We start from the raw sequence: 967639 nt of genomic DNA, 5'->3' as shown, positions 1-967639 counted from the left end.
ACAATTAATCTCAAAAATATACAAGCAACTTCTGCAGCTGAATTCCAGAAAAATAAACGACCCAATCAAAAAATGGGCCAAAGAACTAAACAGACATTTCTCCAAAGAAGACATACAGATGGCTAACAAACACATGAAAAGATCTCAACATCACTCATTATTAGAGAAATGCAAATCAAAACCACAATGAGGTATCATTTCACACCAGTCAGAATGGCTGCTATCCAAAAGTCTACAAGCAATAAATGCTGGAGAGGGTGTGGAGAAAAGGGAACCCTCTTACACTGTTGGTGGGAATGCAAACTAGTACAGCCACTATGGAGAACAGTGTGGAGATTCCTCAAAAAACTGGGAATAGAACTGCCATATGACCCAGCAATCCCACTGCTGGGCATACACATCGAGGAAACCAGAATTGAAAGAGACACGTGTACCCCAATGTTCATCGCAGCACTGTTTACAATAGCCAGGACATGGAAGCAACCTAGATGTCCATCAGCAGACGAATGGATAAGGAAGCTGTGGTACATATATTTTTTTAATAAATTTTGCCTCCATGACTGTCCTTTCCTTTCCTAATTTAAACAAGTCTAAAAATAAAAACCTCCTAACTCTATAAATAATGCATCACTAATGTATCCCAAAATACCACATAAGAGGCAAGAGCTTGGTTTTAGTAGGTGAACCACTGGGCACAAAAGAAAACAATAACATTGTATTAACCTGTCGAGTAACTTTAAAGTATTCCACACCATGTTCGATGCTTTTATGCAAAATAGATGAAAACCCGCTTCTATACACCAAAACAAATTGCTTGAACATCACTTAATGGCTTATAAGCCACCTGAGAGGTCAAGAAACAAAATAGAATAGAAACTCTAATTAGCTGTGACTTGTTCTGAAGAAAGGGACAAGTCCCTGCAAATATTTTAAGATATTTTCTATCCACAAATAAGCTATAAAAATTCCCTGTGCACTCTGGGAAACAGCACATTTGTCTGGGCTACCAAGAACATCCTGTTAATTGCATATATAGCTGGACTGTTTTATTGGGAAGTTTCCAGCTTGGACAAACCCCAGCTTTGTAACAGTGATCTACTTTAAAACCTCTTTAACAAATGCTTAATTTTTATCATATATTGGCTGGAGACTTATTAACTGGTTCAAGGAATTCATTTTTTATTAAACCCGTCCATATTAATATGTTACATGAGTATAGCTATTCACATGTGCCTGTCTTTGGTTGCATGGCTGCTCCCCCAACTCAGCTCATCTTTTGCCAGCATCACCCCCCAACACACACATACCTCTCTCCAAACTGCTCCTGGAGCTGTGGCTGCTGACATAGTAGAGGTCATAAGATTCCTCACTACAGTGTCCCTCCACTCCAAGCACACACTTCAACCAAGTTCAGTTCAGTTCAGTCTCTCAGTCGTGTCCGACTCTTTGCGACCCCATGAATCGCAGCATGCCAGGCCTCCCTGTCCATCACCAACTTCCTGAGTCCACCCAAACCCATGTCCATCGAGTCAGTGATGCCATCCAACCATCTCATCCTCTGTCGTCCCCTTCTCCTCCTGCCCCCAATCCTTCCCAGCATTAGAGTCTTTTCCAATGAGTCAACTCTTCGCATGAGGTGGCCAAAGTATTGGAGGACTGATCTCCTTTAGGATGGACTGGTTGGATCTTCTCGCAGTCCAAGGGACTCTCAAGAGCCTTCTCCAACACCACAGTTCAAAAGCATCAATTCTTCGGCGCTCAGCTTTCTTCACCGTCCAACTCTCACATCCATACATGACCACTGGAAAAACCATAGCCTTGACTAGACAGACTTTTGTTGGCAAAGTAATGTCTCTGCTTTTAAATATGCTATCTAGGTTGGTCATAACCTTACTTCCAAAGAGTAAGTATCTTTTAATTTCATGGCTGCAATCACCATCAACAGTGATTTTGGAGCCCAAAAAAATAAAGTCTGACACTGTTTCCCCATCTATTTCCCATGAAGTGATGGGACCAGATGCCATGATCTTAGTTTTCTGAACGTTGAGCTTTAAACGACCTTTTTCACTCTCCTCTTTCACTTTCATCAAGAGGCTCTTTAGTTCTTCTTCGCTTTCTGCCATAAGGCTTCATAAGGCTTCAACCAAAGCCCCTGGCTAATGAAACCAGTCCACGGTCATGGTCTGATTTTACGTGCTAGTAGCCTGGACTAAGCAACGTGTCCTCCCAACATCTGCCTCTTCCTCTAGAGTATAGCATCTTTCCTCTGCAGAGACCACATGACCTTCTGTCTCATTACCTAGTCCAAGCTTGGACTGCTCACCACACAACAGACCACTAAATGGAGAGACAAGTCACTGGGGCAAGCAATAGCAACTTCATTTGGAAAGCCAGCAGACAGATAAGATAATGGACTAGTGTCCCAAAGAAACATCTTGCTCAAATTTGGATGGTAGTTTCTTTTACAGAACAAAGAGGGGAAGGTGATGAGGTAAAGTAAAAAAAAAACGATGGTAAGTTGGTGCAAATACTTCCTGGTTCTGACATACTCTAGAGGGGGTGTGTTAATTTCTTCTTTCTTGCTTTCATTTATAGGGCGTCTTGTCAGGATGTTTCCTTTAAGTTTGCATGCATGCTTAGTCACTTCAGTCATGTCCAACTCTTTGCAACTCTATGGACTATAGTCTGCCAGGCTCCTCTATCCATGAGACCCAGGCAAGAATACTGAAGTGGGTTGCCATGCCCTCCTCCAAGGGATCTTCCTGACCCAGGGATTGAACATGAGCCTCTTATGTTTCCTGCACTGGCAAGCAGGCTCTTTACCACTAGTGCCACCTGGGAAGCCCTGTGAGTTTAACAAAGATATTTTAGCTTAATACTAAGTTATGGGAGGCAGGATTCTCAGAAATGGGCCATGATGTATACTTTAAGCTACAGGCAATACGTGTGCGTGTATGCTCAGTTGCATCTGACTCTTTGTGACTCCATGAACTGTAGGCCACCAGGCTCCTCTGTCCTTGGGATTTTCCAGGCAAGAATACTGGAGTGGGTTGCCATTTCCTCCTCCAAGGGATCTTTCTAACTCAGGGATTGAGCCTGTGTCTCTTACGTTTCCTGCATTGGCAGGTGGGTTCTTTACCACTAGCGCCACCTGGGAAGACTAGAGTAGCATCCAAGGAATCAAACAAGTTGGGTAGTGATGATGGTAGTAGTCCCTATTAGTACTGCATTCCATGTTACTGCTGTAGGTCAGCGTTATTGGGCTTAGATAGGCTTCTATAAAGCTAGTCTAGGACAGAACCTGTCATGCATGGAATTGTGTCCCTGTGATATTGTGATTTATGATAAGAAATATTATGTTTGGTATTTGTCTCTGTTCTTGCAGTGTTCACCAACCCTTGAAATTTCTCAAGTAATTAGAACATCGAACGTATTTTTTAGCTATTCTTAAGAAAGCTTCTTTCACTCACACCTGAGTGTATGTTAGTAAGGTGACTTTTGGAATAGTCCTAAGAATGGGGACCTGTTGCCAGGAGAATCAACCTGGTGATCATTTCACCCCCTACCCCCCTACCTCTCCCACCCTCAGACTCTGGAGAGAGGAGAATCAGACTGGAGATTGAGTTCAATCACAGATGGCCCATGATTAACTCTACCATGCCTATGTAATGAAGCCCCCACAAAAACCAAAAGAATGAGATTCAGAGAGCTTCCAGCTTGGCAAACACATTGTGGGACAGAGAGAGTGGGGCCTGGAGGGGGCTCAGAAGCTCCACACCCTTGCCCACGTATCTCGTTCTATGCATCTCTTACATCTGGCAATTCCCGAGTTATACCCTTATAATAAACCAGGAATCTAGTAGGTGAAATGTTTCTCTGAGTTTTGTGAGCAGCTCTAGCAAATTAATTAAATCCCAGGAGGGGCATCATGGGGACCTTCAATTTACAGCCAGTTGGTAGGAAGCACGGGTAACAACCTGGACTTGCCATGGGCATCTGAAGTGGAGGGTGGGACTGAGCCCTTAAACTATGGGATCTGGTGCTGACGCTGGGTGGACAGTGTCAGGACCAAGATGACTTGTAGGACACCTAGCTGGGGCTGCAGAAGTACTTGGCACGTTGAACCCCTTGGCCCCAGCATTTGGTGGCCAGAAGTATTGAGACAGAAAAGAAACACACTAAAGGAGTTTTTTCGTTACAGTCCTCACAAGAGATAATTAAAATCTTAGCCCCTGGTACCTGTTAATTTAACCTTATTTGGAAATGAGTTTCATTCCAAGAGTGTGTTCATAAGTCCAGTTTGTTTGCAAGTCCAACAAAAGTTAGCTTAGGTGCCCAGCTATCACAACTGGCTGTATAGTACTGTACTGTAATAGGTTGATAATACTTTTCACACAAATAATATATACAGAAAAAAAAACAAAAAATAAAGGAAACAACTTTAATCTTAAAGTACAGTACCTTGAAAAGTACAGTAGTACAGTATAACAGTTGGCACACAGGGGTTAGTACCCACGTTCATCTTTGAAAGTTCACAACTGGAAGGTTCATATGTAGGGGACTTACTGTAATTAAGATGCAAATTAAGATGAGGTCACACTGGAGAGGGTGGGCCCTTAATTCAATAGGACTGCAGTCTTTAATTTTAAAAAATGAAGAGACCAGAAATCAGACCTACACTGAGGAGAATGCCAGGTGAAGACAAGACGCAGAGGGAAGAGGGCCATGTGATGATGGAGAAAGGGGTGGGCCTTACACAGCGACATTCCAAGAAGCACCAAGGTTTGCCAGAAACTCCAGAAGCTCGGAGACTGAGCATGGCCCCACTGACACCTGGATTGCAGGCTTCCAGCCTCCAGAACTGAGATTATCATTTCTGGTGTTTTTAGCTACCCAGTTCCTGTTACTTTGTTATAGCAGATCTAGGAAACTCATACAGAATCCAACCTCCTTCTTCAAAACAGCATGCATCTCCAAAAAAATATTCCCCAATCCAAATCTCTGACAAAGAGATTTCCAAAAACAAGATTTTCATTAGATGAAACAGCTCATGCTCATTTGTCGCTTTCTTCTGAAACAATATATTTTTGTAAGTGCATGATTTGTCCTTATTTTCCTTCTTAATTTAGTGAAAAGCAGTAGCTTTTGTGGAGAAGGCAATGGCACCCCACTCCAGTACTCTTGCCTGGAAAATCCCATGGATGGAGGAGCCGGGTAGGCTGCAGTTCATGGGGTCGCTAAGAGTGGGACACGACTGGGCAACTTCACTTTCACTTTTCACTTTCATGCATTGGAGAAGGAAATGGCAACCCACTCCAGTGTTCTTGCCTGGAGAATCCCAGGGACGGCAGAGCCTGGTGGGCTGCCATCTATAGGGTCGCACAGAGTTGGACATGACTGAAGCAACTTAGCAGTAGCTTTTGAGTGAACCTGTTACAGGTTGGGTTCTAAGGAAGCAGGGGGGACTTTGGGGTGCAAATTAGAGATCACTGCATCTGTGAAAGGCCCAGAGAGTGAGCAGAATTAGCTGAGGAGGAAGTTGGACACCCAGGCAAGCCTGGGGCTCTGTAGCGAGCACTGTCCCTAGACTGTCCCCATACTGCTCACAGGGCCTGGGCCATTACACCAGTCACTGGAGGCCAGTGGCCCTAGGAGGGGTGTGAACTGGGGCCAGGCAGCTCTCTGCCAGGGTAGCCCACTTGGTAGGCCCTACTTGGGCAGCAGACCCTTCCTGGAGGGAGATCTGGACAGTAGTCCCAGGCCATCCCCTACTCTGTGGTTCAGGTGAAGAGCATCTTGAACATGGTAGACACGTGTGCTTTGGTCCCTTCCAGACATCATCTGCTGTTTCTCCACCCTTCCATCATTTCCTGCCTCCCATCTACACAGAGATATTTCTGAAGCGGATCATCCTCCATAAGGCCCTTTTACATTTAAACATGGACCTTTGGACCATAACTGATGAAGTTAGCGGTCATCTGTGTTGTCAGGGCTCTCTGCTCTACAGCTACTTTTTTTTCATCTGTAATAAACAAGAAAGTTGAAGGTAGACATTCTGAGACTATGTAAATGCCTCATTTTGGGGATCAAAATCTCCCTCCCTCAATTTGGTGTGCATAATGGTTTTTGGCTACATTCATTTTTACTAAGATGCCTTTTTGGTTTTGGGGTTTTTTGTTTGTTTTTTGATGTGGACCATTTTTAAAGTCTTTATTGAATTTGCTACAATACTGCTTCTGCTTTATGCTTTTTTTTTTCTTTTTCCCCTCAAGGCATGTGGGATCTTCGTTCCCTAATCAGGGATGGAACCCACTCCCCCTACATTGAAAGGCAAAGTCTTAAGAACAGGACCACCAGGGAAGTCCCTCTAAGATGGATTTTAAATGGCAATTTTCTACTTCTAACAGTGCTACTGTATTTGTCAGTTGGTATTCCACTGTATGAAAGAGCTTTCCATTTCTTCCCATATCGTTACAGATTTATTATCTATTGTCAATATGGACTCATGATTCTTTTGTTATTCATTCTTATTGATGCCCAAATTATTCCAGAGTTGGCCTGTAAAACCCCCTTCATTTTTTTTTAACTTGGCCTCATCATTTTGGCTTCCCAAGTGGTGCTAGTGAGAAAGAACCTACCTGCCAATGCAGAAGACATAAGAGACTTGGGTTACAAAAAGTTGGACATGACTGAGCCTGCATGCATTCTTTTTTATATTATTTTCCATTATGGTTTATTATAAAACGTTGAATATATTTCCCTGTGCTATCCAGAAGGACTTTGTTGTTTATCCATTCTGTATGTAATAGTTTGCATCCGCTAATTCCAAACTCCCGATTCTTCCCTCCCCCACTCCCTAGAGTACTCACTTTTTTTTTTTAATGTGGCCCATTTTAAAGTTTTGGATTTGTTACAATATTGCTGCTGTTTTATGTTTGGGTTTTTTGGCCCAGAGGCATGTTGGATCTTAGCTCCCTGACCAGGGATCAAACCCGTACCACTTGCATTGGAAGGCGGAGTCTAAACCACTGGACCACCAAGGAAGCCCCTGGAGTGCTGCTCTTGATGGAGAGGGATGTGCCACTTCTGACATTTCAGAAGTTTTAGGAAAATTTGTGGATTTAAGGGTTTCAGGGTTTTCAACCCAGGTGTTCTCATCCCATATGTTAGTGTCTGTTGTTTCCCAAACAAGAATCTAATCTTGGTATTGAACACCTACCATGGCTGAGAGTTTAACCTCTGGAACCCTGCTACTCTGGTGATTGAGTCCTAGGACTCGTGGTTAGATTTCCCTGCAGCCCCACTGCAGATACTTTTTTTTTCCCCCAGCTGCACAACAGCATGCCAGATCTTAGTTTCTTGACCAGGGATCGAATCCACTCCTCCTGCAGTGAAAGCTCAGAGTCTTAACAAATGGATTGCCAAGGATTCCTGCAGATACTTTTCGGAGCCTCTTTGTAGTCTCCAGAAGTGAAAGTGAAAGTGTAAGTGAAACTGTCAGTCACTCAGTTGTGCCCAACTCTTTGTGTTCCCATGGACTGTAGCCCTCAGTTTCCTCTGTCCAAGGAATTCTCCAGGCAAGAATACTGGAGTGGGTAGCCGTTCCCTTCTCCAGGGGATCCTCCCAATCCAGAGATTGAACCTAGGTCACCCGCATTGCATTACTTTCTGAATCACCAGGGAAGCCCGCTTCCCTGGTAGCTCAGCTGGGAAAGAATCCGCCTGCAATGCAGGAGACCCCAGTTTGATTCCTGGGTCAGGAAGATTCCCTGGAGAAGAGATAGGCTACCCACTCCAGTATTCTTGGGCTTCCCTGGTGGCTCAGACGGTAAACATCCGCCTGCAATTTGGGAGACCTGGGTTTGATTACTGGTTTGGGAAGATCCCCTGGAGGAGTGCATGGCAACCCACTCCAGTATTCCTGCCTAGAGAATACCCATGGACAGTGGAACCTGGTGGGCTACAGTCCATGGGGTCACAAAGAGTCGGACACAGCTGAGCTACTAAGCACAGCACAGCACCAGGGAAGCAGTCTCCAGCGAGGTACTCATGCTGGCCTTTCAACTGCCAGTTAGTTGCTTTTAGTCTTTTGTTATCTTTTTCTAGATTGTCAATGAATTCTGCACTAGGCATCTAACTCCATAATATTTTTGGTTACTGATTCCTGCATATTTTTCTTTTTTAAAGTTTCAGATATATGTATATTTATAGCTGATTCATTCTGCTGTACAGTAGAAACACACAACATTGTAAAGCACCTATACACCAATGAAATCTGATATTTTTTTAAATTTCAGTTTATTGTAATAAGAATACTTCATATGAGATCTACCTGTTGAACAAATTTTTCAGTGTGCAATACAGTACTGTGGACTGAATCACATCGAACAGCAGATCTCTAGGACTTACTCATCTCGCTTAACTAAAATTTTTCACCAGCTGATTAGTAATATCTCGTTTCCCCTTCCCTCTGGCTCCTGGCACCCCACTCCAGTACTCTTGCCTGGAAAATCCCATGGATGGAGGAGCCTGGTAGGCTACAGTCCATGGGGTCACTAAGAATCGGACATGACTGAAGCGACTTAGCAGCAGCAGCAGTAGCAGCTGGCTCCTGGTAACCACCATTTCACTCCTTGATTCTATGACTTTGACTGTTTGAGATACTTGATATAAGCAGAATCATGCAGATTTGTGTTTCTGTGTCTTACTTGTTTCCCTTAGCATAATATTCTCAAGGTTTCACTATGTCATGCATATTGCCAAATTTCCTTATTTAAAAAAAAAAAATCTGCCTGGTATTCCATTGTATGTATGTACCCCATTTAATTTATTGATTTCTATGTTAATGGACATTTAGGGTGTTCCCACATCCTGGCTATTGTGAATAGGGCTGCAGGAAACATAGGAGTGCTTATATGTATTTGAGATCCTGATTTCAATTACTTTGGATAAATATCCGGAAGTGAGATTCCTGGATCATATGGTAGCTCTATTTTTAATTTTTTGAGTGACCACCATACCACCTTCCAGAATGGCTGTACCATTTTGCATCTCCACCAACAGTGTATAGTTGTTTATTTTTTTCCCATGATAACTGTCATGATATGTGAAGTGATATTATGATTTTGGCTTGCATTTCCCAGTGATTAATGATGTTAAACATTCTTTTTCATATGTGTATTAATCCATTTGAGTTGATTTTTGTGTAAGATATAAGTGCCCAGTTTTTTTTCTTTTGCATATGGCTATCCAATTTTCTCAATATCATTTGTTGAAAGAAATATTATTTCCACACTGTGTACTCTTTGGCACCCTAAGATCAGTTGAGTGTAGATGCATGGATTTATTTCTGGACTCTCTATTCTATTCTATAGATTCCTTGGTCTATACTGTTTTGATGACTGTAGCTTTGTAAAAAGTTTCAAAATCAGGATGTGTGATGCCTCTGATTTTGTTCTTTTTGCTCAGGATTGTTTTAGCTCTTGGGGTGTTTTTGTGGTTCCATACAAGGTATAGAATAATTCTTTCTCTTTCTGTTAAAAATGCCTTTGGGATTTTGATAGGGATTACTGAATCTATAGATCATTTAAGGGTAGTATGGACATTTTAATAACATTATGCGTTTTAATCCATGAACATAGGGTGTCTTTTCATTTGTGATTTCTTTAATCAGTTAATCAATGTCATAGTTTTTAGTGCCCAAGTTTTTCTTCCTTGGTTAAATTTACTCCTAAGTGTTTTATTCATTTCAGTGCTATTATTAATGGGATTATTACACTTATTTCCTTTTCAGATAGTTCATTGTTAGTACATAGAAATGCAACTGATTTTTATATGTTGAGCTTATGTCATACAATTTTAATGAATTCATTTATTAGTTCTAACAGTATTTTGCCAGTATCATACTATTTTTCATGGAGTCTTTTGGATTTTCTATACATAAGATCATATTTGCAAACATAGACAATTTTACTTCCTTTTAGATTTTGATGTCTTTTATTTCTTTTTCTTGTCTAATCATTTTGCCTAGGATTTCGAGTACTATGTTGTATAGAAGTGGTAAGAGTTGGCTTTTCCTGATTTTAGAGGAAAAGCTTTCAGTTTTTCACCATTGAGAATGATACCAGCTATAGGACCTTCATATTTGGTCTTTAATGAGTTGAAGTACTTTCCTCCCTCATACTTTCTTCTTAAAATTTTTTTAATGTGGACCATTTTTAAAGTCTTTATTGAATTTGTTACAATATTGCTTCCGATTTTTGGGGTTTGCTTTATTTTATGTTTTGATTTTTTGGGTCATGAGGCATGTGGGATCTTAGCTCAATCAGTGATTGAACCTACACCCCCTGCATTGGAAGGTGAAGACTTAACCACTGGACCTCCAGGGAAGTCTCTCCTCCCCCATACTTTTAAAATATTGGCTGATACATTTCACCAGCTAGTACATTCTCTTTACATGCAAGTGCATTCATCACTGCTGAAATTTTTAACAACTGTCTGTGCTCCATTTATCACCAGTAATGAGGTCTTCAGTGGCAGCTGGTCAGAGAGTAATATAGCTCCAAAATTCCCACTTTAATGCTCATGTTTTGGGCCATTCCTGGCAGTAACTGTCTACAGATGGAGTTCTCTAGTCAGTAATTTCTGAGACAAAGTCTGAAGCACAATATGTTTTTTAGGAATCAATATCTATAGGAGACACAGGAAAGAAGCAAATAGGTAAGTCAAGCTGTAATGTGAACACAGTAGTCTCAGGCAAACTCCGAAGAGTCCTGGGATAAAATGGCCAGTCCCAGCTTTCCTGTGTTAAGCCAAAATGCTTCAATCAGTCATTAGGTATAGGCCACATCCAGTGGCTCAGATGGTAAAGCATCTGCCTACAGTATGGGAGACCCGGGTTTGATCCCTGGGTCAGGAAGATTCCCCTGGAAAAGGTAATAGCAACCCACTCCAGTACTCTTGCCTGGAAAATCTCATGGACAGAGGAGCCTGGTAGGCTCCAGTCCATGGCATCGCAAAGAATCGGACATGACTGAGCGACTTCACTTCACTTCATAGGCTACACCCAAAAGGGTGTGACTTGGGGTGGGTTGGCTTTCTGTAGTTGGGGCAATCTTTGAAGAGTTTAACAAGGAAAGGTTGTCTTTTGGCATATTCCCAATAGCTGAGCCAACAAGTTTTTTCTTGACGTTTTTTGAGTGGCACATCCATGTTACCTGAGAGGATAATTATGCCCACATGTAAAATAGACTGCCATTCATTCCTCACTTGGAAAGGGCTTGCCTTGTTCTATAATATAGGTCATTTAGACTTTATGGTTTCAACAGGTCTTCGATGTCATTTTAATATCATTTTAAAATTAAGACTTTTTTTTAGTTTAACTGATACATTGTTGTTTGGGCAGGAACAATGATGTTTTATAATGTCAGCAGCTTGATCAGCAGTCAAACTTCTCCAACCCTGAATTCTTAATTTCAGTTTTCTTTCACTTCTGGGATTCCTATTTGATTCTTCTCTATAACACCCAGTGTATGGTGAAATTCACATTTTGTCATTAAATTCCTTGAGCTTCTGAGTCACAACTATGTTCTTATCTGATAACTCTAATATTTGAAGTTTTCATCTAAATGTTTTTTGCCTTTTTCTTTTCCGTCAAATAATTTTCTTCTCCCTCTCTCTTGCCTTCTTTCTATTTTGCATACCAAGTCATTTTTGATTGAATATAAGACATTTATGTTATATATTATCAAGATAAATTGAGGCTCTTAGTGATATCTTCCCCCAAGTGAAATATATTTTTGCTTTTGGTGAGCAATTAGAGGAATGAAGATCATCTTGACCCCAATAGAGATTAAATTCATTCAGACCTTTTTTTGTGTGTGAAGGTTGGGCAATTTGTGATTCATTTAATTTTGAGTATCTATCCTTTTATGGTCCCAACTGATTGCTTAGGGTGTTTACCACATCTCTTGCTCCTTTGTGGGCTTGTATTCTGATTTTTAATATCTAACTCCCCAGAGACTTCCAGAAATTCTACTCATCCTCTCTGTAAGCCTTGGTTTTCTCCTCAACCTCTTGGCCTTGAAACTACTTTTTAACCAGCAGAAGCCCCCAGCTGACAGCTGGGAATGAAAAACAGTGCCAAATGTTTCAACTACCTCACTTCCCTAATTAATATACGCTTACCTTCCTCGAGTCCTCGCTGGCTGCGTAGTTCTCTAATGCCTTCAAATAGTGTGTGTGAGTGTACATGTGTAATTCTATTCAGCTTTTCTGTGCACTCTCAGCAGGTTAGTCTACTAAAAAACAGTTCATCATGGTCAACAGCACAACTCCAACCTCTGGTTTTATTGAGTTTATATTTTTAGTAATTTGTTTTACAATAAAAAAACACATGTAGGGAGTTCCCTGGTAGTCCAGTGGTTAGGACTTTGTACTTTCACTGCAATAGGCCGGGGTTTCATCCCTGATCAGGGAACTAAGATCTGCAAGCCATGTGGCCTGACCAGAAAAAAAAATAAAGCAGCATGTAATATTTGTCTTTATGTGTATAGTTAATTTCATCCGGCATAATATTCTTAGAGTTCATCCATGTTGTCACAAATGGCAGAATTTCCTTCTTTTTTGTGGTCAAATAATGTTTCAGTGCATGTGTGTGTCATGTTTTATCTATGTATTCATCAATGAACATTTAGGTTATTTCCCTACCGTGGTTATTGTGAATGATGCTGCAATAAACGTGGGAGTGGAGATAGTACTTTAAGATCCTGATTTTGTTTCCTTTGGATTATAACCCCAAAGTGGGATTGCTGTTATAGTCTGATCGTTCTGTTTTAAACTTTTTTGAGGAATCTTGTATCACTTTCCATTGTGGCGATACCAATTTGCCACCAACAGTGCACAAAGGTTCCCTTTTCTTCACATCTTTGCCAACACTTGCTATCTCTTGATTTTTTTTTATAATATCCCTAATAGATATGAAATAATATCTCTTGGTTTTGATTTGCATTTCCCTGATGATTAGTGATGCTGAGTACCTTTTTGTATACCTGTTCATCATTTGTATGTCTTATTTGGACAGAAGTTTATTCAGGTCCCTAGTCCATTTTTATTTAGGTTATTTGTTTTCTGTTCATGAATTATGTTTCTAATTTCATTGAATTATCTGTGTTCTCTTGTAGCTCTCTGAACTTCTTTAAAACAATTTCCTTTAATTTTTTATCAAGGATCTAATGGATTTCCGTTTGTTTTGTGTCAGTTGCTGGAAATGTGTTGTCTTCCGTTCATGGCATCATGTTTACCTGATTTTATGTTTTCCCTGAAGTCTTGCACTGGTATCCTCACATTGGAAGTATTATTAACAGTCAGTTCTTCCAAACTTTATTGACTGGCTCCTGCAGGGAAAGATTTTCACTTGTGAGTGGCTGTCATAGCATTAATGTTACCAAACCAAGTCCGTTTACCCAGCACACAGCAAGCCAAATGCTGATATGCTGAGGTTTACAGCCAAGAAAACATTTATTCACAAAGCAACAAAGTGAAGAGACAAGAGAACAAGTCTCAGATTCATCCCCTGAAGGCAAGGGGGTTGGAGCAAGTAGAATGGTCTTAGGCTGGGGGAAAGGTGATTGGTGGTAGGGGAAAAGGTGAGGCAATTGGTGTTCTGCGCAAGTGCGTCCAGGTTATATTCATTTATCTGCATACTCAAAATGGAGGCGCTTAGCCTGATCTGAGAGTGGAGTTTTCTGGCTCTCTGACATCAAAAGTCATCCACTGAACATACCCAAATCCAGTTTGAAGGTCAGTGGTCCTAACCAGCTCCAGCCAGTTCACACGATGTAGGAGCTGACTCCACATTCCTATAAATCAGCTGGACTGTGTGAAACTGAAAAGGTATGTAATTAAAGATATTTTTTTCCTATCTCTAAGGAAAAAGAGAGACTTCCGTGGTGGTCCAGTGGTTAAGACTACGCTCCCAATGCAGAGCACACAGGCTTGATCCCTGGTTAGGGAACTAGATCTCTCATGTCTCAACTAAAGATCCTGCCTGTGGCAACTGAGACCCGGCACAGCGCAAAAAGAGAAAAAAAAAATTTTTAAAGCAAACTTAATCAGTGAAGGCAGTCTACAAGCAAAAGGGATTTTAACATGTTGTTCCTTTATCTGTTGTTTTATAAGACAAGTTCAAGTGTTTCTACTAGTTATCAGCTTCTAGTGACGGTTTCACTGGTTCAGTGGGGTGCACTGTTGTGGCAATTTTGGGTCCAAGGTCATGCGGGGATACTGGCTTTAGGTACACCAAAGATAGGGTGGGCATCCGCAGTAGCACTCATACAGGAACTGGAGGGGTGAGGTTATTTCATGATAATATTGGCTCCAGAGATGCTGAGTGGTGTGGGCTCTCAGAAGCTCCATAGCTGTGGACCACACTGGTGAAGACTTGGGAGAGTCTCAGTGGCAGAGGCTGTAGGAGTCCACAGGAGCAGTGAGGCCTTTGCAGGGTCCTCATAGTGAAAGATGCTAGGGTTCTCCTGCGCCTCTTTTCTTCCATGGAGTGAACTCAGATCCAAGAGGAGTTGCTGAGCTGAGGGATGGAGTGACGGAGGTAAAATTCTTCCCTCCCTTTCTTATGTGGCCGTTCTTTGTTTTGGGTTTCCACTAGGTTGTTGCAGCTTCTTAATTGTATTTCAGAGCTTTCCCGGAGCTATTTTAGTCTGTGGATAATTGTTAAATCATTGTTTATGTGGGAATGTTAGTGGATGGAAGTTCATATGCCCAATGCACAGACCAAACAATACCAAAACCCGGGATTTGGGAGCAGAGAAAGGTTTATTGCAGGGCCGAGCAAGAAGACGAGTGATTTGTAGCCCCCAAAACTCCAAACTTCCTCAAGCGTTTCACCAAAGCATTTTTAAAGGCTAGGTGAGGGAGGGGCCAGGCTGGTTTTTGCAAACTTCTTAATGCAGCAATCCTTTGGCCACAGAAGTCAGGTCTCAATGTTCCTGTAAACCTCCAACAAAACAAATGTTTTCTCTGTTCTACAACTTTTTGCCTCCATATGAATGGAAACGTGTTATATCCTTAAATGTCAGAGGCTTGAGAATGGGCCATCCTGTATAATTTTCAGGCTACAGGCAACTTTCTTAACTTGAAGCAAAAGTAGTAGAATACAAAGATTAAAACAAAAGAGGCAGATCTAATAGGGAGACAGACTACTTCTTTCCTATTATAGAAAGACATATTCTGGGACTTTCTATCTTCCCCACCTTGAAGATGTTGTTTCTAATATGGGCCCTTGGACTCTTTAATCAATATAAATTGATAAGAGACCAGGTGAGAAATTCAGGCAAGGCTTTAATGGGACTCAAGCTGCAGCAGGAGGGAGTGAAAACAAGTAACAGGTGCTCTTGCTTGCTCCCTGCACGTGGGGTGGGGGAAGGAGAGGGTGGGTCAGGCCAGAAGGGTGGTTTAGGTGATCTGCCTTGATGGTGCTGTATGCAGGGATCATGCTAAGTATCCTGATTTTGCTCCTGGCACCCTAGAAGTGGCAGTTGGTTTGTGGCCATTTTGTATCTTATTGTTCATAATTGACCGCACCTACAGGGCTTCCCAGGTGGCACTAGTAGTAAAGAACCTGCCTGCCAATGCAGGAGACATAAGAGACATGGGGTTTGATCCCTGGGTTGGGAAGATCCCCTGGAGAAGGGCATGGCAACCCACTCCAGTATTCTCGCCTAGAGAATCTTATGGACAGAGGAGCCTGGTGGGGCTACATACAGTCCATAGGTTGCAAAGAGTCGGACATGACTGAAGCAACTTTGAACACACATACACATATGTGCAGTTATTCTAGTCCCTTATAGTTTCTTGGTATTCTTCTGCTTGAGATGTTTGTCCATGTGCAAGGGTCCTAGGTCCCAGCCTGTCTCCGCATCAGTCCCCACATATCTTAATTTTGACTGACAGTTACCACTGCTGTACACACCGCACCAGGCACTCTCCACTATGCTGCAGAGACCCTTCCATACAGGCATGTATACATCTTTCTTCATTCTTTCCTCCTTTGTTTCTTAACTCTCTACCACTCTTTCCTCTTCTTTCTTACTTCCCACTCAGAAAGAGAGGATCTGGTTTCTTTTTTTTTTGATCCTACTTTTACAGAAACTGAAGGGAAGAAGTTAGAAAACCAAACACTTTTATTTAGTCAGAAAATTCCACTATACCTGGGTTTGTTCCTTTAATGTCATTTAATATTATTTCTGAAATAATACCTTCTAATTGCCACAAAATAAATCAATGTGGGAATGTTTCATTAGCAAGGACTTATACACTGCTTACTGTGTGCCAAACTCTGTTCTAGGTACTTTAAGTATTTTAATTTCTTATTAAATTCTCTGAACAAGTCTGTGAGTTAGGTATTATAAACCTGTTTTACCAGTAAGGGAAACTGAGGCACAGGAAATTCCATAAATATCATAGTTAAAAGGCAGTGGAGGTGGACTTCTGATCCAGTCCATGTGGCCCTGAAGTCTGTCTTCTTAGCCGCCGTGTTCTGAGGTCCATCCTCAGAGTCAAAAGACACTACGGTTGTTACTGACTAGGGTCTTTGGAATCTTTTAATCAATAGAAACTGATAAGAGGCCAGATGAATTCAAGCAAGGCTTTATTGGGACTCATGCTGTAGCCCGAGAGAGTAAGAACAAGTTACAGGTGCCCTTACTCTCGCCCTGAGGCAGGGGCAGTGAGCTGGTTCCTTAATTGGGGTGAAAGTAGGGGTGAATAGGTGGGTTGGACCTGGAGAGTGGCTTAGGTGGTCTGCCCACCCCTTTGGTGGTGTGGTGTGCAGGGACTGTGCACAGTACTCTGCTTTTGCTCCTCAGTTCAGTCACTCAGTTGTGTCCAACTGAGCGACCCCATGGACTACAGCACACCAGGCTTCCCTGTCCACCACCAACTTCCAGAGCATGCTCAAACTCATGTCCATCAAGTCGGTGATGCCATCCAACCATCTCATCCTCTGTTGTCCCCTTCTCCTCCCTCCTTCAGTCTTTCCCAGCATCAGGGTCTTTTCAAATGAGTCAGTTCTTCACATCAGGTGGCCAAAATATTGGAGCTTCAGCATCAGTCCTTTCAATGAATATTCAGGACTGATTTCCTTTAGCATTGACTGGTTTGCTGCTGCTGCTGCTAAGTCACTTCAGTCATGTCCGACTCTGTGCGACCCCATAGACAGCAGCTCACCAGGCTCCGCTGTCCCTAGGATTCTCCAGGCAAGAACACTGGAGTGGGTTGCCATTTCCTTCTTCAAGTGAAAGGGAAAAGTGAAAGTGAAGTCGTTCAGTCGTGTCCGACTCTTAGCAACCCCATGGACTGTAGCCTACCCGGCTCCTCCATCCATGGGATTTTCCAGGCAAGAGTACTGGAGTGGGGTGCTATTGCCTTCTCCGTGACTGGTTTGATCTCCTTGCAATCCAAGGAACTCTCAAGAGTCTTCAACACCACAGTTGAAAGGCATATATCTGGACATTTGTCCAGATATAAGGACTACAGTTAAGAATCCCAGATCCCAGCCTGTCTCAGGGTCTCTTAGAAACCTCATATCATGCAGTGTCCACAGTGACTTTCAGTGACCATTCTTTCATGATATTTCTGTGCATATACTTATGAACATATACATATTTCTAAATAAGTAAACCACACAGATATACAGGATACTCATATATAAAACCAAGCGGCTTTTTTGTCCTTAGCTTTCCTAAAACTGGGACTGTATTTTACATATCCCTCTCTCTCTGTCTTCCTCTCTGCCCGCCCCCACCCCCACCACCCTCTCTCCCTCCCTCTGTCTCTCCATCCCTCCCTCTCTCTCTGTCTGCATCTTGCACACCTAGTTTAACAGCTTCAGGAATTCCTCCAAGTCAGCTTGTGTAGCTCTAGGTGATTCTTTTATAACTGCAAGATATGCCTTAGTCAGCTATGCCTCCATCTATATAACCATTCCCTTCTTGATAAGTATTTACTTGTTTCCAGGAGTTTTAGTATACAAAGACTGCTGCAACAGACATCTGAGTACATGTTTCTTTTTATACTTAAAGATTAGATTTCCAGGTGTTTCACAGATTGTTCTTGTTTTTTGACAGATTTTGCGAAATTGTTTTCACAGAACTCTGAACAGTTCACGTGTGGATCAGCAGCACATGAGCACCTTGTTTTCCTGAAGATAAAGTGCCAACAGTAGGTAGGTGAAATTTTCTTTTAATTTTTGCCAATATCATTGATGTACACTAATGCTTCATAGTTACCTTTATTGGTTTTCCTCTGGATACTAGCAAGCTTAAAGGCCTTTTGTTGCTGATAGCAACCCGTTTGAAGTTGTTCTGTGATATGCCTGTTTCTAACCTATGCCCATTTTTCTATTGCATTGTCTTTTTTGGTGTGGTTATAATTTGTTATAGTTGTTCGTATGTTACTGACTGTTTAGCTGTTACATTGCAGATGCTTTTTCTGCTACAAGCGATATAAACATTTTATACAATATCTGTTATATTTCACTTTTTAAAATCTTAACATTTGTAAAATCAAATAGAACTAATTTTTTTTAGAGGACTAGATAGACAAGATGAATTTTTATTTATTTATTTTTGCAATAAGGGTTTTGCTTTTTAAATGTATTTTTTTATTGTGGTAAAAGTCACATAATATAGTGGCATAAGTACATTCACATTGTTGTCCAACTCTCACCATCATCCATCTCCTGGATTTTTTACCATCCTAAACTGAAACTCTGTCTCCATTAAACACTAAGTCCCATTCCCCTTTCCCAAGCCTCCACCCTCCTGGCCCCTAGCATCTACCAACGTACCTTCTGACTCGATGAATTTGACTGTTCTAGGTATCTTGCATAAATGGAACTCAAACAGTACTTGTCTGCACCTAATGTATATTGGGATGCATTAAAAAAAATTTTTTTATTTATATTTTTGGCTGCTTTGGGTCTTCATTGCTGTGCTATGGCTTTTTCTAGTTGTGTGAGAGAGTTTCTCATTGCAGTGGCTTCTCTTGTTGGGGAGCACAGGCTCTAGGTTGTGCGGCTCAGTAGTTATGGTGCTCGGGTTTAGTTGCCTCATGGCACATGGGATTTTCCTGGACCAGGGACTGAACCTGTATCTCCTGCGTTGGCAGGCAGATTCTTAACCACTGGACCATGAGGGAAGCCCCTGGAATGCATTTTTAAGATTAACTTAATATATGTCCTACAAACATATTTTACCTTCCTTTTTCCCTCTATGCTATACAGTAGGTTCTCATTAGTTATCTCTTTTATACGTGGTAGTGTGTATATGTTAATCTCAATCCCTCAGTTTATCCTACCCCCCACCTTTTCTCCCTTAGTGTCCATACTTTTGTATGGACTGTGTACAGACGGACTTTTGTATGTCTGTGTCTCTATTTCTGCTTTGCAAATAGGTTCATCTGTACTGTTTTTCTGTGTTACACATATATGCCTTAATAGACAATATTTGTTTTTCTCTTTCTGACTTACTTCATTCTATATGACAGTCTCGAGGTCCATCCACATCTCTTCAGATAACACAATTTTATTCCTTATTGTGGCTGAGTAGTATTCCGTTGTATATATGTATATGTGTCCATTCCACTGTTGAGGGACATTTAGATTGCTTTGATGTCCTGGATATTATAAATAGTGCTGCAGTGAACATTAGGGTGCATGTGTCTGTTGGAATTATGGTTTTCTCTGGGTAAAGAAAGCTGAGCACTGAAGAATTGATGCTTTTGAACTGTAGTGTTGGAGAAGACTCTTGAGAGTCCCTTGGACTGCAAGGAGATCCAACCAGTCCATCCTAAAGGAGATCAGCCCTGGTTGTTCATTGAAAGGACTGATGTTGAAGCTGAAACTCCAATACTTTGGCCACCTGATGTGAAGAGCTGACTTATTGGAAAAGACCCTGATGCTGGGAAAGATTGGGGGCAGGAAGAGAAGGGGATGACAGAGGATGAGATGGTTGGATGGCATCACCGACTCAATGGACATGAGTTTGGGTGGACTCTGGGAATTGGTGATGGACAGGGAGGCCTGGCGTGCTGCGGTTCAGTTCAGCTCAGTCGCTCAGTTGTGTCGGACTCTTTGAGACCGCGTGAATCGCAGCACGTGATTTTTTTGGAGCCCAAAAAAATAAAGTCTGACACTGTTTCCACTGTTTCCCCATCTATCTGCCATGAAGTGATGGGACCTGATGCCATGATCTTAGTTTTCTGAATGTTGAGCTTTAAGCCAACTTTTTCACTCTCCTCTTTCACTTTCAACAAGAAGCTGTTTAGTTCTTCTTCACTTTCTGCCATAAGGGTGGTGTCATCTGCATATCTGAGGTTATTGATATTTCTCCCGGCAATCTTGATTCCCGCTTGTGTTTCTTCCAGTCCAGCGTTTCTCATGATGTACTCTGCATATAAGTTAAATAAGCAGGGTGACAATATACAGCCTTGACATACTCCTTTTCCTATTTGGAACCAGTCTGTTGTTCCATGTCCAGTTCTAACTGTTGCTTCCTGACCTGCATACAGGTTTCTCAAGAGACAGGTCAGATGGTCTGGTATTCCCATCTCTTTCAGAATTTTCTTTCAGAATTTTGACTGTGGTCCACACAGTCAAAGGCTTTGGCATATTCAATAAAGCAGAAATAGATGTTTTTCTAGAACTCTCTTGCTTTTTCGATGATCCAGCGGATATTGGCAATTTGATCTCTGGTTCCTCTGCCTTTTCTAAAACTAGCTTGAACATCTGGAAGTTCACAGTTCACATATTGCTGAAGCCTGGTTTGCCTATGGGGTTGCAAAGAATTGGACACGACTGAGTGACTGAACTGAACTGAACTGGTATAATGCCCAGGAGTGGGATTGTTGGTCATATTGTAGTTCCATTTTTAGTTTTTTGAGGAACGCCCTTACTGTCTTCCACAGTGGCTGTATCAATTTACATTCTCACCAACAGTGTAAGAAGGTTCCCATTTCTCCACAGCCTTTTCAGCATTTATTGTTTGTAGATTTTTTGGTGATGGCCGTTTTGACTGGTGTGATCCCTCATTGTAGTTTTGATTTGCATTTCTCTAATAATAAATGAGGTGAGCATCTTTTTGTGTACTTCTCGGCCATCTGTATTTGGAGAAATGTCTATGTAGGTCTTCTGCCTATTTTTTGATTGGGTTGTTTGGTTTTTTGGTATTGAGGTGCATGAGCTGTTTCTACATTTTGGAGATTAATCCTTTATCAGTTGCTTCGTTTACAAATATTTTCTCTCAATCTGAAGGTTGTCTTTTCATCCTGTTTATGATTTCTTTTACTGTGCTGGGCAAAGGCATTTAAGTTTAGGTCCCATTTCTTTCTTTTTATTTTCACTACTCTAGGAGATAAGTAAAAAAAGAAAAATCTTGCTGTGATTTACATTAAAGATTTTCTGCCTATGTTTTCCTCTAAGAATTTTATAGTATCCAACCTTACATTTAGGTCTTTGATCCATTTTGAGTTTATTTTTTGTGTATGGTGTTAGGGAGTGTTCTAATTTCATTCTTTTACATGTAACTGTCCAGTTTTCCCAGCACTACTTATTGAAGAGACTCTTTATTTCTCCATTGTATACCCTTGCCTCCTTTGTTATAGTTTAGGTGACCTTAGGTGTGTGGGTTTATCTTTGGGTTTTCTATCCTGTTCTACTGATCTATATTTCTTTTCTTGGGCCAGTATCATACTGTTTTAATGACCATCACTTTGTAGTATATTCTGAAGTTAGGAAGCCTGATTCCTCCTAGCTCCATTTTTCTTTCTCAAGATTGCTTTGGCTATTCAGGGTCTTTTGTGTTTCCATACAAATTTTAATTTTTTTGTTGTAATTCTGTGAAAAATGCTATTGATAATTTGATAAGGATTGCATTGAATCTAGAGATTGCTTTGGGTAGTATAGTAATTTTGAAAATATTGATTCTTCTAATCCAAGAACATTGTATATCTCTCCATCTGTTTGTATCATTGTTGATTTCTTTCATCAGTATCTTACAGCTTTCTGAGTAGATCTTTTGCCTCCTTACCTAGGCTTATTCCTAGGTATTTTATTCTTCTTGTTACAATGGTAAGAGGAATTGTTTCCTCAATTTCTCTTTCTGATCTTTCTTTGCTAGTATACAGGAATGCCAGAGATTTCTGTGCATTAATTTTGTATTCTGCAACTTTACCAAATTCATTGATTAACTCTAGTGGTTTTCAGGTAGCATCTTTAGGATTTTCAGTGTATAGTATCATGTCATCTGCAAACAGTGACCTGTTTTACTTCTTTTCCAATTTGAATTCTTTTTCCTTTTTTTCCTCGGTTTACAGTGGCTAAGACTTCCAAAATTAGGTTGAATAAAAGTGGTGAGAGTGCTCATCCTTTTCTTATTCCTGATGTTAGAGGAAAGGCTTGAGTTTTTTACCATCAAGAATGATGTTTTGAATGATATTTGCTGTGGGTTTGTCATATATAGCCTTTATGATGATGAGGTTGGGTCCTTCTATGCTCAATCAAATATGACTAACTTTTCATAGCTTATTTTCCTGTCTCCCCAACCACTAGTTTGCATATATGGTCTCTTACACTTTCTTTTAAAATGTATTATTTTATTCTTTACCTTTTAAGATTTTATTCTATGTGAAATTTATTCTTATATGAGAGAAAAATTCAAATTTGTTCTTTCCCAAAGCATAACCAAGTTTGCTAGTATTATGTATTAAATAAAATACTTTTCCCTGCTGAATTATAAAATATTTTCCCATATTAAATTCCTAAAGGCAGTGGAACCTATTTTAGGCGATCCCAGTTTACATAGTTCCACTTATATCTTGGCCTATTCCTATGCTAACATTATACTGCTTTTTTACAGAGGTTTCACCTGATTTAATATAAAGACTTCCTTTTCAAAATATTCTTGACAATTCTTGAATATTTATATTTCCGTATGATTTTAAATTCATTTAATCCAAAAGAAAAAACCCACACACCAGAGTTCTAATTTGGATTGCACTCATTTCTATATTAATGGGACAGTTTACATATTCATGATTTTAAATTTACTCAGTAATGTGGTACAGCTTTCTGTTTATCCATGTTTTATTTTCTTTCTCCATATGGAACTGACCTTTGTATGTTCTCATTTGAAGCCGTAAAGACTTGAGAGAATTCTTCCACCTCAGTTAACCCTGAAATAGGAGGAATACATGTAATTTTTTCATCTGCCACATGATGTCCCTAATGGTGACTTTAGCTGATCTCATCCCACAGTCTCTTGCCTCTTCTAAGACATTTTTATCCTAGTAGATTAGGGATGTCTCCCTTTCTGGCATGTTCTAATCCTTGACTCATTCAGATTTCTCCTCATCATAGTCACCACCCTCCACTCTTCCACAGCACCCTCTAGTGTGTGTTGGAACAGCTGCGGATGGTCAGACATCCAACACTCCCAGGGATTGAATCAACAGCCCTAAAGCTGTCCTAGCGAGCTGCTCCCAATGACTCCTGACCCAGATTCACAGGAAACTTCAAGAGTCGAATGGCTGTAATCTTGCAGACCTCCAGAGAGACCTCCTCACTTGCACATTAGTTCTGCTGTTGTCCCCTAATGTTCTCATGGGAAGTTCTTACCTGGATCTCTAGGATCTTGTTTACTGAGCCACCATAGGACCCTTATATTCACTGATCCCAGGGGCTTGAACATTTGTCCTCCAACTTATTCAGACCCTGAATGCATTATTTTCTGAGTTCAGTCACTCAGTCATGGCTGACTCTTTGCAACCCCATGAACCGCATCACGCCAGGCCTCCCTGTCCATCACCAACTCCCAGAGTTTACCCAAACTCATGTCCATTGAGTCAGTGATGCCATCCAACCATCTCCTTCTCTGTCGTCCCCTTCTCCTGCCCTCAATCTTTCCCAGCATCAGGGTCTTTTCCAATGAGTCAGCCCTTCACATTAGGTGGCCAAAGTATATATGTGCTTTTACTAATGCACAGAACTTTGGCCTCTTGTCAAGCAGCTTCAATTTTGAATCCCTCCATCACTTGCTAAGTGAGTCCAATTAAACTAAGAACATCCTTACTCTGCATACTCTTTCTTCACAAAAAGGAGAATGGCCTGCTATCGTAACATATTTTCTGAGACATGCATAGTTGATGACACACATGGTCCTTGAATCCAAGCAACATGGTCAGGATCTATATGCAAATGCATCGAGGACCTAAGACCACAGTCTTCCATGCTCCCAGATTCCACTCTACCCCAATTTTTGGAAATGAAAAAATTCCCAAAAATTCACTCCCGCAAGTGTCCATTAGTCTCATTATCAAGCCCAGTAAGGATTTGATTTATGTCTTCAACATGTTTAGAAAAATCTGTAGATTGTTAAGACATAGACAGAAGAATATGCTCACCCAACAAGTAAGCAACCTTTAAAGAAGGGTGATTTACAAACAACTGTGGGCCCAGTCAACAACCATCCATTAAGAGTCAATCCTCATTCTGGATCTAGTGGCATGTTTCCTCCCACCAGTATCATTTGTTCATTGCATGGAGTATAGGATGCTCTTTCAGTTCAATTCAGTCACTCAGTCGTGTCCGACTCTTTGTAACCCCATGAATCGCAGCACGCCAGCCAGGCCTCCCTGTCCATCACCAACTCACAGAGTTTACCCAAACCCATGTCCATCAAGTCGGTGATGCCATCCAACCCTCTCATCCTCTATCGTCCCCTTCTCCTCCTGCCCCCAATCCTTCCCAGCATTAGGGTCTTTTCCAATGAGTCAACCCTTCGCATGAGGTGGCCAAAGTATTGGAGTTTCAGCTTTAACATCAGTCCTTCCAGTGAACACCCAGGACTGATTTCCTTTAGGATGGACTGGTTGGATCTCCTTGCAATCCAAGGGACTCTCAAGAGTCTTCTCCAACACCACAGTTCAAAAGCATCAATTCTTCGGCGCTCAGCTTTCTTCACCGTCCAACTCTCACATCCATACATGACTACTGGAAAAACCATAGTCTTGACTAGAAGGACCTTTGTTGGCAAAGTAATGTCTCTGCTTTTAAATATGCTATCTAGGTTGGTCATAACCTTCCTTCCAAGGAGTAAGCGTCTTTTAATTTCATGGCTGCACTCACCATGATTACGCCTAAATGCATTTTCTATTGAAAAAATTTATAACCGTGGCATGACATTAATTATCCTGGGCAAGTTACTCAGCCCATCATGCTCCCATTTCCTCATCTCTAAAATTAGTATAAAAATAGTACCGTTTTCATAATATTATGTTGAGGATTAAAATAATATATAGTAAACCCTTGGAAAAGTGCCAGGATCATAGTCAGTGCCTTGAAAATATTTATTATCCTCATCTGCATTGTCACTGAGTTTCACTCTCTATTCTCTCTACTCAAAATAGAATTTTTTACTTTGGCAGCCTCCTAACCTTGACTTTAATCCCCCTTTGTTACCATTGCCAGGAGGCCTCTTTTGTAGTCTTTCTAGGATCCTCTGAGAATGGATAGAAAAAAAGATCAGTCTGCTTGTAAAAAAAAAAAAACTTCAAATATTCTTGTGTTCCTTATGAAGTCCTCCATATTCAGAAAAGCACACATTACATTTAAAGCCTATCTCAAAGCAAGGGACTTTAACCCAAAGTTTGTATAGACTAAGCCCCTATCTGCATTGTAATGGCTTCTCAAATAGCTCCCTGCCTCCTTGTTACCACAAGAATCCATATCCAATAATATAATTTTGACTCCTAGCAAGAGAGGCTTTTAAGCAAGAATGGAAGGCAATGGAGGCTTTTGATGTTCGTTTTCAGGAACAACTTTCTTAATATTCTTCCTGTGGGCTCCTGGCATCTTATCCTTCAGTGTCTGCAGTGCTATGACAATTCCAGATGTATCAGAGTGTCCATCAGGCCACTGAAATCCATAACTCTCTGGATATTGATCACACAACAAAATAAAAGAAGCACAAAATAAAACAATCCAGACCGCAAAGTAAAACCAGCATCCAAATTACTTAACACTTAAAGAGTGAGAATAAATTATATCACACTACATACGAATCATTCATTTACTTATGATTACATACACATAATCTAAACAAATGTTATTTTTTAATTGAAGTACAGTTGATTTACAGTGTTGTGTTCATTACTGATGTACAGCAAAGTGATTCACTTATATATATATATATGCACACATATATTCTTTTTCATATTCTTTTCCATATGGTTTATCACAGGATATTGAATATAGTCCCCTGTGCTATACATTAAAACCTTGTCGTTTATCCATCTTCTGTGTAATAGTTTGCATCTTCTCATCCCAAACTCTCAGTCCATCCCTCCCAACATCCCTCCCTCTTGGCAACTGCAAGGCTGTTTTCTACGTCTATGTGTCTAAACAAATATTATTGAGTGCCTGCTACAAGAGTGTCCACTCACTGTACTGGACACCAGTGACACTGGGGCAGCAACAAGTGTAGTCCCATAGGGGAGGCTGTTAAGAGTTCAGTGGAAGCCCTAGAGATTGACTGAATAATCACACTAGTTAATAGATGCAAACATTTACACTTAGATAAGTGCTTCAAGGAAAAGGAATGTAACCTAGAAAGCTGACCTACACTTGTGGGACATGGACGAGTTCTCTGAGGAAGAGATATTTGACATATAAAGAATGTCTGGCATTACTTATGGAAAGAGAAAAAGGGAGAGCATTGCAAGCAGCTAGATTGAAATGTGCAAAGGTCCAGTGGTGGGACAGAAGATGGCCAGTAAAAGTTTCATGAGGCATCGATGAGACAGGGCTCACTGGCAGAAGATCAGATGTCTGAGGGAAGAGCCTGGGTTTGGTCTTGGATGTAAGATGCCTTTGAGACAAACCAAAGAATGGTATAAATATGCTGTTGGATATATCCATCTGGACCTCAAGGAAGTGTCTGAGCCTAAGATATAAATGAGTATAAATAGCTTAGATAAAGCAGTTAAAACTAATGGTCTTGGATAGAGTTGCCTAGAAAGATAGCATGTATTTAAAAAAAAAAAAAAAAAGCACCTAGGCCTTGGCAAGCTTTGAATCTAATGGCTGAGTATCAGTAGACTGAGTCCGCAAAGGAGGCTGAGAAGGAACAGAAAGGGAAACGAGTGTGGCAGCAATGCAGGTAAGGGGAAGAAGAGTTGCAAGAAATTGGAAGTGGTTAATAGATGTAGGAAGACTGCTGAATTGTGCTTTAAGATAAGGTCTAAACAGGGAAGTCCTTGTTGACCTTATCAGAGCTGGTTCAGAGAAGTGATTGGGGCAGAGGGTGGGAAGGAGAGTGTGGGACCAGAGCATCCAATCTGGAATAGGTTGAGGAAAGATTGGAAATTAAGAATGCGGAGTCAGAAAACATAGGTGTCTTTTTCAAGAAGTCTGCTTGTGAAAGAAAAGAGCAATTTATGGCATAACAATATGATGATGAGATACAAAAATGATATTGAGAAGGTTTGGTTTGCTTTTCCTTTTGTAATTGTGAAAAATTCATACATACAAAAGAGCCTATATATAAAGAATAGAATAAACAGCCATGGACTCACAACTAACTTCAGGTGAAGGATATTATCAGAATTTTACAAGTCCCTGTGTTTCTTCCCCAGTCACATCCTGCTGAAGGAAAGTTATTTTTCAGAGAAAGGAGACTTAAGCACATTTGAATGGTGTTGATAAGGGTCCAGTTTGTAAGGACTGGTTGAATATGCAGAGGGAAAAGGGATATTTGCTAGTGGGGACTGATGGTGATATCAGAAACAAATAGGGTCCAAGGCACAGGAGAAAGTGTGTGCTCTATACAGGGGGAGGGACTGCTCTGATGATGGGTATAGATGTGGGTAGATTATGTAGATTTCATATCAGGAACTTGAAGAAGGACCTGTCTGGGTTCACAGTTCTCAGTAAAATAGGAAATGGTCTCATCTGCTGAAAATCAAAAGGCTTCAAAGTAGGGTGAGGCATGATTTTAAAGCATATTATTGTCTGGAGACGTGTTACTTGAATGCTACTGACTGGAGACATATTAGTAAGTTTTTAGAGAGCACTACCATTAACATCACCATGCAAAGTTGTCAGAGCTTAAAATTGACAAAGGGTTCATTATACAACTTGTGATTGTCGTTATCATTCACATTGTGTTCCATTAGGTTTTTTTCCAACTTGTGTGTATTATAAATGCAAGTTTATTACCATAAAATTTTCAAAAATGCCACATCATGAAATTTTGAGTGAAGAATTTCATGGTGAATTTTATGCAGATACTTTATCTGATTGTCCAAGCAACATATACACTAGTGTTTCAGAAGATGATGGTTCTTCAGAATATAGTTCTGATTCAGATGATGTTACTATTAGAACAACAAAAAAAAAAAAACACAAAACCTTAGTGATTGATTCTGATACAGAAAGTGAGAATGAAACTCACAGTACCAGAGAAGGCTTTACAGGTGTGTCAGGTGTAACTATTGAATGTAATAACCTGCAAAATGATAATGAAATAACAGAATTCGTTTTGGGCTGACCAAAATAAAAATTGCTGGCCATAGCAGTTAGTTTCTCTACAAATTCCTGGTCAATAGTGAGTTAAACAGGCATGTTGAGAGCAGGAGAATGATTCAATCTGACAAAAGCGTTAGTACTGCTGATCAGTCTTGAGGGCATATGAGTCTTGAGACTGATGACCATGTATTTTGGGCATGTGTGCTCAGTTGTCTCTGATTCTTTGCGGCCCCATGGACTATCACCCTCCAGGCTCCTCTGACAGTGAAATTTTCCAGGCAAGAATACTGCAATGAGTTGCCATTTTAAAATGATATCAAGTGCTGTGCTGCTTTTCTCCATGAGCATTTGCAATTTGAATATAGGTGCAAAACAACCCAGAATCTTACAGCGTTAAACTTTTGCTAGACATATGAAGAAAATACAGAAGGGCAAGGTAGCAGAGAATATTAGTAAGAGCTTAGAAAGAAATCTCCGCTGTAATAGAAGGAAAGTGAACAAGAAAGTCATAACACTGGAAGTTCCAATGAGGGTACACTGTAGCTGGCTAGGGACTAGGAGGCTCCAATTAGTGATTTGGAGGATGAAGCAATTTTGGATGATGATTGGGTCCAAGCTGTAGGTGGGAAGGATACTTACCCTCCACATTTGTCGTTTCCTTTCATATAAAGTAGTCCTCTCTTTGGCTTTCATTCAACTCGGGAGGAGCTGGGAAGTAGAAATTAAACGTAAGTACCCAACTACTTCTCCCTTATCTCCTTTGCACCCAGGAAGTTACATCCTGATCTGCTTCTCTAACTTCCTCATTAAGAACTTGTGCGTACTCAGCTAAGTTCAATTCAGTTCACTCACTCAGTCGTGTCTGACTCTCTGTGACTCCATGGACTGGAGCATGCCAGGCTTCCCTGTCCATCACCAACTCCCAGAGCTTACTCAAACTCATGTCCATTGAGTTGGTGATGCCATCCAACCATCTCATTCTCTTATCATCCCCTACTCCTCCTGTCTTCAATTCTTTCCCAGCATCAGGGTCTTTTCAAATGAGTCAGTTCTTTGCATCAGGTGGCCAAAGTATTGGAGCTTCAGCATCAGTTCTTCCAATGAATATTCAGGACTGATTTCCTTTAGGATGGACTGGTTGGATCTCCTTGCAGTCCAAGGGACTCTCAAGAGTCTTCTCCAACACCACAGTTCAAAAGCATCAATTCTTTGGTGCTCAGCTTTCTTTATAGTCCAACTCTCACATCCATGGATGACTACTGGAAAAACCATAGCTTTGACTAGACGGACCTTTGTCGGCAAAGTAATGTCTCCCCATTTTAATATGCTGTCTAGGTTGGTCATAACTTTTCTTCCAAGGAGAAAATGTCTTTTAATTTCATGGCTGCAGTCACCATCTGCAGTGATTTTGGAGCCCAAACAATAAAATCTGTCACTGTGTCCATTGTTTCCCCATCTATTTGCCGTGAAGTGATGGGCCCAGATGCCATGATCTTAGTTTTCTGAATGTTGACTTTTAAGCCAACTTTTCCATTTTCCTCTTTCACTTTCATCAAGAGGCTCTTTAGTTCCTCTTCACTTTCTACAATAAGAGTGGTGTCATCTGCATATCTGAGGTTATTGATATTTCTCCTGGAAATCTTGATTCCAGCTTGTACTTCATCCATCCCGGCATTTCGCATGATGTACTCTGCATATAAGTTAAATAAGCAGGGTGACAATATACACTCCTTTCCTGACTTGGAACCAGTCTGTTGTTCCATGTCCAGTTCTAACTGTTGCTTCCTGACCTGCATACAGGTTTCTCAAGAGACAGGTCAGGTGGTCTGGTATTTCCATCTCTTTAAGAATTTTCCACAGATTGTTGTGATCCATACAGTCAAAGGCTTTGGCGTAGTCAATAAAGCAGAAGTAGATGTTTTTTCTGGAACTCTCTTGCTTTTTTGATGATCCAACAGATGTTGGAAATTTGCTCTCTGGTCCCTCTGCCTTTTGTAAATTCAGCTTGAACATCTGGAAGTTCATGGTTCACATACTGCTGAAGCCTGGCTTGGAGAATTTTGAGCATTACTTTACTAGCGTGTGAGATGAGTGCAATTGTGCAGTAGTTTGAACATTGTTTGGCATTGCCTTTCTTTGGGATTGGAATGAAAACTGACCTTTTCTAGTCCTGTGGCCACTGCTGAGTGTTCCAAATTTGCTGGCATATCGAGTGCAGCACTTTCACAGCATCATCTTTTAGGATTGAAATAGTTCCACTAGAATTCCATCACCTCCATTGGTTTTGTTCATAGTGATGCTTCCCAAGGCCCACTTGGCTTCACATCCAGGATGTCGGGCTCTAGGTGAGTGATCACAGCGTCGTGATCATCTGGGTCATGAAGATCTTTTTTGTATAGTTCTTCTGTATATTCTTGCCACCTCTTCTTAATATCTTCTGCTTCTGTTAGGTCCATACCATTTCTGTCCTTTATTGTGCCCATCTTTGCATGAAATGTTCCGTTGATATCTCTAATTTTCTTGAAGAGATCTCTAGCCTTTCCCATTCCACTGTTTTCCTCTATTTCTTTGCATTGATCACTGAGAAAGGCTTTCTTATCTCTCCTTGCAACTTTTTTTTAACTCTGTGTTCAAATGGGTGTATCTTTTCTATTCTAGGTCTCAGTGGCCACATAGCTAAGTCAAAATCTCTCTTATTATCTGCAATTAAGATAAATTCATTTCTATCTGTTGTATTCCTCTCTGTATTATAATTGGTATAGAACTTAATTAGAAGAGAGGAGTGGGTCTATTGATTGCCCTCTTCAATCCAGTACCATGACTTTGGAAGATGGTAGCTGGAGAAGAATGGAAGAGATGATCATTGGAGATGAAGCGATCAAAGATCTAAGGAATAGATTTATCAGATAAGTTTTCCCAACAGATTTTGAGGTCATCCAGGATGCAGAACTTTACATGGAGCTAAAGATTATCAATCAGGTTTCAACATCTTTAGTAAATGAGGGGATAGAATATGAGGAGTTTGCCAAGTGCCTGACAGGTTAGGTGTGATAACGCCAATGGTGTGAGTTGCCAGGGAGCCAAGTTTGATTTTATTTTGAGAGATGGTCCTGTCTCTTATTTGAAAATGGCCAAGGGAGCCAAGAGAAAACCATCTCCATAAGCCGTAAATGGATTAACAGTAAAATCACATGGAACCATCGAGAGATGTGCTATAGAGAAAGGTGGACATCCAGGAGAGCTTATATTTTGGCACTGAAGGACAAAAGCAGAGATTTCAGAGTTGATTTGGACTAAGCAGTTCCTCTGATCAGTCATGAGTTTAGCTCCCTCAGCCTAAAACGAGAAGATGGAAAGGATACATTCTCAGCAATTGCACTCCCCACCTCTATGGACCAGGTGGGTGAACAATTCAGAACTTCACAGTCTTTGCACTCTTTCAGAGCTGGCCCCAAAGGTTTTAGGCCCAATATTTGTAATCTAGGAAGGTGGTCCTGAAGCCTAGTAGGGGGAGCCCTGTGGCTGAAAGTTCACCAAGCAGGATGTATTCATCCCCTCGTGACCTGTCTGTCATGAGCCCCTCCCCAGCCCAGCAGCTCTACTCACTTCCGTACACACACACCTCAGCTGAAAGGGAATTTCTCCAGGGGGTTCTATCTTTTATTAAGAAAAAAATTGAAAGAGATCTGAGAAGACTTACCCATCATAAGTCTTGTTTAGTTTTTTAATTTTTTACTGAAGTGTAATTGCTTTACAGTGTTGTGTTAGTTTCTATGTACAGCCAAATGAATTTTTTATACATATATCTCCTTTTTTTTGGGATTTCTTTCCCATTTAGGTCACCACAGAACTTTGAGTAGGGTTCCCTGTGCTAAACAGTAAGTTCTCATTTGTTATCTATTTTGTATATACTTATCAGTAGTGGCATAAGTGTTGTTTTGGATGGCTCTTAGATAAGGCTGTCCTGCCAAATAGGATGGGTTTTCTATCATAAGGATTTCTCCCAAAGTTGTAAAGGAGCTGAGGAAGGCAAGGCCATTGGAACTTTAGTATCTTTTACCTTTAAATGGGGAGTGACAATGGTGCCAGTTACGTGACAAAGGGGATGTGTGCAAAGATGAAATTATTTTCCTAACAGATCTTATTTCCATTTATGAGCTCCCATATGGGCTTTTCAGCAATACATAACTGGTTATTGATCTTGTCTCTTCCAGCTATTTTAGTCACTCTTGTTTTACTTAAAAAAATTTTTATTGAAGTATAGTTGCTTTCAATACTATAAGTTACAGGTGTACACTATAGTGATTCATTATTTTTAAAGGTTATACTCCATTGATGGTTATTATAAAATGTTGGCTCTATTCCTCGTGTTGTACAGTACATCCTTGTAATTTATTTTACACCTAATTGTTCGTACCTCTTCCTTTCCCTCCCTCTATATTCCCCCTTCTCCCTCTCTTCTCCTCACTGGTAACCACCAGTTTGTTCTCCATATCATTGAGTCTGCTGCTTTTTTGTTATATTCACTATTTTCTATCTTTTAGATTCCACATGTGAGTGATATTATACAATATTTTACTTTCTCTGACTTAATTCACTGAACATAATGCCCTCCAAGTCCATCTGTGTTGCCTCAGATGGCAAAATTTCATTCTTTTTATGGCTGAGTAGTAGTATTCCATTGTGTGTGTGTATGTATATAATCTCATGTCTTCTTTATCCATTCATCTGTTGATGGACACTTAGGTTGCTTCCGTATCTTGGCAATTGTAAATAACACTGCTATGTTGGGGTGCATATGTCTTTTCCAATTAGTGTTTTTGTGTTTTTCAGGTATATACTAGATTGGAATTGCTGGGTCATATCTATTTTTAGTTTTTTGAGAAAATTCAATACCACTTCATATGGTGGCTGCACCAATTTACATTCCTATCAACAGTGTGCTACAGCTCGCTTTTTCCCACATCCTCACCAACATTTGTTATTTGTTGTCTTTTTGGTGATAGCCATTTTGACAAGTGTGAGATGATATCTCATCGTGGATTTGATTTACAATTCCCTGATTATTCATGATATTGAGCATCTTTTCATGTGCCTGTTGGTTATCTACATTTCCTCTTTGGGAAAATATTCAGTTCTTCTGCCCATTTTTTAAATTGTTTCTTGATGTTCAGTTGTATGAGCTGTTTATATATGTTAGAAACTAACCCCGTATCAGTCATATCGTTTTCAAATATTTTATCCCATTCAGTAAGTTATCTTTTCATTGTGTCAGTGGTTTCTTTTCCTTTGAAAAGTTTTTAAGTTTAATTAGGTCCCATTTGTTTATTTTCGCTTTTGTTTCCTTCACTTTAGGACATGGATACAAAACAAAAAAATTGTTATGATTTATGTCAGAGTGTTCTGCCTGTGTTTTCCTTTAGGGGTTTTATCCTATCCCGTTCATCTATGGAAGAGAGCCTTGGTGGATGGCATATTCTTGGTTGTAGGTTTTTCCTTTTCATAGCTTTAAATATATCATGCCACTTCCCTCTGGCCTGCAGGGTTTCTCCTGAATAATTTGCTGAGGGCTGTGTGATATTTCCCTTGTATATTGTTTTTCCCTTATTACTTTTAGTATTCTGTCTTCATCTTTAAGTTTTGTCATTTTACTTACAGTGTGTCTCCAATGTGTTTCTCTTTGGATTTATCCTGTATGGGATTCTCTGCTCTTCCTGGACTTGGATGACTGTTTCCTTTCTCATGTTAGGGAAGTCTTCAGCTGTTATCTCTTCAAATAATTTCTCAGGCCCTTTTTTTCTCTCCTTTTGGAACCTCTGTAATATGATTGTTAGTGCTCTCAATCTTGTCCCAGAGGTCTCTCAAATTGTCCTCATTTTTTTCCTTTTTTTTTTTCCTTTGTTCTGTTTAGCAGCAGTGATTTCCACTACTGTCTTCCAGCTCACTGATCCATTTCTTTGTATCATTTACTTTACAGTTGACTACTGTGTTTTTCATTTCATTTATTGTATTGTTCATCTCAGTTTGGTTGTTCTGTATGTTTACTACTTCTTTGTTAAAAACTTCTAACTTCTCACTCTGTGCACCCATTCATCTTCCAGGCTCTTGGCTCATCTTTGCAATCATTCCTCTGAATTCTCTCTTGGGTTAATAGCTTATCGCCACTTCCCTTAGGTCTTCTTCTGGGGTTTTATCTTGTTCCTTTAGCTGGAACATGTTCCTCTGCTGCCTCTTTTTGGCTAAGTTGGTATTTGTCTGCTTATATATGTGGTAGGTTAGTTACATTTCTCAACCTGGGAGAAGCTGCCATCTATAGGAGATGTCCTGTGAGTCTCAGCTGTACATTAGCTTCCTATCACTTAAGTTATATGCTCTAGGGATCCCCCTAAGACGGCTTTGTAGGTCCTTCTGTTGTAGTGGGCTCTATGGGCTGTTTGGTAGGCTTGGTTGCCCACAGCCCTGTTGGTTACCAGGTTCTGCCTTGTGTGCATGCTGTTGGCTACTGTTTAGTGGGGCGTCGACAGGAGGGGGCTAGCTGAAGAATCTTCGGGGGCCCAGATAGATGCTGTCTCACTGGTGATCAGAGTCAGGGTCCAGAAGACTCCAAGGCTATTGTCCACCCACTGGTGGCTGAAGCCAGATCCTGGGGTTAGTGCTAGACTACTGGCAGGCAGAGCCTGGCTCTGGGGTCTGGTTGCAAGGTCAAGGGGCCCGAGAGCTGGTGTCAGATCACTGTGGGGGAACCAGTTTCTGACGCAGCTGGGTATGTCATCTGGAGTGTTTTGAAACTCGTTTTGGCTTGCTAGCTGGCAGGGCCAGGTCCCAGCTGGTCCCTGGGTAAGATCTGGCCTCCTGTGGGCAGGCTGCATCCATGGACTTTGAGATTGTGGTTTTCTTGCATCTGATTTCTGCTCCCTGGTGGATGAGGCTGATTAAGAAGCTAATGTAGGTTTTCTAGAGGGCAGGGCGTGTTATCCTTCCTACTAGTGGGTGGAGCTGGGTCTTGACCCTCTGGTGAGCAGGGCCCTGTCTAGAGGCATGTTTAAAGATGACTTTGGGCTCGGAAGTCTTTAGACAGGGTGTCTGCTGGTGGGTGGGGCTGGGTCTCCAGCCAGTGAGTTGTGTGACCTGAGGCATCCTGGGACAGGTTCCTACAGGCTATGGGGTGGGGCTGGTTCTTGGCACTACTAAGCAAGATATTGGCCACCAGCAGCAGTGTTCGTGCAGTAGAAAGTTCTCAAATGTGGCTGTTGCCAGTCTCTATACAGAGTGAGCCTCAGCTGCCCCTGCCTCTCCAGGAAATGCCCCAAGGCCAGCAGATAGCTTTGGCCCAGGCTCCTATCAAGTTACTGCTTTTGCCCTGGGCCCCAGTGCACATGAAATTTTGTCAGCACCCTTTAAGAGTGAAGTCTTTCTTTTCCCCAGTCCTGTGGGGCCAGCTCCCAAAATTAAGCCCCACTGACCCCAAAGCCTTATGCTCCTGGTGCAGGACCCCTGGGCCTGACATGGAGCTCAGAACTCTCGCTCCTATAGGAGAACCTCTGCAACATAATACAATTATTCTCCAGTTTCTGGGTTGTCCACCCAGGGATATGAGACTTGATTATATCGTGAGTCTACCCTTCCCACCCTTCTCATTGTGGTTCCTTCTTTTATTTATTTAGTTGTTTGCTGTGCCACACAGCATGCAGGATCCTAGTTCCCCTGAGCAGGGATCAAACCCACACCCTCTGCATTGGAAGCATGGAGTCCCGACCACTGGGCTACCAGGGAAGTCCCTGAGGTTCCTTTATGTCTTTAGCTGTAGAATATTTTTTTTCTGGTAGGTTCTGGTTTTTTTCATTGATGGTGGTTCTGCAGATAGTTGTGATTTGGCATGCCCATGAGAAGAGGTGAGCTCAGGGTCTTTCTACTCTTCCATCTTGGCCTGTCTCTGCCAAGGTTAAATACATTTTAAATGTAATCCTCAAACAAGATCTGGGTCATTTGATGGGATAGACCCTTTCCTGCTGCCAAACTTGAGATATTTTAGGTTATGTTTTTCAAAGATATTTACCACAAAGCTGACATCTTTGGACAACCTTCTAGTCACTCCTGTTTTAATCCTTCGTCTCATTCAGGTTAATACTCAGCTGAAGTGAAGTGTTACTTCACAGCTTATATATAGCTCCCTCTCCCAGCTCTTTCCCATCCTAAGTTCTTCCTCTTATCTCCTATTGATTCTCTTTCTCTTTCCATAGCTTTTAGTGTTCTCATCTCTGGGCAGCATCAGGGAGAAGAAAGAAGTGTCTGTTTCCATGGGTAACACACTTGGGCGGGAATGTGAGGGAGCCATGTATGTCTTTATTTTCATCACATTTGCTTGTCCCTGGTGCCCAACTGCAGCTGATGGCTGCTGTCAGCTCCATCATCCTGGACGTAACCAATGTTGGCAATGCTCTTCAGGTACCTAGGTGAGTCCTTCTGCAGCTCTGTCACTGGGTGATCCTATGGAGACCTGACTGCTTCCTCCCACACTCTGGTGCCTGGTCCACCCAGCAGCCTTGAGATCACTTTATCTTAGCAGCAAGGGTTACCTGTAAATTCTGCTTCTCACCAAGCTTCAGCAAGATAACACTAGTCCTCATTGTCAAGTCAAATTCCCCAGAAACTAGACTGATTTTGGTGATCATTTCACAATATATACAAATTATATACCTGCTATACACCTGAAACTAATATAATGTTGTATGTCAATTATACCTCAAAGTAAAACAAAACAAAACAAAAACATTCCGCAGGAAAAGCCTCTGAGATAAGGATTTGGGTGCAAATGATTTGTTAAGGAACTACTTCCAGTAAAAGACCACAAAGGGAGCAGAGGTGTTGGTAGTGGCAGAAGGTAGAGAAGGCAACTGAGGGTGAGCTTTCAGGTGTATTCTCAGGAGAGGGTGGCCGCACCCTGATTCCTCAGAACTCTGGAATATAAATGAGCCTCAGAGCTGCCCATACCTGAGCAGTGGAGGCCAGGCAGTCATCTCCCACCCCCAACACAGACACACACACACACACACACACACACAGCTTGGTCATTGGTTAAGAGCTAGAAGGCTGGGAACACCTGGGGCTCTGTGCTTCTGTAGACAAAGTCGGCTCCAGGAAACTGAGGAAGTTGGGAAGAATCACAGGTGCAGAGGTCTGGAGGCAAAAGCAAAGGGAAGCAGGGGAGAAGGGTGCAGAAGACAATCCTGGGGGACTGTGCAGAGCTCAGATGATAGCTGCTACATCTATACTTAGAATCAATTTCAAACTTCAGGGAAGAATTTCTTTAGTTCCTTCTAGATAATACAGAGGGCAGGTGGCAACACGTGTTCCTCCCTGCCTCACAAATCCTGTCCCCAAACATCCCGTCTTCTTCCAGCTCTTGCAGCCCTGTATCTTTACTCTGCCAGAGCTGGGGGGGCTGTTCTTTGGGTCTGTATACCTCCCCCCGCAACTCTTCCATCTCACAAGTGGCCATTTGGTGACTGCCATTCCTGTCATTTTCTCAATCAGTCCTTGGTTTTATGTGTCTCTGTATTTGCCTACGTGTGTCTGTACACACACATGTGTGTATGAAAGAAAGCATGAGTCACGGGGAAAAGGAAGGAGAACTCACCAGTTTGGTCTCAAATTATCAGTTATTCATATCTTACCTTAAAGTAGGAGGGTTGCCCTTTGGAAGCCTTTCCAGTCACCCCTTCCTTCATCCAGTGTCAGCTCAGTTTAGCCCTGACTGCTGGGCAGAATCTAGGTGGAGCTGGCATCTTCCCCTTAGGCTGTTGGACCTCTTCTTTTGTTGTCCATGCATCCTATTCTCCCTATTACAGATGGCCCCTGCCAGCTCCCTATCCTTCTGGTCACATGCTGGGTCTCCCTCATTCTGTGCTTATTTCTTAGAAAACTGCCTGTAGAAATGTCAGTCACTCCTGCTCACCCCTCTAGTCATTCAATTCTGTGCATGTTGTGAGTTAAATGAGCAGGCGCAGGATTCCTCAAATCTGCCCTACAATCACACCCCCTCCTCCCCCCACATGCTGAAACTGTCCCCACGAGGTACAAGAGCAGGATGACACAAGTGCCGCTGTGCTGATAGACGTGGGGGGGACGTAATATAAAGCATTAGACAAGGTGTTTCCTCCACCTCCCTGTACTCTCATCCCCGATCCTTGTCAGGGCCCCAGATGGGGCCCCCGTTGCTCCAGGAGGAGTTATCACTGCAGAAACAGCAAAGCAAGGCATCAACATTTTTATTGAAATATCTTCAATGTATAATACTGTGTTACAAATGAACCTGTCTATGAAATAGAAACAGAATCTTGGACACAAAGAACAGACTGGTGGTTGCCAAGGGGGAGGTGGCTGGGGGAGGGATAGAGTGGGAGGTTTGGGTTAGCAGATGTAAGCTTTTATATCTAGAATGGATAAACAACAAGGTCCTACTATATAGCACAGAAAACTATATTCAATATCCTATGAAAAACCATAATGGAAAATAATATAAAAAAAGAATGTATATGTATGACTGAATCACTTTGCTATACAGTAGTAATTAACATTGTGTAAATCAGCTATATTTCAGTAAAAACAAAACAGAATAATGTTTCAGGTGTACAGTGAAGTGATTCAGTTATATATATATTTATATTCTTTTCCATTACAGGTTATTATTAATATAAGATATTGAATATCATTCCCTTACTATACAGTAAATCCTTCTTATCTATCTCTATTACATGTGGTGACGTGTATTTGTTAATCTCATGCCTCCCTCTATTCCCTTTCTCCTTGGGTAACCAGAAGACTGACTTCTATGTCTGTGAGTCTGTTTCTGTTTTGTAGATAAATTCCTTTGTATTATTTTTTAGATTCCACATGTAAGTGATATCATATAATGTTTGTCTTTGTCTGACTTACTTCATTCAGTGTGATTATCTCTAGGTCCATCCATGTTGCTGCAAATGGCATTATTCACTCTTTTTAGGGCTGAATAATATTCCTTTGTATATGGAAAACACATCTTTTTCCATTCCTCTGTCAGTAGAAACTTAGATTGCTTCCATGTATTGGCTATTATAAATAGTGCTGCAATGAACACTGGGGTGCATCTGACTTTTTGGATTAGAGTTCTTGTCTTACCTGGATATATGCCCAGAGTGGGATTGCTGGACCATATGATAGTTTTATTTTTCGTTTTTTTTTTTTTTTTTTTTTACTTTACAATATTGCAGTAGTTTTTGCCATACATTGACATGAATCAGCCATGGGTCCTAGGAAGTGCCATACTGTTTTCCATAGTGGCTACCTCAATTTATTTGGTACATTCCTACCAACAGTGTAGGAGGGTTCCCTTTTCTCCACACCCTCTCCAGCATTTATTATTTATAGACTTTTTAAACTGTTGACCATTTTGGCCAGTGTGACTTGGTAGTTTTGATTTGCATTTCTCTGATAATTAGTGATGTTGAGCATCTTTTCATGGACCTTGTGGCCATCTGTATGTCTTCTTTGGAGACATCAGTTTAGGTCTTCTGCATGCGTGTGTGCTCAGTTGCTTCAGTAATGTCTAACTCTTTGGAACCCCATGGGCTATAGCCTGCCAGGCTTTTCTGTCCATGGAATTTTCCATTGAAGAATACTTGCCATTTCCTACTCTACAGGATCTTCCCAACCCGAGGATCAAACCCAAGTCACCTGTATCTCCTGCACTGGTAGGCAGATTCTTTTCAACTGAGCCACCTGGGAAGCCCTAGGTCTTCTGCTCATTTTTTTTTTTTATCTTTCATTTTTGTTTTCAAAATGTTTTAGTGATTCAGCTTCATGGTAGAAATATCTCAGTAGTGGTTAAGAACAGGTGCAACCTAAAACATGCAGATATTTTTGTCAACTCTAGCTACTGAAGTAGCATCACTTCTGGAGGTAGATATAGAATTAAGTTTGGTTGTATCCATGCCAAGGATATATTTCTTTGCAGTGTATGTTAGTACAAGAATCTTTGGAAATGCTAAGAATGTACTTCTCTTTTGAAACATTTCCCCTTCATAATACATATTTTAACACTGCAGCTAGTAGACTTCACACCTGAAACTGTCACTTAAAACTAATAACCTTGAAATGTAGCTTTATTCTAAACATCCGCTTTAAGAATGACATAGGTAAGTGCTCTGAACAAAGGTATTTGATGCAAATACAGATGGCGCAAACAGAGCAAAGGAATGATTCAGATTTGTAATTTAACATGAAAATGTTTCAGCATTAAAACTTGTTTTCAAAGAGAACTATGTGAAGGAAAATAGTTTAATATACTTTCATGTTTTATATGTCATTATCATTATCTTAAAATATGACCTGCTTTAACAAACAGTTAAGTAGCAAAATATGAAGTAGACTTAGGAAAATATAGTTGCTGTTCAGTCGCTCAGTCATGTCTGATTCTTTGCGACCCCATGGACTGCAGCACCACAGGCTTCTCTGTCCTTCACCATCTCCCGGAGCTTGCTCAAACTCATTGAGTTGGTGATGCCACCCAACCATCTCATCCCCTGTCATCCCCTTCTCTTGCCTTCAATCTTTCCCAGCATCAGGGTCTTTTTCAGTGAGTCGGCTCTTCACATAAGGTGGCCAAAGTATTGGAATTTCAGCTTCAGCATCAGTCTGTCCAGTGAATATTCAAGGTTGATTTCCTTTAGGATTGACTGATTTGATCTCCTTGCTGTCCAAGGGACTCTCAAGAGTCTTCTCCAACACCACAGTTCAAAAGCATCAATTCTTTGGCTCTCAGCCTGCTTTATGGTCCAACTCTTACATCCACACATGACTACTGGAAAAACCATAGCTCTGACTATACAGACCTTCATTGGCAAAGTGATGTCTCTGCTTTTGAATATGCTGTCTGAGTTTGTCACAGCTTTCCTTCCAAAGAGCAAGTGTCTTTTAATTTCATCGCTGCAGTCACCATATACAGTGATTTTGGAGCCCAAGAAAATAAAATCTATTATTGTTTCCACTTTTCCCTCTTCTATTTGTCATGAAGAGTTAGGACCAGTTGCCACAATCTGAGTTTGTTTAATGTTGAGTTTCAAGCCAACTTTTTCACTCTCCTCTTTTCACCCTCATCAAAAGGCTCTTTAGTTCCTACCATTAGAGTATGATCATCTGCATTTCTGAGGTTGTTGATATTTCTCCTGGCAATCTTGATTCCATCTTGTGTTTCATCCAGCTCAGCATTTTGTATGATGTACTCTGAATATAAGTTAAATAAGCAGGGTGACAATATACAGCCTTGACATTCTCCTTACCCAATTTGGAACCAGTCCATTGTTCCATGTCTGGTTCTAATTATTGCTTCTTGACTCACACACAGGTTTCTCAGGAGGCAGGTGATATTGTCTGATATTCCCATCTCTTGAAGAATTTTCCACAGTTTGTTGTGATCTATAGAGTCAAAGGCTTTAGTGTATCAATTGAAGCAGAAGTAGATGTTTTTCTGAAATTCCTTTGCTTTCTCCATGATCCAAGGAATGTCGGCAATTTGATCTCTGGTTCTTCTGCCTCTTTGAAACCCAGCTGGTACATCTGGAATTTCTCAGTTCACATACTGCTAAAACCTAACTTGGGATTTTGAACATAACCTTAATAGCATGTGAAATGAATGCAATTGTATAGTAGGTTGAACATTCTTTGGCATTGGAATGAAAACTGACTTTTCCAGTCCTGTGGCCACTGCTGAGTTTTCCAAATTTGCTGGTGTTTTGAGTGCAGCGCTTTCACATCTTTTAGGATTTGAAACAGTTCAGCTGGAGTTCCATCACCTCCACTTGCTTTGTTTGTAGTGATGCTTCATAAGGCCCACTTGACATCACACTCCAGGATGTCTGACTGTAGGTGAGTGACCACACTGTTGGGGTTATCCAGGTCATTATGATCTTTTTTGAATAGCTCTTCAGTGTATTCTTGCCACCACTTCTTAATCTCATCTGCTTCTATTAGGTTTTTACTGTTTCTGTTCTTTATTGTGCCCATCTTGCATGAAATGTTCACTTGATATCTCCAGTTTTCTTGAAGAGATTTCTCGTCTTTCCCATTCTACTGTTTTCCTCCATTTCTTTGCATTGTTCTTTGCACTTAGGAAGGTTTTCTTATCTCTCCTTGCTATTCTCTGGGACTCTGTATTCAGTTAGGCACATCTTTCCCTTTCTCTCTTGCCTTTTGCCTCTCTCCTTTCCTTAGCTATTTGTGAAATCTCTTCATACAACCACTTTGCCTTCTTCCATTTCTTTTTCTTTGGGATGGTTTTGTCACTGACTCCTGTACAATGTTATGAACTTCCATCCATAGTTCTTCTGGCACTCTGTCTACCAGATCTAATTTCTTGAATCTATTCATCACCTTCTCTGTATAATCAACAGTTTGATTTAGATCATACATGAATGGCCTAATGGTTTTCCTTATTTTCTTCAATTTAAGCCCAGATTTTGCAATAAGGAGCTCATGATCTGAGCCACAGGGAGCTCCAGGTCTTGTTTTTCCTGACTGTATAGAGTTTCTCCATCTTTAGTTGCAAAGAACATAGTCAATCTGATTTTGGCATTGACTATGTAGTAATGTTCATATGTAGAGTTATCACTTGGATTGTTGGAAAACGGTGTTTACTATGACCAGAATGTTGGCTGCCTTGCTTCATTTTGTACTCTGAGGCCAAATTTGCCTGTTATCCGGAGTATATCTTGACTTCCTACTTTTGCATTCCAATTCGGTATTAGTTCTAGAAGGTGTTGTAGGTCTTCACAGAACTGTTCAACTTCAGCTTCTTCAGTGTCAGTTATTGAGGCATAGACTTGGATTACTGTGATGTTGAATCGTTTGCCTGGGACACCTGCCTGCCTCTCTCTCTCTCTCTCTCTCTCTCTATATATATATATATATATATATATATATATATTATTGAGTTGTTTGGTTTTGTAATACTGAATTGTATGAGCTGTTTGTATCAAATTTTTAAATTCTAGTTTTAGAGTAACTTGTGTGCCTTCTGTAGCAGTAAAAAGCTTTCTTTCTGATGCTTCTTTTACTATAACATTGGAATAAACCTCTAGAGCCCCTATTCCTTAAACTGTTTTCTACTCTTTTCAAACAAACTGGGCAGAGTTTAAAATCTAACTGGCTTGTACAGTAGTCCTGTTTCCTCTCTAGCACATGTAGGATGAAAACTGTACCATACTGGGGTGCTTTTTATTCCTTTTTCTTTGTCTTTGGGCTTAAACACTTCTTTTCCTAACACAGGCACCTGTAATTTATCTTATGGGGTTCTCTACAATAAGAAATATAGATGTGCCAAGTTCTGAGTCTATTAAACATCTATTTCCCAAACAAATCATGCACAGCCTTGCTCTCCTATCTATCTAAATGAGGCAGTTTTACCCAGGATTCTATGACTCCAACATTTAACCTATCTAAGCCGGGGTTAGATGGACTACATTATTGTGGTTCTGCCTGTCTTGTATTCCCTATTTTTCATCCTGTTTTTCTTTGAGATTCCCATAAGCAAAATATCCAAGTGCACCTAGATTTATTTCTAGTCTTTGATTTTACAGTATTTATATATGACTCAGGATAGGTTAAGTTATGCAACGGTAACAAACAACTCCAAATCTTCAGTTCAGTTCAGTTCAGTCGCTCAGTCGTGTCCGACTCTCTGCGACCCCATGAATTGCAGCACGCCAGGCCTCTCTGTCCATCACCAACTCCCGGAGTCTACCCAAACCCATGTTCATCGAGTCGGTGATGCCATCCAACCATCTCATCCTCTGTCGTCCCCTTCTCCTCCTGCCCCCAATCCTACCCAGCATTAGGGTCTTTTCCAATGAGTCAACCCTTCGCATGAGGTGGCCAAAGTATTGGAGCTTCAGCTTCAACATCAGACCTTCCAATGAACACCCAGGATTGATCTCTTTTAGGATGGATTGATTGGATCTCCCTGCAGTCCAAGGGACTCTCAAGAGTCTTCTCCAACACCACAGTTCAAAAGCATCAATTCTGCGGTGCTCAGCTTTCTTCACCGTCCAACTCTCACATCCATACATGACCACTGGAAAAACCATAGCCTTGAGTAGACGGACTTTTGTTGGCAAAGTAATGTCTCTGCTTTTAAATATGCTATCTAGGTTGGCCATAACCTTCCTTCCAAAGAGTAAGCGTCTTTTAATTTCATGGCTGCAGTCACCATCAGCAGTGATTCTGGAGCCCAAAAAAGTAAAGTCTGACACTGTTTCCACTGTTTCCCCATCTATTTCCCATGGAGTGATGGGACCAGATGCCATGATCTTAGTTTTCTGAATGTTGAGCTTTAAGCCAACTTTTTCACTCTCTTCCTTCACCTTCATCAAGAGGCTCTTTAGTTCTTCTTCACTTTCTGCCATAAGGGTGGTGTCATCCGCATATCTGAGGTTATTGATATTTCTCCCGGCAATCTTGATTCCAGCTTGTGTTTCTTCCAAATCTTAGTGACTCACAATGATAAAGGTTTATTTTTCTTTCATGTTATCTATTTATTGTGACACATTGTTACAGTTTTTGTTCCATGTCATTTTCATTCTGGACCCAGGCTAGCAGAGCAGCCACTATCTGAAATATTGGCAATTGCTGTGGCAGAGAGAATACACATGGAGAACCCACATACTGGCCCTTAAAGCTCCTGCTTAGAAGGTATACACATTACTTCTGTCTTTATTTCATTGGTCAATGTGAGTCACATGGCCACTCCTGTGTAAGAATGTATAACACTCTTGCAGAAGCATCTAAGGAAGAAAACTAGACTATCTGGCCTACAATAATACAATCTATCAGAATCTGCCTTAACTCAGGTAATGCAGTCTTGCATAAGGTCCTCAGGTATCTTTATTTATTTACTGGTAAAATAAATTCTATTACCTGCTGTGATGGAACCACAGTTTGGGTCATGAAATCCTGAAACTGAATCAAAGGTATATAATTAGCAACCCAAAGTGAAGCTGATACGTGGTGAGGGGGAGGTAGGGAATCCAAGGAACTTCACAAGCTGCATGAATCCAAGAAGTTAGTCACGCAATGGTTGCCTTTGTGGCTCTGGATACACAGTCTGGGAATATAGATCCAGAATCACTTGCCTGTGCCTGGAGCTCATGAACCAGAGGCCCCTGAGGGATGTGTGGAACGTGGATGCTTTTTGCAGTTTACAGTCCCTGTTTGCTGTCCTCGCTAAGAAATAGATGAAAGGGGAAAACAGCATTTGCCACACAGCTGCCTAAAAGTGATAGGCAGCTAACACTCCTCCCAGTGCTGGAAGCACCAACTGTTCTGAAGTCAGCCATAAGTGGAACTGAAAAAATCTTATTTCCCAATCCTCGCATACTAGCCTGAGCCAAGCCATTGACATGCACAGAGACACAAGGAGATGTGATCTTTCCAGAAAGAACACTGGTCTCTGAACACTGCTTTGTCAGTGTCCTCATGTGGCTGGGCACCCCTGCATCACAGTTCACGACCCACTGCTTCTCCTTCTTTCTACAGTGACTTCTGTGGAAGGACCGAGGATTAACAACCAGATAGGGAAATACCAAGTTTGTTTATCTATCTTTCAATTTATTTATTTAAGATTTTGCAGTGAAAGTTAGCTCAAGCAATAAGTCCCCGTAAAACGGGATCTCTGAAATTGTTAAGTAAACTCGGCCACGCTCTTTCAAATGAGGTCATTCCCCTTACAGAAAGCGTACAGAGCTCTGTTTCTGTTCGTTTGTTTTTGGCTTTGTGCCTTGTAGGATCTTAGTTCTCCAACCAGGGATCGAACCCCCTACCCTGCCTCCTGATTTGCAAATGTGGAATCTTAACCACTGGACTTCTGGGAAATACCAAATATTAATACCACCTTTATCAACAGCTAAGTATACCATTTATCATCTAAGCTTGAATATTTTCGAGACTGAGAAAGTCTGCTAGGAATGAATCATATAATTTGAAGTAAATATTTATTTGTTGGCCCTCAATAGATTTTATGATGCTGATAGGCTTCTAAAATAGTCCCATAAAAACTATTTAAAAAAAAATTCTTAGGCTTCCTTGATGGGCTCAGTGATAAAGAATCCACCTGCCAATGCAGAAAACATGGGTTTCATGCCCGATGCGGGAGGATCCCACATGTTGTGGAGCATTTAAGCCCCTGTTCCACAGCAACTGAGTCTGGTCTCTAGAGCCTGGGAGCTGCAACTACTGAAGCCCACGCATCTGGAACCTGTGCTCTGCAACCAGAAAAGCTACTTAATGAGAAAAGCCCAGACACCACACTGGAGAGTAGCCCCAGATCACCACAAACCAGAGAAAAGCCCACACAGCAACTAAGACCCCCCCAAAATACATACTTTTTTCTTTAAAAAAAAAAAAAGAGTTTATAAAAATCCCTAAAAAAATAAAACTAAAAGGTAAAATTTTCTCTACAAAATACAGTAACATTTCCATGTCCATTAAAGCAAATTTTACAACAGCTTCTTTATTAAGCATTTGAAATAATGTAAGCAAAATAATTATTTCTAATACCTATTTACTTTAATCTGCTACTCAGGCATATCTTTTTCTCTGTCACTGATAGTTTTATGAAAAGCTTTTTTATTTACTTTTAATTTTTAAAATTGAAATATAGTTCATGTGTAAAGCAAAGTGATTCAGTTATACATACATGTATACATTCATTTCATCCTTTTTTATGGCTGAGTAATTTTCCATTGTATATATGTACCATATCTTCTTTATCCATTCCTCTGTCAGTGGACACTTAGGTTGCTTCCATGTCTTGGCTATTGTAATAGTGCTGCTGTGAACATAGTGGTGCATGTCTCTTTTTGGGTTAGAATTTTCATCTTTTCTTGGTATATGCCCAGGAGTGGGATTGCTGGATATGCTAACTCTATTTTTAGAGAAAAACTTACTTTAAGAAAAACATTTAGTTTATTGAAGTATAGTTAATTTACAATATTGTGTTAATTTCTGCTGTACAGCATAGTGAGTCAGTTATATATACATTCTTTTTCATTTTGGTTTAATCATGGGATATTGTATGTAGTTCCCTGTGCTATAAGTAGGACCTTATTGTTTATCCATTCTATATATGATAATTTGAATCTGCTAATCCCAAACACCCAATTCGTTCCTTCCCCACCCTCCTCTGCCTTGGCAACCACAAGTCTGTTCTCTATGTCTGTGAGTCTGGTTCTGTTTTATGGATAAGTTCATTTGTATCATATTTTAGATTCCACATATAAGTGATATCATATGGTATTTTTCTTTCTCTTTGTGACTTAACTTCACTTAGCATTGTTACTGAAAATTCTGTCCTTGTCCCTGATGCTGATGAGAATAATGAGAACAAGATATTGAGAGTAAAGGAAAAAGAAATCTATTGATTTGCCAATAAATGAAGTGGGTAGCCAACTAGCATCTTGAAATCAACCATTCTGGGAAGAAGCAAGCATAAAGAAAAGTCTTGCAACTGGGGTTAAGATAAGAGGAACAAGCAAAACAGCATGAAGGCCTGCCCACATTCAGTTCAGTTCAGTCGCTCAGTCGTGTCCGACTCTTTGCGACCCCATGAATCGCAGCACGCCAGGCCTGCCTGTCCATCACCAACTCCCGGAGTTTACCCAAACCCATGTCCATCAAGTCGGTGATGCCATCCAACCATCTCATCCTCTGTCATCCCCTTCTCCTCCCGCCCCCAATCCTTCCCAGCATTAGGGTCTTTTCCAATGAGTCAACTCTTCGCATGAAGTGACCAAAGTATTGGAGTTTCAGCTTCAACATTAGTCCTTCCAATGAACACCCAGGGCTGATCTCCTTTAGGATGGACTGGTTGGATCTCCTTGCAGTCAAAGGGACTCTTACTTGGCAACAAAAAATGCTGAGTTTAGTTCCCAGCAACTGAGGGAGAAGAGAAAAACAGTTTCGCTTAGAAATCATTCATCAAACAGTATTAGCCTCGTGGCCCTGGTATGATGGTCTCTAGGTCCATCCATGTTGCTGCAACTGGCATTATTTCATTCTTTTCATGGATGAGTAGTATTCCATTGTATATATGTAGTACATCTTCTATATGTACTATACACACTCATCTGTTGAAGGACGTTTTGGTTGTTTCTATGTGTTGGCTATTGTAATTAGTGCTGCTATGAACATAAGGGTGCATGTTATCTGTTTGAATTATGATTTTCTCTAGTTGTATATCCAAGAGTGGGATTGCTGGGTCATATGACAATTCTCTTTTTAGCTTTTTTGAGGAAACTCCTTACTGTTTTTCATAGTGGCTGTACCAATTTACATTCCTACCAACAGTGTAGGAGGGTTCCCTTTTTTCTACACCATCCCCAGAATTTATTATTTTCAGACTTTTTAATGATGGCCATTCTGAGCAGTGCGAGGTGGTAGTTTTGATTTGAATTTCTCTAAGAATTAATGATGTTGAACATCTTTTTGTGTGCTCATCATCTGTATGACTTCTTTGGAGAAATATCTATTTAGGTCTTCTGCCCATTTTTCAATTGGGTTGTTTATTTTTTGATACTGAGTTGTGTGAACTGTTTGTATATTTTGGAAATTAAGCCCTTGGTTGCATAGTTTGCAAGTATTTTTTTCCATTTTGTTGCTTGCCTTTTCATTTTATTTATGGTGTCTTTTGCTATGGAAAAGCTGGTGAATTTGTTTAGGTCCCATTTTGATTTTTGTTTTCATTTCTGTTGCCTTGGAAGATTGACCTAAGGAAACACTGGTATAATTTATGTCAGAGAATGTTTTGCCTATGTTCTCTTCTAGGAGTTTTATGGTTTCATGTCTTATATTTAAGTGCTTAAACCATTTTGAGTTTATTTTTGTATATAGTGTGAGGGCATGTTCTAACTTCATTGATTTACATGCAGCTGTCTAGCTTTCCCAGCACCACGTGCTGAACAGACTGTGAGAAAAACTTAAACTATTTTAAATGATTTAAATATTTTTTTCAAAAAACTTGCCAGTAATCATCTTCAAATGTACATTTTATGGTTAGTAAATTTAAAATTGCTCACACCTTCACTTTGCTCTTCTCTACATATTGCTGTCTATATTTTAATTTTAAAAAATAATATTTTTACAGGTGTAACATGCAAGTAAATGTAGAGGGAATTCTGCTCAATGGAGAAAATGTTAAATTCTCTTTTCCTTTATATTGATATCTGTAAATATTTCAACTCAAATATTCTCAGAATTTTTATCTCTTGCTTCCATTCAAAGTTTCTTTCAGAGTTTTTTGGACATTTTTAAATTGTGAGTAAACATACATAAAATTTACCATCTTAACCATTTTTTATAGACATTTAAAAAATGTATTTTAACTTTTTCTGAGCACAAGTACGTTCTTTCAAAGAAACTACCTGTAGTTGATTTTTAGGTGATAAACCTAGCACCTAGAGGAATTCAAAAAGTTAATGAATAACCAAACTTTTTTTTCTTTTTTGTACTTTAAAGGATAACACAACCCACAAGTATTTTTATTTTTTAAAATAGAATAGAACACAGACTTTTAGAATACAATATAGACTTATTACATATACTTCCTTTATATTTTGCCTGCTAGAAGAAGCTATATTTGAAATTTGAAATGTTTCCAGATTTACTTTTAGCTAAAACTAAAATATATGTATAATTACTTGTGCTTAATATATATTTAAAGCTATAATAAAAAGAAAAATATTCTTTAATTTTATTCAAGAGTAAAGTTCAGTAGCATTAAGTACATTCACATTGTTGTGTAACCATCAGCACTATCTACCTGCAGAACTCATTTCATCTTGCAAAACGGAAATTATGTACCAATGAAATTATAGCTCCTCATTCTCCCATCCCTCCAGACTTTGGTAACCTCATCCTACTTCTGGCTCTCTAAATTTGACTACTCTAGATAATTTACACAAGTGGGACCATACAATATTTATCCTTTTATGACTGGCTTATTTCACTCAGCATAAGGCCCTCAAGGTTCATCTATGTTGTAGTATGTAGCAGAATTTTCTGCTTTTTAGGGCAGGATAATATTCTGTTTTATATATATTATACATATAATATTCCATTTATATATATGGACTCATTATCCTGCCTTATATAGACCACATTTTGTTTGCCCATTCATCCATCAATGGATACTTGATTTGCTTCCACATTTTAATTATTGTAAATATTACTGCTATGAACATAGGAGTGCAAATATGTCTTGAAGTCCCTACTTTAAATTCTTTTGAGTATTATCCTGAATTGGAATTTCTGATTATATAGTGGTTCCATTTTTAATTTTTTGTGAAACTGCCACTTTGTTTTCCATAGCGGCTGTAGCATTTTGTACTCCCACAAACAGTACATAAGTGTTCCAATCTTCTGGTATCCTCCCCAATACCTGTTGTTTTGTTTTTGATAGTAGCTGTCCTAATAGGTGTGAGGTGGTATCTCACTGTGATTTGTGTTTGCATTTCCCTGTTTATTAGTTATATTGAGCATCTTTTTTTTTTTAGTTTAGTTGCTTTACAGTGTTGTGTTAGTTTCTGCTTGTACAGCAACCTGAATCAGCCACATATATACATATATCCCCTCTTTGTCAGTGCAGAACATTGAGTAGAGTTCCTGGGTTATACAGTTGATTCTCATTAGTTATCTCTTTTATACATAGTAGGATATATGTGTCAATCCCAGTCTCTCATTTCATCCCACCCCCTTTCCCTACTTGCTGTTCATATGTTTGTTCTCTATGTCTGTGTCTCTATTTCTGCTTTGCAAATAGGTTCATTTGTACCTGTTTTCTAGATTCCACATACATGTGTTAATATGCAATATTTGATTTTATTTTTCTGCCTTACTTCACTCTGTATGACAGTCTCTAGGTCATCCATGATCTCTGCAAATGGCACAATTTCATTCTTTTTTATGATTGAGTAATACTCCATTGTTTATGTGTGCCACATCTTGTTTATCCTTTCCTCTATTGATGAACCTTTAGGTTGCTTCCCTGGCCTAACTCTTGTAAATAGTGCTGCAATGAGCTTTGGAGAGCATGTATCATTTGTAATTATGGTTTTCTCTGAGTATATGCCCAGAATTGGAATTGCTGGATCATAGGATAGTTCTATTTTTAGTTTTATAGCAAACCTCCACTATGGGGACTTAGTGGCTATATCACTTTACACTCCCACCAGCAATGTAAGAGGGTTCCCTTTTTTCCAAACCTTCTCTAGCACTTACTGTTTGTGGAGTTTTTGATGATGGCCGTTCTGACTGGTGTGAGGTGATACCTCATTGTAGTTTTGATTTTAATTTCTCTAATAATTAGTGATGTTGAGCATCTTTTCATGTGCCTCTTAGCCATCTGTACGTCTTCTTTGGAGAAATGTCTGCTTAGGTCTATACTGGGCATCTTTTCATGTGCTTTTTGACAATTTGTATATATTCTCTTAAGAGCTGTCTATTTGAGTCTTTTGCCCATTTTAAAATTGGGTTGTTTATTTCTATTGGAGTGCTTTATATAGTCTAGATATTAACCTCTTGTCAGATAGATGATTTACAAATATTTCCTCCCATTCCTTGAGTTGCCTTTTTACTTTGTTGGTTGTGTCCTTTGAGGCATGGAAGTTCTTAATTTTGGTATAGTTCAATTTATCTGTTTTTGCTTTTGCTACCTATCAAAATTGATTTTCATTGGAAAAAAACTCATTTGTATCTATGATTCTTTCCAATGATAATCAAACTTTGATGCTGTGAAATTAATACATTCTATCTACAAAATAAGATATTTCAAAGTATATTTGCAGAACCTCAAAATTAAATCTTATATCCCCTTTGCCCTATCATTGTCAATTTCTTCAGTTCCCCTGTAGCTTTAGTAGGTGTGCATGTCAACAGCTTCCTGTCTGACAGTATTGTTTTCAAACTGCAATTAGAAAAAAAAGTTGAATATTGAGATTTTAAAGACTACAGTTGTTTAACATTTTGAATACAATGCAAACAAGTTATATATTACTCACACAAAACTTAATACCATTTGCAGGACACTGAATTTGATTCACAAAGTAATTTTGCAGTGACTCAAACATCTCTGGGCTTCTCAGGTGGCTCTGTGGTAATGAATCCACCTGCCAATGCAGGAGACACATGTTTGATCCCCTGGTCAGGAAGATCGCCTGAAGAAGGGAATGGCAACTCACTCCAGTATTCTTGCCTGGGCAATCCCAGGGACAGAGGAGCCTAGCAGGCTGTAGTCCGTGGGGTTGCAATGAGTCAGACAAGACTTAGCGACTAAACAGCAGCAGCAAACATCTCTAAACTCAGTTGATGATAAGCAGTAGAGACAAAACTTGTATTGCTCTTCATCAGTGTTCTTAGTTTTGACTTTGCTGCTGCTGCTGCTAAGTCGCTTCAGTCGTGTCCGACTTTGTGCGACCCCATAGACGGCCATGAACGGGGATTAGTTACCCTGTGGATTCCACATGTCAAATCCTTAAAATTTAATTGGAAACTGTGGCTTAGGCCAGGAAAATCAAGCAGGACTTCTTCCAACTATTGTTCTCTCTGGAATCTAAAAGGCTCTTTTCTCTAAACAACCCACTGAGAAATGGGTCTGCTTTAGTCACCTAGGCATGGTGGAACTGAGAGAACAGGCGGACATGCAGCACTGTTCCATGCAGTGACCTAACCCAGGAAGGAAGCATGGTTCAAAGAGTATCAGACTCTGACCAATGACATCAGCCACTCTTCCTTTCATGTGGATGAATGAGTATAGGGATGGAAAGAGACACAAGAAATATGGGACAAAATACTTGCTTCAGGCACCTCTTCACCTCTACTGAGCCAAATTAGAACCCTCCAGTCACTTCTGCCACTTCTTCTCCAGCAAGCAAAGTTTTTACCCTCATATCTAGTTGGGCTTCCCTGATAGCTCAGCTGGTATAGAATCTGCCTGCAATGTGGGAGACCTGGGTTCCATCCCTGGGCTGGGAAGATCCCTTAGAGAAGGGAAAGGCTACCCACTCCAGTCTTCTGGCCTGAAGAATTCCATGGACTGTATAGTCCATGAGGTCACAAAGAGTCAGACCCGACTGAGCAACTTTCACTTTCATATCCAGTCACTCAGCCCTGTGTCCCCTTCCTCCAAAATACACGAAGAATCTACCCCATCTTTTGTCTCTCCACACTGCCCGCTAGAGTTATCTTTCCAGACACGTTTGAGATCAGCATCCTCTAGTGTCTTTTTTACAAGTAGGATGAAGTCCAAACTTCTTAGCTTAAAAGACAGTGCATCCTGAAGCTGATTGTGCATGCAAGGTATCTGAAATAGTTCTTCAAACAGTGAATAGGGAGTTACCTGGTGGCCTAATGGTTAGGATTTGGGGATTTCACTGTCATGGTCCAGGTTCAATCCACAGTTGAGGATTAAAAATCCTGCAAGCCACATGACACCAAAACAAACAAACCAAAACCAACCAAACAAAAAACCATAGCAATTAGTGATCTCCCTCTCAAAGGCTTGCATCCTGGGGTAGGTACAGAAATCTATAGAGAGCTCTCCATCAGTATAATGTGACCTCTACTCCACTCTCCCCCTTCCCACAACCCTTCATAACCTGACACCACAGAGACTTTTCCATTTTCCTACCATAACACACACTTCTATGCAGAGTAAGTTTACTTATCTTTCTAGCATATTCTTTCCTGTTTTTCTTGCCTTAATAGGTCCACATATTTAAACATCTTGTGCCAGGGCCTGTACTGTGAGGTCCTTAGATATCCAATGGAAAGAGAGAGTGTCTTCTTAGTGTCCTACCACACTTACTATACATGAGTCAGTCAGTTCAGTCACTCAGTTGTGTCCGACTCTTTGTGACCCCATGGACTGCAGCACACTAGGCCTCCCTGTCCATCACCAACTCCCAGAGTGTACTCAAACTCATGTCCATTGAGTTGGTGAGCCATCCAACCATCTCACTCTCTGTTCTCCACTTCTCCTTCCACCTTCAATCTTTCCCAGCATGAGGGTCTTTTCAAATGAGTCAGTTCTTTGCATCAGGTGGCCAAAGTATTGGAGTTTCAGCTTTAGCATCAGTCACTCCAATGAATATTCAGGACTGATTTCCTTTAGGATGGACTGGTCAGATCTCCTTGCAGTCCAAGGGACTCTCAAGAGTCTTCTCCAACACCACAGTTCAAAAGCATCAATTCTTTGGTGCTCAGCTTTCTTTATAGTCCAACTCTCACATTCATATATGACTACTGGAAAAACCATAGGTTTAACTAGAGAGACCTTTGTTGGCAAAGTAATGTTTCTACTTTTTAATATGCTGTCTAGATTGGTCATAACTTATCTTCCAAGAAGCAAGCAACTTTTAATTTCATGGCTGGAGTCACCATCTGCAGTGATGTTGGAGCCCCCACAATTAAAGTCTCTCACTGTTTCCACTGTTTCCCCACCTATTTGCCACGAAGTGATGGAACCAGATGCCATGATCTTATTATACTTACTGTATATTTATTCATACTGTGCTTAGTTGCTTAGTTATGTCTGACTCTTTACAACCCACTGAACTGTGGCCCACCAGGCTCCTCTGTCCATGGAATTTTTCAGGCAAGAATCCTGGGTTGCCTGAATGGGAAGGAATAGGTTACCATTTCCTTCTCCAGGGTATCTTCCTGATCTAACTCACGTCCTCCTGCATTGAGGCAGATTCTTGACCTGCTGAGACATCAGAGAAGCCTATATCCGTGTCCAATTTTTTTTTGGAATTTGAAGGGTTAGACTCATCTTAATGCAGAGTTCCAAAGAATAGCAAGGAGAGATAAGAAAGCCTTCCTCAGTGATCAGTGCAAACAAATAGATGAAAACAATAGAATGGGAAAGACTAGAGATCTCTTCAAGAAAATTAGAGATACCAAGGGAACATTTCATGCAAAGATGGGCTCAATAAAGGACAGAAATGGTATGGACCTAACAGAAGCAGGAGATATTAAGAGGTGGCAATAATACACAGAAGAACTGTACAAAAAAGATCTTCATGACCCAGATAATCACGATGGGGTGATCATTCCCCTAGAGCCAGACTTCCTAGAATGCAAAGTCAAGTGGGCATTAGGAAGCATCACTACGAACAAAGCTAGTGGAGGTGATGGAATTCCAGTGGAGCTATTTCAACTCCTAAAAGATGATGCTGTGAAAGTGCTGCACTCAATATGCCAGCAAATTTGAAAACTCAGCAGTGGCCACAAGACTGGAAAAGGTCAGTTTTCATTCCAATCCCAAAGAAAGGCAATGCCAAAGAATGCTCAAACTACCACACAATTGCACTCATCTCACACGCTAGTAAAGTAATGCTCAAAATTCTCCAAGCCAGGCTTCAGCAATATGTGAACCATGAACTTCCAGATGTTCAGGCTGTTTTAGAAAAGGCAGAGGGACCAGAGATCAAATTGACAACATCCACTGTATCATTGAAAAAGCAAGAGAGCTCCAGAAAAACATCTATTTCTGCTTTATTGACTATGCCAAAGCCTTTGACTTTTTGGACCACAATAAACTGTGGAAAATTCTGAAAGAGATAGGAATACCAGACCACCTAACCTGCCTCTTGAGAAATCTGTATGCGGGTCAGGAAGCAACAGTTAGAACTGGGCATGGGACAACAGACCGACTCTGAATTGGGAAAGGAGTATGTCAAGGCGGTATATTGTCACCCTGCTTATTGAACTCATATGCAGAGTACATCATGAGAAACGCTGGGCTGGAGGAAGCACAAGCTGGAATCAAGATCACCCAGAGAAATATCAATAAGCTCAGATATGCAGATGACACCACCCTTATGGCATAAAGTGAAGAGGAACTAAAGAGCCTCTTGATGAAAGTGAGAGAGGAGAGTGAAAATGTTGGCTTAACGTTCAACATTCAGAAAACTAAGATCATGTCATCTGGTCCCATCACTTCATGCAAATAGATGGGGAAACAGTGGCTGACTTTATTTTGGGGGGCTCCAAAATCATCACAGATGGTGACTGCAGCCATGAAATTAAAAGACATTTGTTCCTTGGAAGGAAAGTTATGACCAAACTAGACAGCATATTAAAAAGCAGAGGCATTATTTACCAACAAAGGTCTGTCTCGTCAAGGCTATGGTTTTTCCAGTAGTCATGTATGGATGTGAGAGTTGGACTATAAAGAAAGCTGAGAGCTAAAAAATTGATGCTTTTGAACCGTGGTGTTGGAGAAGACTCTTGAGAGTCCCTTGGACTGCAAGGAGATCCAACCAGTCCATCCTAAAGGAGATCAGTCCTGAGTGTTCATTGGAAGGAGTGATGTTGAAGCTGAAATTCCAATATTTTGGCCACCTGATGTGAAGAGCTGACTTATTTGAAAAGACTCTGATGCTGGGAAAGATTGAAGGCCGTAGGAGAAGGGGATGACAGAGGATGAGATGGTTGGATGGCATCACCGACTCAATGGAGATGAGTTTGAGTAATCTCCAGGTATTGGTGATGGACAGGGAGGCCTGGCGTGCTGCAATCCATGGGGTTGCAAAGAGTCGGACATGACTGAGCAACTGAACTGGACTGAACAGTAACATCTCTCTTCCTTAGTTCTTCATCTCTCTGTGTAGTTCATTTTTTAATATCTCGATGATTTTATTTTTTAATTTTATTTTTTGGCTGCGTCACATGACATGTGTGATCATATTTCCCCAACCAAGGATTGGAACCTCGGTCCTCTGCATTGGAAGTGCAGGGTCTTAACCACTAGACCACTATGGAAGTCCCACTTTTCTAGTTCTGAGACACATAGGACACAAGATGAAGATCAAAATATCAGTTCCATGATGGAAATGTGATGTTACATGACTTGTTACATGATGGTATGCAATAATAAAATTTCATGAAACTGTAAAAAATATATATATATATTTATATATGATATATATGTGTCCATCATGGAGCTGATATTTTGATCTTCATTTCCCATGTGTCTCTCTTAGTACTAGGCAAGGGGACTTCCCTAGAGATTCAGTGGTTAAGACCCTTCTACTTCCAATTTACAAATATATATAATATGTATTATATATAATCTCAGCCCCATTTACTGATGAGAGAGTCCATTCCTAGGCGGGTTGATAAGAAGTCCGGGGTCCCAGAGGAGGAGAAAAGGGTCTGGGGTTCTCGAGGAAGAGATCAGTTCAGTCACTCAGTCGTGTCCGGCTCTTTGTGACCCCATGGACCGCAGCATGCCAGGCCTCCCTGTCCATCACCAACTCCTGTAGTTGACCCAAACTCATCTCTATTGAGTCAGTGATACCATCCAATCATCTCATCCTCTGTTGTCCCCTTCTATTCCCGCCTTCAATCTTTCCCAGCATCAGGGTCTTTTCAAATAAGTCAGCTCTTCGCATCAGGTGGCCAAAGTTTTGGAGTTTCAGCTTCAACATCAGTGCTTCCAATGAACAATCAGGACTGATCTCCTTTTAGGAGGAGATGGGGATCTGGAATTCTCAAGGAGGAGGAAAGGACAAACGCTTTTTTTTTCACCCTCTACATTCTTTAGTCTTAGTCACATAAAAGGTTTTTTTTTTTTCTTTAAACCCAGAAGTGATGATTACACAACAAACAACTCAGGTTAAACTCTGTACTAGGGATTATATAACAACAATGTATCCTGCTTGAGGACAGTTTCTCCTTCCTGAAAACCTTCTGACTAATCCTGATATCTTAAAATGTATATTATGGGAGTGGGTCTGGTAGGATCTTTCTATTGTTAGATTCTAATCCTGTTATCCTAAAATGTAAATTGTGGGCATGGGTCTGGTAAAATTTTCACAAACTTGAGACATTCTTTTGATTTATTGTAATAATTAAAAAGTATATAACCCCCTTGCCAACACTAGCTAGGGGGGCATTCTCCATCCCCTTCTGACGTCTATGTCAGAAGTTTTCTCTGTCCTTTTTCTTACTTTAATAAAACTCTGCTGCACAAAAGCTCTTGAGAGATCAATCCTGGCCCCTGGTCCCTAAGCTAAATCTTCTTCGGAGATCAGGAATCCAACATCTTTCACTATAAACTATCACTGATGGACTGCATCTTGGAAGACAAAGCTAAGTGTGTGATCATATTGGCTTATGACTATACTTTGCTGTCTGAGTAAAACTATTTCATTTGGGGCAGGACCTACCTTTAAGCAGAGTGTCAGAGACCTTAAGAGTAGAAGTAGGGTGACGAGAGGGAGAGAAGCAAAGAAGCAAGTCCATTTTCCTCTTCAAAATTCTCCATCAGATAATTCACCCTTAGCCTGGGTACCAGTGAAGGGGAAAGGAGAGAGTGGAGAAAGGCCTGATGATATGTAATGGAAGTTTCACATGAAAATGTACAACTTTGGGAATAAATGCCCCCTTAACAGTACTGTGGGCTTGCCTGGTGGCTCAATGGTAAAGAATCTGCCTGCCAGTCTAGAAGACCCAGGTTTGATCCCTTGGTTGGGAAGATCCCGTGGAGAAGGAAATGGCAACCCACTCCACTATTCTTTCTTGGGAAATCCCATGGACAGAGAAGCCTGGTGAGCTACATTCCATAGGGTTGCAAAAGAGTCAGCCATGACTTAGCGACTAAACAACACACCCCTAACAGTACTATAATTATTTTATATGATCATTTCTCATTCTGCCTCTGTAGACTCCTAGAATCCAAAAGATAATTTTATTTATTTTTGCATTTCCTGTGCCTGGTACAGTGTTCAATAAATAATTGCTTGATGAATGCTTAATCCTGAAGTTGAAATTAAGACCTTAGATTTTACTGGTACTTGTACCTCAAATTTCTAGATCACAAAGCTTCTAGTACTTTCTAATTCCCAGCAGTCTTTCAACATAATTACGTGCATTTTCATCATATTTAGACATTGTCTACAAGTGTTATTTTTTGCCTAATTTTCTTCCCCAAATAGCTGAGACATATATCTATTTTTAGTTGCTCTCTCCATTTAAATTCAAATAGGACAAAAGCCAGAATCCAGTGTCCTGCTGCAGTGTACACAGCTTGAGAATGATCTCTAAATATTTGCCGGCTTCTGTAAGAAAAGAAAGACCTTGTGAGGCATCACTGATATAGGTTGATTGGGACCAGATGAGAATCATATGATGCTAATTTCCAGAATCCTTCTTTACATAGGAAAAGGTTTGGTAGGCAGCAGCAGAAAGATGTCCTCCTTGTAGGGGGAACCTATCCCCTAGGCAGCCTGTAGCTGTGTCTGCTTAGTTAAGCTGTGGAATAGCGTGGGCATCAGTAAAGGCGGGGAGAGGCTGAAACAGACCTCAGGAATGAAGTGGGAAGTGCAGAGACCCTTGGGTTGGAACTTCGGTGTGTCACTTACATTTCAGAGCTACAATTTCTTCAACTCTAAGGGGAGTTAATAACATCCCTTTCGTTGGGCTAGCCATAAGTTCTGAGTGAGGCCAGAGGGGGTACCATTGGGGGGCAGACACATTCATTGTCATTTGTATGTCAGGTTAGCCTGTATCACGGGAGCATCACCCCACTTTTCTGTCAGCTCTGTGGACACAGAGCTGGAGGCATTTTCTGAGCAAATTTATTTTTCAAAACCTTCTTGTGAGGCATTGTCCGTATGTTCTATGCTTGATTTTCTTCTTCACTTGTGAAAATGTAAACACATGTTCAGGCACTTTGACCATATTACAGTTACCACACTGTTTATCTTTTTTGCTTGAACACAAGCTGTGAGTTTCAATGCTCATCTGGTATCCTTGTCTAAGAGGATGACTTCTATGCCACTAAGGAATGGTTGACATTTAAATCTTAGCAGTGACTGTTGGAACACTTCCAGATTAATTTTGGAAAATTGATTGAAATCCAATTTTTTTCCTCTGTAAAGACTCATAAGAAACTATTAAGAGTGATTACTTTTGGGTGAGAGGGTTGTGAGGGGCAAATGAGCTGTAACGGGCATCCTCTGAGACAAGCTACCTCCTGGGATTCAAACCCTTGTGTTATCCCCTCCTCCCTCTTTTTAAGTCTTTACTGATTTTTTTTTTTTTTAACAATATTGCTTCTGTTTTATATTTTGGTTTTTTGGCCAAGAGGCATGTGGGGTCTTAGCTCCAACCAGGCATCGAACATGCACCTCCTGCATCGGAAAGTGAAGTCTTAGCCACTGGACCACCAGGGAAGTCCCCTGTGATCCCCTCCTCTTGAATGTAGACTGAACATATTGGCTTACCTCTGATAAGTACAGTTCAGCAGAAGTGATGGATATCACTCCCACGATGAGGTTATAGAAAGACAGTGACTTCCATCTTGGCTGTTTTCTGTTGCTTTCTCTCGTTTTCTCACCGGAAGGGAAGCTGGTGGCCAGGTTGTGGGCTGGCCTATGCATAGCCCACGTGGTAAGGAACTGAGGGCAGCCTGCAGCCAACAGCCCATGAGAACTGAGGCTCTCAGTCCATTGCCTGTAAGGGGCTAGATGCCACCAGCAACCATGTGAGTGAGTTGGAAGAGGACCTCCCCCCAGCTGAGTGTTAAGATGAAACTCAAGTCCCATCAACAGCTTGACCACAGCCCAAAAGATCTAGAGCCAGAGAAAACCAGCTAAGCAGCACCTGGATTTCTGACCTGCAGTAACTGAGATAATAAGTGTTTTGTTAAGTTGCTGTTTTGGGGGGTAAATTTGTTACTTGGCAATAGATAACTCATCCAGGAAGAGGGGATGGAAAAGAGCTATAATAAGCAGCATTTACCTTTTTTTATGCCTTCTATACTATGAATTTTCTATTTGTATATATGCATTATTTGTATTTTTGGGGGGTTGTCTGTTTCAGTATGGGCGTTTATTATTTGGCTCTCTGGTGAAATATCAGAGTACAGAAAACTTTAAAAATACTGTCAACGGGTGTTATTTAAGAAGGTAGATTATGGCAAACTGAAAATTGGCTCACTCAACATCAACACTTCTATTGCCTTCCCATATTATAGAAGCTAGAAATTGATAAAAGCAAACCTACATTTTCCAGACTCTCTTGTAGTGGGGGACCAATATGTAACCTAGTTTTCACCAAGCACACATACTACTTGTGTAAAACAGAGAAGGAAGAAATTCACAATGTGAGATGGTGGTAATTTCTGGCAAATTTGTGGGTAGAGCTGCTGATTATTCTACAGTAGCTGTGGCAGAGGTTCTGTTGTCTAGAAGCAGATTAGACAATAATCCAAAAGTACCAGTGAGAGGGTGGGGTTGCCATGGAGCTTTTGAAAGAACAGTTTTATAGAATTTGTTGTTGTTGTTCAGTCACTAATCGTGTCCAAGTCTTTGTGATCCCATGCACTGCAGCACGCCAGACTTCCCTGTCCTTCACTATCTCCCGGAATTTGCTCCAACTCATGTCCATTGAGTTGGCGATGCCATCCAACCATCTCATCCTCTGTCCCCTCCTTCTCCTCCTGCCCTCAATCTTTCCCAGCATCAGAGTCTTTTCCAGTGAGTCGGCTCTTTGCATCAGCTGGCCAAAGTATTGCAGCTTCAGCATCACTAAATGACTATTCAGGACTGATTTCCTTTCAGATTGACTGAATTGACTGGTTTGATCTCCTTTCTGTACAAGGGACCCTGAAGAGCCTTTTCCAGCAACACAATTCGCGAGCATCAATTCGGCACTCAACCTTCGTTATGGTCCAACTCCTATATCCGTACCTGACTACTGGAGAAACCATAGCTTTGACTATACAGACCTTTGTCGGCAAAGTAATGTCTCTGCTTTTTAATACACTGTCTATGTGTGTCATAGATTTCCTTTCAAGGAGAAAGTGTGTTCTAATTTCATGGCTGCAGTCATCATCTGCAGTGACTTTGGAGCCCAGGAAAATAAAGTAAAATCTGTCACTGCTTCTACTTTTCCCCCATCTATTTGCCATGAAGTGATGGGACTGGATGTCATGATCTTAGTTTTTTGAATGTTGAGTTTTAAGCCTACTTTTTAGTCTCGTCTTTTACCCTCATCAAGAGGCTCTTTAGCATCTCTTTGCTTTCTGCCATTAGAGTGGTATCATCTGCATATCTGAGGTTATTGATATTTCCCCCAGCAGTCTTGAGTCCAGTTTGAGCCTCTTCCAGCCCAGCATTTCACATGATATACTCTGCATATAAATTAAATAAACTAGGTGACAATATACAGCCTTGTCATACTCCTTTCCCAATTTGGAACCAGTCAGTTGTTCTATGTCCAGTTCTAAATGTTACTTCCTGAGCTGCATTCAGGTTTCTCAGGAGACAGGTAAGGTGTTCTAGTATTCCTATCCCTTTAGGAATTTTCCACAGTTTGTTGTGATCCACATAGTCAAAAGCTTTCTCATAGACAATGAAGCAGAAGTAGATGTTTTTCTGGAATTCCCTTGCTTTCTCTATGATCCAATGAATATTGGCAATTTTATCTCTGGTTACTGTTCCTTTGAGGACTTCCCTGGTGGCTCAGAGGTTAAAGCGTCTGCCTCCAATGCGGGAGACCTGGGTTCGATCCCTGGGTCGGGAAGATCCCCTGGAGAAGGAAATGGCAAACCACTCCAGTATTCTTGCCTGGAGAATCCCATGGACGGAGGAGCCTGGTAGGCTACAGTCCACGGGGTCGCAAAGAGTCGGACACGACTGAGCGACTTCCCTTTCCTTACTGTTCCTTTTATAAACCCATCTGCAAGTTCTTGGTACACATACTGCTGAAGCCTAGCTTGAAGGATTTTGAGCATACTCTTGCTAGAATGGGAAATGAGCGCAATTTTCTGGTAGTTTGAACATTCTTTGGCATTGCCCTTCTTTGGGATTGGAATTAAAACAGACCTTTTCTAGTCCTGTAGCCACTGCTGAGTTTTCCAAATTTGCTGGCATATTGAGCACATCACTTTCACAGCATCATCTTTTAGGATTTGAAATAGCTCAGCTGAAATTCCATCACAGCCACTAGCTTTGTTCTTAGTAATGCTTCCTAAGGTGTACTTGATTTCACTGTCCAGGATTTCAAGGTGAGTGACCTAGAGAATAGCTGGGCATTATTCATTTGATGCCATTGTTCCATGTGGGGTAACATCCAACATAAGCATTTAACTGACTTTACTACTTCTCTCTCCTCTCCCCTACTCCTTCCAAAATTTTGTAATTAAGTTACGTTTAATTTTTCTTTTAGTATCCTAAAACCTTAAGTAATATAAAGCTTTACTTTCATTGCTTCAATCAAATTTAAACTTCTCATAACAACCCCCTCTCCCATTAATCTCTACTCTTCCCTCCAACTTTATTTTCCTTTCTTTCCAGTAAAACAGTTTTGAGTATTAAAAAAATGCAGCATTAATAATTATACTGAAACAATAAGTGTAATCAAATAAACTTTAGTTCATGTCATTTAAATAGTTTTATTTCTGCCAGATCTCTCCACTTGACTTGGAAAATATACTTAAAATTTTCTATGGAAAATGTAAGGTCAAAATTGAGTTATATAGTTTTTTCTCTCAATAAGTTAAAATACATAGAAAAATATAGAAAGGAAGTGGGCAAAAATGTTAGGATTGGTTATTTCCAGATGGTTAGATAATGGACATTTTTTATTTCCTGTTTCTCTGTTTTCTGTCTTCTAATTTTCTCCAGTGAATAAGACTTAATTGTTTTTAAACAAGGAAATAAAAGCTGCTGAAAATTTAAAAAAATAAAACCTTCCTTATAACCCACATAAATGAACAAAAGTTTTAACTCATTGTTCAGAGAACTTTGTCTATTCAGACACCACATGTTTTCTCTAAATGTCTCAAAATTATGAAAAATAGCTAATAGATAGGATTTTGCTGGTGGTCCAGTGACTAAGTCTCTGCACTCTCATTTCAGGGGTCCTGGGTCTGATACCTGGTCAGGGAAGTAGCTCTCACATGCTGTAACTAAGACTTGGATCAGACAAATTAAAAAAAACAACAACAACATTTTTTAAAAAATAGCTAATAGATCATTTATTTCTGACCATGTTGAAAGTTATTGGGACCTGCTGCTCACTGGTTACAAAATCAAAACTCAGAAATGTTGATAGAAAGGAAAGCTGCCTTTAATCAGAATGCTGGCAATTGGGTGAAATGGTGGACTCAGTGTCCCCCCTAAAACCATCTCTGAAGATTCTGCTTGGCATGAAAGTTTTAAAGGGAATGATGGGAGTAATCTCAGTCATTAAGATAGGGGTCAGAGTTGTCACCATCCCCCAGTGACTGAAGGCTCATTGACTTCTTGTGATCTTCCTCTATAGCATTGTAACTTTGTAAAATTTTCTACCAAGCCACAGGGCATGAGGTCATCTTAGTTCCTGATCAGAGATTGAAACTGCGCCCCCTGTAGCTGGAAGCACAGAGTCCCAACCACTGGACTGCCAGGAAAGTCCTTGTGATCTTGTTCATACAGTTTGATCACACACTTTGTTCATGAGATTATTGAAGGGGAAGCTAGGGAAGAGATTTGGTCATCTATTATTTATTCTTCATTTCTACATCTTTGAATCGACAGAGAGAAACAACAAGTTAGGCAAAGTGTTGTGTGATAAAAAGATTTGAAAAATGTGCTTGGGCTGGAGACGAACAGAGCATAGGGGTGCCTGGTTTAAAAGTTAGATGCAATATAGCTTTGCAGAAGTGACAAGAAAAGGGGCTTCCTGAAAAGGGTGGTTTTCTGCAAAGACCTACTTGTAGGAGAAGTCAAAATACAGTTCTACTCTTTAAGAGCATATGGCAGGCGATAAAGGGAACGGAAGCACAGGAATTCTTGAAGGAAATTTTGAACTCTCAGAACAGTGCTGCTCAGGTGTGGTCTGCAGACTGGCAGCTTCAGCATTCCCTGGGATCTTGTGAGAACATCAAATTCAAGAGCCCTACCAGAGACACTTTGATTTCAGTTTTCTGCAGGTGGGGCCCAGAAATCTGTCCTCCAGGTGATTCATTTTTTTAGTGATTTTAGTGACTGCTTTTTTTCATTTATTATTTTTCATTGGGGTATAATTGCTTTCCAAAGTTGTGTTAGTTTTTATTTTACACATGATAATGCATATGTTTGAATGCCACTCTCTCAATTCATCCCACCCCTCCATCCTCTATTGTGTCTACAAGTCCATTCTCTATGTCTACATCTCTGTCTCTGCCCTACAGATAGATTCATCAGTACCATTTTTCTAGATCCCATACATAAGCATTAATTTGTTTATAATATTGTTTTTCAAACAAACATATGATATTTATTTTTCTCTTTCTGACTTATTTCACTCTGTATGTAGGTTCATCCTCCTCACTAGAACTGACTCAAATGCATTCCTTTTATGGCTGAGGAATATGCCATTGTATAAATGTACTACAATTTCTTTATCCATTCATCTATTGATGGACATCTAGATTACTTCCTTGTCCTGGCTACTATAAATAGTGCTGCAATGAACACTGGTGTGCATGTATTTTTTTGGTTATTATCTTTTTTTTTGAAATTACGGTTTTCTGGGTATATGCCCTGGAGTGATATTGCTGAGTCAGATGGTAGTTCTATTTTTATTTTTTTCATATTGTTCTCCATAGTGGCTGTATCAATTTACATTCCCACCAACAGTGCAAGAGGATTACTTTTCTCCACACCTTCTCCACTATTTATTTGTAGATTTTTTGATGATGGCCATTCTGAGCAATGTAAGGTGATTCTTCATTGTAGTTTTGATTTACATTTCTCTGATAATGAGCGATGTTGAGCATCTTTTCATGTATTTGTTAGCCATCTGTGTGTCTTCTTTGGAGAAATGTCTGCTTAGATCTTCTGCCCATTTTTTGATTGGGTTGTTTGTTTTTCTGGTATTGAGCTGCATGAGCTACTTGTATAATTTTGAAATTAATTCTTTGTCAGCTTCATTTGCAAATATTTTCAACCACTCCAAGGGTTGTCTTTTGATGTGTTTATAGTTTCCTTTGTTGTGCAAAAGCTTTTCAGTTTAATTAGGTCCTACCTGTTTATTTTTGTTTTTATTTCCATTACTCTAGGATATAGGTCACAGAGTATATTGCTGTGATTTATGTCAGCGTTCTGCCTATTTTTTCCTCTAAGAATTTTATAGTTTCTGGCCTTATATTTAGGTCTTTAATCCATTTCAAATTTATTTTTGTGTATGGTATTAGGAAGTGTTCTAAATTATTTCATTCTTTTACACGTAACTGTCCAGTTTTCTAGCACCACTTATTGAAGAGGCTGTGCTTTTTCCATTGTATATTCTTCTCTCTTTGTCAAAGATAAGGTGCCCATAGATGTGTGGGTTTATCTCTGGGCTATCTATCTTGTTCCACCAGTCTATATTTCTGTTTTTGTGCCAGTACCATGCTCTTTATTTTTGTTGCTTTGTAGTACAGTCTGAAGTCAGTAAGGTTGATTCCTCCAGTTCCATTCTTCTTTCTCAAGATTGTTTTAACTATTCAGAGTTTTCTGTGTTTCCATACATATTATGAAAGTTTTTGTTCTAGTTCTGTGAAAACGGCTGTTGGTAATTTCATACGGATTGCACTGAATTGCTTTGGGTACTATAGTCATTTTCACAACATTGATTCTTCCAGTCCAGGAACATAATATATCTCCATCTGTTTGTGTTGTCTTTGATTTCTTTCATCAGTGTCTTATAGTTTTCTGTATACAGGTCTTTTGTCTTCTTATGTAGGTTTATTCCTAGGTATTTTATTCTTTTAGTTGCAATGGTGAATGGAATTGTTTCTTTAATTTCACTTTCTGATTTTTCATTATAAGTGTATAGGAATGCAAGGGATTTCAGTGTATTAGTTTTGTATCCTGCAACTTTACTAAATTCATTGATGAGCTCTAATTTTCTGGTGGAATCTTTATGGTTTTCTATATATAGCCATTGGCCTGGCTTTTTCTCCTTCCCCTACCTCCTCATGCCCATAGGACCCACCCAGACGGAGGGTGCCCAGGAGGGCAGAGAGCTTGGCCGGGAGGGCAGAGGTTCCCCCAAGGATGGAGGACCAGGCCCGGGGCCCCAGGAGGCTCCCCAGGGCCAGTTGTATGGAAAACCTCAGGGGCTTCCTCTAATGGATCCTCCAATGGCTGAGGATTCCCTCCCCCTCCCTGCCAAGCAAATTTGTCTTTCCTGGCACCAGATCTGCCCCCCATCCCCCAGCAGCCCTTCAGTTGCAGTCTCCTGCCTGTAACATCCCCCCACTCCTCCCTACCTGGTACCTAGTCACCCCTGGGGCTCCTCCTGCCAGCCTGGCTATGGGAGGTTCCCCACCAGCATTTGGTGGGTACCTTAGGCAAGGGGAAACATGGATTCCGAGTCTACCCTCGCCACCGTCTTGACTCTTCTCCCCTCTGCCCCCTAGAATTTATTATTTGTAGACTTTTTGGTGATGGTCCTTCTGACCAGTGTGAGGTGATATGTCATTGTAGTTTTTGTCAGTTTTAAAAAATTCACATGTGAGAGTTGCCGGTTAAGCTTTATTTGGGGCAAAATGAAGACCATAGCTTGAGAGACAGCATTTCAGACACCTCTGACAAACTGCTCCAAAGACGTACTGGGGGGAAGGTCAGTATATACGTGATTTTGGTAAAGGGGGAATACATGCAATCAAGCACATATTTTTGCAGAAGATTACTACTAGTCATGAGGAGCAGATGTCACCATGAAGGATTTTAGTGCTTTTCTAGATATGAGGATATACAAGAATTTGGCTCATAAAATGTGCTCCTGAAAATATCTAACTCTCTGAAGACCTGTCCTGCCAGTTTTTTCCAGAGCACAGAGTGCCTCATTTCTGCTTTCTACCCTGCACTCCTTTCAGGGGGTGTTGAAAATCAGCAGCTACAGCAGCATGTGATTTAATCCTTATAGAGGTAGATGGCAAGTGCTAGTTTGTAATTGACATTTTTATTTACATTTCTTTAATAATTAGTGATGTTGAGCATCTTTTCATGTGCCTGTTGGCCATCTGTAGGTCTTTTGTGGAGAAATGTCTACTTCTGCCCATTTTTTGAGTGGATTGCTTGGGATTTTTTTTTTAATATTGAACTGTATGAGTTGTTTGTATATTAACAATTCTTAAGTTTTAAGTTGCTTGCTGTTCTGAGTAGCATGATGAAATTTCAAACCATTTTTCCCAGTCCCACTCAGGACCTGAAACATTTCTTTGTGCAGGATATCCCGCCTGATAGTTGTTAGTAGTTGTCTGGGTTATCAGATCTACTATCACAGTATGGTAGTGCTTGTGTTCATGTGACCCTTATTTTACTTAAAAATGGCACCAAAGAGCAAGAGTAGGGATCCTGACAATTGGTAAATGCCAAAGAGAAGCCCTAAAGTGCTTCCTTTAAGTGAAAAGTTGAAAGTTCTTGACTTAATAAGGAAAGAAAAAAATTGTATGCTGAGGTTGCTAAGATCTATGTTGAGGACGCACCTTCTATTCATGAAATTGTGAAGGAGAAAGAAATCTGTGCTATTTTTGCTATCTCAGCTCAAACTTCAAAAGTTATGGACATAGTGTATGATAAGTGCTTAGTTAAAATGGAAAAGGCATTGGATTTGTACAATAAGATATTCTGAGAGAAAAAAACAGCATTCACATAACTTACCACGCGTGTGTGCTAAGTCGCTTCAGTCGTGTCCCACTCTTTGTGACCCTTTGGACTGTAGCCCTCCAGGCTCCTCTGTCCATGGGAATTGTCCAGGCAAGAATACTGGAGTAGGTTTCTATGCTCTCCTCCAGGGAATCTTCACGACCCAGGGATCAAATCCATGTCTCTTATGTCTCCTGTATTGGCAGGCAGGTTCTTTATCACTAGCGCCACCTGGGAAGCCCAACTTTTATTACAGTATATTATTATAATTGCTTTATTATTCATTATTGTTAGTCTCTTACTATGTGTAATTTGCAAATTAAAATTTATCACACATATATGAAAAAACATAGTATATATATATATATCCACTTGCCAATGCAGGAGACATAAAAGATGCAGGTTCAATCCCTGGGTCGGGAAGATGCCCTGGAGGGGGAAATGGCAACCCACTCCAGTATTCTAGCCTGGAGAATCCCGTGGACAGAGGAGCATGGCAGGCTACACGTATGTGGGGTCACAAGGAGTCGGACATGGCTGAGCCTGCACACACACACTATCCACAACTTCAGACGTCTACTGGAGGTATTAGAATGTACCCCATGTAGATGGGGTCACACAGAGTCGGACACGACTGAAGCAACTTAGCAGTAGCATGTAGATGTGGGAGGACTGCTATATCCCTGAGACTCATGGGAAGCTGGTGCCTGGGATGCTGTCTAAATAGACAGAGAAAGGGAGATCTACCTCTCCCTTCCTTCATCCTTCCAATTTTTTCTCTATCTGCCATTAGCAAAACCTTGCTGAAAACCAGCTGACTCAAGAACCTGGAAAAAATATCTTGCAGGGGATAGTCCCTCTAATAGCTCAGAGCAAGTAGGAGAAGAGTGAGGAAGGAATCTGAGGGTCCGCAGGACTTTGCCCAGGTTGGGTGCAAAGTTTTAATTCAGTCCACCGATTGATAAATCAGAAGAACTAACAAAGGGTGAAGTGGTATGAAAACAGTGGTATGAAAAAAGTGTATGTGGTATGAAGTGGTATGAAAAAAGTGGCATGCCTGTCTTTTAAGACTTTAAGATTTGTATAGACATACCAAGCCTCATGCTTAAAAGAGCCCCGTGTGGTTTATATTCTGCTGTTGCCATCCTAAAATTCTTGATAAGTTTGAACAAAGAACCTCCATTTTTATTTGCATTGCACCCTACAAATTATGTAGCCATCTGACTGACAGGAAACATTTAATTTTTAAAACATAGAATAATTATATTCATAATACAGTATGGAGATGCTACACCTATTTATAAAAACTCCCCATGATGTAAAATTGAAGTATAGTTAATTTACAATGTTGTGTTAATTTCAAGTGTACAGCAAAGTCATTCAGTTATACATGTATCTGTTCTTTTTCAGATTCTTTTCCATTATAGGTTTTTATAAGATACTGATATAGTTTCCTGTGCTATATAGTAGGTCCTTGTTGTTTATTTTATATATAGTAGTTTGTATTGATAATCCCAAACTGCTAATTTATCAACCCCCCTACTATATCTTTTCATAACCATGTTTGTTTTCTATATTTGTAGTAGAATTAATTTCTTCTCATCACTAGCACCAATCCATTTGTTTCCATGTTTCAGTTATTTTCATAAAATTATAAGGACAAAATGCAGTTAATACAAAGTCTTACTTCAGCCCACCAAATGATGACTCAGAACAACTAACAAAGGGTTAAGTGGTGTTGAAAGATAGCAGCAGGCCTGTCTTTGAGGACTTTAAGATTTGTTCAGGCACACCAAGCTTCATACAACAAAATAGTAACAATAGTAAAAGTGGACTATTGATGGACCAACAGGTCCCACCACTGGGGAATAAATAACTCAGAGAGCTTTTGGGTCACCTCATATAGGCAAGTCTGAGTTCAGTACCTCAGAGCTGATAGAGAGGAATCAGTCATTTAAAAATTTATATAAGTTCAACTTGTAGGAAAATCAAATGTAAAAAGTCAAAGATTACCTTTAAGGAAAAAGCTGCTGAAAATGTAAAGAGAATGTGACATAAATATAATCATAGAAACTGAGACTTAAATATTTTCTTGGCATTAACAGCTTATACAGATAAAAATTATCGCTATAATACAATTAATAAATATATATTTGGTCCCTAATTTTGAAAATATATCTCCTTTAAGAAAACTATAGGCATATCTTCTAATTGGATGCAAAGATTCAACATCGTAGAGAGATCACATTTTCTCAAATATATCAATGAATGTAGTTGCAAACAAAAAACTCTATGATTTGATCAAAGAATTTAAAAGGTCATAAAAAAGAATAGTAGTAGAATAGATGGGAGAAATTATAAAAATAAAAAATAATGAGATCAGTTTGGTCTTTGCACATAAAAATGTATGAAATTATAGCAGTTAAAATAGTAAAGGGAAAGGACCAAGAAATGAATGAATCACAGGAAATTGGTATATGATAAGGATCATCAGTAATTGGTATGGATATACAGTCAATGGCTAACTGCTTGGGGAAAGTAAAGCTTAATTCCTAGCTCACTCCTTAAAGCACACAAAAATCCAAAACTGGATCAAAATTTGTTACAAAATATGAAACCATAATATATATAAATATTGACCTACATTGTATTACTTTTAGGGTTTGTGTTTAATGTCTTGTTTACACTTATATCTTTAAACCTTTTGCATCTAGTCTGTTCTAGTGATGTAACTATCTATTTGTGTTATTATAGCTTTATTGTGTATTTTAATATCTGCTAGGGACAGTTCACCTTCATTACTTTCTTTTTCAATTTATCTAAATATTCTCACAGATTTATTCTTCTATTTAAGTTTAGAATTATTTTTTATCAAGATTTATAATCTTTTTTAAAGTTTTCAGCTGGAATTGTTATACGGATTTTTGTGGAAAGAACTGGTATCATTTTATTTTTTTAATTTATTTATTTTAGTTGGGACTGATATCATTTTAAACTTTTTATTTTATATTGGAGTATAGTTGATTTACAGTATTGTATAAATTTCAGGTGAACAGCAAAGTGATTCAGTTATATACACATATATATCAATTCTTTTTCAGGTTCTTTTCCCATGTAGTTTATTATAAAATATTGAGTAAAAAAAAAATACATTTGAATCGGTTCTATTGAGATGGATGAAACTGGAGCCCATTATACAGAGTGAAGTAAGCCAGAAAGAAAAACAACAATACAGTATACTAATGCATATATATGGAATTTGAAAGATGGTAACGATAACCCTATATGCGAGACAGAATAAGAGACAGAGATGCATAGAACAATTTTATGGACTCTGAGGGAGAAGGTGAGGGTGGGACGTTCTGGGAGAATAGCATTGAAACATGTATATTATCATATGTGAAACAGAACACCATTCCATGTTCGATGCATGAGACAAGGGCTCAGGGCCGGGGCAATGGGATGACCCAGAGGGATGGGATGGGGAGGGAGGTGGGTGGGGGGCCCAGGAAGGGGAACACATGTAAACCCATGGCTGATTCATGTCAATGTATGGCAATAACTATTACAATATTGTAAAGTAATTAGCCCCCAACTAAAATAAATAAATTTATAAAAAAAATAAAAATAAAAAGAGGCCAAAGGATGTTAAAAAAAAAAAATATATTGAGTAGAGTTCCCTGTGGTATACAGTTGTTTGTTGTTATTTAGTCATGAAGTCGTGTCTGGCTCTTTTGCTAGCCCCATGGACAATAGCCCATTAGGCTCCTCTGTCCATGGCATTTTCCAGGCAAGAGTACTTTAGTGGGTTGCCATTTCCTTCTCTAGAGGATCTTCCCAACCCAGAGATTGAGCCCACCTCTCTTGCATTGCAGGCATATTCTTTATCACTGAGCCACCAGGGAAACCTGTGCTATAAAGTAGATCCTTGTTGATTATCTGTTTTATATATACTAGTGTGTATATGTTAATCCCAACCCCCTGATTTATCCCTCCCCATCTCCTTTCACTTTTGGTAACCACAAATTTGTGTTCTAAGTCTGTGAGTATGTTTCTGTTCTATAAATACGTTCATTTGTATCATTTTTTTTTAAGATTCCACATATAAGTGATATCATATGGTATTTGTCTTTCTCTGACTTAACTTCACTTAGTATGATAAATCTCTAGGTCCATTTATGTTGCTGCAAATGGCATTTCATTCTTCTTATGGCTGAGTAATATTCTATTGTATGTATGTAGCACATCTATATTCCTTCATCTGTCAATGGACATTTAGCTTGCATCCATGTCTTGGCTATTAATAAATAGTGCTGCAGTAAACATTGAGGTACAAGTATATTCTTGAATTATGATTTTCTCTGGGTATGCCCAGGAGTGGAATTGCCAGATCATCTGGTAATTCTATTTAGTTTTTTAAGGAACCTCCATAGTATTCTGTACAGTTGTTGTACCAATTGACATTCCCACCAACAGTGTAGGAGGGCTCCCTTTTCTCCAACATTGTTTGTAGACTTCTGATGATGATGATTCTTATTGGTGTGAGGTGGTACCTCCTTGTAGTTTTGACTTGCATTTCTCTAATAATTGTTGATGCTGAGCATCTCTTCATGTGCTTTTGGTCATCTGTATGTCTTCTTTGGAGAAAGGTCTATTTAGAACTTTTCATTTTTTGACTTTTTTTTTTTTAGTATAGAGCTGCATGAACTGTTTGTATATTTTGGAGATTAGGCTCTTGTGGGTGACTTTACTTGCAAATATTTTCTCCCATTCCAGGGTTGTCTTTTCACTTTGTTTATGGTTTACTTTGCTGTGCAAAAACTTTTGCATTTAATTAGGTACCATTTGTTTATTTTTGCTTTTATTTTTATCATCCTAGGAGCTGGCTCCAAAAAGATGTTGGTCCAATTTATGTCAAAAAGTGTTCTGCCTATGTTTTCCTCTAGGGGTTTTATAGTATATGATATTACATGTATGTCTTTAATCAATTTTGAATTTGTTTTTTTGTATAGTATTAGAGAATGATTTAATTTAATTCTTTTATATATAGCTGTTCAGTTTTCTCAGTACCACTTATTGAAGAGACTGTCTTTTCCCTTGTATACTCTTGCCCCCTTTGTCATAGATTGACCATAGGTGCATGGGTTTGTTTCTGGAATTTCTATCCAATTCAACTGACCTATAATTCTGTTTTTGTCCAGTACTATACTGTTTTGATGACTGTAACTTTGTAGTATAGTCTGACATCAGGGAGTCTGATTCCTCCAGGTTTGTTCCCCCACTCTCCATGATTGCTTTGGCTATTTAGGGTCTTTTGTGTTTCCATACAAATTAAAAAGTTTTTGTTCAAGTTCTGTGAAAATGCCATTGGTATTTTGATAGGGATTGCATTGAATCTGTAGATTGCCTTGGGTAGTATAGTCATTTTGACAAAATTGATTCTTCCAATCCAAGAACATGGTATATGCTTCTATTTGTATCATCCAGTTTCTTTCATCAATGACTTATAGTTTTCAGAGAACATGTCTTTTGCCTCCTTAGCTGGGCTTATTCCTAGGTATTTTATTATTTTTGATGTGATGGTAAATGAGATTGTCTCCTAATTTCTCTTTATACTAGTCCATTGTTAGTGTATAGGAATGCAAGAGACTTCTATGTATTAATTTTGTATCCTGCAAATTTACTGAATTCATTGCTGAAGCTCTAGTGTTTTGGTGACATCTTTAGGCTTTTCTATGTACAGTGAAAGTGAAGTTGCTCAGTTGTGTCCGACTCTTTGCGACCCCATGAAGCCTACCAAGCTTCTCCGTCCGTGGGATTTTCCAGGCATGAGTACCAGAGAGGGTTGCCATTTCCTTCTCCAGGGGCTCTTCCTGACCCAGGGATTGAACCCAGGTTTCCCGTATTGTAGGCAGACGCTTTACCCTCTGAGCCACCAGGGAAGCCCAACATCTGCAAACATTGACAATTTTACTTCTTCATTTCCAATTTGGATTCTTTTCATTTCTTTTTCTTCTCTGATTGCCATGACTAGGATTTCCAAAGCTATGTTGAATAAAAGTGGCAAGAGTGGACATCCTAGTCACATTTCTGATCTTAAAGGAATACTTCTAGTTTTTCACCATTGAGAATGATATCATCTATGGTTTATTCATATATGGCCTTTATTATGTTAAGGTAGGTTCCCTTTTGCCCACTTCCTAGAGAGATTTTAATCACAAACAGGTGTTGAATTTTGTCAAATGCTTGTTCTGCATCTATTGAGATGATCATATGATTTCTATTCTTCAGTTTGTTAATGTGAACACACTGATCAACTTGTGGGTATTGAAAAATCCTTGCACTGGGATAAATCCTACTTTATCACGAAGTATGATCCTTTTTATGTATTATTGAATTTAGTCTCCTGGTATTTTGTTGAGGATGTCTGTATGTTCATAAGTGATATTAGCCTCTAATTTTCTTTTTTGTGGTCCCTTTATCTGGTTTTGGTATCAGGGTGATGGTGGCCATGTGGAATGAGTTTGGGAGTGTTTCTTTGCAATTTTTTGGGAAATTTTCAGAAGGATAGGTGTTAACTCTTCTCTGAGTGTTTGATAGAATTTGCTTGTGAAGCCATCTGGTCCTGGGCTTTTGTTTGTTGAAAGTTTTAAAATCACGTTTTCAATTTCAGTGCTTGTGATTGGTCTGTTCATGTTTTCTATTTCTATCCTGGTTTAGTCTTCAAAGATTATACCTTTCTAAGAATTTGTCTATTTCTTCTAGGTTGTCCATTGTATTTGCATATGGTTGCTTGCAGTAGTTTCTTATGATCCTTTGTATTTTTGTAGCATCCACTGTAACTTTACCTTTTTAATTTCTAATTTTATTCATTTGAGCCATCTTTTTTTCCTCGAGTCTGGCTAAAGGTTTATCTATTTTATTTATTTTTTCAAAGAACCAGCTTTTAGATTTCTTTGATATTTTCTATTGTTTTCTTTGTCTCTATTTCATTTATTTCTGCTCCGATCTTTGTGATTTCTTTCCTTCTGATAACCCAGGTTTTGTTTGTTCTTGCTTCTCTACTTGCTTTAGGTGCAGGCTCAGATGGTAGAGAATCTGTCTGCAATGCAGGAGGCTTGGGTTTGATCCCTGGGTCAGGAAGATCCCTTGGAGAAGGAAATGGCCACCCACTTCAGTATTCTTGCCTGGAAAATCCCATGGACAGAGGAGCCTGGCAGGTCACAGTATGGGGTCACAACAAATCGTACACAGCTGAGCAACTTCACTTTTTTCTTTCTTTCTCATAGCACTGGCAGTGACCAGTGCTGACTTCTGGAGCTCATGATGATGGATGAAGCTTGCACCCACCCCCAGAGCTCATGTAGGTGGTGTCCTGTTGCCTGAGAGCATGCACAGGGAGGGAAAAGCTCTTAGAGCAGTCCCTCCCCTCTCCTCATGCACCTCGCAACAGTGCTTGTCTGGCAGGCCCAGGCTTCCTCCGAGTGCACCCTCAGTTAACCACAGTCCAGTTTCTTCAAGCTGTCTCATGCAGCCAACCCTGGTCCTCTCCCTGGATCTGACCTCTGAAGTCTGAGCTAACCAGACTGAGACACCCAGTCCTGCTAACACTGGTGGAGGTGAATCTCAGGCTGTGAAGTTCAGGGTGGTTGTACTGACTGTGCATGTCATTCTCCATGTTTCCTTCCAAACACTGGTTGCTGAACTCTTCTTTGAGACTCCAAAGTTCTCCCTCTGTCCAGGCTGATCTCCCTGCCAATGAGGGGACATCTTAGGGTTAGAGAACCTTTCCTCCTTCATAGTCCCCTCCCTGGGGCACAGGTGCCATCCTGATTTTTTTCTTTCTCTCTTTTTTTCAAAATTTTTTCTTTTGCCCTGCCCAGTTACATGGAGGTCTTCTTGCCCTTATGGAAGTCTGAAGTCTTCTGACAATGTTTAGTAGATACTCTGTACTAATTCCACTTGTAGATGTGTTTTGGGTATGTTTGTAGTAGGAGGAGAGCTCCACATTCTACACTTCCACCATCTTGATTCCTCCCTCCACCCAAGAATTGGTATCTTTATCATTTTAAACCTTCCCCTGGACTTCCCTGGTGGCTCAGATGGTAAAGAAATCCACCTGCAATGCAGGAGACCTGGGTTCGATCCCTGGGTTGGGAAGCTCCCCTAGAGGAGAGCATGGCAACCTACTCCAGTATTCTTGCCTGGAGAATCCCCATGGACAGAAGAGCCTGGCAGGCTAAAGTTCATGGGGTTGCAAAGAGTCAGACATCACTGAGCGACTAAGCACAGCACATCCACAAATCAGAGTTATCTCTCCATTTGTTCAATTATTCATATGTCTCCGTACATTGGTTTTCTTCATACTGATCTTTTATATTTCCTTTTTTCCATTTGCTAAATATCTTATAATTTAAGTTCCTATTATAGTTTGTTTCTTCTTTACAGTTGAGTTGCAGAAGTTTGAATTTAATCATGCTCATCAGTCTGCAGAAGGCTTCACGCTCACTTGTATTTTTTTGTTGTTCCTTTAGTTATTCATTAGTTACCAGTTGCTCTACCATTGGGTGTGTGTATATTTAATTAGACTAGACTGTGCTCTCTAGAATGGCTGTGTATCACACTTTGCAGTGTACATCTTTAGGAGTCATCAGATGCCTCAGTGGTGATTTCCATGCAGTTGTGGAAGTCCTTTTTTCTGTAGTTTCCTTTTCTCCAGGATCTTGGCTCCTCAGTTCCTTGCTGCCTTGGTTGACCCAAGCTCCAATTTAGGTCTCCCCATTCGGGTGAGACTGTGTCAATTCCTCGATCTCTGTTGGATCTCTTTGCCCTGTACTGTGAATGAGTAAACACTCTGCAGATTAAAGCTCTGGAAGAGGTCCAGCTCACTGCTGAGTGTTGCCTTTCTCTCTCCAAGGTCCTGACTACCTTAGTTGCTCTCTGATATCTTCACACAGGTTTGTTTTGTTTTGATGGGTTTATTGTTGTTTTCCAGCTTTTATTGTTGAGCAGGCCAGGTATCAGCCACTCTGCCATCGCCAAGCACATGCCTCTCCAATTCTCTGAATCTGGAGGAATTCCTCTCCTTTCTGGCTGAATCTAGCGGAGCTGAATCTCAGAGTCAGAAACTGCTCAAGCCCCCAGGGTGTGAATGGTAGGGAACCTGTTAAAATGAGCTTCTCTAGGGCGTGGGAAGAGAGAGGCCTTGGAGGGACTTCCCTGCTGAGTGTGACAGGTGGCCATGTGTGACCCTGGAGGGATTAGCATGAACAAGTTTGCTGGAGAACTATTATAATCTAATTGTAGGAACTAGGAAAACAAATTGGAGTAGAGAAGTGCATCCACATCTTAGCTCAGCAGACTCTGCATGGCTGGAATAAGCCACCTGTTCTAAGTCAAGGACTGAGCATCTCCCCTATTCCCTATGTATCTAGTTGACTTTAGTTATCATGGGCTTCAGACAGGCCCATCCTGTGTTCTAACCAGGCCATGTCATGGATGCATCTGATTGGCAGACTATAGCATTTTTAAGGGTCAACCTTGGGAAGGCAGGCTTTCCCTTCCCATGGTGGGGAACTATCCAAATGTGGAGAGGATGTCTTGGTGATTTGGAACCCTTGTGAATGACAGATTCCCCTACAGATGGAGGCCTCGGGGACAGAAAGCAGCAAAAACTGACTGCTTCTGATCTTAAAAGGAAAAGGAAGGAAAACAAAATAAATCTTAAAAAATCCAGAAGCACACAGGCCATGGTGCTTATCATCTGTTGAAGGGTTATTCCATGCCAAGCATCTTAAAGCCCTATCACCACCTTTGGAGGGAGGCATTACCATCCTGTGTCATAGAGGAACAAGCTGAGGCATTGAGAGGTGAAGTAGACCATCCCAAGTCCCACTGGTTATGTGTGGCAGAACTAGGATGACATGCAGGTGTCCCCTTCTGAAACCTGGGCTCCTCACCAGCACGACAGACTGTCTCTCCTTTTTGGGGACCTCAGTGGCTGGAGGCTTTCACCAGTCAGTACTGATATATATAATTATGACAAAGTTAAATGATGTCTAGTGAATCTGACTAAAAAGGCCAGTAGATGTACCATGGATAGAAAGATTTTCACTAAATGTGGAAAACTTTTTTTTTTAATTTTTGCACTATCTAGAGAAAATTTAAATTTATTAAAAAAAAATCCATGGGTGTGGATAACTTTGTGACAAATGATAGAATGTTCCACAATTGTTCTATGAATCCTCATGAGTTGTGGCATTTTATATAAATTATATTGCAGCTGAGACTCTCACAAATATGGTGGGGGAGGAGGTGACCATTTACAAATGTCCATGGAAAATAGAAAGACCTTTATATTTGACCTCAGATACTGTTCCCTGAACAAAATTTCATTCTCCATAGAACACAGTTAAGGAACAACCATCATGAGAACCAGCTGGCAAGAAGCCTGGGACCTTAAGATGGCACATGAACTATGTGAACTTTCTCAGGCTGTTCAGAAAATCTGCCTGTTAGAAGCTAAAATGTCCCAGTGGTCCAATTTTAGAACTTTCCCTTTGAATCTTTACAAAGTACTAGAGCATTTAGGGTGGGTGGAGGGAGCTATAGGGAGCTCTGTCTGACCCACACGTAGAGAGGCACAAAATCCAGCCTGTGCCTGGTGCTCATTAGCCCCATGGCTTTTCTGTCCTCAGTTGTGTGGCTATCAGTCTCTTTTCTAGCTTGTTTTCCTCCACTATTAAAGGAAAGTTGGAGCTTCTTGGAGGTCCAGTGATTGAGACAGCCTACCAATGCAAGGGATTCTGGTTTTTTCCCTGGTTGGGGAACTAAGATCCCATGTGTCTCATGATCAAAAAAGCAAAACATAAAGTAGAAGCAATATTATAAAAAATTCAATAAAGACTTTAAAAAATGGCCCACATAAAAAAATCTTTTCTCTCTCTTTTTTAAATGTGACACAGATATCTTTTTTTTTGCTGAGTTGTAGGGACTTTTAAGGGCCTCCGTGGTTGTAAAGAATCTGCCTATAATGCAGGAGACCTGGGTTCAATCCCTGGGTCGGGAAGTTATCCTGGAGAAGGAAATGGGGACTCACTCTAGCATTCTTGCTGGAGAATTCCATGGACAGAGGAGGCTGGCAGGCTACAGTCCATGGCTTCACAAGGAGTCGGACACAACTGAGTGACTAACACTTTCACTTTCATCAACTTTTAATGTACTAATATGATTTTCAAAATACCAGCGAGGTGGGGGAGAGTTTGTAATATTTCTCAATCTTATCTTACCACAAAGGCCCTTGTTCTCTGAGCTTGATGGTCCACGAAACACTTTTGCAAAATGGGGCTGCTGAGAGTTCTCAAGACTTCATCCTAATGTTTTCCATTTGTTCTGATGGTTATAATGATCCTCTCTTTTTTGTATTCAGAAACATCCTGTATTGCAACATGCTAGGTCAACTTAGGTAAGAAAAGTAGAATGGGAAGCAAAGGAAAAAGTTCACTCATTTATTGAATAAGCAGAAGTGTCCACTTAGAGCTACATATTGTGCCTACTCTTGGTATTAGATTATACAGACATGAGACACAGTACATGCTGCTACAGTAGTTGTTCACCATCTGTGATTTCCAAAGAGTCCTAAGTGTCCTGTGTTTGAGGCCTTAGATTCATTATACTAGGTTAAATAGGAGAGAGTGCCATGACAATAGTGTCACAGTAAGACAGGACAGCCAGGGGCTCAAGAGGGAGGGGATATATGTATACATATAGTTGATTCACATTGCTGTACAACAGAAACTAACACAGCATTGTAAAGCAATCATACTCCAATTTAAAAAGAAAAAAGGAGGGCAGCCAGAATCACTGAAAGTGAAAGTCACTCAGTTGTGTCCAACTCTTTGCAACCCCATGGACTATACAGTCCATGGAATTCTCTAAGCCAGAATACTGGAGTGGGTATGGGTAGCCTTTCCCTTCTCCAGGGGATCTTCCCAATCCAGGGATCGAACCCAGGTCTCCTGCACTGCAGGTACCAGAATCACTAAATAAAGCTAATTGGAAAACCAATTACCTATTCAGGGAGAACTAGAAAAATTGACTCCAAGTTGTTAATAATGGTTACCGCTAGGTGGTGTAATTATGGGCAGTTTTTGTGATTTTATTTTTTAAATTCTTTTAAAAAAAGTGAACATGTATACTTTTTGTAGTAAGAGAAGAATGCGTGCGTGCTTAGTTGCTCAGTCATGTCCTACTCTTTGCAACCCTATGGGCTACAGCCCACCAGGCTCCTCTGTCCATGGGATTCTCCAGGGAAGAATACTGCAGTGGGTTGCCCTCCTCCAGGGGATCTTCCCAACCCAGGATTGAATCTGCATCCCCTGCGTCTCCTGCATTGCAGGCATATTGTTTACCCACTGAGCCATCACAAAAACAGCTATATCTAGTATTTTAAAAATTATGGCTAAGTCATTGATCTAAGCAACAAATCCATTTCAGAATAATGAAGTTTCCAGAGAAAATGGTGTTAAGAGATAGATAAATGATTTGACATATCGTTTTTAAGCAGTGAGAAAAGATTGGGGAAATAAACTATTTGGCACTCTCTCCTTAAATTTTGTAGAAATATTTATTAATGGTGACTCCAAAATTAGGCTGCCATGATGGAAATTTAATATAGGCTTCCTCCCCTACACTGAGTGAATCCCATAAAGGGACATATGTGCTTACAAATATGCACAAGACAGTTTTTTACTACTTTTTTTTCAGTTTTTGATCTTTCTGCATGGTTTACTTCAGTTGATAGCTGAAAACATATTAAGTCAGCGAGTTATACTCACAAGCCACACCACTCACTGGTATGGGTTTTGTTTCTTTTTCTGCCTCTTTTACTTGGGTAAACAATGCCTTTTTTTTTTTTTCTCAGCCAAAAGTGTTCTGATTTTTTGAATCTCTATATTCCTAGGAAATATGTTCTTCCAACTGACTTTCACCAATAGAACCATCTCTCTATGACACTCTTGTCATCTTAAGCATGCATACACAAGCACACCAACCTAAATATTTCACAGGGAGGATGGGGGAGCCCTTTAACCTGCTTCCCACAGCCATCAACCTCATAGAAACTCAAACCTGCCTTGTTCTTCTCTCTCCTTAATCCTTCTCTTCTACCCTACTGAATCTTCCTTCTGGGCACTCTTTAACCACCCCAATTCCCTGACAAATACACACCTGTAAGCCTGAGAATCAGCCCTTCCATGCTCCCTCCATATTCCTGTCCATCCTCTCACCGTCCATGTTCCTAGGGTTCTCTCCAATGCAAGCAGCTGCCTCAGCCAGCCCCCCATACCAGGAGGAAGATTCCATGAGTCTGTATCACACCCCTAGTGATGCCTACTACTTTCTTTATAGTCCAACTCTCACATCCATGGATGACTACTGGAAAAACCATAGCTTTGACTAGACAGACCTTTGTTGGCAAAGTAATGTCTCTGCTTTTTAATATGCTATCTAGGGTGGTCATAACTTTTCTTCCAAGGAGCAAGCGTCTTTTAATTTCATGGCTGCAATCACCATCTACAGTGATTTTGGAGCCCCTTAAAAATAAAGTCTGTCACTATTTCCATTGTTTGCCCATCTATTTGCCATGAAGTGATGGGACTGGATGCCATGATCTTAGTTTTCTGAATGTTGAGTTTTAAGCCAATATTTTCACTCTCCTCTTTCACTTTCATCAAGAGGCTTTTTAGTTCTTCTTCACTTTCTGCCGTAAGGGTGGTGTCTTCTGCATATCTGAGGTTACTGACATTTCTCCTGGCAATCTTGATTCCAGCTTGTGCTTCATCCAGCCCAGCATTTCTCATGAGGTACTCTGCATATGAGTTAAATAAGCAGGGTGACAATATACAGCCTTGATGTACTCCTTTTCCTATTTGGAACCAGTCTGTTGTTCCATGTCCAGTTCTAACTGTTACTCTCTGACCTGCATATAGGTTTTTCAAGAGGCAGGTCAGGTGGTTTGGTATTCCCATCTCTTGAAGAATTTTCCACAGTTTGTTGTGATCCACACAGTCAAAGGCTTTGGCATAGTCAATAAAGCAGAAATAGATGTTTTTCTGGAACTCTCTTGCTTTTTCGATGGCAATTTGATCTCTGGTTCCTCTGCCTTTTCTAAAACCAGCTTGACCATCTGGAAGTTCATGGTTCATGTATTGTTGAAGCCTGGCTTGGAGAATTTTGAGCATTACTTTACTAGTGTGTGAGATGAGTGCAGTTGTGATGTAGCTTGAGCATTCTTTGGCATTGCCTTTCTTTGGGATTGGGGCTGATTCTCGGGCATACAGGTGTGTATTTGTCAGGGAATTGGGGTGGTTAAAGAGTGCCCAGAAAACTGACCTTTTCCAGTCCTGTGTCCACTGCTGAGTTTTCCAAATTTGCTGGCATATTGAGTGCAGCACTTTCACAGCATCATCTTTTAGGATTTGGCATAGCTCAACTGGAATTCCATCACCGCCACTAGCTTTGTTCGTAGTGATGCTTTCTAAGGCCCACTTAGCTTAGAAATGTATTCAAACTATTGAGTGTTTTTCTTGTATCAGGCCTAATGTCTGATTACAGGGATGCAAATGTGGATGAAATATAGCCCCAGATTTCTAGAGGCTCACTGCTTTGTGTAGGATGCAGCTGGAAAAGTTTATAGCAATGGGGCATGCTTCAGTGCGTGGCATGGTCAGTTGTGTCCAACTCTTTGCAACCCCATGGACGGTAGCCTGCCAGGCTCCTCTGTCCATAGATTTCTCCAGGCAAGAATACTGGCTTGGGGTGCCATGCCCTCCTCCAGGGGATCTTCCCAACCCAAGGATTGAACCCAGGTCTCCCGCAGGCGGATTCTTTACTGTCTGAGCTATCTGGGATTCATTACCATCTGAGTACACTTTTGGTGGAATGTAAAAAATTACCTTTTACATTTGTTGTGTATTCCTGTTGAGTAAAAAGATTCTTTACCAGCTGACCTACCAGGGAAGCCCATATTGGGGTGAGTTCTAAACAATTTTATGCAGATAGGGATATGTGAGCAAAAATGTTGTAGAAAGCTACTGAGGATTCTAAGCAGGAAACTGATGTGCATATCTCTGGATCTGATAGACCTTTCTTATTATAGCAGGTGCACAGATAAAGTTGGCTCAGTGGTAAAGAATTTGCACGCCAAGCAGGAGACATGGTTCAATCCATGGTTGGGGAAGATCCTCTGGAGAAGGAAATAGCAACCTACTTCAGTATTTTTGCCTGGAAAATTCCATGGACAGAGGAGCCTGACGGACTACCGTACATGGGGTCGCAAAGAGTTGACAGGACTGAGTGACTAAAAAACAACAGCAACAGATAAAATGCAGCAAAAATTAAGGCAAGACTAGTTAAGAGGGGTTGCTGCAGTCCAAGTAGTGTTTCCAAATTCCCAACAGGTTAATGTTTGGCATTTGTGAACAAGAAGGTGGAATTCCTGGAAATTTTCATGAATTCTCCAAATCATAAGTTATTCAGTATTTTTCAAAAAGCCCTATTTTTTTAATTTTCAAATTAATTTTTATTGGTGTATAATTGCTTGGGGCTTCCCTGGTGGCTCACCTGGTAAAGAATCTACCTGCAATGCAGGAGACCTGGGTTCAATCCCTGGGTTGGGAAGGTCCCTTGGAGAAGGGAAAGGCTACCCACTCCAGTGTTCTGGCCTGGAGAATTCCATGGACGATACAGTCTGAAAAGAGTTGGACACAACAGCAACTTTCACTTTCATAGTTGCTTGACAGTGTTCTCTTAGTTTCTACAACAAAGTGAATCAGCTGTACATATACATATATTCCCTCTTTTTTGGGTTTCCTTCCCATTTATGTCACCACAGAACATTGAGCAGAGTTCCCTGTGCTGTACAGTAGGTTCTCATTAGTTACCTATTTTATACATAGTAATGTATGCATGTCAGTCCCAGTCTCCCAATTCATCCCCTCACCCTTCCTTCTCCCCTCAGTATTCATATGTTTGTTTTCTATGTCTGTGTCTCTATTTTGTTTTTCAAATAAGATCATTATATCACTTTTCTAGATTCCACATATATGCATTAATATATAATTGTTTTTCCCTTTCTGACTCACTTCATTCTGTATGACAGTCTCTAAGTCCATCCAAATTCTATTTATGTTTTAAAGTAATAATGAGTGTCCATGATAATAAATGATAACTCATTTTTCTGTCATGTGGTTGTATAAAGTTTTTAAAGTTTCCCTTTTATGCTAAAAAAGATATGGTAGTAAATGAACCATTTTTCCCACTGCCAACTAATCTATTATGACAAGAAGATATTTTTTAATAACATGTAAAAATGATCCCTACCTGATGTAGACACCTGACAATAAAAACATTATAAGATGGAGCTATTAACATAAAATAAATGCCAGCTGAAATCACTTACACAACTTGAAACATCATATTTAATATCTAACAGTTATCCATTCTTAAAATGAAAATTTTAAACTTATCAGTACAAAGTACCATTGCCCTATCCTATGGCTTTTATCTTTCTTTCATGACAGATACCCCAGACATAGAAAAAATTCTTTTTTTTCCCCTTGATACTGGGCTGAATTGCTATAAGTGCACCCAAAAGCATCCTCAGGTTGGGCATTAGGGTAGCTGCTGCTTCACATGAACTTATTCCTCTTTATCAATGAAATAATTTTGTTCACTTGTCTTGATTTCGGCTTTGCTGTCAAAATTTATAATTGGTTGTTTTGCTGATTCAGGTATCTGTGTTTCTAATTTCTCGTTGGGAACATTCTTATCTTCTTCTCTTTGTGCTTCTTCTGTTAAAGTATTTACAGAGAAGTGTAACCTATATGTTCACTGGAAAACAGTGAATATGATTGGGTAGTATTCGAATAAATGTTTGGATCTCCTAGCAAGGTTAACACACTAGACAGAATCATGTGTCAAAACTGCCAATTTAAGAATTTATTTTGCTTGTAAAATTTGCTACTTCTTGGAATCCGACTCATAGGATTTATACGGAGTATACCATGTATATAAATATTTGTTTGCAAGAATGACTCATTAGCAGAAGACAGGACCACAAACACTTGTTTGTAAATATGGCAACAGCTTACAAGTGAGACTGTCTCATCAGATGGTGAATTCTCTCGTCCAGTCTCCAATGCTGGTTCCTGAAAATGCTGACCTTAATCTTTGATTCTCAGATCAGGGCTTTCTGTCTTTGATGCCACTGGAATTCCTTGAAACAATGACATCTTTGTGTTGACTATTAAGCTTTTACCATCACAGAATTATAATAATTTTTCCATTTTCCCAATTTATGCCTTATTTTTCTTAGGATTTGCAAAAACATAAAGAAATTTTGCTGTCAATACTAAGGAGGAATTCCTGCATGGAAACACTAAATCCAACAGCCATAGTAGGTTGGAAAGTAGGCTGGATTCAAGCATTCTTTTGCAAATAGAGACAAAAACATTCAGCATCTGCTGAGCCAATGCAGGAGACACAGATTCAATCCCTGGGTTGGGAAGATCCCCTGGAGAAGGAAAGGGCAACCCACTCCAGCATTCTTGCCTGGCAAATTCCTTGCCCAGAGGAACCTGGCAATCTACAGTCTATGAGGTTGCAAAAGAGTCAGGCACAACTTAGCAACTAAACAAAAACAACAGATACGTGAAGAATAAGTGAGAGACTATTCTAGAATGATTAGAATCATAATTTATTACTATAAGGCAGGGCTATCTATCCTAGGGAGTGCTCAAGAGAAATGTGATTAATTAATATTCTGATTATATATTTCTGTGTAACTAATCATACTAGAAGTTAGCAGCTCTCATTAGGGAAATGCAAATCAAAACCACAATGAGATACCACTTCACACTCATGAGGGTGGCTTTTATGAAAACAAAAATATAAAACAACAACTGTTGTCAAGGGTGTGGAGAAATTGGAACACTTGGGCATTGTTGGTGGAAATGTAAAATGGTGCAGCCACTGAGGATAATATTATGGCACTTCCTCAAAAAACTAAACGTTGACTTCCCCTATGATCCAGAAATTCCACTTCTAGGTATATACCTAAAAGGTTTAAAGTAGGGACTTGACTAGATATTTGTATGCTGGTGTTCATAGCAGCATCACGCATAATAACCAAAGTGTTAGTTGCTCAGTCGTGTGTGACTCTGTGCGATCCCATGAGCTGTAACCTGCCAGACTGTCCATGGAATTCTCCAGGCAAGGAATACTGGAGTGGGTTGCCATGCCCTTTTCCAGGGGATCTTCCTGAGCCAGGGATCAAACTTGGGTCTTCTGCATTGCAGGCAGATTCTTTACCATTTGAACCACCTGGGAAGCCCATAATAGCCAGAAGGCGGAAACAGCACACATGTCCACTGACAGATGAATGGGTAAACAAAATGTGGTCTATCACACAATGGAATATTATTCATCCTTAAAAAGGAGTAAAACTCTGGCAGTTTGGATGAACTTTGAGGACATTAGGCTAAGTGAAACAAGCTAGTCACAGAAGGACAAAAACTATGATTTTACTTATATGAGGTCCCTAGAATAGTCAAATTCATAGAGACAGAAAGTAATATAATGGTTGCCAGGGCCTGGGGGACCAGGGACTAGGGAGTTAGGTTTAATGGATACAGAGTTTCAAATGGGAAGATGAAAAAGTTCTGAGGAGGGGTGGTGGATGATAGTTGTAGAATGATGGGAATACCCTTAATGTCACAGAATACCACACTTTAAAAAGGGTTAAAATGTTCTCTCACCAGCAGTGTTTTATTTTTTAATTAAAAAAGTTTTTCATTATAATTGATTTACAATGCTGTGTTAATTTCTGGTGTACAGTAAAGTGTTGTACATAGGTATACATTATTTTAAAATATTTTCTGTTGTGATTTACCACAGAATATTGAATATCCCTGTGCTGTACAGAAGGACCTTGTTGTTTATCCATTCTATATATAACAGTTTGCATTTGCTAATTCCAAACTCCCACTCTGTCCCTCTCCCACCTCCCCTCCCCCTTAGCAACCACAAGTCTGTTCTCTATCTGTTTCTGTTTCATAGATAAATTCATTTGTGTCATATTTTGGATTCCACATACAAGTGATAGCATACGGTATTTGTCTTTCTCTGTCTGACTTATTTCAGTTAATGATAACCTCTAGGTCCATCCCTGTTGCTGCAGATGGCATTATTTCATTTTTTATGGTTAAGTAGCATTCCATTGTATATATGTACCACATCTTCTTTGTCCACTCATTTGTTGATGGACATTTATGTTGTTCACATGTCTTGGCTATTGTGAAGCCAGTGCCAAGTCAAATCAATTGGTTTGGAAAGGTCAGGGAAGTCTTTTGCAATCTAGAGATGTTATATCTATTTGACCACCCTTACACACAAAAAAGAACTAGAGCAAACTATTTTTATTGACCAGGACCAGGACCCAGCAATGAGCCATAACTTGTGGCTGCATCAGTCCTCAGTGATGAAGAGAGATTTAGAACCGTGGCTTCTGTTCCCAGTGTGCCTTTCCCCTCGGGTTCTAGAGGGAAAAGTACCCTGGGCTGGCCCTGCAGGCTGGACAAGCCATTTCCCACTCTGAAACAAGGGGAAGGGACCAGACAACCTCCCGAGTCCTTGCAGGCTCATCTTGTACCTTTCCAAGGGACAGGCTCTAGACTCACCTAGATTCAAGCCAGCTGGGTGACCTAGGCAGCATTCCTTAACCTGTCTGCCTTACTGGTCTCACCTTTAACAATAGGATGGTTGTGAAATTTAAATGACAAATGTGTGTATAATGCTGAACGGTGTCTGCCACATAATAATTGCTTAAGTATAATTATTACTACTTAAAAGAAACACCCTAATAGCTCAGAACAATAGCAATCATTTTGTTGTTTGCTTGTTTGTTTTTTACAATAAAGTACTTGGGTTTGACAGGGCTCAGCAAGGTCATTCTCGTTTGATATTGCACTCACATGGTAGCTGGGGCTGGAGTCACCTTGAAGCCTTCCTCATTCATGTTTATAGTGCTTGATGCTGGCTCTCTGCTGGGACCATAGGTGGAGCTGCTGTCTGGACCACCACCTTAGGCAGAGGTGTTTTGTTGTGTGTGTGGTCAGGACCTTCTCAGCACCCTGGGTGAGTTTTAAAATAACAACATGTAAGTGCCAGGTGTTTTTATGACTTAATTTGATCACCTCTGCCACACCCTAAAGACCCAGGTGGTCATAGTGTAAAAAAGTATGCAAGATATACTGTGCTAGTCACTTAATAATATTCGCTAATAATTCTTTTCTCTTTCTCTGTTTTCTTTAAGTCCCTTTATCCATGAAGTGCTTGAAGAAGGCAGAGAATTAGGGACTTCCCCAGACCATAAATTGTCCCAAGTATAACATTGGTGGCCCTTCCTGTTTTGCATGTATTTCAGTGTTCCTGTAATTTATTTAAATGGTTGTCAATGAAAGTGATAGGCACCTAAGAGTAAAAGACAGCAAGCAGACAAAGTAGCTTAGAATTTGTTTGGAGCAAACAGAAGACCTTAGATACCCGTATACTGAGATCAAAGGAGACGCCGTGAATATTTTCCCCAAAACCACTGCAAAATGCTTTTTCATCCAACACTCGTATCTGTGATCAACCTATTGGAATGGATATCCTCTCCTCCCCCTTCATCTTAATAGATCTTCTGTAGATTTTTTTTCAGGAAAGACCACATTGTTCATATTGTGATCTTACCTGCGTAACATTTTCTAGGTCATCTTCTTGAAAAGTCTACAGAAACATGATTTTATTTTCTTTCTTAGTTTAGCTTAAAGTTAAACTATTTTTTAAAAGCGTTGATCCTAGTAATTTTCCTAGCTACTGGTCACAAGATACACAGACTGAGAAAATAAAATCACGCCTTTCAAAAGAAGGCAAGCCAAGTTTTACCGCCTTCTTAAAAAAAGTACATCACCCACAAGCCTGATGATACAGCAGATCCACAGCTTGAGTTGGCTCTGAGAAAATGCCTTAGAAGATTCATTCCAAAAGTGTATCTTGACCTTATTAAGCAAGACTACAAAGTCACAGAAGTACCTAAACACATCAAAATGGTAGCTGATAGAAATATTCTCCTTTGGAGTCATTAAGAAACACACTTACTTACCAGTGGCTCTCAACAGAGTCTTTCCAGGTCAGGGTGAACTTGGAATTGAACTATTGTTGGAAGAACTAACAAGAGTGTTTTCTTTCTTAGTCAAGTAAGACACTGAGGGACATACTATGTATTAGAAGATGCAGAATGATAGGAATATTTACTTTCAAGAAGGAGATGGTCAAAGAAATAGAACCTCCGTACTGATAGAAGGAAATTCTTTACTGTAAGAATCATATCCTGCTGCTGATCCTTTTAAAATTTTGTATACATTATTTTTTAGTCACCCGAGTAATGAATTATACATTCTTATGAAAACAATTCAGACAGACAAAAAACAATCCCTTTTCTAGTTCTTTTCCCAGGGCCTCTCCCCACCCCAGAGGTTACTCACTACCATTATTTCTCAGCATTTACCTCCTAACATATGTACCTGAAGAATATGATTGCTTTGTTTTATTGTATATAAGTGGAACCATTTTGTTTGTACTGTTTTGTGACTTTCCCATTTATAGTTTAAAATGTGTCATAGAGGTTGGTCCACTATAACCTTTAGGCTGTGCTCTGGAATTCCATGGCATAAACCATGGCTTATGTAGGCCTTTACTGGTTGACATTTAGAATGAGCATCATTGGTCATGCTTTTGGTTCACAGGTGTGAGAATTTCTCTAGGATGGATATCTACAAGTTGAATGTCTGCATGAGGTTGTATGTATTTTTAATTTTAATTAATATTGCTAAATTACCTTCCAAACAACTGTGATCAATTTACACCTCCAACCTACAGTTTATAAAATGTATCTGTTCCCTGTCCCCTTGCCAACAGCCTTGGCATACTTCATTGCATTTCCTTAGCATTGGTGAGATTGTACTTTTTCTGTCTCACTTTTTGCCATTTATCTTTGCTTTTCAGTGAATTGCTCCTTCGTATTTTTTATCTGTTTCTTATTTGGGTTGTTTGACTCTTTTTTCTTAAACTTGATCTTAGTTGATTATATGCCCTAAAAATTTGGAGGAATGTCTAAGCTTCTGGAAAGTAGGATTCGTGTCCTAATCCTTTTTGTATTCCTTGGACCTACTGCTGTGCTCAACTATTTTTGTGGTGCTTATAAAATTTAAAGACTGTTTTGGGTTAACAACTATGTGTGACATGACAAAGTCACACCAAAAAATAAGCATAATATATTAACTAGACTAAAAGTTGATATCCTAACAACCAGCTCTGTGTAGAAAAATCTGGTCAGGTAATGAAAAAGATTAGAGCACATTTTTATGAGGAAATTGTCACATCTTTTTTATGAAAAATTGAAGCAGGAACAAGGGAAAAAAAGAAAGCTGTGTCCAAGGACAGGCTTGCAGTCTGATATTCACCATCAGGAAGGCTCCTGGATGAATGGATGGGAGCTGCCTGAAATGGCTTTAATTCTCAGTTGTCAGGACAACAGACTGTGTCAGAGGATTTCTTCAACAATCGTCACCTTCCTATGGCTTGCAAAGTTCTCTGTTTGACTGTTAAAAGTCTCCTTCCTCAATAAACCATGTTGTTACATGGCTGCTGGGTTGAGGCAGGTGATGTGACTCCATTCCCAAGGACAGCCTACCCCTCTTCCCCATTCCTCCCTTCCTGCCACTCTGACACCTCTAGATTCAAAAGGCTTCCTAAAACAATCAATTTTCTATTCCAGCTCCACTAATCACTAAAGATTATGTTCATGTTCTCAAACACTGCTGAAGAGAGTCTTTCTGGAGGGCAATGTGACAATATGTTTCAAAATTCTTAAAAATGGGCATATGCTGGGCTTAAAAATGATTTCTCTGTCTTGGCCAAGTCTACTGACCTGCTAACACTGAAAATGATTCCCCTTGGCAGAGCCTTGTGACCTCTGTCTTCATCTCCTTCTCCAACCTCAAAGATCACCCTGACTGGGCAGAGACCATGCCCAAAGGATTTATGCCTTTAAGGTAAAGTCAACATGTCTTGTTCAGGAATCCTAGTAGTAGAGTTGTTCTGGTCATCTTCCCCATTCTCTTGCTTTGTTGATGTTACTGTTAATGAGTATTTGTATTACCATCCAGTTACCACAGCTTTTGAACTGTGGTGTTGGAGAAGATTCTTGAGAGTCCCTTGGATTGCAACGAGATCAAACCAGTCAATCCTAAAGGAAATCAGTCCTGAATATTTATTGGAAGGACTGATGCTGAAGCTGAAGCTCCAATACTTTGGCCACCTGATGCGAAGAACTAACTCGTTTGAAAAAACCCTGATGCTGGGAAAGATTGAAGGCAGGAGGAGAAGGGGACCATAGAGATGGCTGGATGGCATCACTGACTCAATGGACATGAGTTTGAGCAAGCTCTGGGAGTTGGGGATGGACAGGGAAACCTGGCATGCTGGAGTCCACAGGGTCGCAAAGAGTTGGACACTACTGAGCGACTGAACTGATTACCATCCAGAGGAGAATGTCAGCCTTTTAAAGGTGAGCATTAGTTCTTTGAAGGCCAGTGTTGTGGGTATATGCTGTTCCATCATCCATCCTAAATGATCTCAGTGTTATCTCTCAGCCCCACATCTGCCCTTCTGTACCTTGGGTTGTGTGCTTAGTCACGTCCGACTCTTTGTGACCTCATGAACTGTAGTCTGCCAGACTCCTCTGGCATTTTTCAGGCAAGAATACTGGAGTCAGTTGCCATTTTCTTTTCCATGGGGTCTTCCTGACCCAGGGATCGAACCTGCATCCCCTGCTGCTCCTGCATTATCAGGCGGATTCTTTACCACTGAACCACCTGGGAAGCTCATATACTTTGGGTTGGATGTCTATAATCTACATTTCCTAAGCTCTCTTATTGGACAGGTTCTTTTTTTTTTAAGGATCTTTTCTTTAATGTTTTTTATTATGTTGAAAATCACATAATATAAAACATACTATTTTAACTAGACTCAACTGTACAGTTCAGTGGCACTGAGTACATTCACATTGTGCAACTCTCACCATCATCCATCCACCAAATATTTCACCTTCCTAAGCTGAAACTCTGACCCCATTAAACGCTAACTCCATCTTCCTCTTCCTGACGCTCGGGTCCCTGGTATCTACCAATGTTTTTCTGACTCTATGAATTTGATTCTTCCATGTACCTCATATAACTGGAATCAAACAGTATTTGTCAGCACCTAATGTATATCAGACTGCATTTTTAAGGTTAACTTACTATATGTTATATAAATTGTACCTCCCCCCATGTTATACAGTAGGTTCTCATTAGCTATCTCTTTTATACATAGCAGTGTATATATGTCAATCCCAATTTCCCAATTTATCCCACTCCCCTCTTCACCCCTTGGTGTCCATATGTTTGTTTCCTACATCTTTGTTTCTTTTTCTGTTTTGCAAATAAGTTCATTTGTACTATTTTTCTAGATTCAACATATATGCTTTAATATATGATATTGTTTTTCTTTCAGACTTACTTCACTCTGTTTAATAGTCTCTAGCCCATGTCTCTACAAATGGCATGATTTCATTACGTTTAATGGCTGAGTAATATTCCATTATATATATAGATATATATATGTACACCACATTTTCTTTATCCATTTCTTCTGTTGTTGGACATTTAGGTTGCTTCCATGTCCTGGCTATTATAAATAGTGCTGCAATGAACATTGGTGAACATGTATCTTTTGAAATTATGGTTTTCTCCCAGGTATATGCCCAGGAGTGGGATTGCAAGGTCAGGTGGTAGTTCCATTTTTAGTATTTTTCAAGAACCTCCACATGGTTCTCCATAGTGGTTGTATCAATTTTGATTCCCACCAACAGTGTAGAGGGTTCCCTTTTCTACACACCCTCTCCATCATTTCTTGTTTGTAGATTTTTTGATGATGACCATTCTGAGCAGTGTGAGATGATTCCTCACTGTAGTTTTGATTTGTATTTCTCTAATAATTAGTGAGGTCAAGCCTCTTTTTATGTATCTGTTGGCCATCCATATGTCTTCTTTGGAGAAATGTTTATTTAGGTCTTCTGCCCATTTTTTGATTGGGTCATTTTTTTCTTTTTTTGGTATTGAGGTGCATGAGCTATTTGTATATTTTGAGGATTAATCCAAAATTAATACAAATTGTCAGTTGCTTCATTTGCAAGTATTTCCTCCCATTCAGAGGGTTGTCCTTTCATCTTGTTTATGGTTTCCTTTGCTGTGCAAAAGCTTTTACCTTTAATTAGGTGCCAATTGTTTATTTTTGTTTTTATTTTCATTCCTCTGAGAGGTGAGTTAAAAAAGATCTTGCTAAGATTATGTCAAAGAGTGTTCTGCCAATGTTTTCCTCTAAGAGTTTCATAATTTCTGGCTTTGCGTTAAAGTCTTTGATCCATTTTGAGCTTATTTTGGTGTATGGTGTTAGGAAGTGTTCCAATTTAATTCTTTTACGTGTAGTTACCCAATTTTCCCAGCACCACTTATTGAAGAGACTGTCTTTTCTCTCTGGTATATTCTTCCTTTGTCATAGATTAGGTGACCATAGGTATGTGGGTTTATCTCTAGACTTTCTATCCTGTTCCACTGATCTATATTTCGGTTTTGGGGTTGATACCATTACTGTCTTGAGTACTGTAGCTTTGTAGTATAGTCTGAATTCAGGAAGGTTGATTCTTCTTGTTCCATTTTTCTTTCTCAATGTTGATTTGGCTATTTGGGGTCTTTTCTATTTCTATACAAATTGTAAAATATTTTGTTCTAATTCTGTAAAAAATGCCATTGGTGATTTGATAGAGATCGGATTGAATCTAGAGATTGCTTTAGTTAGAATAGTCATTTCCACAATATTGATTCTTCCAATCTAAGAACATGGTATATTTCTCCATCTATTTGTGTCGTCTTTGATTTCCATCATCAGATTCTGTTACAGTTTTCTGAGTACAGGTCTTTTGTCTCCTTAGGCAGGTTTATTCTTAAGTATTTTATTGTTTTTGTTGCTATGGTAAGTGGGATTGTTTCCTTAATTTCTCTTTCTGATATTTCATTGCTAGTGTATAGGAATGTAAAAGATTTCTGTGTATTAATTTTATAGCCTGCAAATTGACCAAATTCATTGTCTAGTAGTTTTCTGATGGCATCTTTAGGATTTTCTATGTATAGTATCATGTCATCTGCAAACAGTGACAGTTTTTCTTCTTCTTTTCCTATTTGGATTCCTCTTAATTCATTTTCTTCTCTTATTTTTGTAGCTAGGAGTTCCAAAACCATGTTGAGTGATAGTAGTAAGAGTAGACATCCTTGTCTTGTTCCTGATCTTTCAGTTTTTCACCATTGAGAGTGATGTTTCCTTTGAGTTTGTCATATATGGCCCTGGTGGCTCAAGTGGTAAAAGTGTCTGCCTACAATGCGGGAGACCTGGGTTCGATCCCTGGGTCAGGAAGATCCCCTGGAGAAGGAAATGGCAACCCAATCTAGTACTCTTGCCTGGAAAATCCTATGGACGAAGGAGCCTGGTAGGCTACAGTCCATGGGGTCGCAGAGAGTCGGACACAACTGAGCAACTTCACTTTCACTTTTCCTCTATGCCTACTTTCTGGAGAGTTTTTTTTTTAATCATAAATGGATGTTGAGTTTTGTCAAAAGCTTTTTCTGCATCTATTGAGGTGATCATAATGTTTTTATTCTTCCATTTGTTGATACGTTGTATTATATTGATTGATTTGTATATATGGAAGAATTCTTGCATACCTGGAATAAATCCCACATGATTGTGGTGTATGATTATTTTAATGTGTTGTTGGATTTTGTTTGCTAGTATTTTATTGAAAAATTTTGCATGTATGTTCATCAGTGATATTGGTCTATAATGTTCATTTTTTGTGATACCTTTAGTTTTGGTGTCAAGGTGGAGTGGCCTTGTAGAATGAGCTTGGGTGTATTCCTTCCTAAGGTTTGTGTTAGCTAAGGATTATGTTAGCTCTTCTCTGAATGTTAGGTAGAATTCCACAGTGAAGCCACATGGTCCTGGGCTTTTATTTGTTGGGAGATTTTTAATCACAGTTTACATTTCAGTACTTGTTATTGATCTCTTCATATTTTCTATTTCTTCCTGGTTCATTTGGAAGGTTTTACCTTTCTAAGAATTCATCCATTTCTTCTAGGTTATCCATTTTATTGGCATATAGTTTCTTGTAAGAGTCTTTTATGATCCTTCTTATTTCTGAGGTGTCAGTTGTAATTTCTCCTTTTTTGTTTCTACTTTTATTAATTTGAGTCTTTTCCCTTTTTCTTTGATGAGTCTGGCTAAATGTTTATCAATTTTGTTTATGTTTTCAAAGAACAAGCTTTTAATTTTATTGATCTTTGCTATTTTCTTCATTTCTATTTCATTTTTTTTCTGCTCTGATTTTTAAGATCTCTTTCCTTCTACTAACTTTGAGTTCTGTTTGTTCTTCTTTCCCTAGGTGCTTTAGGTGTAAGGTAAGGTTGTTTATTTGAGATTTCTCTTGTTTCTCTAGGTAGTATTGGATTGCTATAAACTTCCCTTTTAGAACTGCTTTGCTGCATCCCATAGGTTTTGGGTCATTGTGTTTTTGTTTTCATTTATTTCCACGTATTTTTGATGTCCTCTTTGATATCTTCAGTGGTCTTTTGGTTATTTAGTAGCATATTTTTTAGCCTCCATGTGTTTGTATTTTTTTACAGTTTTTTTTTTCCCCCTGTGATTGATTTCTAATATCATAGCATTATGGTTGAAAGTGATGCTTGATACAGTTTCAATTTGCTGAGATTAACCCAGGCTTGATCTATGACAATCTATCTTGGAGACTACTCCGTGTGCACTTGAGAAGTGTATTCTACTTTCTTCAGATGGAATGTCCCATAAGTCTATCTAGTCTAATGTATCATTTAAAGTTTGTGTTTCCTTATTAATTTTTCTGTCTAGATGATCTGTCCATTGGTGTAAGTGGGGTGTTAAAGCCCCCCACTATTATTGTGTTACTGTTGATTTCCTTTTTATGGCTGTTAGCATTTGCCTTGTGTATTGAGGTGCTCCTATGTTGGGTGCATAAATATAATTGTTCTATCTTCTTCTTGGATTGATTTCTTGATTATTATGAAGTGTCCTTGTCTCTTGTAACAGTCTTTACTTTAAAGTCTATTTTGTCTGATATGAGTATTGCTATTCCGGCTCTCTTTCGGTTTCCATTGGCATGGAATACCTTTATCCACCCCCTTACTTTCAGTCTGTATGTGTCCCTAGGTTTGAAGTGTGACTCTTATAGACAGCATATATACAGATCTTGTTTTTCTATCCATTCAGCCAGTCTGTCTCTTTTGGTTGGAGCATTTACTGCATTAACATGTAAGATAATTATCAATATTATGTTTCTATTGCCATTTTCTTAATTGTTTTGCATTTGTTTTTGTAGGCCTTTTTCTTCTCTTATGTTTCATGCGTACGGAAATTCCTTTAGCATTTGTTGTAAACCTGGCTTGGTGGTGCTGAATTCTTTTAGCCTTTGCTTCTCTGTAAAGCTTTTGATTTCCCTGTAGAATCTGAATAATATCCATGCTGGGTAGAATAATCTTGGTTGTAGGTTTTTCCCTTTCATCACTTTAAATATATCCTGCTACTCCCTTTTAGCCTACAGAGTTTCTGCTGAAAAATCAGCTGGTAACCTTATGGGATTTCCTGTGTATGTTTTTTGTTGCTTTTCTTTTGCTGCTTTTAATATTTTTTCTTTGAATTTAATTTTCGTTAGAGTACTATGTGTCTCAGCATGTTTTTCCTTGGGTTTATCTTGTGTGGAACTCTGGGCTTCTTATACTTGGTGGCTATTTCATTTGCCATGTTACTGAAGTTTTCAACCAAAATCTTTTAAAATAGTTTCTCAGACCCTTTCTCTTTTTCTTCTTCTGGGACACCATAATTTGAATGTTGGTGCATTAATGTTGTCCCATAGGTCTCTCAGTCTGTTCTCATTTCTTTCCATTCTCTTCTCTTTATTCTGCTCCTCAGCAGTTATTTCGATCATTCTATCTTCCAACTTACATATTTGTTCTTATGCCGCAGTTATTCTATTGATTCCTTCTAGTGTATTTCAGTTGTTGTGGTGTTCATCACTGGTTTTTTGTTGTTGCTGTTGATGAGCTAAACAATAGCTCTTCTAGGTCCTTGTTAAACATTTCCTGCATTTCCTTGATCTTTATCTCCATTCTATTTCTGAGATTTTTGAGTCATCTTTACTGTCATTACTCTGAATTCTTTTTCAGGTAGTTTGCCTGTTTCCCCTTCATTTATTTGTCTTTTAGGTTTTTACCTTGCTCCTTCATCTAAAATATATTTCTCTGTAATCTCATTTTTGCTGATGGGTAGGGCTGTGTTCCTGTCTTGCTGGTTGTTCAGCCTGAGGCATCTAGCCCTGGAGTCTGCAGACAGTTGGGCAGAGCCAAGTCTTGGTGCTGAGATGAGGACCTCTGGGGGCATTCATACCAATTAATATTCCTTGCGACCTGAAGATCTCTATTGGTCTAGCATCTTGGACTCAGTGCTCCCACCACAGGGGTTCAGGCTAGACCCCTGGCCTGGGACCCAAGAGCCCACTAACCACACAGCATGGCAAAAAAGAAAAAAAAAAACTAAAAATAAAAACAAGACAAACAGACAACAAGCAGAGAACGGAAGAACAGCAACAGAATAAAAAATAAAATTAGAAAAATAAAAAATACAGGTGTTGCTGGGCAAGTTCCTTTAGCAGAGGTAACAGGGCTGAGAATACAGTGAGGGTGCCAAGGCAGTAAGAGTCAGAGGTGCTGGCAGACTGGGCCCTGCAGAAAGTCTTCATATAATGGTAAGCATCTGCATTCTGGTGGATCAAGGCACAAAGGCAGGTGAGATTTCCAGAGCTGGCTCGGGGCACAGCTCAAGAGAGTCCTGGCAGGTCAGAGCCCCAAGGGGAAGGACTGGTGTCTGCATGTACCTGGCTGGGCCATGGGGACCCAAGTGATGCCACACCCAGCCCGACTGTTGGCCAGATTCTTATATGTCCTGCCAGTAGAAAATATCATGAAGAGATTAGAAGGCAGGAGTAAGAGAAAAAATTTCCAACTTCTGGCTCCAACAGTGTGGGAGTGCTGGCGGCAGCTTGCTTTTGCTTGTGGTTGCAAGTGCTGCTATAGTGATGTAGTGCAGTGTGATGCAGATAGTGATCTGGTTATAGACATACAATGATATGCAGAGCAGTGCTATAGTGATCTAGATATAGATGTATAGATAGGGTGATAGACAGTCCAGTGCTAATAGTGATACAGCGCAGTGCTGGGGTGCTTTCTGACTAGCAGCTGCTATCAGCAGTCCCATTGTGGCCAATGCAGCACTGCTTCAGCACACCCAGACCTGACTGTAATTTTCTCACTGCAAACCAGCTGGTCTCACCTGCCTCGGGGACTGCAGTCCTGTGCCCTTAGCAGCTTCTCATCTGTGGGTCTCTCCCCTGCTTCCTGTTTGCCTCTCCAGTCTTCCTCATTCTTTCTTTTGTTTCAGTCTTTAGATCATCTTTGTCACTACTTCCCTGTGTTCGATTTCCTCTGCTTTAGGTACTGTATGGAGGTTTGTCTTCACCTGATCAGTTCAGACACTGATTAATTATAGTTTCTTAAGGTCAGGGACTATCTTATTCATCTTTTCTTTTAACCCTACTGCCTCAAATGCCACACAGAAGCAGTAGTTTTATAAATGTGAGGATGTAGATTGGGGAAAATTCTTGGAGTTTGTTTTGTTTTGGTAAATGGGGGTTATGCAGTTTATTTAAATGTATTCACTTTAATGCTTCCTCCTGAGCCAGACCCCTCCCCACTCTTAATCAGTGTGGTTTGGATGGGACTGACTCCCATCTGGTGGCTCCATATGAGTGCCTATGAACCACTTCGGGCCAATCAGAGTCAATATAAAGAGTTTTCTGTAACTGTTGGAGGAGGGTCTCTCTTTCCTCTTAGCTGTGCCTCCGATGGACTCTAACAGCCTTTCTGGGAAAACCTTAGCTCAGTTCTTCTGAGGCTGATACGTCTTTTCCATTCAGAAACTTTGCCATTTGCTACTGGAAAAAAATGAAGTTTCCATGATTTTTGAGGCCACAGAGAAAAATTATATTCATAAAATCTGAGCTGTGGCTACTGCCAGTGACCAGCTGCTGAGGTTATTAAAGTCATTTTTCTCTATTAAATGAATTTAAGAAAGTTCAGGTACTTTGGGAAGAAAACTATAATCCAATATGTTTCCAGCAATCTTGAAAAAGTATGCTAATCATGTATTAAGGGTGTAGCCTTAAAAACAGGGTCATCTAAAGGTTATATGGCCTGAAATCAAAGATACTTCAGCCAGGACGGAGGAGCAGAGAAGAAACCAAGCTAGAACCAAGCAGCTTGGTTCCTTTGTGGGTCTTCCATACTGTGCCTCAGTCAAAATAATGCCCCTTGGGAAAGTGCCCATTTCATGAATAATTTTTGGATGACCATGAGGTCAAATCATTCTTCTGTCTGGCTCTGCTTCTTGATCTGTTAGCAAGACGAGAGGACTAGACAGTGACAGCCCTTAACAAAGCTGTATCAGCTCCCTTTGGAAGTATTTGAATTAAAAAAAAAAAAAAAAACCCAAACATATATTGAGGACCACTGTGTTTAAAATCCTTTGTTGGAAGTGAAGCACAGAACATTCTTCATCTTTCATTCTTCATTTTATTCCTGTGACAGGGAGGCATGTGAATAGAAATTGAAAGAAAAAAGTACAGTATGAAAATGGGGAGCTTGCTTCTGATTTCTGACTCTGATGTTGTCTGACTTGGGCAAGTCATTCTGATCCCTTTGGGTCTCAGCCAACAAATGAGGGTAAAAGCACTTATGGGATTATGATGATGATTACATGAGATAGTATATGTGCCTGGAAGAAAGAAGTGAATGTGGCAAAACATCCTAATTGTGCTTTGAGGGGGCAGCCTTGAATAAAGGATCATCTAAAGTCAGAACACACCCAGCTATCTTTGGTACTGTTGTCATCTTCAGAGAGTTGTTGTCCATTCCCAGTGGACAGTCATATGTATATCACATGGTTTTGGCTTCCAGAGTTCCCATTCCACTGGAGCTGATGGACACTTCAGTAACTATGATATGCTACGACAAAGTACAAGATACTATGTGGGTACAGAAAGAAGAGAGGTAAATTCTAACATATTCTGGACCTAGAAAAGCCAGGGGTTCTGGAAAATGGCAATTTTAAGGAAAGTGAATCTTTAATAGAACTGCTCTATCATTAGAGTATCACAGCTCACCAGATACTGATCTCTTCACTACTCTCTATAGAAGATCTGGACTTCCCAGTTGAAAGGCCAATATTATTTTCCTCTGTCTTCCTTCTTCACCTTATCCATCTTCCTCTCCTTTCCTCCTCCTCCTTTTCTGCCTCTTCTACCTCCTGTTGTTGTTCAGTCATCATGTCATGCCCGACTCTTTGTGACCCCATGGATGCACCATACCAGACCTCCCTGTCCTTCACTATCTCCTGGAGATTGTTCAAGTTTATGTCCATTGAATCAGTGATGCTATCCAACCATCTCATCCTCTGCTTCCCTCTTCTTTTGTCTTCAGTCTTTCCCAGGATCAGGGTCTTTTCCAATGAGTCAGTTCTTCACATCAGGTGGGCAAAGTATTGGAGCTTCAGTTTCAGCATCAGTCCAATGAATATTCAGGGTTTGTTTCCTTTAGGATTGACTGGTTTGCTCTCCTTGCAGTACAAGGGACTCTCGAGAGTCTTCTCCAGCACCACAATTCAAAAGCATCACTTCTTCAGCCCTCAGCCCTTCTTTATAGTCCAACTCTCACATCAGTACATGACTACTGGAAAGACCACAGCTTTGACTATATGGACCCTTGCCAGCAAAGTGATGTCTCTGGTTTTTAATATGCTGTCTAGGTTCATCATAGCATTCCTTCCAAGAAGCAAGGGCCTTCTAATTTCGTGGCTGCAGCCACCATGTGCAGTGATTTTGAAGCCAAATAAGAGAAAATCTTTCACTACTTCCACTTTTCCCCCTTATATTTGCCATGAAATGATGGGACCAGATGCCATGATCTTAGTTTTTGAATGTTAAATTTTAAGCCAGCTTTTTCCATTTTTCTCTTTCACCCTCATCAAGAAGCTCTTGAGCTCCCCTTCGCTTTCTACCTTTAGAGTGGTTTCATCTGCATATCTGAGGTTGTTGATATTTCTCCCAAGCAATCTTGATTCTAGCTTGTAACTCATCCAGCCTGGCATTTTGCATGATGTACTCTCTGTAGAAGTTAAACAGGGTGACAATATACAGCCCTGACATACTCCTTTCCCAATTTGGAAACTGTCAGTTGTCCCTTATAACATTCTAAGTATTGCTTCTTGATCCGCATACAGGTTTCTCAGGAGGCAGGTAAGATGGTCTGGTATTCCCAGCTCTTTAAGAATTTTCCACAGTTTGTTGTGATCCACACAGTCAAAGGCTTTCACATAGTCAATGAAACAGAAGTAGACATTTTTCTGGAATTCACTTGCTTTCCCTATGATCCAGCAAATGTTGGCAATTTGATCTCTGATTCTTCTGCCTTTTTGAAACCCAGCTTGTACATCTGGAAGTTCTCCATTCAAGTACTGCTGAAGCTTAGCTTGAAGAATTCTGAGCATAACCTTACTAGTATGGACAGTGAATGTAGTTGTCTGGTAGTTTGAACATTCTTGAGCCCTGCCCTTCTTTGGAATTGAGATGAAAACTGACTTTTCCAGTCCTGTGGCCACTGCTGAGTTTTCCAAATTTGCTGACATGCTGAGTGAAGTACTTTAACACCATCATCTTTAGGATTTTAAATAGTTCAGATGCAATTCCATCACCTCCACTAGCTTTGTTCATAGTAATACTTCCTACAGCCTACTTGACTTTACACTACAGGATGTCTTGCTCTAGGTGAGTGACCACACCATCTACCTCCTGCTCCTCCTCTAACCTCCCTGCAGCTCAGAGAGGTTCATGCCTGATTCTTTGGACTCTCTATCACACTGTGGATGGTGCTATACTTGACCACTTGAACAGAGATAAGGAGAGACTGAATGAAGATTGTGCCAGATCAGGTTCTGCAGGGGCCACCATGTCTACCTTCAGCTGCTAGATCTGGGGTGAACAGACTGTAGCTGATGCAAAGTTAACTCTACTGTTGTCCCACTAGTCGGTGAATTTGAGCGTCTTTCATATAAATCTCAGGCACTCAACTAGGCACTGGGGATAGACACTGAGTTAATGACACTCCTTGCTGTCTAGGAATTAATAGTCTAATGGGAATCAAATGAATAATTAAATAATTTCAGGAGTTCAAAAGTCTTTGGGGAGGTCCAGGTTGCTACAGAGTCACTTATCAGGGAAGCCAGCCTTACCTGGAAAGGCAGAGAAGGCAACTCGGGGGAAGTGATGTTTGAGCTGAAGGATGGGTAGGAAATAGCTAGGAGGCTTCGGGGTGTACCCCACTCCTATCTGCCATCACTTTCTCCCCAATGTCACTCATGGAGGGGAGTGACCCCCACTCTGGCTGACATTATTTACAGCTGAGAAGCAATGTGTGAAAATGTAGCTTAAAGCACCAGCTCAAATACTGGGACTTGCCCATGCTCATGGTAAAGCTGTTCCAGGCACTCAGGGGTTCTCCTAAGCTCCCCAGTATGTTTCTCTGGATTGCACTGGGAAAGTGGACTGTGGATGCCACCAGCTCCAGGAAATCAGCCTTGTCTCCTCAGGTTGTGTGAGGTTTCCTTTTCTGATAGAACACTGGCCTCACCAGAGTCACAGTGGCTCAGGCACACTTCCCCCACTTGCAATCCAGAGACTTGACTAAAGCAGTCATGTTCCTGAATGTTCACATGGATGACAGTTCATATTTTGAACCTAAATCTTTGCCTTTGTTGTTATTCAGTCATCTAGTCATGTCCAACTTTTTGTGACCCCACGGACTACAGCATGCCAAGCCTCCCTGTCCCTTACCATCTCCTGAAGTTTGCCCAAGTTCATGTCCATTGCATCGGTGATGCCATCCAGCCATCTCATTCTTTGACACCTTCTTCTCCTTCTGCCCTCAATCTTTCCCAGCATCAGGGACTTTTCCAATGAGTTGGCCATTTGCATAAGATGACCAAAATACTGGAGCTTCAGCATCAGTCCTTCCGAGTATTCAGGGTTGATTTCCCTTAAGATTGACAGGTTTGTTCTCCTTGCTGTCCAAGGGACTTTCAGGAGTCCTCTCCAGCATCACAGTTCAAAGGCATAATTCTTTGGCGTTCTGCCTTCTTTATGGTCCTGCTCTCACAGCCATACGTGACCACTGGGAAGACCATAGCATTGACTGTGCAGACCTTTGTCGGCAGAGTAATGTCTTTGCTTTTCAACACATTGTCTAGGTTTGTCATAGATTTCCTGTCAAGAAACTATCTTCTAATTTGATGGCTTCTGATCATCTTCTGATTTTATGGCCTCAGTCACCATCCGTGGTGATTTTGGAGCCCAAGAAGAGGAAATCTGTCACTACTTCCACCTTTTCCCCTTCTATTTGCCATGAGGTAATGGGGCTGGATGCCATGATGTTAGTTTTTTTTTAATATTTAGTTTTAAGCCATCTCTTTCACTCTCTTCCTTCATCCTCATCAAGAGGCTCTTTAGTTCCTCTTCAGTTTCAACCATTAGAGTGTTATCATCCACATATCTGAGGTTGTTGATGTTTCTTCAGCTTTTCTTGATTCCAGTTTGTAACTCATCCAGTCCAGCATTTCTCATGATGTGCTCAGCATATAGGTTAAACAAACAAGGTGATGGCAGACAGCCCTGTTGTACTCCTTTCTCAATCTTGAACCAATCAGTTGTTTCATACAGGGTTTTAACTGTTGCTTCTTGACCTGCATACCGGTTTCTCAGGGAACAGGTAAGACGGTCTGGTATTTCCATCTCTTTAAGAGTTTTCCACAGTTTATTATGATCCACACAGTCAAAGGCCTAGCATAGTCAATGAAACAAAGGTGATGTTTTTCTGGAATTCTCTAACTTTCTTTATGATCCAGTGAATGTTGGCAATTTGATCTCTGATTCCTCTTCCTTTTCTAAACAAGCTTGGACATTTGGAAGTTCTTGGGTCACATAATGCTGAAGCCTAGCATGCAAGATTTTAAGCATGCCGTTACTAACATGGGAGATGAATGCAATTGTTCAATGGTTAGCACATTCTTTAGTACTACCTTTTTTGGGAATTGGGATGAGGATTGACCTTTTCCAGTCTTGTGGCCATTGATGGGTCTTCCAGATTTGCTGACATATTGAATGCAACACCTTGATGGCATTATCCTTTAGCGTTTTAAATAGTTCTACTGGAATTCCATCACAGCCACTAGCTTTATTAACAGCAGTGCTTCCTAAGGCCCAGTTGACTTTGCTCTCCAGAATATCTGGCTCTGGGTGACTGACAACACCATCATAGTGATCCAGTTCATTAAGATCTTTTTTGTACAGTTCTTCTGTGTATTCTTTCCATCTCTTCTTGATCTCTTTAGCATCTACTAGGTCTCTACCATTTCTGTCCTTTATTGTGCCCTTCTTCAGGTGAAATGTTCCCTTGATATCTTCTTTTTCCTGAAGAAGTCTCTAGTCTTTCCCCTTCTGTTGCTTTCTTCTAGCTTTATGTACTGTTCATTGAAGAAGGCCTTCTTGTCTCTCCGTGCTGTTCTCTGGAACTCTGCATTTAGTTGGACATACCTTTCCGTTTCTCCCTGGCTTGTCACATTTCTTCTTTATTCAGCTATTTATAAAGCCTCCACAAATAACCACTTTGCCTTCTTGCTTTTCTTTTTCTTTGGGATGGTTTTGTTCATTGAATCCTGTACATTATGATAAGCAAAGAGTATACATTAAACTGTAAAAAAAATAAAAGGAAGCAGCAAAATGGTCAGATGGGAGAGACAAGTGAATCTTGGGAGGGAGGATGGGAGTAAGGACCCTGTTCAGTTCAGTCACTCGGTCGTGTCCGGCTCTTTGCGACCCCATGAATCAAGGACCCTGTAGTGACACCAAATTAATAAGCCAGCCATAGATGTGGGTATTTAGATACACGACAGATGGGCATGGGATCTGAGCATAAAAATAACAGAGCGTGAGAGAAAACTGATTAAATTTGCTGTTTCTAGAGGGATTTAGATATGCTTAGAGTGGAAAGGGGCTTTATAGACAAACTCTTCTAACAGGCAGCCTTGCGGTCAGCCAGCTGTGGCCCTCGTCGGAACCAGCCCCTCTCTACCAGAGCAGGACCCCACTGAGAGGGGCACAGGTATCTGTTCTTACATCACAGGCTCTGGACTGTTCTCTTAGGCTGAGTTTACATTGCTCTGGTGTTAACTTTCACTCACTAACTTCAGCAGCTTGACTTCTGAAGCAACATGAATGCATCTTCTTTGCAAGTGACATCCTTGTGAATCTTGCAAATCAGCACACCCTTCAATTTTCACATCTTTGAAACAATTCCTTCACTTGTTCCTTAAATGATATGACTTCAAATTCTATCATGCTTCCAGCTACTCCTCTCTACTTTGTCAAAATCTGTTAAAAATGTTCTGATTTGAGAGAATAGCATTGAAACATGTATATTACCATATGTGAGATAGATGACCAGTCCAGGTTCGATGCATGAAGCAGGGCCCTCAAAGTCAGTGCACTGGGACAACCCAGAGGGATGGGATGGGGAGGGATGTGGGAGGGGGGTTCGGGATGGTGGGTCACATGTACACCTGTGGCTGATTCATGTTGATGTAGGGCAAAACCCTCCACAGTATTGTAAAGTAATTAGCCTCCAATTATAATAAATAAATAAATTTTTTAAAAATTTCCTAAAAACAGAATACTCTTATATGGAGAACAGAGAATGCTGCTTTCTGTGAGTAGAACAAATAGTCCATGAGAATATCACATTAAGTTACTTTTTAGCAGTCACTGATGGTCCTTATCTGTGGGAAAGCAACAGCAAGCAAACTAGGTGTTGGTTAGGTACTGCTGCATAACAAATTACCCCCAAATTTATCAGTGTACAACAAGAAGCATTTATGATCTCACACAGTTTCTGAGATCAGGAATCCAGAAGTGGGTCAGGTGGATGGTTCTAGCTCAGAGTCTTTTAAGAGTTTGCAATCAAGTTGTTGACTGGAACTGCAGACTCTGAAGATCTGACTGATGCTGAAGAATCACTTCCAGGCTTCCTCACATGCTGCTGGTTGTGGGCTTTGGTTCCTCACCAGGTGTGCCTCTCCATTCAACACCTGGCTTCCCCAGGGCAAGTGGTGTCAAACCAATGTCTTTTATGACCTAACCCTGAGTGAGGTGCCATCAATTCTGCCATATTGTGTTGGACACATGCCAGTCCTAGCAAAGGTGGGAATCACAGGGGCCATCTTGGAGGCTAACATTGCTGAAGCATTTGAAATATACTAGTTGCTTTCCTTATGCTTGTATTAGCTGAAACTTTCCATGCATCACTTCACTTAATATTCTCAATGTCCTCCAAAGTAGATGCAACTGAGGCTTAGAAATGTTAAGTAACTTTCCCAAATTGTTTCTTAGCAACAGATCATGGATTAAAACCTAAGTCTAACTTTAGAGCAAAATATACCTTTTTTTTTTTTTTTAAGAGTTTTTTCATGTGGACCATTTTAAAAGTCTTTTTTTGAATTTGTTATAATAGTGTTTCTGTTTCATGTCTTGGTTGTTTGGCTGCAAGGAATGTGGGATCTTAGCTCCCCTATGAGGGATTGAACCTGTAATACCCCTTGCATTGGAAGGTGAAGTCCCAACCACTGGCATGCCAGGGAAGTACCAAAATGCATCTGTTTTTAACTTGAGGTCTCTTTTCATTTGGATGATTAACCAGGTCTCTCCTGATATATTCTTGTACAAATGACTTTTCTGCACATAACTGAAGAACTTTGCATTTCACTTCCATTAAAATTTGGCATATTTCTTCTTTTATTTTAAATTTTTGCAGTCTACATCATTTTGGCATACTTCTTAAATATTACAAGGCAACTTTCTTCTATCATTTGTGAATTCCTTTCACCATCCTTGCAGCATCTACAAATCCTCTTTCTTGCACACAGAACATGATGGAAAACAATCTTGAAGAAACCAGAATGCACAGATGTGCCTACAAAATATGATACATTGTCAGGATTATAATAAAAGCCTAGTGACAAAATGTACCTAGTTTTTGAAATAAAATTAGCAAAGAGATTATTAAAGTTGTACTCCATAGCCAAATTTTAAAAGAAATTTTCTGAAGTATAGTTGATTTACAATGTTGAGTTAGTTTCAGGTGTACAGCAAAGTGATTCAGTTATACATATATATCATTCTTTTTCAGATTCTTTTCCCTTATAGGTTATTAGAGTATTGAATAGTTATCTACTTAAATATAAATATCTGTTAATCTCAAACTCCTAGTTTACCTGCCCTCCACACCCATGTCTACACTTTGATAGCCATAAATTTGTCTTAGAAATCTGTCAGTCTGCTTCTGTTGTGTAAATAAGTTCATTTGTATCATTTTAAAAAGTTAGATTCCACATATGAGTGATATCATATGGTAATGGTCTTTTTCTGTCTGACTTCCTTCACTGAGTATGATAAGTTCTAGGTCAATCCATCTCACTGCAAATAGCAGTATTTTGTTCTTTTTTATGACTAATATTCCATTGTGTGTGTGTGTGTGTGTGCATGTGTTTGTATGTATCTATAACGTCTTTATGGATTCCTCTGTTGATGGACATATTTAGGTTGCTTCCATGGCTTGGCTATTTAGTGCTGCCATGAACATTGGGATGCATGTATCTTTTCAAATTATGGTTTTCTCTGGATATATGCCCAGGAGTGGGAATGCTGAATCCATTAGTTCTATTTTTAGTTTTTTAAGGAACCTCTATACTGTTCTCCAAAGTGGCTGTACCAATTTACATTCCCATCAACAGTGTAGGAGGGTTCCCTTTTCCCCATAGCCAAATTTTGTCCATATAGATGTGAACATGGACTTCAACACAGCTGTGGTCACTTAGTCTGTCCTGTGACATTTATATAAATTGTCTCAACGCCTTTATCCATGTCCTTTAGGAAGGCCAGTCTTCTGCCATCATTTCAGCACATTTCGGTGTTTTTAAATTCTTGTCACTTGCGGGTCTGAACTCCTGTTCCCAGGTAAGTCAAGCTCTTGCCTCTGGCCACTGTTTACTTCTGTTCTTCATAGTCTTAAGTGCAGAACATAGCTCCTCTCTGTTCCCTAAAAATTGTTCACAGATACATCGTCTATGTACTAGACTTTACTGAACATTTCAGAGAGATGAAAGGATCCAGTATCAATTTTCCTAAACTTGAATATTAAAGTTTCCTTTGCTTAAAAGTCCTTTGAGCATCCAGGTTGCTTCGTCACCTTGTTCCCTAAAACCCATTCACTGCATTCACTTCAGAAAGCAGAACCACTCAGATCCGCATCCTTGACACAGCTCTGGGCTAATTTCATTATCTAACAAGTCAATAATTTGCTCTTCTTTGTGGTGAGGAATTGGAAGAGATCTTGAAGCTTTCTCTCTATCACCCCCCAAGTCTTTGCACATGGAAGTGAGCAGAATATTTATTTTTAAAACTGATATGACTTACACAACTTCCCTAAGGGGGCAGAACCTAGTGTCAGTTTTGTCTTTAAGTTACATTATTTTTGTCCTCTGTTACATGTAGGATTGAACCAGTAGTGCTGTGAGTCATTGAGAAGGTGACATAATTCTTAGGTCACCAGGCACAGTCCTGTTGGCTGGGAGTAGTTTCTACTAGTGCCCATCTCATTTTCAGAATTCTCTGGTTGTGAAGCACAGATTATCTGACTACAGTCTAGTTCAAGAGAAGCTGACAGAATCTTGAAAATGTATCACTGATGTGCCAACACCAAAGCAAAAGGGAAGATGGAGGCTATTGAGAACAATTGGGACAAAAAGCTAGATTCATTTTAGAAAAATATATTTTACTTAAAAAAACGTTTTTCATTTATATTTATTTTCAGCCGGGCTGGGTCTTCATTGCTTTGCACGGGCTTTGTCTAGCTGCAGCGACTGGGGCTACTCTTCGTTGTGCTGTGCAGGCTCCTCATTGTGGTGGCTGCTCTTGTTGCAGAGCACAGGCTTCAGTAGTTGCAGTTCATAGGCCCTAGAGTGCCCAGGTTTCAATAGCTGTGGCACACGGGATCAGTAGTTGTTGCACACGGGCTTAGTTGTCCCACAGTATGTGGCATCTTCCTGGACCAAGGATTGAACCCGTGTTCCTGCATTAGCAGACAGATTCTTATCCACAGTACCACCAGGGAAGTCCCTTTATTTTACTTTTAATTCATTTGAATACAGTAACCTGTGGTGATCTGACCTATTCAGGCATTTTATAGGCTCTGGAGCTAAAGACCTTACCAGTGTGTCTTTTTATAATATTTTATTGAAGTATAGTTGACTTATAGTGTTGTATTAATTTCTGTTCTATAGCAAAGTGATTCAGTTATACATATATATATATTTCATATTCTTTTCCATTATGATTTATCATAGGATACTGAATGTAGTTCCCTGTGCTATACAGTAGGCCTTTGTTGTTTATTCATCCTGTATACACTAGTTTGCAACTGATAATCCCAAACTCCCCTTCCTTCCTTCCCTCACACCCTCTCTATCTTGGTGACAAGTCTGTTCTCTCTGTCTGTGAGTCTGTTTGTTTCAAAATATGTTTATCTGTATCATATTTTAGATTCCACATATAAGTGATATTACCTGGTATTTGTCTTTTTCTGACTTCACTTAGTATGGTAATCACTAGGTCCATTCATGTAGCTGCAAATAGCATTATTTCATTCTTTTTTTATGGCTGAGTTATATTTCACTTCATATATATATGTGTGCGTCTACACCAAATCACACACAACAAATCTTTTTTTTTTTTTAATAAATTTATTTATTTTAGTTGGGGGCTAATTACCTTACAATATTGTAGTAGTTTTTGCCATGCATTGACATGAATCAGCCATGGGTTTACATGTGTTCCCCATCCTGAACCCCCCTCCCACCTCCCTCCCCACCCCATCCCTCTGGATCATCCCATTGCCCCAGCCCTGAGCATTTGTCTCATGCATCGAACCTGGAACAGTGTTCTGTTTCACATATGATAATATACATGTTTCAATGCTATTCTCCCAGAACGTCCCACCCTCACCTTCTCCCTCAGAGTCCATAAGACTGTTCTATGCATCTGTGTCTCTTATTCTGTCTCGCATATAGGGTTATCGTTACCATCTTTCAAATTCCATATATATGCATTAGTATACTGTATTGTTGTTTTTCTTTCTGGCTTACTTCACTCTGTATAATGGGCTCCAGTTTCATCCATCTCAATAGAACCGATTCAAATGTATTTTTTTTAATGGCTGAGTAATATTCCATTGTGTATATGTACCACAGCTTCCTTATCCATTCGTCTGCTGATGGACATCTAGGTTGCTTCCATGTCCTGGCTATTGTAAACAGTGCTGCGATGAACATTGGGGTACACGTGTCTCTTTCAATTCTGGTTTCCTCGGTGTGTATGCCCAGCAGTGGGATTGCTGGGTCACATGGCAGTTCTATTCCCAGTTTTTTAAGGAATCTCCACACTGTTCTCCATAGTGGCTGTACTAGTTTGCATTCCCACCAACAGTGTAAGAGGGTTCCCTTTTCTCCACACCCTCTCCAGCATTTATTGCTTGTAGACTTTTGGATAGCAGCCATTCTGACTGGCACACACAACAAATCTTTATCCATTCATCTATCAATGGACATTGTGGTTGTTTTCATGTCTTGGTTACTGTAGATAATGCTGCTATGAACATAAGGGTGTATGTAGTTTTGTGAACTATAGTTGTATTTGGATATACGCACAGGAGTGGGGTTGCTGGATTATATAACTTATTTTTAACTTTGTGAGGGACCGTAATACTGTTGCAGACTTTTTGATGATGGCCATTCTGACTGGTGTGAGGTGGTACCTCATTATCATTCTGATTTGCATTTCCCTAATAGTGCTGTTGAGCATCTTTTCATGTACATGTTGGCAATATGTATTTTTTCTTTGGAGAAATATCTAATTAGATCTTCTGCTCATTTTTCAATTTGCTTTTTTTGCTATTGAGTTGTATGTGTTGTTTGTTTATCCAGACTATCTGGGTTTTGTCAGTGAATAGGAAGGTTTGTTTTTAGAAAGCCACAGCATGAACAGGGAACTATAGAAAGTGATGCATCCATGGAGCTCTCAGGTTTCAAGAAAGATGAGTCCCAGGAGCTACCCAAGCTACCAGGCTCTCTCTACTCTCACCATGTCATAATATTTCCAATACTGCTTCCTAAGGAAAGAACTCCACAACCAGAGGGAGAATGAGGTCTTGCTTAGTCTATCAAGGGACACTTAGTGTCCCTTCTGTAATATACCTCTGGAGGTTCTAAGATATTAATTTCCTATAAGGAACAATTTATTTGATGAGATAAGACATATATACAGATAATGTATCACATAAATAGCTTTGTTATGTTTGGGCCACAGTATTGGAGGTTGGAGTGAAAACTGCTTTAGGTTGGGGACAGAGTATGTTGGGGAAGAAGACATGGAGATAAGATATTAAGTTGGACTTTGAAGGCTGGGTGGACTCGGAATTGATGAGGAGGTGGAAGAGGGGATGTGAAGACTTGGGGAAAGATGTATCCGAAGAAATTTCAAGCATTGTGAGTAGTAGACTATCTGGGAACATGGTTGGATCAGACTAGAAGGAAGATTAATGTAGTAGCTGGGTACAGAATAAATCAGAGAACTGTGGATATTGGAGGCAGGAAAACTGGGAAGAAATCGCTTATAACCCATCCAGATGCTAGATATTAGGAATCGGGGTTCAAAACTGTGGCAATGAGAATGCAAAAGATAGAGTGACGGCAAGAAAAGACGGCAGACTGGATGGGGACACAGAGGAAGAGGGGTATTCAATTACGAAGCTACAGCTAGGACGAACTTGAGATGGAAGAAAGGAGGCACGGTGGTGGGGAGACTCGCAGGGGAGGAATACAGGGAGGTGAAATGACAGCGTGTCTGTGATGTGAACATCCATCAGGAGAGGTTCACATTTACAAGTATGTCGCTCACGTCACAGAACATTATATATAAAAAGTATGTATCTCTGTGTGTCTGAACAAGAGAGGAAGACTGGGAGTCCTTTCCTTCATCCAATAGACATTTTCAAGTGCCTCATTTGTGACACTCTATCATGGGAAAGACAAACAAGATATGTTCCTTCTTCTTTACTGAATTTGTAGTCCACACTGCAGGACAGACACATAAGTGGAATTGGCAGGATGATATTTTGATGTAGTAACCATGGGTGGGTTGTTTTCCCCTTTGTAATTTCTGCTATTGTTCTCATGTTTATAGAAAGGCAGGGTTGATACAGCAGAGAAGCAGAAGTTCTAAAAGAGATTCTTAAAAATTTATAGAATCAGTAGTTTGCAAAGATGAATACTCCTTGGAAGAAAAGCTATGACAAACCTAGACAGCATATTAAAAAGCAGAGACATCACTTTGCTCACAAAGGTCCGTACAGTCAAAGTTATGGTTTTTCTAGTAGTCATGTATGGATGTGAGAGTCAGAGCATAAAGAAGGCTGAGAGGCAAAGAATTGATGCTTTTGAAATGTGGTGTTGGAGAAGACTCTTGAGAGTCCCTTGGACAGCAAAGAGATCAAACCAGTCAATCCTAAAAAGGAAATCAACCCTGAATATGCATTGGAAGGACTGATGCTGAAGCTTCTATACTTTGGCCACCTGATGTGATGAGCCGATTCATTGGAAAAGACCCTGATGCTGGGAAAGATTGAGGGCAAGAGGAGAAATGGGTGACAGAGGATGAGATGGTTGGATGGCATCACCAACTCAACAGACATGAGTTTGAGTAAACTCCGGGAGATAGTGTAGGACAGGGAAGCCTGGCCTGCTGCAGTCCGTGGGGTTGCAGAGTCTGATATTACTGAGCAACTGAACAAAAACAACAGACTTTTGAGTACCCAAACCCAAGTTTACACTAAAAATAAGATGTGATCATATAAGAGCTAGTTTCACTGCACCAATAATGAAGTGTTCTGCCGCACTGAGGTAAAGCAGGAGGATGAGACAGGCTCTGGGAGAAGAGAGCTGAAAAGGAAGGGGTGCCTTGCTCTGTGCCCCAGGAGTGAGTTCTTGGGTTGGGATGTGGCACAGATGGACACCTGCAGAGAGGCCTAAAACTCAGAACAGAAGGACCTCACTGTCTATTTCCTTTGAGAGATAGTGAGTCTTGCAAACCAAATGCCCACCTTCTCCAACCCTTCTCCTCACCCCCACTAATCACCCTCTTGGATGTGGTGAGGAAGCCACAGAGAATGACCACCTCATTGGGCAAATCTGAATTCTGCAGAGCTACAAGGTGTGCGGGTGCTGGGAGAGGCTTAGTGGTCAGAAGAAGAGTCAGGATGAGGACCAAGGACCAGAGACGAGCTGGCTCTGCAGACAGCAGAGATGTTGGCAGCAGATGCAGGTGATGGAAGGCTGTGGGGATGATGGCATCTCCACCAATGCCATTGTGGACAGAAGACAGTGATGCCTGGATGCCTCCTCATTGCTACTGGACAGAAGGAGACCATTCCCACCACCAGCTCTAAACTCAGAGACAACCAGCAGAGAAGAGCTCCCTGAAAAAAATTCAGAAAAGCGTGATTCATCTGAGTTAACAATGAACTAACACGAAATGTATGCTACCAGGTAGAATATGCACTCAAGAGACTTAAGGGTTCTTATTTTTCAGACTTGAGTTTGTGGACTGAGATGCTGCTTGCTACAGAGACAAGCATAGTGTGACAAAGATGGAGGCCTAGGTGCTCCATGAGGACGAGCGAGAGGTGTCCTCCCCACGATCTGCAGAGGTCAGAGTGAGCGAGGAGTCACATTGAGCAGAGTGTCGTAGGATGAAGGACATAGACAGAAGGTGAGGGGCACCTGAAGTCAATGTCATGATGGCCAGAGAGGCTGCAAAGTGAAATGCAGTGGGTGGCATAGGTCAAGCCAAAAACCAAAAGTCCTTTCACATGCAAGGCAAAGGGTTTCCGGAGAGTTTAAAGAAATGACGTGACGGTGTTTTCATTCCAGAACCACCGTTCTGGGTGAATGTTAGGAAAGGCCTGGGAGTTGGCTCCCTCCGGGATTCCTGCTTCTGGAGGCTTTTTCCTTCTCTCTCCTGTCTTAACTTTACTACTAACATCATACTGCTGCTCATCACCCCCAAACCTGCACTGTGGGAGAAAAGCAGAAGGTATTTCTTTCTAGATTTTATAGTAACAGTTTCACGTCTAGGAATGTTTGGGAATGAAAGTTACAGTTTCTTATCAAAATTGGTGCAGCTTCAACAGCCGACATCTTGACAAGAGAAACTGGGATCAACTGGTGTGATATTTAGCACACAGAAATGTCTCCTTACACAAATATATACATATAGAATATTTATTGCTACTGAGAATGAATTTGAAAGGAAATTGAGAAACATGTATACTTTCATTTATATAAAGTTTACTTGAAAATGGTTCACACTTTGTGCAGCCTGTTCCCTGATGGAGCTGGGGTGGAGGGTCCTGGCAGCCCAGTTCTGGGGGGCTGGGTGAGGCATTCCTGGACGCTCTGCCTTCTGTTTCTTCAGCCTTCTCAGTGATTCTGGAAGCTCTTTGATATTTATGATAAATCACTTTTTGCTACTAGAATGGATTTTGTTTTCAATACACTGACCAAAAACAGGTTCAAAAAGAGCCTTTTTTTGTTTTTTAAAGGATCGAATATGCACTGGTTATGATCACGGGGCTCTGAAGGCTGACTGCTTGTGTTTGAATTCCAGCTGTACTCCCTGCCTGCTCCTTACCTTACATACACTGTTTAAACTTTAAGTGCCCCAGATTTTCCATTTGTAAAATAATGAGGCTGATGATAATAATGCCTGTCTCATATGGTTGATATAATAATACATGCAAAGTGTTTCAACAGTGCCTGACACAGTGAATGATCAGTGTTTGTTTTCATAATACTAAATATGTAGGCATTAACACTGAGATCACAAAAATAATTAAAAGATTTATTGAGGACATCTCAAATTCTCCAAGATGGAGATACTCAAAAAAACAAAAAACAAAAAACCTAGTATAAGATCCTTTTGGCTGAAAACAAACGCAAAATAAAACTGCTATCACAAAATAACTGCCCTTGGTAGTTTCACACTCAAGACAGTGGCTTTCTTTAAGGAGGGGAAGGGAAATATGAAATCTGCAATGGTGTTCCTCTTCTCCAATACAAGTAGTCTTTGCTTTTCAGCTGTTTCATATTGGGCCCACGTGTAAGGTTTGTGTGTATGTGTGTGTATACAAAGGAGGAGTTTCTCGGGTTAGAACAAAAAAGAAAACTTAGCAGCGTAGCAGAAAGATCCCTAGACTTGGAACAGAGAAACAGTGAGAGAGCTGACAGTAACAATAAAGACTTTCTAGTTTTAAGTCTTTAATACTAACATTCTGTTGTCTGCTACTTTAAGTCTTAAATACTAAGAGAAATTCTGTTGTCTGCTACCCAATATTCTTTTTAACTCCAGTGGGAAGAGATGTCCTGTGCATTTGCTCTGAACTTGGACATGTTATTTGTTTTTTACTTTCTTTTTTTAAAAACTGAAGTATAGTTGATTTACAATGTTGATTTCTGCTGTGCAGCCAAGTGATTCACTAATACACACACATATATTGATACATTCTTTTTTATAAACTTTTCCATTATGGTTTATCATAGGATATTGAATATTGATATAGTGCTATATCATAGGATTTTATTTATCCATTCTCTATATAAAAGTTTACATCTGTTAACTCCAACCTCCTACTCTGTTCCTCTGCCAACCCCCTCCCCCTTGGCAGCCACAAGAATGTTCTCTGTGAGTCTGTATCTGTTACATAGATAAGTTCATTTGTGTCATATTTTAGATTTCACATAATAACTTCACTATAAGTGATATCATATGGTATTTGTCTTTCTCTTTCTGACTTAACTTCAGTTAGTATGGTCATCTCTAGTTGCATCCATGTTGTTGCAAATGGTATTATTTTTCTTTATGACTGAGTAGTATTTCATTATATATGTGTATCACATCTTTATGCATTATTATGTTGATGGACACTTAGATCACTTCCATGTCTTGGCTATTCTGTATAGCATGTTACTTTTCAAATTATAGTTTTGCTGGATATATTGTCACCCTGTTATTTAACTTATATGCAGAGTACATCATGTGAAATGCTGGAGTGGATGAAGCACAAGCTGGAATCAAGATTGCCAGGAATAATATCAATAACCTCAGATACACGGATGACACCACCCTTATGGCAGAAAGCGAGAACAGAGGAGCCTCTTGATGAAAGTGAAAGAGGAGAGTGAAAAAGTTGACTTAAAACTCAACATTCAGAAAACTAAGATCACGGCATCAGGGCCCATCACTTCATGGAAAATAGATGGGGAGACAGTGTCAGACTTTATTTTGGGGGGCTCCAAAATCACTGCACATGGTGACTGTAGCCATAAAATTAAAAGACGCTTACTCCTTGGAAGAAAAGCTATGACCAACCTAGACAGCATATTAAAAAGCAGAGACATTACTTTGCCAACAAAGGTCCGTCTAGTCAAAGCTATGGTTTTTCCAGTAGTCATGTATGGATGTGAGAGTTGGACTATAAAGAAAGCTGAGCGCCAAAGAATTGATGCTTTTGAACTGTGGTGTTGGAGAAGAGTCTTGAGAGTCGCTTGGACTGCAAGGAGATCCAACCAGTCAATCCTAAAGGAGATCAGTCCTGAGTGTTCATTGGAAGGACTGATGCTGAAGCTGAAACTCCAATACTTTGGCTACCTGATGCGAAGAACCGACTCATTGGGAAAGACCCTGATGCTGGGAAAGATTGAAGGCACGAGGAGAAGGGGACGACAGAGGGTGAGATGGTTGGATGGCATCACCAACGCAATGGACATGAGTTTGAACAGGCTCCAGGAGTTGGTGATGGACAGGGAAGCCTGGCATGCTGCAGTCCATGGGGTTGTGAAGAGTCAGACACAACTGAGCAACTAAACTGACTGACTGACTAACTGATCCCCAGGAGTGGGATTACTAGATCATATGGTAATTGTATTTTTAGTTTTCTGAAGGACCCACTTACTGTTTTCCATAGTGTCTGTGCCAATTTATATTCTTACCAAAAGTGTAGGAGGGTTTCCTTTTCTCCACACCTTCTCTCAGTTCAGTTCAGTCACTTAGTCGTGTCCGACTCTTTGCGACTCCATGAGCTGCAGCACGACAGGCCTCCCTGTCCAACACCAACTCCCAGAGCCCACCCAAACTCATGTCCATTGAGTCGGTGATGCCATCCAGCCATCTCATCCTCTGTCATCCCCTTCTCCTCCTGCCTTCAATCCTTCCCCAAATCAGGGTCTTTTCAAATGAGTCAGCTCTTCGCATCAGGTGGCCAAAGTGTTGGAGTTTCAGCTTCAAGATCAGACCTTCCAATGAACACCCAGGACTGATCTCCTTTACGATGGACTGGTTGGATCTCCTTGCAGTCCAAGGGACTCTCAAGACTCTTCTCCAACACCACAGTTCAAAAGCCTCAATTCGTGAGTGCTCAGCTTTCTTTATAGTCCAACTCTCACATCCATACAAGACTACTGGAAAAACAATAGCCTTGACAAGATGGACCTTTGTCAGCAAACCAAAGTAATGTCTCTGCTTTTTAATATGCTGTCTAGGTTGGTCATAACTTTCCTTCCAAGGAGTGAGCGTCTTTTAATTTCATGGCTGCAATCACCATCTGCAGTGATTTTGGAGCCCAAAAAAATAAAGTCTGCCACTGTTTCCACTGTGTCCCCATCTATTTTCCATGAAGTGATGGGCCCAGATGCCATGATCTTAGTTTTCTGAATGTTGAGCTTTAAGCCAACTTTTTCACTCTCCACTTTCATTTCCATCAAGAGGCTCTTTAGTTCCTCTTCACTTTCTGCCATAAGGGTGATGTCATCTGTATATCTGAGGTTATTGATAGTTCTCCTGGCAATCTTGATTCCAGCTTGTGCTTCATCCACTCCAGTATTTCACATGATGTACTCTGCATATAAGTTAAATAAGCAAGGTGACAATATACAGCCTTGACGTACTCCTTTTCCTATCTGGAACCAGTTTGTTGCTCCATGTCCAGTTCTAACTGTCGCTTCCTGACCTGCATATAAGTTTTTCAAGAGGCAGGTCAGGTGGTCTGGTATTCCCATCTCTTGAAGAGTTTTCCACAGTTCATTGTGATCTACACAGTCAAAGGCTTTAGCATAGTCAATAAAGCAGAAATAGATGTTTTTCTTGCTTTTTCGATGATCCAGCAGATGTTGGCAATTTGATCCCTGGTTCCTCTGCCTTTTCTAAAACCAGCTTGAACATCTGGAAGTTCACGGTTCACGTATTGCTGAAGCCTGGCTTGGAGAATTTTGAGCATTACTTTACTAGTGTGTGAGATGAGTGCAATTGTGCGGTAGTTTGAGCATTCTTTGGCATTACCTTTAGGATTGGAATGAAAACTGACCTTTTCCAGTCCTGTGGCCACTGATGAGTTTTCCAAATTTGCTGACATATTGAGTGCAGCACTTTCACAGCATCATCTTTTAGGATTTGAAATAGCTCAACTGGAATTCCATCACCTCCACTAGTTTGTTGTAGTGATGCTTCCTAAGGCCCACTTGACTTCACATTCCAGGATGTCTGGCTCTAGGTGAGTGATCACACCATTGTGATCATAATTAACACCCTCTCTAGTATTTGTTATTTGTAGACTTTTTCATGAGGGCAATTCTTACTGGTGTGAGGTAGTAACTCATTATAGTTTTGACTTGCATTTCTTTGTTAATCAGTGATGGTGAGCATCTTTTTATGTGCCTAATGGCCATCTGTCTATCTTCTTTGGCAAAATGTCAATTTAAGTTTTCTGCCTATTTTTCAATTGAGTTTTGTTGTTGTTGTTATTGAGTTGTATGAGCTGTTTTTTAATCAGTGAAGGTTCATTTTTAGAAAGCCATAGTATGAATAGAGAACTATAGAAAGTGGTGCATCCATGGAGCCATCAAGCTTCCAGAAAGATGAATCACAGGAGCTACCCAAGCTAGCAAGGCTCTCTCTACTCTCTCTCTCATATTTCTGGAACTCCACACCCAGAGGGAGAATGATATCTTGCTCAGTCTATCACGGGGCATTTAGTAAGTGTCTCTTCTGCAGTGTGATTTTTGAGATTATAAGAGATTTATTTCCTTGAGGAACAATTTATTTGAGGAGATAAGACATGTATACAGAATAATGCATCACATAAATAACTATTATGTTTGGGCCTCAGTATTGGAGTGAAAATTGATTTAGGTTGGGGACAGAGTATGTTGGGGAAGAAGACATGGAGATGATAAGACATTGAGTAGGACTTTGCAGGCTGGATGGGCTTGAAATTGAGGAGGAGGTAGAAGAAGAGAAGTGAAGACCTGGAAAAGATGTAGCAGGAGAGGTGTCAAGCATTGTGAGTAACAGAATATCCAGATCAGACTGGAAGGAAGATTATGTAGAAGCTGGGTGCAGAATAAAGTAGGTTAAGTGTGTTCATCAGAGGGAGAAAAACTGGGAAGAAATTGCTTATAACCCATCCAGATGCTAGATAGTCAGAATCTGGGATCAAAAGCCTGGCAATGAGAATGCAAAAGATGGTGTGATGGTGAGAAAAGATGGTGGACTGGATGTGGACACAGAGGAGGAGGGATACTCAAAGATGAGGTTTCAGGTGGTATGAACTTGGAGGCAAAGCTTTTTTTTTTTTTTTTGATGCTGGTGGGAAGGCTCTCGAGGGGGGAATATAAGGTGAAATGACAGCATGTCTATGATGAGAACATCTATCAGGAGAGGTTCACATTTACAAACCATGCCACCCATGTCATAGAATGTTTTATATATATATAAAACATATATATAACATATATATATAAAACATATATATAACATATATATATATATAAAACATATATATAACATATATATATATATAAAACATATATATATATAAACAAACCACTGTTCTGGGTGAATGTACAGAATGGCCTGGGGACTGGCTCCCTCTGGGATCCCTGCTTCTGGAGGTTGAGTGTTTCCTTCTCTCTCCTGCATATATATATATATGTGTGTGTGTGTGTGTGTGTGTATATTGAACAGGGGAGGAAAATTAAGCTTATTTTCACTCATTGAACACACATTTTCAAGTGCCTCTTTTGTGTCACTCTGCCACAGGAAAGATGTGGCAATACGTTCCTTCTTTACTGAGTTCAGAGTCCACACTCCAGGGCAGACACATAAGTGAAATTGGTGCATGATATTTTGATATAGGAACCAGTATGGGTTGTTCTTATATTGTTTCCTTGTTCATAGAAAGGCAGAGTTGATACAGCAAAGTAGGAGACATTCCAAAATAAATTCTTAAAAATTTAGAGTCAAGAGTTTGTAGCAGCCTCAGCCTCTTGAGTACCCAAACTCAAAGTGTTACAGCAAAAACCAGACTTGATCTTTTGAGAACCGGTTTCACTGCCCTAGTAAGGAAGTATTCTGCTGGACTGAGGTAAAGCAGAGGAGGAGACAGCCTCAGGGAGAGGAGAGCTGAGAAGGGTGCCTTGCTCTGTGCCTCAGGACTGGGTTCTCAGGTGGGGATGTGACACAGATGGACCATGCAGAGAGGGCAGAAGCTTTGAGAACAGAAGAACTTCCCTTTCTGTTATCTTTGGGAGGGAGTGAGTCTTCAAACTGAACGCCCACCCTTCTCACTCTCCTGCCACCTACTCAACCTCTTGGGTGTGGTGAGGAAGCAACAAAGACTACCTCAGTGGGCAAGTCGAATGAGTTTCCCAGAGCCACAAGGTAGACAGATATGTTGGAGGCTAGGAGAGCTGTGGTGGTCAGGAGAACAGGGTCAAGACAAGGACCAAGGACCAGAGACCAGCTGGCTCTGCAGACATCACAAGAGATGCTGGCAGCAGATGCAGGTGATAGAAGGCTGTGGGAATGATGGCATCTCCACCAATGCCATTGTGGACAGAGGTCAGCTGAGGCCCGGATGAGGTATTGGAATTCTCTATTGGTATTGAGGTATTCTCTATTGGTTTAGAGAAATGACGTGACCATGTTTTTATTTCAGAAGCACTGTTCTGGGTGAATGTACAGAATGGCCTGGGGACTAGCTCCCTCTGGGGTTCCTGCTTCTGGAGGTTGAGTGTTTCCTTCTCTCTCCTGCATTGTCTTCACTACTAACATCACACTGCTTCTCATCACCCCTAAACCTGCACTGCAGGAGATGGGCATTTCTTTCTAGATTTTATAAAAGGACACTCAGCTCCATGTCCAGGAGTGTTGGTGAAGTCAGTTACTGTTTCGTATCAAAATTGGTCTTGATTAAAACTTATCAAGCCCAAGTCCTGATAATCACGATCAAGTGGTGTGATATTTAGCACACAGAAATGTCTCTTTACCCAAATATGTATGTACATAATATTCCTTATTTAGTGCTACTGAGAGTGAACTTGAAAAAACACCAAGAAATGTGTATACTTTTATTTATAGAAAGTTTACTTGAAAAGAACGATTTGCATTGTTCTGTGCGGCTCATCCCCTTATGGAGGTGGAGTGGGTGTGAGGGCCCTGGCAGCCAGTTCTGGGGGGCTGGGTGAGGCATTCCTGGAAGGTCTGTCTCCTGTCTGTTTCTTCAGCTTCTCAGTGGTTCTGGAAGCTATTCCATACTTTATGATAAATCTGTTTCTGCTCCTATAGCAGATTTTGTTTTCTATACACTGACCAAAACAGGTCAAATGCTTTTTTTTTTTTTTTAAAAAAAGGATCAAATGGGTACTGGTTAAGATCATGGGGCTCTGAAGGCTGACTGCATGGGTTTGACTTCCAGCTGTACCCACTGCCTGCTCCCTGACCTTAGACAAATTGTTTAAACTTTATGTGCCCCAGCTTCCCCATTTGTAAAATGATAATGCCTATCTCATATGGTTCATGTGAGTGATAATACATGCAAAGTGCTTGTATCAGTTGCTGACACATGATATGGATGCTCAATGTTTGTTTTCATATATTAAATATATGTATTTTAGCAACAGAACCACCAAGTAAAAAGCTATTGAGACTGTTTCAGAAATTCTCAAAGACAGACATACTTAACTAGTATAAACAGTGATTGCTCAATTTTTTGTTTTCATAATATTAAATACAGATCATTTAGCACTAGAACAACCAGTTACATTTTTATTGAGAACGTCTCAAAAATTTTCAAAGATGGACATACTTAAACTAGTATAAAGTCTTTCTGGCTAAAAACAAAAGCAAAATAGAACTATTATCACAAAATAACTTTAAACTTAGTGGTTTCACACTCAGAGATTAGCTTTTTTTTAAGGAAAGGACATGAAATTTGAAGTCAGCAACTACATTCTTCTCAAATATAAGTGAAGTAGCTTTGCTTTTCAGCTATGTTTCAAATTGGGCTCACTTGTAAGGTTTTTTTTGTGAAGGAAGAGTTTCTCTGGTTAAAAGGAAAACCTAGCAGTGTAGCAGAAATAGCCCTAGTATTGGAATACGGAAATACTGAGAGGGTTGACAGTAACCTCTAACACTTTCTAGTTCTAAATATTTAATACTAACCAGTGAAGTCTGTTGTCTTTTACTTAATATTCTTTTTAACTCCAGTGCAAAAAGATGTACTGTGCATTTCCTCTGAACTTGGCCATGTGCTTTCTTAAAGCAGAGCCCTGCTCTGAAGTGAGACAGTCACCTTTGTAATAACATCTCTGCACTTTGATGTCTCTGTTGGTAAACCTGGGGATATACTATCTTCTTGGGGTCAGGGGGTAGTCCAGGGAGTCCTATGAGAATGAAATGAGATGCTGCTCATGGGAATGACTGCGCCAAATTCAGTGGTTGATATGTGCTTGGTAGTCATTAGCATCCCACCCTTGTCCCAAAAAGGCAGACACAGAAAGCTGCATTTATTCCCTTTTTTGGGACAAAGAGAGCGGGGACAGTGAATATTTATTTTTCACTGGTTAGAGGATGGCAATGTAGCCCAAGGAAATGAAAGCAGTAACTATGAGACATAGGCACAAGTTTGAATTCTCTCCCTTGGTTCTATGCTCTCTGTGTTCTACAGGGCGAAGGAGGCTACAGGAAACATTGTCATGCTCATCCTCGAGCATCAGCCCCCCTTCTCCTGAGCATCTCTCTCAGATTCCACAGCATCACTCCTATCCTCCCTGCCAGCCGACACCCACCCACACTCCCTCACACTCTAGGTGCTGAAACTCTCTTCTGTTCCTTATGAGGGTGCCAGAATGCTTGATTAAAGTTGTACAACCCAGTTAAAGTGAGTCTTTCACAGTGGGAAGAGCTAACATTTATTCGATCAACAAACACTGAGTGCCTGCCAGGGGCAGACACTACTGGTCACTGGGACACAGAGAACATGGCATCAGACTGCTCGTTATTCCCAGACATCACGTGGTCAGTGACAATACGCACAATGTTTCATTCAATGCCAATTAAGAAGGTAAGCACAGTTGATGGCATACTAAAAAAAAAAAAAAAGTCAAACCCAGAATCTGAGAGTGGTTGCTGACAGAGGATATGAAAACAAGGTCCAAGGTGCTGCTAGACATCCTCAGTGGTGAGGTACTTAGCCATCTGGGACAACTCTCAGCAGTCCATGTTATAGCTGGACAGTTTTACTGAAACATCACTTCCAACTCCAAGACTTCAGTTTCTCTTCCTAAATAACGAGTCAAACAAATAAACGATAAAATACTGACAGTGAATGCACATCTTTCAAGGTATGGCTGGGGAAAGCCCTAACTTCTTTATCAACTGCAAAGAGAAATATCTAGTAGACAGGAGAAGATGCAGAAGCTCTTCTTAAGCATAATCTAAACATGTACAAATCTCTTAACAGCACTGGTGTCAACAAAAGCTTCTGTTGCTGCAAAAGCAGTCCTCAAAGAGTGGCGAGGAAGAGGCTGACAAACAGAACCAAGCTATTTTTTCATCTCCAAAATGGCACTTCCTGGTCCCCGGTGCTTCGCACTGCAGATGTTACAGAACTGTGCAGGAGAAGTCTAAAAAACGCAAGTAAAAATGCAGACTTTTAAAAGATCATCTCCTTCAACTATCATATCCAGAAATGGTATGCACTGGTGGAGGATGGGGAGGAGGCCATGAGACGTCACTCCTTTCCCTGGAGGGTACAGCTGGTTCACATGGGATTCTGTCTAGACCAGCTGCTGTTCTGGGACTCAAAGGACACCCTACAGAAAGATAAGCCTAATGTGACCCAGGGGCACCCCGGGAAACCCCGCCTTGACACTGAAAAAACAGTAGTTTCGTGATACAGAAATCAGGGTGAGAAAGTCAGACACAATAAAATATGGTTCTCCCTGTAGTTCACATCTCTGGAGCCCAACAGTCATCAGTTTTATCTGAACAAATTTACGTACATGAGTATGCTTTTATAATGTTTAGTATCAGGTACTAAGCAGTTTTACATTTGAGAAATAGGCTCATCACTTTTCCTGATGTGACAAACTATAACTGTGAGACAGAGATGAAGGTTATAACTTTGAACCAGAGGATGTCATAAGAGGATGGTTATCATTTTAAGCACATCCCTCTGGCTGCACCAATTGCTTTCAAGTTGGTGGTGGCCAAGCCACCCACTCACCATGCTGGGCACGGGCAGGCACTCCTTGTGGAACATATGCCGGCAGTGGAAGACCACCATGCTGAAGGGCTTCGCTGCATCTAGGGGGAGAGGGCAGGGAAGAGAGAGAAGAGCTCAGGGCAACAGCAGTTTCATTTTCCAGCCAGAAGCTGCCCTGGGAGGATTGCTAATTTACAATCGCATCCCAGCCAGGCGGCATGGTTGAATACAGGGCAGGCATGAGTCCTGTTGCTCTGGGGTCCCTAGTTAGCTGCCTGGCTTCCCAATCAGTTACTGCAGCTACACAGTGGGGATGATTTCATGGCAAGGCAACAGCATTTGTTGTTAAAAAAAAAAAAAAAAAAAACCAGCATGTGTATGTGACTGTACAAGGTTCTCCCTCCCCCAGCCCTGTGTACACAATCGTGACGCACCACATACTGAAGTGGATTCTGTAGTTTGTAAGGATGCTTTCTGCCTGAAAGCACCTGAGTTTGCCAAGACCCTTCACTGGCTTCAGGGCAGAGCTGGGCCAACATCCTTGGTGTGGCCTTGCCCTGTTCGGTAAGTCTGCTTGGGCATGGCACCTCATCTGCTCATGCTCAGTGTAGCCAGCTTAGTTCCAGGAAGATTTAACCTTTAACAGATTAAATTAGAAATCTGACTATACTATGCAGGTGCATGTGATTTCCTTCCATTAAAACATTGACTGAAACACTACAAAAGCTCACTGCTTTTCCTACGCTCACTGCAGTTTTTTTTTTTTTTCTATTTTTTATTATAGTGGATTTACAGTGTTGTGTTAATTTCTGCTCTACAGCAAACAAGATCCTACTGTGTAGCACAGGGAACTATAGTCAATATCCTAGGGTAATCCATAATGGAAAAGAACATGAAAAAGAATGGATATGTGTATGCATGCATGCTAAGTTGCTTCAGTAGTGTCTGACTCTGTGCAACCCAATATACTGTAGCCCGCCAGGCTCCTCTGTCCATGGGATTCTCCAGGCAAGAATACTGGAGTGGACTGCTATGCCCTCATCCAGGGCATTTTCCCAACCCAGGGATCGAACCCACGTCTCATTATGTTTCCTTCATCGGCAAGTGGATTCTTTACCACTAGCCCCACCTGGGAAGCCCTGGATATGTGTATAGCCCACTGCAATTTTTAACATAAGCAGTTTAAATCCAAACCTCTACAGAAGACCCCAAGTGGAATGACTTCTTGTGCTCCTGCCCTATTAAATAATCCCTCATAGCTAAGTAAATCTACACAAGCTAGGTCTTGTAGTGCTTCTCCATGTTGAATTTACACATACAAAGCATTTTTCTTAGCTTCTCAAAAACTGCTTTAACTTCTGCTTCAAAATATGGAAATCTCTTTTCCCATCCTGTGTGTTATTTGCTCAGTCGTGTCCAACTCTTTGGAACTCCATATTTTGTAGCCCATCAGGCTCCTCTGTCCATGGAATCCTTTAGGCAAGAATACTGGAGTGGGTTGCTATTTCCTTCTCCATGGGATCTGCCCGACCCAGGTATCAAACTTGGGTTTCTTGTATTCCAGGCGGATTGCGGATTCCTTACTATCTGAGCCACCAGGGAAGCCCAAACCATCCTATATGAGCCGTATGTAAAATGCTTTTTTTAAAAAAAATATTTATTTGGCTGTGCCAGGTCTTAGCTGTGGCATATCAGGGATTGAACCTGGGCCCCCTGCATTGGGAGCACAAAGTCTTAGCCACTGGACCACCAGGGAAGTCCCTAAATTGCTTTGATTGTAGTTGGTGATAGATATATATATATATCTACATATAAATAAACAAACGTGCACATCTTTTAAGGAACCACAGTTTCCAATTAGAAGGCGAGTATCTATTTCCGTTGAAATACATATGAGATAACTTGGGTGCCTAGATCCACACAGCAATGAAAAGTTTAAAGAAAAGTGAAAGCTACCTATAATTTTTTCCCCAAGTATACATATGGTTCTTCTACCTTGGAATCTAAACAAGTAGATGGTAAGTTTTCATTTTGTTTTGTTTTATACTAAGGTAGTGGTTCTTAAAGACTGGCCCCTGAACCAGTAGCATCCACATCATGTGGGAACTTGTTAGAAATACAGATTTTTGGGTCCCACCCTGAACTATTGAATCACCTCCTACAGGGGGTGGGACCAGCAATCTTAGTTTTAACAAGCCTACCCACAGATGCAGACTCACTCTAAAACTTGGGAACCTTATCCCTAAGGAATTGGCAGCACCAGAATGCAATTGAGTAGGGATATGGCTGAAATTCTTCTCTAAGCTGAATTATTCCAAAAGTTTTATAAAGTATAATTTGCTAACTTCAAAATTTTAACTCTGCTCATCATTAACACATATCTGGGAATTTTTCTCCCCCACCCAGCCATCTTACCTGGTGGAAGAATAGGGGCAAGGCAGGACTCACAGATGTTCTCCTCTGCAAGGAAACGCACACAGTAAGTCCCCTATGCACGAACCTTCAAGTTTCGAACTTTCAGAGATGCAAACATGCCCCTGGATGCCAGCTATTATATCACACTACTATACTTTTCAAGGTAATGTACTGTAAGATTTAAAATGTCTACTTTTGGGTTTGGTGGTTATGTATGATTTGTGTGAAAAAGCATTATAAACCTATTACAGTACAGTACTACATAGCTGATTATGTTAGTTGATACCTAAGCTAACTTTGTTGGATTTACGAATGTGCTCTTGGAACATAAGTAGGGGACTTGCTCTATACTTGGGATTACACAATGTTTCGAGGCATGCAGTTCCAATATGATTCTTTCCATTTTACTTACCATCAACCAGAATGCCTTTCATTTGAGTTCGGTGCATCTTCTTTAGTAAGGACAGAGAGTCGGCTACGAGAATCTTCTTACAGCCTTCACGAAGCAGAATCTAATGCACACAGAGTAAAAGAAAAACCACCTTAAAAAGTTTCAAATATGGGGGAGAATCCTCTTACTACTCTCGGGTGGGGTCAGGGAGAGGTGGTCCCTTTCTCTTTTAAACCAGTTCCTCTGGCCACACTGTGAGCTTCCATTCTGGGTTTGGGGAGTAGGTACTGTGTTGGAAATTGGGAGAAGCTGTGTGAGGTGTGCTTAAGCCAGATGTTGTTTTTCACTAGAACTCGCTGCTTTTCAAAGAGGAAAACATTCAAGGCCTTCTGGGAGGCTCTGGTGCAGCATCCACGTCGTCTTCTGGCCCAGTGGGTCTGAGCACACACGGTTCTGTGGGGCTCCCTGGAAATGCACACGATGGAGACATCGCCGCCTCCCTGCTGCCCAGCTCTGGGTCACGACACAGCCGCATCCTGCCCTTCTCCACAGCAAAGTCGCTCTCAACTCTGAAACCTCTGTGGCTGTTCTGCTTTCACACACTTTCAGTTCGTGCCATCAGGGAAGGAAACTGGGAGCGGCCAGCTGTGGTCCTCCATCCTGGATCGGCTGTGATAACACATCTTCCTCTCAATCCCAAGGAGCACCGGTGTTGGCTGCATGCAGCCCGAGGGCTTCTCCCCTCCTCATATGAGGGCAGAGAGCCACGGAAACAGAAGTGATGCCCAAAGTTCTACACCCACCATTTCGAGAGTTGATGAACAGGAAACGACGTGATTTTACTGTTTCTACGTGGAGAAACTGCCTATGAAGCTTTATTCTTCAAAATGCTGCTGGAAATTGAATCTTTCAGATTCATTTGAGAAAACAAACTAACAGATGTCATGAACGCATACAGAAAGAAGAGAAAAATACAGTAGAAAAGATCTAAAAAATACTGATATTGGTAAACTTTAAAAAAAAAAACTTACTACCAAACATATCTAGCTGCTCTAATACTAAAATAAAAGCTTAACACAAATAGTGTCAATCAAAAGCAAAATGTTTCAAAAAGTCAGTTGTTGCTTCTATAATCGTTACAAGCATACTTTGTTCTACTTTAAGATTAAATAAGAATGTATTTATGAGATAGCTGTTGAAAACTAACACAAAACTCTAAATTCTCCCTATTTTTCCTTATTTCTCTGCAGTTCATCATCATTGATAATGATCCCAACCAAAAGCAAAGTACCAGGCTCACCTTTTATACAGTAGTAAAAAGACTGTACATCAGTGAAGTTATTATGGTTCATTAGAAAGAGCTGCCATGGGACAAAAATGTCATACAAGGCTGCCAAGTTTCTGAAATTTCTATTTTAAAAGACTCTTTGAATGTTGAACTTTTTGCTGACACTGTCTTGTTTGTACTGTAGTGCTTATCATCAGCATGGCACATGAGATAGTCACCTGGTTTCATAAACCCCTGATATGATACCAGAGCTAGACTGGGAAACCATTTTACCTACTTTCTAATCCATCATTTAAATCACAATGCAATGGGATTTAAATTCTATTTGAAAAAAAGCTTTGCCTTTTGTCAGGTTTATTATCAAAGATGAATTGCAGAGAAATAAGACAGAAAGACTCTTAAGTTCTCAGGTTGGAGTTGAAAAAATGATACAAAGTATGCATGTAACTAAGTGATTAAAGAAGCTATAGTTGGTTGTCATAAGCGCCTATGTGATGAAGCCAAACTGAAATAATTTTAAAGGAAAAAATAGATTTTATCTTAAATGTTTATATAACTTTTATTTTCAAGAATATTAAAACTATCTCTTAGAAGAAATGACGAGCTTATATACTGTGAGTTGAAACCCACGTGAGATCAAGAAAAGGTAAGAAAGCAGCCTGTTTCCTCTTGATCTGTCTCTGGATTTCAAAGTAGAGACCTATGGGGAAATGACAAAGTCATAGGGGACTGTGTGTACCATGCGTGCTCAAGTTGTGTTTGACTCTGTGACCCCATGGTCTGTAGTCCGCCAGGCTCCTCTGTCCATGGAATTTTCCAGGCAAGAATACTGGAGTGGGTTGCCATTTCCTCCTCCAGGGAGTCTTCCTGACCCAGGGATCAAACCTGTGTTTCCTGTATTGACAGGTGGATTCTTTACCAACTGAGCCACCTGGGAGGCCTCTACAGGAGATGACAGAAAAAGTAAATGTGGGGAAAGAACTTGGATAAACAGATGTCTGGAGTCATTTACTTATTTACCTGTGTGTGTACATGTGTGAAATTTAAATGGAAGTGTTAAAGCTTTTTGCTTCTCCTAGGAATATTCATTCATCTCAAGAGCTGCTCGAGCAAAGGGCTGCATTCTGCTCATCTCCTGCTCCATGAGACAATACGTGAAGGCTCTGTGAGTACCAACCCAGTGCGGGATCTAACACAGTAGGCACTCAAATATTTAAATCAATGTGTCTATAAGCAATCAAACATATAGCATTAAAAAACATATACTGATTGCTTTTTAGCCTTTTGGCTAAGATCAAGTATAAAAAAGTTATACGGAAAAAATCTAAGCTACTTTATTACAGATTCCAAAATAAGTATTATGGATGATTTCCACAGAAATATTACATTACTGCTATGCAGCTGCATCCGCTATAGAAAGACATGTTTATGAAAGGACCCTCTTGAGAATTTGATAGAAATTCTTTAGAAACCATCTAATCTCGAGGCTCTTAAACATCAATGCAGAACCCAGTGCCAGGCTGAGCGTTTAAGAAACACCAGGGTGGTCTAAGGACCTGCTCCCTGTTCCTCTCCCACAGATCTGGGGTGGTACCAGAAACTAAGTAATTTTTTTTAAAAAATTCAGAATATTCTGGTGTACAGCCAGGCTTAACAAGTATTGATTTAACCTAATGGGAAAACTGACATCCAGAAAGTTTATAGGGCCCCTCCCAAACGTCAACACTTAATGGCAAAGCTGGGACTAGAGTCCAGGTCTACAAACATCATGCCCACAGCTCTTTAAAGACAACAGGCTACCTGTTCATCTTCTAGGCCAATCCTATATATTCCTGTTGCAGCCTGCCTGTATAATGACTCCATCTCCAGGGACCATTGGGACAACCAGTGAGAAGTACACAAGGTTGAGTCAGAAGGTCTGGGTTCAAATCCAGTTCATCACCTTCCCAGACTGGTAAGTCAAAACTTTCTGAAATGCAAGTCTTCTTATATATAAAATAGAGATGAGAGTTCCTTAAGGACCATTGTAAAGATAAATGACTGTCAAGTGTTTAAAAGCAAAGGTGCTAGGACTCTTAAGAATTCTAAAAGTTCTAAAAAAGGGGGGGGGGGAAGAGAAGTGGATATAAAAGCTAAATATTGGGTTGGCCAAAAAAGTTGGGATTTTTCCATAACATCTTACAGAAGAACTGAACAAACTTTTTGGCCAACCCACTAAATACAAGAAATAAAATTTTTACAAATATAACACAGCATAAAAATTTGGAAATTGCAGTTTCTTATAAAAATGGAAATATCATTATATATATTTTTTGTAAGTAACTTATATCAAAACAAATGCTATTTGTCCTTGAAATCAGACCTAGAAACATTTTAAGTTTACGAAGTATGATAAGGGCTACTTTATCTTACTTCACGAAGCTTTAAAATTCTGTTGAACTGTCATGCTAACAATATAACAAGGTATACAAACGTGTAAAAAAAGTTAAACATTGATAATGTGGTTAATTATTTCTTTAACATTAATGATGTCATAGACAGTCGAAGCTTAACTGTCAGCTTCTAATTCCATTTAGATGGAATTAGACATGATACTGAGAAAAGTTGTTGCATCTTAGAAAACATGAAATTTTAAACCAGAAGTGATGTTCAGTTTTTTGCCCCTAACTTTCTAACTTTTCTTTTTCCAAACAGCAATTCACTTGAGGAGTCCTCTCCCAAAGCACTTTCGGTACCAAGTAAGTTGTAAAATTCTGTCCACTGAATTATATCTGACCCTTACATTACCAATGCAAATCAGCAAAAAAGGTGCTGAGAAGCCCTGTGGTAACCTTTGTCTAACACTTGACCACAGTTTCCTACATTTTACTGAATGGTTCTTAATGTCTCCCAAAGTCATTCCCCCCAACTCCGGGCTCCTAGGCATAACAGGGCCCAGATTCTTGCTGATTCATGGATCTGCAAAATTTCCCCTAAATTTTTTGGGTGTCATTGTCAGAGTTGAAATTTTTTAGCCTGTTAAAACATGTAAAAGTCAACCATAGTTTTATGAAACAAACAACAACAACAAAAGACTAGACAGAATTTAAAAAGTATGTGAAACCTTTCTGGAAAATTCAGACTGCTCTATAAATAGATTCAAGTTATTTTTATAGTGATCCCCAGTAGGTTGTCAGGGAAAGAAAATAAATAGTCATTAATGAAAAGAAGTAGCCTTTTCCATAGAAAATAATTCTAAACTTTTCATATGTAAGCAGGAAGTACCTCCTGGAACTCTGAACAACAGTAGAGCATTTTCTCTCTGCATCCTCCAAGGAGATGTCTGAGGTCCAGAGAAGACTACAGATGCAGCCATTCCCACAGACCCCGCCCCTTTCTCCAAGAAAATTGGAGGCTTCTGTCCCAGAAGCCCCTCCCCATGGTTGGGGTATTACAGGCTACCTTGGACCCCTGGGCAAAATAACTCCCAGCCTCTTTAACACACCATGGGCTGCACAATTACACATCTTAAGGAAAAGCTCTCATTTAAAAATGTAATTAAAAGGATAAAATATTGACTTAGCAGCTGTTTAGTGGCTAATTTTTTAGATGGAATTCACTTTGCACCTAGTAATTTTATTTTTATTTCTGGCTGACTCAGAACTATGCAAATATATTCATAAAACATTAATGAGCAGTGAGACCTAGCAGTGCCCCTGAACTTGGCTCTCTGGAAAGAGTCTAGGAAGAGGGATCTATTAGGTGTTTCTGGAGGTACTTAGAGGCTGAGAAAAAAGTAAGGCATAATTTTCAACTGAGAGGCTAGGCTTCATGCAGGAGAGCTGGAGGACAGAAGGGGTAATTATTCGGTCACCTTTCTTGGGGTAGAGCTATAGAGACACTTAAATGACTTCTTGACAAGCTGGAATTTGCAACTTCCAGGCAGACCCAGGGTGTTGAGAACCAAGGAGCTACAGATCATTGTCAAGCTCACTCACATCCAGGGCTTTACAGGGTCTGACACTGGAACTGCTCTCCCTAATGCCAAATTCATGTTTCAGGACGAAGTGACTCATTTCTGGCCTCGATGGTTCTTCTGCATCCCTTGAGAGCTGCACAAAGCACAAACCCCTCCTTGTCACCTCTCCTCACCTAGTAACCCCTTCCTGGCCTTTCTCCTTCCTCCAGCAACCTTTCTCTGGGTCACCCACAAGCCTCCAAATTCAACTGGAAACAAATGCTTATTTCTCTGGAAGGTTTCGGTAGAAGAGACTGTTTTCCTACTTGCCTAAACCAAGTACTCGTTTCTCTCCCATGATGCCAACTTCCCACAAGCCTTCTAAGCCAAGGCTTCTAGTTTTGTCACATCCACCCTCAGGAAAACCTCTTCTCCTTAAAGCTGAGTTATCCAGTAAGGCCCGTGAGCTTACTGGATGGTAACTCCTAGTTTGAGGAGAAAGTTGGACCCTGGCTCATAGCTCAGTGCCCACCAGACAACTCCTACCCTCACAGTTCCTTGACTAATTCCACTCCCATGACCTCTCCCATCACTGCACTTTCTGAATGTGGTCACAAAGACTCCTTTGGAAATGTTTAACAGTATCTTCCTCCCTGGCCACAGGCCCCTGGCCCTCCAGCTCTGTCAGTCCTTGACATTTCTTATTTTTCTTTTTGATAACCACTGATCTCCCTCATTTTCTTCTCCTTTTCACCCAGTCTCTTACCTGAACTCCAAGTTCAGCAGGTGCCCCACAAATCCTCATCACGTGCTCCCCCTTTCCTCATTTTCTTCTCCTTTTCACCCAGTCTCTTACCTGAACTCCAAGTTCAGCAGGTGCCCCACAAATCCTCATCACGTGCTCCCCCTTTCCTACCCTGGAGACCACTTCTCTCCCCACAAACCCTGTCTTTTGGCTCCACCTGCAAAATCTCTGCTTCCAGGAAAGCAGTTTCATCCCAATTTAACCAAAAACTCATTTCCAAACGACCTAGAGAAAGAACAGTCTGAATTTTTCAAGAAATGTGCTTTAAATAGTTTCAAGTTCTCTGGACGCTACTAGCATTCCGAAATACAATCACTGCTAGAGGCTATTTAAAGGAAAAGATCAGGATGCTCTGTGATTGGCATGTTAATTATTTATATGAAGATAATGAGTTCTATGGCTCTTATCACAAATTCTGAATTATTGCGGGTACTAAACTTGTAATACTCTAGAAAAACAGACAAAAGGTAAAACAAAATTCTGTATTTTAAAATCTTTCAGGCACTTTCAGGCAATAGGATACTGAGTGGCTTCAAGGAAATGATCAAACTATTTGGGGAAAAAAAAGTGTTTTTTTTTTTTTCATCTCTCCGAATGGACACAATGCTCCTTCTACTTCAAAATGGTTCAGGTGGGCTGATCTAAAAGCCACTGTAACACTCCCTCACACTCGCCAAGGCCATGCTAACTTTACCCTATAAATGTGAGAATGTCTGTTCACAAGGAGAGAAAATCTGGGGATGGATAAAAAATATGTATGCTTCCTTAAAGGGTGCTATTTGTAGCTTCTTTATTTGAGAAATATTCCAAATATCGGGGCCTAAGTACACTGTGACTATCAAACTGAATGGATGTCCACCATAAACCCTAGAAATGTTTATCCAGTAGTCAAGTCAATTTACTCAGCAATGTCCACTTATTCAAGAAAGGATACTTACTTGTAAATTGTAGTCTTGTAGAATTTTAACTAAGGAGTCTCTCAAATTAGGAATCTCCATTCCTTCTTTAATACGGTGAATCAGTAGAATCGGGTCAACATGCGTGCCGATGTTGTTTAACAAGCCAGTGATAAATGCTACAGGATACCACAGAAAACAACATAAAAGCAAGGTAGTGGATGCAATTTTAGGCAAAAAGTTATTTCCTTTTAGTAAGTGTTAAAACCATCTGAACTTCTAAATCCTCCCAAGAACTAATCTTCCTTTACTTTTCTCAAAGAAGCAGCTAAACAAGAAGAGATTTAAAAAGAAAATGAATTGGAGAACAAATGATTACTTCAGAACACAGTTTGTGATGTCAAAGGGAGGTGACTAATATTGATTGAGAATATACTATGGCTCAGTTATCATATACTTTTCTCCAATATTCTGCAAGGTGGGAATGTTTTTTGTTCCCATTTTATGGAAAAGGAAAAAATAGGATGGTTCATGAATTCATCCAGGATCAAACAACTAGCAATTTTTGAACCCAAAATCAAAGCCAGGGTAGGCCCAGTTTCACAGTGTGCTTCATTACCACTTTGCCTCCTGTAATATCCTTGAATCGCTACTCTATTATGCTAAACTAGATTCTCAAAGTACCTTAATCTGTAATGAACCTGAATAATACCGTCCTCTTGTATCTCAGAAAAAACCAATTGTAACAGTGGTTTCTAGAACTTAAAAATCTTGAAATAGATAAGTTCTTCTGATCAAAAAATAAAAAGGGGGAAGGGAGAGATTTTAAACCATGACTGCTAGTTTTTGAATCATATCTATATCTTCAAAAGAGAACTTTCATTAACTTTTGTTTCCTTCCAAAATGGGAGACCCAAGCAGATGGTCAAGGAGAGGCAGCAAACAGACACTCCTGGTGTTGCACTGATAAAACAGGGCAGGGGAGAGAGGCTCGAGGCTACAGTAGCAAACCTCCAAATATAGTCAATGTCCAGTAATGGTAATGGGTTTCCATAAAGAGAATTGATAAGGGCTAGACTATACACTTTCAAAATAAATGCCCCCTGTGTACAAACAAAACCAGAATCTTTTATTCCGTCTGGGTGCAGTAGGTAAAACTATGCTTCATGGGAGCAGAGTTAATATCATGTCAATCATTTGTTCTTTATCAAGTTTAGCTAGCTAACATGAATTGATAAGGCTCTAGACTTCCCTGTATAGGAAGAGTTCGGGAAATTGTTACTATGTACCTGACCTATTTTTATTATAGATACTTCACCATATTTAACTCGGTGCATCTTGAGATGATTCTTACTCTAGACACAACTGGCTAAATGGAGAGAAAAAGTTATGAAGGCTGATGGGTTTTCTACTTACGTGGTTTGTCAATGGAATATAAAATCAGATCTTCCCAGAGTTCTGCATCGTCCTGTTCCTTGGCAAATTCAATCGCTTTATCAACGTCATGCAATTCTTCCATGATCATCTTCAGGGCACTTCGGCTGTTACCCATTCGGCCTAGAACAATGTGAGAAACATGTTTAGGATAATTTAATTAAAGAGAGATGTGATTTCTCTTAAAATGTTTATTTGTTTACATAGTTTGATAGCCATGACAAAAAGAGTATTTCCTTATATGACAACTGTAACTTAGTAAAATAAATCCTAATTAATAGGTATTTACTTTGTACTGAGTATTCACTTAAGTGCTTCACATGAATTGCTTTGTGTAATCACTATAATCTAAGGAAGTATGTTCTATTAATAATTTTATAAAAAAGGACATGTTAGTCACTTGCCAAGATCATATAGCTACTAAATGGCAAATCTGGAATCTGAAACCAGGTTTGTCAGATTCTGACTTCCTTCTGATGAAAAGCAGAAAAAGAAAAAAAAAGAACAAATTTGTCAACCCGTCCACAATTTATTTTGATTTACACTGTAAAGTGTGAACTGATAGTTTTATTACACAATACTAATTATTATCTCAGTAGCATTTATTAAATAATGCTACCTTCTTTATTGAGCTATGAAGTCTCCTTTTCTAAATATTAAATTCTTATATAACACAGGTTTTAACCTCTGTTACTTTGGTCTAAAACCTATGCCCATTTTTGGAAAATTTATATCATGTTGTCACCCTACTCTAGTTTATGGGGACCAAAATGAATCAAAGCTACTTACTCAGAAGATAAACTGTCTCTTCTACAAAGTTTCTCTGTTGACAGATCTCAAGAGCCTTCAAATAAAGCAAGGTAAAAATGTTATGTGTTATCATATAAAAACAAATATCTACAGTCACTTAAACATACAAGTTTGAAAGAATTTCTCCACTGCCTCCCTTTAAAAACAAAGCAGAAGTAAATAAGCCTCTTTAATTTTTGCTTGTAGCTGTCTAGATTTCCTTCTGAGAAGTGCTGGACCCTACACAATTTAACTGATAACATATTTGAGGCAGAACATTCCAGAGCGAAGGCAGAAAGCAAGATGCTGAAACAAAGGTTCTTCCCCACAAAGCTTTCTCTCTTTCTGCTACTTGAGGTTTCTTCATGGCACTGGTCTAAGCCCTGTTTCCTTCCACTGGATTGTAAGCTCCAAGAAAGGACTACTTTTCACAGCTGTATGTTTCCTGTATGGAGCAGTAAACATTTGCTGCATAAAGAATTAAACACTGGGGTGGGAATATTTCTATTGCTGGCTTACAAGGTCTAGAAGAAAACTCTGTTCAAGGATCTGTCAAAAGTGGCAGGAAAACTGAAAAGATATGTGCACCCTAATGTTCACTGCAGCACTATTTATAATAGTGAAGCCATGGAAACAACCTGAATGTCCATTAACAGATGAATGGATAAAGATGTAGTACATATATACAATGGAATGCTACTCAGCCATAAAAGGAACAAAACTGGTTATTTGTAGTGATCTGGATGAACTAAGAGTCTGTTATACACAGTGAAGTCAGAGAAAAACAAATACCATATATTAATGCATTATATATAGAATCTAGAAAAACTGTACACATTAACCTATTTGCAGGGCAGGAATAGAGATGCAGATGTAGAGAACAGACTGGTGGACATGGGGGTGAGGAGGGAAGGAGAGGGTGGGACAAACTGGGAGAGTAGCACTGACATATATACACAATCGTGTAAACTAGCTAGCGGGAGGCTGCTGTAGAGCACAGGGATCTCAGCTTGGTGCTCTGTGATGACTTGGAGTGGGATGGCGATGATGGGGTGGGAAGGAGGCTCAAGAGGGAGGGGGTATACATAGACATACAGCTGACTCATATTGCTGTATGGCAGAAACACTAATTATACTGCATTAAAAAAAATAACACCTTACTTTAGAATTGGAATGAAACTAAGATAATGTTTTAAAGTTGTTTAGTAACTAAGTCATGTCCAACTCTTTCGGGACCCCATGGACTGTAGCCCACCAGGCTCCTCTGTCCATGGGATTTCCCAGGCAAGAATACTGGAGAGGGTTGCCATTTCCTTCTTCAGGGGATCTTGCTGGCATGGATTCTTTACCATTGAGCCACCAGGTACACAATCATTTAAATGAGAAAATGAGAAGACCTGAAGGTCACAATTAGGAAGAAACACCACTAATTTGATCACTCACACAATTCCTTTAAAAATTATGTAGCAGACAAAAACGGAAATATAGATCAGTGGGATAGGATAGAAAGCCCAGAGATAAACCCACGTACCTATGGTCACCTAATCTATCACAAAGAAGGCAAGAATATACAATGAAGAAAAGACAGTCTCTTCAATAAGTGGTGCTGGGGAAACTGGACTGTTATATGTAAAAGAATGCAATTAAAACACTTCTCAATACCACACACAAAAATAAACTCAAAGTGGATCAAAGACCTAAATGTAAGGCTGGACACTATAAAACTCTTAGAAGAAAAGATAGGATACTCTTTGACATAAATTGTAGCAACATCATTTCTGATCTACCTCGAAGAGTAATGAAAATTAAAAACAAATAGGACCTAATTAAACTTAAAAATTTTTGCATAGCAAAGGGAACCATAAACAAAAAGACAACCCTCAGAATGGGAGAAAATATTTGCAAATGAGCCAACCCACAAGGTATTAATCTCCAAAATATGTACAGCAAAATATGTACAGCTACATGAATAGCTCATGTAGCTCAACATCAGAAAACAAGCCATTCAAAAAAATGAGGGGAAGCTAGAAACAGACATTTTGCCAAAAAAGATATACAGATGGCCAACAACCACATGAAAGATGCTCAACATCATTAAATATTAGAGGAATGCAAATCAAACTACAATGAGGTATCATCTCACATTGGCCAAAATGGCCATCATCAAAAAATCTACAAACAATAAATGCCGGAAAGTGTGTGGAGAAAAGGGAACCCTCTTGCACTGCTGGTGGGAATGTAAATTGATACTGTCACTGTGGAGAACAGTATGCAGATTCCTCAAAAACTAAAAATAGAACTACCATATGAACCACCAGTCCCACTCCTGGGCATATACCTGGAGAAAACCATAATTCAAAAAGATACATGCACCCTTATGTTCATTGCAGCTATTTACAACAGCCAGGACATAGAAACAACTTAAATGTCCATCAACAGAGGACTGGATAAAGAGATTACATATATACAATGAAATATTACTCAGTCATAAAAATGAAGGACTCTGTGCCATTTGCAGAGATGTAGACGGACCTAGAGAGTGTCAAAGAGAATGAAGTCAAAAAGAAAAAATGTCATATTAACACTTATACACGGGATCTCAAAAATGATACACATGAAATTATTTGCAAAGCAGAAATAGAGACAAAGATGTAGAGGACAAACGTATGGACACCAACGGGGGAAGGGCGTGGGATGAATTGGGAGACTGAGACTGTCATTTCTATACAACTTACACGATGTATCAAATAGATAACCAATGAGAACCTACTTTATAGCACAGGGACCTTTACTGGGTACTCTGTGGTGACCTAAATGGGAAGGAAATCCAAAAAGAGGGGATATATGTATAACTGATTCACTTTTCTGCATAGCATAAATTGACACAACATTGTAAAGCAACTATTCTCTAACAAAAATTTAAAAAGTGATGTGGCAGAGATGGTGAGATGTTCCCTAGTATCCGTTGCCCATTTCTTTTCTAGTAGTAAGATTACAGGTTGAGTGATTGCCCAGAATTAAAACCTCAAGTCCTCTCCGGTGGTAGGAGAGCTATGTGACCAGTATCGACCATGGAGATGAACCAGGAATGTGGGACAGCAGCTTCTGGGTCTAAGAACACCCCACTCTCTTATTTTTCATCCTTTCATCCAAACTGCTCTTGGAAACATGGATGATACAGGAGACCCAGTAGACCTGGATTGGATTCCTGGGTCAAGATCCTCTGGAGTAGGAAATGGCAACCCACTCCAGTATTCTTGCCTGGAAAATTCCATGGACAGAGGAGCCTGGCAGCCTACAGTCCACGGAGTCACAAAGAGTTGGACACAACTGAGCACATACACAAAGCATAAAAGCATGTTTTCTTATTTTAGATTCTTGAATGTTCCTGAGCAATAGTGCTCCATCTAGAGGAAAAAATAGGTAAACTAAGATTTTTAAAGCCAACAGGACATACATACGTGCACGTGTGCAAAAAAGGAGAATAATAAAAAAGAAGTGACAAGACAGAATAATAGCAAAAATTGAGTAAAAAACAATGTAAAAATAATATTCAAATTTTTCCTTTCCTTATTTAATGTAAAGGTAAGTAACAGAGTTAAAAATTTGGGGGTTAACTAATGGAAACTTTATCAGCCCTATCTACTATATCAGTTTTATAATGATTTCTACATAGCCTTGACCCCTTATCTTTTATACAGTCTTATTTTTCTTTAAGGAAAATTAATAAACTATGCACCTCCTACTTTATTCCTCCAGATTCATATATACTGCCACCTTGTGAATGCAATTAGATATGAGAGTGACCATAAATTCAGGTATTAATGATAAAGCTAATATTTTGCTTTTAACTATTCTAGGCATAAGCAAATCAGATTTGCAAATGTGAAAACTAGGACCTGATGACCACATCTGGAAATGACAGAAGAATGAACAGTTTAAAAACTGATATCTCTTACAATTCTTGCAATATTGAGGAATATCTTGATTACTATTGCTGTTGTTATTATTTTAATTAACTTTTTAAACCTGAAAAAAATGATTCCTTACCACAGTGGAAAGTATATGGGACCCAAAGTTAAGAGACTCAGGTTCTAAGGCTCAGCATGTTGTCTTATAGCTCTAGACTGGGGGGAAATCTACTTAGGTTTTTATGAGTCAGTAGTTTTTCTATGTTATAAGTAAACATAAAAGGAATTTGTTTCTAAGATGAAACAAGGTGTGCACAGAGTTATTATTTCTAGGGAGAAAGTAATGAGATGCTACATGAATTAAAGTCAAGAAAATCTGCTTTAAGATGGCTTGGGGTACCTGAGCAAGGACAGTGGTATATTTTTTTGCAAATATACAGACTTCCCACAATGGAGTCTCAAGCAAAGATAATCTCTAATAAAGATGTCTCAAAGATCTTTAACATGAAGCCTAATGACTTGATTATAGTGACATGTTTCAACCATTACTATCTCAAATCCATTTTGTTCAAAATTCTCTTTCCACTGAAAGTTATCTTAAAAAAAACTACTTCAAACATAATTGTTCTCAGGTTTGTGTTGAATTCTCTTATATGCAATTGATTTTTCCCAGTAGCTCAGAAAGAAAAATTCCAAAGGGCCCACACAACGCTCCAGGTGAGTTCTCTGTATTAGAAGTATCATGTGTGGGAAAGAGAATTTCTGATGCTCCCTTTGTGGGCAGAGCAGTGTGTCTTCCATTGAACACTACCAGACTGGAAAACTGTAAACCAAATGGGTTGAAAGCATGTTCCAGACACAGACATACTGGAATCCAAGTGGAGCCTTTGTACGCTGTTCAGAGAAGGGGAAGAAGGATGCCTGGGTGGGTGCTGATCACCCTCGTGTGCAGGGCTCTGGCTGAGGAGTCAACAGGACAAGACCAGGTCTGCCTGGAAACACACGATGTTTCCTTCAAAGTGAGGTACAAACACGGGCACAGTCCAAAGATTAAGATTCTCCCTCTTATTCTAGATTATAGATTCAGAAGTGAGAAAAGATAGGAACGTTTGCTTTTCTTTTTTAAGATGATGTGTTTCCAAATTTATTCTTGAGAAAAAGCCTAGGGCCCAAACGTAAACTGTTAATGTTTTTCATAAACTAATATGCAGGAAAGATTTTTTTTTTTTTTTAATTAACTGGAGATTCAGAAAATCCATTGAACTGAAGCTGGTTTATAGTAAATTCAACACATTTGAAGTTAATCATCATGGGCTGAAGAAGCGACTAGAAAAGCTGTGATTGCACATAAATTGCGTGTTGTCAGTCAACTTGTTAATACGTGTCTCTTACGGGTCAAGCACTTTGTTTTGTTGCTACATATGGCTGATGGTAGAAAGTACTTGCTCTCTGGCCATCTTAATTTAGGAAGACACGTGTAGATGGTAGAGAGCATTCCAGATGGTGTGAAGAATCAAGGGAAACAAAACTGAGGGTCTTTAATCGCCCAGTTGCTAGTACACACATGGTGAGTGTTGTAGTTTATTTTGAAAGAGCAGACTCATAACACTAGCTCATATTCAGCCCTAACTAGAACCTCATAGGTATTAATTTATTCATTCATTCGACTGGCATGCAATCAACATTTAGTGTCTAATGTGTGGCTGGCTGCTTAGTTTATGAGATGAGAATCAGTGAAACAAACTCCTTTTCCTTGCAGAATTTATAGGATGGTGGGAGAGACTAGAAACTGTAGTTATAACTAGAGTTAACTACATTATAACTATAATGGAATTGAGTGTGACAGAGAAATAGAAAAGTACATCATGTGGGTATTTACAGCACACAGGTTGCAGGACTGAAGTTATGAATCAACTGGAGTCCTGACTGGGGCAGCTGCCTCTGGCTTTGGGTGGTCAGTGTCCCCCTCCCAGGCTGACTTTGCTGGTAAATGCATCAGACTCTGGACAGTGTTTTATGGTTGACTGAGTACTAGACTCTGGATCAGACCTTTATCTCAGTTAAACCTGGCATAGAGATACTTGAGGTCCTCACCAAAATCTGATCAGATAGGACCTCCCATTGTGATAGAATGCCCGGCAAAACCTTGTGCCTGGAGAGCCAGTCTTTCCCTTGAACGAGGATGGATGAGCAGAGATGGAAGACTACAAGAACCCAGAGCTTACCAACAATGACAACTCTCACCTCGCAGTGCTTGAGCCGGGGCGTCTGGGACTTACCTTTTCAAGGGGGCAGTGGATACTGTCTCGGAGAAATGGAAGCAAGTTGGGTCGGTCGAATTCAGCATAGAGGCTGATCTGCTTCTCATGGTAGCGCTGTCCCTTATGATGGTCTCTTTTGAAAAGCTTATGCAGATACTAAAAAGAGCAAAGGAACAAATGAGGGATATTAAAATATGGAAGTGATACCTGTTTAACATTGCTATTTTCAGCCACAGACAGGCTGGCGGAAAAGCAGTTTTTGGGAAAAATCTCTGAAGGGGAAATGGAAAGAAGACACCTTGGCAAGAGCAAGGAGGTGCTGGTACTTCCTAGAATGGCCCTGCATGACCTGTTTCTGCCTCTTACCGACCATGTGGCCCTGGGCAGGTCACTAACCTCTCTGTGACTGAGTTTCTTTATCAGCAAAAATCTTCAGTTGCGAGGACTGAATGAGTTACCATTTGTAAATCACTCAGAACCACACCTGGCACATAATAGGCACTGCAGAAATGTTAATGACAGGAGCTGTTAATATTCTCACCATCATCTGCTTCATCTCAGAAATAAAATGCTTGATCAGTGGTATTTCTAGATTGTAAAAATTTTCATCCTTTATATAAAAGGGAGTAGAGTCATGGAGCAAGAACATGTTCTTAAAAATTACTCCAGTAGCAAGCGCTAAATGAACTCTCATATTTTCTAAATCTCCTGTCCTTAAGTTTTACTGACATCTGTGTTTGCCATGAAATTCTGCCTCCACTGGGGACCTCAAAAAGTGAAAAAAATCAAGAAGAATCAGGTGTTCTGAACCCATTTTCATAGCTGATTCCTTTTTCTGACTGACTGAAAAAGTTAATGAACCTTCAAGGGAGTGAGTGATTCACTTTCTACTTGGAGTAGTAGCAAGGCTATCAATATATTGCACAGAAGTCAGAAATTGATGTTCAATGTTTAGTTCATGTTAAATGGACACAAACGCCCTAGAATCCACCAGAGGCGGGAAGACTTCATCACACCAAGTGCATCAGTGCATCTGCCCCCTTGATTGGATTGGTTCTTCAACACACGGCATCAGCCTGCCCTGAAGCTGTTGATGGGGAATGAAATTGCTGGTGCCTGACACCTGCTGTTGTATATGGTCACTAAATAAGCCTAACCAGGACACAGGCACACTGAGAAACCCCTCCTCGGGTTAACCGCTCCCCTCTCTCTCAGGCAAGACCCAGGGGAGTCCGAGAGAAGTCCCTGCTCCGATGAAGACTCCAGCCACTCCACGGGCATGGTGTCAGCGTAAGAGCTGACACACTGCAGTTTCCCAGAGGTGCAAATGGATTAAGAAGGTTCTGTCACATCTCTGGGGCAAACGTATAGAGACATCCCTTTGCCTGACAGAGACGACAGGCCACTTCAGTGTGAGCGTTGCCACCATCCTACCACTGCCCTAATGACACTGTCACTTGATACCTGCCACCTGTAATCCTGTCTGATGGCTGAAGGAAGCCAGAAATCACTGCTTTGCAAACAAATTCCATGATGAGCCACACAGAGGTATCTTGCTTGGGTAAGCAGATAATCTGGAGATTTTCAATCATGAACAACAGAGCAAAAAGCATTCAGACAATCACTGAGCAAACAAACAAACAAAGGGACAAACCCCCCCAGGTCACTTCACGTTCCTATATTGGAGTCTTCAAAAGCTTCAATGCATGAAACTGACTTATAAATGCTCTATTTCCTAACCTTTCTCCTGGGTGCAAAGAGGTGCGCAAAGATACAACAGTCTTATAGGATGCTCACAGGCCTAGTGGAATAACCCCTATTTTCACTGAAGACTTCTCTGGCATCATTTTGAAAGGACATAGAAAAGTATCTCTTCCTGTTTTACTCCCATGATGACAGCAATGCAGAGAATCAAAGGAGCCCCCCAAAAAAATAAATCTAGAGTAATGGGCCCAGTGGCACCACCACACGACCACGTTAAGAAAATAAGGCACAGGCAGTGTCAGGGTGAGATGTCAAAAAATGAGGCTCTGATCTGTGAGTGTTCTGTGGTCCTGGACATGGAACAGCTGTGTGGTGTTTCCTTAGAAGGAAAACTTGGTATCTTTGGTGCACAGTCAGGACACTGGCTTGGCTGTAATTGATGCCATAATTATATTAAATGGTAACTAGAGAAGTGTGGACAAAGAACACTACCTGCCATTCGTAAATAATGAATGGTGCCCGCCCTCAAAGCTACTGCAGCCAACCCAACAGTGCACCCTGAGGGGAAGTCAGCTTGGAGAAAAATATACACTGGCCCTGGACAGTTAAGATGCATATCTAAGGGATGACTTCAATGAGCCCAGACTCTACCATCTTCCTATACAAAGGAAGGCACTAAAATCATTAACTTGAGATGTCTGTTTTCTGTGTCTGTGGTTAGTAATACTCTTGATGTTTCACTATATTTTTGTTTTTTTCCCAGCAAAAACTGCCTTACATCCTGGCTCCCCCGACCTCTTTGGAACAGTCCCTTAGCGCTATCTAAGAGGCTGCTCTCCCAGGCTATAGTTCTCTGTATGTGCTCAATAAAACATAACTCTCAACTTTTGGGTGGTGTTTTTTTTTTTCCTTCAGTTGACGGAAGGAAGGTGCTTACTCCTAGGCATAGTTTGCTAATACAAAAATGTGATAACTTTTTTTTTTGAAATCACAATTCAATTGCGAGTCAAAGTTCCTGATCTGCTATTAATTCCTACTCTGGATTCTGATCATCGGCTGAATTATAATAATTACAGAATATTGTTTGTGTTCACTCCAGTCTTCTCAAACCAATACTGGAAGGTGACTTGCTGCTCTATTCAATCAAAGGGCAAAAGAAGAGGACTGTCATGCTTACCACGTGCTGCAACTCTGGTCTGTCTTCTAATTCTTCCACTACTTTTTTAATCTATAGGGAAAAAAAATTAAATATAGAGTTATGAGGATACAAATACAGCTGTGAAATTATCTGATAAACATCTCTCTTCTTTATGGTGATAGTGGTCTCAGACACTCATCTGTTTCAATACATATAAAGGCACTCACTGAAATTTTATCTTCATTGTCCAGAAGCATGTCAACAGCTTTCTGCAATATGAAAAAATACCCAGTCACTGAAATTTGCCACAGAAAAAGAGAACACAGAACATAATGTATTATATATGGCATCATCATGAAAGGCTGAGGGCCTGTTTTACATGGATAAGAGGGTTTCTTTTTTTTAGAATGGTTCTTGAGATATTTCTAAATGTATTTTAAAATGTGTTTCAATCTGTGGTCTCTGTGTTTTGTATACAACATAAAATGGTGCTGTGCGACAAGTCAAAATACAAAGCATTTGTATTATTCCCAGTACCACAAAAAAGAGCTTTCTTTCTGGCCACGTGAATATTGACGGAGTCCCTCTACAGATTCCACAGATATAAGGAGCTGGTCTTATGTGGAGAAGAGGATAAGACACAGAAGGAGGGGGGGGGAAGACACCTGAAGCTTCATAACAGTATAAAGCTTATGGATTTATAGAATTGAGTTTAGCCACCTTTATCATTCATGAGACACAAGTTAGACAGTGTTTGTAACAAGAGGTGGTGGGAAGACAGCCCACCAGACCAAGCCTCATACAGAGTCCCTGGGTCTTGTTCTTGACTCTGCTATTACATTGCCTACCTGTCTGCTGCACTTTTTTTCTGAAACATTAGGATGTTGGAAGAGATTACCCTTAAGTTATTTTCTAATTAGAAAGTTATGTGATTCCTTGAGTTCATGCTCTTGAGTAGCAATGAATGTGAACTCATTCATCTTTTGTCTACAGCTTCATATGCAAAATAAGCTCTTCAGACACATGAGGGGTGGGTCAGTCATAAGGGGAAACTGGCTATGGGGAAATTAATTACTATATAAGTTGCTCATCCCCTTAATCATCTTCTGCCAGAGAAGCAGAACCTCTGCACCTGAACTTCCTGGGTACTGAACTATTTTTAGATCTGTTTTCCCTAAGGACTTGACTCATTCAGTATGAAAAATGGGCTAAAAGCATCTTTCAGAAAAAGTAGATTTAGCTTCTATTTAAATTAAGTGTGTGAAGTCTAATACATAGCACGTAATACATACATAATATAGTACATAATACCCCTAGATACAGTAAAATAAAAATTTTTTAAAGTCCAAGTAACCTTTTTGGAGCCTTAAATGTTCTACTCTTTGATTTATCTAAAATTTCAACTTTTTGAGTAACAGCTACTGTGTTTTATGAGTCGCTTTCTTTTCATCACTAGCACTTGGCATTAACTTTCTCTTTTAAAATACAACAATTTGTATCACTTTACAAGACCCACTGTGAGCTGTGGAGGCTGGGTGCCCTCATCAGACAGAAGTGAAAGTGTTAGTTGCTTAGTTGTGTCTGATTCTTTGTGACCCCAAGGACTGCAGCCCTCCAGGGTCCTTTGTCCATGGAATTCTCCAGGTAAGAATACTGGAGTGGGTAGCCATTCTATTTTCCAGGGGATCGTCCCAACCCAGGAATCAAACCCAGGTCTCCCACAATGCAGGCAGATTCTTTACCATCTGACCCACCAGAGAAGCCATCAGACAAATATCCCACTATTCAAATCCACTTTATTATGAAATATTACATTCCACATGTTCTGGGCCTGAGCATCATCTGAGACCAATGGAAACTCCACATGCTAAAGTGTGAATGCCAAAAAATAAAAGTGCAACAAACAGACCAGAATAGTTTACTTACAGCTTGAATTCTGGGACATACAATTAAGAGGACTGAATGAGCTAAAGCATATGGCTAGTTTCTCTGTTCCTATGAATTACAATGAACTGTTTTACTCAAAAAAAACAAAAAATTACTTCACATACACACAACTTTAAAAGTTTCACATCAAATTATGATTGCTTTTACAGAAAAACCACATCAACTAAAGGAGTCCTGAATGCCAACTACTAAAGGAACATCTGGTGAGGGTCAGAGTGTTCTGACCAGTTAGCATACAACAGGTTATGTGATTTATTAACTACTTCAGCATGTGGACAAATGTCTATTAAAAACTTGGGACAGCACAAATAATTTATTAGTAGTAAAATAAGAAACACATTATAACTGATTCACTTTGCTGTACACTTGAAACTAACATACACTATAAATCAACTATACTCCAATAAAATTTTTTTAAAAATAAAGAAATTTTACAAAAAGAAAAAGAAACATTACCTCAGAATCAAAATCCATTAATAAAACAATTTTATCCTTGATAGAACTGAAAAGATTATGTTTGTGGATCAACTGGAAAACATCCTTATGTCTTAACGTTAGGTATATTTCCAAAGCGTTGCCATAGTTTTTGTCATAGGTGTACCTGGTAAGACAAAAAGTTTTTACATTAATTTTCATCGACATTTCTAATAAAACATGAAGATATATTCAACAAATCATGTTTTACTTTAATGAAAACTGAAACACTTGTTTAGAGAGAAAAATTAACTTTATTTAGAAAAGTGTTCCTTGGGATTGAACTATATATGACCATTAAGTATTTCTTTCTCAACCTTGAGAAAGTTTTAGAAAATTGACAATATTCTATTGTCAATATTCTATCAATATTGACAAAAACTAAAGGAATTTCTTACAGAAAACTCTCAAAATGTTTTAGAGAAATCCATATACAAAGAAATTATGATCCCAAATGAAGGAAATTCTTATTCTAGTAATAGAAAAATCAGTTACAATTCTTACAAGCAGTATTCAGCTGACAAATGGGTGATATTCCAAAAGCTTATCTGTAAGGAGGTTATGTATAAAATTCAAATGTGTTTTTGTGTTGAAATAATGTTTTTCACATTGCTTAATTTCTCAAGTCAGCTCCTAAAGGCCAACTGATGCTAAGCCACATTGGGTCCATTATTAGTACTACAGAATTAACAGTACTATTAGTACAGTGTTAATAACTAAAGAATCCAAGGAAAACTAGAACAATGTTTCCAGAAGAAAATGATTAGTATTCCAACTCAGTGCCACAAACAAAATTCCTTTCATGGAAAGTCTTAAACAGCCCTGAATTCTAGGCCATTGCGTTTACTTTTCCTGGTCTCGGGCAAAAGAGGTAAGAGTGATAGAAGGGTTTGTCTGAGACGGTGGGAGTGTGAGGAGTGACTGAAGCAAGATAGTCTTCCTGAGATTAACTGCAGTGTGCTTCTTGTTTCACTAATCAAAGGTCCTAAGGCACGAGCGTACCTTATCTGTCTGCATCTCAGGAATTTAGCACAAAGCCCAAGTCACTGAAAGTGCCTCAAAATACAAAAAGCATTGACCAAGCTTCCATATTCTGAAACCTGACTCAGTGCCAGGCACTGTACTCAGTTCTTCATTAAGAAATTTCATGAAAACCAACCCATATGGAATTGCCCCCCTGTGATCTTATAGACAGAGTCTACAGTTTGAGAAATTTACTAACTTGCAGATCCAAGAATGACAGAAACCAGAGCCTCACTGGGAAAATGATTTGCTGCAGTAGTCTAAGACCTGGCGTCCTTTCCTCCCCAAACCACTGCCTCCACCAAGTGGGTGCTGACCAAAGTTCCTTTCCTCTGGGAAATAAATTACAATTGTACAGTCTCACACATTTCCCTTACCTTACCTTCTAGCTATACACTGGAGGCTTATGAAAAGTTTTTTCTACTAAGAGTGAATATAGGAAAATGGTACATACAAACTTGCATTCTCCCAATTCAGTTTGCCAGATCTAAAATATGAAAACTTTTCATGATGATTGATTTGGGGGGGAAAAAAAAAAGCATTAAAATATACTCACAATTCTGCCAGGGTTTTAAGTAAAGTCCTGTTCTGACTATCCTTCTTCAGGTGATCCCGAACCGCTTGAACTATTACTGAATTATTGTACAGATCTCCTGGCCATTCTCGGATCAATGTGGCAAAACCCTAACCAAGGGGGAAAAAAACAGAACACTCTTTAAAAAGGAAAGAAACCCCAAGAGTTCAAACAATGCTTGAAAGTTTTCATGGGAAACACACAAAACCATTTTATGATGAAAATTGGTCCATAAACATATCATCAATTTTCAGACTATGGGTTTGGTGGTGGCAAGGGAGGCAGAAAATGACCACATATCCATCCCCACTGGCCATTCCTGAGAAGTGGGCGAAACCATCCCTGCTCTTATTATTGGATGAAATGCACAAGGAAGCAAGGACCCGGGGTCCTTGCATTAGGCACCGCTGCACAGAGTTTAGGTCTACTTGCTCTCTCCTCATTGTGGACTAATTGTAACACCTGGAAGGCATCTTTGACATCTTACAGATACTGTCCAAGTCAGCTGCACAGCCAGCACTGTGCACGTGGTGGCTTTGCTCCCATGGTGGAATCACCCAGCATCCCAGGTTCAGCAAGTTATCATCTCTATCTTCCTTCCACTGGGTGCCTCTAATTCTAGTTTTGTTTAGGGATTTGGGACTTTGGTTCAAGTCTTATCCCCTGCTCTTACGCTGACTCTTTCTGGATTTCAAATTTTGTGGTTCTCATGGAAAATTCCAGATCCCCTGATTGAATCCTGTTTCCAGAGCTCTCCAGTGCTGTGAGCCAGTGTCCTGGGCAGCCTCTGCCCTGCTGATCCTTAACTTTAGCCCTTGTAACTCAAAGTACTGGGGAGCAGTTTACTTACTGATCTTTGGCAACTTTTAGGGGAAAAAAAACCACAAAAATGAAAAACCTTTGATGTTTCTATAGATAGCAGAAGAAATAAAAATATTCACATTATTGAAAAAATTATTAATATTAAATAACTCATTGAATGCCTTAATGAGGCTTCTCTGGTGGCTCAGATGTTAAAAATCTGCTTGCAATGCAGGAGATCAGGGTTCAATCCCTGAATCGAGAAGATCCATTGGAGAAGGGAATGGCAACCCACTCCAGTATTCTTGCTGGAGAATTCCATGGACAGAGGAGCCTGGTGGGCTACAGTCAGACATGACAAAGTCAAACACGATTGAGTGACTATCACTTTACTTCAGTGCCTTAATGAACTACTTTTAATTGGTTTAAATGATACTTAGAAATGAAAACAGCGTGGTGGAATTTGCTTCTGTAAAGTACTAGGATTTGGTAAGAAGAAAAATCATGAAAGAATCAGGAATATAGTTTCAAGTCCAGTTTCTACTCAAGTAACCCCTGGGAAGGATGGCAAGACATCAGAACAACAGGCTGTATATTTTCTATTCAAACTGCAACTTTCCTTCATGTGACCATGAGTACAATTTGATCTGTGAGATTTGGGAAGGAGATTCACTCAGTAAAGAGGACATATTTTATAAAACCATTGAATCACAACATTAAAATATTCTCTGAATCAAAATGATACTTTGGATCAAGTACAAAGGATCAAGTTTCTGTTTTCTTAAGACTCTGTAATTTTTAAGATTAAAAGAAAAAAGTCCTGACAAGATTTCCACCCCAATACTAGCAATTCTCAGTGGCCCTGAGACCAGGAATACTACTATTCAGGGAAAGATGAAAGCCTGGCTCCTTTTTTATTTTCCTGATTCAGTTAACAACCTTGCAGCACTGCCAATTTCTAATGAAAATAAGACAAAATGACCGGTCACACTGTGTGATTAAAAATGAGATGACTCCAACATAAACTGAAATAAACACTTATCACATTTCACATAAGGCTATTCTCTGCTTAACTGATTTTATGTACCTCTGATTAAATATGATGAAAAATACTGATGAAATTATCCTGAAGCCTTTATTAATAATTAGAAGACACAGTTATCAGGGAGCTATTAGGATCCAGTGGCAAAGTAAGAGAATCCCTTGGTGCCCATCATAGGAAGTAAAAGGTTAAGGACTATTCATTAAATGAAATGCCACAAAAATCACCCCATTTTTAACATGCTTATATATCTGTTATTAATACTATGAAGCAAGGCTTAACTATTTAAATAATTCTGGTAGGCTGTAAATTAAAAATTAAATAAAAAAATTTCAGTAGAAACTCCATACAAAGAAATCATGAAGCACCAGTACCTTCAAGAAAGTACTTTTAATTTCATATATTTTTGTTATATTTTTTATCAATGTTTAAAAAATAATTTTATTTTTGGCTGTGCTGGGTCTTCGCTGCTATGCAGGCTTTTCTCTAGTTGCAGAGAGTGGGGGATACTCTCTAGTGGTGGTGCACAGGCTTCTCCTTGCGCTGGCTTCTCTTGTTGCAGAGCATGCGCTCTAGGGTGTTCGGGCTTCAGCAGTTGCAGGTCCCAGGCTTGAGAGCACAGGCTCTATAGTTGCGGCTCATGGGCTTAGTTGCTTCGTGGCATGTGGGATCTTCCTGGACCAGGGATTGAACCTGTGTCTGCTACACTGGCAGGCAGATTCTTTACCACTGAGCCACCAGGGAAGCCTTTTATATTTTTATTTTTAATCTGACCTTTAGTACCATTTAGAAGCACAAAATTTTCATCCACATTATATGTGATCAAGTGTTGCTATACAACACTGCTATCTGATCAACTCTATGACAGTTTAATTCAAAACTAAACATGAAACTGAGAATGATGGGAGCTAAAATATGAATTACTTACATGAGCTTATGACAAAACCAAATTACTCATAAACTTCTTAATAGTAGTGACTAGGAAGACACCCTAAAACATTCAGCTAAAAAACATCTATAAGCTTTAAGTTATGCTTATTTCTTCCACTCACAGGCAAAAGTTTTCCAGGTATGAATCAACAAGATACCTTTAATGATACAGGATTTAAAAGTTTCTGGAAAAAAATTAGGGTTGAATCATGAATTGTAAGAGAATCACACAAATAATAAAATTGCTTTTTTTTTAATTGTTAAATTACATTACTTTAAAAAGAGGACAAGTATACTAAGCTTTGGTATTTTGAAATAAAGGTCATATTCTTTCCATCAATTCCACAGAACACTCATAATTCTTTTTTGGGGAAGATGTACAAAGATGGCGTATTTATGACAATTATTCTAGGTACTCAGAACATACTGGAACAGTCCATCACAAGTCTTTTTTCACTGAAGAAACCTTTTCCAATAACTACAGCCAATAATGACCTCTCATTTTTTTATATAACACATTACTCTGCCTGTTTAACATATTTTCTAGTTACTTGAAGCTTATTTATACAATCTCCCCAGTCAGTCTGTAAACCCACTGACGGCTGGGTCTGTGTTTTCCTTTTGGATCCAAATGAGTACTCAGCCCAGTCCTCGACCATGGCAGGTTCTAAAGATGTGTTGACTTGAACTGAATAGGAAATAAATAGGAACCATGCTCCTAGACTGCATGAGTTGGAACCTAGCATAAATGGCATACACTATTACCATAAACTCTTCTCTACAGATCTAGAAAGGAATAGATCCAGGCTGGGAGGGAAGACTGGATTATGACACTAGAACACATGCTAATAGGAAAAGAACATGAATAAATTCTGCACCATTAATATGCACAATTAATAAAGAAATATTTTGTTCAATTTTAATTCATACTAAAGCACTTAATCCCTCCCTATAATAAAAATACAGGCTTATAACAGTAAAAGAATTACATTGGTGATGCAGGCATCGGAATGCTTGAATCGAACATATCCAGGAACACTTGGCTGATAGTAACTGACCAAGTTCTTGTGTTATTAAAGGATTACAATCTTACAAGTCCCTTTAGACTGTAAGCTCTAAAAATAATCTCAGAGTGAGAATGTAGTATTTGCATTACTTCTCTTTAAATGGACTCAGTTATTAGTTAAAAAAGTGCCCGAGGAGGCACTCAAAACAGAGTTCTTTTTCTCATACCCTCTCTGATTGCCTCTTTCTATTTCTATTAATCTTTCTGCAAGCTACCGCACATTCTTGTGAAAAGGAGGAAAGTTGTAAATAAAGTCTTCCTTATTTTCAAAACATAATATCAGAATGTGTGAAGGCAAGGACAACCCGTAACATACTGTGAGGTACCAAAAATGAGAACAGATCACTGGGTTAGGCTCCTGAACATTAGTAGGAGCTGAGGATGGCACCACTTTTATGAAAGACTGTGAAGGTTGGACAGAAGCTGGAGAATAGGAGCCCAGGCTCTGCAATCTACCAGGGTATGGATCATCCTGGCAGCAGAACTTACAGCCTTGTCTAGAACCTGCCCACCAGAAATCTCATCTTTCCCTCTGGTCAGAAGTAGGAGAAGGCTGAGTCTTCTCACAGCGTTTCGTGGGCAGCCTTATGAGGCACCTGGCATATGAAGTAATAATTTATCTGTTTATCTTAGGGGGTTTGTCAACCTCAGTCCCGCTGACATTTAAGGACAGAATTCTTTGTCATAGGGAGCTGTCCTGTGCATTGAAGGATGTTTAGCAGCATCCTACTGGCCTCAACCTACTAAATGCCAGTGTTGCCAATTTCCCAGTCATGACAACTAAAAATGTCTCCATCACCAAATATTTCCAGGTGAGTAGGGGGCGGGGGTGTCCGCCCCTGTTGAGAACTGCTGGTTTATATGCTTAGGTGTGACTAAGACTATGAGCTATTGCTAAATGCACATCATTTCATTCACACCTGCATGCCTAGTGCCTAGCACATTCCTGGAATACAGCAGGCACGAAACAGACTTTCCGAATAAATGTGTGTTAAAGGAACAACTTTAAAAATTATTATCCATTTAAAAATTATAAATCCATCAGGTTTCCCTGATGGTCTAGTGGTTACGACTTCACACTTTTACTCCCGAGGGCCCGGGTCTGATTCCTGGTTGGGGAATTAAGATCTCGCAAGGCATATGGCGTGGCCGGAAAAAAAAAAAAATCCATTTTGGGTGCATGCAAACATCAAATTTAAATTCAAACCTAGGCATGCCTATTATATATGGCCTTGGGCAAGTTATTTCTTTAATCTTTAGTTCTCTGTAAAATTGGATATTACTAGGTATAGTGTTGTTGGGAGTATAACATCACAACAGGCAAGTAAAAGTGCAGAGTATATAGTAGATAAGCAATATAAGTACTAGTTTTCTCCTTAATCAATAAGCAAACAGATCACTTCCAATTCCCTTCCTGCCTCCCAACTTCTCTGATCCTCCTTTGGCAAAGTTCTGAGTTTCAGAAAGTTCTAAATTCTTTAGGGTAGTTAGAAGCATTGTTAGCAGATGCTATTCTATCTCTGAAAACCCCCAAATGGTACTTGACCCTTTTCCTTTAGCTCTATCAAGAAGCTAGCTTTAAGAAAATCTTCAAAATGTCCACAGATTAGATATTTTCTCTAACAAGGTGTACATATTTTCAATTGTCATCAGAGTGTATGTACCCCCAGTTTCACTGACCACACAGAAGCTGCAAAGCTGTTGCCTTTAAACCAGCTGCTCCACTGTGCTATTTTTCTAGATTTCTTAACATTTTCCACTGAGAACAAGATGACCATGTTAGAATGTCATACCTCATAATCACTTTCCAAAAATTCATGTAAGATCATTTCATAGATGAGTGGTTTCAGAACTGGCTCCCCTCTTGGCAAATAAGGACTAATTGCCTAAGAAAAGAAAAATAAAAACTTTAAAAAGTAGCAAAGTAAAACTATACTGTAATAGGCAGCAAATATAAAAGTATACATTTAAATTTTAAGGCAATAGAGTACTTTGGAAAAATATTGCGAAGATAAAAGATTCAAATAAGCTCTTTTTATAATACAATATATTTTAAAAAGTACATATGGGGTGTCTACATGTTTGAATAAATTTGAATCAAAAAAATTCCCTCTGTTAAGTAAACTTTCTTCTTCTTGATTAATTAATGAAAATCTAAGTTATAAGAGAGAACATCAAGAAGAGAAAGTAAAAAAAAAAAAGAAACAAAATAAAAAAGAAAAAGAAAAAGAAAAAAAAAGAGAGAGAGAACATCACAGAAGTTACATGACATCTATTCATCTTTTGAAATTAAGGGGAAATACATCTTGTGTTTTTAGCTTTTTCAGTGCTGTATTAAAAGTTTCCAATTTCCAAACACTTGTAAATAGCTCCACAGTGTACTATCTTACCAAGCACCATGCTCTGTCCTGGGGACCCAGAGCTTGAGGCACTGTCCCCAGGAGCTCACAACCTCAGAGGGAAGATATGCTGATATTTAAACAGCCAACTGCATGCTAAGTGTCTTGAAAGAAGGATGAACAGGAAGCTGTGGAGAGGTGGATCTTGGAGACTGAAGCAGAAGGGACAGATGCCAGGGGTCTGTCAGGAAGAGAGAGAAGGGCAAGGGCACCCTCGCAGAGGGAATGGCATGGGTAAAGGCATGGAACCATGAGCACCCACTATGCATGCAGGGAGGTCAGCATGGCTTGGAGATGAGGCTCAAGAGAAAGCTGAGAGGGAGTCATGAAAGGAATCTGGATTTGATACTTTCAGCAGGAGGGGATGAGAGGAACATGCTTATTTTTTCAAATAGCTAATTCCGGGTTGGGCTTCCCCTGTGGCTCAGTGGTGAAAAATCTGCCTGCAATGCAGGAGACTTGGGTTTGATCCCTGGGTCGGGAAGATCCCCTGGAGAAGAAAATGGCTACCTACCCAGTATTCTTGCCTGGACCGAGGAGTCTTGTAGGCTTGTGAGACCATGGGGTCTCACAATGGATCGGACATGACTGAGCAACTAACATGTTCACTCTGGGTTAGGGTTGTCCACAGATCTACCAGAAGGCCCTTGTAAGAGCTCAGGCGGGAGTTAAGGCAGCGGTACTGGATGGGGAGGAAAGGCCCAATCAATACTGATGACGTGAAACTGACAAGGATTGGCAATTAAACAAAAGGAGGAGGTACGTTACATGTTCTCATCAGGACAGTGGCTTTGAGCTATTAAACATGGAGAAATAGGTATATTGTGATGTCATACACACAGATTGAAAGGAGAAAGACCATGCTTGGGCAGGACTGGATTCACATTAATTTGAGTGACTATTATCAGCAGTATGTACACACAAGGAAAAATGGCCTCCACAAACTTCCAACACAGATATGGAATTCATAGGGAGTTCTGAGTGATGGAGTCATCATGGTAAAAATGGCCACAGGACTGAAGAAGACCCTCTAGGATTGGCCCAATAAACATGACCATAAGTGTCCTTGAGGGTCTCCCAGAGAAGACATATTTATGGGGCAAGGACAGAATGAGGCACAGGGCTGGCCAGCTGAATAACTGCAGTTTTCAAAAGCATATTCATAATTCTAGGAGAGCACCGTAAAGGCTCAGAAATACTGAAAAGTGAAAACGTTTCACACATACCTACAGACACAGGAACACTTTACTGATTAGTTTGGATGTTGCACACTAAATTGAGAGATTAAAGAAATGAAATATCAAAATTATTTGTTGGAGCTACCTGGTCAAAATGTTTCGTCTATCTTCCAGTAAGTAAAATACTAGAAGATGCATTAATTATTCAGTACATGTGAAAAAAGCCTTCTGTTTATAATCTACTATGATGAGACCATACCTGTTTTCCATACTCATTAAAAAGAACATTAAAACTTCATCTGAACACCGAGGGAATTGGAAGGAGATAAGGAAGTGAACATATCGTACATGTAATACATATGTATATATTTTATGCACATAAAATATGAACCAGGCTTTTGTTTTGTAACTAATTTCTAAAAGTTTTTCTTTCTAGTTGAAATGGTACTCGTTTCCCAATAAAGAGCTGATTACTACTGTCTTAATTTTATTTCCATTTCAATGTTAATATTGTTGTCATTGTTGTTTAGTCACTAAGTCATGTCTGACTCTTTTGCGACCTCATGGACGGTAGCCTGCCAAGCTCCTCTGTCCACAGAATTTGCCAGGCAAGAATACTGCAGTGGGTTGCCATTTCCTTCTGCAGGGGATCTTTCCAACCCAGAAATCGAACCCGAGTCTCCTGCACTGGCAGGTGGATTCTTTACCGCTGAGCTGCCTGGGAAGCCCTCAATATTAATATACTACATACAAAAATTAAGAGTTAAAAATAAAGTTTGCTTACCTTAAGCTGTCCAATTTCTTTAAATTTATAAACTTCGTATTCCCAGAGTGCTGCATTTTTCCCAAGAATTTTCTGGCATTTGCTGGTTGTAAAAAACATCCCAGGGAGAAAGAAAGTATAAATAAAGAAAATAAACACAGACAGAATAAGCAGGCATTTTCCCCAGTGGTTTAGATAAATCTCTCATCCCAGAGTTTTGACAAATTTCCATCTCAAGTGCCAATGAACATAAAGGCATTTATTACTGGTACTCACTTGACTGCATGTGAGTTGATGGAAATCAAGAAAATACAAAATACTTATACATAAAGATGAATCCCTTTCAGAAGACTTTGATAAGGGTTTTCCCAATGATTTTCCTGTTCTGCATTTCCTACTTAACCAGATGAACGCTGCTAGTTTGGGGACCCTTTATGCCTTGAAGAAATAGTATCATACCTGTAAGTATCCATTTAAACCAATTCTTCACTGGCTTTAAATAATGCACTACAAAATCAGACTTTAGAACATTAGAATTCTACCTCAGTGCATAATATGGAAAAAATGTTTATGTACGAATAAAACTTTGATTTACACATCAAAGAAACACATTTCCCTAAATCAGGGGACAAAAAACTAGGCCTAAAGACCATCTTTCCAGGCTGCCTTATAAAATGGGTAAAATCTCAGACTGTTCATGTTTTATGATACCTCTTTCATTGAGAAAAACATTTTTCATTTGGTAAAAACGAGACAGTAGGTGGGTAAATAACATATCAATTCATTCTGTGGTTATAACTAGTACTATTCAAAATTACCCATTAGAAAAATGCAAAAAAAAAGAGTCAGTTGTAAAGAATGACTTATTTGTATTGCAAATGTGGCTCAATTCTACTTATATTAACAAATAATTGTGAAAACATCTTGATTACCGTGCTGCTATATCATACTCTCCTTTTGCTACCAGGTGGTTTATATATGCCAAGCCGATGTCCTAGGGAAAATGAAATGAAGGAATTTCATAATTAACTGGAACGCACGGAACGTTGGGTCTCAATTCCTGAGTGAGCCATGACATTGGGTCCTACTAGCACTGCTGACAAGAACCTATTCATACTATACCTCAGTTTGCTTTATGAAATGATGCTCATTCCTTTCTCAACCATATTTAAATACACTTGTATTTTCACAGATTTTAGAATTCATAATATTTTAAAAGTTACTACTTTAATGGCTCCTAACCTGCCCTCTTCTAAAAAATTTCCTACAGAAGAAATCTCTGATGTGAGAGACACAATCTAATCATTTCATGTTACCACTAGATATAAACTTGTTTCTCGAGCTTTCATCTGTAAAATGTGAGTTATCTGTCTCTTCTACATCAAGACTGAGGATACGCTGTGAGAGAAAAGAAATGACAGGACACCACTTGAAAGGGAAATATCCAACTTGGCATCAACGTGAAAATGGAAAACAGGATATTCAAACCCACAAGTTTTCTGATGAGGAAACAGCCTCAAAGCAGGGAACTGACTGGCTTCCCAGGACTCATGCTCATTCACTTACTCTACTTTGGTTCTGAAAGGATTTGGGGTGGCCTGTGTCACAGATACAGGGGACCTCTTGCTGGATCTCCTCATGACTCATGAAAGATTAGTTCCATGCAAAAGCATCTGCATTAGAAGCTTAACTCAATATATGTAAAAAAAAAAAACAAAAAAACTTAGATTTTTAAGTTCTACTTTACGTACAAAAAAATATTTTGTGGAACTTCTTCCCTCCCAGCCTGGATCTATTCCTTTCTAGATCTGTACAGAAATGGTAGGAGCCCACTTCTCTCTGCTTGCCTTGTCCTAGGAAGGAAATATCCAGGCACGATTAATGTAGAGGACATGCCCATTTCAAGAGCGAAGGGAAATACCCAAAGTTCTTAGTTAATTCAATTTTACTTTAAGGATGACTATGTAGGAAATCATATTCCAAATCTGTTGGAACTACAGGATGAAGAAAGGGTGACTAACTTTATTTCTCTGAAAATCACAGATCACACTATCTATAGTGAGTCTACACAGGTTCAGAGAAGAGATGCCTCCTTTGCAGAGTCAACTTCTCCAACCTTTGTTCCCTGTGTTCCTTTAACCTTAACCTGATTTTATCTCTTTCCCCTTATCATAAGCATGTTAAATGTCTCTCTTACACAAAATACCCAGGACTACCAAAAACCTGCCCATGATGTCATAGTCCCCACCTGCAGTCTTGAATCTTTTCCACTTTGCAGCGAGCCTAATAGTCTCTATTCAACTTGACTTCATCATCTCCTATTCACTTTCACTCTGCCAAGTATGTTAAGAATAAATAATACATGTACAGAAAATGTACTTGTCACTTTCATGTTACCAAATCCAATGTACAACTGACTAGCTAAGCTCGTCTTACTTTTGACCTGCTTCCTTCAATTATGCTCTTGTACTGGCAGGACTACTCCATTTCTAGATAATTCTTCCTTATTCTCTACAATTTTCAATGAATAAGTTTCTGAGTTATTTTCTTTGTATACTCTTTGAGAATTAGGCTATTTTGAGGAATTTTAAAGAGAAGTTTAAGGTGGGAAAGTGTAGGCAGAAGGAATTTGCATTGGTACCCAAACAGCCACAAAAGACTAATCTTCTAATTTGCATTTGTCAACCAGGGTCCTCCTGGGCTAGATGATCTCTAGGGATCTTTCACACTCAGAGGATACCATTTCTTTTCTGCCTTTCCATCTGCACATTCATTGTCACAGTTAGCAAAGAAGTGGTGTTTTACTCACAATATTTTTCCAGAGTCCAAAATGTAATAAAAATGTATCTGATGTCCTAGATTAGTCACCATAACAAAATAAATTGGGTCTGTTCTAATGGAGACATGGAAGCAATCTAGCTTTATGAAACTACTCTCTTGATAAATTTCATGATAATGTGATTTTACCTATGACTTAAAGAAACTTCCCTACACATAACTGGAAAGCTTTGTATTTAAAGGGTATTTATAAATCCAGTTTCCAAATTACCTAAGACTGCCTCCTAGAAGATGTTCAAGTTTCTTGTTTATAAGCAGAAACTGATACAATAAAATGAAATATTTTGACCTCACAGGCTAGAGAATTCATGGGAAATAACTTCTCAAAATATAGGAAGAATCTGTTCTTCTCAAATTACTTGCAGTCTCATAACTTACTGAAAGGTAAAGTTATACTTCAAATAGTAAAATTATATACTTACCAGAATCTTATGTCTTTTAATGTTCTTTTGGCTAATTTCAGCTGCCATCAAAGCTTCCTGTGTTTACAAAAGCATGACAAAAGGAGGAGGGGGGAAAAAGGGAGAGAGTAGGAGAGAAAGATATTGAGGTTATAAACACTATATTTATTATGTTTTAAAGTTATGGGCTACATAAATAAGCCCGCTTTCCCATGGCTTTTGCTTCAAGCACAGGAATTTTTAATGTTATGGTTGAGTGAACCTCACTGAATTCAAACTGAAACAAAAGCAGTCAAGCAAAATGAAGACTTCTCTTGTTTCCATGTGAATTCATTTCCACATTAGGATACTGGAATCACATTTCAGACACAAATTAAAATACAACAAAATCTCCTAGGTTCAAAGAACAAAAAAAATCCATCTGTCATTCTAAATCTGTTTGACATGTATTAACCAAGGGGCACTTTTCCTTTATGAAACATAAAAAGTAACCTCTATACATACATGTAGGTATAACTACAATAAGATTTTGAAAATCTCTGATTCTATTTTTATTTTGATAAGTTTACAATGATTACTTTACCACAACTGTTTGAAACTCTGATTTATTTCTTTAAGAAGCTACTGGATTCAAAGCTATCAAGGTAATAAAGGTTGATATTTAAACCTTTAAATATCAATAACAATAAAGTATCAATACTTGGACTTCAAAGAGTTTATATATTATCAACTGGTATCAATACTTGGATTCCAAAGAGCTTATACATTATTCAATAAAAACATTTTTTTTTCAATTCGTGTCAGGTGGTTACAAACTTAAAGCACCAAATAAGTGGACTATTTTTTGTTTTTTAGCTAACCAGCAGATAAGCCTCTCCAGAGAGCTTCCCTAACTAAACCACCACAACGATACTTTTGCGGCTATTATGATAATGTTTTCCTTTTTTCAAAAAAAAGTCATGATGGGACATTATCTACTCAAACTAGTCTGACCCAATACTCAATGAAGTGGACAACATCATTCTATCTAAAAAGGCAGTTCAAACCATCCTAAATGAGTATAATTTGATAGCTTTACTTTTACATACGAACTAAGCACAATATAAATGATTTCACTAAAATATTCAAACAGTTGATCCTGAAATACTAGCTTAATTTTATTTTCCTTGAAAAACCACCAAATAAACACATCAGTAGGCTGGATTTAACCTACCCCCTCCCTCCATCACCAACTCTTCCTCCATTGAACAGTAAAGCCAGTCAACCTCCCTGCCATCTTTATTCCTTCTGATTTCTGAAAACCATAGTGGAAAGTTGTTAGCCTCCCACATGTTATTAGCTTAGAGCATTCTAGCTGACCAACATGAAGGATTTATTACAAAAAACACTTTTTATGTTACTGATCTGTCAATACTTTGAAAAAAGTCAAAGCAAAACTACTTCATATTTCTTCTTTTCAAGAAGCCAGTCGATGTGGTCATCTTGGTCTCGTTCCTTCGCTACAACAACATCCCTTGGACTCACGATGTAAAAGAGTGACTCCCCTTCTGAGTACTCTAGAGATAAGAGAAGAGAGGAACAACTTGGGTGACTCAACAGGAGGAACCTGGGCAGTGGTTTGAGAGGACTTGGTTAGACTACCCAACTTTAAGAGTGAGTAGGAAACTCTCCTACCTTTGAAATAAATGTGTTTGGCTGTGTTTGAAGAGGGTGGGAGACTAGAGGTGAGAATGTCAGAATCTATTCCAGTGCTTTAAAAAATATTTACATGTAAAAAAATTTGAAAGAAAAAAAAAGGAAGAGGAGGAGGAAGGAAAGAAGAGAAGGAAGGAAGGAGGGTGGGAGGAAATACCAAAAAAATCTTTAAAAAAATGAGGGCTTAAAAATTATTTTTCATACATTAACATTCTGACCTCAGTTGACAAGTGTTGAAAATTCTTGGTGTCTATTATATATAATTTATCTACTGTACATAAACTTTATTGATGGGCATTTACGGCACAGTTCTTTTTTTACAGAACAATTACGCCCTACAGTTGGCGATAAATGTTTCCTCCTCATCAAGGTCAAGGCCATCTAAAGCATAAATGACAGATGCCCCAAGGCCTGGGGACATCATCTATCACTGCAGCATGTTGTGCACAATGCCGATGGTAAGGGTTTCCTGCAGAATTCAATTATAAAATCTGTTCGGAAGGGTTTCTAAGTGTGCAGCCAAGTTTGCTTTAAGGAAATATACCTCAACTGGATGCGTTCTCTTGAGTCACATTTGCTTTTATCTAAGTCCAGAACAGACACTCCCATTTCCCAGCTAATCAAGGGCTTCATATAAGAAAACTCAGATATAGGGTATTTCTTCATTTCTCTTGACCAAAATAACTGACAATACTCTCAAAATATGTTAATTGCTTTTAAAAAAGGAAAGGTCATCTCAACAGCCAAAGCTGTTCTATTTTTTCATCAATATATTTTTCAAGAATAGAGTGACACCAACAGACCCTGATGCTGGGAAAGATTGAAGACAGAGGATGAGATGGTAGAATGGCATCACCAACTCAATAGACATGAGTTTGAGTAGGCTCTGGGAGTTGGTGATGGACAGGGAAGCCTGGTGTGCTGCAGTCCATGGGGTCGCAAAGAGTCGGACACTACTGAGCGACTGAACTGAACTGAAAATACAGATGCCTCTGGTATGACTACAGAGTAATGGTTCTCCTTTTATTTCCAAGCAGTGACTGAATGCATTCATCTACTCTACAAATATTAGCGAAAGTCTAGTATGTACCACATACTCTTTCAAGCTCTGAGCATTCAGCCACAGAAGGACAATTTTTCTGCCAACCCAGAGTATGCCAGAGTGATATGTCAACCACAGAACCATGCTGCTTGACATCACTGTAAGTCAGGTGTCACATGAAACAGTTAGGACAGGAGACCAAATGTAAGAGCAAAGACCACAAAGCTTCCTTATCTTGGTCTTGGCCCCATCTCTACCCCTCCCTTCTGCTCTGGAACTCAAGCAAGTTCTCCAGCATCTCTGGGCCTTGGCGTCTTAATTTTCAACATGCCAGATTAGCTCTAAGAGCCTTTCAGCATCTTAATTTAAACTTCTGGTTGTGCTACTCAGGTGAAGGGGAAAAAACAAATATAAGAAATCATGTGAGTCAGATCCTTGATCTCTCTCACCTAAATGATAATCTCTACATTCATTTTCCTGAAAGCCCCTCACGGTCAGAGCATCAGAAGAAATCTCTTCACAAGTCTCAGAAAGTGGCTGGATGATATCCAATCTGGGTCTGGCGCAGTATTCTCTTTCCTGGGGGAGGAAGAAAGGCTCATTGGAATTACATTTCTATAAATGATACAAATTAATTCTAGGTAGCCATAATTAAAGGCCTTGCTTTGATAAATTTGGCAGATATAAGCCCTTCTCATCACCAGCTGTGGATAGCTTCAGCAGTGGTTTATTTTGACCTTTTGTATGTATTGTATGTATGTATTGTATTGTATTAGATATACAGAACAGATAGCACTGTACCATGTCAGCAGTCACGGCTGGCTACTGAACACCTGAAAGGTGACGACTATGACTGAGAAAGTGAGTTTTGAATTTTACTTAATTTTCATTAATGTCAATTTAGATAACCCCATGAGGTTAGTGATTACAGTTCTGGTCATTGAAGTTCTAGACCAAGACAGAAGGGCAAAATATGCTTTAATGAGGGCCTATGACAATTCCACTAGCTTAGTAGGTGACTATCCACAGATTACTCTCCTGAGTCCTTAAATCACCCTCGGGAAGTATTGCTGTTCCTCATTTTGCAGAGGAAGGAACTGAGGATCAAAAAATTTACTGAGGTTAAAGTTATGTAAGTAAATAGTAAGACTGGGATTTGTGGAAAAACTGGGACTATATTTGAAATCAAGTTTGTTTTACTGTAAAGCTCATGCTGAGTATTCAGCACAGGGGCTATTTTCCAAAGCAATAAGAGCTAATGCAGTGTGGCACTGCTGCAGAGAATACAGATGAAAGAAAGAGCATGAAAGAAGTCCAGAACTACTCCTGAATCTCCAAGGTCCCCCAATAAAACAGTAAGCCTCACAGATCCCTTTGATCAATTTTGTTAGGTTAACTGAGAAACCATTAGGTTAGCACTGCATCTCATATATTTAAAACATTTCAAAATTAAAAAACAACTGTAAAAGGTCAACTGGTGGAAGAAAAAACCCCAGTGAATATACAGGATAACTGATCAGATCTGTGGAGAAATGACAACTATCTTAATTTGAAAACAACAAAAAGGAAAAAAACTGAAAGATTTGAATATTTTTAAAAACATTAACAGCTGTTAACAATGACAAAAAAATATCAAAATTAGAATCAAAAACAGAAAAAAAGATTGAACCAAACAATGTTAAAAGAAAACCACCCTGCTAGACCATATAAACAGCTCCTTCATATGTAAGAAATCCGTCAGCAAAGTGATGGATGAGAAATCTATCTTCTCGCTATTTTACAACTTTTGTTCGCTGGTCAAATAGTCCTGCTTATGTGTGAACTTCGTAGGAGCAGGAACTTGGTCTTGCTGACTTTTTTTTTTTTTTTTAAGTCTTTATTGCATTTGTTACAACACTGCTTTTGTTTTATGTTTTGGTTTTGTGGCTGTGGAATCTTACTTCCCTGACCAGGGATCAAAGCCACACCCTCTGCACTGGAAGGTGAAGCCTTAATCTTACTGGCCTGCCAGGCAAGTACCTGGTCTTGTTGATCTTTGATACTCCGTGTGCAGCACCATTCTTAACACATATGTGCTTTATTAATGAATGGAAAAAAAAAAAAACATTAAGGGAGCAGCTTCATAAGTCAGGTTATATCAATGAGATGAAATAGGTCACAAGCACCATAAATAATGATGGGAGACTGCACAGCCATATGCACAGAGAATGGAATGATGCTCCCCAAAATACAGCAACACAGAGGAGCTTGGAACTATCACTACAACTGTGTGGGGACATGCATGAAGGCAAAAGATGTGATGGAAAAAATATGCTGGAGTAACATTAAGCCTGGTGGAAAAAAATTTGTTTACTGTTGCATTTAACCTGTCTGTTTGATATGAAAAGTGGGGAGGGCATAGTTGGCCCCAAGCATGCTTCTTTACTCTCTCTGCCTTAATTTTATCAGTTCATTCTGTGCTGAAGGATTTCAGGTGTCCTTTGGTGGTACAGAAAATGAAGAGCTATGTACACCAACACACACATTTTTAAAGCATCTCTAAGATCCTCACTTCTTCCTGTGAAAAAAATTCCATTTTCTAATTTGCTCTTTGAGGTTGGCCTTTCTTGGGTTTTACTCCTTTCCAATATTCTCTTTTATTAACAAAGGTTTCCTTCCTTTCCTTCTTTTTTTTGGTCAGTGGTTTATTAGGCTTTCCCTTTTTCATTTTACTGCCTCTTTCCTTATGTCTTTCAATCACATTCTCAATCCTCCCCACACTCCTCATCAAAAAGCACTGTATTTACTCCCTCAGGAGCCACTGCTTTTCTTTCTTTAAAAAAAAAAAATAAATAAAATAATAATAAACTGATGTCCTGCACAGGGCTAGAAGCCAGTCCTATTGATTTTAGCAGGTTTGAGTGTTCACTTAAGTCTGCAGCATCCCATTGCCTAGCAACATGGGCACTCAGCGCTCCAGGTTACTATAGCGATGGCTTCCTGATGCAAGAGCTCGCTCAGAGGAATGCTGGAGAGTAGCTACCACTTCAAAACTGGGACTCTCAGGGTTTTTCTCCCCATTTTATTCTCTGCTGTTTGAAAGGGAAAAAAAGGGGAGAGAACACAGACACGGGGAACCCACTCACTGTAGAGGGCTAGATGATCAATTGTGTTTCTTTTATACACAGCATCCAAAAGAAAATCCTTTACAATAAACTCTCCTTGTTTATACCCTGAAGCCACCCCTAGCCCCTTCCTAGCAGGACCCCTGGACTCTGACAATAAAGACAAACTAGGAGTGTAGCCGACCTAGGCTTCAAAGAAAGACTCAGTATGCAGGTCCTCCACTGGACCCTATAACAGGCTTCATTCCAAAGTCATGTATAATGAAATGCTGATTCTCTGCTGCTTCCTATTAGCCATGCATTTCATACCATCATTTGCACTGATAACTGAGACTTAGCAAGAATCTAATTTCCAAGCAAGAGTCAAGCTACTCAGAATCACTAGGCCACTGGGAAGTAAACAAGTATGTCTGGACCACAGGAAATAATGGACTGCCCTCTCGGTAATTCACTCTGACCACAGGGACCCCTGCTGATGCTGCAGATCAACTTCATCGCTGTCATTTCAGTTAATGCACAGTGTCAGCTTAGTTTCTTCGCCTTTCAGCAAGAGGAATCCTTCATTCCTTTCGACTGAAGTACCAAGAGACACGGAAAAAAAGGAAGAAAAATTAAAAAAAAAAAAAAAAAGACTCCCTTTTGCTTGGCAACAAAGGCAACCAAGAGTGGAGCTTCTGAAATGTAAATACATTTAAGTCTGCAGGGTAATCTCTCTGCCCTTGTTTTATAGGTCAGGAAGTTCTGCTAAGGCTGGATCTGAGTTCTTTCATGGCAACATGATCTGGGGGAAAGTGCTACAGATGAACCTGCACTTCCCATTGTATTTTAGGTGAAAAAAATTACCGTTTTTTCAGAAACCTCCTTTACGTAGGAAAGTACAACAAGCTGATCACAGAGAGGTGCCAGTCCACTGATGTAGAATTCAGTTTCAAACTGAGACACTGCAAACAAAAGGGAGAGAAGATTCACCATTAATCGCAGCAAAAAGCAGCACACAAAGAACACATCTGCTATGAATGCAGAATAGACTCATTTTAGAAATTTAACATAAAGGGGGCGGAGATAAACATACTTTCTTGATGACAATCAGTACTAGAAAAAATTATCTGGGAACCTACACTTGAAAAATTCTTTTACAAACAAGAAGCAAACTCGACAATAGTAGTAAGCATGAATGGTCAAAAGTGACATTACCTCGTTAGTTTAAAAATGACAGAGTTAAACCCCATGAAGACACTTTGAAATCCATAAAACCCAATCTAAATGATTCAATAACAATTTTAAATTTAAAAAATTAAATATTTTAAATAAATAAAACATACTATTGATGACAAAAATACTTCTAAAATAATTTAAACACAAATTTAAATCTTTCACAATGAGGGCATTACCATGGTATTATGGTCATGAGAAAAGCTCTTTGTAATTGTGAAACTATTAATACTTTCACATTTAATAATCATTTTATCTAAACTCTAAAATAAAAAAGTATAGATATAGATAACATTATGATGAAACTGATGTTAATTCTTCCGTATTAAATAAAGGTCAAAGAAAATAAGAAATTTCTCTTTTAAAAGACAGTCATTAAAACTTAGAAGTTCTATTTCTTCTATTGCATCACCTAAGTATATACATTTAATAACAATAAACTGCAAAGATCTTACAGACAGCTCAATTGTGGAAGCACAAATACTGCTACAGTATGAGTCTAATGACTAGCTGTTGTAATATTTATAACAAATGACTATTTAAGCAACTAATCTTGGGGATGGTTTGTTACACAGCAAAGCTAACTGATACAGTATTAGTACCAAGAAAAGACTCTTCCATGAATCATACATAGCACTGATATATTTATTTGGGCGTAAACTCTCATTTGAACACACCACATTTTCTAAGAATTTCTTGATTCAGTTCTTCTCCACAGTTCTGTGGTATCTGCTTCAAGTTTAGTAACTTTTACGATAAGATGACCATCTTTTTCAAACAACGAGAACTCAGTGCAGCATCAGTTCAGTTCAGTTCAGTCGCTCAGTCGTGTCTGACTCTTTGCGACCCCATGGACTGCAGCACGCTAGGCCTCCCTGTCCATCACCAACTCCCGGAGTCCACCCAAACCCATGTCCATCGAGTCGATGATGCAATCCAGCCATCACATCCTCTGTCGTCCCCTTCTCCTCCTGCCCTCAATCTTTTCCAGCATCAGGGTCTTTCCCCATCAGTCAGCTCTTCGTATCAGGTGGCCAAAGTACTGGAGTTTCAGCTTCAACATCAGTCCTTCCAATGAACGCCCAGGACTGATCTCCTTTAGGATGGACTGGTTGGATCTCCTTGCAGTCCAAGGGACTCTCAAGAGTCTTCTCCAACACCACAGTTCAAAAGCATCAATTCTTTGGTGCTCAGCTTTCTTCACCATCCAACTCTCACATCCATACATGACCACTGGAAAAACCATATCCTTGACTAGATCTTTGTTGGCAAAGTAATGTCTCTGCTTTTTAATATGCTATCTAGGTTGGTCATAACTTTCCTTCCAAGGAGTAAGCGTCTTTTAATTTAATGGCTGCAGTCACCATCTGCAGTGATTTTGGAGCCCAGAAAAATAAAGTCACTCACTGTTTCCACTGTTTTCCCATCTATCTGCCGTGAAGTGATGGGACTGGATGCCATGATCTTAGTTTTCTGAATGTTGAGCTTTAAGCCAACTTTTTCACTCTCCACTTTGACTTTCATCAAGAGACTCTTTAGTTCTTCTTCACTTTCTGCCATAAGGGTGGTGTCATCTGCATATCTGAGGTTATTGATATTTCTCCTGGCAATCTTGATTCCAGCTTGTGCTTCATCCAGGCCAGTGTTTCTCATGATGTATATAAATTAAATAAGCAGGGTGACAATATACAGCCTTGACATACTCCTTTTCCTATTTGGAACCAGTCTGTTGTTCCAAGTCCAGATCTAACTGTTGCTTCCTGACCTGCATACAGGTTTCTCAAGAGGCAGGTCAGGTGGTCTGGTATTCCCATCTCTTGAAGAATTTCCCACTGTTTATTGTGATCCACATAGTCAAAGGCTTTGGCATACTCAATATAGCAGAAATAGATGTTTTTCTGGATCTCTCTTGCTTCTTTGATGATCCAGCGGATGTTGGCAATTTGATCTCTGGTTCCTCTGCCTTTTCTAAAACCAACTTGAACATCTGGAAGTTCACGGTTCATGTATTGCTGAAGCCTGGCTTGGAGAATTTTGAGCATTACTTTACTACCGTGTGAGATGAGTACAATTGTGCAGTAGTTTGAGCATTCTCTGGCATTGCCTTTCTTTGGGATTGGAATGAAAACTGACCTTTTCCAGTCCTGTGGCCACTGCTGAGTTTTCCAAATTTGCTGGCATATTGAGTGCAGCACTTTCACAGCATCATTTTTCAGGATTTGAAATAGCTCAATGGGAATTCTATCACCTCCACTAGCTTTGTTCATACTGATGCTTTCTAAGGCCCACTTGACTTCACATTCCAGGATGCCTGGCTCTAGGTGAGTGATCACACCATCGTGATTATCTGGGTCATGAAGATCTTTTTTGTACAGTTCTTCTGTGTATTCTTGCCACTTCTTAATATCTTCTGCTTCTGTTAAGTCCATATCATTTCTGTCCTTTATCGAGCCCATCTTCGCATGAAATTTTCCCTTGGTATCTCTCATTTTCTTGAAGAGTTCTCTAGTCTTTCCCATTCTATTGTTTTCCTCTATTTCTTTGCATTGATCGCTGAGGAAGGCTTTCTTATCTCTCCTTGATGTTGTTTGGAACTCTGTATTCAAATGGGAATATCTTTCATTTTCTCCTTTGCTTTTCGCTTCTCTTCTTTTCACAGCTATTTGTAAGGCCTCCTCAGACAGCCATTTTGCTTTTTTGCATTTCTTTTCCATGGGAATGGTCTTGATCCCTGTCTCCTGTACAATGTCACGAACCTCTGTCCAGAGTTCATCAGGCACTCTATCAGATCTAGTCCCTTAAATCTATTTCTCACTTCCACTGTATAATCATAAGGGATTTGATTTAGGTCATACCTGAATGGTCTAGTGGTTTTCCCTACTTTCTTCAATTTAAGTCTGAATTTGGCAATAAGCAGTTCATGATCTGAGCCACAGTCAGCTCCTGGTCTTGTTTTTGCTGATTGTATAGAGCTTCTCCATCTTTGGCTGCAAAGAATATAATCAATCTGATTTCGGTGTTGACCATCTGGTGATGTCCATGTGTAGAGTCTTCTCTTGTGTTGTTGGAAGAGGGTGTTTGCTATGACCAGCGCGTTCTCTTGGCAAAACTCTATTAGCCTTTGCCCTGCTTCATTCTGTACTCCAAGGCCAAATTTGCCTGTTACTCCAGGTGTTTCTTGACTTCCTACTTTTGCATTCCAGTCCCCTATAATGAAAAGGGCATCTTTTGGGGGTGTTAGTTCTAAAAGGTCTTGTAGGTCTTCATAGAACAGTTCAACTTCAGCTTCTTCAGTGTTACTGTTTGGGACATAGGCTTTGATTACCATGATATTGAATGGTTTGCCTTGGAAACGAACAGAGATCACTCTGTCGTTTTTGAGATTGCATCCAAGTACTGCATTTTGGACTCTTTTGTTGACCATGATGGCTACTCCATTTCTTCTAAGGGATTCCTGCCCACAGTAGTAGTTATAATGGTCATCTGACACTAACTGTAATAATCCAGTCACAGAAAGACAAATATTACATGATTCCACTTATATGAGGTACTTAAAATAGTCAAAATCATAGAATCAAAGAGTAAAGTGGTGGTTGCAAGGGCTGAGGAGGGGGAATGGGGAGTTGCCAATCAACAGACATAAAGTTTCAGTTAAGCAAGATGAATTAAGTTTGAGATCTGCTGTACAACATTATACACATCATCAGTGACAATACATCATACCCTTAAAAAATTTGTTAAGACAGTAGATCTCATGTGAGGTGTTCTTACCATAACAAAATAAAAAAATTCAGAGACCTAACCACCTGCATCCCCACAAAAGTTTCCAAAACTACCTTGATGCACCAACTAAACTTATGTCGAACACTAAGAAAGCACACATAAGAGCTTTTCCTCTTTTTCAAAGGGCTGCAAGAATCACATCCCAGTCTGGATGTGATTCTGTTTCCTCAGAAACAACTTGACAGCCATCCCAGGCAACTAGGTTCTAGAGTTCTCTGAGAAAATAATGAAGGGCTGTCAGTCCCAGAATACAATAAGGGGAAATAACATTTCTACTTTTCTAAATGAGACACTTTACTGAACCCAAATAAAACAAAAACAAATGTACTGTGTTTCCTTTTTATCTGGCTATTTGAAGAACAGGTAAGCAGACATCCTCACTGGCATATTTAAAGAGTCTTCACAGAATTTCTACCCCATGGTTTGTATCTGAGTGCCCAGAGAAAACTGCTTTTCATCAGTTACTCTGGCTGCAAATGAGGGCAGGGGTTAGGCGGAAGGCATGCAGGGAAGAACGCATCACACAGTAGTTAGAGGCAACAGCTTTGAAGCTAGGCTTATCTGGGTTCAAATGCTGCCTTCTCTGCTTTTGAAGGCATCATCTTAAGCAGGTTACTTGATCCCTCTGAACCTCAGCCTCTTCACCTGTAAAATGGGATAACAACTCCCTCCACTGGAATCATTGTGAAGATTAAATGAAATTCTGTTTGCAATGCATGTAGCATGTGCCTGGTGGTGGTGATTATAAAATGAACAAAATACACTTCTTACTTCAGGTGCTGCAGATTTCTTACCACTCCTTATTGTAGAGAAAATTTATTTATTCTACTTGCAACAAACATTTGAGCCTCCATCACTGAGTGAGAAAGAAGAGGGGGAATGGACAGAGGAACTGACATGTAATAAAACAAGCACAATAAAACCTTAATTGCAAAATCAAGGAGGTGAGTAAATAGGAACCCACAGTAAAATTCTTTACTTTTTTGTATGTTTAATAATTGACATAATAAATTATTGGGAAAAATTAAGGCAGAAGAGAAGAATTAATAGACTCGAGAGAATAGAACTAAATTCTAAGAGAACAGAAAACCACACAGAGTTAAACCCATAAGCAAACCTTGAACTATCCTGATTCCTGCTGAGACTGTGACATGGAGATAAACTTTGTTACTCTCGTGCACAGAAGAACTGTCCCACTGCTGGAACCTGTGTGTCTGAGTCAGAATGCTAACAGGTGGCTGGAGAGAGAGACAGTTAGATCTAAGAAGGGTATTAATTTCACAGCTTTCGTATGTCATGCAAAAAGCCCTTCAATTTCCAAGTCACCGTTTTCCCAGTCAATCAAGAGGTTGAAAATAGAACAATGTACTCAATAGAGCCACAGCATATAGTCAACTGAAGATATGGACTCTGCTTAATTAAAGTGAAAAAGATGTCCCTTGCTTTTCTCCTCCCTATCTTCCTGGCTCCTCTCATTCTATATAGCTTCCCATATAGATTTTCTCTTATTATTTGTTTGAAACAAATTCCCACATGAGATCAAGACTAGGGAGTTAATCGTTAATTCCTTGCATGTAAATTACCTGCCCCGACAGGAGATGCCCCCCAAATGACACACCAATATTGGATTCATTTCCCAAGAACATATCAGCTCCCAATTACCATGCCATTGGACCAAGGATGACTTTGGTGAAAAGTTTCATCTCCGTGTCTAAATCTCAATGGGAATCAGGACAGTTCAGGGTGTTTTTGCTTAAGGATCTAGCCCTGTATGGTTTTCTGCTCTGTTAGAATTCAGTTTGATTATCTCTAATCTATTAATTCTTCTGTGCTGAATATTTTCCCCCAACATTTTATTATGAAAAGGAGCAGAGGATTAGGGAGTCCCGTGACAAGACACCCATTAAGTTAAAATAAGTAAAGCAATCATGGACCACAACATATTTTATTTTAACACTGTAATATGGAAGAATAAATGACATCTAAAAAGTCTTAAGTAACCTTATGTCTTCATGGTTGAAGACTGGCCAGTAAGCTTAATATTTACTATCAATATTATCTTTCGCTTACAAGAATAAATTAATATCTTATTGAGAGGAATAACTTATACATTGTTTTTGAGATTCTGCCTTGTAAGGAAGAGCTATAAACAACTGCCTTCTAAAAAATGTACAGCCACAGGCATTTCTTTCATCTCAATGCCATTTTCACCTCATTTAGTAAAGAACAGTGGCTTATACTGTCTAGGGCTAAAGCAAATTGTAATCCAGACCCGCTAATATTTCTCTTTTCCTTTATCCTAGTCAAGGACTCTTATCCAAACCACTTTGCCTCCTGCTGTGGAAATGGTTTATATTCTTAAAGGTTTGCTCTCAAGAGGGGAAAAAAATGGTACTTAACCACTAACCATAGTAGTAAAATGTCTGTAATGTGATATTGTTGGTACCCGCACACAGTCTATTTCACGGAAATTGTAGTACAGATGAACTACACTTTAATAATGTGATCCCAGGGCTCTAGCTATTAGCAGTTGAGGAGCTGGGATGAAAGTCTACACAGTGATGATAACCACTGTGGTTCAGTCAGCACCTACTGTATGCCAAGGAGTGTGTTGCAGACTTTCTTTACATCACACCTAATTGTCCCAGCCATCTGGAATGGTAGGTCTCATCATCTCCATTTTATTTCTTTTTATTTTTTACTAAAAAAAAAATTTTTTTTTTTTTTTGGCCACACCATGAGGCACATGGGATCTACTTTCCAGACCCTGGACAGAACCCGTGCCCCCTGCAGTGGAAGTCTGCACCACTAGGGAAGTCCGTAACCTCCATTTTACAAGTGAAGAAAGTCCAGCTCAGGGACATTAAAGTACTTATCAAGATCAGATCGGAATTCGGCAAACTGCCTGGCCTCCTTGCTTGGTCATTCTGTGGGGTTAGATTCTATCCATTTTAATGCCATGGCAATAAGATCTTGGATGAGTTATTTACCACTATGAGCCTCAGTTTTTTTCATCTATAGAATAAGAAGGCTACCACCTGCCCTTCAAAGGGCTACTGTGATGGTAAAGTGGACTAAAGCAGATAGTACACATAGCACAATGCCCCATACCTAGTACTTGAGTAATAATACCAAGTAAGGAGGAAAGATGACACTGCTACATTTTCATGCCTTTCAGGCAATTTTTACATCCTAAAATTCCCAGAGTTATTGCCCTTTTTTATTTACCTGCATTTAAAATATTCTAATACTTATCTCTCGGGACACAGCATTGAGACGTTCAGGTTTTTTACTGGTGGGCACGGGAGAAGCAGGAAAGAAGAGAGACTGAAATAATTATCTTTATCTTCTAGTTCTGCCTTTTTATCAGGTTACTCAGTTTTTCTCATTACCATTATATTCTGCATACACCTATTTTGTCCATACCCCAAGCAATCCAAACTGTGAATTTATATATTCATTTATCCTTCTAAGGCAAACAACTACAATGATCAAAACCCTACCGCCAATTTATGACTTCAAGTATAAAATATTTAAATGTTACAAACATATTAGCCAGGTGGGAATGTCTCTCTGTTTGTAGAAATACAGTCTTGTGCAAATGATTTATCTCAGCTTCTCCCTGCTTATAACAACCCATCAAATGTATATTCCTCATCTCCCATCCAAATGGGTAAACAAACTATTTACCTGACACATAAAATGGCAAACCTTTTTTTTTTTGCCACAAAACTCTGTCTTCTGTTGTTCAGTACTAAATAATACAAAAAGAGTTTTTATTTTATTTGTTTAACTGACAAATGTCAGTCAGTTTTCACCTTTTCTGTATGAATAACTTTGGCACTAGGTCATAAAACTCAAGTTATAAAAGTAGTGGCATAGCCTCCTTGGCATACTTTTCCTGAATACTTGTTTCCCAGAGTCACTGATTCATTCAACCTAATATTACTTTGTACCTACTACGTGTCATGCGTGGTGCCAGGTCCCTGAGAAACAAACACTGAGCAAAAACAAGGAGGTTACAAGGAGGTTACATCGGTTACTTCTCCAGAAGTCCGATGGAAGAGACAGAAATGCACCAAATAATCACATGATCACTGCAACTCAAACAACATCCAGAAAGGGAAATGCTACATGTCCATCATGGGGGGATGTGATCTGCTTAGGGGTGGCCAGTGGGCTTTCCCAGGAAAGCAACATTTCAGCTGAGGTTTAATTAAAGGTGATAAGGGATCCATAAGCAAAAAGAGGCAAGACAAACATTCTAGAGAGACGGGAAGAAGCACAGAAGCAGCATGGGTGGGTAGAAGAAAGCCAGTGTGGCTGGAACACAAGAGACCAAAGAGACACTTGTTATGAGCTGAAGTTAGGAAGGCAGGTGAGTGCCAGTGCAGATCCCCATGGTCAACTTAAGGAGTCTCACCTTTACCTAAGAACACTGGGAAGGGACTGAAGAGTGGTGACGCTGTCTGATTTGTATTTTGACTGCAGTGGGGGGACTAACGCACAGTAATTCATGCTGGAAAGAGATGAACCAGTTAAGTGTCTGCTGCAGTGATCCAGATAAAAGACCACGGGAGCTTGGACCAGACCAGTGATGAGGAAAGTAAATATTTAGAAGGCGTAAAGAATCAGGACCAAGTGTGAGTACTGTGTTATGAGCCGTGAATGGACTCTTGGAATTTTTACAAACAACCTATGGGACGTATATTCTTTTCTGCCATTTTGTAGATCAGAATATTGAGGCATGTGGACATCTGTCCAAAGTGCAGGTAGTAAATAATAGAACCAGAACCCCAAACCCATGGTTATTTAATGTCAAAGCCAATTACAAAATTATTGTTAAAAACTCGAAATAGAGTTAGGACAAAAAGGTCTCTATAGCCAAGTTTCAAAACTCAAAAGCTTCTTGATCTATTTCATCAGGTGCCAGTGGTGAGCCCTGAAGAACATGGCCTTAGGTACCTCCCTCATAACATGGATTCTCTTTTGAAGGTTTACACCACAGAAGGCATACCTATTTCAACGTATCGACTTGGCAAGTCCCTCATCTCACTGGCGTGCCGTTCCTTCACCGAGCATATCTAGAAAGGAAAGTCAAAGGTCATTTTATTCATCTGATAGAAAACTCTTCATCACATCTCATTCAGGATATGGTACTTTTGCTAAATTAGCCACGTAGCACTGAAGACAGGATGCACACATCCTACCCTATGACTTAAGTGATAGAAATCAATTTCAATGCCATAGAGCAACCATCACCCATATTCTCCAACACGGTGTGCTCAGCTGCTCAGGTGTGTCCGACTCTTTGTGACCACGTGGACTGCAGCCCCCAGGCTCCACTGTCTGTGGAATTCTCCAGGCAAGCACACTGGAGCAGGTTACCATTTCCTACTCCAAGGGATCTTCCCAGCCCAGGGATCGAACCCACATTTCTTCTGTCTTCTGGATGGGCAGGCGGATTTTTTACCACTGAGCCACCTGAGGAGCCCTACTCTCACGGTGCCAGGTCCCGGAGATATTATTCTCCAATAAAGTTTTATTCAGGGACAAAGACCCATTTTCTGCAACTCTATTGACAGACTCCTTCAATCATCATCCAAATAAAACTCCAGCAAAAGCACAGAGCCCCAAATGCCCAATGGCTAGTCTGGGCAACACCCACATAGGTCTAGTGTTTCTGATCATATTTTAATAATTTATTTCACTGTTGCTAAATAATACTTTGCAAAAGGTCACATGCTCTTCTTCTTCTCTCAAGCTCATTAAAATAAATGTATTACACAATTTAAATCAGGGATGGTAACTGCAGCCCAGCCTCTGGTCTATTTTTTTTACAGCTTGTAAGCTGAAAATAATTTTTTACATTTTTGAACGTTTGGAAAAGTGAAGAGAGGAGGGAGACTGGGAAGGAGAAACAAATAAAAAGGAAATTGCTTGGCAGAAACAATATGTAGCAGGCAAAGGGCTTCCTTGATTGCTCAGTTGGTAAAGAATCCACCTGCAACACAAGAGACCCCGGTTCGATTCCTGGGTAGGGAAGATCCACTGGAGAAGGGATAGGCTACCCACTCCAGTATTCTTGGGCTTCCCTTGTGGTTCAGCTGGTAAAGAATCCGCCTGCAATGCGAGAGACCTGGGTTCAATCCCTGGATCAGGACGATCCCCTGGAGAAGGGAAAGGCTACCCACTCTAGTATTCTGGCCTGAAGAATTCTGGGGTTGCAAAGAGTCAGACATGACTGAGTGACTTTCACTTACTTCACTTAAAGTTTAAAATCTTTACCACCAGCCTTTTACAGAAAGTTTTCCAACTTGTATTTTAAATTATATGTATACAGTTTGAATAGAAATTTTATAAATTTATTTTATATATGTGTATTTGTGTGTGTGTATATATATCTCTCTCTCATACACACACAGCCCATAACACACATGTGTGTTAACTGTGGATATTTTAGGATAATAAGACTATGGATATTTTATGATTTTTTTTTTTTGCTGTGTTTCTAAAGTAAATGTACCTATTTTGTAATAAGAACTGAGAAAAATTTACATAGTTCAGCCATCCAGTTTAAGACTGAGCCTCAAATGTCCATCAACAGATGAACGGATACAGAAGATGTGGTACATATAAACAACAGAATGTTACTCAGCCCTAAAAAAGAATGAAATAATGCCACTTGCAACAACATGGACGGACCTAGAGATTATCATACTTGTTGCCAAAGGGGAGGGGACAAGTGGAGGGAAGGATAGGAAGTTTGGGGTTAGTAGATGCAAACTATTACATATAGAATGAATAAACAACAAGGACCTATTATATAGCACAGGGAACTATCTTTGTTAACCTACGATAAATGATAATGGAAAAGAATATGAAAAAGAATATGTGTGTATATATATATGTGTGTGTATATATATATATGTGTGTATATATACATATATATACACATATTATATATGTGTGTATATATATATATGACTCACTTTGCTATACAGCAGAAATTAACACAACACTGTAAATCAACTATAGTTCAATCTAAAAAAAAAGACTGAGTCCTAAGTACTGATCCTATACAAACTTCTTTTAGACAGCATTTGTTGCATTATTTTATAGCTGTATCCCTAAGTGTACCTACAACATGAAAATGTCTAAAATACAGAAAATCCAGAGGGAAAAAACAAATCATATGTTGTCCCAGAACAAACTGAACACTGTTAACAATTCACACTTTTGGAGAAGCTACTTTTCTTAACCTAAAATTACTACAAGTAGTTTAATGTGCTATTTAAATATCCTTACATGATTCTTCAATATCTTTACAGTATTTCATTACATGAATGAACTGTAATTTAATCAATCCTATTTTAGACATTAGTTTTTTGCTTCCTATCTCTTTCTGACGCCAGCAATAGTGCAGTCAACATGCTCCTATATAAAACTTCTGGACTTCTGTTTCATTAGGATAAATTCCTAGAGGTAGAATTGATAGATCAATGTACATTTCTGCAGTCAGCAAAAACAAGACCTGGATCTGACTGGTTCAGATCATGAGCTCCTTACTGCAAATTTAGGCTTAAATTGAAGAAAGTAGACCATTCAGGTATGACCTAAATCAAACCCCTTATGATTATATAGTGGATGTGATGAATAGATTCAAGGGATTAGATCTGGTAGACAGAGTGCCTGAACTATAGATGGAGGCTCGTAACACTGTACAGGAGGTGATAACCAAAACCATCCCCAAGAAAAAGAAATGCAAGAAGGCAAAGTGGTTGTCTGAGGAGGCCTTACACATAGCTGAGAAAAGAAGAGAAATGAAAAGAAGGCAAAGATATAGCCAACTGAATACAGAGTTCCAGAGAATAGCAGGGAGAGATAAGAAAGGCTTCTTAAGTGAACAATACAAAGAAATAGAGGAAAATAATAGAATGGGAAAGACTAGAGACCTTTTCAAGAAAGTAAGAGATACCAAGAGAATGTTTCATGCAGTGATGGGCACAATAAAGGACAGAAATGGTATGGCCCTAACAGAAGCAGAAGATTTTAAGAAGAGGTGGCAAGAATATACAGAAGAACTATACAAAAAAGGTCGTAATGACCCAGATAACCACAATGGTGTGGCCACTCAGCTACAGCCATATATCCTGGAGTGTGAAGTCAAGCAGGCCTTAGGAAGCATTACTATAAACAAAGATAGCTCCAGCTGAGCTATTTCAAATCCTAAAAGATGATGCTCACTCAATATGTCAGCAAATTTGGAAAATTCAGCAGTGGCCATAGAACTGGAAAAGGTTAGTTTTCATCCCAATCCCAAAGAAGGGCAATTCCAAAAAATGTTCAAACTACCTCCCAATTGCATTCATTCACATGCTAGGCTTCAACAGTACGTAAACCAAGAACTTCCAGATGTGCAAGCTGGATTTAGAAAAGGCAGAGGAACCAGAGATCAAATTGCCAACATTCACTGAATCACAGAAAAAACAAACGGAACTCCCCTCCCTCCAAAAAGAAACACATCTACTTCTGCTTCATTGACTATGCTAAAGTCTTTTTGTGATCCACTCTGTGGATCACAACAAATTGTGGAAAATTCTTAAAGAGATGGGAATACCAGACCACCTTACCTGTCTCCTGAAAAACCTGAATGCAGGTCAAGAAGCAACAGTTAGAACCAGACATGGAACAACAGACTGGTTCAAAATTGGGAAAGGAATAGGTTAAAGCTGTATATTGTCACCTTGCTTATTTAACTTATATGCACAGTACATCATGCAAAATGCTGGGCTGGATGAAACCCAAGTTGGAATCAAGACTGCCAGGAGATATAACAACAACTTCAGATATGCAGATGAGGTATACCACTCTAATGGCAGAAAGTGAAGAGGAACTAAACAGTCTCTTGATGAAAGTGAAAGAGGAGAGTGAAAAAGCTGGCTTAAAACTCATCATTCATTAAAAAAGATCATGGCATCCAGTCCCATCACTTCATGGCAAACAGATAGGGAGACAATGGAAACAGTGACAGACTTTATTTTCTTGGGCTCCAAAATCACTGCAGATGGTGACTGCAGTCATGAAATTAAAAGATGCTTGCTCCTTGGAAGAAAAGCTATGAACAACCTAGATAGCATATTAAAAAGCAGAAACATTACTTTGCCAACAAAGGTCCGTCTAGTCAAAGCTCTGGCTTTTTCAGTAGTCATGTATGGATGTGAGAGTTGGACCATAAAGAAGGCTGAGCACTGAACAATTGATGCTTTTGAACTGTGGTGTTGGAGAAGACTCTTGAGAGTCCCTTGGACTGCAAGGAGATCAAACCAGTCATTCCTAAAGGAAATCAGTCCTGAATATTCATTGGAAGGACTGATACCAAAGCTGAAGCTCCAATACTTCTGACCACCTGATGCGAAGAGCTGACTCATTGGAAAAATATTTCATGCTGGGAAAGATTGAAGGCAAAAGGAGAAAGGAGTGACAGAGGATGAGATGGTTGGATGGCATCACTGACTCAATGGACATGATTTCAGCAAACTCTGGGAGAGAGTGAAGGACAGAGGAGCTTAGCGTGCTGCAGTTCATGGGGATGCAAAAAGTTGGGCACAACTTGGTGACTGAATAACAACAACAGATAATGCAGGATAATCTCCCCATCTACAGATGCTTAGTTAGTCACATCTTTTTGCTCGGCTCTTTACCGCATAAAGAAACATTTACAGGTGGTGGGAATCAGGATTGCTCTCTTGGGGACCATAATTCAGCCTAATGGACGAAGCATTTCTAGTAGCAATCATCGAACTTCTTTCATGTCCCAATAGGCTAGTTTCCCTTTTCTTTCACCAAAAAAGAAAAGAAAAGAAAATCCCAACTTCAAAACAAAGGAAAAAGCCATTTGGTCTATTTAAGATACTTAAAAACTATCAAGAACATCAGTTGACTGGATCAGTACTGGAATAGGGAGACTGGGAAGCCCTCTTTTGCCCTTGACCTGGAGCTACAACCTCCTTCCTATTACCTTAAATGTGACTGTTATCTTCATTTAACACATGGAAACAATTACCACATGTTCTACTAAGAAACAAAACCTGAATCATAACTAGATCTACCTCAAGTTAAGAATGCTTATTTTGATAATAACAATAGCCACGTTAATAATTTTTATGCTTTTTCACAGAGGAATTTTCAATAGCCATGTCTCTTTCATGACCTTTCTGGAATTTTCTGACGTAACTATGACAGCTTACATTTCCTACACACAGTATGCCAGATCCTATACTAAGTTCTTCATTAAACAGCCCCAAAATGTGTGATGTGAGAACTATCAGTGCCCCCATTTTGCAGATGAGGAGAGTGAGGCTTAGAGAGGGTCACACAGGAAGTTCAGTAGGAAAACTGGAATGGATTCCAGGTCTGTGTGACTCTACAGCCTGAGCCCTTCCATTAGACTACTGCTGGGATATCTTCTTACACCATCTTTATCTCAGCTAAGTTTTACTTTATTTAGACAAAGGTATGTATTTTTAAAGAGAAACAAACAACTTTTGCTCTGAAATACCTAATACGAGACAAGCGCTACTAGGTACGAAATAAAGGTGAATGGACTTTGGGCCTCCTTTTGCAGAACAGCTTCATTTACCCAGGCATATAAAAGGCAGGCGATATGTGACAAAACAGCCCCAAGTCGTATCGTCCATAAGAAGCCTGGGCCTTTACTCCACCAAACTATTAGCGAGCAAGCAGGATGATTTCATTTCAACCTTCTTTTTCCACCATCAGTTCTACTGAAGAAGCTCAGGATCAAAGCTAAGGGAAATGGAAGGAAACATAAAGAAACGGACCCAGGTGAACCAGCAACACAACGCATATTCCATAAACAGCTAAGGCGGACTGGATTACAGGAAATTTAAAAAGATCAGAAAGGCTGCACCATTCTGAACATGGATAAGGTCATGAGAAAGGACAGATCTGAAAACTCACTCTTATCCCATGACCATAATATGCAGGCGAAAATATTTTGGCTCTGAGAAGCCATTCAAGAACTCATATTCTTGGACTTCTCTGGAGGTCCAGTGGTTGGGACTTGGCCTTCCAAAGCAAGGGGTGCGGGTCTGATCCCTGGTCAGGGAACTAAGATCCCACATGCCTCGGGGCCAAGGGACCAAAACACAGAACACAGGCAATGCCACAGCAGATTCAATAAGGACTTCAGAAATGGTGTACACACACACACACACACACACACACACACACACAGGAACTCATTCCTCTGGACCATCGTCAGTAGCTATATAACAATATGGACTCATGAGAAAGACAAGTAACCCCACCTTGATAGACGTCCCCCAGCCAATGATCAGCGTCACATTGTCCTTCCAGCAGAGGCTACAGGGATACATATCTGGGCGAAGACTTATATCATCCCGGGGCACGTTCGTGATTCTCTGCTTTGAGGTGATGTCAAAAATCTTCACGCCCTGGAAAATAAAGTAGCATTAAGCATCCTTGACTCGAGAGGAGGAGAGTGAAAGGAAATTTAATAACAGCCACTGCTATACACCAGTGATAACGAGCACTGCAAAGTATTGACAGTGTTTATTGGGTGCCACCAGAAACCACAGAAACGTTCCGACTCCACACGAATCCGGTGAATACCCAGAACAAAAGGAAACCGCCATCCTTCTTTTCAGGCAAAGGAGATTTTATGAGCAGATGGCACAGGCAACACAGATGGGAAATGTATAGGTATCAGCAACTATGTTTCCAAAATGACAGACAAGAAACATTTATATTTGGATCGTTACACCTCAAGTACGGGGTTTGGTTTTCAGAAAAGCTTTGAATCTGAAAACCCACTAGGTAAAGAAAACTACACCTGACATTTTAAAGTAGTCAAATCAAGAAACACTGAGCAAGCAGCTAAATGAAAATAAACCAAGAGGCCGTACATCTGTTGCCCGTGACTGACCCAGGAGACGTAGGAAAAGTCCTAACTATCACAGCAGCTCCTGGGAGGTTTCCACCATGCAAAATGGAATAGCTGGGGACTTCTAAATGCAAGGGGCATGGGTTTGATACCCGGTTGGGGAATAGATCTCACATGATGTGCAGCATGGCAAAATAAAAAAAAGCAATAGCATGGATTTGCTAAGTTGTACATCAAGATTCCAAAAGCTATAGTTATGCCTGATGTCCTAAAGGTAATTTTTAAAATTTCTATTCACCCTAACTCATATTGACTGAACTTGAGGTAAGTGAAGCATCAAAAATTAGGATCCACTTTTTCAAAGGCAGGCCTATTTTGGGTTTGTGATTATTCTGGGAGTAAAAGAAATCAGCAATATCCTGCCCTCCTTTCATATCGACTGGCACTTGCCCTTGGCTAATAGGCAAATGGTATTTTCAAAACCATGCTCCCATTGCAGCCCTTCCATTATTAAGATGCCTTTTCATTTTCTTGGCTATTCTCCATGCCTCGGGTTTCTTCCTCTAAACTAGAGTCCAGAATATGTTGGAAATGACTCTCTGATGAAAGCCAAAAGCAATCTAATTTTTTTACCCTTCTGGGTATGGTATCAATCGCCACGTGCACCTTTCAGAAATGGCGGCGGGAGGAGTGGCACCCCCACCCTTTGCCCAGGCCCTCTGGGTTCGGCCATCCTTCTGGCTCTGAACAAGCCTTGAGAGATGGAGATGTGCTTTTACCATATTATTGGCCCAGGCAACCAGATGGCCCCGCCACTTCACACTTCGTATGTTCCCTTCCCCTTCATGCAGAACTGAAGACTTCCATCTGCTCATCCAAGATCGTTCGAACAGCAGCAACTAGGGGCAAATATCATAAAAGCAGGATTTTAAAAACCAAGAGCCATAGGTTAAATTCCGTATTATTTTTGCCTGGACATTCAACAAGTAAAAAACAAATTAAAAAATAATTAATTGGAGGATAATTGCTTTACGATGCTGTGCTATTTTCTGCTGTACAACATCATGGAATCAGCCGTATACATATATTCCCTCTCTCCTGAATGCCCCTCCCCTCTCCCACCCCCAGTTCCACCCCTCTAGCTCATCACAGAGCATCAGGCTGAGATTCCTGTGTTACACAGCAAATTCCCACTAGCTATCTATTTTACACATAATAGTGTCTATATATTGATACTCCTTTCTCAATCCGTCCCACCCCCTCCTTCTCCTGCTGTGTCCACAAATCTGAGCAACAAAGAAATTACTCTCAATATTTTAAATACACACTTATAGTGGCACATGATTTGCATTTTGGAAAGTATTCCCAGTCTATCTTATCCTGTCCAGGACACTGTTTAAAATGTTTCAGTATTGAAGTTATTACACAGTCCAGCCACAAGATGGCATCAAAACACCAAAAGTCAGAGAAAAAAGAGTGCATGTACAGCATTGAGCCAAAAGATTTTTATCACAGAAAGTTCTTCAAGTAATTGATCAGGATTAATTAATTTAGTAATTTGAGAAATCAAAACTTTAGAACTTTTCTCTGAAAATAAGATTAGCTACAGATTCAGCTGCAATGATTAGAAAGGGTCTGTCTTTCATTTAACTCAAGAAAAATAACAATGATTTGAGCAGTAATTATTCATGTCACAAGAGAAATCTGCTTTAGAATTTAACTTCTACAGAAATTCCAGAGTAGCTACCTATCAAAAAAAATATGTTGAATAAATTTTATGACCAAAAATAACTGGTCAAACCCTCTACATAGAGATGTAGTTCTAGGAATCCCATATTATTAAAGATGAAAAAAATTTTTTTCTTGCTATATCCAATTTAAATCCTGTAAGAAAAGACCTTTATATAACATATAACAATACATAAAATATATATAATTTATATAATGTAGAACTTAAAATATGTAAGTTAGACATAGAATTCTGAAACACAGTTACCTTTTAAAAACATTCCTTAATGGAATTTTAAAAATTCCTATTATCAGTGTCAATTTCAATGTGCCTTAGTATAATATCCCACCTCCAAAAAAGGAAGAAAAAAAGGTAACAGAAAGTAAACTCACATTATTAATATTTTTATATATCTTTCTCAGTAGCCAGAGGGACACACACACAAAAAAGGTGAGGGGGAGTTATAATTAAATAAGTGGCCATCATCATAAATAAGCTGAGTTTAGTCTCATAAAAATGCCAGACATGTTTGAAGTTCTCTGTCATCCATGCAAGAGCAAGGCAGCCTTACAACATCCTTAGTGGAGATTGGAGGCGGAACTTTCACTAAAGCCATGTGGCCCTGTGTTCCCATCGGATACACCAGGCTGGAGCTCTTCTGCATGCTCCGCGATCTTCTAAGCCATCTGCACTGGCCCAGGTTCTAAGAAATTCTCACCACCACCAAGGCTGCCTGCTTCCAGTTAGCGACCCTTAGGTACGGCCTCCAGCTGTGACTCAGCCTCTCCCTTGGGTCATGACACAGAGAACAGAGTTAAGGCGGTCACTGAGTGTGTGCGGGGTTTTGTGATGGGACAGGTCTGAAACTGGGGATCAGAGGTGAAAGCGTGAGAGTATGGCTCCTAGCACACATCAGGTCACACTCCACCAAAGACAGGTAGCTACTGACAATTGTACTGAACATGAGGAAGTGGTAAGGCCACAAGGTCTGCCGCCCCCACCTTGGTGGCCTGGGTCAGGTGACGGGGACTGTAAAAAAAAAGTGGCCAGGGCCACGGAGAGCTCCACCAGCATCCGTCAGAAGGGCGGCTCTGCTGGAGGGCGGGGGAGAGGCACGGAGATGCAGGGAGGGGCGTCTTCCTCATCAGTACCCACCGAGAGATGGCCAAGAGAGTACTAAAAGGGGAGCTGTCTGCACCTGGGTCAGAAAAACTAAATAAGCCCCCATTTTCAAATTAGAAGTTCTGTAAAACATAGCAGAAGGAAGATCCCGGTGAAGGCTGTGAGTTGACTCATTACGAGAAAGAGCCCGCCACGTCACCTACACAGCAGGAGGCCGCAGTGCAGCAGGGGCCGGGGGTGAGGGGAGCCACAGGGGAGACCTCAGGCAGGGACACAGGCTCCTTGCTCAGCACTGGCAACAGCGCACCTGGACTGCCACGCCGGCCGTTGCTCGGAGAAACAGCCTGGAAGGAAAAAGCAGGCAGGCTGGTACTGGAGGGGGTCTCCTGAGGGCAACTGTGCCTGTTACTGAGGTGGGCAGTACCTGCCTTAGTAAGGACAGAGAACAAGTTTTGTTTTTGTTTTTCTATTTTTTAAAACACAGCACTTCCCTGCTGCGCCAATAATTACTAGGTTGGCCAAAGAAGTTCATTTGGATTTTTCTGTGACATCATACGGGAAACCCAAATGAACTTTTTGGCCAACCCAGTGCGTTCTCTTGTATCCATTTTCCCAACAGACAATTATGTTCCAATTCAGCAAAATGGAAAACATAAAAGCTCTCCCACCACTGTCCAGAGTAAAAGATTTGGACAAGTTCTCACAAAATCTATGGACAACTTCACAGCCACATCTCGTAAATATGAGCTCATAAGAAGAAAACACTGGCAATATGGAAAAATTCAGGATTTGAAAACAATAAAACTTCTCTAGGGAATAAGAAAAAAAATCTCCCACTCCTACCACCACATGAATGAGACATAACGTAAAGCAGAAAAGAACTTCAGGAATAATTCTCTCTATTCTCCGGTGACAAGAAAATAAAGCAAGAAATTAATAACAAAGGATAAGAAGAGCAAAACGAGAGAAAAAAAAAACAGAAATAAAAAAATAAATCCTCTCTATCCTTGGGTAAAAGAGGAAATCAAACTGCAGCCAGAGCACTTGGAAAATGAAAATACAAATAGTACAAAACCTAAACTTTAGGGGATGCAATCAAAGTTGTAAACAAGGGCAAGTCCATAGCTCTCAAAGTTAATAATGAACAAAAACAGAAGTGTGTGTACTAGCTACACGGAAAACAAAAATACTTTATTGAGGGACAGAGGAGGAGAGCAAAATAAATGGAAAGATACAGCGTGTACCTGGATGACAAGACTCAGAATTCTCACTGAAGAGCTTAACTCTTGTGAAGTTAACCTACAGTTTTCATGCAAACCCCAAGAAAATCCCTAAGGAATTATTTCTAGAGTTTCTAAAATGCAATGAACTGATTTGAAAATGTGTGACGATAACCAAAAATTTTTTTAAAAAAATTAAGCAATTTGGGGGTGGGGGGTGATCTGCCCTGCCCTGCTAGATAGCAAAACTTTTTTTTTTTTTAATTAACACCCCCAACAGTAGAGCAGTGGTCTCAGAACTGACAGGTAAAGGAAAAAGGAAAGAAAAATTGACAACGATGAACCAAAATGATAAGGTCAGACACTGGGGGGAGGGACATGTCTGTGTATACATGGGTGTGTGTGTGTGTGTGTGTGTGTGTGTGTGTGTGTGAAATATGGACACTTATTTATAGGAAAAGATGTTCAGAGCATATTAAGCAGATTGCAAAAAAGATTAAATACAATGACTTTTAAATAAAATATGAATGTGTATCCATATATAAAACCTGAAAGACAAAGTGATCATCACTTCAGAAAGAGAGGACAAGTGATTTTGTATTATACCTCTTTAATAATTATTGTACATAGCACATATGAATTATTCTTTATAATGTTAATAGATATGGGGATGAAAGTCAATCCTCTAATTTTAACAGTCAAGATAATTTAGGGGAAATTTTGAAATAAAACAAAATAAAAAATTCACTGGAACTGAGTGAAAAGACTATTTGTGGTCCCCTATCTATGGGTAAGAATTCACATAAATGGTTACCTAATTTTTAAATAAAACACTAACTTCTTTAGAAAACTCTTAATAAAATCTTGTTGCAATTCCCACCCAAGCCAAGGTCACTCCACTCCATCCTTTCTGCTGTGGTCAGTGTGACTTCTGCAATGGGAGGAAGCTAAGCCTGCTGGGCCCCGGCCTCCCTTTGTCTCCTGTCTGGCTCCGAGGAAAACTTCCAGCAGAGGGCAGGAAGGAAAGGAGAGAATGTTGAATTCAGTCTGAATTTCCAGAGTGCTATTACGATAAACCTTGTGTACCCTGCCCTGACACGAATCAAAGGAGGAAAGAGGCTGGTCCCTTAATGTTATTTTTATAATACGGCATCAGTAGTACCTATCTGATGTCACTGATTTACTGATGGGTGCTCAAAAACAGCAAGGGGTGGGGGGCGGCGGGTGGGTAGCTAATGTCCTAGCTTCTGTAAACCAGATAAATTTTAACTCATTTCCATTACACTTTTAGACATGATTCATATTATTTTTCTCATGTCTTTCAAATAGTGGTAGTTTCATCACTTTACCTTTATATTTGAAAATTAAGAGATGATCTCTAAACAAATAGCCTTAAATATATTAGAGAAGATCATTATTTCAGAGAATTCTTTCATTAAGTCAAATACTGGTTCTGAGTCATGAGATTGTGGGTGCCATGTTATGTCTAGTTCACTGAAAACAATGTATTTACTTCTCATCCCCACAAATGTATCAGGGAAAGAAACCAAATCTTATAGATGCTTTGCTAGACACACAAGGAATAACAAATATTAGATACCGAGTAGGCTTTCCTGGGTCTAAAAGTCATTCCTTCTTTCGTTGTCCAAAAATACAATGTATTTGCTATGGGAGGAGCTGTGTAATTTCCAAATCCTCCAGTCACTTGGCCTGTCTTTAGTTAGCAATGTCTGTCCCCTATTTCAGACACAGAGGCATCTGCCCTCATTCACACATCTAAAGGAAAAGGCCCTGGGATTGATTCATCCAAGGAAAGCATCCTCACACTCTGAGAAAGGGCTCATGTACACTGATGCCATGTCCTACTACTAAAATGTTGGTCTCTTTCCTTTTGCTCAGTGTCAGACGATATAACTTGTGCACAACTTGTCATAAATTTGAAAAGTCCTTTGAAGGCGCTGTGCTGTGCTCAGTCGCTTCAGTTGTGTCTGATTCTTTGAGACACTATGGACTGTAAGGCGAGACCTTCTTTATTTGGTTTAGGTTACTGTGGCTCCTTGGTTTCAGGGATGTCCTCTGGTCTCCCCTTTGGTTTGAGCAGTGATGTCCTGGAATGGGTTTGTCCGCTTGCACAAAGCTCTCTGGAACGTCACAGTACCCACTTCTCCTGTCCTCCCCCCACCCGGCCTGCCCTTCTCCTCTATGTCACCGGCCTGATCCTATGAAGTGTTTCTGGCTTCCCTCTGCACTCCACGCAATTCTTTTTAAAATGCTTTTATATTAAAGCACAGTTGATTAACAATGCTACGTTAGTTTCAGCAAAGTGATTCAACTATACATATGCATCTATTATTCTTTTTCAGATTCTTTTCCCATTTAGGTTATTACAGAATATTGAGCAGCATTCCCTGTGCTATACAGTAGGTCCTGGTTGGTTATCTATTTTATTGGTTATCTATTTATCTATCAATAGAGCAGTGTGTGCATGTCAATCCCAAAATTCCCAATTCACTTAACCCTTTACTCATGAGTCCTATCTCATAGTCCAAACATAGTATAAAATCTTAAATGTCAGCTAGAAATTACAAAATTATTGCCATTACTGTCCTTTGAAACTCTCCAAACAAATGATGCTGTACATGCAGCATTTGATGGATAACATTTTGCAGTTTCAGATAGGAGGGGTTAGGATTTTTCCATCCTAATCTATGGGAATTTCAAGCAGAAATGCATCATCTGGCAGAAAGGCCAAGGAAAGTTCTGTTTTGGTGATTTAAGGCATGATAAGTTGCTTTTCTTACACACACTCTATGCTAATTTAACTACCACAAAACTACCTGCTTGTATTTCACCGACATTTAATAAAATCCATTTCTTTCTTCCAGCCATAAAACTGCCTAGAGACCTACTGAGCACGAATCTTCTACAAAGCATTTTAGAGGGGAAGCCATTGAGGGAACTACCCTTAAAAGCAGCTGGTTAATTTATTTGGTTCATCTTCCACATCCTGTAATATTGAATTGTCATTATCACAATACTGAGAGCAATTTAAACTCAATGGGAGCTAAGTACACAGAGAGGAAAAACTGTTTCCAAGAGGTCTATTTTTTTGTTGGAGAAAGTATTTTAGGGCTTTATTTCCCATAAATCCACATTCTGGCAGTCAGCACTCTTGGTACTTATATTTCAATAGGAACCCTCACATCCTCAGCAATATACTTTATTCTCCTATGTTTTGTGCTGATAAATCTATCTAGTACTTTCTTATACCACATCCCAGAATCTCCCACACACGGGCTGGGATTCCTATGGGGCTGTAATAAAGCTGCCGATTCTGGTAGCCTAACACCCATCATTACCCATCACCCATTCTTCCTTGGTGGAGGAAAAGGAGTATGATTTGACCTTTTTTAATCAACTTGTGCTCTTCCAAGTATATAAATCATTTGAGTCATTTGGGCTCCCTAATACCAGCAACACTGTTTGCTGAGGCTGGGGTCTGAGCCCATGGGTGAAGGTGTTTCCTCCAGAAAGGACGGAGAGGCTTGGAGAAGACAGACTCCACAAGATATAAATGCTTAATCAGAGAAGATACTGGAGCTCAAGATAACAGAGAAATAAAGAAGGCAAAATGAAATCCAGCAAATTAGCATACGCCAAATAAGACTGTCCCAGTAAAAACAAAGGGCATAATGATGAGGAGGACTTGTCACAGAAGGATTTTTAAATCCAAGATCGGAAGAGATTAGGGATAAAACTGAAGTCAAGAAGGCAAGTGAGAAAAAAATTGGTGAGCATTGAGAAGACTTGGGGTGGTGGCTGGCAGCAGACAGGAGTCTTGAATCTTGATGCAGACAGAAATGACCAAGAAGCAGCAGCCTGCAGATCAGAGAACACCTTTGTACTGCTTCCTGCTTTGGCTCAGTACCAAAGTTTAAAACACACAGCCTTCCTGACCATCATTGAGAAAAAACTCACATCAAGTAAAAAGAAAATGGGGATTTCCTAAATATATGAGTGCTTTAAATTTGGTGGTTATTTTCTGCACAAGTTCTAGTCCATCCATCTCCTTTCCTGAAAGGTGGGTTAGCCTGATTAAAAGCAGTTAAACACAGGCCAGATGTTGCTACCAGAAAAAGTCTTTGTACACAGGTGGATTTCCAGAGCCCACATGACAGGCCACTTGCTTCCAGGCAATATCTGAATAAACACAACTGAAAAGCAACACAGGTTTTTAACAAATCTTTGAAGTTAATTAATCCTGTGTAAATTATGTACCAGAAATATGCTTTGAAATTTAAAAAAAATCATATCAACATAAAGTAACAGTCACTTTAGTAGCCAAGAAATCCAAGCTATGAATTCAGTGTGAACCAAAGAAGTTAAACACAATAGGTGCCACTTAGGAGCCGTTCCTTTATATTAAAAACAAAACAAAAACCTAGCAATGACAGAGATATAGATCTATATCTACCCACCCACCTATATGGGTTTAGCAATCAATTGTAGCCAGCATGTGAGGAAGATTCCTATTCAAACTAGCAACCTGCAATTTCTGCACATGCAACTCACAACTGCAAATGGGATTCCAGAAATGAATGAGGCATCAAAAAGTAATTTTTCTACTAAAACAAACAAACAAACAAACAGCCTTCCACATGGATCCTGAAGACTTAACAGAGCTAGTTGTTCATATCAAAAACCTTGAGTCTGTTTTTCAGTTTGCAGCTGCCTGAGCATCTGTTTCCTGGGACTGGATTCAAGGTTGGACCCCTTCCCCAGTACAATAAACATCCACTGGGTGATGCAACTTGAATGAACGTTTTGTGTGATGAAAATATATCTCTAATTTTAACTACACATAATCTCAATCATAGATGACTCAGGAGGAGATCTTTGCACAGTGAGGTTATGAAAAAGAAATACAAAACTGCTAAGTCTTGAATAACAGGAAGAGTCACCAGAACACACAGGTTTACAGATGTGAAAAAGTGCTTCACTCAATTCAAAATTACAGCAAAACGGAACCAACAAGGACCTACCATATAGCACAGCAAAGTATACTCAATATTTTGTAATAATCTATAATGGAAAAGAATTTGAAATGGAATATATACACATAGATATTTAATGGAATCACTGTGCTGTACATCTGAAACTAACATGATACTGTAAATCAACTATGTAAGCTGTGTGTGCTCAGCTGCTCAGTCATATCTGACTCTTTGCGACCCCATGGACTGTAGCCTCTCACGCTCCTCTGTCCATGAGATTCTCCAGGCAAGAATACTGGAGTGGGTTGCCATGCCCTCCTCCAGGGGATCTTCCTGACCCAGGGATCAAACCCGAGCTCTTGTGGCTCCTGCTGGGAAGATCCCCTGGAGAAGGACATGGCAACCCACTCCAGTATTCTTGCCTGGAAATCCCATGCACAGAGGAGCCTAGTGGGCTACAGTCCATGGTGTGGCAAAAAAGTTGACACAACTTAGCAACTGAACAACAACAAATCAACTATATACTTCAATGGAAAAAAAAAAATGAAGCAAAAGGGGAAAAAGTAAACATCAGGACACTGCCTGCAGAAGAAACCAAATCAAATGAACCTGCCTTTAACTGGGCATGTGGCTTGTTTTTAAGAGCCTTCAAGGAAGCAGCAGGACAGACGGTCTAGGGGCAGACACATCTGTGGAGTAGAATATATTCATCATCTTTGTACACAATTCAGCATCTACTCGAAAATCTCATTATGACTCCTATACAATGCCTCCCTACAACAAGAATAATTATTCCAGGTTTAGCTAAAATTGGACAAAAGGCTGCAGGCTATTCAGTAAGCAGCAATAATTTGCACTCAAACTGACAATAAATATCAAATGGACAGTCGTCATTGTCCTGGCTTCTATGGTAATATTAAAAGCTGCCCTGAGCAAAGAATACAACCAGAGAAATCACAAAGGAAGGGATATAAGTGACTAGTAAATAAAAATGCTCAAAATCACTAATAATTCAAGGAAGTTACAAAATAGAACAATGGAGTCTTTTTCTACATATATCAAATTGGCAAGCTGATATGGTAAAACGGCTCCTCTAAAACACACAGCTAGTATAAATCAGTATGTTTTCTCAAATGTACCTTTACTTGGCAATATGTATCAAGAGCCTAAAAGATACTCGGAATCTTTGACCCAGTAATTCTAATCCTAAGAATCAGAGCTAGGAAAACATTCAGAAGCTTTTGTTTGTTCATACCCAAAGATTTCTAACTTCAATACAGCATGATTTATGATAACCCCAAACTGGATACAACCTAATGGTCCAATAATATGAGACTGATTAAGAAAATTAAATTGACCTGCAGGATGGAAAATTACATAATCATTAAAGAACATCTGAGCTAAGATTAGACTTCAATAATGTAGGGAATTTCATATGATTTAGAATGCTAAGTTGAAAAGGGAGCCCAAATAGTTGAGATTACTTTATACATTCTTTTATTATTGCTTTTTATTATTATAAAAGGCATGCTTTCTACAAAAAAAAAAAAGCAGAAAACAAATGCCAATGAAGGCCAGAAAAAACACTAATAATCTTGCTCAGATGTTGTTAATAACATGTTAATAATATTAATATTGTTAATAATCTGGTTTACAGCTTTCCATGAAATTGCTACATCATACATTTATATTTCTACCAGAAAGGGGAATCAAATAGTATGTATTACTTTCATAAAGTACCTCAACAAGCCATCTAGCAAATGTTGGGCATCTTATGTCACGATGAAGAAAGAGAAAAAAGCTGGCATGCAGGAGCTGGTCTGCCATTCAGAGCAGGGTCTTGGTGTTCTCCAGGTAAATATAAACAATTTCACAGAAAACCAACATAAGACAAGACCCTGTGACCATAAGATGAGGAGAAAAACAGGACCAATCCATATCACATCTGAACATGGACAAAATATCAACATTTTCCAAGCCACATAAATGACCAAACACCTCCCTATCCTGGCTAAAAGGAAAGACTGCTTCTTTATCAATGTCTTTAGCCTTGATTTTATCTTTCCTCCTTCTGGTTATGATGTATTAAGATACCCAGTGGTGGAAAATCTCTTGCTTCCAGACAGCATCCGACCCAGAGCAAAGTCCTACTTCTTTAAATAGCCTCCCCACACCAACTCTCATCAACAGCCCAAATCCTGTAACACCCTTCTTCTAACACACCCTCTTCCTCACACCCTGCAAGTGTGTTCCTGGAGATCTAGGGTTGCATGGCACTGACACGGCTATTCACTACCACATACGTTACCATTAGACTTTGAGTGGGTTCAAATCTGCACTGTAACAAACATCAAAGAGGAATATTGGCTGAAAATGAATTAGAAAACTAAAAAGAAACAAACTAACTTTTTATGGGGGGGTAATCCCCAAATGCTTGAAGACAAAGGCCTGAAAAATTACTCCAACAGTAATTTTGCACAGGCAATAACTACTCCAAATACTAAAGAACAACCACAGCATTCTCAACAGGCAAAGGAAGATATTTTCAGCAAGGAGCAAAGGATGGTTGGATTACTCTAGGAAGACAGATGGTAAGCTTAACATCAGAATCCAGGGAAGGGCTGCAAACAATACCGAAATATTACACATGGACAAGTTAGCTGAACTCATTAAAGAAAAAAAGGCTTTTGTTCTCACCAGGTTTTTGATGGCTAAGAAAGAAGGAGGACGACTGAAGAAAATGAGATTGCCAGGGATCCATCTCCAGGACGTTGGGAGCTCTACATACTGACATCCAAAAAGCAACTAATGTTTGAGATGGATGAACTTAATTTTGAAAGCAAGGAAAAACATCTGTCACTGATATTGAAAGTGATTTCTATTTTTAAGCCCTGGATTTAAAATTTTAGCCTCAACCAGTTCAGAACATAGAGAAAAACCCACCAAAATACACTTTTAAATATAGCTATTTACAACTTGGGTTTTACATACCTAAGAAATATTTGTAAAGTTTACACTGTATTTTACTTCCTATTAGTTGGTAGTTTTTAATCAATTTTGGTATGCTTACAGCATGAGATGAATTTCTAGGAATGGAACCACAGTTTATAACACCATGCCTAGAAGAGATGAAGGTGTTTATTTACAATGGTTCTATGTGCAACCACGTGGACATAAATTTGGTGGTTGCCTGGGAAGGGATGTGTGAGAAAAGTCTGCATGTAGAAAACTGCCTAAGATCAAGCATCTAAATGCCTGCAGAAGTATCATTATCTAGATCCACTGGTCAGCAGGCTTGGTGGTGTTAACTGATGTCAAAGACTTTTTCAGGGTAAACAAGGTCTTACTGTACAGTACAGGAAACTATACTCAATATCCTGTTGATAAACCATAATGAAAAAGAATACATATAATGGAATCACTTTGTTGTAGAGTAGAAATTAACACAACATTGCAAATCAACTTCAATAATTTTTTAAAAAATTAAAAAAAATCTTTTATGACCCCACGAACCCCAGTTTCCATCTGATCAGGAGACAAGCAAATATATAAGGAAGCACTCTTCTCGTGTTGCTCAGATGGTAAAGAATCCGCCTGCAATGTGGGAGACCTGGGTTCAGTCCCTGGGTCAGGAAGATCCCCTGGAGAAGAGACAGGCTACCCACTTCAGTGTTCTTGGGCTTCCCTTGTGGCTCAGCTGGTAAAGAATCCATTTGCAATGCAGGAGACCTGGGCTCAATCCCAGGGTCAGGAAGATCCCCTAGAGAAGGGCATGGCAACCCACTCCAGTATTCTTACCTGGAGAATTCCATGGCAGAGGAGCCTGGTGGGCTACAGTCCAAGGGGTTGCGAAGAGTCAGACAGGATAAGCGACTAACACCTAACACTACATTTCACATTTAATGGTCATAGGAGTTTACTGGGCTATGGGAATTTTAAAAAGATTCGCATTATTACAAAAAACTGCTCCATTGTATCTTCTTCCAAAAAGAATCCAACATGCAATTTGTTTGCCGATCATTTTGGACACTGAGAAGCTAGCTGATGCTTCTACCTCTGTCCTTCAGGTAAAATCTGCCAGGAGCCTTCAGCCCTGAATAGTGAAGCTCTTTTTCTCATTTCATGCATGCAGGTCCTTGCCTTGTTTGCTGACTGACACTTTCCAGCTTACAAAGCAAGCTGTCCCTGCGGCCAGGTCCCCTCATTCTAGTCCAATGCAATGCCAAACAGCTGACTACCTTGTTTCTAAAAATGAACTCCGCTGCAAAAAGCAGTGCGACAATTTAATAATTTGTCAAAGGGGGAGAATCAGTTATTACAAAGTGTATTTCAGAGTTCAAAGGTAAAGGTCATAAGAAGCTTAAGTTTATCTGCTGACAGAGAAAGTTGAGCAATTAAAAAAACAACAAACAAACCAGACAAGATCTGCCTGGCAGACTTATTTCTAGAAGACATACCTCATTTCTATGCTCATGCATTAGAATTCTTGCTAGACAAGGAGGTTTACACTTAAAAAAAATCCATCGATTCACATGTTTGAAAGTTCTCTCCAATGGCACTCTTACGAGATGTGCTTTTTCTTTTCTTTTTTCAGCATGGAAACAAAACAGAATTTAGAATAAGCTTTTTATGCTCATGTGTCAAGCACTGAAGTCCATAAATCCAGCTATGGCATTCAACTACTAAGAAGTTACCTTGAAAATCTAAAATAAAAGTTTATGCCACACAGAACTATTGCCTCCTCTTTCCAGTCCCAGGTGGATAAGGAGCTATCTCCAAAGACCTAAGAAGCTAGAACCTTAAAAAGGAAATATCAACAACTGTGTCAAACTGCAGTTTCAGGTTTTTTGTTTTTTTTTTCCTTCATGACTAGTTTGTGGAACTATTCTGAAATGCATGTTCTGATTACTTTTTAAAAAATGCTCACTCCTCGCCCAGTAACTAAGTTTTCAACTAAAATCTTAAATTAAAAATCTCCATAAAATTTTCTTATGAAATGACATCAAGATTCTCTCTCTGTAGGACATGCATCTTTCCTATTTTGCTTCTGTGGTCACTGTGTAGCTTTCATCATTGTTTACAGAAGTTGACATATAATTCCTAGACGCATTTAGCTGTCAGTCTAGAGAAGATCAGTATTCTTAAGGGTTAAGAATGCCTTTATTCTACATTACACCTTCATTTGGCTAGTCACTATTCCACTTTTTTTTTAAAGATCAAATTAACCTCTCAGTTACATGATACTTGTCTTTGCTCTTTTTCCACCAGATGATCTGCCATCTACTCTAAACAGGGAGGTCTAGTGCAAGGTTATCACCATTTGCTCAATACTGGACTCTTCAAACTTGTTCTGCTTAGTTTATGGCACTGGTTGCAAATTGCAGTTGGAATGATCAGAGTTGTGATTGGGCCAACGCAGATTTTGATTTTTTTCTCATTTACAAAGGTATAAAATGCCATAACTTAGTTATAAGAAAAAAACTGACTCCCCCTAAAAATTTGCTAACATCTTAAAAAGAAATTTTTTTCACAATATTATCTCTTTCTTAAGGTCACCTTCCAAAAGCCTTTCTCTTAGTTTTTAAAATCAAAGGTGTATTCCTTAATGAAATCAGAAATATTCCCTGAAATAACTTCAACTAAATAAATCTATTTTAAAACAGACAAAACACATTAATTCCAAAACCATGCAGTGCAGGTGATCTTCAAAAGTGCACATCATACACATACAGAAGGAAGAAATCTTTCCAGAGATTTCTGCAAAGCACACCAAGCTTCTGTATGTTTTGCCAATCTCTAGTTATTTAACTCTATACAAAGAAGTCACTATAATGTACTAAATAAACACTAGTTTTTACTATTCAGTAAATACATATTTACACAATAAACTTTAATGAATTCAGAGAAATCAGTCAACAGCTTGTATGTTACAAGTTCCTGAATCGAGGGCACATGCGTGCTAACTTCCTTCAGTCATGTCCGACTCTTTAGGACCCTATGAACTATAGCCCTCCAGGCTCCTCTGTCCATGTGATTCTCCAGGCTAGAATACTAGAATGGGTTGCCATTCCCTTCTCCAGGAGATCTTCTCAACCCAGGGACTGAACCTGGATCTCTTACATCTCCTGCATTGGCAGGGAGGTTCTTTATCACTAGCACCACTTGGGAAGCTTGAAGAGAGGGCATATTTACATACTAATGTTTCTTAAACCTCTAACATAAATAGGAAAAACTGTAATGCCCTTTAATTCTATCTTCATTATTTTTTATTGAAGTAGGTGTACAGCAAAGTGATTCAGCTATACATATATATTTATCTATTCTTTTTCATATTCTTTTTCTTTCTATATCTTTTTCATATTCTTTTCCCTTACAGGTTATTACAAAATGTTGAGTAGAGTTCCCTGTGCTATATGGTAGATCCTTGTTGTTTGTTTATTTTATATATAGCAGTGTGTATCTGTTAATCTGAAACTCCTGATCTATCCCTCCTTTCCCCCTTTGGTAATTATAAGTTTGTTTTCTACGAATGCAGGTATATTTATGTTTTGTCAATAAGTTCATTCATATTATATTCTTAGATTCCACATATAAGCAATATTATATTTGGCTTACTTCACTTAGTATGATAATCTCTGGTCGAGCCTTGCTGCTACAAATGCATTATTTCATTATTTTTATGGCTAAATAATATTGCATTGTGTGTGTGTGTGTGTGTGTATATACACCCCACATCTTCTCTATCCATTCACCTGTTGATGGACATTTAGATTGCTTCCATATCTTGGCTATTGTATAACAAATAGTGCTGCAATGAACACCGGGGTACATATATCTTTTCAAATTATATCTCTCCAGATATATGCCCAGGAGTGGGATCCCTGGATCATATGGTAACTCTATTTTGTTTTTTAAGGAACAGACATGTTATTCTCCATAGTGGCTGCACCAATTTACATTGCCACCATTAGTGTAGGAGGGTTCAACTTTTTCCCACAGCCTCTCCAGCATTTGTTATTTGTAGAATTTTGAATGATGGTATAAAAATGGCTTTTTAAAGGTAAAGAACTCAAAATCAAAACATTTGAAAAGGAGTTAATTTGTTTGTCATCCCGTAAGTAATCAGTGGTTCTAAAAACTAAAAAGGGTACTGGCACAAGGATAGATACACAAATCAACAGTACTGAAAGTCCACAAATAAACTCTAACATTTATGGCTAACTGGTTTTTGACAGAGGGCCCAAGACAATGGCAAAGGAACAGGCTTTGCAATAAACAGGGCTGGGACAACTGGATATCCATATGCAAAAGAATGAATTCAGACCCCTACCTTACACCATACACAAAAATTAATTCAAGGTGGATTCTAGAGCTAAATTTAAAAGTTAATACTATAAAACTTGAAGAAAACACAAGCATAAATCTTAATGACCTTAGATTTGGCAATGATTTCACAGATATAATACCAAAAGCACAAGCATAAAAAAAATAAAAAATAAAAAAAACACACAGAAAACAAAAATTCCACACAAAAACAGATAAATGGCACTTCAGCAAAATTAAAAACTTTTGTACCTCAAATGACACCAGCAATAAAGTGAAAAGACAACTCAAAGACTGGGAGAAAATATTTGCAAATCACATATTGGCAAGAGACGTGAATCCAGAATATATAAAAAAAATTTTACAATTGTGTAAAAAAAAAAAAAAAAGACAAATAACCCAATGGAAAAATGGACAAAGAATCTGAATAGGCATTTCTCCAAAGAAGATAGACAAATGGCCAACAAGCACTCAAAGATGCTCAACATCATTAGTCATTAGGGAAATGTAAATCAAAACAAGGAGATACCACCACTTTCCACACACCAGATGCCTATAATCAAAAAGACAGCTAGAAATGAATGAGGGTGAGAATGTGGAGAAAGTGAAGCCCTTACATATTGCTAGTGAGAATGTAAACGGTGCAATCACTTTGGAAAACGACTGGACAGTTCTTCAAAGCGTTCAACACAGAGTTACTATATGATCCAACAATTCTACACCCAAGAGGCATTAAAATACATGGCCCCATAAAAAAGTTGTACGTGAATGTTCACAGTGACATTACTCCTAACAGTCAAAACGTAGAAACAACCCAAATGTCCATCAACTGATAAACAGCTAAATAAAATATGATATACCCATACGATGAAAGATAATTTGGCCATAAAAAGGAATGAAATACCGATACATGCTACAACATGGATGTACCCAGAAAACTAATGAAAGAAATCAGACACAAGGTCATGTACTCATGATTCCATTTACATGAAATATCCAGAATTTACATGAAATATTTAGAATTTGTGACCCCCATGAACTATAGCCTGCCAGGCTCTTCTGTCTATGGAATTCTCCAGGCAAGAATACTGGAGTGGGTTACCATTTCCTTCTCTAGGAAATCTTCCCAATCCAGGGATCAAACCCAGGTCTCCTGCGTTGTAGGAAGACTCTTTACCACATGAGCCACCAGGGAAGCCATCCAGAATTTACATGAAATATCCAGAATAGACAAATTTATAAAGAATTGAAATAGATTAGTGGTTCCTTGGGGCTAGGAAGCAGGGAAAGGGGGTTAGGGAGCGACTGCTAATGGGAACAAGGTTTCATTACTGGGATGATGAAAATGCTCTAAAATTGGATTATGGTGATGGTTGCACAATTCTGTATACATATTAAAACCAATGAACTGTACTTTTTTTTTTGTTTGGCTGTGCCACACAGCTTGTAGGATCTTAGTTGCCCAACCAGGGATGGAACCTGCAGCCCCTGTAGTGGAAGCACAGAGTCTTACCCACTGGACTGCCAGGAAAGTCCTTGAATTGTACTCTTTAAACTGGTGGACTTTATGATATGTAAATTATATATCAATAAAGCTATTAAAATAAAAAGACATGACAACATCACTTACACTGACATGTGAAATCCTATGATTCTTCACTTCAGAATATCACATATATACTTTTATCAAGCTCAATAACCTAAGTCCTTTATACAATATACTAACCCTTTGGTGTGTGTTTCTTTTAAATTATTTTAAGCCAGAAATTTGAACTCAACAGTATCAAGTTTTTCACTGGATAACTTCAACTGTTTTTATTTTATATGTACATAATTAAGCATCTTTTGTGCTTGGGAAGAAATGTCTACCTATGCATTTTTGGAGACCTGAATAGGAAAATAGGAGAAAAGAGAATGCTCCTTCTTAGAACACTGAACACAGGAAAACCTGTCAAGCAGAGAGTGATAACCAAAGAGATGAACCAAATCTTTGATGTTCTTGCCTGTTCAGCATTCAGTGAATTCTTCTTATTTTAGTACTTATCACAATGTAATCTTGGTATCAATTCCAACTTTTTCCCATATGACCTTGCCTGCACTTGGATCCTGTTCTACTTCGTTATCCATACAATTGCTCAACAAATTTTGGCCCAAAGTGTTACAACTACTCTAGAAGTTTTGGACCAAAGAGTTACATTCACTTGGTCCTTTCTGCTGATGTCTGTAAGCTATGTCAAATCCTACGTAGAAAGATGAAGAACACATTATTGACACAGTTAACTTAGGCATCTTGCAAGTTGACAAGACATTCATGTAGCAAAAACTACTGTGGTAAATTAGATCAGATGATAGGTATCCTTCACAGTATAAAAGCAATTATTAAACCATACCAAGAAGGTGATTATTAAGAACACAAATCTATACAGAAACTCCCACCATCAAAGTTTGAGTCCATGTGGGCATTACTCATATTATCTCAAATATGTTCTTTCGTACCAATACCTTGAAAAAACATGGGCCAACTCTAAAGTCTCTAACTTCTGGAACTGGAAAGCTAGAACTCAAAACTGCATCCTCACTTGGAAAATACTTAAACCAAAATGATTTATCAGTATTTTAAGTTATCAACATTTTATGAGGGATTGCTATTAAGAACGCAGCAGACAGTTTAGAAGCAGAATCTCCAACCCCAGTCAAGCCTTCAGATGAGTGCTGCTGCTGCTGCTAAGTCACTTCAGTTGTGTCCGACTCCGTGCGACCCATAGACGGCAGCCCACCAGGCTCCCCCGTCCCTGGGATTCTCCAGGCAAGAACACTGGAGTGGGTTGCCATTTCCTTCTCCAGTGCATGAAAGGGAAAAGTGAAAGTGAAGTCGCTCAGTCGTGTCCGACTCTTCGCGACCCCATGGATTGCAGCCTACCAGGCTCCTCCGTCCATGGGATTTTCTAGGCGAGAGTACTGGAGTGGATTGCCATTGCCTTCTCCATCAGATGAGTGCAACTCTGGCTAAAATCTGGGCTGAAATCTCATGACAGGCCCTAAAACAGACCGTACAGGAAAGCCACTCTTAAATTTCTTACCTGTGAGATAATGAAAGCGTGTTGGTTTAGGCCACTTAAAAAACAAACAAAAAACCTAGTGACTTAGCATTTTTTATTCCTAAGGAGTTTTAAATAAAAATGTATGGGTTTAAATTATAGCTATGTGAATTTATGCTCTGTCTCACATAAAATTTTCTAACTAGAAAAGTGTTTACTAAAGAAATATCAACACTTTATCTAGAAGAATTTTAAAGCTACTCTTTCCTGAAATCAACAAAGACAAGTAAGGTATCCATTTTTTTCTAACAGTAAGTCAGCTGCAGATCTAAAATAGAAAATGTTAGCCTCAATCTGTAATTCCTACTGATTAATACCATACAGGCTTCCCCGGAGGCACAGTGGTAAAGAATCTACTTGCCAATTCAGGAGACATAAGAGACATGGACTGGATCCTGGGTTGAGAAGATTCCCCAGAGTAGGAAAGCACAACCTCCTCAAGTATTCTTGCCTGGAAAATTCCATGGATAGAGGAGCCTGGTGGACTACAGTGCATGGGGTCACAAAGTGTCAGACATGATTGAGCAACTGAGCACAATCCCATAGACACTTCTGTGTGAGATTAGTGCTGCTAGAGCCTAAGGATAACAGTAAGTCCTGGGGAGGGGATGAAAGGAGCTGGTTCTCAAACAGAAATCAGAGCTGGTGCAATCTTGGCTTTGCACCTTGAGATGCAGTTGGAATCTAAACAACCTGCCACTTAACCATTATGTGGAGCTAAAACCAGCGCTTGAAAAATACCAACAACTAGTATGCAGTCCTATCATTCTATGAAGCAACAGTCCAAGTGAAAAGGACAGACAACTACCACAAAACATTGAAAACCATTTGGGAGCTAAGCCTCGAAGTATCTATTCCATAGCTATACCTTGCTATACAAATAAACACGTACAGCCTGCTCTCCACTGAGCCCTGAACTGGATAGGAAACAATGTTTGGAGTTCTAGGACAGTGGGAACATTTTATTATAAAAAAAATCACTGGTGAATAAAAATAGAAAAAAAATTTAACTTATTCTATAAGCAGAAAGATTCTTTCATTTTAGAATCTGCTACATCCACAAACATGTCAATGTATAAAACGATTCTTTTCCTTTCTCATGTTTTAAATAGCACTAAGATAATAAAATATGCCAGGAACATGTCACTAGAAAAGACCATGGCAAGCTCAGCTCAGTGCTCTGTGTTGACCTAGAGGGGTGGGCTGGGGGTGGGGGAGAGGGAAGCTTGAAATGGAGGGGATATATGTAAATATACAGTCCAAGCAGTTTCAAAAGAGTTGGACATGACTTAGTGACTAAACAACAACAAAACAGCTGATTCACTTTGTTGTACAGCAGAAACTAACACAACATTATAAAGCAATTATATTCCAATAAAAATAAATTAAAATAAAAAATTAAACAAAGAGCCATGATTGTTCTAAAACTTTCTCAAGACTTGCAAGAGATTATCGACAAGTAGAAAAAAACACTAGTTTACTTGCTCTTACTTTTTAAATGCTACCTTTTTGTGTGTGGAAGGGGCTATATTTCAACAGGCTAGGGAACAGTTTGAGTAACATCTGTTTTTGCCCGCACCTATTCCAAAGGGATGTCACTGACAAGCACTGAGGCCACACCTCCCCCAAGAGGTAATGGTCTTGCTATTTCACTACACTGCGCTTTCTCAAATTTTCTCCGAATGAAGAGTCAGACATCAAAAATATTAAAGATAAATTAAAGAGCAAACAGAACCCCTTAAAGACTGCCTGTGACATGGACATGCAGCATTTACCTTCTTCCCGCCGGTCACAAACTGCTTGCAGCTGGATCTTACGAAATGCGGGTGCACAGCAATGATCTGCAAGGAAGAAGGAGCCAATGCTGGTTAGGAGTCACGGTGCCAGAGCAGAATGAAAGCCCCTTGTACATGACAGGCAGCATGATGGAAAAATCAACCTGGTATCTAGGTAGGAAGTAATCTATTCAGGGAATATTTTGCACCAAGGGAGAGCGAGTTTTTCTCTGGTGTGAGAGGGTCTCTTCTATGAAGTCAGGTCAAAGCTAAAAGATGAGAGTGAACAGCTGTAGTTTCTGGCTGAGTGGGACCCTCTGAGTGGGCGCGCCTCTTTAGAGGCAGCCAATGAAGGTAATCAAGGCAGCGAGATGTCACAAACATTTGTAATTGAAGACATTTCATATAAGAAATCTAGATTATCTCCTCATCAGGATGCCTCTCAAGTGGAAAGAGGGCTGCAACGCAGCCTCACAGTCTGGAGTGGGACTCCATCAGTGGCAAAGACAACCGCACTGCAGGACCCAGAAGTTCCGGAGCTCAGAGTCCAGGTCCTTGCCTTTTACCTCCAGCGTCAGTTCCTGGGCCCCTGGTTATCAGCTGCTCTCCACCATCTCCTACAACCCCTCACAAAGGTTTCTCCCAAGGCTGCCCCATCCCTTGTCATCATTTATTTCATTTGTCAGTGGCTTTCTGAGAGTCTGATAGCTGCACTCAGCATAAGCTCATCTTCGGGGCTCCCTTACATAGCTGCCAGCCTGCAAAGACCCTGCCTCCTCATTTTCTTATCCCCAAACCCACGTAATCACCAACTAACACACTGTGTTGTTTTTCCAGCCCAACATACAGAATTATTTCTACACATTAAAAAAACCGACGCAACTATACTTTCACAAACCTTCAACTAAAGACATTTTCTATTCTTATTAATTAACGAATACGTCTCCATCTGCCAACGGGATAGATTCCATTTCCTACCCTGTCATTTTGAGGGCATTTATTAGTATGTGACTCCTCATTTCTCTACCATTCCTCATTTCCAGGTTAGCCCTTCTTTCCTTCCACGCTTGTCCAATCCATCCTGGATACCAATGGAATCATTTACACATTCTGCTGTTACACGTTCTTAAAATCTTTCTTGAGGGTCCTCTTAGCTTTCTTATGATGCATAGTCCTAGATCACAACTGTGAGTGCAGTCATGTCTGTGTCCTCAACCACATAATCTTACCCTTCATTCTTCCTCACTAAGAAGAAACCAAGGTCATCATGTCACTGCCCCTGACTGCAGAGCCCTCACTACCCAACTTAATGACACTTGGCTTGGTCTCACCAGCAGAGGCTGTAGGACTCACATCCAAGGTTTCCCTTCCTCATCCCTACATGGTGGATCCCATCCCCTAGAGCCGCCCCACTAAGTATTCCCTTTTGCTTGTTTTGGATATTTCCCCCTATGATTTTTTTTTTTTTAATACCAACAACCAAAACATGACTGGCAGAAATCCTCCTAGACTTTGGTTCTTTCTCCATCTACCAAATGAACTCCCTTCTACATCACAAAGTTTCTTGAAAGAAGAGTCTACCTTGCTTGTTTCCACTTCTTTATCTCCAATTTACTCCTTCATACATAGTGAGCCTCCTCCTTCTAGACCCTCCTCATTAAGGTCGCCAGGAGCTCATAATTACCGAATAAAGTGCCCTACCTTGTGGTAGCTCCACACTGCCTTTCCATGCTGCTCGCTCCTTCCTTTGGGAAACCCTCTCTCCTTTGGCTTCTCCTCCAATCCTCCTAATTCTTCTAAGATCCCTTATTGGTTTTTTTTCTTCCCACTACCTGAATCTTTATTATTTTTTTTTTTTAGTGTTTTTCAGAGGGAATGATATAGATTCTGTTTTTATTGTTGTTTCTATAGTTAATTTTTTTTTTTTATAAATTTATTTATTTTAGTTGGGGGCTAATCTTTAAATTAGCGCTACAGGGGACTTCCCTGGAGGTCCAGTGGTTAAGTCTCCATGCTTCCAATGCAGGAGGCATGGGTTTAACCCCTGGTTGAGGAACTAAGATCCCCCATGCTGTGGGGCCAAAGAAATAAATAAGATAAACCACCACAGTGATACTAAAAGAAATAATAAAAAAAATTTTAAAAACAAAAGAAGTTAGTGCTCCAGAATTTGACCCTCAGTCTTTTTCTTCTTACTCTTTAACTGGATAACTTTCAAAATGGTTTCATCTTACTCGGCTGTAAGTACAGCTGGCTACCTACCCAGTTTGTGATTTTTAGGGCCAATCTCCTTCTGAGCTCCACATTCATATTTCCAAAACCTCCGTAACATTTCCACTGGATGGTATGTCTCTACAGTTATCTAGACTCCAGACCAAACTAGCAACATCCTACCTCAAACCATCTCTTATTTCAACTGACAGCCTTCCCATACACCATTACCAAAGCAAGGACCTGGATTTACCCTCAGCTCTTCCATCTTTTATTACCCGCGGTCATCACCAAAGCTTATTAAATCCACCTCCTCCAGGCTTTTCCAATTCATTAGTGCTACTCCATCTTGAATACTCACTATCCTTCTTTTCACTGAGCTCCTGTAACACCGTGTCTAGGGTATGGCTCAGCCTTCTAAATTGTCTCCTGCCCCTAATCACTCTCTTGCTTGCATACCCCTGCATTCTGACAGGGCTGGCTTTCTAAAACCTGTATCACATCCCATCTCTCTTTTATCTGTTGATCAATAAATGTTTGAATAAACACGTGAGAAAACTGAACAACCTCTTCCTTTACAACTATAATAGCCACTGTAACTACAGTAACTTACCTAAAACTGGTCTTCTGCCTCATGTCTGTCAGCCTTCTCATCTATGCTGGATCTAGTTGCTGTATTACTTTGCTTTCAGCTTGGCTCAGTTTTATGCCACTTCTTTGCTCTTTGGCATTCCATAATTTCTCCGTATCTACCAGACAAATTCCTTAGCCTAAATATAAATCCACCTCAATCTGCCCATGCAGCTCTCCTGCCAAGTCAGTATTTTATGCACCATCTACACTCAACTATTTGCCACTTCCTGAACAAAATTTGAACTTTCTAGCCTTTTCACTTATATTATACTGTTCTTCTGCATGGGAAGTCAGCTTTCTCCCTCTGTCCTGTCCATTTATTAAAGCCCAAACATCAATCCATCTATGGAAGTCATCACTAACAAAAACAGCTAGAAGTAACTCAACACTGTTTTTATCTCTTTCTGAGCCTTTAATCACAGATTGTGTGATTTGAGTCTTTAATCACACAGTGTGTGTTTATCATCTCACCCACTACACCAAAAGTTGGAGGATACACTGAGGTCACAGTCACATAATATACATTCTGTGTACCTCCAAGGCATCAAATAGTATCCGGTACATTGATTGATGGATGCTTACTGACAAAATTAATGCAAGATTGGTAGTGTTCAAACTATTAGTTTTCTTACTGCCTTTGTTGAGAAAAATCCTCTGAAAAATTAAAAACTTACTGAATACTTACTTTAATGGGACAGTCAAAAGTCTCATGAAATTCTTCTCCAGAATACAGTCCAAACACCTGCACCTAAAAAGTAAGTGGATCCTGTCAGTTCACCATGACAATAACAAAGAAAGCTGCTGAGTCAGTGACAACTTTTTTATCAATAAAAAAGTCAAGTACTTAGTAATCTAAGGTCTTTGTAATCTCTATTAAATAGCCAATGAAAACAATTCCATCAGGGTGAGAATATACTACTGCAATTCAGTTTTTTTTTACCAGCATCTCATGAACAGAGTTCCCTTTGCCCATCACAAATTTGTTTTATTAAATAGATGTCAACTTTAAAAAACGAAAGAGAGATGAATAGGTTATTAATACTTTTTTATGAATTTTCCATAGGCTACTTCTAAAGGAATTATTTGTTCCTTTCCTTGAAAGAAAAAGGAGCTGCTTCTTTGAGTCACGGATATATAAATCAACCGAGCAGATCAAAGTTGCAAGAGATTAGAACTGCACTTCTTTTACCATCTTATCTTGAACCTATTGAAAGCATATACATGTAAGATTTAATTTTCTACTTACCAGTGTCTCCCTTAAAGTTGTTTTATCTTAATCTTTTCTCTGAGCGGTTGACTTTAATATTCAATTGTATAATGTACATAAAGGGTCTTCCCTGGTGGCTCAGGGTGTAAAGAACCTGCCTGTGATCCAGGAGACCCAGGTTCGATCCCTTGGACATGAAGATCCCTTAGAGAAGGAAATGGCAACCCACTCCAGTATCTTTGCCTGGGAAATCCCATGGATAGAGGAGTCTGGCGGGCTATCGTCCATGGGGTCGCAAAGAGTCGAACACAACTGAGCAACTAACACTTTGACATAAAGGGTACAGATCAGAGATTCAGAGCTTGACAAGTGTTTATGATATGAACACACCCCTGCAGCCACCACCCACGTCAAGAAGCAGAACCCAAGAAGCTCCCCTGTGTTCCTTCCCATCATTTACAGCCTCAAAAACTAACTGCTCCTCCAAAATCTATCACCTTTGGTAAACTGTGCTGACATTTGAATTTTATATAAATAGAATCATAAACTACTTCACTGGCTTCTTTCACTGGATGTTTTCCTTCAGATATTTATCTACACTGCTATGTACATATGGCAGGAGCTGGTTCCTTGTCACTGCTGTATAATATTTCAATGTATAAGTACATCGCCATTTGTGTATCCATCTTCCATTGATTACTTCAGTTATTTCCAAATAGAGGCTATTATGAATAATGCCAAAGAACGCTCAAACTACTGCACAATTGCACACATCTCACACGCTAGTAAAGTAATGCTCAAAATTCTCCAAGCCAGGCTTCAACAATACATGAACCATGAACTTCCAGATGTTCAAGCTGGTTTTAGAAAAGGCAGAGGAACCAGAGATCAAATTGCCATCGAAAAAGCAAGAGAGTTCCAGAAAAACATCTATTTCTGCTTTATTGACTATGCCAAAGCCTTTGACTGTGTGGATCACAACGAACTGGAAAATTCTGAAAGAGATGGGAATATCAGACCACCTGACCTGCCTCTTGAGAAATCTGTATGCGGGTCAGGAAGCAATAGTTAGAACTGGACATGGAACAACAGACTGGTTCCAAATAGGAAAAGGAGTAGGTCAAGGCTGTATACTGTCACCCTGCTTATTTAACTTATATGCAGAGTACATCATGAGAAACGCTGGGCTGAAGGAAGCACAAGCTGGAATCAAGATTGTCAGGAGAAATATCAATAACCTCAGATACACAGATGACACCACCCTTATGGCAGAAAGTGTAGAACTAAAGAGTCTCTTGATGAAAGTGAAAGAGGAGAGTGAAAAAGTTGGCTTAAAGCTCAACATTCAGAAAACTAAGATCATGGCATCTGGTCCCATTACTTAAGGGTAAATAGGTGGGGAAACAATTGCAGACGTTATTTTGGGGGGCTCCAAAATCACTGCAGATGGCGACTGCAGCCATGAAACTAAAAGACGCTTATTCCTTGGAAGAAAAGTTATGACCAACCTAGGCAGCATATTAAAAAGCAGAGACATTACTTTGCCAACAAAAGTCCATCTAGTCAAGGCTACGGTTTTTCCAGTAGTCATGTATGGATGTGAGAGCTGGACTATTAAAAAAGTTGAGTGCCGAAGAATTGATACTTTTGAACTGTGGTGTTGGAGAAGACTCTTGAGAGTCCCTTGGACTGCAAGGAGATCCAACCAGTCCGTCGTAAAGGAGATCAGTCCTGAATATTCACTGGAAGGACTGACACTGAAGCTGAAACTCCAATACTTTGGCCACCTGATGCGAAAAACTGACTCACTTGAAAAGACCCTGATGCTGGGAAAGATTGAAGGTGGGAGGAGAAGGGGATGACAGAGGATGAGATGGTTGGATGGCATCACCAACTCAATGGATATGAGTTTGAGTAAACTCCGGGAGTTGGTGATGGACAGGGAGGCCTGGAGTGCTGCAGTCCATGGGATGGGGTCACAAAGAGTCAGACACGACTGAGCAACTGAACTGAACCGAATGAATAATGCTATAATGAACACTCTTTCCAAATCTTTTCGTCCACTTACATATCCATTTATGAAGAATGGGATTGTTGAGGTTCAGGTTATATCTCTGTTCACATCTAATAGACAGCTGAACAACTTCACGAAGTTGTTCTGATCAATTTACACTCTCACCAGCAAAGCATAAGCATTCCAGGGGCTCTAAAACACTCAGAACCAGCTATTGGGGCACTCAGAACTGTTTCTCAACACTTGGGATGTGTTCACTCCTTTTCTAGTCTCTAGAAGAAAGTGGTGTTATTTTTTCTTTTAAATTTTGTAAGAATTCACCAGTGAAGCTATCTGGGTCCAATGGCTCTATATGAGAAAGTATTTCATTACAAATTCTTTTTTTAAATAGACATAAAACCTTTCAGACTTTCAATATCTTCTTGTTTTCATCTTAGTAAGCAGTGAGCGGTTCATCTGTGCAAGTTCCAAGAGGAAAATGTACTCACATTATCATTCTGGGGAGATATATTCTTTCACTAAAATATAAAATCTTTAGAATATCCCACTCACTTTTTGACTCCTGTGTTTATACTCTTAGGCCCAGAATGCTGTTTGGGTTCCAAGAATATCACACCATAGAATCTAATGTCAAGGGGATATGATCTACTCTCAGGTAGTCTGATAAAACGTATTCTTGACATAGCAAATACATGCAGGCCCCACTACCACCATGCTGCTCATTGTTCAGAGGGCATTGGCTCATGCTTTTACATAAATGTCTAAGTACCAGGTGGCTTCCCAGGTGGCTCACTGCTAAAGAATCCACCTAGAAACTCAGGAGATGCAAGAGACATGGGTTCTATTCCTAGCTCAGGAAGATCCGCTGGAGGAGGGCATGGCAACCACTCCAGTATTCTTGCCTGGGAAATCCTATGGCAGAGCACCCTGGTGGGCTACAGTCCATGAAGTTGTGAAGAGTCACATGTGACTCAGCACTTACGCACAGGGTACACTGAACTTCTTATAAAATGGTGGTTGAGAAGCTCAAAAGAACAGCATTATATGCAAAGTTTTACTCTGCCCAAGGAAGCTGAATTTGAATGAGCCCAAAGAATCCAAGAAAACAGGCTCAAAGTAAGACAGGTACTATATCACCTGGATCTTAATTGACTAAATGAACAAGGGGTCAACTTACTAAAATTACATCAGTAGAAATTCATGGTACTCCAGAAGTTTATATTCTTCTAACATAAAGCTACTTCTATTCACTCCAACTATATCATAACAACATGGTCCTGTGTCAAATCTTATACTCCTACTAATAAACTGGACCTCAAACTGCTTCCACACACCTTACCTCAGTGGTTCTGATTGGACTACATGGTTAAGATCCCCGGATACTAATAGCCAGACCCCATCCTTGACAAATTAAACTTTTTGGTGGGATAAAATATATATTTTTTTCAGGTGAACATATTTATTTCACTCATAGTGGTCAATTTCTACCTAGAAATGTCTAAATGTTCCCCTGAGCTCTAAACTTATTAGCTATTTTTTTTTTTTTTTAGCTGTAATTTGATTCAATTTTAACCTATGGGGAAGTCTTGGTTACAACTGTGTGAGACTAAGATTCCAATGGGAAAATGTATTTTGATAACATCTCCTCAAAGAAGTGATGCCATTTCTCAGTTTTCTCAAACTATGCAGGGAAACAATCTTCTGGAAAAGGTCTCTATTGAAATGGTCAGTATCATTCTGGTTCTTTAAGAAATTTTATTCTGAATTAAACTATCCTTATGGACTTCAAAATGAGAAGAAATACCTTTAAAACTGTATTTTTAAAGGTTCATAACTCATGGTATGTAACTAGGACTGAAAGTGTTGTTCTCCCTCATTTGACCCTTATTTTGACCCCAGCAAGACTGCTGGGGATGAAAGCAAACACCTTTGTTGATGTTCAGTCACTGAGTCATGTCCGACTCTTGTGACCTCATGGACAATAGACTGCCAGGCTCCTCTCTCTGTTAATGGGATTTTCCAGGCAAAAATTCTGGAGTGGGTTCCCACTTCCTCCTCCAGGGAATGAAGCCATGTCTCCTGCATTGGCAGGCGGATTGTCTACCACTGAGCCACCAAAGTAAACAACTCGCCCAAAGTCATAAAAATCAGGAAGACTATTCCAAGCTCTATTCTTCTATATACTGTCATTATAGGAGTTAGTCCAAAATTAGTAAATAAAGAAGATACCATCCCATATGAAGTGTAAGAAAAGCAAGACTGGAAAAAAACTCAAATATTTGCCAAAATAAAGTGAAAGGGAATATCAGGCTATGAATTAGACAACTCTACCACAGAAGCTGAAATTAAATGCAGCAAACTATTCAGTTCAAATGGACAAACTTCCTTCCACATATAACAGGATAGATTTTAAGAACAGAAGTTAAGTGATTTTTATTGTGGGGAAAAGAACACGAGCTGTAAACAAACAAATATGGGACTGCTGAAAAAAGACTGAGGTATCAGTAAGTGAGAAAATACTAGAAATATTGTGAATCTTATGGGGAAAACTAAAATACAAATTTTCAGGGGTAAAAATTGTGACCCCAATAACAAAACAATTACGAATTCATATGAAGATATAATAGTTGAGTAAGAAGGAATAGTAGAGTAAGAAGGCAGGAGGAGAAGTGGACGATAGAGGATGAGATGGTTGGATGGCATCACTGACTCAATGGACATGAGTTTGAGTAAACTCCGGGAGTTGGTGATGAACCTGGCGTGCTGTAGTACATGGGGTCGCAAAGAGTTGGACATGACAGCGACTGAACTGACTGACTGAAGAAGGAATAAGCGGAATAAGAGAACAAGTCATGGACGTTCTTAGCAAACAGGCTGACACTCAGAACTGTCCTTGAGAACTAGGCAGAAGCAAAATATCACTATTGTACCCACTACAGAGACTGGAGGGGCGTTTGCTGACGGCGGTGAGCAAGCCTACATCTCTTAGGTTAATCTTTCTCACTGCCTTTTTTTTTTTTTTTTTTTTTAAGATTTTTTATGTGGATCATTTTTAAGTCTTTATTGAATCTGTTACAATACTGCTTCACTTCTACATTTTGTTTTTTTGACCACAAGGCACGCGGGATCCTAGCTGCCTGACCAAGGATCAAATCCACACCCCCTGCAGTGGAAGGCAAAGTCTTAACCACTGGACCACCAAGGAAATCCCTCTTAGGTTAGTCTCTATTTCTACGTTTAACTGAGTAACATTTTCCTCAACTGTCCTTATTTTTTCTTTCAGGATGGAAAACACTGAAATGTCTCAAAACAAATCTCATAAACTTGATATCAGTATAAGCAGGGTGAATTGTAAAACCTTTGCTATTTTGGTTAATTTCACTAATGTGACACTCAAACTAGTAGGTCACAACTTATACTACTAAAGCTAACAAAACCCAAATGATTCTCATTCATTTCCTCTCTTTTTTTTTTAATTTTCTCAATGAATATCACACTGTGAAAAGAAATCCACTGAATGATTGCCTGAGAAAAGAATCATATTTAAAGGTTAAAATTGAAAGGATCCTTTTGATAAGGGTATTTCCTATAGCAGCCCTGACAACTTCTCCCAACTTGTCACAAAAATACCTAATGAGAAAAAGAGAAAATTCAGAACAATCTGTCTTATAGTCAATCTACTGCAAAGTCCTAGAGTATTTCTCATTACATACAAACCCATAGAGCAACATGAGGGCCACAAAAGGTATGTGCTATGTGTTTACCGCCAGAAAAACAGAAACCCTACCCTCATGAAACAATCAGGAAGGTGTCTATGTCTCCACTTCAGCACAGACTTCTCTGTATTTGCCAATCAGAAAACTGGGTAACAGGTCACCTGACACAGAGAAACTGTCAGTAGGGTGGCCGGAGTGTCAGAAAACTCTCTCAGCTGGTACTTCATTATAACAGCCCCCCAAACCCAAGCTTCCCAATAACAACTGGTCAAGCATTAAAACAGGAGTGAACACATAAGCTGTCATTCCGTCTAGGGCAGTGGCTGGAGGGACCCTCACAGGGGAGATGGCAGGCTTTCATATTCTCCACCCACGGACGGTGTTAGAGACCCAGGAGAGAAGATAGGGGAGGATCCTAGTTCACTGGAGGAGCTGCCTTAACTGCATACCTCCAGGCAGAGGAAATGGAGCTCGTTAACTGGACCCTGTGTGGAACTGAAGTGTGATTCTACAACATCCAGCAGAATAATACCAAGAAGGATAACAAGCAGGGCCCAGAGGAAGTGGACACTGAATCTGTTTGCTAACTGAGGTTCAGAAAGAGCTTGTCTCCTTGTTTTGGAATGGATACACGAGTAATAAAAACATACACAAGATCTGTAAAAAGAATGAGGCAGAACACAATTTCAAGGAATCCAAGGGAGAAAAACCATGCTTTAAAAAAAAATGTTTTAATAGAGACTTTCCTGGTGGTCCAGTGGTTAAGACACTGTGCTTCCACTTAGGTGGTGGTTCGATCCCTGGTCAGGGAACTAAGATGCCATATGCCAAGTGGTATGGGGTGGGGAGCGGGCTAGTGTTAACAATTAACAATAACAATAAGAAAAACTACAAAACTGTTGACTTCAAGAAGAAGAGACCTCTATGAATCTGGAGCAGAAGAAAAGGATGGTGATGATGATAACTGCTGACAATTACTACCTGTGCCTTCTATTTCAGATACTATTCCAAACTACTGACACATATTAACTAACTAATATCCCCTAATGATTAACACAGTAATAATCATTACTGCCCCCTTTTACAGAGGAGGAAAACAGGTTGAAGCCCAGAGAGGGCTGAATCACTTAGCTGACAACACAGCTCTAGCGTGGCAGGATAATTCCACTCCCAGCCATTTGAACTCTAATACTCTAAGACCTCTAATACACTAAGAGCTAAGACTTCACATGACACAAGAAGTCATCATTTTGGTTTTGAAAATTAAACATAGATCAGGCTGACATGAAAAGAGCTGGGAGAGATAGAGTTCAGGAAAATTAAAAAGGCCCAACAGAATAAAACTCTATTCCAGAAAGCAACATGGACATGGGAAGCAAAGCACATCAGCCAAGGGACCAAACAAGAAGAGAAACTCTCCCTGACTTCAGAGCAGTGAGACGATAAAAACCATGAGAAAGCAAAGCACATGTGTGTGTGTGCGCGTCTGTGTGTGTGACAAAACATGGCCAAGTTTTCTTACAATATATTTTCGAAAAAGAAGGGTGAACAGGACTTATCCATTCACTCTCGTACCTTGAAAATGTGACGCACGACAAAGCGGGAGGGGAAGAGGCCAGATACAATGGTTAAGCAAAGGGTTATCAAAATAAAGCAGAAAGATCTGAGTATTTCCCACACACCTCAAATCGGCTCTGCCACCTCCCCATACAGGCCTCGCACTGTGCCCACTACCCAGCTGGGTCACTGGAGGGGCTTGGGGGTCAGGAAACATCCCTGACCTAACAGAGCAGAGTGGGAATGGAGCCTGGGCAGGTGCGGTGCAAAGCGAAGCTCTTAGCCTCTGTGCGATACCGCCTCCAGCCTCAGTATTATTGAGTTTCTTTGAAGAAATGAAAACATGTGGAACTGCAGCAATAATCAAAATCAGGACTGAAGTCAACTTTCCTGAAATGAAAACAATACTTCAGTATATAGATCAAAAGGACTAACTCTCTTTCAGACAAAATGAATGAAAATAGACCTGAACAAGACATTAACTTAGCAAACTGAATTACAAGGGCTGTTCGTTGTTGTTGTTGGTATTGTTGTTGTTATTATGATGAGTCTGAGCTCCAAGGCAGGACAAAAAAAATTTAAAAAGGATGTGTGAAAGAACAAAGTAGGCTGTCTCTGACATGTCTATGAAAATAAAGGTTAGACAAAAGAGAGAAGGGTCTCCAAAGCTTTGAGAGAAAATAGCTCAACCCAGAATTCTATATTAAATTAATTCTAGTTTATATATGAAGACAACACAGGCAAGAAATCAGAAAATAAACCTTGCATGTATATATCCTGAAAGTTACCTAAAAATGTACGCCAGTAACACACATATTCTGTGTGACTGTATTTCAATATTTGGAACTCAAAGGTAAAAAAGTCCTGAAGTAAAAGTTTAGAAATGAGCACCAGCTGAATAAACAGAGTAAATTTTAAAGAACTGTTAGAATTAGGGCTTTAAAACTGAATACAAATATGAAGGGTTATCTCTGAAATAGAAGGTAACGATCTTTCTAGAAATCCTAACACACTAAAGAAAGAAAAACCACAACAGCCACTTAAAGATGCACGAGATCTAGATATCTGGAGTTGATCTTTTTAATAATCTTTACATTGCTATCATCACTAACCACTTTACCAGATCATGCTATGTTATTAGCTCCTCAGTTTTCACAATACTGACTAACCCATGGTGAGGGCTAGGCTTCATTAACTATGTGCACTGAAATATTTCTTTTCAAGTCTATCAATCCTGGTAAAATATATGAGAAAACTATTTTTTTCAAATGCATCATGGGGGCTTCCCTGGTGGCTCAATGGTAAAGAATTCGCCTGCCAATGCAGGAGACACGGGTTCAATCCCTGGCCTGGGAAGAGTTCACATGCCACGGAGCAACTAAGCCTATGTATCACAGCTATTGAGTCTGTGCTCCAGAGCCTGAGAAACGCAATTACTGAGCCCTGACACCACAACAAGAGAAGCCACAACAATGGCTGCTTCATGCAAGCAGAGAGTAGCCACTGCTGGCCACAACTAGAGAAGAGCCCATGCAGCAATGAAGACCCAGTACAGCCAAAAAATAAAGTTATTTAAAAAAAATGCACCATGGGTCTACAGCAAAATATGCCAGTTACAAACCTGACTAAAATAGGAAAACAGAAGTGTCTGCCAAGAAGTGCACCAGGAGATATCTGAGGGTCATCTCATTATCCACCAGACACAGTAAAAATATCCCACTTCACCATATCAAATAATAATTCTCCAAAATTTAGAACTCTGAAAATTCTTAGATGAAGTATCTTCCTAAAAGTTCTCTTACAATTCAAAAACAATATTCTCCTTCAACAACTAAATCAGTATTAACCAGGAAGGAATTCCCCCTTACCTTTCAGAAAACCAAAATGGAGATAATCTTTCATTATCAATACAAAATGTTTCAACGGTTTGGATAATTCTCAATTTCTGCACATACCAACTCTTCCCTTATCGCTCTTTTGACAGCCTGGTTCATTTCAGAATTTCAGCAAGTACTGTAAAATTTGATAGTACTTTTTGAAAAGCACGAGTGTTCCAATGACTTTCAAAAGACTCTTTGGGCAACATTAGGCTTAGATACATCAAAATGCATTCGTGCATGTCAAGAACACTTCATTTTTCTTCTGTTAACAGATTAAATGGGTATAAATCTTTTATACTGAGTACATTGTTTTTAATTTACTCATCCTAATGGACCATTGAATTTAAATCACATAAAGAAACATAAAATTAGATTAGGAAATCTGCTGTATGCAGGCAAGAATATGTAAGGTTCTGTAATGATTCTTAACGCATTCTCTTCTTAAACTGTTGTTTTAGAAGAGTAGCTTAAATACACTGTGCATTAGAATTTTATCATTGCAAACCAACATTAGAAAAGCCTTCCATTGACTGAAAAACAAAAAAGACATTCTTGTAAGTGGAAAATCAATCACCACAACCACTAAATGTCACAGCTCAACATCAGCAAGAAGCACTGATAATTGTTAGTTATACACTGCACAAATGATGTATGTCCTTGGTCGAGGAAGTGGGGGCCAGGTTTTTAGAAAACTGTACATATATTGATTTTACATTTATTTAATGCGGCCATTGCAAGACACTTTATTCTTCTGATAAACTATGACTGCTTATCAAAAGATTCTATAATTCAAGAGAAACATTCATAACTGGTGTGTGAAAATGAAAACCACCGGCCCACAGAAATCATGCCCACAAAATCCAATTTTGTGGATTTATGGCAGAAAGGCATTAAACCACTGTCTTGCAGGAACTGCAGACCAGTTGCTGAAGTCTAAGTGGCACAGCAGTAATGATTAAGGTGACACGTCCCCCTGCCACAGTTGTTAATCAGCTTAATACTAGTTACATTATTGACATTCTTGTAATTACTTTTCCTTAAGGCACATTAGCGCAAAGTATATGTTACTTTAATTATGAGCAATCAAAAGTAAGTCTGATACCCAAAAAGAATAATCAAGGTTCTCTGAATGCAGATATCCAGTAAGTGCAGTGCTGTTCCAAGGCCCTGGAAGTGGTTACATCACAGCCCCTGGGGTTGGAGCAGCGCTTTCCATGTGATCAGGCAATCCTCATACCTTGCCATCCTCTGCACACACGCCCATGTGTTCTCCACTTTCATCCAGGCTAACCTGATTTATCTTCACAGGACTCTATTAAAAAAAAAAGAACAAACATGAAAAACATTTTTATGTATCAGAAGTCAAATGTATCAGCTCTTTGTAAATGTAAATGATACAAGTTGTCTATTAGTTTAGATGTATGAGTCCAAGACATAGTTTGCTTTTGCAAATGAAAACGGTAAAATATAGCTTTCTTCCCAGACATATAATAAGGAGAGAAACCTCAGATTTCCCCAAATTACCTATTTCACATTCTGAAGTCCAGCTAAAATGGTATTTTTCTTACTTGCTATATGCCTTTTTATTCATTCTGTTCTATTTACTCCAGAGTCCTATAATTCTTCCCTAGCCAAATTCATTCAAAGAACAAAAACCCCAAATAAAAATTATGATGTAATGAAAACTGTTAGCTTTTTAAAAAATTGAAGTATAGCTTGTTTCTGGTGAATAGCAGTGATTCAGTTTTATGCATTCACATACTTTTTCATATCCTTTTCCATTATGGTTTATTACAGGATATTGAACATAGTTCCTTGTGCTATTCAGTAGTACCTTGTTCTTCACCTATTTTATGTACAATAGTGTGTAGCTTCTAATCCCAAACTCCTAATTTACTATTCCCTCACCTGCTTTCCCGTTTGGTAACCATACGTTTGTTTTCTATGTCCATGAGTCTGTTTCTGTTGTATCATATTTTAGATTCCATACATAAGTGATATCATATGGTATTAGTCTTTCTCTTTCTGACTTTCTTTACTTGTTATGACAATCTCTAGGTCCATCCAAGTTGCTTCATATGGCATTATTTCATTCTTTTTTATGTCTGAGTAACATTCTTTTGTATGTATATACACATCTTCTGTATCCATTCATTGGCTGATAGATGTCATGGTTGCTTCCATATCTTGGCTACCTTAGAGGGTGTTATAATGAGCACTAGGAAGCAGGTGTCTTTTTGAATTAGCCACTCTAAAATCAGTTGTTTTAATCTGGCTTACCAACCAATTCATTTGTTCTTCTAAATTATGAAATCAACTTTTTATTTATACTTTATGCTTATTACTTTCTGGGGGAAATCCACAGGGTCTAACGGATATTAAGTTTGTCATATCCTAACTTTGTCATCCTCCAATCTTTGGAGTAATCTCAAATTTAAAAATCTGTGAAGATAGGTATTAGGCATTCTACTTTAGATGTATTTTCCCAAGAGGAAACACACTGAACATTTAATATTTTTCACAGATTTCCAGTCTCTATGTAGCCAGCTGTTTACTCACTATAATATTCACACAGGTGATTTTCTAAATGGAAGTCAAAATCAGTAAATGATGACAACAGTAAAAAAAAAAAAGGCAAGCACTTCTCCTTTTAAATCTTTTTAAAATTTCTTTCTTTTTGAATGCAACAAGTGGTATGTGTGATCTTGGTTCCCTGATGAGGGATCAACCCTGTGCCCCCTGCATTGGAAGCATACAGTCTTAACCACTGGACCACCAGGAAAATCCTTTTTCTTCTTAAACGGTGACAGTATCCAACCACCTTTCACAAAACATGATAGAACAAATTAACCATGAAAAGAGAAATAAGCCTTCATCATTACAATATAAGCCTGCAAATTAGTTTCCCAAAATACCTAACCTTAAAATAATCTGGTTAGTGCCTACAAATAAAATGGAAATACACCAAATTGACTGTTTCATGCTTACTGGAAAATATCTCTGAGCTAGAAAGTAATGGCCAGGGCAGACCAAGACTCCCAGACCTTGAAAGGCCACTCAGGGACTGATGATGCTGAGAGAAATTCCCATGTTACACAGGTGGAGACAGCTAACTATAGAACCCTTTGTTATCTGATCCCAAAATCACTCCTGAAATGCAGCTCATGAAAGCCAAGCTATCTCCTTAAAAGTTCCTAAAATGTTAGAAGAGGAAAGGACCTAGCAGACAGGTCTTTGATCCATCTACACGAGAATAAACCAATCCCAGATGAGATTCACAACAGAAGAACCAAGCCAGAGTTCTGACCTTGAGAGCAGTGAAGAGAACTTTGTGATGGGCAGCAAAGAAGATGCAAAACAAAAGCTGAACTGAGAAAGCATTGAGGCCAGTACATCTGGACTTCTGGTCAATGAGTCTGAATGACCAGCTTTTATAGTCTCCTTTGGATACGTTGTTTTCTCACTGAGTACCTCCTGTTAACAATTTTCTGATTCTGACCTTTCGTTCATCAAACAATTTAATACCCATTTTTCTCTTGGCAAATATAAACCCCACCTACCTCTGAATGTAATTTAATTGACATTTGATTATAATCTACCTCAGACTGTAATTTAATAGGTGCACAGAGCATGATCACTGCCAAGGTTTCCTGTCCTGACCAATATGGTGCTATCCACATGTAACCACAGAGAAAGTTTAATTAGTTAAAGTCAATCACAGTTAAAAATTTATTTCCCCACTTGTGTCTGCACATGCCAAGCGCTTAATAGCCACATGTGACTAGCAGATAATGTATGAGAAAGCACACAGATCACAGAATGTTTTCATCATTTCAGAGAGTTCTACGGACAGCATTATTCCAGGCCCACAAGACTGAGCCACAGTGCTTCTTCACAAGGCTCTCTGTACAACTTACAGTCAGAAGTATATTTTCTCCCCATATATCTGTCAAATTGCTTTCTGTCATTTCTTCTTGGACTCTGTGCTCATGGCCTGTGCTAAGATTCTCAGAATCGCACTGTATTATTTTCAAAAACCTGGCATACATGTTAGCTGATCCTCACAATTTTGAGGAAAGCAGTCAGCCTAAGATGGTTATCTCCATCTCACGATAAGGAAAATGAGGCCTCAAGAGTTTACTTGTGAGCTGATCTTCACAATTAAAACATATCCCAAATCATGAGTCTGATCTTCTTTCTGAAAGGGCATCCTTTCTGGAAGGGCTCTTCCTGATGTCTTCCCAATCTGTAGTAATGACTGATACATTCTTCTAGTTGCTCAATACAAAAAACTTTGGATCCATTCTCGACTCTTTTCTTCTAGACTTTACCTCGTTATCCGTCAGCAATTCCTACTACCTCTTCAAATAAAATTTCATCACTTTCACCACCCCAACAGCTGCCATCATGGTCCAAGCTACCATCATCCTTGTCTGAATTACTGTAACGGTCTCCTAGCTAGTAGACCCACTTCTGCCCTAATTCTCCTAGAAATCCCCTAGAAATTCAACAAACTAGCTGAGTATATATTGTTAACAGGTGGATCAGACAATGTGATTCCTTTGTTCTAAATTCTCCAATGGCCTCCCATCTCAGGATAAGGTCCAAAGTGTTCACTATGACCTGACAGTCTGAAATGTTATGGCTAGAGCCTGGCCTTATCCTTATCCTCTCTTGGCGTGTTCTCTCTCCTCCAGCCATAATGATCTTCTTGCTGTTTCGCCAGCCCTAGAACCTCTGAATTTGTTTGCCAGTGCTTTTCTGCCAACTCTTCACTGGTAATCATCTTGTCGGTGATACTGTCTGATCACTGGAGCTGAAGTTTCAACACTCTGTCCAAACATTTCATAGCTCTTTCACTGTTATATGTATTTTGTCTCCTTAGCACTTACCACTATTTTACTATGTATTTTACTTATTTATCTTATTTACTGTCAAATTTACTCACTGGAATATTAATTTCATGAAAGATAGTTCAAAGAATACAAACTTTCAATCATACACGAAGTCTTTCAGAGAACAGAATAAAAAGAAAATCCTCCTTGACTCATTTTACCAGGACAGCATAACCTTACAACAAAGCTCAACAAAGGCTGTTAGAAGAAAGAAAAAAATACAAGTAAATCTCACTCACGAAAAGAAATGGAAAAATTCTAAGGAAAATATTAATAAAGGCAGCATATACAGAATAGACAATTTTATTCCAGAAATACCAGGCTGATATAACATATGAAAATTAACATATATTTTTGCATTGATAAAAGAGGAATATCGTAAGATCATCTCAAGAGGAAATTTATAAGATCATCACAATGATGCAAAAACTGTTTGATGAAACTCAACACTCATTCATGGTAAAAATTCTTAGCATGTTAGGATAAAACTTCCTCAATTTCACTTAAGGTGAAATGTTTAGAGCTCTCCTTTTGCTGTCTTTACAATATTGACTCTTCTAATCCATAAACATGGAACAGTTCTCCACTTATTAGGCCTTCTGTAATGTCTCTAAACAAAGTTTCCTATGTTTTCCCTTGGAGGTCTCATCATGCTTTGTTTTATTCTGGGAGTAGCAATGACAGTCAGTAGGATTTTCTCATTCCTGATATGTACTATATGACTCCACTTATATAACCTACAAAAAAAAGGCAAAACTACACCATAGTGTCCAGGGGGTGTACACAGAGGACACAGAACAAAAAAGAAAAGCTAAGCATTTATTACTAAAAAGATCAATACAGCAGCTCCCTCCAAGAGGACTGTGCATGGAAGTGGGTGAAAGGATCACACAATCTATTCTTGACAGGACAGTAGTGATAAGGTTGCTTGCTTTATTACTATTTGTTCTACTGAGCATTTTAAAGTGTACTGTAAAGAGTTATATTTCAAAATAAAAGCAAACATCAAAGATTTCTAAATAAAATTTAAAAGAATTTGCCCATGAAAATGTCTGGGACCTATGCCTTTAATGGGTTATTTCTTGGTTTACATTTTCCCCCCATAACTGTCAAGCTAATCAAATGTACTAATTCTATTCTGGTCATTTATATTTTTCCAGAAAACTGTATATTTCAGATTCTTAATGATGAAATATTTTTATTTTGTATTCTTATAAGATTTTAATAATACCAATGATATTAATACTACTTCTAGTAAGTAGTAACACAACTAGCACTATTATTAGTAAGTAGTTAATACAACTACCACTACTACTAAGTAAATATTTACTATTGCTTCTTATGTATCAGTCTCTAGTCTAACAGTTCTATTAAATATTATATAATTTAATCTTCATAGAAATTAACCCATACCTATGAGATAGGTACTATTCTTTTTACCATTTGGAAATATGACAATATATACATAGTGATATCATGCATATTAATATTTTATTTCCTTTTTTTCTTTGATTTCCCTTATCAGGTATATATCAGTTGTATTGATCTTTTAATATAAGCAATACTACCATTAATTTGCTTTATTTTTTAATGTTTTCTGTTTTATGAATTTCTACTCTTATTCCACATTAATTTTCCCTTTTTGCTTTAGAACAATTTTGTTGACCTTACTCTAATTTCCTGGAGTTAATATATTGCCTGTCAGTTGTAACTGCTCATTAGTTAATCATAAAATAATCAAACGCTTTGCATTTGCCTTTGGGTATACCAATGGCCACAAATCAGAGACCAGAAAATACTGTGTAATTATAATAAGTATAACCCCTTTGAGAAAAGTATTTTGTTTTGTTTCATTTCTAAGGATAGTGATGGTGTTATGTGACTATCAAATTATTTAAAAAACTCTACTGTGACTAAATTATGGTCAGACATGTAGTTTGCATCTGTCTCTTTGTTAAATTAATTGGTTGTTCTTTGAAACCTAAGATATTATCATTTTGAAGTAATTCATATCCTCTGTCTTGAAGCTCAAAATACACATACTTTCAATCATGTTGCATATAATATTTAATTTCTATACATTCTCATTTATGCTTTTCTTCTTGATCTAGAGAAGACTGACAGAAATGTTTCAAAAACTTCCCACTACAATTGTACTTTTGTCCATTCCTCTTTGATTTGCAAATATATCTTCATCCAGATATTAGATGACCTAAAATTTGGCAAAATAAGGGCATTATTGTTATATTTTCCTTTTAACTTGTACATGCCATCAATATAGGATGCCTTCTGCTGGTTAACGATCTTTTGCCTTAAACTCGTTTTTTCTCACATTTTTACTGCCAATGATGCTTAATTTTTGCTTGACTTTTTATATTTTTGATCACATCTTTATGTTTCACTTCCATCCGCTTGTAGGATATTTGTTCTTCAAAGATAAAGCTATTTTTCTTTTATTAACAGAATACCTGGCCCATTTAGTACTATCTTAGCTGCTACATTATTTTATATTTTTAAAAATTATGTTTCTCTATTTTATTATTATTGTTTTGTTATATTACTCAAATTCATTTCTCTTGGTCTATCAAAGAATTTAGATGTGTTTATTCAATTTTCATCTTATTAGTGATTATCTTTAAAATTACTATAATACCTGAATTATGTCTCCTCCTCCTGCCTCAAATAAATGCAACTGTATTAACTGACTCATTTAGAAGATGAGGTATTTAGCAAATGTTTATTTACTCCTTCCTTCCTTTCTTATTTTAAAACAAGAGTACAAATATTTTCTATTTCTTAGGTCATTTCAAATAGAACTAAAAAGAGAAGCTAGTTAACATATCCATAAAAACGGTAGGCTTAAACTATATGCTCTAAGCATGAAGCCAGAGGAAGAAACTGTTTTGTTATCAAGGTGTGCATAATTTTAAAATTGATTCACAACAGGTTATTATAAATTAGGGATATTTATCCCTTAGTGTGAACACTGAAAACAACTCTGCAGCTTACGTACATTTTAAAATACTCTATAATTTTTGAAGAAATCTGGATTCTTTTTCCTCACATAAATCAAACCAAGTAAATAGACAACTCACAAAAAAAACAGAAAAACTCTAAGTAAACAGGAACAATAGGCAACCTCAGTAATAATCAACAGATGCAAAGTAACGCAATGAAACATTTCACCTGTAAAATCAAAAAATATTTTTTCCAAATATTTAGTTTTAGAAAGGAAGTACAAAAAAAGACACTCCTCTTACACTGGAAGTAGTAATTCAAATTTGGAGAAACTCTGGAAGATCATTTAGTAATGTGTATCAAAATTCTTTAAAATATGCATTGCCTATTACAACCAAGGAGAAGAACGAAGATTATTTTGCAAAAATATGCTTTCCATAGCAGGTCTCTCTTTTAAGACACTGAGAAATGGAAATTACCTATAGTCCTAAAAGTGAGACGTCTAAACGATAATTTTTTTTTAATTAAGTTTGTTTTTCAGTCGCTAAGTTGTGTCCGACTCTTTGCGACCCCATGGACTGCAGCACAGGAAGCCAGGCTTCTCTGTCCTTCACCATCTCCTGGAGTTTCCTCAAACTCATGTCCACTGGGGCTTCCCTGGTGACTCAGCTGGTAAAGAATCCACCTGCAATGCAGAAGACCTCAGTTCAGTCCCTGGGTTGGGAAGATCCCCTGGAGAAGGGAAAGGCTACCCACTCCAGTATTCTGGCCTGGAGAATTCCATGGACTGCATACTCCATGGGGCTGCAAAGAGTCGGAGCAACTTTCACTTTCATGTCTATTGAGTTGGTGATGCATCCAACCATCTCATCCTCTGTTGTTCCTTTCTCCTCCTGCCCTCAATCTTTCCCAGCGTCAGGGTCTAAAAAGAAACATTACATAGAAAAAAATTTGGCTTTGATCAAAGAGAGGTCTGTTCTTTGCCTTTGGCTTCTAGGAAGTCATCTATGCCACACCTACATAGCTAACAGGTATGTCTTATAGTGGGGGCTACTCAAAGCCAACCCTGTGATTTAGGGTGAAGCCTTTGGGTCACAGGGTATTAGTCAGTCCAGAAGCTGAGATCAACCATGTTGATCCATGGTCGGATCAACCATGACTCATCAACCAATCATGCCTCCAGAATAGAGCCCTAATAAAATCCCTCAATATGGGAATGGGGGTGCTGAGCATCCTGGTAAGCACACATCTATGTAGGGGTGGGGGTACCAAGCTTCACTTTTCGGAAGCATCCCAGGCACTATCCTTCCTTTGGCTGAATTATTGATCTGCATCCTTTTCCCGTAATAATCTATCACTGTGAGTAAAACAGAGTTCAGTGAGTTTTGTGAGGCCTTTAACTAATTATGAAACATGAGGATGGATTTGGGAACCCCCAGAACTTGCAGTTGGTTTCAGAAGTCTTCAGAAGACTTGGGAGCCTCGAGGACTATGCATCCAAACCTTATAATTTAGCTATATGATCTAATGTTTATAAATGCTCAGTGTGTGCTCAGTTGTAGTCAACTCTGCAACCCGCTGGCTCCTCTCTCCATGGAATTTCCCAGGAAAGAATATTGGAGTGAGTTGCCATTTCCTACTCCAAGGGATCCTAACCCAAGAGCAAATCATTACTATATTTACAGATATTTATATATACATATGTCTAGACGTAGATTTCCCCAAATATTAGCATTACTTCTATCTGAATGCTGACATACTATTACTGTGACGATTGTTGCTTTCTAGGTTTTGCTGATTTGGGGGGTGGGATGGCAGTGGGAAGCCGTGTTATGTAGCATGTGAGATTTCAGTTCCTCAACCAGAGATCAAACCTGTGTCCCCTGCATTGGGAGCACAGAGCCTTAACCACTGGACCACCAGGGAAGTCTCTGCTGATTTTTTACAACAAATATTTATTTTGTTTGTAATTAAAAGATAAATATTTTTAAATTATTATGTAGTAAATCCATGAATCTAAAAACAAAAAGAAATCACAATTAATCTTACTTGTTAAAGCCATCCTTTGGGGCACCTGCAGCATACACTTTTATCTGGAGTGGTAAACTGTGCATGTTAGTTTTTATAACAGTTTCATAACATTTAATAAAGAATAAACAACAAGATTTCAATAGTACAGCTGTCAACGGTACATAATCATTCCACACAGGAACAAATGCCTCATGTGTATCTGTCTTTTCTAAACACTAGAAATAAGCAGCAACAACACAACAGGAATAAGAAAGGATACGGGAGGAAATGAGGAGTGCAAGATTCAGCTTTCCTTCAACGCTGATTTTTTCCATCTGCCTGCTTTATACATAAAATGTTGGGAGTATGCTGCAGAAAGATAGACTACTGGAATAGATGTGGACAAGGTTACGGAACCAGAGGGAAAACAGACCAGAGAAAAATGGCCTCAGCTGTATTTTCCATTAGCTACAATTTTACTCCTAATGGAGACATGTTTGGAATTCTGGACAATATAAGTGAGTTGGTTCAAAAATCAATAACGTCAAGCTGACACCATAGAACATACGAAAATGTTTCCTTAATGGAAGAAAAAAAAGAAGCCTGAGGAAACAGGAGGGGCCCGGGACCAGCACATACCTTCTAAAGCCAAGCCCACGACAGGTGGTCCCAAGGTCTTAAATTTAAAGAAAAGGCAAAATCACCCGCATGTCTACCTCATGTGATAATCAATTACCTAATGTACGAGGCTTGAAATAAATACACTTAGTATGGATTATGTCAGCTCTTCAATTAGGAATAAATTCACGGTCGTTTCAAAAGCTGCTTTTAATGGTGTTCTTTGTGGCCACTTCTTTTCCCCTGATGCTCCTCATCATCCCACCTTAAGCTATTGGTCCCCCAACGTGAACCTCAGAAATCAATCTGCTAATGTATAATTGGTAAGGCTCCTCTGACTAACAAATGGATAATTGATTCCTTCACAAATGCTGCATCCCCATGGACACCGACTGGAAAGAATAAGAAACAGAAGATGGGGTTTCGTTTACCTTCTCCCAGCGACCCACTACTCAGCAATGGCAACATCCACAGGGTTGCCCATGCAGCTCCATGCTCTTCAGTCGCCGTGAGCAAGCAAGCTGCCCTCCATCACACGTGTGAAAAGCACACGTGTCCTCTCAGACTTGGGAAGAGCTCAGTTTACTGCTTATTTTCCTCTCCCCTGAGGACACAACACACCCTGAGATAAGCCAGACCTCCAGTAGGATTTAAGAAGTCTCTGTAAAATACACCGAATTGTGGGTTTTCTACACATCTACACAACAAAAGGAAGCAAAAGAAACATTTGTTTTCTGGTGGACTTATTCTACGGCCAGAATAGCCTAACTTAAAAAAGAAATTTATTGAAGAATTGTTGATTTACAATGCTGTGTTAATTTCTGCTGTACAGCAAAGTGATTCAGTTAGACACACATACTCATATATATATGTGTATATATATATATTTTTTATGTTCTTTTCCATTATGTTTGTATCATAAGATAATGAATATACAGCTCCCTATATTATACAGCAGGATCTTGTTTATCCATTTTATATATAATAGTTTGCATCTGCTAATTCCAAACTCCCCAATACATCCTTCTCCCACTTTCTTCCCTTTAGCAACCACCAGTACATTCTCTATGCTTCTCTCTCATAGGTAAGTTCATTTGTGTCATATTTTAGATTGTGGAATATAAGTCATATCGTGTGGAATTTGTTTTTTCTCTTTCTGACTTATTTCAGTTAGTATGATCTCTCTAGGTTCATCCATGTTGCTGCAAATGCAGAAGGGCCTAACCTTAACTAAAAACTCTCAGACCTTCTTCAGTTCAGTCGCTCAGTCATGTCTGACTCTTTGCAACCCCATGAACAGCAGCATGCCAGGCCTCCCTGACCATCACCAACTGCCGGAGCCTACCCAAACCCATGTCCATTGAGTCGGTGATGCCATCCAGCCATCTCATCCTCTGTCGTCCCCTTCTCCTCCTGCCCTCAATCTTTCCCAGCATCAGGGTCTTTTCAAATGAGTCAGCTCTTCACATCAGGTGCCCAAAGTACTGGAGTTTCAGCTTCAGCATCAGTCCTTCCAATGAACACCCAGGACTGATCTCCTTTAGGATGGACTGGTTGGATCTCCTTGCCGTCCAAGGGACTCTCAAGAGTCTTCAACACCACAGTTCAAAAGCATCAATTCTTTGGTGCTCAGCTTCTTAGCTGCTCTTAGATTTCATCTCTAGGTTCACTTTAAATCCTTCCAATCAAGATGGGGAATAATCAAAGAGAGGCAACAATGAATCTGGAGAACCTGTGTGGAGCTTTCTCGAAAATCTCAGCATACAGCTTCAGTAAAAGCAAAAGAGAAGGCTTAAAGGCTCCAGCCCGTTCTTTGGGAGATCCTCTCAATGTCCCTGTCACTCCTAAACACCATGGCAACTGGCCTTGGCTGACTACCAAGAGGTCTCCAGAGGCCACCAAGAACTTCCTGGGGTTGAAGCACTTGGAAGCCTTTCAGCTTCACCTTGCTTGATCACTCTGTGATAAATGACCCTACTGCCCACTGCTTCCTTCCAACTTTCTCTTCCCTCAGCATGAGGACCACACCCTCTCCATTGTTCAACCTACCACGATGGGCTATAAAAGCACTGATGAATAACACAATAAAGAAACCAAAAGGGTAAGGACTCCATGTTACTTATAGTCTTGGGACAAAAACAAAATACATCATTCTTACCTATCACATTACAAAAATAAAAGGCTAAAAAATCATGAACCCACTGTATGTAGTTTAGGAGATACAAATATAGTATGTTTTCCTTTAAGAAAATGAGAGAGGGAGAGAAACCATCAAAAAACTTTAAATCTTAAGTGTACACGTATGACAAAGACTAGGGCAAGAGACTGAAAAAAATCCTAGAAGAAATGATGAAGTTTGACTTGGAAGCAATAATAAATTCTGGATATGTAACAAACGGGCTTCCCAGGTGATGCTGCTGCTGCTCCTGCTAAGTAACTTCAGTCGTGTACGACTCTATGCGACCCCATAGACGGCAGCCCACCAGGTCCCCCCATCCCTGGGATTCTCCAGGCAAGAATACTGGAGTGGGTTGCCATTTCCTTCTCCAGTGCATGAAAGGGAAAAGTGAAAGTGAAGTCGCTCAGTTGTGTCTGACTCTTCACGACCCCATGGACTGCAGCCTACCAGGCTCCTCCATCCACGGGATTTTCCAGGCAAGAGTACTGGAGTGGGGTGCCATCGCCTTCGCTGCCAGGTGATGTTAGTGGCAAAGAACACGCCTGCCAATGCATGAGACTTAAGAGATGTGGGTTTGATCCCTGGGTGAGGAAGATCCCCTGGAGGAAGGCATGGCAACCCACTCCAGTATTCTTGCCTGGAGAATCCCATGGACAGAGGAGCCTGGTGGGCTACAGTCCAAGGGTTGTTAAGAGGCAGACATGACTGAAGTGACTTAGTATCGGTATAATAAAATTAAGAATAAATAAGTGAAGATCTTAAAAATCTTTAACAACATAAACAAAAGGTAACAATAATGACTAAACATACAATAAAACACTGGTTCAGGACTGAAACAAAATAATGCAAAAATAAACACTAAAATAACAGAGATAAAAATTAGGAGACTAGAAATTTCAGTTATGGAATTTAAATTATCGAATTAATTACCAGAAAGCTAGAATGATGACCTTCATTTAAATGGTAAAGTCATTTAATGTTTTTCACACCAGGGGCAGATAATGAACAGGACAGCACCTACACACTCTCTGGTCCAGTTCACCAGCCTTATACTTCAAAGGTGCACATTAGTTTCTTAGGTGACTTTCCTCTCCTGTCTCTGAATAGCTGAGAGTCACCACTGTGTTGTCAGTGACTTCTCTTCCTGTCCCATTTCCATTTGGAAGCAAGGGAAGATATTTAAAGCTGGATGCATGTAGATTGTTAGATAAGTACGCTTAGAATTGAATTATGATAACCACCTAAGAAGAGTCCAGAAATTGTCTACAAAATACAACGGTAACAGGGTTATTGGGGTTTTTTTTTTTGAGTATTATATATTTAAATTTGATCACAATCATTTACCAATAAGAAAGCTTGGCTCACTGCCTTATTTATGCCTCTTTTCCATTTCTCACAGGCACGTATGTGGGAAATACCACATGCTTTGCTGCCATTTACACCAGCTGATGAGCAAAGGAAGACCCTCAAAAGAAACCAATCACATAACGTATATTAAAAAAGTGGCTGTCTACTCCCTTCAACTCCGTAAGCTGATTCATTCACTGACACAATAAAGGGTTTTTTGCCTGAATGCTGCCACCAAAGCTGCTTATGGAAAGGTCACCAACACAGACCCAGCTTCCAAAGTCAGTGGATGTCCTTCGGTCCTCATGACTTTCTGGCATCTGCAACTCACCTCCATTGGCTTCCATATATACCCACTTCTCGTTTCTGTTTTGCCTTTCTGATCACAACTTTCAGTCATGCTCCCTGGCTATAGTTCTTCTTTAGTGCCTGTCTTCACCTCTCTCCAGTCTCCCTTTAGACTGATAGACTCAAACTCAACAACTATGCTCATCTCCATGTCAACCGGCTGCCTTCTGTATCTCAGTTTCACCAAATGACCCTCAGTCTACTAGTCATCCAAGACCAATCCTTCTCCCTCACACCCCACAGAAGCAACTGAAAATAACTAAGTCCTCTCCTTCTACCTTTCTATCAGAGCATGCCTACTCCACAACAATAACTCACTTTGTTGTCTGCCTCCAGCATTTAACTTGAGCTCCCAGAGAGCAGAAATTTACGTTATCTACTTATTTATTTTTGGCCACAAAACATGGCTTGTGGGATCTTAGTTCCTCAACCAGAACTTGAACCTGGGACCTCATACAGAGTCCTAACCATTGGACTGCCAGGGAATTCCCGCAGAAATCTACTTTAAGCCCAGCAGCTGGCACAGAAGAACTTGATGATGCTGCCAAAAGAATAAGAACCCCAGTCTTTCCACGTGTGAGGCTCTGAACCAGAAAACAGGTTAAATAAACAAACAAATGCTCTGTAGGAAGAAAACTAATTAAGAGCAGAATAGATAAAAAACTCAAAACAATTTTGCTATAATGTTATTGTCCTAAGAATAAGAGAAGTTTTAAAGAACAGTAAAGACTCAAAATAAGTTCAACAGGAAGTAAAGTTCTAACACACTCCTGCTCTTTCGAGATCTGAGGTTTTCAAAATTCAACATCAGACTTAAAAAGCTGAAGAGAAGCTGATGGCTTACATATAGCAGTCACTTCCTCATGGTACCTGCTATATTTCATAGTTGAAATGACTATACAAGAACTGTGTCTTCTTATTAAGTCTTAACAACAGCGCTACCTCTGTAAGTTTTAATATCTACATTAGTTTGAGGTTCTTAAAGTGATATTTCAGTTTTTATAGAAACTGCTCTTTCTGCAGATGGGGGACAATGCTTTATTTATCAGTAGCAATTCATCCCAATTTGAGAAAAAGTCATTTACTTTCTACTCTGAATAAACAGAAGGGACGGTGATGAACTTATATGCATAGCTGCATATAAGTTACATTGAAAATTTTGCATAATAATGTGGCTGGAATATCCCTTTCTCCACAGCTACTGATCATCTTTTATAAATTTATACCTTCAAAAGTACATCCCTTTTCATAGAAATAGAAAAAACATTCTTAAAATTCAAATGGAATCACAAGAGACCCTGAATAGTCAAAACAATCTTGAAAAAGAAATGGAGACTTCACACTTCCTGACTTCAAAGTGAAAGTCGCTCCGTCATGTCCAACTCTTTGTGACCCCACGGACTATACAGTCCATGGATTCTCCAGGCCAGAATACTGGAGTGGGTAACCATTCCATTCTCTGGGGGAATCTTCTCGACCCAGGGATCACACCCAGGTCTCCCACGCTGCAGGTGGATTCTTTACCAGCTGAGCCACCAGGGAAGCCCACTTCAAACTGTATTACAAACCTATAGTAATCAGAACAGTAGAATTACTGGCATAAAGACAGACACATAGACCCATGGAAAAGACGCAATAAATCCACATCCATAAGGTTACCTAATATTTGATAAGGAAGCCAAAAATATTCAATGGGGAAAGGATACCACCCTCAGTAAATGGTAGGAAAACCGGATATTCACATGTAAAAGGATGAAACTAGACTCTTATACCACTCACAAAAATTAACCCCAAAATGGGTTAAGAACTTAAGGATAATATCTGAAACTGTAAAACTCTTAGAAGAAAATAACGCAGAAAAGCTCCTTGACATTGGTCTTTGCAATGATTTTTCGGATAAGACACTAAAGGCACAAGGAACAAAGTCAAAAGTCAACAAGTGGGACTACATCAAACTAAAAAGCTCTTGTGCAGCAAAAGAGAAAATAAACAAAAGGAAAGATGGCCTAAAGAATGGAATAAAATATTGGCAAACTCAATATCTGACAAGGAGTTCACATCTAAAATAATAACGAACTCATACAATAACTCTGAAAAAAAAAAAAGTTGATTCAAAAATGGGCAGAGGCCTTGAATAGACATTTCTCCAAATAAGACATACAAATGACCAACAGTACTTGAAAAGGTGCTCAACAATACTAGTCATCAGGGAAATGCAAATAAAAACCACAATGAGGTATCATTTCACAGCTGTTAAAATGACTATTATCAAAAAGATCACAAATAACAAATGTCAGTGAGATGTGGAGCAAAGAGAACCCTGATGCACAGCTGGTGGGAATGCAAATTTGTACAGCCAGTCAGGAAAACTGTGGAGATTCCTCAAAAAATTAAAAATAGAACTGCCATAGAATTCAGCAATATCACTTCTGGATATATATTCAAAGGAAATGAAATAAGGATCTCAAAGAGAAAAATATTTGCACCTTCACATTCATTTCAGCATTATTCACACAGCCAAGACATGGCAACAACCTAGATGACTGCCAACAAATAAATGAATGAAGAAAATGTGATGTGTATCTATATATACTATGATTTAACCATAAAAAAAAAAAACGCCATTTGCAGCAACATGGAACAATTTTTCTGGTTATTGTGTTTAGTGAAATAAGTCAGAAAGACAAAGATAAAAACTCATACATGGAATCTAAAAACAATGAACTCATAGAAATAGAATAAAACGGTGGTTGCAGGGGCCAGTGGATAGGAAAATGCAGAAATGTTAGTCAAAGGGTATAAACTTTTAGTTACAAGATAAGTTAGTTCCAGGGATCTCATGTACAGCATGGTGACTGCAGTTAACAATGTTGCATTATATACTTGAAAACTGCTGTGAGAATGGTGTTTTAATGTTCTCATCATGACAAGGACCACAAAACAGCAATGAAGTGAGGTGAAGGATGTGTTAACTAATCTTACTGTGGTAACACTTCACAACATATATAGGTATCAAGTCATATATAAAGTATAACATGGTACACTTTAAATTTATGTATTAAGTCAACTATATCTCAATGAAGTAGAGGGAATGAAGTAAAGCTGTATCATATGATATCACATGTAGGATTTAAATATATATGTATTAATATATAAATATACATAGATTATATATATTTATATATTATATTATTATATATTAATAAAACATATATATTGATATATATTGTCACCCTGTTTATTTAACTTACATGCAGAGTACATCATGAGAAACGATGGGCTGGATGAAGCACAAGCTGGAATCAGGATTGCCGGGAGAAATATTGATAACCTCAGATATGCAGATGACACCACCCTTATGGTAGAAAGTGAAGAAGAACTAAAGAGCCTCTTGATGAAAGTGAAAGAGCAGAGTGAAAAATCTGGCTTAAAACTCAACATTCAGAAAACTAAGATCATGGCATCTAGTCCCATCTCTTCATGGCAAATAGATGGGGAAACAATGGAAACAGTGAATGACTTTATTTTGGGGGCTCCAAAATCACTGCAGATGGTGACCGCAGCCATGAAATTAAAAGACACTTGTTCCTTGGAAGAAAAGCTATGACGAATCTAGACAGCATATTAAAAAGCACAGACATTACTTTGTCAACTAAGGTCCATCTATTCAAAGCTATGGTTTTTCTAGTAGTTATGTATGGATGTGAGAGTTGGACTATAAAGACAGCTGAGCGCTGAAGAATTGATGCTTTTGAACTGTGGTGTTTGAAAAGACTCTTGAGAGTCCCTTGGACTGAAAGGAGATCCAATCAGTCCATCCTAAAGGAAATCAGTCCTAAATATTTATTGGAAGGACTGATGCTGAAGCTGAAACTCCAACGCTTTGGCCACCTGATGCGAAGAACTCACTCACTGGAAAAGACGCTAATGCTGGGAAAGACTGAAGGCAGGAGGAGAAGGGGATGACAAGATGAGATGGTTGAATGGCATTGCCAACTCGATGGACCTGAGTTTGACCAAGCTCCGGGAGTTGGTGATGGACAGGGAAGCTTGGCGTGCTGCAGTCCATGGGGTCACAAAGAGTCGGACACAACTGACCGACTGAACTGACTGATGCATACACACACACAAATGAACTTATTCAGAAAACAGAAATAGACTTACAGACATACGAAACAAACTTATGGTCACCAAAGTGGAAAGGAGGGTAGGGTAAACTAGGAGTTTGGGATTAACATACACATACCACCATATATAAAATAGGTTAAAAAAAAAAAAACACAAGATCCTACTGTACAGCACAGGGAATTATACTCAATATTATCTAATAACCTATAAGGGAAAAGAATCTGTTAAAGGATAGATATACATGTAAAACTGAAACACTTTGCTGTATATCTGAAACACAACACTGTAAATCAACTATACCTCAATTTTTTTTTTTTAAATTACAGCCTATTCATACAAGTAAAGCGGATTTCAAAGTGAAAACTACTTGAATAACTTAAATTTTAGTTAATATTGAGAGTACCAATACTGTATTTTAATAATATGAAAAAATTACATGTCTGTTATTTCAAGTGAGGTCTGCTACACTTCTAATACAAGAGCACAAAAATTGTCCCCAAATATCACCATTTATTGAACTACAGACGATTTCCCTCTCACAGTGACTCTGAACTTGCTGTAGTGCTTCAAGTAACTTTAGGGTTCATCACAGCTTTCCCTTGATGCTACAGAATTTATGTAAATAATAGGAAATGATTAACGTATGGAGTCCACTGTCTACACTTATCACTGGATAGCCTTCATATTCTACTGATATAACGTCCACAAGAAGAACACTGTTTGATAGGAAGAAATATATATTATCTCTAGTTCTCCACTTAAATATAACTTCGATTCTAATGATCAAATAACCAAATTATCCTTTTAGATAATGAACTCTTTAATTTTAACTCTGATATCCTGAACATCATCCAAAAGAAATAAAAATCATCTGGGAATGAGAAATAGTTTTGAATAAGAGTTACCTTGCTTGAAAAAAATTTTGTCGCTCCATTGTCATCACTGTTTTATGTGAACACCTAAGCTTAAATTCTCTGCATTTATATGACTGCTGATAAATCAGTCCTGCTGTTCACAGAAACATTTCTAAATATTTTTTCTTTTGACCTTTGAAAAATATTCTCCAACAAGAATTCTTAACCACTTCCCCAATAAGGGCACACTAGGTGTGCCTCGATGTTGGCAACTTACAAGGACCATTTGCAACCTCCTCTGACCCCTCAAGGCCCACTGCTGTCCCCACCTTGTGGCGACAGATGCACGTGGCTGGCTCCTGGCAGGCTCAGGGTTCACCCGCTGGACACACAACCTCAGCACAGCAGGGGCACGAATGGCCTTGCCGCTGCAGAAGACTTACCAGATACATGTTCATTTTCTAAATCCTAACAACATTTAAAAGCACAGGGAGGATTTGGAAGGATTGCCTCCTAAGAAGCGGGCACACTGCTGATTCCTAGAGCTGTTTTCCTTTTGTTAAACTTCATCTTCTGCCCGTGCCAGCCACATTCCCTGCCATAAGACTAGGAGGAGGCTGGCTTGCACATACCATGTAACCAAGACAGAGTCTCGATCTTGGCACCAATTAAAACATAACTTCAATAAAAGGCAAAAACAGCCTTTTGGTCCACATTTCCCTTAATTCACCTGCAAGGGATTGTCCTAGATGTCAGGGGCATGTCGTGAACAGGCTAAATGGGATTCTTGCCCTTAGGAAGCTGGCAAATCACTGGAACACAGTTCATGTTTACTACGGGGACCTTCCGGGGACACAACAAAGCTGCAGTGGTCCCCAACAGTGAGAGGGACGAGTAGCACATTGGAGCCAGAGCCTGTCTTCCCCAGAGCGTGCAATGCCCGTGTGCTTAACACTTGAGAGCAGACACCTTGGAGCAGTCTTCCTGTGATGACTTGCCTGGCTGTCTACAATACTAAATGTCACACGTGAGGGAGGAAAACTTTAGCAGAACCTTCTAGGTAAATCAGTCTGAGCAACAGCAGAAGGAGCCAGCAGTTTCTTTTGCTGCTATTTGTACCCGACACTGCTGGGTTGTGATGCCATCGTAAAAACAATCTGTTTTACTGGAAAGCCACTACCGAAGGAATTAACATCTGTTACGTATATAAATGACCTGAAAAGAAATACAACTGATGGCTTTCAAATGGTGAAATACAATGTGTGAAGTGTGTCTTAACCTGAGTCAATAGTTTTCTTGTTTATATAGAAATGAAGATACAAAGGAAGGAGTGATAGAAAAAGGAAAAGCAGGGACTTCTCTGGTGGTCCAGTGGTTAAGACTCTGCTTCCACTGAAGCAGGCGCAAGTTCTATACTGGTCAGGGAAAGGAAGATCCCACAGGCCGCATAATGTGGCCAAAAAATAAAATAAAATTTAAATTAAAAAAAAGAAAAGAAAAAGGAAAGCAGAGGGAATTCTCTGGTAGCCTAATGGTTAGGATTCCAGGCTTTCACTGCTGTGTCCCAGGTTCAGTCTCTGGTTGGGGAACTGACATCTTACAAGCTGCACTGTGCAGCCGAAAAAAAAAAAAGAAGAAAGGAAAGCAGAGTCGTGAGAGAAATGCGAAGTCATCAGTTTAGTGTAAGGGTAAAATGCAAAACGACAACTCACTAATAAATGCATTTCGCAAAAGAACAACTGGTATCAGCAAAACCTTTGCATAATACCTAGAGAGTTAAACAACAAACAAACAAGGCCTGCCTTCAAGGTGTTTGTGTATGCAGTCTGGGACCACAGCACTTGCACACACCTCTAATTTACAATGTAACACATTAGATTACAGATGGTTGTTTATGTGACTAGTTCCTCAACTGATTCAACCTGAGAACAGGGGCTGTATTTTATTATTCTTTATACCCCTTGCACATCCTTACAGAATGCTGGCTAGGAATAAGAAGCCATCATTGAATGAATATGAAGGATGGGCTCTCCTGAGTGGGGTCATCAGGAAGGTATCACAGAGAAGGAAGGACACTGAGCATTTCCACAAAGACAGGAAAGCACATTCCAGCAAGAGCCAAAAGGCAGTCTGGATACAGTGCAGGCCATGATGTGGGAGAACAACGTAGTTCAGACATCAGAAGGCCTGGTGGCCTCAGGGGGAGCTCTGTTTTATTCCCAGGCATCGAAGAGCCACAGGAGTATTTTCAGGGAGGGGAATGACAAACTCCCAGCTCTCCTCTGAGACCATTTCTTGGGCCACTGTGCAAAGGAGGGATTAGGGGAGACATGGGGGTGTCTAGGGCAGATCAGTGGAATTTCACTGCAAATTACTCGTGAGATTCAGTAAAGACTTAAACAAGGGTGGTGGTGATACAAAGAACCAGCAAGAGTACAAGCTATGAGCAGCATCCAGGGGCTATATGGGGAAAGCTGGCGGCACATGATGGAAGATAAATGTCACAGAGACAGAAGTAAACAGTGAGAAAGAGCAGAGGTGAAGCCTTCCGAAGGGATGCTCTTCATCAGGGGCCAGGAAAAGCCCAGTCTTTGCAGGTAGTTGAAGACTGGCTTTGTGTCAGAAACCGTGTGTGCCTTAGTCACTTCGTTATGTCCAACTCTCTGTAATCCCATGGACTGGGTCCCACCAGGTTCCTCTGTCCATGGAATTCTCCAGGCTAGAATACAGGATTAGGTAGCCATTCCCTTCTCCACGGGATCTTCCCAACCCAGGGATCAAGCCTGGGTCTCCTCCATTGCAAGTGGATTCTTTACTGTCTGAGCCACCAGGGAAACTCAGCAACAGTATTTAGATTCAGAGAGAAACTTAACATTGTCTGGCCCACTAGACGGCTTCCCAGGTGGTGCCAGTGGTAAAGAACCTGCCTGCCAATGCAGGAGACATAAAAGACGTGGGTTCGATCCTTGGCTCGGGAAGATCCCCTCTGGGAAAGCATGGCAATCCACTCCAGTATTCTTGCCTAGAGAATCCCAACGACACCACTGTTAAAGAAACAAGGACTTATGAGGGCTATATGGTCTAATTAAAAGGTAGGACCTTTCTGCGGGAAGTTAAGTGCTACCATCCCAGGGAGCCAGGATTCAGCAGAGAAGGCACAGTGCAGGCCCTTCAATAAGAAACCACACAGAAGACAGCCCAACTTGCTAAATTATTTCAAATAATAACTTAGGTTAGAAATAAACACTGATGTTTGATCACCCAAATACGTTTGACAGACAGGTGATGAATACGGTGTCCTCCACTGCTGGCCGTGTCCCCAAGATTCCCAGCCTACAGGGTTCAACATTATGATTTCAAAATACAAAATTCCACTTTTTCCCAGAGAACACTGCCCCAGAGCATATAATACATTTTTCTATAAGAGTTAAGGCAACAAAAATGGGGCTGTCACCTCTGAGTCCATATACAGTAAGCCCCCTACCTACGAAACTTCAAGTTGCGCACTTTCAAAGATGTGGACGTGCCCCTGTATGCCAGCTGTTGTGTTGTACCACTGTACTTTTCAAGGTACTCTGCTGTAAGAGTTAAAATGTTTTTGTGTTTGTTTTCAATGTATCATTTGTGTGAAAAGTATTATAAACCTATTACAGTACAGCACTATGTGGCCGATTGTGTCAGTTGGGAACCTAAGCTAATTTTGTTGGACTTAAGAATACACTCTTGAAACAGAACTCATTCATGTGTCGAGGACTTACTGTAACTAGAAAAGGAATAATAAGCATATTGCTAGTCTTGAAAATTAAGTCTGAAAGGGTTATCCCTTAGATTGTCCAGGTCCTAAGGGTCTGCTATGTCACTGCTAGTCCACCTATGAGCAGAAACTTAATTAACAAAACCTGCTCAAGAAAGGTGAATACAATGCAAACTCATGATGACTACAGAGCTATCTGAACATCTATCTCACCAGACATCTTCACTTAATTTCTCAATATCAAGTCAACAAAACCATCAATGATAAAGGAAAAGCCTGTCAGGAATACAAATGTTCTCATTCTTCTCACTTTTATTTGTGACTTAATAATAGCAGAGGGATGCTAATGCATTCTCTTTATCTAAAACCAATCTCTGAGAAAGTAAAGCCTTTGTGTTTCCACAGGTTGGGGGGAAAAAAATCACTTATCCCAAAAGGGCAGTACAAATACTTTAAATGACTGAGATCAAGTTATTAACCAAATAGAAAATGCCCAAGTTTCTTTTCAGGCATAAGATGAAGAAAGACCATTTAAAACTTCACAAATTCACCTCTACTTTTACCACAGAAATTACTGTTCTAATGCTCTCTGGTGTACAATCACTCCTTTATCAATTCTCCATTAAGTCATCTTCCAAGTAGACTGTAATCTCTCAACAGTTCTTGAAAGAAGCATCTTGGAGACCACGTTGCAATGTCTCTACACTGAAAAGAAACTCCTGAAGTCAACTCACTAGAGCTGCACTGGGATCCATTTGCAGAACCAAGTTACATAAGTAAAAATGTTCTTAAAACTTCAAAGTAAGCCTACTTGAGCCCAATGATAAAAGATGCCTGCTCCCCAAATAAAAATGGGATCTGACAGAATGAGAAGCAAATTAGTGGATAAGAACAAGAGTGTCTTCCCTTCTTTCTCTTTTTTTTCTTCCGGCCTCCCCCACTCCTTCTCTTCCTCCCTCTCTCCCATGTTTGCCTATTCTACAGAATAGAGTGAAAGCCAACCATACAAATGAATTCAAAAGTAACAGCTCTCCTTCAGAAAGTGTCGTAAATGTCATGCAATCAGTCTCTTGACTTGACCCCATTCCTCTTAAGGGCTGCTGCTGCTGCTGCTAAGTCGCTTCAGTCATGTCCGATTCTCTGCGACCCCATATACGGCAGCCCACCAGGCTCCGCCATCCCTGGGATTCTCCAGGCAAGAATACTGGAGTGGGTTGCCATTTCCTCCTCCAGTGCATGACAGTGAAAAGTGAAAGTGAAGTCGCTCAGTCGTGTCCGACTCTTAGCGACCCCTTGGGCTGCAGCCTACCAGGCTCCTCCATCCATGGGGTTTCCCAGGCAAGAGCACTGGAGTGGGGTGCCATTGCCTTCTCCATCTTAAGGGCTATCAGTGACTAATCCTCACACTACCTATTTTACAATATATTATTTTACAAAGAATCCTTAGAATAGTCACATAAATCAGGGGAGTGACTATACTCTACATTTTATAAAGAAAGTGAAGGAAATGTAAAGTAACCCACTCAAGCTAATGAAAGATTTATTTGCAAGTTATTAAATTTGACTTGTTGGTGACTTCTGATTTTGAGACATAACATGAGTTGCCCAGATCAATGCTGTGATTTCTGCTTGACAACAATGAACTTTTTAATTAAGAATCAATTTAGAAGTTTACATACATACTGACAAAGTATAGGAACTAACAATTCTCAATAGAGTACATGGCCTCATTAGTAACCAAAAAAAAATATACCTGAGATCAATTAATTCCCATTTTCTAGAAATTTAAGTGGCAAAGAATGTTTGAATGATGACAGTCAATGCAACTTGTTGAGATATACCGACATATTCTCACGCAGTGCTGGTGGGAATATAATTTGGTACAATCTAAGTGCAATGAAATACTCAACAACCTTAAAAATGTTCATAGTATAGCACAAGAAACTCTACTCAGTACTCTGTAATGACCTACATGGGAAAAGAATCTAAGGAATGACTATATGTAGATGTAAAACTGATTCATTTTGCTGCACACCAGAAACTAACACAGCACTGCAAATAAACTATTTGTTGTTGTCTGGTTGCTAAATCATGTCCAACTTTTGCAACCCCATGGACTGTAGCCCAACAGGCTCCTCTGTCCATGGGATTTCCCAGACAAGAATACTGGAGTGGGTTGCTATTTCTTTCACCAGAGGATCTTCCCAACCCAGGGATCAAACCCACATCTCCTGCTTGGCAGGCGGATTCTTTACCACTGAGTCACACGGGAAGCCCCAAATTCAACTACAATCCAGTAAAATTACTTTTTAAAAGATGTTCATAGTGTCTGCCCTGGTGATTTCACCTCAAAGGATTTGTTCAAAGGAAAGAATCAGTCACAAGATTCTCCAGCCCACCTAAGAATGTTTATCCCTCTATCTCTCCTAGATTTAGCATCCGTCTTTAGGTGTATAGGGCACTGAAAAGTTGGCTCCAGGCAGTTTTACACCTGCTTTTTTTTTTAAATTGAGAAACTCATTCTATATGATTAGAATACAATTCAGCCGCCCCCTCCCCCCTCCCAATTCCCCCTACTTTCAATTCAGGCCTAGCCTAAACAACCAATACCCACTAATTCAGGTAGAAGAATGCAACCCAACCAGACTTGTCAAAGTCCTTCCTGGTAGGTTTTACCCACAGTCACTGATGGAGTCCTACCTTGTTTATGAGGATTATAGTTCTGAAGAATCATCAGTCTTGGACTATGGGCTGACCATGGTGCCACCAGACAAAAAAAAAACCTATCCCTATCCCAGAAGTGAACATTGCTCTAAGATGCTATGAGGATCCCAAAGACCCACTTCAGCCCCACTTGACTTACAAGAGAGCCAGTAAATCCCGCGGACGGTTAAGCCTGGCTGAGATGGATTCTGTCACTGAGCAACCCAAGTTCCCTGACTAATATATTAAATTTTATACACTACAGTAAAATGCAGTCAAATGTTAAGACTACCTAACGGTATATGATTCCCTCCCTCTGAGATGAAACTCAATTCCTCCAGAAAATCGAATGAAATTCTGGAAGACTTTCAGCTAACAAGGCAGATGTACCCAAATGAGATATTTGGTACAGAATTTGCTCATTTCATTATTTCAAACAAACTCATTTTTCCTGTCTAAAATAGAACACCCATGTTATGGGGGAACCTAAAACAAATCCTAAGTTATTCAGTTATTCTATTCTGAGTTAACTGTATCATTTCCATAAAAGGCACAGCTCCCCCTAAAAGGGATCTACAATATAGAAAATGGATTACTTGTGCAAATACATAACCAAAATAGAAAAAAGATATTGGCAATACTGGGAAAATTCTTTCATTACACATGTGCACTGAACTTCTGGTATTTTCCCCAACCATATTTCATTGGTCAGAAACAAAGAAAATATTGTATAAGCAACCATGCACTAATCAAGGATGCCACTGGACCTCCAAAGAAGACATTCAGATGGCTAACAGGCATGTGAAAAGATGCTCAGCATCACTAATTCAAATAAAATTCAAATAAAAACAACAAAGTATTACTTCATACCTATCAAAATGGCTATCATCAAAAAGTCTAAAATTGCACATGTTGGTAAGCATATGGAGAAAAGGGAACCCTCCTACATTGTTGGTGAGAATGTAATTTGGTGCAACCACTATGGAAAACAAATGAAGGTTACTTAAAAAAGTAAAAACATAACTACCATATGATCTAGCAACTCCACTCCTGGGTATATTTCCAGAAAAACAGAAAATACTAATTTGAAAAGACAGATGCACCTCAAGGCTCATATCAGCACTACTTGCAATAGACATGACATGGAAACAACCCAAGTGCCCATCAACAGCAAATCTGATTAAGAAGAGGTGGCTGGTATATACACACACACACACACACAATGGAATACTGCCCAGCCATAAAAAAGAATGAAACACTGCCATTTGAAGCAACATTGATGGACCAAGAGAATATTATGCTTAGTGAAATAAGTCTGACAGAGAAAGACAAATACTATATGGTATCACTTTCATGTAGAATCTAAAAAAAACAATACAAATGAATGTATGTCCAAAACGGAAACAGACTCACGGATATAGAAAACAAAGTTATGGTTGATAAAAAGGAGAGTGAGCAGTAAAGGGACAAATTAGGGGTTTGAGATTAACAGATAAAAATTACTATAGATGAAACAGATAAGCAATAAGAACTGCCACATAGCTCAGGGGATTGTACTTATTATCTAGTAGTAACCTATAATGGAAGATAATCTGTGAAAATACTACTGAATCACTATGCTATACACCTGAAACTAACACAATATTACAAATCAACTTACTTCAACTTAAAAAGAAGAAACAAGGAAAATGTTAGATAAAATTTTTTTTTCTTAATCTTCCCCTTTGACTCATAACCTAAAGAAAGGCCAAAGAAGCCAAAAATTAGATAATTTAGATCCCATTCTGTATGGTGTCGTTTATATATCAAGCACCTTAAAGAATACCCAACAGTTACATAGATGTACCTAACATTTTGAAATGTAGATAACACCACTGGGAACATGTTATTCTTTCTACAGTTTGCCATTTTTTTTATTTTTAAAAAACAGCTTTACTGAGATGTAAATGACATACAGCAAACTATATGTCGTATACAAACAGCATATTTAAATTTGGCAAAGTTGTGACATAAATATATACTAGTGAAACCTGTGCCACAATCAATATAATGAATGTACAGCCCTGCAAGTTTCTTAAAGCCACTTTTCTTTTGAGATTTTTATACATTTTTTTAAAATTTCATAGTATGGTTGGTTTACAATGTTGCATTTGTTTCTGTTGTACAGCAAAGTATATCAGTTACACAAATATTTACGCTTTTGTAGATTCTTTTCCCATATAGGTCATTATAGATTATTGCGTATAGTTCCCTGTGCTACACAGTAGGTCCTTATTAGTTATCTATTTTATATATAGTAGTGGATTTTTGCAGAAGGCAATGGCACCCCACTCCAGTGTTCCTGCCTGGAGAATCACAGGGATGGGGGAGCCTGGTGGGCTGCCGTCTATGGGGTCGCACAGTCGGACACGACTGAAGCAACTCAGCAGCAGCAGCAGCAGCAGCGGATTTTCAGGCTTTCCTGGTGGTTCAGTGGTAAAGAATCCACATGCCAATGCAACAGACGTGGGTTCAATACCTGAGTCATGAAGATCCCCTGGAGAAGGTAATGGCAACACACTCCAGTCCTCTTGCCCAGGAAATCCCATGGAGAGAGGAGCCTGGCAGGCTCCATGGAATCACAAAGGAGTCAGACACGACTTAGCAGCTAAACAAGTATGTATGTCAATCCCAGTCTCCCAATTTATCTCTCCCTGCCTCCTTCCCCTCCCCTGGTAACTGTAAGTTTGTTTTCTATATTCATGACTTTATTCCTGTTTTGTAAATAAGTTCATTTGTGACACTTATTTTAGATTCCACATATAAGCAATATCACATGATAGTTGTCTTTCTCTGACTTAACTTCACTTAGTATGATAATCTCTAGATCCATCCATATCACTACAAGTGGCATTACGTTGTTCTTTTTATGGCTGAGTAATATTCCATTGTATATATGTACCACATCTTCTTTATCCATTCCTCTTTTGATGGGCATTTAGGTTTCTACACTACTTTTCTAATCCCACCATACCGTTAAGGGAAACATGCCGACTGAAACCACCCATCTTGGCCAGGAACCATAGTAACCACTGCATGAGTTACTTTATGACAGGAAGCCCTGGTAAGGAACATGGAACTAAAAAGCCACCACCAACTGGAAGAATTCGGGAAAGGTCAAAAGGAGACGCCATGTGTCCTACCACCTCCTCATTTGGCATCCATGTTGGCTGAGCAACGAATGTGCGACCAGGAAGGGCCCTGCGTCAGAATGACTGGCCGCGGACAATCTGGAAACTAATCCCATCACCATAGAACCAGAGACTGTGCGCCAGGTGACAGAGTAGTCATTTTGGGTTCCCTTACCCTCCTGCTCTCCGCCCAGGCACCCCTTTCCAATGAAGTCTCTTGCATTCTCAGCACACGTGTCTCCTTGGACAATTCAATTCCAAGTGTTAGACAAGAGCCCCCTTTCAGGCCCTGGAAGGGGTGCTCCCTCCTGCAACAATACCATTTCTCTGCCCATCTCCAGGCAACCACTGATCTGCTTTCTGTCACTATAGATTTGCTTGTATTTTCTAGAATTTTATATAAACACAACCATGTAATATGTGTTTTCAAAGAGTTGGGTATGACATAGCAAATGAACAACAAACAATATGGTATGCAGTCTTTTGAGTAGGGTATCTTTAACTTAACACTATAGATTTGAGATCCATCCATGTTGTAGTGTGTTTCAAATGTTCATTCCTTTCTGTGGATGAACGGAATGCCATCATGTGGATGTATCACATTCTGTTTATCTGTTCACTAGAGATCGACATACAGACCCACTTTAGAGCTATTATAAACAAAAAATTATATGAACGTTCATGCACAAGTCTTCAGTTAGCATATGCTTTCATTTCCTGAAGTAGCTGGATCATATAGTAAGTGCATGTTTAATGTTTTATAAAACCACCATACTGTTTTGCAAAGTGGTTACATCTTTTGACGTTTTCACCAGTAGTGGATGAGTTTCACTTTCTCTATGCTCTTACCAAGATTTGGTATGGTCAGTCCTGAAGTGAAATTTTAGCCACTCTAAGAAGTGGCTAAGCTTTTGAACTGTGGTGTTGGAGAAGATTCTTGAGAGTCCCTGGACAGCAAGGAGATCCAACCAGTCCATCCTAAAGGAGATCAGCCCTGGGTGTTCCTTGGAAGGACTGATGTTGAAGCTGAAACTCCAATACTTTGGCCACCTCATGCGAAGAGTTGACTCACTGGAAAAGACCCTGATGCTGGGAAGGCCTGGGGGCAGGAGGAGAAGGGGACGACAGAGGATGAGATGGCTGGATGGCATCACCGACTCGACGGACATGAGTTTGGGTAGACTCCGGGAGTTGGTGATGGACAGGGAGGCCTGGCATGCTGCGATTCATGGGGTCGCAAAGAGTCGGACACAACTGAGCAACTGAACTGAACTGAAGAAGTGGGAGAAATATCAATAACCTCAGATATGTAGACAACACCACCCTTATGGCAGAAAGTGAAGAAAAACTAAAGAGTCTCTTGATGAAGTGAAAGAGGAGAGTGAAAAAGTTGGCTTAAAGCTCAACATTCAGAAAACTAAGATCATGGCATCCGGTCCCATCATTCATGGCAAATAGATGGGGAAACAGTGGAAACAGTGGCTGACTTTCTTTTTGGAGGGCTCCAAAATCACTGCAGATGGTGACTGTAGCCATGAAATTAAAACACGCTTACTCCTTGGAAGGAAAGTTATGACTAACATAGATGGCATATTAAAAAGCATAGACATTACTTTGCCAACAAAGGTCCATCTAGTCAAGGCTATGGTTTTCCCAGTAGTCATGTATGGATGTGAGAGTTGAACTATTAAGAAAGCCAAGCGCTGAAGAATTGATGTTTTTGAACTGTGGTGTTGGAGAAGACTCTTGAAAAACCCCTGGATTGCAAGGAGGTGCAACCCGTCCATCCTAAAGGAGATCAGTCCTGAGTGTTCATTGGAAGGACTGATGTTGAAGCTGAAACTCCAATACTTTGGCCACCTGATGTGAAGAGCTGACTCATTTGAAAAGACCCTGATGCTTGGAAAGATTGAAGGCGGGAGGAGAAGGGGACGACAGAGGATGAGATGGTTGGATGGCATCACCAACTCAATGGACATGAGTTTGGGTAGACTCCGGGAGTTGGTGATGGACAGGGAGGCTTGGTGTGCTGCAATCCATGGGGTCGCAAAGAGTCAGACATGACTGAGCAACTGAACTGAACTGAACTGAAGAAGTGTATACTGTGGTATGCATCATTTCTATAATTAAACTAAACAAGCTAAAGTGCAAACAGCTAATAGCCACCTGTACAAGTAATGGATTTCTTCTTACTAGAGATACAAACTAAGGACTAAACAACTAAATGATAAGGAAACTATAGAAGAATTTCCTGTCTTAGATGAACAAAATATCCTTTAAGTTTCCACTTATGATACACATCATGATTTTGTCAAATGCAAGAAACTTGGTAATTATAGCCAAAGAAATAATTTTTAGAGAAGGCTCATAAAGCAAAGCAATTCTTAGGATTAACATATACACAGTACTATATATAAAGTAGATAACCAACTATATATAATTCCTATGGTATAGCACAGGGAACTATATTCAATATTCTATGATAAACCATAATGGAAAAGAACATGAAAAAGAATGCACATATATATATATATATGCATGCGCGCGTGTGTGTGTACTGAATCACTTTGCAGTCAGTACATCTGAAACTAACACAACATTGTAAATGAACTATATCTCAATTTAAAAAACAAAACAATTAAGATAGAAAAACAGACCTTGTTTAAGGAAGAAGTAATACACCCTTATTTTGAAACATGCTTTGTCAGGGTTTCCAGAGACCAAAAAGTCTATTATGAACAAAACAAACTCAAGGTATAAGCTGTTACTGTTGTTCTTGTTCAACTGCTAAGTCGTGTCTGACTCTTTGCGACCCCATGGACTGTAGCATGCCAGGCTTCCCTGTCCTTCACCATCTCCTAGAGTTTGCTCAAATTCATGCCCATTGAGTCAGTGATGCTATCTAACCATCTCACCCTGTGCCACCCTCTTCTCCTTTTGCCTTCAAAGGTATAAATTATTTGTTATTAACCTGTATACACAGACAATCGTATCCATATATAAAGTCTTCTGGTTCAGGACACCCAGTTTCCCATCACTGTTGGGGTTTCACTCACTTCCCTCAATACCCCAAACTCAACGCCCATGAATACACTCAGGAAAACACTTCTTTTGTTTTTCCTTCCATCCTTCTGGCAAAGCTCCTGCCTAATTTGCTCTCATTGCATCTCACGATCCATTCTTTCCTCTCCAGTCCTTTATATTCCAGCTACTGGAGGAAGAACAAAATGTATGTGCACATTAGGTCTATGACCAACATTCCCTGCCCTCTATGACGCCCTGTTTCATAGGAAGCAGGCAATACTCTGTCTAGATCCACTCCAACAATCACGAAATGCTCATCCTTCAAGATTCACCTCAAATTTCACTTCCACACATGTACAAACTTGAACACTCCTCCTCTAAGTCTCCACACTGTTCATGATCCTTTTACTGTTCTGACTTTGCCAAATAATGATGCCATATCTGGAATTGTACACTATGGATGGGATGTGCTTCAGGTTGATAAAGAAGTACCCTATGGCCAACAGTAGAGCAAGGTTATCTTTGTTCAAGGATAGATGGTTTATGGTTTTAGATCTGCTCCGAGGGTTCTTTTAATGAATCATCACCCCACACTATCGTGGATACACTATGAATGAGCCTCAAAGAGCTGGGTTCCTCAGGATAATAATGAATGCCTGGGATTTGTATTTACTCTCAAAGAGATGATCATGCCCATATGCTCAAAGAGATGATCATGCCCATATGATTCCCCTTAATGTACACACAGTTATCTTTCTTAATATCTTATTTATTTGCCCACTCCAGGTCTTAGTTGCAACATGCAGGATCTAGTTCACTGAGATCAGGTATCCAATTCACACGCCCTGCAGTGGGAGCACAGAGTCTTACTAGCCTCTGGACCACCAGTGAAGCCCCACAATTATCTTGAACAGGAAGGTGCAAAACCTTGATTATCTGGAATATGGTCCAGATACAAGGGACTTTAGAGACACAGAACTATTGGTGCAGCCAGGTTTCATCAATTTCTCACAATCACCAGCTTTTATGCTGAGCACTAAGGATGCAAAGAGAAATTAGAGAACTGCCTCAGGAAACATATTTTCTGGATGCAATGATCTCAACACAGATACAAATAAACATTGACAAAAGTACTGGATATTCCAGAAGAGAAGGAGATGATTAAACCATGGAAAAAATAAAAGATATGTTTTTGAATACTAAAGATGCAATCTAAGAAGGTAAGGTTAAAGGAACACTCAATTTTCAGGATTATGTTGGCCAAGAAAGCAAGAAGAATGAAGATAATCATTTCTTTTGCTGAAATGTAAAAATAAAGATGAGTGAGCCTACAAACAACATTTATATACCAATACCCAAAAAAGAGAAAACAGGAGCTGATTTATAGTACAGATGAATTCCTCTAAACCAAAGAGAGCAACAAAAGGCCAGAAATGCAATCCAAAGATGACTGAGTCCCAAAGCCCTACGAGAGAAATGAGACCATGGTCACTCACTCCCAGGCAGGCCCCAGTCACAAAAAAAACATCGTTTTAAACCTCAAGGGAGGAAAATGTCTTAGACATGTGAGGAAGGCCTAGAATGAATCAGAAGAGAAGACCGGAGAGTACGTGGGCAGTGGACAGAGAAACAAGGCAGCTCAAGTCCAGTCTTCCCCCAGCGTCTGGTCTTGGCCCGTTTTACATCTAGAATGACCTCCAAAGTCTCCTCGGCTTCTACGCTTTATTGACTGTAGGAATTGCCCAGAGCGACTAGGAAAAGTCTGAGTATGTCTTAAAACCTTGCCAAGTATCACTGAATGACAGGCTTACTTTCCATAGTAGGAGTTAACGCTCTGAGAGCAATATAAAAATTTCTAATTACAAATCCAGTGGGAAGGTGAGGGTTGAGTAATACACAACAGAGTGGAGACCTGACTCAGAGGCCCTTCTGAGAGGCTAAGTCACGACAGACAAAGGACCAGTTTCAGGGGTGTGTTTCAAGACAATATTATCAGCCAGCATGTTTACTGGGTACCCAAAATCCCCAGGGACAAGAGAGAAGGAGAGAGAAAGAGAAGGGAGAGGTATTGCAGGAGACATGGCCCCCACCCTCCAAAAGCTTGAGTGTGAATATGAAGCTGGAATTGACACGATGAGGTATTAACACTTCAAATGGAACAGCAATAATTCAGGAGTTTGAAGGAGAGGACACTTCAGGACACGCACATCACAGAAAGAATAGGACTTAATGGAAGAAGGACTTCCTTGGAATATGTGATTAAAAGGTTAGAACAAGCATACCCAAGTCAATACCCAGAAGACAGTGAGTAGATCACAATGACTAGGGAGGAAAGAAACTAAAACTGACATTAGAAACATAGGTTTCGGCCATATGACAAGGGTCTTGGATGCTTAGACCTCTTAGGGGGTGTTAAGTTACTGCAGTGTGAGCTAGTTTTCACAGAAATCTAGGTTTTTAATTTCATGTGATCAAAAGAAAGTACCAATATTAGCAGTAAGGAATAGAATAATGCCATTTGCAGCAACATACATAGACCTTAGATTATCACATTAAGTGATATAAACCAGAGAAAGACAAATCATATACCACCTGTATGCAGGAATCTAAAAAAAAATGACACAAATGAACTTACTTAAGAAAGAGAAATAGACTCACAGACATAGAAAAGAAACACAGTTACCAAAGGGGCAAGGAGTGATAAATTAGGAGTTTGGGATTTAAATATACACACTACTATATATATGTGTGTGTATATAAATAGATAACAAAAAAGGACCTACTATATAGCTATATAGCTCTGAAAATTATACTAAATATCTTATAACAATCTATAATGGGAAAGAATGTAAAAAAGAAATATATATATACATATATATGTGAGTGTGTGTGTAACTGAATTGCTTTGCTGTACACATGAAAAACAACATTGTAAATCAACTCTATTTCAAAAAAATTTAAAACAACAAGAAAAAACAGGAATAGAAATACCAATAGACTCTGCTACATGGAGTTCAAGGAGAACCCTGAGCCCACTTCTTCAAGAGTTAAACTTTATATTTATAAATTTCCCAGTAAGGCTGTTCAGTTTTACTTTGCTGTCCAATCCCTTTCTTTTTGTAACCATCCATTTTATAGGTACTTAACTAATGTCTCCTACCATGGCACCATGAGAGCCAAACCTCTGCATTTTCTATTTTTAACAAAGAAAACACCTAAAGATAAAGAGCAGAGATTTGCTTGGTCAGTGGAGTTCTTTGCTCTCCATTTGGCACACTTAGAAGAATAAAGATTTAACACACATGAAATAAGGCTCCAAAAATAATTTACTCATTGCCTCAAAGTAAGTATTCCTAATTAAATCTGCTCACTGTTTCATAGTATTCCTAATTGAACTGTGGTGCTGGAGAAGACTCTTGAGAGCAAGACTCTTGGACAGCAAGGAGATCAAACTAGTCAATCATAAATGAAATCAACCCTGAATATTCATTGGAAGGACTGATGCTGAAACTGAAGCTCCAATACTGTGACTACCTGACACAGCGTCGACTCATTAGAAAAGACACTGATGCTGGGAAAGATTGAAGGCAGGAGGAAAAGGGGACGTCAGAAGACGAAATGGTTTGATGGCATCACCGACTCGATGGACATGAGTTTGAGCAAGCTCTGGGAGACAGTGAAGGACAGGAAAGCCCGGCGTGCTGCAGTCCATGGGGTCGCAAAGAGTTGGATATGACTGAGAGACTGAACAACAACAACAAATTAATATAGTTAAGAAGGCTATTAGAGAGAAAGTAACTACTATGATTAATGACATCATATGGGTATGGACACCATGTGGGAACTTAAAAGGAATTTGAGATTCTCTAAGGATTTTGAAGTCATATGTCACACACTGTGTAAGCAATTAATACAACCTTTACTCAGGAGAATATGATCTGATCCATATTCAAGCAGGCAATTTTCTAAGCAACTTGAGCCCTTTACCTGAGAAGCTAGGCCTATTTTAATTTTTATTCTGTGAGTTAAGTAAAATTGAACTTCATCAATTCAATCTGAATTAATATAGAATTATACCTAGGGATAAAATCTTTAAAAAACACATGTGTGGCTAAAGCATTTTAATGAATATCCTTTCAGATGTATTGAAATCTCAACATCAACATGCAAAATAAACCAACACCCTGGTGGTTTTCACTTTTGATCAACAAAGAAGAGTCATAGATGGGTGGGTAGCACAGGCTCCTCTCTATCAACCTTTTCATGTAATGATAGAAGAATATACAGTGTAAGAAAAATCTCAGTGGTGTGATTCATTTATATAAAGATCTCTGAACAAGATACCAACTTAGAAAATGTGCTAGTATTTAGAAACAAGTAGAGGAAAAGGTTGCTTCAACAAGCAAAGGATAATTTGAGCACTGCTCAAGGTTAGAGAGACATACACATGTGGAGGTATTTCTGTAGGTGCGTGTACACGTCACTGAGGTATAACTCACACAGAATAAAGTGCACAAATCTCAGATGTGTGGTTCAATGATTTTTAGACATGTACACACCCAGGAAACCACCAAGATAGAGACAATTATTAATACTTCAGAAGATTCTACCTGTGCTCTCTCCCAGGTCAAATCATAATCTGACTTCTATCACCACAGTGTGATTTTTGCCTTCTGTTGATCATCATAAATGGAATCATGCAACATGTACACATTTGTGTCTGGCTTCTTTGAACAGTAAGACAGTAAAATTCATTCATGTTGCTGCATGTTGCAATAGTTTTTTCTTTTTAATCACTGAGAATACACCATCATTGGTTAATCCATTCTACTATGGATGAACATTTGGGTTGTTTCTAGTTTGGAGTTATTACAAATTAACCTATTAACATTCTTCAACACATATATATTTTGAGGGACATAGGCATTGCATTCAGTTTTGTTGAATGTGTACCTAGGAGTGGAATTGCTAAGTCATTAGTAAGCCATCTGCTTGGCTTTTGTAGAGTTAATCTGCTAATCAGTATTTCTCCTGAAATATTAATGGGAAAGCAAATCACTTTCAACATGCAGAATGATTTGTTTAGTTATTTCTTCTTTTATATCATATACATTTAAAGTAAAGTTATATAGTACCTAATGCAATGACTCTATTCCAATACAAATAGCAGAATCATTTCAGAAACCTTTTAAAAATAAAGGTTCTTTTATGTCCCCATCCTCTGCCAATCAAAACCCTATTAATAAATGAGAATTGTGAATACTGCTTCATTACTTCAATCAAAAACTATAAATACAATGAATGGGTTAAAGAGACAGTTCTTGAGAAAATAAAAAAAGTGTTATGCAAGTGTAAGGTATTATTTTATCTAATTTTAATTTGTTTAAATTAGTTTCACCTAGAAGTAATTCACTAATTTTTTTAATACTTGTTTCACTCTTGCTGCATTTCAAATGAAGAAAACAGTTCATGATTGAATATGGCAATCACTGCAAAGAAAATCTGCAAATTAAAGCCATGATGGTGTTGTTAGAATTGAATGCTTTTTCAAGAGCACTGATACAGAGCCGCTCCCCATCCCCAAGCAACCACATCATCAGAAATGGGAAAATAAAATAACAAAGCAGAAAACTCATATGAGATGAGAAGGTGAAGATTAAGGCTCCTTTCAAAATATGACATTCTGAAATTTGTCACCTCACAGTCATATACCTAATATGGTAATGGTTCATGCAGATGCAGGGCCTCACGAAAAACTTCTCTACAGCAGACTATTAAATTTTGGTGTCAGGTAAACAAACAAAAAGAGCACCAAACCATCTTCCTCTCCTACCAAAAAATAAGTGCAAGTTATAAAGAACTTAAATTTCAAAGATGTCATATGGGCAGGACTGAATACAGAGAACCAGGAATTACCTAGAAAAGGATGTAGAATGCATCTTACAAAAAACTAACATCAGAGAAGATAAAGCTGAAGGCTTATAGGGAGTAGACGTGAGGACTACATGAAGGAAGGAAGAAAGACATGAATAAACTCCTCCAGTGTCTCTCCTGGTTTCTCTTTTGGCCATGAAACCAGCAGTGTCTGTCTTGTGAACCTTAGGAGGCAAGTAGTTTCTATACAATATTAAAAAGACTTACTTAGAAGCAGAGTGTTAACAGAATCATTAAGCTGGAGCTGGAAATTTAAGACAGCATCCAAGCAAGGTTTTCTTCAAAGTGAAGAGAGCTCTGCCCAGCAATAGCTCATGTTTTAATGGATGAGAAACCTGTATGTGGGTCAAGAAGCAACAGTTAGAACCCTGTACGGAACAACTGATTGGTTTAGGATTGAGAAAGAGGAGTACTACAGGGCTGTCTGTTGTCACCCAGTTTGTTTAACCTATATGCTGAGCACATCATGAGAAATGCCAGGCTGGATGAGTTACAAGCTGGGATCAAAATACGCAGGAGAAACATCAACAACCTCAGATATGCAGATGGTACCACTCTAATGGCAGAAAGTGAAGAGAAACTAAAGAGCATCTTGATGAGGATGAAGGAGGAGAATGGAAGAGCTGGCTTAAGACTAAATGTTAAAAAAAACCTAAGATCGTGGCATCTGGCCCCATTACTGCATAGCAAACAGAAGGGGAAATCGTGGCAGTAGAGACAGATTTCCTCTTCTTGGGCTTTAAAATCACTGCAGATGGTGACTGCAGCCATGAAATCAGAAGATGTCTGCTTCTTGGCAGGAAAGCTATGACAAACCTACACAGTGTATTGAAAAGCAGAGATATTATTCTGCTGACAAAGGTCTGTATATTCAAGGCTATGGTCTTCCCAGTGGTCACATACGATTTTGAGAACTGGACCATGAAGAAGGCAAAGCACCAAAGAATTGATGCCTTCTAACTGTGGTGCTAGAGAAGACTCCTGAGAGTCCCTTGGACAGGAAGGACATCAATCTGAAGGGAAATCAATCCTGAATATTCACTGGAAGAACTGATGCTGAAGCTGAAACTCCAGTATTTTGGTCATCTGATGTGAACAGCTGACTCAGTGGAAAAGTTCCTGATGCTGGGAAAGATTGAGGGCAGAAAGAACAGAGGGCGTCAGAGGATGAGATGGCTGGATGGCATCACTGATGCAATGGACATGAAAGTGGGCAAACTTCAGGAGATGGTGACGGACACAGAGGCCTGGCATGCTGCAGTCCATGCAGTCGCAAAGAGGCTAGGTTCTATACCACGTCTGGGCGACTGAACAACAACAATGGAAAGACCAAATGTTTGTTAAATCATCAAAATGGGTATCCAGTGTCAAGTAGGGGGAAGAGAAAAGGTCAACAGTGTATCCCCCTTGGACTTCTCTGGTGGTCCAGTGGTTAAGACCCTGCACTTTCAATGCAGGGAGCACAGGTTTGATTCCTGGATGGGGAACTAAGATCCCAAATGCTGTGTGGTGTGGTCAAACAAAAAATAAAGGTATATTCCTCTTGTCTGAAAGGGATGCTGAAGCAAAACAAGAACTCACCATTTACCTGATGGGATCAGTCATTAGAGTGCATATTTCTCTCCCTGGACTATTCCAAAAATTTCAAGGATTCCTTCATTATTTGTGGTTCCCTTCCCTTAAAGCAAAACAAAGCACCCTGATACCTTTCATAAAAAATGTGTCAGCTTTAGAAACTGTGGTCTCCTTTGTAAACTACACCAATTACTCATGACGAAACTTCCAACAAGTGCTGAGTCTTTCTTCACAAAAGGAAAATCTGCTCCCTAAAATGATCACCTTTTTCATCCCAAAAGTTCACATTCTCACAACCTTGGATGCCCTGATACTTTCAAGGCCCATCTTAAACGCCAAAATGAAGCTTCAAATTCAACACTGCTTTCCTCCTCGGTGATTCCAAATCACAGTTAAAGAAATAAAAAGCCTGGCTCTTCTCTTTCAATCAATATAATTCCCTAAGAGTTCAACCCTCAAAACATTCACATAAAATATTAGCTTTATATATTTAGAAGAGATAAACTGAACCAGCAAGGTGATCAATCAATTTTCAATTACATTTGGCATCTGGAGAAGATGATGGTGCATGTTCTTACAACTGACATTAGTCATCAAATGAGGGGCTTCACACTTCAAGGATTCCACAACGCCCCCTCACCCCTCGACTATGTAAATCAGCACCGAGAATCACCAATAAAAGTAATACTCTTTCTTTTAATAACAATCCACCTAGACATCCCACATTGTTACAATTTAAAATGAACACACATAGGAGTATTTTAAATGCTCCATTTAAAGCCAAATGGATGGCTACAATTACCTAAAGATTTGCAATTAAACAGATTCATAAAAAATACATTTTTAAAAGGATTTTACATAGAAGATACCCAGTGAAAATACATAGTGTGTGTATGTGTATACCTATAAATAGACCTCTCTCTTTGTAAGTTCACCTTTAAAATTTTTAGCATGGGCTATAAAGTTCAGAGTACAACTCTTAGCACTCTGATTTAACTGATAATGACCCTTTCTTTATGCTCTTAAAACAAATGGCTAAAACAAATATTCCAAAGCACAAATTTCAGCATGAAATTCCGTTCACACATTATTTTAAACTGGATACTTACTACGTCAAACTTCTGAGTGATGTTCCCCTGGACATCAAGTAAATAAACCTTGCCATAATGTGTGCCCAGTGCCAAGAACTGTTAAGAAGAACAGAGAGGAAGAGGGGTCAGTTTCTTAACAGACCGTCCATACAATTAGCAATTAAACCATCTGCAAAGTCAAGACACTTAATGTGTAGGTGATCTGCAATGCCGTGGAAAATACACATTCCTTCGAGAAGACTTGTTTCCAGCTTCAAGGAAATCACAGAACAGGGCCTGCTTTATTGTGATCGTGCAAGCTAGCCATCCGAGAGACTCACGAGGATCCCCATCTGCTGACAGCTAATGGTGTTCATTCAGTCTGTACACAATGCCTGGTGGCCTGAGGCAGCAAATTAAAAGGCATTTGTGAAAGCACGATCAACCTATGGTTGAACTCAGCGTCTGAAGAGAATGATTAAGAAACTCCCCTTCATTTATGGCAAATGTGTAGATCTGTGCTATCATTTAAGTTCAACAAACACACACACAGACAGGCACCCACACAACAAAGTATTCTTTTGTAGAAAGGAAAATCCACGCGCCATTGAGAGATGCAAAAACTCGGATGTACTTATACTGTCATCATTAGAACACCTCACTAAAAGTAAATGATATTGTCGATGTTCATTTTCAAATGCAAAAAAGAAAAAAAATCCTTTTCTGTCACACAAATAACTGCTAAGCTACATATTCAGAGTATGACACAAAACACTAGTTCGTAACTCCCACATCTACTTAATTCTTTGAACTAACCCTAAAGAAACGAGAAGAAACTTGAGGAACTACCTGAAATAAGACAGGAGATTTCTCTTGCCTTTTATTTCTCTAAGCAGTCCTCAAAGAGTCCCAAATTCTCTGTATTTCATTGCATGTGAGCCTGCCTCATCGCAACCGAGAACAAAATGCTCCGATTTACAGGCACTATGGAGCATTTCAGTCAGGCAGCACCATCTTGAAAAAATAACCTTACGGAAAGTCAAGATGTAAAAGGATTTCTTGAAATGGAATTGCGGAAAATGAAATTTCAGATCAGGTACTTAAAATATGAAGCCACATTAAAGAGCCACAAAAAGGGAAAGAAGGGGTTCATTAGAGATTCAGCCCCTGCAATGCCTTTCACTTCTGCAAGGTTGCCTTTTTTCAGAAAGAAAAAAAAAAAGTCCCTCGGGTAAAAAAATCAATACTGGTTAATAAAACATCAGGTGTGCAGACATAACTAGGTGTGACGATTCCGCTGCACAGGCCTGCCTGAATGCACCGGTGCCAGGCTGATTACTCATCCAGGGCAGACAGCGGGCCTGGTGAAAACAGGGTGCCGGGCCCTGGAAAGAGAAGGGGAAAGAGGTAACTCTGCGGGGAGAGGAGCCTGAATATTTAAACCAAGCAGGGCTGTTTCCTCCCAAGCAAAAGAACATTCTAATCAGAAACAGAGGACTCAGAGGAGTGTGCTGTTTTTCTCTGTAGCGACACTCCGACAATATCTGAAGAGAAAACCACCAGATAATACTAGCTGTGAACAAACAATACTTCATCCTGAGGCATCTGTGGCCCAAGAATGGGTTTTAAAGCACACTACACCCAAGCGCTCGATGGTATTGACTCTCCTCATAAACACTGTATTTATTGGTAGTTTGCTAAAAACTAAGGGGCTCGGATCCTTAAAATATTTTAATACTGGGTCACTCTCTGATACCTCTTTGAAGGCCATTCGTGAACTCCCAATTATATTTTATCAAAATTTTAAAGGTTCCATGCAGAGTACTTTATCCAAATAGGAATTCCTTCCCCCTTCTTTTTTTTCAAAATCACTAATTTCTTTTGTTTAATGTTTAAGATAGGAAATATAAAATAATTATTTTAATGTTACAGTTTCAACCTAAAACTATAATTACTTTAGCAGATCTCTGGGGGAAAAAATGGACTGGTTTTTATGACAAGCTACTTTTTGCTTAGAAAAACATTTCATCCTTTGGATTAGACAAACTATTGTTGCTTTCTTTTAGAAAGAAATAACTATGTGCTCTTAAAACAATCAAATTTGATATGGCAATTGTATAGTTCTTTAAAAATTTAAACATCAAAAGCTATTAATGAGTCATACTTTCATTTGCTAATGATTCTGACTATTTGAAATACAGGTTAAAAAACGTATAATTGACCACAAATCACAAACAGTATAAATCTTCTAAATATGATCCTCCTTCCAGACATGAAAAGCTTTGCACTTTTGTAACTACTGAGTTTTTTTTTTCCTTTTAACCTAAGAGAACTTAAAATCCAGCATGGGCAAAGAATAAACTTAATTAGCTCCTTTCAGGTTTAAACACAGAAACCTGACTCATAAACTATCATTTGGGCATCCAATCCTTCTGAAGTATCCGCTAACATAACTGCTTTCACTTTGAATAATTAGACTTTTTGTTACATAAACAAGTAGAAGAAGTAATAAGCAGTCTTTTGGACACCACAAAAGAAACAAGAAGCAACACGTTTCAAATGTGGTCAGCTGTATAATAACATCTATGTTTCACCTAGTGCTTTATGGTATTCAAAGCACTAGAGTAGGGAGTCCCTTCAATTACACATGAGGAAATAAGTTCTGGGAGTTGATATGACTTCTCCAGAGACAGTCAATGAACAGCAGAGCTAGAATAGAAATTAAGAGCTCAACTACCCTCAACTGGATCAGAAACCTGGTAAATAGAGCCATGGGCCTCAGATCAAGAGTGCATGTACTCAGGACTTCCCTAGTGGTCCAATAGTTAAGACTGAACATTTCAATGCTAGAGGTGTGGGTTTGATCCCTGGTCAGGGAGTTAAGATCCCGCATGCTTTGGGGTCAAAAAACCGAAACATAAAACAGAAGCAGTACTGTAACAAATTCAATAAACACTTTAAAGAATGGTCCATATTTTTTAAAAAAAGGGTGCATATTCTCAAACTTAGTCTGATTAAAGTTCCCACTGTTAGGCTCCTTGGCAAGTTGGATTAAGTATGGTGTTAATGAAACTTGATCTCTGGAGAGGAACTTTATTCTCCTTTTCATCCATTTTGTGGTTTATTCAGCACACAAACACAAAACACCTACAATATGCTTAGACAATAAGCAAGTATGACTTAAAAGGATGAAGGTACAATAACAGACAGACATAAAAAATTGATTAATTAAAATTAAATTTAAAGAGTATCCTTAAAATGCAAGTACAATTGACTCTTGAACAACACAGGTTTGAACAGGGAGGATCCACTTATACACAGATTTTTTTCAACAGTAGATAGTTGGTCTTTAAACAGTGGTATCGGGGAGCAGGTGTAGGGGCACCAATCCTTCTTGCAGTTGAGAAGCTGCATATAACTTACAGTTGGTCCTGCAGATCCATGGTTCCTTCAGATCAGGGGTTCCACAACCTCAGATTCAACCAACCAGGGACTGCGTAGTACTGCAGTACTTACTATTTGGAAAAAAATTATCTGTGTATAAGTGGACCTGAACCAGTCTAAACCCATGTTGTTCAAGGGTCAACTTTGAAGGAGAAGCTAGACAGCAGACACCAAGGCAGAGAGGGAAGGCCTGTGGTAAAGACCATTTGAGGCAGCAAGGATACAATTTGCACAAAGGCATGCGGTCACAGCAAAAGCAAGACCAAGTCAAAAAATTACAAGTAGTTTTATATGGTAGAAGCATCCAGGGGAGGATGCAGGTAATGAGACTGACAAAGGTGGTTAATAGAAGGCTTCTGAATAATGATGGAAGGATGAAAGGTAGCAAAGTTGGGGGGGGGGGGTAGGCGGGGTGTCCAAATCATGAAGACATGAGGAAGCCAATACAGAATTCCAGGATGGAGGAGTAGACTATCAGGTCTGAATTCCTGGAAGATTATTTCAGTAGAAAATGTTATAAATGGATTCGGATGAAATCAAATCTGAAGGAAAATAGATTGGTTCATGGCACTTTCGTTAGTTCAGGGGAGAAATGACGAACGCTTGAACTAAAAGCTCCCTGGCTCAGGACGGGTACGGATTCAAGCAGGTGACTTCGGACTAAAATTCAGGCAGAAGAGATGCTGTAAGAAAAGCCAGTGGTTGCTGCCAGGGCACTACACTTGTGGCAGAAAAGTGTTCAGACGTCGGGCCAATTACACAAGGAGGCAAGATCTCAGAGGGCCAGAAACACCAAACGAAGGAGCTCAGACTTCAGCAGAGGAGGAAAATCAGACCTGAGTTGTAGAATTGATATTTTCCACAGAGCATTCCGGAAACTAGGTGGCAAAAGAGTTAAAAGCAAAAAATAAATAAATAAATGAGAGGTACATGAGTATAGGGAAGAGAAGATGAAGACCTCAGCTAGGGCAGGGGTGGTGAGAAAACCACCAAGACTTAGGGAATGACTGAGTGGAAAGGGACAGTCAGTTTTGCCTTAGGTGCTGCCACCAAATGAGGCAGAGAAACCAAAAGAACAAATGCAAGGGAAAGAAGAGGAAAAAAAAATGAGTTCACTATGGACATGGTGAGTTACACGTAAATATAGAACCGAAGGTACAGCTGTGTAAGAGGCGCTTAAATAAACAAGCACACTAATCTAGGGAGGGTCAGGGTGGAAGTGGCCACAGAAATCATGAAACTAAATCAAGAAAAGTACATATTTAGAAGATAAGTGACCAATGGACCAAATCATGGGAGTGGAAACAGTGACCGACTTTATTTTTGGGGGGCTCCAAAATCACTGCAGAGGGTGACTACAGCCATGAAATTAAAAGACACTTGCTCCTTGGAAGGAAAGTTATGACCAACCTAGACAGCATATTAAAAAGCAGAGACATTATTTGCCAACAAAGGTCCGTCTAGTCAAAGCTATGGTTTTTCCAGTCCAGCCATGGGAGAGCTGGACTATAAAGAAAGCTGAGCGCCGAAGAATTGATGCTTTTGAACTGTGGTGTTGGAGAAGACTCTTGAGAGTCCCTTGGACTGCAAGGAGATCCAACCAGTCCATCCTAAAGGAAATCAGTCCTTAATGTTCATTGGAAGGACTGATGTTGAAGCTGAAACTCCAATACTTTGGCCACCCACTGCGAAGAGCTGACTCACTGGAAAAGACTCTAATGCTGGGAAAGACTGAAGGCGGGAGAAGAAGGTGATGACAGAGGATGAGATGGTTGGAAGGCATCACTGACTCAATGGGCACGAGTTTAAGTAAACTCAGGGAATTGGTGATGCACAGGGAGGACTGGCGTGCTGCAGTCCATGGAGTTGCAAAGAGTCAGACACGACTGAGTGAAATGAATTGAACTAAGAAACAACAGTTAGAATCCAGACTTGGAGCAACGGCCTGGTTCCAAATTGGGAAAGGAGTATGTCAAGGCTGTATACTGTCACCCTGTTTATTTAACTTATATGCAGAGTACCTCATGTGAAACGCTCGGCTGGATGAAGCACAAGCTGAAATCAAGACTGCAAGAAGAGATATCAATAACCTAAGATATGCCGATGATACCACCCTAATGGCAGAAAGTGAAGAGGAACTAAAGAGCTTCTTGATGAAGGTGAAAGAGGAGAGTGAAAAAGCCAGCTTGAAACTCAGCATTCAAAATACGAAGATCATGGCATATTGTCTCATCAGTCCATGGCAAATAGATGGGGAAACAATGGAAACAGTAACAGACTTTATTTTCTTAGGCTCCAAAATCATTGCAGATGGTAACTGTAGCCAATAAATTAAAAGGCACTGGCTTCTTGGAAGAAAAGCTATGACAAACCTCAACAGTGTATTAAAAAGCAGAGACATTACTTTGCTGACAAAGGTCCATCTAGTCAAAGCCTATGGCTTTTTCAGTAGTCATGTATGGATGTGAGAGTTCAACCATAAAGAAAGCTGAGCGCCAAAGAATTGATGCTTTTGAACTCTGGTGTTGGAGAAGAATCTTGTGGGTCCCTTGGACTGAAAGGATATCCAACCAGTCAATCCTAAAGGAAATCAATCCTGAATATTCACTGGAAAGACTGATGTTGAAGCTGAAGCTCTAATACTTTAGCCACCAGATGCAAAGAGTTGACTCATTGGAAAAGACCCTGATGCTGGGCAAGATTGAAAGCAGAAGGAGAAGGGGATGACAGAGGATGAGATGGTTGGATGGCATCACTGACTCGATGAGGGTGAGTTTGGGTAAACTCCGGGAGTTGGTGATATACAGGGAAGCCTGGCGTGCTGCAGTCCATGAGGTCACAAATAATCAGACACAACAGAGCAGCTGAACTCTACTGAACTGATCCCCACTTCATGGATCACAGCCTTATCAGGGTGAAGGGACTTGTGTAACTTAATGAAGCTATGAGCCACACTGTGCAGGGCCACAGAAGATGGATGGGTTATAGGGAAGTGTTCTGACAAAGCGTGGTCCACTGGAGGAGGAAATCACAACCCATCCCAGTATTCTTGCCACAAGAACCCCATGAACAGCATGAAAAAGCAAAAAGATATGACAATGAAAGCTGAGCCCCCCAGCCTTTGTGTGGATCACAACAAACTGTGGAAAATTCAAGAGATGGGAATACCAGAACATCGTACCTGCCTGAGAAACCTGTATGTGGGTCAAGAAGCAACAGTTAGAATCAGACATGGAACAATGGACTGGTTCAAAACTCGGGAAGGAGTACATCAAGGTTCTATATTGTCACCCTGCTTATTTAACTCATATGCAGGTTACACCTTGCAAAATACCGGGCTGAATGAATCACAAGCTGCAATCAATCAAGATTGCTGGGAGAAGTATCAGTAACCTCAGATATACAGATGACACCACTCTAATGGTGAAGAGGAACTAAGGAGCCTCTTGATGAGGATGAAAGTATCTGATTGAAAAGCAGGCTTAAAACTCAACATTCAAAAATCTAAGATCACAGCATCCAGTCCCATCACTTCATGGCAAACAGAAGGGGAAAAAATGGAAGTGGTGACATAGTTTACTTTCCTAGGCTCGAAAATAACTACAGACAGTGACTGCAGCCGTGAAATTAAAAGACACTTGCTCTTTTGAAGGAAAGTTATGACAAACCTAGACAGCATATTAAAAAGCAAAGACATCACTTTGATGAAAAAGATCTACATAATCAAAATTATGGTTTTGCCAGTAGTCATGTATGGATGTGAGAGTTGCACCATAAAGAAGGATGTGGCTTAATCACTAATTTGCGTCTAACTCTTGCAAATCCATGGACTGTAGCCCACCAGGCTCCTCTGTCCATGGAATTCTCCAGGCAAGAATACTGGAGTGGGTTGCCATTTCCTTCTCCACAGGATCTTCTCGAGCAGGGATCAAACTCAGATCTTCTGCAGTGCAGGTGGATTCTTTATTAACTGAGCTACCAGCTCTCAAGAATTGATGCTTTTGAACTGTGGTGCTGAAGAAGACTCTTGAGAGTCCTTTGGACAACAAGGAGATCAAACCAATCAATACTAAAGGAATCAACCCTGAATATTCTTCACTGTATAGTGAATACTCTTCACTGAAAGTCCTTCACTGGAAGGACTGGGATGCTGAACCTGAAGCTGCAATACTTTGGCCATCTGATGTGAAGAGCAGACTCATCGGAAAAAGATCCTGATGCTGCAAAAGACTGAAGACAAAAGGAGAAGGGGGTGGCAGAGGATGAGGTGGTTAGAGAGCATCACTGACTCAATGGACGTGAATTTCAGCAAACTCTGGGAGACATTGAAGGACAGAGGAGCGTGGCGTGCTCAGTCCATGGGGTCTCAAAAAGTCATACATGACTCAGTGACTGTATAACAACAAAAGCATGAAATATCAAAAATGGGCTCATCTACAGAATCAGAAAGTAGATCAGTGGTTACGTCGCGCTAGAATTATGTCTGTTCCATGATACAGCATGGATCACTAGGAAAGAAAGGATGAAATGAAGTGAATGACAGATGTGGCCAAAAAGGACCATAAGCAGGAGGGGAAGGATGAGCTGGGCAAACAGTCCGAAACTGAGGCTGATCATGCTTGATAGTTTTCATTTTCTTAATGAAATAGAAATGACATCATCGTCTGAGAGTGAAGGGATGGTGGCTGAAAAGGTGGATTGGGGATGAAGGAGCTGATGAAGGACAAATAAATATCAGCCCTTTAAGTGACATGTACCCCTCGCATACAAGGTGTACCAGCACATGGCGGGTGACCTTGTTGTTAAAGCACTGACTTTAAGCTGAGAGTTTAGCTGGGGCAGTGGGGTTGAGGTGGGTGACGGGGGCGGGGTGTCCTTGAGAGCAGGGCCATTAGAGAATTGAATCTGCTGGTAAACTTAAGTTAGAATGGCTGACCACTTGACAGAAGACAGAAAAGAACAAGAATGGATTAGAGATCAGGGCTCCATCAAGTCACAAAACAGGGTTAGTGGGAAGATGAACACAAAAGCTTGAAGGATAAAAAGATTAAGAGTGTTGCCCAAAATATCTTCAAGTTCCAGGGACAGACATAAAGCCTCCAGAATGTGGCCTGAAGGGTAGAGAGATGAAACAGGGCTGAAGGAGAGGGTTCTGGAAAAACAAGACAGAAAACACAGGTCCTGTTGGCATGCTGAAAGCAGGAATCTATTTACAACAGAATGAAATCTGTAATAAAGGGGAACTGGGTAGAGGCAAGGAGATAGATGAGGCAATATTGCTAGTAATAAGGGGATAAAGCCAGGAGATGGATCAGAGCCAGGTGCCTGCCTTCAGTGGAGGTACCAAGGCTCACTCATAGGGCTCATGGGGAAAAGGGAGCAATGATCAGAATGTCTTGCTTCTAATATTCCAATTATGTCCTGGATTGTTTTGGTCTATAATGGGATAAGGGTCCTGTATAGTACTTAGTCTGGACTCAAAAAGTTGGTGGGGGGCTTTTCTATAATGAAGACTGAGATGTGGAATACATTTATTCATTCATATAATACATAAAAAATAATTTGGGGCCTTTCTATTGATTCCTAAGGCCTCCAATGTAATCTCATCTACTCTTACAAAAGCAATGAGCTCCAGAATATTTCTCATCTTAACATTTTCCTACTCTACTACTTAAGATCTGAGGAATTAAGTGCTAGAGTTTCTAAGAATCACTTGCTACAGATCTTTCACAACCATCATCCTCTCCTATTTGATACACTGTGGCCATGGGTGGTGTGTATGTGTACAAATACATTGATATAATACCTCTGGTTGTTGTTTCAGTTTTTCACTGGTGAGAAAGAAGAGAGAGAGAGTGGCAGGGAGACACAATTACTGTAAAAAACCACCACCCAAAGCACCAGACCTCAAAGTATCAGCAAACATACAACAGAAACGAGTTACAGACGCATCCTCTACAGGCCATCTTACCTTGTCATGGACCATCATGCAGCTAGCAGCATCCTTCTGAAGGATTTCAGTTACCCCATTGGAGAGCCTTTCATATTTCAGTTTGGGCTCCTCTTCACTCTCTTCTTCCTGCATGGAAAACAGAGATGACAGCCCTCAAGGACATATTTGAAAGAGTCAAAGACTCAAAACACACGCTGTAAGGTGGAACCAGAGATGGTTCCCTCAATGACTGTCAACAACCACAACTACAACTAAGGGTTAAGATTCTCATGTTTCATTTTTCCAACTGGCCTATCAACTGCTACAACTTCAATGGCAGAATAAATCTGAAAGCTGGAAAGAGGACTACATAACCTTCTGTTGACAGTAATCAACTTCAGCATATCGAGAAAATACAAAACTTGTCTGTCCCCCTATTCGGACAAAAGCTAATAAAAGGTACATAGGCAAAATACTTGTTAATGTGCCCTCATGGACATAAAACACAGCAATGAGACAGGAATACAATAAACTTCTAAAAGACACGAATTCTGTATTTCAAGATTGCAAGCATTTTTGTCAGATTTGAGAATATCCTCTTTTACTTAGAAAAATTATAAAAATTAAAACAAAAGAAAATCAGAAATTTTATATAAAGCAAAGTATATACTTACTCTTCAGATAAAAATACTTTAATATTAATTTTAAATAACTGAGAAACCATGAATGGATATTATTACTTAGTTTATGTTAGAATATGCAGTTGACTCTCATCTGGATAAACCTACTTATGCATTAAAATGTTCTTAATTTTTTATACGTGTTATTACTAACTTTAGATGTCCAATTTCACTGTTGATATAGCATCATAAAACATCTTTAATCTTCAGAGTTACAAAGTTTGGCATCTAGATTGTCTATAAAGGCCAGGAATTAATAAATCAAGATTAGTTATAAAAATTATGACAATGATTCAGAAAAATATTTATTTTACTGCATCAATATACAATGAGAAGGAAATATGCATATAGTGACAACTGTGGTAGAATAAAACTGGCCAAAAGAGTAGTTCACAAAAACAGTTTACTCATCATTTCCTTCAAAAAAATTGTGTGGTCCTCACCTTCCAGCTAACATTTGGATAGTTTGAGGCACATCAATGGTCCCACCCAGAATACCTAGGAATGTTCAATGAACATTGAGCAGTATCAGTCTAAGGCATCATTTAAAAGGCTGCTGAGGCAGTCTGAATTAGAAGTGTGATTCCAAGGTGGTGGAGAAACCACGGAGAGGCCAGCTGGCATTCTACAGTCATTTTCTTCCTGGAGGCATCTATCAACAGGAGGCTGAGACTCTGCCTGGAAAGATGGCCACGCTTGGAAGCGTGGAAAACAGCAAACTTTCTGGGCTTTCTTGGTGGCTCAGATAGTAAAGAATCTGCCTGTAATGCAGGAGACCTAGGTCCAAGCCCTGGGTCAGAAAGATCCCACTCCAGTATTCTTGCCTTCAGAATTTCATGGATAGAGGAGCCCGGCAGGCTGCAGTCCATGGGTTGTAAAGAGTCTGATAAGACTGAGTGACTAACACTTTCATTTTCTGGTACTTGTGGGGACTGGAGGCTTGATGGGGTAATACCTGGCGGAAGAGAGAGGCAAAGAAGGGAGTTTGTTACACAGCCACTTTTCCCCAAAAGACAACTGCTAATTTCCAAAACCACATAAGGTAGGAGACAAAAAAGGCTAAACAGAAAGCCTCAAAAATGCAAACTTGCTGCCTTGACATGTTAGGAAGAAAATTAGATGAGGTCCTGGTGAATACCAAAGCCTCTCATTTGGGACTCCTGGTCCCCAGGACACAAACACAAATAGCTTCCCAAAACTTCTGTCTATCTTTGCCTCAATTCATTCCCTGACTGGAATAAGGTATACAACCCCCAACCTGTCTGTCCAGTAAGGGAAAGGGTGGCTCCTTAGTTAAAGAATACTATTGGGCTTCTACAATTCTTCACTTACAGTACTAAGAATTCAATTTAAAAAAAACTACCAGGTGTGCCACAAGACCAAATGACTAAACATCAAAGAGAAAAACAGTGTGTTAAACAAAACAAAAACACAGACCCATGGATGACCTAGATACTGGAGTTAGCAGAAAAGGACCTTAATATAATTATGTTAATTATTATAAAGTATGTTTTTTTAAAAAGATGAATGAAATAGATAAAAAGATTTCAACACAAAACTGCAATCTGTAAAAAAAAAAAAAAATGATAATTTTAGAACTGAAAAATATAACTGAAATTAAGAACTCAATATTATAGTTCAATAGAAGATTAGCAAAGCAGAAGACAGGATTAGTAAAATGGAAAACAGGTCAAAAGATATCCAAAGAGAAGCTCAGGGAAGGCAAATGGATGGAAAATACAGAAAAATTATGTGTGATATGTGGGACACAGTGAAAAGGGTCTAACATTTTTCAATACAGTCCCACAAGGATAAGGAAAATAGAAAAATGGGAGGGAGGAGGGGCAGGAAGAATATTTACAGAGGTAGAAACTGAGAATTTTCCAAAACTCATAAGACATCAACCCACAAGATCAAGAAGCTTTGCAAACTGAAGCAACATAATTATGAAGAAAATCACACCTAGGCACATCACAGTAAAAAGAAAATTACATAAATGAAAAATGACTTGTAGACTGTTAAGTACTGGACTTCTTAAAGATTATAATACTGGTCAACAATCACACAGAGACCAGGAACTCAGATGCCTACAGAAATCTTTATCCCTGGGGCAAAGACCTACTTCAAATGGAAAGGAGCTCATTTCTGGATAAACTGAAAGGATGAGATATATCAACCATTATGCTATAGACTTAACACTAGATATCTCACTTCATCCTGGCTTAAAAAAAAAAAAAAAGATTATGGTGAGTTAAATATCATTATCCCATTTTACAAATTTTTCAGTAAAAACTGAAAATCAGAAATTTTAGGTAATTTCATTAAGATACACAGTGGATAGAAACCAAAGCTAAAATTCAAATTCAGTTATGAATGCTCTAACATCAATGCCTCATTTAATATACTACCCCAAACTCCTATGAAAATGACACTACAGATCACAATAGACACCTCCAAGATTTTTATATAAACTGTGATCAACAGGAAACATGTAAAATGTATTTACTTAGCAGGTACATTAGTTATAGATATATGGATATTATTCCAACATTTACTGACTTAATACAACAATACTGGTGTTGTTTAGCCACTAAGGCATGGTCTGACTCTTTTGTGACCCCACAGACTGTACGTCTGCCAGGTTCTTCTGTCCGTGGGCTTTCCTAGGCAAGAACACTAGAGTGGGTTTACCATTTCCTTCTCCAGGGGATCTTCCTGACCCAAGGATCAAACCTCTGTCTCCTGCACTGGCGGGTGGATTCTTTACCACTGAACCACTTAAAGTGAAAGTGAAGTTGCTCAGTCGTGTCCAACTCTTTGCGACCCCATGGACTGTAGCCTCTCAGGCTTCTCCGTCCATGGGATTTTCCAGGCAAGAATACTGGAGTGGGTTGCTATTTCCTTACCACTTGGGAAGCCCTAAAAAACAGTAAATATGTGCTATTTGATGGAGTTCTGGTGGGTAAACAATACACAAGTGGCTTCATTGGGTGCCTGAGATTCAAGATCTCTTCTGGGGTTGCAGGCAAGGTGTGAGTTGGACATCTGAAGACTTGACTGGGGTTAGAGTAATGATTTCCCAGATGGCTCGCTCAAATGGGTGGCAAGTTGGCGCTGGGTGTTGACAGGAGGCTTCAGTCGCTGGTCTCCTGGACTTCTCCAAAGGGCTGCATCAATGTCCTTAGGATATGGCAAAGGAGACTTCCCCCAGAGTGAGTGGTGCAAGAGAATGCACAGTGGAAACCCTAATGTTATATAAGACCCAGCTTCAGAGGTCACATGCTGTCGCTTCTCCAGTATTCCTGTATGTTGATCATACAGATCAGCCATGATTCAATGGGAGGGGAGGACATGAAGGCAGGAATAATAAGAGCTGAGAATCACTGGGGGGCATCATGCAGACTAGCTACAAGAGGAGTAATAAAATTTTAAGAGCAATAAACCTAGCTTAATAAAAAAATCAATATTCCATGTATACTGATGAACTGTCTTAAATTTTCTTCTCCAAGTATACACAAGCTATTCGTTGTTTCTTTAGTAAAAGGGTGGTAAAACCAGAGATGGTCTACCTACTACTAACTTTTAAAGAATAACTCCAAGAACGAATAGCCACAGAAGGAAGTAGCATGTGCATGGTTCCTTAAAAGCCCTACACTTCTTTAAAAACGTACTTACAATAATCGCCTCAACCCCATGAGGTGTTGCATGTCCAAAAAGGATCTGTTGTTAAAATATCAAATAGCTAATTAACCCAGTCTTACAAAAATATAGAAATAGGAAAATTACAAAAAGCAACAAATAAACACTTCTACTTATGTATCTAATACAAGCAAGAAAGAAAAATCATTACAAAGTTAACACTAAATGTAGCCAAGGCATGATGTGTGCATTCTGAAGTAAATGTGTTAAATACAAATTGAATCCTGAATGTTAGTCTTTATAATAAGATGCCACATGTTGTTCAAGTCTGGACATCAAATGTGCATCCAATGTGAAAAGTTAATTCTAGCCTCTGGACTATTTTGCATAAAAGCACTCAACCACGGACCATTAGATAAAGTTACTGTAAATAAGGTTTTCCTGTCTTATTCATAAGTGGAAACTAAATAATTTCTCTCACATAAGTATACAAAAATAAATACTTTCACAGCACAGCTCACTGAAGCATTCGTGTTAGGCTTCAAAAACCATAAATAAAATGAAAACTCCAATATTAGGCACTTGATGTAGCATTTCACGCTTTTCTGACAGGTATCTTTTATGTTAAGTTAAAAGCGGGCTAAAGGTGAATTTTTTAAGATGTTTTCTGCTTGCTGTAAACAAAGAAAATGGAAAGTGATTCAAAAATACAATTTGCAGAGGTTATTCTACTGCTGCAGACTGTATATCACATTTTAAATAAAAAACATTTTAAAAATCAGGTAGATTTAATATAGAGTTTCACTGTAAAAAAAAAATTAAACAGAAAAAAAAAGACTTTCATGCAATTTGAACTTCCAAAGAAAACAACCCAGTGTTAATAAAAAGCAAATCAATAATTTTTGTTAAATTTTAATAATCTTGCAAGCCTACAAATAAAACCATCAACAGTCTGAGTTGAGATGACAGTTAACCGCGTTTCTATGACAACCTAGAGGAACAGTACAAGTCCTGACTTGCAGTTAAGCGAAGATATGAACAGAGTGACATTTACTCATACAAGAAAAATCCGAAGCTTTTCTTTCAAAAGAATCAATTCCTCAAATAACATGGACTTTCACTAAGTGGATAACACTTTTAATTAAAGACAAGTCCTTTAGATCATCCTGTAGGATTCTAAAACATCTGAAAATAAATTTCTTCTCACAGTCATTTTTACTGAGTTTTAAACCGAAAGTGAAAAAGTCGCTTTGGGGACAACAGACTAAGGTAATTACAGATTCTGCCTCAAAAACTATTTAACAATTTGTTACTAACACCACAGGGTAAATGTACATCAAGAAAATCCCATCACCTAACTTAGAATTATATAACCAACAAGAATATCATACTTTTCATCTGATAATTTAAATTTTCTGTACAAGAAAAAACTGTTTGGCATTTATAACCAATTTTTCATCCTGTTTTAACTCTAACCACAACTTTCACACATCAGTACATTTGATGTACAATGTGACAGTCTAAATGAAGACCTGAATTTTACTTAAAAAAAAAAAAATTGTCATATGAATTCAGCAGGTTAACAGTATGATTGTTATATTTTCTACAGTTTTTATGAATCTAGAACTCAAAATTTTATTTCTGGTTATCAGTTCTTTGTTAAAATACAGTTTTGTTTTGTTTTGGTATTTTTTTTTTCCTTTTTCCACAAAATAATAGTAGATATACAAGAGAGGTGAGATGAGATGCTTACAAAATCCAAGTAAAGCCAGTGAAAAATATCACCAGTGGAGTGCTCCTAGACAATTCACAATCTCACTTTATGGAGATGCCTTCATCTCAGCTAGACTCACTGATGAGAAAGACCTCAGCTGAAGCTCTAGGAATTTTAATGATGAATGGGTGCGTTGACCTCTTGTCATCAACTACATCTGACCGGGGCAAATCCCTTTTAATAAATATCCAGGGTTTTAAAGCTAAATAAAATAGGGAACACTAACATCCTCAAAAACAAAACAAAATTCTCATTGTCTAAAAAAAAGAGCAGCTTGAACTTCCCCAGGAAAAAACCAAGTGTTAATAAAAAGCAAATCAATCATTAGCCATTGGTCTGAAGGTATAAAGGCTTTCCTCCTCGAGAACATTTTCTCGAGAATTATAATTACCATATTGAAATTATACTGTAAGTCAATCAAAACACATAATTTGAGGTCTCAAAAAATACAACTAACAAATTTTTAAGGAATAGAACTCTGCACTACAGCAGGAGTTGTATCAACTTTATTCCCAACAATTAATATAGAGTCAAGAAATATATATATTATCATGCATATACATTTATTTGAAACTGTAATGTCATCAATAAAGGACATCTCCACCTATGTCCTATCAGTCTTAAACTTTTCCACAAAAAAAGATTTATGATGAGAAAAACTGTACAAAAAAGAATAACTGTAAGATTCAAAATTTATCAAGAAATAAGGACTTTTATTGATTTTGTATTTGTGCCCTTCCCAAATGAATGCCACCTCCTTAAAAGGGCAAGTGCAACTATTAACTATTATAGGTTATAGCTCTATTACAAAAGGATGATTTTATTTACACAAAAAGATGACTGTCTGGTAGGAAAGCTGGTTTCATATATCCTTCTAAAATGTCAAAACATATCAAGAAAACTACATAAACAAGCCAAGAGAGTAACTTCTAGTTTCCATTTATAACACAAGGTATTATAGCTGCCTCAATGACCAAACTTTTTAAGAAAGTGACATGGAGATAATGGAATTCATCTACAATAAAACAACTGTGGTCAAAGCTCCCATGATGCCTTTCCATAAGACTGGTGACAGACAAGCAATTACACTCTTATAGGAATGTAAATAATGCTGTTAAAAGTTTTTACTTTCAAGCAATACTGCTATTACTGAAAACATATTAATCAAAAACAAGTAGCTAAAATTAGGAGCTCATAGATGTATTCTAGATGATGTAGGTCTACTTTTTCATATAGACAGAAAATTTCAAGGAGCCTACTCATAGGTATATACTATATTTAAAAGCTTAAAATACATATGGTTAAATAAGTGGTTCTCAACTGGAGGTAATGTTGTTCCCCCAGCTCACTCACTTGGCAATGTCTGGGGACACTTTGTTGTCACAATTGAGTTGGCGGAGAAGATGCTATTGATATCTATTGGGTAGAGGGCAGGGACAAAGTTAAACATTCTACAATGGATGAGACAATCTTCTGGAACAAAAAATTTTCCCTCCCCAAATGCCAATAGTGCCAAGGTCAAGAAACCCCGGGTTAAACAAATTTCACAAGATTAAATATTACACCGACCTTAAAGTCTGTTTTCAAAGACGATTTGAAAACAAAGGGGAAGGTTCTCAAAATGTCTAACTAGGTGAATAAGTAGGTCATAAAAACCCGCTCTGCAGGATCCAAATGTTACTAAAGAAATGCATATACACATGTGGGAGGTAAATGAGAAAAACAAACATCAAAATGGTCATCCTCCTAAGCTTTTTCTTCACATATAGACTGGGAGTGATAACAGGACTTCCATCGCAGGGTTGCTGTGACCATTATAGAAGGCGGCAATTAAAAATCACTACTGTGATGGGACTTCCCTGGCGGTCCAGTAGGTAAGATTGTGCATGTTCAATGCAAGGAGTGTGAGTTCGGTCTCTGGTTGGGGAACTAAGACCCAGCATGCTGCATGGGGCAGCCAGAAAGTTTAAAAAAAAAAAAAAATTACCATGGCTACTGCCAATATTTTCTAAATTTTCTAAAATAAATAATTATCTCATTTATTATAGAATTACTGTATTTTATACATTTCAAGCCATTATTCAACATTCTCTTCAAAACTTTACATCTACTGAACTAAGACTTATCTCTCAAAACCACTCTCCTTCCCCTGTCAATAGTTTGCCTACAGAAGTGAGAAAAAGTTGAGCCTCTAATAATTGAAGAGGTCTACTTAAGATTCACAAGATATGCAGTCTTCATAAACCCTGGTCTCTCCTTTGCCCTGTAGTATCAGAATTTCATGTTCAATTCAAGGAAGAAAGAAAAAATAAGGTGAAGCTTTCCATGCCCTAAGCCACATACCATAAACAGGATCAACTCCCATCATTTATTTTATATTGGGAAAGCGATAAGAATATGGGGGGGGGGATGAGAAAAGCAAATAAGCTTTTCATTTCCTTCCAGCCATATGGAATAACCTGACCAATCTTCAAGATATGCCATTCAGGTGGACAATTTCCGCCACTAAATCCAACATAACCCTCTTTTTCTTTCTTCCCAATATCCCTTGGTGATCACAAGATCCTTAGAAGCACGGTTTAGGCCTATTCATTGTTCTGAACTTCACCTAACAAAACTGTGGGTACCTAACAAAGATCAGTGAAAACACAAGTACATCGTTAACAGCAGACAGAGAGTTTAGTAAGAAGCTTTTCAGAGACATTCTCATTTAGATTTCCACACAAGAAAATCCAAATCGTAGCATAGCAAAGAAAAGGAGAGATTTCCAAAATTATGTACAGTATTATGTAAAATATTTACAGACACAGCTGGGGGAGGGGTAGGCAGGGGGAGGTAGCAAAGAGAGGGAAACAGCAGCAAATAGGAGAAGCAGCCATAGAGGTCCTGCAAACTCGATTTTCATGAAAAACTTAACACTGATTTATAATTTACAGGTTTACTGTTATATTCAAGTGTAAAGTGCCACAGGTTTTGAGATTATTTTTGTTGGCAAGGAGATTAAATACCTCTCAAGCATCTTGCTATTGCCCATTCCTTATCCCAGGTGCAAAGAAGCGCCTGGCTAGCTACTCCCACCCAAGCTTCTGACAGCTTTTCAAAAATTTCCATAAGGAAACAGATACAGATAAACTCCCCAGATAGCAATAAAAAATTAAGCCATTACCAAAATTAAGGAAAAGCTGATACATATAGTGAGCATGAATTTGAACTCATGACACATATTGACTTGTTTCATGAAAACTTAACCCACCTGAACAAAATGCACAAAGATGCTTTAGGCTCTCCCACCAAAGCTCAGTGGACATGAGTTTGAGCAAACTCTGGGAGATAATGGACAGGGAAGCCTGACACGCTGCAGTCCGTGGGGTCATAAAGAGTTGGACATGACTGAGTGACTGAACAACAACCACCAAAGCTTCATGTTCATGACTCAGAGCCTACCCGACTTGACAGAGCACATACCTGCCCCACCCATTGCTGCTGCTGCTAAGTCACATCAGTCGTGTCCGACTCTGTGTGACCCCACAGACGGCAGCCCACCAGGCTCCGCTGTCCCTGGGATTCTCCAGGCAAGAATACTGGAGTGGCTTGCCATTTCCTTCTCCAGTGTAGGAAAGGGAAAAGTGAAAGTGAAGTCGCTCAGTCATGTCCGACTCTTCGCGACCCCATGGGCTACAGCCTACCAGGCTCCTCTGTCCATGGGGTTTCCCAGGCAAGAGTATTGGAGTGGGCTCCCATTGCCCTCTCCGCCCCACCCATTAGGGGCTGTTTTTTTCTAGACAGTGACTGCGGTATTTTCCACTGTTTCTCCACATCTGCACCTTCAACTCTGGTTACCATTGATTTCCACCTCCCTTCTACAGGCAGAGACTGTAAGATTCTAACACCTGAATAGTGCATTAGGTGGTTTGGGAGTACCTGCTTTAAGCACTGCAGGACCAAAAAAACACTGGTAGTAGGGAGGTGGGAATTTCAGGCAACCAGAGAACACAAATAAAGGTAAAAGCAAAAACGCATTAAAAAACCAGAAAACTGAATAATAAGTCCAAAGTCTGTGTGTGCGTGCTTAGTTGCTAAGCCATGTCTGATTCTTTGCAATTCCGTGGTCTGTAGCCCGCCAGGTAACTAACTCTGTCCATGTGATTTCCCAGTTAAGAAGACTAGAGTGGGTTGCCATTTCCTCCTCCTGGGGATCTTCCCCACCCAGAGATCAAACCCACCTCTCCTGCATTGCAGGTGGATTCTTTACTACTAAGCCACCAGGGGAGCATAACCTTAATATCAAAACTCTTGAAGAAAAGTTTTGAAAAGAAAAGAAAGGGGAAAAAAAAGAAAATAAACAGTTCAGTTATCTGAGGCATGAATGTAAGTGTAAAAATTTAAAGCAGAATATCATAAAGCAAACCCTATAAAAATAGAAACAAAAATAAACAAAAGGGACCTAATGAAACTTTAAAGCTTTTGCACAGCAAAGGAAACCATAAACAACACAAAAAGACAACCCTCAAAATGGGAGAAATATTTGCAAATGAAGCAACTGACAGGGGATTAATTTCCATAATATACAAAGAGCTCATGTAGCTCAATATAAAAAAAGAAACAACCCAATTAAAAAATAGACGTAAGACCTAAAGAAGACATACAGATGGCTAACAAATGCATAAAAAGATGTTCGGCATCGCTAATTATTAGAGAGAAATGCAAATGAAGACTACAATAAGGTACCACCTCATACCTATCAGAATGACTATCATCAAAAATTCTACAAACAATAAATGTATGGAGAAAAGGGAACTCGGCTACACTGCTGGTGGGAATGTAAACTGATACAACCTCTATGGAGTAAAGTATGCTGCTGCTGCTGCTGCTAAGTCGCTTCAGTCATATCCGACTCTGTGCGACCCCAGAGATGGAAGCCTACCGGGCTCCTCCATCCCTGGGATTCTCCAGGAAAGAACACTGGAGTGGGTTGCCATTTCCTTCTCCAATACATGAAAGTGAAAAGTGAAAGTGAAGTCTCTCAGTCGTGTCTGACTCTTCGCGACCCCGTGGACTGAAGCCTACCAGGCTCCTCCATCCATGGGATTTTCCAGGCAAGAGTACTGGAGTGGGATGCCATTGCCTTCTCCGGGAGTAAAGTATGAAGGTTCCCTAAAATACTAACTATAGAACTACCTATGACCCAGCAATCTCATGGCTGTGCATACACCTGGAGAAAACCATAATTCAGAAAGATACACACACCCCAATGTTCACTTCAGCACTGTTTACAATAGCCGGCCATGGAAGCAACCTAAATGTCCATCAACTGAGGAATAGATAGAGAAGATATGGTACATATATACAATGGACTATTACTCAGCTCTAAAAAGGAACAAAATTGTACCATTTACGCAGATATGGATGGACCTGGAGACTATCATATATAGTGAAGTCAAAAAGAGAAAAATATTGTGTATTAGTGCAAATATGTGGAAACTAGAAACATGGTATAGATGAACTTATTTGCAAAACAGAATTAGAGACATAGATGTAGAAAACAAACGTATTGATACCAAGGGGGAGACGGGAGTGGGGTGGATTGGGAGACTGGGATGGACATATTAATACACACAGTTCTACATATAAAATAGATAACTAATAAGAACCTACTGTACCTACACAGGGAACTCAACTCAATGCTTTGTGGTGACCTAAATGGGAAGGAAATTCAAGGAAAAGGATATATATGTATATGTGTGGCCGATTCACTTTGCTGCACAGCAGAAACTAACTCAATACTGTCAAGCAATTATACTTCAATTTTTTTTTTTTTTAAAAAAAGCAAACTCTACATACATTAATAGAAACCTTGGTGGTGGGTGGGCCTCACCAAATCAGTTGAAGGTCTAAATAAACCCTCCCACTGAGTAAAAACATTCTTCCTAACTGCCTTCCAAGTGAGTGACTTTTTTCTTGTCTTAGGATTTGAACTGAAACATTGGCTTTCTGAGTGTCCAGCTTGCTGACTCGCCCTGAAGGTCTTGGGACTTGCCAGATCCATAATCACACAAGTCAGTTCCTTACAGTAAATCTTTTTCTCTCTCTCTTACTGATCCTATTGGTCTCTCTCAGATCCTCCTGGATCTCTCTCAAATCTCTCCCTCTTTTCTCCCATCCCTTCCCCAGTTCCTGTTGGTCCTAAACATAGCCCGTTGGCTCTGTTTCTTTAGAGAACCCTGCCTTGCAGAGACAGCTGGCCTGGGCCGCTGCCCTCCTTTCCCCCAAATCAACCCTGAAAACTATAAAAATGAAAGGAAAGGGATTCTAGAATAATATCCCTGAGTGAGAAACTTTTGAGGCAGATGAAATCATCTAGAAGGGGAAGCTGTTTATATCCGGTACTCACCTCACCCTGAAGTTGCCTAAGAGGGTTTTGCTGCCCCGTCCACTTTAGCAACAGCCAAGCCCTCACAGGGGTGAGGCTGACTTGCATTCACTCCTCTGTCTTCTATCCTTCCCCCACCAAGTGGAGATTACCTTCTCCCAGGGCTGCTTCCCTGTCGATATTCCTCAAGGGCACTTTACAAAGGCTCAGAAGACTCTTGGCACAAACTCCCACTCTGACACATATTTTTCAAGGAGGTATTCAAACAGAAAGCAAAAAACCTAGATGTTGTAAGAGATGAGAAAGAAGGATGATCAAAAAATCTTGGAAGAGGTAGTAGCTCTGGAACATGTGGCCGCCCGGGCCTGGGCAGCGATGCCAGGGCCGCACAAGGTATTGGCTAGTGTGGCGGCGTGGGTGGAGCGCTCCTATGGGACAGATGCAGAGAGACGTTCCATGCGAGAGGAGGCAGAGACTAAAGTGGCACAACAACAAGGCAAGGAACGCTGAGAGCCACGGGCAGCTGGAAGCCACCTCGAGCCTTTGGAGGGAGTGGTGCGGGTACCTTGCTTGAGTTTAGACTTCCAACCTCCAAAATGATGAGAGAATAAATTTACTGTTTTAATCCCCCCCCTAAAAAAATCTTGGTAGAGATTTCCTTGGAGGTCCAGTTAGTAAGTCCCTGCATTTCCAATGCAGTTAGTAAGACCCTGCATTTCCAATGCAGGGGGTATGGGTTCAATCCCTGATCAGGGAGCTAAGATCCCGCATGCTGTGTAGTGCAGCCAAGAAAAAAGAAAAAAAAAAAATCTTGGTAAAGTTCACTAATGTTACTTGTTAACAAAGGACAGGGGAAGAAAGGAAAGAAATAATTTAAAAACATACTGGAATTCATAATCAAGTGGCCAAAATAAAGTTATCTTATGCCATTTCTCTCATAGCTCAGTTGGTCAAGAATCCGGCTGCAATGCAGGAGACCCCGGTTCTATTTCTGGGTCGGGAAGATCCACTGGAGAAGGGATAGGCTACCCACTCCAGTATTCTTGGGCTTCCCTTCTGGCTCAGCTGGTAAAGAATCTGCCTGCAGTGCGGGAGACCTGGGTTCAATCCCTGGGTTGGGAAGATCCCCTGGAGAAGGGAAAGGCTACCTGCCCTGGAAAATTCCATGAACTGTATAGTCCATGGGGTCGCAAAGAGTCAGACATGACTTAGTGACTTTCATCATCATCATCATATGCCAATTCCACCATACACAGTGCTAATGTACTGGGCAACTTAGTTAAAACCTCAGTTACTTCATCTTTTGTGAAAGGAAGAGGAGAATATGTACCTTATAGAATTGCTGTAAGAATCAAATGTAATAAATGTATGCAAAGCACAGTATCAGGTATGTATCCAGTGAATGTCAGTTACATTACCAATATTTGTAGTATAGCCCCCAAGTTCAAACTGTATAATTCATATCCTTCCTTTTGAGTTTATTTACAGATAGAAAACTGAACAAACATGTCTTTTTTTTTAACTTTAAACATTTTAGTCTGTATTAGGGTATAGTCAATTAACAATGTAGTGGCAGTTTCCCATGAATGGTGAAGGGACTCAGTCACACATATACATGTCTCCATTCTCCCCCAAATCCCCCTCCCATCCAGGCTGACACACACCACTGAGCAGAGTTCCATGTGCTGTACAATAGATCCTTGTTGGTTATCAATTTTAAATATAGCAGTGTGTACATGACCTTCCCAAAGTCCCTAACTACCCCTTCCCCTGACAACCATTAGTTTGTTTTCTTAAGTCTGTCTCTTTCTTTTTTGTTAAGTTCATTTGTATCATTTCTTTTTAGATTCCACATTTAACAGATGTCACATGATATTTCTCCTCCTCTGTCTGACTTCAGGCAGTGTAATACTCTCTAGGTTCATCCATGTTGCTGAAAATGGTATTATTTCATTCTTTTTAATGGCTGAGTAATACTTCCAAATATATATATTTTTATATATATATACACACACACATCTTCAACCATCTTTGTTGATGGAGATTTCGGTTCTTTCCATGTCTTGGCTATTGTAAGTAGTGCTGCAGTGAATGCTGCGGTGCATGCAACTTTTTGAATCACGTTTTTCTCTAGGTGTATGACCAGGGATGGGATTGAAGGGTCAATTTTTAGCTCTATTTTTAGTTTTTTTAAGGAACCTCCATACCGTTCTCCATAGTGGCTGTACCAATTTACATTCCTACCAACAGATTCCCTTCTCTCCACATCTTCTCCAGCATTTGTTGCTTGTGGATTTTTTGACTACAGTCATTCTGACAGGCATGAGGTTATATCTCATTGTAGTTTTGATTTGCATTTTTCTAATACCTAGAGATGCTGAACATCTTTTCATGTGCCTATTGGCCATCTGCATGTCCTCATTGAAGAGATGTCTATTCAGGTCTTCTGCCCATTTGAGTGGGTTGCTTGTTTTGATGCTGTTACCAGTCAGAAACTTTTTATAAATTTTGAAGACTAATCCCTTATCAGTCACATCATTTGCAAGTATTTTCTCCCAATCTGTGGATTGTCTTTTCGTTTATTGTTTCCTTTGCTGTGCAAAAGCTTTTAAGTAGGTCCCATTTGTTTATTTTTGTTTTTATTTTGATTTTTCAGGGAGATGGATTGAAAAAAGTTTTGCAGAGATTTATGTCAGAGAGTGTTCTGCCTATGTTTTCCTTTAGGAGTTTTATAGTGTCTTGTCTCACATATAGGTCTTTAACCCATTTTGAGTTCATTTTTGTGTATGGAGTTAAAGCACAGTATCAGGTATGTATCCAGTGAATGTCAGTTACTAAAAACATTATTATTTGTATTATAGTTCCCATATTTAATACAAATAATAATGTTTTTAGTAAGTTTACTTATGTAACATTATGTAACATTTAGTTCCCATATTTAAGACTTCCCTGGTGGCTCAGACAGTAAAGCATCTGCCTACAATGCAGGAGACCCGAGTTCAATTTCTGGGTTGGGAAGATCTGGAGAAGGAAATGGCAATCCACTCCTGGGGCTAAAATCAAGATGATAGCAGGATGCCGTCCTCTGGAGGCTCTAGGCGAGAATCTGGCCCCTCGTCTTCCCATCTTCTGGAGGCCACCTGCATTCCTTGGCGGTGGGTTCCCCCCTCTCTCCTCCACCTTCAAAGCCAGCAAGAGTAGGTTGAGTCCTTCTAACATAACATTACTCTGACCTTCTCTACCTCTCTCTTCCACCTGTAAGGACCTTATGACTACACTGATGCCCACCTGGATAATACAGGATAATATCCCTATCTTAAAGTCAGCTGATTAGCAACCTAATTCCCTTTGCCATATTACATAAAATGTTCACAGCTTCCAGGAATTAGGATGAAGATTTCCATTATTCTAGCTACCATTATTCTGCCTATTACTGAGAATAATAAAAGGATCAGAGGTAATAAAAATGATGATGGGCTATAGTGCTGGATCTCCTAAGCCAAACCCCAAACTAAAGGAGTTCTCATTACTTGTCCCTAAATTAAAATCACAATCCTCTTGAAGACACAGGGTAGGATAAAACAGATCCCAGCTTGAGTCTGGAGGTCAGAGGTGGTCACTGCTACTTGTTTTTGGCAAAGGGACTTCTCAAATCCCTGGTTCCACCATCTTCTAAATAATGATACAGTGCCAGTTTCATACAATTGTTGTAAAGATAAATTCATTTGTTCACGTACAAGCACCTTGCTAGTGAAAACTTGGTGACAGGGTCCCTGCCTTCTGGAAAGTAGCTGCCATACAACTGGACAAAAATAACAAAACAGCAGCAGCATGCTTACTGAACACCTTTTAATGCCAGGCAAAAACAGTCACTAAACAAATGTGTCCCTTTATGAGCATTCTAAATATCAACATTTTGTAATACATAAACTAAGAATTTCTCTGAGCAGAGCCATTTTGCCAACTAATCTCTCTTGCACCCATTCCAGACAGGTTCCAACACCACCTTCCCACTATGAGCCACCATGAATGCTCTTATAAGAATCGCACCAAAGGGCTCACCTTTACAGACCCAAGGGTGAAGCCGTAGACCTCATCTTATTCCTCTTCCAAGCAGTATCGGGTATAACTGACCATGTTCTTTCTGCCGAGTCGCATTCCTCCCTTGGCCTCTGGGACGCTGCTTTCTAGTGCTCTATTCCTACTTCACTGGTTACTCCTTCTCACTCCCCTTTGAAGATTTCTCTTCATATACCGGATCTCTAAAAAGTTAGAGTACCCCTAGGTCCAGACATCATGTCTCTTACATATCTGTCCTCATGCCCTAAGAGATCTTATTCAGTTTCGTGGTTTTAAATACCATCCAGATGTTGATTCAAAGATTCTTATCTTCAGCCCAGATCTGCCCTAGTCTTTTTTCATCCAACTGCCAACTTGACATTTGCATTTGGATGTCTAATTGACATCTCCACCTTAAAATACCCCCAATGGAATTTCTGATTTACCCACCCTGCCCAACTACCACCATCACTACCAACTCACCCTGAGCAAAACCAGTGCTATCTAAAGACTTCCCCTATCTCCATTAACAAGAGCTCCATCATTCTAGCTATTCATCCTTCATTCCGCTCTCACTCACACCTCCATGTCCTGGTTAAGAAATCCATTGACTCTACTTCAAAAAATACACGAGGGACTTCCCTGGTGGTCCAGTGGCTAAGACTCTGCACTCCCAACACAGGGGGCCCAGGTTCGATCCCTGGTCAGGGAACTAGATCCCACATGCTGCAACCACGAGTTCACATGAAAGTAAAAGTGACAGTCGCTCAGTCATGTCTGACTCTTTGCAACCCCATGGATAGTAGCCCACCAGGCTCCTCCGTCCATGGAATTCTCCAGGCAAGAATACTGGAGTGGGTAGTCATTTCCTTCTCCAGGGGATCTGCCCGACCCAGGGATCGAACCTGGATCTCCTGTACTACAGGCAGATTCTTTACCATCTGAGCCACCAGAGAAGCCCAAGAGTTTGCATGCCACAACTGAAGATCTCACGTGCCACAACTAAGACCTGGCACAGTCAAATAAATAATTAAATAAATAAGTATTAATAAAATAAAAATAAAGAAACACTGAATGTTTTTTAAAAACACCCTAATCTACATCACCTCTAGCTAGAGTTTTGCCAAAACCTCCTAACTGGTCTTGCTACTTCCTACTTGCCACCACTCCCTGACTTTTTTCAAACATCATCCAAAGTGATCCTACTAAAACAATGACCCTCCAATGGTTTCCCATTTTAGAGTAAAAACCAAAGTCCATAAGCTGACTTCAGACTCTAGCTCTTGGTCATGCATTTCTCAGACAAGACTTCCTACCACCCTGCTTCAGCCCAGCTCATATCATATCCTCTAAGACCTCTATCATGACCCAACTTGTAGGTACCGTATTTGTTCTTCTTTTAATGAGGAGACCTTTCCCTTGAATATTTACTTAAATGCCACCTTATCAGAGAGGCCTCCCTGACTGCCCAGGATAAAACAACAGCCCTCAACCCACTTCACAGCCCCCTTACCCAATGTTATTTTATTTTTATCCACCACATTTATTAGCACTTGATATGTATGTTTTTGTTGTCTGCCTCCTTTATCAAGTGCTGGTGTATCCTAGCATCCAAAACATACTACTACTCAAACATTTGTTGAATAAAGAAAATAATCAATCCATCTTGGCTGTCTAAAATAACTTCATCTTCTTAGGTAGTAAAATTATAAATTCTGTTCAAATATGTATCATACCAGAAAGCCATGTTCATCTTCACAATCGCTAACAAGTGTCAGAAACAGATTCACAAATCTTGCATCTAGAAAGTTTCTACTAAGTTTCCAAATGTATAATTTTTATAATATATGCTTCACAGAGAATGTTTATCCTTGCCTGAATGATGTAATAATCAGCAGAACCTGTTAATATTAATAGCTCATTAAATGAAAAAGCAGAATTTTAATCCAAGGGCTATTTGGAAGGATATATTATAATCCCATGCTCCATTTCTCACACCAATCAATCTCATAACAAGGTACATTACCATTTTAGTTACTAGTTGTGACAATTTGTTTATTAAAATTAATAGATGTAAAGAACCAATTTAAGTTTCAATAAATGATTCACAATGTTCTACCCACCAGGTTAAATACTTTTTGTGTGATGCATTTTGATTTAAAAAACCTATCTGCTGATTTCTCCCAATGACTGGTTTTCATGTCAACAAAGCTGAAAAAAAAATTCTCCTTGTGGTGGATGTCCCAGAAGGTGCATTTAAAATTAATTCCTCATTCAACATAAACTATGTATAGGTTTATTTCAAATAGGCTCAGCTATCTGTCAGTCTTTCAGGTTTGTTAAAATTAATTCAGCTAACACATTCAAGGCCTCCTAATTGTGATATCTGCAAGAACTGAGCTAGATCTGAATGGACATCACTTAGAAGGCAAGTTTACCAACAATAGTAACACAATCATAAGGACAGAAGTGACAGTAATTAACAATTAGTTATCACATGGCATGGCCCAGGCACAGGTCATGTAATTTACAGGCAATTTAAAGAAACACAGTATAGGCAGAATAAGTCTTAGTTTCGCTATTCAGTTGCATTCATGAATAACAAAAGGTCACTGGAACCCTTACTTAGTAGACAGCAGACCTCACTACATTTCAATTTCCATTTGGTGCTCTTCTCTTTCCTTGCTATCCCCATTTAGCCTGATGTTTTCCCTCTTGTTATTCTTTTCTTGCTGTGCAAGTTTAATCTCAAAAGGTTAGACTAACAATTTGATGCTTCTATTGCAAAGTTCTTTGTACAACCCAATAAACTCCTCCAAAAAGGTGGAATAAACTTCCAAATAAACAATACATCAAGAACCTATTCAAAGCAAGGTTTAAAAAATACATATCTCCATGAAGCAGAACAGCTTGTTTCCAGCTTTATAAACAAAGTTTTCCACAGCACATTATACCTGGTCCACAAATAGGAAAGACCTTATTTTTGTATTGTTAATACCTCAATTTCCTTTTTCCTGCACCACTGATTCTACTCAGAAATAAGTCTGTAGTGTGTTAAGCCACTATAATTTTGGAACTGTTTGTTACTGCAGCATCCTGCCTAATATAGGACTGCAGTCAATATTAAATAATCCATGTGAAGCAAGGAGCATGACAACATGGAAGTAATTAGTGAACTTGAAAAAAGAAAAATGGAAGTAACTGATGATTCTTCATGATTTAAATACTGCCTTCCATTAAAATGTCTAAGAACAAAATGAATCAGGTGTTGGAATTATCTGGCAAAGATTTTTAAAGCAGCCATCATAAAAATGCTTCAACAAGCAATTATAAATTCTCTTGAAACAAATGGAACAACAGACTCTTTCAGCAAAGAAACAAGCTATTTTAAAAAATGAGAATTTTAGAACTGGAAAATATAATACCCAAAAGAAATAACTCAATGTTTGGGTTCAACAGTAGAGATGACAGGACAAAACTAATAAATTTAGGGGTCAATCAACAGAACTTACCCAATCTGAACAACACAGAGAAAATAAGACTGAAGAAAATAAATGGTCTCAGGGCCCTGTGAACAATAACAAAAGGACTAACATTCATATTACCAAAGTCCCAGAAGGAGAAGAGAATAAAACTGAAAAAGTATTTGAAGAAATAATGACTGAACTTTTTCCAAATTTGGTGAAGGATATAAACCTACAGATTCAATTAGCTAAACAAATTTCAAAGAAGAGAAGTCAAAGAAATCCACTCTAAGAGACATCCTAATTAAATTTCTAAATACTAAGTGTTAAGGTTAAAAAAAAAAATCTTGCAAGCAGCCGAGGAAACATGACACATGACTTATGGGGGAGCACCAATTCACACGTGACACATGACTTAAGGGGGAGCACCAATTCAAACAACAGATTTCTCATTTGAAACGACACAGGCCAGAAGGCAGTGGCACATAATTTCTCAAGTTCTAAAAGTAAACAACTATCAACCACAAATGCTGTATCTGATGAAAACATCCCCCCAAAATGAAAGGGAAATAAAGACATTCTCAGATGAAGAAAGACTAAAAGAATTTGTGTCTTGCAAACCTATCCCTAAAGAATGGGCTAAAGAAAGTTTTCTAAAAAGGAAGGAATAGAAGATAGAAGTTAACAGAAAAAGGTTTAGGACTTTAAAAAGAAAACATAAAAATGGGTGAGAGTAGGGGTAAACATAGCAGATTATCCCTCTTTTCATAAGCTTCTTATAGCATATTTGATATTTGAATTAAAATGTCTAATACCAACTGACAAGCTCAATGAACATGAAACATATTTAAGACAACCGTACTTAAAAAATGGGAAGTAAGGTTTCCACATATTTGAAGTATTACAATGTTGGGGATACCAGTAGACTGTGAGCAGTTACATATGCATATTTTAACACACAGCGCAACCATTAAGAAAATCACACAAAGTAATGTACTCAAAAATACTGTTGTAAATAAATCAATGCAGAATTTCAGGAAAATGTTCAAGCAACTCACTGACAGGGAAGAAAACAGAAACAAGAGAGATGAAAAACAGGAACAAACAGAAAACAAAAAATGGCAGTCTTAAGCCCTGATGTGTCAATAATTGCCTTCAATGTGAATGTTCTCACCATGCCAGGGAGAAGACAAGAGTGGCAGAGTAGGAGAAAGTCAATCTCAAAAGATAAACACACCGTATGGTTCCATCCATATGACAGACTTGAAATGACAAACATACAGAGATGGAGAGCAGAACAGTGGCTGCCAGGCATGGGGGTAGGGGAGGGAGGGGCTGTGACTTAAAAGGGAAATTGTTTTTCACCCTGTGATGATTTGTTCTATATCGTGACAGCACTGGTGGTCACACGAATCTTCACATGTGATAAAAGTGCACGCAATCAAATATACACTTACACACACGAACACACATAAAACTGGTGAAATCTGATTAAGGTTTGTAAACTGCATCAATATCAGTCTCATAGCATATCACATCTGATTGTGCAATATTAGTTACCCAAGATGTTAGCGTTTTGGAACTAGGTAGGCGGTATAAAGAATCTCTCTGTATTACTTCTTATGTCGGCATGTGAATCTACAATTATCTCAGAACCTAACACTTTTTCAGAAAAATCTCAGGGGAAAAAAAATGTTCATTAGAGTATAAACTATTCTGGCCTTATATAAAATCTTGAAAAAAACAGAGGCCAAGAAATAAACCAAAGTTTTCCTCTAATTCCCCTGTTTGAGTTTGAGGTAGGGAAGAAAGGACACAGTTTTATGTCAGGTTCCATACCTTTGCAACCCAAAAGTTCTATAACAGCAACTGCAATAGACTTTTCTAATATGTACAGACATTAGCATGTTTTGTTAAAAAGGAATACTTGTATTGTTTTGTTAAGTATATAAAGTAATGCATAAGCACATAAGTGTTAGTCGCTCAGTCATGTGCGACTCTTTGGAACCCCATGGACTGACTGTAGCCTGCCAGGCTCTTCTGTCCATGGAATTCTCCAGGCAAGAATACTGGAGCGGATAGCCATTCCCTTCTCCAGGGATCTTCCTGACCCAAGGATCAAACCTAGGTCTTCTGCACTGCAGCCAGATTCTTTACCATCTGAGCCATCAGGGAAGCCCCATAGGTAATGCATATTTGTTATAAAAAATTTAGAAAAATGAAGACAGATAATAATAGTAAATGAGAGTCACATGACCCAGTGATAAGATGGCCTTGTAGTATTTTTCTCTATGATCATATGTGCACTTTGGAAGCTGAAGAGAAACTGGATTATAGTCTAAATCAGGAATCAGCAAACTACAGTCCATGGCCAAATCCAGCCAGATGCCTGGTTTTGTACAATCTACAAACTAAGAAGGGCTTTTACATTTTTATATGGTTACATACCTACATAATATCTTCAATATTGTCTCTCAGATTACAAAGCTTTAAGTATTTATTATCTAAACACTGACCAAAAGAGCTTGCCAACCACCCTGCGTGTATTTTTGTAAAAAGCTTTTCTAAATTATAAAGATAATACAATTCCTTATTTCTAGATATTTAGCCTGTTTCCAAATTTTTATAATTCAAAGTTGTAATGAACACTCTTGAAGCTACATTTCTGCACACAGAAATTGATATACTTTTCAAAAGGGATGTAACTCATAATTAACATTATTTTATATATCTTTATTATTCTAAAATAATATATATTCTATGACAAAACAGGAATTTTATAAAAATTATTAATGTTATACATACATTAGCTAGACAATCCTCTCTTCTCCAGAATAAAAAATAAGTTCAGAGATTCTGAAATCAGTATCTTACCCCACTAGTTGAATAAACCAAAATCTGTAACATCATCCAAAATATCACACCTATAAGACAGTAGCCATCCATCCCTAAAACCTGAAAAGGTCTTTGAGCTTCAAGATGAGAATGAAATCTTTTTGAAGATAATATACTTTTCTGTTAAACTTTACAAGAGAAACATTGTCTAAAAAATAGTCTGGCTCATCATATCAACATGGAAAAAACAGATTACTGTATATAAAAAACAAAAAAAAATCCTAGGTATGAGGATCAGTTTATTTATCCTCCAAATTTTCCATTAATTATTAACATGATCGCAAGACCCCTAACTATCTAGATTATTAAATAAACATTACTTCCTATCTTGGTTGTAACCTGGCTTTGAATTTCTACTTTAAGTGTAAAGAACAAGTTAAAATTCTTAAAGATTGACATCTTGACATATATACCACTTTCAATTATTTTAATTATACTCCACACCTCAAATTCATTTCATTTGGCTGCAGTTTTCAAGATTAGTGAAAAATACACTGATAGTTCTGAGTATTCAGTGTTATTTTCTCAAACACATTAAAATAAGAACTTTGAAGAAAACACAGGAGGAAGCTTCATTACATTGGATTTGGCAAAGATTTCTCGGATATGACACCAAGAGCACAAGAAACAAAAGTAAAAAGGGATAACGGGATTACATCCAAATTAAAAATGCCTATATATCAAAAGATGGACTCAAGAGAATGAAATAGCAGCCAACCTATAGAATGGGAGAAAATAAATATCTGCATATCATATAATTAAAAAGGGATACACATATTAATATATATTCTTTATATATTACCAATATCTTTTATATACAGAGATATGGATGTAAGTAGGGCTTTCCAGGTGGTGCAGTGGTAAAGAATGCAGGAGACACAAGAGACCAAGGTTCGATCCCTGGGTCAGGTAGATCCCCTGGAATATGAAATGGCAATCCGCTCCAATATTCTTGCCTGGAAAATCCCATGGACAGAGGAACCTGGCAGGCTACCATCCATGGGGCTGCGAAGAGTCAGATGTGACTGAGCGCACACACGCACGCACACACACACACACACACACACACACAGATACAGGTAAATCACTTATAACTCCACAAATCTATACCTACCTACCCCTAGCTATCCATCTATCCATCCATCCTATCCACAGGTTGTTGAGTTACATTTATAGCTACTGAATAAGGCATTAATATCCAGGTATCCATCTGATATCCATATCTATACCTGAAAAGGGTTAATAGTCAGAATATATAAAGAATTCAACTCAACAACAACAAAAAAAACCAAACAACTCTATCAGAAAATGGGCAAAGAACCTGGATATATCTCCAAAGATACACAAATGGCCCACAAGCATATGAAAAGATGCTTAACATCACTGATTTTTAGGGAAATTCGAATCAAACAACAATAAGATATCTCCTCACATCTGTGAGGATAGCTACTATCAAAAACAAAAAGGAAAATAAGTGTTGGTGGAGAAAAGTTCCAGAAACAGGTTGCCCAACAATATGAATAAACTTAATGATACTGAACTGTATACTTAAAAATGGTTAAGATGGTATATTTTATCTTATGTGTATTTTACAACTAAAAATTTAAAAATTAAAAGTTAATAAAAGAACTTCAGAATAACCTAACACTGTGGTTTTCCTATAACGTGAAAGTCCAGTTTATATGAAATGCAGCATTTCATAAAGTGGTAGAAAAATAAATTACTATACTACATGGTTGAAAACACTAAGTATAAGTATTGTTCACAAAAATGGAAATCACCTGAGCACTTAAACATGCTTATTCATAAAGGAAACACCTATATGTACAAAAAGAGAAAGCTTAATTAACAGTCACAAAACCAAACAGGGGGGACGTCGCTGGTGGTCCAGTGGTTAAGACTCCATTCCAATGCAGGAGATGCAGGTTCCAACCCTGGTGGGGAAGCGAATATCCCACATGCCTTTCGGCAAAAAAAACAATAACATAAAACAAGCCATATTGTAACAGATTCATAAAGACTCATAAAAAACATCTTTACAAAAAAAACAAAACCAAACCCTAATGGGAAGAAGGGACAGAGGCAGAAAAGGAAGAATAAAGATTCCCTGGGAATCAAGTGGTATGTCAATACCAGTATCAATCTTAAAAGTGGAAAGTGGTTCAAACTCAGTGAGAAATCCAAGAAAATCTTCTCCAAAGACTGGATTGCAAGCCAACTCACTATAGCTACAATGACTTCATTCAGCTCTACCACCAGCCTGACTATTCTGCTGGTCCATAAACTCACTAGAATTGGTAATATCTGGGACGGTAACCACTTTCCTAGAGCCAGTGGGAAGACTCTCCAAGCCCTCAGGTTGAAGCACCAGGCTGTAAAATCAGCCACCAGCACCATAGCTAAAATAGAAGCTGGAGATCACTAATATTCCCAGAGTGCTTCCCATGTGCTAAATGCCAAACATGATGCTTTGCAAACATCAATCTTCTCTAATCCTCACAACAACCATATGAGATTAGCAGTCACTCCCATTTTTCATATCAAGAAGCCGAAGAATGGAAGAATTGACGCGATGCCCAAAGTAACACAGCAAGTATGAAGCACAGCTGAGAGATGAACCCAAGGTACCATCCTGAGAAGGCACCATGGCTGGAAGGCAAGATGATCAAAAGAGCCCAGAGTCTGGGGACCAGAATCTGAACCCATTTCTCCCACAAAGCAGCTATGACATTAGACTGTCAGGTTACTTTTGGGGCCTCGGTTTTCTCAACATTAAAATACCTTTTCTTTCCATTTCATTCTTGAAATGTCATTAACTTTATTCCTTAACTTCCTAGTTTTTGGTTCATTTCTATTCTGAGATTTCTAAATTTCTGGTTTAAGATAGTTTTTTTGTGTGCTTGTTTGTTTCAAGATATTCAGCTTATGATGGAGTGTTATGTTGGTGTTCTCTTGGAAAATTTTTGATTCTCACTACTTTTTTATCCTGTAAGCAGTTCTGTATGGATGCTACCATGTCAGATCATTTTTAAATGACTTAGATTTTCCTGGACAGCATAAACAGGTGCTCCCAGGGAGAGGTGTTTGGGTGGTTTACTAGGTTTCTTAGTTACACTGTTAAGGGAAGGGTATTTTGTTTGTTGTTAACTTTTAGGCATGGCCCATGACGTGTGGGGCATGTGTGATCTCAGTGCCTTGACCAGGGATCAAACCTGTGCCCTCTGCATGGGAAGTGCTGAGTCTTAACCACTGGACCACAAAGGAAGTCCCACATTTTAATAAGTGGCATCTTTTGTCTGGTGGTGTGGAGAGAAGAGGTCAACCTCCTGATTCTATAATATTGTTTGTTTCTGACATCTTGATATCTCTGCTTTTTCCTTTTCCCTGTACCACCAGACCTCCCAGGGAATGCCTCCCCCTTGTCTGAAGAAGTGGCTCCGTCCCAATACTGTACTTTTGGTGTTTCATGAATTTTCAAACTCCTTCCTTTAAATTCTCAACAATCAGTTCTCAGATCCACCAGGCTCAGATCTGTACTCACAAATTCCCCACTTGGGACTGGGCATGACTTCCCCTTGTTTTGTGCCACCACTGGGGCTTGGCCACACTCCCCGCATTTCCATCCGATCCTCAGCTCCAGTCAATCCAAAGCTGGCTCTATTGGTTTCAAATATTTATTTCCCCACTTATTTTGAAGTTTACAGTGCTCCCTGTTGCCTAATTATGCTGGAGGCATGGGGTATGGATTCTTTTGTTTGTTCTCGTCCTGGATCATTTCGTATCTGAAAGATGGGCGGAAAGATTTAGATGGACACAGCTGCCAACATCCTGCTCACCCTGGAAATGAAATTCCTGGACAGGGCTCCAACACTGTAGGATTCTGAACCAGTGATCCTCATAACACAGGGTTCTCAGTTAAGTAGAGTTCTCCAAAAGGAAAAACAGTGCTCTGAAATGCTTTCAATGCATTGTTGAAAATCAACAATTATTATATCCTACCTATAAGTAAATTCAGTTACACTTCACCAGGATTAAGACAGCATCACAGATCTTTAGTAATGAAAATGTTAGGAACTACAACTCTATAGAAAAACTACAAATGTATGATGGCATAATATGGAAGATGTTCTCTAGAGGATTATGTATAAGACCACCTTTTCTCCCAAAGCATAAAAGAGACTATCTGTAGTATCAGTCCAAATTTAATAGATTATATTAAATAGCATGTTGTTGTGGATTTCCAGAAAGTTCTCACAGATACTTTTATAGTCCTCTGAGCCAAAGGAAATACTAAAAGGAAAAAAAATGTAACTATTATTATTAGTCCACCATAAAACTAATAAGCTAATTGATCAGTGTTATGCTTAAACTTATTTTTTATGCATAGCCTTGAGAAGAAATTTTTTTAAAAGGCTTCCTTTATATATTACTTTTTCTCCTTAAAATACAATCTTTACTACAACTGAGCTCCCTAACAGTTTTTTAGGTAGCTACTTCCCTTTTTATGAAATATCATTTCAGTGATTCAGAAATTATACTAAGGAGCATATAATATTCATTAAAAGAACAAAGAATAAATACTGCAGACCCTACAATGGTTATTTTTAAAAATAAGTTTTTAAGTGTCAAGATTAGTTTGTAAAATTTGTCATGAATTTCCTCACTGCCAACATGCTTAGGATTAAAATATTGTTCAAAATAAGGAAAACACTTTTTGCTCCTTTTCTCGTTTATTTTTTAAATGAATCTATGAAATACTTTAAAAGATGACCAACATATACCTCCTCGAGGTTTAATCACCTATGACCCTACCTTACCTTCCCAAACCCGGGGAATGTTCCATTTAGCAAGGCATGACCAGCTCAAGATGTTGGCTCAGCTAGAAATTTCCATGCTCCTGAATCACCACCTTACCTCAGACTCATCTGTAGATTCTTCCAGAGATCCAGTTTCCTACAAATCATAGAGGGGGGAAAAAATGGTTACAATACATGACAAAAGAAGAAAAAATATTTTCGAGGAATAAGAGTCCTCACAGCCCCACCACCAATATCTATTTGCCCTTCTTTGGCAGTAATCTTCAACCCCAGTTTGAAGAGCTCCACATGGTCCAACTCTCACAAGCCTCCTATGACGTCCCCACACCCTGTGGGGCTAAGATGGTCACCCTGGGTCCACATAGACCTGTCACTGCCAGTGACCTCCCTCAACGGATCAGCAGCTTAACAAATGACTTCTTATGGGAGGAACTTCTTATGGGAGGACCCAGAAAGCTCTTCCTTCACTAAAGATGGAACTCGGTCTGGCAAAGCAGTCTTTACTGATCTCAGAAGGGAAGAGGCAACTGCCACTTCAAATTGTCCATAAGCCAATTTTTATACAGCAAAGCTCAAAGCTCTTTGCTATTAATTATTATGCTATTAAACTGGCTGAGTCAAAATGACTGTCTTACTTAAACAGCTTTTACAAAAGAATTCCCCTAGTGTGGTACCTTATCAGGCACTGCGTAAACAAGCTGTATAATTTACATCCACTCTTTAAACCATTAACTGGAAGACAAATTCTGCCATTTAACACAGTTTCCCTCTTGCTAGACAATGAATCTTGCTGCTCTGGAGAAAACAAAGCAAAAGCGGGGAAAAAAATGGACTTGATCCCGCTAATCTCTCACCTGTCCACTGAAAGGGAGAATCTGCTGATGCCATGCGTCCTCAAAGAGGTCAGCAAAATGAAGATTTACTTAACGTGCTTATAGATATCAATAGCAATAAAAGGTTACAACTAACGTGCTGACAGTGAACATAAGCATTTCTCAACCATCCACAAGACATAAGAGGGCGGGGAGTGGGGTTGGCAAGGACATGTACAAGACAAAAAAAAAAGGGGGGGTAGGGCATTTTAGATACAAAGAATAATTTTTTTCAAGACCAAACAAATGAACATTTTAAAGAAAGGTGGGAGCATATATCACTCAATGCAAATTGGACTGCAGGATAAACAGACATCAGGTGTGTGAAAATATTTTCATTTCACGTGTTTAAAATCATTAAGAGCCTGGCAGGTGGCAGGCTCCCTCCAGAAGATCCTTGTGGACAGAATAGTCCCTGCTCACAAGTTCATCTGTAAAATGGGGATGAATATTAGTTGTAATTAAGAATCTGATTGTAGTTATAACATTAACTATAATGAATGTGAGAATCTCCTCTATATCCTAATATAGCCTGTTTGTTTTCATGATAATCTAAATATTAGAAAGTCCTCATTAACTTGGAGCTATGACCTTTCCACAGCAATGTTTTGTTCTTAGCTCTAACTATGACACATAACAAATCTAATTCTATTGCTTGCCAGTTCTCCAGTTAATGAAATAGATCAAGCTGCTGCTGCTGCTGCTGCTGCTAAGTCGCGTCAGTCGTGTCCGACTCTTCGTGACCCCCATGGGCTGCAGCCTACCAGGCTCCTCCATCCACAGGGTTTCCCAGGCAAGAGTACTGGAGTTGGGTGCCATTGCCTTCTCTGATAGATCAAGCTGACTCTTCTAAATTGTTTCTCCCCCACACTAATCATCCCCTGGTTAGTGCACCTGCCATCCTGATCCTTCTATTTTGGACACAGACACACTCCACTTAATATTAATAGTCACTGTTCTAATGTCTTTACTCAACATCTATAATATATCACTCATGATACTAAATGTTTCAAACATAGCATCTTGAAATTTCCTAATGCCCTCCAAAGTAAAACGCAGAGGCTTAGAGTCTGAACTTAAATGACTTCTAACACCCATAACAGTTCCTGCACATTAAGTTATTAGCATGAGCAAAACCAGGCTTTGACAGCTGTGCCAATAAGCCATGGCAAGATTCCTATCTCCCACCTCTAGAACTTTCAGGGAACACTTGACTACTCTCTTGACTACTCTTTTCCAAAACTGACATTAAATCGAAGGAAACATTTTTTCCTAATACAGACATCCCACTTACATGCGTCATTAAAACAAAAACAAGTCCCCAACCAGCAATTTCAATCCAAAAACTCAAAACCAAATTACACATTTGTTCCCACCAGAAAGCATGCAGTGGCAGAATCTGATTCCTTAAGGCATGCAAATATCAGACATCTGAATCTTCCAGCCCTCCTGTGGCTGCTGGTATCAACAAAGAACATTTGTTTCAGGACAGTCAGAGACTTAGCATCAGCACCAGCATGAACCTCCCAAACTGAGCTGTGGCCTCAAACAATGACACTTCTCCCCACAATGCTACCAAAGCCCTGCATAAGTGCCTTCAGGAACTGGCCTGGTCTGTTACTTCTTAGCATCCTTCATTCATCAAACCCCGCTGCTCAACGCTCCAGAGAAAGAGGCTAGAGAAAGATCTAAAGTTAATGTACCCAGTGAGGGATCCCAGAAGCAAGGCTGAACATAGAGAAATAGTGACTTCCAAACATTTTCTTTCTTTTAACTTCACATACTCCTGGTGGCTCAGCGGTAAAGAATCTGCCTGCCAGTGAAGGAGATGTGGGTTTGATCCCTGGGTCGGGAAGATCCCCAGTGAAGGAGATGACAACCCACTCCAGTATTCTTGCATGGGAAATCCCAAGGACAGAGGAGCCTGGTGGGCTACTGTCCGTGGGGTCACAAAATATCGGACATGACTTAGAGACTAAACAAACAACCTTCAAATCATCAAAGTGTAAGTTATAAAACTGTGCTAGCTTCTAAGATAAATATGTCAGACACAACAAGACAAACATTGCAGTATTCCACTTATGAGACAGAAAGCTGAACAGAAGTTACTTAGAGCTGAGGGCGGGGAAATGAGAGTTGTTGTTTAATGGGTACAGTTCCAGTTTTGTGATGACAGAAAGTTCTAGAGATAGATGGTGGTAATGACTGCACAAAGGTGAATGTACTTAATGCCACTGATTCCTTCCACTTAAAAATGGTTAAAATGGTATATATTATATGTATCTTATCATAATAAGAAAAAAATGGCTGTTCTGCTTGAAGCCAAAATGAAGGGCTGGAAAGTATCTAGTGACACAAACGTATAGTTGGACAAGTTCTGGGCAACAGATTGAAATCTAACTAAGTCAACAGCTGTTTCACTTTACCTTTCTTTTGCACATCAATCCCTTAAACTTAATCATGTGTCCAAACAGCATTAACTAAAAATCTCACTGTCTTGACAGGTGACCTCTTGAATCCACTCAACCACTGGAAGAACAGTCTTCCCAAAATACACAGTAGACTGGTCACTGCTCTCCAGCAAGATCACTGAAGCCCACCCCAAGTGCACTTCCAGTCTCACTCCCCACTCTCTGTGCAGATCCATGGCCCTCCAGGCACACTGGGTGACTTCTCACCAAGAGATCACATGTTCAAGTCTCTATGTCATTGGGAACAAGAGTACCTTGCAGTCTGGATGTCAACTGTAGGCGTTTTGTTTGGCCTAAGTAGTGTTTTTAAGACCTTCACATAAAAATCTGTATTTCTGACTTCATAAACTCAGATACATCTGAAATCCACATTTCCACAGAACATTGGTTGGAGCTGAGCAGCTATGGTCCTGGAGACAGGACGCACCTCACCATCAACACCCCAGAAGTCCCGACACCAGGCAGTCCCATTCATGGCCACTCCACGTGCCCGCCTTGAGCTTCTGATGCCGGCGCAGAGCCTCCAGAAGCACTTCCCTAGCTTAGAAGGCCCTTGGCCCAACTCCGCACACTTCCTAATGCTCCTCCAACTTCCAGCATGCTCCACAGGACAATTCTCAGGGAGCACCTCCAGGAGGTAGGGACAGTTGGGTTGAGGGCCTTCAATCTTGCTTTAACAACACAGCCTGGATTGTATGTCTTCCATTTCCATGTTGCCAATGCGAGGCTAAAAAAAAAGCTAGAAACCCACTGGCTGTTTCTAAATCCTGAACTTTCCTCACAGCCCAACCTAGCCCTCCCCTCACTCACAGAACTATCTCCAGTGAGTCCAGGCCACAAGGTCCAGGTCTGGCCTTCTATGGCCTCTGTTTCTCCTAATATTAATTGTCTGGTCCTAGTAGTTATCCTTTTAAATACACTGTGGATAAACCCAAAGGCTTTTGCCTGTCTCCAACTATCCTACCCAAAGGATAGGATTCAACAGCTGGTTGCTGATGATCATGATGAGAAGAAATAAGATGCTGCAGAATGTGGAGAAAAGGGGACCCTCTTACACTGCTGGTGGGAATATAAATTGGCACAGCCACTATGGAAAACAGTATGGAGGTTCCTCAAACAATTAAGAGTTGCCATATGATCCAGCAACCCCACTTCTGGGCATATATCCAGAAAAGATGAAAAGCCTAATTTGAAAAGATACATGGATCCCAATATTCATAGGAGAACCATTTACCATGACCAAACAGGAAGCAACCTAAATGTCCATCAACAGATGAATGGATAAAAGAAGATGGGATACTATTATACTGCTAGTATACAATGGAATACTACTTTGCCATAGAAAATAATGAAATAAAGCCACTTGAAGCAATATGGATGGACCTAGAGATTATCAAACTAAGTGAAATGAGTCAAAAAGAGACAAATACCATATGAAATCACTTACATGTGGAATCTAAAATATGGCACAAATGACCTAACCTATAAAACAGAATCACAGAGAAAACAGACTTGTGGTTGCTGGGGCGGGGGTGGGGTGAGGAAGAATGGACTAGGAATTTGGGATTAGCAGATGCAAACTGTTATATCTAGAAGAGATAAACAACAAGGTCCTACTATATAGCACAAGAACTATATTCTAGTATCTTAATGTTAAATGTTTAACCATAATGTTAAAGAATATGAAAAAGAATATATATAAAACTGAATCACTTTGCTGTACAGCAGAAAGTAAAATACTGTAAATCAACTATGGTGCTCATTCAGTGGTGTCCAACTTTTTGCAACCCCAGGGACCACCAGACTTCTCAGTCCATGAAATTTTCCAGGCAAGAATACTGCACTGGGTTGCCATTTCCTCCTTCAGGGGATCTTCCAGACCCAGGGACTGAACTCACGTTTCTTGCATCTCCTGCACTGGCAGGTGGATTCTTTACAACTAGCGCCACCTGGGAAGCCCGGTGGCACTAGTTGTATAGCCCCTCTATACTTCAATAAAATAAATCTTAAAAAAAAAAATAAGCAAGCTGCTAATCCAAGGCAGTAACACTGTACCTCCTCTGTATATTCCTTTCCCACTTACAAGTAAGAGTAACTGCATTTTCTCCAGCTCATTAGCTCATGGCTACAGGACAGTGACAGAAGGGGAACAAAGGGGTGACAGCAGCAAACAAGGACAGAGTGATTCAAACAGAATGTTAACAACCTAGCAGCAGCCCCAGGAAGGAGCTAACTGGGTGCTCGGACGATCCCCACAATAAGGTCTTTCCATTCACCTCGACCCCTAATCCCACCATCAGGGCCCCGTGACAGCAGCCAGGAAGAAGATACAGCACAGCCACCCTCAGAGGCCAGGAGGGGTTCAGAAGATGGTCAGCCAAGGAAGAGAAAGACAAGCCAGGACCTCCGAGGTTGTGAAATCCTCACAATTTGGCGGGAATAGTTTGTTAAGCACCACGAAGAGAATTTGGGGGAGAAATGGGAGACTGGAGCCTGAGGAAGGCCAGCTCCAAACTCTGCAGCATGAAGAAACAGACCCGAGACCAGGCCCCAGAGAACCAGACTGGGCTGGAGACGGACGTGAAACGCACAACACTTACTGCCACCTTCTCTCCTGTCCCAACAAACTGTGTGCCACGGCTGAGCCTGATGACAGAGTCTGACAGGTCCCAACGTCTGACAAAGGCATGGGAAGAGGAAATATTTTGTGTGAAATGTATTTGATATCCTTGTGCACAGAGCTTCCATTACAGAAAGCTTTTGGGTCCCGCGAGGATTAGGCTGTCTGAGTAAGAAAGATGAAACGGTACCCAGTGAGCTGACAGAAGCCGGAAGACTCAGGTTACCAACCTTGTTCAACCCACCAGGCTCAACTCCTGAACTCATTTTACTCTGCAAATGAAGAAAAGCCTCGAGGACTGCCCCAGCTTGGTGCCTAGTAACCCCATCCCAAACCTGACTTTGCATCAGAGCCATCTAAACTCGTTTGGGGAATTGGCTAATATTTGCTAACCCACCCCATGGTTTTTTTTTTTCTTTTCCATTATGGTTTGTTGAATCTAGTTATGGATTTTTTGAACTGTGGTATTGGAGAAGACTCGAGAGTCTCTTGGACTGCAAGGAAATCCAACCAGTCAATCCTAGAGGAAATCAGTCCTGAATATTCATTGGAAGGACTGATGCTGAAGCTGAAACTCCAATACTTTGGCCACCTGATGCGAAGAACCAACTCACTGAAAAAGACCCTGATGTTGGGAAAGACTGAAGGAGGGAGAAGGGGACAACAGAGGATGAGATGGTTGGATGGCATCACCAATGCAACGGACATGAGTCTGAGTAGGCTCCAGCAGTTGATCGACAGGGAAGCCTGGCATGCTGCAGTCCATGGGGTCACAAGGAGTCAGACACGACTGAGCAACCGAACTGAACTGACAGATTTTTCTTTTCCATTATGGATACTGAAGATACTTCCCTGTGATATACAGTAAGATCTTGTTGTTTATCCATTCTCTATATAAGAGTTAGCATCTGTTAATCTCAAACCCCCAATCCATCCCTCTCCTACTTCTTCCCCCGTGGCAACCACAAATCTGTCCTCTATGTCTGTGAGTCTGTTTCTATTTCATAGATAAGTTCACTTGTGTCATGTTTCAGGTCCCATATATAAGTGGTATCATATGGTATTTGTCTGTTTCTGACTGACTTCATTTAGTATCCACTCCATCTTCACAGATTCTGATGCAGTAGGTATAAATCAGAGTCCAGATTCATAAGGATTTGATAAAGCAAACAAACAAAAAAACCCACTAAGGAAGATCAAGTTTCTAGAAGAAACAAAGGCGACTGTGACCGAGTAGCCATGAGCAGGGAGCTGCATGAAACACAGAAGCCCGCCCGGATCTGATGAGAGGTCTCTCCGCAAGGTGGTAACCCGGGAGCCAGGGAGGCTACTAATGATCAGCTGATGTCATCAGCCTCCAGCCAGCCAAGCCAGAGGAAGACAGGAGGAGAAACTCACAAGGTACCAAGCTCATTGGCTGAGCTAATTCATGACTGTACTTGTTACATAATGGTAAAGACTGGGTCTCCAAAAGATTTCTCTGATCCTGTGCTTTTGCAACTTCTTTTTCAGGGTTTTGCTTTTCCTTTAGTTATTTATTAGTAAGTGAAAGTGAAAAGTGTTAGTTGCTCAACTGTGTCCAACTCTTTGCAACCCCATGGACTGTAGCCTGCCAGGCTCCTCTGTCTATGGGTGTTTCCAGGCAAGAATACTAGAGTGGGTAGCCATTCCCTTCTCCAGGGGATCTTCCCACCTCAGGGATAAAACCCTGGCCTCCTGCATTACAGGCAGATTCTTTATGGCCTGAACCACCAGAGAAGCCCACTTATTAGTAAAGCTGCTTTTAAAAGACCTATCTTGACCAAACTATATGAAGATTGTCTGCACCTTAGCCAATCCAAGTTTGGGTTATAAACCATCGTCCTATTTACAAGCCAAATGCTTCAATATAGTACTGTAACATACTTTATCTCATTTCACACTTACAAGAATCCTAGGGAGTAAAATCCCCAAGCTACAGGCTTGAAGCAAGAAGCCTGTGACACTCAAATATCTGTCGCCTTGATTTTCACTTTTACACAGGGCACAATCACATGAGGGTATAGCTGCTCACCAATGTACTATCTCATAACCCTAACATGCTCTACAGTACAGACAGAATGCCCCTAATTTCTAAAAGGCAGGCGGAAACTCAATGTAGAAGCTCTCCGATCTGGTCAAAAAATAGATGATCTGAGTGACCAAGTATTTTAATGGACCAGGTTCCCTGCTGGTTGGGAGGAAAGAGAGTACCGAGGGAGTTGACAGAGTAAGGAATGTAGGAAACGTAACCTACCATCCATGTGAATGAAAAGCTTTCAAAACTTTCAGGTAAAACAACAGCACAAATTCTTTGAACCTAGCTTAACAATTTGATGTTTTCAATTCAGAAGGCTATTCTCCCCCTAATAAATCCATTTAAACATTTTATTAAGTACCTAGTGAGCGCCAAAGAACTGATGCTTTTGAACTGTAGTGTTGGAGAAGACTCTTGAGAGTCCCTTGGACTGCAAGGAGATCCAACCAGTCCATCCTAAAGGAGATCAGTCCTGGGTGTTCATTGGAAGGACTGATGTTGAAGCTGAAACTCCAATACTTTGGCCACCTCATGCAAAGAGTTGACTCATTGGAAAAGACCCTAATGCTGGGAAGGATTGGGGGCAGGAGGAGAAGGGGACGACAGAGGATGAGATGGTTGGATGGCATCACCGACACGATGGATATGGGTTTGGGTAAACTCCGGGAGTTGGTGATGGACAGGGAGGCCTGGCGTGCTGCGGTTCACGGGGTCACAAAGAGTCAGACACGACTGAGCAACTGAACTGAACTGAACCTGTGTAAAGCACTGGCTCTTTGAGAGATACAGACATGAGTAAGCTCTGTACTCATTCTTGAGGACTCAGCAATCTGCAGTAGAGATAAGACAAATACACAAACACACAAACAGCCAGACTTCGGGCAGAATGTCGCTCGTAAGCACGGTATGGACAAATAGTGTCAGGCATCTGTGATTATGAAGGTCAACTATAAATCATTTTGGCGAGAGGTAAAATAGCTGGTTAGAGGATTTTCAGGCACAATGCAAGGTATTAGCTCTTTCTGTGAACTAATATATATGTAGTTATTTTTACTAACCACCTTAACCATTCTCAGCATAAACAAGGATTTCCCAATGACTTTTAAAAACATAGTTCATTCCTATCCAAAAAGTGATCTTTTCTTAATCTTTTTTTTTTTTTTTTTGGCTGCATGACACAGCTTGCAGAATCTTAGTTCCCAGATCAGAGATAGAACCCCTGCCTCCCACTGGAAGCACAGACACCTAACCACTGGGTTGCCAGGATATTCCCCAAAAAGAGATCTGTAGTTTGCGAGTCTGTGAACTGTGTTATATTAACTCAATATATATCTCACTCTCTTGGTTCTTCCTAAAATTAAGAGCCATCACCAAAAATACAACACTCAGAAAAGTTAAGAGGAGAGGTTGATTTAGAGTAAGTTCTATTTTCTGTTTTTTGGCCAAGCAGCATGTGGGTTCTGTGTTCTCCAACCAAGGATCAAACCTGAGCTCCATACATTGGAAGCTCGGAGTATTAACTACTGAACTGCCAGGGAAGCCCCTTAAGTAATTTTTTAAAAGGCAGAGTGTTCTGGTAAAAAATCATGAGCGTTGGAGACAGAATACTGGAGATTTAGTGACACAAACCTGGGCAAGTTACTTAAGGCATAGGAATTTCAATATTCTTATCTGTAAATTTCAATCATTTAACACATATTGAGAACCAAGCACTTTTCCAGGTGTCAGGCATACAGCAATGAACAAATTCTTGCCATCATGGAGCTTACATTCCATAGAAAGAACACATAAAAATGAATACAGAAATATACAGAATATACAGGGGAGGGCGGAAAGGAAATTTAAAAACACAGTATGTCAGAAGGTCATGAGTACTAAGGAGAAAATTACACAGAAGGCGGTTTTGAAGAATGGTCAGGGAAGGTCTCACACAGAAAGATAACACCTAGAACAAACACCAGAAACAAAAAGGAAGTGAGAGAAAGTCCTGTTAATATCTGTGGTCAAAAAAAGAGAGCAACATGAGCAAAGGTCCTGAGGCAGGTACGTGCCTAGTTTGTTGAAGGCAGAGTAAGAAAACCAGGATAGCTGATGCTAAGTGACAGCAAGGGAAGAGAATAGCGGAAAATGAGGTCTGAGAACAAGGACGGGGAGCAATTGTGACAATGTGCTATAGGGACTCTTATTTTTTCCCCCCGAGTGCAGAGGAAGCCACCAGAAGGTTAGGAACATAGGAGGTGACTGACTTGACTTACATATCAGAGTAAAATTTACCAACAGAATTCTTTTGTAAGGACCAAATGAAACATGAGACGGCTCTTTAAACTGGAAAGTCTTATAAAAATGCAAAACATTCTTACTATATCACGAACTTTCTAAGTGTCTTTTTAATCAAACAACTTGGCTAAACTCCTACACAAAACAGTAGCAGACACTAGGTAGTAAAACATTAAGAACAACACTCACCGCTTTTGACACTGTATCTAAGAACGTACGAGCTTGGCTTTTTGCTTTTAAATCAAACTACCGAAAATTTTTATTTTAGGGACTTCCCTGGTGGTCCAGTGGCTAAGATTCTGTGCTTCCAATGCAGGAAGCCCAGGTTTGAGCCATGGTCAAGGAACTAGATCCCACATACAGAAACTAAGAGTTCACAGGCTGCAACTAAAGATCCCAAGTGCCACAACTAAGACCTAGTGCAGCCACAGAATTTTTTTTTTTTAACAGGAGAGATGAATAGTGTGACAACCAATCTCACAATCATCAAACCCAGCTGTGAGTCATGCAATTACATGGGCTTAATGAGCATATCCTGCTAAACTGCTTGAAATGGAAAAAGGGGCTCCAGGGGTACAGAGGAGACTCATCTGTTAACATAATGAAGACCCAAAAACTTAACTTCTACCTTGGCAAATTTATTATTTATTGGCATGTATGAAAAGTACACAGGACAATTTTCATTATGTAATTGAAGTATGTTGCAAATGGTACAAAGTAAATTTTTAAAGTAAATAAACTTCCTATTGGACACTAGACAGCGCATCAAGTCACTGCTTACAAGTAATTATGGAAACTGACGGCCCTATTAATTCATAAAGAAAAACAGTGCCAAGCTAAAATAACACTGGAAACGGAAATTTAAGGTATTTCCCCAAATTCTGACCTGCCTTTGGGGGGTGGGGGATGTGGGGGATGAGGGGTATTTGATGTTACTTCGTCATTTCATCTAATGTCTGGCTACCACTATTGCCTATATGAAAATAACTACTGCCATTACTAATCTTTCCCTAAACTACAGTGTCACACTGCCAGGTGTCGAATGAACACTGCCAGCTGATAATCAGCAACAATCCCACATAATTTTACTGAGCCAAACTTCTTCTAAGCACTTTAAATTTGTGTTAGACCCAGTCCTTCTTGAATCACCCTTTGAGGACTGTACTACATCTCCATCTCTACAAACAACTAGCCCAAAGTCACATTTTAAGAAAAAGAATGAGCACTAGAGCCCAAGATTTGTTTGCTCCCTGACTGATGCACTTAACCACTGCCAGATAAAACAGATCTGTAACTAAATGAAACTGATCCAAAATAAAACTCAACAGATGCAACACTGACTTAGCTCTGTATGAAAATGAAATTGACCCGAAATAAAACTCATCAGATGCAACACTGACCTAGTTTTGTACCTAAATGAAATAGATCTGAAACAAACCTCATCGCGTCCACTTCGCCTTCCTAGCCCACCTGCAAATCAGCTCTTCCAGTCCTACTTCGAGTGGAAAGGAACTTAAATCTCAGTCACCTGACCTCAAAACTCAAATCAGGTGTGATGCCTCCCAGAAGCAGCCAGCCCCTGTGAGAGCCCAAGCTGCCTTCAAGCCAAAATTTCTCAGAACACAGGCCACAAGGCTAGAGCCAAAGGGAGGGCCGCCCCACAAATGGTAGGGGTGTGTCGAGGCGCTGTCTCCGCCTGCGGTCCAAAAGACTGCATCCCACTTGCCTCTCGGCTCCCCGAAATGGACTTTTGCCATACCCCACCCCCACGTGAGCCTGCCTGACCCCGCAGCAGCCCCATGACCCCGCAGCAACCCCACTCCACGCCCCCATCACCTCATCCTCGCCTCCCCTTCCCCTGCCTAGGAACCGCAGCCTTTACCTGCTCCTCTGCTTCCGCCATGGCGCAGCCGGAGAGTCACCTGATCCACCCGGAAATGAGAGAAAACAAGACCCTGGAACCCAGTGCATGCTGGGAAATGTAGTTTTAGCGTCATCCGAGCCGAGAAATTTATTTTAGCTGATGAACCTGCTGGACTTCATTTCGGCTTCCGATTCTCCAAGTTAAACGGAATTGTGCTTTGGGGAATCCATACATAACCATTGTTAGTGCTACGATTTATTTCATCGTTGATCTTATCGTTTTCGCGATTACTATAGTATTTTATATTTACTGTATATCAGGTCCTGAGCTTAGAGTTTTGCGTGCAGTCTCTCGTTTAATCCTCCTAGCAATCTTTACTGTTATTCCCGTTTTATAGAGGGGAACACTTTGGCTCGAAGGTCACACAGTTAGTCAAGGAAAGAACTAGGGTTCGAATTTGGCTTTGTCTGATGCCAAAGACTCTGTGATTACCAAATCCTGCTTCGTCTAAAAGTGTCCTTGCTTAAGGAGAAAAAAAAAAAGGATATTATATGAATATAAAGCAGTCTTTGAAATAGAGAACCAGAGACAATTTATCCTCCAAAAATATTTAGCTCCTACTCTTCGCTGCTACTGTTAAGTTGTTCTCTTCTGGTAACTTTTAAACAATGTCCATTGTTTAATTATTTAAGTTTTCGCTGAGTATATTCCATGGGTAAATATTCAAGACAGAATATAAATTTGTCCTTGGTAAAATCTGTAAAACCACTGTATTAATTCCATCCTTTAGAATGAATGATCCCCTCTCCATTTTTCTGGATGTTATGAACGCTCCTTCCTAATCCTCAAAATCTGCAGTATCCTGTCCAAAGATGGGCATTTCCTTCTTTCCTCTCATCTCCAGGAGGTAGAAACTACCAGATGGCATCACAAATGACAGCACATGGTGGGTGCCAGTACTTATTGACCCTTGCGCTGCATGAACTCTGTGCCAAAAGAGCCTTAGTTCCAACTTCTTCCTCCAAGTTTTGTGGGGGACCCTCTTCTATTTTGCTGATCATTAATCACAGGGAATAAAAACACACCAATACCATGGTGTCTAGGTACATGTAGCCAAGCACTCCATACCCTAAGTATCAACCTTTCCAGTTTGATAAGTTTCTAAAATCTGTCACAAAACATCCCAGGACCAAACATTCATTACTCATGATGGACTTTCAGTCCCACAAGGATGCTAATACCAACCGAAGAGGCTGTGGAAGCCCCCATGAGAGTCATTGCAGAAAAAAGGAATGAGCCTAGACCTCTACCATTCTGACTTTCTTCACACACTGTAATTGTTCCTTTTCCATTAGGACATAGACCCACCTCTAAACTTCTAGGGCTACACCCTCTCCAAATTGGCAATCTCTTCTGCTTTAAAAAAAAAACAAAACTTTTTATTATATACTGGAGTATCTCAAATTAACAATGTTGTCCTACTTTCAGATGCACTGCAAAACATCTCAGCCATACATATACTTGAACTCTTCTGCTTTTATGAAACATAGGCTCAGGATTAGGAAGGAAAATAGAGGATTATAACCACTATTTTGCCCCTAGGGTGTTTTTGTTGTATTGTTCAGTTTTATTGTGGTGAGAGGTCAAGTAACACTTCCAGAAAAAGAGAGTCTAAATACTGGAGATAAGTGAGAAAACCGCCACTGAAATTCAGAACAATGTCTTGTTCTCCTGAAATTGTTTTTCTCTTTAAATTAGGAGTTTGGGATTAACATATACACACTACTATATATAAAATAGATAAATAACAAGCACCTACTATACAGCATAGGGAACATACTCAATATCTTATAATAACCACCTGTAAGGGAAAAGGATCTGAAAAAGAATGATTGTATAATAATTGAATCACTATTCTGTACATCTGAAGGTAACATGTCATTGTAAATTAATTATACTTTAATTTAAAAAGATAAAAAGAAGTAAAAAAAAATTGTTTTTCTTTCCCAACACTGTGTGCACCCTCAAAGTTTTGGGGAGGTGCTAGCTTCTCTCTCTTCTTCTAGGCTGGCAGTCTTCCTCCTAACCCCTCTTGGCCTCTGATGCCAGCTGTGCCAAGTCTTCTCCCAGACCCCTGTCACCTGGCCCCATGTTGATGGTAGAATTAGAGGTGGGGATCAGTGGAAAGCCATTATTGAAAAGATCTTCTGAGAGTCACAATCAGCTCCTTGCCCAGGGCTGCTGCTCTTTGATTTCATTGCTGAATATATGCTACCTTTTCTTTTCTTGAAGGCTGGAGATCCCTAGGTCTGTGTAATGGATGAGTCTTCCCCATACACTCTCCAAGGGACACGTTTTTCTCATCTGCCACACAGATTCTGCTCTGGGGACCTTCTTGGTGGAGAGCATCCAATGGCAGCCCAAGGATGCAAAGTTGGAGGCTGGCCATCAGCTCTGGGCCTTCCTGGTCTTTCTACTTTCCTGGAATGCAAAATGTTCAGCCTCCTTCTCTTCCTCAAAAAGGGTGTTATGTGCTTGATTGAAGATGTAGTCAAAGTGTACAGCAGAACTCTCCTCTGCTCATTCAACCTCAGAGACGATGGATGCCCCAAGTCTATTCCCCATTCAGTGCACTGGCTTAAATATGATAAAATATGATGAGTGTTATATATATTACTGTTTCCTTTGGCACAGACTGGAAAGTGAAATGACAAAGATATGGAAAGATGAATTAGAGAAAGAAAGCCCCTTCAGGCTGACAGGTTCACATTGTGCCTGTGCTGCTGCTGCTGCTGCTGCTGCTGCTGCTAAGTTGCTTCAGTTGTGTCCGACTCTGTGTGACCCCACAGACGGCAGCCCACCAGGCTCCTCCATCCCCGGGATTCTCCAGGCAAGAACACTGGAGTGGGTTGCCACTTCCTTCTCCAGTGCATGAAAGTGAAAAGTGAAAAGTGAAAGTGAAGTCGCTCAGTCATGTCCGACTCTTCGTGACCCCATGGACTGTAGCCTACCAGGCTCCTCCATCCATGGGCCTGTGGGCAAGATGAAATTCATACGTGACCTCTGTGCCCCAAGTTTTCTCCTGTGAAATAAAATTTTGGGGTTTCTCTTATCTAGAATGTTCTCTACCTCCTGTGACTCAGAGTGTAGTCCACAGACTGGCAGTATCCATATCACCTTGGAGCTCATTAGAAATGAAGAGCTTAGGGACTTCCCTGGTGGCACAGTGAATAGGAATCCACCTGCCAGTGCAGGGGACATGGGTTCAATCCCTAGTCCTGGAAGATTCCACTAAGCCTGTGAGCCACAACTACTGAGCTTACGTGCTGCGGCTACCGAAGCCTGCACAGCTCGAGCCTGTGCTCCGCAACAACAGAAGTCACTGCGATGAGAAGCCCGTGCACCACAAAGAATAACAACTCTGGCTCCCTGCAACTAGAGAAAACCTGCACACAGCAACAAAGACACAGCATAGCCAAAAAGAAATAAATTTAAATTTTCGGTTTTTTTAAATTTTGAAAGTAAGGTAGCACAATTACAGGAGACTTGGAAAATACAGAACAAAGTTACATATATCTCCACTATATATTACAATTATTTTTTAAAAAAATAAAAAGAAATGAAGAGCTTAGCATCCCTCGAGATACATACTGAACAAGAATCTGAACTTCAGTAATATCCCCATGTGATAGGTATGTACCTTAAAGTCTGAGAAATGTTCAGACTAACAGTCTTTCATTTTATGGAGAAATGACTCAGGTCACACTCTCCAGGTTCAAGTTATGGAGGTAAGGGTGAGCCTCAGCATCTCATTCTCAGTCTATAGGACCTAGTACTGTAAATAGTTCACTGGCTTGAAGGCTCTGTTTCATATATTTGTTGTTTAGGCCTGAAAGAGTTGACCAACTAGATAAATGTAGTCATTTGATTCATAATAAGCCATTTCATTGTCAAACACTATGAGGGACTTTAATATTTTCCATTATAAGACAGTATTTCTAGAGACTTCCGTGATGGCCCAGTGGCTAAGTCTCCATGCTCCCAATTGCAGAGGGCCCAGATTCAATCCCTGGTCAGGGAACGAGATTCCACATTTCACAACTAAGACTTCAAATGCCCCAACTGAAAAGATCCCATGTGCTGCAACCAAGACCCAGCACAGACAAATAAATAAATAATAACAATTAAAATATAGTATTTCTAAATTTCAGAAACTTGAAAAATCAAAGTGGAAAGATAAAGCAAAAAAAAAAAAAAAAAACAAACTCAGTCATCCCCTTTATCCTTTCTAATTAGATGGTGCTTTAAAGAATCTTTTACCAAACTTTAGCTTCCATTCCTTTTTAGATTGCTGCCTTTTTCAGTCTAAAGGTCTTTGATGACAAGCAATGACAAGCAAAGTTACACCACCTTATACTACTGACTCTGAGCTATGATATTAATATTGCTTTAACTTTCTCTCCCAAATAGAAAATTTTTATTTTTATCAATTTTGGTAATCCTCCACTTATTTTGCAGCTTGGTTTTTCAAAAACCTGTACCCACTGAAACCTGTTCCCTTGTAATATTTCAGAAGTCATCTTAAGATATAGCTTATTGTAATTTTCCCTGAGACCTCCCACTAGATTGTTTTTAAAGAAACATCTTTCTAATTACAAAAAGAATGCATAATCATGACAGATGGTTGGAAGAATACCAAAGAAATTTTAAAATAAATTCAGAAGTCACTCATAATTTCTCCCTTCTTGTAAATATTTATTCTCTCTCTCTCCCCTTCTCTTCCTTTCTTTCTCTATAAAACAAAAATTCTATGAAGTTTTGTCATCTGCTTTCCTCAGTCATACTTCAAGATCATTTTTCAATAACATTATAAATTATTATTCTAAAATATGATTTAATGCTGCACATTAAGATTGTATTCTGTGAAAATGCCATAGTTTATATAATCAACTCTCTTCTTTTTTGGAGGGTAGGGTGGGGCGTGCTGTGTGAATTGCGGGATCTTAATTCCCTAACCAAGGAACGAGGGACTGAAGCTGGGCCCTGACAGTGAAAGCCCCAAGTCCTCACCACTGGACCATCAGAGAATTCCCTAATCAACTCTTTTTTTATTGCATATTTTGAGTATATCTAAGTAACATCCTGTGCATGATGTTGGCAGGTGCTATAATAAAAGGTCGTATCAGTATAGACATAAATAGAGCCAACCAAATAAGAAACACTAGGGCTATTTATTCAGAACCTGCTCCAGCATGGACATCAGCTACCCTTATATGTGTTTTGGCAGAGACTCAGTGGTGGACAGAGAAGTGAGAAAGATTCATGGTGTAAAAAAAGGAAGGCTTCAAGTCTGCCCTGATTAGACGCTGATGGCAAGGGAAGTCATAAGCAGGCTATGAGAAGTAGAGCATTCTGTGTGATCAGCTAGGGATGTATACTCAGTTTTTCAGGTACTAAGTTGAAAGTAAAGACAAAACTTAGGGAAGCTGTTATTTACTAATCAAGTCTTGGACACTTTGGGCCAATTATTACAGAAGTTATTGTTTAGCTTCCTGACTATTACTAGAGATAGCAATCTGACTGCCTACAAGTCTGATTTACAGCAGCCTGGCTTCCAGGACTGCTAGAAAAGGGGTTGATTTCCTGGGCAGGCTGTCAGTTAGAATTCTGTTTTTATATATGGTCTGGCCACTGTCTATTTGTATATTCCATTTCTCGTAATTTATATTCATAAGATATATGTATGAAATCTTTATACATTCCAACCAAACATTCAAGATTATCATTTTCTTAAAAACATCTTCAACTGGGTTGGAAGAAAAATAGTATTTCACTTTTTGTTTTAACTTATATTTCTATGATTTCCGATGAATCGATATTTTCTTTTGTTTTCTGCATTTTCTACTCTTGTTCTTCACTCATTTTCCGTTGGCAAATAGATCTTTTTCTTATTGATTTGAATGATAACATACAGGAACAGGTTCAGTTCAGTTCAGTCACTCAGTCCTGTCTGACTCTGCGATCTCAGGGACTGCAGCACACTAGGCTTCCCTGTCCATCGCCACCTCCCAGAACTTGCTAAAACTCATGTCCATCAAGTCAGTGATGTTATCTAATAATCTCATCCTCTGTGGTCCTCCTGCCTTCAATCTTTCCCAGCATCAGGGTCCTTGCCAATGAGTCAGTTCTCATCAGGTGGCCAAAGAATTGGAGCTTCAGCTTCAGCATCAGTCCTTCCAAAGAATGTTCAGGGTTGATTTCCATTAGGATTGACCAGTTCGATTTCCTTGCAGTTTAAGGGACTCTCAAGAGTCTTCTCCAACACCACAGTTCAAAAGCATCAATTCTTCGGCTCTCAGCTTTCTTTATAGTTCAACTCACACATCCACACATGACTACTGGAAAAATCATAGCTTTGACTAGATGGACATTTGTCGGCAAAGTAAAGTCTCTGCTTTTTAATATGCTATCTCACTTGGTCATAGCTCTTCTTCCAAGGAGCGAGCATCTTTTAATTTCATGGCTGCAGTCACCATAATTGTTTGCTGACTGAATTAATTAATTAATCAGGTATATTCAATCAGTCAACTATAATTGAATATATCTCTATTTCATTATGTTTTCCCAAGAGATAGACTTTCTTGGCATCCTCCGGCCGTCTATTTTGTGAGAAAATAAAGAGGCATTGAAGGTTTAAGCAGAGCTGACCTGATGAGAGTCGTGTTTGGGAAGTTTAAGTCAGAAGCCATGGGAAGCCTGAAGACTTCATGGAGGAAGCATCATACCAAGTGGTTCTTAGAGAATGGATAAGAGACTGATGGTAGAAAGCAAAGGAAAGGGACCATATCCCACATACAGAGAGCAGTATGAGAAGAGACATAAAGATGTGAAATACATCACAAGAGTCAGACATAATATTAATTAGGTAGGATGATGCTAGAGTCTGTCAACACCAGGCATAATTTTGCATAGTTTCACAGGCAATTGCGGCAGAGATTGCTAATTGCCTCCATGATATCCTTTCACTTCTATTTCCTTAGTAAGAGCGTAAGCAGATAGCTTAGGGGTCCCCAGAGAAAGTGAACCAGGAATGGCTTTCTTGACAGAAGAGAACCCATTTTGACCTGAGCCATTTTGTAATCTAAACCTAACCACGAAGCTCACCCTTGAACAAGTCTTGTAATTAATGATCGTAAGGGAAGGAAGGGATGCAGGAACAAAGAAAAATCAAATAGTACACTGAAAAGCAATAGTCCTGGTTCCTCCTCAGGGGATACACATAATTATAGATCTTTGAGTTCTGCAGGAGTTAAGACTCCCACCCAAGTGGAGGATGGAAGGGTGATGTTGACCCTCCAGGCTTCAATCAACTAAGACATAAGCTCTGTTGACCTTTGCCGCATGTCTATGCTGAATACTCCTCTGCTAACGCATTAATATGCATGTATGCTTAGCTTAAAACTTCCCCAATTTTGCTGACACTGCTTTGGGAAAGATCGACCTTGGTGTTCTCCTTACTCTATTGTTGTTGTTCAGTCACTAAGTTGTGTCCAGCTCTTTGTAACCCAATGGATTGCAGCTTGCCAGGCTCCCCTGTCCTTCACTATCTCCTGGAGTTTGCCCAAATTCATGTCTATTGAGTCCTTACTGCAAGTAATAATAAATCCTTCCTTCTCCCAGTCTTTGGCTTGGTTGCATCTATTGACTTGACACCTACCAAGAGGCAAACTCGGTTTTCAGGTAACAAAAGCACTCCTATAACATTGGGGACAGCAATTCCATTAGATAAAAGATTACATTTCTTGACCTTTATATCATAGATAGGTGTGTCTATATGATTAAGTTCCAGTCAATGATATATAAATGAAAGTGTTGTGTGCTTTCCTGGAAAGACTCTTCGATAGAGACAGATAGCTAGAGATACTCCCTTTTTCCATTTCTGCTACTAGATCCTATAGAAACCATCTGGGTCCATGAAGTGACTCTGAGGTTGGAAATCAAATGCTAAGGATAAAGTAGAAAGATAGAAGGAACTGGGGTTCCTGATGACTTTTTGGAGCCACCATGCCCTCCTCCCAAATTGTGTGCAAAGTCACTTGAGTCGTGTCTGACTCTTCGACCCTATGGATGGTAGCCCACCAGGCTCCTCTGTCCATGGGGATCTCCAGGCAAGAATACTGGAGTGGCTTGCCATTTCCTTCTCCAGGGGAATCTTCCTGGCCCAGGGGTAGAACCCATGTCTCTTAAGTCTTCTGCATTGGCAGGCAGGTTCTTTACCACTAGCACCACCTAGGAAGCCCTGCCTCACTTCCTATTCCCCACCAAACTTCCTGCCTCCAATTTTATTTTTAATGAAAGAATAAATCATGGTGTTATTGTGGGCTGTCTATCATAGGCACCCATATTTCATCCCAACTGATACAGTGATATACACTCAGGATTTTTGAGACTAGAAATGACACGGCCATAAAGACATCACCTACTGCACATAAGTGAATTATTCTTTTTTACTTGCGCATGTGAGAAATAAGAAACGGAGAAGAGATCATGCATGCATGTGTGTGAGAAGAACAACTTCCTTTATGTAAAGTTTTTGGATCTTGGAACTAAAAAAAGGCTAGAACAGTGTCCCCAGGTACAAGTTTGCCTTTGACTCTGTCTAGTTCATTGTGATGTCTCAGAGGTTGAGAAATGCAGAGACCAGGACTCAAATCCTACCTATGCTATTTATAATACAATCTCACAAAAGTACCAGTTACCTTAAACAAACAAACAAAAAATAAGCTAATAGTAACTTTCTCAAAGATTATTGTGAAAAATAAATGAGAAAATCAGAAAACAGGGACACAGTTATTTTAATTATTTACATGTAGCTATTACGTTTCTTGCACTTGAATATCCACATAGCAAACATGGCAATGTCCTCCTCCTGCTCTATTTCTCCTGACCCTCACCTATAGGCGCGTGACCATTCTCCTGCCTTATTTGTTTACATAAGAAGTAAAAGAATTTTTGGGATGTGCCCCTGGAAGAAAACTTTATGTAGGGTTTATCAGAGGCCTTGTATAGGTAAAAGGAGAATAGACTAAAAAGTGTTATTTTTCTGGGGACTTCGAATTTCCATTTCTTCATGTAAGGAACCTGGAAGTTACCACTCCATGCTAAGAACAAATAAAAAGCTGAAAAAATGGGGGAAAAAAAATCACTCTTCTAGGATCTGTAATAGAAAGTAGGGCGAACCCTTGTCCCTAAGATCAGAGAGACTAACAGCAGAATATATGGAGTCAGGGTATCACAGAGTAGAGACTCACAAGGAAAAACCACCATGGAAACCAGTGCCAGGGTAGGAAAACCTAAACTGTACCTGACAAAGCGCTGGAGGCTCAGTGTGGACAAGTGTGAGAGTTAGAAACTCCAGGGGCACCTGGGCTGGGCCCCCCACAATATTGTGAGATTTTCCTCCTGGAGCTCAACCAGGTTCCCATGGTAAATTTTGGAGGAAAACCCCATCGTGCTTCTAGGAGAAAGAGGGGAAGAGACACCATTGAAATTAGCCCCAGGCCTTGTTCTAAAAGGGCTTCTCTGGTGGCTGAGTTGGTAAAGAATTCTCCTGCAATGCGGGAGACCTGGGTTCAATCCCTGGATTGGAAAGATCCCTTGGAGAAGGGAACGGCTACCCACTCCAGTTTTCTGGCGTGGAGAATCCCACGGACTATACAATCCATGGGGTCAAAGAGTCAGACACGACTGAGCGACTTTCACTTCACTTCACCTTGTTCCAAACAAGGCCTGCCCTCGGGGAAAAGTCATTAAACAGAACCTAACTGACCTGGGAGAAGGGGAATAACCAACTCTGCCCCCTCTAGCCACCCTGCTCCACCTAAAGAGGGAGGAAAAGAAAAAGAGAAGTAATTGTGAAATTTATCGTCCACAGGCACAGGCTCACTAAAAGGCTGACACTTACTCACAGGAGCACTGTTCTTTTTCTTCTCCCCACACCTCACCACCACACTGAACGTGAAAGTGAAAGTGTTAGTCGCTCAGTTGTGTCCAACTCTTTGTCACCCCATGGACTGTAGCTTGCCAGGCTCCTCTGTCCATGGGATTCTCCAGGCAAGAGTACTGGAGTAGGTTGCCATTAGGCCTATTTAAGCAGTTTCTTTTACTTGGCATATCATGCCCAGCTATCAAGAAAAAGTACAAGCATACCAAAAAGCAAAAACACAATTTGAAGAGATAGAGCAAGTGCCAAAACCAGACATAGCAGAAATGTTGGGATTATTAGATTAGGAATTTGAAACATGATTAACATGCTGATCATATTTATCCAACATGCTGGTGGATTAAGTAGACAGTATGCAAGATAGTATGGAACGTGAGCTGAGAAATGGAGATCCGAAGAACCAGAAGAAATGCTAGCAATAAAAAACAGTGCAATGAAAAAAGCCTTTGATGGGATTATAAATAAACTAGACATAGCTAACAAAAGACTCTCTGAACCAGAAAATATATAAAAGAACCCTCAAAAAAGCAGAGAACAAAAATGGGAAAAAAGAGATCTGAATATCCAAGGACTGTGGGACAACTATAAAATATGTAATATATGTGTGATGGGAACAACAGAAGGAGAAGAGAGAAAGGAAGAGAAGAAATATTTGAAACAATGTATGAGAATTTCCCCCAAATTAATGTGAGACACTAAACCACAGATTAGAAAACTCAGAACATCAAACAGGATAAATGCAAAAAAAATAAAAACTAAAAATCCCACTATATTTAAGCATATCATTTTCAAAGATAAGGAAAAAAAATTCTAAAAGAAGTTGGAGAGAGAAAACATCTTTCCTATAGAGGAACAAAGACAATCATATCTAACTTTTCTCTTTTGCTTCCATGCAAGCAAAAAAGAAAGTGGAGTGAAACAGTTAAAATGTTGAAAGGAGAAAAAACTAACTTAGGGTTTGGTAGTCCTACGAAATGATCCTCCAACAGTGAAGGAGAAATAGACTTTATCAACAAGCAAAAGTTTGAAGACTTTCTTGCTAGTAAACCTGCCTTGCCAGAAATGTTAAAAGAAATTCTTAGAAAAAAAGAAAATAAGTCAGAAACTCAGATCTACATAAAGAAGGGAAGAGAAAACAAGGAATAAGTGAAAGTCAAATTTTTAAATTTATTTTTCTTCTTAATCTAAAATATAAAATATTGTTCAATAACAGTAACAATGTTTTCAACCCCATGTTCAACATGCAATGTATACTTAAGAATATAGCTTATATATGTTTTTATATAAGTGAAAGGAGTAACAGCAATGATATAAAGAATGAGAAGAAGAAATTAGGATTATTTGGTCATCAGAAGATAATAATTATACTACCTGTGAAGTGGTATAGCATTATTTGAAAGTGAACTTGGATTGATTGTAAACATATATGGTAAACTCTAGGGCAACCATTAAAAAAAAATTTTTTTAAAGAAGTATAACTGATATGCTAAGAAAGGAGAGAAAATGGAATTATATAAAATGTTAAATTAAAAACCACGAAAGGCAGAGAAAGCTAGAAGGCAAATACAGTAAAAAACAAATAAAACAAAAAGTCCAAGAAACAAACCAAGGGCAAAAAATAGGAAATAGTAATAAATATAGTAAATATGAATCCAAATATATAAAAACCTCACTTGGAATGTCAATGGCTTAAATCCACCAATTATTAATAAAAGACAAAGGTTGTCAGAGTAGATGAAAAACAGTGCTCAACTATGTGTAGATTATAAGAAACCCATTTTTAAATATACAAACACAAATAGATTAAAAGTAAATGGATGGAGACAAGTATAACATGCTAACACTAATCAAAAGAAAGCAGGAGTAACATTATTAACTTCAAACAGTGTTAGTGTTAGTCATTCTAACACTAACACTGTTCGAAATTAAAAAGAGTCAATTCTCCAAAAAGACCTAACAATTCTTAATATGTAGGTGCCTAATACCAGTGTCAACAATGTGAGGCAAAAAACTGATAGAATTTCAAGGAGAATGAATGCATAGATGAATACACTATCATAGCTGGAGACTTCAACATGCCTCTGTCGGAAATGAACAAATTGAACAGACAGAAAATCAGTAGGGACATAGCTGGACTGAACCACACCTTCAGTCAATTGGATATAATGGACATCTACAGACTATTTCATCTAACAACAGATTACACATTGTTCTCAGGATCACATGGAACATGCACCAACATAGACCATGTTCTGGGCCATAAAACACACCTTAACAAATCTAAAAGAATAGAAATTATACAATGTCTCCTCACAGATCACAATGGAATTAAACTAGAAATCAATAATGAAAAGATAACTAGAAAAACCTCAAGATGCATGAGATTTAAAAAAAAAAAACTTCTTAATAACACATGGGTCAAAGAAATCTAAACATTTCTAAAATATTTTGAACTAGATGAAAATAAAAACATAATTATTAAAATTCATAGGAAGCAGTGAAAGCAATGCATAAAGGGAAAATTATAGCATCATATGTAAATATTAGAGAAAGAGATAGATCTAAATGTGATAATCTAAAGTTTCCAATTTAAGTAAATAGACAAAGATGAGCAAATTTAATCCAAAGTAATCAGTAAGAAGGAAATAAGAATTAGAGGATGCCGTGAAATTGAAGACAAGAAATTAATAGAAAAAAAAACAAGAAAGCAAAAGCAGGGTCTTTGAAAAGATCAGTAAAATTGGTTAAGTCTCAAGTAAGGCTAACTAAAAAAAAAAAGAGAGAGAACACAAATTACTCATATTAGAAATAAAGAGGGGACATCATTGAAGACCCCATGAACATTAAAGATATAGTAAAGTAGTACTATGAACAATCCTATGCTCACAAATTTGATAAGCCACATGAAATGGACCAATTCCTTGAAAGATTCAATCTACCAAAACTCACAGAAGAAGAAACAGACAACCTGAATACGCCTGACTCTATTACAGAAATTGAATTGATCAATAATTAATAATCTTTCAAATCAGAAAGCACCAGGCCAAGATGGGCCTGATTGGTGAATTCTACCAAACACTGAAGGAAGAAAGAAATTACACTAATTCTCTACAATCTTTCAGAGGATAGAAACAAAAGATGTTGTTTAGTCACTAAGTCATGTCTGATTCCTTGTCACCCTATGGACTGTAGCCCACCAGGCTCCTCTGTCCATGGGATTTCCCAGGCAAGAATACTGGAGTGGGCTGTCACTCCCTTCTCCAGGACATCTTCTGAAGCCAGGGATTGAAACTGCATCTCCTGCATTGGCAGGTGGATTCTTCGCCGCTGAGCTACCAGGGAATCCAGAAGCAGAAAGAATACTTCCTAATTCATTTTAAGAGGTCAGCACTATCCTAACACAAAAACCACACAAAGCTATCTTGAGAAAAACAAAAACAAAATATAGACCAATGTCTCTCACGAACAAAGATTCAAAAATCCTACAAAAAATATAATCAAAACAAATCCGAGAAAGTATAAAAAATAATTATAGACCATGACCAAGTGGGTTTTATGTCTGGCCGTCAATATTTCAAAGTCAATTAATAGTAATGCATCTGCTGCAAAGTCACCTCAGTCGTGTCCGACTCTGTGTGACCCCATAGACGGCAGCCCACCAGGCTCCGCCGTCCCTGGGATTCTCCAGGCAAGAACACTGAAGTGGGTTGCCATTTCCTTCTCCAATGCATGAAGGTGAAAAGTGAAAGTGAAGTCGCTCAGTCGTGTCCAACTCTTAGCGACCCCATGGACTGCAGCCTACCAGGCTCCTCCATCCATGGGATTTTCCAGGCAAGAGTACTGGAGTGGGGTGCCATTGCCTTCTCCAGTAATGCATCTAGTTCAGTTAAATCACTCAGTCATGTCCAACTGTTTGTGACCCCATAGGCTGCAGCATCCCAGGCTTCCCTGTCCATCACCAACTCCCGGCACTTACTCAAACTTATGTCCATTGAGTCGGTGATGCCATCCAACCATCTCATCCTCTATCGTCCACTTCTCCTCCTGCCTTCAGTATTTCCCAGCATCAGGATCTTTTCCAAGGAGTCAGTTCCTCTCATCAGGTGGCCAAAGTACTGGAGCTTCAGCTTCAGCATCAATTCAGTTAAATTCAGTTCAGTCGCTCAGTCGTGTCCGACTGTTTGAGACCTCATGGACTGCAGCAACCCAGGCTTCCCTGTCCATCACCAACTCCCAGGATTTACCCAAACTCATGTCTATTGAGTTGGTGATGCCACCCAACCATCTCATCCTCTGTCGTCCCCATCTTCTCCCTCCTTCAATCTTTCCCAGAATCAGGGTCTTTTCCAATGAGTCAGTTCTTTGCATCAGGTGGCCAAAGTATTGGAGTTTCAGCTTCAACATCAGTCCTTCCAAAGAACACTCAGGACTGATCTCCTTTAGGATGGACTAGTTGGATCTCCTTGCAGTCCAAGGGACTCTCAAGAGTCTTCTCCAACACCACATTTCAAATCAATTCTCTGGGGCTCAGCATTCTTTATAGTCCAACCTCACAACCATACAACACTACTGGAAAAACCATAGCTTTGACTAGACAGACCTTTGTTGGCAAAGTAATGTCTCTGCTTTTTAATATGCTGTCTAGGTTGGTCATAGCTTTTCTTCCAAGGAGCAAGTGTCTTTTAATTTCATGGCTGCAGTCACCATCTGCAATGATTTGGGAGCTCCCCCAAATAAAGTCTGTCACTGTTTCCATTGTTTCCCCATCTATTTGCCATGAAGTGATGGAACCAGATGCCATGACCTTAGTTTTCTGAATGTTCAGTTTTAAGCCAACTTTTTCACATTCATCAAGGGCTCTTTAGTTCCTCTTTGCTTTCTGCCATAAGGGTGGTGTCATCTGCATATCTGAGGTTATTGATATTTCTCCCGGCAATTTTGATTCCAGCTTGTGCTTCATTCAGGTGGGCATTTTGCATGACGTACTCTGCATAGAATTTAAATAAGCAGGGTGACAATATGCAGCCTTGATGTACTCCTTTCCCGATTTGGAACCAGTCTGTTGTTCCATGTCCAGTTTTAACTGTTGCTTCTTGACCTGCATACAAATTTCTCAGGAGATAGGTAAGCTGGTCTGGTATTCCCATCTCTTGAAGAATTTTCCACAGTTTATTGTGATCCACACAGTCAAAGGCTTTGGCATAGTCAATAAAGCAGAAGTAGATGTTTTTCTGCAATTGTCTTGCTTTTTCTTTGATCCAACAGATATTGGCAATTTGATCTCTGGTTCCTCTGCCTTTTCTAAATCCAGCTTGAACATCTGGAAGTTCATGGTTCACGTACTGTGGAACCCTGGCTTGGAGGATTTTGAGCATTACTTTGCTAGCATGTGAGATGAGTGCAATTGTGCAGTAGTTTGAACATTCTTCTGCTTTGCCTTTCTTTGGGATTGGAATGAAAACTGACCTTTTCCAGTCCTGTGACCATGGCTGAGTTTTCCAAATTTGCTGGCATATTGAGTGCAGTACTTTCACAGCATCATCTTTTAGGTTTTGAAGTAGCTCAACTGGAATTCCATCACCTCCACTAGCATTGTTTGTAGTGATGCTTTCTAAGGCCCTCTTGACTTCACATTCCAGGATGTCTGGCTCTAGGTGAGTGATCAACCCATTGTGGTTATCTGGGTCATGAAGATCTTTTTTGTATAGTTCTCCTGTGTATTGTTTTCACCTCTTCTTAATATCTTCTGGTTTTGTTAGGTCCATACAATTTCTGTCCTTATTGTACCCATCTTTGCATGAAATGTTACCTTGATATCTCTAATTTTCTTGAAGAAATCTCCAGTCTTTCCCATTCTATTGTTTGCCTCTATTTCTTTGCATTGATCACTGAGGAAGCCTTTCTTATCTCTCCTTGCTATTCTTTGGAAATCTGCATTCAAATGAATATATCTTTCCTTTTTTCCTTTGCCTTTAGCTTCTCTTCTTTTCTCAGCTATTTGTAAGGCCTCCTCAGACAACCATTTTGCCTTTTTGCATTTCTTTCTCTTGGGGATGGTCTTGATCCCTGCCTCCTGTACAATGTCATGAACCTCTGTCCATAGTTCTTCAGGCACTCTGTCTATCAGATCTAATCCATTGAATCTATTTGTCACTTCCACTGAATAATCATAAGGGATTTGATTTAGGTCATACCTGAATGGTCTAGTGGTTTTCCCTACTTTCTTCAATTAAAGTCTGAATTTGGCAATAAGGAGTTCATGATCTGAGTCAGAGTCAGCTCCTGGTCTTGTTTTTGCTGACTGTATAGAGCTTCTCTATCTTTGGCTGCAAAGAATATAATCAATCTGATTTTGGTATTGACCATCTGGTGATGTCCATGCGTAGAGTTTTCTCTTGTGTTTTTGGAAGGGAGTGTTTGCTATGACCAGTACATTCTCTTTGCAAAACTCTGTTAGACTTTGACCTGCTTCGTTTTGAACTCCAAGGCCAAATTTGTTTGTTACTCCAGGTATCTCTTGACTTCCTAATTTTGCATTCCAGTTCCCTATAGTGAAAAGGACATTTTTGGGGGGTGTTAGTTTTAGAAGGTCTTGTAGGTCTTCATAGAACCGTTCAACTTCAGCTTCTTCAGCATTACTGGTTGGGGCGTAGACTTGGATTACTGTGATCTTGAATGGTTTGCCTTGGAAATGAACAAAGATCGTTCTGTCATTTTTGAGACTGCATCCATGTACTTCATTTCGAACTCTTTTGTTGACTATGAGGGCTACTCCATTTCTTCTAAGCAATGTATCTAACCTTCAGATTAAAAAACGAAATCACATGGTTATACCAACAGATGCATAATAGTTACTCAAGGTAAAAAAATTCTCAGTACACTAGAAACAGACAGTAATGTCCTCAGCTTGATAAAGCCCATCTACAAAAACCTACAGTCAACGTCATGCTCAATGTTGACAAATTCAAAGCTTTCTCACTAAGTCCAAGTACAAGGCAAAGATGTTCCCTCTCATCAATGCTTTTAAACACTGTCCTAGAACCCTTGCTAATCCAATAAGGGGAAAATAAGAGGATATAAAAAGTATGCAGATTGGGAAGAAAGACATAAAACTGTCCCTGCTGCTTATTACATGATTTTCTATTTAGAAAATCTGGGGGAAAAAATCATCAAAACCTTCTGAAACTAATAAGTGATTAAAGCATGGTTGTAAGATACAAGGTTAATACACAAAGCCAACTGCATTTCTATATAACAGCAATGAATTAAGCAATTAATAATTATTAAGAATTTATTTAATAAATAAATTTATTTTAAAAAAGAATTTGAAATTAAAACCACAATACCATTTATATGAGCGTCTCAAAAAAGTGAAATTCTTAGATACAACTCTAACAAAATATGTACATGATCTATTGAGGAAAACTATACAACTCTGATGAACAAAATCAAAGAATGACTAAATAAGTGGAAAGATATTCCATGTTCTTGGATAGAAGACTCAATATTGTCAAGCAGTCAGTTCTTCAGTTTGAAGGCTCCATGCAATTCCAATCAAAATTCTAGTGAGTTATTATATGAATATTGACAAATTGATTCTAAAAGAGAGGCAAAAGACCCAGAATAGCCAACACAATATTGAAGGAAAAGAACAAAGTAGGGGAACTGGAACTACCAAACTTCAAGACTTATTATAATGCTACAGTTATCAATGCAATGCGGGAGACCTGGGTTCAATCCATGTGTTGGGAAGATCCCCTGGAGAAGGGAAAGGCTACCCACTCCAGTATTCTGGCCTAGAGAATTCCATGGACTGTATAGTCCTTGGGGTTGCAAAGAGTTGGAAACAACTGAGCAACTTTCACATAGTTATCAAGACAGTGTGGTCCTGGGGAAAAGTCTGACAAATAGATCATTGGAACACAGTTAGACATGATCTACGAAATAAATAATAATCTAGACTTCATTAATATTAAAAACTTCAGCTCTATAAAAGACAATGTGAAGAGAATTAGAAGACAAGCCACACTCTGGGAGAAAATATTTGTAAAAAATGCATCCAATAAAGGACTTACCCAAATATACATAGAACTCTGGAAACTTGACAAAAAAAGAAATCTGATTAAAAACTGGGACAAAGACCTTAACAGATCCCTCATCAAATAAGATCTATAGATGGCACATCAGCATATGAAAAAATATGTTCTGCATCATATAACACCAGGGATATGATGAAATTAAAGTAATAATGAGATACCACTACACACCTATTAAATTGGCCAAAATTGGAACATTAACAATACTGAATGCTGACAAGGGTGTGAATCAATAGGAACTGAATTTTGTTGGTAGGAATGCAAAATGATAAAGCTACTTTCAAAGTCAGTCAGAGGGTTTCTCAAAACTAAACATACTCTTATACTATCCAGAAAACTTGCTCCTTGGTATTTACCCAAAGGAGATGAAAACTTATGTTCACACATAAACCTGCACATGGATGTTTATGGCAGCTTGATTTACAGTTGCCAAAGTTTGGAAGTAACCAAGGTGTCCCTCAGTAGGTGAATGGATAAATAAACCGTGGTACATACAATGGAATATCATTCAGCACTGAAAGGAAATGAGCCCAATTGATAAGATAGAAAGCTTAAATGCATGTTACTAAGTGCCAGAAGCCAATCTGAAAAGGCTACATACTGTTTGATTCTAGTTATATGATATTCTAGAACCTCATTGCATAATGGTAGTGTATCTGAGTCCAACTATATGGCACTCTAGAAAGGGGAAAGCTATAGAGATGATAAAAAAATAATAGAGGTTGCTGGAGATGGAGTGGAGGTAGAATGAACAAGCAGAACACAGAGGATTTTTAAGGCAGTGAAAATATGTTGTACGATGTTATAATGATTAATACGTATCATTATACATTTGTCCAAACCCATAGAATGTACAACACCAAGAATTAACTCTGAGGTAAGCTATGGGTGGTTATGATGTGTCAATGCAGATTCATTAGTTGTAACAGATGTACCACTTATGTGATTGGTATTGATAGTTTCAGGAGGCTGTCATGTGTGAGGGTAGTGGGCATATGACAAATCTCTACCTTCCTCTCTATTTTGTTGTGAACCTAAAACTGCTCTTAAAAATAGTGTATTTCTTAAATACATATTTTCTGTTTAATTACAGAATGTACACAGTTGTGTCTTACCAGTAATGAGAGTAGAAAATCCTACTGGTCATGCTTTTCCCATAAGTGATCATTGCTTTATGTATGTTAATGCTTTATATCTGTGGGTTTGTAAAAGGAACGGTGAAGTTTAATCTCTTTGTGGGTTTATCCAGTGATTCAGTGGTAAAAAGAAATCTACCTGTAATGCAGGAGATGTGGGTTCAATCCCTGGGCCAGGCAGATTCCTTGGAGGAGAACATGACAACCTATTCCAGTATGCTTGCCTGGAGAATCCCACGGACAGAGGAGCCTGGTGGGCTACAGTCCATGGGGTCACAAAGAGTTGGACACAACTAAAGCTACTAAGCACACATGCACACAATGTCTTTGTAAAAAGAAAAAGGTAATATGTAAGTGACCTGTCAAATATTACTCTGTAATAAAAAAGAGAAAAGGACATCAAGAAGAATATTTTTTCTTATATTTATTTTAGGGTATATTTTCCCAGGTGTTTTTCCACTTGTGTATATACAGGCAACTCCTTATATGTGAGTTTCAAATACAATTTGGATAATACTCTACAGTTCTATGGCACATTTTTATTTTAATTATTAATAAGTAAAATGTAATTTCATTTATTAATATATAAAATGTTGATTTCACATAAATAAACTACATAGCTACATAATTGTCTATGCTTCTACTGAATTGATTATCATAATTTATGTAGCAATCCCCTACTTTTAAATATTTAAACTGCTTTTCAATTTTTTCTATTAAACCATATTGTGTGGTGCTATGTAACTTTGTGTACTTGACAATTTATATATCCTTAGAAAAATATCCAGAAATTGAATGACTTGGTCAGAGGACCTTTGAAGTTGTCATAAAAGTTCTTTGGAAATAACAAAAAGTGTCTAAAAAACCCATCTTTTTGAATACTCTATTGTGGTTGTTTTGAATAATTTTAGGAAACCTTTTATTCATCTTTGGATTGCTATTGTATGTCTTACTAACAAATACTTCAAATACCATCTGTTTGGGTTTTCCCCAGACAGAGACTGCTTATGTGCAATCCACTTACTGAACTTCTTTCATATTTTTGACAGAAAAGCACAAAACTAATTTTTTTAACTTAAGGCATGGATTCAATCTGTTCAGAATCCAGGTGTTTAGTTGTGCCAAGAAAATGTATTATTTTATAGAGAATCTTTCGTTTTCAATCAAAATTTTGAAACAAAATACTTAAACACATCCTGCCATTGGATCCAAATATAATTTGTGAAACAAGGTCCATTTTTCAGCAAGAATCCAATTTCAAGGTATGTTTGTGGAGCAAGAGACTTTCTCTCCTATATATCGGAGGCCTTCAAACACAAAGACACAACAAATTGAAAAAGAAGAGGAAGAGAAGAGAAAAGATGATAAGGAGGAAGGGTCTGCTTCACTAGGTAAAAGCAATGACAATTCTCAGTTGTATTTCAAAATTTAATGTAACCAGTATGTTAATTGCTGAAACTTATTAGTAACTCTTTTTTATATATAGTAATATAAATGGTTTTTAGACAGAAGACTGTTTAATCCATAACACTGTGGAATCTGTACATGTTATGAAAAATAGAAAATTACTATTGCAATAATTAAATAACACAAAAATACTATGATGTTGGTTGAATTAGTTTGTCCTTACACTGAATATTGGTTAATGAAAAAAGCCAAACCTAATCATTGCATGGTTTTATTTTTTTGACTTGATTGTGTTTCTCCAGGATTCAATAATTTATTGGACTATTACAACCATGGAGCTTCTCTACTATTTAAGGAATCATTATCATAAGACAGTACCACTTTAATTACAGATCCCTGGCCCAGAAATGGGGCTTAGAGCCTTTTGATTGTTACATTAAGGAGAGAAATTACTTTAACCTTCACTAGAGAAGAGTTATCCCCTAAAAAAGAAAGCATACTAAGGAGAAAATGACAAAGAGGTTCATAAAATGAACATGTAATGTAACATTGCATCCTAAAGCAAAGCCTTTACCTGCATCTTTAGATAATCCTTGTTAGATTCTCATGTGACATTTCTAGCTGGTTTGACAGCTATTGGAGAAAAATTGTTAACTCTGTATCCACCATACAAATGTAGCAGCACAAGAACCCAAGCCCTGACATCTCTGATGTATCATTAACTTCTCCCGCTATTTCCCTGGCAGTGCAGTTGTTAAGACTCTGCTTCTACTGCCTGGGGCATAGGTTCAATCCCTGGATGGGGAACTAAGATCCTGAAAGGCACAGAGTGCACCCAAAAACCAACAAAACAAAACCCAACTTCTCCTTTCAGGTATACATGCCTAGAAAGTTCTGAAGGAAACTCCCCTGCCCCAAATGCCCACCAACCACTTCCCAAGGCCATCTAGAACGCTCCTCACTCTGGTTCCTGTAGTGAAAGTGAAAGCCGCTCAGTCATGTCCAACTCTTTACAACCCCATGAACTGTACAGTCCATGGAATTCTCCAGGCCAGAATACTGAAGTGGGTAGCCTTTCTCTTCTCCAGGGGATCTTCCCAACCCAGGGATCAAACCCAGGTCTCCTGCCTTGCAGGTGGATTCTTTACCAGCTGAGCCACCAGGAAAGCCCAGGTTCCTGTTGATCCTACTTTTAACTAGGATGTTCTAGACTTGCTGTTCCCAGAAGCCAAGTCCTACCCTCTTTCCCTTATTTCATTCTAGAGTCACTGCCCCCTTGTTTTTACTGTTTCAGTGCCTGACATTGGGGCAAGTGAGTTGAAAAGACTTTTTATTGAATATATTATAGGAAAGATGAGTGGCAGCTGCAGGTATTATGCTGACCTGTGCTGTCAATGTCTCTCCAAGTTCTTCTTACATGCAGTGGGAGATCCCATGGTCACAACAAGCCACAGCCCTTGGAATGGAAAGGTCTTTATGATAGGACTGGCCATGGAGAAGAAAACCATGTCTTCCTATATGTAGTACTTGTGCTAGGTCACTTTAGTCATGTCTGACTCTTTGTGACCCATGGATTGTAGCCCACCAGGCTCCTCTGACCACGGGATTCTCCAGGCAAGAATACTGAAGTGGGTTGCCATGCCCTCCTCCAGGGGATCTTCCCAACCCAGAGATCAAACCCATGTCTCTTAGGTCTCCTGCATTGGCTGGCAGGTTCTTTACCACTACGCTACCAGGGAAGCCCTTAAGTTGGTATAAATGATGGGCTTCTCTATCAAGGCTGATCCTGATTTTCTCTATCCCTGGACTCTTCGTCACAGTTGAGAAGGCCCAATGGTACAAAAAGCCTGTTATAGGTTTTTATGAAATATCGTGGTAGTCATTGATTAGATTGTCCATTCAGCACCTTTTCCCAGGGTTTGCCTCCCTACCACTCCATGCTTCTGGCCTACCACCAAGTGGTGCCTACAAAGCCCTTCTGCTTGCTGGATATATCAATAGTTTATTGATCTTCGTCTTTCCCTGGGATTTTTGAAAATGAGACTGAAAGAGATAAAAAGATTTGTTGATTCAGTGAGATATCCAGGAATATTTTTTGTTGTTGAAATAAGTTTATATTAGTTTTCTGATGCTTTCAGTCAAAAAAGTCCTAACTTTTAACTGATATGTACATACACACAAATACACACACACATACACACACAGTCATGCACGCATACACAGCTGGCTTTCTCCTCTAAGCTATCTTATATCATAGCCTCCTTGCCCTTGGCTCTAGTAAATGGATTTTGGTAACCAGGGAAATGGTCTTGCTTCTCAGCCCTTAGGAATTAAGGAAATGTCTCCAATAAAGACAGGACTCAATGCCTTGCTCTTTGGATGAGCATACAATCACCACTCTCATCTCTCCTTTACATGTTTCCTCTCTCACCTGTAGGACTTTGCCATCCTTCTGATGTTGGGGCTTCCTTGGTAGCTCAGAAGGTAAAGAATTTGTGTGCAATGCAGGAGAACAAAGTTGGATCCCTGGGTTGGGACGATCCCCTGGAGAAGGAAACAGCAACCCACTTCAGTATTTTTGCCTGGAAAAATTCTATGAACAGAGGAACCTGGTGGGCTACAGTCCATGGGGTTACAGAGTTGGACAAGACTGAGTGACTAACACTTTCTTACTGATGTTAGTTGAATTTCAGCCAGAAACTGAATTGACCATGCCTTCTCTGCTGGATTTCAGATAAATCATTATAGATGAGCTAGATACAGGGTCAGGAGCCATTTGATAGGCAGTTTCAAGTTCAGGAAAAGCTATGATACTAACACCCTCAAAGACACTGGCTCAATTATCTGGTTCAGGTACTAGGTCAGTAGTGGGCTAGCCTTAGTTTCCCAGTCCTCATTGATCTGGAGGTAAGAAGACTATGAAGAAGAGAGTGTTCAAGAAAATCCTGACTCCAACCAGGCAGCCAGCTGAAAACCTACCTGTAGTTGCTCAGCAACCTACCTGAGCATTCCTATTGTAATAAGTATACTTAGAGTTCAGATAAACACATCCCTTATTTAAGTGGCATATTGTTAGAAGGAATAAAGCTCTGAAGAACCAGGATTTAGACATGACTTTTTGCAATTCAACCCTTCTTAAAGAAGATACAGTCAACTCTAAGAGGAAAACTTCCTTCTTTGAATTCTCGTAATTCCTGGAGATCTTTCCTCTTCCACAAACAGACTGAAATGAATGACAGGTTTTTCTCTTTCTAATGATGTAAAGTATTGCTAAGTTTGCATGTTGGTTTACAATTTGTAAATATTATCTAATAGACTTTTTCTAGGGTCTACTGAAAGATTGAAGAAAATATTCAGTCTAATAGTGATAGTCTTTGCAGACCTGGTATAATTTCAGTGTAATTTCATAACTGGGAAAGGATTCACTGGTAACAGTTATATCCTAGGCTCCAAGTGCCGCGTTGCTATGAAACACTGGAGGATCAATGCTTTGACCGTATCTACAAACCCAAAAGTCCTTTCATCCTATAATAATGGCTCTTTCCTGTATCTGGTCATCCTGTATTCCATGAATTGGGATAGCCTAGTTGAAACTCCTAGATATCATGCCATAGTGACTCCAGGTCCATTATCCACATAAGATCTGAACTACCTTGTGGGTAACATGAGTTGCAGCCTAAAAACTCTCTTCTGACTTTAACAAGATGTGGGTTCTTGCAAGTCAAGGGCTTTTGGCTCCTCATGTGGCACCACCCCTACTTACAATGTCAGGAAGTTATCTTTAACTCCATGCATGAGATACTGGTATTTATATTACGCTAAACCTGGTGACAAGTAGTTAATATTGTGAGAGTACAGTGCACTTCAATGCTTTCTCTCACGGTTTACTGCAGGAAGGACCCTGGGAGAATTTTTATTCAGTCTATCCAAAGGACTACATGGGACAGCAGCTTGTCCTACTGTTTCTGTGAGTTTGTACTTGTGCCATTTACTAGATTCTTTCATGCATGAAATGCATCTAATATCCCTGGTTCCCTCTCAGAAACATTAACAACATAACTCATGTAATTTGTTTTGAATATTGTTCAAAAGGCATTCTTATTATTACTTATTTTATCCAGATGGTACTCATTCATTTAACAACTGGCTTGTAGCAAGAGTGTGTGCTGCTGCTGCTGCTAAGTCACTTCAGTAGTGTCCGACTCTGTGCGACCCCATAGATGGCAGCCCACCAGGCTCCCTCGTCCCTGGGATTCTCCAGGCAAGAACACTTGAGCGCGTTGCTATTTCCTTCTCTAAATCATGAAAGTGAAAAGTGAAAGTGAAGTCACTCAGTCGTGTCCAACTCTCAGCGACCCCATGGACTGCAGCCTACTTGGCTCCTCTGTCCATGGGATTTTCCAGGCAAGAGTACTGGAGTGGGTTGCCATTGCCTTCTCCGAACAAGAGTGTGTACATGAACCCAAACATTAAGGGACAGTTCTACCTAAGGGTAGATATCACAGAATATGAGAACATTGAACTAAATTTACAGAGACTCAAATACATTGCCGTCATATGATATTGCTAAGTCTTTTCTTTCTCTTCTCCCCTTTATGAGGAAATGAGGGTAACAGGCAGGAAGCCTAGGGGTCTCCAAACGGAGGAAATAGGCTGCGAGTGTCAGACTTTTTTATCTCTCTCTTAAGCAGCAGGAGGAGACGAACTACAAGTGTCACATTTTTTCTCCCTTCACTACAAAATTAAAAGGAAGTTTCTTTTAAAATTCTGTGTTGCCCTGATGACAACAATTCAGGTTCCACCTGAATGTAACTTTTCTCAAACCTTGAGCTAACCAATGCGTTTTTCTTATGGAAATGTTTTTCTTAAGCTATGTTAATGAACTATGTACTTACCCTAGACTCTGGTACACCTAAGACTCAGAACCCATAATGGCTCAACAAACCAGTATGTTCTACTCATGGAAATGTTCTCTTAAGCTTTGTTAATGAGACTGCCTATTTACTTGGAAATCTGCCTTTCTTCAAGATTCATGTCAATCGTTTTATGGCCTGGAGTGACCGGATTTGTGCCAATGTTATCTCAAAATGCATGTTGTGGGTGAGGGGCCTGGTGCCACTCTCTGAGTTTTGAGACATTTCCTTTTAGCAGCCTGCCATTAGGTATATAGCTTCTTGCTAAAAACTAGCAAGGGGGCATTCTTTCTGCCCTCTTCTGATGTCTATGTCAGAAGCTTTCTCTATCTCTTTGATACTTTAATGAAACTTTATTACACAAAAGCTCTGAACGAGCAAACCTCATCATTGGCCCAGGATTGAATTTCTCTCCTCTGGAGGCCAAGAATCCCAATGTCTTTCATGGCTCAGCAACAACCTTTCAGAAACATCCCAAACTGAACAGATTACCTCTCGTCCAAAACCTGCTCCTCCTGAGTTTCTTTTCCCTATGATTTACACCACTTTATAATGTAGTTGCCCCAGTAAGAAAGCTGGAAATAACCTCAATGTCCATTGACAGATGAATGGACAAAGATGTGGTGTGTGAATACACACACACACACACACACACACACACACACACACACACAATGGAATATAGCTCAGCCATGAAAAATGAAATAACACCATTTGCAGCAACATGGATAGACCTAGCAATTATCATACTAAGTGAAGTTAAGTCGGACAGAGAAAGACAAACACCACATGATATTGTTTATACATGGAATTTGAAAAAAATACAAATGAAACTATTTACAAAACAGAAATGGACCCATAGACATGGAAAACAAAATTATGATTACCAAAGGGGAAGTAGTGGGGAGAAGGATAAATTAGAAGTTTGGGATTAACATATACACAGTACTATGTATAAAACAGATAACCAACAAGGACCTACTGTATAGCACAGGCAACTACACTCAATGTTTTGTAATAACTTATAAGGGAAAAGAATCTGAAAAGTATATATATGTATATATGTACATATGTATGTATGTATGTATGTATTGGAGAAGGAAATGGCAACACACTCCAGTATTTTTACCTGGGAAATTCCATGGACAGAGGAGCCTTGCAGGATACAGTCCATGGAGTTGCGAAGAGTCAGACATGACTTAGCAACTAAACAAAAGATGTATATATGTGTGTGTGTGAAAGTGAAAGTGTTATTCACTCAGTCATGTTCAACTCTGCGATTCCATGGACTGTAGCCTGCTAGGGTCCTCTGTCCATGGAATTCTTCAGAAAAGAATACTGGAGTGGGTATTTCAGTCCCTTCTCCAGGGGATCTTCCCAACCCAGGGATCAAACCCAGGTCTCCTACATTGCAGGTGGATTCTTTACTGTCTGAGCCACCAGGGAAATCCCAGAATACTGAAGTGGTTAGCCATTCCCTTCCCCAGGGGATCTTCCCAGCCCAGGGATCGAACCAGGGTCTCCTGCATTGCAGGCAGATTCTTTACCATCTGAGGTACCAGGGAAGACCCACGTATGTTTGTGTGTGTGTGTGTGTGTGTGTGTGTATAAAAACATGTACCATACACCTGCAACTGACACAACATTGTAAAACAATTATACTTCAGTTTGAAAAAAAAAAAAAGGAAGCTGTGTGTCATCCCTGATTCATCTCATTCACTTATACTCCCAGATCTCACCAGGTCACCGAGTTCTGCTAATTCAACCTGTTAATCTCTCTCTCTATTCCTCTATCCATCCAAATGTCTTTCCTAGTTCAGTTCACCACCAATCCTCCCTTAGATTGTTGTAATACCTTCCTATTGGAGGTCTGTGTCTCCATTCCTGTCTCTCAACGTCTTCATTCACATTGTAGCTAGTGTGATATTTTAGAAGTGATACATGATTGCAAAACTCTTCTGCTGTATACCCTTCATTAGTTCTCTGTTGTGCTTGGGATAAAATCTAGCGGCTTTATGTGCATCACCTCTCTAGCCTCACCTGCCACCTGTCTCCGCCTCTTCCTTCTTCAGCCATATAGACTCTCTTGAAGTGCCTTATGTGCCTCACTCTCCCTAATTTCTGGGCATTTGCACATGCCAACCTTTTTATCTACAATAATCTTCCTGCCCCCTGTCACTCTAACCCACTTCCATACTTGATTGCTAAAGCCTCAGGCTTCAGAACCATCACTTCTTATCACCTTAACAACAGCAATAAAAATATCTATTAATCTTTTCTCAAGGAAACATATCTTGATTTGTACTTATATAAAGTTTCCTAGAATTTCAGGCAGGTGCAACATACCATTTTCTATGCCTGGTGATCACAAAGCTATACCATTTCTTTGCAGCCACAGACTGGTTCTTCCATTCTAGGCAAGTGAGTTGGGGATCCGTGGAAACCAGAGTTCTTCTAAGTCAGTAGGGTATTATTCCATAAACAGATGACTATTTACTTAAATTAAGCTTCTTTCATTGTCTAATATTGCCTATAACAACATTCCCCCCTCTTCCAGACTATCATTTGATGACGAAAATGACTTAATACATTACTATATGTCTTCCATCCAATAAGTTATATAATAACTTAGCCCTCCAAATAAACCTTTGACTCTTGGAATCTCAGCTTAGTTTTTCTGAGTCTTTGCAGATTGTTGTCCTGCTTTCTGAATGACATTCAATTCTGGTATTGCTTCCCCTCCAGCTCTTATAAGATAAATTTGAGAAATATATTTGATAAAATGTACTATTTGTATTGTTCCACAGCCAGCTATGTGGACTGCCTCTGAGGCTCTGAGTTTACAGTACCTGATCAAGAATATTCAAATCATGGGCACTTATTGTTAGGGCTGTAAATATCTTTTGTTTCTTTGCTTTCATGAGCAAAGACCTTAGAAACATATTTGGTATACAAACATTAAATGTGAAAAGCAAATTTGATTTCTTAGTAGGACTATTTAATCTTTCCAAGTGCTATGTAGAATTAATTTTCATCTTCTAAAAAATTAGAATATGCTTGAAAGTCCCACTGTTAACTCACTGTATCTTAATGGTTTTTGTTTGGGGTTTTGTTTTGTTTTGTTTCTACCTACTGCATTCTACAGAAAGAAACTCATTCTACATTATGATCTGGTTAGTTAGATGGATGGTAGATAGAAAACAGGTAGATAGACCACACACACACATGCACACAAGCACACTCAAAACTTCCATGAAATAATACCCTTAGTTTATATGATTCACACTGACATCATGAAATTTGTCATTCTGTCCAGCCCTATGCTATGCTATTCTACAATACTCTGGTCACTTGCCATTAAGTTGATTCCATTATCTGCATTTGAGGTACAACACTGCAATTTGAAAAGCACTGGATTATAATTTTTGACAACAAGAAAATAAGACAAGTAGATTGGATTAACTCTAGCTTTTTACTTTCTAGAACATTTTCCCATCATTTCTCCTTTGATTTCTAGGTGGCACTGGTGGGCCTCAATCCCACTGGCTTTCTCACCATTTCCAGGCTTTGAGATAAGCAACTAAAGTTGGGCCTATTATAATACATTTCCTCTTGGGCACAGTAATCCCTCCAGGTGAACAAGGATGATTAGCTCAAGGCACACTGATCAAAACTTCTCTGCTGGAATGAGTGCAGAGAATGGCCTCTTTCTGTTGGAGTTGCCAAGTTGTAAGGATGTGAGTGTGGGCAGTTGGCAGCCGTCTTCATCTTGTTGGAGAAAACCTGAATGAATAATGAAGCCAAGCTCTACCAACAGAGGGCAAGAGGCAGAGAGAGCACCAGGAGCAGTGTCTGAACCACTGGATCAAGATGTAAGGAATTCTAGTTTTACCTTGTATTTCTCAGGTATAGGAGATAGTACAATTTTCTTTATCTCTAAGCTATTTTGAATTGACTTTTCTTACTCATCAAGTGGAAGAGTTCTGACAAATGGTAAACCAGATGGGCACAAAGGACTTGATATTTGTAGTGTGAGTGTAAAGATTTTGTGCATGCTCTGCCTACATGGAAACTATTAACAGAGGTTATTTCCTACCTCCCTTCTTACAACCTTGGATAAATGGGTTGTTCACTGGCTTATGTGGCAGGATAATCTATTTTAAGAGTATTTTAAGTATTAATTCATATGTCTTTTCCTGCCACCAGTTCTTTACCCCTATCTTTTCTCCCATTCAGTTAGCTTGGCTTTCCTTATTCATTTCCTCAGAAAAGACCTGGCACAGCAGAAATATAGAGTTTTAGCTTTTAATTTTCAATTTCCTTGGCTTCAGGAGAGCATGAAGAAGGTGTGATGAATAAGATAAAAAGCTCACTAACTGTAAGACCAGTAAGGAATACCCAGGCTGAGGGTAGTGAGAAATGAAGAGGGCATGACTGGGAGAAATTTGGGAGAGACCCTAGGAAAATTCATCCAGTTCTGCTCCAGCGTCTGGTCCCATGAGCAGGGTTCACCTGGGAGACTTCCTGGCTCCATTTTGGGGAGGTCAATGTGTTCCTCGTGCTGAGGCGTTTTGTTAGTCATTCTTGACTAACCAGAGTGTTAGTCAAGAATGTTAGTCAAGAATGACTAACAAAACAGAGGCTCTGTGAGCATCTCCCTTCCACTGCTATCACCACATGGCCTGCTGGTATCTGCTAGAAAGACTTCCTCTTTAGGTTCCCATGTATCCATCTCATTAATCATGGGTAGACAACCCCAACCAGGACACACAAAACCCCCTTGAAGTGGAGTGTGAGGGGTTTGGATGCATAGAGAGCTATCAGAGAGAAAGAGAAACTCACTGTATCTGAACTTAGATGAAGTAAATTACTGCCAGCCTGAAACCTCTCCAGAGTTAGGCAGTAATAAAAACAAATCCAGATCACCAAAAAGTACATGAAAAGATGCTGAACATTACTAGTCATTAGAAAAACGTAGATCAAAACTACAATGATGTATCACCTCACACTGTTCAGAATGGTCATCATCAGAAATACAGAGTGTAACCAATGCTGGAGACGGGCTGTGGAGAAGAGGGAATCCTCCTATACTGTTAGTGGGAAAGAAGTTTGGTACAGCCACTATAGAGAACAGTAAGGAGGTTCCTAAAAACAAAAAATAGAAATACCATATGATCCAGAGATCCCATTTCTTTCATTTATGCAGAGAAAACTAATTTGAAAAGATATATGCTCCCCAATATCCACTGCAGTACTATTTACAATAGCTAGGACATGGAAGCAACCTAAATGTCCATCAACACATGAAAGGATAAAGAAGATGTGGTACATATGTATATAAGGGAATATTGTGAGTGTGAGTGTAAGTAACTCAGTATATCCAACTCTTTGTGACCCCACTGGCTACACAGTCCATGGACTTCTCCAGGCCAGAACACTGGAGTGAGTAGCCTTTCCCTTCTCCAGGGGATCTTCCCAACCCAAGGATCAAACCCAGGTCTCCCACATTGCAGGTGGATTCTTTAGCAGCTGAGCCACAAGGAAAGCCCAAGGGAATATTACTCAGCCATAAAAATAATGAAATAATGCCATTTGCAGCAACGTGGAGGGAACCCAGAGATTATCATATTAAGTAAGACAGAGAAAGATGAATATCATAATATCACTTCTATGTGGAATCTAAAAAAAATGATACAAATGAACTTATTTACAGAACATAAATAGACTCATAGACGTAGAAAACAAACTTATGGTTACCAAAAGGGAAAAATAAGGGGAGGAATAAATTAGGAATTTGGGAATAACATATGTACATTACTATATAGTCAACAAGGACCTACTGTACAGCACAGAGAATTCAATACAATATTCTGCGATAAACTATATAGGAAAAGAATACGAAAAAGAATGGATATATGTATAACTGAATAACAACTGAAACTGCTGCTGCTGCTGCTAAGTTGCCTCAGTCGTGTCCGACTCTGTGAGACCCCATAGACGGCAGCCCACCAGGCTCCACCGTCCCTGGGATTCTCCAGGCAAGAACACTGGAGTGGGTTGCCATTTCCTTCTCCAATGCATGAAAGTGAAAGTGAAGTCACTCGGTCGTGTCTGACTCTCAGCGACCCCATGGACTGCAGCCTACCAGGCTCCTCAGTCCATGGGATATTCCAGGCAAGAGTACTGGAGTGGGGTGCCATTGCCTTCTCCCAACTGAAACTAACACATTGTAAATTGACTATATACTTCAATATAAAATAAAACTTAAGTTAAAAAACACACACAAAAAATCCAACCTGACCCCTAAGCTTCCTAACACGTATCATTACCATGACCACCACACACTTAAATCTATAGTGTGTGTGTATATATGTATATATAGTGTTGAAGAGGGATTCAATCAATCTGCAGTTAATATTTTATAGATTTTTCTTTCATGGGTTTTCAACAGATGGTAACAGTGTTAGGCATTGGTAACACAGGGCTGACTACTACATGATCCCAACCCTCAAGTTGTTTACAGTGTAGGGAGTGGTGGGTGCAGAAATGTATGTGTCTGATCCCATTCAAAGAACTGATGGAATGGGGGGTCTGTCTGAGTGGCCTCCCAAGACCTCTTCCATTCTTTCACTTGATAATTCTCAATTTTTTGGTCAAAAACTACCTGGCATTGTCACAATTTTCATTTCAGTTTAGCCATAAACATTCAACCTGTATAATTCAATGATGGAGTTTTCCTATAATATTTCCTGAGGGGTAAAATCTGGCATTAATTACAGTTTAAAACACCCAGAGTAAATGATGCACAAAAGAACCTCTGATCACTTTCTGCACTTGTATTGATAAATTCTGATGGCAGTGAGGGGGCCATTTTCCACCCACTTCCATCCCCATGCTTTCCATGGGGTCTGGTTGCTAATCACCACCTTGCCAACAGGATGGCCTTCTTCAGTACAATTTCCACTCCAGTGCTGTATCAATTTTTTCCTTTTCATAGAAATAGCCTGCCCTTCCTATTTCCTCTCTTCCTCCCCAAACCCCTTTAGTAATTGAGGCTCACTCAGAGCCTGGCACCCTTGGGCAGCCCTTGATTAAGAGGCCACTGAGTGGCCTCATCCCATGTCAGATCGTGGTCTCTGCAGGTCAGCTCCACGCTGTTAAGTGGTGCTTGAAAGAGACAGCTTAAGTACCTGGCTTTGTGGTGGGTTTTTTTCCCCCTACTGCTTCTTCTCATGAGCTTTTCTAAAGAAATACATTTTGAGCTAAGAGCCTCTTCCAGGGTAGAGAGTATATCTGTAGGTTTCAAGGAATTAAAAACCAGGCCACCCCCCACCCCCACCCCATCCATCAGGATAGTTAAAATGAAGCCAAGCAGCTCTCATGGAGGAGGAGGCTGCCCCTGGTAAGGAAATAAACCAGGAGAGAGGAATTTTCCAGAAATGGTAGGCATATGTTTTTGAAAATATGTGCCATTCCAGAGACACACACTTGAAGCAGAATGTTCTAATTGGGTGGCTGTGATACAGAATAAGTCAACAACTGAACTAAACACATCTTAAGAATAGGCAAAGCATTTCCTTGAAAAGTGTTTTTCTACATTTCCTTCATTCTGGAGACTTATAAAAGGTATTTTGATGGATCAGAAGCCTTTTATGAACCTCTAACCCAGATTTAGAAAAACTGTAATCACTGCATGCTGACGTTTCATAATAAACACAGCTCACCCCTCCAGGCTCCCAGCCCCTAGATGGACTCCAAAGAATACAAACCAAAAAGCAGGAACTACGTGCACTAAAAATTATGACCAAAGTTTAACATAACCCTGCCACATTTTGGCAAAGATTATCTTGTTGCATTAGGGATTAGATATTGAACTGAAGTGCCATTGTTGACTAATTTATAGAAACACTCAATGTGTGCTTAAGATAATAAGAGTAAAATTATTTATGCTCTTCACATATATGGCAGGAACTTCATCACTTTGATACGTTCCAAGGTTGACAATAGAGAGATATTTCACATGGGAAGGACTGGCTGCTGGACCCTCCCTGGCTGTCTCCCTTGGCTGAGGCCGTTTTTCCACATTAATGTAGATAGTTTACGACCTTTTTTTTTTTTTCAGATGACTTCCAGCAAGAAAGGTTTACCTCTGACTAAGGCTCAGTTTCTAATTTCTTGTTCTGGAATATTTTTCCCAGTATGATGGACACATACGAAATTTTCCTCCTCTAGAGGAAAATGTATCTCTGAACAGTAGGACGTGGTCTTACTTTATCCCCATAAGGTATCATATTAGAACACCATAATCTGATATCAGAAAAGATAGAGTGTGTGGTCTTTTCCTTACATTATCACCTGTAATTGATCACCTATAAGAAATAGAATTATAATTCACACAAGTGTATTCCATTCACATGTAGTTGCTTATTAAATTCTCTCAACATACTGACCAGTTAATCATGCTAATGCCCCTTCCCTACCCAAAATATTCTAGTAACTCCCGTTAAACTACAAGATAAAGTCTTTAGCTTGACATTCAGCATCCTTCAAGAAGTAGAATGAAAAATAAAGAAAGTTGAACAGCCCTCCAATGTTTCATTTGTGGCCAATTCTCTTCTAGGTTTAGCTGATCCCTGGGTCTGGAAGATCCCCTGGAGTAGGAAATGGCAGCCCACTCCAGTATTCTTGCCTAGAAAATTCCATGGACAGAGAAGCCTGGTAGGCTACAGTCCATGGGGTCCCAAAGAGTCAGACACACCTGAGCGTGCACACACAGAACAAGCCGCATGGCAGGCAAGATCTTAGTTCCCCATCCAGGGATAGAATCTATGCCCCCCTGCACCAACCAGCGGACCTCCATGCAATTCGTGGTCAGTTCTCTTCTAGACTGTAGTCTTTTTCAAGTGCATGATTGCATTCTAATCCTGTTTCTGCTGTTTTCCATCCTTGGGACTTGGAGAAACAACTCAATGTTTCTGTGCAGGAAACTGGGTTTCAGAAGCATTAACTGGATGGAAAATGGCAGAGATGGGGTGGGAACCCAGTCTGATTCCAGACCTGAGCTCCTATGAGTTTGCATGGGTCTAGTCACTGATGCTCCCAGTGAAAGGGCCATAGTGAAAGCTCAGTACAATTCACTGATTATACGTCCACCCACATGGCCACAGAGCTGGCAACACTTCTGGTAATTAGCATCTCATATATCTTGAACTGATGATTAAATTTAATGACTTCCACTTCTCAGATGAGGAAATTGAAACTCAGGGACATTAAATGGCCTTCAGAGTTCTAGGAGGAGAAAGTGGCAAAGTCAGGATTAGAACCCAAGTCCTTTGATTCTTATTCTGGTGTTCTTTCTGTGCCACTTGCTAATCCTATATTTAAAATTTAGAGTTAGGTAGATGTATAACTGAAAATAAAAGAATAAATATTTAAGCTTTCTAAGAGAAGAGAGTTCTTGGGAGAAATTTTCACCTTATTCCTCCATTGGTAGGATTGACAAAATAGCTATCGTTTTAAAAGTAACCCATGATTGTACTTCTAAATCAGAATTTTAAAGTAAAATCTATGCTTCCCTGTAGGTGAGTAAAACCAGATTTTAGCAGGTAGGCTTACAGGTGATGGAAGCATATTTATGATAAATAGAAAGGAAATCTATTTTTATTGACTCAATCCTTAGGATATCAGAAGGAAAGTATATGTGTGTGGTTATGTCTTATTCTCCTAACCATTTCTTCCCTTCAAAGCTCAGATCATCCTATTTGAAAATATTTTGGGGAACAGGACAGATTCTAGCATTTACAGATTTCTTAGCCTTTGACATATAAAGGCACAACCTAAAAAAGTCAAATGTGGCCTTGGAAAAAGCAAATGTATTTGTTAGGTTTTCTGTTCACTCTTCTTTTTAGAAACTATTATCCATCTAACATTGAAACTGAATATAGCTTTAAGCTAAAAAAAAAAAAAAAAAGGAAAAGAATGTTCCACTCCCTAGAGTTGAAACAGCCTATTAAAAGCTTGAGAATAAAACTTCCTTCCCTATCCATGTTTTTCTTTTCTATTAAGCAAATATTGATTTCCCCTCCCCCACTTTTAATACAAGAGGCCAAATGACCCTGTATGGCCCTTCTGGTCTGTTCCCTTCTTTGTGTGCTGAGGACCGACAAAGCTGTGTTTATGACTGCCCACTGCTTGGGCAGCCGACAGGGGGTGCTCACTGCATATTTGGATGAAGGTAAAAAAGATTTGATTATAAACAATCTTCAGTTTTATTTTTTTTATACTTTCAATGCAAAAGTAAAGACTACTGTTCTCACACACAAAGGTTTTGCAAATATTTTCAGAAAACAAAGTGAGACAAATCACTGGTCAGTGAAGGGGCATTAGGAGAGCCAGTATTTACACATGAAGTGGGGATCGAGGTACCCAAGGATTTGGGTCCCTGAAGGATTTCGGGTCATTGATCAATAACGCTTGAATTTTCTTGGCTATAATGACTACATTTATTGGATAATTTATCATCTTCTTACTTTGTGTTCATTGAAACAGAGTGAGTAGTGAGAAAACATGTTCTAATTTTGCTTTTTCCCCGTTGCTCCTAGCACATCACTTGGTCTTAGCCTTGCCACGTAAAGAATAGCAGAAAGGGATCGCGGATTCCCACAGATAGTTTCTCATATGAACAAACTTCTTGGTGTCTGAATGGCATATGAAAACAAAGATATTTTGACATACAAAATTTGAGGACAACTGTACATTGTAAAATGAAAGAAAAAAACCGGAGCGGTGTTAGGATTTGAAGTAGTTCTTACCTATTGAGATTCAGATTCACTTTAAATGTATAAAAACTCCTAAAAATAAAAATACACATGGCATATCCTACTACTGTACGATTGGAATGTTTCAATGATCAAGCTTAAACTTGGAAACAGATTACAAAGAAGTTGCTCAAACACTAGACAAATACTGAGAGAAACAAGTTATTTAGAATCATTTGCCTCTGAAGACAGATGGAAAATGTCAGAAGTAGCTCTCATTAGAAGAAATAAGTAGTAAGCCCTCTAAAAAGGATTAGGATATATCATCAAGAAATATCAAAAGTCACAGGGACTTACAGAGATACTTACATAATTATTATTGCTGACTTTTGATCAGACTGGTAAATAACGTTTTCTTTAGAATTAGTAAAGCTTTATTTTGATTTACCAAGACTTCACAAAGAGTGATGGCCTTGTTCATTATTCAACAAAAACCACAAGGAAAAATGTACATCTTAGAAATGTACTTTGTTTTCTTTTTCTGGAGCCCAAACAACTTCTAGCTAAAAGACATATTTTGATTAAGATAATATTTTTCCCTAATCAATATTTCTTACCTCTGGGTTATTACTTCCTTGAAGGCTTCTCTACCTTTTTTCCTTTCTAAATTAGCCCATGTAGTTTATGAGAAATCATCAGCCCTGCCATATGCTGCCGTTTACATTAAATCTTTCCCTTAATATTTACTGCTGGGTGACACGGCTTGTCTCTAGCCTTTATGGTTTGGCATCAAATCCTGAAATGTGTATTTTATACTTAATTGGAATGGGGATAGGAGGGCAGGAACAGAATTAACCATTAATGAAATAAGACTCCTCTCGACCAACATTCACCAGTTTCCGACTTGGTTGGTAAAAATGCCTGAAGGTTCCTGGGTTTTGAAGCCATTTTCGGGGTGACGCGCTTGCTTTGTCCATGTGCCTAGAATCATGTACTATCAGACCTGTGTCAAACTGCTAAAAAAGTATCTAGATGCTTACTCTGGATTTCTGTCTCTGTCCCATTGCAGACTGGTGACAGTGGTTTGGGGACCAGCGCTGGTCTGTGCACCACACTTTGAGAGCACTGGTCTGAGTGTGAGAAGGGAAATGGGACTCGCCCTCCCTTTGATATTGTCGGCACCCTCCGTTGCCCTTTGTTCTCCCAAACACTCAATGGCTGCCCATCTCCACCCCTTCCCACACCAACATGTGCATATGCACACACACGCAGACACAAACAAGTGGTTCAAGGTCTAAAATTAAGGCTAATATTATGTGCAGCCTTGACACCTGGTACAATTGGAAGCACCTTAGATGGCTTCACCACAGGCTCCCCAGCCCACTCTGTTTCCGTGGATACAGTCACCTCCTAAAAAACTCTCCATGTCAAAGGACAAGCTCTGTTCCTGCTTATTCTTTTGTGGTGGATTTTACTTCTCTGACTGTGCATGGAGTTATTCAAACAAGCCAATCACATGCTCCCATGGGAACCAGGGGTACCTCATCCTCTTGATACTACTAAGACCGCCTTTCACAGCTGCTTTGTTTTGTTTTGTTTTGAGTACAAAGTGAGATTTATTTGCTAATTATCCCAGTGTGCCTCTGTTCATCCCCTAGTTCACCCTCTAGGTTGTCCACACTGTCCCTGAGCACAAATTCCAAGTGACCCTGTCTGAAGTGTGATGTTGTCTGATTGTGAGTTTATGTAACAAACTGCTATAGATCTCATTTGTCCAGTGTTGGTATCATGGGCTCAACCAACCTCCCAATCCTAAGATTGGGGATCCCTCCTTCACCAGTGAGGTGAATAGGAGGAAATCAAAACATACACAAACATGTGCACACGCACGCACCCATACAGAGCTCCTGAGAAGGAAGAAGTTTACTCCAAGCAGAATTTCTTAGGACAATGCCTTCAATTATAGTCCTGTCCCTGGACTATTGCTCTAAACTAGGGTTTGCACTTTAAAATGAGGAGGAAAGAATTAGAAAGAGGAAGATGTGTATACCCAGGTTTGGAATCCCGAAGATCTAAGATGAAAACAAATAGCATCAAAAACTCCTTGGCATATCGTTAGCTTTAAAAAAGGTGTACCCCTTCCCATTCTGTCCATGACATCATTGTGTGGTCCAACATGGTATTGTATGTATTTTTGTAAAATGTTGTATATATATTTTTAAAGGGGGAGGATCTTAACATGATAGCTAGGTAACAACTACTGACTCATTCCACCATGTTGCCCACTGAAGTACCCATAGGATCAAGCCAAAAAATAAATGAAGTAACATTGCAATTGCATAGACTCGACGAATGGCTAGTACCCTGGCAGACACAGAGACTATGATGAAGTCAGGCAATGCTCCCCTGTCCTTCCCATTGTCTTTGGCCTCATTTGTTCTCCGTGTATCCAATTAAATTTTTTAAATTGTGGCAAAATATGTATAATATAAAATAAACCATCTTAACCATCTTTCAAAGTAATATGTTTTGGGTACATTAGTCCTTTGTAAATGGGGCCAGTAATGTTGGGTAAATTCTCTCTCATAAATTATGTTCTGATAAACACAGTATGGACTTTTGGAGATGGATTTTAATTATTTAATTGCCTAAAAAAATAATATTCTTCTTTCTCACCTTAATGTGGGGATAGTGATACTACCAACATAATAGTCATGAGGATTACAGTAGATAATTGTTTATATAGTATTTAGCAGAGTTATGGAGAAGGCAATGGCAACTCACTTCAGTACTCTTGCCTGGAAAATCCCATGGACAGAGGAGCCTGGTAGGCTGCAGTCCATGGGGTCACTAAGAGTCGGACACGACTGAGGGACTTCACTTTTACTTTTCACTTTCGCGCATTGGAGAAGGAAATGGCAACCCACTCCAGGGACTGGGGAGCCTGGTGGGCTGCCGTCTATGGGGTTGCACCGAGTCGGACGTGACTGACGCGACTTAGCAGCAGCAGCAGCAGCAGCAGAGTTATGGTACTTAGCAAGTGTTCCATAAATGGTAGCTACATTAATTCTGCAACATTTTCCAAATGCAATATTTCAAAGAATCATATCCCATTGTTGTTATAAATGTATCAGTTTTACTCAAAAGAATTTATAGATTTATGGCAATCAAAATACAAAGCAGAGTTTCCTGTGAATCTGAAAAATATTTCTAGTTATTCTTAGGGAATAAAATGACAATACTAGCAAAAAGAATTTTGAATAGAGGAGCACTGTTAAAGTACTCTCCTAACAGATATTACAATGTATAACAAAGCTACAATAACTGAAACAGTGTGCAAATACAGATTAACGGAATAAAGAGCCTAAAATAAGTTCTACTTACTATTTGCCCAAAACAAAAAGGAAACAAAAACACACCTGCAAGGTGAAAGATAAATTATCCAACAAATGGTATTCAGAATGTTAGGCGTTTGAAAAAAAAAAAAGACCCATTACCTCATGTCTGACACACTGAAATAAATTGCAAATGGAGTTAAGTCTTTAAATGTTTGAAAAGACAAAATATAGTACAGGTGAATATGTATAACTATGCTTAGTATGGAGAAAGACTTTCTGATTACAAATGCAAAGAAAAAATGAAGAGAAATGAAAACTTTGATAGAAATTGTGTGCATCAAAAACCCTTTAAAAGGTTATACCACTATAAATAAAACAAATATCAAGGACCTACTGTATAGCACAGGGAAGTCTACTCAATACTCTCTAATAACCTATAGGGGGCAAGAATGTGAAAAAGAATATATATATGTATATGTATAACTGAATCACTTTTCTATACCTCTGAAACTAACACCACATTGTAAATCAACTATACTCAAATATAAAAAAATAAAATTAGAGCGATATTTCTAAAAACCCTTTAAAAAGAAACAAATCATAAAATGCTCTTCTTTATATATATATACATATATATACACACACACATATTTTATTGGAGTATATTGACTTACAATGTTGTATTATTTTCTGCTGTAGAGCACAGTGAATCAGTTATACATACACTTATATCCACTCTCTTTTATATGCTTTTCCCTGTGCTATACAGTAGGTCCTTATTAGTTAAAGTGTCCATCTTTAAAGATCACATAAATTTGTAGCAAACCATATCCAGGAGAAAGGGGGAAAAGACAGTTTACAAAAGTGAAGCTGAAATTACCAATAAATATATGAAGAAATGCAAGATATTTGCATTCAAAGAAATTTTGGAGTAAAGTAAAAATAGATGAAATATTTTGCTTGACAAATAATAAGGCTGATTTTTAACATGTTAACGTCCAGTGCTAAAGAGAATCTAGGGAAACTCTTGGGAATGGGAATGAGCATTAAATATTGCACAGACTTTGCCGCTACCTGCAGGAGAAAGGCCCTGAAGTGCATTTCAGGTGAAGGAGTGAGGGAGTGCAAATGTTTTGCAGTCAGTGAGTGTGATGTCACAGCAAGATACAGGGTGGTAGCCAAGAACAATGACAGGCCAGATGCTCCTCACTGTCTGTCAGAGTCTTGACGCTGAGGATGACTAGCTCTGTGATATAAAACACATTTCCCTATCGCAGACATGTGAGTCAGTCAATAAATTCTTGTCTTACACTATAATTATATATAAACCCTGTCCATATGAAAAATGTCTGGAGGTACTAAGAAAAGTGATCATTTTTTCCTCCTGGGATGAGGTCACAGGGGATTATTTTTTCTGTTATTGTCCCCCAATACAGGCAATTCTCTTTGTCAAGTGTCCTGCACAATACTAGGTTAAATCAGATGCTAAAATAGACTTTATAGTCATGACAATAAAAGCAATGACTTTCCTCACAGAAATACACACCTTTTTGACTATAACATGTACTCAAAGCTTTCAGAAAACTCTTGTATATCTCAATTTATACATTTACTACCAGTTGCATTAGGAATAAAATGTAGTGTCTCATGTCTTTTGAAGTCAATTTTAAGATCATTGGAACAATTTTGTATCATCTCAAAATAAAAATCACAACCTTTTTCTGTTCCAAGACTGATAATAGCATTAAAACATCTGTAGAATTACAGATATGCCAACCATCGTAACCACTGTTTTCCTGTTTTCATGACCTAAGTGCGAGTTTACCCTAGTTGCTTTGTATTGGTGGATGCATTTCCCTGCCTCCCTGCATGGGTGTATGTATGAGTATAGCAAATCTGGACAATTTAGGATTTGTATAGCTCTATTTTTTTAAGTGCCTCTTAGGTATATGAAAACTTTACCCTGTCTGGGCAGAAGTCTATCGAACGAATCTTGATTTCAGTAACAAGCAACTTAAGATGAAAGTGGCTGGAAAAGGCCTATATTTGTCAAAGACACTGGCTTCCTCTTGTATCCAAGGCTGGGTATTTCTGGGTAACTCCTGTGGTTGTGTTGTGCCTGAACCAAGTTTTCCCAACTAAACTGAAGATTTCTCATGAGAAAGGATACAAGTTTTGTGTTTCTTTTGAATAGCCGTAAAGCTCAGTATTTTCATGATAATGGGCACTGAAAAAATGCAGTGAAAGCATAACTTGGACGTATATATTTGAGAAAAAATACAGTTTAGAACATACCACCTTTAGATATCTTTTTCAAGCTTTGTGGTTCAGCTCACCACGTTTATCACAAGCATGTGGACAAAGTAAGAGGTTATCTGTGAAGGGTCTTATAATGTATTTTAGTATTTATGTGCTCTGCTTCCTTGATGAAGGTGATATTTACCAGCTGCTAGTACCAAGGCTAAGAAATGCCAAATATATCCTAACTTGAAGCATATCACTAGGGTCCACATAAACAGTAATGCAAAAATTACCTGAAAGTGACATGTGGACCCAGACTTGCAAGATTCAATGTTGACCAAGTTTAAGGTATAACTTTTCTAGAGAAAGGCATAATTGCAAGACAATCAGAACCTATCCATGGAGAAGCCTTGGCTATCCACTTTGTGCTCCATGGTCAATATTTTCCCCAAGATAGAGATAGATAAGATGAAACAAAATAACGTGGGTGTTAAACATTTGATTGCTGATTCATCTACTTAACATCCATGTTTATCAGATAACTTTCTTATTTTGACTTATCTCCTCATTTAGGTTCTTTTATAGGACTTTCCTTGGTCATGTTGAGCTGAATTTTGGCCCGTATGACCTCTGTTTCTCATTATAAATCAACAAACAGGTAGGTCTGGTGACAGAACTAAGTTTGCAAACACTTCAGTTTTGCCAGTTTCCTTTGTCAAACAGTGCAGGGCTTTATCACTGACAAGAGTGTCTAATTCAAGTACTTCTTGAAAGATTCCATCCTAATCTAGTTAGCTTGTTTCATCTCAGCTCTACCTTGTCCATATTCAAATTTTCACATGACACAAAGTGACAAAGTGAACAAATACAATCAATTTTCTTCTTTATTCTTATCTCCCCAGCATCCATTACTCATTCATTCAACATTTATTAGGAATGATCTACTTGTCCAGCGCTATGCAATGTGCTGCCCAAGTCCACACTGACCCTGACACAGTGAAGCTCTGGCTATCAGAGGGTTTTGAACCCATCTAGGTCAATTTGGTCATGCACAACTGTTAGGTTCTTTTTTGAAGATATTGGTAGCCACTAAAATTAAAATATGATTAACTCTATCAACTAACTCTAATAGTTAACTAATTCTCCACAGTGTGGTTTTAATGAAAGCAAAAGCTCAGAGCAAATTCTGCCATACATACAAATATTAGATAAACGTTCTTAGCAAGCAGACACACAAATCATCACGCAATTCAGTCTGCAAGTTCCGTGGGCACTTAGCTCTGTTATTTAAGTGATCAGTGAACACCTTGAATGAAGGTTCATTGGAAGCAAATGTAGCCACAGTACAAATAGAGATGTTAGTTGACCTGATAATTGGCCACAGAAAACCATTAGCCTTTAAAATTGATGCTGGAATCATAACTCAGCTGCCACCTTGAGGTCTTGCCAGTTCATGCAAGGATAGCATCTACCTAAAGTAATTTACCCAGTCCATATGTTGCAAATGTCACTTGTTCAGCTAATTTAACCATTTCTAACATTCTTTGTCCTGATAATCAAGTCCAGTAATTTTACCAACACAAATCCATTTCAATACTCAGTATGTAAATTAGCATTCTGTCTACTTTTGATTGAAGGTAAAGATAGCTATAGCCTCTGGATAGCTGTGGCCTTTCTGATTAAGTGCTAGCTGACCCCCTTCAAGTGTAAATTCTTGATTAGGATAAGTGACAGCCCCTAGGGTATGGATTAAAATTAACACACACATCCATTTACATCATGCTGTCTGTGCTGAAGTATTTTAAAGCAAATTATAGGCATTAGAGCACAGGGTTTTAAGATGTACACAGTTTTAATACCTTTACAGTTTTTTTCCAGGAAGAAGTTAAGAATGAAATTTGGCTCCTTCCCTGAAACTATATTAAATATACTCCTTAATTACAACTCTATTAAGATAGGAAAAATGCTATTTCAAGTTTATTTACTTATCTATTTTTCAGCTTAAGCTTGCAGGCCTTGGAGAAAGGTAGAATTCCTCTTAGGGCAAAAACTTCTGTTTTCTAGAATAAAATAGCTTCCTTGATATTAAAAATCTGTAAGGCATAGTGGAAAGTTAAGATGGAGGTGTTACAAAGTAATGGGAAACTTTCCCCATTGGATAAAAGCAGTCATTAGGAGGCTCCAAGCTTGAGTGGGAGTTGGGGGCACTGAGGGAGAGATGGAGAAGATGTGATATAGTTGAGACTAGTAGGGACCCAGGGGAATAGAAGCAGATGGAGTCTGGATGGGAGGAAAGACTCACAAAAAATTATCTGCAGAAGAGATGACCTCTGGATCTTAGCACAGGGATGTCTAATACTCAATTTTATGTGGTTGCCAATTCTAACCTGTCTGTACATAATTCACTTCTGTTAGTCTAAGCCTTCAATAAAAGGTCTGCTACACAGAAAGGCTGTGGTTAGTAGTCCTTTGAGGAAATGCAAGACAGGAGATGGGGTACAGTATGGATTAAGGGAGTTCAGAGAGAGGACAGCAGCCCATTCATTGACCAATGAATATAGGTCTCTATCTGAACTCAGTTGACCAATTAAGAATTCAGAAAGCACATACATTTACAGTGGGAGGTAACCATGAACTCTAAAATCTTGGGGAAGGCTTGAACTTCCTACTATATAAGGCATAAGTTGGTGTCATCCTACTTCAGATATTAAAGGAAAGACAGCCCCAGGAGACTGAAAGACATGTAGACCTAGAAACTGATATTAAATAAAAGCATATTCAAGTTTAGAACATATCACTTGACATTTATTTGATCTGTTTGTTACATTTTGTCAGTGATACCTGAACAAGTTGAACTTACATTAGAATAATAAGAAAAACTTCATCTAGTATTGGCTGTCCCCAAATGCAGGGAGTTTATTCAAGGAAATTTTGCCTATTTAAATTAGAAAATAAATTGTTTTATTACACTGGAAAAACTTTTAAGGAAGCAATATTCTTTGTGATTAAAATATACCTTCATTAAAATGTTTTTAAAGCCAGAATGACTTGGTGTTTAAAGTAAGACTGTAACATAAGTCATAGCTATTATGCCTCTACACCCTGCCCAGTACCAGGGATTTGGCATGGTACTAAGAGTTGAGATACACAGAGGAAATGTTTGTTACTGCTGTCTTCAAGCTCCTGCAGAAAAGTAAATACTACTGAATTTTTTTTTTTTGGCTGCACCACATGGCATTTGGAATCTTAGCTCCCCAATCAGGGATTGAACCCACAGCCCTGAAACGGAAGGTGGACCCATAACCACTAGACCACCAGAGAAGTCATAATGCTATTGAACTTAAGGAAATTTGATTATTCTTTATTCAATCAGAGCAACCTTTCAAAACTTAATATGATGACTTTCAGATCATTAAACATACATTCTTCTAAAAATGTATCTGAGACTTTTTGTGCTGTGGATATTCAGGGAAGACCCAATGCCAGATTCTGATTCTGAGGAGGCCAAGTTTGCCTTTGAGATTAAAGTTTATTCATAAACAAACCATCTCTATGCATCACTCCCCACCGCTATACAAGGTGTTATCATTGTTCTCTAGGCAAATGATCATTTTGGACTCTCCGTTAATCTTATTTGGGTTTTAACAGGTCTAAAAAAATTAGGCTGTTTGTTTGATTAGAAAACCTTAGAACGACAAGATGGCAGAGTAGAAAGCTCACCTCCTCTCACAGAAACACCAAAATCACAAGTGAGTTCCATACAGCCAATGACAAAAAAGGACTAGAATCTACCAAAAAAGATCTTCTACTTTCAAAGACAAAGAAGAAGCCACAAGGAAATGGTAGAGGGGGCACATTTGCAGTACAATCAAACCCCATTCCCACCCAGTGGCTGACTCACAAACTGGAAAATCATTATTTTGCCAAGGTTTTCCCACAGGAATGAGAGGGAACCCCATGCCAGGCTCTCCAGTCTGGGGCTCTGGTATCAGAAGGAGGAGCTTCCAGAGTATTTGGCTTTGAAGGCCAGCAAGGCTTGATTGCAGAATTGGGGAAAACAAACACCATTCTTGGAGGGCACACACAAAGTCTTGTGCACACTGGAATCAGAGGGAAAAGAAGGGACTTCACAGGAGCCTGGGCCAGACCTACCTGCTGATCTTAGAGGATCTCCCAGGAGATGGGGAGAGTCTGTGACTCACTGATGGAACAAGGACACTGGTAGCTGAGATGGTGGGGAGTACTCATTGTTGTGAGCTGTCCTGGAGGCCACCATTTTGACATTACAAGCTGGCCCCCCTCAACAGCTCAACGGCTCCAGTACAGGGACTCCTCAGGCCAAACAACCAACAGAGCAGGAACACAGCCTCATCCATCAGCAGGCAGGCTGTTTAGGCTTTATGAGCCTACAGCTGCCTTTGAAAACCTCCCTTGACACAGTCCTACTCACCAGAGGGACAAGACACAGCTCTACTCAACAGTGAGCAGGCATCAGACCCTTCCACCAAGAAGCCTTCACAAGCCCCTGGACCAAACTCACCCACCAAGGAGCAAACACCAGAAGCAAGAACCATGATCCTGTAGCCTGCAGAAAAGAGACCACAAATATAGAAGGTTAGACAAAATTAAGATAGCAGAAGAATATTTCCCAAATGAAGGAACAAGATAAAACTCCAGAACAAGCACCAAGTGAACTAGAGATGGGCAATTTATCTGAAAATGAATTCAGAGTAATGATAGTAAAGATGATCCAAGAATGGAGGCACAGATTGAGATGATACAAGAAATGTTTAACAAAGAGCTAGAAGATATAACAGAGTTGAACAGTAAAATAATTGAAATGAAAGGTACATGACAAAGAATCATCAATACCAGAATCAATGAGGCAAAGAACATACAAGTGAGCTGGAAAACAGAGTGGTAGAAATCACTGCTGCCTAACAGAATTAAGAAAAGAGAATGAAAAGGAATGAGGACAGTTTAGGAGACTTCTGAGACTACATTAAATGCACCAACATTTGCATTATAGGTGTCCCAGGATGGGAAGAGAGAGATATGGCCTAAGAAAATATTTGAAGAAATAATGTCTGAAAACCTCTCTAACATGGGAAATAGTCACCCAAGTCCAGGAAGTGCAGAGAGTCCCATACAGGATAAAGTCAAGGAAGAACATGCCAGGACACATATCAAATTGACAAAAATTAAAGACAAAGAAAAAAAATCCAAAGCAACATGAGAAAAGCAACAAATAACATACAAGGGAATCCCCATACAGTTATCAGCTGATTTTTTTCAGCAGAAATTGCAGGCCAGAAGGGACTGGCATAATATAGTGATTAAAGTGAAAAACCTATTAATACAACCAAGGACACTCTACCCAGAAATATTCTCATTCAGACTCAGTGGAGAAATCAAAAGCTTGACAGACAAGCAAAAGCTAGGAGAATTCAGTACCACCAAACCAGCTCTGCAACAAATGCTAAAGGAACTTCCTTTAAGCAGAAAAGCAAAGGCCACAACTAGAAAAAAGAAAATTATGAATCAGAACACTCACCTGTAAAGGCAAACATAAAGGTAGGAAATCATCCATACACAAATTTGCCAAAACTAGAAATCATGAGGAGAGTAGAAACGCAGGGTGTTGGAAATGCATTTGAAATTAAGGTACCAATGTGAAATGGCAACCCACTCTAGTATTCTTGCCTGAAAAATTCCATGGACAGAGGAGCCTTGTGGGCTACAGTCCAAAGTGGTACAAAGAGTCAGACATGACTGTGGGACTAGGCACACACAATAGAATAAAGAACACCAGAAATGGCAAATATGTGGGTAAATAAAATAACAAGACTTTTTTGGTTGTTATTTTTAATCTCTGTAAGATTAAGGCAAGGAACATATTTGTTTTATTTTACATGATACCTGTTAAGTTTATTATCGAATGACTTAAATGCTCATGCAAATAAACGTATGTGTGCAAAGTACAATACACACTCTGAAATAAAAGTACAGAATACTAGGAGAGAAGAGAAGAGCCTAATCTCTGACTGTCTGGGGAAGAGACATTTAAGCTGAGACCTTGACATTGGCAAGGTGTTAGTGAGGCAATGCTAGGGGACTGAGAAGTCCAGGGGCTCTTGTGGAAAATATCAACACTTTTTAGTAATTGAGAGGAGACCAAAAGGACTGGAGATTAGTGACCAAGAGGGAGAATCACAGGGAGGAATTTTAAAAACTAGACAGGAAACGTTTGAGTGGAGAAGTATTATGGACAGAATTGTGCCCCCTCATATTTTGAAGTCTTAACCCTCTCCACTTCAGAATGTGATTATATTTGGAAATAGAGCTTTTAAAGGATAATGAAGGTAAAATGAGGTCATAATCCAATAGGACTGGTGTCCTTATAAGAAGAGTTTATCAGGACACACACACAGAGGGAAAACCATAAAAAGACACCAGGAGAAGGTGGCCTTCTACAAATGGAGAAGGTCTCAGGAGAAATCAACCCTGCTGACACTGATTTTGGACTTCTGGCCTCCAGAACTGTGAGAAAATAAATTTCTCTTGTTTAAACCGTCCAGCACATGTACTTGGTTATGGCAGTCCTAACAAATTCATACAGAGATTCACACTGTGATTTACTTTAAAACATTTAATTTTGATTTTGATCACTTTCTGGTAATCATGCCGATATTCAAGTATGTGTCAAACAAAACTTTAGGGAGTTGTTTGGAAAAACTACTGGTAAATAATCCAAAGGTGGCTATCTAGTCCTCATACACTAGATACAAACCAAATGAGACTATTTCCCTCTGCCCTGAATCATCTGTGAGATTGGTAAGAAAAAGACATCTTCTATGGCATTTACCATAGAGGATGTCAGGTTTTCATTCCAAAGGTCAGTTTTCATTCTAATCCCAAAGAAAGGCAATGCCAAAGAATGCTCAAACCACCGCACAATTGCACTCATCTCACCCGCTAGCAAAGTAATGTTCAAAATTCTCCAAGCCAGGCTTCAGCAATACGTGAACTGTGAACTTTAAGATGTCCAAGCTGGTTTTAGAAAAGGCAGAGAAACCAGAGATTAAATTGCCAACATTTGCTGGATCATCGAAAAAGCAAGAGAGTTCCAGAAAAACATCTATTTCTGCTTTATTGATTATGCCACAGCCTTTGACTGCGTGGATCACAATAAACTGGAAAATTCTGAAAGAGATGGGAATACCAGACCACCTGACCTGTCTCTTGAGAAACCTGTATGCAGGTCAGGAAGCACCAGTTAGAACTGGACATGGAACAACAGACTGGTTCCAAATAGGAAAAGGAGTCCATCAAGGCTGTATATTGTCACCCTGCTTATTTAACTTATATGCAGAGTACATCATGAGAAACTCTGGGCTGAAAGAAGCACAAGCTGGAATCAAGATTGCCGGGACAAATATCAATAACCTCAGATATGCAGATGGCACCACCCTTATGGCAGAAAGTGAAGAAGAACTAAACAGCCTCTTGATGAAAGTGAAAGAGGAGAGTGAAAAAGTTGGCTTAAAGCTCAACATTCAGAAAACTAAGATCATGGCATCTGGTCCCATCACTTCATGGGAAATAGATGGGGAAACAGTGGAAACAGTGGCTGACTTTATTTTTCTGGGCTCCAAAATCCCTGCAGATAGTGACTGCAGCTATGAAATTAAAAGACGCTTACTCCTTGGAAGAAAAGTTATGACCAACCTAGATAGCATATTAAAAAGCAGAGACATTACTTTGCCAACAAAGGTCCGTCTTGTCAAGGCTATGGTTTTTCCAGTAGTCGTGTATGGATGTGAGAGTTGGACTGTGAAGAAAGCTGAGCACCGAAGAATTGATGCTTTTGAACTGTGGTGTTGGAGAAGACTCTTGAGAGTCCCTTGAACTACAAAGAGATCCAACCAGTCCATCCTAAAGGAGATCAGTCCTGGGTGTTCATTGGAAGGACTGATGCTGAAGCTGAAACTCCAATACTTTGGCCACCTCATGCGAAGAGTTGACTCACTGGAAAAGACCTTGATGCTGGGAAGGCTTGGGGGCAGGAGGAGAAGGGGACGACAGAGGATGAGATGGCTGGATGGCACCACCAACTCGATGGACGTGAGTTTGTGTAAACTCTGGGAGTTGGTGATGGACAGGGAGGTCTGGCGTGCTGCGATTCGTGGGGTTGCAAAGAGTTGGACACGACTGAGCAACTGAACTGATGGCATTTACCTCTCATGACCTATGCTGTCTGTTTAAAGTATATTTCACGAAGCTTTCAGTAGTTGCTAAAGTCAGAGGACCAGGTGTTTTTTGAACCAGTTCTAGTTATCTACTTAGCATCTGTAGGCTGGATGGCTGGTGTATTGGTTTGCTCTCATGTTTTAAAAGATACCTTTGGATCGCATCTATCCAAACTCTTCTGGAGTAGGTGGGCTTGACAGTCTATCAAATTTCAGATTTCTTTCAAGTTTAATATTAGAGGACTTACCTGATCCATAATCTACTCTGCTTAGCATGTTCAACTTTAAGGCTACAGCACGCTTGAAATTGCAAATATTTTCTCATGTTGGAAATAGTAACCTTCAGATACCCCTACACAGTTATAGACAATAACTACCATCTGTGTTTAGCTCTTGCAAACTATGATTTCTTGACATCCAATTCACAGCACTGGGCTCTTAAAATAGTTCTCTTTGATGTATTCTCCCAGACTGGTGTTCAGTAAGACATAATTATGCCCGTAGAGGAAAATGTGTTGGAAACACTCATAGCAGGATATACTTAAAGTAACTCAAGTTGAATGGAATTACATTATTCAAACTGAAAAACTCAGTGAGAAATTTGTTACAGGATCTCTTAACAAGTTAGATGTCTCATTTGGAAGGACATGATAATGATTTGCCATTTATCATGAAGTGTGACTTTTTATATCAGTAATCAAGTAAAATAGATAGTGAGAGATGTCTTGGATCAGAGTTTTTCAGAATAGCATCAGCAACTTCAAACACAATGTTAATCATCTACTCTGGCTGAAATACAAGAAATAAAATATCAAAGGTTTTATTTTGACATATGGTTTCCCTTCTAGTTACTGAGAAGCAATAGATATTAAGGGTTCAGGAGTAGAGAATCAAAGGATGAAGTTAAGAAAAAGTAAACAGCCTAGTTTTTCAAGATTCAGAAAAATAGATTTTGAAGAAGAGCACAATGTAGCCAGAAGGTCAAGATTTACATATCTCTAAAAAAATATTCTACTCACAATAAAAACCAAAACCAAAAGCTGTTCAGTAAGAGCCTTAGCAGAAATTGTTAAGTTATAAGAAAATATCAACATTTTATTGAAACTTCAAAAAAGCAGAAAAGTGAGAATCTTAGATGAGTGACTAAACAGAGTAAAGTTGTGAATTATTTGGCTTCCCTGGTGGTTCAGATGGTAAAGAATCTGCCTGTAATGTGGGAGATACAGGTTTGATCCCTGGGTCAGGAAGATCCCCTGGAAAGGGGAACGGCTATGTACTCCAGTATTCTTGCCTGGAGAATCCCATGGACAGAGGAGCCTGGTGGGCTACAGTCCATGGGGTTGCAAAGAGCTGGACACAGCTAAGCAACTAACACATACATATACATATAGTTCTAACAGACAGTATTAGACTGTGATTAATTAGTGATATATTTCTGGTGATTTCTATTCCTTTCATTGTACTTTTCTGGAGATATTAAACTAAATTTATAAAAGCAGCCAATACACATTTTTAATCAAAAAAAGTTATAAAAACTTTACGTGGCTTTAACTATTGAAAATATCTTTGTATGCTAAATTAAAGCATATCATTGGTAATCTGTGGGTTTATTGTCTTTGCTTGACACTGCAGGGACATGCATTGTAAATCTCTGGGAGCACTAATCTCATCATAGTCTGGAGTTGTGCAGTGTACAGCTTAAGCTGCTGTACAGGGCAACCTGAACCTTCACACTGAGAGATTTTTGTTCTTGCTTTTTGCCTAACTCCATGGAAAGTCTCCTATTCCTTTTCTTTTTAAAAATGTGTATATATATATATGTATATATATACACACACACTACATACATTATATATATATATGTATATATATATATAAAACCTGACCCTTCACATTGAGAGATATTTTGTTCTTGCTTTTCCCTTAACTCCAAGGAAAGTCTATTCCTTTTCTTTTTTTAAAAATGTATATATATATATACAATACATGCATTACATATATGCACACACACATATATTTTTTATGGTGTGAAAAGAAGGAGGCCTCATTTAAATGGAGTTGGGAAGCCCCACAGGGGGCAATCTTAAGCCCTGCCACATTCCACTTGTATTCCACAACTGGAAGAAGCTTACTTTTCACACCTCAGCATGAAGAAAGTTTTTCTCTTAGCTAAGCCCTATGAGAACCCTCTGGGCTTCCCTTGTGGCTCAGCTGGTAAAGAATCCGCCTGCAATGCGGGAGACTTGGGTTTGATCCCTGGGTTGGGAAGATCCCTTGGAGAAGGGAAAGGCTACCCACTCGAGTATTCTGACCTCGAGAAGTCCATGGACTGTATAGTCTGTGGGGTCACAAAGAGTCGGACACGAGTGAGTGACTTTCACTTCACCTTCATGTATGAGAAGCCGCTACCACTCTGAACTCCCACTGTCTAATGAACTTTCATTCAAAATAGCTCCTCCTAACTTCCTCCTTTCCTTTATAAGAGGACATTCTTCTTTATACTCCAGATTTGCCTGTGATATGCCATAGTTTGCATATCCCAAATTACCACTCCTCTTCTAGCACCTAGTAGACTCATTGTGCTAGTCAAATATCTGGCTAGTTTGTTTTTAAGGTTGATAAGAGGTAATTTACCTTACCAAGAGTTCATATCTTTATAAAACTTATCTGAAAGGTCATATCACCAAGTGGCTGAGATGTCACCAGACTGAAAACAGGATGGTCACAAAGCTCTTAAAGGTATTTAAAAGCTGTCTACTATTGTAATGAAAAAGCAACACACCTCATCAAGAAGTTTCTGAACCCTAGCAAGAACTCTTCATCTAAACGGGGATTTAAGCATTGATGTGTTGGAAAGTGGGCTTCCCAGTTGGCTCAGTGGTAAAGAATCTGCCTGCCAACGCAGGAGACACAGGTTTGATCCCTGGGTGTGGAAGATCTCCTGGAGAAGGAAACGGCTACACACTCCAGTATTCTTGCCTGGGAAATCCCATGGACAGAGTGGCCTGGTGGGCTACAGTCCTTGGGGTCACAAGAGTCAGACATGACTGAGCATGTAGTTATTGGAAAGTAGGTCATTAGCTGCCCATCAGTCAGCTGACTTGTAATGGTAATGATGTCAATATTGATTATAGAGATTGTGCTATAGAAAGGATAGATTTTAACTTTAAGAAACTTGCCAAACTATTCGCTTTTGTTACAAAAGTGCTAAGTTGCTTTAATTGTGTCCAGCGCTTTGTGACCCTGTGGACCATAGCCCACCAGGCTCCTCTGTCTATGGGATTCTCCAGGCATGAACGCTGGAGTAGATTGCCATGCCCTACTCCAGGGCATCTTTGCGACCCAGGGATAGAACCAATGTCTCTTACGTCTCCTGCATTGGCAGGCAGGTTCTTTACCACTAGTGCAACCTGGGAAGCCCATAGCAATTGCACATTTCTTTGCAAAACCTAAAAAAGCAATAAAGTACCAAATGTTTTTAAGTCCTAAACAATGTTGTCCCTCTAAATAGCAACAGCAAATCCATCATCCACATTGAGCACATCACCTAGGTTTCAACAGAGGCTGCACTTGTGTTTTACAGGATCATAGATGTAATTTAGCAAACACCCTCTTGCCTTAAATTTGTGAAGAAACAAATGGCATGCAAAGCAAGTATTACCCAATGATGTGTTTGTGATATCTCTAGAGAGACTGCATAAAATGAAAACATTTTTAAAAAGAGATTTTAATTTCTGCTCTCAAAATTTTTCTATTGAATGTTTTACAAAGATGAGATTAATTTTTAATTTTGTTACTACACTAATAAAAACAATTACTTTTCAAATTAATTTTTCTTTTTATCACAATATGTATAGGCTCATAGTTAAAAAGTCAAATAGTAATAAAAGCTTATAATGAAAAGCAGTTGTCCCTTTCCATCCTGCTCTCCAAAAGCAACAGGTTTCAAGCTCTTAGTTTTCTGTTTTTCCATACCGCTGGCATTTCTTTTCTCTTAAAGTCATGGCAAACTATAATTTCTGGTTTAGTCTATCTTCAAGGTGTTAGTTGTATGACTGTATCAGGCACCCCTGTGGGTCATCAGGCATCTAGGGTTCCTGATCCTTCTAGCTCTCTAGACCCTTTTGGTAAGATATCATTAAGATAGTGGAGCAGTCTAATGTCTTGCAGGATTAAACTTGTACTTTTCTATTAACATGAACCATGAGATTGCACCTGTTGACTGTGTAGGATGTCTTTAGCATGATTTTATTTCTCTTATTCAAAGTCTTCAGTTTTTGCTGGAATAGTAAAAGCTTTTAGATCCATATTATACTTATTTCTTACGTACCACCTCTCTTAAGTAGTTGTATTTGTCATCTGTATTAAATGCTAAAAGCAAGTTGCAAAACTAGATGTCAATAGAGCTAACACAGTCCCTTAAGATCTTGTTAAGATGGTTGTCCAAACTCATATAGCTGGCCACATGACAGGTCAATAAATTGACAGACAAGTCGTTGGGGCAAGGAATAGCCACTTCATTTAAAAAGCCAGCAGATCAAGAAGATGGTGGACTAGTGCCTTAAAGAGCCATCTTCCAAGTCAGAATTTAAACTTCTTTTATACTAAAAGCAGAGGGAGTGAAGTCATGGTTCTGTTCAGACTCCAGAGGGAATATGTTAATTTCTTCATTCTTACAGCCTTTCACAGGTGGGTCTGGTCAGGCTGTTTCCCGTGGGCTACACAAAGGTATTTTACCTTAAAGCTCATTGGGAGGCAGGGTTCTCAGACGTGGGCCATTATGAATAACTTAAGCTTTCGGGAATTTTGAAGGGAAGACACTCAGGACAAGTGTTCCTGGCAGCTTCTAGGGCCTTACCTGAAAATCCCCCAATCGGGGCCCAGCTAGCCACAAGCTGAGCGACTTCACTTTCACTTTTCACTTTCATGCATTGGAGAAGGAAATGGCAACCCACTCCGGTGTTCTTGCCTGGAGAATCCCGGGGACGGGGGAGCCTGGTGGGCTACTGTCTATGGGGTTGCACAGAGTTGGACACGACTGAAGCGACTTAGCAGCAGCAGCAGCAGCAGCCACAAGTATAAGCTTCCTCGCTGACTACACCAAAATTTGTTTCTGATTCCAAGCTCATATTACTCACCACATGACCTTAGAGGAAAAAATAGTGACTTTATTGGAAAGCTGGCAGACCAAGAACCATCCCTAATGCCCTAAGGAACCATCTTCCAGGAGTTAGAATTCAGGCTTCCTTTATACTAAAAGAGGAGGGAGAAAAGTCAAACACTTCCGGGTCAGGTTGGCCTCCAGAGGGGATGTGTTAATTTTCCCAGCCACGAGAGTCATTCACAATGGGCCGGGTCAGGATGACTCCTGTGAGTTAAACAAAGGTATTTTAGCTTAATGCTCATCATCTGGGAGGCAGGGTTCCTAGGGATGGGTCGTTACGCACTTGAGTTGATAGGCAACATTCCTTTAGTGATCATTTTGTAATAGAATATGTTTCTTTCCTATCACAAGGTCTCATCAGACTAGTCTGTGGACACGCAATAGTTTTACTAAGATCTGTAAAACTTCAGAACTTTGCATCCATCCAAGTTACCTATGGTGGTTCAGATGGGAAAGAATCTGTCTGCAATGCAGGGGACATGGGTTTGATCCCTGGGTGGGGAAGATTCCCTAAAGAAGGGAATGGCTACCCACTCCAGTATTCTTACTTGGAAAATTCCATGGATAGAAGAGCCTGGCAGGCTACAGTCCATCAGGTCGCAATGAGTTGGTCGTGGCAGAGTGACTAACACACACACACACACACACACACACACAAGTTACCTATGACTCTGAGTTATTACAACAGACATTCTTCTCCTTAACTCTTCCATCCTTCAAAATGCTATTCAGCAAAGGAGGAGTATGTGTTTGTTTCCTGAAGTTTCGGATGTGTTACAAGGAAAAGCTGTGCAGGAAGGTGGGGGTAGTGATGAGTTCATTTCAGCCTCACATAGTAAAAAATGGAAAGCATAAGACTGAATCTATCTTCTTATGATGCCTCAACTTTTTCAACTCAATACCAGTGTCTTACTAATGTTGTTGTTGTTGTTTAGTGGCTGTCATGTCCAACTCTTATGACCTCATAGACTGTAACCCACCAGGTTACTCTGTCCATAGGACTTCCCAGGCAAGAATCACTGGAGTGGGTTACCATTTCCTTCTCCCAAGGGATCTTCATGACCCAGGAATAAAACCCACGTCTCCTGCATGACAGGCTGTTTCTTTACCACTGACCCAATAGAGAAGCACCTCTTACCCAGGTGCATCAAGTAATGCACCTGTCCTCTCCTCTCTCTCTCCTGTCCTCTCCTCATCACTCATTTCCTGTCCCCTATTTTCAAATTCCCACTGATAAACATTATTATTATTCATTATTATTTTTTAATTTATTTTTTATTGAAGGATAATTGCTTAACAGAATTTTGTTGTTTCCTGTCAAACCTCAACATGAATCAGCCATAGGTATACATATATCCCCTCCCTTTTGAACCTCCCTCTCATCTTCTACCCCATCCCATTCCTCTAGATTGATATAGAGTCCCTGTTTGAGTTTCATGAGCCATACAGCAAATGCCCGTTGGCTATCTATTTTACATATGGTAATGTAAGTTTCCATGTTATTCTTTCTATACATCTCACCCTCTCCTGTCCCCTCACTATGTCCATAAATCTATTCTCTATCTCTGTTTCTCCATTGCTGCCCTGTAAATAAATTCTTCAGTACCATTTTTCTAGATTCCATATATATATATATATATATACACACACACACATTCAGTTCAGTTCAGTCGCTCAGTCGTGTCTGACTCTCTGAGACCCCATGAATTGCAGCACGCCAGGCCTCTCCGTCCATCGCCAACTCCCGGAGTCTACCCAAACCCATGTTCATCGAGTCGGTGATGCCATCCAACCATCTCATCCTCTGTCGTCCCCTTCTCCTCCCGCCCCCAATCCCACCCAGCATTAGGGTCTTTTCCAATGAGTCAACTCTTCGCATGAGGTGGCCAAAGTATTGGAGCTTCAGCTTCAACATCAGACCTTCCAATGAACACCCAGGATTGATCTCATTTAGGATGGATTGATTGGATCTCCTTGCAGTCCAAGGGACTCTCAAGAGTCTTCTCCAACACCACAGTTCAAAAGCATCAATTCTGCGGCGCTCAGCTTTCTTCACCGTCCAACTCTCACATCCATACATGACCACTGGAAAAACCATAGCCTTGACTAGACGGACTTTTGTTGGCAAAGTAATGTCTCTGCTTTTAAACATGCTATCTAGGTTGGCCATAACCTTCCTTCCAAGGAGTAAGCGTCTTTTAATTTCATGGCTGTAGTCACCATCAGCAGTGATTCTGGAGCCCAAAAAGTAAAGTCTGACACTGTTTCCACTGTTTCCCCATCTATTTCCCATGGAGTGACACACACATTAGAATACGTTATTTATCTTTCTCTTTCTGACTCACTTCACTCTGTATAATAGGCTCTATGTTCATCCACCTCATTAGAACTGACTGAAATGCATTACTTTTTATGGCTGAGTAATATTCCATTGTGTATATGTACCACAACTTCTTTACCCATTCATCTGTTGATGGACATCTAGGTTGCTTCCGTGTTCTAGCTATTGTAAATAGTGCTTCAATGAACAATGGGATATATGTGTCTTTTTCAATTTTGGTTTCCTAGGGGTATATGCTTAGGAGTGGAATTGCTGAGTCATATGGTGGTTTTATTCCTAGTTTTGTAAGGAATTTCCATACTGTCTTCCATAGAGGCTGTATCATTTTACATTTCCACCAACAGTGTAAGAGCATTCCTTTTTCTCTAAACCCTCTCCAGCATTTATCATTTGTAGAATTTTGATCATTTCCATTCTGCCCAGTGTGATGTGATATCTCACTGTAGTTTTGATTTGCATTTCTCTAATAATGAGCAAGGGCTTCCCTTGTGGCTAGCTGGTAAAGAATCTGCTTGCAATGCAGGAGACCTGGGTTTGACACCAATATCTGTTAGATCATTGAAAAAGCAAGAAAGTTCCAGAAAAAAAACTACTTCTGCTTTATTGACTATGCCAAATCCTTTGACTGTGTGAATCACAACAAACTGTGGAAAATTCTTAAAGAGATGGGAATACCAGATCACCTGAAATGCCTTCTGAGAAATCTGTATGCAGGTCAAGAAACAACAGTTAGAACTGGACATGGAACAACAGACTGGTTCCAAATCGGGAAAGGAGTATGTTAAGGCTACATATTGTCACCCTGCTTATTTAACTTCTATGCAGAGTACATCATGTGAAAAGCTCAGCTGGATGAAGCACAAGCTGGAATCAAGATTGCCAGGAGAAATATCAATAACCTCAGATATGCAGATGACACCACCCTTTTGGCAGAAAGTGAAGAAGAGCTAAAGAGCCTCTTGATGAAAGTGAAAGGAGAGTGAAAAAGTTGGCTTAAAACACAGCATTCAGAAAACTAAGATCATGGCATCTGGTCCCATCACTTCATGGCAAATAGATGGGGAAACAATGGAAACAGTGAAAGACTATTTTTGGGGGGCTCCAAAATCACTGCAGATGGTGACTGCAGCCATGAAATTAAAAGACGCTTGCTCCTTGGAAGAAAAGCTATGACCAACCTAGACACCATATTAAAAAGCAAAGACATTAGTTTGCCAACAAAGGTCCATCTAGTCGAAACTATGATTTTTCCAGTAGTAACGTATGAATGTGAGAGTTGGGCTATAAAGAAAGCTGAGCACCGAAAAATTGATGCTTTTGAACTGTGATGTTGGAGAAGACTCTTGAGAGTCTCTTGGAGAGCAAGGAGATCCAACCAGTTCATCCTATAGGAAATCAGTCCTGAATATTTATTGGAAGGACTGATGCTGAAGCTGAAACTCCAATACTTTGGCCACATGATGTGAAGAACTGATTCACTGGAAAAGACCTTGAGCTGGGAAAGATTGAAGGCAGGAGGAGAAGGAGATGTCAGAGGATGAGATGGTTAGATGGCATCAGCAACTTGATGGACATGAGTTTGCATAAGCTCCAGGAGTTGGTGATGGACAGGGAAGCCTGGCATGCTGCAGTCCATGGGGTTGCAGAGTTGGACATAACTCAGTGACTGAACTGAATAATGAGACGTGTTGAGCATCTATTCATGTGTTTGTTAGCCATCTGTATGTCTTCTTTGAAAAAATGTCTGTGTAGGTCTTTTTCCACTTTTTGATTGGGTTGTTTGATTTTCTGGCATTGAGTTATATGAGCTGCTTGTATATTTGGGAAATCAATCCTTTGTCAGTTGTTTCATTTGTTATTATTTTCTCCCATTCTGAGGGTTGTTGTTTTTCATCTTGCTTATGATTTCCTTTGTTGTGCAAAAGCTTTCAGGTTTAATCAGGTCCCACTTGTTTACTTTTGTTTTTATTTCTGTTACTCTAGGAGGTGTGTCATAGAGGATCTTGCTTTGATTTATGTCACTGAGTGTTCTGCCTATGTTTTCTTCTAAGAGTTTTATAGTTTCTGGTCTTACATTTAGGTCTTTTATCCATTTTGAGTTTATCTTTGTGAATGGTGTTAGAAAGTGTTCTAATTTCATTCTTTTACATGTAGCCGTCCAGTTTTTACAGCACCGTTTATTGAAGAGGCTGTCTTTGCCTCACTGTGTATTCTTGCCTCCTTTGTCAAAAATAAGGTACCCATAGGTGCATGGGTTTATTTCTGGGCTTTCTATCTTGTTCCACTGGTCTATATTTCTATTTTTGTGCCGGTACCATGATGTCTTGAAGACTGTAGCTTTGTAGTATAATCTGAAGTCAGGAAGGTTTATTCCTCCAGCTCCATTCTTCTTTCTCAAGACTGCTTTGGCTATTCAGGATCTTTTGTGTTTCCATATGAATTATGAAATATTTTGTTCTAGTTCTGTGAAAAATGCCATTTGTAATTTGATAGTGATCACATTGAATCTGTAGATTCCATTTGGTAGTATACTCATTTTCACAATATTGATTCTTCCTACCCAGGAACATGGAATATCTCTCCATGTGTTTATGTCATCTTTGATTTCTTTCATTAGTACCTTATAATTTTCTGTGTACAGTTCTTTTGTCTCCTTAGGTAAGTTATTCCTAGATGTTTAATTCTTTTTGTTGCAAAGGTGAATGGGAGTGATTCCTTAATTTCTCTTTATGATTTTTCATTGTTAGTATATAGAAATGCAAGTGATTTCTGTGTATTGATTTTGTATTCTGCAACTTTGCTAAATTCACTGATTAGCTCTGGCAATTTTCTGATACCATCTTTAGGGTTTTCTATGTACAGTATCATGTCATTTGCAAACAGTGAGAGCTTTACTTCTTCTTTTCTGATCTGGATTCCTTTTATTTCTTTTTCTTCTCTGAATGCTATAGCTACGACTTCCAGAACTATGTTGAATAATAATGGTGAAAGTGGACAACCTTGTCTTTTTCCTGATCTTAGGGGGAATGCTTTCAGTTTTCACCATTGAGAATAGTGTTTGCTGTAGCCTTATCATATATAGCCTTTACTATGTTGAGGTAGGTTCCTTCTATGCCCATTTTTTGAAGAGTTTTGATCATAAATGGGTGCTGAATTTTGTCAAAGGTTTTTTCTGCATCTATTGAGATGATCATATGGCTTTTATCTTTCAATTTGTTAATATAGTGTATCACATTGATTGATTTGCACATATTGAAGAATCCTTGCATTCCTGGAATAAACCCAAATTGATCTGGTGTATGAGCTTTTTGATGTGTTGCTGAATTCTGTTTGCTAACATTTTGTTGAGGATTATTGCATCTATGTTCATCAGTGATATTGGCCTGTAATTTTTTTCTTTTTTGTGTTGTCTTTGTCTGGTTTTGGTATCCGGGTGATGGTGGCCTCGTAGAATGAGTTTGGAAGTGTTCCCTTTTCTGCAATTTTTTGAAAGCGTTTTAGAAGAATAGGCATTAGCTCTTCTCTAAATGTTTGATCGAATTCTGCTGTGAAGCCATGTGGTCCTGGGCTTTTTTCTTTTGGGAGATGTTTGATCACAGGTTCAATTTCAGTGCTTGTAATTGGGTTGTTCATAATTTCTATTTCCTCCTGGTTCAGTCTTGGAAGATTGAACTTTTCTAAGAATCTGTCCATTTCTTCCAGGTTATCTATTTTATTGCCATATAGTTCTTCATAATAATCTCTTATAATCCTTTGTATTTCTGCATTGTCTGTTGTAACCTCTCCTTTTTCATTTCTAATTTTATTGATTTGATTCTTCTCTTTTTTTTTCTTGATGAGTCTGGCTAAAGGCTTGCCAATTTTATCTTCTCGAAGAACCAGCTTTTAGTTTTACTAATCTTTACTATTGTTTCTTTCATTTCATTTATTTCTGTTCTTATTTTTATGATTTCTTTCCTTCTACTAATTTTGGGGTTTTTTTTCCTACTTTTTACAGCTGTTTTAGGTGTAAAGTTAGGTTGTCTATTCAATGTTTTTCTTGTTTCTTGAGTAAGGATTGTATTGCCATAAACTTCCCTCTTAGTACTGCTTTTCCTGCATCCCATAGGTTTTGAGTTGTCCTGTTTTCATTGTCATTTGTTTCTAGAAATTTTTTTATTTCTCTTTTGATTTCTTTAGTAACCTGATGGTTATTTAGATACGTGTTGTTTAATGTCTATGTGTTTGTGTTTCTTATAGTTTTTTTCTTGTAATTAATATCTAGTCTCACAGCATTGTGGTCAGAGAAGATGCTTGATATGATTTCAATTTTCTTATCCAAGATGTGGTCTATCCTGGAGAATGTTCCATGTGCACTTGAGAAGAAGGTGGATTCTTCTGCATATGGATGGAATGTCCTGAAGATATCAATGAGATCCATCCCATCTAATGCATCATTTAAGACTTGTTTTTCCTTATTAATTTTCTGTTTTGATGATATGTCCATTGGTATGAGTGGTTGTTAAAGACTCCTACTATTATTGTGTTACTGTCAATTTCTCCTTTTATGTCTGTTAGTGCTTGTCTTATGTACTGAGGTGCTCCTATGTTGGGTGCATAGATATTTACAATTGTTATGTCTTCCTCTTGGGTTGATCCCTTGATCATTATGTAGTGTCCTTCCTTATGCCTTGTAATCTTGTTTATTTTAAGGTCTATTTTGTCTGGTATCAGGATTGCTACTCCAGCTTTCTTTTGCTTCCCATATGCATGCAATATATTTTTCCATCCTCTCAATTTCAGTCTATACATGTCTTGGGTCTGAAGTGGGTTTTTTGTAGACAGCATATATATGGGTCTCATTTTTGTATCCATTCAGCCAGTCTATGTCTTTTGTTTGGTGCATTTAATCCATTTACATCTAAAGTAATTATTGATATGTATGTTCCTATTGCCATTTTCTTAATTGTTTGGGGTTGATTTTGTAGGTCTTTTTTCTTCTCTTGTATTTCTTGATTATATAAGTCCTTTTAACATTTGCTGTAAAGCTGGTGGTACTGAATTCTCTTAACTTTTGCTTATCTGAAAAGCTTTTTATTTCTCCATCAATATTGAATGAGATCCCTGCTTGGTACTGTAATCTTGATTATAGATTTTTTTCCCTCTCAATACTTTAAATATATCCTGCCATTCCCTTCTGGCCTGAGGAGTTTCTGCTGAAAGATCAGCTGTTAAGCATATGGGGTTTCCCTTGTATGTTACTTGGTGCTTCTGCCTTGCTGCTTTTAATATTCTTTCTTTGTGTTTAGTCTTTATTTGTTTGGTTAGTATGTGTCTTGGCATGCTTCTCCTTGGGTTTATCCTATATGGGACTCTTTGTGCCTCTTGGACTTGATTAACTATTTCCTTTTCCATGTTGGTGAAATTTTCAACTATAATCTCTTCAAAAATTTTCTCATCCCCTTTCTTTTTCTCTTCTTCTTCTGGAACCCCTATAATTCGAATGTTGGTGCATTTGATATTGTCCCAGAGGTGACTATCTTCAGTTCTTTTCATTCTTTTTACTTTATTCTGCTCTTCAGAAGTTATTTCCACCATTTTATCTTCTGGCTCACTGATTCATCCTTCTGCTCCAGATATTCTGGTGTTGATTACTTCAAGAGTATTTCTAATTTCAGTAATTGTGTTGTTTGTTTCTGTATGTTTACTCTTTAATTCTTCCTGGTCTTTGTTAAATTGATTCTTGCATTTTCTCCATTTTGTTTTCAAGGTTTTTGATCATCTTTACTATCATTGTTCTGAATTGTTTTTCAGGTAGTTTGCCTATTTCCTCTTCATTTATTTGGACTTCTGTGTTTCTAGTTTGTTCCTACATTTGTGTAGTATTTCTCTGCCTGTTCATTATTTTTTTTTTTTAACTTATTGTGTTTGAGGTCTCCTTTTCCCAGACTTCAAGGTTGGATTCTTTCTTCCTTTTCATTTTTTCCCTCCTATGTTTGGTCCAGTGATTTGTGTGACCTTTGTATAGGGTGAGATTTGTGCTGAGTTTTGTTTGTTTGTTTATTTTTCCTCTGATGGCAAGGCTGAGGGAGGTGGTAATCCTGTCTGCTGATGATTTGGTTTGTATTTTTGTTTTGTTTGTTGTTTAGATGACGCATCCTGCACAGCGTCCTACTGGTTGTTGGGTGATGTGGGGTCTTGTATTCAAGTGGTTTCCTCTGTGTGAGTTCTCACTATTTGATACCCCCATGGGTTATTTTCTGGTAATCTAGGGTCTTGGAGTCAGTGCTCCCACTCCAAAGGCTCAGGGCTTGATCTCTGGTCAGGAACAAAGATTCCAATATGGCATTAAGTGAGAGTAAAACAAATATCCAAAAACGAGAAACCAAAGCTGAACCCCGGACAAATGGCAGTTACAAAATCAGGCAAATAATAATTAAAATACTGGAATATACACATATACATATACACCCATGAGCAAAGTAAAAACAGTCCAACAAAAGTAAAGTACAGTAGATTGATCCAGCAAACAAAGGAAATCAAAAATTATATTTACCACTTACGAACAAAACTAACTAAAGTACAAACTAGAAAACAAAACTCAAGCAAAGTGCCAAATGGGGAATAAAGCAATGAAAACAAAACTAACAAATATGTTGAGAGGAAAGGAAAGAAAGAAAAGAAAGAAAAAATAAATATGAAAGTTAAATAGAGATAGATAAAGATTTATATACATTAAAGACTAACTGCAAAGGGAAAAGAACAGTAGGAAAGGCAAACAAAGTGATAAATGTAGAAAAAATATAATAGATTTTTAAAAAATTAAAGATTAAAATTATAAAAAAGAGAAAAGGAGAAAGAAAAAAAAGAAAAAGCAGAAGAAGAAAGAAAAAAGGAAAAAAAAGGAAAACTCCACAGAACTGCAAAAGCCCAATGTAGAGCCGAGGTTTCTAACAATGATAAAAAAAAATGTGACTGAGGGAAAAAAAGCTCCAAAGCTTAATTAGATTTCATAGTGCTAATAAAATCGACAACTACAACGGGGCGGGGTGGGGCGGGGCGGGGAGGGGGAAGGAAAAAGAAAAAAGAAAAAATCCAAAAGAATCTACAGAACAAGTCAAAACATAAGAATAATAAATGTTTTTCTTGAGTCGCTGCTGTCAGAGTCCTTTCCCTCATTGGGAGTCACAGTACACCTCATCTCCCTAGGATGCCCTCCAACACTGTGCTGATCTCTGGACCTGCTGTGGGGGCAGCTCAGATTCTAATCTGGTCCTGCTCCTACGTGTTCTCGCTTCCAATGTCCACAGCTGTCAGAACTCGTGCGTTTTCTTTTGTGGGAGCTCTCAATGACCTTTTTATATCCCATAGACACAGAGTCTGCCTAGTTGATCGTGTGGGTTTAATATGCAGCTTGTACTGCTGGCGGGAAGGTTTTGGGTCTTCTTCCTTAGCCACACTGCCCCTGGGTTTCAATTGTGGTTTTATTCTCCTGTATGTGGGTCGTCCACTGGGGTTTGCTCCCGAGGCTGCCCTGGAGGACTTGGGTTCACCCCTGTGAGGGGCAGGTGTGGAGGTGGTGCAGCTGCCTGGGTCACAGGGGTTCTGGCAGCACCAGGTACTCAGGGACGAGTTGGCGGCTAGGGCAGCAGGAAATATAGTGCTCTGAAAGGGTATGGCAACCAGTATTCGCCAATATATACTCCAGTAGTCTTGCCTGGAGAACCTTCCTCCCTGACAGAGAAGCCTGGCAGGCCACAGTCTACAGGGTCACAAAGAGTTGGACCCTACCGTAGCAACCCTGCGCGCATAGACGCAAGACTTTTTGCCTGTGTCAGCTCTGTCCCAGTGAGAGTTGAGCATGAAAGTGGCACGGCTGCTTGGCTTTCGGGGACCCTGGCGGCACCAAGTGTGCAGGGACACGGACTGCCTCTGCCGCTGGAGTTATGGCCCTATCAGAGTTTTTCTTGAGCCTCTTGTATAGCTGGCGATCAGAAGGCCTCTTTGGCCAGTCTTTCTCCGTAGCTCCGCCCATTCAGGCACTTAGAGAGAGGGCTCCCTTGCCTGGGGTCATTCTTTATTGTTGAGCGCATCAGGCACATAGAGGGGCCCCCTGGCTGGGGTCCTACTTTGCAGATCGGCAAGTCAGGCACTTAAAGGGGCACCCTGGATGGGGTCCTACTCTATAGTCGGCACATCAGTCACTTAAAGGAGCACACTGGGTAGGGTTGTACTCTGTCATTCAGTGCCTCAGGCGTTTGATGGGCCAGCTGCTCTATTGTTCAGCTGCTGACGGGTGTGGGGAGAGAGAGGCTACGGTGATGGCTCCACCCCCTACTTGTGACTCAGCAGTATCGCCTTGCTTTCATGGCTACTCGGCTTTCCTCCACAGGTATTTCCCATCACAATCTCCTCCCTCATCTCCCCTCGATCTGTCTCTCTGCAAGCAACAGCAGCTCTTGCCCTGGGATCACTCCACAATCCCTAAACTCCATCTCCCAGCCGCTCCACCTTCCAGGGGACCCTGGTGTCTGTCTGGGTTAAGTATGCCTGCCTCAAGGACTGATTCTCATTCCGTTTAGGCTGCCACAGATCAGGTGTTTCACTCTCAGCCTTAAATGTTTCTGCTCTGATTCAGACAATTGCCCCGCTGTGGGGATTGGACCCCTGCTGCAGTTCCCCCACCCTCCAACGGCAGGTCCAGTCCTATTAATACTCCTGTTTTTCTCCCTAATTCCTTCATCCTACCGAGTTTTGCGTGGTTCTGTATATCTTTTCCCCGGTCAAGTACTCCTGTCTTCTCTCAGCTGGTGTTCTGCATTCACTTCTGTGTCTGAAGGTGTATTCCTGATGTATCCGTGGAGAGAGATGTACTCCACATCCACCTACTCCTCCGCCATCTTGTTCTCCTCCAATTATTATTTTTAATTTATTTTTATTGGAGTATAGTTGATTTACAATGTTGTGTTAGCTTCTTCTGTACAGCAAAGTGAATCAGTTACACAAACCTATACATATACATATATCCACTCTTTTTAAAACTCTTTTCACATGTAGGCCATTATGGAATATTGAGTAGAGTTCCCTTTGCTATACAGTAAATTCTTATTAGTAATGAATATTATTAACTGGCACCTAGCATTAATATATACTTGGGCATTATATATACTATGTCCACTAAATGCTCTCACAACTCTATGAGGTAGATATTATCCCCATTTTACAAGTGAGTATTGATCAAGAGTTTAGTAGTGAAATACATTCAGAAACTCTACATCTGAAAATATCTCTCTGTTGTTCCCATAGAATTCGGACAGTTACACTGGCCAAAGGAAGAAATACTGTAGCTATTACCTTAATGCCATTCCTTCATTTTGCATAAAAGTCTGATGATAATTTGAATTTAAAATACTTCCAGATAATCTGAAACTATCACAACATTGTCAATTGACAATACTCCAATATAAAATTTAAAAAGTTAAAAAAAGAAAACCAGGAAAAATACTTCTGAACATCTCAAAACTAATAATATAGAAATGGAAAACTGAGAGAGAAATCAGTTGTGAAGAATTAATCAAGGAGTTGACAATTATCCTCCAGAGGAAAATAAAGCAAACTGATTGGAAAGACATGTATTAGATTTACACAAAAATTTTTTAGGCTTAAGAAAAGACTCAGAACAAGCCACGTGTTAGAAAAAATTAACAAGGGGAAGACTAGGATACATCCAGCCTGGAGACCATTTTCTATATGATGGTGAGGAGATATTGAGAGTTTACACACTATTTTTTTTTTTGCCTCACAGCAAGTGAGATCTTAGTTCCCCAACCACCAATGGAACCTGAGCTCCCTTCTCCCCTGGCCTCACATATTGGAAGGGAAACCTTAACTGCTGGATGGCCAGGGAAGTCCCAACACACTATTTTTATTTTCAATTATTTGATGAAAAGCTGGAGATAAAGAAAATGGAAAGTTCGTGAATGGAAATGGCCCCATTTCAACATGAACAAACCAAAAATAATATAAAGCCTGTGGAAGCCATGCAATCATCCTACAAAGGTATGCAATAACAAATTTTGAGAATGTAGATTGTCAATCACCAATTAAAAGTACTTTTTTGGAGGGATAAGAAAAGATAATTTTTGATAGTACTAGTATTTTAAGGAAATTTCAAGGAACATGAATGCTATGAAAGCATCAAAGAGTATTTGACAGAAGAGTAAGAAATAAAATGAAACCAGTAGAGCTATGAAAAATTGAAGAGACAAACAAAATTCATTGCATTTTTGGTTGTTCTTTCAAACATATCTTACAGTAAAAGAATTGTAAATACAGCTAAAGCCACCCCCATCCCTTTCTAATCCTGTTCCCTAACATAATCACATCTTTAATTTGATGTGTTTCCTTTCTATGCATGATTTTATACCTTTACTACAATGAATGTGAATATTAATAAGATATAATATTATTTTATGCTTTTAAAATTCACACGGTCTAGATGATGATACATGCATTAAAATTGCAACTTGTTTTTTTCTAACTAAATACTACCTTTTAAAAAGTTTTTCAGAGGTAATGGCTGGAGGAGATTCTGACCCAAACCTGTATGTTATGGTACCTAAAAGTGTAAGCATCTTCCACCAAATAGAATCAAACAATCCCCAGAGATAAACTTTCTTATGCATTTAGTTTATTTTTTAAACAGCAATTTGTGTTGTATTTAAGTCATTTACATATGCATGTGTCACCTGCTAAATTAAGAATCTTTGAATGTCAAGCAGCAGATCTTATTCAAGTCTCTATATTACCCAGAGTACCTCACAGTTCAGTTCAATTCACTTCAGTAGCTTAGTCTTGTCCGACTCTTTGCGACCCTGTGCACTGCAGGACGCCAGGCTTCCCTGTCCATCACCAACTCCCGGAGCTTGTTCAAACTCATGTCCATTGAGTCGATGATGCCATCCAACCATCTCATCCTCTGTCGTCCCCTTCTCCTCCTGCCTTCAATCTTTCCCAGCATCAGGGTCTTTTCCAAGGAGTCAGTTCTTTGCATCAGATAGCCAAAATATTGGAGCTTCAGCTTCAGCATCAGTCCTCCCAATGAATATTCAGGACTGATTTCCTTTAAGATCGACTGGTTGGATCTCCTTGCAGTCCAAGGGACTCTCAAGAGTCTTTTCCAACACCATAGTTCAAAACCATCAGTTCTTCAGTGCTCAGCTTTCTTTATGGTCCAACTCTGACATCCATACATGACAACTAGAAAAACCATAGCTATGACTAGTCGGACCTTTGTTGGCAAAGTAATGTCTGTGCTTTTTAATACATTGTCTAGGTTGGTCATAGCTTTCCTTCCAAGGAGCAAGCATCTTATAATTTCACGGCCACAGTCACCATTTGTAGTGACTTTGGAGCCCAAGAAAAGTCTGTCACTGTTTCCATTGTTTCCCCCATCTATTTGCCATGAAGTGATGGGACTGGATGCCATGATTTTAGTTTTTTGAATGTTGAGTTTTAAGCCAGCTTTTTCACTCTCCTCTTTCACTTTCATCAAGAGGTTCCCCAGTTCCTCTTTGCTTTCTGCCATAAGGGTGGTGTCATCTGCATGTGATGGTGGTGGTGGTTTAGTCGCTAAGTTGTGTCCAACTATTGCGACCCCATGAACTGAAGCCTGCCAGGCCCTCCTGTCCATGGGGTTCTCCAGGCAAGAATACTGGAGTGGGTTGCCATTTCCTTCTCCAGGGGATCTTCCCAACCCAGGAAATGAACCCAGATCTCCTGCACTGCAGGTAGATTCTTTACCTACTGAGCTATGAGGGAAGCCCTATCTGAGGTTATTGATATTTCTCCCAGCAATCTTGATTCTAGCTTGGGCTTCATCCAGGCTGGCATTTTGTACTCTGCATATAAGTTAAATAAGCAGGGTGACAATCTACAGCCTTGATGTACTCCTTTCCCAATTTGGAACCAGTCCATTGTTCCATGTCCGGTTCTAACTGTTGCTTCTTGACCTGCATACAGATTTCTCAGGAGGCAGGTAAGGTAGTCTGATATTCCCATCTCTTTCAGAATTTTCCACAGTTTGTTGTGATCCACACAGTCAAAGGCTTTAGCGTAATCAGTGAAGCAGAAGAAGATATTTTTCTGGAATTCTTTTGCTTTTTCTGTGATCCAGTGGATGTTGGCAATTTGATCTCTGGTTCCTCTGCCTTTTATCAATCCATCTACAACATCTGGAAGTTCTCAGTTCATGTACTGTTGAAGCCTGGCTTGGAGAATTTTGAGTATTACTTGGTTAGTGTGTGAGATGAGTGCAATTGTGCAGTAGTTTGAACATTCTTGGCATTGCCTTTCTTTGGGATTGGAATGAAGACCGACCTTTTCAAGGACCTACCAGGAGATCTTACTGTTGATGCTAAATAGAAGCTGCTGGGGCTTCCCAGGTGGCTCAGTGGCAAAGAATCTGCCTGCAATGCAGGGGACACAGGTTTGATTCCTGGGTCAGGAGGATCCCTGGAGAAGGAAATCAAAACCCACTCCAGTATTCTTGCCTGGGATATTCCATGGACAGAGGAGCTTGGCGAACTACAGTCCATGGGGTCGAAAAAGAGTTGGACAGGACTTGGTGACTAAACATTAACAGAAGCTGTTAATTGAGTAACTCAAAACTAGCTTTTTATTTTTATATTCTTCTTTCCTTGCCATGCTAGGCCTGAAGCTCCATCCTTTGGTTATTATTCGGGCAAGGTCTAGCATCTCAACCAATCTTTTACACCAAAGATGCCTTTCATGTCATCTGGAGACTTGTCATTGTGGGGACTCCTAAGAACAGTTCTAGTTATCAATTTTACCTTGGTTTCCTGGTAGGACAATTTTAATCTGCTGGGCAACCCAGACTCACCAACTCATTCCAGAGCAGTCTAACACAGGTGTCAAGAACCTGGATTTCCCCCAGATGAACCTTCCCTTCTGCTGCCTGACCATGGTCAAGTAGCTTCATCTCTCAAATCCCTAGACTTTTCATCAGAAAAAGGGGGATAATCATTCTTAACCTTTAGATTGTAGTGAAAATAAATCTCAAACTAAAATTATGATCCAGGGAACTTCCCTTGTGGTCAAATGGTTAGGACTCCACACTCCCAATGCAGGGGGCACAAGTTCAATCCCTGCTCTGAGAACTAAGACCCACATGCTTCATGACACAGCCAGAAAACAAACAAAAAAACACTTAAAACTAGAAGTATAATCCTTACCGTCCTTCTCCAACCTGCTTTTCCTTCTGATTTCCTAGCTTAGCAAATGGCCATCACCCACTGTACATTTTGTGCAATCCAGAAAGACATCTCTTGTTCCTTCAAGTTCCACCATCAGTCAGTCATCAAGTCCTGTGAATTGTACCTCTCATCTTGAAATCATGTAGTTCCCTGCAACACTAGCACCACCGCCCTATAACTAACTAGTCTCACCAAATCCACTTTTATTATCCCAGCCCCAGCTCTAACTTTCCACACTATTGCCAGAGACATCTTTCAAAATTAAAGTGTGAGACATTGCTAAAATATTCTCAGTGCCTTCACAGTGCTCCTGGCTCAGGTAAAGAATCTTCCATACCTAAGAGACCCTAAGTGCTTCTGTTCTTTCCTTCCAGTCTTCCTTTCCCTTCCTCTATCACCTTTTGCTCATTTCTTCCGCAGAGAATGTTTACTCCATCATGCCCTTTCTCCCTTTCCCTGAAATTTTTTTCAACTTTAGTTTATTTCAAGTTAATTGCTTAATTCCCCTTTGCTCAACCTACACACCCACGACTAGGTCAATGTTTTTGATACAGGTGTTGCTAGTACGGTTTTGCCTTCTTCCATCACTCTCAGAATAATTTAAAATTCCTGTGATTATTTGACAAGTTTCTGTACTAACACTAGAATGTAAGACCCGTGAGGAACTACGTTTTGCCATATCTCCAGCACTAAACACAGCACGTGGCACATAGCACAGGTTCCATAAATATTTGTTGAATGAGTCTGTACTGCACATATGGTAACCTTCATTTTGAAGGTTACCCCACTCTCTGGTTTCATATGAAAAGCTCCATTTTTGGATTCAGCACAGGTTTAAATCATGTCCCTGTTAATCTTGAGGAGCTATGTCTTTTTGTGCTCATCTGTAAAATGGGAATGACTGTCCCTGCCTCACTGAGTTGTTGAGGCCTTAGTGAACACATGTCAAGTATCTGCCTGGCTCAGAACTCCCTCCGCGATGGAGAGTATTTACGGTTATTAACACAGGTCAGAAGGTCCTGTAAATAACCCGAGCGTTAAGCAAACAATTGTCTCTACGCCAACCTGGAGCTTCAGAGGGGGTCTTTGGCCTCAGTAGCCCGCCCCCCAACCCAAACCCAGCCAAACTGTCCAGGAAGTTTCCATCCCAGGGGAAGGTTGAGCCTGCAGGGAGGTGGCAACGAGAGGACACCGGCTGCGCTGCAGAGTTGGGGGCGGCAGCCCATCCCCCACTTGGCTCATCCGGTTCTCTGCAACTTTCCAGGTCCCGCCGCGCTCCCTGTTTGCCTGTCGGTGTGTCTGTGTCCTCCTGTCCCATGAAAGCGACGCCAGGCGCGGCCGCACCCCACCTGGCTTCTGCGAGCCCTCAGGCTTTGGGCAAGTTTGGCGCTGCCCTCGCGGGTCTCACGGCGGCCCTGGCTCTGATTTCCGGGCGTGGGGGTCGGGGGCGCGGTCCCCGCCTCCCCTGCGCGGGCCTCTCATCTGAGCCTCTCCTCTGGGGTGGCTGCACAAATACCCGGGTGTGTCCGTGTCTCCGCGGGCAGAGAAGGGTGTCAAGCGCGCTCTGTGCATTTTAATCTTGTCTAGGAGGACCTTCCTTGTCGTCAGTTCCTAGGAGGGCTACCCAGTTGGTGCAGTTTCTTTTTCCTTTGGGGATGCACATTTAAGGGTGTGTGTGTGTGTGTGTGTGTGTGTGTAAATCTTTATATTGTGGGGCAACTCTTAATTAGAAGTCCATGAGATTTTAATCCTTAGTTCTTTCCTCCTAAAGCTTTCTTTAAATATGTTGCAAATTGGTGTTTTTCTCTTTCCTTACTTGAAGTTCATTTTACTTAATTTTCAAGCAACGATACAATACAATGTTATAATATACATAATAATATGTATTCTGTTGTTAAACATTTCTCAATACTCCTGTACCTATCAAGCTTAACGTTAGATTTGAACCTTGAAAAAATATACCTATTTAAATAATACAAAGTATTCCTGTAAATTTTTTTGAAAAGTTAGAGTACACCAACTGATGAACTTAAGTTTAAAAAGTGGCCAAATGCAAATGTTAACTCCACAAAGCCACCAAATCAATGGATACTATTTATGGTTTTGGATTTTCAAAGGGCAGTTTTGCAGTATCTGTCAGATTGTCTTGAAAATCAGGTTCTGATCTTAATCCTGAAAGGGTTAAATAACTTGTAGGTCGCTTTTACAATAGCTGACTCATAATACATCAATAACATCCTAGGGTGTGTGGAATCAAATAGCTTAAATTAAATGAAAATAAGTTGAAATATTTGTCACTATGTTGTATGTTTTATCAGTTTAGATGAGTTGCAAGTAAATAATTTCCTAACCTTTTAAGGATGAACAGCTACTATCTACACACTTTGAATATTTTATATGCATGGTCATCACAGTTTACACTGGTGATAGTGTATATGCATTTCCAATCAACAAATAGCAAGGTATCTGTGTTATTCAATGGTTAACAACCCACACTTTTCCATAAAGGTGACATTATATAAAACTGTAGAGATTACTGAATAGTATCAAAAGACCATTTTGAGAATCTGAAGATAAAATCATTAGGGATAAGTTAAGAGATATAGGGTAATGAATTATTGAAAAAAAATCATATGGTAGCATAGATATCAAAGTCTCAATTAGCACATGAAATAGTTAATTTTGTTTTTGTCTTAAACGTAGGTTTCCAGAGCATTAAAAAAATCCTCTTAGGTTTGTTAAACCTTTAGTAGAAGATTATAGCCAATGTTTTGTGTTTGGTGAATAGCTGTTTGTCTCACTTTATTTACTTGGTATTGGATATTTGTCAATGTCATTTCATATCTACAGAAAATTCTTACGCTCTATGGAGGTAGTGAATGTGTGTGTGTGTGTCTGCCGGAGGTCACATGACAGTTTCATCCTATTTGGTGGAGCAGCTTGACTCCCCCCCCCCTGCTTTTGGTGATGGTTGTGAGTGCAGAAGTTGATTGACAGATGCATGCCAGAAACCCCCATTCTCCTTTTCAAAGACAACATATGATGGATTGCGATCTCTCAGCCCAGCAGGACACGGGGACCATGCAAGCTGTAATTGGTCAGGTATGGAGTCAGCCATTTCTCAACTCCCCTTTTTTCCACAAGGATCTCACCATATGATTCACATAATTCATATTTACAGTACCATCTTTCTATCTGTATCTTCAGCTACCTGCCAGCGTAGCACTGAAAGTGCGAAAGGGAAAAGGCACCCATTAAAATCTAGCCAGGAGAGCTCAGCTTCAAACTTCAATGCGATGCTTACAAACCCAAACTAATACAACCACCAAAAAAAAAAAAAAAGCAGAAACAAATTGAATTTATCCTTTGGCCTTAATGTTTAAAAATATATATATTTTAGAATTTATTTTCTGTTGAGAGATAGTGATCTCTGAAAGAAAGTGTGAGAAGAGAATAAAGTAGTATGTTTTCACGGTAGTAGTTAACAATTTTCTGTTAAATATTTTGATTTGGACTGTCTTCTGTCGCTCTTTCTTGCTCTCTCTCCCTTGCTGTATGGAAAATATAAATACATCAATGCACGTGCCTTTACTCCCAACCCAGATAGTGTGTGATCGAGCCTGGGAGATGTATGTAGTGGTCTTGGCCGCTGCAGAGGGGCAAGCTGCAAATTAAACACTGCCACAGTCTGAAAGGTCCAGGTGGTCTGCCCGCGCCTCCTAATGCAATCCACACAACAGCTTTAATAAACAGCTCTATTTAGTGCCTCCTCCCTGTATCCAGGGAGGTGAACTGGTCTGGGGCTGCTGTGATGAAATGCCAGAAGAATATCTCTCAGAGGCCTCACAAGCTGATTTTTAGAGCTTTCCCGTTCTGTCGTCTTTGTCTTCCAAATGGGTCAGTGAGTCTTGCTCTTTTCTCTTTTGGTGCTTTCTGTGAAATCGGTAGTTTCTGTTTGAGTGTAAATGTTTGCATCCTGAGGTAAATCAGAAGAGGAAAGGGTCGTTGTATTTTCATTTGCCTTCCAATAACGGAAGGGACGAGAGGGAGGAGAGTGCCCTGCTGCAAAAGAAGGGTGATTTTTCTGACTGTGATGGGGGTGGGGTGAGGGAAAAGGGAATATATGGGGTTGCTTTCTGGTTTTTTTTGTAATGTATTTTTGACCAAAATTTTTCCGAGTTTTATCTCTGCTTACTTAGGAGCTGTGAACCCATAAATCAGAATATGGTTACGAATATTTATGAACTCCTAAAAGTTTTTTCTTTTTTCCTTTTTGTATTTTTGCTCGCTTTCCAATCAAGACAGGCTGGTGAGGTGATGACCTAAAATTTGTTTGCTGTATGTTAATAGCGTGGAAGGAAATATACCATCTTGCTGTGTTTTCAACAGAATTATAGCAAAGCACTTTAGAGGTCTGAAAGCACATGGTTTATTAATACCAGCATGCTTCATAATACATTTTACAAGGAAAATGTCAGATATATAATGCCATGTTTCCACAGGTTCACACTATTTTAAAAGCAGTAGATAACTGCTTGAACAGAACAGTATTTTTTAAAACTTTCCAGTTGGTTTTTGTTATACAGACGTAAATAGAGTGAAGTCTCTGGTCATATATTTGTCAGAAAAAAATATGTAAAGACTGATTTTATACACTGTTAATACCCATTTCAGTGTTCACTGATGAGCAAGCAGGTATGTGAAATATAGCTAAAGTAATGATGCCATGTGGAAATAAATACATACTTGTTAAAATAGATAACCGTTTCATGTTGAAATAAAACTTAAGCTCTGATAACTGTTTTATCCTGCTAAATAAAACTTTTGTTGGTTGGCAAGCATGTTCTCACTTCTGTAGATCATAGTATGGTCTTAATACTGTGCAAAATTACTGTGTTTCAGTACCAAAAATGAAAAATTTCCTTTTGTATATATTTCCCTTAGTTGGAAAAAGAAAGCTTGGTTAAAACAAACAGAAGAGATACTTCTGTTATTTGATATTGTTTATCGGAATTAATTGTTGATGTATATATTTTTAAAAGGTTCAAGAACATACTGAAAGATAGGAAATGGCATATACTTTACAGATATCAGACTTAAACTTCTAATTTGTCAGGATTTCATGTTGGTTGTTATTACTACAGCGCTCTGGATTTTGTGTGTACTTTAAATGATTTTTAAAGGCTTTTACGTGTGTCCAGAAACTATATATGTTAATTATTTGTTATGGATACCTACTAAATAGTTGCATCAAAATAGCCAATTTTTTTCTGAGGATTTCATTTCTCATAAATTATTTGATAAAAACTCAGATACTTATGTCCAACTAGTAAATTATAAAAGCAATTATTCTGAAGGTTGTAAAATTTTCTGTACTAAAAATGGTTTTGTACATTTTTAGTTCAAAAACTGAAACACTATTTTTTGAAAACCGAAACAGTAATATTCAAAAGAAAAGAAAGATAGCATCCTGTCCCATATGCATATCACAAAAATCAGAAAACCTAATTGAATCCATATCTATAGCTATAAAAAGAAAGATGATATCCAGATTTGAAATTATTTCCTTTTAATTGTTATAGTACAGATAATAATACTGACTCAAACCACTACTTCTAACAATAAGGACAAGAATGTGAAAACAATTTTCCTTGCTTTTCAGTCACTTATAATCAGAAAGAGATGGTTTATTTTTCTGCTTTTGATTTCAATATTATCTTTTCCCTACTCACCAGGTGTGAATCAGTCTCAGTTGATGATACAAATGTTTGTGAGTGTTCCTTCTCAAATACATACTGAAATAATAATTATTTTTGTCCTTTTATTTTTCCTTCTGGTCTGAGTTCTGTTCCTACATGGCTTTGAGTTGGAGAAGCAAATCACTCGTTTTCAATGATATTTTCCTTTCAGAAAGATTCCCATGAAACAGTTCTTCAGGTTTTTTCATTCATCTCTGGGATCACATATCTAGATGCTTCAACTGGAGGGGACGAGAACTTCTCTGTGCTGTTGGTCAAGATCCAGCTCTGGGGAGTTCCAAGGGCTACATGGAAGGGATATTGTTCCTACATGCCTTCCCCCAGGGCCTTACCTCCCCAAGCCAGCAGTTAAGCAGTCTTGAACTTAAGAACAAACTCTCTGCCTAGTATCTCAAGATCAAGAAACGTGGTTCATTCATACAGTTTTTGGGAAATCAAGCGGGATTTTTGGTAGTTATCTCTAGCAAGCTTACTAAACCTTGGAAGCATAGGATGGATTTTACCTTTAGATGATTTTCAAATCAATTCAGACTAAACAGTTAAGCAGGTTCTGAACCATGAGTTTGAATAGCATTTAAAAATGAAGACACATTTCCACCTCTCATGGCCATTCAGTGTTTACTGCATCTGTTTTGCAGACCTGAGCTTGTGAGTGACAGATTAGTTTATCAGTATTACAGACCTCTTGGGTTTTTTTCTTTCTTTTTTTTCTCATCTCATGCAGACGGGTCATGGTGTCCAATCCTCTTCTGCCACCGCTGTCCCCAGAGGACCCTTGGCTAGCCTGCCATCTTGATGTGTAGGCCTCAAGGTCCAGGCTTGGCTGTGTTTCTATGTACTGACTTCTGCAAATATTACAGGACTGAGGCTATTAAATTAGTTGTTAGTAAAAACAACAGATGAGGCAAATTAGATAAAAATATGTATTGGGCAGATCTAAGAGTTTGCTGGGAATGGCAGAGACAGCAGGATGAAGGGGCTCCTGTGTGCACTCCCAGTGGACATGGCTGAAGTACGCGGAGAAGAGTGGAAAAACCATATTTAACAGCATATCAAAAGCTTTTGTGGTTTTCCTTACCAGTAAAATGGGTCTTTTTTTCTCCAAGGTAGATTTGGATGATTTAAAGTGTTTGAAAGTGGCACGTTAGAAAGTGGATGCAGTTGTCTGAGACCATGGTCAGTGAGTGTGCTAAGAGCTCAGAAGGGGAGTGAATGTGGCTAACTGGGTGCTTTTGGCTTAATGGTATTTCAGTGTGTGTTTTTTTCTTATGAAATTTCCAGACACACAAATATTTTGATGTTACAGTATCAAAACAATTTTGTAGTGGGTTTGTTTATACTCTCCCTTGTTCCCAGAAGTATTTTAATGATACTTAAAAAACAGTATGCTTATCTAGAACATACTCAAGCTGATGTGAAATGGAGGTGGCCTAGGGAGAGAGGACCCTGTAAATAACATGCTTGCAGATTGTTCTTACTCCGTGGAGACTGCTTTCCATGCCCCTTCCATAAAAATTAAACTTTGAGGCTAACCTAACCCTATCTTATGGGTGCCAAGCATAACTCTCATATACGTTTAAAAAGTCATTTTTTGTTGGTATGAATGCCTATTTTTTGGGAAACTGATATATTCACTTTAACAAATTTACATATTTTGAAGATATGTAATTATTATCATTTGGATTTAATTAGGAATACTTTTTTCAGAGTACTGTTATAGGTAAATAGTCTATCACTAAGTTGCTTCAGTCGTGTCAACTCTTGCAACCCTGTGGACTATACCCTGCCAGGCTCCTCTGTCCATGGGATTCTCCTGGCAAGAATACTGAAGTGGGTTGCCATTTCCTCCTCCAGGAAAATAGTCTATTAGAAAAAATGCAAATTAATTAAGGATTGTTCTTTCTGAATACAGAGTGGTGCTGGTATGCTTTTTATAAGTGGGAAGCTCAACAAAACTGAATTTGTACTGTGTATTTCTAACTAGCCTTAAATGCTTCATGCAATATTCCACTTAGATGAAAGTTGATGTTAGCTTTTTATATTCTATCAGATGAACTCAATTTTTATTATCTTTAAAATATTTTAAAATTTAAGTTCAGTGTTACTTGAGCAGTAGTTTAAATCACAAAGCTAATTTTGTCCCTTAAAGTAAAACTTGTCAGTATAGTAATAATACTATACAATAATGTTAACAATAATACTGAACAAGAAACACATGAAATCTGGTTTTGAAACTAAATTTTCTTTTCTATTTTTAAGAAGATTTAGTGAAACTTTCTCTATATACTATTTAGGTATTATTTATTTTAGTGCTTAAGAATTGAAAGCTTTTGGATTCATATCTCGAGAATATGGAGAGAGGTTGTTGAAACATGTCAAACACGAATGCTTGTGAAAGAAAATTTGAATGCAATATATTTCCTGTATATAAAATCGATAGTACTTGTTCTATAGGTCATTGAAAGAAGGTATTCTTTCCTTGACCATTTTTGCTATGTAAACTGCATTTAGTCCAACAGTTTGAAGCATCTTTCTGTTTTCAATTTCATTGTTTACTAAAATTACAGTTTAACATGTTCATAAATATTGAAAAACTCTACTTTTCAGTTGCAAAATGATTTCATATAAACTGTTGCTTTTTAAAATGCTTGATTGAGTAGAAAATTAAGTTGGGAAATAAAATGCAAATATAAAAGGGTCAGACCTGAAGAAACAGTGTTCAGAAAGGTGAGTAATGATCTGAATTTGAACACTGAAAGAAAATCCAACTTATAAAACTTTTAAATAAATTAGTATTTTGTAACCAAAGTTTTACTTGGGAAATAATAGTTGCTCTAAATATACTTTCAAGCCTGCTTTTATATTCTTCTTTACTCCCTTCCTTCCTTCTTTTTTTTTTTTGGTAGGTGAAATGTGTTTCTAATAAAGTAAATTACCAGGTAAAGCTTGGTTCTGGGATCACATGTCATTTATTCTGTTGATCCATCATATCTTGAGCTGGTCCAAAATTGTAATCAAATTTATAGAAGAGGTTGTGAGAAATTGTCATTACATTTTAGTAAGATTCATTTTCCTTTCTAGCTATTATTTTCTTGTTCTTCCTAGTTATACAGTGTGAGCCGATTATGGTGGAAATTGACTATTATTTGATAAATTCTTTCCTGGTTTGCCGTATGCTTGTATTACTTTCTTAAGCACATCTGTAAATGGCCATATTATTGTTATTTCAAGGTTTCCACTTCTTTTAAGTATAAAACCTTTATATGTAAGTAGTAGAAAAATTATTGAAAACATTTCTGATTACTTAAAGACAACTCTCTAAATTTTTAAAAGCACTTTCTTTTTCAAAATGGCTGGTTTTGGAAAATAGCTTTTTGTCTTATCACTAGCTTTAAAACCCCCATGGTATGAAGAACTCTTTCTTCTAAACAGAGAGGTTAGCTGTTGATACTTGGTACTGATTCTAGATGAATTGTAACCTTATTCCCTTGGCAGCATTTTTTTAACCAGAGAATAAGAAAGAAAACTGAGGAGCAACAGAATATTCTAAATTTCACCTAATTTCAGTACACTGCAAGGGGTGGATTATTCCAGTGGGAAGAGATACTCCTACCATTTCTAGCTCCCACCTCCTAAAGGTCAGAGATGCAAATCAATGTCTGGACACCTTAAATGAAAAGGACATAGTTACTTAAATGCATTGCTCTGTTAGTTTGCTCTCTTCCTTCAGTGTCATTTTTCCATCAGCTTTTCTTCTCTTTTCCACTGTAACCCAGAGTCAGTCAGATGAGTAATAAGTGAAAAGTGAATCCTTGTGGGCTGCCCAGGCAGCAAAGGGCACTGGAAAGAGAGACAAGACCTGAAGCAAAACAAAGCAGAATGCTAGCAGAAAAGTCACCAACACACTTGCTTCTGTACTTAATTTTTTGGTGAGGTATTTCATGAGCTTCCTTCAGTTTCATCTAGCAATAGCAGATCATGTAAATACATAGTAAAGCAGTATTTTAGAACAAGACCTGTAAAATTTTAAAACAAAGCCAAAAGGAAAAATACTAGCTTCACAGTGCTGGAAAAAGAATTTTAAAATTAAGAAATACTTTTTTTCTGGAGCTTTTTACAAGATTTTTTTATGACTGCCTGGGTGCTGTGAAATAGCAACCTTGTTAATAATATACATGTTTCTGGTGGTTGATATGATGTTGACTCTGCATATTTTACAACTTTGACTTTTCGTGATTAATCAGAAGCTATTTTAAGAAAATGTCTATTTCTAACACCTAAAAACTTAAACATATATACTTTTAAAAAGATGAAATATATATTACATGGTGCTTTTAGCCTTGATCAGAGGAATTCCAGTAGACTTGTCTTTAAAAGAACAAACTGCATCTTTAGAGAAAACTTTGTTTTCAGTGCAGAATTTATACACAGATTTTTTTTTTTAATGAAAGACTTGATTGTTGAGAGTGAGAGGCAAATATTGCACCAATGCAGAGGCATGGGTACCAGAAGCCCTAGTGGATATTGAAGATACGTGTCAGGAAAGGTAGATATGGTTATCATTACCATCTTTCAAATTCCATATATATGCAGTAGTATACTGTATTGGTGTTTTTCTTTCTGGCTTACTTCACTCTGTATAACGATAACCCTATATGCGAGACAGAATAAGAGACACAGATGCATGGAACAGTCTTATGGACTCTGAGGGAGAAGGTGAGGGTGGGACGTTCTGAGAGAATAGCATTGAAACATGTATATTATCGTATGTGAAACAGAATACCATTCCAGGTTCAATGCATGAGACAAATGCTCAGGGCTGGGGCAATGGGATGACCCAGAGGGATGGTATGGGGAGGGAGGTGGGAGGGGGGTTCAGGATGGGGAACACATGTAAACCCATGGCTGATTCATGTCAATGTATGGCAAAAACTACTACAATATTGTAAAGTAATTAGCCCCCAACTAAAATAAATAAATTTATTAAAAAAAAAAGGTAGATATTTCTTAGATCAAAAGAAAAAAAAAGAAAGGTAGATATTTCTTAGATCTTCAGTTACATTCCTCCAAAATTGAAGAGCAGCATGGGCAAGAAATGGAGCCAGGCACCTACTATTAGGCTAAGCCAGGGCAAACTTGCTTCAGACAGACCTAGTTAATTCTATAAGCCTTAAATAACACTTGAAAACAAGCTCTTTCAACCTTTTGGAGAAAAGGTTGAGAGTTGGGATAAATGTAAAATGCTGCTTAGTGTGCACGAATAAAGCCGAGAACATCAGGCTCATTTCACTCTATGTCAGCCCTGATGATTCATCGTGATGGTCAGGGCAAACTGTGGTCTCTGGGTTGAAACAATTTTATCCATTTTTTTTTTTTAAACAGAATGTTCCAGCTTGGATCTTATATCCTTAGGGTTCCAATATTGAATTCTGAATCCGGAAACTTAATCTTGCAGCCAGATTTGACAAGATGCTGGTTGAATGGGAGGCAGAAGTGATGATTGTGGGATGAAATGCCCCAGGTCAGAATTTGGGAAAATAAGATATTTTGTGGAAATTTGGCTATGATATAAGAACCCCACATTTGAAAATTTCTCACTACTCACATTAGCAGATGGTGTTCAAGGATCTGAAAAGTAGATCACTGCTGTATTAATTTTCTCTGCTTCAAGTCTTTCGTTAACAGAGGGAGTTTTTACACATTCTTAGGTGCGTTTCTTAGTGTATTTCTAATGTTGCTAATATAAAAGGTGTTTGTAGTAACAGTCAAAATGTTTCTGGGAACAATGAATAACATTATGGCTCAAATCTAAGACAGTCATACTTTGTTCCTGGCAAAAAAGTTAATACTTAGTTCAGGAACTAAAGTTGTTTCTTTTTAGAAAACTTTTTCCATTTGTAAACATTTGGTGGTGGTGGTTTAGTTAGTAAGTCCTGTCCAATTCTTGTGACCTCATGGACTGTAGCCCACCAGGCTCCTCTGTCCATGTGAATTCTCAGGCAAGAATACTGGAGTGGGTTGCCATTTACTTCTCCAAGGGATCTTCCCAACCCAGGGATCAAACCCTGTATTGCAGGCGGTCTCCTGCATTGCATGTGGCTTCTCTACTGACTGAACCACCAGGTAACCCTAAAACAAAACTATGTATGTATTTCCAGAGACTAAGGAGTTTAGAATAAAACTGAAAATAAGGCAATCTAATTATTGAAAACACGTACACACACCTCTTAGTCATTATAGGGGTACCTGATGATTTAACCTCTAATAATCTAAAAATGGGCTTTCCAGATGGCTCAGCCATAAAGAATCTGCCTGCCAAAGCAGGAGATGCAGATTTGATCCCTGGGTCAGGAAGATCCCCTGGAGAAGGAAATGACAACCCAGTCTAGCATTGCCTGGGAAATCCCATGGACTGAGGAACCTGGTGGGCTACAGTATAGGATTAGAAAAGAGTTGGCTACAATTTAGCAACTAAATAACAACAAATCTAAAAATATGTTAACTCTATGTTTTCGGTTTTAATACATGAAAAAATTTTGGACCATCATGTTTGCTTAAAATACTCCTCCTCTCAACTAAATTGTTCAAGACAATGGATAAATATTTTGCAACTTCTAGAGATCAAGATCATCTTAGAAATCTGAACACATAGTTGATCAATATGCTGCAGAAGGATGATTATTGTGGTTATTTCCTTCCCCAAACAGGGGTTCTTTGTTGGGCAGTATAGTTCTATTTTATATCAGCTTTCTACAAGTACTAAAATATATCAACTGGAATTGTTTTTTCTCTTTCTACCATGATTCATCATATAGAAATTAAGCAACTAGTTCAGGCAGAGAGTGAAGTATCTGAGTAACACCTGCAGAGCAATTCTTTTTTTGGGGACCAGAGAAAGGTTTATTGCAGGACTAAGCAAGCAAAATAGGTGGCTTATGCTCAAAAGCAACCTGAACTCCATGAACACAATTCTTATATGCATATTATTGAGGCAAGTTATATAATGGAAGCCTACAAGTCTTTAAAAAAAATTTTATTGAACAAATTATAAGTCATGCATGCTTATGACAAATAATTTCAACACAGAAAAGTATAGAGTGAAACATGAAGTACCTCATCATTTAACTCCTCAGAAATAATCATCATCAGTAACTTCTTGTACCTTCTTCCAGAAATTTTCCCTTCATGTATAAGCATAGAAAATTTTTATACAATCTAAGTTGATCCATACTGTACAGAGTTTTGCAAATTACTTTTACATTTTAAAATTGTATTTTTAACATGCCATATTGCTACCAGGAAATCTGTGCTCTTCTCTATAGTATTGCATTTTATGGGTACACTACTTTATTTAACAATTTTCTCTTTTTTAAATTAAAAAAAATTATTGAAATATAGTTGATTTACAATGTGTTAATTTCAGGTTCACAGCAAAGTGATTCATATATTTATGTGTGTGTGTGTGTGTGTGTGTGTGTGTGTGTGTGTGTACCTACTCTTTTTTACATTCTCTTCCATTATATGTTATTACAAGATATTAAATATAGTTCCCTGTGCTATACAGTAAGTCCTTGTTGGTTATCTATTTTATATATAGTAGTGTGTGTATTTTAATCTCAACCTCCTAATTTTATTTTATTTTATTTATTTATTTATTTTTAAATAAATTTATTTATTTTAGTTGGGGGCTAGTTACTTTACAATATTGTAGTCGTTTTTGCCATACATTGACATGAATCAGCCATGGGTTTACATGTGTTCCCCTTCCTGGACCCCCTCCCACCTCCCTCCTCATCCCATACCTCTGGGTCATCCCATTGCCCCAGCCCTGAGCATTTGTCTCATGCATCGAACATGGAATGGTATTCTGTTTCACATATGATAATATACATGTTTCAATGCTATTCTCTCAGAACGTCCCACCCTCACCTTCTCCCTCAGAGTCCATAAGACTGTTCTATGCATCTGTTCAACCTCCTAATTTTAATCTGTTGTCTTTTTAAAAAATATTGATCTATAATTGACATTTGACATTACTTTCAGGGTATAACATAAGGATTCAATATTTGTACATATTGTGACATGATCACCACAATAAGTAACCAGTTATCTCTTGATGAGCACCCGGCTTTTCAAATATAACTTCCTCTCTGTAATGAGACCAGCTAGCGAGATGTTTCATTTCTCTTAGCATAAAAAATTCTAGAATCTTCCAAAAGGGGTTTTGCTTTATCAAAAGAACTTTAAATAGTGACTCCTAAAAGAAGGTGAGGTGTAATGTTAAAAGAGAAGGATAGCTTATGCCACAAGAATAGATATTTGTCACTTATATTGAATACTCAAACCAGTTAAAATTAGCACTAAAGATCATAGTATTGTATTTAGTGACAAAGAAGGAAGAATAGGAGATAATAACATAAAGAGACTCTTCTCATTCAGATATGACCTAAAAAATCTCTTGTTTGTTCCAAGCTGAACAAAATGCATAACTTACTTTCTTTCATGGTCCTCAGTGTTATTTATTAAGCTAATTGACAGAGATCTATGATTCCAATGCCTTATTCAGTTAGTATACCTAGATTACTGAAAAGGAGACCAGAAGAAATTCATGGTAATTAATGTCAGTTAAATTCCTGTTTTCTATATTTCATATTGTCAGACCAAACCTTCAACTGTGATTTGTAGGTTAAATAATACAGTCAGGAGGAGGGCTGAATCAAAATTAACCAGACATAGTGCCTGAAATCAACTAATTTAGGATTTTGGTAAAGTAGACAAAATATGTGCTACTTAAATATTTAGTAGTTAAGAGTAATGTTTTATGTTTCTTTTTTAGGATATATTTCTCATTCATTTTAACCACATCATTTCACATATACTAAGATGAGAAGTGGAAGTAAGGAAATCATATTTGTGTAAGAGATGGAAGTGTAGGCTGATTATGACAAGAACAGTCAAGGTACTCTCTGAACTGATCCTAGGGAGCTCCTAGTTGGGTGGGTATATGCTTCCTCCTTCGCTGTTCTTCTCTCAGATGCTGGGACAAATAACCTGGATAAGAAATGATCACTCTTCATTTATAGCCTTAAAAGTGGCTGACTCCCTCACGTGAAGTTCAAAGCAGACTTTTAAGAACAAACTGCAGAGGAACTCTCTGAAATTAATACTTTCATTTGAAACCCACAACTCTGAGAAGTAGGTCCAAGTCATCATTCCCATTTTATGTAAGTGAAAACTGCTCAAAGAGGTTATAGGTCTTATTTATAGCCATATTGCTGTGCTTGGAAGGGGGTTTGGACCCAGATATTCTTTTTAAGGGTTCACTGTTTTTTCCTACACCAGTTGTTAACTATGGCTGCCTTTTAGAATCACGTTGGGCAACTGGGGAAAAATCTACTGATACATAGAACCAATCCCTAGAAATTCTTATTCACTTTACCTTGGTAGGGCCTGAATATTGAGAATTTATAAGAAGCTTTACAGTGATTCTGGGCTTTCCCGATGGCTCAGCAGTAAATTTTCTCCCTGCATTACAGGAGACACAGGAGACATGGGTTTGATCCATGGGTTGGGAAGATCCCCTGGAGGAGGGCATGGCAACCCACTCCAGTGTTCTTGCCTGGAGAATCCCATGGACAGAGGAGCTGGGCTGGCTACAGTGTAAAGGGTTACAAAGAGTTGGACACGACGGAGCACACACACACTACACGCTACCGTGATTCAAGCACTGTTTCACAGTGCTTCTTAAATTGTATGAATGTTTTGTTTTAAATAAAATGAGATGACGAAGATTGAACAGTGTTGACCCACCCTACCCCCACCCCACACACATCTACACACACAATCATAAATCCACAGGAGAAGAATGGAGGGAATTTAGTTTGGTGTTCATTGTGTGTGTGTGTGTGCTTCAGTGGGAAGCTTATAAGTTTATTGAATAGCCAAGAAAATGTTTGATAACACTTCTCATCCAGAAAAGAGCTAGTCAGTCATTTCAAAAGTTACGTCACTACTAATAACCTACCAATTAGTGAGTGCTCCCTGGGTGCCAGGAAATTTATAGACCTTGTTGAATCCTTGCAGTAGCTCTGTGAGGTTGTTACGGTTATTGTCCCCATTTCGTTAAGTAGGTGACAGAAGAGGTGGCACAATTTCGTATGGACAGTAAGTGGCAAAGCTGGAATTTGACCTAAGGATGTTGGATGCCAAGGTATAGATCTTTAATCATGCACAAAAATCACAAAGTTGAACCATGGCACTAAACATTACCTGTGGTGGGTATGATTCTTAGTATTATCTCTCTTTTTATTTAAAGATTGTTTTTAATGTGGACCATTTTTAAAGTCTACTGAGTTTGTTACAATGTTGCTTTTCTTTTATGTTTTGGTTTTTTAGCCGCAGCATGTGAGATCTTAGCTTCCCAACCAGGGATCAGACATGCATCTCCTGCATTGGAAGGTGGTCTTAACCACTGGCCTGCCAGGACAATCCCTTTAGTATCATCTCTTGATGAAGGCATATTTTATTACAGAAATAATTGGTAGGGCTTGGTAGGCCTTGGTAGGGCTGAAAAATAGAAATCTCTCCCTAGACAGTAATTTTAAATTTTTATAAAACATCCATTTTGTTTATATTTGTGTATTATGGTTATAGAACCAAGTAGAGTTTACTCTTAAATATCTCCTTTAACTTTTACATGTAATTCAGTTATGTCAGAACTCATAGAGAGGTGGTTAGCAAACAATATGATGATGTAGAAAAATGAATCACCATGATCTTCCACAAAGTACTTACTGCTTTGGAACATCAGAGGTGAACATAACACTTGGTAAAGACAGTGTTTTTTGCCTGGAGCTTGCAGCCCACTGCAGTATAATACATCTTCTATCTTGACTTGCCACCTCTTCCCCACCTACATCCCTCCTCTCAATGACCACTGGGAATAAGAGGTAGGAGAGATGCTTCACAAGACACAATGGATCCTTATTTTTAGCACATCTTAATGTAGAATCTGAAAGCATGAGAAGGGAAACAATAATTCCTTCCTTCAGCACTGGTTCTGGGGCATTTTTGGGGCAAATCTTGCCCTGGGGATACAAGGTCCCAGCTGTTATGGCACCACCAGCAGGTATGGATATATGTGAGCAGACAGTATAGATGTTTTAGAGAAAAGAGATCATCAAGCCTAACTGACCCAAGTCCCTTGTTTTATTCAAAAAACTGAAATGGTTAAACTAAAGTCTGTGGCCAAACCTCGGTGACAGAAACTCCACTCTCTGGGCATTATGTCATCAGTCTTAGACCACCTCTGATTGGTCCCTAAGCAGCTATCTTGTTGGTTCAGAAAAATGTGCCAAACAGACCATTCTTTTTTTTTAAAAAATGATATTTTGTTTTATTTATTTAGTTGTTCTGTGCAACATGGGGTATCTTAGTTCCCTAACGATGCATCAAACCTGTGGCCGCTGAAGTGAAAGAGTGAAGTCTTAACCACTGGATCACCAGAGAAATCCCAAGACTGATCTTTGCAAAATTATCTTTCTATTTTATTTTCTCTGACCAGTTTTATAATAATTCTTTTCTCTTTCCCTTGTTCCCTCTCCCTCCCCACTCCTACCAGCACTATGCCCCCCCAACCCCTCTCCCTGCCCCAACAGTGATCACATGAACAATGTATGCAGTAGTTATGCATCACTTTACTACTCATTCCAGTTAATAAGTTACCTGTAACTTTGCTCTAGACCCTGAAACTTTCTGAGGTCAGAAGTAGGGGAAAGGAATCTTCTCTCATATTCTTTATCAGGTACACTCTGGCTTGAACTGTCTTAAGTGATTAAGGTGTACTAGAGTGAATTTTAACAACTCAGGAAGAGGGATTTGCAGCCAGCTCCCAATGAGAGAGGAAGTTTACACAGTTTACAATATGTCTCATGTTTAAAAAGCATACCTATATCTAGACTTAGGTATATTTTGATATTGAGATTTCATGGGATACCTAGAAAGCCATTAGGAGATCTTAACATTTGTAAATAAGTAGAAGCATGTGCTATAAAAGTGTTTTTAATGCAAGAGGAATGTTAGGAAAATTTAAGCAGTGAACATTTTTTGGTGTTCATTGTTGTTTTAAGGGTGAATTGGAAGGAGGCAAGAGAAGAAAGGGTGGATCACTCTGTTAAGCTTAAAGACTCAACAGTGGAAAGCCCACTGATGGACATTAGGGGGTTAATTTAAGAGACAGATGCTAGAGTTGAAGTAGTGTGAATTGGGGGTTGATTTTTTTTTATTTTATTTTCTTGGATTAGAGTTGATTTACAGTGTTGTATTTCAGATGTATAGCAAAGTGATTCAGTTATATATATACATATTTTAATTCTACTTTAGATTCTTTTCTCATAGAATACCGAGTAGAGTTCTCTGTGCTATACAGTAGATCCTTGTTGGTTGGTTGTTGTTTAGATGCTAAGTCGTGTCCAACTCTTGAGACTCCATGGACTGTATGTAGCCTACCAGGCTCCACTGTCCATGGGATTTCCCAAGCAAGAATACTGGAGTGGGTGGCCATTTCCTTCTCCAGGGGCTCTTCCTGACCCAGGGATTGAATCAGAGTGTCCTGCACTGCAGGCAGATTCTTTACTGCTAGGGCACGTTTCTGCTTTGGTAACCATAAGTTTGCTTTCAATATCTGTAAGTCTGTTTCTATTCTGTAGAAATTTGTTTGTATTATTTTTAAAAAATTAGATTCCACATATGAGTGATATCACATGATATTTGTCTTTTTCTGACTTATTTCACTTAGTGTGATAGTCCTTAGGTCCAGTCATGTTGCAACATATAGCCTTTATTTCATTCTTTTTTTTTAAGACTGAGTAATATTCCACTGTATATAGATACCACATCTTTATACATTCATCTGTTGATGGACATTTATGTTATTTCCATGTCTTGGCTATTGTAAATAGTGCTGAAGTGAACATTGAGATACATGTATCTTTACAAATTATGGTTTTCTCTGTATGTATGCCCAGGAGTGGAATTGCTGGAGCACGTGGTAGTTCTAGTTTTAATTTTTTGAGGAACCTCCATGGTGTTCTCCATAATGGTTGTACCAATTTACATTCCCACCAACTGTGTAAGAGGGTTCCCTTTTCTCCACATCATCTCCAGCAATTATTGTTTGTAGACTTTTGATGATGGCCATTCTGAGTAGTGGAAGGTAATATATCATTGTAGTTTTTTTTTTTTAATTTCATTATTTATGTATTATTGAAGGATAATTGCTTTACAGAATTTTGTTGTTTGCTGTTAAACCTCAATATAAATCAACCACGGGTATACATATATCCCTTCCATTTTGAACCTCCTTCCCATCTCCCTCCCCATCCCATCCCTCTAGGTTGATATAGAGTTCCTGTTTGAGTTTCCTGAGACATACAGCAAATTCCCATTGGCTATCTAGTTTACGTATGGTAATGTAAGTTTCCATGTTACTCTTTCCATACATCTCACCCTCTCCTCCCATCTCCCCATGTCCATATACCTATTCTCGATATCTGTTTCTCCATTGTTGCCCTGTAAATAAATTCTTCAGTACCATATTTCTAGATTCTGTATATATGCATTAGAATATAATAGTTATCTTTCTCTTTCTGGCTTACTTCACTCTGTATAATAGGTTCTAGGTTCATCTACCTCATTAGAACTGACTCAAATGCATTCCTTTTTATGGCTGCATAATGTTCCATTCTGTATATGTACCACAACCTCTTTATCCATTCATCTGTCGATGGGCATCTGGGTTGCTTCCATGTTCTAGCTATTGTAAACAGTGCTGTAGTGAACAATGGGATACGTGTGTCTTTTTCAGTTTTGGTTTCCTCAGGGTATATGCCTAGGAGTGGGATTGCTGAGTCATACGGTGGTTTTATTCCTACTTTTTAAAGGAATCTCCATACCATCTTCCATAGTGGCTGTATCAATTTGCATTCCTACCAATAGTGCAAGAGCATTTTCTTTTCTCCATATCATCTCCAGGATTTATTATTTGTAGACTTTTTGATAATGGCCATTCTGACTGGTGTGAGGTGATATCTCATTGTAGTTTTGATTTGTATTTCTATAATAATGAGCAGTGTTGAGCATCTTTTCATGTGCTTGTTAGCCATCTGTATGTCTTCTTTGGAGAAATGTCTGTTTAGGTCTTTTTCCCACTTTTTGATTGAATTGTTTGTTTTTCTGGTATCAAGTTGTATGAGCTACTTGTGTATTTTGGAAATTGACGATTTGTCCATTGTTTCCTTTGCTATTATTTCCTCCCATTCTGAGGATTGTTCATCTTGCTTATAGTTTCCTTTGCTTTGCAAAAGCTTTTACGTTTAATCAGGTCCAAATTGTTTACTTTTGTTTTTATTTCTGTTACTCTAGGAGGTGGGTCATAGAGGATCTTGCTTTGATTTATGTCTTTGAGTGTTCTGCCCATGTTTTCCTCTAAGAGTTTTATAGTTTCTGGTCTTAAATTTAGGTCTTTTATCCATTTTGAGTTTATCTTTGTCAATAGTGTTAGAAAGTGTTCTAATTTCATTCTTTCACATGTAGCTTTCCAGTTTTCCCAGCACCATTTATTGAAGAGGCTGTCTTTGCCCCATTGTATATTCTTGCCTCCTTTGTCAAAAATAAGGTACCAATAGTGCATGGGTTTATTTCTGGACTTTCTATCTTATTCCATTGGTCTATATTTCTGTTTTTGTGCCAGTACCATGCTGTCTTGTTGACTGTAGCTTTGTAGTATAATCTGAAGTCAGGAAGGTTTATTCCTCCAGCTCCATTCTTCTTTCTCAAGACTGCTTTGGCTATTCAGGGTCTTTTGTGTTTCCATATGAATTATGAAATACTTTGTTCTAGTTCTGTGAAAAAGGCCATTTGTAATTTGATTGGGATTGCATTGAACCTGTGGCAACCCACTCCAGTACTCTTGCCTGGAAAATCCTATGGATGGAGGAGCCTGGTAGGCTGAAGTCCATGGGGTTGCTAGGAGTTGGACATGACTGAGAAACTTCACTTTCACTTTTCACTTTCATGCATTGGAGAAGGAAATGGCAACCCACTCCAGTATTCTTGCCTGGAGAATCCCAGGGACGGAGGAGCCTGGTAGGCTGCCATCTATGGGGTCGCACAGAGTCGGACACGACTGAAGTGATTTAGCAGCAGCAGCAGCATTGAACCTGTAGGTTGCATTTGATAGTATAGTCATTTTCACAATATTGATTCTTCCTACCCAGGAACATGGAATATCTCTCCATCTGCTTATGTCATCTTTGATTTCTTTCATTAGTGTCTTATAATTTTCTGTGTACAGTTCTTTGTCTCATTAGGTAAGTTATTCCTAGATATTTAATTCTTTTTGTTGCAATGGTGAATGGGATTGATTATTTAATTTCTCTTTCTGATTTTTCATTGTTAGTACGTAGAAATGCAAGTGATTTCTGTGTATTGATTTTGTATCCTGCAACTTTACTAAATTCACTGATTAGCTCTGGCAATTTTCTGATACTATCTTTAGGGTTTTCTGTGTACAGTATCATGTCATCTGCAAACAGTGAGAACTTTACTTCTTCTTTTCTGATCTGGATTCCTTTTATTTCTTTTTCTTCTCTGATTGCTGTAGCTAGAACTTCCAGAACTATGTTGAATAATAATGGTGAAAGTGGACAACCTTGTCTTTTTCCTGATCTTAGGGGGAATGCTTTCAGTTTTCACCATTGAGAATAATGTTTGCTGTAGCCTTATCATATATGTCCTTTACTATGTTGAGGTAGGTTCCTTCTATGCCCATTTTTTGAAGAATTTTGATCATAAATGGGTGCTGAATTTTGTCAAAGGTTTTTTCTGCATCTATTGAGATGATCATATGGCTTTTATCTTTCAATTTGTTAATATAGTGTATCACATTGATTTGCGTATATTGAAGAATCCTTGCATTCCTGGAATAAACCCAAATTGATCATGGTGTATGAGCTTTTTGATGTGTTGCTGAATTCTGTTTGCTAACATTTTGTTGAGGATTATTGCATCTATGTTCATCAGTGATATTGGCCTGTAATTTTTTTCTTTTTTGTGTTGTCTTTGTCTGGTTTTGGTATCCGGGTGATGGTGGCCTCGTAGAATGAGTTTGGAAGTGTTCCCTTTTCTGCAATTTTTTGAAAGCGTTTTAGAAGAATAGGCATTAGCTCTTCTCTAAATGTTTGATCGAATTCTGCTGTGAAGCCATGTGGTCCTGGGCTTTTTTCTTTTGGGAGATGTTTGATCACAGGTTCAATTTCAGTGCTTGTAATTGGGTTGTTCATAATTTCTGTTTCCTCCTGGTTCAGTCTTGAAAGATTGAACCTTTCTAAGAATCTGTTCATTTCTAAAACGGGTTATCTATTTTATTGCCATACAGTTGTTCATAATAGTCTCTTATAATCCTTTGTATTTCTGCATTGTCTGTTGTAACCTCCTCTTTTTCATTTCTAATTTTATTGATTTGATTCTTCTCTTTTTTTTTTCTTGATGAGTCTGGCTAAAGGCTTGCCAATTTTATCTTCTCAAAGAACCAGCTTTTAGTTTTACTAATCTTTACTATTGTTGCTTTCATTTCTTTTTCATTTATTTCTGCTCTTACTTTCATGATTTCTTTCCTTCTACTAATTTTGGGGGTTTTTTGTTCTACATTTTCCAGTTGTTTGAGGCATAAAGTTAGGTTGTCTATTCAATGATTTTCTTGTTTATTGAGGTAAGATTGTATCGCTATAAACTTCCCTCTTAGTATTGCTTTTGCTGCATCCCATAGGTTTTGACTTGTCATGTTTTCATTGTCATTTGTTTCTAGAAATTTTTTGATTTCTCTTTTGATTTCTTCAGTAACCTGTTGGTTATTTTAAAAAAGTGTTGTTTAATCTTCATGTGTTTGTGTTTCTTAACGGTTTTTATATTGTAATTGATATCTAGTCTCATAGCATTGTGGTCAGAGAAGATGCTTGATACGATTTCAATTTTTTTAATTTACTGAGGTTTGATTTGTGACCCAGGATGTGGTCTGTCCTGGAGAATGTTCCATGTGCACTTGAGAAGAAGGTGTATTCTTCTGCATATGGATGGAATGTCCTGAAGATATATCAATGGAATCCATCCTATCTAATGTATCATTTAAGACGTGTTACCTTATTAATTTTTTGTTTTGATGATATGTCCATTGTTTTGAGTGGGGTGTTAAAGTCTCCTACTATTATTGTGTTAACTGTCAACCTCTCCTTTTATGTCTGTTAGTATTTGTCTTATGTACTGAGGTGCTCCTATGTTGTGTGCATAGATATTTACAATTGTTATGTCTTCCTCTTGGGTTGATCCCTTGATCATTATGTAGTGTCCTTCCTCATGTCTTGTAATCTTGTTTATTTTAAGGTCTATTTTGTCTGATATGAGGATTGCTGCTCCAGCTTTCTTTTGCTTCCCACTTGCATGGAATATATTTTTCCATCCTCTCACTCTCAGTCTATATGTGTCTTGAGGTCTGAAGTGGGTTTTTTGTAGACAGCATATATATGGGTCTCATTTTTGTATCCATTCAGCCAGTCTGTGTCTTTTGGTTGGAGCATTTAATCCATTTTCATTTAAAGTAATTATTGATACATATGTTTCTATTGCCATTGTCTTAATTGTTTGGGGTTGATTTTGTAGATCTTTTCCTTCTGTTGTATTTCTTGACTATATAAGTCCCTGTAACATTTGTTGTAATCCTAGCTTGAATTCTCTTAACTTTTGCTTATCTGAAAAGCTTTCTATTTCTCCATCAATATTGAATGAGATCCTTGCCAGGTACAGTAATCTTGGTTGTAGATTTTTCCTTTTAGTACTTTCAATATATCCTGCCATTCCCTTCTGGCCTGCAGAGTTTCTGTTGAAAGATCAGCTGTTAAGTGTATGGGGTTTCCCTTGTATGTTACTTGTTGCTTCTGCCTTGCTGCTTTTAATATTCTTTGTGTTTAGTCTTTGTTAGTTTGATTAGTATGTGTCTTGGCATGTTTCTCCTTGGGTTTATCCTATATGGGACTCTTTGTGCCTCTTGGAGTTGATTGACTATTTCCTTTTCCATTTTGGCAAAATTTTCAACTATAATCTCTTCACAAAATTTCTCATACCTTTTCTTTTTCTCTTCTTCTGGGAACCCTATAATTCGAATGTTGGTGCATTTGATATTGTCCCAGAGGTCTCTGAGACTATCCTCAGTTCTTTTCATTCTTTTTACTTTATGTTGCTCTTCAGAAGTTATTTCTACCATTTTACCTTCCAGCTCACTAATTCATTCTTCTGCTTCAGATATTCTGCTATTGATTCCTTCTTGAGTATTTTTAATTTCAGTAATTGTGTTGTTTGTCTCTGTATGTTTACTCTTTAATTCTTCGTGGTCTTTGTTAATTGATTCTTGCATTTTCTCCATTTTGTTTTCAAGATTTTTGATCATCTTTACTATCATTGTTCTGAATTGTTTTTCAGGTAGTTTGCTTATTTCCTCTTCATTTATTTGGACTTCTGTGTTTGCAGTTTGTTCCTTCATTTGTGTAGCATTTCTCTGCCTTTTCATTATTTTTTTTAACTTATTGTGTTTGAGGTCTCCTTTTCCCAGACTTCAGGGTTGGATTCTTTCTTCCTTTTTGTTTTTGCCCTCCTAAGGTTGGTCCAGTGATTTGTGTGACCTTTGTATAGGGTGATATTTGTGCTGAGTTTTTGTTCGTTTGTTTGTTTATTTTTCCTCTCATGGGCAAGGCTGAGGGAGGTGGTAATCCTGTCTGCTGATGATTTGGTTTGTATTTTTGTTTTGTTTGTTGTTTAGATGATGCATCCTGAACAGGGTGCTACTGGTAGTTCGGTGATGCGTGGTCTTGTATTCAAGTGGTTTCATTTGTGTCAGTTCTCTCTATTCGATACTCCCTAGGGTTAATCTCTGCTAGTTCAGGGTCTGGAGTCAGTGGTCCCACTTCAAAGGCTCAGGGCTTGATCTCTGGTCAGGAACAAAGATTTCACAAGTGGTTTGTTATAGCATTGAGTGAGATTAAAACAAATATCCAAAAATGAGAAATCAAAGCTGAACTCCAGATAAACGGCAGTTGCAAGATCAGGCAAAAATAATTAAAATACTAGAATGTACACATATATGTATACACCCATGAACAAAGTCAGAGTAATCCAACAAAAATAAGGTCCTGTAGGTTGACCTGGCAAACAAAGAAAATCAACAACTATATTTACCAGTTAAGAAGAAAACTAAGTAAAGCACAAACTGGAAAACTAAAGTAAAGCAAGTTGCCGATTGGGGAATAAAGCAATGAAGCAAAACTAACAAATATGTTGAGAGGAAAGCAAAGAAAGAAAGAATAGATATGTCAAGTTAAACAGAGGTAGATGAAGAAAATTTATGTGCATTGAAGATTAACTGCAAGGGGAAAGGAACAGTAGGAAAGGCAAGCAAAGGAATAAATGTAGAAAAATATAATAGGTTTAAAAAATTAAAACAAAATTATAAAAAGGAGAAAAGAAATAAAATGGAAGAAGAAAGAAAAAAGGGAAAAAAAGGAAAACTTAAAAGTGTATAAGTACAACGTAGAGGCACAAGTTTATAACAAAAATAAAATGTGTGACTGGATATACACATATACATATACATCCATAAGCAAAATCAAAACAGTCCCAAAAAAATAAACTACAATATTGATTGACCTGGCAAACAAAGGAAACCAAATATTATTATATCTACCAGAACAAAACTAGCTAAAGCACAAACTGGAAAACAAAACTAAAGCAAGGTGCCAATTGGGGAATAAAGCAATGAAAATAAAACTAACAAATATGTAGAGAGGGTAGTAGAGAAAGGAAAGAAAGAATAAATATGCAAAGTTAAATCAAGGTAGATAAAGAAGATTTATATACATTTAAGATTAACTGCAAAGGGAAAAGAACAGTAGGAAAAGGAAACAACGGAGTCAATGTAGAAAAATAATAATAGGTTTAAAAAATTAAAAATTAAAATTAAAAAAAGAAAAAAAAAAATGCCACAGAACCTCAAAAGCTCAATATAGAGGCAGAGGTTTATGACAATAAAAAATGTGACTGAGGGAAAAAAAATCAAAAGCTTAATTGGATTTCATAGTGCCAATAAAATCATCAACAGAGGCGGGAAAAAAAGGAAAAAAGAAAAAAAATCCTAAAGAATCTACAGAACAAGTCAAAACATAAGAATAATAAATGTTTTTCTTGAGTCACTGCTGTCAGAGTCCTCTCCCTCGCTGGGAGTCACAGTCCACTTTACTTCCCTAGGATGCCCTCCAACACCGTGCTGATCTCTGGACCTACTGTAGGCACAGCTCAGATTCTAATCTGTTCCTACTCCTGTGTATTCTTGCCTCCAGTGTCAGCTGTCAGAACTAGTGCATTTTCTTTTGTGGGAGCTCTCAATGACCTTTTTATATTCCATAGACACACAGTCTGCCTAGTTGATCGTTTGGATTTAATCTGCAGCTTGTACAGCTGCTGGGAATGTTTTGGGTCTTCTTCCTTAGCCACACTGCCCCTGGGTTTCAATTGTAGCTTTATTTCCACCTCTACATGTGGGTCGTCCACTGGGGTTTGCTCCTGAGGCTGCCCTGGAGGACTTGGGTTTGCCCCTGTGAGGGCCAGGTGTGGAGGTATTGCAGCTGCTTGGGTTGCAGGGGTTCTGGCAGCACCAGGTACTCAGGGACGAGTTGGTGGCTAGGGCAGCAGGAAATATAGTGCTCTAAACGGGTATGGCAACCAATATTGACCAATACGCTCCAGTATACTTGCCTGGAGAACGCCCCTCTCTGACAGAGAAGCCTGGCAGGCCACAGTCTACAGGGTCGCAAAGAGTTGGACCCTACCAAAGCAACCCTGCACGCATAGATGCAAGACTTTTTTTGCCTGTGCCAGCTCTGTTCCAGTGAGAGGTGAGCATGAAAGTAGCACAGCTGCTTGGCTTGTGGGGACCCTGGTGGCGCCAAGTGTGCAGGGACACGGACTGCTTCTGCCGCAGGAGTTATGGCCCTATCAGAGTCTTTCTTGAGCCTCTTGTAGCTGGCGATCAGAAGGCCTCTTTGGCCAGTCTTTCTTGGTAGCTCCGCCTATTCAGGCACTTAGAGGGCTCCCTTGCCTGGGGTCATTCTTTATTGTTGAGCGCATCAGGCACATAGAAGGGCTCCCCTGGCTGGGGTCCTGCTCTGCAGGTTGGCGTATCAGGCACTGACAGGGGCACCATGGTTGGGGACCTACTCTGTAGTCGACACGTCAGTCACTTAAAGGAGCACCCTGGGTAGGGTTGTACTCTGTAGTTCAGTGAGTCAGGCGTTTGATGGGCCAGCCGCTCTATTGCTGATGCTGGTGTGTGGGGAGAGAGAGGCTACGGTGATGGCTCTACCCCCTACTCGTGACTCAGCATTATCACCTTGCTGCTTATGGCTTCCTTTGCTGTGCAGAAGCTTTTAAGTTTAACTAGGTCCGGGATTGGGGGTAGATTCTAATAACATCTCTACTTTGTTTAGAGTCCTCTTCATGTCGTTTGAAGAGTATTAGGGAAAGTTTCTGCTTTTTGGCCACAGAGGATGGAATTCCCCATTCCATGTAGAACCATAAGGTCTCAGTGGCCATATCTCCTTATCAGCTACTTGAGACAGGGGCCATATTTCTCCGCAGCCTCTAACAAAATGCTTTACACATAGTAGGCTCTCAATAAAGATTTGTCAAATCTATGAATGCTTAGGGTTTCTGTAAGCATGTGGTTGCAAGGCTGTTCAGGTGGTTCGTACTCCATTTTTATTGCCATTCAGAACTTATAGCTCCCATAGCAACAATAACTTGTACCCCTCGAGCATATATAGTATTTAGTATTTCTGTATGTGGTGTCAACTTTCATGTCATAATATACTATATATGTAACTGGTTAAATTACAGTTGTGTAGGGAACCACAGGCTTCTTTCTAAAATAAGCTCTTGTTAGCCATCCTAGTCTACACAGAGGCAACATTTGCTGTATGACTGTCTCCTGCCTACATCCCTCCTCCTCATCCCCAGTTTGGTAGACACATCTAGTCATAAGCTTAATTGCTGATTATAAAGACAATTCTGTGTTCAATAGTCTTTTTGCTAGTTAACATCATAACATTAATATTTCCAAAGGCCACTCTTATAATTTCTACTGTATTATTAGAGGCACTTTATATTATAGCTATACTTCGAAAAAGGGGATTGATTGAAGAGTTGGTCTGGCTGTTTGAGATTTTCCTAGAGACAATGACAGAGAACACATACATTCCTCATCCTGCCTCCTAGAGCCCAGGAGGAAATGTAATGACTTTGTTTTCCTTAAGTAGATCCTGTAAGTTTTACTATTTTTCTCATAATTACAGATTTTCAAAAATTGAAATAGTTAATTTACGATGTTCTGTTAGTTTCCGATGTACAGCAAAGTGATTCAGTTACACATATATGTATTACATATATATATATGTATGTATGTATACTTTTCCAGAGAAGGCAATGGCACCCCACTCCAGTACTCTTGCCTGGAAAATCCCATGGACGGAGGAGCCTGGTAAGCTACAGTCCACGGGGTCGCTAAGAGTCGGACACAACTGAGCGACTTCACTTTCACTTTTCCCTTTCATGCACTGGAGAAGGAAATGGCAACCCACTCCAGTATTCTTGCCTGGAGAATCCCAGGGATGGCAGAGCCTGGTGGGCTGTCGTCTATGGGGTCGCACAGAGTCGGACATGACTGAAGCGACTTAGCAACAGCAGCATATATACTTTTCAGATTGTTTTCCATTGTAGGGTATTACAAGATACTGAATATAGTTCTCTGAGTTATACAGTAGATCCTTGTTGTTTACCTATTTTATATATAGTATATATAGTAGTGTGTATATGTTAATCCAAAACTCCTAATTTACCTCCCCCATCCGCTTTGGAGTTTGTTTTCTGTGTCTGTGGGTCAATTTCTGTTTTGTAAATAAGTTCATCTGCATCTTTCTATTTTAGATTCCACGTATAAGTGATATCATATGATATTTGTCTTTCTCTGTTTGACATTTGTTGTTGTTCAGTTGCTCATTTGTGTCTGACTCTTTGTGACTCCATGGACTGCAGCATGCCAGGCTTCCCTGTCCTTCACCATCTCCTAGAGTTTGCTCCAACTCATGTCCACTGAGTCGATGATGCCATCCAACCATCTTATCTTTTGTCCTCCCCTTCTTCTCCTGCCTTCAGTCTTTCCCAGCATCAGGGTCTTTTCCAATGAATCAGCTCTTCACATCAGGTGGCCAAAGTATTGAATTGTCTGATATATTTCATTTAATATGATAATCTCTAGGCACATCTACCGATTTTTAAGAAGTCTTGCTTGAAACTTGGAGGAATAACTCAGCCTTACCTTAGTTCTTCTTGTAATTCACCTGTGGATAGAGAGCAAAGGAAAGGGGGTAGTGCTCCTGTGAGGGGGCAGTTGGGGAAAGTCCAGTGGAGTACAGTGCTCTCTTCTCCAGGTCCCAGTAGCTCATTTGGGAGGATCCTGAGCCACACTGTTTAAGCCAATTGGCCCTTCGCCAGCAGCTATTTCTGTTTGTGTTACTCGAAGCTTAGAGATCTCTGTGTTGTACTCTCTCAGGGAAATCACCAGAGCCTATCTGTGTCTTTCTAAATTTAGAGCATATTATTGTTAAGATTTACTTATAAAGATTTTACCTTTCTAGTGATCACTTTAACCATTAGTGAAGCAAGGGTGATGTTTTACCAATGTTTATCACACTTAGGTAACTAGCCTCAGATTCCTCTTCACTGTATTTCTTCTGCTAAAGGTTCTCTTAATCCCTTTTAATCTCACCTTTCCACTCTCTCTACACACACACATACACACCCCTCCCTCCTCAACTTACAACAGTAGATCCTATATCTTTTATTACCTTTGGACCCCTGGCCTCAAGACTGAACATATTTAAGATCTTTGTTTCTCCTTCATAAGTCATAAGTGGGTTCACTTAAACACATTTGTTGAAATGGAATAAAAAATTTTACTTATAGAATATCTGGAAAAGACTGGAGTTAAATGAGGCATTTCCCCCACTCTTCTCTGTTGGCGTCTTCTTGGCCTCTGAGTACGGGGACCCCTGGCCCAGTGTCCGGTCCATCTTTATCAAAAATGTAACCTCTCCTTTCCCTATATCTTCCAACACTTCCCTGTCCTTGGCAAGTCAAAAGCCACCTGTTGAGTGTTCTTTGTTCAAACAATCTGATAAATGATTTCATACCTAAGTGTAAATATGTGAAGTACTATGTAGTATTCATATTTTCAAAGGAGTTTCTTGGCATTACAGGATATTATTAACGTTTAATAAGGATTAATATAATTTGGAGGACTTCTCATTGGGCAGGTGAGAGAGACACTTTAAATGGATCACTTAGCCTCTCAGTGACTTGTTATGGGTATAATAGCACTAAAGTCCATAGTGACGGACTTCTCTTATAGCTTAGTCAGTAAAGAGTCTGCCTGCAATGCAGGAGACTTAGGTTTGATCCCTGGATCAGGAAGATCCCCTGCAGAAGGAAATGGCAACCTACTCCAGTATTCGTGTCTAGAGAATCCCATGGACAGAGGAGCCTGGCAGGCTACAGTCCATAGGGTTGCAAGATTTGGACACGACTTAGCAACTAAACCACCGCCACCATACTGAGACAAAATAACTAGAAAGGTCATGTTGCATCACAGCCAATTTGTGTATGTGTGTTAGGTTAGAGTTAAGGACTGCTGCTGCTGCTACTAAGTCGCTTCAGTCGTGTCCGACTCTGTGTGACCCCATAGACGGCAGCCCACCAGGCTCCCCTATCGCTGGGATGCTCCAGGCAAGAACACTGGAGTGGGTTGCCATTGCCTTCTCCAATGCATGAAAGTGAAAAACGAAAGTGAAGTCGCTCAGTCGTGTCCGACTCTTCGCGACCCCATGGACTGCAGCCTACCAGGCTCCTCCGTCCATGGGCTTTTCCAGGCAAGAGTACTGGAGTGGGGTGCCATTGAGAGTTAAGGACAGGTGTTTCTAATTGATCATTTAAATCATATGCTTTGTACTGAGCCCCTGCCATAGGCCAGGCACTGTGTAATATTGTGAGGCTAGAATGATGACCAAGAAAATTGTGGCAGTTGTCTGAATCTAGATTGCAGGGTGGATAAGGAAAAAGATGAAAAACAAGCAAAGATAATACAAAGAAAAATACTAATTTTTGATAAATACTAGGAAAGACATAAAAATATTGCTAAGTTGGTGAATAACGATTGAGGGTTGGAAACCTACTTCAGATGGAGGATACAGGAGAAGGCCATGTTTAAGCTAAGTCTTGAAGGTTGAATGGTCAGCTTGTGGAGAATGGGGCTGGTGATGGGATAGGAGAGATGATGATGGTGATGGTATAGATGGTGATGCAGATGGTCGTGGTGATGGTGGTGGTAATGGCAGTGGTAAAAATGATGGATGAAGGTGGTAGTAGTAATGGTGGTGGTGATGGTGATGATGATGGTGATCATTAACCACAATCAGATTTAAAACAACTCTCTGATAAAAATAATAGCTACATCTAATATTAGTCCTTGATATTTTATCTAAGAAGATCTGGAAATAATAACAGTTAGGATAATATTAAATAACTTGTTTAATCTTATCTGTGAACAATTTACTCTTAAAAGTACATTTAGTACACAATGGAATATTACTCAGCCATTAAAAAGAATACATTTGAATCAGTTCTATTGAGATGGATGAAACTGGAGCCCATTATACAGAGTGAAGTAAGCCAGAAAGAAAAACACCAATACATTATACTAATGCATATATATGGAATTTGAAAGATGGTAAGGATAACCCTATATGCGAGACAGAATAAGAGACACAGATGCATAGAACAGTCTTATGGACTCTGAGGGAGAAGGTGAGGGTGGGACGTTCTGGGAGAATAGCACTGAAACATGTATATTATCATATGTGAAACAGAACACCATTCCAGGTTCAATGCAAGAGACAAATGCTCAGGGCTGGGGCAATGGGATGACCCAGAGGGATGGGATGGGGAGGGAGGTGGGAGGGGGGTTCAGGATGGGGAACACATGTAAACCCATGGCTGATTCATGTCTATGTATGCCAAAAACCACTACAATATTGTAAAGTAATTAGCCCCCAACTAAAATAAATAAATTTATTTAAAAAAAAAAGAAGTAAACAATACTTCTACAGTTTATGTGGTTCCTTTTGTAGATTATTAATTCTAGGAAAAAAACAAACTGACTGCTATTACTTTATTCTTCTTTAGGCAAAATTCAGGAGTTTTGAAACTGGTTCTTTAATATAGTACTGGTTTTGCCTTGAGGTCAATGATTTACAGGTGTCAAGGAGAAAAATAACATTTAAGAGCAATAAACTGATTACTGACCTGCTGTTTTGGTAATTTATTGATTTGATCAATTTCTTCAGCCCCCTAAGCTTGTTTTTCTCTTCAGGGGGAGTTTCTAAATATTTTCTGATGGTTATGTCCTCCTTTCCTGCCATCTCTTTTCCTTCCTTTTTCTCCCTTGCCTGCCAAGTTACCTCTCATCTCCTGCCTAGCATAGAAATATAAGGATATCATTAAGGGTCAGGTATTAATGTTAAGCAATGAACAGAGATAGTGTTTTCAAAGTTTCTGAGTTGTTATTCATTATAGTCAGTATTATTCATTATCTATGGAGAAACACATGTGGAAAACACAATTTGGTTACTTTTTTGTTCTTGAATTTGAAAGATTTAATGACATAGAATCTCAGTTATTTCGTAAACCAGAAAAAACAAGTTAGAATACATTATGTACTATATGAAATACATATGTAAATATTTATATATACCTATAAAAGCCATCAAAGATATACTAAGACATCTGTCTCTTACTAGTGGGATATTTTGAGAAAATATGTTTTTTATTCCCTAAGTTCTAAAATTTCATCAGTGAAAGGTATACTTTGAAATAAACTACAAATAAAACAATAGCTTGTCTTAGCTTTGGACCTGGTAATTCTAGTAATTTAGAAAATAACCAGAGATCTGGGTGAACAAATTGTGTTCCTTTTGTCACTTATATTAGCTCTCACATGTGTAAAGGAAAGATCTGATGTCTAAAAAGAGGGGATTGGCTAAATATATGAAGTTAAATCCATAGATCATGTGACATTAAAGTTGTGTTTTCAAAGAAGTTGAGTAACACAGGTGTGTGCTTACCATTTAATGTGTAATGTTAAGTGAACAAATTTAGTTTCTGTATTTAAGATACTAATTATGTATGTAAGAAGAAAAGGCCATAAATAAATAACCAAACTTTTGTCCGTAGTAATTTCTAAGTTTGAGGAATCATGTTTCTTAATTTTTCAATGAATGGGCATTCCCTTTAAAATGAGATACATAAACATTATTACAATTAAAAAGATCAGAACAAGATGACAGACAAGAATTTATTTAGATGTTTGGGTGAAAATAATTAGGCCTAGAAAATGTTTCATTTCTTTACATCCCTTCAGTGGCTGAAGTAAACAATAGCAAATGATATCCTTGAATTTCTTGGACACGTCTTATAGACTGTCTAAAGTCTAGAGAAATGCAAAGAAATTCCAAGTTTTAGGATTGGATTATTGGATTGTCTAAGTGGGAGTAAGTTTGGACATGTTATTGCTAACATGATTATTAGAGACACTATCAACTCTTGTCAACTGATTAGGAGACTCGAGTCAGATTAAGAAGCAACAGAAGGGCTTCCTAAAGGTTTTCTTGCATATTGGATGTATGGGCTAAGAATGGACTGCATTAACCTCAGAGTCCCCTTTAAGCTACACGACAAACCTGGTGTAGGAACCGACCTAATTGCTTAGGGGTCCCTGAACCTCTGGCTCAGGAAAAGAAAGTCTGCAGATTTGTAATGCTCTGTGCAGAAGAGACTCTCAATAAACAAATGAATGATCAGAGCACAACTGACACACATTTGATCCTGTCTATATCCCCCTCCACAGTTTTAACCAGAAAGCAAATTCTTCATATATGATAGTTACACAAAGGGTAACTGTATAGATAGTAATAAAAAGGTGCTGAAAATTATGGTTGCCAATTATTGTGTCCCTGCAGTGTACCAGGCCCTGCAAGTGCTATTGGCATGTTTCTGCTCCTTAATCACTGATGCCCGCCCCAGTATATTCTGGGACTTGGCCTTCACTGATGCTTATAACTGTACAAAGATACAATGACCAAGCTCTCAGTTCATAGGGTGTCTGATAGTCCTCATCCCCTGTCCGCCCCTGGATCTTGGTCTGCGTCCTGATGGTGTTCCATCTCTGTCTGAAGCGGATGGCATTCAAGGTGAGAGAAAGAACAAATCCTGTAAGGTAATTCTGTCACTCACCTCATCTTCATAATCTTCCCCGAGCTTCCTCCGCCGCTCACCCTGGTATTGATCGTGTCACAGGCTATAGCCGACGGAGGCAGGGGGCTTGAAAACCTTTCCTCGCCGGCCCCGCCGGTGTGCCTGTTTCAGCTCCAAGAAGAAAAGCCTGCTGTGAAAACAATCAGTGCATTTGCTTTAGATCTAAGTGATTCCAACTAGGTCGATGCTTCATGCTGATGTGTTGAAAACATTTTAAAAATTTCTCAGAGTTTGATTTCCACGGGAACATTGTGGCATGTGTCTGAGTGTCTGCCGCTGTTATTTTTCACGGACGCAGCTGACAACTGCTTCCTGCCATTGCATACAAAAGCAAGACAGAAATCAAGGCTTTTGTCTGCATGGGTATTTACCACCAGGGCTTTCTGGAAAAAAGGGAGGAACATGTGTGCAAGTTTGGTTGATGGTTGCATGTTAGCTTGACCTACAGTGATAGGGTTTTGTTTTTGTTTGTTTCACTCCAGAAGTGAATATGATCCAACATTGACTAAGTCTAGAGAAGAGAGAATGGGCAATCCTCTGGTTTGGTTTTGAATATTGAGATTTTCTTTGTTTGGGGACAGGCTTTCCTAAGGCCAATCTTGTATAATAATACCAAGAGTTTTTTATCTCTTCTTCTAAAAGATACATCAGATCTCTGCCAGTGCAGGTTTATACTCAGAAGCCATTGGAACTCTTCATTGCATATTGGCATCAAGAGGCAAAACAGGCATTGTAGAAAGGAGCAATCCTCACCCCAGTTGATAGTTATTTAATCTCTGTCACCAGGACAGTATTTATGAGTTAAATTAACAATATAGTCTACTAAATTTATTAATATAAAGATATTATAATTTGGGGGCTTCCCATGTGGCTCAGTGGTAAAGAATCTGCCTGCAATGCAGGAGACACTGGAGCCAGGTGTTCGATCCCTGGGTTGGGAAGATCCCCTGAAATAGGAAGTGGCAACCCTCTCCGGTATTCTTGCCTGGAAAACCCCATGGACAGAGGAGCGTGGTGGGCTACAGTCCACGGGGTCGCAAAGAGTCAGACATGACTGAACAACTGAGCACATGTGCATGCGCACATGCAGGCACGCATGCATTATAGCTGTAGAGTGTGCAGTCACAAATTTCCCCGGGAAGAATAATCCCTACAGGAAGGGAATGCTACACCAGTACTTATGTGGTATTGGGGGCATGATATGGGGTGGGGGTCTTGTTTTTAGAAATGGAGGTCAAAGGCATTTGGAAACTTATTATACTTGATCACATTTCTAGGCTCCTCATCCTGGTTATTAATAGTAGAGCCCAGGGTTGTTATTAATAAAATCAAAACAAAAGCAGTCTACAAGCCAGACCTTCAAAATGACTTTTCCTTTATTTGGAAATGAAGTCAGAGGACTGACATTAGGGTGTTTTGTTTTTTCCATATTGTGCCTTGGGGGGGACTATGGCTGAGTCAGAATTAGAACTCAGTTGGTTAGCATTTCATCTGCCAAGTCCTAGGAAAACTGTGTCAGTTCAGCTGAGTTTTCTTTGCAACACCATCATTTAAATCAAATGTTGGGGTTTTCTTCTAGGCATGAGCTCTCTGGGATTGTGTTACCTTGTTTGCTATTTACTGTCAAGATGCTGAGCGAATGTTCTTATAAAGATCCAAGTGTTTGTGTGTGTGTGCTTAGTCCCTCAGTCATGTCCGACTCTTTGAGACCCCATGGATTGTAGCCCGCCAGGCTCCTCTGTCCATGAGGATTCTCTAGGCAAGAATACTGGAGTGGGTTGTCATGCCCTCTTTCAGGGGATCTTCCCAACCCAGGGATCAAACCCAAGTCTCCTGCATTGCAGGCAGATTCTTTACCATCTGAGCCACCAGGGAAGCCCAAAGATCCAAGAGGAAGTGGCAAATGAGTGCTCCTCATTTTGTTGATTTTGTTATTTTGTTGATTTCTCAGAATGCCTACTGATAGGAAAGTTTCCACAAAACCAAAATCTGTGAGCTTGTTGTATGAAATCCAAGGGAAAGAATTGTCAAATGAACTAGAACCCCTGTGCTCTGATCTGTTGCTAACCAAAGGTTAGGTTTATTTTGTGTCAGAAGTTTTCATTAATGCATTACAATAAGTCCCCTACCTTCAAAAGAGTTCCATTCTGAAAGCACATTCGGAAATCCAATTAGTTCGTAAGTCCAATAACATTAGCCTAGGTACCCAACTAACACAGTTGGCTATGTACTGCTTTTATGCTTGCTTCTGGACATCCTGGGCTTGAAATAAAGGTACTGTACTACTGTACTCTGTACAGCACTATACAGTCAAGTGCAGACAAACACAACCACTTGTAGAAGACGCATGTACGTGAGCAATGTACTGTCTCAGACATGTGAACTAACTTACGTGATTGGACATGTGAATGGGTGTTCACATCTTTGAGAGCTGGCAACTTGAAGGTTTGTGTGTAGGGGACTTAGTGTATCTTAGTGCAACCTGTGGTTAGTTCTGTATCTGTATTATGATTTATTTTGCTGAACATCTACATTGAATACATGTTGTTTGCATACTTAACTGTAGAGCCTATATTCCAAATGCAAACTGCTTATAGATCACCACTTATGGAATTTTTATTATTTTTATATATAATTAAAAATAAGATACAGAGTACGTGGCTTTTAGAAGGAAAGATGCTATGGGTCTTTGTGTATTACCTTACTCTTGTATTTTGATTGATCTGTTTATCTGGGAAGCCCAAAGTGTTTCCAGGGTATTAAGTCAGTGATACTTATAGCTTCCTTATGAAGAAGGTGGGAAGGACATTTCAAACTGAATGTACTTCCTTCTTGAAGGCTCAAAAGACTTGTGTTCAAGGGGAACCTAGGACAGTGCTAGTGGATCTGGGAACAGAATTTGTCTCCAGCTTTCTAAATTTCTTCTCTATCAGATACTCACTTCTCTAAAATGGGACAAGTCTTCCAAATGTCTTGATCTATAGAGTTTTAAAACCTTGGGGAAAATATACTCAACTGATTTAACCATGACAGTGATTTTCACAGTGTTCCAAAACTTTAAAAAGTGAGTATTTATGTAAAACCATGTCCCTTTTCTTGATAATAGTAGCGTTTGTTTGAAAACATGGAGGGAGTAGAGCTGCTGCAAGTCAACAAGTGGGGAAATAATTCTAAAATGTCATCGTTCCGGCATCATTTCATTCATTTTAAACATACACTCTGTGGGTGTGCTGTAGACTACTATCAAGAGCCCTATTTGTAAAGAATGTATGCACTTAATTTATGTATTCAGCTTGCTACGTTACTTTGTTTCTAGAATCCCCCCTCACCCCCAGAGCATTGGGAGAGTCTACATGAGTTGCAGAAAGAAAAACTATAGGCTTATAATAAGCTTATACTGGCTCATGCATGGAGCTCAGACTATATAGATTTTCCAGAAAATCAAATACGGATGTGGCAGAAATATCTTTTTTTGCCAGAGAAGTGACTCATTAGGGGACTGTTAACAGGGTATCTCTTGAGAGTGTCTTTAACGATTATTTGAAAGCCAATGTTTACCAGGAGAACTTTCAGAGAAGCAAAACCCAGTGCTGGCAGTTTGGTAAAGCTGCTTTAAATGAACATTTCCCCACAGGAGATTATTTCAGATGGGCTTGTAGAAATGGCGGGTGACACGGAGTTCTCTTTTAGCTAATTGGAAAAGTACGTTTTCATGAGAGTAGATTCTATATCTATTGAACTATTTTTGATAAGATCTTATAGAAAAACCCAAACGAACTTTTTGGTCAACCCGATATAAAAGTGAAGGTGAATGTACAGAAAAAATGAATAAAATTTGTTTTAAGGAAATCATAAAATTGTAGATATTGTTTAGCAACTTTTAATGTTAGAAAATCTTTCCTCTTTCTGTTGTTGTTCAGTAGGTAAGTCCTGTCAGACTCTTTGCGACCCCATGGACTGTAGCATTCAGGGCTTGCCTGTTCTTCACTATCTCCCGAAGTTTACTAAAAACTCATGTCCATTGAGTCGGTGATGCTATCCAACCGTCTCATTCTCTGTCGCCCCCTTCTCCTGCTTTCAATCTTACCCTGCATCAGGGTCTTTTCCAGTGAGTAGGCTCATTGCATCAGGTGGCCAAAGTATTGGCGCTTCAGTTTCAGGATCAGTCCTTCCAATGAATATTCAGTGTTGATTTCCTTTAGGATTGACTGCTTTGATGTCTTTGCTGTCCAAGGGACTCTCAATGGTCTTCTCTAGTACCACAGTTTGAAAGCATCCGTTCTTCAGCGCTCAACCTTCTTTATGGTCCAACTCTCACATCCGTACATGACTACTGGAAAAACCATAGCTTTGACTAAAAGGACCTTTGTCTACAAAGTGATGTCTCTGCTTTTTAATACACTGTCTAGGTTTCTCATAGCTTTTCTTCCAAGGAGCAAGCATTTTTAAATTTCATGGCTGTAGTCACCATCTGCAGTGATTTTTGGAGCCCAAGAAAAGAAAATCTGTAACTGTTTCCACTATTTCCCCATCTATTTGCCATGAAGTGATGAGACCAGATGCCATGATTTTACTCTTTTGGATGTTCAGTTTTAAGCCAGGTTTTTCACTCTCCTCATTCACCTTCATCAAAGTCTCTTTAGCTCCTCTTCACTTTCTGCTGTTAAAGTGGCATCATCTGCATATCTGAGGTTGTTGATGTTTTTCTCAACAATCTTGACTTTAGCTTGTCAATCGTCTACCCCAGCATTTCACATGATGTACTCTGCATATAAGTTAAATTAGCAGGGTGACAATATACAGCCTGTTGTACTCCCTTTCCAATTTTGAACCAGCCCATTTTTCCATGTCTGGTTTTGTTGCTTCTTGTCCTAAATACAGGTTTCTCAGGAGACAGGTAAGGTGGTCTGGTATTCCCATCTCTTTAAGAATTTCTGTTTGTCGTGACCCACGAAATCAAAGGCTTGATGTTTTTCTGGAATTCCCTTGCTTTCTCTGTGATCCAGTGAATGTTGGCAATTTGATCCTTTGTTCCTTTGCCTTTTCTAAATCCAGCTTGTACATCTGGAAGTTCTCAGTTCACATCCAGCTGAAGCCTAGTTTGAAGGATTTTGAGTATTACCTTGCTAGCATGGAAATGAGCACAATTACATGGTTGTTTGAACATTCTTTGAAATCATCCTTCCTTGGGATTGGAATGAAAACTAATCTTTTCCAGTCCTGTGGCCACTGCTGAGGTTTTCAAATTTGCTGACATATTGAGTGCAGCACTTTAACAGCATCATCCTGTAGTTTTTTAAACAGCTCAGCTGGAATTCCATCATCTGTACTAGCTTTGTTCGTGGTAATGCTTCCTAAGGTCCACTTGACTTCACACTCCAGGATACCTGGCTCTAGGTGAGTGATCACACCATCATTGTAATCCAGATCATTAAAACCTTTTTGTACAATTCTGTGTATTCTTGCCACCTCTTCTTAATCTCATCTGCTTCTGTTAGGTCCTTGCTATTTCTGTCCTTTATTGTACCCATCTTTGCATGAAATGTTCCCTTGGTATCTCCAATATTCTTGATGAGATCTCTAGTCTTTCTCATTCCATTGTTTTCCTTTATTTGTTTGCATTGTTCACTTAAGAAGGCTTTCTTATTTTTTCTTGCTATTCTCCAAAACTCTGCATTCATTTGGATATATCTTTCCCTTTCTCCTTTGCCTTTCATGTCTCATCTTTTCTCAGCTATTTGTAAGGCCTCCTCAGACAACCACTTTGCCTTCCTGCTTTTCTTTTTCTTGGGGGCAGTTTTGTACAATGTTGTGAACCTCTGTCCATAGTTCTTCAGGTACTCTCTCTACTAGATCTAATCCCTTGAATCTATTCATCACCTCCATTGTATAATCATAAGGGATTTGATTTAGGTCATAGTTGAATGGTCTTGTGGCTTTCCCCAGTTTCTTCAAATTAAGCCTGAATTTTGCAGTAAGGAGTTATGATGATCAGAGCCAGAGTCAGCTCCAGGTCCTGTTTTTGCTGACTCTATACAGCTTCTCCATCTTTGGCTGCAAGAATATAATCAGTCTGATTTCAGAATTGAGCATCTAGTGATGTCCATGTGTAGAGCTGTCTCTTGTGTTGTTGGAAGACGGTATTTTCTATGACCAGTATGTTCCTCTGGCACAATTCTGTTAGGGTTTGCTCTGCTTCATTTTGCACTCCAAGGCCGAACTTTCCCCTTTCTTTGCTTTAGGTAATGTGAAAGCAACATTATTCATTAGTTTTAGGGAAATTTTTTTAAGAAAACATTTTATTTTATATTTGAGTATAGCCGATTAACAATGTTGTGATAGTTTCAGGTGCACAGCAGAGTGACTCAGCCATGCATTTACATGTAGCCATTCTCTAGGTGAAACATTGTGTGTGTGTGTGTTTAGTTACTAAGTTATGTTGACTCTTTTGTGACATCTTTTAGGACATGGACTGTAGCCTGCCAGTCCTCTGCCCACGTGATTTCTCACGTAAGATTACTGGGGTGGGTTGCCATTTCCTTCTCCAGGGGATCTTTACAACCAAGGGATTGTGGCAAGTCTTAATTCCCTTTATGAGTCCCATTAAAATATTGTGTTCAGTCTTAGGGTTCAGACAAAATTGAACTATAGAGTACCTGTACTTTACCAATTTGTTTTTATTCTGTTGTAACCTTCTACTTGTCACTAATGCTTAGTCCTGGAAAGGAAACTGCAGGTTTCTGTTTTATTTATTTATTTTTTTGGTTCTTTTCCTGGCCTTCTCTGAACTTTGAGGGTCATGTACAACATCCTCTCACAAACGTTGGAAAGCTCTTTTTCACAGTAGGCAATAAAAATATATCTCTGGTTTAATAAATGACAGGCCTTTCCAAGTTCTTAGTTTCCTTTTGGCAAACGCTGAATTATTTCCACAAAGATGTTGCTTTTTCCTTTCTAGTGCTATTGACTCTTCTTTGCTGTTAGTGAGGTTCAAAAGCCTTTTGGCAAAAGGATGGTATATGAGAATAAATTATTATTTTCCTCCTCATCATTTCCATTCAAATGACCACTGAGAATATTTAACTATTTACCTTGGGATAAAAAAACCACACTGATTTAAAAAAAATCTTCTTGGTAATGGGGTCACAATATTCTATTTTGTCAACAAGCAGAATTTTAAAGATATTTAGATACCTAATCTAAATTTTGTTCTTCAAATCTATTTCCTCCTTTTAAAAAAAATATTATGATGACTCATAATCATACCTATAGGTCTGATTACATCTCTTTTCTCACAACATAAAGTGGAAAGAGATTACTTTCAAAATTGGAAGTTGGTTTTAGGAAAAAGATTTATTTGCTTATTCATTTGTGCATTCATTTTATTTATTCATTTCATTATTCACCAATCAAACACCAGATATGTGTTTGGCTTTAGTAAACGGTATGCATTTTGTTGAATGCTGAAGATAAAGTACAAATATACACAATTTCTGTTCTCAAGGAGTTTATGGTTTATTGTAAAAAAAAAAGTCAGCAAATAATCATAAGGTAATGGTAATAGCTTTCATCCATACAGCTAACAAATTCTTATTGAATCCCTCCTGCAAGACAAGCACAGTCCTAGGAATTGGGATATGATGAATAGGTTCTCTTCTCCTTGTAGTCCAGTAGACCACATCTCCTACCACATGGCCCTCATCATCCCCAGTGTAGCCACACTAGGCATTCTTGTAGTTTCCGATGCCAAGTATGCTCTCAGCTCAGAGAACTTCCTGTTCTGGATGACCTGCCCCCAAATAGCTGCATGGTTCCTTCTTGTTGTAAGACATTCAAAAGTTATATTAAACTTATTCCTACATATTGTGTGTGTGAGAGTTGAACGGATTTTTTTTTAAGAATTCTCTTATTCTCTTAATTTATTAAATAATTATCCTGGATTTTTATATTATTGTAAATTATGTTAATTTATATTCTTTTTATGATAGTTCTACCTTATTTCTTTTTTTTAAATTTTTTTAAAAATAAATTTATTTATTTTAGTTGGGGGCTAATTACTTTACAATGTTGTAGTGGTTTTTGCCATACATTGACATGAATCAGCCATGGGTTTACATGTGTTCCCCATCCTGAACCCCCCACCCACCTCCCTCCCCATCCCATCCCTCTGGGTCATCCCAGTGCACCAGCCCTGAGCATTTGTCTCATGCATCGAACCTGGAATGGTGTTCTGTTTCACATATGATAATATACATGTTTCAATGCTATTCTCTCAGAACGTCCCACCCTCACCTTCTCCCTCAGAGTCCATAAGACTGTTCTACAAGAGATAAGAAACAAGAGATACCTCTTATTTCTTTTTCATATTTGCTGCATTGTCTATTACTTGCATGTTAACATAGAAACTCTTGGTAAAAGCAAGCATCTTTGTTTGGTCCTGCCTGTTCCAAGTCTTTGTGATTTGTATAAATATAAAATCAGTCTGAACTCTTTCAGTTGCAAATGACAGAAACTCAAATCAAGCTGTTAAGCAAGCTGGCTCACCTAACTCATTGAGAAGCCCAGGGACAGGACTGTCTTCAGTCAGAGACAGACTTGAAGTTCAAATAATTCTATCAGGACTGCATCTCTGTTTCTATCTCTCATCATTATTTTCTTTTGTATCAGTTTATACTTTGGCCACCTGATGTGAAGAACTGACTCATTAGAAATGACCCTGTTTCTGGGAAAGATTGAAGGCAGGAGAAGGGGACGACAGAGGATGAGATGGTTGGATGGCATCACTGACTCGATGGACTTGATTTTGAGCAAGCTCTGGGAGTTAGTGATGGACAGGGAAGTCTGGAGTGCTGCAGTCCATGGGGTCTCAAAGAGTTGGACATGACTGAGTGACTGAACTGAGCTGAATTGTTAGAAATACCTTCTCCCTGTGGTAGGAGATATGGAATGCTTCTGCTGGGTCTTTCTGAGGTTACAAGCCCACCTTTATGTTAGACTTCTGCGTGAGATGGCAGGGTTAACCATGTGTGTGCATATGTGTGTTTCATGTGTGTGCTAAGTAGCTTCAGTTATATCTGACTCTTTGTGACCCCATAGACAGTAGGCTCCTCTGTCCATGGGATTCTCCAGTCAAGAATACTGGAGTGGGTTGCTATGCCCTCCTCCAGAGGATCTTCCTGACCTAGGGTTCAAACCTGAGTCTCTTATGTCTCCTGCATTGGCAGGTGAATTCTTTACCACTAGCACCATTGCTTAAGGCAATGGTCTGAATTCACTTGATTACAAAATCTGATCTGAACTGACATGTCAAATATTTCCCCTGCATAAATGTGTGATATTCCTGAATGTGCTAAGAGTGTTACTTAATATATAGTCTTAAGTATTGTATTATCCTTATAAAATCTCTAAAATTCTGAATTCTGATTTTTATCTTGTTCCAGTGAAATCATACAGTGAATTGACCCTGTATAATTAACTTTTCTATATTTATCTGTAAGTTGAATCTAAAAATGGGGAATAATTCTAGTATTTGAAATATGGATTATAAAATGAAATAGAGTGTCTCATAGGTTAAGATATATAGACTTATGTTTTGAAAGCTGCTGCTGCTAAGTTGCTTCAGTTGTGTTCCGACTCTGTACGACCCCATAGACGGCAGCCCACCAAGCTCCTCTGTCCCTGGGATTCTCCGGGCAAGAATACTGGAGTGGGTTGCCATTTCCTTCTCTGATGTTTTGAAAGCAGTATCACTAAAAGAGGAAATACAATTAATAAAAGTTGGAAATGGAAGGGGAAATGGAGCAGGATATTTTTACTTATAAATGTTTGATTAAACCTTTATCTTTTCGTTGAGAAAATTCACTCCCTCCACCAAGAAATTTATTACTTCGAATTCATTTGCTTCTTGGAATCACTCCTTTCAGAGTATGACTTCAAGTTCTATTGCAGCCTGGTTTTCTAGATCCACTGCATGACCATCTTGTGAAATTTCCCTTCCTTTTGCTGCCTTATTTGGTCTGTAGTTTCTTAAACCTCTTATTTTCTTCATTCTTGGATTCCATGTTTTGTTGTAGTTATTTCTGGAATACATTTTTGAATCTGTAGATGGTAAAATTTGTGAGTTCCTGCATGTCTGAAAATGACTATTTTCTATTTACTCTTGATTGATAGCTAGAATTCTAGGTTCAAAATAATTTTCACTCAGAACCTTTGAAGGCATTACTTGGATGTTTTTTGGCATCCAGCATTGATTAAGAGATGTCTGAAACCAATTTGGTTCTTCTTCCTATGAAGATAAATGTTATAATCTCTTTGGAATCTTTTAGGATCTTTAGAATCTTGGCGTTCTGAAATTTTACTGCATTGTCCTTAGATTTCGCACCCCCCCCCGCCCCATTCTTTCTACTCAGTACCAGGTGGAATATTTCAAAATGAAGTTATATTCTTTTTGTTGGTTTGTTTATTAAGCCTTAAGTAGTTTCATTTTTTTTTTTTTATGCCTTTGGTAAATTGATCATGTCCCTTTTTTAACATGCCTCTTTCTAGAACAACGACAGATGTTTGTCTTCCTAGATTGATTGTTTGTGTTGAAATATTTTACATTTTCTGTGTGTCAATTCTTTATGGATTCTAGAAAGTTCCCTTGACTGTCTCATCTGATAGTCTATCAAGTTTTCAAATGTCAGCCATTACATTCTGAATTTTCACAAACCCTTATTTCTTTTATCATTGCAACCTCTTCTTGTCTTATGGATAAGATAATTTGTCCAATCTCTTTCATAAAACCAATTAAATTAAGATTCCTTCTTCTTCCTTGAATTATTTCTTTCATTCAGTATCAGTAGATTGTTCTTTTTAAGCTTTTTTGGTTATTTGCTGTGATATGTCTCATGCATCTGACAATAGCTGGTTGTCCATTTGTATTTATGAATAAAGGAATAAGATAATAATAACCTGTTGCTTTGCAACTTTCCCTTGTAGTTTATCTCTGTCAGACTTTGGTCTGTGACAAGTCGAACTAGGAGCAGGTGAGCAACATGAATGCTGGATTCTACTCTGAGGTCCCATCTCTCATTCCAGAAGCCAGTGCCTCCATTTTGAAAAGTGTTGGCAAGGATCAGAGGGGACTTCCTCATTCAGGCCCTGGTTCAACAATGACGTCTTTTTAATAAAGCTGTGAGGTGAAATATTCAGAGTGGTAAGAGAAAGGGATAAAAGATTTTAATCTAGTCAAGATACTCAATTTTCTACTTAGATTATTATTATATAACCACAAGATATAGCCATATTATTTTCTTAGTCTTGATGTAATTTCTTTCCTTTCCAGTGTCTGTGCTGATGTCTTAATTTTCACAATCATGGCACTGAGGATAAAGTGCAGACTGACTGTTATTTCTGCTTTGATGAATTTGTTGAGGTGGGCTTGGTAGTCTCATCTATGGCTCCTTTTCATTACTATCCCATGAAAATTTGAAAAGAGTATGTATTTTATATCTGTAAGATACAGTGTTCCTCTTTTACTCTTTCTCCTCAATAAATAAAACTCCTTAATTGTGTTATTCAAGGACTTTCTCTGTTTTTTATCTACTTGTTCTGTCATTTTCTGAAAGAACTGTGTATTATCTCCCTTAAGACTGCAGTTTTTGCCAATTTCTTATTGTATTTCTAAAAGTTCTTCATCTGATGTATTTTGAGTTTAGATTTTTTTTTTCAATGTGTAAACTTTCTTGACATATCTGTTTGGCAGAATATACCTTTATATATATATATATATATATAAAATATACCCCATTTCATGCATTTTGCTTGAGCTATGCTTCAATAGTAATATTGCCACCTGCTTTCTTTTTGTTTCCATTTGCCTTGCTCTTAAGGAGACCATTGGATATAAGACTTGTGACTTTCTTCAACTTGGGGAAAATTTCTTTGAATATATTTCTGATCAATTTTCTCTTTTCATTTGTGATATGCTCTATTTGCTTTTTTTCTGTATTCTTTTCTCTGGATTTCCAGTTTACTGATAGTCTTTTTTCTCATTTGTCAGTTGCTCATTTTTCATGCTTGGTTGCTCTTTTTTCTGGATAAGATATTTTCTCAAATTCACTGAAATGACTTGAATATATATGTCTATTTAACACTCACTCTTTTTTTGTGGTTTTATTTTTTCTGTGTTATTATTTTGATTGCTCATCTGGTTACCCCCTCAATCCTTATTATTTTTTACAATAAATAAAATAAAACACTCAGATGTCCTTTTCAATCAGTTTTGATACATGTGTATAAACGTGTAACCATTACACCAACCAAGACATGGAGTACTGTCATGGACATGGAAAGCTCCCTAGCTCCCCAGAGGCAGTCACTGTTTTGATTTTCCCATCATAATTTATTTTTGCCTCTTCTACAAGAACTAAAGAGCCTCTTGATGAAAGTGAAAGAGGAGAGTGAAAAAGCTGGCTTTAAACTCAACATTCAGAAAACTAAGATCATGGCATCTGGTCCCATCACTTCATGGCAAATAGATGGGGAAACAATGGAAACAGTGACAGACTTTATTTTTGGGGGCTCCAAAATCACTGCAGATGGTGACTGCAGCCATGAAATTAGAAGACGCTTGCTCCTTGGAAGAAAAGTTATGACCAACCTAGACAGTATATTAAAAAGCAGAGACATTACTTTGCCAGCAAAAGTCCATCTAGTCAAAGCTATGGTTTTTCCAGTAGACCTGTATGGATGTGAGAGTTGGCCTATAAAGAAAGCTGAGGGCTGAAGAATTGATTCTTTTGAACTGTGGTGTTGGAGAATCCTCTTAAGAGTCCCTTGGACTGCAAGAAGATCCAACCAGTCCATCCTAAAGGAAATCAGCCCTGAATATTCATTGGAAGGACTGATGTTGAAGTGGAAACTCCAATACTTTGGCCACCTAATGCAAAGAACTGACTCATTTGAAAAGACCCTGATTCTGGGAAAGATGGAAGGCGGGAGGAGAAGGGGACAACAGAAGATGAGATGGTTGGATGGCATTACTGACTCAATGGACATCAGTTTGAATAAACTCCAGGAGTTAGTGATGGACAGGGAGGCCTGACGTGCTGCAGCCCATGGGGTCGCAAAGAGTCGGACACGACTGAGCGACTGAACTGAACTGAACTGAGATCTTCTTATAAATAGAATCCAACAGTGTGTACCCTTTTATGTCTTTTCTTTCCCTCATAATGTCTACGAGATTCATTCACATTTGGGAATGTATCAGTCTTTCTTTCCTTCTTTCTGTCTTCCTTTCTCCCTTCCTTCATCCCTCTTTCCCACTCTTTCTTTCACTTCTTTCCTCCCCCATCCCTCCTCCCTTTCTGTTTTTCCTTGAAGGAGTATTCCACTGAATGATAAACCAACCTGTTCATCAATTCATTTTAAAAAATTTTTTAAGAATGGAGTATAATTGCCTTACAATGTTGTGTTAGTTTCTGCTGTACAACAGTGTGAATCAGCTGTATGTGTACATCCATCCCCTCACTCTTGAGCCTCCCTCCCACCCCCTCATCCCACCCTTCTAGGTCATCACAGAGCACTGAGCTGAGATCCCTGTGCCATACAGCAGCTTCCCACTAGCTTTCTTTTTTACACGTATGTCAGTGCTACTCTCTCAGCTTGTCTCACCCTCTCCTCCCCCAACCCTGGGTCCACAGATCTGTTCTCTATATCTGTGTCTGTATTCCTGCCCTGCAAATAGGTTCATCAGTACATCTTTTAGACATTTGGGTTGTTTCCAGGTCTGAGAAACCATGAATGAGCTGCTATGAACATTTTTGTACAAATCTTTGCTCAGACATATGTTTTCATTTCTTTTGGGTAAATACTTAGGAGTAGAACTGCTAAGTCTTAGGGTACGTATGTGTTGGGCATCTTTTCATATGCTATTGATCATTTGTATATCTGCTTTTGAGAAGTATTTGTTCAAGTCTTTTGCCTAGTTTCTAAGATTAGGTTTTTTTTCAATTATTGTTTTGAAGGGGTTTTAAAATGTATGATATATGCTAGCCTTTATTGGTAGAGAAGGCAATGGCAACCCACTCCAGTACTCTTGCCTGGAGAATCCCCTGGACGGAGGAGCCTGGTAGGATGCCGTCCATGGGGTCACAAAGAGTCGGACACGACTGAGGGACTTCACTTTCACTTTTCACTTTCATGTGTTGCAGAAGGAAATGGCAACCCACTCCAATGTTCTTCCTGGAGAATCCCAGGGACGGCGGAGCCTGGTGGGCTGCCGTCTATGTGGTCACACAGAGTCGGACATGACTGAAGCGACTTAGCAGCAGCATCAGCAGCCTTTATTGGATCTTTATATTGTGACTTTTTTCAGTCTCTAGCTTGCTCTTTTATTTCTAAACAAAGATTTTTAAGAACATAAATTTAAAATTTGATAAAGTCCAATTTGCCACATTTTTCTTTGTAGGTTGGTGCTTTTTTGTATCTTGTCTAAGATGGTTTGTCCCAGTGGACATTGGCAACTTCTTTAATATCTGGAGCCATTCTTGTTTGTCACAATTTGGGTGGGTGAGGGGTTGCTAGCACCTAGTGCTTAGAGACCAAGGATACTGCGAAGCCTCCTACAATGTACAAGACAGCCCTCTAACAGCACACATATGCAGCCCCAAATATCAGTAGTGTCAAGGATGAGAAATCCTGTTTAAAGGGACACACAACCTCCCAATGAGTTTTCCTTTTTTCTTACTGGAGAGTTTTACTAGGAAGGTTTTCCCATCTAATTTATAAATTTATAAGGTCTTACATTCTCCTGTATCTTACTATGGCTACAACATACTGAGTACTTACTATGATGCAGGCGCCATTCTATGTACTGTGTGTATTATCTCACTGAAGTCTGACAAGTAGGTTTTCTCCCCACTTTACAGATGGAGAATCTGAAACCAGAAAGGAAAAAGGCCCAGTAGTCAAAGAGCCAAGATTTCTGTTTAGATAGTGTAAGAGTTGCCTCTAAGACTCTAAACATTCTTTTGTGTTTATTTTCATATAAAACAAATGATCACTTAAATTGCTTGTTTTACTTTGTGCTGCTTAGTCGCTTCAGTCGTGTTTGACTCTTTATGAGCCCATGGACTGCAGCCCGCCAGGCTCCTCTATCCAGGGGATTCTCCCAGCAAGAATATTAGAGTGGATTGCGATTTCCTACTCCAGGGGATCTTCTTGACCCAGGGATCGAACTTGGTCTCCTGCACTGCAGGCAAATTCTTTACCACTGAGGCACCTGGGAAGCCTATTAAAATAGTGCTGATATTCAAAAACAGATGTGCTGTGATGTATTGTGCTGTGATGATACAGTATTTCAGGTTGAAAGGTAGGGCAGCAAGAATATAGATAATTTTGTCTCCATTTTAGAGATTGCCAAACTAAGAAACTGAGGCCAAGTGCCTCATCTGATATCCTGGAATGATTTTGGCAATTGACTGCTCCTCCTGTTTTTGTTTTCCGTTTGACTCTCCAACTTTCTGATGATTGAAAGTAGTATTGAGCAGGCTTTGCTTAGGATCCAAGAAAAGACATGAGCAATTTCTCCTGACAGCACAGAAAACAATGTAAGTAAAGTACTTATGAAGATTTTAGTGTATTTCCAGAGTGCTTTGAGCAATTTGAATGAGTAATGGGAAATACATTTGTATACTTGAGACCTTTGAAGCTCCTTTCAAGCACATTGGATACCTTTGATATTATACTAGATATCTTTGCAGAAATCCTACCTGTTACTGTGTATTGAGCAGGTATTCTCTAAAAACAATCCTTTCTTAGGCTTTCTGCCACCCTCCAAGTGCACTGAGTTTCTTGGATGCTTCTGTCATGTAAATTAAGACTGGCACTACAGAGCTCAAAACACCATTGCCCACAAGGGCTTATTTTCCCCCCTGTGCCCAAGACTTAGGAATGTTAACGGTATATCCACAGGGACCACCAAGGAGAGCAAGGAGGGGCTGTGTCTCCTTCCTCCCCCACCCTTGGACCCAATCGCTCCAAATTCAGTTAGAGCAGCTCTACTACTGTGACTTTTCATATTTTGGAAGTTTGATTTCAAGTGGTTTTTGACTAAGGTGCGTGGAAAATTTTGATCTGCAGGACAAAGTACAAACCGTAAACACTACAGAAATGGCGAACCATGAGTTGCCCCTTTCCTACATTGCTAATCACATCTCCTTCCCTTCCCTCATAAAACCTAAAACCTTGTTAAGATTTTTAACTTGCATGTCTTTTATGAAAAACAATTGGGGAGAATTAACATTTTTATGCCATAGAGTTTCCAATCAATGATCATGGTATATCTCCTCATTGATATAGGTTTTCTTTCTATAAAAGTTTATACATATATTTAGAAAATTTGTAAAGTTCTCTTTGTGCAGGTCTTAAATATCTTTTTAGATTTTTTATTAACTACCTTGTAGTTTTGTTGCTTTTGTTTTTAACTTTGCCAACTATTTGCAAAACTTTTAAATTTAGATTTTCTAACTATAGTTGCTAATGTGACGATCATAAAACAGTCGTCTTGTCATAAATTAACCCTTTTACCTGCATTTATAATTGTTATTTTTCAGTTGCCAAGTTGTGTCTGACTCTTTGCAACCCCATGGACTGCAGCACGCCAGGCTTCTCTGTCCTTCACTATTTCCCAGAGTTTGCTCAAACTCATGTTCATTGGGTTGATGATGCCATCCAACCATCTCATCCTCTGTCACCCCCTCCTCTTCCTGCCCTCAGTCTTTCCCAGCATCAGGGTCTTTTCCAGTGAAGCATCTCTTCGCATCAGGTGATCAAAGTATTGGAGCTTCAGCTTCAGCTGAATATTCATTCATCAGTCCTTCCAATGAATATTCAGTGTTGATTTCCTTTAGGTTGACTGCTTTGATGTCTTTGCTGCTCAAGGGGCTCTCAAGAGCCTTTTGTAGCACCACAGTTTGAAAGCATCAATTCCTTGGTGCTCAGCTTTCTTTATGGTCCAACTCTTACATCGTACATGATTACTGGAAAAATCATAGCTTTGACTACACAGAACTTTGTCTGAAAAGTGATGTCTCTGCTTTTTTAACATGCTGTCTAGATTTATCATAGCTTTCCTTCCAAGGAGCAAGCATCTTTTAATTTCAAGGCTGTATGCATAGATGTCACCAGATGTTCAATACCAAAATCAGATTAATTATATTCTTTGCAGCTGAGAATGGAGAAGCTCAATACAGTCAGCAAAAACAAGGCCCGGAGCTGACTGTGGCTCAGATCATGAGCTCCTTATTGCAAAATTCAGGCTTAAATTGAAGAAATTAGGGAAAACCACTAGGCCATTAAGGTATGACCTAACCCAAATCCCTTATGATTATACAGTAGAAGTAACAAATAGATTCAAGGGATTAGATCTGGTAGACAGACTGCCTGAAGAACTATGGATGGAGGTTTAGAATATTGTGCAGGAGGTGGTGACCAGAACCATCACCAAGAAAAAGAAATGCAAGAAGGTAAAGTGGTTGTCTGAGAAGGCCTTACAAATAGCTGAGAAGAGAGGCAAAAGAGAAAGGAAGGGAAAGAGAAAAGGAAAGATATACCCAACTGAATGCAGAGTTCCGGAGAATAGCAAGGGGAAATAAGAAAGTCTTATGCAAACAATGCAAAGAAATAGAGGAAAACAATAGAATGGGAAAGAATAGAAATCTCTTCAAGAAAATTGGATATATCAAGGGACCATTTCATACAAAGATAGGCATTATAAAGGACAGAAATGGCAAAGACCTAACAGAAGCAGAAGATATTAAGAAGAGGTGGCAAGATTACACAGAACTATACAAAAAACATCTTAATGACTTGGATAACCACGATGGTGTGATCACTCACCTAGAGCCAGATATCCTGGAGTGTGAAGTCAAATGGGCCTTAGCAAGCATAACTGCAAACAAAGCAGTTATAGAATTCAAGGGATTAGATCTGGTAGACAGACTGAGACAGATTAGATAGAATTACAGCTGAGCTCTGTCAAATCCTAAAAGATGATGCTGTTGAAGTGCTGCACTCAGTATACCAGTAAATTTGGAAAACTCAGCAGTGGCCACAGGACTGGAAAATGTCAGTTTTCATTCCAATTACAAAGAAAAGCAATGCCAAACAATGTTCAAACTATCGTACTATCACATGCTAGCAAGGTAATGCTCAAAATCCTTCAAGGCAGGCTTCATAAGGAGATGTACAAGCTGGATTTAGAAAAGGCAGAGGAACCAGAGATCAAACTGCCAACATCCATTTTGATCATAGAAAAAACAAGGGAATTCTCCAAAACTTCCACTTCTGCTTCATTGACTATGCTAAAGCCTTTGACTGTGTGGATCCTAACAAGCTGTGGAAAATTTTGAAAGAGATAAGAATACCAGACTACCTCACATGCCTCCTGAGAAACCTGTATAGTAGTCACGAAGCAACAGTTAAAAATGGACATGGAACAATGGACTGATTAAAAATTGGGAAGGGAGTATGCCAAGGTTGTATATTGTCACCTTGCTTATTTAACTTCTATGCAGAGTACATCATGCAAGATGCTGGGCTGGATCAATCCAAGCTGAAATCAAGATTGCTAGAAGAAATATCAACAGCCTCAGATATGCAGATGACACCACTGTACCACTCTAATGGCAGAAAGCAAAGAGGAACTAAAGAGCCTCTTGATGGAGGTGAAAGAGGAGAGTGAAAAAGCTGGTTTAAATCTTAACATTCAGAAAATTAAGATCACAGCATCCAGTACCATCATTTCATGACAAATAGATGGGGGAAAAGTGGAAACAGTTACAGATTTTCTTTTCTTGGGCTCCATTTACAATATTTTGTTATATTCTTTTGGGTTTTCTATAAAGACAATTATATACTCAAAAATTTGTGTACTACTTTTCTATCTCTTATACCTTTGGTTTTATGTCCTATTAACACTGGCCGAGTTCTTTGACTCCAGTATTTAATAAAAATAGTGATAGTGAGGATGTTTGACTTGCTCTACATTTTAAAGAGTATTTGCCATTTTTTATGATCAAGATAATGTTTCCCATAAGTTTGTTATAGATGTCCTTTAAAATAATGACATGCTCTTCTATTCCTAGTTTGCTAAAAATTTTCTTATATTTTACATCTATCGTGAAATTTTAATGATATACTTCTTCTCAATACATTAAAAGACAATCATATAATTGTTCACTTTAATCATTTAATATCTTGAGTGTCCTTTATAGATTTCAAAATATTAGATAATCCTTGCATTTCTTGGATAAATGTGACTTCATCATGATGTATTATTTATCTACATCACTATATTTTGTTTGTTGATATTTTATATACTTTGCATGAATGAGATCACCCTGTAAATATTTTTTTTCCTATATTCTAGTCTAGTTTTGCTATTAATTTATTGCTTCATAGATTGTAGAGTATTCCTTCCTTTTTTCTCCTTTTAAAGAGTTTTTAAAAATCAGATTGACTTTTTAATACTTTCATCTTTAAAATTATCTGAGACAATATGTGTTTGCATGTGTGTATGTAAACTAAAATTATGGATTCAATTTATTTTATTTTATTATTTTATTTTTTTAATAAATTTATTTATTTTAGTTGGGGGCTAATTACTTTACAATATTATAGTGGTTTTTGCCATACATTGACATGAATCAGCCATGGGTTTACATGTGTTCCCCTTCCTGGACCCCCCTCCCACCTCCCTTCCCATCCCATCCCTCTGGGTCATCCCATTGCCCCAGCCCTGAGCATTTGTCTCATGCATTGAACCTGGAATGGTGTTCTGTTTCACATATGATAATATACATGTTTCAATGCTATACTCCCAGAACATCCCACCCTCACCTTCTCCCTCAGAGTGCATAAGACTGTTCTATGCATCTGTGCCCCTTATTCTGTCTCGCATATAGGGTTATCATTACCATCCTTCAAATTCCATATATTTGCATTAGTATACTGTATTGGTGTTTTTCTTTCTGGCTTACTTCACTCTGTATAATGGGCTCCAGTTTCATCCATCTCAATAGAACAGATTCAAATGTATTTTTTTTTAATGGCTGAGTAATATTCCATTGTGTATATGTACCACAGCTTCCTTATCCATTCATCTGCTGATGGACATCTAGGTTGCTTCCATGTCCTGGCTATTGTAAACAGTGCAGGGATGAACATTGGGGTACACGTGTCTCTTTCAATTCTGGTTTCCTCGGTGTGTATGCCCAGCAGTGGGATTGCTGGATCATATGGCAGTTCTATTCCCAGTTTTTTAAGGCATCTCCACACTATTCTCCACAGTGGCTGTACTAGTTTGCATTCCCACCAACAGTGTAAGAGGGTTCCCTTTTCTCCACACCCTCTCCAGCATTTATTGCTTGTAGACTTGGATAGCAGCCATTCTGACTGGTGTGAAATGGTACTTCATTGTGGTTTTGATTTGCATTTCTCTAATAATGAGTGATATTGAGCATCTTTTCATGTGTTTGTTAGCCATCTGTATGTCTTCTTTGGAGAAATGTCTGTTTAGTTCTTTGGCCCATTTTTTGATTGGGTCGTTTATTTTTCTGGAATTCAGCTGCAGGAGTTGCTTGTATATTTTTGAGATTAATTGTTTGTCTGTTGCTTCGTTTGCTATTATTTTCTCCCATTCTGAAGGCTGTCTTTTCACCTTGCTTATAGTTTCCTTTGTTGTGCAAAAGCTTTTAATTTTAATTAGGTCCCATTTGTTTATTTTTGCTTTTATTTCCAATATTCTGGGAGGTGGGTCATGGAGGATCCTGCTGTGATTTATGTCGGAGAGTGTTTTGCCTATGTTTTCCTCTAGGAGTTTTATAGTTTCTGGTCTTACGTTTAGATCTTTAATCCATTTTGAGTTGATTTTTGTGTACGGTGTTAGAAAGTGTTCTAGTTTCATTCTTTTACAAGTGGTTGACCAGTTTTCCCAGCACCACTTGTTAAAGAGATTGTCTTTTCTCCATTGTATATTCTTGCTTCCTTTGTCGAAGATAAGATGTCCATAGGTGCGTGGGTTTATCTCTGGGCTTTCTATTTTGTTCCATTGATCTATATTTCTATCTTTGTGCCAGTACCATACTGTCTTGATGACTGTGGCTTTGTAGTAGAGCCTGAAGTCAGGCAGGTTGATTCCTTCAGTTCCATTCTTCTTTCTCAAGATTGCTTTGGCTATTCGAGGTTTCTTATATTTCCATACAAATTGTGAAATGATTTGTTCTAGTTCTCTGAAAAATACTGTTGGTAGCTTGATAGGGATTGCATTGAATCTATAGATTGCTTTAGGTAGTATACTCATTTTCACTATATTAATTCTTCCAATCCATGAACACAGTATATTTCTCCATCTGTCTGTGTCCTCTTTGATTTCTTTCATCAGTGTTTTATAGTTTTCTATATATAAGTCTTTTGTTTCTTTAGGTAGATATATTCCTAAGTATTTTATTCTTTTTGTTGCAATGGTGAATGGTATTGTTTCCTTAATTTCTCTTTCTGTTTTCTCATTGTTGGTGTATAGGAATGCAAGGGATTTCTGTGTGTTCGTTTTATATCCTGCAACTTTACTATATTAATTGATTAGCTCTAGTAATTTTCTGGTAGAATCTTTAGGGTTTTCTATGTAGAGGATCATGTCATCTGCAAACAGTGAGAGTTTTACTTCTTCTTTTCCTATCTGTATTCCTTTTATTTCTTTTTCTGCTCTGATTGCTGTGGCCAAAACTTCCAAAACTATGTTGAATAGTAGTGGTGAAAGTGGGCATCCTTTCCTTGTTCCTGACTTTAGGGGAAATGCTTTCAATTTTTCACTATTGAGGATAATGTTTGCTGTGGGTTTGTCATATATAGCTTTTATTATGTTGAGATATGTTCCTTTTATTCCTGCTTTCTGGAGGGTTTTTATCATAAATGGATGTTGAATTTTGTCAAAGGCTTTTTCTGCATCTGTTGAGATAATCATATGGTTTCTATCTTTCAATTTGTTAATGTGGTGTATTACATTGATTGATTTGTGGATGTTAAAGAAACCTTGCATTCCTGGGATAAAGCCCACTTGGTCATGATGTATGATCTTTTTAATATGATGTTGGATTCTGTTTGCTAGAATTTTATTAAGGATTTTTGCATCTATGTTCATCAGTGATATTGGCCTGTAGTTTTCCTTTTTTGTGGCATCTTTGTTTGGTTTTGGAATTAGGGTGATGGTGGCCTCATAGAATGAGTTTGGAAGTTTACCATCTTCTGCAATTTTCTGGAAGAGTTTGAGTAGGATAGGTGTTAGCTCTTCTCTAAATTTTTGGTAGAATTCCACTGTGAAGCCGTCTGGTCCTGGACTTTTGTTTGCTGGAAGATTTCTGATTACAGTTTCGATTTCCGTGCTTGTGATGGGTCTGTTAAGATCTTCTATTTCTTCCTGGTTCGGTTTTGGAAAGTTATACTTTTCTAAGAATTTGTCCATTTCTTCCAAGTTGTCCATTTTATTGGCATATAGCTGTTGGTAGTAGTCTCTTATGATCCTTTGTATTTCTGTGTAGTCTGTTGTGATCTCTCCATTTTCATTTCTAATTTTGTTGATCTGATTCTTCTCCCTTTGTTTCTTGATGAGTCTGGCTAATGGCTTGTCAATTTTGTTTATCTTCTCAAAAAACCAGCTTTTAGTTTTGTTGATTTTTGCTGATTTTTGTTTGATTTTTGTTTGATTTTTGTTGATTTTTAAGATTTCTTTCCTTCTACTAACCCTGGGGTTCTTCATTTCTTCCTTCTCTAGTTGCTTTAGGTGTAGAGTTAGTTGATTTATTTGATTTTTTTCTTGTTTCTTGAGGTACGCCTGTATTGCTATGAACCTTCCCCTTAGCATTGCTTTTACAGTGTCCCATAGGGTTTGGGTTGTTGTGTTTTCATTTTCACTCGTTTCTATGCATATTTTGATTTCTTTTTTGATTTCTTCTGTGATTTGTTGGTTATTCAGAAGTGTGTTGTTTAGCCTCCATATGTTGGAATTTTTAATAGTTTTTTTTCCTGTAATTGAGGTCTAATCTTACTGCATTGTGGTCAGAGAAGATGGCTGGGATGATTTCAATTTTTGGGAATTTACCAAGGCTAGATTTATGGCCCAGGAAGTGATCTATCCTGGAGAAAGTTCCGTGTGCACTTGAGAAAAAGGTGAAATTGATTGTTTTGGGGTGGAAAGTCCTGTAAATATCAATTAAATCTAATTTGTCTATTGTATCATTTAAAGTTTGTGTTTCCTTGTTAATTTTCTGTTTAGTTGATCTATCCATATGTGTGAGTGGAGTATTAAAGTCTCCCACTATTATTGTGCTATTGTTAATTTCCCCTTTCATACTTGTTAATATTTGCCTTATATATTGTGGTGCTCCTATGTTGGGTGCATATATATTTATAACTGTTATATCTTCTTGGATTGATCCTTTGATCATTATGTAGTGTCCTTCTTTGTCCCTTTTCACAGCCTTTATTTTAAAGTCTATTTTATCTGAAATGAGTATTGCGACTCCTGCTTTCTTTTGGTCTCCGTTTGCATGAAATATGTTTTTCCATCCCTTCACTTTCAGCCTGTGTGTGTCCCTAGTTTTGAGGTGGGTCTCTTGTAGACAGCATGTATAGGGGTCTTGTTTTTGTATCCATTCAGCCAGCCTTTGTCTTTTGGTTGGGGCATTCAACCCATTTACATTTAAGGTAATTATTGATAAGTGTGGTCCCGTTGCCATTTACTTTGTTGTTTTGAGTTCGTGTTTAAACATCCTTTCTGTGTTTCCTGTTTAGAGAAGATCCTTTAGCATTTGTTGGAGAGCTGGTTTGGTGGTGCTGAATTCCCTCAGCTCTTGCTTGTCTGTAAAGCTTTTGAATTCTCCTTCATATCTGAATGAGATCCTTGCTGAGTACAGTAATCTGGGTTGTAGATTATTCTCTTTCATTACTTTAAGTATGTCCTGCCATTCCCTTCTAGCCTGAAGAGTTTCTATTGAAAGATCAGCTGTTATCCTTATGGGGATCCCCTTGTGTGCTATTTGTTGTTTTTCCCTTGCTGATTTTAATGTTTGTTCTTTGTGTTTGACCTTTGTTAATTTGATTAATATGTGTCTTGGGGTGTTTCGCCTTGGGTTTATCCTGTTTGGGACTCTCGGGGTTTCTTGGACTTCTGTGACTATTTCCTTCCCCATTTTAGGGAAATTTTCAACTATTATCTCCTCGAGTATTTTTTCATGGCCTTTCCTTTTATCTTCTTCTTCTGGGACTCCTATGATTCGAATGTTGGGGCGTTTCATATTGTCCCAGAGGTCCCTGAGGTTTTTCTCATTTCTTTTGATTCTTTTTTCTTTTTTCCCCTCTGCTTCGTTTATTTCCATCATTCTATCTTCTACCTCACTTATCCTATCTTCTGCCTGCGTTATTCTACTGTTGGTTCCCTCCAGAGTGTCTTTTATCTCCTTTATTTCATTATTCATTATATATTGACTCAACTTTTTATTTCTTCTAGGTCCTTGATAAACATTTCTCACATCTTCTCAATCCTTGTCTCCAGGCTATTTATCTGTAACTCCATTTTGTTTTCAAGGTTTTGGATCATTTTTGTTATCATTATTCTAAATTCTTTTTCAGATAGATTCCCTATCTCCTCCTCTTTTGTTTGGTTTGGTGGGCATTTCTCATTTTCCTTTACTTGCTGAGTATTTCTCTGCCTTTTCATCTTGTTTAGATTGCTGTGTTTGGCGTGGCCTTTCTGTATTCTGGTAGATTGAAGTTCCTCTTTACTGTGGAGGTTCCTCACTGTGGTTGGGGTTGGATGGGTGGCTTGTCAAGGTTTCCTGGTTGGGGGAGCTTGTGTCGGTGTTCTGGTGGGTGGAGCTGGATTTCTTCTCTCTAGTGTGCAATGGAGTGTCCAGTATTGAGTTTTGAGATGTCTATGGATTTGGTGTGCCTCTGGGCAGCCTGTATATTGATGCTCAGGGCTATGATCCTGCGTTGCTGGAGAATTTGTGTGGTATGTCTTGCTCTGGAACTTATTGGCTCTTGGGTGGAGCTTGGTTTCAGTGTATATGTGGAGGCTTTTGGATGATCTCTTATTAATTAATGTTTCCTCTGGCTTTCAGTCTTGTTTTTGCATTAGCCTCAAGACTTCTCCATCCTTACAGCATCGATAATAAAACTTTTAGGTTAATGGTGAAAAGATTCTCCACAGTGAGGGATACCCAGAGAGGTTCACTGAGTTACATGGATAGGTGAAGTGGGGGGTTGAGGTGACCAGGAGGAGAAGAGGGGTCTCAAACGTGGAGAGAGCAGTCTGGCCAGTAAGCACTTCCCTCTGCTCTCCACAGTCTGGAACCCTCAGGTTCACAGAGATACATAGAGAGGCGGAAGGAAGGTAATAGAGGTGAGCATGAGTAGAAAGGGAGGAATCAAGAGGGGAGAGAGAGATCTGGGCAGTATTCTGTTCCCGAAGCGTTCTCCAGTGCCCAGAACACCCTCAGAGATTCACAGAATTGGGTTGAGAAGAGAAGGAGGAGGGTGGGAGATAGAGGTTCCCTGGGGGAGAAGAAAGAGCGTCAATAGGGGGAGAGAGTAATCAAGCCAGTAATCACACTCCTGAGTAAAAATGGGTCCTAAAGATTGGGTTCGTAAATGTACAAAATTGATATCAAATATGTAAAACAAAGATTAAGAATCTAGAGTAGAGGTTAGACTCTTAAAAAAATACAATATGAAAAAAAGAAAACAAAATCACAAAAAGTATAAGATATATGTATGCAGTTTGCTTTAAAAATAGAGTTTTTTTTTTGCAAGGTAATAGTGGGTTATAAAAATGAAAATTAAAGGTGTAATAGAGGACTTAAAGAAAAAAATTTTTTTAAATTAAAAAAAATGATAATAGTAAAAATATATTCAGGACTTTCTCTGGAGCTGTTGTGAGCAGTGTGGGGTCTGTTCAGTTTCAGATAGATCCTTTTTCCTGCTTATACTTTTCAAGATCTATAGGCCCCTTTCAATGCAATCGGTGTTAACTGCAGGGATTGTAATCTGTTGGCCTGTCACTTCCAAAGCGCTTCCCTCTGTTTATTTGGCTTCTGTTTGCAGGTCTCTTCAGTGTCTAATTTCTGCCCTGCCACAAAGGGGCAGAAGTGGTCTTTTTAGGTTCACTTTTTCAGTTGTGCTGTGGGGAGGGAGGAACACTGCAAACCTATATCACTGGTGTGTGTGTGGAGAGCTCGCAGTGTCTCGGCCGCACTGGGCTCGCCCCCGCTCACGGCGTGTGTGCTTTCCCCGTCTTCCCTGCTCAGGCTTCAGGTTACTCGGCCGGGGAGTGGGCCCTGAGATGCGTGCACTTCCCAGGTCTAAGCCGCTCAGGTTCAGGTTCCCGGGTACTCCACAAAGGTACAGACTTGGTTGGGCCCGTGGTTTGTGCCAATTCCCGGTCGGAGCAGCTCAGGCAGCCAGGAGTTCGGCGAGTGCACTCTCCCCTGTTGGGGCGGTGCGGCTTATCACCTCCCTGGTCCCCGCCTTGGTTTATGGGCGCACCCGGCTCCGGTGTGCTTTGTGGTAGTTCTGGGGAGCTGGTCTCTGGCTGCGACCCTCCCGGCAGCTGTCGACCCTCCGGGATCTCAGGCAGTCTTGCTTAGAAACTGGAAGCCTGTTTGCAGTTTGGTAGGGGGTGCCCTCTCTGGGGCCGAGTTTGCCCCTTTCCGGCTCTGGCTGGTCCCGCCTGCCTGCTGTGTCCTGCGGGGGATGGGGCTGTCTGCAGCCGGCTAGCTCTCCTCTGGTATTGCTCAGTCCTTTGTTCTGTGAGCAGGCCGGCAGTGCCTTAGATTTGCGCTTCTCACGGGATAGTTCTCTCTCTCTGGCTGTCCCACAGTTTAGGTTGCTATCTCACGTTAGCTCCCTCAGATTGCCCTCAGGGCATTCGGGCCTGGTCCTTACCCTAAGCAGTGCTGCCCGCTCCTCTCCGTTCAGCCCCCACTTGCTGGTGGCGGATGCGAGCGTCTGGGGTTCTTTGCTGGGAGTTGCCTTTAGGCACGTAATCTATGGGTTTTATTTATTTTTTCTCCCGGTTATGTTGCCCTCCGAGATTCGAAATCTTCCCCCAAATCCTCCGGTGAGAGGGTTTCCTGGTGTTTGGAAACTTCTCCTCTTTTACGACTCCCTCCCCGGGATGGGTCTCCGTCCCTAACTCTTTTGTCTCTCTTTTTATCTTATATTTTCTCCTACCTCCTTTCTTTTTTTTTTTTTTTATAAACTTATTTATTTTAGTTGGGGGCTAATTACTTTACAATATTGTAATAGTTTTTGCCATACATTGACATGAATCAGCCATGGGTTTACATGTGTTCCCCTTCCTGGACCCCCCACCCACCTCCCTCCCCATCCCATCCCTCTGGGTCATCCCATTGCCCTGGCCCTGAGCCCTTGTCTCATGCATCGAACATGGAATGGTGTTCTGTTTCACATATGATAATATACATGTTTCAATGCTATTCTCCCAGAACGTCCCACCCTCACCTTCTCCCTCAGAGTCCATAAAATTGTTCTATGCATCTGTGTCTCTTATTCTGTCTCGCATATAGGGTTATCGTTACCATCTTTCAAATTCCATATATATGCATTAGTATACTGTATTGTTGTTTTTCTTTCTGGCTTACTTCACTCTGTATAATGGGCTCCAGTTTTATCCATCTCAGTAGAACCGATTCAAATGTATTTTTTTTAATGGCTGAGTAATATTCCATTGTGTATATGTACCACAGCTTCCTTATCCATTCGTCTGCTGATGGACATCTAGGTTGCTTCCATGTCCTGGCTATTGTAAACAGTGCTGCGATGAACATTGGGGTACACGTGTCTCTTTCAATTCTGGTTTCCTCGGTGTATATGCCCAGCAGTGGGATTGCTGGGTCATATGGCAGTTCTATTCCCAGTTTTTTAAGGAATCTCCACACTGTTCTCCATAGTGGCTGTACTAGTTTGCATTCCCACCAACAGTGTAAGAGGGTTCCCTTTTCTCCACACCTTCTCCAGCCTCCTTTCGAAGATAATGGGCTGTTTTTCTGGATGCCTGATGTCCCCTGCCAGCGTCAGAAGTTGTTTTGTGAAGTTTGCTCAGCGTTCACATGTTCTTTCGATAAATTTGTGGGGGAGAGAGTGGTCTCCCCATCCTATTCCTCTGCCATCTTAGCCACGCCTCCTCAGTTTGTTTTAAAATGATGAGAGAGGTTCATGCTTTTTTATCTCTTCCTAAATCTTTTAGGAAATTTCCTAGAAAATTGTCCATTTTGACTAGGAGTTTATACTCATTGATATATTCTTCATTGAATTCTCTATTATCTTTTTGATATCTGTTTCATTTATAGTTATGTTTCCGTTTTTGTTCCTAACATGGTTTACTTGTGCATTCTCTCTCTTTTTTTTTTTGCCTCAATCATTCTTGATTGAGATCTGATTATTTATGAGCTTTTTCAAAGGAATAATTTTTGCTGTTCTCCTCTGTTTAGTGAAGTGAAAATCGCTCAGTTGTGTCCAACTCTTTGCGACCCCATGGACTATACAGTCCAAAGGAATTTCCCAGGCCAGAATACTGGAGTGGGTAACCTTTTCCTTCTCCAGGGGATCCTCCCAACCTAGAGATCAAACCCAGGTCTCCCGCATTGCAGGCGGATTCTTTACCAGCTAGGCCAAAAGAGAAGCCCAAGAATAATGGAGTGGGTAGCCTATCCCTTCTCCAGTGGATCTTCCTGGCCCAGGAATCTGGAATCGTATCTTAATAGTTAGCTAAATATTCATTATAATTCAAGTTTAAGTAATTTAAACTTCAATTATTATTTCTTAAGTTGTTAGATTTTGTTAACATTGCCAAATATATGGAGATTTAAAAATATGTATGTTGATATTGATTTTAAATTAATCACATTTTAGTGAAATGATGTGACATGCTTGAATTTGATCCTTTGAAATTTTCTGAGATTTACTTTATGACCTAGTTAGTTTGCATAATTGTTCCAGTTTTTGAGAAGAATATTACTTTATTATTACTAGATGCAGAATTCTATAAAGGCCAATAGCTCATGTTTCTTAATTATATTGTTTACATTTTCTGTGTTTTTACTACATAGCAAAAATTGAGATATGTTAAAATCTCCCACTCTGGCGGTGGATTTTTAAAATATCTCTGCAATCTTACTACTTCTTTCTAGATTTTTAAGCTATATTGCCTAAGTACATGTAAGTTTAGTATATTTTAGCTTTCAGGTTAATCAAATATTTTATCACTGGCAAGGGTGACAATAAAGAGACCAGTTAGGAAGCTATTGAAATACTCCTGGTGAGTGGTGGCCGCCTGGGCTGAGGTAGAAGGGCTGAAGTTGCTGTGAAGTGGATGAGTCTGGATATATTTTGATTTACTGTTGAATTAGATGGACAGGGAGGCCTGGCGTGCTGCGATTCATGGGGTTGCAAAGAGTCGGGCACGCCTGAGCGACTGAACTGAACTGAACTGAATTAGATGTGGTATGTGGAAAAAACAAGAGTCAAATACACCCCCAAAAGGACCTGTGCTGCTAGAAGGATGAAATTGCCATTTACTGAGATGCAGACTCCTAGAGGAGGAACAGGCTTTGGTGGGTGTTGTTATGGGCTTGAAAAGCAGCCATTCACTTATAGACAAGATAAGTTTAAGATGCTATGAGATATTCAAGTGGAAATACATGGAGGGAGTGGTTGAATGTTTGAGACCTAAGAATTAGGCTGGAATTAAGTATTTGGGGGTGTCAGCTGGTGGCTGGACTTTAAAACCAAGAGCCTGGGTCAGGGGTCCAAAGGAGAGAAGGTAGGTAGAGAAGAGAAAGCCAAGGGAACCAAGTCTCTAGGGCACTTCAAAGCTCAGAGGTGGGAAATGAAGAGACACCCCCAAAGACTGTGGAGGCCTGAGAGGTAGAAGGGACATGTGACAAGCATCATTTCCTGGAAGCCAGGAGTATTTGAAGGAAAAGAGAGTGATGGGTTGTGTGAAAGGCTGCTAAAAGTTCAAGGCATATGAGAACTGAGAATTGACTATTGGATTTAGAAGTGTGGCAGACCTGGTAACCTTTAGTAGAGTAGTGTGTTGTAACTGGTCTCCTGTCTTGGATTTCTGAGAAGAGAGACACATCAAGCCTTGGCCAGTGGAAGCATCCAGTAACAAGTGCTAGCCATCACTGTTTGTGACTGCTGGGCTTCAGCTTGTACTTTGCTTTGTAGGAAACAGCTGCCAAGAAGAACACATGGTTTTTCCACCCACACATATGCTGCTGTCCCAGAGACCCAGGGTTTCTCTAGGAACAGACAGAGGCCAGCCCTTAGACTCTCCCCGTGACTTAATGCCCTGGGGCTGCTATCCACCAGGACCAAGGACATGGTGTTTCTTTCCTTCTAGGCAGATGACAGCCAGACTCTGGGATTCAGTTTGAGGCTGTCTACTTCAAGTGCTCCTCAAGATAAGACGAGAAGGACTTGAAAAGCCCTGTGGGGCAGGGGAAGATGCCAGTGCTGTTGTGGCAGAATTAAAAACCTCCACTGAATAAAAAATGGTATTGACCTTGTCCTCTTTCAATAATCGATATGGGCAGAGGATGGATTAAGCACTCAAAGTATGAAGATGATGCCAGAGTAGATAATAAGCTATGAAGCAGAGGATCTGAGTCCAATCTATACATTATTGATCTTCCTCGAGGAAGTTCTAGAATGTTCAGGAATAGAAAAGGAAATTGAGAAGGAGTGGCCAGTGGTGTAGGAGAGTCTGCCAGGGGTAGCATCCAGGTTGACAGGTATCCACGATCTCTGAGAAAATCTCTTTCCTGTGCTACTGCTGCTGCTACTGCTAAGTCGCTTCAGTAGTGTCCGACTCTATGTGACCCTATAGATGGCAGCCCACCAGGGTCCGCAGTCCCTGGGATTCTCCAGGCAAGAACACTGGAGTGGGTTGCCATTTCCCTCTCCAATGCACGCATGCATGCTAAGTCGCTTCAGTCGTGTCCGACTGTGCGACCCCATGGACAGCAGTCCACCAGGCTCCTCTGTCCTGTGCTAAAGAAACCCCAAATCTGTAGACCAAAGGGCTCACTCACCAAGAACTGTTATTTAATAGATTACCTATTTTTAAAATGTTAGAACTTCACCTTACACTGAACACCTAGAGAAGTTTCAGATGGATTTAATAGTTAAATAGAAGAGAAAATTAGTTTTGAAAGTCAAATTGAAAAATATGGGAGTAGCTATCTGTTATTGGTTTTGAAAAAAATACTTCCTAATTATGAACAAGTCTGGAAGAAGATGCAAGAGTGGCAAACTAAGAGATTCAGCAAAATACAAATGTGAAACGTCTATAGGTCAAAAAACACTGTAAATAAAATACAAGAGGAAATGAAAAACTCAAAGGAATTTGCATATGGTGATTATTTCACAATATATACAAATATTGAGACATTATGTTGTAGATCTGAAATGAATATAATGTTATATGTCAACCAGATTTCACTTAAAACTTTGCATAAATATGACAAAGGATTGGCATCATTCCTATAAAAATTCATACAATTTGATGAGAGAAATGATACTTCAGAATAAAAAATATTCAACAAAAAATAATAAACATATGAAATAAAAAATACATGCAGGAGCATCTAGGTACACAAAAATTGAAGGAAGTAATTAAACTTATGAGATGCTATTCTTCATTGGGGAAATTTATAGAAATGAAAAATGACTGACAGTATGTAGAGATGTTAAAGGAAAAGATTGTTGAAATGTAAGGGATTATACTTAGACCATTTTGAAAAACAATCTGACATTATGTTTTTTAGTCAAAACAACTTAAATAAAACCCTTAAGATTATAACTTTCAGCAAGGTAATTTTTCATATTAGAAACTGTTATATGATTATAGTGATCTGAAAAAAAATGTTTTAAAAAAGATGCTCATAGTCTCCTTAAATGTTAAAATATTGTGAATAGCTTAAATATCCAGCCATAATAAGTGACTACCTTAAATATTACATAGCCATTATGGTACAACTGATGAGGAATATTGAGTCTGAAAAATCTTAAGCTGAATGAAATAGAATAGTAAATATACCACATAATACCAAATTCATGTGTGGATGTATTAAAAAAAAATATGCCAAGTAGTGTGACTGTGCAATGCACACATTTTCTAATTCATATGTGTAGTTTCAAAATTATCTTCAATGAGCACTGTTTCTTTCCATATTATACTATATTCATTCTTATGTATTATAAGAATTTACTATTAATACTAATAATAGTGTATATTATCTAAAGACGAGGAGGACCTAGAGATAAAAGAGAAAAAAGAAAACCAAAGACTGGTATTAGCAAGAGTTATGGAGTTCATCTAGGGCAATTGAGAGGGGAAAAGGACACTTTCTTTTTTTAAATTAATTTTTATTGGAGTATAGTTGCTTACAATGTTGTGTTAATTTCTACTGCACAGTAAAGTGAATCAGCTGTACATATACTTGTATCCCCTCATCTTTGGATTTCCTTCCCATTCAGGTCACCACAGAGCACTGCGTAGAATTCCCTGTGCTCTACAGTAGGTTCTCATTAGTTATCTATTTTATACATAGTATCAATAATATATGTATGTCAATCCCAATCTCCCAATTCACCCCACTCCCCTTTTCCCTCTTGGTACCCGAATGGCAAAGGGATGCTCTCTAAAGTTGATGCTTTTCTCATTCTTCTCAATTGTCTCGAGAAAGCAAAAGGAGTAGATTCTCCCCAAACTTTGAGTAAGTTGGCCCAGAGAGACCCATGGGATGATTTCCATTTTGCTTAGCCCATTTGGATCACTGAGATCGTTTGCTTTGACCAGTTTCATAGCATAAACCCAAGTGGTCAGGAAGAACTACTCAATTTACCAAAACTTTGATGCACTGGCTGCACACACGAATGTGATCCCTTTTACACGATTGGCACCTTCTCTTGTCTGATGAGCACCAGCCAGTCTGCGCCCCAGTCATTTCATCATATTGCCCAAAAGGTGATGCCTTTGGCCAGAACCCCGTGTTACATTGATTTTAGAAAATTATCCGTAAGCCATTTTGTTAGATGCTTAGTAAAGAGTGATTATTAGGATCAGCAAAATAAACTTGTGATACTAATAATACATTTTTAATACAGAATGAAATTGGAAAACATTAGAGGAAACATTCCATTTTAAGGTTCCCCTGTGAATAGGAGCATGTAACAAAACAGCTACTCCCTACATCTATTAGTATTTTATTTGTTAAGCGGCCCTTATTTCTTCTTTGAAAGAGGTCTGAATTTCCTCCCTCCTATCATTTCGTGTTGTTTAGAATGGCACTTGGCATGTAATAGATAAAGACTCCAGACTCCTTGCTATCACAAGCTTGGACTTAGAGGAATATTAAAATTTATTTACTTAAGTTTGTTCTGGGTCTTCACTGCTTCACGCGGGCTTAGTACAGTGAGCAGGGGCTACTCTTCATAGAGGTGCATGGGCTTCTCATTGCAGTGGCTTCTCTTGTTGCTGAGCACAGGCTGTAGGCCTGTGGGCTTTAATGGGTGTGGTGCACAGGCTTAGTTGCTTCACAGAATGTGAAATCTTCCCGGACCAGGGATGTAATCCTTTGCATTGGCAGGTGGATTCTTACCTGCTGTGCCACCAGGGAAGTCTGACTTAGAGGAATTTGAGTTTTTATATTTCATTAGTTGATCCCACTGAATCTGGATCAAAAAGGATGCCAGTCATTGTTTCTAGATCCATGTTCTATTTTGGATGCTTGATAGAAGAAGCATTTCCCCCAAATGTTTAGAGATACCGAGAGCTTTTGTTTCATTTGCTACCCCCACAGACTTCCCTAGATAACATAGATGGTTAACTAGTGGGCATTGGGTGATGACTTTATATAGAAACTTTGACCTGGCATCTTGAAACTCAAACCCCCTCTCCTCAGAAAACATTACAAAGGCCAGATTGTGGGAAAGAAAGAGTCCTTCTTCCAAAAGAAATTATAGCCACTCTATTGTACATAAATGAGTGTCAATATAGCATTATTACTTAATGAATAAAAAAATAAGGAAAAGAGGCATACAATAAAAACTTTGGCACAGCCCCCACCCCTGAAAAGATACTAGTACATGTAATTCCTATAACATTGTGCACAGTCAATCCAATGAGATCCATATGCATTAATTATACCTATATGCCAATTTTCTCTCTCCTTGCTTTGTCCGAGGATGCTGTATGTGAACATAGTGCATCCACAGAAAACCTTTTTTCCCCCAAAGGTGCTATCCTGATGTTAGTTCTGACATATACTTGCATGAGGAACAGAGAAATTCAGGCTTGAGCCTGTCGTGCTGAGATTTTGCTTTGTTTTGTCCTGGTCACAGGACACAGGATGTTTAGCATGCTCTGAGGCCCCTGAAATACCTTGCTACCACAAAGGCCATCTTTTTTAATAACCACTTTTACCCAGTACAGGGGAAATCTCAGCCACACACAGCTCAGGATGCTATAAACAGAGAAACTCCTGGGAGCCGTCGATCCACTCCTCGGCTTGTTTTCTCATGACACACATCTTCAGTTTAAATTCTTTGGTGAGGATTCTTGGCTACCAGAGTGAGAAGGAGCATGGACACCCCACTTATGAAACAAATGGGGAATGTGGAAGTGGGGAGAGCTGTAGCCACATCAGTTCAGTGTCATAGAACATGTGTGATAAAATCAATGTCTGAGGTTTCCTTGGTCTTTGCCTGGAGAGAGAAAGAGATATTCCTGAAAAAACGAGTAGCACCCCAGGACTAGAAGCACATTATACCCCTGCTATTTTTAGGCATTGGGAGAATACACATTCTCTATTGATGAACAGGTACCTAAACACCACACAGACATATTTGGCTAAGGAATTCTGAAAGCATATCCTGTGGCTCCCCAGAAAACTGATGTGGTTAGAAACATATATGTGTGTATGGCTGTAATGACATTTCCTTGTATCACATCTATCAGGTTACAAGCAGCTTATAATTTTCTTTTTCTAGTCACAGCCAAACATTATAATGGCACAAACCGTAAATCAACATCGACATAGAACATTGCTTAGCACGTATGAATGTATGTGCATTGCAGAGTGATCTGAGATTACAAAAATATATCAGAAGTCAAAAGGAGCTGGTGGAGAAATGCTATGTCTTTACTTTATTGAGATTGTTTGGAGGATCCTAATGTACTGTCACTGAAAGAATAATTTTTCCTTTACAATCTACTTAGCAAAGATTTATCGATCCTTCCCCCTTCATAGAGAATTACTGATCCATTTTAGAAAATCAGATTTTCACACCTTTCATGAGAATGTACCCAGCATGGTTCTCAGGGGACCTGCTGGGGAAGTTGACTTTGACACGCGGTCCCTTGAAACTTACGCACCACAGCCTAGAGTCTCATCACTGATTTGTTGCACCAGGCAGTAAAATACTTCCATACATTTATAGAGAAATGATTATACTGCAAGGACTTATTTTTCCATGCTCGTGGATGTATTCAGAGTACTGTTATTTGTGTAAATAGCATTTTTCAGATGCGGTGCTTTTTATTTTTTCTCACTGTCTTCTCAGCTGTGATGTGATGAACAGTAAGGTAAGATAAAATTTGTTGAAATTCATGCTGCAAGGCCCTGGGATGCTGTAGAATTTCTCAGTGTGTGTGTGTAAATAACTTTCTTAGTGACATACACATCTGCTTGCCCCTCATTATGGGAGCAGCCGTGGTAGTGAGGCAGCCTGCATGGTATATTGAAGTATGCATCATAATGAAGATGATTTATTATAATTAAAACAGCATGGTGGGGAGCTTTGTATCAGACATACTGTTTCACAGAAGACCTTAATAAAGAGCATTATTATTAGTTACGGATTTGGGTGAAGGATGTTGTTTCCTGGGAGTTATGTGGGTATTAGTTAAAGCCTGAAGTTGTCCTTGCGAGTTGTTCTGGATTGGGAGGTAAAAAAGACTCAGTAAATGAAGAATTTTCATACCAATGAGAGGCTAGTGTGGATGTGTTTGCGTGTAAGTAGGAGAGAGATGGGAGAGAAAGAGAGAAAAGAAAATGACGTGCACCTGAACTGTTCTCGGCAGGCGCGGTTCTAGAATACTTTATTATATATCTATGGAGACAATGGCATGGATTATAAGTAGCTCTTGTCTCTTGATATAATAATGCACATAAAGTCGGGGTCAGACTGGGTTCGCTCTGGGCTTTGATTCTGCGGAAGGTCACTAGGGGAATCAATGGACCAAAATGAGCTCTGAGTTCAGGCAATCGATGTGATTTTTCTGTTTAAAGTGGACACTGCTGGGTGTGAACCTCAAGCTTCAGATGTGGTTTGGCTCAGCTTTTTTCAGATCATGAGTAGATGGCAATGCAAATAGGTGGTTTATTATCATAACTGAGATGAGATGCTGAATGCAGAACTGGAGAGGCAGTCTGCAAACATTGCTTTCAAGTTTGGCACCCTTGTTCTTTGCACAGCGGAACTAGTAGCCACTTGATTGCTAGGAGATCCCTTGTTCTCTGTTTATTTTGTGATTTTTTTAATGAGTTAAGAATTAAGGGAGTCGTATTAAAAAAAAAAGAATTGTTACTAAAATCAAGCTATTTCTAAATCTTTTCTGTATTCTATCTATCCACCCACCCACTCATCTATCAGCCATCCATAATCTTTCCATCATCATGATCTATCATTACCATCCAAAATGTTTGCTGATTGGATGGTATTTAGAAGAATTCTCTCATGTATTTTCATCGCTACCATGTCTAAAATAAATTTTCTGAAAGTTTGGCCCTGTCAGATGTGAATGGAAGAATTTGATTGTCTGAAAATCTAGATAGACTTCTGATTTTGCGTTGATTCTTTAAGTTCTCCAATTCTCTGCAGGAGCAAGCAGCTTCCTGTTTCAAAGGACAAATTATAAACACAGTTTTCCAACCAAAATGAAAGTTCTGGAGCTACTGAAGGATCTTTTATGGGTTTCTCTTCATCATGTCACACTGCCACTGAGATACACTGTATGTCATTTAGGGAAACAGATTACAGGGGGATGGTACTGTCGTTTCTATTTGGGGGTGAAGGCATGTGAGAAAAGACTGGGATTTATAAAAATATTCTGAGTAAGTTTATGAAGGACACCTCTTTTTCTCTATCCCATAGGAGGACTGCAGTGACTGAGACAAACGTAACTGATAGATCCTGCATTTTACTTAGGGCAAATCTTTGCTTCTTCCTGGAAATCAGGACTCTAATCCACTGAGAGAAATGCCAGTCTCCCAGTTACTGAAGGGCCAGGAAGCTGGAGGAATTAAGGAAAATTAACCTTCTGTCACACTGAAGCACCTTTGCCACTGAATGGCCACTTGATGTTTTTTCTTTCACTCTAAAAGACAACATTGCTGCCTGGCTTTTAATTTAAAGTTAATTTAATTGAAACTTCCAGGGTTTTAATTTAGTAAAAGAAGGCGAGAGAGGGAATAGTTGACACCTCTGTTGACCTGTGGCAGAAAACCAAGTTCACGCTCTCTCATATAGGCCCTGGCTCCCTTTCACATTCAAATAAATATTTACCCCCTTACCAGCCCCCCACTCCCCACTGCAGAGAGCCTATAAGGGCTGCTTCCCAAATGACGCTAGTGGTAAAGAATCCACCTGCCAATATAGGAGATGCAGTCTCAGTCTCTGTGTTCAGAAGATCCCCTGGAGTAGGAAATGGCAACCTACTCAAGTGTCCTTCCCTGGAGAATTCCATGGACAGAGGAGCCTGGCGGATGATAGTCCATGGGGTAGCAGAGAGCCTGGCAGGCTACAGTCCATGGGGTCGTGAAGAGTTGGATACAACTGAACAACTGAACACACACAGTTGACTATACTTGTAATAGTATGGGCCAAGTACAAAGAGGCCCAAATTTATTTATTGAAACTGGAAAAATGTGCTCAGGGAATAACAGGTGATGAGAAAAAGGGGAGGGGAGGTGTGCAGATAACGAGTGAAGAATTTTGCCTGTAGGTTCTTGTTGCTGGGCTTCTGTCGCTGGGGCAATGCCTGCAGTTATGGGTCTTTATGTGTAGGATCCAGTCAGAGTAGTTTGGTTTGCATTAGTATCCTTATCCCTCAAAAAAAAAAAAATCTTCTTTTAATGATCTCTAGAATTTGAGGCTGAAAGAATGATCAGAGTTCTTAGCCAAACCATTTTGAGTTTGTGTATTTAATTATCATAATCTCAGAACAACTCAGAAATATACTACTGAAAATAACATTTTTCAGTATGTTTCCAATGGAGTAGAACCTTAAATCTTAAGAATTTGTAATATGCACTTTGTAAAATACCTGAAAGATAGGAAAAGAATGATTTAATCATTATCAATTGTCATGAATGATGCTGCATTGTTCAAGTCTAGTCACTAAGTTATTTTCTGAAGTGAGTCATCAACATTTAGTCTACATAATATTAAATACAAAATTTAATTTATGATTTTTTTTCCTTTGTTTTACTAGTGATCCTGTAAGACAGATGCCCTTTAAAAGTGAGAGGGAGGGGGAACTCTGAGATTTGTAGTGGTGATTTGTATTTTCCAGAATAAGTTTATTTGTGAAAATAATAAGCTGCTTAAACTTTCTCTGCCATAGGTTTATTTTATATTATTTTTTTTGTCCATGATGTGTAGCATGTGGGATCCTAGTTCCCTGGCCAGGGATCGAACCCACATCCCTGGCACTAAAAGGTCAGAGTCCTAACCACTGGTCTTCCAGGGAAGTCCCTTTCTCTGCCATAGATTTTTAAAATATCATAGGTTTTACATTCCAGGAAAACTTGAGAAATAGAAAAAGGAAAAGTACTTTTCTTATGAACTTGGAACATATGTCATTTTATATTTTTCCATATATTATACAATATATTATTTTATTTTTATATTTATTATATATATTGTTGCATTTAACTCATAGAGTCCTAGTATTCTAACTTATAGAGTCCATGGGAAAATGAAAGCGTACCCCTCATGGATTAAGATTTTTAAATCTTTCTTGCATAGTCCTTCTTTGAAAAATGGATTTGAGTGTCTCAGTCACTGCTTAAAGATCCTGTAGATCCTGAACCCTTTAGGGGAAGGTGAATTAAGACTGCCACTGAGATGCTTCTTCCAACAAAATCACTTCCCTTCAGATGAGGATACTGGAATAATAGAAAAATCCTTAATCTCAGAAGCATCCCTGAATGTGCCACCCTGAAAATTAACCTCATTCATCCCCTTCCCCCACCTTCATTTTTTCTCTTTTTTGAGATCTCAGAAAAATTGAGCACATAAATTAAAGTGTACCTCTAGCCGCCCTAACTTATGCAACCAGCATTAACTCAACAGAACCCCGGGTTACAGAGACCTTGACAACATCACAGAGGTCATATTTTCACCCAGATGAACTACTCAGGAGGAATTTTTTTCAATGTCTTACAGCCAAACAGGACTTTTTGTTTTGTTTTGTTTTGTTTCAGAGGCAAAGGCTGCCTTCTTTTTTGTCTTAAGTTTTTTTGAAAAGACATTTATTGTGGCTATTTCTGGGGAAAATCCCACTTTCCTGTTAGGTTCGCTTTCTACTTGTGTATCTCCAGCAGTAGATCAGGTGAGTAAAGAGGTACAGGCTCTTATCCTGCACTTACATGAATTCTTTTTTCTTTTTTTACTTGGTGGCACCTCTTTCCCTGTTTCCAGTTTGTTGATCTTTCTCAAAAATCTAGTTTTTGAGTCTAGTTCTGGGGAAAGGTTTTGACTGATGGTGCTCTCTGGAGAGATACTTTTCCCCATCACCCTGTTTAGAAGTTCTAGCCGAAGAGGTTAGGATATCTTTCTAGTTTTCTGGAGGCCAAGAGTAAATAAAATCTGTCTCCACTCATTCAGTTCAGTTCAGTTCAGTTCAGTCACTCAGTCGTGTCTGACTCTTTGTGACCCCATGAATCGCAGCACGCCAGGCCTCCCTGTCCATCACCAACTCCCGGAGTTTACCCAAACTTATGTCCATCGAGTCAGTGAGCCATCCAGCCATCTCATCCTCTGTCGTCCCCTTCTCCTCCTGCCCCCAATCCTTCCCAGCATCAGGGTCTTTTCCAATGAGTCAACTCTTGGCATGAGGTGGCCAAAGTATTGGAATTTCAGCTTCAACATCAGTCCTTCCAATGAACACCCAGGACTGATCTCCTTTAGGATGGGCTGGTTGGATCTCCTTGCAGTCCAAGGGACTCTCAAGAGTCTTCTCCAACACCACAGTTCAAAAGCATCAATTCTTCAGCGCTCAGCTTTCTTCACAGGTCCAACTCTCACATCCATACATGAGTACTGGAAAAACCATGGCCTTGACTAGACAGACCTTTGTTGGCAAAGTAATGTCTCTGCTTTTTAATATGCTGTCTAGGTTGGTCATAACTTTCCTTCCAAGGAGTAAGCATCTTTTAATTTCATGGCTGCAATCACCATCTGCAGTGATTTTGGAACCCCCCAAAATAAAGTCTGACACTGTTTCCACTGTTTCCCCATCTATTTCCCATGAAGTGATGGGACCAGATGCCATGATCATTATCTCCCCCAAATTAGGTTTGACAGAGAGGAAAGTATAGTAAATAGTTCCCCATAAATCTCCCATAATTCAAATATATAGTAGGTTTATGTCGATGATCTTGAAAGATGGGCCCTTGTTGAAATTATTTGCTCTGCTGGGTAATCCATTGAAGGGACCAGTTGAATGAAAGTGTGTGGTCCACAGACCTGTGATGATAGAAACTGTAGCTGACTGAGAAATAAAAAATTAAGGAAGAGAGTGGCTTAGCAATGTTGGGGAGGAAGAAATTTTCCTTTACCTTTCAAGGTTCTTCAGGATGGTCTAAGAATTAAATTGACATAAGACAGATTAACAGGAGAAAATCAAACAGAGGTTTAATAACATGTATACAAGGGAGACACCCAGGAAAACTGAGCAAACTCTTCAAAATGGCTGAAATATACCACCTTCAGCTAAAAACAAAAGAAAATACTAGGAGTAGTGGTTTGGAACCTCAAATGGGAGGAAGGCAATTGGTGTGGAGATGGAAAAGCAGATGTTTGGTAAATAAATATTTGCTGGACCATGCACAGACAATGGGACACAGAGAGGAATTTTAACAAATAGACTTTGCTAGGTTCTTCCCTGTCTGCAGACCCTGTTCTTAACGGTGATAGCTCCTTTCCTGGAATAAGTCCTGAATCTAAATTTTTGAGGCAGTTAGGGGAAGATCAAATATTCTTCCTGAGCCTTTGGGGCCGTGATTGTTTTCAGTTTGAAATAATTCATACGCCAAAGAGACATTTTGACGTGGCAAATTTCACTCATCTACATCAATTCTGGAACCCGTCTCTTTTGTAACATAATTATTCCTTTCCACACTTATAAGAACCATGTGCCGGTCTTACTCTGTTTCACTAAGATGTACATACAGTTCACTTTTTTTTTTTTTTTTTTTGCCATGTTCACCTCCTCCTTATACTGTCCTTTTCCTTCCTTTAGATCATCTGGTCCCTCTGGACACTGCAAAATTTGCATTCATTTTAGGGGAAAATTAAGCTATTTCTAAGGAATTTGAATACTCCTGTGAAGCCTCTAGTTTTCACAGGAAATGGTGTTTTTCAAGGAAAATGCATTTGAATCCCCAAAGGCTTAAGTTAGTTTCAAAGAAGATGAAAGTGAAAGTGAAAGTCACTTAGTCATATCTGACTCTTTGCGACCCCATGGACTATACAGTCCATGAAATTCTCCAGATCAGAGTACTGGAGTAGGAAGCCCCTTCTCCAGGGGATCTTCCCAACCCAGGGATCAAACCCAGGTCTCCCACATTGCAGGTGGATTCTTTACCAGCTGAGCCACAAGGGAAGCCCAAAGAAGGCTGTCTATCAAAGAAGATAGCCAATAACAAAGGTCCCACACAAAAAATTTGCATCTCTAAAACATAGTCTTCAGGCAGTTTGAATCTTGGAAAAATCCCTTCCCATTTTTCAATATGGCTTGAGTTAGTGATAACCTTGGAATTAAGAGCAGTGTTTATTTTTTCTTGTAGATCCCTTTGAAAAAATCTCTTTAGTAATGCTGCTAAACTCCTAAGAACCTTGTCTTATTACACATATTCACTTTGTTTTTTTAGTGTTATCTTAATTTTCAGTTCTCTATTTAAATCTTGACTGGTATAGAGTGGGCCCCATGAAAATAACACTTCTTGGGCTGACCTTAGTTAAACCTTCCTGATTTGTCTTGACCAAATGAGAGAATTTTTCTTACCACAGTCTCACCTTCTGTGAACAGAGAATATTATGTCACTACAGAGACATCAGAGGGGAAAATGTGGATGCTTAATAAGGATGGAAGACAGAAGTGCTTATAAAATGCTTCTGGGTCCTTGGGAGGAAGTAATATATAAATACATGGATTAAGGGCATAGATTCCAGACAGTTTGAATTCACATAACTTTTGTTGGACAATTGTATCACAATATTGACTCAAGTCCAGGTTAGGGCCTCTGGGGTGTCTCTTTCTCTACTGATTTGCAGTTTATTGGTTCTGCGATTCCATTACTCTCTATCTGATTTCCTCAACATTTCCCTTGCTGTTTTACTGTGGTCAAAAGTTCTGTTTGGGAACGGCGGATACAAAAGGTTACTCTTGTGTGGAGCATTGGCACTGCATTTAATTTTCTCGATTCTTGATTCACTTTGTTCTCAGTAATTTATTAGAAGAAGAATCTATAGTTAAGAAAGCCTGTTAGTTAATTTCCATTGAAATCTGACTTTTTTTTTTTGGTCATCTCTGTCCTTGGATGTCTACATCTTTAATTTTGTGAAGTATAGATGAGCCCTTTTATGGATGCATCAACTAATTGCTTCACTCAAAGTAAAAAAGAAGAGACTATCTTTTTTTTTCTTTACTCACTCATGGTAGACATTCTCCGTAATTGAAAAAAGAAAAGAAAGGTACAATAGCCATCCCAAGTAACCCTAATTAGCTCAATGGATATTTGAGCTCTATCAATTACTTAAATAACTTAGGGAGTGGAGGTATGCTGGTAAAGAACCATCAGCCTATGCGTCAGTAGTCCCAAGTAAAACAAATGGCTTGAAATACAGATAATGTCCCAGACTCTCATCTTGAGACTTGAGACTCTCATCTTAAGCATCTGACATGCTTAAATATTTGCATTTCTAGTTTTTGAACAATGAGCAAAGTTTAGGTTAAGGGTGAATTTAGAAATGAGGCTGTGAAACCAGAAGTTTGATTGGAGATGTACTTGGTGAGGTACCAGATTTAGTACAGAGCTCAATTCGATGACTTCAAATCCATGGTGAATACACGTGTCTGGAATCCTGGGCTTCAGCCTGTTGTACTGAATTCTCTCACCTGCTTTTTATCAGCAGCTGTATTGACAGGATTTTCATTACTTCCTAAATGTCTGCACTGGTTTGCTTTATTTTTCTTGTTAAAGTTTGATATGAGTATATATGTATATATGTCGCTACCATGTTAGTCACTACCAATTTCATCATCCTTCCCGTTTATTTAATGGTCTTAGTTGCTCTCAAATAATTCTTTCCTTCTTGACATATCTGTGAAATCCTTCTTCCCTTTGAACTCCATTATCTGGAATTAACCCAGTCATCTTCCACTCTTTTCTGTTTGTGCAGCAAGCATAACCATTTTCTTCTTATAAAGTAATGTATATGAAGTGATATATATATATATGTAACTGTATATATATAATATGTATGCTGCTGTAATACCTCCCCTGGTGGCTCATACAGTAAAGCATCTACCTGCAGTGCAGGAGATCTTGGTTTGATCCCTGGGTCAGGAAGATCCTCTGGAGGTGGCATGGCAACCCACTCTAGTATTCTTGTCTGGAGAATTCCATGGACAGAGGAACCTGGCAGGCTACAGTCTGTGGGGTTGCAGAGTCGGACACAACTGAGCAACTAACACTTTCACTTTCACAACATGTATACAAGTGTATGCTGCTGCTGCTGCTAAGTCGCTTCAGTCGTGTCCGACTCTGCGCGACCCCATAGACGGCAGCCCACCAGGCTCCGCCGTCCCTGGGATTCTCCAGGCAAGAATACTGGAGTGGGTTGCCATTTCCTTCTCCAGTGCATGAAAGGGAAAAGTGAAAGTGAAGTCGCTCAGTCGTGTCCGACTCTTAGCGACCCCATGGACTGCAGCCTACCAGGCTCCTCCATCCATGGGATTTCCCAGGCAAGAGTACTGGAGTGGGGTGCCATTGCCTTCTCCGTATACAAGTGTATATATATATATGTACATGTGTTTATGAATGTATATATGTATGTAACAAATCAATAGCATTTTTTATCTCTAGTACCATAAAAACGTATCTATGTTTTTAGTACATTTTAAAATAAAATTTGGTGACTTAGTATTAGCATGAATTGCATGTAATAAAATCTAGTCATTCTATCTTTAGTATCTATTTTGTAGTCTTACCTTTAATCATTAATGAATGCCACTTTTAAATAATAAACATTATTTCTTAAAGAAATAATCGGAAATGGACTCAAAATTTATATACAGCTAACAGTTGCTCACAAAATGTAAACTTGTTGGAAAAATCCCAAACCTAGGTTTTTCTAGGAAAAACACCTGGAAGAAAATACACCAAAATTTGTGGTTTTCCTGAAGTAGAAGAATTAGGAGTAATTTATATTTTCTCCTTTAACCTATTTTGTATTTTGCAGTTTTTCTACAGTAATGATGTATTACTTTTGTAAGAAAATACTTAAATCTTAATTTAAGGAAACTAATAAAGCAACACAGTTTCGACGGAACAAATCCAAACAATAATACCAAAGTATGAGAAGTACAAGGTCCTACTTTTCCTTTTATCCCACTGGGGCTTTGCTCCAATTTCTGTTTACCTTTTCTGATATTTTGTCTGTGCCTCTAACATCACTCACAAATACATGCTTGCATAATTACGTACATACATCTTTAAAAACTGAAAATTGTCCCATATACTGATCTGTGGAATTTTGTAAGCAGATTTTTAAACTTTTGGTAGTTTGAATATAACTATGACAAGTGTGTTTACCTCATGGAAATCAGCAACCAAAAATCAAAGCTTCCTTTTAAAATGAGAGCTGGTTTCCCAGCACAACATTGACCCATACTATGTATTTCATTCTGTAATTTCCTTTTTGTTTAGCAATGCAGACCATATTCCATATCAGGACTTATTTATAGGTCTTATCTAATTTTTTTTATGGTTGTGTGATCTTCTGTTGCAATGATATCATGATCTCTCTATTGATAAACTTTTATGCTTTAAAATTTTTTGATATTGCAAAAGAAATATCATGCTTATATCTCTTGATGTACTTGTGCAAGTCACTCTATAGGACAGAGTCCAAGAAGTAGGGTTTTTTGGGTCATATAACACAAATTTAAAGTTTGACTACTACTGGCAAATTGCTGACCTAAATCATTATTCTGATTTGCACATCAACCAATTCTTTATCTCGAGTCACTACTTGAGATTATCAATCCTCTAATCTTTTAATTAAAAAACATTTTTTTGGCTGTACTCCATGTCATGTGGGATCTTAGTTCCCCAACCAGAGATCAAACCTGTACCTCCTGCATTGGAATTGTGGAGTCTTAACCACTGGACCACCAGGGAAGTCCCTTATCAATCTTTTAAACTTTTTAAATTTTATAGACAAAATAATTGGTACTTTGTTTAATTATCTGTAAAGCTAATCCTATTTTTGTAAGTTTATTGTCCACATATATTTCTTTTAATCTTTTGTTATTGATTTATAAATGCTCTTTACATATTAAGAATTCTATCTTTTTGTTATTTGTGTAGTAAATAGTTTCTTCCAATATATTATTTTTCTTTGTCTTATTTAAGGCTTATTTTGCCTTCTGGGAATTAAAATCTTGCTTTATGACATCTAGGTTTCATTTAAGAATTATAAATTGTTCTTTAATCTAAGGCTATGAAATTATTAGGTGATGCCGATCAACTTCTTCCACATGTTTTCATGGAAAAGGGTACTTCCATTTCTACCCAAAGACCCAAAGAATGTTGAAATGACCTGTTCTCTTTTTTACTTGTCCCCATGAGAGGAGTAATTGCTAATTTGATTGGTAAGAATTATGAGCATTTATTGGGTCAAATTTTCAAATGTGTGGCCTGAGTGTTAAAAGTCAAAGTTTCCTATGGCTGTAGCCCCTTGGCTCCTTGAAGATATATGTTAAAGTTTGGAGAGAGAGTGGGCAGAAGAGGATGTGGGATGAACAAGAGAACAGTTGGTTTTCCTGTATATATTTTTATAGCTATGCCTTTTTAATACTTGTCTAGATGATGAAACTAAGACATTTTAGGAAGGGAACAGAAGAAAATGGTCAATTAGAATGTGAGTGGTCAAGTTGTGAGATACATAGAAATTAAAATGAATGTAGATATTAAAATGCTACTCCCCATTGTAGTATATATCCCTCAGTTCAGTTCAGTTCAGTCGCTCACTCATGTCCTACTCTTTGCAGCCCCATGAACCGCAGCACACCAGACCTCCCTGTCCATCACCAACTCCCGGAGTCCACCCAAACCCATGTCCATTAAGTTGGTGATGCCATCCAACCATCTCATCCTCTATCGTCCCCTTCTCCTCCTGCCCTCAATCTTTCCCAACATCAGGGTCTTTTCCAATGAGTCAGTTCTACGCATCAGATGGCCAAAATATTGGAGTTTCAGCTTCAGCATCAGTCCTTCCAATGAGCACTCAGGACTGATCTCCTTTAGGATAGACTGGTTGGATCTTCTTGCATTCCAAGGGACTCTCAAGAGTCTTCTCCCACACCACAGTTCAAAAGCATCAATTCTTCGGTGCTCAGCTTTCTTTATAGTCCAACTCTCACATCCATACATGACCACTGGAAAACCATAGCCTTGACTAGACGGACCTCTGTTGACAAAGTGATGTCTCTGCTTTTTAATATGCTGTCTAGGTTGGTCATAACTTTCCTTCCAAGGAGTAAGCATCTTTTAATTTCACGGCTGCAATCACCATCTGCAGTGATTTTGGAGCCCAGAAAAATAAAGTCAGCCACTGTTTCCACTGTTTCCCCATCTATTTCCCATGAAGTGATGGGACTGGATGCCATGATCATAGTTTACTGAATGTTGAGCGCTAAGCCAAGATTTTCACTCTTCTCTTTCACTTTCATCAAGAGGCTCTTTAGTTCTTATTCTCTTTCTGCCATAAGGGTGGTGTCATCTGCATATTTGAGGTTATTGATATTTCTCCCAGCAATCTTCATTCCAGCTTGTGTTTCTTCCAGCGCAGCATTTCTCATGATGTCCTCTGCATATTAGTTAAATAAGCAGGGTGACAATATACAGCCTTGACATACTCCTTTTCCTCTTTGGAACCCGTCTGTTGTTCCACGTCCAGTTCTAACTGTTGTTTCCTGACCTGCATACAAGTTTCTCAAGAGGCAGGTCAGGTGGTCTGGCATTCGCATCTCTTTCAGAATTTTCCACAGTTTATTGTGATCCACACAGTCAAAGGCTGTGACATAGTCAATAAAGCAGAAATAGATGTTTTTCTGGTACTCTCTTGCTTTTTCAATGATCCAGCGAATGTTGGCAATTTGATCCCTGGTTCCTCTGCCTTTTCTAAAATCAGCTTGAACATCTGGAAGTTCACTGTTCACGTATTGCTGAAGCCTGGCTTGGAGAATTTTGAGCATTACTTTACTAGCATGTAAGATGAGTGCAATTGTGTGGTAGTCTGAGGATTCTTTGGCATTGCCTTTCTTTGGGATTGGAATGAAAACTGACCTTTTCCAGTCCTGTGGCCACTGCTGAGTTTTCCAAATTTGCTGGCATATTGAGTACAGCAGTTTCACAGCATCATCTTTCAGGATTTGAAATAGCTCAACTGGAGTCCCATCACCTCCACTAGTATATATCCCTAGTGTTTATAATTTTCTGATCCATGGGAGGAAACTGTAGTTTGCTGTCTCTTTGAAGTTAGGAAGAGTCATTTAACAACTTCTGGCTAGTAGATTGTGGAGAGAAGTGATGTGTGTTACTGTCCAGGCAGAACATTTAGTTGAGGCTTTGAGATCCTTAGTTGCAGTGGTCACGGAAGCACAGTGTGTTGAGAAGGCCACTCTGCCAGCAGGGACTCTGAGTGACTATGATGAGCAGAGCCTCCTTGACAACCTGTGTTTGACATATGGCATGAGCAGGTAAAAAATGCTATTTTAAAGTTCCTGAGATTTTGAAGTGGTTTGTTACTACAGCCTAACCTAGACTATACTGATTGTCACATTGATCAACAATATTGTAGGCCCTACCCTGTAACTCATTCCATTTATAATCAGCCTCTTTAGTAAGGCTTGCTTTGCATCTCCTGTCTCCAAGTGGTAAACAAATCTTATCAGCACCTACTGGAGACCCGGAGTCTGCAGGATAGATGCCTGCTCTTTCTTTGTTTCAGCTTTTTGCTTCCATATGGATGGCTAAGCTATGCTGTCAATGTACCCTGACCTGTTTTTAACTGGGGCAGAGGAAATAGAAATCTTTTCATCTCAGACTCTCTCCTGCTGCATCTTCCTATCAGAAGCCCTTTCAGGGGTTGGGGACACCTACCAGGACATGAATAAACTGGCATTTTAATCTGCACTGGGAAAGTGGTTCTAGAGTGTGGACGTGTTCTCTGTAGGTTGAAATCCGGAGTGGGTAATGGAGCATGTTAGATTTCCTAATATTCCACAGAAAGCATTCTCCTTAATTTTGTTCTTGTGATAATTTATATTTATACCACAGAGACAAAGTTTTAACAACTTATATTTTACACATTCCCATGTTTACACATGACACATTTAATTCAGGAATGCATTTCTCAACTTTACTGCCTTGAAGTGTAAAAACAGCAAGAAAATACAGTGGGAAAAAATTTCACTGTCTGGCCTAGGAATGGACATCAGTACTGCAAAGTAGGAAAGAGTATTTGTGAGACCATTTTGTGTGACATTATTCTGCTGCCTATAAGTATGTCCTAGGTTCAAGAAGACCAAGGAAGGGGACACTTCTGTAATACTCACTTAGGGAAGAGGACTCCTTTCCAAACCTAGGCAAGTGCTGTTGCAGTAATGGGGCATCAAACAGGCAAAATTGTATGTGTTGTCAATGGTGACAATATAATTTTATTGATTTACAATGTTGAGTGTGAAGACATGATTTCTAGCTTATATAAGGTGTCATATTGGAGTAATTGCACACCAACTGGATTTTATGGCCAGAAAAGAGCATGGTTATGCCCACATGGATTCCTCAGGCTGCCTTGCGTTTAGGGTTGTTCAGTAATCAGAGAGTTATTATTAGCAATTGTCCTGCTTGAATGCTCATGGAAGGCAAAGATGTTCTGTGACTTGGGTTTGGTTTTAGTATATGTATTTGAACCATGTAAAATAAAGTGTTTTCAAGTTGCTTCCTTGGTTTGGTCCAGATCCGTTCTGTCCTTTTGGTCTCCAGTTGTCCAGATATTCATGAACTTCTAACCAGCATTCTCCGTCATGAACTTTTTCATATCTCAGCCTCTGTACAAAAGTTTTGGGAAATACTGCTCCCTTTAAGCAGAGCATGGGAATCTGGAGTGGTATCAATTGCTCAGTGGATGATTCTCAGACCACTTGTATCAAATCACTGGGTTGCTAGGCACCGTTTCAGAGGAAACGTGTCAGTGAGGAAATATGTACATCAACTATGACTCATATGAAATTTTTAAAGAGTGTATGGGTTTTGTTTTCATTTTGTTTTACATCTGTGTCATATATTTATTCAGAGAAATCTAGAAATCCAAGTTTATATCAGCTTTACAAATAATTTTCATGTTGCTTTGAGACATGTCACTTTCAAAGATTTGTTGTGCGTAATAATACATGCCCATATATTATACTGATACAGGAATTAGCATATATTTTATGTAAAGACTTTGCTTGGAGTTCACCCATGCTATTCTTGACAATGAAATCCTTCAAGATATTTTGAGAAAATTGTATCTAGTGAAGAAGCAGACTGTAGCATTTTTATTTGAAATTAAAACGTGTTAGTTTTTCTGAGCTTGAGCCAAGTTTATAAAGTGATTCTAAAAATATTGCCACCTCAGTTGTGAAATAATAAATGTTTCCTGAGACTGACCACTACTCTGATGTGATTAAATTAGAAAGCCATTTCTGTTCTTACAAGTTGTTGTGGTCAAACAAGGGATGTCATTTCTCACAGGCTAAAAATTGCTGACCTAGACTATGAATAAATTGATAAATATGAGCATTTTTCTGCAGAAAAAAAAAGTACTCAAGTTAACATTCAAAAGAAGAAAGGATAGCTTCTCATATGATGTTTTATAAGAAGACTGTGATAGTTTTGCAATTGTGACTGGTTTCACTGGGAAACATCAGCCAGGAATTATCACTAGCCCTCTCTGAGGGCACAAAAGGTGAATTCCTATTTGTGTTCATCCCAGGAGTATGGGTTTGCCCCTTTCTGAACTCTCATCAAATACAAATCTTATGAGATCTACTTTATAACACCTCTGTAAAAGCAGGCTAGTACAGGGGATCTAAGGCCTTCTGTTAATGACTTCTCTGTGGACATATGCACCCCCACCCCTTGCAATGACTTTTCTTGAAACTTTTGAAGGTTGACAATCTTAGAGTTATGATGTGGGCACATCACTCTATCGGTTTCAGTTCCTCACAGGTAGCATCATGAAGTCACATCCAGGTTTGAGAAATCGTCAGCACTTTGGTCAACTCCAGAGCCAGTGGGTGGAAGCCAGAGGGAGGCCTAGAATTCCCGCTATCACCTTAAAATGAACGTTAGGACTGCCTAAATATACACCAGTGGCAATCCTAGCCCTTATTTTTCCCAGGAGGTGAAAGAAGGAGTTTCCAGGAAAGGTTATAGCTCTTGCTACTCTCTTTGCCAAGATCACAATTTGCAGATTTTATGACATTTCCTGATATTTGTTTATTTGCTTTAAACCTCACTCTCTTATGACTTCTCTTTCATTATTATCTGTGTTCTCATATTGGGATTAGGCTCTTTGGAGTGATGACCAGATTCAATTTAGAAAAATCTTTACTGAGGTATAACTTACCTACTGTACATTCACTCATTGTAAATGTGCACTTTGATAATTTCTAGAAATTTACAGAGTTGTGTAACCATCACCATATACCAGTCTGAGAACATTTCCATCATTCCAAAATGTTTCCTCATGTCCTTTTGCAGCTGATTTCCACTCCTACCCCTAACCTTAGACATCCCCTATCTGCTTTCTGTCACTACAGATTTGCCTTTTCCAGATATTTTATCTTTTAAAATTTTAATTGCCATCATATTTTATTTATCCATTCATAGTTGTTTTATTGTTTCTAGTCTTGTGCTATTATGAGTAAGGTTTCTATGACCATTCACATACAAGTTTTTGTGTGGACATATGTTTTCACTTTTCTTAGGTAGATTCCTAGGAGTGGAATTTCTGGATCATTATAGATATAGCTATGTTTCATTTTTAAGGAAACTGCAAAATAGTTTCCCAAATTGGCTGTTCCACTGTATGTTGCCATCAGCAATGTGTGAAGGGTCCAGTTTTTCTAAATTCTTGCTGAAAATGGATCTTGTCTGTATTTTTCATTATAGCCATTTAGTAGATGCATAGTCGGAGAAGGCAATGGCACCCCACTCCAGTACTCTTGCCTGGAAAATCCCATGGACGGAGGAGCCTGGTAGGCTACAGTCCATGGGGTCGCTAAGAGTCGGACACGACTGAGTGACTTCACTTTCACTTTTCCCTTTCATACACTGGAGAAGGAAATGGCAACCCACTCCAGTATTCTTGCCTGGAGAATCCCAGGGAACAGAGGAGCTTGGTGGGCTGCCGTCTACGAGGTCGCACAGAGTCGGACACGGCTGAAGCGACTTAACAGCAGCAGTAGCAGCAGATGCATAGTGGTGTCTTGTGAACTTGCTTAATGACTAAATAAGTTGGACATCTTTTCAAGAAAAGTCATTGCAAGGGGTGAGGTGCATGTGTCCACAGAGAAATCATTAACAGAGGCCTTCGATCCTCTGTATCAACCTGCTTTTATACAGGTGGTATGAAGTAGATCAGATAAGATTTGCATTTGATGAGAACTCAGAACAGGGCAAAGCCGTGTCCTTGGGATAATCATAAGTAGGAATTCACCTTTTCTATATTTAAATTTTTTACACATTTTAAAATCAAGCTGTTTGCCATATTATTGAAATGAAGAGTTGATTATGTATAGATACAAATTCAGTTCAATTCAGTCACTCAGACGTGTCTGACTCTTTGCGACCCCATGAACCGCAGCACGCCAGGCCTCCCTGTCCATCACCAACTCCTGGAGTTTACCCAAACTCATGTCCATTGGGTCGGTGATGCCATCTAACTGTCTCATCCTCTGTCATCCCCTTCTCCTCCTGCCTTCAATCTTTTCCAGCATCAGGGTCTTTTCAAATGAGTCAACTCAACTCTTCGCATCAGGTGGCCAAAATATTGGAATTTCAGCTTTAACATCAGTCCTTTCAATGAACACCCAGGACCGATTTCGCTTAGGATGGACTGGTTGGATCTCCTTGCAGTCCAAGGGACTCTCAAGAGTCTTCTCCAACGCCATAGTTCAAAAGCATCAATTCTTCGGCGCTCAGCTTTCTTTATAGTCCAACTCTCACATCCATACATGACCACTGGAAAAACCATAGCCTTGACTAGATGGACCTTTGTTGGCAAAGTAATGTCTCTGCTTTTTAATATGCTGTCTAGGTTGGTCATAACTTTCCTTCCAAGGAGTAAGCGTCTTTTAATTTCATGGCTGCAATCACCATCTGCAGTGATTTTGGAGCCCAGAAAAAATAAAGTCAGCCACTGTTTCCACTGTTTCCCCATCTATCTGCCATGAAGTGATGGGACCGGGTGCCATAATCTTAGTTTTCTGAATGTTGAGCTTTAAGCCAACTTTTTCACTCTTCTCTTTCACTTTCATCAAGAGGCTCTTTAGTTCTTCTTCACTTTCTGCCATAAGGGTGGTGTCATCTGCATATCTGAGGTTATTGATATTTCTCCTGGCAATCTTGATTCCAGCTTGTGCTTCTTCCAGCCCAGGATTTCTCATGATGTACTCTGCATATAAGTTAAATAAGCAGGGTGACAATGTACAGCCTTGACATACTCCTTTTCCTGTTTGGAACCTGTCTGTTGTTCCACGTCCAGTTCTCACTCTTGCTTCCTGACCTGCATACAGGTTTCTCAAGAGACAGGTCAGGTGGTCTGGTATTCCTATCTCTTTCAGAATTTTCCACAGTTTGTTGTGATCCACACAGTCAAAGGCTTTGGCATAGTCAATAAAGCAGAAATAGATGTTTTTCTGGAACTCTCTTGCTTTTTCAATGATCCAGCAGATGTTGACAATTTGATCTTTGGTTCCTCTGCCTTTTCTAAGACCATCTTGAACATCTGGAAGTTCACGGTTCACATATTACTGAAGCCTGGCTTGGAGAATTTTGAGCATTACTTTACCAAGTACTTGGATAGAAATATAGCTTGCAATTTTTTTTTCCAAGTTTATGGCTTGTCTTTTTATTTTTTAATGGTGTAATTTGAAATGTAAGAGTTATTATTTGAAAAATATGTTTTATTTACAAAATGGACTGTGTTTTTGGAGTCGTATATAAGAACTCTTTTTTAAAAAACGTATTTGTTTATTTATTTGGCTGCGTCGGGTCTCAGCTGCAGTGCGGGCTTCTTAATTGTGGCACATGTGCTCAGTAGTTGGTGCTCCAGCTTAGTTTCTCCAAGGTATGTGTGATTTTAGATCCCTGACGAGGGATCAAATCTGCACCTTCTGCACTGGAAGCACAGAGTCTTAACCCCAGACCACCAGGGAAGTCCCGGAATGATTTTAAATAGTACCTTTTTGGTAAGCTAACAAAACAGCATGGAAATAGTGAAACAGCATAGTTATTTCCATAATGACTTCTCAGAAAATGTCACATCATCCTTAAGTCTTCATATGATGACTCAGTAATGAGCTTCAAGAAGAATTTTAGAATATTATATTTATAGATAATATAAAGATATTCATTAGGAAAGGAAAGCATTGTTGAGATCTTGTAGGTTAAGTTCTTAGATAAATGCATATGTACTTCTAAGAGACTTAGGTGAGAACAAAGAAGCAGGGGAAACAATTATTAAAAATCCATCAGCAGACGAATGGCTGAGGAAGCCATGGTACATATCCACAATGGAATATTACTCAGCGATTAAAAAGAATACATTTGAATCAGTTCTATTGAGGTGGATGAAACTGGAGCCCATTATACAGAGTGAAGTAAGCCAGAAAGAAAAACACCAATACAGTATACTAATGCATATATATGGAATTTGAAAGATGGTAACGATAACCCTGTATGCGAGACAGAATAAGAGACACAGATGCATAGAACAGTCTTATGGACTCTGAAGGAGAAGGTGAGCGTGGGACGTTCTGAGAGAATAGCATTGAAACATGTATATTATATGTGAAACAGAACACCATTCCATGTTCGATGCATGAGACAAATGTTCAGGGCTGGGGCAATGGGATGACCCAGAGGGATGGGATGGGGAGGGAGGTGGGAGGGGGGTTCAGGAAGGGGAACACATGTAAACCCATGGCTGATTCATGTCAATGTATGGCAAAAACCACTACAATATTGTAAAGTAATTAGCCCCCAACTAAAATAAATAAATTTATTAAAAACAAAACAAACAAACAAAAAGAGAATCCACCTGCCAATGCAGGGGACACAGATTCAATCCCCGGTCTGGGAAGATTCCACATGCCATGGGGCAACTAAGCCCACATATCACAATTACTGACGCCCATGCTCCCAGGAGCCCCCCCCCAAAAAAAAAATCTTCAGAAACTTGCATCTAATGTTATAAATGAGTGACCAGACCTCATTCATAAACATAGTATTTAGAACATACTCAGTTTTTGGAAATCACACTGAGGAAACTCTTTACACCCTGATTAGGGATCAGGGTGTAAATAGCTATAGTAAAAACAAATAAGTGGAAAATAACAGGTGTTAGAGAAGATGTGGGACTTCTCTAGTGGCTCAGTGGTAAAGAATCTGCCTGCCAATGCAGGAGACTTGCAGGAGATGTGGGTTTGATCCTTGGGTCAGGAAGACCCCCTGAAAGAAGAGATAGCAACCCACTCTAGCACTCTTACCTGGGAATCCCATGGACAGAGGAACCTGACTGGCTCCAGTCCATGGGATCGCAAAAGAGTCAGACATGACTTAGCAACTAAACAACAACAACAACAGAAAAGATGTGGAGAAGTTGGAAGCCTTATACATTGCTGGTGGGAACATAAAATGGTGAAGTTGCTATGAAAAATAGTGGAAGCTCTTAAAAAATTTTAAACATGTAATTACCATATGATCCAGCAATTATACTCCTGAGTACATTTCCTAGAATTTAAAAATGTAGGTGTATTTTAAAAACCTGCACACAAATGTCTACGATAGCATCATTCATAATAGCTAAAAAAGTGAAAACAACCCAGGTACTTATCAATTGATATGTGTATATAATGGAATATTATTCAGCCATAAGAAAGAATGAAATACTGATACATTCTAGAATATGGATGAACCTTGCAAAACAGTGTGCTCAGTGAGAGAAGCCAGTCACCAAAGTCACATATTATATGACTCCATTCATAGATCTATAGAGATGGAATGAATATTAGTGGTTGGTTTCTTAGGACTGGGTGAATGAGGAAATAGGAAGGCAGAGCTAAACAAGGTTTTTTTTGTATTGTTTTTGAGTTATTGAAATGTTCCAAAATTTACTGTGGTGATTGCACAACTCTGTGAATATACTAAGAATCACTAAATTGTATACTTTCAGAATGGTGAATTTTTGGTATGTGAATTATATCTCAAATTAAAAAAAAAGAAAAATTTCTCAATTTTCCACTGAACTAGATGAAGAAATTGATAACATGAAAATTTACAAAATTCCCAAGTAGAACTGGGGCTTCCCTGATGGCTCAGTGGATAAAGAACCTGCCTGCAATGCAGGAGGCACAGGGTTGGGAAGATCCCCTGGAGAAGGAAATGACAACACACTCTAAATCTCCTGCATGAAAAATCCCACGGACAGAGGAGACTGGCAGGCTACAGTCCATGGACTTGCAAAGAGTCAGACACGACTGAGCAACTCAACACGTGCACTCACACAAGGAGAACTAATATCCACCTATTTATTTTCCAAATCTGGAAGGAATTTTTACTAACTTCAAGATGGAAGAAGTTTGAATAAAAAATGCAGTTGGTGGTCCAACAATGCTTTTAAACCAGAAACAGAAAGTAGAAATTTGTCCCTTTCTATCTGCACAAAATGAAGTGGTGGTTCTCAAACATTTGAACTCAAGACTTCATTACAATCTTAAAAATTGCAAAAGCTTCATTTATGTGGGTAATAGCTATTGATATTATCACATTAGCAATACAAATTGAGGAAAACTTGAATTATTATATACTAAGGCTTTTGAAGATAACAATAATAAACTGAGAAATTTTTTGTTAGAAAACTATGTTTTCTAAAATAAAATTATGAGAGCAATATTTTTTTACATTTTGACAAATTTCTTTAATAAAAATTTCATAGAAGATAGTTGAGTCTAATATCTATTTCAGCATGTGTTCTGTTGTGATATGTTCCTTTGGTCAAAGTTTACAAAGACATCAACTGTCCAGCAGATATGTTACAAGAAGGGGTATTTAAGTTGTTTTAACACAATCACAAATAGTTATGATTATTCTTTGACATTACACCACAGTCTGACGAGTGGTAGTTTCATAAAGCTTTATTGCAATGTACAACCAAAGTGCATATTAACACTTTTTTTTGTACTCACTTACACAATCCTTTGATGGGCCTGATTAATCTTCTATCAGCGCATAATTTTGCCATATCATGCTTTGGTCATTTGAAAAATACTGATTCATTGTGTCATGCAGCTCCTTCAAATGTTGACATATTTCACTGCACGATATTAAAATAATACTATTTGTTAATATCACCACTAATTTCAACAGAAAAGTCTTTAAGTTTTGGGAAGTTCTCAAACTCTTGGTGGCAGATATAAGTTTTCCAAAATCCTAATTTTCTCTTTAGAGTTTGAACTTTATTATTAGCAACAAATACTTCCAGGTATTTTCTTTGAAGTGACACTCATTTCATTCATTTCCCTTCAAAATGTCTGCCTGTCTCCCCTCGCAAAAAAAAATAATCATAGTTTGTCTTTCACTGGTTTTTCAAGTATGCCACTTAAACAATCAAACCAATGCTTTTTCTTGAAAAAAAAAATCATGATATTTTGGTATGCAGATAAAGCGCTTTGTGTGTACTTCCCAGTTCATCACACAGATTATTTTTTTAAAAATGTACTCAAGGACTCCAGTTTAATCTAATTGATAATTTGATCATTTTTGTCGCTCCTTCAAGGACATTTTAAAGTGAAACTGTCTTCTACTTTTTAAAAAATTTTAATCTGAGTTCATGGATATTACAAATGTCATTTGGTGCCATTATTATGATTTATACCAAGACACTAGTAATTTTACCCACCATTGCTTTTGCATCATGAGTGTTAATGTCAACGCAGTGAAAAGGCAACTAATGTTGAGATATTACCACAAAATACTTTACAGTATAATATTATAGCATTACTATGAAAATAATTTTGACCCTGCAGTCTCCCTTAAATGGTCTCAGGGATTTGCGAACCATGCTTTGAGAACTATGGAGTACGATCACTTGTAAGGCCCCCTTTTCTCATGGAGTATCATATACTGAAGCAGTTTGAGCCCAGATCTAATTGTGAACCTTCCACCACTTGTCTTGACCTTTTATGTTTATTATTACCAAAAGCAATGACATAGAAACTAGAGAGTAGAGGCAATTGTCCATTTCATCTCAAGATAGAAATTTTGTCCATGTTAGCACGAGAGGTGGGGACAGAGATAAAAGTGGAGCATGAGAATTGCCACTAGAGGTTGTACTTTCTCCTGTACAATCTCAGTATCAGAAAGTCAGGCAGAGGGGGTAGAAGAAGGTTGAACTTCAGTTTCCAACAAAGTCATACTGGATAAAACTTTAATAGATACATAATCTTTAATGTCCCTTGGACAGCAAGGAGATCCAACCAGTCCATCCTAAAGGAAATCAGTCCTGAATATTCATTGGAAGGACTTATGGTGAAGCTGAGACTCTAATACTTCGGCTACCTGATGGGAAGAACTGACTCATTTGAAAAGACCCTGATGCTGGGAAAGATTGAAGACGGGAGGAGAAGGGGACAACAGAGGATGAGATGGTTGGATGGCATCACTGACTCAATGGACATGAGTTTGAGTAAACTGGGAGTTAGTGATGGACATGGGGGCCTAGCCTGCTGCAGTCCATGGGGTCGCAAAGAGTCAGACATGACTGAGCGACTGAACTGAATCAATGTGGCAGTAGTCATTGGAAGGAAGCAATCATAGCTAGGACAAAAGAAAAATTATGACCCTGCAAATGAGACCAGGAGTTACATGTAAAGCCAACTCCTGGTCAATGTAGATCTAACAAAGAGATTTGGTGATTCATTTAAGGGGGCTTCTGAAAATGGGGCAAAGTCACTTTTTAGCTCTGTAAATAGTAGCCTAGATAGCTTTCTTTTGTAGGATAGATTAAAAAAAAAGGACAATATTAGACCTATATAAAGATGCTACAGAACAAGGAAAATGAAAGCATCTCATGAACAATATAACAGCACGCTTCTAAATATGATTTATGGTAAGAATCGGAAGGTTTTTAGAAAATTCATTAGCACCATTAAAAATATATAAAATCCTTTGGATTCTTGTCATAGGATCAGAAAATCATAAGAGGAAAAAGGAGCATGACTTCCCTGGCAGTCCGGTGGTTAAGACTGCAGTTCCACTTCTGGGGACACAGGTTGCATCCCCGGTCAGGGAATCATGGTGCCACATGCAACGCAACGTATCCAAAAAAAAAAAAAAGAGAGAAAAGAGCAAAGAAGAAAGTTGAATAAGATGCAGAGTGGAGCTCTGGTGGTGAGAAAGCATTTCAATGACAAAATCAAAATTTAACATTGGAGAATCAAAACTGAGGCTTTCCATTGGCAGATTAAATCTATGTGTAGAGAAAGAAAGTGAAATTGCTCAATCGTGTCCGACTCTTTGCAACCCCTTGGACTGTAGCCTACCAGGATCCTCTCTCCATGGAATTTTCCAGGCAAGAGTACTAGAGTGGGTTGCCATTTCCTTCTTAAGGGGATCTTCCCAACCCAGGGATCAAACCCAGGTCTCCCGCATTGCGGGCAGATGCTTTACCATCTGAGCCACCAGGGAAGCCTGAAGGAACTTGTGAAACTCTTGCAGAACATTGACTCAGAGGAGTGTAAAATGATGAGGGATAGAGTGGATATGGAGGAAAGAGAATGGAGAGCAATCTAAGACTTCCTGAAGACTAGCTGAAAAAACTTAAAAGTAATGATCAAGGCCACAATTAAGAAAAACAATGGAAACTGAGTGGGAGGGGAAAAAAGGTGAGAAATCAAATTGGGAGGATTCTGTCAGTTTTTTAAGAAAACCAATGGAATAGACCCACCCCAGAGATATGTTAGACATTTTTTAAAATAATTTTTAAAATTATTTATTCATTTTGGCTGTGCTGAGTCTTCTTTGCTGCATGGGCTTTTTTCTCTAGTTGTGGCAAGTGGGGTCTACTCTTTGTTGCAGTGCAAGGGTTTCTCATTGCAGTGGCTTCTCTTGTTGTGGAGCTTGGGGTCTAATGCACATGGGCTTTATTAGCTGTGGCTCCTGGGCTCTTTTACAGGCTCAGTAGTTGTGGCTCAAGTGTTTAGTTGCTCTGCAGCCTGTGAGATCATCTTGGACCAGGGATGGAAACTGTGTTTCCTGCCTTCGCAGGCAGATTCTTTACCACAGAGCCACCAGGGAAGCCCTAGACAATTTTTTTTTTAATAGCAAAGAGAAACAGAATAACCATAAGCATTAAGTAGGAAAAAAAATGTTATTTACAGAGGAACAAAAATCAGGTTAGTCTAAAAACACTCCCATTCAGAAACAAGTTCTAGTAGACACTTGAATAACCTCTGTAGAGTTTTGAGCTCAAAGTAGCACTATAAGAAAAGTACTTGGTCAAGATAACTTTAATATGTGAAAGGAATAGAAGGACGTTATCAGATAAACAAATCCTGAGACAATATACTACTCACATAATCTTCTTTTAAAAATTTCTAAAAAAAAAATAAATAAAAAAATTGCTAAAAGACAAATGAGAGATAAATCAAAATTAAGAACCAAGGAAAAGGGACATCACAAGTAAGCGGACTGCTGTTGAACTTTGAAGCCAATTAAATACAGAGTGGACTAAATAAATACAGTATATTTAGTTAACAGAATACAAATGTAATACAATATTGATATAAAAGTTTTCATAATATTAAGTATACCAAATAGTAAATTTGGTATAAAATTCCATGTTAACAACTTGGTAATCAAAATAAGATAAAAAATACTGATTATGAAAATGAACATAAATATTTTAAATTTTTCTATAAAATACAATCTGCCAGTTTGCCTTAAAAAAAATCAAGATGTCTTAGTAACAAGAGACATAACCTAAAATAAAATATTGTAAAAGAAGAAGCAATTGTTTATCAGTAAAATTCAAACAAATAAAACCGCAAAGTAGAATTCAAGAAAAAAAAGGCTAAATGAAAAATAGTTCATTTATAATGATGGAAAATGCAGTTGACAACTAACTGAGACATTACACATCAAATATCAAATTAAATATACATAAAGCAGAAACTCTTAGAAATTCAATGCAAAATTGATTACAAAACATAGTTCTGAGAAATATCGATATGAATCAATCAACTTTAGCTAAACCAAGGATTCACAAAGTAAATAATGACACAGATTTCTATTTTAATTTCAAGTGTTTAATTTCAAGGTTCTCATGTGAACAGGGAAAATGTTTTTATGTATCTATAGAACATTTTAAAAAGCTGATCAAAAACTAGACCACACACATAAAATTCTCCCAAAAGAACTCAAAAATCAAGTTCTCTGCCATAGAAAATTAAAATTAAAAATTAATGATAAAGATCTAATTTTTTAAACCTTTACTGTATTTAAAACTCCTCCAAAATAATTGTTGGGTCAAATAACAAAACAAAAGCACAAGATGAGCTACTTATGAATTAATGAAAATATAAAGGATAAATACAAGGATTCATAGGAAATCAAATTCATAACCTTCAATTCTCATTATCTTTTAAAAGAATACATGAATTAACTAAGTGTGAAAATTAAGACACAGAAGCACATTGGGCAGAAAGATATACTAAAGATCAAATAATTTTTTAAAAAGTTGACAAATATAAGAATTAATTTTTTGAAGAAATGAGTTAATAATAAAAAAGATTTGATAAATCTGAACAACATAAAATAGGAAAAATACATCAACATTAAGGAAATGACATTATAAAATGGATATAAAGGAGATTCCTCAAAAAACTAAAACTAGAACTGTATGATCCAGTAATTCCACTCCTGGATTTATATTTAAAAAGTATCCCACAAATTTGAAAAGAAACACGCACCCCAATGTTCACAGCAGCATTATTTCCAACTGCCAAGATATGGAAGCAAACTAAATGTCCAGCAACTGATGAATGGATAAAGAATATGTGAGATATATATGTGTATACACACACACACAATGTTATACTACACAGCCATTAAAAAGAATGAAATTTGCCATTTGTAACAACATGAATGGACTTAGAAGGTATTATTCTTAGTGAAATAAGACAGAGAGAGAAAAACAAATACTGTATGTTTTCACATGTATGTAGAATTTAAAAAGTAAAACTACTGAATATAACAAAAAATAAACAGACTCACAGATATAGAAAACAAATTAGTGATTACCTGTGTGGAGAGGGAAAGGGGAAGGGCATGGTGGGGGGAGGGAGTAAGAGTTACAATAATTGAAGAAGGATATAGTGTACAGCACAGGGAATATAGCCAGTATTTTACAGTAGCCGTAAATGGAGTATGAGCTTTAGAAACTGTGAATCGTTATGTTGTACACTGAAAATTTATATAATGTTTTAAATCAACTGTATCTCAACAACAAAAAAGAAATTTACAATAGAAAAAAATGATAAAAGGATATCATGTACAATTCTATTCAAATATACTTCAAAATCTTAATAAACATTAATTATCCAAATTGACTAAGCAATAAGTAGGGTTATACTATAGTATACCATTGTGTATATATACCACATCTTATTTATCCATTCATCAGTCAATGGACGTTTAAGTTGCTTCCTTATCTGGGCTGTTAAAAATAGTGCTACAGTGAACATTGGAGTGTATGTGTCTTTTTGAAGCAGTGGGATTGCTGGGGCATATGGTAGCTCTGTTTTTAGCTTTTTAAGGAACCTCCATATAGTTATCCACAGTGGTTGTACCAGTTTATATTCCCACCAACAGTGTAGGAAGGTACCCTTTTCTCCAGGGCTTCCCAGGTGGCACAGTAGTAAAGAATCCGCCTGCCAAGCAGGAGACCCTGGTTTGGACCCTGGGTCAGAAAAATGCCCTGGAGTAGGAAATGGCAACCCATTCCAGTATTCTCGCCTGGAAACTTCTGTGAACAGAGGAGCCTGTTGGGCAACAGTCTATGGGTTGCAAAGAGTCAGACATGATTAAACGACTAAGAACATCCTTTTCTCCCCATTCTCTTCAGCATTTATTATTTGTAGACTTTTTGATGATGGCCATTCTGACCACTGTGAAGTGATACCTCACTGTGGTTTTGAAATGGAGCAGGACACCATGGTTCTTGCCCTTAGCCTGCCTTTTGTCTGTAGAAAAACTTTAGCCAAAGAATAAGTTTAATCAGAGAAGTGAGAAAATGCAGAAACAAAGGAAAACATTCAAACGAGACCAAATAATAATAAAAATCTTTAAGCGAAGTCAAGGAGTGTTAGTTCCTCCTCAAACGTTATATACAGTATTCTGAGCCATACCTTTGAACTGCCTGTATAGACCGAAATCCCCGCCAGGTGGAAGAAGTTAACTACCTGATGATCAGATTGTAGCCAAGACATGTGCATGCGTGCAAAGTCATTTCAGTTGTGTCTGAGTCTCTGTGACCCCATGGACTATAGCCCACCAGGTTCCTCTGTCCATGGGATTCTCCAGGCAAGAATACTGGAGTGGGTTACCAAGCCCTCCTCCAGGGGATCTTCTGGACTCAGGGATTGAAACCGCACCTCTTGTTTTCTGTACTGGCAGGCAGGTTATTTACCTGGGAAGCCCAAACAAACACAACTTCTCATCCTGGAGTTGCTCCAGGATCGAACCAGAGGTCTCATACATACAAAGCATGCGCTCTACCCCTGAGCTACATCAGGCCTCAAGCAGAGGCTGGAACTAAAGACTAACTGTATTGAAAATAGTCAAGATGACGCTTATCAGAGCAATGCATGCCTGATTTCAAGATCAGAGCTGACTTTGCTATTTCTGTATGTAGCCCTCTCCTTCCATCTATAAACACTCTTGCCCTTTGATTGTCAGTGTGGGGAGTCAGCCTCTGAACAAGAGTCAGCCCTCTCCTGCCCCAACCCTCAGTTACTGGTCTTGGAAATAAAGCAAACGTTCCTTTCTACAACCTTGCCTCTTTACTGGCTTCGAGCAGCAAGCAGCCAGACTCCCCACTTTCAGTAACAGTTCTTCAGCACCCAGTGTGAGGCTGTGTTCTCAGGACATCTGGCTCCCTGTGGTTTTCTGAGTAGAGCCATGGCAACAAATGGCTACAGTAATGAGCCAAGATGGTTGCAGTGAGCCAGCTGCTTGTGGCTAGGTGGCCCCGAGTGGAAGATCCTGGAGGACATTCCTAGCTGCAGCCAAAACCATTTATTTGGGGAACCCTTCCTGATTCTTCCCTGCTTCACACTGGCTGCCAACGTACACTTTTCCTTGGTGTAAGGAAAACACACACCTGGACAAGCTGATGAATTCCAAGACTGAGTCCACCCGTGTGCCCCTGGGCAACCTTCTCTTTTGAGCATGAAGTGCTATTTGGGCATTTTTGCCAGTTGGTTCTGACGTGTGTCTGATTCTGAGGACTGTTTGTGTTGGGGAAGTGTTTGTTTAGGACTCCATATTGTTAGCCTCTAGAACAACTCGGTGTTCTTCTGTTTGTGTGATTGGTATCTTTGTTGTCTTTTGTAAGATGGGAAATTCAGGTACAATTCATTAGAAACTTTCTTTTTAAATGTTTATTTTATATTGGAGTATAGTTGTTTAACAGTGCTGTATTAGTTTCAAGTGTGCAGCAGTGATTCCAATATACATCTATCTATTCTTTTTCAAGTTCTTTTCCCGTTTAGGTTATTACAGAGTATAGAGCAGAGTTTCCTCTATACAGTAGGTCATTGTTGGATATCTACTTTAAATATAGCAGTTTGTATATGTCAATCCCAGCCTCCCAGACTACCCCACCACACCTGTCCCCTCTGTAACCATAAGTTTGTTCTTTAAGTCTGTGAGTCTGTTTCTGTTTTATAAATAAGTTCATTTGTATCATTTTTTAAGATTCTGCATATAAACAATATCATATGGTATTTGCCTTTGTCTGACTTATTTCACCTGGCATGGTCATTTCCAGGTGTATCTGTGTTGCTGCAAATGGCATTATTTCATTCTTTTTTATTGCCAAGTAATATTCTATTATGTATATGTACCACATCTTTTATCCATTCATCAGTTGATGGATATTTGGGTTGTTTCCTTATCTTGGCTATTATAAATAGTGCAACTATGAACATTGGGGTACATGTATCTTTTAAAATTTGTTTTATCTTCTCTGGATGTATGTCCAGGAGTAGAATTGCTGGATAATATGGTTACTCTATTTTTAGTTTTTTAAAAGAGCTTCTATACTAAAGAAGCAACCATTTCTGATTAAAAAAATCAGAAATGACTTTCGAGTTTCCTCCGCGACAAACCTGGTCTTTAAACCAACACCAAAAATCCTGCAAATACACTAGAAGCATTGAGATCTCAAAGCACTATTGTTATGAGTAAAATATGAAATAAACATAAATACAAAGGAGGAGACATCTATTTTTATTTGTGAAAAATATACATATATATGTACAGTCCTAATAAAATCAACTGAAAACTGAATAGCTTTTCTAAATAAGAACAATAACCGTATAGAATGTGATCCTAGAAAGGGAAATTGATTTTATTTACAATAGGAACAAACCAAAAAATATTTGGAAATTTTAAAGCAAAACGTCTGCAATAGACATAAAAAAGTAACCACACATCACTGATAACAACACAAGATTTAAATAAATGAAGAAAAGGACCAAGTTTCCTGATGTTGACATGGAATATTTTAAAGACATTTATCTGTTTAATTTTGAAATTAGACAAAATGATTCAAAAGTTCTAATAAAACAGCAGAGAATATGTAAAAAAAATTTAAAAAGAGAAATAGAATATAAAAAAGATTTTTGCTCTATTATATGAGAAATGAGGTTTTGAGTAAAAATAAAAGCATAATATATCATTGGGTTTATAATATATTCATTGGGTTAAACTAGTTGTGTTCTAAAAATTGACTGGAAAACTAAGATTTTCAGTTAATGCCATATACTTACATAAATTCTAGATGGATTCTAGAATTACATTAAAAGTAAAATCAGAAAAAATTTGGTGACTGTGCTTTCAAGGATGATTTCTCATAATAAAAGCAATAGAATAAGGTATAAAGGAAAAGATTGATAAATATGACTGGGTAGAACTTTTAAGATATATTTATTAACCAACATTAATAACAATCAAAGGGATAACAAATTCTAAAGAAAAAAAAATGAAACTCTTGCAGTTTGGAATCAGGAAGACTCTGCCCGGTTACATGTTATTTAACTACATTCATCTCAATTTCATAGTCAATGAAATGGGGATAATAATGTGCTTGGTTGTTTAAAGGACTAGAAACAAAGTCTAGTCTATTTATAGCATAGTGGGTGTTCAACACAATGTGTCAGCCATTGTTTTTTATGATTATTACTATTTTTGTGTATCTATATCAACTTCCATGAGAAAAATAACTTAGACTTCAGTAGAAAGACAGAAAAAAGATGTGAGTAATTTATGAAAGAAGAAACTTAATTATTTATTAAGCTTAAAATTGTTTGTTTTGCTAATGAGATGCAAATTAAAACATTAATAAAATGCCAATTTCTGTGTAATAAATACAAGCAAATTTAAATATAATATGAAAGAGAAACTTTCTCAGACACTGGGAGCATAAATTTTCCACCAACTGACCTGGAAGGCAATTTGGCAATGATCCATCCTCTTTTACTTGTAATTTCACTCCTGAGAATGTGTTTAAAACTGTCAAAATTTTATTTTTGTGTGAATAATTGAATATATCATAAATCAAAGAACTGCAGGGTTTTGTGATAACTCAGCTTTGTCAATGAAAATAATTTTTACCATGTACTCTTAATATATGTAAATTTATTTAGTGCTTTTTTGGTATTATCAATTTTTACTGCTAAAAATCATCCACAAAATTGAACTGAAAAAATTGGAATAAAAATAGAAATCCTAATACTTTCTTCATGAACCTCAATGCATTACATGTACCCCATTTCTTGTGTTCATATACCCCATTTCAAAGATCACTGCCCAGACTGTTTTGTAATTAGGAAAGATTTCAATAAGCCATGGCACATCCATTAGTATAAATATTATTTAGCTGCTTGAAATCACAATTTTGGATAGTAATTCATTTGCAGAACATAGTTACACTATAATATAATAATATCTGTGATGGCAAATGTAGTGCTCATCTGGCTTAACACGTGGTAGCTGATAGCAGTTGTTAGAGCTCTAACAAATATTTATTGAATGAAAAGTGAATTGTAAAAGCAGGATCCTGGTAGGAGAGGTAAATTATTGGGTGGGGATTAACATATACATACTTCTACATATAAAATCAATAACCAACAAGGACCTACTCTGTAGCACAGGGAACTCTACTCAATATTCTGCAACAACCCACAAGGGAAAATAATATGAAAATGAATATATATATAAAACACTGAATCACTGTGCTGACACTTGTAACTAACACAACATTGTATATCAACTATACTTCAATTTTGAAAAATGCTTGGCAGAAAAAAATACTTTATTGCCAAATAATGATAGCCATCAAAAAGATTAGGATACTAACTTGTATATGCAGTATAAATCTCTAAACATTAACAAAGGTAACAAAGATTGTATATAAACATACTATATGTATGTGTGTATACATATATAGATGCGTGCACACATACAGATATACAACTTTCAAAGATCTCTACAATGATATTCATACTTCCAAAGTTCAAGGTAGACATAGATGAAAAAAATAGAATTTAAAATAAAATATGACTCAAAATGAATGATGATATTGAAAGGATAGAAGATAAAAGTTGGAAATATAGAGAATATGAAATAAATGGTTCAATACCCCAAACTTTACAACTCAGAGGACAAAATAAGAGGGAGTTATAAAGTGTTCTCTCACTTAAAAGTTACGAATTCTGTGCATTGCTGTGGCATGCTTTCATTTGAAACGTTGAGAAAATTTGGTTACCTTTCATATTCCTCAGAACATACCTTTAAGGTAGGACTTCCCCTACTTTAGTGTTCATAAGAATTTTCTGAGGAACTTGTTCCAGATATATATTTCTGAGCCATGCCCTCTGAGATTCTGATTTGGCAGGTTTGAGGAAAGAACCAGGAATCTGTACTGAACCCATCCACCCCATCACCCCCAAAATGGTTCTAATCCATGGAACGTGAGAATCACAGTTAGTTGTAGAGCAGGACCAAGCATTTGCCCTGAATCCAACAGAAGGTTTAGGTGAAGGAGACTTTGAATGAATTTAAAGTGACTTCTCTAAAACTGCATTGAAAGTGAAAAGTGAAAGTGGCTCAGTCGTGTCCAACTCTTTGTGACCCCATGGACTATACAGTCCATGGAATTCTCCAGGCCAGAATACTGGAGTGGGTAGCCTTTCCCTTCTCCAGGAAATCTTCCCAACCCAGGGATTGAACCCATGTCTCCCGCATTGTGGGTCGATTCTTTACCAGCTGAGCTATCAGGGAAACCAGCTAGTCAAATGTCAATAAGAATGAACCTCAGTGATGTTAGAGACCCCCTTCCTTCCATACCTGGCTGCATGCGCCCAAGTGGACTTGAATAATAATTTAATCAATCCTGAAAAACAAGAAGGAAGCAGTCAGGGCAGATTCTGCAAAAGCAGGTAAGGCTGAGAAATGGTTCATTTAATTAATTTCTTAAAAGAAGTTAAGTTGATGCAGAGACTGTTGGGGATAAGATAGCAAGAAAAAAATGCGGCTGGAATTTGGGCTTTTATAAGATTCAAGTTACTGAAATGTTTTCTGGTTCCATAGAAATAATACCTTTTAGGTGGTACAGTAGACATTTTGTAAACTTTTAATAAAATTTTATCATAAAAGGAGGAAACTTTTCGAGGTGATGGAATATGTTCTTGTGATGGTTTCACACGTGTTTGCATATGTCCAAACTCACCAAATTGTATACATTAAATATATACAGTTTTTGTGTATCAGTCACAGCTCAATAAAGCTGTTAAAAATGTTTTTACTCTAGTACCCAAACTATAAGGCATTTCTCTCTAGGCTTCACTCTGCCTCCCACAAAGCAATCTTTTGAAAGACAATGGAGACCCTGTTGCATCTTGCTCAAAATGGTTTCCACTCATCCTTGGAATTAAATCCCAAATTCTCCAATGGCCCAGAAGACCCCACTTGATTATGCCCATTGATCATGCCCATTGGCCATGCCCATTTCTCTGGCTCCCGATTTTCTGTCCTCCCCCTCACCACCCACTCACTTCCTCTCAGCCATCTCAGCCTCCTGGGCTTTGAAGACTCCAAAAAGGATCCCAGGCCAGACTCTTTTTCTCAGAGTCCCCTTATGATGTTCACATGGCCTTCCCCTTGCTCATGGTGGCCTTTACTCAAGAGCTCCTTATTTGTGCCACCTCTCTGATCATCTCATAGGTTACACACCCACACTCTCCCCACACTTCCCTCTGTTTTCTCTCTCTCCCTTTTAAGTTTCTTTCTTTTTTTAAAATTGGGGAATAGTTGCTTTGCAATGTTGTGTTAGTTTCTGCGGTACAATGAAGTGATTCAGCCATGTATATACATATATCCTCTCCTTCTTGGACCTCCTTCCCATCACCTCCCTGCATCCCATCCATCTAGGTCATCACAGAACACCGAGCTGAGCTCCCTGTCCTATACCACAGGTTCCTACCAGCTATCTGTTTTACACATTGTAGTATATATATGTCAATCCCATTCCCCCAATTCAGCCCACCCCCTCCCCGCCCTGTGTCCACACATCCATTCTCTACATCTACATCTCTATTCCTGCCCTGCAAATAGGTTCATCTGTGCCATTTTTCTAGATTGTATATTTACGTGTTAATATATGATACATGTTTTTCTCTTTCTGACTTAGTTCACTCTGCATGATGGTTTCTACATCCATCCACGTCTCTACAAATGACCCAATTTTTTCCTTTTTATGGCTGAGTAATATTCCAGTGTGTATATAGATACAGATTCCACATCTTTATCCATTCATCTGTCAGTGGACATTCAGGTTGCTTCCATGCCCTGGCTAATGTAAATCGTGCTGCAATGGACATTGGGGTGCATGTGAATTATGATTTTTATTCATAGCACTTTTTGAATTATGGTTTCTATTCATAGCACTCATCAGTATCATGATGGTTCCTTATTTATTAAATTTGCTATTGTCAGTCTCCCAAGCTATTGCAATTGCAGGGTGGTCTGCACTTGACCTGTCTTGCTCAATGATGTGTTCCCAAAACCATGAAGAGTATGGCATGGCACATAGTACTCACTCAATACATGTTTGTTGAATAAATCAGTTCAGTTCAGTTCAGTCGCTCAGTCATGTCCAACTCTTTGTGACCCCGTGAATTGCAGCACGCCAGGCCTCTCTGTTCATCACCAACTCCCGGAGTCTACCCAAACCCATGTCCATCGAGTCGGTGATGCCATCCAACCATCTCATCCTCTGTCGTCCCCTTCTCCTCCTGCCCCCAATCCTACCCAGCATTAGGGTCTTTTCCAATGAGTCAGTTCTTCACATCAGGTGTCCAAAGTATTGGAGTTTCAGCTTCAACATCAGTCCTTTCAGTGAATATTCAGGACTGGTTTTCTTTAGGATGGACTGGTTGGATCTCCTTGCAGTAAAGTCTTCTCCAACACCACAGTTCAAAAGCATCAATTCTTCTGCACTCAGCTTTCTTTATAGTCCAACTCTTCAATGACAAATCAAACTATTTTCCACTGGATTTTAAAAACTCGATTTTTAAAAATATATCACCATTGCCTCTATTTTTTATATCAAAAGCTCAGAAATGCGTTTCCTAGTTGATTTCAGTGATGATTTGAATTTACTTTTCTGCTTGTTTTCAATCAAAAAATGATTTCCTCTTGCTTTTTTTCAACTGAGTACTCTACAGGTTTGATTAGAGTTTTGCTTGACATGCTAAGGAAATGACTATCCACAGGTGGCCCCCTCAAGATCCAGAAACCAAGGGTGAGCCTTGCAGGCAGAGCGTGAATCCTGCAGAGCTGCCCAGCAGGACCCATCTGTTAGTGGGCACTGCGAAAAGAAGAGACATGAGCCCTTGTAGTCTAAGTAGCAAGAAAGGAGAACTCAGCAATAGTCCAATTCTCATTCATTTTATGTGGGAAACAGGAAAACTTTTCAGGTGCAATGCATGTGCAGGGGGAGAAATTGTGCAGAAGCTCAGCAGAGTAGAATGAAAGAGGATTGTATAATGAGTCTGCATTCCAGCTGTGGATGATGATTGAACCTTCTTGGGGCCCCTGGTACCTTAATGTCATTGGGATGGACCTATTTACATAGAGTCAGGATAAGTCAGCTGGCCTTGAGTTGAAATTGTGCATTTTTAATCTAGGAAACAATCTTCTAAGCAAATTCATTGAGGGTGGGAATGGGAATGAAGGCTTCTAAACCCACTGAAAGAGCCAGTTGTGTATAAAGACTTCAGCGCATCTATTTTTCTCAGTTTTTATGAGTGTGCCTTACTGATTTGTTGAAACAGCTCTGTTTTCCTCTTGACAACACATTACCCATTTTTGTTATTGTAGGGGCTGGCTTGAGGATATGAGGGAAGCAATCCTTTAATTCAAAACTCAGATCCTTCATCTGCTCCACTTGGTAGTGCAGCCCTTGATTGCCAGTGATCCTGTGGATAGCTGTGTTGCTACCTTGTTTTAGTGTCTGAGTCAAAAGATAGCTGGTCATCAGTTGCAGATTAAGGTTAGAAAAGTCCAGTTAAAATGCCTTGAGTGAAGCAACATACTTACTTCATTAGCATTTGTAATGAGGTTAAAACAATGCTTCAAAGAAACGGTGTTAACGTGTGTGTGCATGCATGGTACAAATGCTTAGTTTGCACTGACATTTTACAGAAAAGGAAGACAACGGATGCCAAGAAAATGTTGTGCATGTGAAAGAAAGTATACAAGGCTCATAGAGGATGCTGAAACCACTCTTTTACTGATATCTATAGATGGTGAAATTTTTGATGGTAGCAAACGTTTCTTGAGCCTTTCATTCTCCATCATCCCTAGCACAACACCTTGTACAAGATGAACTGTCAATAAGTATTTGTTGAATTGCATCAGTTTTGCCTTAAGGAGACCCTGATTCAGAGCCATCCCCAATCATGCAAACCAAAGAGGACATAAATAAATATTAATACAAGCCAGCCTTGCTATAAAATTGCCCTCAATTTCAAAGGCTAGAGATTTAAAGTAATATTCAGTTAAGTCTCTTTTTATGGTTGGGTTGGAAACAAAATATTTTTAATAGAGGTTAATAAGATAGCTGAAGGGGTGGGGAGAATCCATAAAAAAACAAAACAAAACTCCCAGCTCATGTATTTGTGAGAGCCCAAATCCCTAGGAATGAGAAGATTTAGCTAATCTTTCCAATCACATTCTCCCTCCCTCCCCACCCCCCTCTCCTTGGAATTATGTTATCTCTGCTAGTCTTAAAAGCTCAGAAGCCTTTTGAATTGGAGCGGCATTCAAAGGACAGTCAAGGGTCACCCTTGGAATATTAAAGGAGAGTGGATTACAGGAGAGAGAGGGAAGGGGAGCAGCTGGGGTGAGGCACAGCCTTGTACCAACCCATGGCAGAAAAGGAGATGCAAACTCCACAGGAGCTACAGTGGCTGAGAAAAAGCTGCCTGAATTGCTAGGAAGGACAGGAAGTAGCAAGGTAGCAAAATCATGTTATTAGTCCAGCCCAGGTTATTGCATTCTGAGAGGAGAGGAAAGGAAAACACCTATTAGTGAAATCAATTAGACAATGGCCTTCTGAACAGAGAGAGAATGGCTCCTTCAAGAGAACGTGACTACATGAATCTTGGAAAATTAAAAACCAGATACTGTTACAATTCAGGTATACAGTTCTGCAGAACTTACAAGCCCCTGACCATTCTTAAAATAATAAAATCTGAGGATTTATAAGGCAAATTCCTTCTCAAAAAGACATCAAAGTAACTTGGTTTTTAAACATCAACAAATTTGTGGTCTTTCTCCCATTATTTATAGATGTCGATTCTTGTTTTTGTTTTTCAAATAAAATCAATGGATATTTAGTGAGGGCTTATGATATGCCAGACACCATCCTAAAATTTGGAGTAGGAAGATGCAGTGACAGGCCCTTACCTTCAGCGATAGTTACTTACTGATTTTTTCGGTAGGGGGAGAGGCAGAGGAGATGAGGAGGTAGATCATGAATCCTTTTGAAAATGAGATGAAGGTGAAGGAAATTTTCCAAGACAAAATACTCACATATTCATACTTTGTTAGGAGAGTCATAGACCTCGAGCAGTATATATACCTCTCTTATGTTTTGTATGCACTTCGTCTGTTGTAAGCATTCTTTGTGAATTATTTATTTAATCTGCAAAGCTATCTCATGAGGCATATAGTTATTACTCCCATTTCCTCTCAGGGAAACTGAGGCTCAGAGAGGGTAGAAAGGTCCTTGCCCCAGACTCTAGCACGGGCTCTCTGTCTCCAGTGCCCAAGTTCTCACCCTAGCCCTGGGGTGTGGGGATGTACAAGATCCTGGTGAGGCTGGCTACGGGCTGCCTATGTAGACCAAAGGGAAGGCATCTCTGTGCAAATTAGACCAGACAGGGACTTCCCTGGTGGTCCAGTGGCTAAGACTATGCGCTCCCAGTACAGGGGACCCAGAATCCATCCCTGGTCAAAAGATCCCACATGCCACAACTAAGACCTGGTGTAGCCAAACAAATAATTAAATAGATAAATATTAAAAAAAAAAAAATTAGACCAGACAGTCCTGGACACTTTACTGACACCTGCCAGAAAATCATCTTAATATGTTTACAAATCTTTACAAAAATGTGAACAGCACTTTCTATGGCCATACATTGCCTAGCTGTACTCAGCCAGAGAAAAGCTAGACCCGGTCAGAGAGGGAGGGTCTGGCATGTTAAGTAAGATTTGGGCCCAACTTAGAAGGTACTGCTAAAACTTCAGGTTTCAAACTGGATTTTTAGGAATGTTAGTCTGACAGCAGGGGGCAGAATGGATTTTTCTATTTGTTTATGGAAATTTGAAACTATAAGGAACTCGATACTTTCTGAATAAAAAGTTTTTCTCCTCCACTGTCCGTCTTTGGCTACTCAGAATGGAAGGACAGAATTAGATGTGTCCACATATTTAATGGATTATTCATTTCATTCATTTCTTGGAATATTTGCTTCTGATAAAAATGATAGAATTAGAACATTTGTAATAAAATATTTCTAATGTGCTGTGTGTTTGATGATACTGCCCCTGAATGACCATAGGGTAATTGGGAACGAGAGGGAATTGTGTAGGAGCAGCGTCAGAGGGAGAGTCTTCTAGGCTTAATGAGAAGCATGGACAGAGCTATGAGGCTGAGGCCCATGGTAGGCCAGCCACGCCCTCATCTGGGACCACCTGAGTCCAGCATTGATGCCTTTGCTTGGTCAGGCTTATCCCCTGGACCAGAGGTAGCTCTGTTTCCCGTCAGCCTCAGTCCTAAGGAGAAAAAAAGGACTTTCCTTTTCTTCTTCAAGCATTACTATTAAATTCCTCCATTCTTGTCTTATGGTAAACAAAGTAATAGAATCACATAAAACCAAACTCACATTTCTGGAGGTAGAATATGGGTCAGTGTGTATATGCGTTCAATGCCAGGCAGGTAAGATAGTCAAGTGAGTCCTTTGTTGTTCAGTCACTCAGTCGTGTCTAACTGTTTGTGAACCCAAAGATTGCAGCACACCAGACTTCCCTGTCCTTCACCATCTCTCGGAGCTTGCTCAAACTCATGTCCATTGAGTTGGTGATGCCATCCAACCATCTCATCATCTGTCGTCCCCTTCTTCTGCCTTCAATCTTTTCCAGCATCAGGGTCTTTTCTAAATGAGTCAGCTCTTTGCATCAGGTGGCCAAAGTATTGGAGCTTCAGCTTTAGCATCAGTCCTTCTAATGGATATTCAGAATTGATTTCCTTTAGGATGGACTGGTTATATCTCCTTGCAGTCCAAGGGACTCTCAAGAGTCTTCTCCAACACCACAGTTCAAAAGCATTAATTCTTCAGCACTCACCCTTCTTTATGGTCCAAATCTCACATCCATATATGACTACTGGAAAAACCATAGCTTTGACTAGACGGACCTTTGCTGGCAAAGCAAGGCCTTAGTTCCATATTGTGTAATTTCAGACATGATTAGACATATGTTTAAAGTATTAAAAATATCAACCCAGAACAATTCTTACTCTTAACTTTCCTTCCTCTCTTCCTCCCTCCCTTCTTTCCTTCGTTCCTTCCTCCATCCTCATAATCAATCAATCAATCAATCACAACTCATTTTTTGAGAGGCTTTTTTTGCATTAGAGATGCTACTGGGGATTCTGAGACAGGTCTGTCTGCAAAGGATTCAAACGTCTCAGCTGTAGAGTCTATCGCTTAAGTCTTTAGGAAAAGTAAGTGATTAACCGACCGAAAAACTGTCATGATTTTATTGCATCTGTGATGCATTGCAAATATGTAACATGGGCAAACTTGTGAAACACTTTCTTCAAGTACACTGAAGACTCCATACAGAATAGATGAGAGAGGCCAAAATGGTGTTAAAAACTGGGAGCAGGCACTCTGGTCCTCCCCTGCCTCCTTTGAGGTCCTGGAGGTACCTCCCTAAAAACTTTAGGGTTTCTGAGATTAATGCACAGTTTGAAAACTGAAACTAGAAACCAAGTCTTTCCATTCCGTGAATCAATTATATCATCCACATTTGCAAAAAGTTGCTATAAATATATAAAGTACTTGTTAAAATTTTTAAGATGCTAGAAAGTAAGTTTTGTGGCATAGAGATAACATGTTTTTTCTTTGTAACTCCTGTACATTCAAATCTCTAAATGCAAGTCCTTTTTAATTTGTGTTGTTTTCTGATTAAATTCTGATACCTAGTTGAAGCCATCAGATTATAAAGAATGTATGAATATAGGGTATGTGTATGCAATGTCGATACTGCTGTATAACCCCATTACCAAAAGACCAGATAGAGATGAGCCTGGATTGAACTCTTATTGATGCTTTTTCACAAAGGCAGCAGGAAATTGAATTGATGGTGCTATTAGGTTGTCAATATCAGTGTCTCCCTTTCTTCCTAGATAAGTATACATGAAGCATCACCCATACAGTCATTTTAACCTCTTGGGAGCAAAGGAACTATGGAGGTTCAAGGTGATGAGCTAGATGAACTATGTCTATCTGCATACTAGATGGTTTGCAGAAGTCCAGAACTAGCAGACAACTGATTATGATGTTGTTATTTCATCCTACATTGATGGGCTGTTTTGCTTGTTTGTGTTTAAATACAGCTGTGTCTGATGCTCTGATTTTTAATTGGAGTTGTCTCTAGACAATTAGTATAGTTAAGAGGATGTTGCACTCATGGTGGAACATGGAGAAAGATAGAAACTCTGATAGCAAGTGAGAGGGAAGGAGGAGACTGAACACTTAGCTGAAGTTCCACAAACCTCAACCAAAAGACAAGACTCTTAAACTCTGCCTGTATGTATGAAATGAAATATCATTCTCTGACACCAAAGCAAATCAGATATTTTGCAATTTTATTTTATCCTTCCAAATGCTTCTGGGCATTCATCCTAACTAACTATCCCCTAGATAAAATATTGGGGATTGGTGGAGGCAACAAACAGTGTAAGTTTCCTGGGCCATTTTTGACTGTTTTTCACTCTGTAAATGACCTTACTTGCCTTCTAAGACAGTGTGGGTCATCACCCAATGAAATGGGTTATGTTACAATGGCAGAAGATAGATTTCATTTGCATGATTAGTGGGCTCTTTTTGGTGGATGATTGCAGTCAGTAATGATTTGATATAGGAGAGAACTTGCTTCATCCCCAAAGCATTGTTACCTGGTTACAATGAAAACAAGTTCTGAGACCAAAGCTGCCATACATATTTATTAAATATCACCCAATATTATTATTAGCAACCAAATTATTAATCATCCCCAAATAGTTTGCTCAACCTGTCTGTAAGCTTGATAAAGTCATAGCTCTTTGTCATTTTAGGTGAACAGTGTACACCTGGTATGGAAAGTTCATTAAAGCAGATATGGCAAGATTCTAGAAGCAGGATGAGTTTCCCTCATGGTCAACATTAGGCAACTAGAACTCTCTGACCCAGAGACTGGACATAGGACAGTTTGAGTATCAAACCTTAGGCCACTAGACCCAAGAGTATAGGTGACAGGACTTGCTGGATTCTTAATATTCTCTGCTCCCCGGCAAGGATGGGAAATGTCTCCAAAATATTTTAGCCAAAACATATATCTTGACTATGACTAATTTAACCAAATGAGAACTCCTTTCTAACCTCAATTCATGCTGATCAACAGTTTCACTAAAAATTGCTGTCAGTTCAGTTAGTTGCTCAGTCATGTCCGACTCTTGAGACCCCATGGACTACAGCAAGCCAGGCTTCCCTGTCCAAAACCAACTCCCCAGAGCCTACTCAAACTCATGTCCATCGAGTCGGTGATGCCATCCAAACATCTCATCCTCTGTCATCCCCTTATCCTCCTGCCTTCAATCTTTCCCAGCATCAGTGTCTTTTCCAGTGAGTTAGTTCTTTGCACTAGGTGGCCAAAATATTGGAGCTTCAGCTTCAGCATCAGTCCTTCCAATAAATATTCAGGATGGATTTCCTTTAGAATGGACTGGTTGGATCTCCTTGCAGCCCAAGGGACTCTCAAGAGTCTTCTCCAACACCACAGTTCAAAAGCATCAATTATTTGCTGCTCAGCTTTCTTTATAGTCCGACTCTCACATCCATACATGACTACTGGAAAAACCATGGCTTTGACTAGACAGACATTTGTTGGTAAAGTAATGTCTCTGCTTTTTGATATGCTGTCTAAGTTTGTCATAGCTTTTCTTCCAAGGAGCAAGTGTCTTTTAATTTCATGGCTGCAGTCACCATCTGCAGTGATTTTGGAGCCCCCCAAAATAAAGTCTGACACTGTTTCCACTGTTTCCCCATCTATTTGCCAAGAAGTGATGGGGCTGGATGCCACGATCTTAGTTTTTTGAATGTTGAATTTTAAGCCAACTTTTTCACTATCCTCTTTCACCTTCATCAAGAGGCTCTTTAGTTCCTCTTGGCTTTCTGCTATAAGTATGGTGTCATCTGCATATCTGAGGTTACCGATATTTGTCCCAGCAATTTTGATTCCAGCTTGTGCTTCATCCAGCCTGGCATTCTACATGATGTACTCTGATTATAAGTGAAATAATCAGGGTGACAATATACAGCCTTGATGTACTCCTTTCCCAATTTGGAACCAGTCCATTGTTCCATGTCCGGTTCTAACTGTTGCTTCTTGACCTGCATACAGATTTCTCAGGAGGCAGGTAAGGTAGTCTGGTATTCCCATCTCTTTCAGAATTTTCCACAGTTTGTTGTGATCCACACAGTCAAAGGCTTTAGTGTAATCAATGAAGCAGAAGTAGATATTTGTCTGGAATTCTTTTGCTTTTTCTGTGATCCAGTGGATGTTGGCAATTTGATCTCTGGTTCCTCTGCCCTTTATCAATCCACCTACAACATCTGGAAGTTCTCAGTTCATGTACTGTTGAAGCCTGGCTTGGAGAATTTTGAGCATTATTTTGCTAGTGTGTGAGAAGAGTGCAATTGTGTGGTAGTTTGAAAATTCTTTGACATTGCCTTTCTTTGGGATTGGAATGAAAACTGACCTTTTCCAGTCCTGTGGCCACTGCTGAGTTTTCCAAATTTGCTGGCATATTGAGTACAGCACTTTAACAGCATCGTCATTTAGGATTTGAAATGGCTCAGCTGGAATTCCATCACCTCTGCTAGCTTTGTACTAGTTAACAAAAGGTAGGTTGAGGGCGTGGTGGACAGTGAACAGAGATAGCTGTGGGATTGTGGTGGCCAAGCCTGGAGTGGGGACTTTCTGATTAAATACCAGCTCTGGATCATTAATATCGATTAAGGCAACTGACCTAACTTAGAGTTGACCTCAGGGGTCTGAAAACCTTTTCTGTTACAGGGGCAGAGAATAAGTCTGGCCTTTGAAGGCCATAAGGCAGAATCTAGGCTGCCCCTAAGGAAGGGATATGACCTTGGAAGAAGCTCCATTTAGGCAAGGTGGCTCCTGGGAAGGACATCCTTGGCCAGCATCTCTGGCAGCTGAGAAATGAGTGCTTTGTCCTGAAACAAGGATCTGTGTAGCACATCACAGCATCCACTACCGAGTACCTTTCTGGTCCAATTGAAGGTATAGAGAGAAAAGTAACCCACAGTTCACTGGATGCCTTAATGAGGGAAGAGATGTGGTGAAAAATGGTCTTTCTGTATAACACATTCTACCTTTCAAAATGCATTCCTATGCCACTATCTGTAGATGACCTTGCTCAGGTCTCATATTTTTTCCTTGAGATATATAAAGCCATGTTGGCCCCGAATCCAAGATGGAAGAGACAGTGATTCATGCCAGTCAAGCAGATGCTAAATCAGGGGACATCCATGAAGTGTCCTGAAGTTTCCTAAGTACTTTACTCCCAAAGTCCAGCATTCATTTTATGTTTTGAATGCCCTGCTTAATGTTCATAAAACATTCATCTTCTTTATTATGGGATAGGATTAACTAAAAATGGAGAGACAGGAAAGAAATAACAGTTGGGAGTATCAGGTTGAAGAAGGCAACCTAGGTTGGGATTGATGTGTGGCTGTGAAAATTACTGTGGGATGATTTTACTGAGGGTGTATACCCTCAAACAAGGGTATACATGTTTGAGCTTTATAATCAAATTTACTGCAATGCAAATTTTGTCTGTTGAGTATTTGCTAAAAATGTGGGATTTCCTGCTTTTCTCAAAAACAGTTTTTGTTTGCAGTCTAGGAAATGAGATTTAAAATAAAATAATCAGTGGTGGGTAAATTTATGGTATTTTTATTGTCTTGTGGTCTTCATCAATTTTCAGAATTTTCAACTATATGTATGTTAGATATAGGTATATAGATATGGATATATAGATACATGTATAAGGGAAAATGTAAAAATGAACTATGGTCTTATATTCAAAAGTCAAATAGAATGTCTTCTTAAAATGTATTGCTAGAAAGAAGAAGTATTGAATGGTAAAATATTAAATTAGAGACTCTGTAACTTTTGGGGGAAAACATTCTTTAGTACATTAAATTTCATATTGAGAACTAACTTCATTAACCTTATTAATACTTGGTAATTGGTTAAAGAAAGAGAAAAACAAAATTCTTTTCATGAGTAAGGTAACAAAATCCACACTTGAAGTTTCCTTCTCCCCAAACCCACTAAGGTCTGCTTTCTTCCTCTTCATGCATTTGTGATTTTGATTTTGATTTCTTCGCAGTAGGGGAAATTAAATACAAAATATGATGCTGTCTTTGCATCTTAAATTGGCTGTAGGTAATTTGTTTCTACTGTTTCCTAAATTGAAACATGGCATTTTAAGGGGTGGGGGAAGAGAAATCCAATATAGTTCTTTTTCTTTATAATGGATGTAATTTTTCTATTGAGTTCTAGAAATAGACCTGTTGAGTATAACTTTGCCCTACTCTGGCACTTTGTGACCAAATGAATTGTTTCCTTGGATTTTTGAAGCCTGCCTGCCTATCTAATTTACATTTTCCTCAAAGCTGTTCTGATTGCCTGCTTCATAGTTGGTTTGTGTGTACATAAAAATATGCTGGACTGAGTTCAAGCTCAGTTTAGAGGGGCGAGGGTATTTCCAACGCGTGGCTGCCACCGGACACGGATGCTTTGCTGAGTTAATAATCTCGCTATCTTTAGTTTTCTCTGACTCTAAAATGAGAATGATTATGCTTACAAAAACTCTGTTGGTTAAGTTATTGAAGCCTTAGCTGAATTATATCTTTGTTTATTTGGTATTGTTTTTAACAGCCTGGTGAAAGTCCAAGTTGAATCTTCCCTTTTCACAGTCCCCTATATCTACTCTTCACATAAAGGTTTTATGACAGAAATACATGGGGACATCCTTATTTAAAAATTGAAGGGCATCAGAAATTAGCATATGAAGAGAGTATTTACAGTTAGTATATACTAAGCTGTGTGTAGTTGTATGTGAATCAACTGTAAGGAATATTAATTGGGTAAAAGAGTATGAGAAGCACTGGAACAATTATGTACTTGCTGAAGCCTTCTAGCTTATTATTATAGAATGGTTAAAAATTAGAACTTTAATTTACATTAGCTGTAATCTAAGCAGGCACATTCTAAAATGTTTCAAGAAGCACTAGGTCCATTAGATAATATAATGAAGATTATAAGGGAAAGGTTTTCCATGGTCAGATAATTTGGGGAAATGCTAGCTTAGAGTTGAATTGGTATCTTTCCTGGTAGACTTTTCTGGTGTATTTTCCACGTGTGTATGATTGCAAAACTCCTTCATTGTGGAGTCTTTTTTAGGACAAGTGTTCTGTGGAATGCACTTTGGAAAATACTGTTTTATTTCTACACTTTCATTTTCCAGATGAGAAAACCGAGGGCGAAGTAGTTAAGTGATTGCTGAGTTTATGTCGAGTGTGACACTGTATGACGTCCCGCATACCACACCCTGTCACCTCACGGATTGTACTCAGGCAGCATCAGACAGAGAGGTGTTTTGTTTCTAGAGACTGAAGCAAATAAGACAGTATACAGAGCATGCTGTGGGAATCAGTTATCCAGGATTTAAAGCCTTCCCTGGTCCATAATTGAAGTTCTGGGAAACACTGTGGATTACCTAATCCATGAGCCTCGGTTTTTTTCACCCAGTAGAGGGCGCTGTCTAAAAAATACTGATTTTTGGAAATGAATTTCTTAGGGTTCAAAATACAGGTTTACCTTATTAGCTGTGTGGCTTTGGGATAAGTCACCTAACTTCTCTGCGTCTCAGTCCTTCATCCCTGAAATGAGGTAAATACCTTGCATACTTTGAGTGACATTAAATATAGCTGAGTTGCCTATTTGGTAAAGGCAGTGAATATATGTGGTCCATTTTTATTTCTTTAACAATACCCAAAGGAGGTTTAAATAATTATTTGTGGTTCTGTTGTTGACTGCAGTCCTTTCATTGTAGGACATGGGGAAAATTTTTGTTGACATTTTGTTAATGGAAACTGAATCTCTCATTTCTTCTTTTTTTTTTACTGTCTGGCTCTTGGGTCTCTTATGACCCTTTGAGTGCCCTATATTGGCACATGCATGTCCTGTTCTTGCTCATACTTGAGAAGCATGAGATCCATCTTGGGCCAGTCCCTTTCTTTAATTAGGGCCGATGAACAAACTGCAGAGAAATCCCAATTTCTACAACTCTAGTTGTGACAGTTTCAAATTGTCAAGTAAGAAGTCTTCGCCCACTGTTTTCTGGGCTTGCAGTGGTTCTTTCTCTTCCGTTCTGCTGCTTCAGAGATCCTTGGACATGTGGAAGTTGGACATGTACCCAGGTCGGTGCATGTTAGAAATCCTTTCCTTACTTTGGCAGAAAGGATTTTACACACTGCCATCTCTTAGGGCAGGGAAAAAACAACTTCCAAGTCAAGTGCTACTTGAAAGAGGTAACCACCCCCCACCCCCATCCCTTATAAGACTGTACTCTGTGGTTACTGCTTGTGACACATTTTCAAATGGACCCCTCAGTGGTTGCAGCTGTGATTAAAAGCTGTCTGCTCTCTACCTCGCTGGGGGTTTGCTGTTTAACCATGTCAGGCACATATATATATGGGCTACAGCTGCATCATGGAAAAGGTAAAGGATTTTGTAACACGAAAAATCAAATGAGTACATGAATGACAAACTCCTGAATTTTCGAAGCTCAAGTCACTGAGACACTAGTTGGAAACCTAGCCATGGATGAGGTACATAAAGGTAATTTAAAGAAGAAGAGCTAATGGTCAGGAATATACACCATCTGCCAGTACATGTTTTGCACACATCAGCTAGACTGAAACATCTTAAAGATTTAAGTGCACTTGAACTTAGCAGCTGCATTTCAGCTCCTCTGTGGCATTCAGGATTCAGTTTGACCATTCACAAATAAAACAGGAATAGAATATTCTTTTCTGAAGTCTGCCCAGATACTCACTGATACATAAATAACCATATTTGGCTTATCACGAGGGTAGTGAATGTCATTCTCAACACAAGTTTTCTTTTAACACCTTCTTCAAAAATGCTCAAATGAGCAGTGTGGCCACAGAGACTGAATGTCTCAAATGAGTCACACCCCCTTCTTTGGATCAGAGAGACTGAAGATTCAATGTTTCATAAAGTAAAATGAATGTCCTAGAATTTAAACCTGGGCACTCTCCTTCATGTGGAGCTACGAGGTAAGGCAATGTTCCCTTTCCTGCCTTACCCTGCCCTACTCACCAAATCAGAAGAATCCAAACACGTGTTCTTTCTTAGCTACACAAGAAAGAAATTGGGGGAAATTTGGAGAAAATTGTGTCTCCTTTCTCCTCTGCCTGTCCCATTCCCCCCCGCCCCCCATTTTCAAGTGCTCCAAACCTCTGCCTCCAAACACAGTAAATGAAATGCTAATCTATCACCAGCAAATTTAGGCTGACAATACTGTGCATCGACCGCATTGATGACATTGATTACATTTCAAATATTTACAATACAGTGAGACAAGCCTAATTTATTCTCTAAAGAGTTCAAGGTAGGTCTCACCGTTTTCGAGGGGGAAGACAATGGAGGAATGTTTGTGGTTGCTATCTGCAATAATCTGATGCTGACAGAGAGTAGTATTTTATTTAGTAATTAACAGTGTAAAGGGGAGAGAAGCTGTCATGTTGGTTCTTAAGCTGGGGAATGTGATGAAAGATGATATCTGCGATCTCATCCTTTCCACTTGTTTAGGATTGTCAGGATGAGAAATGTCAGCATTATGAAAGCTCGGCTCTGCTCTTGATATGATAAAACCCTTCAAAAGCCAGTCTTCCTCGCTTCCCTTGTCCCCCTCCTTTCTCCCTCTCTCTGCACTTGCTTTTTTATTTATCCTGTTTTGTTAGATGGCAGAAATATAATTCTTTCTTTCTTCCTATTATAAGCCACCATTTTTGTTTTATTATATGTTTCACAACCCCTAATGCCCCACTGAAAATTACCTTGTTAAATGACAGTGTTTCAAAGCCATGAATCCTTTCCACCATTCCCTCAGAGGTTTGAAACAGTCAACAGACTGTAAAGAATAAATAATAAAAAAGTATTGATTATTTTGATGACTGTGAGATTCAATTAAGTATTAATTTTGCCCTCCAGTGGACCTATCAAGGTATTCAAAAGGGAGGATTCAGCTCAGCTAAGTGCGTGCTGAGTGCTTCAGCCTTAAATAGGGAGAAAATGTGTTTACCTACTGTATTTGAAGAAGAAGTGCATTGATGCACAGAGTCCAATATTTAAGTGCTGTGCAAATTAAGCCCTGGTGACAGTGACATTGTTTTCTGTGGTATGAGTATTGACTAAAGAAGTGCATTTGATGACAGCTTAAACTATTTGTATTGATTAACATTTTCATAGATTATCATGTGTCATATCAAATTCACTTTTCAGGCATGAATACATTAAAAAAAAAATAACCACAAGCAAACCGCAACCAATGTAATGATGGGACAGGGAGCGTGTGGTCCCACCTGCTCCGGCGCTGGTCACCTGTTTCCTACTCAGGAACCATTTAGGCATGAACTTGGCAATAAATAGCTCCCAGATAATGCAAAAGGGGCACTTCTGGCTTTTCTGCATCTGATATCAGTGCCACCACAGTATCATGCGTCTTAGCAAGTGGAATAAAAGGCTACCCTTGGAAAATATTGCTGAATCTAAAATGCCCTCCTAATGAGCTGAAGATAAAGCAGATTTAAAATACTGGGGGGTAAAGTTTGCCTTTTTGGAGGTGATTTTTGTTTTCTTTTTCTTTAATGCTCTGGGCGTAGGGTGCTCTAGGTATCCGAATTGTTGAACAGAGTTTGTAAGTATTTTTTTTTTTCCAATTCCTTTCAAAAACTGTAAACCAATTTTCATCTCTTTTGTTGTTTGCTTTCAAATGTTCATTTGATTTGGGGTCAGCTGCAGTCCCAAATCTGGGACCAGCAAAGTCAACTTCTAAAGGTACTGCTAGAATTTACATAAGAAATCTCTTTCATTCCATTGAAAGCCTTTAGAGGACTCTTTTCTCCCTGTCTCTTTTTTTCTGCTCTTGGGATAGGGTTTAATTGCTTCTCCCCCAGGGAGAGGGCTTCCTAAAATAGCCCATGGGTCCTCCCTAGGGTGCTCCTTCCTTTGAGTCTGTTGCTGAAGTACAAACCCCCGCACTTTTTTCCCCCCCTTCCTGCATTCAAGACAGCACAAGGTGTAAAAACACTCGCACAAAAGCACATCCCACAATTAAAGCTGTGTTGGTTAGGTTGCTTTCAAAGAAGTTTTTTCTTTCCTTTTTTTTTTTTCTCTCGGAAGCCTCCTGCATCTCTCTCATGCTAGTTGAGCTTTAATAGGGTGGGGAGGAATGGAGAACTCGGATCTGTAATAGCTCTTCACTTGACTGCAGCCAGCAATAACAGCGGGAGCAGTCAGAGATAAGAGAGAGGGGAGAGAGGGAGTGTGTGTGTGTGGAAGAGAGAAGAGGAGAGGGAGACAAGGACACGCACACACTCAAGCGGCCACTTTTTTTCCTCCCCTTCACTCTTTTCCCCCATCCTAGGATCCAATGATAGCTGGACAAGTCAGTAAGCCCTTGCTGTCAGTGCGGAGTGAAATGAATGCGGAGTTGAGAGGTGAGGACAAGGCTGCTACTTCAGACAGCGAGCTGAATGAGCCCCTGCTTGCGCCCGTGGAATCAAATGACAGCGAGGACACTCCCAGCAAGCTCTTCGGTAAGTCTGTCTAGGTATTTCATTTCACTTCTACCATGGTGTCCGGAAGAGCCATCCACACCCCCACCCCTCCTCTTTTTTTCCCCCCGTTGTTCATTCAATTTTCTTCTAAGTACCAAAGAGGATCTTGGCATCTTGGAGGGGGCTGAGCCACCCCAGCTGATGCCAGGCTGGCTGGGAGGGTGTCCTCCAAACTTTTTCCGACCAGGAACTTCCTCCTGCCCCTTTGGACTGGTCAGATATTGCTAGCGTCCCCAGGCTAGAAATCACTGGGGAGAAAAAAGAAGATGAAAATCATCATCAGGAAATCAGTTCCATTGTGAGAACTGGTTAACGTTTATTGAATAAATATCGACTCGGTTTCGGGTTGCTTCGCCGCCTTTTGTTAAGGGGAAGGAGAGTAAAGAGTTATTATCTGTAGTCAAAAGACCAAAAAGGGGAACTGAAAAAATATCAATACTGGTCATTCTCTGCAGGTAAACAGAAGTGGCTCCAGGAATGGCTCAAAGACATAACATTTTGTAATCACAATTAGAATGAACGTCTCTTCTTTTACAAGCATGATGAGGGAAGAAAATAGGTCCTTGGCATCCCTCCCCTCAGCCATTCCCTTTTAACAGATGTTTACAGCCTCATCCTGAATGTGGAGGCAGCCCAGATTCTTTTTAGAAATCTTTGTTTTGTAAACAAAACAAGAACAAGCAGAGTGCCACTCCAGCAAAGACATCTGTCATTCAAACAGATGACATTCTGTAAGCCAACTCAAGCAACTGTGATCTCTAATAAGAAAGGGGACCAGGCTGTGTTGAGGTGTGTGACTGAGTGATGGATGGTGATAGGTGTCTCTGCTGGAGAAGCACTTTATGGGATAGGGTGACATTAGGTTTTCAGAACAGTTGTTCCTGAAACACTTGCTTTTAATTATTTCCAAGTGTTTATATACTTATGACACTAAATATATATTATATATACACATATATAACACATACTAACCTGTTCATACCTATATATACTAACCTGAGATATATATATATATATATATATATATATATATATATATATATATATCGATCAGGCAGAGAACAAATTAAAAACAGTCAAATGCCTGAATTTTAAAGAAACACAGCATCATGGTATAGACTGCTTTTTTAAGAAAGTTATTAATTCAATTAAAAAGATAAGCTGAAAAATGCAAAACTATAGAAAGAAAGCAGCTTAGATAGTTTGGCAACTCCAGGCCAGCTTCAACAGAGGAGCTTTCATCTGATTTTAAATACTCACTCAATCCAACATTAGAGGAGTGTTGCAGAGAAACTTTCTGTATCAAATTTTCTGTTGGTAAAATGCTGTTTTATACTTAAGAGTATAATAGATGCCAGTTATAAGAAATTTGGTCCTATGACCCTTTCTTGGAAAAGCAGCAGTTTCATCTCTGACATAAATTTTCCATACCTAGGCATTAAGGTTTTAGCATTTTCACTCTCAAGAAATATTTTGTTGTAGTCTAAGTTTTATCTGTGTAGGAAGAGTTATGTCCTAAAATACTCATTTCATTTCAAGGGGTTAGTGAGAGAAGGCAGATAAAATTGTAAATTACAAGAAGGCCAAAGTCGCGCTCCAGGCTCTTTGATGTTGAATATACTAATACCAAGCACTTTGACTTTTAAAATATAATCAATTATAAACTCAACATAACTGCAGATAATGAATTATGTGTTCTTAAAGTTTGCGTGCGTTTTTTAAAAGTAAATGCTCTTTGTAGACTTTGACTTGAAACCCCAAATTGTTTTTTTTCCAATTAAAGCAGTTACTTTGACTTCTCAACATTTGTTTAGATTTTCCAGTGTTGAAAATTGTAATAGATTTGTTGTGTCACCTTTTACTGATTGGCGTGGTGTGTAGAGAAATAAGCTTTTAAAAAAAATTCAAGGTGGAAGGGGAATCAAAGAAATTTGAATGAAAATTTCTTTGAAAATATATATTTTAAGGGAAATCTTTACAGAGTAAACTGAAGAATCATAGTGAAGTTTAGAAATCTTAGTAGGTTTTAGACGATAAACTCGTCTTTACTTTTTGTAATGCTCACCTTCTGAGCCTGTGGCTGAGAAGTCTGCAAAATCTACATCTTATATCTAATATATCTTGTTTATTCACTTAATTTTATTTGATCTCTGCATTTTAAACACAATGTGAATATTTTCCAGTGTCTATTAAAGGAGAAACCAATAGATGAGCAGTTTTGAAAACTTAAGGAAAAAACTGAAGAAAATACGAAACAGACAGACTAGAAAGCACCCCAGAGGGATGCCTTTTTTTCCAGACTGATTTTACTGTGAAATTCTGATAGATGGAAAATTAAATTGAATATTTATCCTGTCCATTTCATTTAACAATAATCTTGCCATTTATTATCTTAATGTTCTTGCAGGTTTCCTTAGCTACTAGGTCTGTTCTGCTCTCACCTTTAAATATTATTGGGACTTAGCATTAGGAATTCTAGTTTGTGTAACTGGCTAAAACTTTTTAGTATAACTCTCTCAGAATTTTTCGCAACTTTGGCAACACTTAACTAATACTAATTTAATGGATGATTATTATTTGACCTGAGTATGTTCAAGTTTTTCATTTTTAACATATGGTTATGATTATACTCTTCTCTTGGTAACGGAGAATTACATTCTTCCTAAATAACTGAGAACGTCCAGGTTTATCTCTAAACAATGATTTTCTAACATATTCTCTCAAACCATGCTTCTTATAGCATATTCCTTGTATTTTTGAAAACCAAGCTTCTGGAATGAAAGGAGAAGATTAAGACAATTTTTTTGTGTATGATCTGCTTAGTTTTGTGAAGAGACATTTACTGACAGGAGACAAAAATTTCCATTTTTTATTGTAACCGAAATTTCAGTATAAATAGAGTTCTTTGGAGCTCCATCCTCGTTTTGTGTCTTGTTAAATTAGCAGTCCAGAGGACAAGTCTGTTTCTCTCACAGTATGACACCTTCAGCCCAAAAGTACAGGAGAAAGGCTAATACGGATGCCCTCTATGGATAAACAAAGGAAATTCCAGGAACCATTGGGCCTTTTATGCTTCTCCTTAAATCGCACCTCTGCACTTAACAGCATCCAAAGGGAAACATACTGTGCAGACTGTTTCTGTGCTCTGAGCGGCTTAGCATACCAGAAGGAGAAACCAGCAGCCATATGCCAGCCTAAGGAGAAAGTTCAGAAAAGGACCCTTGTGTTTTATAAAGTAATTACATCAGAGGTAATGTTTTGCTTAACTTGAACAGCCATGGAAACTAAAGTACACTTAGGAGAGATGAATTCACATTTCATTGAGAAACATGTGGTTAGCTAGTTCTCTGTGATATCATTAAGTGGTGCATTATTTGTTCTTGTAAAGACAGTGGAATAAGTCTTCCCTTTTCAGTTTCTGACTTTGTTATGCTAAGCTCTGAGCCATAGGAAACAGTATGGAGGAAGAGTAGACTTGCACATCAGGAAGTATTGTCAGAGAATCTGGTTCTGTGTCTCCCTGTGTTTCAGCTTCGTGATCAGATGAGTGATGCCACACAGGGCCAGTCATTTAATATGTAGTGAGTGATGTCCATATTCGAAACCACTCTCAAGACTGGCCTTTGGCAAACAATCTCAAAGGGAAGAGGTTGCTGTGTTTCTCTAGTGACATTTATAGCACTTGTGTCAATGTGGTGCTTCGTTTTTAGTTATGCCCATCAAGAATTCAATGTTCCACATTCAGTCAAGTTGGATGCTAAAATTCAAATGGTAGCATCAACAACTTGGTGAGGAAAATGGCCCCAGAAAAGATAAAAATAATATATATCCCTAGAAAAAAATCTGTGCTAAAGTTTTCCCATGCAGTCACAGCAGCAGAAGTGAGATCATATAAAACATGCCCTAAATATTTTCTCTCATATATATTTGAAATTCAAAAGATGATTTATTAACAGTCTTTCTCCTGGGAATATTTTTATTGTTTCAAGTTAAACCTTATGATTGCTTTTCTTGCAGTCCCAACTACCTTGGGTGGCTGGGTTAGTTGCTTAGTTACACCCACTGCCCGGGAACTGAGCACACAGCTCTAAAGCCTTGAGCTGAGACATAAACAAACAAACAAAAACATTTACAAACATTGTACCTGAAATAAAAATTGGTGGTTGGTTTTCTCTTATGATAGTGTGTGTTTTTAGGTTAAAAGCAATTATATGCAATGATACTTATAAGGGTGGGTATTTTCAACGTCATTTATTTATGAACTATTGCAAAAGGATTGAAAGTTGGGTCAGTGATTCTTAGCCTAGAAAATGCACTCTCTGTGGGGTTTTTCTTTTCCTTTCCTTTCTGTTATCTTTCTCATAGAAACATGCATTAGAAGTTTTTTTTTTTTTTTTTTAATTCCCATCCAGTTTGACTTGATTAGAATTTATGGCAGTGGAGTCGTTTCCAATGACAAAAGGATAAAGAATTAAATTGTCTGTCACCCCTTGAGACAGTGGTCTCTGCAGGTCAGTGTGGAGGTCATTGGTGGGGCGTTATAAGAACTGCATTTTGTGGTGAAGCCTCCTCTCGCCTGTGCATTAGTGAAGGCCTTCATCATGGCATCACTCTGTTACTTTATTTAAACATCTTTCTATGTTTTGATATTTATAATATTCTGATAAAATAAGCTGGGGCGAAGGAATCAGTAATGGGGCTTAAGCCCAAGAGGGATTTAGCTGGGAGCTGATAAGGAAAATTCCCTAGAGAAATAGATGTATTGAAAATATATACCATGCTTTGGATCTTTAAAAGTTTCAGTATTATGGCTATTGAAAATAAATGCTAGTTTTTCACTGAGGAAAGTGTGTTTTGCTAGAGAAACCTTAAAATAACATCTTCTAAAGTCAACTAATCTGAGTCAGAGATTAGAGTTAACCAGTGATTTAAAAGAAACCAGTAGAAACCTCAATTTGCATAAGTAAGTGAGGTGCATGATAAGGTATTTGTCAAAAATCAATTCTGGTTTCATAGTCAAACAAGCCCACGCGGTGTTGTTCTCTGACTACTGAGTGGGGAGTGCGCCTTTAGGGGCATTTCTTAACATTTAAGAAAGTCTACTTCACCAAGGTATTTCTTTATAAAATCCCTTGTGTGTGTTTAGACAAATTAAGTTTAGTGTCCCTCCCCCTCCCCCCACCAAAAAGTATTAATATACTGCACTGATAAATAAATCCACTTTGAATAGCACTAATGTGTAAGCTTGGAAATAAAAATAAATTCCTATGAAATGTCTCTGATGTTCAAACTTCTTACCATGTTCTCACTAAGTTACACTGAACTATGTTCATTTCTATGGGGCACTGTGATAGGGGAAAATGCACCATATATGACATAGATTCAGTGGGAACTTTCTCAGTGTTTTCTTTTTCCATCTCTTTGCCATGCCTGGGGTACTCAGGTCAGACCTCTGTATAAAAACTAAAGTTCTATATTGCAGTATCTGAGGAAGCTACTACTTTGTAATACATTAGTGAATCAAAATGCAGATACAAATTTACACTTTTTCTTTCATTTTGATTGCTAGGATGCTTCCAGTTTGTTGTCCTTGTGGTTAAGTGGTCCTGTAAACAACTGGACAGAAGATGAAGTATTAGAAATTACGTTACTCTATACCATCACCCCTTCAAATGATCCCTTTTTAGTATTTTTAATGTCTGGGAGGTTTTGATTTAAAGGTTACATGACATTATAGTATTTTTGTAGTTCATACAGCTTGGTTTATATCATAATTAATAAATAGAGGGGCATTCTGCATTCAGGGTCCCAAGGCTCAGCCCTTTAGTAGATTGTTTTCTTTTCTAATTACCTAATTTAATGACAGAGTATTATTCTTTCCAAGAACTGACCAAATAAATATTTCTCCCACTTCAAAAATGAGATATAAGTGACTTTTGGCAGTGGACTTTCCTGGTTATTAGACAGTAAACAGATAATTTGTGAGAGAGCAGGTATTTTCTTTGATTGGAGACTTGATGGTTTATGTTTGGGGATTAATAATACATCAGACATTCACACATTAAAAAGAAAGTAGATGTGAAGGAGGAAGGATGAAGGATGCAGCTCTGCTATTGGGCTGCTCCTGATCATCCGGGGCCTCTCTGGGAGTGGGAGCCGTCGGAGGCCCCAGCGCATTTGCCCAAATTTGCACCTGGCTCCACTTCTCATGTTTCTTGATTTTCTTATGCTAAAGAAAAACATTGGAGAAGGAAATGGCAACCCAAACATAGTAAAGTGTTTATACCAAACTGGCACCCTGTCAGGGGGCAATCTATGTAAAGTTTTCTGCTGTCAGGTTAATAAATTTTTTAAAAATATCCAAAGGCAGAGGTATCTAGAGAAAGCTCATAGAGACAGTTGCCATTCTCCACTGGATGGGTGGATGGGTTTCTCTTTAATATCCAAAGTGGCTCTGAAATTTTCTTGTTTATTGCCTTCCTAGGTTCTGAACTTCGCTGGTGTTTTTGTTCAGCTGTCGTTTTATGAAAGCCATTTCAGTCTTACTTTTTAAATGTTTTTCCCTTTTAAATTTCCAATGTCTTTTCTTTGAGAAGGAAATAAGTGAGCATAGTTTGTTTTGAAATGGTATTTTACTGTTGCACATATACCCTATGCGATGAGCCTGAATGAGGTTCTAAATCTGTCAACACTGGGCTTTTCTTTGAAAATAGCTTCAAGTAATGTTTATATTAAAATTCATTCATAATGGACTACTTGGGCTTTGGCATTCTGGGGGCTTCTGATGAGGTATGTTTATTAAACCTATTGACCTGACTCAGTGTTTGAAATGTAAACTCTCACCTTCTGCTTCTCAAAATCAAGAGAAAATGTATCTTAAAAAAAATGATACAAGTGAACTTATTTACAAAACAAAAATAGACTCACATAAATAGAAAACAAATTTATGGTTACAAAAGGGAATAGCAGGAGGTGCTACTGCTGCTGCTGCTAAGTCGCTTCAGTCGTGTCCGACTCTGTGCGATCCCATAGACGGCAGCCCACCAGATTCCGCCGTCCCTGGAATTCTCCAGGCAAGAATACTGGAGTGGGTTGCCATTTCCTTCTCCAGTGCATGAAAGGGAAAAGTGAAAGTGAAGTCGCTCAGTCATGTCCGACTCTTAGCGACCCCATGGGCTGCAGCCTACCAGGCTCCTCCGTCCATGGGATTTTCCAGGCAAGAGTACTGGAGTGGGGTGCCATTGCCTTCTCCGATCAGGAGGTGAGGGGGAGATAAATTAGGAATTTGGGATTAACATATACACACTATTGTATATAAAACAGATAAACAATGAAGACCTACCGTATAACACAGGGAACTCTGCTCAATATCTAGTAATAATCTATAATGGAAAATAATCTGAAAAAGAAAATATATATGAGTACATATAACTTTTGTAACTGAATCACTTTGCTGTACACTTGAAACAAACACAGCATTTTAAATTAACTATACTTCAATAAAAAATGATATAAGAAAAAGATAGTCCACCTTAAAAAAAAATCAGATTGTCTACAAATATGATACAAGGGCACACTAGTTTGGCTACATCTCTTAGTTTATGTTGTGACACTATCGTGAGCTATCAAAAATGGACCAATCCTTTTTAATGTGAACGCAGAGGTCAGGAAAAGTAGCACTGAATCACTTTTGGTTGAAGAAATTTGTCATTCTCAGAGAAATGGTAATTAGCTTTTTGAGTAAGTGCTCAAAGATCATTTTTAAAAACCATCCTAGTCAAGGCACATAACTCCTCTTTTTAATTGTTAACTGATACTTAAAAAAAAAAACCTAGATATTAAATGAAAAAATATATATATATATATTTCATTTGCGTTTTTAAAAGAGAGTCTAAGCTCAAACTTAAAGTGCTTTTAAGGTCTTAGAGTGGCAAGAACATACTGGTTTTTATTTTCATTAAAATGAAACAACATACCTGGAACAAAATAGCTAATATAGTATGAGTCACTTTTATTAGAGGACTGTACTGCTATCAAAACTATTTAAAAATAGGAGAAAAATGATCATATTACAATTAAAAAACTAAGTAACATCATTACATAATTAAATACATTACATAAACTTGAGAGTTTTGTTGTACTGAAGACCATTTGAAAATGGGATTCTATAATGAAACCTGCATTCCTTAAGACAGTGAATAATTTAAAACCTGCTAGTTTAGCCTGAGAATGAGGTAAAATATTAAGATATTTTTAGGACATTTATTATGGACCAATGACACCTGACGTGAAACAATAAAACAATTTAATGAATGTGTTCTGAGTGCTTTATCTTTTTCTGTGAAATAATAGTATTTTCCAGATTGATGTACTTTTCAAATATCTTGTGTTATTTTAATTTCATCCTATTAATGAGGGGAAAAAAAAACTCAGGTGAGATAAAAGCTTGCGAAAGTCAAGAAACCCATATTTAAAGATCAGTATTGATACAGTGTTTTAAATTAACAATGCACATTTTCCATTTTCTTATCACTTCTATATTTTATCTCTGTTTTCCTCCATTTTCCTTCTAAGGCACTATGAATGCACAGTGAATGAATGTAACACTACCATGTAAAGCATTTGTGAGTGTCTACTGTGTGTTCTCTGTTCTTCCTCCTGTGTTTGTGTGATATTTCAAATTGTCTTGCTAAATCTGTAATATGCATGTATTTTCTCTATCATAAAATTAAGAAAGGTATCCACATATCGCTTAAATGTCCTTCTCCCATACCTATGTATATTTTAAAAAATTGTTACCAGATAAAATTAATAGCTTGCCAATAAAGGACAACTAGTTATATTATAGCATTGCTTCAGGCACAGTTGGGCTGTAATCCAAGCTCCAGTGTCTTCTTTGAACCTGCTATTCACTGAGCAGAGGAGACAACAGGATTTCTCAGAATTTGTGCAATTTAGTTCAGTAAAGAGATTTGGGGGTTTCTATACAGTTTGATTTATACGGAACAGATACATATTTTAAAAACATGCGAAACTTGCCCATGCTAAAGAAAACTCTAAATATTGGGAACTTAAATATTTGTCTACTTGTGGAATATACATATGCTGCAATGTAATATTTATCTTTTTCTTTTTTAAAGTAAAAGGCATTTGTGCAATAGGCAGTAAGCACAATTTTGGTTACACATTTCTATAAGAATTACATGTGCCTAAAAATATATTTACATATACACATAGCAAGATATAATGGGTGGTTGATGCATGAAAAGAAATCACATTTTAAACATTTGCTTTTAAAATAGTGGGGTGTAATTAATCTCCTTTTGCAGTTCTTGATGGCCATATATGTGGTGATTTGTCTTTTCATATCAATATGGCAAGATGTATTTTTATAAATTAATGGTTTGGGGTTACTTATTGCATGAGAGAATCATCATGGTTAAAGTAGAAGAGGGGCTGAGGATTAATTTGATTTAAAAATGCAAACATTTGAAGCTGTTTAAAAAGCATGAAAAATTATTATTGCACAATGAATTCTTGTAAAACCAACCAAGGGTAGAAGAGAATAAAAAATCAAATGGGAAAACACATTTTTTTCCCATACTAAAAAGTGTACAGATGCAGAAGTGGTTTGTAGGGTGACATGCCCTTTTCCAAACCTGAATTTTTTTTCTTTAGCATATCTAATTTCATTTAGTAAAATATTGCAGAATAGAAATGTGTCCAAAAGGAAATATCCAATTTTCAAAATGAGAAGCATGAAAGGAATATCAAATAAAGCTAACACTTTAATGGCTCTGTTTAATTATATTTATGTACTTCACTGTTATGTATGCAGGGATAAATATTCAAGATAGGGATTATCTGATTTTTGTGGGAAAACTTTCATACAGTTTTGGAAAGCAACATGCACCGTTGTTTTAGATGTAGATTAGCTCATCTTATTCTGACTTCTAAAATTAAGGTAGATTTTAATCTTAAGAGCTACCTAAGGAATTGCTCAAATTTTCAGCTATACAAGTCTATTTCTTCACTTTAGTCTTGAATCTTTACTTCTCCAATTATATTTCATGCTCATAGTAATTCTGCAACAATTTAATAGGAATCTGCAGGCAATCAGAAAAGTGTTGAAATTAAGCATTACTTTAAAAGGAATTAATGTCTACAGCTGCCTGCTTTAATGAAAAAAAAAAAAGAACTGCTCAGATTGGAGATTGCTAATGGCATTGACATGATTGTATTAGCCTAGGATGGTAGCTACCTGTCTTGTCGTCTGTAGTGTATCAATATGTTTTTATAATGATACAATAACCTGAACCTTGTAACAGTTTATGGTCCTTTTGAGAATTCTTATGGATTCTTAGAGTGACGGAGGTCTGAGAAAAGATCTTGAAAGCTTTCACAAAATCTGGCTAGGTGACAGAAAGCTAGCATGACTGTGATTTAGCTGCTAAGGAATCCTATTGACTGGGAACATCATTAAACTTTTAAGTTAAAACAAAAATCACAAGACAAATGGTAGATATGAAGGGCGAAGGGTACCCAGAAGGACGGCAAAAATTAAAAAGTGCTGAAGGGTCTGAGATAAAAGGCAAAATTCAGCAAGCTCAATGTTGATCTGAGTATCCTACTTAGAAAAAGGATTTTTGTTCATATACTGTTCTGAGTAGTGCCCATGTGCCCTGGAAATCGGTATGAGTACATTTCCTTCCTGAGATCTCAGACTTCGTGATTGCTTTTTTATTTTCCCTGACTATTTTTAGTCATTGTTAAATAAAGAACCTGAATTTTGAATCTGGCACCCATGAAATATAAAACCAGAAGCAGCAGGAAATAACCAGGACAAGTAACTTCACATCAGTTTATGCCCACAGATATCAATCTTCTTAACATTGGTAATACTGCTAATTTCTCTGGGCTTTTTAAAATACACTTCCACATGAGCTCTCAAAACCCATAAAAGTGTGGCATGTAAAGTAAATTGTTTGTCACTTGCCGACGACCTGCCATATTTATTGTCAGGAGAAATGGACATTCTCTGGAAGAGCAGTTGTTAAAGGCCAAACAATTTTTAAAGATGGCAAAGATGCGTGAGGGTTTTCCTTTTTCTAACAATGAGCCACCCCTTCAGACATCAAAAGACAAGATAATAAGACACTTCAAGCACAATTCAAGATTATATTCAACATCTAAAGGCTCATCTCTTGTCAGTTTGCATTTACTCTCTCAGGGATGTGATGCTTCTATCATCTTTCTGTCAAGAGGAGTCTGGCAGAAGAGGCGAGGGCTCTTATTTCACACACTTAGGGTTTTTTATCAAATAGCCCACACTCGTTCTGATTCAGCCAAAATGGGGGGATAATTTGAAAAAGGTCATGCACAAGCACAAAAATCTCATATTGATTTGTGTGATTAGAAGGCATTAAAATTGCACGTTTATGTTAGTTGGTGAGATATTTTGTCAGTTTATTTGGTAATACACTTTTGCAGCCTAGAAAAAAAAAAGATGACTTAAAAATTTCAAATAGATAGCTGAAAGCTAAAATTGTCTCCTTTAATGTGACCATGTTTGAACATTTAACAAGTGAACATAAAATTGATTTAATGCTTATAGTATAACAATATTTGAAATTAGCTTATATAATGAAATATTTCATGCAATGTAAAAGCAAAATAGCACAACTGTTCCTATCAGAGGAGAGAAATATATATGTGAAATTATTTTTAAATACTTTAAAAATTGATTTCATATATTTAATATAAGATAAAAGATGACACTTTCAATATAAATGTAATTATGAGGTTAGTTTACAACGGTTATCAAATTTTTAACATTTTGTACTCTTTGAAATTACAATGCTATTATATTTGTCATTTTATGCCATTCTTAGTATATATACCCTTTTCTGGAGAGGATACTAAAGAATAAATAAAGGAATTTTAGAGATTATTATTATTTTCTGTCAAAATTCATCACATTTCCTGCTTTGCTCTTTGACACTCACAAAGCCATACGAAGAAGCGTTCTATTTTTATTTTTGGTGGTGGGGCGGGGGCAAGTCTATCAGAGTTAGAAGAACCAGTTTTTCCTCTCAAAATAAAACAGTTGATGAAAACAAAACCATGATATCCTGGGATCATTTCTATATTAAATCTTTGAAATTACTTTTCCTAAGAATTTTCATCAACTCTATGTGACTTCATTTCTTATATTTTTCTTCTTTGCAGTAAGTGTTTTGAAACTGACTTTCTTACCTTTGTGCTACTTTCACACATCAAAACAAAGGAGTTGTGCATATATACAATGTAATTACGGCATGGTGTAATAGAATTAAAACCCATAATCTGTCCTACTTATTATATGAGTCTTTTCTTTACTCTACAGTTTATGCCTTTAACAAATTCAACAGTCAATTCATCGATTCAACAAATATTTGTGAGTATCCTCTTTGTGGAAAGGAGCTGTGTTCTGAGGACTCAGTGGAGAATCATCAGAGAGAATCAATCACCTAGTCCAGTGCTTCCACTATCAGAATGCTGAGGATGCAAAATGAACAAGACAGGGTGGCCCCACTGGTAAATAGCCCAACATTATACACTGACATTCTATATTTACTTCTTCATGTCATGAGACTCTTCAGGAAATCTTAATCTTCACTGTTATGCATTCCAGAAGTTATTTGTTGGTCATAACCTAAGAATTTAGAAAAAAATATGACCTCCAAAAAGTGAGAAAGAAGAGAGGATTATGAAGTAATTCAGGCCAGAAGACGTTCATAGTGTTTCCACTAGTTTGGTGCTTATTGAATTCCCTGGTGGCTCAGATGGTAAAGCGTCTGCCTGCAATGCGGAAGACCCAGGTTCGATTCCTGGGTCGGGAAGATCCCCTGGAGAAGGAAATGGCAACCCACTCCAGTACTCTTGGTTAAAAAATTCCAAGGACGGAGGAGCCTGGTGGGTCCATATGGGGTCCCAAAGAATCGGACACGACTGAGCGACTTCACTTGTGATTTAAAACAAACACGATTCTTTAGCAATTGTCTCTTAGTCATATCCAAAGGGTACATGAAGTCGGTTTATCTTTTACTCTCCTGCTTTTACAATCCTTCCAAGGTTCTTGTTTGTTTATTGTACAATGTAATATAATGGGCAAGGCTCTGGAGTGAGCTGGTTGGATTTGAGTCTGGCTCTGCTACCTGTGAGAACATTAAAATGTTTAAGCCTCAGCTTGTGTGTATTAGTTTCTCAGGGGTGTCGGACTCTTTGCAACCCCATGGACTGGAGCCCACCAGGCTCTTCTTCCATGGAATTTTTCAGGCAAGAATACTGAAGTGGGTCACCGTTCCCTTCTCCAGGGGATCTTACCGACCCAGGAATCAAACCTGGTTCTCCTGCATTGCAGGCAGATTCTTTACTGTCTGAGCTACCAGGGAAGCCTCAGCTTCCCCATCTCTAAATGAGTTACTGATGGTACTTACTTTATAGGAAAGTCTTGAGGTTGACATGAGATGACATGCGTAGAGCCCTACTGTGTGCCTATAATGCAGCCAACAAACACCAGCCTACCACACTTTATTAAGAGTTGAAAATGAACTTGCCATTTTCAGAAAAAATTTGATTAATTTTTAGCAACAGATATCCGAAAACCAACAACCAAAATTGTGAGGACTTTGGAATGAGCCATGCTTCTGGGAAGCATCAGCCCCCTAAATTTTCTTGGCCAAAGAAAGATTCTGTGCATGTTTCCTTCTGATGACAATACCCTTCCTTCTTTAGGAACGTGAGTCACTGCTTTCTCCCAAAGTCTGTTCAGGAAAAGATTCAGACTCGCGATAGATTATGAGCGGTTTCTAGAAGGGACAGTACTTGATGATCTTCATCTTGAAGAGCATGTGGGCCAAGTGGTGAGCAAGGGTGGAGGGACAGTTCCATATCTTCCTCTTTTCTAAATTTGAAAAGTTGGAGTATGTGATTCTTTCAAATCATAAAAATTTAAAAAATAATTTTGGCAGTGGGAAGTGATATGAAACCATATGTCTGTGGGCGACAGCAAATGCTTCTCTAACTTGTAGTTCAACTGGATCCCCTGGTAGTGGACTATGTTTGGGTGGTGTTCCTCTGAGGTGGACAATTTTCTCTCTGATGGAACTCGCCGCTCTCAGGCCAAGCAGTTATTTCTTTCCACCTTGACTGCATTGTTACCAAATGAGGAATGTAGCATTGGCCTCCAGTTAAATGCTCAGAGAGTTTTAGAAGATGCCTATATAACCTTATCAAGGTGAACTATGCAACGTTTCAGAGAGAGTTAAACATACCATTGAAGTCACATGAAGCTAGGGGAAGAAGATACAGTAGAAAGATTGTAACCAGGGTTCAAATCACTGCTCTTGGCCTATGCTCAGAGCTATGCCTCTTTTGTCTCTGTTTCCTCTTCTGTAACACAAGAGCTTGAATGACAGTCAGATAGGGTGTTAAAGGGACTTCCCAGGTGGCACAAGAGGTAAAGAACACTTCTGCCAATGCAGGAGACATAATAGATGTGGATTCGATCCCTGGGTCAGGAAGATCCTCTGGAGGAGGGCATGGCAACCCACTCCAGTATTTTTACCTGGAGAATCCCATGGACAGAGGAGCCTGGTGGGCTACAGCCCAAGGGTCGCAAAGAGTTGGACATGACTGAAGTGACTTAGCACACACTCAGGGTGTTAAAGATTACATAAAGGAAAACAAGTTAGGTGCCTGCTCATGGGAGTGTTTAATAAACAGGAGTTACTTTCCTCTACTTCTTAGACCAAATGTATCTTTCTGATATTTAGAAGTGACCCTGTAGAGATTCTGGATCAGATATTAATGACCAGATCTGCTGTTTGAATTTAACTTTCTCCACAAAAGCCAAACTTCAGCTGAAAATGGAAGACTGTAATCTCTGCTCTAGAAATAAATTGGATTCAGTTAGGTTATGTGTCTTTTCCACCCCAGTGGGGAGCTCTTTTTGCCTCCAAAGTCAAACACTTCTCTCCTAATGTTAGTTGTGTGTTGATGAGGTATTGGATACTTGGCTGCAAATAGAAGTCCATGGTGTCTTCATACCTTTGGAGATTTTTATAGCCAAAGTTTAGTTAGGACTTTCTAATATTCAAGAATGAACTCTTCACATTTTTTTTTAAAAAGGAATAAACCAAAACTAAGATAACAATCTCAAAACTCTTTCAGTGCAATACCACTAAGAATTGCACATGCTGTGAATATTTGAATAGGTTAAATTTACATTTGAAGCCATATTTGTGGAAAATGTGTTATTACTTTTATTAAGGATATTTAGAGACTTTTGGCTGAGATTAATAAAACCTACTTCCTTTTATAGATACCAAAGTGGTCAGGATCACCAAGGGAGAATCTTTCTGTTGTTGTTGTTACCATGGTAACCTCACATATTTTTAATTATATATTTTTTCATGCATTATGCACATTTATCAGAAATTATTGGCATTTCTTAAACTACATATTAATGTGTCAATTCATGTCAATAAATAAGCAGTGATATTAAAAAATATTAAATCATGCTTTCAGATTGAATTAATGTACATGGTTGTGTTCATATTAAGCAGAAGAGACAAACTCTTCTTGAAGCCAGTGGCAATGACCATCCCCTTCACATATAATGTGTCTATTTGACAGTTTTGACTTTCTTCTCTGAATGTATAGATTATTTTTCCCTTTACATGCCCCAGCTTTTGTTACTATTTCCTTGTGAATTTCTTACTGGGTAAACAAACAGCTCTGTCTCCACTTTGCTGTGCCACTGGGTAATGGCAGCATGGAAAAGATGCTATTGGGAAAACTAATACAAGATTGGGTCTATTTCAGGGTTTATATTGTACAAAGGGAAAAAAACCCACCTCTTCAGGCCATGCCAGGAGTTGGGTACAGATTTATTTACTGAGCCTGTCAGCCAGCACTGATGTGCTTCTCCCATGCCTTTCCCTTCTGGCTACCACCCAGAAGATACTTTCATCAAGTACTGCCCCTTATAGCTGAATCTTCCAATTTTTCATTTTTTCATAAAAGTTAAGCTGCACTCTTAATTTGTCCTAACTAAAAGTCAGTGCTTAGAAGAAGAATTGCTTCTTCCAGGTAAGATTTGCTTGTTTATTTGCTTAACTGATTTTTCTGCTTTTGTGTTCCATAGTGGTTAAAAATCTTTCTCAAAATCCTCAAGACTCTAACAGTCTTAAACACCCCTAAGCATTCATAGTTTATCTTCTTATTTAAACATTGAAATAGATGTGCTAACTATTAGGCGTTCTTGAAGGCAATTGGCCCCATGCTTTTGTGCTACCCTTTGAAAGGACATCTTGGTTCTTGGTCTTCTTATTCTTCAGAGATGCATTTTTTCCTATCAGATATCAGCCTTTTAGAGAAAAATCTATAGACTCTATTTTGCAGCACGTGTTAGCTAATATCACTTCATTTCAATTAGGTTAAAGGGGTGAGGTGCGAATAACCATTTACTATCTTGATGTGATCTCTAAGTTGCTCATTATGAACTCATTGAGAGTTTAATTTATTCAAAAACCTTTATTGTGTCCCAGTCTGCTGCCCACCCTTTTTCGTGGTCAAAAATCTTTGGACCAAGTTTCCTGCTTTCCCAGATTACAATGGAATCTTTCCTTCCCTTGCTTTCCAACTGTTCTCTCATTTTTTAACCTCTTTTGCAGCCATTTCCAGTGTTTGCCTCGTAATACAATGACTTATGCATTTGTCTGCCTCCCTTGTTGAGCAGCAAGCCTCCAGAGGACAGATAATAGATCCTGCATATTTTAAGTGTCAGATAAATGTTTTTTGAATCGAACTGCTTCTGAATTGGATGTTTCTGGACATCATCCACACTTGGTAAATACTTACTGAATATTAAGGGGAAATAGACTCTACCCACAGGAGTCTACTATTCAACTAAAGTAAGAATATGTGTGTGTGTGTGTGTGTGTGTGTGTGTGTGTGTGTGTGTCTGTTAACAAAAATGAATGACAAAGCAAAGATAAAGAGACTTCTCTGGCATTCCAGTGGTAAAAACTCTGCCCTTCCATTGCAGGTGCCATGGGTTCAATCCCTAGTCTGGGAACTAAGATCCCATAAGCCCTGCCACGTGGCCAAAACAAACAAAAAACAGAGGTAAATAAGTGTTTTTTCGCATAGTCAACAAATATTTATTGAGCACCTTTGTGCTTAGTATTGTCCTAGGTGCTGAGAATACAGTGACAAATTAGAATTGAATTTTTTTTCATGGAGTTTACAGATGATAGGGAACTCAAATATGAAGTGATGATTGTCTAGAAATTTAGTAATTTACCATTGTAAGAAATGCTCTGTGAGAGAAGTGGGAATCCTATTGGAATGAATAATAAGGGATTGTGACTTAGTTTGAAGGTTCATATGCGATGGTGGACATTGAGTGGACAATATGTAGTTGTTATTTTGACAAATTACTCCTCTCCAGTTGGATACAGTTCTAGTGGAACTATCAAACAAGATGTCCTATCTTCTCCTGGACAAAGGAGTTGTATGTGATAGGTGGTCAAAGTAGATGGTCAGGTGCTCTCTTCTGGGAATATCACTCCTGAACTGAGTGACCCCAGGTCTGAAAAGCAGCTAGAGTACCTCTAGGTGGTAGTGACCCCAGAGACTGTCACTAGTTTTTACCACCTTGATTCCTGGAAGAATCTTTGTTATCATCTTTTCTGAGGTCTAGATCATTAGCTTTTTCATTTCACTCTGTGAGCTACCCCCAATCCCTTATGACAAGGGCTTTTTTCTTCCTTTCTCTTTTTGTTTAAGTGAGGACCTAGAGATGATCATACTAAGTGAAGTAAGTCAGAAAACGACAAATATATGATGTCGCTTATATTGGGACTCAAAAAAATGACATAAGTGAACATATTTACACAACAGTAGTAGACTCAGAGACAGAAAACAAACTCATGGTTACCAAAGAGGAAGGGCGGGAGGGAAAATGTTCACGTTACCTAAAACTAAAGAACTCTTACACTGCTATGCTCATGATCTCCAGAGCTGTATTTAGATAAGCTATTTTTCTAAGGTTGATTTCTCAAAGTTAGAACAGAGAAGGCATTCCAGGTTGAGCAAACAGCATGGGCAAAGGAACAGAGGGAGAGAGTTGTGTTCAGCTATAACTTTATAGGATGAGAGTAAAGAATTAGGTCTTAGTAGACAAAGTGGTAGGGCCAGGTGAGTGTTCATTACAAATACTGAAATCTGCCTTTGGAATTAGCAAAGCTGGGAGATCTTGAGGGAAACTACATAGGCTAAAACTGTATAGCTGCTTCCCTTCATTCCTCCTGTCTGGCCTGAGACCCAGCCAGAGTGTCCATCACCAGTCCTAAGGGTCTTCTACTAAATTTAGATTTAAAGTACTGCTTGATTCTTAAAGTGCAAATACTCTAGTTACAATGATATGATTGCTTAGTCTCATTATCTATTGCTGCATTACAACCCACATCAAAACCTGGTGGCTTAAACAATGACAAAATTTATTTTGCTCCCAAATCTTCAGTTTGGTAAGTGATTGGTAGAGGCCATTTCTCTTCCACATGGTTTCAACTGAGGCAGTTCAAAAGCTAGGAATTGGAATCATATGAAGGCTTGTTTTTTCACATGCCTGGTGTTTGGTCCTGACTATTGTCTGGGACTTTATCTAGGGTTGTTGACTGGAATACCTATGTGTTCCTTCATGTGACCTGGGCTTCCTCATAATATGGTGGTTGAATTCCTCATAATATGGTGGTTGAATTCCAGGGGCAAGAAATGTGAGAGAGAGAGAGAGAAAGCAAAATAGATAGATAGATAATAGATAGGGACACTAGGTGGAATATGACTCTCCTAAACGATAGTTTTCTAACCTGTCCTTGTAAATCAGCAGCATCACTTCTACCACTTTTTATAAAGCCATCACTATGGTAATATTACTTCTGCACATCTATTTCTTTTCTCTCTGAGAAATTAATATAAGTAAATGCATTTTGGAGGCAATGTCCTCTTATTTAGTGAACAGATATTCTGAATGAATAATCAGATCTTGTTTGAGGCAAGGCTATATGGGGGATAACTTCTGCATCATTTAATGAGCATAGCTGAATATCTTCTAGATATTTCTGTGTTTATCCTACTGAAGTTTACCTTACTTTTATCAATTTCATTTTTCTCACAGAGATGAGGTTTACTTTAGATTTTGGAAACTGAGTCTTTACTCTGTAAACACGAATAAATAAAGGAAGTCTTATTTTAGTGTCAGAGGCAGATGGAAGCTAGAATCTGGAAGACCACTATGTCCACACTATGACAGACCATTGGTTATAGCAAATGAAAATAGATTTCCCAAACCTAACATATTAATTCCAATATGTTTCTCTTTGGTAATAACACACAGAAATTTCAGTTATAATAAACCACTTCTGAGCTTTTATGTCTACCATCAGACATTCTAAAGAAGGATGAGCAGGAGAAAGAAAGTTGGTATGTTCAAAGGCATTTCATATAACTATTGTCATTTATAAGAAAATCATCTGATTACAATTTTTTAAAAAACATTTAAATATTAAATACATTCTACATTTGAGGCATTTTTCCTCAAAATTTTTCTGGTTGTATGAAGGATACATCCTCTTCGTATATATTTTTTTAATTTTTAAGATTTTTTATGTATCTTGAATTTGTAGAAAAAATTGATTCCACACTTTCTAATGTCTGATAATTTCTATAAAAAGGGTCACCAGAAGCAAGAATGAATATTCTGTGTTTTAGATAAATAAATGAAGTATAAGGTTTTTTCTGGTTCTGTTGAGAAAAGTGAGGGAGCAAGAAACAACATGGACCCTCAGAATTAGCTGTGGTGATTTTAAGTACGGACTCAGCAAACTAAAATGTTCTGGACTCCTATACGTTGTTCAGATGGTGGCCTGACCAAGAGGTTTTTAGTAACTGAAAAAGTCATGAGCTGAATTCTTGTCAGTATTAGAAGAGTTATAGCCCAGAATCCTGTTTTCCTTGGATCAGTAACTTCCAGCCCTTGTTTCCCCCCAGGGAATACATGAGAAGCCAAGCTGGAACTCTGCTGGTCGCCCGCCTTCACACATGCGACTGTCAGTGAGGTCCCTGGTGGGAACGGAGAGTAGGGAACTGTGGGAAAAGGAGCTTGGGCTCCTAACCATTCTCTATAGGTTAGGGCATGTGGCACAAATATGCAGTAGGAGATGCCAGTCTACAGAACTCCTTACAAAAACACTTCCTTTAAATCCAGTAAAACAAATTTAATGACAAAGTAGACTTCCAGGTGTGTCTACAAGCTAAACCTCTACTACTTCCAGACTTTCTTTAGCAACGACAATGACGACAGTGATGATGATGATGATAGCTGTATAGACTAGCTTCTTCAAAGTATTTCTTCTTGCAGAAATTCCAGGTACATGTTTATCAGGATTTGGTTATTAGACTTCAAGTAATATAGAGTTTATAGGATTATGAATATTGTTTTTCTCCACTACTTGAAGCCTTATGGTGGCTTCCTATTGAACTCAGAATAAATTTCAAACTATCAGGACATGGCTCCCATGTTCCAGAATATACACCCCCTGTTGACCTGCAAGTAATCTATAGCAATGCTGAAATAAAATGCTTTTGTAGTTTGTTTTTTCCTTATTTAGCTTTTGTACTGGAGCTCTATATGGTAAATATTTTCCTGAGCAAACAAACATTTTTATGGCAACAGCTTAAATGGCTATGACGTATTTTGTCATATGGGTATGTCATCATCCATTACAGGACAGTTAGATATTTTCCAATTTTTAAAATTGAAACTTTTTGTAGATAAAAATTTGTTTAGATCCTTAATCATGTCCTTAGAATTAATTAGTGTAATTTATTAATTTACTAAGTAGAATTATTAGATTAATAGTTATGTATATTTTAACGCTCTCCAGAAAGGATATGCAAATTTTTGCATCATAAACAGTACTTGAGACTGTCCATTTTCTGATTCCTTACGCAAATCTGATTTTTATCTTTAAGTCTTAGATAATTTGAAAGGTAAGATATGATATCTCTTATACTTTACATTTCTTTGATTACTAATCCACCTTAAATCTTTTTATGATTTTTGTTTATTGGTAATTCCTCTGGAGAATTGCTTCTTGTTGACTACTCCTGGGAAATCTATCTCTTTTCTTATTGCTTTTTATGAGCCCTTTATATAGAAAAACATCAGTATTAAATTTCCCTTATTTATAAACTTTCATAGACATTGCTAGATAGAGCAAAAAAGACATGTTAACAAAAGTGTGATGGGAAAATGTTTTCTTTTGAATCATCTACTTATCTAAAGGCCAAAAATTGTTTTATACATAGCAAAATATTATAGTAGCTGTTCTCATCAGGATCCTAGCAGTAAAGAGATGGCACAGTCAGATTAGGTAAATTAAGGAAAGTATAATAATAGTACTATTTATAAATGTTTGGATAGAATGTAGGGAAATACAAGGGATAATAGAAATGGTCTCCCCCTCTTCAAGATTAGTAACACAATGCCTTGATCACTCTTGGAGCCTTGGAGCTCATCACCCTGGACCAATACTCCCTCCCTTTCCTGAAAGGATAAAGTTACCTTGAAAGGGTGAAGGAAGGGACAGATACAAAAACCGAGAAAGAGAGTGTTATTTGGACAGGACCACCTCTCTTGAGGGATGCAGCCATCCCAAGACCCCACAGGAAGGGCCGCAAGGTACTGAATGTCCCAGTTTTATTCTCTTCCCTCCTTCCATTGACAATACCCAACTGGAAGCCAGAGGGAAAGAAAGGTTTTGACATAGTGTGTATAGATCAGCCCCTCAGGGCACCAAGCAAAATGGAAAAGAATAGAGTATAATCTGTAGGAACAAATGGTTTTAGCACAATGGGATAGAACTATGATTCTGAAATTGGTCTCAAGATGGCTCACTTCCCCAGTTTTGCCACTTAGCTGTTCTTTAACATCGGTGATCCTCATCTGTAACATGAGGATAACCATAGTGCCCACCTCAGATGGTTGTGATAGTTGAAGATAAAGCATTTGGTATAGTCTTGGCATACAGTGTATATAGTGTAGAGGCAGTTGAGAGTCTAAGGAAGCTGTTTCCTTGTGTTGATGTTTTCTTTCTCTTTCCCTTTCTCCCTCTCCTTTAATAATCCCCACTTCTATCCTAGCCTGGTTACTGGTTGAGATTTAGCTGGGCATCTGGAGTGTAAATTATCAGGGGCCAACCCTATTCCTTTCCTCAGCCCTCAACTAGATAGTTTATGGCAATGGGCAACATGCCATCCAAACAGACCTGCATATCACCCTGTTGATCCTTTGACAACGGATGCAGGGAGGGGCTCTGGGGTATCTCATGCCGTGTCCCCAGATATTTTATCATATTCTTCCAGCCTAGGCATTTTCCAACTGTGGCATATACTCTGAGAAAATATTTCCTGGAGATGCTTTCACTTGTTCAGAGAGATTATGAAATAAATATATCCCCCAAAGGGAATTTTTCTCTTCTTCTCACAATAGCCATATGAATGTACACACTGCTGTATTTAAAATGGATAACCAACAAGGACCTATCTGATAGCACAGGGAACACTGATCAATGTTATATGGCAACCTGGATGGGAGGGGAGTTTGGGGAAGAATCAGTTCAGTTCACTTACTCAGTCCTGTCTGACTCTTTGCGACCCAATGGACTTCAGCATGCCAGGTTTCCCTGTCCAAGACCAACTCCTGGAGCTTGCTCAAACTCATGTCCATCAAGTCGGGGATGCCATCCAGCCATCTCATCCTCTGTTGTCCCCTTCTCCTCCTGCCTTCAGTCTTTCCCAGCATCATGGTCTTTTCCAGTGAGTCACTTTTTCACATCAGGTGGCCAAAGTATTGGAGCTTCAGCTTCAGCACTAGTCCTTCCAATGAATATTCATTACTGATTGAATATTCATTGGAGGAGAATGGATGCATGTAAATGCAAGGCTGAATTGCTTTTTTGTGTACCTGAAACTATCACAACATTGTTAATCAGCTATATTCCATACAAAATAAGAAGTTAAAAAAATAACCATATGAGATGAGCCTTTAGCAGCTGTCCACAGACTTTTGTTTCTCTGTTGTTTTCCAGATAAATATAAAACAAAATCATCAACCCAACAAAATCTATATGTGGAGAATTTTGTATATTGAATATGCATGAACACATTGAGTTATATATACTCTTTGGATCTCCTAGGCAGTAATTTGCAACAAAAGTGTGTTTTCTTTTGAAACATTAGTAGAAGAACTTCCCAATCAAAACTAGAAGAAAATTTCAAGAATACAATTATACACAAAAATTATTTATTTTCCTGGGAGCTTTTATTTTGTGTATTTGGTTTCCTAATTTTATTGTTTCTTATACTTTCTGAGTGAAGTAACAGTAATTTTACATACAGTTACTACCATTTAATACTCGGTAAGAAGTATAAAATTGCCACATTTGTGTTTATTGGTGTTAAACCAAGGCATTCATAGCTGACCTGAGTTGGTATTAGAAGGAAATAAATTCTTTCTGTTTATTAGTAACAAAATGTGACCATGGATATGATCAGACATTCTCTCCATCTGCTGAGAAGCAACTTTAATTCATATATATGAGCTTCCAGTATTTTTAGAGGATTGGTAAAAGGAATTGTTAAGTTTTGTAGAGTAATTTATATTTTATTTTAATGAATTAGAATGAATATTAGACATATAGTTCTGGTACCTCTATTATGCAGTAGGAAATGTAAATCACCATGAGTGGCATTAGATTAAGTTATTTTGACTTTAAAATGTGAGTAATGTTTCCAGTTTGAGTCCAATGATTTCAAAACTCAGAGTGGAGTCAGTAGATAAAGGAAGATTTTGAAAAATTGAATATCTGTCTATATCTGTCACTAGTGGTGTGTTGGAGCCAGCTCATGCTGGCCTGTGATCAACAACCATTATATTTTCACCATTGTGAGTCAGTTGTTAAACGCAGCCACTGTTAAGAACTAAATAATATAATCTTATAATTATATAAATTATATTAACGAATAAAATTAATATATATTCAAAACCCATTACTTTCTAAATATTTTGCTATACTTTTAAATCTATGCTCTTGGGGTTATTTAGATCCATCTGCCTGATGGAAATACTATAGAACAGTATTGTGTATCTTTTCCCAGCTCTGCATTCAGTGACATGATGTTGAAGCTGGCCCTGGAGAAAGTATTTATACCATGGAAGCAGGAAATGCTAAAAATCAGGATTTTGTTTATTGTTTTGTTGACTGTCTAGACTTGAGGAAGTTATTTTAAGGTTAATGTGGGTTGAACTTATACGTATGTTGTCTCTATGGGTTTATATTGTGACTAGTGCAAAGACATGAAGAAATACTCTTCCTGTATTCAAAAAATATTGTATGAGTCTACAGGTAAATCACTATGCCATTGACAAACAAATGAAGTTTGGCATATCTTTTTATTATTTTTACTTTCCTCTTACTTGTTAACATACATGAAAATATCAACCAACATTTAGTCAGCATGTTTGTCAATGGCATGAGTGACTTTTTGATGAATCAGAGAGTAATCAAGTATGTCATCTGATTTGGTAACACCACTGTTGATAATAGAAACTCACAGTAGGTAATTCCCTGGTGGCTCAGTGGTTAAGACTCTGCCCTCTTACTGCTGAGGGCCCAGGATTAATCCCCAGTTGGGCAACTTAGATCCCACAAGCTGTGTGGTACGACAAATAAATAAAAGGAAAAAAAACCTCACAGTAGATTTTGTGAGATATAATAAATCATAGTTATAGCTTTACGTAATTTTAAATAAAGAGTATTGCCTATTTTGTTATTATTTGTAAACCATGTTACAGTTCTTTATATCTGCTTATAACAAATGTATGTTTGTATAACAAATGTATATATGCATACTCTTTTACCCCTAAGAGCTGGCCATTAAGCTGTTATCAGCACACAGTTGATTGGATGTTATTTGGTCTAAAAACAAGTCTGAGAAACTCTGCATCTTGGTCTCAACATAGCTTTAGGTTTGTGGGGATCCACAAAGAGATTAAGAAGTTTTACAAAGAATGATTTGACCTGAAAACCATCATGAAGACTTTTAGAAAGGATTACCATAGTAGTATTTTGACTCCATTGCCAACTTATTTATTTTTTCTTAAGAGAAGAAGCTGTTTATGAATTATTCATACTATTTAGGTTTTTATGGATAGTAAAATTAAAGTGAAATTGTCGCAAATGTAGATCAACACAGCTTTTCTGCCTAATCATTTAGTGTTTTTGGTTAGTGTTTCTCTGAATAAGGAATTTAAGAAATATTACAATCATGGATGTTACCTATTATATTCCCTAGCTGCACGATAGTTATATATATATATATATACTTACATTAGATAAAGGTACAGATTTAAATATAGTTATATAGATATATGTAGGTAGACCAAAATGACATGATATGCTCTTAAAAGTGAGGAACATTTATGATATGTTCTTGAAAGTGAAGTTTTAGATGCCACCTGTTTAGAAAGTGAAGGTTGGCAGCATGTTCTGATGAGAATGCCCTGGAAGAGAAAAGGATCCACAGTCATGTCACAAAGGACTCAATCATGAAACAAAACAGTCAACTTGCAGTAATGAAAACTTAGAAGCCCATGGGTGCTAAGTCGCTTCAGTTGTGTCTGACTCTTTGCAACTCCTGTGGACTGTAGCCCGCCAGGCTCTGCCTAATCATGGAGTGGGTTGCCATGCCTTTCTCCAGGGGATCTTTCCAAGCCAGGGATCGAAGCCTGCATCTCTTATGTCACCATGGGAGAGATCTGTACATATGGAAGGTTTTTAAAAAATGTTGGAGAAAGACTGGGCTTATTCTGGATGGTTTCAGAAAGTTTAACAAATCCCAATGCATTTGTAGGGAGGTGAATTTGGCACAATGTAAGAAGAATTATCTAATAACTAGAACTATCCAAAATTAAAATGTACCTTCTAAGAGGTGATTTTTTTTTTTTTTTTGGTCATTTAAAGTCCTCAAGCAGAGCTGAGAGTTGTTATAGATGGAATTCAGATGATCTCTGTGGTCACACTTCCAATTCTATAATTCTGTGCATTACTTGACTGCTCATTGTATATTAAACCCAAAGCAGGAGCCAGCCCTTGTACCTGTGCTGGCTTATTTGAAAACTAGCTGATCATGTCAGTTCAAAAAGTTAAAAATTGAAATTAATCTTTCAGATGTGAACAGGTGAAATACACATGTGATCATATACTACCTTTAAATAAGTGAATTCTGGTAAAATCACACTGAAACAAATCCCTCTACAAAGAAGTATTCTCTATAACAAAAATGTTTCTGTGTACTGGAGAGAGCATATAGCATGCGAACCCTGTTATCTATTAATAGTAGATGACATATTGTATGCTTCTAGGATGTGCTATGCTTGACCATGAATTCCTTCTTTGCCCACTCGTTCTCAATACACTTGTTTTACAGCTAAAAAAGTGGGCAGGGAAGAGAGGAAACATTCAAAAATACTGTTTAAACTGAATTGCCACTGTTAAGCTATTTCAATAAGTATCCACAATTGCATGGGCCATGAGAATTGAGTGGGGTCTTTTTGTTCTGCTTTAAAAATACATTATACCCTCCAGGGGCCAATTATCCCCCCAAATCAGTGTTTTGCTTGAAAAAGTTCATAGATCAAATGAACAGAAATGAATCTTGACTTGCACTCTGGAATATTAATTATATTTGGCATGTAGCTATATGATAACTAAGTATTGAAAGGATCTGTGTTGATTAGCAATGCTAATCAGAATTCTAAAGTTTCTCTTCCACAGAGAAAATATACTGCCATCTTAAGCTATTGTGGATTAGATGTTTATGTTTTTAATGCCCTAATTAACTATTCGTGATTTTTACAAGACAGTTGCAAAGTTTAAATTTTAATTTCATTCGTAGACAGGGAAAAAATTATTTGCAGGGATCAGAAAACTCACAAGAATATCCTAGTTTTATTCTTGAGCGAGTTTGGAATATAAATTACAAAGAAACACAAGAAATAAAGAAAAACATAGGGAAAATTTTTGAATTATATCATTGTCTTGAATTTAAATTCAAGAGTGTCTCTTGATACCCATTTTATGAAACTGTATCACCATTGTTTGCAAAGAAATGAAAGTAGAGAGACAATGTCCCTGGTTTCAGTCAGTTCAGTTGCTCAGTCACGTCCAGCTCTTTGAGACCCCATGGACTTCAGCACGCCAGGCTTCCCTGTCCATCACCAACCCCCCGAGCCTACTCAAACTCATCCATCGTGTTGATGATGCAATCTAACCATCTCATCCTCTGTCGTCCCCTCCTCTTCCTGCCTTTAATCTTTCCCAGCATCAGGGTCTTTTCCAACAAGTCGGTTCTTCCCATCAGGTGGCCAAAGTATTGGAGTTTCAGCTTCAGCATCAGTCCTTTCAATAAATATTCAGGACTGATTTCCTTTAGGATGGACTAGTTGGATCTCCTTGCAGTCCAAGTGACTCTCAAAGTCTTCTCCAACACCACAGTTCAAAAACATGAATTGTTCAGTGCTCAGCTTTCTTTATAGTCCAACTCTAACATCCATACATGACTATTAAAAAAACCATAGCTTTGACTAGACAGACATTTGTTGGTAAAGTAATGTCTCTGCTTTTTAATATGCTATCAAGGTTGGTTATAGCTTTTCTTCCAAGGAGCAGAGCAAGCATCTTTTAATTTCATGGCTGCAGTCACCATCTGCAGTGATTTTGGAGCCCCCTAAAATAAAGTCTCTCACTGTATCCATTGTTTCCCCATCTATTTGCCATGAAGTGATGGGACCAGATGCCATGATCTTAGTTTTCTGAATGTTGAGCTTTAAGCCAACTTTTTCACTCTCTTGTTTTACTTTCATCAAGAGGCTCTTTATTTCTTCTTCACTTTCTCCCATAAGGGTGGTGTTATCTGCATATCTAAGATTATTGATATTTCTCCTGGCAATCTTGAATCCATCTTGTGCTTCATCCAGCCTGGCATTTCACATGATGTATTCAGCATATAAGTTAATTAAGCAGCATGACAATATACAGCCTTGACATACTCCTTTCCCGATTTGGAACCAGTCTGTTGTTCCATGTCCAGTTCTAACTATTGCTTCTTGACCTGCATACAGATTTCTCAGGAGATAGGTAAGCTGCTCTGGTATTCCTATCCCCTTAAGAATTTTCCACAGTTTATTGTGATCCACATAGTCAAAGGCTTTGGCATAGTCAATAAAGCAGAAGTAGATATTTTTCTGGAATTCTCTTGCTTTTTCGATGATCCAACAGATGTTGGCAATTTGAACTTTGGTTCCTCTGCCTTTTCTAAATCCAGCTTGAACATCTGAAAATTCATGGTTCACATACTGTTGAAGAAACCTGGCTTGGAGAATTTTGAGCATTACTTTGCTAGCATGTGAGATGAGTGCAATTGTGTGGTAGTATGATCATTCTTTGGCATTGCCTTTCTTTGAGATTGGAATGAAAACTGACCATTTCCAGTCCTGTGGCCATGGCTGAGTTTTCCAAATTTGCTGGCATATTGAGTGTACCACTTTCACAGCATCATCTTTTAGGATTTGAAATAGCTCAACTGGAATTCCATCACCTCCACTAGCTTTGTTCATAGTGATGCTTCCTAATAAGGCCCACTTGACTTTGCGTTCCAGGATGTCTGGCTCTAGGTGAGTGATCACACCATCGTGATTATCTGGGTCTTGAAGATCTTTTTTGTATAGTTCTCTGTGTATTCTTGCCACATATCTTAATATCTTCTGCTTCTGTTTAGATCCATACCATTTCTGTCCTTTATTGTGCCAATATTTGCATGAAATGTTCCCTTGGTATCTCTAATTTTCTTGGAGAGATCTCTAGTCTTTCCCATTCTATTATTTTCCTCTATTTCTTTGGATTGATTGCTGAGAAAGGCTTTCTTATCTTTCCTTGCTGTTCTTTGGAACTCTGCATTCAAATGAGTATATCTTTCCTTTTCTCCTTTGCCTTTCACTTCTCTTCTTTTCACAGCTATTTTTAAGGCCTCCTCAGACAACCATCTTGCCTATTTGCATTTCTTTTTATTGGGGATGGTCTTGATCACTGCCTCCTGTACAATGTCACGAACCTCCATCTATAGTTCTTCAGACACTGTCTATCAGATCTAACCCTTAAATGTATATGTCACTTCCATTGTATAATCATAAGGGATTTGATTTAGGTCATACCTGAATGGTCTAGTGGTTTTCCCTACTTTTTTCAATTTAAGTCTGAATTTGTCAACAAGGAGTTCATGATCTGAGCCATAGTCAGTTTGTTTTTGCTGACTGTATAGAACTTCTCCATCTTTGGCTGCAAAGAATGTAATCAATCTGATATTGGTATTGACCATCTGGTGATGTCCATGTGTAGTGTCTTCTCTTGTTTTGTTGGAAGAGGGTGTTTGCTATGACCAGTGTGTTCTCTTGGCAAAATTTTATTAGCTCTTGACCTGCATCATTTTGTACTCCAAGGCTGAATTTGCCTGTTGCTCCAGGTATCTCTTGACTTCCTACTTTTTTTTTTTTTTAATAAATTTATTTATTTTAGTTGGGGGCTAATTACTTTACAATACAGATAGGAATACAGATGACTTCCTACTTTTGCATTCCAGTGCCCTATAATGAAAAGGACATCTGTTTTGGGTGTTAGTTCTAGAAGGTCTTGTAGGTCTTCACAGAACTGCTCACCTTCAACTTCTTCAGCATTACCGGTCAGGGAATAGACTTGGATTACTGTGATACTAAATTTTTAAGCATCAGGAATAGGACAGAAAAACATAAGTGAAATAAATAGGTAACATTTGGTAGACTTTAAAACAACACCACCAAACAATCTTTTCCTGGGGTAAGAGTTGATGTCTCAGAGGTTCCTGGCTGCATCAGCCCAGGCTACTCCTTGAGGCAGCCCATTAAGGGGAAACAAACCTCATCTTTTCTTCTCAATCAGTATAAAAAGGAGATTATTCAAGAAGAGAAGAGTTGAAGGAGTAGAAGATTTTTTTTAAGTTAAAGAAAGGAAATAAGAGCTTAAGTGAGTCAAAGTAACATCATGACTCCTGATGACCTGGCTACCTCCCCAGTCAACTCACAAATGAGGTAGAAATTAAGGGCAAATTGGCTGTGATATTATTGCATCTCTCATCCTAGATTTGTTTATTTTCATTGCAAATTGGTTATTCAGGGACTGAGCCTCAGAAACAGTTCATCTCTCCTTACTGTAATCTAGGGAAATTCCTCAGTTCAGTAACATCTACCCTAGATCAAAATGATCTGTGAACCAAGCTTACAGTGGAGATTCACCAAACTACCTTTGCTTCCAACATGGTACATCGTGGGGTTATAGGATGACTGAAGGTGACCAAGTGAAGAGTGCATAAGTACCACTTACCAGGAAAAAAATTCCAGGAAAACTCCTCTCACAGCATACTTAGGACATATGGGGTGGTCAGAGTTGTACCTCTTAAGAAGTAGCTTAATAAAACCCTCATCTGAGGTCACCAGGGTGCTAGACTATAAAGTTTACAAAAATGCATGAATGCTTTTGTATGTAGGCAGGCATATATTGAATATGGACATGGAATTGCATACAAAAGTACTTAGATCTCTCTCACACACATGCACACAAACATTACAGAGGAAGTGATTGGATAAAGCCACATTTCTTTGTCATTTTTGTTATCATGAACAGCCAAGTGATGGTGATTGTGGTCACAATTATCACCTTTCACCTGATAGTAAAAATCTTATCCATCTTAGAGTAATTTAAATAAGAGGTAAGCTCATTCATTTATTCTTAAGGGTTAGAATGAATATTTGACTGTAGGAATTGAGCATGTACCCTTCGTGGGTCAATGGATAGGTGAGTCTTAAACCTCTTTGCTGCTGCTGCTGCTGCTAAGTCGCTTCAGTCGTGTCCGACTCTGTGTGACCCCATAGACGGCAGCCCACCAGGCTCCGCCATCCCTGGGATTCTCCAGGCAAGAATACTGGAATGGGTTGCCATTTCCTTCTCCAGTGCATGAAAGGGAAAAGTGAAAGTGAAGTCGCTCAGTCGTGTCCGACTCTTAGCGACCCCATGGACTGTGGCCTACCAGGCTCCTCCGTCCATAGGATTTTCCAGGCAAGAGTACTGGAGTGGGGTGCCATTGCCTTCTCCGCTTAAACCTCTTTAGGTGGTGATTATTCTAACAGAAACTTCCTCCAGCCCCTTGCCTTTCAAAAGCCCAAAGCAATATTCCATATTTCTTAGAAGAAATGAGGTCAAATGTGGGGAAAGTGCAGATAAACAATATCATTCACATGGAAATCATCACTTCACGTTAATAAAGAGGTGATTTTTCTGGAAAAAAAAAAGAAGATGGAACTGATTTTTGATTGTATTAAAGGCAAGGAATTTCATTTTAAAAAACTGTTGTTGACAAGATGCAGAATTATAGTTTTTATGCTATTAAAATGAAGTTATTAACTCTTAACAGCAAAAGAAGGTGATTGTCCTTTAATGTTTAATAATAATTTTTTTGTGTTGTGAGCACTGTGCTGCTAATTAGAGAAATTCCCAAGGTATCTTAGTCAAAGAGGAACTTTAAATTTTATAGAAGACGCATAGCAAATTACTTAAATACTTATATGAGTTCATATGTAGATAGCCAGGTAGGTAGATACAGGTTTGTGCTTGTGTTATATGCCTGTACACCTTTGATTTACGCAGGTGTAAATTATAGTGATTTAGGCAGCTAAAATACATAATATCAGTTAAAATACATGTAATTAACAGTTTATGTTCCCTGTTGTGAAGAGAGAAGAGATATCCCTATTATTAGGTCAACATAGAAAGCAAGCCTTTAGGATTATTGGCCTTACTCTTCATTCACAAACGAGAACCATGAGACCAGATTGGATCCCATGATTCTGCAGCCATTGAGGGGAAGCCAGACCCAACCAAGGTCTCCTGACTTTCTCTCCAACATTCTTCAGCTCTCCCTTTTAATACTAATAACTAATCTCTCAGTTATTACTTGGTGAGTTGTCAGGAGGTGTGATGAGCACCCTGTCTTTTTTCTTGGTAAACTTCAGCTTCTTTTCATCTTTATCAAATCTCAGCTTTCCTCAAAACCTGCAAAGCTTTTCCAGTATGCCTTCAATTTATGTTTCTTTTCAATCCTCCTCTGTGCTTGTTTTCCAATATTTGGAGCTCCAAAGTGGCAGCTCCAGTTAGAAGTCCCTCCTTATACCTCTCTGGAGGCTGCTCTTCCATCTCCCACTGAGATTTCATATCTGTAACAGCCAGACTAGGGCTTACCTAATCCACAGAGGTGTCTTTGATTGCCTGGAAATCTTTAGAAGTGAGAGCAGAAAACTTTTCTGTATTTATTGAGACAAAAGTCAAGTTGTGTTTCGAGGAAAGGTAGTTGTTGATCAAGTTGAAGCTCCCTGAACTCAGGTGTCGGGTTTATTTGTTTCCCACATGCCATGACTTGTCAAAACTTGAAGTATAGTTGATTTACAATGTTATTTTAGTTTCAGGGGTATAGTACACATGTATATATATATATATATATACATATATGTAATTTATTACAAATATTGAGTATAGCTCCCTATGCGATACAATAGGTCTTTGTTTGTTATCTTTTTTACATATAGTAGTGTGTTTATATTAATCTCAAGCTCCTAACTTATCCCTTCCCCTTTACCCTTTAGTAACCATACGTTTATTTTCTATGTCTGTGAGTCTATTTCTGTTTTGTAAAAAATTTCTTTTGTACCATATTTTTAGATTCCACATATATGTGATATCGCATATTTGTCTTTTCTGTCTGGCTTACTTCACTTAGTATGACAATCTCTGGGTCCATACATGTTGATGCAAATGGCATTATTTCATTATTTTTTATGGCTGAGTAATATTCCATTGTATACATGTGCTTCAGATACTACTATTTTTAACAGGGGGAAGAGTGAGAGAATGTGGCAAAAATAAAGTGAAGAAAGATCTCCTTTTTAAAAAGGCATCTTCCCTTTGTATAATGTAGGTTTGTTGCTCTGGCAATGGCTATTCTTACCTGAATTATGGAAGCATTTATTGATTATAGGCCAAATTAAACTCTGAGCAGTTCGCATTTACAGATAAGAAAGTAAGAGATTGTTCTTAGTTAACTAACTCATTCATTTTCTTACAGTAAAGTAGCGTACATCTACTCAGCAGATCTGCACCTAGGTTTTATCTTTGGCAGTGAGACATTCAGAGCCATCTCTAGTTCAATTTGGCGAGGCACTTATTATCATTATCACTATCATCATTATTTATTGAGCATTTATGTGATACCAGGCACTTTACTAAGCACTTTACATATATAATCTCATTTAATTCCACAACACCTTGACATGGATATCATCTACGTTTTGCAGATGAGAAAATGAAGAAATAGGTTAACTGTTTAATATTACACAACACATAAATGAGAAAAGAACCCATCGTGCAATTGAATTCCAGAGTGCCATAACTGGTGCATCTCTTGCTGATACAATGGCCAAAAGGAATCAGAAACCCAAGTTAGAAAGGTTCAATGAGAACAAACTATCAGGGCTGCTAAGGAAGCAGACAAGGCTATGCAAGCATTTCAAAGGACAGGAATGGCTGCTGCAAAGTCTCCCACAAAGGCAGCACCTCAGCAAAAGATTGTGAAGACTGTGAAGGTTTCTGCTTCTTGAGTTGGTGGAAAACACTAAGTTAGCAGATCAGATTTTTAAAATAAAGATCTGAGTATAAGTAAAAAAAAAAAAAAAACAACAACAAAAAACAAAACAGCAACAACGAACAATGAGGAAAGTAGGATTTGAAGCCAGATCTTTCCAATCCCCAAAGCCCTTCTCTCTTCCTCTAAATTACTGATCTAAGCTCCCTAATGTCCCTGCCATGGTGGCTCAGATAGTAAAGAATCTGCCTGCAGTGTTGGAGATGCAAGTTCAATCCCTGGGTAGGGAAGATATCCTGGAGAAGGGAATGGTTACCCACTCCAGTATTCTTCCCTGGAGAATTCCATAGACAAAGGAGTCTGGCGGTCTACAGTCCATGGGGTCACAAAGAATCAGACACGACTGAGTAGCTAACACTTTCAACCACTTTAACAGGATATTTGGTGCTTTCACTCTCTGCAGACCTATGCCCTTCTCTTTTTCCAGAACATCTTTCCCACTTCCCTCTGGTGTTAGGTACCTTGATAATGTCTCTCCAAATGAAAAATCTTCAGATTTTTCATTTACACTCAGACTTTTATATAACACCTTCTAAGAGAAAAAGTCTTCGACAAAAAAAAAAAAAAAAAAGAATTATAGGAAAAAATTTTAGGGGTTCAAGGGTGAATTAAGCATCTATTCTGATTTCTCTGAAATGACTTTATGTTATGGTTACCTTCTTATTTGTATGTGGAACTTGAGAAAACTCCCTTTTCAAAGTGAATTACAGCCAAGAGTCGCTTATCAATTTTGTGCTTTTTGAAAGATAGGCTTATTTCAAGAGAATTCAGCTGTGTGTACCCAGAAAATTACTTAATAGCAAATAAATTATTGCTTCACTTGTTGTATAATAAATTCCTATGATAATAAATCTGTGTAGTTGCTGAAAGCTTGAGCTTGGGGATGTGAAACAGCAGAGAAGTAAACAGAAATGACACACAAGGAAGGACAAAACTTAAGTTACCAAATTATCCTCCCCAAAAAACCAAGTCCCAAATTGATAGCCCCAGGTGAGAGATAAGACAAACAAAACCAAATGAAAGCATGACAGAAGACTTTTGGCTAAATATGGGAGATTGAGAACACATACATTTCTCTCTACTTGCTACCAAAATGCAATAATAACCACAAAGGAATTTTTAAAGATATAAAACTCTAAGGACAAAGAGGAGGAAAGAGGAGATGGTCCTGAATAGGGTCTGTCAACACGCTTTTAGAAGAGGGGAAATGGATGCGTAATAACTGACATAACTGAGAAGAGACAGTGTGAGCCCTTACTGCAGCCAATTCATGTGCCCAAGCTCCCAGTCCTCTCTGGAACTGGAGATGCCTAATCCCTCTGCACAGTTTATGTTAGGGAAACAAGAGGATTGGTTGAAATCTTATAAAGGGCAGTTGGAACTCCAAGACCTTTTTTTCATCCCTCCTTAGAAAGTGAGTGATTTCTCCCCAACCCAGTGGAGACAGCAACCTCATTCTCAAGGGAAACTGAAACAAAGATTCAGACCAACTCAGACATCCAGGAACAACCAGACTAATAAGGGGGAAACCCAAAGTTTCGAAAACAAAGGCACTGAGTAAGAACTGGACCTACAGAAGTTGGACTCTCGATTCCCATTCCTTGTTCAGCCTCTAGAACACCAGTAGTTAGTCTTACTCCCTCATATCACCACCACCACCACATTCTCTCTTAGAAGATTAGAGGAATCTTCTCTGGAGAAATGGTGGTAGTCTAGTGGAAAAAACCTACAGGGAAAACATTGAGTGTTCCCCAGCAAAATGCCTGGCTCTCTACCTAATAAACTGTAAGCTGATAAAAATCTGCCAATGTATAGTGGGCTCAATCAGTGTTTTATTGCTGTACTTTTATATAACTACTAACAGCCAAGGACTACCTAATATTAGAGGAAAACCTTCAATATGAAAGGAAGATGATAGATAAACAGCTTTGGGGAAGGAGCTCTGAAAAATGGAATTAAATATAGACTAAGATAAAATTTGAAGAAAATAATAATCCCCTCAGCAACCTAAGATGCTACAATTATGAAACAAGAAAAGAGTACTACAGGAAAGAGATATTCAGAGATCAAGAGAAAGCTCTTTGAAATAATACATATATATATATATGGGAGTTGAAATAAAAATTCAGTTGAAGGTTGGGAAGAGATAATTGAAATCTATGGTTCATTTTCAGAAAAATAGAGATTGAGCATAAGATAGAACACTTGAAAATCAGAGGGTAGAACCAGGAAATTCACCATCTAATTAACAGGAATAGTAGAAGAAGAATGCAGAAAATGGAAGGGAGGAAACTATCAAAGAAGTAGCACAAACCAATTGCCCATAAATAAAGGACATGAGCTTCCAGATCAAAAGATCAAAAAGTCTGCTACATACCTTGGATATAATGGATGAAAAACTATTATGGCATTATGACATTTGGAGCATTCGGAACATTTTCAGAAACAACAAAAGGGCACATATCAAGAATTGAGATGGTGTTCATTTTCTTGATGTAACTTGAGAGCTTAGAAGACAATAGAACAATGCTTAGAATTCTACAAGGTAAGAGATAGTATTCAGCTTTCAAAAAATGGATCTCCCATAAACTGCTTCTTGGGGAGTTCCTGAAGGATGTCCTCCACCAAAATGAGAGGACAAACCAAGAAGGGTGAACTGAGAACTATAGGGGCTGCAACCCAGAGGGAGGGAGCGAATTACCAGGAGGATGGTAAACAAGGCCTGGAGAACAGGCATTTCCATTTGAAACTGGAGAATGTTGGGGCATTGAGGGCTGTCTCTGAAGCTTGAAAGGGCACTGTCAGATGCCTGATGTGTTCAACAACATTGAGGGCATTTTATAGGGTTTGGGAGAAGAGACAATGATTCATGGATAGAGAATTACTAAATAAATAGACAAGGTAATTATTAATTACCAAAATTTTTAAGAAATAAGTAAATATAATAGTTGCTCACTGTATCAGTTGGGAACAAGTACATAACAATAATAGTGTAAACATCAAAGACTGACTGATTCAAAAGCAATGATGTCATTATTTGGGGAGGGAGCCAAAAGAAGAATGGAGCAAGGGAGAGAGAAAATGGGATAGAGAACTAAGTTCTCATCTTCCAAATGAGAAAGCTATACACAATGGCTAAAATAGGAGAATCAAGAAATAGAATGGTGAGCATCTTATTTAGAAGCATGAGCATGGAGGGGAACTAAGGAGTACAGAAGGAGGGGCAGGGTAAACGGTTTCTCCTGTAAGCTTTGTACTACTTGACTTAAAAATCTGCTGCTGTGTTGCTTCACTAAAAATTAAAAGTGAGTTTACAAGCCTGAAAATCTGATCTATGGAAAAAGTAATTTTATTTCAGACCTAAAATAAATTAATAGTGGCTTTGGTTCATTATCACATCATATCTCCATGATTGAGTGCTAAGTCGCTTCAGCTGTGTCCGACTCTTTGCTACCTTATGGACCGTAGCCCACCAGGCCCCTCTGTCCATAGAATTCTCCAGGCAAGAATACTGGAGTGGGTTGCCATGTTCTCCTCCAAGGGATCTTTCTGACCCAGAAATTGAAACTGCGTCTCTCTCTTAAGTCCCCTGAATTGGAAGGCAGGCTCTTTACCACTAGCACCACTTTGGAAGCCCTATCATATCTCCAGGTTGGTAAAAATAAATGCTATAAATGGTTCAAATACAAGGTAATGTTTGATAAAACTAAGAGTTTACAGTTCATAAAAAAGGAAGGAGTCTGTGATGAATTGAAGGTCTTAGAGAAGGGGCACACAAGGCCCTTATATGATGCTGTTTGAAATGGTGTGTTATAAAATTTAAGGTGCTGCATCGTAGGGAGGAATTTTACACTAATACTTCTTGACAAGAGCTTAACAAGCATTACACCATTTACTGACCAGAGCCCATTAAGCCCTTGTAAATGATAATATTTATGAAACAAACTCAGTACTATATGAAACTTCATACATCTGACTCTATAATGCCCTGTGTACTTAATTGCTTATAACACCAGGATAAGACCCCAACCAATGAAACAGACCTCCATCTTTCTTGAAAATTCATACTTTTAATAAAAAGCAACACATTGTACATAATATGTGTCTGACTATTATGTTAATTTGTTGAGCAATAAATTATGCTTTTTTTTTGGTAGCGATTCCATGAGAGATATAGATGAAGAGAAACCCAAATTTTCAAATTTATTGGCTCAGCTCAGCAAGGTGACCTTTATATCAAAAAATTTTCTATCCCATCCTTTTATATTTCATTTTTTAAATGTTAATTTCTTTCAAGAGTCATGAAATCAATCAAAGTGAAATAATGATAGCATTTATTTAAAAAAATAGAATAAAATAGAATGTTGCAGAACATTATGGAATGGAATATTTGTGATATAATTTGAAAAATAACACACAATTCCATATTGCTTCCTTATACCACACAATTCCATATTGCTTCCTTAATAGAAACACTATCCCTTTTACTATACTTTTCAAAAACCTCATCCTCATTAGAATCTTCTATAGCAGTGCCAAGAATGGTGAGATTCTATCAACCAGAGAAATTTGGCAAACCAGCAGTTTTGGTGCTCAACAGAATTTTTAGCCAATTTGCAAAAGTCTTCTAGGCTACTCAGCTATTTTTCAATTCCTTAAGGAAAATGTTTTTTTAACCATGATACATAGTGAAAAAAAGCGTTGCTATGCAAAGAATCTCAGTGAGGGCAATCACTGTTCTGTAAAATTTTATTTCAGTGATAGATACAGGAGTCCCCAACCTTTTTAGCACCAGAAATTGTTCCACTTATATTGTGGAATATAAGTTTTCCACAGATGGAGGGTTGGTTTTAGGATATTCAAGCACATTACATTTATTGTACACTTTATTTCTGTTATTATTACACTGTGATATATGAGAATCTAGTATGAGAATCTAATGCCACCACTGATCTCACAGGAGAGCAAGATCAGGTGGCAATGTGAGAGATGGGGAGTATCACCTCCTGTTATGCAGCCCAGTTCCTAACAGGCCATGGACCAGTGCCAGTCCATGATCTAGGGTTGGTAACCCCTGGATGGATGGTAGGATGGATGGATAGATAAATAGATAGATAGATGGATAGATAAATAGATAGATCGATAGATAGATGAATCAATCGATAACTAGGGCAAGTTACTCATCCTTTGCAAACCTCAATTTCCTCATTTGTTGAATGAGAATATCTTCCTCATATGATTCTTCACAAGATTACATGTGATGATACCTCTTACACTTTTCCCAGTTCATAGAAGAGAGAAAACCCTCAGTAGAGGCTAGCTTTCATTGTCAAAGGTTTTCTCTCGCCTGGACACGTCTCACCAGAATTTTTTTGCTAAGTGGCCTAGTTAAGCCTGGCAATTTATAAATAACTTCCCCAACTTCCCAAGTGGTGCTAGTGGTAAAAAATCTGCCTGCCAATGCAGGAAATTTGGGTTTGATCCCTAAGTTGGGAATATCCTCTGGAGGAAGAAATGGCAACCTGCTCTAGTCTTCTTGCCTAGGAAATCCCATGGACAAAGGAGCCTGGTGGCCTACAGTTCATGGGGTCAAGAAGAGTTGGACACAACTGAGCATGCACGCTTAGAGAACCCCAGCTGGTTGGGACAGATGGGTCAGTATTTGTCTGTCAAAACTTGTGCTTCTCATTCTTCTTCATTCATTACCTTCTAATATTTCTGCTGTTTTCTTATTTATGTGATTTGGCCAGTGTATCTTTGTTCAAAAATTTTTATGTCCACTAAAAAGGAAAATTTTAATGTGCATTAGCTTAGCTTATTTGATGCCATATAGATAAATATTTAATAGTCAGATTTAGGTAGCATTGGTGATATGCTGAGAGTAAGTGATCTGATTCCATTCCCATTTTCCTACCTAATTTGTAATGAAATCTTAAGCCCATCATTTGAGATGTGATTTTGGCAAATTATCTGTTTTATAAATGTGTATAGTATACATACTTTGCAGAAAGATTTTGCACTTCCTGAAAGTTATGCTGCAACCTACCTTTTGTCATGAATTTTCCTTGTGTGTTTAGAATATGGCTAATTTATACCATCAACAGAATTTGCATGCGCTGGGATTTGGGCATAGCATGAGGAGCAACAGGACCTCGTGGGAAAAGCACACACTCTTGGAATGAGCAGACCTCCACTCAAAAGCTCCACCTGATACAGTGGGTCCTGGTGCAAGCTAACCTCTAAAGAGACTCCATTTCTCTGGCAGTTGAATGGGCAAGTTTATAGTTCACTGTGAGAAATAAAGTTTGCAAAGTATTTAGCACAGGGTCCCCTGCAGAATAAGCAGAAAAAGTAGCTTTAACAAAAGAATTTGAGGTGTACATATACCTGGGAGAGCGAAAGGAGTCTGAGGAAGCAAGAATATTGCCTTTCCCTGGGGCTCTTTTCTTTTTTCTTTATTTTAAACCGACCACTTTTGTCTCAACTTGCTTGCTGATTGGGGTTCAGCTGGAAGCCTAAACTGGGGAGGTCATAGATACAGACACCTCTCACCAGTTATGAGCAAGTAATGGACTTAATTTCTCTAAGTTTCCTCTGGCTCAGCTGGTAAAGAATCTGCCTGCAATCTAGGATACCTGGGTTTGATCCCTGGGTGGGGAAGATCCCTTGGAGAAGGAAATGGCAACCCACTCCAGTACTCTTGCCTGGAGAATTCCATGGAGAGAGGAGACTGGCAGGCTACAGTCCATGAGATCCCAAAGAGTTGGACACAACTGTGTAACTAACTTTCTTTCACTTTTTCAAATACAGAACCACTTTCAGTTATTGTGCCAATGAGAGCTGACATGCATAAATCAACTGTCATGGTGACAGACAAAAGTACTAATAGTAGGTCCTCAATAAGTGCTAAATTGTTGCAAATGGATGATCTGAACAATAGAAGCCACCGTTTGGTTTTATTGTATGTCATATGCACTTTCTCTTTCTTTGTCAGCCTGCTTTTCTGTGACAGGGGTACACATTCCCCATCCCCTGGGGACAACAACTGGATGATTGGTTCCTTCATCAGAGAAATAGGAAAGCCCCAAACACAGATGTAAGTTAATAACCAAGGAATCAAGTGTTCAGAGAGTTGGTAGGAAATAGAATATTTGTTTGATTAGATACTTGCAGGGGGAAAACAAATCCTTCAACTTTCTTTTCTTTGGACCTAAATTAAAACATCCGCTTCTAAAATGTAATTCCTTGTAGTTAAGCACAATTTCTCAAATATTACAAAATCAATTGCTTTTGAATTTGGGGGCATTTTCAAAAATTTTTGGATTTTCTTTATTATCCTTTTTGGCTTGACAAGGATTTGAAATACAATAACATTTCTATTATCTCTCGTTCATTTTCAAAATGTCTTGGTCATTTTTAAAGCATCTGTTTTGATTGTACTGCCTCATAGCAATGACTGCTCAGTTTCTTGGAGAGGGAGTTTTAGCATTCCTTAATCTTTATTCTATTTTTTATTCTTTTTTAAAATTTACAGTGTATATACTGACATTTCAATGACTTCAATATGTCAAGAGGAAAAAACCAAGTAACTTATTGTAGAATTTATAGATTAATTTAAAAAAGTATTTGTACACATACCTATGGTATAGATTACGTTGCATCTATGCACACCCATGTGACTATACATGACTAGGAAACCAAAAATGGTCTCAAACCCTACATAACCTTACCCTACCTTCAGGAAAAGTAGGCTTTTCCTGACATATGCTTGTGCAGATCTGGTGCAGATTAATGAGTCAACGTCTATGGAACGTTATATCTGAATGCTTAGGGAAACAAGGGCAGTGGAAAAAAATACTCCTGGCTGGTTTGCCGGTAAATTTAGTTTGCTAGTAAATTTTCACCAACACGGAAATTTTATTTATCTTTGCACATTTTCAGAAATGAAAATGCACCATGAAAATGTAGTGTTTTATGGTCAACAATTATACTTGTTAATGAAATGCCCATCCTTGGAATAAATAACTTCCCAGACAGTGGGAGGACTCTTACTGTCATCATTCTGGAGGCCATAGTAGCTTCCGAGACATATTGGAGAGTGTAATTCTCGAATGTTCTCCTGCACAATAGTAAGGGCTCATTTCATAGAAGCAAACTAAAGCAGTAACCACCACAAAAACCAAAAGCCCATTGGTGACAACTGAGTCTTATAGCAACACCACGGCAGACATTCAGTGGATATGAATCACATGACTCATAGAATAACTCCCTAGTGGCCAGGGTTCTCCTGATAAATTTTCCTGTCTCTCTCTGTAAAACCAAGTATATCTTCAGCAGTAGAATTTACCTGCGTTTTGGTTGAGACAGTTGGTGGAGGTACAGATACAGCCTTAGGTTTCTGGTCAGGCTTTTACTTTTTGTCCCTTCTTTACATTTTCTTTGTGTGTGTATATGTTCATAGAAGAAAGCAGTGTTGAGGTTGCCTATGAAAACACTGATAGATTTACCAAAATAATCCAAGTGTGTATGAAGCCCCTAATGTTAAATGTCTATTAAAATGTCAATATCTTATATAATCTAATAACATTTTATATCATAATTTACATAGTATTATAGATCGTGAGCCCTTCTGTGAAGATTCTTATCAGAATCCCCTTTATTTTTTCAATCTTTCTTTTTATTTGCACTTTAACTTCCGTAGAAAATAGCATTATTCACTTCACAAATGGAGAAAAGCCGTGCCTTTAGACTTGAAATCAAGTCCCTACTTTAAAACTTAGGAAGCATGTCCATGTGAGGTAGGCATTTCTGTATCTGTGGCAGTGTGTTAGCAGAAAGATTCCTATACAGTTGGAATTCAACATTAGATGGTATTTTAAAAGCTGAAATTAGATTCTCTGCTTTGATTATTCCATTGTGGGTCCCCAGTTATATTTTAGTGTCCTTCACCCTTTCCTCCTTTATTATTTATAACCCGTACTCTTTGAGCAATGACCAGTACTAATCTGTAACCTTCTGTCCTTCTGCCTGATTCGCTGCCTCTTTTGAAATTCCAAGATTGAAGCATATATTCTGAGACTTTCTGTTAAAAAATATATTACATTTTTTTCATATTTCTGAGCCTGAAATGAGAGTCAGTCCTGGGTTTGCTTGTCTCATTCATTTTCAGCAGGCTGGCTTAAAAAAAGAGAGATTAAAAAAAAAAGAGGGGGAGTAGAGAGAGAAAGTATAGAGAAGTCACACTTTTATATTCATTATGTTATAATATCTCTCACATGAGCACACAGATATACTTTTGCATACACATTTTAATTTTTTTTTTTTGCTCTCTTGATTGTTAGATTAATACATTGGATCTTTCTTATTTCCCATGTCTTGCTTTTTTTCCCCCTCTATCCACAGTAGCTAGACCTAAATAATAGTAAAAACAAAGAATAGCAATTCATTTGTACTTGGTGTGCATTAAAAGAAGTGGGGCAGAAAGCAGCATTAGTGGTAAATTCCCTGAGGACCCAATATTCCCACTGGTTCCAGTCTCCTGAATGGTGCCTGTCCCTCCCACGCAGCTAATGACTGAAATAGGATCCATTGCTACCGGGAGCTTTTAATTTCTTTACATTGTTCAGGTCGCTCTGATGCGATGCAAAGTGACAGCTTCCATTTCAGGCTGGCTCATTATCAGTTCTTACACCAGACAGCCAGGATATACATCTTTATCTGCACATTGGAATTAACCCTCATTGCTATGAAAAGTGAATTTGGCTTGGCTGAGGTATGCAGTATAAAATCCTGTGGGCCTGTGTGCAAACCATGTCTTAGCCAAAGAAAAGGAACGTGGAGGCAAGGCATGGATTCTCCAGGACTCACAAACTGAAAAGCTTCAGTTTGGTTCAAATTCACCACTTAAAGGGCAAGAAAACGTCTGAGGAAGGTCCAGCTGTGAGATGGTGAAGGCAAATTTAAGATGTAGATCTGGAAAAGGATGCAAGGCTCCTTGGCTTTCTGTTGTCTACTCTTGACTGTTACACTCAGCCATGACCATGAAGTCATTAAGTCAGATATTGGGTCAGCCCGTGCCAGCTAAGTATGTATCCTGAGTTTCTTTTTCTTCTAGGAAGGTCTTCATGAACTATGGCATGGTTCATGGATTTCTACCAAGTTCAGTCTTTCTTTAAAAATTGAAGTTATCAAATCTGGCCTTAGCTTCTCCTAAGCAGGCCACAGCCAACAATTCAGAGTCCAGATTCTCAGTATTTTAATAATCTATTCCCCTTCACTTGAAGACTGACCCTCTCGAATGCTGCATATGAGAAAGCTGAAACCCTTTGTGTGTATAATCTTTCTTAAATTTACACAGAGATATGTACACACAGATATTTATAATCTATACCAAGATGTTTATTGGTGTTGAGTGTAGAGGTGAGTTTGCTCAGTGGGCTAGAGAAATAGGTAAAAGACTGAAAAGTACTTGAAATATGTTTTGGATGTGCTTTCCAAGCACTATTCAGTAGAAATTAAATGTGAGCCACATGCTCAGTCACTTCAGTCATGTCTGACTCTTTTGCAACCCTATGGACTGTAGCCTGCCAGGCTCCTCTGTCCATGGGATTTTCCAGGCAAGAATACTAGAGTGGGTTGCCATGCCCTTCTCCAGGAGATCTTCCCTACCCAGGGATCAAATCCACATCTCCTGCATTGCAAATGGATTCTTTACCCACTAAGCTACCTGGGAAACCCCATATGTAATTTGAAATTTTCTAGTAAACACATTTAAGAAGTAAAAAGAAACAGGCGAAATGAGTTTTAAAAAATTTATTTAATCTAGTATATGTAAAAACACTACCATTTCAACATGCACATTAAAATTGTATATGGGATAAAGTTAAAATTATTGGCATATTTTATATTCTTCTTGTTTGTATTTATAGTCTTTCAAATCCTATATGTCATTTACACTTCACAGCACATTGCAGTGAGACTTGGGAGATTTTAAGTGCTCAAATATCCACACGTGGCTTGTGACTGCTGTAACAGACAGCAGAGCTTCAGACAGACGTAGTGACTCTTGACAAGTTATTATTCCTTTACCAAAATGTGGCCAGTTGCAAAATAATGAAGAGGAATTATCTTAGTTTGTTCTGGCTGCTATAACAAAGTATTATAACAAACTAGTGGCTTAAAAAATCCTACAGATTCCACATATAAGTGATATCATGCAGTATTTGTCTTTGTCTGACTTATTTCACTTAGCATAATGCCTTTCAAAGCCATGTGTTGCTGCAAATGGCAAAATTTCATTCTTTTTTATGGCTGAGTAGTATTCCATCATATGTATATTCCACACCTTCTTTATATATTCATTGGTCAAGGGACACTTAGATTGCTTTCATGTCTTGGCTATTGTAAATAGTGCTGCTATGAACACTGGGGTACATATATTTTTTGAATTAGTGTTTTTGTTTTCTTTGGATATATACCCAGGAATGAAATTGCTGGGTCACATGGTAGTTTTGTTTTTAAAGGAACCTCCATACTGCTTTCCACAGTGGCTGCACCAATTTACAACAAAATAGTGAATACAACAAAAAAAGTAGCAGCCTGCAAGCCAGGAAGAGATTTTTCACCAGACCTGACCATGCTGATATCCCAATCTTGGACTTTCAGGCTACAGAACTATATATATATATATATATATATATATATATATATAATACCCATTGTTCATAAAAAAAAAGAAGTAGAAGCAGACTCACAGATGTAGAGAACAAACTAGCGGTTACCAGTGAGGAGAGGGCAGGGCTGGGATGGGCAAATGGGAAGTACAAACCATCGGGTGTAAGACAGGCTCAAGGTTGTACAACATATACAACAAGGGATATATAACCAATATTTTGTAATAACTATAAATGGAGTGTAACCTTTAAAAATGATGTAAAATGTAAGCAAATTAAAAAAAAAAATAATCCACTCAGAAATATTATTTCTCACAGTGCTTCGAAGTCCCAGGTCAGGGTGCTAGCCTGATTAGGTTCTCATTCAAACCCTCTTCTGGGTTGCACAGACAAACTCTCAAGTATGTCCTGGCCTGGTACAAGGGGTGAGAGATCTTTGTGGGGTCTTTTTTTATGAGAACATTCATCTCATTAATATGGACCCCACCCCATGATCTAAGTACCTCCCAAATGCCCTACCTCTTAATACCATCATATTGGGCATTAGGATGTCAATATATGACATTTGGAGGGAAAAAAACATTAAGACCATAGCAGGACTCCTGATAGTATCTTGGTTTAAGCAACTAGCATTCAATCAGTAGTTCATTCAATCAGTATCCAGGGCCTGTTATGTACTAGGCATGTAAGGAATGCAGGGGACTATCTTGTAGGATTAGGGGTGCTGTATAAGACTGAAAAAGACAAAAAAAGGTCTCTTCTATCATAAAGCTTACATTACAGTGAGGGGTACAGGAAGAGAGAGATAGACAAATAATTAAGTAACCCATCAGATGGACAAAGTAGAACAGGGGAGAGAACTAGAGAGTGATGGGAGTGCCATGCTGGATTGGATGGGGTGACAAAGGTGTCTGGTAAGGGGACATTTGAGCAGAGACCTCAAATGAAGGGAAACATTGAGTCCTGTGGCTCTCTGAGGAAAGACTGCTTCAGGGAGCAACTGCAAAGACCCTGAGGCAGGAGAATAAATTTCATATTCTCCTGTAGGACACTGTAAGAACTCTGGCTTTAATTGAAAGTTCTGAGCCAAGGTATGACAAGATCTATCTGGATTTTCCATGGAGAAGAGACAGTTTAGCATTCTGTTTAAACATCTGAGTAATATTTATGTGTATATGCATTCATATTTGTATTTCTTTGTGTTGATCTACTTTTAAGCATATCATCACTTGAAGATTAAATTCAGTATGGAGCAAAATGACATTTCTAAATTCTAGTCAAACAATGCTATTGTTCATCAAGGAACTAATGATGAGATCTGCCTCCCCAATAGAGAGGAACTGAATCCTAGACATAAATTGCACGTTAAGGCAGAGATCAGGCAGTTAGTCAGAATATAAGCAAGAAATGGGATTTGCAGATTACTGCATATAAATGGGTTGTAATAGATGTATATCTTATTTTGATGATTAGCAATGGGAAATATACCTGCATAAGGACTGCATGTTTGGGCTTCTTGGTGTGTGCATGTAGAATTATAGTCTACTGTCAGTCTTTACACAAAATTCTGATTATCAACAGTGATGAATGTGCACAGGATGGTATTGGTAGTATTTCATTTTATTCAAAGTGTATATCACTAGGAAATAAGAAAGAAAACCAAAGGTATCCAGTTGCTTGAATCTATGATCGCCATATGTTCTCAAGCAGCCTCGCAGCCGGATATAAGCCATTTCTTATCTCCTATTAGAATCACAAGTTATTCCTGCTCCCTGATTTAAGTTTTCTGCACAGTGAAAAAAAGTACATTTAACTCTGAAAAGGAATTCAACTGAAATTCTGTGGAAGTATATTGGACTCTAAGAACAAATCTCTTGCCAGCATCCTTATTTAGTAAAAGACTCTCTAAATGCAGTTAGGATGAAATCCAGGATCAAGGTAAAAGTGGATATTGCTTTTAGAAATCATGGTGAAAATAAACATATCTGAAAAGACATGAATGCCCCTCAGGAGTTCAGACTGAATAAAAAAGGCTGGCAAAGGATTCAAACAGGAGTGTCTTTATCTTGGTAATTGGTTATTTCTTAGTGTGGTCAGAAAAATTGTTTTTAAGTTGTGCTTGGTCATTATAACTGTGCTTTCTTGGGAGAATAGCTCTCTTGTTGAGAATCTCAAGATTCAGTAACACCAAAGAAGTCAGTTAGAATCCCAAGCTCCATGAGAGCAGAAATTGTGCTTATCCTGTTCAGCATTGCATTCTTATTGTCTACAAGGGCACTTACTCTACAATAGATGCTCTAGAAATATCAGTGAGATGAAATTTGACCTGAATGGACTTAAATATAAAATATTCTTTAAGAATACCTTTAGAACTACAACCGATTCTCCTCCCCCATACCCCCATCCTCAGTTTAACTGACAATGGACTTATGTGAGTTGGTTTTCAAGTAATGGATATTCTTTGGCATTTAATCATAATGGCTGTTTTTCAGTTGGAATGTTAGACTACTAACAAAATGTGTTTCATGTGTCCAGATGCCTGATAGATAGTTGTTAAATAGAAAGTCAAACTTCTGGCCCCTTACTCATTATTTTTAACATAATTTGAGAAATTTTTTCCCCATCAGATAACAATTCAAACTTTAGCATTATTATAATTATTATAAAAAATTTTTTCACAGGATAAACTAAAAGAATATCATTTTAAAAAAGAACTAAAGAAAGGAGTGTGTGCATTTTAATGTCCTTTTCTTTCTGTAGGATCTGCTTTATTAACTGGGAAAGTTACATTTTGTTATAAGAAAAAAACAAAATGAATGAAGGTCATCAAATTTAAGTAACTTCCCACTCTTGGAAGGCAAAGCAACACTGCACCTCTAGAACAGGTGACTTGCATTTTTCCTTAAGAATTTTACTCTTTAAAAATAGGATGCCCAATTTAGACCCACAAAGACCATCCTATTTGACTTGGTCGACAAAGTATGAAACTGCATCAGAGCTGTAAAAAAATTCACTTGGGAGAAGTCATGTAGGTACAGCCAACACGCTGAGCTGAGGGTGCTAGGGCCTGGAATTTTCTGACTGAAAGTGTTTCCTTCTCTCCCTACACAGAAGTAAAATGAAATGAATACATATAACAAAGGAGGGAATCCTTCCTAGATTGTCTTTTAGAAAACCGTTTGCCAAATATATATAGAAAGGGCACAGTGAAGTTTATTACGCAGAAGAACAACAGAAAATACGTATTTTTCAAATAGGAAGAAAATGATTTGGTCGTAAAAACCAATCTATTCTGAACCAATGTCCTCAAATGTGTCTGAAATTTTAAGATGCTAAGTCGGGTTTGGGTGGGATTGTCCGTCACCCTGAATGAACAAGTGGTATCTTAAAAGGTGCTGTTTAATTAAAAGCGCACACTTGGGATATCCTTTCCCGGCGTTTGGGAGGCATCCGAGCCGTCAACCCTCCCACCTGCTGCCCGGAGCGCCGCCAGCGCTGTCACCGTGGCTCGCAGATGCAGGTGAAGCTGGTACTGAACCACTTTCACAGTCCAGAAAGCATGACATTCCCTGTTACCAGTGGGAGGAAAGGCTAATTGAGAAGTGTGTATAAAGGCTGTAATGAGTAGCATTTACATGTATTGATTAGAAGTAGGGCCACCGTTTCTCATTTATCACCACCGGCAGCTGTGAAATTTTCCCCACGTCGATTGGCACGGCTCATATTCCCGCTCCTCTAGTTCTTTATTGCTTTTTCTTCCCCTTCCCCTCCTGAAGCAGAGGGCTGATCCACGGGCTGGAATGGCCTGGTAATTACTCCAGCTCCTCCACCAGCTGCCACAATTGCCAAACCGCTGGAGTGAAAAATTCCATCCCGCATTTCCGATTTTTTACATTACCATTGCATAATCATATTTGACGAATAATTAACCTGGGTTAATACTTCAGGGAGCCATTTGCAAGTAAATTGATAAGCTGAGTGCTGTAACGGCGCATGAGGGCTGGGAACGGGGGTGGCATGCTGCTGCTGGGGCCTGGGAGCATCCAGGGGAGGGAGTATGCCTTCTGACCACCTAAATCCACCTCGGATGCCGGCTTTTAACAAGAGCCCTTGACCGTGACTCAGTTGGATCAGAGGAACAAGCGCGCTAAATCTAAGGTCACCTTGAATGACTGGGAGCTCCTCTTTCCTAAAGGACTACCCTCATTGTACATATCCTGGAGGTGGAATGGGTATTTTAAGAGCTATCAGCCCATTTTGAGAAATAGACTAGCTCAGGAGATTGTGGGTTGGTATTTAGGAAAATATTAGCTTGATTTTGCTTTATCTTCTGATGTTTCAACCAAGCATGGAGAGGCTTTTTTACGTGGCTAAGAAATGGTACACTTCCCTCTCGTACAAGCGGGGTCATTTCAGAAGTAAAAGAAAGATGTACTACTAAATCTATCTATGAGTGCCTGTTAGTATGTGACAGGAAGAATGCTTAGAAGTCAATAATAACCATATTTCCAGATTGAAAATAATTGGTCTGGCCATTTTGGAAAACTCTTTGTAGGACTAAAGTCATAGAAGAGCACCAGAGTCTAAACATCTGAATTTAGCTTTGTTCATAAACCTATATTTTGTGGCCAAGTGGGATATTGAATTTTTTTTCAGTTGCCTACTTCTGCCACCTCTTGATTTCTTATCTCTTTGCTGTTCATTTTAGGCGATGGTCTCATTCAAGGCTCATCAAGGGTGCAAGGGGTAACTTTATGATTTCAGAGATATTTGTATCACGCAGGCTGGGCTTTGAGATGTGAGCTGACTATCCAAAGTGGGATCAGTGGTGTGTACAAGCCAGACAGAGAGTCAGCACTCAGCATTTGTCACCGCATGAGGCATTGCAAGGAAAAGCAGTTCCTTTCAGACTCAACTGTAGCACTAAGTGAAATCAATGGCCAAACAATCTAACACAATTGGTCACATATTGATAGAATTAAACACTGCTGTTAACGTGACTTGTCATTGATCTGACAAAAATGGAGTTCAGGGTAAAAGTAGCCTGAAGCCTTTCAACTCTGTGTTTATGGGGAAGGGCCCAGAGAAAAGAGAATGATTTAGCGCCATCTGCTTAAACCGTGATTTTGTTTTCTCTAGCCACCATACTTCACAATGGAATACACGTTGAGCATCTCAGTTTTTTCCATTGGTGACATGGAAGGAGGAATTAGAGGTAGCTCATTTAAAGTTCAGATTTGATGTTTTGCTCAAGGAATATCTTCTTGGTGGCGTGTGAGATTGCCTCTTGGACAGAAGTCCTAGAGATTCCTGTGGACAGTGAAACAAATCAACCTAATTCCTAAAAGATCACATTCTACCATATTCCATATCACTGCCTAGGAAAAGGAATCTTCTTTTCAAATACAAATTCTAAGAGGGTTTTCCATCCTTTACATGAAGTCAAATCATATTGCAGAAAATTGCAGACAGGAGAGCCAGGCCATATCATTCCTCATAGTACCTCTGAGCACTGGAGTCAGCTGTTTCTGGGCTCCATCTGCCACCGGCACACGTAAGACTGATAAGAGACTATCCCAGTTGGAGCAAGTCAGCTGCTGCATGTAGCCTGTGTCTGTGGTTTGAGTCAGAGTAGCCACATCAATTGCTGTTTCCAGGGATATTTTGAAAGAGGAAGCAGGGCTATGTCAGTGCCTTGTCTCTGCCATGAATAAAGTCAAGAGATGGAATATGTTTGAGAGGAAGGATCTGTTTCCTTACTGTGTTTCATAATGATTGCAGGTGCATTGGTGAATATATTCAAGGATTTGAATATGAAATCTTTTTCTCCTTTATGTAGCCCACTTAAGTTTCTTCAAAGTACTCTCAGTCTACAATTATGCATTTTTTTTTAGCAGTTTACTGTCTTCCCCAAAAGAAGGTAGACTCCATGAATATGATAACATTGTCTATCTTGTTCTCTGTAATATTACCTTAATGCAAAACCATGGTCAGAGTAACAGCCTGTTGTTTGGTAGATTGTGCTGAACACTGCTTAACTCTGGAGTGGGGGGCTGTTAACATAGACTACAATGTGCATCCTCTATAAGCTCTACATGGTAGCCCTGACAAACCAGAACACAGGAGACAATCTCTTTGAAACAAATGAATGAATTTTTTCTTATGTTCATGTGGACCTATAAAATACCACTTTCTTTTTATTTAACTAGCTAATTTTTCATCACAGTATAGTTAAATGACAATGTTGTGTTAATTACTGCTGTACAGCAAAGTGACTCAGTTATGCATATAAATACATTCTTTTTCATATTCTTTTCCATTATGGTTTATCACAAGATATTGAATACAGTTCCCTGTACTATACAGTAGGGCCTTGTTCTTTATCCATTTTGCATATACCATTTGCATCTGCTTATCCTGAACACCCAGTCCCACCCTTTCCTACACCCCTCCCCTTGGCAACCACCAATCTATTCTCTATGTCCCTGATTCTGTTTCTGTTTCATAGATAGGTTCACTTGAATCATATTTTAGATTCCACATATGTGATATCATATGGTATTTGTCTTTTCTTTCTGGCTTACTTCACTTAGTATGATAATCTCTAGCTCCATCCATGTTGCTGCAAGTGATATTATTTTGTTCTTTTTTATGGCCAAGTAGTATTCTATTACATATATGTACCATATCTTCTTTTTTCATTCATCTGTTGATGGACATTTAAGTTGTTTCCATGTCTTGGCTATTGTGAGCAGTATTGTTATGAACACTGGGTTGCATGTACCTTTTTGAATTATAGTCTTGTCTAGATTTATGCCCAGGACTGTTTGTGTGTGTGCTCAGTTGCTCAGTTATGTCCAACTCTTTGTGATCCCACGGACTGTAGCCCACCAGGCCCCTCTGTCCATGGCATTTTCCAGGCAAGAATATTGGAGTGGATTGCCATTTCCTACTCCAGGAGATCTTCCTGACCCAGGAATCAAACCTGCGTCTCCTGAGTCTCTTGCATTGGCAGCCAGATTCTTTACCACTGCACCACCTGGAAAACCCATGCAAGACTGGATCATATGGTAACTATTTTTAGTTTTTTGAGGAACTTCCATACTGCTTTCCACAGTGGCTGCACCAACTTACATTCCCATCAACGGTATAGGAATGTTCCCTTTTCTCCACAGGTTCCCCAGCATTTGTTATTTGTGGACTTTTTAATGATGGCCATTCTGACCAGCATGAAAATACCAATGTCTTTATTGCTAAATAATGCATCACTATCCAGCAGTGGTTCTTTAGCATGCGTGTGAATAATTAGGGAATTTTTCTCAAGCACAAATTGGTGAGCCTCACTCCCATGGCCCCTGATTTAGCAGATCTGAGGTGGGGCACAAAAAGTGGCATTTTACCACATTCCCAGGTGGAGCTAATGCTGATCCAGAACCACTGCTAAGAGACCCACAGATTATGAGAGTGCTAAAGGCAATGAGAGATGATACCAATGACGATTCCTCTTTCACCTCCATTCTACCTTTCACATTGAAATTTCAGTGCTATTATCCTGAAGAACCAATCAAATCTAAGCTTTAACCCTACTATCAACTTCTGATGGCTCCTTGTATCTAGGGCACAAAGTCCAAGTGCTTTCACACAGTGCTGAAAGTCAGCTGCCATCATTGAGAGTCATCAACGTTTCTCCTCTCCTGCAACCCAAATCCTATGAGTGAGCTCTGGGCACAATAGAACTATATATCTCATCTCTGGTTGTGTATCAAAACCACCCATGTAGCTCTCCCAGAACAGAGATGCCTGAATCCCTGTTCCGGAGATTCTGAGTCATAGCTCCCAGTTGAGACCTGACTTTTGAAAAAACTTCACAGATAATTCTGATGCATAGTTGCCCTAAACTATCAACTTATGAGGTGTGAGCAAGGTTGTTGTCAAAGGCTAGTTTGTAATTTTATAACATTTCATACTAAAAAAATGAATTAAAAAGGAAATAATTAAATTACATCAAGAACAATAAGAGAAAAATTATAGACTGACATAAAAATGAAGACAAGAGAGTTCAGTAAATTAGAAAACTTAAAAACAAATAGAAGGAACTTCCCTGGTGGTCCAGTGGTTAAGAATCCACCTTCCAATGCAGGGGTCTTGGCTTCGATCCCTGGTGGGGGAACTAAGATCTCACAAGCTGCGTAATGCAGCCAAAAAGAAAATAGATCTTGAAAAAACTAAGATACTCAAGCCTCTGATAAATATTAATACATGAATAAATATACCCCAAGAAATTTGGAAAATGGATGACAGGCAACTTTATGAGAAAACAATTATAAATATGGCTCAATAACTTTAAAAAATATCTAATGTATTCTATTAGCTCAACAAATATTTATCAAGTACTTTGTATCAGACACTGTCACAGGAAGAAGGATAAAAATCCCAGCCCTTGTGAAGTTTGTTTTTTATGAACAGAAACGTCAAACTCCAATAGCCCATACATAGAGGGAAATAGACCAATTACATATATAAATAAAGATGAATAAATTTAAGTAAAAGACCAGCACACTAAAAGTTCAACAGCACATTAAAAGAGTACTCATTTATACTCACTGCAGGATTTTAATGATAGTTTAATAATAGCCAGTGCATTAACATAAAGCATCAAATCCATAAGTCCACTAGTTTTAAGAATGTTGATCTCAGTAGATGCTAGAAAGGTATTCAGTGAAATGAACTGTCTATTCCCAATAAAAATCACTTGGAACACTAAGAAAAGAGAATATTCCTTCAACCTGATAAAGGGTATCTGAAGCCAAGACATCATACTTCATGTTGAGACAGTCGAGGAATTTCCATGTTAACCGGAGACAAGAGATGAATTCTTACTGTCACCATGGTTATTTAGTGTTGTCTGAAAGTACAGGCAAATACAATAAACCATGAAAATAAGAAGAATAGCTATAGAAAAGAGAGATAAAATTATGGTTATATGATGGCAGCATGATTAGACACATCTAGGAAATCCAGGGCAACAACTAAATAATGTTTTGAATTAATAAGCAAGTTCATCAACAGTAGATGGCTACAAGATAAATATAGAAGCATCAGTGACAGTTCTATATAACAGCAATAAACATGTTAGAAGATATAGTGGCAACAAGAACTATGAATTATCAAGGGATGTGTGACACCTATATGAAGAAAACGACAACATTTTATTGAGCAATATAAAAGCAGATTTAAATAAATGGAAGTGCAGATGCATTCTTGGATGGAAATACCATAAAATAAAATGATCTTCCTTCCCTCCCTAATTAATAGTTTTCATATAATGCCAGTCAAAATCTGTATGAGATTATTCAGCTGATTTGACAAAACCTAAGTATAACAAATTAAAAATTATAAAATACAAATATTTTTTTAAAAAAGTAAATGATGGAGAGAGTAGAGTAGAACTTGCCCTACTAGATACTGAAATGCATTATAATGGTATAAATGCTGAAATAGCAAGGTACTGTCCTGAGAATTAAAGGTCACTCAAAGAACAGCTTACCTCTGAGACAGATCCTAGGATATGAGAATGTTACAGCAATGTGACTGGAACAGCATGTTCAAAGATCCTGGGGTAGAAGGGTGTTGCCATATTGAAGAACTGAAGTCTAATGTGGCTGGGGTGCAAATAAGTTTAATACACATTGAAACAAACTTTTTATGAAAGTAATTTTCATATTCTTGTAAAATATGCAATCTTAAATACAGGAATAAGGTCTTTGACTCAATGATTTTTCCTCATAGAATCCCAGAAGTGAATAATAAAGGTGCATATTAGGTATAAAAATGATTCCTTGAAACATTTTTAATAATAACATTGAAACTCAGAATAAATGACTAACAACAAGGAACATGTTAAATAAATTATGGCACTTCCATAAATTGGAATATTTTGAAACTATTAGCGAATGTGATTCAAATGTATATTTTCAATACATGAAGTGAAAAAACAAGGTTCAAACTATATGCACTGTACATATACAAAATATCCTAAAATATATCATATTATTAACAATGATTACTCTTGACATGTTGAGTTTATAGATTTCTTAATAGTTATAAAAAATTTTAATCTTTCAAAATTTAAAGCTGTCATAAAATAAATACTAATAAGTACAACATAAACATAAAATATCCTTATGTCATTTCATGCCCAGCTCAACTATTACATCCTCTGCGAATTCTTCAGATTTCCTAATTGCAATTAATCTTCCCTCTCCTGAATTCTTAAAACTCCACATGTCTCTTTGAAATCCTATAGAGAACAGTCCTGGGTGAGTTAAATGTCTGTATCCCTTCCATTTTAGTTGATTGCCTCCATTTAATTCTAAGCTTCTCTGGGTTGCCCAACTTAACTAAAGATTTCCCATGGGAATAGTCTAAAACCCTGAACAGAGGTGTCCACAGCCTATGGTCATGTAACCATACAACTAACACAGAGACTGAGAAACAGGAGTGCAAAGTTTTGGCTGTCTTAGCAAATGGATATCTTTATGTGTATTATAGGAATTGGGAATCTGAAATATTGTGCTATTGATTTAGGTGGTTGGTACTTTCGAGATACTTGTTGAATGTAAGGAAAGCGGGTAATGTAGTAATTACTTTTAGCTTTGGAAATATTAACCCTCCTGAACATCAGTTTCTTCATCTATAAAATCGGAGAACAATATTATTTACTGGTAGGTGGAGGTGAAAAATAAGATGATGCATGTTTACAGGCAAAATGCCTGGCCCTGCAGTGAGTCTTTTATGTAGCAAATACATCATCAGGAGAATTCATTTGTTTTCAATAGCCTGACTGGAATGTCCTGCATCTTTCTCTTTGACTGCGTAAAGTCAGGGTTTGAGAATCTCCCTCTCCCCCATCTTGTGCTTCAATCCAATAACCCGTAACTTATCCCCTATCTGGAGAGGGAGCTATCATTCATTGCAGGGATCAGCTTCATGGTCAGGAGCCTACGTTTAACACTGGTACCATCTTGAAATCTGTAATAATTTTGAACAAGAGGCCCTATGTTTTCATTTTGGACCAGGCTTTGCAAATTTTGTAGATAACCTTATTCAATAGGCTCTCCATCTACATTGGGCTTCCCTGGTAGCTCAGATGGTAAAGAATCTGCCTGCAATTTAGGAGACCAGATTTCAATCCTTGGGTGGGAAAGATCCCTGGAGAAGGGCATGGCAACCCATTATAGTATTCTTGCCTGGAGAATTCCATGGACAGAGGAGCCTGGTGGGCTACAGTCTATGGGGTTGCAAAGAGTCGGACACTACCAAGTGACTAACACACACCCATCTTACTGATCCCCACAGTGGTCACTGAAAGGTTATGCTCAACAATGGACTGCCACAGTTCCTAGAATATTGAGGCTTTAAGGATATATGATTTGTCTAACTCCCTTTATATATAATATGAGAAGCAGCCTTTACCCAAGAGAGGCAGCATCTTGGGAGACTGGGCTTAGGGGATCACTTCCATGCTGATAGGAGCTTCCCTGATAGCTCAGTCAGTAAAGAATTTGCCTGCAATGAAGGAGACCTCAGTTCAATTCCTGGGTCGGGAAGTTCCCCTGGAGAACGGATAGGCTACCCATTCCAGTATTCTTGGGCTTCCCTTGTGGCTCAGCTGGTAAAGTATCCGCCTGAAATGTGGGAGGCCTGGGTTCGATCCCTGGATTGGGAAGATCCCCTGGAGAAGGGAAAGGCTATTTACTCTAGCATTCTGGCCTGGAGAATTCCATGGACTGTCCGAGGGGTCGCAAAGAGTCAGTACACGACTGAGCAACTTTCACTTTTACTCCATTTCGATATACTGACATTTTGCTGCTCATCCTAGGAATCTACATCTAGAGCTTCTCTTGTTCCACTTGTGCTACCTGCTACCTGAGTTATTTGTAAGATTGATCAGTACTCTTTGGCCGTGAAAGCTAACTGCTGTCTTTTTTGTCTTATCTGTATGCTTTACTGAAAGTATGTTGCTTCTGCTTTTGGTGGCATGGACTGCTTTCTAACCGTGATTCCCTTCCAAAAGGTTCAGCTACTCACATGTTCTTTGATTCACCAGGAAAGCGATTGAGAGCACACACAAGCTGAACTGACCCTTACTGCCTAATCTCACCTTTCTCAGAAACATTTCTGATTTAATGAGCAACAGATCTTCATGAAGCTACCTGGTTGGGATTTCTGGTGTCAGGAAGCAGTGGGAGTGGGAGTTTGGGGGAATGGATTTGGTTGTTTGGGGGAATGGATTTGGTTGATTGGGGGAGTGAATTTTCCCTCCCTCTATGGCCAAAGCGCACCTTATTTTTAGGGCTTTTCAAAATCCTAACTCACACCTAGACATACGGAACTTTCTTACAGTTTGAGATGTGGGGGGAAAAAAGGCAGGGAGGCCCGAGCGATTTTTTTATTCTTTAAGGTACCAGTGGCCTCATTTGACTATGATCTTATCAGTTTCTTTATACATCTTAAACATAATTCCAGAGATCCTTAATGCTGTTTAATTCTTTTCTTAGTTTATCTCACAGTCCTGAGCGCAGATACTGCAAGTAAAAATGAAATGTTATGGCCTTAAGTTCCCTGCCTCAGTCTCACAGTAAACAATATTAACAATAATAATGAATATTTGTATCATTTAAAAACATGTTTAAAGATGGAGTTTGGGGAATGCCATGAAAGAAGACTGAAAAAATATTTAAAGTGTCACACCAAACCAAAAACTTTGCTGTCTTAATAAAATATCAAGTGTCTTCTAGCCTCTAACTGAACTCTTTACCTTTTTTTTTCTGAAAACCTAATGGTGTGAATTAAAGCATCAAGGCCTGCCATGTTGGCTGGCAGCTTGATCTCTGCCTTTGCAGAGAGCAGTGGTCTGCTCTTCGGACTCAGAACACTGTATGATGAGCCAGTAGAGGAGAATGTTCAAGTCATTTGTCATACTACAGTGTTTACACCTTCTGTAGAGCAGGAGAGGTGGGTAATGAACTGCTGGAAATTTTTACCAGCTTGTAGATGTCTCTTTGCATTTAGCTACAAGTCTTTTTCTGTTATTATTATTATTGGGGTATAGTTGCTTCACAAGGTTGTGTTGGTTTTTGCTGTACGATGAAACAGATCAGCTATATGTATGCATATATCCCCTCTTTCTTGGACCTCCCTCTCCACCCACCACCCCCCATTCCACCCCTCTAGGCCATCACAGAGCGCTGATCTGAGTTCCCTGGGCTATACAGCAGCTTCCCCACTAGCTGTCTGTTTTACATATGGCAGTGCACATAAGTCAGTCCCAGTTTCCCAGTTCATCCCCCCCGCCCCGCTCTGTTTCCACACATCCGTGCTCTACATCTGTGTCTCTGTTCTTGCTCTGCAAATAGATTTGTCTGCACCATTTTTTTTAGATTCTGCATACATGCATTAATATGTCTTTCGTAAGAGTGAAGTAAGTCAGAAAGAGAAATACAAGTCTGTTTTTAAGGAAGAGAAAGAATTCACATGTAACTAATGAAAAAGAAAAGATAAAGCCTGCTTAAATAAACACATAAAAATATTACTTCTTGAAGTTCACATGATGAAATTAGATATTCCATGAAACTTAATACACGCTTGATTTTGTTTCCCTATTAATGTTTTTTGTATCAGGAATACCTTTAGTCATGTAGTCTTGGCCCTCAAAGAACTTTGAAGTTTTAGTTAAAGTCCTCAAAATCTCTTTCTCCTTGTATAAGAGACAAAAATATATAGCCCACCACACCTTCTTTCCTTTAAGTTAGCCTGTTAACATTAATGAATGTTAACAGTTGTCCATGTCCTTGTCTATATAGCGTATGCTTTTGTACACATTTTAAAGCATTTGTAAATACATTTAGATTTACATAAACTTGTATATATTTATTTAATAAACATTTATTTAAAATAATAGCTCATTAAACAGATTTTTATTGGATTATCATGTGTCCATCACTGTTCTGGATGCTGGCAATATAATAGCACTGAACAAAACAAATAAAATCCCCTGCCCTCACTTATATTCTTATGTATTTTTTTTTTCTAAGGAAAGTCTCATGGGCTGGAATAGCTTTGGTTTAGAGAAGTATGATGCTTTGAAACCATTTTATATAGCTCCCTAACTTTCAGTAGTCTCCAAGTTGGACTTCATTGTGATGAAGTTTTGAATCATAAGAGAGCTGCCAAACATGGATAAATGAAAGGAAATGACCATCTTAGTATGTTTACACTGTCCTCTCTGTGAGGCATGGGATGGCAGGGATCTGAGCTCACCTGCAAAGGATTTGGTCTAACTGAGGAGGTGAAATGCTTATGTACAGCTTCCTGAGAACTACTGAAGGAACATGTAGAAAAGGTTGGCTGAAGTCAGATTTGATTCATAGAAGGAAGGGGATAGCTGGGGTGGGGGAGATAAATTAGGAGTTTGGGATTAACATATACACACTGCTGTATATAAAACAGGTAAACAACAAGGACCTATGTTATAGTTCAGGGAACAATACTCAATATCTTGTAATAACCTATAATGGAATAAAATCTGAAAAAGAATATACATACATATATATATATATATATAACTGAATCGCTTTGCTGACCCACTTGAAACAAGCACAACATTGTAAAATAACTATACCTTAATAAACTTTTTAAATTAAAAACTGTTACAAACTTTGAAGAAGATTAAAAATTTAATAAGTAGTAAAAAGAAAGAGTATTGTATGTGCTTTCAAAAAAAAATAACAAAATTTACCCAAACTGTATTTGCTTTATATAAGCAAGTTTCCTTGGCTGAGCAGAGGTGGGCATTTAGGGGATAATAGTAGATGAAGGGGTGAAGATTGTTGAAATAGAGACAGGAGGAGGAGGTCGGGGGAAGGGAGGACTGCTAGGACTACTAGGCTGAAGAGTTAAAACTTGAATTAATTCATTCTATGTGTAAGGTTTATTGACCTACTAGAGTTACCACTTTTTAAAGATTCACTGACAGTTGGAAGAAGCTGAGATCCTGAGAAATCTTTGAAAAAGTTGAATTGAGGGCTTTGGGCAAGCAGGCCAAAAGATGTGGACATGCTTTGCTTTGCGTTGCATTAGTCGCTCAGTCATGTCTGACTCTTTGCGACCCCATGGACTGTAGCCCGCCAGGCTTCTCCGTCCATGGGATTCTCCAGGCAAGAACACTGGAGTGGATTGCCATTCCCTTCTCCAGTGGACATGTTTGAGAGGTCTAAATATAAGGGTTACCACCACAAGCCCAACAGCTCATAACATCAAAATAGTCCTTCCTTCTCATTTATCTGGCTCCCTCTGTCTCTCCTTCCTATCTTCAAACATTTGTAAGAAAGAAAGAAAGTTAGTTGCACAGTCATGTCCAACTCTTTGTGATCCCATGGTCTGTAGCCTGCCCAGCTCCTCTGTCCATGGAATTCTCCAGGCAAGAGTACTGGAGTGGGTTCAAACATTTATTAATTTGCTACTAAATGCGAGGCACTGAGAACAAGAAATTGAGCACAACTTGGGCTCTGCCTTTGAAGAATTTGCCTTAACAAAGAAACTACTATACTCTCCCTGTTTCTGAATGAGGTTGTAGGATAAATACATGAAAAACTCATTTTCAATATGGAGTGTCCAGATCTTATCATTGTAGATGAGAAATAAAACTATTGGACTGGAAAGTATGCTCTTTTAAAAAGTTTCTCATATTACATTGTGGATTATTTCTGAGAAAACTATGGACAAATCTAATTCAAAATAAAGTATACTTTGACGTAAAGTATATTTCCTTTGATGTGTATTATAAATTCTTCAGCGTTCTACTTTAATTGTTGATGGCGTTGGAAGCAGTTATGGCTTCAGTTTCTTTTAGGTTTGTTCTATTACCATTTCATCCTCTATCCATCCCCTTTTGTCACTGTAAGTAAATAACTAGCTTATTTGAAGCATTATGATTGGTTACATGAAGTGGCCTTTAGAGTGTGAGTAATTACCACATAATTTCTGTATGGTCAGTCAGCATCTCTGTGAGTTTCTGTCGGGGTTTGGATGGTTTCTGTTTCTCCATCCCATGGAAATTACCAACAATCTTTCTAAATGCTTCCTTTTTATTTAGGAGATCTCAGGCAAAACTCTCATTTGGTATAATTGTGATGACACATTCTTTTAGAATTATCTAAGGTTATATTCCTCATCTGGGGTGTCAGACACATTGCAGGGGACACAACTTCGAAGATTTGGAGTGTTACCTTGGCTCCTCCTCCCAGAGGCTTCTCTGGCTGTCGTGGCCTCCTTTCTCAGGGTTTTTTTTATCGTTTACTCACAGGCAAGATGTTGATGGGCTTCTGTCATGAAGGCTTAATGCACATCGCAACACATTACACAACTTACAGTGGACATCCCCAGACGGTCTGCCACCTGTACCTTCTTCTGAGTTCTCTCTTCACTTACATATGATATTTCAAGGGAAAAGAAATAGGAAGTGAGCCTTTTGTTGCTACTCTAAAATATCTTTTTAAAATTTTATAAAATATTTCAAACAAATGTTTTATTCCCTCTGCAAATTGATGGATCAGTATGTTCTTTGAGAAATCTGCAATGAGACAAGATATCAGACTTACATAAAAAAAGACTCTGAAAACAATTATATTGTCATTTTAGATTGTACTTGGAATTGGTGGGTATATGATGTATATGAGAGAGAGACAGTTTTGATTGGCATAGGTCATTTATTCTAAGCAGTCAAGTAAAACTTGCCTCAACAGAGAAAAATCAGTCTTCGGCATATTTGGGGGGCTTATTTGCAAATGTGTCGAGGGGACATTTCAGCCTTCCTGCTTCTATCTGGTGATGGTTTTAAGAGGTCCTGACTAAAATGGACCAACCTGGAAAATGTCTATCAAGTGTTTCATTAGCCCTGGGAGATTCATACTCATTGCTGCAGGTTAAGCAGTTGGGTTTGGGGCATTTTCATCTCACTAGTTAATTTTAGGAGAGTCAGAGGAGGAAGAATTCCCATGGTAGGGCCATTATCCCTTCTCCTCACCCCTTCCTCAGGAGCTGCGGTGTATATTTCTAAGGGAGTGGGATTGTGAATTATTCTTATTTTATTTTTTATGTTTTCTGTAGAGAGAGAAAGAATAACATAATTCATCCTGCATTTGTTTTTATTTATGTACTTTTCTGAGCCTGATATCAGAAAGGACGTGAGAAAGCTTACTGAACATAGACCACTCTAGGCAAAATGCAATTTAAACTATTGCGAGGAGGAAATTGACAAAGAGGAAATTATTCATTTTCTAGACAGACATGTATTAAGTGCTTACAATAGTGCTCAGAATACAACTGATAAACCAAACAGTTCTGCTTGCATGGAGCTTCTAGTGTAAAGCACACGCACACACACACACACGCACGATAAATGTTACAGGACTGGAGCACAAGATATTATGCTCTTATTAACTCAAGGGAGGGAGGGTGGATATTATCAGCATTCCTCAGAGGCTAAATAAATAAGGATGGGGATGGTCATGGGGGTCAGCACAAGCAAAAGTTTTTTTAGGAGTAATCTTGGGCTATTGGTGGGTATTATCTAGACAGTGATGTGTTAGACTTGTTTTTACAGTGAATGCAAGAGAGATAAAAGGATGTCAGGGTACAAGGAATGCACCAAATCCAAATTTTAAGGTTTCATAATTTGAAATCTGGGATCATGACTTAGAGGGAGCAAAAGAAGATTGTTCCTAGTGGAGGGCAGGGGGAGATGCAGCCGAGTCAGGGGGAGGAAGCTTCCCCCAGCACTCCCTAGTCATGAAGAGCTAGAAGTTCAAAGCCTGAGCTTTCTCCATGGAAATGGCTGTGATGGGTTGGTTGAAATTTATCCCTAACTCTCAATCAAAGCACAGGGAACTGATATACAGAGAAGTATAGTGACTTGTCTGAGGTCACACAGTATGTTAGTGGCAGAATAAAAGTAGCTTAGCTGGTAAAGAATCTGCGTGCAATGCAGGAGAGCCCGGTTCGATTCCTGGGTCAGGAAGATCTCCTCAAGAAGGGATAGGCTACCCACTCCAGTATTCTTGGGCTTCTTCCCTCATGGCTCAGAGAGTGAAGAATCCGCCAGCAATGTAGGAGATGTGGGTTCAAGCCCAGGTTGGGAAAAATCCCCTGGAGAAGGGAACAGCTACCCCTTCCAGTATTCTTGCCTGGAAAATTCCATGGACAGAGGAGCCTAGCAGGCTACAGTCCCTGGGGTCACAAAGAGTCGGATACAACTGAGCGACTTTCACTTTCAAGTTATCCCAGGCAAGGGGCCTTTCCACCAGGCAGCCCCTAATTATTGGTTCACATCATTTAAAGTACTTGTATAAAGAATTCAGTAGCTTAAATATTCTAAAACTAGGTAACATTATGTGAAAAAATAAGCTGCAAAATACTGAATACAAATGAGTGTTTAACTATGTAAATATATTTCCGTATATGTTTTAAGTGTATTTGCACATACACATAGAGAAACAAATGGAAGAATGTATATTAAAACATTATTTTATCTGAGTGGTTGGATTACTGGATGGGTTTTATTAACTCCTTTATACATATTTATTTATATTTTCTGAATTTTCTACAATAAGAATGCGTTGATTTTTAAATTATTAAAAATAATTTAGGTTGTAAATATTACCCTCTCTGATAAAATTTTCAAGAAAACTAAACATAGCATAATCAAGTAAATCCTACTTAAACCACAGCTCACATGTATATATATTTAATTGCAGGAGACAATACGCTAGCTGTTTGGACCTAAGTTTACAGAACACGAACATTCTGGAAAAATACAAATTTAACCTATGGGTGAGCTGAAGTTGCTTGTAAACTAATAAAGACTGAACAAGGAAACAAGTTTTCATTTGTAAAGATTGATTTTTATGAAACATACTTGAAGTGAAGGGGAAAGAGCCGCCAGGTTGGGCTATCCGTGTCTCCACACCATTCAGTTCTCTCCAATCCCTCTTTCTCTTTCTTCTCTTCCCATTGAAAAATGCTCCAGGGTATTGCCTTTCTATTTTCCTCTCCATTCTTCACAGAGCAACTTATATTGGTGAGAAGGGCTGTATTATTGGGGGAACTTGGGATGCTCTGGAAGTTATAGTGGAAAATAAACTTCTCTCATTTCAGAATACAGACAACTTGAGTCTATAGCTTGTGTACAGTTACCTAACTGTACTTTATTTCAGGAAGACCCCCTTACCACAGGAGGTCCCTAGAAAAGGTAGAAATCCACCCCCGCTGTCACTATATACAGTAAATCACACACACTCACTCTCACACACACACATACACATACTCTTCAAATCTTCAAAAGCAGTTTTTAAATACTTCATATTTTCCAAAGAAGATATTGCTCCTTTCCACCCCAGGTACCACCTCCAACCATATGCTTTTTAATTGGTTTCACTACACCGTGAACTTGGCAGGAGCTCTCCCAGGGACATAAAGAAACTTTTACAACTAGGATGGGTCCCTCAACCATCAACAGAGAAGAAAGGAGTCTTCATCTTGACTAGAGTATGGTCTGTCTCTTTGCCACGGGCACTGCCCTCTGGACAGGTGGCTCCAAGTTCAGCTTGGATCCCTTAAGAATTGAGAGGATGAGACAAGGGGCATTTAGATTCAGAAGCTGGTTCACCTCCTGACTGTGTTCTCATATCTGACTGCCTGTTGCTCCCTTCTCTGCCTGTTCAGAGTTTCACATTTTTCTTCTCAGTCTCTGGCATGACCACTTGCTTGTCACAGCTTCTGTTCCTTCAGTCAATCCTGGTCTTGGAAACCCTCCCCAAGAATAGTGTTAACTATGATGATGATAATAATTATCTTCTTGAGAGCTTTCTGTGGACAAAGCATGAACTCTGTAAGGGAATACTATTGTCATCCCATTCACGTACAGAAGAATCACAGATGAAGAGGTTAAGTAACTTTCTTACACTGACATATCTAGTGAAATATGGCTTCAGCTTCCAATCCTGCCTCTGACTCCAAAAATCCTCCTTTATCAGGGTTATTGGTAATCCTAAATGGTGGGGTTGAGTAGTGATGGGGTTGACGAGGATGCTGTGAGTGATAACATCCAGGACTTCTGGTAGTAAAGAGTCGAAGGAGTGGGAGGGATTCCTTGGGAAGGATGGAAGACTTGCTGTTGTTGTTGTTGTTTTAAAAAAAGCATTTATTTATTTGACTGTAGTGGATTTTAGTTGTGGCATGTGGGTTCTTTAACTGCAGCATGCAAACTCTTAGCTGTGGCATGTGGAATCTAGTTCCCTGACCAGGAATTGAACCTGGCCCTCTGTATTGGGAGCATGAAGTCTTAGCCACGGGACCACAAGGAAAGTCCCAGAAGGCTTGTTTTTTTGATAGTAGAACTTTCATTATATTTATTTATGGAGGAGAAAGCACTAGTAGAGGAAAAGTTGAGGATCCAGGAGAGAGGGGGGATTGTTGATGAAGGGATACCGTGAGAAAGCAGGAGAGAAGGAGTCTAGGAGGAATCAGACTCTCAGAGAGGCATTCTTGAGTGGATGTTTTGTATGTCATGATATATTTGCTTTGATGCATCCATTACTGTTTCAGTCTCTCTGGCAAATCATCACTTGTGCTTGCCATATATTAATGATGGTGCAACGTCCATTAATTAGTACATGTAAAATTTGCATCCATATCCAGCCATCTCCTTAACTGCAGGGAATTTTATGGCCAAATCTCATCAGAATACCTTTGAAATAATACAGGAGGTCATTTATAGAAGAAGGAAGGGAAGGAGAGGGAAGATCATTCAGGAAAAAAGGGTTTTTACTGATAATACAGCTTATTCTTTGGAGGGGACTACATGAAATTGACTCTTCCTGCTCCTTTTATGTTCCCAGAAATCTTCTGTCCTTTGGGAAGTGGCTCTCTACCCTCTGAGATCTCATGATTTCAAATACATGCTGAAGTGGCACTGTTTTCTTTGCTATTAAACGTGGACTTTTTTTTGCCTCTTCTAGAAAGTTCCTTCACTGATAAGAGGTCAGCAAGCTGCAAGGTCTAGCCATGATTGATCCAGCCCCATGTGGCAAATTACAAAGCTGAAGTAAAGATGACCTGAACCACTGCACAGTAAAAGTGGTTTTATGTTTCCAGTGCCTATCCTAAAGTAGTTTTAGAGGTCAGCATTAATCTATAAATCATTCTGATCACATGGATCCTTTCTGAAGGCCCATTGGTTGGTGGTGATGACTCAGTCATCTTGCCATCAGCTTCCTTAGACCAGAAGTTCTTGGGACCACAAGTTCAAATCTCTGTTGAGCTGATGGAGCTCTTGACTCTTCAGAGCTAGATAAATTGAGCTTCACCTAATTTGTTGTACAGAGATTTTTGTGAAGCATCAACCACCACCCACTGGCAGTACAGTATCTATGACCCCCCCTTTTTAAAAATCAACTATTATTGGAGCATATTTGCTTTACAGTGTTGTATTAGTTTCTGTTGTACAGCAAAGTGAATCAGCTATGTGTATACACATAGCCTCTCTTTTTTCTTGGATTTCATTCCCATTTAGGTCACCACAGTAGAGTTCCCTGTGCCATTCAGTAGGTTTTCATTACTTATCTATTTTACATAGCAGTGTATATATGTCTATGATCCCCCTTTAAAAAAAAAAAAGGAAACAATGCCTGATCCTATCCTTGTACATTCTGTTTTCATCTAACTGTCAAGTAAGGCATATTTGTGGCTTCTGAAATGGCTGGATTCACTTGATTCTTGAAAACAGAATGTCATGACAATAAGGGCTTTTGTCCATAATCTCACAACCTTCACAGTACACAGCTGATGTGAGCGGTTAGGAGAAACACGATTTCAAGTCTGGTGGTTCCCAAACGACAGCAGAGGATTGGAGGCAGGAATTAAAAAAGGATGGAACCATTATAACCCCTGTGAAAGACAGGAAACTGGCTTCCTACTGCATCCTGACATGTGTAATTCTAGGGCAATGCTGCAAATGATGAGGCAAAGATCCCACTGCCTGGGTGCTGCCTGCCATGTGGCTACAGAGATTCCTGGAAGTGGTTTTTCTCCTGTGCCTTGTGACTGGTGAGGTTATCAGGATGAGAGTAGCATTCAGGGTGCCTTATCTTCCCTCTGTAGCCAGGAAGGCCCGTGATGGGGGAAGAAGTGATTCACAGGCTCGGGGACATTGTTCACACTGTGTACCTATATATGTTTCTGCTTGCAATGTTAGAAAATACAGCAAGCTATGAGCTTTAGTGGGGTACAGTTATATCTACAAGGGAAGCCCCAAAGCATCAGGAATTATTCCCATAATTGAGATGCTCAGCATCCTTTTAAAAAGTCCTAAACAATCAGTACCTGATTAATCCTCCTCAGTGAATCCTAGGAAATCAACTAAGGGCCAATATTATCTTCTGGGCTTGTGGGTGGATAAATGGCCCCCAGTTGATCATTAGGAACTGACCATGACCATTGTTTATTTCACCGGTCTGGAAAGGGCAGGACAACCATTCTCTTTCCAAAGGTCCTCCTGACCTGTCATCCTGGCCACAGGGGAGAGGTATGAGGAAAGTGCCCCAGGCTGCAGTTTTCTTCCTGTTCCAAACCTTGTCTCCCTTGTCTCTGAAATAAGAGGCTTCCCATTTCTGCTGGCACAGTCCCCTAATAGGAATGGGTAGGCAAGCAGTGAGGGGTGTGAGCCCACTCACCGAACTCCAGTCTGTCTGAGGCTAGGCTGGCTGAGGTTCCCAAGGTCACTCAGTGATTTGCTGCCAGAGGGGAAATCAGTTCCTTGGTCCTCTGCCTCTGTATCCTGTTCTCCATCCATTAGACCATGCCGCCTCTCCCGCCAGTGAGACACACACAGGACACTTTAATTTCAGAGTTTGATTCTATGTCTATTTTTCAGCTATTTGCTACAACATTCTGGGAGAGGAAGGTTTAAATTTCCTACCATCCAAATCATTTTCTAGTTTACTTATAAGTGATTCTGAAACAGTTGGCCCTGGAAAGCTGACAACTTGATAAAATGTATCTTTCAAATCAAGCTAGTGCTGCCTTTATATATAGTTAAATCATCCAAATCCGGCATGCCGAGTTAAGAAACGGAGATCTTCTGTTCTCAGGCTGCCTGTCACTTTGGGTAAGAAAACACACAGAGTTATGCTCACTTACGCTTACTCAAGTGTGGTCTCTTGGGAAAGAAATAAGCACTGGCTTTTGGCAGGTTTATCTGCTTTTAGCCAATAAGAAGTGGTTCCTGCAGTGATATGCATTGGACAAAGGTGGTTTGGGGAGACTTAGTGTCAAAAACCGGCAGCCAGTATAATGTTTATGGACAAAAGATTTTATATATATATATATATATATATGTTTGTATGTATTTAAGGTTAGAGAGTTGAAGAGCTATCCTGAGCATTCAATACCAATGATGGCAGTTTCTATTCATTTAAAAAATAGACAAATAGATTTATTTGTACTTGAACTGATATGACATCTGCTCATGAGACCTAGCTGAGATGCCTGTGACATACCTAGCACTGTCTTGGCACTAGTCAAGGCTCACAGACATGGTGGCTTCCATCCTTTGGGGAAAAGGGAGCTAAGAGTCTGAAAAAAAATAAGAATCATTTCAAAATCTCTAAATTTGTGAAATTCTGGGTTCTGGGTCTCAACAAAAGGGTTTTAATGCATTTCTAGATCAGGGTAAATTAGTGAAATGAAATCAGTAAGTCTTCATATCACCACCATGCTTCATAGTTATTAAAAAAGTTAAATAAAGGTATAGTGATTAAGCAGAGTGTTTATTTTTCCATTTTTTTAATTTTAAAAATATTTAAATTTTAGCTTATTTTATACTTAATGGTTTGTACCTCTTAATCTCTTGCCCCTATATTGCCCTTCCCCTTTCCTCTCCCCACTGGTAATCACTAGTTTGTTCTTTATATCTGTGAGTCAAGAAAGAGATCTTAAATTTCAATAGCCGTAATAAAATTGTGGTGTCATTTGTTCAGTTTTATTCCTTCATCTTTGTATGGCACTTATGTTACTGAAGAGTGAAAACATAGCGTTCAGTTGGGGGCCCGAACATCCTGGCAAGAGACTGCAGTACCACCATTGGCCTCTAAGGCAAAGAGGCTGCTGCACTTTGACAAATGCATTTAGCCAGGTTGTTGGGAGGGCAAGAGACCAAACTGGCACCCTTGCTACTCTGCTGGGAAAGATAAGCGAAAGCTAATTTAATATTCTCTGACACATACAATGTTCACAAGTAAGTGGTAAGTACACATGAATATGAACAGTATCCATTAGAAATCTTGGCTATTCTGTGCTGAAAATTAGCTTTAAGAAATGAAAACTGATTATTTAGATTTTGAGAAACAATGTTTGGGAACACAATGAACACAGCACATTGTTTGTAGCTTCTCTAACCAAAGATTTCAAAGTACAAACATTAACCCAGTAAAGTTGTTCGAAATCAAATGACAAAGCCTGTGTTTCCCACTCACCCCAAACTCCTCATTCCTCTATTTTCTGAATGCTAGCCATGCAAGGCTTGTAAGACAGAGGTTAGATAGAACATGGGTTTTGCATCCTGAGTTTGCTCCCTGCTTCTATAGTCCTTTCTGGCCTTGCTATATAAGCTCTCTTGGCTCTGAAAATTTTTGTAGAACTAAGTGAGATACATATACCTTGTTGCTTAGTTACTTGGGCAATAATTGCTCGCCTAGCAACACATTACTGTTATGTGCTCTTCATGTGTCTCATCATTACATCTAAGTTCATTAACATGTAAGATCCATAAGGGCAAGACTTACATATGTCAAGGTCTTCTCTAAAGAACTTTGCATATTTCTAATTGTTATGTATTTTATTGAAATTAATTGTATTAGGAATTGCAGAAGTAGACCCCAGACACAGAGAACAAACTTATGATTACCAAAGGGAAAAAAGAGCAAGGAATACATTTGGAGGCTGGGGTTTTATACACTATTGTGTATAAAAGAGATAACCGACAAGAACCTACTATATGGCAGGGAACTCTATTCAATATTTGTAGTAACCTATAAAGGAAAGGAACCTAAAAAGAATGTATGTATAAATGTTATGTATTATACATAATATATAATTATATTAATATACAATCTATATTAAGTTTTATATATATATAACTGAACCACTGTGCCACACACCTGAAACTAACACATTTTAAATCAACTGTATTTCAATAAAAAATAAATTTAAAATATAAAAATGGTTAAGAAAAGAAATTGCAACCACAGGCAGAGCCATTTCCAAGTGTTGATGACCCTGAGTGAAACATGAATTCGTGTCCTTTTGTGTAGAGGTTCTATGGGTGAGGCTGAGTTGAGATGAAAACACTGGGGAAGGGAATACTTCTATTGAAATGGATGCACTGATGAGTGTCCTGCTTCAAGGCACGGTAATCATTCCATCTGTTTGCTGCAAATCTAGGAAGAAACAGAACAGTGAACAAGTTGGCTCTGTTTCTATAGTGATTTCAGGGCATAGAAACATGGAATAGTTCAACATGCCCCATACAATTGATCCAATATGCTAATTCATGTTCCTAGGTTGTAGGACAGCTGGAATTTTTTCCAGCAGGTGGATCCATTTGGCAAAATGACTCTAGTACATAGGCCCGCAAAACAACAACAAACCCTACCTGCAGGATCTTCTTCGAAAGTCAGAAAGTTTAACAGTGATTCTCCTAGTTGGCCAAGGTAGTGTGCAGAGAGTAACAAAGCAATCTCATACCCAAAGCAAGAAAGCAAGATCAGGTTGAAGATAAGCATTTGGAGTTTGAAGGGAAGTGAGCAACTTTGGAAAGGAATGATCATTCCAAACCAATATTTCTCTTCATGTGTTGATTTTTTTGAGGAGTTCAGTATTAAAGTTTTTTTTAGGTATAAGATAAAGTAACTTTTTGTGAGAGGAATGGGGTGAAGAGGTGAGATGGAAAGAACATTAAGTATCTCTTTCACTATAGTCAGGATGCCTTGCTTCCAAAGTTCTGTGGGAAAGTGGCGAAAAAGTGGTTTTCACATGGGGAGAAAGAAGGAAGAGGTTAAGAGGGTGACTTTTGGAAGGTCTTTCTGAAAGACTATAATTTCCATGTCAGTTCAGTTCAGTTCAGTCACTCAGTCATGTCCGACTCTTTGTGACCCCATGAATCGCAGCACGCCAGGCCTCCCTGTCCATCACTAACTCCCAGAGTTTACCCAAACCCATGTCCATCGAGTCAGTGATGCCATCCAGCCATCTCATCCTCTGTTGTCCCCTTCTCCTCCTGCCCCCAATCCTTCCCAGCTTCAGGGTTTTTTCCAATGAGTAAACTCTTCGCATGAGGTGGCCTAAGTATTGGCGTTTCAGCTTCAACATCAGTCCTTCCAATGTACACCCAGGATTGATCTCCTTTAGGATGGACTGGTTGGATCTTCTTGCAGTCCAAGGGACTCTCAAGAGTCTTCTCCAGCACCACAGTTCAAAAGCATCAATTCTTCGGCGCTCAGCTTTCTTCACCGTCCAACTCTCACATCCATACATGACCACTGGAAAAACCATAGCCTTGACTAGACGGACCTTTGTTGGCAAAGTAATGTCTCTGCTTTTCAATATGCTATCTAGGTTGGTCATAACCTTCCTTCCAAAGAGTAAGCGTCTTTTAATTTAATGGCTGCAATCACCATCAGCAGTGCTTTTGGAGCCCCAAAAAATAAAGTCTGACACTGTTTCCCCATCTATTTCCCATGAAATGATGGGACCAGATGCCATGATCTTAGTTTTCTGAACATTGAGCTTTAAGCCAACTTTTTCACTCTCCTCTTTCCCTTTCATCAAGAGGCTCTTTAGTTCTTCTTCACTTTCTGCCATAAAGATGGTGTTATCTGCATATCTGAGGTTATTGATATTTCTCCCGTCAATCTTGATTCCAGCTTGTGTTTCCTCCAGCCCAGTGTTTCTCATGATGTACTCTGCATAGAAGTTAAATAAGCAAGGTGACAATATATAGCCTTGACGTACTCCTTTTCCTATTTGGAACCCGTCTGTTGTTCCATGTCCAGTTCTAACTGTTGCTTCCTGACCTGCATACAGGTTTCTCAAGAGACAGGTCAAACGGTCTGGTATTCCCATCTCTTTCAGAATTTTCCACAGTTTATTGTGATCCACACAGTCAAAGGCTTTGGCATAGTCAATAAAGCAGAAATAGATGTTTTTTCTGGAAGTCTCTTGCTTTTTCGATGCTCCAGCGGATGTTGGCAATTTGATCTCTGGTTCCTCTTCCTTTTCTAAAACCAGCTTGAACATCTGGAAGTTCATGGTTCACGTATTGCTGAAGCCTGTCTTAGAGAATTTTGAACATTACTCTGCTAGCGGGTGAGATGAGTGCAATTGTGTGGTAGTTTGAGCATTCTTTGGCATTGCCTTTCTTTGGGATTGGAATGAAAACTGACCTTTTCCTGTCCTGTGGCCACTGCTGAGTTTTCCAGATTTGCTGGCATATCGAGTGCAGCACTTTCACAGCATCATCTTTGAGAATTTGAAATAGAAAACCTCAATTTGCAACTTGTAAGCTCTGAAGTTGCAAAAAATCTTTGAAAAATTTTGTTGGCCAATTTCAATCAAATGGATTCTCTCATGCTTGTCTAAACTGGTTTAATTTTTCCTGTTACGTTTTAAATTTGAGGCAATCCAAAAGAGATTGTATTGTATCTCTGATTGTATCAGAGAGTGAACTAAATAAGGACAAACATCCAATTTTATAATTCACATTCTAATTGTATGGTCTTAATCTTTGTCCCCTGAGCTTTCAGAAAGGATTATGGGCTTGAGAGAAGAAAATTCATTTGGAATGTGACCCTATTATTTAATTTATAGCATGAAAATTTAATGTATATGTGTAAATAACAATATGGCAAACACTATTTTATCACTCATATTAAACAATAGAACACTATTTGTAGTTGAAGCCTTTGAGTACCCCTCCTTAAACAAAGTCCCCTCCCTACTCCAAAACATAACACTGATCGATCCAGCATTTGGCAGGTCACATTATTGTTAGTATTAGATATTAGACACTTTTAATAAGACTACATATCAAGTATGCATTTTGGCTGATGGGGACACAATGACCTAAAGAAATGTCCATATCTTGTTCTAAACCATCAAGTAAAATCCCATTTATGAACTCCTTGCCTGGTACAGGCAGTAGCATACATGGTAGAGCAGCATCTATGCTGTGACCAAGATTGCTGGGTTATGATATGATAGCCAAACATGCATTTTACAAAAGGACATCTTAACCTCAGACCCCCGTCAGACCATTTAGTTAGCTGACTGATCATGAAGAAATTGGCTAGTGTTCATTGACTTTTGAGGCTTTTCCATTATTCAGTAGCTATTTTGCAGTTTCATGTGATTTTGCCTGTTTAGCCTGTCTCTAGTCTTCATCACAGACACATAGTTTATGTCTAGGACTGTGCTTTAGATTACTTGGGATTATATATATAAAGAATTTAGGAAATTGTAAATCATGAGACAAATGTCATTATAATTGCTTTGTTCCTAAGAAAGGAGCCAGAAATTTCAGAGGTATTAGTTAAATGATAATGGGAAAAAAATCTCAGAATGAGCTGTGCAAATTAGTTATTGCATATGAAGGACTTAGTCCTAGCTTTTCTTTTATTGAAGTATAGTTGATTTACAATGTTATGTTGATTTCAGATTTATAGCAAAGTGATTCAGTTATGCACATATATATGTATATATAAATATATATTCTTTTGCAGATTATTTTCCCTTATAGGTTATTACAAAATATTGAGTATAGTTCCCTGTGCCATACAATTGGTCCTTGTTGTTTATTTTATATACAGTACTCTGTATCAGCTAATCTCAAACTCCTAACTTTATCCCTCCCTCAGCCCTTTCCCATTTGGTAACCATAAGTTGTTTTATATTTTCTTTTGTTTCTACTTTTAAAAAAAGTGGTCTCTCTCAGCCTTGTCACCACCAGATATATCTTTAGAACTTCTTTGTATTTATTGTAATCTGTGAATATTGTGTTTTACAGCTTTTAAATTAGATATAGGATTGAATACTATGGCAGAGCACAGAGTGTTAAAAATGTTAAATTCCAGTGGGGAAACCAGGGAGCAGTTAAGGCCTCCTGCATATGATGTTAATATTACATTAAGTATGATGTTATTGCACAAGATGCTCATTGCTAATGTCTGTGGGGAGGATCCGTTTCAACGATTTCAATTTCAATAAACAGATTACGCAGTTCCACCATATACAATTAGGGAGGTGGTAATGAAATGGTTATAAAGTCCCCTGTGGATCTGTCATCTTTTTTTTAATTTTGTAAATAACATCAGAAGCATTCTAGAGGGAAGTGCTTATGCATTTATTTATTATTGATTTTTTTTAAAATACGTTTAACATTACTAGTTATTGCAAATCTCATCTCAGTGAGTTGAAGAAGATAAGCTGTTTGTACATTATTAAATGCTGAATGTATAGGGAATTTGAAGTGGTATCCTTTATATAAACATATTAAATATTAATGGATTATGATTACTAGAAATTAATTTACAGCTACATTTACTTGGCAAATAAAATCTTTTCAAGGTTTTACCCTTTTGTTGCACTTAATGCGTGTTTATGATACATGCCTTCAGTGAATGGTTTTGATGACAATAGTCATTTTGTCCTACAGAAGAATCATGTACAGCTCCTGAGAATAAGTTGGATTAAATGACATTTTTTGAACAGGCAACTAATTATTAGAAGGGTGACGTCAATAAACTGCCAGAGTTTTGAAGTATCCCTAAACAGTTTGAAGTATGCCTAAAGAAATCCCTGTTATTCCTTCTGGGGAGTATAATAAAACAGTAACAGTGAATGCTAGATGATTAGCAGGCAGTATATCTCCTTGGAAGAAGATGTTTAATACAGCAGATAAAAATTCAGCATGCCAGCTATCACCCAGGAAACCCTACTTTGGGGAGCTGGGGGTGAGGGTTGAAGCAGGCTGTCTGGATTCTATTTTTTCAACATGGGCAAGTTGCAAAACTGCTCTGAGTTTTATTATCTTCATCCATAAAATGGGAGTAATAAGAATACATTTCTCCTAGGGTGTAATGAAGATTCAAGGAATAATACATATTAAGTACCATGTTGATTATCCTGTTCAATAATTGTTAGTTAACTTTAAAAAAGGAGTTTTTCATTCACTCACACATTCAGTAAGTAATTATTAAATAGACCATGTGGCAAGACTGAGGGTGCAATGATAAACAGCAGTCCTTGAATTTCACGGATTTTGCCAAATTTCTGGACCTGACTGAGAAATAGCTGGGAGTTTAAATACTCTCCTCCAGGGCTCTTATAGGATAATGTTCTTGTAGGCATCTTTGTATCTTTCATTGACACTTTTTAATTATCCCTTAATATAGCAACTACTTTTTCCTTCTCTGTTTTTTCCCAATTCATCCTTCAAAACTTATCCAAGAAGTGGTATTGAACAGAAAACTCCTCAAAATCTAAGCACTGTAAAGTACCTGAATAGAATTAACCCACTCAGAATTTTTGTCCACAGATTTATACTTTTATAGTGTTGGCTGCCATCTTTAATTGCTCTAGAGTCTTTCTTGAGGGTTGAAATGTATATGCCTTTCCATTTTGTAAACACATAAACATATTGAGATGAACCTAGATAATTCTTTGCATACCTACTCTGTGCATGACCCAGCAAGAGATAAATATGTAGAACATATATTAAAATAGTTGTCATATTAGGTACTGTAGTGGGGAAGAGGTAAGAGATAGATAGATAAATAGACAGACAGATAGGAAAGAGAGAGAGGAGGAAGGAAGAAGAAAACAAGGCAAAACTGTACTGTTTGTTATGCACAGAAGTGAAACTAGGAATTTGGCAGTGAGTAAGAAAAGAGAGAGAGAAAGAGGGGAGAAGAAGCAGAAAGGGACGGGGCAGGGAGAGGAGGGAAGAGAATAGCCAAGAATTTACTCAAACTAGTCCAAAAGGAGACGCCACCAGAAAGACTTGCCTTCTCAGAATCTTTATATGATGTGGGCAATTTAAATAAGCCACCCCCCTACTCCTGAGAATCTGAGATAACACGAAAGAACAGCCCTTCTGATTCAGTGTCTCTGATGAGGTGTACAGAAGTGGACTCAGGAAGGGAGAGTGGGAAGCAGGAGTCAGAAGATCAGGTGACACAAGAGAGGACAGTGTCCTAAAAGTTGAGGAGAGTTTCCGAAGGAGGTTGTGGCTGGAATAAAGTATGTGTCATGGCTCCTAGCACGTGGGAAGCACTGAATAAATGCCAGTTATTTAAATCACTCATAAATTCTGTATGGAGCTTCCAGTTAGATGAAGACTAAGAAAAGGCAGGCAGATTTTATCATTTCAGTAAGCTGGTGGTGGAAGTCTTATCAGAGCTTCGATGAGAGCAGTCTAAGAGAAAAGTAAGCTCGTCCCTTACTTTTCTGTCTCACTGACACCCTCCCGTTTCCTTCTGACTTAGAATCTCCATCTGGTCTCTTGGTTTGCTCCAAAACCTTCATCAACTCCCACGTTCCCATGAATCCATGATAAATTTCTCAGCTATCTAGAAGAGAACTCCAGGAGATAGTGAAGGACAGGGAAGCCTGGCCTGCTGCAGTCCATGGGGTTGCAAAAAGTCAGACACGACTTAGCAACTGAAAAACAACAGCATTCTACAAGAGCCAAAAAGGCCAATCTGTGTTCTTCCTCATGAGATGTTGTTTCTTTACGTACCTGAAATCCATCTAAAACTGGGCCTTCTGTCTTTCTTTTCTCAAGCCCATCTTCATCTTCATCTTCATTAGTCAAAATCCTGCCTCTATTTTAAGCTCTATTTAGAAATCAGCATAATTCTTGAAGACATGGCTGATGAATTCTTCCCAATTGGTTCTTCCTCTTGCTTGTCTCAGTGTTATTAGCACTGACAATATTCTAACTTGGGTGATTGTCATAAACTTGTAAAATTCTCCTTGCTAGATTTAAATCCCTTTAGTATTGTAAGTACCCAGAGGATAACTTTTGTCAGAGAATTGTTGAGTAAAGAACATAACCTTTTCTTATGTCCCATCTGGTGCCTATAGCAGTGTCTCTCATGTAATAGTTGCTCATTAAACAGATGTTGAGTTGACTTCATGGCAATCACTAATATATTTCATTATTCCTTAAGTCTTCCCCCCTTGTGCAAAAATGTAGAAACACACTCTGATGAAAATTCTGAAATAGACTATCAGAACTACTAGATCTTGAGAGAAGCAAATACTAAGGGATATTAGAGGAAAGATTCACCACATCTTAGTTATCTGTTCTAGTTTCTCCCCTATTTTGGTCACCATCTATTCCTAACTGCAATCTCTTAGACTCATTTATCTTTTTTCTTTCCTATACTAGGATATATCCTCACAAATATTTTGATGGGGAGATAGTTTAATACCTTACAATTCATGTAGTACTTTATCTTTTCAAAAGAACATCACCTGCATCTCATTGAAACTGATATGCTACTTGAGTCATCTCAATCTGCCTTGAGTATATTTATTTGTGCCAAGTTGGTCTCATTTCTGCAAAGGTCAGTAGAATTGTAGTACTAAAATTTAGTATTTCCTCAGTTTTCAATCTGTCAAAGACAGCTGTATGACAGATATGTTGGTATGGGTATTAACCCTGCCAGACAGATCCATATTGGTTTTATAGATGAGAAAATAGGAGCCCAAAGAGGTCAAGCGATTTGCTCAAGGTAGCTAGCTCCAGAATGGCCTGCGTAGACTGATGAGGTATCTTTCCAGTTCTGAGAGCAAAGCCATGTGGGTGTTGCTCATGGCCTCGTTGGTTGGTGACAGGTGACTTATCTCCCCACAAATTCATGATACAAAAGCAATACTATGGAAATCAGGGACTGTCAAGAAAAAAATGGATGAAGAATCTGGGAAACAATAAATAGATCATGAGTGACAAGAGACAGACTGTCCTGCCCCTGCTTAAGTCTACTTTGCTGTGATATTGAGGACCCAGGATTTTGGTGTCTTATGAATCGTCATCCTCTGTGGTCTACTGGTCATCTTCAATGTTCATTTAACCCTCATGGTGCAATCATGCTGTCCTTGGATCAGAAAATAAGGCACCTGAGCCACCATTTATCATGACCAGGATGCATTTTTGTAAAACACATGGTTAGGGGCTTGGGGTACAGTCTGGGGCCATAAAACATGGAGAAACAAAGTGCCTGTCACAATAGAGAAACCTGGTAAATAATACTGTGTCACTGTACGGAAAGCTCGCAAGGGGAGAAGATCAGAAGTGTGCAAATAAGATTTAGTAGAGAGCATTTAAAGTACTTAGGATTTTTGTTTTTCAACTTTGATTTCTAGAATCTCTTTAAAAGACTGAGACATGTTCACTAAGCAGGCCTGGTTGTAAGAACCTGAGGTTTTATTCCTGGTACCCTTCACTTTGTCCAAGATCAGATAGTGTCCACTTAGCAAGTCAGATAAATCCCCATGGTGCAAGCCACTATCCCTCCTAAGATACTGTGTTTCCCAAAGTGTGTCTCATGGGGTACCACTCCGGCAGGATGTGGTATAATACAAAACCATAGTTCTGGGTCAAGTAAGTTTCATATAAACAAAGATAAACAGTCTTGACATTCTCAGAGCCCTTATGCTCTGCTGGTAAATTTCTAAGTGGACGGGGAGAGTATTCAGTATTTCCCAGATTTTTTCTTAAATAAAATACTTTTCCCTAGAACATACATGAAGATGTCTTGAAAAACTAAGACACTGGGTAAATGCTGTTATAAAGCCTGGGTTTCTCAGGCATCTGGAACATCATTTCTTCATATCACTACAAGGAAGATTGGGTCAGGAACAGAGTAAAGCCTAGTAATTGTGTGTCTTTACTGCTGCCCACTCACTCTGGAGGATCCGTACACCACTGAGCAACCCCTTGCTTAGCCTTTAGACAGCTGGCTTATGACCTTTTGCCAGTATGAGTTTAACTTTTATTTTCTCATTAGAAACTATCGAAAATGCATGGTGTCAGAGAAAGTGTCACCAACTAGAATCTGAGTGAAATGAAGTGAGTACCAAGCCTGATGAAATTGTCTGGGCAATTAATTAGATGATTTCTAAAAGGCTGCTGAGAATCGGGTCTAAAAGCCATCAGTACTGACTTAAAGGAGCTTCACTAATTCCCCTGCTTGAGTGTGGTAGGAAGCTGCCTGTTGAAGCCAATTGCAGTCACAGAGAAGTTTCTAGAGACACTTCTAGTTGGTGTTGGAAGCAAGAACAAAGAGAACAAGCCATCACACATGAGGTCCTATCTGTGGTGAGAAGAGTTCTAGATGCAGATGCAGGATCTAGTCCCTGCTTTTACCCTTTACTTACCCGGTAACCATGAACAAGTCCCTTAAAACCTCTCTTGGCCTCACTTGTCTCTTTAACATATGATGGTTAAACCATTGATGTTTTTTCTCACCACCTTTTCCTTCTCACCTCCAAGCTTTTTCAAATGAATTTATTTCTATAAAATGAATAAAAAAGCATATGTGCTAAAACTGTAGTGAGACTCAGAGTTCCACTACTCTCCTGCCCTATCACTTCCCAAGGGCACCCCTGGAACCTCCAGGTAGGACTCTGTGGGCCAGGATAGGAGCATCCTTTTTCCCTAAGGCCCATATCATCCATCAGGCTTTGTGCCAGCTAAGTCCTCATGAGGGCTGAGTGCGGTGTCAGGTGGGAGGAACACTTTGGAGGCACTCACTATCCGAAGCTGCTGCCAGTCGCCAGGTTTACATGAACGTGGGCCCAGAGCTCACAAATAATCTTATGTGGAAATATAGCTCTATGTCGGGGAAGGGAAGAACAGTGCATATTAGTCTTATAACAGAGGCAAACAAAGACGAGAAGGAAAAGCTTGAGTCTACTGAAGTTAAAGGTGGGTTTCTAGCAAGGTTTTTGTGTCTGCCAGTTACAAATGATGCTGGTCCCACTGTGAGTCAGGTAAGGCTCTCCACCCTCACTGAGCTCAGTTTCCAACTCTGCCTTAGTTATGGGCCCCCTCTTCTTCCTCATTAATATTAACCAACCACAGTGCCATCCTTTATTTCTATTTCTTTAAGTCATCCTTGGCCTATTTATTTAAATTATGCAAGGAGTTGTATTTCCAAAGACTACAACGTCACTGGGATCAATTATTATGTCGTGCTTCCCTGGGGATTATAGCCCACTCTGACTGGCAGCACACTCAGCACTTTTTCAGCCCAAGCTATAACCTAATGTATGTAAGGAAAAGGCAGCCATACACCCCCACCCCAACCCCTCAAAAAGTGAGCCCCCAGATATGACTAACCCCTCCTTCACAGGTTAACCCTTTTCAGCCAGGACTTGAGTGTGTGTTGGTTGTGTCTGATGGGATGAAAACTCACTGAACTTAAGGGCCCGAGGAGATCTTAGAGATCACGTGATCTATCTGAGTCCATCCCATTTCGTGTGAGAAAATGGAGAGAAGTGACTTGACAAAGTAGAGGTGAGAATAATGATAATGCCAACATTTACAAGCCTTTACAACATGCCAAGCACAGTCTAGGTGCTGTATTTATTATGGTGTTTAATTTCTGTGCACTGTGCTGTGTTCCGTTGCTTCAGTCGTGTCCGACTCTTTGCGACCTGATGGACTGTAGCCCTCCAGGCTCCTCTGACCATGGGAGTCTCCAGGCAAGAATACTGGAGTGGATTGCCATTTCCTTCTCCAGGATTCTGTGCACTACTAGGATGGAACTAGTACCTGTATTTTGCAGATGAGAAAGTTGAAAGTCACAGAGCTAAATTGTCCAAGTTTGTAAGTCAGCACGGTCAGTTATGACTGGCTGGATTGGCCTGCACCCCTCTGTTTGGCTCAGAGCATATTCCTCCCCTACCGCCCTACCCACCACCACTCTGAGCCCATGCTATTGCCAGTAGCTGTCATACTTAGCCTTTCTGTTTTTTCTGTTCTTGCCACCTATAGTATACTTGAGTTTTTGGTGGCTCACCAATTTGAAAAACATCATTCCCGTTAAAAAATAAAAGCAGGGGCTTCCCTGGTGGCTCAGAGGTGAAGACTCTGCCTGCCAATTCAGGAGACATGGGTTCAATCCCTGATCTGGGAGGATCCCACATGCCATGGAGCAACTAAGCCTATGTGCCACGACCATTGAGCCTGTGCTCTAGAGCCTGGGAGCCACAAATACTGGACCCATGTGCTACGACTACTGAAACTTGCAGCAAGGAAAGCCACTACCATGAGAAGCCCACAAACCACAGCTGGAGAGTAGCCCCCACTCTCCACTACTAGAGAAAAGCCCATGCAACACTGAAGACCAAAACAAATAAATAAATAAAACAAATAAATTATTTTATTTACCAAAACAAATAAAATTATTTTTAAAAAAATAAGTAAAAGAGAACTAAAAACCCAAAATGCAAAGAAAACAATCCTCATACAGTCATCACTCTGTGTGCATGCTCAATCGTTTCAGTCATGTCCAACTCTTTGCAACCCTAGGAACTGTAGCTCACCGGGCTCCTCTGTTCATGGGGATTCCCCAGACAAGAATCCTGGAGTGAGTTGCCATGTCCTCCTTTAGAGGATCTTCCTGACCCGGGGACCAAACCCGGGACTCCTGCATTGCAGGCGGATTCTTTACTGCAGAGCCACCGTGAAAGCCCTACAGTGATCACTCTGTTCCCCAGCAAGTTGTGTTGCTGTCTCACTTGAGCTATCATGTGCTCAAACAGTGCTCTCTCTTCTGGGTGTATTATTCTTGAACATGCTATTAGACAGGAATCCTGGTTTTACCTTTTATTTGCTGCCCCTTACTCACAGCTATCCCATTTTACTTTAAATATCTAAACTTCTCTGCTCAAAATTCTGTCTAATAGACATCATAGTAAATATCTCTTCAGCTGCAGGACAAGTAAATGATACACATTTATCAAAGTTTGGCAGCCAACCCTACATGGGTTTTCAGGGCACCCAGAGACCACAGCATACCTGTGAGAACTGGTTATAGATTAAAGGCCAAGTTCCTGAAGTCTGGCTGAGCAGTCTTTGCAGTATATTTTTTTGTGCTTTATTTTGTGTTACGTATTTTTGGAATCCACCTACCTTACTAGTTTTACTTCTCCCCTGTATCAGAAAGATTAATTCTTTTCTTCTTGAAACTCCAGCACTAAAATCATGCTCCTGCATTATTTACTAATTTTGAAAATCCTTTTATTTATTAGCAACAGTATTTGTGAACTACCCACCAATAATACAATTATGAAATTGCTTTTGGCTATTTCAGAGGTCTATTTCTTTTCAATAAGTATTTATCAAGCACTTGAAATGTATCTAGGATTATCCTAAGTATTATGGAAGGGAGCAAAGTAGAACACATGAGGAAGCCCTCAAGGAGCTTATAGTCAGCATGAAATAAAATCTATTCCCTTGAAACCATTTAATAGACTAAGTGCACAAATAATCATCATGGATATTAAATCTTCCCATAGTTGTTAAGAGAAAAGAATCTATGTATTTCAGAGGCTTAAATGGGCCCTCCAGGTGTAGGAGAGATGGTGACAAATGGGAAGAGGCTATTTCAGGTCTAGAGATGGGAGGAAGGGAGGCAGAAAGCCACAGATAGCCTGTACAGGTGACTCAGTAAAAAGAGGTTGGATAGGCTGTGGTTAACTTCACTCTGCAGCTTCAGGGGTCCTGGGAGGGGAGGATTGCCTTCAAATATGGCTCCAGAGCCAGCCCGTAAGGTATTCAGAAACAACCCAGAATGTGTATACTTTATCCTGAGGGTGTGAGGAGCTCTGAAGGGCTGTGAGCCCAGGAAAAGCTTAATGACAATGATGCTTGATGGACATCAGTGAGAGGACAGTGGATAGGAGACAGAAAAGCTAGGGAAGAGTCAAGTCAGCGGAAAGGGCCTATTACATTCCTTCAGGCACAAGGCAGTGAAAATCTAGAATAGCTGGTGACTGTGGGAATAGGATGTGAGATAAGTTGTTAAAAGAGATCACACAAAAGTGGGTGATTATACTTCTGTATATAAAACAGATAGACACAAAGACCTATGTATAGCACAGGGAACTATAGTCGATATAATAACCCATAGTGGAAAAGAATCTGAAAAGGAATATATATGCACACATATAACTGAATCATTTTGCTGTACACCTGAAACACTTTAAATCAACTATACTTCAATTTTTAAAAAACTGAATGATTAGTTAGACATATAAGATGAAGGAAATGATTTGAAACTGGCTACAAGGTGTCAAACGTTGGTGTTGGTAGGGATTCTGGTTTGTATTTTTCCTGTGCATGGTGCACCATGCCTCAGGGCTTGTGGGGCCTTACTTCCCCGACCAGAGTTCAAATCTGCATCTCCTGCAGTGGAAGCATGAAGTCTTAACAACTGGACTGCTAAGGAAGTCCTGGGATTCAGTTTTGAGAGAGAAACCTGACATATATTGAGAATCTGATTTATAAACACTGTATCACATATACTGTAATAAAAACTTTACATACATTGGTTTATTCATTCCACAGATTACCTTGAAAGTCAGATATAAATGCAGAACTTTCACATGAGGATTCTCAGGTTCAATGAGGTTTTGTAGCTTGTTCAAGTTCACTCAGCTGACAGAGCTGAGACCTCAACAAAATGCCTCTTGCTCCAAAGCCCACACTCACCAATCTTTGCCATACTTATCATATTGGATTGAGATGAGATGACCCCCTGTTGCCAAATGCAATGGTCTCTTCCTGATACTCACATTGGCTCTTGGACTTAGTAGTCTCTCCTGACAAGTTTTCAATTCCAATTCACCAAATCCATGTAAAATGTCGCAGGTCCTGGGTGACAACTCTTGGTTTGTGATGAACAGATGTATCCTCCAGAGAACCTCTTCCCATTCATTCCTTCCCTCGCTTCAGGATGCCTTATGTCACCCCGCTGCTCTCCTGCTGTATCTCTGTCTCCATCACTGCACCTCACCACCCACCAGTACAAATACGTGCTTGTCTCTATCTTATCCAGGAGTCTGTAATATCTCTTGATTTTTTTCAGTACCCAGCAAATTGTCAAACACAAGGTATTTAATCAAAAGCTGTTGGATTAATAAAAAAATAGATGAGCCTTGCTGCCAAGACCTGAGACATTTTATCATTTAGGTCCTATTTTCCAAACTGGTATTCTGCAGACAGTGTGGAAAACTTGGTTGTTCCCACAATTAAAAAGAACTTTAAAGATGCTCTATACTATATCCGCTTAGAAATATTTGCAATGCATTTTATGTATTAAAGGTAGTTAGACATTCTCACTAAGTGAAACTTGGCTTGATGTAGAATTTCCCAAACTTATTTGGTCATGGAAACTTTATTTTCCCCCTAAGTAATTGTTCCCAGGGAATTCAGATTCTGCAAGACACTGATTGGGAAACAGGCCTTCGGAGAAGGTGAATGTGCTTGGAAAGAGGTACAGTGAGCTTCATTTTTGGCAAAACCCAACATCAGCTTATTATCTGTGAAACATGGGTCATATCACCAGTGATTAGAAAAATCATACCCACGGGAACTGGGACCTTGTCCCTACCTATTCCCATTCCTGGGCTCTCTGGAGCTTTTTCCTTACCACATGACCCTTCCTTACTCTAACTGATCCTTGTTTGTAACTGTGAACTGGTAAACCCACTAGTGGAATATACAGTTGGAACTTGGGACTCATCCTAGGAAGACAAAAGCCTTTTTTTGCAAGTAGCTTTACTTTTTAGAGGATAAAAGAGAGATGTCTGTGACCACTGGTGTCCCAATCATGAGTGGGATTTCCCTACAGACTAATATTAGGTCAGTAAGTTTTATGTGTGTGCATGTGCCAAATTGCTTCAGTAGTGTCTGACTCTTTGCCACCCTATGGACGTAGCCTGCCAGGTTCCTCTGTCTAGGGGATTCTCCTGGCAAGAATACTGGAGTGGGTTGCCATGCCCTCCTCAGGGGATCTTCCCCACCCAGGAATCAAACCTGCATCTCTTTATCTCCTGCATTGGCAGGAGGGTTCTTTACCACTAGAGCCACCTGGGAAACCCACAGTAAGTTTTATAGATAGAGAGAAAGAAACTTATCATGTTGGGAAATCACTGTGGTTTTGTTGTTGACATATGAATAAGACATGCTGTTAGTAACATATTCAGATCATATAGTATCTTTATTCACTGCCTCATCCATTCCTCAGTAAATGTTTTGAATAGGTTAGTTTAAATTCTTCAAACCTTTCTACATATTCAAACAAACTTGATACATATGACAATAAAGAAATAGATAATGTATAGTATATAGTACAGTTGTTTTGTTACCTAATAGTCTCATCCTATGAATATCATTTAGAACTATTTTTAACCCCACAAAAGCCATAAACATCTTTCTGTGCAAGGCTTGCTTTTTAACATCTGCACAGTGGAGAAGGCAATGGCAACCCGCTCCAGTACTCTTGCCTGGAAACTCCCATGAATGGAGGAGCCTGGTAGGCTGCCGTCCATAGGGTCGCGAAGAACTGGACATGACTGAGCGACTTCACTTTCACTTTCACTTTTCACTTTCCTGCATTGGAGAAGGAAATGGCAACCCACTCCAGTGTTCTTGCCTGAAGAATCCCAGGGACGGAGGAGCCTGGTAGGCTGCCATCTATGGGGTCGCACAGAGTCGGGACACAACTGAAGCAACTTAGCAGCAGCAGCAGCAGTATCCTAGTATCTCTTATGTGTGCATATGTGCATGCATGCTTGGTCATGTCCAGCTCTTTGTGACCCCATGGACTGTAGCCCACCAGGCTTCTCTGTTCATGGAATTTTTCAGGCAATACTGAAGTGGTTTGCTATTTACTACTCCAGGAGATCTTCTGATGACCCATAATTTATTCAAATAGTCTCTTTCTGATCGATTTATCTTTGGGTCATTTGTAAAATATTCACTTATAAAGTTGATATCTCCATGAGTAGCTTGAACATCTTTGTATTAGTGTGACTATTGCAATAGAAAGGACATCTAGAAATGGAATTACTGTCTCTCATGAATGAATATGTTCCACTTTAATAGGTACTACAAATTTTCCCTTCAAAATCCTGTACCATTATATATACTTATCCAATTATTAGTGATGCTAAGCACTTCTTTTCCTTTGTTGTTAGCTATTTATATTCCTTTTATGAATTGTTTATTCATATTTTTTACTTATTTTATTAAATTATTTCTCTTTTGTTGTTGAGTTATAGGCAATGTTATAGTTTATGGATGTTAATGGTCTATTACATTTGTAGATATATATTTATATATTTTCTTCATTGTCTTCAAAATGTATTTGTGCCTCAGAGAAGTTATATATTTGTATGTAACCACATATGTTACCCTTTTTCTCTTGGCTTTTAGATTTTGTGTAATGACAGTAAGGCTTTTTTCTAACTCAGGCCTATAAAACCATACTCACATTTTCATACAGAACTTTTTCAATCTTATTATGTTTTATAAAAAGTTATGTAATCTATTTGTAATTTATATTGTGGATGACTTATGTTAGGAATTTTAAAGTTGAGAAGAATACCACAGAAAACATTTTTACAATTGTAAAACTATTAATTGCATTTTATAAAAGACTTGTTGAAATCTTAGTAACAATAAAATTAGATATTTTGGCCAAGCATCAATTATGTCTGTATGCTCAGTTGCTAAGTTGTGTCTAACTCTTTGTGACCCCATGGACTATAGCCTGTCCGGCTCCTCTGTCCATGGAATTTTCCAGGCAAGAATACTGGGGTGGGTAGCTGTTCCCTTCTCCAGGGGATCTACCTGACCCAGGGACAGAACCCATATCTCCTGCATTGGCAGGTGGATTCTTTACCACTGTGCCACCAGGGAAGCCCAAGCACCAATTATAAACTAAGTCTATTTTCTCCAGAGTTATAACATGACAAAATGTTTCATATCTGGGTAGTGCCTTAAAATTTTCCAAACATTTTTATATCTGTGTCCTCCTTATTAGCATCGTTACAGCCTTTTAAGGGAGATAGAGCAGATGCTATTGTTTGTTTTAAATGAATGACTTGTCTAAAGTCTCCAAGATAATTCATGGTTTTATTGGTACTAGAAACCAGCTCCCTTTACTTTCCAGTACTCTTTGTACTATTATAACAATTACAACCTTTGCACTAAGCATTACTCTGCATTAGAAAAAAAAAAAAAAATCCCAAGTCAGAAAGTCTGGACTATAATAAAAGTAAAAGAAGTCAAGCAATGTAGATTTGTTAAAACCCTTGGTCACTAGCCCTTTCTTCCCATCTCTGGCCTGACATAAATGGTCGTGACTGAGTTACCAACCTGCTAGAAATGAGACTGGGTTGGGTGCGGGTGCAGGCTTAACTGGAGAGGTGCAAATTGTGCCAGTGTAATTCCTAATACAAGACAGTGGAAAATTGCTAGCACAATTGAGAGTTGTTAACACAATAGAAAGGACTCTGAAGGAAAACCTGATGTATCTCTCCTGCATCTTTTTTTGTCCCCACTGTCATTTTTCGAGGGGATAAAATGAGATGACATTGGGAAGAAAACTACCACACCAGAGCCAGCAGTGATTGCTGCTTTGAATGCTGTGCAGCTGCGCCAGTGTGACCAGATTGATCCATTTCAAAGCAATGGTCATTATATTGCATTTTACTCTGAAAATGCAGTGCTTTTCTGTTTCCTGAGTTGTCTGTTGGGATGGATGGTATGATGCTCTATCTCAGTACATTATTTTATGTTTAACACTCTTGTATCATGAAATTAACTGAGATGTAGCTCTCAGTAGTGTCCCCAAAGGAAGGCTGAACTATGAAAAGAATGCAAATTAGGGGAGAGAAAGTTTAAACAGTAGGACAGAGTTCTCTTTTGGTCCAATGTTCTTTTAGATCAATTATTCTTTAGATCTGATTATATCCAGCATCTAATTTTTATACCATTAGTTTAATGACCACTGATTTTTATTCCCAGAGAAAATTCTGAGATGAACTGAAATCCTCTTTAATTTCTCTCCTCTTTTAGCTTAATTTTACAAGGACATGCTGCTTTGAGAATACTTTGAGGGGAGAATTGTTAGGCTTATGAAGCATAAGCATGAGCTGAGACAGGGTAAAAAATTGTCATTCCCCACCCCCCACCAAATGAACAAATAACAAAAACAGAGCAACAAAAACTTGTCTAAACAGAATAGAGTTGACATATCATAGGTATCAATACATATCCACTGTGATGAATGAAGTGCCATCAAATCATACCTCATTTAGAACTTTTCATCATGTGTTTGTCATAGGCCTATTCTAGATACACGGTCAGATTGTAACTAAATACATCCAGACCTTCTACCACGTACACTTGATATCTGACCTGTAATAGCACAGAGAACAGTGTCCAGCAGGGTACAACAATTATTTGTTGAATAACTGGATAAATTAATGACATAAAAGTGAATGCTCAGAACAAAATATGTATTTGTCTTGCCATGAAATTATTTTTTATAAAATGTTATGTAACATGTAGTGAATGTAAAATTGAGTTAAAAGATAAAATATCCTGTTGGTTGTTACACATTTTTTTTTGGCTCAGGTTTTGCATATTCCTGCCTCTTACTATACTTTAAAAAAAATTTTTATTTATTTTTGGCTGTGCTGAGTCATCATTGCTGTGCAAGCTTTTCTCTAGTTGTGGCAACTGGGGACTATTCTCTAGTTGTGGTGCACACGCTTCTTATTGCTGTGGCTTCTCTATTTCTGGAGCACAGGCTCTAGGGCACAGGCTCAGTAGTAATGGCTCATGAGATTAGCTGCTCTGCTCTTCCCGGACCAGCGATCGAACCCATGACTCCAGCATTGGCAGGGGGATTCTTTACCACCGAGCCACCAAGGAAGCCCCACTAACTATACTTTTAACTTTGCATGTTGGAGAGTTAGATTGATAACAATGCATATTCTTATATTTGGTCTATCTTTTGCAAGGAAAAAATGAAATAAACCTAAAACATACCCAAAATCTTTTGCAAAATATAGACTGGATATAGACTGTAATGGCATGCTGCAGTCCATGGGGTCTCAAAGAGTCAGACACGACTTTGTGACTGAATAACAGCAACAACAGTAGACTGTAATAATAATTTTGTTCAAACAATTAGGTATGTATATCATGAATGAGTTCATATGGCCAGGAGAACTAAAATTTTCTAATATCCTGTCTTTGAACAGCATAGCCATGCAATTTCAATATTGCAATATGAATTATATGTATTTAAGCATAAACTAAGAACCATAGAGACAGAAGATATATTAAGACCTTCCTCATCTTCATTTACCTAATCCAAGAACCTACGTACTCCTATAAAATGATTAGCTATTTTAAATGACTTTTCAGCAATTATGGAACAAAAATCAGAATTGAAATGGAGTTCACATGTATCTTAGATGTTTTTATAATATATTTTATCCTATAAGTTCTACTACAAAATATTGCTGTGAATTCTATTAAATTGTTAACTTCAAATTAAACAAGTTTCCCTAGATATTTTCATAGTTATATTTAAAGACAGAACATCTGAGTTTTAAATATCAGGGCACATTTTAATTTGGGAAACAGCCTGTAAATTATAAAATTTCTATCAGTTAGATTTAGATTTTTCTTAGACATTTTAGCAAGCATCTATCTTTGAACATTATTTTTGTTCCCCCCAAAAATTGAATAAAAAAGGAAGAAAAAGAGACTATTAGATTAAAAAAATTCAACTATAAAACAAAAATAATCCTTCAGTTGGTTAATGGCTGTTAGTAATAGACTCCAGCAAGAAACCCAAATTTCAGAGTATTTAGCCCTAGGATATCTATTATTGTTTCTTTTCATGTAGTGTTAGAAAAGAAGAGATGGTACCCTGTCCTTGGCTCTGGCTTAGGCAGCAGACCCATATACCCAGCCTTCTCTTTGAAAATCACTTCAGCCTTTTAACATGTTCAAGTGTTAGAAACTTTCAAAGTCAGAAGAGACTTCCTTATATTTACCTTCCTTCCTTTCTACTCAATGGTTTCATGATTGTTAAAGAGTAGTAGGACCGTCAAACAAGTTTTATGTTTGCCTTTTTTTTCTTTTGCTTATTTGTTTTTATTGGGAGTGGAGAAGGGGAGCAGAAGGAATCTGGAAAAGAAATGGTGGTTGACTTCACAAAAGCTGCATTTTTATAAAAGAAATGTATGCTTTTTTTAGAATAATCAGTAAATCAGAAAGATGTAAGGAGATTGTCTTTTTTCAAAAAAAAGAAAAAAAAGGTCCCAAACCTCACTTCCTCCAAGAGAGGAAAAATTGTTAACATTTTGGTGTTCATATATTTCAGATAATACTGGCAATTGACATTAGATCAAGATCAAAAACATTTTTCTGTATTACTGTAATCTTTGTAGAAGCATCATTTTAAATATTTTACTTAACATTCAGTCTCAGATATAGTCTATAATTTACATAAGCATCTCTACTGTTGGACATTCAGACCATTACCAGTTGTTCACAAAACACTGTGTTAGATCTGAACTTCTACATCAGTTTAATTCCTTGCTCACATAGCCATAAGTAGCTTACTCCATAGAATGTACTGGATTACTCTATAGAACTTGATATACTGAATGTGATTCTTAACTAGGTATTATTATTTTTAAGACATCTGAACCCATGAAGCATAGTTAAAATAATATCTGAGGATCAGTTGCTGCAGAACTCTCCTCTGTGTCCCAGAAAATTGAAGATAAGAATTAGCAAAGACTTGATAATTCATGGAGATATGATAGGAGTCTCAAATGCAAGGCACAGATATAATTTGAAATTTTCAGTAGTCACATTAAAAATGTAAAAAGAAACAGGAAATTATTTTAAATAATATACTTAATCCAGTCTACTCCAAATATTTTCATTTCAAACTTTAGTCAATATAAAAAATTGAAGGGGATATTTTATATTTTTTATATTAACTGTTAGACAGCTGCTGTGTACTTTATATTTATAGCACACCTCTGTTCAGTCTAGCTACATTTCAAGAGTTCAACAGTTATGGGGTACCATATTGAACGGGGCAACTGTAGAGACATGGTATGGGCAGTAGATAAAAAGGTCTGTTAACATCTGCAGTTTGAGCCAGCTCTGTATCTTATTACCTAATCTCAGGCAAGTCACTTAATTTCATTCCTTCCATTTGCCTATCTGTAAAATGGGAATAATAATAGTAACTATTGGGTAGTGTTGATGTAGGGATTCATGAGATAATTCATGAAGAAAGTACTCAATAAATGTTCCATATAGAAGTCTTGGAAAGTATCTTAGTAATCCTATTCTAACTTAAACAATTAGCTTAACTATCCTATGGTCTTCCTCCCTTAATCTTGTCACCATTTTTCCTAAGAATGAATTATTTAGAAGATAATCTCTGCTCTCATGTTCTGGGAAAGGGGCTAGTACTTCACCCATAGCCTGGATGATCAAAGTAAGGTGGAATCATGTGCATCTTTGTAGGGGAGGGTCAGCACCACCAGAAAATTCAGTCTGAAAGGTCATATAGCTCTCTATAAGCTTAAGCTTTCATAGCCTAATACCATCAAATATGAGATTCCTAGTTTTCCTCTCTACTAAGACTTTTAACATTTTCAGATTAGGAAGTGTCTCACAATCAATTACACTTTCAATGTAGCATTTTTATTTAAGAAGTTATTACACTGATGCTATATTTTAAAATCAATGGTTTCTCTGAATGGCTGAATCTAATATGCATCTTATTCCCTTTGCTGGAAATTGATGTTTACAAACATAGATTTATGATTGTAAATTGTATTCTATGTAGTTCTATTTGTATCGGTGTTTTTCAAGCTTTAAAAGTTTATCTTTCTCTAAATATAAAAATGCTACTATCCCTCATCCCCCACCCTCCAGCCCCTATGAATCTCTCTTCAATGTATTGCCATTGAGTAAGAACTTGGGGAGTTTTAGGTTCTATGGTTAGATTACAAAAAGTAAGCTTTACATCTTATTTTAAAAATATTTTATTGTATAAGTAGAGTAAAAATTGCATTAAAATTATAATAGTAAATACACTTTTAAATTTATCCATGCAGAAACTCTCTCAGTGGAGAAGCAGAGCCTACTGGGAAAGAATGTATTGTTCTTAAATTAACTTGATATGTTGCCAATTTGGTATCTACAAACATTGTGAACTTGGTAAACAAGTGTCTGTCCAGGAAAAAAGCTCCTCTGCATGAACCAGCAGAACCACAGTAATCAAGTTCATTGTGGTGACCTCACCAATGGGACTGCTTGGCAGGGAGAGCCCACCCACCTTTCTAGGGGCCTGACGTCAACAGAGGCCCTTCTGGGCAGAGCACACACATTTGTATCCTCTCTCTATAACTCATTTCCCTTCTTTTCATGGCTGTAGTAGAAAAAGACCCTTTTCCAGATATTTTTATTCGATAGGAACATTTCTTTCTGTACCCAAAGCACCTTGACCAAGTGTGTTTCTGGGGCATGGCCTTCTTTTATTAGGAGGAACCAAGGCTGTCTTTTCATAATTAAAGAGCTATAGGGTCTGCTCTGAAGGTCTTCTGGAAGCCTGAGTTCCCAGGGTTCTGCTGCCAAATAGCTGGAATTACAATGGCATTATGATAATATGACTATATTCCACATTATTATAGCATTACTGATCAGTGAAGAAAACCTCAGTCACTGCTACTTTATCAAGACTGTCCTAGATGGTGTGGAGTGATCCCAAAAGACCAGCAGGGATGCTCTTTTTTCATCAGTGAAATGGAATGGGATAATGCATTGAGAACATGCATGGTGGTGCCACACTTCCTGGGTTCAAACCTCAATGCTGCCACTTTTACAAGATTGGGCACTGCTTTGGCTCTTTGTAAAATGTAGATCAGAGCAAAATTTTCCCCTACCCTAGCTAGTGTTGTCATGGGGATCAATGGAGTTAGTGTCACGTGTTTAGAAGAGAGTCAAAGTGCCTAGAAAATCCAGTGTGAGTCCTTGCTATTGTTATTATTAACTGTGGGACTCAGAGGGACCACACACACACAACCAACAGCAGTAATTCTCAATTTTTGATACACATAGAAACCACCTGAGTATCTTAAACCATAGATTGGGATCCAGAGGGACCAGGGTGATCTGAGATTCTGTGGTTGCTGCTGACCTATAGACCATACTTTCAGCACTAGGGGTCTAGAGCATATGAAGCACTGTGTTTACAGAAATTATTACTGAGAGTGGAGGTAACATAGCCCCAATTAGAATCACTCCTTGTCTCCTGGAAAGTTCCAGAGTTGGTAGGGCCTGGGGAGGATTCAGTTCTGGCCCTGCACCTGCCATTGACCAGCTGAGTGTCCTGTCACTTAGGGCCTGCCACTTCAGTGCACTGTATTTCATTTTCCCCATCTTCCAAATGGGGATAATAATCCTTGCTTTAGCTACTTCACAGGATTGTTGTAAGGGTCAAATGAGAAAATGTATGTGAAAAGCTCTTTGAAAAATTAAAAGTGCTACCCAGTTGTAAAGGGATCAATAGCAGCAGAAGGAGGGGCCGGCTGGTGACGGAGAGCTCCCCAGAAGAGTAAATTCTGAGCTTGGGCTAGATGGAGGTAACTGCTAATGGAGCAAACAGCACAAAGATAGAAGAAGCTAAGTCCACTGTGTGTGGACCTGTTTGAGAGCCACAGTGAATTAGTCAGGGTTCCATCCCAGGGAACTGATGAGATGTTTGACTCAAAAAACAGAGAAAAAGAGCATAAAAGGAAAGGTAAAAACCTTACTCCATATTATCTTTTTATTAAAACTTTGTATTATATATTGGAGTACAGCTGATTAACAATGTTGTAATCATTTCAGGTGGACAGCAAAGGGATTCAGCCATACATATACATGTACCCTTTCTCCCCCAAATTCTCCTCCCATGCTGGCTGCCATATCTTTTTTGCTTCCTATTCCAGAGGACTTCAAACTTTTTGACCTTAAATTCTAGTACAAGAGATGTTTCATATTGGAACTTAGAATACACTTAAATATAATATGTAACTGAAATGAAGATTTCTTGAAATAATACTTGCCCTATTATTTCTTGAAATAATAATGTGTGCCAAGTATTCTGTGTGTGTATGTGTGCACATGCTCAGTTGTGTCTGATTTTTTGTGACCCCATGGACTGCAGCCCTCCAGGCTCCTCTGTCCATGGAATTTTCCAGGCAAGAATACTGGAGTGGGTTTCCATTTCCTTCTCCAGGGGATCTTCTTGACCCAAGGATTGAACCTGTGTCTCTTGTGTCTCCTGCAATGATGGATCCTTTACCAGCTGAGCCACCAGGGAAGCCACCAAGCATTCTATTACAATCTTATTCTACTGTCTTCTATCACATTCTGTTTTTTCAAATGCTGATTACAATTCATCAAACTTATTTCACATCCCACTAATAGACTACAACCCACAGTTTGAAAATCACTGATCTAACCCAACCTGCCTGTTTAAACACATAGTATACAGTTCTTCACATGTTATATATTCTTCCACTCACTGAAATGCAGCCTCAATGTCCATTATTCCAATGAAACTGCTCATACTAACATTTCTTCTTCCAGTATTTTAATTAGCTCATATATGTTAACATATTAACAAATCTAGTGGACATTTTTCCCTTCTTCTCTTACTTGACTCCTTCCACGGCATTTGGGATGACCAGTTGCACTGTCCTCCTGCAAAATCTCTCCTTCCTTGGCCACTGGATGGTTTTGAACTCTGAGTTCTTATCTCATTCATTGAGTGTTTTATTCTTGGTTCATTCCTGGCCTCTTCTTTTCTGCCACAGTTGTGAACTGTTGCTGATCCCCAGAATTCTGTCCTTAAGTTATTGCTCTTCAATACACTTTTCCTGGGAGTCCATCAACTCTATAGTTGTAAATACTACCTGTTTGTTGATGGTTCCCAAGCCTGTGTCTCCACCCTACATCCTCTTCCTTGAGCATCTGGCAGTGTCAGCCTCTCCACTGGAGTCCCAGAGGCACTTAGGATGTATTATATCCAAGCCCGAACTTTTTATTCCAGGAAAAATACAGTGAGGAGAATCATGGGTTTTGTAACCTGGATCAGGAGCAACTGACAGTGTCCTTTAGAGCAATAATTCTCATGTTTGCTTGGCCTTGATGATGCTGAGACTTCTTGTAGACCACCTCGTCCTATTGCTTCCATTTGCCAAGGAATGAATTTAAAAGTTGGCATTACTATTCATGAACCACTATGATGAATATAATTCCTTTTCTTACAACTTATTTTTATTGGAGTATTGTTGACTTATAATGTTATGTTAGTGTCAGTTGTACAGATTATTGCAAAATATTGACTGTAGTTCCCTGTGTTATAGGTCCTTGTTGGTTGTCTATTTTATGTACAGTAGTGTGTATGTGTTAATCCCAAACTCCTAATTCTTTATTATTATAATACAGAAAATGATATACAAATCTGAATTATTATTGCACACTCCAAACTGAAATCTGGAGTTGCCATATTCTCAACATCAAACCTCTAAGAATCCAGTATTCCACCTACCTGATAGAAAGTCCAGGATGACACTTGCATTCCTTGTCAGTTCTCATAAATGCCAGCCTCCTCCTTTGCCAAGAGCCTCAGTCCTTCTCTGATAGACAATAAAGAGGGACAGTTTAGTCCAAGAGAAAGGACAAACTGGTCCATGTGGATGGACCATTAAATCACAGACTTATTTGCACAGCAATAGAACCATCATGAAGATTAGAGTCACTCAATCTATTAATTTTTCTTTTTCTCAGTTTCAGTTATCTTTCCCCCCTCAGGTGCAGAAACTTTGGGTCAATGCCAATTTGTTTAACGGGATTTTTTAAATAAGCACCAAAAAATATCAAGCTGTTCTTTTAAGCTCTTACAGTGAACTCAGCCAAATCAATTAAGCAAATTGCTTTCAAAAACACCTACCAATTCCAAATAAACCTCTTCCTTACTTCAGAGATAGTATATGGCAAGGTTTATGCAGAGAAAAATTTTCCAGTTGAATTACCCACTTCTCAACGCTGGGGATTTGAAAGGGAAATGCTGACATGATCTCAGCCATGGTGGTGAAAGAGTGCCAGCTCTAATCCAGCAGAGCTGTTTTGATCGAGGTTAGGAACAAGGTAATACTGGCCTGCAGATGCTTCCCATGCCTATGGCTGTGACCTGATTTGTTTGTGCCTTTGGTGGGGCACTAAGGGCTTCCCTTGTGGTAAAGAATCCGCCTGAAATACGGGAGACCTGGGTCCGATCCCCGGATTGGGAAGAGCCCCTGGAGAAGGGAAAAGCTACCCACTCCAGTATTCTGGCCAGGAGAATTTCATGGTCTGTATAGTCCATGAGGTCGCAAAGAGTCAGACACAACTGAGTGACTTTCACTTTGGTGGGGCACTCAGATTAAAAATATCTTTTATATTTTGTTATACAAGCCATTAAGATGCTATTACAGATCTTGGTTTAGGGGGAAAAATGAAGGATATGTTTCAAACAAGCCATTTTTCTCTCCTCTTTAGTTTGCTTAAATAAATACACGTGAAATCTGAAACACCACCTGGGTGGAATGTTTCTTGGTTTTCTTTTTCCCTTTTGTTTGCCATCTCGCCTCTCACCTACCATTTCAGCAACAGAAGCACAAGAGCTGTGTTTTCATGTGAGTGATAATATGTAACCAGAACAAACAGAGGACATAGGAAAGGTGGAGAAAAGTTAGATATATAAGCAAGAAAAAGTGAGTTATTGATTTTATTGACTGGTCTGTTAACTTCTGACATTGCAATAAAGTCTTATTTATTTGTATACAGAAGACTCAATTACATAGATACATATCATTTTAACAACTGGGTTATTTACAGGAGAATTGCAGCTTCATAAATAATATAGAGCTGGGATTTCTCAAGCTGATGTTTATCCATTGTTGCCTAGGGAAGTGGTGATGGCTATGCACATACCTCTGTGCAGCCATTAGAACAACATTGCAATAGGCTTGGGGAAAAGAATGAAGGGGGGCAAGAAACAAGAGGGAAATAAAGACAAGAGTCTCAGCACAGCTAAAATATATAATAAATAATCCTGGGGTCATCAGATCCAGATAGAGCTGCTCAAGTCTCCTCCCTCCTGCCAGCACAGGAAAGCTGTCAATGGAGACAGCTGGGTTCAAGGATCAAGGTCTTAAAACTTTCCTTTATATTTTGTTATACAAGCCATTAAGATTCTATTACAGATCTTGGTTTAGGGAAAAAAAATAAGGATATGTTTCAAAGGAAGTTTTAAAGGAGAGGGTCAAGAACTCCCAAACATCTTCTCTTGGTGGGGCAACTGATGGAAATGGAGATTGACATCCTGGGGCTGCCCCTTGTCCTCCAGTGGTCCCGGAAGTCTCGTACAGGGGATCTCCTGAAACAAGTCTTTATTTAGCTATTAGTTTAATGCATAGCTTCCTTGCTAGGCTGTAAGCCTCAGTGGCCCAGGAACCATGTCTGGTCATTATTCAATCAATATTTGTTGGGCATGAGTGACCAGGAGAAGTAGGATAACACAATACTATTTTATGAGTCCCTAGCATCTTGTAAAATACCTGCCACCTAGCAAGAACTTATGTCATGACAAGTGAATGATCAAAGAGTAGGGTTAAGGATCCCAACTTTAAATGAAGTGGCTAGAGCTCACATTGGGTTTTGGATTCAGAACCCAGATCCAGATTTTAGGACTCAGAATCCCACAAGAATAACTCCCCTACAGATCAAGAACCTGATTGCTCCCAAAGCAAGTGCAGATAAATGGCAGCTATAAGAAAATACAAACATATCTTGGCTACTGTGACTAATTCTTCAATGAACATGTGAGCGTAGAATTCACTTCATTTCCTTAGAGTATATACCCTAAAATGAGATTCCTGGATTGCATGGTAGTTCTGTTTTTATTTTGAGGAATCGCCGTACTGCTTTCCATGACAGCTGCACCAGTTTCCATTCCCATCATCAGTACACAAGGTTTCCATGTTCTCTACATCTTTGCCAACGTGTGTTCTTTTTTTTTTTTTTTTTTTTTTTTGAGCTATTCTAACAGGTTTGAGATGATAGCTCTTTGTCCACAATAGCCAAGATATGGAAACAACCTAAATGTTCATCCAAGGATAGATGAAGAAAATGTAATGTAGACATACAATGGAATACTATTCAAAAAGAAAGAAATCCTCTATATGCCACATGAACAGACCTGGAGTACATTATGCTAAGTGAAATAAGCCAAATGCAGAAGGACAAACACTTCATGATTCCACTTATATGAAGTATCTAAAATTTTCAAACTGATAGAGAGTTGAACGGCAGTTGCCAGGAGATGGGGTGGGGAAGGGTATTTGCTCCTCAGTGGGTTTAACATTTCAGTTATTCAAAATGAATAAGTTCTACATAGGTGCTGCATTGTGCCTATAGTTAACAATACTGTATTTTGTACTTAAAATTTTGTTGAGGGTAGAGCTCACGTTAAGTACCCTTCCCACAATAAAGTAAAATAAAATACAAACAGAATCCAGGCTGTGCTCTGAGCAGTCACTTGCTGTTTACTCATTCGTGAGGGCTGTCACCACCTCCATTATGGCTGTGTCTATTCAGATTTTAAGAGCCCGCTTATATATACATCTGTGCTTAGGATCAACTTAGGAGCCAAGTTCTTTTTTGGACTCATGTTCCTACACCATCCAGCCCATGTATAGATTCCTAGGCATCAACTGCACCATTGTGGCCGAAGCCATCACTGCCAGACATTGCCGTGGAAATTGTACCTTCCCCTTGGGAAGTGTAATTCCTTCTTTTCTTTTGTACCCCAGCTCACACTTGCCTGTGTGTCCTTCTGTCCTGAGTGCTCTCTCCCCTGGGTCAGAGCTGAGAGCAGTACCTGGCCTCCCTCTGCCCCGGAGCCCTTGCAAACCTCCAGGGGAGGTTGCTGTCGGATCCTGCTCCATCTTGTCTCTGTGCTCCTCTCCTGACTCACCTGCGAGCTCTACCCTGCCCTTGAGGCACTGACAATGTTTGAAGCTAATGTTGAGCATCTTTGTCAGATCAAACAGCTGTGGCCACAGTTCCCAGGCCTACTGTCTAGAGCGCTGCCCACTCAGTGTATAACAGCCCGTCCGGACGATGCACTCAGATATGTGGTCTGCAGCACAGGGCTCTGTCTCCCTTGAAGTGTAACAGTAATGGTAAGAACAACAACAACGCCAATGATAAGAAAGCTCAACTTGACTGTTTACTATGTACCAGAAACTTTGATTATGTGGGTTAGCATATATAACCCTCGCTTTATGAGGGAGGTACTATTCTTATTTTAATTTTACAGGTGATGAAACTGAGCAGAGGAAGATTAAGTCACTTGAGCTCCCATCTCTGCTACGTGATAGGGACAGTGAGCAGTCTGGCTTCAGAGCCTGTGCTTCTGACCGTCAGGCACTCCTGCTCCCTTTACATCTCTCCCTGGAGCTGGCCTTTACCAGTGACAGGTCTCCTGACAGAAATGTCACCATGCTCACCCCGAGTCCTTACCACCCCCATCTGCAGACCTGAGAGGTAGAAGCCAAAGGTGTGGGCATCTCCAGTATTTATAGGGCTCGCCAGCACCAGTATGTAGGATGGATGAGAAACAGGACAGGTCAGAGGCAGGATGACTGTGCTCATGGTCTGAGTGATGAAGAGGGCAGCTGAAACAGAGAAGGGGGAGTGGCATGCAAGGCTGGAGTGCAAGATTTGGGGATACGCTGGTTGGCTATCTCTGGGGGTGAAGCAGAAAGACCAGGCAAAGAGAATTTAGAGATTTGCTTTTGGAGCATGTGTGATGAGAAGTGTGAACACGAATGGGAATTGTGCATTTGGGAGGAATTGGAGCTTTTGAGAGGGGAGATGCTGAGTTTTTTTGTTTGTTTGTTTGTTTGTTTTAGACTTGAAGGAAATGTGCTGTTCAGAATCACTGGGCAGGACTTCAGAGGAGTTTTTAGACATGGCAATTTAGATTCAGGCATCATCCTCATTCTCCTGTCTTCCTGCATTTTTTCCTGTACCCGAATTCATTCTTGGATATTGGTTGCATGTGTCTGATTTTACAGGCTCCTCTAAAGGGTATCCTCTGTGGTCATATGCTTTCCTCACTCCTTCTTTATCAAGATCACCTGTGACTGGATAATCATATGTCGATGTCATTTGTAATAATGCTCCACTAATAACTGATAGTGAAGCCAACTTTGTTGAGAGTTTATTTTTGCCAAGCACAGCGCTGGGCTCTTTTCACTCTGTAATCTGTTTCCCTATCACAACTATAATACAGGTGCCATGACTACCTCCATTTTACAGTTGAGGAAACTTAAGATTAGAGAGGTTGAGTAACTTATCCAGAGCCACACAGACATCACAGGTGAAGCAAAGATGAAAACACAAGTCGTTCTAACTCCAGGCTGTATTGTCAGGATACAATGGCTAGGCACTCAGAGGAGGCCTCCGTGTCCTCTTCCTGAACACAGTTTCACAGAATAACATCAGACAAGGTCACTCTGACCAAGATGGATTGGGAGAAAACCAAGATCAGCTCATAGTCATGTCCAAAGACAGACAAAAACAGGAACATTGTCAAGATCACAAAACGACCAACTAGTCACCCATCCTGGCTAATAGTCAGTGAATATTTTCTTTTTCCAGTTATAACTTTAACCCCTCCTTCTTTCCTATCTTCTACACAAGAATTATTAAAATGTTCAATCATAAGATTGCTCTGACTTCCAGATTGCATCCAGTCCAGAGCAAAGCCCCACTTCCTCAAACCCTCTCTAAAAATCACTCAACACAAGCCCAAATGGATGTCATCTTTTCTTACTGTGACATCCCATTGCAGTCTCTCTCCTGTCAATGAGTCTATAAATCAAGTTCAACTACATACTGGTCTTTTGCTGAAGCATCTTGACATTTCTAAACACTCCTCATCATACATATTCTTAGTTTGCATGTGTCTCATAGATTTGCTTACAATGTGGCTTGAACCCCCAGACTTGACTAAATGTGGATTTGAATTCTATCTCCTATTTCTCCTCCTCCTTTGAAAAAAAATAAGCTGTTGATGTATGTCTGTTACTTAAATTTTCTGAACCCAAGTTCTCATATCATGAGGGGGGAGGGTTGGTATGAAGATTAAATGAGGTGACAAACGTAGAATATTTTAGACTCTTGCCAGATTGATGCTCTAGAAATGTTAGTTTCTTTCACTGATTCCTTCTTGATTGAATCTTTTCTTCTAAATAAGGCATTTTATCCAACTATCATATTGTAGTCATAACGTCTGACTCACCAAATCTTGAGGATATTTAGAGATTAATGTAAAATTTCTAGTTTATGCTATTACCTATTCTCTGTGCTGAGACAGTTCCAGAAAAACATCTACTTCTGCTTTATTGGGCTTCCCTGGTGGCTCAGATGGTAAAGCGTCTGCCCACAATGTAGGAGAAACAGGTTCGATCCCTGGGTTGGGAAGATCCCCTGGAGAAAGAAATGGCAACCCACTCCAGTATTCTTGCCTGGAAAATCTCATGGACAGAGGACCCTAGTAGGCTACAGTCCATGGGGTCGCAAAGAGTCGGACACGACTAAGAGACTTCACTTTCTTTCACTTTCACTTTTTCTGCTTTATTGACTATGCCAAAGCCTTTGACTGGATCACGGCAAACTGTGGAAAATTCTGAAAGAGATAGGAATACCGGACCACCTGACCTGCCTCCTGCGAAATCCATATGCAGGTCAAGAGGCAACAGTAAGAACTGGACATGGAACAGACTGGTTCCAAATCAGGAAAGGAGTACATCAAGGCTGTATATTGTCACCCTGCTTATTTAACTTATATGCAGAGTACATCATGAGAAACACTGGGCTGGAGGAAGCACAAGCTGGAATCAAGATTGCTGGGATAAATATCAATAACCTCACATATGCAGATGACACCACCCTTATGGCAGAAAGTGAAGAAAAACTAAAGAGCCTCTTGATGAAAGTGAAAGAGAAGAGTGAAAAAGTTGGCTTAAAGCTCAACATTCCGAAAACTAAGATTATGGCATCCGGACCCATCACTTCATGGCAAATAGATGGGGAAACAATGGAAACAGTGAAAGACTTTATTTTGGGGGGCTCCAAAATCACTGGAGATGGTGACTGCAGCCATGAAATTAAAAGATGCTTGCTCCTTGGAAGAAAAGTTATGACCAACCTAGACAGTATATTAAAAAGCAGAATCATTACTTTGCCAACAAAGGTCCATCTAGTCAGAGCTTTGGTTTTTCCAGTATTCATGTATGGATGCGAGAGTTGGACTATAAAGCAAGCTGAGTGCCAAAGAATTGATGCTTTTGAACTGTGTTGTTGGAGAAGACTCTTGAGAGTCCCTTGGACTGCAAGGGGATCCAACCAGTCCATCCTAAAGGAAATCAGTCCTGAATATTCATTGCAAGGACTGATGTTGAAGCTGAAACTCCAATACTTTGGCCACCTGATATGAAGAACTGACTCATTTGAAAAGACTCTGATGCTGGGAAAGATTGAAGGCTGGAGGAGAAGGGGATGACAGAGGATGAGACGGTTGGATGGCATCACCGACTCAATGGACATGAGTTTGAGTAAGCTCCAGGAATTTGTGATGGACAGGAAAGCCTGGCGTGCTGCAGTCCATGGAGTCACAAAGAGTTGGATACGACTGAGCAACTGAACTGATTCTCTGTGCCATAATTTATAGATATATTAAGGCCAATGAGTGCTAATTCATTTTATTCATTCTGAGATACACAGCATTCTCCCTCATATTTTAATGTGACATCTTAAAGGGAAGATTTTAGGATAAAAATTGGGTTGTGTCTTATGATCAGTGTCATGTCTTGGTTTAATTGGCAGTGTTTTTGTTTTTTTTTTCTTTCTTGGTGGAACATAAAATATTCATGAATTTTGTATCAGTACCATCTTAGATTTGATGAAATGTGGTATATATTTTTAAATGACTGGACAGCTGTTCTTCCATTCTTTCACCTTTTCACCATTGTAGTTAATGGTTGGCTCTGTTTTCTACTTCAATTCAGAGACTAACTACCATTCTAAAGCCAAATGTAAGCTCAAGAAGTTGAGTTTTTAAAGTATTTGGACTTAAAACCTTGCTATTATCATCTTAGTCCAAGTCCTGTTTCGTAGGCATATTTGTATAATATGAGCTCTGACACAGATCCAAAAATAAGTTAATATGGCAAACGGAAATTGCTACACATTTGATCCTGTCATGTAATGGAGTTAAAATAATGCTAAAAAACAATCTGAACAAGTTCTGTGAAGCTTTTGTTCTATTTGACTTTAAGTGGAACAAAATCTTCAGAACAAGAGGACAACAGAATAATGCTTTGCTAAAAGGATGAAAGAATATGACCTAAATCTATTAGTGATAGAACACTCTATGAATGCACTCAAGTTAATAGCATCTTTTAGCAATAGATACTTTTTCAATTACAGTAATGCTAAGAAATAAATAGGCTAAGTGAGAGAAAAATGGTCAGAGACACGTGAATTGGACTAGTTGTTTGACTGTTCGGTTTTTTATAACCAATTCTCAACGGGCAGTAATCTAACCAACAATCTATTGATGGGTCATTAATTTGAGTTTCCATATTCTAGATCTACTTCATCTTATTACAGAGGCAGTGTTTTGTTGCCCCAGCTCCAAAGGTTTGGCAGCACTTAGCAATCTGTACACAGTGAGTTGTGCAACCTCCTTTTCTTCCTGCCTAATCTTGTGTTGTCATGCTGTCATAGAAGCTCCATTACCATAAGGGCTTGCTAACTAGGTGTGATGCTACAATTTCATGCAATGTAATTCCTCCGGGGGTATTTCCTTCCTGTCCTTTGCTGAGTTCTAAATGACCCCACTTTCACCAATCTTCAGTTGCACGCAAGAGTGATTGCAAATGCTACCCTTTTGGAGTATCTGTGTGGAAATGCAGTTTTATTTCAGCTTTAAGGGGTTTAAAATTTTTATTCCCCCTTTTTAAAAGGAGTGCTCTGGCTACTTTTGCAAAGAATGTGCTGTTCTGAGAGTAAATAACTGAAATGGAGAGGCAGACTCTTATCTTCATGGAACCTCACAAATGGAAAAGCAAAGATATGGATATGGAAAGAGAAAGTGTCAGGAAAATTGCCATAAATCACAGAGCAAGGATATTGGGCTACATCTAGCGTCAGTTTTGTTGTGTTTTAAAAAGGATAAATATGCTTCCCTTTAAGAATGTAGTAGCAACTCTTCCCGCTGTGAACCTCTTCACTGGGAGTCCTCCCACCGGGTTCCACCGGGTTGCACAGGGTGAGACGTGCTCCAGGGTTATTACTGTGATTGAGAGTGTTTCTCTGGAATGTTTGCTTTTCCTGCATTCTCGCCTGTCCCCGCCCAGCTTTCGTGAGAGAGAATGTAACAGTCCACTGCCAACGTCTGCTAAAATTTGGGCGTTTTAGGTGCAGTTATACTTCAAATGCCACCCAAGGGAATGAAGGAAGGAAGTTGGAGAGGAAGGAAGGGAGGAAAGTAGGAGGGAGGGAGGGAAGGAAGAAGGAAGGAAAGGAGTTATAAACTCAAAACCAGTGCTTCTCACACTTTATTGTGAGTATGAATCACCTGGGGATTTTCTTTCAAGGCAGATTCTGATTCAGGGAGTCTGAGACCCTGGATGGACTGAGGCCTGCAAGGTCCCAGGTGATACTGCTGGTCCAGAGATCACATCTTGAATACGGAGACCCTAAACTAAATGCAGCTGTCTTTTTGCTGATTATAAACATTATTTTAAAGGAGATTGGGATGCTTACTTCTTAGGAACTTGTCAGGATATATCTGGGAACAAATGGGGCACAGGAAAAACCTGTGGAAGTCACTGGACTTCTCTGGTGGAAGTCACTCTCCCTCATTGTGTTCCATTTTCCTTTCTCCATCACCCACCTCCCAGACCTGGTACCTAGAGGTCTCTGGAGCTAGGGTCCACTAGGTACAGAGGAAAATATTCCCCGAATACGGTTTCTATCATGATGTTGGGATTTATTGTATTCTGTCTCCCTGGGACATTTCATGTGATTTATAGGGTAGTGTAAGTCTTGGAGTCAGATAGAATTGGGTTCAAATCCCGATTTCAAATTCACTAACTGTGGCAACAGGTGAGTTGCTTAACCTGTCTAAACCTCAGTTTCCAGATCTGTGAAAGGGGAATGATAATCTTGTACCACAGGGCTTCTTTGGAGATTTAATGAGAAAATGTATACAAAATACTAAACAAAGTGTCTGGCCCACAGTAAGTATTCCATGGATTCTAGCTATTATAAAATATTTGAGCAGTGGAGTAGTCTAGCTGATACAGATGTGGGCTTTCCATCGATCAGATAGTCTGCGATATAGTCACCTCTGTGTCACTAACTGGCTTCCCAGGTGGCTCAGAGGTAAAGAATCCACCTAACAATGCAGGAGGCAAGAATTCAATCTCTGGTCCAGGAAGATCCCCTGGAGAAGGAAATGGCATTCCACTCCAGTATTCTTGCCTGGGAAATCCCATGGTCAGAGAAGCCTGGTGGGCTACAGTCCATGGGGTTGCAAAAGAGTTGGACATGACTCAGCAACTGAACAACAGCAACTGTCACTAATTAGGTATGTATATAACAGTGAGTTACCCTCTATAAAGTTTTGTTTCCTGTATAAATGGACGTAATAATCATAAGCACCCTATAGGGTTATTATAAGGGCTAATGGGTTTCCCAGATGGCCCAGTGAGTAAAGAATCCACCTTCAATGCAGAAGATGCAGGAGGTGTGGGTTTGATCCTTGGGTGGGGAAAATCCCCTGGAGGAGGGCATGGCAACCCATTCCAGTATTCTTGCCTAGAGAATCCAGAGGACAGAGGAGCCTGGTGGGATACAGTCCATAGGGTCACAAAGAGTCGGACACGACTGAAGCAAATGAGCACACACACGTGCACTGCTGCTGCTGCTAAGTCGCTTAAGTCATGTCCGACTCCATGCGACCCCATAGACGGCAGCCCACCAGGCTCCGCCGTCCCTGGGATTCTCCAGACAAGAACACTGGAGTGGGTTGCCATTTCCTTCTCCACATGCACGCATAAGGATTAATGCTGCTTCTTATCCGCTCAGTCATGTTGGACTCTTTGTGACCTCATGGACTGTAACCCTCCAGGTTCCTCTGTCCATGGGATTCTCCAGGGAAGAATACTGGAGAAGGTTGCCATTCCCTCCTCCAGGGGATCTTCCCAACCCAGGGATCAAACCCGGGTCTCCCACATTACAGGTAGATTCTTTACCATCTGAGCCACCAGGGAAACCCAAGGGTTAATTATACATATATATATATATGTGTGTGTGTGTGTGTGTGTGTAATACATTAATTACATGTGTGTAATTAATGTATTACTTGGCACATAGAACTTTATATATCAAGCAAATTATACCAATATCTCTATAAAATGATCAAGGCAAAATAATTATTTATTCAAAAGAAGGAATATTTTAGGAGTTTGTCAGACATTTCTTATGCCTGGAGGAGTGAAAAGAGAGAGCTGCTATGACTCCTCAAATCCTACCAGGTCACCCAGAAGCTCCTGAATGCTTTCGGACAGACCAGGGTCCCTCTGCAATAAAGCAGACACAGGACAAAGGTAGAATGGGAAAAAATGTCCAATGCAATGAGTTTTTCATTAGTCTGAATTGCTTCAATTTAAAGGATTTTCCTTTAATCGGAGAATTTTGGGGTGGGAGAAAGGCTTTAAAATGTGTGTGTTGTCAGATGATGAGAGTATGTAGCAATTTAAAACATATTTGTACTTGGCAAAATGACATGTTGAGATCTGTCTATTCACACAATCATTAATTGGCTGCTTTAATTGGACTGCCCCGTGAAATCTCAGTTGGGGAAAGTCAACAGTCTGAGATGATCTAATCACCTGCTCTTTGCAGTCACTGTGGATCTAGGGACATGCGCTTACTGTACTGAGGGTCTCTGAGATCTTGTACCACATGTGTTATCAGAAGCGACTGCAGCCAGAGGCCATCATTTCCAATTGAAAAAATGATTTCTTCCATCGTGGCTCATTCATGGTTAAATCATATTCTGAATGTCAGTTCAGCAGCCTTCTTGCTGCTGAAAGGTTGTGCAGAGTTCAGACCTCTGGAAGGCATGTAAGTCTGGAGAAGAGGGAACCCATACATCATTGTGGTTTCCACCTGACTTCCGTCTGAGCCAGGAGTTTGAGCTCGTTGTAACCATGACATAGCTCCCTCTATTTCACCCTCACCTCCTTCTCAGACTTGGGGTCCAAGTATCCACAGGCAGGCACACCTTGTTTTATTGTGCTTCACTTTAATATGCTTCACAGTCATTGCATTTCTTTACAAATTGAATATCTGTGGCTACCCTGTGTTATCAGATGATGGTCAGCATTTTTATAAGTATTTTAAAATTACAATGTATACATTTCTTAGACATAAAGCTATCACACACTTAATGGGCTACAGTATAGTGTCAGTGTAACTTTTATATGCACCGGGAAACCCCCCAAAATTGTGTGAATTGCTTTATTGCATTATTTGCTTTGTTATGTTGGTCTGGAACTGGAGCCACAGTGTTCCTAAAGTCTGTCCACCTTGGGGGCTGCTCACCTAAGAACCTTAATATACTGAAAACAGTTTAAAAACTCAGAATGAGACTTTTGATGGGGCAGGTCTGTAGGTCAGGGTGGCTGCAAAGGAAAGCCTTGCAGATATTAGAAACAAACCCAAGAGTTGCTGTTAAGAGGCTGGAGGCGGGGCTATTGCAAAAAGAATCATAATAACTTCTCACCCTACCACTTGTCCCTCACTGTACTATGACGATGGCAAGAAAAATGGACTAGTTTCCCTCCCTTCTGCCTCATCTCAACCCTAGTGCGCACACACACACTCTTCACATAAGCTTGCATCAAAATTTTTAGACAAATTATCAGCTTGGACCAGTTCAAGCATATTTAAAGTTAGTTCTCAGTAATTCTTGCATATTTTACCATGGGTAGGTAACCCAGGCAACCTTTAAAACTAGGCCAGTGATTCCACCTCAGAGTGTCTTGATCTCATTTCCTTGTCATCAAACTTGGCAACTGGTCAGGAGGGGGAAAAAATCTGTTTTTTGTTAGTGAAAGTATAACACTGTTAGTAAGATAGGTCTGCAACTGAGAAAATACATCTTCTCTAGGATTTCTCCTTTAAGGAATTCATGCCCTGTCTCCCCATTTTAGGGATAGGTACTGAGAATTGATAGAAAATTAAACAAAATTTTATCTTAATTTTCCATCAAATGGTATATTTACATGGTCATTGATAATAACATGCTGATTTGTGAATTCAGTCTTTTTGGGGGGAGAAAAAAGCCATGTCTAAATTCCTCTGGGAACACAAACACTCATATCAGAATTTGCACCAATTTGGAAAATGGCCCTCAAAGCAGTTGTAAGTTTACATGCAATTTTCAAAATTTAAGGACCTTTGACAAGAAGGTTGCTTGGGCAGGGCCTGCTTCATGGGCCATCAGCCATCACAGGCACATGCATCTCAGCACCCAGCAGGGTCCCATGTTTGGAACTTAATGCTCTGAGGTCACCATTTTGAAATTCTTAATAATTTATCTTTGAAATTGTGTTTTGTGAGTCAGGTCCAATGGGGACAACAAGAACATGGGGTGGGAAGCCGGGAAGCTTGGAGCTCTGGGGGCCCAGCCACTATGTCCCCACCTCCCCAGGACACGGCAGTTCTCAGCCACCTGCTCTCTGCCCTGGGTGCCCTGGGAACCCTGAAAGCTGGAGTGCAACTGTCACCTTCGCACTTCTGCCCTTTTTGGGGTTCCAGGCTCAGGTGTGGGGAGAGTCATACAATCAACATGCAACTCACCACGATCCAGGTGTTCAATGCATCCCAGTGTGGAGATTGCAATCCCTTGGGTTTACCCATCTGCCACGGATTAAGGCAGCAATCCTGACAAAAGGAGAGATTGACTTCCCAGCCCCAGGCTAGGGATCTGCCTTTGCATTTGGCGTTGAACCCCATAAATTATGTAGGCAGCCCTCCTAAGCATGGAAACTAACTCCCTAGATGGACATTAAAACACAGGATCGACACAAACTTCATGTCCAAGGGGCTGTGCCAGGATCCCCTCAGTAGGTTGAGAATAAGGACATCATCCCTGAATCTTGAGCAGTGTTGAGCATGACCCCCTAGTAGTGACCTTGCCAGAGGAAGTGGCTATTTACTGGCAGAAATGTGTTGAAGTTAGTAAAGCTTCTTAGATCAGGAAAGACATTTTTAAAATGAGACAAATCGTTTTCAGGGGTCTTAAAATCTGTTTTTAAATTGTTTCAGCACACGTTGATACACATCTTCTTCATTTTAGGAACCACATACCTAAACACCAACAGACATATATACATACATAACATATACACATACATACATAGGAGCATACATACATTCCAGGCCCAGAGCTGGCCTGCAGTAGATACAAAGGTGAGTGAGAAAGAGTCTTTGCCCTGAAAGAATTTGTACCCTTGTTGAGACAGCAGTGCTCAAGGGATAATCCGTACCCCAAAGTTCTCTCATGCCAACAGTGTGTTGTGGAATTTTGCCTAAGTATATTTGATGACTGTCTCTTTTTTCATCTCTTTTCTGAGAGGAAGCATTTACAGAAATTGAGAACTTTATTGGCCTGGATATCACAGGAGTTCAGCTCTGCTTTTATGAGATGGAGGTGAAAACAAATGGTAAAAAATTGTTGAACAAAGACTGAAGGGAGATTTAGGAAATTTTGAGAGGGGAAAAAATGTCTTTAAAGGTTTCCAGGGCACACATGGAGTAAGTCTCCATGGAGGACTGAAGCAATTATTGGATAATTTTGATAGATATTACAAAAGCATCTTCAGATAGTCAAGTCCAAATAAAGGATTTGTAGGGTTTCTTGTTCTCCTTTACCTGGATATCTTGAATCTCTGTTTGACTTTTCATGCTTCTTTACAGCCTTTAAGTAAATATCAGCATTTAAAACCATGAAGGATCTAGACCCCTCACTCAAAGATAACTGGATTTCCCACCACCAAAGGCCAGATAAGTCTCCTGCTAACAGAATAAAGGGATCCATTCTTCCCGTTAATGTCATGGGCATTTACTGTTCTCCTGGCCTCCCTCAGTGGGTGAAGTTACAAGTACTTGATAACAGAACTTGCAAAAATGCACAAACTCTGTGTGAATTAATGAGTGTTAGATTGTTTCAAGTGCAGCTTATTACTTTAGAGTCTCCAGGTTCACTGGGGATCTGTATAGTGTTCTGGACATAAATACATGTGTGACCAGTATCCTAAAGAAAACTTGACAGGCAATAAAAAAATTGCAGACAGTAGCAGTGGCTCTGGAAAGGTGTTTATAGACACCTCCGCTGCCTATTGGCATTTAGGAATCTTGGAGAAATTGAAAGAAAGATAAGTTTAATTTTGAGGGGGCTTCTGGCCTGCTTAGCTAAGTTCACATGCCCAACATGAAATAATAATGCATTCAACTGCCCATCTTACAACAAGCAACCTCTGCATCACCTCACTCCCTGGTGAAAACAGCAGACAATGGGCAGGAAAGGTATAAATGCCAGAAAAAGCTGAGGGATCCCTGTGACCTTCGTGTGATTATGTTTGTGCTAATGCATCACAGACAGAAACCCAAACTCCCTCTGAAGAACCCTATTCATTAAAAATGCATTGGTCATTAGCCAGAGAATCTCATGAACTGACTGTTGGGGAGATGGCCAAGGAGAAAGTGGAACTGCTGTGTTCCGATGAGCCACTCAAACGTGCAATTCTGTTTTCTCCTCCATCTGCTCCTCTATTCTGGAGTGCACATCTGTTTTACTTTTAGAATTGCCAAGACATACTAAGTCTTATGTGTCTCAGTTAATAAAACCCATTATACAAAACGATTTTTTTTTTAATTTGCGAAAGCAAAGCTAGCTTGCTATAAGGAATGCAGTGATGGTCATTCGGGAACTCTGACCTTGACTTGGGGGCGGGGAGGCATGCAATTTTTGAGACTCCTTCAATCCAGAAGGTACTAAAGAGGTATCACCACCCCTCGCCCCAGTTCTGTGGATGGCCAGGCCCTCCAGAGCAGAGAGAGCAGCCAGCAGCTTTGCAGATATTAGATACAAGACAAACACTGGAAAGGGAGTGTTGAATGAACCAATGCTCTGACAAGCAGGCATCTTAACGATTAAAATTAAGTTTTATTGTGATATTTCAGCCAAACTCCTGATCAGTCTTTCAGTGTCTCCAATGTTTATGACTTACCCTTTCCTTAGCAGACTTCTATCAGGAATCCCTGTATTTACAGAAATGACTGCTATTATATAGCTATTTTATTTTATTTCCTGATCATCTTATTATTTATTTTTAATTTAGGCACTCAAAAATTAAGGCCCATTAATATATTTTGACAATGGGAAAAAAAAAACTGAATGAAGACCCCAAACTGTAAATGTTATAGGAGACTAATTCATTTGCTTTTCAGTCAGCAACATTCATTAATTGTATATGATAAAGCTACAAAAGAAATAAGAAATAGAATATAGCTATTTTAAATTTTATGTTATAATCCCTTTAAAGTCAGTTTTTAGACTCTTTGAGGTACCTGTGAACACTATGAAATAGATGCATCTGACATGGATTGTTCCCTTGCTAAGCTAGAAAGCCATCAGGGTTACAATGGAAGAATGCTTCAGCTGAAAGAACTTGGAGGGCCAAGGGGGTAATGCTGGCTGATGACCCATCTGCTGTTGTAAAACTAACTGTACATGGCATCCTCAGCACAGAGAGATTCAGACTTTATAAAAATGTACACATGAGCCGCCTCTTAGACAGTCTGTCAGTAGCCATATGAAGGATGTATTCAGGAATCTCCACAGACAATTCTGATTCACAGGCCTGGGTAAGAACTTTTGATCTAAGCTATGGTCTTGGTGAGAATTTGGGAGCAAATTGCCAGTATCTTTGTGCCATATTACCTGGTCATGTTACCATGGACCAAAGGAAGCATTATCCATGAACATCTCACTTCATAGGCTCTTACAGGCCTGACCATTTAGTTCAGATCCAAACATTTATCAACTGGTACCAAGCACACAGGTAGCGTGGGGTGTGAGTTAATGGGGACAGCACACGTAGGCATGGGAGTGTGTATTGAGTTGACTTGGGGCAAGAAGATATGATGGGCAAGTTAAATAATATTAAATATTGTATTAAATATAAATTAAATCTTATAACTAGTCAAGAGAAATAGCAATTTTGTGACAAACATGCACTTTTATAAGATATTTACAAATATATGTGCTCATTTAACTCTCACCATAGCAATCCTATGAAAGACAGAATTATTTCCCCAGGTTTTTGCAAGAGGAAGCTGGTGTATGCACATGAAGAAACTGGAAAGCCAGCCCAAGTTCACATGGCTAGTTAACTGGCCAAGCTAAATCTCAACCCAAGCAGAGTTTCAAAGTTAAGAGTCCTTGCTTTTAACCTGTCCACCAAACTGCTTGTAATATCTAAACTAGAATATATAACTGATAAGGACCTACTGTATAGCATAGGAACTCTACTCAATACTCTATAATGACCTATATGGGGAAAGAAGCTAAAAAAAGAGTTGATATGTGTATATGTATAACTGACTCACCTTGCCATACAGCAGAAAATAACAGAACATTGTAAATCACCTATACTCCAATAAAATTTAATAAACAAAAAACAAAACAAAAAAATTGGAATTGTGGTTGAATTTACCAAGAATCTAACAATTTAGAGATATTTCCAAAATTGATCCTAAATAAGAGTAACTAGTGAAGTGGATGCCCATACCTATTTTAAAGGAATTATACCAGCCCCCAATTAAAAGCCAAACCTCTGTTTCCATTGAGTGAATATTCAATCAATGTGAATGATACCTACATTAAGGGCTGGACATAAAGCCTTAAACCAACAAACACAGTCCTTGCCCTTCTAGATCTCACAGTTGCTGCCTGAAAAGTCCAGACTATTAAATTCAGAACAGACCAGAGAGAGTTTTCTGTGCTTCTTTGATCTCCAGAGAGGTAGCATATTTCCTGGGACTGTGATCAGCAGTAACCTGCCCGACCCATTTAAGTTCACATTTTCATATCTGTGTCCATATCTAACCTCAAATTCTCTGCTAACTTACAGCTGAGCCCTGCTTCAAATCTCTCTGAAACCCTTAGCCAATGTCATTTATTCATTCTGACTGCTGTATCCCCTCTCTGACTTCTGAGAAGGCCCCTGATTTGGGAGCTGCCTTACAACCCAGACAGATTAGTTTATGGTCCTACAAGGTTAAGCGTGATACATGTGTTTGGGGGAAATGAAGATGCGCATTAAGAAGAAACATTACTTTTTGATCCAGGCAGAAGAGCATACATAATCTTCTCTAGAGCCTGTGAAAGACTTCATTTTACACATGAAATTGTGTGGAATTGCCCTGGACCACACTGAACATGGTTTTTGAGAATAACCAGCCTCAAAACAAGCTGCTGTGTACTGGTGAGAGCCTCCAGCAACAGAGAATAAAATGTAAGCAAATGTAATCTGTGTCAAGTTACAGGTAACAAAGACACCATCTTGTTGACACTGTGCCTGAATGGGACAGATCTCAAACATTACATGATGTAGCATTAGAAACAGAATCAAAAAGTGGTCCTAATACAGATGGAACAAGTATGAGACAAAAGGGTCTGGCACAGTATAAAAAAATTTTAAATTAAGATATATGTATTTTGGGGAGGGTGGTTTAAGGGAGTTTAATGTAAAAGCATAAAGATATGTTGAGGTCATTACTGCAAAATAAAAAAGAGGCATGAGTTTGCAGATAACTTGAGCTAAAGATATAAAGAAAGAAACATACTTACATCATGATCATGATATAATCAACATCAACATGATCAACATCAACGATCATTCCTATTTTGATCCATAAGTCCTGCAGACAATCATTGCTCCTTTCTGAAAATGAGCATTCCAACAGGAGAGTGAATCAATGGCTGAGGTTTGTTCCCTCCCTACTTAAGATGTGTTTAAATTGTGTAAAAAGATTTTTCTCTTTTTCTGTGCATTGTAAAACTTCCTTCTTACAGTCGGACAGAAAAATTCATGTCTGGAAAATATAAAGAACGAATCAATTTTTAAAAGCATCTTCATAAACTAAACCAAAGGAAGTTTTTAACCATTTGAGAATTTACCTAATTAATCATCACTAGGTATCTGGTTAGCTCTATAAAAGGAGATAAAACTCTACTGAAAATTTGAACTCAAAATAGGACTTGAGTGTATAAGAACTGAAGTTGTGAGATTTACACTGCATAGTGCACGTCCCAGTTTAAAGTGCCCTGTTACTCAAGCTTAATAAATAAATCATATATAAAAAATTTAGAAGAAAGGTCTCCTGCACATTATGGGAAAATTGTGGGCATCTTATGATGGGTCATCTTACCCTTGTTATTAAATGACAGCAATCATTAAAATGCCAAACATATTTTGACAGAATTCACTTTATAAAGTGTCAGCAAGTCTGTGTTTTTATTAGTTTGTTCCAAATCAATTTAGAAATTTCAATAGAATACTTGTAAGTATTCCCCAAGCGATGTCCATTCCTGACTTTCTGCACAAAAAAATATTACAGATTAATCAGGTTTTCAGATTTCTGCATAATGGCTTTGCACATTTATTGCTTAATCCTATTATAAAATGCTGTTATGATTGACACATGGCTGTGGAGATAGAAGTCAATTGAATAATATGTAGCAGTCAATTTTGTTTGTAGCTTAATGCGCCAAAGTATTTTTTCCCCATTTCCATTATTTATAAGTCTGTCCCTCTGGAGAATATATAGAAGAATTCGTTTTAAATGAGCCAATAATACCTTCTTTAAAATTTATAAGTGTGACAGAATCATATCTTTTCTTCTTGGTCATCCATGGCATCTTCCACTTGCTATTCATAGGACAAACATCAGAAAAGAGGGTCTTGTTAAGGATGGCTTGGAATTGGATTTCAACCACCAAGAAAACAAAAGCTTCCAACTAAGAACCCTAAAAAATGGCTGCTAGGTTTATTTATTTGTTTGCTTGTTCATTTATTCATGTATTTATGGTTATGGCCACTATATCACATTCTATGGTTGGTCCTGAAACAAAGCATATAAGCATACTCAGAGAAACTACAATGTTTAAGAAGATTTGAAAGATCTGCTATTTTGATTCAATTTTGTTTCCCATGCTTTAGCATCCAACAGGATTCTAGCAAAAGAAATATGTTATGTTCTAGGCTCACCACAGTGGGGCTCGTTGGGGGTAGGGTGATGGTCAGTTAGCACCGAGGAACTTTGCTTAAGGAGATACATGTACTTTTTAGGACCTAAGTGCCACCACAAGAACCTACTATACAGCATAGGGAACTGTACTCAGTATCTTGTAATAACCTATAAGGAAAAAGAACATTTATATACATGTACATATATACATATAACTGAATCACTGTTCTGTACACCTGAAATTAATACAACATTGTGAATCAACTATAATTCAATTAAAAAAAGGAAAAGGTCTTGTTTTCTGGAAAATGCATCCATGAAATTCATTGTCTGAAGTGTGTATGGAGAAAGAACTTAAGGATATGAAGCCATGTTAAGGGATAATATAGATGTGCTTGGTCATGTCTGAGATCATGCTTTCCCTGGCTTTGGGAAATTAGATTAGGTGTTGCCCGCCTATGCATAAAGGATGTGGTTTCGCACACAGGGGCCGCGTTGGCACACCCCCTGCAAGCTGATGTATAATGCAAGCCTATTAGCACGACGGATGAGGGTGTCATTTTCTCTGCTGTCACGGCCTTCTCCCTCCTGGAATGACTTTGTCCATCCTGAATGTCCGTTAGCATAATGTATGCAGTTGACAAGTGATTTGAGCTCTGGAGCTATTGATAAAGCACTCTGGCATATCATCTGTGCCTTAATGTTATGTGACATCACAGGAAAATGGGGTCATGTGAAGTTCCCAGGCTGGATTTTATATTAAGGGCACACTTCTCTTTTGAATTCCAGGGGCCAGAGGAAACCCAGCATTGTCAGACCCAGGCACTCCTGAACACCAGGCCAGTCAGACCCACCCCCCATTCCCAGTTGGGCCACAGGTCAGTATCTTTCAATTGCTGCATTTAGGCTGCATTTCTGATGGTTTAACCGTATAAGTAACCAAATAAAATAAGAATGAGTTAAAACCAATTAACTCCAACAGAGCAAAGATGGTGATAAATTTTTGTATGGGAAGCTGTTTGACTACATTATTTATGAAATACCATCAAGAAAAAAGAATATGTTAGCATAACTCTTCTCTTTTTCAAGGGGATGTTGATTTTAATCATTTGGAAACATTTTTTCTTAAAACCCACTACAATTGTACTGTGGGTTACCATCCAGTTTTCTGGAAAGTAAAACTTTAATGACTGGAGTGTGAAGAAAATTAAGTTATTTCAACCTTACTACAGCCGTTTTTTGAAATACAAGACATGATTTAATATAAAAAAGTTAATGCAATTTTAATGCAAGTTCAGCTTATTGGGTTTGACAATATTGTACATCACATATAGCTCCTGCATTAATAAAGAAATACATTCATTATTTTTTAAAGTCCAATATTTGTTTTTTGCTGCCTGGTATGGTTATATGAAGATGTAGAATGCAATTATAAAAGGCTGGGCATTAAAAAAAAATCTCTGTCATTTAGTGTGAAGCTCTCAGAGTTCACCCACTTTTATGAAAAAAGAAGCTGATCCTTGAGCCTTTCCCCTTCTTTGGCTGTGATAGTTTTTCTGAAAATGAGTCACTTTCAGCACTTTGGGGATCATCAATACAAGCAAAGCTTGAAAACCCACGTTTAGAGCTTGAGTTGGTCTTCACTTTCTTATTCCAGCTGCCATCATGTCTGCCTGTGGCCTCAGATTCCAACATCCATCTCAGAGCATGGATGCCTCTGTGCTCCAGACAGAAAGCCTGGGGAGATGCCTGAACTCTGATGGAGCCTAGAGGGAATTTTACTGGGCATCTCAGAAACTAACTTCTTTTGGTCATGCCCTTTCTAATTTCATGCTTGTGACATTGTGTGTTTGTGTGTGTGTGTGTGTGTGTATACCAAGTGTAACCACTCTAATGCCTTCAGGTTAGAAACAGAGCACAACAGACCCAGTGAGAAGCAAGAGACACTGGGACAAACTAAGAGTCCATGCCCCACTATAATCCCATCAATTCAACTTTTTAAAAACACTACAGGCCACATCAACCAAATCTGTGGCCTGTACACAGTCTGATGCTACCTATTTGCCTACCCTCTCATCCTGGTATTACTGTTGGCAGTGATATGACACCAGAAGTCTGAAGATCAGCTTATCATTTTGCACTTGTTCCTAAAAAATGTTTATTTTGTCTTTTAGTGTAACTTTTAAAGAGAGGCCCAGTTACTTTGTGAGAATTTAGCGAAGTCTAGCAGATATATTATTAGGTGCTAGTCCCATGGAGTTCAGAGAATGGTTCTAAAACCAGGGTGCATGGGGTCCCAGTGCTTCTTCAGAGGGCTCTCTGGAAGGGGTCTTGAGGGGTGACTTTAGGGAATGACCAGAAGGTGGGCCCAGCTCTCCACACCATGCTTGAGATAAAGCCACCCCACTTCTCCAAATCTGTTCTGTGTATGGAGAGCGGGGTGAGGTATGGGCTCTGGAATAGCCTGGGTGGATCTGAAACCCCCCACCCCACTTCTCTTCAGTATGTAACTTTGAGAATGTTACTAACTCTCACATGTCATTGGTAGGACATCAGAGTTAATACGTGTTAGAATCTTGTCTGGCTATTATGCATTGGGCTTTGTACTATGCTTACCTTTTCCTTTATAGAATCATATTGCATTAAAAACAAAAAAGTTGAAATTCCCTAATGAGAGTTTTTATTGGTTCCTCTAGAAGAAAAGTGAGCATGGAATTAGGTCCATTGCTCCTTCAGGGGTGCAATGAAAGTCCCATATATCACCCTTCTGGTTATCTGGTCTAGATGCACAAGGAGTCCTTCCTACTCTTCAGTCACCCTGAAGAGCCGCACCTGTGCTCACACGTGAGCTGGTGCTGAGAAGTCCACACCTGTGTGGCTGCCTTGCCATATCAAACAATGGCTGTTGGATAAGCAGTGGATATAAATATGTGTTTTTGGTGTTGTTTTAACTGGGCAAAGGATATTAGAGTAATAACAAAAGAAATTTTTTAAAGCTTTTAAAATTTATCCTCATCGAATGTCTTTGTTTTCCTGTATTCCTTTTTAGATTGTGTCATTATACATGTGTAATGTGTAATTTTACCATTTTAATAGTGATTCTAAATCATTTACTTAATTATTATCCAGTTAATTTTATATAGTCTCATAAATATTTTCTATTTTTCTAAAGATGTAAGAATGACCCATTTTAAAGACTATGTAATATCTTACCATGTTTAGTACTGTAACAAACTTTTTCAACATTTATGTATTTTTAAATGTAATGCACATTTTCATTTATCTTTTTAAAAAATTATATCTTCAGAAATATATCCCAGGAATATTTTCTGAGTCAAAAGAGGATGAATATTTTTGTGGCTCTTGATACAGATTTTCAAACTGCTTTCCAAAAGGCTTATGCCAGTCCACATGTCCTAAATCCATACAATGGTGTCACTACAGACTTATCAGCTTTAGGTAAATCATTTGCGTTTTTTGCTAATGTAATAAATGGAAATAGTATTTCACTGCTCTTTTTGAATCAACAAATTCCACTGATTCTAATGAGTTCTTTTTGAGACAACAGAATAAGTTGTTAACAGAGAGTTTCAGATATATAAGAGTAGGGTTCATTGGAAGAAAATATGTAAGTGAAAATCCATTTAAAGAATAATATATAAATGTAGAGTATTACTTTGAAAGATATTTGTGCTTTTCAAACCAAATAAAAGTTTCCAAAAAATTAATGAAATACAGTTTCAATTTTTTTCCTACAAGTCACTCATTTTCTCTGGAATAGGACTTGTTTCTTTGCTACTTGTTCAGAAACTTTCTGACCCAGCTTAAGTGGAAGAAAAATGCTCTAAAAGCCCATATCTTGGTTCCATTGGAAAGTGAGCTGGGATTGTCTGTTCCCTTGCAGCCACTTCTGACAGCACAGCAGTTAGCCTCTGCAGTTGCTGGTGTGATGCCCGGAGGCACGCCGGCCCTCAACCAGCCTATCCTCATCCCCTTCAACATGGCCGGACAGCTAGGGGGGCAGCAAGGACTGGTCCTCACACTGCCTACTGCGAATCTCACCAACATCCAAGGGCTGGTAGCAGCAGCTGCAGCCGGAGGCATTATGACTCTGCCATTGCAAAATCTACAAGGTAACCCACTGTGTCTCTGTGTCCTGTAGGGTGTTATCCACTGACCCCTGTTCTCTATAGCGGGCAAGTGCTCTGAATGTTGAATGTGGTTTAAAGTTGTTTTCACCATGAAGGCTGTGGAAGGTTTATGTAAGAAGCAAAGTTTCAGGGTGTCTGTGAATCCTGAGTTTGCTCAAGTCATGGGCTGTATCAGTCTTTATGTTTTAATATTGATTTGAGTCTTTTCAAGGCTTCTGGAAGCGTTTATGAGCAATCGTTGAGTGACACATCAAAAACTTAGATGTCAAATGATTGTGTCATTATTTGAGGACTTGAAATATAATCTCATGAGTTCTTCAATTTAGCCACCTGCAAAGAAAGGTTAGACATTACTTGTTTGTGTGTAAAGTATTTAGAACATCTCAAATAAAAGGTATCATTTGGAATAATTAACTTATTTTTCTTAATATATTTTAGTTACAATTATTAAATAAAAATTATGTTATTTGAAGTCATATTTTATAATGGGAAAAATAGACATATAGAGAACTCTTATCTTATATAATCATGAGCATATAATAAGAATTGAACTCTAACTTTACTCAGGAAGAGTAGTTCTCTTGATAGCATGAAAGTTTTTATTTTTCTTTAGAAGATTTGGTAACACTGACTGATAGGCTGATTTACAAAAGACTGTCAGAGGAAGAACTGTTATGATGAAAAATAGCTTGAATATGATGAGGATGCCTAAAAGGGAGAAAACAAATTTATTTTGGGCTGGTCAAAGAAGGTTGCTTTCTCCATTGATATAAATGTTGGCAATTTTTTTTTTTTCAGAGTAAGACTTTGGTTGGGCAAGTTATCAGAATAACGATGTAAAGTACTTTTTTAGTTGATCAAAAGACAGGGCTTCTGTTTTCTCCATTGGTATAAATGTTAGCAATTGAATTTTTTATGGAGTGAGAGTTTGGTTGAGCAAGTTATCAGAATAACAATTTAAAGTACTCTTGTAGCTCAAAAGTCAGGGCCCCTTGCTACTGCTGCTGCTAAGTCGCTTTAGTCGTGTCCGACTCTGTGCGACCCCATAGACAGCAGCCCACCAGGCTCCACCGTCCCTGGGATTCTCCAGGCAAGAATACTGGCGTGGGTTGCCAGGGTCCCTTAAAACCTATTAAATTAGTCAGAGTGTCAGTCCATAGATTAAGGAACAGACCAAGTAAGACCTGGTTAACTCTTGACCCAAACTTCTTTACACACTCTCTGTTTTAGTGTCCCACCCATTGTGGCCACTTTTTGACTTTCACTTTAATGTTTAAAACAAAGTCTCTCTTATACCATTAAATTGTGCCAAGAAACCTGCCATTCATAAATCATGCATGCTCAGGACACGCTAATGCACAAACTTTGCTTGTTTCAAATTTGAGAGTGCCTGGGAAGCCAGGATCTCAAGATTAAGCAAATAAGGCAGGAATAAACAAGGTGAAAGCTAAAGCAACAAAGTGTAGGGAGAGGCTTTTTAATGTAGGTGGATGATGAAAACTTAATGAAGAAACAGGCATTATCAAAATGCAATCTTCCATTTGGAACATTTGCGCTTATGGGAATATTGAATATTATAAATAAACATAAGCTCACGGAGTTCCTAGGTCATGAATTAATCTTGTTTGGTTAAAGTGGATGCCAAAGACAGAGTCTAAAAAGGCCAGCCTTTTTGTATCTTTATTATGATTTGGTGTTCTTAGGATTTTAGTGCCTGATTATTTTTCAGGGTTCAGTATGAGTGACTGGTCCAGTGTGGACTCCCATCAAGATTTCCCCCCTCTCTCTTTTTAATTATTGAATTTAGTATTAGCTTTTAGTTTGGAATTTGGTTCTTTGGAATTTGGCACCTTTGGTTTCAGAAAATGAATCCTAAGATTTGTATCCTGTTTAAGTAGTTTCCGTAACACTGCTAGCTCTTCTTATCCCTTGGTGCTGCTCACACAATTTCCATATTGGCTCCTCTTCAGAAGAGTATTAAAATTGATGGTCAAGTTCTTCTCTAAGGGGACATTTGTCCCTTTCTCTCCATGTTTGAATGGAGTAATGCTGGAGGGGAGTCAGGAGGTCATTAATAAGTTGTAAGTCAGCCAGTTATAGGACGTTTCCTAGTTATGCTTAACACTCAAACTCTTCCTCCAAACACCTTTCTCTTGTATATCATTATGAATGAATCCCAACTTCTAAATCACTGTTAGGGTCTGGGAAAATTCTCTCCCAGTTTCTTTGGGCTTTTTGTTCCTGTCACATCTTCCTACATATGTTCTTCACCACCCAGAATTCACTAGCCTGAGAAAAGACCAGCCATCCCTGTTTGCAGGGCACTGGGGATTTTTCTTGGACATAGGACTTTCACTGTTGAAACCAGCAAGTCATTTCAGTTGCTCATTCGTGTAGACTCTTTGTGACCCCATGGACCGCAGCACACCAGCCTTCTCTGCCCATCACCAATTCCCAGAGCTTGCTCAAATTCATGCCCATTGAGTCAGTGATGCCATCCAACTATCTCATCCTCTGTCATCCACTTCTTCTCCTGCCTTCAATTTTTCCCAGCGTCAGGGTCTTTTCCACTGAGTCAATTCTTTGCATCAGATGCCAAAGTATTGGAGCTTCAGCTTCAGCATCTGTCATTCCAATGAATATTCAGGACTGATTTCCTTTAGGATTGACTAGTTTGATCTTCTTGCTGTCCCAGACAAACCAGAAAGAGATGGTCACCCTACAAAACATCCAAGGATAATAAGGACAGGAATCAGGGAAAGTCTCATCTCTGCAACGTATCCAGGATCAGTCTCCACAACCTGAAGGACAATGCCAGTTGGTCACTTTGTTGCCCAGCAGCCAACCTGAGGATGATCTCACCACCTTAAGGAAACCTACTTGGCCCTTACAGCCAATCCCTTGACTGTGTCTATGACTTGTATAGCTCCCCAGTTTATGTCATGGAAGGTTATGGGACTCAGGATGGTCGTGATGATGGCTGGCAGCCAGAAAGTCATCTGCAGTGGTCCTGGTTGACTCTGAGACTGAGCCAGTCCTAGAAGTCCTCAAGTTTCATCCTTTTTCAAGGGTAATGGCCTTGTAAGTGGGAGACAGTATTTGAGAAGGAGTCTTTACACGCGTTTATATAGCCAACAGAATAGAATGCTCTGCCTTCTTCCTATGGCCTGCTTCTAGATAATTAAATGGAATCTCAGCCCAAGGCTTTTTAAGAGTCTTTTAAAACAACCAGTAAGTCTGCCCACCTATAATAGCTAGCCCACCTTCTCTCATAATTTTACAAGACAGATTTGATTTGTCACTCTGAGGGGGAGGGCCTCAAGTGTTCAACCCCTGGTCTGAAGTAGGGCCTGTTTCCATAGGAGGTACTTAGTTCTAGATGGTTCCCCTTTTCCTCCTTGTGAAGCATTAAGATCTTATTCATGAAATGAGTCTGCCAGATGGAATCATCTCTGATTATTCTCCAGCTCTCCTGTCTAGTCCTTCAGCCTATCTGTTCTTCTAGTTCAAAAGCTACAAGTTTGCTAAGAATAAAAAAAAAAAAAAAACTGACATCCATTTCTTAATGGTTTGGAATCCCAGGGATAAAGTTTCAAGTATCTCCCACTTTACTAAAGGGATCAAGAGATGGTTCATTTAAGTTCCCTATCAAGTGATGTGAAATAGCTCTCAGAGCCTCAGAGGCCTGATTCCTGCTTGTATTTTAATGAGTAGTAATGATACGTTACATGAGAGCGGCTTCTCTCTGCTCAGGCAACAGGGGTCCTATCACAGTCTCTTTCTCTATGCGTGGTCTCCAGACCAGCAGCTTCAGCATCTTATCAAGGCTGTATCCAGACACCCTGAACAGAATCTACATTCTTAAAAGGGGATCCCTATGTACACTAAGGGCTTTCCTGGTGTCTCAGATTGTGAAGAATCTGCCTGCAATGCAGGAGACCTGGGTTTGATCCCTGGGTTGGGAGGATCCCCTGGAGAAAGGAATGGCAAGTCACTCCAGTATTCTTGCCTGAAGAATCCCATGGACAGAGAGCCTGGTGAGCTACAGTCAATGGGGTTGCAAAGAGTCGGACACAACTGAGCGACTAGCACACACACACATACATACACACAAGTTTAAGAAAGCCTGGTTCAAGGAGAATTTTCAAAACTCATTTGGCCCCTCCTCTGCTCTCTCCACCAACCTCTTCAGGACTCTGAGTATTTTAAAATCACCAGGAGCCATGTAACTATGATAAGCACCTTCATTAATTCTCCTGCTCTCTTTCACCATGCCAGGCCTCTAAATGAGGATAATGACCAAAAGGAATAACTTATTTGAGAACATTTTTGTTTCCATAAGACAGTCGTATCCCCAAGACCAAGAGGCATTCTCTTGCATAATTAAAACATATGGAAGCCTTTGCTCTGAGATTTTATCCAGCAAAAGCTTTGCATCCTGAAAAAGAGACCATACTGCCCTGCAGAAAACCCATCTGCTTGGCTTAGGGATCATTTTCTCTTTCTCTTCAGATCCTTCCAAGTGAGAAAGAATTACACTCCGGTCTCATCAATGATGGAATGAGACCTGTCTGCTCTCTTCCCCTCTTCCTCCTTGTGACTCTTCCCTACCATGCTGGTTGACTTTTAGCTAACCCATAATTTTGGTTCATTCATATTCCTTTCTGTCTTCTGGGATTCCATGCAACTTCCCAGCTCATGTACCTCTCAGGAACTCTCCATTGATATCTCTCCTTCCATCACCTCTATCTTTATCCCTGTCTCTACTTCTATCTAAAATTCAAGCTCCCTGAAACTCACATTCCTGTCCGTCTGATCCTTTGCATTCTAGGCTGCCTACCTGGTCACCCTGGAGCTTGACTACCCACGTGGAAGTGTCCCCTCCTGTCCAATCAGCTGTAATGTGGGGGTGGGGGGAAGCAAGGATGACATGGTATCAAACATGGGCAACTTATTTAAGAAACCGCTGGGACCTCCTATGGTCTGAATTGGGAGATGCCAAAGCTGGGGTCTAGGTTCTGAATGTTTTAAGTAAAGTCTTTGAATGTCCTGGCTGGGATGCAAGCCCAGAAATTCTCTATACTCTGATAAGACCAGGAAATAACCTACTCCTCGACACCATGTGTCCTTACATGCAGTAGGTGTAGTTTTGCATTCTCTTCTCTCTTACCTTTATACGCCTTTTCCCCTTCCAGGTACCTCCCACCATTGTTATTCTGGGTCCCTCCATTCCTATGAACATTCTCTGTTGTGTGTTCATAGGACTTTGGTTTCAACCACCTGTCAACAAACACAACCTGTGAAATAAGATTAATCGTGACCATAAACCTCAAGGAAAGAAAATGCCTAAGGTTGCTCCATGACATACTTTATAAACTCCTTTAAGTCAGAGTCTTCTATCTTTCTTATTATTTGGAAACACAGATAGCTATACTAAAAATATAATTTGCAGTTTCCCTCTTGTGGGAATGAGATTATTATTTAACAAAATATGCCAAATAATTATTATTGACATATTGATTATTATTATGTGACAAAGTCCCCATTAGGGAACCCATGCAAATGTGTTGGATTTTTGGCTTTTTTAGGTGTAGGCAGAAAATATAGATTAAAAACAACCTCCACACAAGGGATGAAAACAGCAGAGGGTTTAATGAGGCAGCAGTTGTGTGTTAACTTCTAGGACAGAAGATTCAGGTTAGTGACTTGTTCCCATCACACAGGCCAAGATAACCCACTCATCACTGTGGGCAATGTAAATGGAGAATATAAATGTGCTATGTAGAAGATTTATGTCAAAGTGTGAACATTCCAGTTAAGTCAAGCATAACATTTAAATTATAAAGACTAAGAATACATTAGAGAGTGCTGCTTACCCTGAACATGGAAAAGCAATTAGGTTCAAGGCAAGTTGGAAAATCAAGGCCAAGGATGGTTTTCCTGCCCTTAGCAGTGGCAGGAAATCTGGCCTGATTTTCTCCAACTCTACAAATTAAAGTCTATAGAGGCTAAAATATATGGGAAGAAATTTGAGGGTTAGTAATTTTATGTGCAAGTGGCTTACATTGCCTATTTTGTTTGTGCTGTTATCATTGATTTCATTGAGGTATCATTTACATGCAACAAAATGCATGGATCTTAAGTGCACAATCCAATGAGTTGATAATTGTTTATATCCATGCAAACCCAACCCACCACAATCAATACAGAAAACAGTTCATTATCCCCAAATATTCCCTTATGTCTGTTTGCAGTCTTCTTCCTCCCGAAGGAGGAAGAGAACTCCCATCTTCTTTCCATCATTATCCATTAGTTTTGTGTGTTCTAGAACTGCATATAAATGGATTCACAGAGAGTGTATTCTTTGGTGTCTGGTTTTGCTTGCTCAGCTTATGCTGAGTCTCAGTTTTAAGGTATTTAAGGTTTTAAGGTATAAGCAAGTCTCAGTTTTTGAAATTCATCCATGTTGTTGTATATGTCGATAGTTTCTTTTCGTTTTCCAGGAGTGTTCCATTGTGAGAGTACACTACATTTTGTTTATCCATAGCCATTCCCACATCCCAGGAGGCAACATCAAGACAGTATTCTCCCTTGAGTGGGTGGAGCAGAGGTTCCTACAGTGGGAATTTCTCAAAAAGCACCCTTAGTCACTGTTCACCTTGGTCCTTGGCTACATTTGGAGAGAAAGTTGAGGAATATACCTTTCTTTGAGGGTTGTAGGTTGTTTGAAGTTTCCAACTATTAAAGATTTATAGCTTCTTTGGGAATCAAGTTCCCTCTGAAACTGAGAACGCTTCTGACATTTTTACTTCCAGTCAGTTCCATGTGCCAGAGTTTTTTCTGAGACATACATCTTCAGTCTAATTTATTTTGCTTTCTCAGCCCCACATGCTTCTCTTCCAATTCAGTCAGTCTCTGTGTGGGTCCCTGATCTCCTTGGTGTTCTTCAAACATACTCCTACCCAGGGGCCTTTGCACAGGCTGTTCTCCAGAAACTATCCTCAGAAAGCATCAACCCTACCCCAATACTCCTTTCCCCCTCATATGCTTTCCTTTAGGTCCTTTGTCCATAACACTTATTACCTTCTACCTAACGTTAAAAACCTCAAAAATGGTTGACTCTTGTTTTTCCTTCCTTTTTAAGCACTTTGGGTCATGCCTACTCTAGCGTGTGGAGCAGTGGAGGCAGCATTGTGATGCTTGGCCCTCATACTCTAGAGGACGTTATTTGCATATAAAGTATTTACAATATGTATTGTCTGTGCTTGGCTCTGTCATGGAATGTAAGCCCTGGGATAGACATCTTTGTTTGGTTAGTTGTGGTCCAAGAACTGGAACAGTGCTGGCTCATTATAGGTAAACAATAATGAATGACAGCTGGATAGATGAGTGAAGATACATGCTCTCCAGTGTTTATAGCATCATTATTTGCAATAGCCAATACATGGAAGCAACCCGATCGACAGATGATTGAATGAAGAAGTTGTGATACAGACACACACACACACACACACAATGGAATATTACTGAGCCATAAAAGATGAAATAATACCACTTGCAGCACTGTGGATAGTTCCAGAGAATATTGTACTTAGTGAAATAAGACAAAGAAAGATAAATATCATATGATATCACTTATATGCAAGATAGAAACAAATTCACATGCAGAAACAAATTCACAGATATTAAAAACAAACTTGTGGTTACCAAAGGGGAGAGGAAGCAAGGGTATGGGATTAACAGACACAAACTGCTATATATAAAATAGATAAGCAGCAAAGATACACTGTATAGCACAGGGGATTATAGCCAGTATCTTAGCCTATAATGGAGTATAATCTGCAAAAATACTGAAACACTATGCTGAATACCTTAAACCAGCATAATACTGTAAATCAACTATACTTAAAAAAAAATAGTAGGAGTTAAGTGAGTGAAGAATAGTAAAGAGAACATTCAATGTAGAGAAGAGGAATGAGGAACGTGGATTCTACAGAGCTCTGTGGTTGGTTCTGGTTGTTGTTGAAATGAAGATTAGGAGTCTGAGATGACAAGAAATCAGACTGGAGGGGAAGGAAGGGGTGACATTGGAGGATCTTATATGACTTTCCTGTGCACAGTGAGTACATAATAGCGTTGTCTTTAAGAACATTTGTCTCTGAGGTCTGATGTGTTAGAAACAAACATACCTAATGCAATTATGCTATGATATTTGCATGCATGTAGGTTTGTGTGTACTTAGTTGTGCCTGTGTGATTCTAAGGACTCAAAGCATCTTGTAATGTAAGAAGCATGAATGATAAAAACTGTTAGAAAAAGAAAACTTAGACAGAGATTTAGAACTAGAGGATAAGTCAAAGGGGAGACACATCATATGATGTAGTTTTAATTATATGACAGTAAAAAGAATCAGTTCAGTTCTGTTGCTCAGTTGTGTCCAACTCTTTGCAACCCCATGGACTGCAGCACACCAGGCTTCCCTGTCCATTACCAACTCCCGGAGCTTGCTCAAACTCATGTCCATCGTGTCAGTGATGCCATCCAACCATCTCATCCTCAAAAAGAATCATACCAGCTTAACAAGAAATGGGCTTATTTATTTTTGTTTTTCTTTTTTACTAAGTTTATTCATTTACTCAGCAAATACATATTGAACTTTTCATCGTGTTCTAGGCTGTGATCTTGACCTGCGATATACCAGTGAACAAACCAAAGAGAGTCCCTAAAGGTACTTTTATGCTTGTGTGGGAGTAAAGAGATGGAAGGATGAAGGGTTGCAGGAACAAGGATGTGATGTACTTATACAAGATCACTAATGTTGGTCTCCCCACCAGACAGAGCCCTAAAGGGCATAGGGGGCCAAGCTTTACAATATCTGGAAGAAGCATGTTCCAGAGTAAATCCTCGGTGCTTAGAAAAGTTAATGATACAGAGTCTCAGGAAAGAAATATCAAACAACCTGATGGACAAGACATTATCTTTTAACTTTCCCAAAATTGTGCTAGAAGAGCAAACAGGCACAAAATCTCAGTGAGGGACAAGGAAAGTTTATTTTTATCTGTTTATTTCATCACACATATGGGCTGCAAGCGAGCAGTAGTTCTGCTGCACATCTTTGTTCCGGGATACAGGTTGAAGAGACAGCCTCTCTCTAGGACAGGGCTTTCTTCTCAGAGTGGGAAGACAGACTATCAGAACCACAATGGCTCATAAAGCTTTGACTCAGAAGCAGTGCACATCACTTCTACTCACATCCTGTGAGCCAGAGAGGTCAGCTGGTCAACCTGCTGCCAATGGAATGAAGATGCTTCTAAGGTGTGGAAGGCAGAGCGCATAATGGAAACCACATTACAAGGGGGCTGTGTTGTTCAGAGGTCATTGCCTTAAAGATACACAGCATGAGTATTTGACCTTGGTGACCTTAAGGGTCCTTCCAACACTGAGATTCTATATTAGGTGAACTCATTAGGACATATGGACTCTCCAGGTAGAGGTTAGAACACAGCACATTAACAATGTATTAAAGTAGTATCATTCAAATGAAAAATATAAAAATGGATAATAAATGTATGGACAAACTGGGGACTATTTAATATTGCAAATAAGCACATGTAAAAGTACAGCTTTATTGATGCAACCTTCAGGGAAAGGCAAAATTATAGGAACAGAAAGGAGATTAGTGGGGGCAGAAGTTGATGGTAAAGGAGTATGGGCAATTTGGGAGACTATATGGATTTGTCAAACTTGGACAGCTGCACACTAGAAAGGGTGAATTGTACTTAAGTTAAATAAACCTCAACATTTTTCAAAAAAGAAAAGAAGTAAGTGGATACTGGGATGCTTATGAAATACCAATAAAATACCAATTTATTTTAAAACATTTAAAAATGTGGGTGAGTACAAAAAAATGTGTGTTAATGGAATGAAAGCTAGATAAAGCTTCATGGGAAAAAGAGACCCTCATTTTCCCATTAAAGAAAACATTAGTGGCTCTGTTTCATAGACGCAGAAGTTAATAACACTAAAATAATAAAAAGATTTCACATGTACACAGTTTGATCCCAATCATTTAAAAGCCCAAACATACACACACTCCTCACAGAGAGAGGGGAAGAAAAAAAAACTGTACAACAAACTGCTACTCTAGACACTGAGATTATGGATGATTGCTTTCTTTCTTAAAGTTTCTGTGTTAAATATTATTGCAAAATCAGAATGTTTTGAATCCATGAAGGTACAAGGTCATACCCAGAAAAGCACTACCAGCATTGACAAGATTAAGTCTGGGTCTGTGGTCTTGACTTTCTGACTATCTTTTTTAAAAAGCATCACTTAACTCTAAGTGAATTAATTCTCAAACTAAAAACAATACAACCACAAAGCAACTCTTTGTGGATTTATTATGTATGAGCAACAGTATAATGTTGCCTTTAAATGTACTAGATTTTATTGGCCAAAGGAGAATAAACACGTGGGTAGGGCGTGGGGAGGAGTATCCTTCCCAAGGACAAAACAATTAGGTGACCATATGGGGACTGGCTTCCTCGTTACTTTGTGCTAGTCTAGTGATGCCCACACTCAGAAGAAAGGCACATCCCCAGGAGCATGATGTACATACAACACAAATCTAATACCCCTCCCAGAAAGAGAAACTCAGTACCTGCCACAGACACAGAAGAGCAGTCTCTAGCTTTTAGTATGCAGTGATTTGTCAGTCTCTGATAAGTGGCTTGCTGTCTCAAAGTCCAATATTAAAAATACCTAGAGCATAAATTCATATTTTCTGTGTTATTCAGAGGAGCACCACATGACACGTGTTATACAATAATACCAAATCCGCCATAAAGAAGTTATGAAAACTTGTTGCAACATCTTACTTTGGCAGTTTTTCAAACCTCCATATCTCTGAGGCTTCAGACTTTTTATTTAAAATACCTGAAGAGCTCGTTCTACAGTACATTATCCTTGAAGCAGGCTTCACTGAGGCAGTGGGGCATGGATTAAACTGGAAGCACATGAATGAGAAGTATGACTAGTATAGTGTGTATTTAAGAGATACTGTCAGTGGAATAAAGCATTGTCAAAGGATAATGGTTTCCACCTGCCACATAAATGTCAAAGCAAAGCCAAAGCATTTATTTTCAAAGCAAAAGGCAGGAAAGTAATGTGATCTCCAGTTTTCACATAATAAGGCTGTAAATCCATCTGGGCTCTTGATGGCATCTATCCATGTGTCTACACTAAGGTGTGAAAACTGGATTAGATTCCAAGCTGGTGATCAGAGCACTTTTCCAAGATGGCAGCCACTAGAATGGAAAAGCCTGCTTGAAATGCTTCTCAATCTCCCTCCATTACCAAGGACGACAGGGAATTGGGATTATTTGTTCCAATTTCCTCTGGCACTAAAATAAAGATGATTTCTGTATCTCAGGAAAGTGTGTGAGGGCAAGGATTGGGGAGGTATTGAAAACAGGGAAATGAGAGGTGGCCTTCAGTTTCCCTCTGCCTGTGTAGATAATGGAGAGCTAATGCTCTCCAGAAAAGTCCTGTCTTCTCTTATGTGTGTAATAACTTGCAGGACAGATTCCTGGTGAGAGGGTATAGCTATTATTTATCAGCTCCCTGTAGGGAAAAGCCACACCTCATTTTCTGCCACGACTGTGCGCAAAGATTGATTGATCAATTTCACAAAGATTTACTAATTTACCAGGCACTGTAGCAAGGACTCCAGTGTAGTTAGGAAGGAGGCTATGGCAGTAATCTGGAAGAAAATGGTCCTGGTAGCAGTGATGAAGAGCAGAGAACTGATTTAGGCGACATTAACAAGATGGGTTTGGTTCAACTTGAAGATGGAATATTTTTTTTTAATTGGAGGATGGTTGCTTTACAATGTTGTGTTAGTTTCCTCTGTAGAGCAAAGTGAATCAGCTATACATGTACATATAGCCCCTGTTTTTGTATTTCCTTCCCATTTAGGTCACCACAGAGAATTGAATAGAGTTCCCTGTGCTATACAGTATTTTCTCATTAGTTATCTGTCTATGGGCTTCCCTGGTGGCTCAGCAGTAAGGAATCAGCCTGCCAGTGTAGGAGATGCACATTTGATCCTTGGGTCAGGGAGATTCCCCTGGGGTAGAATACTGGCAGCCCACTCCAGTATTCTTGAAATCTCATGGACAGAGGAGCCTGGCGGGCTACAGTCCATGGGGTTGCAGAGTCAGACATGACTTTGTGACTAAATAATAACAATATGAAGTGTATATGTGTCAATCCCAGTCTTCCAATTCATGCCACCTGTCCCCTTCCCCATTGGTATCAATACATTTGTTCTCTACATCTGTGTCTCTATTTCTGTCTCTAGTTTGCTTTGCAAATAAGTTCAACAGTTCTATTTTTCTAGGTTTCACATATATGTGTTAATATACAATATTTGTTTTTCTCTTTGTCTTCACTCTTTATGACATTCTCCAGGTCAATCCACGTCTCTGCAAATGACACAATTTCATTTCTTTTTATGAATAAGTAATATTCCATTGTATACATGCACTACATCTTCTTTATCCATTCCTCTGTGGATGGATATTTAGGTTGCTTCCATGTCCTGGCTATTGTAAATAGTGCTGCAGTGAACACTGGAGTATATGTGTCCTTTGGAATTATGATTTTCTCCAGATACATACCCAGGAGTGGGATTGCTGGATCATATGGTAGTTTTATTTTTAGCTTTTTAAGGAACCTCAGTACTGTTCTCCATAGTGGCTGTACCAATTTACATTCCCACCAATAGTATAAGAGGGTTCTGTTGGTGATAGATTCAATGTGGAAGGATCAGAGGAGATGGTTGGTTGAGTTTGATGTGACTGGTTCAAGCTTCATGTGGAAAATTTAAATAGAGTTGGAATCTAAGGTAATTAAGTAGCCAGTTGGAAATACATGGATCTAAAACTCAGAATGGGGTTGGTGCTAGAGGTCATGATGAAGAAATCATCAACATGTGACTAAAGTCAGGAAAGGAAGAAATTTCTGGGGGAAAAGAGATTAGGGGAGGAACACAATTCAAGTCACTAGAAGAGGAAGAAGGAAGAGTGCCCAGTGTGAATGACTGTTCTGCTTCAGGTTTGATTGGGGCTCCTGTAATACTCTGTGTTCAGATTCTGTTTCGCTGGACATATCTACACATTCATGTTGGCACTTTTGATTGTTGCCTACCCCTTATACAGCCAGAGTGCCACAAACAGGAGACAAAAAAAAAAAATGTATCTGTCAGTTTGCTTTTTATCTTCTAAAGACATGCCAAGTTTCCATGTAGAAAGAAGCTATTTTAAGAGCTTGTACATAAAAGCTTCAACAGTGTTTGCTCTTTTGCTGAAAAGTTACTCAATTGATTTAAATCTATTATTTAAAAATGTAGCTAAAACCTTAAAATCTCAAAGTGAAAATGTTGGAGTCCTTTCCCCCCCCTCCTTTCCTCCTGTTAAAGCACTTTGGTCATGCTTACTGTAGCCACCACACTGGACAGCAGAAGGAGCGGGTTGTGCTTAGTCCTGGAGGACACCTGAGCTTGGGAAAAACTGTAGTTTAAGTAAAATAGTGTTAATTTTGGGAAATGATTTATCCTGGAAAATGTTGTTCTATTGTAAGCAATATGAACCTCCAAAAACATTTTGGTTCCACATTCATTTTTTCCTTTGGTTTAGTGTCATCATCTCCAAAATAATATTAATCAACTATGCTCACCAAGTTTATAGCCCAAACTCAAAAAGAAAAGAAAAAAAAAATAGAACTGAGGACAGTTGCCATTTGTCACTAGATGAGGATTAGCATGAATATGCAGGTTCATTAACACACCCTTATGCATCTCTGTTCCCCTGTGTGCCATTATTTTAGATGTCCTTAACAAAACATCTATATATTCAACATTTGACATAAGATAATTTGAGTTTGCTGTGTTTGGAAAATAACTCACAGGGGAGAAAGTTGCATTAAATAAATAACAGAGATAAAATCTATACTTCCATACATTTCAAAGCTAATGTCGCTAACTTACAATGGAATGCTAACATGAAGACACAGTGCTATAATTTGATTGATTTGTTTTGACAGCAGCCAAATAATTGAGAGTGAAAGGTGTCAGCATGGATGAAATATTGTATAAGCCACGTTCAGAAGGCAACCCCGGCAGCTGCCACAAGTGTAGCTTTATTTCCTTTGATACCGAACTGGTACTCACCTCCAGTTTATTATGAAACCATGAAAGGTGCATGACTTCTCCAACTAGAGAGACTTTTATAGAGGAGCTAGAAATAGAAGTTTGTCAAGTAGTTGAACAGTGGATGTAGACAAAAGGATGGCACGTGGCAGCAGTGTGCTGAGCTGAGTGACAGCAGCCGTTCCCTTTTTTCTCCAAGTTTGCCATTGTCCTGCATTTTTACCTCATTTGAAAATGCTTCTGAGTCACGGCAAATACCAGATCTCATTTTCCAGCCCCTAGACAGTAAGTAAATGAGCAAAAGACACGGGTACGCTTAGCACCATTTCTGGGTCCAGATAACAGATGCTTACCCAACTGAAAATTCAAATGCCAGGCAAGCATCAGATTTGAGGTGCTGGGTGAATTTAGAAGCTAAGTGGTCAGGGGAGGATTCATTAAGAGAAAGGCTCTGTTTGTAGGTGACCCTTGAGCACAGCAATTCACAGAGTGACACATGAGTCACACTAGCTTGGTTTAATTCCACCGCTACCACTTGTTAGCTGTGACCTGACTTCTGAGCTTTTCTTTTATTTGCTTACCTCTGATACCTTATTGTTGTTGTTGTTTGGTCACTAAGTCATGTCTGACTCTTTGCGAGCCCATGGACCACAGCCTGCCAGGCTCCTCTGTCCATGGCGTTTCCCAGGCAAGAATACTGGAGTGGGTTGCCATCTTCTTCTCTAGGGGATCTTCCCAACCCAAGGATGAAACCCATGTTTCCTGAATTGGCAGATGGATTCTTTACCAAAGGAGTAAATGTGATATTTGGAACATGCCTAGTGTAGTGCCTGACACTTCAGTACAAAATGAATGAGTGTTAGTTGTTTACTCATGTTCGACTCTTTGCGACCCCATGTACTGAAGCCAACCAGGCTTCTCTGTCCATGGGATTTTCCAGGCAAGAATACTGGAGTGCGTTCCCATTCTCTTCTCCAGGGGATGTTCCTGACCCAGGTCTCGAATCCAGGTCTCCTGAATTGCAGGCAGATTCTTTATCGTCTGAGCCACCATTTGGGAAACTCAAATGAATGAGAGCCACTTTTATTACTTAGAGCCACAAAGTCCTATATGGTAGCCATGAGCCACATGTGAATATAGGGCCTTTCCAATGTGGCTAGTCCAAATTAATATATGCTGTAGTTGCAAAATCCACCCAGTTGCCAAATATATCATTAATATTTTTATCTTCATAACCTGTTGAAACTGATACTTTGACATTTACTATGTCAAATATAATATATTATTAAAATTAATTTACCCTTTCCTTTTTACTTTTTTAATGTGGATGTTAGAACATTTTAAATTGATATGTGTAGCTCATATTCATGGCTCAAATTATATTTCTTTTGGATTCCATTGACTAACCTGAAAGGCTCTAAACTCTTACACAGGTGGCATGTGTTAAAAGAAATGTTCATTCAAAATAGAAATAATAAGCATATATTTAAATTTTGGACCCCAGGCAGAAAATCACAAGGGATCCTCTTTTGTATCAAAAATTAGAAAGAATACATTTTGTAGATTCTTGGCTATAGTTTAGGAACTGCTTGAAATTTTATCAATATATAGAGAAAAATGATATAATTTTTATGAGCAACTTTTATTGATCAGAATCTAAAATTCTCTTTCCTTTTAAAAATTATTATACTTTGTACTTTGAAATAAAGAAGAAATATATATCATATATACATGACCTAGGATTAACAACAGATAACATTTGCCACATTTTCTTAAGATTTTTTATTTTAAAAAATGAAACATTATTAACAGTGCTAGGATCTCTTCTCATCTCTCCACAGTCATTCCATGACATTTTCTCCCTCTTAGAAGTAACCACTACCCTTCTGGTGCATTTGTATATAAATTTATTATATGTATATATACATTATATATGTGTGTGTGTGTGTGTGTGTGTGTGTGTATAAACACATATATACATATACATGAAATACATAATATTATTATGAAAGTATTAAAATTCTACATAATGGTAACACACTCTAGATAGATTTTTTTATCTTGCCTTTTTCTTTCAGATTTTGCCTTTGAGATTTATCCATGTTTATACCCATAGATAGGGACATAGAATTTATTCTGATCATCTTATTTTATGGGTTTTTTTAAAATCATATTTCCCTGCTTTCTTGCATTCTAACGGATTTGTCACATTTTCTGTTTTTATTATTGATGTATAATTGACTTACAATGCTATATTAGTTTCAGGTAAACAACATAGTGATTTGATATTTTTATACATTATAAAATAATCACAGTATTATGTCTAGCTACCATCTGTCATCATACAAAGATGTAATATTATTGGTTGAACTGCATGTGCTATATGTTACATTCCCATTGTTATAGGGTTTTTTCTTCCATCTACTGGATTAGAAGTTAAACATCTATTTTTATCCTTTTAGTTGTTACCCACATATTTTAAACGTGTTTACCTTAAAAAAACAAATCATTATTTTCATCTTTCTTCCTAAATGACAGTTGCAAACTTTTGATCACCACCTCTGTTCTTCTGTTTATTATTGCCCAGCAGTACTAGTACTTATTCTTCATAATATTTTGTTTATAAGCTCACTTAACTTTCATTCCATTTGCAAGATTTTTTCTTTTCTACTCTTCGTTATGTCAAGTATTCCATTCCGTACTTCTAGGGCTTTCCGATTCTTCTAGTGATTCTTTTGTCTTATTATTTAGTTGGACTTAGCATTGTAAGTTAATGGTTACTATTTTTAGTGAATGAAGAAATTATTGTCTGGGCTCTATTTTTCACTGATAATAAATATGTTGTCAGTTTAATTGTCATTCTTTCATAGATAAAATGTCTTTTTAAATAATGCCTGATGTTAAGATTTTTCTCTTTGTCTTTTGGATTCACTAGCTTTGCTCTGAAAGACCTTATTATGGATTTATCTTCATTTATCTTCCTTGGGAGTTGTGATTCCTCACATTTCAGTCCTTATTTATTCTCCCAATTTCTCTCAGTTCTCTCCACTAGGGACTACTATTACATAAACTCTGTCTTCCATGTCTCTTAACTTCCTTCACATATTTTCTGTCTCTTTATATTTTGCACTGCACTTGTATGATTTCCTTAGATCTGTCATCCAGTTCACTAATTCTCTCTGCAATATATTTAATCTTATGTCTAACCTTAAATTTTTCATTTTAAAGACTAGATTTTTCACCTCTAGAAGTTGTATTTTTTTTCATTATGTCTTCCTTTTTTTCATTCCCCTTAATCACTTTAAATATGCTTATTTTATAATCTTCTTCAGACTGCCTTTTAGCTGAGTGCCTGAGAAGCTATTAATAATTGCTGTCTCTCTCTTCCTCATGATAGAATGCATCCTTATGTTTTAAGCAATTTTTTAAATTTTGAACTCACTTTAGACAGAAGGCTTTTTACCTATGAAATCCTTTAAACTTTGAGTTGCATGAGTATTGCTAATAAGAGGCTTTGCACTTGCTTCTGCAAAATGCCCAACAGATTTCACAAATTATCTCCCTGCTAGGAAATATCTGCACCATGTACATGGTAAAATTTAGACTATAAACTATGAAAGAATCAGACCTGGGTTTCAATTTCTCACAGACGTTGCCCCCTACCATGTAAAAAAAAGCAAAATGGCTGTCTGAGGACGTCTTACAAATAGCTGTGAAAAGAAGAGAAGCAAAAAACAAAGGAGAAAAGGAAAGATATTCCCATTTGAATGCAGAGTTCTAAAGAACAGCGAGGAAAGATAAGAAGCCTTCCTCAGTGATCAGTGCAAAGAAATAGAGGAAAACAATAGAATGGGAAAGACTGGAGATCTCTTCAAGAAAATTAGCCCATGCAAAGATGGGCTCAATAAAGGACAGAAATTGTATGGACCTAACAGGAGCAGAAGATATTAAGAAGAGGTGGCAAGAATAGCCAGAAGAACTGTACAAAAAGATCATCACAACCCAGATAATCATGATGGTGTGATCACTCACCTAGAGCCAGGCATCCTGGAATGTGAAGTCAAGTGGGCCTTAGGAAGCATCACTACGAACAAAGCTAGTGGAGGTGATGGAATTCCAGTTGAACTGTTTCAAATCCTAAAAGATGATGCTGTGAAAGTGCTGCACTTAATATGCCAGCAAATTTGGAAAACCCACAGTGGCCACAAGACCTGAAAAGGTCAGTTTTCATTCCAATCCCAAAGAAAGGTAATGCCAAAGAATGCTCAAACTACTGCACAGTTGCACTCATCTCACACGCTAGTAAAGTAATGCTCAAAATCGTGTTCATTGAGTCGGTGATGCCATCCAACCATCTCATCCTTTGTTGTCCCCTTCTCCTCCTGCCTTCAATCATTCCCAGCATCAGGATCTTTTCAAATGAGTCAGTTCTTCACATCAGATGGCCAAAATATTGCAGTTTCAGCTTCAGCATCAGTCTTTCCAATGAATATTCAGGACTGATTTCCTTTAGGATAGACTGGTTGGATCTTCTTGCAGTCCAAGGGACTCTCAAGAGTCCCCTCCAACACCACAGTTCAAAAGTATCAATTTGTCAGTGCTCAGCTTTCTTTATAGTCCAACTCTCACATCCATACATGACTAATGGAAAAACCATAGCTTTGACTAGACAAACTTTGTTGACTAGACTACTTTGTTGGCAAATTAATGCCTCTGTTTTATAGTTTGCTGTCTAGGTTGGTCATAACTTTTCTTCTAAGGGTCAAGCATCTTTAAATTTCATGGCTGCAGTCACCATCTGCAGTGATTTTGGAGCCCAAAAAAATAAAATCTGTCTCTGTTTCCATTGTTTCCCCATCTATTTGCCATGAAGTGATGGGACCAGACACCATGATCTTAGTTTTCTCAATGTTGAGTTTTAAGCCAACTTTTTCACTTTCCTCTTTCACTTTCATCAATAGGCTCTTTAGTTCTTCTTCGCTTTCTGCCAAAGAGTGGTGTCATCTGCATATCTGAGGTTATTGATATTTCTCCCAGCAATCTTGATCCCAGCTTGTGCTTCATCCAGTCCAACATTTCTCATAATGTACTCTGATTATAAGTTAAATAAGCAGGGTGACAGTATACAGCCTTGACATACTCATTTCCTGATTTGCAACCAGTCTGTTTTTCCATGTCCAGTTCTAACTGTTGCTTCTTGACCTGCATACAGATTTCTCAGGAGGCAGGTAAGGTGGTGTGGTATTCCCATCTCTTTAAGAATTTTCCACAGTCTGTTGTGATCCACACAGTCAAAGGCTTTGGCATGGTCAGTAAAGCAGAAATAGATGTTTTTCTGGAACTCTCTTGCTTTTTCGATGATCCAACGAATGTTGCCAATTAGATCTCTGGTTCCTCTGCCTTTTCTAAATCCAGCTTGAACATCTGCAAATTCACTGTTCACGTACTATTGAAAGTTGGCTTGGAGAATTTTGAGCATTACTTTGCTAGCCTGTGAGATGAGTGCAATTGTGTGATAGTTTGAGCATTCGCATTCTTTGGCATTGCCTTTCTATGGGATTGGAATGAAAACTGACCTTTTCCAGTCCTGTGGCCACTGCTGAGTTTTCCAAATTTGCTGGCATATTGAATTTAGCACTTTCACAGCACAGTAAGAAAGTAATAGACTCATTACAAATATAGCCAGTATTATTTTCTAACATTCCCTCTAGGATATTCTTTTAGTTAGTAGGTATATCCTTGGTTCTTATTAAACAAACCAAATTCTGTGTGGATGCCCAAAGCTACTCAGCTAACCTTTGGTTTGGAAAATAAATAACAAACAGGGATCAGAAATAAGTTAAGGAATTTGTAAATTCCAAACATACATGATATTTTTTTATTTTAAATTTTTAATTAAAATAAATTTTAATGTATTAATTTAATAAATTTTTAATTTACTAGGGATGTGGAATTTAATTCTGAATTAATCCTCCATTTAAACAATTCTTAATATTTTTATTTTGAAATATTTAAACCATTTACACAGAAGTACAGTGAATAACAAAAGAACACCTATGTACCTACCACAGTGTTCTAGAAAATTCTTACATTTTTCCTTTCTTGCTGCATAGTACATGCATGTTCAGTTGTGTCTGACTCTTTGTGATCCCATGGACTATAGCCTGCCAGGCTCCTCTGTCCGTGGAATTTTTCAGGCAAGAATACTGGAGTGGGTTGTCATTTCCTACTCCAGGGGATCCTCCTGACCCAGGGATCGTACCTGCATCTCCTGTGTCTCCCGCATTGCAGGCAAATTCTTTACCTGCTGAGCCATTGGGGAAGTCTTCTTGCTGTATACTGTTTATTAGAAAAACATTACAAATACAGTTAAAGTACACTTTGTAACACTCTCAGATCTCTTTTCCCTCCCTCTTTCTTTCTAGTCTTAAAATCTTCCCCACCTTTGAGTGCTGTCTAAACTCCTTTCTGAATCATAAGAATTTCTTCCATGCCAGAGTGTTGCTTTATTTCCTACTTTTTATACCATGAATGTTTCTACCATACTCATGGTTTGATCTGATTAGGACGATTTTCTAATCAATCAGAGTGTGGTATTTACTTTTTGTGTAAATGCTATGCTCCAGTTCTTGTTTTACTCTAGTCTAAATTTTTATCATTCAAAACTTCAAGGTATATTTTTAAAAGTAAGTTCATTCCTTTAGCATTACTATCTAATCCTATATGCCTATTAGGTTTTTTTAGACATTTCTGTTGCATTTTCATATGTAATAGATGGTATTGTTTAAGTCAAGTGATGACTGCAGGTAGCAGAGCTACACTTTACCAGAAAGTTTTTTTGTTTTGTGCATTTTCTTAATATACAGTCTGCTCTATACTCTGGCAGAGAACAGCATGCAGGATAAAGTAGGCTGCTGCTAAGTCGCTTCAGTCGTGTCCGACTCTGTGCAACCCCATAGACGGCAGCCCACCAGGCTCCCTAGTCCCTGGGATTCTCCAGGCAAGAATACTGGAGTGGGTTGCCATTTCCTTCTCCAATATAAAGTAGGCAGGTTGCCGCAAAGGAAAGAGTCAGTGTACAAAAGCCCCTCAAAACTGCAAAGTTATTGGTGCTCATAAAACTATATTGCTCACTTTTTTCAAGAGATTAATGAATGGGTCATAAAATAGCATTAATTTTTGGCTGAATTCCAGGCAGAAAGTTGTGTTTCCCAGGTAGTGCTTTTCCAACTGGAAAAGCCTTGCTCTAAGAATATTTGCAGTTTAAAACATGAGTGCTATCACTTTTCTTCAGTTAAAAAAATGCAGAGAGGAAAAGTAGCTATGAAAATGGCTAATCTATCCAGTCTTCAGCTCAATTATGTCTTAGGCTAAACCCCCTGCTTCATGGGGATGAAGATGAGGCACTTGGGGCAGGATGCTAAAGAGTAGACAGGGTTTCCATGGCCATTCCCCAGTACACATCTTAGAGCCGCCTGATTCCAGCTAACAATTTGAAAATATAATTTATCTGTTATAAGATTGATAACCTTATGAAATGCAAACCAAAAAAAAAAAACTCACTGCTACTGGAAAAACAAATAACAATTGATCAGGCCCAAGAATCTGTATGATTACACATTCACTCTCATAGCGAGTACAGAAAAAGGACATGCCCAATCACCATCACAGCTTCTCAGAAATTCCGGGAGTCCCTCAGTAAATGTGACTGAGACTATAAGCACAGTTTTCCCTCTAAAACCTGGGAAAGGCTTCCATGCTTGTTTCTTGCTTCCTAAATGTTCCAGAATATTATGTGACCATGTGATGTACAGAATTACAATCATCTGTCAGCTGTGTTTTAAAGCTGAGAACTCCAAGCACTTCTCACCTAAAATATTTCAATCATGTTCACATAAAAATACCATTTATGAATTTAAAAAAAGTTAAACCACTTTGAATTTCACAGGCTCTTGGAATACATTAGGAATACTATCCAATGTAAAAACCTTTTCAATTTAGAATACCATTAAAATAATAAACTTTTAATTAAGGAGCTAAAATTCAATAAGAGACCTGTTTTATGATGATTTGGGGTTCCATAATCTCCCAGCCGAAGAATTGACGCTTTTGAACTGTGGTATTGGAGAAGACTCTTGAGAGTCCCTTGGACTGCAAGGAGATCCAATCAATCCATCCTAAAAGAGATCAATCCTAGGTGTTCATTGGAAGGTCTGATGTTGAAGCTGAAACTCCAATACTTTGGCCACCTGATGCGAAGAGTTGACTCATTGGAAAAGACCCTAATGCTGGGTAGGATTGGGGGCGGGAGGAGAAGGGGACGACAGAGGATGAGATGATTGGATGGCATCACCGACTCGATGGACATGGGTTTGGGTAGACTCCGGGAGTTGATGATGGACAGAGAGGCCTGGCGTGCTGCAGTTCATGGGGTCGCAGAGAGTCGGACACGACTGAGTTACTGAACTGAACTGAATCTCCCAGCTCTCTCCCATATTATTGTTTTAATCAGGGTATTTTACATTCTCAAAACAAAAGCAAAAGATGACGTTTTTGGTCTGATATTTCTAAGGAGCTCTCAGGGTAATGAGGTTGAATTCTGTCTTCTCCATCAAGGAGAAACCTGCATTCCCAAAGTGTGTTCCCATTAGGGCAAAATTTCCACATCTAAAACCTTCATAGAACTGTTGGGTATAAAGAGTCTTGATCTAATACTTGATCCATCATTATATTTTTAAAAACTAGACAGTATACCCACATGCCTGTGTATGGAATAGCTTTATATGCCTGTCTGTGTTCTTTAGCAAATGTGGTCTGATTTTGCTGGTATAAAATGTTGCCATATTTGTTAATTTTATTGTGACACATGCTTGACCACGTGTGATTGAATGCCTTAAAACTACATCTGCATTTTAGGGGAAAATAGGATGCCTTGGGTCTCATGCCAGATTTTAATGTAAAATTAATTCCTTAAAAAAAAGCTTTTTAAAAACACAACATTTTTCTAATGTACATTAAGGATGTGGAAGAAGTTCACTGAAGCATATGCCTTGAGCTTTCAGGAGCAATCTGGAGTCAGGCATTTTAAATGAAAATTGATTTGTGATTTACATGGTCAGTGGAAAGAAAATTAACTTATGGAAGGTTGTAATGAAATATTAGACAAGTAAAAAAGTAGATGGTGATCTAGTGGAACTAAAAGTCCCATCTGGAAGAATTCTGTGACATTTTTACATTTATCTGTGTTCTGCATGAGTTGTAATGTTAGTGGTAATTTTATGGGACTGAACTGAAATGAAAAGGGTGTTATCTCAGATTGCCTACAATATAGGATTGTGTTCAGTGGAGAGTCCTGTATCCTTTTCTCCATTTTCCTATAATATGACTCATTGCACTTTTTTCAGCTACTGTTGTTGAATGCATTCAGCCTTTTACTTGAGGTTATTAAAGAAGAACATCAAACGCTCACAAATACAATCTAACCTCACATTTAAAAGCAACACTGCAGCTTCCCCTAGTTCTGCATTGTTTAGGTAATGTCCAAGAAAGAACCTTCAAAATGTACACGAGAGTGGCAAGTGCACCGAATGTAAAGCTTTTACCTTAACCTGTTCCCTTTTTTGTCTCAAAAATATGATTAACACCTCACCAAAACTAGAATATATTAGCATAATGGAGATTTATATCTTCCTAGAAATGAGTCCTTCAAAATTTGTCCATTTTCTCCCTTGTTATTCCTGTTTTATAAAAGTAATCAAATTGTGTAGTCAGAGAAGTATGTTTGATTTAAGAAAGATGAAGACTCTTCTCTTTGATCAGGAATGTCCATCAGAGTTCAGTATTTATTAACTGATGTGAATTTTATAAAGCAGAAAGCATAGTGGATTTAATTCTGTGTTTTCCTTGTTCCCTTTTACATTTACTCTGCTTGGCAGATGGTCATGATTTTTCGAAAGTATGCAGCGTCTGAATTACTGTACCTTAAACATTTGGTATCATTTAAATACTTTAACCCTGTGCTAAAGCATAAGCCATGAAATTGTATGCCTTAGAATTTCAAAATCCATTTTCTGTGTCTTTTCTTTTCCCTCTTTAATCTCTCCCTCTGTGATCCACAGCTGAATATAGGTAGAAATTCTAAAAAATTCTAAAGATTAAGGTCTTTGGCTAACTTGATCTTTCTTGTACTATATTTAAACAAATCCACTAGATGTGAGAAATCTTACTTTTACAATCAGCAGTTTTGTATATCCTTTTATTTTAAATTATTTTCATCAACTATTAATATTTTTCATTTGTCAAGTTTCTCAACTGTACTTTTCTTATGATTTTCTCTAATAAGGAAACACCTCATTATTTTTAGGTTAAAATTGTATCATATTTATTTCAGCCAGAATGATAACTTTCTATCCCCATAACTACAGCAGGGTCTTCAAGCAGGACTGCCCATTAGAATCACCTGGGAGCTTTGTAGAAAATATCAGCTCCTAGGCTCCATCTCAGAGTTCTGATTCAAAGGATCCAGGGTACCTCCTGACACTGGTAAATTTTAAAAACTCACTGGTTGAGTTAAATGTGCAGCCAGAGCTGAGCCTATGGTTCCACAGGAACATCCATAGGATACTCCCTGTGGAGTAACTGTGTGCTGGGTGTGGGCAAAGAGTTGGGGAGAACTGGAGGAGGTGGAACTGGATTCACTCCTGCTTTCTCAAGGGACACAACTCCACCTTCTCCTGTTTGCCATTTTTAGCATTCCAGAAACCATTATATGGCCCACGGTATTTGGATTGAGCATGGAACCCAAGTGTATGCAAACCAGAATATATGAGAGTTCTGCGTTGCTTATTTAATTTGCAACTTATTTAATTTTCAACTGTATACTCAAAAGATACTTTGGATCTGTTAGCTTATTGTTGTTTGATGACTTAAATGGAAACTTCTGATTTCCCTAACCCCAAAATGAAATTGTAAAAACCTTGAAACCGACTCCTGAGAGCTAGCTAGAAGGGTCTGTTCTTATAAGAAGATGGAAGCCCACTGCTTCCTTTGTTGAAGCTTGATTTTTCATTGTTTCATTCAAGTGGAAAGCAGAGAGCCCCCTACCACCATGGCCCCTAATGTCAGAAACCAAGACTGTCTCTGTGGGTGCTGACGTAGCATTTAAACCACTATTTGACATCCATCCCTCCTGTCATTTCTGCTGTACATTCGGTTCATAGCATTTCTAGGGGTAAGGTCATGGATCTGTCACCAGCAGTGTTTGTGGCACTCAGAAAATAAAACGGGGTGGTTAATGATAGCTAGGGCAGCCCGAGTAATCACAGGATGCCGCCAAGGTCAATATTCCATATTGGCTTTCCGTCCTGTCCATCCGAAACAATATACTACAGTAAATGTAATCAGTAAGTGGTTGCAAATGAATCTTTTAGGGACATCACCATTACAGAAATAAGAGATTCAAGAAGAGATGCTAAGTGGATCTTTGGGTTTGTAATTGCAGCCCTGGGAATCATTATCCTAATTAATAGCTGCTAAACCTGCACCCTTGCTCCCCGGGTATGTGGGTGATTTCAGAATTGCTGTCCTGGGAATATCTTCTGGGCTCTGCAAAAAGTGTCAGCGGGGTAAACAGACCCAGGGGACCAGGCTCAGACTCTTGGAAGCCTCCTGGCCCCTATCCTTTTCTGACCACAAGAACATCCCTGATGATCAGATAGCTCTCTCCACAGACTGCAAAGTGCTGAGTGGTGGTGGTGGAGTAAGACAAAGAGATCCATTTCAGCCCTAAGTTCCTGTTTAGCCAAGAGAGCCTTAAATGTACGCTACTTCCGCTGGATTGATAGCTCTGGTGGGAACACAGTAGCCCTCTTGACATTTGCCTGGGACTCTAATAAAGAACTCAAGAGAGAGAATGTAAGTTTTTGTTTGTGTCTCCTCCAGCTAGCCGTACTTCAAGTTCACTATCTCTCCAAGATAAACTCTTGTCTGAACGATCAGGCTTAAGCAAAACTGAACAAGGCCAAGTTTGTTTCCCAGCCCTCAAGTTTCCTTTGCCCTTTTCAGTGATGTCCACTCTCTGCCCTCCTCACTTGCCATCAACCGTCTAAGCCACTAAGACCCTCTGCTTCCTCTTCTGGTCCAAACTTTGCCTCAGAAAAGGTCCTCATGAACTTGCACGTTCTGAGATATAATTCCCAATAATGCTTCCAGAAACATTTATAGGAAAACAAAGGCATAAGCCAGGTCTCAGTTAACTGGATTTGGGAATTATTGGGAAGGAAGGAAAAAACCTTCCATATTATAGCTTCATCCTGAAGCCTGATTGATTTCACTGAGGAGATATTAGTTACGGAGAAGCTGATTCTTAATAGAGTCAATGATTTACTCATTGTATAAGCAGATGTGTGCATGATGTATGAAGAGCCATGGCTGATCAAAGTTTTCTCAGCAATGATCCAAATATATTTACGCAAAAGGTGTATCTACATCCACATTCTCCAAATATACATGTTAGGGAAACAGGTGGGCATTTTCTAATAGCAATATGTGTCTATATGCCTTGTGATATTTGCCCTAAACAACCCATGTGATGTTGGACATCATGAGAGAAGGGGAGATATTAACTCAAACAATTTGAGGATCTTGATGCTGGTATTCTGACTTAAATTGAGCTCACATTTACTGAGCATGTGCTGAGCACTCAAAACTCACCCACACTCTGTGAACCTGGCATGACCCTCCTCACCGCGCATAGTAGTTAAAAGAGACACAAGTGTGATGCAGAGCTTTGCCCAAGATAGTATCAATACCACTAGGAAGCAAGAGTCTGAGTTTGAACTTGAGCTTTCTGGATGGGACTCCTTTATTCCTTCCACTGTAAGGCTGAAGTGATTTGAAGAGTCTGTGTTACCTGCCATTAGATTAGAAGATTGTAAATGGCTCCCATAAGCTCTAGTCCAAGGTAGCATGGTTGGATTACATAATTCTAGTATTGTGGTAGAATGTGCTCAATAAAATGATGGATGAAATTAACTGGAGCCACCTCATGCCTCTTAATATATAATAGCATTTCTTCTTCCCATAGCAGTGGAAGAATTTGCAAATGAATATATACAGGGAGAGAATCACCTGGGGTCCGACAGTAGTATCAGTACTGATTCAAATATTTTCTGTCATTTTAAAAATAAATAGCATTGACATATATACACTATCATGTGTAAGATAGATAGCAAGTGGGAAGCTGCTGTATAGCACAGGGAGCTCAGCTAAATGCTCTGTGGTGACCTAGAGGGGTGGGTTGGAGATGAGGGGGTGGGAGGAAGACTCAAGAGGGAGGAGATATATGTATATTTATAGCTGATTCACATTGCTGGACAGAAGAAACTAACAACATTGTAAAGCAATTATACTCCAACTTTAAAAAAAAAAGTTTTTTAATAGAATTACCACATGAAAAAAAATTTAAAAATCAGATATTACAGTGGTTACTTATGTAAATCACTTTCCTTCTCTCTGAGCTAAAAAAGAACCACAAAGTAAACTGAGGTTCAGAAAACACACATCTGAAAGATATTTTATAATGCTAATAAAATAACCTTGTAGTATGTCATAGTAGCGGAGAAGGCAATGGCACCCCACTCCAGTACTCTTGCCTGGAAAATCCCATGGACAGAGGAGCCTAGTAGGCTGCAGTCTATGGGGTCGCTAGGGGTCGGACATGACTGACCGGCTTCACTTTCACTTTTCACTTTCATGCATTGGAGAAGGAAATGGCAGCCCACTCCAGTATTCTTGCCTGGAGAATCCCAGGGACGGGGGATCCCGGTGGGCTGCCGTCTATGGGGTCGCACAGAGTCGCACACGACTGAAGCGACTTAGCAGCAGCAGCAGCAGCATGTCATAGTAGAACAGTTACAATGCTTACTGAACAGAAAAAAAAAAAAGAAAAATAATATAAATAAGCAACAGAAAAATGTCAATCAGTACTGCTTAATATACTTAATGTGACCTTTTTGTGTCCAATGAATATAATTGCTAAAAATTTTAAAGTTTAAATTTTAAAACTTTAAAAAAATTTTAAAATTTAGTGTATAAACCTCACCCAAATTGGTGTATGTACTAATGGGGTGAGAAGATGCCAGACCAAGGGACCTTTGGCAATATCTGGAAGCATTTTTAGCTGTGACAACTGAGGGTGGTGTTGCTACTAGCATATAAAAGGTATAGACCAGGGATGCTGCTAAACATCCTATAAGGCACAGCACAGCCTCCACAAAAAAAATTTTGGGGGCCCAAACATCAATTGTGCCAAGACTGAGAAACACTGAAGGATTAATATTAGGGGAAAAAAATGACAAAGGGTAAAGAAACCTGGTTGAATTTATAATCTCAAAGGGCAAGTGTGTTTTGGCTAGAGATTGCAATAAGAAACAAATCTCAATATTGTGAGTTTGATTGAAAAAGTATTTCAGTGTCTTTCACAGTTTAACAGGATTAGCCTCCTAAGAAATTTCGATCTGAGATGGAGCTGAATTCCTGGAAAGTGAAGTGAATGAAAGTCGCTCAGTCATGTCCGACTCCTTGCGACCCCATGGACTATGCAGTCCATGGAATTCTCCAGGCCAGAATACTGGAGTGGGTAGCCTTTCCCTTTTCCAGGGGATGTTCCCAACCCAGGGATTGAACCCAGGTCTCCCACATTGCAGGCGGATTCTTTACCAGCTGAGCCACAAGGATTCCTAGAAAACAGCAATGATAATAAGGAGCACCTTTTGACCACCTACTGTTTGTTAGGCATTTACTTTATGCTTTATAAGCATACAATCATCAGAACACTATGATGTATGTTTAATTATACCTTTATAGGGCTTCCATGGTGGCTCAGTGGTAAGGAAACTGCCTGCAATACAGGAGACGCAGGTTCGATCTCTGGGTCAGGAAGATCCCCTGGTGAAAACCTACTCCAGTACTCTTGCCTGGAAAATTTCATGGACAGAGGAGCCTGGCAGGCTACAGTCCATAGAGTCATGAAAGAGTCAGATATGACTTAGCAACTAAACAACAACAACAATGGCCAATAATTAATTAATAATATTTGTAGAACTCTGTTACTACAAAGCTTCTTGCACTGCTATTTGTTCTCATTCTCTGGGATTGTAGGGAGGGTCTGTCCCAAGGATGATCTTCCCCCTGTCCCTCACTACCTGGAGGAAGAAGCGTGTCCAAGGGGCTGGGCAATGAGTGGGTTCTGTAAAGCCAGGATGAGGACCCGGGTCCCAGCATCCTTTCCCAGGCTCCCCATCATGGCTGCACTGCTCCTTCCAATGGCCAGGGTTAAGCAAACACCAGCCAGCTATCCCCCAGAAGAAAGAGAGTAAGTGAGAGTCACCGCACACAATATGGTGACATTACTAAACCTCCTGGTGACTCATTTTCTCCAGCATAGCTGTCTTTAAAAAAACGTAAAACCCAAGAACTTTAATTATATCAATCCATCTGCTTAGTTGTCCTCCACTTGTGTTTTCCAGGCTCCCAGTTGTGAAATCAGAGCATGTGGATACATCCTCTGAGATTTGTCATTAAATGGCATTCAGCACAGAGAAAGGCAGTGTTGAATCTTTAATGTTCATCTCCCCATAAATATGTGGGCTTCCTGTCTCACTTGTTTTAGTATAAATTTGATGGAGACTACATCCTTTAGTATATGCCGAGCATACAGCGCCATGAGATTCCCCCCTCCCCTTGTAGAAAGTAATTCAAGGGTATTGTCACATCTCTGTTAGATAAAATGCATGTTTCCCGTTTAGTGACAAATTGGCCTGTTCAAATATTGAACGGGATGGCACTCTAAGGATTTCTTGTGATTGAAATTAGATTATTGAGGAGTCTGAATAAAAATACTTGGTGGACCTCTGATTAGTGCATGGGTGCTATCAACATGGCCCCATTGACCTGTATTCTAGTAAATGCCTCCCATCAAAGAAAACACAGCATCAATGGTGCCCATGGTATTATGCAATATAGCCTGCGTACTCTTGAGCCTTTGTCTTTATTGATTTTGTGCAGAGGCTTATTTTGATCAGTTATTGGGTTTACTGATATTTTCTGGTGAACACAAAATGCAACCACGTCATTGTGTGTTCATTTCTGGGAAGGAAGTTGACAGTAAGGGAATACGATCACATTGTTATGCTTTTGGATATACTTTTCTTCATATTTTTTTGCTTGTCTATTGGCTGCCTCATGGGCAACCTCTCAGTAGATGCAAAAGCATCTTTTGTTCCAATGAAACCGCTCACTCCTTTTTCACATGAGCAAAACTACTAGTTAATCTAGACTTAAAAGAAATTCATTCTCTGCTAATGTCAATTTTCTTGCCAATACATTGAATTTTCCATGCATCATTAGTGCCATTGTTCCCATCTATTTCTATTACACATAACATTTTTCTAGAAGTAAAACTATCCAGATAGAACATCAGCCAACAAAGTAACTATTATTTTTTGCCAGACTGCTAACTGAATAAAAGCTGTCTTGTGCATAACTCCCTGATCTTGGCTTTCTCACTGTGTTCAAAATCCAATTCTTCCATGCTAATTCAACACAAAATCTGTCTTCCTACTTTTAACTCATGCATTCCTAATGCTTGTAGAACCCTACTCTGATGCCCTTTTGAGGCTACACTCTGTACCACCAAGATGGCAATTTTGATTCCACCTTGGACATTCTATGATTGCTACTTTTACCTTAATTAATTGTAATTAACACCATCTTTTTTTGTCCCTCACTTTATAAATACCTGTTGCTCTCCTGCTTACTTCTCCTGGCAGCTTCTGACCCAAATTGGTAGCCACTCATTTTTATGAAAGAAGAAGCAACCTAAGCAATAGAATATATGTATCTGGGCAGATCATCATAGAAAGAGCTCCCAAGTATCAAGTACTGTACTCAGAACTACCATCTAGTGCCCCTATTTATATACATAATCATCTCATGAAGTTGTTATCATCATCTCCACTGCACTTGCTTAAGGTCACACAGCTAGTGGTCGTGATGCTTAGATAAAAAACCTAAGTCCCTCTCTGCTTTAACCACTGCACCTCATTGGCTCTTCTTCCTGTTCCCTGGGCCTTCTCCCCCAGGAGTCCAAGTTTCAACCTGTCTCCTCTCTGAGGTCCTGAGTGTTGACAAAACCTCAGTCAGATTTCATTTTATCCCTTTATTCCCTCTGCATTGTCTCCATGGAGTGTTTTAACATTCAAGAATCCTTGCCTTAGAATAGCTGTCACCCGGGGCCCATTGTAATTTATACCTATTGACAGTTCGCTGCAGGTAATTCACCCTTGCAAACTTGCTTTCCACTGTCACCAGAAGTAGCTAGCAAAAGAAATCATATGCATGGTGCCTAGCCACAGAGGCCTTGTTATTACCTGATGGAAACATATGTAGGGAGATATGAGTTTGTACTTCCTGGACAACATAGATGTCCTGTTTCCCAGAAAGAGCATCATTTGATGACATTGACAAAAACAATAAGGGAGAATTAGCCCCTAAGATATGATCATTATTGAACTAAAATATTTGACGAGTGCATCTGTATTTTCAGATAATTCCCTCTAGTAGATTTTTTTTTTCTAATTCTGGTGTTTAGTAGCAAAATACAATTGCAATTTTCTCTGAAAAAAAAAAAAAGCTATGAACCTAATATGTACTGAAATACACAGGACACTGACCATTTCCTTTTGAGTACTCAAAGATAAGAATCAGGAAATCACAAAATTTTCTTTAAATGGAAGAGAATTTAGAAATTATTTGTCCCCCAGCTTCTACTTAGCAACTAAAGAAACTGAGGTATACAAATATTAAAGGACTTGCTCAAGGTTAAATGTGGTGAAGTCTCCTCAAGTATATAATGAAAGTGTCTCTCTCTCTCTCAAATTAATATCATGGCAGTTCTATACATTCCTGCACCTCTTATTTTTCTCTGCTTCAGTGGTGCCTATGATAAAAACCATTTAGACATTCAGTAATCATGGAAACTTATTCCTGCCTTTGGAAGGTGCTTGCATTTTTTTTTCTCATCCTTGTGGTTCGAAATAGTTAAAGCATCAGCTCCAACAAATATGCAGTTGAATTTGAAATTTACTGTATGATGCTTCTGCTTTTCATTTTTTACCATTTCACACCTTGTCCGCATCTTGAGCAAGCTTGTAAGTTTCCAGCGCATCCATTTCTTGTGATGATATATTGTCCTGGTGGAAAATTTCATTTACTGGCTCTGCCCTTTGCTGAACCTGTTGCTAGTCAGGGAACATGATAAGCGTATAAGTAGCATGCTACTTCATTTATCATATATCGTTTTAGACACTCAAATATCTCATAAACAATTCTGCATTCTGCACAGAGGGGAACTACTTGACTCACACACACACACACACACACACACACACACACATATACAAAGATCTTCAAATAAATTGCCCATTTATGATATATAAATGTATCCTCTTAATAAAAATTAATCATAGTTTACACTACATCTGGAAGTATCTTTCATTTTTTTATAACCCTACTAACCACACACTATCAGACACTAATAGAAAGGATCTGGCTTTGGCAATTTGGTGCATAAGAGAATTGGGAGATATAAAAATGCCATCTGTTTTCAATAATTGAATTACATGGTGAAATAAATCAGGGTGTTGGGAATTTCAGCAATGTTTCAACGGTTCTCTGGTGCCACCCTTCTCCTTGGGGGAAGCCCTTCAACATTTCCTTCTGTTACCTTAAGTGAAAACTGCCATCCATCAGAACCAACATTTTGAGAAGTTTGAATGAGGCTGAAGAGAGAAGATGGGCATCCGTGAAATGAAAGCAAGAAAAACAAAGCTCCAAGCATTTACCCTAGACAGTCTTTTTTTCTTTTGAGGGTTACTTTCCAAGGCTGCTTCAGGAGGTCAGACCTACTTAATTTCAGTAACTTTTCATGTATTGATTTCTGCTCTTCCCCTGCCTGTCATTACAGTCCTTTACTAGCACCCATGTTTTATGTGTAGCATAAAAAAATCTACATCCTGTCAGAATGGGGCCCTTGAAATTTTGAAAGTGAAACTTGATTTACATTAAACACTGCTTAGACTAATTAGGCCCTTTCTCAAAGGAATTGTGAACATGAAATACAGCTAACAATTATGCAGTTGCTGTCTCCCTAGTCTTTACAGTCTAAGTACTTTAGCTGAATAGAACCCATGTGGACAAGCAAGGGTTATAGGCACTTAAATATAAGTTAAGGCCTAGGTGTTCTTGTTTATATAGGACTGCTGTCCTTCAGAAACAGCAGTGGTGGGAAGGGATAAACCAGGAGTTTGGAATTAACATACGCCCACTAGTATGTATAAAATAGGTAACTAACAAGGACCTACTGTAGAGCACAGGGATCTATACTCAGTATCTTGTAATAACCCATAAGGGAAAAAAATCTGAAAAAAAAGATGTATGTATGTATAACTGAATCACTTTGCTGTACACCTGAAACTAACTTAACAATGTATATCAACTGCACTCCAATAAAATTAAAAGTGAGAGAGAGAAAGAAGAAACAAAAATGGTGGCCATGGCATATTCCAGCAGCAAGCCCACTTACCTACATGTCAACATGGCCCAGGTGGGCCTGCCTTATGGGAGATGCTCTACAAAAGGGGAGATGCCTTTCAAATTAAAACTCACTTATTGTTTTAGAAAGACTTTCCCTTTTTGGAACGTAGGATGAAGACACAGAATTTAAATGTCACATCCCTTCTGCCACCAAACGAACACCTCGACTAGATAATTGGTCACAAACCATTTGACTGTCTCCATTTCTTGTGTTGATAAGACTCTAGGCCTTGGTTCTTCCTGCTCTTTGGATCACAAAGTCTATGTGATGCCGATGAAAGTGAGGATCTTCTCCGCAGAAAAAGGCACATGCCCTGGGACATACAGAGGTCTGCTTATCATAGGGTATAAGTGCTCTGAGGCTCACCCGTGGATCCCTGAATGTGGCAGAAAGAGTGCTGGGTTCAAATCACTAGCTTTTAACTGGAGCACGTGATTCAGCCTCTCAGAATTCAGTTTGGGCATCTGTAAAATGAGCACAAAAATAGTACAAACAAGCCTGTGTGGATTATCATGGAAGTGAGAAAAAACAATAAGTGAATGAGGACAAATTCTGCCAGACATATGTAGCTGCTTAGTCAATGTTGGTTTTCTTTTGTTTCTTTGATGAAGTTATGGGAACCAGTCATCCACTGGAAAGCAGTGCGGGGCCAAATCTGACCAGGCACACTGCTTTGCTAAATAAAGCGTTACTGGGACATGATCCTACTCATTTGTTTACATTGTCTGTGATGGCTCTTGTACCACAATGGCAGACTGAAGTAGCTGTCCTAGAGATTATGTGGCTCTCAAGACCAAGATACCTAACTATCAGGATCTTTACCTAAAAAGTATTCCAACCTCTGCTATAGAGCTATCAATAAAAGTCGAGGTCAGTTGCAGCTGGTTCCCTTCATTTGGATTGGAGAAATCTGTTTATCCTTATTGTGACTTTGCCCTTTGGAGGTAGGATGTGGGGTAGATGATGACAGTCGGTGGCAATAAGATCTCAGAGTGAAGACGCCAATGCCAAGCTGGAATCAACTGTAATGTCCATCAAGAGGAACATGGATGAACCCAGACAAAACTGAAAAAAGATACATGCTTGCCATTGTTCATAGCAGCATTAAGCACAATAATCAAGACATAGAAACAACCTCAATTAAGAGGTGAATGGATAAAGAAGATGTGGTACATATATACAATGGAATAGTACTCAGTCATAAAAAAGAATGGAATAATGCCATTTGTAGCAACATGGATAGAACTGGAGATTATCAAAAGTGAACTAAGTCAAGAAGAGAAAGACAAATACCATATTATAGCATGTGTGCTTTCATGCTAAGTCACTTCTGTCATGTCTGATTCAGTGCAACCCTACAGACTGTAATCTGCCAGGCTCCTCTGGCAATGGGATTCTGCAGGCAAGAATACTGGAGTGGGTTGCCATGCCCTCCTCCAGGAGATCTTCCTGACCCAAGGATCAAACCCATGTCTCTTATGTCTCCTGCAATGGCAGGCAGATTCTTTACCACTAGAATCTGTACCACCTGGGAAGCCCCCATATGATAGCATAATATGTGCAATCTAAAATATGATGCAAGTGAATTTATCTACAAAACAGAAACAGATTCACAGATATAGAGGACAGAATTATGGTTGCCAAGGGGAAGGAAGGGTAGGGATAGATTGAGAGTTTGGAGTTATCAGATGCAAACCATTATAGACAGAATGGATAAACAAGATCCTACTGTATAGCACAGTATCCTTTAATAAACCACAATGGAAAAGAATTTTTAAAAGTATGTATCTATATTTATAACTGAATCACTTTGCTACAACAGTAGAAATTCATACAACATTGTAAACCAACTACACTTCAACTTTTAGGAAAATAGATGAATACATCATGATACATTTGTACAATGAAACAGGACACATCAGTGAGAAGAAACATGGATTCAACAAAGGAAGCTGGGTGTAGATGAGCACACATATATGGCTACATCTGACGAAGTTCTAGAATCTGCAAAACTGATTCATGGTGCTAAATCAGAGTAGTGGAAAAGAGGGTGATCACTGGGAAGGGGTACAAAGGAAGCCTTCTGAGCTGCTGGATATTCTGTACCTTGATCACATCACTCAAGATTATAGTTACATATGTAAAAATTTATTAAGAGTATGTCTAAAAGCAGCACACTTTCCATACTTGGTATGTTATATCTGAAATGAAATGAGAGCAGAGAGAGAGAGGCAGAGGGAGACAGAGAGAAGGAGACAGAGAAAGAGAATGCTCTGAACTGTTGTTTTCAATTCTGATTCCATCACCAACTATTTTTGGGATTTGGGGCCGCTGTCTTTGTGGTACGTCAGTTTCCTCAATGACAAAATAGTTGCATAGGTCTAAATTTTCTTATCTACAATTCCAAAATCCAGAATCTCTGAAAAGCAAAAGTGTGTCCATAATTTATTTAGCAGCAAAACTGAGATTAACCAGTACTGGGATATTTCATGTTTTTATCAATACCACTATAGAAATAGTAATGTGCTTGATTATGGAAAGCGCTCTAGATTGTACTGTGATGTATGGTGTATATTTTCCATATTAACTTTCTAAAATATAAAAAATTCTAAATTCTAATATATCTGCCCCCCAAATTTTCATGTTTATAAAAGATTGTAGATTTATATCTGCCTCATGGAGTTGATTAAATAAAATAACACCTAAAGAGCCCTTAAATCAATGCCTGTCTCATGCAAACACTCAACAAATACCATTATTTACTGTGATCTCTGTTCACATTCTAAGAAAGCCTGTGACTGTTGCTTTCCTTGGGGCCAGTTGACACCAATTGTAAAAAAACAATCATGAGCCTGATTTCTGAGGACCAGAGTCTATAAACTTTCCCTTGAGCAAACTTTATGGCAAAGAAGTGAAAAACTCACGCAGGGGAAAAGCCCTGAATTATCACCAGGGAAACTTCACAAATGAGACTCTCTTAAAAGAGGCTGTTTTCTACCACATCTTCAAGAGGCTACTTCTTCCACTAAAACAGAAATTGCTAAGTGTCCTTCAAGAGGGTATGAGGGTTTCTCTGAAGGACTAGGAGAGGGATTTTATCTAGTGCTGATTCTACCTGGGTTTAAAAACTACACCATTTGTAGCATGCCAGCGGGGTCATGCAGATTTGAAGCATCCCCCTGAAAGGACTCCATTGTCCCTGACCTCTCTGATTCTGCTGGGATTAAGGTGGCAGTGAGCTGGGAAATTCTCTCAAGTCAGAACAAGGAAAGGAAAAATTAACTGAAGAAGCAAATTGCATAATGGATTTTTCAAAAGTATTTTCAGCACTTGGAACGCATCCAGAGAAAATGCTCCTGCTTTTGTGAAAAGATCCTGAGTACCAAACTCCAGCCCTGGCTTCTGCCACTACTAGCTTGACAACCTTGGATGTGCCTCAGTTTCCTCATTTTAAATTGAAGGGATATTGTAGATTTAAAGTTAATTTCTAACATTCCTCCCAATTCTATGAATTGATTGTCAATTTTGGAAGGCTAGAAATCAGTTCTTACCAACCATTTCAAAATCTTACACAGGACATGACCTGAGGCTCTAGACATGACAAAATTCATAAAAGAACTGGCTTTAAAAATGCCTTTTGGGAATTCCCTGGCAGTCCAGTGGTTAGGACTCTATGCTTTCACTGATAAGGACCCGAATTCAATCCCAAGTCAGGGAACTATGATCCCACAAGCCATACAGCATGGCCAAAAATAAATAAATAAATAAATGGCTTTGCTTTGTTTACTGTTGCAGCCCAGTATCTGAAATACTGCCTGGCACAAAGTAGGTACCCAAAATGTATTGCTGAAATAAATGAGTGAATGATTATTTTAGTGATAAGTCTGATATTAAGGCAACAATAGTTTCTTTGATAAATAAATACTAGTAAACGTTATATTATTTTCATGATTCTTGCAAATCGTGGTAGGATATTTTCACAGCTCAGAATGACTTACAAGGAAAAAGTTTTATCTCATTTAATAAAAATTCAAGAGGTAAACAGGGTTTTTACTGGCATATTCAGGGCTCAAGAAAGTCATGAAAGACCCAGGATTCTTACATGTTAGGCTCTGCTGTCTTTGGCATGCTAGTTTTCTTGCAACTGCCTTGCCTCTGGTTGCAAAATAGCTGTTTCATTTCCAGGTGTCACCTTTTCCAGAATATCCCAGCAGACTTCGTCTCATTTGTCATTGGCCAAAATCAGGTCAGATATCCACCCTTAATCTGTCACTGTCAAGAATGCCAATATTTATGCTGTCTGAGATAATTTAGGGGACATGGTTGAACCCTGTACAAAATTAAGCTTCTCTGAGACATAAGGAACTATGGGAATAGATGAATGTGGTCAACCAGTAGTGATCACCCCAGTATTAAATATTTGTTTAGTAAATATCTGATCAATAATAAGAGTAAGTGAATGAATGGAGAAGTGAATGATGTGAAGATAAAAAGCCAAATGTTTAAATTCCAAATGAGTGATCCAAAGCTTAAACGCTAGGAGACATGACTGTAAACTGGTGTGAGCAAGAAGGGGCCTCTGATATGAAGGCTCATGGCATGAACTTGGATGGTTTGGTGTGGCTCAGGGCGAAGTCATTTCATTTGTGGGGACAGAAATACATCTAGCATGTATTAAGAGCCAAGGGGATGTTGAATGAAGAGAGGAAGGGTCAATAGGGGACAGTAATTAAGGATCAATTTAGAAGGATAGATGTTATCACTCAGCTAATTGGCTCTAGATTTTATTCAGTTGATAATGGGAAGGATTTCTTTCTAGACAGGTTTATTGAGCTGTACTTTACATAAGTAAAATTCACTCTTTTCAGTGTATAGTTCTGGGAGTTTTGACAGACACATGCAGCCAGTAATAACTACCTCCCCAATCAAGACAGAGAATAGTTACAAAAACTTTCCCTCCTGTCTCTTTGTAATTAACCTCTCCTTGACCTCTGGCCCCTGGAAACCACCACTCTGTTGTCGGTTCAATAGTTCTACCTTTTCCTGAAAGTTGTATGTGGCGTTTTGAATCTGGTCTCTTTCATTTAGTATTCAGACATCTGAGATTCCTGCAGGCTGTGTGTAGCAATAATTGTTTCCTTTTTCATTTGATTAGGGTTTAATTGTATGGATATACTACAGTTTATTCATCAACTGAAAGATATTTGAATGGTTTCTAATTTGGGGGCAGTTATAAATAAAGCCACTATAAATATTTGCCTATGGGTATTTCTGTGAATATAAATTTACATTTCTTTTTGGTAATATATTTAGCAGTGGAGTTGATGGATTGTATGGTAAGTGTACATTCAACTTTATGAGAAACTGCCAATTGTTTTTTTAAGTTGTTTTGCAACTTTACAATACCACCATCAACATATGAATATTCTATTTACTCCACATCCTTGTGAGCACCTGAATTGACAGTTTTCTTTTTCCTTTCTTTTCTTTCTGTTTTTTTAATTTATTCTACTGACAGGTGTGTGGTGGTATCTTATTGTGGCTTTAATTTTCATTTCTCCAATAACATCTGTAACAATAGTGATATTGAACATCTTTTCATCTACTTATTTTCCTTCCATATAACTTCTTCAGTTAAGTGTCTAATGAGAAATATTTTATTATTATTTATTTTTGGATCATGACATGGTGAAAGCAAAACTTTAGAAAGATGCATCTGAATTTGGAAGGAGGCTATTGGTAATATAGAAATGGGATGGGTTCTATTGACTAAGTCGAATCAGAGGTGATGAATGGGACAATGTATCTCTAACTAGTGTATTAGTTAGTGGTATCTATTAGTGGGCAATCCTCACCAATAGACATTGAAAACACTTTGCACTGCCGTTTACAATGCCCAGACACATGCAGGGATACTCATACACCTTACAGCTGTGAACCCTTTCATCTTCCTACCACTGTGGAATTCTGGTTCTCTCCCTTATTTTACATCTGAGGCAACTGAGATGCAAAGAGCAAAATTGCTCACTTAAGACCATCATACAGCCACTAAGTGACTGCAAGGATATTTGAACCCAGGTTGTCTGCCTCTGTGCCCATCACATGATACTTCCCTCTGAGAAGCACTTCCATTAATGTTTGTTGAATGAACTGAATTAATAAACTAAGGGCTTCCCAGGTGGTACTAGTGATAAAGAACCTGCCTGCCGATGCAGGAGACTTAAGAGACAATGGTTCGATCCCTGGGTCAGGAAGATCCTCTGGAGGAGAGCACGGCAATCCACTCTAGTATTCTGGAGAATCCAATGGACAGAGGAACCTGGCGGGTTACAGTCGATAGGGTTGCACAGAGTCAGACAGGACTGAAGTGACTTAGCGTGCGTAATAAACTGTAAATAGTCACCTGCTAAGTCGCTTCAGTCGTGTCCGACTCTGTGTGACCCCACAGACGGCAGCCCACCAGGCTCCCCATCCCTGGGATTCTCCAGGCAAGAACACTGAAGTGGGTTGCCATTTCCTTCTCCAATGCATGAAAGTGAAAAGTGAAAGTGAAGTTGCTCAGTCATGACCAACTCTTAGCGACCCCATGGACTGCAGCCAACCAGGCTCCTCTGTCCATAGGATTTTCCAGGCAAGAGTACTGGAGTGGGGTGCCATCGCCTTCTCTGATAAATAGTCACCAGTCATACCTATTTAGAATAAAAACTGATTGACAAAGACAAGAGATGTAACTTGTCTCAATGGTATACAGCACATGTACTATATTGTTTGGACAATGATAATAACAATATTCTTCCTTATTTATCCAACTGGATCAAGAGTCTGTGTGCATTAAGTAGCTTCAGTTGTGTCTGACTCTTTGCAACCCCGTGGACTATAGCCCACCACGCTCCTCTGTCCATGGGGTTTTCCAGCAAGGGTATTGGAATGGGTTGCCATGCCCTCCTCCAGGGGATCTTCCTGACCCAGGGATTGAACCCTTCTCTTATGTCTTCTGCATTGGCAGACAAGTTCTTTACCACTAGTGCCACCTGGATCAAGAGTGGTAGTCCCAAAACAGCAGACACTATAAGGTTCTTTATCCATTTTCTGTGATTCTGTCTCAAATCTGTCCTCCTGCTGATGGAAAGGAGAGACATCCCACTTTATCCCCCACCCCCACCCTACCTCACTTAGCCAGTGCATATTCAAGCCATTTCTTCACTTGGCCAGATGCATGCCCTCTCCACATCATGCTCTAGTGGAAAATCAGCATCACTTTTGGGGAGCATTTATGCCCCTCAAGGGCATGGCAGCACCCACCTCTGAAACCACTTCTACAGAGCCTGAAGGAAGAGGGAAAACAAGCAAAAAAGCACAACAGAAAGCCTTTTTAATCCTTTCTCATTTCATGGCTCAGCTCTAGGACAGTTATTTCATTGAGTGCCCCAAGAAGAGATAAGAGGTGCTAATTGTACTATCAATAATTTAGTCTAGGGACCATGGCAAATTGTGCTACTAGATCAAAACAGATATATTTTTAGAGATTTTATATTGCAAGAGTGCAAAAAGCCCAGATTTGTCAGGATAGAACATTAAGCCCCAGATATGAAATCCCCAGGATCCATCTAGTTCGTCTCTCAGTCAATAAGGAAATTGAGAATTTGCTTTTTTTTTTTAACTGGGAACCTTCTTTGAAACAGATATTTGACCCTAGGCTCTAGTAAAGATTCATCTATGGACAATGATGGGATGGGAGGTTATAGCAAAGTGTCGGGCCTATTTTTGGTGCTAGAAAGTTTTCAGTCCATTGATAAAACATCAGTCTTCAACATCTTAACATGAAATACTTGTTGAGAAAGGAGATTAAAGGAAAGTTTTAATAAAAAAGGCAACAGCATTTGATAAATTCCTACTAACTGACTTAGTCTTTCCACAATCATGTCTACTATGAATTCAGAAGTAGGTGGTCTCGGTGAGAAAAGTTTGGGTTACTATATTTCCAGAAACAATAGGACTACAGATTGAAAAATTACAATCCCCTAAAACATTAGATTTTTTTAAAAAACAATTTTGTTATGAGATATTATTGTAAGTCTCAACTATTATCACTAACTTTAGATTGTGCAGTGTCTTTCTAAGGTATAGTCATATTTTAGATTGCTTCTAAAAAGACAGAAAACAACATTTTTATCCCCCAGTACACATTCATACTGCAGAAAATCCCACACTTCCACCTTTTGGTTAACTGTGGGAAGTGGCAAGTACTAGGCCACTCACTGCTTATGTGGCCATGACAAATTTCCTTCTCTGAGACTAAATTTCCTCATCCATAACGTGGACATAAAAATATTTATTATTTTTTATCAAATTTTATTTTATTTTTAGCTTCATTTTTTATTTTTAATTGGAGGACAATTGTTTTACAGTGTTGTGTTGGTTTCTACCATACAACACAAATCAGCCATAAAATATATATATTTATATATATATATATCCCCTCCCTCTGGAGCTTCCCTCCAACTCATCCTCCATCCCACCCCTCTAGGTTGTCACAGAGCGCTGGGCTCAGCTCCCTGTGTTAACAGCGGCTCCCCACTAGCTCTCTGTTTTACACATGGTAGTGTATATATGTCAGTGCTACTCTCTCAATTCATCCCACCCTCTCCTTCCCCTACTGTGGCCACAGTCCATTATCTTTGTCTGTGTCTCTATTCCTACCCTAAAAATAGGTTCATCAGTACCATTTTTCTAGATTCTATATACAGGGTATACAAATATTTAATATCTAGGGTTATCATGAGGATTAAGTACATTAATGTCTGTGAAATACCTATAACAGAATAGTCACTAAATCATTGATAGCTTCTTTTTTATAAAATTATATCATAATATCACAAGGAATTTCATGTACTCTTTCATTCCTACACATGCACACACACTTTTCAAACAAGCCATATCATGTTAATATAGGAGAGATCCTAGTCTAAGAAAATCTACCATGTAAAGGTCCCAATCCAAGTCAAGTGTTTACAGTCATGGTTCCCATTTATACTTACCATTAACAGAATCACCATCTCCACCTCAGGGCCCTAAAGCTGTTCTTCCTCAGCATTGCTTTATAGCTGCCCCTAGCCCAGAAATGATTCTTCCGTTGAAAAAGATTTGATTTATAAAAATTTTATCTTTTAATGAGCCAGAAGTCAGTAGCAGCCACAAATGCTCCGAATAACCTTTAATATTACCAAAGAAATATTAAGAATCTCTGAACTTCACAGAAGGCCACAGGGGAAAAAAAAATGTGTCCTGAAGATGTCCAAATTCTATAACCTTGTAGGTATTTCATAGAAATAACGTGGGACTTTGATAATGAATCACCAAAGTTAAGAATTTTGTTGAGTGAATTACGATTGAGCAAAGATAAGTCTGCTTTGGTTCTATAAATCATGGAAATAAATATCTCTAAAGGTTAGACTTGCTTGGAGAAAATATCTGGCCCTATTTTAGGATCTTGCATTGAAGATAATGTCAAAATTTATTTATTAAAAGCTAGCAGACAACTTCATAAAACTTGACTCACTTAAAACTTGACTCACATTTTCTTGAGAACTGCCCAGCTCTCCTTTTGCCCTGAATTCTGTCAAGTGTAAGTTACGTACGATTATCTGTGTTGTTGCTGTTTAGTCACTAAGTTGTGTCTGACTCTTTTGCAACCACGTGGACTGTAGATCACAAGGCTCCACATGGGATTTCCCAGGCAAGAATACTGGAGTGGGTTACCATTTGCTTTCCCAGGGAATCTTCCCAACCCAGGGATTGAACCCATGTCTCCTGCATTGGCAAGCAGATTCTTTACCACTGAACCACCAGGGAAGCCCAAAATGATTTACCCATCTACTTCTATACCAAGTCAATGGGCCTGTCCATTCTATTTATCATTTAGACCCATTAGGAGAATATCAGTCAAGGCATTAGGCCAAAATATTGTCTCAATAGCAATACCCACTCCTTTGAAAGAAAATTGTTCCCTAAAATTTGCTCTCTGATAAATTTTTCACCTTCCCCTTAAACCTATTAGCAAAATACAGCGGTCCCTGATTTATTCTTCTGTGTTTGGCAGTCTTTTAATTCTACATGTTGGATTAGGCTTGAACACAAATGCTAGTGTCTTTGCATCTTAGTTTTTGCAGGAAATTATGTTACCATCACTAGTATAAACCTTTGTTGTCCCAAGTATAGCATAAGGGATTGCACATAGTTCCACCGAGATTTTCAGTGAAGGACACTGATCGGAAAAGAAATTATCCTTTAAAAGCAACCAGATGACCCAACAATCCCACTGCTGAGCATATACTCAGAGAAAATCATAATTCAAAAAGCCACATGCACCACAATATTCTCCTTTTCAGCACTATTTACAATAGCCAGGACATGGAAGCAACCTAAATGTCCATCAACAGAGGAATGGATAAAAAAGATGTTGTATATATATGCAATGGACTATTACTCTGCCATAAAAAGGAACAAAACTGAGTCATTTATAGAAATATGGATGAACTTACAGACTGTCATACAGAATGAAGTAAGGCAGAAAGACAGAAATAAATATTGTATATTAATGCACATATGTGGAATCTAGAAAAATGGTATAGATTATCTTATTTGCAAAAGAGAAATAGATACAGATACAGAGAACAAACATAAGGACACCAGAGGGGGAAAGAGAAGGGTGAGATGAACTGGGAGATTTAAATTGACATATATACACTATTGATAATATGTATAAAATAATAAGAGCTTACTATATATAGCTCAGGGAACCTAGTCAATGCTCTGTGGTGACCTAAGTGGGAAGAAAAAGAGAGGATATATGTATCTGTGTATACTATAGCTGATTCACTTTGCTGTACAGTAGAAACTAACACAACATTGTAAAGCAACTATATTCCAATAAAATTAATTAAAAACAAAAACAAACAAATAGAAACCAGAAAGTCAAACAATTTGACCAAGTGTATCTTGGTTCTGATGGCCTTTATTGCTGCCTTAACCACTTCCAGCCCTTTTCCTACAAACATGTGAAGGGCACAAAGATGGCATTTGAAGATAAGCAATAGGATTATAGAGGAAGAACTGAAATATTATCTATAAGTCACCTTCTTCCCTTTTCCTTCACTGATAATTCTAGGAACCTGCCTATCCCTAAGTCTTGGGAGAACTGCTAAGAGAAAGAAAGAAAGAAGAATTTAAGGTGATAAAAACTGAACCCAAGGTTTTTTTTACCACCTTCTACCACCCTTTAAAATTGTCTAATTGGATTAATGTTGGTCAACATTGAGGGACACTATCAATGAAATCATGTTTTAGTTTGATCAGCAAGTATGATATATACTAAGTCCTCCTTACATCCCAGGCATTGAGGTAGGCACTAAGACTATAATAGGAGATCCAAAAAGCTTGATTTCCCAAGGGACATTCTACTGGAAGGGCAGTCATTTAGCCACGTAAGACCATAGACAGAATAGTATTTATCAATAGTGTGAAGAAGGAAAACACTGTGTCCAGATAGAGAAAATAAGGGATATATAATTATATTGAAACAGCTCAGGTTGACCCCCTCCTGAAAGTGTCATTTAAAGAACATTCATGGAAGGCAGTGTGATGGAGTGACTAAGCCAGGCTGCCTATATTGGGTCTCAATTCCAGCTCTAGTTATTTGACCTTGGAAAATTTACTTAACCAATCTGAACTGTGGTTATGCCATGTAAAATTGGGATGACAAAATAACCTGTATCATGAAAATGATGGCATAGTTCTCTGAGAATGAGCTAATTCCTATAAATGGTTTGTGCCGTGCTTAGTCTCTCAGTCATGTCTGAGTCTTTGCGACCCCATGGACCCTAGCCCATTAAGCTCCTCTGTCTGTGGGGATTCTACAGGCAAGAATACCCTCCTCCAGGGGATCTTCCCAACCTAGGGATCAAACCCAGGTCTCCCGCATTGTAGGCGCATTCTTTACCATCTGAGCCACCAGGGAAGCCCGAGAATACTGGAGTGAGTAGCCTAACCCTCCAAGAGATCTTCCCAACCCAGGGATCGAACTGGGGTCTCCTGCATTGCAGGCAGATTCTCTACCAGCTCAGCTACCAGGGAAGTCCATAAATGGTTCAGTAAGTAGCAGTTCTCATCATCATTGCCACCATCACCGTCAATGGTGTGGTTGCTGCCAGCAGTGATAATAGTAAACTGAGACCCATGAAATCAAGACACTCTTGCACTCAGTTTCTCCTTAACAGTTTGCTCTGTGGATGTTTCTAACCAAAAAGAGAGAGAAAAAAGTCATCTTTCTACTCAGTTTTGAGATACATTTTAGCTCACCTCAAATCCAAGATGGCTTTTTTCAACCAGTCATCACTCTAACTGGGGAACAAGCCAAAGAACCAACATCACCTCACTGTCTCCTAGCAGCCCAAGCACTGTGTTAGGTATTTTCTCTTAGAGTTGCTACAATTTATTCACAACCACTGTTGGTCTAGAATTATTATTTCTGCTGTGCAGATGAGGAAATGAAGGCTCAACTAGACTCAAGAAGGTTGTTTAGTGTTATACAGCTAATAAATAGCAGAGCAGGATTGAGATCAAAGCTATCCAAACTCAAGTCCAATGCCCTTTCTACTCTAAGATAGTCACTGAGACATCGGTCTAATCATTGGTGTACCAGGTACTTATCAACACCTATTTAATGACCAATCTAATTCCCATAAGAATCCAAGAAGGGATTTTAGAATTCATCCACTTCTAAGCTAGCTTGTGCTCCAGCCAAAACCAAGAGGTTACAGACTTGCAAGTTCATGGTCATTTTGATACAGCAATCCAAAGCATCTGGTAGGAGTTAGTTCTGTGAGATTCTGAAAATCCTCTGCTGTTTTCTAAGCACTCTAGAATATTTTTATTTTCCACTGCTATTTCTGGAATAGAAGTTGGGTCTTTCCTGGCAGTCTGGGTTGAATCCTTTCCCAAGAGATCATAAGGTACATTATAAGGTACATATACTCGTTATTAGAAGTGAATTTCGTGTGTTGATTCTAATAGACCTCACAGTCCATGTTCTCTTTTCAGAGACAAGAAGCTCTGTCTTGTCTACCACTCTGGGAAAAGTGGGTATATTGACTTATTAAGAGGTATTTTTGACACTTCAAGTGCCAGAAAGATGCTTAACAGGATACAGGATTAAAATAGTATTCTTTGCCAATGAGCCCACTTTCAAACTAAGCATCAACAAAGGGAAAAAGTATCTTCCCAATTAAAAACAAAACTTAGGGAAGAATCCTTACCAGGTATTTCAAAATGATGAAGCATGTTCAGGAAGGCATGCATGCATGCTAAGTTGCTTCAGTTGTGTCTGACTCTTTGAGACCCTATGGGTTGTAGCCCTCCAGGCTCCTCTGTCCATGGGATTTTCCAGGCAAGAATACTGGAGTGGTTTGCCATTTCCTCCTCCAGGGGATCTTCCCAACCCAGGGATCAAAGCTGCGTCTCTTATGCCTCCTGCATTAGCAGGCAGGTTCTTTACTTCTAGTGCCACCTGGGAAGGCACAGAGGATGAAGGAACATCCTCAGAACTCCAGCAGGAGGATGCTTCTAGGATTGCCAGATGTCTCTACCTCTCTGCTGCGTCATGTGGCCCCGCGATCATGGAAATCCTTTCTGCATTGGATTTTAAGCTGCAAAGGTCCTTCTCAATGTATACATGGATAAAATTCTTTGGGGGTCGTTTTTGTGAAATACATCCAGAGTTCATGCCATTGCCATATCTACATTTTAAATCCTTATCATCAGAATAACTGTGGTGCTCCTGGCAGTGTCCAGTACTCTTGTTTTGTTTTTGGTATGCAGATATAAAGCCGCCTTTACACCATTAATTTAGAGGCTTAACTCACTTGCCTTGGCTGCCGCGGTGTGGTGTGTGTCACATGGTGAAACGGACAGGCTAGCTTTGTCAGTTACCACACAGGAGCTCTTCTATCCCTACTGGGGATTCTGCCCACCTTCCTGGAGGCTTTTCAGAGTTGGAAACAATAACGTTTCCCACCCTCCCTCGGGACAAGACCACATAAGCACAGTTTTTCATGGCTCACCAACAAGGCGTGCTCTCCTGCCACGATTTAACCTCAGATTCTTGTTAGGATGACTCATTTTGGTCCATGACTTCGCTTTTCTACCTAGTCCTCTGTGCCAGTCTCTGCATTCCACCCACCCACCCTTCTGACGTTGGACCCCCATGGAGCTGTAAAATCTTCATTGCAACAGGTTTGAAAGTAAGAGAAAAATCTTCTCCATGTTGTTACTGACTACCTAATTGCTGTCACAACATGTCTTTGCTTTCCTTTCTGACTGAATTAATTTCAAGGATTGTTTATTGTTCATCATTAAATTCCAACTTGTAAGCCTTCCTGAGCTTCCACTTAATAGATGCCAGTAGCGTTTTAAACCAGGGTTCGGACCCTGTCTCCCTCTCCATCCTCCGTGTCACCTCTGAGGTGTATGGTCTGCCCGTGGAACCACAGATGCTATGCTCTGTCTCTTTCAAAACATCTGGCACCCACTCCATTTCTGAGCTTTCTAAAATCACGTCTGGGGAAACTGAGAAGCTCCTTTTGAAGGATTACATTACGGCTTTGATTTTTATTTATAAAACGTAAAGGACTAATATATATCAGTTAGGACATTTTGCTTCCAAAGTGCATTGTAGCAAAATAATTGGAAGGCAGTTGTGGTGTGAAATATATGACAGCTTTACAGGACATAAAAAGCAGCTTTTTCTTTGTAATAGTGTAATTGCCTTAAACCCCACAATCATAATTGTTATCAAAAAATAATCCCAAGGAAAGGCTAATATAAGGTGAGCAGACTATTATAAGAGCTCTAATACACTCGATTCCTTGAACAGCAAAAGCGGCTCTCAATCTCCCCGTGCTTTTAGTGTCAGTCAGAGAGCACTCAGTCATTTCTGTGCATCAAGCCCGCAGTATTGATTTTTCCACTGACTGAAACAGCCATATAAGCATAAATTTTGCATGAGCCTTTCACTTTGTAGACTCTCCTTTGGTCAGATGACACATGATGTGAACATGAAGCCTGTATAATAACAATGCATGGTCAACCTGCAGGCACTAAAGCGTGGGCTCTTGCAGTTCTGAAGGACAAAAGCTGGGCTGGAAAGTGTGCCGCCTCGGCGCGCAGGGCCAGAGAAAACAAATATCATCTCCATCTTGGCAGCCCGAGTGCAATTGTATTTTCTACTTTCCTCCTGTATTTTCACATCTTCTTTTCTAAAAACCTGTGCCACACACACACACACACACACACACACACACACACACACACACACTCATTCACAAGCATCTGACCCATCTCCACTCACTCCAGGTAAGACTGGAGTTTTTGAAGGGAGTCACTGGGGTGCTGACTAACCTTGCTTCCTGCACCTCCCTCTGGTTTTCTCCATGTTGCTGGGTTGTGTTCCATCCTTGATGGCATTTCTTTTGTGTCAGCCCTGGGGAATAAACAGAGTGTAATGACATTTGATAAGATCTGGGATCAGCCTGAAAAAAAAGCCTTATCCAAAGATGTGGTTCATTGATACCCAGGGACAAGAAACACCAGCCCTACCTAATAGTCATGTTCTATTTACCCTGCCTTGGCCCTGTTGGAGATCTCTTTATTCGTTAATAGTTCTTTATCTCACATCTTTATGATTTAAAATGTTCAGTGTGGAGCACAATCATTCTGTTAGGAGATATTTTTAGTGGAAACAAGGGGCAAATATAATCCTACCCTCGCGTGTCTTATCCTAAGTGGCATATTTGCTCACATAACTCAGATCCAGCTACCCTGCCCTGTCACACACCCTTGGGCCATTTGATGTAATTAATTTATATCCCAATATGAAGAATTCTCATCACTAAGTTGAATTAGCCTGGATGGAAAATTATCTACTAAAACTAAAAATTCCCGTTAGCCAGACAGAGTCAACCCGAAGGAAGTCCCATTTTCTTTTAAATAAAAATCATGGTGCAGACAAAAACTTTCATTAATGAATAATTGCAAATGCATTCAGTTTTTCTCTTTAGGTAACCATTAGGAATAACAGTGATAGCATTCACCGTGAAGCTTGGTAACCGGGAGGTAGAGCGGTGCTGAACCAGGCAGAAACCACTCCAAACTTCAGTGACTTAGGAAGGATATAAACCTAACACATTGGCAGCATTAGCTTATGGCGAATGTAAACAGGATCTGATTTATTTTTAAAGAGAAGAGGTTTGCATTCACCTGTAATCTTTCCATGGCTCATAAGGAGATATGAACTCTACCATTTTTAATTCTTGTAATATTTCCCCTTTCCGGAGGTGGCTGACTGTTATTTTTTCTGTGATCGGCTTCACCAACGCTGCTTGTTGTTTGAAAAGCGTTTTTAAAATTATTCTTTTTATTTCCAGTTGATGGCATCACAGGAGATATTTCTACTTAAAACCAAAGTTATTATAGGGAGCAGTGTTCTCTGAAATGAGTTCTGGCCAAGGCGAATGAGCAAAATGACACTTGTAAGTCTAAGCTTGTTCTTCAGGCTGGAGTGTGAGGGGAAGGCCTGGTTTGTTTGTTCTTACAGGGAACAGAAATTTTGTGGAGAAAATAGAGCAAACTCACCTGGTAATGCTTTATTGAATGGCCTCTTCCCCTTCAAATTGGCTCAAATACCAACAGGATAAAGTAAGGATGTATGTATACATATAGGTGATTCATTTTGTTGTATAGTAGAAGCCAACACAACATTGTAAAGCAATTATACATCAATAATTAAAAAAAAAAAGGATGTTCTCATGTTAAATTAAAAGCCATAAAAATGAGAAGATGGCTCCTCATCTCAGCTGAGCTCCAACTGCTGAAGCTCCTCCCTTAATTTAGGAAATGCGTTCTCAGCTCTGGGATCCTGGGAGATATTACACAGGGACACAGGGCCTGGGAGATGAACCAGGATGGTGTACCGAGAAACTAGAATCTGCTTACCTGACCATTAGCAGAGGATGAGAGCTCCTTCTCCTTGTTCTTTTCTTTATCTGTCTTTAAATGCCCACATCACTGTCCCCTCATATTTTGATAATACACAAGTGAAATAAATAGATTCAGAGACATGGAAGAGCTGATAGAGCATTTGCAGTGGTCATTTCCATGCCCATTGCCTCAAACCCACCCCCTGTCTAAAAATGATTCCTGTCCATTCAGTGGCCTGTCTGAATGTAATGGCCAGCTCTACATTCTTCCAGACCTGTGTTGTCTTTATACTTCCTCTGGTTCTCCTTAAGTCTCTGTGGAGAGACCATCTCATGATGGGAAAGGAGGCCAGAAGACTTGATGGCCAGAGTCTTCCCATGAGCTCTGGGGGAATTTTTCATCATGTGGCAAATAACCTATCTTGCTTCCCTTTGTCTGGTCCTCAGTCCAAATGTGAACCTGGTTCCACTGAGAGGACCCTGGGGAGCTTAGGCTTATCTATAGATCAGTTGTGAAGTTTAGATCCATAGGTCTTATAGACTCTCCGCAGTTATCAGAAACCGACAGACACATACAGAGATACACACACACTTCTGAGCATTCCTAGCACTTTTCTAGGTCCAGTGGGTATTTAGGAATGAGCATTATGTGATGCTGACAAAACAGCCTCTTCTGATCCCAGATCTGGCCGGATATAATGGTGATATGTGTGTGTTAAGAAAAAGTGACAAAGAGAAAGAAGGGATAAGGGAGGACAGGAGGAGGAGACTCTTGTTTACTAAGTGCCAGGCAGGGAGCTAGGTATTTATAATGGCTGCATGATTTAATCTTTATGATCGTCTTTCTGAGTCAGTAGCATTCTCTTTATTTAAAAATTAGGTTTTATGAAAAACAGATTTGGAGGAAGGAAGGAATTGACTTGGCAAGATCTCTCAGCTGTTAAATGACCAATGACACACTCAGGGTTTGCATTTTGGTTTCTTTAACATCAAAACTCATGCTCTTTTCACTGTATCATAGAGAAGCCCACTTTGCACTAACAGATGCCTCATGATACAAATGTTGGTATTAACTTAGCAGAGAAAATGAGGAGGAAGAGTCCTGTCTGCGCAGGCTGAGCTGGGGCCACGGTTGCCCCTGGTTGGAGTGTAAGTATTTCAGATTGTGGGAAAAAAAATGTACTGACTAACCGCTTGAAGTAGAGGCAATATTACCAGTATGAAATAAAAGTGTTAACCCAAAACATGTTTCAGTGTTCACACAGCTTTCTCTGCCATGGAAATGGTTCCTCCATTAGGTTATTCCTGGGTACACAGGCTGGACACTTGTGTTTGGAGAAACAGACACATGTGCTCGGAGTCTTTGTGATGGCTGTTCCCTTCCCTTGGATTGCTTTTCCCTCCAGTGTCTATATGGCTCACTTACTGCCTCCAGGTCTCTGCTCTTGGCATCTTATTAGCCAGATCTTCTTGACCCACCCTACAGAAAATAATACCCTCCAACTCCTACACATTGGCACACCTTAAGCCCACTTGCTCCTTTATTTTAGCCACAGCTCTTAATACCAAGTGACAAACCATGCCTTCTCCTGGGTATTTGTCCATTTCCTGCCTCCCTTTTGGAATGTAAGCCCCAGCAGGGTAATAGATGTGTTTACTCTCTGATGGTCTCCAAGCCCCTGAGGCACTGCTCCCATGGGCACATCAACAACCCTACTCTGAAGGGAGCATAAATGACTCTCTCCATCTCCCTATCCAGCAGAGGAGAGACCTCATCTAGAAACAGAGACGTCGCTTTGATCCCAGCGTGCTGCTCAGGACAAAGTCCCCTGTGTTTGAGCAAAACAAGAAGACTCCATGAAGGGACCCTTATACCCACTTGGTTTGGAGACTTCCCTAAAAGATGCAGGATTCTAAATGTGTCTGTCACCTTCTTCACCTCAGATAGAGGGGACCTGTGGGCTGACAGAGGCAGGAAGCAGAGTTTTCTGACCAAGGTGCTGGGGAGCACCTGGTTAACAGAGCTTGGATTCTATAATGGTACACAATGGCTTATGATAGACAAGCTTTATAGAATCATAGCAATAATAGCCTTTATTTAATTTTGGTATTTCTATAGTTTTGTACTTTGCCTTTGGGCACAGTGCAACTTTAATAAATAAACACACACCTTCTAATGAGGGAATGAAATTATAGAATCTCTACCAACTACAGAACAACAGCCGATCATGACTGCCTGCTGCCTAAATGAGAAGCAGGTAATTTGGGTCACAGTATTGAGAAGTTGGGGACCCCAGTGTCATGCAAAGTGGAGGAGAAGGTAGAGGAAGGCATGGGGAAGGGGGCTCAGAGAACCCTAAAGCAACCACTGAAAATGGGGCATTGCCAAGAAAGCTCTATTTCCTTTCTGTTGTAAGTTTACAATGAAGTTATTTAACTATTTGCTACCTATTATGATTTGCATGGAGATAACCAAACTGTTACTTTTTTCCCTTAGAATTTACTCATTATCAGAATTCTTCCTCTTTATGGATGCATTCATCTCCATTGATTTTTCTAAAATATATCTTGCCTAGAATGTTACATACCTGACTGAGAATTACATTGGTCTGCCATAACGTCTGTTGTTGTTACTCACATCTTAGACAGAAGGAAACTGAGGTACTGAATAGTGAAGAAACTTCCCCAAACACATTTTGGTAAAAGCATCAATGACAGGATTTGTTTTTAATTTTCTGCTGAATATGGTTAATATTATAATTTTTTGTAAGTAACTGATAACACAACATATTTCAAGCTTTGAAATAAAACTATTTAGCATAAAAGAAAAAAAGCCAGGGCATACTTTGGGGTCGTCAGAAAGTTAGTGAAAGGAGATGTTCATCAGCCTGTGCCTTCTTCCATCATGGCATATGCCACTTGGTGTCATGGTTTACTCACTGTTTAGTCTCCCCTTCCTAGAGTCTCCAGGGCAGGCATTGGCTACTTTGTCTCTGACTTTGTGACCCCTGTCCAAATATTTGCAGAAAAGATGGGAGACTAAATAATTTGAAAGCCAATGATGATGAGATTTGCTTCATACTTTTTTGCTAAAATATTCCAACAGCCTACTACCCATCAAACGATGATCTTCTATGTATCCTTCCTTCAAAACAGAGGGCAGCTCTTGCATGACCAGAAGTTGTCAGATGGGAGAATCACGGTTTATAAAATGAGTTTCCATGCTAGTTTGGCTCGTTCAGTGTGAGAAGCAGTTCAGTTCAGTTGAGTCGCTCAGTCGGGTCTGACTCTTTGCAACCCCATGAATTGCAGCACGCCAGGCCCCTCTGTCCATCACCAACTCCCGGAGTCTACCCAAACCCAAGTCCATCGGGTCGGTGATGCCATCCAACCATCTCATCCTCTGTCGTCCCCTTCTTCTCCCGCCCCCAATCCTACCCAGCATTAGGGTCTTTTCCAATGAGTCAACCCCTCACATGAGATGGCCAAAGTATTGGAGTTTCAGCTTCAACATCAGACCTTCCAATGAACACCCAGGATTGATCTCTTTTAGGATGGATTGATTGGATCTCCTTGCAGTCCAAGGGACTCTCAAGAGTCTTCTCCAACACCACAGCTCAAAAGCATCAATTCTTCGGCACTCAGCTTTCTTCACCGTCCAGCTCTCACATCCATACATGACCACTGGAAAAACTATAGCCTTGACTAGACGAACTTTTGTTGGCAAAGTAATGTCTCTGCTTTTAAATATGCTATCTAGGTTGGTCATAACCTTCCTTCCAAGGAGTAAGCGTCTTTTAATTTCATGGCTGCAATCACCATCAGCAGTGATTCTGGAGCCCAAAAAAATAAAGTCTGAAACTGTTTCCACTGTTTCCCCATCTATTTCCCATGAAGTGATGGGACCAGATGCCATGATCTTAGTTTTCTGAACGTTGAGCTTTAAGCCAACTTTTCCACTCTCCTCTTTCACCTTCATCAAGAGGCTCTTTACTTCTTCTTCACTTTCTGCCATAAGGGTGGTGTCATCCGCATATCTGAGGTTATTGATATTTCTCCCGGCAATCTTGATTCCAGCTTGTGTTTCTTCCAGACCAGCGTTTCTCATGATGTACTCTGCCTATAAGTTAAATAAGCAGGGTGACAATATACAGCCTTGACGTACTCCTTTTCCTATTTGGAACCAGTCTGTTGTTCCATGTCCAGTTCTAACTGTTGCTTCCTGACCTGCATACAGGTTTCTCAAGAGACAGGTCAGATGGTCTGGTATTCCCGTCTCTTTCAGAATTTTCCACAGTTTATTGTGATCCACACAGTCAAAGGCTTTGGCATAGTCAATAAAGCAGAAATAGATGTTTTTCTGGAACTCTCTTGCTTTTTTGATGATCCAGCAGTATTGGCAATTTGATCTCTGGTTCCTCTGCCTTTTCTAAAACCAGCTTGAACATCTGGAAGTTCACGGTTCACGTATTGCTGAAGCCTGGCTTGGAGAATTTTGAGCATTACTTTACTAGCGTGTGAGATGAGTGCAATTGTGTGGTAGTTTGAGCATTCTTTGGCATTGCCTTTCTTTGGGATTGCAATGAAAACTGACCTTTTCCAGTCCTGTGGCCACTGTTGAGTTTTCCAAATTTGCTGGCATATTGAGTGCAGCACTTTCACAGCATCACCTTTGAGGATTTGAAATAGCTCAACTGGAATTCCATCACCTCCACTAGCTTTGTTCGTAGTGATGCTTTCTAAGGCCCACTTGACTTCACATTCCAGGATGTCTGGCTCTAGGTGAGTGATCACACTATCGTGATTATCTGTATCGTGAAGATCTTTTTTGTACAGTTCTTCTGTGTATTCTTGCCACCTCTTCTTAATATCTTCTGCTTCTGTTAGGTCCATACCATTTCTGTCCTTTATCGCGCCTATCTTTGCATGAAATGTTCCCTTGGTATCTCTAATTTTCTTGAAGAGATCTCTAGTCTTTCCCAATCTGTTGTTTTCCTCTATTTCTTTGCACTGATCGCTGAGGAAGGCTTTCTTATCTCTCCTTGCTATTCTTTGGAACTCTGCATTCAGATGGGAATATCTTTCCTTTTCTCCTTTGCTTTTCACTTCTCTTCTCTTCCCAGCTATCTGTAAGGTCTCCTCAGACAGCCATTTTGCTTTTTTGCATTTCTTTTCCATGGAGATTTTCTTGATCCCTGTCTCCTGTACAATGTCACGAACCTCTGTCCATAGTTCATCAGGCACTCTGTCTATCAGGTCTAGTCCATTAAATCTATTTGTCACCTCCACTGTATACTCATAAGGGTTTTGATCTAAATCATACCTGAATGGCCTAGTGGTTTTCCTTGCTTTCTTCAATTTAAATCTGAATTTGGCAATAAGCAGTTCATGATCTGAGCCACAGTCTGCTCCTGGTCTTGTTTTTGCTGACTGTATAGAGCTTCTCCATCTTTGGCTGCAAAGAATATAATCAATCTGATTTCGGTGTTGACCATCTGGTATTGTCCACGTGTGAGAAGCAGAGGCACACCAAATTGCTTCAAATCAGAGGGAGTCTATTATGAGTATAATATTAAGTATTCTATTAGTATAAGTATAATAAGTATTCATGAGGGTCTCTTGAGAATCTGCCAAACAATTGGATCTCAGGGAACCAGCTTTGAGAAGCCATTGGGATCCCATGTCATGCTCCCAGGGGCTTTTTTCACAGCATCTCGGCTTCTCTCCATGGATCTGCCTCTTCCCCTCCCTCTACAAACTGGAGGACTCGAATTATTCACAGTTCTCTATACTTTTGGCTTCTTACAGTCATCTTGACCATCCTCTTTTTATTTTTTAATCTAACAGTTTAGGAGCTTCCCAGGTGATGCTAGTGATGAAGAACCTGTCTGCCAATTCAGGAGACACAAGAGACAAGGGTTTGATCCCTGGGTCAGGAAGATCCCCTGGAGGAGGAAATGCCAAGCCCCTCAAGTGTATTCTTGCCTGGAGAATCCCATGGACAGAAGAGCCTGGCAGGCTACAGTCCATAGAGTTGCAAAGAGTCAGACATGGCTGAAGCGACTGAGCATGCATGCTAACATTTTACGGGGTTGGGTTTTTTTAATTTTTATTTTATATTGGAGTATATTGACTTACAATGTTTTGTTAGTTCCAGGTGAACAGCAAAGTGATTCAGTTATACATATGCATGTATCTATTCTTTTGCAGATTCTTTTTGTAAATGCAGCTTCAGTGTTCATGACTACAGCTCTCTCAGTCCCTAATTTCCCATTTCAAAGAGAAGTATAATTGGCTCTGATCATTTATTTGGGCCACAACACATGCATCTTCTAAGATAGATAGAGTTAATTGTGGGCTAGAAAACTGTGGCGGCTTCCTCTAGAAAGTGAACCCAGCTTAAGGTCTCAGAAGGGGCATAAAGTTTAGACACAGAACGTTGCAAAATTTTGTAATTCTGCTCAACCCATTCAGGTCATTCAGCAGCCCAAGAATAGCTACACAGATTAATCTGCAGAAGATATAAATAATATGGAAAATTTGTAAAATATCTAGACAGTTTTGAGAGTCTGATTGTATCGGTTGATTAATAGTTGAGTATACAAATATAAAAGATAGTTTGAAATACTCCTAAAAACGAAACCTCAGTTTTCAAAAAATCATGAAAAGTTTTGAAAATTAACTTGGATTCTTTAAACTGAAGTACAAGTGGCATTCTCATTTAATGATAAATGTTCACTATTGTTAAAATTATTTTCACTGAGAATAAGATTTTGGGAATCAATAAGTCACAGCTGCTAGATTAGAAGAAATTCATCTTTAAAAGGTTTAAATAAAAAACTAAATTATAACAGTATACCTTCACAGAGTAGATGAGAATACACTTCACTAAATTATGAGGTATGCCTAACAGAAAGAAAACATGTTACTCCCATGTTATAATTCAGGACAAAGAAGCATACTTTTTTTCCATCTTTGTGTGTCTGTTGTCAAGCTCAGAACCTGACACATATTTGTGCCAAAAATGTTTGGGGAGTTAAAAATAAATGAAATTGGCCTTAATATTTTGGGAAATGGAGCAGAATGTAAACTACTTTGGGAAGTGAAAAGATTCTAGTTCCAATTACTTAAAAATTAAACCAGCTAAATGCCTGGCTTGAGTGAAGCAATCACCAGATAAATCATAGTTAGCCTATAATCTGTCTAACTTCAGAAGTGACAGTCATGGTTTGGGACAGGGAAAGACATTTCAGGCAGTTTGTCCATCCATAGCTGAGGGCACTCTGGGAGATTCTAGATGATTTCATTTGAGGAAGTTGGTGTGTGTATATGTGTCCTCTTCTTCCCCCTTAAAAACAGCTTCCCTACTCAACCCTCCCAGTTTGGGGACCGTGAGTTCCTTCAGGGGAACAACTGTATCTCTCTGCTTTTCCATCTTCTAGACAGTGCCTAGTACTTGTTTGCTGAATGAATAGATTTTTCCGTACATGGACAAAATTAAAAATCACCTAGGAGGATGGAATAGGGTCCCAGTGTGTTGATGTACTTGTGAGAGCTACAATTATAGGAATGGTTGCTAACCTTCCCAAGGTCATTCCACATAAAGATCATCTGACGTGCTCTGCTTTTCTGGTCCCAGTCATTTTCTTTTTCATTGCTTTCATCACTCTGAACATATGATTTGCATTTATCTACTCCTATTTTGGAGAAGGCAATAGCAACCCACTCCAGTATTCTTGCTTAGAGAATCCCAGGGATGGAGGAGCCTGGTGGGCTGCCATCTATGGGGTTGCACAGAGTTGGACACGACTGAAGTGACTTAGCAGCAGCAGCAGCACTCCTATTTCACAAAGCACATGAATTTGCACATAGTAGGCTCTCAACAATTATTTAGTACAAGAAGAATGGACTCTGATGGAGCAAAAGAACAATGTGCTCAAAGGAAAACCTGGATATTGAAATCCCTGAAAGAGAATGCCATAGGACAAAGAGCAAACAGAGAGGGGTTACTTATTCTTTTTGTTTTTTCATTCTCAGGGCACTCTACCCACCCTTTATTTATTTATTTATTTATTGTTGCAATATATTTGCTTTACAATGTTGTAAAGCAACAGGGACAAAATTGGGCCATTTGTAGAGATGTGGATGGACCTAGATTCTGTCATACAGAGTGAAGTAAGTCAGAAAGAGAAAAGCAAATATTATATATTAATGCATATATGTGGAATCTAGAAAAAATGGTGCAGATGAAACTATTTCCAGGGAAGGAATAATAGATACAGTGATAGAGGTTACTTATTCTTTAGAGGGAAGGAGATCGGTCAGGAAGACCAGAATAGAATGTACTCCATATTAAACTCTCCATGTGGTAGGCAAAATGATGCCTGCCCAAAGATGTCTGTGTCCTAATCTCTGGAACCTGTGAATATGTTGTGTTATATGGAAAAGAGCAAGTAAGTTTGCAGATGAAATTAAGGTATTGTTAATCTGCTGACTGTAACAGAGGGACATTATCCTGGATTATTGGATGGAGCCAATCAATAGGGTCCTTTAAGCAGAAGAGGGAGGTGCAAGAGTCAGAGTTAAAGGAGATGTGATGACAGAAACAGGTCAAAGTGATAGGATGTAAGAAAGACTGGCTTTGAGGATGGGAGAAAGGGCCATGAGCCAAGGAATGTGGAGTCCTAGAAAGTGGAAAAGACTAGAAAACAGACTCTCTACAAGGAGAGAAGGCAGAATAAAGAATGAAACTGTGCCAACACCTAGATTTTAATCCAGTAATTTAAGATAAATTCATATTGTGTCTACTGCTATGTTTGTGGTAATTTGTTACAGCAGCAACCAGAAAACTAATACATACCATGGGAGTCTATCAGGAAATGGCACGTGTGTACCTACAAGTCTACCAACTCTCTTAGGTGGAACTCCCATCAGACCCTATCAGGTGAAGCTTTTCCCATCTGTTTGTTTCCACAAGCAAAGCTAAGCTCCTCAACCACATATATTTACAAGTTGGGGAGCTTAGCCTAGATGACAAAGGAGAACGGTAGGGAAGAAATAGATGGAGATTCTCTGCTTTCTCGTATCATGATGATGCGAGATGATACAAGGATGACTGACATACTTCCTAACACTTTAGGGAAAATATTCAATATATGTGCCTGGAGATAGTAGTTTTAAGGTCTGTAAGACCCAGATAATCTTAACATCGTAAAGCCTACTTAGAATTTCAAATCATTTAAAGTGCTTGGATATAATTTTCAACTTCTGAAAATCTTACTGAAACAGTAACATTTTACACTCCTGTTTGTGTTGGGTTTTTTTTTTCTTCTGCTGCCCCTCTGAAAATCATTATGTGTTCTCCATGAAAATGATAATCAGCCTTCTTTAAAACATCTGCACAAAAACAAACTTATGGTTCCCAAGGAGGGAAGGAGGGATGGAAGAGGGATAAATTGAGAGATTGAGATTGACATGAACACACTGCTATATATAAAACATAACTAATAAGGACCTACTATATAGCAGAGGAAACTCGACTCAATACTCTGTAATGGCCTATATGGGAAAAGAATCTTGAAAAAGAGTAAATATATGTATAACTGATTCACTTTGCTATACAGCAGAAACTAACACAACATCGTAAATCAACTCTACTCTAATATAAATGAATTTAAAAAATAAACCATCTATACAGTGTCTCCACATGACTATACCCCAACAAACCAGCTATGAGAGGTGTGAAATGAGCAACCTTGGGCTCTGTACATAGGAATCAAGCTTTGAGTAGAAGCTTACCAAGGAATACAGATCAAAACTAAGGTGACAAGGGAAATGGGCCTAAAATAGAGACTAAAGCTGAAACTCCAAGCCTCAAATACCTAAAATAAAAAGATAATATTTACACATCTGAATAAAAATCACACATAGCATGAGAAATTCCACTCAGAAAAGACACATCATTGAACCTTTGTGTGCCTGGAAGCAGAGGCAGCGCAAAGGGGATTTATACATGCTCTGTACCCCCTTGCTTATCCTATTTTTATTCTTTTCTGTAGGGATGCTTTCTTTCATGCACATAAAAGCTTTCAGACACCTATAACTTTTATGCAAAGGCAACAAAATTCTAGAAGGAAAATACTGATACTTAATACTATGTATATCCACAGTTTTGAAACTAAATTATTAGGTCTATCAGTGCATCCTCTTGTTTCATACCAATGCCAGATTTGCTGGGGAGAAGAAATTTAATGTAAATTGAGACTAAACATAGGTAAGGATATCAAATATTTTTAGCTCTCATACCCTTGGGTCAGGGAATTAACTCTCAGATAACACTGCATAGATGGCTTGGTTATGATTGTAATGTACAATAGAAACAAGAGTTCCATAGTTTTATTTTTCATTGATTTGTCTCATAAAATAGAAAAAAATTACTTAGAGACAACAGCACTAGACTGTACTCTGAGAGATCTGAAGGAAGCAGATCTGCCTTTTACTTTTTGAAAACTCTTTCTGGGTGTCAGTGAGAAAAATAGGAAGGAATATGAACCATATCTTTATTCTGGAGCTTTGGGTTTCATCCAGTGGATTTACATATCAGTTTTACCTGGCGCTTCATGTTCTGTCCTCATTAATAGCTTGCATGAGCTCCAAGCTTTACATTTGAACAATCTTATCCCTAAACCTCATATATAATAAATTCATCAACTCATCTTTTTCCTGATCATTTCATTTTGCAGCAACTGGAATACAGTAACACAATTGTCACTTGCTAATTTCTTACTGGGCTCAAACCATGTTTAACAGCATTTTGACATCTGGAAGTGTAAAAATCAAGTCACAATTTTTTTTTTCTGGCTGCTTTGTGTATTTTTACTCTACATGGTTAAAAAAAAAAGTGGGAGAAGGTCCAGGATTTGTCCTGTCAAATGATCCAGGTGGACAGAAAATCACAGCAGTGGCTATAAAACACCTTGTTCCTTCCACATGACAAAGAATGTAAAACAGAAATGGAAAGGAAGGATGCTGAAAAGAAAGTGAGTGAATTGTAGGGCATTCAGAACTGCTAAGAATGGGTAAACATATTACCCTTCTCCTTGGTATAACATACTGTTCTGGGTGAATTGCACCTAATTTTTTTCTTAGTATGCCATTTGAAGGACAAACTCATTCTTCACAGAAATTGCTTCAGGGCCTGAGGGCTCATGTAACTTGTTTAATCATGATTGTTATTTGATAACATTACCTGGTAATCACTCTATCCAAAGTTGGGTGATGAGCTAGCAGCCATGTTAAGCAGGGATGTGTAAAGACACAACTTGATAAAAACCAACAAGCCAACTGCTCTGCCTTCCTAACAATACAGTCCCTGAACTTCAGAGTGGCTGGTTTTGTTTCCACTCTCACTGCTGTGCAGTCACAAGGAAAAATGAAAACAGTGGACAGCTTTTGAAGCCAACTCACAATTTATCCAGAAGTAACCCTCGATGAGGGCTTTAGCTTGATTTGGGGGATGAAGGCTTCCCAGCCCTTGAAAATAGACCATCCATCTAAAGTGTGCACAAACCACTACTTACCCTTGAGGAGAGAGAAAACAGAATGGCTGTTGGGGCCCACAGGAAGGTGACAGGGTTGTTCCGATGGTGGGGTGAGGTCAAAGGCTGGAGGGCAGCCCGGACTGCAGACAGGGAGGGCCCAGTGGTGTGCAGCCAGCTCCAAGCCCTTAGATCCAAACTCCTCCTTGAGGACTTCCCAAGTTCAGTGTAGCTCTTCTGATGCCAATAATGACCACGGCCACAGAAGTAGCCTGACTGTGTGGTCCCAAGTTTCTCAGGCCTCTAGAGCAGAAGTGGGGTCTATAGAACCCATTCAAGCACTAATTCAATGCCAACCCATGCCTCTGTTTCTCTGAATGACACCTTTCTCTTCTCCAACCACTGCCTCCCACCCCTCCACCTCAATGCCAATTCCTTCTGGTCTTTTCCTGTCATGGGTGTACTTGTGTATGCACTGGAAATTTGTTTCAAAGCCCCTCACCAGGCTGCTCCAGATTATACCTCTGTGTATCTCCTTTAATCCTTCAACAGCTTTCCATAATCCTCAGGGAAATTTGGGGAGTGTTCCTTGCAGCCATTTACCCACCCTCAACTGGGCTTCCCCAACTTATGAGCATAACTGTAGCCTCAGGACCTGTGGGTGCCAGTGGGGCTGGGAGCCCAGGTGCAAGAGTACGCACACACACACACACACACACACACACACACACACACACACACACACACACACACACACAGTCTGTCTCCTGCCTCCTTCAGCCAACAATAAAAGCTGCCATTGAGTCAATCCCAGACAAAGCTTGAGCCACTAGTCCCACAACCAATTAAGACCCAACCAAGTTGTCTGTCCTACAGGCATCCTGTCATGATGGGATGCTTCCTGCCTCGCCAGCTCGTCTCCCATCAGACAGGTGTCTCCAAAATGTTAAATTCCTCCCTAACACCTTAGTCACCTTTTATTTTTTTGGCCATGCCAGCATGGCTTGTGGGATCTTAGTTCTCTGACCAGGGATCAAACCTAAGCCCTTGGCAATGAGAGCAAGGAGTCCTAACCACTGGATCACCAGGTGATTCCTGTCACTTTATTATTAAAGTACATACTTTAAATGATTACCTTTTAACACTCGTCCAAGCCATGATATGTATTTCTCAATTTGCTTGGGATGAACTTCAAATTTCTGGCTGTCTTGAAGAATTAGCTTTTCTGTTTTTTTAGTTGAAGAATTGTTGATTACAGTATTATATTGATTGGTTTCAACTGCACAACATAGTGATTCAGTATTTTTTTTTAAATAAATTTATTTATTTTAGCTGGGGGCTAATTACTTTACAATATTGTAGTAGTTTTTGCCATACATTGACATGAATCAGCCATGGGTTTACATGCGTTCCCCTTCCTGGACCCCCCTCCCACCTCCCTCCCCATCCCATCCCTCTGGGTCATCCCATTGCCCCAGCCCTGAGCATTTGTCTCATGCATCGAACATGGAATGGTGTTCTGTTTCACATATGATAATATACATGTTTCAATGCTATTCTCCCAGAACGTCCCATCCTCACCTTCTCCCTCAGAGTCCATAAGACTGTTCTATGCATTTGTGTCTCTCATTCTGGCTCGCATATAGGATTATCATTGCCATTTTTCAAATTCCATATATATGCATTAGTATACTGTTTTGGTGTTTTTCTTTCTGGCTTACTTCACTCTGTATAACGGGCTCCAATTTCATCCATCTCAATAGAACCAATTCAAATGTATTTTTTTTAATGGCTGAGTAATATTCCCTTGTGTATATGTACCACAGCTTATAGATTATACTCCGTTTTTGATTACTGCAAAATGTTGGCTATATTTCCCCGTGCTATACAATATATGTTTGTGGCTTATTTATTTTATACATAGTAATTGGTACCTCTTAATCTTCTACCCTTATCTTGTACTTACCCCCACTTCCCTCTCACACTGATAACCACTAGTTTGCTCTCTATATCTGTGAATCTGTTTCTGTTCTCTTATATTCATTAATTTCTTTTTTTTTTAGATTCCACATATAAGTAATAACATACAGGATTTGCCTTTCTTTCTCTGACATTTCACTAAACATAATACCCTCAAGATCAATCCATGTTGTAAATGACAGGATTTTATTCTTTTTTATGACTGAATAGTACTTTAGTGTGTGTGTGTGTGTGTGACATCTTCTTTATCCATTTATCTGTCGATGGACACTTAGGTTGCTTTCACGTCTTGGAAACTGTAAATAGTACTGTTATGAACATAAAGACGCATGTACTTTTTCAGATTAATGTTTTTGTTTTCTTCAGATACATACCCAGGAGTGGAATTGGTGAAGTATATGGTAGTTCTATTTTTAGTTTCTTGTGGAACCTGCATGCTGTTTTCCATAGTGGTTGTACCAATTTACATTCCCACCAACAGTGTACTAGGGTTCCCTTCCCTCCACATCCTCACCAACTTTTGTTATTTGTAGACTTTTTGATGGTAGCCATTTTGACAGGTGTGAACTGATAACTCATCATGGTTTTGATTTGTGTTTGACTGATGATGAATGATATTGAAATTTATTCATGTACCTGTTGGCCATCTGTATATCATCTTTGGGAAAAAAAATGTATAGTCAGGTCTTCTGCCCATTTTTTTAATCTGGTTGGGTTCTTTCTAATATTATGTTGTATGAAGTGTGTATCAGTTCAGTTCAGTCACTCAGTCATGTCCAACTCTTTGCAACCCCATGAACCACAGCATGCCAGGCCTCCCTGTCCATCACCAACTCCCATAGTTTACCCAAACTCATGTCCATTGAGTCAGTGATGCCATCCAACCATCTCATCCTCTGTCGTCCCCTTCTCCTCCTGCCTTCAATCTTCCCCAGCATCAGGGTCTTATCAAATGAGTCAGCTCTTTGTATCAGGTGGCCAGAGTATTGGAGTTTCAGCTTCAACATCAGTCCTTCCACTGAACACCTGCGACTGATCTCCTTTAGGATGGACTGGTTGGATCTCCTTGCAGTCCAAGGGACTCTCAAGGGTCTTCTCCAACACCACACTTCAAAAGCATCAATTTTTCGGTGCTCAGCTTTCTTTATATCCCAACTCTCACATCCATATGTGACTACTGGAAGAACCATAGCCTTGACTAGACCGACCTTTGTTGACAAAGTGATGTCTCTGCTTTTTAACATGCTGTCTAGGTTGGTCATAACTTTCCTTCCAAGGAGTAAGGATCTTTTAATTTCATGGCTTCAATCACCATCTGCAGTGATTTTGGAGCCCAAAAAAATAAAGTCAGCCACTGTTTCCCCATCTACCCACCATGAAGTCATGGGACTGGATACCATGATCTTAGTTTTCTGAATGTTGAGCTTTAAGTCAACTTTTTCACTCTCCTCTTTCACTGTCATCAAGAAGTGTGTATAGATTTTGGATGTTAACTCCTTACTACCCATATCATTTAAGATTTAGCTTTTCTGGATCTGACTTTTATAAGGTTGTGTACTCATCAATTGAGAACCCCATGAACAGTATGAAAAGGCAAAAGGATAGGACACTGAAAGATGAACTCCACAGGTCAGTAGGTGCCCAATATGCTAATGGAGATCAGTGGAGAAATAACTCCAGAAAGAATGATGGGATGGAGCCAAAGCAAAAACAATACCCAACTGTGGATGTGACTGGTGACAGACGCAAAGTCCGATGCTGTAAAGAGCAATATTGCATAGGAACCTGGAATGTTAGGTCCATGAATCAAGGCAAATTGGAAGTGGTCAAACAGGAGATGGCAAGAGTGAACGTCGACATTCTAGGAATCAGTGAACTAAGATGGACTGGAATGGGTGAATTTAACTCAGATGACTATTATATCTACTACTGTGGGCAAGGATCCCTTAGAAGAAATGGAGTAGCCATCATGGTCAACAAAAGAGTCCGAAATGCAGTACTTGGATGCAATCTCGAAAACAATAGAATGATCTCTGTTCGTTTCCAAGGCAAACCATTCAATATCACGGTAATCCAAGTCTATGCCCCAACCAGTAATGCCGAAGAAGCTGAAGTTGAACGATTCTATGAAGACCTACAAGACCTTCTAGAACTAACACCCAAAAAAGATGTCCTTTTCATTATAGGGGACTGGAATGCAAAAGTAGGAAGTCAAGAAACACCTGGCGTAACAGGCAAGTTTGGCCTTGGAGTACAGAATGAAGCAGGGCAAGGCTAATAGAGTTTTGCCACGAGAACGCACTGGTAATAGCAAACACCCTATTCCAACAACACAAGAGAAGACTCTACACATGGACATCACCAGATGGTCAACACCGAAATCAGATTGATTATATTCTTTGCAGCCAAAGATGGAGAAGCTCTATACAGTCAGCAAAAACAAGACCAGGAGCAGACTGTGGCTTGGATCATGAACTGCTTATTGCCAAATTCAGACTTAAATTGAAGAAAGTAGGGAAAACCACTAGACCATTCAGGTATGACCTAGATCAAATCCCTTATGAGTATACCGTGGAAGTCACAAATAGATTTAAGGGTCTAAACCTGATAGACAGAGTGCCTGATGAACTATGGACAGAGGTTCGTGACATTGTACAGGAGACAGGGATCAAGAAAATCCCCGTGGAAAAGAAATGCAAAAAAGCAAAATGGCTGTCTAAGGAGGCCTTACAGGTAGCTGGGAAGAGAAGAGAAGCGAAAAGCAAAGGAGAAAAGGAAAGATATTCCCATCTGAATGCAGAGTTCCAAAGAATAGCAAGGAGATATAAGAAAGCCTTCCTCAGTGATCAATGCAAAGAAATAGAGGAAAACAACAGATTGGGAAAGACTAGAGATCTCTTCAAGAAAATTAGAGATAACAAAGAAACATTTCATGCAAAGATGGGCGCGATAAAGGACAGAAATGGTATGGACCTAACAGAAGCAGAAGATATTAAGAAGAGGTGGCAAGAATACACAGAAGAACTGTACAAAAAAGATCTTCATGACCCAGATAATCACGATGGTGTGATCACTCAGCTCGAGCCAGACATCCTGGAATGTGAAGTCAAGTGGGCCTTAGAAAGCATCACTACGAACAAAGCTAGTGGAGGTGATGGAATTCCAGTTGAGCTATTTCAAATCCTCAAAGGTGATGCTGTGAAAGTGCTGCACTCGATATGCCAGCAAATTTGGAAAACTCAGCCGTGGCCACAGGAATGGAAGAGGTCAGTCTTTGTTCCAATCCCAAAGAAAGGCAATGCCAAAGAATGCTCAAACTACCGCACAACTGCACTCATCTCACATGCTAGTAAAGCAATGCTCAAAATTCTCCAAGCCAGGCTTCAGCAATACGTGAACCGTGAACTTCCAGATATTCAAGCTGGTTTTAGAAAAGGCAGAGGAACCAGAGATCAAATTGCCAATATCTGCTGGATCATCAAAAAAGCAAGAGAGTTCCAGAAAAACATCTATTTCTGCTTTATTGACTATGCCAAAGCCTTTGACTGTGTGGATCACAATAAACTGTGGAAAATTCTGAAAGAGATGGGAATACCAGACCATCTGACCTGTCTCTTGAGAAACCTGTATGCAGGTCAGGAAGCAACAGTTAGAACTGGACATGGAACAACAGACTGGTTCCAAATAGGAAAAGGAGTACGTCAAGGCTGTATATTGTCACCCTGCTTATTTAACTTATAGGCAGTGTACATCATGAGAAACGCTGGTCTGGAAGAAACACAAGCTGGAATCAAGATTGCTGGGAGAAATATCAATAACCTCAGATATGCGGATGACACCACCATTATGACAGAGAGTGAAGAAGAAGTAAAGAGCCTCTTGATGAAGGTGAAAGAGGAGAGTGAAAAAGTTGGCTTAAAGCTCAACGTTCAGAAAACTAAGATCATGGCATCTGGTCCCATCACTCCATGGGAAATAGATGGGGAAACAGTGGAAACAGTGTCAGACTTTATTTTTTGGTGCTCCAGAATCACTGCTGATGGTGACTGCAGCCATGAAATTAAAAGACGCTTACTCCTTGGAAGGAAGGTTATGGCCAACCTAGATAGCATATTTAAAAGCAGAGACATTACTTTGCCAACAAAAGTCCGTCTAGTCAAGGCTATGGTTTTTCCAGTGGTCATGTATGGATGTGAGAGTTGGACAGTGAAGAAAGCTGAGCACCGAAGAATTGATGCTTTTGAACTGTGGTGTTGGAGAAGACTCTTGAGAGTCCCTTGGACTGCAAGGAGATCCAATCAATCCATCCTAAAAGAGATCAATCCTGGGTGCTGATTGGAAGGTCTGATGTTGAAGCTGAAACTCCAATACTTTGAGCACCTCATGCGAAGGGTTGACTCATTGGAAAAGACCCTAATGCTGGGTAGGATTGGGGGCAGGAGGAGAAGGGGACGACAGAGGATGAGATGGTTGGATGGCATCACCGACTCGATGGACATGGGTTTGGGTAGTCTCCGGGAGTTGGTGATGGACAGGTAGGCCTGGCGTGCTGCAATTCATGGGGTCGCAAAGAGTCGGACATGACTGAGCGACTCAACTGAACTGAGCTCATCAATTTGCTTGAAGTGTCTCACTGAATCTTCCCTACAGTCCTGAGGTTGGTATTGTCATTAACCCTGTTTCACAGATGAGAAAACTGTGGCACAGTGTGTTTAACTTGCTCAAGACCACTCAGCAAGTAAGTGGCAGAGACAGGATTTAAAATTGGCCCAGACCACATTACACTGTGCTGTCACTTCTCATCTAAGGAACTACAAAATGTAACTAGTAATCCCAAAGGTCCTCTTCATTTCTATAGCTTGTGATCTGTCTCATACTATGCTGTTCAGGTAAATGAGTTTTTATTTTGTCATATTTATGCAGATTGGCTTAACCAGAAAATCCACTAGTATTTATGTCTTTAAGAAGTCAGAGTAGATGGAAAAGAAATGAGCCAGTAAATCTAAAACACATTCAGTATTTTCTCTCGTCTTGATATTAGGTTTTGCGGAAATCAGTAGGGGAGAAAGAGAGCTTAAAGTGAGTTTTCTGATTTGGCTGCTGCTGGAAGTAGTTTACAAAGATGGAGTAACACTGGAAAGAGGGTCTGGAACACAAGAAAATCACTCAAGAGTATCAGTTTGGGGGCACCTCCAAAGGTTAAAAATCTTTCACCTTCAATAAGTTTATAGCTAAATATGAACTTCATACATTACATAACTAAGTTTAAGACAGTGGCCCAGAAGATTCCCACTCATGATTGGAAAATAGGGTTGTATTTAGGCCTCAGAGAGCCATCAAGAGGAAGAGACCCAACTGCCAACATTCAGTTTTGGGGAAAGAACAGCCTAACAGGACAGGAATGAGTGACCCATGAACTGTCCCAATGACTTGCATGCATAGTCACAGTGGCCAGAGACTCCAACATGCTCAAGTCTCAACAGATGCTTTTTGGCCATGATTTCAGACCCATTTTCTTTCCCCCTGTGCCTCTGTATTAGTAAAACTTCACTGATGGAATTCACATTGGATTCTTGTTCGTTTCATCCTATACATGCCAAACCCAGCTGCGATATAACTACATAGAGAAATTTTGTGCTTTTTAAAAAAATAAATAACTAGGTTTTAATACTGAAGAAAAGCATAATAATACACTGATCAACACCATACTGGGAAAACTTTCAAGTTATCAGCCCAGAAATATGTAGAATTCTATCAGAACATAAGCATCCTTAATTTCAAGTCTTATAGTATGCATTTTATTTATAGCATAGTTGTAGTTTTTTCCAACCTACATGAATCATAGAGTCAGACTTTTTTAAAATATGAAATGCACTGGAACCTATAACATATACTTAACAAAATTACCTAGTGCATTTTCTGTGAATAGTATCCCACTCTCTTCCCCTTCTTTTCTGACAACAAGAGTGCTATTGCTCAGAAAATCACCCTTCCCTCTCACTTTTATTTGACTAAAAACAGCCAAGTTTCTATGGGCTTCCTAAGGTAGGGAGCTCAGCTCATCTGATATGAGATCACATTAAAGATGATTGTGGCAATTTGTTTCCTCTTGTTGGGAAACCACATGCTGTCCCCAGAAATTCAATCACATTTTGAGAGACTTCTTTTGTGTGCTTTTCATTATTATAAAGACATACCATGCAGAAGAGTATTAAAAAGAAAATTACAATACTCCTCTAATTTGTCATGAGATTAGGGGGAAAAAGTGTTTCCCTCTTTCTGTTTTCAGTATTATTAAAACTAAAAATTCATTTTCAAATCACTCGGTATCTTAGAATTCCGGTTAATGACTGGTAATGTTTTGGTGTTTCTTCCTACCTATGTTTTAGTTACTCTTATAGATTGTGTCTGTATATTTAAACATTTAAAGCACACTCTCTATAGTAGTCAGGGTTTTTAATTTAGCATCCTGTTTTGAATGTATTCTTCAAGCTGTGCCTTTAGCTTTGAATTTAAGTTAATCTGTGTAGATCTGGGATTAATGTATCTGTTTCCTTAAGGTACACACAGTTATAGAATGTGGCTATCTCTTGGATACAATGTATGCTGCTGCTAAGTCGCTTCAGTCCTGTCCGACTCTGTGCAACCCCATAGACGGCAGCCCACCAGGCTCCGCCGTCCCTGGGATTCTCCAGGCAAGAATACTGGAGTGGGTTGCCATTTCCTTCTCCAGTGCATGAAAGGGAAAAGTGAAAGTGAAGTCACTCAGTCGTGACCGACTCTTAGCGACCCCATGGACTATAGCCTACCAGGCTCCTGTGTCCGTGTATGTATGAATTAAGGAAAATAGAGTCAAAAATGGAGATTCTTATATAATTGATATTGGCCTTTGATTCATGAAACCTACTAAATATGCTTTAAATTACACACACACACTTGCACACACATACACACACACATGAATGCTGATGTGTTAACACTTGCTATCCCCTCTGCCTGTGTTTCTTCCTGTGCATATTCCCGTGGCTCACTCCTCACTTTTCTCAGGTTAAGCTTCACCCTTCGGAAAGAGGTGAAACTAAAAAATTACAGTCTGTTTGGCAAAATAAAATAAAAATGGTAGCCCCCCGACCCCTACACACATACACTGTCCCCTGCCCACTTCACATTCCTAATTGCCCTTATCACAACTGGACAGGACACTGCATCCCATTGGTTACTGTCTGTACCTCCCACCACTATCACCACCTCCCACACCCACATGTAACCTCTACAAAGGCAGGAACTTTGTTTACTTCACCATGGTATCTCCAGTACCTAGAACAGTGCCTGGCACAGAGTAGGTCTTCAACAAGTGCTCTCTGGGTAGAGATGTGCACAGGACCATTTCTTGTCCTTCATGCCACCCCTGGGTCTGGCATCTGGGGCCAGCTTGCTGATTTTCTGCTCACTGGCAGGAAGAACTGACTTTGGGGGGTACTTCTGGACAGTCCCATGGTCTCTACGAAATAAGTTCAGGTCACTCAAAGTGCTGTCCAGAACATGGGCTCTGGAGCTGACTTCTGAGTCTCACTCCAGTCTGCTCACTTCCTACCTGTGTGGATGTGAGCAGCTCCTCAGTCTCTCCATTGCTGTGAGCAGTCAATGATTTAATATTCGTGAGACTCTTAGAATAAGGCCTGGCACATAGGAAATGCTCTACTAGAGTTAGTTGTTATTCAAGGAAATCAGAGAGCTGGGAAATAGGAAGGCAGGTGCATTTTCCCAACGGACTTGAACACCCAGCTTTTGTCGTAGTCTCCACTCACTTTAGCCTGTCTCTTCCAAAAAAATGTCACTGAACAAGAGAGGGATGCTGCAGTGTGTGTCCCCTAAAGGGTGGGTAACAATTAGAGAATTGAGGTCTGGACATGGGAAAATGGTCATTTTTCAAAGAGAGTGAATTGCCTGGTTAGAAAATTCAGTCTCACTGTTATAATGAAAAATCTGAGAATACCATTCTGATCCCAAGACTGGGCTTGTGGGACACAAAATTATTCCCTGAGTATGTTGTTTTGGATGCAGTGAGGGCCCCACCTTGTGCCTAAACTGTGCTAAACTCTGTGACTCTGCCAAGTATGGTCATGTCTAGGGGATCGAAGGATAAGGTCATCAGTTATCTTTACCCATCTGGCTCCCCTATAAACCTGTATCCTTGGTACCTATCTTGGGGCCTGTTGGATGCTTGCAGTTCAATAAATAAATATTCAATGGATGAATATATCAATAAATAATACATTCAATAAGTAATCTAGATGTTCAGAGTGCTTATATATATGAGTACTTGTGTGTATATAAACATGTACATGTGTGTACATAAACACATATATGTGTGTGTATGTGTATATATACACATATACACATGTTTATGTGTTTATGTGTGTATATATACACACATATTCCATGTCTACCACAAAGAATTGTTCTATAGAATAAAAGAAGGAATCTAAATCGGATTGAATAAGCTGCAAATGTCTTTACAAGAAAAAGCATTTTCTCTTATCATCAGGTGTGGCCAGAGAAGGATTATTAGAGAAGTTTCTAGGCCTCAAGGTGAGCTTTCAAGGAAAGGTGAAGTTTGGCCAGGTAGAGAAAGGCTGGCCTGGTGAAATAAATGGAAAATATCAGAATGGGGACCTCAAGTAGTTCTTGATTTGCTGTTTCATAGAAAAAACAAAGCCCCCCACCCACCCTGCCCAGTGAAAACCTTTCTCAGGTTCTGAGAATTTGGCATAGGAAGTCCAGGTCTGCCCAGAGCCAGCCCGGCCTGTAGGGTGCTTGAGAGTTGGGTGACTTTGGGGACAGCCTTGTGGGGTGTCACTGCCCTTCTATACTGACTTCCTTCAGGGAGAAAATCAAGACTCCACAAAAATCTCAGACCTGAGGCTTTTCTTTGTAACATCTAACCCCATGTTATTAATATTTATGTTTAGTAGTTTAGTTTGTTTGAAAGGGAAGTCCATGCATTTACACATGTTTACATGCGTGTTCCAAGAGGAACATGCTGTTTTAATAAGTTATCCATATTGCAATTGAGATAATCCCTAGTTTAGAACCTATTTTGGGGTTTAAAATATTAATAATAACTTTTTTCATCAGCAGTGTTTTTATTCAAGTTGGCCCTCCCAGAGCTGGGTTTTATGTGGTAAGACTGGCAGGTGAGATTTCCACCTGACTTTGACTCCATTAAAGTAAGCTTCTATAAACAGACATCAATTACAACCAGTTTTAAGGGTGTTAAAATGTAATCCAACAGTGCTGCTTAACTAAATGAATCCCAGGAAGTGATCTCCAGCGAATTAATAGAGCCGTGTGTGGACAACTCGCTATGGGCCTGAGTTAATGACTGAAGAAGATCAAATTAATTACAAGTGTCTCCAAGGAGTTTCCAGGAAGAATGCTCCCTTATCAGTTAAAGTCTGTTTAAAGCTTCATGTTCAAAGCCTGTACATCTTCTAATTGTTAAAATATCAAGTAATAATGGGGAGAGAAAGGCTGCTCTGCCCTCTCCTTCCAAGTGTGGGTTTTCAGATGCATCAAAGCATCTCTCCCCACTGGGAAAGAAGAATCCCTGTGAAGACACTCTGATTCCCCAGGCCTTTTCATGGACGGGTATCCAGCTGAGTTTGTATTTGACCCATCAGCTGAGTTCCCTTGGCAAAGAGCCACGGGAGACTTTAATGAAGTTTTTACCGTTAAAAAGTGTCCAAAAGATAACTTTAATTGGAGCTGGGGGATAGCCTTGTGAGCAGGGTCAGAGAAAAGCTTCCACTGACCAGGAAGAAGAGTTCAAGGTCATCAGACATAATTTTGCACAGACGGCAAGGATATATGGATAGTAGGTTGTCAGCCAAGAACTCCTGGATGGGCTGATTTCCCCAGGATATAACAGAGGGGCATCCTTCAGGCCCTGTTCATCCACACTATTTCAGGCCTTCATGAATCACCCTCAACCCAGATCTGGGCTTTGGCCTTTGCATTTCCCTGTGAATTGATTTTGAGATGAAGATTCCATATTCTGAACACAAGCTGCCCTGTATTTCATTATTATTGTGACCAAGGATTATATTGGTGGGTGCCAGGGCTGGAGGGCTTGTTTGAATAGCATAACCAGAGAGTGAAATGGCAGCGGCATAGAAAAAGAAAAAAGAGGCAGGATGAAAGTAAGAGGTGAATAACAGTGCTTGAGGAGGATGTGGAATAAGAAAGAGAGCACACACATGAAAATTATCTTGTGCTTGGAAGCAAACAAGACATCCTTCTGTAGGTTGATGGGTAAATAAAGCGTGGTACATTGTACAATGGAATATTATTCAGCATTATAAAGAAATGAGCTATAAAGCCATGAAAAGACTTGGCGAGAACTTGAATGCATGTTACTAAGTGAAAGAAGAAGCCAATCTGAGAGGCTACACACTGTGTTGTTCCAACCAATGACATTCTCAACAAGGCAAAACAGTAAAAAGATGGGTAGTCATCAGGGGTTAGGGGAAGGGAGGGATGAATAGACCGAGCACAGAGGATTTTTAAAGCAATGAGAATACTCTACAATACTATAATGGTGGATATATATTATTATAAATTTGTCCAAACCTGTAGAATGTACAGGTGAAGAATGTGAATGAACCTGAATGTACAGGTTCAAGAGTGAACCCTAACATAAACCATGGGGTTTGGGTGATGATAAAGCATCTACGTAGATTTATCAGTTGTAACAAGTGTACCTCTCTGGTGGGGGATGGTGATAATTGGAGTAGTTATACATGCATGGAAGCAGGGGAATATGGGAAATTCCCATACTTTCTGTGTGAACCTAAAACTATTCTGAAAAATAAAATCTATTTTAAAAATCATATTATAGAAATAAAAGGAGGTGGGCTTCTGTGTTCCCTGTTTTTCAGGTGTACAGTGTGATTTTCTGTAGTTTTCACATCTTTGAGCCACCCCTTACTTTGATCTGTTCATGAATTAATTCATGTATATCATCAATACATGGTTACTGAGTGGCTTCTTCCAAACAAGCCATGAGCCAGGCCCTGGGAAGGCAGCAAGGACCCCACACCTGTTGCCTGTCACCGTATATCCTGAAGACATAGTTTGTCTCAGCCTGATGCGGGGAGAATCCCAGTGACTTTCTGTAATTTGCATGATTTGGAAAAGAGATGCTTCTGTAATATCCCTAACTAGTACTGGCTTTGACTTTTCATAAAATTATTAAAGTTTCATTGAGCATATATGATGAACCATAAAGAGCTAGTCAACTTACACTCTAGTTCTTGTCAGACTTTTTTCAATACTTAATTTATTCATATGATGAGGTTTACCCTGCCCGAGCCATTTGTCCATCCATCAGGTCTTTAAATAAGGTAACTAATACACAGTTTACTTGTGAATAGAGTTTGAATAGGCAGGTTTACTGAGGTTTATCCTTCAGGTACACCCTACAGCAATGCTGGACTTCTCTTTAAAATATATGAATTCCGGAGAAGCATCAGCTCTTGATGACTTTCTCCATTTCAGCCTCTGAGCTAATATGCCACATTTTTTTTTATAAGTTTATTTATTTTAGTTGGGGGCTAATTACTTTACAATATTGTAACAGTTTTTGCCATACATTGACATGAATCAGCCATGGGTTTACATGTGTTCCCCCTCCTGGACCCCCCACCCACCTCCCTCCCCATCCCATCATTTTTATGTATTGTCTGCATAGGGAGATGTGGCAACAGACTGTGAAAGTCACAGAGTCACGTGGCAGACGGACTGTGGTATTGTGACTGCTGTAAAGTCCATCAAAGATAATAGAAAGTAGATAAAATAAAATCACAGGCTCGTTCTGCACCCGCCCGAGCTGGAATTTCAGTGCCGAGACACTAATTGGTGCCAGTTTAGATCTGCCTGATGGTATCTTTATGAGTGTACTTGTGGGATGATCGCAGAAGGGAAGTCCATAAAACGCTGAGGCAAAAGGTGCGTGATGACTTTTAGTGGATGATTTTAAGCAAAGAGACAGAACTGTTGTTAAGTTGCTCGAGCAGAAGTGTCTACAGGGCACTCCAAACGACTGTGTTTAAAAAGAGCCCCTCTGTCACTTCATATTCCATAGAGTAATGGATGAGGGACAGCGAAGCTGATGTCTTACTACACAGGGGCCAGCCTTGCACAGTGAGGTGTCCCTGACCCAGCATGGTTCTCACCTGTCCTGCCAGACATTGACATTCATGAGAAACCTGTTTATTGTGATCTGAGCTGATAAACTTAAATCCATTTGACATCTGAATCCAGATACAGTTTGGTACAGAGTAAATACACATTGAATTTTCCAGGAATGCATCTGGTTGGTGTTGACATCAAATGAGGACTGAACTTTGTTTTGTTCAGCTTTGCCACCAAACTTACCAAGAGTTTCAAATGTTGCTGGTGGTATTTATTATGCTTATCTCATGTTTCTGGACAATTCTCTTTACAATGTAATCTTCATGGGATTCTCCCTGTTGGTACGAAAATCAGACTGCTTCCCTTTGTCTTTTAATATATGGGCTTTTTCTTGTAAATCAGCTTCTTTTCTTTCTCCTTTATGGTATAGTTGAAAGTTTATATTGATTTTTTTTTTAAGAAATGTAGTGTATAGATAGGTTATAGTGCTTCATTTCAGGCTACTAAAGGGATGCTATAAAAATATTTTTATGAATAAGTAGGTGTGGGTTTGATGCAATGGCCCAGTGCAAGGAAAGGAAGGCATAAAGCTCATGGTGTACAACTTTCACAGTGAGCTATGCATGGTCCTGGCCACTGCAGGGTACCTGGGTTATGTCATTTCCATGTGATGTTGATTATCCCTGGAAGTCTCCTCCCACTGTGGGAATGCAGGTGCTTTAGGGATCAGGCGGGAGACCTTGACATTCCCTAGGTTCTTCCCCGGACACTCCAGAAACCATGACACAGCCCTCCTGTGGCCCAGCCTGGGCAAGACAAGTCAGTCATCCAGGGTCAAGCTGTCCCCTGTAATTCATCATGCATCCTCTCCCCCTTGACATGTTTCTTTTTTCTTCATCAGCTCCTTTTAACTCCAGCCACAGTCTCTGCCTCTGCAAGATGTCTCATCTTCAAGAGAATGAGGCAGGCCTTTGTTACCTGGCACATTGCCTCGGGGAGGCCCCTGAGTCTGTTAGAGCACTGGGGGCTAAAGCTCTGTGTTCAGTTCTTGGTGCAAACTCACTGCTTGGGATGCTCTCTTTTCTGTATTATTTACATGGAAAAATGAGGCAAGAAAGGGTGAGAGTCGTATAGTCATGGGCCATATTGATGATGTTTTTGTTGCCATTGTAAAGCCCATCAAAGATAAAGGAAAGCAGATAAAAGGACATCATACCACCCCATTCCAGGATCAGCAGGACTCTCAATGTCAAGACAAAGTCCAGGTGAGCTCTCGAGGTATTTTTAAAAACAGGAAGCAGACTTATCACTATTGTTGAAATAGTAATCATTAAGAGAGGAACCAAGACAGAGTACTCGGACTATTCCCTGGCAACCTCTGTTCATTTATCCCAGTTTTTCCCTTCAGGGGAGAGAAAGCAGCATCACAGTGAAGAAAATGAGTAGACCTGGCTTCAAATTCCAATGGGGGTGACCTTGGGAAAGTCATTTGCCCAAGTCTTGGTGTCCTTATATGTGACACACGGTTAGTACCCACCTTTAAGGGTCATTCGGAGGATGATGAGAGAGTATAAACATCTACAATGCACCAAGTACTATCTTTAGCACCTTATGGGTACAACATCAGCCACACAATTAGAATAAAGACCTGGTCAACATCTAGTAGGGATTTGTGATAGAGAGGGGCCTTGAACCCAGGCAATTTGACTTTGGAGATTCTGCTTTTAACATCTATGCTCTGTTGCCTCTAGGAAAGGTGTCGACTCTATGGACTGTAACTCACCAGGCTCTTCTGTCTATGGAATTCTCCAGGCAAGAATACTGAGTGGGTAGCCATTCTCTTCTCCAGGGGATCTTCCCAACCCAGGGATTGAACCCGGGTCTCTTGCATTGCAGGCGGATTCTTTACCATCTGAGCCACCAGGAAAGCCTATAGTAAGTGGTAGCTACATTACTGTGTGCCCTTTTCTTTCACTTACCTTCTCCTTTGGGGTGGAGGGAAGCAGAGAGGCATAGCCTTTGCAGGTAATGAGTGAAGTGTCAGTGGGGCTTTTGCTTCCCCAGCACACACTGCCCAGACCTGAATCTTGTCATGGTAACAAGCTAAGCTATGATGCAATATTCATCCATGCAGGCCACTGAGAGACTTGGTCACTGTGCCATTCAAACTTCATTTTCCTATCAATTATCTTACATCCTCTAAAATGTGGGAAAATAAAAATATTTCTAGATCAGAGAGTCAACACACCAGTATTCTGTTCCCAATTAGTCACCCAGCTTCATTCAGGTCAGCTAGTTACCTTCACTGAGACTTGCTTTCTTCACCTGTAAAATGAGCTTGTTTTATTTCAATGATGTCTGAGACCCCTTCCCCCTTGAGGGTTCAAGGATGCTCTCTTTCAGAGTCCTGCACCAAGACCAGTCCAACTCTGCTTTTTACACCTCTGAGCTAAGAATGTTTTTAACATTTCTTAACATTTAACATTTCTTAATGGTTGAAAAGGGCTTCCCCGGTGGCTGAGATGGTAAAGAATCTGCCTGCAATTCAGGAGTCCTGGGTTCAATCCCTGGGTAAGGAAGATCCCCTGGAGAAGAAAATGGCTACCTGCTCCAGTATTCTTACCTGCAGAATTCCACAGACAGAGGAGCCTGGCAGGTTGCAAAGAGGTGACATGACTGAGCAACTAACACACACACACACACACACACACACACACACACACACACACAATTATTGAAAAGAAATAAAAAAGTGAATCACCTTTTCATGGCACATGAATGACATGAAATTCAGATTTGCATCCTTAAATGGTTTTATCAGAAGCCAGCCTTGCTCATTTGTTTGACTATTAGGTCTGGCTGCTTTTATACCTGATGATAGAGTGGAGGGGTCACAACAGAGAGAGCCACCAAGTCTAAAACCTTTACTTTCAGGCACTTAACCAGAAAAGTTTGCCAACCTTGGATCTCAATGAGCAACAAGAGGAAATGTTTCCGGGTTTAGCTTTGTTCTGCTTTTCTTTCACAAAGGAAATCCAGGTTGTGTCCTGTGTTCAGTCTCTTAAACAAATAACCCTGATGACCGGGGAGCAGTCCCCAGAGTCAAGAAATTACAGAAAGCCCCGTGCTGGCAGCCTGCCCACAGAAGTGGCCATGGTGGCTGTGTGAGCGGCAGGGATTTGCAGACTATCTCAGCAGTGGGAGCCTGTCGAAGTGCCCCTCTGGTGGTCGAGGAAGCCTGCTTGATGTGCCACAGCTTTCCATCAGTAACATGCCTAAACACTCATTTCCAAACATTATCTCTGCCTGGAGGGATAATTTGCTGTAATGTGGGAGTAAGAAATCCAGGAGTAGTCCAGCCAGTCATTCACTCTATTTTATTTAAAAAAAAAACAACGAAGAATCCTGGAAATGGAAATGTTTTCAGGAAAGCCAATTTACTGTGGAAGAAAAATATCTGTTGATTTTTTTCTGATCAGGTAGGAGGCTGGTGTGATTTAGTCCATAAGCATATGAAGAGGATGAGGAACTGGTAATTGTGAGTGTGTGTGTGTGTGTGTGTGTGTGTGTGTTTGGTGGTTGTGGTGGCAGTGGTGGTTATTAGACTAGACTCCAAAAAAGCTACACAATTTAGGTGGTAGAGATGGAGATAAATTTAAATATTATGATGACTATGCAGACAATTTGGGGAAGGTCCAGAGATAACCCAGGATAACAGGGAAGAAACTATTCCATGCTTTTTTAAATTGAATTATAGTTGACTTACAGTGTTGTGTTATTTTCAGGTATATACAGCAAAATGATTCAGTTTTACACATATATAAAAAATCTTTTCTTTTTCAGATGCTTTTCCATTATAGGTTATTACAAGATATTTGATATACCCTGTGCTACACAGTAGGCCCTTGCTGGTTATCTGTTTTGTATTAAGTAGTTGCACTGATAAAGATGAGCCATAAATCCCAAATAGAAATTTATTAAGAACTTGTCAATTCATAATCTTCTCAGTTACCACAAAGAAGTTCAGGGTCCAGGCTGGTTCCTACTTTACTTTCATCACAGTCAGCTGCTAGAGTCTTCCCAGCCAGCCTCGTTCAGGGCCAGGGGACCTTCTCTTGTGCTCCCATAGCACAAGGAACACACTCTGTCCAGCACTTGTCAGATTGCATTGAATATTTCTGTTGATTTGTCTTGCTTCTCTACCAACCTAGAAACCCCTGGAAACCAGGGTTTTATTCTTCAGTGAATCCAAGGACTGCCATGCAGGCCAGAGTCATAGTAGAACCCAACAAATAAAATGTTTACTGAACACAGCCAAATACCAAGGGGGTGGGAAGAGGAGGCACTTCTTGTTGAGTTTTGGACCTCTGTGAAGACAGAGAAACTAAGTAATACAGCACAAAACATTTTTCAAACTTTAATTTTAGAACTGAGTTTCTTAAACTCAGTTTGAGGTTCAATGCACCTCAGTAAAAAAAAAAAAAAAAAAAATGAGTCAATTTGTTGTGTTTTACTTCTGGATTTATAATTATTTGCTTTTAGAAAGATCTATTTTTAAGAAGAAAGGACAGTGCTTACCAAAAGTGATTTATTTAGTGGCAAAATATTTCTCCTTCCCAAAATTATTCCTTTCTAAAATAAGTAGCAGAGGAATTAGTGAGCACTTTACTAAACAAGCAGTTAACACTAGTTAAAGAGCAAGCGGTGAGAAAATTAGAGCCACTAACTTCCTTCTGGAATTCCTTGACAATGAAGATGAAAGATGACTTAAAGCAAATTATAAACACTTTAGGGGTTGAAAGAATGGGAGATGATGGGGGAAAGTGAGAGAATATGACACTTTGCAGGATATTAACCAAGAATCCTTATATACTAACCCAGGCAAGTCACAGGTAAGAATAGGACAAGAAGTCTTAAATCTTCTTTAAAGAAGAATTCAAAATAACTTATACATATTCCCCCACCTTCCTGGAGGTGGAGCTTAATTCTGCCCTTTTCCCCACCCTACCCTCCAGGATGAGCTGGATTTTATGACTTGCTTCCATAGAACAGAGTATGAAAAGGGAAAAGTAGAACTTTATAGTGAACACCTTTGGCAAGCCCTATCTTAACCAAGTGATGAAGGCAAACATTCCCAGTAATGCCTTGTAGATATCATGAATCTCCTGATAGGATGTGGTGAGAAGGGCTCTTCAGCCCTGCAGCATTCTCTCCCCAAACCCATAACTGTTGAATCAAGATAAAAACAGTAGACAGGTCTAGATTGGGGGACAGTCTACAGGATACCTAGTCAGAACCCCTGGGAACTTTAAGGTTATAAAAAATGTGGAAGAAATGAGGAACTGTCACAGACCAGAGGAGACTGGGGAGACATGACAACTAAATGTAATATGGTGCCCTGCACTGGATCCTGAAGAAGAAAGACGCGGTCAATGGAAAAACTGGTGAAAGCCAAACAAAGCCTAGAGTTTACTTTAAAAGGGGGGGAAAGGAGTGTCAGAATAGATACAAACTATTACAACTTATCAGCTACTTTCTCAATATAACACTTCTGTTGTTTCAGAAAAGTTAAAGAAAATTCCAATTTTTAAATGTTTAAGGATCTAATGTGAAACATGATGACTATAGTTGCTGACACTATATTATATTTGAGATTTGCTAAGAAAGTAGAACTTAAATGATCTCACCAAGAAAAAGAAAAGGTGATGAATGTGTTAATTAACTAGATGGGAAGAATTCTCTTAACAATGTTTACCAAAAAAAAAAAAAAGAAGTCTATGTTGGCAACAATTGTAGTGATAAACAATGAAAAAAAGGTAAATGACTAAAATATTATATAGTTAAATCACTTTTTGGAAATTCATTTATAAGATGTAAAGGGTAAAAAGAAAAATAATGAATAATATGAACAATAGGCATATGGATATAACAGTTGTGCATGTTTACTCCCAGCAAATTTAATTTGCTTAACATAAACAGCAGCTGCATAGAAGAATCGGGTGAACCTCTCACTTCACCTTCAAACTACCTACCAAAGTATTTATTGTTGCCCGCTGACATTTAATTTTTATAAAATTATCTTTCAAAACATAGCTAGCAGCCTTGAGCTTCTGGAGAAACTGTATTTCAATTGGAAAAACAATAACTAAGATTTAACAAACAGTACAATTTCAAGTAAACAAAGGTAGATAGGAAAGTCTCTGTTTTTCACATCCCTTAACTAACAGATCAACACAATCAGAAAAACACATAAGATTGAGTCTCCAGACACCGGTGCCCTGCTTCAGTCCTGGAAAAGTACGGAGTGTCTAAGACCTCAGAATTTTTGTCATCATCAGTTGAAAAGCACAGACTCAGCCAAAAGGAAAATATTTATGATATTTATGCCCTGGTTGGATTTCCTTTCATAAGATTTTGGGGGCGAGGAGGAGGGAAGGGGACCAATACGGTCAGGGTGAAATCTCTGTAGGGAAGCTGTTGACATCAAGCTGCCTTATGCTGTAGGACAGGGAAACCATGGGTAAGGAACAGTTCCTCTAGGTCATATGCAAGAGGGACTCTTGGCTACAGCAAAGAAGGATGTTTCAGAAAAGCGCCTGAGGTAGGAACTTCTGGACACTTCAGCATTAGAGTGTGGTCAGACAGTGCAAATCAGCTCCATATATGTAAGTCCAGGAACCACAACGTACATTGGAAGCACTGATGTTGAAGCTGAAGCTCCAAAACTTTGGCTGCCTGATGCAAAGAGCTGACTCCTTGGAAAAGACCCTGATGCTGGGAAAGATTGAGGGCAAGAGGAGAAGAGAGTAACAGAGGATGAGATGGTTGGCTGGCATCACCAAATCAATGAACAAGAGTTTGAGCATGCTCCGGGAGATGGTGAAGGACAGGGAAGCCTGGAGTGCTGCAGTCCATGGGGTCACAAAGAGGTGGACACAACTTAGTGACTGAACAGCAACAAAGAAGCACAAGCCAATGACATTGAGCTTGCTTACACCCACCTTCTGTGTGGTATTAGAGGGTGAGGGAAGCTTGCTCATCTTGTTTTACTCACTCTCCATAGATGCCAGACAGGGTCTGCATGGCCCAGTTTCCAGTGTTTTTCAGCTCTGTCCTTCATGAAAAGAAGTTAGTGGAGAATGGCTGAGCCCACATTCTCTGATGAGATCATTTGCAACTTTCCATATATAGGGAGATGCAGTGAACCAAGGCTGTTCAGTGGATTCTGATACCGGTTCCCACATCTTCATAAGTGTGACTATGTTGCAGGTGGCTCAATCTGGGCTCCCACCTCACACTTGGTCCTCTCTGTTCCAAGTGGCAGAATCCCCATCACTGCTTTAGGGCCCTTCTTTCTCATCACTGATCAGGGAAAGCTTCACTGACACAGGAAAGCTTCTCCACAGAAGGACACCATGTCTGTACCCCTTCTTCACACCAGTATCCGGGGGCGGCTCTGCGGGCATGAACAATGTACTAAGTGCCTGTCACCAAGTCAAGCATGGGACTCAGCTTAGAAGCATTTTTGTGTATTGCTTCCTGGATGTCACCTTTCTCAGTCAAAGCATCACCATCCAGGGTCTTTCAGGCTGAAAAGCTGGGTCTTGAACCTCCTTCTTCCTGATCACTAATCACTTCCAACCCAAGAACCCCCATATCCTGGATTCCATCTCTAAATTCACTTCCTACTTCCTAATTCCATTCTCATATCCTAAATCCAAACCCTCATGCTTCTAAATGGTATTAGGAACCACTCAACCTCCCAGCTCCTCCCTTCTGACTCTAGTCTCTCTAAACCACCTGGCATGACATACATAGCCATTCAGAGTTGGGCTCCAACCACCCCTTCTAGTCTCATCTTTTGCCGCACATCCTGTATTCTAGTCATCAAGCACTTCTCTTCATCTCCAGCATCCTCTCTCTTCATATCACCCAAAATACACTCCCAGGCAAATCTGTTCTGTTACAAACCCAACTCAGATGCCACAAGCCAAACCTCCTAGACACCCCAAGCAGTTCCCCCCACCCACTGCCGCCAGAAGTTCCCTTGACGTTCATATGGCTTGTGTTCAAGTCCTTACATTTCTGGGCTTGAGTTTCCACATCTGTAAAGTAGGAGAGAAAAATATAACATCAGTTGTATGTCTCAAGATGAAATAATGTACTGGTTTCCTAGGGCTGCCATAACAAAGTACCACAAACCAGATAGCTTGATATAGCAGTCTATATATACGCATGATTGCTTTATGTTGCTGGTCTCCTCATTTCAAGTGCACTTCAAATATCCTGCATTTATACTCTTGTCCTCTCATGATGGCTGGTTTTAATATCTTATTTGTGTGTGGATGATTTCCTATCTTCACTCTATGTTTGCCTTTACCAGTGAACTTTCCCATTTTGTAATTTTCTTGTTTCTAGTTGTGGCTTTTTCTTTCCCATCTAGAGAAGTTCCTTTAGCATTTGTTGTAACAGTGGTTTGGTGATGCCAAAGTCTTTCACCTTTTGCTTTTCTGTAAAGCTTTTGATTTATCAAGTCTGAATAACAGCATTGCTGGGTAGAGTATTCTTGGTTGTAGATTTTTCCCTTTCATTACGTTAAATACATCATGCCACTCCTTTCTGGCCTGCAGAATAAACTGGATAGCTTGAAACAGCAGAAGTTCATTGTCTCGCAGTTCTAGAGTCTAGAAGTCCAAAAACAAGGTGCTGGCAGGGGGGATTTTCCTTGCCTTTTCCTTCTTTGCCTCTTCCTAACTTTCAGCAATCTTTGGCATCCCTTCCTTATAGATGCATCACTGCAATGCTCCATCTTCACCTGGCCATCTTTCCTCTGTGTGTGTTCCTGTCTGTGTCCAAATGTCCCCTTAGGGACTGCATCCATTAGGACACCAGTCATGTTGAATTAGTGTCCCTTTATGACTTCATTTTGACTTTACTTCTGTAAAGACATTATTTCCAAGTTCACATTCTCAGGTACTGATGGTTAGGATTTCAATGTGTCTTTTAAGGGGAAATTAATTCAGCCCATGAGAAATAATACATACTAAGTTTGAGTATGTGCTAAGCCTGTGTTTTCCCACAGTGTGTTCAGAAGGCTCACTCCCTCCACTCTCAGGGAAAATCCCTGGATCCAGAACAGGCAACTAAAAGTGCACCTTCAACAGAGAAAAGATAATCGGTGCTACTGCCTTTCCCTCCCTCACTGCCAAGTGTGCATTCACACTAGGGACCCTAGAATCTGAACTATGCCACTGGGACTTCCCTGGTGGTCCAATGTTTAAGAATCAGCCTTGCAGTGCTGGGGACAGGGGTTCGATCCCTAGTTGGGAAACTAAGATCCTACATGCCACGGAGCAACTAAGCCAGAGTGAGCCCTTGCACTGCAACAAAGATCCCACATGCTGCAACTAAGACCTGAGGCAACCACATAAATACATAAATATTTTAAAGAAAGAAAGAAACTATGCCACTAAGATATGATACCAGCCCAAAGATAAAGATTCACATGGACCATATCTCTGGAACTTTATTTTCAACTGCTCCTGAAAATTGCTGAAAAGGCAATTACTGCCACGTGTTGTTAATGGAAAGAATTATGACTACTTACTGAAATTATATATTTATTATATTTCTCACAGGTAATTTCAGGGGCCAGTGAAGTGGGCTAGGTGAGTTCTTTCACTGAAAGCACACACTAGATAATTGAACAACATAATGGAGGAAGAAAATGACATAAGTGAGCATAAGATAATACATCCAAGAGAAAATATAAGTTGACATGCTGATTGCTTTGAGATTTTGCTAGAATCTCACAAGTGAAGCACTGGGAAAGATCTGAGTGTTAAGACATTGTCTGCCTACTGAGTGATCATCAAATGCTATCTTGGAGCCCTGCAATGCAGTGATCCTCACAAGCTGGCAGACACCAGTGATGTTCCAGAGAGCCACGATCCTTCTAGAATCCAGAGCAGCCTGATACAAAATCTCTTAGGGCTGCACTAAAGGATCTTTTGCAAGATAAATGCGTCTTCTAAAAGTTTTCATGTTACATTTACTAATGGAAAAAAAAACCATGGAAATAGAGAAGGCAAGACATATGAAAACAGATTCACTTACAAATCATGGATTTTTTTTTTTTATTTTTAGTTTCTTCTTTTAAGCGTGGTAACATGTACATAACATAAACTTTACCAGTTTAACCATTTTTAAGTATATAATTCATTGGCACTAAATGCATTCACACTGGCATGCAACCAGCACCACCATCCATCTCTAGAACTTTTTCACCTTCCCAATCTGAAACTGTGTCCCCATTAAACACCAACTTCCCATCTCCCCCTCCCCCTAGCACCTAGTGACCACCATTCTACTTTCTGTCTCTGAGTTTGTCCTGTATGAATTTGATTACTCTGGTTACCTCATATAAATACAGTTTGTCCTTTTATATCTGGCTTATTTCACTGAGCATAATGTCTCCAAGTTCTATCTACATTATAATGTGTCAGAATTCCCTTCCTTTTAAAAGGTTAAATAATACCCCATTAATGTTTTTGTTACATTTTGTCTATCCACTTATTCATCAGTGAACACTTGGGTCGTTTCTACCTTTTGGCTCATGTGCTAGTCATGACTGTTTTTAAATGAAGTACAGTTGATTTATAATATTGGGTTCGTTTCTGGTATATAACAATGATTTGGTTATATATATTATATATACTACATATTCATATATGTTATATATATGAATATCCTTTTACATTGTGATTTATTATAGGATATTGAATATAATCTCCTGTGCTATACAGTAGGACCTTGTTGTTTCTATATTTCATATATAGTAGTTTGTATCTGCTAATCTCAAACTCCTAATTTATCCCTCCCTGATGAATTTGTTAACCATAAGTTTGTTTTATGTCTGTGAGTCTGTTTCTGTTTCATAAGTAAGTTCATTTGTATCATATTTTAGATTCCACACATTAGTGATATATGATATTTGTCTTTCTCTTTCTGACTTATTTCACTTAGGATGATAATCTCTAGGTCCATCCATGTTGCTCTAAGTGGCATTATTTCATTCTTTTTATGGCTAGTAATATTTCATTGTGTGTGTATGTATATGTGTATATATATATATATATATATATACCACATCTTTTTTTAACCATTCACCTGTCCGTGAACATTTAGGGTGCCTCAGTGTCTCAGCTGTTATAAACAGTGCTGCTATGCACATACAGGTGCATGCGTGTTTTTGAAATATGGCTTTATCTGGACATATGCCCAAAAGTGGGACAGCTGGATCATATGGTAATTCTATTTTAGTTTTTTAAGGAACTTTCATACTGTTCTCCATAGTGACTGCACCAACTTACATTCCCATCGGCAGTGTGAGAGAATTCCCTTTTCTCCATACTCTTTCCAGCATTTGTTATTTGTAGACTTTTTAATGATGCCATTCTGACCCGTGTGAGGTGATATCTCATTGCAGTTTTGCCAGTCATGACTTTTTAAGCTTACTTTAACTCACTCCCAGAACCCACTGATTTTACCCACTAATCATGGCAAAGGAACACAGTTTCTGAATAACTCAGCTAAAAAACAGTTAACAGTTAATAATATTAACAGTTAACAGTTAATAATATTCCTACCTGACTTATGAAAAGTTTAGTACCTAACCCTCTCAAAAGGTGAGACGTACATTATTATTGCAATTATTGCAAATGAGGACACAAAAGTTTAGACTTAAGTAACTTGCCCACATACATCTGCTAGTAACTGATGGAACCAGGATGCAAATCTGTCTATGTAACTTCTAGTCTGAGCCTTTTCCCTACACCACCATCCAAACCCTACCCATTTCATCAAGATCATAGAGCTTTGGGGACTTCCCTGGTAGTCCAGTGGTGAAGACTCCGTGTTCCCTGTTCAATCTCTGGTCAAGTACCTAGATCCCACATACCACAACTAAGTTGTATGTTACAACTAAAGATTCCACATGCAGCAATGAAGATTAAAGATCCCACATGCTGCAACTAAGACCCAACGCAGCCAAATAATTAAATAAGTGTAATTTTTAAAAAAGATCCTACAGTCTCATGAAGCCAGACAATTTCTTTGTAAAAGAGACTTGGTAACCGAGATCAATTTTCCCTTCAAGCACATGATTAAAATAGATCCTTAGTGTGGATGTTGGAGATCTCTTTGATTCCATGCAGGACTGGTACAGCTCTGTATATATAAATACATATTTAGCCCAAAGCTTTCACAGTGGGAAGCAAACTTACAAGGCAGGAACACAATCAAGCCTGTGAGCTCTGGGCTTTCCATGGGTTTTGCAGCTGTGGACATAGCTATTCACAAGATAAAGGGATCTGGTAGAGCTTTAAAGGGCTGCCACGCTTTCCTGTATTTTCTCCTATGAATGTGCTGTAGGAAATTTCTCCTGACAGGTTATTATGACTACTTTAACGTACATATGACCAGCTATCTGGAAAACAGTTCAAATTATAAATTGTTCATAAATATACTGACATACTTGGCAACAGCACATGGTGGCGTTGAACATTTAATTTGATCTTTGTTCTTTAAAATAGTGATACTGCCTTCAGAGTGGGAGTAAGATACTATATCCTTTGCAGAAACACACATCTCTTTTTTTGTGAGCTAGCTTTCAAATACTTTCTTGTTTGTGAATTGCTTAACATTAAAATCATAACTAGTTTGACTTTCTTTCTCCATGCCGCTCAAGGAATAAGAAATGGATTTTCCTTCTTAAGTTAAACGCAGTCAAGGTTGGTAAGAATATGATGTTAAGTCATTTTAGGGGCTGTCTCCTCCTCTTCTGACCATATAAGATCCCTGGGTGTATGTAGCTCTCAACACTGACCCGAGTCCTCAGTTAGGGGATTCTCAGAAGGTGTTGCTTCTTTTTTTTTTTAGTTGTTTTACAATGCTGTGTTAATAGTCTTCCCAGGTGGCACTAGTGGTAAAGAACCCATCTGCCAATGGGGAAGACTAAGAGATAGGGGTTCGATCCCTGGGTTGGGAAGATCCCCTGGAGAAGGGCATGGCAACCCACTCCAGTATTCTTGCCTGGAGAATCCAATGGACAGAGGAGCCTAGTGGACTACGATCCACAGGGTTGCAAAGAGTTGGACACGACTGAAGCAACTTATCACGGACGCACACTGTGTTAGTTTCTGCTGTATAGCAAAGTGAGTCAACTATATGTATACATGTATCCACATATATCCCCTCTTTTTCACCACGGAGCATTAAGTAGAGTTCCCTGTGCTATACAGTAGGTTCTCATTAGTTATCTGTTTTACACGTCGAAGCGTATATATGTTAATCCCATTGTCCTAATTCATCCCACTCCCCCTTTCCCTCCTTGCTGTTCATACATTTGTTCTCTACATTTGTGTCTCTCTTTTTGCTTTGAAAATAGGTCATCTGCACCATTTTTCTAGATTCCATATATATGCCTGAATATACAATATTTGTTTTTCTTTTTTCTGACTTACTTCACACTGTATGACAGTCTCAAAAGATAGATGCACCTCAACGTTCATTGCAGTACTATTTAAAATAGTCAGGACATGGAAGCAACCTAAATGTCCATCAACAGAGGAATGGATGAAGATGTGGCAAATATATACAATGGAATATTACTCAGGCATAAAAAGGAAGAAAACTGTACCATTTACAGAGACATGGATGGACCTAGAAGCTATTGCTTCTTGGCTAGGCTTGTAGGACTCCTTTCAAATGAAGGCTGAAGGCTTCACTTCCTCTCTATCAAGCATCTCCACATAGCATGGGTACCTCCAAATAGCATTTGAGCCCACAGTGTTTGGTGGGGGTCCCTCACAGGAGACAACCTCCCATCTTACAGACAAGGAAACCCCACAGTTTTAGTGGTTTGCCTTGGTCATACAGATCACGTCAAAGTCTGGATTTTACTCCCAGATCCTGAATCAACAATTCTTCCTATTTTGTCACAGCTATATTTGTTGGATTTTTCCTCCTGCAGGGTTTGTAACTCATCTGTGACACACCCCCTCACTTCAGATAGCCTATATGCCTCTGAAATCTCTGATGCTATGACTGGTTATGTGTATGATGCATTGACTGACAACGAGACAGTATTTTTTCAAGACTGCCCCAGAAACTTAGGGTGTACAGCTACTATGTCCATTGTACTTGTGTATTAGTCACCCAAGGTTCTTTGGGTGATAGTTTTATTACTTACAAACTATCAAAAAGGCCTTTAAAATACGAGATTTGTTTCCACAGCCAGTAGCAAAGATTCAGGAATTCCAACTTAGGAATATAGGGAGAGTTACCAACTTGTTTTAAAAAATGCTATTTGGGCAGGACTTGAATTGCTATGGAGTGTTTCAAAAAATTTGGATGTCAAGTATATCGATCTTAACATTTTGTAAAATAAAACACTCCCCTGTTAAAGAACTAAAACTGTCCTTTTAATCATGTGAATTAGATTTTGAAAAAATGTATCTATCTTAATCAGCCATAGAGGAAAGAAATCTGAAATTATATGCATTTATTTTGCTCTGATATTGGCTTCCCTGCAACTTTCATTCATTGGCCCTAGCTCAGCTATTGACATCAGCATTTTCCAGAGAGTGTCCTGAGGATATGACTTGCATGGTATGTGAAGAAGTATTATTTTTTAAAGGGAGAAAAGAGTGTTGTGGTCAAAAAAGAATGAAAATACTAACTTCAAAGATATCAAAAGAGCCTGCTTGCTCAGGGGACTTCTCAGAGCCTTGAATAGACTAATGAATGCTGTGAATCTCTCTGAGCAGTGGGCACAAGGCAAGTCTGTGATCCCAGCATCACTTGCTTCCACAGAGCCTTTCTCAAGATTAATAGCCCAGCAAGCAGTGTTTGCAAATATTTATCCAAATAAACATAAAATAAATCTACCTTTCTGTCCACCTACAGCTCTCCAAATGTCTGAAGAAAATCATAAGGAAGACAAGCCATAAATCCAGGCTAAATATCTTAGCTCCCAAGTCCCAAGGTTTTATTTTGATCCCAAATTTCACTTTCCTCCAGCTTCCTAACTGTGACTCTGATGTTGCCCTAAACTAGAGCTATACTACCCAAATATAATTTCTTTACTCAGGGGAACATCTTAATGTACATGAGGACAGCACTCATGTTTCTCTTTTCTTTTCATCATTTCTCCCCCAGATCCCTTCCACCTTGGTACCTCCCTCTGGCTGCTCTGGTTGACAGGTCCCCTCATTCTAGCATCACCTGACACAGTCTATGCTTCTCCAGGCCATCTAACCCAGCACCGGAAACTAGACAACCAAGCCCAGAAGGGCTGGTATATCCTTGATTTAGACACCACTCCAACTGTTAAAACACCCACCACATGATCATTTTCTAGCCACATCAAATACTTGGGTTATAATCAACTAAAACCCTTTGGTTGGTTCCTATGCACTACTATAAAGCTAAGTTTTTCTGGTCTTACATTTGTAGGCCTATTTTTTTTAAATCAAAAAAGCAGGACTTCATATTTTTTTCTATTGAGGCCCACTTTAATGTCGATCAAGGGCTTCCAGCGTTTTGATTCAACTGTGGAAAATACTAGCTATCATTTTTCATTGATAATGTCTATCAGTGATCTGATTTCTGGCTATGTGCAATTCTAGTATGACTGTTGATCATTCAACATCATTAAAATTGTCCTTCAAAGGAAAATGGAAATAGTCAATTTTTAACAGTTTTCTCCATAATCTGAATTTACGGTTGAAAAGAGTTGTTACTGCTTTTGATAGCTGATTAGCACAAATACCCTAGACTCACAAGCAAGAAACTAGGTCATTTACAATTAGAGACATTGCATTTCCATTATTGTTTGTAGTGTGGGACAATCTTCAGAGAGCTTATTATGTCACCTTTGGACATGTCATCCTCAGATTCTCCATCAGCAGTATGAAATTGTTCCATATAAGGGATCTGAGCTCAAAGACATGGGCTTTGGCCTTCATAATGACCACCACAAAGTCCCAACAATACTTACAAAGAATAGCATTCATAATTACAAATGTAAAGCCATTTCTTTTTACTAGAAATTATCAAGTAAAATCGCATCCAAAGTTGGAAAAAAATACAACATAAGAAAATGTATGTATTTTTTACATAACATAAGTTTATTTTAGATCTCTTCTTATATGACCTGCCTCTTGAGAAACCTGTATGCAGGTCAGGAGGCAACAGTAAGAACTGGACATGGAACAACAGACTGGTTCCAAATAGGAAAAGGAGTATGTCAAGGCTGTATATTGTCACCCTGCTTATTTAACTTATAAGCAGAGTACATCATGAGAAACCCTGGGCTGGAAGAAGCACAAGCTGGAATCAAGACTGCCGGGAGAAATGTCAATAACCTCAGATATGCAGATGACACCACCCTCATGGCAGAAAGTGAAGAGGAACTAAAAAGCCTCTGATGAAAGTGAAAGAGGAGAGTGAAAAAGTTGGCTTAAAGCTCAACATTCAGAAAACTAAGATCATGGCATCTGGTCCCATCACTTCATGGGAAACAGATGGGGAAACAGTGGCTGACTTTATGTTTTTGGGCTCCAGAATCACTGAAGATGCTGATTGCAGCCATGAAATTAAAAGATGCTTACTCCTTGGAAGAAAAGTTATGACCAACCTAGATAGCATATTAAAAAACAGAGGCATTACTTTGCCAACAAAGGTCCATCTAGTCAAGGCTATGGTTTTCCCAGTAATCATGTACGGATGTGAGAGTTGGACTGTGAAGAAAGCTGAGCGCCGAAGAATTGATGCTTTTGAAGTGTGGTGTTGGAGAAGACTCCTGAGAGCCCCTTGAACTGCAAGAAGATCCAAACAGTCCATCCTAAAGGAGATCAGTCCTGGGTGTTTATTGGAAGGACTGATGTTGAAGCTGAAACTCCAATACTTTGGCCACCTCGTGCAAAGAGTTGACTAGTTGGAAAAGACCTTGATGCTGGGAAAGATTGAGGGCAGGAGGAGAAGGGGATGACAGAAGATAAGGTGGCTGGATGGCATCACCAACTCGATAGACATGGGTTTGAGTAGACTCTGGGAGTTGATGATGGACAGAGAGGCCTGGTGTGCTGCGATTCATGGGGTTGCAAAGAGTCGGACAAGACTGAGCGACTGAACTGAACTATATGTATGAATTTTCAGGGGTTTTTTGATCCATTTCACCATTTGGGTTGTCGGTTTTCTCTTACATGTTGGTCTGTTTCCTCATGAGAGAACTGCCTAAGTTGTTCTTCAAGACTAGTACCCCCAGGGTTGTCCATCCCCCTCCAATTCCTCTCAGAATCCAGATTTCACTCCCAGGATTCCTGTGCTGCAGCCCATTCAGTTTCTACCTGGAGCATCTGCCTGGAGCCATGTTCACAGCTTTAGGCTGCCTGGATAAGTCTCTACACCAAGCCACTCCCCCTATATTCTTTTCTCTGAGCTATGTCCTCTTATGTTCCAGGTTCTAAACACAGCAGTGCTATATTCCATTGAGTCAACATTCTCAAGCTGAACTTGGCAAATGGCTTTGCAGGTGCCATTTTTTTCAAGGACCAAACATACCATGCTACAAAATCAATAGATGCTATATTAGAAGTTAATCATAATTTCTGGTAAATTGAAATTAGCCTAGAATTTCACTAAAGGTTTTTATTTACTGTTATTATTTTTCCTTTCTAAGAAGGAGACTGTATGTTGCTCTTACACAGATCCATCCCTGTTCTCTCTTTCCAACCTCCTGAGATCCTTGGAAGGACTTTCTACAGAGACTGCAGATCTGTGAGCATGAAATAGAAACAAAGTGAAATTCACCAGACCATATTAAGACTTTAGTCACACAATCCAGTTGCCAACCAATAGTAATGGGCTGGATTAATGAAATTACAAATCTTGTAGAGACCATTAGATGATTGGTCCAAATAATGTCACTACCGTAAAGCAAATTCTAACCTAGATTTTATCAATTCACTTTGGTCTGGGTCTTTGTAACAATATTTAGAGGCAAAGAGGATGAAAAACAAAACACCAAAGCATTACAAAATGAGAAACTCATCATCATTGCTCAACTTTAAGTGTTATCTAGTGATGGATATAAATTTGTGGTTCATGAATTACCTCTCTTTGCTGATGACACATAGCATTTGGCAGATCGATGCTTTAAAAATTCACAAATGAATCCCCGTCTAACTAGTCATCATTTTCTTTCACTTTAGGAAAATTAAACATGAGCTAATTAAGTGAGTTTTTGGGAGGTGGAATCATCTGATAGTGTTAACCTACATTTGACCCACTGTGGATGGCATATGAGATTCCCAGCAAAATTGGTGTATTATGTTCGCTTTCTTATTATGTTGTTGTGACCAGCTGTAATTATACGGAGAAAAAAATTTTCCCTTATAGATGACACATCATTTTAGATGGCTTCCAGATATTACATTCCATTTTGTTTTTCTCTTTATGAGATGCAAAAATCTTGCCATCCTCCAATTACATTGGCTCACAAGCTTTCCACCTGCTAAGATTTAATTACATTTTCAAACATTAATACCATGTGTGTATTTTCAAGTTATTCTCACTCCAGGGGCAATTTCCCCAGATGGCTGTGGGAGAAAATGGCCTTTAAAACAGTGCTTTCTCTGGAGCACTTGAGAAAGGACAGGAAGCAGGAGAACCTCAGAAGATGAGGGCCACACTTGAAGCACAGTTTCATTAATACTGGATGGCAGAAAAGGAGCCAAGTCCCAGATAATGAGGAAGGAGTTGCAATTTTTTTAAAGCTATCTGGTGACAGGGAAAACAAAAATGACATTCAGCTGACGAATGAGCGGAGTTTGACCTAGCCTTTTGACCCTTGACAATCAATCTTACCTGCTACTTCATAAAGAATTATAGCTCTGCCACTCACATTTGACTCTGGATTTTTTACTATTCCCTTTACCTTTTTTTTTGAATACAGGGTCCAAGAAGATAAATGTTTATGTTGTCTATAGCAGAGAGGAGGAAATATGGGATACTTAGAAGAGGGAAAAAAACTGAGAAAGAGAGAAGAGAGCAACAACCAGACCAACAGTCATAAAATGGTTTATACATGCAATTCAGAATTGTCAGGGATGTTTTTTATGTGACTGACCAAAATAGCAACTGGAAATACAGGATGACCCCATCCACCCAGTCTAGATGTGAAACCCAGAAGACTGGGGATGAGATCCAAGCCTGCCTCCCCTCTACTCCCCCCTCCCCCCACCCCCAAAGGCATCAAATGAATTTTGATGAATCCATTCCCTGTTCAGGGGCTCTGATTACAGTGTGTGCTGGGCAGGGTTTCAGTGCCATTATTATAGCAAAGAAAGGGCAGTGGGTCCAGGCTACAAGCTGTGTTCAGGATGTGTTAACAGCACCAGTGCAAGCACTAAACAGTGTCTACTCTGTCCACCTTGCGTAAATCAGCAGGGGTGAGGAACATCTCACTGGGGAGGAAGAGGAGACACCTTAGGAATAAGAGATAAGGTCTTCTTTGGCATCGGAAGTGCTTTGTTTCTCTACGTAATTTGATGCAGTTTGTCCCGAGACTCTCAAACCCAGGCTCGTCAGCAAAAGCCAACTTTATGGAGCTTGCCCGGTGCATAAGTTGGCCGCAGGGACTTCTTGCCTTTATAGAGTCGAGATGCTTTTTCATAGCTGTGCTGGAGACTATCAGCACAAACACAGTCTCCTAGAAGCAGAATGCAATTTCTGACCATTTAATCCATCCTGGATCACTGGGAACACAGAGCTGTTTTCTGCATCTGGCTTGAAATAAGAGAGCCAGGTTGGAGGGTGTGGGAAGATGGATGGAGACTTGCAGTAGCTGTCAAAAACAGAAACGAAACATTGGAGTGGGCGGTGTACAAATTGGCCCTTTTGGTAGCACATTTCCAAACTTGAGTCATAGGTTCTGACTGCCTCACATCTTACTGAAGAGAGAAAGGATCCTGGCAAATAAAAAGAAGCCCAATTATGATGTGAAAAGCCACCAATCTGTCGCTGACATCTTTCTCAGTAAATAGGCGTCACTCTTAGCCCTTAACCTCTTCCCAAACCTGGGCCCATGCCCACCTTTCTCTGGCCATGACCAAACCAGGTACATCCCGCAGCCCCAGCTAGCTGGTCAACTGGTTTCCGAGGTGTGACCATCCCTCTCCTTGGCCTGGACTTCATTCCTTCCAGTATCTCAAGGCTGACAAGCTGTTTATGAGAGGTTTCTGGGCTGTATGTTCATAAAGAATCCCCCCTCAAAACAGGGTGAGCTTATTAATGGAGGAAGTGAGGTCAGTGCTCTGACAGTCCTAACAAGATGACAGAATTTATGAAGCGCTGCAGTAGAGAGATGGAGTTATCTGCAGTCTATTCATATAATAAGGCCACTGGAGGCCCGTCGTTGCTCCCCTTGAATTTGCTGTCCTTTCTTCCTTCCTTTTCTGTGGGCTGGCTCTCCCTTGGCCTCCCTTTCTGATCCACATAAAATCATGATTACTCTGGATGACATCATAGCCGGGGTAAATGGTCTCCCTTTCTCATAGGGATGGATGGGCTGCTCCCTGCGCTGTGTGTGAACCAGGTGACAAGAGAGAGTTATATGGACCAAGTCCTGGGTCAAATTTTGTGTAAAACCTAAATGTGGAATCCAATCGACAGCATCTTAAGCCTAAGTTAAAATTTTTATCTTAAAAAACGTGTTGCAATTTCTTTTTAAAAAATTTGTATTGGAGTATAGTTGATTTACAATGTTGTATTAGTTTCAGGTGTACAGCAAAGTGAATCAGTTAGACATATATCCACTCTTTTATAGATTACTTCCCCATATAGGCCATTACAGAGTACTGAGTAGAGTTTCCTGTGCTAAACAGTAGGTCCTTATTAGTTATCTATTTTACATATAATAGTGTGTATATGTCAATCCCAGTCTTCCAATCTGTCCCTTCTCCCCTTACCCCCTGATAACCATAAGTTTGTTTTCTACATCTGTAACTCCATTTGTTTTGTAGATGAGTTCTGCAATTTCTTTTTAAAGTCCAGTATCCTTTTAAATCCAATGTATGGTAATATTCCTCTTGTCATAACTCTGTGAGGTAGAGGTGAATTGTATTGTCCCTGGTATAGAATCATCATTGCCCAGTTATCAGGGAAGACTCGATGGAGATGTATAGCTTGGGATAAACAAGAATGGAGCAAAATATTTGAAAGGTGAAAGAGAAGAAGGAAAAAAGATAAGCCAACAATTTTGGTATTCAAATGAGGAGAGAGTTTGCTAATAGAATCCATTAGTTGTAAAAACTAGTAACAGGCTAAGTCAATTATTAACCAGGAATTTTTGTGGGAACTTTTGTGAGAACATAAGAAAGTAGAAGAGTTAGTCGAGGCTTGTTAATTATAAGAACTCTAAAGTTAATCACTTTCCCCTTTATTTTCCATAATTAAGCTTCAATCTTAATTTTTACCTACCCTATGAAGCTCCTTGGTGAGTGAGATCCCATGTCTCAGTCACTTAAATAAGTGACCATCCTGTCTCCTTCCCAAAACCAGTCTGTACTTAACACTACATCTAGAGTGAAAAAAGTAGTGAAAGTGTTAGTCACTCAGTCATGTCTGACTCTTTGTGACCCAATGGACTGTAATCTGTCAGGCTCCTCTGTCCATGGAATTCTCCAGGCAAAAATGCTAGAGTGGGTTGCCATTCTAGGGGATCTTTCCAACCCAGGGATCACACCTAGTTTTCCTGCAGTGCAGGCAGATTCTTTACCATCTGAGCCACCAGGGAAGCCTACCTAAAATAATCTTTTTAAAATGCAGTTCTGAGCACATTGCACCCTTATAGTTCTGGGAATAACATCCCATCCCTAAACACAGACCCAAAGCCTCCTTCTCCAGTTTTATCTTCAGCTATGCCCATTCCCTCCTGCTCAGAGTCTTTGCAAGTGCTGTTCCCTCTACCTGGAAGTGCCTTCCTCCTCATCTCATTGACCCAGACTCAACCTCAGGGCAGCTTGCCTTCCTGCCTGCACCACTCCCAGAAGAAAATAAGGTGTCATTTTGCGTTTGTATATGTGGTTACAGAGCTCGTATGTGTTTTGTCCTCTTGAAAGTCTGTGACATAGCTCTGTGACAACAGGCTCTGTGCCTGCTTTGGTCCACTCTCATTTCCCCATACCTGGCCAATGTCTGGCAATGAATAGGCAAATTAATGAATGAGTAAGTTTTACAGCTCCACAAAGTTTCATTTAATCAATGTCACTGAAAAACACCAGAGTATTTTTATTTTCCGTATGGTTTATTACAGAATATTGACTATACTTCCCTGTGCTAAACAATAGGGCCTTATTGCTTATCTATTTTATATATAATGGTTTGCATCTGCTAATCCCAAACTCTCTATCCATCCCTCTCTCATCCCCCTCACTTTGGCAGCCACAAGTCTGTTCTCTACGTATGTGAGTCTGTTTTTGTTTCATAGGTTAGTTTCATTGTGTCGTATTTTAGATTCCACATATGAGTGATATCATACAGTATTTGTCTTCATCTGTCTGACTTACTGCATTTAGTACAATCATCTCTAGATCCATCCATGTTGCTGCAAATGGCATTATTTCATTCCTTTTCATCGCTGAGTAACATTCCACTGTATATATGTACCACATCTTTATTTATTCATTGGTCAATGGACATTTAGGTTGCTTATGTTTTGGCTAGTGTAAATAGTGCTGCTATGAACAGTGGAGTGCATGTATCTTTTTGAATTATAGTTTTCCCCAGATGTATGGCCAGGAGTGGGATGCTGGATCATAAGGCATCTCAATTTTTAGTTTTTTGAGAAACCTCCATACTGCTTTCCATCGGGGCTGCACCAATTTACATTACTACCAACAATGTAGGAGGGTTCCCTTTTTTTCTACACCCTCTCCAGCATTTACTATTTGTAGACTTTTTAATGATAACCATTCTGGCCAGTGTGAGGTGGTACCAAATGTATTAAATGCATTGGTTTGCATTTCTCTTATAATTAGAGATGAGTATAATTTTATGAAAAGATACAAGAGTTTTTAACAGTGACATGCTCTGAAACTCTAAGGTAGCACTATATGTAAAGCCTAGAGAGTTTTTAACTCTAAAATCATTTTAAGAGCCTAGATCTGTTTCTACTTGGGAAAGAAATAAGCTATATTAAAGAGAAATTAAGGAGAATTAATGATTAAGGTAAAATCTCTAATGAAAATTCTCTTTAAATTATGTTCTTTAATATTTGTGCTTAATTATTTTAAAAATAAATTTCAAGTTAATCATATTGTTATTATTAAAATTATTATTTGGCCACACCACATGGTATGTGGGATCTTAGTTGTTTCCCTGACTAGGAATCGAACCCACATGCCTAGCACTGAAAGCACAGGGTCTTAACCACTTGACTGCCAGAGAAGTCCCTGTGCTTAATTATTTTAATAAGGGCTTTCACACACACACACACACACACACACACACACACACTTTCACACTTTCCCTCACACACACACACATATACACACACATTCTTTCCTTGGAATGAATGAAACATGCCTGTGGGAAGTCTGGAAATTTGTACCATGACACCATATCCATCACCAGTTTCCTGTTCTTTTTACTTTCCCTGTAAGACAGAAGTCACTTGCAACTCACATTTAACAAGTGATGACATGGGCCACATTATTATACTAAAAGGAAAAGTTTATGAAGTATATAGTTCTGCCTCAGATCAATCTTTTATCTGACTATTCTTAGAACCAGAAAGTTGGGGGTCCAAAAGCCCATTGCTTTATATGATCACAGCCTGAATTTGTTTGTGAAACCATTTTGATTACACATTCCCCCCCTCTAAATTCTACTCTTAAAGAAAAGTAGGTGTCCTGGCAGATATTGCTACAAAATAGCTGCAAGGCTGGAGCAGTCCTGTTTGTGATATATCAGTGGCAGTGTGGGCTGGCATCCAGAACAGTCAAATTAAACTACCCCTTACCTACTTTCTGTGCCTCGTCTGTCAGATACTTGCAGTTTTATTTTTCATCACTTACTTCACATATTTCTTTTCATCTTTTTTGAATAAACAGACAATCTTATCTGCCGACCCTTTTGGCTCCTGCTGTGTATTTCATCTATCTCATAAAGATCTGTTTGGGTTCACTTAGAGAGGGAGCCCAAATAATTAATAAACCCATTCCCTGAATGGTGCCCATAGCACTGGTACTTCTGAAAGACGCTGAAAGTAAACAAAACAAAACCAGCCTGAAGTGTGTCAATTTCACAGCAGGCCATGAAGAGCACCCTCCCAGCAGAAAACTCCTAGTAAATAGGTAATGAGGAGCTGGAATTGTTTTCAGACTGGGTCCAGGCTTCATTCATCACTGAATGTTGAAATCTAGAAATTGTGAGAATTACATACAGTGGATTTAAGGGGCATTTGCTTAAAACCTAAACCACGCTCAGAGGCTCCCCATCTCACTGACATTGTGCTGTTTCTGGTGTAGGTCCTCATTCAACGCCAAAGGGCCTTTGCAGATGTCAAGGTCCCCCAGGCAGTACTCAGGACAATTAACAGCCGGGAAAAGGTGGGGAGCAGGACTTGATTACCTTAGCATGCAGGCATCTGCCCTAGGCAACCTCCTTCAGGCCATGCCTTTTGCTGCCAGCTACTGCACTTTCATTACCCAGCCAGCAGGCAAGGGTTCCATCCTAGTAGCCTCCCTGCCTCTCCTGGCAGTCCCAGAGCAGCCTCCCTGATTTTAGACTGGAGAGCCAAAGCCCTTGGACCCCTCCAAAAGCCAGTCAAACAGGGAAGACCTGGAACATCCCCCCAAAACAGATGCTCTTCGGTCACTAACAAGACTCTCAAACCAAGTGTCGAGAATAATATCCTTCACTAAAAGGTTGTTAAGAAAAAGATGAATAAATTTGATGTTTGTAAAAGTTTGACTTCTACTAGACTCAACTAAACATTGTAACCATGTAGCCTACATTTTTCCAACTTACTCACACAGACATATGAGTGACTTTGTTGACTAACTCTGCCTAAATCCAAATAATAATAGTACTTTGTATACAGCTTCCTCCAAATCGACAAAGCTAAGTTTTTCGGTGGGGTGGGGAGGTGGGGGAGCAAAGAATTCTTTCATTTAATTTGCTCATGGTTAATATCTGCTAGCTTTCAGTTGTCAACACAGCTCCTTTTAGGCGGTTACAAATCACCTATTTAATACGTTAGCTGTGAGTTTTGCATGAGAATAACATCAATTATTCCCATCGATAGTTTCCAAAACCACCCTCTTTCCCCTTTTGAAAATTACCACATTTTCTCAATTTCACACTCCATTCTCCTATGCAAATTCAAAAGTTATGAGTCAAGTTTTGTCAAATAAGCTTTGAACTATTGAAACCTAAGAACTCACCAAAAGGGGTAGATCTGCCCCCCAGGAAGAAAAAATCAAAATAGATGGGCCCAATACCAGAAATAGGGCTTTTAGGGGTGGTATTTATTTCCTCTTGTGGATTTTTTTCCAAAGCCAAAATCTTGGATGACAGTCATTTGAAGATTAGTACAGGGGAAAGGAGAAACTCAATTGTTCCAAGTTTGAAATGAGTGTTTAATCCACCTCTTATCTTGACCATGCCTCTTTCCTGCACGTTCAGTTGGTCCCAGTGAAATTCTAAGTTCCTTGAGGGCAGAATTATGTCTGTTCTTTCCTTAGGAGCCTCCACCATGACCAGCTCAGCCCAAGACTCACAGAATTTCAATAAATACTCATTGTCTGAACTTGAAAGAAACAGTTAACAGCCAAGAAACTGGAGTAAAATCCAAACTATGTTTTTCATGACGTGTGTGCCTGCATCTAACCTTCCTTTGTAACTTGAGCATCCATCATAGAGATGGTTATAGGCAGAGCATAATAAGCTTGCAGAACTGAACTCATAGTAGGTATTTAATGTTAGGTGAGTGATGCATGACTGTCGGTGATCAAGACTCAAGGGCTAATCTAGTGCAGTGGTTCTCAAACTTGAATGAGTAGGGCTTGTTAAAAGCAGATTGCTGGGCTCCCCTAGGAGTTTTCTATCAGGTGATCTAGGATGTGGCCTGAGAATTTGCTTCTCTTATAAGTTCCTAAGTGATGCTGATGCTGCTAGATTGATGAGGGACCACACTGAGGGAACCATTGCCCTTGCCAATGTGCTTGCAAAGGCAACAGTTGTTATAAGAGTTACTGCCCTTACTACTGACCCTGCTTTATGTTTTCATTCCTCTGCTTAGATATCTTATGTGGATTTGTACGAACACCTCACATTCTCAGCTTATAATGGTCTTTATCCTGTATCTTTTCACAATAATCTCATTCCTGTGACTGTTGAGAAATGCAAAAGGAATTGATCTTGTACCCTGGGTAGGGTGAGTGATACTCTGGAGGTATCAGGGACTGACTTCCCTTCCTTCAGGAAACATGGAAACAAAATGTGGGTACCAACTTTGTCCTGTACAGCCAAGTCCCCGCAAGCTATAGCCTTCAGAATGACCACAAGGTCTCCATGTTTACAGAAAAGGAGAGGAGGGAAAGAGAACAAAATGCACCTAAGTCCTAAGAAATAATCTCATCAATTCCTCTTAGAGAAAAAAGTAGTTAGGAAATATAATTCATGGAAGACTTACATCAAACTTTATTATTTCTTTCTAAGAATTTTACACTCAATACTGCCCCTCTTTTCTCTTCAATCCACTTCAAACTCTCCCAAATATGATATCCAATTATTTCATTAAACCACAGTCCTTTCACTAAACCACTCCAGAATACTAGAGTGGGTTGCCATGCCCTCCTCCAGGGGATCTTCCTGACCCAGGAATCAAACCTGTATCTCTTATGTCTTCTGCATTGGCAGGCAGCTTCTTTACCACTAGTATCACCAGAGAAGCCCACTTAGATTAGGGAGTGACCCCTAGTGGATCAGACAGTAAAGAATCTGCCTGCAATGCAGGAGACCTGGGTTCCATCCCTGGGTCAAGAAGATCCCCTGTAGAAGGACAGGGCAACCCATTCCAGTATTCTTGCCTGGAGAATCCCATTGACAGAGGAGCCGGGTGGTCTACAATCCATGGGTTGCAAAGAGTCGGACATGACTGAGTGACTAACACACACACACACACACACACACACACACACACACACCCCAATGTGAGCCTTGGGCTGAAATCCCTCAAACAATGACTACTATGACTGCCAATTCAGTTCAGTCAGTCATGTCTGACTCTTTGCAACCCCGTGGACTGCAGGACACCAGGCTTCCCTGTCCATCACCAACTCCCAGAGCTTGCTCAAACTCATGTCCCTTGAGTCGGTGATGCCATCCAACCATCTCATCATCTGTTGTCCCCTATTCCTCCTGCCTTCAATCTTCCCAGCATCAGGGTCTTTTCCAATGAATCGGTTCTTTGCATCAGGCGGCCAAAGTGTTGCAGTTTCAGCTTCAGCATCAGTCCTTCCAATGAATCTTCAGGACTGATTTCCTCAAGGATTGACTGGTTTGCTCTCCTTGCAGTCCAAGGGACTCTCAAGCGTCTTCTCCAAAACCACAGTTCAAAAGCATCAATTCTTTGGTGCTCAGCTTTCTTTATAGTCCAACTCTCACATCCATACATGACTACTAAAAAAACCATAGCTTTAACTAGATGGACCTTTGAAAACAAAGTAATGTCTCTGCTTTTTAATATGCTATCTAGGTTGGCCATAGCTTTTCTTCCAAGGAGCAAGCATCTTTTAATTTCATGGCTGCAGTCACCATCTGCAGCGATTTTGGAGCCGCAGAAAATAAAATCTGTCACTGTTTCCATTGTTTCCCCATCTATTTCCCATGAAGTGATGGGACCAGATGCCATGATCTTCGTTTTTTGGATGTTGAGTTTTAAGCCAGCTTTTTCACTCTGCTTTTTCACTTTCATCAAGAGGCTATTTAGTTCCTCTTCGCTTTCTGCCATAAGGGTGGTGTCATCTGCATATCTGAGGTTATTGATATTTATCCCAGCAAGCTTGATGAAGCTTGTGCTTCATCCAGCCTGGCATTATGCATAACGTACTCTGCATATAAGTTAAATAAGCGGGGTGAAAATATACGTACTCCTTTGACGTACTCCTTTCCCAACTTGGAAACAGTTTGTTGTTCCATGTCCAGTTCTAACTGTTGCTTCTTGACCTGCATACAGATTTCTCAGGAGGCAGGTCGGGTGGTCTGGTATTCCCATCTCTTGAAGAATTTTCCACAGTTTGTTGTGATCTACACAGTCAAGGGCTTTGGCGTAATCAATAAAGCAGAAGTAGGTGTTTTTATGGAACTCTCTCGCTTTTTCACACTATGAATGCCAGAATGTGATAATAAATTCTAGAAAGTGGAATCATATAGACTATCATTTAATTGAAAGTCTCTCCCTGGTGGCTCAGCTGGTAAAGAATCCGCCTGCAATGCAGGAGACCTGGGTTCAATCCCTGAGCTGGGAAGATCCCCTGGAGAAGGGAATGGCTACCCACTGCAGCATTCCTGTATTCTGGCCTGGAGAATTCCATGGACTGTGTAGTTGGTGGGGTTTCAAAGAGTCGGACAAGTATGTTTGATTTCAAAAGTCAGTATGAGTCTTAAAAGCCAAAATAATAATAATTATTATCATTCTTGAACATTTAGTGCTGAGATAAGCTCTTTAGATACTTTATTTCATCTTCACAGTAACTTTATTAAGATGTTATTCTTCCCCTTTCCTCTTAAAAAATCTAATGCTTAAGGAAATCAAGTAACCTGCCCAAAGGTATACAATTACTAATAATAACATCACTAATCTTGCACTTCTTACTCTATAATCAATGACAAATGCCTATCCAGTTGTTTCCTAAAATGTGCTCAACTAAAAACAGGTTCAACTTAAGTACCTTCCCCATCACTCTTAGAAGTAACAAAAATCAGAACAGCACTCTGATTTTATTATGGGTTTATTAACACAGGACCAGTATAAACAGACTGGTCACAAGTGTTCACGCTGTAATCAAGATGTTTATACAGATGTGCGGGAAGTATTTGTGGTTTTTATTAGGAGTTATAGTCCTTGAGGTAGAAATTTTGAGAAGGTTTTCATGCATCATCTTTACATGTGGGGACTCTTGTAGAGATTTTTCCCTGCTGTGCAATTCCGGTGAGAATATACAAGTGCAACCTGAAGGGGAAAGTCTGGTTTAAATTGGCAATATTACGCATCTCAGAAAATGTAAGATGGTAAACAAGGACTTGCTAATGTTCTTCAATGTGCAAAGAATGTCCTGAAGCATGCTACTTTGAATTGTCAAGTACATGATTCACACTGAATATTTGTAAAAGAGAAGAAATGAACTGAATTTACTCCCAGAAAGCTTCAATAGATAGTTTTCATTGCTAGAATGAAATAGTAAATTCTTTAACCACCCCAGAGGATGGCTCAATTTCCTTTCTTTAAGAATAAACCTCATTCGCAGGTTTGATCCCTGAGTCAGTAATATCCCCTGGAGGAGGGCATAGCAACCCACTCCAGTATTCTTGCCTGGGAAATCCCATGGACAGAGAAGCCTCACGAGTCCATGGGGTCATGGGGTTGAAAAAGAGTTGGACAAGACTTAGTGACTAAAAAGCAACAACAACAATAAAGGAATAAATATTCTTCCCGAAGTTTCTAATTATTATCAAATTGAAAATCCAGCATCAGAGAGAATGTAACCCCATGTTTCAAAATCATGAAGGTTTTTTCCTACAGGTTGTCTTTTTCCTTTTTTGTGGTTCATTTTTAAATGTGACAGATGTGACTTTTTAAAAAAAAATTTTTTTTTAATTAAAAAAAGAATAACCCTCATTATCTGTAGTTATTAATACTTAACTGTAGGGAGAAACATCACATTTGCAAATTCAGTCCATGAAATCCTGGATACATGAACAATATTGAAAACTGGGCTTCTAACGGATGGAAACCAAGTTCACAAATCAAGAGAGCTCAATCCATTAAATCAACAAGAACTGCCAGCTTGTCAGTGGTCAATAAATTAGCATTGTTGGAAATATAGTCACACTTGTTCATAAAGCAGCTATTGTTTGAGATTAAGCAGTGGGTTAAACCCACAAAGGAAATCATACCTATCATCCATTGAATATCTACCAGTAATTAGATACTGCAGCACGCACAGTGCTGTATGTTTTTGCTTGCACATCATTGTTCAGTTCAGTTCAGTTCAGTCGCTCAGTCGTGTCTGACTCTTTGCGACCCCATGAATTGCAGCACGCCAGGCCTCTCTGTCCATCACCAACTCCCAGAGTCTACCCAAACCCATGTCCATCGAGTCAGTGATGCCATCCAACCATCTCATCCTCTGTCGTCCCCTTTCTTCCTGCCCCCAATCCTACACTAGCATTATAATGAGGAAACTGAGGTCCAGAGAGGTTAAGTAACATCATCAGGGTCAGTTAGTAAGTATTAGAGACCTAAACCCAGGGCTTCAAAATCCATGTCTCCCCTTATATCACTACAGAGGTACCAGTTGAGACTCTTCTGTATGATTCCACTTTCTAAAATGTATTATAATAATATATTAATTCCAGACATTGTATTGTATTATACATAATACAATAATTCCAGAGTATAATAATACTCTGGAATTCATTGTAATCATTGCTTTGGGGTTTTCAGTTCCAGCATTGCCTTTGGGATTACTACCTAATCTGAATATTTAACCAAATTCAGAAAAACAGGTCAGGAATTTAAATTTTTTTGCAGAACCAAAAGCCTATGGATTTCCTTTCCAAACAGAAAGACATGCTATTTGGGTATATTCTAGACATGTGTGAAAGATTGTTTTTTATGTTAATTCTTATATCAAGGACTTCTGTCAAAATAGGAGTTGATGGTTTTTATTTTCTGTGCCAGAAAGACCTATTTATTGGGTGTTTCCATCAGAGTTGGGGTTTAGATTGTCCCTTGACTTCTTTGCTCCTATTTTTAATCAGCTTTGACATTAGAAACTTTCAGTTCTGATTTGAGTTCAGGATTTTGGAAGATCAGTTAGGGGAGGTTCAGAAGGAGTCAGTCATGAATGAGATATTTGAGGTCACTGGATTATTCAGATGTTCAAGAGACCTACTAAATAATTGCTCAAATGGTGGTGATTTTCTACAAAGCTCTCAGAAGACTATTTCTGCAGTTACCGTTACATATTTAAAATAATTGATAGGTAGCCATGTCTTTAAAAAGCAAATATCTTTTTATTAGGTCAATATTTAACAAATTAGAATATTCTCTCTTCAAAGGCAGGTCTCAGGTTGTAGAGCCTAAAGCTCTCTTTAAGAAATAGTATATAAAATTAAGAATATAAAGTTATATACTATAGTTAATATTTTTAGAATGGGGAAAGAAGTTACAATGTATTACAAATATGAAATTTGGGGAAAAACCATAAATATCACAAACTCCCAAATATCATACTCTCTAATATCTCCTACATTCTTTGATCAATATTTTTTATTGCTTCTTCTCATGGCACTTTTGTAAGGTCAATTTCTATAATTATTGAATGATGTTGCAGTGTTTCCTCTGTCATGGATAATCTTTTTTTTTTTAAGTGATACTTTAGAAAAGTTTCTTAGAGCTTCATTTGTTACTGGTAAAATTTTAGGATTATTGTCAAATTTGAGAAAAGCCTTTACTGAGTTAGTTTTATTATCAGAGATTTGGAAGAATTTTTCACAAACTAGCTTCTAGCTTTGTACATTGTAATTGTTGCCTCTGCCATCCACATACCTCCAAGTGCTGGATGCCATTGAACAACTTCCTATGTCCATGTATATCCATGTTTCAAAGATAGGTGGTAAGGATGTTGCTTCAAAGTTCTTCCTATGTCAAGATATCTAGCAACAATGTAACTATTCACAGGAGTAACTTAACCACATAAAGACATCCCACTAAACCAATACTAAATACAGTCCAAACTCAACTTCCCTACAAATGCCCACAACCACTCTAAGTACCACCTGACCAAGGGAAACTGATGGGGGAGGGATGGGTATTAAAGTGGAAAAATTCATTGGACAAGCTAGCTGCAGTTAAAGTATCCCAGTAAAGCATGTCATTGGGTGAACGCAGTTTTAGGCTCCCCCCAGGGGTTTTGAAGAGGCTGTACCGTTGAGGCACATGTGTCATCTGTTAATCCCAAACTTTTAATTTTTCCCTTCCCCCACACTTCCTCTTGGGTAACCAAAGTTTGTATTCCATGTCTATGAGTCTATGTCTGTTTTATAAATAAGTTCATTTATATCATTTTTGTAGACTCAGTATGTAAGTGATATCACATGGTATTTGTCTTTGTCTGTTTGACTTACTTCACTTAGTATGAGCATCTCTAGTCCATCCATGTTGCTGCAAATTTTCAGCCCAAGGTTTTGATAGCTATTTTGGAAGCTGTCTCACAGCTTCTCCCTTCAGGTTCTGTGGCTCAAACACTCACCTATACACACACTACCTTTGTGAGGTCTCTCAAAGAGGACCTTGCTGCTTACAGGCAGCCATGAAAAGGCCCCTTCCATGTCACCCACATCCTATTTGTTTTTTCCCTATGTAGATAAAAACAAAGCTCTCCTGGGTATAGACAGGGCTCCCCAGGTGGCTCAGTCAGTAAAGAATCTCCGTGCAGTGCAGGAGCCCTGGGTTCAATCTCTGGGTCAGGGAAGACCCTCTGGAGAAAGAAATGGTATAGATAAGAACAAAGAAGGGGAGAGGCACAAAACAGAGAATTGAAACAGACTCAACTACCATTTCTGGAAAATCAGGACTTGGAGGGGATTCCCAGGAGCTTCCTCTCGGGAGGGAGGTAGCCAGGACCCTCCGTGAGTGAGAATATGGTGTCCATACTAGGGAGGAATGGTGGATGGAACAATCTTTGCTGTCTGTTATCTCCACCCCCCACCCCATCCCTCTAGTCTCTGAATAACGGGGGAGGCAGGGTGGGATGAGATGGAAAGTTCTTGGAAGAAATGAGAGAATGGAGATGCTGAAGGAAACCCCCAGTAGCGGTCATGGCCACTGGCTAGACACCAATCCCCGTGGCTATCCATAAAGAACACAGGTAAGAAGGAGATTACCTCACTATAGATAGTGTTTTTTTAAAAAAAATACTTTTTTCCTCAGGTTCACAAACTGAAGGACATTTAAAGAAAACCGAAGGGCTAGTATAATGTCAAGGTTAACATTTTAATTGCATAAAACACCGAGAAAGCCTACGCTTGTCATTTTTACAAGGTTACCTTTCCTGTACAATGGAGGCTTTTATCCAACAACTATATACGAGTTGGTGACATGACACAGAATGTGACTTACATAAACGGGAGAGCTCATACTCTTTTTTCGCCCATAGCTCCTCCAGAAGGCACCATCAAGTAGCTAAATGGTGGCCTTTAAAACCTTTCCTCACAGATAAGAAATGCACACATATGTATCATTTTGTAGTTTTGAATGCTCAGGGCTTAATTCTCCTGTAGTATGTCTGCCCCCTCCCCATGCCCAGAGCCCCAAGGACTTCAAAGAGGGGTTTGCAGGTGGAATAGCAGATAAGCGCTAGAGAATTTAGCTCTTTTGGACGATGTGCTCACATAACAAAAGACTGCTGTAACCCCTTGAGAAGGTAACGTTAAGGTTACCATTGGAGCCTTAACTCTGAATTCCCTGAATCTAGGGCAAGGCAGAGTATATAGACCCACAGCGTAATACTTCACAGTGTTTTACAATGAGCAGAAAAAGAAAAAGAAAAAAATCTTGTAAAAAATGGGAAGCCTTTCAGATCTATGCGCTGAATCTTTTTTTTTTTTTTGAAACATAAGTTCCAAGATTGAAAAGTAGCTTGAGGTTAAGTTTCAACACATTACACATGCCTAGGAAAATAACAGCTTTGTATATTAGTACAAGGTATGCAAGGAATGTGTCCTTATTGGTTGATACTCAAATGTCTATTTATATTTTCATCTCATAGCGCTTCCCAGGTGGCACTAGTGGTAAAGAACCCACCTGCCAAGGCAGGAGATATAAGAGATGTGGGTTCAATCCCTGGGTCGAGAAGATCCTCCAGAGAAGGAAATGGCACCCCACTCCAGTATTCTTGCCTGGAGAATCCCATGGACAGTAGAGCCTGGCAAGCTACAGTCCATAGGGTCCCAAAGAGCTAGACACAACTGCAGTAACTTAGCACGCATGAGACTCCGGAACACAAAGGCAGTTGTCATCCATAAGCACAAACTTATTCATAAAAGAACCTCATTCCCACAATCAGTCTTGAGATAGAAATCCAAATCCTCAAGTGTAAATGAAAAATGTCATCAGTGTCTTACATCTCAAAATGAAGGTGCAATCCCATTAAAACAGGACTGATTCTTTTTAAAATTAAGAGAACACCACCACTCAGTTTATACATGGTGATGCTGAATGGTAAGATCTAATAACTTATGTTCAGCACACTAGTTTTGTTCTCCCAGCCAGGAGGAAGGCAAGTTTGTGATCACCCAGAGCTAGAAACATGAAACTGGCTGAAAGAAAGCCAAAAGAGTAAATACCAGAAAGAGGGCCCTGGCAGAAGTTCCCTGCCCCACCGCAGGCAGGGCCTTGTTGATAGGGTCCTGTTTCATTATATCACCATCTAACATAGTCTATCTACTTTGTTCTTATCTCTTGTTTCTTATCTGTTTTCCCCCACTAGCATATAAATTTCCCTAAGGACAGAAATTATCTGTTTTGCCTATTTCTGTATCCCCAGAAAGTGCCTGGGACATAGAGGCATTTATTCACTAAATAAATGAATAGATTCCTTGATGTACAAATCCATTTCTTCCCATCCGTTCCCTTCAAATGTTGGATTCAGAGTGAACCCAGAAGGTGCTGAGCAAGGTTTTTTGTCAGGAAAATCTAATGAGTACTTGTGTGTCTGCGTGCTAAGTCGCTTCAGTCATGCCCAACTCTTTTCAACCCCATGGACTGTAGCCCACCAGGCTCCTCTGTCCATGGGATTCTCCAGGCAAGAATACTGGAGTGGGTTTCCATGCCCTCCTCCAGGGGATCTTCCTGACCCAGGGATCCAACCCACATCTCTTATGTATGCTTTGGCAGGTGGGTTCTTTACCATTAGTGCCACCTGGGAAACCTTTCTGTTAATTGACCCTAAATGTGTTAATGGACCCTAAGTATCAAAGAAATCTCTTATTGATTCTTTGGCATTACTACAGAAATAGAATTTGGACACTTACAGAGAGGTGACCTTCTGTTTTCTAAGAAAATCACCTGACAGTCAGCATTAATGATGGAACTGGCCTCCTGATGAGTGCTGAAGAGATTCCCTGGCAGTGGAGATTGGAAAACAGGTATTGGGTGTTTTCTGGCCAGAACCCTGTAAACGAAATTCCCACCATGTAAGGGAGCTTGGTCCGGCTCTTTTAAGAGATGTCCCAATTTCCTCTCCAGCATACAGGCATTTTCCATGGCTCCGAGCTGCATGGTTGTGTTTTGAAGACATTTACACTCGGGGGTTTGGAGTTCTGCTCCTGACTGCAGCTCTCCTTGGCCATTTCCACCAGCTCCTCCTGGCTGTGCTTTGAATCACAACACTGCCAACAGGCAGGATCTCAGCAGAGTAGGTTGACTGGCTTTCCTCAAAGAGATTTACTGTTCAGCAGTAATATCAACAGGAGAAATCTGTTTACTGTAATTGAGTAAGGAGGTCACATCGTATTTCTTTCGAAAATTATGACTTCATTAATACGATCTCCGGTCAGTTTCTTCAAGCTAGCCATAGGCCTTGGTTAAAGCAAGATTCTACATTTCTCTGCAGTAAAGACAAAGGACATTATGAGAAGGAATGAAAGATTCTAGAGAGTTGAGTAGTTCCAGGCATATTGGGAAGAGGGCACATTCTTGTTGAGGCATTAGAACGAAGAGCACAAAACAAAAGTTCTGTGAGTTTGCATTCTAATTTTGTTATCATCTTACTAAGAGTCATATTTTGTGTGGCTATTTCTATTTCTGAATACAGTTGACAAGACGTGGAATTCATATTAATGTAACTGAAAGCAGGGTCTGGCTGCTCACTGCTCAAAATCCAATAAAGAAGCCAGATTGGTGGAAAGGAAAGTCTGCTTTATTTTGGATGCTGGCAACTGAGGGTGAGGGCAGACTCCCCCTTCACCTCCAACAATCCAGGGGCAAGAGCTTTTATAGATGGAGGGAAGGAGGACGCGACATGCAGAAACAGCATAGTCAGCTCTGACAGTCATTGAGATTGGTCATCCATGGTCTGACTAGCGTCATCTTGATTGTTTTAGGTATAGTTAATCTGCAGTTCCAAGGTCGATTTGTTCCCATTTGCTTGAGGCCAGTTCTCGAAATTGTGGTAGCTGATGTCATGGCTACAGTCTGGTCATCGTATAGTTAACTTCTTCCACCTGGTGGCGATTTCAGTATCTATAAGACAGTTCTGGGTATGGGCCAGAATATTATCTTACCCCTCGAAAAGGGACTAAAGTTCATTGACTGTGCTTAATGACCACATTAATATTTGGTCTCCTTTGTTTTTCTTTGTTTCTGCATATTCTCACTTCCCTGATTAAACTTAGTTTTTGGCTAAAGTTTTTCCACAGACAATAGGCAGGCAGACAACATGGGAGACAAGGACTATAGGGTCCTGTTGTTTCATTAACATACATCCCAACAGTCAAAACTTAAAACTCATTCCTATATAAAAAATACTTATTTGAACTGAAAAGTTGTATGCTAAATTAATTGTGACCTTATTTTATAGGACATGTGAACCAAATTGTAACAAACGCATTGGAAAGATTTGAGGCTCTGAACAACAACAAAAAAAGATTATTCACAATAGTTCTTTAGAAATACACTATGGAAGTCCCAACAATCAGCCTCCTGAGCTTTAGAGCAGGCAACTTTTTAAAAGAATCTTTGACCATAAAACCATGACAGTGATCACCTTTGAAAAGATGGTCTGGATGAAGCTTTGGGTGATCAAAATTAAAATATAACAAACCCCAAACCTCTATGATCTTAAGTAAAATACTTCCTTGTGTTTCCCAGCATTTTTGTGACTAAGGTTTATGGTGCTGTCAGCTTGAGCATCCTGTTTTATAGCCGCCAAAAGAAGGGTTCATGTTTCCCGTTCACTGCTGAGTCGGGGAGAGCTGTGTACAGGTTAGGACTATTGAGAGAGGCTGACTCTTCTGTTCTGATAAGCTGTCTGAAAGAATCTTATTTCCATTGGTAATGTTTCCATAACGACACACAATGTTAATTTTTCCAGAGGTGCATACAGACTGAGATCACTGTGAGAAGGACTTTCCTGGTGTGACTTACAGCTGGCCATTGGCAAAGGTCCTTAAGCCATTCGAGTGAGTTAACCATCAGGGTTTTTACAAGGGTTATAGGAGGTTGAGCGGGGCACGTAGTAAGCACTCAATGAATGATCAGTAAACTTTTTGTTTGTGTCAGTTGGTGTTTTCAGACTGATGACTCTGTATTGTTGGAAAAATAAATGACCACTAGTTCATGGATGGTTTCTGTTCTCCTCCCCCACTCTGGCCAGCAGCCGTCCTAAACCAATGGCCTCGCATCACAGTTCCTGGAGCAGTGCAGCCTTGCTTTCTTAAGGAACACCTTCCTTCTATTCCTCTTTATATTCTATTCCTCTTTCTCCTTCAAACTCCCCTACCCACCCACATATTTCTTACTTCCATCCAGGTTGAAGCCTCAAGAGCAGGAAGAGTGGAGAGTTAGGGAGAAAAGAGAAAAGAATGAACACTTTGGATGGTCCTGCCTCATGGATGGCACCAAGCTAGGAGCTTTACCTGCACTACATCGTTTTAGTTTTGTAACACTTCTGTGGAGTCTCTCATTTTTCTTTTTTAAAAATTTTAATTGGAGTAGAGTTGATTTCTCTTGTGTTGTTGGAAGAGGGTGTTTGCTATGACCAGCGCGTTCTCTCGGCAAAACTCTATTAGCCTTTGCCCTGCTTCATTCTGTACTCCAAGGCCAAATTTGCCTGTTACGCCAGGTGTTTCCTGACTTCCTACTTTTGCATTCCAGTCCCCTATAATGAAAAGGACATCTTTTTTGGGTGTTAGTTCTAAAAGGTCTTGTAGGTCTTCATAGAACTGTTTAAGTTCAGCTTCTTCAGCGTTACTGGTCGGGGCATAGACTTGGATTACCGTGATACTGAACGGTTTGCCTTGGAAAGGAATAGAGATCATTCTGTTGTTTTTAAGATTGCATCCAAGTACTGCATTTTGGACTCTTTTGTTGACCATGATGGCTACTCCATTTCTTCTAAGGGATTCCTGCCCACAGTAGTAGATATAATGGTCATTTGAGTTAAATTCACCCATTCCAGTCCAGCTTAGTTCACTGATTTCTAGAATGTTGATGTTCACTCTTGCCATCTCCTGTTTGACCACTTCCAATTTGCTTGATTCATGGACCTAACATTCCAGGTTCTTATGCAATATTGCTCTTTACAGCATCGGACTTTGCTTCTATCACCAGTCCCATCCATTACACATGGACATCACCAGATGGTCAACACCGAAATCAGATTGATTATATTCTTTGCAGCCAAAGATGGAGAAGCTCTATACAGTCAGCAAAAACAAGACCGGGAGCAGACTGTGGCTCAGATCATGAACTGCTTATTGCCAAATTCAGACTTAAATTGAAGAAAGTAAGGAAAACCACTAGACCATTCAGATATGACCTAAATCAAATCCCTTATGATTATACAGTGGAAGTGACAAATAGATTTAAGGGACTAGACCTGATAGACAGAGTGCCTGATGAACTATGGACAGAGGTTCGTGACATTGTACAGGAGACAGGGATCAAGAAAATCCCCATGGAAAAGAAATGCAAAAAAGCGAAATGGCTGTCTGAGGAGGCCTTACAGATAGCTGGGAAGAGAAGAGAAGCGAAAAGCAAAGGAGAAAAGGAAAGATATTCCCATCTGAATGCAGAGTTCCAAAGAATAGCAACGAGAGATAAGAAAGCCTTCCTCAGCGATCAGTGCAAAGAAATAGAGGAAAACAACAGATTGGGAAAGACTAGTGATCTCTTCAAGAAAATTAGAGATACCAAAGGAACATTTCATGCAAAGATAGGCACGATAAAGGACAGAAATGGTATGGACCTAACAGAAGCAGAAGATATTAAGAAGAGGTGGCAAGAATACACAGAAGAACTGTACAAAAAAGATCTTCACGACCCAGATAATCACGATGGTGTGATCACTCAGCTCGAGCCAGACATCCTGGAATGTGAAGTCAAGTGGGCCTTAGAAAGCATCACTACGAACAAAGCTAGTGGAGGTGATGGAATTCCAGTTGAGCTATTTCAAATCCTCAAAGGTGATGCTGTGAAAGTGCTGCACTCGATATGCCAGCAAATTTGGAAAACTCAGCAGTGGCCACAGGACTGGAAAAGGTCAGTTTTCGTTCCAATCCCAAAGAAAGGCAATGCCAAAGAATGCTCAAACTACCGCACAATTGCACTCATCTCACATGCTAGTAAAGTAATGCTCAAAATTCTCCAAGCCAGGCTTCAGCAATACGTGAACCGTGAACTTCCAGATGTTCAAGCTGGTTTTAGAAAAGGCAGAGGAACCAGAGATCAAATTGCCAATATCCGCTGGATCATCAAAAAAGCAAGAGAGTTCCAGAAAAACATCTCTTTCTGCTTTATTGACTATGCCAAAGCCTTTGACTGTGTGGATCACAATAAACTGTGGAAAATTCTGAAAGAGATGGGAATACCAGACCATCTGACCTGTCTCTTGAGAAACCTGTATGCAGGTCAGGAAGCAACAGTAAGAACTGGACATGGAACAACAGACTGGTTCCAAATAGGAAAAGGAGTACGTCAAGGCTGTATATTGTCACCCTGCTTATTTAACTTATAGGCAGAGTACATTATGAGAAATGCTGGGCTGGAAGAAACACAAGCTGGAATCAAGATTGCAGGGAGAAATATCAATAAACTCAGATATGCGGATGACACCACCCTTATGGCAGAAAGTGAAGAAGAACTGAAGAGCCTCTTGATGAAAGTGAAAGAGGAGAGTGAAAAAGTTGGCTTAAAGCTCAACATTCAGAAAACTGAGATCATGGCATCTGGTCCCATCACTTCATGGGAAATAGATGGGGAAACAGTGGAAACAGTGTCAGACTTTATTTTTGGGTCTCCAAAATCACTGCAGATGGTGATTGCAGCCATGAAATTAAAAGATGCTTACTCCTTGGAAGGAAAGTTATGACCAACCTAGATAGCATATTTAAAAGCAGAGACATTACTTTGCCAACAAAGGTCCATCTAGTCAAGGCTATGGTTTTTCCAGTAGTCATGTATGGGTGTGAGAGTTGGACAGTGAAGAGGGCTGAGCACTGAAGAATTGGTGCTTTTGAATTGTGGTGCTGGAGAAGACTCTTGAGAGTCCCTTGGACTGCGAGAAGATCCAACCAGTCCATCCTAAAGGAAATCAGTCCTGGGTGTTCATTGGAAGGACTGATGTTGAAGCTGAGATTCCAATACTTTGGCCACCTCATGCGAAGAGTTGACTCATTGGAAAAGACCCTGATTCTGGGAAGGATTAGGGGCAGGAGGAGAAGGGGACGACAGAGGATGAGATGGTTGGATGGCATCACCAACCCGATGGACATGGGTTTGGGTAAGGGAGTTGGTGATGGACAGGGAGGCCTGGCGTGCTGCGATTCATGGGGTTGCAAAGAGCCAGACACGACTGAGCGACTGAACTGAACTGAACTGAACTGAGAGTTGATTTACAATGTTGTGTTAGTTTCAGGTGTACAGCAAAGTTAATCAGTTCTATATATACATATATCTTCTCTTTTTAAGACTCTTTTCCCATATAGGCCATTACAGAATATTGAATACAGTTTCCTGTGCTATACAGTAGGTCCTTATTAGTTATCTACTTTATATAGAGTACTGTGTATTTGTCAATCCAAATCTCCCAATCTGTCCCTCCCCTGGAGGAGGAAATGGCAACCTGATGCAGTAATCCTGCCTGGAAAATCCTATGGACAGAGGAGCCTGGCAGGCTACATTCCATGAGGTTGCAAAGAGTTGGACACAACCACTAAACAACAAGCAACAACAACAAGCCTTCCCCACTGGTTACCATACTTTTTTTTCTACATCTGTGACTCTATATGTTTTGTAAAGAAGTTCATTTGTACCATTTTTTTTACATTCCATATAGACCTAAGATTTGAGTAAACAATTTAACCCAAATTAGTTATTTCATCCTTTTGCTATACTTGTCCTATGAGGAAATCCTTCCAGTAAAGTAAGAGAGGTTGATTGAGAGCAGATTGAGGCAGTTCAGTTCAGTCACTCAGTCGTGTCCAACTCTTTGCGACCCCATGGACTGCAGCACGCCAAGCCTCCCTGTCCATCACCAATTCCCAGAGTTTACCCAAACTCATGTCCATTGAGTCGGTGATGCCATCCAACCATCTCATCCTCTGTTGTCCCCTTCTCCTCCTGCTTTCAATCTTTCCTAGCATCATGGTCTTTTCAAATGAGTCAGTTCTTCGCATCACGTGGCCAGAATATTGGAGTTTCAGCTTCAGCATCAGTCCTTCCAATGAATATTCCAGACTGATTTCCTTTAGGATGGACTGGTTGGATCTCTTTGCTGTCCAGGGGACTCTCAAGAGTCTTCTCCAGCACCACAGTTCAAAAGCATCAATTCTTCAGCATTCAGCTTTCTTTATGTCCAACTCTCACATCCCTACAGGACTACTGGAAAAACCATAGCTTTGAATTCCTTGAATTCAAGTTCTATTTAACCCTGTGTTCCAGTAATAATGGTGGCCACAATGCAAGTAATAGCAGTGAGAATGGTAATTGTAGTATTGGAATGATGGTAGTAACAGTAGTAATGATAGTAGTAGAAATACTAGTAATATGTCTCTTGATCTACTGACAAGAGTTCAATATTCAGCTTTGTGTCTTTTGAGTTTCTATGTTTTAGATGTTCAAACATTACCAATCAGTTTCCTGAGTTTATGAATTCGAATTTATCTTGTTTCTGGGGACTTTTTGGACACTAGTTGGAACACACTGTTTTGTTTTCCATTTTTAACTCTAACATTAACAGAGCGTCTGTTATCTTTTTCGGGGCTGCATTTGACACTTATCCCCATGGATCCAGGGTCTTAAATAAGAAGGTTTGACACAAAAAGGTTATGATCTCTGTGACAGAGAAATACCTCGGAACACAGCCTGCCCCGAGGCTCCTTTGAGCTCCTGGCCAGTACCTGCTGATTGTGATGTAAGTCACACCATGAGGATGTAGGGAGAATCAGGCGGTGAGAGTAGGAAGGGGGCTGGGGGATAGCATACAGCCCCCACCTCTGCAAAGTTCTTTGTGTTCTTTTCCAGGAAGACTTAGGGCTTTGGAGAAAGTCAGTCAATGTAGCACCAAGTGCCCTGTGTAAAGTACTATCTGAAAGACTCTCCCTTTCTTATTTTTAATATTTATTTATTTGGCTGTGCCAAGTCTTAGCTGCAACTAAGGGATCTAGTTCCCTGACCAGGGATGGAATCCAGGCCCCCTGCATTCAGAGCACAGAGTTTTAGCCACTGGGCCACCAGGGAAGCCCCCAAACTGTCACTTTCTTAATCACCTTCCCAAGTTGGATCTACATGTTTTCCAAGTACATATTTCTAAGACAGTCAGCAGCAGGTTCCTCCATCCTACTGCTCATCTTTGCTGAAGCTGAAGGAAGATGAAATATTATTGCAATTGACTTTCAGAGTAGAAATTTATTTTATTAATGGTCCAATAATCAAATAGAAAAAACTTAACTAATGTAGCTTTGAGTCTTTTAAAATACCCGTCCTCTGTTTAAATTGTTGCCCTTGAAGAGGGAGGGGCAAACCCAGAGGGTACACTTTTAAGCATGGCCAAGAGTATGAACGCTTCTTGGTGACTTCGGATTGTCTCAAGCCTAGTGGGATGCCTCTGAAACACTCCCAAAGGAAAGATTAGGAACTCGTCTTCTTTCTTGGGATAAGGAAGATGCTCTATTCTTGAGCAGGAATTTCTCTTTCTTGAATCCCTGATGGTAAATAATCCACCTGCAATGCAGGAGACCCAAGTTTGATCCCTGGGTCAGGAAGATCCCCTGGCCAAGGGAGAATCCCATGGATAGAGGAGTCTGGTGGGCTACAGTCCATGAAGTTGTGAAGAGTCTGACACGACTGAGTGACTAAGCATGAATGCATGCCATCCTTTAAGCTGGAAGGAAGTAGATGTCATCAGAATGCTTTACCTATCCTTGAATGCATTGGAGGGACAATCATTCCTGGAGGACAACCCCACCCCAATTCAGTAGCATGTAAAAGTGACTACCCATCTCCCGGATCTAGAAACTGGCTGCCCATGTGGCCGCCACTTGGTGGTGGTTTGTAAAAAGCCAGAGCACACCCAGAGAAAGCTGCAGTCTTTTCTAATGTAAGTCTCTCCTTAGCAGGCACTCAATATGTGTGGCCTGTACAAATAAAGATGTATACACAGTACACAGTCCAGTTTTTGTACCAATGGTATTTTTCAGGTTTAATAATTTATGGTCAAAAGCAAAGAGATAATAAGTTACCATGGGGATTTTTTTTTCACTCACTTGTACAATCTTAGATAAATAGTTCTTTAAAAACAAAGTTTTTGGATCCCTAATTATTTCAGTCATTGAATCACATATTTACAAGAAAATTAACTATTAGATTAGAACTGCCTCTAGAATTCAAAGCCAGTGAAAGACTCCCTTTGGTAAAATGGTTATTGGTTCAAGATATATCCAAAATACATGGATAAGTAATCCTAACTTTTCCTCTGTGTGCACTTGAGCAAATCACTGAAGGTCTCTAGATCTCATTTTCTTATTTCTCAGGGGTCAGGTTGGATGTGATGAGTTCCAAGGACCCTGCCAGCTCTGATTCTTATACATTTGGCAGAATCTTGGCAGAAGAATTATCAGATTAGAAGTCATGCTTTCACTGTGGGTGGCCCTTTAAAGACTTTACCCTTCGATTTCCCTTTCTCAGCAAACCCAATTCTCATACCAGTAGGAACACCTCTGTTTTTTGGCACTTAGAGTGGGTTTTCTCTTTTTCTTTTCTTAAACTAATCCTATTACTGTCCCATGGTTGGTATATATCTCCAAAGAAATAAATGCATACTCATTAATATGTCAGTAATTTGAAGGCTACTTGTGTATGCCACCAGACTTTTAAATTTTTGAGAAGATGTATACTTGGTTGTTTGTGACCTCATAGGCCCCTAGCACTGTGTCTAGAATCCCGTAGAGACCAGAGCTACTCAAGTATGTACTAGTCACCCTCTGCATCAGAATCTTGTTGAAAAGTTGCCAGTTTCTCACCACCACCACGCAAAGCTCCTGCTGGAGATCTATGTTATCAAAATCTCTGAATGTGGAGCCTTGGAATCAGCATTTCAACAAGCATCCATGGGGATTCCTCTGCACCCTGAAGTTTGACAATCTCTGCAGTATACAGCCCATAAATATGTTTCCAATGATGAATAAATATTTCCATAGCAAGGGAAACTTATCCTTTCCCCAAACAAAGGTCTTAGACTCAGAGGGCAATACCAAGGAGCAAAGGCACAGGGAAAAAAAAAAAAAAACACCTTGCACTTAAACCAGTAGTTATTAAGTATCGGCTGTAAAGTAACCCGTCGGCAGTCGTAGGAAAATGCAAATCCAGGCTCTCTTCCTCTATGGTCAGTGGAACCACAGACTGAACAGGAGAGCCTTTGTTCAAGTTTATTTTGACCCCATTGTCACTTTAAATTCCCTGATTTGGGCTGCTCCCAACTGACAATTCAAGGAGGTCCCACCCCTCCTATATGATACACTTCAAAAACAAAAGAACACTTCACTTCTGTAAAAACAAAGTACAGATGAAGGTAATAGTCAAAGCTCCAGCTTGATGTGAAGTTTCCATCTTCCTCATCTCCCACATCTCAGCGAAATGGTGAGCAGAGAGCCTGTGTTTGGGGAATGGAGTCAAAAACGTTCTCTTTGTTTCCACCTGAAGCTTCAGCTCGTTCTCCTCTGTCATCAGTTTCTGACCCCTTCAGAAGTGAGGAAAGTGGTCACAGTCCGACGGGCACTCTGCCAGCTGGCTTTATGCTCATAGGACTGGGAGATACTTATATCTTTTAAGACTTTTGGGGGGGTGATTTTGTGGTTTTTTGGGAAACCTCCAGTCCTGGCCACTCAAGTATAGATCCCTTGGTCGGAGCAATGAACTACCTCTACAGTCTCTTTGCTGACATCTGTCCACTCCTCCTCAGAGAGTCCTCAGGCAGGGTCTAAGATGTCCACACCAGGATTCTCTCATCCAGCCCCTAGGAAATTCTCACTCACCCCAGAACTACTAGTCACCAGGGCCTCCATCTCTCACTAGCTTCCACATTGGAGCAGCTAACCAGGCTGTGTCTCTCCTTTTGCATTTTCCAAGCAAAAGCCTGACACAAGTCCTGTGTGTCCCCTAACGCAAGGACATAATAAGCTGTCTGTGTCGCTCCTTGGAAGCCTCTCCTTCTTGATGTCAGGTGAAGGAGAAAGAGCCCCTACTCCCTGGAGGGAGTGGGACTCACAGAACACCAATAGCTCTTTCTAAAAATGTGATTTAAAATCATATGTCTGGGACTTCCCTGGTGATCCAGAGCTTAAGACCACACTTCCAATGTAGGGGATGCTGGTTCAATCTCTGGTCAGGGGACCAAGTTCCCACAGGCCTCATGGTGAGTCAAACAAATAAAAACAGCAACAAATAAAAAAATAAAATTGTATGCCATTGTAACATAGGTGAAGAATTAAGAGATGTCCACTTAATTCTCAGATCTCTTTAAAAATCTGCACCTTGCTCTAGCACTGTACTGCAGTGTCTGATATCTGCCACCATAGAATGACCTTAAGTCCCCATAACAGAATGAGATGGCACTAAAATATTTAAACATGACTTTAGTAGAAGCTCAGGGAGTAATTGAGTTCACTCAGAATGAATCTCCATGTGGCAGAGAGCCTTTTATTCTGCCCAACTGGGACATCCAAAGCACAACTGGGAATCATCAAGATCTTACCCCAGAGAATAAAAACCATCCAAGGGCCAGAGTTCCCTCAACCACCTGTGGCCTACCTTCCAAATTCTAGATCTCTTTTCTGAGGACCTACCCCTCTCCATCAAGGCATACCATCAAAAGCCCTGTATTTCATAGCCTGATCCCCCAACAGAAGTTCTTAGCCTTTGTAAGAATCTATGGATGGGCATCAGAGGGGCCAGAAACCCCCCAAAAAAGTATGTTAAATTTACAAATATAAACATGTCTCTTGGAGAAATGATGTGTTTTTTTTATAAGATTCTCAAGGAGGTCAAGATTTAAAAAAAAAAAAGCTCATCTCAACCTTCAAATCTCTACATGGTCATAACACAGCATTCCTGACAGGTGTAAAAGAGACACGTGTACCATAAGCAGGTATTTCTTTGTACCTACTAGGGGCTTCCCTGGTAGCTCAGTTGGTAAAGAATCCACCTGCAATGTAAGAGACCCCGGTTCAATTCCTGGGTTGGGAAGATCCCCTGGAGAAGGGATAGGCTACCCACTCCAGTATTCTTGGGTTTCCCTGGTGGCTCAGCTGGTAAAGAATCCACCTGCAAAGTGAGAGACCTGGGTTCAATCTCTGGGTTGAGAAAATGCCCTGGAGAAGGGAACAGCTACCCACTCTAGTATTCTGGCCTGGATAATTCCATGGACTGTATAGTCCATGGGGTTGCAAAGAGTCGGACAGGACTGAGTGACCCTCACTTTCATTTCACTTTCACTAGGCACTAAGAGGAAGCAAAAGAGGTTACACGGAAAGATGAGCTGGGTTTTGAAAGAAGTAAAGGATCATGACAGACAGGGATGGGGGGAAAGGCCATTTCAAGAAGTAGGATAACCATGAGCAAAAGCATGAACAAAGGAAAGCCAAGTATGTGGGAGGAAATGATATGCAGGTAGTCTGATGGGAACAGAGGGTACATGTAGGTAAACGGCGGAGCCCAAGACACAAAGTGGGGATGAGGCTATGGTGTGAATGGCTCTAATGTGAACGGTAAAGACTTATTTTGGAGACATAAGAAATTGATAAAATCTTTAAATAGAAGCATTAACATATCATTGTATCATGATTGGGCACCTACATGTCTATTTTCCCAGATAGAACATGAATGAACTTTGGGAAAGCCGAATCTGAGTCTAGTTCAGGTTTATACTTCTTGAATATCCCCTGGCATGTGGTAGGTGCTTAATAACCTCTTAGGGAAAGGCGAGAAGATGGGTAAAGAGGAATGGAGGGAGGAAAGTGGGGGAAGAAGAAAGGAGGAAAATGGGAGCGGGAAAGGGAGAAGGAAAGGCAGGTGGAGGAAGGGGAAGTTGGTCTTTAAAAATAGATGAACTGGAAGAGAAAACATGAGACTGTTGCACTGGTCCAGGCCAAAAGCAATGAGAGCATTCATGAAGGAAGAGAGTAACATATTGATGAGAAGCTTCGTTGCCATAAAATTCGATTTCTCATCTTCCTCTAAACAGCTCTTCTATAACCTGCTTAAGGTTTGTATTTAATGATTTAATTCAGTATAAGCAGAAAGGACCTGTATGTGTTGTTTTACTGATACTGTTAATGAATCTGTGCTCATCTATCCTAAGCTTTTGCCCAGTTTCTGTGCTGAACAGAGTATGCATTTACTGATGGCTAGGAGTAGAGTACAGCCGTGGAACAAGGAGATAGAACCTGACCCAGGGGGCCCCTGGATCTACATCGTGATTCTGCCCGTTCCCCTAACAAGGCAACACTTGTTATGTCTGACTGACTTTCACATCCTGCTAGCCCGGACATCCTAAGAACCTGACCTTCAACTCAAACCCTCTTAATCCATATGCTCTATGATGTTTCTCCCCAGATTGGGTAGATTTAGGGTCAGTCTGGGTTCTGATGACATTTTTCACTCTTCTAAGATTATGATTTAATCTGCCCATCTCAGACCCACCTGAAGCTCTTTTCTGTTTTTGCAGATAACCCTTCAGGGCACTCTAAGCCTGTCATTTCCTCTTTGACCACATTTTATATACACGTATTTCATGTTGAATTTCTATAGCACACCTTCAAATCCTGAATCCTGAAATGTTAATTTGTTCCCTTTATGAGCTTTGTGAACTAGTTCATAAGCAAAATTATGAACAGTTCATAAACAAAACTATGCTACAGAATTTTAGGACATAGCTTCAGATGTGTCAGAATGGCTATCTCTGTATAACTATAAAAAAAGGAACATAGGAATTATAGGAATTTGCCTTAGCTTTCTATATAAATATATAACCTTCTTCAAAGTTAATTGAAGATCCTTACATGCTCAGAAATTACATAACTGGCATGTAGTCACCCAGAAACCCAAGCAGTGGATCTTTTTAAACTCAAGAATCCTACCATTACATATATCTTCCTTTGTGAGCCAACCCATAGCAAGCATATGACACAATTAGGGTAAAAAGAATAAGATAAAACAAGAGGCAAATCAAATTACAGTTCCTTGCAATTATCACTTCTCAATTACTTTTATTGGAGTATATTTAATTTACAATGTTGTGTTAGTTTCAAGTATACAACAAAGAATATCAGTTACACATCTACATATATCCACTTTTTTTAGATTCTTTTCCTATATAGGCCATTACAGAGTATTGAGTAGAATTCCCTGTGCTATACAGTAGGTCCTTATTAGTTATCTATTTTATACATGGTAGTATATATATGTCAATCCCAATCTCTCAATTTATTTCTCTCCTGTCTTACCCCCTGGTAATCAATGTTTGTTTTCTACATCTGTAACTCTATTTCTATTTTGTAGATAAGTTTGTTTGTACCCTTTAAAAAAAAAAATTCCACATATAAGTGATATCATATATTTGTCTTTCTCTGACTTACTTCACTCAGTATGACAATCTCTAGGTCCATCCATGTTGCTGTAAATGGCATTATTTCATTCTTTTTATAGCTGAGTAATATTCCATTGTGTATATGTACCACATTTTCTTTATCCATTCCTATACTGGTGGGCATGTAGGTTACTTCCATATCCTGGCTGTTGTAAATAGTGCTGCAGTGAACACTGGATTGCATGTGTGTTTTCAAATTGTGGTTTTCTCCAAATATATGCCCAGGAATGGAATTGCTGATTCATATGATACTCTATTTTTAGTTTTTTAAAGAACTCCATACTATTCTCCATGGATGCACCAATTTACATTTCCACCAACAACATAGGATGATTTCTTTTTCCCCACACCCTCTCCAGCATTTACCATTTGTAGATTTTTTTTAATGATGGTCATTCTGACCCGTGTGAGGTGATACCTCATTATAGTTTTGATTTGCATTTCTCTAAGGATTAGTGATGTTGAGTCATTTCTCAACTATTTAGTGAACATCTACTATATGCAGGTTGCTAAGAGAAGGCAGGAAGATTAAGGAGGGGGAAGGAACTGACTAAAACCTGGTTCACTTCTGTTGGAAGCTATTTGGTAAAAGAGGCAACTGAGTGCACATTATTCATTGTAGTACAGAGGACCCCATGAATGTCCCCTTATGGGAGTGCAGGGGACAACAATTCATCCTAGCCACTGTGAACACCAGCCCTACCTGGCAGAGCATCTGCTACTCAGCTCTGGTTCCCATACAGGAATGAGAGTCATGTAGCCAGACTTTCCAGATTATTTTTAAGAATAATGGACAATGCATATTTTATGTTGACTCTCCTTATTTTTTAATCTTATCAACTGATTCAAACTTTTTAAAAGTTCTATTTTTGTATGTGTGGGAATGGGGCATCCTGGTCTTGATGTCCATGTACCAGCAGCTTCTACCTCTGAACTAGAAGTGAGGGTTCTCAACAGAGGTAGAATGAGTGTAGAAAGGTGGGCTGGAGCCAGTCATACTCCAATATGGGCTGAGCAGTATGATTTCATTCTCTGATGAATAGGAGCTATCATAATCCTTTTTAATTTTTTAGTTAGTGGTATAATCCCATCTATATTTTAGAAAATTAACTCTGGTGGCAAAGGGGCACTTGACACATGATCTATAACATTTATTGAATTAATGAATGAGAGAAAGAAGGAACAGGGAAGGTAAGAGTTTAAGAGGTCAGTTAATAAGCTCTTTCAATGATCCAGACAAAAATGAAAATGGGAAGAAAGTAATATATACAGAAACTATCTGGAGGGCAGAGTGATGCTTTTGTGGAGATTGTTAATGCTATTTACCAATTTTTTCTGACTCTCCCCCTCGCTAGGACTTGATAGTATGACACTTCCTGTTCCCCTTGCATTTAGCCACAAGTAGACTTGTGGCTACTTCTGGCCAATGAGTTGTGAGAGAAAGTGATGGGATGACTTTTAAATCAGAGCATTTAATTCCCACCCTAAAAAATTCTCTGTCCTCTTCATATCATAGGTAGTGTTCAACATAGTGACAGACCTATCAGCTGGGTACCTAAGTGACTATACTAAGCTAAGACCCTCTGACAAAATTTATTATAGCACTAAAAGAAAAAAAAATCTTTGTTGGGATAGCCAGTGAGTTTAGGGGCTGCTTGTTACCACAATATAACTAACCTGTGCTGACTGATACATTTGTGTTCACCTCTTTTGTCCACATTACATTAATGAAGTAAAAAGAATATCACTTTACTTCCCATAGCAAAATCAACCAGCCTGGTAAAAATCCATGAGACAATATGACCTCATTACATTTTAATCCCATTGATATTCCAGCATCTATTGCTTTCTATGAAATTTCCCAGGATTCTTTTTTTGATGACTCTTTTCTTCCAGTAGAATTATCATTAATGTAATTAATTATTTCACTAAAACTATTTGTTTTCTTCTTGTTTGTTACATATGAAAGCATAAAATAATATGAATTGAATGACTGATTTGCATATCAATACAAAATAACCAAATTACCCATGCAGTATATTAATGATCCTGCTAAAGAATTCTATTTGTAGAGATGGAGAGAGAAAATAAGAATGAGAAGAGTGGGCATCCCTGGTAGTCCAGTGGCTAAGACTCCAAGCTCCCAATGCAAGGGGCCCAGGTTTAATCCCTAGTCAGGGAACTAGTTCCCACATGCCACAACTAAAAAGATTCTGCTTGTCACAACCAAGACCCAGGACAGCCAAATAAGTAAATAAATAAAAATAAATATTAAAAAAAGAATGAGAAGAGTAATAACATTTGTGATGTAATATGAGGGACTTTTAAAAGTAAACATTTTGGTACACAATTAAAATCAACTTACTGGTTTCTTTTTCTATGAATCTAAAATAGAATTGCAAATCTGACAAGGGTATATCTTTGATATCTGTGTCAAAATACAAAAATAGATGTAGCTTATTGAAAGTTTTATCATTTATTATGCAGGCCACACAAAGCTAGGATACATATGGTCCCAGAATCATGTCTGAGTTTAGATTTCTTCATCTGTAAAGTGAGTGGCTGCTGCTGCTGCTGCTGCTAAATCGCTTCAGTCGTGTCCGACTCTGTGCGACCCCAGAGATGGAAGCCCACCAGGCTCCCCCGTCCCTGAGATTCTCCAAGCAAGAACACTGGAGTGGGTTGCCATTTCCTTCTCCAATGTATGAAAGTGAAAAGGGAAAGTGAAGTCGCTCAGTCATTTCCGACTCTTAGCAACCCCATGGTCTGCAGCCTACCAGGCTCCTCCGTCCGTGGGATTTTCCAGGCAAGAGTACTGGAGTAGGGTGCCATTGCCTTCTCCTAAAGTGAGGGGAGACATATGCTATTTCTTCTTTTCAAAAAATAGGCAAGAACCAATAAGGTAAGATCTATAAAGCCTTTTGGCAAACCAGAAGTTGTCATAGAGGAACAAAATTGAATTGCCTGTTTATGGAGTTTAAAGTTCAGCCTAGATAAGGAATATTTGTGGTGATTGGGAGGAAATTAAAAAGAAGAGAACATAGTCAGATTCTTAAACAGAAATCTCTTGCTGTACAGCATAGGCTTCTAAAGGAATCAGCCACTGCATCTTTGTCGCTTAACTTTTTTTTAATCTGAACTGACAGACCACTGAAGAATAACTGTAGGGAATAATCCCCACACTGACAGAGGGGATGGATTAAATCAACCATGAAAATAAGCACTGGCCCATGTGTCTATAGCCTAAAAGAAATTTGAGTGAACACAGTGCTGTGTTTAAGCCAGGTGCTGTATCCACTGAACTGCCTGTAACATCTTCTCCTGCAAATGCCCATTTGAAGGGAAGGGCAAACGTCAATGCTTTGAAAGGCAGGGTACATCTTACTTGCTCTGCTAAGTTTAAAAAAATTATATTATTTTATTAGCCTAGAAATATAAAAATGAGCACATGTGTTCTTTTCCCCCATATCCATGGCTTCATTTGTAGTAAGTATGGCTTCACTTCTACCCTAATAATTTTTAAATATACCCAGGAAAACCATGTTCAGTAAATATTAGCTATAATTTTAAACCATTTGCCCTCCAGCTAAAAGGTCTGAGAAGAAGTTATCAAAGATGTAAATAATTGTTTTCCATATTTAAGGAGGAAAAATAACAGGATTGAATTTTACATGAGCACTTCTATTTCACCCAATTGCATTAAACAGATATGGTATTAAGAAGGAAAGGTGGCATAGTCAGTGATGCACTCTTAATCTCAAACCTCTAAAAACAAAACAAACAAACAAAAAAACCCCTAGATTATCCATGTATTGAAGAATGAGCAGAGTGGAGAGAACTGACATCCAAGGAGATTCTGATGTTTCAGTCAGATCTCTAATGTTTCAACCAAGCATCTGCCAAACTCCATGAGAAAAGGAAATCAGTCCTCATGGGAGGGTTGGGAGTCTCTGATGAATAAATCTGATCTCCTCTGTTAAATAAACTGATTTCATATCAAGGGTGAATGTTTCCGTATACAGTGTGATTCCCTGTAGGTTAGGGAAAAATCAATCAAGGAATAGAATCTATCCACTGGAATTTAGTCAAAATGTGCACTCAAACCCTACAAGTTCTAATTTTATATGGTGTTACTACCTGAAGAAGACTTGAAAATCTGATGGCAACAGGCAGGAAGGGGTTATTTAAATCTTTTTTTTTTTTTTTCCTGAAGGAAGATCTTATGTTCACAAGTTTAATATTGACAGAGCTTCATTTTCTGGGCCCATGTTACATGCTTATTTGATGAAAGAACATCCACACCAGGTTCCTCAGAGCTAAAAATCCCTAACACTGATGCTTTTCCACTGATGGAGAGTCCTGTTAGGCCCCAGGTTGTCCTAGTTAGTAACAGAAAGGTTATTCTAGATTGTGGCTTTCCCAAACAGCTTTTTTTTTGCCTTAAATTTATAGTTTCCTTTCTCTTTTATATCATACTCTCAAATTCTTCTAACTATTGTATCACTTCTATGGAATTGTGCTTTTTTTTTCTAGACATATCTCTCTAGAGCCCTTTCTTTATGCTGCAGTCTTGACTGGGTATTATTAGAACTTCCAGGCATCTATCATAGTGGGGCTCCCTTGTATTGTTTTTAGGGGAGGACACACACTGCTTCCTGCATCTTAAATCTTCCTCTTTCTTGGTTCACCCCCTTATTTTACTGAAGTATCTATTCAACTTCCTAAGAAGTAAGTCAAGGGAAGGTAAATCCTTTTAAGTTCCAATGTGGGCCTTCTTCCACTCTTGCTGATAACAGTTAACCAGCATTAAAATTCTTGGCTAGAGATCATTTTCTTTCAGAACTTAGAAGGCATTGCCCCACTGATTTTAGATGTTTAGGAGGTGATAGTGGTAATGAACCTGCCTATTAATGCAGGAGTCACCAGAGATCCAGGTTCGATCCCTGGGTTGGGAAGATCCCCTGGAGAAGGAAATGGCAACCCACTCCAGTATTCTTGCCTGGGAAATCCTATGGACAGAGGAAAGTTGCAGGCTACAGTCCATAGCATCACAGAGTTGGACACGACTGAAGCCACTTAGCATGCATGCAATGAGAAGTACGAGGCCTGTTTGAGTTATGTCTCTTTTTAATATTTACTTGTTTATTTTTTGCTGTATTAGGTATTAGTTGCAGCATGTAGGTTCTTCATTGCACTCTGTGGGCTTCTCTCTAGTTGTGGCCCATGTGGGCTTAGTTGCTCAAGTGGGATGAGCAAGTCATGTGGGATCTTAATTCCTCAGCCAGGGATCAAACCCATGTTCCCTGCATTAGCAGGCGAATTCTTAACCACTGAACCACCAGGGAAGTCCCTGAGTTATATCTCTTTGTACGTGGTCTTTTATTTATCTCTCTGAAATCATATTTAGGATTTAAAAAAATCTTTATCTTTAGTGTTCTGCAACTCCATGGGGGAAGTATCAGTATCATGGGGGGGCGTTTTTCCTTTCACCTTGGTTGGCACTCAGTAGGAACCTGGATGGACTTCCTAAGGACTTGGAAGAGCCATTAAGAGCTCTGTGTATTGGGGTGAGACTATGAACTTTCTGGTTTCTTCGAGGTGAATGAGAAGAGAAGGGTGTACCTTGGGGTGTCACATCCACATGAGAAATCCTAAGTCCTCCCCAGTTTTTTCTATTTCATAATAGGAGATCCTTTCTTCTATTTTCCTGAGAGTTTAAGCCTCACTGGGGGCCGTCCTGCAGGCAGAGATGTTGAGAGGTCAGCTGGTCCAGAGAAAGGCCTTGGCAAACCCCTCTGGGGATGTAGGGAACTCCTCAGCCTCCCTGCCTGCTACACTGTTGGGCAGGTACCATCCCTTCGGGATGACCCATGCCACCACTTCACCCCTTCACTTTACAGTCAGAGCCTTCCCTCACTTTTTCAATCCTACCTATTCAGTGGGGCATCTAAAAGCTAATATGTCTCAGATTTAAGATACCCCAGCAAGAGTGCTCCCCAAAATATCAACAAAAGCAGTAATGAGTGGTGAATGGCTCTACTACATAAAATAAGGTGCTAAAGAACACTGGAAAATTCCCAGAAAACATTTCTTGCCAACTGATGTTTTCTGTTCCCATATTTTTTCACTAATAGAAAGAACAAGTTCATTTTTCACAAAGAAATATTCTCAAAGTGATGGAGATGGATAAACAAGCTGCTCAGGTTGAAGGCCAAGGGAAGAGACTTCCCCTCCTGGATAGGCTGCCAGGAGCCCCAGGGCCAGTGGCTCCTGATCCCCTTGGGTGGGGGCTTTAGAATGCGGACTTTGTCTTACTCCCTGGAATCCACTTGTCTAACAAGCTCCCCAGGTGGTTCTGGTTCATAATTTGAGATACAGTAGATGAAAACACCTGACCTAAGGAAGAAGCTTGTGTGGTTCAGGCGATACATGGAAATTAGTGGGGAGATTTTCATTGGAAGAATTTCTCACTGTTTTCCCCCTGATATCTCAAGAGATGCTTAGATTGCTGCCTTAAATGCAAAAGAAGCAAATGACAGGTTACAGATATGTATGGCATTATTTAAGAGCTGATGACACTGACCATATATGAGATAGTTACACATGATAATCTTTAATGCAGAACTGATTTTGCTTGTTTGGGGCATAGTTGCCAAAAATAAAGGCAAATTTTCCAGCATATCTTCACCTGCACTTTTTGAAAATCCCAAGTCCCCAACACGCTGTTTCCATCTACTTTGCGAAAACTTCTGTCTGCCAGTGCAGGCTGGGGATGCTCTTAATGAGGGTACCAGGAAGAGTTCCTGACCTGCCTCCTTGCTTCAGCTACCTTAGATGTTATTACTTGGGGGATTGCTGGGAGGGAAGATGTCCAATTTTACCAACTCAAATTCTTCTGGATGGGTTGTTCTAGATTTCACTTTTTTTCTTCTTCTAGGGATTTTTCTAGGCAAGAAAAATGAACAGTAAATACAGAGTTAGGGAAGCAAAGGCTCCATACATCAGGGAGCACAGATTTTCTTTCCAGTGGCCCGTGAGCCCACTGATTTGTAAGACTGGGACCAATCTGGGAGTCACTGTCCCCAGTTAAGGAAGAAAGCCATTTGGAGAACTCTTAGCTGCCACTTGACAATACTCTAGAGACAACACCTCACAGAGTTCCATGGACAACATAAGATGATGCCCTAGTCAGTTACTTTCCTTAAAATGCCACCAAGCTTCGCACAGTGTTGCCACTGCCCAGTGACTAATTGTAGAGGAAACATTCTTCCACCATCAAAGCAAACTTGTGACATGAATCAAGTGTACTGTGGCCCTTCCCCACCTCCTGTCCACATATACCCTTCACCCGCTTTCCCTTGATTCCATGTCCCTGTTCTTATAGTAACTCATGGCTCACACTCAAATTAGCATCTTTATTCTCAAAATGCACATTTACATTTTAAAAATGTTTTGCCTGCAGCAGGACAGAGGTTCAACTATACACACTTTCCCAGGAGCTGAACGATTCATCCCTGAACCAATGCCTTCAAATGAGCCTCTGTAAACTGAGGACCTCTGCCACCTCCTCTCAACAGTGGTGCCATGGAGGGCATCCCTCTATGAGAGAATGGTTATCTTTGTTCCAGGCCTCAGGGGGAAATAGGTTACCCCTGATGCTGTTATGTTAAGAGGCTTTGGGAAGTGGCAGACTTAAGACTGAATCGTCCATAGCACCTGTTAGCTGAACTCAGGCAGGTCATTTAAACTTTCTGAGCCCAGGTTCCACAGTTTTAACATGGCAGTGATATCATCTATTCATAAGGTTGTCTTGAAAAGTTAATTTATCCATATTAAATGAAAGTGCTTTTCAAACTAGGAAGCTCTGTCTTATTTTGAGCCCAAATAGCCATCACTGTTCTCCGCCAGCTCAGAGTCTAGCTTTGACAGCATTTCTAGAGGGGTGTCTTGGGTGCGCCCAGGACTGAATTCATGGTCCATGTTGAGAGCAATCCATTTTTCCCACTGCCAGCCTGTGCCTCTCCATCTTCAGTGGACTCAGCACTTCCCTCCCAAAGCTACAGGGCAGCCTGCAGCCCTGCCCATATCTCTCCCTCTGTTCGGCCAGGCATAGCCCTAGGGTCTACACAGCTATGCAGAGTAGAGAAGGATTGTTCTCCTCCCTTGTGGGATCCCAGGGCAATGTGGCTTGGTCGTGTGCTAAGTTGCTCCAGTCGTGTACAACTCTTTGTGATCCCATGAACTGTAGCCTACCAGGCTCCTCTGTCCATGGGGATTCTCTGGGGCAACAATACTGGAGCGGGTTGACATGTCCTCCTCCCAGAGATCTTCCCAGCCCAGGGATCGAATCTGCATCTCTTGTGTCTCCTACATTGGCAGGCGGGGTCTTTACCACTAGCACCATCTGGGAACCCCTTGCTTGGTCTCCAGGGTATATATATATGGAGAAACAGCCATTTATTATTACTGTTGTTATTGTTGTAGTAGTAGTATAATAAACATAGCATAAAATTTGCCACTTTAACCACCTTAAAGTGTACAATTCAGTAGCATTAAACACATTGACCATGTTGTCTAGCCCTCAGTGCTATCTCATTCTAGAACTTTTTCATCACTCCCAGCCAGAACCCCATCCCCAGGAGCAGTTACTCTCCAGTCCTCCCCCTCCTCAGCCCCTGGCAACCACTAACCTGCTTTCTGCCTCTGTGGATTCACCTATTTTGCACATTCCATATAAACGCAACTATAGAGTATATATGGTCCTTGGCATCTGGCTTCTTGCCCTCAGCAAGTTCAAGGTTACCCTTTGCTCTTTCTTTCCCTAGGACCAGCCTTGCACCAGGGGACTGTACTCAGAATGGGCTTGAACAGCCATTACCATCACACTTTTGCAGGATTTCTGGTCTCTTGCAGGAGATAAATCCTGCCTGCTTCCTTCCTCCTTAGCACCAGTCCTCTCACCTCTGAAAACATATTGCTATGAGGTGACTCAGGACCCAGCCAGACTGGGAGCTTGTAATCCTTCCCAGCAGATTCTCAAACCCAAGCCTCCAGTTTGCCAACCATGCCCAAAGATCCCTGAACATGAGAGTCACAGAAAATGCTGATACTGAGCCCCCAACTAGAATGATTATAAGTCTGAGTTGTACTTTGTGTTAACAAAGGTGAGAGTGTTGCTAAGAATCACACATCCTTTAGCGTTTGAGTCCCATTCCACTTTCAGTGAATCCCAAGGTGTTTGAGTACCTTGCAAAGTACAAGAGACTCTTGTATTTCTCCCGAATCGCTCATGGCCATGCTCATGGGCAGAATATGCTTTCCATTTCCCTGTCCCGGAAGCAACTGTATGTAAAGCCCATCCAGGATAGTTCTGATGCCTCTGTGGTGTGGCTTTTTTTATGTACATGGTTTCCTGAGAACATCTTTATCAAAGATCCCAAAGAAGACATTTTTTTTTTCTAATTTACAGTTGATACATAGAAACTGAACAAATGGAGAGATGCAAGCTTCTTGACTTGTCTTATTAAATTATTTATTTGGGAAGTTCCAACCCACTGGTCTTGTCTTACTGCTTTCTTCTCTCTAGAAAAGTCAAAATTTGATAGAATTTTTCTTTTTACCTGCACCACCAGGCTTTCAGGATCTTAGTTCCTCAACTAGGGATTGAACCCACACCCTTGGCAGTAAGAGGGCAGAGTTTAACCACTGGACCACCAGGGGATTTCTTGATGGAATTTTGTTTTGTATTTCATTTTCAAAATTGTAAGTTTTTAAAATTTAAAACATCCTAATATAAATTTTTGTGCATCTCTTTAAGTTCTTCCATATCGACTGTTACTATAGTTAAAATTTACATTTAACTTTGGCCCATGGAGTATATAATAACCAGACATAGAGGAAATAATCATTAAAGGACATAAATACCAGGGAAGAAAGTAACATCTTTAAATTGCTATGCATAGAACCAAAGTATAGAATCACCCAACAATCATCATTTTATCTGCAAACATTCTCTTTATTTTCCTTACTTATGTCTGTACCTGTGTGCTTTATACAATGAGCCATTTAGAGGCTCCATATTTTAGTATTTCTTTGCTTTTTTTTTTTTTTCATATCATTGTGTATGTGCCTTTGGCATTTTTGAGACCAGAATTACATTCTTATACAGCCCCTCTCATGCTTTCCTTTGCATCCAGTACATACCTGAACATTGTTTACTGTCCATCATTCCTGGCTTGCAGATGCCAAATTAGTTGATGTAACTCAAAGAGGTTTAGTTTAGGTTAATGCCTTTCCAGGGAGGATGCAGGTTACAGGAAAGAAATAGCCAAGCAACGTGAACTCACCAACATCAAGAAGCAAAGACACATTTGGGACCCACGTCTCATTAGTAGGTTAGGGTCTGCTGCACCTACCTGTCTGCCAATATCTATCTGCCAATATTCCCCAGTCTTTCCTGTTTTCAAACACTGATTTAGATAAATGATTTTCTAACCAAAACGAAACAGTATGGTATTTAAGTCAACCATGAAAATAAGCACTGACATATCTGTCCCCTACCCTGAAAGAAATCAGGACAGGCTTGATTTGAATCTGGCATGAGGCCAGATGCAATCAGGTTTCCAAAGTCTCTAACTCCACACAAGGAGAGATCCAGCCCCCATCTGGATTACAGAAGATCCCAGGGGTCATAGCTGAACCAGGCTCCCTGGTCTTCAATAAAACGTGGCTTTGTACAATAGGAGCAAGGGGAGGGGGGAAACAGCAAAATCAGATCATTCTTTTAAAGTTCTGATTAATGGGGTTTTTTTTTAAATATGGACTTTAGTTTTTAGAGCAGTTTTAGATTCAGAGCAAAATTGAGCTGAAAATTCAGTCCCCTTGACTGAGTATTTTCCAGCCCTCTCTCTCACATGCTCTCTCTACTGGTAGAGTCCCAGAGTACTCTTCATTTACATCACAGGCAGGACACACACTGGTCTGAGTGTTTGAACAGACCTAGAGTAACTCACTGACCCAGGGGGACATTTGTCATCCCCACCAGTTCAGCATGGAAGCTCTCCATGTACCTGAGAGCAAAAAAAAAATGGTATTTGATGCCCCTGGGAAACAGCAAAATATTATCAGTACTGCTATGCCCTGCTTTAAACAAACCTGATTATATTTAAAATCGGACTTATGCCAGAGGTGAATTGGGAATGATCCACGTTTCCACCACTTTCAAAGTCAGGGTTCCACCACTCTGAGGTCTAAAATCATCAAAGCTTCTGTTCCAGGCAGTTCATTCTCCACACTGTCCTTCAGAAACATCACCTAAGTCATGCTGTCATCTGGGTGTCTTCCTGCCTGGAATATCCTCCCTCCCTCTCTTGAGCTCTCTCTGCCCTCATTCCACATGCCCCATGAACACTGCCTTGGCCTCTCTAGCCCACAAAGGAACCATTCTCCTCATTCTCCTGGCCCTTTTGGTCTATTTCCACACTGTTGACCATTTAGACAACCAATTGATTTATATCAAGCACTTACCATTAGCAGGATTATAACAGGCACCCCAAGCCTGATCATTTCTTATAAGTTCCTCTTACCTCCACAAATCCACTATAAACTGCTTAAAGGCAAGACTATGTCCCCTTGTTAAATCCTATCTATTATCAGAACAGCACTGCTACCTAGTTGGTGTTTACATTTTACAAAACGATTCTTAACTTTACAAAAATAGTCACTGGTTGACTTTACAGAGAAATTTCTTCAGATGTGCTCAACATAAGGTCCCATGTACATATATTTTTCAAGACCATCATTGTCATATGAAGGTGGGTATATGATGTCACTTTATAGAGCCACTATATATATTTTTAAGAAGCTTTTTTTTTTAAATTGGGACTAGTTTAATGTTGCAAACAGTAGTTTACTACCTTTGGGAATCTTGATGAATTCTAAGTGGGGGAGGAATGGAATAGTATAGAAGCCAAGGACTATGGTTTCCTTACATTTAGTTGTAGGCTTATGGGAAAGCTTTTAGACTGATATTCAGCCAAAGGAGAAAATGAACTTGTAACGATAATTTTCTCTAGACCATTCTTCAGCCAAACTGATTTCCTGCTGGAGAAATTGTTCAGGGCTAGATGGGCATATGAAAACAAAGTCAGTGAGCTCGATGTTAAGACAGTTTATCCTACCAACTCTTACTTTTCACAGAATAAGAAAATCTGGAAAGATGATTTCTTTCTCTCAGTTCCTGACCTGTTCTTGAGGTCCCAATGTGACTAGTCACCACAGTTCACAGCTGACTATACCCCTTCTGGTATGCGGGAGCTCTGTGGGGCTCCCAAGGTGGCTCAACGGTAAAGAATCTGTCTGCCAATCCAGGAGACACAGTAGATTTGACTTCAATCCCTGGGTCAGGAAGATCCCCTGGAGAAGGAAATGGCAACCCACTCTAGGATTCTTGCCTGGGAAATCCCATGGACAGAAGGGCCTGGCAGGCTACAGTCCACGGGGTTGCAAAAAGTCAGATATGACTTAGTGACTAAACACACACGCTCGTCTTTTTAACGAGCAAGCAAGAAGTTCAGACTGAGACTTTTGATTCTGCAAAACTGAGATGCATGTACTATCTCTAAATTTTTTAAAAAACACTGTAGAAACAAAACTCACATATCTAAGCAAGTTGGCAGGGCTCTGTTGCAAGTGGAAATTACACCATAAGTGGCACTGATGATGAAAAGGAGATTGCACACACTTAAGCTTTCTGTGCTTAACTCCATCCGAGCATTTGCCAAAAAGATTTAAACGAGTTGAACTTTAAAAATCTAAATCAGACCTTGAAAGTCTAAGTGTATTTCCCAAGCAGGATGGAAAGGAAGAGAGGGAGAAATTACTTTAAAAATTACCTCTGTTCCTAGTCCATCCCCTTGGTTTGGCACCTGCTCTACCTTCGAATGTAATGCCTGGTGTGTTACACTCTGGTCCTCCCTAAATTTTAAAATTTCCCCAAGAACTGATTCTCTGTACTCCCAGTGCCCCACAATCCTCTAAGACATCAAAGAGTTGCAGGGCACGAGGGTTAACATTTTCTAAAGGAGAGCCTTCTCAGCTCACAGGGGACCGGTTGTCAAATCCACAGCCAGCGGTGTGGTGGTGTATTTTCAACTCCACGTGTCTGTTTCAGGTTCACGTGTTTGTTTCAACTCCACGTGTGCGTTTCAACTCCACATTCGCTCTCTCTCCTTGCAGCTACCTCATCCCTGAACTCCCAACTCCAGCAGCTCCAGCAGCTTCAGCAACTCCAGCAGCAGCAGCCGCCACCGCCCCCGGCCCCGCCGGGCAGCCAGCACCCGCAGCCCGCCCCGCAGGTGCCCCCGCAGCCCCAGCAGCAGCCGCCCCAACCCGCCCCGCAGTCTCAGCAGCCGCCGCCCGCCTCCCAGCCACTGCCGGCTCCGCCCGCGCAGCCCCCGCAGCCTCCAGTCCACCCTCACCCCCAGAGCCAGAACCAACCGTCTCCGACTCAGCAGAGCGCCAGCCCCCCTCAGAAAGCCAGCCAGTCTCCGGGACACGGCCTCCCGTCGCCGCTCACGCCACCCAATCCTCTGCAGGTACGCCCCCCCGTCCCGCCCACGCACAGGGGACCCGGCCGCCGGGTGGCGCGCCCTCCCTGGAGGCAGAGGGCCCGTCCGACTTAGCATCCACTTGTGCAGCGTCTAATTTAAATTGATCTCTTAGACGGAGGGAAAAGGGAGCAGATAGCAGGCAACTGGGGATGCATGTAAACGAAACAAATAGAAACCCATTGATGTTGCCTCCGAAGGATAAATGTTATCTGTTTCCTCCGGTGAGAGGCCGGCACTGTAAGTGCACTTGTAGCCTGTAATAACTCCACTTTATGATACTTTTTGAAGGCAGCAAAGATAGCATCCAATTAAAATTATTACTAGCAGAGTTTTGTAGCCCCGTGGAGAACTACATCTCCTGTCCATGAGGCATGGTGGTTATTTCTCTATATTATGAATACAGTAGTGTCTTACCTTAAGTACTTCAGTGCTCTTTTGTTTCTATTTTCCCAAAGATTCTCTGGGGTTAGGAGGGTAAAGAAATTTAGCCCCGGTCTTATGTCCCAGGTTCCTACCATTACTCCATGGACTAACAAGTGCTCTAAATTCACACCAAAACCCTCAACAAATATGCATCTTTATAAAATAATAAAGCTTCTCTATATTTACTTTATTGCTGTGAAGCTGAGGGCATCCAAAATAGAATTTCAGGCTAATCATGAAAGCTCATCTTTATCTACTATCATTGAGGAGCAATGAACAGGAGCATTCAGGAATATATAACTTTAATGATTCAGAAACTCATTCTTAACTTAGATGCCTTTAAAATAAACTAGCTTCAAAAGATAACAACTCTGATGTCAACACATCAGATCCAGAAAGTAAAAGCTCAGTTTGAGACTTAAAAAAAAAGTAAGATTTTTTTTTTCCCAATGAGATTTCGGATGGTTTAGTACATGTGTAGTGTAGTGACAAATTCCCACAGACTGGAAAGCCTACACTCACTTCAAACACCAGCTCACCTCCCTCCTCGAGGGTCCTTGACTCACATTCAATCAGTCTAGCCCAGCCCTTCCCGAGGACCACAAAAGTAATGTTATCCTTAGGTCCTAAATAGCTAAACATGCAGAATCAAAATAGCTTGGCCCACAGACAGAAAGGCGAGTTGATTAGAGACTTAGTATTTTAGAACTGATTTAATTTGTTGTCCTGTGTCTTTGTTTCTATGAGCTTGGGTTCTCAGTGGTAGCTCAGAGTTCTCTTGGAAATGGAAACATTTGGGTGAGATAAGTAATTGTGTCTTCCTTGGCACTTGGGTCATGGCTACCTGGCAATTTGAACATTTTCCCCAGTTGAGTTTGAAGGTGTATTTTTAAAATATTACAAGTATGAAACAACATAATACCTTTGAGGTAAGTTAGATTGAAATGAACACAGGCTAAAAAAGCCTTGATTGTACACTTGACATCTATGGGAAAAGTAGATCTAATCAGATTTACCAGATGCATGACTAAAGCATATTTTCAACATTTGGAATTCATCAGTGGTTATTCCAAAGAATGGGTTTAATGCATTTTTAAAGAGCTTTAATGCATTTTAAAGAGTTAAATTAGATATACCTCAGCACCAAGTGGTTAAACACTTCTTTGATCTAAACCATCAAAGTAGGTGAAATTACCAAGAAACCATGTGTCCTGCTCTGAGGGATGAGATTACTAAACCTGCCCCCAGTTGTTCAACTTAATCCAGTATTCTGTAGAGTTGAGTGAAAGCTTTGAGTTCTGTGGACATCAGTCTTCTCAGAACACTGTCAACATTGTATAAATCTCTACCAGCCAGTAAAAATCAAGTGTAGACAACCCACTTGAATGGCTGTTGACAGGGCTTTAGAAGAGGTGAGCACTCAGCCTCATGGAAACTAATTCTGTGAGGAGAATTTCCAGACATTCTCCTAAAGGTTTCCCATGGAAATCTGGGAGGGATTTCATTTTGTGTTTTTGCAAAAAATGAAGGCTCAAAATCACATTTATTTCTTTATAACCCTGAGAGACTATCCTAATTTTTCACTGTTGAAGTTTTAACTTATAAACTTACTAAGTACATTGATGAGAGATAATATTCTATCTTCTTATGTGGATCTAATGAATGACCACTGAAGGAGTGATTTGGTAAAATTTTAAAGATATTATTGAGTAGACAGAGAACTAATTTTGAAAAGTCCACAACTGTAGGAATAAAAGGATTTTTTCCTTTCACTATAAGCATGTGTAAAGGAAATGAAGAATTCTGTGGTTTTGAAATAGTATATTTTTTTCTACATTAGCTGAAGGGTTTTTGAGTTTGTTGAACATGTTATGTTTGAACTTTTGAAAAAGAAAACTATTTAACAGGATATGAAAGATATTTAACCCTCAAAGGTAATGATCTTTATGAACTAGAATAAAGTATTTTTGTTTGACGGTTATTAAGAGAATAATGATCAACTAAGTTCATATATGACAGCTTAAATTCTATTTTACAATTCTCTATTTTGATGTGGGCTCTGTCTTTTTACATTGTTCAAAATCTGTCAGAGAGATATTAGTTTAAAATATGCAACCTAGGTTGTTAGAAAGGATAATAATCATTTCTAAAATTATACAGATACTGTCATATCTTCAGAAAAAAATAATAAATGAAAGTAGCTTATGTAGGTATATTTGGTGAGGTTTTTCCTTGAGATGAAAATAATAATAATAATAATAGTGTTGACAGGTAGTAACACTCTAGACTAAAGTTCTCCAAAGAGTTCTGGTCAGGTTTTTGTCTAATACTGAAATTTTTTTTCCTTCTTTTACTCAATTCCATGAAATGAATTGCATATACAAAACAAGGTTGTTGTTTTAAGACAGATAAGAGTCTAAAGTATTGTCACCTCAGAGAACTAATTTTGATGGCTTAGAGTTTTAGGGGGGCTGGTAGTCCAGCATGGATATCAGAAGCTGGCCCCTGCAAGCCTCTGTTTAAACTCTTCTCGGGATTTAAGGTCCGCTCACCCAATTTCATTCTCAGGAGGGAGAAATTCTGAACAGGATTATAAGTGCAAAGGTTTAGGGGCCAGGCAGCCAGTATAAATCAGTAAAGCAGACTTGAATATAAGGGCTTCCCTTGTGGCTCAGTTGGTACAGAATCCCCCTGCAATGCAGGAGAACTGGGTTTGATCCCTGGGTTGGGACGATCCCCTGCAGAAGGGAAAGGCTGCCCACTCCAGTATTCTGGGCTGAAGAATTCCATGGACTGTGTAGTCCATGCGGTCACAAAGATATCAGAAGATATCCCCAAAGATGGATATCAGAAGCTGGCCCCTGGAAGCCTGTCTTTAAACTCTTCATGGGATCTAAGGTCTGCTCACCCACAACTTCATTCTCAGGGGGGAGAAGTTCTGAACAGGATTATAAGTGCAAAGAGTTAGGGGTCAGGCAGTCAGCATAAACAAGTAAAGCTGACTTGAATATAAAATCCAAGTGAAATTTTGCAAACAGTGTGTGGGACGAACAGAATGCCTCTGTGAGTTGAATTTAACCCTTAGGTTCCAGATAGATAACAATCCATATTCTTTATTTTTGTCCTAACCCACCTGCAACAGGCTGCACCAGAATCTAAAACTAGAAATGTAGTGTGTGTTGAGTGGGAACAGATCAAAAACATATATGGAAGCAATCTTTGGAAGGAAAAGATATGGTCTAATCATTCCTGGGTAGAAAGAACAATATACAGTTTTAATATCAATGTATGATATTTATCTGAATAAAAACCCCATAAGCCTAAGAATGACAAAATACCTCCTTTCTGTGACCTTTGAGATGACTTTTCTTGAGACTGTTCCTTGGGAGTTTTTAGCTTTCACTGAAGAAAATACAAACATTGTGTAAAAGTCTAGTGTGTTCCTGCATGAGTGATCTGGAGATGATCTGGGCATGGTTGGAGCCTAGTCATGGTGCCGTGGGAAAAGGAAGCTTATTCTAATTCTGACCCTGCTTCCAACTAATTTACAGCTTCAGACAAGTTCTTTGGGCTTCGTTTTCCTTGTTAATTGTGTGGCGTATATCATTTGTCAGATCCTTTTTGGGTCTTTGAGTCTATAACCCAAATGTTGGTAGGCCTCTAGAATTTTACTGGATACTGAAAACCCAATGTTCCTGAAGATGCTCCGAGTATTCTTCAAGGTCAGGTTAATTTCTTCCCACTCAGCTGGGTGGCAGAGTAGAAAGAGAGTGAGGACAAACCTAAGTGGGATAATGATAGCAGAAGCAGATTTTATCTTAGCCTGAGAGTCAAAATTAAAGTGAAGTTTTCATCCTCGGAGAGTCAGTGCCATAAACTCTAGGTCCCAGATTGCTTTTTCACACCTATACATTAGAGAAGCTTAAGAAACCAAATGGTGCTTTTAACCTTGGCCTTTTGCATACCGTCTTGCATGGCAGGAAGCAGGATCATCTTTTTCTCTTGTTGTATTGCACATTTTAATGAAAAAAAAAAACACAGAGAGAGAGAGAGAAATCAGTGGAAGCAATTAGGGGAGAGAAAACTGTCTATGCTTGTACGAGGAATGAAGAGCACACTCACCTCTCAGAGGTGGAGTTGCTCGAGAGATACCGTAAAATTGTCCTCTACCACGTGCATTTCTTCATGTAAAGGTCTTGGTACCACTCAGGCATCAGCAGTAAACCTGCATTCAAATTCTGCCTCTGCTATAGAGCAGGCCCAGCCTGTTGATCTTCTCATATGGGATGTTTTCCCTCTAGCAAAATTTCAGTACTACTTTCCAGAGTGATGGAGAGGGTGATGTATTATCACTTTTTAAAACAAAGAGCCCAAGCCCTTGAGAAGGAGTTAGACCCACATGATTTCCCTCCTTTTAAAGGAAATAATCGCCAATCATGTCTCTTTCCTATAAAAAAGACCCAGTGCTTGGGGCCAACCCCCTCTTTCCCCAGTAGTTAGTCTTAATTTAACACAGTATTAGTCAAAGCTTGGTGGGTCTAAGTTTTTTTCATCTATAAATGGAGGGGGTAAACTTAAATACTTTCTGGAACTCTTTCCCTTCTATTTGGAATTTTAGGTTACAAACCTCTAAAACTCACCTTGGGTGACCTATGCAGATGCAGGGGAAAAAACTCTTTTCCCCTCTTCTCATTCTGGGTTCTCAAACTGGGGATCCATAAATTAGACTAGAAAAGACAGATTAAGAAGAGGAAAACAATTTTTTATGACATGTGCTTCCTGCATACACACAGGAGCACTTAGTGATGAGGAACACAAAGGGGTGGTTAGAACTTGGGCTAAACTAGCATCTTAATAAAAGAATACAAGGAGTAACAAGACTGAGGAAAAGGACTATAAGCTTCTAAGAGTGGCAAATTGTGGGAAGATGATATATGGGGAAACTAATAGTAGATAAGCAAGATTTGTTATACACATTTTTCTGGTGCCATCTCTGGACTGATACAGGTCTAGACTTATCTCCAGTCATTAAATTCTGTCCTTCCTGGTAGAGGAGGAGTTGGGGGAACACCTTTACAAGTTTGTGTCCTGCTTTTAGGCACAATAGGAAGATGGCAGAGAGCTTTTCTTGTATCTGTTGATACTTAATTGCCTTCAGCTCAAAATAATCCTCATGCCAAAGTGGGCATGTTTTGAGGTGACATATTCTGCTACCTTTTGTAGGTATAGTTATAAAACTCCCTTGTGGCCATTCTAAGTTCTAGTAGAACTCTATTTACACAGGGCTGAGTCAAGTGTAAAATTCCCTTCACCAGGACCAAGACTAAGGTAAATGAGACATTCATCTTAGATACAGAATTCATCTCAGGTGCACCCAAAAATGCAGTCATCAAGACAGATCATATTTTAATACAATTTTATTAAAAATCAAAATGAATGTCAAAATCCATGATGACCTAAATAGCACATTTTAAAATATATGATCAGTAACAATAATGAGCCATTTTGAAGTCTGAGGCAAAAGGAAAAAAATCAGTTACACTGATTTTGTTGGTCATGAATTTTTTGCATTCATTTTGATTTTTTTTAAAAAAACCACATTAGATGTTATTCATCTTGATTAATGTATTTGGGACACACCCTTAAACTCTGTGCCTGAGATGAGTACCTCTCTTGTCTCACATTGGCTACCAGCTATGTAAATGATTTATTTAACAAATACTCTCCAAGGTCAATAGCATTCTGTCTATTGGAAATTTCAGCTAGGTCTTGGATGCCTTTTTGTAGTTGAACTTGGAAATTGTACCAAATTTTTGCACAGTGGAAAAAGAAGTGTTTGTTGGATAATGGATTGGGGTGGAGAGGTGGAGTGGAAACCCATCTTCCCTGTGTAAAATAGCACAGATCTAATAAACCAATCATTTTTTATTGAATTGAAATGTTATGACAATCCAAAAGGTACAGACTTTCAGTTATAAAATAAAGAAGTCATGGGGATGTAATATACATCATAGTGACTAGAGCTAATAATATTTTATTTAGAAAACAAGAAAATGCATATTATTACTAAGAGCTGCATGTAAAATTTCTTGCAGTTTAAAATATATATGTATATATTTTTTACTTTAGTTCCATGAAGTAAAAAAATATAGTATGTAATTCAAAGTAAAATCTTTGAATTATATATTTCTTTGTTGCTTTAACAATAGAAATACAATTTAGCAATACAAATACAATTAATGACTCCTAAAAAAAATATTATGACAATCAAAAAACTTCTTTGGCTGATATTTATCACTGAACTAATTTACAGTGTTATGAGATTAAGTAGGTTTAGTAAAAATGACAAAAGTATCATTATGTAGACAACATTCTCCCAGAGCAATCCAGGCCATGAGGATCTTTTAAAAACTGGAATTGTCCACAGGAAGTGAGTAAGATTTCCTCTTGGGCTAAAAAGCCAAAATAAATTTCATTATTATGGATAAGAAAAATCTAATCAAGCCCAGAGAGTTCCCAGGAAGATTAAATATGATATAATAATGAAAATGCTTTGTAGGGTATGCATTTGTTAAGCAAATGTTAATAGTACAGATATGAAAGAGTATGAATTTATTTCTGTTTATATGACCATATGGTAAATTGAGGGCTTTATTCATGAGTCCCTCATTCAGCAAGAGGTCAGGTGAGAAATGGGAGTCCTTTTACCCAATTGTATTCAGCCCTGAATACAATAAACAAAACATATTTAGCTACATTCTCTGCAAGGTACAATTTTTCCTTTTATGAAAGAAAGAAAACCTCCTTTAAAAAAAAACCCTCAGTTCAACATTACTGACATTTCAAAGAATTTATTACAAGCATTTGAGATCCAGGAGGAACAACAAAGTTTATATTGCTTTGAGAGTGGCAGGGGGAAAAATTAGTTTAGCAAGAATATACTTATATATTGTGGTGCTTCTTTGTCATTGTCTAGATGTACCGTTCCTAGGTACTGTTCTGTAGATTAGTCAAATCATGTAGAAAGGAGCTTAACAAAGCAGGTGGTGTGTTCACAGCTCTGACTATGGAAGCTCATGTCAAGTAGCAATAGATGGAGAGAGGGCCAGACTCAAAGTGGGGAGCATGGAAAGATTCCTGCAGTATTTGAACTTGGCAGCTTCTGTCTTCTCAAGGAAACTGCTCTGATCACAACAGTGGGGCAGATTCCTAGCTTGTCCACAGCAAGTTCAGCGGTGACCCTGGAGCCGCACACCACGCCAGGTCCCATCACTGTCTGCTGGATATAACTGATAGACTGACCCCAAAGTCTAGTTCAGAATGCTTCTAAAACAATTTTGCCTGCATGTGCATAGTTCCAGGTTTGAGTGGCAATGTGAGCAGCCCAAAATGTGCTAGCTGGTATTTTGCTCTGAATTAGCAAGACATGATCAAGTGTTATTTCTCATAGTTTAGGCTCAATTTGTTCAAGGTAAATATTGCGGTAAATTTCCACAGGTCTTCTGTGGTTTTTTTTTTTTTTTTTTACATTTATATGTATCTATTCTTTTTCAAGTCCTTTTCCTATTCAGGTTATTCTAGAATATTGAGCAGTGTTCCCTGTGCTGTACAGTAGGTTCTTGTTGGTTTTAATTTTTAATTTTAATTAAATAAAATTAAACTTTAAAAATAAACTATATTTAACTATATTTAAAATACCTATTTTAAATATACTAGCGTATACATGTCAATCCCAAACTCCCCAATCTGTCCCTCTTCCCTACCCTTCCTGCCTGGTAACCATTAGTTCCTTCTAAGTCCATGAGTCTGTTTCCGTTTTGTGAATAAATTCATTTGTATAGTTTTTGTAGATTCCACATATAAGGGATATATGATATTTGTCTTTCTCTGTCTAACTTACTTCACTTAAGATGATAATCTCCAGATCCATCCACGTTGCTGCGAATGGCATTGTTTCATTCTTTTTAATAGCTGAGTGATATTCCATTGTGAGGAAGGCATGACAACCCACTTCAGTATTCTTTCCTGGAGAATCCCATGGACAGCGGAGCCTGGTGGGCTACAGTCCATGGGGTCGCAAAGTGTCAGACTTGACTGAGTGACTAAGCACAGCACAATATTTCATTGTATATATGTACCCCATCTTCTTTATCCATGCCTCTGTCAATGGACATTTAGTTTGCTTCCACGTATTGGCTATTGTCAACATTGGGGTGCACGTATCCTTTTGAATCATGTTTTGCTATGGATATATACCCAGGAGTGGGATTGTGGGTCATATGGTAGCTCTATTTTTAGTTTTTTAAGGAACTTCTGTTCTGCATAGTGACTGTACCAAATTTCCTACCAACAGTGTGTGAGGGTTCCCTTTTCTTCAGACCCTCTCTAGCATTTATTGTTTGTAGATTTTTTGATGATGGCTATTCTGACTGGTGTGAGGTGAAACTGCCTTGTAGCTTTTAAAAGTCTACAAGCTTTTTAATTGACTCTTGAAGTACAGGTTTGCAAGTGAATATTCTCCAGATCATAAAGAAAGCACTTTTACCATTATCTGCATTTATTAAGCTCATATGGGATGCATTGTGCCCTTAAGGAAGGTTTGAAGAACAGTTTGATGCCATAGGACAAGCGTTGTGTTTAGAAGCAGACACACCTGGGCTCAGATGCTGATTCTACTGGATGGTTATGTGAGGTTGGCCCATTCTTCTGAGCCTCAGTTTCCTCATTGGTTGGAGGGTTGATGTGAGGATTGAATGAGATTATTTTTATGAGAGTATCTAATTCAATTCCCGATAGGTGGCTCTCAAAATATATCAGTATCCTGCCTGCCTCTTTGCCTTCCTTGACTATAGATATTATAATCCAAGGAGGACTATGAGACAAATCCACTCGAAGTTGAACAAGAAGAAAATAATCATGGGAATTATAATGGATGTGTACACCATAAAATGATGCACGGCACACTACGTGAACCCCATATAAGCTAGAATGCAGCTAATGATGATCCATGAGTTTTGTAGCATGAGAGAGGCTAGGAGGATTTCTGAAAAGGGGAACATAGAAAAGGGAGAGTAGGACACGGCACAGGCCAGGACTGGACCTGGGAGATGCGTGGAGGGCAGGGGGAGAGAGAATCGTAGCCTTATGTTTGTGTCATCTTAAAGAATTCTCACTTCAACCGCCGTAACCTTGGTTTCACCATCCATATTATTAAGAAGTAAAAATTCTTCTTTCCTTCTATATTCCCAATGTTGTGGTTTTTAACGCATGAATAAACAGGAAGCATCTTGGTGATGTTGGTTCTGCCCTTAACTAGCTCTGTGACCTTGGGTAAGCCACCTAGTCCGTGGGACTCAATGTGTCACTTACTACATGAAAAGTTTGTATTGATGATCTTTAAGTTCATTCTAGCTGTACATTCTGTTTATGAAATAGCACAAATAAGGTGGTTTGAAGTATATATGTATAACACCATAACCCACAACACACATGCAGGACTCAAGAGATACTCTTGATAATATTTGGCTAATATTTGCAATGTGTTTTGAAATTTACAAAGTACATTTTTAAAAATTTATCTATTTATTTTTGGCTGTGCTGGGTCTTTGTTGCTGTGCAGGCTTTTCTCTAATTGTGGCAAGTGGGGGCTACTCTCCATTTGCTGTGTTTGGGCTTCTCATTGCCATGGCTTCTCTTGTTGTGGAGCCCCAGCTCTAGGGTTCAACAACTTCAGTAGTTGCGTCTCCCAGGCTCTAGAGCACAGGCTAAATAGTTGTGACACACGGGCTTAGTTGCTCCTCAGCATGTGGGATCTTCCCGGATCAGAGCTCGAACCCAGGTCTCCTGCATTGGTAGGCAGATTCTTCACCACTGATCCACCAGGGAAGCCCTGAAGTACATTCTTATATACATTATTTCATGCATTTAGCCTCACAGGTTCACCGTTCTGATCAGAATAATCATTATCATTGTTCAAATGTATCTTATACTCTCTAAAGACTTCAGCTTCTCATTTTCTCCTCACAACAACCCAGAAGAGATAGAAAATCATCTTTGTTCAGATCCAAGATTATTAGCAAGTTGAAGCAACTTCCTCAGCATCACTGTCAGACTTCAAGGCACTTCAATTTGTATTTTACTGTCTCTGCAACGTTCATTGGAGTGTTGGCAAAATTTTTTTCTTTCCTAATTTAGCTGCCATCATTTTTCGAAGGCAGCATTTCTCAAAGTGTCTTCCACAAAACGCTAGTCCAAAGGGAGTTGATTGAAAATGGATTCCATGGTAGGTAGGTAAATAGGTAAATAGATTGATGTGTGTGTGCTTAGTCGCTCAGTTGTGTCCAACTCTTTGTAACCCCATGGACTGTAGCGCATTATGCTCCTCTGTCCATGTGATTTTCCAGACAAGAACACTGGAATGGGTTGCCGTTTCCTACTCCAGGGGATCTTCCCAACCCAGAGATCAAACTTGCATATCCTGCGTTGGCAGGAGGATTCTTTACCACTGAGCCACCTGGGAAGCCATATAGATAGGGAGGGAGATACACAGATAGATAGACAGACAGATAGATATCACTGTTGTACGGTGTATGCTGTACCTGGATATTTCTTGACAAATGTTAGAATACTAAAAGTTAAAAGACATCCTGTAGTAAAGATGTCTAGTTTAAATTATTTAACCAAGAAATCCCCAAATATATAATCACTGAACCTTTTTTTTCATGTAACACTTATTAAATATCCCATAGAAAATTTTTCAGGAACCAGTACCTCAAGGCTTCCTTCTCTATTGTAGTATCCACACAACTAAAACTTCATGCAAAAATCCACAGATCTAATCTAATGGACAATGGAGAAAAGGAAAGTATAAAAAGATGGGGAAAGAAAAGAAAGAAAACTCAAAACCAAAGCAAGAGCAGAGAAAGCCAAAACCAAGGGTGGTCTTCACAGTTGACAACAAGCAAAATCACTGAGTGAAAAAAACAAAGGTCTGACTGGGGTGCCCCCTCTTGGGACTGAGGTCTTAGGGATTCCTTCTTCTTCAGGTGGTCCTTCCTCCATCTCCTCTTCTTCACTGCCATCATTTCTCCTCTTCACACACACTACAGCTGGAGTCATGCCTCCCCACAGCAGGGCCACAGAGTGACCACTGGACCCCACAGCCCCTGGCAAGTCCATGGAATCAACAGGACAGCAAGAAGGGACACCCTCCCCTCCCCTCTACCCTCCTGTCTTGTGACTGAGGAATTTCCAGGGATCAAGAGAGTCCCTAGTACCCTCAATCTCAGTCTCCATCCCTGTGTTTTAAGAGGGGTTGGATTCCAAACAACAGGTCAGGTCAGTCTAAAATCTATAGCAGTTAAGTCCCCTAGAGTACTAGGCTGCCAAAACCCTGTGTCTCTGGGGGCATTGTTGCAGTTATAAGGCTCTTGTCCTGGCTCTTTTTCTGTTTCCTATTTAAAAGAGAAAAAAAAAAAAAAAAAGACCCTCCAAGACACTGGTGTTTCCCTTCTCTTTTATCCCCCACTGTTGAGAAGTAAATTGGGCGTTCTGGCTTCAAACGCACCATGCCGAGAAGACCATTTCCAGAGTCTCTTCTTTCATGTATAAGAGAATCCCTCATGGCAAAGCCTCAGACGCCGCTCAGAGTGGCTGTCCATGGGAAAGGGCAATTCTGTATCTTCAGCCACTTGTCAGCGGGGAGGCCTGCGAGGCCACAGGTGAACACCATGGTGGATTTGTATGCCGACGGCTCTCTTCTGGGAACTAGTGTCTGAAGGCCCAGTTGGGCTGCAATCAATGCAACCTTTCCAGCCTGATACATTTTGTCTGAACTGTCATTTGACAGGGATCCACCTGGCGCCACCACTTAGTTTTCTACACCAGAAGATATTTAACTGATATTGAAAAGAAGTAAAGTTGGGGATCTCCTTCTTTTTCTCAGCTGGACTCGATACCCTCCCAGAGGCTAGCTGCTCTTTCCAGAGTTGAACTCTTTGTCCTTTGCACTGGGAGGTTACCAATGTGGCATTTAAAGAGAGTGGAGTGATGTGAAAGGCTTCAGAGAGGATAAGATTTCAGAGAAACCCTCTCACTTCCCCCAAGGAAAGCACTCCTGTGCGTCTGGCTGGTTTGTAAACATCTAATATTTTAAATCAGAGGGAAAATAACCTTGTGCTCTTGTCTAAGTTTCTAAGAAGTAACATTCCTTTAGAGTAGTTATTACCTTCAGTATTCTGCACCCCATGAAAGAAGTTTGAACAATTGAGGATGAAAACCAAATGGTTCTTGGAAGCAACCTGGACACAGCAGGGAGTTACTAAAGGCATAAAGCAAAGATGGGGTATTTTCCAAACTCCCTATAACAATAACAGTGGATTCATTTTAAGCATCTTCAAGGCACAACCTGCATACCAGCTTTTCATTGGCAGTTAGTATTCTTAAGTGAGAAAGTGGAGATCTTCATACCAGAAAGAAAGACCCCTGTATATTTTCTAGGCTCCAGGGGCCCACCATCTCACTGCCTTGCTTAACTTTCTTCCTCCTTTTGACTGCCTGAAGTCACACCATCTCCAAACAGCTGGAGGCATGCCCACACCACCCAGTATATTTTGTTCAATCCTTTACTTTCTTTTCCAAAAGAAAATTTCCAAAGTCAATGCCAGTGAGTCTTCGCATTGGACACACTTTGGGATTACCTGAGGAGTTTTTTAAGAATACCAATGTCTGGATCCCACCCAGAGATTCTGATGAAAACTGAGTGTGGTAAAACATGGATATGAGCATTTTTTAAGTTCCCCAGGAGATTCCAATGTGGGGTCAGAGTTCCAGACAACTACCTATTGTCTAATAAATAGGCTCCCAATTGTTCATTTCTAAAAGAGCAAATTCCTACCTCTTGTTAATACAAAATGCTTTTTACTGGCTGTGGTGGTTGCGTGAATTGGCACTAACTTTACTTCTATGATACAATAAAACAAGTCTACATTTCTCAAAAGAATGAGCCCGTGTTACTTCTACCCTGCCCCCTCCCCAGATTCACAACCATCACAGAATGAAAAGAACTGTATCTGTACTTTTTGATCCACTAAGTAGTCTCCCTAATCCTGAAGCTGGGGTATTAGCCAATATTTGTGGAAGAATCTCAAACCTGGTGATTCACATCTGATACTCAAAATATAACAGACACAATGCATAATCCTTTTCTCCCCAAACAAGAACAACTGCTACTGATTGAAAACTTGTTAGATGTTCCAAATGCTGATAAAATGTTGACACATCTAATCTGTACTAAGGCTTTCCAAGCTTTTGTTTACATATGAATCCCCCTGGGACCTTGACAAATGTAGACTCTGACTCAGCTCTCAGGTAAAGGGTGCGCACCAGAGTCTGCATTTCCAACTAGCTCTCAAGTGATGCTGATGCTCTGGTGTAGCAAACTCTACACCATAAACCTTCAACGCCCCACTAGCTTCATTTCACAGATGAGGAAGTTAAGGGGAAAGACTTATGATAGGCAAGATTCAAACCGAAGTCTACCTGACCTAAAACCTTTTCCACTGGGTGAATCTGCCTCATTGTGTCTTTTTTCACTGTGGCATGTCCATCTTTTAGAAGAGATCTTACTTAAATCACATAATGATTTGTCTCCTTTCAGATGAAGATGGAGGTAGAGGCTCTGTTGGCAGAAACACTCTTACTTTCTTGTCTTGGTCTTTCTTCCTGATCTCAGTCTTGATCTCATCATGGCTTGAGAACCTGTAACTCTGAGGTTGGGGTTGAGGTCTCAACCACACCTTCTCTTTATTTAATAAATGCGCTAGTTTTGTTGAAACTGTTTCCACCAAATTGAAACTCAAGAGATGAAAGTGGTGTGTGGCCACTGACTACCTTATAGCTGGGAGAGCCAACAGGATCTCTGTGAGAAGGCAGAGTCTCATTCTACTCGTTAGGCCCAAGATTGCCTGGCTACAGAACCAGGTACAAAGATCACTCCTACCTACTTTCCTGCCACCATCTTTCATGCAGCATGAAAGTGCACTTGAGACTGTCTACTTTGGTAGGGGGTGAGGGAGTGTCCTCTTCCGTCATCATTTCAATACACTTTTTCAAGAGCAAAAGCCAAGCTGCTTTCCTGGTGGTTCAGATGGTAAAGAATCTGCCTGCAATGCAGGAGACCTGAGTTCAATCCCTGGGTCAGGAAGATCCTCTGGAGAAGGAAATGGCAACCCACTCCAGTATTCTTGCCTGGAGAATCCCATGGACAGAGGAGCTTGGCGGGCTACAGTTCATGGAGTCACAAAGAGTCAGATACGACTGAGCGAATAACACACATGCAAAACAGGTAACAAAATCATTCAGACATAGAGTCAGAATGGTGAAAAATCCTATTGTGCAGCTTATAAAACTTCTCGACCCTCTCAATCAGGGGTGTGGAAGTGGTGTACAAAATGATGTTCAAATGCACCATCTTCGCTCCAGCCACATTTGTTTTCGAAGAGGCCATTCCTATCAGAATGGAGAATTTGCTTTATGATCACTGAAAGCTGTGCCATCATGGTGAGGCAGTGTCTGCTCCATAAAATGCAAAATAAGTCTTCAAAAGCATCTGCTCTTTTGAAGTTCTTGCCTGTTGTTTTGTACTTCCTGTAAGTAACCGTGTAGACACAGTAACCCGGGCACATCCTTACTGCTGCTGCTGCTAAGTCGCTTCAGTCGTGTCTGACTCTGTGCGACCCCATAGACGGCAGCCCACCAGACTCCACCGTCCCTGGGATTCTCCAGGCAAGAACACTGGAGTGGGTTGCCATTTCCTTCTCCAATGCATGAAAGTGAAAAGGGAAAGTGAAGTTGCTCAGTCGTGTCCGACTCCTAGCGACCCCATGGACTGCAGCCTACCAGGCTCCTCCGTCCATGGGGTTTTCCAGGCAAGAGTACTGGAGTGGGTTGCCATTGCCTTCTCCAAGGCACATCCTTGACACCAGTCCAGTGTCTGTCTGTACTGGATCAGACAGGCAGGTCCTGCTTGTTAACATCATCTTCAAAGAACAAATGCAAAGGGCCTGAGTTCAATCCCTGGTCACGGAACTAGATCTTACGTGCCACAACTAAGACCCAGTGTAGTCCAATAAATAAATAATGAATATTTCCAAAAAGAAAGCAGAGACTTACCAGACTTGTACAAATATCAGTCCCTAACCTTAGGATGCATATACGAATGCACAGGTTGACCTAAAAGAAAACAAACTGAAGAAGTACACCCTTAAACCCTGCCAATGCAAATCCAATGCATAGAGGCTGGCTGTACTCTTGCATTAAAAGGTTAGACTCTATGTGTGTGTATAGACTTGAAATCTTCATAGTTATATGTCTGTGTGTTCCATATTTGTGTGTGAACATCTCTGTGTTTCTTTGATACATACATATGCAGTTATACATTTAAAATCTTTTTCATAAACACCAATTCAAGGATTCTGTCAAGTGTCCACTTACACACTTACAAGGTTATCCATGGAGTCTGGGAAGATCAGTGGAGTGTGAGCACACGGGGAAAAATGACATTGTCTGGGGCTTTCTTTTCTTCCCTTTACTGCCTAGGATGTTTTGAGAGAATGACTAAGCAGTGCTGGAGATTATGAATTTGCTTAAGTGTGAATGGGTGATGGCTGGGTGCCGCACAGCCCTCCCCAAAGGTGATTGACTGGGGCGGCAGGTCTTCACACTTGATGCCTGGATTTGACTCAGAAAGTCTGCCAAGTCTTTTACTTGGAAATTTATCTTAATTAGATCTGAAAGACCTGCCACAGCAGAATAGTCACACCGATTAAAATGAAAAACAGGAGAAATTACTGATCAAATTAATCATAATGTCGGGTTACAGCTGTAGGTCTGATGTAATTTGCCAGTCCAGTGAGTTACATCGGCCCCGGCCCAGGAAAGGGAGCTGGTTTTATGCTGATCCGTAACACCCGCCCGCTCCAGGCGGCCCAGCAGGAGGCTGATTCCATTCATTTTCCTGGCTCACTCTGACCTCCATGCAGCAACTAGAAACAAATCAGGCACCAAACAAATGCAGGGATGGGAGGAGGTAAATGAGAAATATTCTCTTACCCCAGCGATCGTACTCTTTCAAGAATGGTGAGCTTCTGAAACTGGGCCCGCAGGCTTGGGCCTTTGTGCCTGTTGGGATTTAGGCTTTTGGTTTTTCCATTTAACCTCCTTTTAGTTTTACTTGCGGTGACCTGACATTGATTAGATGCAGAATGGGAATCAAAAGGTCAGAGGACAAAACCTCTGGCTCCAAACTAGCAGAAGAAAAACCTTTAGAAAAATCTCCTTGCCAACCTGTCTCTACAACTCCGGTGAGGATTGAAATAATCTAAAGTGTCACAACAGAGGAGGAAGAAACCTAGCCAGTATGAGCTGATTGTTCCCCTGAGGGTATGGTCCTGGTATTCTAATTTTAAAATAAACACCACTTTACCCCACGCTGTGTGTTTGGGGTGGAGGTGGAATATACTTCTTTATTAAAGAAAACAAATCAGGGTCCTGATTCTTTTTAGTGTCTAGCCCTGACACTGAGCTGCGATTCATTCAGTGTTTACCAAACCCGTCTCTCCATTAGCAATGCAAAGAGGGGCCTTAAAGCTCACCCCAGTATAGATTTTAAGTACAATGTAGGACCGAGTAGGAACAGGGGAAGGAGGCCTTCTCCCCAGTCAGTAGTTATATGACCTTTCTCTCTGACCCTGTGATGGGTTGTCCAAATCCCACTCATTCATCCCTGGACCACATGCTTATACCCTTTTACTTCCAGTCTGAAAAGGCTCCTATCCTTTCTCCATCACATTGAGAATGAATCTGGTAAATGAGGGAGATAGGCAGTCATAGAACACTAGATGGTCTTGGCACTCAACAGGCTACACCTTCTGGACCTTTTTATGGTGCCTGATGAAGAATCAGGTGGGACCACATGCCCAGATTGGAGAAGGCTATAATAACCACATTTTGAGTGATTATCTTATTGGTTTAGTAGTTTGTAACCAGAATTTTGTAAAGAAAATAAAAGCTTCAGTTTAAATTATATACATGTAGATATATAGAGTTATATACAGGCATAGATATGTAGATGTAGACAGAAGAGAGAGAGATTTGTATGCATGTATGTATATATATGGGAAGATCCCCAGGAGAAGGAAATGGCAACCCACTCCACTATTCTTGCCTAGAGAATTCCATGGACAGAGGAGCCTGGCAGGCTACAGTCTAGGGGGTTGCAGGAGTTGGACACAACTGAGCAACTAAGCACACACATGTGCATATATATATATATATATGTACTGATTTGAGTTATAAGATGTATTTCTTACTATAAGGCAAGATCAGAAGAATTTGAAAAACACTTCTTTGAAAGACCTATCTCTTAAGGGGGCAGAAGTGGGAATTCTTAGACATATAACAACTCAGGAAGCAGATCTAGAGAAGGGAATGACTACCCATGCCAGTATTCTTGCCTGGAGCATTCCATGGACAGAGGACCCTGGTGGGCTAGAGTCCATGGAGTCACAAAGAGTCAGATATGACTGAGCGACTAACATTTTCATTTTCAACAAACTGAATGAATGTGCTGATGAGCTCCTAAATGCTAAACATCATCCCCAATAGTTAAAAGACCAAAACAATGCGAACCCCTCACTTGCAGCCACCACACATTCGAACTGCAGGGAAATTCAAGATTCAACATTATACCACTATCCAGGCAACTGAAAACTCACACGAAATGAAGAATTTAACAAATTAATTTGGAAACAAAATAATGTATTAAAAGCTAAGTTATCCCACCAGAAAGAGGAGATGATTCAAAAGAGAATAAGAAAGAAGGAGGGAGAAAATGGCTGTGAGAAAGCACAGGGCCCCATACTGATGAACTGACTGTTTTAGGCTTGTGTAAGATTCACCATGGGAAAAAGTCTTTCTAGGAGTTGCAGTCAGAAGCCAGGGCCCTGGGGCCTGGTCAGAGCAATCGTGGGCTGTAAAGTTCCACATCCAAGGGGTCTGGAACTTTCCTCAGTTCTCGCACCTGGTCTGGCTCTCCTCCTCCCTGTTCTGGTCTTTGTAATTCTGTTTTCTCCCTGATTCTGTCCACTTTGCAAACGAGGGACAAGCGAAACTTCCTGAAAGAACCCTCTGCCACATTTGCCCTCATTCACAAGGTTCTTTTTTGACTTTCATAGCCCGCCTACTCTTCACCCATCTCCCTCCTCCCTGCACTGCCCTAACCGCCCCCCACCCTCCACCCTCCGGGCCCTGCAGCCACCTTCCTGACTCTGTGGGTGCCAGACCTATTGCCAAGACCTCCCACTCTTCTCACCGTGGATCCCTCCTGGTTCCTGTCACCTCCTACTCCTTCCACATAGCACCCACACTTGCCCAATGCTCAATAATTGCTCTGTTCTCTGAACTCACATGATGAACACTTAGCCTATGCAATTTTAGTCGTTCTGGGGTTTGTTTGTTTGTTTCCTTTTTTTTTTTGATGGACTAAGTTGTTATCTTGCTTGAATTATAAGCCCCTAAAGAACAGACACTAAGTCTCACACCTCTGTACATCCCAGCACTGTCAATAATTGTGATGAGTGATGATTTCCCATTTAACAGCTATTCATTTCACAAATCTAAAAGTGCCTGTGACCTATTTTAAATTTATTTGCAAAATGACTCAATGAAGATAACAATTCCTAATGAAAGAAATATTGCCTATTTATTTTTATATTTAGGAAAATGCCTGGCACATAGAGTAAGGGCCATAAATAAATAGAGTTTATTACGACCGTGACTCCTTTGAAATATTTTTAACCCTATTTTTCTTTGCACTGTCTATCAATGGGCTTTGGGAAGTTCAGTCTTCATTTAGACTGCTTGAAATCAGTTCCTTTCATTTGGGAGGAAATGTACAATCAAAGCAAGAAACACTATTTTCTAATTAATCTTTTGTTTCTTTTGCCCCATCATCTCAACAATGTCTGATGGGTCTTGTTATTTAGAATATAATAGACAGAGGAGTGGGCTTTCTTAGTATTTTATAGGTCTGATTGATCTGTGAGTTAAATTATATTTCTCAAAATATAAGAGTGTCAAAAAGCAGATAGAAAAACCCAAGGATAAAGAAAGTGGTTCTCCCACCATGGGTGCACACATGCCCCCAACAGTGGATACTGGAGACTCTCATATGACACATTCTGGCTGCCCCAGCCCCGACTGTAAAGTAGACAAACACATTCAGAATCTCCCAGTAGAAAAATGATGATCTAGTTTAAAAATAAAAACACTGTTGAGCATTCAAGGCATGCTAGGTGTTTTGTATACGTATTCTGACGTTGCTTGGTGATCAGTTACAGGAATAAAGACACGAGGATTCAGAGAAGCTGAGAATTTGTCACAGATGGAGTTGGGATTTGAGTCTGTCTGGCTCCAGCCTGGGCGACCACACATGCCATTTTAACCAGGACAGTCCCTGTGTCTGTCTGTCCAGAGTAGTTACCAGTAGCACCCATTCCGTTCTCAGAACAGTCCTATTTGGGACATTTAAATTATCTGGGCACCGCATCGCATGTCACGCCACTTCCAACTTTTATCCAGACTTCCTCCACCTGATTTCACTCCTCTATATGCCACGAAAGTTAAAACATTTGGATGTCTTCTTAATTTACTGAGAAGATGGAATGAGTAGTTCTTATAAATATATTGAACTACTTAACTAAAAAGTTTTCAAAATGTGATCTTACCTGAGACAAGAAAATCCATGGATGAAGAGCCATAGGAGACACCTTCTTCCTCCAAATGATTTGGGAAAACCTAATGGGATCGTTTTTGGATCCTGGCTGAGATGCCCAGTGCCATGCTTACAGAACTATAATTTAGGACAGGGAGGTTCCCCAAGCTCCAAAAAGATGATATTCAAGAAGGATAGACACATATACTATAAGGAGAGGAAAAGAAATCACACATGTATGAATGTAGAAGTAATAGGTTTTTTTAAAAAAAATCTCAAGGTGAACAAGGGCCAAAATGCAATGCTATTAAAAGCTTTGCAGGTGACATGGAGGAGAAAGAGTGCAGAGTTTCATAAACAAAGGTGAGGACTCCAGAGCACTGATTGCTCCAGTCTCTCTCCCTCTGGGTGGCCTTTAGGGGTGCATCAGAGTAATCCTGATTCCCAGATTGGCCACACATCAAAACTCCATGGAGAGATTCCTTCAACAAGTAAATTGTAAGAAAAAGAGACAGAGAGGAAGACCTGGAGGATTAGACCTGTAGGTTAAAAGACATAGCAACTGATTTCATTACATGAACTTTGTTTAGATTAGGATCCAAGCAAGCTACAAAAAAGCAAAAAGAATGATATTTATGACACAGATGGAAATGTGACTACTAACTTGGAAATCTGATGATGTTAAGGATTACTTTTAATATTTTTAGGTATGATGATGATATGTAGTTATATTTCTAAGAATGTCTTCTGAAGATACTGAAATACTTACAAGTGAAATAATAGGATGTCTGGAATGTTTTTTAAAAGGATATGGGGAGGAAAATAATATATGGCTGAGGGCTGTTGGGTGAGGTATAAATGAAAGAAGATTGACCATGAGTTGATAATTATTAAAGCCGGGTGATGGGTTCATGGGAGTTATACTACTGTGTCGTCTTTTATATTAGTTAATTTTTTGCAAGAGAAAAAATTAAAGAAAAAAGCTTTGATCATTTGGGGATGCTTTAGTAATGTAGACTACCCTCATCTGACCTAAGAACTACAAAATCAGAGCCTCTGGGGTGGAGACAGTGATTCCAATGATCAATGAAGTTTGAGAGCACCTGCTCTATAGAATTGTGAAGAATTTATTAGATCAAGATAGGTTAGTTACGGCTCAGGGGCAGTATACCAAAAATGGTTGATGGGTTAAGACACAGTATCCTAAGAAACAGATTTTTCAGCTGAAAGATTAAATAACTGAAGATGGTTGTGAATATCTAAGGAACTGTAAAAACTGGGAAAGGTAGTAGAGAACCAGAAATAGAAAAATCTTTCCAATTCTCACAAAGGAAAAAAAAAAAATGGGAGGACTTCCTGTTCAACTGGGGCAGATTGAACACACTGAATACATTTATCTCCATACTCTCCCACTAAAATGACACCAAAGGAAAACATTTTGCAATTGTATAAATCTAAAGGGCAAAGAGAAATGGAGAAAAGACAACAGTGGACAAGCAGTGTCAATAAACTTTTGGAAAAGCAGCAGCAGGAGTTAATTAAGCAGAAAAATCTAAATACCAAAAACCTGAAAGAGACATATGATGAGAAACAAGAAAGCTCTGGAGCCCTCAAAAGTCTTGGGGGTTGGAGACACCAGTGGCTATGAAAGATGAGGGTGGAAAGCATGTTGGGGAAAACAGGAGGATTGGTTAATGACTGTATGATGGACCTTGAGATCTTTAGCTCCTTCCCCAGTTCAAGCAGACAGGCAACTATCTCTTGAGCAGCTTAATGCATGAGATACTTGACTGAGAGCCAGTCTAGACATGGAGACACAGACATGGTTGTATGTAGCAGTGGAGCCCTTACTGATGAGTAGGTCACTGAGGGAAAGTCTGCATACTGAATGATGGGACCTGGCCTCATTGGGCCACTCAGATCTATACACAGGTGTTCAAATGTGCAGGCATCTCACCACCTCCCTACTTCATACCCCACCCAGGTAATTCGTGGATTCTACTTGGGAGAAACTACGTGGCTAATCAGAGAGCAAAGACTCAGTTACAAATACCTCCAAAAATATAGCTAGGTATCTGCCTTATTCTTCTTTATGAAAGGACAACACAAAATGACTCAATATTTCAGAATGCCTTTGCCTGAACTCAGAAACCAAAATAGAGTTGGAGAAAAGAAATTCATAGGAAATTGAGACAACACATAAAGGAGGAAAACTTTATAAAAACTTTAAAATTAGTATCCTAGAGAATATTCATAGAGAAGACAATGTATCTATAATACAAAACACATAATAGATGCTACACCCAAGTAACATCTAGAAAACAATTCAGAGAACATGTAGGTAACAGTTAAAACAATTGGAGCATAAATTTAAATTTCAATAGATGGTTTCAAAAATCAAGAAGAGTGCTCTGAATGTAGAACAAAAGGACAGAGAAGTGGGAAAAAGAAAGAAAGAACAAATCAGTAAACACAGTGAGGGAATATCGGGGGGAGAATAGGAAATCCAAATTCTAACCAACTGAACAGAAAAAAATAGAGATGAAATATCAAAAAAATTCAAGAAAAATGTTCAGATTTGAAGGATGTCACCTCATGTAAAGTCCTATTGAAGGCATAACCTGTTTTAATCTCTCAGTCTTGTCTGACTCTTTGAGACCCCATGGACTGTAGCCCAACAGGCTCCTCCATCCATGGAATTCTCCAGGCAAGAATATTTGAGTGGGTTGCCATGCCCTCCTACAGGGATCTTCCCAACCCAGGGATCAAACCCAGGTTTCCTGCATTGCAGGTGGATTCTTTACCAGTTGAGCTACCAGGGAAGCACTAATGCATAACCTAATACATGGGAAAAAAAACCTTTTCAAACACATCATTATAAAAATTCTCCAAAGAGAAAAAATTATATATTAAATACAGAGAATCGGGAATCAGAATACCATTGTGTTTAGGTAAGTGAGCTTGATGGTCCTGTCCAACTCTGAGATTCTGCGGTCAACACTGAGAAAAAGACAAAAGGAAATGTACTTCTGTATAAAAACTGGGCATAAGAGGAATATGCTTTCATCACCGGCTGAGTTAAGCTTTGGAATAGATGACAAAGGAAAGTTAAAATATCTTCTTGGCAGTGCTTTAAACACAGGCTAAAGTCTAACTGCATTAGGCTTGGTTTAATGCATCTGTGCATCTTATTTGCCTGTGTCCTTCATACCTAATATGGAACCTAGAGAATGGACCATATTTAATGTGGCTGTTTGAGACAGCTAGTGGGAAGCTGCTGCATAGCACAGGTAGCTCAACTCAGTCTTCTGTGCTGACCTAGAGAGGTAGGATGGGGGAGGGAGTAGGAGGGAGGGGATAAATATGTGCATATAACTGATTCACTTTGTTGTACAGAGGAAACTTAATACATTATAAAGCAGTTACATGCCAGTGGTAAAAATGCAATAATAATATGGTTTCTTGAATGTTGTGAACTTCTCAGACTGGTTTGCTCCTGGAGATGACTCCCATGAGGAAATAGTTTTATCCTGGGTTTGGTATGAAAGAAGAGAGAGGGACTCTAGTATGGAATAAGGGCCCAGCAATGTGTCAGGCAGTATGTAAAGGATTTTTCCCATCTATACAGTTTAGTTTTAGAAAGTTTTATTGATATTTGACCTTCTCATTGACCCCAAGTACTAGGCATGGCAAGTAGAGAGAAACAGCATCTAACCCAACAAGATTTTCCCATATTTTTTAAGCATTTTATGGATTTATTATAAAAAAAGAAATCCTGGATTATAAAAGTTTACAGTTTATGGTTTTCCCTACTAAAACTTAAAAAAGCTTCTGTATTAAAATATTTTTATATATAACATCTGCTCTGAGCCCTAATTAATTGAAATAGGAAAATAGGCATATTGCAGATTTTAATTGCTTAAATTAGCTCTTTCCTAGACCGTAGACAGAGAGCAGTAGGAAAAAAAACTACAGGAATGAAATCTTGTTTTATTTTTCCGTATACCCAGTAGTTTCTGTAACAGCTGATCAGAGTGCTGTCAAATGCACTGATGAGAGGTTTTCCAAAGTTAATTTTTCTCATAACACAATAACTAAATTTGCTTTAACACTTGAAAAGGCCCATCCATACTAAAAAGAATCAGTTGCTTAATCCTAAAATTAAAGGTTATTGTATGCAAGAGAAAATAATTACATGCTCAAAGTATGGAAAAAAGAAAACTTTTTTTAATATGTAGGTATTTGTATAATTAAAGACTAATCAAGCATGGAAGGTTGCTGACTAAACCAGAAAATGAGATTGTTGGCAAGCAATATTGTAATGTAAATGCCATTTTTGTTTAACTACTAAGAAGCTGGAGAAATGATATCCTGAACAGATTAAAAGCAAACAACATTGATAATAAATATTTATCAGATTTCAAATGCAACACAGAGGATTTTTATATTTTACATGCAAGGTTTGTTTGCAGTGAAGTGTTCAGGTACTTTTCAAGGGGTTTCTTAACATCCTTACTCAAAATTGCATTTCCAGATAGTATCTTCCTACTGTTAAAGTACATGTGAAGTATTAACCAAGGTAAAATGTCCCTTTTGAGATACCACACACAATGTAATTACCTATTAATTAAGATTTTCTTAATATTAATTCCATAGTATTAGGCAAAGATTTTCTAATGAATACAGACATACCTTGGAGATAGTGTAGGTTTGGTTCTAGACCAGCACAGAAAGTAAGTATCTCAATAAAGCAAGTCACACAATTTTTTTGGTTTCCTAGTGCATATAAAAGTTATATTTACACTATACTATAGTCTATTGTGTGTAATAGCATATGTCTAAAAAGTCAATGTACATACCTTAATTAAATATTACTAAAAAATGCTAACCATCATCTGAGCCTTCAGTGAGTCATAGTAGTAACATGAAAGATGACTGATAAGAGATCACCATAAGAAGTATAATAATAATGAAAATTTTCAAATATTGTGAAAATCACCAAAACGTGATACACAGAGGCAAAGTGAGTAGACGCTGCTGGGAAAAATTGGCACAGATAGATTTGCTTGACACTAGGTTGCCACAAACCTTCAGTTTGTTAAAAAAAAAAAAGAAAACACAATATCGGCAACACACAATGAAACAAAGTATACCTGTATACTGAATGTATTTTTATAGAAAAAGAAAGATGAGATACAAGTCACACACAGTTATTAAAACAAATTTTAAAAAAAGCATCAAATGTAAACAATTTCTGTAAACTTAAGGCATATGGTTTAAAGTAGAAAGAGAAAAGAGATTTCCTGGGCAGTCCAGTGGTTAAGATTCCACCCTTCCACTGTAAGGGGCACAGTTCGATCCCTGATCCTGGAACTAAGATCCTTTGTGGTGAGGCAAAAAAAATAGATAAGTAAATAGAATAAAAAGTAAAAGTGCCCCTCCATAAAATAGAAAGAAGCTGAAATCACATATAATCTCAGTTCTTTTCCTTTCTCACTCTCTGCTGATTGAGTTCAGTGGCCCCTCACAGGTCCATTCTCATGACAACAATGTTGCCTTTGGAGACCCTGCTAAGGTATCCAAGTCTGCATTCCGTTTAAGCACAAGAGCCTGACTAAATGTGACCCATCAGTATTTCTGAAATGTAAGAGGAGTCTGAGGGGTAGAGAGAGTCTGAATTTTTCTCTTGACCAGAGAGAACTTAGAAATTCAATACGAACAAACATCCCACAAAGAGTCCAAAGATTTTAACCTGAGGAAGCCCTCACTGTAAAACTTACTGTTTGTATGTGCTGATTTCCCTATGTTAAGCTCTGATTTGTCTTATGAAACAAAATTTGCTGCATAACTGTGGGTGTGAGCTCTGAAAAGCAGACTCCTTGACCTACTGATGAAAACTAGGACTGAATTAATCAACAGTACTTTTCAAAACTCAAATGTTGTGTGCTGCAAGTAGGTTGTGTTCACAGAGCATAATTATAGATAAGTTTTCAAGAGAAAAGGCAAAATTGTCATTTTTTACCTTCAAAAACAATAGAAGATTCACTTTTCAGTTTCTAAATTAGAGTCTGTCAGTTTGACTGTTTCTTTTGGGTGCACTGTATACGGTACGTGATCCGGGAAGTTGAAAGCTTGCAGACCTACTACAATGCATTTGGGGATTTTTCAGAAAGCAGATTCCTGAGTGACAACATGATAGCCTCCAGGCTCACTGCTGAAAATTTTTATTTAACTTATTTTCTTCCTGATGTGGTAGTAACATGTACCTATTTTCTGAAGATGGTGGAAAACATCATCCAATGACAGTTCAAAAAACATTATAAATTTTATTCTTTCCCTTTTTATGTAACTTATTCTGGGAACCAGGAAACAGTACAAAAAGATGTGTTTCTCTACCACTTTCACCCCACTCACATGGTTTGAAAAGGTCATGGGAAATTGTAAGTTCTGGGGTCTGAAGAAAGAACACCCACAGTTGTTTGAACTCTGGTTTTAGGGAAGACCTGAAGTTATTTGCACTAACCCCCTTGCACTGTTGGTGGGAATGTAAATTGTTACAGCCACTATGAAAAACAGTATGGAAGTCCCTCTAAAAACTAAAAATAGTGCTACCATGTGACCCAGCAATCCCACTACTGGGCATATACCCAGAGAAAATCATAATTCAAAAAGATGTAAGCACCCCAGTGTTCATCGCAGCACTATTTACAATAGCCAGGACATGGAGGCTGCCTAAATGTCCATCAACAGAGGAATGGATAAAGAAGATATGGTTCATGTACACAATGCAATATTACTCAGCCATAAAAAGGAACAAAATTAGGTCATTTGTAGAGACATGGATGGACCTAGAGACTCTCATACAAAGTGAAATAAGTCAGAAAGAGAAAAACAAGTGTCGTATATTAATGCATATATCTGGAATCTGAAAAAAAAAATGGTATAGACAATCTTATTTACAAAGCAGAAATAGAGACACAGGCATAGAGAACAAATATATGGATACCAAGGGCAGGGGAGTGGGAGGAATTGAAAGATTGGTATCGACATATAAACATTGCATACTATGTCGCTTCGGTCGTGTCCAACTCCTTACAACCCAATGGGCTGTAGCCGGCCAGGTTCCTCTGTCCATGGGATTCTCCAGGCAAGGATACTGGAGTAAGTTGTCATGCCCTCCTCCATGGGATCTTCCTGACCCTGGGATCAAAGCCACATCTCTTATGTCTCCTGCATTGGCAGGCAGGTTCTTTACCACTAGCACGACCTGGGAAGCCATATATACCCTACTATATATAAAACAGATAACTAATGAGAACATGCTGTATAGCACAAGGAACTCTACTTAATGCTCTGTGGTGACTTAATGGGAGGGAAATCCAAAAAAGAGGAGATAAATGTATACGTATAGCTGACTCACTTTGCTATATGATAGAAACTAACACAACTTTGTGAAACGTCTATATTCCAATAAAATGTTTTTAAAAAAGGACAAGTGGGTCAGACAATAAGGAAGAGCCCACAGCAAGTGTCACCTGGAGACAGTGTGTCCTTCACATGCTGCCAGTGGACAGAGCACCTGTCCACAGAGGACAAGTGACAAGATTCCCTTTTGTTGCTAACACCTGGTGACGAGGTCTGAGATTGTAACACTCAGCCTAAATATCTACAGCAGTTTTTGCTATCCCTTGTCTGGCAATAGGGCACTGCTATTTAAAGTAAATCTAAACAAAATTATAATCTTATTTTTGTGTTCAGTCACTCAGTTGTGTCTGACTCTTTGTGACCCCATGAACTGTAGCCTGCCAGGCTCCTCTGTTCATGGGATTCACCAGGCAAGAATACTGGAGGTGGTTGCCATTTCCTTCTCCAGGAAGAAATCTTTTAAGTTGCTCAAAAAACACCTTCCACTAAAATATTGGGTTACCTGAAGAGTTTGTTCAGGTTTTTCCATAAAATAGTATGGAAAAAACCAAGCAAACTTTTTGGCCAACCTAATACATCTTGAAGTTTCCAGTCCAGACCAAATTTAGAGAACATACACTTGGACAATGCCCTTTTATTTTCTATTGAAAGCCAATAACTTGCTGGGAAAAAAGGGAGTGAGGAGAAGAAGAAGTGAAAGCATTGATTCCAATGCATACATGGGTTGAAGAACAAACTTACCAGGGTCCCCTTTGGCAAGCCCCTCCTTTCTATGCATGACTGCTTAGAAGAGCAAAATCAGAAGCATTTGTGGGGTTTGGAAAGGAGCTTAGCATGCTCACTCTTAGAGACAAAAGACAGGTAGGTAAAACACAAACATAGATACTCTGGGTGGGTATATGCAGAAATGAAAAGGTGTATAAGTTCTCTCCTGATTGATTCTTTTTTTTCTCAGTAAAGTAAGAAAAGCTATGACAAACCTAGACAGCATAATAAAAAGCAGAGATATTACTTTACTGACAGAGTTGCATCTAGTCAAGGCTATGGTTTTTCCAGTAGTCATGTATGGATGTGAGAGTTGGACCATAAAGAAAGCTGAGTGCTGAAGAATTGATGCTTTTGAACTGCGGTGTTGGAGAAGACTCTTGAGAGTCCTTTGGACTGCAAGGAGATCTAATCAGTCCATCCTTAAGGAAATCAGTCCTGAATATTCATTGGAAGGACTGACGCTGAAGCTGAAGCTCCAATACTTTAGCCCCCTAATGTGAAGAATTGACTCATTGGAAAAGACCCTGATGCTAGGAAAGATTGAAGGCAGGAGGAGAAGGGGGCAACAGAGGATAAGAGGGTTTAATGGCATCACTGGCTGATGGACATGAGTTTGAGCAAGCTCTGGGAGTTGGTGATAGATGGGGAAGCCCGGCGTGCTGTAGTCCATGGGGTCACCAAGAGTCAGACATGACTGAGCGACTGAACTGACTAAACTGACAGATCAAGTGCAACAGCTGAGAGTAAGAATGGGAAGGCAGGTGCTGGAGAGTTGAGCAGAAACAAGAAGATAGAAAACAGTCCTTTTAGGGAGTGGTAGAGTGATCTGATGGGGAAATATCATAGGGTCACTAGGTGGTACCTAGGGTCTGTCTACTTGAGGTTCATGGATTTGTATTTAAGTGAGGCCAGTCAGTACAGTTGGGAGGTTTTCTCCAACCAGATTCAGCTCTGTGGGCACCAGCACAGAGTATATAGAGAGTTGGATTATGAAATCTAAGCTTCATGAAGAAGGAAGAACTCAAATTGGGGAGGCAAGGGATAGTAGAACAGTGATGGGATTCATGGATTATAGATTCCAGGAAGATTAAAGAGCTATTAAAGTTTGCAGTACTAGACACAGGTGAGAGAGAAGCTAGAAATGAGATGCTTGTAACTGAGATGATGGAAAAGTTGCTGTTGTTGACAATCATGGAGTATGACCTTCAGAAGAAGAACAAGCTCATTAGAGGAGAGTAAGTCAAACAACTACAAGGCCAGGGTATCAGAAGATATAAAAATTATGCACACACACAAACACACACACATACACTGATGCAGTTTTAATTCCATAAAGTGTAACAAAGGTCCAGGAACAAAAGTTTCAAGGAATGAGGTAGGGTGACATAAAGATCTATAGATTATTACAATAAAGAGTAGCAAGTGGGACAGGCAAGGCATGAGCTTCAAAGCTGGGGTTTTCGAGGAGATGGGAGGCAGAGTGGCCTGACACCACCTACCTACAGGCCCAGAGCCCCTTGCAAGATAACAGCCACCGCATACGAGGTCTTCAGAGAAGCAGTGTCCTCAGGGGAAAGCTGGATGTCTGTTAGTGCAAAAAACCTCACAGAACATTCCAAGAAGACATTGAGGAGACAGGCAATTTGGCTGATGAAGGACCACAGTGGAAGAAAGTGTCTCAGAAACAGAAAAGGTGAGAGATATGGGCTCTGTGGTGCCATATGAGGAGATTGTCCAGATGATGAGGACTAGCTGGGATTCTTGGGTTTCCTGGGCAACTGAAACAAATAAGGATACAGCATATGATGGCTTACTCCTGGTGACTTCCAAGGTAGACGATGATGGGAGCTTTGAAAACCTAGGGGCAGAGAGGTGGGTTTTTTCCCAGAAATAAGAAGTTTGAGGGCTCATCTTCACCCCCAAAGATAGAAATGGAGACTAGGAGAAGGGCAACATTTTGAGAATCACAAGGAGGCTTTTAGGTTCTAGTCACTCAAGCCAAACTCTTATTTGATAGAAATTTATTTTATAAGGCTGATGAATTAGAAAATCCTGATACAATGAAACTTGAATCTTTAACTTTAAATTTAAATATTCAAATATATAATGAAGCTGGTAAGCTATTTATCTAATAGACACCCATACCATGCAAATAAATGTAATTTTGAAGTCTGAGAAAAATGTACTTTCAAAAACACAGAATAGAAGAATATCAAGATATCACTGGAGAATTTTTTTTTAACATGTATTTTTTTATGTGCCTGTGCCAGGTCTTAGTTGCAGCATGAGTACTCTTAGTTGCAGCATGGGTACTCTTAGTTGCAGCCTGTGGAATCTAGTTCCCTTCCAGGAACCCAGGTTCGAGCCAAGGGCCCCTACATTGGGAGCATGGAGTTTTAGCCACTGGGCCGCCAGGGAAGTCCCTAGCACAGGGAAATCTTGGCTATCCATTGTTAACCTTTGGACCCTCAAAGAAATAAGTACCTCTTGATAGCTGAATTTTCCGAGAAGAGTGAAGGGTTAAAGCTTTTAGAGTAGAACTATAAAACTTGTAAAATGTAAATCATTTAAAAGCATTTTACTCCCATCTCCTACCTTCTTAAACAGAATATCATAATAATAAAACTCTTCTATTTGTATCATACTTTGTGGTTGACAGAGTACTTTTACAAATATTATCTCATATTATCCTCCAAGATCCTAGTAAAGTAAGTATTTCAAAGATTTGACAGATGGTTGAGTTGGACAGTCACAGGGGTATGAATTGCCCAGTGCATATGAAAGGGAACATAATCGCAACTTCCTGATGACTTTGGGTCATTATGTTGGTATCAATCATAAAGATGTTCCCAGAAAGTAGGACTTACATGCAATGTAAGAAAACATAATGAAGGATCCAACTATGTGGGCAGACAGCAAGTGCTCTCAGAGACCCAAAGAGGAGCCAGCTGAGGACTGGAATGTCCAGGAGGACTTCCTGGAGGTGGTAGAACTTGAACAGAGCTCTAAAGTTCTAATAGAATCTATGAGGGTAAGAAGATCCAGAGGAAGACATAGTAAGTGTGTGGCTTGGATATTGGAACATCAGTAGAAGTTATTCGCATAGTTGACTTCTGTTCTGCTGCAAATGAATACCACTGCCCTTTGCCAACTCCCCACTGCTTCCCCTGCCATCTAAATTATCCCCTGAGATGGATGATTGTATGTGTCAGTTAGACTGTGCCATGATGCTCAGACGTATTGAAACATTATTCTGCATGTTTCTATGTGGATGTTTTGGGATGAGATTTATATTTAAATCAGTGGACTTTGAGTAAAGCAGTTTGCCCTCCATAATGTAGGTGGGCTACATTCAATCAGTTGAAGGTCCGAATGGAACAAAAAGCTGACCTTCCCTGAACAAGAGAGAATTCTACAGCAAACTGCCTTCAGACTTGAAGTTCCACATCAGCTGTTCAAGCCCACCCTGGATCGCTAGCCTGCCAGCCTACCCTGCAAACTTTGGACTTGCCAGCCTCTGTATTCACACAATCCAATTCCTTATCCTATTGGTTCTGGTTTTGTTGTTGTTTTCTTTTTCTTCTTTCAGAAGAGCCCTGAATAATGCTGTCCCTTTCTCATAAATTACATGAATTTTCTGAAGGGCAAAGGGGTACAATTCTCCAGAGTATGGACCTGTTCTGGGGTAAAAGGACTTTTCCTACACATGAAGTCTTTAGGATCCAGGATGTTCCTGAGTTTATCAGGGCAAAAGAAACCAGACTCTAGCAAGTGGTTCTTAAAATTCATTCTGGGAGAAACCCAGAGCATTACAAGCCCTCACTGTTCTTCTCAGAGCCAGTTCACTGGTTTTCATGTCTCCTATAGATTTTCCTCTTGAACCAGCTCTTACCTTGCCCAACACCAGCCAAGGGAGAACTGTGTTGGATACACTATGGTTACTCAGTCACATGATTCCACTGATAATTCTGCCAGTCAAGATGGACAATCAGTCAAACTAACTAGATAGTTCAGATTCAACCACAGGCTCATCGCCATTGTGCAGGAGTTGGGAAACTTTTTTTGTAAAGGGCCAAATAGTGAATAATTAGGGCTTTGTGGGTTGAGACCAAATTTAGAATATTCTTTATGTACGTATATTACAAGAGAGAACAAATTTCCATGAATTTCTTATTGATGAAATTTGAAATATATTAATAGTAACTGAGTAGAAATTTTTGTTATACCAGTTACTAATGAGAAGAAAAAGCAAGAGAGTTCCAGAAAAACATCTATTTCTGCTTTATTGACTATGCCAAAGCCTTTGACTGGGTGGATCACAATAAACTGTGGAAAATTCTGAAAGAGATGGGAATACCAGACCATCTGACCTGTCTCTTGAGAAACCTGTATGCAGGTCAGGAAGCAACAGTTAGAACTGGACATGGAACAACAGACTGGTTCCAAATAAGAAAAGGAGTACGTCAAGGCTGTATATTGTCACCCTGCTTATTTAACTTATATGCAGAGTACATCATGAGAAATGCTGGGCTGGAAGAAACACAAGCTGGAATCAAGATTGCCGGGAGAAATATCAATAACCTCAGATAGGTAGATGACACCACCTTTATGGCAGAAAGTAAAGAAGACCTAAACAGCCTCTTGATGAAAGTGAAAGAGGAGAGTGAAAAAGTTGGCTTAAAGCTCAACGTTCAGAAAACTAAGATCATGGCATCTGGTCCCATCACTTCATGGGAAATAGATGGGGAAACAGTGGAAACAGTGTCAGACTTTATTTTGGGGGGCTCCGAAATCACTGCTGATGGTGATTGCAGCCATGAAATTAAAAGATGCTTACTCCTTGGAAGGAAGGTTATGACCAACCTAGATAGCATATTTAAAAGCAGAGACATTACTTTGCCAACAAAGTTCTGTCTAGTCAAGGCTATGGTTTTTCCAGTGGTCATGTATGGATGTGAGAGTTGGACAGTAAAGACAGCTGAGCGCCACAGAATTGATGCTTTTGAACTGTGGTGTTGGAGAAGACTCTTGAGAGTCCCTTGGACTGCAAGGAGATCCAGCCAGTCCATCCTAGAGGAGATCAGTCCTGGGTGTTCATTGGAAGGACTGATGTTGAATGAAGCTGAAACTCCAGTACTTTGGCCACCTCATGAGAAGCATTGACTCATTGGAAAAGACCCTAATGCTGGGAAGGATTGGGGCCAGGAGGAGAAGGGGATGACAGAGGATGAGATGGTTGGATGGCATCACCGACTCGATGGACATGAGTTTGGGTAGACTCTGGGAGTTGGTGATGGACAGGGAGGCCTGGCGTGCTGCGATTCATGGGGTCGCAAAGAGTCGGACACAACTGAGCGACTGAACTGAACTGAACTGAATGAGAAGAATGGAATTCTTTTCTTGGTAGGGGGAATGTAGTAGTCCAGGTTTTGGAGAGAAACAGAACCAGTAGTTTCAACGCACATACATATGTGGAGATTAGATAGATAGATATGTAGATATACATATGTGTATATGTATATATTACATATGTACAGCTAACCCTTGAACAACATAGGTTCGAATTCACAGGCCCACTTAGGCATGGATTTTTTTCAATAAATATATGAATGCATAAACACAGTACTACACAATCCATGGTTGTCTGAATGTACAGATACAGAACCAAGGATACAGAGGATTGATAAGTGGATTTTCAACTGCCAGCCCCCACACTGTGTTGTTCAAGGGTCAATGCAGAGAGAAAACGAGAGATTTATTATTTATTGTAAGGAATTGACTCATGTGGTTATGGAGGCTGAGAAGTCTAAAATCTGCAGAGCTGATTTCCAATTTGAATTTAAAGATTTACAGGCAAGAGAATTCCCTGTTATGGAAATATCCAGAATAATGTTTGACCAAATATCTGGGCACCCCTTGGCCTACTCAAGTTGACACATAAAATTAGCCATGAAGGGGGATAACGTTTCACTTTATTAGAATTCAAAATTAGTCATTGTCATCATCAAAGCAAGTGCGAATATTCATCTGTAAAAACCATATTAGCTGGTGGGCTGTTAAAAAAAAAAAAACAAAAAAAACGTGGACCAGATTTGGCCCATGAGAAGTAGTCTGCCAAACCTGGCTGTAGGATAATATTTTCATGATAATAATGATAGTAATCCCCTTAAATAAAGATAATAAGATTCAGTATATTATACAGTTGAGAGAGGAAACTGAAGCCTGCCTGCCTGCCTGGGTTGGAATTTTGACTCTCTCACTTAGTAGCTGCATGATTGTAGGCCTATTGTTTAACCCTTTGTGCTTCAGTTTCCTTTTTTTAAAATGCAAATAAAAGTATAAACCTCATAAGTTTCCCATGGAAATTAAATTGGTATCTGCAAAGCTCTTAGAAAAATGTCTGATATATATGGTGAGTGTTATATAATCAGTAGATGTGATGCTGGTATGATGCTGATGAGATTAGAGGAAAGGAGAGAGAAGCCCAAAGAAAATGGGAAATAAATCCTTCTGATGCCAGGAGACTGAGTGGTTTCTACAGGTTGAGAGTGCTGCTAGAATTATGATGTACTGACCTCTGAGACTGACCGATCTTACCAACAACTCAAACATGCTCTTGTACTCCAAGCACCAAGAGTCGTGGTCATGTGTTGTAGCCCAACCATCAAGATTATTAGTGTTTATTGCACTCTGAATACCCATCAGCTTAGGAAGAGTATGGACTGGGGGAGAATGGGGCAATGGGGGAAGATTTTGGTTCTTACCTTCAGGAATTATTCTAGAACCCAGCACACAGGAGACGGAGAACTGCCTACCCAGTCCGAGCTAACTGTGAGTTTACTGGAGAAGCAATAATTTTACAAAGAGGCTGGGAATTGGTGTTCTTATCGAATAAAGAATAAGCTCCCAGATTTACATTCATTGATTTTCTATCTAGTCTCTATGTTCATCATGTTGAATTTCTTAGTATCCAAAAATCAAGTCGTTGAGAAAGCAAAAGTGTCTGTACCCCTGTAATGCCCACATCCTTTGTAATGTGGCCAACTTCTTATAGATCTTAACTCTTAGTTGTACTCACTCGAAAGAGTTTTTTTAGAAAAGAAGTAAGAGATTCTGAAAAAAAAAAATCTAGCCTTATTGCTTTAATGAAGACTCACCACCCGTGACCCTTTAAATATTGAACTTGGACTATAAAAATATCACTTCTTATTGATCACATGGTTATTAAAGTCAGTCAAATGCTGGATTTATATGTCAAACACTTGTAATATTTCCTGTAAATATTAGGGCAAAGGGAAAAGATGATAATGCCACTTGTAAAGAGTCATATCAGATTTGTTCAACTTTACGAAACTGAAAACTAATGAAAGTATCATCAAGAATTTCATTACACATGCCAGGCACTTGTCAAAAACCGCTGCACATCATTTTTGCATGTTGATGTGTCTGTGTATGAGCCCAGAAAACACACACACACACGTGACAGCAAGCAGAGTGAAGAGTGATCTGTGTGCCTCTCCACCTACACGGGCTCTATAGCAACCATGTGAGTGACAGCTGCTAGGATTATTCAGGAATAGTCTGCTAGGATTAATCAACTACTTGGATTATTTAAAGGCTTCTGTGCATACACTCATTCAGGTTCGCTTTTTTCTGAACTCCAGTCCCCTGGGGGATGCTGACCAATGATCTAAGTCTGGGAGAAAGCCTCGGAACTCAATAAATCAACGAATCCTCATTAACAGTTTAAGGCAGTTTTTTTTTTTTTTTTTTTTTTAGTGTCAGTGGCTGGAGACTTTGTTCCTTGCAGCTGTGCTGAGAGGCTTGCAGCATCTGAGTTCCCTGACAAGGGATCAAACCCATGCCCTCTGCAGTGGAATCTCAGAATCTTAACCACTGGACCAGCAGGGAAGTCCCAAGGCAGAGTCTTAATCCCCTCAAATTCAGGTCCCCACCTAATGAACCTCGAGAGTCCTTTGAGGGAGAGGTCAGCATAGAGATCTTTAGAGCTCCTGTTTCCCCCAACACAACTTTTCATCTAAGCAAATGCTTTCAGATGAGTAAAAGAAACCATTGGCCCATCCCGGGCTTCCTGACTGGGAGACTGGCATCAGAGGCCCAGGGCAGGCCTGTGAACAGAGCAACGGGTAGGCATTTCTAATGGCATTTTGATGTACATGCACAAAATTGATGTCGGAAGGATCATTGTAAAGTCCCAAACAGTGGAATATTGAGGACATTTTCAGGTGGCCCTCCGATTCTGGCTGGGTGAGCCCAGTATATTTTCTCATGTCACAGTTGATTAGGTTCACGGGGAAGTGGAAAGAGTAAAAAATTCTCTTATTACTGCAGCAATGCCGTCTCAGCCTCTTTTCCCTTTGAATGCAACATTAGTTTTTGTCTAGAAGTCTAACTGCTTTCTACAGTTTGGGGAATTGTAAAGCAGAAACAATTTTCCCAGCCAGGCTGACCTTCACAGTAATGAGAAATGACTGGAATTTCTCCCTATTTCTCTAACATTTGGGGAGGTTTGGGAAGGTGGGGGGAAGGAAGCATATGCTTGTTTTACCTGATACTATGTCGTGGGTGTCCATTTGGTACTTGGAGCCTAATTTTTTTCCATTCAGAGGATTACATGGACTGTTGCACCCTATGACCCGGGAGTCAGACCACGAGTGTATTGAGAAATGACAGTAATGCACTTGAAATCTTTTGTTATCACAACAGAGATGGCATTTTGTTTCAGCCACTAAATGAATAAATATTTTTCTCCAGAGGATGGCTATTTTCATTTACTCTCCAGCCCTTACTCAGGTGATGAGCAGGAGGGTGAGGAAATTCAGCCTTCATTTAGGCCATGCCCCTCAAGTCTTTGATGCCCTTGGAGCCCTGCCCTAGCCCTTCCAGCCTCTGGGACCTCCCAATGGGACTCCCCCATGAGTTAGCCAAATGGTGCTTCTTCTATTTGGCCTCTTGCTTAGTCCTCACCTTGAGCTTTACCAAGATGGTGAGGTAAATGGGCTCTTTGTCAGGATATATGCCCGGGATTTGGATTGCTGGATCAAACGGTAACTCTATTTATAGTTTTTTGAGGACCCTTCATACAGTTTTCTATAGTGGCTGCACCAACTGACATTCCCACCAACAGTGTAAGAAAGTTCCTTTTGGCAGAGAGAGTAATTTATTGGGAGGGGGAATATTTCATAGTTACTTTTCTCTGACCTCAGACTATGCCTGCCTCCTTTTTGGGTCAGCAGTAGGACATCATCATGACTTTTCTAAATTTAAATCCTACTCTGCCACTCACTAGTTGTGTGACCTTGGAGCAGGCTACTTAAACTCTCTGAGCCTCGGTTTCCTCATCTGTAAAATGGAGCTATAATAATACCTCCCTCTTAAGGCTTTTTCGTTTGAAGGAGAAAAAAAAAACCACTTAGCATGTTTCCTGCTGTGTGCCCTCACTAAACTGTAGCTTTTGTTATTAACTCAATTCTCTCCTTTTTAAATATACTGTAAATTCATTAATTTGCCATATAGTATCATAGAAGCCCTCCACTATTAATCCATTCAGTGGTATGTTCTGTAGAACGGGGTGCTGTTGGATGCCTGCCTTAGTTTGGCAGATGAAGAGATACATGGTTTGGGACTGAAACTTTCTTTTTCTCTAGTCTGCCTAATACCTGAACCTTACATGAGATGTAGTGCGTGCGTGCATGCTAAGTTACTTCAGTTATGTCTGACTCTTTGTGACCCCATGGACTGTAGTCCACCAGGCTCCTCTGTCCATGGGATTCTCTACGCAAGAATACTGAAATGGGTTGCCATGCCCTCCTCCAGGGCATCTTCCAAACCCAGGGATCGAACCCGCATCTCCTGCATTGCAGACAGATTCTTTACCACTGAGCCACTGAGGAAGCCCACATGAGATGTAGCAGTGAGGGCTAAAACTAAGTGTTAAAACAAACAAGTGGATTAAGGCATTGGAAGAGTTGGTGGTCAAGAATCCACAGGAGGAGGCACCAAGATGTGGAGCACCTTGCCTAGTGAGTTGTGGATGATGAACGCTGCTCAGTCTAAGAGTGTCCAGGGCATTTCAGTGCCTGTTCTGTCACCGTCTCAGTATTAAGCTTTCTGCTGAAGGCCTTGATCTCAGGCCTTTTTACCTGGCTGACATTCTCAAGCTCTCTCGTTTCACGTATTTAAAAAGTAAGACCCAGAGTGTTTAAGAAGCATTCCTAAGGCCACATATGCCCAGTAAATAGATGATCTCTAAGGACTTTTCCAATTCTAAATTTATGATCTCCTTAATTTTATTTGCTATTTAAAATGGCCCCAATTACAGTGCTAGGAGCCTCTAGTGCCTAGAATAGATGTACAGACCTCAAAATGATGCTGTAAATATATGATTATCTACGATGGACCTAGCTAGCTTTTAATTTATTTTTAGTGTGTTTTAAACTTTATTTTAGTAGTATTTTGTGTGTTAGTCAGTCATGCCTGACTCTTTGCGATCCCTTGGAATGCAGCCCACCAGGCTTCTCTATCCATGGGATTTTCTAGGCAAGGATACTGAAGTGGTTTGCCATTTCCTTCTCCAGGGGATCTTCCCAACCCAGGGATCGAAGCCAGGTCTCCTGCACTTTAGGCAGACTCTTTACTGACTGAGATACCAGGGAAGCCTGGTACTAAATACTAAAATAGTATTTTAGTCCATGGAATTTTCCAGGCAATACTGGAGTGGGTTGCCATTTCCTTCTCCAGGGGATCTTCCTGACCCAGGGATTGAACCGCACCTCTTACATCTCCTGCATTGGCAGGCAGATTCTTTACCACTAACACCACCTGGGAAACCATACTTTAATATTAGTCTAGTTTAATATTTAGTATATTTATTATATAGATATATACTTATATTCATAATTATATAAATACCTGTATACTTACACCTTGTACATAAATATATGTGTACTTATATATTTAATTATATATAAATATATAATTTAGTAGTAAGTTTAAATGTTTGCCAAACTTAAGAGATCAATTTGAGGATTCTCTTTCTGGGTCCATGTCTCCAAAATTCAGCAAGGCAACTTTACAGGAGAGACTTTCAGAGCTTAGTTTAATGAGTCCAATTTATGGTTCAAATGACAGTAACCAGTTCTCTGTCTCCACCATGCAACATGAACCTTGAGGCAAAAGGATTTAAATATACTTGCTTTGTCACATGTGTCCAAAGATGGCTTCGGGACCTAAAAATACGGGTGTAATCTCAGCAGTTCCCCAAGGAATTAGGGGTAGGCTTGGTAGGAGAGCTTGGTAGAAAGGTGAAGATTTGTAAAACACAAACAAGCAAAGACACAAAAACCTTATTAACTTAGAACATGAGTTAATGTTCTAACCTCCATTACAGCCATGAAAAGTTATTGCCTCTGAGAAGAGTTGATTTAGGAGAGGGCCTTTCCTCTCCTCGAGTGCTTCCTCTCCCTCTTACTAATTTCTGCCAGCAATACATCCCTTAAGCAGTCTGAGGCTCTCAAGATATTTTGTTTCACTCATTGGTCCAATGATATAAGTGAATTTGTGGAGTCCATCCTCTGACCCAGGGTTGCTGGCACCTCATGAGTGGCTTACTCACTACTACCTTGGAAGACAGTCACTTCTCATAATGATGAGAATGTGTTTCAAGACAATCTCTGTCCCAGAAACATCTTTGAGAAACAACAGGGAATTATGGATACAAAATCACATTCTCTTTCTCAAGTTCATTCCCTTCTCTCTGTCCTTACTGCCACATCCTAGGTTTCATCTATAACTTCTACTCTCTATAAGAGCTCTGGATCTTTTTCCCAGGCTCCCTGATCCTGTGCTTCCCCCAGACACCTCCCAACCAATCTACAGATCAAGCCAACCTTCCTGAAACTTGGGCAATGACCAGCTCATGTTGATGGCCTGATGTGCCATCGTGTGGCATGGAAGAGCATGAACCCAGAGAGGCAGAAGACAGTTTAAGCACATTTTTTAAAATTAATTTATTTATTTTAATTAGAGGCTAATTACTTAACATTATTGTAGTGGTTTTTGACAAACATCGACATGAATCCGCCAAGGGTGCACATGTGTTCCCCATCCAGAAGCCCCCTCCCACCTCCCTCCCCATCCCATCCCCCAGGGTCATCCCAGTGCACCAGCCCTAAGCACCCTGTCTCATGCATCGAACCTGGACTGGCGATCCGCTTCACATATGATAATATATACCTTTCAACACTACCCTCTCAAATCATCCCACCTTTGCCTTCTCCCACAGAGTCCAAAAGACTGTTCTTTACATCTGTGTCTCTTTTGCTGTCTCACATATAGGGTCATTGTTACCATCTTTCTAAATTCCATATATATGCGTTAGTATACTGTATTGGCGTTTTTCTTTCTGACTTACTTCACTCTGTATAATAGGCTTCAGTTTCATCCACCTCATTAGAACTGATTCAAATGCATTCTTTTTATGGCTGAGTAATATTCCATTGTGTATATATACTACAGCTTTCTTATCCATTCATCTGCTGATGGACATCTAGATTGCTTCCATGTCCTGGCTATTATAAACAGTGCTGCAATGAATATTGGGGTACATGTGTCTCTTTCAATTCTGGTTTCCTCGGTGTGTATGCCCAGCAGTGCAATTGCTGGGTCATATGGCAGTTCTATTTCCAGTTTTTTAAGGAATCTCCACACTGTTCTCCATAGTGGCTGTACTAGTTTGCATTCCCACCAACAGTGTAAGAGGATTCCCTTTTCTCCTCACTCTCTCCAGCATTTATTGTTTGTAGACTTTTTGATAGCAGCCATTCTGACTGGCGTGAGATGGTACCTCATTGTGGTTTTGATTTGAATTTCTCTGATAATGAGTGATATTGAGCATCTTTTCATGTGTTTGTTAGCCATCTGTATGTCTTCTTTGGAGAAATGTCTGTTTAATTCTTTGGCCCATTTTTTGATTGGGTCGTTTATTTTTCTGGAATTGAGCTGCAGGAGCTGCTTGTATATTTTTGAGATTAATTCTTTGTCAGCTGCTTCATTTGCTATTATTTTCTCCCATTCTGAAGTCTGCCTTTTTACCTTGCTTATAGTTTCCTTCATTGTGCAAAAGCTTTTAAGTTTAATTGGGTCCCATTTGTTTATTTTTGCTTTTATTTCCATTACTCTGGGAGGTGGGTCATAGAGGATCCTGCTGCAGTTTAAGCACATCTTGACTCTGCCTTTCACAATCTGTCCTGAAAATCTGTTGCCATCCCTGGACTTCAGTTTCCATTTCTTAAAAATTAGCCTGTCCATTGCTCTCATGTAAGATCCCTTGTTTCTCCAACTTTATGACATTTCTTCAATGGAATATGGGTTATCCTCATTTCAACTTGGGTCCTTAAAAAAATGTCAGAAGGACTTCCCTGGTGGTCCAATGGTTAAGACCCTGCACTCCCAATGCAGATGACACAGGTTCAGTCCCTGGTTGGGGAACTAAGATCCTGCATGCCATACAATATGACCAAAAAAAAAAAGAAATAGTGGCAGGAACACTTCAGATTCTAGGAGGACCAATATGAGATCCTTATTAGATCATTTCTGATAATTCAGTTCAGTTCAGTTCAGTTGCTCAGTTATGTCTGACTCTTTGCAATCCCATGGACTGCGACACGCCAGGCTTCCCTGTCCATCACCAACTCCCAGAGCTTACTCAAACTCCTGTCCATCGAGTCGGTGATGCCATCCAACCATCTCATCCTCTGTCGTCCCCTTCTCCAACCTTCAATCTTTCCCAGCGTCAGGGTCTTTTCCATTGAGCCAGTTCTTCCCATCAAGTGGCCAAAGTATTGGAATTTCAGCTTCAGCATCAGTCCTTCCAATGAATATTCAGGGATGATTTCCTTTCAGATGGACTGGTTGGATCTCCTTGCAGTCCAAGGGACTCTGAAGAGTCTTCTCCAACACCACAGTTCAAAAGCATCAAGACTTAAATAACCCATTCTTGGCAAGACATGTGATCACAGGAAGGTCTGATGTTCACATTGTGACTGAATTATGTAGTTATTCAAGGTTTTCTCTGGTGGGGAAGAATAATTAAACATAGAAAGTACTAGAGGCAGATCCAGGAGGATGGTCATGCCATCATCCAAATGAGAAGAGTTGGGGACCTTGACTAGGCCACAGCAGTGATAAAGAGGAGGAGAAGTGGACAGTCTTCAGAGTCTAGATGATAAGATTTAGTCATTGACTGAACCTTAGAGGTGAGGAAGGCAAGCAGTCAGAGAAGAATAATGCAGGGACTGAGGAAGAGGGGCTCTAGAAGGTGAAACTGAGTTTTGTTTTGAACAAGCTGAGTTGTCGAAGCTGTGCATCACTTCATGGAAATACACAATATCCTGTAGGGATTTCTCTGGAGGCAGGCCACAGTTGCAGCTAGAACCATATTTCATATGGAATCACAGTCACTAAAATCTCTCCTGGGGTGAACATGGCCTTTGATCCCCTACTCTTTCTCCAGAAATCACTCCCCTCTTTTAATACTCTTGGCTTTATAGTCAGTGTCCCATTTTGAAAGTGATGTCGCCACTTTCTCCTTCTGCGCCTTATACAACCATCCCTGATCGCTCTGTACCTACTTCCTTTCAGTATCATTTCAGCTCCTTTCCTTAAATTCCATCCCTCCTAACCTAGTTGTCAAGGAACATGCATAAATTATCTTCTTTATTTTGCATCACCCATCACTAAATGCGCTTCAGGTAAAATTCTGCCCAGTCACTTTAATCCTGCAGTGGAGCCAGACAGCTTACAATCTCTTCTATTTCCCACAATGGTTACTATTACTCTTCTTTTATCTTTGGGGAAAAAAAAATGTTTAAACAACAACAACAAAAAAAATGCAAGGCTGGTTTTTCCTCCTGATTCTACCATCCTGCCTCCCCTTTGTATCACCAATACCAACTTCTCTGGTTTGCAGAGCAAACTGTTCACTTGAGTCAGTGCATGAAAGGATATTCCTTCACAAAATGAAAGCCCTCATCATTTCGAGGGAAAATGCCCTTCCAGACAGAGCTGTATGACTTTCTAAAAGAGGGCATTTATAGAACCTCAAATAGATGAATCGTTTTCTTTCAAGCAGGGAAATGTATTTCACTCTTCTTGCTTCAACTGGGATTGAGCCCATTCATTTCATTTTTTTATGCTCTCCTGTTTTATTTAGAAATGATCTATTCATCCCAACCCAATTGAAGAAATATAGATAACTCAGAAAAAAATTGCCGTATTATTCACATGAGGAGCATAGATGCTCCCACTGAATATTTTCAGAGCTCCATTTAATTTGTGCTGTATAAACCTGGTCTACAAAACTCTCTTTTTTTCATTTGTTATACTCAAAGAAGGCAGCATCATCCCTGGAGTGAGTGAGACCCAGATTCTAATTGCAGTTGCTTTCATGCCCCTTGGACAAGTTATTTAACTTCAAGGATAATAGAATCTATTTTTCAGGGTGCTGTGCGATTAAGTGAGATGTTAAACATCTGGCATATACTATGTTATATGGGAAATATTCTCAGAGATGTAAAGTCATCTTCAGCAGGAATCTTTCTGCATCTCTGGTATCGTGGATCTACACGACTCTGCTAATCTAATGAGGCGTGCTCTCTGTTTCACACCTCTGTTCTTAGTTCAGCACTGCCTGTATTGCACATTGCAGGGGATTTTTAAATTAGTAAAATAAAAACATTGTGAATGTGAGAGTGCTAGATGCTGGCACTAAAAAACAAATTGCTTCATTATTGCTAAGTTGAATCCTCTTTTACATAATATTTTTGATGATCGGTTTTGCATTTATCTGCCTCTATGATAACTGTCTGTGCAGAGGCAAACAATTAGACATTACTGATGTCCTGACTCTTACTGTTTGATTTCCAGAAGTCTCCCTACTTGGACTCCCTTCGCTGAGATATTTAGAAATGTCTTGAGTAAGATGGATTTCACAACAGATCCCCAAATCCTGCTTCGTGGTGCCAGGTCCATCAGAAATTCTACTCATTTTCAGACCACTGCTCTCTCCAGGGATTTCTGGTAGAAGCTCTGTGTAATAGTCGGGGTGGGGAGGACAGTCGTATGTCTTCCAGTTACTCACCCTTCAGATGTGGGAGCCCATGGCACATAAATAATGTAGGAAAAACATGATCAGCAAACTGTGCTCCCATCTCTTCCGTCTTTACAAGCATGGTGGACTCGCAGTTTGCCTTCCCTAACTAAGCAAGTGGCATTTCACCTTGAGTCACTTCTCACCAGCCCATCCAAAGCTACTTTCAAGAGAACCCCAGTAAGGTCTTCTTTATGGGCTACAAAAGGCTGATTTGTATATTCAAGTGTTTCTCTTTCTCGGGATATTTGCATGATTGCAGGGGACCAGGACCCTGTTCCAATTTAAACAAAAATATGACCTAATTATGAAATGGATTCTCATAATCAGTTGATTACATTCCTGATTTCCTTTTATTAACCCAGTTTATGTCTTTAGGAAGGTTATACACATTCGCCTAGACCCTGTTTACCTTTTTAAGAAATCTCTAAACTCACAGCTTCATAATTTTAGTCGAAGTATAAGAAAAACAGATTTGTTCAGGATAATAACTCTCCTATGGGAAACTCCTCTACCCAGCTACTTGACTCTTTAGAACAGTTGAGAACCAAGAGATGAACTAATAATGTGCAAGCGTGCTGAGTCGCTTCAGTCATGTCCGACTCTTTGCGACCCTATAGTCTGTAGCCCACCAGGCTCTTCTGTCCATGGGATTCTCCAGGCAAGAATACTGGAGTGGGTTGCCATGCTCTCCTCCAGGGGATCTTCCCAATCCAGGGATCGAACCCACGTCTCTTACGTCACCTGCATTGGCAGGCAGGTTCTTTACAACTAGTGCTACCTGGGAAGCCCAAACTAATAATAAGTATATACAAATTGCAAAAACCTTTGTCAGAATATCCATGCATATTATTTAGAGGAGAGACGAAAACACTGGAGCCCTCACCTAACTCAAACAGATTGGCTGTAATTTTTAATTTTTTAATTCAAAAAAATGAATTAAAAGGATCATAAAAGCCACAGCAGATTATAAGCAATAAGTCACAAGGGAAAGAGGAGCTTTTAGAAGCAGATTGGAAGACAGCTGAGAAAAGTGGCCCTGCTATCAGGATGGGAGGGTTCGGAAACATGCAAGTCACAAAGCACAGCCCTCTGGGCCCCTGTGGGGTAAAGCCAAGGGTCTGGTAGCCAAGAGGGCACAGCAACTCAGAGCCCCAGGTCTGGATAAGCAGGGGGAACCAAAGTGAGAGAGGAGATGGGGTGAGGCAGGCGAATGGAACAGACCCCAGTCACAGCTGAGATTTTCCTTTACCTGTGAAGTGAGAACCTCAGTCTAAATCACCAGGTAACAGAAATCTTCTATACTACTATCTCCTGCAATATTTTAGGTTGCTATTAAAAGAAAATGTTAAATTTCCTTTGATCGGGAGCTCAGAGAGCCCTAATTAGACTATTCTAATGATGTAAACACTTCAGCATTATGAGCTGTCTTTGACCTCTTTTCTTTTTCCAGTAGGGTATCAAACAGTAGAGTCCATAGAGGTCGCTCAGAGATATTTAACTTTTGATCAAACCCCAGAAAGTTTACATGAAGCCACAGCCATTATCCAAGAACAGGGAAAGCTGTACATGCTTTACAAAGTCAGGGGTTTCTGCACCTGTAAGAATCCAGGCAACTTCTTTGAGCTTCAGTTTCTTCTTGCTTTCCTGTTGCATGAGATCATATGGAGACACAGCTTCAACTTTGACTGTTTTCTCTCATCCATTTCCTCAGAGGAAGAATGTTTTAATTCTGTCATCCTCTCCAAAAATGCTAAATTTGAATCTAACAAATAGGCTCCCCAGATGAGGGTCTTAATATATATGATAAATAAATCATCCAAACATAAGGAGCTCAAGAAATTTCAATCCAAAGGCTGATTCAATAATCCAAAACATTGCCCAGTGAGAGGTCAGGGAGTGGGGGATGAATCCAAACTAGCCCCAGTGGTTCTCATTTGTTCCACTGAATGTCTGGAGAAAGGAACTTTATTGGCTGTGGCTCATAAAATAATAGATACTCCATTCTTAAAAATACTTGCAATTTTTTCGGATCAAATGCTCCAGGGCTTGGACCAGACACCATGGCTGGGCTGTTTCCTTTTAGCAATAGCAGTGACAGATCACTATGTTAAAAACCTTTTAAAGTTGTTAAAGTTTTAGCAAAATACACTGCAACTCAAAGTGTGCTCACAGTGGTGATTGTGACTGTAGTCGGTAGAAATGTAGGGTAACAAAGGAGATAAACACTGAAGGGTTGCTTGCTGTCTGCGGTTATTTTGTGATTCTTTAAAAAATTTTTTTTTGACTTTATATTGGAGCATATTTGATTAACCATGCTGTGTTAGTTTCAGGTGTACAGCAAAGTGATTCAGTTATACATGTACCTGTGTCTATTCTTTTTCAAATTCTTTTCCCTTTAGATTATTACAGAATATTGAGCAGAGTTCCCTGTGCTACTTTTTTTATTTACCAAAAAATCTGCCATGTGTGTTGAGTATAAACTAAAATAACCAATATTCAAATAATTACAAATGGTTTTCAAACCTGGGCTTGTGAACAGCCTTGCTTATTTCTGCCTTGGGACTTTTGCACATGCTTTCTCCACTCTGGCCAGTTCTATGTCCAGTTATTTACATGCTGGCTTTCTCTTGTCTCTAAATTCTCACCTCAAGTCTTGCCTTCTCAGAGAACTCTTCTCCTGACCACATTATCCAAAGCATCTTCTTCCTCTTCCCCCACCAGTTCCTATTTTAGTTTCTTCCTAGTTCTTCCTGCTACCTAAAATTATATTGTCTATCACTTACCCATTTACTTCTGTCTCCCCCCACCAAACTGCAGGCACCTTGTGCACCAGGTCAATCTTGTTCCCTACTGTACCCATAGTACCTAGAATAGTAGTAGGTATGTGACAGGCACTCGGTAAAAGTATGCTGAATGAGTGATCCCACTTATTTTCCCCTTTGTTCCAGCATCTATATTGCTGCCATAAGGACCACATCTAGGAAGGCTCTTTTCCACATCTTAGCTATATCCCTGTAAACACGGAATGGGAGCCAACTGTACTGGGTTAAGGTGATTCAGAATACAGTTGGAAGCTTTGCATTCTATAAATAAATCCTTCTAAGTAGCAGAGTCAATTCTGCTCAGATAGTAATACCTAAGTGTTTTTGAAGGCCAAACTTTAGAAGATGTTATTTGCATATATTTAATTCACAATCTGCCAGCTCCCAAGATGGCCTGAGAGGCTTATGATTAAAAACGTATAAAACTCATAAGCAGAGTCAATAAAACAAACACCTAATCCATGCAGAGTGAAAGGAAAGTAAGACACCAAATGCCTAGGCTAATATCATTTCACCCTGGAGAAGGACATGGCAAACCACTACAGTATTCTTGCCTGGAAAATCCTATGGACAGAGGAGCCTGGTGGGCCATGGTCCATAGGGCCACAAAGAGTCAGACATGACTGAAGCAACTAAGCACACACAATATCACTTCTACAGTTGCTCATTGGGACTTCCGTGACATTTGGGACTCCATGCTTCCACTTCAGAGGGCACAGGTTTGATCCCTGGTCAAAGAACTAAGGTCCAAAATGCTGCACTGCAAAAAGAAATACAATTGCTCATTAAAAACCCTGGACTTCCTTTGGGTAAATGTAGAAAAAGATTCTGTAAATCTCAAATCCTTGTAATAGGAAGCTCCGTGTCATGAATGACCTCTCCTCTCTTTCCTGTATTCATTCAACAAATGCACATCACTTGCCTTACAAGGCACTAAAGAGTAAAATGTGTCTCTGCTCTTGAGTTGCTCATGGTCCTGGAGGAAGAGGAGAAAATCAGACATGGCTCCAATTAATTATACTCTGATAATAGTATATTAAAATCACATACAAAGGTGCTATGAGATTAACAGAGAGGGAGCAATTCATTCTGCCCAGGAGTAAGCCTTAGAAGGCAGATCATGTTGGTTCTGCATTGGGAGGAACCTCGCCAATGAGAAAAGTAGTCTAGTCAGAGGCTGGGAAGGGTGAGAGAACATTAGGTTCTAGAAGCAGCAAGTTATTCAGAGCGGTTGAAGTATTAAGAGTCCAGTGATAAGCATATAATAATGTAGTTTGGGGGAGCTTGTCAGATGGCACAAGTGGTAAACAACTTGCCTGCCAATGCAGGAGACATAAGAGACTCAGTTTTGATCCCTGGGTTGGGAAGATCCCCTAGAGGAGGAAATGGTAACCAACTCCAGTATTCTTACTTGGAGAATCCTATGGACAGAGAAGCCTGGCAGGCTACGGTCCATAGGTTGCAAAGAGTCCGACATGACTGAAGTGACTTAGCACACACACAATGTGGATTTTTAGCATTTGCTGTGTGCCTGGGCATTGAACTTCAAACAGATGTCACAAGGTGAATGCTCTTCTTACTCCCCTTGTACACGGAAGGAAACTGAGGCTTGTAGAGGCTAGGACCCTGGTTGTTGTTCAGTTGCCCAGTCGTGTACGACACTTTGCAACCCCATGGACTGCAGCACACCAGGCCTCCCTGTCCCTCACCATCTCCTGAAGTTTGCCCAAGTTCATATGATGCCCCCAGATCTCCCTTTTTGGAACTTTGGATAGTGGCAGACCAACATCTTTGCATACCCTGCTTTCATCATAAGTGGGAGGCAAAGCAATCCATCTGTAGGTGCAAATAAATTTGTTTTTGTTGTAGTTGTTTAATCACTAGTTGTGTCCAACTCTTTGCAACCCCATGGACTGTACCCACCAGGCTCCTCTGTCCGAAATTTCCCAGGCAAGAGTACCCAAGAATAGTGGGTAGCCATTTCCTTCTCCAGGGGATCTTGTTGGCCCAGAGATCAAAGCTGCGTCTCTTGCTTGGCAGGCAGATTCTTTACCACTGAGCTACCTGGGAAGCCCTCAAATAAATTCAGCCGGCAATATTTCTAAGCTTGGGGGTTAGAGTAGGAAATGGCAACCCACTTCAGTATTCTTGACTGGAAAATTCCATGTACAGAGGATCCTGGCAGGCTACAGTCCATGGGGTCACAACGAGTTGAACATGACTGAGCACGCATGCACATTTCTAAGGTTTACAAAAAATGCTATAGTTGCAGAAACTAAGGAAAATGAAAAGTCAAATGTAACTTGGTAAATTTGCTTCTTAATACAAATTTTTTTTCTTAACTGCAATATCCTGTGTCTTTGAAAATACGTGTTTTCTGGTTTTGTTAACATTGAGGATTTAAAAACAAAATGAAAGCCTTAGTGGTCATTTTTTTCCTCTCTGACTAGCAATTATCTACATACAATAGAAAATAGAAGAGTATTATTCTCAGGACATCCCTGGCTATCCATTGGTTAGAACTGCCTTCCAAGTCCCAGGGTTAAGGTTGGATCCATGGTCTGAGAACTAAGATCCCACACACCAAGCAGGGTGGCCAAAACAAATAAATATTATTCTCAAGCAAGACTTAGGCATGTCAGCCACAGGTTGAGTTCAAAATCTATAGCCTTTAAAATAGACAGCATAGCTCTCTTTCAAAAAAAATCCCCATGTACCAGTACTGGAAGCGTCTTCAAGTTTTCCACTCTTCAGGCTTTCATTTTAACACGTGTTTGCTTTCTGATTCCGTTCCAATCTGAACTCTTTCTGGGATATATAAGGAACTGTGTCAGGTTGTAACAACGAGGACACCCTCAGACACCTTTGTGCTCATTTAATGGTGATAGTTCATCCAACAGTCACTCAAAAATATTGTCATCCTGCTCACTGAGTGGTAATGCAGCTATGTTTGTGAACACTCAAAAGTTTGTGCAGTCTTCAGGGGTCTTTTGCAGTCAATAAATTTTATCTTAACCAATTTGCATGAACATTAACAAAAACACCAGAAGGAATTTTATTCAGACCGACTCGGTTTGTAGAGCATCTAGGTTTTGAATATGAAGTCCTTCCTGTAAAAATAGTTGATGAGAGGGACTTCCCTGAAGTGGCTGAGACTTTGCCTTCCAGTGCAGGGTGTGGGTTTGATTCCTGGTCAGGGAGCTAAGATCTTACATGCCTTGCAGCTTAAAAGGCAAAACATAAAACAGAAACAATATTGTAACAAATTCAATAAAGACTTTAAAACACTAAAAAACCACCTTAAAAAAAATAGTTGATGAGAATAGCCAAAGTGGATTACAGGCTTATTCCATTGGCCTATTTGTCGAATTTATGGATAACAAAGTAATACATCATCCAGATTTTCTCCGAGTGCGTAACATACAATGCAAGTTCCAGCGAACAGTATCACATGCAAAGGGGTAACCATGATCAAATATTAGTGAGAAATAGAGTGAAGCAGGCTGAGCAGGCTTTCTTTTGTAATCATCAAGAGGTAGATGCTTCATGGTTTCCCACATCTTTATTCCGGAGCCAATCAAGGACCAGGATTCCACTAAATACACTTTAGAATTGCTGTCATTTTCAAGTGTTCCACCAGAATATCATTGTTTGCTAGCATGTAGAGCCACAAGCCCAAAATTCATTGTTACAGACACATTCCAAACTTCCAGTATATTTTGATAAATTCCAAGAAATTTACATCTCACCTTGTTATTTGATGGCTTTTTCTTTAAAATCCATGTGACTCTCTTGGTCCATGTGTCCAAGTTCTTAAAACCAAAATTTTGGGAAAGTAAACCTGCTTATTTAATTCTTTTTCATTTTCTACTTCTATATTTTATTTTAAGTGATGTTTTCCAGACAATGATTATGTAATCATCTCTAAAGTTCTATAAATTTCCTTTTCTTTCTTTCTTTATATTACTGAAGTAGAGAAGCAAAAAAGCATAGAGAATTTTAAAATGTGCTCTTATTTTTTTAAGTGATATACCAAAGCACATAGTAAACAATGTACATGAGTATCTGAAAAATCAAATAAAGCATGAATAAAACTTTCTACTATCCAGACACCAGAATATATTCCACCCCTCAAAAAGCTCAAATGATTCTGGAGTTCCATACTGAAGTTATAGGGGTACAAACCCCCAGCAGCTGTATCTCTGCCCAAGTTTCATAGTGATGACTAGCCCTCTTTTATTCCTTCTGCAGTAGCTTTTTTTTTCCCCCCAGTATTTGGACAAATTGGGATATGCCAGTTCTGAGTCTTTGCTTTCGTCCTTGAAAGCCTTTGCCTGCTTGATTTGCAGTTACTTCTTCAGTATTTTATTGATTTCAAATTCTATTGCTGTTTCCTATGGTGGAAATGTGTGCCAGGTCTGATCACACGAGAAAGGTGTGTAATCCCAGTCTCAGCCCAGGATGTGCAGTCTCAGCTCACTGGCTACTGGGAGCCTTCCCCAAAGTCAGTGAACAGCACGATCATTTCAGAAACTTGCTATAAGCCCCAACAGCCTTATGTCCCCACTGGCTAAAGCAGATTTAGAAAACATTTTTCATTTAACGTATTTATTTAGTAACTCTTACAGAAATAGAACTCAAAAAATTATAGCACTGTTGTAAGTTTTATTCTCCCATTTGAACATCATCATGGAATTTTACTGTTTGAAGGGGCTCTGGAGATCATCCTGTTCGGGGTTCTCAGCCTTGAGTGTGCATCAGCATCGCCTGCAGTTCATCTGTTAAAACCCAGATTGCCACTCCCACCCCAGTTTCTGATTCAGCAGGTCTGGAGTGAAGGCTGAGAATCTGCATTTTCAGTTCCCTGGTGATGCTGATGTTGCTAGACCCTGGACCCTGTGGTAAAAGCCCTTTCTTCCAGCCTGCTCCAGGGAACCTGAACTTACCTGGAGCTAGCCTGCAACCCAAACCCCGCAGAGCAGAGGGGAGGAAGGAAATTGATTCCTCCAGGTCTTGGAGCAGCACCATGGGTGATGGCTTAGTGGACTTCAGTGTTTACCAGGGGTGTTCATCAGGGGCTAACTCCATAGCACACATCCCTGAAACTACTGAGGCTTATCTCCCCATCAGGGGTCACATTTGGGGAATCACTGGGGTGGCACTAGTGGTAAAGAACCTGCCTGCCAATGCCGGAGACATAAGAGACGTGGGTTCGATCCCTGGGTCAGGAGGATACCCTGGAGGAGGGCACATGACAACCCACTCTAGTGTTTGTGCCTGGAGAATCCCATGGACAGAGGAGCCTGACAGGCTACTTTCCATAGGGCCACACAGAGTCAGACACGACTAAAGCGACTTAGCACACACACGACCCAGTTCAATCTTCTCATTTTACAGACAAGGAAACAGAGCAAATACTGGAGTAGTTGCCGTTTCCTTCTCCAGGGGATCTTCCCAACCCAGGGCTCGAACACGTGTCCCTTATGTCTTTTGCACTGGCAGGCGGGTTCTTTACCCCTGGGCCACCTGGGAGGCCCCAGGTGGAAATGGAGCTAGGGCAGGGCAAGTGGCCACGCCCAGTTGGTTGCTGACTGAGGAAGCAGATTCCGCTGCCCTGAATTCCAGCCGTTTCACATTCCCTCCTCCATCACTAGTTTACCTAGTTTCTGCCCATAAAGACACAGCCAGGCTTTTCTGGCGTTATCTGTACTGCGAGAACATTTTAAGCATATTTCACTCTGTGCTGATTGGGTAGATTGGTTTCTTCACTCGGTAATATCTTACTCTTTTCTCCTGAAATGTGGAAAATTCCAGCACAGCCTTGCTTTTGCTCTTGGTGAGATTAAGCTTTATGTTTTTTAACCTATGTTCAGTTTTATTAATGGAAACTTCCCAAACGATCTCTACAACAACTTTTTATATTTTCTTGGCTTACGGCTCCTACTGGTAGTGGTTCTACTGTTAGCTTAATGTTTTTAGAACAACCTATAACCAATATATTTTGTGAACGCAGAAGGATTTTATTTACCTCTGAGCATTCTGGTCATGTTTTTTGTTTTGTTTTGTTTTCTTTCTCTTTCTTGTACTTATCTCTTTCTACAGAGTCGTATTTTCTCTAATAATTTGGACCGCTTGTTTTTCCTAATGGCAAAGTTTTCTTTCAGGCACTGAGGCTGCAGCACATCTGACATGGTTGTGGAGTTGTACTCTGTACCTTTGTACTCTTGACAGTAAAGGAACCAGCATAAAAGCTTAAGAACATCATCTAAAGATGGATGTGATTATGACCAGAAATTCATTACCTTCTCCCTATAATAAAAATGGTTAATCTGATCCCACTGTAAATTTAAGAAAATAGAAGTTTGAAAGGTTACACACCAACAATAAATAGGTTGATTTCTGCTGGTCCTTGGGAGAAATTAATGCATGACCCAAATGTAGTATTGTTTTGTGGGAAGAAGAATGTATCTTTTGACTAGCCTTCTCCTACAACAGCTGTTCAGTGAATAAATTTTATGAGGCAAGCAAGCCATTATGCATAATAATAAAATTCAGTAACAGCTTAGACAAGGCTCTCCACTGCCCATGGGTGAATAAAACGAAGATTATTATGTATAACATTTGTTACAAGCATATTTTAATAACCAATGTGGTTATTGAGATGGAAGAAGGACGAGGCATATGTTTTGTTCTTTATAAGTGATAGATTGAACTAGTTTGGACTTATAAGAAGTTGCTGAGTTTCAATGGTAAAATTAATATCTATAGAAAATATACATGTGCTTAATCACTTAGTTGTGTCCAACTCTTTGCGACCGCATGGACTATACAATCCATGGAATTCTCCAGGCCAGAATACTGGAGTGGGTAGCCTTTCCCTTCTCCAGGGGATCTTCGCAAACCAGGGATCAAACCCAGGTCTCCTGCATTGTGGGTGGATTCTTTACCAGCTGAGCCACACGGGAAGCCCAGGAATACTGGAGTGGGTAGCCTATCCCTTCTCCAGGGGATCTTCCCAACCCAGGAATCAAACCGGGGTCTTCTGCATTGCAGGCAGATTCTTTATCAACTGAGCTATCAGGGAAGCTCGGTTATAAGTAGTCGATTGCACTAGTTTGGACTTATAAGAAATTTTTGAGTTTCAATGGTAAAATTAATATCTATAGAAAATATACATATTCAGGAGTAAAATAGACCCAGAGTAAATAAAAGGCTTCCATCTTCTCTGGGTAGATTCTCAGTGACCTGAAATTTTATTGTAAACGAATACAACCCTTATAATAAGTTTGTAAAATTAAAATGTACAAACTCACAGCTCAATCTCGTGTATCCAGCCACGGATACAATGTTGGATACAGAGTTTGAGAGCAAACTCTGGGTAATAGTGAAGGACAGGGAAGCCTGGCATGCTGCAGTCCATGGGATCACAAAGAGTTGGACACAACTTAGCAACTGAACAACAACAACAGAGATACAATTTATCACTTATAATCCATCTTTGTGATTTTTTAATAACAGAAAACATCCTGTATTTTAAAAGATGATGACTTGCTTTTATGATTCAAAATTCAGTTGTTTTGGAGGTGAGGGGGGTTGGTCAGTCATCAATTTAGATTCCCATTTGTATACATATAAAATAAATGAAAGTATTCTGTGGTTTAATGGCTGTCAATTAGTGTTGCTTCCTGAGCTGCAAAGCTGTCAGGGCTATCTCCATTATACTGCAAAAGGAGAGGAATAATTAGGTGCTTTCGAAGCAATAGCTTGCAAGGGAATCTCTCAGGAGATGCTCTATACCTTAATGAACGCATGCATGCCATTCACACATCTACTTCCTAATTTCTACTATTCTGCCTTCTTTCTCTGCCTTTGGATTTTTTTCTTTCTCTGAATTTCCCTAGCCCCATCTCCTGCCCTAATTCTGGCCATTCACAACACACCAGGCATTCTGATGTTCCTATAATTTTGTACTTATTCTCTCTTTGGCTCTAACTGCCCTTTTTCTCTTGTCTGCTTAATTCATCTGCCTCCTGTCAATTATTTCCTGAAGCTTCCCTCACATCCATCTCTCCTCCTAGGGAGCTAGCCAGTTCCCCAATGTTCTCCCAGGTCACTTATCACACTGCTGCCCCACTTGTGGCTCCTTTTGTATTTTACTATGGTATGATTGACAGACAACATTATAGTAGTATCAGGTGTACAACAAAACGGTTTGACATTTGTATGTACTGAGGAGTGATTACCAAAATAAGTTTAGTAACATCCATCACCATACAGAGTTAGAAAATTTTTTCTTATGAGAAATTTTAAGATCTACTCTTTTAGCAACTTGCAACTATACAACATGTGTTATTAACTAGAGTCCCCATGCTGCATGTTATATCTCTGTGACTTATTTATTTTATTACTGGAAGTTTGTACCTTTTGACACTCTTCATCCATTTGGCCCATCCCCACCTCTGGTGACCACCAATCTGCTGTCTGTATCTAAGAATTAGGTGGTTGTTATTGCTGACATTCACATATGTGACATCACACAGTATTTTCCTTTCTCTCTCTGACTTATGTCACTTAGCATAATGCTGTTGAGGCCCATCCATGTTATGCAAATGTCAAGATTTTTATTCTTTTTTATGACTGAATAATATTCCATTGTATATGTGAATATGTGTGTGTATATATACATACATATATACCACATTTTCTTATTCATTCATCCTTGCTTGCCTCCTTGTCTTGTCTATGGTAAATGATGCTGCAGTGAACAGGGGGCTTCAGATATATTTTCAAGTTAGTATTTTTGTTTTCTTCAAATAAATACACAGAAGTAGAATTGCTGGATCATAGGGTAGCTCTATTTTTGACTTTTGAGGACCCTCCATACTGTTTTCCATGGTGGCTGCACCAATTTACATTTCCCCCCATCAACAGTGCATGAGGGTTCCCTTTTCTCTACCTCCTCACCAATACCTACTATTTCTTGTCTATTTGATAATAGCCATTCTAACAGGTATAAAGTATCTCTCATTGTGATCTGGATTTGCACCATTAGCTCTTAATTTGTCTGTCTACAGATCTGTCTTTCCCACCCGCTGGAAGCTCTTTGGGGAAGAGACATATAGTTGATGCTCAGTGTTTGCTGAATCAATGGAGAACAAGCTAGACTACATTCCATGTACAAAGTTATCCCAAGCTAAACCCTTTATCCCACTAAAGGGCAGCCCATAGTCTTTGCTCCAACAGCCTCCTGATCTTCTCTGCCTCCAAGTTGACCCACTCGCACCCCAAAACAACTCAGTCACCAAAATGACCATTCTAAACCTAAGATCTGATCATGTCCCTCCACTCTTGCCGACAGAATGAAGGACAAGCCCCATAAAGTGTTACACAAAGTACTCCATTTTATAATCTCACACCCCATCATCTTCCACTCCCCTGCCCCACTTCATGTTCCCAAAATATCCCAGCACCAATGCAGTGACTCCACACCCACGAAATGTGTCTCTGGTCTTCAGGCTATTCCTAATGGTTGAGAAGCCTTCTCTCTCCTCTTCCCAACTCCTCCCCAATCAACTTATAATCATCCTTTTTGATTCTAAGATCTTAAGTGGTTTGCATGCCTGAGGTCTACTGAGGGTCCCTTATCTGGGCTCTGGGCACCCCTTTCTTATAGCACTGGCTACAAAGGGTGGAAATCAGCAACTCATCTGTTAGACTGGGAGCACCTCAAGGCAAGAGACTCTTGCCTTGTTCACCTCTGTGTCCCTAGGGCCTGACTCAGCGCCTGCTCCAGGGTTATGGGAAAATATCTGATGAACAGAATTGTCCTGAGGCTCCATAAAGCAGACCATGCCTTGTCTTTCTTTGAGCGATTCATCTTTTCTTGTCTTTCTTCTGCCCTCAGTCGACCTATTTTATCTGCAGGGAGTCATCCAGTGTTAGAGAGCAATTTAAGTAGTTAAATGTGGGTGTGGCAAGAGTGTGCTGTGCTTTCCAATTGCTAGAAACTAGAATAATACCACCTGCTGTACCAGGGAAGCAATTTATTCTTTAAAAAAATAAAAATAGCCTTTTCCTTTCATCTCAGGAGTGCTCCCAATCAGGTGTTTAAACTGGATGATAGAATAAAAAATAAGAAAGAGTAATTTTGAAATATCAACAAATTCACGTAACTAATGTGCCATGACAATAGGCAATTGGTAAGAAGAGCGCTATTGTATGTAAGTCAGAAAATAGCATGAAACTCAATAAAAAGATAGATTTTCAGCTTATTAAATGGAGGACTAGACAGAAGAGGAAATGAGATGTGTAAGCTGGTGGTAATACAGTATTGGTCTACATGTAACTTGGATGAAATCTGATTTAGAAGTGGTGGGTTTCCTTAATATTGACCTCTCTGCTTCCAAATCATATGTATTGGGGTAAGTTAAAAAGTTTTTCCCCTCAGCTCTGGGCTTGACAATTTTATCAGTAAATTTTAAAATAAAACTTAAATGCATCCCTTCAGAGAGCTTTCTGCTTGTTCTCCACTGAAGCGCAGTGTGCTGGCCAGGCTTGTTTATTTCCTTCCCCTCCATCGAGTGCTCCCTGTTTCCTCAGCACAGACACATCAATCATCCTACAGAACCTGAACCCCAGCCCTCTGCAGACTCCACCTCCTTCTCCAGTGTTCTTCTAGAGTACTCTCTAGGGTGTTCATGTGTGGGTAGACTCCCTTCTGTCTACCTGCAATGATGTGCAGGGTTTGCAAAGCTATCTGAATAGAACCTCACTTTTGATCCTGTCTCCAGTGACCTCCAGGAAACATAAACCATCTAAATGCCCAAGTGGCTGACACCTCCTGAAGTCCCACCATTCTGATGCTGCACAAAGGGAGAATATGTCCCCCTCCTTCACCAAAGTCACACTCTGAGGGACACATGGATCTATCCTTATCTGGGGGGGAAAGAGCCCCTTCTGCTCCTGCCCCTGATGCCATCTGCAGCAGCTTTACTCTAGTCCACAAGGTTGGGCTGGGGATGTAGACCCATAGCCTAACTGCATCTCCACCAGCATGGCCCAAGGATAAAAACAATAAAAGCCTTCATTCACTGCCTCCTTATCCTTCAGTTCCCAAATAACATCAAACCTGGAGCTTAAGCCCCTACCCAGCACCAGCCCCACCCAGATACTCTTCTATATCCCCACCAGCTCTCTAATTATTTCAGAATGTATCCCTGTATCATTTCCTTGTACATGTTTTGGTATGAATCTCTAAAAGAAAGGGAGTGCTTTTTAGATGAAGTAGCAAGAAAAATGTCGCTAAGGAGGTGACCTGGGAGAAAAAGATGTGAATGACAAAGGGTTACAGACATAGAAACAGCAAGTGTAAACACCCCAGAATAGCTCAGTTCAGTTCGGTTGCTCGGTCGTGTCCGACTCTTTGCGACCCCATGAATCGCAGCACGCCAGGCCTCCCTGTCCGTCACCAACTCCCGGAGTCTACCCAAACCCATGTCCATCGAGTCGGTGATGCCATCCAACCATCTCATCCTCTGTCGTCCCCTTCTCCTCCCGCCCCCAATCCTACCCAGCATTAGGGTCTTTTCCAATGAGTCAACCCTTCGCATGAGGTGGCCAAAGTATTGGAGTTTCAGCTTCAACATCAGACCTTCCAATGAACACCCAGGATTGATCTCTTTTAGGATGGATTGATTGGATCTCCTTGCAGTCCAAGGGACTCTCAAGAGTCTTCTCCAACACCACAGTTCAAAAGCATCAATTCTGCGGCGCTCAGCTTTCTTCACCGTCCAACTCTCACATCCATACGTGACCACTGGAAAAACCATAGCCTTGACTAGACGGACTTTTGTTGGCAAAGTAATGTCTCTGCTTTTCAATATGCTATCTAGGTTGGCCATAACCTTCCTTCCAAGGAGTAAGCGTCTTTTAATTTCATGGCTGCAGTCACCATCAGCAGTGATTCTGGAGCCCAAAAAAATAAAGTCTGACACTGTTTCCACCGTTTCTCCATCTATTTCCCATGAAGTGATGGGACCAGATGCCATGATCTTAGTTTTCTGAACGTTGAGCTTTAAGCCAACTTTTTCACTCTCCTCTTTCACCTTCATCAAGAGGCTCTTTAGTTCTTCTTCACTTTCTGCCATAAGGGTGGTGTCATCCGCATATCTGAGGTGATTGATATTTCTCCTGGCAATCTTGATTCCAGCTTGTGTTTCTTCCAGCTCAGCGTTTCTCATGATGTACTCTGCATATAAGTTAAATAAGCAGGGTGACAATATACAGCCTTGACGTACTCCTTTTCCTATTTGGAACCAGTCTGTTGTTCCATGTCCAGTTCTAACTGTTGCTTCCTGACCTACATACAGGTTTCTCAAGAGACAGGTCAGATGGTCTGGTATTCCCATCTCTTTCAGAATTTTCCACAGTTTATTGTGATCCACACAGTCAAAGGCTTTGGCATAGTCAATAAAGCAGAAATAGATGTTTTTCTGGAACTCTCTTGCTTTTTCGATGATCCAGCGGATATTGGCAATTTGATCTCTGGTTCCTCTGCCTTTTCTAAAACCAGCTTCAACATCTGGAAGTTCACGGTTCACATATTGCTGAAGCCTGGCTTGGAGAATTTTGAGCATTACTTTACTAGCATGTGAGATGAGTGCAATTGTGTGGTAGTTTGAGCATTCTTTGGCACTGCCTTTCTTTGGGATTGGAACGAAAACTGACCTTTTCCAGTCTGTTAGCCAGAATAGCTAAGGACCTTCAAAAGGCCCAGCATGACTCCTCTCAAGGGAGTAAGGAGACAGAGAGGACTCAACTCTAAAACAACAGTATGGCCAGAAGTTCCTAGAAGGAATAAGAATTATTATAGCAAAACTTGCATCCTGCTTACCATATGCCAGGAACTCTTCTAGTATTTTACGTATTAATTAACTCATGTATTTTTCACACCATCCCTGTGACTTCATTACTTCTGTTACTATTTCCCTTTTCCTGCTGCTGCTGCTAAATCGCTTTAGTCGTGTCCGACTCTGTGCGACCCCATAGACGGCAGCCCACCAGGCTCCTTCGTCCCTGGGATTCTCCAGGCAAGAATACTGGAGTGGGTTGCCATTTCCTTCTCCAGTGCATGAAAGTGAAAAGTGAAAGTGAAGTCGCTCAGTTGTCTCTGACTCTTTGCGACCCCATGGGCTGTAGCCTACCAGGCTCCTCCATCCATGGGCTTTCCCAGGCAAGAGTACTGGAGTGGGGTGCCATTGCCTTCTCCCTTTTCCTAAAATTGGAAAAAACAGAGATACAGAAGTGTTTAGATCCCTTTGGGCTGTTATAACAAAATACCACAGACTGGGTGGTTTAATAAACCTGAAATTTATTTCTCACAGTTCTGGAGGCTGGGAGGTGTAAGATCAAGTCACCAGCACAGTTGAGTTGTGTTGAGAGTATTCTTCTGACTCTCACTGTGTCTTTATGTGGTGGAAGGGGCTAAGGATCTCCATGGGGTCTCTTTCATAAGGGCATTAATCCCATTCATGAGGGCACCACTCCCTTGACTTAAGCCCCTTCCAAAGGCCCCAATTCCTAATACTGCCATCTTTAGGGGTTTAAATTTCAACATATGAATTGGAGAGAGGGTTACACAAACATTCAGGCCTTAGCAGAGAGGTAAATTGAGTTCCTGGCAGCCTCATAATTAGAAACCAGGCAATCTAGTTCCAGAATGCAAGTTCTTAATCCTTACACTGGGCTTCCCTGGTGGTTCAGACAGTAAAGAGTCTGCCTGCAATGCAGCAGACCTGGGTTCGATCCCTGAGTTGGAAAGAAGATCCCCTGGAGGAGGGAATGGCTACCCACTCCAGTATTCTTGTCTGGAGAATCCCATGGATGGAGGACCCTGGTGGGCTACAGTCCATTGAGTTGCAATGAGTCAGGCACAATTGAGCGACTAACACACACACACACACACACACTCACTCCTTACACTGTGCTTCTCCCCTTTCCCTTCTCATAGAATGGCTCATTCGTTACCATTCACGTTCTGTGCAACTCTGAGCAAGTACAAGATAGACAGATTCAGAACTGCCCTCCTAGGACTCTGAACCCACCACCTCCTCTCTCACAGACCCTGCCCCAGACTGCCACTCCCTCAGATCTGGATACTGCTCCCTGGACAGCTCATCTTTTCCTACTTCCCATCTCTTCCCACCAGACCTCTTTCTCTCTTTGACTATAATCCCACAGAGGATAGGGAACATGTCAATCTATCATTCACATCATCTCCCTCACACTGTGCCCAAAACATAGTGGGGACTGATTAAATGTTTGCAGGGTGAAGACTATTTATTTATTATTTTTTTAGAGCCAAGACATTTTTATTCTACTGAACCCTTTGAGTTCATAATAGTACTTTTTTATTGGAGTATAATTGCTTTACAATGTTGTTCATTTCTGCTGTACAACAAAGTATAGCAGAATCAACCATATGTGTACATATATATCCCCTTCCTCCTGAGCCTCCCTCCCCAGCCCCATCCCACCCCTCTAGGGCATCACAGAGCATCAAGCTGAGCTCCCTGTGCTATACAGCAACTTCCCACTAGCTATCTATTTTACACATGGTAGTGTATATACAATCAGTGCTACTCTTTCAATTCATCCCACCCTTTCCTTCCCCCACCCCGCCACCCCATGTGTCCAGAGTCCGCTCTCTACATCTGCATGCAGGGTGAAGACTTTAGTGAGTAAGAGAGAGTGACAATTGCCCTGTAGCAATGTGTCTGTGTTCCACCCAAATCCCCTGGGATTCTTTTCTGTGAGTTGCCCCCGCATTGTGCATGCATGCTCAGTCGCTTCAGTCGTGTCGACTCTTTGCAGTGCTATGGACTGTAGCCCGCCCGGCTACTCTGTCCATGGGCTTCTCCAGGGAAGAATAATGGAGTGGGTTCCCATCTTCTACTCCAGGGGATCTTCCCAATCCTGGAACGGAACCTGTGTCTCTTGTATCTCCTGCATTGCCAGGCAGATTCTTTACCACTGAGCCACAGGGGAAGCCCTCCCCTGCCTTGGACCCTTTCAAAAACCAGCACCAGCAGCCCTTCTTCCAAAGACTCCACTTTGCCCCAAAAGCAGAGAGCCAACAACACCCAGGTATTTGATTCCCAAGCCTCTCCTTCATCCTAGGGCTGTGGTTTGGGACTGTTTGGTGTGGAGGGTGGACACCAAGCTTCCGAGCCTCAGGTTGCAAACTCACACCCCTACCAAATTGGGATCCTTCCCTTCCCGCTCCATCCTGTTTCTGGGAAACTCAACCTCAGACTTCAGGTCATTTTCAAAATTCGTCTGTGAGATAGTATGGCTGGGTGTTGATGGAAAATGACTAGAGCATTCATGGAAAGTTACTGTACTTAGTGTAGCCACAAAATGAAAATAAAATATAATTTGTTCCGAAACTAGACTGAAATCAACATGACTTTGCCTTGATGATTCAAAGGTATTTTAGGACGTTGCAGTGCCTTAGAGTCATCACAAAAAATCTCAGACACTCCAGTCTGGGGGGTCTCAGACATGGTGACGAAAACTTCTGGTAGGCAGAGAATTGGATGGTCAGCTTCTAGGACTGTCTCTCCGGGGAAATGAGCAGAGTGCAAGCAGCAAAGCTTGGCTCAATATTAAAACTCACAAAACTGATTTCTAACTGTTATGAGGATTTCATAACACATTAATAAACATGAGACCAAAGGGAAAGGTCTAGTTGGACAAAACACACAAGTGGGTTGTTGAGATGAATATGGCTTCCCTTCCAGAATTTGTCTGTTGGTATTTCCTTGACCTTTAAGAGAAGACTTGAGGGTAAGAAGTAGAAGTACGGATTTGGTTAAGAGTCCCAGTGAATTAAGAAACATGATTCACAGCATAAGAAAAGTCAAGGACCTACCTCAGGTATAACAATGAACTTGAAGAGCCACGATTACCCTATTTCTAGGCAGCCACTGCTAGTCATGTCTGGCTTTAAATGGGGAATGAATGGTGATGAATGTGTTTATGAACATCCTCAATTAAAAACAAATGGCAACACAGTTTCAGAGTTTTAAATTGTAAACTTAGTAGCAAAAAGAGCTGCTCCAAAATCCATAGTCTATAAAATTCACATAGCTCATGAAGAGAATGATAAAACTATAGATCATGGGCATTTATGCTCCAAAGAAAGGTTGAGCCTGCTAAACCCATTATTTCCTCTTGATATAAAGACATCGACATAGAATATAACACTATAGCCAAATTGCTGCCTCATGCTGCCAGATTTTTGTAAATAAGATTTACATTATTAGAATAATACAGTCAGCAAATTTTCATGAAAAATAGAGTGCTGCTAATGCTCAGATTCAAGAAACCTAAATTCTTTAGCAGGCTGCAGAATGTGAGTCTTTCAGAGAAAGAGAAGCTGGGGCAAGACTGGGACACCCCACCACATTATCTATGATGACATTTATGTGATGTCACACATATGACGTCATCTAAGAGTCCTCCTGGAAGAAACTATATTAAAGCTTTTTTTTCCATCACCATTTAGGGTCCACAGATAACAAGGATGTGCATAGAGCACTAGAGATTTGGGAACATGGATTTATTCTCTTTATGCGATGAGTACTCAATATCCCCATCAATATGTGAAGGTAGAAATCAACCACTGCAAATCCTAAGGGAAATGTTTTTTATAAATTTACCTTCCTGCGTGCCTTCACTATCAAATCAGCAACTATGAAATAGACTCATTCACCATATTTTGACATGAGGAAGGAATTAGACTGCAAAATTGATGTCCTTCTGGAATCCTAACAAATGTTGTAAACAGAGTGTGAGACAACAGACCAGACAAAAAAGGTCTTCTCTTGTTGGCCTGCCACCTACCTAGCCTGTCCTCAGAATCAAAACACTGCTTTCTCTATAAATTTCTCTGTACATGATCAAATACAAGTCCAAGAGCAGCAGGTGACATCATGCTATAACTACTTCCTGATGTTCTCCAGTCTGAAATATTTTCAAACAGCACATTATCTTTTAAATCATGCAACTCACCTCATCTAACAGTCACATTACTTCTAATAGCTTTCTTCAGGCTACTCTTTGCAAACAAGCAAAATAGGGACTTCTCTGGTGGTTCAGTGGTTAAGAATCTGCTACCATTGCACAGGGCACCGGTTTGATCCCTGGTCTGGGAACTAAGCTCTTGCATGCTGTGCATCAGGGCCAAAAAATAAATAAATAAAAATAAATTTTAAAATAAGCAAAATAAAATTATAGAAAACAGTTAAAAATATAAAAATGGAGAATGCAGTCACTTGTGTTCACATTCTCTCCAGAGTAAAAGGATATTTGTGGAGGTCTGTTCTATTCTGATCAATTAATTAGTTTAAAATCCTGATGCACAACACGAACTGCGAGGATAATAGCTAGCATTATTTTTGGAACTTGATATATGCCAAGTATTGTTCTAAAACGTTTTTGCATCTGTTATCCATTTAATTTTCATCGTTACTCTATTAGAAGTGGTGCCCTGTTTACATCCACTTCACCTAAGAGAACATGAGTCCTGGTTGACTGAAAGTCACAAGCCAAGGCAGTCTGGTTTCAGAGTGGATGCCCTCAGCTGCATAAATGGATGTACAGGCTCTGTGAGGTCTGAAGTCCTTGCTTACAAAATTATTTTTTATTATTCTAGTATTTTATTCTCTAACATTGAGGGGGCTGTCTTAAGAAATTTGTGTTCCTAGGGTTTTTAGACTATCTGAGAAGCATAGAGCTATAGCTTGATATATTCAAGGCCCAGAATCCATGTGGATGTGACATGAGGATGCTGTCTCTCTGCAAATTCTCGCTTTGAGAGCTTCCACATTTATAATCAAGCATACACCAGAAGGCAGCCTGTCTTTTGAATTTGGCTGTTGCAAACATGAGTATGTAACACAGTCAGACCTCATTGGGGCCATCCTTTGCTGGTTGGGTACATTGGCAGTGAGAGATCTGAAGGCATATACTTGGCAGCGACTTCAAAATGCCCAGTTGGTCCCAGAATATTAACATGCTCATTATGTGCATTTATTGTGCCCGGGCTCCCCACTGTCCAAATCTCCCCCGAGTCCCCAATCAAGAAGAAGTATTGAGAGGAATACTGCTAATATGACATGACTGAGGACAATACAGAGTGACATGACTGGAGGTGATGAAGAGAACACTTACGGTTTCCTGACTATCCCCTCCCCCACCCCTGCCACATATCTTAATGCGTACGTACATCCCTGCCTTGGCAGTCCCAGACAGAAAAGCCAAAAGGTATTTATGAAGCTGCATCCATCAACAACATCAATGGTCCACCAGAAATGCTGTCAGCTTACAGATTGACTTGTACCCGCTGTCTGTATATACCACTCATTTCCCCACTTCACTTCTAACTCTACTTCCAGGGGCCAGCAAGACATCTCCCCATAGCCCCTACATCCTCACATAGACTTAGGGATGCAGGATAGGAAGTAAGAGAACCATCGAGTCTCCATTTGCTTCATTAAGAGGGAAAAGCGGCAAAAAGAGAAACATGTTGGATTTCAATCTAGGACCAGGATATTGAGAAAATAAACAAAAAACAAGCAAAACCTGTACATCTGTGGTTGCTGAAGAAATCTTCCAAAACAGAAGTGTACCCATTCCTGACCCCATAACAGAAAGGTTCAGGGCCTGATTTTAAGTAGGTGCTTTTTTTTATGCTCAGAACAATCCACCCTTTATATGATGCCTGAATTTATTGCAAATACAAGGATGTATGTAGCTGAATAACACACTAGTGTCCCAAACATTGAGAATTCCCAACTATACTACTGAATATATCTAGAGAGTGATTCCAAATTTTCTCATATGAACTTTTGATTGACCTAGATGTTAGGAAAATGTCTTACAATTTTTAAAAATATGTTCTTGTCATTAAATGGGAAGCACTATCTTTTTCAGAAAGCATTCTGTAGGTACTGATTTAAATGTTTCACTCAAAATTCATGGACAAAATTGCATATTCAGCATTAAAACCAAATTGCACATAATTTAATCTTTCTTTAAGATTAAGAAACTTATTTTGAGACCTCCTTGAAATTATGATTTCAACTTGTCCTGTGTGAAAATAAATGTGAACATAGCAACTGGCAGATGACCCGAGAATTGTGTACCACTGAGCAGTGTGCATCCTGGTCATTTAGGGAAGGTATTCCTCAAGGGGTCTTCTCACTTTGGAAGTGAAAAAAAGAACACACTATAAACTCTTTGACTTCAGGGAGTCAAGCCAAAAAGAAGAATTTCCATTCAACATATACCATTACTTGTCTCATATACACTATACAAATATATTCAGAAAACCAAGATCAAGGCCAATCTGAATCTTAAATCCCATGGTGGTAATCTGGGATAAGACAAGGTTTCTTTTTAGGCTGATGAAGGAGAATTTTTTTTCTCCTTAAAAAGAAAATCATTATTATCTTTGAGGAGAGACATAAAGGCAAAAGACACATAATGTAATGAGCTGAAATGGATTCTCATTTCTAACAAAACCTGCTGGGTCAATCGAATTACTGTAGAACTAGTGCTGTGAAATTTGGTTATAAAAGAATAAAGAAACCAATAAGATAAGGGTATCACATTAATGGAGGGGGAAGAATTATTAAATTCCTCTCCCTTTTGACATTTCCTCTGACAATTAGTATTTCCATCCTCATCAGATGATGTAAATGCTAGGCAAATTTCCAAAGGAATTAAGTCATAAAATCTGTTTTGAGGGAAAGGAGGCTGGGGAAAGGAAAAGAAAGAGAAAAAGAGTAAGTAAAGAAGAAAGTTTAAAAAAAAAAAGTCATCTTTAAAAGAACTTCCAGGACTAGCATTAAGTATGGCATTAATTTTTTTCCACCAAGTCTTAGTCTTGGCAGGTTTCTGCTAAATGCAGGAATTTCATGGATGCAGGAACTGGTGATGGAAAATGCATTATTATACACAACAATTGTTGTACTTGAGAGGAACTATATGGGAAAAATAACACCCTAGAATAAATACAAATGAAATTCATGTATCAAAACCAATACTGTGAAAATAGTTTAAATGTTTCTTGCATTTATATCTAGTCATTAACCTAAATGCAGATTTTAGTTCAAGCTACACTTCTGCCTCATGGTCAGAAGGCCTGAAAACCTGTGACGTGGAAAATTGCCAGGATAAAGAATATTGAATTGGCCTCTATGGAAAAACAAAATTTGGCAGCCATAACCTCCTCCTTGGGCAACTCCCCCCACCACCAGCCCCATCAAATTTTCCTCCCTAGCTCACTCTTATCCCAGGAAAGAGGCCGAGGCCATGTATGAGCTCAAACAGCAAGCCAGTGTCACCCTGACCATTCACCAAGGGATCTTCCTCCTTGACCTTGAATCCCATGGTTCGAGTGAGGCCCCCCAAAAGTCCCAGCTCTAGACTCACCCTCAGAGAGCACAGAGGCTAGAGGAGTCTGTACCTCCAGACTTTGGTTTCCTTCTCCTTTGGAGAAAGAAGTGGACTGAGGCATCTTCTTTACCGGATGTGAAATTGCAATTCACAAATGAAAATGATAAATTCCTTTGCAGAAATCCCTAAAGTCTATTCCCCTCCTTCACACCTACTCCCATCCTATTTTAATCCCACATTTGGTCTGGTTGCCTCAAGCAAAGTAGACATTTTCTCAATGTTTTATTTAGCCTAGCAAACAAAACCCAAGGACTTCTCCAAAATTATTTCTCCACCTGGGGAGATCCTAAGGACCTATCTCACCCCTGGGGCCCACCTCTCTTCCTCCTGGGGCTCACCTCTCTCCCTCCTGGGGCTCCTCCCAAACTCAGGCTCCATTAAGCAGCCCAGCATTGATGGAGAATATTTCCCTTCCAGCCTCATTTCCAACCTCTCCAAACTCTGCAGCTTCAGAGGGAACGTTCCCCAGGCCCCCTCGCTGGGTTCCCGGACTTTGCATGAGCCATTTGGAGTGAGAACCTCCTTCCCAACGTGAATGTTGTTTCCATTGTGCTGTGCCTATGTGTGGTGGTTTCACCCTGATCTTTTCTCTCTTTGCAGCTGGTTAATAATCCACTAGCAAGTCAGGCTGCAGCGGCTGCAGCAGCAGCAGCCATGGGCTCCATAGCAAGTTCACAGGCCTTTGGCAATACCCTCTCCAGTCTGCAGGGGGTCACGGGTCAACTAGTTACTAATGCACAAGGACAGGTGAGTGGGAGTGGGAACAAGAGTGAATTTGTATGGCAGCTTGAACTTGGAAAAGAAATGAATTTCTTTTGCATGACAGTGATATGTAACCACAGTCATTCATGGCAAATAAATAATGTTGACCAGCAATGTCAAGAAGAAGAGAATGCTTGGGAGGTGTTTCTCTATTTTATACACAAGATTGTTTTTTTTCCTTCCCCTAGAATGTCTACTAAGTTTTATATGGGTTTTATTTCTGTACGATGACTCGTGTTATGACCTTAATTAAAGAAATTACTTTTCAGGACTGAAAGACTCTTGCTAAGAAAATATCAGTTACATTTTACAAGTAAGATTTCTGTTTTGTTTTTAATTTTTTAATTTTTTGGAAACTTGGGTATTGGAGGAAACTGGTAAGTTTCCTTCCCTAATTGCTCTAAGATTTCTAATTAGCCTTAAGAAAGCCATTTTCTGGGGGATCTCGCTGGTGGTCCAGTGGTTAAGACTCCATGCTTCCACTTCAGGGAGCAAGGGTTCAATCCCTGGATGGGAAACTAAGGTCCCATACGGTATACTGTGCAGCCAAAAAATAAAATTTTTTAAAATTATAAAAGAAAAGAAAGTTAATTTCTGGATGTATGGGGAGGTGATGGAAAACAATTCAAGATGTTCTGTAAAGGAAACAAAGAAAAGGTGTGAATTAGAATAAAGCCAACTGTCATTCGATGCATGTGCCCAGCCTCTTGCTGATTCTCCCAAGAGCTTAGTGGTTTCTTGTGTGCTTGTCGATTTACTTCAACCTGCCAGGGCCAGTAAACCTTCCTCATGTCACCAGCAGGCACGTCTGTTCCCTCCCACTGCACATGGGCCTGCATTGTGGCCACCAAGACTCTGACAGAACTTCAGATGGAAGTTGTCCCTCTTCAAGACCCCGATAAACCTGAAAGCTGCATGCAGAAGAGAGTGAAGCTGATGGTGTCAGGCGTGCCCTCTCATTCAGAGGCCTGACACAGAGCCTGGCCTCGCTGCGTAGGGCATCTGGTTCTCAAACATTCCTGTGTCTGATGATGAAATGCAAGAGAGAAGCAGCTTTGCATCCTTGCTGATATTTTATTCTCCCAGGGTTATTTTCCCAACAGCAAGGTTACTACTCTCTGCTTGGCCTGCTCTGGGGGAACAGGAATTGTGATGTCTTGAACCTTGCTTTATTTTACATAAAGAGTAAACAGAGATGCATTATAAACTAAACTGTCTCCAACCACGTCCCGAGGTGGGGGGCGGGGAGCTGACCTTGTTATATTTCCTGGGCAGGTGCAGGATTGTCCCGTCAGAACCCCAAGGCCTGAACGATGGAGCTTGTCAAAGAGCGGCCCTAGGTAATGAATCATCTTATCACAGGTGCACACCACACATATTAAAGGAGGGATGTATGAACACCATGCCCTCCACAGTCACCTTTCAATGTCGGCTTTAACCCTTGTTCCAATCCCTTTTCATCACAGGATCATTTTATGCAGCCAGCTCTAAATGGAGGCTCTCAAAAGCCTATTAAGATTTCTGGAGGGATGGGGTATTAGTGTGGAGGAAAAGTTGGTTATAATATCTATAACTCATACTCAGATCAGGTCCATCCTGGAAGCTGTTTCCTACAGTTGAGCCCAAGATAGAACACCTTGATTCTTTTCTGCCAGGCAACTGACTCTTGAAATGTAAATTTTACAAGTCCAAGATAGACACCATAACCACTATCTTGTATTTGCCTCTGATTTCTCTTGCCCCCATGCCCAAGTAAAATATACTACTATGCTCCTCCTCTTGAATATTTGTGCTGGAGAAAATGCTTTAGTGTTTAGAAGGAATTATTAGGAGCTTGTTCTTCTGATGATGTAATGGCTGATCTTTTTTGCCCGCTACAAACCTGCCTCCTTCTCAGGGACTCGAGTTATGACGTTTGCTTTTTGTAGCCTTTGCCAGCTCTCATCCCAGGGATGGCTCTCCCAACCCATAAGTACTCCTAAGGAAATGGAATTCAAAGTTGAAGCTTGATTGACACTCTGCATATATTGAATAAAAGTTTATTTTAACCATAATTTTCTATCTTAGAAATTGTGTTAGGATAGGTGATTTGACGTGGTACACAAACCTTCTAAAGTTAAAAAACAAAACAAAACAACTTACAGAGAAATCAATTATGCCCACTTGTGAAGTCTTGCCTGAGGGTTTTGGACATGTCCCAATGTCATCATGTCCTCCTCCATGTGCAAGAAAAGACCAAGATGCTCTCATTTCCAAAGTAGTGGAATTGGCCACATTGATGCAGCACTGTGCCTTTTTTAATCTTTGTAACTTAAACACCATCATCTCCCCAGAAAAAGGTGCATGTCCTGCATCTCTTGGCATCAAGATACTTGGTTGAGCTTCATGAAGAAGTCAAATTATACTCCCAAAAAGGCAAATATTATTGGTTGTGTGTGTGTATACTCCTTTGGCTTGTGTTACTGTGGTACAGAAGATAAGACTACTTTGGAATCAGGTGATTGCAATTGCCATGCTCAGACTGCCGTGTTAACTAGGATTACAGCATGTGGCCCATTTTCAGCTCCTTAAAAATCTCTATGGAGCTTTTGCCGAAAAGATACAGAGAGAAAACTCTAAATATATTTAAAGATTCCTTCATTTGAGTTCTTGACATCAACTATTTTTTAAATTTGAAAGTTCACATGGAAGTCATAACATTGAAATCTAAACTAAGTTAGAAAAGCATGTTTCACTCCACTGATAATTTGCTACAGTAGGTCTGTTGAGTCACGCAGGGACCTTGTGTTATCAGAAATGCTCTAATCCTTGATCCCCACTGCTGAGATTCTCTTGGTTCCCTGGAAGCCAATGTGGGATTACACAGTAGTTTAGAGTCCTGGCTGAATTCAGACCTACTTGCCTGAGAGTGGGTTTAGGCTCCACCTCTTTTTTGTCTTTTGACGTGGGGGTAATGATTTAACTTTCCTCAACTGGAGCCTCATCCTGTGAATTCTAACGCAACTCCTGTGAGGCAGCCTGGGTCACTGGCTCCAGCTCAGAGAGCAGGAGGTCCTAAGTCTGCCTCTTTGGCTGGACAGATGCCCACACAGGGAGACATTTCCCAGATCTTTCAGTCTCTAGGCTTAGACTCAACAGGAAGACATCCTACCACCTGAGACTTGCAGTTTTGCTTCCCAGGCTTGGAATCGGACTGTGTTTTCATTTACCGAATCTCAGTAAATTTAAAGGACATCTCAATATAGTTAAGGATTTTTTACAGTTTTTTTTTTCCAAGTAGTAGTTTTGAAACAAATATGGAGGGAAAACCTCAGACATTTCATACCCTTCTAATCCCGCCATTCACTAGCAGTTAACTCAGAAGTCAGACACTGGTCCAAAGAGTGAATAATTCTAACAAAATACGTCATTCTTTTCTTTACATTTTTTAATTAATTAATTCGTTTATTCATTTGGCTGCTCCAGCTCTTAGTTATGGCACAGGGGATTTTCCGTTGCAGCATATAGGATCTAATACTTTGACCAGGGATCAAACCCAGGCCCCCTGCATTGGGAATGCAGAGTCTTAGCCATTGGAACATGAGGGAAGTCCCTAAAAAAACTACTACATTCTAAATTCACAAAGCACATAGCTTACCCAAGGATGTTAACATATTTTAAATTATATCACACACAACTTCACTGTGAGGTGGGAAGGTACCAAGTGTCTTGATGATAATTAGTGATAATGAAATTGACAATGGCTGTCACAGTGCTGAGAAGAACATTTTGGTTCCTTCTGTTTCCACGCAGGTGGGGAAGGTAGGCAATAGAAAGAATGCTAGCTATAGGCTCATTTGAGTCCAAAGTCAGTCAATAACTAGCTCTGTGACCCTAGGCAAATTACCTGATCTCTCTCTGGCCTCAGTTTTATTTTAAAATGAAAATAATCAAAACTAAGCCCCAAGATTATGAAGTTATATGAGATGTGTGTGAAAAAAAAACCTACTATAGCACCTCAGTATGCCATTGAAGACTCAATAAATGATTATCATAATGTTCATCATCATTTCGAGTTTGTCTAACATTTTCTGGAATGTTTCTTTGGTTCAGATATGCAGCAGAGGCAGTGCAGTGCTCAGGCAAAGAGAACAGGTTCTGTAACTAGACTGCCGTTCACCAGCTGTGAGACCTTGGGCAATTGATTTACCCTCTCTGTGCCTCAATTTCTGCATCTGAAAAATGGGGATTATTATGGCACCAGCTTCTAGAACTAAAGGGCTTAGAACAGGGTCAGGCACATAATGATCATTCAGTAATACCATCATTCAATAAATGCTACCTATTAGGGTTAATCAAGGGGCAGTGTTTTTGGTTTATAACTGTGCACTGGTTCATAATTCTGCAGTGTCTGAGGAGTTTGAGAATGTGAAAATCTTAATAGTAGGACATTAATTTCCTTTAGAGAAATGTCATCCCTACTCTGGATAGTTCAATAGGGATATGTGTGTGTGTGTGTGTGTGTGTGTGTGTGTGTTCCTAACACTTATTCAGTGGGTCTGTTCAGGATTTGGCAAGTAGATTTACCATCGATTTGTTCAGCTATAGAATTGGTTTCCCTCAGGCCCCCGGCAATATCTCCTTATTGGCATTATTGCAGAAAAGTAAAAGCAAATGAAATTTTATTTTATCCTGGGGCTAAAGAAAGCATTTTACATTTTAACTGAAGCTTAGAATGTTTCCTGATGAAATTAGTTCTCGACCACTGTGAAATTTTCTTAAGTGGCAGCAAGGCAAGTCAAAAAGTCTCCCTTCCGTCTTTAAAGAGCCAGTCAAGTGAAAAAAAATCAACTAAACAATATTACTCTTTTATTTATATAAAGAAGAAAAATTTAAAGGACTTACCCATTCAGGTTAACTGAGAATACACTCAGCATCCTATGAATACACGATGGCTGAGCAGAGCTGGTTTGGCGAGAAGGAAGGATGTGCTGTAGTAGGGGGTGCTTCCTAAGTGACCCCAAGGCCATAATTAAACAAAAACAATCTGCTGATCCTAACAGTAGCCTGGGCTGGAGGGGGTGGATGAAGAGGCAGGACCACCACTGGTAACAACTGGAAGGACATTTCAATATCATAGCTTTCTAAAGTGGTGAGAAGTACATGTCTTGGAGTGAAGAAACGTGATGCTGACGTTGGGCTAGCCCTCTGAATTATAATAATAGTAAAGCTCCATGGAATCTCTAGAAGGAAAGAGAGTACCTAAGAACATTGACTTTGAAGGACACAGGTCTGATGGGACCACATTTCTAGCCCTGTGGCCTTGGATAAGGTCTAGAACCTTCCTGGGCCTCTGTTTGCTCATCTGCAAAGTAGGAGTGGTAAGACTTCTCACATTCTTTTGTGCTGGGGTTAGACGTGATAACAGCAAGGAGACTGCTGAACACAGTGCCTGCTAAGTCTTAAGCATTTAATAAATTGTATTCATTGATCCATAAGTTAGTGCTGTAGCTGTTGTTTTTAGGATGAAAAAGCAGCAATTGACGCTGAACTATGAGTTGCTAAAATCATTCAATACCTATGGGAATTTCCTGGCTGTCCAGTGGTTAGGACTCAGTACTTTTACTGCCAGGGCCAGGGTTCAATCCCTGGTCGGGGAATTAAGATCCCTCAATCCACACGGTCAAAAAAAAAAAAGAAAAGAAATAAAATTAAAGTCATTCAACACATAATTTAATTAGAAAGGAGCATCTTTTAGAATCACTACATGAATGAATATAAAGTTATAATAAATGCAAATCTTAGCCAAAGGATTGAGATATAATGAACTTATACATGTCTTTTGAGGCCCTCTGTGGGTTTGATTAGGTCTGTCTGTGTAGGACAAATAACAAAGCCACAGCTGCCCATGTTGTAAAACTAATTTTAAACTTTACACAAAGGAACAAATTGATGGTAAGTTTACTTTAACAATGGGACTAGAGTCAGTGAGATGTGTTCGATGAATCCAGCTAAAACCAGTTGAGTGGGAATTTAGGAATTTCACATCAAGTTCTGTATTTCATTTTTTATAATGAAACACATCAAATCTAGAGAAAAAGAAAAGATTTTTCACATAAAAAATAGTACAAAAGACATTCTTGATAAGCCACCCAGATAGTAACCTTTTTACATACAAGCTTAAGTTCTTTTGCTTATTTTTAAAAGAAATTAAACATCCCTGATACAGCTAAGGCCTTAAAACTCCTCCCATTCCTCTCCTTGCCTTCCCCTGGTGATTACTATGATAAAAACGGTGATTCCTTTCATGCAAATTTTGCATTTTTACTACAAAATATTAATTTTTTTAAAGCTACAAAATCATTACAGAATACCATCTTAATACAACAAATAGAATATATTATTTAGAAACTTTGCACAAATCAGAATCAAACACATTTTTTAAAAATTCAGTCAGTATCTAAAAATTCCAAGTAGGCATCTGTATATACCCCTGCCCCCAAATATTATAAACAGAGCAATAGACACATGTAATACATTCAACCAGTGAGTTTGGCCATGTTTTCTAAATCAAAACTCAAAATGATGTGGAAAAAAACATTTTATTTTCTCATATCCAATCACTGTGTTTTTCACCTGGAACTTAGAGTATTGTGAGCAACTATACATCAATTTAAAAAAGATTTTATTTTCTCATTTGCAAATATCATTATATAGAGTTTTTTTTAAGGTATAAAAATTCAATCACATTCAGTGAAATACATATAAAATAGCATTGGTTAATAGAATAACAGCTCATTCTAGGGACTGGGAAATCTATGTTTATGGGGTTAGTAACATTATACGAATTTTACCCTGGCTTCATCCGAGTAATAAAGATAAAACAATAACCACAATAAACCACCTCAATCTTTCCACTAACATATCAAATTTCCCCTTTGAGCCCAGTTAAGAGCTCTATTTCCTCATTTCAGGAGAGGCCATTGCATTAAAGCAGTGCTTCCTTAAGTGTGCCCCTCAACACTCCTCACAAAAGGGGGTTCTCTGAGGAGATGTGGGAGGTGCTGCAGTTGATGAATACACATGAGGCCCGGCAGGGGCCCTGCCCCACCCAGCAGATGAGCCAAAAATCCCTTTAATTTCTTTAACCCTGCTTTCCCCAAATTCCCTGTCCGCCCGCCTTCAACTTCGAATTTACAGTTTGGAAAATGGTGCAGGAAGTAACTTACTTGCATCCCTATCCACGTTTTTAAATAATAGTGCTCAGTTGCCTCAGACTCTTTGTGGCCCCAGGTACTGTAGCCCGCCAGGCTCCTCTATCCACACAATTTTCCAGGCAAGAGTACTGAAGTAAGTTTCCATTTCCTTCTCCAGGGGATCTTCCCAACCCAGGGATAGAACCAGTGTCTCTTTTGTCTCCTGCATTGGCAGGCGGATTCTTTACTAGGAGCAACACCTAGGAAGCCCTTTGAATAATGACTTTAATCAAAAAGGAGCCACCTCCAGGAAGGTTCTGCTCTGTCACAGTTAGGAGTGGGAGGCTTTGCGGTGATTTCTGTGCTGCTGTTTTGAGTGCACACACCTGAATTGTACATTTTGCAGAAAGAAGGGATCCCACGCTGCTGAGAACTCCCAGGGGTTGCAATCCGAGCACCCTGGGCAGACAGACAAATAGGTGGCGGCCCCCAGGCCTCCCGCTGCGGTGCACTGGCTGGAGCTTTGGCACCTGCTGTGACTGGGCAGGGGTAGGATGAAGGGTTCCTCACCATTCTGAGAAGGGAGGTACCCTTCATGGGAAATGGCACTAACGAGCCCCAATGGCCCGCAGTGATCCAGGGAAATGGATTTGATGAAGGTCTTGCTTTTGCAGTGGCTCAGCTGCTGACACATGGGACCTAATCAGGTCTCTGAGGCAGTCAGTGCCACCAGCAGAAGCTCCGATCCGTCCCTCATTGTGACAGCAAACTGTTCAGGCCAGCCCTTGCTGCCTGGCCAAGGGTCAGCTCCTCTCTCCCTCTCTGGCTCCCTCCTTACCGCCCCCATTTCTGAAATGAAAAGGTTAATCCCATTAGTGTCATCATTTCCAAAGAGCTAGCCGAGTTAAAGAGCTGGAAGATGAAGCACCTTCAGAAATCTTTATACCTTCGTCCCAGAGCAGAACTCAGCAGGGCAGCTTGTCCTGTGCAACTAAAGGGATGGACAGATGGACAGAAACAGGAGGAAGAATCCAGTTTGGGGGATTCCCTCTGAAGACTAAACCTGAGAGACAAGGTCTCTCTCATCTAAAGCAATGATTTGGATTACAGTGCTGACACTATTTTCCCCCACTCTGGTCACTACATTTTTTGAAAGAAATTCTTCTTTCATGAGTATTACATCTTCCTGGAAATAGGGAAATGTTTTCTTGTGTAGACTCCTAGAGTAAGACAGTTGGGCAATCTTTCTGGCTAAGGAATAAAAAAGGAGCCAATTAACTAAGGGAGCAACCTAATTAACAGCTGTGATTCTAGAAAGGCAATAAGTTATAAGACTCCAAGTTCCCTCAGAGCTAGTCTGACTTTTCCAAGCTTTGTTTCAAGAACATAGTTTACATTCCAATTAATGTAAACTTAATGGCAAAATAGTATCACTGACTAATGTTCATGGGATTCATTTCAGTATGCAAAGCTCTTCAGCCATCTTACGTCTTAGAGCGGTGCTAGGTTTTAGCTGAAGGCTCCTTTAGGCTAGGTGATTTCTAGAAAAGCAAAATGGAACTCTTAGCTCCCCACACACTGCGGCTTCACCGTGGAGCAGGTGTCATGTGTGGTCCCATGGGAGCACTTCACCACAGGTTTGATGATCCCAGCTGTGCAGATGAGCAAACTCTTGGGAGAGTTCAGGCAGCTCCCTGGGATGATGCCTTTAGTAAGTGGCCGACCTGAGATGTGAGCCACAAATCCGTGTCCATCCTCCGGCTTCTACCTCACCTTCTGAAGTTCAAAGACCCAGGTTCATTTTCTGGATGCTCCATAGATTTGTCACAAATCCAGAAACTGTATTGCCCCATCTACAAAGGGGAACTGTAATTCTTTTCCTATCAACCTCAGAAATTTCTCTTGATGATACACAAACCCTCACACACTGGAAACTGTTAAGAGCTATGCTGCTGCTGTTTAGTCGCTCAGTCATGTTAGAATCTTTGCGACTCCATGGACTGGGAGCACGCCAGGCTTCTCTGTCCAACAAGTTCTCCAGGCAAGAATACTGGAATGAGTTGCTATCTCCTTCTCCAGGGGATCTTCCCAACCCAGAAATCGAAGCTGTGTCTTCTGCTTGGCAGGCGGATTCTTTACTACTGAGCCATCAGGGAAGCCCAAGTCTTAAATGAAAGTGAAAGTTGCTCAGTCGTGTCCGACTCTTTGTGACCCCATGGACTTTACAGTCCATGGAATTCTCCAGGCCAGAATACTGGAGCGAGTAGCATTTCACTTCTCCAGGGGATCTTCCCAACCTATATGCAAAATTAAGGACCATTTATTTAAAAGGTAATTCTGTACTGTGAGTCTGAGAAACTACTGATCTTAAGTTACACCCTCAGTTTAATAACAGCTTTTTTGTAATGGAAGAAAATATTACCACATTAAACAAATGTATCAATTGTTAGGGGCAGCCTGATTTTACAAATATTAAAAAATGTAAAAATTATGGGGATTGTGTAATTGAGGAAATGTTATTTATTTGATAAATCATCAGCCAAATCCAGCATCAGAAAGACTATACACTGGGATGTTGATGATGGCTCTCCTTTTAGTAGTTTTTAGTGAAAAGTCAGAGATGAAAGTAGAAGCTATTTATGTCTCAGTTTTTCCAAATAAAAGGTGAAAATTAAACTTGATTTGGGTCGTGGGCAATGAAAGAGAGGAAGTGGTGAATTTTGACTTAGCATCCCTAGAGCAACATCAGCTTTTTCTGCAAGCAATCTTTATGGTTAAGCAGAACATTCTCAGAGAGGGGAAAATATCAAATTCACATATGAGACTCAGTCAACTTCCCAATTTGTTCATTGTACTATTTACTACACCATATGCCCCAATAATGCACCCAACTTTCTTGTTGGCCCATGAGATGTTGACATGATGCATTCTTCTTAGAGATATAAGCATCATATCATCAATCAGAGATAGCCAGCGATGGAAAAGTCACAATTCAGAACAGTGAGAGGAGCCAGGTTCAAGTTCAAATGTACAGAAGTAAGCCTTCATATGATCCAATGCAATACAATGCATTAGCCATAGAACATTGCTCCAAACTGCTATTCACCTCACCACCTAACACAGTCCACCTTGTAAAAATAACAATACACATTAGATGCCAAGAAGTTGTCATAAGGTACAGACTTCAGAATGTGCCAGTAAAGTCAAGATGTGATATGATTTATACTTACTAATATATGGCATCAATCAAGCAGCACACAGACACACAAAGAAAAACACTACACACCCCTGATCTAACACTTGTCAATAGATATTCACAGTAGTCCAGTCGCAGAGTGATAGAGATAAAACGTGCAAGTATCTGTGTATTCATTTGGAAGGCAGTCCATGGTAAAGAGCACAGGCTTTCAAATTAGACTTCATCCCCAAGCAGCTCTGCAACCCCAGGCAGGGACCCTAATCTCACTCAGTTAAGTTTTCTTTTCCTGGCAGTGGAAGGCATTGCTGTCCTCTGATGGAAGCTGCTTGCAGCATCACATGTCTAAGTGCCTTCTACCATGCCTGCCATATAGTTGTCATTTCATACACATCATGCTCTCCCCACCTCTATATGTTTTATCCACTGCTCCAAAGTAAGGTCTATTTAGTATATTGAAGTTTTATATGGAAATGCTTTTTTTTTATGCTTTTAAGCATAATGCCATCCAGTATTACCATATCTGATGAAAACAACATTTGTCTATTTTACTTAACTTTCTTCAATTTTTTAAACCACTGTACTAACACTTCAGGGTTGTTGTCAGGAGTAAAAGCAATAAAGGATGTTAAATGCTTGGCAGAGCTCCAGGTACATACCGAATACCAGGCAAGCCCTGCCTCTCTCACTCTTGACCAGCAGGGTTTTGAAACCCATGGTCACCACAGCATGCAGAGAGGGCCAGTTTGATGATTTTTCAGTCCACTGCTCACACTATTAATAACCAAGTAAGCTGACTACCTTGTTTTCTCCATATTATCAGCAACAGAAGGCTAAGTGATGTCTAACTTGCCTCTGTAACATGACTACATGGCTGAGGACAGGACAGCACAAAATGTTGTACTTTGTTTAATCAAAAAGCAGAGCCACAAGGGTTTTACCTGTGGGGTTCATTAAACTATTTTTCATTTCTTATGATGCTCTAGAATAAAAACATTTCTATCTACCTCAGTAAACCTGCAGGTGATATTAGCAAGCTCTCCCATTCCACCAAAAGGAAGAGATGTAGTGATATGTACAGCTAGAGAAACAAAAATCTGTTTCAAATTCAGAGAATTTGAGGATTTCATTGCAAGTTGAAACTGATTTTAATGTGAGGATCTTCTCAATATAATTGGTTACAAGAGAAAGTTTTGTAATATTAAAAGGTGATACCCTTAAGTAGAAAGATACTTAAATCATTTATGTTTAAAAGGTGATGCACAGAGAATTTGTTCTCAGTTCAGTGTTGAGGAACCCGCACTTTCATTGCCAGGAGTGCCAGTTCAGTCCCTGGCTGGGGAAATAACATCCCATAAACCATGCACATAGCCAAAAATAAAATAAAAGTCTCTTACTAAAAAAAAAAAAAAAGTGGTATACAAATTGCTTATATGAACACAGAAGGGAGAGAGATGGAATGCTACTCAAAATTCTAAGAACTCATTCTGAATTTTTGAGATCACAAAAGTATATACATTTTAAAATATTAGCAAGAGTTTCTGCTCCCCCTCAGCTCACATGGGGATAACATAGTAGAAATGGAGATAATGTCGATGGTTTTACACATTTAAACTTGTTCCTGCCATCCTAATCTAGAGGAATCAGAAAGAACTAAGAAAGTACCCTTCTCAGAAACTGAATCTTGGTACCACATACATTGCTAGAAATGCCCCCCAAATTTTTAGAGACATTAAACAGGTTATTTTTTAATTCTGAGTTGATGAATTTATTGTTTTGTGACTAAATATCTCCATTGTTCTTCAATGTAAGTATCACTATGCCAACTTCTACGTGATTTAATAATCGTACACAATATATACGAGTGAATTCATCTGGCATGACGAGAAACATATTCCTAACAAGGCCGTACTTATAGCTTCGCAATTAACAATTCCAAAATTTGTATTATTGGCATGAATTTTGATTTCTTGAGCTTAGAACAGGATAGTTGGAAAATCATTATATTAGTGAGATCTTTTGGCACTTTATTTTAATTTTTTTTTAATTTGACTACATCAGGTCTTAGTTGCAGAACATGGGATCTTTGATCTTCATTGCAGCATGTGGGATCTAGTTGCCTGAGCAGGGGTCGAACCCAGGCCTCCTGCATTGGGATCATGGTGTCTTAGCCACTGGACCACCAGGGAAGTCCTGGTTTATTTTTAGTAATAAATTAACATTGTCCTGTGACCAAATTTGAAGGATCAGATGTATATATAGTATATATATCATATATTGAAAGTGAAGTGAAAGTGTTAAACACTCAATTGTGTCCAACTCTTTGTGTCCGCAGGGACTGTAGCCCACCAGGCTTCTCTGTCCATGGAATTATCCAGGCAAGAATACCAGTGTAGCCATTTCCTTCTCCAGGGGATCTTCCTAACTGAGGGAATGAATTCTTGTCTCCTACACTGTAGGTGGATTCTTTACCATCTGAGCCACAAGGGAAGCCCATATCATAAATTATACTCTGCATATTTATTTTATATATATTATTGACACACATATTATATTGTGTGTGTGTGTATATATATATATATATATATTATATGTATATACTTTAAGAGACATTTAAAATAGGAACCAGCAAATTATGAGAAATAGCTAGAAGAGTGCAATGGCCCTCTGTCCTTACAGGTATCAAAACCTGCCCAATGGTTAGGGGTAAGAGAGTGAAAATTGGTCACCTATGAAAATGAGGATGCAATTTTATGAGAAAAACTCATCAGCATAATTCTAATGACTCTTTGTTGTGAGAAATGAGAAATTCAGTGGTCTCACCCTAAAAAACATTGAAAAAACATTACTAAGAGGAAATTGAAAAAGTAAAATATGGTAAAGTGATGAAGACAACTTTTTTTCTGATTTAACAGATAGATAAATATTGCATGCAAGTAACAAAATACATTTCATTTTGCCACAACAATAGATATTCTCTTCACAAAAAGCATATGAATCATCCTGCACTCATGAAAGTGGGTGGTAGTAAACAGATGCCTCTTTAATGACACCTGGCATGGCTTCATTCCCCAACTCCATCCACTTTTTTTTCTTTTTTTAGAAGCTTGTTATACTAATTTAAATTCAACTTTACAACCTGAATGCTTGAATACACTCACAGTACTAGGTACTGATAAATGCATGCAGCACTTTCTTTTTTTCTTTTTCTTTTCTTTTTTAGAGCAGAGAAAGGCTTGTTGCAGGGCCAAGCAAGGAGTACAGGTGGGTTGTGCTCAAAAAACCCAAACTCCATGCAGCACACTCTTGAGCAAGTGCCTTCACTGACTCCCACTGCTCTGAAGAATTTGGGATAATGGAGATCACCAGTCCATGATTTATGTTTTTTGCTATCATTGCTATAGCTCTTTCTTCTCTCATTTGGGAAGAAATATATAATAAACAGTGTGTAGGTCCAGGGCTTTATTTAGGAATGTTTACTAAAGCTTCTTAGGGCTAAGGCTGAGTCAAACTAAAAAGCAATAGCTAACTTTAATCTGATTTAGTCACTTAAACTGGCATCAACAGGCAAAACCAGAAATACCTCCTCACATTCTAGGTATTTTTTTGCTGGCATCAAAACTTAGAATCTTAGGCAAAGCCATGTAAATGCTTATAAAGTTCATCTTCCTGCAAAATGATGGCTTCACCACAGTTGTGATTCTCTCTGCAGGGAAAAAAAAAGGTGTTTTAGCAATTCCACAGTGCTGGCAACTGTAAAGAAAAAAAAATTGTAGTCATTGGGGAAAAGATGAAAGGGATGATGACAACAAATGTTTCCAGTTCATCTTGAAGAATTTGTTTTTGTTTTCTGGTACATGGAACATCCAACTGGACAAATACAATGAACATTATAGTGACAATTAAAATCTCTAAATAGAATTGGAAATTGAAGCATTAGATATTATTTATAAAGATTTTCATTTCTTCCATTGAATATAACATGAGAGGGCTTCCCTGGTGGGTCAGTGGTAAAGAATCCACCTGCCAATGCAGAGGACAAGGGTTCAATCCCTGATCCAGGAAGATCCAGCTTGCCTCAGAGCAACTGAGCCCATGCACCACAACTATTGAGCCTGTGCTCTAAAGCCTAGGAGCCACAACTGCTGAGCCCACAAGCCACAACTGCTGAAGTCCATGTGCCTCCAGTCTGTGCTCCACAATAAAAGAAGCCACCACAATGAGAACCCTGCACACTGAAATGAAGAGTAGCCCCTACTCATCAAAGCTAGAGAAAGCCTGCACACAGCAGCAAAGACACAGTGCAACCAAAAATAAATAATATAAATAAATCTAAAAATAAAAGTGAGAAGCTACAAGTTTGAAAGGCCATGATGGGTTGAAGGCATTTGGTTTTGTGTGAAATGTCACACTTGTCTCTGTTATAAATAATTGCATATTGAAATATACTTTTGTTTTTATTCCAATTAGGACTCAGTAGATAACAAAATCATAACATAGTCACAGATGAAGTGGGAATTTTTGAGAGCATGATAGAACCATGTAATGAATTCACATGGATCCTTGTGGTAGAATCAAGATGGCAGAGGTTATGACTGTGGTATGGTCGCTGAGGAGAAATATTGGCCTGTTAAAACTGAAGAGCATTCCCCACTGTGTGCCTGTCATTTATACTCTGCCATGGGAAATGGGCAGTTTCAATTATGTTCTTGGGAACCAGATGTCCCAAGGGATCTACTTCCCACCTACCCCCCAACACACACCATGAATAACTCAACCCTTATTGATAACTGACTTCAAGATGGCCAACCCTTTAGCCATCTTCTTTTCCATGATCAAAGTTATTCAAAGATAAAATCTAGGATCAGGAGGTATTTATCAGACTCCACAAATCTAGAACAGTGCCTGGCACATAATGGGCACTCAGTAAATAGAATGCAGAAATCAAATTTTAATATATTAGTCTTCTTCAAAAAAAAAAATTTTTTTTTAAAACTAACACTTTTCAGGAGAATATAAGAACCTATTTCAATGACGAGTGAATTCAGCCATCCAATGACACAAATGAGTATGCAGTCAGTCCTTGAAAGGAGGAACTTGGGAGATCCCCTCAAGCCATTGACAATTACAGCAGTTTCCCTGAAGGAGAGAAGAGCCAGCAGGACCATTGTCAACAGCAAGAGTTCTAGTTTTGTGTAAACTTCCACGGATCTTGACCATCCTAACTACTGGGAACCTAGGCTTTCTTTTCCATTGGCAGGTTGTTGGTGCCATATTTAGCAAGATATACAGAATGCTCCCGTTAATCCCAAAGAAAGGATTTTCATGGATTCAGATAGCAGAATAATCCCCTAGTCTTCTACAGTGGGAATGAGAGCAATGTGGTGTGGCCCAAAGCTGGGCACTAGAAGTTGCTGAGTAAGTAGGTGGGTGAATGAGCATGTGAGTGATCAATTTGTATGTGAGTAAATGCACAAATAAACCAACATTCTTAATTTTACACCATTCAGAATAAAGCAGATATGTTTAGATAATTGCCTACCTTTTACGAAGTAAGAGGTAGTTTTTTTATTTTTCCCCTTCTTCTAGAATTATCTATATAGTTACATCAATCCTCCATTCTTGACTTTGAAAATTCTGCCAGTATATTTGTATTATCCATTCACATAGGTGTACTTATAATGTGTAAAGTACTAATATTTGTATAAACAACCAAACTCATATATTCTAAGCCTTTGGGTATATGCTAGCTATATACATTTCAAAGGAGAAGACATGCATAGAACAAAATGACAAGCTCTCTGTCCATTTCCAAAAGAATCTCTCCAAATTCAACTTCCTTTGCCCAGAGAAAATTGCATCAGTGGTGAAAATCTTGCTTATATGACCTTTGCTGAGAGAACCTACTTTGAATCAGTGAGAATTTCTTCCCAAGCACAGATGAAGCCAGTCAATTTCTGATTCCAACATCATGCCCAATCAAACCTTGAGCTAATATTTTGCAAAAGTTAATCTCCATTCTTCTGTCTTCCTCATCCCACCTTCTAATTGAGTAAAAAGCAAGCAGAGTAGTAAAGAAAAAACAACACCTTAGAGAAATCAAGAATCTCTAAATAATCCAGAGCTTGACAATATGCTTTTCCATAAGTATACAACTCAGATATAATTTTGAAATTTGGGTTGATGGTGGGTCCCTATACTGTATTCAAGAAAAGGGTTTGTTTCCTGAGCACTGATCTCTGCCCACCACTGACTCCAGGAATAAGCCATGAAGGCAGTTACGATGCCTCTTCACTTCATTCTCATCTCCATGTAATACCATCTTATACAAATTTAATTTAATCTTTTGATTATACTCTGGATCAAAGCTTTTATTAACACTTGAGTGGGAACCCAAATAAAAGAGAAAATAGCAATTCTCACAAATACAGTAAACTATTTAGGAACAGATATGATGCATCTTAAAATTTAAAAGTAAACAAACAAAGCAAATAAAAAAAAAAAAAACTCTAGAGTGTAGCGTATGCCAGATTCAATTGTAGAATTATTGTAGTAGGAACTGTCAACTGCTCAGAACAGGGCTCCAGCTGCTAACTTCATTTTGCCAAAGGACTCAAGAAAGATTCAGGTCCACTAAGAATGATCATTGTATCAACTGAGTTGACTCTTACCTGGGAGACCTGTCAGCTCCCTGAGATGTGGATTTCCTTCCACAATGTTTACTGCTAATGGGCTGCATAACTAGGGTTCAGCTTGTGCTCCATAAGCAAATCGTTCCTGTAAAACACTTTTGGAATTGACATTATTCCTCCTGTCTTACATCATTGAGAATAGAATCTTTTCACCACCCTCCCTCCCCTGCCTCATCATTTGTAAGTGGAAAACAAATGCATACACATTCGATTTCTTTTTTTCTCAACAATTAAAAGACTGTGTTTACAGTGTGTTTGGGAATATAGGGTGAGTCTTGGCTTTTATTAAAGATGAGCAGAAATAGAGACCCATCAAAGCACATCATTACTATACCTCAGAAATATTGCTGATTACTACTGAGAATAATCTTGCTAACATTATTTTCAAATGACCATGTCTAAACAGTCCCGAACCTTCTGATCTTCCCTTTTCCTAGATACCATTACTGTTTTCTCCTTTGGTGGGCATTGGTTTTTCTTGTTAGAGTTTTCAGGTTTTGAAAAGCTTCAGAAGAACTTCAGCAACTAAGATATTTGAATACTATCCATTTTTTAGGTCCTGAAACTTCAACAAGTTTATAAATAGTGTTATAAATAGCAACCGTACCTACTCAGAAATAAACCAAATTCATAGTTTATGGGGGAAAATGTATATTCTGCTCACAATTTTAAATTCTCTACCCCTGCTAGCTTGTTATATTTTCTCCTCCCTTCCTCTGTGTCCCCTTCTTATTTACCTTTCTCCTCTATTTGTCAACCATCCTTAGTTAACAAACTCATGACAGTATGATCCACAAAATCTCCTTTTTTCATGTTATTGATGGACCTTCCATCATTGAGGTCAAGACAGTCCCCATTTTTACCTGTTTTTAAAATTAACAGGTAGCAGTGGCTTAGAAAATATTCACTAATATCCATGAATAAGGTCATGTTTAATTTAGATGAGCTACTTATAGACCCAAAATGCTAAAATTAAATTTAAATATGAAAAGGTTGGTTTTGATCCCCTGGCACAGACAATGGTGAGTTAGCCCAGAGTGGTGGGAGACTTGGAGAGATTTACAAGTTTAAATTTCTTTATGCAGTAATTTTGGAGAAGGAAATGGCAACCCACTCCAGTGTTCTTGCCTGGAGAATCCCAGGGACGCGGGAGCCTGGTGGGCTGCCGTCTAGGGGCTCGCACAGAGTCGGACACGACTGAAGCGACTTAGCAGCAGCAGCAGCAGCATGCAGTAATTTATAGTTATCAAACCCCTTCCCATGTAAGTGGAGAAAGAAGACAGAACTGAAACTCAGAGGATCATCATCAAAGGCTCCCACGGTCCCTTTCAGTCCTCCAGGTGGCCACAGGCCTGCCCCTCCTCCTGGATAAAAGCTACTCTGAGGGCGGGCCACTTTCCTAAGGTCTTCCCAGGCCCCACTGGGATATTCCAAGGGGACATTGCTATGGCAAAGTGGTTTCTTCCATCTCCTCACTCCCCTCTCAGCGCTTGCTTTTCTCTTCTACTCTTCAAGCCTCTCTCGGTGATGCTGTCCCAGTGCCCATAGCTCAGGGCTCCTCTGGGACAAAGATTTTATTTTTTTTAATTTTTTGTAAATTGTGGTAAAAGCCACATAATATAAAACATATTATTTGTTCAGTTAAGTACATTCACATACAATTCTCACCATGATCCATCTCCTGAATTTTTCACCTTCCTAAACTGAAGTTCTGTCCCCAATAAACACTAATTCCCCATCCCCTCTCCCACCTCACCCCCTAGCCCCTGGCATCTAGCATTTACCGATGTACTTTCTGATTCTATGAATTTGACTATTCCAGGTACCTTGTATAAGTGGAGTCAAACAGTGCTTATCTGCACCTAAAGTATATTGGAATGCATTTTTAAGGTTAATATATGGGACTAGGATTTTAAATAGCTCAGACCCATGACAATGAGTCCAAGGAAACACACACATTCCACTTATCAGTAGGAGCATTGCTGGTGTTAATGCATTGACACTTAGGCACAGGGGGCCCGCCCGGGCCCTCTCTCTTTCTCTCTCTCCCTCCCCTTTTTCCTCTCTCAGCCTGTTTCTCTTCCCTACTCAGCTCTTAAAGCCACACTGTTTCACCTCTGGATTCCCTAGGTTAAAGAGACAACATTTATTCAACCACGTTCATTCATGTTGAAGAGAAGAGATAGCTTTCCTTCTCCATCCCTAGAGTGAGGAAGACATGCAGAATTTCAAGAATTCTCTTTATCTATCCTCGTCATGAGCACCTGAGTTCTGAAGTGATCTAACTGGTTTTCACAAACCTCTTTTGCAAAAGCATAAACATCTAGTCCCTCCTTTGGAACACAGCGCCTATTGAACCTTGGTGCCTCCACCGAAACTCCCAACTTTGCACTGTGACAGGACAAGGAAGATTTAATTATTTTTTCATGGGAAACTACCATGTTCTGTTCTTCAGGGTAAAGTCTTTTCATAGTGAAACGATAGCACACAGAAAAACTCAAAAAAGCGTTTGCAACTTAGTGCAAAGGCCTAGGGATTACAAAAACATGTAAGAAAAATGAAGTTATGAACAAACATTTATGGAACACCTCTTTGGTTGTTAGAGTACCTTGTTGGGTGCTCTGCATATGTTAACTTAATGAGTCTTCACAATAACCTTATAAAGTGCACATGATTATTCCCATTTCCTAGGATGAGTAGACTGAGGTTCTAAGAGGTGAAATAATCACTAACAATTTTTCACTAGTTAGTGGCAAAACCTAGACTTGTACCCAACCAGTGAGGAATTTTTTTCCTCTCCCTCTCTCGGTATATTTATCTCATGAACACTATTAAGAAAAATTACCTCTAATGGCTTTTAAGTGAGTGTGAAAGTCACTCAGTTGTGTCTGACTCTTTGGGACCCCATAGACTATACAGTCCATGGAATTCTCCAGGCCAGAATACTGGAGTAGGTAGCTGTTCCCTTCTCCAGGGGATCGTCCCAACCCAGGGATCAAACCCAGGTCTCCCACACTGCAGGTAGATTCTTTACCAGCTGAGCCACAAGGGAAGCCCTAATGGCTTTTAAGAAGCAATTAAGGGGGAGAGGATTTTCTTATTGTTGTCATTGCTGTTTTTACAGCATTAGTTTTCATGCAAATTATCCTTCTCATAATGTGAGTCAAAGTGACATTTTAAAGATCATGACACTTCCAAATCTTTACTCTTGTCTGTGTGTCTCTAAAGTTGAAGCCACGTAGTAGAGCACCCAGCAGCAAGGATCCTCATTCTATCTGACAGTGAGAAACATTGAGTAGGTAGATATTCCCAGAGGTGGAATACTTATTGATACCCATAGTATAAGCACTAAACTGTATGCTATAAAAAGCTCTTTCTCACGCTCATTAAGAAATTGTGTGTCATCTATTTCTTGCAGTTTGACCTAAGATAATTTGTCTCGGGTCCTGGGCTTTAATTATGCCCCCTTCAGACACACCTCCGTTCACTATGCCCATACTCTTGCCAGACATTGTTAATCAATCGTGGCACTGTTTCTTCCTGAACACTGGATCCTTCAGAGCTCCAGGAAGCCATAGCCAATTGGTTGATTGATTGATGTTGCCTGCAACAAGATTAAATCTATTTATCCTTAGTTGCTGTCTTCCTCTAATTAAACTCATTGATCTGCTTATCTTCATGCCTTTACTATCTCTGGTTCAGATTCTCCAAAGGAAGCCCTCTAAATATTCATACTTTTCATGTTTCCCTCCTTGGACACATCTATGTACAAGAAGGCACTAGATTGCATGTCACAAAAATAACTTTTGTTTGGGAAATGGATATATTTCCCTATTCTTCCTGAATCAACATTCTCATTGGAACTGCCAAAGCAACCAAATTTAACCTTAAACTTGAGAGGACCTGAGACTGAAGCCAACATATTATGTAAAGAAGACAAAAATTCCTTGGAGGAAGAGAGAACAGTGGCTGTGGCCAGACAGACGGGAAAGGGAAGGAGACAGGTGATCACTCACTACCAGCTCCTCAGCTCTCAGAAGCTAGAGTTCTATGTTCAAGAATGGACAAAGTGATGCCAGGTATTAACAAAAGCCTCTTGACCAAAAAGTGCTGAGGTTACACAAATATTTGACAAAGAATTGTCTCTGCTGATGGATTGAAAGCCCTGAAAAATCACCCATTTCCAGCATTGACGGGTTTCCTTTTCCTAAAGATATGTGCAACAGAATTACTTGTCACATTGACATCTGCAATCACATTCTCTGTGGCAGAGTTTAACAGCATGTCATAGACTATTACGACATGTGGCCCATCAGACGACTTGTCTGGATGCCCTAGGCTTCTGTGATACCCCCTCAACTGCTGCTGATGACACCTACATGCTGGCAGTGAATAAATTCAGCACCCATTCCCCTCCATCAGTCATAATGCATCGCTGCTAAACACCTCAACTACACTGAGGTCCATAAGGGCATAGCAATGATAACGTGGTAACCCAAGGCATTACATGGCACTGAATTGCTGGGGTTTGCTACAACCACAAGATAATCTTTATGGTGGCTTACATCATAATGGCTACTGGATAATGATAGCACACTTATGTGCAAGTCATCCCCATTCTTATGGAAATAGGGAGATGTGCTAATGAACACTAGTAATCATTTCAGTGATTTTTTTTTTATTAGTTACTCTTACAACATGGACTTTATTCTCCCTTGTGGTTTATGCTCTTAACCCTTTTAAGCAAAGAGACAAGTGAATATGAACAGCAACAACCAAATAAGTCCCCTGTCAGAGAAGCTGGAACTCTTAGGTCACAAATTATCATTGCAATAGCAGTATGGGCCTCGTCCTGGTTAAAGCATTCATCAGAGATGAATCATTACTGTTGGAGTCAGGGAAAAGACAGAGGGGATCATTGCAAATGATGCCTGAGCTATTTGCTGTGGGATTAATGGGCCAATAACTTCACTCAAAAATTTCTAACGTTGCAACCTAGGCATAAAGTAGATCATGCTTGTTGAATTGAAGTGGAAGGCAACGAATCAAGCATCCCCTATGCCAAGGATTCATTGAAGCCTTTTGCTTCACACTTGGAGGACTACAATAATATCCCAGTGACTCATCTCCTGGGCAATCACCTGTTGACACTCCAGTCCATTCTCGCCACGCAGTCAGGTTCTCATCTGAAATAGCTCCATTTCAGTGCTCTCCCCTGGAATTTGACCCTGCCAGGCCAACCGTCACTGCCCAATGTCTGCACTCTCTTTTGCATGAAACTAGTTAACTCACCACCGCCACGTTTCTTACCACGCGTTTGGAATGGATTCTCTGACTTGACAAATCCCACCCCACCTCCAAGACACTCTTCTGCCCCTGTTTCTTCTAGGAAGTCTTCCTAGCCATCATCCTCATCTTTCTTCCTCTGAAACCACTCATTCATTCCAAATATTCCTCTGAGCACTGACCACATGAGTAGAGAGATTTTTATCAGAGAGTCCTTGCCACTTTGACACATACCATTTCTCCATCGGGTTGTTAGAATCTTTGCATGCAACGTGCCTATTTTATCACTCCTTCCTCTGCCCCAGTTGTGTCTTCCTGGTATCTTCCATGGCACATGACACTGTGTGTTACATAGAGAAGGGTCTGGAGGTATGAGGCTCTTCTGCCAGAGTCCTCAGCATCTCAGGAGAGCTGGAATATGAGAATATGTTTTGTGTGTCCGATGCCTGGATCCGGAGTCCCAGCACAATGGCCGTTTGCTCGGGGACATGTGCTTCCATCAGGACATCTCCTTGTGGTAAATCCTTAGCCCTAGGAACCAGAAAATCAAACTCCAAAAGCTAGTCCCTGGACTACAAATGCTTTGAAAGTGGCCTCTTTCTATCTTTGTCCTCAAATCAATTTCATTATTGCCTTTTCTTTTTTAAAATTTATTTTTAGCTGTACTGGGTCTTCGTTGCTTTGTGAGGGCTTTCTCTAGTTGCAGTGAGCGGGGGCTACTCTTCGTTGCAGTGCATAGGCTTCTCATGGCAGAGGCTTTAGGCACACGGGCTTCAGTCGATGTGGCATGTGGGCTCAGCAGTTGCAGCTGTGGGCTTACTTGCTCCCTGGCATGTGGAATCTTCCTGGACCAGGGATCAAACCCGTGTTCCCTGCATTGGCAGGCAGATTCCTATCCACTGAGCCATGGGGAAGCCCCCTTATTGCCTTTTCAAACCTCAGTTGTGATTTCCTGATTTAGTTGAAGGATATGTAGATGCAAATACTTCCTTTGAATATTGAAAATCTTTTCATTTAAAACACAAGTATTCCAGGTCAATGAACCTCCCACCTTGCTGCCTTGGCTCCTCGCAGGGCCTTGTGACCACCTTTTGGAAGTTAGAGTCTAAAGAGAAGTTACAGTGAGATCTATGTAAGCAAAATTGGCACATCTGACAAGTTTTCAACAACACAGTATGTGACGGTCTCCACACTTGGATGCATGGGAACAAATGAAAATGAGCGAGTTGTAAGGCACTGGGGATATTAAAAAACTCCCCACAGAGTACTGCCGAGGGTTTGACAAGCTGAGATGGCGATCCCAACTGTGCTGAAAGGAGAACAAAAGTGAAATACGCTCAACTTCACAGAAGCCATCCCGACTTTAGAACCACCCAACCCCACCCTTCCACCTCTCAGACAAAGCCTCCGATTAAAGGGTTCCCTCCGTCGGGCCATTGTGGGTCCCCCTGGCTCTGACACTGGCACTGCCTTACCCTCAATAAGTGATGCTAAGGCCCAGGAAAGAAGAGAGGAGCGAAGGAGGGGTAAAGGGGGACAAAAGTGACGCCATGTTTTAGTAATGTCGCCGTGAGGTGTTGGCAAGCGAGACTGCACTTGGGGAAGAGGCTGGTGAGACGCTGTATTTGCCTTTTCTTCTTTGCACTCAGAACGCAGGCAGAGCATCTCATTACCGCCAGGCGAGCACAGACTTGTGTCAATCTTCTTGGAAGCAGAAGGCCTCACTGCGCAGCCCAGTGTGTTCTGTAGCTGTCAGATGCCTGCCTCCTCTGAAGCCTTCTCCTGGGCTAAACATGCTGACATCCTGCCTAAAATAGAACCCACAACCCTGCCACTTAAGTGAATCCAGCTTCCATAGGCTTTCATCTGGGGCCAATCAGGAGGAGTGGGGCTTCCCAAGCCCAGGGAAGTCAGACAGGATGGGTCAGCCTCTGGACTTTCACAGTGCATTGAGGACAGCGGCGTTGTACATTTCATGATACAGGTGAGGAAAGTGGGAGTAGCCTGCGTCAGAGTCAGACAAGGAACTTGCTCCCCACATTGCCTCTGGAGTCAAAGCCTTTGGACCCTGGGATGTTAATGCAAGACCATTCATCAATAAAGTACTTATGCGCTCTGATCTATTGATGTGGACTCCTGCTGACCTTGCTGGCACTGATGGGACACGCTCATGGCCAGTGCTGCTGGAAGGACAGGGCGGTCTTGCTCATTGAGACTGCAGAGCTGCAAACTGCCTGCAGGACCACTGACCACTCTCTCAGTAACGACTTGACCTTGATCGTCCGCCATTGACAACTGCCATGGATACCTGATATTCTCACAGCTCCTCCATTAGCACCATTCCACAGGATTTTCTGTGGTGGAAGCATGGCCTGCCGAGTGAGGAGGGCTGTCTCTCAGTCCTGATCTTTGGACTAAATCCTGTGGTCTTGCAGATCTTTTGTGGTGCCAGCTGTATCTGGAATACAAGAGACAGCTGAACCCAGAAACCATTCCTTCCTAAGATAGCTATTGAGAAACCATGTCCCAAGCCCTGCCTGGGGCACTGTGGGCACAGAAAATGGAATCATTTATAAACTTAGTCTACAAGCAGCTAAGCGTCTGGTGGGAAACTGCAAACAGGATGCAGGGCTTTTCCTAAGAGCAGGTGCCCTCCTGTGTCTTCCCTGTGGTGGCAGCCAGGGGATATATGGAAAAGTGAGTGTTTGGGGGTCCTGCAGACCTGGACCCCAGCTCTGCCACTTGCAAACTCCTCCCTGAACCTCCACTGTCTTACCTGCTAAAAAAGGGTGAGACTAGTGCCCACAGGACTGAGCTGTTGTGAGAATGTGGGATGAATGAAAACCAGACCCATGAAAACACTTCCTGAGATAGTATTGTTAATATGTCAGGGTGGCCCCTCAGGCCACGTTACCACAGTCCATGTCTGGGAAGTGTCCCTGGAAGACAACCAGCAGAGCAGAGCTGTGTAACCATCCTGGGTACCTGGAGAGGGCAGCGTCCAACCTGAGTTCCATGACTTTGCCTGGGAGAGTCCATGACATTGGAAAACAGAGCTGTATTTCCTTTTCTCACCAATTAGATTTGTCCCTGTCAACTTATGAATGTGTCTGTGTTTCCGGATCTTATGAACACTTCTGTTCATGCTCCCTTTCTCCCACCACGGTGACTGGATCCAGCCAGGCCCTCCTGTGATGCTCTGCATGAGCTCTTTACTGACACCAGAGGCTACCAGATACCGAGAAAAGCCTCCCCCACCTGCCACAGAAGCCTTGATCCTCTCACCTTTAGGGCCCAGTTTAAAACCCATGTTTTAAAATGCACTTTCAGCGACTTCCCTGGCAGTCCAGTGGTTAGGAATTTGACTTCCAGTGCAGCTGCTGCTCTTTCGATCCCTTGTCAGGGAGCTACGATCCACATGCCTTGTGGCCAAAACCAAAACATAAAACAGAAGCAATATTGTAACAAATTCAGTAAAGACTTTTAAAATGGTCCACATCCAAAAAAATTAAAAATAAAATGCCCTTTTAAAAACGTTCAGTCCTCAGTCATCGTTTCACCTCTATTTTGAGTTTCAAATATCGGTTAATGATCCCAGTTCTCCTTCAGGAAGCATAGGCTCCTTGACAATGTTGTAGAGGAGGCGGCACAGCTGGGAATGGACTTCTGTGTCCCTGACTCCAGAATCCGGGCTCTCCACCACCGTGATCACCAGGGTGCTGCTGGGGCATCCAGTCATGCTGGGATGTCAGGGAGCTAACCCCCGACCTGAGAGAAGAGCAGGAGGGCGGGAGAGGGAAGGAGGGCTGGAGAGGGCAGGAGAGACCCGAGCAGAGGAGAGGGTATAAGGAAGCACATTCTGTGTGAGGAGCCCTGTGGGGAAGGAGCACAGCTCCCCAGCCAGGCGAGGGCCTTCAGTGCATGAGACGTTGATGCTCCGTCTGCTTCTGAGACAGAGCAGGTGTGTCTGCTGCCCCAGCAGAAGTCACATGTTTCTGCCCTCACTGATGCCTGAGTTTCCTTTCTTTTTTTTTTATATTGGAGTATAGTTGTAGTGTAGTATAGTATTAGTTGTGTTAGTTTCAGGTGTCCAGCAAATTGTCTCAGATATACATAAACATATATATATATATATATTCTTTTTCAGATTCTTTTCACAGATAGGTTGTTACAGAATATGGAGTAGAGTGCCCTTTGCTATACAGTAGGTCCTTGTTGGTTATCTATTTTGTATATAGTAGGGGGTATCTGTTAATCCATGATTTTAGTTTTAAGTAAGATATTTGCCCCTTCCGTCCAGGCACTCGGTCTACATTTCTCTCTCCTTCACATGCTCATCCTTTGCCACTTTCTTTCTTCTCCAGATCGGTCTGAGGATTCTGAATCAGCTCCCAGGGAGCCTCCAACAGAGACCAGAGCATGAGAGACATTCAGGTGCCTGTGCCAACTCTGAGCAGAGCCTGGAGCCTCACCTGTGGCCCTGTTTCTTGCAGATTATTGGGACCATTCCTCTGATGCCGAATCCAGGGCCCTCAAGCCAAACAGCGAGCAGCACTCAGGGCCTTCAAGTGCAGCCGATCACCCCCCAGCTCCTGACGAATGCCCAGGGCCAGATCATTGCCACAGTCATCGGGAACCAGATCCTGCCTGTGATCAACACGCAGGGTATCACACTCTCCCCCATCAAGCCCGGCCAGCAGGTAAAGGCTTCTTGTCCAGATAGCCGTGGCTACCTGGATACCTCTCCTTACTGTCCTTCTTCTATTTGGGCTCAGTCAATGAAAAGTAATTTTTAAATTAGAAAATATTTAATCTCACTAATCCTAACATATCAATACATATTTTTAAAAAAGCAAGTAGCTTTATTTTTCATTCTTAGTGAATATGAGTGACAACTAAATAATTGCTAATCTATAAACAAGAATACATTCGGTTATAACAGGGATAATTGCCGAAAGTTCAATAGATATGTGTTCTTATTTATCACAGCTTATGATACTTAACTTTCAGTCAATTTTAAAAGAGGTCAAGAAGAAACTAAGACCAGTTAACGTCTTATCTGTAAATGGAGGGAAAAGTATTACGCATTAAGAGATCCCAAATTGATGTTGCTGAAAGTGCTTCCTAGAAATTAGGGAGTGAAAAGTAGGAGGTTCTAATTGGTAGAATTTCATTAAAACCATGAGAATCCAGTATGTTTTATCCATTCAAATATCAATCAAGCACTTTGTGTGTGTTATACTAGAAGCTGGGTACACAGCCCTGAAGAAGAACATGGTCCCTGACCTCATGGAGTTTCTGGTTAATTGTTTTCTTCAATAAACCTTTCTTGATAACCCACTATACCCTGGGCCTCTGCTTAATGATAAGAAACAGGGGTGAAAGAGTGACAATTTCTTGTCTTAAGGAGCTCATAGTCTTGTAGAGGACACAGATGTATGATCACAGCCCCATTATGCAATAAAACAGAATGTCCTGGGACTTCCCTGCTGGTCCAGTGGTTACAAATGTTGTTGACCCCTCATTCACCTGACTGACTCCAACCCATCCATCAAGACTCACTTCCAAACCATGTGAGCACTTCCACTGCGGAGAAGGGGGGGTAGGGTATGGGCGAGGGGAGCGAGCAGGGAACTAAGATCCAGTGACGTGGTCAAAAAAAACTTTTAATAAATAAATAAGACAGCATGTCCTGTAATAGAACAGGTATGCACAAAGTTTAGTATCATCACAAAGATGGAAGTGACTGACTTTGTCCAGAGAGTGTTGAGTCCTCACATGGTTTGGAAGTGAGTCTTAATGGATGGGTTGGAGTCAGCCAGGTGAATGATGGGTCAACAACATTCCAGGCAGTGGGGACAGCAGGCACAGAGGCAGGGACACACGAAGAAGCCTGGTGTGCTGAAACACAGGAAAAAGGTTTATGTGATTGAAATGCAGAGCGAGTCTGAGAACAGTCATGGAAGGGGCTTCATATTCAAACTGAAAAGGGTGACTTTGTCCCAGTGTGATCTTGAGGCATTCCTCATCTTTGTGCCTCAGTTTTCTCATCTGTAAAATGAGGAAATGTCAGTGTCTCCCTCACATAGCAGTTGGGGGGCCTCTCTTACTCCCGCTGGTTCTCCCTCTAAATTGAAACCACTGCCTGTGAGCCAGGGTTCCTACCACCCTCTTCGTCCCCAGCTTTCTCACAGGTAGTGGGACAGTCCCTGCCAAATGTATCGTGAGGACTTCTACCCCCTCCCTCTGCCCCTGTCTCTCAGCTATTTTCTTTTTTTTTTTGGATTTTATTTTTTTTTTATTTTTTTTAATTTAATTTAATTTTTTTTTTTAATAAATTTATTTATTTTAGTTGGGGGCTAATTACTTTACAATATTGTAATAGTTTTTGCCATACATCAGCTATTTTCTTTCTTTTACTATTTACATGATTCCACTGTATTCTCTAACCTTCTGAATAGTTCCCCCAAGAGAACTGGACTGGTCCCTGCTGGTCACGTGGTTAAGACTCTGAGCTTCCACTGCTTGAGGCACGGGTTCCATCCCTGTTCAGGGCACTAAGATCTCACATGCCGCACAGTGTGGCCAAAAAAATGAATAAATAGTTCCCCCAAATGTTTCATTGGCTTTTTAACCCCTAGTTCTATCTGTTCAAACCTATGTTCAAAATTATCTCTGGGCGCAGAAATGAGAAAATTAATCTTTTCGTACAATCTGCTAAAAAAAACTATTTCTGTCAGCAAACCCAAGTTGTAAATTGCCAAGAAGGTAATGAATTAATTAGAGATCATCAACATTTAATACAAGTAGCTCTCACTCTCACTTTGAATTTCTAAGTAGGGTGTGTGGGTGATAGACCACTGCCATTATACAAGATGACAGCTCTATATTTGAGGTAGTACAGTTTTGATCCAGAAGGACCTAACTAAGAAACGGCAAGTAAGAGGGAGTTATGGTGCTGCTCCTCAAATCCTCGCCCACTATCAACAGCGTGAATCCATTTGCACAGTCTATCTCATGAGCGTAGATGCACCTCAGAATCTTGCTCGCACCCTACCTGTTGATCCCTGGAATGAAACCTCATTATCACAGTGGGAATGTCTGGTCCTCTGCTGGTCTAACCACTGCCATCAACCCTCTTGGTAGAACTGGAGATCTAGCAACTGGGAAGAAACAGCCAGCCTCTAGGGGATGTGCCTTGCCCATCCAACTCATGTCATTTACAACCAGCATCACAGAGAGCAGGACTTGCCTTGCCAGTATATGTGCATGCATCTCTCATGCAAGTGCATGATGAGAGGACATGTGTGCTCAGCTGAAAAGAGTGACACGCAAACCTTCCTGAATCCTCATGTCATGGCAGGCACCCATGGGCCTGTCCCATTGTACAAGGCACATGCCAGTGGTCTACTCAAGTCCTAAAAAGGTCAAGGGAACTGATGACGGACCCGGTGAGAAATATCGGGAGAAGAGCGCCATACTGTTTCTTGGCATCAGCTCTGATTGAAACACCTTGGAAGGTGTAGTAAAGTTAACAAGTTGGGTGAATTGACAGGAAATGCTCAAGTCTGAGTCCCAGATATAAAAGGGGGAATTCTGAGGATAGAGGGTCATAAAATGCTGAGAGTCCAAAAGTAAAAAGCTCAGACCTAGAGATATAAATAAGAATAGTGGTCTTCAATTTTTTCTTTAAATATTACCCTTTACATTGAAGAAATATAATATGGACAACCACTAAAAAATAAAGGATTTCTCTTGTACAGTAGAGAAGTTTCTCAATTTATTTTTTCATGTGATTTATGACAAATGCTTGATCTCACCAGAGCATAGTTCCAACAGTAAAATATGTCATAAATTACAAGAGCAGAGAAGTCCCTAACTCACACTCAAAAGGAAGTCCACTTTTTATGGAGTGAAGTACAGGCCTCTTGGGCTAGATGACCTGGGGTGATTCGTTTTAATTTAATAAAAATAATTTAAAAATCTTAATTTTTACACATGCCTACCACTAGTTAAAAGAGTCTGGATAAAATCGAAGAGTGAAGAGTCAGTTACTCTTGAGGATGCTTTATTCCAATGATGAAAGATTGAGAACCTGCAAAGTTATCATCTGAAATACAAACAGTATTTTTTTAAAAAACATATACCAGGATCTGATAGTCCTAGATATCACTTCCACAGTATCGAATCATGAATCCTTGGTGAGCAATGCAAAGAAATAAAAGTCAGAAAATGATAAGAAAGAGAGGGGGACTTCCCTGGTGGTCCAGTGGCTGAGACTCTGTGCTCCCAGTGCAGGGGGTGTGAGTTTGATCCCTGGTCAGGGAAGTAAGATATCACATGCTGCACAAAAAAAAAAAAATATGAGAGAGAGAAGTATCTTTCTGTGCATGAAACAAAGAACTTAATACAAAAACATTTGGTAGAGCTTGAAAGTAACCTTTCCTTTCCTCCATAAGATTCTGCAGCTTCAAAAGTCAGAATGACCCACATGCCAGGGTTTGCCCTTATTATTCTGTGATTGTGAATTCATGATTTCTTCACGAGCAGCACAGAAATCATGTTGTGTATATTTATTCTTTCTCTGACTAAATCCCAACAAAAGTTTATGGGAGATTTTTAATGTCATTAAGAAAATAGAGACACAGGAAAGGGAAAATGTGATTTGTAAAATCGAAGCATTGAAATTTTTCAAAAATTAAATACCATGGCTATAATACTTGGAGACTGCCATCCACAAAGGCACTCAATTGTTCTTCAAAATGTAATCTTGGTGCTAATAGGAAGCCAAAGGAAAATGGTTTGTTTAAACTAGCTCTCTAAAATGCCACGCATGCTAAGTCGCTTCAGTCATGACCAACTCTTTGCAACCCCACGGTCTGTAGCCCACCAGGCTCTTCTGTCTGTGGGATTCTTCAGGCAAGAACACTGGAGTGGGTTGCCATGCCCTCTTCCAGGGGATCTTCTTGACCCAGGGATCAAACCCGCATCTCACATCTCCTGCACTGGCAGGTGGGTTCTTTACTACTAGCACCACAGGGAAGCCCCTAAAATGCCATATGATTCTCCAAATCCATCTGTTTTTTTCAAGTAAAAAAATATAGTCACCAGTTTTTTCCCAGCCGTTAAATCACTAGTTTCCAATTTTTCCTTGGAGCCATCCAGAATGAGACACAAATAAGGTATTTCCACCCATACAGGATCTAAAATAGTCATAAGGGTTTCCTAGAGAAAGGAAATGTGTGTCAGTTCAGTTCAGTTCAGTACAGTTCAGCCACTCGGTCATGTCCGACTCTTTGCAACCCCATGAATCACAGCACGCCAGGCCTCCCTGTCCATCACCAACTCCTGGAGTTTACCCAAACTCATGTCCATCGATTCAGTGATGCCATCTAGCATGTGTGTCAGTGACTCCACTACAAAACAGACCTTTGACCTTCCAGCCACACTTCCGGGCATCTCACCTCTCTGGTCCCCTGGTCGCTCCCAGTCAAGCTCAGCTGACAGAGCACATGCTCCCTGCCCACCCTAGCCTGGAATGCCTTTCCCACCTCTTCTGTCTGGCAAACTCCCACCACCATCCCCCTGCCCAGGGTCCCTCCTTTGTGAAGCTCCCGTTTATCATTCTTTCACCTCAGTTTTCCCCTCGCTCCATTCACTGTCATCAATCTATACTGTCTACACCTGAAAGGCAGGCACCAGACTGATTCAGCCTTGCTCAGGACCCAGCCTATGCTGCGTGCTCCATCCATCATGTTTAACTGCTGCCAAATGGTAGTGTTTCCCTAGCAGGGACACCAAATTCCAGAGTCATGCTCCCTGAGGAGCCCAGCCCAGACCCTTCCATGGCTTTCCGATTCTGTGTCTTCTGCCATTTTCAAGTATGTTCCAAACCAGCACCTGCCAGCAGTGTGGCTAGAATGTCCACAGAGCACTCTCTTCCTTAATTCTCTTTCTCTGTTAACCCCTTCCTCTGCACTAAGATGCAGAGTTCTATCATGTTCTAGATATGATACCCAAGGGAGTTTTCAGCCATCAGAATTTTTCAAAATTTTAGTACTCAAAATTTTTCAAGTTAGATTGTCCTGAGGTCAACCCTGAACCTTCCAGCAAATTTAACACCTGCACAGTTGGCCATGTCCACTGTAGAATGAACTCCTTGATAACATTCAGGTATTCTTTATGTCCTCCTAATTATTAAAAGTTCTTACCAAATCTAGGCTCTGGCTTCACTTGTCTAGATGCAATAAATCTACTTTCTTTATCCTTTTTCTAAGACAAGATCCTTCCAAAACCTTAAGTGGTCCCTCAACCAGCAGCCTTAGCCTCATTTGGGAACCTGTTAGAAATGCAGATTCTTGACTCCCAGCTGGACCTACTGCACCAGATACTGTGGGGGTAGGGTCCAGGGATCTATGTTCTAAGAGCCCTCCAGGTGATTCTGAAAGTGCTTAAATCTTGAGAACCACTAATTTCATTTCTTCTGCACCCACTTTGCCTTTACACGTTTGGAAAGTTTCTTCTCCCCCCTACCCAAATGAATTTCTCTATATTTAATCCCATTTGAATTTTATTGTTTATATAAATTAACTTTTTCCAATTCATCTATCACATTCTGGTTCTTCATTTTATCCCATTTTCCAAGGTGCTTGTCACCTCCACTTATTTTTATATCAATCGTGAATTTAATTAGAAGATGCTTTATTCCAGAAACTAAAATATTGTTAAGTATATACTGTGTTACACAAGGAAGACAGATGAGGAGCACTGGCACAGAAAATCCAGAAAGCCTTCAGAGTGTGCTTATATCTATTTTTGTTGAATACAGTAAACATCAGCAGGGCCAACCAACACAAACAAACCAACAAACCCAGCCTATGAGATGCAGTGAGAAGTGTAAAGCTTAATGGACTCTGAATCCTATTTCTGCCTGTCTCTCATCCCCTGTGTGGGATGAACATCCCCACACCCTTCTCTCCTTCCCTGGACAAAGCAAAGCCCCAGGCTAACACGAACCGCCCCTTCCTTTCCTCCTTTTTGGTAGACTTTCCATGCCTGTATTAATTTGCTAGAAATGCCATAACCTTAAAATCTTGATTCAAGTAAGAACCTTTTAGAATTTTTATGGGTTATTCTGAACTATTTGGTTGAATGCTGGAAGGTAACCAGGACCCCAGTGTTCTAAAAAAAAGTGCTTATTTCCTTTGGACAAAATACATCTTTCTTAGATTCTTAGTTATCTTAGATTCATCTCTTTCTTTGACTGTGTAGACATAGAACAAACTCTCAATAGAGCTATTTTGTTTTCCTCTAGAATTCTTTCTCTTATGTAGACTTCTAAGTGAGACTGAAGCCTAGTAATTTTTCTTTACTGAGTTGTGTATGAGAAAAAGAAATTTAAATTGATTATTGTCTTATCCAGTTCCTTGATGGTACTTTGCCACACCCAGGGCCAATAAAATATTGATGAAATGGTAAAACCAAAGACTAGCTCATGATTCAGTAACTCAAAACTGTGCAAAACTTTTGTCAAGTAACAATATTTAGAAGGACAAGTCAATAGGTTAAAAGGGGTAGACTGACATGCAAATATCCATCACATTTTATTAAGCAAATTAAAAATAGATTTAATCTTCAGTGTGTGTTCCTACAGAATAAAATTTAATGGATTCGATTGTTGATTATGTGCTCAGCAGACTGGCTAATTACTTTAGGCAGATGCTTGTTGCATATTAATTTGAGTTCCATGTCAATTACAACTACCTTACTTCACAATCTTAGCACAATGGAGTAACAATGAGGATGTTCCCTTGAGATGTAATTCCAGGAAATTGTGGAACAGGACAGCCTGGCATCCTGGAAAGAGCCCTGAACTATGGGGCGACAGCCTGGATTCTAAGGCAGACTCATGGTCTTGGGAGAGTCACTTACTTCCCATAATCATGCCAGCTATATCTTCTGCATAGAGCTAGCCTGTGAATCTGGAGAGCAAAAGCATTACCACGCGGTGGGGTTAAGGGCGGGATGGGAAGGGAAATAGGTCCCTAAACACATTTCCAAAGTAGCACATGATTAACAACTGTTTCAAACTAGAATGTTAATTGATGGTTAAAAACACTTTAGGGAATTAAAAAGACTGTCAATCACAGGTGTTGGTGATGCTGCACAGCAAGTGGAATTCTTATACATAGCTGGTGAGCATATCAAAGGCTCCAACCACTTTGCAAATCAGTTTGGTAGCTTCTTTAAAAGGTAAATGTGCACTTAAGGTATGACTCAGTCATTTCCACTGTTCCACTCCTAGGTATTTACATATAAGAAATGAAAACACAGGGATACACAAAGATTTGTCCGTAAGTGTTTATAACAGCTTTCTTCATCATAGCCCCAAACCGGAAATAACCCAAATGTCCATCAACAGATGAATGCATGGACAATCTTTGACATAGATATGCATACAGATGTATAACAATACTATATATATATTTCTCAGCAATTAAAAAAATGATTTTCTGATATATCCAACAAAACTGGGTAAATCTCAAAAACAGTATCTGAGCAAAAGAAGTCAAATGCAAAAAGAGTACATACCACACAATTCCAGTTTTAGAATTATGCCAAATGAGTACATGTGGCAGAAAGGAGCGTAGTCCCTGTCTGGGGCCGGGAGTTGAAAAGTTGATTACAAAGGCAATTAGGGAATTTTATAGAATGATAAGAAGGTTCTATATCTTGATAATATGGTGGTTTCACAGATGTATACATTTGACAAAATTCATCAAACTGTATGCATAAAATGTATATATTTTATTATGTATAAATTATATCTTGATAAAGTTGAATAAAAAAAGTGAACACACACGCACACACGCTGGGAAAAGCATAGACAAATGTGAAGTTGAAATCTCCAGGCTGACTCTCAGATCCTGAGGAAGTGGTCAAAGACCAGTGCCTGTTTTGTAGTTGGCTCTCTTTTCAGCAAAGTTCAGGGCCTGGCCTGATTCCACTCCCAGCCTGACTTCCTTTTATTAAAAACCTTTTTTGAAAACCTGCCTACACCTCTGGGAGCTGTGATGATGGACATGAAAGCACTCTGGAAAGTACTCTGTCTAACCTCTGGCTAATCAACAGAGGTGGCCACTGCTGAGGCTACTGGTGCCCTTGTGCCAGGCCTTGGGCTGTCATTCGCGTCAGCTTCCTAGAGGGTCAACACATGGATGGAGAGAGACCCCTCCCAGGTGTCCAGGTGGGCCCAGAACCTGTGCCTGTGCTCCTTTTCTCTCTCCTTCCTCCCTTCAGTCGAGGTTCTCACCTCCCAGAACAATAGCACTTTAATAACCTGGAAAGAAGTCATGAATACAATGACCACCTTCCTTACGGCACACTAGACTTGAAGTGAATTCTGACTTGTGGCGCTGTGACTAAGAGCTCAGGCGCAGGGATCAGACTTCATAGGTCTGGAGACCAGCTCCTCCACACCTGCCGAAGGAAGAAGCCAAATCCTTTAAATTCTCTGTGCCTCAGCTTCCCTGGTGGTAAAAGAGGGCTCAGGATAATACCCACTCCACAGGCTGATGTGAGAGTTTTAAATGAGAGGGCATGACAGTGCCAAAGTGTTGGCACAGTGTAAGAAAGTGACAACTAAGAGGGACAAATATCAATCGATACATTTGTCCTGACTGCCCCCATTTCTCTCTTAATTTCGATAGGATCTTAGAATTTTTTTCCCAGCTCCACAGTAATACACCCAGACTCTGGTTTGAGAGAGCAGGAAGTTCCCATACACACTCAGCCTAAATTGGAACTTTCCTAAAAACACCAGTTACATAAGACAAAATGATTGGGCACAACCCACCTTCGATCTTGAGTCTTGTGGTCTAAGTTGATGGCAGGTGTTATAGTTTATCTATATGTACTCGAGAAGCCTATCAAGCACCCTGGAATTGCATGAACAGGCAGAAAGAGTCCAATCACATGTGGCAGTCAAGAAATGTAGACAACTAGATGCTTCAGCAAGCCAAGTAGGGAGTTAATATATTTAGAAATACTAATAAAATGCCTGTCGAGGCAGCAGCCACATAATATATACCAAAAAAAAAAAAGAAAGAAAACAAAACCCTGCCTGTTGTGCAGGCAGGATGTGCATTATTCCAGAGAAGTATATATTCTTAGAAATAAAACTATTCAGCCCTGATAACACTTCTATTCCCTGGCATTTTCCTCCTAATTTTTCATGCCTTTTTGTATTTTTTTACATCCCTCTGTGTAGCTCCACCAACCCTCCCAGACGTCAGTGGGTCAAGCAGCCTCCCAAAGCAGTCTTCTGCACCTGGCTCACAGCCAAGCATCCATGTCTCAAAGCCCCGTCCGGCAGGCTTCCTCCTCTTCCTCCTCATCCTCCTCTTCCTCAGCTTTGAGCGTGGGCCAGTTAGTCAGCAGTAAGTATCCTTTCTGGCTCGGTTAAATCATGGTGGCCTTCTTGTTGCCTAATTGCAATGCCTCTCTCTCTCTCTCTCTCTCTCTCTCTCTCTCATCCTTCCTATCCCTTCCTCCCTCCTTCTCCCTCTGATCTTTCAAACAGAAGAGAAGTTTCCTGGCACTGGTAGATCAATATTGGGATAAGGTCCATGCCCAGGGCCAATGGTTCACTGGGGAAGCAGATACCTCCACACCCCATCAATGAATGCATGGAGGGGCCGTTTCCACCCCAAAATGCCTTCTGATGGCGCTGAGTCAGTCTGGCCACTTCAGAAGAAAGAAACTGATCAGCTTTCAGGGTGTGAGCCACATAGCTCAGAACTGAAATAACCAACAACATGCACTCAGCCGGCAGGTCAAGCTGCTTTTCTGTGTGTTTGAAGTCCCTGCCATTCTATTTGTAGGTGTCAGAAGAAATAAAAGAGAGTAGTGTGCCTATGGGCAGGTGGTGTGTGCACCAAAAGCTGCCCCCAGAGGTGCGAGGGGGAAGCTGCATGGGCTGGAATCTGATGAGAAACCTCTGAACAACCGTTCATAAAATAACATGTGCCTGCAGGTCTGCTTCCCTGAGCAGGCCATGTAGACGTATTTTAGAAATGGTAAGTGGCCGTAGGGGAAGACAGCATGTGTATCAGATGCAAATAGAAACGTGCTGAGATGAATGTGACAATGATCTAATTTAATGTTAGTTGTTCACCTTTAGCACAGTTTTTACCTATATATAAAATCACAGAATAGTGCATGAATTATAATTCTCCAGGCACCAAAAATCCAACAGCTACAGGTTTGAAGGGCTACAGCACTGCAGAGGCATCTGTGGCACAAAACAAGGATATATGTGAGTATCTGTGTTTGGTCAAGTGTCATGAGTGACCTGTTACAACAGAAATAGTAGGGATTCTCCATATCATGGGCCAAGTCTAGAGATGCAAGGCAAAATGGAGGGTTGCTGTGTCTCCATCACACACACAGGCAAGCCCCCCCAAAAATATACATGTACATATATACATATGCATGCATATATGTATGGATGGCACTTGGTTCCGTCTTGCCATTTGTCTCTAGCTGGGCAGGGAAGGATTAGCCTTTTTCAGAAATCAGTTACAGAGCTACTTAATGGACCAAATGAAATTTCATTTACACAGAGGCCAGTGGGACATTCTATGTATATAATGAGTGAACCACAGTCCATGTCCTTGAGAGAAAATATTAAAAACTGGGGAAAAGAGACTCCTTTACCACAGGCACTTAAGGCAAGAAACTCCAAACTCATATGCAGAGCCTGAATGAGGTACCTTCTCTGGCAGATACAAGAAGGTCTAGGAGTATACCTACCAGGGTTTGGACTTTACACAAACCCATTGCTGGGCTTATGACTGCTACAGATTTTGAGCATCTTGAGCATTTTGAGCATAAACCCAATATAGAATAAATAATACATGGAACAACTTCTGATACTGATTATTCCCCAGCAAACTTCTGTTTAAGATTTCATTTGTGGACTTCCCTGGCAGTCTAGTGGTTAAGATTCCATGCTTCCACTGCAAGGGGTACAGGTTTAACCCCTGGTCAGGGAACTAAGACCCCACTTGCTGTGTGGTGTGGCAACAACAACAACAAAAACGACTTCACTTGTAGAGCTTTCAAAGCACTTGCAATATTTTACCTATTTGAATACTCACAAAAAGTAATATAAATTATCATTTTCAGATACTGATGCTGGCATCAAATAGATCCTGCAAAATACAACCCATCTAATGTCAGAGAGGCCAGATTCAGTTGAGAGACCATGACATTCTCTGACAAATCTCCTGGGTGACAAAGCCAAGATGATAACCCAGGCAGTCGGATTCAATGGGTCATACACATTCTACACACCATTGCTACTTTAAAAAGACAGGATGCTTTCACATAAATTTTATCCACTGCAATTTGAATGATAAAATACATCAAATCACCTAAATATTATTCAGGTAATTGTTAAATGCCTGAACCCATATCTTATAATTAAACCACAGGATTTTTCTCTGAGCCAATATGAAGAGAAACCCTAGACAACTTTCATATTTTGAAATTTATATTCAAGCATGCAATATGCATTTAAAATTACTTTTGTCTAAGATTAAACTTTGCCAACTTTGCAGATAGGCTAATGTGGGGAGACCCAACCCTATATTTAAGATGTAATTGTTATATACAGGTTAAACTATAGGAGGGAAAACGTGTTTTAGTCAGAGGATGTCAACTTAAAAATTTTAAATGTGGAAAAAAAAACAAACTTACTTTTTGAGCACCACATGTATCTGAGCACAGGAATAGAAACAAAGAAAAAATAAGCAAGATGTGATCCCTGCTCTCGGGGGAAGGTCATGAACTGATAACAAAGCAATACAGTTACAACAAAGGGAAATAAATGCTATGGTCAACATATGAATATGGTCTATGGCAATACAGTAGATGGTGATCTCAGTTTTGGAGACTGAGACAAAACAGAAGGACATCTGAAGTAAATAATCCTTCAATTAAGTTGAACGGTTAAAGGATCAACAAATCCCTCCACTAAGCCAAAGCCATAGTTTGAACCAGGTCAAACCGGATTTGAACCTATGGTCAAAATCTTGGTGAGTGAACCTTCCTAAGTCATAGTCAAAGTGGCCTGATTCTGGACAACCTGCCATTGCTTCAAATGAATGGGAGTGGGTGGGGCATCCATAACCTGCCCTACTCCAGGCGAAAAAATACAGAGTTAATACCAAGCATGCATGCATGCTGGGCTTCCCAAGTTGCTCTAGTAGTAAAGAACCTGCCTGCCAATGCAGGAGACACAGGAGACTCGGGTTCGATCCCTGGGCTGGGAAGATGCATGGCAACCCAGTATTCTTGCCTGGAGAATCCTATGGACAGAGGAGTGTGGCAGGCTACAGTCTGTAGGGTCGCAAAGAGTTGGACATGACTGAAGCAACTTAACACACACCCTCCATTATCTGAAGAATAAGATTAAACAGAAATGTGCATGTTAAGTTACTTCAGTCGTGTCCAACTCTCTAAACCTATGGACTGTAGCCCCCCACGCTCCTCTGTCTATGGGATTCTCCAGGCAAGAATACCGCAGTGGGTTGCCACGCCCTCCTCCAGAGGATCTTCCCAACCCAGGGATGCACATTCCTTAAAACATCTGCATTCTTGTTCATAGCACTGCACAGCCTGCCCTGTGTCAAACCTTGCTCAGTCTCCACAGTCACCAGGGGTAACTACAGGTTCCATAAGCAGAGCTTTTGCAAAGTCTAGAAGAGTCAAACAAATGACAAAGTCCCAAACTAACTTAAGATTTACACAGTACTTTTCAAAAACAAGTAGACATGGGACTTTTGTATTCTTTTCTGGGTTTGGTTTGGCTTTTCAGGACAAAAAAGCCAGGCTTTTCTGGGTTTGGTTTGGCCTGTAAACTCAATTCTCAGACAGCAAAAGGACTGAGAGCTAATATCAAAAAAACCCAAACTATAAAGTGAACCTAAAGATGCCTGGTGCTAAGAAATTTTTTAAAAACAACAACACAAAAAAAGATTGTCACTTATACCATTCACATCTGAAGACTGAATTGTATCTGCTTTGAAAATGAACTTTTCCTGCTACACAGAAGTAACAATATGGTAGTACTGTATGCCATAAAACAACCCTGATTCCTTTGTGGACTCTCCTCTTTGAAGTTTGCATGCTTAAGGATCCCAAACAACTAACAAAATAAATTTTAAAAAAAGATGCCTGGTGATAACGACGGCACAGTGGGACCCCCGATTCACTTGATCAATTTCACGCCATTTTCTACAGCTCAATAAAGTCACCACACTGTAAGCAGGCTGTTCTCCCAAATTACATTGCACATTCCCAAATGGTTTCTTATGTCTCAGAAATATTTGGTAAATATGCCCATTTTTTGCTGTGAGAGTAGCACTAAAAAGCAGATGGATCTTTAGAAGGCAGTGAATTCAGACTTGGCACCTTCTTTATATTAGATATGTGTTTCTTCTGTAACAATCCCACAAGCAGAGAGTGTAGAAGGGGCATGTGGGTGGAATGAAACTGTTGGACCCTTTTAGCAACCTCTTATACTGATGTCCAGGGGAACAGTTGGAAGGAGCTAAATTTTGAAAATTAAACAAAATAACAGTCCTGGCCCATCCTGAGCACTCAGTTCAGTATGGGCTCAGTGACCAAGCAATCCAATTCTACAGAACAGGTTCGTTTTCACACACTTTGCATTTAGCTCCCATGAAAATCTTTTATTGTTCAGCCCATACATTCCAGATTTGGGAAATGTCGTCATTATACTTAAGGGTTGCTGCCAACATTCAATGCCAGTGTAATATAAGTCTCTGGGTGAGCCAATCCTACATAGGCTGATCTTCTGGCTCCTTTAGCAAGGCTCAGATTCAAGGCAAAGCCTGGAAGAATTGCTTTCTGACTCTATTTAACACTGAGTAGGTCAAAAAGTTCATTCAGGTTTTTCCGTTAAGACGTTACAAAAAACCTGAACTTTCTGGTCAATCCAGTGTATTGGGCCGACTTAATCTGGAGCAAACTTCTATAAGAGATGCATTTGCTCTTTCTTCCCAATGCAGAGAAATACCAAGTTGGGTTTCCCTAGAGCTGGATTCAAGGTTCTGGATTCACTTCTGGGGGGACCCGAGGGTTCTCTCTGAAGTCCCCGTCAAGGAGGCCTGAGATTCATCCTTAGAATTAACCCAACCTCCACAGAGCCAGGAGAAGGGATGACACAATGGAGAAAGGAAACCCAGACTGCCTGATCTCAGGGTGGACTGTCAACCTCTGGGCCAGATTGAGAGCTACAGTGACCTTCTAGAGAAGCTTCCATTTACCGTTCACCATTCATCTCTCATTTCCTCTCTTCAAACAGAAAAGCATATAACCATTAATGAAGGGGAACTGTCCAACAGTCCAACAGTGGAGAGAATACCTCAAGCACTTAAGACAGAAACTTTAGAACCAGAAAAAAATTGCATTAGTTTTTTTATTAATTCAAAACATGTTATGGACACCTTCTAATGCATTCTCCCAATGTGGGAAGACAAGTCCCACATGTTGCAATCAGAGTAAAACTAATATTCATCCATGCATACACTGTCTTGCACAGGTCTTGGGAACCATGGAATGAAACCATCATAATACATTTGCCATCTGATTTTTATGAATGAGAACAACAATATAAAGAAAGCCAAGCAGCTCATCTCCAGCAATCAACAAATTGCACAAACAATGAAATACCGATTTTCCCTCCCCGGGCCTTTGTCCAATAGACCATCACCCTGTTTCAATTTCACCACAATTCTTATCTTATCAGCTCTCTAAGTAGAACCAGGAAAAAGACAAGAGTGGGAAATGGGTGAGACGAGGAAGAAGATGTGATGAATGTTTGTTTGGGGTCTCACAGAACTCTGTGGACTCAGGGGGCCAGGCACCCACCTCTCTGAGCTTTTTAGATAATACACACAACTGCTCAGTGCAAGCAAGTAAGAGGTCATAGCTTTCTTTGCAACCCTGATTATTCTCAACAATCTGGTCAAGAGCAACCTGCACAATCACACATATGGATTTCATGGCTGGTCTCAGGGAACAAGTAAGGAGATAAACAATAAAGGCAAGGAAGACATAAGCTGGAAGCATCTTGCACAAAATTGCATCTGAAATCATAAACCTGCCTGGTACTGCACTGCCAACTCAGGTGGACCCTGGGACTACAGTCGACTCCAGAAATCCTTCCAGATTAACTCCCTTGCTTCCTGTTGGTCTAGAGATGGGGCTAATGTAAGACAACAAATTTACTTCCCTACCTAGCTTTGCTCAGAGAAAAACTCTCCCCTCAACTCCAGACTCCACTGGCCACTCAGCCCACTGACTCCCAGACATTTGTCACTTGCTATGAATGGTGGAGCCGGGAGTGGAGGCAAGGATAGGGCGCCTACTGAGTAGTCTTTCTGGCCCATCATCTTACAAGGTGGTAGAGATCTCTGTGGAGTGGAACCTGGTGAATAACGATGGTTAAGCGGAGTGGAGCCATGCAGTGGATGCCACATCCAGACTCGACTGGCCACAACTACAGAGAAACCTTCTGACCCTGGGGTCAGTAGGTCCTCTGCATCAGAGTCGCCTGTGGTACCTGTTAAAAATGCATGTCCCAGGTCTTAACAGGTGACTTCTAGACCTACTGAATTAAGAAAACCACTGTCCTGGGGACTTCCCTGGTGATCCAGTGGCTAAGACTCTGCACTCCAAATGCAGGAGGCCCGGGTTTGATCCCTGGACAGGAACCTAGATCCTACATGCCACAACTAAGACCCAGACCAGGCAAATAAATTAAAAAAGAAAGAAAGAAAAGAAAACCACTCTCCTAAAGCCATGTTGTTACAGGAAAGTGTCCAGCTTCCATTTCTTCATCCTCGGTTTTGAACCTCCACTGCTCATACTTGCAAAGCCACCAGCTCCTCTTCCTTTTCTCTTGGAGAGAGGCTAAGCCCCCTCTCCTGGTGCCCCTGTGCTGTTCTGTACCAAGTGTCCCTCTCTGTTCTACACCAGAGCTTCTTGACTGTTAATTTACTATTGCCTCCTCCCTCCACAAGGAACTCGTTTAGACTTTTCTGTCCTAGCTGGCCCCCTTCCTCAGTGAAATGTTAACACCACAGGTATGCCACACAATGACTCTGTTCACATACCTCAGCCCTTTGCGGGAGTGCAACAATTGTGCTACCTAAGACTTTTCCACCTTCCCTACCGCCACCTCAGAACCAACTTCCATGCCCTTGGGAATGCATGCTTTAAAGGCAGGGTCACAAGACAGGCTCAGCAAGGCAGAAGGTCCGAGGAGGGCTGGAGGCAAGGATGCAGAGGAGCTGAATGGGCAGCCTGAAGCAGGGCCAGCTGATTGTGCCCAAGTGTAAGTGTGGACCTTGTGGACCAAATCTCCTGACGTTTCAAAGAAAAAAATGACAAATCTAAATTTTTCTTTCGAAATCTCCCAGCGTTTAATGTTGTCAAGTAGTTCCCCCAAATTGTACGCACTCAAAAACCTAAGTTGTCTTTGTAAGATGTTCATTTGCAACTCCTGCTCTAGGAATCTTTAAAGGAAGAAACGCAGCAGAGGTTCTAAACTGCTACGTGCATGGATGGGACTTCCCATAATCGTCAGCAAATCCTCCTAGCTGCTCCAGGGGCACTGCGGGTGGGAATTAAGGTCCAGAGGGCAGCCCTCACCAGGCACAGCCTAAACAAATCTCCATTAACCAAGTGATGCCAGGTTTCCGGGTCAGTTGGGAGAGAAAAAGCGGGATTATAATTAATCTCAACAGCCAATCAGTTTTATAGTCATCTTCTGCCCTGTCCATGGACATGGATTCTCTTTATTCTAAACTGAAATATTCACCACTCACAACACAAGCTCTCCCTCCCCGTACCGAGCTCCCTGCAGGCCCCCACCGTGCTCGGCTCCTCCCCACACCCATGCCTGTCTGTACCCTGCTCCCACGGACCAGAATATTCTCTGAAAGCTGCCCACTGGGTAAGACCCAGATGAATCCTCTCTGCTGTCACCTCTCCCTTCTCATAAAATTTTGGTGTGGGTGCCACACTACTAGTTCTTAACTGTAGGCAACCTGGTATTTTTCTCTATTTCTCGTTCATAATGTTGAGCCCCAACCCCCTGTAGACAGCAAACTCCATAGAGGCTGGACCTGCCTCTTCTCTTTCTCTTGCTCCTTCTCTCCTATTAGGATTCCCAGTAGTCACTTAAAAAATACTTAGAGGGAATTCCCTGGCAGTTCAATGGTTAGGACTCTATCGATACTTTCACTGCTTTGGGCCAGGGTTCAATCCCTGGTCAGGGAACTAAGATCCTGCAAGCTGCGCAGCCAAAATCAAAACAAACAAAACATAAAGAAAAAAGGAGAAATATTTAGAGACTAAAGGCAGTGATTATACCACTTTTCACACATCTTTCTTCCATGAAATTATGCTTAGTGGCACGTGAAAATTCTACAGGACTTTGTTTTTAATGAGAAGATAGGGTACAGCGTACACCTTCACGACTGATTTTACTGACAGATTCCATTTGCCCTGCAATGTGAGAACCTGTACAGGAAGCTGCAAGCCAGCCCCCCCACAAGATGTTCACATCTTTATTTCAAGGTTCTTGCAAAATTGACCCTGGGGGTACAAATGTTTATTTCTTTTCATGATAATAGGAGTTTCTATAGCCCTAAACCCAGAAGACTGATAGAGTCCACCCCAGGTCCTTAGACAAGTCCTGGAATGGACTGAAACTGGTGGGCGATTGTGCAGAAAAAGGAAAAGAAAAACTTCTCCCCTAAGTCCAGGGGAGAGGTGAAGAACAATAGAGTCAGCTTGCAGGGAGAATGGCTTCGCTCCAGGCAGGATGGAGCTGCACTTTGAAATCTTCCACCATCCCAAATTCATGCTGTCTCCAGCTTGGTGTACGCTTTCCTTTATCCAGGGATCAGTAGCTGGGGGGTGGGGGGTGGGGGAGAGAGTTTCATTCTCCAGCTGTTGTGTCATTTCCCTTGATAAGTCCTAAATTGACTGCGTTATCTGGCACCAAAGGAGCCTTCCTGCGGTGGGCATTTTTTATTATGTGCCCTTTCAGGGGACAAAGACATCTGTGTCAGTAAATTGCTATGGGGCGGTGGGGGAGGGGCAAGGGACAGTGTTATTCCCACAGCTTCATAAGTATGCTCTTCTTAGGGGCTAATGTGAACACAAGAAATTAGGCATCTGTGAGCCTGGCTGCAGCGATGATCAGGTAAAGGGAAATACAAAATACTGTTTTTTTCCAAGGGCAATTTTTAGCACTGAACAGTCCAGTTAAGACATATCAAATAGAAATCTTTTCATCTTTCTATTTTTGCATGATATCTGAACATATTTATGGGCAAAATGGAGTTGCACTCCCCCATAACTGGTCCCCCCGCCGCCCGACCCCACTGCCTCCACCCCTGGCACTGGTAGTATCTGCTAAGCTCTAAGGAACTCACTCTTGTATTGTAGAAGTGGCAGGATGGGTTCACTGTGGTTTTCATCTGGGACAGAGCTATCTCAAAGGATGACTGGTGCAGGTGGAAATGAGTTGACGATAGGGGCTTGAGCTCCACTCCAGGGAGACAAAGAACATTCTACCATGTGGCTTCCCCACCGCTCTGCTATTATAAACCGAGCCACTTTCTCATCAGCCGTCATGAACACATAGTACTCGGATGTGCGTTGATGTATTGATCCTATTTTTAAAAACATCTCCACAGATCCTCAAACGGCTGCGGGTGAGGTGGATGGGGTTAATCTGGAGGAGATCCGAGAATTTGCCAAAGCTTTTAAAATCCGGCGCCTGTCCCTTGGCCTGACCCAGACTCAGGTGGGCCAGGCCCTCAGTGCCACAGAGGGCCCTGCGTACAGCCAGTCGGCCATCTGCAGGTAACCCGTGCCCGCATGCTGTCACCTCTCCCAGCCGGCCTGGGCCTCGTTTGTCCTCTCGGCTCAGCTTTTCTTCTTCGGGTGGGCAAAGCTGGAAGGGTAGAGTGTGGGATCGAAGTTTGGGGTAGCTATGTGTTGGGATTGGTGATGTTGATGGAAATGAAGTTGCTAAAGCAGATTTGGGGGGCTGGCTTGATAATGCCCATCAACTCACAAAGAACTTCCAAGGTGGTTTCATTGGAAATATATCTCCCGTCGCCCCACCCACCCCTCCACCTCCCCAGGGCCAGAGGCTTCCTTCGGGACCCACTGCCCTACACAGCTGAGATTCACTGTTTCCTGTCTGTGGACTGATGTTGTAAAGCTGCCAGTCCCAGATGGTGTTAACACTCTCATCATTTCTGCTTCGGAATGGCTCTCTAGATTTTCTAAGAAAACACGACTTAAAAAAAAAAAAAGAACCATCTTGTTAGAAGGATTTTTCTAACTCATCTCACCAGACACAACTTTAAAAGCATATTTTTAAAAAGAAGCAGCTGCTTTACATAGATCAGAAAAGTGTAGTGCGAATTTGGCCTAACCTAGCCCACTCCCTCCTCAAATTAAATACATAAATGACAGAAGCCAGCCTTGGTTGTGTTTGAGTTGATCTGGGTCAAGCCGCCAGAAGCGGACCCCGCGCATGCATGTGTGTGTTGCACTAATCCCATGTTTATGCATGAGGTAACAAAGGCACTTCAGTAAGAGCTTTTTCCTCTTGGGCAATGTCTTATGAGTCCTCCTCCATCAGGAAAAGCCAAGAAACCAACTCTAAACTCATTTAAGTGGATTTTGTTCTTGGTGATCCATGAAATGCTGTCTTTTTATCTGCTCTTTATACTTTTAATGTATTCCCCAAAGGACGGAAGTGTACTTTTCCTGCAGTTTAAGACTAAGGTTATAAATAACATCAGTATGGGGTAGTAGCTTGCAGCTCACATTTTGCTCAATGATTTTCCATAAAACCCATTGATTGTTGTTAAATACAAAAAGCACCATAGGATCCTCTCACTTCTATGGTCTCCCCTACTGTTTTTTCTTATAAGATACCTCCCTGTAGAAAATAACCTTTATTCAGTCTATACAAGGCTACTACTGCTGGGAAATTTGTTTCCAGGCTTGTATATGTTATTCCAAACTACATGTACCGAAGCATCAACACTAACAAGCAGCATCAAATGATATGAATACTGTTGCTCCCTGTTGGGAAACATTAATTTTGTTTCATCTCGACAGGCTGGTGATAAAGGCTGCCACAGGTTTTGAAGTTGTTGCCCATGTGCTATTGTTGCTAAAGTCCTCTTTGGCTTATTTTTAGTCCTAAAATACAATTTTCTTTTCGTGGTTGAAGTGCGGTGTAAGGTTTTCACTAACACACATAGGGTTTCTTGGGCATTCCTAATCAAATATGTTGATTTCTTAAATCTCTTTTGGAAGCCAAAAAACCTATGGCTGAAATGAAAAGGTGACTTGGGGGGTATTCACTGTTTAATAGAAAATGGCAGATGGGGACTTTGGGGCCCTTTTCTAGCTCTTAGTGTTTCAACAGGGTAGTTTTTGGAGCTAACTACCAAGGGAAAAAAAAAAATGGACGTCTTGAAAGAGACCAAGATCTGACAATGGAACAACTCCAGTTAATTTAAAGTGTGGGGAGGACTCTGCATCTGCACACTCTCTAGTGTTACTCTCCCCTTATTAGCTGCAGGGACTCCCTAAGGCTTTGACAAATGCCCCCACATCAGAGACACAGAGGAAAACACACCATCAGTAAACTGGACATCCTTATCACAACCTTTATGCCTCACACCACAGTGCTGTAAAGCCTGTTGTCATACTATCAAGACTTTCCCTTTGGGAGTTTTGCAGCAAATGATGGTAAAGTGTGGTATGTGGCAAATGAACACAACAGTGAGTGCTTTAGCAGAGCCTGCCACAGTGAGCAGCTCATTAAATGATAATAAATAATTAGTTCATTTTATAGTGGAAACAAAATGTACTTCTTTCCTCTTTGACCAGCCAAAATTTGGGAGTTTTTTTAAATAAACAACTTCTTGATCTACATGTGGAAGGGAATGTTACGGGAATCACATTAAAATTTGATACTATTGGTGCTGCTTATCACAACATAAGATATCTAAAATGGGATGCCAAAAAATAAGATTAAGGCACATAAAGGAAGCCTATCCTTTTGTGTCCTTTTGCAAGCATCCTCCTAAAACATGCTGTGACAAGAGCAGGTTCATTTTCACTCTATGAAACAGTCAATTGTAATAAGATGCACTCTGCAGTCAGAAGTTTGTTTTTCAACAGCATTAAACTCGAAAAGATAGAGGAGAATGCTATGGATCCAAAGTTGTCATCCTGGAGGGTTGTGCATTTAGTATTAGAATAAACTAACAAACAAAAGGAATGGGTACTGTATTTCATTGAGAATGTGTATGAATTTGATACCAGGATGACCTCTTAAAACACTGTATATAACTTTGTCCAAGATGCTTCATATTTTTTTAAGTCAGTGCAGCAAAGAATTGCTGATGGCAATTGATATATAGAAGACCTCATTTACAGAAAATGATATCATTCAAGTACAGTTTGCAGATATAGCACATTAAACACAGCTTGATACCCTGGTGCAAAAGTACACCATTACACTGGACGGTGTTGAAAGGCCTAAGGAGGCCCTAGTACTTCCAGGGAGTAGGGGGTGTTCATAGTAATTACAATGTGTCCAGCTGTTTGAGTCCAACAGTAGAGTAGCAAGGGGTTATGTTTTACCTGAAAAGGGAGCATGTTGTTAACTTACATATGGTGAAAATTGTTTGTTACTAGAGAGAGACAGAGATGGGAGAAGGCTTGGAGGAAGAGAAAGAGATTAAAATGAGACACAAAACAGAGATGAAAAGAGAATCATAAAAGAAACGTGTCCCAGTTGCCATCACTGATGATTAGAATAGATAGAACATTTTTTATCACCAAGTCAATGGGGGGGGGGGATTGAAGGAAACCAAATGGAAAACATACAAAGAATCATTTTAAGCGAAAGAACATGACAGCTCTTGTCTTTGATGTCACTTCCTGGCGTTAATTTTTGCCTTAAGGATTCTTAAGTTTGGGGGAAATGGTGCTGGGTGGATTCGAAGCAAAGCTCAGATCTCAAGCATTTTCAGGAAAAAGATCTACGAGTGGTTTTTTGTTTCTGTCATGGTGGCTACTGTGTTGTGCTGTGTCCACCTGTGCTCACCTGGTCCTCATGTGGGTGTGCGGGCTGCATGTGGGGGGCATGAAGCATGCAGGTGGTGGGCGCTGGCTTGAGTGGGGTGGGCTACCTTGCAGCTGGCTGCTTATCTGGAGTGAATTCGCTCTGCCAGTCAGTCAGGCAGGCAGGCAGGCAGGCAGAAGGCCCACCCTGGCAGAGGACTCAGTGTAAGACTGTTCTTTCTCAATTTTCCCCCCCAGACACACCATCCTGAGAAGCCACTTTTTCCTACCACAGGAAGCCCAAGAGAACACTATAGCTAGCAGTCTGACAGCCAAACTGAACCCTGGCCTTTTGTATCCTGCCAGGTTTGAAAAGCTGGACATCACTCCTAAAAGTGCCCAGAAGATCAAGCCGGTGCTTGAGCGGTGGATGGCTGAGGCTGAGGCCCGCCATCGAGCAGGTATGCAGAACCTGACCGAGTTTATCGGGAGTGAACCGTCCAAAAAGCGCAAGAGGCGCACCTCCTTCACGCCCCAGGCCCTTGAGATCCTCAATGCCCACTTTGAGAAGAACACACACCCCTCTGGGCAGGAAATGACCGAAATTGCCGAGAAGCTGAACTATGACCGGGAAGTAGTTAGAGTTTGGTTCTGCAATAAGAGGCAAGCCCTGAAGAACACGATTAAACGCTTAAAACAGCACGAGCCAGCCACGGCAGTCCCTCTGGAGCCCTTAACAGACTCGCTGGAAGAAAATTCGTAAAGAGACACCCACTCAAAATCAGAAAAAAAAATCCACGGAAACTAAACTCCACCCTTGGGACTTCATCCCATAACCACCCCCTCCCCACAAAAAGAAAAAAATTACATTAAAAATAAATTTTAAGATAGCCCCAGTCATCACCCTTGTAAGTAAAAGACAAAGAAAATTACCAAGTGGACAGGATGGTTTATACGCCTCCATGGGATTTTCCAAAAAAGAAAAAAAGGATTTTTTTGAAAATTTTTAAACAAGGAGTACACCACATTGCAGGTGTTGGGGGGAGGATAGGTCCCTCCCCAACCTGTCTCCCCAAAGCCAGTTTTTTTAATGGATTTAAAGCAAACCAAATAACCACAAACTCTTTTCTGTACATTATGAAAATGTGAACACATTTTAAGGAAAAAGAAAAACAACTAAACCAAAAAAAAAAAAAAAACACCACCACCAAACAAACAAACGAAAACTTTTCTCTGTTCAAAGCGAATACAAGCCTGCCACCTGGAGGAGGGACTATGGACGGCATTCTTTCAGGTTCTAAGTGCTGATTCACTATGAAACCTATTAACCAAAGTCAGAAACACTGCATTGCAAACGCGACCATGAGTCTATTCTTCTCTGCCTGTCAAGTTGTGTTCTGAGATTTTACATTTGTACTTAATGGAAAAATAGCAAGCCTGATTTCTCCCATCTTTCCTATCTATTGTCACCACCTGTGGGGTGGGCGCCATTGTTGAAGCCATTCTGTAAGGCTCACTATTGGTTTTTATTTAGGGGGAGGGTTTTTGTGTTTTTTTGGTCTTAGTTTGTGGGGGGCGGGGGGCATCCTGGATCGTGTGCCAAAGCATCCGTTTCTTTCTTCTCACTATGACCTGTGGGTTTGAGAAAAGAAAATTTCTCACTTTCCTCCATCTCTCCATCTCTCCCGTGTGTGGCTACCAGGGTCTGCCAGAAGGCCACAGAGTGGGCACGGTGTCTTTCCACCCAGACCCCCGTGAAATGCAGGAGAGACTCCAAAATATCTAGGGCTTTGCTCAGTGAACTATCAACACTGGCATAAGCTGTAATTGTGCTTACTGTCCACACCAGAGCTTGGGATTTTTCTCAGTCTGTTGGCCACGTACATGGAGAGCTGACCAAAACTAATTTTGTAATATAAACATAAGCTGCACATTTGGTTCAATACTTACGTATATGTTATGCTTCTGTGCAAAGCAATTTCTCTCAGAAGTCTGATAGCCAAAGAAATGTCTCAAGATTTCAGTCAAAATGCACACATAGCATGCATACACCCATATACACACAAAGAAAACAGGCCAAAAAGAGAGAGAGAGAGAGAATGACTGGACTGTTAAAGGCCATCGAGCATCCTGTAAATTCCATCTTTTCTGCTACCACTTTCATTCCAATAGCGATGGTAGACTTTTTCCCAGGAGTTGGGGAAGAGCGATTATTTGGGGATATACAAAGGCAGCAGAGAGTTGGCAGATGCATTAAACAATGGGAATTGCAGCTGGGTTCTTGAGGGGATAGGAAGTTTTAACAAGGAAGTGCCTCCACTAACAGGAAAAATATAGAAGTGGGTTATCGAGCACATCAGAATAGCCTTCACACTTAGAAGTAGAGGATAATTCCACTTTTCAAAACAACCTACTCCAAAGATCTGTGGGAGAAAATAAGCTAATAAGTCGGAAGGGAAAGGTAAGATGTGAGGATGGCAGTGCAGATGAACACTTGGGACCTGCAGTTGATGTTTTCCGCAGGGAGAGGCAAAAAGTGTTCCATTATAGAAGTGGGCAAAGAAGAGTGTCAGTTTCCCTGCTGTTGATATGTAAATATTCCTGAATAATTAATTAATAATTAATACTATCTAGAAGTAAGTAAATTCTGAAAGTAAAAACCTCAAGTTGCCCAACTGATTAGAAATGCCATCTTCTTCCCCTAACACACTCCCCTCCCCTGTAACAGGTTTGAGTTTCTTCTACCGTTTGACCTCTGTGCTGGTGGAGTCAATTCAATGGTTTAACTGTCCCCACCCTATGCCCCCTGCCTAGATAATTCATGCAGGAATGAGGAGACCACCAGAAAGAAAACTCTCAATGAAACACAAGCTTGTACAGCTGTTTCCCTTTCTCTGATCTGATGCTAATTGGACCACAGCTAACTTGATCTTCAGTGCCAATGACATCCTGGTACCCATTTGGCCACCTCAATAACTGCACAAACACTAACAACGCAGAAATCCAAAAATGTATCGATTAAACAGATTTTGTATTCTCCTAGGACCTGCTCCAAATTCCATCAAGAAAAGCTCCCCAAGAAGAGAAGTTAACAAGATAACATATGATGGATGCTAAATGTTTAAACATATGCCAGCAGCACTTACATAAGGCCTGCTCAGTTCGGAGATCTATAATTGGGAGGGTATAACTAGGACAGTGAAAATATAAAATAAAATAATCTTCCAGAGTGGAATAAAAAACAAATATATTCATCCCACAGTCGTAAAACCATTCATGTGCAGTGATTTTTTTTATAGTTTTATAATTTTGTATTGTTTTATAAATTATTTATAAGGTGTTGTAATGCTTCTTATATTAATTTTTTACAGATAACTTTTTTGCTACAAGGCATAAAAAGGTGCCTGAACAGATTCTTAGGAATATAAATTATACTGTGTAACTCATAAGTCTTTGGGACCACACCTACTGCTTAATTTTATTACTGCATTTCATATTTCCACTTGTAAGCAACTTCATATGCCAGTAGCATTCAAGTGTCTTTTAGGTTTCCATGAACTGAAGGTTAAGGTTGCCACTAACAAAAGTAAAAGCCACTTCAGGCATATGTGATTGTATTTCAAGCTTCAGTATTTTTCTTACGTATTTTAAAATGACTGTCATCTTCATTTTCTTCATTGTTTAATGAAAAAGAAAAAATGACTGATGTTATACTTGACACTTGTTTGTGTTTTTTTCAATCAAAAAAAAAAACATTGTGAACAGTTGAGAGTTTTAATTGCATTGCAAGGTTTTTGGTTTCTTTATGTTGTAGTTGCACACATACACACATGCACGCACACACACACTCCACAGAAAGAGAGAACAAAAAAGCAAAAGGAGCTAGGGAAAAAAAAAAACAAGTAGAGGTGTATCAAAGAACTCAAGCTATAACCAAAAAGAATTGTAAAATGCCTTTGCTCATCTTCTCTACGCTGGACCAAAGCTCAATATTTGTAGGTATATGCACATTGTATAGATATGGCTAAACGTTGCTGACAATCTTGCAATACTAAACTGTTCCTATTTTAAGAAAAAAAAAGAAATACAAACTGTTCATCAATGTTTTACCTCAGCACTCTACTTGTACCCAGTTAATGATCAAGTTTAAAAAAAAAAATGGAGAAAAAGGAAATTGATTTTCATTTCAAGGTTTGACTGGAATATCTGTTTGGATAACATTTTGTAATGAGCTTTTTGTCACGTGATTTGCCTGTCTTCAACTTGAAATTCTGTGAGGCACAATTTGTTTATTTGTTGTTAAGGAGGTGATTTCTTTTTTTTTGTCCTACGTGCTGTGATCCAGACTGGTTACCAGAGTCACTGATGAGACATGGCAAAGAGAGCTGCTTTCTCTGCACCTGGAGCAGGCAGCAGAAAGGAGGGCAGGAAAACAGACTGGGTTGTTTTGAAAAAAGCATCATGATGAGACATTGACATGATGGACTTGTGACCAAGAAGCCAAACTGGATATTTAAAAGCTCCTTACTTGCTCTGACATTGAAACCAAAGCTGATTTATCTGCACAGGTTGCTTAATGTTTAAAAAAAAAAAAAACTGACAAAACTGTACTTAATCTAGAGCAATATCTGTATGGTCAGTTAAGCTGCACTTTGTGTATTTCTTAACAGCTTCAGATCTGTCACTTTTAATTTGTACCATAAAAAAATAAAGAATTGTTTGACATGAGCTTCTAGGCTAAAGGTGTCTTGAACTCAAGATAGGTAATTTAAATTGCAATCCTGGAAATAAGTATGTGGTACAATCCCAAATGTTATGGAGGGGTTTTGTGACATACTAGTTCATATCATGATTATTTAAAGTTTTCAAATGACAAACTATTAATAATTCACAATATATGAGTTAGGACTCCTTTGATTGCAAATTATAGAAATCCGACTCAAACTTATTTAAACACAGTCTGGGAAGTCTGGTCAGGGACATCAAACACAGCGGGACACAGTGGCTCCGAGAACATCATCAGCCAGTCCTCCTAGATTTCCGTCTCAGGTGAGAGCGCCCAGACGTTGAGTCACACATCTGTCTCTAAACCTGGCACTGTATTGGGGATGATGTACTTGAATCAGCCACTCAGGGTCCCAGACCCACTCCTGTCTGTGGTAGTTGGGATGGGGCCTAATGACGACAACCCTGAAGGACCACCAGGATAAAGGAGGAAGTCTTCCTGAGAATCAGAAGACAGAAGATGAGAAGCCATAAAAGACAGGCAAACCCCAGAGACATCACAGTCTATGACTAACAGCCAGTTGTCTGCCAAGTATTACAGTGAATTCTACTGGAAAGGAGTTTTGCTGCTCTTAAGCAATGCCTTGTAATTGTATGTTTTGGAAAAATGTTGGCATTTAGAAGATGCTCTTGCTTCAAGTTTTATATGGGTAGGAGAGATGAGTTAATGTTGCTATGTAATTTACTAATTCAAAGGGAAAAAGAAAAATCTGGCTTAAAAATACCAGGAATTTTTTTAAATTAGAATCACTATCTCTATACTTTTAGTAATGCTTAGCAAACATTTCTTATGCTACATAGAGATCCACATATCAACTTTACGTTATGGTTGATAAGAAGTGCTTTGGGGAAAGCAGCAGAACTAAAACTCCCAAGTGCCCATAAACTGCAAATGGACAAGGAAAGTGCCAGGAAACTCCCAGACTAACTTTAAAGACGAGCAGAAAAAAAAAAATGCTGATTCTTCTGCCCTCGTGGGTGGAGAAAGACAAAACAATCATTTTCAAGCTTTGTTTCCATCTAAAATACTCCAAAAGGATTCTAGGCTAAGGTCCTGCCTATGATTATACCTATTATTATGAAATATGTTTGACTTAGGAAATTATGAAATGTCTTCTTTAAAAAAATGCCCATCATTTAAATTCTATCATTCCATGTTCCACAGATATCTGCTAAGCACTTCATATGTGCCAGAAACTTCTATGTGCTGAGGACTTATAGCACATAAGAGAAATAAACAAAAGGAATCCTTGCCTTCAAGAAACTCACATTCACTCTGCAAAAACAGTAATATTTCTCCATAAATGAGAATCATCGCATGCTTTTTATACTGCAATATTTTACAAATAAAATAAATTTCAAAATTAAAATTATGAAAAACAGTTCTGAAGCTGCCTTTGAAACAGCCAATCAATGGGTAGAAATAGCCTCAACTTACAAGACAATCACCGGTACCTGTTTTAAGTGATTTTTAAAAGCTGTTCCACTAAGAATCTTTCACTAAACCAACCATATACACATAATCTATTCAGTGTCAGTCCAGTGGGTGGATGAATTTTGTCAAAAATCCACGATTGGAAAGAATTTAGAAGCTGCTGCTGCTGCTGCTAAGTCGCTTCAGTCGTGTCCGACTCTGTGCGACCCCATAGACGGCAGCCCACCAGGCTCCCCAGTCCCTGGGATTCTCCAGGCAAGAATACTGGAGTGGGTTGCCATTTCCTTCTCCAGTGCAAGAAAGAGAAAAGTGAAAGTCAAGTCGCTCAGTCATGTCCGACTCTTAGCGACCCCATGGACTGCAGCCCACCAGGCTCCTCTGTCCATGGGATTTTCCAGGCAAGAGTACTGGAGTGGGGTGCCATTGCCTTCTCCGAATTTAGAAGCAGTCTGTCATAAAAGAGTTGAAACTAGCCCTCTACTAACACACACAGGTCCAGATGCCTCATCCACTCACTCTTCCACCCTTTGAAAGGCATCCAAGTAAACAACTCTTCTGACCCATTCGACTGATCTACTGAACTATGTAGAAAGCCATGCTTAGGAGAAGAAGATGGCACCTAAGGAGATTTTCAGGATATTGGATGAAACTCTATCTAAAACATATGTGTTTTCTTTAAGTTAGATTATGGACATAAGTTACCCGCTTCTTGATGGACTTTCTCCTTCTGTTTACTTTGTCCTTATTAATAGTTCTGTCAGCCATGCAAAATAGAAGACTGCAAGTCATCCTGATCCCTGTACACACACACACACACACACCGGTTCACACACACACACACACACACACACACCGGTTCTCTGGAAGTCTGGGAATTCGGTCTCATGAATTTCTTTTGACTTGTCTCCTGGCCTCCAGCAGCCCCCTGGCCCCCAGCTGCCACTACTTACTTAGTTCAAACCCACCCACCTCTCACCTGGACCATCAAGATAGTTTCCTCCCAGTCTCTCTATTCATCAAGTACTTGCCACCAGAGAAATCATCCTAAAAGGTCAATATGACCATTATCTCTCTTTTATTTAAAATCTTTCTAGTGTTTACCATTGCCTTCAGAATGAAAAACAAACTCCAGCCTAACACAGAGTGTCTTTTACGATCTGACCTTTGTTTACTTTGAAAACCTCATCTCTCATCAATTCCCAGTTCATCCTAGCCTCACCCAACTTTCTAAAATTTCTCCAATGCTCAAAGCACTTTCGGTGCTGTTCCTTCTGCTCAGAAAATCATCCATTAAACCATTGACTTATCCACCTTCTACTCATTCTTTAAGACTCAATTCTGTTCAATTCCACAAATAGTTATCGAACTTGTGCTATGTGTCAGGCCCTGTGCTGCCTTCATCACAGCACTACTGAGTCTGCATGTTTATCAGTAATCACTCATGTTTTTCAACATCCCTGCCAGACACTGCTGAATGACCTATAGACTCGGCTTATAGATAAGTGTAGTATGGAAACATATTCTTTTAGCAAGTTGTCATTTGTGTGCAGCAGATCTTCCTTGTCCAATAAGAGTAACAATAATCTCATATTTGTATAAGTTTTCAGAGGTCTTTCTTGTACATTCTTTTATTTGCTCCTAACATAAGCCCTTGGAAGTGATGATTTCTATTTCATAGACTAAAAATTCAATAAACTTAACCAATACTCCAAAGCACAAGAGTAGAGCTGGCATTTGAATACACCAATAATTAAAGTATTTGCCAAGATGAATACACACTAAACTCTGGTGAAATGGTGTCTGACACCCCCTACCCTGTCTTTGAATCCCCTGTGTAGAGTACAGTACATGATATATGATACATTTCAGGAGAGTCTTACTGCTGTTGATGATAAACTCCAATTATCTAACTACTAAGTCCACTGTGATTTAGGTAAACATAGTCTGAATGATGAGTGCTTGGCAGAAATAGTAAACACTATTCAAAGGAAAATTAGAAATGCCTATACATGTTGTGTGCTTCCATATTAGGGGCTCCAGATAAGAATGCAGAGAGTTCTAATCATTCCAAAGGCAAATGAGTTGAAGCCAGTAGAAAAGTGAAGGAGAAAGTCAATGAATCCTACAGGTTATTTGACTAACCCCATCAGCAAGTGATGGGCTTCCCAGGTGGCACTAGTGGTAAAGAACCCACCTGCCGACACAGGAGACCTAAGAGACCTGGGTTCGATCCTTGGGTCAGGAAGATCCCCTGGAGAAGGGCCTGGAAACCCACTCCAGTATTCTTGCCCCGGAGAATCCCCATAGACAGAGGAGCCTGGTGGGCTACAGTCCATGGGGTCACAAAGAGTTGGACACAACTGAAGCAACTTAGCACATATGCAAGTATAGGCAAGTGAAGAACATGCAATAAGTGTAGAAACAGGAAGCTAGCCCGGGACCTAGACTGGTGGGTCTACTCCAGAACCTTCTTTAATACTCTAATGTCACTTCTGAGATTTTAATTGTGCTCCTAACCAGACTTGCTGAGATTGTCATTTAGGAACAAGTCATACTCTTCCCATGGCTGTATTTGTACCACCCAAGTCTGCTGTCTGCATGGCAGCCCTGGTATGTGTAACTGAGCTTTATTACTGAGGTCACTGCTGCATTATTTCTGTAAGTGGGGATGCTCCTACAACGCTGGGCTATGTGTACATATGCAATAGTGGGAGGGCCAATATAATCACACAGATCCAGAACTGGAGTTGCTCCCAAAAGTGGACTGCAGTCAAAAAGCAAGGGGCTCATCTGCAATGACAACATGTTTGGTGAACTGTAACACAGAGATCTTTCACAGATGCTTTAAGATGCTGATGAAAGCAGAAAAGAGACTGACACTTCTTAGATTCCTACCGTATCTCCAAATCTTGCACCTCATCTGAGATTGGAGGCCTGTGATTCATAAGCAATTAGATGACTTTTCTGGTGTGATTCATAGATGGGCTCAAAGAATTTGAAAGAGGGGTCCAGAAGGTGTTTGATCTTTGTCAGTAGCATTGGAATAAGGAAGCTATAATGAGGGATAATTTTTTGGTTTTGTTGTTTATATTTTGTAAGCAAAATCTATTTTGTATGCTGGTGTATTTCTTTAGGAATCAGGTTTTTTTTCTTTTTTAAAAAATATTTGTTCTCTTATTTATCCATTTATTTACATTTATTTATTTGGCTACATCAGGTCTTAGTTGCAGCTTCCGCGATCTTTTGTTGTGACACACGGGCTCTGGAGCGTGCAGGCTCAGTTGCCACATGGCGTGTGGGATCTTAGTTCCCCGACCAGGGACTGAACCTGAGTCTCCTGCATTGGAAGGCAGATTCTTAACTACAAGACCACCAGGGACATCCTAGGAATCAGTTTTTCATCTCACAGTCCCAGGATAAATGTACCCACATATAAAAAACCACCCTGTATGCACAAAGGCAATATGACTAACCAGCTGTCTTAGTCATGAGCTTTGCAAAGAGAAGCAATAGGCAACTTGGGCTAAGAAAATGAGGAAAAGAAAGGCTTCTTTAAAGGGGCATTATCATGTTCAAGTAGCCTAGCATCCACGCCAGCAAGACAAAGTTGCAAGAAACAACATCAGAATGAATAACATAGGCATGCATTCAATAAACCAAAAGGATCAGCGCAAAGAGGTAAGCAAACTAGACTCAGAAGATAAAATTTTAAAAAGAGATAACCACAGGCACAGGAGGGCAAGGAGTGGGAAGAAATAGAGGAATCAAAATGAATCAACACAAAATCTACAAAGAAAAGTAGAATTTTAGATCTTCAGGCTGAAAAAATAAACCACTAGGGCCACATAAAGCCCCTGGGGAAGGCAGTGCTGTCCACTGCCCTAAAACCCTTTCGTTTTTCATCTGCTTGGCTCTGAGCATCCAGAGAAGGGCCTCAGTCTTCAAACAGCCCATTCCCCATTGTTAAAGTTGAATCTTTATAGCTGAAAAGTTTCCCTCATCTGGATGAGGTCCATTACTCTGTGCTACACTTTTAACCACAGTCAATAACTTGTCCCTTTTCCTTCTGTTATTGTTCCTTGGTATTTATAGATGTATCAGTGGTTTCTTTCCTTCAAAATGTGCATATTCAATTCCCTTGATCCCAGCTGTCTTCAAAATGCATGAATTTGAAGGGTCATGTTTATGATCCTTTGCATATACCCACTTTATCAATGTTTCTGCAACTCTGAGAAAGACCAAGCTGGACCAGGCATTCAGTCATCTAAGTGGGCACATCAACCAGTCCTCCCTGTGTATTGATCAGTTGATTGATTTTTAAGATTTATAGAAATGCACACACTGCCAAGGTCTCAGGGCACCTCTATGACAGTCACATTAAGAGGTGGATGTTTCTTGTCCCAAAGGCTTCTTGCCATTCAAGAGTTCTTTTTAATGCACATTAAAAGGCAGACTTTATGCCATGCACTGGAGGTCATTCAAACAAGATTTGCTCAGGGATCAAAAGGAAAATGTTTACTGTGCCAATGACAATCCTATACAAAGTTGACTCTCCCCAGCCTTGAGAAATTCAAAGAATCATAGTCTTAGAAGAGCCATTAAGATTACCCAGTGTATAAAATAGTTAACTGGTGAGAAGTTGCTATATAACACAGGGAGCCCAGCCTGGCGCTCTCTGATGACCTAGAGGAATGGGATGAGAGGGAGGTTCATGAGGGAGGTGATATTATGTATAATTATGGCTGACTGGTGTCATTGTGTGGCAGAAAACAACAAAACACTGTAAGGCAATTTTCCTCCAATTAAAAAATAAATTAAAAGAAAAAAGACAACCCAAATACTAACTCATGGTGTACAGCCTGTCTTTCAGTGATCCAAGTAAAGTTAGAAAAAAGTCAATGTAAGTAACTTTTTCTAAATGCCAACTCAATTTAAAGAACTAATCAGGGGACTTCCTTGGTGGTCCACTGGTTAAGAATCCGCCTTCCAATGCAAGGGACATGGGTTCCATCCCTGGTCTGGGAACTAAGATCCCACATGCCATGGAACAACTAAGCCCGCATGCCACAACAAAGACCCAGTGTAGCCAAAATCAAAAAACAAATATTTCCTTCTTAATCACCTTTGTATTTTCAGTGTTAGTACAAGTGACTGGCACTCAATAAAAAGCAAGATGAAGAAGTGAATGAATAAGTACATGAATGAATAAATCTCCTAACTATGATGACTTGATGTCTCTTAGAAAAAAGATTTGAGAAAGAGAGGTTTAATGGTTGAAATACGATTGGCCCTGGGACCTTATTAGATGCATGAATATGGGAACAGCAGCTGCTGCCTGTCTTCAGTACAGAGGCTCCGATTCTAGGGAAGTAGGAAAAACTCACTCAAATCCAGACCATCTTTATATCAATACTTTACAATATTCCTTAATTGCATGACCCACTTGAGAAACCCTTACCTACTGTGGTTCTCCATTGAGAGGGTTGAGGGCTGGGAGGAAGTGGCCTGCAAAGGACAGTGGATGTGACTTTGAAAGGACATTTACAAAGCTAGTGAAGTGAAAAGAAGCAGCAGGGACAACAGCTGAAGCAGCAGGCTTCAAAAACTCAGAACCAAACCAGTCTGGGAGGAACAGATGCCTTCATCAGAGCAGGGTCCAGCTCAGGAAGGGAGAGGTTGTTCCACCTGCCATGACCTTGTCTGAATCTCTTTACAAGTGAACTATTGGACCAAAATGACCTCAGAGGTCATTTTGGGAGGTGCCTGTAGGTAAGATAACCAGGGTTGTTCTTCAGCCTTGGCAAAAAAAAAAAAATTGGCTTGGTATGGAAACGCAATAAACTTAAAAGCAGTAGGTCCATTGTTTTTTCTCTCAGGATTGACATTTATCAATAAATATCAGTTTATGCCTAGCCTAGACATGTGCTATTTAGTCATACGTGTCACATTTGCAGTAAAAAAGTTCACTGATCAAAAAAATAAAATAAAAGATAGAGCAGATCATTTAAATTAAATATTTTCTCTATTTGATTTCATTTTCCAGCTGTTTTAACTTAATAGAATTTTTTCCTTGATTTCAAACTATATAATGCCTTTTGGCTGAAAGATGATTATCTTTCCAGCCCAATGGCCTTTTTCTGTCAATGGCAATTAAATCCACAGAGATGATTTACTTTCTGTTTGAGATTCTTGTTTTCTCGCTGCACATCAGAAATTTGCTCAAGTCCACCAAATTTTGTCAGGGAAATTTTATTTGATAAAACAGGATCCAAAATTCTCAAGTTAAAAAGCAAATGGCTTCAGGGCATAACAACTGCAAGGTGCTTTATTATGTAATTATTATACGGCTTTGTACATATTGATAAGCTGCAACCAAGATCTACTGGATTTTGTTTTCTTAAAGTGTATTTTCTGGGATCACACCACTCCCATTCCAATATAAACCTCCACAAAATATTTGGATATTCTTTACTGTTGAGTGGCTACATATTTTTAACGTAGGGTTTTTAAATCTCATTATTTCAAATGATTATTATCTAATACTCAGTGAGCACAGGTGAATCTTTTAGACAACAGTAAGCAAAATTATAGGTCCTTAGGCTATTTTTTAACCTACATTTTAAAGTTCTTTTCAGACTCTGTGTGTGTGTGTGTGCGCGCGTGCACATGCACGCTCACACTCCGTCATATCCGACTCTTTGCAACCCCATGAACTATAGCCCTCCAGGTTCCTCTGTCTTATCCTGGCAAGAATACTGAAGTGAGTTGCCATTTCCTCCTCCAGGGGATCTTCCCGACCCAGGGATCAAGCCCAGGTGTCTTGCATCCCCTGCACTGGCAGAAGGATTCTTTACCACTGAGCCACTTGGGAAGCCCATTTCAAACCATAAAAATAACCAGATCAAGAAACAAATAAAAAGCTTTGATCCCATATCTAAACCATGCAAATCAGTTGTATGTGTTAATGCACTTTTTAAAATGGCTTTTAAGTTCTTGAAACTCAAACTTAAACCTTTTGTTTTACTCACTGAAACACATACACTCTAATTGATCCCATGCTTTCATACTTTTTTCTACTTGATTTATTAAGCAATCTAAATGCAATGACCAGTGAGGTTATGATCAGTGAAGTCATGACCAATGATGAATACTTAATGTAAATGTTCAGAAAGAAAAAAAAAATATATATATATATTTTTGGAAAAATTATTCTAGAGTCAGGTCTTGAAGTAGAGGGAGAAATTATTCCCAAATTGTCTCCATCCTAACTTCCATAAAGGAAAGACAAACCAGCATGCACTCAATCATACCCACAGAAGTTACCTGGCCAAGAAAATCTAAAATGTTTTTCTCCATTTCACTTTAGCTGAGGACTAGACTCCTGGATTTTTGTATTGTATCTGAACATAACACATGCTCCTGTGTGCCACCATAGCAGTGTGGACAAAGCTACTTAACTGTAACAAGAATAACAGCTGCTACTTATTAAACTCTTCCTTGCAGGAACTGAACTAAATGCTTCACCAAAAATTGTGTGTGTGTGTGCGCGCATATGCATGTGTACATGCATGTGGAGTCCTGCCCCAAGGCCATAGGGGCAAGGCCTTGCATCAAGGCTACAGAAGCAGAGCCCAGAACCAAGGTCACCTCTGAAACTGACGGAGCCCCTCTGTAACCACTGCCAAAAGCCCCCTGATCATCACCAGCAGGCTTCCTGAGCCCATATTAGTAAAAAAGGCCTACCCCAGTACTCACCTATGGCGCTCTAACCAATCACCTAATGCCACCATTCCAGCAGGAATTTTCTTTACCTTGAGACTATAAAAACTGGCTACTAACCCATGAAAGCATTGGCTTTCCCTTGAGCCCACCCACTGTTCTAATAGTATCTGGTCAACTCTCCCTGGCCTGTCAGGAGGTGTCAGCCACCCGCTTTCGGAGTGCCTACATTATCTCTGCTCTTTGTTCTTAATAAACTCACTCCTTCCTGCAATATTCTGTGTCTGGAAATTCTTTTCCAACCACATTCAGGCTGCCATAACAATGCACATGGGTGAACTCATACATACATGCACCTCCGTGTATTTAATTTTCATAGCAACCCCATGAAGGAGTCTTACTACCTCCATTATAAGCATGAGAAAAAATAAAGCTTGCCAAGTTTAAGTAACTTATCTAAGAAAATGCCTGAAGTACAAATTAATCCCATGCCTATCTGATTAATAGTTGATGCTCTGAATCTCTCCTCCAAAGGCCCATATGGTATTTGTTGTACCTTCCTTATTTCTCAAGTGCTTCTCATTCAAGAGTATGGGTCTCCAGCCCCAGAGTCATTGGCATAAGGTCTCCATTCTACCGGAAACCCAGAGCAAAACTTCAACTTTGGAGCTTTCAGGTGCTTCTAGCATCTCCTAGCATGGAGGTCTATATTGCACTCGAGATGACACAGCGCATGTGCTCTCTGACAATCACTCATACCTGGGACTCAGGGGGAAAGAAATAAAATAATAACGACCAGTGTCTACATCTCTTCAACCTTGCTTGTAGGCTCAGGGGAATAGGTAGTTGTTCTCGCTACTTTGAAGCCTGGTTCCAAAACACAACTCAAACCACAAAATATGATAAGACGTTAGCATCTTCCGAGAGTCAGAAAGTGGCTTCATGCAAATCTAAAGGTCTTTATTGCAGTAAAAATCACTGATATGTTTTTAAAAGGGAAAAAGTTAGAAATTTACAGTTTTGAAAAGTGCTACTTCCCTCCATGGCACTTGCATATCATAAAGCACTTTGCGATCATCACAAGGTCATTCAAGTGCTTTGCTAATGTACAGACCCACTTTGATTTAAAAAAGAAAACTTTCAAGGAAAAAAATGGTGACAGCTGAGCAGAAGTTTTCTTGAATTTGTAGGAATGAAAAAGAGAGTTCTTCTCTAAAACAACATCTGTGTGACGCTGTTGAGATGCACTATCTATTTCAAGCACAAAAGATTTTGTATGACTATTTGTTACAACCTGTAGTTTAACCTCCTCAAAACTCATTCTCTACTGTTTACTTGTTCAAAGGACTTTTGATCTATTTTTCAGTATAACATGTATTACTAAAGTGAAATTTTAAAAGGAAAAAGAAGGAATTCCCTGGTAGTCTAGTGGTTAGGACTCCATACTTTCACTGCCGAGGTCCTGGGTTCAAACCCTGATCAGGAAGCTTAAGATCCCACAAACCTTGTGGCACAGCCGAAAAAAAAAAAAAGACAAGAGAATCAGGCATAATTACAGCTTTCCCCTATCTTACAGCAAAGCAGGGGTGAAAAGAGCTGGACAATCTCCTACCTTGAAGACACTAATACAGGAAGATGGAATCTCTGAGAATTTCCAAAATAGTACTTTATGTATTTTGCTCATTTTTTAAAATTCATAATTTTTGAGAAGTTATTAAAAACCTGAATTAGTAAATTCACTTCTCATTTGCAGAATACATGGAAACAGCTTTCTTACTTTGATAGTGGAAAAAAGGAAAAAGCAAAGAAAGTAAATTGTTAAAAGCCATAAATATTAGTAATGGCTTTGTCCTGAACAGTTTTGAAATGTTGTGTTTCAAACAGGGCAAATAAATACATCCTGAAATAGTTTAAGACAAAGTCCATTTTCATTTTTTCACCACCAACCAAAAGAGCTTTCTCTGTGGTCACAAATGCATTCTGCTTTAATGATGAAAACCGTAGACTGGTGATGATAATGTTACTAATAATTAAGTATATTAAAAACTATAAGCAAGGTGAAAAGACAGCCTTCAGAATGGGAGAAAATAATAGCAAATGAAACAACAGACAAACAATTAATCTCAAAAATATACAAGCAACTTCTGCAGCTGAATTCCAGAAAAATAAACGACCCAATCAAAAAATGGGCCAAAGAACTAAACAGACATTTCTCCAAAGAAGACATACAGATGGCTAACAAACACATGAAAAGATGCTCAACATCACTCATTATTAGAGAAATGCAAATCAAAACCTCAATGAGGTATCATTTCACACCAGTCAGAATGGCTGCTATCCAAAAGTCTACAAGCAATAAATGCTGGAGAGGGTGTGGAGAAAAGGGAACCCTCTTACACCGTTGGTGGGAATGCAAACTAGTACAGCCACTATGGAGAACAGTGTGGAGATTCCTTAAAAAACTGGGAATAGAACTGCCATATGACCCAGCAATCCCACTGCTGGGCATATACACCGAGGAAACCAGAATTGAAAGAGACACGTGTACCCCAATGTTCATCGCAGCACTGTTTACAATAGCCAGGACATGGAAGCAACCTAGATGTCCAGCAGCAGACGAATGGATAAGGAAGCTGTGGTACATATACACAATGGAATATTACTCAGCCATTAAAAAAAAAATACATTTGAATCGGTTCTACTGAGATGGATGAAACTGGAGCCCATTATACAGAGTGAAGTAAGCCAGAAAGAAAAACAACAATACAGTATACTAATGCATATATATGGAATTTGAAAGATGGTAATGATAACCCTATATGCGAGTCAGAATAAGAGACACAGATGCATGGAACAATTTTATGGACTCTGAGGGAGAAGGTGAGGGTGGGACATTCTGGGGGAATAGCATTGAAACATGTATATTATCGTATGTGAAACAGAACACCATTCCATGTTCGATGCATGAGACAAGGGCTCAGGGCCGGGGCAATGGGATGACCCAGAGGGATGGGATGGGGAGGGAGGTGGGTGGGGGGTCCAGGAAGGGGAACACATGTAAACCCATGGCTGATTCATGTCAATGTATGGCAAAAACTATTACAATATTGTAAAGTAATTAGCCCCCAACTAAAATAAATAAATTTATTAAATAAATAAATAAATAAATAAATAAATAAAAAATAAAAAATAAAAAAAATAAAAACCAAAAAAAAAAAAAAAAAGAATCTACCATATGCCTATTCTATACTAAATGCATTACATAAATTATCTCACTTAATTCTCACTTTATATATAAAGAAACTAATGCTCATGAGTATCACAGCACCAGGAATCAACACAAAATATTGGTTAGGCTGTGGTTTTGGTTTGTTTAAAATAGGTAGTTGACCTAATGGAGTAATTTTATGACTGTCACAGGTAGTAACAATTTGACACAGAGCTGATGGAGAAAAAGAAAGAAAGCCACATCTAATTGGCAAGATAGTCACTCTGCAAAGTGCAGCATGGTCATGGCCAACCGTGTGTCACGTTTCATAAGATCTCCAGGTCAGCGAGAAACAACTAATCCTAGGAAAACATTGAGAGGGAGGGTTCCTCACTCTCCCTTACTTAAATGCCCTCCTCCCCCTTTGATGAGGACAATTGGGATTGCTTTCACACAAACTCTCCATTAGTTCTTTCCCTCAGTCATTCAATCCCTCAGTCACTCCAGTGGGACTATCTGCTCACCTCCTCTTCAGCAATCTATAACTATCACTTCCCCTGGACCCAGCTCTCAGCTTCCAGAAAGCCTTTTCTGATCTGCTGATCACTCCTCATTCCTTCTTCCATCATACTCTACAGAACTTGGAATGGTGCTTACCTAACCAGACAGTCAGTTCTATAAGTTACCCAACCAGACTGTAAGGGCCAGAATTTTACTTCTCCCGTCTCTCCAGGTGCCTGTTAAATTAATGCACTCATGATAATTTTATTCTTCTTTAGGTTAAAGATGTTGAATGCAGAGGATATGACTTCCAAACCACACTAATCGATCAAGATACCTGTGACTCAGGGACTCTCCTTAAGACTGCTTAATGCATTATTCAGTCAGTTTATTGATTCTATTTCCCATCTGTAATAAATGTACATTCTGTCTTCCCAAACAATGTCTCAGTAAATAGAAGATAATTCAACTTCACTTAAAACCTCTCACTGGTTTCTATGAGCTACTAAAGCACTCACTTTTTATGAACTCTGAGTTCCTGGGTTCACCAAAATTTTGGTCTATGAACCTTCTTGATTACATCTCTCTAAATTATGACATCACTTCTCATTAAGTAATTCTACCCATCTGTATTATTTCAGCTAACCTGTTCTGTGATGTCAAACAAACCCAGATTTCTTGGTGGTTTTAATGTAGCATAAAAGTTTAGGTTTGGCTCACACAAGTCCTTGCTTTGGTAAGCAAGGTTCTCCTCCATCCAGTCAAGAACAGATGGAGGAGAATTCACTGCCTGCACCTAAAAGGGATTCATGTCTCTTTCACTTTTAGTCCATTGGTCAGAAATGGTCACATGGTCCCAACCCACTTGTGAGGGAAGCTGGGAAATGTCAGAAAGCACATAGAATTTCAGTAAATATTTACTAACAGTCTGTGACACACCATCCTTTAAGGCCCAACTCAGATACCTTTCCCTCCACAAGGTTTTGTCCAATCTTCCCCCAAATAGAAGTGGTCTCATCTTCACTCCAAATTCCCAACATCCCACTGGTCCCTGTCCATATTTTCCAGAGTTTTTGTATACTCTGCTATAAATAGAATATGCTTGTTTTACCCATACTTTTCAAACCCTAAGCTCCTTGAAGGAGGTGACTATAACATACTCAGCTCTTTAAGACCCGTTTTAAAATCTAGCATTGCTCAAGGATGCTTGCTAAATTCGCAAGAATCGGATAGAGACCAGAGAAGGCAGAAATCCAAAAGCACCTTTGAGGAAACCAAAGAGGGGAAAGAGCAGCAAAGTTTATTGAAATTCAAAAGCAACAGTCTCCCTTTGGAAAATGCTTCCTCATTTGCTCCTGTTTAGCGGGCACAGCAAGATGGCATCATTTGAAGACATCAGCCATGACTGAACAATATATTAGAGATTGTTTAACATTGGCAGTTTAAAAAAAAAATGTTCTCTTGAACAGTCTCCTCCAAGTCAGAGCTCTCTCTCCCAGCCCTGCTTTAAAAGTTAGAAGGCAGTCTTCTGCCCATTCCAAATCACCCGAAGTGAAGTATCAAGTTGTAAATACCCCCCAGTGACTGACTGGGAGAGCTGGGGCAGGTTTTTTCCCTTCTACTTTGCAGAAAGAAAAGACAGTAAAAGTTCCTTCAGCGAGCTGCCAAGGTGCTCCCAGGCCATTGTGCAGAATCATTGTCAGGTTAAATTAGGGAGTACAGACTCCATGAGTGTAAAAAAATCAATACTTGATGGAAGATTGCTCCCTGGAAAATCTGTTTTGATTCCAGTATTAATTCGCGACCAAAGGCTTCTGCAAAATGACATGCCATTAGTCAGAAAATGAACACATTCTATCCTTGAAATTGGATGGAAATATGTCAGCTGATTGACCCATTCATTCTCCTCACTCTCTGGGCAGAAAGAGTGGGTGTGGCAGCTATGTGAACTAGTGCCCCAAACCTGGTCCATTTTCAAAACAGGATAAAAAAAATACATTCTGTTAAAGTCCGATGTGAATTGGGAGTAGTCTCCAGGCCATTGTTGGAAAGCTATTGCAAATGTGTTTCGTCAAGGCAAGTGCATTTGTCTGGAAGGCCCGACTCTCCTGAGTTTTCTAAGCCTCAGAATAAACCCTACTAAAAATCTTAAAATAAAACAAGGATTTTGCCCCCAAAGCAATGACCTGCAATATTAATGACAATGTAATGCCTTTGTCATATAAAAAATAACACTCCTCCCATTCCTGTCTCTTAGGTTTCTTCAACTAAAAACTTTTGCAAGAGGCAAGTTCCAGCTCTTCACATGTGCTAATGGCATCAGTCTTCAGGACCTTTCCCAACTGGTGTGGTCAGATCTGCAACAGAGCTGAAGCTCATTCCACAGACCCTCAGACACATAAATGTCACTGGCTTTATTTCCTTTTATCAAGTGAAGTCTGATTCTGAGGTGCATCAGTTCTCATTAGGATTGTTTCTCCATCCCCCAGAGTGATGACAAGGGCCCAAGAGTTTTGACAGATCACATGTTCAAAGACACCATTCTGGGGGACTTCCCTGGTGGTCCAGTGGTTAAGACTTCAACTTGCAATGCAGGAGGTATGGGTTTGATCCCTGGTAGAGGAACTAAGGTCTTACATGCCTCAAGGCCAAGAAACCGGAACATAAAGAAACAGAAGCAATAGTATCATGAATCCAATAAAAACTTTAAAAATGGTCCACATAAAAAATCTTTAATGAAAAAAAGACACCCTTCTGCTCTTCTTGGTCACCACCAACAGCCTCAGAGTCCAAGCCCACACAGTCCACTGAAAGTGGTTCTTTTTCAGTCAGGGACAGACAACTTTGCCAACCTTGTCCTGCTGCCAAGAATCAGACTTCCCTCTCTTCTCTGCTTTCTGCCATCTCCCCTAAAAGATACATACCTCTCTGCTCCTCCTCCCTGAGTCTCCTTGATAAGCTCATTATTGACAAAACCAACACAAGTAAAGGGTATTGTTTTCAAACAACCAAGCTTTCCATTCTGCTTGGTAAGACACACACATTCCTGGTTAGCTTGTGGGAATAGGAGAGGAGAACCAAAGGAAGACAAAACGCACCAAATATGTCAATAATTATCCATGCATCCACAGACACACCCTGAAGGATGCTCCTGCCCCATCTCTGTTGAAACCCCCTGCCCCTGCCCCGACCACTTCCCGCCAAGACATAGGCCTCATCTCCCAGTGCAAAATGACATTCTAATCTACTTGCTGATGTCTCTGGGCCTACACAACGGCTGCTAACAGCGTCCAATGTGCTGAATGTGTAGAACAGCAAGGGGGGTGGGGAGGGACAGTCACGACACTGGATGTTTGTATTCATTTCGCTGGGAGAGGAATCGCCAAGGTGAAGCTCACCTCCTTCTCTAAGCATCTTTCCCTGCAGATACCAAAGATAAAGACAGCAGTTGTGCAGCTAACAACCAGGCAGCAGAAACAGTCCCTGCAGGAGAGGACTGCGGGGCTGAGCCTCATCACCCACGGTGACTTCATTAGAATCCTCTTACTCAAGAGTAAATGGAGATGGCAGGAGATTGTCTTGAAACCCCATTTAAAAAAGAAAAGCTTCAAAATTGCTGTGTAGGTGCCAAGGCTCCAAATGCTCTGAGAGCTCCTTGTTATCCCAGCTTAACAGCTCACCCTCCGGACTATGGCTCATGCTGACAATATCCGACGTTCAGAGAGAAAAAGGACCTTAGAGGAAGAAAACAGACGAAAGCCCCCAATGGATAGCACAGTCCCAGCCTGCAGTCCCACATAAAGCATCTAATTCCCATAGTTCTATTTCCTTGAGCAGCCCCTAGCCCCTTAAGCATCCAAATTATGACCCCAGGGCACAATTATGATAATGTGAATCTTCACTCTTTAAAAAACAAAAGTGTGGATTATTGTAAAACTAAATAAACTAGGTAACTAAACAAAGTTATATGATATTTCCTCACCCTCACTTGCAAATGGGGAGAGAAAAGGCACATCAGACATCCACATGTTCCAGTAACACACATTAATCCTGCTTATTTCTTTTTACACCGTTGCAAGTATGCAAGGACCTCAGAAAATAAGATTTCTTAGCAAATGGAAAGAGAACTGTGAATATCCAGTCCCCACTAGACATGAAAGAACAGTTTCAACTGAAATTAAGGCCATAACTTCTGAAATCTTCCCACAAGCAGATGAAGATTGAAGAAGTTGGTATCATAATTGATTACACCAAATATTTCCACCTTCGCTTAAGGACCTTAAATATTCAGACTCAGTTACGGAAAATCTGTCTTATTTCTACCTTACAGCATTACCTCTAAACACTAGAAGTATATCCAGCCTTACCACAGTATAACACAGGGACTGGAATCCTGAATAAGGAATCTAGAAATGTGGACCCTTTGGCCAAGTTGTCCACTAGTTCCAGAATTCTAGGGCCTTCTACAAAGTATAGGACTTTTATAAACCACAGATAACTGGAAAGATTTTTAAATCATGTTCTCAGAACTTCTGGTATCCCCTTTTGCAGACACATTGAAAAAGAGGTGTTTCCACACACAATGCATTGAAGATGTGGTACTTGAACAGGCATAAAGAGGTATATGAAAGAAGATCCGATCTGTTAGTTCTCCAAATGTGATCAGTCTTCAATGGTTTTAACCAATGATGACCCAAAACACTGATTCTCTCTGATTCTGTCAACTCTAAGGCAACTTAATGTCAACATTCTTGATTGACTAATAATGTTTGTTGACAGAGTCTAAATAACAGTGTCTGTGTATATTCTTTTTTAGAAATTTTTATTGGAGGGTAGTTGATTTACAATATTGTGTTAGTTTCATGTGTATAGCAAAGTGATTCAGTTATACCCATGAAAGTATCTATTCTTTTTCAAATTCTTTTCCCATTTAGGTTATTACAGAATATTGAGCCAAGTTCCCTGTGCCATATACAGTAGGTTCTTACTAGTTATCTATTTTACATACAGTAGTGTGTGTGCATCAACTCCAGTCTCCCCATTTATACCTCCCACCTCTTGTCCCCTAAAAATCACCAAACTAAATCCCCCTGCAGAAGTTTCAGTTTTGAAGTTCATTTAGACATTTCTGAAAGGAATTCGTTTGTGGGCTTTTCTACTCTGTCTGATAAAGGACAATGAACTTTACGTGTGACTTTCCATCAGAGTTTGCAGACGTAGTTCACAGGAGTTAATGACTTTTTTTCTCTTCAATTTCACCTAGTAAGATAAAAGCGAGCTGCACTAGAGCTTTCCTAAGCTGAGGTGACTAGTCAATACTTTGCTGCTTGCTCTGTCAATGCCATCAAAATATTGTTTAATAATTTAGCAACAGCCATGTAATTTTCTTCTCTAACAAGAGCAAATTAGGCACTTACTAAATAATTGACTAAAATACTTAATTCTAGGGATGTCTTGAGGATGTGCTGTTATCAAAAAGAATTTAAAATAAAACTATCCTCCAACTCTTCAGCATGAGACTTTCATTTTCATGTTATTTTCATGTCTGGTCATGAAAACTACCAGATTTTGTCCCCTTCTAGCCTGATTCCCTTACTCACAAGTGGTCTACCAGTGTCTTTACATGGTGTGCGGTGCTGCCCCTGGTCAAGACCAGTCAGAAAGATGGGATGGGGCTTGAATGGGTTGGCCAGAGCCCCTCTTCTTTAAGTCTGTCCCAACCAGGAACACCAATGGGGCACCAAGAAGTCTCAGTTTTTAGAGATTTAATCTCAAATAATAAGATGCTGTCATCAAGGCCACTTAGACTTGGAACCCTTTTCACCTGGCCATCTGCTAAAATAAGTGCTCCCTCATCATCAGACTGTCAGGCTGAGATCCATCTACTCAGTCAGGCCCTCTCTTAAATATCCCACACACAGGCCATCAAGGCATTTTACTTAACACTTAACTTCTGAAATGCCCAGGGTAGAACCACAATTCATGGGCCAGCATATTAACCCATGACTTTACAAGTTAAAAGAGTAGAGGGTAAAGGTATATCAGGTCTTCTGTCCCTATTTCAACAAATAGATGCTTTCTAGAATGTGCTCTTCTCAATCAATGTCCTCTGCCAAAAGTACAAGTTCAATGATAATACTTAAATTACTCAAATAAGATTGATTTCTGCCCCTCTCCCTCCCTCCCTCTCTGTCTCTCCCTCCCTTACTCCCTCCCTCCCTCCCTCTCTCCCTCTCTCCCTCTCCCTTCCTTCCTCTCTCTCTCATCACAGGCATAGAGGTGAGCATCAGCCATCTCTCTGATACCACCCTCTCGCTCTCTCTCCCTGGCTCCACACACAGCTTCTCTAGGAGCTGACATTTGAAGAAAGGGTTCATCATGTGAAAGGGTTCAGTACTGCTCCAGCCCCATGGGCAGCATGACTGCAGGGTTGTTCTGGAATCCTTGAGCCATGGCCCAGTTACAGAAATCCAGAAATTATTTTAGAGACTATATTTATGGATAGAGATACAGACATCAGAATTTCTGCAGAGGACAATGTTCTAACAATGCCTAGCCCTTGGGTTGTGAAATGCAGGTTACTCTTTATATATGGAACCATGACAAAATATGCATATTATACCAATCAAGATAATGAAAGAGCACTTTCAGCTTTTCTTGACTCTCTCAAGGAACATGAGCACTCTGTAGCCCTTCTTCACTCTATAGACCTCCTTCTCTCTACTCTGCCCTGGATTTCCTTGGTACCCACCTCCACCCATGAAGACTTTGACCTTTGTTCCCTTTGCTTTTTCCTTTTCCTTCTACCACTATCCCAGTCTCTTCAACCCCATCATAAAAGCCTGTGAACTGGGTTGGTAGAAACAGCAGAGGGTCATAAATATGAAGTTCATGTTCTGGTGAGGAAATGCAAACAATAAATAAATAAGCAGTAAACTAAAATTATCAGATAGAGTGTGTTTTCTGACTTACACAGTACTTAACTGCAAAGAAAGTAGAAAGTGGTAAAGTTAAAAAAAAAATAAGGGAGAGCTGGTAGGGGAAGTGGGGCAGTGTCACAAGATAAACATTTCTGAGGAAGTGACTTTAAAGCTGACGTCTAAATAATAAGAGAGGGACTTCCCTGATGGTCCAGTAGCTAAGATTCCACACTCCCAATACAGGGTGCCCAGGTTCAGTCCTTGGTCAGGGAGCTAGATCTCACATGCCACAACTAAAGATCTCACATTCTGCAACTGAGTTCACATGCCACAACTAAATATCCTGTGTGCTGCAACTAAGACCAGGTGCAGTCAAAGAAAGAAAGAAAGTAACGACAAGAGAAAGCTATTCTTACAAACATCCAAGAGAAAAGCTTTCTAGCAATATGGAACAGCTAGAACAGCATGCCTAAATATGCTTAAAAATAAAGTAAGTTTAACATAATGATACTACTGTAGCAGAGGAAGAGAGAAATGCCTGGAACTAATCTGTAGAACTGCCTCCTTTCACCTCCTCATAGCAATGTCCTGAAGTGTGAATGCATCTGAGATAGAGTCCCCAAAGCAGCGGATGTAGTAGATCTTATTACTCTTTATCAGTGTTCTCTGCACCCTAAAGGACTCCACCCCCATTAAACTCAGGTGCGGTCCCTTGACTTATTTTAGCCAATGATGTGTGATTTGCATCACTTCCAGGCAAAAGCCTTTATAGTCAAATGCACATCATTGCGTCCTTCCTCTTTCCCCTCTGCCAGGTCACCAGTAGTATTCTAGATACAACTGCCCTATTAGATTGGGTCCTAGAATGAGGCAGTGCTGCAGAGCAAAGCCCTTAGCCAGCCCACTATGAAAGCAACATGAGCAAGAAGTAAACTTCCGTTGTTTTAACATCCACATTTAGGAGTTATTTGTTATCGCAGCATAACTTTGCCCAGCCTAACTGATACAGAGTCCTTGAGCAATACCCCAAGATAACTCCAACTCTAGATAAAAGTTGTTACCCAACTGACCTCCCAGAACTAGAGCTATAATTCTATACATTTCCAATAAAATTGCAACAGGTTTTTTTAGAAATAGAAAAACTAATTCTGACATTCATAGAGAAGTACAAAATATTAATATTATCTTAAATCACCAAACTAACTATGAAAGAGATCAACAGTTTGGAAAACTAACACTACCTGATTTCAAGACCTTGTAAAAGTGAAGTGTTAGTCACTCAGTCACTCAGGAGCTCTCCAGGCTCCTCTGTCCAGAATTCTCCAGGCAAGAATACTGGAGTGGGTAGCCATCCCTTCTCCAGGAAGACAGCATAAAGCTATAGCAATAAAGACAATATGGCATTGGTATTAAGATTAATAAATAGACCAGAATAAAGAGTAAAGAAATAGACCCTCACATACAAGAACAACTGAGTGTTTTACAAACATGCAAAGGTAACTGGTGGAGAAACAATAGCTTTTCAGCAAATGTCCTGAAACAACTGGATATCTTTATGCCAAAAGAAAAAGAAAAAATGAATCTGAATCCACATCTAACATTATATTTAAAAATTAATTCAAAATAGATCATAGACTTAAATGCATGCTTTAAAACAAAGCTCTGGAAAGAAAATACATGAGAAAAACCTCTATGACATTCAGTTAGGCAGAGCTTTTTTAATTAGAAAGCCCAAAACACAATACATAAGAAACGAATAACTAAACTGGATTTCATCAAAATTTAAAACTTCTGCTCTTTGGAAGACACTGTTGAGAGAATGAAAAGACAAGCCACAAACTGAGAGAAAATATTTGCAAATCATAAAAAGAGCTTCCCTTGTGGCTCAGCTGGTAAAGAATCCACCTGCAATGCGGGAGACCTGAATTCGATCCCTGGGTTGAGAAGATCCCCTGGAGAAGGGAACGGCTACCCACTCCAGTATTCTGGCCTGGAGAATTCCATGGTCTATATTCCATGGGGTCACAAAGAGTCAGTCACAACTGTGTGATTTTCACTTTCACTTTCAATATCTACAAAAAGATTTGTATCTAGAAAATATGCCAATGGATAATATTTTTACACCTAGCAGTTACAGAGACATTTTAGGGACAGACATTGTGCTAAATGCTGTCTGGCATTTAATCCTCACAACGCTGTGTGTTAGGAAATATTTGCCACATTTTACAAAGGGGAAAATAAGTCTTGGAAAAGTTCACCTGGATTACTCCTTTAGTTTCACGATAACTCAGGATAGGCAGTAACAGAAACCCGCAGAACTCACTGGTGTCACGCAGCAGAAGTGCATTTCCTGTTCACACAGTCAGCTGTTGCTCCAGGTGACTCTCCATGGCCACTGTCCTCCACACAGAGACTCTGTCCCAGGCATAGTCTGAAACATAAAGCCTCAAAAGAGCAGACAAGAAAGAAGCCTGCAAGTTTTCCCACCAGCAATTAAAAACTTTGGCTGGGAAATTACATGTTACATCTACTTACAAGGCATTGGCCAGAATTAGTCACGTAAACCCAACTAACTTCAAGGAGAAAAATATCCACATAGGTGCCCAGAAAGAAGAAAACTGAATCTGGGTGAGCATCAGAATCCTGTTATAGACAGGCAACACTTAGGTTGTATTTTATGTAACAGGTTAGAGAAACTGCTTTCTCCCCCAACTAAAGCACTCTTCCCTGATGGTCTTTATAGTCTCTTCCTAATGCTCTCGTTTAGCGTCTTAGAATAGCGTTTGATAGCAAAGATCCAGGTTTCCAGAATTTTGAAATTTTCTGCTCTTCTTCATTGATGGAGCCTGAGGGGATTGCAAAAAAATTTAAGCCACGGTTGGACATGACTTTGCAACTGAACAACAACAGCAGCAAGATTGGAAGGGTGAAGAGAAAAGAGTGACTCTCACTGTTAATGTATGTTTAGATATTTTGGCTCTGATTTTATGCAAATTATCCCTCATGCCTGTGGTTCCTAGAATTATCTAGAGACAATCAGAGGACAAACATGAGATTGTAAACATAAACCAGAAGAGGCTGGGTCACTTGCTGAACATCTGTAGGTCTTCTTACTGTATCAATCAAGTAGGAATGAAAACCATTTTTATGGCCAGATAAGTGTAGTAAATTAGACAAAATAATTAGGTTTGCATTTTGCAGAATTTTGACAAGAATCATCAGGAATCTAATACACATTACGGATTTCATAATGGGAATATTATATAAAATGTCTATCAAACTTACTTGGCCTCAGCAATGTGTTGACATCTTCAGAAATCCTAATACTTGGCAAAAATGCAGTTCAGGAAATGGTGCCCTGGAGAGATTGAAATGAGATATTAGTTATCCCACACAGTCTTCTCCCCATACTTTAATCAGCACCATTAGCACCACTGCATACCAAGAGCTGAAACCACAAGCGGGTTTCATGAAGTTAAATGTGTCCCTTGTGGCAGTCATCTTCCTGGATACTAACATCTCTCTCCTCTTAGTTCTGGCTGATTGGCCCAGGCTGGAGCATATCCATCTCCACCAGAGAAACACTGAGTTGCCCTGTTTCACTCCACATCATCAAATACTCATTCCAAAAGAGCTCCAGGGGACCTGGGATCGATCTCTAGGTCAGGAAGATCCCCTAGAGAAGGAAATGGCAACCCACTCAGGTATTCTTGCCTGGAAAATCCCATGGACAGAGGAGCCTGGTGGGCTACAGTCCATAGGGTCACAAAGAGTTGGACATGACTAAGCGATTTCACTTTATGGATCAGTGGGTCTGCACAGTGCTGGAATGGCTTTCTTATCTCTGCATTCAAACGGGTATATCTTTCCTTTTCTCCTTTGCTTTTCACTTGTCTTCTTTTCACAGCTATTTGTAAGGCCTCCTCAGACAGCCATTTTGCTTTTGTGCATTTCTTTTCCTTGGGGATGGTCTTGAGCCCTGTCTTCTGTACAATGTCATGAACCTCTGTCCATAGTTCTTCAGGCACTCTATCAGATCTAATCCCTTGAATCTATTTCTCACTTCCACTGTATAATCATAAGGGATTTGATTGAGGTCATACCTGAATGGTCTAGTGGTTTTCCCTACTTTCTTCAATTTAAGTCTGAATTTGGCAATTAGGAGTTCATGATCTGAGCCACAGTCAGCTCCCGGTCTTGTTTTTGCTGACTGTATAGAGCTTCTCCATCTTTGGCTGCAAAGAATATAATCAATCTGATTTAGGTGTTGGCCATCTGGTGATGTCCAAGTGTAGAGTCTTCTCTTGTGTTGTTGGAAGAGGGTGTTTGCTATGACCAGTGCATTCTCTTGGCAAAATTCCATTAGCCTTTGCCCTGCTTCATTTTGTACTCCAAGGCCAAATTTGCCTGTTACTCCAGGTGTTTCTTGACTTCCTACTTTTGCATTCCAGTCCCCTATACTGAAAAGGACATCTTTCTTGGGTGTTAGTTCTAGAAGCTCTTGTGGATCTTCATAGAACTGTTCAACTTCAGCTTCTTCAGCATTACAGGGCATAAACTTGGATTACTGTGATATTGAATGGTTTGCCTTGGAAATGAACAGAGATCATTCTGTCGTTTTTGAGATTGCATCCAAGTACTGTATTTTAGACTCTTTTGTTGACTATGATGGCTACTCCATTTCTTCTAAGGGAATCTTTCACACAGTAGTAGATATAATGGTCATCTGAGTTAAATTCACCCATTCTAGTCCATTTTAGTTCGCTGATTCCTAAAATGTTGATGTTCACACTTGCCATCTCCTGTTTGACCACTTCCAATTTGCCTTGATTCATGGACCTAACATTCCAGGTTCCTATGCAATATTGCTCTTTACAGCATTGGACCTTGCTTCCATCACCAGTCACATCCACAACTGGGTGTTGTTTTTGTTTTGCCTCCGTCTCTTCATTCTTTCTGGAGTTATTTCTCCACTGATCTTCAGTAGCACATTGGGCAGCTAACGACCTGGGGAGTTCATCTTTCATTGTCCTATCTTTTTACCTTTTTGGAAAACTCAGCAGTGGCCACAGGAGTGTAAAAGGTCAGTTTTCATTTCAATCCCAAAGAAAGGTAATGCCAAAGAATGCTCAAACTATCGCACAATTGTACCCATCTCACATGCTAGTAAAGTAATGCTCAAAATTCTCCAAGCCAGGCTTCAACAGTATGTGAACCATTAACTTCCAGATGTTGAAGCTGGATTTAGAAAAGGCAGAGGAACCAGAGATCAAATTGCCAACATCCATTGGATCATCGAAAAAGCAAGAGAGTTCCAGAAAAATATCTATTTCTGCTTTATTGACTATGCTAAAACCTTTGACTGTGTGAATCACAATAAACTGTGGAAAATTCTGAAAGAGATGGGAATACCAGACCACCTGATCTGCCTCTTGAGAAATCTGTATGCAGGTCAGGAAGCAACAGTTAGAACTGGACATGGAACAACAGACTGGTTCCCAACAGGGAAAGGAGTACGTCAAGGCTGTATATTGTCACCCTGCTTATTTAACTTCTATGCAGAGTACCTCATGAGAAACACTGGGCTGGAAGAAACACAAGCTGGAATCAAGATTGCCGGGAGAAATATCAATAACCTCAGATATGCAGATGACACCATCTTTATGGCAGAAAGTGAAGAAGAACTAAAGAGCCTCTTGATGAAAGGGAAAGAGGAGAGTGAAAAAGTTGGCTTAAAGCTCAACGTTCAGAAAACTAAGATCATGGCATCTGGTCCCATCATTTCATGGCAAATAGATGGGGGAACAGTGGAAACAGTGTCAGACTTTATGTTTTTGGGCTCCAAAATCACTGCAGATGGTGATTGCAGCCATGAAATTAAACGATGCTTACTCCTTGGAAGGAAAGTTATGGCCGATCTAGACAGCATATTAAAAAGCAGAGACATTACTTTGCCAACAAAGGTCTGTCTAGTCAAGGCTATGGTTTTTCCAGTACTCATGTATGGATGTGAGAGTTGGATGGTGAAGAAAGCTGAGCGCCGAAGAATTGATGCTTTTGAACTGTGGTGTTGGACAAGACTCTTGAGAGTCCCTTGGAGTGCAAGGACTCCAACCAGTCCATCCTAAAGGAGATCAGTCCTGGGTGTTCATTGGAAGGACTGATGTTGAAGCTGAAATTCCAATCCTTTGGCCACCTCATGCAAAGAGTTGACTCATTGGAAAAGACTCTGATGCTGGGAAGGAGTGGGGGCAGGAGGAGAAGGGGACAACAGAGAATGAGATGGCTGGATGGCATCACCGACTCTATGAACATGAGTTTGGGTAAACTCCGGGAGTTGGTGATGGACAGGGAGGCCTGGCGTGCTTTGATTCATGGGGTCACAAAGAGTCGGACAAGACTGAGCGACTGAACTGAACTGAACTGAAACCATAAGTATCAGGCTAAGTCATTCACCCTATATGTTTATTGGTGTTCCTGCCTGTCTACAGGCTAGCAGTGTGGATCAGAGTCCCATCACTAACTTGAGAAGCTGACAACCCCTCTGAGCCTCCATTTCCTAATCTATAGGACAGAGAGCATCACAAGCATGTCAGTCACCTTACAGGGTCTACACATAAGAATTATACACAATTTAGACCACTATTTTACCTAAAGAAGGGTGAAAAGATTCTGAATGCTAAAAAAAAAAAAAAAATATGTCCTCTACTTTGGATTTTAAAAAATAATACACATTTGACAAGTTTATATGATTGCCCAGTCCCCAGGAGTTGTCCCAAACATATTTTTATTTATTTATAAAGTTTTACTAATGAGAAGACAGTGAAAGTTAAAATAGAAACACACATAAGGTTTCTTTCTTCCCTATCTCCTATCTTACCCAGGAAAAAAAATATATATGTTTATATATATAAAATATATATAAATATATATATTAAAAAAAATATATATATATATGTATGTATCAATTACTAGCCTAACACAGAGAATAAGACACAAAGACACGTGTCTCTGACAAGGCAGCTGGGGCACAGAGAGCCTCATGTCATAATGAAACAGAATCCAGCCCATGAGGCCACATCAGGGTTGAAGGCTTGGAGATTCTTATTTTCTGGCTGGTGTCTGAGCTGCAGAAAAAAAAAATCTGTGTTGTCTCCAAAAAGACAAATATATATATATATATATATATATATATATATATATATATATAACATTACCATTTCAAGGGGGCTGAACAAAAGATCCTATCTAGGTATCCTGCCTTTGGATCTAAATAAAAGGATGCAATATATCTCCTGGAAGTATACATGACTCCACAGTGCTACTCAGGCCCTCTGTCACATCACATTGAGTGTCCCATCAATCCTGCTGGACTACTATTTCCCTCCACCCAACCTGCCACACACTCACACTCACACATACTCTCTCACACACTCATACTCCTATTTCCTATTCCACCAGACCTGGGCAGGGCAGTCATTACACCAAGCAGCATTCAAAATAACTTCAAAATCAAGTTTCATATTTTTTTTCTTTGGAATCCCTTAGCACAGCTATAAAACTCCTTATGACATAGCAATGCCTGGAGAGAGCAGAGACTTCAGATTTGGGTGATAGGTACAGTATTAAATAAAACAACAACAACAATACAGATGGTTCAGCTAATGGAGTCACAGCAGTAAGCCTGTATTCTACCAGGGGGGACTGAGATTACTAAAAGAGAAATAAAATGCCTCAGGATTAAGCAAGGCTCTAGCTGTTTTCTACTAGGAAAACCTCAATGGAGCTGAATGTTCTTAACTTCAAAAATTACTCAACAACAAAAATAATTGAAGATGAGGAGAGAGACGGGAAGGGGGTAGAATTTGGTTGGGAAAGAGCTGGAAAGCAATTGAAGATAGTAGACATGCAGACTTAGAGACACTGAATCCATTTATCAACCCACTAAGGAGGCGCTCTTATTAACCATATGTATTGCGCCATGCAGGTAAATTGACCAATATTTTTGATAATTAATAAAAGGTGCTGCATCTTTCCTACTCCTCTCTCTCTTGGTGAAAACTGGAAAGCTTATGAGATGTTAAAAACCTCCAATGTTTAATAAGAATCATAACACGAAGTTTATTCACAATCGATATACGTGGGGTTTGATTCTTGAAAAGAGAAACAGGAATTAATAGTTAAGTCTCTCTTGCCACGTAAGTGTGAACTAAAAGTGATGTATGCAGTGTGCATGCCAACCTCACAACTCACTTTACATGTTTTTTTTTCACTTCATTTCCTAAGCCCTTATTCTAATTGCTTTGCTTTTTTTTTAATTAATTAATTATTTATTTATTTTAGTTGGCTGTGCCAGATATTATCTGCAGCATGTGGGAATCTTTAATTGAGGCTTGTGGGACCCAGTTCCCTGACCAGGGATTGAACCCTGGGCCCCTTGCATTGGAAGCTTGAATCTTAATCACTGGGCTACACCTAAAATTGCTTTTCTAATATTGTGTCTCGTATCTATTATTGTTGACCATATTTAGATTATTTTTAAAGGCTTAATCCATAATTCTCATATTTATTTGTGCCTTAAACTACACTGTTAAATCCCTTTTGGCTCACCGTTGTTATAGTCCAGAAGTGTACACATGAGTGTCCATTCATGACATCATTAATCAAATCAACTGCCGTGGGAAACTGAATGATAACAGTGGTTTTCAACAATGGCTCCCGGAGCTACTGGGTATCACCTGAGAACTTATTGTTGTTGTTCAGTCGCTAAGTCATGTCCGACTCTTTGCAACCCCAAGAACTATAGCATACCAGGCTTCCCTGTAAATGCAAATTCTCAAGTGCCTCCCACTCTCTCAGAACTACTGTTTAAAATATTCTAGTTCTGCCTAACAAGTTACCACAAATTCAGCAGCTCAAAACAACACACATGTATTTATCTCACAGTCTTCATGGATCAGGAGTCAAGAACAAGTTGGTAGGGTCCTCTGCTCAGGACATCACAAGGCTGAAAATCAAGGTGTTTTTCAGGGCTGTGATCTCACCTGAAGCTTGGAGTCTTCTTCCAAGTTCACTAGCTGTTGGAAAAATTCAGTTCCTTAGAGTTGAAGGACTGCAGTTGCTTTCATGCTGGCTGTCAGCAGGGGGCCATTCCAGCTCCTAGAGACTGCCCACATGGTCTTCTCCACACTGTGGCAGTTTGCTTCTTTGGGGCCAGCAGGAGAGCTCTTGCTTTGACTCTCCAGTCTGCTAAGATGAAGACATAGAAAACATATGATAATGTTTGGGGCTGGTCAAAAAGTTCACTCAGGTTTTTCTGTACCATCTTATAGCAGAACCTGAATGGACTTTTTGGCCAACATAATAACACAATGTAATGTGTTGATTATCTCATCACCTTTGCCATACAACATAAACTAGTCAAGGGAATGACATACCATCATATCCACAGTCCCTGCCCACACTCGAGGGCAGGAAATGCTGCAGGGGAGTGGGCATCTTGGGAACCATCTCGGGATTCTACCCACCATACCTGTTGAATCAGAGTAAACAATCTGCCACCACACATGTTGAATCAGAGTAAATAATCTGAAATTCCAGACTGTTTCCCCATACCTCCCCACTCTTCAGCATAAATTGAGACATTTAAGGAGATGATATAATTTTAGGATTCTGTTGAATAGATGCTTGCTTAGTCTTTCAAAAGAAGCTTTTCCCCCCATTGCGCTACCTTGAGCCTCACGGGGACATTCCCCTCTACGTGAGAAATCAGACTTTCCCTGGCAACTGAAAGACCAGATCAATCAAGGGGTTAATTACACAGCTCATTTTCCTGGCCCCCACGGGCATAAAGGTTATAGATGGCCATGTATTTATGCTACCAGTGTTAAAAATTCAACCACAGCATTTATTTCAATGAACTCCTTTGACTACATGTTAAACAGATGCACTAAGGGAATACATAAAACATTATCTGTATTAGTTCAAATTTTCTGACTCTTTACAAGCTTCCCGTCACTGAAGGAAAAATGCATCTGTAATGTACCCATTACAAATACATTCATTAAAATACATTACAAATACATTCATTAAACTACAAGCAGCTTGACAATAAGTGGGCATTAAGCACTCACACACACATGCACACATACACAGAGTAGCTTGAATGTGGAAAATTTTTAACAGTACATTATGTTTAAGACTTCACAGTTATTAATAGACCTGGATAGTACATACAAACTACCAAAGTGCTGCGTTAAATTGTAACGATCCCTTCAATGTCTTTAGATGTTTCCTAAGTACCTTCTAATCCTAACTGCACAGTGCTGCCTAGTACTGTCCACAATAGACAGTGGGGCTTCTGCTCTGTTGGACTCTAAGTGGACAAAAGGGAGGCTTATGTTCTTGGATGTCTTTGTTTTGTCCCTGCCAAGTTCCCAGCATCAAATCTGCTTCTGGGTAGAAGTGGGTTTGTAAGGATTTCCCTGGCAGTCCAGTAGTTAAGATTCTGTGTTTCCACTGCAGGGGGCAAGGGTTTTGATCCCTGGTCAGGGAACTAAGATCCCTCATAAAACAAAATTAAAAAGAAAAAAGAAAACCAAGTTATTTTTTAAAAGCAGTGTTGTAGTACAATACTAATTCATATGGCGAGTCCTACATCTTTACCAAAATCTACCCACAGAGAAGTCTCCAAAAGCATCAAGTTTCTGGCCGAGTTTACTGATACGAAGAAAGTTGCCTTTTAAAGAATAAGAGACATTCCCTTCGAGACTGTCTGCAGTGGCTTCACCCAGGCACCACGCAAGTCGGAATCAAGTCACCTTTCCTGGTGACAGCGTGGTGTGCCTGTGCCCCACACCTTGGTCATGCAGTCGGGTACACTAAGAGAAGTTAGCTGATTGGAACCTCCTCCGGATAACACACCCTCAGTGCTTTTTCTGCCCTGCCCCCTAGTGGAATAGCGTTCCTTTGAAATCACCAAATATTAAGCTGCACCAACAGAAACCACTGTGCAAAAGCATAAAAAGACTAACTCTGCTAAAAAGAACAACCTGCGGGCCACTATGAGAGAAGTGGTTTTGCCTATTATCACCACAGTCAGGGAAGGATGCCCCTATAGGTTCAGCCCCTGCCAGTGCGGAGAATCACTGTTTGTCCTTGAAAATTCACCCAGAGAGGAGACCTTCCAGCTCCTCTCTGTACGGTATGGAGAGCCCCAGGCACTCTTGTTGGAGAAATAGGGAGTCTACTATCAGGAGCAGGATAATTTGACAGTACCAGCACCAGTGAGTTGGGGTAACACATCCCAGACAGTGAATAGAACGTCTCCCTGTCCTGGATTGAAGCTGGATGGAAGACAGGGAAATAGGAGCTGTCAGTAAGAAGGGAGTCATCCTTCATTCCTGGTACTGACTAGGGTAGGGGGTCACCTCTCTTGAATTACATGCATTTTTCAGATGAGAAGTTGACACCTAAAGAGATTGCACCACAGTTGGGACTTCCCTGGTGTCCAGTTCTTAGGACTCTGTGCTTTCACTGCAGGGACCACAGGTTCAGTCCCTGGTTGGGGAACTAACATCCCACAAGCCAAAACAAAAAAAAAAGAGAGAGAGAGAATTTGATTTGTAGTACAGCAAGTTATTGATAATGCAAAGATAAACTTTGGTCCACAAACACTGTGTTCATTTTCTCAATGTGATCTTCCCATCTTAAACCCATCATGAAGGAAACTTATTGCAGTCATCATTTGCAACACACACACACACACACACACACACACACACACACACATATATATAATCTTTATGTTGTATACCGTAAGCTTATACAATGTTATCTGTCAATTATATCTCAATAAACCTAGTAGGGGAACCCTATCTTATGCCTCAGACAACATGAACATATCTTTCTAGAATACTTTAGGGGCTTTAAGTGAAAGACATTGGAGAAGTGTGGAGTAATGAATGTTTTCTTGTAGAGTCATTGGCTATCTGTGGGAAGAGATTACCTTAATCACATTCTAACCTTAGGCTCAACCCTTGAAGAAGTTCATAATATCCCTTCTTTGGTTTCACTGCTCTCATGGGCTGAATGAGTGTCAATTAGCAGCTAACTGTCCAAATACCAGTCCGAAAAGAGGAAGTTGAAATAAATGAAGCAAACACAGAAGCCCAGGAGAAAAAGTTGTCCCCTATTAGCCAAGGAATGACTGTCCAGGTTACACTGAGCAAAAAGATTAGAACCAAGCGAAGGACACCAGGACAGTTAACCCTCCTCCTGTCCTCCCCTCCCTTGTCTCAGGGAGGACCCTGAAACAGGGAGGAGTTGGAGTGAGGATAGAGGATTAACTCTTTTCAGTTTAAGTCAGCAACCCAATTCCTGGTGCTACTGTGTTTGGGGGTGACCCCACTCGGGAGGCTCCACTCTCAACCTCCCTCTGACAGGAGGAAAATAATACAAATAACAATGACAACACACTTTGTGTGGATGCCAGGGTCAGATTAGGCGAGACAAGATGGTGAAGTATCCATTCAGAGTGATTTACTTGGTTCAAAACTTGTCCCCAAATGTGGGGATGATGTTTCCTGTTCCTCTAAAAGGAGGGCCCATGACCAGTCCACAAAAATTGCATGTAAATCAAGCAATCTGCAAGATGCTTAACTCTGGGCCTCCTTTTTTAGTGGACTTGACTTCAGAAAAAGAAAAAGCTGACAGTGGCAGTTTCAGACATTTTAAAACTATCCTTCTTTGCCCATCCCACCCCCAAAAGCAACTTCCCATAGACCCTCTCTCTCAGTGTTGCAAGACCTCTATCTAAGGAAGCGCCTTCCAAGTGATTGACTCCGTGCAGGAATATTTATCATTCTCTGACTTGGTAGCCTCTGTTTTCCAGGGTCGTTGTAGTATTACCGAAAGGTAGGGTCCAGCTGCTTGCTGCTTAAAAGCCAATGAACAGGCCAAGTTGGTGGAAAGGAAAGTCTGCTTTATTTCAGATGCCAGCAACTGTGGGGGCGAATGCGGACATCTGTCCAGAGGTTGATTCTCCCCTCACCCCCACCGACAAGCAGAGGGTGTGCCGTGCTGTGTTTAGTCGCTCAGTCATGTCCAGCTCTTTACAACCCCATGGACTGTAGCTCGCTAGGCTCCTTTGCCCATGGGGATTTGCTGGGCAAGGATACTGGAGTGGGTTGACAGCCTGCTCCAAAGAATCTTCACAACCCAGGGATTGAACCCAGGTCTCCCACATTGCAGGAGGATTCTTGATCAGTTGAGCTACCAGGGAAGCCCTGATAAGCAGAGGGTAAGAGCTTTTATAGACAGAGGGAGGGGGCTACATGTAGAAACAGCATGGTCATCTCTGACAGTCATCTTCAGATTGGCCATTGGTGGTCTGACCAGCACCATCTTGGTTGTTTTAGGTACAGTTAATCTTCAGTCCCTGGGTCAGTTTGCTTCCATTTCTTTGAGGCCAACTCTTGGAATTGTGGCAGCTTATGTCATGGGTACAATCTGGTCATCATGTAGTTAACTTCCTCACCTGGGGTTTCAATATCTATAAGACAGCTCACAGGATATGGCTCAGAATACTATCTACAGACCTTGAGAAGAATTTGACTAGGCTTAATGAATACTGTTATTATTTGTTCTCTTTGACTGTTTTCCTTTGTTTCTGAATTTTCTCACTTCTCTGATTAATCTTATTCTCAGACAAAAGGCAGGCTGAAGACATGGTGGGAAAGGACCGCAGGGTCCTGCTCCATTTCAATAACAGATCTTTTCACTTCACCTCTGCTCCTCCCCTTTCTGTCCTCTTGGAGGCCCAGTGGAAGGCGTTTCCTTTAATTTTTAAATCTACTATCTCTATTTTTGAGATGTGATTTTTTCTGGCCCTAGAGAAAAACAGTTCTGAGCACATTGGAGACTTCTGTGAGGGGCAGGGGTTGGGGTTAAACAATAAAAGCCGAACTGGCGGGAATTGTGGCCCCATCACCCTATGGTCTTTGAGCCTGGAGTGATGAAAACTATATTTGCACAACTACTCCTGGAGAAGGAATTTCAGAGCATGTTATTTTCTTCTCCTGCTCCCCTCGTCCAGTCTACATTCCTTGTTGTTGCGTGTACATGCTCAGTCATGTCTGACCCATGGACTCTAGTTCCACCAGGCTCCTCTGTCCATAGATTTCTCCAGGCAAGAACACTGGAGTGGGTTGCCATTTCCTCTCCAGGGAATCTTCTTGACCTAGGGATCGAACCCACATCTCCTGCATCTCCTGCACTGCAGGATGATTCTTCACCTCTTGAGCCATTGAGGCTTCCCAGGTCTACATTCCTGGGTATCTACAATGGTGCAACTAAGACTGTACACTCCAAAAAGCATCTTCACATGAGATTCTTTTTCCTTTATAAAAAGTGTACTTTTTGGCCACTTGAGACCTCAGGAAAGCTACGGTGTAATCCATACCTTCAAGAGTGTCATCTCTCCAGAGAAGGGATCTAGACAATTCAACATCGGCTATCCTTAGCATCGACGGGTAACAGGGCATAGCAAGGACAATGTTTGCCCTTCTTCCCTGTAATCCACCCACTAAATAAGGAGTATCATCATTATGCTTGTTCCAGTCTACAGGTTAGAGCACCAAATGGTCCATTTCCAAGTTCAGTCCTTTAGCGCCACCTGGTGCTAACTATTCTAATCACTCATTTAGCCAATAAAATGAAAAATGCCTTTATATTATATATTTCAAGTCCCAACTACATAAAAGTCTGTTAAGCTCACATAGGAAGGTAAAATTTGGACTGAATAGCAACATTAGTATGGCCGTTCATTCAGTGAATCACAGGGCATGGTTGTTGTTTTTTTGTCATCATTGTTGTTGCCAACGGAACTCCAAAGAGGGGGATTTAAGAGAATGTATCTAAGATATGGTAACTTTTTCAAATTATCAATGAACTGCACTTGATAAGGCACAAGTAATACTTAATTGAAAATCTAATGAGTATAGTGTTCATTGTTAAGGAGTTAATAACTCAAGTAATTAAAATGCTTAATAAAAAGCAAACTTTCCATTATCCATAACAAAGAGTTATGTTTCCTTTTTATTTTTATATTTTAGAATATTCCCATAAAACAGGGATGTTTGTGCCCATCTCTCCATGAGAAGAGGAAAATACAAGAAATAATAGAAGCTGTGATGATTTCAGAATTATCTCAGGACCTTGAAATTACCATTCTGAAAATAAAACTGTTTCTACAAAAGGCAAAAACTATTCAGTACTCAAGGTGTTGTATATATATACATCAAAAGCCGATGTATGTGTTTCATTGTTATACTTTTTCCCAAAATTGAGTGTCACAAACATCCCTATTAATTAAACCAGACTCTGCTACACAGGAATGCACTTTACAAAGAATACGTATTTGCAAATTCTCACATATAACCTGTCCCAAAGGCTCAAGGTCTGAAAGAAATTAGTGACAACTCTGAGCTATAGGATGATAAGAATCATGTCATTTGAAAAATAAGTTTGTCCCTGGTGTATTGTTCTAAACAGAGTGTGGAGACTAAGAGGGAATTTATTAAGCAAAAGCAATGTAATCAAAATAACTGACTTTGGACCATTTATTAATACTATCTGGCCAGCAGTGTTCTTAGTGTTCTTAGAAATGTATCATCTCATTTCACCTTCACAAGCACTTCATGAGGCTGTTACACATCTGATTCTTCTGATTCCTTGTCACTAATTGCTGCTGCTGCTGCTGCTGCTAAGTCGCTTCAGTCGTGTTCGACTCTGTGCGACCCCATAGATGGCAGCCTACCAGGCTCCTCCGTCCCTGGGATTCTCTAGGCAAGAACACTGGAGTGGTTGCCATTTCCTTCTCCATGTCACTAATTACCTCACACACAATTGGTGAATGGGGGTGATGTGTATAACACATCATGCTGTTTCATACCTGATTTTTCCCGGCATGTTAGGGTCTTTAAGCGATCAGAGGCAAGCTTTCTCACAATGAAAGAGGAGGCTTGGCAATAAATAAAGACTTCAAAGAAAAAGAAAACATATATTCAAATGGAGGCTGATTTAGAGTTTTCAAAAACCACTAGTTGGGTGGGATTGATTGGGAGATTGGGACTGACATGCATATCTATCTATAAAATAGATAACTAATGAGAACCTGCTGTAGAGCTCAAGAAACTCTACTCAGTGCTCTATGGTGACCTAAATGGGAAGGTCACCAAGGGTGAGAGGATAGATGTATATGTATGGCTGATTCACTTTGCTGTACAGCAGAAAATAACACGTTGTAAAGCAACTCTGTTGTTGTTGTTCAGTCGCCCAGTCATGTCCAACTCTCTGTGACCCCATGGACTGCAGCACACCAGGCCTCCCTGTCCCTCTCATCTCCTGAAGTTTGCCCAAATTCATGTTCATTGCTTCGGTGATGCCATCCAGCCATCTCATCCTCTGACACCCTCTTCTCCTTCTGCCCTCAGTCTTTCCCAGCATCCCTGGTGCTGGAAAGCAACTACACTCCAATTAAAAAAAACAAACAAACACTAGTTTTCCATTGGGTTAATGCAATTCGTGAAGCTTCAGGTGATAATGAAAAAGCCATGAGATATATTTCCTTATAAAAACTGTGCATTAATGACGATTAGAAACAATGCTCTCCAGGATGCATAACCTATGGTCTGAAGGACCCACAACTGGAAGGAGGAATGTCAAGGTTGCTAAGTATCGGCTAACTGTAATTCTAGGTGCCAATCCCTGAGGAGAACGACACTAGTATTTTATTAGGATTGTTATTATTTTTGTTAGCCCTCTGATGACAATTTCATAGGTTATATTTTGTCTGCCCCAACCCTACTTTTCCCAGGTGACTTTTAGTACATGATTTTTCAGAACACATTTTTTTCTTTCAGGAATGAGTAGATGATAAGTGAGATTAAGGCAGAAACATATACCATCATCATTCCCATTTCACAGCTGAAGAAACTGAGGCACCAAGAATTAAGCAGTCTTTCCAAGATCACACAGCAGCTGTAGGAGGAAGCCACAATTTGGCTACAGGTTTTGCTTTAAAAAAAAAAAAAATTGGCAGCACCACTGGGAATCTTAGTTCCCTGACCAGGGATCAGGCTTGCCCCAATCCCCTCACACCTCCCAGTCCGCATCCCCAGCATTGGAAGTGTGGAGTCTTAACCACTGGACCACCAGGGAAGACCCTGGCCCCATCTTGACTGTAACCTCAGAAATGCCCTGAACCAGAGCAACTAGCTAAGCCATTCCTGTAGTCTCCTGACCCTCAGACCTGTGAGATGATAAATGTCTGTTGCCCTAATCTGCTAAATTTTGGGATAACTTATTATATAGCAATAGATGTATTCTCTAGTAAGTAAAGCAAGTGGCAAAACATTATACACACTCTGATTCCTTTTCTGCTTAGAACATATCAAGGCATAAGTAGAAAACAAATCATAGGTACTGCTATCTCTAGGTGGAGAAACTATTTGTATTTTTCCCCTTTTAACTTATTTTCCTACTTTTCTCCACTGAATCTCTCTGTTTCTATAATAAAAAGCAATGGTTACTTTTGATTTGCTTTATAAATGAAAAATAGGTCAAAGTAGGGAAAAGCTTTGATAATAAGTGAGACACAGAGCTTGTACCAGAGCAAGAACAGTGTCAAAAAAGAAAACACAAGCGATGTTTGAAAGAAGAAAGAGGCAGAACTTGCTGAATGACCTAATGTAGGAGATGAAAGACCAAGAGGAAAAACGGAGTCCACACAGATCTCATTGACTGTGCATTTAGTCACCCTGTTCCATAGTTTCCAAGTCTGGCTGTGTGTCACCTACTATCCCAGGAGCACTGCCCTCTCTCCACTGCGGAGACGTTGATGCATCTACCTTCAGTGCCACTCCGAGACTCTTCAGCCACTGGGCATGAATCTCAGAGAAACTTCTCTCATTTTTCAAGGAAGATGAACAACTACAATCTTAGGAATACTTGCCTTAACTCATATTATCACAGCCCAGGGCTGGATGTCGGTTGTGGTTCAAATTCATTCCATTTGTTGCATAGCTGCTATTCATTAAACATGTTTTGGTGCCAGCACTGAGCTCCACACTTTTTTTTTTTTCCTTTTTTCTTTCTTTTTTTAATGGAAATATAGTTAACTTACAATGTTGTGTTAGTTTCAGGTGTACAGCAAAGTGATTACTAAGATATATAAATATATTCTCTTTTCAGATTCTTCTCCATTACAGGTATTACAAGATAATGAATATAGTTCCCTGTGTGATACAGTAGGACCTGTGTTTATCTATTTTATATACAGTAGTGTGTATCCGTTAATCCCAAACTCCCAGTTTAACCACCTCTGCTTTGCCCTTTGGTGACCATAAAATTGTTTTCTGTGTCTGTGAGTCTGTTTCTGTTCTGTAAATAAGTTCATTTGTATCATTTCTTACATATGATGTCTCAGTTTTTCCTCAAAACTTTTCCTGTAAGTAGTGTAAGTATTCTTTCAGTGATTTAGAGAAGAGGAAACTCTATGTTGAAAGAGGTTACATGACTTTGCTGTTGCTGCTGCTGCGTTGCTTCAGTCGTGTCCGACTCTGTGTGACCCCATAGACGGCAGCCTACCAGGCTCCCCCGTCCCTGGGATTCTCCAGGCAAGAATACTGGAGTGGGTTGCCATTTCCTTCTCCAGTGCATGAAAGGGAAAAGTGAAAGTGAAGTCGCTCAGTTGTGTCCAACTCTTAGCGACCCTGTGGACTGTAGCTTACCAGGCTCCTCGGTCCATGGGATTTTCCAGGCAAGAGTACTGGAGTGGGGTGCCGTTGCCTTCTAGTTAATGGCAGAGCTGGGTGTGAACTCACTTCCATCAAAAGAAACAGAGTAACCCTCTAGCAGCATGTGTACAGCTGACCCAGCATGCCTCCCAGGAAAGACCTGAGTTGCTGGTAGCACAATGGGGCTGTGGGTTTGGTGTTGGTTTTGCTGTTCTGGTGTTTATTTCTTCCCCATTGGCTCAGACGGTAAAGAATCCACCTGCAATAGCAGAGACTTGGGTTCGATCCGTGTGTTGGGAAGATCCCTGGAGAAGGGAACAGCAACCCACTCCAGTATTCCGGCCTGGAAAATTTCATGGACAGAGGAGCTTTGCTACAGTTCATGGTGTCATAAAGAGTCAGACACGACTGAGCAACTTTCACTTCACTTCATTTTTGCTAACGTGAAGGAAGCTGTCAATTGTTTGGTGATAGAAGAAAAGGAAACAACAGTGCTTTTAAACAGCAGACTCTGAATTCTGTCGGTGGGAATATTCACAGAAGAATAGGAACTTCATTAAGCCATAAAAAATGAATAAGTAAATAATGGTTTCCGGAAAAAGGAGACCAAGAAACAGACGTTTCTCAGATCTCACAGGGGTGTTGAGCAGGAATATGAGTAAAAGAAAAATAAAGGTGCATTCTCCCAAGCATCCCTTATTCTGGATGAAAACCAAAGAAGAAAAATGAGAGGAAAGGAGGGAAAGAAGAAGGCCGCTGAAAGGAAAAAGAAACCAGAGAAGGGATATGCTGGGAAGGAATCTGAATGGGGGCAGGGGAGAGAGAGAGGCTGGAGAACTGAGATCAAGGGACTGAAGTAAAGAGAGGGGGAAGGACCAAGGGAAGGAGGGGCGAGGAGCATCCTCGAGTTCCTGCCGGGACTCCCCAGGAGCCCCTTCACAAGTAAGAAAGAGGGCCTTTCTCAAAGAAGCCTTTACATTTTTTCTTTTATAGTCGAAAAGCCTCCAGTCTTCAATGAACTCCAGAAGTTTAAGGACTCTCTTTAATTAGTTTCTTAACCTCCAGAGTGAATAACAAATTTTGCATTATAGACAGACCTCTGTCTCTGATGGTACACACACAAACACACACACACACACACATGCTCACATGCACATACACATATGCAAACACTCTCACACACTCAGGCATACCCATCATGTATGCACAGCCACACCTGCACACTTACACACATATACCCACACCAGTGCCCATTTACACAAATACACACACACTCACATACACACACATACACTCACACCTCTCCATTAGGCACCCCCCAGCTCATCCCTTTTAGTATCTGTGGGCCTGTGCTTTTCCCTGTAGTGGTCCTCCTGGGGCTTTCTCTTCTTGGGAACTGAGCCCTGTGCCTTGAAATTCTAAGACCATTCCCGTACAAAAAAAAGGTTTGTTTTTGCTTTTTTTTTATCTTATATACTCGAAGAAAGCAGTTTAAGATTTGACCAATTCTAACTGATCACCTCACTTTCCAAACCAAAACTTGAGGAAAGAAAGATGGGAGGAGAAACAGAAGAAAGGAGGGAGGGAAATATATAACCCTCACTAAGAGCCTGCAAGGTGCCCATGCTATGCCAAGTGTCTAAATTCATTCAAGCTGCTATAACAGAAATATCACAAACTGGGTGGCTTCCAAATAACAAAAATTTATTTCTCCCAGTTCTGGAAGCTGGGAAGGGGTAAGGGATCTTTCTGGGGTCCCTTTCATAACGGAACTAATCCCATTAGTAAGAGCTCCACCCTCCACCCTGGAGACCTAATCCTAATGCTGTCACCTTGGGGCTTGGGGATTCAACTTCTGAATTGTGGGGGAGCATGAATATCCAGTCCACTGCACTGAGTTCTACATTCATCCTCTCGTATATTTCTTTCTTTTTTTTTTTTTTCATCCTCTCATATATTTCTAAAAACAATTTAAGGAGGTAGATTTATTATCCTCTTTTGAAGATAAGGAAACAGAGGCTCAGAAATGTTAGATCATCTGTCCGAAGGCGCCCAGTTAGCGCCGAACCAGATGTGAACCCAGTCTGCCTGGTTGTGAGTATGGAACTGAGAAATCTGTGTGGGAGGCGGGGGGACAGGGGTGCTACACGTAGGGGTCGCCTGAGCACAGCGCTCCCTGAAGGGAGGCGGTGTCTCGTTTTGCCTCACAGCAGACTTCTTTTGTTCCCTACTCTTGTTTCACTTCCTTATGTTCCTATGCTATCCAGTCATATTTTAAGTATCCTTTGAAGTCTCTGTAAATCTGTTTAAAAAGCAAACTCCTTCAAAAATATATAAATCAATTAATTTTTTTAAAATATGCAGACAGTATAAATTCTAAATCCCCTAAGACCATGGTGGCTCAACGGCAATGACATTGAAGGGGGATTGATTTAGATTTGGGCTGTGAGAGAGGCCTAAGCCTGGCTCCATTCTCCAAATCAGACCTGACCTGCCGTAGGTTTCCTCAGTGAGTCTGGTCAGTTGTTACTGCGCAACGTGTGAGAACAGGATTTCCCACGAGGTGTTTTAGAAAGGTTTTGAAGTGCTTGGGTGAAAAGAACCGTAATACATCTCTCTCTCTCGCTCTCTTTTTATCCCTTGAATGTCAATACCTCACACCTACTTTTCAGTTACCTTTTAAGAGTAGCTGAAATGTGTTGTGCTCCAAAACTGCTGACTCTGAATGAGGAACTGGTCACTGAAATTAAGTGAGGGCTTTTTTCAAAACAGGGAAAGGAGCCCAGTGATGCCCCAGATTTTCTTGTACAAGATAGCTCTTCCTCACCCCACAATAGCAGCAAGGCTTTCGGGTCACAAGCAGGCCCCAAGCAATCAGACAGACCTGAGTTCAAATCCTGCCTTCCATATGAACTAGCTCTGTGCTCTCTGGCAAATTATTTCTCTGCTCTGGCCTCTAATTCCTTGTCTGTGAGATGCAAATCTTAACAGTACCCATCTCAAACTTTGTTATGACAATTAAACCAGATACTGGATATAATGTGATCTGTGAATATGAGTTGCTATTCTCAACATCATTAGCAGCAGCCGTGGCACCATCCTTCAGTTGGGTGTTCATCCTCTTTTTCCCATGTGTCCTTTCTTAGGGCTGACACAACAGAGGTTTTGGGTGATGACGGGATTCATTATGGACCTCACGGGAGGTACTAGGAGCTCCATTTTATCAACAGAAAACATTTCCAAGTCACTCTTCCCCTACCCACTGCAAGGGATCTGACATGATCTTTCTTTAAGCCCTTACCAGCTGTCATCCAATACCACTGCTGCCTCCCCCAGCCTCCTATCTGTAAGATTCACCCAGGCCACTATCCACATGGAAACTGAAGGCAAGGTTCCATGCAGCTAGGAAGGCAAGAAGTCTTGCTGTCCAAATCAAGGAAGACAGAGGTATTAAACACTCAGGACTTCCCTCCAGCTCTTTGTTTCTGCTCTTTATAGAATTTGGATCTTTTTATGGGATTTAGGAGACAGCAGAATTAGGAGGAAAACTGGGGGGAAGAGATTGACATTTGCACAAGCACTTAAGTAGCATTGCTCCTAAGGTGTGTGGGACCCAGGCAAATATTTTTTTAAAGGCCATCTGTCTGTGTAAACAATTTGAGTCACCAAAACTTGTACATTAACACAGCTCGTAGCCCAGTTCCTTGTGATCCCGTGAAAGAAACTCCAATCAATCAACAAGAGCTATCCTCTCTCCAAGCAACCACCCCCAAAAGGTCCCTGCTTCCAGGATGACATCACAAACATGAGGCCCAGGTCTCCTGGGGCATCTAGTCAACCCCACAGAACAGTAGAGGATGGGAAAATGCCCTAAAGGGAGGAATGAGCACCATGGGTCCTGGTACAGGGTCAAGGAGTCCCATTTGGATGGCACTGCTGACTCTGACTCTCCAGTATCAAGGGAGAAATGAGAAAAGTTCAAGGTAGGAACTTCAAAGACCAGATACCCCCGAGGGACAGTGCTGGTCCAGGGACCCTGTTTGCCCAGGTCTCAAGACAGGCCTGCATTTGATTCCAAACTCTGTATGGAAATTTCCCTCTGTGTCAGGCCCCTCTTCTCATAGAGAATGAACGTCTCTTAAATTCTAGGCCATACATTCTCCCCCTTTTTAGTTATCTAATATCTCAAAGACCAAAGCTATGGGTTGTTGTTGTTGTTGTTTAGTTGCTAAATCATGTCCGACTCTTTGCAACCCCATGGACTGTAGTCCTCCAGGCTCCTCTGTCCATAGGACTCTCCCTCCTAATGCTATTACCATGAACTATTTGCCCAATTAGTGACATGGCAGATAGAGATAAAAACAGTTAGGGCTGAATCTAGGACAGAGGGGTCAGCCAGTTTATTTCTACCAGGAACTATTTTCGAGTTCAGTGTTTTTGCTTGAAAAATTGTTTATAACATAACTGGACTCCAGTGTAGGTCTGCCTCTAACATTTGCAGACCTAGGGTAACAATATGAATGGAGGCACCTGGCCCACAGTGCACTCCTTTCTCTGGTTCTTCCTTTGGTTCTGCCCAGATCATGAAAGACCTTCTCCATGTGCATATGGGTATCCCAGCTCACTCAGCCAATCTCTATATCCCACCACCCCTGCCAAACAGCCACTCCTTGGCCACTCTTTGGGTACTTAGGTAGCAGGTACCATTAACCCTCAAAAGGACAGACCTGGAGAAGAAACTCCTGCAACTCTTAGGCAGGGAATTCAGTGTCCCTGGTAGAAACAGGGTGGCATGGGCTCTATGTGGGCACCTCCCTTGGCCTCCAGGACTTCTCATCCCAGGGGAAGGTACAGCTCAAAGAGGGCCAGACCTGGCCCTTGTAAGCGTGGGACCAGAGCAGAGGCCCATCTCCCTAGGCCTGAGAATGATACACTTGTCCCTATAATTTGCAAACCCACACACCAACCTCTAATTTGCTTTTCAGTTTCTACTTCCTCAATCTCCCTCAGCCTACTCCCCTACTACTCCTTTTTTCTCCTATATAAGAATTCCTAGTTCCTATTTTTGAGTCATCCTGATTCTGACCTTGAAGTTGTCTGATTCTGACCTTGAAGTTGTGTTACACACAAAAAAGGAGATATTATATCTTTTTTAGAAGTCTACAGAAACTGAATATTTATGATATGCCACATCAAGATGTCCTGGTAAAGAAATGGAATTCTTGTCACCTATGGCTACTGAAAAATGACTTTCTGGATATACTAGTGGCACTTTTTATCTTTCACAGGCTGACAGATAATGGGATTGCAAGTTTCAAGCAGTAATCTCCCTCATCTGATTGTGGTTTCTGGAAGTAGAAGAAGAAAAAAAAAAAAAGGCAACCAGTTCTATAGAGAGCTGAACAGACAAGCAGACAAAATAACACTGCAGGCAAGAAGTCCCTGTTCTGTAAGAGTTCTGAGGTAACTCACACTCTTTCCAGGGGAATTGGCATTGTTCAGCTTTGTGATGAAAGGGTAAAAGAGAGGCTATAAGATCTGCCCCAGAAATCAAAACCAGGGTTGGCAGACTCCAGAATCAAAGTGCTTTCACATTTCATGATATCCTGATATCACAATATGTGGTCTTAAAAAATAGATCATATCTTTCTTTTCTTTGAAGCCATGTAACACTTTACTTGTAATTTCCTTATGGCAGTTTTGATGTAATAAAAAATAAATATTTGTTCTTTGTCCCCAGTTCCTGTGCTCCTAAAACCCTTGGGATCCCCAGAGTGATAAGAATGTCTTTTATAGGCTATTGCAATGGGGGAAGGGGTTCTAGCTAGCTTCTGGGTGGGGGCTGGTCTCTAGAAAAACCAGGCCTGGATTAGAAGCTTGGAATTATCAGCCCCACCTTTCAACCTCCAGAGAGGGAATAGCGGCTGGAGACTGAGTCCAGTCACCAAAGGCCAATGATTTAACCATTCATGTGTGATGAAATCCCTGAACAACAGGGTTCAGGGCTCTTCTAGGTTGGTGAATATATCCACGTGCTGGGAGGGTGGTACACCCCAACCCCACAGAACAGAAGCTCCCATGCTCAAGACCCTTCTAAACCTCATCATGCGTACCTCTTCCCCTGGTATTCGTTTGTATCCTTCATAATATCCTTTATAATAAACTGGTAAATATAAGTGTGTTCCTGAGTTCTGTGAGCCATCCTAGCAAACTACCACACCTAAGGAGGAGGTTGTGGGAACTCCCAGTTTAGAGCTAGTAGGTCAGGAGTATGGGAGGCCCAGGATTTGTGACAGGCATCTAAAGCAGGGCACAGACTTGTGGGACAGAGTCCTTGAATTAGCAGGTCTGCACTCACTCCAAGTAGTATTGGAACTGAATTGAATCACTGAACATCAAGCTAGTTGTCTGAAGAATCAGAGACTTGACCGTTGGTGTGAAAAACATCCCGGAGTAGTTATTTGGCACTGCCGTATATTATAGTCATTTGTGCTGGTTTTTCCCTCCTATTGGTTGTATTTTCTTTGAGGGTAAAACCTGGGTCATATTTATCATTGTAATTCTTATGATACCTAACACAGGGCCTGGCCTACAATAAAAGATTAATGAATAGTGTTGAATAGGTTCAAATTTGTTCGGCTGACAGCTCCTTGGGTCTTCTTATGCTGGTGAAGGTTTAGGAAGATTGGGCTGGGTCAGATTGGGTGATGGCTTGTAGTCACAAGGCATTTGAAGATCACAGCATTCACCAAGGATGTGTCTCCAAGCTTTCTCACCCACAACAACATAGAAAGAACGGGAAGGGCTACTATAAAAAGTAGAGACTGGGCAACAAGCTGAGTCCAGTCATGAAGTAACTGGCTCTGAGCCATAGTACCTGGCAGTTTGGTAACTCAGATTCATGCTTCAGCAATATTTTGCACTTTGCCACATAGAATGGACTTCCAGATCACACTCAAGTGACTTAAACTTCAGTGTTACAATCATAAATGGCCAGAGTCTACTATGTGGGAAAAATTGCTGCACATTCCATCAACTGAGAAGGAAAGGAAGGGAGAAAAGGAGGTAGGGACTGCACGACCAATCAGTGCAACATGTAAGACAAATGCCACACAGAACAGTCTTAACTGGACAAGCCATGGACATGAGTGCCCGCCAAGGCTCAAATTCTAAAATGCTTCAATTCTTCAATTCAGCCTGAGGAAACTCATACTAGTTGTAGCAAAGGATTCAATAAAGCAAGACCTGACTGGATTCCCAACTCTTAACTACAAAAGACCATTTTATGGGGTTTGTAGCTATTTTAGTTCACTCCCTGGACCAGAGTCCATTTGACTCCCTGTAGGATAATCTCCCATATATCACCCAATCTATTTTCAAAAGCCTCAGGTGGTGGGATTTTTAGAGCTCCCCTTGGGAAGTTATTCTTAAGGTTGAACAGCCAGGGTGTTTTTCCTGATATTGAACATCCATCTCTCCTTTTCTTAACGTCATCCCCATTATCCTGTGGCATAAGCTCCTGCTCACTGTCTTCTCTCTTAGTGTTTACTGATGCATTTCCCAGGCATACTTACTTCAGCATCTATGCACTAGAGCCTCAGAGATCAAGAAACGACTGAGAAATGAAATGACAAATAAAGGCACTTCCCAAAAAAAAAAAACAAAAAAAAAAAAAATAAAATAAAGGCACTTCCCATCTGGCTGGCATAAGCAGAAACGAAATGGGAGCCTAAAATCTCAATAAAGAAGGGATCATCATCAATCCACACTCTGTTGTGGCAGAGCCCCACAACAACAGTGGAATTACTCTGCGGGGAGTGATCCTCTGCCAGTGGGACCCTGTTCTCGCTGTGATTCATTTTCCCAACCTCATGAGCCCAACTTCCCCAAAAATGATTTTATGAAACACCAAATCTATCTTAACATTAGTTCAGTTCAGTTCAGTTGCTCAGTCGTGTCTGACTCTTTGCGACCCCATGAATCACAGCACGCCAGACCTCCCTGTCCATCACCAACTCCCGGAGCTTACCCAAACCCATGTCCATCGAGTCGGTGATGCCATCCAACCATCTCATCCTCTGTCGTCCCCTTCTCCTCCTGCTCCTAATCCTACCCAGCATTAGAGTCTTTTCCAATGAGTCAACTCTTCACATGAGGTGGCCAAAGTATAGGAGTTTCAGCTTCAACATCAGTCCTTCCAATGAACACCCAGGACTGATCTCCTTTAGGATGGACTGGTTGGATCTCCTTGAAGTCCAAGGGACTCTCAAGAGTCTTCTCCAACACCACAGTTAAAAAGCATCAATTCTTCGGCACTCAGCTTTCTTCACTGTCCAACTCTCACATCCATACATGACCACTGGAAAAAACATAGCCTTGACTAGATGGACCTTTGTTGACAAAGTAATGTCTCTGCTTTTAAATATGCTATCTAGGTTGGCCATAACCTTCCTTCCAAGGAGTAAGCGTCTTTTAATTTCATGGCTGCAATCACCATCAGCAGTGATTTTGGAGCCCAAAAAAATAAAGTCTGACACTGTTTCCCCATCTATTTCCCATGAAGTGATGGGACCAGATGCCATGATCTTAGTTTTCTGAATGTTGAGCTTTAAGCCAACTTTTTCACTCTCCTCTTTCACCTTCATCAAGAGGCTCTTTAGTTCTTCTTCACTTTCTGCCATAAGGGTGGTGTCATCTGCATATCTGAGGTTATTGATATTTCTCCCGGCAATCTTGATTCCAGCTTGTGTTTCTTCCAGCCCAGCGTTTCTCATGGTGTACTCTGCATAGAAGTTAAATAAGCAGGGTGACAATATACAGCCTTGATGTACTCCTTTTCCTATTTGGAACCACTCTGTTGTTCCATTTCCAGTTCTAACTGTTGCTTCCTGAGCTGCATACAAGTTTCTCAAGAGATGGGTCATATGGTCTGGTATTCCCATCTCTTTCAGAATTTTCCACAGTTTATTGTGATCCACACAGTCAAAGGCTTTGGCATAGTCAATAAAGCAGAAATAGATGTTTTTCTGGAACTCTCTTGCTTTTTCGATGATCCATTGGATGTTGGCAATTCGATCTCTGGTTCCTCTGCCTTTTCTAAAATCAGCTTGAACATCTGGAAGTTCACGGTTCATGTATTGCTGAAGCCTGGCTTGGAGAATTTTGAGCATTACTTTACTAGTGTGTGAGATGAGTGCAATTGTGTGGTAGTTTGAGCATTCTTTGGCATTGCCTTTCTTTGGGATTGCAATGAAAACTGACCTTTTCCAGTCCTGTGGCCACTGCTGCATTTTCCAGGTTTGCTGGAATATTGAGTGCAGCACTTTCACAGCATCATCTTTCAGGATTTGAAATAGCTCCACTGGAATTCCATCACCTCCACTAGCTTTGTTCATAGTGATTCTTTCTAAGGCCCACTTGACTTCACATTCTAGAATGTCTCGTTCTAGGTGAGTGATCACACCATCCTGATTATCTGGGTCATGAAGATCTTTTTTGTACAGTTCTTCTGTGTATTCTTGCCATCTCTTCTTAATATCTTCTGCTTCTGTTAGGTCCATACCATTTCTGTCCTTTATCGAGCCTATCTTTGCATGAAATGTTCCCTTGGTATCTCTAGTTTTCTTGAAGAGATCTCTAGTCTTTCCCATTCTGTTGTTTTCCTCTATTTCTTTGCATTGATCACTAAGGAAGGCTTTCTTATCTCTCCTTGCTATTCTTTGGAACTCTGCATTCAGATGGGAATATCTTTCCTTTTCTCCCTTGCTTTTTGCTTCTCTTCTTTTCACAGCTATTTGTAAGGCCTCCTCAGACAGCCATTTTGCTTTTTTGCATTTCTTTTCCATGGGGATGGTCTTGATCCCTGTCTCCTGTACAATGTCACGAACCTCTCTCCATAGTTCATCAGGCACTCTGCCTATCAGATCTAGTCCCTTAAATATATTTCTCACTTCCACTAAATAATCATAAGGGATTTGATTTAGGTCACACCTGAATGGTCTAGTGGTTTTCCCTACTTTCTTCAATTTAAGTCTGAATTTGGCAATAAGGAGTTCATGATCTGAGCCACAGTCTGCTCCAGGTCTTGTTTTGCTGACTGTATAGAGCTTCTCCATCTTTGGCTGCAAAGAATATAATCAATCTGATTTTGGTGTTGATCATCTGGTGATGACTGCAGCCATGAAATTAAAAAGACGCTTGCTCCTTGGGAGAAAAGCTATGACCAACCTAAACAGCATATTAAGAAGCAGAGACATTACTTTGCCAACAAGGGTCCACCTAGTCAAGGCTATGGTTTTTCCAGTGGTCATGTATGGATATGAGAGTTGGACTATAAAGAAAGCTGAGCAATGAAGAATTGATGTTTTTGAACTGTGGTGTTGGAGAAGACTCTTGAGAGTCCCTTGGACTGCAAGAAGATCCAACCAGTCCATCCTAAAAGAAATCAGTCCTGAGTATTCATTGGAAGTACTGATGCTGAAGCTGAAACTCCAATCTTTTGGCCACCTGATGTGAAGAACTGACTCATTTGCAAAGACCCTGATGCTGGGAAAGATTGAAGACTGGAGCAGAAGGGGACAACAGGATGAGATGATTGGATGGCATCACCGACTCGATGGACATGAGTTTGAGCAAGCTCTGGGACTTGGTGATGGACAGCAAAGCCTGGCATGCTGCAGTTCACAGGGTCCCAAAGAGTTGGATACGACTGAGGGACTGAATTGATTCCTCTCTCCCTCTCTTTATCTGTATGCTTCTCACTTTCTATCTTAAATTATGGTTTTCTGAAGTTCATAACTTATTTTCCAAGCTAGATAATAAGCTCTTTGCTGGCAAGGAGCTTACCCCTACTATGAAAGGGTAAGCTCACGCTCAAGTCAGAGATATATTGTGATCCATCTTTGAATTATCTTTGTATTCACAACCTGGTATGGTGTTTGGCACTTAGTATTCACAGAATGAAGACATGAATGAAAATCAATCAATCTCAATATAGTGAAACCCACCAGACTAAAGAGAGCAATTAATATCTGAAATGAACATGCAAAATTTGCTAAGTGGAGTAGAAGGTGTATTCCTTTCTACACACGGGGCTTGCATTAGTCAGGGTTCTCCAGAGAAACAGAACAAGAAGGATACATACATAGAGAGAAGTATGAGGAGATTTGTTCTAGGACCTGGTTTATGTGATTATGGAGGTTGAGAAGTCCCACAATCTGCTGTTTGGAAGCTAGAAAATTAGGGAAGCTGCAGGTGTAATTCAGCCCCAGTCAGAAGGCCTGAGAACCAGGAGGCTGATGGGGTAAGTTCCAATCTACATCAGAAAGACCAAGAAGCAGAAGCACCAATGTCCAAGGGCAGGAGAAGATGGAAGGCCCAGCTTAGGCAGAGAGAGCAAACTCCTCCACCAGTTTGTTCTATTCCGGCCCTCAACAGATTGAAGGATCCCCACCTGCATTGAGGAGGGTAAACTTCTTTACTCAGTCCCCTGATTTAAATGTGGGTCTTCTCCTGAGATACCCTCACAGACACACCCAAAATAATGTTTCACCAATTATCTGGACATCCCTTAAGCCTAATCAAGTTGATACAAAAAGTTAACCATCACAGGGTTCGTAGGGATATCAAATCTATTTGGCAGTGCTTATCACTCAATTTATTTTTTGCCTAGAATCCTGGTTTAGAAACTTTTGAATCAGAATCAACCCACAAAGAATAAAAGAAACAGCTCAAACTTTTCCTCCTAATAAGATGATTATTGCTTAATCTTTTGCCCCCAAACCTGCAAAGCTTTTGAGAGCAGTTATAAAGTGCTTTCTCAAACTTGTAGACCACAAACCAACTTCTGTGGCTAGGCAATCTCCATTATCCATTATCCAGTGATTTGGGAAGATGTGAAAGCTTTGCCAATATTTGGTGATTTATACTTTCCTACAGGAGCTGAAAACAGAAAATGTAGACATTTTCAAACCATGAAACTTGGCAAATTCCACTCACACCTGTCATCCCGAAAGATTGAACACAATCCCTGCCTCTCTCCACATGAAGAACTGCTGAACAACTCTGGGAAAATGATTTTCCCCTGAACTCAAGGGATGGTGAGAAACCCTAGAGAAGAGAAACAAGAAAAGAAGCAAAAGGAAGACTAGAATACTGATCTACATTAAGCTGACTCAACTAAATAAACAGTGAGACTCAACTGCTACACTTCACAATTCAGAGGGATGCTTCCATTTTATTGCTATCACAAATTCTGACCAAAAAGTGACAGCATATTAGCATTTCAATCAAGGTAGTTTCATACAGACATGCACATACACACACACACAATGTGCAAGCACACACTCTCATGTACACATCTCTTGGCCAGCCCACTCAGCGAAAGCTTTATGAAAGGAAAGCCTGGAGGATGTCCACAGACCGCTGACAAGATTCAAAGGGATGGAATTTTACAAATCTTTATAAAAGAACCAGGAGCCTTGCCAATGGGAATTTGAAATATGTCCCTCCACTCCTCTGGCTGTACAGAAGAAAAAAATCATAAACCACTTGCAGAGGATATACATTCCCACAGAACACATCGCCCTCAAGCTAAATGCTCAGTCTTTTCTTCTTCCTTAAGAAGTAGGAATCAGTGACATTACTGGGGCAATACAGATCCGCCTGACTCCTTCAATCACTTGGCAAATTATAAAACAGGGCTATGTCACTTCAGCTATTGAAATAAGGAGGCAAGTCAGCATTACCAAATAAGCACGTGCAGTGCAACGGTATAAGAAATGGGGCAATATTTCAAGTGCTTGGGAAGTGACAAATTTTATGTTGAGCCACATCCACTGCAGGGCACCATATGATATTTCTTCAGGTGCCGACACTGCAGGAGGGTAAGCTGTTTCGTGCACATTTGTAAAGTATTTCTATTCCACCAGCTTTCTTGCCTGTCAGAAAAATAATAGCGGTTCTTTGCACTTATGCCAGATGAGTTTTATAATAGAAGCCATGGCCTGTTTCTAAGTAAATTATTAAATCACCAGCTTTTTAGTGAAATGGAATTGTCTACACTGATCTTCCAGATAAAAGATGCTGTTTTTTAGAAAATGATTGTCGCAGAATAGAAGAATTAATTCAACCACATGCTTCTGAAGATTGTGGAAAGTGAAGTAAAAACCAGAACTTATTGAGTGAAATGCCAGACACTGAGTATGCACTCGCTATGCAATTTCACTAAATCCTAATATCAATCTACAAGGAAAGAACAACTACCCCCATATCATAGAGGAAGCAGTCAAACAGGCTAAAACACTTGCCCAGGAACACAATGCTCAGAAGTGGCAGAAATGAGACTTGAAAATCTGGGTCTTATGAAAACCTACCCTCTTCAAATGCTGTATGCTAACTGCCAACTTGGATCAAAGTGGCCTAGATAATCTTGCCCTGGTTTTTGTACCAATGCCAACATGTATTCATGCATATAGACTATATGCTCTCACATAACTGCTGTTCATAATCACAGGTATGGTCAGAAGAATTTTTTTAAAGAGTTGAGTGGGAAGCTAAGGGTCATCTAATTCATCCTTCCGTTTGTTCATTTATTCATTCAACAAATATTTATTGGGTCTTCCCTGGTAGCTCAGCTGGTAAAAAATCCGCCTGCAATACAGGAGACCCTGGTTCGATTCCTAGATCAGGAAGACCTGCTGGAGAAGGAATAGGCTACTCACTCCAGTATTCTTGGGCTTCCCTGGTGGCTCAGACAGTAAAGAATCGGCCTGCAATGTGGGAGACTTGGGTTCGATCCTTGGGTTGAGAAGATCCCCTGGAAAAGGGAATGGATGTCCACTCCAGTATTCCAGCCTGGAGAATTCCATGGACTGTATAGTCCATGGGATCACAAAGAGTCGGACAAATATTTATTGAGTGCCTATAGGTCATGCACTGTTATAGACACTGAGAACATAGGATTAAACAAAACATATAGCATCTCTAGAGTCAGAGATATTCTATTCCAATTGTGAAGACAGGTAATAAATAATACCTTTACTATTGTGAAACCTAGAAGACACTGGGTTAACCAAGTGATGATGGTTAACATTTGCAGTATGTCAGGTGGATGTCATTTATCCCCGATAGGATGTGATTAAAAGGGTACCTCTCAGGACTCTCCTAGTAGTCCAGTGGTTAAGACTCCATGCCCGTAATGCAAAGGGCACAAGTTCAATCCCTGGTTGGGGAACTAAGATCCCACATGCCACACAGCACACCCAAAAAGAAGAAAGAAAGAAACTGCCAGACCGTTTTACTAGTAGTATCATGTCCTAAAATAATATGACATGTAAACTTTTTAGCATGTAATATCATGCGGGGAGTACTTGAGAGTTCCAGTTCCTTCATATCCTCATGAGAAACTAGCATGGTCAGTGTTTTCAATCCAGGCCATCCTAATAGGTGTGTGAGTGCATGCTCAATGGCTCAATCATGGCTGCCTCCTTGCAACCCCATGGACTGTAGTCCACCAGGCTCCTCTGTCCATGGGATTTTCCAGGCAAGAATACTGGAGTGGATTGCCATTCCCTACTTTCTAATAGGTGTGTAGTATTGTTTTTTTGTGGTTTTGATTTGCATTTCCCTAAGGGCTAGTGCCAAAGCCTTTGACTGTGTGGATCACAATAAACTGGAAAATTCTGAGAGATGGGAATACCAGACCATCTGACCTGCCTCTTGAGAAACCTGTATGCAGGTCAGGAAGCAACAGTTAGAACTGGACATGGAACAACAGACTGGTTCCAAATAGGAAAAGGAGTACATCAAGGCTGTATATTGTCACCCTGCTTGTTTAACTTATATGCAGAGTACATCATGAGAAACGCCGGGCTGGAAGAAACACAAGCTGGAATCAAGATTGCCGGGAGAAATATCAATAACCTCAGATATGCAGATGACACCACCCTTATGGTAGAAAGTGAAGAAGAACTAAAGAGCCTCTTGATGAAGGTGAAAGAGGAGAGTGAAAAAGTTGGCTTAAAGCTCAACATTCAGAAAACTAAGATCATGGCATCTGGTCCCATCACTTCATGGGAAATAGATGGGGAAACAGTGTCGGACTTTATTTTTTTGGGCTCCAAAATCACTGCTGATAGTGACTGCAGCCATGAAATTAAAAGACGCTTACTCCTTGGAAGGAAGGTTATGGCCAACCTAGATAGCATATTGAAAAGCAGAGACATTACTTTGCCAACAAAAGTCCGTCTAGTCAAGGCTATGGTTTTTCCAGTGGTCACGTATGGATGTGAGAGTTGGACGGTGAAGAAAGCTGAGCGCCGAAGAATTGATGCTTTTGAACTATGGTGTTGGAGAAGACTCTTGAGAGTCCCTTGGACTGCAAGGAGATCCAATCAATCCAACCTAAAAGAGATCAATCCTGGGTATTCATTGGAAGGTCTGATGTTGAAGCTGAAACTCCAATACTTTGGCCACCTCATGCGAAGGGTTGACTCATGGGAAAAGACCCTAATGCTGGGTAGGATTCGGGGCGGGAGGAGAAGGGGACGACAGAGGATGAGATGGTTGGATGGCATCACCGACTCGATGGACATGGGTTTGGGTAGACTCCGGGAGTTGGTGATGGACAGAGAGGCCTGGCGTGCTGCAATTCATACGGTCGCAAAGAGTCGGACACGACTGAGCAACTGAACTGAACTGAAGGGCTAATGATGTTGAATTTCTTTTCACCTGTATATCTTCTTTGATGAAGTGTCTGTTCTAACCTTCTGCACTGCATGTTTTTATAAGGGCCTCAAAAGTTGAGGTACAGGGTCATATCAGGAGCAAAACTTTTTACCTTTTTTTCTCCCTACAACCTCTCTTCCCATTCTTACAAAATTCAAACTTTCTGCAAGAAGTTTTTCAGTATCTTGTAAATAATAGTTTACTTTTTAGAGCAGACTTAGATTCACACCAAAGTTGAATAGAAGGTAGATATTTACTATGTAACTCCTGCCCCTCCCCTGGCCTCCATGAACTACAGTAGCACGTTTCTTACAACGGATGAACCTACATGGATACATCATTATCAGAGTCCATAGTTTACTTTATGGTTCACTCTTGGTGTTGTGCATTCTGTGGTTTGGCGGTAGAGGTTTTAGTCCCTTAGTTGTGTCTGATTCTTGTGACCTCATGGACTGTATGTAACCCACCAGGCTCCTCTGTTCATGAAATTTCCCAGGCAAGAATACTGGAGTGGGTTGCCATCTCTTTCTCCAGGGGATCTTCCCAACCCAGGGATCTAACCTGCATCTCCTGCATTGCAGGTAGATTCTTTACCACTGAGCCACTCTGCGGTTTGGACAAATTTATAATGGTGTGTATCCACCATGATACCTAAAATATTATACAGGGTAGTTTCACTGCCTCTGTGCTTCAATTATTCATCCTTACTGTCTCCATCATTTTGCCTTTCCTAGAATGTCATATAACTAGAGTAATGTAGCATTTTCAGACTGACTTCTTCACTTAATATGCATTTAAATTCCCTCCATAGCCTTTCAAGGATTGATAATCCATTTCTTTTTATTGCTGAAAAATATTCCATTGTTTGGATGAACCACAGTTTAACATTTCACCTACTGAAGGACATCTTGGTTGCCTCCAAGTGAGGGTCCTCTTATTACTGGGTCCGCCTGGGCCTCCAGGAATTTGTCGATGGCAGTTCAGGTTTTTCTACCCTGGCACTGGTGTCCACAGAGGCTTCTACTTTGGGGTTTGTGCTCTAGTAAGTTGTTATTCTCTGTATCCACTTTCTGTCTCTCCAGTTTTGGAGACAGCAGTTTTCCCTGTAACCTCACTTCTCTACAGGATTTGAGAAGAATTGTTGATTTTTCCATTTGTTCAGTGTTTTAATTTTTATTAGGATAGAGTGGCAACTTCTGAATTCCTATGTGCCAGTTCAAAAATCAGTCACTCAGTTACTTTTCAGTTAAAGCCATCTAGTAGGTATACCTACTGATTGCAGCATTTGTTTATAGTTGTACATATTAGTGATGTAATGGGCTTCCCAGTTAAGGCCGTGGTAAAGAAACCACCTGCCAATGCAGGAGGCACAAGAGATGCAGGTTTGATCCCTGAGTTGGGAAGACCTCCTGGAGTAGGAAATGGCAACCCACTCCAGTATTCTTGCCTGGAATATTCCATGGACAGAGGAGCCTGGTGGGCTACATTCCATAGGGTTGCAAAGAATCAGACACAATGGAGCGCACACACACACAGATCACAGAATATAATGGTACATCTTACAATTTATGGTGTGATCTTCATTTTATAGATGAGAAAACTGAAGTATAGGGAAGTTAAGCCCCAGGCCACATAGCTAGAAAGTTGAAGGGCTAATTTATTTTATTTACTTTTCTATATTGAATTTTTTGGGGTCACACAACATGCAGGATCTTAGCTCCCTGACCAGGGATCAAACCTGAACCCCCTGCATATAGTCTTAACCACTGGACCGACAAGGAAATCCCAGGAGGGCTAAATTTTGACTGAACCCAGGCAGTCTAACACTAGAGCTCATACCTTTAATGTTTTGCTTTTGACCTAGATAACTATGTGCATGTTCATGGCTCAGTCATGTCATGTCTGTCTCTTTACGACTTCAGGGATGGTAGCTGGCCAGGCTCCTCTGTCCATGGAATTCTCCAGGCAAGAATACTGGAGTGGGTTGCCATTTCCTTCTCCAGGGAATTGTCCCAACTCAGGGATCAAACCCAGGGTCTTATACATTGCAGACAGATTCTTTATCATCTGAGCCACCAGGGAAGCCCAAGATAACTTTACAACTATAATAACTATACAAATGAGTATTTCTTCGAAATTCTACAAAATATTTTTTCCGATGTGTGTCACTTAGTTTTTAATCTTACACTTGCTTATGTATCAGCTTAACACATTTTTAACACTGTTTCTTCCTTCTCCATTTTCATCCTGCTAGCCATTGATAGCTTATGGTGAACCATGTCAGATTCATGATCTCCGAAGATTTAGCTTCAGGACCAGGGACTAGTCTTGATCACTCAAGAGTTTTTCTGTAGCAGAGTTTTATTAAAGTGAAAAAAGGGACAGAGAAAGCTTCTGACACAGACATCAGAAGGGGGACAGAGAGTGCCCCCCTAGCTAGCCTTATCAAGGCCTTATATACTTTTTTCAGACACACTCCCACAACATACATCTTAAATTAACAAGATTAGAATGAACAATAGAAAGATCTTACCAGACCCACTCTCATAGTATACATTTTAAGATGACAGGATTAGTCAGAAGGTTCTCCTTAAAGAGAAACATGTCTTCGAGCAAGATACATTGTTATATTGACTAAGACAAAGCAATGTAGAAAAGAACATTTGTCCTTTTCTCCTTGAGGGCCCCAGACTCCTTTTCTCCTTGAGGGCCCCAGACCCCTTTTCAAGGGCTCTGGATCCCTTTCTCCTCCTCAGGAACCCTGGACTTCTTATCAACATACCTAGGAATTGACTTTCTCACCATTTTGAAGTAACATTGTCTGGTATAAACTGTAGCACTGAGTTTGGCTTTACATGAGTGAGTGCTTGTGAGCACTCATTACTCTTTGGAGGTATACATCTATCTATTAACACTTATTTGATTTATTTGTCTGTCTCACTAGAATATAAGCTCCAGGAGGCTTGGACCTTGGCTTTCTGAAGAGCTGTATCATAGACCCCTTGAACAGTAACATTCAAAAAATATTTGTTGAAATCAGTGTTAAAATGCAAAAAAAAAAAAACCCTGCAAAATGGATGCTATATCATTATTAGAGACACCATGGTTTTAAAACACTGATGGTGCATTGTGATCTTTCAATGAAGTCTGTGCAATAAAGTAACAGACTGTCTTCAAAACTAGCCTTCAGTCTTCTTAAAGTATAAGCTATTAATTTTTAAAAATTTCATTCTTCTCTGATGGCAATTCTTAAAAGTTGAGCTACAATTCTCATGCCAAAAAAATCCATCTTTTAAAGTATATGATTAAATGGTTTTTATTACATTCGCAAAGTTGTGTGACTATCAACATTATCTAATTCCAGAATATTTTCATTATTCTACAAAATAAAACCTCATACCCGTTAGTAGTTACTCTCCCCTTCACCCTCCTCCTGACGCTTTACAAACAATCAATTTTCTACTCTGTGGATTTGTCTATTCTGGACTTTTCACATAATGGCATCACAGTATGTAGCCTTTTGTGACTGGCTTCTTTTATTTAGCATAATGTTTTCAAGGTTTACCCATGTAATAGTATGTACAAGTACTTCATTCTTTTTATGGCTAAAAGATATTCCATCACATAGATGTATATAATCTATTTTATTTATCAATTCATTGCCCATACTCAACTTCTCTGCTACAGTTCCTGTCAAAACACGGAGGGCACAGTCGTTGTACTATCTGATATTGAGAATACAGGAAGAAGACCAGGTTTGGGACAGAAAGACAATGAGTTCAGTTTTAGACACATTAAGTATGAGGTATGTCTCTGCAGATGTCCAGTTTATAAATAAATATGCAAGTCTAAAGCAGAGGCAAGGTCTGGTGTGAAGATATCGATGAGGAGAGAGACAGTTGAATTAACTGAGTGCTATTTGAAACCATGGGAGTGTAAGAAAACACCCAGAAAGATCAAACAGAGCACATTTAGTACTTACATTTGTAGGGTTCTGCTAGATAACTTATTTATTCCTACTAGTTTAACAAAAAAAATTTTTTTAATTTTTTGCTGTGGATCATTTTTAAAGTCTTTATTGAATTTGTTCAAACATTAACTCTGTTTTATGTTTTGGTGTTTTGAGATCTTAGCTCCCCAACCAGGGTTCAAACTCACAGCCCCTGAATTGAAAGACGAAGTCTTAAACACTGGACCACCAGGGAAGTCCTTAGTTTAACAAATTAGGAGTTCATTTCTACCTTACACTTTGGTTCTCCAGAGACATTCCCTCTGAGTGATAACTCCGAGATCCAGGCCGGCTCCGTCTGGTGACCTCACCATCCTAATTCATGACCACTATGATTGCTGGGAGTGCTAAGAGAGAGCTGGAGTGCAGGCAGGAGTCGTAAGAGCCTAAGCTGGAAAATGAAGAGTATCATTGCTGTTTACTACCCCCTAGCCAAAATAAGTCATGTTTGGACCTAACAGTCCAACAAGTACCAACAGGTTTGGAAACATAGTATTGTGGGTAACCAGAAATGGGAGAAACCAGGTAATGGTGAGTGCTAGCAATGTCTACCATACTTCCAACAGGCAGCAGTCTTCAACTCTCATTTCCCCTAACATCAAAGAGAATGGAAAGTGGGAAAGACCAAGAAGCATAAGATTCATTGTGCCTACTTTTTGTGTCACTTGCTCAGTTGTGTCTGACTCTTTGCAACCCCATGGACTGTAACCTTCCAGGCTCCTGTGTCCATGGGATTTTCCAGGCAAGAATACTGGAGTGGGTTGCCATTTCCTTCTCCAGGGGATCTTCCCAAACCAGGGATCGAACCCAGGTCTCCCACATGGCAGGCAGGCTCTTTAGTGTCTGAGTCACCAGGGATCCTGGTGCAGGCTGAGATCAATTAAATATTTATACCTTAGGATAAATTATTATTGAAACACAGTTAGAAAGTTGAAAACTTTTTTAAAATCCATGAAATGTGATTTTTTATTATAGCTTTCTGTGTCTTGCCTCACCTACCTTACCTTCCCGTTACATCCTGATGTTAATCAATTCTTACTTAATTTAATCTGGATTTACAGGCAGTTTATTAGGAGACACCCTATAGACAGTAAGATACATGAATCTGATGTGCAGAGAAGACTTGGGCTGGAAGGAGATTTGAGAGTCATCAGCAAAAATACTGTAGTACTTGCCCCTCCCCCCTCACTCCCATTTCAAATGGAATAGTGGGGTTGGAAGCCAGATTGCAGTGGATTGAAAAGTGAGAAGTGCAGAAGTGGAGACACTGACTTTTTCAAGAATTTCAGTTCTAAAGGAAAAGAGAAGCAGAGACCAATAGCTAGAGGAGAGGTTGGGGTTGAGGAAGGATTTTTTTTTTAAACATTCGACAGACTTGAACATGCTTAAATGCTATTGACATAGTCATCCATTGGCAGGCCATTAGAAAGATCAATCAGGCTTCCTGTCTGAAATGTCTACCTCATCCTTTCTAATAGTCAACAATATCTTATATTGGACTAACAATTTTCCTCTTAGCTTTGATAGCTATATTATAACTAGGGTCTTCAACAGACAACAACACTTAAAAATAAAAGAGGCAACACTGCCCAAGATCTTGTTATTATAAACAGTCTTTATTCTAAGGTCCTCTCTTTAGAAGCCATATTTTTAAAGCTTTCCTGTCATTATCGCCACAAGCAACAATTTTATTATTCAAAGACACATTTTATGGCCTGGTATAAGCAATTAAAAGACAGCGCTCAAAGACTCAGTCACTGGATACCATAGAGGTTCATAGACCATATGAAAGTTTTGAAGGGACAAGGAAAAATGGACAACTATCTCCCTTAGCATATAGAAATCTGGAGTTTTCCTGGCTGGTTTCCAGAGACTTAATGATTAAAGCCAGTATGTTAGAAATTTTGAAGTGGGATTGAGAAAAGGTCTGTGCCCTCTTAGAGTTTATTATAGCAACTACAAAATAGCAGTTTGCAAAAGGTGCGAATAAAGTATGGAAGACTGAGATAAAGAATGAAACTTAGCAGGAGATGGGAAATATGACATAAAAAAAGAATTGTTGAAAGCTCTGAAAGAAAAGACAAGGATGAATGATAAGCAGAAGAACAGGAAAAGAACCAAGTGAATCCCAAAGGCTGACCTCATCATAGAGTATTTATGTAAGAGATATTGAGCTGCAAGATAAGTTTACTAAATACTTTCAGTAAGTTCACACTGTGACACCAAAATTTATGCAGGAGATGTCACTGTTATTTACAAGCTCATTTAAAAAGAGGGGAGCACTCTTTTGGAAAAAAATAGAAGCATACACTTAAAAGGACCTGAAAGATCATCAGTTTCTTGACAAAAAGTACAGCTGTCAGCCTTCAGCTCTTAGCAGCTACAGGATGCCCCTCAGATTTCAAGCCAAGGCCATACTCTTCCAGGGCACTCCCCAGCCAACTCCGAGCCTGGCAGGAGTACCAAGGCCTGGCCGTGTGTGCCTAGTGCAGGACACCTCTGTGCCCTTTGCTCCAGCACCCCATCATGTTGGCTAAAACTTGGCTGGATCTACATACAATCCGAAGTTCTTTCTGCCCAATCCCACTTCCTCCTCCCTTCCTATCCCATCATAAGGATCAAGTAGGCACTCCTTTACATAGGCTTTTCCTGCCTAATCAGACTTCCTCCTTTTTTTATCTTTCACAGGCATTATGCTTCCTCTCCCCACAAAACTTCATGAACTCCTAACTCTATCTTTACAACCATCTGATGGATACAACTAATGCAAAGAATATAATTACAATTCATGTATCTGACAAAAGACCTACACCCATGATATATAAAGAAACTTTAAAATACAATAATAAGACAACCAATTTTTTTTTTAATGGGCAAAGACTTCATTTACAATATGCAAATGACAAATAGGCACATGAAAAGATTTTCAACATCATAAATCATCTGGAAAATGAACATTAAAACCACAGTAAGATATCACTACACACACATCAGAAGAGTCAATATTAAAAAGACTGAAGTGGTCTTTTTAGTAATGGAATATTACTCAGGCATAAAAAAGAATGAAATAATGTGATCTGCAGCAACATGGATAGACCTAGAGATTATTATACTAAATGAAGTAAGTCAGACAAGGAAAGACAAGCATCATATGACATCGCTTATAAGTGAAATTAAAAAAAGATACAAAAAAATTTATATACAAAACAGAATAGATCCACCGACATAGAAAACAAGCCTATGGTTACCAAAAGGGAAAGCAGAGGAAGGGACAAGTTGGGAGTTTGGGATTAAAACATATACATATACACTCTACTATATATAAAATGGGCTTCCTAGGTGGCTTAATGGTAAAGAACCCGCCTGCCAAGCAGGAGACATGGCTTCAATCCCTGGGTCAGGAAGGTCCCCTGGAGAAGGAAAGGGCAACTCACTCCAGTATGCTTGCCTGGGAAATCCCATGGACAGAGGAACCTAGCAGGCTACAGCCAATGGGGTCGCAAAGACTCAGACTTTACTCAGAAACTAAACAACCACAGCAAATATATAATATAGGTGAACAACAAGTATCTTCTGTATAACACTAGGAACTCTACTCAGTATTTTATAATAAACTACAATGGAAAAGAATCTAAAAATGAATAATTATATACATACATATATCTGAATCATTTGCTGCACACCTAACAGTAATACAGCATTGTAAATCAACAATTCTTCAATTAAAAATCATTTTAAAGTTTTTAAAGTTAATTTTTAAAAGATTTTTTTTTTTAAAGTCTGACAATTCCATGTGAGGAACAGGATGTGGAGCAACTGACACTAGTATACAATGCTAGTGGGAACATAAAGTGGTACAATCACTTTGGAAAACAGTTTGGCAGTTTCTTATAAAGTGAAACTTATACTTAGCACATGACTCAACAATTCCACTTCTGGATATTTACCCCACGAAAACATGTATACACAAAATGACCTCTACAAGAATGTCCGTAGCAGTTTTATTCACTATCGTCAACAATCCAGATGTCCAACAAATGGACAAACCATGCTATATCCATACAATGAAGAGAGTACTTGGCAATAACAAAGAACAACCTACTGGTACATGCAGGGCTCCCCAAGTGGCGCCAGTGGTAAAGAACCTGCCTGCCAATGCAGAAGACATAAGAGACCTGAGTTCAATCCCTGGGTAGGGAGGATCCCCTGGAGAAGGGAATGGCAACCCACTTCACTATTCTTGCCTGGAGAATCCCATTGACAGAGGAGCCTGGCGGGCTACAGTCCATGGGGTCACAAAGAGTCAGACAGTGTGCACACTGGTACATACAACCAAATAAAGGAATCTCAAAAACATTATATTGAGTAAAAAAATCCAAATACATAAAATGACATAGTGATTCCATTTTTGTGAAGTATTAAAATTGGCAAAACTATTCTTGAGTAATATAAATTAGATTGGGGTTGCCTCTGTGAGGCATTAGTGACTGACTGCAAAGAAGTATGAGGGAATTTTCTAGGATGATGAAAATTTCTATATCATAATTTTATTTATGTTTATTTTTGGCTGTGCTGGGTCTTTGTTGCTTAGCAGGATTTTCTCTAGTTTCAGAGAGCAGGGGCTACTCTCTAGTTGCCGTACTTGGTCTTCACATTGCAGTGGCTTCTCTTGTTTCTGAGCACTGACTCTAGGGCACATGGGCTTCAGCAGTTGCGGCTCCAGGGCTCTAGAGTATACTGGCATATTGAGTGCAGCACTTTTAAAGCATCATCTCTTAGGATTTGAAATAGCTACACTGGAATTCCATCAACTCCACTAGCTTTGCTCATAGTGATGCTTCCTAAGGCCCACTTGACTTCACATTCCAGGATGTCTGGCTCTAGGTGAGTGATCCAGTGAAGTTGCTCAGTCATGTCCGACTCTTTGCGATCCCGTGGACTGTAACCTACCAGGCTCCTCCATCCATGGAATTTCCCATGCAAGAGTACTGGAGTGGGGTGTCATTTCCTTCTCCAGGTGAGTGATCACACCATTGTAATTATCTGGGTCATGAAGATCTTTTTTGTACAGTTCTTCTGTGTATTCTTGCCACCTCTTCTTAATATCTTCTGCTTCTGTTAGGTCCATACCATTTCTGTCCTTTATTGAGCCCATCTTTGCATGAAATATTCCCTTGGTATCTCTAGTTTTCTTGAAGAGATCTCTAGTCTTTCCCATTTTATTGTTTTCCTCTATTTCTTTGCACTGATCACTGAGGAAGGTTTTCTTATCTCTCCTTGTTGTTCTTTGGAACTCTGCATTCAAATGGGTATATCTTTCCTTTTCTCCTTTGCTTCTCTTCTTTTCACAGCTATTTGTAAGGCCTCCTCAGACAGCCATTTTGCTTTTTTTCCAATTCTTTTTCTTGGGAATGGTCTTGATCCCTGTCTCCTGTATAATGTCATGAACCTCCATCCATAGTTCTTCAAGCACTCTATCAGATCTAATCCCTTAAATCTATTTCTCACTTCCACTATATAATCATAAGGGATTTGATTTAGGTCATACCTGAATGGTCTAGTGGTTTTCCCTACTTTCTTCAATTTAAGTGTGAATTTGGCAATAACGAGTTCATGATCTGAGCTGCAGTCAGCTCCCAGTCTTGTTTTTTTACTGACAACCACTTTTGGTTGCAAAGAATATAATCAATCTGATTTCAGTGTCGACCATCTGGTGATGTCCATGTGTAGAGTCTTCTCTTGTGTTGTTGGAAGAGGGTGTTTGCTATGACAAGTGTGTTCTCTTGGCACTGGCCTTTGCCCTTCTTCATTCTGTACTCCAAGGCCAAATTTGCCTGTTACTCCAGGTGTTTCTTGACTTCCTACTTTTGCATTCCAGTCCCCTATAATGAAAATCTTTTTTGGGTATTAGTTCTAGAAACTCTTGTAGGTCTTCATAGAACCATTCAACTTCAGCTTCTTCAGCATTACTGGACAGAGCATAGACTTGGGTTACTGTGATATTGAATGGTTTGCCTTGGAAATCAACAGAGATCATTCTGTCGTTTTTCAGATTGCATCCAAGTACTGCATTTCAGACTCTTTTGTTGACTATGATAGCTACTCCATTTCTTCTAAGGGATTCTTGCCCACAGTAATATATATAATGGTCATCTGAGTTAAATTCACCCATTCCAGTCCAGTTTAGTTCGCTGATTCCTAAAATGTTGATGTTCACTCTTGCCATTTCCTCTTCGACCAGTTGCAATTTGCCTTGATTAATGGACCTAACATTCCAGGTTCCTATGCAATATTGCTCTTTACAGCATTGGACCTTGCTTCCATCACCAGTCACATCCACAACTGGATATTGTCTTTGCTTTGGCTCCATCCCTTCATTCTTTCTGTAGTTATTTCTCCACTGATATCCAGTAGCATAGTGGGCAGCTACCAACCTGGGGAGTTCATCTTTCAGTGTCCTATCTTTTTGCCTTTTGATACGGTTCATGGTGTTCTCAAGGCAAGAATACTGAAGTGGTTTGCCATTCCCTTCTCCAGTGGACCACATTTTGTCAGAACTCTCCACCATGACCCTATGTATAGTACTGCATGTAAATTATATTTTAATAAAATTGACTTTTTAAAATGTATTCCCAGTGTTTATAAATACTATACTAATAAATACCAAATACTGAATATATAAACGCTATATCTAATAGTATCCATTGGTATTGCAAGTGGAATATTTATCTAATCTATGCTTTTAGATGGTTATTGCTAAAAAATAGAGACTACTATTGATCAATTTATTTTTCCTATATCCAGAGAACTTCTCAAATTCCTTTATTCATTTTGTTTTTAACTGGAGTCGTAGTCTTAGGCTACCTTAATAGCTCAGTTGGTAAAGAATCTGCCTGCAATGCAGGAGATCCTGGTTTGATTCCTGGGTCAGGAAGATCCGCTGGAGAAGGGATAGGCTCCCCACTCCAGTATTCTTGGGCTTCCCTGTGCCTCAGATGGAGAAGAATCCAGGAGACCTGGGTTCCTGCAATGTGGGAGACCTTGGTTTGATCCTTGGGTTGGGAAGATCCCCTGGAGAAGGGAACAAGTGCCCGCTCCAGTATTCTAGCCTGGAGAATCCCACGGACTCTATAGTCCATGGGGTTCCAAAGAGTCAGACATGACTGAGCAACTTTCACTCACTTCACTTAGGCATGCAATCACATAAACAGCAAAAAACAAAAATAACTTCATTTCTTATTACCCAACATTTATATAGATTACTTTGTTTGCTTCTCTTTTGCATTCACTAATCTCCAAATGAATGCTGAATAATCATGGTGATCACCAGATGTTCTCTCTTTTCCCTACTATAAGGGAAATAGCTTAACATCTGAATGTTTAGGATAGTACTTGCTGTTGGACTTTCTTATAAAATCCTTACCAGTTTGTGTTTTCTATATTATCTTGTTAAAAATACTTTTTTTTAAGTGTGTGTGTGTGTGTGTGTGTGTGTGTGTGTGTGTGTGTGTGTGCGCGCGCGCGCGCGCGCGCGCTCAGTCATGTCCGACTCTTTTCGGCCCCATGGACTGTACCCCACCAGGTTCCTCTATCCGTGGAATTTTCCAGGCAAGCATACTGGGGTGGGTTGCCATTTCCTCTCAAGGGGATCTTCCCAACCCAGGGACTGAACCAGTGTCTCTTGAGTCTCCTGCATTGGCAGGAGAATTTTTTTACCACTGAGCCACCTGGGAAGCCCAACTGACTTTTCTGCTTTTATTAGTACAATACATGGTTTCTCTTTTAAATTATTGATGCAGTGAAATCTGGGTTTCCTAATATTGCAACAATTTGCTTTCATGAAATAAAACCTTTTGAATTATTACTCTGATAAGATACTGGATTCTCGTTTAAATACATATTCATAAACTAACTTGAACTTAGGGAGTTCTTGCATATTAACTTTAGCAGATGAGAGTAAAGCTGGTTTCATGAAATGATTTAAGGAGTTTCTTTTTCTGTACCCTACAAGAGTAAAAAATGATATTTATTTATCCGTCATTCTTTAAAGATTAAAAATGGTTTAAAGCATTTAACTGTGAAATTCTCATCTCCATGCTATTTTTATAGTAGTTAATTTTTCTATGGTAATTGGTTTCTTCACGTTTTCTATTTGCTTGATAAATTTTATTAGGAAGTCATTCATATCACCTGTTTTCAAATGTGTCACAAGTTTTCGTTAGTAATTTATAATATTTGATTTTTTTCTATATCATTACTTTCCTTCTCATTTTTATCTTGTATAATTTTGTTCTTTTTTTTTTTATCAGGGTCAGAAAAGGACTGTTTTATTGGTGTTTTCAAACAACCAGCTTTTGGAATTACTTATGCAAATTTGGGCATTCGTATTTTATTAATTTCAATCGTTTTCTTTACTGCGTCCCTTACTATTAGTTTCTTTCTAACTAAGATACATAGTAATTCTCTTGTTTCTCTTTCTTCTTTAATAATAAAAACATTAAAGCCTCCAGAATTGCCTAATAAGACAGCTTTCATTTGTTCTCAAGTTTTTTTTGGTACGAATTGTTCTGATTTTTATTGCTTATTATGTTGTTTTAATTTTTATTTACTTTTTGATTCAAATGTTATTTAGGAAGATGCTTATATGTCCAATATTATATTTAAATTATAATTAAAATTATTAGAGTAACTTATTATCAATTATATTGGATTATGATTAGTTTATTAAGGTTTTTTGTTACAAAGCATACAATGTTTTTATACATATTCCATGGACCTACCAAGTATAGCATATATTTTTCATATATTAAATATACACAAAAAATTTTTTCTGAACATTTAAAATGATAACATATACTACCCAACTGCCCTCACTCACACACATACTCACAGCTCTCTTTACTTTGTTTTTAAATATGTTTTCATAGCATCTATCATAATCTTGTAACAAACGGTATAATTTACTTATATAGTGCTTATTGCTTATCCTCTGGCAATTCCTCATGAATGTCAGAGCTGGGACTTCTGTGTGTTGTTCACTGATGTATCTCAAAAGCACATAACCGTGCCTGGCACAAGGCAAATATTCAAGAAAATTTGTTAGCTAAGTAAATCATCATTATCCCATGGGCTGCGCTGGTGGCTCAAACTGTAAAGAATCCGCCTGCAACGCAGCAGACTGTGGTTCCATCCCTGGGTAGGGGAGATCCCTTGGGAGAGGGAATGGCTACCCACTCCAGAATTCTTCCCTGGAGAATTCAATGCACAGAGTAGCCTGTAGCGCTATAGTCTGTGGGGTTGCAGAGTCACACAGGACCGAGCTATGAACACACAACGACCACATGAGCACGCAAATGGTCAAACAGGAATACTGATGGTATCCATTCGTTCATTAACTTTTGTTTCAACACCTACTACAGTTCGGAACAGTGCTTGTGCTGAGTTCTTATATAAAAACAAGTCTCCATCCTCACCAGTAGTCTTTTCTGGGTATTTCAGAAGGAACAGGAGTCAGAGAAGGATGCTGTGAATCAATGAGAAATATATTTTGTTTTATAAACGCACTCTATATTTACTGATCTCAAAAGGGCTGCAATATCTTAATTTCTTTAATGGCCCTTGTTCCACGCTCCTAACAATTAAAACAGTCGGGCAGTCCAAACCTTTAAACGCACTGAGGGGGTTTCTAAAATGAGGGAGTCCCTCAAAACAACTACCTCGAAGGGTTTTGCCAATGCACGCGTCTTCAAAACCCAGACCCCAGCAGACACCATGGTCGAAGTGTACGGTGTTTCACTGAACGTTGGCGCCGCCTTCCGCAGTCAAGGTCAGAGGGGTTCCACGTGGGAGGAACCCGCCTCCCCCACAAGTGCACGGCGACATCTCCAGCTTATGAAGGGTACTTCCAAATATCAGGGAGCAAAAACTTCGTGCGGGAGCCAGGACCTTGCCGGGATCCGCGATCACCCTGCGAATCCGTCAGAACGTTCAGACACCGTGCACATCTACGCGCACGCGCAGCGGTGCCGCGACCCCCGCTGTTTGTTTTCGCCCCGCCCCTCGGACCGGAAGGAGTTGCCGGCCCTTCCGGCGTCCGGCGGCCCTGTGGGTGCCTCAGTGATGTCGTGGGTTCAAGGTGCTTCTTTGGTCCAAGGTCCTGAAGAGGAGGAGGACGTGTTTGACGAGGAAGCTGATGAGTCGCTCCTGGTGCAGCGGGAATGGCGGAACCACATGCAGAGACGAGTCAAAGTAAAGCTGCGTGGAGGGGGCGGGGATCCATTGCTGTACCGGGTTGTTAGGACTGGAGCTGGGAGTTGTGAGGAGGTGGGGTTCCAGGATGAAGGCCGGAGTGGTCGCGGCCTGGCCTGGCGCTGCCCTCCCTCTCCCTTACCATTCAGTCTGGCCCACGTCCTGCTAGGGTTTTCCAGTGGGTTACTTGAAACCGTGCGACACCACAGGATGTTTTCCTCGAGCGCCCGTGGAGTGTATTGCATGGATACTGGGGACCGAACAAAATAACCTTTGTCAAAGACTTTGAAGAGATTTCAGTTTGATGGGCATCAGAGGGAAAGGGGTGAACGAGAAACATTTACACTGTTGTAATTATGTCTGTCAAAAGACATACAGGCAGTTGACGTGGGTTGCCTGAATGAGTGGGGAGCCTAAAGTTAGGAGTAGTGTTAATCAGGACAGATGGAAAAAGTGAACAAGAATGTTGTCAAAGGGCAGTAAGAGAAAGCTAATAAGGAATGGGGTTACAGAGTCAGACAAGACTGAGCGACTGAACAAAATAAGGAATGGTGGTGGCTACCTGAGGGAGTATTAATGTGTTTTTTTTATTTGTTGGGTGTGAATTATCCATCTCTAATTTGTCTTACTACTCGTAGAGTCTCAGCTTAATACCATACACCCAGTTTCCGGGTGGAGCTCTCAGAGCTTAGTTCAGGGTCTGGACCAAATGGTGAGATCTGTGCCAGCTAGTGTCCTTGCCAACCATGAAATTGCCATTAAATCTGCCCTTGTTTAATGTCTCAGTAAAATAATATTTGCTTAGCACAACAACAATGTTGTCAACTTCAGAAATGCCTTACGTGAAGCTGAGGCTAAACCAGTAAGTATTGAGCACTTTTTGAGTGTTGTGGCAGGACAAAATCCTTGTGCACAGAGGATTTTCAGTTTACTTAAATTAAGGTAAATTTCTAAATCAAGCAAAATTTCTAACACCAGACTTCTCATCTTCCTTTTACTATACCAATTTCCTCTTTCCCTACTCCAGTTCCAAGACCTTGGTAACCCTACCCTGCCTTACCCACCCACACCAAACCATTTTCTAAATGACCAGACACCTAATTCTTCATGTTTCCTTTCTATGGAGCTATTGCTAACACAGATTTTTTTTTTAATATGTAGAATCAGTATTTTTAAATGTATCTAATAAATCTAGACTACAAAAATGGGATAAACCAACAATAAACTTTTATGAGAAGCATAGTCTACTTTGGTTGTGTGATTATGCCATATGTTATAGAACCATGATGTTAAATAACACAATAGAGGCCTGTTTCATCAGTTTCTAAGTTGGTTCTGTGACTTTCTAGAAAAACCTACACTGGTTTACTTGGTGTTAGTTACAGCTGTAATTCTTCATTACTTATTTTTAGGAAGGCTACAGAGATGGAATAGATGCTGGCAAAGCAGTTACTCTTCAACAAGGCTTCAATCAAGGTTATAAGGAAGGTGCAGAAGTCATCATAAACTATGGACAACTTAGAGGAACATTGAGGTAATTTTTAAAACTTAAATGCTGAATTATTTTAACTTTTGTACTAGTGCAGGGTTTTGATGAAAGTAATATGTAAAAATAAAGTGTAAGCTGAAGTGTTTCCCCTAGTGTTAAATCCACAAAAGGGTACTGCAGAGCATAGACTAAAATTGCCTTCAAAAAGTCAATAGTTACCCACTTTAATATGTGAGCCAGATGTTGTCTTTTATTGCAAAGAAATGATAAGAAAGTGTCTTCTTTTTTGCTACCTGAACTACCACCAATCTGTAACTCAAAGTAATTTAAAAGATCTTCAGGTTTTGGGTAACGCTTTTATTCTTGCACATGTGGCAGAACACAATAAAACAGATGTCTAGACTAGAAGTACCTGATGAAGAGTATAGTCAGTAACAGAAAAATTGTCCCTTTTACTTTATTCCTCAACTTTGAACACCTGTCAGGATTTCATAGGAATAATGGCATGTATTAGAACCAAGTGGTCCAAAGGCACATGGAGCTAGGAGCACGGCAGGCTTGTCCTCTTTGATGCTTTGTACCTTTTAAACAGTCCTCTATAGAGAAAAACATAAATGCTTCAAAGAAGCACTGATTTTTACAAGGTATGAAATAAAAGTTATCAAAACAGGACAGAGACTTCCCTGGCAGTCCAGTAGTTAAGACTCTGTCTGCACTTCTAATGCAGGGGATGCAAGTTTGATCCCTTGTCAGGAGATGAAGATCCCACATGCCATAAGGCAGCACAGCCAAGAAGAAATAAAAATAAAAAATAAAATTAGAAAAAAGTTATCAATACGAAAGTTCATTACGTTTGGGGTTTTATAAAATTCAGCTGTTAGGAATCAGCATTTATAGTATACTATAGTAAGAAAATGATCATGTGTTCATCTTCACATCAAGTTAAATTAATTTTTTATAAGCTTAGAAAGCTTATTGCAGGGTATCTGCTGGCAATGCAGTGAATTTGGACTTCATGTTTTCATTTTCACGTTCTGTGTTCAGTCCCTGGTCTGGGAACTAAGTTACCACAAGCTGTGTGACATGGCCAAAAAAAAAAAAAAACTTGTTGCTAACATTATTACTTTTCACAACAACCATTATTTCAAGACATGAATAATATGAATTTAGGAAAGTAAAAGTACTTTCTATACTTAAAAAAAGTAAAGAAAAATAATTATTAGGACTGAAAGAATTCTAACCTTCTTCAATAAAATTGTTAGTAAAGTATCTATCCTAACAAAGTTGGAAAAGTGAGTTGTCTCAAAACTTTTTTTCCCCTCACCTTCAGTTTTGATGTCAAGCAGCTATACGGTTATAAAAGTGATTTTTAACCTCACACCTTGCTATCAGCTGGGAAGCTTTAAAAAAATAACACCCCCAGAGATTCTGATTTAATTGGTCTCGGGTGTGACCTGGACCTTGATAAAGTTTAAAAGTTTTGCAGGTAATTCTGATATGCATCCAAGATTGAGAATCACTAGTTTAGAAGCTGGTTGCTGTCTTTAAAAGAAAAACTAATTTTTCAGGTTTTTTCTTTCTCTTGAGTTGCATCCATCTTCAACAGAAGCTACACAATCATAACGGGAAAATAAAATCAGGAAAAATAGATGAGGACCTGTGAAGGAGGGGTTATGAATTATAAACAATTTATATGATTAACTCCAGTTGTTTAATTTCTATTGAAAGATAATGTCCTTATATTTATAATCTTATTTTACCATCATTGCTTTCCTGATTTTGACTCACATTGCTATTATTAATAATTTTTGCATGATGTTGTCTAGAAGAGAAACATGTAAGCCTTAGCTTCAAAAATTCTAAAAGCCTTTGATCGTTTAATTTTTTTCCTCCTTAACTCTTATTTATATTTTCGTTCAGTGCTTTGCTCTCCTGGTGTCACCTTCATGATAATAGTTCGGCTTTGATCAGTAAAATAAATAATCTTCTGGATGCAGTTGGCCAGTGTGAAGAGTATGTGCTTAGACATCTGAAATCAATCACTTCACAGCCACATGTTGTAGATTTATTGGACTCCCTTCAGGATATGGACCTTTGTCATGTAGCTCCAGCTGAGGAAAAGATTGATGAAGCTAAAGATGAAAGATTCTGTGAAAATAATGCTGAGTTTAACAAAAACTGCAGTAAGAATCTTAGTTGGGTAGATTGTTCATCTTTAGAATGTTGTAGAGCCCAGGAGCATGCATGCCCTGAAAACCCAAGCCTCACTTGGATTTTAGAACAGACGGCCAGTTTGGTAAAACAGCTGGGGGTATCAGTAGACATACTACAACACCTCAAACAACTATAAAAATTACCTTCACTTTAAAGAAGCAATGTTCAGAACATTCTTAGAACATTTTGTTTCTGAACAAGCTAACCAAAATTTGCACTGGTTCCTACACTTCACTTGTAAGGGTATCCCTTCATGTAATGTTGAAACATCTTCAAAATTAATACTATTAAATGTAATATAATCCTTCTTTCTTTGTCACTGGTAATTTTTATATGGTTTAAGATATGCTCAAAAATTCCAGTTGTCTTCATTTTCAAATTTCTGGGGACTCATTACTATCAGAAATAAACAAGAATCAGACTACAGTTGACCCTTGAACAAAACAGGTTTTAAAGGTACCCATCCACCATGCAGTAAAAAAATCTGCATACTACTTATAGCTGGCCCTCCATATTATGAGTCTCAGATTCAACGAGCCTCAGATCATACAGTACTGTAATATTTACTATTGAAAAAAGTCCAAGTGTAAGTGGGCCCTCAGGGTTCAAAACCATGTGTTCAAGCATCAACTGTTATTTTGTAAGGACTTAGCCCTACTTTCTGCTCCTGTCACATTGTCTTGTGATTAGGACCTCATCAACTAATCAGACCAAAGTTACAAAAAATAACCTAATGGCTAAAGTTGTAAATAGACACATACATACATACATATATATATATATATGTAGATGTATTATATTGAAATTAAGAACCTAATAGGTGTAAAGCTGAAGACATGTTTATACTGATAATTAAAAACAATTCTAAAGTCTGCTTTAATTTTTTTATTTAAATATTACTGATTTTTTCTTGAAGTGTGATTTTTTATAATGTTTCAGGTGCACAGCAAAGTGATTCAGTTATATATTTTTTTCCATTATAGGGTATTACAAAATACTGAATATAGTTTTGTGTGCTATATATAGTAGTGTGTACATGTTAATTCGAAACTCCCAATTTATCCCCACCTCCTTTCTCTTTTTAGTAACTCTAAGTTTGTTTTCTATGTTTTTGAGTCTGTATCTATTTGTATAATTTTTTTAGATTCCACATATAAGTGATGTCATATGATATTTGTTAAAGTTTGTTTCAGTTTTGTGATGATTAGAAGTAAGGACACAATTCCGAGAAAAATACAGAAAATACATTTCATGCTCAAGTACTTACTTACCTAGCTTTTCCAAGTTTTAACCAGTTAGTCGTAGTGCTTGACAGTGCGCCAGATTATTCCTAAACTGCAGTTTTCCTTCATATTTATTTAGTAATAAAACATTGAAGCCACTGACTTCTTTATTACCTTGTAGCAATATTCTTAGTCTAGCATAGGCAAAATTAGATTCAAATTTTTGCTCTAGGACCTAAGCATATAAGATCAGGAAAAAGTTTTCCATCACTTTTTTGCCTGAAACACAAATTTATGTAACAAATCCAACTTCAGAGACACCCAAATGATTGCCCCTCATTGATAGCCTTAACTTATATCTATCGTCTACTCTAAAAGACAGTCTTATCTGATAAAAGAGGTATTTCAGGAGATCAAGAAAATGTACTACTGCAATCTTGAACTTGCTTAAAGTTCACCAAACATTATGAAATTGAGGAAACAAATTTGAAGTTAGAAAACCATAAAGTGTTTAGAATTTACTAAAACATACTGAAGATAACAAGTGACATTTGATAGCTGGCTTTTAAAAAGTATCTGATTATATCTCTGTAGATGTAAATATTATTTCAGAGATTTAATAATTTGCCTTGTTATACAGATACTATTACCATATGTATGAATGCAGCAAAAATCTCAAATCTACCTGGAATATTATAAGCAGTCTCTAAAGTCTTAGATATGAAATATACCCATCTTTAATAATATATCTCAAGAAAGTCACCCTGCATAAAAATTTCATGAGTGCAGCACATCTAGAGATTTTATCTGGGCTCACCCTGACAAAATTCCCTAAAGATAACAACCTTTGGCGCCATTGAAAATAGGGTGTTTTGTGTAGATGTTCACAGAAAGGGGAGCCAAGAGAATTAGGTGAGTTAAATGAGGCTGTTAGGTTGAAAACATCTCTTTAAGTTTACATTGCCTTTTGAAAAACACAGAATTTCCTGAACTGCAGAGAAAAAGTAATGGAATGCTCATTTTATACCTGTGTTTCCTGAGCCTCTGTACTAAAACCAGCAAGAAACCTTGCCTTGTGTCTTTTACCCTGCCTTGTATATTGTAGGCCTACCAATTCTTGCCATGAAAAGACCCTAGATAAACATAAATGTAAAGCAGGATTGCCCCAGAGCAGATATAGCCAAGAGTTTCAAGACCCAGGATCCAGACATTAGGCTTGGGTGATGTGGTTTCCTTAAAAACAGAATTTTCACCTTAAATAAGTTATTTCTAGATACTGACAGGAGAAGGCAATGGCACCCCACTCCAGTACTCTTGCCTGGAAAATCCCATGGACAGAGGAGCCTGGTAGGCTACAGTCCATGAGGTTGCTAAGAGTCGGACACGACTGAATGACTTCACTTTCACTTTTCCCTTTCATGCACTGGAGAAGGAAATGGCAACCCACTCCAGTATTCTTGCCTGGAGAATCCCAGGGACGGCAGAGCCTGGTGGGCTGCCATCTGTGGGGTCGCACAGAGTCGGACACGACTGAAGTGACTTAGCAGCAGCAGCAGATACTGACATACCTGGAGTTTTTTATTTGTTGTTGGGTTTTTTTGAGCCCACAATTCTATTCTTCTCTGACAGAGCTGTTGAAGCCACCAAAATTTTTGTGATACACAGACAAGTGGACAGTGGGCAGCTGAATTCACCTACCTCATCCTTACCTCATTTATATCCTTAGCACTGCTCATTAACTGCTTTTGTGATACACCAAAATAAAAGCTTTGAACCAAGTCCAAGCTGTGATTTTTCACCTATCTTCAAACTAATTAAAGCTTTGTGTTCCAGTCTAAGATAAAGAGAAATAAATACAGAGAGATATTCTTTTTTCAAATTCTTTTCCATTATGGTTTATTACAGGATATTGAATATAGCTCCCTGTGCAATATAGTAGGACCTTGTTGTTTATCCATTCTGTATATAATAGTTTGCATCTGCTGATCCCAAACTTCTTATCCATCCCTCCCTGACATCTCCTCCCTCTTGGCAACCACACAGGTCTGTTCTCTTATGTCTGTGAGTCTGTTTCTGTTTTGTAGATAAGTTCATTTTGTCATATTTTAGATTCCACATACAAGTAATGTCATATGATGTTTGTCTTTCTCCTTCTGACTTCACTTAGTTTGATAACCTCTAGCTCCATCTACGTTGCTGCAAGTGGCATTATTTCATTTTTTAAATGGCTGAGTAGTCTTCCATTGTATATGTGTACCACATCTGCTTTATCCATTCATCTGTCCGGGGACATTTAGTTTTCCATGTTTTGTCTGTTGTGAACAGTGCTGCTGTGAACATAAGGGTGCATGTATCTTTTTAATTATAGTTTTGTGTACGTCTGTGCCCAGGAGTAGGGCACTTATTGGATTGCTGGATCGTATGGTAACTCCATTTTTAGTATGGAGGAACCTCCATACTGTTCTGCATAGTGGCTGCACTAATTTCCATTCCCACCAACAGTGTAGGAGGACTCCCTTTTCTCCACACACTCTCCCGCATTTGTTATCTGTAGACTTTTTAATGATAGTCCTTCTGACCGCTATGAGTTTTCACTTGTATTTTAGACAGAGATTCTTAATTTCCAACCACTAGATGAAGTGAATATCACATGTCATGTTAATAAACTACCATTCAGATTTCTTGCTCTACAGAAATTCTCAAGTCTGCATCGTGAATATATCAGTACTTCACTTCCATAATTACTTTTCTTTCTTTTGCTTTCATTTACTGCTTTTTCTCAACAAACCTTCTGGAAGAAGAGTCTGTTGTCACTGTCTCAAATTACTTTTTCCCCATTCACTCCTGAGCTTCAAACTACTTTTTACCAAGGTCACTGGTGGCTGCTAATTCATACAGCTGCCCTGACTGGTTTCTATTCTTCTCACTTGTCTCCTCCATCACTGGGCATCTACCTTTACATTCTCCCTGCCTGCCTTCTGCAGCAGCACTTTTCCTCTTTGTCCTACTCATTACTACACTTGCTTCTACTGGGTAAATTATAAACTTGAATTTCATTTCCAGACCCAAGCAGCACTGTCAGTCTTTCTCATTCTGCATCTTGCCCCACTATGCACACAGACACTCTACACTTCTTTATATACTGCAATACTTTGTGGACAATTCCCAACTTCTAAATTTACTCACTCTGACTCTTCTACCTGGAAGAGTAGAAGACCATCATTCCTTCCCAAACGTTCCTTGCACATCATTCTTTCCCAACAAATTCCTACTTATCTGTCAATCCAGTGAACCAGTGAAGTTGCTCAGTCGTGTCTGACTCTTTGCCATCCCATGGACTGTAGCCTACCAGGCGCCTTCATCCATGGAATTTTCCAGACAAGAGTACTGGAGTGGGTTGCCATTTCCTTCTCCAGGGGATCTTCCCAACCCAGGAATCGAATCCAGGTCTCCTGCATTGCAGGCAGATTACCGTCTGAGCCACCAGGGGATCAATCCTAACTCAAATTTTACCTATCTTAGGCAGAGGTTGTTGCCCTTCCCAGTATTCCCTCTGCATCACTTTGAGTACCTCTGACTTCAGATTTACAGGGAAGTACCTTATTCATCATTATATCCCCAGCACTTACCAGCGCACCCTGTATATAGATGCATATGTGCTGCTTGATGAGAGAAAAAATAACTATATCTACTAGCCACAATGAAAATGAAATCAGAAATTTAGAATTCCAAAATGCATCACGTTATATTTTATTTTTAGACGAGAAAACAAACCTTTATGTTTGCCTTTTAAATTTTTTTTCCTTTTCATTTTGCATGTTAATAGGAATCCACATATACAAATTCTTTGTCTTGTACTAAGCTAAATAGTGTCACTAAGACAATATTATTTACCAATCGCTAAAAATCACACTTATGAATACTACAGTATAATTTTTAGTGATAAAGATTTTATTTGAACAGTTTTAGTTATTAAGTATAGAAAGATACTACAAAAGAAAAAACTGGAAGGACATACAAATAGTTTCTAGCAGACTGCCTGGTACATGGTGTCTAATGACAATAAGAAGGAGTTGGAGGAAATAGAGGGAGTGGAAAGTTAAGAGCTAACATGGTATACAGGATATACAGGCAGTGTTCTGAAAATTTCACCTGTATTACTTGTTTAATCCTCATAATTACTTGTTTAATGTCCTCATAAGCATCGAGACTGTTCATTATCCTCATCCTAGAGATGAAGAAACCAGAGCCCGAGAAGGCTGACTTATCCAATCACAGATTTTAAACGGGCCAGTTGAGATTGAAAGCAAAGCAATTGTACCTGCAGAGTTGGTGCTCTGGGTAAATGTGTACGAAATAATAACACGGCAGCAGTGACTGTGTTTAGTGAAGGGACTATGAACTGTATTTCCCCCTTGCTGTTGATTTCTACATTTCTGCATTTTTCCAATCTTACCTAGTCAGCAAGTATTATTTCTATAACATGTATAGTAATCAGCATTACAAGAAGAGAAAAATTTGGTATACATCTAAAACAAGAAATTAAATTCTATTTCCTATTGGGAGAATATCATCTAGAAAGTGTTAACTAAAGGTGTGTTCTGCATATACAGAAAGTAAAGTCTCCATGGACTCGTTAGACTTTCTACAATCCTCGTGGAGAGGATAATTTGTGTTAGTCATTGCCATGTTTCTTTCGCTTTCATAAATTTCCTACCTAACTTTCAAATACAGAGTGTGAGTTCACTACTGGCAAGAATATGTATTGCTACAGATCTGCCAAAAAGAGCCTAGAGTCCTTAACATACACCAAACTCCGTTTTCTTGCCCTATAGTCTGCTCTTTCATAAAGAAGGTTAAAGTATAATTAGAACTACGCACAACGAATTCAGATCTGCAGAAGTTGAATCCTGTTCCTTTTGTAGACAGTTCACAATTGAGAGGCCAGATCTGGTTTATTTCCAAGAGCTGTTGAATTAGTTCAAGGCCACTGGGTGGTGCTGGTGCATCCTGATACCTATTGTGCTCACAAGACAGGAAGCCAGTGATTATTCCTGAACCTATCTATGCCAAACAAATTGAGTCTTTTATAAGATTGGGAGGATAGGGAGAGGTTTCTGAATTATGTCAAAAAAAAAACTCAAAAAGGTGCACTCCCCCTGCTTTTTTTAAAAAAGGGAGACCTGGGTTCTAGATACTCCACTCCAGTATTCTTTCCTGGAGAATCCAATGGACAGAGAGGAGCCTGGTGGGCTACAGTCCATAGGGTTACAAAGAGTCAGACACGACTAAGCAACTCACACTTTCAGGCTGAGAATTTTTCTCAATCAAAATAACCAATCATAAGAAAACCTGGTGACAGGAAAAAAGCACCATTTATTCTCCAAATCCCTGAGACCTAAAAATAAATGCCTAGAACTCAAAGCATATAACCTTCAATCAGAAGTGATGTAAAATTACAATTTTACATGCATGAAGCATTTCTAGTTTGTCAGGACTCTGCCTCAACTGTTTCAAACCTTAATCTCTCTCACATACACAGATACAAACAACTCAGGATTTAGGGATAGGAAGATAGAGACAGCAACTTACTTTTTTAGCCTATCAAATAGGTCACAACCCTCCTTTTTTAAGTCAACAAATACACAACTAGGTACATTTTCCCCACATCAAACACAACTCATTCCAGCTAATATTTAAGTCTATTTCCTTATGGATTGCAGAGTCACCATAATATCATACTGCTTTGTTATTTATAAAATAAGTATAAGGTTTTACAAAGAATTTTTAACATAAAGCTAAAGTGATTTGTCAAGTCCCTTGTAATATGAATGATTTGACAGTAATCATACTGACAGTCCTTGCCAATAAAGTAAAGCTGGACTGGAATGAGGATATAACATAAATAACCTGAGAATAAAATCTTTCTTTTTCTTATTTGGAAACTATACTATAAAACACCTTCCTTCAAATATCAGATCCTACAATAGCCAGAGATTCTAATTTATGATGATAAACTACAGTGAAACATCAAATCACACTTTGAGAACCTTCAATGATGAAGTTTTACTTGGTATAAACCAACCACAAATTTTTAATCTATCTGCTATACTAAAAATCAGGGCCTTCCCAGATAGCACAGTGGTAAAGAATCCACCTGCCAATGCAGGAGACACAGAAGACATGGGTTCAATCCCTGGTTGGGGAAGATCCCCTGGAGGAGGAAATGGCAACCTCCTCCTGTATTCTTGCTGGGAAAAACTCATGGACAGAGGATCCTGGCGGGCCTCCACCCATGAATTCGCAAAGAGTTAGACGCGACTGAGTGAGCACACACATCCTAGAAATTATTGCCATAGAGTTGATTATGATCCAGAACTCATTTAATGCATTTAGACATTTAAATCCCAGGTGGGAGCCAGTTAAGCTACTTTCCCTTGAAGTCACTTTGTTTTGCTATTCAAGCTGCCAAATAACATATTATTAGTCTGTATTTTAACCTTATAGGCCTGTATGAGGTTCACTGGATGTCTAGAATATGGCATAGTATTTATTGTGACCCCAGCTCAGAGACTGTTTTTCTTTCTGTCCGTGTGCTAGAATAAAGGATTGCCTTCATGAAGGTAGCCACAGAGCTGGGGTCAGGGATGTGAGCCAGGTTCTCAGCTGCTCACAGGCCCCACCTCTTTAGTAAACATGAGGCTCCTGACCTCATCACAGGATACTGCTGTCACCAAGCAAGTAACCAAGGGACAACTTGAGAAAGTCAGGCCACTTGACCAGTGAGTGACTCCTAACAGATCCTGTTCAGTTAGTGGGAAGAATGAGCAGAGAGACAAGACATGGGTGCTGGAGATCAGTATAGCTTCTGGTTTGATATAGCAGAGTATGAATCAAATCAGAAACACCCGTATCTAGGAATTTGATCTAAGAAAATAATTAAACACGTAGAAGAAACCTTCAGCACAAAGATATTTATTGCCTATGCAGAGTAGATAATGATTAAAAACAACCTAAATGACCAACAGTAAAAGAATTGCTAAGGGTATTTTGATATATCCACTCAGAAATGTGAATGCACTCATTACAGATGATCACTGTGAGATCTATAGAAACAGGGAAAATAATTATGGTATTTTAAAAGTAAAAGTCACTGTAAAATGCTTCTTATGTATGTGGACAAATTATGTAAAAAATGTTTTTGCAAACAAAAACTAGAATATATGAGTCTCAGATATACTAAGGAACTAATGTGGTAGGACTACAGGGGTTTTTTTTCTTTTTCAGAACTTACTTTTATGTCACTGTGCTGTTTTACAATAAGAAAAGAAAAATATTTGGACAGGCATTGGTTTTTAAGAAAAAGAACAACATGTACTTTATCATGAAAATCAAAATCTGGAAAAAAGGTAGATACATTTAATTCAAAATAGTAGATCAGAAGAAGATCCCCAGACAACTGTCTGGTAAGGAGGGGGAATACAAGAAATCAAAAGATTTTGATTACGTTTATATTTTTTTCCAACTGTGTAAAAAAGAAAAACCATTCCTATTTGCCCTTAGTACATTTTTTGAGAGCCACTGTAAGGTTTTACTTCAGCTGATGCTAACAATTACACCAACTGTAATTGAGGTGGTACCCCGAGAATGTGGGTACATTCTTGGTAGCATGAGCAAACTAGCTTTCTTAAAAATCTGTGGGGCTGCTACTCTCTTAACAAAATAAAATAAAACAGCTAAAATGAAGTCTTTATTGAATCTGTTACTATATTGCTTTTGTGTTAAAAGAGAAAGATCAATCAGTTCATAAAATTGGGACTACTATTAGCCAACTGAGTTATTTTGCACTCACTCTTGGGGGAAACTGATATCACACATATAAATAAATTCTACATAATATATAATATCCAATAATAAGAAACTTCAAACCTCAGAAAGCTCAATGAGAAGCTGACTGCTAACTTAAATAGATTTGAAAGAGAATACATATTTACATAATTTCTTTGGTTCTCGATATTGATTTGATTGTGGTAATAATTTTAGTTAAGTTTGCCATTATTTCGTATATGTTAATAAACTGTATGTATGTAACAATGTCAGACTTAATTTTTTTGGGCTCCAAAATCACTGCTGATAGTGATTGCAGCCATGAAATTAAAAGACGCTTACTCCTTGGAAGGAAGATTATGGCCAACCTAGTGGCATATTTAAAAGCAGAGACATTACTTTGCCAACAAAGGTCCATCTAGTCAAGGCTGTGGTTTTTCCAGTGGTCATGTATGGATGTGAGAGTTGGACAGTGAAGAAAGCTGAGCGCCGAAGAATTGATGCTTTTGAACTGTGGTGTTGGAGAAGACTCTTGGGAGTCCCTTGGACTGCAAGGAGATCCAACAAGTCCATCCTAAAGGAGATCAGTCCTGAGTATTCATTGGAAGGACTGATGTTGAAGCTGGAACTCCAATACTTTGGCCACCTCATGCGAAGAGTTGACTCATTGGAAAAGACCCTAATGCTGGGTAGGATTGGGGGCAGGAGGAGAAGGGGACAACAGAGGATGAGATGGTTGGATGGCATCACCGACTTGATGGACATGGGTTTGGGTAAACTCCGGGAGTTGGTGATGGACAGGGAGGCCTGGCGTGCTGTGATTCATGAGGTCGCAAAGAATCAGACACGACTAAGTGACTGAACTGAACTGAATGTAAGCTGTCTGCTTCCCCAAAGAGGTTTGAGCCTCTTAGTTTCCAAGTCTGTAAAATGGAGGAGATGATAGCAATCTCATTGTTTCTGTGAAGATCACATGCTATGAGGTACATAAGTATAGTGCTTGCTAGGTGTCAGGCACCCAGTAAGCACTCAGTAAGGGAGAGCGCGTACACTAGTGGCTCAGCATGGCAGCCCTGAAGCCAGATTGTCTGCTTCGAAGCACAGCACCATCATTTGCAAGGCACTGCATCTTAGTGTGCCTGTTCCTTCATCTTTCAAATATTAGTGCCTATCATAGTTTTATTGTAAAGAATAAATGAATTTTATATGTAAAGCATTAAAGACAGTGTCTGGCACATATTCAGTGCTCACAACACGTTGTTGTTTAGTCGCCAAGTTGTGTCCGACTCTCTGTGACCCCGTGAACTGCATCCTGCCAAGCTTCCCTATCCTTCACTATATCCCTGAGTTTGTTCAAACTTATGACCATTGAGTCAGTGATGCCGTCCAACCATCTCATCCTCTGTCTCCCCCTTCTCCTTAATCTTTGCCAGCATCGGGTCTTTTCCAGCGAATTGGCTCTTCGCATCAGGTGGCCAAAATATTGGAGCTTCAGCTTCAGTGTGACACATTAGCTATTATTATATTTACTCCTGAACATCATGCCTATAATTTGGATAAAATGGAGCAAGAGGTTTAACTGTCTTTGGACAACTTTAGCTATCATGGTACTCTGCCATGACTGGGACACAGCCAAGCTTCCCACTGACATAGCTTAAAGTAATTAGTGTGATTTCTCCCTATGTTATCTTAAAAGAAAGGGGGAGATGGAGAGAAAGAAGAAAACACTTCCAAACATTTGCAAATGTTAGTATAAAATTACTTTAAAATGGTGATGATCAGTGAAGTTTTTGATTGCCAGAGTGATGGTGGAAGAATGCTCCTTGGCAGTACTTGTGCGGAGGGGATGCTGTGCATCCTGTCCGGCCAGGTTGGTCCTGCAACAAAGAATTGTCCTACAGCCCTTGAATTTCACACACCCAGGGAGACATTCATGTAAATGAAGATGCAGTTTGTAATTATCTAAGCCTAGAATACAACTATATTTTAATTATGAACACAAAGTATTTTTGCTCTGTTCTAACATCGCTTTTTGAAGTTATAAAATAATTAGGTTCCTTGTACAGAAACATTGTAAAAAAAACATTATTTAGGAAAAGTAAAGCTTCCATATTGCTACCAGTTATGGACTGAATCGTGTTCCCCCAAAATTCATGTCAAAACCTTAGCCCCAAGAACCTCAGAATGTGACTATATTTGGAGAGAGGGCCTTTGAAGAGATGATGAAGTTACGTTGATATGGGCCAGAAATAAACACAATATTGTAAACCAATTATCCT

The 967639-nt window shown here is 39.6% G+C and overlaps 3 protein-coding genes, 8 long non-coding RNA genes and 3 other non-coding genes across 18 annotated transcripts; 7 read left to right on the top strand and 7 right to left on the bottom strand.

The window, feature by feature from the left end:
• Positions 1-125109: 125109 nt before the first annotated feature.
• VPS41 (VPS41 subunit of HOPS complex) lies at positions 125110-309934 on the bottom strand. 4 transcript variants are annotated; one of them, XM_081537428.1, is made up of 30 exons: positions 309897-309934; positions 297816-297854; positions 271144-271655; positions 270060-270167; positions 260684-260761; positions 221315-221389; positions 210389-210451; positions 206860-206925; positions 186378-186497; positions 185003-185149; positions 178687-178753; positions 169518-169615; positions 166020-166149; positions 164274-164389; positions 162855-162911; positions 160527-160588; positions 159616-159697; positions 157048-157140; positions 151398-151525; positions 149801-149945; positions 147625-147666; positions 147437-147487; positions 144574-144711; positions 138384-138438; positions 137577-137717; positions 136203-136339; positions 129256-129355; positions 128844-128888; positions 126450-126529; positions 125110-125847 (listed from the first exon to the last, which is right to left on the bottom strand). In XM_081537428.1, exons 4-30 carry the CDS (start codon positions 270075-270077, stop codon positions 125767-125769), a joined length of 2415 nt encoding a protein of 804 aa, XP_081393554.1. In that variant the 5' UTR covers positions 270078-270167; positions 271144-271655; positions 297816-297854; positions 309897-309934; the 3' UTR covers positions 125110-125766. The 4 variants fall into 4 exon arrangements, with proteins under 4 accessions (XP_081393554.1, XP_081393556.1, XP_081393552.1 ...); XM_081537430.1 differs by having other exon boundaries at positions 125110-125504; XM_081537426.1 differs by lacking the exon at positions 271144-271655.
• On the top strand, positions 199507-205080 carry LOC145524711 (uncharacterized). The gene is made up of 2 exons (XR_014067780.1): positions 199507-200804; positions 203151-205080. It is a non-coding gene; the product is annotated as an uncharacterized LOC145524711 (long non-coding RNA).
• On the top strand, positions 275353-303080 carry LOC145524709 (uncharacterized). The gene is made up of 4 exons (XR_014067777.1): positions 275353-275608; positions 282081-282169; positions 298496-298620; positions 301095-303080. It is a non-coding gene; the product is annotated as an uncharacterized LOC145524709 (long non-coding RNA).
• On the top strand, positions 287182-287254 carry TRNAG-CCC (transfer RNA glycine (anticodon CCC)). Its single transcript has one exon. It is a non-coding gene; the product is annotated as a tRNA-Gly (tRNA).
• Positions 309935-331860: 21926 nt separating the features above from the next.
• On the bottom strand, positions 331861-331991 carry LOC145524949 (small nucleolar RNA SNORA44). Its single transcript, XR_014067979.1, has one exon. It is a non-coding gene; the product is annotated as a small nucleolar RNA SNORA44 (small nucleolar RNA).
• Positions 331992-383773: 51782 nt separating this feature from the next.
• On the top strand, positions 383774-880022 carry POU6F2 (POU class 6 homeobox 2). Its single transcript, XM_081537443.1, has 10 exons — positions 383774-383878; positions 500908-501079; positions 618245-618333; positions 621360-621588; positions 760665-761023; positions 829542-829688; positions 856546-856752; positions 866322-866490; positions 875854-876022; positions 879518-880022. Exons 1-10 carry the CDS (start codon positions 383774-383776, stop codon positions 880020-880022), a joined length of 2151 nt encoding a protein of 716 aa, XP_081393569.1.
• On the top strand, positions 513910-513981 carry TRNAC-GCA (transfer RNA cysteine (anticodon GCA)). The gene has a single exon. It is a non-coding gene; the product is annotated as a tRNA-Cys (tRNA).
• Positions 570776-571459, bottom strand: LOC145523292 (uncharacterized). Its single transcript, XR_014066469.1, has 2 exons — positions 571311-571459; positions 570776-571012 (listed from the first exon to the last, which is right to left on the bottom strand). It is a non-coding gene; the product is annotated as an uncharacterized LOC145523292 (long non-coding RNA).
• Positions 613348-621521, bottom strand: LOC145524708 (uncharacterized). Its single transcript, XR_014067776.1, has 3 exons — positions 617066-621521; positions 616056-616149; positions 613348-613462 (listed from the first exon to the last, which is right to left on the bottom strand). It is a non-coding gene; the product is annotated as an uncharacterized LOC145524708 (long non-coding RNA).
• Positions 764716-769431, bottom strand: LOC145524703 (uncharacterized). Its single transcript, XR_014067771.1, has 4 exons — positions 769362-769431; positions 766102-766188; positions 765584-765705; positions 764716-765462 (listed from the first exon to the last, which is right to left on the bottom strand). It is a non-coding gene; the product is annotated as an uncharacterized LOC145524703 (long non-coding RNA).
• Positions 837493-952364, bottom strand: LOC145524706 (uncharacterized). The gene is made up of 5 exons (XR_014067774.1): positions 952076-952364; positions 951833-951882; positions 912872-913073; positions 906151-907185; positions 837493-839175 (listed from the first exon to the last, which is right to left on the bottom strand). It is a non-coding gene; the product is annotated as an uncharacterized LOC145524706 (long non-coding RNA).
• On the bottom strand, positions 857700-860414 carry LOC145524710 (uncharacterized). 2 transcript variants are annotated; one of them, XR_014067778.1, is made up of 2 exons: positions 858450-860414; positions 857700-858315 (listed from the first exon to the last, which is right to left on the bottom strand). It is a non-coding gene; the product is annotated as an uncharacterized LOC145524710 (long non-coding RNA). The 2 variants fall into 2 exon arrangements; XR_014067779.1 differs by having other exon boundaries at positions 857700-858310.
• LOC145524207 (uncharacterized) lies at positions 926447-936892 on the top strand. The gene is made up of 3 exons (XR_014067314.1): positions 926447-926607; positions 927913-928087; positions 934562-936892. It is a non-coding gene; the product is annotated as an uncharacterized LOC145524207 (long non-coding RNA).
• An 83-nt stretch (positions 952365-952447) lies between the features above and the next one.
• On the top strand, positions 952448-959311 carry YAE1 (YAE1 maturation factor of ABCE1). The gene is made up of 3 exons (XM_081537447.1): positions 952448-952607; positions 954020-954141; positions 956017-959311. Exons 1-3 carry the CDS (start codon positions 952479-952481, stop codon positions 956444-956446), a joined length of 681 nt encoding a protein of 226 aa, XP_081393573.1. The 5' UTR covers positions 952448-952478; the 3' UTR covers positions 956447-959311.
• Positions 959312-967639: the final 8328 nt, after the last annotated feature.

The sequence above is a fragment of the Giraffa tippelskirchi genome, chromosome 10 (genome assembly GCF_054371585.1).
Source record: "Giraffa tippelskirchi isolate mGirTip1 chromosome 10, T2T-mGirTip1v1.2.pri, whole genome shotgun sequence".
Lineage (NCBI taxonomy): Eukaryota > Metazoa > Chordata > Mammalia > Artiodactyla > Giraffidae > Giraffa > Giraffa tippelskirchi.
This window is presented reverse-complemented; position numbering and strand designations above follow the sequence as displayed.

Excerpts from the sequence above, each read along its gene's own strand:
- VPS41 (XM_081537426.1), bottom strand. The coding sequence starts at position 309,917 with ATGGCGGAAGCAGAGGAGCAG. Across the intron at positions 210,452-221,314 it reads TGTGTGCAGAGGATGGCAAG|GTGCAGGTGTTTGGACTGTA; the intron begins GTATGAGGATTG and ends CTTACTTTTTAG. Across the intron at positions 138,439-144,573 it reads TCCACTGCCCCCTTGAAAAG|GCTCTTGAGATCTGTCAACA; the intron begins GTAAGTCCCAGA and ends CTTTATTTGAAG.
- POU6F2 (XM_081537443.1), top strand. The coding sequence starts at position 383,774 with ATGCATGCCAGAAACCCCCATTCTCCTTTTCAAAGACAACATATGATG. Across the intron at positions 761,024-829,541 it reads CGCCACCCAATCCTCTGCAG|CTGGTTAATAATCCACTAGC; the intron begins GTACGCCCCCCC and ends CTCTCTTTGCAG. Across the intron at positions 876,023-879,517 it reads AGCCAGTCGGCCATCTGCAG|ACACACCATCCTGAGAAGCC; the intron begins GTAACCCGTGCC and ends TTTCCCCCCCAG.
- YAE1 (XM_081537447.1), top strand. The coding sequence starts at position 952,479 with ATGTCGTGGGTTCAAGGTGCTTCTTTGGTCCAAGGTCCTGAAGAGGAG. Across the intron at positions 952,608-954,019 it reads ACATGCAGAGACGAGTCAAA|GAAGGCTACAGAGATGGAAT; the intron begins GTAAAGCTGCGT and ends ACTTATTTTTAG. Across the intron at positions 954,142-956,016 it reads CAACTTAGAGGAACATTGAG|TGCTTTGCTCTCCTGGTGTC; the intron begins GTAATTTTTAAA and ends ATTTTCGTTCAG.